Source organism: Chroicocephalus ridibundus, chromosome 16 (genome assembly GCF_963924245.1).
Source record: "Chroicocephalus ridibundus chromosome 16, bChrRid1.1, whole genome shotgun sequence".
NCBI lineage: Eukaryota > Metazoa > Chordata > Aves > Charadriiformes > Laridae > Chroicocephalus > Chroicocephalus ridibundus.
In genome coordinates this window covers 5,194,998-6,115,510 of record NC_086299.1, presented here as the reverse complement: position 1 = coordinate 6,115,510, position 920,513 = coordinate 5,194,998, and the positions used below count along the sequence as shown (strand labels likewise).

General features: G+C 43.6%; 37 protein-coding genes and 3 long non-coding RNA genes across 76 annotated transcripts; 24 read left to right on the top strand and 16 right to left on the bottom strand.

The window, feature by feature from the left end:
- The first annotated feature begins 92,620 nt into the window (after window positions 1-92,620).
- On the top strand, window positions 92,621-98,973 carry TARDBP (TAR DNA binding protein). Of its 2 annotated transcripts, XR_010073502.1 has the most exons (7): window positions 92,621-92,923; window positions 93,380-93,632; window positions 94,417-94,580; window positions 95,676-95,816; window positions 96,501-96,671; window positions 97,050-97,637; window positions 98,125-98,973. XR_010073502.1 is itself a non-coding variant. In XM_063353885.1 (6 exons), exons 2-6 carry the CDS (start codon window positions 93,395-93,397, stop codon window positions 97,578-97,580), a joined length of 1,245 nt encoding a protein of 414 aa, XP_063209955.1. In that variant the 5' UTR covers window positions 92,621-92,923; window positions 93,380-93,394; the 3' UTR covers window positions 97,581-98,973. The 2 variants fall into 2 exon arrangements, 1 of the variants encoding a protein (XP_063209955.1); XM_063353885.1 differs by having other exon boundaries at window positions 97,050-98,973.
- A 2,848-nt stretch (window positions 98,974-101,821) lies between these two features.
- Window positions 101,822-109,489, bottom strand: LOC134524101 (mannan-binding lectin serine protease 2-like). Of its 3 annotated transcripts, none has more exons than XM_063353782.1 (4): window positions 107,937-108,758; window positions 104,934-105,130; window positions 102,873-102,966; window positions 101,822-101,865 (listed from the first exon to the last, which is right to left on the bottom strand). In XM_063353782.1, the coding sequence occupies exons 1-3, from the start codon at window positions 108,187-108,189 to the stop codon at window positions 102,946-102,948; spliced, it is 471 nt and encodes a 156-aa protein (XP_063209852.1). In that variant the 5' UTR covers window positions 108,190-108,758; the 3' UTR covers window positions 101,822-101,865; window positions 102,873-102,945. The 3 variants fall into 3 exon arrangements, with proteins under 3 accessions (XP_063209852.1, XP_063209853.1, XP_063209851.1); XM_063353783.1 differs by lacking the exons at window positions 101,822-101,865; window positions 102,873-102,966 and adding exons at window positions 103,462-103,651; window positions 109,352-109,489 and having other exon boundaries at window positions 107,937-108,157; XM_063353781.1 differs by lacking the exons at window positions 101,822-101,865; window positions 102,873-102,966 and adding an exon at window positions 103,462-103,651.
- A 558-nt stretch (window positions 109,490-110,047) lies between these two features.
- On the bottom strand, window positions 110,048-121,204 carry MASP2 (MBL associated serine protease 2). 2 transcript variants are annotated; one of them, XM_063353780.1, is made up of 5 exons: window positions 121,138-121,204; window positions 113,793-114,012; window positions 112,267-112,444; window positions 111,887-112,018; window positions 110,048-110,349 (listed from the first exon to the last, which is right to left on the bottom strand). In XM_063353780.1, exons 2-5 carry the CDS (start codon window positions 113,997-113,999, stop codon window positions 110,345-110,347), a joined length of 522 nt encoding a protein of 173 aa, XP_063209850.1. In that variant the 5' UTR covers window positions 114,000-114,012; window positions 121,138-121,204; the 3' UTR covers window positions 110,048-110,344. The 2 variants fall into 2 exon arrangements, with proteins under 2 accessions (XP_063209850.1, XP_063209848.1); XM_063353778.1 differs by lacking the exon at window positions 121,138-121,204 and adding an exon at window positions 114,302-114,333.
- Window positions 121,205-131,099: 9,895 nt separating this feature from the next.
- CORT (cortistatin) lies at window positions 131,100-141,096 on the bottom strand. Of its 4 annotated transcripts, none has more exons than XM_063353823.1 (4): window positions 141,034-141,096; window positions 135,979-136,128; window positions 134,594-134,689; window positions 131,100-131,442 (listed from the first exon to the last, which is right to left on the bottom strand). In XM_063353823.1, exons 2-4 carry the CDS (start codon window positions 135,982-135,984, stop codon window positions 131,227-131,229), a joined length of 318 nt encoding a protein of 105 aa, XP_063209893.1. In that variant the 5' UTR covers window positions 135,985-136,128; window positions 141,034-141,096; the 3' UTR covers window positions 131,100-131,226. The 4 variants fall into 4 exon arrangements, with proteins under 4 accessions (XP_063209893.1, XP_063209894.1, XP_063209892.1 ...); XM_063353824.1 differs by lacking the exon at window positions 141,034-141,096 and adding an exon at window positions 137,640-137,734; XM_063353822.1 differs by lacking the exon at window positions 141,034-141,096 and adding an exon at window positions 136,538-137,451.
- Window positions 141,097-142,177: 1,081 nt separating this feature from the next.
- Window positions 142,178-148,648, bottom strand: SRM (spermidine synthase). Its single transcript, XM_063353726.1, has 8 exons — window positions 148,393-148,648; window positions 148,099-148,219; window positions 147,733-147,825; window positions 146,373-146,526; window positions 145,454-145,537; window positions 144,972-145,117; window positions 143,938-144,060; window positions 142,178-143,348 (listed from the first exon to the last, which is right to left on the bottom strand). The coding sequence occupies exons 1-8, from the start codon at window positions 148,536-148,538 to the stop codon at window positions 143,331-143,333; spliced, it is 885 nt and encodes a 294-aa protein (XP_063209796.1). The 5' UTR covers window positions 148,539-148,648; the 3' UTR covers window positions 142,178-143,330.
- Window positions 148,649-148,990: 342 nt separating this feature from the next.
- Window positions 148,991-165,615, bottom strand: EXOSC10 (exosome component 10). 2 transcript variants are annotated; one of them, XM_063353893.1, is made up of 25 exons: window positions 165,433-165,615; window positions 164,525-164,661; window positions 163,982-164,105; window positions 163,382-163,486; window positions 162,794-162,959; window positions 161,903-162,014; window positions 161,535-161,610; window positions 161,307-161,417; window positions 160,731-160,874; window positions 160,209-160,399; window positions 159,308-159,464; window positions 158,531-158,679; window positions 158,164-158,214; window positions 157,280-157,391; window positions 156,753-156,803; window positions 156,126-156,201; window positions 155,840-155,961; window positions 155,430-155,525; window positions 154,724-154,798; window positions 154,204-154,291; window positions 153,974-154,047; window positions 153,261-153,429; window positions 152,720-152,781; window positions 151,428-151,501; window positions 148,991-150,843 (listed from the first exon to the last, which is right to left on the bottom strand). In XM_063353893.1, exons 1-25 carry the CDS (start codon window positions 165,589-165,591, stop codon window positions 150,813-150,815), a joined length of 2,712 nt encoding a protein of 903 aa, XP_063209963.1. In that variant the 5' UTR covers window positions 165,592-165,615; the 3' UTR covers window positions 148,991-150,812. The 2 variants fall into 2 exon arrangements, with proteins under 2 accessions (XP_063209963.1, XP_063209962.1); XM_063353892.1 differs by lacking the exons at window positions 148,991-150,843; window positions 151,428-151,501 and having other exon boundaries at window positions 151,509-152,781.
- A 650-nt stretch (window positions 165,616-166,265) lies between these two features.
- Window positions 166,266-233,027, bottom strand: MTOR (mechanistic target of rapamycin kinase). 2 transcript variants are annotated; one of them, XM_063353708.1, is made up of 59 exons: window positions 232,980-233,027; window positions 231,524-231,687; window positions 231,035-231,143; window positions 229,486-229,718; window positions 228,915-229,115; window positions 228,032-228,166; window positions 227,289-227,564; window positions 226,853-226,961; window positions 225,792-225,978; window positions 225,473-225,601; window positions 224,395-224,639; window positions 224,001-224,216; window positions 223,405-223,610; window positions 222,730-222,852; window positions 222,283-222,372; window positions 222,096-222,188; window positions 221,451-221,585; window positions 220,958-221,087; window positions 220,473-220,723; window positions 219,574-219,615; window positions 218,434-218,520; window positions 217,673-217,840; window positions 217,335-217,447; window positions 216,771-216,933; window positions 216,435-216,527; window positions 215,571-215,717; window positions 214,621-214,763; window positions 213,306-213,468; window positions 213,021-213,166; window positions 196,318-196,393; window positions 194,193-194,332; window positions 191,522-191,622; window positions 190,579-190,694; window positions 189,161-189,238; window positions 188,647-188,754; window positions 186,523-186,648; window positions 185,738-185,869; window positions 182,153-182,268; window positions 180,704-180,821; window positions 179,729-179,935; window positions 179,033-179,133; window positions 178,672-178,768; window positions 177,931-178,029; window positions 177,239-177,361; window positions 176,429-176,611; window positions 175,628-175,762; window positions 175,167-175,341; window positions 174,799-174,934; window positions 173,964-174,111; window positions 173,131-173,253; window positions 172,594-172,676; window positions 171,388-171,460; window positions 170,882-170,956; window positions 170,243-170,378; window positions 169,780-169,845; window positions 168,989-169,069; window positions 168,585-168,665; window positions 167,820-167,925; window positions 166,266-167,266 (listed from the first exon to the last, which is right to left on the bottom strand). In XM_063353708.1, the coding sequence occupies exons 2-59, from the start codon at window positions 231,641-231,643 to the stop codon at window positions 167,251-167,253; spliced, it is 7,608 nt and encodes a 2,535-aa protein (XP_063209778.1). In that variant the 5' UTR covers window positions 231,644-231,687; window positions 232,980-233,027; the 3' UTR covers window positions 166,266-167,250. The 2 variants fall into 2 exon arrangements, with proteins under 2 accessions (XP_063209778.1, XP_063209779.1); XM_063353709.1 differs by lacking the exons at window positions 219,574-219,615; window positions 232,980-233,027 and having other exon boundaries at window positions 231,524-231,764.
- On the top strand, window positions 205,645-212,133 carry ANGPTL7 (angiopoietin like 7). Of its 2 annotated transcripts, none has more exons than XM_063353762.1 (5): window positions 205,645-206,189; window positions 207,918-208,018; window positions 208,345-208,539; window positions 209,400-209,598; window positions 210,630-212,133. In XM_063353762.1, the coding sequence occupies exons 1-5, from the start codon at window positions 205,811-205,813 to the stop codon at window positions 210,797-210,799; spliced, it is 1,044 nt and encodes a 347-aa protein (XP_063209832.1). In that variant the 5' UTR covers window positions 205,645-205,810; the 3' UTR covers window positions 210,800-212,133. The 2 variants fall into 2 exon arrangements, with proteins under 2 accessions (XP_063209832.1, XP_063209831.1); XM_063353761.1 differs by having other exon boundaries at window positions 207,915-208,018.
- A 323-nt stretch (window positions 233,028-233,350) lies between the features above and the next one.
- UBIAD1 (UbiA prenyltransferase domain containing 1) lies at window positions 233,351-239,699 on the top strand. 2 transcript variants are annotated; one of them, XM_063353947.1, is made up of 3 exons: window positions 233,351-233,559; window positions 233,853-234,410; window positions 235,286-239,699. In XM_063353947.1, exons 2-3 carry the CDS (start codon window positions 233,888-233,890, stop codon window positions 235,771-235,773), a joined length of 1,011 nt encoding a protein of 336 aa, XP_063210017.1. In that variant the 5' UTR covers window positions 233,351-233,559; window positions 233,853-233,887; the 3' UTR covers window positions 235,774-239,699. The 2 variants fall into 2 exon arrangements, with proteins under 2 accessions (XP_063210017.1, XP_063210018.1); XM_063353948.1 differs by lacking the exon at window positions 233,351-233,559 and adding an exon at window positions 233,636-233,729.
- A 98,848-nt stretch (window positions 239,700-338,547) lies between these two features.
- DISP3 (dispatched RND transporter family member 3) lies at window positions 338,548-381,678 on the top strand. Of its 6 annotated transcripts, XR_010073488.1 has the most exons (23): window positions 344,206-344,296; window positions 354,522-354,587; window positions 359,052-359,988; window positions 361,269-361,488; window positions 363,075-363,211; window positions 363,696-363,830; window positions 364,051-364,211; window positions 364,569-364,708; window positions 365,485-365,630; window positions 367,024-367,185; window positions 367,604-367,765; window positions 368,198-368,320; window positions 368,927-369,063; window positions 369,731-369,912; window positions 370,339-370,469; window positions 370,577-370,752; window positions 371,780-371,906; window positions 373,087-373,232; window positions 373,579-373,738; window positions 374,106-374,219; window positions 375,226-375,392; window positions 376,107-379,391; window positions 380,280-381,678. XR_010073488.1 is itself a non-coding variant. In XM_063353702.1 (22 exons), exons 1-22 carry the CDS (start codon window positions 344,246-344,248, stop codon window positions 376,467-376,469), a joined length of 4,143 nt encoding a protein of 1,380 aa, XP_063209772.1. In that variant the 5' UTR covers window positions 344,206-344,245; the 3' UTR covers window positions 376,470-381,678. The 6 variants fall into 6 exon arrangements, 5 of the variants coding, with proteins under 5 accessions (XP_063209775.1, XP_063209774.1, XP_063209772.1 ...); XM_063353702.1 differs by having other exon boundaries at window positions 376,107-381,678; XM_063353703.1 differs by having other exon boundaries at window positions 344,276-344,296; window positions 370,580-370,752; window positions 376,107-381,678.
- Window positions 381,679-426,691: 45,013 nt separating this feature from the next.
- On the bottom strand, window positions 426,692-439,819 carry FBXO2 (F-box protein 2). Of its 3 annotated transcripts, none has more exons than XM_063353629.1 (6): window positions 439,708-439,766; window positions 437,886-438,230; window positions 436,681-436,807; window positions 436,488-436,583; window positions 436,006-436,141; window positions 426,692-426,859 (listed from the first exon to the last, which is right to left on the bottom strand). In XM_063353629.1, exons 2-6 carry the CDS (start codon window positions 438,133-438,135, stop codon window positions 426,836-426,838), a joined length of 633 nt encoding a protein of 210 aa, XP_063209699.1. In that variant the 5' UTR covers window positions 438,136-438,230; window positions 439,708-439,766; the 3' UTR covers window positions 426,692-426,835. The 3 variants fall into 3 exon arrangements, with proteins under 3 accessions (XP_063209699.1, XP_063209698.1, XP_063209697.1); XM_063353628.1 differs by lacking the exon at window positions 426,692-426,859 and adding an exon at window positions 433,985-435,635 and having other exon boundaries at window positions 437,886-438,161; window positions 439,708-439,819; XM_063353627.1 differs by lacking the exon at window positions 426,692-426,859 and adding an exon at window positions 433,985-435,635.
- Window positions 437,948-444,436, top strand: FBXO6 (F-box protein 6). Of its 2 annotated transcripts, none has more exons than XM_063353626.1 (6): window positions 437,948-438,086; window positions 439,972-440,282; window positions 440,915-441,041; window positions 441,744-441,839; window positions 442,181-442,316; window positions 443,046-444,436. In XM_063353626.1, exons 2-6 carry the CDS (start codon window positions 440,024-440,026, stop codon window positions 443,190-443,192), a joined length of 765 nt encoding a protein of 254 aa, XP_063209696.1. In that variant the 5' UTR covers window positions 437,948-438,086; window positions 439,972-440,023; the 3' UTR covers window positions 443,193-444,436. The 2 variants fall into 2 exon arrangements, with proteins under 2 accessions (XP_063209696.1, XP_063209695.1); XM_063353625.1 differs by lacking the exon at window positions 437,948-438,086 and adding an exon at window positions 439,831-439,877.
- Window positions 444,437-444,473: 37 nt separating this feature from the next.
- On the bottom strand, window positions 444,474-451,759 carry MAD2L2 (mitotic arrest deficient 2 like 2). 2 transcript variants are annotated; one of them, XM_063353623.1, is made up of 9 exons: window positions 451,723-451,759; window positions 448,782-448,833; window positions 448,427-448,545; window positions 447,806-447,877; window positions 446,807-446,907; window positions 446,592-446,686; window positions 446,398-446,471; window positions 445,252-445,344; window positions 444,474-444,983 (listed from the first exon to the last, which is right to left on the bottom strand). In XM_063353623.1, exons 1-9 carry the CDS (start codon window positions 451,723-451,725, stop codon window positions 444,942-444,944), a joined length of 651 nt encoding a protein of 216 aa, XP_063209693.1. In that variant the 5' UTR covers window positions 451,726-451,759; the 3' UTR covers window positions 444,474-444,941. The 2 variants fall into 2 exon arrangements, with proteins under 2 accessions (XP_063209693.1, XP_063209694.1); XM_063353624.1 differs by lacking the exon at window positions 451,723-451,759 and adding an exon at window positions 451,117-451,210.
- Window positions 451,760-451,815: 56 nt separating this feature from the next.
- Window positions 451,816-464,935, top strand: DRAXIN (dorsal inhibitory axon guidance protein). The gene is made up of 7 exons (XM_063353621.1): window positions 451,816-451,952; window positions 458,490-458,971; window positions 460,316-460,503; window positions 461,070-461,181; window positions 461,537-461,626; window positions 461,873-461,962; window positions 463,908-464,935. The coding sequence occupies exons 2-7, from the start codon at window positions 458,512-458,514 to the stop codon at window positions 464,018-464,020; spliced, it is 1,053 nt and encodes a 350-aa protein (XP_063209691.1). The 5' UTR covers window positions 451,816-451,952; window positions 458,490-458,511; the 3' UTR covers window positions 464,021-464,935.
- A 6,224-nt stretch (window positions 464,936-471,159) lies between these two features.
- AGTRAP (angiotensin II receptor associated protein) lies at window positions 471,160-480,778 on the top strand. Of its 2 annotated transcripts, XM_063353995.1 has the most exons (6): window positions 471,160-471,285; window positions 476,522-476,556; window positions 476,777-476,888; window positions 477,541-477,739; window positions 477,941-477,979; window positions 479,931-480,778. In XM_063353995.1, the coding sequence occupies exons 1-6, from the start codon at window positions 471,259-471,261 to the stop codon at window positions 480,035-480,037; spliced, it is 519 nt and encodes a 172-aa protein (XP_063210065.1). In that variant the 5' UTR covers window positions 471,160-471,258; the 3' UTR covers window positions 480,038-480,778. The 2 variants fall into 2 exon arrangements, with proteins under 2 accessions (XP_063210065.1, XP_063210066.1); XM_063353996.1 differs by lacking the exon at window positions 477,941-477,979 and having other exon boundaries at window positions 471,164-471,285; window positions 479,931-480,773.
- A 7,000-nt stretch (window positions 480,779-487,778) lies between these two features.
- On the top strand, window positions 487,779-489,116 carry LOC134524182 (uncharacterized). Its single transcript, XR_010073510.1, has 3 exons — window positions 487,779-487,893; window positions 488,449-488,492; window positions 489,066-489,116. It is a non-coding gene; the product is annotated as an uncharacterized LOC134524182 (long non-coding RNA).
- A 1,003-nt stretch (window positions 489,117-490,119) lies between these two features.
- C16H1orf167 (chromosome 16 C1orf167 homolog) lies at window positions 490,120-501,108 on the top strand. Its single transcript, XM_063353863.1, has 16 exons — window positions 490,120-490,194; window positions 490,564-490,747; window positions 491,178-491,359; window positions 491,687-491,873; window positions 492,032-492,254; window positions 492,827-493,002; window positions 493,152-493,248; window positions 493,659-493,801; window positions 494,314-494,522; window positions 495,203-495,347; window positions 497,559-497,826; window positions 498,401-498,509; window positions 498,731-498,959; window positions 499,068-499,203; window positions 499,962-500,072; window positions 500,794-501,108. The coding sequence occupies exons 1-16, from the start codon at window positions 490,179-490,181 to the stop codon at window positions 500,851-500,853; spliced, it is 2,475 nt and encodes an 824-aa protein (XP_063209933.1). The 5' UTR covers window positions 490,120-490,178; the 3' UTR covers window positions 500,854-501,108.
- Window positions 501,109-501,387: 279 nt separating this feature from the next.
- MTHFR (methylenetetrahydrofolate reductase) lies at window positions 501,388-513,170 on the bottom strand. 2 transcript variants are annotated; one of them, XM_063353679.1, is made up of 12 exons: window positions 513,036-513,170; window positions 510,145-510,396; window positions 508,841-509,079; window positions 508,414-508,524; window positions 508,044-508,237; window positions 507,306-507,556; window positions 506,414-506,548; window positions 505,922-506,102; window positions 505,347-505,529; window positions 503,877-503,978; window positions 503,525-503,644; window positions 501,388-502,994 (listed from the first exon to the last, which is right to left on the bottom strand). In XM_063353679.1, exons 2-12 carry the CDS (start codon window positions 510,384-510,386, stop codon window positions 502,797-502,799), a joined length of 1,956 nt encoding a protein of 651 aa, XP_063209749.1. In that variant the 5' UTR covers window positions 510,387-510,396; window positions 513,036-513,170; the 3' UTR covers window positions 501,388-502,796. The 2 variants fall into 2 exon arrangements, with proteins under 2 accessions (XP_063209749.1, XP_063209750.1); XM_063353680.1 differs by lacking the exon at window positions 513,036-513,170 and adding an exon at window positions 509,982-510,038 and having other exon boundaries at window positions 510,145-510,275.
- Window positions 513,171-513,209: 39 nt separating this feature from the next.
- On the top strand, window positions 513,210-532,674 carry CLCN6 (chloride voltage-gated channel 6). Its single transcript, XM_063353678.1, has 23 exons — window positions 513,210-513,335; window positions 514,141-514,200; window positions 515,269-515,334; window positions 515,894-515,959; window positions 516,628-516,694; window positions 517,110-517,216; window positions 517,456-517,582; window positions 518,166-518,233; window positions 518,343-518,401; window positions 519,066-519,198; window positions 519,927-520,040; window positions 520,293-520,459; window positions 521,389-521,515; window positions 521,892-522,018; window positions 522,360-522,513; window positions 522,614-522,773; window positions 522,919-523,025; window positions 523,629-523,815; window positions 524,444-524,601; window positions 525,435-525,591; window positions 526,315-526,422; window positions 527,079-527,204; window positions 528,536-532,674. The coding sequence occupies exons 1-23, from the start codon at window positions 513,252-513,254 to the stop codon at window positions 528,614-528,616; spliced, it is 2,610 nt and encodes an 869-aa protein (XP_063209748.1). The 5' UTR covers window positions 513,210-513,251; the 3' UTR covers window positions 528,617-532,674.
- A 6,972-nt stretch (window positions 532,675-539,646) lies between these two features.
- Window positions 539,647-542,760, bottom strand: LOC134524251 (natriuretic peptides A). The gene is made up of 3 exons (XM_063354103.1): window positions 542,519-542,760; window positions 540,606-540,891; window positions 539,647-540,357 (listed from the first exon to the last, which is right to left on the bottom strand). Exons 1-3 carry the CDS (start codon window positions 542,636-542,638, stop codon window positions 540,341-540,343), a joined length of 423 nt encoding a protein of 140 aa, XP_063210173.1. The 5' UTR covers window positions 542,639-542,760; the 3' UTR covers window positions 539,647-540,340.
- A 4,272-nt stretch (window positions 542,761-547,032) lies between these two features.
- Window positions 547,033-548,021, bottom strand: LOC134524224 (natriuretic peptides A-like). Its single transcript, XM_063354057.1, has 3 exons — window positions 547,741-548,021; window positions 547,332-547,626; window positions 547,033-547,179 (listed from the first exon to the last, which is right to left on the bottom strand). Exons 1-3 carry the CDS (start codon window positions 547,849-547,851, stop codon window positions 547,154-547,156), a joined length of 432 nt encoding a protein of 143 aa, XP_063210127.1. The 5' UTR covers window positions 547,852-548,021; the 3' UTR covers window positions 547,033-547,153.
- A 5,205-nt stretch (window positions 548,022-553,226) lies between these two features.
- Window positions 553,227-555,330, bottom strand: LOC134524129 (C-type natriuretic peptide 1-like). The gene is made up of 3 exons (XM_063353842.1): window positions 555,232-555,330; window positions 553,782-554,099; window positions 553,227-553,337 (listed from the first exon to the last, which is right to left on the bottom strand). The coding sequence occupies exons 1-2, from the start codon at window positions 555,328-555,330 to the stop codon at window positions 553,794-553,796; spliced, it is 405 nt and encodes a 134-aa protein (XP_063209912.1). The 3' UTR covers window positions 553,227-553,337; window positions 553,782-553,793.
- Window positions 553,431-586,416, top strand: LOC134524130 (uncharacterized). The gene is made up of 7 exons (XR_010073498.1): window positions 553,431-553,568; window positions 577,993-578,437; window positions 579,683-579,984; window positions 581,585-581,712; window positions 582,630-582,736; window positions 584,545-584,677; window positions 585,997-586,416. It is a non-coding gene; the product is annotated as an uncharacterized LOC134524130 (long non-coding RNA).
- LOC134524128 (chymotrypsin-like elastase family member 2A) lies at window positions 578,720-583,994 on the bottom strand. 2 transcript variants are annotated; one of them, XM_063353841.1, is made up of 8 exons: window positions 583,952-583,994; window positions 583,311-583,399; window positions 582,621-582,718; window positions 581,503-581,631; window positions 580,577-580,713; window positions 579,734-579,879; window positions 579,439-579,591; window positions 578,720-578,882 (listed from the first exon to the last, which is right to left on the bottom strand). In XM_063353841.1, the coding sequence occupies exons 1-8, from the start codon at window positions 583,992-583,994 to the stop codon at window positions 578,865-578,867; spliced, it is 813 nt and encodes a 270-aa protein (XP_063209911.1). In that variant the 3' UTR covers window positions 578,720-578,864. The 2 variants fall into 2 exon arrangements, with proteins under 2 accessions (XP_063209911.1, XP_063209909.1); XM_063353839.1 differs by lacking the exon at window positions 578,720-578,882 and having other exon boundaries at window positions 579,314-579,591.
- On the bottom strand, window positions 585,041-592,115 carry KIAA2013 (KIAA2013 ortholog). Of its 2 annotated transcripts, none has more exons than XM_063353838.1 (3): window positions 590,995-592,115; window positions 589,395-590,248; window positions 585,041-585,067 (listed from the first exon to the last, which is right to left on the bottom strand). In XM_063353838.1, exons 1-3 carry the CDS (start codon window positions 591,980-591,982, stop codon window positions 585,056-585,058), a joined length of 1,854 nt encoding a protein of 617 aa, XP_063209908.1. In that variant the 5' UTR covers window positions 591,983-592,115; the 3' UTR covers window positions 585,041-585,055. The 2 variants fall into 2 exon arrangements, with proteins under 2 accessions (XP_063209908.1, XP_063209907.1); XM_063353837.1 differs by lacking the exon at window positions 585,041-585,067 and adding an exon at window positions 586,876-587,866.
- A 3,125-nt stretch (window positions 592,116-595,240) lies between these two features.
- Window positions 595,241-613,738, top strand: PLOD1 (procollagen-lysine,2-oxoglutarate 5-dioxygenase 1). Its single transcript, XM_063353927.1, has 19 exons — window positions 595,241-595,448; window positions 599,990-600,081; window positions 600,573-600,709; window positions 601,921-602,084; window positions 602,588-602,700; window positions 604,421-604,484; window positions 605,589-605,686; window positions 606,020-606,121; window positions 606,230-606,361; window positions 606,641-606,762; window positions 607,450-607,554; window positions 608,011-608,136; window positions 608,955-609,096; window positions 609,630-609,743; window positions 610,023-610,088; window positions 610,443-610,547; window positions 610,956-611,102; window positions 611,414-611,539; window positions 611,811-613,738. Exons 1-19 carry the CDS (start codon window positions 595,367-595,369, stop codon window positions 611,964-611,966), a joined length of 2,193 nt encoding a protein of 730 aa, XP_063209997.1. The 5' UTR covers window positions 595,241-595,366; the 3' UTR covers window positions 611,967-613,738.
- A 108-nt stretch (window positions 613,739-613,846) lies between these two features.
- MFN2 (mitofusin 2) lies at window positions 613,847-627,157 on the top strand. The gene is made up of 19 exons (XM_063353583.1): window positions 613,847-613,947; window positions 614,286-614,439; window positions 614,671-614,849; window positions 615,541-615,676; window positions 616,035-616,197; window positions 616,717-616,841; window positions 617,159-617,267; window positions 617,360-617,467; window positions 617,875-618,028; window positions 618,271-618,338; window positions 618,511-618,632; window positions 619,164-619,290; window positions 619,856-619,960; window positions 620,476-620,578; window positions 621,246-621,466; window positions 621,616-621,765; window positions 622,706-622,902; window positions 623,296-623,430; window positions 624,101-627,157. The coding sequence occupies exons 3-19, from the start codon at window positions 614,675-614,677 to the stop codon at window positions 624,168-624,170; spliced, it is 2,268 nt and encodes a 755-aa protein (XP_063209653.1). The 5' UTR covers window positions 613,847-613,947; window positions 614,286-614,439; window positions 614,671-614,674; the 3' UTR covers window positions 624,171-627,157.
- An 80-nt stretch (window positions 627,158-627,237) lies between these two features.
- On the top strand, window positions 627,238-637,760 carry MIIP (migration and invasion inhibitory protein). 5 transcript variants are annotated; one of them, XM_063353587.1, is made up of 11 exons: window positions 627,738-627,875; window positions 629,254-629,374; window positions 629,479-629,666; window positions 630,191-630,676; window positions 631,324-631,426; window positions 631,888-631,999; window positions 632,723-632,787; window positions 633,219-633,348; window positions 633,730-633,826; window positions 634,672-634,779; window positions 635,088-637,760. In XM_063353587.1, the coding sequence occupies exons 3-11, from the start codon at window positions 629,496-629,498 to the stop codon at window positions 635,250-635,252; spliced, it is 1,437 nt and encodes a 478-aa protein (XP_063209657.1). In that variant the 5' UTR covers window positions 627,738-627,875; window positions 629,254-629,374; window positions 629,479-629,495; the 3' UTR covers window positions 635,253-637,760. The 5 variants fall into 5 exon arrangements, with proteins under 5 accessions (XP_063209655.1, XP_063209654.1, XP_063209656.1 ...); XM_063353585.1 differs by lacking the exon at window positions 629,254-629,374 and having other exon boundaries at window positions 627,238-627,875; window positions 631,327-631,426; XM_063353584.1 differs by lacking the exon at window positions 629,254-629,374 and having other exon boundaries at window positions 627,238-627,875.
- A 2,507-nt stretch (window positions 637,761-640,267) lies between these two features.
- On the top strand, window positions 640,268-672,093 carry LOC134524219 (tumor necrosis factor receptor superfamily member 8-like). The gene is made up of 13 exons (XM_063354049.1): window positions 640,268-642,208; window positions 643,542-643,767; window positions 647,627-647,836; window positions 657,183-657,273; window positions 660,311-660,436; window positions 660,881-661,036; window positions 661,140-661,233; window positions 661,678-661,958; window positions 662,159-662,269; window positions 662,824-662,871; window positions 664,012-664,037; window positions 665,949-666,156; window positions 667,678-672,093. Exons 3-13 carry the CDS (start codon window positions 647,765-647,767, stop codon window positions 667,920-667,922), a joined length of 1,458 nt encoding a protein of 485 aa, XP_063210119.1. The 5' UTR covers window positions 640,268-642,208; window positions 643,542-643,767; window positions 647,627-647,764; the 3' UTR covers window positions 667,923-672,093.
- A 200-nt stretch (window positions 672,094-672,293) lies between these two features.
- On the top strand, window positions 672,294-690,194 carry TNFRSF1B (TNF receptor superfamily member 1B). Its single transcript, XM_063354064.1, has 10 exons — window positions 672,294-672,356; window positions 679,977-680,079; window positions 682,217-682,345; window positions 683,500-683,649; window positions 684,582-684,675; window positions 684,758-684,951; window positions 685,723-685,797; window positions 686,762-686,799; window positions 687,266-687,536; window positions 688,076-690,194. The coding sequence occupies exons 1-10, from the start codon at window positions 672,303-672,305 to the stop codon at window positions 688,372-688,374; spliced, it is 1,407 nt and encodes a 468-aa protein (XP_063210134.1). The 5' UTR covers window positions 672,294-672,302; the 3' UTR covers window positions 688,375-690,194.
- Window positions 690,195-690,731: 537 nt separating this feature from the next.
- VPS13D (vacuolar protein sorting 13 homolog D) lies at window positions 690,732-794,068 on the top strand. Of its 4 annotated transcripts, none has more exons than XM_063354061.1 (70): window positions 690,732-690,863; window positions 693,406-693,576; window positions 694,458-694,535; window positions 694,773-694,963; window positions 695,275-695,355; window positions 696,661-696,777; window positions 696,999-697,103; window positions 697,424-697,594; window positions 698,568-698,668; window positions 699,281-699,449; window positions 700,835-700,927; window positions 701,639-701,849; window positions 702,426-702,605; window positions 703,043-703,173; window positions 703,938-704,010; window positions 704,514-704,684; window positions 705,639-705,769; window positions 706,594-706,726; window positions 707,126-709,345; window positions 709,722-709,873; window positions 710,121-711,155; window positions 712,033-712,123; window positions 712,676-712,802; window positions 713,675-713,855; window positions 714,802-714,984; window positions 717,605-717,824; window positions 718,313-718,523; window positions 718,627-718,798; window positions 720,028-720,140; window positions 720,697-720,906; window positions 722,863-723,128; window positions 723,308-723,441; window positions 723,892-724,047; window positions 724,635-724,860; window positions 725,724-725,798; window positions 726,555-726,761; window positions 727,239-727,328; window positions 728,141-728,281; window positions 729,495-729,617; window positions 730,259-730,333; window positions 732,716-732,821; window positions 733,165-733,317; window positions 733,972-734,107; window positions 735,139-735,186; window positions 735,943-736,093; window positions 736,738-736,948; window positions 738,055-738,302; window positions 738,798-738,989; window positions 739,576-739,702; window positions 740,633-740,775; window positions 741,607-741,737; window positions 741,983-742,158; window positions 742,287-742,410; window positions 743,235-743,470; window positions 744,236-744,344; window positions 744,992-745,152; window positions 745,510-745,618; window positions 746,887-747,066; window positions 747,327-747,443; window positions 747,784-747,933; window positions 748,902-749,051; window positions 749,907-750,003; window positions 751,699-751,847; window positions 754,335-754,469; window positions 754,820-754,987; window positions 766,924-767,056; window positions 768,890-769,085; window positions 786,056-786,187; window positions 789,780-790,020; window positions 790,848-794,068. In XM_063354061.1, exons 2-70 carry the CDS (start codon window positions 693,480-693,482, stop codon window positions 790,977-790,979), a joined length of 13,182 nt encoding a protein of 4,393 aa, XP_063210131.1. In that variant the 5' UTR covers window positions 690,732-690,863; window positions 693,406-693,479; the 3' UTR covers window positions 790,980-794,068. The 4 variants fall into 4 exon arrangements, with proteins under 4 accessions (XP_063210131.1, XP_063210130.1, XP_063210133.1 ...); XM_063354060.1 differs by having other exon boundaries at window positions 717,602-717,824; XM_063354063.1 differs by lacking the exon at window positions 730,259-730,333.
- Window positions 793,505-807,540, bottom strand: LOC134524228 (uncharacterized). The gene is made up of 4 exons (XR_010073518.1): window positions 807,426-807,540; window positions 795,836-795,959; window positions 795,082-795,192; window positions 793,505-793,636 (listed from the first exon to the last, which is right to left on the bottom strand). It is a non-coding gene; the product is annotated as an uncharacterized LOC134524228 (long non-coding RNA).
- Window positions 807,541-811,729: 4,189 nt separating this feature from the next.
- DHRS3 (dehydrogenase/reductase 3) lies at window positions 811,730-895,097 on the bottom strand. Of its 5 annotated transcripts, none has more exons than XM_063353551.1 (10): window positions 895,041-895,097; window positions 857,301-857,374; window positions 855,108-855,178; window positions 848,793-848,932; window positions 844,833-845,321; window positions 822,278-822,421; window positions 821,861-821,980; window positions 820,871-821,109; window positions 819,743-819,868; window positions 811,730-818,518 (listed from the first exon to the last, which is right to left on the bottom strand). In XM_063353551.1, exons 5-10 carry the CDS (start codon window positions 845,025-845,027, stop codon window positions 818,434-818,436), a joined length of 909 nt encoding a protein of 302 aa, XP_063209621.1. In that variant the 5' UTR covers window positions 845,028-845,321; window positions 848,793-848,932; window positions 855,108-855,178; window positions 857,301-857,374; window positions 895,041-895,097; the 3' UTR covers window positions 811,730-818,433. The 5 variants fall into 5 exon arrangements, with proteins under 5 accessions (XP_063209621.1, XP_063209620.1, XP_063209619.1 ...); XM_063353550.1 differs by having other exon boundaries at window positions 857,288-857,374; window positions 895,041-895,086; XM_063353549.1 differs by lacking the exons at window positions 848,793-848,932; window positions 855,108-855,178; window positions 857,301-857,374; window positions 895,041-895,097 and having other exon boundaries at window positions 844,833-845,822.
- On the top strand, window positions 853,704-861,403 carry LOC134523985 (arylacetamide deacetylase-like 4). The gene is made up of 4 exons (XM_063353548.1): window positions 853,704-853,874; window positions 857,150-857,366; window positions 858,873-858,936; window positions 860,632-861,403. The coding sequence occupies exons 1-4, from the start codon at window positions 853,704-853,706 to the stop codon at window positions 861,401-861,403; spliced, it is 1,224 nt and encodes a 407-aa protein (XP_063209618.1).
- On the top strand, window positions 866,778-874,090 carry LOC134524192 (arylacetamide deacetylase-like 4). Its single transcript, XM_063353980.1, has 4 exons — window positions 866,778-866,933; window positions 871,219-871,435; window positions 872,235-872,298; window positions 873,310-874,090. Exons 1-4 carry the CDS (start codon window positions 866,778-866,780, stop codon window positions 874,088-874,090), a joined length of 1,218 nt encoding a protein of 405 aa, XP_063210050.1.
- On the top strand, window positions 879,681-886,298 carry LOC134524202 (arylacetamide deacetylase-like 4). The gene is made up of 4 exons (XM_063353994.1): window positions 879,681-879,863; window positions 881,644-881,860; window positions 885,138-885,201; window positions 885,524-886,298. Exons 1-4 carry the CDS (start codon window positions 879,681-879,683, stop codon window positions 886,296-886,298), a joined length of 1,239 nt encoding a protein of 412 aa, XP_063210064.1.
- LOC134524117 (arylacetamide deacetylase-like 4) lies at window positions 888,586-893,421 on the top strand. Its single transcript, XM_063353805.1, has 4 exons — window positions 888,586-888,767; window positions 891,098-891,314; window positions 891,698-891,761; window positions 892,401-893,421. The coding sequence occupies exons 1-4, from the start codon at window positions 888,591-888,593 to the stop codon at window positions 893,173-893,175; spliced, it is 1,233 nt and encodes a 410-aa protein (XP_063209875.1). The 5' UTR covers window positions 888,586-888,590; the 3' UTR covers window positions 893,176-893,421.
- LOC134524258 (arylacetamide deacetylase-like 4) lies at window positions 894,411-898,728 on the top strand. Its single transcript, XM_063354111.1, has 4 exons — window positions 894,411-894,518; window positions 895,090-895,603; window positions 895,933-895,996; window positions 896,845-898,728. Exons 1-4 carry the CDS (start codon window positions 894,411-894,413, stop codon window positions 897,617-897,619), a joined length of 1,461 nt encoding a protein of 486 aa, XP_063210181.1. The 3' UTR covers window positions 897,620-898,728.
- A 92-nt stretch (window positions 898,729-898,820) lies between these two features.
- LOC134524232 (arylacetamide deacetylase-like 4) lies at window positions 898,821-903,434 on the top strand. 2 transcript variants are annotated; one of them, XM_063354067.1, is made up of 4 exons: window positions 898,821-899,261; window positions 901,222-901,393; window positions 901,621-901,684; window positions 902,380-903,434. In XM_063354067.1, the coding sequence occupies exons 1-4, from the start codon at window positions 899,094-899,096 to the stop codon at window positions 903,152-903,154; spliced, it is 1,179 nt and encodes a 392-aa protein (XP_063210137.1). In that variant the 5' UTR covers window positions 898,821-899,093; the 3' UTR covers window positions 903,155-903,434. The 2 variants fall into 2 exon arrangements, with proteins under 2 accessions (XP_063210137.1, XP_063210136.1); XM_063354066.1 differs by having other exon boundaries at window positions 898,825-899,261; window positions 901,222-901,438; window positions 902,380-903,432.
- A 225-nt stretch (window positions 903,435-903,659) lies between these two features.
- Window positions 903,660-907,037, top strand: CFAP107 (cilia and flagella associated protein 107). The gene is given in 6 exon segments (XM_063354110.1): window positions 903,660-903,715; window positions 903,811-903,955; window positions 904,971-905,084; window positions 905,947-906,124; window positions 906,752-906,994; window positions 906,997-907,037. Coding segments are annotated over 6 exon segments (777 nt in total).
- Window positions 907,038-920,513: the final 13,476 nt, after the last annotated feature.

Here is a 920,513-nt window from a genome sequence, read left to right as displayed (position 1 = left end):
ATAGCCTGAATGCAGAAAACCTCCCCTTCCTCCCCCCTCGCCAACAGACAAACCCATGTCCAGTAATGACAAAGTCATTACCTTTTTATTATTTTTCAATAGGGTTCAGATGTAGCGTGTCTATTCCTTACAGGCTGTCCTGATGGCTCCGAGCTCCCGTCTCTCTGAGAACATTCAGCAAAACGCATCGAGTGGGTGTGGAGTCACCAGCCCTGCTTTAGAAAATTTGGGCCTTACCCTCCCAGCAGCCTGTTATCTCACTTATTAAGGGAGAATTATAATGTTTCCCTTCCTCCCAAGAGGCATTTGGGACTACAATAAAGGCCTTGTGAGAACTGCTGCAAGATCAAAGCAGGGATCCCATTGGAGAAGTTCAGCATAGTGCTGTTCCTGATAAGATATGGTTTTGGGGCCTCTTAATAGAAACTGTGGGCTTTTCAATATTTTTTTCTAGCATGAATGCTATCCTTGAAAAAAATAATTTTTTCATGTGGAAATCCTAAAATTATGTGATCCTCAGATACTGAAAATTTTGAAATTCTTTTGGATTTGGTGGCTTTTCAAGCTTTCCATCCCTATGTCCCATGACAAGTCCCTATTTTGACATGCTTTTGCTCACTGATTATTCCACCACTGATCATTCTCCAAAAAGCTTCTTCCTCCTTCACCTGCTGCTCCTGTGTAACTCCAATCCTTCTTTTTCCTTGCATTTAATGCCCTATGTATGCATTGTCTTTGTCTTTGTCCCCTGCTTTTCAAATGTCCTTCCCCCACTTCGTATCTCCAACAAGACCCCTGTGTGCTGGTGTGATAACCCACGTAGCACCCATGTCTCTGGGATTTATTTTGAGATCTCCTGCTTGTTTATTTATTTCCCTTTTAGCACACCCAGCGAGGCCTGTGTGGCAGGAGATGTGAAGGGAGGTGATTATGGGAGACTATTTTCCCTCGCCGCTCATTCATGACAAACAAAGAGCAATGATTGATGATTAAAAATGCATTCTCTGGGCTTGTTTTCTTTTGTTTTACCATTATGGAGATATTATAAATACTGAATACTAATCAATCCAGACCTGGCGGGACCTCACAGACCTTCTGCAATCCCAGGGCTTTGCTCTTCCTTACAACCTCTGCAGCATTCCCTTCCCTCTTTTGTTTCTAAATTAAACACCTAGAGTCCTCCATCCCAACCAAAAAAGATTAGGTTAACTTTGGATGAATTCACAATGTCTTTTTGGACTGGCTGGGCTCCTGCCGCTCCCAAATAGCCACGTTCTCCCCTGCAGGGAGAGTCTCTGTGTTCAGGCACCCTGACATTCCCCTGCCCTTTTTTGCCCTGCAGTGGGGTGAAAACAGAAATTCACTCCTCGGATCAAAGGAAAATTCCTCTTATTTAGGAAGCCCAGAGTGCCACAAATTTGCTTTCAAAGTGGATGCCTTGTGGAGAGGAGAAGAGATGAGGAACTGTCTCCTCTAAAAAACTCTCGTTATTGCTAGCAGTAGGGCTGGATCTCTCCCTGGGCATTTCTGTGCAAAAGCCAGAGTGCCACATCTGATTCCGCAACATTACACAATGTCCAGATAAACAGCAAACTCGGTGGCGCTTGCATTCTTTTATCTTTATTCAGTCAAATTAACTGCTTTCTCTTTCTCTTCCCGCACCCCCGCCCTCGCCTCATTCTCCCTCACTCATGTAAAATAGAGACACATTGCACTGGCCACTGCAAAAATTGATCAAAATCATCTATCCTAACCGAATGAGAAGATTCCTCTTCACTTTGGCCTAAACTAGTACTTTTCTTTAATCAGCTATTTCCTGGGAGATTTTTCCAGTGTTCTGCTCCCTGCTGAAGTCAACATTAAATCTCCCACACAGCAAAGCTCTCACTGACTCCAGTGGGAGCACAGTTAGGTTGAGGCTAAGCTTTTGCAAAAGTCCCCGCCCCAGAGAGCCGACCGAGGTCCCTCTTCTGCTCTTTACTGCACGTGGGCAGAGCCGAGGCCCTGACAGAGACCCCATGAAGGCAGCAGAGTGTGACAGCAGCGCAAGTGGTTGCCTGTGTAGCTCAGATTACTGAAAATAAACTACAGTGGGCACTGACATACATTTTTCTTAATATGCTTAGAACCAGCCCAGGAATAGCTGAGCTCAGCTGGAGCGTATCAGGAAGGAGAAGGAAGAGAATCTGAGCTGGGCTAGCAGGAAATTTTAGTCTGAACCATATGGCAAGAAACTGCAGTATGTTCTTATCTTGAAGCCTGAGGATTTATTTTATGCACATAATTCCCTGATCATCTTGATGTAGCATCTCTTAGGAGGATGGTGTTACACTATCTAACCACCACTTCTGGAAGTTGACAATCTCTCTATCATCTTAACTTTCTTAAATAATTTTAAATATATATCTGTGTTTATAAAATATCAAGGGCCTGGTCCCATTGAAGTCTGGGGAAGGAGTCTAATCAGTTTCAGTAGGCATCTGGATCAAGCCCATAGATGTTCACTACTTTCGTCTTTTTAAATATTGTATCTCTACATTCCATCTCTGCATGCTACTCTTCCCTAGCACGCACAGGATCTTCCTCTGCCTTTGAAATCTGTGAAATTTTTCTATGAGAACAGCATTTTTCTGTAATCTGTGTTCAAAATTGGAAGCCACTGCTCCCAAGTAATGAGGGAGCCTAAAATGCTGATTCTTAGTCAATACACTTTATCCCTCTGTGTCTCCAAATTTACCTCTTCCCCCCTTCCCAGAGCAGTGTGAAACCAACTCATAGTGAAGGGGGCTTTGCAGCACGTAATGATAATTAATATGCTTCGGACTTTTTAGTTTAGGCTTGAGTCTGCAAGTAACCTTCAGTTGCAATGTAATTACCACTAGTTCACCAACAAATTCTGGTTTGTAGTTTTGTTTCACCAGATTTAGCACACAGATTGATTCAAGCCACCCTTTGGTGAGCCTCTGCAGTGGGATCATATCTTCACACAGTGGTCTGTTCAAAGGAAATATTGTTATTGCTATATTTTCAAACATACACACTTTCACCCAAAGATCCTAACTCTTCTGGCAGTTTATTTCAATGATACCACTTAGCATAAGCTTGGCAGAGTAAGAAATGCGTGTATATGCATGTCTATATGTATATGTATGCACATGTACTACAACCCACCCACACAAGTTACTAATCCATTGGCTGATGTATTTATGGCTATTTTGCTTATAAACCACTGCCCTCTAAGAAGCTTAACAGCCGCCTTCTGCAACCACGGGAGATACTTGCTTGCCTCAACAGTGAAAGTCTGCACTTCAGAAAGAGAAAGACTCGGTTTGTAACCTGGTTGAGGACGGTGACCTTCGTGCACACAAAGATCAGTCTTAACAGTTCAGTCCAGACCAGAACCGCCTTTTGGAAACGTTACCTTTAAGATTTGCTTTCCGTGCTGCCTGGTTAATGCACTACCCAACCCATTTCTCTGCAGTTACAGTGACCCCCAGAGGCCAGTCCCAAGGAACAAGAGGAACCACCCCTCCCTCTGGTGTCAGCTGATGGCCCACTCATTTCTCTTCAGAACGTTTTTCTCATGTTCTTAACTCTCATGAAAAACAGACTGTGTTTGGGTTTAGGTGGCATGGTAAAGCCAAAAAGCCTCAGTGAGATGATAGATTAGAGAATCATACCAGAATGTTTTATCCAGAAAAATGAACCTAGAACCTAAAAGTGAAGAGATGGGAAGTACTCCTAAGTCCCACCTGGATTCATTTGCTAAAACCCGGGCAGGGCTGCTTTCTGCTATGTGCTTACCAGTGGAAAGAACAGAGACTAGGGCAATTCTTCAGACCATGATATGAAAGAGGTCAGACAGAAAATCGCACTGGTCCTAGGAATATATGAATCAGATTACAAGGTATGACGACACTGCACAGCGCAATGCTGGTTAAAGATACCCAAGCTACTGCTGAATAAGTACAGCAAGCAGTGGAAAATTATACCAGACAGATCACTGTACTAATAGAGCTGTACTCTTCTGATATCAAGCTAGCTCAGGTATCTCTAAAAGGCACTGCGCTGTGCACTCTACATATATACTAAATACAGCAACTGGTTCTTTGACTGTCTTGTCACTCTGTACCTTAGCATCCTCACCTGTAAAATGGGGGAAAAGATCACTACCACATTCAGAAGGAGCTATGAGACTTATTTGATGTTTTTTAAGAGCCCTGAAACCTCAGAGAAGGGCAATTTATTGTTCTTATTTTCTTGTGATCACACTATTCCCACAGGGATTGTTTATTTCTCAGCTCTGGGTTTCAATTTATTTATTTCTCATTGTGTTCTGGGTTTCCATACAGAGCAATTTCCACTAGCAAAGACTGAAGGGACTATTTTCCCTTTCCAGCTTCAACTTAACAAACGTACAGGCTGATAAATCCTCTTGTGAAAATCCTACAGGGTGAAACAGGCTACAGATCAAAGGGAAAGAACATTTGTCCTCTAGTATGATACCAATACCAGCAGAGCCTCCTCACCTTCAGAAAATTATCCTTCATAAAAGCTCATGTCCCACCCTCCTACTCTCAGTTCCCAGGCCCAGACTTCTGACTTTGCCACACGTTTCTGCCACCCAGATCTGGCAGTGGAATCGATCTCTATTAGCATTAAAGGTTCAATTTCCTTGTGAAAGACACCTCTGAAAACAGCAGGAAAAGAGCTAACAGAGAGAACAGTACTGGATCCCAGGCTTTGTTTGGTATTTGGAGCTACAGGTCATTTGTGAGCTTGGGGAGAAAACCCAGTCAGCTCTGTGTAACCAGGCCTAGCTCTACCTGGGAATGCCATACAGAGAGCAGCCACCTCAGTCGGTGGGGTACTCGAATCTGTGCAGGCTTTCCTTGTCTCTGCTTTGGTCTGGTTCCAGGTAGCTCTCCTTCCTGTTCAACAGCACAAACACGCTGTACCTGAGACACCTGTGGAAATACAAAGGTCACTGCACTGCTGCGTGTGAGTGTTTGCCAGGGATTGTTCACAAGCAGAAGAAGGGACACTCAGCAAACCCAAGGACCTGCTTCAGTATGATCTCCATGTGATGCATTCAGTCCTCGGAGAAGGTGAGAGCAGAGTCCCAGGTAACCCCAAATCAACTTTTGCTCTTTCCACGTGCTGGAGCAGTTATTATAAACACCTCATGAATGGTCTCAGGCCCAGTCCCAAAGTCCGTGCTCTAATTCCAGTATCAAGGAAGGTGCTGAAGTTGAATTTGTATAAAACCTGACCAAAGGAGTCGGGATATAGGCCTTTGATGTAAAATGACTGGGCCATTTATACAGCCAAAGTCAGGCAGGATATTTAAGGTGGAAAGTGTCTGACATCTTTATATTTATTTCACTTGACTCTAATAGACATGGCAGCCACAGACTGGAAGAGTAGCTGAACACTTGCTTAACCAGAAGTACTGGAAAGGTCGCAAGCAGTATCAAACAGTTTAAGCAACTATGGAAACAGCTGCTTTCAGGGGTGTATCTTACATTCGTAAGTCCTGGGTCATGATTCACAAATACAGCTATTCCCTTCACTGGATTTAGGGGAAAACTATGAGTTTTGGTTTTGCTTACCTATCCTCTGTCATTAAACTGTTTCTCTCTGGAACTGTTACGAAGTAATCTGAATGTCCACAATTGGTTCATGTACTTGAAAAAGTGGATACTATAGTTTTGTCATGAAAATTTGTAGGAAAGGTTTGGGGATTGCCTGTACACTAAGGTTATGTACAAATTATCTTAAGCGGCTGAATTAATACAGTTTAATGTTCCTCTCTCCCCAGCTGAGATGCAGTACCTGACCATACTCCTGACCAGCTGCAATGGTAAGGTAAAATATATTTGTCTGAACCAACATAAATGCCAACATGGTTCAACCAGGCAAATTTTACTCTGGAACTGCACTGATAATTACTGTAGCAACTTTACTGGTAACCTATTAAGCTGAGGTTTGACTTGAATCATACCCTAATACCAATAACTTTGGCTTGGTGCTATTGGAGACACACTGCCTTTCCGTGGATTGAAACAGTTTATCAGTTTCAATGGCTTATAATGATAAACCGGGTACATATCAAACTGTCCCCAGCAGAGGTGCAGCAGTTCATACAGCCAGGTTTTAAAATCCTGCCTTTAGTTGAAGCGCTCTAAATTCTAAACTTCAGTCTCCCTAAGACTTAAAGCATATTTCATCAATGAATGCGCAAACCAGAGCAAACTGGGGTAACTTCCTGCAGGTGAATGGAAATCTAGTGCAAACTAAAGTAGCCTTTGCCTCTTGTTATTAAAATTAAACTCTGTGATAATCAACACTTAGGGCAAGCATCTCAAAACTGACTGTGTAATTTCAGGGGCTCAGTGGGAACAACGATCAGAAATCCCTGTAGGCACTTTTATAAAAACACCCCCTATGAGTGTAGCTAAAATGGAGAAAACAATTCAGGTGAAAAATTAAAAGGAAAACTCTAGAAAGCTTAGGTGAGACGCAGCTGCTAATCAGTTCAAAAGGGTGGGGAAGATAATTTATTGCTATAAAGTGGACTTGTGTTCCCTTACCTGTGAATGTTATCATCTTTGATAAGCCATATACATGCATATTTTACATTTCTATGTTAAAAAAGCAAAGTACAATCTTATAATAAAAAAAAAAAAAGCCCAATAACTGCAAGGCACGGTTGCCCATGGAGGCAGGTGTGTGTGTTAATGAAACGCTCCTTCCTCCCTGCCCCAAAGCGCCTGCCTTTATAGCCTGGTCACGAGCTGAAGTTACTGTAAACATGGCCTTCTAAAGTCACCAAAAAAGTTCAGCACCCCTTGCAGGAAGGATCAGTTTACACCATCTAATTTTTCTGTCTGACTAATACATTAAGTCAGATATCGTTTCCTGCTCACAGACCATTTATCCATTCAACCAAGCTTTCTCCCTGTCCTCTTCTGGATTACTTCTTCAGCCTTTCTGCCCCTTTTCTGTTCCCTGTTTTTCCACTGTGCTCATTATTTTTCCCACAAGACATTTCCCCTGAGCTTTTTCCAATATGAAGCTGAACACCTTTATAGGTATCTGCAATTCCCTCTGGCCCAAATCCTGAGAGACTCATTCAGTTTATATTCCAGAAAATTTCTATCGTAGCCACTGGAAACACTGAGCTTCCAGCACGTATCAGGATCTGACCGGCAGAAAAAGCTCAGTTATCCCACCTGCAGGGAGGGCAGACTCCAGAAAAGGGGATAAGCTCACTGTCCATCGGTGACAAGTGCACAAAATCCCCGCTACAACAGCGAGGAATGGGAGTGCTCTATGGTGTGCACAAGTTGTCTGTCCCTGGGCAAAGCAGCACAAAATACTATTTCCTGCACTTAGTACAGAACAAATTCTGGGCACAGAATGGCTGTTGCTGCTACCAGAGAGACGTTAGCCAAAACACTTAGGATTAAGGGAAGTCAAGGAAAAAGGGCCTGGTTTTAAAGAAGCAGAGGTTGCCACTATGGTGAGAGAACGGTCTCAAGTGCCTGTGGTGGTGTACTAGTCTGCTGGGAAGACTGCTGGGAAGCAGAGGAGTTGTACTTCTCTGGGAGGTGGAGAACACTCTGTATGTGCTGCCCACACATCCATACTGCCCACAGGGGGCAACAGTGCCCAAAATATTTGAAGATGGGCAAAATTTAATCAATCCCAGCCCCCAACAAGGGGTGGCTCTGATCCAGACACCTGTCCACTCACCGAGTCTGAATTTGGCTTATTCTCAACGGGTCAACTCGGGAAGCTTACTCCAGGAAATCTACCAGTGATTTCAGCTGGCTTTTACAGCCTCCATGGTCTAGACTTGAACAGCTTTCAGTGGACTGTGGTGGGTGTCTGCTTCTCTCTCACTGTGTCACGGGGCTTGAAGGAGAGGGTGTCCTATTAGCTCATATGCTGTGAGTCTGCAGCCCCTTGGATGATCCTGGCTGGAATTTCACTAGTCCCAGTAAAGCTCCCTGCAGACAGAAAGGGGAAATAGCTCTGCGCTCTGTTCCCCTCCTGCACCCAAACATGGTATCTGCGTCCAGGGAACAATGACTTAAAAAGGACTTCAAAAACAGGCATTATTTGTCATCTGGAAGAGCTATAAAAAGAAACACTTCTCAAGTAGTGAGTGTGAATACCATTACTTTACAGATTCAAGGGAAAAAAAGCAGATAACCTTGGGGAGACCCGACCTTCAAACAGGTTCAAATAACTTTACCACGCTTTCCCTTCCTCTCTCCTACACAAGCACAAAATTACATACATGCACATGTTCCCACACGTATATACTCCCACATAAACACAAATTTTTAGACATGCATATGCCCTCTCTCTCTCTCACACACACACACACGCACAGAAAGCCTCTTGCCCATGTTCTCATGCACAGGCACTTGCCCACATTCACATGTTTCCACACGTTTTTCTGCACTTGCAATTGCACTCTCATGTGCATGAACACACACACACACAAAGCATAATACGCAAACGCAGTATGATAACTGCAGGAGAAAGATCAGACCTCTCAATGCTGACTCTGTTGGAATTTATTTTGGAAAGGAATTCCAGTGTTTGTTCCATACCCGGAGTGTTTGGATCATCAGAATATAATCCCATGAATTTACATAGTTAAAAATCAGACTACCTAAAAAATAAAAGCCCTTACTTTTGCAGTTTCCTATCCCTTCAAATCCAGCTTTCTAGGCAGTCTCGATCAGGAACAGATCCTAACAACACTTTAAGAGAGAGGTGCACGCCTGTCTGAGGAGATTCGCTATCTGTGCAGAGATCCACATCCCGAGCAGAACTTTGCAGGATGTTGCTATTGCAATCAAGCCCTTGATCTGCCACTGGGGCAGACCTGCGTGGCGGGTCCCTCATGCACCCCTGACTGTCTGACTGGCCACCTTTATGCACTTTGCATGTGCTGGGGGTACAGCTACCATCCTCCACCAGCTATGCCACACATCTAGCTTGTGATCATGCGAAGTACCAAAACCAAGGAGGCAATTCAGAGAACAACTCAGTTAAATTCCCAAAGTTGGAGGGTATGGTTACCCACTGTGGCCTCTTTCTGTCAGAATCAACTGAGACAAATGTTCTTCTCCACAATTTTCAACATCATCTGAATATTCTGCTCATGTGGGACCTGCTTAAGTCAACAACGCCCTCTGCTCCTCTACTTCCTTCTACGTGAGTACCTCAAAGTTCAATGCAGGTACTCAGTGGCCGTATTTGGCACCTTGACTACACAGTCATTTCAACTTGAGGTACAGGTGTTCAGTACTTCAGAAAACCAGATCCTACCAGCTCACCTCACAGCACAGAGACAGACAGTGGTAACTTTCCTGTCCTGGCCTGTTTTCTCAGATAAAGTAACGGTACCGTGGCACATGGACATGGCTTATGTTTTCAAAATAAAATCTTATATAAAGCACAGTATTATTTCACAAGTATGTTAACTAAGGAAAAGAACATGGAAATGTTTTCCCATGCAGTAAAGTGGCACAGCAGGGTGAGGAACTCAGAAATCCTGTTTCCTAGATCCTGCTATAATCATTAGATAATATACAGTGTCCCTCCTTGCTAGGGAAAACAATGATTTCATCATTTCCATAGAGGGTGAGTTTGGTGGAAGGCAGGGCTATAGCCAGCTTTGCCTTTGCTCTACTGCAAAACCAGGTACACTGCACATCTCATTTGGAACTCACTTAGCTTAATTTCAAAAGGCTGGATAACATCCATGGTGGACTTTTCCTTTCTGCATCATCCTCTGGGAAAATGCAATAAATCAATACAATTACTCTATATTTTACCTATTGCCATGAGGCCCAAATTTCAGTGCTTTGTGAATTTTAGTGGTATTTAGTAAAAATTTCATGTCAGGTAGTAAAAATAGCCTCATTCGGGCAAAAGAAATCTAGGAAAGAAATTTAGTGTATGGCCACAGTTCTCAGAACCGCAACAAGGAGGAGAAACATTGGGGTTGATGTCCTGCTAAGATCCTCTCTCAGGTGGGAGTAAGCCTAGGCAGTACTATGCTTTCACCACCTTGTGTATCTTTTCAAGATTTGTCTGAAGATTGGCGAAAGTAAAAGACAAAGGCCAAAAGGCAGAGAGAATAGAGGGCGGGATCAGGTGCTCAACTGCTTGTTTCTGCTGTCTTCTGTGAGAAGAGAGGAAAGGCCTTTGCAGGGTCAGACAGCAACTGCAAAACTCAGGATCAAAACCCACAGCCCAGTTCCACCTGCCTCCATACACACCCAGAAACCTCAGCTGCTGGCTCCCCGCAGCTGCTGCTGAGGCTCTGAGGAGTCACAGAGTAAAAATCTACTTCTGGAGTGCTCATAGCGCAGGCTGGCTTGGGGCGGCAGCCACTGGAGTGAGAGACACTGAAGTGGTCCTGCTCTGTCACAGGGGCTCTGTCTGTCACGCAGGCCCAGGTTTTAAACTCTACTTGCTGTCCTGGAGAGCTGAGATGACAGTGCTCCAGCACCAGTGCTCCTTCTGGCAGTGTATTCTCCAGTTCACAACCAAAACCAGCCAAGCAACCCAAAACCTGGTAAAGACTTTTCTCACTCCTGCTTTCTGTGGGAGCAGTACAACTGTCCTTACAGAACAGACTTACCTGCTCTTCAGTGGGTTTGGCAAAGGGAGGCATCATACTTTTTGTATTTTTATTGCCCACTGCAAGGAAAGCAGACAGGAAAATCAGGACGTTGGAAGGAAAGAGAAGACAGACTGCAAGGCCAGGCTGTTGGTGCCAGAGCTTCTGCTACTGGTCTAAAAGGTCTTAACTTACCATTAACTTCGACCAGAGAGAACTGAGCTGCTGTGAAAACAAGAAGCAATGTCCACTGTCAAATGAAATACATCAATGAGAAGAATTGCCATGACTTTCAGAAGCTCTTTGGATCAGAAAGCAATGCCTGGCCAGTGAAAATGTTCCTACTAGCCCAGACATCAATAGAAATGTCTTTACTGACTTTCAGAGAGAGCAAGAACACCCCATGGCCTGGATGACTGCTAGAAATACCCCTTGGTTAACTATTACAAAGGTTGTTTCAACTTGTAAAACAACGGGAAGATCTCTCTCAGTAGGTCTGGCTGACGAGCAGAGATCCCCTTTTGGCTGGAGAGTCAGTTGGAAAAGCCCATGTCTTGCTCAGTCTCAGAGTATTTCCAGCTTTAGAACAGAAATGACGTTGAGACCTTCACAGTTTGCTCCAGAGGATGTGACAAAAGGTCTCCAGAAATCTTGTGAATGGCCAGTTGTGTCATTGAGCACTGCCTGCCTCTGCTGGCATCATGGATGTGATAAAAATCTTGAAGCGGAATGGCAGTGAAGCAGAAGTTTTAAAAAAAAAAAAAACCACTCTAGTGCCTGACATTCTTTTTAGGATGCCAATAAAAGATAATGTTACCTGTAAAATGTGCAAGCTGCTTCTAGCACTGCGCCTCCCTCCTCTCCTATGCCCTTCTTCTGAATTTGTGCTACCCCCGCAGTGGACAGAAACTCATGAGAAAAGAGCACCGGGGCAGGAATGTCACAGACAGACCCTCAAGACTAAATCAACAGTTAAAGGGAACAGTCAGTGAGAGAGGTGCTGAGAATCTGACAGCTTTGCCTCCTGCACCATTTACAGCCTTGGTGGTTCCAAGGAAGCTTTTGCACTCCCTGACTGAGTTTTGGATCAAGCTTTATCACAATAGATTTTCTAACATCCGTGTCAAATATGGAACAGGTATGAGGAAAGATGGGAGAGATTAGGCTGGGAGAAAGAAAACACAGTCAACATAGTAGAGCAGATTCACTGTGTCAAATTCAGCTCTAAGAGTGCTCCAGTGGGTTGTGTTTGTCCCAGTGTGAGCCGTTTCAGCTGCCTTACACTCGTGCATAGTGAGAAGTTCAAGGGCAAATGCTTTGATTTGGAAAAATCTTTCTGTTTGCCAGAGACATAAACTATTCAGTGAGGTGCTCAGAAAGTTTGCCTGCACCTCATTTTGGTTCTGTTTTCCTGTGCATTTGGGATGCTCCTGCTATTGGGATCTCCGTATGTAATATAGATTAAATACGACTTTGTGCTGATGCAGTGAATTTCATCAGAGGATCTCACAGCGTCTGCAAATTAATTAATTAAACTCTCATGGCACCCTACTGCTAGTATCACCATCTTATTTAGATGGCAACGGAGGCACTGAGAAAGAGTTGCCTTATTCTGGACCACCCAGAAGGTCTGCAGAAAAGCTGGAAAAAGAGCTCTGCAGGCCTGATGCTATGTCCCTTCTTCCACTGGCTCGACCAATTCCCTCCCTGCCCATTATCACACAGGCTAAGGATCTCTGTTGCAGCCTAATATAACATGAAATAGTTCAGCAGAGGAGATTTTTGTGGGAGGATACCGAATTGCTTTTGGGCAGTGAAGTATGATAATTAGGAGGGGTCCAGGGGGGGAAAAAGCAGAGGTTTATTCCTTGGTCTGAATTGAATTGTACAGATAATGCCTACAAGTCTTTTCTAACTCTGGCAGAGGACACCTTGGACTTCAGCTTTGCTGCTTTCATCTGCCTTGCAGCGCCTCCAGCGAACAGGATTTATCTGAAAGAAGCATTTTCCCTATGGGCAGCTGCTGTGGTGCCTTTAAGATTTGGAGTGATGCCCTCTGAAAGGGAAGCAAGAATATTTCAGAGGGACTCTCTCCTTCAGGAAAAAAGCCCAAACCATGTCTTTCCAAGACGGGGTCAACTCCTCAGCCCTTTATCTGGAAGCACTTACTACACAATTAATGGAAAGAACTCTCATCAAATGAGGGACAAATCATAAAATTAGGGAGATGGAAATTAGGCATGGACAAATGATCCAGGTGCAGGGGAGATTTATGGGGGAGGTTGTATTATAGCTAATGATTTCTGCTAATGATTCTCCAAAGTATAAAGTGGCACAGAGCCCACTCTCAATGGGACGAGAGAAAATCCTGCGTGCAGAGTGAAGGGCATTCCTCTCAGGAGCGGACGCTGGACCCACAGCACAGCAGTAGCGTCAGACCATTCTCTCCATCTCCTAACCCAGAGATGTGGTTGTGGAACTCACCAGGCCAGAGGGCTGCAGGAACAGTGGGGGCCTCCCTGCCATAACAAAAGTCACACAAAAAGCAGCACCTTTTCCCATGCCTCTCCTTCATCTGCTTCCAAGAACATCCTATCCCAACTCTATACCACCTTCTTTTTCCTGAAAGTAAGTCCTGACACAGCACTCAGCCAGAATGAGGTTCCCCTGCCATCACCACCAAATCGAGCTGCAATCTCACAGCTGAAAATGTGCAGGAAGAACCTGGTCCTTCCCAGCTCACCTCTTCCCTGCAACCAACCTATTCCAGTCACACAAATGATGGGAACAAAACAAGGTGGGTCAAGTTAAGCTCTCTTGTTCACCAGAAAAGTCTGCCTCAAGGGGTAAGACATTTCATTAACTCTTTCATTTTCTGTTTGGGAATCTCTCCTACTGACAGTTATTTCACCTTCCCTCTGCACAGCACCCAGAGCTCCATCATAACCCTGAAAGCCACTGCTTTGACTCTAGCAGAGATGATTATGAGCTGTGTGCTCTTTGCCTAGACTTAGAGCTGACACAGAGTAGATCTTTGCTTCTCAGCATTACATCCCTCCTTATTGCATTTCTCATCTGGAAGAGGTTGAGCCTCTGCCCACAGCAGCTCTGCTGGGGGGGTGTCTCACCAGAGGGGAGTAGAGGGACAGAATCCCCTCCTTCACCCTGCTGGCCATGCTGCTGGGGATGCAGCCCAGGGTGCGGTTGGCTTTCTGGGCTGCAAGTGCGCATTGCTGGCTCATGTTGAGCTTCTCGTCCACCAGCACCCCCAAGTCCTTCTCCTCGGGGCTGCTCTCCATCCATTCTCCACCCAGCCTGTATTTGTGCTTGGGATTGCCCCGACCCACGTGCAGGACCTTGCATTTGGCCTGGTTAAACTTCATGAGGTTCGCATGGTCCCAGTTCTCAAGCCTGCCCAGGTCCCTCTGGATGGCATCCCTTCCCTCCAGCGTGTCGACCGCTCCACACAGCTTGGTGACACTGGCAAACTTGCCGGAGCTGCACTCAATCCCCACTGTCCATGTCATTAACAAAGATGTTAAACAGCACCAGTCCTGGTACCAAACACTGATGAACGCCACTCATGGTAAAATCTGGGTCTTACAAGGGTTGGGAACACCCTTTGCCATCTTTTGTGATGAGGGGTGTAGTCCCAAGAAATGAGGCTCTAGAAACCTGGGCTCTAGGCTTGGCTCTGCCCCTAGGCACAAAATCCCACCTCTTAGTACCTCTGTGAAAATAATAATCATTGTGAAATGAAAATAATTATCCTGACCTGCTTCACACAAAGCTTTGAGATCTAGGGATGACAACAACGAGGTGTTTTTACTAGCTAATCCAAGTGGAGGATGTTATTAATGAATTGTAACAATCAGACTCTTAGCAAGCCATTCAACAACTATTTTCAGCCACAAAGGCAGAATTATTCCAAAATTTAAGGATGATTTTCACAGGAAATGGAAATTATAGGATCTAAGTTTTTGGAAGAAAATACAGGATGGGAGAGTTGTAAGGGGGTTGGGGTTCCTTTCCTACTGTCAGGGCAAAAAAGGACAATTAAAGCTGTGCTGCCCTGCACTCCTGTGGGAGCCCCGTCCTGCCAGCTCCAGTGATTGGTAGTTTGGACTGTTACTTCACTGTTCTTGGAGTAATAAAAATTCCTGGTGAGTTTCATTTGGAGCTCTGATCATGAATGGCACAATGATTCACAGAAATACAGGTAGGATTGGATGCCAAAACAGTACCAAGTAAAATCTGCTGAGCTGGTGGGTTCATGTATTGTGGGTTGTGTTCACCCCGCCCCCACCTCCTTGAAGGAATTGGATCTATCTGCCTCAGGGAGGAGATGAAAAAATGAGGGAACAGGGGGAAAATGTAAGAGAGATACATGTAGAAAAGACATAAAGGAGATATTCTGGGCCTTAAAACATATAGCAACCCAGGAGAGCGAGGGACAGGAGGAGAGAGTTAATCCTGTTTGTCCAATCTCTCAATGAGCCACTCCAATCTCTACTAGCACAAGGAGACTCCTCTTCAGGGCTTGTTTCTGTTTATGTCCTACTGGATGTGTCCTAAACTGGGACCATATAACAAGAAGTATCTCCTTCCCTCAGCATAGTCATTAACTACAGTCAGGGTCCTAGTCTAGTCTGTAATTTGGTACACAGAGTTTGCTTCAAAAGCCCTTTTGTACCCACAGCCTTTGAAGGAATAGAGTTTTTATAGAGACCAAAGAGAGCTTCAAGTCTTCTTTCCTCCTGCTGGGAAGTTTCGATTAACACTGACTGCAGTCATGAGCCATACACCTCAGAGAAGTGTCTCAAAGAAAGGAAAAGATTGCAGAATTAATGAACAAGGAGAGAAGGGTGTTTAAAAATGAAGAATATGGAAAAGAAAATGTTCCCTGGTATTATCTTTATGTCTTGTTTTCTCTCTCCTGTGTATCTTTGCCCTCTCCTTAAGCCTGCCAGGATGAAGACTTTCTTAATTGTGGTTTGGGGTTTCTTTTTCCAATAGGAATTCTTGTTTCCTACCTCTTTTTTTTTCTTTCTCCCTGTTAAGAAGGTGAGGTTGAGCAGTTCTCCTGTAACTAAGATAACATTTACTGTACTCATCTTCCCAGATCTGCTCTCACCCGATGCAATACAACCCCACATCAAGTGAATTTCTCTATACCTGTGGCAGGGAAACAAGCCTTCATGAGATCGTGCACAGTATTTGTGATTGCCAGTCTATTTAACAATCAACACTGATGGGCAGCACTACAAAACATTTCAGATGGACAGACAAACATATAATGCTTGTGCTTAAATAGAAAACCTAATGAATAGACAAAGATGTTGTAAACTTCCCTGTCTTTTTATTAACCTGGTCTGGGGCTGGTTTTGTGCCCTGATTAAGCAGAATGAGCTGTACCATCTGAAGAAGACTGACCTGATAGGGAAAAGGGTCAGGGTGAAAAGGGTCACCTAAAGTCTATAAATTAAAACCCACAGTCTAAGTACATTCTCTCCAATTCTCCCTCTCTCTCTCTCTCAAAAAAAAAAGAAAGGAAAAAAAACCCCAAATTCAAAGCTAAATAACCTGTATTTATTGTTACCACACAGAACGCCCAGGAAAGGATTTTACATACTAGGTGCCTACACCTTTGCCAACCTGTGCAGTGCTCAGCTCTACCACATTGTCCCATCATGGGAATGGATGCTCTGCTGAAGTTGCACTGCAGGGCTGACACACAGTAGGTGCTGGCTCTGGTGACACAGGAAGGCATGCTTTTCCCCACTCACCTCAAATCCCTTCCAGAGCAACATTTCAGCATGTTATGAAGTTCACAAAGATGTATTGCTTGGACAAGCTCTCACTAGCAGACGTCCTTAGCGTCATTAGGTTCTCATCAGAATAGGAATTTTATCTGTTGCATCCCAGTCAGAGTTAGGACTGACTGCCTTTCTCGGCCTGCTCTGCTTTTTTATTAAATCCCAGCCACCATATCTACTGGGTATACTGTTTCTAGTAGAAGTGTAAATTCTGAAGCCAAAAGGGATCAATGAGATCATCCAACTAACTGAGATTAGCTATGCAGAGATCACCATGCTGTGTGCAGAGTACTAGTTCAGAGTTCAGTGGGGTCTAGTCCTAAATTTCTGTTGTTGCTGACCCTTCCTCTCTTGGGCCAGCTCCTTTAACATGTTCAAGGAAAGTTCATATTTCAGTCATCACTCAATTTTGCCTTAGGGTAGAGGATGGACTACGTACTTTCCTCCCTCCCAGGAGACATCTCTGTCCATTTCTATGATTATCACGCTGGAAAGGATCCCTTTAGGTCAAGCTCACAACCACCTTGAGTTTCTTTCAGAGAAGAATAGTGTACACATTAGCCCACTCATTATGCGTTTTTCCTGCTACATCTCCATGTTTTATTCCCTCAAGGGTATTACAAGTTTTGACCATAGGAGCCTGCTCCGGCAGCCCTTACCCACGCAGACAGACCCTCTGAAATAAATAGCAGCACAGCAGCCTGAGTCTGCTGGACGCTGAGACCTCCCAGCCATGGGTTACAGGACTATATATATTGTGCAATTTGTATGTCCGTAGTGGTATTGATCACGGCATTTGTAATGTTTCTCCATACACAAAGAGCAAACGGATGCTGTCAGTCAGAATAACATTCATTTTAGATTACATGAACAAACTAACTATAAGCAAAATCTCCATGAGACAGCTCTGTGTGCAAGCATGTATCTCTCTTTTTCTTCCTCTTTCCTCTGGCATGCTGCAATGAAATTAACACAAAATAGTCCTTAAGAGCTAACAAAGTGCAAATAATGCTTAGCTCTCACGTAATGCTTTTCATTTGCGAATCTCATGGCAAACTTCATTACCCATATTGCACAGGCAGGGTAGCTGGGGCACAGAGGGACACGGCGGTATGCCCAAGGCTGAGGAAGAAGCGGCAGAGCTGGGGAGAGGCCCCCGTGAGCCTCCATTCCCAGTTGAGTGCCTCAGAGCCCACCAGTCACACAGCTATGCACACAGCAGGCAGACAGACATGCAGGTAAGACCTGCTGCCGGAACAGACGAAAGGTCCTTCTCTTTGCAGGCCTGCTCTTTAACTTCTTTGTCCTCTTGTCAGATTTTATTCCCGAGCCCAGATGGACCTGATTATTGTGATTACTCACACATCACTGTAAGGTGAAATATACAGCTTCACCCCACTGACTAAGAAAAATAAATAGGACTCTCTCCCCACCACCCACACCCACTCCCACACTTCCCTCCGAACTTGAAATAAAAAACCTGCAAAAAGATTCCCGATGGCTTTGTCAGGGAGGGGGGATGGTGAGGATTGGTACAGTATATAACATCTCAGCTCTCCCGGATCAGTCACGCTTCCTAATTCAATAAGGTGAGAAGGAGCATAATTTGATCATATTTGTTTTGCATCACTGCAAAAACAGAAAATGAGGGGCTGCAGAGCCGCACCAATTTACTTCATCCGACCTTGATTAAAAGAAAATTAATTGCCGCATCTCTCAGGATATCTCAGGCAGCAGCCAATGGCTCTCCAGAATGGCACAAAAAAAAAAAAAGAAAGAAAGAAAGAAAAAAAGAAGGAAAAAACCAGGGAGCGAGGCACAGAGAATCTTTGCCCTTTCATCTCATATCACAACTGTCTTATTGGAAGTGTTGGCAGGCTGAGGGAAAAAAAACAAGTGCTCAGGAAATCACGAGGAAGTCAATACAGGTTTTCCAGGGTTTTCAGCCGGTATTTCCCTTCTGTGTTTACCACCGCATTCCCAACTGCTCGGGGTTGTACCAGTCTCACAAGGTCTGTCTTGTGAGGCCACAGGAGTAAAGCTGGGAGGATCTCAAGGCAAGACTTGGCTTAGGGCAGCTGGTAACAGGACACAGAGGCTTTTCTTGCTATACTTCCCCATTCACTCAGAGCCAGTCTATGCTAGAAATTATTTATGGTAATGTCAATTAGGGCCATGATTTTTTAACTGTATTTCTACACTGCGAAAAGCTGTAGAGTAGCTGCAGTGATACAGGAACCAAAGTGCTTTTACCAAGATAGCTGATTTCCCTCAAGAAACTAATTTAAGCCATGCCAAGCCAACAAAAGCACTCTTTGGCTGATCCAAGCTCCGTCTCACTAGTAGGATGCACTGACAGCAATACCAGCCAACATGTTCTAGTGTCAATTAGGAAAGACAGTAAGATGGTGTAATGACTCTGGGATAGTCTTAAAGAAAGACAGAGGAATACATTCCAAATATTATTCCAATACCCTTTCAAGGGATATTCAAAAGGGCTAGCTTTTGCCCAGTGAACTTTAGCCTTAACCTTTCAAAGCCAAGGAAGAAAACAGGCTGCGCCAGAGGGTGAATCACAGTGGCTAGGTTGGCTTCTGCTCTGAATTGCCATCTAGGCAAGCGTGCCCCTCTCTGTGTTTGTACAGGGAATGGAGAGATTAACCTCAATAGGCTAAAGACAGCCTCTGTGAACAGTCCCCATAAAGACTCCACCTAGAGGGAAGACCCTTTCAAAGACTCACTTGAACTGTAAAGTCAGTGACTGCCCAAACGGCAGCTACTACAATACTTAGACTTTTAAAAGTGATGTACAAAGGAAAAAAAGTGTCTGTGCTCAAAACAATATACATGTCTTTTTCTTGTTTGGTCCTTTGGGTTCATCCATCTGAGTCACTGTTTAGCAGAGGAGGGTGGTCAGACATTAGTTCCTCTTAGCTGGCTCTGCTCCATGCTGTAGGTGCTACTGAATGCTCTTTTTGGCAATTTCAGTAGAGGCCATTGACTAAATAAACCACAAGGATTTCTCTTGACCTGGCTTCTCTTGACTGGTTGCAAAGCGATGAGAATCGGCAGCTGGTGGCTGCCCATGACCTTGCTCGTCCTGTCCACACTGCTGCCCAGGCTCTGCTTTCTCCAGCCACCTGGAGACCTCACAAGCCCCCAGCCTGGGAACTTGCACCAGCACTAAACTCTCACACAAAATTTCTGATGGGAAAAAAGATGACGACTCTGGCTGATCCAGTGCAATTATCAGATCAGAAGTGCCTGCTGCAATCCCACTCAAATCTGTATTAAAAATTCATTTCAAGTGTTCTTTTTTTTTCCCTTTAGCTGCAAGTAGAAGAATTTACCCAGCTGTTTTATTAGGAAATTAAAGGGCACATTTTTCTAAGCAATGCACTGGAATTTAGATGGACTATAACCATGACTAGTGTTAATGTGAGAAAGGATATATCTGTCCTCAACTTCCAACCATCCATCCATCCCACTGCACACATTGCTGTATTAGCCATAACCCAAGCAATGCTAAATCTTAGACTCTTAATATCACAGGAATATAGGATTAGAAGGGAGCTCTAGAGGTCACTTAGTCTGGCCGCTTACTTCTATGCAGGACCAACTATAGCTACATCATTCTTGTTTGCCTAGCCTGTTTTAAAATCTCCCTTTGATGGAGATGGTACAACCTACCTAGACAATCTATTCCAATGTTTAACTATCTTTATCGTAAGAAAGTTTTTCCTAATGGCTAAGCTAAATCTTTCTTGCTGCAATTTAAGCCCATTATTTCTCGCAATTTAATTCTTACTTCCTGGGCCTCATCCTTTACATAAGAACATTTCTGCAAAAGTCTCAAAGTCTTCATAATTTAACATTTCCAAATTCCATCCTGATAAAGGTCAATCTATTGCACACAGAAACAACAGAAGAGACGTCCAGTCCCTTCAGAGGTAAAAAGGAAACCAAACAGATCATTCCACAGATGGAAAATTTCTATGCCACAAAAGATTCCCATTTTAAAAAGAAACGGCAATGTTTTAAATTTGTGTTTTTACAAATAAGTTAAAGACAGGGTATTCTTTACATGTTAACCCTACTGGAAAGCTGTAGCTTAATGTTATCACACAATCTGTTGTTTTGGAATGGGCGGTAAATGTTAAAAAAAAAAAAAGCACACAAATATTCGCTAAAGAGTCCTGATTTAAACACAAATAACTTTGGGCAGTCCAAGGGCCTGTCCTGGTCCCTGAAATCAAAGGAATGATCCCCACTGCAGTTTACTCCACGTACAAAGCAGTCACAGATTTTACCCAGGTTCACAGATGCAGAGTAGAATATGGGACATAATTAATTAGGACAGATGGGTCCAAAGAGCAAAAGTGGAATCAGATCTGATTTTCCCAGTGCTCCAGGATGCACAAATATAAACCTTTGATTTTGGCTGTTACCGAGCTTTACAATAGCAGCCACAAGGCCCAAAGACAAGACAAGGGGCTGCATGGTGCCTAGTCCCGTACCGGCTCCCCCAAGCAGCAGTATGCCAACGAAAGCCCCAGTGCCAAAAAAAAGTGCTTCCCGTTTGGACTCCTGCAGTCCCACTTATGTTTCCCAGGTTACAGGAAAATTTTATTTCACTTATGAAATGGTGAGAATCTGCTTGTTTAAATTAACTGCTCCTTTGGGTGCTTTTGCTGGGCAGTCTTGTAGACAAAAGAACAGTTTTAAGCTCTGATTCTGCAAAATTTGAGGTGGCACTTAGGAATAAGCAATGCTGTGCAAACCCATCAAGTCATACTGAGGCCAAAAAGGGTCTTCCTGCGCCAGAATTTAAGCCTGTCTACATGAAGAATCAGAGACCAACAGAGCAGTTTGGGGAAACAAACACTCTTTATACATGAAATCAAATTAACACTCCTATGGTCACGCAGACAGTAGAGTCAACCAACCATGAGAGTTACAGTGGAATCAACTTAATTAGCCCTCCTGTTTTAACTGAGCAGTCCATCTCCTCCAGAAAAACCCTGTAGACTTTAATGGAAAAGAAGTTCCACAGAAATTTTCCTAAAACCCTCCAGTCAGATGGAGAATGAGGTCCAATTCAGGTTTTGAATCATTTTATGGATTGTGATAGGAAATGCAGAATTCTGTACTGAGCAGACACAGTCCATCAATAGAGTATATGCAAACAGGCACAGTGCATGCAAGTATATGTACATACACAGGCAAAGTTTGTAAGCTAAGAATTCTCAGTTTGCTGTAGATCTGAACATGGAGTGATACAGAAACTTGCACAGGACTTTTCCTCAGTACATGTAATTTGCACAAAAACTTATGTAAACATAGTATGAATTTTTGATAATAATTTGGGGATGCACATGAAACCTAAGATTACTTTAATAAAATACTTGTGTATCTATAAATGCGTCTGCAGAAGTATTTTGAGTAGTGTAAGCACGGTGGGAACAGGCTATATTTATCACATGTTATTCTATGTGCAACATTTAAGTGTACTATTCCAACTATTTGTGTGATACATACCAGGTCTGACTGCTTTTATTCTGAGTGTGTACAGAGCTTTGTATATAAAAGATAACAAGCATGCATACGCATATGCATATATGTACTGTGCACATGCAGCAAGAATATTTACAGCCTCTGCTCTGTATGTATGCATGAACGCACATATGTGCACATAAGCATGTGTTTGCAGCATATGAGATGCAGTGGGGGACCTAATATCATTGCAACCACATGTGCTATTATATAGAACATGTGTCCCAGAAAAAATCATCCTGATGTTCTTTCTCTGCTCTCCAAGGTTAACTCAAATAAAACAAAGAAAGCAGTTTCCCTTGTCAATAATTCATGGCTTGCTTTAATAGCCCATCTTAAAAACATACATAATTTCCCCCAATTTTCTGATACACTAATTACCTAGCTCTAAAGCCAATGGTGTTCTGTATTTGACCTAAGTGATACATTATCTGGAAACCCCTTCTAGCCCAGACACAGAACCATTTACTTTCAACATCCATCACTTTTGATTTTCTTCATGTTTGTCACCATCTATCACTTCAGCTTCCAGGTCCTGATCCTGCTTAAACTGGAGTCAACAGTACAATTCCAGTGGGAGCAGGGCTGGAGGAGCACCCAGCGTTCCCTTTCTTCAACTCTATTCCTTTCTTTTTCTTTGCTGTCTAAAGCAGCTGGTAACAGCAATATATCGCACCGATACACCAGGAGTCCCTCAAAGATCTCAAAGCACTCTAACAGGCTACCCAGACAAGTATTTGCTAGCTCAGTAAATCTCAAATCACTTTCTAAAAGAAGTTCATATTACGAGCCTCATTTTACAGATGATGAAACTGAGGCAACTGGCATAAAATGATCTGACTTCTTCCGATGGGCGAGGGACAGAAGCGAGGAAGACATGTTATCTCCACCAGCTTGGCCACGCTGCCTACCACTGCCCAGTCTGCCACGCAGCTGTCTCTGTGGTGGAGCACAACTGCTGCTGAACAGCCCACAGGAACAGTTAGGCCAGCGCAGGCTGGAATAGGAAACGAAGGAGTATCCTGTTTGTAGCTGAAAGTGCCAGGAAAAGTTTAAAGAGGTTGAATGCAGCTTCTCACACTTAAATTTGCCCACAACTCTCAGATTATGACTATTATTACTGTGAAAAGTACTACTAGATCTTCCCTGTTAAACCACAGGGAAGTCTTTGGAAGAGGAAATAACATCCCCACAGCAGAGATGCAGATACCAACTGAATGAGCAGCAGCATTTCCCTAGCTTATTGTGTGCTGTCTAAATGGGAGCTCTGGAAAATGCCTTCATTTGTGGCTGCAAAGTATCAAAAATCTAGCCTTATAAGAACAGAAGTTTTAAAGATTATGGTTAGGGCCTTTGTACGCTTGTATCAGAACAAAGTGCGTAAACAGAAACCATTAATACCGGAAATAAGTCACACACAGGTAAGCATGTAATGTACTCTCTGCAGGTGAAGGACTATATGGCAACTACTATATAGTGCTGTGCAGCGTGACTCTCTGTAATGCTACCCAAACTGACAAGAGGCAGGGACTGAATGCAGGCCATTCCACACAAGAAGGAAAAAAAAAGTTCATATTTGCTGGAGGGTGGCTGTAGCCGATTCTTATTCTTTTGAAGATTGGCCACAAGGAGGGGACAAACAAGCCATTTCTGTAACAGGGTGCATGGCTCTAGAAAAGGAACATGTGCTATAACTTCAGTGCACACATGTATACATGTCCAATGGCCAAACACACTGGTGCAATGCAATGTGAATCCTCTAATTCTAAAACACAATCTGTGTGCAATGTGGATTCGGTAAGTGTGTGTCGCAGTGTAGTAGGTGTGACTGTGTGTGCATGAGTATTATATGTGCTTGTGAGTACAGTAGGTGTGGTGTATATGTACAGTACAGCATGTGTTTGGATTCTGGGAGTAGGGGATGTTTAGTAATTAAATCCCTTTTCATCCTTCTGCACCTGTCTCCTTCTGAAAACTGAGAGAACAGACGTCAACCGGGACAAGGGCTGGATTGAATACAGCCAATTCTGAAATATTTATTAGCTTGTGACACCACTCAATGGAGGAGAAGGAATGCTGGCTAATCCGCCCAGCAAGTGCTCGCTTGGTGGAGGGGCATTTTTCTACTGTGCCTCATTATATTTCAACTACTGTCTACTTTGTCAAAAATGGTATCATTTTAATTTGTGTCTATATTTATTTTCAAATACTTTTGCTAGTAACCAGAGATTTCAGAGCACTGGGTTCAGAATCTAGGCTTACCTCCTTGACTTATGGCTTCCTGGCCGTATTACAGAGCTGTTCTAGAGCTTCTGTTTTGTGGGTGTATTTTCTTCATATTGCACTCTTCTAACTGCCATTCACACCAGTGAGGACCATGCAAAGTACACTCAATAGAGAAGAGACATCTTAAATTTCCTGGGTTTGTATTCACACACCTGCACATCTCTCAATTTGTAATGCAACAAGGAGCTCCCCACAGCACTACAGACAGGACTTGAAACCCAGATGTGAGCAATCCCGCACTCTCACTGGACCTTAGATTTCACGTAAATGGAAGTTCCATGCGCTTTCTTCAGGCTTTTGCAGGACACTGGTCAATGCCTTACGGTACAGTAGTCAGCAAATTTGTCTGGATCAGTGACTATGAATAGACTTGAACCTCAGGTATAACTGTGTAAGGTTTAAGTCATGACATGGGGACCCAGGTTTTAAGCTTCCTTACATTTGGGAGTTCTTGCATTTGGACTGTGGTTTTGAGTCGCCATCTGTGCTGGTGAATTGGTATGAGCTTTCACTAGTTCCTCTGAAAAGGTTCCTGACCCATATGGGGCCATTGCTGGTGAAATCCTGAAGAGTTGTGGACTGCCTGTGGGGCCGCGCTGGGCCTCCCTCTGCTTAGAGAACTTCATCAGTTTATTAAAGCGTATCAACCAGCGAGACTCCTCCCACCACAGTATGCATTATGTTTGAAACTGTATGAACTACCACAGGCTGAGTTTGTATATATCCATTTACCTTCCTATACAGATAATATTACCTTCCCATACGGATAATGTATAGCTATGCATTCCTGCATATATATATGTATACATGTGTACAGGCAGGTATCCATCCTAGAGCCATAGACCTGTATGCAAGCCTGACATTATCTTTGCTGTGAGTGGCCACACCCTTATCCCTTAGAAATAATAATTTTTGAAGGTAAAACTACATTGGAGGGCTTATAGCATCAGAGGGAGCGTTCAGACAGAGCAAAGATTACAGTCGTCTCTCGTGGCAGCAAACAGAAATGTTAGTTTTCTTGTAAATGGGAGCTTATATACATGGTAAGATGCCTTCTCAAAGACTCTATCGCTGGAGAGAGCTTGTCCCTTCCTGTTAAAGGGTATTCAGTGCTCTTATAGATAACACCTGTCCAGAGGCTGACTTTAGTTGAAGGGGAGGACTGGACTTTGATTTTTAGTGGAGAGCAAAATCTGCCCGCACCAAAAGCCTCTGTGTGCAGCGACTTCCTGGGAAGGAACTTTCTCTTCACCAAAGTAGAAAATATCCAGTGATCCTCATGGAACTCAGAAGTAACCTTCTCTTTAGGATCTCTTGGGGATTTGACAGATTCCAGCTAGATGCAGATGCTGCAGTTCCCTGAATAGGGATGGGGGTTAAAAAGTTTTCTTACCAGCACTGCGCAAAAAAAGAAAAATAAAAAAAAAGGCAAGACTGACAGCAAATCCCACTGTGTGAGGCTTATTCTGGATGGTTTTGGCATGATGCATTGTTGCAACTATTGTGTTTGAGCAGTAATTAGACGTGGCCCTGGGGGACTGCAAGTGCATTAGAAGGGACTCTCCATGAGCCAAATGGCTGCTCTTATTGTTCTCCACAGGGTACTTAGGATGTTCTTAGAACCAAATCCTTCCATAATGCTGCAGAAAAGGGACTGCAGCATGAGGCCTGCAGCACCATCACTGATTTCCTACATCTGATAAAATTCACTCATTTTAGCACTTGCGCAAGCTCTGCTCGCCCACTTTCCTGACGACACTGACAAGTGCAGTTCATCATGGTGGAGCAGCCTGACACCGTTTCTACATCACGGCAATGTGCTCACGCTTTGCAAACTGTGTGCTATGTACGTAATGACAAATATTCTTTAAAGCAATTTTCAGTGTCAAGAATGGACAGCATGAGGCTTGAAAGCCAGAAGACCTGATGTCTCATTGATGGTATCATTGTCTCCACACCCACCGATAACATTCAATCCCTTTTCCAATTGATCACATTGGGTTCTTCATATCTGTTGACCATATTAAACCTCTTGGTTGTGGAATTATTCTGTTTGTCCCATAGAACACTATCACACTAGCTTCAAAACACCAGGTATTCCCTGTCACACCAGTCGTACTCATTCCTTTCACTGCAGTGAGCGTATTGTGTCTTCCTGTCTCATTTGCTATAGTGGCTTCCTGAGCTGTACTAATTATATGGGTATTTTCCTGTATCAATGGTTATAGCCAATCTCTTCCACAATGTTATGGAGATCCAGTTATCACTGATTATACTGGAACCAAAGTGCCCCCTATGTCCTGCTGTCTCAGTGACTTCACAGCGCCTTTTCGCTGAACACCATACTGCTATTTTATATGGTGTAATAGCCTATACCAAGAAGCCCACTTAGACACTTCAAGTCATTTGGTTTCCTTTCCAACTTAAGCATGTAATAAACAGACAACACCATACGGTTTCATAGAACAGAGAGAAATACTATATCTCATAGGTGAATTCCTCTCTTGACCCTATTTCACAGTTTCTGCTCAGATTATGTTCCAGCTAAATAGAGGGAAAGAGTGCCGGTAGGACCCTCTCACACAGATGGAAGCCTCATCTTTGTCTCGATCTCAGCTTTTGAGGTGCTCACCCACAGAAAGAAATTGCAATCTCAGACTTCAGTTTTCCCTCTTCAAGACCCTGGGTTCCCTCTAAAATTTCGAAGAAAGCAAAAAAGGAGGAGTAGACATAATGCATGCAGTATAACAGAAATTAGGAGAACAGTCTCATTTTAAGCAAATCCAGACAAGTATGAGACTGTCTACTTTGCAGCTCACAACAGGACCCGTCCCTTCCTTCTCTACTCAGTGTTGCCAATGTGACATCGACATACTTGCAGGAACCCCACTGAAAGTGAAGAGATTCTGGTTGTGCATCTTCCGCTTACGAGAAAAGCCTCCTAGAAATCTCCTGTCTCAGCCAGGCAGACACAGCACTCAGAACCTACCAGAATCAGTTCCGGGGTCAGTGCGTGGGACAGCCTGGGAATGCCATGCTGATGTAGGTCACGGTGAGCACTGTTCCACTCTGTGTCTCTCACGCCTGCTTAAAGGGCCACCTAAAAGGGACAGGAGTCCCCAAACCATAGCCACATGATCCCTTCTTGCAGATGGGCCAGGCCATCTGTTGAGAGTATCAGGGCCTATATACTGCTTTGCAGAGTGCTTCCCCTTTAAGACAGGACTGTGCAGCCTTTATTTGCTTGTTGAAACTGTTCAGTTTTAGGACAGGGGGGGAGGTCACACCTGTTGTGGAACTTGATAGAAGGCTTATTTATAAACTTTCAGAGCTTGGGATTCTTGCAGAGCTGAATGCGCTGATGTCCGGAGGGGAAGGTCACCGAAATGCTTGTTTATAAAAGCAGCAGCAACTGGAAAAACCATAAAAGTCTGAAATGATGAAATTAACAAGCTATTTGATCAGGCGCATGGGCTATGTGCTCTGTGGTCAGCCAGAAAAACCTCGCACGTAAGAGTCTACCCTGCTGGCTGCCACCCTGAAATTCTCCTTCAGAGGCGAATGCGTTGCTCCCGAAGAGAGCAAAAAATAATCAGCTGCTTAGTATGGTCTACTTTTGGGTCGCTGGCTGGTCCAGTCTTAATTTGACCTTGCATGGAAAGGGGAAAGCCTACTCTGCACTTGGTATCACAGCTAATCCACTCTTTAGTTTCGCAACTTCAAAGAGCTACACCACTTGTTAACATGCAGAGTGTTCTTTTAGCAAGGAGTCAGTCACACCCCAAAAATCTGCCACTATCCAGGGGGGAGGAGGGGGGGGAGGTGGCAACTTCTGTCTTCAGAAACACTTCCGGATTTCTGCAAAAATGTTGTCTGAAAGGTGTTGGATTTTTTGATTGTTTGTTTGTTTGTGTTGCTGTTTGAAAAAGCACTTACAATATTACAGTTTGGAGAGAAGGGGAAATAAAAACCTTCCCTTGGGTTTTAGCTTTAGTTTCTATTCTCATTTCAGAGTATAGCAAATTCAAAAGAATTTACTTTTCTCCTCTCTTTTTTCTCTTTTTAGATTTCTATATATGTCAGAATCTTGGTTTAAGGAAAGCTTCATTTTCACTTGGTGACTGATGGCTGAACAGGTGGCTTCTGAGTTTGCAAGTGTCAGATGAACAAGCAGTTTAGAAATGGACAATTTGCAGCTCACTTTCTCTTGCTGACGGACCTTTTTCTGCTGACAGATTCTTGCCCCTACCAGCCAAATCATGCACGCAGTATCTGCCCTCCACCCCTGGTAAAAAAAAATCTTCAAGAGAAAAAAAAACCCTAAGCAGAAAGAAGATGGTCTCTTGGGAACTCCTAGCCATAAAATGGAAAGAACTTCACACTTGAAGGCATTCTTGCCAGCTCAGCCTACTTGGACATAATTTATAAGAGGCGCAGGATTTTCTGCTTCATTTTCTTTCCTGGAAAGCTTGTTTGTTTTATGGGATTTTTCTGCAGAATCCTGTATAAAGTGTTGGATGCCTGAACCAGCACCAGTGACTGTCAGCTGAACATGAGTTTGCTCAAATACCAGAGCCACCAACCCCTCTTCACAAAACTTTTCCTCGACCACAGCTAGCCAGGATCCTACCTAGAAATCTGCCAACAAGGAGATTCTGACAGGTGAATGCCCTTCTGCCTGTTAGTGAAGTCTTTTGATAATTATAATAAACAGGGTTTTATATAACTTTCTGTTGAGGCTCGTATACAGCACAGGCATCCCATCCCCACCACAATCCTAATCCCATCACCCAGGGACCCAGTACCCAGCCATTAGCGAGCAGAGCTCTCCCCACTGCTGCTGGCTGCCTTGGCCCAGAGGCACAGGGGAAGGTCCTGCTGAGAACCAGGGAGAGCCAATGTTGCTCGCAGAGCCCAGGAAACATGAGGAGGACCCACATAGGTCCGTTACTGCTGCCCGAGCTGACAAGAGATTCGCATGCCACAGCTTTACGTGACCATGGGAGCACCAAATGCTGTATTTCATAATTAATTTTTTTGTAAACTGCATCATTAAAGTATGGATTTACCTAAGGTAGCAGTCACTCTTCTGCTGTTTGGCTATGGGCAAGTAACTTAAGAGCTGTTTTTTAAAGGATCTTAGAGGCTCTTGGTACCAATTTTTCAAAAGGATTTAGATGCCTTTGAAAGATAAGTGCCCAGAGGGGTCTTAAAATTTTCAAGGCAGGCTACATTAAAATCATTTGGATTTATGTGCCTATCTTAAACAGTTTTGATAATCTACAAGGTGCCTATCTGAATCTTTAGATAAAGAGAGCACTTTGAAAATATGACACTTATGGACTCGAGGAATCGTAATCTGGAGAACACATCTCGCTGACTTTCAGGGGCATTTAAACTCCTAAGCCTCTCTCAGAAATGAAACTTAGGATCCTAAGTCACTTAAGTGCTTAAAAAATGTTGCTATGTGTCTGCATGAGCTGGATGAGGACAGATGAGCAGGGAAGGATTAGATGCATGCATCTGTCTTTCCGTGTAGCTCTCATAACACTTGAGTGTCTCTGCATATGGATAAAGGTGGATTGATGAGTGCATGACCATATGCACGAGCATATAATATGGCCGATTGGATGGGACAGGGAGGAACAAAAATTGGGTGGAAGTGACAGGTGATTACATGGATAAATAACAACATCTTGCTGAACATTTATTTAGTGCTTTTCATCCAAAGGTACCCTTAAGTGCTTTACAAACTGTTATGGATATAAGAATGACTCCACCAGCCACAGCAGCTCTTTAAGAGTACACAGCCAAATTATATGATCAAGTTATGACCAGAAATGAAGAGTATCAAGTCCCACTGAAATTACCTAGAATTTTTGGCCATCAGCCATTTAGGATTCAGTCAATACACCCAGGTAAGAGCTGTTACACAGGGAGAAAGTGCTATGGAGATATAACAATGACAAACGGGAAGGACCCAATTTTCAACACCATCCAAAACGGAGCACTGCCAACAGCACATGAGCTGGGGAAACTGGTTCAGCATTAATGCAGAGAGGAGGGGGAACTACTGGCTCTCCATGGGTGGCAAAAAGGAAGCTGGAGAGGGAGATGAATAAATGGTTATATGATATTTTAATGGCAAAGAAAGTTAGAGGAATTAGTTTGAAACAAACCCATATAAAGAAAAAAGGAGCAGAACGGCAAATGGATGAGAAATCCAAGGGGGAGAGGGGTAGTTCAGACATGAGAGGTTTTCAACACTGACTATCTGAAGCTGCAAGCCCACGTTCCACTGGGAGGAGATCCCATCTCTTCCCTCATTAGCTAACCTGGGCTGTCTTTCTCCAGGCAGCACATACACTCCAAAGAAGGCAAGTGGTGCCAGCTGCTGTCTTGCCAAACGGTGGAGTTAAAAGCCGTACAAAGTCATAGACAGTAAACAATGAAACAGAAACGACGACAGCAGTTTCTCCTGCTGCCTCCACCTCTGTGCCTTGCTGCTTCCCTCTTTCACACTCTTTCTCCACCTTTATCTGCCAAAAGGATGCAAACGTGATTGAATCCATGCTCTGTGACACAGCCTGGGGAAAAGCAGCTGCCCAGTATATATATATTTATTTCAGTACAGTAGATGAATCAAGACTACTATTAGAATACAACCTAAAAACTGCTGGGCACTGAACAAACAGAGAAAAATATGTTCATCTTCTCTTCTACTCTTCTAGCCACATTTCCTCTATCCACAGCATGAAAATAGCCAATATCTCTGACAAGTTTAATGCTAGTGAGGTAGTGTCAGGAAAGAATGTACCATTTTGTATGCCTAAACTGTTCAGAAGTATTTTCCCACCATGAAGAGGATTTTTGGAAATGCTGCCATTGCAATGTATAGTTTCCTCATCACCTTGAGAAGATAGTGATCCACTGAACAGAGCATGCAAGGGGCCAGCTCTGTCCTGCAGCTGTAATAAAGAATGTCCTACTGTCATGATAAGCGAGTGCTGGTTCTTCACTGTAGGGAGATCTGTGCTTGAGTAAGGGCCGGGCTGTACAGCTCGCACACACAACACTCTCCTTGACTTCAGGGGATTCAGGCAACGGACGATTGACTTACAGAACACTCCACTTTACCACTTCTGCAGCAAATACTACTGCATCTTTCCCCGCTCTGTCATTTCCAAGATGCTACCCACAGAGCCCTCTTCCCTGGCACACTCTCCCCCTCCCCACTGCCAAACGCCATCACACCCATCGGCTTTGCCAATGGTGCCTCGCACAGCCATGCTCATTGCGATCTCTGCCCACACCAGGACACTGTTACGATGGAGTCTATATTTGGAAGTACTGCCTACATAGCTACGACTAGTGTTGGGACCATGATTTTTCCAGTGTAACCATACTGCCGGTGCCCAAGCATACACGTGGTTATGCTGACAAAATAATACTCCCGGTGCTAGTGTTTATTTCCCTTGAGGAAGTGGTATATGCTGCAATGGCTAATGCATTTATAGGCCAGGTAAGCAAGGTCAGAGCTGAGAGGTTCTCACGGCACAGCTATACTGACATATTCCAGTTAGCCCTTCCTATACACAAGTCTAGCTTAAAAACTGTTCATCCTTAGTAGTGTTTTCATTGGGTCTCATAACTGGATCACACCAGTACTAAATGACTAGTAGCCCATGCTAAGGTATATTTAAATCAGGAAAGGAGGATGATCTCATTTCTGAAGCAATGGCCTGTGAATCAGGAGATGCAGCTCCAATTCCTGGCTCTGCCAAGACTCCGTGGCTAGCCTGGACAAGTCACTTCCTCAGGGCTTCACTGGTAAATGAGAGATACTCCTGCTTCCTTTTTCTGCTCCTCTAGCTGCAATGGAAACTCTTCAGGACAAGGACAGTTTCTAGCAATGCAATTATATGGTACAAAGAATGGTGGGCCTCAGAGTTCGTGGTGGTTTTTATACTAAAATATGAATCTTAATTATAACGGGGAAAAGAAACAAATCAACAAAAATTAAATATGGTTATATTTTTGGTGAATGCTCAGGTTGTAGTTTTTTACATCAAAAGGAAACACTTTTTTTTAAAAATAAGATTAACAACACTTGCTTTAGTCAAAAAAGCTATATTTGGTGGAAAACTGATTATAAAAATAAATATCAATGGTTTTGTTCTGCACCACGCATTTTTGCCCACTTAGAAGTGCTCCATGCTTTCTTGCACATATTCAGTGACACTGAGACTACAGAAGCAGAGACTAGGAGCAGACCAGCTACACTGGCTATAAGCTGTCAGACTACTCGAGATATAGCCTTGGAAATAGCTAAGAAACCATCTTTTACCCCACTCACCTAATTTGAATATTTTCTCTGTCTGCCTGGAAAGTACTTCTTTTACTTAAGTTTCTCAGGGTGCTGGTGAGCATCCCATGATGCCCAATTGAGTTTCTGTGTAGTTGTGTTTTTGTCTACGCAGTTACACATGTTTTCCTCTGTCTCTGGGATGAGTACATGAACAAGAATGGCTCTTTGAGTTTCCTTTCATTTCTCAGTAGATACTTCCTTAGTGGACAAATGGCACTTACTATGTTCATGCAGAAGTGTTTTTGCTATAGCCCAGGCTGCTAATGCTCATGAGTAGACTTCACTCTCCTTGTGAGTAAACAGATCTCCCCGTGCCTTTGAACGTCTGTCAGTAAGTGAATTTGCTTTGCTGTTCTTATGAGCATTCTGCCCTGAATTTCTGAACAACTGGGCTGACTTAGTGGACGACTTTCGCAAGCATGTTTTACTCATACCTGAATATATTTCTTTCTCTATTATTTCACTAACTTTGTGTCACGCTTACTGAGAATGAGGGAGTTCCACGATGCCTAATACAAGAAGTATCTGCATTTGTGTATGTGTCATGACATGTTTACAACTGTTTATCACTATGTTTGTCAGCATATATCAGTATGTGCACCTGTTTAACTGTGTTTGTGCTTGCTCCTTTTTTTGGCTTTGTGTGAGAATCTGTGAACATATTCTTTTCCTTTCTTTTTCACCATGAAAGTGCACCTTTTTTCCTGGGTAGGTGTACATATATGTAAGAAATGTCCATTTTATATTTGTTTTGCCCTCTGTATGTTCCCTTGTACTTGTGTTGGAGTGTTCACGGAGGCATGTTTCAGTATAGTTGTGCATTGGTATTTGTTCCAAGTCGTGTGTCTTTTCCCGTGTGTGTAATTCACTGGCTCTGTCTGTGTGCTTCTCTGTATTTTCTTGCCGTTTCCTCCATCTATGCTGTATGCAGTTACCTGGGTTTGTGCATGTATGTATCTCCCTGTTTTTATTGTCTGAGGGTTGGTTTTTTTTGATGGGGTGGGTGATGGTAAAATTGTTTGTCATTTTGCTTTGTATTTATCTTTCCATGTTTTCCCTATGTTTGCATAAAGTAGATGCAGACTACAATTTGGTGATGAATTCTATGAATACTAATCTTAGGCTACCCTTGACCCTGAGGTCAGCTAAAGATCAAAACCAAACCATTTAATATTTTCCTTTTGCAGATCAATAGAAGCATAAATTCACTCTCAATGACAACTATAATTTCAAACAGATCTATAGGAGGCATGCATGCATTTCCAGGACGAGCCGCTCATGCGCCTGTTGGGGAGCACAAGAAAAAGAGTTTCTCTGTTGTTGTGGGTTTCGGTTTTTTTTTTTTTTTTTACCATTGAATCTCTTTTGCCTTTTTTTTTATTGCTCTGAAATGCTATTTTCAGCAGCTGCTGTCATATAAATATCTCTTGTTTTTCTTCTCCTCTTTCCCTCCTGGTGAAAAGGGCAGGGGACCTATTGAAAATTCTGCTTTATCTCTTTCAGGAGAGTTCAAGTGCGGGTCGAACAATCGATTCCTCCTCCTTTTCTTTTTTAAGTTTCCTGTCGTTCTTTTGCCCAGATCAGCATTGAAGGAAAATAGGAAGGGCAGCCTGGAGTATGTACATCTATACACCCAGAGAAAGAAAGAGCACGCGAGTGTGCGTGTGGGAGCATATATAAAGATGTTTTTTTATATATATATATATGCACACACAGACACATGTGCACACACATACATACATGTTTTTTACTGTGGCTATCTGTATGTCACAAACCCATGAGATGTTCTTACCGTAAAACTATTTCAGAGACAGGAAAAAAAGCTGGGAAGTGGGAAAAGTTTGGAAGTACTGTTCAGTTCTAAACTGGAATATTAACCCTTCCAAAAATTCTCCTCTAAGAACTGCAAAAGCTTTTAAGGAAATGCTATAAGACCCCAGACAGTTCCTACAATTTTCCATGTGGGGGGGAAAGGAGGGTTATTCTGCAAGCAGCATTGTTTCAACAAAATAAATTCATCTGATAATCCACACATCTTTAAAGCTACATTTAGTCTGAAAAAGGTACTTTTCAAACATTTTCACCAAACCAAAGTGGCAGGAGCGGGGCAGGGGGGGGAAGACAGAAATATAAAAAAAGCAAAACAAATGACACCATTAATCTGCCTGGATTTTCCACCTCATAGAACAATCTGTTTAGGAATGACCGAAATAAAGTGGAATGTGGTTTAGATTTTTTTTTTTCCCTCTGCAATCTCTCTCTGCAAATTCCTTGTTTATGGAGAAACATTGAAAACAGGAGTTAGTCCCACCACCCCTTAGCAAAAAAAAAAAAAAAAGGCACCATAAGCACAGGGGAAAAAAAGGAGGGGGGGTTTGCTTTGTGTAGGAAATAAAGACCGTAAAGTGAGGACTTTTATTGCTGGCAATCAGAGTATTGCTGCTGGCAGTGGCTAAAGGTGGAAAGCAAAGATGATTTAATTTATAGAAAGGACAAAGATGTCATGTAGCAGATTTAATCACTGAAAAGAAAAAAAGAAAAAACCTACCTAACGTCATAATTTACATTTTGGGATAATAAAGAAGAGTGAAAGAAAGAAACAACTGAAAAAACCCTGAATGGGTGAAAAAAATAAATGAAGGAAGATAAATAGATTTGCCTGTAAAACTAATAAATTTAAAAACAAAACCAGAAAGCAAAACACAGCCCCTTGAAAGTGCTGGTAAAATGGACCATCGATTTTGGAATTCATCTGCATTTTGTATTTTAATAATGCTTACTCTCTCTCTCTCCCTCTCTCTCTTTTGCAAAATATAAAAGCTGATCTGATAAATATTAATTTGAACCATCATAATGTATTTGAAAATTCCAGCTAAAATGTCACCACATGGAACATTAATGTAATATTTCAAGGCCCTGAGAGCAATACTCATATTGATTGCATTTATTTCACTCTAGGGAGGAGAAATAATTCTTCAATGTGGGACACATCTGGTAGCCAAAGATGCAAAAGGCTGAGGGTAGAAATGCAAAATTATGTGGAAAAAACCCCATAAGCTAACCCCCCAAAACAAAACAGAAGTGCAAGTGAAGCTGACAAATGCAACCCATTCAATCTCATGTTTCAGTTGCAGCAATTTAAAAAAAAAAATCAGAATACTTCACTTTGCATTTTTAGTTTTAGGAAAAAAAAAAACACAACAAAAAAAATCAGAAAGCAACAAAAATTCCCATCATGTTTTTATGAATCTTTTGGCAGGAAAACCAACAGTATCATCACAACTCTAAAGAAAGAATGTGTGTAATTGGATTGCTTATTGGAAACACAGAAGCCAGGCTAAGAAGACAGCACAGCACTTAATTCTGCAAAACTTTGACAGACGTTTCCAAGAAAGATGCTCTTATCTGGGGAGCTTCCTCTGAGGTTGGGGTTTGAACTTTGTAACGGTGGTAACCCAAATGCGTGTGAGATTGGGGCTATTTTCCTGTGATTCTGCAGAAGGAGCACGGAGACGCTGCCTGTCTGGAGTCCCATAAAACAGATCTTTTCCTTGTCATTAAGAATATTGATGTTCATTAGGCCCGGGCGTCAATGAGTCTTTGTGCAAATGAAACGAAATCTGAGTCAAATTGTGACCCTGAGCCCAACACATAACCGCAGATTGGCTACAACTGGGGGCTGGGGATGAGAGGTTTCCCCAGCACCAAAAATTCACTACCCCTACTCTGAGACAAAAAAAAAATCTCTGCAAACACAGTTAAAGAGCCTAAGGAAATGCTTGTCCCCCCACCCCCAAACACTCTTCACCTAACATGGTTTCTGATAAAGGTGGAACAGATCAGGGCTACTTTTAGTAGTCTCTCAAGGCAAGATCTCCCCACATAAGACAAAGGTTGCTTTCTGCCCCAGCTCTTGGCAGGGCATTATCACTTTTGCAGGTAATGCTCTTTCCTTTTAATTTGCTACTAGGGTTTTTCCTCCCTCTACTGTGGGTCTGAGGTTGATGTTTCTGCTGCACAAACTCCAGGCTAATAAAGCTCGAGTCCTGTAATTCACGGCAAGCCGCTTTGACGGAGCACTTTTAGTGTTAACAGTGTGACGGGTGCTTTTCAGAGCTAATGTCTCACTGATATTAACGGCCATGCCCATAGAGCAAAATCTGCAATGTAAAAACAAGTGGCTTGCTAAATATTTACAGGCTTGCACATCTCCCTGTCCCATTCATTTCCTTGACCTTTCATGAGGGGGGATGGGGAAGGAGAAGGAGATGCCAGGGAATGGTCCCTTCCGAGGTACAAATGCACTACAGCCAAATTGGCTCCCCAGCCTCTGATAGCGAGACCTTGAGCTGAGGTCCTTCTCCTTCTTCACCAGCCGTTCGTAAAATTAAGTGAAGAAAAGCCACCACAGGCAGTGGGCAGGTGTGGGCCCAAACTTTCTGAGCCAGGATGGGGGAATAGCTACCAAAAAGAACAGCCCTGCTGTGAACTGTGTGTAGGTCACTGAGGCATTTCACTAGAGATCAGTACAGAGACCAGTCAGATCCCCAAACCCAGTTGATTCCAGGCACAGCTGTTCCCGGAGGAAGGCAGCATTCCCGGGGAATTAAAGACAGGAACATATCAAGGAATCTTCTCAGTTCTGCATTCAGCTCTGCCAGTGACCTGCTGGATGATCTTGGGCAAGCCTTTTCCCATCTCTGCACCTCAGTTTCTCCTGACAGCATTTAAAATAAATAAAGAAAGGGTGTAGCAAACCCTCCCACATGAAGACGGGAGAGGGCATTGTGAGGCTTGTTTAATGCTTAGAAAGCACTTTGAGATCTGCAGATAGAAAGCGTTACACGAGAGCCAAGTATTATAATTAAACTTTATATAACCGGGCTTTGTAGAAACCTCGGGGGCAGGAGCAGCAGCTCCGGTACCCGCAGCATCGCGCAGCCTGCCCGCCGCACAGCGGGGCGAGCCGGGGGCCGGGGCCGGCTGATGGCGGGGGGCGGCCGAGCCGGCATGTGCCGGGGGAGCCAGGAGCGACAAACCTCCCTTTGTGCGCGCCTCACCGCTCAGCCCTTGCGCGGTTCAACGCCTTCCGCGTTCGCTTAAACTACCATCTCCGCCGAGCTGCCAGAATACGGTGCCGGCGCTGCCCGGCAGCCTGCGGGCACCGGCGGCCGCCCCGAGCGCAGCCGAAGCGAGCCGAGCCCCGAGCCCCGCCGAGCCGGCGGCTCCGGCGTGCCCCGGGCGCCCCCTGCTGCCCGCCGGCCCCGGGCCGCCGGCGGCAGAGCCCGGCACGGCCGGAGCTCCGCAGCCTGGGGAGGGCCAGGGGGGCTGGCAGGAGGAGAGGGGCTGTGCGGAGCGCGGCGGGCAGGACAGGGGTCATGCGCGGGTTTCGGTTCGGATCTGCCCCGGCCGCGCTGCCCAAGCGGGCTCCGCGGGAGCTCTGGCCTCGGTTCGACACCCTAGGCTAAGCGAGAGGTGGAGGGAAGGCTGTTTTAAAAGAGCAGTTATTAAGAGATTATTTAATTAAGCCCACCAGAATCTCAAGTCTTTGTATAGAGGGAGAGGATACTGTGAGATTTCCGTGGAAGGTACCTCAGCCTGGGTAAGTCAGCCCCATGCATGTATGGGAAAAGTTACAATGGCCAAAACAGTCTAGTACAGAATTCACCACCCATGTAAGGACCGAATATGCACAATACAGCTTTTCCTGCAGATAAACCTACAGGTCTAAGGACTCTCCAGCCACATCAGACCCAGTGCCTTCTCCAAAGATGCAGCATCCCCAGACTGACTTTTATTACCAGATTCAGAGTTTGGATAATGTCCTGAATGGGAGAAATGAATTCCCTGCAGCTGGTCTGCCCCTGCTATCTTGCAAATCCCCATACTCAGGGGCAGGGAACTGCGGTGCTTCCTCCAGGCAGAAAAAGACAGGAATTGGCACTTTCCCTGCTTTTTCTCCATATTCCCCAATGCAATACATAAGCCCAGTGGGAAACTACATGGGGACTACACCTTCAGGAGGACAGAGGTTTTCAGACCATCATGCCATCAGCCCCCATCAGCTGCACAGCAGCAGCAGTGTGAGCACAGGAGTCCATGTGGGCCCGCAGTACACTCAGGGTGGGACTTTGCGCAGGTGCTATCAGGTCACTCACAGGACAAACTCTGAATTGGCCCTTTGAGCACCATGGCCTCAAGAGTCTTGTTCAGGGACAGGGAGATGGTTCCCCCAGTCCTTCAAGTATTGCACAAGGAAATGCCCTCCTCATCGTCTTTCCTCTGCCTGCAATTTCCTCCCTTGTCATTTACATGGGCGTCAGTTCCAAGTACCAGGGGCAGGACAGAGCTCCAGCTAATGAACCAGCCCAGACGCTCCTTCAGGCTTCCACCAAGTGTCTCACTAGAAGCAGGGGATTAAACAGGATAATGGTGGAAAGGTTATGATCCTAGTCATGAGAAGCCTTGGGTCTGGGTCAGAAAGGAAGATGGCTTTGGAGTAGCCCATACTCTTCAGAAAACCAGCACCCTGTCTGGCAACCTGAGCTAAAGAAAGAGCCAGGACAGGAAGAGCAGGTCAGGAAGGAGATGCAGTGGCAGAGCAGCGTGTCTGTGGGAGCGTACACGGTGCATGCCAGCTTCTGGGATGCGTCAGGCCCACACAGAGGGTGATAAGCAGCAATGCCTGGGGCAGAGTGCAGGGCTCAGGATTTCTTTCTCAGGATTCTTGCCAGGGACAGAAATGGGTTCTGAACGCAAAGACCCGGTCCACGTATTTCAAATTTTTTACTGAATTTTCCTAGTGCTTTAGGCAAGACCGACCATTGCAGATAGAGAACATTTTACAAAGGCCTTGGGTCTCCATAGCTCAAGACCCAAGGGCTATGAACCTGTGATCTGCAGGCAAAAAATGGCCTATCATAACAACAAAAAAAAAGTTGGTCTGGAAGCTTTTCTGCAACACCATCCTTCCCCCTACAGACCATGTAAGTTGACCCTGCAGATCCTTAGTAAGGCAGCCTTGCTGTCCAAAGCCAAAGTCCCTGGAAGACCCAGTAAGTGCCCACCACCCAGGGTGAGTCAGGAGGTGGTTCCCAAGCAGCTGCCCTCGCTTGCTGGAGGCACGGCCCCAAAGCCTGTGTATATGCTCGCTGCCATCAAAGGCAGCCCCACCTTGGGGCTAAGCTTCAGAATGCCTCATCATGGCCCACATCTCCGAGATTAATGACTGCCTACACTTGGGACTTCTCCTTTATCCCAAGATGATCCCAATGCATATTTCACATCCACATGCTGCCGAGCTCCATTCCTCCCTACATCTATGAGCTCATGCCTTCCTCACCCGTCTCTACTCCCTGCACCCCACCCAAGCCAACTTTTCTCCTTTTTCTTCTTCTGCCACACCTACCATATGCTTGTCACTATACCAAGAGTGGCATTTCAAGCCAGAGTCCCCAGGTATCTCTGCCATTTCCTAATTGTTCCTGGAGCTCCACCTCTCCCAGGAGGCCTGTGTACATGCCATTCCAATAGTGGAGTGTCGGCACTTTCCCACAATTAGTGGAGGTGTCGGCATCAGGAGCATAACACAAACCACATAGTGGGCACAAGCCATCCCTGGAGAAGGGAGTAGTGCAGCTGAGCCACTGTGGGATCAGGCAAGGCAGTCACATCCCTCTCATTATGCTCCTTTGTTCAATTTTAGAAAGAAACTGGTTGCACCCTGCCTTCCTCCTGTCTTTAACATCAAAGTAAAGTGCTACCCCTTCTCCTGGAGTAAGGGCCTACACTGGGAGAGTTTTCCACACACTGAAGGGAGGAATGACGGTACAGGATGAACCATGAATGTCCCACACGTGCTACTATCCCCAATACATAGATAACACTTTTCAGTGCTTGTTCAGTAAGCATTAATGTCAGAGCTGAAAAGCACCCTATACTCCTAGGGCAGGCACAGGCAGCATCAGGCTGGCTGGTTTTGAGTCTAGTGCTGATCCATGAGAGCTGAGCATGCAGAAAGCGTTACAAAAAAAAATCAACATTATGCCAGAAAATTCACAGGTTTGCCTTCTCTTCCAGCATCACTGCCCTTCTCTGGGGTCCCTCCTAGGTGCTGAGACATCTTCCCTTGGCGGGCACAGGGAAGGCCACAAGTCTGTGGTATCCCAGTGCTTCATTGCTGAAGCTGCAGCAGAGCAAGGCAGAGTGATGCATGGGGACAGTGCTCAGTACATTAATAAATAATCACCTCTCCCATGCTCTGCAGGAGAGCGTGACTTCACAGTGATGTGTGTGAATGTCACACAGGCCCTAGGAGAGCTACTGCTTTGACTGCTAGCTTGGTTCCCAAGGGGTCTGCTTCTCCTTTGCTCTCACTCCTGAGCCAGGGATCAAGGTAAGAGGCTGCACTGATTGCTGCACACAGACAGAGGGGTACTTTACCATCTAAGATATCTCTACGTGGCTGATGATTGTCTGCCATCACGCTGCAAAGTCTTCTCCACACATCTCTATAGGTTACAGAGACACACATTCTCTGCTTTCTGCCACAGACTTCATGACAGATGAAGTCACCTGACACTGCAGCCTCCTGCTCAACTGGATCCCTGGAGTCCTAATGCCCCAGTCTCTGAACCATTGCCTGCCCTAACGTGCCAGCAGTACGGGAAAGGACTGTACCACATTCTCTTGCATTCACTGCCCTGCTGAGTCCAGGAAAGAGAGGAGCTTTTTACCAGGACAGATGAGGCACAGAAACGTTGCCCCCAAGTCAGATATCCCTAAATTGCAGCATGTGCTGGAGAGCCTTGCAGACTGGTGGATCAACGAGTCATAGAGGATTGGCCCCCAATTCAGGTTAGCACCCAAGATTCAAAGCAGTGACAGATGCACATTAAGACCAGGACACCTAGCTAGTACTGACCCCTGTGAACCTCACAGCAGTTTATCTCATGCTGTGTCAGACCTTTGCTTAATGTGGTCATTCTTCTCAGTTGAGCCCACGTTGACATTATTGTACTGCTTCCCTTCTTGAATCTGCGCTGAGACATCACCTCCTGCATGGACCTGCTCTATATGCCATGGACTGAGGGTCCCTCCGAGGCAAAACCCTCCAAGTGCCCTGAAGAGATCAAGCTGGATACAGTCATAGCTAAGTGAGTCTGTGTTCCATGTTCAGCAGAGGATCAGATCAGAAAATGTTAGAAGTCTCCTTTATTGCTTTCTATGGATCTGACCAAACATTTCTAAGCATTTACCCTGATGCTGTCCTTTCTGTTACCTTACACCTGCAAGCACTGGTTTTCCTTCACTCCCCATCCCTGACTCATTCATCTTCTTGGCAGGGCAAAGGGGAAGGTGGGCAGAAAAACTGTACTTAATTTCCTGTGTAAGTATTGTGGAAGGGCAGGGAAAGGGCTAGTGTGTGAACGGGAGAGGTACTATAAGACAGAAAAAGCTTTGTCCGGATTTACTATTGCCCCTCATCCTTTGTTTAAGGGGTATTTAGCGAGTGAGATTTCCCCTGTATCCTCTACGGGCATCACATCCCTGGCTCACCTCATTTACTCAGCTAGAGCATGTTTTATTAATCTGGAGTCTCGACAAGGTTCTTTACTTCTATTAATTTATTAATATTGCTAATTAAATATCATATTCGCAAATGTAAATTTCCTAATAGTGTCCCTTCCATTTTCAAATTTAAAAAAAAAGAAAAAGCAGCAGCAGCTTGTTATGTTAGTCAATTGAAAGCAATTCAGTCTAATCAGAAGAGCAGGGCTGTCTTGTGTCTGCAATAGAGGGAGTGCCTCGGTTAGTTTTCTTTTGGGCAAATCTCCACCTTTTACCATGAGTTTTATCAACTGGATTTCAAGAGCAGGAACAAAATGGGATGCGTGGAATAAAATGAAGGGGGAGGGAGAAGTGGAAAGTAGAAAGTTTGGTGTACACGGGAATAGGTACCAGGAAAATACTTAAGCAATTGGCACAGCTGGACTGATGAGGGCAGAGGGGTGTGCACATAGCCAGACCCCAGGGACAGCACTGGGTGTAAGGGAAGGAATAACTTAATAGGCAGCCGGCAAGCTGAGAAGTGACTGGTCTGGTGTGGAAAGGGCAGTGGGAGGGGACTGGCGCCTCTGCAGAAACCCAGCTGATGGGGGAGATCCAGCATCTGAATTGGTTTTTGCACATTCCCCTGCTGACACTTTCATCTATGTATTTATATGTGTATTTGGGAAGATGTGATAATTTGAGTGTTGCGATGACTGGGCTGGTATTGCATTAAGGAAAGTTTTAAAAATACATTATATTGTTTTTATTATTAATGGTAATGATAGAGGCCTGCTCGTTATCTTTCCTTTTGTTATGAGCACTGTAATCTGAGGATGCTGCGGCAATGCAAAATGGATAATGCAGTGGTACTGCTAGATTTGGTTCTGTTTTAAAATTCCATCCTTCTTGATAGGTATGATCAGAACCCAGAAAAATGACATTTTGTTGCTTTTTTCAAACGATTTATCAAAAGCAGAGAAACCTTTTTCTTGTCTCCATTGTGCAGAACAGACTTCAATAAAGAGAACCCTATACTCATTGTATGGATGGAGAAACAGAGGCACAGAAGGCAAAATACAAGTCCTAAGACTATTGCTCAATGTCTCTTCAGATCCCATCCCTTTCCTTCGGTTAAATTCGAAATCATTTTCGGGAAGGCACAAAACAGTACATTATCAGAAATTTGGGTACAGAACACGGGCCACCCAGTATTCAGTCTCTAGCTTTAAATGCCAAAGACCGCCACAGCCCAAAGCATGACAGTAGTTAGAAGGGTACACACTGATCCAAGAGAAAACACAGATCGGTGTCTCCCTGCAGGGAATTTTTTTCTTTACACAGGAAAGAATTCCCAAACATAAACCCACAGATGGCTACAAGATCCCTAATGAAGAACAGTAGTGACCAGGACAAAAGCGGATCCCTTTCAAACCAAGAGCTCACATTCACAGAGACACATTCACTCAGATGCAGTCAGACCTGTACCTTCTGGGACAAACAGGTGGAAATACCGTCCCAGACCAAACATCTGTACTGAAGCCCAGCAACTGCCCAGATTTTTCTGGTGCGTTGCATGTCCACATGCATAAAGGTTGGTGAAGGACAAACGCTTTGCAGTTCGGTCAGAGGGGGCTGTTTTAACAGACTGAGGTAGTTGTCAGGTGGAGGGGTACGACTAAAGGGGCAGAGAAGGAGAAGGGAAGCAAACAGCCACAACAAAACCCCTTTTCAGTCTCCCACAGAGAACAGAGACAACACAGACAGCCCTGGCTGAACTGGAAGGAACTGGTTCTTGTTGCCTCACACACACTGGTCTCCAGCTGTTAATGATCTCTGTTGACGTGAACATCATTTCCTCTGCGTCCTGGTGTGTATAATTGAGTGGGTCTGCGATGGGGAGACAGCACTGCCAGCTTCCCAGTCAGCAGTTACTGACAGCCTAATCTCAGCTCAAGAAACGTTGCCGAGGTATTGGCTTCTGATGCCATGTTATCTCCCCAGTTTGAGAAAGTATAGAGCTCACCTCCCCGTGCAGATATAATAGGAGAGGACATCACCTTAATTCCACCTCCATTAGACCTCAGAGAGTCGACTGCGACCCCAGTGACCTCATCAATATTCAAAAGCTTAACAAAAAAAGGCTATAACTGGGGAAGTCAGAAATAATGTAATGCAGTATTGATTATTTTATGGTACGATTAGGTGTAATTACATCTCTCAAATTTTATTTTAATGTTACTTTCTACTACTTTTAGCCTTTTAAAATTATCCAAAACATCTCCATTTAATGGAACGAACATGCCTTCAATTTAAATGTGAAACACTCTTTTTCTGCTAAAGTGTGACCTCAATATATTTGAAAACATAAATTACTGCTATGTATAAACCATAAAAAATGAATGATGAATTTAATTCTGGTGAAGCGTGAGGGACTGGGAATGCAATGGGGAAATACTGTTTATCCAGAGGAGAGGGGACAGCCCAGGTGGGGAGAAGGAGGCGAAATATGACCTTCTCTAACACTGAATGGGACACGACTTGCGAAGGACTTGACTTTGGACTGACAGACTAAGGGCAAAAATCATTTATTCCCTGGATCAAGTCCACAGCTGGCCTTGATCAGCCTAGCTTCAGTGCAATCAAAGGACTGATACCGATTTACACCAGTGGAGATTTTAGTCCGCTGTATTTGCTTGGTATTTGATTCCCTCTAGCCCTGTCAGATGAGCAGAGATGGATGTTACAGCCAGAGACCCATAGGGTAGCCTCCTAACTTTTCACTTCATCTTTCAGACCTCTTTGCGCTGCCAGACTGGTGTAAAAGGACCTTTGCATAAACAACAACAGGGCCCTAAGAACCCAACTGAACCCTCCCATCTCTCATTTGACAGTATCACCTCACCCATTATTAGAACTAATTACATTCATTACTGTGGGATCTAGGAGCCTTAGTCTTGAACCAGGGCTCCATTACTGAAGACATGAAACAGCTGAGTGTCCCTATTCAACCTCTGCTATGGAGCCTTCTCTAATACACCAGTGTTTGGGTCCCTGGGCATTATCACAAGAGATATATTATTAAATAATGATAGCCCAGAACTGCCTCCTCAGTGACCACAAACAGGGATGATTTTTTCCTCTCAGACCCCTGTTTTAAATGTAAACTAAACGCAGACTGCAGCAATGCTATCGAGTCCTCTGAGCACTTACTGTGCAAGGGTAAATTGAGACTTCATATTCATAGTGTCCTCAACCTCCATCAACAAACATTTCCCTATTTTACCTCTTAACATGCAAGTAGGGAAGAAAGTATACTCTCACCCATAAGCGTGTATAATAGTTCAAGTTTATGCTTGAGGAAGGGAGAAGCAGGGTAGCTAGTAGGGTCACTGATAATGGTCTTAGAGTTCCTTTGGGCCAGTGTGAGTGACAGACTGTTAAATTAAAGTAATTTTCATATTAGTTCCTTCCCCACCTCCTGCCTCTCACCCACTGAAATCATTTAAGTCTAAGCTTTCTATATCACTGGGGGGTATAAAGAAGGTGCGTAGGAGGAGAAATTAGAAAGACAGACAGACAATTGAAATGTAACTGCTGGAGAATCTCAGCTTCTGCGCTAATGTATTCCATACTTTATTTGCAAATGGAAAAGACTCTACAAAATCAAGGTATCAGATACCTGGGGAGAGTTATCCTCCACTGTCTCTCTCAGCTCTACACTCTGAAGGACATCGCACAGACCGCATTGTCCCTATCTATGTCAGAACTGATGATGGGGGGACACAGTTAGCAAGCCATCCTGGCTGGGCATTCGTTGATCCCTGAGGCCAGTGACCAGGGGCTCCTAACAGGCTCCAGATTGCAGCTCCCCTGTTAGATAGGTCTTGCCTGAGCTTGGGCTTTCAGGGCTGATTCAGAATTCTGTAAAACCGTAAACCAAATCAGAATGAGTTCCTCTGGAGGAAAATTAGAAAGGGAACAGGTCTTACTACTGGATAAAATCCAGCTCTATTCTTTTAACCTGCAAAGATAACTTTAGGCAAAAGCCTGTAAATTACCTCAATTGTTAAGAAAATCTGGGGAACAAAAATTTATTCACCTGAAACAATATCAACTGGGGAAGCTCTGTATTGCTGGATGGTTTAATTCAGTAAACTTGAGAGAAAGACATTAATAAGACCTTAAGTAAATTATCTATCTGTGTAAGTGCTTCATATTATGCTTCATATTTCTTTCTGTTGAAAAAAAAAAAGAAAATCACTGAGCTAGTTCTAGGCTGAGGAGAGCACCAGCCTATGATTTTACATACACCATTTTACATGGCAGCTCAGCAATATCTTCCGTCTTGAAAAGCGCTCGTACACTGCTTTCCACTGTCACTGTATTTAAGAGTGCTGATTCCTCCATGTTGGCAAGCATTGCCCTTTCATAGACATTTTTACAGGGGAAATCCTTTTGTAATGGGAATACTATCCACTGATATCACTCATTACATTCTGCTTACCAATTTTCTCTTGAGTCCCGACAAAGAATCAGGAGAAAAAGCTAGGATCCTCCCTGCAGCCTTGGAAATCCCATGGGTTTCTAAAGGAAAGATACCACTCCTGTTTACAGACCTATGCCTAGAGACATCTGGCATGACTGTTGAGTGCTCCCATGCTGAAAGAATGGATTTAGCCCTTCTGGATCAACAGAGACATCCTGTCATTTTGACCTTCTAGAACGTACCCTGACCTGCTTAGCCTATGCTATTGTACTTCACCTCAAAGAAGCAGCTTCACCAACACGTACAAAAGACTAAGTTCAGCCTCAGCAGCAGCACAAGGTTGGTTGAAATATCAAAAAATTCATTTGGAGGAAAAATCAGAGCGTCCTGAAGTCTTACAGCAGAAAGCTTACACCAGTAGAGATCCATCTGGTAGACTGTTCTGAAGGAGCTGCATTTTTGAATGTTAAGCTAAACTGAAATCCACAAACTGTTAGGTAAATTTATTAGGCAGGTTCTTCCTGGCACAGTTGGATCAGCTCTGGTCAGATTATGCAAGTTCACTGAGAATACAAAAGTGGTAATTTTAATTATGTGAAGCAAAGGAACTATCTAGTTCGACTGTGAATCTGGCCAATTTCTGGATTTACACTTCTTGAAACTCACATACCCCACATTATCACCTGTTCAAACTGAAAATACAATGAGCTATGTAAAGCGGTAATTGCAGGGATCGCTCCCGATAGCTTTGTAAGGCTGGTCTTTGTTCCAGAACTACGGATATGGTCTTCCCATGAAGGGCCTGCCTGTTTAATCCACAACTTTTCAAAATACCTGCCAGCAGTTCAGTGAATTCAGCAGCCAAACATCCCAGGATGCTCATCAGCTGGACTTGCTGATTTGTTGCTATCCATTCTTTCAAGTGTTCCCTTATCTGCTTTACATCAACAGCTAGGGTGCCAAGATGCTCATTACTTCCTAATGGTCCATATTCCATTTCTATATTTTTCTTCTTAAAGACCAATTAAAAAAAAAGTTAAGTAGCTCAGCCATTTTAGAATCACCATTGATTCCAGCTCTCTCCTAATTTATTAATGGGCTTACCTTCTCTCTCGTATTTCTTTCCCCCGATATACTTGGAAGAGCTCTCATTATTTATTGTGGCCCTTTGGGCCAACATTAACTCATTCTGCTTCCTACCTACACTGAAGGCTGGAAAGGTTTCTCCATTTGCCTGCTGGCTTCCTCCCCATTGCTGGATGAGATCAGACATCTAAAGGTTTTCAAATTTGAAAACCAAGGAAGTTCTGTATCATTCCTATTCAAGTCACACCAACTCCAGTAAGCCTTGGAGATTAAAAATTGCCAAAGTGAACATGTTCTAGTATCTCAAGAACACAGAAATGATACAGTATTTCAGGAGCAGTCAATCTAATCCAGATTCCGTTACCACTACTTGAGAAACAAGTGCTTTGGAGAAAATCACAAGAAGCCTGACAAAATTGAAGTTAAAATAATTTGATTCCGTGGAAGACTCCATCAGCACCAACCAAAACAAATAAAATACACAGGTTCAGCATTACAAAGTGTCCCAAGGGAGTCAGGCACATAATGTCTCTGTCTTTTTTTCCTCTGTATTTTGGGAGAATCTCAGCCTGTGAGGACAGTTGCATTGGCTGCCAGGATTTACTGGATTTTTCTCTCTTTTCAGATGAGCAAATTATTCATGAGACTGAAGTAGGGAAATCCACTCCTCCCTGGCCACAATCAAGTTTCCCATCAATTCAGCAAATTGACATGAGGTTTAACATTTTCCCACTTACATTTCCAAAAGTACTATGAAAACCACCCCTCAAATTGACATCCAAACTAACCTTGCCCTGTAAAGCAACTCGAGGAAAAGCTTTAGAAGGTAAAATTGTTAACCAGAAAGAAAGAAGTATATCAGCAGTAGCAAATCAGCCAAATACAAAAAAGTTTGTAAGAATAAGGAGGGACTGTCTTCAAACAAGTATTTCACAGACAGGCACTGAGAGAACTCACAGGTCAAACATAAGATTAGCATTTACAAGCCCGTTCTAGAGAAAAATTGTTTCTACAAAGATTTCAGGTGCCTATATTGTAGAGTAAGTGAAAAAAGAATGTTTATGGAGGCACAAATAAAAGGTACAGGTGTGCACAAGTGTGCATGTATGTACATCTGTGTACAGCAGAATGTTTCTCCGTAGGTGAACGTGCTTACACACAAACAGATCTGCTCTTTCTCATTACTCTTCCCCTACTCCCTGGGTTTGCAGTAGTGACAGAGAAAAGGCTCGCAAATGCACTTCACAACTAGTCATTCTGGGCTATATACAGACTCTGCTCTCATCCTGACTTACATTTAGAGCAAGAAGACTAAAGAATAGCTTGCAATTGTGTTTATTCCCAGTTTTATCCATCATTTTTTAAGTCTCATCTGCAGAAGCAGGCATGTAATCCAGTGAGCAGCAATGTTAATCCCAAGGGAATACCAATCCCTGGGGATAGCCAAGGCCCTGCTTCCTGTTTGAAGAATATGCAGTGACTGGTTAGGCAAATTGCATGTCTGCATTTCCCATGAATATCCCTCACCATCTATTCCCAGCTCTGTTTTCTATTTAAAGTTGGCATGATGGATACTCAGAGAGATCCTGGATGCTCATCATCCCTAACAGAGAGTACCAGTATCAATTCTCCTGAGATAATTCAATTTATCCATTATCATCATCTGTAGCAGAGTAGCACCTAGATGCCATATAATGCTGAATGGACACATACTAAGAGGCAGCTCCTATCCAGAAAAAGAGAAGTCTGAACAAACAAATATGCAGAGAAGGAAAACAGAAGCACAGGGATAGAAAGCTTCCCTCCCCTTGACCAGTCACACACAGCAAGCTAATGGCAGAGATACAGAGGCAGGATTTGTGATCCCCAGTCCAAATCAACAAGTATAATGTGAACAGCTAAAGGTGTGAGTAGGACTCTTTGGGTATACACTCAAAACTCATCACCAAACAGGACAGATCACCAACTTCCCTCCCCTGATGCTTTTATTCTTTATTGTATCAGCACTGGATGGCATAGAAACTCCAAATATAGCAGCTCAGAAATCTCTTGCCTATTCCCTACTTGCCAGCAAAAAAGCTTGTTTTGATATTTGCAGGAGTGAATTAATTTGGTATTCCCGATAAGATCTCAGACACACCCCAATGACACTTACACCCACAGCCACGGAGGCTGATAACATCATCAGCTGACTTCTCAGCTCAGCAGCAGTCTTTTTCACCCGTTTCTAGGATTATGAAATACATATTTTGTGTGGCTGGCTAATGCCAAAGTTACAAAATCCATGTAATTAAGATTAATTTAAGAGCTGGATTGGATCAACTTGTGGCATCCACCCATTAATTAAAAGAAACACTTTGAATTTCAAGCAGCTGCCTTAATATTTCACTCTGTGCTGGCACTGTTAACCTCAAATTGGCAAGCAAGATCTGAGTGCCCAGGTGTGAGAGGCTGGGGGCCATTGGTTAAGAAAGGCTGCCTGCATCGGGAGACAGATGCCCTCTTCTGGAAGGTGCGTACATATTATCTGGACTAGCCTACTGGATTCAGTGCTTGTTTGAATACATGTACATATACTCCTGGCTAAATATACACAAGCATAAAGCCTATATATGCTTACACAGACCTATGTACATATGACACACATCCTTCCAATACTACAAATATGCTGTACGTAGATGGTTACCTGCAATGATGACACCTTTGACATATTACATGAACGTTCATCAGTTATTTCTAAAAGTTTGGGCTTTTTACTACATATGCATATGTAGTAAATGCTCTAGAGAAGAGTATGTAATGCCCATGTGTGTTAGATTTTTATGAGCCACTCAGAGACAACACTGAAATGGGTACGTGTTCAAAGTTGTAGGGAAAGTATTCCAACCCAGTGGAAAAAACAGTGACAAACCTTCTGCACAAGTTTACATGGATGGCTTTGCAGGTCCTTTGAGGGTCCTTCTTGCCTAACTCATCCCATCTTTCCATAAAATCTGACCGCTGTTATTAATTATTTGCACTGTACTAGCACCTAACATCTCAAACAATCTGTCATTGCCTTTGTTGCATAAACAAAGAAGAGAATCTACTAACTTCCCTGAAGAGCTTATGGTCTGTACTACAGAGTGTTAAAAACACACTATATGCTGAAACATAAAACTTCAGGTCCCAAGATTACCTTTCATTTGGAATGGGTCCATTTACCCCTTGGGAACAAAATGAAAAATAACACAGATTTGGAATAACTTAGTTTTTCAATTTGACTATGTTGATCACCTCATGCATATATGGGAATATGAACAAAGATACACACATGCACCTTGGGACATACTGATGTATATGCATATAAGCACATTAATTCAAAAAGGAAGTTCATGTTGATGAGATGATGCTCATGCACATAAAGTATGTCAAATGTACAAGAATGTGGAGATATGTGCGTATATATAAGGAGATTGCATTTATATGACCATATGAACACATCTATGGAGGTCCTTAAGCAAACTTGTCAGAGAGTACATAGACTATGTATAAACAGCTGGAAAGATGCATAAGACCAAATGTTTTTTCTTACTGTCACAGTACAAAAAAAGTTAAGAATCTCTTCCAAATCTAGATTTTCTCTTGGATTCTACATCTGCTGAGTCTATTTGTTTTATGTATTTTTTATAATCTGAATTGCTCTCATGCAGAGACATCATTTTAATTTGTTTAGAACAAAATCTCTCCCCCTTCTCTGTATGACAGAGTCTCATCTTCTTTGGGGGGAATAAAGTCTGCCCCAGCACCACACGCTCTTCTCTTCAGCACCTCCTGTTGTGTGCAGTTAGACTGGTCTCTTCAAATATATCCCATCATTTAATCCACAGCCTGTGGCTGAATCACAGATCAATAAGTCCCTCATAACAGCTTCTGCTGGATGAGATGTAAACCAGCCACTGTCTTTCTGCCCTATTCTCTCTATATCATTCCATCAGCACTCAGTACTGTCTGAGTATAAGGCTTTGATCAAACTAGTAGTTTCCCTTCCAGACATCATCATGATCCATATCCAACTATCCTTCAGCAGGGCAGGCTCCAACACCCCTTATTAGTGGCTTTGTATTTTCAGAATTGTGGCAAGTACAGGCTGGATGAGAACTTGCATATGTTTAATATAATCTAAATAACTGAGCAAGTACTAGATTTAGTTTGGTTTACAGATTGGTTATTCCCAATTCTATAACCCTTCTTCATTGCCTCTCCTGACACCCTGATCAATAGAGGTAATCCAGTCACATTTCTGATACTAAAGCAAGTTACAAACAAATAAAATAATTGGATATAAAGGCAGGTATAACCTTACCTGTCTTGTGAAACAGCCACATCTGGAGCGCAGTACAGCAGATGTTCAGAGCATGGCAAAACTGTGGTCCAGTGTGTCTGCAAGGGAAAGGAAGGATTTGATTAACATGTTGTCCTGTACCAACTCTAAATCAGTTAACAGATTTTTTTTTTAAATAGGTATATCTGTGTTTTTGCAGCTTATGTATGAAAGCTGGGTAGGGGTGAGAGGACTTGTTCGAGGTTATCAGCAAGTGATCCAACAATAGTTAAAAGCAGAATCTAGAATTAAGGAGCAACACAGCATTGTCTATTTTTCCAGCACCTCTGCTCAGTTATGCTCAAGAGTACCATGGGATCTTTAACAACCAGAGATGACCAGAAGATCACCCAAATGAGCCTGCAGAAGCTGCTGTAACTAATAACCAACACAAGTTTCTATGGTGAGGATTATAAGATAGCCGCCTCTTCTGATACTGGCAGATCTCTGCCCTGCTGATAGACACAAAGCCTACCTGCACCTGAGGCCAGGGCACGGCAGCAGATTTTGAGGTGTCAGTGTACTCTACATGTGTTCTCATTCTTGGGGAAAATGTTCATGATTATTTCATTTTGTGGCGGTAATGGAAAATACATTTTAGTGCTTGTGTTCTGCATTTGCAATTCATGTTCCCATACATGATTACATTAAGTCTGTGTTCTGTCATTTTTGATGAATGTAGCTTGTTTTCTGTAAAAAACAGACTCTGGGATGGAAAGTGACAGAAGTGAAGCTGTAACAAAGGATGATCAATTTTTTATGGCCAGCACCAAATGCAGGGGAAGTCCCTGAATGTCTCTCTGAAGCTGGGGACCCTTCAGTCACGGGCTGAAGTATGACCCATTCCTGTCACCACACTGCTTCTGGCAGTCACAGGGCAACAGTGGCTAATACCGCTTTCTTCTTTTGCCGCAGTTGATAAACTAGCTTTTCATTAATAGGTCCGTGGCTGAGAGCAATTTTGCCTCTGCAAACAAGTGTCCATAGGTAAAAAACAAGCAGCACAGCAGGCAGCAGTGGGTGGGTTTGATTCCCCTATTAGCACAGTAACATCTATGATCCTCAGATACATTGTGCTGAATAACAAACGGAGACCCTGAAATCAAAAAGCAAAGAAACAGGAGGAGAAAAAAAGGCATGAGGATGAGAAGTGATTTACTCAGGAAATAACTATTGGAGATTATCAGAATAGCTGCACTAAAGGTGACAACCTAAAGGACTTGCTCAACTTACCAGTGACTTCAGACTGGAAAACCAGAGCAACGCAAGTCAGGCATTCTGCTGAAGGTTTTAGCTGATCTCGTTCAGACTGAGACCCTGAGTAAGAAAAATTGATCCCATGTATTTGTAGGGTCAAAGGGTTTTGTCAATGGCAGGTCCAAAACCCATCTCATGTGCTGCTTTTGTTCACGTGGTCATGAGCCAGATCTTGATCTCTGAGAATCAACAGTAACCACCCAGAAGCTGGGGAACTGACCCTAGAGTTTTCCTGCTTCATAAAAGCTGAGAATAAGGTCTCCTGACGCACAACTTGAGCTTATTCTGCTGTTCAAAATTCTTACTCAGGCTACAGTGGAAGAAGTTGCAGGGCTGCTGGATTTGCTTCTTGCCCCCCCACCCCCGGGACATGTGCTCACCATAAGCAGATGGTTTCAGAGATTAAGTTCTAAGGAGGCATTAGCAGGAATATCTGCACACAGCGCCCTGGCAGCTGCCTGTGCTCACACCTGTTCTAAGTTTCACAGCTTTCAAAGAATCAGTGTTCAAGGCTTTTTTGCCCTCTCCTTTTTTGGAAAATAGAAGCTCTCAGGGCAAACGCAGAGTTGGCTTCTACAGACACTCAGGGGTTTCTCCCCTTTGCAAACAGATTCCCTGGAGCTGCACCTCAGTCCAGATCTTTGGCTATCATAGTCAGGCTCTGAAGAAGAATCAAGCTATTTCCCTAATCCAGAAGCTACAATAACAAGGAGAGCTGCATCTTAGGTAGAAGTCAAAAGCCCTTATCACAGGAAAGGGAACTCACAACTGTTCATTACCATTAAATAGTACAAAATTATTGGATCACAACTGAATTGGACCCAACGTTCACACTTTGTATTTCTCTTCACACTTGTATTTCTCTGGACATGTTTCTTCAGATCATCAAGTTTAATTGAGACAGATCAACAAGAAAAATGGCAGCAGGTAGTATTGGGGGCTGTAACAGTAGACTTCAGCTGCTGAGCACATGGTTAGAGAATGTAACTCCAGGTTCACTACTGCTGAGGATGGTGTCTTGTGACATGGGACATCACTAAATGAAGCTGGAGGTGCTGAGCTTGGGTCATTTTTTACAAGAAAGGGATCTTCCTTCAAAAGAGGAATTTAGGCACAATGTAATCTGGCACCTGGAAATGCAGCCAGTCCATGTAAGTAACAAAAAAATCATTAGCAAAGCAACCATGCCAGAATGTCTCCTTGGTTTAGCCATACTCTCCAGCTGCTTGTCATCAAAAAAATGGGTATTTCAGAGCCTACTGTGGCATCCAAGTTGCCACACAACAGACAGTAAAAAAAAAATATATCTATATATACACACACATACAATAACGAACATTTGATTCATTCATGTGTACCTGATTGTGGGAAGCTAGGAGATGAGTAGCCATTCTGGAGTGTTCCTGATGCATAAATAGAATTCCTAGTGCAAATAAGCACTTACTAATGCACCTAGTACTCCTTAGAGCTAAAGTGTTTATGTGCTTGGGTGCACGTGCTCACTACCATTGCAGTTCATACAGTCCTCGCTATGGTAGTGCTGCATGTTGTCTCCTGTTCTGACAGCTGAAGCAACAGTCTGATAACATTCAAAAAACCCAATCTGCTGAGTAGTGATGAGTCTCTATCACCACGTTTGGAATCCAAGATGTTTATCCAAGGTGATCCATAGCTCTTTTCTCAGGCCTACCCTCTTCTATCAAAATCCCCACCCTCTTCTATCAAAGCCAGCAGGAATGGCCTTAGTCTTCACTCACTCTCCTACCCAATGTGATCCAGAGAGATATAAACATGAAGGGGATGCTACTGGTAGCCAAAAACATCCCAGGCAAAGGCACGAGCACCAAATAAGAAAAAAAAAAAGGGGGGGGAGAAGCAGCAGATAGAAATGAGATGGAAGAGACTGGAGCTAGCACAGGAAATCAGAAGGAAAGCAAAGGTTCAGGGAGGAGGTGAAGAAATTTAGACTCCTTGCAGCCAGGAAAAAAAAAGGAATGAATGCAGAGAGGACAAAGATAGTCAAAGATGCCCCTCACCTGCCCATGGCATCGTGCCACTCTGCTATCCCACTGGTCCAAACACTCCTCACTACTCTGCCAGCAGCACTCATTGCTTATTAGCAACGTGCCATCTGCCTCCACCACCGCCAAGGCACCAACCTCGGCAATCAATACAGATCTGTTGGTGACATCTGTTGGGACGCTCCACAGATACCAGTGGCTTTTCACCGCGCGCACTTGTTTGAAACAATGCTCAGCTGGTACCCGCGGGTACCGGGCTGACCCTCCGCGCTGCGGGGATGCCCGCCGCCTCCTCCGCACCCCCGGCCCCCCCGGGCCGGCCCCCCCCGCCCGCCGCAGGGCCAGGGCGCCACCTGCAGGCGGCGGGGGCTCCGCTCCCGGGCTCCGTCCCCGACAAGCCAAGCTGTCCAGCGGCCTGGCCTCCGCCAGGGTAAGTGTGCCATACCGGTATGGCAGCCCAGCTGGATGGACAAAAACCTGAGCTCTAAACTCACCCCCTCCACCTACTGTAACGGGAGGATGTCCCGAAAATAGAACCATGGGTTTACAATGGAAACAGCATCGGGGGTGTCTCCTGGACACCAAAAAAATAAATGGAAAGTCACAACCACGCTGGGCAGGACAGGAAATTCCTACTGCTGTGTCGCATGCGGCTGAGTAGGGTCTGCAAGCGGGCAAATCAGCAATAGCTTCAGTACTCTTTGCTGCTAGTTTTTTCCCTGGCTACTTGATGGCCTCTTCTCATGGCTCTCAGAGAGCTGCTGGGGCTCTCTGGAATTTCCACCCCCATCTGCAAGCCCTCATCTGCCACTCACTGAGGTGTACATTCACCAACAGCTTCCGCTAAGCTGAAGCGCCATTTGCTGGTGGCCCCCCAACAGTACCAATACTCTATTCCCACACGCTTAGATCCAGCTGCTTCCGAACACTGTTTCTATACATTTGATGAAAGAATCCACAGAAAATCTGGTGAAATCCATCTAATAAACTGAATTTGCCATACACACACTGTTCCCTTCAGATAAAATTTTGCTTCTACTCTTTGACCCTTTGGAGAAGCTCACAAGCAGTCATTTAGAGAAAAAAAACCAAACAATAATCCTTAAAACTCCAGAAATACCCACATAACTGTCAGAATAGTCTTCCCTTCCCCCTCTCTATTTTAAAGAAAAATCTGCTATCCCTTCCTTTCATCACCATTAAATAGAAGATGGACAGTATTTGGTATCAGGATTACAAACATATTCTGCAAACCAACGTAAGAGCTGGACAAGGGAGCTTTAGAGCTGCTAGAGGAGAGGTGACACTGGTTCCTGCCTAGTATGGGAAGGAACGTCTGTCTTCCCCTTCCACAGAAATGAACAAACAGACCTTCAAATCACAATGGTCTGGCACGCAGAATGGCTACATGACATCTTGGTTAGACTTTTCTACCATTGATTACTACTTTATCTGCTCATAGGGCTTTACAGCTTTGCTTGTGACCCTGATGCAGCTGGAGCCGATGCTTTGCCAGATGAATAAGATTAAAAAGCTAGTTCCAATGCAACATGGTAAACTTCTTTAGAAAACAGTTCTATCGAATTTAGGTGAAATATAGAATATAAGCAAAAACCCATTCAGATATAGTGTGGCCCAAAGGAGTTCTGGACACTTGATTAGGAACATAAAGGTTAGCAGCCCCTGCTCATCTTGGCAAACTTCTGCCCTCCCTTCACCACCAGGGTGTAAGCCATTAGCCATGCCACGCTTTGATCCCTTGCCAACTGCAACTCCCATCCCCACATGGCAGTTTATATAGCATTGCAAGGGCGCTCTGTGTGACACTACCAGCGTCACCTAGTGACACGTCTATGTCCACTCCATTAGACACCAGACTACCACTCCTCTCCTCGTCTATTGACTGTTTCTTCACATCTGATAGCAACGCGTTCGACAAAAGTGGCGAGACAGTACCAGCAGAGTCAATACCATACCAACACCATCAAGATCTACTGCTCTCGTAAGATGTTAGCACTGTTCTTTTCAATTCCAATGCTAGATCCTTTTTATCTCCCTCTCCATCACAGGCTCTGAGGATGCTGGTGGGAGAGAAAAAATGGCCATATAACTCGGGCAGAGGCTCTAGCATTAGAAACCCGAGGACCATCTCCCAGCTCTGCCACTGTGGCTCTGCCGTATTTACTTCACCCACCAGTGCCTCAGTTTCCCCATCTGTAAAATGAGGATAATGATAATGACCTACCTCAGAGGGTGTGGTTTGCAGATGGGTTAGCGACCAGCACTACAGAAACACCCCCTACCAATAAATAACCCAGCCTGGCACTGAAGGAACTGAGGGCACCGCGTCCTCCCCTCACTGATCCTGCTAAGGAGAAAACTGCTTGCCAGAGCCCTCCTGCCTGCGACTGCGCAAATGTCCAGCCAGCTCCATCCTCATCGAACCATCCTGCGTCTATTTGATAAAGACGAATATTGCTTTTTAAATAAATATAAAAACTCTGCTTCCTCCTTGGCGAGTTCATTTTGAGTCATTTTATCTCTTTCCTCCCCCTAGATTTTTCCCCAAATAATGTGATTAAGTGAGTCAGCGTTCTGCTTTCCCTGACAGCCTCTGGATTTAATTCAGTTTGAGGACTGTGACCTTTGACTCCTTTTTACTATACTAACCCAGCTAAGAGAACACTTAGCGATTTCTCCGCTTCCTACTGGGAGAGTATCTGGTGGGGGGTGAGAAGGGGGAGCAGGGGTGGAGGGGGGAGGAAGAGAAACAAACTTTCACATAAAATTATGGTATATGGATAATTGAGAAGTTTAAAAACATGAATCTAATTGTGCTGTCCCTTGAGAAGCAGATATTGAGCCATCCTATAAAAGGCTTGGAGTATCCCAATGGTGATTTATTGCTAAATCCTAGTATTTTTCAATACATTATAGTTTTTAAATTGTGTTTAAATTGAGTGTAGAAGAGCAGAGGCCATTAGGAGATGCAGAAATGATGATTATATTTAAATATTCATGCACGCAGTACCTTATTATTGAATCTGAACACTAACAAAATCAATATTAAGTGCGGTTTGACATGAATTTATTTATGAATTTCGACTTTCTAAGTACTGTATTTTTTCACTCAAAAATTGTGAGTATAATGTAGTAATGATATCAAAACAGAGTGTCAGAGAGCATTAGCTGAGGAGGTTATAAACCTCCGTATTACAGGGCCCCATATCGCCCTCAAAAGTGCTTAGTGCACAAAACCAAAATGTTTTTTTCTTTTTTTTTTTTAAACACGTAAATACACACACACACACACTCACTCAGAAATAGGAAGGAAATTCTCTGTCGGAAATTGCACTGCAGTGGCTTTGATTGCTCTCCCAGCCCGCTTCAGGGACCAGGAGAACTGGGATTTGAAGACAGACAAACCTGAATGGAGTGCTCTGGGCATGCGGTTTGTGAGGGCACTTTGGTGCTCAGAGGGGAAGTTGGCAAAGAGACAACAGCCCACAAGCACAGGGTGCAGCCAGGGTCCCAGCCGGAAAGGAACCAAATATATCAGTCTGTACCAAGAACCCACAACTCCTGTCCTACTCAGCAGTGCTGGGTCAGTCACACTGGGATCCCAGCAGGCAATGCCAGTCAGAAGTATTCTCATTGAAAGAGGCTGGTGGTAAGTTGTGCTCAGATCAGCTAGTAGGTCTGGTAGAAAAGGATGCCCCACTTCCCTTCATAAATATAACACCAGCAAAGAGAATGGAAACAGGTGGAGGATCTCTATTCACAAGCAATGCGTAATAATGCAGGTATCCCAAGTAGTTTTCACTCAAAATGATGCAAAGATAGGGAAAATGGCTAGAAATCACCCCCCTTTGTCCTCTTAAAAAAAGAGAAAAATGTCCTATATTTTGCATACTTCCTTTTTAAGATGTTAGTATCTCAAGCAGGACACTCAGTAATCAAGTTGGAACTTCCCCAGGAAAGAGAAAGAGAACTTACTAAAGCTTGGCACTTGGTGCCACTCATTTACCCACAATCATTTATTTAATGGTAGCACTGCAGCAATCCCCCTGCTTCACTGACTCCTTGTCCTTTCAATTCAGACATTGCTACTCTACCAACATTGCCACCTGTGGAGACCCGGTGGGTTTTCAGTGGAGCTTATCACTCCCTCCTGCTTAAGTGATCAGAGATTTCAGCTGTGGAAGATAGAAACCTTTTTGGTAATGGGGAGGCGAAGAGGAATAATTCAGACTAAAGCCTTGACATAAGGGGACACAGAGGAGGGGTTTGTGCAGATCTACCTAGAGATAAGTGATGTATATTAAAAGCTACTGCCTGTCCTCCCACACCAATTCATTTCAAATGTGAGAAGAGTTTTGAAGATTTATTTGCTATTGACAGGAATCTGGACTGAGCCCTACACATGCCATATTGTGCATCCTCCTTTGAGTCCAGCCTTGGTTCATAATACAATGCAGCCCACAGGAGACGACACTCACCCACTTCCCTTCTTTAGTATAAAACACTCCTTATCCTGGCATCATTCCCAATGGACAGGGCTACCCTTTCTGCTTGGGAGACATATACCTATGAATGTCAGACCACTTAAAATAAGACAAAACAATTTTGGTAGCTCTAAGTCCAGTCCATTGTCAGAAGCCCACAAGAGGCAGCAATAGATACCATGGCAGCAGGCATTTCCTAGTCTTTGCTCTCTGTAGAGACTGATACAGAAAGAAAAATAGTCTGATCAAAGAGAAGCATCATTCATTTTTGTCTTTAACTTCCAACCATGAATGGGAACCAATACTTACTGAATCAAATGCAAAGCCATACTGCCTTCAGTAATAGTAAGGGTCAGACATTCAAAGGGTTAGTACTTAAGAGGGTTCAAGCACTTCTTTTGAAGTAGATTGTCAAAGAGCACAGCCCACATACTCATAGTTTTCTCAGGTCTCTAAAATACCAGGTGTTGGCAAGCAAGAGTCAGGGATGCCAAGCAAAGCACACAGTACAGGAATGGTGCTGCAATCCTAAGGGAAATCACTTCTGCTAGGAAGTCTTCTTGGTAAGCCCTTCAGCAAGGTGAACAATGCTCTGCAAAGTACAAGCTAGAGACAATACATCCCTGGAAGTCCTTTTCAGATGCAGAATTTCTGCTCAGATTAATCTTTCCTTCCTCCTTATTCTGAGGCTTGCCCCTCTCTTGTCTGCTCATGCTAGCATTTCCCAGTACAGCCTGCCAGGCTCTTAATGGATTGGCAACGTTCTTCAGGGACTGGAATTGACACAGAAACCCATGTAAAGTACCCCCTCTTGGAAGGGGTTTGATCATGAAGCACTGACATGATGGCAGATCACACTGCATACACAGAGGCCGCACACGACAGGGCAAGCAGCAGCAAAAACATCACTCATTAAAATTAATTCCTTCCTCATTTTCATCTTAAAAGGAATGCTCAGATTTAGTGGTCTCAGCTGAGTCTCTGATGGATAGAGGTCTGCATTAACAGAGCCCAGCACACCCAGTTTTACTTGGTTTATGTTCTGCAGAATGGATTAAATCAATGACTTTTCCAGGAGTAGGAACTAGTGGAAGAGCCCAAGACTAGGGGACAGCATTGGAAAAGACTTTGTGGGTCACTTTGTGAAGTCCCTTTTACCACATGTCCACACTTTATCATCTCTTTGTTAAACCCAAAGTGAAGCTGTAAGATTCAAGGGACCACATAGGCCCAAGGAAAGCTTACCATCTGAAAGGTTCGAGACCTCTCAGTTTGACAAGGAACACAAGCAGCAATAGCACCTGGGTATCAGAAGCTGAAGCCTTGATCAAAGTCAGGGAATTTACAGTACTGAAAACAGTAAAAATGTATGAGAACGACATCTCCCTTTCCATCATGTTTGCAACCCTGCAGAACTAAAGGAGAACATGGATAAAAAGGGGGAAAATGCATTTATAAGTGTAATGCACAGAACAAGTGATGTGCCCAAGGTATGTAAAGCTTGCATCAAAGTTTGGAATCAAGACTGGATAGTGTATGTGCCAGCACAGTGCCTTAACCCCAGGATCTTGGTCCTGAACTTGAGATGTACCATTGGTAAGAGGTGCAGTATGAAGAGCACTCAGGAACATTCAGCACCCAACCATAGTCTAAGTTTCTGGTAAAAATAGTCAGTTCTTAACCACGTTATGGCTTCCATCAGTGCTTCCTTCTGCAGTTAAGGACAGGACTGTTTAGATGCCTTAGAAAACGACACCAGAGAAGTGCCACTGGTCTGACCCAGGTACAGCAATTGCACATTTCTCATGAGATCTCTTTCCCAGAAATCCTGAACACCATCTTGGAAACTCTGCACACAAGAGATGTTTAATGCTGGCATTATTTCTAAGACTAACAACTCGTTAAGTTTTTCCACTATGCATCTGTATCAATATTTTAACACAACTGTTACAAGGAAAATTGCTTTTTTTTGTGTGTCTGTGTCTCCTCCCTCCCCTACTCTCTCATTAAATCAGCATGACAGATTTTAGCCTATTCCATAACTAAGTGAATATCTCGGAAATTTAAAATCCCCAAAGCACAGTGACGGGTTCTGAAAGCTCTCCAGTGGTGCAGAGTATGAACAAACTCAATGGGCTTTGATCGTTCCCTCCCCTTATTGAAACTACATGCAGGCTGCTGTGAGAGCACTCAAAAAAAAAATAATGGGATCAACCCAAATCTCAGTAAGAAATAAAGAACCCAATGCACAACTTACAACCATGAGATTGAGCAGTATGACCACAACAGGACTAATTTATCAGGTAAGATTATCTACATCAGTGTAATACCACCACCAAGTTTGATCTGATAATTTATAGCTGGCTCAACTTGGTTTAAGAGGCAACAGAAGGAGCAGGGCAAAGGGGGATGCATTACACTAAAGTGGAAGCCAGATATCAGGATATGGATTGTACAATCTATAGATGGAAAAGGAGTAAAAAGGTCCCATCCAGATCAGTTCCCAATATGTGCAGACCAGCCATTTACTGGTATTTGGAGATATGACTAAAATGCATTAATGAAAGATAATTACCTCAGAAGATCAGCATAGACAAAATGGTCTGTAGTGGGGGCAACAAGCAGAGCCAAGAAAAAAAAAAAAAAAAGAATTGTTCATTGGGGGACTGATAAGGAAACCCAAAGAAGAAACTGGAGGTCTTTGATGTGGAATATTCACCAGCTTTTTTTTTTTTTTTTTTTTTGGGGGGGGGGGTGGGTGGGTGAAGAAAGTGCTATCACCAAGGAAAAAAAAAAAAACAAACCCTCTTTTCCAGTAAATCGATGTATTTTGCTCTAATTTTATTAGGAATATAAAAGGAGCCTTTAGAAAAGTGCTTAGAGAGCAGAAAGAAAAAAAGAAGAGATAGGGAAGGCTAGCAGTGGAAACATTAGTCTGTCTGTATTAGGAATCCCATACTCACATTTTATTGTTACTGTCAGGATGCAAAAGGCAGTGCTTAAAACAAAATAATACATAATGTATTACAGGGGCATAAACATCAGCAGTCATTTTTATTTTAAAAAGAAAATGCAAAAAAAATATGGAGATAGCTTGCAAGTGAGGAATCCAAGGCGCAGCATTTATATCTGTGTCCACTGAGATAATCAAAAAGGTATTAGAGCAGCTGATGGAAGAGGGTTCCACAAAGGACTTCTCAGCAGTTTACCACTGTTCTCATTACAAGGTGACTGTGGAAGCTTGTCCAGAGAAATCATGGGGTCAATTTTTAGGTTGGGTGGGAATTTATTCCAACTCTAAATATGAGATATTTGAGAAAATAAACTCCATGCTTTTGAATGACTGGTAAAGAAAATGGGGTTTGTACATTTGTGCACATTTTAGAAAAAGTGAAAGGGTAGGGAGAGAGAGAGAAGAAAGATGCAGAAATAAGGAGTCACTTATGTTTTCCAGCCAGCTCTTTTCAACCATTACTTTTCTGTTGTGCTTGCATTATCTCTGTTGACTTCTGCTTTTTTAGTGAGCTCTCTTAGTCTCTGCACAGCACACCTGAACCTCAGAATCTAAATCCAGCATCTTTTGTCACTGCCATAATATAAATAAGTAAGCTTTATAACTGTTCGCACAGAAGTAAGCAATGCACATGCCATCTGTCTTGCCTGATGGGACCACTGGGGGGAAGGAGGGGTCCTGCTGCAGCAAGGACCCTCCCTTCCACAGACTCCACTTGTCAAATTCCTTTCCCTGCATACTGGGGACTCCTTTTCTCTTAGGAAGTTTCTAGAGCCACACTGGTTTCTGAGAGCAGTCACTAAATGCAAAGAACACCATGTAACAGGGGAAAGTGCAGGTCAGATGCAAAGAAGCAGCATTGCAAGGTAAATGCTTGGAAAAATGAAGGGGATTTTAAATACAAAAAATAACCCCTTTAAATATTTCAACTGACAGCTGCATCTAACACCCCCCAGCATAGCTGTATCCTCCTCTAAAATAAAAAACCCACAACAAAAAACCCCATCTCTTTTCCCCCCTCATTCCCTGTGATTGTCTGAAGGCTTCAGGTGGTACTTGATCCCCGTATTTCCTGTCTGATTTACTGCTTTTGTCACAACATATGCACCATAACATGGCATAGCCACAGTTTGTTGATGGGATGATGTCAAGAGGATGTGACTCCTGGTGGCCTGAATGAATAGTCATTTGAAGTACAGGGAAAGAGGACTGGGGAGCCAGATTGGCCAGAGGGCTGGGAGGAGGCAGGTAAGAAGTGAGGCAGGCAGAAAATAAAAGACAAGCAAGTTCAGGAATAGAACAAGATTAGAGAAAATAAGAAATAGGAATGCAATGATCTGTTTTTTAAAGTGCCTGTCACAGTAAACCACGTTCTGTAGATCTGCCAGAGCTTTTCCCATTTACTCTGCAGAAGTAGGTGGGGCAAATCATATCTACCACAGAGCAAACACAGGGGTGTGGGAAAAAAAAAAAGAAAGAGAAATCAAACTTGCTCTATTTCCTCATTTCAAGTGATCTAGAAAACGAAGGTCTGCTCCAGGAGCCAGGAATTATTGAGAACCAGAGTTTAGAAGTCCCTTATGGAAGTGATATGCATCAGAAATTGATGAATTAAGGAGTTATATACTTTTGGAGAACTTGCTCTTGAGAACTGGAGAAGAGTTAACTTCTAAAGGTGGGTTTCCTCCCCAGCTATGTTACTTGCTTCACTTCTCAGCACCTGAGATTAGCTACAATGCTTAACAGCTTCACCAAAATAAATCAGGATCTCTCTCTTAAAAGGATGACTCTGGAGATTATCAGCATTAGTGGGACTCAGCAGCGTATTTATCTCTTATACAAGCACAGGTATACAGAATTTGCTGATTTCATGTAGTCTTAGAGGATACTAGTTCCTAAAATTAAAATAGTTACATGCATGCTAGAATCCTCTGCTTGGGAGAGAGCTGTGGGTGGTAAATCAGAGCAAAGATACACTGATGGAACTAGGTAAGCAGCCACGTTGCTGGACAGGACTGCTTTATGAGAAGCTGCTTCAGGTCAGGCCTGAAGGGCATAGAGATCTGTACAGAGAGAGCTCACTGTGCACCTGTTTGGGTAGCCCTTGCAGTCTCCTTCCTCTCAGTGAAAATTATACTGTTTAAAGCAAACCAGAAAGAAAAAAAGGAAATCCCATAGAAAAAATTATGAATTGCACAGCTTGTGAAAATTCTGCCCACAACCTACGGCCCAGAAGACAATCTTCCCCTCCCTCCCCTCATGCCAGCTCTGTGACATGTTTCCACTTCATAAATCTCTTCCTTGATTGAGAGGCAGATCTGGGAAACAGCCCCTGGGGGAAACAGTTCCTGAAAAGCCTGCATACCAAGCCAGAGGCATCTTCTCATTGAGGTACAAAGCAAGTAAAGGCCTCATACTCATTGCAACTGCACGAGGGTTCTTGGCACCATCTAGTGCCAAGAAAAGACACTACGGAAATATGCTGGAGGAGAGGCGCTTGAAGAAAACTTGGAGAATCTGCTTGGGTAGTCAGGGCAGCTCTGCTAGCACAAGGAGGCTGAAGTAAATGCTTGCCATCTCAAGATTATCTTTGTACAGCAAACAAGCTAGAGGAGATGCTGCATTACATAGGGAAGCATAATGGAATCTACCTGGAGGGCATTACCTGCTGTTCTTAGTGGCAGCTTTGGTACTACAGGTGGGGCTGTACCTGCCAATGGTGCATACCCTCCCTCCTGTCCTTCAGAGAGCAGTGGGATGGCCAGTGATGGCTTCCAGAGCACATGCCAAAGTCTGGAACCCTCCAAGGAATCCTGAAACCCTGACATGCAAGTGAAGTTGCATTAAAGGAATATGGAAGATGACATATGGTAATATTAAGGCCACAGACTGTATGAAAATGGATCTGACAGAGGGTGTAACTATCACTTTATGAGCAAAGGAAAGCCATTCATCAGGGTGCATTACTCATACACTTCCCTCCTCTCCTGTACAGCAAGAATAATAAACAGTTGCCCAAGTTACACAAAACAATCAGCATTTAAAACAAAACAAAGCTTCTCGTTTTTCAAGTTTTCCTGGAGCCACCTCCCTTCCTGTCCAGGCACATCATCTTTCATCGTTCCTGAACATAGCCATCACCACCAGGCACATGGAACTGCAATGACACCGAGCCCTAGTACTGAACCTCCAAGAAAATTATCACCTGGAAAAGGCTACCTGCTTGTGATGTTGACAAATTGGGACATGTGTGCTTTGTAAGACTCCAAGCATCACTCCTGCCTGCATCCTCAGAAAGCAAGAAAAGGAATCAATGAACTCTCCAGGATTAATGTTCTCAAATCAACTCAGCTCTTCATCTTTCTAAGGGAAGCAAGCCAAGGACCATGCTGAAACCTTAACAACAGGGCCTAGCCACTCTGTGGACACTAAAGATGCCAGGGCAGTTTCCCAAAAAGCAGGTGTTACTTTGGCATCCTTGGCCAATATTTACATTCCTCCTTGCTGTTAAAAAGCAACCTTTCCATGCAGTTAGGAGACAGATCTCCAGAGGAATGTAGGCGCCTAATTCCAATTTCATTGGAAATAAGATGTCTCTGTATCTCTGAACCTGGACTACAGTGCTTCAGGATCCCTGACAGGCAAATGGCTGTGGGAGAGTTTAAAGCTCATTTCTACCCTGTCTTGAAATTCGTGTTATTGTTCATTCCATATAAAGCAGTTCTGAAAAGCTCCCAAGCCAAAAACTCCTTGCTTGCACAACAGGGTAGTGATTTACATTCACATTGCTAGGGTGCAAATGATACCTTGTGGTGCAAGGAAGCAACAGGGATCCAGACTTGTGACAGTTAAATAGGAAATCACTGCCATGGAAGTGGATCAGACAACATGGGTACAATCCTGTTACCTGCAATGCTCAACGCTGGAAACATGCAGCACAGCGCAACAGCATCCATTCTGCAGCCCTGTCTCCTTTAAAGACATGGACACATGCAGTTTTAAAATGCTTTAAGCAGCTAATTAGGGTGTCTTCCCCTCCTTTATCCCACAAGATGATAATTGCATTATAAAAATGAATATGTAACTAAGCAGAAACCACAGGAACGGTGATGGCAGAAAAGGAGATGGAACCAGCAGCAGCCTCACTCCACAGTCACAGGTGGAAGCCCTCACATTAGAGAGACTAGCGCTCCAGTGCGGTTTCTATAGCTGTGGGGAGGAAAACCTCGAAAAAGCCCCACATTATTTAGAGTCACAAGAGTCAGCGAATGGTTTAGTGCTTAAACAATCGATGTCAGGAAGAGAGAAGATCCGTGAGAGTGTGTCCGCCTCTTGCTCTCCCCGCATACATCTCCCCAGAATGTCTACAGTCATCAGGGTAATTTAGAGAGGAAAAAAAAAAAAAAAGACAGACTTGGCTTGGCTTAACTGGGGCTATCACTGTAATTGTGGAAGGAAGTGAGAACATACCAGCAGGGCCCCAGAGAGTAAAGAGCAAAGTGAGGGGAATGGAGACTGTATTTGTGGGACCCTGTGAAGCTGAAGAAGTGTCAGAGAACAGCACAGTGATGCCTGAGGGTGGAGCAGAGCTAAGGCAGGCAGATCCTCCTGAAACAGCAAATAGCTAAGGATCTGGGTTTGGAGCACAGCCTCACAGCTAGCACACTCATGGTTTCCCTCGATAGCTGACACCATAGATGACCAGGTAACTGGGAACATTCTCTACACATTTAAAGAGAGAGCTATTGTTGTAAATAGCTGCAGGGATGATAAATACCTTTATGTGTTCAGAGAGGAAAGGGGGACTCTTCCTGCCGCCAGTTCTTCACTGCCCCCTGCGGTGCACAGGCAGCCTCTATTCTGCCAGTCCATTCTTCCACATCCAGTGCATTATTATGAACCCTCCAGCACACACAGCTAATTAGGGAAAATATCCTTTCTAGCAATTTAAATGATTTTGGCATTTTCAGGAGGGCACATGTAATATTCAAATTACTTCCACTCTGCGCTGCCTTGTCTTGCCTGGCTCATCTTCCCAGGTGAATTTGTAGTCTCTGAAATGCTCTAATTTCCCACACAAGCCATGTCAAATATAATTTTGGTGCAAAGTTGGTAATTATACGTAACATCAGTCTGATGTTAAAAACACTGAAAAATTTAGCAAGAAGAGACGAATGGAGAGACACAAGTCTGAGACCAACGAACGAAAGGCGTGCGGCCCCCTTAGTATTTGCGCTCGTTAATTAATAATAGCATGTTTTCAGGAACTGAAAGGATGTGTTTCCCGAACTGACTGGAATTCACTTAATGTCCCAATTACATTGTCTCAGTGAAGAACTTTGGTCAGATTTCACTGAAGAGCCACAGCTAAACCAAAAGCAAAATCCAGGCTCCCCACTGAAGTCCATCACAGTTGCAAGGATATGTAAAGGAGCAGAAATCTCACCCTTGGGCTCAAACCCAGAGATTAGATTGTCTCCTCCTCTGCCACCCTCTGCTGCAAACCCCTCTGGAAGTAGTCAAACAGATTTGCATCAGTGAGTCACCAAGTGTATGGATATATATTAGAATAAGTGTAATTATAACTGCTGGCCCCGAAATATTGGGCAAAGATTTTAACAGACTTGTTCCTTGGCTCCAAAGAGAAGAATGAACATGAAGAGTGAATTATCTGACCCCATCATCAATTCTTCCCCAAGGATGCCTGGTCTGCCTACTTCAAGGAGCATCCCAACTCAGCTTGCTTTTTGACACCATTATCCCAGCACACTGGCTGCCTGTCAAAAACAGTTGGGAATCCCTGAGTTAACTCATTACACTCTAAAATCCATGCCTGCAATTACTGCTGGGAGCCACAGAGCCATTTGCTCTCAAGTTATTGCTCCTAGCAATCTATTCATGATGTTAATACATTATATAAGGGAAAACGCGGTATCTCATCGTCACTGTTTGAACAGCAGTTTCTAGCTTGTGTGAGAACTTGGACCACAAATGTTAAGGAAGGCTTGCTTCATTTTGATCCTGAAGGCTTTATGCCAATAGTCAAGAACCATAATAAAAGGTGTGATCATAAATAAATTTGTTACAGCCAAGCAAGGCTTTGACCCCAAAGGATGACGTGAGAGCCATTGAATAAAAACTATTATTTCAGAAGACTGAGGTTTTTAAAAACAGATAATGCCTCAAATAAACCCAAAGCTCCTGGACATATGCAAACCCTGCTTTTATCACATATTAGCCACTGTGTGCTTGGATACAGAGATTCAAGAGCTGGTCTTGACTTTCAGTCTTAGTGTTTAATACACCCTCTCTTTCTTCAATCCCACATTACAGAAAAGGAAAAGACCTCTTGTTTTGGAGAATGAACACTCCCTGGCTTTGCAGCTCACTCCATCTAGTCCCTTAAAATCAGTTCCGACTCCTCATACCTTTTTTCACTCTCTTGAGTTTGTGCTGCTCATTTAACAGTGGCTGGCTGTGTATAAACAGAAAATCCATCATGCTCAGACCACACGGACCAGAGAAACCCAGAAACTTTCACCACAGCTTTATGTGAAGAGATTAAAAAAGATCTATGCAGTCCAAGCAAACAATGAGCAGGATAGGATTATGGATCCAGAAAACATGACCCACAGTCCTGTTAAGGGCACTATTAAGGGTACTTGTTGCAGGGAGAGGGGACAAGAGAGAAAGGGAAAGGTTGGAAGGAGTCTACAGAAGATCAAGATATATATCCTAAACAAATATACGTTGATGTTACCTAGCCAGGAATATGTTAGTCCTGAGTTAAATGCTACCAACATCGCTATTGAAACTTAATATATTTATAAATGTAGCAGCAAAACAAGACAACACAGACTTGGAAGGGGAAGCTTTTTTTTTTACCAGACCTGCTGAGATCTCATCTCAAAGCAGTTGTACACTGACCTTTTACTAAACATCCACATATTGCTTTATACTAAATGCATAGCTTACATTTGACAAAAAGGGGGCTTGCACTTTCAGCAAAAGCTCTTAGGAGGCATCTGTCCAGCCTCTAAGAAACAGTAGGACCTTACTGTATATATCTGTTGAGATAACTATTTCATAATCCACCATGGCAACACAACACTAGACACAGAGTCTCTAACCCTTACCTACTGGCTGGAACACATCAAGAACATGGATTTATACACTAATTAGATAATCACACAGATAAATACAACTGATATGCAGGATACATTAATTTACTTGCCTGTTCTTGAAAACCTGGTCTTGGTCCATTTGGTTCTTTTACAGGACTCCCATCCCACTGTCCAGTTGCTCATTCTGCTCACTGACTTATTCGAGTTATTATGGGCTACTTTAGATACACTCCTCACCATCTACAGCTTAATGACATCAAGAAGGCAGTTTCACTGAATATACTGTGGCCACAACACAATGTTCACATAGCTCATCAAGTGGCTTCTACTGCTGCCTCAATTTTGCCAAAACACTGCTTACGAGACAACACATTAAACCACATCAATAGAATCATCAGAAATAACCCTTTTCCCCAAAATGGGTTTACTTTAGCTTAGATAACCAAATTGGCCTACCCAATAGTACCACAAATGTTCTGGCACACAACTATGACGGTGGAATAGGGGCATGAAAAAGCAGTGCTTGCTTAATCTTCCCTTACTACTATAAGAGAGACATGGAGCATCAGGAAAGCTGTTAGGAACATCTCAAAAACAGGTTGAACATGGAGGGTCCAATTAACCATTGCCATGGTCCTTGTCCAAACAGGCATGGTAGGCTACCATGCCAATTTAGTAAGAAACTCATACTCTAGCATGTGGACTTTTAATTAGCTGTGATGACTGACACCTCGTATTGATAGATGTTAAAATTTGTTTTTTTAGACTGCAAATTCTTCATAGCAAGTCCATGACTTTATACTTTTGCACACTACCATGGATAAACAATGGTGTGAGACTGTGCTTTATGAAGCCCTTAAGACCCTCAGATAAACACAGCTTTCTAAATATAAAGAGTGATTCTGCACTGCTTTTCCTTCTCAATCTGAAATGATAATGTGCAAGAGACAGAAGAATAGGAAAAAATGACATTTGATCTCCAATTACCTGAGTGCTAAGTAGCTTTCCTTGCCATTTTGAATCAGGCCTGCCTTCGTCTCCAATGGAAGGCCAGGATATGGCGAATAGCTGGACGAATAAATAGTTCCTTTGCTGCCATGGCAATGGTGCAAACAGACCAGAGCACATGCCAAAGGAAGTTGTCATAAATCACAAGTTGGTCAATTCTGTTTAGTTTCCAAGCAAGGGTTATGCAAACTGGTTGGAAAGTTCCTCACTGAGGAGCCAGTTTTCATTTTCTTCAGGAAAGTAAAATGCTTTCTCTCTTTACTGCACTTCTTTGTGGATTATTTAGTCTTCTCTCAACTTTAGACCCTGTTCCTCCTCAGGCCTGAAAGACTCCAATTTCAGAAACATCCCTTAATTCCAGTGTAGCTCAAACTCTGCTGGGGAATGCCCAGGGAGGTTGTGGAGTCCCCTTCTCTGGAGATTTTCAAGACTCGCCTGGATGCAGTCCTGAGTAATGTGCTCTAGGCAATCCTGCTTTAGCAGGGGAGTTGGACTAGATGATCTCTAGAGGTCCCTTCCAACTCTGAAGTTTCTGTGATTCTGTGAATTAGGAACATAAAGAGTAAGACCACATCCCCATGTTGAGATTTTTTTCACCTGTGACTTAACAAAGAGTCAAATAGATACAGAGAAACTTGCCTACCTTCAGGGGTAGTCCTTATCAAGGATTCTGCAAAGGTGAGCTAAGAATGTGGAAAACATGTTTTCAGAGACCACCCTCTCCTGTCCCACTGCACCTTCCAGCAAACAAACAGTCCTTAGAAGTCTGCAGCGCTTCCTACAGTCTGACTGATGCACTGAGACAGTATTCTCTGTTATAAATAGAAATCTCTGTGACTTAATGCCTATAAACTCATTCCTTTTGTGACTGAGACAACAAACTGGGGACTTTCTGCCGTTCATGCTGGGGAATGAAACACCATGCAGACACCACCACCAGCAAAATGAAATCCAGCTTGTTTTTGACAGCTATTTTGGCTTTGTGGGCTACAGTCATTGAAGTGTCTGGGAAAGGGGGAGGAGGAGTAGGTTCTGCTCCATCATTAGAGAAGCTGCACCCTCAGCCTGCTTTATAAGGTACCCAGTTGGCAACACTCTCCCATCATGGCTCTGTTACTGCTTGGGGTGGCCGGCTAACAAAACTCCACTGCAAACCTTGCTGAGTCCTGTCAACACTGCATCTCATCTGGGCTAATGTAAACCAGAACTCACCCTCCATCCCCGGGAGGGGTCAGATATAGTTGTAAAGCATGGGAGTGCTGACAGGGTCTCCAGCAACATGCTCCTGTTGTATCATTAGGTCCATATTCACCACATCTCAGACTCCTCCTGGATGATGCCTGGGCTTATTTTGATGCCAGAGACATTCTGCAGGCGAACACAGGCTTCTTCACAGTTCACTGAGTTCCAGTCTGCCCAATTCCCTCCCTGCCAAGTTTCACATTTACACCCATGCTAAGAGAGTGGCAAAACTACCCAGTTAAAACAGTGGAGCATTTGTCCCTCAGATGCCCGACGTTTAGGTGGCACAAAGCAGGAAAGGATTTGGCTTCTTCCTGCTCTTACTGATAAGCCCTTCTTGATTTATCAGCCCCTCCAGCTTGTGGGGCAGATATAACATGACAGATTTATTTGCCAGGCTAAGCAGAAACCTCCTGTCCCAAAGTCTACAAAAGTCAACAGAAAAAGTGATCGATTTCAGAGGACACTGACTAGGTGCAGGCTCCCTAAGAATAGCAGAAGAGCGACAGCTTCACCTGCAGAAATATTCATAATTAACAGATGAAATCTGACAATATTATTTGCATAAGGGTAGGCGGTCCCCTAGGGAGCAATAGTCTGTGCTGGTACAGGACCAACAGGAGGCCTCCATGACTTAGTGGTTTCTTGTGAAACACACTGATCTCCTGCAGGCTCTTCCTCATCCAGGGTAATTCACCAACCAACTGTTCCATCTAAGGCAGCAGCAGGGAAGCAAACAGCTGGAAAAAGGATTTTGCCTTTCTGTTACAAATGTCCTGTGGCCTGGCACAAAATAAAGGACACACTGATCACTGTATTAAAAGCCTCTGAAAGAATTTAATGCTAACTGAAGTTAATTCTGTACTCCTTGTTTAGACAGAGAGGATGAAGGAAGAGACAGAGTGAGAGCGCCAGGGGAGAAACTGATTTCCCGTCATTTCATTTCATTATTACCAGAATCAAATAAGCAAAAAACTCACGCATCAGGCTTTTATAATCATGAGATCTGAAAATGAATGAATACATTGGATTACTTTGTACTGACTTGACTTCAGAGCCTTTACAGTGATAGAGTTTCAAGACTTCTTTTGGAGACTATTGATGTCAGAACTTGCCTTTGACTCATGCAAGTAAGAAAAAAAAATCTCACCTAATCATAGGACTCCACAGCTGGGTCTTTAAACAAAATGTCCACCCAGTTCAATTCTGCTCTCATCACTGTCTCCTGATGTTTAGAAATGAATTACCATTAAGCAGAGGGTCAGAATTAGACACAGAAGACCTAAGCTAAAATCCAGCCACACGGAGTGGTGGTGTTGGTACTTAAAATGGACTTCACAGCACGCGTCACCACAGTTTTATGCTTAAACATCCCTGTTTCCCCATACAAACACACTCAAATTATTTTAAGTAGGCTGAATGGAATTAGAGGGTACCTTTGGTAAGCAATGCTTGATCACAAGAGTCTGTAGCCTACGGATGTGGTTAACTCAAAGAGTGTGGCCGTGAAGGTCCCAGATGAAAGTCTTGCTGCTGAAGCAGGTGATGAGCCAGCTAAAATTTGGGATACACTCATGGTTTTGACTATGTAGCACTAGAATGGTCTCCTATACTTTTTTTTGTTGAAACCCAGCCAGCCTATTACCAGCATGATATAATCCAGCAGCATCTAACCGGTTGCTGCCACCCTCTGCCTTCCCCCACCCTCAACACTGGCGGATATGTCAAAGCAAAAACATCTCTGCATTTCTGATCTCCCTGGGGTCACATCTGTTTTGAGTCAGGCTTCTCATTTGGTTCCAATCCACCGATTTCCTGCTACTGTCCATGAAAAAGAGAGTGCGACTCTGTGGCTTCCCCGGGTGTAATGGTCTAATCTGTACCTTGTTGTGCACTGTAGAGGGGAGGGGGAATCAGTGCTACTTGGGAGCAGATTTCTCTTCCCTTATGATTGCATTCTGTTCTTATGCAAAGCACCTTTATTCCTGCTAGCAGTGGCAGCCCCAGATGTCCTGGTGCCCTCCCTGTATCATCCATATTCCTCTGGCCTCCTAATTGAATCCTTCCCTGGCTGGGACAGGCTTTCTTCATTATGGTGAACTGGATCCAATTCTACTCCCTCCCCTCCATCTCCCAGTCTTTTCTTGTGAACACAGGGCAGGTCCCACAGAGCTTCTGTGGGTGGATGACCGCACCGGTGAACTGTTCTTGCTGCTACTGTAATGCTGCTCATGAGGTTAACAGAACAGGAAAGTCCCAGACAGGTACAAGGTGGTAAAGGCATCTTCTCTGCCAAAATTCTGGCAGCATCAAGATGCAGTTTAGTTATGAGAAATAATACCTAGATCTTTTAATCTATGGCTTTCAATGTCATTTATCTGAAACATCAGGGTTTTGCAGCTGGTGAAGTAACATAAGAATTCTCACAATGGCAGTGTCAGAGCCCAGGAGTTCAATGGGTCTCTTAAATCCTCACCCCAGAGGATTCTCTCTGTAGGAGGTCAGTATCCATGAGCAATGTTTTACTCATGCTCTGAACAAGGCAGAGCAATGTAAACAGAACAAATTGTCTTTTTTCACTCTCACTCATCTACTGAAAGTCTCAGTATTGGTGAATAGTTCAGTCCCCTTAATTATCCTTTGGCCTCTACATCTGAGGCAGATTACCCTATGTTGCACCACACAATACACATACAGAGACTCAAGTTTTCTTTCAATGCTCTTATTCTGGAAGTAGGAGCAATGTAGCAGTATTATCACACTTAAGATGACTCTGCCATGAAGGAAGTTGTATTAGCCCAGGCAGAGCACCTCAGCTATATGTTGGTTTTGGTACTTTAACTGCCTTGTTCAGAGATAGTTAGCTCATTATTACATGGACTGCATTAGGGCATGCAGGAACAGCCAGGCTAATGTCAAGGCAAGTAAACTCAGATAAACTGAGGCACATTTGTGTACAGTAGCTGCATTGATGCTAAGGCAAGTTCTCAAGAGTGTTGGGAGAAGAACCAGTACTGCAAATTCCCCAAGTGCCATCACTTTAACTACTAACCCACACTCTTCTACTGCACTAAGTACATCTGGATTTCATCAGAGCCTGGATATTATTTTTAAAAATAACCAGATCTTTGGAAAACAAACTCCCCAAAAACACCAGAACAAAACCTCTGATCTAGAGGCTTTTCAGCATCTTAGGGAATGAGAGATGCTATTATTGTTACTAGAAAGGCTCTAAAGGCAATAGTACAAGGAATCATCTATAGGGCGCAAGTATGTTTGTTATGAAACAATTTGGATCCACAGAGGAATTCCATATGTGGCTTCCCCTCTGGTGACTAGAGGTTCCCACCTTGGCAGTGATCCTAGAGTCCCATGCCTACAGGCTCAGCAGCATGGAAGGGGAGTGTGGACGCTGGAGGAGTAATGGGATCATCAGCCGCTGAGGCTGCTGCTTGGCACGCCGACAATGTTTGTTTGCACCTCTTTGAAGATGAGAGATGAAAGTGGCGCCCACATGGGCTGCCTTTGATTAGCTTCTTATTTTTAACATTGCAGCTGCGATTATTTTTCTTTTTCTTGAAGCATTTCTTCCCTAGCACCAGAAACTCTGAGGTTCCCTTCTCTAGGGAGGTTCAACTTCAAGGAAACATAACAAAGAGAAGTGTGAATGTAAAGGAGACTGGACAACTCAGGGCCAGTGGGGACTTATGTCATTTTATTTTTAATTTTACTTCCATTTTTTTCCCCAATCCCCCATCCTCAGCGGGTCTCAGAAAGAAAATACTTGTTTACTTCTTTTTTAATAGGGAAAATAAATGAGTCCTGGGATTGTACAGAGCTGTCATGAAGAGGAAAATGTCTAATGGTTCAATTCCCAGCTCTGTCACTGAACCACTCTGGGACTTGGGGAAAAGTCAGTTCGCCCATCTGTAAAATGGGATTTATAATGCGTTGCTTCTCAGGGGTATTGAAGGAGTATGAGTAGCATTGATGGAATGCTTCATGCACCTTGGATAGAAGGGGCAATAGCCCTGTGAAGTGCTGTCCTTAATAGATACTTAGAGGAGTTTCCTTCACTGTGGTACTTATCTAACCACAGCAGCCGAGTGCCTCACAGCTACTGATGGATTTTTCTTTTTTCTATTACCTCTCTGCAATGTAGGATTGTTGCACAGGAAAGTGAGGCAAGTGGCAAATTGCATGAAATGGACCCAGTCACATAGAGAATACGTGGCAAAGTCAGGACTAATCCTTTATTTCCTAAATTCCTGCCACACCCATTAGATTTCCCCTGCCTGCCTTCAGATCACAAAACTCATATGATTAGGAGGAAAACCACCTTCCCTTATTCCTACATTGGTCAGTCACACTGTGGCTGTCTTCCTACTGTGTAACAAGCAAGTGGGCTGAAAGGGGAGTCAATGTTTGTTGTGTTAGACTATTTTTATCACAACATTTTTGGTTTTGTTTCTTTCACCTGATAGAGTAGTTTTCAGCCAATAATTTGGTCAGATGTTAATCCAGTTATCCACAGCAAATGCTCTAGCTTTAACAGGATGATGTCAGGGAAAAAGTTTAGCCTGATGTTCCTTATTTTCAGAACCAATTTACAGAGATGGTAAAGAGCTATACATACAAGCAATATCAGAGGAAACTGCTGGTAATTGGCACTTCCAAAAGAGAGCATCACAAAGCCCTGGTGCTTGTATCAGCTCAAGTTTAACTTCTGCAGAGGGCCTTGAAAAATGTTAGGCATAACCTGACAGCAACAGTGTCAATTAACAAGGTGGAAAAACCTGAAGCGTGGATAAGAGGAACAGCCAAGGATAAATAACAATCAGGTTCTTGATATTCACGCACTTCAAAAGAAAAAACACAGCCACATATGTTTATATTTATTTCTTTATGTTAGCTACCAAGACATTTACCAGCCAAAGAGAAATGGGGGCACATGGGTTGGGTAAAAAAATAGCAGCATGCTTACACAAATCCAACCAACTCTGAGAGCAAAATATGTTTCCACCAAATAAAGTGCCTGCTAAAGCCTCTAAAAGACACTTCACCCTTGTCGTGGTCAGTCCAAAAAGCTTATACTAATCCAGTCAAGGCATATAGTTTACCTGTGTTTCCTTGTCTTTATGGCATTTCACCTGCTCCCAGAAAGAGACAAACAGTTGTTCCAGCCCAGTGCACCATCCAGGTAATCCCAATGCCCAAACACCATCCTGCTCAACTCAGCTCCTCGTAAAGGGATAAGCCAGTCTTATAGACTCTTCTCAAGCATATTATAAAGAGATATATTGTACATGATAGCTTATAATATATACCTACTTCAGATTCACTCCAGAGAAAAAAAAACATACTCCAGCCCAACCCCATCCAGTCACACAGACTCCAGGACATCAAATTAACCCCCTACCAAATTTACTGCAAGCCATCTGACCATACCATTTAGCCACGGTAAAGACAAAATCTATACCTAGCTACAGTCAGGAAGGCAGGCAACTCTGTTGAAAACCTATTTATATCACTCAAGGAGATCAATGGAGAGCCCAGGCCTAGAGGCCAGTGACCTTGGATTGACACAAAACTTAAAGGAAAAAATTAATGGTGTCAAGTCAAGAGACCAGAGCTGTTATTTCAGAGGATTCAAAAGCCAGCCCTGCAGCTTACTGATCAAGAAAAGGCGCTTAAGTGGAGACGCTCTATTTTTTGGAAATAGAGCAAGTACTCACCCGTTGCTGGTGCGGGAGCTGCACAGATCTTCTTCCCCAGGACACCACAATGGCTGCCTATGCCACACAGTCAGGTCCTTCACAGCAGCCAAACCTCCTCAAGTTTGTCCCAGATGTCACCAGGTGTGGTGTAACACCAGCAGCAGTGTTTCTGGAAGAAGTCTTTCCTCATGTTGTCCCAAAGTAAAGCTGTGGTGAGCTTTCCACAGGCTGCCTTCAGAACATGCTCCTTAAGGAACCTTCCTCCAAAGGAAAGCTGAAGAGGAGACCCATGAAGAGGCAGCACAAGAAGGGCAAGACACCTGTTGTTTGAGGAGTCTGGAGGCCACACACGCTGTTAAGATGAATTTTCAGGCCTAGGAATTCTCAGTTCTGCCTCAGCTCTTCCTTAACTGCCCCAACCCAGGGCAGCAACAATCCCTGAGGAGCCGCTCAGAGGGCTCTGATGGTCACAAAATGGCGTCCAGGGAGGAAGAGGGTGCCCCATTCCCAACTTACTGAGGTAAGTCACATACTAGCATGTCACCACATAGATCATAAGAGCAGGTACTACTACATGGACAATGAGCCAAGGCACCCATGGCAGGAGACTGACACTTATTTGTGCCGTGGCACTGGCAGCTACCCGCTGGACTAACAAAAATGGAGGGAAACAGTGTCTGCCTCAAACAGGCACCTGCACCTCAGCCTCACAGAAGCAGGCCCTGAGGTAACCCCAACCCAGCAGGCACAACACTAACTGCTAGAAACCACCTCTTTGCTACAAACTCCAGCCATACTGAGGTAATGCTACCAGGAAGTGCTTTTGAAAGTAGAAGAAAAGCCCCCACCCTGTCACAGCTGACCCCAATTTGGAGAGGACAGCTGAAGACGACCTGCCCCACCTGGCACGGCTGTCTGGGGGGCCTTGGAGAAAGGTAACAGACTTCTGAGCGCATCACATTGTTTGTCTATTTATTTTTCAATTAAAATGACAAAAATGAGGTCCTTGAAACAGCAAATTACAGGGCCAGTGATGTTCAATGGAAGTTATACAGAGATGGGTTTTATTTTTGGAGTAGCCACTGACTGCTGGTGCAGTGTTTGGACATGTTGGTGTGCATCTGCTGCCTTTAACATCTCTTAATTCACTTTAAATTAACCTTTTTTAGGCAAGAACATATTTTTGAGTGTACAGGTCTACTTGGATGCAAGTCATAGCAATGCTCGCTGTGCTCTGTTATTTAATTTGCTCAGGGACTTTATTTATTTATTTATTGTTAGTTTTATAATTTTTTGCACTGGTGACAGAGCCAGGAGGCTGATCCCCAACCTGGGACCAGTAGCTCCCATTTGATGTCCAACACCAACCCAGCCAGCTCTTGCAGCGGAGCTGGCTGCCACATTGTGGCCTGCTCCCCCAAACGTCACATCTGGCTGATGTAAAACACACATGTTTTGACTGAAGCTTTTTCTTTAAAATGCCAACATTAAAGGAAGGTTTGCTTTGTAAAACTGAAACTGTAAAACTCTTCTGAAACCCAATCTGGGGGATTAAAAGAACCACATGAAAAGGGATAAATATGACCTGGACATTTACTTCCTGTGCAGAAGTTCGCTGAACATGTGCCTCCCAGCCTGTCAGTGTGAAACAAGACCTTCTGCTCTTATTTTCAGAAGGAAAAAAAAAAAAAAAAGGAGAAGAAGAGAGGAAGACAGGAAATTTTGTAAACTGACAACTCTTTTCTGTCTCATGGCTAATGGCAGAGACATTGCTTTCTTTACAGTGGCATCTCGTACACCTTAAAACCAGAAAGATACACGACTAAGAAATTTAGTATTAATAGGCAAACTATTCTTATTCATACTATACGGTAAAATTGGGCTTGATCCATTTTTAACTGGGAGTCAGTGGCAGAACTCCTTTGGATTTCAGTGGGAATAAGATCAGACCTAAAGATATGATGGACTGAATCCAAGGATTCTCTGATGATGTACAGAAGAAACACATGGAGAGACAAACAGATCCTCAGTTAGTCAGAAAATGGCTCACTTTCAAACAAACTAATGCAAGATGTTTATATCAGTATTGCCCATTTAGAGTATTAAAACTTGAGTTCCAAAAAACAACTTTACTTAAATATTATGAGACTTGAAAAGAAAAAAAAAATCAGTTATTCATTCTCTGTATTTGTTTCCTAGGTTTTGAATCTTTAAGAAGATATAACATTTTTTCTGGTTTTCTTTACTAATAGTGAACTGCTAGAAGCTTGATTTTTTTTTTAAAACCGAAGCTGACATTGTGATTTATTACAGTACGATTTCAGAAGATGAGACTTAAGGAAAAAACCATATAAGAGCAGGCAATACATTAAAGTCACTATTGTTCTCAAAATAACTTTCTGATCTCAGGTCCCAACACACGAATTGCAGAGGACAAAATACAATATAATGTAAAATTTGGCATTGCCATTCTGTTTTGACCGAAAAAAAAAGTCCCTTTATTGCAGTCACATTCCCTAGAAGACAGTTACACACTAATTTGGGATTATATGTTAAAATTACGCTGAAAGCGACATTAGTTGCTCAACAGTCAGAACTTGGAGAAACGCAACTGAAATTTAGACTAGATGTAAGCGTGTAATTTTTTACAATGACTGTGGTGAAACACTGGAACAGGTTGTAGATGCCCCATCCCTGGAAGCATTCAAGGCCAGGCTGGATGAGGCTCTGAGCAACCTGATCTAGTTGAAGATGTCCCTGCTCCCTGCAGGGGGGTTGGACTAGATGACTTTAAAGGTCCCGTCCTACCCAAACTGTTCTATGATTCTGTGAAATATATAGGGAGCACAGCACTGAATCTAAAGGCAGTCTTCCAACAGAAAACTTTGGACTCTGCACATGAAATGTTGTGGGGCACCTTCTTGCACAATGGCTTGTAACTGCTGCAATAGCTGACCCTGTGGATGCACATGCAGGACCCAGCTTGAATCTGAGTTTGAAATTCTCTGTAGTTTGGGGTGCTTGAATCTGGAGGTTGTCAGTTCAGTCCCACTGTCGTTTGAAGGTTTTGTTGGGGTTTTTGTTTGTTTGTTTTTTAATCTTAGAGTGATAAGTCTGGATTGCTATTGGTGTTCTTGCATAATGCTCCATGTCCCCTGTGTGAGCTATAGATAGCCAATAACCCCACACCATAGTATGTTTTTTCCAAGTACTCTCTCATCCTAACAGGGTTTGATCTTTGAGATGGAAAGTTCATCTATTCTACTTGCAGCCTTGGTTTTCTAATTCCCATTGAAGCCTTTCACAACCTCTGCTATTGTATAGAGCTGGTAAAAAAATCTTTCTTCTTTCTGTCTAGTCCTGGCCAAATTTAAAAAAACCCACTTCTGTAGTTTCAAGCCAGAATGAAGAAAAAAAAGAGATTTGTTTCAAAGTCACTGTTCAATGGAGAAAGACCAGTTCCCAAGTCCTTTCCAAATCAAAAGTGGACAGTTCCTCAGCCATTTCCAAGCCGGAAAGAGGCCATTTTATGAGCCAGAAAGCATCCATTTTCTGCATCAGTCCTGAGCCAGAGCGGCTAGCGTCTGAGTCAGTTCCAGGGGGGGAATGTCTGGCACTTTTCCAAGCTTGGGAGTGTTGCTATCACAGCAATTGTTTGGTGATGCCATCCCAATAAAGCTTCATTATGGTGTTCCTCTTTCTATAAACTTCAGTGCCCTCCAGTGTCCCCAGCAATCACTTATCTAATATTAGGATATTAAAAAATATGGAAAGATTTTAAAGAGACTTATTAAAATGCAATTAGCAGCATGTACGACTTAAGCAGTGAGATTATTTAAAAAAACGACTTGATTGTGTGGAATGCCACGCACCTTACAGAGATAATAAAGCTGCCAATCAAGTCCATTTTCAAATTAGGAAATTTTCATTCTTTTTTTACAGCCCCCTAAGTGAATATTAAAACTGATTATTAACCTCGGAGTGTAGCAGCGGCCCCTAAGCCTGCAAGCTCTAAAAGGGAGGTTTCATAACTGTTGGTAACCTGGGCTTCATTCCCCATTTGGACTGAGATCTCTGCGCTTATTTAAAGGGACAGTGCTCACCCTTTGAATAAGGAAATCTGAAAAGCCTGGATGGGTCCCTTGTTTAGAAAGGGCCAAAACTCCAGATCTTGACATTGCAACTTCAGAGGCCAAACCAAACTGCCTGTACTGACCCTGCCTCAGTATTACACAACGAGTTTTGCCATCAATAAACTGCAGGTAAGGCTGCCCCCTCATGTTCAATCTGTGAATCTCACCAAATCTTTGAACGCCCTGGCACGTAACCTTCGTTTTGTCCAAGTAAAAATGTGTAGATTAAATGAATATTCATGTGGGAACACATGCCTTTGTCATACTCAGGTTGCTGTGCATAGATTCTCAGTGTATGTTATTATTCTCAGTTTATGTTATTACTTCCCTTGCTAAATGTAAAACCACGTTGTCTTTTTATTTATTTTTGTCCTACTGAGAGACGATCAAGTGTGGCACTTCCTGCTATTTGACTTTGCTGGCATTTTTATTTCATCTATAAAAAGGATCTTTCTCCGAGAAATTAAGTCACATTACCCTGACAGGTTACTCCTTTTGCAGCTCTTCACTCTGCTGTCAAAGTGGATTTATTGATGCTTCCTGGATTTCTCTCCTCAAGCTTGCAAACTGGAAATGATGAGTTCTCTGGAAGGCAGTAAGCTAATTCTTGATTGCTTTATTTTGGGATAAATGCAAAGATTCAAAGGGAGTTGCTTAGGAGGCTGTAGTCACTGATTCTGACTTCAAAGCAAGAGTATATTTTAGCATGTGCTTAACTTTAAGTATATGCTTAAATTTACCTTTGCTGATCTCTTTGGGACCACGCACAGGCCTGAAGTTATATACTTAGGCACTTCAGCATATTGGTGCCAGGCTGCTTTGCAGGAATCAGAGTCCAGACAATATCTAAACAGGGAGAATGTCACTGAGTTTCGAAGCATCTAGGATAGAAGTTATTTTACCACCACATGTATCTCATGACTATAGCTCCCTCTAGAATCTAGCTATGGCACCTGGATCTACTTATGATTCGCATGGAAGCTATCTACACATCTTTTCAAAGTAAATAATCTGCCTGGGTTGGATAATGGGGGTTAGGAGGATGACAAATTGGGTTAATAAAATGTCAGCAAGAGCCAGGTTTTAAGTCTGGAATGAGTCACAAGTGAAACAAGTTTAGTGGCCAGGGTTCACCCTTGATCTTCAATTGGTATTTGTCTACATCACTGAATAACCACAAGTGATCCAGTATAATTCAGCATAACTGACAATCCAGCGTCAGCAATATTGTTGGGGTGGAGGAGGGGGAAAGATGTTACTGCCTCTTTAGAGTCGTGACACAGTTAATGAGAAGCACTGAAGAAACAGCAGCCACAGAGATGGCATTAGACTTCCCAGGTCTCTGGGAAGACACCAAATGTCTTGTGCTGCTACTGGAGTTGTCAACGTGGCTCTCTTCTACTCCCCAGACTGGAGCAAGTATTTTCATGGCTCACCCATTAAGCTGCTCTGGGTGGGAAATGTATGGAGTAGTTCAGTATGCTCATTAGGATGAACTGAATATTGGTGATACTTTAAGAGTCTGAAGGCTAGAAGGGAAAGATACATAGTCAATCAGTATTGAGGTACACCAGTGAAAACACATGGAGACTCAGGGAGCTGTACTACAATTGCATATAAGAGTTATGAAAATAACTGTTGGTTGGTGGTTTTTTGTTGTTTGTTGTGGTTTTTTTGTTTTGTTTTTTTCCATTTCCAGAAACAACTATTCACTGGTAAGCAAAATTTTCGATGATTGGAACCACGCTGGCAATGACAAAGAGTATTAAGGAGATGTAACGGACATATAATCTTTGGGTTCGTGAGATAATAAGTGATGCCAGCACAGTAAATAACTCAATTATTAACATATTCTAAAATTAGATCAAGCGAAAACAGCATTCACAAATACTGAGACAATTCCTGGCAGAGAGAGATTACTGAAAAGGTTTGAGTAAGTGCTATGAATGGGTGATTGCCAGGCTGGAAAGCAAACTTCCAAAAGCATGAAGACTTTGTCCCAGAAGCTGCCTTGCATTCCTTGATTAGGATCAGCTTCAAGAAAAGCCTCACCGTGGGTGCTGGCAGAGCCAGACATGAAAAGAACAAGCTCTACCTAATGCCAAATCTTCCAGCTGCAGCTTTGACAGTAGGAATTGCCCTGCAAGTCTGTACTCCAGAAACTCACAGCCAGAGTTACACAAAGAGTAAAGCAGCAGGAAGTCTGATATGCAGCAATTAAAATACATTAGACTAACCAACTGAAAAAAATAACCATGCATTATTTGTAGCACCTTATTGAGCAAGCTAAGTTTTGATCCAAATATTCCTGAACATGGAAGCAGCAAATAACTAGATGACACACAGAGCTCGCTTCTATGGTCGCTTTCCATGGCCTAAAAATAGGCATGGAAAATCTGAAATAGAAATCTGGATTTTTCTTTAATTTGGGAAAAGGGGAGAGGGGAGAATATGTAAAGCACTCCTTCACTAGAAAAGAGCAGTTCCAAAACCTGGGATCTTGCCACCCGCTCTGAGCTTCCCTAGCCCAAGCTGTGTGTTGCAGAATCCCTGTCTAACTCCTCCAGACTCCCCTAGCTGCATCTCAGCAGTCCCTCCAGGTGTCAGCCTTGCACTTCGCCTGAGATTTTCTTCCCTCAGCCACATCTGGAATGAAGTGCTGGGTTCAGTGGAGATTCTTGACAAAAGATCATCAGAGATCTTAAACTATTAAATGCATTCCCTAATTTCATTTCAGGAAAAATGCTGAAATAATCACAGCCCCACCACGCCTCCCTCAAAATTCTAAAATTGATGCCATTGTGTAAGGGAGGGGATCTAAACAGGCCCATTAGTTTTCTACAGTATCTGCCAAGAGAACTGTGAATATCTGCCAGCCCAGAAACAGTTCAGGAGCCAGGACTTTCACTTAAGGTTTGTTTTGTTTTGGGTTTTTTTTTAGGATGCAGTTGACATGACTGTCCTTTCTTTGGCCTCAATTCCTAACTACTTCCTAAGATACTAAAAGCTTCTGCTCCCCTCTGCACTTTTGCACATAAATCAGAGCTATACTGAGATTTTTCTCAATTGGATCTCCGTGGTGGAGCCACTGGGAGCTAGAATGAAGGCAAGCACATGCAGGTCCACCGCTCTGACTCTACTCTGATTTCAGGATTAAGATTGTTGGCAGTGCTGTTGTTTGGTTTAGGACTAGCACCGTGGGAAACACAGCAAATAAAGATAAATGGGTATTGTCAGACACACTTGTAGCTATAGGATTGGGCAGATAGCCTGGAGGTCACAAGTAAGATTCCTCTTAGCATGTTGCTGTAGTTTATGATATAGCTCAGAATTGCTACAAATCTTTAGGCAGATCAAATTTGGGATGTATTTTTAAAACTACATGCATGAGCAATAATGCATGGAATTGTGAAAACAGTGAAATCTTTTGACAGCCCAGGAAGGGAACTGTGTCAAGACTTAAGATGTGGTGCAGGTGGGGGAAGCTTGCAAAATAGAATGTTTGGTTCAGACTTAACTGTCTTTCAATTTCATGAGTAGAAATTAGACTCTCAACAGAGTCTGCTGACCTAATAGGTTTTGAGATGACATCCATGGATGAGAAACTGGGCTGTGTTCAGGTGTTTTATTCTTGTAGTGTAGGCCACTGAAGAGCTATTGCATAGCAACAATTTTCAGTAACTACTGAGCTGGGAAGGCTTCAAGTACAGGCTATTGATGGGTCCGAAGGTCTGTATCCCATTAACTGTAATCAGACAACTGGCAAACATGATAATGAATGCAGTTTTCCAGAAGGTCTTTCAAAAAGTGTGAGTGTTTCAAGTTTTTTATAGCTGTTAGGAGAAAGTCTGTCATGAAAGCACAGATCTGAGTGTCAGGTGTCACCAGGTTTTCACTATGGACTTTCAGAATGACCTTGGGGAGACGGGCTTATGCCAATACCTCAGTTTTCCAAATGGTTGCCTACAACATTAACCGGCCAGAGTTGGATTAATTGCATTATAAATGTAAGGGCACTAAAAAGACATGAAAAAATTTAGAAAGAGAAAGATAGAAGTCTATCACCGCTGGCAGTTTCAACTGCACAAAAAGTCAATTTGGTCACATCTGGTTGATCAGTAGCTCTCACCACTCTCATCAAGAATGACTTTCTGTTCGACGAGCGCTAGTTCTCCCCTTTCTGCAGCTGTCAACTATTTCTCATGTAAAGGTCTTGCTCCTCTTTCAAAATTACCTGTATTAAGGCAAATTATATGTTCTCTTCCTTTCCGTGTTGAAAGTCATTTACATGAAGAATCACAGAACTGAGATTATAGATACTGGGGGAGGGAATGCAGAAACATAGCTAAGACTGGAAATTTGGGTGGGCCTCAATTTATGGTGGACAGCCAAAGAACAAATGTCTGATGTCATAGTAAATCACTTATATTGCAAATGATTTAAAATAATGAAACCCCATATGCATTAAATTTTGCCCTGTACATCCATTTCACATATTTTAAGTAGACAAAAGATAGATTTTGCATAAATCTTCGTAAATGTACTTTGAAAAAATATCACCAGGCAGTAAAACCTAACCGTTTTAAAAACAGTCTTTGTCTTATACTTGAGCTCCTGCTTCAGTATGCATTGTTCAAAACCAGCAAAATCTACCCCAAACTGTGTGCCCACTCTTTGAAAGAAAAGAAAAAAACAAAGACGAAAAACTAGACAAAATAGCTTTTGAATAGATCCTGCCAAAGTTGTCCTTCACACCGTTCCAGGTCTTACAGGAATAGTTGCTACACCTTACCCAAGCCACCTGTGGCTTTGCCTTTGAAGGAGTCTATTTCCAACCTCCAGTGTAAATACTAATGTTTGTATTCAGTATTTAGGATCTGTCACACGCCCACACTGCCAATTTTATAGACTTGAAGCTAGTTCTCTAGCACAGTTCCCAGACTGTGGATTTTGTCCTTTGGTTTAAGAGTCTGTGCTGATGGAAGTTCAGGCTCTTCTATGCTGGGAGTTACTACACAAACTAGCAAAAAAAGTCTCTGAATCCCAGCTCCTGTACGCTGTAAGAGGCAATAAATTCCTTTGGAAGATGCCTGGCTCATCTTCACCAAGAACTTAGCTCTGAGAACTGACTAGATACCTCTGAGAATCACAGGCAGAAATTCTTCCCAGGCTTTGCTGTGGATGGTCCAGAAAGGCAAGGGAGGTGACTTAGCAGATGGTTTGATGTGACTCTGCCAAACAAAACAGAATGAAGTTAATTTTGCATTCTCTGTACAAGATGCAAACATTTGACAGTTCCCACAGGTACCAATCAAACAAGAGATGTCAGATACCATACACTGTTGTGCTTTGAGCCCTGGTTCACAGCAGTCAGCACCCAATTGCCAGCAGTAGCTGTGGAGCTCACAGGGGCCCTTAGTCACTATTGTCGGGTTTCCAATTACTGCATCACATTTTTAGTTCCTAACGGAGCTCCCCCCCAAGCCGGTCCTTTTGTATGATAGGGCTGGGTTTGAGAGCAGCAGCCAGGACACCACCACACCTGGATGGCTGACCCCAGCTGTTTCAAAAACAGCTTTTAATAAATGTAATCTGTCTCACTCTCAGATAAATTAGATTATTTCTTGTCCCACCAACACTTAACATCTGTCTGGTGGTAAAACAAGCAGCAGTAACTCTTCGTACTGTGTCAGTTAGGGAAACAGGACCAAAGTTATTTTTGCAAAACAGCTACTAGGGCTGAAAGGACCCAGACTGAGGGGCCCTGAGTCCTTCTGGGTCTCTACAAGAGCCAAGCATGTAAAAAAATCTGACTTTGATTGTGTTTGCTGAGAGATTAAAAAACACATCACCTGTTATAATCAGTTTTGGAAGAGTTAAGTAAATAAGGACGTGAACTAAAAAGAACATGGAAATTCAGCCCCTTTAAGAAACAGGACTAAACCATCTCAGATGGATTAAAAATGAGGTAATTGAAATCATGGCTTTATAGGATCACGGGAAAACTGCCTGAAATATTTCAGGCACTATAATGAAGTCTTAGATGCTGTTTCAACTAAAGGGAATTAGGAGGAGTGTTACTGTGAGAACCATGGACCAAGTGATCTTTCCAGGTACTTTACATGGGCGGAAACTGCTTATTTTGTTTAAGGGAAGCTTTTTGTAGTAGTTGCTTCTAGGCTGCCAGGTATTAGTAAATTTTTATGTTGATAACTTGTTCATGTATGGAAAGCTCTATTTATGGCAGGTATTTCTGGGGAGGGAAAGAAGTAGTTATTGCAAATGTCCCTGTGGTTGTGGTGAAAGCCCCCTCAAAGAAAAAGGGGAAGAAAGTAAGCAGTGTAAAAACACTTCTTTTGATGGGTGTGAATGGATTTTCAGTTGTAGCTAGGAAAAAAGAAATACTACTGATTTTGTTCCTTCAAGGGAATAGCACCTCCTTTTCTGTGATAATAGCATCTATTTAATTGGAGGCTCAAATTACAAAGAGAAATAGATAAACTGAAGGGTGTCCTGCTCCTTCAGGCAACTGCATTCGAGGTGGGCTTTATTTGTGCAGGTGGTAGAGAAGACTGTGCCTAGGTATGAAAGAACAGGGTAAGGCTGATTGAAAGGATGCAGAGCACTTAATGGCACAGTCCTAGGGATACAGTGGTAACATGCTTTTTTGTTGTTGTTGTTTTCTTGCTAAATGTATTTAGAATGAGAACCAGCACAGAGGATCTAATGTTTCTATGTTGCTCAGACCTCTCTGCAGAGAACACGTATTTCATGTCCAGAGAGGAGAAACTGTGATCATCCTCCTTACGCTCACAATAAAGCAGGAGAAACCTGACAGTGAAAAAAAAATAAGATACTTCCATGGAGTAAAGCTGAGAAATAGAATTTATTAACTATTGATGAAATCAGGCCAGATCCTGACTCCACTGACATGCCATCATTCATTAAATCCTCCTGCTTTTTACTGCGCTATGATTAGAAATAGGCCCAAGTGCTCCATGGTTTCAGCACCCACAGTTGTGTGGGTTTTTTTATCATGAGGTTATATTTAGATGCCCATTGATGTTGTTTTTCATCCCGAGTGCTTTTGGGAGGGTGAACAGCTGATCGTTACACTGAGTTTGCTTGTACCCATGAGCACACTTAACCTAGAGCAGCAAATAGTTATTGTATTGCATTTTGTTTTGTGCCTGTGGGCACACTTAAGTCAATATACATGATGGCTAGTACCACAATATTGCATTTGTCTACACCCATGGGCACTCCGAATTGCCAGTGTGAGGGAACTGGTGAATTAACTAGCTGTATGCCCACTGGTGTAGTTACTTCAAGAGCAATACTACTGTTAATTGCTTTAACTTAAATCCAATCATAATGCAAAGTAACAGAAGGAAAGAGCTGCAAGAATCCCAGTTCTTACAGAAAATGGGTAGTAACATTTGTTTAATTCCAAGCTTGTTCGTTGCCAAAACTGAGGACCAAGCTCTTGGGGCAGAGTCTCTGTTGTGAATAATGGCCCTTCTTTCCCTGTCTATTTTACAGCCAGCAAGCTGCATCGAGCTCGTTGCTCTCTCCAAGCTTTTACCTGCATGAAATCTAGTTCAGGATTGATGCTTACTCTGCTCATTAGTGAAATTACCACCAGATGCTTTGTTAGATAGAGGTCACTCTGGCTGAATGCCATGACAACCTCTTCAAATAGCGTGATTGCTAAACTATAGCTTTGACTCAAAATGGTGCAGTAGGTAATGTTGACATGCTGCAATTACCACTTGGTCCTCAAAGCATGTTCAAACAGCACTGACTACCTCAGTGCTGACTTGGCAACACCAGAACTGGGTTTGGGATGCATATTGTGCATGACTAGAAAACGAAGGAATTTCAGGAGAACGCCTACATGGAGCATTAGCTTATCTTGTTAGCCTACGTCTAGTCAGGTCTCTCAGAACTCTGTTGAAAAATGGTAATTAAATGATAAGGCTGAGTTTAAAGTTACATGGGCATAGATGGGCTAGGTTTCAGTGGTGCTGGAAGCCAATTTTTGCAACTGAAGAAGTCTTAAGTGGGAGTCTTAAATACTCAGTAGAATACATTAATGCAAGGGACTGGATTAGCCTTTCCTAGCTGGAGGGTCATCTTTCCTGACTAATAAGACTTATTTTTACTTCTTTGTAGGAGACTGGTGCAAGGAAAGTCAAGCTAGATGGGCAGTGGGAACATGGTGCATGTGTGGACTGGATGAGTGTCACAGAGGAACAGACGAGGAGAAAGGAGGGTGAAGAAGGTAGAATTCTTTTCCTTATAATAGCGTAGTACAGTCTACTGGTTAAGTCTCAGAGCTGAGCTGGGTAGAGGAAGCTCTGCAGTGCACCCCTTTTCTCTGTGACAATGGCAGGCAGGACTTCACAGCTCTGCTAATGACAACCCTGTGTGGCTTCCTGTTCATATGCATCTTGTAATGAAAACTGATTGTGTTACAGATGTCTCTGGTGCAGCTTGCAACTAATGTGACTGTGACTAATGGACCAGATAAGCTTATTATTAAAGTATCAAAGAACTTGGGAGATGTGGAATGGCAACTATCCATATAGAAAATGATGGATTAAAACTGTAGAACAGCTACTAACTTATAGCTTTATAGTATTATCACTGCAAAATAAAAATGTGGAGTGTTTATCTAGAAGGTCATGAAAATGACTGAAAGCAAATGATTAACCTTATAAAAGGAACCAGACCAGGTGGAAAATACCACGTCCCTGCCATCATTGTTTTTCTCTTACATAGACTTGTGTATGATACACGAGCAGAGGAGGCTCAGCACAGCAGCTGAGCTAGCTGTCCTTCCTGTGACTGCATCTTAGGAAAACGTATGTAGATGGCTCTTCTGCGTCTTTTTTTTTAAAAAAAAAAAAAAAAGTCAGAAAAGTGGCAGAAAGAACATGAGTGTCCCTTAGCCATAATGGCTTTGGAGTTCAGAAGTTTATAATACTGTATAATGAGATTTAACCATCTGGTATTTCCATTAAGTAAGGGGAGATTGGGTCTAGAGAGGATTAAGCCATGTTATAGCGAACACTTACTAGGTATTAGAGGACAGGGATAGAACTGCTAGCTTTTTAACTTCTGGGAATCCTACAAAATGGTTTTATACAAGGTCAGAGCAGGGCAGTGAATGGAGGAGAAAAGCAAAAAAAAAAAAACCAACAAAAAAACCCAAAACACAACCAAACCCAAACATCTGGAAGAATTAATGAAGACATCAGTTCCAAGGGGTGAACCAGTTGTTGGAAAAGGGGGGGAGGGTGTCAGACTAAGACACTAAATATCATATACGGAACTGAGCTGCCATGAAACTGTCTGCATTAGTCAGCCTGGCTAATCTAGTTCTTCCCAGGATCCTCAGGAAATGCCTGCAGGAGATCTGCAGACAGCGGCATGTCAGATCAACCCTTCCTACCAAGCACAGAATGATGCTATTCAAGTGGCAACATGCCCCAGACGGTATCGCTCAGAGGGTTTGCCTCCTGTGCTAAAGTTACAGATAACCTTAAACACTGGCAGTTCCAGGCTGATGCTCAGATATTACGGTGATTGCCATGCTTGGCATCACTAACGTTATCGTATTCTGTGAGAAAGGAATCTGAAAGTGCAAACGGCGTCTTCTCCTGCCCAACCGAGGGAGCCCTCGGTACACGTAGGGCCATTCTTCTCCCTAGTGATGGAGACCCCCCCCATCTTCCCTAAATAAACTGCTTTATGGGCTGGGACTTGTTAGAAAGAGGGGGTGTGTGGTGGTGGTGGGGTTTTGTTTGTTTTTAACCTTAAGTCCTTTTTAGGCTACAAATTAAGTGCGCTCATTCTTGTTTCTCTGGTAGTGAAGATGGGAGAGGGATGGCTGCCCTCCGGTAAGCCTCTCCCGCACACCGGGCGGGCTCCGGTCCCCGCACTCTCCTCCCTCTCCGCAGGTCCCTTATCAGCTCTCCTGGGGACGCCCGCCCCGGGGAGCTGCCGGCTCCGCAAAGCCCTGACCGGCCTCCGAGACTCACCCGGGACCCGCCGGTGCGGCTGCGGGGTCCCTTACCAGCTACCGCCGTTACCTTGAGCGACGGCCGCTACCGGGAAAGCGGGTCCTCGCCCCGCCTGCGGCCCTTCGCGCCGCCGCTCCCATCACCAGCCTGGCGCTGGCGAGACCCGCCTGGGCCGGGGCCGGCCTGGGCCACACTACGGCTCTGCGTTACCGCCGTCATTGACCGGGAACAGTTACGGGGAGCTCGGCCTAAGCGGGACCTCCCGTCCCGACGTGCGTGTGCATGTGTGCGGGGAATCCCGCCCCGCTCCCCGGGAAGCCGCACCGCCACCGCCCCTTCCCGGCAGCTCCCGCGCTCGCAGCGCGCTTCGCGCAGGCGCGGTCAGGGCCGTACCACCGGTTCCGTCGGTGGGGGGGGAGCGGGGGGGGGGATGCTCCCTCCACCGGTCGCCGCCGCCCCCATTCCGCGAACACAGCCCGCGGCTCCGGCGGCACGCGTCGCTGAAGCGCAGTCGGGGCCTAGTGCGGTCCCCGCGGCCGGTCGCGCTCCGCCACAACCTCTCCCCGCCGGTGGAAATGGTTCGTCCCGCGGCCCGGCCCGGCCTCTGAGGGGGGCCGCAGCCGCCATTTTGTGCGGCTCCAGCGGAGGGCAGCGGGCCGGTGCGCGGCGGAGGCGGTGAGGGTCGCCCGGAGACGCCGCTCCCTTCCCTGGCCGGTGAGCGGGGCGCGGCACGGCACCGCGGGCGCGCTCGGGGACCTCTCGGGCCGGGGCCGCCGGCGGTGGGATGGGCGCTGGGGGCCGCGCCTGGAGGGCGCGGGTGGGCCCTGTCAGTCAGGCGCTGGGGCCGAGGAGGGCTGTTCCCGCAGCCCGTCACCGGTCTTGGCCCCGCTGGGGGAGGCCGCGGCGGCCCTGGGAAACCCTTCTGTGCCTCGGGGAGTTGTCGCTGTCGGTCCCTCCGCAGGCCGCGGGACGGGCTGAGGTGTTGGTCCATGCGTGTGTGTCGGTACGGCGGGGCCCGAGGCTGGACCGTCAGTGCATAACGCTTTCGGTGTGTCCCGCTGTGTAATTAATACGGATGGGCTTACGCCTTAAGGGCAGGGCGGTGAAAACCAAATCAAGGGATGCACCGTGATGGCTTACCCCCACTTTCCCCCCTCTGCTCTACTTCAGTAACTTCCAGCGAAGATGTCGGAGTATATCCGAGTGACGGAGGACGAGAACGATGAGCCCATCGAGATCCCCTCGGAGGATGACGGCACTGTGCTGCTCTCCACCGTCACCGCCCAGTTCCCCGGGGCCTGCGGGCTGCGGTACCGGAACCCAGTGTCACAGTGCATGAGGGGCGTCCGGCTGGTGGAGGGCATCCTGCACGCGCCAGAAGCCGGCTGGGGAAACCTGGTCTACGTTGTTAATTACCCTAAAGGTTTGTCTTTGTTCCTTCGGCTTTTTTGCACAAGCATGCTTTGTCAGCCAGGAGGTCCATGCGAGCCACTGCTAATCTGACATGGCTACAGCGTTAGTGTTGAACCCTCCGATTTACTGAAGTTCAGTGATTTTATTCATGTATCTGTCCTGCAGAGTAGATCTGATCCCACTGAGTTTTCAGACATGCAGTAAGATTTTTTTAACTCTCTACCTGTCCAATCACTTTAATGACAAAATTTTGCATTGTCCTTGGAGGGTTCACAGCCTTGTATAGACCTTCTATGACTGTGGTGTAACGGGATCTTTGCGTACTCGCAGATGCTTCTCCTTAAGCCATGGTGTGGCCAGAGGTACCATTTAAAAATGCTCAGGAAAAGAGAAGCCTGACCACTCTACCCTCTCTTTCTCCCCCCACGCTACACAAAAAAAAAGGGGGGGGGAGGGAATGAAATTGCTAATGAATTATTCTTGTTAAAAATTCAGGTTTTCTCAACATCCCTGTGGATGTTCCCAGGTAATACTTCAGTAAACTAACACAAAACTAACTCAGTCAAATTATATGTTGGAGGAGGACTTAAGTGTAGACAGTTCTTTCTTCTCTCCTTATAGTTGCAGGCAGTTGGATCTGAATTATAGTAATAAGCTCCCAGCAGCTGGCACCTATCTTTTGTAGTCTGTACTTTTTCTCATCAGTGTCTAAGATTTTATACCATGTGGTTCATAATGAGTGGAAGCAATTTCCAGAGTTCAGGATGATGTCTAATGTACTTCTTTATATTCAGATAACAAAAGAAAAATGGATGAAACAGATGCATCATCAGCTGTGAAAGTGAAACGAGCAGTACAGAAGACTTCGGATTTAATAGTCTTGGGTCTTCCCTGGAAAACCACTGAACAAGACTTAAAGGAATATTTCAGTACATTTGGAGAAGTTCTGATGGTGCAGGTAAAATCCTTTTCCAGCTTAAGTAAGGAGGGATATTAGATAGAAATCTGTCTTCTGACGAAGCCAGTAGAAGCAAACAGCCGTATAAACTCAGAGAAGGCCTGAAGCCCTGTGTCTCTGTTCCTAGGTTACATTTTCTTCCATGAGCTTTGTAGCTGCAGGCTTGCGTAGGTACAGATGGTCAGGGATACTTGGGAGTGGTAATTTATGCAGATCAGCTTAATGAGTACAGTGTTTCTAAGAGCTTTTTAATTTATATTACTGTTACTAATTGCTGCAGCTAATATGCATGTGTGTATATGTATGTATGAAGGAATGGGACGTTGCTGTGATGGGAGTGCTTAAAAGACTGATAAACCCTCAAACAGAACTTTACTAAATCCATTCAGTGACAGCACGCTTCATGTTAGTGGTTATGTCTGTATTATCACTGCCGACACCGGACTGTTGGTCCGTACTGCACGTGTCCTGCATCAGTGGAGTGCACCTGGTACCGCAGACCCAGTGCTGCAGGGTTGCCGTGGTGCCTGGGACCTTGGTGGCCTTAGCCACCGAGACGGCCTGGCCAGGCTTGAGGGCTTTTTGATGGGTGACAGGAGTCGGAAGACAAACGTGCCTCAGTTTTCATCTGTCTTCACACATTTTTATCCTCCCAGGAAGGGGATCTCACCTGGCCCCGATACACTTGGCTTGTTCTGCATGTGCTGTTACCCGCCTGCCTCCTGTGTGCAGCTACACAGGTTTGCCCCCTTGGTGGTCACGTTGTGTGTACAGCTGGCCTGGCTATGCCATCACAATATTCCAAAATATTTATATCCCATTTTTTGGTTATGCCTTGGCTTAAAGCAAGCTAATAACTTTAATTTGTAGGTGACACAGGGCCACTGCTTTGGCTATATAATGCAGTAATTTTTGTAAGAAAAGGTAGGCATATACAGTGAGATAATAAAAACTTCCTGTATACTTTTTCTAGTTGATCTTAGTATCAAGGTTGATGCAGGAGATGACTGGTAAATAGCATGTCGTTAAGTAACAACTACAGATGTGCACCGTTTCTGTGATCTCTTTAAAAGTATGCTTTTTTTTTTGCCTTAGGTTAAGAAGGATATTAAAACTGGCCACTCAAAAGGCTTTGGTTTTGTTCGGTTTACGGATTATGAAACCCAGGTGAAAGTAATGTCTCAGCGGCACATGATAGATGGAAGATGGTGTGACTGTAAACTTCCCAATTCTAAGGTACTTTTGTATTTATTACTAGTTTTATTTTTACCAAACACTCAAAGCGCACCTCTTTAGCAGCTGTGTTAGGTGAGCAGGTGAACAGATTAATAATGCACTCTTGGATGTGGCTTTCCAGTCTGTGACCAGACAGGACAAGCGAGAGCAAGGAAGGAAAATGGGGAGGAGGTGGGTGAGCAGGAAGTGAACAAGAAGTGTTGGGAAAATAGCTAGTTATGTGGGGGAATTAAGCACAGATGGAAATCTGAGAATGTGTTTTAATGTCCAGCAGTACCCGCTTAACTTGTCTGCTGCATGAATAAATGGAGAATAAAGCAGGCGGAATAACTAATCTAGGGAAGATCAGAATGAGTCAGTCTGAATTCAAAACTGAACCTGAAGCTTCTATTTCCTGTGTGTACATATGCAGTTACTACCAAAACAAAAAAAGCATCCTCCTGCAGTAGCCTCGTCGCTGTTCTTGTGTACTGCTCCTGTGACTCTTCTCATCTGTACCAAGGTGCAGGCACGTTCTGAACAGAATTTTAAGTCTTTGACTTAGAATCTCAAACTTTCTTGATCTTCAGTCCTCAGAACAGGCTACGTTGGAAGAGGCTTTTACCATAATGTAACTCAGTTCTCAAGGATAGTGGTGATTTTTTTTAATTTTTTTTTGGTTTTTTTCCCTTCAATTCTCTCCAGCAAAGTCCCGACGAACCTTTGCGTAGCCGAAAAGTGTTTGTCGGGCGCTGCACTGAGGACATGACAGCAGATGAACTCCGACAGTTCTTTGCCCAGTACGGAGAAGTGGTAGATGTCTTCATTCCTAAACCCTTCCGAGCTTTTGCTTTTGTTACATTTGCAGATGATCAGGTACGTCTTAACATATCTTACCCTCCTATTTAGACAGCCTACGTTTCAGTAGCTTGATAAAGCATTATTTCTGGAACTACACATGGAACACTTGTCTGCTGTCTTGAGAATCCCAGTGGTATTAGCTTGGTTTGATTTATTGAATTGTCTTAAGGTTACACTTTTCAGATGCTGTTGTACAGGCGGCTTTTTATACTGTAGTTAGTGTAGCAATGAATGCAAAGATAAAACACTTCAAATTGGATGAAGTACATGCATATGCTTCCTTTGCAGGTTAAATATCTGCTCAGAATCATGTGGGGTCTTTTTTATCTTGTACTACTGACATTTAAAAAGAGGAAGTCTAACACATATTTATCAATCCCTTATTTCTTATAGGTTGCCCAGTCTCTTTGTGGAGAGGACTTGATCATTAAAGGAATCAGCGTGCATATATCCAATGCTGAACCTAAGCACAATAGTAATAGACAGTTAGAGAGAGGTGGAAGATTTGGTGGTAATCCGGGAGGCTTTGGGAATCAAGGGGGGTTTGGCAACAGCAGAGGAGGCGGGGGTGGACTGGGCAACAACCAGGGCAGTAACATGGGTGGAGGGATGAACTTTGGAGCCTTTAGCATCAACCCTGCCATGATGGCGGCAGCGCAGGCGGCCCTGCAGAGCAGCTGGGGCATGATGGGCATGCTGGCTAGTCAGCAGAACCAGTCGGGGCCGTCGGGGAACAACCAGCCTCAAGGCAACATGCAGCGGGAGCAGAACCAGGGCTTTAGTTCAGGGAATAACTCGTACGGCGGTTCCAACTCGGGGGCAGCGATAGGCTGGGGCTCGGCCTCCAACACGGGCTCCAGCAGTGGGTTTAACGGAGGCTTTGGTTCAAGCATGGATTCCAAATCGTCAGGCTGGGGAATGTAGACGCAGTGGGCTCTGATACTGACTCTATGGTGGGAAATCAAATTTTTCTAACTCATGGTAAGTATACTGTAAATTACATATATACTAAAATTTTCCAAATCAGTTTGTTCCGTGTGCAGTATATTCAGCAGTATTTTTGACATTTTTCTTTTTTACAAAAAAAAAAAAAAAAGAAAAAGAAAAGAAAGGTAAAAGGAATTTTATAAGTTTTGTTACATATCTTGTTGGAATACTGAATGTTTGGAAGTGGACTGCTGTTTGCCCGATAGGTAAACTAACACTACAATCGATAGGAAAGGTTTCTCCTGTATTACTTTGTCCCTTGTTTCCTGGCTACCTGAATTCTTTGCATGTTCAAAATGGAAACCATTGGTCAGAAACAGCATTCTCTCCCTCTTGTTTTTAATTTGATCCCACCATAAGACTCTCCAAGCGCCCCAGTTGGAGAACACAGTGTCGTTTTTGTTTCGTTTGTGTTTATTTTTTAACACTGTCTCCCCTCCATACTAAAGTACGATATGAAGGCTTCATTTAATCTCCGCAGTTCATCTCATTTCAAATGTGTATGGAAGAAGCACTTCATTGAAAGCAGTGCTGTAAATATTCTGCCTTAGGAATACTTCTGTCTACATGCTTTCTCATCCAAGAATACTTCATCACACCGCACATGCTGCGTCTTAGACGGTGGGTGTTCCATTTTTATCCGCTACTCTTTATTTCATGGAGTCGTATCAACGCTATGAACGCAAGGCTGTGAGATGGAACCAGAAGGCTGTTTGAACTTTTGAAACCTTGTGTGGGATTGATGGTGGTGCCGAGGCATGAGAGGGCTGGTATGTGCGAGATAAAGGAGAGAGCGCATGCAGAGACCTGGTGGTGCATTATGGGATTTTATTTTACTTGGCGAGATGTCTCTCAATCCTGTGGCTTTGGTGAGAGAGTGTGCGGAGAGCCATGATAGCAAATAAAGTACGAGTGTTTATTGCATTCAAAGGACATCCATATGTGGAAGACTTTAAGTGGGTTTTATACCTAGTTAATCAATTAGTTGAATGTGTTATGTGAAATGAATATTTGTATTTTTTTTCCCTTATGTCAACTGCTGTGAATGCTGTATGGTGTGTGTTTTTTTTTTTCTGTTAATGATCTGTAAGTGTGGTAATGTGAATTGAAGCTGATGGGGTTTGCGATGAGACCATTGAGCTGGTGGTGTGCTTTGCAGTAGCTCTTGCGGCAGAGATCACTAGCGAGCTCAGTGTGCCTCTTCAGGGTGGAAGTTCCACTGTCTGTAAGATATCCATAAGAATGCTGTTTGCTGCAGTTTCGTGTTTGGATGCTTTTTATAAGATTTGTCACTGTAGGAAATTCTTAAATAAAACTGATTTAAGTAATATGTGTCTTTGTTTTGCAGCCCTGAATGCAAAGAATTCATAGCAGTTAATTAATTTTACCCTTTTGAGATGAACTTCTGTAAAGCTTTTTTGCAGTAATTCGGTTTGTTTCAGATAAGCATGCTCTAAAAGCCAAACGGAGCCACCGCTCACCACGTATCGATACCTGACACCCAACTTTAATCCACTGTATTTTTGCACTGTTCAGTGATACGTATATATCTAAAATCCAGTGCCCACACGTTTGGGTGCCTGCACCTAGAATGGTAAGCAGTTCCCTCCAGGTTGCATCTGTATCAAGGAACGTTACTTCTTTTAGGAGTTGGAGTTCCTCATCAGAAGTGGGGTGGGGGAGACAAACACTGTCAAAATGTGTTTCTGTCCACAGCATCTCCTTTGGGGGATGTATGTTTTCTAACTTGTTCTTAGACCAGCCCGCTCCTGGCAAGTAGGGGTCTGCAACACTCTCCGCTCAGAAGCAAGCTATAAACTCATGTTTAAAACTAGTCACAGGAAAAGACTTTCCAGCTGAATAAAGCATTAGTAAACGTACATAGACTTTGACAGAAGCCTTAATCTGGAAAACTAAGTTTATTACAGGTGCAGAAGTGTCAACTAAGATGCAGCTTCTTAACAAAGAGCAGGATGTTTCAGCAGAAACCGGTGGAAGATCATTTCCACTGGTGGTAGGAGCGTGAGGAATTGTTTAATCTACTTGCACTTGAAACCCACTGAAGCTTGATCCATTTTATTTTTTTTTAATACACCATACTACTGCGCTGTAGCTAAGAATGCTCTGAATATGGATATTTACACAGTTTTTAACCTATTTAACTTTTATATCTCCATTACTGTATTATATTGAGGCTTCTGAACAGGAGACCATCTAAATAGTGGATGAAACTGCACTACTGTTAGTCTTCCACTTGCAGTATTAAAAAAGCTGGGTCTCGATGTACATCTTAAAGGGTTTAAAGAGGGGTTCTAAACACCGGAGTGAGCAGTAATCCCACACTTCTGTTGTTCATATCCCGCTCCAAAAAGTTGCTTAGATTTTTTTTTTTCTGCACCTGTCAGAATAATCTCCAAACTCTGTACCGTCTGTGAATTTTGCATTTTAGCACTTGCACTATTACCAGCTACTTCTGCTGAGTAACACTTAAAAATGGTATTCTGGGACCTCCAAAGACTAACTGTGACCCCCCTGCAAGGAACTTCCTGGTAAGTTTTTGTAATTAGCATGGCTTTGATTTTGTTTAAATTGTCCAGGTTTAGGTTTTAACAGGCTGGCTGACAGCACTGAGTAATCTTTGCTAATAATTTTAGCCTTCCTTCACCTTCAAACAAAAATCCCTGAACATTTTAGAATAACTTTCAAGTTTTAGTAGTATTTTCAAACTGCTTTGCATTCTCTAGTGTTTATAAGTGAGTAAATAAACTACTATTGAAAACATATTGAAGTGTTTGGAGTCATGTTTTGGGGTTTTTTTTAGAGATTTCCTTTTCAGTTACGTCATTCTAGAAAGTGAAATGCGAATGATTGACAGAATGTGAGATACAAGAAAGAGGAAGTTTATGTAAATTGTGAGGGGATATGGATTGTCAGAGTTTTATAACATTGCTTCTAATTAGTTCTGAGAATCTGTTCTCAGCTGAACTTGTACTGAAATTATAAATCTGAATATGAAAGCTTATTCTTTATAACAGTATGTTCAGCAAAACAGTTATTCTGCAACTTCTTTAAAGCAAGTGCTGTACAGCTGTCCCTACGCTGTGCAGCAGGTACCTACAGCGGTACTTCAAAGCGTATGGAAACGTCCCCAAACGCAGCTGGTGCTGCTGGGATCCAGCTGCCCCGACACAGGAGGAAGAGGTGTCAGGTACCTTGATGCCCTGCGTGTTTTCTCTGGATGTGTGTTCGTTCAAAAGCTGTGGTCTTAGGAGAATCCACAGCACTATTTAAAAGAAAACAAAATATACTATTAAGTCCAGAGTGATGCCTTCTTTAGGCAGATGGCAGCCTGTAAAGCTAAAGGTCTTCTAACAGCCATTGGGACAGAAAAGGGAAATGAATACTGTGTTGGATACTCAAGTTTTTTTGTCCTTTTTAACAGAATGGGTAAGCTTAATAAACACGAAGGATTTAGTACTATTTTCTAAGTATTTAAATACTTCAGCTCTTATTGTGATCTAAGTCATAGCCGGTAGGAATTACAAATAAAAGTCTTTTAAGAATTATTTATAATAAAGCTTTCAGGGCAAGGGCTGTAACTGCTGACTCCTGTATAGAGCCTGTCCTGCCCACAACTGCCCAGTCTGAAGGCCAGGACCCAACAAGGACCCCCACTGCCCCCCCGCCGCTCCACAGCAGCTTCTCTGCCAGCAGAAGGGACTCTGTGAGCTGGTGTCTTTGCCTACGCGGCTGTAGCTCAAGCACAGCTCAGTACAGCAGGAGCACAGAAGAGCCTCTCGTCTTGGTTCTCCCCCACCCCGATACAGCGACCCCAGCGCTCGCTCTCACTTGAAATCTGTCGTCTTTTCCTGGTAAATGGGTGTGATATTGGTGCTAATTGAGAGTTTATGCTCCAGTCTAACCGATGCAGTATCATTGTCAAAGTTGACAAGATCATTTTTTACAACCTTTATGAATAAAAAATTTTTCTGACCAGGCTTCTTCATAGCAAAACGCGCATTTGTTCAAAATCCCCAATTTAATCCTCAAAGCTGAGGGGCTTCTTTGATCACCTACACTACAAGCAGCTGCTCGAACCCGGCTGTCACACAAAAGCGACCCACCCCCTAATCCTCCTGGCTCCGTAATTAACATCACTTGCCAGGAAAATCGCCTTCCGCCATCCGTCCGCTCCACACTTCCACTTCTCCGCTTCCACAAACTGCAAAACAATGCAGGCAGCAATAACTGTTCAACATTTGCAGATTTGGACACTGAATTATTATGCTTGTATGGATTAAATTAAGTTAATGATTCTAAATGTAACTCACAGATTGTTTTGGAATGGTAAAATTGCTTGCAAATGAATATTTGATTTAGAGTACAATTTTCATTAGTCAGTATTACATACATCCTTTGGAAACGTTCTATAATCAGGAGAGACGGTTTTGCTTAGGAATTTGGGCACAGAGAAGTATTTGTTCTGAATGTAAATGAAGATAATTGGAATATATGGATATTCTAATCTAAAAGATAAGAGGAACAATTATGCTTTTATATTGTAAAATGTTTCTTCCAAAACTCAGTCTTGAATCTTGAGTCATTTTACAGAGTAACTAATGTAGCAGTTCAAGCATTAAAAATAAAGAAAAAATAATAAATCCCCAAGCCAGTACTCTACAATAAGGGCATTCAGTGGCTTTTCCCCCTCACAAATACTTCTGGAGCACAGTTCAATTTTCCTGTCAGAAACAATGCCAAGCAATTTAGAAGCAACAACAATTTAGTTATTTATAAAACTGCATTCTCCAAAAGAGCTGGAATAAACTGAAGGTTCGGCTTTTTACTCTTTTCAAGGAGAACTGAACTGAGTTTGTGGCATTAATCTGCAATACCAGCAGCACCAGGGAGCCTCGGAGAGACCAAGGCATGTTCAAATAGTAAACAATTTAACAGATAAACATAAGGTCAGTATTAATAACTGCAGGGAGCGCCGGTCACGCTGTGGTTATCGCAACATTTTTCGTTTGGTTATTGTTCCTCCCCATTAAACAGCAATTGTAGCGGTTGCCATGCTGAAACTCAGAGTAACGTAAAGGTGGTGATCTGATTTCTAAAGTGACCATTCTACAATGAGGTGGTTCTGCCTCGTCAGCTTATAGGTACTATAAGACTATAGAAATATTTGCAGAGAAATTTTCAAATTCACAAATATTAGCAGTGACTTACTGATGCCCTTTGCCATTCGTTTGTTCCAAGAAGCTGCCCTTTGCGATTCCACTACAAAAGACTTCACAACAGTTTAATCTTCCAAGAAGCAGGACTAGAAATAAAAGGTCAAATTAATTTCACGTCAAACAGGGTTAATTACAGAAAAACAACAGTTGTCCTAAAACGCAATCACCTAACTGATTTTAGAATTTTGCTGTAATCATACACAGACTGGAGTATCTTCCGAAACTGCCTGCTGGGGAGCAGGATGTTATTAAGAGCTAAGTCTGAAATGTGGCATTCAGCAGGAATGCCCAAGTATTCCAGTTTTAACTTCCCTGGAGAGATGCAGGAAGAAATGAAAGAACATTAAAAATTCGCACTACACTGACCTTGTGAAATCTTTCGTAAAAATCATTCTTTTCTTCCAACATAATAACAAGCAAATCTCTAAGCAGCGGTGTTCAAAGAGCATCAGCGTGGGCACACATACACACAGGCGTACGCAAAAACGTAATTCTTCGGGGAGGGTATCAAAGAAAGGACAACTGCTCACAAATTCAGTGTGCTGAATACAGCTCTTACCGTCAGCAACAGAAATTATTAACGAGAAGAGGCACCTACATGTTTAATCCCTGAGAAATTAAGTCCAATAGGGCTGACAGTGCCGTGGTTCACCTGTGTCAAGCGGCACACGTCCATGTCAGCAGAGAGCAGAGCGGTCACCCAGCGCGTACCGCGCTTGCACTGGTGCGATGTGACCATGGGGTGGTGCTTCAGGACTGGACATGGTAAATCTGCAGAGGCTCAGAAAAGCGATTATATTCCCCCTAAGAGGGAATTCGTTACTTACTGCTAAAGGCTCTTCGGGGAAAACCCGCCCCTTCTCTGCCCTTTCTCTGCACTGCGTCACTCACATGGACACACATCTACCATTTCTGAGAATAAAAGGAAGAGCTGTGCCTGACTTACTGTGATCTCCCACACCAAAGGTGTGCACTGACCTGCGCGGAGCCCGGCTACACTCACAGGACTAACCCAGTACGTCTGCTGCCTTAACATGCACCTCATAACTCTTGACAAGTTGGGAAAATTGTTCTCTAAAATCAGATCATGTGCCTGGACCCAAGTTGAACTGTAAGATCAGCTGCAATTCAGGAGTTCTCTTAAAACTTCACTGGAGAAGGAAACTACTTAGCAGCTACATTGTTTAACAGACACGCTACTGAGAACTAAGCGTGAAACCAGTGTTTCAAAGCACCACTACTTGGGCGCTATTCAGGCCTTTCCCTTTCCAGAATGAAGTTCTGGGAATAGTCTGGGCTTGAGAACTAAACAGAGGCCTCCTACCCACCTGTGGCCATGTATTTCATCTTCCACCCACTGCGTGCTCCTGAGATGTCAGTTATGAAAGTCATATTCACAACACTAACCTGTGTCTCAATTTTTGCAGGCAAAGTCTTTCCACAGAACGGGCCAAATCATTTTTTGGGTGTTTTAATCGGAAAACAATGAGAAAAGGCAAATCTTTAAGCCTTTATTCCTTCCCCCATGAGGCTTACAGAAGAACAAACCAATTAAAATACTGTGACTCCCTGAGCTTGAATGGTCTTTTCTTGCAAAGTTTAAAAAAAAACAGTCAGGTGTTTAGTGATGGCTCGTCACTCTGGTAACTCACAGGGTGCCTTTTCTCCGAGCATCCCGCCTGCTATGGAATTCCTGGGGAGCCACCGGGTCCTTTTTAGAGAGAAGCAAACTGAATGCAAAAGATTGAACTGACGCCCCTGGCATCACTGATCTGCCGTAAGGGCAGAGGTTGTGATGAAATCTATCAAGTCATCACACATAGGTGTGCTTCGTTTTGTTTTTGGTGAATTTCCCAAAAGAGGAAGGTGTTGAAAGGAGAAAACAAAACAAAACAATAAAACTGAAGGGATGAGAGGAAGAAATGAGCAAGGGGAGATACAGGGAGACAAAACTGTAAATTAACACGGCGAAACACAGGCTGAAGAAGATGCAGTGGAAGAACTGGGCCTGTCTCACAAAAGCTGTGATGAAATGCAATAAACTTCACCTTACCTTAAGGACATCAGAGGGGCACAACACGCCTGGGAGTGTCTCCACATTAAAGGCCTCCGTGAACTCCAGCGTGATCAGGGAGCCATCTTCTACCTGGATACTGCAGCTGCAGGAGCTGAGCGCGGGATAAGGGGTTGGATAGTCAGGGCTGGTGATTTCTCCAAGTCTTTCAGTAAAAAACTGACCCTGACAGTGGGCTAGAAAAAAAAAAATCCAACAGAATATGACGGTCACAGTTGCGTTGACACAGTTCAGCCATACAGGGTAAAGGTAGCCGATCTTTCTCTACACTAGTCTATCCCTTCAAGAAAGTTTCAGAGCCACGTACCTACCTAGCTATGAAATGATGCCGGTCTCACACATTTCACCAGCGGGCATTTGTCACTGTTGAGAAAATCGCCCTCTTTCTCTCTCTGTTGTGGTAGGACCTGGGCACAGGGATCACCCAGCACTCCCACCTCAGAAGCGGTGCAGGGAAGGACACTGGGAAAGCACCACTTAGTCGTGGGGCTGGAGGTCAGAAACAAGTGTGATGGCTGGAAGCTCGTCAGAAACATTCTGAGGTGTTAAATTTGCAGCTTGTCTGCTGCACCGGAGTGTGGAGAGCGGTAGGATAGCTATCAGCTCCTCAATTCCAGAAGCCTCTGCATGCAGCTCTTTCTTTTTAATGCCTTTGTTGCCAGACATTTAAAATGTAATTGTATTCTCTGAGCAAAACCAGCTGTGCCTCTTGCCGACACAATTGGAGCCACAAATGCTCCCTGCTGAAGAGAAGCAAGAAGGAACAGCCACAAGTGCCCCGAGGATCTCAGCTTGTTGACAGCATCTGATCACTGTGAAGTGGTGCTTTGATCAGCTGGGAACAAAGGCTTTATGATGTGCTGCAAAAGCCGTATGAGCAATCCTTTAATTGATGAGGAACGCTGGACTGGCTGATAGCACCAGCATATTTTTGCACCACTGTGACACTAAAATCATTTTAAAAGGGAAATTGTTTGACTTTGAGTTGCATCCTTAAACGCACCATGCCGACCTCCACCAACAAAAATGCCATTATCCAGTCATTAATTACAGATTATCATCTAGAAGAGTCCATACAGTTTAAGGTTATCATTTTAATGGAAGGGGACCAAGTTGTGAACAAGAGAACGAACATTATTGTCTATTAACTAACTATGGATTTCATTAGCCAAGATTCTAAGCTCCTTTTACTTCAGAGAATGAAACCTGCTTCCGCCCTATACCTACGCAACAGGCCTACGTGCTGCTACAGGAATTATTCGGATACAAGCATCTACTTGGAAAGGAAAGCAGGAATGGGTAAAATTATAATATTTTTATTTTATGTTTGTGTGGCTCTTAGCACAACTACAATACCACAACACAAGTAATGATGCGCTTGGGTGTTAAGTGTTTCTTTTAGCACAAGCTGTAATTTCAGAACAATCTTTCTCTGTCCATCTTCCCAGAAAGTTATGAGCAGCTGCTTTTATTTGACATAACCCTATCCATCACCACAGTGACTGAGCATCTGTGCGCTCTACTCAGAATTCATTGTCCTGGGTTTTCAAACACAGCTGACAAGTACACAGAGTAAAACAGTTAATAAATACCTAGAAATGCCTATTTTGTTAAAACTGAGCGCTCTCCTATTTTTTGAATCCTGTTTGAAATGCCTCTCTTGGTCCAAAGAAGCAGAGAAAGCTCAACTAAGTCACCCGGAGGTTCTGGCTGCCTCAGTCCAGCCTAAGAGCACACGGCTTTGCACCCGCAGAAATCGAGCTACAATGGAAATTAAATCTCTTCCTTTCATACTATGCTTGTAGAGGATTATCAGCAAGTGGGTTTTTTCCTTAATTGTTATTACCTCATTCTTCCCAGTTAAATGCATGCTTCTGTAATTCCACTGATTGTGCCTCGAACTACAGAAGCATTTTGATGGCTGTGTAAGAATAAAGCACATTTTCCAGCACACTCTCCTGAGCTGCTGCAGGTGCTGCTGACAATATCGCCAGTGACACACAGTTCGCTGCCTCTCTCCAGGCTTTCAGGTCCCACTATAATGTTTCCTTCCACCTGCTGCAAGCCCAGGCTAAGAAATGCCCCAAAACCTACTTGATATGCAGCTTTAGTAGTACACTGCTCACAGCCATGTATGTGCAAAAAGATCTGCTTCTCTTAAAAACTGAAATTTCCTCATGCTGCGAATATCTGTCCCAGCTCTTACAGCCCCTACAGGAGCACTCTGGAGGCAATTATAGGAAGAGATAGGAATGAAAACATGGGTGTGAAAAAAGACTGAGCAGGATGTCTTACCCTAAGCATACAAGCCACCGTATAATGAGTACTACCTTTACACCCCTAACTCCCTACTGAAATCATTAGGAAGTCAGAATATCAAACCCTCTGCTAGTTCTCCAATAGAATCCTTTCCTATTACCTACAAAACCGTTTTTTTGCCCCAGGCAGGGGATGTACTAAGCAAAGAAGGGACACTCAGGTTTCGTGAGGTTAAATTCCCTCTTACAAGAGCTCAAAGATAGAAGGCAGCAACACTTTCGCTTCTATTTACCATCATGATTGTATCATCTTCTTTCCTTAAAGTATGATTAAAGGTTACTAGACTAAAGCTCAACATAAAAACATGTAAAAGAGAAATGGTGGAGAAAAGACTACTGTGAGGTAACACACACATATATATGCATGTAGAGACAGAAAAACACTGTAGAGAAACAAACACTAGTTTCTGAAGGCTGTTTACTTTCTCTAGTAATAAAAGGACACAGGGACACATGATGAAATTAAAGTCCAAAACCCACAACTCCGATACAAAAACAGGATTAAGAAATAGCATATAATTAATCTGTGCTGTTATATGAAATCTAAGGCAAATTTTTATACACTAGCGCCGTAAATTCATCTTAAACTTAGCATACAGACAACAGAGGATCTATCGCACGGGATTACGCTTCTCTATGGGAGTGTACTTTAAAAATCACTTACTGAACTGTATCTTCCACTGAAGCGTAAGACGCTGGCCAGTATCAAATGCAGGAGACTGGACATGAGGGATCCTTAGCCCAATCCACTCTAGCATGCGTGTTGCAGAATTGCTCTGAGCTGCCCAGGTGCCGGTTGAGAGACTCTTCAGGGCAGTGATGGCTCTGTGTTCATGTGGCAAAAAACACCACCACGCCTCTGCACAGAGCTGGGATCCCCATACGCTGTTACAGTGTAAGTAAGAACAGTGCCCCATTAATACCCCACTAATTCAGAAAACTGGCCTTCACCTTGTTTTGAAGGACTAAAGGAGGAGAAAGATAGAGACTAACAGTTCTACATGCTTCATCACATCTGTCTCCTTTAAACCCCGTTTCCTAATTTTGATGTGAGATTTTTGTAATAACAGTTTGGAAAAACGTGAGTCATCACCAATAAACTCTCTTGACTTGTGCTCACACGAGTAGCCCAAACTAGCTGACCCAACAGAAGATACTCTGCTAGTCCAAGGGAATTTGCAGCTTGAGGATGAAAAGGCTTAGACTGGACCTTACTTTTCTCCTAATATCTCCTGGATGTGGCCGCTGGGAGTTCCCTTTGTCAGGGCAGTATTTTTTCCCATAAGTTTGCAAGCAAGAAAATCATAAACTAGCCAGCACAAAAAAGGATCAAACAATTTTTTAACACCTGCCAGCAGAAATACTGTCCCTTGACTTCTCAGTACAAGCTTTAGAGCTGTCCAGAGAGTGCTCAATTATGCTTAGGCCATATTTTTATTAGAATCACAGTGAGCTGTTTGCCAGAGGCTTGAACTCTGAAAAATGACCCCCTCAAAACTTTCAAGTCCATTGTCATTGGCTCATTAGGTCTCCAATGAAAGGTGGGTCATAAATTGTATCACCGAGCCATGGCAAAATTTCAAGCTGCTTTGATCACAATTCACTGTGACCATGAAACAGCTTCTGAACAAGATTAAATACGGCAGAAGTAAGCCTTGGTTACTGCTTGCACAGCCACTCTACCCTCAGATCAGTTCTCTGCCGCATTTACCTTCTGCGACACTTACTAAGCATCTTCCCAGTAAGTCAAGGCAGTGACGTTACTTCTCATTTTGCAGACGGATGTTCTAAGCTGATATCAAGTGACTGGCCCAAGGTAACACAGAAGTCTGCAAATGCAGTGACCCAAAGTGAGTCAAGTGTCTCATCTAAAAGACTCTCCACCCCCTCCCATGCTCACTTGGAAAAGGGCTCCTTCCCCATTTACTCCAGGCACTAGAGGAGAGATGGCACTGGAGAAACTGAGCCTTATAAATTACAATTAAAAGCAACTCCTGCTAAATTGCAGAAATAAGGAAATGCTGCCCGACTAATGCTCCTTAATCCCTCGAGCTTTTTAATCTTTAGCAGTTCACTTACAGCTGTTCAGCTCTGATTTGTTAACCTCTTGCAATAATCATGTTTCCTCCACAGAGTTGGGGAGCTCTAGTCACTGACGAGTACAGAGCATGGCATTTCTCCAACAGGTTTTAAGAAGATGGTCCCTGCCCAAAGAGGATACAGTCTAAAAGGACAACAAATGGAAATTAATGCCGAGCAGTGAGAGGCACTGTGAGGGACTGACTGTATCACTCAACGCCACAAGCAACTGCGCTGAAGAACAGCATTCCTTGTGTTGCATCTATGTGGGGAGGGCACTGTTACCTTTCCTTGTATGAAAGCACGACATGCAAGCTGCCCTGGTGACATTCACATTACTTTACCAAACTCCTGGAACTCCGAGGCTTTGCTCACAAGAGCACATTTCAGCCATAAGGCTACGTTCCCAATGGGAGATATGGCCAGAGTCACAAAATTTGGAACAAGAAAAAGAATATTCAAACCTTTCCAAAGAGTGAATAGGCTCTGAAAAGAAATAGTTTCAACCTACAAGTCTGAGTGCAGACAACAGCAGATCTAAAAGGAATGTTAGGGAATAAATATGTGGTTCTGGTCTTGTTGCAGAGCTGCAGAACTCTTGCAGAGTGGCAAGAACTACGGAAGTTCAAGCAACAAGAGCCGGACAAGAGGCTGAAGAATCTTCAGGTAGCTGCGATGCTCACGCTCACGGGCCTTTCACAATGGCTTCTTTCTTATCAGCTCCTGCCTTAGCTAACTTCTTTTTTTCCCTAGTGACACATGGAAATGCATGAAAATAAATGCCCCAGAGGCTGCCATCAGCTTTCAACAAGGAACAGCCTCTTTATTGTCTGCAGGAGGCAGGTCTGAAAGGCAAGGAATACAAGTCACAGAGCAAGAGACGCCTGCAGCCCTTGGGCAGACTGCAACAGGCAGGTCAGGAGGGAGGGCAAACCAGCTCTTCCCAGCACATCTGTCTCCATCTCTGCCTAAGCGAGGAGAAGCTTAATTATCTCACGCTGGAAAATAAAGGAGAAAAAAAAAGAGCCTGTCAATATCAGCTTGCTCAGAGAGGAGCCCAAAAATCAAAGGGGCAGCTTTTGCTCTCATCTCATGAAGGTGATCCGCAGAGACCTTTGCTTTGCAGCCCAGCCCAGTGGCTGCAGCAGCTTCAGCATTTGCATCTTAAGGCCTCTGAAACATGACCAGGTTCCAACACATCGGCTGCACCATAATAATTCCCAACACATGTCATCTCCAGCCATCCGGGTAGCCCAGCCCTTCGATACTGCTGCTAAGCTCCGTTAGCAGTATGTTCAAGGAGGGGGCCATAAGTGTGCACACATGAATGGTCAATCCAAAGCTGCTAGTCTGCTAGTTCACAGCTATTCATTTTGCACCTTTGCATTAAGACGAGGCACAGGCTTTATAGCGTAAGTAGATCCATATACTTGTGCTAAAAGCCATCACTTTAGGAAGGGGAGGTTGCATGACTAGGTCTGTTTTACTACACTGGAGATATGAGGAGTTTGGATCTTGAATCAGACCCAGGCAGCCATGGATGGAGAGCGTTTGTAACAGGCTGGAGTTGGGAACCTAAATGCCAAGGTGGCCTTAAGCCCTGGAGGTTAGATCCAGTTCCGCATTTCAGCACTAGGGAGCTCAGAGAAACTATATCTTCCCACCTATGACAACACTTAATGAGTGGTACGTGTGCTGGTTCTTTCCAGCAGGATTCAGCTCCAGGTGGGCAAAGCTGCACCCACAAAGGATGAATCTGACACCACGTGTAGGCACACGTTTCACTGCAAAGTGAATCCTGAGGTGCCAATCACTGTGCTGATAGAGACGGCACTTCACTGCCTGATGAAACATAAGCTTTCCCTAGTTGTGAACTGAGAAGCAGAGCCAGGCAGAAGTCATCTAGCTAAACCTCACGCTGTATGTCCTTCTGAACAAGAGATCTGAGTCTGGCCGTCTCCCATTTAACGAGTGGATTGTTGTATCTGGGGTCAGTGATATGTGGACCATGCTGCCTGTGTACTTCCGGGGGGGTAAGGAAACTATTTCTCCATTAGACTTCACAACTCAATTGTTAGTTTTTCCAACACACCTACTAACTCGGGTCCACAATATGCAGTATCTCAGTACGAGGGAGCAAGTTATACTCAGTTTCGCAAGGCTGGCTGCACTGGCAGCCATGAAAACTGGAAGTGTCTGCAGTGGGCAGTGGAAGACAAGTTTCCTGATTCTCCATTCAATCTGTCTAAAGCTGAATGCAGGTGGATGCTGCCGCCTAAGGGGTAACGAAAAACAACTGCCAGTTCACCATTTTACTGCAACACAATATTGCTGTCCTTAATGGCAGCAATTAGTCCACAGCCACTCTGCAAACCAGGGCCTCTGCCCACAGCCCTGACTAACCCCCTGCACAGGCACGCAGGCAATACTGAAAACAACAACACAACACATCTTTATTCTTGATGATAGCATCGGGACTGGATTTAACTGGACGTTGTAGGTAGGGAATCATCTCCCAATCTAGCAAGAGCTCACCTGTGCATGTCCTCTTGTTTTCATGCAGTGTGTAGCCAACCCGACAGCTGCAATAGTAGCCCCCCACGTAGTTGTGACAGTGGTGATTGCAGAGGGGTTCACCATCAAACAGCTGTTTGCACTCATCAATATCTAATGGGTGAAGCACACAATTAGGCAACCAAAACCCTTCAACAACACTTCATCTTGGTCTGCGCCACTCTGTTTTGTGAGGATGGCTTGTTTGCCTTTAGTTGCTGTGCTGTTTTGCATCTGTTTCTGTCCAATGAGACTGCCTTCTCCCACCTCCCACCAGCAGCCACAGTCTATGAGAGCACAGGGATGCACCAGCCCCACCATAGCTGTGTCTCTCTCATCTATGAGAGGGGCTGGTCTCTTACCTTCGGCAGCGTAAAAGGCCTCAAAGCCCGTGAATGGTTTCTCATTGGAGTAGTCAGACCGAAACATTACCACGAGGTTGTTGTCAGCGGAGACGTATGTCTTGTTGTCCGGAGCCTCCTCGGTGTCTGTACTATCCTTTCCACACAGTGTAGCCAAGGTCCTCCCACCAGAGCTCAGCTGCAAAATGGGCAGACAAATGCACCAGATGAGCACAGAGCTTTACTCTTCCCAACCTGCTGCCATGGCTTGGAAAGCATGTATTTGATGGTGTGAGAAAGGAGGCTTGGATGCTCTCAAAAGGCGCTTCTGGAGGTCAGTCCAGATAAGAGAAGACTTCCCCTATTCTCTGTGACTTAAGCCTATAATCTTGTCTCCCTTTTCCCTTTCAGAGGCCCACATAAAGCTGTAATGCCAGCTTGGGCTATGAGCACCATGCTTTGTTTATAATGCTCTTGTCAATTTGGCACTCTTAGTGACAATAAGATCTTCGTAAAGCCAGAGACAATTGGAGTAAAAAGGTTTCATACACTGACAACTTCAAATATATAGTAAAAGGTCCCTTTAAACTAGTGACTCACTTGCTCCATGATTCACTTATTACAGTTCCAGCTCTTCATTTATCTTGTGTTTTTAATACAAGAGAAATATTCTGATACATGGGGTTCATGTTGCACATGGTCGCGTACTACAGACCTACCAGAAATAAGTATTCTGTCCTGCCCAAAGGAAATTACATGAAGAACACCATGGATCTGGGGAATGGGAGCAACTTGCCATACAAAGCCATGGAATGAGATCTTCCTAAAAGGGAACAAGGCTGCCTGATTTATTTCCATCTGATTCAAAAGTACTGCTGATGCATTGGTTTTGCATACTCCCTGTGAACACAGCTCCCTCTTTAATGTGTGTGTATCAGGCCTGTGCAAACAACAAAACAAGTGCAGAGGTAGCATGGCCTCAAACCAGCCTAGACTAGAGCACATGCTAGCACATGGAGTACAAACCTCTCAGGGACACCTCTGATCACCCAAACACTTCCCGAAGACAGTATCCCTGCTTCTTTTCCTGAGGTCGTTTCTCACATTAGTTAGCAGACACACGATAGCAAGTGTTGCAAGTGCACATTTAGACAAGCTGACAGTACCTTGTTTAGACTATCACTTACACTTTTACAGTCTCCCATTATACTCTGTGTAAAACATTACTTGTTAATTTAAAACACACACTGTGACTTTACCAAAATGAAGCTCCAAAATTGTTTTGGGCAAAATTTCAAACCTTTTGCTTCACAAGAGAGGAACATCAGAATTTTCTGAGCACAAACAACTCAAGTTTCAGATGTTCCAATACGACAATCAGTTCTACTTCCTGGTCCTGTGGGCCTCGATAAACACGTCGTTTAGAAATCATCTGAGCCTGAATTTTACTAGCAGACTAGTACCAAGTACTTACAACAGTTATGTTGGTCTTGCATGTGTCCAGGATCACATATACACTGCTACACGTCGCCCTGCCCTACACATACCTTCACATAATCGTATTCACACAGGTAAGACAGCTCCAGATTGAAATGGGTGAAGTAGATGCGGACAGAATATCCCTTGGGGACAGTAATATTCCAGACTCTCTCCTTGTGATTTGGGTAGACATTTGGGAAGTTAGGGGACGTGATCCTCCCATACATTTTCTGCAGCACAATGCTGCTGCTTACTCCACTGTAAAGCATAGCCATCAAGACAAACAGCCTGTGTCAAAGGAACAAAAATTAACAGAGAATGAGCATCAACTCAAATCATACCCCAACAGCCACACGTCCGAGGTGCCAGTCTCAATACCAAATGAGGTATCTCAGCACTACCTGAAACAGTCATGCCCCACACCCTTCTCACTTGACAATGGAAGAAATCAGGAGGTATCAGTGGAGTCATACTGTAGTAACAGCTGAACAAGATGAGAATCACACTTGTGCCTTCTAAGGCCCGCACAATGCCAAGTGGCCAGAGGAGCTGGGGAGGTCCCTGCGACTGCACTCACCTCATTGTGCTGCTCTCCTGTCTGAGCCTGCTCTGCTCTGAGCCCTGGGGAAGGAATCTCTTCTGATGTATTTGCATTTGGGGGCGGATGTATTTATTGTGTGTGCTCTGCTGTGTTTGTCTGGATGTTGAACTCTGATGTTTATCTCCCTTCCACCCCCTTCGGCCTGCTGAGTTCTGGGAACAGCAATCGCTAAAAAACAGTGCATGAGGCCTCAGTAAATGACAGGGAGAGGCAGAGATGGAGCAGATGGATTAGGAATGCTGCAGGCTCTTGGAGGGAGCTGTAGTATTGCAGCTCTGTGGGAAGGCAGGCAGTGGGAGGACGTACAGAGTGACTCCAGACAGTGCCTGCATGGGGGAGCAAGGGGAGCTGGGCAACGCTCCTCTAACCAGCTGATGTACAATTACTACTACTGCGAACAGCATGTTACTGAAAGTACAGTTTCTTCTGTTGTCAGAGCAGGAAGGTGCTGGAAACAAAATAATGGGGCACATCACAGGATTTCAGAATAGTGGGTGAGTCTGGTTAGGTGGTTCTGTAATGGGACAGGAATACTCAGGGGACACCACACAGGCACAAGTTTAAGAGGTGCCAAAGTCTTCCAGTTCTCAGCTGCACATTTTAATCCAGTGCAAGCTTGTGTTGACTGAAACCTGCTCCATGCCTTGTTTATACGCATCAATTGCTTTTTATGCCATCCACCCTGGAACCAATAAGGTAAAAGGCATACTTAATAAATTACATCTTTTGAAGTTGGCTTGCTACAGAAGCAAGACAAAATTCCTCTGTGCTCACGTCTACCTGTGCAAGCTAACTTACTAACTTTAAAAGCCCAATGACCAGCTTCTACTGAATTTGGCAGAAGAGAAGTTCCAAGGATATCGGTGTGATGGAAATAGGTGGATGGATAAAAAAAATTAATTCCTATTACTGGGGATTCTCTGAGGAAAAAAACTCAAAGATGAGCTCAAATTTCTTTTAAACATTTATGAATCCACACAGGGATTTCATACTACTATAAGACCCCAGGGAATTCAACTGGGAGAGCCAACACTATAGGACATAAAGCTTTATTAATTCCACTGCTTGCAGACTGCTCCTTTCCAAGTCCCCATTGAGGTTTCTCACAAAACTCCTATTCCAGCACATACGGAGATAGGCCTAAGTTTATAGAGGGTGAAAAGCCAGATATGTTAATGCAGAATCTAGGTGCCACAAAAGCAGATAGAGAGGAAGAAAACTGATCTGCAGCAGGGAACTGACTGCCACACTGCACATGCGGGAAATTTATACTGAGATATCCTCTAATTAAATGGACACCTTTTCACACTCATTTTTGAGCAGCCAAAAAATCATTACCCCAGGCAGTGATGCTGGTGCTGGCGGGAAAGCAGGAGCTATTGCATGAACAAAACTGAAGCCAACAAACCATTTGGCAGACTGCAAACAGAAGACACCATTTAATAAAACTGAAGGAGAAACCAGCAGCAGTAAGAATTAATTGTGTAGCAGCAGTACCTACAAGCATGGTTAACGGACAAGAACCCAGAGGGGACTAGCTTTTCCTAAGCCCCACTAGCTGCTAAAATGATCCTATCAACACATGCAAGGTGTGGACTTTATACTCACTGGAAATGAGAAAACAGAAAGAAAATTTTGCAAAAAAATCGCTCTGTGCCTAACTGAGCTGGTGCCCGAATCCCACAGACATAAATAATTCCAGAAATGTCCCACATTAGGCTTCCAGCTCAGTTCAGTGGCAGAGGCATGGATAGTCAATTCTGATCTTAGGTCTGAGAAGTTTCTCACAGCCTCAGAATTTGATGAGGCCCCTAAAGCTGATGGTTGCCATGCAACATTGAAGTGAGAAAGCTGACTTAATAAATTGTAATCCTGGAGACTGAGAAACTGAATGCTTGGTGCACATATTGGCTTTGCACTGGCATGGTCTGTGGAGAGGTAGGACTGCTGTGATTTTAGTCCTTAGCACCTGATGTAAACAGTACCAAAACCATCTCTGTTTCTTTGCCCAGAAACCTTCCATCTCCAAAAGGCCAATGGGCATCAGCTAGCCAGGTGCAGCAGTATTATAGCTAACCTCAGGCCCCACAGATGCTCCTCTTGCCCACAATTTCCCTTTTTGCCTGTGCAGGACTAAGCCAGCCTGAAGGCTGAGTGGACTTCATCCATGCCACTGCACTTTCCATCTGTCTGTAACTTGCTGAGTTACTGCTTCACTTTAGGAAGCCCAGGTGTTATCTGAAATGACAGATGCCTCTTGAGAAGACTACCTAGCTGTCGTCTTGTGCCCCTGTCTCCTTCCATGCTTGAGAGCTGAGGTAGCGCAAAGGCAAGCTGTCATTTTCAACAGAACCACCAACACGTATGAAAGCCAAGGTTCAGAGAAAGGACTTCCCCTTGAATAAAAAAAAGACAACCTTCTGTAAAATGGAATACGGAATGACACAGAGATATTAGAGAGACCTCCTATGAGCCCATAATCTCCCTCAGACCCTGTAGACTCTCTCAAAATATACTTTTACTACTTGACACTGAGGTCTGTCAAGGAAAGGTTTCAAATCCCTCTTGTGGCAACATTTAAGTGCAGACAGCTAAGCCAGACACATAAATAAATCAGCAAGCGTAGAGCTGCTCAGCCAACACAGTGCCCCTCAGGCTGGTACCACTAAGATCCAGAGATCTGATCTCCACTTTCCCTGCAAAACCAGACAGCAGCAGCAACCAACTGAAAAGATGAGAAGGCTGGAAAGCAGCTTTGCAGATAGGGCCTTCATCAAAGCTGTGTGAGATCCAGGCTAAGTCCCAGGTTAGCTCTTCAGTTCACATTTCCCTCTGACCCCATTTTGAAAAAGGAAGAATGTTACCTGAGGTAAATTCTGCCAAATCTATGTTCCTACAGAAAGAACTTCAGCTACGACAAACTCCGAGATCATGTAAAAATAAAGTCAATACAGCCCCACATCCACTTAATCAAAAAAGTCCCAGGCAGCTCTATTCTCAAACAGACCATGCAAAACCACACACTGCCTCAGAAAATCAGCTTGTGTTGGGGGAGAAAACCACCTCTGGGCCTTTGAAAGGCAGCTCCAGCGTTCTGACTGCAATTCCACGAAAAACACTGCAATGACAGTCGGGACCAGATGTTTCAGGTGTAACAAACAGGACGGTGAGCATCTGAATGTGCCTCCACATCCGAAACACAGGTTCAGTGCCAAAGCAAGAGCCTGGTTAACGAATGGAGGAAAAGCATGCACCAGCCTTCCCAGCTTCTAAGATGAGACAGTACAGTCACGTGCCATAGCAGTGGCTCTCCTTGCGTCACAAACCAGGAGAGCAAATGAGCGTAATAGCTGCTTGCCATGATCCCCAAAGACATTGCTCCCCACTGCCCCCTATTTCTCAAATGCCAGCTGCCTCTGCAGAGCCCCAAGAGATTGCCTTGATGCTTGCTGTTCCGTGGCTAAAGCCAATCCTCCTGCATTGAGGGGTTCAGAGGACTGGGGGGAGGACGCAGCAGAGGAAAAGGCATTCTGTTTCCTCATTACAAATCAAATAGCGTGACTGACATCAAAAGACAAGCACACAGACGGAGCAAGCAGAGCATAGAGTGGGGCAGAGGGAAGAGCCTGGATGCCGTGAAACATGAAAAAAATAATCTTGCTAGGGCAAAAATAACAGAGAAAGCTCATGCAATGGGGCAAGATACTTTCTCCCTCCAGTTAGGGCATGTTTTCCTCCTTCCCACACTCTCTACTGCTACCTGATGGTTTTATATGCTGTTTGCAAAGATGCACTCCAGCTGCCACAGAGTGCTAAGGTGCACTTCTCCATCAGTGAAAAAATCACTGGACTTGTCCTCTCTATTCTGCAACAACTGACTTCCAAAGGACAGTCAATGCAATTCTACAGTATTGCACTCGTCTGAAAGCACTCGGCTACAAGCTCAAATTGGCTAGGAAGACCAACAAAAACCCTGAGGTAAAGATACTGGCCGACAGCTTTGCTCCTCTGGCATGAACAGAGCTCTCAAAAACAAGGGAAACCATGATCTGTGTGGTGCTGGTCTCAGGCTGTGAAACCACAAAGCTCAGGTTGCAAAACACATCTCTGAACATATGTGTTTGTGTGTGTGCACATGCACACATGCACATAGTAGAGACCTCGTACGCACAATTTATACATTATGTAAATGTACGCAATCAAAATGACAATGTACAAATACCTGTATAATTTCTGTTCAACTACATAGCTGCAGAATCCAACAACATGTAATTTTCACGTGCACCAGTTCATTTCAACCACTGCATGGATACATGTGTATGTATTTACGCACATGACTATATAAATTCCAGGGCAAACCCCCGCACTGCACACGTTCATCCCCTTGGGCAGAGAATATGACAGCACATAAGTAAGAGATGCTGGTCATATTACTCTGCCTTCTCCTGGAAAAAACTCCCACTCCGCCACAGGGAAGACAGCGTAAGAATTGCGTAGGTCAGAATCTCTTTTCCCTTTGCCTGTCTCCCCAGACCCATTAGCCCAGCTCTCAAAAATTGAACTAGCTGACAAAGCTACCGCCTCGCTCCCGCCCACATCCTTGGTAGCTGCAGCATGTCTGCTGGGCTGGCTCCAAGTCCGTGACTTCACTGGAGCAGCTGTTTGTGCTGGGAAGAGAGTTTGGTTACAATTCAGATACAGCTAGAGCCAAAGTGATGAAATACAGTGCTGTCATCTCTCCAAGCAGAGACGCTATACACGTTACAGGCACAGCCAACACACTTTCCTTGGGTAAGCCAGCTTCCAAGCAGCTAAGAGGAACAAAGGGGACGAGTGAATAACACACGTCTAACATGTATCCCTTGTCCAACATGAAGTCCCAAAACAGGGAAGGCAGACTGGGGACAACAACAAAGAAAAGCAACAAAACCATGACAGATCTCTGTACTAGAGGACACAAAGACCAACCAAGGATGAGCCCATCAGGAACTCCCTATTGTGAACAGAGTGAGGCTAATCAAAAGCCTCCCCAAAATCTATCATAGCCTCATTCAGCAAGCAGCTTGGCCTTGTGAAGTAATTAGGGGACTTCTCAGCTACCAGAACAGCACCCAGGAATGCCAATCTCATTTAGAGAGAGTAGTTTGGGGTTACACACCTGACATGATGCCTGGAAGGCCTGGAAAATCACTTGCCAGCTTAGAAAAGACTATTAGCATGTGCCATTCTCTCCAGCACAAAGTCTGCAACAAGAGAACCCACTTGAGCAGTATCCTCTCTCAAAAATCATTCTTCCTCAAGGGAGAACTGAAAAGCAAGCTTGGCAGAAGAAGCATATCCATCTCCTGCTGGAGTTTCCATATAATCCTCCAATGTCATATCCTTTCTTAAATAAAGCTTAAACCCTTTCCTATCTGCAGAACCAGACTCTGCAGAGTACAGCGACCACCACTACCTTCGGATGAAGCCCTTGTTTTTCAAAGAAGGGGAACCCAGACTTCACCTTCCACACCAAAACCACAGCAGACAAGTTGCTCTCAGTGGAAAGCACAAGGTCTGCCTTTGGAAGTCAAAGCTTGGCTTCTTGTATCTATTTTCATCTCCCTTTCATTTCTTCCTTCTTCTTTCATGACTGTTCTTCCTCTACATGCAATAATTAACACTGTGAAAAACTGCGTTCACCTCCCAAATGTACAAGCTGCTGAGACTGGAGGAGACAGTAAATTCCTGAAGCTCCCTCCCACCTCAGGAAGAGGGAGAAGCTGAGAAACGTGCTGAAGAATAGGTTTCAACAGCATTAGGACTGGCAAATTCATTAAACCCACTTGCAACAGGCTCCTTGTCCATATATACATCCAAATGCATTTTCTACTCTCCCGTTCAACTCAAAAACATTTTTCACCATTTCTCTTCCTCTGCAATTGTCCATAACCTCAATTTTTTCTATCAAAGAGGCTATTACCCCACTAATCTAGATAAATAGTAAAGCCAGCCCAAAGCACTCCCACAGAGCTACTGCTCAGACATGAAAGAGTTAGTATGATACATTAAAATGGACAAATCTTCCCTCTGGCTAAATCCCGCACTGAATACACACAACCTCATTCCTGCCTTGGAGAAAATAGATTGAAGGCCATGTCAGAGCCAAGAGTCACATCAATCAGAACCCGTATATTAAAACGCCTGTAGCACTCCAGGAAAAAAACACAAACCTACCAAGCAACCAGCTGTGCTAAACTTTTTCTTACCACCTCAATGGAATAATATGCCTTTCCCAACTATTTCAAATCCATCTCCCTTCAAAGAAGTCTCAGATCCTTGATTGTTCTCCTCTATTTGGAGGAAAAATTAGGGATAAGCAAGGTACCTTCTACATACATTGCCTTCTACAAAGACTGGCCTTATCTATCTTATTTTTAAGGCAGAATGTCAAATCTGCTTCTGCCCAAAAGAACTGTAAGTGTTCAAACTGCACGGTGTCTTTCAGTCTAGATCTAAGCTCACTTTTGCCAGAATTCCACCCTAAAGCTCTTGTTTCTTGCCCCAAGGAAAAAAAAAAAAAAAACCAACAAAAAACAAGCCCACCAAAATGCAGGGCAGGAGTTCTGTGCTGCATGGACACTTTACTCCTCAGCTTCTTTGCTCGTTTTTGCTTCTCTTGCAGAAATCTTCACAAAATGATAACCAGCAAAACATCCTTTACTGCTGTGTGCTTTTGTTTTGGGTGATGTCAAACAGTAGGATTTGAGGTGAGATTGCTATTGTTTCATAGAGAAATTCACCTTTGTCTTTTAAATGAGTGGGACGCTTACCCGGGCTTCCTGCTCCTCACTTTTCAACACGGTTAGTGAAAACCACAACACTGAAGTTTTTGCAGGAATCATGACTAAAGCTTGAACAATAGAGGGAATCTGCAAAAAGAAAACAACAGCATTTAAATACAGTTTTCAACAAAACACAATTAAACAGAAACACTACAAAGGAGTGAGCTTGTGCCAACACAGCACTGTATTCTGTCTCAGAAAAATCTGCATTTCAGAAATAGGCAGAGCTATAACCTGGCTGTACAAAAACAAATGCTCAGGTGTTGGTACTCAAATACTCCTTGGATTAAGAGGTTACCAGACTGCTGAGCATATGTGATTACGTATGTGACTTTTTCACGTCTGCTGGACACATTGCCACCTGTTTTTACCTATTAACAGCAGGCCCATCACTTGTTGAGTCTCAAAGCTGTATGCAAAAAAAAGCCCACCAGAAATTCTTGACATACCCTGGAGGCAATGGGCCTGCTGGCAAGCAAAGGGAGACTTGGCAGATGCTATAGCTCTCTAATTTAAAATTAGGCACAGAGTCTGTGAAAGCATATCCTAAATTGTCACAGCCATATTATCTGCCAGTGACTTCTGCTAGCCACCACACAGTTCCAAGAGCTTACTGTGCTCCAGCAATGCTCAGCTTTACTGCAAAGGCAAACAAAATCATTTGGTTATTTACAGAGTTAACTTGGTACAAGGATATAGGATCATACCTGGATTACAACCTGAATGCCAAGGCACTCACAGCACAGAGTCAAGCTCTGAGCCTCCTTAGCTAACAATTAAAACTAAAGGAAGAAACTCTGGGAGGTCAAAATTAAAATACTTCAGAAACACCTCTGCAGGGTGGGCAAAATGGAAACAGTTTGCTTTATTTAGATCTTGCTACAGCATGTGTTTATCTGAAATGGCAAGAGCAATAAAGAGCCACCAAGCAGCCAGCAAATTAAAAGATCATTGCATGTAATTTAAATGTTTGGCTGGGATCCCCTGAGGGCCGGCAGGAAGAATCTCTGAGGAAAGGAAGATATTTTGTTTGATGTATGTTAGTGAGGAGGAAACTGAGCCAGAGTGCTAGCACGGCTGAAGAATTATTCTTGCTAAAGTCAGATTACTCTAACTTGTCTGTTAGCCTCCGCTTAGCAGCACTGTAATGACCCAAAATTGCAGCTGACAGATTGGTGCTGAGAGTTTGTCTCATTGAGGCTACCGCATGTGGATGGGCCATTACTCTTTCAATTTCGGTCTCTGATGCCTGTTAACGTACATTAGGCTTTTCCATATGGTGCTTTTTAGCCTGGTGTCCAGGGCAGCTGCCTGGGCCTCTGTCCCCACCCACATGCTTAGGCCCTGTCTAATGAAAATGGATGACGGCCCCAGCCTAGTAATGGGACACAGATGGACCAAATGGTTTTTCGCTTCGAAACATATTTTCATTTAAGAAAGTCTCCAAAGACTGTGAGGTTTTTATTCTTGTATCACTGGAATATTCCCCCCTTATGCACTGCAATCTTCAGACAGGTGAGGAATTCAAAGTTGCAAAGTTTCAGTTTAACTGGATTTGGAAGCCTACAGACCAATGGCCCTCTTCCAGTACAGCTGTTCTGCTGAGTGGCCTTGACAGTCACTTGCGTGTTCTCTCACTCTCCTACCTCACCTCTCTACTCATACTGAAAGATCTTCAGCATGAGAAGCAGCATTTTTGGGGGCAGACCTGTTAAGAAGGCGGCCTGACAGGCTGCTGAACCAGCCTCAGCTGAGCGACTGTACTGCCTCCTGCAATACAGGTGGTAACGATAAATTAAACAACTGTTTCAATACTATGAAAGCCTTGTGCAGACACAGCAAAAGGAGCCTCCACAGCCACACCTGAGAACACATGACTGAAGGGACTGTGCAATGGGCATGGCAATCAAGGCTCACCTCCCAGCAGGACTCCTCATTCTTCGAGTTATTCTTCTTGTTAATAATATTTGTATTCCAAGAACAAATGGGTGCAAGCAGAGCCCAAATGCCAGAAAAAAGTCAAACACTTCCACATGACTTGTGGAAACACAAAGCTCATCTTTTTGCATGTAGTACCACATGCTCACCAACAAATGTGGAGAGTTAAGGTATGCAGTAGGCAAACATCTGCTGCAAGATGGGAGCCATCTGTACCTTGGGCCAAGTGTCCTGTGCTGTAAATTGCCACTGCAAGCCTATAGCCCAGTAGTGTTTTGCAAACAGCATTTCACACACCTCTTAACGCTAACTTGCTCTTGGTGGCCAGCCTGGGGCATCTCATACTCAATTCCATGCAGACTAGACAGGACTTGGTTGCAGCCTGCCCTTGCCCTGGGAAGCCACACAGAACAAACTCCCCTTTGCTGACGGCTTTGGTGACCCACTTGTTCTGCAGTACACCCTCTAGGAGACGGAGTTCCCTTGCATTCTGCATCTCTACTCTGCACTGGGAAGTTCCCGAGGGCACATGAGGCTGTGTCCAACTTTCCAAAGTGCTCCCTGTTATTTGTGGTTTCTGCCCTCGTGCTAAGTCTTTTCAAATAATTTGGAAATAACCCCCTTAATGCTAGGGCAGTATTTGCCCATGACACCTCATTTACCAGGCAGTGTGTCTTCCCAGAGAAGTGAAGCCTCGTTAAATGTTTCTGAGGGACAGCGCGAGTGTCTGTATGTGCTCGTGTGAAAATGGGATGGGACTCAGGAAAACAATTCTCCTTGAATCTCTCAGCCTTCATTACAATTCTTCTTTTAAGTGCCAGCTCTGATTTATGGCCTGCCATTCAGAGGCTACGAAGGCCTGCAGCCAGAACTGACCAGCTGTCAGAGCATGGCTTACAGAAACAGGAAACATATTAACCTGTCTCTCCACCTGCCTAGATCCTGCAACCGATGATACAGGAGCTGACAAAGATGGGCTCTTCTTGGCACATTACCTCCACGCAGAGCACTGCTTGGGGCTGTACCTGTTCAAAGGTGGAGACACCCAGAACTGGGTGAAGGTTCCCCAGGTACAGTAATTTGGACATAGCCATATCTTGTGCTCCAAGAGAGAAGTTTCCTGGATTTTCATCCCCACCCTCCTCCTCGCTTCCTCCAGGATCTTTGATGCACTGGTTGGCACTTTGGTTTGTCTCCCATTAAATAGGAATGATGATTCTTGTTTGATGGGCAAGAATGTTGGCAAAGGTGGATCACCTCACAAAGATTCCTTCATGAAAACTGATAGTTAAATAAAAGTGGAAGCAACTGCTTATCCGAAAAGAAGAATGCACAAATACAGACATGCACAGCAACCTTCTCCTTGCAGAAATAACACTCAGTAATTTCATATTTTATACCAAGCCACAGTGATAACATATGAAGACTGACAAAATGCAAGCCTGCCTGTGAGTAAGTGGTTAAAGGGAGGGAGGACACTCCTTTACCTCACTCTACTGGCTTTACATACACACTATTTAGACAGTTTTGCAGTATGGAGGCATTCCCATTTTTATTCTGGAATGGAGCAAAAGGCCACCAGTGTCATTTCTTCTCAGTTATTCTGCTTCTAGCCCGCTCTGTCCCATGACAAGCTGCCTTCCAGCACTGAACAGGGTTCAGTTATCCTTTTCGGAAGAGCAATCATAAGGCACTTTCCAGCCCGCTGGCTCCCAGCAGTGGGTAAAATCATCAGTTCACTGACGAAGATGAGCACTGTTTGCAAGCCAACATTTTAGAGCACAAAGACTGCTGTTTGCTCCCCATGGTTCTGGACTCTGGGTAAATCCATGGCTTTTCACGCAGCTGCAGCTCCCTGTCTGTACACCTGCACCTAAGCTTCTGGCAGGGCCCTCTCACCATGGGACTGATTTACCCCTGACTAGATGAGCAGCACAAGGCCAAGGACAGAGGCAGAGCTCTCAGAGCAAAAAAGGCTTCTGTGGAGACATGTTCTGACCTCTGGGTTTCACTCTGAGCAGGGGACTCCCTGCACAGAGTCTTGTCCCAACTGGAAGTGTTAAAAGCTACGTATAAAATATTATCACAGAAATACTCTCCCTTTCTCTATTAATTAAGCTGCTGCCTGTGCTAGGTTCAGCAGACCAATACACTCAGCACTACCTAGACAATCTGCTCTTGTTCAAATAAATACATGAAGTCACAGTTAAATCAACCAGGTTTGAAGACTCCTTTTATGCAACAGTGACCGAAGCTACAATGCGTCTAAAATGATGGACTCCAAAATCATCATCTAAGAGACCAAAACTCTCTGGCACAATTTCTGGAATGTATAAGCCAGGAGTGGGCAGCTTTCCACAGCCATAAATCCTTGGCTTCTTCCTCTCTGTCAAAAAGAGTCTAAAATGCACCAGCCAAGCACGGCACAGTGAAATTGAAGACATTTTAAACAGCAGACTTACCTAACCAGCAAACAATCTTAAAATGGGAAGTTGGCCTGATTTCAAGCCAAATTCAACAAGGCCCCAGCTATAAAGATTGCTTATAATATTTATTTTTTTTACACTAAACGTTAATTGGTTTAAAACAAGAGTCCTCCCGGTCCCCAAGGTACTGCTAGAACAGAAATTCCTCATTCCCAGCTGAATGCTGGAGCCCAGGGAAACAGTACGCGCTCTCCTCTGGCACAGCTACTTATTCCCTTGTGGACTGTGGCCCTGCTAGACAACAACCTTTATCCAGCCCAGCCTACCACTTAAGACTAAGACATTCTCTGGGGAGGTGAAGACATGGATTTGAGTTGTTCAGATTTCCTTCACTCCCCAACTGCTTCCTTTGAGACTTTCTACGAGCCCTACATAATTTTAACAAGTGGGAAGCAGACATGCTGGAAGGTTTTTATCTAGATTCAAACAGCTCCCTCCAAAGCTCCTGTCTTAAGGGACTGAAATGCTGACTTTTCTCTCCAAAGCTCCTGCCTTAAGAAACTGAAATGCTGTCTTTTTTTTTCATCTGGTACCTCCCTCCCAAGGCTGCAAAATGAGATACAAGCCTAAGAGTGAGAGCTCAGTCAGCTCCAAAGGTGCCGGAGTCAGCAAAGGGGAATACACAGATCAGACACGTCTGTTACAAGAAGGCTCACAGGCTCAGCGCAGGTAGTTAAACTGATGTCCCTTTGCACGGGGTACAGCTGCTCCTCAACAGTCTGGGTTACAGGCTGACAGCTTCTAGAGTCTCTGCTTGCATTCCCAGGCTTCTGTAAAGGGCTTATTCACAAAAGCTGATTAACAGCAGCGTGCTGTTCTCCACTGGCTCCTGTCTCGCTTACGTGACACGGGCCCTTTGACTCCTGAATATTTCCTGCTTTAAAATCTCAGTGATTTTTATGAAATAGAAAGCAACTTTAACCACAACCGATAATCTGCAGTAACACTCCGTCAGAATCTTCATTCTGAAAGTTCCCCTATGCTGACAAGTCCCAGTTTGCTGTATGTCTCCAGGTAACTGATTTTTACCTACCTGCACATCATCATCTACTGCCCTAGTGGTAACTCTGACTGTAACTCCTTATGAATCTCTGAAGAAATGCAACATCTCTTAAATCCCTGTTGAAACAGTAGAGAGCACCTTCTGATTTCCCATCTCTCAGGCATTTACAGACCTTCACGCTAGAGTTTCACCAAAAAGCACAACACATTAACGCTGCCTGTCCTTCTGACCTAGTCTACAAAAACTACAGTGTACTGGCAACTCCCTCTTGCTCCTTGGCATCCTCCTCTCAAATCCCTGCCAGTTCTATCAGGGTTCAGCAAAGACAGGAAAAGTCCACTGTGTAAGACATCCTCCCAATTCACCAAGAGGTCATTTGTCTGCACACGTCTTACATGAAGCTACTGTACATTCTGAATGGTCAAAGCAATAGCCTCTTTCACTGAGCAGTCTCCATGAAATATAAAATGCATTTACAGCCTGCTATCGCTAAGGGTTTTGTGAATACAGGAGCTCAGAGAAGTAACTGAAGTTAAATCTTCAAAGCCCACTTCACAAGTAAGAGAGGCTTTCAGAGCTCAGAGAACAAGGTCACTGAACAAACTATTTACAGCAAGTAACAAATAGACAGTGAACAAATGCCTTATTTGACCTGTGTTATTCTTCCACTCACCAAAACCTAGTGTGGCAGGAAAGTCAGCAGAGCCACAGGCAGAGAGAGGTACATGTGGCATCGTGGTTAGAGCAAGACACAGAGCAACGTCTCTTGGATCACTATCTCCCACCACCAAGCCCAAGGCATAAGGCAAAACTCTCAGCCCATACTGCGAAGAAAGATAAATAAATGCAGCACTTCTGTGTCACAGGGATGTCGCCAAGTTTGCTGCTATCTAAACTGCCAACTTATCAGATGAAGGTTGTCAAAAACAAGCAGCACATCAGAACACATTCTATGAACCACAACATTAATCCATGACCAAACCCAACAGCAGAATTCACTTCACTCAGTGGAAAAAAGATTCCCCTTTAGCACAAACCCAGTTACTCTTTTCCCAGTTTGTATCTGACTGCTTATATGCCATCAACCTCAAAACAGATTTTATTTTTTTAAATAAATGGACTCACTGCTTTTCAAACACACCTTTAGTGTTTCTGAGCAGAGCCAAACATAATGGCATAAGACAAACGACACCCTGTGCATCCTTATGCTTCATTCTCCCTGCAATACCAGGTTTAACCTTAATTTTCTGTAGCTGTAATCAATGCTCAAGGTGCCTCACAGGCCACGCGTTGAGAATGACAGACATAGGATCACCAGACTAGGCAGCATTGTTGTGTTCCCTCTAAATTTAACTCCATTTGCTGGCTACCTGCAGACAGACAGTATCTTTGTGGAGTCTGGTCAGATTGCAACTCTCTCCTTTGTCTGAGGCTGAAAATGCACACAGTGAAGTATTGATTCCCTGCTAGCTTACCTGACAGCACATACTAAAACAAGATTTTCACTACTAAAAGCACGTACAAACAAGTCACCATGGAGGGTACTAAATTTCCAATTAGTACCTCCCTAGTTCCTCTGTCATATCTGTCCACATATGCGCATGCTTTGATCTCAGAGTAAATGAGATTTACTCTGTTTTCACCAAGCAATGAGCTGCCTTGGACTACTTCGCATTTATCATGGGATAGGATATGCACAAACGGAGTTACCCCTGGGTACCGAACACGCTGTAGGTTCACAGCTGAGCTTGTCCCCATGATAATTTCTTCACTTGCCTGCAGCTTGATGCATAAGCATGAGCTAGCTTCAGATTAAAAAATAAATTAAAAAAAAAAAAAAACAAACAGTGAATACCACTGGACTGTCCACTGAATTAGGCGAGGTCCGTACTGTGTACTAGCTGACTTTAAAAGTTTGCCTTCTGGCATATTTTTCACTTTTTAATGTCTCTTCTTCACTTTTTTAAAAATCTGGAGATAGCTCATAGTTATTATCCATTTGCTCATACACACACAATTATTCTGAGCTGTGACAAGATTTTCAAATGCCCTGGCTATTGCATCTAAAAGAGAAATAACATACTCTTGCTCCCTTCTACTTGACATACACCATTTATGAAAATTTAAACAGAAAGTGCCCACATATGACACGTTATTTATAACCTTTTGTTAAGCCCCTCCCACTGAACTGATTTATCACGCTACACTCCCTAATATTAAATGCTTTCATTAGCCCGGATCTCACATTGCTTCAGCCTCAGCGCACTGACTTACCAAGGAAACTGCAAAAATTCAATCCAATTCAAACACTCATTTCAGCACTGATGAAAGAAGCTGCCTCAACTGTGCTGGCCCCTATCCACAGCACGTGCACTGGCGGTGCAGGCTTCCTGCTTGGTGCTCAGCCAGCGTGCCTCAGCCTCCACCAGCAGGAACCATCTGTAGGGACGAAAGAAGAGTTCAACTTCCAAATTTACTTCCAACCTTGAGAGAAGCAGGACTACTCTCTCCTTCAGGAACCACTAAATAACACAGCATACAGTTTGCTGAACAGGCAGTCTCTGTTAGGGGCAATTTCCATGTCTATGTGCTGTGGGGCTTCTCATTTTCAATACACGCTGTCTTCAACATTATTATGACAGACAAGATTTAATGGTGGATAATAAGGCAACTGAGAACAATTCCAAGATACTAGCATCCTGGTTGGTCTCATACTGCTACACAGGTCTTAGTAACAATAATGGGTATAATTAGCTCTTATCCAGCACTTGTCACCTATGTATCTGAAGCAAAATTGTAAGAGGAGACAAGAGCTACCGCCCCATTTTAAAGGCAGGGAAACCGAGATATTAAAAAGGAGGTAATGATAAAATGCAAATGCCAGCAGCAAAGTGAGGCATAAAATCAGGTCTCCTGTGTCCTAGGCCGGGTGCTCCAGGGAACGCAGTTGGAAAGCTCCATATCCCATTACCCATATACTGAGTTGCTGAGTTGCCCCAGCAAGGATCTTATTTTTCATTATGGAGTGAAAAATAAAACAAGCCACAGGGCTCTAACTCTTCCTGCAAGCCGGAGACACACAGCCAGAAATTTCTATGGCAAATGATGCAGTGAAAATGCAGCCTGACACAGAGCAACGCGGCAGCAGCAAGCCAGCCCATCTAGGTGCTGGAGTGGTTGTATCACTCATTATTGAGGGAGAGCGGGGGAGTTGGAAGCGCTACTTCAGCTGTAAGAAAACAGGCTGGCTGCTGATTAATCCAAAATGCTGCTGTTGAGATGAGAGACCTCATGGTCACTGGCCTCCAAAAACAAAATGTAAAGGTTCAAAAGCAAGCCACTACAAATAACTACCTTCTAGTTCTCACCAGTGGCCAGTCAGGACTTGGAGACAGGCTCAGTAACATACAGCTGGTCTGCTATTTTGTGTGGTCATTCCCAGCATGACCATAGCTCCGAAACTCAACTTGTTAATGCTAAGAATTAAAGTAAATACAGCAAGTGAATTTCATACCCTTTGCCAGCATGCGAGACCAAGGCCTCAGCAGTCTCCTTTAGAGAGAAATATCTGTACTGAACTCATCTATCTTTCGTATCTCTACACTACCTGTCAGTTCTAAAACAAAGGTTCAAAGAGCTCCTCCTCAAGCCAGAAGAAATAAAACAACAGGCCCTACTACTCTCCAGACACCAAGGAGCACCTGAGAAAATAAGTAAGAGAAATCAGGTGTTGTGTTTTTTGGTTTTTTTAAGCAAGATGACAAGACACCAAGAAACCATTAGAGCAGAGTCTGAGCTGCTGGCCCCAGGATCACAGATGGTCTGTTTCAATCGGTTTCGGACGCAGAGCCCAGCATTTTGGATGCATACGGACCCCCAGGGCACCCAAGGAACCACTCTGGAGATACCTGCTCTCAAACCAAAGGCAGGCCAGGCTCTGGGCCCCTCTCCTCCTCCCACGGCCCCTGCACCCCCCCACATACAGAGCACTGCCTGGGTGCTTCCCTCAGCCCACCCCTGTCACAGCCAGCATGGAAAGAAGCACAAGGGGCTGCTCGCCCACATGCCCAGGACCAACCCATCCTCTCCAGATCATGGCTTAGCACCTTATCCTGACTGGGGGTTAGCACAGATGGCCCTCCCCACGGGGAACAACCCCTGTTGCCCAGTGCCTGGGCCTCACCCCACTCGCCCACCCTGGCACAGAGGGGACATGCAAACCCACCTGGTTCCTCAGAGGCCTCTGGGGCAGATGCAGCAGCTTTAAGGATGGCTGCACGCCTGCTCCCACCTAGGGGTTCCTCCCGGCAAGGGAGAGAGTCTGAAGCCCCTGCCACAGCCCCACCACACCCCCTCAGCCCCTCGCCACTGCGAAGCCCCTTTCCAAAATGGCCACCACCCACATGGCCACCCCACAAGATGGCCGCCGCCTCCCACCGGCCAGGCCCGCCCATCTTTCCCGGTGCGGCCGGGCCCGCCCCGCACCACCCCGGCCCGGCGGGGCGCAGAGAGGCAGAGACGAGTCCCCGGGGCGCCATGCTTTATTCTCAGGGGTGGAGAAGAGAAGGAAGGGAGCTCGGGGGACAGGGCAACGGAGGGAGGGGAGGGTGATTGTGGGCGGGCATCCCGGCGGGGCCAGGCCGGGCAGCACTAACAGGAGGTGAAGGTTTTCCAGAAGAAGTTTTTGCAGGGGGCCTTGCGATCCCGCTGCGATAGCTGGGCGAGCCGCCCCAGCACCGCCCGCTCCTCCTCCAGCTTGCCCTCCTCTTCCAGGTCCGGGGAGGCCGCCTCGTGCCCCACGTCCACGCTGTCCAGCAGGCCCGCCAGCATCTTCAGGATGGCGTCTTTCCGAACTGTGCTCTGTTCCTGCGGGCAGAGAGCCAGGAAAAGTGACGAATGAAGGCCCTGTAACCCACAGCCATGGAGGCGAAACATCCCTTGTGGGGTCCATTCTCTGTTCCCTGCCTCCCCTAGTGCCCTGTCCTTGGAGGTGATGCTTTTCCCATCGGCAGAGCTGAGGAATCGGTGCCTGCAGAGGTCACTCCTCCTGTCCCCCATCCAGCTCAGCTGGCCAGACAGGGAGAGGAGCACGTGCTGTGTTATAACTGGAAAAGGGCTGCTAACAAATAGGCACGAATTGGCTGTAAAGTCCCTTGCAGCCCGCACTAATTAAATTCCATTGAATGCCAAACTGCTTTGTCTCCTAGTAAGCCCACACTGCCTTCGCTGCTCTGACTGCCCAGCATCCGACGTGGGAAGGTCAGGGAAGAGGCACAGAGTCCTGAGCAATATTAAATTAAGTGCACTGGGGGCTGCAGCCCACCGTAAAATGCTGTGAATGAAACGTAACAAGGAAGAGGGCTGGGCTCATGGGGAGTGAGATGCCCCAAGAATCTGGAGCAAAATATTTAATCGGTGGGGACAGGCAGCTTGTATTTCAAGAGCAAGAACCTGTATTTCAATAGCCTGAGCTTGGGGGAAGGCAGGATGAAGGAGGAGCTGCAGAGCTCCATCCCTTTGCCATAGCAAAAGAGCACAGCCTGTGGTTCGGGGCTTGAGGGATTTCTGTCAGTAACAAGCTGTGAGTTATCTTGTTTCTCTTAACTTTACATCTGGCAAATCTGAGGAATTGCCTCTTGCCCGTGTATTCTTGGTCTCTGTGACTCATTAGTGGAGACAGCTGGTACTGGACAAGCTGGGATAGATGGTTTGACAGGAATAGATCCTGTTTCCCATGCAGATGGGAATACTGGAAGCACATTTCCACGTCACTTCTCACGAATGCCATGTTTACTGCTAGGACTGCTGTCAGTACCAGCATTTGCTAAGGACCACTTGGTGAGCAACTCAAAAGATGGATAAAGACAGGCATCAGCAATTATTTTAAGTTATAGAATGTTTATGGATATTTTTTAATCACTTCCTTAGCTCTGTTAACTAACCTGCTTCCACACAGGAGAAACTGAGGCCCAAAAAATGACATGCTATGTTTGTAGCAGAAAAAAAAGATAAAAGCCAGCTTGTCCCCATCCTGATTCCTACTCCAGGCTGCAAGAAATGTCTTGAGCCTTTGGGAGATGGACTGGGACTGGGGAACCCAGCTAAATGTGTCTCCTGGGTCATGTCTTCCTTGTAAGCTTCTTTCCCAGCTCTAAGTACTGTTTTTAAATAACCGGCTCCAAGCAGAGGCATCAGCTTCAGACTTGGGTGGGGAAGGCAAAGCTCAGCGTGCTGTTAGGGGATATTCCTTACGCATGATCGGCTGTGGCTGTTAGTGAAACTAGGCAGCTCTTCCCCTGCACTAATCCACTGCCAACATCCTTTCTGCTTATAGCTGTTCCCGAGCCGCGAGAGATCAAGACAATTTGGCAGCAGCCAGAGATCTTAGCACGGATGGGTCATGGCACACCTTTGGGTAGCTGCTCAATTCCCTGTACTACATCCACCAGTGCGTCAGAAGGCGCAGATCTTTCTTTTGCATTGTTATGCATTTTATGGTGTTTTATATGTAAAATCCCAATATTCCTCATACTTAAAACATTTGCCTGAGTTACAGCAACTGGTGACTGTAGGGATTGGTTCATCAGTATCTAACAATTTTTCAGTTTGTAGAATGCTCTGTAGAGAATCAATATATCTATTATATCATTATTTTGTAAGCAACAGTGTGTGGAAGACTAAAAGTCATTACACTTTAATTCATTTTTACCAAAGTCTTATTTACTGAATTATTCCCTACAACTTGTTTCTTTTTTTCCCCAGCAGCTAGGATTTGCACCAGAAAGAGATTACTTCTTAAGTACTGGATTTGTTATTGTAAGAACGTACAGCTGAAAGTTTACAGTTATCCCCAGAAGGGTTAATCCCAGCCAGCTGCAGAAGCCCTGGTCTCTAACAGAACGCTAGCCCTAGCACCTCACACTGTATATGTTTCTTTTTCACAGCCAGTTCTGTTGTTAATGGGATGTGAGCCCACTCCTGAAGCAGCAAGACACTGATGGATGAGCTGGAGCCAACGCTAGGACAGAAAAAATGATGTGGATACACACAAAGGAGAAGTTAGTGCCTTTGAAACCACCATCGGGATCCTTCACTTCTCGGGTTAGCTCCTCTGCAGGACCGAAATAACCTCAGTCTTATAGATGCAGCTGTGAACTGGACTGGCAGAGAGCGGGGTGACTAACCACAGCCCAGAGGAATCTCCGGGATGGCAAGGAACATGCAGGTGAGACAACTGCGGGGCAAGGACAAGCAGAACAGAACGCTTGATTGTGATTATGTTATGCTATTACTTCCTACCCTTTTGGCCTCTTAGGGAAATAGTCCAGCAAAACAAAGTTATTATAGTGCTATAGCCATTATAATATTAGAGTTTTGCCAGTTGGTAGGATAATTATATTGCTATAATAAGTTCTGCCACTGCATAGAGCTCTGCTGGTTCAGAGTGTAATTATTCTAGCAGAACTATGTCAGTATAACTCCCCTTGTGAATACTACTCTGTAAAAAGCAATTTTATTCTGATATAATTACTTCATTTATTATTCCTCTGTTACTTTCCTACTGAACCCATCTTTTAAACATTTGTCCTTCCCATGAGTCCTATTTAAAATATCATCTCCCTTGATCATTTTACCAATTACGTATCTTTTCTCTCCCCCCCTAGTACTCTGCTTTATTCTCTCACGCTGCACTCTTTCATCAATATTATTTTCTACTTTTGCCGCTCCTCTCCGCTCTGTTCTTTTTGCCAGTTTTTGCTTTGCTCAGACTTTGCTTTGCTTCCCAGATCTCTGGGATCTGCCCTGGTACCTTTCCTAAATAAACTGGCTAGTAAGCTGTAGCAATAGCCTGTGCTTCAGCAGTGCATGATGCTGTAGTGCCTTGGAATATAGAGGGGCAGAAGAGTTGTTTGCATCAGGTACAGCCTAATTGCCCTTATTATCCCTCCCCTGGCTCCAGCCTGCTTCTTCGTGCTCCCACCTCACCCAGCTCCTGCACAGGGTGCATTATACTCACCCTAGTGTTCTGTATTGCGAGTCTCTCTTCTCCAGGCAGTGCAGTGGCTCTCACGCTCCACACCAGCAGCAGAACGGACACCAGGCTGGCCACCAGCTGCATGATGTACAGGCTGTGACTACTGTGCTGAATGAGGAAGACTGGGAGAGGGAGCTGTTTCTGGGCTCTCTTCTGCCTCAGACAATGGCTGCAGCCCCTTTTATAGCCCTCCCCCTAGCCCAGTGGGTGACGCAAACAATTAAGTCTATATCAAAGGCAAATTAGACTTTGGAGAGGTTGTTAACACTTGGCTGCTTGAGTGGGATACTTCAGTGCCTCTGTGCTTTCCGTGTGCCAGACCTGCAAAGACTGAGGAAGCAAAGGTTTGGGACTCTCCAGTAACGTGCTGTTTCTTCACTCTGAGAAATTGTAGGCACTGTCTGTGCCTCTCCTAGTTAGCTGAATTCTGCTTGGGAACATAATGTTGGATAGAACAGGCCACCAGCTTGCACAAACCTCTGGCCAATGATGGATGATTCAGAGAGAAGAGGTAAAACGCCTGGCCACCACTTCTTAGATATGGGCTTGGACCCTCAGCCTGTGTGTCCAAACAGCTCCAGACTCTAGGGGTATTTGGATCTGGATCTCTGCATCCAGTCACGCATCTCACTGTGGAATACCGGTATGTCCAGCTTTCCTTGTATGGTAACATGGGGACACAGGCTGCATCTATGCAGTAATATAATCTGTCTTGCAAATGTACATAAGGCTACCTGGAAGCCAGTTGGGGGGGCAGTCTTGTTTTACTGGTTTTTGTTCCTAATATTTTTTCAGTATGTCAACACAGTGAATCCGGACTCGGAGATGTTGGGTTTAAATGTATTAAAGGGAAAACAAAGTAGTGAAAGGGTGGTCAGAGCTGGAGCTGCTCTGCACAGAGGCTTCAGAAAAAGGCTCATGGCATGCTGGCACTGACTGCTGCCTGCTTGGAGTAAGTTCCTACCCTTTCTGATCTCTGGTTAGCAGTTGTTAATAATGCTTCTGCCTTTGCCCAAAAGGCCATCCCACCAGTGAGACTGGACTGTGGGCCTGCACAAGGTGCTATTAAGCACTGCTATCTGCTTTGGATTGTCCCCATCATGCTGGGATGGCATCCACTGCCACATGCCCGAGAGATGCAGAGACAGAGCTAAAATCCCATCTGACCACTAGCTCTTTCTCCAGAAGCACTCACCTCAGGGCAATCCTCTTTCTGACCCTACCAACAAATGACAGTCAAAAGGTAAATTGTTATCCTAATTTAGCACATTAAAAAACCCCACAGGGAGGTGACTTGGCCAAGGGTATGCTGTGGCAGAACTAAGAACAGAAGGTAGAAAAACCTGTTGCCCACTTCCACTGCTTACCAGCATCACAGTTCCTGAAAACAGCGTGATGAAGCTTTGCCTGCAAATAACACAGCTCCTAATGCCAGTTTTACACCACCCCGGATGCTCTTGAGGGAAAAGATGCCATTGCTTCCATGCGTATTTGAAAAGAAATGCTGGATTCCCTCACTGAAAGATACAAAGAAAAAACCTTTTTTGAGTCATATGGACTTGTGGAGAAAATCTAGCAATTTTCCTCAGAAAACTTCGTAACCTCATTGTTTCTCACCCCTGCCTTGTGAGACCTGGCTTCCACGCACCAGTTTCAGATGAAACATTATCTATTTCCTTTTAAACTGATCTTGCTAGTTTATCAGAATTGCTGTGTTAGCCCTTCGTAATGGATTCTGTCAAACACTTCCCAGCCAGCCTGGGGCTGGAGACAGAGGGCAGTGAAGTACCAGGCTCCAGCAAGCAGACAAATCACAGGGACTTGCCAAATGACCCGCAGCCGATTTGCTCCAGGAGAGGTAGAAGTGGGAGAATAGCAAATGGAGAAAGCACACTTGGCTGCTCAAGAGGAACGAAGGGCAGGTACCTGTGAGCAGGAGATGTGCCTGGGCTGACAGGCAGGCAGAAGGTGAATCCCATACTGGTGGTTATGAGGCAGGACTAAACCTCGTGGGCCCACTAGCCCAAAAGCAAGACAGACAGCAGAAGCAGCGCAGCCAGGTCTCCATGCTGGGGGCCATCTGGTCTAACCAAACTGCTTGTTCTAATAAATATGGTTTTGTTTGCAGCTTTGCCTTCTGAATGGGCTGTTTTCTATAATGCTTCATTGAGCGAATGGGGTCACAAGTGCGACAATGCTCTTCTACGAAAACAGGGATGATGCACTGAGCCAGAGATCAGCTTCTGGGGAGGCCCACAGGGATGTAAACAGTGACCAGGCTGCCGTGAATCTGTCCTGGAATTAAAGGGCAATAACAAAACAGTTGTTAGCTCTTGAGGGGGTTGGCTTTGGGGACTTTCTGCCCAGATATGCCAGCACCAAACCTGTGGCCCTGCTGACGAGGACAGCACAGCCAAAACCTGTACTCCTAGCCTGGGCAAGGCTGGGTAGGAAGGGAATAGGGACACATCAGAGCACTTAGACTCCAGTGCCCAGAGTAGGACTGGATCTCTAAATCCAAACAAGTTCCCTCCAGGGTCTGCTACAGCATCCCTCAATATCAGATGCCTCTTTTCCAGATTCTTCCCTTTTCCCTAGTGCTCTTTCCTCACATTCCCTCTCCTACTTCCCCTACATTATTCGTCTGTTCTTCTCAAGCTCTGGCCCCCTTGCAGGGACCATGCTGATTCTGCTGCCACCACTGCTGATCGTCTCCCCATCATAGGCTATAGCAGCATCCCCCTTTCCAAAGGAAGTAAAATAACCCTCTGGTGATAAAATTTGCTCTTTTTAGTAACTGGAAAGAGTTCAGCATACAGCACCAGGATTGTTCTTCATTCTTACTGTTCCCTGTTCCCTGGCGCATCGTCTGTCTGACCTTTAGGAAGGCTGCAATTATTTTTTTTGCCAACCCTTAAATGCTTATCGCTCTGTACAGGAAAGGTTAAAGGTCTTCCCTTGGAGGAATAAACATTTCTGACAATTCTTTCCTTGATTTTCTCTTACCACTTTCTGTTATCTGACTCACCCCTTTAGAAGTCTTCTTCCTTGAAGCTCTCTTCTGTCCAGAGTTCAACGTGATCTGAGTGGGTTTCTACCACTTTACAGGGAGGGTAATCTATCTGACATCAGCATACCCATGAACACATCCATGGGAATCTGGTAAGGGTGGAAATGCTCCAGAAGGAAGGTCAGCACACAGTAACTTGAAAAGGCCTGGCTATCCAAGGATTTTGGCTCACACTTGGTGTGGCTTCAGCAGAGACGCAGAGTGGGTTCAGAAGTACAGCAGAAGATGCTCCCACAGTCACATAAGACAACCTCCATCCTTTTGTGATTAAGGGTGCACAAGCAACATGTAATGGGAGAGGTTCTATATTTCAAGAAAGCTGTCCCTGACCTCTCAGTGCGTCTGTACAGCAGCAAAGACTGGGCATTGCTGGAATACAAAAGCTAAGGCTGTGTCTGGCACCAAATGCCACATTAAGGAATGAGCTAATTTCTCAATTGCTTTCCTCAATGGCCTGGATATTTGCCGTCTTCTGCCCATTTGTTGCCTGGGCTGGATTCAGATCACAATGTCTTAAAGCACATAGCAGAATTGCATCAGGCTTCCAGAACAAAGTCCGGTTCCCAAAGGTGAGGCACTCCACTGCAGATGAAGGGTTCAAATGCTTCTGCTTCCCTGTCATTGGAACCCTTTCTCTCTGCCCTCAAGAGTCCCTAGTTGCAAAGGCCAATGCAATAAATAAAGCAATAGTCAGCTGACAGTTGTGAGCCTTCCTGGAAGGGGAAACCAATTTGTTCATGGGCCTGAAATCACAGCTCATTTATCAGGCCAAGCTTGCAATATTCCTTTGCGCTGCACTCCCCAGGGGCCTGCGAGAAGCATGCAGGTGGCCGTTCCAGCCACGGCTTTTCATCAGCACTAATCTAACAAACCCAAGGAAGAGACTGCGTGAGCGTGGGCTGGAGCCTCTGCTGCCGCTCCTCTCCGATAAGAGCTGCGGAGCAGGTGCAGGGAGGAGGAGGGGAGCACCGCAGGGATGCTGCTGTCAGAGCACGCACAACTACAAGCCTGTTACAGCTCTCTGGGGAGTTGTGCTGCCTTCTCTGTCTGTCGACCCCAGAGGGACCACAGGAGGATGAAGGGATGGTGAGCATAAGGCTTCAGGGGTATGCTCAAAACCTTTTGTTATTTCAAAACACATGCAAAGTTAAACATTGCAGTTATTCCACCAAAAATCTTACTCAAAAATAACTCCTTGCTATGAAACACTTCTATTTCAAAATACCTCTATTTTCTACTGGAAAGGTTTTGCTCTGCTCCAGGGAGGAGGCATTTCAGGCTGTGATGCAGGCTGAGGACACCTGGGGTTACTGCCTACTGCCTTACGAACTGACCTCTGTTACTCCAGACTCTTCCCGTGGTGGCAAGATTAGCCAGACAAGACTTGGATAGAAATGTTTCTTTACCATTTGGATTTCCTGAGGGATCGCGTACGCACTGCGCCTTGTGGGAATTCAGTCAGAAGGAGCTCACCAGGGACGTTAACACACGGGACTGTGAGGCTGCCAGCACCGCAGAAGGGACTGCTCAGCTGGGAGAGCTTTAATTCATGTGCTCCAGATAGCGTAGGGTTCTGGTTACTCCTCTCCTACAGCTGAAGGGGGACGAAACACATGCAGGGTCATCGCATACATCATCTTGCCCTTCTCCCTGGCTCACAGAATTAGCTTTGTTAAGCAAACTCCTTCCCCAAGCTGCATGGCCGTGGGCTGCTGCAGCAGACAATCAGTACCCAGGAGAAGGCAGCCACCTCCTGCGGGGTCCCAGCCCTCGTCCTCACCACTGCATGTCAAACCCCATTAGCCACCGAGCTGGCCTCCTTGAAAGGCCTGCCACTGGGATCCCTAACACTCGTAATAATCCTCCCCGCCTTTATCTGCTTCACACATCACTGTGCTATAATTGAGATTCCCTGGCTCTAATTCCCCACCTTTTGCGTATTTTAAAAGCACTTAACTCCATCCTACACATGACCAGGAAAGAGTGTCACCTAGACTTCTCAGTATTTAACATGGTTAAACTTCTCATCTTACTTTTTAACAACATTTTGTCTGACTCTTCTGCTAGACCTGAGCTACTGTTTCACGCTTTTGTCCACACTTTTTCCTTCTCTTCCTCCACCATTTAAACAAAGGAACTTTCCTTTCCCTGAGCTTGGTGGCACTTATTACTTTTTTGACTGTTTGCTTACTGCTGTTCTCTGATGAAAGATGAATTGTCATTCTTACTTCAGCAGTCTCTTGCTCCAGCCAAGCTGCATCAATAATTCAGCCAGGCCTCGATAACATTAGCTCTGGATGAATACAACACTCATGCCAATTAACTGGCTGAAGGGGCTCAAGAGATACAGGCAAGAGATTTCTCTTAATTTTTTTAAGCTCTTTTCCAAACTCCTAAAAATTGAGTTAGTTCAGTGAGTAAAGCACAGAGCAGAGAGTCTAACACAGTTCAAAAGGCGCCAAGAGGCTTAAGCAATTGATGTGCTAAAGCCCATCAGGCTCTGTTCCCTCGCTTGTCTCCACCTGCTCTGATATTGCATTGTACGTTTCTTGGGACAAAGCCTATCCCTGTTCATATGCTCCTAGCTTAATAAGATGCTGGAACATGACTAGCGTGTCTAGACAAACAACATCTTTGTGGATCTTTGCTCGTGAACAGCCTTGCTTGACTAGCCTTGGGCAAAAGCCAGCTAAAACTCCAAAAAAATTACTCAAGTCTTTTAGTTGCCCACGTGGAGACACTGCAAAGATTGCTTTCGGTGTTCAGAGCACAGTTCTATACGGGGCCTTGTTAGTTTTCTCCTGTTGGGCATTACCCAAATTGCCAGTCTCTTTTCATTCCCCAGCGTCCTTGGCCACAGCATGCTGCAGCTTGGACATGCATTTGTGGAAGGGATAATCAATCTGTAGACACGATCGCCTGACCGCCATGTCAAATACCATGCACACCTTGTGGCAGCGCTCAGCACAGGCGTGACTTCTAACAGTCATGAAGCGCTCAGAGTGCTCAGATGGAACCAGCTAGAGATGCACAAACCCTTGCTGCACTGTTAATGAGTGCTTGATTTGGGAATCGATCTCTGTCTTCACCTATTGCAAGGCTCTGAGGTATTTGAAACTGCCTGTAAAGAACAGTGATTTGAAATGACTCGGAAACTATATATAGGACCCTATGGACGGAGCATATGCGACTTGGTTGGCAAACAGCCTTGTCTTCCTGCACTCATCACTGGCCACTCACTGAACTTACAAATTTGGAGAGATCTCAGAGAAACAAAAGGAATAATTAGCTGCGTGGAGGGTAATAACAGGTTTGAGGAAGCTCTTTCCCTCCTGGGCATTGTTGTACTCACCAAGGGTGGGTGGAAGGCTTGAACTTGTTACTAGTTGGCAGCTACTCTAAGGCCTTCCTGGACTGCAGTCCCGGCCTTCATTCCTATTCCAGGGGAGAGAAAGTGCCAGAGGTAGTTTTCTGTGAAGGATGAAGGGCTGAATAGGATTCAGGTCCCACAGCATTTTAAACAGGAGTAGCTAGAACCAGCCTCTGTTACTGGTCTGATCTTTATAATAAAAATACAAGAACTGAACAATGAAAATGCCTCAATAGCCCTAACGAATCAGTAGCTGTGGGAGAAAGGAGACAGTTACCCATACAATTAACAGACAAAATGGGTGTAGTAATCTCAACACAAGAATACGGAAGAGATCCAGACTCAGCTCTGCAACTTAGCAATGCTTTGCAAACCCTTACAACCACAAAGAAGGTGTACTGATACTGGTAGTAGAAGAGGGCACTGAGAAAGTGGTAAGTCTCATCAAAAAGGGAAGGAAGTAGGAGGGTTGGTACTGACGCCGCAGAAGTCCCTTGCTGTAGGCAGGCAGTGGCTGCACCACCTGTGCTGTTTGTAGGGTCCACAGTTATCGTAAAGCTCAACCCCTTTGCAAAAGTCTGCTCCTTCTAGTTTTCTCTTATCAAGCCAAAAAGCCTCCCTCAGAAGGAGCTTCTTTTTTTGTCTTCTCGTGATGCCACCTAGTGACAGTTCCCAGCCTGTTCAGCTTCAGCTCAGTACCTGGTTCAGGCCCTCAGAGCCACTAAGCCACCCCAATTTTTGCAGAGGAAAGGATGGTGCAACTGATTGGGGCCAGCGATTGACAGGAATTATGTGATGCCAGCAGGGAGATGGGCAGCTAGAAAACAGTTTGGAAAGCTGTACCAGAGGCAGCATTTGGACTAGCGAATAGCTTAGATAGAAGGTACTGACTTTGCAGCGTAGAGGATGACAGCTATTAGGCAGTCAGGTTACAATACAAAACATTCAAGGGGATCGCTCTTCAGAGCTTTTTGATAACTTGTCATCCCTAGAGACAAGGGAGAGAGGAAGCGAGACCAACTACAGAGCGCTGCTGGATGTCTTCTGAGAAGCACAGCAAACTTTCAGGATCTCTGTTTCCACCCCCAACACTCTCCCCAAAGAAGCACACCGACCCACACTGATGTCACCTTAACCAGAGCCGAGTGTTTAATTGATTGCAAGGGAGTGACAACTGCACAGTGGTTGTGCTGGAAAGATACCCACTGCGCAGTGGTGGTACGGAGTCTTTAAAACAAAAGTAAAGAAGTGGAGGCAGATCCATCTCACAGAGTACAACAAAAAACAACTTACGCATCTGGGGATTCCGGGGGCAGCATTAGAAATAACGATACCTCCTAAGGACTAGGCCTGAGGCATCTCAGCATGACCAAGATGAAGATTTGTCAGCACAACTGACTCCCCAACATCAGTACTTAACAGCAGGCAATGGATCCAAGGTTTGTTTTTTATATATATATATTTATATTTATATATATAAAGCGCCTATCACCATATTGATAAACATTCTTTGGAACCACTCTGATGGCAGAGGTAAGAACAGGAGTCAGCCTGTTAGTACCTCAGCACTTCTGTTTCCAACCAATTTAAAAAAAAAAAAAAAAAAAGCCACAAGACTTTGCTGCCAGCCTGCCTGGCTGGTATTTAATACTGCTACTCCATCAGGGTTGGAGGGAGACCTATTGTGAATGGCAACAGTTTGCACTGTGACTTCTCCAACTGTGCTGCAGACCAGCGCAGGTGTCGCAGAAGGGCAGTGGGACATGAAGGCTCAGACCCGTTACCAGTCAAAACGTCTCAGCAGCAGGGAGCTCCCATCAGGAGAGAGCAAGCAAACTTTGCACACAAAGCTCTCGCTCTCTGTGCTTAAGGCTGCGTCAGTGACTTCTGGACTCTTCCCAGGTTTCAGAAGATCACCAGACGGAAATACATGTCAGTTATAAATATATCATGTCAGTTGCATGGGATGGAGTGGGGTGCAGGGAGGGGAGAATTTAGAATGGGGTGCATGGAGGAGAGAAAGGAAAAAAGACATCTTACGTTTCCAGCACTGGAAAGAACAGTTTTGACCTCGCACAATAAGTCACTGGACCTTTTCAATAGTCTTATCTGGCTTATGCCCCATCATCTTTAACACATCATCAAAGGGAATGTTGGCTGGCAAAGGGTTAAACAATCCCACACAGTGGAGAGCAAATCTGCAGTCTGCTGGGAAGGACCCCACCACATCACTGACGATCTCAGGATCCAACTTGAAGGAAGAAAGCAGCTTCTCAGTCTCACACATCGCTCAGGGCCTGGAGACAGACAAAGACAAAAAAAGTGTCAGGATGGACCTGCTGCAAGTCTACCAGTCCTCAAGAGAAACATGGCTCTGAAACACAACCGTAGCATTTGCCTTCGTTCCTAGGACATGCTGAGGATGTTTTTTCTGGAACCTGCAGTTGCAACTCAGTTAGGAGATGATGGAACGATGCAGAACACAGACCATCCTTCAAGAAGGCAGACTGAACTATGCTAGAGCATCCTTTCTTTACCCGCTGGTTTGTGCTAGAAACCACAAACATGTTTTATCTATGACTTTTGGAGCTTTCTAGTGGGAAACACCAGTTCTGCAGGTTCTTGGGCTTAGTTTTGGTAGGTGAAGTAGGAGTGATCTGCCATCAAGGCACAGGACATCAACCCACAGAACAGCTCCAAACTGAAATCTTATCTTCCCAGGGTGACTCATACTCTGCTGTGTCATACAAACTGCCGTCCTGCCCCAACTTGCCCACAGAAGCCTTCAGGGCTGCAGGAAACCCTCAGTCCTAAATAAACCCACTCCCGCCAAAGAAAAGTCACGCCTCATCCTTCATGGAGGAATAGCAGCGCAGCTTCACTTACCTTCCGTGCAAACTCTGGCAGAATGAAAGCCGCCCGATGAATGTCAGAGTTGTAGTATTTCAGACTCCTCTCCTCTACTTGTTGCTGTGAGAGCTGCTGCACAGGCTCCCGGAAATTTGTGTTCTGCAATAAAGAAGCCAGGTAGCTTTTGGGTAACGATCAAAAGGCTGTGTGACAGGCATCCTGACTGATGGCAGAGAACCAAGAGGACTTGCAGGAAAACAGATGACTTTCTGTTCTAGTATGAGGTCAAAGGTTCTGCACAGCTCCAGCCTCAAGGGCTGGAGTTTACACTCCGAACCCCGTGTGACTAGCCCTTATTCACAGATGTCAGCGTATGAGGTCAGACTGCATGTGAGCCATGTGCCAGATGAAGCTGTCAGATTGTGCCCGACCATCTAAGAAGCAAAGCTTTTGCTCTTTCAGAGCAGAATCCATATCTGTGTTAAGTCAGGCACAGTGCATGCTGCCAGCACCCCAGAAAAATACAGCAGCAGCAGCGCCGCTGGCTCCCTAAAACAACGCGGTAGTTGCATTACAGGCTTGCTGTAATGCAGCAGATTGGGAAGAGAACAGACCTCAGTGGTCTGACACAGAGGTACCAGCCCATGTCCTAACACTGACTCTCACTTGGAGGCCTCTGTACGAGCCAATTACCAGTTGCAAGCTTATTCTTATCGAGCAGATGCCCGCTTTATAACAGCCAGCATCAATAAGCCAAAGCCTTAAGAGAGACTGGAAACTGGTAGTGGCTTCCTCCCTTCCAACTTTGTGGTCCTGGAGAGAAAACCATGTCCTTTTCTAAGGCAACTGGTTACATTACTGGCCAATTCGCACTTCATACAGCACTGAGCAAGCTGCATTGCAGCTCTGGGGTCCTGAGCTGGTGGAGCTGGGCCCCAGCAAGAGCGTAGAGGCCCCACAGCTGGGAGAGCTCAGTGCCACAGCTCAGGCTCTGTAAGGGACAGCCTGGGGCAGGCTCTGCGGGTGCTTTCAGGGAGTGGAAAAGGGCACTTCAGGTGCCTGAAACTCACTGGGTTCTTGCTGCAGAGCATGAAGCCAATCTGCCCGCTGGGATATGTGGGGATGGTGCAATAGGCGTATTCCACAACAGGGAACAGAGACTTGCAGAACTGACGCATCTCCTTAATGAGATCCAGGTGCAGCCACTGGCACTCACCTACAGGGAGAAAGAAAGACAGGATGCAAGGTGAGAGCTGCCCCTCTTCTCTGCACAGGCCTGTACCAGGTTAACAGTGGCTCCAAGTCCAAACCTGCTCTACTCCGCACAGCTCAGGTGGTTTCAAAGGCAAGATAAGACCCTTACACCAGTTTTACTAAGCGCAGTCCAGCAGTTAATGAACTGACGTATATGGATCAAAACCGCTCCTGTATCTGGGAGCTGAAATGGATTTTACTCCCTGCATCATGTCTCCCAATAAGAGAGTCCCTTTGTGCCTCACACTTTGCATGCAATGATCTGGCATCAGCCTCCGCCCAGAGACAGCATCCTCACCTTGGCAGCAAAGAATCCCATCTTCTCGCAGGGCCGTCTTCATCAGCTGGTAGTAAGATTCTTTGAATAAGCTTTCTGCAGGACCTGGGAGAAAAGGGAGTAAAGAAATATGTCTAGAGGCAGACTAAGATGGTAGGCTTCTAAGTTTTTCAAATGCCCAGCCTGCACAGGGACTGCACTGGAAAAGAGACATTTCAAACGGCTTTTTAGTGATCACAGCAAAAAGTTTTGACCCTGGGTGAACCCCAGCCTGCACCTAGCACAGCAGAACCGTCAGTATTTTAGCATTGCTCGATAACAAGCCCAAGAGCCCAGGATCTTTATCAAAGAAAGTCCTACCAGCTGCCTCTTGCTTCAGTAAGCACTTTTTAAAACTGAACTCCTGCTCTAAAATGCCTTTTAGAGATGCCTCTTTCTGTGTTGACTATGGCAAGAGTGAAGGTGACTCAGGCAGTCATAGTTAGGTCCCTAAAATGAGGTGCCACAACTACATTTGGTCCATCTCTACCTCAGTTTTCCCCCTTCAGAAATACAGCAACCTCACTACAGCCATCTTTAGGCTAGGTAGCTACACCAACAGCACGTGAGCCACTGCTTCATTAGCGGACACGTGCAAAGCTGTCTTTGCCAGCACGGTGCTGTATCCTCCATGGGATTGCTGGACTCAAGGATCAATTCTGCCAGAAGCAATAGCTGCTGAGGTTGAATTTTGAGGAGAGAAATGCGACAGCTAGCTTGAATACTTGCTAATACAATTTCCTGGTCTTCATCCTTCCCTTTCCCTACCAAAAGAACCAGGTCAGTGACAGCCTTTTCATGTGAAAGGAGCCCGAGCAGGCTGGCATTACTTCCAAGAGGTAGGCAGAAGAGAAAAGGAGGAATGTGGAAAGGAGTATCCTTTTATGTCTAGAATTCTTACCCATGGGGTCAGACGAGTCTGTGATAATCACATCAAAGGCTTCTTGATTTTGTTTCATGAACTCAAAACCATCTCCCACGTGCAAGGTCAGCTTAGCGCTGGAATACCCCACTGCCATCCCTGGGAGGTATTTCTTGGATACCTGGATCACATCCTGTAACACAGAGAACACAAGTGGGTCGGGGCGGGGGGGGGGCTACAAGGAGCTACTTCTCAGGCTACTGTGCAGCTGCAGCTGAAAGAACAGCACAATGAGTCATTTCCTTCCATGCCTTCAGCACAAGTCCGACTTGCTAGCTAGATCCTCAAGAGCTGTCAGCATCTTCAGCCAACAAGCTACACTCAGCCCTTTCCTACGGCCTCAGGGTTCAGTGACACTGTTGGTCTGTCCTTGCCAAACTCAACAAGAAGAACTCGGAGCTTCAAAAGCTCCCCAAAGAACTAAGAGAATACGATTACAGATCTGACTGCTCTGTGCTCCTTTTCCCTGCAGACGTCACTTGCAGAGGTGATCTTGGCCAAAGACTTTTTTTTTTTCCTTCCTAAATAAAACCACGACAGCAGGTTTCTGGATGCAAGATGAGAAACATTCCCACCTCTGCTCTATAGTCATTATATCAATCATCCCATAAGATACAGTTTTCTCTCTAAAAGAGGCCCGGCAATTGTACTGAGCACTACCAGCTTCTCACAGCTGGCAGAGACAAAAAAAATACGCTGGTGTCAGGCAGTGCTTGTTCAAAACCAGGCACATATGCCTACTTAGCTTGGAAGACAAGGTACACAGTCTCATGTATCAGCATTTCCCATTCCTAACAAAGCCCTGCTTTGAGGAGACAGCAAAACTTTCTAAGAAAGTAAAATATCCTCACAAACTGACTAAGAGAAGGAGGACCAGCCCATCTATCACGGAAACAAGTATCTCCCACTTATTTCCTGCTTTCAGATGCAGGAGAGGGCTTAACAAAGCCACCATCCTCCTCTGGCAGAAGCAGAGTTCTGTTCTGCATCAGGGGGAGAGGGAAAAGCACCACCTTCAGAAAACCAGAGCTTTCCTCCTCTAGATCCCATGCTTGGCCCACGCTGGCCTGGAAGGGCCTCTACCCTATGTGTGTGGAAGAAATCACATGCAAGAAGCATCCAGCTGCCACGTAGATGACTTGTAAGGCAAAGAGGTGGCGCTGTCAGTGTCACGCCAGCAGAACCGGCAGCAAACGCGCCTGCTGCTGACAAGGGGCAGCAGGTGAAACAGCAGCTCCCGTTGATGCTGTGAAGCAGGGGCTGCCTTTGCTTGGGCAGCCTGCCCCCTCTGAGCGAAGCCCCCGGGACACCTCCACCCAGCTCGGGGAGCCCAACGCACCTCATCAATTTCGCACTGCACCACGGACTCCACGGTGGGGTGTTTCACCACCTCTCGCAGCACTCCCCCGTCGCCGCCGCCGATGATCAGCACCTGGCAGACAAGAGGGCAGAAAACCGGCCGTCAGCGGTGGGGACTCACAGGGGAACTTTCACGGTGAGGCCCAACGTGAAACCCCGCAGCTGCCCGGGCCCATCCTGCCCCGGCGCTTAGCAATGTGCTCCGGTGGCCCACGAGGGCTCTGTCAAGCGCCGACGTGCGCCAGGAGCGACGGCCGGAGGAGCCGGTGGGGAGGCCGGGGGCCGGTCTGCGGGACCCAGGGCCGGCCGGGGACGACCCTGCGGAGGGGGCCCGGGGACGACTCACCTTGCGGGGGTCGGGGTGGCTGCAGAGGGGCAGGTTGGCGATCATTTCCTGGTAGGAGAACTCGTCCCGCTCCGTGCACTGGATCACCCCATCCAGGACCAGGACGTTGCCGTAGGTAGTGCTGGGGCAGAGCGGGGAAGCGGGGTTGGAGCCGGCCCGGGACCGGGGCCGCGCTCCCCCGCCCCCTCCCAGCGCCGCCAGGCCCCGCCGCATGGCGCTGGGCGCCGCGCTCTACCACCCCCCGCCTCACCGCCACCGCCGCCTCCCCGGGCCGCCCCCCCGGCCGGGCCGCACCTGCGGAAGACGAGTATCTCCTGGTAGCGGGAGCGCTGGTGGTGCAGAAGCTCCTCCACCTGCAGCGACATGGCCTGCCCCGGCCACAACCGGCATGTCTCTCGGAACCAGCCCTCCCGGATCAGCGCCGCCGCGCCGCCCTCCATCCCGGCCCGGCCGCCCCCGGCCACCTGCGCCGCCGCCGCCGCCTGACCCCGCCGGCGCGGGAGCCCGGAGCTGAGGGGGCACGCGCAACCGCCCCGCCCCTTGGCCGCCAGCGCGCGCGCCGCCGCGCCCCTATTGGCCCAACCGCTTTTTCGCCGCGCCCCCATTGGCCCGAGGCGGCGGTGACGCAGTGCCAGCAGGGTAGGCAGGCCCACCCTCCCCCCCCCCCCCCCCCCCCCCCCCCCGCCCCGGGGCCACGTGGGGCGGCGCGCCCGCTGCGGGGAAAGGGCGCGTCACCGCCCCCCCCCCCGCGCACCTCCCCGCTTTTGGGGGAAAAAAAGTCTCGTTTGGCTGTTTTAAAGGTTAAGACGTCAAAAGCAGATTCCTCCCGAGCCTGGCGCCCTCAAAAAAGGTGCGGCGAGCAACGGAGTGAAGGGGGGGGACTCACCAGGGTTACGGCAGGAGCGCCCCAGCGGGCGGTGCGGACCCAGAACAGCCGCTGCCCGACGGCAAAACGGTCTCAAACCGCGGGATTCCGGTGCCGCGGCTCCGTCCCGGCCGCAGGTGTACCCAGGTGAATGAAGCAGGGATGCGCTGGTCGCTTCCATTAAAGGCGTTGTTAAAGCCCGTGGCAGGAAGCTGCAACTTGTAAGGGAAAGCGGAAACAGACTAAAATTGCGATCATCCTTTAAATGTCACTTGGTGTGGAATTTTAAGTAGAGGTCTTAATGAAACTACAGAAATTTTAATGTCTCCACAGCCAACGGGGCTTTTGGTAAGAGTTAGTTATCCCTCAAGTTGCAGAAGTATCCTTAGTGTGACGCTAAGGGGACAGGCACAGGCAGCCCCTGCGAACGCACTCACAGACAATTGCTGTTTAACTGCCTCCTTCCAAAAACATTCTCCAATATTCAGCCACGCCGGTGGATTTTATGAGCAGAAAGGGACTCTGTTCTACCACTACAATGCTGCTCGGCCGGCACGCTCATAGCAACATACCTAAGGAGGAAAAACGCTCCTCTGTTCCCTTCCCCTCCCTACTTCCCAGAAATAGGTGAAGAGACTGAAAACAAACAAGCAAGCAAAATCCCAAACCTGGTCACAGTCTTTACAAAAGAAAGCTTCGGGTTAGGGAAGTTTTCACCAGTACCCACTCAGTCCTCGCACCCAGCCTAACAGTCAGAGAGGTAAATTCTGTCATTGCCAGCATGAAATGGAAAATCATCAGAAAAGGAAATCACAGAGTAGAGACAAGGCCATTGGGAAGAGGAGCAAGATCCATTGGTCAGCTCAGCGACCAGTAATCCAGGAAGGAGCTCTGCCACTGGTTTTAACGTGGCTTCAAGCAAAGTCCCATCAGCCCTACCCTTCGGTACTCCCCACGGTGAAAGGGGAATGCTGCTCATCTCTCTCACGGCAGCGTTACAGCCTTCAGGTGCCAGCATTTAGAATAAGCTCTGCCATCCATCCATCCAGTTATGGCCTGATACTCTTTTTACAAAGACTTTAAGATAACTCACTGCGGGTATTTAAAACCAGGAGATGTTAGCACAGCTGTACCGATGTTCAGTTGCAGCACAGAACCTCACTGGCTTTCCCCAACCCAATATTGCACTCTGTGCTTTTACCTTCTACCTAATGCTACTGCTTTCACTCTATGACTTTGTGGAGACACTGGTCTCTGATCCAAAAAGTACCCCAACTCTTTTTTTTCCCCTCCTTAAAATCTTTGCTTAAAAATACACAAACACTGCTAGTGCAACACACTACTTTTTCCTATTACCTTGTCTTGTAAGAGATGAGCTGTGCAGTTCGATTTGTAAGCAAGGTCTAACATAAAATACAGTCTGGCCTTATTTCCTCCTCCGGACTGCTGGGGTCTGAGTCACATCTACTGAATCTCTCTTATTTTTGCACTGGCTTTAGAGATGCCAAGAGGTTCCTCTCAAACTCCACTGACATGCTGGTCCCAGACTTCAAACAGCTCCAAGAAGTGACAAGTTTAGCCTAACTGTGTTTGAGGACACAAGATAAACTTTCAAAATTAGAAACAAAGCAACACTGTGAGTATAATTAGAAAAAACCCCAATGTGAATATAATAAAAGTGAAATCAATTAAGATGGTTTTCCTTTTGGGAAAAAAAAAGGATTTTAATGGGTTTAAAAACATTTCTGTACAAAAACTGCTCAATGACCGGTATTTGCCTTCCCATGGTGACAATACTTCTGACTATTGTTTTCTTCAGCAGCAACTCCCACAGGTCCTGTAACAAGGACTATCTCTTCGGCCAGTGGTGCCTGGAACCCCTGCAAAAGACAGTTACAGAAAGACTTTAACTCTTGCTCTACATTCGCTCAAGACTGAAAACCTACGATAGGTTCCAACGATTCTATTGAGAAAAGGTCGTGATGCAGCAGAACCCTTCTCCCTCCAAGGCTGCCCTTACGTAGTGTTGCTCTTTATGGCTAAATAATACACAAGGATCACGCCTTGTAAACTACGCGTTAAGTACCTATTCAGAACAAGAATGTTCATATTTGGCAGTACTGTTATTTATCTTCCTCCCAAGCTAGGCAAAGGTTCTCCCCACCTCTACCTATCTTTGTGGTCAAGAAAGCGACTCCCACATTTATTAACACAAACTTTTACCTCAACATTTCAAACCTCCCAGCCAGACTTGTCTTTGATTGCATTAATCCTGACTAAGCTTTCTTCCCCCCCCTCTTTTTTTCTTTTAAACTGACGTCAAACTGTGATGCAACCTCTTCCCATTAAACATGCGCTTAAGCTCCCACAGCAATTGAGGACAATAGTTATGCTTTGCCCATAGCTCCGGGGCACAGGCGTGAAAACACTCCACCAGAGCGATGAGAGCAGGCTGACAACACACCTCTCCGCTTTCCCCGCCAGGTAGGACATGCTTCTGTTTCCAGACTGTTGAAGTTTGTTAGCTCCAGCAAATTTCTGCACAGAAGGAAAAAAAAAACCAAAAACACCACCACCACCACAGTGAGGTACTTGCCAAATACAGTATATTCCATGAGATTCATGTGCTGTCAGGTCCCTCCAACTTCAAGGAATGCTGCTCATTTACACTGTGAGCTTTACGTCTTAGGACTTTACATGCCTGTACACAGAGTGCAGCTGAACAGGTGCTGTCCTACTGGTCTAACTGTGACATTAGGCATGATACTCCACTGATGACAAATCTTACCCCTCTAGACAGAAAGATCTGTACATGTTGTCCCAAATTCACCCGTCGGTTTCTTTTTTTCTCCCAAAAAAAGTTTTAACTGACACAGCAAAAGGACTGCACAGGAAATGGTTTCCTACACTATCAGGCATAAACTTGTTCAGCTTCTAAAATACAAATTTTAATGAATATCCAAATGCTCGCTGGTACCCTTTGCCCTCCAGTTAAATCTGCAGGAAGGCAGCATGCACAGCAAAGAGGCTGAAATGCAAGAAATGAGCTTCAGAACTTAAAATTCATGCTTGAGCACCCAATGAGTTGACGCACGGGCACCCTATTACTTCATGCTGACATCACACATCAGCACTCAAACACTCCACACATGGGCACTATGCAGGGTGTACAGCGGGGGGTTTAGGTAACCCAGGTCTGCAGGGGGGACACAATGACACAGGAACCGCCCTGTGCTGGTCACAGGTTTCCCTAAGTATATGTTTGATTGTTTATGCTTGCTTGCTTCTCTTCAATCTCTCAATTAGCAATAAATAAAATACAAATTCTCTGAGCTGAGACTGTTTTCCTAATGACTGCCTGGTGGAGAACGTGGGCAACACACAGAGCTGCCATGGCCTGAAATCACTGGACTGACCAAGGTTTTTGAGAGCACCTTGAATATGGTATTGGGAATTCGTGGTGTTGTGCTGTGGCCTAAGTGTCATGCCTGTGATATATGGGGGCGTAGGTGTGAACAGTGTATGAAGAGGTGGGAAACAACAAGAGAGTCTGAGGGGCCCCCAGAAAGCTCCTCCTGAATGGGAAGAGGCTAAAATACAAAGTGTGAGCTCATGATTGCAAGCGTCACTCTCAGTACCAAGTGCTGTTAGGGAACATTCTGCAGATCCAGAAAAAGTCATCTTCCTTCCCCAGCGAGTCCCCAGCTGAGTACGTGCTATCACCAACATTTCTGTTCCTTCATGACATGCCCGTACCTTGCCTGCATAAGCTTGCTTGGCAGGATCGAATTGTGGCGACTGCTTCGATTTGCTGCTTCCTAAGGGAGAGAGTAGAGAAGCTGTCACTAAAATTTTCCATAATGAACAGCACATTCCATGGTTTTTCTCTGATGATAAGGAGGCTTCACTGCAGTCTCCCACATGCTAAAAACCAGAACAGTCTCTTAAGAGCAGGAGATGCTTTTTAATAGATTTTTTTTGTCACAAAGGAGTCAAATCTCCTTTGCCTTCTAGTTGCTGGGATCCAATTAAACAGATGACTTTCTCTACAGAGAAAAGAAGCAAAATTTGAATCCACAATCCCCTTGGCTGACGATTTTTGTTTCCAAATCAGAGAAGGGATGCCAGACTGTACGTTCCCCAAGTTAATTTCTTTTAGTATTTCCCCACTGCTAGGTAAGTGCATTGTAACAGTTTGCACTGCCTTGGCACCTACATTCACACACAGCCTTTTTGGGGCTCAGCTGGCAACATTTTCCACACCCTGCAGCACTCTCGCAAGAGATCCAGATCTTACCCGCAAACACTTTGAAGTTGGACTTGCTGTAATCAAAGGGGGTAAACTGCTTCGGTGCTTCCAGCTCCTCTGGTTGCTGGGAGGCTTTTGGCCGTTTCTTCTCTTGTTTTGGCAACTCTGTTCCTGTTTCACTCATGACCCTCTCCCTTTTCTTATTAGCTTGTTCCTGCTGTGAAAGCAACCCACAGAACAGAAACAAGGACAAGTTCAGGAAAGGAGAATGAAACATCTCTGTGTAGGCATGAACGTCAGCATGCAGATGAACTGCCCAATGAACCTGGGCCACAGTGACAGCTATTGCCTGTTGCAATAATAGTGTGGGGAGAAAACACTGTGTTCTTCTTTGGGCCTAAATAGCTTTTTTATTTTGTCTCACAGCAGGGACTTTTCAGAGGAAAAGCCAAGTTGTCATTGCACAGGATACGAGAGGCTGAGATCTGCTGTGGCCCCACAGGCGGGTTTGGGGGAACCTGGGCAAGTGAGGAGCAGAGAGGTGCAGAAAACATTCCCTGCTGAAGATATGGAGGGATGTGAAGATTTGCACAGCACGGCTGCTAGCAGCCTGCTGCTGCACACAGGGCAGAATCGCAGAACTGCTACCAGAAGACCGTCATTCAGGTACTCCAGACTTATAGGGCTCAGGGTTTCACTCTGAACTGTGTTATGAAGCTCAAAAGGGGCAAAGGCTGGAAGTAGAGAATTCAATGACATACCATAGCTTGCTGACGAACAGACACAATATTTTCTGTTGCCTCTTTGTACACCTTCTGTGCTTGGTCACGAGCAGCTATGGAAACAAACAAGCATTACCTTAAAAAGGAGGAGTAAGTTACCCAGGAGCTTGTAGCAAGTCTCAAATAGAGTACAATCTTTGTCAAACAGTCTATGTGCATTGGGAAAAGCACGTTAGCCAAGACATTGAGGAAGGAAAGAATGGCTGTACCTGACTGCTGGGCTGCTTTCTTTTTTGTTTCATCCTTGGACTCCTTCTGTGGTTGTGTCTGACTCATCAACTTCCATCGATTGCTGATCTGCAATGAAAAAAAAATTACCTGGGATCACTTTCTTTGAAGTTTTACGGCAAAAGTGAGTTTATAAACTTGCTACCACACGCTGTTCTTCATTAAGAGTACAAAAGATCAAATTGGATTGTAAAAGAGATTAAGATCTGCTGCACCAGGTAAAGTAAAACCGTGTGCTTTAAAAGTTCTGAGCTACAAACAAGCCACGAGAACAAAGGCAGATACAGACATCAGTAGTAGTTTGCAGCTTTGACAGACATGGAATATAGAGCGTAATGTCTCCAATCCCTTGGTTCTTCAAAGGATATGAATGCTACAGAAACAATGAACTACAGATTCAGAAACATGTCAAGTTTCTCAAAACTTCTATTCTTTTTCTAAATAATCTACTTATTTGTTTCTTTTGTACCACTTGGCAGGAAATTTTAGCACAAGACTTACTTCATAAATTTTTGATGACGGGTCAAACTTCGCAGATTGAGAGACATAGGCAGGGTTCTGTTCTGAAGGCAGGTACTGTGGAGAGGAAAAAAATGTTTTGCTTTAAACACAACACATGGCATTTAGCTCACTACTAAAATGCTACTTAAAATGTTCCAAATCAAAAAGTTTATATTTAAGAAACATTGCACAGATAGATCATCTTTTGGAAAATTAAAAGTTACCATAGCTACGACCAAGAGAAATGTTAAAGAAAAACCTAAATAAAAAACCCCCAAAACCCCAACCCACAACCACACACCAGAAAAAGTTATTTCCTAGTAATTTGTCACTCCAAATCTACTACAAAGTATGCTATTGTTCTTCTGATTAGAAGAGTAAAATCAGCTCCCTTACTCTAGCCATAAAGTAGAGATGAAAATGTGATGCAAATTAAAAAAACCTCAAACTTGATTAAAAAAAAAGAACAGTGAGAAGTCTGTTTACTATGCAGAAAGACATATATCTAAGAGGCATTTCAATCTGTTTTGAAAACAAGTCCACACGTGCGTGCTTTGCAAGAAGGACAATCTCTCGATTCCAGTAAAAGAGCAGCAGCTGATGCTGTATCAAGCTCTTTCGGAATCGCCTGGAAAACGAGCTCAGAGCATCCTCTGCACTAGGTAGTTTCTGAGTCCCACTACAAATATGTATCGGGAACTTTTACCATTCTAAATGGATTTTCAAAGGACTCCATTATACGCTGAGCTTTCTGCTGTGCAGTGGTTAAAGTCTTCTCATTTCCTTCATCTTCATCACATTCCTTAAAAAAAAAAAAAAAGGAAGAAATATTAACATTAATAACTTTTGGGTTGGCTACTGCCTTTTCATGCGTGTTATTTCTCTCTCTACATGAAACTCCACTGATGGCAGTAACCCTCCAGAGAGATGTAATTAACTTGCCGGCCTCCTAATCCAGTTCTCTTGGTTATGCCATATGCTTGACAGGAAGCCAGTATCATTTCCATGCATGTCACACCTTACTATTTCTTGCGACACTCTCACACAGTTTTATCAGATCATTGAGTATGTTTTCTAATACTTAAATATTGACACTATCGCAAACATGTTGCTTACACTGAATATGCTGACAGTGGCAGTAGCAACAAGACATGATGACTCTGGCTGAACATCCTGAATATTCATTGTCCGCTCACTGTCTGAAAAGAGACAGCCATGTTCCAAAACTGGTGCAGGCTCTGCATGAAAAGAAAAAATTTTTATTAGATACTTGTATATTTTACTCCCTTTCGTGTAATGAGATTTAAACAAAAAAAATCTTCAGGGCTGCTTACTTCCACATCTCAAAGCCACTAATAATCATGTCATGATTAGCACAGTTTTTAGGTTAAGTCCAAATTACCCAAGACAGAGTTGTTCTGAAAATCCATAGGAATCCGGGAACTGTCATGTGGTCCAAAGAAGGTATTCTCCAGCTTCTGCAGAGAGATTCAAATTACAAACCCCATTAATACACTACTCTATGAATCTGTATATGTTTTAACATGTTGCAGAGACACATTAATGAAAATTCAAGTAGTGTGAAATTCAGAGACTGAATGTTCTTAATATAGCTCACCTGCCAGAGCACATTGCAACTGGCATCAAAAGGATATCTGTGCAAACACCCACTGGCTAACGGAGCTGCTTTACTTCATACATATGAAGAGAGTAAACGAGTCAGCCTTAGAAACTCACCTGAAACTTCTCTTACAGATCAGTCAATATAGACTAACACACGTGAAACTGGACCAGCAGCCAGAGTGTTTGCTGATGAAGCCTTAAGTGCTGCTATTATGCTGCTTTGTAAAATACCAATTTACAACTGGTAATATTACGAGTCTAGCACAGAAAGTTAACATTAAGCTAAAGCGGAGAGACCTATAAAATGTGAGAGGATAAACAATTTGCTAGAGCACAGACTTTTGCTAGATTTATTTCTAAGTTTAAGGCTTAAGATGTTAAGTAACAAATATTATGTAAACCATACCTCAGGGTTGGATAGAGGTGCTCTTTTCTTGACTGTCACAGCAATCTCTGACTAGAATGGGAGAGAAAGATAAGTCAGTTAAATGCACCTGCCCTGTTCTTCTAGGTCTGCCTCCTTATCAACCTTTTCAACACATTTATTACATTTAACTAATGAACCTCTTACATCTAGGCTTTTTTTGCTTCACCATTAGCTGAAAATATTTATGAATCCATTTACATGGCCAACAAATTCCACAAGGTCCAGCTGCTCCTCACACAGGCAAACCTGATGTGCAATGTATGACAGACAACTGCGCCCTGTTCATTTTACTGCTCTACTTCTCCAGGAAACCACACTGCCCGTAAGCCAGTGCACAGCAGACAACAGTTGCAATGTATCTTTGAGCTCTACTACAGAACACCACATTCACAGTGTTCAAAAAGCAAACTTCAGCATACATATCATCACAGGTCACCATTTAGCCGCAATCCCTGGCTTAAGGAAAGCAAGTGATGAGTCTCTTGTGTGGTACGAGCTACTCCTACCTTGAGAAGAGGCATCTCCCGGGCCTGCTGAATGAGAAGATGCAATTCATTAATCTGCTGGCGAACTAGTGGTGGGATTGGATTACAGCAAGCAATGATGCCCTGGGGTTCTCTAAAGAGAGATGAGAAAAATTCAGTGTGCTATATTTACGGCCGATATCTTAGGCATTTGCATTCAAAGGACGCACAACCAGATATAGCCACAGTCCTGACTGTGAAAGAATAAGACAAGTCAGATTAATCTGTCAGAGTTTATTCTCTGTGATGAAAAATTCTGTACCAGGTTTGTGCAGATAAGGAGGAACCATTAACTCAGCTCTCCTCTCACTTATCTTTTCTGTGGTCTGTCTGTCAGTCCCCACCTTAATTTCGTTCCTTGTTCGTAATTCATCTACGGAATTTGAGCCCAGCAGTGAATTTGTGTTTAAAGATGCACTTTTACTATTCTCAAGTATGGATGTTAGACAATGAGTGTCAAGTGTTTGAGGAAAATGTTGCATCAATAGGGTGTTTTAAGGGATCTGCCCCTTGCTCCCTGCCCAATTCTTTTAGGAACTGAAAAAAAACCCCTCAAATAAACGTTATGGAGGAACTTATCCCTCTCTTGCCCTATAATACTGTGGGAATCTCAGGGGGAACGTGTGACATAGAGCAATACAAAGGAATGTGCTTTATTAGTGGAATAAAATCAGAGAGAGATACATTCTCAGAAGTTTGTAGCCTTCCGAAGGAGTGTTGCTACTTATTTCTTTTCCAAACTGAACAACTATAGCAGTATTGAGTGCTGGAAGAAAGGGACTGACTGCAGAAGTAATTACACACTAGGAAATGACTTGCTAGATATTAAAATCAAATGAGACTCCTCAAGGGTGAAAAAAACTTACTTGGGAAGCTCCTCTGCTATCTTCAATAGCATATGATTTGGTAGCACGTATCTACAACACAAAGAGGTGGTGTGAATGTAACACAATATTAAAAACTCTTAAAAATACCTTCAGAGTGCACGTCTGCCCCAATTACAGGTCTGAAAAGATTAAATCGGTTAAAAAGAAATTAATTAGGGCTGATATAGATACCTGTAAGAATTTAGTGCTAACATACCAGGACTTCCGTGTAAGAAGCCACCTGAGGTAGTACACTAATTTCTATAGGTAAGAAAGTGGTTCCACCTTGCGGGGGGGTGAGGGGAGGGACACAATCCAAGAGACTCATCGAAGTATTAGGTCAGCGTCTATAACAAAGACTTCCTACCCTGTACTCTCATCCTCTTGACGCGCCATCTTGTCTCTCCATGCAAACAGCAACCTAAATGCTGCCAGCTGCTGCGTGTTGAGATGTTTTTTCTGCCTCCTGTAGAGCTCAAGGTAGGATTCATCTGAAAAGAGGGGTTTGATGTATTTCTGGACAGGAAAAAATGAAACACTCATGGTCAGTATCAGATTTGTGCTTTCTAGTTTGCCTTGCTTCACCGAGACAGACAGAATCTCCCAGACACACAAAGGAGACCAGTAAATTATGTTTTGGAGCTTTTACCCTAAAGTGTTGGTAGGATCCTATCCCTGAAAAACATATACATCTCATCCATTTTTAGGGGAAATCCACCCTCACCAACTCCAGGAGCAGCTTTAGACATCAAATGTCTTCAAGATTTACTAGATTAGACAAGGCCTACTTTCATAGACGGCATTTTCCACAGGCACAATATAATCATCTCATAGGCTTTGAACTTCTAGGAATGTCCAGTAGAACTGGAAATGTAACACCTCTCTTAGGAAAGACACACCTGAAAGCATCAGGAGGCCAATGGGTGCCAGCATTCAAAAAACAGCAAGAGGGCATCTGAATCCAAGGATTTTAGGCAGTGAAACAAGTGACTGCACGCAACTGGGTCACAGTTTATACAGCTGTTTTCAGATACACACAGAGGAAAAACCCTATGTCTGCGCAACAGATATAGAATAGGCAAAGGATTTTCTGTCCTACTAAGCCCATACTCTGATCCAGGTAATCCAACAGGTGAAGCTTTACCTTGAGGCAGATGTCCTTGCTGCGTTGCCACACAACCTGCAGCTGAGTGGGCTGCTCATTCCCTTTCTCCCACAGCGCCTCCCTCACTTTATCATAGATGTAGAGCAAGTAATGAGTGTCATCACGGGCATACCGAATCATTTCTTCTGGCAAAGGGCTAGAAAAAGAGACAAAATGACGCTAGTACATTTCAGTTGCCCCGCTAAGCCATCACTTTGCTCTTGCAAGGCATATTAGGGCAAACTGCACGTAAAACACACTAAGAACTAATACAGAAATTCTTCTGTTTTCTTACTGAAGGATTTGTTGGGTCAACAGCAGTAACAAGCTGTCCACTCTCCAACTGAGATGGCATCTTGTTCATATGCTGGAGAGCAGGATTGCTGTGTAGCTACAGCACTATAGTCAGATGGCAGAACTGCTTGCTATGGTAATTGTCATAACTCTTCCCTCTCTGCAGAGCCTACATAAAGTAGACCGGGGATCTCTGTGGCATGCAGGGTCCATCTGCATAGCCAAGCTTATTGCTCCAACAGCATCCTGCTCTTCCTAGTGCGGATGACTGAATGCTTTTGTAGGGGCTCTAGAGGAGCAAATACTAACTTTCTTCATAATACTGCAGTGGTTCAGCACCGTTCCTATGAAGTGAGCTTTTCCAGGAGCTTTTCATTATTAATTTTCCCTGGTCTTTCCAAAAGAACTCATTTTCTAAAGAAACACGGGAAAATGTAACACTCATAAAAGAACTTAAAGCACAGCCAGCTAAATGTTGTGCTTGTTCACTTTAAGACTAACTTACAACTATGGGGCTTGCAACTAGAAACATGCTCCTGCTCTAACAATACAAACAAGGATAAGTGCTACCTTGCAGCTCCAGCCCATTTAAGGGGTCAATTTTTACCGTATCCTCCAGTCAGCCAGCTGGTACTGCTTGTCAGCATCTACATTGCAATACAGCTTTAGCAAGTGGTCCAAAGAATGCCTGCCAAGATTGAGGAGACGAGCAGCTTGGTGAGTATCAAACATGTTCACCAAGTACAGACCAAAGTCTTTTTGCAGCCATTCCACATCTGAATCGGCACCATGAAGGACCTTGAAAATCAAAAAAAATTTGTGAATTGTATGAAGAACATTTCTACTCCAGGCTGGCAGTGCTGTAGTTTCACATTCATGTGTCTAGGACTGTATTTCTTTTCTCTCTGTCCTTCACTGTTAAGTGCAGAACTACTAAGTGAGTGGACTTGGCAAGTAACTTCCCACTTACATCAAGGAAACAGGCACATGAACAAATTACAATGAAAGCAGAGCCAAGTGACCAAGACAGAGCACACAGCATGCTTTTAAATATAATGAAGCTTAAACTAAGGGGAAAAAAAAGAAAAAAAAGTATTCTCGTGGTCAACTGGTGAATATGGGAGCTGACCTTCACAATTGCAGGGTCTGTGAAGGTCTCGTTGAGAATGTTCATGTCGCTGCGCAATTCCAGTGTATCAATAATGAAGTCTTCTGTTCGGGTGGAAATCTGCATCAGACACGTCAAGCCCAGGAAGCTCCTGTAGGAATGATGCTGAAAAACATGGAAGAGAGATGTAAGCTAGGATCCATTACAGAAGTAATACTACAAAACAAACAGCACTCCAAATGAAGGAAGAAAAAGTAACGGAGGACTTCTTAAAGAAAAAGACAATTGGATGAGCAAAGTTTTCTCTTTGCAGTCACTAATGTAACATAAAAATACATCATATGAATCGAAAGAAAATAAATTTAGTATGAAGTGTGCAGTCAGTGCCACCATTGGAAAACTTACAATATTGACACAGTTTAATTCAACCTTCTAGATAATATCTGACAGGTCAGGGTCGTGAACTGTCCTTTCATGTCAGAAAGTACAAAAAGCAGGAGAAAGAGAACACCACAAAACAGACTAGAAGAACACAACGGTATCCTGGGTACTAACAGTTCACATGTAACTTTTAAACAGAAAAGGCTATTTCATTACCTCTAAGTCCAGTGCAAATTCTTTACAGTTCATAAGCTTTTCGTTTAGATCTACCAGCTCATCCAGTGTGGTGATAAAATGACAGGGTGTTTCCTTGATGGGCCTGTACATCTGGCAGAGCAAATTATTAGGTATGGTATGTTCTCAGTCAATTCCCACCCCTGACCTCCACCCTCAATTCTGAAATTCGTCAAGTATAGCTGGCTGTAAATTAACGTGGACACCAACCTGGGGTTCTGGTTTCTTGAGAACTCCATCTGGTGGAGAAAAATGCTCCAGTTCATACTGGTAAGGGTGAGCAAACCTGTGGAAATTAGGAAGACAGGCACAGACTAAATTTCAGTCATCTTTATGCAGCCAGAACACAGAGATTTTGAGAACTATGGCAGTTTCCCTATCGAGTAGAAATTTTGTCTCTTATTAAGCTTAGGTTTAAAATAACTGCAGATGTCTAAAGCAAAGCACACACAACATAGTGTGTGGACACAAACACATGCAGAGCTGTTACACATGAATAGCATCAGCACGATGGGACCATACAAGTGCATGTTCACCAACGGTACTCCAAGAATCTTGCTGTCAGTTTAATTTCTTACATGTCTTGCTCAGTTTGCTGTGTCCTCTGCTGGTGTATGAAGTCTGCCAAAGCAGCTGGTACATCCAAGTCTTCAGGCCGCTCCTTTCGTTCCCGTCCACTTTTTGTGAGGGCTGAACAACCAATATGGAACAACTGGACTGGGTCCCACACATAACACGTTCCCAGCCTACTACTCTATTCCCTCCACCCACCACAAGATCCTATTAAAATTGTAAAGTATCAAAAATCTTAACAATTTAGACCTGCAGCTTTTGCTGTCGGCAAGATTTCTGGCTGCAATGACAACTCAGTTACTAGGTTTTACCAGGCTGCTGTTAAACAAGATGAAAGGTGGTTCTGCTCAAAAGCTTGGAAGGAGATTGAAAAAATCTTCAGAAAAAAAAAAATATGTCAATCATTCCCAGTTACTAAAAGTACAACTGCATCAGTGCAGACTAAGGATGAATCATCATCATCAGAACAACATGTTGCCGAGATAGGATGTTACGCTGGCGGCTTTGACAAAGCACCCAAAGCAAAGGTAGGTCTAACCATACGCCTGGCACTCCTAAATAATTAGAAAGAAGTATCTATAAAGCGAACTAGACTAGTCAAGACCACTTCTGGAGCCAGAGTGACTCTACCACCACTGAACATGCATGACTAAAGAGAAGCAGCAGAGTATCTGTTTGGAACAGATTATTTACTGTATACCGACAAGAAGATGCTGTATGCTGACCTACGCTCACATTGCACGTATGTAAACAGCAGCATCACAGAGCTCACTGCACCCAAATGGTCAACATCTCCTGCTGTTACTTGCAGTCAATGACTTCTCCTCTAGACTGTGAGAGCACATCTGTGTCAAATACTCTCAAGAGGTTACCCCAACAAAAAATAAACCCCTTACCTTCAGGCAAAGGTTTCAAAGCATTGGGCTTGATAAAAAGTTTAGGTACAAAGGGAGTGTTGGAATTGTCAATCTTTTCCCGAAACTTAAGCTGTGGTCGAGAGATATTCTTAGCATGAAGCAGTCGGAAGGTTTCAGATTGAGTTCTTTTGTGAGATTCTCCCACCTGTTTAAAAAAGGTAAACCACAAGTAAAACTCACAGGACTTAACAGATGTTCAGAGCTTCTTTTACTCAGCCTGACCCAATATTCAGAGGAATAAAGTTACACCCCAAACTCAAAAGTGAGTCACTCTTTTGCAGTGAGTCCAGAACCCAAGAATGAAAGTTCGCTGAATCAGGATCCTGAATTCATATGAATAAGCGAAGGACAGACTGTTATATACATGAAACTGAAATGGCCATAGAAAGCACACAGAATCCAAAACCAAGTTTGACTAAACAGGAAAAGGAAAAAAGAGGGAGGGAGTTAGGACATGTAAAAAAGTGTGATGGAACATTTAACCACTCGACTCCACTGGCAAATCAGTAGTGCCGATGCTGGCAAAAAAGCTAAGATAACACATCAAACAGAGTGCAGAGGCCTCACCTTGCGGTTCCAGCTGGAAATGATCGTCTGTGGGGGCTGTAACCCAGCAGGGAGGACCGGTTGCTGGTTTTTTTTCACTCCCGCTGCTTCATCCAGTAAAATACCCTAAATTCCAGAAAAGCAAGGTGAAAATCAAACATCTGTTAAATTACCATGCTCAGCCACTCTAGTCAGACTGAATAAACAAAGTCACACAGGTGGATATCTCCATAGCCATTTCCCCCAAATTCTGAGCAACACGAGACAGACAAATGTGGGGGGAGTAGGAGTATGTTGACCATCAGGGGTAGGAAGAGGTTCCTACTCTATGAATTTACAGATCTGTTCTCAGGTTGTGAGGTTCTTGTGCCAAACTGTATTTAGTTTCCTCACAAGTCACATATTACCTTCCTTCCCTTTGGGGCATAACTCATCTGCCTTTGTTGCTGTGACCAATAGTCTAGCACATGAAAATATTTTTAAAATAAAAAGGAACACCATCAGACTGAGGAACCACTAAATGTAACTGTAAAAGCACTACCATTCAAATATCTGCAAGGAAAAGAAAACTTGTGAAAACTGAACAATCTACAAGAAAACATCCAGAAATAATCTGCTTACCACTCTTTCAAGAATGATGTCATTGGAGTCAACCAGCATATCAAATTTATCTTCCAACTCTGTCACTTTGCTGCGATCTTTCACATAGCTACGGCAGCCATGGTATTGCATCACTTTGCTCATGCTTGTAAAAGAACAGTACAGCTATTAGCAACTTAAAAGCAGACATGCTGAATGCTAAACTGTCCAATTCTCTTCAACTTTCTCCATCTTCAAAGTTTGAAAATAAATCAAATACAGTACCTGTTGATAATATCATATGAGTAGTGAATAGACATCTACAAAGTATTGTTAGAATTAATTTCTTATGAACAATGTGACTTCTTAAATAGATCGCCTAACACGTTTTATATCAGCCTCTGCTCTCTGTACAGCCCTTTATCCAAATCATTATGAAAGGCCCTCTTTAAATTTGTTACTTAAACTGTCAAGTGCTAGAAAAGTATCTAAAATTAGGTATGTGAAATAAAACATCTTTTTATCTACAGGAAGTTTGGATTGGAAGCTATTAGCAATGGCCCAGAGAAGCAAATGCATCCTTACCAGTGAAGGAGATGGTCACCCTGTGTTTCACAGTACGCGCGGAAGCCAGGGAAGCTTCGGTAGAAGTCATACTCATCGCCAGGCTGAGGAAGCCCATTAGATGCCTTTGTTGCAGCTACCACTGTGCCAAGAGCATACTGTGCAAGAATACCATGTTATTAGCACTTTTTTCAGTATGGGATACTACGTGCTAGAAGTGCATTTTGCCTAGCTGGTTTGAACCACGTGTTTCTAACACACAATATCACGGAGCGTTTTAACACGAGTAAGTTTACAGTCATTTAGTTCACACTGCCTATTCGGAGGCCTTTAAAACGATGAAAGTTTAATAACGAGACTTAAAACTCAGTCTAGTATTTAAGGTCTGAAAGAAAGCTTGTTAAATCAGCAGGAACACAGATTATTATTTTATTTTTTTTTAATATAAAAAGCCCCCTGCAACGCTTCCTGCTTGAGAACTGGCAGGCATCCCCTCTCTTGGAAGCAGCAGCGGCGTGCACAGGCCAAACACAGTGCAGCTGGTGCTGAGATCTGGAACCCAACGGGCGATGCCCATCGCCACAGCAACGGCCCTCACGGGGGTCCCGACTCCTCCGCATTTCACATGGGGGAGGCCGCAACATCCCCCCCTCACGGGGAGGCGGCCCTCACACGACTCTGCTCTGGGCAGCAGGCCCGAGCCCGGGGCGGCGGCAGGCCCCGAGGCGCCGCTCTGCTCCCCAGCACCCCCGCGAGCGCTCACAGGGCGGGGAGCTCCTCACGGGTGGCGGCCACATCAGCGGGGGTCCCCCGGCAGCCCCCACAGACAAGAACTACAGCTCCCGCCATGCCCCGAGCAGCGCAGGGCACGCCGGGAGCGGTAGTGCGCGGCGCCCGCCCCGCTTCCCCCCGGCCCCGCCGTCCCGCACCTTGACGAAGGCGTCGGCGTCGGCGAAGCCAGGCAGCACCGCCGCCGCGCTGCCCCTCTCCGCCTCCGCCGGGGGTGCTGCCGCCTCGCCTCGCCCCTCCTGCCCGGCGGGGCTCTCCGCTGCCGCGCTGCCGCTCCCCCCGCCGGCGGCGGCCGCCATCTTGCCCCCGCAGACACGCGACGCTGGGACGCTCTCGCGAGAAGGCGACGGTGGAGGGGCGGGGAAGGGCGGCGGGCACGCACGCGCACGGGGAGGGGGCGCCAGGGCTGCTCTCTAGCGCCCCCAGGCGGCGTGGGGGAAGAGCCGCCGGGTGGGAAGAAAGGGGGGGGTCCCCGAGGTGGGGGGGCGGAGGGACACCCCTCTGGGCTGCAGGGGGGGAGACCCCGGCCCTCTGCCCCCGCCAGCACCCCCTCTTCCCACGGAGCAGGCCCTGGGAAGGGGACAGGGACATTGCCACCCAAAGCCCCTGGCTGCCGTCTCCCCGTTCCCCATTTTTGGGGCACAGCACCCGCAGAAGGGCTGGGGAAGCCACGCACCCCACGCTGTCCCTCCAGCTGCCGCCGTCACCCCGAGGACCAAGAAAGCTGATGTTCTTACCACACGGGTGACATCGCATCTGCTGGAAACTAGAATTTAGGGGTTGAATGGTCAAGTTTCTGTTCTACAAGTGACAGACATCGTTCAGTCCTGGTAGTTTCACCTCCAGGTGCTATCAAAAGGGAACTATAGCAGAAAAAGACAAGTCAAATCCATGGCAACAGGACACTTAAAAAAATAACATCTTAATCTGCTTCCCTGTCTCTTCCTAAGAGGTATACTTAGGAATAAACAAGAACAGTCAAAATGTTTACATTTTGGTGTAATTTATTGGCACAAAAATATTCAAATACAACATGGCATCTAAACGTGGCTACTCTGTTGTATTTTGTGCATCGTTTTTAATACGTTTAATTCATAAATCATAATTTTATCTTCGCCTCATGTTTAATAACCATTATTTTCTGTTTCAAGTTATGACCAGTTCTTCCCCCCGTCTGCCTCCTATGCCAAGTACTAACTTCCCCTAGTTATTCCCCAACACTGCTTTTTAATCCAGACACCGCGGGAAGCTCCCAAGTGGTATTTCATTGGTACCCTGCATCCAGTTTGCCACCGATCAATCCGCATAGAGGCCCCCGACTCTGCTCAGCTCGAGAACTTCAATTCTCAGATCTGCACCAATATCCCGATCTAGCCTGAAGCACGACTCCTGCACTAGTGTAACAAGAGCATGTACAGTTTCCAATTCTGGGGCAAGAATCGAGTTTGAAAACAAGGTAACAGGATGAAACAAAAGGTAAAGTTCTGCTTTTCTTTCTTTCCAGTTGTACAGCTCACGCCCAAACCCAAATGAAGCCTCCTGCACAAGCGCACTGAGCTCACTGCAGCCACACCACAGGACTGACCAGGGCAATAATTAATCTGCAAATGACTTAGTTACATTGCAAAGTAAGTCAAAACCCGTATATAGTTATTTTCAATGGATCACCAGTTCCCCAAAGACCAAGTGGAACCATAGACATCTGTGGTACAATCAGTCTTCGCTGTCCTGGAAACCCAAATCAAGTGTTGTGTTTCAGACAGCTTGTATTTTTCCAACAGCAGCTATACATTGGCTTAAACCAACTTTTAATATACAATAACTCTTTTCATTTACATTTCAAAATATTTGACAAAGGCTGTATTTCAGTCCAACGTTCAGTTTGTGTTTGTAGAAGAGCAAGTTTGGAGCGCAAAAGCCTCCAGAATAAAAGGCTGTGGATACTTTGGAATCTTCTGTTACCAGAAAGGACACCTAAAGAAAACAGAGACATTGTAGTAACACTGACTTGCATATAGTTTCACAAAGGCAACACTGAGAAAGACTGAGATTCCATACTAACTAGGCACCATTTTCATATAGGAAAAGCTGTCAGTGATCCCCATGCTTCTTTCCAGATAACTAATATTTAAAAATGCTAAAAAGATTCATTTCCTTAACTACAGTCCAACGTTAGCTAACTCTCGAAAGTGACAGTAATCATCTTTGTTTACTTTAGAACATGTGGCTCTTCACTGTACCTGAAATCAGTGACCACCACATGCCATATTTCAAATGCTTAAAGCGTTCAAGCTGATTGCAATTTAAGTGTTCTAAAATCCCTGTCCCTACTTACAACAACAGCTCTCTTACAGAGGGCTGTCCGTGGGATCGCTGCCACAGGCTTGCAAAATTTACCGGAGCAGATGCCACACATGGTAAGGCTCTTACATATCCCTACCTACCCCAGTGACATTTCCTTAGCTGGTCTCTGCTCAGATTATTCAGAGAAGAATTTTGCAAAGGCTTAGCTGAATGACAAACTCACCATCCAATGTAGCACTGGCACAGATTCTCATGAGACGTAGCTTGCTTAATGAGCAATTCTACTTGTGTGGGTACGTCAAGAGTTTCATCGTGAGAGAAGTCTCGACCTTTGAAATTAAAGGGTGAAAAAACCCCATAAATGCAAGTCACAAATCATATAACATAACTTGCTTCTGGGTGGCAAGTTAAGGACCGACAGGACTTTGAACTACCCTTCCCTTACAGTATATAAAACGCAAAATTTTCCAAACATGGAGAACCTGTAAAGGCATACAGAGCCCAGAACTCTATTTTCCCAATTATTATGGTTTCTTTCTGTTATCTTCTCTAAATAATGGATAAACAATTGGATAACTTTCCAGTAGCTGGAGTCCTGGTCCTAGTCCCTTCAAGTACATTATTTGGCAGGTGGGGGTGTGCGCGTGTGTAGTTTCTTACAAACTTCAGGAGCATAACATCTCGCAACTTTATGCTCTAGCTATAAATCCAGGAGGGTAGAAATTCAACTTCCACTAACAAGCTAAGACATACAAAATATGAAGTCTGTTTAGTTACAAACACTAGTGTACTTTTCAAATCAGGGTCCTTTGTGTCTAAATGCAGGCACCAGTACTTAGGTGTTAGACAAAAACAGGAAAATGCTTCATCCACTTAAGCAGAGTGTATTAACTTCAAGGATTAACACAAAATACAAACACTAAAGATAGTGCTGATCCATCTCATCAGATTTGATATTTATCTTATATAAACATAAAAACATGCTCACCAGTGAGCTTATCTCGAACCCTGTTGATGATCTGAATTGCCTTTTTATTTAGAGCTTCTGGCTTCACTAGACCATCTCCTACTAAAAAGCAGAAGTAGAAAAGAGAATTAGGACTTCATCTGCACAATAAAAGCATTTGTACTGCTCTTACATCCAGCCTTCCCAAATACCACAAATACCATCTCAAGAGCAAACAAACCCAGATAGCGGTACATTTTCCATCACCTTTTTTTGGGTTTTTTTTTTTTTTTTTTATGAGTTGAGAACCCAGGTAATTATATTCTTCATTGATGCTGACGAGAACTGTATCTGTCCCGTCTCATGTAACTGTATCTGGATCATGATGCAATTTTCTGATCTGAGAACAATTCCCACATCAGTATAGAAACAACAATGACACTTACTGAAGGAATGGATGGATTCAGGCACTGTGGTCCCAGTTTTCTTATGGGCTGTCTCACCCAATTCCACACTGTCCAACATTTCTATTGGAAAAAAACCCATGAAAACATAAAAGCATAAATGTGAAGCTGAAAAACAGGTGAAATAATATTCTTCTGGAAACATTAACAAAACTGTTAATCAGCTCATTTGAAAAACAAATTTGACTGTGACCAAGTGTTCCACACACCTCTGTCACTGACAGAAGCATGTCACAGGAGCGTTATTTTTCCCCTGCTAACATACTGAAAGGCCTGGTCCAGCTTTTAGGAACATTTTGTATAAAAGTGTAATTGAAAGATATTTTGAAACGACATACAATTAAACTAAAATTACAATCCAATAGATATATTTATTTGTAGAGGTCTCCATACAAATCACTGTCCCTATTCTGCAGTCCAAAAGCAAACAACTGCTAGGATTCAATGCAAAGCTCTCGGTTCAGTCCGATGACTACTTACAAGGTTTTGCCCACTAATATTTGGTAGCTAAGTAAATAATTATCACATATCAATTATATCTTGGATTACATCAGCTCCTATGTGCTCCAGAAGCGTGTTAATGTAACTGTAAAGGAGCATCTGCTTTTTGAGCCAAAGTACTGAACTCACCACTTGCAGTCCTAAAGCTACTGATAATAAGCTGTTTATCTGTCTACCTTTGGGAAGAGACTGAAAATATTTACTCAATCTTGTGCACCACTAAAAAAAACCTGCTCCAAACATTCACGACATACACCAGCTTTTCTACTCACCTACGGACTGACTAGCTGAGTAGGAGTCCGTTCTTGTTCGCGAGCGCTTATTGCCCTTCGTATTTGCTGCAAGAAAACAAGGAGGTGAAAAGTATGAATTGGAGTTTCAGCATTTCATAGCAAATTTGTCCTCAAACAATACAGATTTGACAGCCTTTCTCCATATTTTATGTCACCTGAAAACAGCTTTTAGTTGCCTGATGACAACTAATACAAAAATAACCCAAACAATTTTGCTTGTAGCTTTCTTTGGTGTCTGTGTTTAAGGGCAAAAGAGTTTTAACCACTGTGGTAATTTCAAATTACAGTCCTTAAAACTGCGTGCACACAGAAAGAGCACATGCAAACCAACAATTTCATCAGATTGTCTTCAAACAGGCACTGGATTTCAGGCTTCCAGATTTCTTGTATGAAATCAGACTGATTATTCTCTTGCTGTCACTGTTTTATCAGAATCACTTACTGTCCATCAGCCGCCAATTCAATAATGGATCATACACAAAGGCTTCAAGCACAGCCATGACACTGTCCTTATGTTCGCGCAGGACTTCCATCACTGTGTGACAGGTGATTCTGTAATTGCCATCGAGGCCCGTCACCTTCAGAAGAGAAAGAAATGAATCAACCGTGCTGCTTCATTCACCGTGCGACTCCAAACCCAACATTCAGGGCGTAGGAAGTGGCTTCCGCTCTGAACTGGAATTCACTACGCTTTGGGCATTAAGAGAATGAGACAGACGTTCATTACAAACTAAGAACCTCTCTTCTGCCACTAAGATATCTTTGTGAAGTACCGTGCCATTGGACATACCTGGTTGATGCAAACAGCTTTTATGAAATGAGGAAACTAAGGAAAGCCTAAGAAATTGGAGGGATTTCAGGATTTTTTCTGCATTACTTAAAAAGTTGCTTTCTACTGTAATCTATTGTAAAAATCACAGGAAATATTTTAATTTAAAGAAAACGTAGCTGAAATATTAACACCTCTGGTTCTTACAGGAGTAGAGAGACTTAGCCACAATAGAAAATACAGGAAAAACTGAGAAATGGGTACCATTTTGCCTAGGAACAATCCCCTTCATATTAAAGAGGGGTTGCTTACCTCCATAGCGTTTGTCAGCATCCTCGTTAACCTGAATGGAATCTTCTCCGGGAACTTTTCTCTTGTCATTGCAACCTAAACACATGATGATGAAGAATTAGTAAATTAATAGCTAACTTATTCCTCACCTAACTCATTATTTAAGAGTTAATAAGTATTGAGGGGTTTTTGTTACAATCTTGAAGGCTGTGCTCCAAATAGGAAATAAAGTCCCAGCTTTAGGTTCCTCAGTTTCCACAAAGTTTTGGGAGAAGCTAGATAATTAACTTGATAACAGAAGGAAAGCTCAAGCATGTGCCCAGCTGCTAGTGTCAAGTAACACAGACTGCCTATCAGCAGCTTAAATTGCTCCAAGAAATTTTATGGAAAAGCGATGGTAGCACTTCTTTGCTTGTTTCAGTGGTCACCTAATCCCCAAGACATGCCTCTGAGATAGCGTGTCTATTATTTTCACCTTGCCTGGAGGTAAAGTGAAGCCCAAAAGAGAGCGAAATTCAAAGACTTACCTCAAAACAGTCCCCAAAGTCGATATGCAGGATCTTTCCACTCAGTCTGTCTAACATCAGATTGGAGGGGTGTCTTGGATGAAGCAGTAGGAGAAAAAAAACAGGGTGACAGACCATTATAAACAGCCAAAGTAAATCACAGCAGCTCGAGTCTGAAATGATATTTATCTTCATGAAGAAGAACAGCCAGTGACAGCTGGCTTGCCTGAGATCTTCAATCTCAGGATGAAACAAATAGTTTCCTGACAGTGCATCTATCACATTATTTTTGTAATTACCTCTCAAGAGTTCGAGATCTCACCTTGGAAGATAAAAAGCCTATTGGACCAGAACCATCACTACATTTCTTGGATAGGAACACTTCTTTTTCAGTTAGGATACATTTTTCTACTTGTTTTATGCTTTTTCATTTTTTCAATATAGAAAAGTGTAATGAATTATGCTAGAGGTGAAGTAATGCAAATTGGATTACCACCAAAAGAAGAGAATCAATCCAGACTAGGAAAACCACAGGGCTGCTATTCATGCTGACCTGCTCCAATTTTGTTTAAATTAAAGTTCCAGAGGTTTGTAATTTCAACATAAAGACCTTTAAGTTTGGGAATAAAAGCTTTTGTTACAAAAACATTTGAGTGTTTAGCTGGTTTTGCATTACACGCCTTAAATCTAAAATATATTGTCTTCAAAAGTATTTTGGAAGTTATGATGTCCCCTTTTGACAGTAAGCCGTATACTAAATCAAACATCTTTTCATTTTATCTTTTTTTTTTTTTATTATTTGCCCAAGCCATTTGGATTGTACATCTTCCTCCAGAATACAGCTGCATTGCACACACAAGCACACAGACTGGTGGCAAAAGTCAACAATATTTCTGTTTCATAGAATGAATGAAGAAAGATTTCCCATTCTGTGAGTAAAATGAAAGGACAAAATTAGAACTTGTGGTGTGTGATGTGTGTATTCCTCTCAAAATGGAAGAAACTCTTACTTGTACTCCAGATACAGAAGCCCTACTTCTCATGCCTGCAGCGCTGAAAATAATGGCAGCACAATTACATCCTGAAAGATGGTATCGTTACAACTCAGCAATAACCACAATGAAAGATGTTATCATAACATCTTTATGTAACGGATCCAAGGAATTAACTGATAGGCCTACACAGCCTGTGCTTTTATTTAAAAGAAACCTTTACAGTTTGACTTACCTGTCCCCAAGGCCCAAAATGTACCCAACCATTGACATGACAGCTAGTGAACGAGTGTAGTTTGTTCTTCTGTCAAACCACACCTACAAGTGGAGACAAAATAGAAAACGCCAGGCAGGCATGTTGCATGTTTCATCTTCTATTTTAAATTTATACATTAACTACTTGCATTTTGCACAAAGCGAAACTGTGATACGCTTAGGTTCAATACACTCCCTAAACCCGAGGGTGTTCAAACATCCTTGAATTAGATGTCTAAGCCACTAAGAAAATATATTGTGAAGTTCCTCCTTTTCTCTCCTCATGCACAGTATATGGAGTCTCTAGCCTTGTGCTTTGGGCTGCACTCTGGCAGCCACGGAGATCTGAGCCTTATAAGGCCCCTTGTGAGGGGATACACATGTGTGTATACATGTTCTGCAGTGATTCATCTAGAGTTTATGATGAATAAACACCATCTCTCACTCATTCTGCAGAGGAGGTAACTCCACGTTATGCTGACGGCCAAACACAAGCCATTACATGTGCTGAACTCACCTCCGAGCTTGGGCTTTTCAACCACAGTAGTTTGGCAAGGTCATCACCAGCTGTGTTATTGACAGCATGTTCAAATACTTCTACTTTCTGCATCAGAGTCAGATGGTCATAATCTGGAGCCATCTATAATTGAGAAATGACACTCAGGCACTTAAAAAAACCCCCACCTCCAGTAATCCCTAGTTCTACTATGAGAAACACAGTAATCACAAATAATTTCAATATAAACTTGATATTAAATTATTTGTAGACTGACCAGTATGGTCCCAAACACAGCGAGACGACTACCCAACAGTGAAGAATTCATTTTAAATAGGATAGCAAATGATTTAGCATCCACGAAGTCCATATTTAATTAAAATATTGCAAAAGTAAATATGTTTCAAGAAACATTATCCAAATAAGTCGTCTGGGTTAGCACATGCTTTCCTTTTTGGCAGGCAATTCCAACTTTTCCAGTAATGTTTGGTTTGTCCAATCTGTCTAATTTTGGCCCTGTTGCTTAGACACAATGTTTGTAAATGCCGCCAGCAGCATGGCACCTTGTATAAGGCACATCATAGCCATGCAAAATTCCAAACACATTTTAGTCACCAGATAGTAACAACTTGTGGTCACTGCTAAAACAGGAAAGGAGAAACAAATAAGCCTATGTCCAATTTTACCTCTGGTAGCATTTTATAACTCTTATCTGACATTTTTGCATTTATTACTTGTACCAGTAACAACCAGAAAACAAGCAAAGGAAGAACAGGCTGCACACCATTATTTTTCATTAAGACACTGAAGTCCTAAAAGAAGCACCAAAACCTCTGCCAGCTTTGCCCTTTTACCCTCAGCATGATGCGATGTTCAATGTTGAGCAGGATCTTTTTCTTCTCTCTGTAGTCTCGGATAAGTGCATGCAGTGTGTCACAGTGGGGGACCCAACCGATCAAGCCTGAGTTTGTAGACAGTGGAATAACAGCATATCTCTGGATGCTACAGGAGAAAATTGAGAATCAGAGTTGTATGTTGTGAATTATTACATTTCAAGATGCTTAAAACAACTACTACTAATCTGATTCTGATCCAACTTGTCTCTTGAGTAGTTGCCCTGCTTCTCCTCTTTTCAAACAGGCCTGAAACATCCATTTGTGTAGATTCTGCCAGATAATCTACAGACATCCTCAAAGCTTACGTGGGTTTCACGGAAAGACTGCTTTTAGAAGGTACATGTTATGTCACCCACCATGATCTATTATTTGCACATGACATTTGATATGTTCATGCTTGAAAGACACTGTACAGAACTGCAGTCAGTGACTATTCACCAAGCTATTTACCGACTATAATAAAAAAATCCCTGACAAAACCCCCTGTTCTCAGGTTCCTAAGGCAGAGCTCAAGCTATCTTGAAGTAGGGGTTGCCTCAAAGACCATAACTATTTATGAGATGGGACTTTCATCAAATAAAACAAACAGGCCCCTCAGGATACGTTTCCTCCAAGTTTAAATTCTATGATTATTTATTTTCTTTCTCTCTTTTTTTTTTTTAAATTATCTTAGTACCAAGATTTGCCATTTCCTCACAAACCAGCTGGCTGTGCCAAGGGTTGCTTGGAAACTGCACCTACGTAGGGTGTCACTTGTGCATAAGCACATTCAGTGATCATCCACAGCACGTACCTGAGGTTTTTACGAAGAGAAGTTGGGTCATTTGCTAGCAGAGTGTTGACCAACCCAAAAAGTTGCATCACTCTCTCATCTTGGCGAAGGTCTTCATGACCTTTCAGAAGGAACACAAACTCATGCCCATTGCTTCCTGCAAAAGAATTAATGCACAAAGGTTCACTCTTGCTGAACAGACAGACAAGAGTAAGTACACATGCACCCATGAACTGAAAAGTCTGGCAGTCAGGCTGATTTGACCACTAAGAAATACCTCACTTGAAAGGAAACGTTGGAGAGGTTTTACCTGGTAAATATGCAGTTTGACCTAAAAGCAACAACTGTTTAGATACTAGAATAGCTAAGTGAAAACTGCTCTCTCTTACCCATTAACGTTAACTTCCTGGGCCGCTGCTTGGAGGTGATGACCTGCAGTGAGGGTGCAATAGACTGAATGCGGATGATGGGCTGGTTGGGATCATACGTTCCTGGCACTGCTAATTCCAGGTCCCGGCACATTAAGAGTTTTGGTGACACGTACTGTAGTTCCAAAGAAGTGAGCTACCAAAACCAAAAGAAATACAACCCCTTCAGTATTTCAGTTAAATCTGACTGAAACATCTGAAGAGTTCATGCCGTCGAAGGATCTAGAACAGTTCAGTCAGTTGTCAATACTGCAGATGCTTGCAGCAAGTGCTACATGAGCAGCAAACTTGCATCAAATCATACGCAAGTATTTCCAGAATATTGAATTTGAATGTTTTGAATAATCAGAAAACATGAAACAAAGATGGGTATTAACAACTTGCACTTTAAGACCCACAACAGAACTGCACCTCTCCCCTACCTGAGGCAGCTGCTTTGAGATACGCCGGAATACGTGGTAATATAGGTCCCAAGCCTGAGTTAGGTCTTTGACGTTTCCTGATTTCATGTACTTCCTGCACCATTCCTGAGCTTCCATTAGGTCCCTGCCATAGGCCTAAGGAGGAAGTGAAAAACAACAGAAGAAAAAAAAAAACATTTCTACAGACTATAGCGGAACAGGTGGAGACCACTTAATACCTACACAGAGCACTACAGCCTATTTTCAGATGGCATTACAAATACTTGATCTCACGTTTTTATAGCATATCAGAATTAAAGATCCAGAAATTCCTGAATCCAAGACATGCACTAAGTTTATTAGACAACATTGCTCACAAACAGACTATTAGACAATGTTGCTCACAGACGGACTTCATGATAGGAAGTAACAGAATGAACAGAATCACCCTTTAACAGTAGGCTCACAAGCCTAATTAATTCCTTTTGCTGGCTTGAGAGGGGTCATCTCTACTGCCTGTGCTAGTGGTTACCATGAAGCAAAGCAGACTGGAGTTAGAAGAATTAGCTGCAGAGCAGCTGTATGTTTTCCAGACCCCATCAGACACCCAGCCAATATATGACTCCAGGGCAATCTGTACTACCACGGCCCCTAAAGTCACCAAAAGCAATGCAGATCTGAAGATAAATGTGAATAATGAAGTCTGCAACTAACATAATGACTCCCAACAGAAAGGTCCTCGTAACACATCCGGGGCAGGTGGCTGTCCTGCCTGTTTTTGGGGTCATGCAGAAGGTGACGCGCTTGGCCATTAGCTGATACCTGATTGAAGGATGTCTCTTTTAAAGTCTGAGGCCCACGCTCCATCATTGCATGAAGTGGCTCCAGCACCTCAAACATTCCCTTCACATTCCTTTCTCCAAAGTATAGACGAGATGCTTCTTCCAGCCCTTCATGCCACATCTCATGCCATAGGATGGCTACACGGATTAGCTCTTCGCTCACCTGTTTTAAGTCAGGAAAAAAGATTAAACACCTAAAGAAAAAACTATGACTGTACACTGACTTACAAATGAGAAACTACTTTCTTCTCTAATCATTACAAAATATTTGTTGCTGGCAGCTAGAGGGAGCCACAAGAACTCCCACAATTCTGTTTCACTTTCTTCTGCAAGAAGCCAATCAGGCTTGTCTCACCTTATTTGTTCCCTTTGAAATTTTCTATATATTTGTGTAGCTTGGCCTGAAAGCATTACTTTTCATATATTCATAAAAATATTTAGCAAATGAATTAAATTACTCTTTCCATGCTATGCTCGGTAAGTTTTGTTTCGACTTTTCATTAAGCAAAAAATATCTCTTTATAAAACAATGATTCTTCATTTATTTGTTCTCTAAATTTATTTATTAGGAGACATAAGAACTCCTATGTTTGAATGTTAAGGTCCTTTTTAAATTAAAGCATTCTCTTGAAATTATACTAATACTGTAACTTCCTCCAAATGCAAAAAAAAAACCAAATTAATTTTGTACTTGAACAAAATTAACAAAGAACAGGCATTTTGTGTTATTATACCTGTGGTACATCCATTCCTGAAACACAAAGCACTTTATGGTACAGTAAGTACTCACCATCATTGCCTGCTGCACCAGAGTGTTACTGTGCTCACACATGTTTTTCAAGATCTTATTTGCAGCGTTGTGGCGAGCTGTGGTTGTAGATTTAGAGGCCACGGTCAAAGGATAGATCAAAGCCTACGAGGGATATCAGCCAATAATATTTTAGAACCACATGTAAATTGAAAGATTAGCAAAGCATTAATAAATAGCAGCCCTAGGGCTAGACAAGAGAAAGCGAGCTTGCTTCTGGAAAGAGGCGATAGGAATTTGCTATTCAAAGTCTTCCAATCTGAAAAGCTTACTAATTCATTGAGTAGCAGAATGACTTTGAGAGCCTGTATCAACAAAAAACTGTTTTCAGTATTCTGTGGTTTTCCACGCCGTAGGAAGAAATTCAGATAAAACATCTGTGATGTAGCCTCTTAATAGTCACTTAATGAGACTGAAGAAGGTGATTTGCACTACCCAGTATTCTATTAGACAGAGAGAACTTTCCCTGCTGTGCGGCTTATCCACCTCTTCTTTCCATTTTTATGTGAACAGCGCTGAGGTGAAAGAAGCAGCAGCCAAAATAGTCCCCATCTGCACTATTCTCACTTGCTGTGACTTCCAGTGCAGGTATCTAGGGTAGGTGAAATGGAACATAGGAAATGCCTTAACTGGCTATCAGGCTACGGAAATGCCTCCTCTAAGCCAAAGCTTACCTGGGGATGGTACCGTCCAATATCTGTGAGGAGCTGATGAATGAGACGTCCTACTAATGGTCGAGGGGTGTCAATTCTTGCAATGAGCTGAGGGATAACCTAGAGGTAAGCATAAGTAGAATAAACATCCCTGTCACCTCATGCGTTTAGGTCACAAGCTGTTCTGCCCTCTGCTAGAGACCTCAGTCTCTACAGGAGACAGAGAGACCCACCACCCGTTTTTGAGACGGTCAGAGGATAACACCACGTTCCAGCGTCAGAAATGCAGAATAGCCCAGTGAGATGACAAGTGTTCTGTGCACAACCATTACAAGATCCTCTTATGGAAAGAGTTAAGATGTGTCTTGAAGTGTAACACTCAAATAAGAAATAAAGCCTATTTTTTATTTATTTACAAGAGTCATTCTACAAAACAAACTTGAAATAGACTGTCTGAATTCCATCAGAGCAGCACAGTGATGTTTTATATTTGATCACCACTGAATGCACGTAATTTTTAATTTTAAATTTTAATTTTCTCATTCATATGCACTAACCTGCATATAAATACAGAAATGCACGCAAGAATGTTTCTCATGTTTATGTTCAAGATGCTCGTTAAAGCAGTTACAAATTGTACTGCATGCTGCTCTCAGTCATCTACAGAGGATTGTTTAGCAAAGGATCATTTTGGATGCTATGTAATAAATCCACAAGCTCCCCCCAGAACTGAGATTTGTCTTAGCTCTTTGTGTTCCTTACCTGCAGCCAAGTGTCTATTTGGATTGCCTTGACTCCTTCTACCAAAGCCTCATTCACATCAGGCCAGTGACCGTAGTCAAACCACAGAGTAAGGACTCTGAAAAAGTGAAATACATTCATTAGGAATGAAACAAAAAAACCCATTCCAGTCAAATACATTCAGACCCATTTACAAGTGACTCTTCTTCCCAGAACCTAGAGATAGTAGGATAAGGGCTAATCCATCTAACATAAGTTAGCTTGGACTGAAGTATTCATTTATTTTAACCATAACAAAAAAGAGCAGAAACAGGTTCTACCTAATCATAAACCACGTGCCCTTATCAGCTGGATTTCATTTACTATGTGTTTTATTATGTACCTTAGAGTGTCTTGTAGGTTGTTTCCTCGAGATAGAGATATGGATCGGAAGAAACCCTGGACAGCAGGGACTGTGTACATCAAGAGGGTCTTGGATAAATCCTTTTGGAATGAAAAATGCTGCATTAGTTCTACACAAGCACATCAGTCCACACGAATCCTAAACTCAGCAAGTGGAAAGATCCACATTATAGCTGACTTCTGCTCATACTCCTCACAGGAGACGTTGCTCCTGAAATTTACGTTTTGCTTGACTACACATAGGTCTTTCAGCCTGACAGGGAACATACTGTGAAGTGTTTTTATACTTCAGTTTACTGGCAAAACTATGGACAGCAAAGCAGCCTAAGAACTACAACCCTCCTATAATTGGTAAGAGAGATTCCTCACAGTCTTTCATGAAGGGATTAAGCAGCAGAAGTTGTTAATGCACATCGTATCACCTATGATCGCCATCCATGCCTTTGCTTTAGTTCACAGCTAACTTATGATCATTTGCATTAATTTAGTCCTCTTCCCTTAAGACTGAGTTAAACCTGAACTTCCTCACTTTTGCTGTAAACTAAGAGCATATATATACAGACAGCTTCCACAAACCAGGTATACACAGTAGGTTGTATAACATACTGCCATAACATCTTCCTGCATCTAAAGCAGCAAGTACCAATCTCTCAACGCAAGCAGGGAAGAAGGGTACCTCAGTGACTTTTTTCTGCACTGGAGATGGGATGGGACTGTTCTCTGTGCTCTCTGCATCACTCTCACTATTGCTGCCCTCGGTGTTAGCACTGGTGATGCTGGCTCCACTGGCGTGACGTAGTTTCTTCTTCTCATCTCTGGCCTGGTTTTGATGTTTGTAGTGAAGTACTGCTTCAAAGTTCATCACCGCCCAGGCATGCCAGGCCTGCCAACAAAAGAGAACAGAAGTCAGAAGGAAGATGAATTATTTCTGCAACCCGTACTTTCTAAATATTAGGGACAATAATCCAACCTTTCTGAGTCCACAGACAACAATATTAAATAATACCCTGCATACGACACAATGCTTTGCTTTCTGTCATCGCATGTAGTTTAACTGTCTTATCTTAAATAACGTCATGGTGAGTTCTTGGCCAGAAACTCCCTGTTGGATATTAAGGCAAAGGAGCTCTGTAGCAAAAATTAAATCACATTCCATTCACATACATCTTAATTTTTCAAAGCTTTAAAGTAAGATTAATGTGTTAGGACTAGGGAATGTTTAACGGGAAGACGTACAGGAGATAGCTGCCTAAAAGATCTGTCACCAAATATTAAATGAAATTTCACAACCCTGAAATCAAAGGCTCTTTGGAGAATTAGCAACAAGGCTGCTTTCCTAGTTCAAGTATACTGACTAAGAACTAGTTAAGTTTTTTCCATTTAGATTATCCTTTCTCCTTCAGTGTTAACCGACAGGAGAGCAAGTCCCAAAGGCAAGAATAGAAACTCAATCGTTTGGCAGATAAAATTCTAAACAAGAATCTCACGGTTGCCTTGGGCTACCTTCTATGGTTTTTTAATCCTACTTGCAGTAACAAGGTAGATAGTTATAGGAGATCTTCCTGTGAACACCTTCCTTTCCTGTAGTATGGGATGTGATCAGATTTACTGATCTCTCTGCAATGGTGCCCAGAATCTTTTCCTTACTGACCTTGTACCAGTTGCGATCATGCTCTGTTGCAGCGCTGTAGTATTGCAGGACTTTGGGGATGGTACTCTCGTTGATGCCTTGCAGGTTCAGCTGCCACTCACCCAGTTTCAGGAAACACCTGGTTAAACAAAGGGATTATTGCCTCAGAACATAGAATGAAAGCAAAGCCTGATTGATTAAGAGGCAGACTTCTTATCTGAAGTTGGGAAGACATATCACGTGTTAACCCCACTCAGTAAGCCTCCCCTGCAGACCGGGAGCATACGTGTTAACACATAAGGTTCAAAACACCTACATCCTCCTTGTAAGTGTGGAGCAAACCAGGTAATGGTTTAACTTTTAGGGGGGAAGGTGAGGGTCAAGCTTTTTTCCTCATTTATACCCATTGTGAGATAAATGTAAAAGCAGCTAACAGTAGCATCAAAAGACTTCATCAGCATTGATAAAATGCCGACAGCATACATGCTGGCTAGCTATACTCATCACCGTACAAACTGCCTTCTGGAGAGAACACTGTGACAAACAGTGGAAACACAGAGCAACCGCTCTTCCCCCAAGCCAGAACCCCATTAAGTCATCCCCTCCCAGAGGAAAGGAAAAACAACATATTTTTACTGCAGCAGGGTGGGGCTGTGAAGGTTTGTGCACAGCTTAATACTTTGCTCCCTCAGTAGGCTTTAAATGGCACAGTTACACAGCTGTCCTTTCTACATTTTGAGGTTTCCAGAAAGCATTGTGCAAGAAAAATATTATGCCCAACTCATTATTAATTTGTCTTCCATGATAGTCACTCTGAAAAAAAAAATTAAATCAGATGATGCTGTTATCAAGTTCCCATTCTCATAAAAGCAAATTAAGTGCATGCCTCCCTTAAAAAAAAAAAAAAAAAAAAAAGGCAAATGTTCAGTAGTAAGCCCTATGCAATTTCTTCTGCAAATTGGAAAAATCAGATCTGGCACCTCCAGACCCACAGAGGAAAATGAAGATTATAGGATGTGTTTGTAATGCAACAATATTTTATGAGACCATCACATGCCAGGCACCTATTGCCCAAAGTACTGCTGTTGTGTTAAGGGCACACGCTGCCAAGCACAGTTGTGCCAGGCATGTGGGAAGTGTTTCTTTCCTACTGACTGGATCTCCTGAAAACTAAAGAAATAGCCATGCTGGGAGCTCTGCCTTCTGCCAGTGAGACACAGTCCTGGAAAAATACTGCGACAAAAACAAGCTTGTTTACGCTGATGTGTCACAATACATTTACTGACAGTTTTATGACAGATAAGAAAATAATACCAAATGGGTCTCTACCAGCTAAATGAGAAATCCCCTGTTCCTTTTAATCAAAGCATGATCCTTGTCTGAAACGTGTCATCTGCATAGCCCCTGCAACCTCAGGAAAGACATCAGTTTCATTGTATAGCTAAAGGGGTCCGAGGAGCAGGGGCTGACCGTGCCATGAGCTTGTGGAGCTCCTGCTTGTGCTGCTGGTCCTCCGTCGCAATCGCATGCTGCGCCTGCTGCTGCATTGTCTGCACGAAGTGCTGCATGTGCTGGAACGCGTCAATCTGTAATTGGATGACAGTTGCAGTAAGGACCACAGGGGTTAAATACAACTTCACAAGAGAGAAAGACGTTGTGGAAATAAATTTTCACCGAAAACAAAAAATACAGTTTTGTTTTCTTTCAAAACCATTTACCTCCCTCTAAAATTAGTTTATATATGTAGCACCAAATAAATGAAGAGGCTGGAGACTCTTGATGTCTCAGAAATCTGGCCACTGAATTGCTACACTGAGGAACAAATAACTGCATCCTTCTGATGCTGGGCACACCTTCATGTCATACGTACAGTCAACAGCATGACTGACCATAACATAAGCTAACATTGTGCTCTGATGTGCAAGAACTCAACTCTGGCAAAGTGACACGGTCACCAGTACAAGAAGAAAACTTCAGCAGCAGAGGACGTCCTGTTACTGCTCATGCAGAGTGAGATTCTAGTAATGATACAGAGATGTCTCGTTTGCAATTGAGCACACACATTGAAGACAGTCCAGCAATTCCAACAATCAAACAAACATTTGTAGCTTACAAACTGTATCTGACCAGTATCTGTATCATAATAGACAGGATCACAGGTCCAGAGAAGCCTGTCTAGAATATGCTGTGGCCTGAAAAAAACAGTTTGAGAAAACAATGCCTGAAACTTCCTGATCTTCCCTCTCAACCCCTCAGCTTTGGCTAGGTTTACAGTACACATCATGGGACATAAACTTTGAGTCTAGACTTCTTCTAAGGTTGTTTAAGAAGTACAGATGTATATTGCTCCTTTGCCAGCAGATTACATAAGGCAGTAGTGCTAAAGCAACTTGCACTACCAAATTTTGAGGGAAGACTCTTTTTGAAATTCCTTGGAAAGAATTATGCGTTAAGAAAAACTGAAATTACAAGACTTAAGAAAAAAGTATGCACGCTTCACTGGAACAATTAGAGTAAAGCTTTTGCAATCTGCAAGGTCATTTCAGGTCAGAAACTGCAGAATGTGCTATTAAGAGCCCAGTTTACTTCTGTTCCATCTACAGGAATGAGCTACTTTAGAGTGAGACATGAATCACCTCATCTTTCCCATTCAAATGTCAGCGTGCGCAAGTCAGCTGTCAGGAAAAAGGGTATTAGCCCAGGGTGAAATAAAAGAAAGTATCACACTATTAACTTTAAGGGGGGGCATTCCACACCTTGTAACCTAGATACTGGGTTAGAAGCAGGGGGGGGATGTGTAGGAATAACAATCTTATAAATAGTTATGCTGTTATGCCAGACTTTTGTCAAAAATAGACAAAAAGATATTGCCAAACAGTTATATATTCCTCTCATATCGAGACACACTCAACAATCTGCCCTTCAGTTTCCATTAATATTGAAAACTGATCACCATAAACTGCCAGGCAAAGCACTTATTAAAGAAAAATTACTGCTTTCAGTTTTAACAACTGAATTCCTAAGTTTGTATGCAGCCTTGTTATGGCATATGTCTGTAGAATGCAGCTGCTGGCAAAGGTCCTTGTTGGAAGAAATACAATAGGGCTTGCTTCTCCATCATTTTATCTGTTGTTTAAGAAAAGACAGTTGTGCAGCTCTGCAAGCACTAGGTGGCTGGTTTCCATCTAGATGCCAGTTTTTTCCTGGAGGATCTGGCAAGTGCCTAAATGATGGTAAGGAAAACATTTTAGCTGAACCAAGCAACCTTGAGCTCCTCAGCTCGAGGAAGTGGTCATTTCCTACCATACCAGCCCACCTCACTAGCTTATTATGTAGGATACCAAATCAAGTGAATACACACAGTTACATAAAAGTCTGGTCTACATACATCACTAGGTCTAACTAGGTATTATTTAGTTAATGATAGTCACTCAAAACAGGACATAAGGATACACCCAACCACATAACGCTCCTGCTACCAGGAGAATTCCCTGAACACTTTCAGTGCTTGGTATACACAAACACTTAAGTCATACTCCAGACCACAAACTCTATTGTACCCTAACACAGCTTCTTCTGACACCAAGCTGCACCTTTAACCATGAATTTAAAAAGAAAGCACCTACTTTCCTAGTGCCACAAAAAATGCTTGAGTCAGACCTTCCAGCAGAAGGGTGCTGAGAGAAAGGGTTGAGACTTGCACGCAGGTCTAGGATTAGTGCTACCTCGCGTGAAGTATTTCTCGCTCAACACTGTAAACAACACCCAGTTTTAATGTGTTAGAAAGAAGAAGAAAAAAAAAAGCCCCATAGCACAGAGCTTAGGTACTGTTTTAAAATAAGAAATCATTCAACAAGCAAGAGGAGGTGATTTTAACCACATCTGTTCTTCTTTTTCATCTTCGCTGCTTTAGGAAAACTTTTTTTTTTCCTGTTTTCATGGGCTCCACTTAACTCTTGCATCAGTTTATTTTAGATATATTCTCTTCCCCCACCCCCTTCATCTTTGTGTCTTCTTTCGTTCTGCTTTCTACAACTGCACCAGTTTCCTGCACCTTGTCTGTCTATTTCTTTACCACAGATCAAACATGGAAAAGTCCAGTTTCACTCAAAGAGGCAGGCAGAGAAGACCCATATACTTCTTGGGTCATTTACTGAAGAAAGTAAGAGACCATTACACCATTTCACAAATCCAATAGAACAGGACCTCATCAGCAGCCTCTTCTGGTTTTTAAATTCAAATAAAGAATAGTTAGGTCATGGCAATGTTCCCACAGCAATGGCACTGCTCCAGTGCTGGCAATCTCAAAGACAGGAAAAATAAAAAAGATGTGGCAGAATATGAGGATAAATGGAGGCTTTAATGTATATTAAAAAAAAGATAAGTTATCCAGTCTGGAGCTTATTGGATTTGATTATGTAAATTCTCCCCGTGTTGCAATGTCAAAAACATTCACCCTAGGCTCTTTGGAGCCAAACTGTTCCCATGACAAAACCCTATGTACTTTTCAGCTGCCTTTCAGTTAGAAATTTTCAATAACGTCCTTAATAGAAGTCAGTTCTGCTCAGCAACTAAGTACAAACTGTTCAGGATACTTTTCTAAAACTGCTAATAAACCCCCCTTATTTCTCTCTTTCAGCATGTAACCCTGACCATAGCTACAGTGCGGAGACTTGGCAATCAGAAGAGTGCATGAGAAGTCAAGTACCAAGCCTGCACAGTACAATCCTGGTGCAGACAGAAGAGCTACTATTGACCATTAATCTTGGCTGCATCCCTTGGGTACCTGATACTGGTTTAGCAAAAATAATCTTTCCATGTAGGAAATAAAATTATGGCCAGGCCTTCTCTGTCACTACAGAGTTTTAGCGGAAAATTTCGAAAGCTTATCTTCTGAATAACAATAAGGAAAGGGATTTGTTACTCTTTCATAGGTGAGCAAAAATAAAACCTGCAGCCTTGACTTTGTTCTGTAGGGATTATGAAGAGCTAATGTGCATGGCACCACACCAAACCTGAGCGATGGAACTTAGAGAGAAGCATGTTCTTTTGTACCTTACGGGCACTCTTCCACATGTGTTTCATGTATGCATAAGTCACTTGGGGATGTACAGTTGGCAGTGGGTGATCCAGCTGTCGAGATGGATCTACTCCCAAGAGCAGGACAAGCGTCTTATGGGCCAAAGCCTGGAGAAAGTTGCAAAGAGAGAAAGCAGGTTAAAACAAGCTCGCTCTTACCTCTGTTTCATATTGACTGCAGAATCGCTCACCACTAAAAAATACCTTTGACCCTCCAGATAAAACACAGACATATCAACCTTATTACCACTCCCTGGACTCATAAGAATACCACATGATAAACCCATGTCTTTATTGGGATCAGAGCATTAAGAGTCTCATTTCAGAAGCCAGTCGAGAGCGTGAAGTCTCCATTTCAAGTATTTTTGGTAATAAATCTTGTGGTGAATGTTGAAATAGGATTGTAACGTTCAATGATAACATCGTATTCTAGATTTGACAAAGAGTGCTTTAACAGAGAGCGCTATTAATTTTATTATCAGTGCTGTGTAACAACTTCCAGGTATAGCATGCAACAAGTTATTGGCTCTGAGGCTCTCAGGTACAATACTAGTCCCACAAAAATAACCTTGGCTCCAAGTATGAACTCTACGCTAGTTACAATTTTAGTATTTCAACAATTTTTGACCAGTCTTCTCCTCAGAGGAGAGCCCATCCCACTTGGGCAATGAAAGTATTTGGAAATGCTCACTGTGGAAGCAGCATGACAAAGCCAATCCTCTAAAAATCTGATGTAGAGGGCAGAGCTCGCTAATGCTCACCAGTCTCCCACTCTTGCCGCACAAGCTGGCATACTTGAGCCAAGTTCTCATGTCCTCATGAGGATTCACAACAAGAGATCGGACCATCAATATTCTTTGCCAGTCTTCCACAATTCGCTGACAGCCCTGAGAGAAAAAGGAAGAACGAACTTGTTAGCGCTTTATCTCCAATCTACTCCACAGAGCCTTAATTCAGAATCTGAAGGGACTTCTCCCAAGACGGAGAGACTTCAGTGTCCGTAATTCACAGCAGGCCGACGTTACGAACTAGCTGGCTATTTCTTTAACACTACAATGTGTGAAGCAGGTTAAGTCCTTGACTCATTCTCTGCAGCCAGCTCAGTGTTTGCAGTCTAATGATACCCGCTAACAGAAAAAGGAGAAAAGCTAAAGCAGAAATGCAAACAAAAATCAGGAAAGGAATTCGTGCAATTCCAAAATGAGTCAAGAGTTTTACAACCCTTCTCAACCTAGTTTTAAAGCCTATTTTTGATTTAAACAGTGACAAATCTCAATATGGAGATGGTACAAAACCAAGTGGTTGCAAAGATATTTTTGTTATTGCCCTTTTTCTTCTCCTTGCATGTGTTGCTTTTAGAGGCTGGCATGACTGAACTGATATTCTGCCAGAAAGCGCAGTTCCAATTGCTACCCTGCTTGTGCAAGCATTGTCTGGTCCTCGTCTCTCTGAAGGGAGAGGCACAGCAACATGGTGAGACAGAGCAGGATGAGTCTGCATTTCAAACATTCAAGGATGCTACAAGAGAGGTAGAATTGTGGAAGGGACAGTAACAACCAAATACACGGTGCTTGCTGTAACGGCCAAGTACTTCAGGGTAACAGTGGTGGTGTGAAGTTCGTATTAATCCAGAGATGACTTAGACTTAGTTTTGAGGTAAACAAAAGAATTTCCAATGGCAGCAACCACCTTGGCACCAAAGCGTATACTGCTTTCCCGTTTCCTTTTTCCCCAGAATTGAGGACTGGTAAGTTAGGCAAAGCTTGTTCCCTAACACACTAATAAACCTCATCCAATTATTAAAAAGCAGCCATAAAATTTGCAAGAACTGTATGTACTGCTCTCAGGGCTATAAACAACTGTATTCAGACATTACATTTCCTGTCACTCTCAGTTTCTCCACCCCAGTGGAATGCTCCTGAGCTTTTCCAGACAGGAATGCACATGGGAGACTAAAAGCTTTGTCACATTTTCCCGAACAGCTACAAAATATGCAGCAGCAACAGCCTTTCAAAAGGAGGCAGATACAGCAGTCACAGTGAAGAACTCTGCAGAGAGAGAAATTCTTCCTCCAGGCAGTGTATCAAAATTTGGTATAATGAGAGCATTTTACCCTCATTATGTTTTTTTTTTTTTTTTATTTCCTCTTCTCCTTCCCTTGAAGGAATCACCTCTTTAAACAGTATTCCTGTATGTACCACTTCATCTGATGATGTTCACTTTCACTGTAGGGATGTCTCCTGTAAGGAAATGGTCTCAAAATATTTGGCTGATTTAAATCTTCAGAGTTGCTTTACATTTTTTGCTCTTTAGAGTAAGAAAGGCAAAAACTTCAAAATTTCTCTTCAAATACAGGAGGAGCAACATTGCTAAAGAGGGCAAGGCTAATCAACTGCAAATGTTCTTGTAAGAGGTCAAAAAAGAACAGGACAATCTTTTACAAGCATGTGGATTCTCTGTCCAGTTTTCCAGCACTGTGAGAGAATGCAGCCAGCCAGGTAAAAAGTTCAAACTAGCCTTATCCAAACCAGTATTTCCAGGTGCAATTCAACACTGAGATAAGCAGCCTTGGAGATGTTACTAGCATCTCCATTCTGTACACATCTATTTCAATGCTTAAATCACACTACTGCGGTGTCACACCAGCAGATGCCCAAGCAACATTAGCCAAACCAAAAAAAAAAAAAAAAAAAAAAAAAATCAAAAAACCCCAAACAACCAGAACAAATGCAAAAGAGACAGAAAGCATGCAGCCCTGTAAGCATATATGCTCTTGGGATAGAAAGAGAAATGGAAAGATTTGCTGAGCCATCGCACTGACTTGAAAGGAAGCTGTTCATGCCAGCACATCAGCATCTCCATCCTTGATCTTTGCATAGATGTACCTGCAGTCTTTCCCACCAGATCTGGCGGATGATCTCACGGCGTTCTGGTACAAGTTTATACTGGATAACCTCTTCCAGCTCTGACAGCATCTGGCAGGATACCATAGCCTGAAGGAAACAATCACATTCCATCCCAATCACTACAGCACAAATCTATAATTAAGGCACAGAATTTTGGCATCAAAACCTTAAGTACATATCCTGCCCAACAGGTAAAGTACAGACTGCTATATACTGCTATCTAGACAATCTGCTGACTCAAGCTTTCTAAATGACAATTCTGATTTCTTTTAGGTGGCGGGGGGGGGGAGGAAATCTCACCTTCACTGTTTAATTTGTCCCAAAGCTGCTCCTACAAAGTTATATTTCTTATCTGACAAAAGTCATTTAGCTTGTGCGCCTGCACTGTTCTTATGTTTGGTTCAAGTGCCGCTCAGAAGTTTTATGCCACTTCTAGAGACAGTGTGAAGCAGCATTCTCTGAGGAGAACGAAGGCTGTGAATCCGACACTTACCCCATAGGCTCGACTGTAGCTCTCTCCTGCCATGGCAGTCAGCTCAGCATCTAGCAGATCTCTGGCTTTGTCAATGCACTGAAATAGAACAAGATATTGGGGTAAAGGTGGTATGTTTTACCTGGAGTCAACTGTTGGAACTGCTATTCATCTGTTCCATCTCATGAACAAAGCTGGCATTGTTCCCGTTCTCCAACAAGAGCCAGGAAAGGATGTTACCAATTGACAGGAAAAAGAATTGACAGGAAAAGAGTGTTCGGGGGCAGGTATAGGGGAAGTCAAGGGGGCTTCATTTATCACCTGCATAGTCTGAAGTTTGTCTTTCTACCAAATCAAAGTTTGCAGCATTTCTAATCCTACCGTCATTGTAGAGATCATCATTAATAACATTTATAGAGGAAAAGAGAAGTTCACATTTTAGTGCAAGAGAGTTGCTTACAAAAAAGCCTCAAGAAATGTCTCTTGATAATATACAATGACAGAAGATAGCTTTCACTGTTTTACATAACCCATCAGGTTTTTATGAATTTTACAGGACAGCAAATTCCATTTCTCTTCCTCCAACTAAGACACGCTCTTCAAGCATGAAATAAATCCTGCTGTGGCTCCAGTCATTATATAATCTCTCATCTATATGTCTTCCTGTTCAAAGTGTTAAAGGTTAATCACAAACTCTACCCCTTTGAACGTCTTGCAAATTTTACTGTGCACATCACCCAGAAATCTACGTACGGGTTTTGACAGAGCAGACTGAATTACTCCTTTATCTAAGTTGGCAAGCAAGCACAGAATTCTGAGAAATGGTACTGCAGCTTCCTTGGAAAGTAAACAACATGCTTCACATCTACAGAGGGGAAAAAGCTGCTCTGCAAATCCCCTGTGACAAACACGCATACGAGTATGGCTCTGTTTAATAGACTCATCCCTTGCCTTGATTTCTCATCTCTAAGATTTAGGATTTATCACTGCTACCAGAAAAATTCAAAGAAAAGTTCTGGTACATGATATATATGAGCACTCCACTGAAAAACTGCAACAGACAGAAGGGCACAGAACACCCACGAAGAATCTTATGTGTGTCATATGCCATGAATGCCTTTTATCAAACAGTGCCTTGTAGAACGGAACCTCTGCTGAGATAATCCTTATGCACTCTCTAGAAAACAGACATAAAAGTAAAGAAACCTAAGAATGACTAAGCACTGAACCGCTACTATCTGTACATCTATTCACTGCTGTGTTTCTGGAAATACAAGATAACCTTACTCATTAAGGTGTAATACATCAATGGAAAAAGGGTTATTGGGCAATTCATAGATTATAGCCAACTGCTTCAAAACAGCGTATCTTTCCATGCAGCAATATAGCCTAGTGCATCTTAATCTAGGCTTTGGGAAGCCAACAAGGAAGACAGTTACCTGCTGCGCCAGTGAGAAAAGGTCCTGATGAAGAGCCAGTACAGCCCTGTAGAAAGCACCATCGTGGGTGTCCCTTGGGATCATGCAGGTATATTCTTCCATGCTATCCCACTGACCTGCAGAGACAGAGATACCTTCGCTAATGCAACAGACTTCTCTGCAAGATAAGAACAGAACTATGCTACAGTGCTCAGACATCAGTGACTAGGCCTGAACGCTGTGTGGTATTTCTACAGCTAAGTTAGCTTTCCAAGAGCTTGTCTTTGGCAGTCTGTGTTATATACAGAAACTGTATATATACATACACAGCGTTATAAACATAGGCATTTTTCTTCTAGGCAAATTGTTATCCTCATGGAAAAGGTTCTTGCATTACTTGTGATGAAAAAGTTGAAGTGCTGACATTTCCAGAACATTTGAATGAATCAGTGTTCTACAAAGCAAAAGATTAATTTTCCTCAGCAGACAGCTTCTCTAGTAAATATCTGACTATCAGGATAACTGATATTTGGACCATTTATAGATTTATTCCACTTCAGGTTGTCTACTCAGAGACACAACCTATCAAAATGCTCAACAGATGTTGTTCTATTTCGTAAATAAGTGCCTGCCACAAATGTGAGAAATTCCATTAATCTCATCTTAAGTCTGAGCTATGTTCAAGGTAAAACTAAGTAAGAGGGAGCCGTTAAGCAATTGATTATTTGCACAGACCAATAAGGCAGTCTCTTTCACGCCTGAAACCATACTGGGAGAACTTAGGTAAATGCAAGTTTTCCAAAGGGCTTCATTGTTGAATGAGACTTACTTCATAACCCAACGTTAAATAATTTTTTTCTTTGATTTTGCTGTTTCTTATATTTTGTAGTTCTGAAGTAAGTTAAGAACTAACTGTGCTCCCATATCATGGGTTGCCATATACTACCACACAAGGATACATTACCTAGACCCCAGGCGGCAGCAGCAGCCATTCTAGCCATCTTAGCTTGAGTTTCATCATTGACCTGTGTCCACTTTTCACAGCATTGCTGGTGGAGCTGCCCCCTAAGAAGAATCCACAATTTCTGATCAGCAAAAAGCCTCTTCTAAGAATTCTGCCTTGTTAAAAAACCACTTTCTACAGATAAGACGACAACCAGCCCCATCGTTCTTTTTATAGAGAGTGAAGAATAGGATTCTTCTCCTCTGGCCAACTTAGACATGCTAATCTGATGACAAATACCCTATCATCAGAAAATAATTTAAAGGCACGCTATGCTTTGAAAACACAGATCTGGACAAAAGTTTGCATTTGTTCCTCAGCAGTTAGTAAAGCCTACTTTACGAAGTGAACTGTCAACTCCATTCTACAAATACAGAAAAAAAACCCATTCCCAATAAAAAACCCCAAACCTCCACCAAACAAGGGATGCTTAAAATTTTTTTGCAAGTGTCAGTACAAGGAACATATGATCTGAATAGCTTGCATATGGTTCCTGCTATTAAACATTTTGGATTAAAACATCAAATTTGAAGACAGAGGCTGGAGAATCAATGCTGCTGTAACCTAGTATGAAGACTTGTCATAGCAAGATCTCAGAGGGGATCCGAATCTTTCATCTCCAGTGGAGAGGAAGCATCAGGATTTTTTATATTATTTCTTTTAAATCAACTGTGAATGCTCCATTAATCAAACCAATTACTGTGGGTGTTGCAGTTCCAGAATTTCTCAGGCTGGATACTCTGTAGCAGTGGAATAGCTGCCAACTGCGAGGGCGGCCAGCTTGCCTTCTCCACTGTCACCCTCTCCCCTCCCAAATAGGAAGATGAGTTAGTCGAACATAACCAATGGGCTGCCACAGGCAAAATGATCATTCTGAGAGCTTAACAGACCGGGAGAGGGAAAAAACCCCCAAAAACCAACAAAAAAACCAAATGAAAAACCAAGCTAAACCTAATAACAGCAGTAAATCAGGACCTCATAGATGCTAATAGTATAGCTCTTGCAGAAATAACTACATCAGGAGACAAATGGCTAAGAATATTTTGGCTGTGCTTTCAAAACGTCACTGCACAGAGCACTGAAATAATGCTGCTGCACAGCATCAGTTCTAGATTAACTGTCATATTCTGCCAAACAGACTCCAGCAGCACAAACAGTCAAGCTGAACGCTACTGAAGAATATCAGCAGCCAGACCATGGAGCTGTCAGTCTCAGGATGATGCTTCTGTAGTAAGCTGCAAGGTAGCAGACAGCACTTTGCAAAGGCACTTCTGAATTATAAAAACCATCTGCATAGAGGCGGAGTGCAATCCCACAACAGCACGCACACAGGTCTTTGGGAGATGGTGATTGCTGTCATCACCACAGACTATCAATGCACAATGTTTAGCTCCAGCAGAAGAAAAGCATCCTTTTCTCATATATTTGTCACCGACATGTGACGAAGCAGGGAGTTCAGAGAGGACACTTTACACAAATACATGTCCTGTAAGAGTGAGAAATTCTGTAAATCCCTGGTGGGAACTGCCTACTCCTAGAAAAGATGATTGAGAAACACTCAGTAAGGGGATCTATTTTTCCTGCTGAAAAAGCTAGGCCCAACTCACCCTCATCTAGAAACAAAAAGGGCAGAAAAATGCTGTCAGAATTAGGTTTCTCAAAACAGCCCTGTTTCTCTAACAGTAAAATGACTTTAGTGAAGAAGAATCTCCTTAGTGTGTGCCATCCCATGGGTTCACGTCAGGACCCATCAGGAGAGAGCTCTAGTGACATGTTAAGTTCAGTAGAAAGGCGGAACCTGGACCAAATCACATACGCCCCAGGGTGTAACTGCATGCTACAGTGCACAGGATGCCTTCTCCAATTATCTTCTTTGAATTGAACAGGGAGAAGAACAGAAGCCCCCAGTTAACTACCAGCTCACCCTCTCACAAAACCTGACTCTAATCAGTTACACGTTGACAACACATATTTAACACAGGGTTTGAAATACCAAGTGTCCACAAAGACGATGCTTAATGAATGCTAAAAAAGCACAATAATGAAAGACTCAGCCATCTACAAGATGGCCAAAAGGGTTTTAAAGTGGGACTAATTTATTTGGCATAATCTTACACCTAGGTGACTATTAGGAAGCAGACAATTTCACTAACAGTCGGGCAAAAGACCATGCATTCTGGATAGTCATAGGTCTGACGCTGAATAAATACGGAAATCTCTCATCAGAGTTTAAAAAGGAGGGCCACAACGAGGTCCTTTTATGATTGTTTTTGACAAGTGCTTCCCAGTTAATGTTTCCTGAGAGGTCCCCTCTATTTACAGTTTCTTTCTCTCTTACAAATGGGGTTGATCTGACCACAAGAATGCAGATTCACTTTCAGAGAGACCTTATCAGATGGCACGTCCCAAAAGGCTTAGAGAAGTTACTACCAATTCTGACTTCAATGAACAAAGTGAGAAGTCACTGGAAATACTCAAACTATTAAATAAGCAGGAATAAATAGGAATTCAAGCAAAAAAATTTCACCTGGATGACAGCATCCAGAGAAGAGTTAGGCACCATTTTTAGAGAAGAGTTAGGCACCATTTTAAAGGCACTGTCTTCCTCAGTCTTCAGGCATTCCCCTCTTACCATTCACCAAGTGCCTCCAAGCAACGCATTCGTCCTAGCATCAGCTCAGGATCATCTTTGTTTGTGTCCATCTTCTTGTCATAGGCCACCAGAGCATCTTCCCATTCATGAAGCTTTTCATACCAGGTAGCTTGAATTTCCTAAGGGAGGAAAAAAAAGAAAATCAGCATAAATAGTGGGATTAATATTCACCATTCTATATTAACTACAAAGCTTTTCTGAACAGTTCTGTGTCTGTGGTGGTCACTTAGCCCTTTTTTCATTCTAAACACCCTCATAGACTTCTACAATACAGAAAAAAGCCTTGACCTAGTGCAAAAACAGGAATTCTGAGTATTGCTTAACCTGCACAGAAAGGAGCTCAGGTTTATTGGAGGAATCAATCCAACCTCATCCACCTGTTCAGTGCCGCTAGCTCAGTATAATAATAATAATATAATACTAGCTCAGTAGCTGGTGCTTTTCTTCTTGGAAAGGAGCAGTGAGTGGAATAGGAAAAAGGATAAATCTATAAAATATTCCACTTCCTATTGTTGCACATTCTTGCATTTAAACAAGAACAACAGTCCTGTGTTCAGGAATGGAGTGACTAACTGGAAAAAAAAAACCACCAACCCCAAAAAGCACACTGTGCGTCTGGCTACTGCTAGACCATTTTTTAATACAGCAGGTAGTATGATGTTGGGGTCTAACCATGGCCCTCACAAGGAAAGGCTGGGGTTTGTAAAAAAGACTTTAAAGTAAGCCAAACAGTGATCCTTATCAGCTGCACAAACTTTTCTTCAGTCTGTTTCTAGATTTTGTTTCTAATTTTCAAGAAATAAAATGCCTTAATATTTTTCCATAGTTATCTCTGCCAATGTTTTTCTGCTCGGTCCTTGGCAGCTCATGTCTTGACACAGGCTGCAGAATAGATTCTTTTCCCAGCCCTGTGGGCAGGGTCAGTATAAACCACACTCTGCATGCCAGGTCTTCCACTTAGGACATTTATATATCACCCCTTTAGCTTCTTAGCTCAGTCATAATATTTCAAGTAAGTTCCTGAAAGTAGAGCTCACAGCTCCTCTTAATTTCTTTTCACTGCCTGTTCTGGCAAACTCTGTGTTTTGAACTACATTTACTGCTAGAACTACATTACTGCTAAAGAGTGAGGTCAGAATTAGGTAACACAGAGCTTTGCTCAGTCCACCCAAGGAATCATAAGAAGCTGCAAAAAAGTTCTGAAGTCCCCACTTCTCCCAGAAAGGACTTCTTTTCCAGTCTAGGTCAAAACCACATATAATCCTACACCAGAGGAATTCCACCATTTTCTGCTTATACCTGTTCTCACTTTCTAGTGGTTCCTAATAAGAGGGGTGAGTCTACTGTGCTTCCAGGGCTGCCTTTCTTTTCCCAATCACCCTAAGGCACTGCAAGAATTACCACTGCAAAAGCAGCTTTTTAATAGGATTGGCAGGAGAGCAGAGATGCTTTAATCTCTGAACAGAAGTTAAATGCTTATGAAAAAAAGAAGAACGAACCAAAAAGAGGTAAGTTGTGCAGAGAAAGACACAGAACAAATGCAGAACGGGGTTATTTTATTTCTGTGAGCAGTCAAAATTGTAAGGGACTGGCTAATCTGCTATTCTGAATAGCATTTGCAAAGACTCACGTGCCTCTTGGATGAGAGAGGCTAGAGGCACAACTTCTGTTAAATCCTTACCTTGAAGATGTTGATGCAGTTTCTCAAAAACCCTCATGCATCTGAAGCTCAGAACAGGAACTTCCTCCCTCCCTTCTCAGCTTCTTCTAAATAAAATGACTTATTTTGTCAAGTTGCTAGTTCCCCACAGCTGCACTTAGTGTCAACGATAGCTGCTAAATTGTCCTCCAAATCAGGTTCTTGCACAAGTTCTTGCAGCCTTCCCCAGCTATCTTACCTGTATGCAGTGTTTGCTGATATACAGCCAAGTACACAGCATACACCCCCATAGGCAGCAAGACATCGACAGTATGAACGGGGCAATATTATAAGCCGGGATAGAACCTCAACGTGATTGACTGACAAAACACACCGCCAAAAAAACCCCTACGAAAACCATGAAAACATAAGACATGAAGAAGTGAGTTATCCAGCAGGACTCACCAGCTCCCCAAAGTGCTTCATGGCATATTCCAGTACCCCCGCGGCTGCTTCTGGCTGTTGCAGTTTATTGTTAATGCTGAAAAGGTAGGAAGAGAAAGACCATTTAACACAGCTGGCAGTTATTAGGGGCTGGTATGAGCTTCTGCTTGATAATACCAAGCTCTATTATTTAGAAATACCAATGAAACACCCTCCTTTTTCTTTAAAACTTTCAAATAAATGATTAGACTACATAAGACGCACAATGACTACATATTTGCAAAAAAAAATAGATGCAAATATACACTCAAGACTTTTTACACAAAACAGTGATTGCATATAATTATCAATTCTAAATAACAGCCTCCATAGGGAGAAGAATAGTTGCCAATAGTTTGAAAGGCATAATTTCTCAAACAGCTGCACTTATTAAGAGCTTTACAGTACTGATTTTTTTTCTCCCTTTCTCTTAAACAGACCACCAATGACTTTAAAAAAAAAAAAATCAAAGTAGAGATTTTAATGCTCCAGGAAACAATCTACATCATTAAAACAGTTGACAAATGTCACCAGGAGCACACCTGCTGATTTGCTAAAAAGCTTGCAACCCTACTTTGTTTCATGTTTCCTATATTGTCTCTGCACTGGTACTAACCAGTACTGGTGCTCTTCTTTTGCTGGTTTCCAAGAACACGTCAGAAACTCCTGCCGTCACAACCAGCCCTCATTCTGTACCAGTGAGGCACCTTGCTTTGCAAGGCGAGTTGAATTTTATGAATCACAAGCAAATAGGCTACTCATGAGCATGGTTCTCCAGATCGGCAGCTATTCTCTTAAATAATTTCTTTTTCACATTGGTTTTCTGATCTTACGATCAGAAATGGGCATCTGCACATTGGTGTTTGGTGATCAGCACTTTGCTAAACCCCAATTTAATGAAGAAATAAACTTTTTATGAAGCTCCTGCTATTTTATAAAGCTTATTTATGAACAGTCCCCGGCTCATTGCTCTCTTTTAGCAGCGCTGGAGAACAAGAAGCACAAGTTGTTCAAAGCAATGTCCCAACAACTGAGCATGCTGCAACACACCCTACACTCCAGTATTAACACTGGTTAACATTTGGAATGGAAACAGCATAACCTAACAAAACCCCCCGCCACGCCAACCGAGAGCAATGCAAAGAGATTTTCAATGGTCTTTGAACATGCTGCTGTAGATACAGGCAGATTTCAGAAATGCCTCTTCTTGCCTGCTATCATCAGAAGGACTGCAGATTTTTTTTTCCTCCCATGAGAGGCCTGTTAAACAGTAAGAGAAAAAGAAATCTAAAGGAAGTACTCTGAACAGATAAAATAGGGAAAATTTTCAAATGAGTGCTATATTTCTTCTGTCTGTGGAAGTTTCCTTTCCTGTCAACTAAAGAAACAAGCTCCTAGACATACACTGTATATCTGGGAAGGTCAAGAAAAGTACTCTTGAAAAGAGGACCTCAGAATGGTTGAGCTCAAATCAGAGTCCGGTAGGCTAAGAATACACCATAATCACAGTTCAGGACGACAGGTACCCAAAAATGGGAAGCACTTGAAATACATTCATGCCTTTTTTTAGCAAGACAATCAAAGAACATACTACCTCCACGCTTCCCAAGGGAAAGCCAGGCAGCAGTGCCTCATAAAAGTGATAAATGGCTGTCGCATTTCATATCCTGATGATTTAAAGAGCCATTGGCAGACACATCACTTCCAGCATGTCAGACAGTTAATTACTTCCAACTTATCTTTCTTGTCAACGCTTCCTGACAAAATTGGCCATTATCTTTTATTCTTCAACAATTAGCACTGCTCTTTTGCTGATGCTCCCTGGTGCACTCAATTACTCCATTTTTGTTTCTTACTTTCTTGGCTGTCCAAAGTAGAATTAAATGTTTCAAAGCTGTCTATGGCTAGGTTTAAGCAAAGGGAGGAGAAAGAAGGGAAGAGAAAGGAGAAAGACTTTGACTTAAAAGAACATACAGCATCAGATATAATACTGTGTTGGCATTATTAATCATAATTTACTCTCTTGTAACAAATGATCTAGCCCACAGAGTGAGTAAAGATAGGTAGTTTTGCGGACTAGGATAAGCCACTGACTGTGAAATCTCCTGTCAATTATTTAGTGTTTTGATGTACCATATTAAAATAGTGTATACACAAAATGGGGCAGCGGGGGCAACAACATTCACTTCTTTAGCAGAGATGGACCTAAACACAGAGCAGTACAAAAAAAATCCCTCCAAAGCAAGACTCAGGCATCAAGGTAGGCTTTATTGATAGGGCTGAACCTTCGCTGACTTATTGCTTCAGAGTAATAAAATTTTAGTGATCACTGCATCATTTTGCTATTCAGTTTTACAGGTTAAGGGAAACACAGTTGTGTGTGGATTAAGTTCTGATGTTGTGTTTTAGAGGGGTTTTTTTTGCTTTGTTTTGAAAGACCTTGCATTTCTGCTTTTTCTCATCCGCTGGATTCAGTGTGCTCTGATTCTTGGAGGTGCAGTAATATAAAAATCACTACTACCACAGCTGACTGGAATGGGTTTTCAACAGACCCACAACTTTCTGCATACAAATTCTCCAGGAGGGGACCTGCAGACTGTACTTCTCTTGGAAAAGCATTTCCACATGGAGCCCTATTAACACATTCAAAATACACATTTAGAAACCATCCTACCATTAAGGCATCACCTCTCTCCCTGCAGATTTGATGAGATCTGCGCTCAGGCAGAATCTTCTCGAATTCTGTAACACTCAAAGTGCTACAGAGCTGTTTTCTAGTTATTGTGCTGGAGACCAGACAGAATGACCAACTCCACAGAAAAGCATCCAGGCACACAGAAGAGGCCCCGAAGGGCTGATATCCCAGCCAGGCAGAGTTGCCAGGGGGTTTTAGTCAGTGTTGCTGCTGGAAATCAGGGCAGTTTACCGGATTAGAATCGGGAGGATAGATTTCTCCTTGTATCGGGAAAAAGATAACTACAAAAATCTGTCTGGATTAAGAGAGAAAGTGGGAAAACATCTCTCAAGATAGAAACAATGTTAACTCAGCAGACAGTAACTTTAGTATTTGTTTACTGGGTGGTGTCCTTGCAGTTGTTCACAACTCAGGATAATACAAAGGTTAATATTAAGGTGAAGATCAGTTATTCTCCATATCCACTGAGGGCAGAACATATTCATCTGTTCATTTTTGTTTAGAAGCCAGAAAAAAGCCACCCCTACCATCTACTTTACCTGAAGGCCCAGCAGCGGGGCATAAGAGACAACTAATATATCTCCTTCCTTGGAAGTTTTTAGAAATAAGTTTTGTAGGTCATAGGTTACAGATGGCACCTTTCAGGAAAAGCCTAAGTATTCAGCTCTGCTGCCTGATACGGACTGGCGGAGTCTTCCAGTATTAATGCTCAAGTAAAATATTTCATAATTATATATTTTAAATGCCACATGTACATACATAAAATATTCTGAAATTATTTCAAGACAGAGCTGTCCTCATGTTTGCAGTCAGACTTAAAATGGGAGTCCACAGAAATAACAGGATTGCCAAAGTCATATCAACAAGACTTTGGTATACTTTGAACTAATGTACTAATTTCACTGTTTAATACCCACCATTTAATTTCACATTTTATGCAATAAAAAAAAGTGATTAGAAGGTACAACAAAACAACATAAGATCCTTATACTTTCCTTCAAAATGAGGATTAATCAGTTACAAAACTGACTTCCATCACTAAAGTTTTGTATGAATTTGGCTCACCTGGACTCACTGCCTAATTCCAGAATGCAGCACAGTGGAAGTAAAATTGATGTCAATCACAATAACAAAAGCATTAATTCCTATATTCCAAGTGCACAATCTTCAGCAGCTGTAAGGGGCGGCTCGATAAGGAAATAAGGCTGGCACATTTAAATCCAAGATTATAGATAATTCCCACCCCCTCCTGTTTATTAATCAATACTGTAGCCAGGATAATATCCAATCCTCCTCTCCAGCCCTAACTTATTTGTAGCACTTGATCATGATGAGTGGGATTTTAAATGTGATGAGCCTTCTGATGAAAAAAAATTTGTAGGGATGGAATGACACAGTAATTGGAAAAAGTGACTACCCTTGGCAAGCTCCCTGATAAAAAAATCTTGGACAAAAAAAAAATCTTAAATCTTTGAATTTTATTAGTAGTGAAATGTTACATAAACCTACTATTCGATTATTAAGATATCAAATAAAAATGCAGTGCAAAGGACTAAAATGTAGCACACTGAGCTAGAATCACAAAAAAACACTATTTAAGGGAAATATACTCCTATTGCTTGTATATTTTAAAGGCTATTTAAACAGAAACCAGACATGAACTGGGAATGAAAAACAACTTTACTGTCTTCAGCAGGAAGAGCACTTAAATGATGGACTTTTCTCCTCCACAAACCCCAGGCATAAGTGCCTAAAGTTTACTAGAAATAATCTCTTTTATACAGTCCTGGGAGCTTTCCATTATCTTTGAGGGTCTCTAACAATATTCTCTGTCACTCAAAGTAAATTAAATTTTCAAGAACTCAGAAGTAAGAGACTGGACCCTTCCCCATCTTCCCATAAAAATGAAAAACTTTCTTTTAACAGAGCCTTTTCAGGAGGTCCCAAGCCTATCTGTGAGGGAACACACACATTTCCTATTGCCAGAAAACATCTCAAAAAAAAGCATAGACAAACCTTATTTTTGCAATAAAGCAGCTTGTGTGCAAAGTCTAGACAAGAAGCCAAACTCTTCTTTTTTTCAGTCTCCCCAAGTTTGTTTAAAAAGCTCCTCTATGTGACAGATTTTACCAACCTAAGTCAATCTTGTTTTTCCTTCTGAAGAAGTGCTGAGAGCTTGCTTCTGGGATTAGAAGTGGAAGGCACTGCTACTTTGTGGATACTTTGGGGAACAGATAATCCTCTGGCAAAAGGAATTGGCTTTGTTGGCCAGTTTCCCCAATTCTACAGTTTTATTTGTGTTCAGGCATCCCTGAGTCCTTGATTCAACAAGCCTCAGAAAGCAACCAATTGCCCCCCAAACAACTCTAAAAACCAATGCATTTCCATCGTGCCACTAAACATTATTCCCATGCTGGGAACAAAGAAGTTTGAGAAACCAATACCAGCAGAGAGCTGTTTTCAATAACCAGTTGTGATGATTGACTGCTTGCAGGCCAGAGCAGCAGCCCCTCCAGCTTCTCAGCAAGGGCACACCACATTGCTCACAGGCATTATAATCGGCCAAATTCCCAATCTTGATATAAACGCTTGCAAATCCAGTAAAAACATTCATGAGCTTTGAAAGGAAAAGCAGTGAAAACCGTTACAATAAAATTCTTAGCCAGCACCGCTGCTCAGGCTGCAAAAGGTTTTGTATCACCTATTCTTTATTAACCAGATTCAGTGAAGGCAGAGAAGAAAAGAAAATGCCACGGAAGATATTTAGCAGAAAAACGTGAAACACAGAGCCAGAGTCTTTGTGTATTGGTTATGCAAGAAAGGATACATTAAATAAAAAAGAAGTCGCAAATGATTGTGGGAAGTATCCGTGTTTTGTTTTCCATCAGGCCCTCTCACTTGTTCCACCTGTTCCTATATAACTTCAGAGATTTACAATAATTATTTGTAGTAGGCAACAACTTTATTTGCCTTTACTGGGGATTTAGTCATTACTGTAAAGCTACAGCAGAGTGAATATCAGAACATTTATAAGCCTCTCCAAAGCCAGAGGTGAACAGTTTCACACCTCCTGGAAGGGGAGAGCAGCATTTCACAGAGCTTCGACAAAGCGTGGACTCCTGCAATCCACCAGCAGAGCTGATGAGAGCCTTTGCCATCTCAGCAAGCACCAGGAATGCCAGATTCTAAGCATTTGCCGGATGCATATTAAGGGTTTTGCAATAACTGGCTACCAAATAAATAGCCACAGGGCACTGAGCTCCTCTTCTTGTCTCAGCTTCACATACACCTGCCAGAACAGCTTCCCAGAGAAGACAGTCATTTAAACTCATCCCTGATTTAATCTGGCCCTCCAGGGACAAGAGATCTCTGGCTCTAATCAAGTAATACTAATATACTTGAATTTGGTAACATCAACCAACTTTATAAGCATAGGATACATACTAACTGCAACCATGTTCAGACTGAGTTCTCCCAACCACTTCAAACCTACATTGTTAACGACATCAAAAAGGATTTGCCTCGTGTTCTTGACTTCAGGATTCCATCTTTTTAGCTACCATGTAGCAGAGTATTTCCATGTACAAAATATAATGGTGGAAAACTAGGGCAATGGACTTCAAACCAAATGATACTGGATTTCTCTGTCGGTACCTAGGACCCGCTCAGTAATCACAGAACTAGTTTCTCCCTAGATATGCCCCAAACTATGCCTCTTTCCAAAATATAACAGGATCCTGAAGTCAAGTTGTAAGTACACCAGTATGTAACAGCGGAACCGTTTCCTACAGACTGTCAGCTTCTTCCACTGATCTAATCTGGTGATGGCTGGCATCACTACTATTGCTGCCTAAGCGACTACACTCAGTTCTCTGTGCAACAGGGGAAGATTCAGCTTTCAAATACTCATAAAGAAGTCAAATTCTATTAAGGCTAAGGTCTCTGCCAAGGGAGATCTGTCTGCCCAAATCTCTGTTAATGCTTCCTCAAAAGTAATGACAGATGGGAAGATTTGTGCTCTTTTCCGTTCCTGCATAATACGTCTGTTGTCACTCTCTTACACAGAACAAAGTGAGAGAACAAAGAAGAATTTACCCATTTTAAAATGGGTAAATCAAAGAATGAAAAAAAAAAAAAAAGATGGCTTACATTATGATACACAAATCAGAGACTGAACCCAAAATAAAACCCTGTCTCACTTCCAATTAAACACTCCAGTTTAGAGAAGGGATTGGGAGGCCTTTCTGTACTGTTTCATAACATCTGTGTGCAACAGAGAGTCTGGCCAACGCCTGGATCCTTACAAAATTTGTATCAAGAGGGTATGCATGAGCCTACAAGTGGCTCCCCCCTTCCATACCTGCCCTTCGTGATGCGAGTGTGTGTGAAATCCAGACTGTACAAGACAGATAAAAGAGTTACAGTGAGTGAGAGCAGCAGCAGAACGGATCAAAGTCCTATGTAACATGGTGAGGGTGTTAGCAGAGTGGCTTTTTGGGGTGCAGAAGCCAAAGTCTGGCCTGTCCTATTCTTTGTTCCAACTTCGACAAAAACACATTTCTCATCACAGGAAGCCTGAGAAGAATTTGCCCCTGGGAATGACAGAAGCTCCAGCTGGAAGAGGGCTCAGACAGGATTAGAGGCAGAACAAAAAGGTCAGGCTTTCATCCGTGTGCAGTGGCACTTTCTGGTCTGAAGTATAAAAAGCAATTTTGCTATGGAAGGTTTCTGGAATGTCCATAACAAAAATGTGACTGAAGCCTACGGTCTGCTGTGGAGGTATCCTCAGTACTTTAATCAAATCGTAATCGCATATCTGGCAATACGCGAGGTCACCAATACCACACATTAGCCCCACCAGCTGATATTACAGACTACAGTGGTTTCTGCCTGAAGTACAGCACACAGGCAGGCACCCGCAACGAAACTCGAGACACACTGCCTGCTTGGAGACCTCCAATTCTGACCTCCTCCAAAAGATCCCCTCTTCTTCCTCTAAGAAAATTCAGATTTATGAAACAACTGAATTCATATTCCACCTCTTCAGTGCTTCAATGTTTTTTATCTTCCTAAGTCTTTGCACCCTGTGGGGTCTCTCATTATGGTTCTGCAGAAAAACTACTAGCCAGCTGTGGTGCAAATCAGAGGCAGAAACAAAGCGTCCAGCAACAAGTGTAACAAAGTTGAGGAAGAGAAAATGCACCAACAAGAAACTGTGCTTCCTTTTTCTCTAAAAGTGGGTGTCAGATCAGCAAGGCTTTTCTGACCTTTTCTAATTACGCAGAAATCCTGCAGCCACGTTGGATCAGCAAAAGAAGTCTAGATGGGATAGCATGTCTCAGTTGGGTTTCTCCTGATTTTCTTTGTAAAACAAGCAAGATTAGCTTTCTTTTGTTTTCTTGGACACCAAGAAGTTTTCATGGCATTTACCCCAGAAGCAGACACATGAACCATTTACTCCTTCATTGCATCTTATCTTTGCCAGTTATCAGAATCTTTGCAGGAAGATGCAAGAACCCACTTGTTGGGCAATTACAGTGCAGCTGGCCTGTGGAGAAACACCTCATCCGTAAGGATCTAGAACAAAGTTGCAGACCTTTTGCAGGCAGCTGCACCGTTGCTGAAACGGTTCTACTTTGGAATCAAGCAGGTATAATCAACTTTTGAACTGTTAAAAGGTATAAGAGAGTAGATTGAAAGTTGCTACCTCAGTGAGTTGATACTTGACCTATAATCTGAATGTCTAAAGATTTACTCTTAAACCTACACTTTATGTAACTGTGGACATTTTATTTACCCATAGATTTTCCTCTCTTAAAATCCCATTAATAAATTGGCCTCCATAATACTGAAGCTAGGCAGATCACGTTGCCTGTAAAAAACCATATCTCATCGATTTTGAATACACTGTCTTTCAGCATTACTTAATGTCCTTTCGCTTGTCCCTATAAGTAAACAGCGGCATGGGTTTTGACTTACATATTTTGCAGACTTCTTTACATCCCATCCTCAGATATCCATCTCTAAAAAGAACAGCACTGAATTCTACAAAACAAATAGTGCAGAGACACCAGTGTCCAGCGAGAGAAGGATTAGATGCTGAACTGATAAATTTGCTAAAGCATTTTCTAAATTAAGAAATACTGCAAGCATAGAGTTACCCCCTACAGCTTCTGGGGAATACGTTAATAGGACTTGTTGCAGCTAGGGCTACCTGCTAGGGAGTTACCTTCCTTGAACTTTTATAAACTCATCCTATTTGGACAGTCTTTTCACATTCTGGAGCTCTAATACTCTTAAGCTATTGAGTGCCAGAACCAGTCACCAAGAGGGCTACAATCCAACAGGCAATAATTGCTGGAAACTCTCCTCATTTCCTAGCCCTCTCTTACACCCCTTCAAGACAGAACTGAGTAAACTCTCTCCTGCTATTCCCAATCTTTCTTGGCTGAAAACTATTGCAATTTCACCCTGTAAACACCTGATATGAACAGACGAACTGGGAGGGGCCAGAAAGCTCTTCATGGCTTCAGGGGGGTGGAGGTAAACAGAAAAATAGTATATAAGATGCTTTGAGACAGGCTTCCGAAGTGCATAGACTCTGACAGGAGGGGTCTGAAAAAAAAGCTATTTCTTCAGGCTCCACCTTCAGAGACTCACTTCATTGGAAGAAAGCAAGGTACCAGTCTGCTGTAGCACTTGCAGAAAGTTTCATACCTACCCCAGCTGCATTCAGACTACCCACAGTCAGCTGGAAGTTTTCTGTTGCTGTAAGCAAAAATGCCAGCAAGATCCACTGCTCAGCTGGCATGGCTCTGCATCGTCACTGTGTCTGTGGCAATCTACCCAGCACTGCTGCAGAAGCCTCCTAAAAGGAGAATGATCAATGGGAATGCACAGTCCAAGATGACAGGCTGCTGCGATGAGATTAAGGAGCTCAAGTTGCAAGTAGCCAACCTGAGCAGAATGCTGCAGGAGCTGAGCAAGAAGCAGGAGGGCGACTGGGTGAACGTGGTCATGCAGGTGATGGAGCTGGAAGGGAGCACCAAGCAGATGGAGTCCCGCCTCATTGATGCTGAGAGCAAATACTCCGAAATGAACAACCAGATAGATATCATGCAACTCCAGGCAGCTCAGACGGTCACACAAACTTCAGCTGGTAAGGAGGGAGTCGCCAGGCTCCCAGATACACTTCTTAATGCACAAAACGAACTAATGACTAGTTCTTAACGCTAGCATGTCCCACTAATGTGATTAGCAAGTATGCATACTGACTACTTCTGCTTAAACTGCTTCTGTAGGCAGGCGATCCTGAGAAAACTAGTTTGAATTCATCTGTCAAAAGTCCAAAGATTGAGCTGCATTTTAATATCTGTATGTCTGTTATCAGGGAGTGGAAAAACTGAACAGGTACTGTATTTGTGCAGTGAGGAACTCAGTCTAATATTTTATTTTCTAAGCACTACAGTAGCAATGCAAAAAGAAAGGGAGCTAGCTTCGTCAGGGAATGGCTCCGGCAGTAATATCCTCCGAGTTCACAGCACTGACAGGGGACTAGAAGTTGGTAAAACAATTAGAAACGCACTCCAAGCATTACTGGAAATTTGTAATTGTATCTTTATGACAATCTCTGAACCAGAATAAAAGAGTGATCCATTATTTGAATGATAATTCTCAAAGATTCAAGGCTGTAGATGATGCGAGATGCAAACTGTGATATAAGCCTAGCCAGAACACAGTTAAATTGTTCAAAATTCTCTCTTCCCTGAGGGAAAATTTCACTGCACACAGTGATTGCACAGGCCTGTACTAAACGTGGAATGCAGGCACGTTTTGTAGGTCAGCTACCTGTAAAGCCACTTCTAGAAGAAAGTGACATTTTTGTTCACTTTTCTCTTTACATGAAATTCACTGCAACAAGCTTAAAACTTCCTTAAAAGAGAGTATTGTTGTCTGGGATGACTGGGTTTGACAAAAGACTTCGTTTTGATTTTATTTTTCTTTTTAATGGAAAGGAAAAAACTTCTAAATCTATTTACTAAAGTCTTCTTCCAAAAAGTTCCACTTGGCTAGTTTTGACACACCGCTGTTTACAGTAGATCTTAAACAAAAATTTTACCATAAGGAATCTCTTTGGAGCTTTAGTAAACGTTTGGGAAAAATACAGTAACACAGTGAAGAAACTGGCCCAGAAGGTATTTAAAACAGACGCGTCTCACCTCACTAGGTATGACATTTAGTCTGTACTAAATTAAAAACTGTCAGAATGAATAAAGCCTTGCTTCAGCTAGTTTTTCTTCCTCGGAAGAATAGCTGTGCGTTTTACCATCTTCAAGCCAGCGCCTGCACAAGGTGGAAAGGAGACTTGCAGAGACTGACCGCAGCTAAAAGCCACCATCTCTGTCACAGGCTCTAGTACAAAAAGTGCTGAGCAAATACACCTCATCCACAAACTTGGCTAAGCTGTTCACGCACACTATCAAAACAGACATTTGGCAGCAGGCCTAGCCATTCCAACAGATAAGAATTTATTATTTGGGGGAGTGTCAGGGGTGGACAGCAAGTATCTACACCTTTTTACCTTCCAGCACAGACACGCACATTCACAATGTGAAGAGAACGCAGAAACATCTCTTTGAATAGGAGAGGTTAAAAGAACCAACCAACCAAACTAAGAATGAAAGAAAACATCACAGACCCAGTGCTACAGCCTCTTTTTCCAATGCATACGTAGATCAGAACTAAAGCATTTCAGTAAAACATTAGACTTTGGGATGTCTTCATTTAATTACTCCTTGTTCTACAAACTAAGCTTTACAGAAACCACACTTAGAGAGGAGTTGTTCTTGCTGTTCAGATTCTTACTTTCTGGTTCTGATTCAAGTAGATGCCGTCTATGACTGCTCATCACTTTATCAGAGGAACTACCGAATCTCTGGTGTTTACAAGCTACCTCCTGATGAATTTTTGGGGAGTCCAGATCTGGAGGTAAGGATATCAAGTGCACAATGTATATGACATGTCTTTTCAAATATAAGCAAAAAATACTTATCTACCACAGAGATGAAAAGAGCACATACTGACTTGTGATACCCTCCACTTTGAATCAGTAAGCAGATTTCAAGGAAGGAAAGAGCCTACATTTAAGAGGGAAAACAGAAAAAGAGTTCATTTAATAAAGTTTTTCCATGACTTAAACAAAATAGGAATTTCTTCAAGCTGTGAAGTCTGGAACAACATCTTGTCTAGTGTTAAGAGAACTGAACCTCCCTAAGTCTACTGACAAGTAAACTTTGTCTTTTTTCCTATTCTAGGTGTTCTGTGACATGGAGACAGATGGAGGGGGCTGGACTCTCATCCAAAGACGTAAAGTTGGTTTGACATCTTTCAATAGGGACTGGAAACAATACAGGGAAGGATTTGGCAATATTCGGGGAGATTTTTGGCTGGGAAATGAAAATATCTACCGACTTTCAAGACGCCCCACTGTTCTGCGAGTGGAGTTGGAGGTAATTAATAAGCTCTCAATTTTAGCAGCAAAAGGTTTTTTTGTACAAAGTAATTCTCTAGTAGCAGATACCATCTCCTATCTCTATAGGAGACCCAAAGAATTTGCATGCTTTAATTACAAGAGAAGGAGGTAGGATGGACCTAGTGAAACATTCAAGGACAAGATAGAATTATGTTATTCAGCATACAGTAGGATATGTCAGTAGGACAACCTTCTGTCTGCATACAGATTGTGTCTTAGGGAACGTCTGGGGCTCTAGAGAATCCTGCGGAACCCACTGCAGACAGAGATCGAACTGCTGACCACCTCAGATTTAAAGATTCACAGAGATGCCCTATACAGTTTTAAAGGCTCTGAGTCTTCTTCTTTTGCAGCACTTTCTTCCAGCCTGTGTGCAAAAGAGTTTGCAATGTATTACCCCAAAACAGTTTCTACAGTCTACTAGAGGCTTGCGTTTGACTTAGACTAGCTGATAGCTCATAAAATAGCTTTGAGGGATGGGATATGTATAATGGAAAAAGTGAGCTGAACGGCTTTCTATCTAAAAGTCACTCTTTCAGAAAAGAAAAAAAAATTACTTGAGGCAGCATGCTATGAGACAAGGAAGTTGAAAGCAAGAGCTGCACACCAGGTTTCCAAACGTATTGTTTAATACCAGTGGCAGGTAAGACTTGGAAATATGAAACTGGAAAGTATCTTTGCCTTAGCAGAAAAGTTTCTGCAATCTGAGACAGAAAAAACTCTTGAAAAATCTAGGACTGAGAAAAGATACACAACTTGCAGTGTATATAACCATAGATGGTGAAGCCTTTTCATAAGCTGTCTAACAGGACCTATTTCTTCATTGTTCTGTGGCAGGACTGGGAAGGTAACATACGCTACGCGCAATATAAGCAATTCACCCTGAGCAATGAAATAAATAGCTATCGTCTTTTTGTGGGAAACTACACTGGCAACACAGGGCGTGATTCCCTAAGGTACCACAACAACACAGCCTTCAGCACGAAGGACAAGGACAATGACAAGTGCGTGGATGACTGTGCCCAGTTCCGTAAAGGTAAAACACACATAAACACCCTCCTGTCCTGAGAGAGCTGCCTGGGTAATTTGTTGAGAGCCCAAGGCGCTCTCTTTCCAAGTAACTAGTAAGTAGCATCTGGATGGCAAATCAAGGGAGAGGTGACCAATTCTGGAATACACACTTATCGGTTATGGGGGAAATCTAGCAGTTAAAGCTGATTTACACAGAGCCAGACTGTATATTATAGACATCAGTACTCTTCAAATGATTTAGTGTATGCTCTCACCTACACATACCGTCATCCAGGCCATTACGCCTATCTGCCAGGCTATCTCAGACGTTGATGCAATTCAGTGATGCAAGAAGTTATTCCTGTATATCTAGAAGGTTTTTCTTTTTTTCTTATATTTTTTATGAGGTTTCAAGTTCTAGTATTAGGGACTTGTAATTATTCTCCTATATTACTATCCTACACACACCTCAAGGTCCAACCTGAATTCTAATCTTTATTCCTACTCTATTAAAAGCCTCTAATGAGGTTACTCTCTTCATTGAATTTATTATCTTTACATGAGGTCTGTCACAAAGATAATTGTCTTCACTGTGTCCTGCCCTTTGTTTTTCATTTCCCCAATGTGCTCCCACACGACATGCAAATAAAATTGTTGATATCAGTCTCAATAAAGCAGCAAAGCTTACTTGCAGAGTAAAACTTTTAAACGGCTTAAGATGCCCAGGCTAAAAACCCAGATCCATTTCCTATGCTAACTCTCAGAGTCAGAGACAGAAACATGTCAAGGAAATACTCTAAGAGGAATGAGCAACAGAATGGAAAGCTACTGGACTAATTTGACTATGTAACTCTAAAGCCTTTATGTATTTAGTATCTATGTTAAGTTTTGAATTTACCTGCAATCCCAGCTATTAGAGCCATAGGCTCCAGGGATTAAATGCAGCGTTCTGGTCACTATCCTCCAGAAAGAGCAATAATTCTTATTATTAATACAAAACATACCTGTTTTAAGTACATGGCTCACCGGGAATCTATTAATTTGTTTTCTGAAAAGGTGGATATTGGTACAACTGCTGCACGGACTCCAATCTGAATGGGGTTTACTACCGCAAAGGAGAACACACCAAGAACATGGATGGCATCACCTGGTACGGATGGCATGGATCAACCTATTCATTGAAGAGAGTTGAGATGAAGATCCGGCCAGAGGATTTCAAACCATAGAGGGAAGCAATATTTGATTGTACAGCTACATGATGCCACTGCACAGAAGGTGGGCAATGGACAGCTCAAAAACAGCCAAATAATTATTTGTTTCATCAAATATTTGCAACAGCTACATACTGGCTACATACACACACAAACACTAAGGCACACTAAGCACCAGCCATAGCCACTACTGTCATCAGGGCTCAAACTTACTTCTTCCTCTTACGGCTCTTTCCAAAGGGAAAAATACAGTGTTAGAATAGATTAGCTAGAACGCGCTTACAGCACCTTTAGAAAACCTACTATTGTTTTTTCACTAGCACTGTGACTAGTGGGTTGCCTTAGTATTAACCAACTAGGCAGGGACTGAAAAAAGAAAGCCTCCTTGTTGCCTTTCCTTCAGGGTTTAGAGTAAGCGTTGCCGAGTAACTCCTTCCAAGAGGGACTCAAATCACAAAAGTCACATATTTGTTTCAAGCCAGAGCAATCAGTCAGAAGCATCCCTGATGCACTTTTCTTTAGTGTATAGTAAGTGGCTTACATTCCCACAGCGGAAAAAAATTAAGCTCAAAAATTTTGAATTAACTAGTATCGCCCAGGTTCTCTCCTGAAGCTTTACTGCCATCTCCTGCTGCTGCCCCAAGTAAGTCCCCACAAGGGGCTGCACCCAGCAGATAGTAACCCTGGAGGTAGGATTTGTCCCATATTCTCTGTGATGTTTATTCCTATCCACGGATCACCTAAAAGTTGATAAACTAGAAAAGCAACTTTCCAGGCTGCCACCAAATTATGTTCAGGTTAGAATATAAGTGTGCTTTATGTCAGTGAGACTGAGAGAGAAGAGCAGGTGAGCAAAAAGGTGCAGTCCCAGCCACCCAGCCAAAAAAATCTCAACTCCAAAACTTAAAACCACTGTATCCATGAGCAAAACACTAGTACACACCAGACAATCCATAAGTGCCAGAAGTTATTCAAACGTAAGGGAATGTTTGCTAGTGCACTGCACTGAGAAATATTAAAACCTATTCTGAAAACTACCCTAATTACAAGTTACCTAGAGATGTTATGTCAAAAACCAGTATGTTTCTCCCTTACATAACACAGTGTTAAAAGTTACAGTTAAAGAAAGAGACGACTCCTGTAGCCATACCGTTGTTTGAATATGTTGGAAAAGATAGTTATAGTTAATATATCTATTTTTATTCTCCTTAAAGAGAGTTTGAATCTAATTTAAATTGTTCAGTCTTGTGTGAAACGGGAGATAAAGGTGTCTCGGGAGTTGCCTTACATATGTTTGACTGTTCATACTGTAAATTTCAACTCTGTGGAACTATAGTTGGAACTATTTAACTGTGGTCTATAAATGGATTTTTAAAGTTTTCTAAACTTTTTCATTTCTAATAAATCATCTTTCATTTTTAATCCTGCTTCACTTCAAGTCTTTGGTCCTTAACTTGCTTCTTGATACACAAAGAAACAGCTGCACAAGTGACTGAGGCGAGGAAAGGGAATACACCAAATTCTTCCTTTTCCTCAGAAAAATGAGATAGGACAAAGGATGAAAGAATAAGAGGGGGGGGGGGGGAAATCAAACAGTAAAGCACAACTCCAAGGAACTAGGAGGGCTGAAAAATTCACCGCATACAGACAAAGCTAAGTTTTTCCTCACCCAAAATCAATTTGCCCATCTTAAATGGTAGTTAACACTTCCGCGATATGAAACTGAGATTCACGTGTTAAAACCTCTAGTTTAGTACCAAATCCTGTGCAGGTATTTCAGGCTAACATCTTTCTTGTTGACAAAGCTCAGCAAGCAATACACTCTTGTTGTAATATTTTCTATTTGACATAAGAAGAATGAGCTAGAATTTGATGAGAAATTTTAATTAAGAGCGTCAGCTTTTCTGGCTTATTTATATGTAGGTGTAGAAATCTTTCTCATCTAACTCACAGCCTCACCACAACATCCCATACTGAACTTGAAGGGTGAGAGGTGAAAATCAGAAGACTACGCTTTTTCCTGCACAACTTCCCACAGCTTCTATCATAATTTTAACCACATAATAGAAGGACGGAACTCAGCAGCTAGGAATGTGCATCTGCAAGCTAGTTAGTAAACCTACAACAACATCTTATGGCAGAGAGCGAAGTCCTAAGAACTGTCTAGATTCATCCTGACGGTATCCTAAATTGGGTACTGATGCAAGAGCAGAAGTCTCATCATTTGTGGTCCTACCTGATGAGAGATTCTAGAATGGCCGGAGTGGGACCTTTTTGAAATTCCAGCTCCTTGTAGTGAAGGGCCTTGGCATACGCTCGACATTTTGCAGCTCTTTCCCCCAGGAGGACAATGCCATTATCGTCTCTCAAAGGCAGTGGACCCTGGGTAGAAGCACATACATCAAAACAGTATGAGCATAAAAAAGAAGAAAGTATGCATAAGCTCTTCACACCCTTTCCATAGACGAGACATCAGCCAGCTCGCCTGCATTAGAAAAAAGTTGCCTAACAGCATCCCTACCTTGTCACTGTGTTCCATGAATTCTGCCAAGTTCAGCAGTGTCTGAGTGACTTCTGCAATGTCCTGAGAAGTCAGGGCCAATTCAATGCTTCGGATCAGCTCATCCTGCTGGTCTTCATTCAGTTCAGACCAGCATGAAACAAAAGCAGCATTGAAGAGATCTCTGAGGGGGAAAACAAAAGAGTGAGAGATGGGGATTCATTATTCATGAGAAAAAGCCTATTTGATGGTGAACTTGCCTTCTTACTCCGAGAAAGAGCTACAAAATGCATTTATGTCTACGTGCAGTAAATAGCAATTAGCTTTTATAAAGCTAACTTCTGTACCAAATACCTAATGAAACCTGCGTTTTCAAAATATATAATAAGATGAGATACTGCAATAGTAGAAATATTGTCCTATCATATGCTATCCAGTATTTTAGGCTAGAAAAAAAACTTCATAGCAGCAAGGATGCTCTGCGCTTCTGCTGCGAAGAACCAGGCCTAGTCTGTCTCACATCACAAGTGAACACAGTGAAAAAGATGATTGTAGATTTCTCTAGACACACATGCTGCAACACTTGTGTGTTTATTAGAGGATTGCAACAGCTGGAGTTTACGTTAGTGGCAAAGCTTAAGAAGGAGGAAAGGTGATGAAAAACAGATACGGTGACAGCCCTCATCACTGCTAGTACTGTGGAGAAATACCGTGGGATGGGTTTGAGATGCAGAGAGGATAACACGGGGGACACTAGCATTACCTCTGCCTACCTAGGAATTGCTGACTTTTCAGCATGCTGTTTGCCCTTCGCTTCAAAAAAGATAAAACTCACATTAAGACAAAATTAAACTAGGAATGAACGCTTCTCTAACAGCAGTAGTCAGACTCATATGCACAGAGATGACAAGTGTACATCATCAATAAGAGATAAACAGGCAACTGCTTACAGAAACTCACAACTTTCTCCAGACATATGGGTTGCATAAGAAATAAAGCACTGTAACTTATTCCACTCAGAGGCATTTTTATGCACCCACAGAAGATTCTTGAAACTATTTCATACACTGCTGTTTTTCCAGCTTCACTTTTATGTGCCTTAAATTATTCCTAGACTAATATACAGAATTCCACTGAAAGATTTTGTGCGCATCATGGAGCAGCCAACTGGGAAGGGTGGAAATGAAATCAAGTTGCCAGCTATTTGATTTGTCCCAAAGCAGGAGCTATCTCTATTTATGGAACCTAAGTGCTTTTAAGTAACTTTCTTTTTCCTTATAATATCTGGCTTGCATCCGCAATTTCAAGTGATCTGAAAACAACAGAATTATTCTACCGAGCCATGGGATTATATGCCTGAGCCAGGGCCCAGCATGAGCGCAACGATGGTGAGGAGGAATCTTTCAGTAGCTCCAAACTCAGTCTTCTTAACCATTCCAACCAGTCATCTTTGGAAACTCTTCTTGCTGCTCCCCAGGCCTGCAGTAAAAAGCAAGACAATTCAACTACCAAATGAGGTGCTATCCAAAAGGAGAAGAAATCCATCAGCAGGCAGCATTCCTTCTTTACAGCTCCAGATCACATTGCTGAGATTCCCTTTTTAATTCCCTGAAATCCGCTGCCTTTACCAGATAATTTGCAGTACTTCAGTCTCATTTCTAAGAAATCTTCCCTAAACGTATTCTTGTCATGAAATGCCAAGTATTTAAGATGAATAATTCTTTCCTTATAAAAATGCATCAAGAGCTCAAGCCACTGTTGAAACATCAGCTTAAAAATACTTAATGAGTTTAGAACTACATTTTAAGTCCAGCATTTTCAAACCAATCCGTCCCTCTACTGAACTGACTGATACATGCATTAACTGTTCAAATCAACCAGTCCTTAGCTGTTCTATACTGGCTTCAAGAGAATACAGCACTAACACATAAGAGAAGTGGCTGATGAACAAAGGCAGAGACTCTAGATGTCTCTAGAAGCTACACGTGATTCCTTGTGATCTAGGAAGTTTTGTTCATACTTCGCATAACAAAGAAAGTGTCAAGATTAATTCACAGCCATTATTAGTCTGGTAATTCAGCTGCTCCTATCTTTAAAGTTGCTTAGCACCTTCTAATTTTAAAGAGAGTCTCAGACGCTACTTTGACCTTAGTTCTGTACAGAACTGGCAACAGAAGAGAGATGTAAATATATGTAGTTTAGATGCACTGGACAAACTCTTTAGATGTGACACAACAGCTCCTCCCTTCAGCAGCGAACTCATGCTGTGCAGTGCTCCAGTCTTACCTTCTGCAGGTTGATGGTGCTAACATGTAATTTCTTCATAGGACCTGTTTCCACAGGACCACTGGCCAAAGTTTCTCCCTGGTTGCTTCTCAACATTCGGTGCTGATAAATCAGGGGATCCTCCTCTTCATCAGCAAGAGTATAGCCCTACAATAAATGGCTTACAATGAAGATCACACCCACACATACAGAAGCAATTTCCTACAAGCCAAAGGATGATAAAGTCAGAGCACTATCCAATCTCACAGCAAAATCTGTGAAGCAAACAACTGTGTTTCATTATAATGATTACACCTTATAAACCAGAGAACTCGAATGATAAACCTTTTCTATTCAAAGTAACTGTTTAGAAGTTTTACCTCCCAGTATTAAAAGCCAAAATAATACACCTTAAAACAAGCACTCTTTCCTATTTGACTCACTAGGAAGCTGAGAACAGCAGTGTGCTGCTTGTTACACACTAATCAAATTGCAAAGCAGTTACTGAGTTTTTTTGAAATGGGGAACATACTATAGAAAATACTGAGATAATAAGGTCTCTTTAAATCCTGAAACTGTGGAAAAAATAGGGTAAATCCACATTTAAGAACTACTGAGAAAAAAGTAATGACACTAGCTACAAGTTTAAGCTCTTACCTAGAACTTGCAGTGATTTTTCTCTACGAAATAATCGATACCAGTTGACTAACTTTCCCAATGCAATCTCAGAGTTTCCTTAAAAAGCTGTACTTAACACACAAATACAGTAACAACCATTCTTCATTTTAGGAGTAACTCAAAGCAAAGTTTCCAGCTACATCTGTTTCAACATGAAAAGATCCCCAAAGTGCCCTCATGCAAACAACTATACACTTGTCAACTCACCTTTACAATTCTGCAGATAAGAACATCGTAGCGTTGATGGTTAATTCTGTGTCGCACCAGCACTTTGTTAACCATCGGGATAAAAATCTGGTACTGTACAGGGGAATGCATCAAAAGCTAGTTATTCAGTCTCACTGAAAGCAGTAAAATTCCACCCTGTTTCATTGATCTTATAAGAAACCCATTCTGAAAGTTTCATTTCAGTAACTCCCGATTCCAGAAAAAAAACTGAGATGAAAAATATGTTTTCTTTAATTACAAATACTCAACTTTAAAGCCTTGATCTTTGGGACAGTCCCTCCTTCTATCAGTTTTTGGGCCTAAGAAGAATATTACCTTCTTTCCCAGCTGGAACACCAGAGAGGAGAGGGTGTCCATTGCAGTTGTTCGTAGCTCAGGGCTCTGATCTAGTGTTCGCACAATGGGATGAATAATCCGTGAAGCATAATCCGTGAAATCCAGGGACTCTGTTAAGCGGTCCACTGTTTCTAGAGCAGCTCTAAAGTCAGAGCAGAAAGAAGGGAGGACTTATTTCTCATGGTATAAGGCAGGAGAAATGAGATGTAAAAATACGTAAGTGATTCAAGCTCAGTCCTCCTATGCGTCAACAGTAATGGGAAAAACATGTCACCAGAACACTTTTAATGCAGCTAGCACTTGCAGGACAGCATGCAAGTTGCAGTGACTAAAATACTGGCAGGTGAATACCAGAAAGTAATAGTCTATATCCAAGAAAAGCTAGTAACAGTGCTGTGACACCCAACCAAAAATAACCTTCCATAATGATTAAACACAGAGAAAACCCATAGAAGGGACTAAGCAGTATTTCATTCTACATGTGGCTAGGGCAGCCATTGCCGAACTTGGATATCACAAGCAAAAAAAGCCACCAATGCTTACTTGCGAGCCACCACTGGGACATCTGGGGCATCAAATAGCTTTACAATGGGAGGTAGCAACAAATGAAGGTAGTCATCCAAGTTAGCTCCAAAGAGCTGGATCGCATTCAATAGCTGGAGGGGAAAAATGACCCAATGTGACTCAAAGTCATGAAAGAGTTGCATTTAAAATAAGTCAGTATCCAGTGAAAAGTTGCTTCAATCCTGCACTTTAAACAGAAGTACCATCTGCATCATTTCACACCAGGCCACTGCTGAATTGCACCCATCCCCTTTTCCCGCATTGTACCTGCCTCGGCAATACCCAAATCAACCCAGCTGCTGCAGCTTCCCACTCACCTTGACAGAGACAATGCGACCCTGACTATTGTCATGCATGAAGACCCGTAACATGTGAGGAATAAGCTGAGGCAGATAAAGTTTGAATTCGCCTCCTAGAGCTACCACAATTTGCTCGATAAGTAGGATAATTGTGCTCTGTATGGAATTGTTCATGACCCAGAAGTCCTACAGAAGAAAGAAAAAAACAGCAAAAAATTAAACAGTTGTCCAACTGAGCTGTACCAATTACAAGAACAGCAAACTGTAGGACAGAGTCTCTAGATAAATTCAAGACCGCAGGGAAGGACTATACTTCCCTCATGGCCTAATATAAATTGGCAGGTTTGGTCTGTTTTTAAAACACTCTGTGCCTTCAGGATATTTATAGCTGTTAAAAACAATCTCTAGGCAACTGATTTCTTGTAATCCTTCTAAGTGTTTGCAAACAGTAAGTGAAAATGAAGTGAAATGCCACCTATTTATGAACTCCAAACACCTCTTGCTAAAACTATGTTTCTGAAAGTAGTAAGTACACAAGATCCACGCACTCAAACGAACTCAGGCACTAGCAGAATCTAGGAGCTGCTCCTATTACAGTTACTAGTAAGTGTATATTATTGTTTCAAAGATATGTTATTTCAAAATACAAGTATTACTTCAAATACATGGAATTCCGTAATATGAGTTTATGAAGTAATTGATACACTTGATAATGACAGAAACACTATCCACCTTTTCTGACAGTAAAGTCAAAATGCGGGCTTAAAGATTGTACTCACTCTCATCAGGGTGACAATTTCATCCATATAAGGTCGAATATGACTTCTCACAAAGGACACCAACATCCCTAGCTGCTGGAACAGGAACTGGAAGGAAGAAATGGGTAGTGATCAATGTAGCTTATTCAAACATCAAAGCAATGGTGGGTAAACGGCATTTCACAGGCCAATTGCAAGCTCATTTACCAAACAAATAGCATGCATAGCTCCTATATATGCTCAGAATCTGGGGCTAAATTCTTGGCAGCTTCAGCTCACTGCTTTGGGTTTTGGGGAGTGTCTGGGGGGGGGGGGGGGGCATTTTGGGTTTTTTTTTTTGATTGTTTTCCACACTCCTCCCCCACAAGCTTGCATCAAAAATTTTATGAGCTCAAAGCCTCAGACAGTCAAACATACAAATAGGGGTTTATAACGTGTCAGCCACTTGAGTGTCAGAACAGACTTGCAAGCACAAGCACTTCAACTACAGAGTTTTGTAATTTATGTTTGAAGGTTGCTGCCAAAGATGTAGCCCCTATCTTTTCCCTCTGCCTGTAAACCAAACCGGCACACATTTTAAGATACTCTTTCCCATCCCCACCAAGATATATTGGTGAAAAGTTACTGGGGAAGAGAGTTTGGTCCTTGACAGAAATAGCAAGTTTTTGAAAGATGGTTGACTGTACCATAGAAGAATTTTGACTGAGACGATTTTATTTGTCATATAGACAGTGACAGTTTTGCAATTCCTTTTGCCTCAATACAATCTTAGCACTCACACATGACAATGAATTTACTTTTAAGATTGGTATAAAATACAGTGGGTTAAATCACTTTGTCCACAAAATAAATGCATACAGTCTTTTTTCCTCCAGGAAAACAGGAAAGTGTAAGTTATCATATATTAAATTTGATTTCTTCATGCAGTATTTGAAGACTATAGTGACAAAATACAAAGTGGAGCTCAGAGAAAGAGATGAGATTTTTGTGAAAACTAAGTAAGAAATAACATCAGCTATTTTAGTGAAAGCAGTACACGTATGTTTACCAAAAATGAACCCTGAGCTCCTGCACTGTGCTTTTTTTTTGGTGTTGTGAGAGGATGCTTACATAGAAGACAAGGACCTGCCTCCTTTAGGCTTTAGAGTCACGCGTACCCACCTCAGCTCTTCTCCCCAGTACACTTTCACCATCTTCTTTTACCTGAAAATTTTTAAACAGAGTGTGCACAATTGCATAGCTTTCAAGCAAGTTAGATCAGTCAGGTCTAGGAGTTCGGCCAACCCAGGCGTGTGAGGTGTTTTCCTTCCAATCTGAGTAGTAGTTCAGTCTGGGAGAAAACAGCGGTTCTATAGCAGGGTTGGGATTCTGCTAAGGGAGCACCCATCCCACCTATAAAACACAGTACCAGTAACTAGTACAAACTGCCTTTCCCACCCCAGAGATTTCAGCTGCCTAAGGAAAAGGCTTGGCAAAAAGGAGCCATCTCTGGTTAGGCGAACCTTAAGCCCATTATTATCTTCACACAATTCTCATTTCCTTCTAAAACTGTAACTTAAGTGGGAAGAGAAAGCACTGCTGTGGAATCACCACCCACACTGCTCTGAATGTTAGCAGACTGCAGCAAATTGAATTTTCCTTCTCACAGATGAGCCAAAGTACATGGTTGCATCAGAAACTTAAAGAGTCTACCTCTGTTATTTAATAATACTGTTTGCAACAGTACGCTAATGCAGAGATCACTGAAAGCTCTGAAAGCTGCACAGGCTGTTTTCTTGAACAAGACCAGCTTGATAAAAACCCAGAATCAAATACTGGCCTTTAAGGATTATGCTCAGAAGCAGCTGTTTCAATAAGAAGCAGAAAAAATGTTTACACTGGATATTCTACCAAATGCTAACAGGAGAGAAGAAGCAGAGCTGAACCTCACTTCTGCAGCATGCTTGGCAGCAACACATAGCACAGCAATGCCCAAAGCCAGTCGCATTCTCTTTTAAAAAATGGATTCTTATTTTAAGGCAGTGGAATGGGAAAGAAGGAGTGGTCCCTAGTACACTCACCTCTCGGATGGCACCATCACAAACCCGTATTACATTAAGGAACGTTGGCATGACCTGGGGCAGGAACTGCACACACTTGAGCCCGAGAGATTTGAAAATAAAGGTGATGGCCTGAACTACCATAGTGTGGTGTTGGGACAAGGATTGGTCTCGGAAAATTCTCATGAGTGCCACCATAGATACAGCTGGGTAGAACTCATCCAAAGGCAGGTTTCCCATGTTCACCAGCATCTCACTGGTACTGTAGTCCGCTAGGAGAAAGAAGGCAGTGTCACAAGCTACATGTTAAATGGTCTTGAAGCACCCTAGTATTAAGTGCATTCAGGAGCACCCAACTGTTAGATGAAAATGTGTACACTAATAATTTGTTAAGAAGAGGAGACAAACTGGTAACAACAAAACAAAAACAAATATATAAAAAAAAAAAATCAAGATCTGTTTGTAGATTATAAAGCTATTCACTTGAAAGAACTTCAGATGCTTACAAGAATCCTGACTGGATTTGGACTCCGAGAGGCTGACGGCTGAAGCATCTCGTGACTGATCAATCATGCCAATGTTCACTTTGTGTTTGTAAGGGTCCAAAGCACCCAGCAACCCTAACACACGAATAGCCTGATAAGACAGAAAGAAAAAGAAAATTCATCATAATTCCATCACCAAAGCAAAAGTCAACATATGAATCTACATGCTTGGGAAGGTCCTGAGAATTAATGAGAGAAGATCTGGAACTAAACTGACTGCCTGGAAAAAACATCAACGCTTTCCATTCAGCAGCTGGAGGCCATTTCACTGACTGAACAAGTTCATCCTCTTAATTCTGCTTATTGTATTTCTATCAGCCACAAAAATGATCTTTCACCTCCCCCCCCACACCCCATTCCCCCTCTCAAGAATCTATGCAGACACATTTATTTGACATCTCTCTCTCCCCAGAAAACTTTTAGAAATGGTTGTGTGATAGCTTTATGTTCATACCTCTCTACGGGTGCCCTGGTTCTGCTCAGTCTTCAGGAAGTTCAGAAGCACCTCCAGCAAAGTTGGGTACTTCCTGTATGGTTCCACCACATAACCAGTGCTGGCCACAAGTTGCCCCAATGTCCAAAGAGCCACCTGGAAAAATCAAGCCCAGAGAAAATTGGTTTTGACCAGGGAATTTATTATGTCTCCTGATTCATCAGTCATTCAACTTAGGCAACGTTTCTTTGAGCATTTTAGGAACACACTGCAAATCAGAGCCCATGGTTTGAAAGCGTGTTTATAGAGTGCTTTTTAATAAGCAATAGTAAAGAAAGTGATAATCAATTTGTTAGACTCTGACTGCAATAATTGCCCTTAGAGATACAATTCAAACAGGCATTCAATTGAGTAACACCAAGCCTTCCAATAAAAACTGCCTTTTTTTTTTTTTTGATCCTTTTCCTTTCACAATTTTGTACTCTGTCACAACAGACAGGCACTGCAATCCCTGACCTGTGTGCCACAAACATGACCGTACCCTCCACAAGAGAGACTTGCGTGATTTAAAGGTTCATTTTAGCAGCTATGATGGGACACATGGATACTTCATTAAAGCTTTGGTCACAGCAGATGGCAAGTTTAGTGCAGCTGTCAAACACTTACTTGTCTTTTGGCCAGCAGGGAGGAGTCCTGTAGCATGTCCATAATTATAATGAAGAGCTCATCCACCCACTTCCTCATCTCCAGCCCACTGACCTATTGAAAGACAAAAATCAAAGCCCTTCATCTAGCATTGCCAAAAGCTAAACAACTGACAATCATGGCAAAGAGGTACCTGCAGTATCCTTACCTGTGCAAGCTCCCCTATGGTAGCTAGGACATTGTTAATCACCCCTGGATTTGGATCTGGATCAGGATCTTTCAGTTTCACAATTAGTGCCTGGTGGGTGACAGAGGAACAAATTGGAATGTGTTTAGAAGACTCCTTGCTGTACATACAATATTCAACGTTATCTTTCCTTTTGTTTACACCCAAAAATTGATTCCACAGGAGCCCAACTCGCATCATGGTGAGCATTTCAACAGTAAACAAAACTTTCATTTCACAGGCTTTATGCAAATCCAGAATTAAGTTAGGCTACACTGTCGCATACATGCATTACCGTGGGTAACATCCACACCAATCTGATTTTTTCCTGCTATGATGAAGCAAATGCACTGCAGCTCCTGACAGTTACGTATCCACATGCGGTATCATGTCACTCCAAAGTCCCCAGGAAATGTACAGAAGCTCTACCTTAAGAATAGGCTCCATATAGGGACGAATGAGGCGTGGAGCGTTGGAAACCAGGTGACCCAACATCCTGGCACTCTGCTCTTTAATCCTGCCAACGCCACTGTGTTCCAGCTCTGTCAGAATCTACAGAAAAGACAATGGAAGCATGAGAACATGGAAAATAAAGGTAGGCAAAAATTCTTTGGATTTCCTCCTCTCCTGTCCAATGACAACAGAAAGAAAAAGCAGTCTCAGCACTTGTAGAGGGTGTTCTACATTTGCACTCCATCCAGTCATTTATGTCTGAATGAAGTTAATGTTAATTAGCATAAAACTGAATAGATGGCTCCAAAACCATCTACATTTACGAAGCAGTGCCATCCTTTCACCTAGAACAAGCAAAGAACATTCTTTCCTCAATACAGATGGAAACACTCCAGCATGATGAATGTGGGGTGAAATAATGGCTGCTGTCCTTTCCTTTCTAATACATCCTTAGAGCTTCAGTCCAAACATTTATCACTAAAAAAAACTTCCTGAAGCCTACTAAGCTGGGTAATAAATACTTTCCAAAAGGGAAATTTCCCCCCCGACTCTCCCACACATTCACTACAGCTAGACAGCCCAGTTCTTTAACACCATCTTAATCACAATACCAAGTACTCTATTTTCACTCCAGGCATCCCTCTTCATTACCTGGATTAACATCTTGCGCAGGAAAGGCATGACAAAAGCAGGGTTCATGCTGCTCAGGCGACCCACAGTACAGATGGCCAGCTCTCGGATTTCAAATACTTGATCATTCAGGGCCACAAAAAGAGCTTGCAAATTTTCCGCCTGGGCAAGGTGAGCATCAAATCGCTCATCCAGAGAAGCCAACACGCAGAAGCGTATGTCAGGGTCTGCAAGAACACTGCGAGTTACCATAATGCAACTGAAAGATTAAAAAAATCAAGTAGGAACACTGAATAGAAGGGACCAATCCCTTCCCAAACTACAAATTTGAAGGCGACAACACAAAACAGCAGCAAAAAAAAGTCTCAGGGCTCTACCTAGTTCAAGGTATTACACCAAGGGCACAGTTTGTGCATTTTGCACTAGTGTTCTATTAACACCTCAAAAATCAAGATCCAGGAAGAGAAACTGGGAGACTTTTTTAATTTATAAAGAATGACGGCTTAAGTTAGAAGCAAACAGGTTCAAAGTCTGCCACAACCTTATTTATTGTCACCTGCTTACAAGTTAAAATTAACATGGATAGGAGAACCCTTTTCTCTGAACCCCACACTAACCTGGGTCAGTTATTCCAACCACAAGCAGTTTGCTGAGAACATCAGCCACAACCTGCACTGCTGTCTGACTGACCACGTGGGCATGACCACTGATCAAGTGGATGGAAGGTGTGAGCAAGCGGGAGCAAGTGCGGGCTGCTTCCATCCGGATCTCCTTGTGTTCGCTGTTCAGAAAGTGGTCTGCACAGTGCCGAACAAACTGAGTCAGAGAATGGCCTAGAAAGAAGAAGATGGAGAGTTGAATGCAGATTTACAACTCAATTATTGATCTTACTAGGGAAGATGAGTTTAAAGAATATGCTCTCAGAGTTTTCCTGTTACTTGTACTCTACTCCAATGCAGTAGTGTTTATATCCCATACCCCTTGTCCCTCTGCTTCCTTATTTCATCTTACCTTCAAACTCAAAGCTACCCAGTGTACGAAGGGCGAGGGTGATGCTACCCACGTCGCTGGCCTCTGGGATGTTGGTGAGGCTAGGGGAGGCAAGCTGGTGAGCAAGGCCCTTTGGCATGCCTGGATGTCGCAGAGGCTTGTGCATTAGAACAAGGGAGAGCATTTTCAGCAGCCCATCCTGGATATCCTTCTTTAGCTGGGGGATCTGGCGACTCAAGTCGTACAGCACAGCTGTTAGAGCAGGGCTGAGGGCAAGAAGCAGGCAGACAGTCATTAGAACAGAAACAATGTGGTGCATATTTCACCTTTTTGTTTATGCATTTGCCCATTAGAAGATAATTGTGGGCATTCTCACATCACAGCAACACCTGCCAGCAGAGCACAGGGGTCCTTATGTGAACTCAGGCACATGAGATGACCTTCTTGTATGAACTTGGTGAGCAAACTGCCCATTGCTACATTAGGCAACGTTGCCTAATAGGCAACTGCCTAACGGAATACTGTTACAAATCTGAGTGATTCCTTATACTTGTGCTTTTTAGACACAAAGGCACTAAATTCACTTCCAGATGGCAACGTTAATCTAAACAGTTTGAGCTATCTGGATACTTTCTCCATACCTTCCCATACTAACAGCTTCATCAACTAGGAAATTTCCAACAGGAACTGCCAGGTCCAAAGGTGAAAGAAGCTAGGAGCAAATATGCAGCGCTTCAATTCTCCTTCCCTACCAATTTGATACAGCAGAAACGTGCTGCCCTTCAGAGGCTTCCTAAATTTTTGCATGCTGTAACCAAATGCGTTTGAATAGCAGAAAGTAAAGGAGATTGCTTTTGAATTCACTAGTTGTTCTACAAAAAGATCTTACACAGAGACCAATGCTCTTAAACAACTCAACAGACACATTAACACTTAAAACATATTATTCTTCTAAAAGAGCTATACTGATCTTCTGAAAGATCATTTAAAAGCAGTAATTTTCCTTCTCAATCTGAAGACGTTCAAGGTCTCATTCTGTATGGACAACAATGCCATCCAGTGGCTAACAGAAAAAACATGCTCCCAGCATTGTACATACCTCAGGCCCACAGCCAGCATAGGTTCCAAAAGCTCTTTGATGTCCTGCTGGATACTGGGTCCCATAGCTCGTGCCAGCATACTAATGCAGGTGAAGACTGTGGCATCAACCTGCACAGACTTCTGCCTCCTGGAAATGGACCACATAAAAGTTAATTAAGATGAGCTGCTATTTTTCAAATATCTTTCCTCATCCCACCTCTGCGTTATCAGTCTTATAGAAATACCTCTGATTTTAATACAATAATTTGATCCCACATCACAAAAATTATACAAAGAACAGCTGTTTCGATTTCTTCCTCTAACCTTCACACACTTACTTGTGGGCAAAGTCCTTTGGTGGCAGAGCTGCTTTTATGATTTCAAGGACTTTTGGCAGGTAGGCTTGAAACTCAGACCTCACAGCCACAGACAGCAAACCCAAGGCCTGGAAGGCTGCTGTTCGTTCCTTCTCCTTCTTCACACAGCTGAGAACATGATTCATGGTGTCTGGAAGATACTGATCAGCTGCCCAAAAAAGAGAGCAATACAGATATTGGAACTCATTTAGGTTTATACAGATGCTCACCTTTGCAACTAAACCTTTACAAGTTTAAAACTAGGGAACAGACATAGCCACATAAAATTTGTTGACATAAGCAGTGGCAAACACACTTCACCATATAAAAGAATTTTCAAAGCCCAGAAGGCTTTCTTTTTAAAAAAATTAAAAAGAAAAGCCACCAAAATCAGAGACCTATGAGGAAAAAAAAATACATTGCAACAGGTTCTACACACAAATAACATCCAAGCACCTTGTTTTTATAGTGATTGATTGGAAATTTGGAATAAGAACACAAAGTTGTTCCAACCCGCTTAGAGCAGCTTAGTGACTTGCCTCCAACTCCGACACTCTCCTAAGCTTGCTTGATAAACTAACTGAATTGCTTTAAAGCCAGCATGTGTTTCCCATTTTTACTTGATATTTCCCAGTACATGCAAGAGGGGGAAAAAAAAAAAAAAGGGAGACCAGTCTGCTGATAATATTTGGGATGCATTGAGTAGGAGCAAGAGGGCAGCGTTCAACCCCAAGTCTGACATACTGAGAAAAAGAAAAAAAAAAACAACAACAAAAAGGAGGTTCTATCCCTTATGATCACAGAATTCAGACATTAGTTTCAATCCATTTTCTTCATCAGAGCAACAGTTTGGCATCAGTTATCAAGTCACACTTCTTCAGAAAAAAAAAAAAAAAAAAAAAGGCTGTCCTCCCACAGAGGAATTCGCTCATCTTACAAGCACATTTGTATTGCTGCATAAACTCATCTGGACCAGAGAGAGCTGGATAACTTCCAGCCCAATTTCAGCAACACTTCTAACATCCAACCATCTGTCTTGTCACCTGTGAATGCTGAAGGACGGAAAGCTGCCAACCGTGGTAGCAGATTGAGAACGGTCATCTGGATCAAAGAATTTTTGCTGGTTCTGCACTTGAGAACCCACTGGCACACCTGAAAGGAGACAGATTTGGCTTTGAAGGACGGTCATTGGCAGTGATGCACAAATGATTATTACCTGGATGCTTTAAGGCATTCTACTGACATTTGGCTTCAGAGTCCCCCAGAAAGGCAGATAATTAAGACTGCTTCCAAAGAAAGAAAATCACTTGCTCCAAGAGAGACAGTGAGAAACCCAGGATACATATATAATTAACGAGTTTTAATGCTTCAATTCAATACTAGGCAGAATTGCCTGCTAATTAAGGACACGGATGACAATTGCTCTACAAGAACTGGTGCTGTGAATGTTGGTGGACAAGTTGAAGACCAAACACTTACTTGATCAAACTTCTCTTCCATTAGATCCCTGCAGCATCGACTTTCTACCAACGTAGACTTCGCTGGGACAGGTGAGGTTGCGAAACCCATGATTCCTTGGTGAGCACTGTACCCCAGAAGACCAGCCAAAGCATTTGACTGAGAGGGCTGAAGAGACTGGAAGCTAGTGAAGGGAGTGATGTGGCGAGGTTTGGTACTGAAGCCCATCAGGTCTTTGCAGTACTTGTCATGCACAAGCTGCTGCTGAGTGATCTCTTCCATCTCCTCTCTAAGGCGCTGGACAAAGTAGAAAAACATGAGGGTTTTTTTGTTTGGTTGTTTTGTTTTTTGGTTTTTTTACAAAAAAAAGCTGAATATCAGATTCCCAACATAAATCTCCTGAGCAGCATCCTGTATAATTGATATCCAAGTGGCTGTAAAACCATTAACTAAGCAAAATCCAGCAAAACATGCAACAAAGAGTCCTTGTTCTATATAACAATGTTTTTAATTGTAATTAATCCAGTTAATAGCACTTCCCATTAGAGCTTAATACCTACTCAGCCCAAACTTGTTGCTGCTATTTCTCTGACACACTTCAATTTGTAATAATCAATGCTCTGATTCCATGTTCAGATGGCTTTTCAGCCCAACAACCCCCTTTCAAACACAATGGGGTATTTCCACAGACTGCTGAGTATCTACACATTGCCAATCAATCCGGCAACCAAAAGCCATAATTCCCATCTTGTTCATTTGCTCACCTCTCCCTCCATACTGCTTATTCTCACTAGCTCATTGAGGATCAGTAAGGCACCATGGATTCGGTCATCACGGTTCATTCCTTTCTCTTTGGCCAAAGTCTCATCAAAGCCCTTCTCAGCCTCTTCATATGTATGCTTTGGGGAAAAGAAAAAAAATAAAAACCTCAGTGATCATACAGAAACAAAGCCTGTGCAAATAAAGTAGTATTGCCAGACAAGAGTTACTGATGTCCTATAATTTTCTAAGAGTAGCCACAAACCTCAACTGAGTAATAACAGAGTATAACACCACAAAATTCAGATTCACTCAGAATTTGTGGACTGTGCTGCAGAGCATTTTTCAACTAATCAGCCAGTCAACCATGCCATGGTATAAACTTCATCAATATCCGCATCACAAATTTGACTATGAGGAACCCAAGTTTACAACAGTTGACTACACTGTTCAAACCTTATTTGACATTATGAAGCTTGAATTCATGCAACAATGTCAGCAAAGCTAAGGTTCAGACAAAAAAATCCTTACCTTTTTCACTTATGCTTTATCAACACTAATAAAACCATCTGCTAATAGGGGATGACAATTGCATCTGATTGCATGGCTGTAAAACTAGGTCAGGCTCAACAGCTGAAAATGAGCTGCAGACAGAGCAATGGATTCTTGATGAAGTTAAGTCTCTTGCTTACTTTTACAATGCACTAAAGGAACTACATATTTGGTAAGCCATTATATTTTCAACCCTTTCAAGGGGCGGCAGTGTTCTACTGACAATCAGACAGAAGTAACACAGGTTCTTAGCTTAAGGAGCTCTTCTAAAAACTGGCCCTTGATAATTTGCATTGCATTATGAAGAGGTGCTTCAAGACAAAGTTATTTTCTTACTCTGTACCACTGGGGCTTCTGCATCTCTTTTGGCTCCCGCTGAGTGGTGAGGATAAGGCAGGCTCTTAAGGCAGAAACAGCTCCTTCTCGGATGGCCTGTTTGGGATCCCACACAGCCACAAATATATTGTCAAAGAATGGCTGCACTTGTTGGAAGAAGAAGGTAGGCACGCTGATTGCCAGCTCACGCAGGACAAGAACCTGGAGGGGGGGGAGAAAAACAGTAACAATCTGTGAGGATGAGCACTCGTAAACATACCTCATAATTTCTAGACCGTAGTACCATTTATTTAGACTGTCAGTGTCTGTGAGCCTGAGCTGTTTCCAGCACCATACTTTTACAGTTCCTAGCACAATGGTGTCTCAATCTTTAGTCACTGGGATAAGACAGAAGCAGTGAAGCAGCACTATATTTGCCACAAGACCAACGCAGATTCCCAGACATGGACTGGCAGCCATTCTGATCCTGACCAGAGCTTTTCCGCAGCTTTCTGTGCACATCTCCTACCACTGTTAACAAATCCTAACCGTCCTGTTCCAAGACGGATGAAGACAAAAAAAGATCACTTACAGCAGCGTGTCTTCGACCTTCATTCCTGTCAGCTCCCAGCCATTCCAGAGCTCGTTTCACCTCAAACTCCACATATTCAGCTGTGAAGGTGTCACCAGCCATAGCAAGCCGCCCAATAGCCTTGGAAGCCATCTCCATTACAACAGGGTCATTGGATGGCAAGAGGTTCCTCAGGTAGTTGGCAAACCTGCCGATACGGGTGGCATTACCTCCTTCAACACCAATAAGGCTTGCTGTAGAGAAAAAGAGTAATGCTGTAGGTTCTCCTTAGGAGTCAGTGATGCAGACAGTAGGTAATCCCTAGATGAGAGTTAGTATTCCCTATCCATTCCTCAAAGATTCCCATTAAGTCCTCCTAAACTGCAAATCCACAGAAAATAATAATAATAATCAAGCAATAGGAAAGGGCCACCATTCTTTTGAGCCTGAACTTGTTAAGTGGGCAGGAAAATGCATTCAGTAGCTTCACAGATTTTCGCCATTTATAGTTTAAAAAGAGAGAAATAAAAAAATCCACCCTGGGATCACAGACCCATTCCCAATAGGAAAGCATCCATCCACATGCAACGACTACGGCTGGTCTACCTCAGTAGAGAAGTCAAAGACTGAATGGACCAAGGAAATAGCTCTCCCCCTCAGCTCTAGAGATGGTCTCTCCTGGCCAGGGCGGAAGCACCTGGGCAGGCAGCAGCATAGCTGCTTTCACCGCTGGTGCCTGGGTTGTACCTGCTCTGTAGATAGAGAGGCCATCAGTGTCCAGAGTTGTCAAGCCGGCACCTTTCAACAGCACTAAATTCACAGAAACAATTTTAAAGTGATACTGTCAGCTTAAAGTCAGATGTTGTCAACAAAGATTTCTCTAGCTAAGGGACTTCCGCTGTCTTCAAACATGTTGGGATTGGATGATTACGTCTGTGAGCCTAAACCATAAGCACCTCCTGTTTTGTTATTAAAGTAGTAACTGCTACAATACGGGCTACTCACTTGGAAGGCTAAGTATTTATGCAAGCTGATTTCCCTATGAGTCAAGATGCAGGCAGCTTTCCCATGTCACAGCGAAAGCACAACCAGAGCAACTGATGGAGCAGCTGATCAGAATCAAAGCAGAAGCTATGTGAGTGCCTCCCAGGGATGGGAGCTGCTGTTATTGAGCCAGGTAAATTTAAATAACAAGAATCAATCTCCTCAGACAGAAGAGAGTTGAGAAAGTCCGTGGACACTAATACATATAAATGGACAGTACAAACTGTTCTCAGCTGAGCTCAAGAACAGAATTTTCACGTGCTCAGCACTCACGTTTGATGCTCAACTCCGGGAAGAGCTCAAGGCCCATTAAGCACCAGGTTTTCAGCCACTCTCAGCACTCAGCAGCTCCCATGCTGACACTTACAGCCAGATTTTCAGAGCCCAGCAACTAGCATGCACTCAGCATACTGAGCAGTCAGACATAAGGCTCCGACTATAAAAGCTCATTCCTTTTGAAAATCTGTTCCTAAAGGTAGATGCGTGAAGAGAGAACTCACCAGAGGCATTAAGCACTTTCACTCACCTATAGCCAGAATGCCACCCTTCCTTTCATTTGCATCAGAGCTAGAGACCAGCTCAAATATGTGATGGTTCAGCTGATCATAAAACCTGGTAGATTCTTCCTGACTCATCTGTAAAAAGAAAAAGTTCAAATCAGCTTTTAACATTCTTTCCTTCCTTCCTGCCCCCTAAACCTCCATAAAGACAATGCTTTCTAGGTCATTTAAACAGAAAGAAATTAAATCAACTATACATTACAAAAACAAAACAGCATCTCTTCTTTTTACCTTAGATGTGTCAAGTTTATTTATTCTGCTACTTGACCACCCATCTGTGTCACCAACTCACGCACCTCTCCTATATGCTGGGGCAAAGGTAAGCTCCCTGCTATGCCCCATCTCCTCTCCAATATGGCTTCCATATTCCCAAAATTTCCATCCCCAAAGTACCCAGCCAGTGCCCTAGACTCATAAGATAAACAAGGATAAATTATCTCATTTGCAGCACTCACTTCACGGAGCTCCATGGTGACATAATGCTGCAAGTCCTTGGCAGCTTTCGCTCTCGTCTCTTCACTCCGACTCTTCAAACCATTGGCAAATTGTTGGAGAATGGACACAGTGCCCGACATGATGGCAGTATGTTGGGGCTCGGGGGCATCAAGTCCTGTAAGTTCTTCAGGGAGACAACTTTTTTTACTGCTTTCAGCTATTGAAATTGCTGAGCTTCCTTCTTAACGCTGCCCCTGCTGCCTGTTTCCAAAACACACAACCCATTGCATGCAACGATACTATGCCAGTAGAGCATAAAATTACAATTAACAGCTATATTCCTTAGGCCTTACAACCCTGTGATAAAACTGTATCACCACCTAATATCTTGACCCCCAGCCTATTTGCTCTCTCATTCATCAAATACCAAAACATGCTCCAGTAGGTCAGGCGCCTGAATGCATAGTGATCTAATTCTAAATCAAGGGTCGTGCAATAGCTGAAAAACATCTGGGTCAGATTAGGGTTTACAATTACCGTATAATAATTAGGCATAATCATCCCTATGATAATATCATTATCATATCTGACTCCTCCTTGAATGGTTTCATCCAAGTTTCTCCACAGAAATTCTAGTGTTATGCCAACCCAAGGCAGACTCGGCACTCAGGGCCTGGCAAGCGTTACATTCTCCAGCAGATATTTAGAGATGGGAAGTCTACTTATAGCAACACCAATCATTGCAACAGGATGTTTATTTTCATAACATGTAGCCAAACTTTCTCACGAGTCTTTCTGTACATGGAAAATATTTTAGAGGTTTGACACCCCCTCCCCCCCAATTTACAGATTGCATAAGCCCAAACCGAGCATTTGACAAATGGGCCCACAGCGACCCAAGGCACCAAAACTTCAGCTCCTTCTTCCCCAAATATCCCCCGCGCCGTCACAAAGATCCACCGAGACTATAGCCTGAGGGGGCTCCAGGGCTTCCCCGCGGACGGGAGCCAGGAGAAACTCCCCCGGGACGAAGCCTGCGGCCGCGGCCCCATCACCGCTGGCCGGGGTATTCCCTGTGAGGGAACCCCCTTCCCTCACAGCCGCCCTCACAGAGGGACGCGACAGCCGGCAGGCGGGAGCCGGCAGGCCCGAGCCCGCGGGGCATCCCGCCGCTCCCCAGGCCAGGAGTGAGGGAGGGCTGAGGCCGGGCAGGGCGGGCACCGCCGCCGGGACGGGCGCGGGGCCTCGAGCGGTAAGGCCGCGGGGGCGGGAGCGTCGGGCAGGCCGGTGCGGGCGGGGAGCCGCGGCGGCGCGGGGCCGAGGCGCCCGCGGGGAGCGCCGGTGCCGCTGACAGGGCGCCAGCCCGGCGGACGCTGAGGCGGGAGCGGGCGGGGAGGGCCGTGACGGTGGGGCCCTGACAGGAGGTGAGGGGAAAGGGAAGGCGATGCTGAGGGGAGGCTCCAGAGCCGCACTCACCGCCTCCGCCCCGGCCGCCGCCGGCTCCCCCGCTCCGGGCCCCGCGCCCTCCCCTCCCCCGCGCCTGCCGGGCCGGCGAGCCGCTGCTGGCCAATCGCCTCCCAGAACGGCTTTGATAGGCACCGCCTCTGACCAATAGAAAAGGGGCAAAAGGGAAGGAGCTCTCGCAGCTCCACCCCTTCCCCCACGGAACGGCAAGGAGAGCCCGTTGCCTTCCGGCCAATGATCAAGCCAGATGGGAGCGAGTGGCAGTAAAGCTAACAAATAAGAAGGCTAGGCGCGCTCGATTGGTGAAAAGTGGGCGCTAGGCCCACCTTCCGGAGGCCGGCGGGCTTCCGCCCTCCCGTAAAGCCTGTGTGCTGCGTGCGCATGCGTCGGAGGAGCAAGCGTGGTGCAGTGCCGCGCCCGGTGTGCGTCGCTGAAATGTGTCCGGCTGCCCGCGGCGGGACCAAGGGCAGGCGGGGCGGCGCCTGCGGCAGTAGTGGTGTGCGCTTCGGAGCGATCCCTGGCAGCCGCGCCTGACGACGCGAGCCATTCGATGCTTACACCGGGGGCCAGGAGGCGCTGGCGCGTCGCTAGGGTACGCGACCCTCCGCGGAACGCCGTGCGCGGGGCCGCGGCCGCGGGGGCGGGAGAAGGAGGGGCGGAGCGGCCGTTGGGCGCAGGCGCGCGACGGGCGGGCGATTGGGGCGCGCGGGACGCTGGCGGTTGGGGCGCGCGCGCGCGGCGGGGCGGGCGCCCGGCGGGCGGGTAAGGGCGGCGCGCGCCTCCCCCTCAGGCACGGCCATGGCGGCGACGCCCCCTCCTCATCCCCCCGTCCCCGCTGGGCCCCGCGGCGGCGGTCAGGCTAACGCGCGGCCCTTCCCCTTCTAGGTGCTGCTGCTGCGAGACGGGGCGGCGGGGAGAGCATGGGGCCGGCAGACCTGGTGCAGAAGATCAGTATTAGCGCCGAGAGCCCCCGGGGGAGCGAGAGGAACGACGCCGGCGCCGCGCTGGCGGGCGCGGAGAGGGTCCCCCCTGGTACTTGGAGGCAGAAGTGTGCGGCCTATGTGCTGGCCCTCAGGCCTTGGAGTTTCAGTGCCTCCCTCACCCCTGTGGCCCTCGGCAGCGCTCTGGCGTACCGGGCTGAGGGAGCTCTAGACCCAGGGCTGTTGGTGGGAAGCGCCGTGACCGTCCTGGCTGTGCACGGAGCCGGCAACTTGGTGAACACCTACTACGACTTCTCCAAAGGCATCGATCACAAGAAGAGTGATGACAGGACTTTGGTGGACCAGATTTTGGAGCCGCAGGATGTAGTCCGGTTTGGAGTCTTCCTTTATACCGTGGGCTGTATCTGTGCGGCTGGGCTCTACGCTGTCTCAACGCTCAAGCTGGAGCACCTGGCCCTGATATACTTTGGAGGACTTTCCAGCTCCTTCCTTTATACTGGAGGTAAGCTCTGTATCCCATTTAGTGTGAATCTGAACGTGAACGTGACAGAATTAGCTGACTTGTCAAGGCTTTCTAGAAAATGCAAATGATCTATCTCGTTAACTGCCATAAAATATTTGGTGGTATTTCCTGAAGTACTGGTACATAAACTTGCATTCCTTGCCATTGGTTGTTGTGGGAAGGTGTGGGAAGAGGCACACGCTAAGTTCTTCGGTTGGAAAGTGGTGTTGAGACATTGCTATTTACATATATGGCTTTAGATGCTCATCAGAACTGTTGCTGAAACTTTTCATGATGTGTATCTTGTATCCCTCAGCAGTATAGCTCACTGCATACGTTCTTTTCCATTGGTGGAATCTGTTGCTTTGTTTTGGAATGTTTTATTGTTATTCTCTAGATGGAGCTTCATTGTGAATGTTAAACAGTTTGCGTTTGTTCTTAGTAAGAGTAGAATATTTTTATTGTCTCCTAAACTGTCAAAACTCTAAAGCAGTTATGTTAGTTTCCTTAGACGAACCTTGTCAGTTTTGTGTTTTGTTCTGAGTATTTTATGTATTTCTTCAGGATCAGGTTCTAGTATGCATGGTCTCACTAAAGAGTACCTTATTTCTATAGATTTCTGCAGAAATAGGTACTTCTAGATATGAAGATGGGTATTAGAACCTGGCCCTTAGTTTCTGTTACATTGTTTGACTGGAGAAATTCAGAAGCTGTGTTTCCTTTATTATCTTTGGAAAAAAGAGAAAATATGCTTCTCGGTCATAGCTATATGCACGTTGGTCATTTTCTGTGGGAAGGGCTGATCTGTTATCCATTCTCTTCTGTCATTTGAGTTGTTTGATGATGCTTCATTCTATTCTTGTGTTTTGTCACAGGAATTGGATTTAAATATGTTGCACTTGGAGACGTGGTGATCCTGATCACCTTTGGGCCCCTGGCTGTCATGTTTGCTCATGCTGTGCAGGTTGGTTATCTGTCTGTCTCACCACTGCTCTACGCTATCCCACTAGCCCTCAGTACTGAGGCCATCCTGCACAGCAACAACACACGAGACATGGAGTCTGACCGGCAGGCGGGTATTGTCACCTTGGCTATCCTCATCGGCCCTGCGTTCTCCTATATTCTCTACACCGTGCTGCTCTTCTTGCCCTACCTGATTTTCTGTGTGCTGGCCACACGCTATACCATCAGCATGGCATTGCCGCTACTCACCATCCCGATGGCATTTTCACTGGAGAGGCAGTTTCGCAGTCAGAGCTTCAACAAAATTCCTCAGCGGACAGCCAAACTCAATCTCCTCTTGGGGCTTTTCTATGTTTTTGGTATTACGCTAGCACCAGCTGGTGCTCTGCCCAAACTGTAACAACAGCTGTATAGTCAGGCCTCACAATTCAGTATTAATGCCGATTAACAGTGGATGATGTGAGTAGATGACCTGTTATGGACAGTGGGAAGAATGGAGAGACCATCTTGAACTGTTGATTGGCTGTGAATTTTATAATTTCTGGTCTTGGTTAGTTTGTACAACAAACTTCAAGAAAGTCATTTGTTGGTTCTTTGGAAGGGGTGAACTGTGCAGTTTTGCTTCAGGGGAGCAAGGCAATCTGAGGAGAAGGAAACATCAACTCAATGAAAGTAAGATTGAGCCTCAAATACAAACTCTCTGTTCCCTTCACAAGCACAGTGGTTGCTTTTATGACTCCTTTCCTTACCATGGTTGAGGAGTCCTGTGGCTCCTGTGTGGTAAACAGAAAACACTGCCAAATGTTTAGCTTCACAACGATGTAGGTGCTATTACTTCACTCCCTTGTGAACATAGTTCATCTTCATCTGTTGTATGTTTTAAGCTTTGTTGGGTTTTTTTTTCCTAGCCAAATTTTGAGCTTTTATTTCCAAGCCCCCTGAAATGTGCTAGATACTAATCATTAACTGTTACTTCTCCTTGGCCCTTAGAGTCTAGAAATTTCAAAGTTATGTATCTCTGTGGGATGTTGGTGCTTAGTTGGAACACAAATTGCCCACTGCACAGACTTTAAGACAAAACCAGTAAATTTGTATTCCGCTACGAAAGCTGAAGCCGTAAACGCAAATCATGCAACTGAAAAGCCCTCAATGCATAGAAAAACAAGTGGTTTCCATCTTTGCATTTGCTCTCTGAAATGATAGTCTTGGAGTTAAGGGGGAGCTGACAGACAGAGTGCCAGATTTCTTTGGCTGGGTATGGATTAATGGATACATGAGTGGAAGAACAAATTCTTAGTTTAAAAATAATATATTTTTTTCAATTGTTGTTCTCTGTTTATTTAGAGGCCCGGAGTATTACAGTCAAATAGCTTATTATAAGAAGCCCAAAAAGAAGCTCAGTTGAGCAAAGGAGAAAGATACAGGGTTAGAAAAAAGAAATCAGGATTATTGCATTGGGTCTGCATAAAACTTAGGACTGGAAACAGGAAGAAACCATTTTTGTTAAAAAGATTTTTCCTAATAGAGTTGAGAGTTTGTGTGACTGAATCACATTTAAATATTGTTAGCTCTGAAGTGAAGTTCACCCTCTTTTTCCCCTCCTACACCTTACAGTGTTGTTTTGTTTTCTCCTGCTGATCTTGCCACTTGATATTCATGTGGTCATTTGGAGAAATGATTGTTTCAGCAATTATGTAGCAGTGTGAAAAACATGCCAAACACAACTGGGGAAAAGTGACTTCCAGTGCAAAGATGAATTTGATTCACACCATGCTGCTCAGTGGCAACTGAATTCTGTGTTGAAGGAAAAGTATTCATTTCCTGTATGCAGGGTTTTGGTGTAAGTTTGCTTACAGGAATTGTGGAAAGCTTCAGAGAAATTGATATAGGTGTTGAACTAGAGCTGCTGGTGCCTAGAGCACAACCTTGCTTTTGAACCAAGTGGGAGTGTGCTAACCACTATATGAAGGGCTTTTAAACACAAGCAATAAACGCAATACACTAGCATGGTGTTATCCTGCATCTGTCATAGGTAAGTTACATTCTTGTGTTGTTCATCTGAAAGTGCTGAGTGTTAAATTAGTGGAGTGTACTGACAGTAGTAAAGCTGAGTTGAAAATACAAGATTACATGGTATAAATACTTAAGTGACTGTTTTTACGGCTTCATGGTATCCAGTGTTACCCAGCTGTTGGTCTCCTGCTTTACAGCTGAACTGTAGTCAACAGGAAGGATTCTTTGCAGGCATATTTTATGAACCACAGTTTCATCTTTTATTAAAATTGGGCAAGTGATCTCTCTAATCTGACTAGGCACAAGACAAGAGGAGATGGACTTCAGCAACCGTGTGCTACTTTCTACAGCAAAATATTTGATTAGATTAGAAACATGATGAGAAAATGCAAAAGTTCATCTCAGCTGGATGGAGGGAGACTATCTAGGTTTTGGAAACTGTTTTCAATACAAACATACACAACACAGTATCTACTGTTACTTCTCTGTGGACCTACAGAAGAAAGAAGAGCCTGGCTCCGAGACCCACTTCACCCTTCTGCAAACCAAAAGCTTTTCTTGGGATATGGACTGAGCTGATGACTCTGTTAACCTTGCAATTGGGGATACGTGGCTTTATTAGGTTAACCCAGCATGGCTTTGTTGCTACCCTTTGTAGCAGCTACGTGCTTTATTTTATGATAGCCTGGTTTTGTGTAGCTATCAGTTTAAAAGAATGGATAATTATCTTTTTCTACTCCTTTTACATAAACTACAGTACTCAAGCTAAATTCCATAAAGTAACAAATACTCAAATACTTGGCTCATATCTTTGATAGCTGTAATTTTAACAGTGGAAAGATCTAGGATATGGTCATTGGTGGAGTAGTGTATGTAACTCTAGTTGTATCTAGGCTACCCTTTACTGGCAGGGAAAAGCCCCATTCTAGGAAGTCTGCTTGCTGCTGTAAAAGACCAGTGCTTTTTGTTACAGAGATGAAGGAAGAGCTCACTAGTATATGTATATGTTTGTGGAACGCTTTTCAAGGTGTGAGGGATTCAAAGCATTTTGATAGTAAGAATGAGATGAAAATTCAGTAATTCCTTACAAGCAGACGCTGGTTGCCTTCAGTTCCCTGTCTATGAAAAACAGTATCATTCCAGGTTCTTAAGGATATCATTGATAAACAACTCATTCTTTACCATGGCTTTAAGGAAGTCATTTAACTTCTCTTTGCCTCAGAAAAAACAGCTAATTTTTGCCTACCTCACAGGGATGCTGAGCCGACATCATTGTCATAGAGAGCTTTGAAAGTCAAAAGTGCTTTATCTCTGTGTGCTTTCTAAAAAGCATGTTAGTACTAGAAAGCATTTTACATATGAACTAACAGGTGACTTAACCAACATAAGTAGACCAAAATAATCTTCACATAGACATTGAGTGGTAAGGGAGGTTTCTTTATTGGTTTGTTTTGTGATGAAGATGCTAGGTCTCTTTCCCTACCCCTCTCCTTCCTGTCCCATGCTACTTCCCTTAAATATAAACTTTTAAAACTACTTTCAGGTCTCTCTTGATGAGTTCTGTTGCAATATGATGAGTCTACACTGTTAGATGAACGGATCTGTAGCCCATCTGTTAATGTGTCATAAAGCACCTCCTGGCCTTTCTTATACAATAAAGTGTCTGAATGTTATTCTGTTAATTATGCTGTTTGGTTATTTTATATCACTCCAGTTGTATTTTTGCACATATATTAGAGCATCTTCCTGGAAGGAGGAGGGTCTTTGTCTGCCATGTTTATAGTATAAGTGCATGAAAGAGCACTCTTTTTTGGTTATAGTCCTTTTATGAATCCCATAGTCCTGTACTTCCATTGCGTAAAAAGTTCAGTAGCAGTGATCATCTCATATTAATGGCAGACTTCAGAGTAGTTTCAGTATTTTCATCAATGAACAGAATTTTCTTTCATGCAGTTTTCTGTGCCATGTACTGTTCAGCATTTGTAAGGAGGTTTCAGCTGAACTTTTAATATTTTTAATAAAGATGGAGTTTTTCATCCTCACCTGTGTGGTCTGCCATTCTTCCAGTGCCATGGTCTCTGCTCCTGACTTGTGATTTTACTTGCTTCATAGGCCTGTGACAGCATAACACCTCCACGGTGTGTGTTGTAGATGAGCCTAAAGCATGGTTTGAAATTTTCCTGTTTTGGCCACTGGTACAATCTACTGTATAAATGCATGTACAATTAGCTTAAGGAGACCTAAGAAGTCCTGTTTGTCTTACACGCTTTCTGGCTTTTTTTTTCATATGTGATTAAAGTGGTTTGAACAGTCTTGAGAAACCTCTTGGGTGTGCTGCCTCTATTGTCTGTGATGCACATAGCTGAAAACAGATACAAAGAAGGCGTGATGTGTGAGGGATTTGTGAAACATCATGATTTCAGTTTTTGCTTGAAAGAAGTTCCTGCAGTAAAGTTTAGTGGCTATAAACCATTGTGGAGCTAATGCTTTTACCTGCAACACTATCGTACTACTACTGTTTGCTTTGTAGTGATTTCCTGTTTGGGTTTTCAGGACATTTTATGATTCTAAGACAGCTAGGCCTAGAAAATATTTTTTCAGCCGTTCTGAGGTGCAGAGTGGGCTCCAAGGTCATAGCATTTGGAGATAATTTTAGAGGATAAAATGCAGAATAGCATGGCATCCAGATACATGTGGGCTGTACTTAAGAATCCTCCCAAAGAAATATGACACAGCTCTTTTTCTGAAGCTGCAGAAATCAGTCTGCTGAGTATCCTTTAGCAAGACAGCACGTTGGGTGTTAATACCATAATTGGTCTGCACTTGCTCTTAAAACACACTCTAATGCTTTGTCCTGGCAGCAGGCAGTGTCTATTAGTAGTCAGCTTAAACTCACTTTAAAGAAACTGGGCCTTTAATAGAAAGTGTTTAGAGTTTTGAAATTCGTGCAACATTGAACACCTTTCTGTCCAGTGCCTGTCTAGGTGGAGGCTGTAATTCGGATTGTCCGCAGATGGCAGCATTGCTCTCCCATCACTGCTGCAGCACCCTGTGGTACCTGGGCTTGAGAGATCCTCTGCCAGGCAGACAACAAGAGCCACTGCAGAGCACTAGGAATTGTCCTGATTCCTTTGACCTTGTACCACAGTCTAAAAAAAAATGATTCCCCATGAGAGAAGTGGTGGACCAAATTCTGGTAGTGCTGCTCCTCTGCTGTTCTACGAGGTGGATCTAGAATCCTAGGTCCACTTTTTATTGAGTGGCAAAATGTTTTATGTAGCAGACTGTACTGTTATTGGAGAAGGAAGGAGAGGTGTCCCTCCTGCATTTATGGTTTTAGGGGTTGCTCAGGTTACTGTATTGGTCAGCACTTCCTTCTTATTTGGGAGGGTTTCTTTACAGCCATGGCAGCTGGAGTTTTGGGGGGTTTTTTACCCTCTATAACCAGTGGATCAAAAATCTTCAGGACAATGGAGAAAGGACACTTTCCAAATATGTATTTATAACTATCTATCTCATTTTTTGTCTCTGCAGGAATTCACGTTAGCTGTGCTTGCAAGATTTTTTAGTGTTTGTCTGGTTGTACCTCATGGGGTCTCCTTTGGTGTAAGGAAACCTGGAAGGTAAATGGCTGCAGATGAATTTCTAATGTGTAGATTATGTCTTGACAGATGCTTTTGGCCTAGCAGGTAATGGCAGAAACAGGCATTTAAAGAAAGCTGGTCAGCTCTATCTTGCATTTTTAAAACCTTTGCTGATGGCTTAATAAGTGTATTTTGGTCAGATGCCAAGGGCTGAGCTTTCAAAAGAGCATGGGCAAGCTGTGCATCATGGGTAGTACGCTCCTGTAGGGAAAAAAGTCTGCCCACTCTGAGATGTATTTCTATTCAGTCCATTGCTTTTAACACTGACATCTTGAATCACTGTTGGAAAACCTTAATACTTCTGCAGTGTTTTTAGGAGCTTGGACTATATTATTCCCATTTCTTGGGTGAGTAGACTGAGTCACTGCTGCTTAATCAACGTCCCGCTTCTTGGAGGAGAGTACGTTAGAGTTCTCCTTTCCAGTCTGGTATCTTAATAACTAGGCCTCAGATATTGGTTTGTCTTTTAGGTCACTGGTAGATTATTTTTATTTAAATCACCTTTGGTTCCTTTATACTTGGAGTTTCGTGCCTGTTGAATTACATATTTAAGGAATGAAATGCTGCACTGGCTTTTTAAAGCTATTTTTCATTTTAAGGTGGAGCTAAATATCTAGGCAAGTTAAAATCTATAGCTCCCAGAACTGCTAAAAAATTTGTAAGTTTTACTGAAGCTCAGCACAGCTGGTTTATTGCAGCTGTATGTCTAAAGAAAACAGACCCAGCACTGGATAGAATAATGCCCATGCTTTACTGTCTGAAATAAGGTTTTTGCTCTTCTGTGTAACTCACAGTAAGACCAAAAATGAACATGTTTATCAAGTTTTCTTTTACACCATCTTCTGATGATGGCTCTTAATACTGTCAGTGCTTATCCTTTCTATATAGTTGCATTTCTACAGTTAGATCACCAGAAAGCTTGTTACAATCCTGATGTTTTAGTGGCCACATGGATTTGTCTGAGTGAGAAATACTTGAAGGGCATAGTTCAGCATTCCTTTGGGGTCATCTGAGAGAGCGTGATTTGCTTCTACATTCAAGTCTCACTGGTCTGCAGGCACAGGGGGTTACCGACAAAGTGCATGTATTCCCTTGGAAGGAAACCTGTGCTTGGGCATCTGTCTCAGGCTTCACATGTGCACTGTCTTGGCAGAGAAGTTCACGCACCAGAGTTCACAACCTCTGCACATGAAGACCAAAATGTTTTTTAAAAACAGAACAAATCCAAACAAAACTATAACCCCTGACTGTCCTCTGCTGACTTCTCATCAGGCTGCCAAGGCGAGAGTGGTTTGAAGAATTAAAAATCTATGGCACCATCATGCTGCTTTCTCATGAAAACAACAAAGAAAAGAATCTGCTCGTTAATCAGATGGCTCTGTCGATAATGAATCAAGATGAACGTGCTGGCTGAGAGATGTGTCACAAAGGCAGTTTGTCAGAGAGCAAGGAAAGTAGTGAGAACCTTGGTAAAACATAGGATCTGGTATGCTGCTGTAAGAGCTTGAAAGTGATGGGAGCTCAGCAGCGGCAGAGGTTAGGGTCTGTCTTCTACAGTCTAACTCCTGGTTGGCACATTTCAGATGTCTTGTCCTAGGCTAAACTAGTCCTAGTCAGTGATTTTAGGTGCTAGTTAAGGTAAGAAAGCCTGGCATCTGCTCTTTGTTCTAGTTTGTTACCTGGGTAATGCTCAATAGCCCAGCAGTTTAATAAAGGCTAGAGTCATCTTTCCTCCTCTTCTTTTAGGGTAGAAGGGAAAGTCCTTTTAGGCAGTGGTTCAATTTGTGTAGGAAAAAGTGTCTTGTCACTGATTTAGCACAAAGAATAAGGACAATCCATGTTTTCAGGTGTCCCAGTAAGCCAAAAAAGGCCTGCCCCCTCAATTGGTTGACTTACTAGTGGTAAAGGAGTAAACCGAATGCCTGTTCCATATAAGGGGCAAATTCAGGCAATTTGCGTCTCATGCGGTGTTTGCAAATAAGGCTGTGAAACATCATCACGCTGTGGGAAATAAGCAGTTTCTCAGACTTTGACCTAATGGAAAGAGGGTCTAATAAACCAGCTTCCCAGTCAGTCATTTTCCCAGGCGTTGATGAAATTACTTCAGATAGATTATAAATTACTTTCTGTATGCCACAATTGAGATATATTTTATTCTGTGGGGGATAGCTCTACTACTGTATAAGCCTTAGCTCTGGTCAATATAAATACAGGAGACGTTGTGAATAACATGGTAGAGATTCATGTACTTTTTTGTGTGTTCTAGAGCTCAATAAAGCCTTAAGAATACACTTGGTGCTGTGCCATACCATTATCCATCTACTCTTTCTTCTTCCTTAAATTAGTTCTTAAGTAGAAGTTAATTATCCATGCAAAAGCACAAAGCTTCCTCTCCAGTGATGTGCTGTAGGCTTTCTATAAAGTTCCTTTCTGCATTACTCCCTTGCAGCATCTCTGCTTCCTCAAACCTTTGCAGTTGAGGTTTTCAGGAAAAGGTGGAACAACATTTGCACAGGGATGGGGAGAGGAGGATTAAGGGGAAACATAAAGAAGGGAGTTGGAGAGGACAGTTACCTATTAATGAACTTCAGAAGCTGAAATCCTGTCTTACTTTGTGCCAAAAGATTTTTCTTTTTTTTCCCCCACTACCTCACAAGGCAGGGATCACGTGCTGTTCTGTGAGCAATAGTGGGTCAGGGTGGCACACCCTGCCTCTGTCCTCCTTTCAGCAGTTGGTAGCCTGAATTCTAAAATGTATATCCCAAATAACCTAGTTTTCAAGGTCATTGAAATGCTTTCAAATGCAAGAGAAAGGATGAGCTAGGGAAGCTGAACCTAAACTATTCCAGGTTTTTAGTGGTTCTGTCAGAAACCCTGCATAAGAAGTGGAAACAGAGAAATTCATAAATTCTAGAGAGAAAAAAAATATCTCTTAAATGGAGGGAATTTTAGCATTTTTATATAGTGGTGCTTCGTCCAGAGATATTCATCATTTGCACAAAGATGATGGTATGACTCTTGTGACTAAAGAGCCTGGGATTTGGAGAAGGGAGGTGACTTGCTCCGGTGTGTGAACTTCGCATGTGCCTTCTGAGATTCCAAGTCCTGTGTATTTGTCTACTGGCCTACTCCTGGTCTTCTGCAGAACTGTCTCCTGGGAAACCATTAAGCAGTAAATTGGTATGTTCCCAGTGTATGTGTGTGCACAGGAATCTCCAGTTTTGAACAATGTTCATGGCCAGAAATGGCCAAGTCCTAAATTCCTCTGTCCCTTTCTGCAGCCTCTGATCAGTGACACACACCTCGATAGTGACACACTATCGACAGAAGAGTACTGGGCTGAAGGCAGCAGCACCAAGGTGTTTCTGCTTTTTATGAGTCAGAAGGGTTGAATGCATGTACACATATGAAAGTGATGCGCATTCCCATTGAGAGTTAACTCATCTCCAGATGGTGAAGAAACGCATCTAAGTAATTTAGGAGCCCTGAATGTCTCACGAGGATTGAGACATAAAAAGAAGAATATCAATCTCCCTAGCAAGCTAACCCACAAGAGAAAAAAAAAATTATTGTTTTCTAGAAATTTCTATGCTTTTTTTTGTGTGTAAGACAAAGTATGTTGCATTCTGACTCGTGTAAAAAACATCTTATGGAAGAGAAGTTGAAGAAATGTTTTCAGCATTTACTTCAGTAAGGCTTTGTACTTTCTAGGGAAAACTGAATTTACTGTAGAGTCTTTCTTACACTCAAAACCTGTCCATCCTAGTCACTGCTCTCCTGCTAACAGTTTAGGGGAAAAACTGAAATTCTGTGAGGCCCTGTCAATGCATGGGGAAGGGACAGGGAATAATTTGAGTCCCAGGAGATACTGCAGTAGAAATGTCTATGCTGCAGTGGGAATAGTGGAAATATACTATGTAATTTTCCTCTGCCGAACAAGAGCTTTAGCAGTAAAATTGACCCAAATTTTCACACTATGGTGGTGCATATAGAAATGTTGCATTTGGAACTTGCGTAGCTTTGAACAGGTTGGCTGAAATAGTATCATGAAGCACCTTGGGGATGGGGCTGACATTGATGGAAAGATCTACCATCAAATGGTGCCAATCCAGGTGTGAATGTCAGAAACTGGCTCCTGTGACAGGAGGGCTGTTCACAATACTAGCGCAGGCATTTGCAAAATAACAGTGGCCAAACACAGTCTGTGCCCCATTTTTTGTCCTTGATGTGAAACAGCATCAAGGACAGGAGATTCTGGTGTTCCACCAGGAACTGCTTCCCCTTTACTGGAGTGACAGCCCACTTGGACAGGGAAGGACATCTGAATGCTGGGAGCTTTGAACTCTGCACGTGATACCTGTCTGTAAAAGATGCAGACAGCTGTGTCCTTGTGGTAATAAATCTGTCGGGGGTCCTTGATCAGTTCAGGGACCAGCTAGAGGAGGAGTCATTTACAATAACAAAAGCTGATGTAGGCAGGCACAGAAGTAAAGGCATAACGATGAAGGCAGTGCCTGGTGGAGCCCTAATGATCTTATAATGCATTTCCAGAGCCCGTTCCTGGCTGCGTTTTTACAGGTGGCAGCTGAATCAGAGATGGAAATGAAATAGATTCATTATCAAGTCCTTACACTTCAATTTGCTATAAATTGTTAAAGTCACTGCCAAGTGAGTGACAGTAAAGAGAGTCCTTTGGCTTGTTGCCTAGCCCATGAATATAATTTCAATCAGTGCACACTGTAGACATCCTGGATGGACAGAAAAGGATGTATATGCAGTTGCAAGGCAGGACTGAAGTGAGCTGGAAGAGTGGTATATGGGGAACCAAGAATGGAAACGGAATTCTGAGGGGATCTGGCAAAGCTTTGTATAGTCCTAGACCTGGAAGAGCTGTCTAGGACTTGCTGGGATGTGTCAGGAGTCCTTCTGATCATGGAGGAGCTGGCAGGCAGCAACGCACTGTGTTCAGCCCATCCCTGATGCCCTGTTAGCTCACTGCATCACCTAATGTTAGTCCCTGTGCTTTGTCCTGGAGCAGGGCTCTGCGGCTGATGCTGCGCAGCTTATCTTATTGCCTTACCGATTGGGATTCTGTGCTTGCTAGAGTTCAAGGTTGGGCTATAAAAATCTGTTCCAGTCTGAAATTTGCCATAAAACTAGCTACACGTGAATGGATATATTTACCAGGCTGCAGGGGGAAATGAGATCAGCCACTGCTAAAGGAGAAAATCTTGGTTTCTGACAGATTTTTTTGTTTTATTTGCAGTATAACCTTAAAAAGTCTCCATATTTTTTCTCATGCAGGCTGCTAGCACACTTATTAGAAATTCTTTTTACCTACTGTAGCGCACACCTTTGTGGTCTACAGTGAATTAGAAAAAACCCAGCAAAATATCATCCATGAGACAGCACTGGTGTGTGAGAGGATTCAGACAAGATCCCTGGCTGCTCAAAAAGTGTAGTTAACAACTTGCAAAATCATCTCTGTACAGTAAGCCTTACCCATATTAACAAACCAGTGGGTTTGATTTATTTCCAGGAACCACGAAGGTTGAATTTTGTTTTTGTGATGCTCCTTGTACTGCCATAAGCACTTTAGGTACCTGGAAAGTAACATCATTTTATCTGATTGTCCATGATCTTTATTCCTCTTTTGACACCAGACTTTGTCTAGTATCTCATTCAGAAATGAGCAGTTCTTTGAAGATGCTCTCTTTTCCAGAGACACATTCCTTCTCCTTATTCATTGGTAGAGTCCTTGCATGAAACTTTCAGTGGTTGTTGATAGCAGTAATTCTCCCAAGAAGACAAGAGGTATAATCTGGACTATGAACTTCATTAGCTACTGTGAAGTGATCCTTACAAACCATTGCTGATTTTGGCTTCTGGGTTTTTTTTTGGTTTAGGACTAGATTTAAGCCCATCAATGTTTTCTGTTCATTTCCTGCTGAAATGGGGATAGCGTGCTCGACTTGCTCTCTGTGTTTTGTTCTGCATTTGTGACAATGTTTTACAAGAGCTAGCTTGGTTCCACTGTATTTACAAGCCTCTCTGTGCTGCAGCCAAACACTTCACAGTCCTTAAGAGATTATTTTGTGATTTAATATGGGTTCCCTGTAAAGAATAGAACACCTCCCCATCCCCCATGCTTTTCTGCTAATGCTATTACCTTTCAGTGCCATAACCTTGAAAAAAGCTGACAACACAGCAGCAATGCTACTTAGACAACTTATCTTCTGAGCATTTCATGGTGCGCTGCCAGGTCTGAGCTGGGGAGGTATTTATCCGGCTGTTTAGACAAAAGCAGGCTCTTGGATCCAAGCTGGCCAGCCAGCACCCTTTAGAGAATGGACTTTATCATCCTTTGTGTTTGTGGATGTTGTGAGCTGTTGTTTTAGCTGTGAGAAAGGCATATCCCACTCTCTGTTGCAGTGAGAAACACAAGACAGAAGCTGATCTATCAGAACCTGACTTCCCTGTATCTGCAACATCCATGTATTTTCCCTGCTGTGATGATTTGCAAATTGTTACCTGTCTCTTGCAGGCAATGCTGGAGCCTGCACTGGATCATGTGTTAAAAGACTAATTGGGCATCTTCTGTCCCAGCAGAGTAAACTGAGATCATAACCTTCCAGGGATTAGGAATCCAATTATCTGGAGAAACAGCCACCAGATTGAAATATCCCTTCTAACCTCTTATTGCTTAGTATTCCAAACCTGTACCATCTCCCTGCACTATAAGTTTCAAAAGTCGCCTAATAAAAAAGATTAGAATTACCCTTAAATAACTTCCATAAAGATTATTATTATCTAGTGATAATTCTATCTCTGGGCCTGTTTTGAATACTTTCTGGATCCAGATGAGCCAAAGAAAGCTGATGGCTTTAAAAGACTACACTTACGTACAGGCCCTCTCGGGTGAGGCAGAGAGCTTGTGGGACTAACTGTGCACTTCAAATACCTAGGAGGAGACTTTCCTCTTTCCTCTCCACTATTTAATGTTTGATTGATTTACAGAACTCAACACTGCATGACAGGACTGAGAACTATCTACAAGAACAAGGGGTTGCAGATGCAGATAAAAGGCTTCATTATATCAATATTAGCAAGCATCTGAATAAGCATTTGCCTTGCAAGGTTTAAAATGATTATTGGGTCAGGAAGAGGTTTGCCTCCACAGTTTAGCACAACAAAAGTATTCAGCACTCGTCATTACCAACCTGTAATAGCCCAAGTGAACATCTCTTTCTGCAATGGATGAGAGAGATGATTTTGTCTATGAATCCCCTCCTGACTGCGTATGCCAGAAGAACGGATGCCCACAGTAAGGGGGATTCAGAACTAATTTATTGTCTACAACAATCTGCTTGTTTCTATTTACAGACAAAGTGTGTGGCTGTCTGGGTTTCCTGTTTCTTGGGTGAGATACAGAGAGATGAATGGGTAGATTTACACAGCATACAATCTAGTGGAGTGGCACGATATGGAACAAGCAAGAGAATACTTGAGATATTGAGGATGCAGGTAAGGGAATGGGAGTATAAGATGTGATCCAAAAGAGTCTCCATTTTACAGAGAAGCCATTTTACAGTGAGGATTGTGTGGACTGAAAGCATATCTGTTTCACGTTGGCATTTGCCAACTGCTCTTTAAGTATCTACCTTACCTGTGGATTTATGCAGAAAATTCTGTATGAGCCAGACTTCCATTCCTGGTCCAAGGAGATGGTAATGAAGGAGATCAGGAAAGCCCAAGAGTGCAAAATTCCAGTGTGCCATGGGAATGTTTCCTTCTAATTGCTTGGTCTGACAGCAGGACAGCCGTGGTGGGGACCACAGGAACAGAAGAACTGTGAGGCACTGAGATTATTCCCTTCAGCACCACTGCTTGTGATTCCTCTTCATTTGCAGCCTTACAGAATCTGTTCTAGATCTCAAAAGAGTTTTATGCTGTATGTACTACTTTTTCATTTTGACCTTACACATTTTTTCGTTCTTCCCTTAAGCTGTTGGGTCAGATAACGCGTGTCTTTTCCCTTGCTGAGGGGCTGAAGGGCAGCACTCCCACTGCAGTCAGTGGAGGCAAGGCAAAGTCAGAAGTGTTTCAGGGGGAGTAATGGGAAGAATTTGGGTTGAATTGTGGAGGTGCCTTGCGAACACTATACAGCTTCTATTAATTTCAAATGGAGCACCTCCAGAAACAAACACCCTATGAACTGTTGTTTTCATTAAGGTTTGAGAGAGCGACACAGAGGTGTGCATTTATTTTGTTTGCAAGATGGAAAATATTAGTGCAACAGGTAGTGGACAACGGGCTGTTCCTTAACCTGCCCACTGCTTCTTCTCTGTAGGATAGTGGTACATAGTGGGAAGTTTCTGTCCTGTCCACTCCTCCTGGCAGGTGGGACCCCTCTGCGCTTTTTCGTTTCTGACCCTCCAACGGGACAAATAACGAAATTAGCTGACCTTGGTTGTTATAGTAATAAGTATAAGCAAGAGCCTCTCTGCATACCATTCCTTGCCACTAATTGTAAACATTGTCTTATCATTCTGAGAACGAACTGTTTTCAGCATAGTATGCTGTTAATTTCAGAGAATTCAAAGAGGCCTAGCTAAGAAGTAAAACTACTGAACAGAAAGTTGGTTCTGTTTTACCTCAAACCAGGACACCACCAAAGGAGTTAGGAACATACATAGTTAGTTCTTGTCTGGGTTTTGAGCACAGAGGTTGCTATGGCCATTGTTTTTTATTAGTTTAATATATGTTGAAGTCTACAAATAAATGCTGGGACCCAGGTGGAACAGATGAGATGTGACTAAGTTCTTGGATGATTGATAATGAGCAGGGACTGGAAAATCAATTGTGTTAATTCCTGGCTCGTCACTGGGACGGAGAATTAATGAGAAAATCTGTCTAACTTAATGGTATTTATACATTATACAGACTGTGATAAAATTGTCTTCAGGCACTGCTTGGCATCACAATTATGGGATTATTCTAGATCCAGAGGCAGGAACAGAAATCCACAAGAACAAAAGCTCCCTTCACAAACAGCAAACAAGGGATGACATCGACCAGCTAGGAGAACTGAAGAGAAAACAGACAGGCATCATTTTTTGCTCATTGTACTGTACGCTTAGGAACTTATTACAGCAGCTGTGACATTGGTGTGTAATGATTCATATTGCGTGTAGTGCTGTGCTTGTGATAAACACCATGCCTCGTGGGGATCCTTCCCTCCAGGGGTCTTGAAGCACTTTGTAGGCAGCAGGGAGGCTGCTCATCTTGCAGTGCAGTGGATTCTAGGTAACTGTTTAAAACATTAGAAAGACTTGAGCCCCCATCTTATTGCGAGTTAGGGAGTGGTCTGCAATTATGGTCACTGAGCATGAAGAGTTTGTGCCAGACCAACAGTAGTAGTATGGCACCAAGAGTGAACCTCCACTGACCTGCCAAAAGAGTCAGGTAGGAAAGCAGCAGATGGCTGTTCGAATCCTGTAGAAATTTGTGAAGCTGTCAGTAACTCCTGTCCAGGACAGAGCACACATGTACCTGCTTGAATGAGTGGGGAACTCTGGTGTTGATCATGACTGACAGAAAAGCGAATCCATCTCCCCAGCTGCCTCCTGTCCACCAGGAGTTAATCCAGCTGAGACAGCATCAGTATAATTGATGGTGTGTTACTGAATAAGTCATCCATAAACCTTGTGTACTCAGAACACCTGCATCCCTCTTGCTTTTCTTGTCAACCTCCCTCTCCTTGCTGTTGTGCTTCATATGCCGTCCCATTCTCCAGTCCACATTTAGGTATGCTGAGTGCTTAAAATCCCAGCAGCTCCCAGGGCTGTTGGAAGGGGAATAAAAGGAGATGCTATATAGAGGGTGATACTAAATTTGTTTGGTGATTTCTCTCTAAAGATATGGTGCTGGTTATTTTATTTCCATCTCAATGTTTCAAGGTCTTAGTTGTGTTGGAAAGATTTGGAGGAGAATGATAAAAAGTTCCTCCTTCTGACAGGCAGACAACTATAGGGATGAGACTCAGAGTAATAGGCCAGACCTCAAATGCCCCCAGAACTGAACGCTGCTGGTTCTTGAGCTGCCTAGATAGCTTCTATATAGCTGCCTCTATAGCCTAGAGGTCCCAATTTGCAAATCTAAATTTTTTTAGGAGAATTCCTAAAGTGCAAGTGCTGGTTATCTCCTCTAGCTTGTGTTATCCTTAGGTTTTCTACAAGGGTCATTAAACTTGTTTCTTTGGATTAGCCAGATCCTATTGCTTGCTGTAGATGTTAAGGAGCATCTTTCTGCTACAGTCTGCTTAACAAGGAAGGGACCCAGATTTTTCACAGTTTCCAGGCTCCTCTAGCAAAGATTCCCAGGTGGTCTTCTTGATTTGCAGGCTTTGAAATTACAGATGGGTTGGATGCACTAAGAGACTTGTCTGATAATAGTTGTTTCAGAGATCACGTTAGAGGTATCCAATATACTGGTGGGCAACAAGCAGAGACAGGCTTTCCAAAGCTTTACTATACATAATCTGCTATGAAAGAAGAAAATAACATCCAGAATGAAACAGTGTGGGACATACCTTTTTGAGATACAAAAGGGTGATCTTTGTCAAGATTCAGATTTAACTAAATTTTTTCACAGCTGCTCAATAAAATCCTAGACTCAGGCAAAGACAATCTATGCTATGACTATGTTTAAATGCTGGAAAGGTAGTACTGCAGTGCCATGAAGAAAAGCAGCTGAAAGCTCTCAAATTTGATATCTGTCTCATGTGTATTTCTCTCTCTGCATGTTGCGTAACTGGAAGAAATCGATAACACTGTAAAAACAGGATTTCTAGGGTGTGACTGTGTTACGTCTGGCAAGAGATGTAAAATTCAGTTCTGCTAGCTCTTAAAACATCCAGGAGAATCTCTCTTAAATGCCAGCATAAATGCACTTGTAATACATGGATTGACTAGTTCTGATCCTCTCCAGTGGAGGATAACAGCTTGCCTGCAGCCTCTCAGCTTTACTACACATCTGCACTTAGCCAGCAGGGAAATTTAGGAGCAGTGTGCTGCAGCAGCCTGCTCAAGGCCACACAGTGAATTGGTGGTGTTGCAGGTATAAGAACCAGGAAATGAAACCATTTGCTAGTCCTTTATTTTTTTTGTTTCTTGTTCATTTCATGGAGGAGGGAAGATGGGCTTAGAGGTAAGGAGGGCAATAAAGGATCATTCTTTGCCAAAATGCACTGAGAAACCTCTGAGCCTGAAGGAGTTTGCCACTATACTATTCCTATTCCTTGGAACTCCTCACAAAGGAAGCAGCTGTCCAGAGATGCTCCGGGTATGTGTCCAAGGTGATTTGGACTTAAGGAAGGCATGTTGTTTCCCCTTCTGAATGTAATTGAATTCAACCCTGACAAAGCCAAATGAGGTGGCCACTGTGGCTGCCAACTGTAATTAAGAACACAATGCTCTCTGAGTAAAAAGAAAGCAAAATCCCAAGCTTTCTTAATTCTCATGATTTCTGACAAGTTTGTGGAAAGCTGGCTCCTTAATCCCCAGGCTATGTTCTGCTTGGAGTCCCCCTGCTTTCATGAACTCCTGCTATGCCTGTGCCACACAAATCAGACAGGAAGATCAATGTGCTCAGATTGTGCTGTGCCTACACGCTCTGACATACATGTGCACTGTCTCATGGTGCATAAATACACATTTAAATGGCCCCAAACTGGATCACCTGGGTGCAGAGAAAACAGGAATTATGAGGCTGTGGGGTCAATCTGTAATGATGCATGGTCTGCTTGGCTGGTGCTCTGAATGTTGCTACCACCAGTAAAAACTACACTGATACATCGTGGGAGAGGATTCTCAGTACTGAGAGCCTCAAACAGTAAAACTCAGTGCAAGTCTATGCCCACTGCAGTGATCTGTCCTGGGAAGAGGGGCAAAGTGTTACTGAGGGAGAAAAAGAAGTACTTCATACTGAGTTTTATGTTTAGGAGGTAAATTGTAGAAGCAGCTAGTGGTTAAGATGTTACTCTGCAACTTGCAGGCTCATGTTAAATTCTTTGCTCAGTAACAGGTTTTGTGTCTGATAGTGGATCAGATGCTTTCCTTTCCTGGTCTCAGTTCCTCATCTGTAAACTAGGGATAATAGTTCTCATCTTTCAAGAGCATTGTCATGACATATCTGTTAAGATTCTGAGGTAGATAGATACTGTTGTGATGAACCACAGTTCATCCTGCTTAACCAACACGATCTTCTTGCTTAACCAACCTGATATCTTTCTATGACTATGTGACTTGCCTTCTGGATGCGGGGAAGGCTGTGGACGTTGTGTATCTGGACTTCGGTAAGGTCTTTGACACCATCCCCCACAGCATTCTCCTGGAGAAGCTGGTGAATCATGGCATAGACAAGTGTACTCTTCACTGGGTAAAAAACAGGCTGGATGGCTGTGCCCAGAGAGTTGTGATTAATGGGGTGAAATCTTCTTGGTGGCCGGCCACCAGTGGTGTCCCTCAGGGCTCAGTTTTGGGGTCAGTTTTGTTTAATATCTTTATCAATGATCTGGATGAAGGGATTAAGTGCACCCTCAGTAAGTTTGGAGATGACACCAAACTAGGTGGGAACGTTGATCTGCTTGAGGGTAGGAAGGCTCTACAGAGGGAGCTGGACAGGCTGGATTGATGGGCCAAGGCCAACTGTATGAGGTTTAATAAGGCCAAGTGCCGGGTCCTGCATTTCGGTCACAACAACCCCAAACAACACTACAGGCTTGGGGAAGAGTGGCTAGAAAGCTGCCCGGCAGAAAAGGACCTGGGGGTGATGGCAGACAGCCAGCTTAACATGAGCCAGCAGTGTGCCCAAGTGGCCAAGAAGGCCAACAGCATTCTGGCTTGTATCAGGAATAGCGTGGCCAGCAGTAGGGAAGTGATGGTACCTCTGTACTCGGCACTGGTGAGGCCTCACCTCGAGTACTGTGTTCAGTTCTGGGCCCCTCTGTACAAGAGGGACATTGAGGTGCTGGAGCGTTTCCAGAGGAGAGCGACCAGGCTGGGGAGGGGTCTGGAGACCAGGGTATATGAGGAGAGGCTGAGGGAGCTGGGCATGTTTAGCTTGGAGAAGAGGAGGCTGAGGGGAGACCTCACTGCCCTCTACAACTACCTGAAAGGAGGGTGTAGAGAGGTGGGTGTTGGCCTCTTCTCCCAGGTAAATAATGACAGGACCAGAGGAAATGGTCTGAAGTTGCGGCAGGGGAGGTTTAGATTAGATATTAGGAAGAATTACTTCACTGAAAGAGTGGTCAGGCACTGGAACAGCCTGCCCAGGGAGGTGGTTGAGTCACCATCCCTAGAGGTATTTAGGAAACGTGTAGATGTGGCACTTCAGGGCATGCTCTAGTGGCAGAGATTGTAGGGGGTTTTTGTATGTGTATGGTTGGACTCGATGATCTCAAAGGTCCTTTCCAACCATGAAGATTCTATGATTCTATGAAAGCTTCATCAGTAAATAAGATGGAAGTTCAGATGTTTTTCTAGGTGATCTCCCCAGGCCTGGTTCTGGGGAAGGGCTTGCTGACAAGAGGCTGAATCAGAACTTCCTTTCTTTTGTTCTGCTCTTGTCTACAGGGGAATTTTACCTCCTTCTGCTGTGGGCTTAATCACTGGAAACTCTGCAGTGCATGATAAGACTGTGAAGAAAAAAAGATTAAAAAGCAAAAGGATTAAAATCTAAAGGGCTCATCCACTGTGTGCTCTGGAGAATCTGCTCAAACTGAAGCCTTTAGAGAAGCTCCATATATCTCTATATTAGTTCTGACAAGGAGAATGTCTCTGTGTCTCTATTATTAAGGCTGAGTGGCTGTGTTCCTGGACTTTGGGCAACACTTAGGTATCAGTTTCTTCAGATCATAGCCTGGAGGGGACCTTGAAGCTATGGTATGGAGAGATGGAAGCTTAAACTGGAAAATCTAGATCTTAGGTAATACAGTGTATTTGATGGGGTTAACTTTGTTTTCTTTCCTGGAGAAACCATGACAAGAGTTTCTGTGATTTGTTGTTTGGTTTCTTTTGAAAATATCTTAAACATTGTGGACTGATCACAAGCATGACTCGTGGCTGAATGCAGGCAGCTACATCCTTCTTATGCCAGCTCACCGTTGGGAAGTGAGTAGGACTTAGTCCACGCACTACATCTCAGCTCTGAGAGTCTGCAGAAGAAAGGAACCTGTGGTCAGCCAAGGATGGAGTTTGTGGCTTATCCACAGTCATTCAGAAGTTTCCTTGAAATTAATAGTATGCATTGCTTGGGAATTGAGAATGAGTGGTGGCAGGGGGAAAGGAGGACATGGAAATATATCCGGCAAGAGAACTGTCTCTTGGGGAAGAGTCAACAAAATTAAAATCTCAGCATTCTTTTTGCTGCAAAAGACATACTTGGATAGGTCCTCAAAGGTCTTTGAAGACTTTTATGTGGCAGAGCTAAATGTTGGCAGTGTATCAGTATGTCTTTTGTGGTAATAATAGTCCTCAATTTACTTTCAGGAAAAGCTGCCTTTGCTTAATTCTTTAAGGGCTGGAGCACATGTAGAGATTCATTATCTGGTTTCAGAGGTTCCTCTCATCTAACTCCACTCCTGTCTTAACAAGGAATTAATGTGTTGTCTGCCTGGCTTCTAAATTATGATGGGAGAGTGGAAAATGATGGATTTGACGGAGTAGCAAAATTTGATGTTCATCTTACAGAAGCAGATATTAAAATACTTCAAGAAAAAAGAATCTCTGTATGCTTCAAAAGCCTGAAATGGCTGAGGGGCTGATGAGATGTAACAATAGGAATAAGGGCAAGGTTTATTAGCAATATCCCAGGAACTCAGAGTAGCTGAATAACTCATAAATCTTTCATGAATTTTACAAAAATGAGGGATGAAATCCTAAACACTTTAGATAGAGAGAAATATAGATATAGATATATTTCTTTTGCCTAAGAGTGTCTTAGTAAATTATTATCTTTTGAAATTAAGGAACTATCTGGTTTGGATTTATATTATTTTTCTGCAGTCTGAGAATCTATTGAACACTTTGTCTCAGAGTATTGTGATCCCCTTGATAGAGGGAATGGGGAGGGAGGACATTTTAAATATTAAACAACAGATTTGACTGTGAAATTGTTACTCCAAAGCAGGAATGGGATAAAGCAGGTAAACGAGATTGCACTCCAATTTATTGTGGAACCTCTGCGATTTCAGCTTGCAATAAATAATCTGATTTGTGTCCCTTGTTCCCTGCTGATGCCCAGTAAAATGTCTCCAGGAAACCAAATTTGCCAGTCTCACAAAGAGGGAGAGACCTGAGGAGAGCAGCTGGAGGATGCGTAATGTTCATTTCTCTTTGTATCTCCATTATTATATTACAGTCATCATTTTAAAGGGGTCTGAGCCAGAACTCACTGAAGTCGATGCTCAAAACTGAGTCCTTCTGATGGACTGGGACCTGGCCAACGGCCCCAGGCAGCCACATTGTGCCCAGGAACACTTAGACATCGCACAGCCTATTTTATGTTGCATGACCTGTACTGTGCGATGCTAACAGGGGATTAGACAGTAGGTAAAGCACACTCTCCCCCAAAAGTCCACCCAAAAGGTTCAAAAAGAGAGGAGAGGCAACCGAGCAGTACAAGATAACTCCATGGAAACTGCAGGCTGAGGAGTTAGTGGAGAAGGGCCATTGAGGAAAGGAGGCAATTTGGAGATTTGCAGGTTTACAAGAAAGTTCTGTCTTATTCCAAGTAGCTATATTTCATCCCCTGCTGGGAATCTAATCCTCCTTGATCTTCAGAGCTTTGCCTGTGATTCCAAAAGTGTGTCAGCTTCAATGCCAGCTTGTTAGTAGTGGGGGGGGGGGCAAGAGGTCAAAAATCAGAATGAAATAGGATATGGCAGCAAATGCTTTCTGAGCAGGCAATGAGAAAGAAATATGTTAGGGACTTCCTTGGCTTTGTGTACAGGATGCTGTGCCTGGAATTGGAAAAATCTGAGCATCCATATAAAGGATCCTTGTCCCCTTCCCTAGCCTTTGTACCTTTTTTGTGTCTGTTCCCTCCATAAATAGCACCTCACTGTCTCTAAAATACAGTGAGGTGTATGGGTATGGTATGGGTATTTGAAAGCCCGAGTAGTAAGATCTTATGCCCATTTCTTCTGTAGGGAATTTTTTCCTCTGCTTGGAGCCTCAGGTTCTCCAGTTGCTCTAGAGAGTTCTCTATGAGCAGACTGCACTGTGAGAGCTCTGGAGGCTAAGAAAGCACTTAGCATCCTACTGTGAAACTTTTTCAGCACATGTGGTTAGAAGAATGAAGATACTTTGCAGTATACCTGATAGAGCCTCTGGGAAGAAAGAAATCACAGCTGAAGAAACTTGTCTTTGAGTGAGAAAACTGTGGCTTTCTCTGCTTCTGTGCAGACACCCAGCTAGATGCTGCATTGAGCCTGCAGAGAAATGGGATGGCACCCACAACAGTTTGAGAGCTTCCATCAAATCCTAGTCTCACTGGAATTGTCCTCTCACCCACAATGCTGTGCTTTGCAAATCTGTGTTACGAAGGCAGCCAGATATGCTTGGGAAAAAACCTGCTTTGTTCTTCAACAACATCTCTAACACGTACCGGTGGAAAGCTTTGTGCTGGCGGCATGGGAAGCCCAAGTGCTCTGCTGCTGCAGAAGATAGTTAGAAGTAACACTTTTTCCCTCAGACTGCACAGTCAGTGTGGTTCAACCAAATACACAAGCACGATTCCGCAACACCAGGTGTCCAGCCCATTCAGTGTGTGACTACTGAAAAGGCACTGCTAAAAAGGATTAGCTACGGACAACTGTAGTAGGAAATTGGGGTGGGTGATCTGTCTCATTGCAGAGAATTGCCAGGACTATTGCTATGATAAATATAAAGGGAGTCCTCTTTGAAGGTTCTGGGCTACATTTCACCCTGTTTTCCTCTAGCTTTCTACCTAGCTCCCCAGCTGCTGCACTGCCTGTTGCACAGCAGCTCTGAGATGTTCATACGCTGTAGTTACTGATGTCTTCAGAGAAATTCCAACAGGCAGAAAGGCTTTTTATCCCAGTGTTCAATCCCAGATCCCTTGTGTCCAGCACAAAATACCTTGCATGTGGTGTCAAGACTGGCTGGAGGTAAGGTTTCAGTTACATCACTAGATGGAGCTCACAACATAAGAAATACTTGACTTAGATGAACCAAATGCTGTGTTTTAAGCTGGTTGTTTTGGAAGAAGCTGGTGTGGGAGGGGTGGCAAACAACTGTGTGTGGGAAAGATGTAATGTGAAGAGAATGGAGTGGAGCACATGTTAAAGGAAGGGGGGGTACTAGAGAATGGGCAATGAGGAAGCAGGAAGTTGAGAGCTGTTGCCTTGGGGTGAAGATTTAAGGTGCAATTCAGGGAGGCACATTGTTCTTTGAGGATCTGCTGTATCCCAAATTTGTGGATAGTTTGGACACCTGTCCTAAGACTATGACTGGTAAGGACAACTGCTACAGGAGGATGGCATTTTATCAAGTGTATGTGGGCACATTGTGTCTACAGGCACATGCACATCACAGAATAAAATGACAAATAGTCATGTGTTTGCATCAGTTTGTTTCAGCCTTTCTCACATCCCAGGCAAGTTTTCTCACTGATATCACTGGGAGGAACATACTTTCTGTATGAGGGAGGTGTCCAGATTGATTCCTTTGTTTTCACTTTCTATAACATTCATACCATCAAATTATACCAGGCAGGAGGAAAGGAAATTTAAAATTCCATTTCTGTCAGCATCAACATCAGAATCAATCAAGGAACCCATCGTTTGTCGAGTCATGGAGCGAAAATAATTCCAAATGACAATTGTAACTAAGCAACCTAGCCTGACTAGTGAGTGGTATAGAAAATGAAATTAGTGAAACATTTTGGTAACTGATTTCAAGTAACAGATCTGTTAGGTAAAAAAAAATCTCCTTCTCTCCAGAGACATTTTGCAAAAGAAGGACGAAAAACTTCTTGGTGAAGTTATTTGTTGTGATTTACCTGACTAGTAAGCTCTTTGGGGCAGGGATCATCAAGGGTCTTTTTGGCTGTGGTTATATTGCACCTAGAACATGGGCTACCCTCTGCCGCTCGTGGCTATGTATATAGCTAAATTCAAAGAAATAAAAGAGTACCACAGCCAAATTAAGGTACTTCATAAATAGATTGTAAAGGCTCAACACCTGTCTAGTGTCTGAGTATTACATGTTAGGGGTTGGTATAAGGCACTTGCGTCATGATAAATGTTTATCAAAATTTGCCAGTCATTTATTAATGGATAGATCTTCAATGTTTGGTAACCACATTATTAATGCAGTTCCAATAAACATGGTGATGAAATGCTGATGAGAGCAGCACCAGGACAGTTGTGCCAAGGCTCAGTATCCTGATGGACTCTGCATGCAACCCATCCCATCCCTGGGGATTCATGACTGGAGATGTCTTCACACTTAAATTATATTGGCTTTTCTAGGTATTAATCAAGAGGAAAACCTCGTTGGCCAAAATAATTTCTGCCATGCCTGAGTTGGCTGAAGCAGAATCATACTAAGAATGAATTTGTTCTCTTCTGCTATGTCTCAGCATCCCCAGGGCTTTCAAGCCAGCATGAGAGTGATGGTATCTCTTGCTGCCCTCGTATCTCTTTGAAGTTGGAGTCCTTCTTAAGCCTTGGGCATTAACATGCTCCTCCGCAGCCAGCCAGTGACAGCAGCAGCATGTAGTGGCTGTAGTATCATTCTTTAGTTTCTTAATAGCACAGTATAATGACTAGCTCTGTTACCATATCACTGACACAGAGCATTACTAATTATGATGATTAATGGGTTTAATTTACTCAGAAAGAATAATGTGCAATAATTCCATTGTCAAAGCTGAAAATCTGGAGTTCCAGCTTCAGATCCTGTCAGCACTGTTGTTACAAACCCTTTTGTGTTGGAGAAAAGTCATTGAGAGATGTTAGTTTCCACATGTTTTAGAATACAAGCTGCCTTGGGAATTTTCCTATCCACTGATAAGGCTGCTTTGCCACCAAAAAGGCTATTAGAAGAAATTCCGCTTACTTTTTCTTTCCTGTGCTTAAAATGTTCTTTAATGATGCTTTTATAAACAATAAAAATATTTATTACCTGTTGTGCGGAGGTAAAGGAGTCTGCTGTTTTCTTGTAGAGAGAATAGCTTGATGAGAGATAGCTCTTGGTGGTAAACAATATGAATGGTATTATTCCATTTGAGGCAGCTGGCTGGACAGGCCCTGTAGTGCTGTGTTTTGTAGCTCCCAGGCTAACCAGTACTGCCTAGTGCGGGTCTGCCTGTCTCCTAAGCTCAAAGGAGCAGTATTGGAAGGGACTGCTTACATCAGGGTAGTTTCATGCTATTCCTGTTGATGTGCAGGTTGGAGAAATTACTATTTTTTGTAGTGTCAAAGCCTCCAAAGATGATTGGGACCCAGCTGAGCTGATTCGAAGGTGGTATAGTCCCTGCACACCCCATATCTCTTCAGGGCAGCCTGGCTGTTTTTCTGATTTCTTCCTGCTACCCAGGTTTGTCTGACTCTGACTTCCACGCACCAGAGAGTTAAGTTCCTTAGATCAGCAAGATCACTTCTCTGCTCTGTAAGCAAGGCAGAAGAGGTCAGAAACAATGCACCGTTGTCTGTGATTCAGGAATCTTTATGGCTTTAATTGTTGATTTAATTATCTCTTCCTGTGAGCAGAAACATTCCCCAGAGGTAAAATAATAAAAAAATCCACATTTCCTCTCCCAGCTGTCATTCTGAGATCTTGCGACTCTGTGCTCACAGCAGCTATAAATAAACTGTGCTTAAGCCCTAGTGACTATTATGATTCCAGTGAGTCACCCAATTGACACAGCTTTAATCTGTGTATCTCTCCCTCTTCCCATTACTTATCCAGTATCACATTTTGTTGTGATCTATGCTCATGTCAGTACTTTACATCAGGGTATGTGTCTGGCAAAGAAATCGTTCACATGCCTATAGCACTGTCTGTTAAGACTTGATGCTGCAGAAGCATTAACAAATTAATTGCTTGGTGATCGAGGGGAAACCGAGGCAGGGAAAGGTCACCCAAGGCGTCCCAACTGATTATTGACTGACAGGAATAGCAGGATATGGCTATGCCCCCTTAGTCATTGAATGCCGCTTTCTAACTTAAATCTTGTCTAACCTGTGCTGCACATGGCATAGGTGTTCGACCTTTCTTCCTAAATCTCCTCTTAAGCTGCTGGCCAGAGCAGTTGCCCTTTAATATTGATGCACATGAAGGTCACAGTTACTTGCTTATGATCCTTGATAGGAAGATGATATTTTTCAGGTACACTAGTGGAAGGAAATCTGAGTCATTTACAATATTTAGCAAGGAGTTGTCAGAAATGTGTGATTTTTCCAGCCAAACCAAAGTCTCATTGAAGCCCGTACTTAGATTTTTCTGGCTTCAATGAGAGTTATATGACGCTATTATGCCGCCAGCCAGTGCTGTGGTGGGGTGCTTAATGCATTTAAATAGGGTAAGTTGCTCCCTGCTACCCGTCAGTGGACCAGTATCAGAGGCTTATTGAGGTGGAGGCTGTGTATCAGTAACGAGCAAAAAGGTGTCTGATATACTCTGCAAGGCGCCTGGATAGTCAGTGACTTTGGAGAAAAGCCCTTGTAGAAAGAAAGGATATTGCTCCAGTTATGAATATCCTAAGAACCATGACCTGGGCAGCTTGCCTTGTCCTTGCTGAGGCATTCAGAGCCAGCGCGTTGTGCTGCTGGGGCACCCCAGGAAGAGTACTCCTCTGCAGAGCCCTTGCTATGTGCCCTCTTCTGTGCCAGCCTGCATTGCATACTGCTGGGCTTACATACCTAATGAACTGTCAGCTTGCCAGAAAGCTTGTTTAATTCTCCAGCTGCCTCTTCGGCTGCTGGCTCTAACCATAAAAAAGGAATCTGAAACCACCCACAGGCCATTGCGACCGGGAACTCTCTAGCAGTCTGTCTCTCACCTTATGCACTTTCCTTCTTTTCCTCTATTTTCTATCCTTGCTCTTGAGTGGGCTCTTTGCTAGTGGTGTGCGCAGAGGAAGAGACGGTGCAAGATCCTCACTGAACCTTGCGTTTAGCCCACAGTTTTAGACTGTTTGTTCCATCATTGCCCCTTCTCTCCCTCATAACTCCAAGTCAGATACATCTAAGACAGCCAGCAAAGCCTGCCACTAATGTTGTCTCCATTCTCTCCAAGAGTTTATCATAGTGCTGAGATGTAGCCTCCACTCCCTCTTGAGCTGGCAGAGCACTGGGTTAGACATGAGGAGTGCAGGTTTCTGTGTGTTTCAGGAAGCGACTGGTGAGACAGAGGGCAACTCCTGTGTCTCCACTTCTCATTTCATGTCACATGTCAAAATAGGACAAGCCTCCTTTCCTCCCCATTATTTCTCTGTTTTTAAATAACGTCTCTGGCGTGTTGATATAGAACAAACACACAGTGCAGAGGGGCCCTAATTTCATTTGAGATCTTTAAGAATGCTGCAATATCCAAGGAGATATTTTCTGGCAGAAAAGAGGATGATGTTGAACTGTATGTGATTCCTTACTGGCTCAGCTCTTATTCAAGTATCCATTAAACCTGTCTCCCCTCAAATGAAGCAGAATCTTCAGTATCCATTCCCTCTTGCTCCACTCAAACAGTTAATAGATAATGTTCTTGTTTGTAGTCCTGCCAGCAGTTTTTTAATTACCTGTATGGTTTTATTACATAATGGCAATGTTTGCTCCGTTAGGCTATTGGCATCTTTGCAGGAAGCAAACAAACCTACTGGCATCCATCAAGTTGAGTAATTACAGAGAATTTGTTTACTTTTTTCGGTTTTCCTGATCAATACTGGCACTAGCTCTGCAGCTTGGGTGCCGAGCCTGACTGCTCACGCAGCCAGTGCTTATCCTGGTGCCTTAGCAGTCGGCCAGTTGGGAGATGATGAGGGCTCGATAGTCCTGAAAGGACAGGAAAGGGACAGACAAATGCTGTAGTATCGTCCCCAAGAGCATAGGCACAGGCAATGCCCAGATTGTGCCCTTGATCTCTTCCTGTAGTATTTTACAGCTAGTGGAATCTAGACTTTTGCACCATAGGTGTTTTTTACAGGGAGTTGGGAAGTGCCTTTGGCTGGTTGTATTTATGTAGGTTGGGTATGTATTCTGTGGAGCCTTCTGGGTTAAACACGTCTTCCATGTGCATCCCATGTTGTTGGAGGTTCAGTCCACTGGCCAGCTCCTGCCTTTCAGGTCTATGTTTAGAAGAAAAAACTAAAAAATGAGAGCCCAAGTTTATTCTCTTTCATATCCTCACCCCTATGTGCTCAATTATACCTGTCAAATAAGGTGTGAAATGCTACCTAGCAGAAGAGAATCGTTTTGCATTGTAGCTGGCAATAAGGTAGGGTGCAAAGCGGGAACAGCCTAACCCAAGGCATGGATATGTCACTGTCTTTCAATCATTGCAGTGTATTGTTGGGGAATTGTCATCCCAGTGATCATCATGGTAGAAGTCACATCTCATGCATAAGCCTTCCTTTCAGGAGTTGTTTATACAAATGCTCTGGAGTGGGTTTTGGAGACAGAACCTCTTCTGTCTGTGTTAGAATTTACCTGTCAGGGCTTGGTAATGTGTAAAGATTGTGTGGCCTGACCCTCGTCAAGTGAAATGTATTAGGCACTGGGGGAAGAGTGCAATGTCATCACTATTTGAGCAGGGGGATGTGCCTAGTGCAATGATTTCCTGAAAAGAAAGGAAGGGGCAGTGAGCTCGGAGAGGAGGTAGAGAGACTGAGCAAGGACGGCAAAGGAGCAGGATAATTCATATAAATGGCAGTGCTTTAACCCTCATCTCCAAGGCGCAATGATTCCGAATGCCCTGATACAGGGACATGTCTGTGGAGATAACTACGAATAGGGCAGCCATAGGAGAGTAGAGGAAAAGCCACATATTCCCCCACTCAGTGCCTGTCACCTTTCCTCCCTGCAAGGAGAGCCTTTGGGAAGGGGAACAGGGCCTTATGTGCTGACATGCTGTTGATCTGAAAACTGCTGTGTCTTGGAAAGTTGGAGCAAAGGTTCATAATTGAATCCAGCAGGCACAGGAACCCAGCTTGGGGGCTGATTGGTATTCAGCTGTGGTGCAAAGTGCTTAAGAAAAAACTTATTAATTTCCCCTTCCACAAAGAGCAGGAGTGCGACAGTAATCACAGTATCAAGTCATAATAATAAAAAAAACTCCATTGAAAATAGCTGTTAAGACTCTGGAGGGTTCAGTAGGGGAAGATTGTATTAAGATAAAGTAGATTATAACACCGGCGGACATTAAAGGTTGTCATTGTATGGTAAATCACATCAGGAAGTCACAAAAGCTGCTCTTTACACAGTCAGGGATAGAATACTCTGATATAGCACCTGACTTATTCTCTGCCTTTGTTACACCATCCCTGACAAACATGTAGGTAGAAAGAGGAGAGGAAGAAGGGAAAGACTTGCCAGCTAGACTGGATTTCTGAGCTGGTTTGGGGGAAGATGGGTGGGACTGGGGTGGGGCCAGACACATTTGTCCCTTCCCTTTCTGCGGGGTGCTGGGGCTCTGCATACTTACTGCAATGCAGAGGCATGGATTGAAGGTTTCCCTCAGACCCTTCTCTCCTGTGGAATAGCAGTGGTGATCTGAGTAGGATACACATGGTTCTAGTGCTGTATGTCCCACAGGGAGCATCCTTGCTCCCCTTGATGATGGAGGCTGACAGCTGGACTCCTCCACTGTTCAGACTATCTCATTGCCACCACAGAGGCAGCAGCCCACCAGCAGTCCCCAGTGCACAATACGTGCATATCCATCCTGGAACATGCCCCCAGCCCAATCCTTAGCATCCCAAAATTGTCCCAAGCACGCCTACCTACCTTTCAGCTCTCCAAACCCTTTTGAAACCTGCCCTCTCCCCTCTCTGCCCAAACTAAATTGCCAAAATCTCTTTACTCCTTGTTAACAGTTGCAATTCAGCAACAATGCAAGAACACATTTAAACTTGTCAGGCATTTCCTGGTGGGACTTTACACATTACATAGCTTGAGCAAAAGCCTTTCACTGTTGTAAGTGGGTCTGTTGGTAAGTGAGCAAGACAAGGGCTACCAGCTCCCTCCTCCCTGGCCAATGCTGCGTGTGCATCTTCCTAGGAGTCTGACCCAGTTCTGTCTCAGGTATGGAATAAACTAATGCCTAAAATCACCCTCCCTTCCCATTTTGCAGCCGAGTGCTTTCAAACTCCTGCCTATCGTAGTCCTGTGTCCTTAACAGATATGCAGTTGAAAGTCACTTTGTATTCTGCCCCAGATCTAATGGTAATGTTTTACCAGATAGATAGTCATACCAGTAAGGGGTGTGAATAAACCTGAAAGGACGGGGCTCTGCAAAGGTCTTTGTCCCCCCATCTCATTATTTTCTTGTGTACAGATACTACTGACACCTGCAAAAGAGTGTTTGCTAGTGCAGCTTGTGTTGCTTTTGCAGGTGGTTTAATTGTAGCAGCACTGAATTCCTTCCAGTGGTCAGAGCAAGCATTGTACCCTCCAGGAGCCTTGGCAAAGATTGGAGAACTGTTGTCTTCCTTGCACACCGGAGGTGACCTGCTCTGTCACCATCAGAAGTCTCCTGGAGACCCAAGGTGTTGCACTTTTAGAATCTCCAGACCGGTCCTCGGGTGAGGCCCAGCATGACAGACTTGGCTTTTTTTGGGTGCAGTTATATTCCAAACTTTCCCCAAAACACCATTTTTTTCAACTTGCTTTATTGTTTTCACCGTTCTCCCTCCAAACACTGTTTGACGTGGAAAGCTGTATGGAAGTAGTATGTCTCCACCTTTTCCTAGGGAAATGTTACAGTGCCGTTTGAGCCATTGAGAAGAGCGTGGACATAAAGTTCTTGTTAAACTTGCACAAATGTCTCTTGCACAAATGTGCTTCTACAACTAAAAGCTGTGCTTTTTTGCTGTCTTTGACACCCTGATCTCTCTGGTTCCAGGTACAGAGTCAGTATGCTGGTTTCATTAGTGCTTCTGAGTTTTATGACCCTGAAAAGTGAGGAGAAGGCATATTAAGTATAATAGGCTTTTGCTGAAATGAATGTTAGCTTGCATAGATTAATTTAGTAAGTTGTTTCACTGCCTAATATGCACATTTAGGAACAATTTTAGAGTGTGAAAACATTTAAAAGGAATGCTAATTTCAAGCTGAGGGAAGTATGTTTGTGTAGAGGATAAGAAAGCCAGGACTAGCCAGGCAAAAACCAAACTGAGTTAATTCTGATTTTTCTGGTTCAGCTGCATTGCTATGTTTGCCAATGTATTTCAGATCTTTTGCCTTTCATGCTTCTTTATGAGTTCTCATGAGGTGGGGGGAGAAGAGACTAAGTTGCCACATTCCTAAAGGAAGTCAAGGGGAAAACGTGAATAATAAAATGAAAGCTGTGACAACAGCCAAAGAGCTGCAATGAAAATGGAGTAGCAGGCTGCATATTGCAAACAAGCACTGTGATTAAACTGCATGATTTCAGCTAACTCGCTAATGCATGGTTTTCCAAAGAGCAGCCGGGATTCACCCAGGTGCTAAGCTCCTTTGTCTGTTTGCAAGTTCTGCCAAAATCATATTGTCCCTCCTGTTAGAAGCAGAAGAATGTTAGGGCAAACCTGACACTCAGTCAGGATACTTCTTTTCCCAAGTATTTAAGCATATGTATTTTGCTGGCACAGAGTTTTTTTGAAGTAATTTGAAGTTGCATGCACAAAGCACTCAGAGGAGTCAACATAAACTTTTACACACTTCTGTGTTCTTGAATTGAAACTCTTCGATCTGATTTACCTGGCCAACAGCAAAGGAATAGCTGCTCAAGCCATTGAAATTCTGTTTTCCATCATTGTAGAATCACAACTTGTGTATATTTATCCTTATGCAACTCTATGAAATGTGATAGTGCCAAGAAGTTGCATCTGGTTTATACAAAGGAAGCTAAAGAGATGACTTGATCACAGTCTTTAAAAACATGGAAAAAATTTCTGATAATAGAAGGCTCATTAATCTAGCAGACAGTGGCCATAGTGAGATCCAGTGCTTGGAAGCTGAATAGCTGGAATTGTGTCTAGTCTGACTCACTTAGGCTGGAAATAAAATTTAAACAATGCAATAATTAGATTGCCTAGGATTGTGGTGGATTATCTGTTAGTAGAAGTCTTTGGATTATCTGTTAGTAGAAGTCTTTGAATTGGGCTGGGTGTCTTTCCAAAAAGCATATGATACCTTAGGTGGCTGGGCTTGTTGCAGAAATGAGGTGGTCTGTTTTCTAGCTTGTGCTAGGTAGGAGACTGTGTTATGCAGGTTAGTGATCGAAATGTTTCCTTTTGGTTATAACAGCCAGGAGCCTTGCTTTTGCTTCCACATAACATCTACCTTCTTATAGCAATATAAAAGGTGTATAGAAAGGCTGTGTATAAAGTCCCACAGCTCATTAAAATCAGGTGTGTGTTGGTCATCAACTTCAAAAGGATCAGGATTTTACTCCTTGTCGTTTTATTGGTGCCTTTGGTTCCTCCAGCCATCATCTATGGCATGATGGTCCCACCAGGAGAGCTGTGCCTTGTAGCTCATGATACCTGTTGTTCTGTTCTTCTGGCTGGTGCAGGGACTGGTCTCTCCCCATGTGAAAACCACTTCTAAGCTTGCAGCTAGTGAGACTCTTTCAGTGCAACTGCAGGGTGTCCCTAACTGGGCTCTGGCTGCTCATTACTGCTCTGTTTGTCACTGAATGTTAGTATTTGAAACAACAGAGAAGCCCAGGGTCAAGATCCTGGTGCAAGGAGAGAGAAATTGTAATCTAGAATAGACCAGCCAGAAGTGCTGGTTGTGGAGTTTTCCTGACAAAACTGATCTGTCTGCTCTCTTGACATTGGGAAACCAAAGAAAAGGTATCCTCTAGGTCATCTCTACCTGCTTCATGTAAAGTGCATTCCAATCACTTTTCTGAGCATTCTGTCTTGCTCCCTCAGGACAATTCCTACATGATTTTCCCTGGGAATTTCCCTCTGAATCTTGTGCCAGATACACATTCCTCACATGCTGGGAAGTATAACATGCCAAGCCTGAAACTGCACATACAAATAGACTCATGAGGCTCTGTGTTTGAGGCCTTAGTTCCATCATTTGCTGTTGTCAGAAGCCTAATGAGCTGTGTTATTAAATGGCTCTACATTGTTACCTTGTGCTGGTGACGAACATGGCCAGTGGGCAAAGAGGAGCTAAGCTTCCCAATTGTATTGATTTCTCCAATGCTCACAAATTGTGGATTGCGTTGCTGACAGAGCGTTGGTTTAGCACTTTAGTGACTGCCTGGAGCCACATCCCACACAGCGAAGGCAAATGTGACCCACAGAAGTTGCTACAAATTAGGCAAAGGAGTGAGTTTAGCATAATATCTGTCTCAGGAGAGAATGTACCCTATGTATTTTGAATCCAGCTTAAGAACTCCCTAAAGTGGGGATTTTCTTTAAAGATGCTTCCCTTGCTCTTGTATTGCCAGGATTTGAGGCTGGGTTATCACTATGATTTCTACTGTGACAGTACATGGAATCCCAAAGGGCAGGTTCCAGCTCTATTAGATACTGCGAGTCATGGTTGCTTCCCCAGAGAGCTTGCATTGGAGGTAAGATGAACAGTGGACAAGAGGAGAAACAGGCATACGCTGACTTGCTTGTCCATTTTATCTCACCTTGGCTGGCCGGAAGGTGGTTATTCCAGCTCAGTTGTTGCATGTTATGTTGTTAAGCCCCAGTTCATTACTTGCTTACACGTCTGAACGCCAGGGCTTGCTGTGAGGGAGTGACTGGGAACCTGGGGCTGGTGGTGTGGTCACAGTGACACTCAACTACGTACCCGTTTGTTGCAGCCCTCATGAGAAATAGGCATTGTCCCATGAAAGGGGGGTGTCAGATCCTGTTCAGAGGGCAGAAGGTATGAGTAAGCACTTGGAAATAGAAAAACAAATGAGGAGAAAGTTTGCCTCATTGCTGAGTAGCAAGTTGTTGATAACTCCCATTCCTGCTGGCTTAGAGGGAACAAGGTAGTGTCCAAGTATTTCTCTCTCCTAAGGGCAGTTTTGATTTAGGAGAAAAGAACAGGAAATAACAGTGGTATGAGACACAGGTAATGCAATTATAATGATAGAAGACTAACAACAGGCACATCCTGACTGACAGAACGAGGCTAAGCTGTGTCTGGAGTGTGGCAGAGTGGTGCCTAACTTTCTATCTGCCTCCCTTGCCTCATAGCGGGGTGTGCTGTAGGGAGCTGGAGCACCAGCAAGGGGGTGACAGGGCTGTGAAGGAAATAAATGTACCTGTACAGAGTGCTGCCCCCGGGAATGGCTTGCTATTAATAACAGTAATAACATATGCCAGGATGTGGAAGAAGCATCTTTTGTAAAGTGCTGATCACTGCCACTATCTGGGGTAGAAACAAATTGAAAAAAATGGTTTCATTATTTTATAATGCACAGTAATGCCACTTTTGTATTTTTTATTATTTCCTTGTGTTTAAATTTTGTCTGTGGGAGAGCTGGTTGTTTTTAGTAGGCCATGCTGCAGATTGGCAGGTAAATCGGGGGGCTATATGAGGGAGGGTGCTCGTCAGCCCTAGACAGCCATAACTAGAGCAGCCAGAACAGAAAGGTCCCAGAAGCTAGCTGCTCTGGAGTCTTATCCACCGAGACGTATCACGGTCAGCTTGTCCTCCCTCTGCCCCAGATCCACTGCAAATGGAATAATTTGGAATGCCGCCCAAATCCCCCTGGAGCAATTGGGATGCAGATGGTGAGGAAAGCTGGAGGTGATTTCCTCCTCCCCTTCTGCCATACTAAATAGTGAAGATGCAAAGAGAAAAACCTTCCCTATACAAAGGAAGAAGGGGCAGGGGAAGAGAGATTCACAGAATTCAGACAGTTCTTGGACCAAAGTCTGTGCTGAAAGCGAGCTGCCTGCAAGATCAAGGGATGTCCATTCATGGGATTAAAGCAAGAATGGATGCAGTGCACAGAATGTAAGCCTGTGCAGTATTCGGGGAATGAGTAGAGATCAAAGGTTGTTCTGAAGGATTTAACCTGGACAATATCTAAGTACTGGAGCTTCAACAGCTTTTCTTTTATTAAGGAAAACATTTTTGTCATTCTCATAAACTATTCTCAGCAAAGCCTCCTTATACTGAATCATTGATTTTTCCACAGGGAAGGAAAGATGGCTGTGAGTGTAGACTTGTTATGGAGAGAGTTGCAATGTGCTTGTTTGCATTGATTGAACGAGAGAGTTTCCTACTCTTCCTTGATGCAGTGAGTTTCTCTAAAGGTGAGTAATCTCCAGTCCTTGAGGATGTTCCCTGTGAGCAGACAGTGCAGGATTCAGGCTGGCTTCCAAAGCCCCAACACAGTGCACACTGGGCCAGAACTCGGGGAGGCTGGTCAGAGCTGCAAGGATGCTCGTACAACTCTGCTAGTGCCATAGCTTACAAGAAATGTCAGTGCCTGGGTTTGGAGTGGTCACAGTACGATGAGTTCAATGCCAAAGTCATTTGTACTTGAGTTTCTGTGAATGGGGGGCTTCTGATCAGCCTGGGTGTATAAAACAGACCCCAGACAGAGAGCAAGCCGGGAGAGCAGCTGCCACATCAGCACAGCTAGCTGGTGAATTGCCTAATAATCCTAAGCATATTGCAGTGCCCTTTGTGTGGCACTTTGGCTCTGCCACAGGTGAATAGTGCCCCTAATAGCATATTACGTGTATGAGATGTCAAAGAAAATGGCTAGCAACTTCTTAAGGTTTCAGCTCTGCACTTCTCCCAGGCAGCAACTGAAATGGCTCTGCTTTTTCTTGCTGTGCTGGGCATCCACGCAGAACTGAGAGAGTCCCCTTACCTGTGTTATCCGTGTGGTCATATGGAAGTAGCAGCAAGAAATAATCAAGAGGGAGTTTTTCCTTTTTCCTGAGGCTGAGACACAAGGTTCTGTGTGTGCATTTTGCTTTTCTCTTTTTTTTTACTCTTTTTTTTTTTAATGAGATGCACAATGAAAGGAGGAAAAGCAAATTTAATTATAAAGCCGTGTCTTCCTCCTTCTCTGTCTTTCCGGACTGGGAAGTGCAATCATCTCCCCTTTGATGCAAGAATGAATTCAGCAGCATACATTGTTAAATTATTATTTATTTAAAATGAAAGGAAATTACTTTCAGTTCAGTGCCAGTTTCTAGCTCAGCGAGAACAGTAAGGGGAGAAAATAAAGCAGCAGCACTTTAGGAGGCAACACCACATCCATGTATATGGATGCTGGTAAAGGAGCTGGGGCAACTGCACTGGAGCATTCATGCTTCCTCGGACATGTATTCCCTCTTGTTAGCACACAGCTGTTAAAAAAGCAGAGAAAGCATTGTCTTGTTTAACCCTCTAGACCCCCCTTCTCATACTGAGTTATACCATTACAACACCTAGACCCTTTAAAATAACCCACTGTACTGAACTGTAAGACTACACTTTGTGGGTGAGGAAAGAGAAGCAAAGACAAGTGAAGAAATATACTCAAGGCCAGGCTGTGGATCAGTGAAAGAGCCAGGAGAAGCATTCAGTAGCCACAGCCCACAGTAGTAATAGTCTGCATATGCCTCACATATTTAAAACAAGCTGAGAAATTGGTTGTGCTCTCTGGGACAGGGACAATCTTCTTGGTATATCTTTGCACCTTGTGTAGCACTGAGGAGTCTTGGCTCACTGGCTAATGCTCCTGCCGCTACCGCAGTGTGAATAGGAGTATTTCACCAAACCAGAACCATTCTTGTTTGTGAGGACGTCATATTTCAGAGCAAGCTTGGGTCTGAGGGAAGGGTAAGAGTCAATGCAGCATTCCTCTTAACCCATCATTTCATTTTTCTGGATAGGAGCCAGACATCCCCTAGTCCTTGCAGTGCACTGTTAAGAGGGAGGACAAGGCCGTCCAGCCTTCAGTGCCTCTGGCTCTTTCTATTTCTCTGAGCTGTGAGCAGCCTGGGACTCTGTGTAAGGCCTTAATAAGGCCCAAGCAAAGGTTGACTTAAAAAATAAAAAATTCCTTTATGATCTGTGCTGCAGATGGAGCAACAAATGGATAATAAAAGGGCTGGATACTGGAGGCAAATCCTCCCCTTAGATTAAGGGAAATTAAGTCCTTTGGGGGATGTGTAATGTATGAGGCTTCATTATTCTTCTTGGGAGAATCAGTGTATGATCCCTTGGTAAGAGAGATAAAAGGATCATAAACTCAAATGGCTCCACATAGTCCATGTGACTCAGACGGCACCAGAGAATCTGCTGGAGGTATGCGAGATACAACTCAACCTGCCTTGTGCTGTAAAAGCAGTTCCCGTGACACTGGAAATCATATTGTCCCCATACTTTCATGTCTTCTCATGGCAGGTGGATACATACTGTCTGCATGGATGTCTTAGCCGGGGAAAGGGTCTTCTGGAGTCAGGTAAAGGACCCCAAAAGAGACTCATATCAGAAATAAACCTGGGTCAGGAAGTCTATAACCCTTCCTTCACAGTCCCAGGTACTTACTCTTCTCCTGCGCAGTCTTTCTGGCTGCTCCAGCTCATGCCCACCTCTGCTCTCTTCCCATGGAGGCTCTCCCTGACCCCCACCCCCATGTCTCTTGCACCTACTGGGTCTTACCCATCTTGTGATGCCCAAATACACTTGTTGCCCCTACTGCCAGCCTCTGAATCCTTTTGTTCATTTGATTATTTGCGGTTTTTTGCCAAAGTTTCAGCTGATTTCTACTGTTCCAAGAGGTCCCAACACATCCTCCAACTTTCCTGAGCTTTGGGAGCACATGCTTAACCTGTAATCAGCATAACTCAAAACAACATCAGTGTCTGTCCCTGGAGCAAAAAGAAATAATGTGCTTTGTTCTGCTTTTCCCTATTCAAAGGTAAATTGCTTTTCTTTCCTCCAAGAGCAGATGCTCACTTTTTTTCTTTACCTCTCTCCCTGGTGTCTAACACAGATTTAGGAGAAATCATGTTCTCTGTTTTTTTTGTGGAGTTTGGGGATGGAGAGAAGTTGTGTTACTGAGGAACTTGACATATTTCTTATTATTGAGTTGGAGATCAAAGACATACAACGTACGTTCTTTTACTCATCGCAGCACTGCACAGGGGAGCGTGTGTCTCTCTGCATCTTTTGAGTTTACGGTCTATATTCCTGCCATACCTGTAGATTCCAGACACACTTGTATCTGTGTGTGCCCCTTTCCTTTGTGTGTGCTAAGTTGTTGCATGTCTATTTTTCTGGACTTGGGCGTATATTTGGGCCTTATTTAAGTATCTTGTGCGTTCTTGTGACTTGGTGCATGCCTATGTCCTTTTTGATCTGGGGTACATGTATCTGTGTGCCTACACTTTTTGGAGGATCAGGCTGGCTCCTGCTGAGGAGTCAGCATTAGGTTAGAGTACAAACTCTGGTGCCATATTGTGAAATGCTGCAGCTTGTTTTTACTTCTTCAAGTATAGGGCATCACCTTTCTCCTCTGTAGTGGAGCTGGGGTTGATTCCTTCTGCCAGTGGCAGTTCCCTAACAATAAAATGTGATTGCCATCAAAGCCATCCAGTCATCATACCTGGAAGTGATTAATATCTATCACAAAGCTCTGTAGCTGGGAAATGGGAAAGCAATTTCTGTTTGCTGCTGGGACGGCTGACACCAGAAAGCCCTGCTCAGCTGTATGAGGCATTGTAATTTGTGTCTTTAAAGCAGGACCACCTGAATCACTACAAACACAAAAAATATTTTTCATGTCTGTCATCTTGTTTTACTTCTGTGGCTCTGAAATTCTGAGAAATCCTGGGTGGATTTTCCACTCTTGGCTCGTGCTCTCTGTCTCCATCTTTTTCCTTTGTTTCTCTTCTGCCTCTGCAAAGATGTCACCATGATGAAGCTCTTGATGGATTCCTGTGTGACTCCCACCCGGTGGTGATGGATTGCTGCTCTCTTTGCTGCACGCTCCAGCTGTCTCTGCAGTTCAGTCTGCTGGATTGACAGGGCCCATAAATCACTCTTGGAAGGCAAGGTGCTCTGAGAGCTATGGCCCCATTTGTGATGTGCTGATGTGACATAGCCTCACATATACCACTTGCATGTGGACAGTGGCCGATTGGGGGGGATGTGGATCGCAGATCTGACTGCCAGGCTCTCATATGCACCTCTCTGGGTTTGAGGAGGCTGGGTTAGAAGGGCTGGGAACATGCTGTCTCTCCTGCTGCTCTTTCCTTTCTGTGCATACAGTGCTTCACAGAATTGAAAAAAGAAGGAGCTGTGATCTGAGGAAATTGTAGAGGAGAACTGGGACACTGGATGATAAGGAGAAAGGAGTGATGCACCATGTAGGCAGCTGCAGACCCTCCTCCCAGAAGATGTGGATAGAAAGTAAGGGAAGGGAAGAGTTTGGATAGTGCTGCTGCTTTTGCTTAGTCCTCCCTTTCCTTTTTTTTGTGTGGAATAGAAGGAGCTGAAGGACGCAGTGAAGAAAAAGCCTGCACATTAGACTATCCCAGGATGCAAGAGACACTTGATCATTGCGTGTGTCCAAGAATTTGCCAAAGTTGTCCTTGGGAACCTCTGCAGCAGTAGTACTTCATCCTCTTGATGCACATGCCCTCTGTGCACCATGGGTATAGCACAGACACCATCAATCGTTCTTGCAAAGCGTCCGAACATCATCTTTGCAAGTCCTGCAATTATTTAATGGAAATTCTCCTGTTTCTTTACTCTTGGGTCTCGTCGGGTTAATCACAGCCTCGCAAATCTCTTTGACCACCATACCAGCTGTAGCTTTGTGAACCTCTAGAGTGGTCCCCAATAATTGGGGGCCACCATTTTCCACAGGGTGGCAGCAACATGCTTCCATTTTCCATGCTGAGTGATCCCGTTGGGTCCTTCTCTGTCAAGGTTCTGGCTAGGATTAAACCTGAAAAGAGAAATGTTTCTAGGAGGGATAGAGGGGGAATTTGCATGTACTCAGTGCAGACAGCATACATTTCCAGATGAAGCATCCTGACAATGTTAAGAGACAGCAGGCAGAGCTATATGCAGGATGTTCCTCCTTCTTTCTAATGCAGCATAAACCTGCCTTCCAGATTAACCCTACTGTTTTGTTCCCCCCTCGCACAGAAAGCCCTCAGGGTGGGAGAGAGAGATATTTTGTTTCGCAGAGGTTGAAACTGTGAAATGACAGATGAAATTTTTATTATGATGATTTTTATTTTTGTGTCTGGGTTTGAAATGATGGTGAAAATTCTCAACAAAAATACCTTATGAATATTCAATTACAGTGCCAGCAACACTTTGCAGTCATGGATTATTTATATACGAAATAACCAAAGCTTCATAAATAATAAAATAGCAGCAATCTCCGCTGTGTTTTATGTTCCCCATAGCCGGCACGGGGGCGGGGAGGATGTGTCTTTGTAGCACATTTACATGCTGAATCAGCCCCTTGTGGGCTGGGAGCAGTGGGGAGGACAGAGATAGCAGAACAAAGTGTGCAGGTGAAGGCACTGGAGGTGTGGATATGCACAGCACAATATGTGCACGAGGAAATGTTTCATTTGCTCCAGTGCTTGTGGGTGCATCTGGCTGCAGAGGACTTCTGGGGTACCATGAGGCATTTGTAGTTTTGAAAGCAGAGGTCGGAGTTCCTGGAGAGGGACTGCAGCAAGGGGAGAAAATTTATAGCCAGAATGTGTTGCTTGTGGGCAAGAAGATCAAGCACTTGGCTGCATTTGGCTTGGTGTAGCTTGACAGCAGCTGTCTCTATGTCCATAATCATATGGGATATCCTCAGAATGGACTGCAGTAATAGCAGGGCATTGAATTGTTTGAGGAAAGGAAGCCCTCACTTCTCAGACTTGGCCCTAATTGATCCATGCTTGGTGGTTTCAGATCATCCAAAAAGCCCCATGTTGGCAGGGCTAATGATCCCCTCTTGGGAAAGGCTGAGCTTTGCCTAACTGGGCATAGGTAAATGACGTGGCAACGGGCTTTCCCTCTAGCCAGAGCAGCACCCACTTGCAGTCCCCTCTCCTTTAAGTAAATCTGTGCTTTAATTCCCAGGACAAATCTCTCTCACTCCCATCTCCCAGCTGAACAACTGGCATATGCTACGCAGCTTGTTGTACAAGAAAGAAGCATGATTCTGGGGAATGTCTAACAGAGTTCCTCTCCTCCAGCCTAACCCCACTATTCAGTCAATAATAAAGCAGAATAAGACTTAATAGCTGCTTTCTTTAGCACCAGACAGCAGTGTGAGCACTTGATCTTTGCAGACTCCACTGCTTGCAGGAGGAATGCTCTTCTGCCCAGTTGCCTTTGCTGGATATTCAACAATGAGTAATCCCGTGGGGATGAACAGAGAAAACTGAGCCCTCCATTGCCCATGGTCTTCCCTCCTTTCCTGAAGGCTTATGCTGATGTCCCTCTCCCTTCTGCTCCCACTGGGAAGGACTACATGCCAAATCAGTAAAAGTGTCATTGGTTGCTCTGAGGGATGATTCATCACTCCAGTTTGGTGGCAGCATATTTACCCCCCCACCAGCCCACCCGGCAAGAGAAAAGAGATAAATTGCTGTCATCTCTTTTTATGGAACATATAATCAGGTGGTAACATGGAGAGTCGCCTCGGCTCAAAGTCATTCAGGATGAATTATTCATTCGCTTAAAATGTCTTAAAAAGAAAGGGAGACAGTCTCCCTGATACAGTATCTCTTCCTGGCATTGCTGCAGTTGAGCATTGCTTGATGAGTCCTGGTCTGATGCATAGCATGAAGTACGGATAGTTCCCCACCACGGTCCCAGGACCTTCTGCAGCTCTCCGATGGCTGACATAGCATTTCTGCAGTGCTCCCAGGGAATAAGACCAATCTCCCTGCTCAAGGTTCATGAACAGGATCAAATGTTTCTCAGCATCCTCCTGAGGGCTTGTCAAGGAGGCTTTGAGTGCACCTTGGCCTTTCTGGTCTGAATCTTTGCACATGGGAGAAATTTAACTCCTCTCTAGGGTCTTCACTGCAGGCTTCTTGGTTTTATCCCCGTAGGAAGATCTGGCCCATGAAAGTTGTCCCCTCCACGAAGAAAACCTCCTCAGAGTGAGATCAAGAAGGCCATGGTTCTCGGAGGAAAAAGGCTCAGATCACCTCTTCTGAAAGAGCTTCAGAGCAATCATCTAACCACGACTGTACCCCTATCCTGCAGGAGCAGGTATTCCAGCTTTTAGAGATTGGCTTCTTGCTGCTTCCTAGTCTGTATATGAGGAAAAGTTATAGTTTCTAATACCTTAAATTCTAATGACCTTGCTTTGGATTCCTCAGTTGGAACGGACTGAAGCTCTGACTAGGTTTTTTTTTACCTAAACCATCTGATATAGTAAAAGGTTTCTTGAAGAAGGAAAAGTTTATATTATAGTCCTGGAAGAACATAGCAGCTTGGAAGCATTTCTGAGGCTGCTGAGTCACTGGAACGGAATTAGACATCTTCCATGGAACAGGCTTTCTACCATGGTTTACTTGTCTTGCCAAGAATTTCACCAGAGACTCTCTCAGTATTTTTAGCTTTTTGCTGAAAAGTGTGGGGGTTTTAACACTGGAAAATGTCCTTTAATTAAAACTTTCCTGAAAAATATTGGTAATTGACAAATAAGGACTCTTCATGATTCTGTAGTATTCTCCATCTGGTTATTTGGAATAATAATCAGCTTTTTATATTTACCAAAACAGACCTTTTCATGTTAAAACATGTTTTTGTTTGTCTGTGTATTGAAAAATATTGATTATGATTCTGCAGAAAGTTTTGAAAGAACTGAAAATCAGCTCTTCCATTTCCCATCTCAGCTAACAAGGAAGAAGGAAAACGCTCTGATACAGAGAAAACTCCTCTGTATCTGCTTTCTCCACACAACCAATTTCATTCTTACCTTTTTGCAGAGGAATAATATTGGGAAGCAGAAGTTGCTGAGAAGGAGAAAGATTTTGTACCCATATCACTGGAGAAGGATGTGGAAAAGAACCTCCAGATATTCCAGTGGTTTTCAGGTAGGAGATATGACACATGTGTTTCTGGGATTGCATGGTGGTTTGCTTTGTGCTGTGCCATGGGGAAAATGTCAGCTGATTCCTTACTGCATACTAATCTGACTGTGCAAAAACATTAGAAAGCCCTTATAACCCCCAGAGCTACCCTTGCCTGCCTGCCCTTCAAATCTGTCTCCTCGAGGCTCCTCTTCGCATGTTCGTTAACGCACACACACAAAAACCACGACAAAGAGACTGTCAGAATTCAGAACTCTGAGTGTGTGTCCATGCAATAACAATACTGGCAGGATGTCTGAAAGGTCCTTGGCATAGTCAGCTGAAATGTTTAGATCTGAGCAGTAAACTATTTAAACTATTTAAACTTGAATCCATCAGGTAAACTTGGACAGGTCTCGCATCTTTCTTGCTGGACTCTTTGGCCATTGTCAGAAAGCCCTAATTGCTTGGTGTATTTTATGTCACCTGTCAGAACAGTTGCAAGTGGTGTTTCTTAGCACAGAGAGAGTATGTCTTTTAATAATGAGTACTTCCTGTTGCATGATCATCGCAATGTGGATGAGGTAAATAAACCCTCTACTGCGAGGGAATGATATGTTTTATCCTGGGTGCATGAGTGGGGAAATTAAGGCAAGAAAAGCTACACAATAGCTACACAGATAGAGATCCATGTACAGTCCCCTGGCATCATAAATGCTAAAGTCATCCTTCCCTCTACATATTCTGGAGATTAAGGAACCAGTTATTGATGAAAACTCTTTGTTTTAACGGCCATTTCCTCTCTATTGCCCTTTTGGGGAGGGGGTCTTTTTTATTTGCTTTCCACTCATTTATCCTGACTTTAAATCCAATAACAGAGAAAAATTAAATTACTTTCTGCTAAGAACAAGGCCATGTGTCTGAGCTCCACTCTGTCCGGAGAACTAGGGCAGTTCCCCTTTGCCATACAGGTAATTCAATTTACAAGGAGTTTGTAAGATAATGGTGAATGAAGCATGAGCTTGTTACATCCGTGGAGAAATTAGTTCTTAAAAGAACACTGCTGAAAGAAGTAGGGAAGGAAAATGAGCAAAACGAAATGAGAAAAGTTATAAACACATTAAGCTGGGCTTCCCTACTTCAGTGTTTGGAGCTGTCTCTGCTATAAATTGTATTGATTAAGAAACTTATTGGAGCTACCTGCTGCTATCAATTACTTTCCACTTATTGCTTTCTTTACCTGCTGGGCAGTCGATAGTCTGCCAGAACTGAAGCCCCAAGCCTTCTTAACATAGAGCTCATGAGAGCTGGAAGACAGAAGAAACTAATTTCCACTACTGCTGTTTCCTACTGGAAAGGGAAACAACCCACATGGCTTATAGGGGTGGGCTTTTTGTGGTGTCTGGAATTAGGATGGCAGAAGTCCATAAGCCTATGGAAAATGGGAAATCCTACAAAATGTTATGAACTTAGGTGACAGGCAGTTCTTAGCATGTATTCCCAGGGAGTCCTGTCCTGTGCAGTGTGTCTGAAGCTGGATACTGCCTCCAGAGCCTCACACTGCAGAGCAGAAACAGGTGTTGTCAGGCAATGAAATAATGATGTGAAAGCGATGGGATGGAGGATTGTTAGGACAACATAATCCTCTGTTTTTTCCACCCAATGCTAGAGTGACTCTGGTAAATTAGGGGAACCCTGTTCATTTTATGGGTAAAAAGGAGGGAAAAGCAATAGAGCCACAAGAACATGAATGTCAGCAGCCCTTCTGCTGTTTGGCAGTCTCTTTGTAACTCCCTTTTATTCTCTGCGATGATTCCTCTGTAGCCTGCAATTCTTGACCCTTCAGGATCTCTAATGGTGAAGGAAAGGATTGGCTGGTTTTGCTGATTCTTTATATAGATCTATCTATATATATAAAAGATAAAAACCAAAGCGAAGTCTACCTCCTCTTTTCCAAATTCAGACCTCCAGAATCAGAGCAGCCCACAGGATTTTCTTGGCAACAATCCAATCAAATAAATGGAAATGAACACCCAAGTTCTTGAAAAGGCTTTGAAAGTCTCAGCCTAAGTCCTTAAAAGTCCATTTACTTTCTCACTGCTGTGACTTCAGGTCAGATTGGGCTCTTGACTTCACTAACTGCTTTAAAACTACCTTGAATTTCTCATCTCTTTTATCCTAAGGGATTTTTCCTTCTTTGCCTTTTTTCTCTGACCCTTCATAAATCCTTTTTTTTCCCCTTCTTGCACAAAACCAGCCAGCCAGAGATGCAGGGCAGGGGCAATGGGAGGGCGTGCCTGGTTCAGAAATATGCCCCTGGTATGCCCTGCAGCCAGATCACCTCGGGATGTTGTCAGTTCTTGCATGTTAAGCAAAATTGGGCTGGATGACAGATGCTGAAAGAAACCTGGAGTTTGTAGAAGACAGTCTTGGGAACCCGTTGGCTTTGTCGCACAAGACCTGTAAGTGTGACACCAATTGGTTTGGTCCTAATGTTGCCATGTGGTGTGGGGAATCAGTTGAGGAACCAGTGATTTTGCTCAAATGTTGCCCATTTCCATGGTATTTACTGTGAACTTAGCATTATTTTGTCTTCCTTTTTTCAACCCTGGAGATCCTAGAGGAACAAGATGCCACAAGATATTTTCTTGTGTTCAGAGGTCAGTTCCTGTCTTTCATAGCTGTAGTGAAAAGCTTGAACATTTGACCCAGGTGCGACCTAAAGACTCAGAAGCCGGAAAGCAAAAGAAAGCTCTTATTTATAGAAGTATCCTGCTTGATAAGCCAGCAGGATGAGTTATAAAGTATCTGACTTAGATTTGAATTCAAGGGACTTAAAAAAGTTGTAAAAAAAGCTGGCTGCCAGCAGCCCTCTTGCCCATATGCGATCTTGGGTGCCCAGACACTGATACCATAAAGAGGAGGGAGATCTGAGTACTTTCTAGAAACTAATCCCTTGAAGCCATTTGTCAGTAAGATCCTGAATTGCTAGTCATGTTTGAAAAATCAGGCTGTATGCTGACTGTACGAGTGCTAGTGCCAGTGGGATTTTGGAGGATGCCATGTAGTACAAACTGAGCTGGAAAATAACATTATCCTTTGTGCCTAGACTGAAGCAGTGCCCTAGCAGGCTCTTGGAGGCAGCTGGTGCATCTGGAGCACCCTGTTAGCAGGTGCATTCTTGACCTGGAAGACCAGAGATCTCAGGGCATTTGTACTTTTAGGATACTATTTTTAATTTCTTGTGTTGTGACCATGGTTCAGTATGGTGCGGAGGCACTGGCAGCCCATCTGAAGACTTCCATTATACTTTTAGCCAGATACGTGGGTCTCTACTTTTTCCCCGATCTTTCATACCAAGGGCTCTTGTGCCGTTTTTTACTCAAGAGATGGCTGCATTATATTTACGTGGACAAAAAGAGACCTTTTAATGTAAATGTAACTATATATTGCAAAGAGATTTTATTTAGCATGCAAAAAAAAAAGGCAGCCGTATTCTGGGGTGGCAGGAATTTGTTTTCACTTGTTACAGTGCAGTATGAACTTGTTAATTTGATAGTGTATATATAAGTGCTATCTTTCTATTTAAAATTGTGAAAAATTCACACCCAGACATCTCGCAGTTACTGCTCAGCTTAACATCTTTACATCTTGAAAAGTCATTCTGATAAAGGCGATTGAACCCAGATCTGCCTGGTCCAAAATTAATCCCTCTTCATACATGGGCTAAAGGAATTTGCTGAGGTCCATTATGAGCAAGACACAGGTAAGGACTGTGACACGGATTAGCATCTCTGAATCTGCACGTCAGAGGGCAATGAAATGCTTATGTGGAAGAATACACTGGCACATGCACATGTCTTTTGCCAGTTCATTTGCCTAGGGTGTATATCTCTCAACTGACACATTAAAATTGCAATGCCTGTAGCAGGTCCTGAAATTACAGTCACGAGCCGTATTCCTTTGACCTTCTCTGTATTCTGTTTGGATTCACTCCTCCTGCCAATTTAGCCAGGCAGCCAGAAAGTAAATAAATGCTCCCCACCTGGCAGGTGCAGAAAGGTTAGATTTGCATAAAGTGGCCAGTGTAAATTTCTCCTGTTTGTTGTCACCTCTTCTGTCCAACTGGGAATTCCAAGGCAGAGATAAATGTCAGCTGGAAATAGCACTTCAGCGTCAGCAGTTAATCTCTTCCTGCTATTTCCCTGTACCCACTTTGTGCCGCTCTTTCCCATATGGATCAGCCAATCACCTCTTGTGGGAGCCTCTCATTACTGAGCTCTTCTGTTATTGCTTTACTTAGTCTTGACTTTCCTTTTATGTTTTCTGTTTGCAAATTAAATTCTTCCCAACTGGTAAGTCACTGTGCTGAAACGGTTGAGCCAAACAGCCTGCTACCAGTTTCATTCCCCAAATGGTTCAGTGTGTCTCTACCCTCTCTTCCTCAGCCTGGATGGATTAAGAATAGATTCTCTTCTATGTGTTCATCGTATAGCAAGCAGATCATACGAGGCACTGTAAGTTCCCAGGCTGAGAATTCAGTTCTGCAAGGCTCTAACCTGTTCCTGAGGTCGCTGACTGCTGCTTGCTTGCCGATATCACTAAGAGTCCAAGAGAGTCAATTGGAGTTCTGCATCTTGAGCACTGAAATCTCAGCAGTGCTCCTCTCTAAGTGCTTGTCTCTTGTTCAGGAAGTGTTGGCTAATGGGGATGCCACTGCTGAAAAGAAGGAGAATGAGAGCCTCATGAGTGGGTCCAGTTTTACGGGTTTTTGATTTGGACATTCATTCAAGGGCCACCCTGTTACACGTTATGCTATAATGGTTGAAAAGACTTCACTCTGTGAGAGCAGGGACTCCCCACTCCTGCTTCCCCACTTACTCTGCTTTTAACTCTCTCTGGCTATTATTGCCACTTGGGCGGCAGAGGACTCTTTAATCACCTTTCCTCTGGTACCAGCTCTCTCTGATTTTTTTCAGGTTTCCCTTGCTTATTCTGACTGTTCTTAGTGATCTGCTCCAGCTCTGGTTATTTTTTCTTCTTCATCTTCTTCTCCTTTCTCTTTTTCTTTCACACACACACACACACACACAAATACCCTTTGCACCGTTCAGCTACAGTAAAGCTCACAGCTCTGTGTCATAGCTCATGCTCAGACACAGCTCATGCTCAACCCTTGTCCTTTTGTTTTGAATGGTAAACTCCATTGCTCCATTTGTACCAAACAGAGAGACATGTAAGTGTCCTTGGATTTAGCCTGAATCAGAGACAGCTGCTCTTCTCACGGGTTCCAATGAGATTTAACCTAGCTCATAACAAGGAGGTCCATATTGCCATCTCCCTTCTGCTTTACCCATGTGCCAGAGTGATCCTGTCTTCCAAGCAGCCACCTGCCCCCTGTTTTTTCCAGCTACCTCCGTCTGTTCTCAGCAGAGTCCCCAGTTCCTTGAGAGCTGTTTCCTGGCTAGTTTAAATCAGACTCATCCGTACTCTTGGAATAAATTGTACGATTGTTTTGGCATTTCTCCAAGAACAGTTTGGCCCCTTCATGTTGTACTGTGGTGGAGGATGGCTTTCTGCTCTGTCTCCCCTTCAGTAATGTGTTCAAAATGTGCTGTTTCAGATGGCCTCTTCAGTGCTGCCTCCAGTACGAGGGAGGAGGTGAAAGAAATAGATCAGTAATTTGGTTCTAAATCACTTCCCCAACAAAGCCAGTGCTGAAGGTCACTTGTAATGAAGCTGTCATATGGGTAAGGCCTCACAATCAGGGAGAGAAAAGGAAAAAGGAAAATGAGGCTGGAGATGAATTCATGGTAATCTTGAAGCAATTTCATGGAGATGCAGGTGTTTGGATTGGAGTCCAGGATGCTAACAAGAAGGTCATGAGAGAGAAACTGCTTGTGTCGAGTTTCTCTGTTATGGTAGGAAAGATTGTGTAGTCCCTTAGGGGTGCTTAGCCCTAACTGTATGAAAACCTATGAGCAGAGTCCCATGCTCCAAGCTCTTTGGGGGAAGGAAATTATGAGATTAAACCATTGTGACCCTGCCTGCATGCCTACAAAGTGACTAGGCATAGATTCACATCCGCTGAGAATTGCAGGAGGGTTTGCATGGAGGTTTGAAGCCCTAGCTTTGGAGACCCCAAATCCCTTCCCATAGCAGAGTGATATTGTGGAGAAAAGAAGCTCTGATTTGCAGAAAAAGGAGCAAATAGGATGTCTTAATAAAAAACATTTTTAAATCGATGAAAATCCTTTTTTTTACATTTAAAATTTATGCTTTCAAATAAGAAATGAAGTTACCAAAAAAAGTAAATACATCTTTTAAAGGTTGACATAAAATGAGTTGGTTTAAAATTATTGCAAAGAAACCTATTGATTGACCGAACTTGAATTTTTTTAGGAAGGGAGTTTAGGTTCAGGAGGATTTTTGTGGTATTTGATTTTCCATCTGGTTTCAGGGTGGAAATTATTGTTTGTCAAGATTGATATTCTTTGGCTTCCGTCTCAGGCTAGCGCTGTGTCTGGGTGTGGGCTGCTTAGGGCTTTGGCGTTCGGTAGGAATCCACTTCCTCTGCTGCAGTTCAGCTCAGACCAGAAGTCTTTCTTGGCACAAAAGCTGTACCCATGTAGCCAAAGTTTGGGAGCTCAATTCACCCACCCAACAGCAGGCCCAGGACACTTAGAAAAATGCTGTGTACACGGGGCTGAGACTTGCATGTGAATCCTGAGCACTCCCCTTCGTGCTGCTTGTCCCTTAGCTCCGTGCCTCCATTCTCATCTGCCCAAGTTTCATTCTGGCTCCCAGTGAACCAAATTGTTTATTGATGCAGCTTTTGATTAAGTTTTTTGCCTCTTTTCCAGAATTATTTCCCCTGGGATTTCTCAGAAAAGCACTGCAGCAGAGACGGGGGGGAGTGAGGGAAGGAAGAACAAGCAAGGTTCCCATCTGATATACAGACTTGAGAGCTACAGAGATGTTGAAGAGTGTGTGATGGGCAGATCTGTATTTATGGTGACTCTGTAGGGTGCATCATAATAACTGTTCAGGGAAATCCATGGGAGGGGTTGTAAAATGTAGTGTGAAAATATTTCCTGCTGGTGTCCCTGCATCTAACTCCCTCCCTCTCTCTTTCTCACCCACCACCACAAATTTCTTGTGATCTCTGGAGAACCCAGATCCCCAGGCCAAAGACTTGGCACGTAGCCCCCAGGACTCAGGGTGGTATTTATACTGGGAATGGTGGAAAAAGGAAAAGAAATAGTGCATTTGCTGGCTTTTACAGTGCCTGTCATGTTTATCGTCATTGAATTTCACTGGAAAAAGACTTCAGGAAAGACTGTCAGGAAGTAAATCTCTTTCTTCTCTGGGGAGGCTCTTTGGATTGTGAGAGATTTCCATAGCTAAGTTCAGAAGGAACTTTTTGAACTGCTAGGCAGGGGAATTTTATAGCATAAACCGTGGATTTCAGGAGTCTTCTCAACAAATAGTGGTGTATCTTGGGTGCAGTGCCCTTTGGGGAGGGCTTTGGGCCACTGATAATGAAAAGGCATCAGTCGTCTTTTACAGCAGTGTTTGACAGTTGCTTAATTGTGGTGTCAGAAATTGCATGAGAAACCAGGCATGTTGAACTAGGCTTTCAGGTGTCTTTTAGGGATTCTGGAATGAAGCCTGAAAGGAAAAGTCTTGAGGGTGTTTTGTCATGGGCTTTTGTTGGGGGAGAATCTCAAATGTCTGTGCTTTGGACATCACAAAACCAGCATCCTTGGAGAGCTTATTATCACAACTCCTTGAACAACTGGCCACTCCCAGAGGGCCGCATGTACAATAATGTAATGAAGAACTGTTGCCTCCAGTCTCAGGCTAGAGCTCTTCTACATCACACCCCCTGCCTCTTTGTACAGCTCTGGAAGTGTGGCCTTTGTTTGGCTAATGAAGCTGTCTGGAGCTTTGAAAGCCCAAGCACGCTCCTAGTGCTCATTACCTGGCTCCTACAGCAGGAGCCTCCACCAGCAGCAGACTCACTTAAATACCTGTATTTCGTAAGAACCAAAAGGATCAATGCAATTGGGGAAGGTAAGCTTGGAGATGCAAAGTCATTTCATGAGGAAAACAGCACAGGTAATTAGGCTTGACAAAACTTTTGGAGAAGTGACTACACCTTTAAAGGGAATGTAATCTCTTTTCACAAGCATCATGTCTCTGTCCTGATGAGTACCACGGGTGCATATATAGACACAATGGCAGGCATACATGCATATTTGTCTTTGAGCACATGCCAATGCAGATGCAGCATACACAGCTGATATGGGATATCATGAACTTGGGCACGTAAAGAAATATTCTTGGTCATAATACTGCATAGCACTGCCTATATGTGTGTAAGTGGTGATGCACACACATGACAGAAGCTTGGAAATGACAGAGAAATAGTTAATAATTCCCATGCTCTGCTTTCATTTTCTGCAGTTACAAACTATGCTGCAGCCAAATGTGTTGGTTTGTTTGCTGGAATTTTCCATCAGCACCCCTCTGTCCTAGTATTTGTTTTTATTTTACTTATTTATTTGCGTGTCACGCCTGCATGACACAATGAGTGTCACATTGCGTGACAATGCCTTTGTCAACATCCAAAAAAAGCCTATCAATGTAGTGGACATATGAATAAGCCTGCAAGATCCAACTTATGCACGTTCAGATAAGCAGATCTCCCAAAAGCCGACTTTTGAGTGGCATCACCTGGTGTTACCCTGTGGCATAGTAGTGAAAATGGATCTCTTCCAATATTTAAAAAAAAATCTGAAATTTTCCTGCAGTTTTTGTACTAGAAAATCGTGCCCTTGGTTGCAGGCTCATCTGTTAGACAATGCACCTTGACGTCATACATCCTGAGCCAAGCTGTGGTCCATCGTTTCCTGCTAGAACACATAATTGGGCTGGGGAGCAAAGAGCAATTGTGGGATACAAAACCAACTCTCCACGGGACTCTTTACAAAGATTTTTCACAGTGGGAGCTGGCCACGTTCCCCTGAGCTGCACAGATGCTTGAAAAGGGGGCTTGAATTTCCATGGCAACAGGCTGCATTCTGCTGACTCTGGTAGTCTGTCACTCTCCGGATATGTCTGTCACCCCTGGTGCTCGGAGTTTCAAGGCCAACAATGTGCGATGGACAAAGATTGAAGTGGCGTTGTTCTGGGGTCAGACATCCTGGTCAAGGGAATGTACTGCAAACACACTGGGGGGGAGGCACTGTGAAGTTAAGATGATACAGGCGAATCCTCCGGTCTGACTCAGACAGTAGTTACAATAGGATCTTGCTAGTTGAGCCGTTGTCTGGTTACTAGGAAGCTCAAAGGCATCATGTCACAATATGACAGTGTCCTTGTCTAGCTCCTCTTATCTGAAGAGCTCAGGTTTTTGTATATGTCAGATGACTATGTCTCACAGTGTCTCTGTCAGGCAGTCACAGCGGGGAAACTGAGGCAGCCCTAGGAAGTAGCTAGATATACAGAAAATGCTAGTGCCAGAGCTAGGAGCAGGATCAAGAAGTTCTCATTCCTCTGTTCTCCCACCTCACTGTGAGGAACTATCACCTCTCATGGAACTTGTAAAGTAGGAGGATATTCCTGGTTATTTCTTGAATCACTTTTAAGAAGAAAAACATTTAACATGCACATACTCAAAATAGTACATAAAAATGTTATAGGGGAATAGACGACAGTAGCTATGGACAAATCTAAGGAAAGGGAATTGTTTGCTAAGAGATAAAGGTGGGGTGGGCTGAGGAGTTTTCTGTTTCTGCGTGGGATTGAAGCAGAGGAGGAGGGTAAGGTGCATTGATAGCAGGGTGAAGCCGAGTGCAAACTCAGAGGGATAGGAAAGGCTCTGTCTGTCTTGAGTTTATCCTGAGTTCAGCACAAGCTCAAGGGCTGTCAAAATTTTTTTTTCCCATGACCCATGTATTTCCCATGAGCTACAGGAAAAATATGGTTACAGCTTACAAGAGTGTTTACTGAAAGGGCTGTGCATTACCAGAGCCAAAACGCTGGACCTGGGGGAGAGGGCAGAGAGACTCATAAAGGAGGTTTCTGTGATGATCTTTGAGATCTATGCCAAGCTGCCTGGAAATGTCTTCTTTTGACATGTATATTTATGAGGATCCTGGTTTTCTGTTGTCACACGAAGCCACCTCAGCACAGAGGCACTACATGTGGCAAGCTGGGCTGAGAGGAGGAGCTGAGGGAGAAGAGTGGTGTGATGTCCTGTTCCATCATGTGGGAACACACTGGTGTGGCTGTGCTGCAAAATGGAGGGGGCTGGCAGGCAGAGCACTTGCCTCAACTAGCTACACGAAGGGAAAAAAAATGTATCTTGGCCCCCTCGGGACACCACTCATACTGTGAAAGAGATATCCAATGAAGACATCACTTCTGTGTGCAAATGGGAGAGGAGTGGGATGCAGAGAGCTGCATCCCCTTTGAGAATTGGGTTATCCTTAGGGAACTGGCATGCAGGGGAGGCTGAGCATCTGTAGGCTGGCAGGCAGCATTTGTCTCTGCTGAGCAAGTGTGTTTATCTCTAGAGCCCTCAGCAATGTCTATGGCTGAGGAAGGGTGTAAATCTCATTGGATTCAAGTCCTTGGTGTATAATTATTCCCTCCTCCTTACACCTCCACACCCCATGCCTTCCTGCCCTGGATATGACACACTGTTCACAGACTATAAATGAATGCAATGCTATGCTTAATGTGGAGAGACACCTTACAATCAGGTGAGGCACAGGGTGGGAGGCTAGGCACAGAATGGGAGGCAGCTTGCCAATTCCTGCTCCTTCTCACACGTAGTCAGTCCCTGAGCCTTCTATCACACTCATCTGTGGGAAGCTCATTTCTTCCATTTCCCCTTAAAATGACTTGTAGCCTATAAAGCCCGGAGCAGGGCAGCTGCGTGCTCAGAATCCTAAGGTGCTGTTAACAGGAGAAGGTGGCAGGGTGCAGGGAGAGAGGCCGTGCCACTCTAACGCCACATCAGGACTCTGGTTTGGCTCTTGCGGCTTATGAGGCTATCAAAGCCTCTCACTTAATTACAGCCATAGCAATCAATCCTTCTCCCTGTTCATTATGCTTCCAGCCAGGGTTAGCAGTATTTTTGTTCTTGAGGCCTCAGGAGCATTTTCAGCTCGTAAGGAATGACAGACAACCATAGTGACTGATACGGGTTGTGTCTGTAGGACTGCATTCCTGCCCCATTGCTGGAGGAAAAGTGTGGGGCAGTAAAGCTTGGAACATCTGGAACTGCAAGATTTGGTTCTGTTTTGCATGATGAAGGTCCATTGAATAGGCCCTGTGCCTAGAGAGGCATACAGGGCTTTGCATTAACAGGACATGACCAGCTGAGTTGCTAGAGCCCTTGCACAGTGGCAGTTAGTTGTTCCAAGGCATTATGACTGGGCTGAGTGTAACATATCAAGTCATTATGGCATTATTTCTTCATTACACGTGAAGTGCTGTTGGAGCTCAGGGAGGAGCACAGGGACAAAGATGGAGAGGAGGGAAGCGGCTCATTAGCTGCCCAGAGGAATCAAGCTGAACATCTCTTTTTCTCAGGCAGAGGCTCTGTCATCACCCCCAAAGGGCAAGTCTATTAGAAATTAGGACTTGGCTGAGGGACAGTTGTGTGTATCTGTATGTACATGTGCTAATACACAAGTAGACCGTGTCACATACATACACCCCTACCCCTGGACCAACTAACACACATGCAATACACATTTTGGATACTCCCATGACGCAAGAACAAGCATCACTGTCCACTTAAATTTAGAAACAGATGTACCAAAACATGCTCTTGCATCTACAAACATGTTCATCTGCTTTATAGGAACTGCTTACAACCATGTCCAACACAGTTACATCTAACAATCTCACACGTGCTTACCCTCCTCCCAGAGAGCACGTACACCAACTGCACTGAGATTGCTCCCCGTGGACAGGGAGTTGTGTGTCTCTTGTATTCATTCCTCTGTGCTCACACTGTGCACTCTAGTGCATTCTGTCCCTTCAGCTGTGAAATCTGCTCCTATGCAGATGCATTCACCGGCACAAGTATGTTCTTGCTTTTCCCTGCCTTCCAATTTTCCTTTATCCTGGTTTCCATGAGTTCTGCTGGCATGCACTGGGGCTCCCGCAGGTTTCCCCACAATCATGCCCTGTCAGAACCAGCCGGAGCTCTTGCAGCAAACACGAGGACTGGCAGAGTGAGCTGGCACCGCGGCTAGGTAAGCTTTCTGGTGTAAGGTCCCCTTTCACAAGGGCCAGGAAGGATTGCAACTTGCATGTTATTCTGGATGAAGCCTGGGAAACAAACTCCCAGTGGTCTCTTAGCTCACCCACCAGCTGCTGGACTTTGTCTGCAGTGACTTTGCAGCACTCCTCATCCCTGCTGCTCTCCCTCTTCGGACATGGATCAGGAGGCCATTAACTTGTTTACTCCATGCTGGCCCCAGCCTCACAGACTTCTTGGTGGACAATATATCAACAAAAAGCATTTGGCAAGATTTATGGGGCTGTTGCTGCCAACTGTGGACTGTGGAAAGTAAAAAATGTTCTTTCTGAGGCAATAAAATATAAAATGGGACCCAATTTCTCTCCAGGGTAGGAATCATTATGTTTGACAATGCTGTAAAACACATGGTGCTACAGCACAGGGGTGAGAGCCAGAGTAAACGCTGCCTTCAGAAACCTCATTCATTGCAAAGCTGAGATGGGTGATTCATTGCAAAACAAGACAGGAAGGGTCTTGGGTGGAGACAGTCTCCCTTCAGTCTTTCTCTTCTCTGAAAGGACTGGAAATCCCTCTACAAGCTTTGCACAGATTTTCTGAAACTGATTTTAAATTCACTCAGTTAAATTGGAGCAAGTACTCTGGATATATACAGCAGGACTGGTTTGCTCCTTTATTAAATCAGTTTAGCTTAATTGGCTTACAGAATGATTAAACTGATGCAGTTATATGAAGGAGATTTCACTAGCTGAACTGTACCAATTAGAAATCAGGTCTGATAGACCTGAATCCTTGTCTTTGTGCCAGAGACTCTGGGCTTTGTACAAAGACCTCATACAAAGACTTTTTCTAGGTGAGAAAATAAGTAACAGCTCTCAGCTGATTAATTTCCACTTGGGTGTCTGCCTGTTTATCCTTCATTTTGTCTATATCTATTATTGTGCTGGTCTGTATATACTGTGCGTCTCTGGCAATGTTACTGTAGTGAAATGTTAGCTACAACAGCTTGATTTAAGCTATGCTATGATAGGGAAGACCTATATTTCTAAAATCTATCTGAGGTGAGGGAAAGAGGAGGTGTTATGTCAGGTAGGAATAGAAAATGAAGAAGAGATGAGAGAAATGTAGCTGTAGGGCTCAGTTGTTCCCCTGGGTGTGGATGGGAAAGAGATGTTCACGCTAGAAGTATAGTGCGAACTGCATTGTCTCATCCCCTATGCACGGTGCTCTGCAGAGCCTGTGTGCTCAGCAAAGTTATTTCAGCCTGGTGGGAGACGCATCTTCTGTGGGTCCTTTTAACTTCATATCAACATTTCCAATTGTTAATAAAATCAGATTGCCTCAGGACTGAAAACTCTTCAGGTTCAGTTCTAGGAGGGCAATAATGAAAAGAGAGCCCTTTGAGAGGAAGAAAAACTATACTGGGCAAGTCCGAGATTTCTGTCCTTTTCTATAGGCTGACTCCTCCTGGAAATACAGCCCATTCTTGCTTTGTAAGCACTAACCACTGGCTCTGCAGTAGTAGGGGTGTCCCAACAGTCTTATATTTGGCTGAGCTTGATGCTGGATGACCCTTGGTAGATCAGACAATTTATATTATAAAGGGGGCTGGAGAAAACCTAAGGTGGACCTGTCCTTCATTCTATGTGGAAATTCAGAGTAAATGCAGAAGGCAGGGAGATCACCTTAAGCAAAGACAGCAGGGGGTTTTGGCTTACCAACAGCATACCTTGTACGAGCAAAAGACAGAGTACCCCAACAAGGGGTTACTTTGACTGTGTTTGTAGATGCAGATGTTTACCTGAGTTGGGGCATTGTAATCACTGATAGCTCCCAAGAGCACAGTAATAAAGTTTTGAACAAATACTATTCTGGATTAATGGCTTTAGTTACCACTATCAGCAGGCCAAGATTCCTTTGATCCTCAGCAGTGCACATTATTGTTAGCTTTTTCTTTCTCCAGTGGGTTTCTTCATTGATGAATAAGTTTCTTTTCTGAAATATTCTTAGATTCTGCTTATCTGTTTCAAATGCTTTGTATCCAACTAGGGCATAATTTACACCAGTATTGAACATACTGTATAGCCTGTAGTATGTGTTCCATTATACCCTAATAAATGTCTAGAATATAGACTATATGGGCTAAATTTTCACATGGTCACAAGCAAAGGCTGAACTATTTGAAAGAGGTAAGCACTCCCTTGATCTCTCAAAGGCTGAACTATTTGGGAATTCCGATCCATGTGGTGATGAACTGCATCTCCTTCTGCCCAGCTCCTTCCACAGTCTGTGTTTTGTACATCAGAGCCACTTTGGTAAACATGCAAAAAGATCAGTCCCCACTGGCTCTAAATCACTAGAACATTTTCACACAGCACCTGCTGCAGAATAGGTAAGTGTATTATATAAAGCATTCTTAATGTCAGGCAAAGGCGATGGTGTGGTTACGATGTGTGAAAGAAAAGGAAAGTACCCTTAAAAACAAAGGAAAAAGAGGTGGAAAAAACACATTGAGGGCAGCAATTTCTTGTTTGGACAAAACCTGTTTCTAGTGAAGGACCCCTCTTTTATTTCCCCTGGTTCTCCTTGTCATCTCCCAACACTGTATCTCCCTCTTCTATCAGGAACCTGCTCTGGGGTTTATTCTTTACTATGCAAGCTTGTCATGTCTGTGTTTAATGAAGTTTAATTATCTTCTGAGATTCAATGAATAATTATAAATCTCTTCAAGATGCAATCACAAGCACTTCATGGTCCATTAATGGTGGAAAATCAATTGTAATTCATGTAATCCCTCTCTCCTGACCAGCCATATGCTTGTCCCCCCGTGCACCTTGTTGTTCCTCCCTCATTTCAACACTGGAGAATACATTAATCTATTTTCCTATGAAACAAGTTGGACTGTAGCTAGGGTGGGGGCAAAGAATTGAAGAACGTGGGAAGTGGGAGCCTAGACAGTGAGGTTAGATATGCCTACATGTGAACTTGGTCTCATGGTGTGGGTGCTTTGGAGGTGTCATGAGCTCCAGATTGCCACTTCCCTTGGTTTGGAGACACACATCTCCAAGTGTGCAGTGGCCTCCCTTTGGGAATTATCTTTGGCTGTATACATCTTTTCTTCCTCTTGATCTGGTCTTCAATTTGAACTCAAGTTACAATTTTCCTCTTTGAAAATCTCCTGAGATCTGTGAGCCTTTGCACTATTTGAAAAGTAAGGACTGAAAGTTTATTTAGTGGGACTGAAAAAGCTGGAGGTGTCAGCCCTGGCACGGGAAACTGTTCAGAGCTATCTTTAACTTTCAAAACAGCAGACAGCATGTGAATCCAGCTGCACAGTGATCCTGGAGTGACCTTTCTAATTGAAACTCTTTAACCTTTCTGCACAATTATAGCTACAAAATTTTACTCAATGCAGAAAAGATGGTTGTTTTTAAATTTTTTTATAAAGGTTAAAAGATTGAAAAATAAAAGAGAAAGTGAGATAGAGAAAGAGGGATGGAAATTAATGCAGTTGAGTTGCAGTTTCCAGCGGCCCCAGGAGAGCTCTGCAATGAAGATGACATTTCCATACAATTGACATTTCCCGGCTGGAGCAGTCGTCTGATTTGCAGCTGCTTATGCGCAAAGACCATCATGAAGAGGATCATTTAGTTTCTCATATTCATCAAATGGGTTTTAATTTTTCCCCATCCCCACATACCCCACATCTCCTTTCCAGAACTGGCACAAGCTGCGAACTCTGCCTTTCCTTCACCTTTTGTAGGGGTGACCTTTGCCAGACCTCCCGCTTTTTCAGCTCTCTGTGGAGTCTTGCAGAACTGAGAACTTGCTTTTTACTGGAAAAATGGATGGGATGGGAACAATGGCTCTTGTGATTTCAGCTTCCAGTTTGGGAAGAGAGTTTCTGTGTATTTTTTCCATTTACTTGTATGTGTGCATGTTCGTGTTTGTGTGTACATCTCTTGGCAAAAGTTGCTGTACGGCACTACCAGGACTCCTCGCGGAGTATAGCTTTGTGGCTTTCAGGGTCTACAGGCTGCTGCATAGGCTTCTAGCATCCTACACACAAGTCCTTCATGGGTGATACTTCCTCCTGGGCCCAGGTTGCTGTGGAACAGAGCAGCTTTTCTTCCAGATTGTAGAATTTTTTCCAAAGTGCATGTATCAAACTGGATACGTATGCTCCATGACACTACATCACTTTGAATCAGCTTAATTCAATTTAGATGAGTAGGATATGCATCTTCAGCTGAATTATTCCTCTTCAATAAATATGTTGCTGCAGTAATCAATTGGCACGTAATTAACAAACAATAACTATCTTATTAAATCTAAATGAAATGCAAATGCAATTCGGATTCATTTAGATCCCCAGTGATGAGTTCCTTTGCTTCCCCTTCAGCCATTGCTCCTCTTGAACAAGAGCTGGTGCCGCGGCTGTCACAGGTACAGTAATTGGCACGCTGCCTTCCAGGGCAGCGTTGAACCAATGTTTCATGCATGCCTTGTGCTTGCACAGCAAGTCACTATGGGCAAAGCTGGATCAATTCAGTCAGCAGCTGTAGGCCACAAGGCACAGTGCTTTTATTAACCCTCTAATCCTGATGTTTTCCTATAGGGGCACTTCAGCGCAGAGATCAAGGCCAGCCCTTTCTTTTCACTCCTTGCCACCAGCGATGTAGCTTCTGGTTTTGCCCCAAACCATGGCTATTCTCAGCCTCTGCCACAGTCCCTCGAATCAGTGCTCTGCGACCTCTCGTTGCCGAGCTGGTGTACAGCTGCAGCTCTTCCCTAGGCTGAAGCCGCAGCTGCTGTGTGTGTGCTAGCTGCTTGCCCGGTCGGTCCACTCTCCCTTATCGCAGCTGCTCCCCTGCCCGCTATCCAAACCGGGCTTTCTCAACATTGCTGCTCACTGAGCACAATTCATGCAGTTCCTGGCTGGGAGCTGTGGTGTTGCTGAGAGCCCTGATGGATGGATGAAAGTAAACTAGAAACCCCAGTAACTTGGTGAAACAGGCTTTGCTAGCAATCAAATAATGTTATTATCCTGAACAAATCTGAATTCAGGTGTTTACCAGCTGCGTACCGTGGGATAGGATTTTGAATTGGATGACATGAATTAGAGACAACAGCTAAGTCACAGTTGTCCTAAATTGCCATGTAACATTGGTATGTAGTGCTCGTAACACACAGTTTCAGATAAGAAATGGTTGTGCTATGTGGTGAATGAGCTGATCTTTACCTGGTGTCTTCCAGGGCATTGGAGCAACACTCAAGGCACTTGAGTTTGTTTCTGGCTTGGCCAGTAATCTGCTCTAATACCTTAAGCAAGTCATTTAATCTCTGTGCTTTCATTTTCCTGTTTATAAAATGGCTATAATGATACACACTTTCTGCATAAAAAGCTTCAATATCTTTTGCTGAAAAGACCTGTGCAAGACTAGGTGTTTTCTTTAATATCCTCTAGTTTGATGTTTTGCTAAAATAAAAGACACTACAGATGAGATGATTAGATAGAATTTTGATAAGTGTTGACAGATTGTTATTAGCAAGAAAGCCACTGGAAAGCATTCCTTGCAGATTTTGACCATCACGGGCAAATTCTTTCCTATAAATGTACCCCCCAAATCTTACTTGAGCACAAGTTACCTTTTGACCCTGCTTACTCTAAGAGAATTGATGACTGACAAAGAACTTAATTATTTAGGAGAGAAGCTGAAGATAGGAATGGTATGCTGGCAGATAATTGTGCTTCAGTTACAGAGAGCAACAGAGAGACTTTGATGAGTGATATTCCTGTTGTCTTAAATGTGTCTACAAAGAAGGCTACTCCTGTAAAACTAAATTCTCTGAACTTCTTCAAGAACAGAGATATACATTCATATAATATATTCACAGAATACATTCACAGAAATACTTCAGCATCTTTTAGAGAAGTAAACTGGTATACAAGAACAAGGTGAAGAACAGACAAGGCCAGTACCTGGTAGGAGTTTGCCCTACGTCCTGGAAGTTCCCTGTACTGCAGGCTCTTGCCCTGCTTTTCTTTGGGAAGGGAGAGTGGGGGATGACTTGTGTTAAGTGAGGGAGCTGCTGTTTGGGAATCATCTCTATTACAGAGCCATTAGATAGATGTTCCTGAAATCGCACCAGATCAATTGATTCATAAGTAATTAATGCATTCCCCTCCCCTTGGGCAATTCAGAATCTATAACTCAGGAATTAGATAACACAGCTTAGCTCCGTGTGGCTGAGAAAACATTGGTGCTTGTGCTCCTCACAGCCCTGCGCATACTACTGTGAGCACCATCTCTTCTACTGCAGAGACCTTCTCTTCTTGTGTGGGGAGCCCTGGCAATTATCTGCTGTGTGAAAACAAGCATCTCCTGTAGTTGCTGGAGAATTCTGGTTTTAGCTGTTTAAACGGATGAATCACCTGCATGTCCCCCCAAGTGCTGCAGCTGTCTCACCTTTTCCCCATTTTTCTGGTAATGTCATCCTCAGTATTGTTGCCTGCAGCAGCGTGCAGAGTGAAAGAGCAAGAGATACTTCTGATCAACACCAGTGTCACTGAGATCAGAATCAGATCCTTTGCAATGTTACATTGCAGAACTTTAAAAAGGGAAGAAAGCCTGTCATATCCATCTATGGAGACTCCGGTGCACAGTATCAGAGGTGGGCTTGAGTTCTGCATAGGTTTCGGTATCTCTCTTAGTGGAGCCAGGACTCTGCAGCTGTGTACCCAGGAACAACTTTTCCTAGGCTATGTAACTTCTGACTTCAGAGTAAGGAAAAAATAAGGCTTCCTTTTGATTCCTGATCATAAACAACCTGTTCATGGCAGTGGTCCTTTTATGAGAATAGATGAGCAGCAAAACCCAGCAAACCTGCAATGTGGCCAGCTGGGTGGCAAGGTTCTTGGGAATTCCAGTGGTGTTCTCTCTGCTGTCAGGGACAGTTTGATTAAATGGAAACAAAGACCTTCAAGAACTTGGCTGAGTTACTACAGCTTTCTAATCTTCTAATATCCTGCAGATGCTCTGATTCAAACTATCTGGGCATACAGTAGGGATTGAGCAGTGGGCATGCATTGGACAGAAAGGAACCAAGCTCCTAATATTTCTAAGGCTTAGAGGAATATTATTATTATTTTTTATTTATTATTTGCAGTCACTACAAACAGTAATTAGCAGCCTCCCAGGGGAATCTGCTAGCTGTGCATCCTGCTGGGCTTGAAAGCTACTGCATTCATTTTGTGTTTAAGTTGATGTTTTAATTAAACTGCCCCCTAATTATCTTAACTAGCTTTTAAATAATAACTTTCCACTGAACCATTCACATCAGTTGCTAATTGGCTCCCTTCTGTTTACATAGATCTTGGCTGGCTCCGACAAATGTGGCAATGGAATGGCAGGTAGGTTTGGGAAGGGGCTACGCTCCCGTTCGTACACTGTGCTTCTGCTGTGTTTGCCTTCACGATAATGAATCAGATTCCAGGGTGAAATGGAGATGGCTATGCTGGCAAGTGCTTCCCCATTTATTCATGTGCTGTGTGTGATGAGGGTATTATATGCGCATGTTTCCACAAGTTACTCCATCTTCAGGGCATCTGATCGCTGTTCCAATGGCAAATTATTCTGTTTCTGTGTTCACCCAGTTTGGACTAATTCACAGTGCATAAGTAATGGACCTTGACCCTGGCTGGGAGCAGGGTCAGTTCTTGGTACAGACAGTGGCATTAATAATGTATGCAGTGGCTGCTGCAAATTGCAGAGGTCACCACACAAGCTCAATAGTTCATGGGCTTGCTGTGTCTTGTACCCAGTAGGACTGGAAGGAAGACCAGTCTATCCAGAATTCCAGGCATCCCTCAGCATGCTGATGTTCTGCCTTCCACGGGCAGTATCTGCCATGCTGGGAGAAGGTTAGTGTTTTTTCCATTGTGGCCTTTCCCCTGCAACCTGCAACAACCTTTTGAGTGGTGTTCTGTCGTGCCAGTCACACTCCTCCCCACCACTGATCCATACAGCTGGGCTGAGAAGGGGCTGAAGCCTGGACATAACATCTGATGCAGTGTTACAGCAAATGTGTCTTTGGTTGATGGTGTGTGCTAGGGTTTGGGGGTGTCTGTGTGTTGCTGGATTACTGCATGCAGGACTAGGTGCGTATCTATGTGCCTTTGTGTGCACTGGAGGCTGGACCTGTGTGCACATCTGCACATGGCTGCGTGTTTCTGCAAACTGGACATGCAGCCATACTGGTGAGCAAGTACATGACTGCACACACGCTGCTCATGGGGATCAGATTTGATTCAGAGCTCTGTAGTTGTGTTATTTAAATGTACTCTGCTGGATTTCATTCCCAAGGTTCTGATCTATATATTATATCTCATGCAGTTTGTCAGCCTGCTTTTTCCTTCTTGTTTTCCTGCGTTTGTTTAAAACCTTTACCAAAAAACCAACAAAACATGGCGTGAAGAAAAGTGTCCCAGAGGTAGGAGGTGAATGTAGGTAATTCTTCATTACTTATATTACCAATGCAAAACCATCGTGCCATCAGCTCCCATTTGGAGATGTGTGCTAATTAGACTTTTACTACAATGTGTATTTGAAAACAATTAGAATTACAGTGCCAGCATGTGGCTAATTCAGCCTCACAATGTTGATTCGGTTAAGTCAGCAACTGGTGACTTAGTTTGATTGCCAGAGTGCATGTGTGTGTGAATAGCCATTGGTCGGGTGCCACTGCAGCCACTTGCCATCAGACAGGGACACACATAATCTTCCTTAGCATCCTACGGGCTCCTTTCTAGATTTTGGGAATGTAAATGGCCCTTGAACATTTATGTTGGGCCAGGAGAAAAAAGTATGTGTGGTGGATAATATGCCAGAATTGGGTGGGCTGGATACAGTCTGTCCTTTGCCTTACCATCAATCCACATTTTTTTCTGAGAGCTGCAGTGTCAGTATTCGCACCCATGTGCTCCAGCACCAGGCCGCTGTAATGCAGAGGTTATTCAGCTGGGGGTGGAGCAGCACAGATCTGTCAGGTTTCTTTTGAGTCAAAACTCCAAAGGTGCTTTTAGAAGGGACAGGCTTGCAATTATTGACATGTGCTTGTTTCTGTGGTTTTCTGTAACTTTGTGGAATGGGACATGACTGAGACCACCAATTTGTCTGACCTGACACCGTCAGCAAACCTTGGGGCAGTGATCACTGCTGGCTAACTGGAACCATTACCTTAAAGAGAAAGGCTTTCCCTTCATTGCTATTCCCCCGATTCATCTGGAATTGCTCCAAAGATCTCTGTTGCCAGAGTTTGCTGAGCAGAATGTATTCTTGGAGATAAGTGATTCTTCCCCCTTGAGGAATTTGCATTCAGCAATCCTCATCTACTCTTATTAATTTCCACGTCACAAGACAAAATAAAGGCCTTCATCTTCTACACTTCCAAACAGCAGAGTTCTGCCTACCTTATGGGAGAGGCCTCCTTTTGCCATCATCACCATCTGTTTTCAAATAGACTGTAAGGAAATCAGGTTTGGTTTTAGTTTAACAGAGCAGACTTGCTGTTTGTCTGTAAATCCTTTTCTCTTTGTAAAGGCAGCACTGTTTCACGTCATAATCGTGACTGGTTTAACCTCTGCAGTTGTACTTTCATGCTTTACGTCCTGTATGCAGTTGTTCTAACCGGTGGCTGTTAAATCTGGAGCTCTGGAAAGGGGGGAACAGGAAGAAAAAGGCCACGTGTTTTGCAGGGAATGGCTAGTACTTATGTGAGTGGTCTCCCCAGCCTCTTCCTTTGAATGCATTGACAGCCTTTGTCTAGCTTCCAGTCTCCGCCTGGATTAATGCAGTGGAAACGCAGGTTTTAAGCACCTTGCATGCACGTCAATGGCTGTAATTGTCAGCTAAAATTTGCTACTGGAATAAAATAAAGACCCTTGAAAGTATAAAAAAAAAAATAAAGCTGGAGATAAGGAGCTGTTTTATATTGACTTTCATTCCAGAGACTGGAAGAAGAACATAGGTTTTTGTCATCTCAGCAAAGCCTTTATGCACCAAAAAGGACAGAAAAGCAGAGAGAGATACAGAGATTGATGGATGAACAGGAGGAGAGTGGGGAGGATGCATAGAAAATTGAGTGGTGAAAGGGATGGTTCCCTGTGATTTCAATTCTATATTAACAGACATTAAGTTGCTTCTTCTAAGGGCACCTTCACAATTCCAGAGCAGTGCAGATGTGAGCACAATGGCCCTTCAGCATTTTGCTGGCACCTAACGGGAGCTTGTGGGGCTTGTTTAACAACACACACAGATGTCTGACGAGAGAACTACCAATTTTTGCATGCAGGCAGGAAAATGAATGGGATGAGCTTTGTTCCCCCTTTGTGCATCTTCAACAGAGCACAGTGAGGCATGCGTTTTTTGACGGGGTCTTTTTGTGAAGGATACGAGGAAACCTGAAGCTTTGATCTGCCCAGTGCTCACCCTGGTGAGCTGTCCTTACTGATCGCAATATGCAGAATATAGCCCAGAGTTAGCAGAGTTCAGAACTAGGCAAAATTCTTTTACTTTGAGTCAGTAAATCAAGACCCAAGTGGAAGTTTTCCACTGAAATTACTGATCATTTTGTCACCAGATTCAGTAGAATCAGGGTTTCATCTTAGCAGTCTTTCTGAAAGGCACACTTTAAGCGAACCACAGGCTCTTGGACTCTGCAGCAATGTCTGGCTGAAATGCTCCACACTGTCCTATGCAGACTAGATTACTGCAGGACTTTTAGACCTGATAGCATCTCAAGATAGTCCAGAAGACCATAAGTTCTTCCTTTTTATCAAAATGCACCCTCATTATTTTCAAGTATTTGTGCCAGTGGATTTGAAAGCGCAATGGGAGTTACATGGCACCATCAGTTGGGCCCCATGCTTTATTTCCTTTCCTAACTCCCTGTACCTGTCTGTTTTAACTTTTGCTGTGGCTGGAAGCCAGAACATGCCGAGAGCCTCATTCTCCTTGACCAAAACCTCACATTTTCCTTCCTTTTTCAGGGAGGCCAAGAGAATTGTATTATATTGTTCAACTTCCTTACCTTTATTTAAGACAAGCTGTGCTCATTTTCTCTGTTAATCAGTTTGAGTTATTAACACCACAATACAGAAACAAAGGGACTTTGTGCCTGGACAGCAGTCAGATTAATGAGTGCATTGGAGCTTTAACACAAATGAACTTTGCTGTGAACACAAATTTTCTGAGAGCTCACGTGAGTGTCAGGTATTATCTAGTGCTCTGCTGTCCTGGAATGAGGCAGCTACAGAAGGCTCGATGGATTTTGCTGTAATGGAGAAGCGGGTCTTTGGAGATAGTTTGGTCCCTTTACAGCTTTAATGTTAGCAGAACTTACTCATTTTGGCCTGTCTGTTACATTCATTATAAAATGCAGCTTCATTGTTAAAATGCTGTAACCGAAAAAAACTGCAGAAAAGAAAAGATTGGATTTTCTCGGTTACATAATTCTCTTTTAAAACAAACAAACCATTTTCCAGCTGACAGGATTTATGTGAGTACTCAATCTGGAGCCAATCATAATCTCTAAAAATGCAGCTTCCTAGTAGCTGGCTTGCTGTAATACCTAAAGTTTATAGAATTGGTGCAGCCAATCTGGGAACCTCAGAGAATCATATCAACCCACTTCCTCCTGCTGAGAGAAGCAGCTTGCTTCTTTTTATGATGTTCTCCTACCCTTTCAGCTTCCCTTGATTACTGTTTTCTTGAAATTAGCTCCTTAAAATTCTTATAGCCAATCTCCTAGACCTCCCAGCTGACACATCTATCTTATGCTGTGCTTATCCTCCTTCATAAGAATTCACACAGAGCATGTGAAGTACTTCACATTTTGTTTGCTAATAAAGACCATGGAGGGATGTTAAACCAATAGAAACCACCTTACAAGAAGATGGGTGGAAAAAGATTATACCACTGTATCCTTTCTTTGATTCATAAGCTCAACTCCCAGTCTGGCAATGGTTTTAAGCTTGATGTTCCTAAAGAAAACAAGAAATAGAGGTGGAAATAGAAGGCACTGTGGTTTAATGGTGAATGCACCAGCTGCCAACATTGACACCAGCTTGGTTCTGTGGCTTCAAACCATGCAATCTCTTTATGTGGTTTTATTTCCCTGTGTGTGAAAAAACAATGTCATATTGCCATTTCCTTCCCTCTCTTATGGTAATTCCCCCTCCAAGGTATTTCTGGTATTTTATTCAGTGCACTTCAGTAAATCTGTACCGTGCAGACCTGCTTTAAAACTTGAACTACTGTGGAGATGATTGGGTAATGTTTTGCAGTTTGTTTATCTTTTATTTAGGACTCCAGGGTGAAGCATCTGGAAGCCATTCCTCTGCCGTGCTCTTGTGTCTTCATACAGTTTGTTAATTAAATATTTATTTCTTTACTTCATTATTTCAGATTTTTAGTTCCCTCCCACATCTAGAGGAACTAAGAGAAATATTTAATCCACTGTCTCCTGCATATACTGTTTCTTGGGGAATTCCTCCTGAAAGTGCTGGGCTTCTTTGGTGCTTTGTCGAGTTGCCATTTCTGAGGAGTTTTATATTTACTCAATTAGCGAAAGGTGATTATTCATTCAACCGGAAGAAAAAAAAATCATAAGCAGCTGTGAAGCTTTATCTGTACTTGTGTTTTTCTTCTCAAATCTGCAGTTTGTTAAAACCCGCTGTATGAGTATTTAACAATCATTTTTTCCCCTCATGCATGCCTATTTAGGAGAGGAAAAATAGACACTGATTGCATGGTGTAGCTGATTAGTTAAACAAATGCTCTGCAAGCCTCAGCTATACTGGAGCTTTCTGTATTGACCCCATATACTATTTCTCTGCACATAACAAATACCAGAGTGGTCTATATTCACACTTGGCATAAATTGGCATAGCAAGTGCTGCTGATTTACGCCACCTAAAGACGTATTTACCCTGCTAGTAATGATGGATTTCATCAAAACTCCTGATGCCACGAGCAGAGATTGTAATGAGACCAGGATGGGCTGGGATCAATAGCATTTTGATTTCCTTAGGTCTGCAGTCCTGTAGCAAGCACATTTTTTTCATTATTATTCTTTCAGAACCGTGGCCGTCAGCCAGAGTGGTTCCGTGCACTGCACTGAGCTCTCTGAGGTATTAAGTTGTGTCTCTTGGTTGCTGACAATGGCATGCCGGTCCCTGGTGGGACTGTATAAATTCACTGCAGGCCTGAAAAATGGAGAAATGACTCCCCAAATACATTTCCCTAATCCAGAAATGCAGCAGAGTCAGAAGCAACAAAAGAAAACAGATTCTGCCTTGTTCTAACAAAGTTTCGCTTTCCCTGTATCTCTGGGGATATAGTATTCTCGTTATCACTAAAGCGATGGTAGCAGTCACAGGCACAAAGTGACGGAATGCATAGGAGATGATACTCATTTATTCTTACAGATGAGGCAAATATGGAGAGAGCAGGCAGGGGGGAGTTGGCAGGGAAGATGCAATACTGCCATCCCCAACTGCTGCAGCTTGAAGACACATCTTTAGAAGATGTTCCCCAGACACAATTAGGGAGGCAATTAGATAATCCTGTGAAAAACATCCTGGTAGCCAAGTATATTGAAGGCAAGAAGCTGAAGAAGTAGTACCCTTCTGTCCCTGGCAGGGGGTAGGCATTAAAACTATCTGTTCTCCTTTCTATCATTGCAACAATTTGTAAAGTCTAGTCTCCAATTCCATGAAAGTCCAAGCAGGACTAAACTAATGAGAAGCATGTTGATGCTGTTCATCCAAAGGACTTTGGGCAGGATAAAGAGTTTTTCTAACTTGAAGTCTTGGATTGACATTATATCACAGAGAACCTAGCATTCGCATCTTTCATTTAGCTTTTCTAGATGACAATAGCAGATGGGATGCAATGGGAACGCAGTCACCGAAAGCAGCAATGGGATGGGTGTAAGCATAGGTGAGCCCTACACACCCAGGGCACCTGGAGAGCGGGTGCAGCCTATACTGAAATTTATGCTTCTGTTGCTGGTATGTGCTTGTTTGGAGCTGGCTCAGGGACTCACACTGCAGGCAGACCCCAGGTGCATTGCAGGTGAAGGTAACAGGATAAATCAGTTGCTAGTACTCATTTTTACGGGAGAAGGGAATGCAGAATTCCGCAACAATCACATCCAATTGGAATAATGTCAAGGCATAAGCAGGACCGTTTAAATTTTCTGGGTTGCCTTTTCGTCAGGGGACCTGAACACTCTGAATTGTGTAGCAATTATGGATGTAATAACTTGACAATGTTAAATATCATTAATGACTGATCTAAGGGAACTTGCAAATGACCATGTAGTTACACAGTGTTTGCAGCATAAATACCAATTAACGTTGTAGCTGTATCTGTTTGTACTCAGTAGATTATATCAGGGAATCCCACAGAGTGGGAAGGAGCGTCAAATGATCTAACACAGGAGAAAAGGGGGATAATATGAAACTGATAATTAAGGAAAATCTTGGTCTTCCCTCCGATACATCTGCTAAAGCAATAGGGATGCTCAGGAGTCATATGCAGAAACGCGAAAAACAATATGTATGTGTCTGTATCTACGTCCATCCATCTGTCCCTAGCAAATTAGGCAAGGTTTTGCTTTAGCTTGGAGTAAAAGGCTTAGGACTCTGGATTTTGCTCTCAGTGATTTATACAGTAATTGTCTGCAGTACGCAGCACGCATTTGTTTCAACAGGAAGCTGAAACGTGCACCAGTGCGAAGATACTTCTGGACTCCCTCCAGAGCCCGCGCTGAAGACCAGTCAGTGTCTGTCACAGTCACAAGTCACAGTGCTCCGGGAGCACCAAAATGCTACACCAGCTCATCAATTTCAGCAAAGAGTTTATATCTCTGTCTGATGTGCTAGTCAGGAAGATGTTTGTCACTCTCATGAAAAGGGGAGAAAGCAGATAGTTGCCCAGGATTTGCTTCACAAGGAAGCTTGGGAAGAAGAGTTTGTTATTTCATTGTAGTCAGAAATTGCTGATGCTGTTTCTTTGCCCTTCCCTTGGCTATAAATGAGACCTATAGAGAGGGACAGAGAGAACAAGGAAAAAGAATTGATAAAATGCCGTACTGATCTTTGGTCAATAAACCTACTTCTAATTAGGAAGTACAGCAGCAGCAGGTGCGCAGTGTATGTTCTGCTGCAGGGTGCTCATCCTAACAGTATGAAACCAAATTTTAATAATATTTGCATCAGCATGAATGTGAAGTAATCCCAGTGAAATCATGGTGTTTATCCTGGATTTGTACCAGTATCAAAGAAAGCAAAAGCTGTCTGATTTATGTCAAGGGCCTTCTTTACTCTGATGACTAAAACAGCCTTGCATTTCAGTTTCTCTTTCTGCAGGCTTAAGGATGCCCTTCTTTTCTTTAGTACAGGGTTTGGGGATTTCATTTCTTGGCTCAATGGTAAACACTCTGTCCCTCCTTCCTGATTGGAATTCTTGATTTTATGTTCAGCTCTGGTTTATGTAGGAGTAACTCCATCACAGGTGTTGGAGGCAACATCTTTTATGCCTGGCCTGGTATCCCCAGGGGACAGTAGTAATCAGGCATTTGTATTCAAAAGAAAGAAGTTGTAAAAGGAATAAATAAGTAGAAGTATGGAGAGAGGGTTGCAACTTGTATGGAAGAGGCGGGAAGAAGAACAGAGGAGAGATACAGTGGAAAACTGAAGTGACAGGGCTGGGGCATTAGCTGATGCAGATGGGCATCTGGAGTTCTTCCAAATCACATCAGAACAGGACCTGTCCCGTAACTCCCACTCCAATGATGGTCACATTAAAAATCTGTCTAGCAAATCAATCTCAAGTGAATACTGGCAGCAAAAGGCATGTTGTAGGGTGGAATCAAAAGACCTAGATGGATAGATGTGAATATCAAATGCACATAAGAGCTGGCAAAAGGCTTTAAAGGTGTTGACTAGGACATGAGCATGGGAGAGCAGTACAAGGGAGAGCAGCACAGGAAACACTGTACTCTCTAAATGTCTCAGTCTCAGAGAGGTGACAGCTGTCAAGGCAGATGACATCCTGATGGATTGTCACCTGCACTAACAGACAAAAGAACTCTGCTTATTATGGAAGATTTTGTTTTAATAATGTGCTGCTTTTTTCCTGTTTTTCAGAATCAGAGACAGTTGGTCTAAATTTTGATCTCTGTTAGATGCTGTGAGTGGTTTCCACTGAAATCAAAAAGCCTTTTACATCTCATCAGAAATACGATTTGGGTCTAGTTCCATTGGTTTCACTGGAGCTGGTTTTCTCTGAGTGGAGTTGGAAGGATTCCATAGGCAGGAATGCATGCAAGATCAGGGGGCGGCACTCTTAGGTGGCCCCAGGTTAGTGTAACATAGCACTTTGGAGAATCCATTCATTTTTCTTCTGTTTTCTTCTTTCTCCCCAGTGGAGTTGAGGAGAGGTTGAACTGCAATGCTAACCACTAATTCAGAAGGCATTATCTACACCTCTGCTTTATTAAATCATTCAGTTCTGCACAAGGATTAAAAAAATCTCCCTGCCAAAATATGCCTGTTCCACTCTGTGTTGGCAGACAGGTAAGAGCAAGCAGCCTTGGAAATGCATTGTTCATCATCAGACAAGCCAGGCAGTGAGACACCTCCTTTCCCCAGCAATTTCTGGAGCAGGTTATCGGGACATCAGTGTTTCGTTGATGTTCTTGTGTTTTCCCTGCAGAGAAGTGATAGCAAGGGGGCCCTGGTGATTATTTAGTTCTGTCATAGCTAGGAAGGGAGCAGGGCCATACCTCGTTCTTGTTTTATTGTTATAAGCTCACTCAGTTAATTCTTCCTGTATGTTTCTATGTTTTGTGTGTGAATTTAGCCCTCTAGAAGTAACAGCAAACTTTTCTGCACACCTTCACAAGAAGCTTCTTAACTAGGTCTTGGCTCTGTCCTGGAAAGGTGTTCTGTATCAGGAAGGATTCAAGGTTTATACCTGACCTGCCATTCCGTATTCAGCCTCTGCCTTCTCTGCAAGCATCTCCAGATGCTATCTGCAGCTGTGATTCCACAGTCATTGTACAAGATCAATACAATCCTAGTTCTTCTGGCAGGACAGATTTGATTCTTGCACTCTGTTACACATGGCTGCATTCCTGTTGGATTAGGCCACACGCATAGCTCAGAGTTTACACTTTTACGTCAGTTTACACACTGCCTGCGGGAGGACAAGCAATACCTGATCCAGCATAAAGTTAGAGCAGGGCAGACAGATAATATACATGGTACTTGGCAATGGATGCTTTGTTCAGGACTGTCCTCCCAGCTGGGGAGAGTACACGGTTTGAACAGAAGGGACATTGTGGAAGATACCTGCAAAGGAAGAGGGAGACTGGCTAAACTGAAAAAAGAACGGCAGAAAGAACTAGAGACAAAAAAGCAAACAAGGCCTAATCCTGTATTGTGCTGAGCTCCCTTTAAGAAGCATAAACTGCCCTCAGCTGCCAGTGACTGCGGCAAAGGTGGCTTTTACTGAGTATTTTTATCACTTTTTTATTTTTCTCACTCCACAATTACAGATGGGATCAGGGTGGAGGCAGGAAATGCTTAGTGCCGTGCTGGATCTGACTCCTGGTGAAAGAAAACAGAGGTTGCGAAAGAGACAGGGACTGGGGACAGGCAGGAGATGTCTGTCATTTATTGCTCCTGCTCCATGGCCCCATACCAAACATCAGCAAAGATGCCTTGCACGCTCCAAAGAGCAGGAAGCCATTTTACAGGGGGGGAGAGAGGAAGGCTCCCTTTTCCAAATGAGGCTATCCATTTTGGATGACTCCATTTCCTCCTAAAACATGCACCAGGTTCATGTGAGATCCTGCAGGTCACCAGAAGAGAGCCAGAAACAGAACCCAGGAGACCAGATTGCCTGAACTGGGGATGCAGTGTCTGAAAGGGCAAAGCAGCTGAAAGGGCAATCCCTCCATCAAGGCAGGGAGGAATCTGCAGCTAGGGTGCCAGCTGAAATAGTTAATGGAAGAAAATATTCACCTAACCCTTAATTATTTAGAAGCAGAGTTAATTTTGCAGCTCCTCTGGCAGGTTTCTCTGGTCATTAGGGCACTGGCAGTGAGTCTTTCCCAGCAATCCAGCTATCGATCAATCTCTCTGAAGGCTAATGTGTCACTGAGAGGTTGGAGATAGCTGTGTCTCAGGGCAGAAGGTGAGCAAGACAGAATTTATCCGTGCTCTTAAACTTTACTTTTCCTTCTTTCCGCCCCCTCCTCTCAGAGAGATGATAAAAATAAAGACACATAAACTCAAAAAGAAAGAATAATGGCTTCACCCTGCTCAGGGACTGTATTTTGAGATTTTGGCTAGCTTTCATCGTAAATCCTGCTGACTTGAAGAAATTCTTTTGATCATCTAAACCTTGTCTGGATTAAATTGCCAAATCCCATTAGATTCCTTGGGATTTACAACAGCTGCTGAATGAAAGGTTTATCTGTGGCCCACCAGGCCTGCGTGGCCATTCAGACCTCTGCCGTCCTCAGAGGCATAGGGCAGCATTGGAGGAATCATCTTTAACTCCTCATCTATTGTGTCTGAGAAGGTGTAGGGATCACCTGATCCTACCCAGGGCACACGGATAATTTCTAATGGAAGGAAGCTTTCCTTGGAGAGGGGAGATCTTTTTGTGTGAACCCCAGCCCTGGAGGGACAGGGTAGCAGTGTGTAGGAGAAAGGAATTAATTCTGGGCAACACTCTGCAAGATTTTTTTGCATTAGCTCTCTACTTTTTTGCTTTCTCCTTCTGTCCCACTTTTAACATCACACAAAGGTTTGGGAGTAGTGGGAATGGCTTGTATGTTATTAATGCTTGTAACCAGTGGCCAGGCTAACCGAGCCATTACAAAATCGGCTCCATTTCATGCCCTCTTTCCACTTTCTCTGGCTTGACTTTTCTGCTCTATTTGTCTGAAACGAACAGAGATGAAGTGAAATGACTTACAGCCTCTCCCTGTTTCATGCTCAAGACCTAGAGGGAGAGTAGAGTGTTACTGTGTCTGGCTCACAATTTGTGGCTTTCTTTCCCTAGCAAGTGCTAGCATGCACCGAATCCTTCTCTCCCATTCAAAACCTAGCTTGCATGCACCCCCCCCTTCCTTTCTGCTCTTACTGTCCCTATGCTTTGTACACTTTTCTTCCACAGCTCAAATCTGCCAGATGTTGAATGTTCCCTAAAAATTCCAGCAGTGCACAAGACTGCACAGGTAGTCCAGGTGTCATAAGGGAACTTATAGTTCTGTGCTTCCTCAAGCACATACCCAGAGGGATCTTGAGTACTTGTTATGGTTTGAGGAACCCACAACAATTTATTGTCGTTTAGACAATTATCCTATCACCCGATGACCACTCCCCACCTGGGAAGGGAATTGGGAAAAAACAAGGAAACCCGAGGGCTGAAATATAAACAGATTTAATAGATTAAAATTAAATAATTAACATTAATAATACAAAAGAACCAATATTGATCCTGATACCAATATAAAATATACAAGGATTATACTCAGCCAATTATATCAGTAGGAAGCTGTGCACTCCCAGCAGTGGACAGCAAATGTCAGACACTGCAAGCGCTACAGCTTCAGGAGCAAAGGAAGGGCTCGAGGGTCCAGCACCAGGGCAAGAAGTTCTCAGGATCGCAGTCATCAAGGAGGAGAGAGAACTTCTTAGCAAACTTCCAAATTTATATGGAATGTGATGTTCATGGTATGAAAAAATGCTGTTGGCCAGCTTGGGTCAAGTGCCTGGGTCTCGGTCCTCCTCATCCCTGCACCTGACTAGGCTCAAAAACACTGAGACCTTGAAACCTGCATCCCATAGCTGGCTATAAAGTAAATATTTTCCCCAATTCAGACACTAGAATTTTCTAAAAGTGCATTTTTCCCAAGCATTAGAAGAGAAATTAGTCCAGAAACAAACCAGGACAGTACTCAATGAGATCCTTGCCCAGACGCCAGGGAATAAGCAAAGAGGCTACAAGGAAAAAAAGAGATTTCTTCCTCTGGGACCCAGCTGTAGCTTGCATTGATTGCAGTTATAAGGTAGACATACAATATCCGTGACCCCCACTGCGATGAGATATTATAGCATTGCTGCCGTTGAGGCTTCTGCCTCTCTATGCTGTGAGAAGAAGTTGGGCGTTCTGCCTGGAGTCAGCCAGCAGTGGGAAGCCACCACACACTGGGGCTGCATGAAGAACACCCACCAAGCATGTCTCCTTGTGCTCTTTGCTGGTTGAGAAATTGTCCCAGCTCTAAGTTTTAATCCTTTCCGTACAGAAGCTTCCAACTCGTACAGTTCATTCTTCCTGCTTAGCTAAATGTGTTTTCAAACACTAGCCTGAAACTTAGCGGATGGTAATTACACTTTGACATTAATATTTAAACCACAAACACAGTTAGCGCTCTAATACCGTCCCCAAAGGCTACTGCTCATTTAAGTTTCATCCTTATGAGACTTAATTATTGTCAGGGATGAATCCTAAAAGGCAAGAAATATTACAGCTGGAAGACCAAACGTTCCCTTGATTATTAGAGCTACAGGATTTGGGCACAGAGTATGGAGAGGACCTTGGCTATGATGGTAACACTTATACGGCTACTGAAATCCGGTGAGTTTTTAAATCCTAAAGCCTGATTTTAAATGGCTGCTGAGATTTCTTTGTACTTAAAATTATACAGAGATCTCAGCGTTCAGTTAGTTTAGGCAAAGAATAACTTTGCAAAACTTAGATGTTGTAGAGATGAAGAAACAGCAGTGTTTTGAGGGCCTGACCCAAGGCAGCATCAGGACGCTCTAGTCTCACCCTTCCTCTCTCTGGAATAAGTAGCTGAGGTGGTGAGAGTAGCGTCTGATGTTTCAAGCCTGCCGCTTAGCTATTCTTCAAGCTCTTTCTCCACCGTAACCTCCTTATAGACCTTGTCTAAGAAAGAACCCTGGGATCACACATTTTCAAATCAGTTTGTGCAGCCGCAGTTAAGTTCCCAGGACATGAAGAGCTAGACGGCCATTTTAGATGCTTTTTAGCATTCTGAAACACACTTCATTGTTTGCAATACAATAGGGCAATATGTTACAGAAACACCAGTAAAAAAGTTAGGTTTTCTGCTGGTGTAACTCCAGAAGCATCAAGAGACTGGGCTGTGAAAGGAGTTTGGCTAAACACCACTTTCTTGATCCCCAGTCAAAACCAAGCCTGTTCAATTACTCCCTGGATGCCTCATGTCTCTGAGATAACAGCTGCACGCTGGGTGAGAGGAGGGAGGAAGAATTCCTCGTGTGTCCCTATGTCAGCAGGCATCCCCAGTAGATACCTCCCAGCAATAGGATGCCAGCTGTTGTTGAGGAGAGAAACTACTGTTGATAAAACCTCGTGCTCCCAGGGTTGTCACAGGGAATGTATGAACTCAACCAAGTTCTTCCCTGAAAACCAGATAGTGTCAGAGGATTTTCTCGATCAAGAGTCAAGATCTGTTGTTCTTAGCAGCCTTCAGATGACGGCTTGAATCAGAGCCAAATCAGGTGCAGGTTAGAGGCTGTTTAATGTGCTGCATAAAGGAGGAGTCAGCGTGGCTAGACTAGTTCATGGCTGGCGTGTATCGGGATCAGGGCATGTGTACAGAGGTGAGTCCCCTTCAGTTCTCCAGCTGCACTTTGATGAGGATCTCCTGATTTTTGTTTTGAGTGCAAACAGAAATAGCCACACAGATAATTACCTGAAATTGCCAATTCCACCTGGCTTAGCAATAGCAGTTGTAAAATGGCTTGTTTCCAGTCTTCTGAAGGAAAATCATGAATTCCCAGAGGTCTGATCAGAACTGAAGCTAGGTTTAAATTCGCCACCTTCTGTTTGGAATCGGGCCTTGAACGATGTTGCGCTGGACCCAAGTTTACTCCAAAATTTTGCAAGTCTTGCCAAGCCTCTGGCTCAGCCTGGGATGAATTTCAAACCTGAGGCTGTACCCCAAAGTATGTGAGCTTTCCTATTTCAGGATGTCATTATTTACATTTTGCATGGTTCTAATAAAAATCATAGCCAGGAGGCTGAATTTTGTTTTTCTCCTTCCTCCCTTCCTCTTTCACTCACCTTCTGTGCTCTGCTGGCTACTTAGTAGTGATGTGTGTGGTGGGAAACCCAGACCCCATAGAAGGAGAGAAATCCTTTGACATGGATCTTTAGAATAATTACTAGTTTCTTTAACAATCTCAAAGGCTTTAATGACGGGCAGTCCAGACTACCTCCTGTGTCCGAGGAAAGGCAAGTCTACTGCCACCCGCTCCCTCAGCCTAAAACTAATGAGTGCATTAACTTCCAGACAGAGATTCATAAACTTCCACTGCCTGAGGATGCTGATGTTTAAAGAGTAGCCTCGAATGATTGCTTAGCCAACTGTGCTCCATTTTATTTAGGGAAACCCATCAGAAGGCTGCCATTATTCACAAAAAGGTGTGTGATTGTTCTAGGGGTGATAGCGGTATTATAGTAGATTAAATCCATCATTTACATTGCTGGGGAAGCAGGGTTAGTCAGCTCACTCCTACCGCTCTGGCAGACGGTTTAAAATGCAACAAATACAGGCAGGGCGGGTGTGAAGTCTGTGTCCCCCTGCACAAACACACCACGCGTGCAGGATGCTGAGCACCGCAGTGACTATTTGCATGTTGGTGTAAATGATGACCCAAGGAGCAGTGAAACCAGGAGGATGTAAAGGACTCCTACAAAGAAACGAGGAGCAGGAGCAGAAGTCACAGGTCCTATTCTGCTTCCGCTTTAACCAGTGTGAAAGGCTTTTTTCCATACTGCTACAGCACTGCATTAATTTTTTCCATACCCTTCTAGTCAAATTAGATTTGTCCTCCCTTTGAGTGTCTAATTAGTCTCTATTTAACATGCAAGTGCAATGTTTTAAATGAGAAGCCTTGATTTGTGGAAAGAGGCATTGACGTTCAATCTATATTTAAATTCATGGGCAAACAGCCTGTGGACTGAGATACAAGCTGACAGTCGTTGAAGTCCCCGCGGAGGCTGACACTGAGAGCCTGAATCAGTGGTGTGTTTACCCCCATAAATTGATGGTATAAATGCATATTAATACAGGGGTGACTCAGATACTTTAACCCATGTTGTTTGGCTGGTGTAGAGATGGGGTGCACACTAATGTGCCTGCTTTGAATGTCCTAGGTTGTTTTGCCTTGTATCTCAGTTGAATGCTGATCTGAACCATTTCGTGTACATTTTTTCTCATTTTTAAACACCAAGCCTCAAAATTTTCCAAGTAGCTCTTTGGGGTTTTAGCCATGTGACTCCCATTAAAGACAACAGCAGTCACGTACTACATTCTCACGTGCAGATTTATCCCAAAGCATCCTGGGATGCAGCTATTGGGACCCATTCTGCTTTTTGGCAGTTGTCAATTGGGGAAAGGTGGTGATTTTCCCTGTTGTGCTGTCTGGTGAAATGTTATGCTGTGTGAAGTTGTTGAGCACCTGCTTCTTCACAAAGAGAGAAGGTTGAAACTGCTCCCTGATGCCCCGTAGATGCTGCTAAAAAGATAAGGAGGGAGTTGGGGTCAGATGGGTAATTGCTAAAATGAGCAATGTGCTAAGTGCTCACACTTTTAGCATTGGAGCTTTGTGCACAGTGAGTTTAATGAAATTAAAAAATGAGAAAAAGCAAGTTTTTGTTGTTGCCGTTGTTGGAGCTTGGGTGTGATGTTAAGCACTAATGCAAAGAACTGCACAGCAGAGGCTGTTTGCTCTACACAATCTTTATTATATGTAATACACAACTTTCAGAGCGTGGTCTACTGGCCCCTTATTTGTTAGCCAGCTGCATGTAAACAGATGCCTGGGTAGCAGTTTGGTAATATTTGAGATGCTAGTGACCCAGTGGTGGCTGCCACAGGAGCTTGGGCAATGACACAGCCTATAAAAATGAAAATGATACAGTGCAGTTTTAGATCTCATTTTGTAAGAGACAAGGGACCATTTCTGAGGTGCAGAGGTTAGTTTTTTCCCTTGGATGAATGTCCCTAACGCTTTACAGAAAACAGTGAGCATTTTCCAAGACCCACTTCTTCTATGCGCGGGTGAGAGGGGCCCTGGGAATACTGATGATCAGACCAGCTCAATGAAGGGCCCAATTCTGTCATGGCACCTGAGTCTATTTAAGCAGTTGGATTTGTTGTGACATAAAATCCTATTGATGACTCTGAGAGAGACTTGCCAAGAGATAACAAAGAATAAAAGTGGAAGAGTGTTCATCTGCAATTACCTTAGCTGCTTTTAGTAACAAAAGAATGAATAATTTTGCATGCAAGTGAAGCTACGCAGAGATTAATTTGGCCTACAGCTTTATTTTTTGTGAGTTCTCTGTACATTTTTCTTTTCAAAGTCTATTTTTCTGCTCACTATTTGCAAAGAGAGATTGACCATGACACAGAATGAGCACATGGTAGTTTTAGGAGTAGCATGACATGACACATTTATCCTTTGACTGCAAAAGCACACCAGATAGAACTATCTCTCTAGTTCTCCTTCTGTAATTCCCTCCTTTTCTTGCTTTTTTTCCTCTTGAAGATTCTAATAGTAAAATTGCAGGGGAGCTGAGAGCTTCTTGGCCAAATTGTAGCACAGGAATAAGCTTTCTGCACCAAAACATGAAAAAGAAAACCTCAGAGGAAAGAATATAGGGAGTTAAGATGGAAGTGCAGATACGACCTTAACTCTAGTGTCATCCACAGCAATGCTTTAATTTATTCAATCAATTTCAGGGCCCTTAGGCTGGGAAAGGATAACGCTAGGATATTAAATTTGTCCCTCTCTCCAATCTGTCACCAGTGTGTCAGAACACATTGATTCTTCTAGTCCTGCTTTTATTAACTGTCTCCTCAATGTGGCCTCTCAGTTTATCACACACTAACCTGCAATTGCTTGCTGAGTGCAAGACCCTTGGAAAACCTCTGGATTCTCTGCTGACCCCATTTTTTAGCACTGTCAGTGCAGATGTGATGACCTGCTATTACTGTATGTCATTCATCCCCACATAGATGGGAATTGTCATGGAAGACTAGACTGGAAGTCTATTTTGTCTTCTGCTTTCTCACAGACTAGTGATAGCTGCGTCAAAAAAGATGGACTGTACCTACAAGCTGTGTTGTAAATCCCATGGCACGAGGAAGGGTGGTCTGAGGGATGTTCCTCCCAGATCCCAGGTGATGATGGTGTGTGGCCTGCAGGGTGGGAGCTAATCACCCTTGTATTTTGTCTACAGCTTAGTTAGTTTAATTGCACATGCCATTTGTGCAGATGGCATTTCCAGCTTGCAGCTCTATCGGGCCCTGGGGCCATCTCTGTCAGGCAAGTGGCTGCCTAGGGCAGTAAAAGGATTAATAGTTGCTCACTGTGCAAATAGCTCAGAGCTGAAGGGCAGGCATTTCCCAGTTTGACTTAAGTGTCAAAGCACCTAAGGCTGGCCTGACTGTCCCTAAATTAATTCTGTGCTTAAGAGTATTTTAAAAAGGGCTGAACTCATCCCTCCTATAGCTTGCATAGTACAGTTTCAAGTCCTTTTTAAAGGCTAAGTCTATTTGTAAGCATCCTGTAGGTGAGTTTCCAAATGTGCTAGTGATTGGTGTCACTAGTTTTTTGGGTGTCCACCTTAGTGGCCAAAGCTGGAGTACATTTATGCCTCTGCACAGCTTGTCCTCAGTGATTACTGACCCCCAACAGTACAATGAAGCACGCAGTTATGAACATTAAAGCTGGAAGCACATTTTGATCACCCGCTCTGGCCTTCTGCATAACACAAGCTAACCCAGGCTGCTTGTCTTTGGATTGACTCTTATTAATTTTTGTTTTAGAAACTGCCAGAGCTGGAAAATCTATGAGGTGTCTTTCATACAAGTTGAAATGAATCAGATTAATCAGAGAAGTAAGTTACCCAGGGAACTCAGCAGAGTAAAGGAGCTACATGTGCAGCACGTCCCATGTCACATCACAACTGAGAGACTGAGAAAGTCCTACCTAACAACCGTTGTCACGATGGCTTCATCTAACCCTGTTACTCCTGCAAAATTTGGAGGGAGGTTGTTTAATGTTCCATGATGCTGCAGCATCCAAATCCACTTGCAGCTTTGAAAATGTCAGTCTTTTGGCTATTTCCTGATTACATTATCCACTGTCCCAGAGTGCTTCAGAGATGGTCCCAGTATTTTAAACACTGCAAAGCTGGGCACTGTCAGTGGGCTTCTTTGAAAAGCTATGAATTTTTACCATTACTGAAAAGTCTCTATTGTAAAGAGAGGTACTTTTCCCTCTGTAGTCTGAGTAATTGAGACACCTCTCTTTCTTGATTTATTTGCCCATAAAATTTCAGGTGTTTTTGGCACTGTTTCTTTCCCCTGTAGTGTGAGCAAATATTTAGCAGCAAATCCTCACCTTAATTTCATTAATTATCTGCTAGGGCTGGAAGCCTCTGAAATAATGTCTGATTTTAATAGAGATCTCACAAGCAAAATAAGCTTCCAGTGCCTCCACTTCTTTCAAAGGTCTTTTTCTCATTTTACTTTGAATCTGGTTTTAATTCCCTCTCCTTCGCCTTCCAGAGACTTTCAGATTTCTTTGTTCTCATCTGAGATGGAGAAGAATAGGTAATTGTGTTTCATTACTATGTACAATGCAGTCTGATCCAGGGGAAGTTTCTCACTCCCACAAATAAACAATGAAAGAAAGTCCCTAATTCATCCAAGTGATTTTTCTTTTTAGTGCCTGCATGCATAATTATTCGCTGTGTCTGTTTGTGAAGATCAAGTTGGAAAGAAAGAAGCCATCTTGCTTTACTGTACACATCCTAGCATGAATAACATACAGAGTGAGGAAAGGGAGGAAAAACAGCTGACTAAAGTCTTCCTGAAATGATCTGAATGGGATGCAGACTCTTATTAGCTGACATTCTGGCCGGGGACCCCAAAGCAGCTGAGAAATCAAGATTCTTTTTTCTAGAGAAGTCGCTGCTGCCTGGGATTCTTAGGAAGTTGAATCTCACTCATAATCTGTGGTAGTTCTGATGCGTTCTGCTGCCCCTTACCTCCCTCCTGCTGCTGCAGCAGCACTGGGACTGAGAAGAAATTAGCAAAATAAAAAGACTCCCGATTGTTTAATTAAATATTAAATATTTATGGTGATGGAGGATGGTGCTGAGTGTTCAGATCCCCACTAGCTTACTGGTAGGAACACCCACGTAATCACTTTGAAAGCAGAGTTGCCAAGGAAAAAATACCAGACCAGCCAAATAGGTGAAGGCCAGCTCAGGGCAGTCTCCACTGGTTGACAGTGCCTTGAGGGAAACCATCACAGGCTATGGATTTGTCTCACCATTTTGTAATTGGTAGGGGAGAACTCCAGGTGGCTGAAAAGGCCATTTCTCTTCTTACAGAATTTGACCATCACCTTTCCCTTCTTCTCAGCCCTCCCCTCTGCAATCATTCAGCCAGGGCGTACATGATGGGCTTTGGGAATAGTCTTGGTCTGTGAAAACGATAATGTCCATGTCCTGGGGTCTGCCCAGGCCTAAAGTTGTCCAACTTGCTTTCCAAGGATTGTACTGTGTGCTTTGGAGGACCCAAAGACCTATGGATTTCTCACAGAATAAGGAGTACCATCTGATCCATAGTTTTACATTGGCATCACTGGCCTCTTAATTTAGAGATTGCATTCTCTGGGTACACTGGTTGAAGCTTCTTCCAGCCAAGAAGCAAAACTTTAGTCTGATTGTCCTTTTGGCTGCAGGCAGGCTATCCTGAACAGTCATCACATCAGCCTCAAAAAGCTAAGCAGCGTAACTTGTCAGATGGAAGCTCTCCATGGCGTCTCAGGAAAATGATGTATTTATGTCGATAGATCAAAGGCTGATCCATAGCTGCAGGCATGGAAGCGACTCAGTAGCACTCCTCCATCCAAGCCCGCTTGAAATTAAAGCCCAGCATGACATTTGGTCATGGAGAACGTACACGTGCAGGATAGACACGCTCTCTATCATGACCAGCTGTTGAAAAGTTGTAGTACTGTTTTTCATCAGTTGCAGAGATTTGTCCAACTGCAGTGTATGTAATTACATCCCGCCTGTCTGTGCTTCACCGGCCCTTCCATTGCATTCCTGGTTCTTACAGTGGGGGGCCTGCAACAGCTCCGCTCTTCTCAGTGGCAAAACCTTGTCTCACTTCAGCGGAGCAGGGACAGACTCACACAGTCCAGACATCGTTGCATGTCACCTCATTGTGCGCAGTTTAAGTAGCAGTTGCGTTCCTCCCCAGACGTGACTGTACTGCGGGGAGCGGAGCATTTCTGTTAGCAGGTACAGAGCAACGCTCGCTGAAGTCAGGGGAAACCTCCACTCACTGCAGTGGTGCCTTTCGGGCAGGCCGGCACTGCCTTGCTCCACCAGCATCGCTGACCCCATCACTCTGGGTAGATTCAAGACTCGGAGCATCTTAAAGTAGCATAAATGTTTATATTTGAAAACTTGACTTGCAGTTTTTTAGAAGGCAGGAATGGGTTACTGTTATTCAGTTTGTGCACCTCTGCTTTTCCATCCTTACCCCTTTTGAGAAACATCCAGTCCCTCAGCCTTTAGCCCAGAGGAAAACCCTGTGCTGCTGTACCCAACTGGCAGGCACAGGGCTGAGCTGGGTTTTCTGCTGTTCTATTCCCCAGGGTGAGGAATAGTGCTCTGTATTTACAGACATCCTTTTGGTAGGAGTAGGAGGCTGTTCAGGGCACTGCTGGGTTTCCAGATAGGGAAGTTAGTGGCTATCACAGCAAATCAATCTCTTGCACATAAAATATCACTATAAACAGGGAACACATTTCTCATCTAGTCACTGTTTCTTCTGGGACAAACAGGCAGATCAGAAGTTCCAGGAAAATGAAATACATCTTGCAGAGGATGGATCGATGTGCTTGTTTATGGGGAAGAGCAGCGTGCAGACTGTGTGCAGGTGTAAAGGGGTGACAGCTGCTATCGAATGCTTTCCAAATCCTATTAAAAATGTTGCACGGAAGAGTTTGTGGGGAAGGCTCTGTGAGAAGGGGGAAGAGAGAGCCAGAGAAAGGGATGGATGTAGGTTTCATTGAGCAAGTTTTCTTATTATCGCTCCTGAGAGCAGTGTGTGATATGTGTGAAGATGTGGTACATTGACATGTTAGTGAATTTTAAGTGGGAAAAATCACTTTTGTAGGAAATGCTTTAAGACAGGGTTTCAATCACTGTGAGCGTGGAGAGCACAGTCATTTGCAGAGGACTTGTAGCTAGTTAAATACACAGAGAAAGGAAAATTGATCAGTCAGGACAGTAATCCAAGGACTGGGAGAACTCACTTTAAGAGTCCCATGGGCAAAGCATTTAGAAGATCTCCTAGAATAATTAGGCGCATATCTCATCTTCACTCCTAAATATATTTGTTGGTTTGCCTTTTTTTTTTAATCTGAATCTCATTTTCCCGTACATATAATAGGGGATATTAGCAGAGAGCCTTTGGAGACTAAATGTATCAGCCATTAACACAGTACACAAACATCCTGGTTGGAAGGACTGACAGCACTGGGTGGACAGATAGGTAGGTAGGTAGTGGTAGATAGATAGAGACAAGCAGACAGGCAAACAGATGACTGTGTGCTGTAAGGTTTGCTTCTATAGCTTATCTAAGACTCACTGTTGCAAGTCACTTTCTGAATTTCTGCTCTCATCAGGAAATGAGCGTGTGGTTTGAGACACAGTCATGGGCACACTGACATTTAAAGGCACGAGTGAAACCAGGTATTTACCTGTTTGTGCTTGGTTGGAAATTCCTTCCAAACCTGGTGACTCTATCAAGTTAAATGGAGAATTGCAGCAATTGTTGCAATCAATTGAGAGCAACATAGATTTCTGAAGAAGTACATTGCATGGGGGAATAGCACACCTCAGATGGAAAAATAAGGGCTAACGTCTGTTTCCAGGCCTTGAAGCGAGATCAAAGTATATGGGATGGAAGAGAAGGGTATAGTTCCCATAAATAACTTTGCAGGCACTGACTAGCATGCTTCCACAGTCTAGAACATGTTCCTAATTGTCCCTCTTCTGAATGGTTGCAGCACCAAATTGAATTGCCTAGTTAGGTCATCTCTGTGTCTCCTAATCATGTGTGACGTTAAACACTTATTCAATGAAATTCTTTTCTCCAACACTAATTATTAGGCATGAAAAGTTGATATTGAGCGAGGCCATTGAGCCAAGACGATTCAATAACTAGCAGGGAGGAGAGATTATTTCAATAAAATAAGTTCACCTGAGCCAGATGGAGTTCCCAAGATGCACTGGGACAATATGACACATGAAATTGTCCTCTGGCTTGTGTTGACAACTCTAACTGTGCTATTAAATAGCCATCAACAAACTGGATTGAGGAGTTGCAAGAAAGGACGCAATAAGGGGGAAATTGAGGGCATTTTAGACAAAATGTAGGTAAGTGGTGAATGTAAAATGCAGCAAAGCATGGCTGGGAGACTCTGAATTCCTCAGTGATCCACAGTAACAGAGATCAAAGAAAACTGCTGTCTTTCTACAGGATTAACAGGCAGCCATTATGTGACCTGCCCCTGCACAGGGGGACGGGCCTGTCCACCCAGGGAATTTCTAGCTGAAAGACCTCTGTACCTCACTCCCCAATTTGAGAAAGAAATGCTTTGTGTTTGTGCTGGGAAAAACCTCCAAGTTAGTCAGTCCTCCCTTTGGGTGTGGAGGCTGCTCCCCAAACCTGTAGCTGGAAGAGCAGTGCCAAGACCTACCATGTGAGACCTACACGCCAGTCCTGCTAGGTCTCTAGAGAGACACCTGCAGATGCTAGTGCACTAAAAGACATGTTCATAAAAAGAGAAAGCCCTTTTTGAAAGCAAGCTCCTTCTGCTACCTTCTCCTCCTCCTTTTCTATCCTCTTTTAAATTTGCTCCTTTTCCTTTCATTTTCTTCATCTCTTTCTTTTTCCATATTCTTGGTCTTGTCCTGTTTTTCCCCCTCTCCATTACTAACCCAACCCTGAGAGGTCCAGCTTGTAACCGGGTCTGCTCAGAGCCAACTCCTCTGTGTCCTTACTTTTTTTCTCCATACTTCATGGGACGTATGCCGTGTGTTCTCTGTCCTGGGATGCTGCTAACAGCCTCTTTAGGGAAGGAAATGCCATCCTATAACAAGTCGGGTGGTATATGACATCCAATTATCCAAACAGAATATAATGTAATTTCACCCATGGGCAGCGCTGAAAGGAATGAATTTCCTCTGAGTGTGATGTATGAAGCCGCCTCTGCTATCTCTGTTTGCTGAGCCTCTTGCTTCATTCCTAGCTCCCCGGCAAATCTCTAAAGCTCAGAAGACACTGGAGCACAGCACGTTTCACAGCTGAGGAACCAAGATAAACCAGAGACATAGCAGCTTGTTGTTTAAATCCCAGAGCAAACAGAGGCAAATTAGAGGTCTATCTATATCCCTCCCTTTCACTCTTCTGTTTGTCTTTTCCTTTCTTGTTTTCTCTCCTCTTTCCCTTTTCCTTTGTTCTCTTCCTTCTTTGTTTCTTGTTATGATAAACATGATTCATGCCACAGTGGCATTCAGCCTTAGAGGCTTTGCTTTACATCAGGGGGGATGGCTAGGACAAGATGGGACAGTTCGGTGGATTTGGCAACTTGTATTTAACCTGCTTTGACGAGGGATGCGGTGCTGGTCGGGAAGGTGCTGGTTGGGAGCTGTGCTGAGGTGGGTTACTTAAATCCTAAAGGGAAGGGCCGGCAAAGGCGCTGGGCTTTTTGCAATCTTACATCTCACAAATTTTACTATTAAATAACTTAATACTTACCCTCCAGTGGGGTAAGTCTGCGCCATTCCTGACTGACTCTGGTTTGGGACAAAAGTTCAAAGGTATGGAGGCATCTATAGAAAAAAACCCACATCTAGCAAAATGGTGAGAGCACCTAAGCTGCTTGGGTGTCTGACTGTGAATATCTAGGGGTCACTCAGCTCTTTGGGTGCTTAGTGGGGTCTTGCTGCATGAGTGTCTGCATCATGAGGTGCCAAAAGCAACCCCCGCCTTGTGTGTTAGCTCGGCATGTGGATGCAAGAGCTGTTGTGCTGCTGCTTAGTACTTGCACCATGTGTCTGCCTGCACTAAGGACCACATTGCTGCTCCTGAGTTAGAAACAGAGCAAACCACATTCCTGAATGTACAGTGCCTCAGGCAGCCTTGGGAGGGGTAAACAGAGACCTGGATGTTGTTAACTAACGTGCTACCCTGAGCACTGAAAACTTCCCTCTTAGCAGAGAATTGTCCAGATGTGAGCAGCAGATTATGCCATGACTAATGAATCACAGGTGTGAGAAAAGAGAAGGAGGAGAGGAGAGAGGAGTTGCTGTTAAGGAACATGTTGAGTGTTTGTCTGATCCCTGGGCCCAGCTCTGCCCCCAACCAGCTGGGTGCTGCCCCAGGGGATGCTCTGTGATTCCTGGGGCCAAAACTGGGGCCATCTATGACACATCTTCTGCGCTTCCTGATGAAGTGCCTTGTTGCAGAATGGAATTAATGAGACTAAGGGTTGATTTTAGTCTTTTTGATGCTCTGGGATAAGCTTTAGGACTTCTTTGTGGGCTGTCACTACTTTTGTGAGCTGAAAGCGGTGTCATTCATGCCACTACGAAGTTAGAGCCACTCAGATCCAAGCAGAGGAGTTGCTTCGAATGTGTACTAGTCTAGCTGAGATTAGCTGTGAGATTACCAGAATGTAACAGTGATGGTCTGTCTAATCCAGGACTGTGCTACTGGAAAAGGACAATTACACATACTTCAGAGGGAAACATAAAATATGTACACTGCACGGCATTCATCATATAAAGGCAGGCAAGTGGAACACTGAGGGCTGTTTGCAGGACACTCTCAGTGTGAAATTGCTTTGGCTAATGCATCATGCCTGTGTCTCCTCTCAGGCATTCCCTTGACTGGCACTGGCTCTGTGCATGTCACTAACCGGCTGATAAATGGGCCAGGATACCTCTCTGCCCTGCAGCTGGTTCTCGGTAAATTCTTCCCTTCTGAAGGTGCGGAAAGGAGTGAGAGGAGAGTCTCTTCTTTGCAGCACTGCTGGGAGACGTAGGAAAGGCTGTGCAGGAGTGAAAGGAGCACCCAGCACTGCCCTGCACAGTCAGGAAACATGAAAGCAAAAGTTGTGTTAATCCCTCTGAGCTGGACTCTGATGCAGCCTTTAATTGTAGGATCACACACATCATGCAACACATCAAACGGCATGCTCTGCAAACTCCAGCTGTATTCTCCTAAGCCACTGCCTTCATGTTTATTTAAAAGAGCTGACTGTGAAGCTTGTTTAAAAGTACATCCAATGGAAAATGACAGCAAATGGTGCTGAGAGCAATTGTGCAGATCCCAAAGGGCTAGACGTAAGGGAAAGCCCTTTCCTAAGGGAACAGCACAGGGAGGATTCAGGAGAGTTCTGCCAGCCCTTTTAATGTTTCTCTTCTAGCCTTCTCTGCCTTTCTCCTTGCTGTTTAAGGTAAATACCAACTGGTTGCTCGAGGCATCTTTGGCGCTCTGAAGTGGTGGTGCCTATTTGATCTGCCATTTGAAAGGACGTTGGAGCGGTTTGGCATGTGTACGTCTTTTCTGCTTCCTTGCTGTGTCTTTGTCAGGGGTATAATTTAGTACTAATTAGTTCTCAGCTCTCAGGCCTCACAAAGGAGCATCAGCACCTGATGGACTCTATTTGCTAAAGCCTTTATGAAATGGAAACACGTCGCTCTTTCATCTTATGTACAAATAATTAGAATAACTTAGCCAAAGTCCCCTGGGATGCAGTTCGTGCTTAAAACACTTTCCTTCAGTGACTGGCTACTTTGGCAGCCAGAGTACAGAAGAGCTGGAGGGGCCAAGACCTCTTGCCTGTAGACGCTGCCAGCCTTTCGTCTGTATCCCCATGGGCTCCAGTCCTTTCTAAGAAGCTGTTATTTCAGAATTGTCCCTTTCCTAGAGAGCAGCTGAAAGGAGGGGTGATATATAGGCTTGGAAGAGGTGAGATGGATGACAGATTGTGTGTGTGAATGCAGTAGATCCTCTAATGACTCTTCTAGCTTTGTGGTCTGGTACACAGTGCATGCCCTGTTCTGGGGGGCATGGGGGCCTGTTGCCTTTCTGTCGAACCCTTCGATTCTATGTGGTTCTGGGTCACCCCGTCAGCTGTGTACAACGGAGAAGCGCACACATGTATGCTCAGCAGCACTGTCTTTGGCTCTGGAGTGCCTTAGCATCTTTGAGGCCAGTGGAGTTCAACAATAAAGATAACGCCACCGCAGTCTGCATGTTCTGCATGTTGCAAGTTTGAATCCCATTTATGTCTATAAAGATCAAGATCTCGGAGATCTCTTTTTTTTGGTGTGACATCTTGTCACAGACAGACCTGAAGTGTTTCACATCTCTGGGATTTCAACTTTTCGTGGTCCTTCCACTCTCAGTAACGTAATCCCCTCACGCATATTCAATCGCTGCCCTGGGTGATATTTTCCCTGCTTTTAATGTATGTGCACATTGAGGTTGAGTTACAGTTGCTGTGGGAACCATAACTTTGAGTTTTATGATTCAAAAAGAAGAAAAAGAGTATTTATATACTTTCTTTATTTTGCTTATGAATCAACATGTTAATATTGATGCAATGGTAGAAGAAAGAGAAACAAACTTCCAAACAGAAAGCATAACATCAAATACTGATCTGTTTATTTTCCCTTCTGCAAAGTTCCCCTAACAGGCAGAATCCCCGCAATAAAAAGGGGAAAATTATGAGCTAGGAAACAGACAAAGGACAAGAAAGAAAGCAGCAGATAGCTGGGAGGTTAAATTGAGTTGTTGAGAGATAAAATGTTTGCATTTACCAGTTATAAATCACAACACGTTAGGAACCTTTGTATAAAACCACCCAATAACTTGAGACACAGATCGGCAGAGTCCAGGAATTATTGTGGGCAATTCCAGTCATGCTGCTGTTGTCGGTCAGGGGATTATGCAGGGAAACAAAACAGAGACTGAAAAGTACATGGGGGAGACCCAAAATCTGTTTATGGTGTCTCTCCCACTGCCCTGGGGGAGCTCACAGGTTTGTGAATTTAAAGCAGAAAGGTTTGTTCCTCAGTTCGGAGGAACTGGAAAATGTTTGTAGGAGGCTTGAGCAGAAGACTGCATTACACTCTCTTCTTCCATTTCTCAGGATGAGGAATCTGGTTTTGATCTCGTACTGGTGTTATGTCAGAAGGAACTTTCTTTGAGTTAATAGTGTTAGATGGCGTAAATCAGGAATAATGAGGGAGAACCAGGCTGTGTAGTGTACTACACAGGTGTTTCACTTCCCAGCAGTGGCCAATACTGTGTCCTAGTCACAAGTTAATATGATGTAGGATGCTAAAGTACATTCTGTGTATACCAGTACCTTTCTAACATGGCTACTTCTGATGAAGCCGCAAAGTTATCTTTTTTCAATTTCTCTCTAATTGAAAAAAATACAAACCCTTTCCCTCTCGCAGCCCACAGCCACTATTTCACTGGTCACACTGCCTACCGTGATTTAATTTGTTATTGATTTTTACTGAGGTGGTGTCCGTAACGGAAGTGAAGCAGCCCAAATCACACGTCTCTCTTGAAAATTGTGACCAGCCTCTTACCAGCCTGTGAAAAGGATGATTAAAAATGACTGGGAAGGCAAAATTAATTGGGCCCCTTCAGAAAGTTTTTGGGTGCACAAAATAAAAAGCAGACATTAGCAATATTAAAATCAGATTCTTTCAAAAGCTTCAGCTAATCTCCTATGTGACAGAAACAACTTTGTTTCCTAAACACAGAGCAGGGATTTATTTCCACAGCAGACAGTGATGGCTGAGGAGGAGTCACTCTAGTGTGTCAGATAAATAACGTGTGTTTCTAACATTATTTTGCACTCCAAAGCTCACAAAAGCCCTAATGGCCATTGGGACAATAAATCTAGAGAGCAGGTTATGGATTTAACATTTTAGCTCCTGGATAGCTGCTGTGAGAGAGAGATTAAATTGGGCGCTCTGGTGGATCAATGGATTCCCAAGACAGATGTTTCCCTGCTCAGTTAGGCTCTGACCCTGCTGTGGTGAAGGCACTCAGAAGACTCCTGTGGAGCTCACTTGCAGCCCCATGTGCTCATCCCAGGACCAGCTCCAACTCTTCTTGGGGTCAAGCATAGTTTCAGTGATGTACTCACAGGGTCGCTATTTTCCTAGGAGCACAGCACATGGATATTTATAGATGTAACCTCAGAGAAGCCTTGGGAAGCAGCGAAGCGTTAGCATACCCATGGGAATCAGACACATGCCGGCATTAAGTGACTTATCTGGTGCAGCCCAATGTCTCACTCAGCACTTACTGTCAAGGTCCTCAGTGGGTATAAACTGGTGTAAATCCATCAGATTCACTGGCAATACACTGACCACACTGATCTACACCACGAGAGCTGGCAATTGTGGTCTCAGATGGAGTTGAAGTGGTTGCTATGAGAAATATGTCTCATCAAGCTCGTCTGGACGATGGGCTGTGGGTATGTTGATAGAGCAGGTGACTGCAGGGAGGGGGACCCAGCGAGATCTCTCCATCTCCTCTTGTAAGGCAGGAGTGCGTTTTGGCCAGGCCATTTCTGTTCTTGCCTGTTAAATGTGCTAGTTCTGCATTTCCATTACATCAGCTATGGGCACAGCAAATATTTGATTTCAGTGAAATGTGAAAGGAAAGGAAAGGAAAGGAAACTATTCCTCCTTCCTGGCTCAGGGTGGGCTGGATGCGAGTTGGAGTAAAGGAGATGGGGAGAGAGCTGGGGAAACAGCTCTCCCAGTTTGCGGATGAAGTGGCATGAATATGTATGAGACTGTAATTGGCTCCCACACGTAACCAAGGTGCCTGAAGGCCCAGGCGTCCTGGCTAATTGTTGTAGACAATTAATAACTTAGATTCTACTAATTCCATATCGTGCTGTGCAACTCATTACAGGAGCAGAGAGTGAGATTCTCTGCAAAAGCTGCTTGGAGATAGGGAGTGTTTGGGGATCCGGGCTCAGGGGCAGAGAAGGTCACAACTGTGCTGCCACCATTCTTGGCTCAAACAGCAATGAAGGGTCATCATAAACCACAGCCACAGCAGGAGACAGTGGCACTCAGTTTGTCCATCAGCCTTTGGCTGAGTTCTGGAGTTAGAGGGAGGCAGAGCTCTCACCCTCTTGCTCCTCCTGGGAAACAGGAGCTGGATAATGAGTCTGTGGGTTTATTAAAAAAAAAAAAAAAAAAAGACAAAACACATCCTTGTCCTCTGACCCAACTTACACATAGGCCTTTCTTGTGATGATCGGAATCCCGTAAGTCAAAAACATAATTAGAGTCCATTTTGTCCCACCTACAGGGATCTCTGCAAACTGGATGACTAGTGGTGGTATGCGACTTCCTGAAGCCCACTTGAGGCTTTCGTGATAACCCGCCACTCAAACCAAGTCTCCCTGAGAGGAAAGAGTCGTAATTGTAAGAAGGGGATGTGGCAGCTACCCAGTCCAGTCTCTGTTGCAGGGCCTGGAATAGATGTGGACAGTGTATGTGGGCGGACTCATGCTGGCATAAGCAATGCCTCCTGCATGCCCTGGGGAAAGCTGGTATCACTCTCAGGCCAGGCTGTTTTATAAGTAGTCTGAGCAGTGATGGACCCTGGTTTTCAGAGTCCAATAAAGCTCACTTTTGCAGGGTTTAATGCATTTGTCACAGCAGCATTCATCAAAAGCAAACAGCACATGAGAGAGCTCAGCTCCCTGGTGCTTGAGCGCCCAGGAAATGGATGGTGCTCCAAGTCGAGATTTTGCAGGCACCATGGAGCACACTACATCTGGAAACAACTGATTTTTTATGGTGTTCCAACAATTTCCTCCATTAGCTACCTCTCCCTTCCCCTTTCTCCAGTGTTCATGTACTTGGGCTTGCTGGCGTTTTAACTGCACAACTTCAGTGACTTTCTGTCTCCTATTCCTATTTTAACTTTCTCCTTTTTCTTTCTATTAATTTTTTTCCTGGAGTTTCATGCTAGACATAAGAAAGTTCATCCTCTGCAACTTTTCTACCCATCTGTCCTGGAAAAGAGTTAATTTTCTTTCTAGTAGTTGCTGTGAAAGGAATGTCAATAATGCATATTGGTTTTGTTGTTGCTAAGCAATATTTATGCTTTTCAAGGACTGTTTTCAGCTTCCCATAGAAGCTGAGAAGGAGTATAGACAGAAGAAGGGAATGGCCAATGGAATATTCTGTACCATAGACATCATGCTCAGTATAGAAATGGGGGTTGGCCGGGGGGAGAATCCACAATCACTTCTCAGGACAGTGCCAATTCACTGGCTGGTGAGAGTGGCTTGTGTCATTATTATTGTTATTATTATTGTTATTTTCCTTTTCTGTTACTGTTTCTATTAAACTGTCTTTATCTCAACCCACGAGTTTTTCCCTTTCCTCCCTCTTCTTCCTGCCCTTGCAGGGAAGGGGGAGAGCTGCGCGAGTGGCTGTGTGCTCCTAGCTGCCATTGGGGTTAAACCATGACACCGTCTTGCAGAAATTCTGTAGCAGCGATTGTAGGTACCGGTCCCATGCTGTAGTTTTCCTCTTCTGCTGTACCATTTTTAACTCCCTCACCTGTCTCCTTCATTCTTTTTCTCTTTTGTCTGTTTTCCATCCTGTACCCACCTATTCCCCTGCTTTTTCACTTTCCTTCCTGCTCTGACCAGAGCAGCAGAGGTTCTGCAAGACCACAGTCCTGTCTTTGTGGGCTGGAAGGGGCTTGGTGTCCCACAGGTTGATGGATTACAAGGGGGATCCTGGGAGGCATCCTGCATGCCCTGTTTTGGGGCAGGGTCATGTGAGCTACATTGGATGGTTATAGGGATACAAATAACTACAATTCTAAAATGTAACTGCAGGGAAAAATGGGAAGTAATTATAAATGAATGAATGTAACAGACTGCTGATGGGCACTGGTGGAACTTTTAATCTCTGGGCCTTATTAAAGTAAACACATCCATGCCACCCACCAGCCCTGGCCATTCTCACTGCTTTGCCATCTGTTGCAGGATGGCTGGATGGACAAAATTTCCATAATTTGCAGAATGTCCTCATGTGAAGCACAGTAGGAAGGCTGCGGATAGTTTCTGGTCTTCTGGCTCTGAGGGTACAAAGCTGGGCTTTCACTTTAGGGAGGAGATCTGGACTACTTCACATGTAACACTTTCTCCTTTGAGTTTCAGAACTTGCAGAACTTTTCCAGAATTTTATGAAACTCTCCTTATTTTTCCACAGGGAAAATGAATTTCCAAAACATCCCATGGACTGCAGCTTCAACAAAACAATTCTCTGCCAGCACCCGAGGCAGTCTGGGAAGCAAAATAAACAAGTAAAACCCAAGCCACACACACTGCTTGAGCTTAATGCAAATAAATCACCAAAGTATTAAGTTCAGTTCTAAATCACTCTCTCCATCTTCCTGTCTTTCATGCTGTCTGTTTCTTGCCTAAGAATATTTTATCAGTCCTCCAACCTGGGTTTAGGTACAGCTTAGCTTTTTCCTATGGCTATGTTTTGTCTGTCTGCTTCCCTGTTTATACTTTTCACATCACCTTTATACTAATAAGAGGGTGTTGGTAAATAGGGGCATGCCACCAAAAGCAACTGCCACAGATAGTTCTCCAGCCCCACCTCAGTGAGGCTGAGGTGCTTCACTGAGAATAGGTGGAGGGTTTCAATTGCGCTCCCCGTTTGCTCAGGGTGTGAAAACAGCACGAGCTTTTATTCTGTGTCATCATCTAAGGCAGGGTGCTTTTCTTGGCTAGGTGGAGAGACCCAGAGATGAAAGGAACACTTAGCTGCTTAGCTTCCCAGTGTATAAATAGCTGTTGCTGAGATAACTCTGTGTGTGCTATTTTAGAGGGGGGACAAAAGATGTATTTGCCAAGCGGGTACCATATAGAACTCTGTACTACTGGGTGTTTGAATAGACAGGTAATGAGTCATATGCTCCATTGCTGGGAACTGGCCTACCTTTCTGAGATCAAAATGGAATGGGATTGATTTATAGCAGCTATGAATTTGGTCCATGTTTTCCCCCACAGTTAATTTTTTTCCACGTTGGTAACATTAACATTAACAGGAAAAATACCTGATATAAATGTGGAATTTGAATGACATCTTCTCTTGCATTAATCATTAGATTAGAACGTGCCCTGCGTTTGTTATGTGCACACTGGAATATTTCCCATATATTGTTCACGGCAATTTACACCAGGAGAGGAAGGTTTGATTTTGAGAAATCCTTCTGCTTTCTAGGAATTTCTGACCTTCCTAGGAATTTTGTGTTTTATAGGATTTTTTTGCTTTCTGGTAATTTTCTGACGCATAATCACTTCTGCAGGCTCTCCTGGTTCTCCAGTAGTTGAAGAGATGGGTAACATTTCCTGGTGTTTCCAAAATGGTAGTGGGTATGCATCCTTGTTTCAGCCTGTGAATGGGTTAGTTTGATTTCTTGTCCTCCTCCTTTTTTTTCTGATTCTTATTCTGTTCTGGCTTCCTGGAGCAGGCATTTCTCCCACCTGATTCTCAGAAGCACTTTTCTACTGCCACTGCCAATATGCAAAACCTTCTGATTGTCCCCACTGCATACCTGGTGGGGAATGAGTAAGAAAGGATACTTTGCTTAAGAGCATATTTTATTTTTATTACTTCAAAAAGGAATATCTAAAACACCAAATATTTCAGCTTAAACTAATATATTTTCATTCCAGACAGTGCCTCTTAAAGATTTGTGTTTCCAGTGATGGGCTGAAATTTTCTGCTGGTACGGTAGAGCATTTTTTGAGAAGCTCTTTATTACTATTGACGTATTTGGAAACAAATGGCCAGGTCTGAAAAGCTTTGAGGTGTCACGAATTCTGTTACAGGTAATGGGAGCTTCAGGTCTCATGCTTAGGGGTTTGAATAGATTTGAAAACCTACCTCTTGGTATCTGGATTTGAACATCTTGGCTTTTTATTATTGGAATGCCTGGACTTTTCCCTAGTGTGACTGCTTGTCCTTGTGGTGTATTCCTCCTTTGGGATCTTGCCTTCTTCAGAGAGGTAATTTCTGAAAGGCATCAGGACACAGAAGGCTCTGAGTGATTTCTGTCTGTGACACAGAGCAGCTGAGAGGACCTGAGACTTCTGCTACATGAAGGTCAGGCAGCTGCTAGGGCATTTCTGTCAGTGAAAATGCAGTTGAAGAGCTCAGTTAACAGCTCTCCCTCCGTGGTGTCGGGGGGGCTCCGGGGACTGGTAATGGAATATGGCACTTTTTGCCTCTGCTTTACCAGTTAATATTCTCTCTGGTGAGTAATAAGTGAAAGCTAGTGCCAGCTGACTATCATTTTTGGCCTCTTTGATGTGACCTTGTGGAGTGAACTTAGTTTCTAATGCCGGATTCAGCAACCTTCCTTCAGTGCTGTACATGGGAGAGAGCGTTGCTGGATGCAGTGGGAGGAGGTGTGTGCAGGCTGTGAGTGGCAGAGTGCAGCTTTGAAGGGGCACATTTACCAATCACCAATTTACCCTTCCGAGTTCACCAACACTGGGGTCTGTGTGTCGTGAAGGCAGCTGGTAAGAAGAGGCAACAGCGGACAAATAAATGGCACCCAAACCCCCTCCCACCACCGGCTGTACAGACGGGAGCAGAAGGCTAGAGGAAAGCCAAGGCAGAGATAACGAGAATGACTTATTCAAGATCACAGAGTGGATCCTGGGGGTCCAGGAATAGAGGGGTCCTCTGGACTGTGATGTGCCTCAGACCATCTTCCCTCTTTACGGATTGTTATTATTTATGTTTATAACATTAATAATTTGAAGAAAATCTACCTATAGTGAAAGTTCACTTACGATGTCTCCCGTTCTATGTGTGACTCCTACTATGATCTGTGTGGTAGAGTCTGTTTAGGGACCACATTTTAACTAGAGAGCAGGTAAAATGGTATTAGATGCTCTACGGGTGGACATGAAAAACAACAGTTGAACAATTGCAGAGGGGTTTCTACAGACTCTGAGGCTCAAGGAGGGGACCAGCTCTAGAGAAACAGACAAGGGAGATACAAGGCCAAAGATGAACTATGGAATAGGAATAGAAATAGGAAAAGGAAGAGGAATAGCAATAGGAATAGCAATAGAAATAGCAATAGCAATAGGAAAAGGAGTAGGAAAGGTTGAGCAGCATCTGCCAGAGGAAGACCATTAAGAACAGGGCAACACTATCCCAGTTCGTCGGTCCCTGCAGGGAGACAGCTGATATGCTTGTTCTGCTGACTTCCACCTCAGAGTGGCCTATAATGTACAACCTCACGAGGAGGCACAGAAATGGCCTCATCTCACTCTGCTCCACTGTGTCCTCTGATGAGAACACTGAAATAGAGGAAAGGATGTCTTGTTCAAGGTCGCATAGTGAGTCAGTGGCAGAACTAGCTGGGGACAAGACTCAGGGCTTCTGGAGTCCCTGGCCTGCATCCACTGTGCATTCACTGGCGCGAAGCAGCTCTGCAAATCCCGCATTCATTACAATACAATAAAGCTTTGCTGCATGGGTCTTTTTTTTTTTCCTCCAATGTCTCTCAAAAACCCAAGACTGATTTGCATTTTAAAACCACCAGTTACCACTCAGGAAAATGCTATTCAGTAGTTCCTGGCGCTCAGGAGTAAAGATTCTTGCTCAGTTGTCTCCCAGTTCTTTTGCCTAAAATATATTTCTTCACAAATTGCACAATACTTATTGCTAATATTTATGTCATGAATATTCATGATATCCTGGGGCTTCGAGACTCCATTGGAAAGGCGAGCACAGGAGGCATGGCAGCCCTGATACTCCCACACTCCATACGTACAGGGTAGAGACGACAGGGTGAGAAGGCTTGCTTGGTTATGATGTGAGCTGTGGGGTACTAATGCAGCCTGGAAGCCTTTGGGGAATGCTGGTGAAACTCCATTAAACAGTGCAGTGAAGGCCTTTTGAACAAACAACTTCCATAAAACCATTAGCCTCACTTAATTGCAAGGAAAAGGCCCCACACGCAGCAGGGGTTTAGAATACACTCTGTCTCTCTCTACATCTGTTTCTTTTTCTCAAGCAATCTGCAGATGGCCCTCCCTTTCCCAAAGAGCTCCAGGACTGGGGAAACTCTTCCTGTCCTCAGAAGAGCAGGATTTTACCTGTCAGCGGTGGTGATTTAGTTTTCCACGTGCAAATTTACACTGTTGCTTGAATGCCAAAAATCTTCCCCCTACCGTGTTGTCCTGTGCCCAAGCAGAGGCAGCTGCCCGCCGGCAGCCTGAGCCGCGCTGCTGCGCCCTGGGCTGGGTCACGCTTCCCTTTCGCTGGTGTGGCCGAAGGCTTCCAGGCTCACTGCTGTTCAGATGGTGCCATCTGGCTCTCATGAAATATATGAGAAATGTTATCCAATAAAAGAGGGGACTGGCTGGCTGTGTGCCTTCACCTCTGTGCTCTTTGGGGAAGGGATTGTTTCTGCGTCTGGGAAATGTTTAACATAATTTTTGAGTACTAGTGTTGCCGGAGTAAGAAATAATCAGCTGGCAGTTTGAATTCAGGCCTGAGTCAGTGGTAACTAGAAGCTGTTTTGCTTGATCAGGTCAGGGCTGAGGTTTATAAATACATGGTGCATAGAAATAGCTTGTGATGTGGCTTTGTTAGTTTTGCGGATAGATAGGAACTATCCCTTTCCTTGATGTTCCGTCAAGCAGGATGTTTGGGGTAGGAAAGACGAGGAGAAAAGGTCTGAGCTCTCTCACAGGAAGACACTAGGAAACAAAGAGCACAACTTCAAAAAGGCTGAGGGATGTTTCTAAACAGAGCAAGTTGTCCCCATTCCCTGTTCTTTTCCTCTGAAAATATGCTTCATCTGCAGCTCAGCATCCTTTAGGGATTGCCCTCAGGATCTGAGGGGTGTTGGATGTACCTACAGATTCTCCTGGGACACTTAGCCGGCAGCTGATGACACAGAACTTCTCTGGCTTTGGGGGCTATTGCCCGTTCTTCCTGGGTTTCTCTGTTATTTTCTCTCCACTTCATTAAGCTTACTGGTATATTCAAAGAGCCTTGCTCTGAGCCCTGGCTAACAGCAAGCACTTGGAGAAAGCTGCTCAAATAGGAAAGGTCCAGACTCCCAGGGCCTGATTCTGTCCTCAGCTGTGTCACCATAAACCCCACTGACTCCTAAGCTCAGACTCTACAGTGACATTCGTGTAGCTGAGATCAGGCCCACAGACATAAGCCTGCTCCTTTTTCATGCACCCGCAGTCTTCCACTCACTGGTGCACAGTGTCACCCTTCGATCCGGACACATCTCTCTAACAGCCAAACACACGCATTCATTTACGCAAACACCAGTAGCCTCGTGTTTGCCAGGGACTCCAGGGACATGCTGGCAGACTCTGCAGGCAGTCATGCGTACGCACTCACACGCATGCATTTCACCTTCCCCAGCTGGCTCCCAAGCCAGCAACGGTGTTTAATAGAAGTTCGGTGCTCTGTTGTTACCCAGCCCTCTCTGCTCTATGGCTTGCTGTCTGGTACAAACTTGAAAGCCTTTCAGGCAATCAGGCAGTAATAGACCTTGTGGAACCTGAAAGTCCCCCAAATAAAATTTACAAGGCCTAAGAGAGCCTGTCTAGCATTATTTAACGCTTTAGTAATGAGCACCTGAACAGGAAAGATTGCTTGGGTAGTTTTATTCTGCATAGATGAGCAGTCAGAATTTCAAAGAGGGGCCATAAATATGAGCAAGCAGAATGGCCGATGGTGCCTGATTTTGGTGTGGAAGGCAGTCGTGCTGAGGCTGTCAGAAGGTTAGAGAGCATGAATAAAGGGGAAGATGTTCTCCTTCGGCTTCCCAACTCCAAAAGGCACCCTTTAGCCAGGAATGGCTTTAGGTGCAGTGGCAATCCTTTTCCTGCTTGTGTCTGTGCCTCTGTGCGTGTGGCCAGGCATTTGTGAATATGCCGCTTGCTAATGAAGACTGCAGTACAGTGCTAATGTCTCTTGGTGTCACGCGTGTCTCTGTGTACCTGTGTGGTTAATGAGGACAGCAGCAGTGTGCAGCACCTCAGTCTGTGTGCTGTTTCCCTGCGCACATGTGCGGTTAATAAAAGCCACAAATAATGCTAATTCTTTGTAGATGCATTTGCATTGTTAGTGGAGTCTGCAATAAAGCACTGAAACCTTCGTGTACGGTTATGTGCCAGTAATGTAGGTACAGTTTGATACAGTTTGTGTTTATGTGTACAGATAGTGCTGCTTATGTAGACAGTTCTAGCTTGTGTCTGAGTAAAACACGTTCAGTGTTGCTGATTTAAACTAGTAATGAGCTATTTATCATTTTGGCAACACATGCTGGTTTGTTGAACACTTTTGTGGGGCCTGAGGGAGGGAAATGTTGGCAGTCAGAGACTGATGCTCTCTGAGCAGCGGGGCATGGAAGGACATGTTAAGCCAGGTATGAAGATCTCCACTATGCACCATCCTGCCCGCCCCATCGCCAAATATTTGAAATGTTTTATTTCCTTCCAATGCAGAATGAAAAAAGACTGAAATCACAGAAGTTGCCATAGAGCAGGACTGTCAGCGCTCAGGCACCTCTTCCCATCCAGGTGAGTGTTCCACTACAGGGCTTTTAGAGTGCTGTGCAGACCCCTGTGTGTTCATGGAATGACATTTAACAGATGAATGTGGCAGTGTGAGTGTCTCTGTATTGACAGGGAAAGGCATATTCTTCATGTCTATATTTTAGGTGCTAACATAGCAAGAAAAAATTCTAGTTCAGCTAAGGGCTAGCATAGCTCTCTGGCATGTATGTGGCAAAGGAAGGTGTTTTGTCTGTTTACGCTGTTGGAAAACCAAGTTTTAAAAGCTAAAGCTGTCAAACTGATGTACTTCTGCCTGCAGAGTAGAGATGGGTATGGTTTGTCCGTGAGCAGGTGTTTCAGCATCGCTTTGTGTCTGTTTGCCTGCGTGTGCATCGCAGGACTTGCTGCACTGCGTTCTTGTGCGAAGAGGGGCACGGGGGGTGAGGATGGGCTCACACGTGTGTGCCTGTCTGTGCCTGGAGGGCTGTCGGAAATGCCGCCGAGGAGAATCGTGTTATTGTCTGAGTGCTGGTACGCAGCACTGACTGATAACTCCCTGCAGTTTGCTGGGCTCTGCTGTGTGATTGATTGAGCACCGTCCCTCACAGCAGCATGGGCTCTGCTCACACCACCGGCAAAGTTAGAAAAAGAGATTTTTCCCTTAACCATACACTGGCAGTTTTCAACAGAATTGCTAACCCCACACCATCACTTTCTCTGCAGAAACCTCCATCACTGGCAGAGATGTGCAAAGCTGGTGGAATGTAATTTTACTTCAGCAGCCTCATTAAATTTGCATTCCTTGGAGCCCCACAAGGAAGATGATGGTCTGGCTTTGTCTGCCTGGCTTCCTGTTCACTTTGGGTGATGCATCAGAAAGAGCTTTGCCTCTGACACAGCCGCCAGCCTGGAGACAGGCTCAGGTGACGGGCCTGTTTTACTGTGCTGATCTCTATTTGTTATTGACTTGACAAATCTATCTAAAAACTGGGGTAAGGGATATTTTTCCTAGGCACCATCAACACTCAAATAAGCAAGAATATGCTTAGGTCACCTCCGTAATGTAGCCTGATTAAAAGCCATTCTCATCAGGTCGCTGTTCAGCAATTTACTGACATAATCCTGCTCTTGCAGGATTGTAGTAACAGGTCAACCCAGTAAAAGGCCAAGGATGGGGGGAATGTTATTCTCTCCCTGCCTCCAAAACCAGAGTGAGTCACAGAAGAGAGCACAATAAGTAAATGCAAGACCACTGTATCCAGCACAGTCATTAGACACCTTCTGTCAACACTGAGCAAAGCCCCTGTACTCAGGGATGTCTTTATCATAAATAGGACTATTTCGGCTCCTGAAAGCCAAGGTAAGGGTCCCTGGACAAGTCAGATGGCAAGCTGTGCAGAATGCCTAGCTGCAGAAGGGGCAAGCATGAATATAAAAAAAAGAGATTTCCTCTACCACCCTAGTTAATAGCCTTGCTACCTCCCAGTTAATGATTTAATTTGGGGATTGTTGCTGCACACCTCTGCCACTGAATGTGTATACATGTCTCCTACATGGAGCATTTATTTAGCGGCGAGAGTACCAGCAAGGAAACCAGAGGAGTCCTTTCCAGAGTCCTGGCTCTTAACACGGGGTGTCCCTGCCGCACCGGCCCGTCCCTGCAAAAGTTTCTGGCATTTCTGTTCCAAGATGTGGCCGGTACCGGGGTGGTGGGTAGCACCTGCCCTTGGCAGAGCCGGATTCCCGCAGCCCCATTTCCTTCCCTCTTCACACGGCAAACCAAGGGCTCCCCCTGAGGGCGGGCAGGGCAGTCCCGGGGTGCGCCCGCATCCCCGGGAGGCTCCAAGCGCTCCCCGGGGGGCTCCCCCGTTTCCTGCCCCCTCCGAGGAGGAACGCACGGGCGAGCGGGCACCGGGGACCGTCCCCAGGCGCCCTGTGCCGCTCCCCCCGCGACCGGCGGAAGCGGCCGCCCGTCCTGCCGCTCGGGGCCGGGCCCCGCCGCGGGGCTGCCTCCCCGCCGCCGCTGCCGCACCGGGGGCCGGCGCAGGCGGGGGCCGCGCACGGGGCAGGGTTTATAGCGCGGCCGCAGCGCCGCCCGCAGCCCGGCAGGGCGGCGGCGGCGGCAGCGGGCAGCGGCCGCGCCCGGGCACGGAGCTCCGCACCGGCGCAGCGGCGGGGGCTGGCGGCCGCCCTCCCCTCCGCCCCCGGGGGCCGGCGGGCTGGGCTAGTAGTCGGCCGCGGCGAACGGCGGAGCGGCATTAAAAAGCGGCGGCTGCTGCTCGCTGCGCTGGCACCCGCCGGCGAGGCCGGGTGAGGACTGCGGGGACCGGGACCCGCCGCTGCTGGGCGGGGGGACGCGGCGCTGCTGGGCGGGCATCCGATACCGCGGTACCCGGCTCTGCCCCGGCATCGCTGCGAGCCCACGGCTGCTGCCGCCCGGGCGGGCGGAGGTGAGTGATGCGCTCCGCGAAGCGGCCCCGGGAGAAGGGGGGCGTGTACTGGGGGGGCTGTGGGGCACAGCCATCACCCGCTGTACCGTCTCCGCGCTGCCTGCTGCCAGCCCCCGGGCGCTCGGCTCTGCCGGTGAAGGTCGCCGGGGGGGGCAGGTCGGGGTCCCGCTGTGGCAGGTGGTGGTTAGAGGAGAGCACAGCTTGCAGTCGCATCCCTTCTTCACGCTCCCCAGTTTACTTTTTTTTTTAAACCCTCTACCTCCCCCCCCCCCTTTTTTTTTTTTGCTGCGAATACAACAGATAAATCCCTCAGTTGTGTGTTTAGCCAACTCTCCCTGGAAGCTCTGGAGAGTTCATGAATATGCAGAAAGGAGAGCGTTTCCCGGGGAGGCTGCCTCTATAATAAGCTGATTGAGCTGTGCCTGCAGCAGGGCTGTTCTCCTGAGGGAAAAGTTGGGCGCCAGAACTGAGCAGCTTTGTGTCCCCGACTTCACGGAGGGCTGGCCAGCATCCCTGAGGAGGAGGAGAGCCAGCAGAGGCATTCTCCATGCTCAGGGATGTTAGCAGGTCCAGCCAGGCAAGATCGTCGTCTCTGCCAACAGTTGGTGTCAAATGTTTGTCTAGAAGATGTAGAAAATCATGTACCTGGCACATGTAAGGTAGCCTTCCTGTTTTATACTGGCCTGCGTAGAAATTGTTCCTTCCTAAAAACCCCAGGTCAGTTACTTAGTAAAGACATTACATTGCTTAGCAACAGTCCCAACTGCAGCCCAGTCCCAGGCCCTTGCTATTCTGTGGTCTCCAGAGACACGCCAGAAAAGCAGCCTGTGTCCTGGAGAAGTCCTGGAGAAAATTAACTGTTCCATGTTCTTTCCTATTTGGTGATGTGATGATCCAACCAAAAGAGTGGGGCTGGTTGCCACTGCCCAGGTATTTGAAGACACTTGAGGGGGGTGGGAGCTGCTGGGAGCTGAGAATATCTGAAAACCTGTGGGACAGAGGGAGCAAGATGAAAGTGGTGGGTCCCTTGGGCATGTGCAGGACCTTGCATCTGCCTTGTCGCTGCATCCTGTGTCACTTGCACTTTTGTTTTGTGCACAGGCACAGCAGCGTGCTGGTTAGCAACCTTAGCTTATGCAATTATTAGGATAGTATTTTGACAGCTGTGCTGAGTCTGTTAGGGTTTAATGTAATATGCAAGCAAGTAAGTTCCTTTAAAACAAGGCTGATGCGTGCCTTCTGCTGCAGCTGCAAGACATGACTCAAGTTAAGTGGGATGAGGGCTTGTGTATTGGAAGAGAAATACTTTTATAATTCAAATGACAGAATAAACACACAGACTTTTTGCTCACAAAACCACATGTGCATATACACAAAATCTGCTACCTTAAAAGCTGATATCTTTAAAACAATTTTCCTGTGAAAATTTGTGTGAGCCTTTGAAACTAGCTTTCTATTCTCACCAGTAAAACTTTGCTTGGGGACAATTATTTTTTCCTCTTCCTCCCCAACAACCTTGTGAAGTGTTGATAAAGATATTACCCACAGCATCAGCTTCTTTTGATTGCTCTTTTAGGCTGCGTGTCTAGATGGAAACCTAGCAACACAACAACTGTGTTGAAGGGTGATGTTTCAATAGCTACACTTCTTCTGTCACACTGGATGCATCTTCAGAGGTTAGGCTCATCAAGGCAGTCTCTTTACCCCTTTGGACCCTTATAGTTTGATTCCCTAAGCCTGAAATAAAACAGACCTGGGCTAGCGAAAAAGACAATGAAGATGGAATGGAAATGCTTAATATGATAAAAGATCCATTCCTCCTTTCTTCCTGCTGCCCTGTGAATATCTGCTGTATTCCCATGGGGAGAATACTCCACTAGGGAGGGAGAATGCCCATCTAATAGAAAAATGATTCAAGGGGAAACTAGCCATCAGCATTTGTGACTGTTTCACCTAGACTCACATGGGGAAAAGCTAAGGGACAAATGCCCTGTAGCAATATGTAACAGTATAATATGAAGAACCAGACTGGCATTTGGGAAGTGGCATCAGCATCATTTCAATCGCATGATGTGGTGAAGATTGTGATTCCGTTTCTGGAGTGTACAGGGCCAAATTCATCCTCAGAGGTAAAAAAACCTCAAAAAACCCAAACCAACAAACTGAAGTCAATGACACTTTTTTAGATTTACCTCACTGGCTATACTCTCCTGTTCTTAGCTGTGTTGCCAAATGCCCTTGTTATGCATCCTGTCTCTTTACAACAGCAGAGTAAGGTGCTGTTGCAGGGAGTCAAGGTGACAATATCTGACTGGCTTTGTGTAATTTGGGGGCACAGAAATGATGGATTTCACACTGGTGAAAATGTCTGTTAGTTTTCAGGTGTTTGGGGAGAATGCCTTTGCTAGGTGCTAAAAATTCCCTCAATACCTAGTATGTCCTTGGCCACACCTCCCAAGATCTTGTACTTTTTCAGTGTTAATGAATTAAACATCACAAATGCCTTTGTCAGGCCAATAGAAAAAGTGGTTAAGTTATAGGAGAACTTTGACCACTTCTGTACCTGTCATTTCCAAACTGTCAATGAGAAGCATTTTTAACGAGCTGTATTGTGCAGGAGTTTACGGGGGCAGCTGTGACATGTATGTATGTATATGTGACTGTATAGCATGAGAGGGATGGGATGTGTGCATTTTGGTATGGCGCTGGGGGTGCGTGTGAATATGGTGTTAACATTTTGCATCCAAAAAACCACAGCACATCTGAAATCCTCTTGTGATGCCGGTGCTCTGAGATAAGTGCTGCTTATACAAAGACTTGCCTGTTGGGTACAAGTACTTAATAAGTAAGCTTGACTGAAACTGGAGAGGGATAGGAGTTCATACCCTGACGGCATATGGAAAATCTGGATAAGCTGTGATTTTTATTTCTGAAGTTTGAAGAGGTCCTACTGTGAGTCCCAGGGTCTCCGGGTGATGCTGCCATAGTCTCTGTGCATGTCAACGTGCCGTAAATCCTGGCAAGGCTCTCTTTAGCACGAAGCATTTAGCATACAGTTGGTTTAATCCTCTAATCTTATCAAGCACTGACATAAGCGAGAACTGAACAGATTAATTCATTCTAAAAAATCAAACCCTGTTATATTTCTCAATGTAGTGCCCAAAATTTCTCCTTTCACTTACCTGATTGACTTATTTTTTTTACCCATTGTTTGTTTAAAAGTATCTGACTATGGATTTGGGCTCAGCGGTGAAAGGTAATTGGCTCTCCCGTGATGTGAGTTTATCTGCTGTTAAAGAAGCCTCAGGGGATTTCAGGATCAGAGCCAGTAAAGTGGTCTGGGAGCCTTGGTTACTGGAAGTTGCAAGGTTGGCAGAGGAAGGAGCTGCTGGAAAGTGTGGGTACTTGTTACCCCCTTGGTGACAAGCAGTCCCATTTACTTTTTGTTCCTTTTGTGCCAGTCAAGAGGAGTGGAACATGTCCTTTGCATTCCTCCTTTCCACACACCTGCCTGTTTCTCTCTCTATGGAGAGATAAAACAGTCCTCACGAGGTGTGTGTGCAAGCTGCCATTCGGCTCTGTGAATGTGTGGCCAGGGGCAGGGGAATGTGTTTCCAGGCCTCGTGATGAAGTTGAACAATGAAATATTAGTTTCTAGCACTCCGTTATGTCTCCCCTGCGATACCACAGAAGAGGCTATCTCTTTAAATGATTGATTTCACACAGATTTACTTGAGTTCATTCATCTTGATGCAGCTTTACCAAGGTGAATTTTCTCTGAGATCTTGCCTTACTGATGTCTCTTCTAAGGGCTGGATCCTGCCTCCTTTCCTCTTCCCGAGCAGTACCTTATTTCATGAATAGCTCTGCTGCATTCAGTGAGACTGCTTAAAGAGTAAGGTGCTGTAGTGCCTGTGACTCAGACTAATGCAAGTCAATTTAAAGGACAGATTAAACGCAGTGTGAGTATGGATTGCAGTGCCTGGCCTTTAATGAATAATTCAGGAACATGGAGGAGACAGTGTAAGAGTTAAGTGCTTAATCCAGCTCTAGGTGAAGTCAGCAAGAGACTTTCCATAGACCCCAGTCCAGAATATGTTTCAGCATGGGGTTTACCTGTGAGTTTGTAAGTTGTCCCATTGATGGCAGTGTGCTTCAGGCATGAGCTACAGCAACTGTCTGAATTAGCACCCAGTAGAGTATTATTTACGACCCTCTTGCCTGTCATACTGTCATTAACTGTCCTCTGCCGCACCATGAGAGAAGTTTTCTGAGGTCTCAGCACTGCTATTGAGTCATGCTTTTCTATTATTCTAAACCAGAAGAGATTAGTAACTGGAGTGCCACACCATTAACAGGAGAAAATACAGACACAAGAAGTTTGGCAAAACAAGCTACAAGGTTTAATTTTAGTTGGTTCACGCTGGGGATGATGCCCTCCTTTTGCAAGAACAAGGCACTTGCGTGTCATATGGATTTCATCAGAACTGGACACTCAGCACTTCACAGCTCAGGAGTCCACTTGTGTCTATTCCTGCCGGTGGCTGAGAGCGATTTGACTTTGTGGGGGTGAGTTGAACCCCCAGGCACTGGAACCGCTCCTGGGAGACCCGTTGTGGTGGGGATGGCAGAAGAGCTCCCTTCTGCTGATGGGAAGCAGAGGATGGTCTGCACTTGCAGCTCTTGTTTTGTGCTGTGGGTCTGTAGTAACTGGGAATCCTGTCCTTCCGGCTGCCCAGAGGGATTTGCTTTCCCATATAGGTACAGTTCAGCTAGTCATAAGCAGTGCTGATTTTTTGATGACAGGACCAAAGCATCTCCTCTTTCTGATTGTAACTCTGGAAGTATAAATCTTCCAGTGAAACCTCTGCCCTTGCTCTCAGCCTGCAGATCCTGGCAGTGCAGCAGGCTTTGCTGGTCTGCTGGGGGGTACGCATGCCCATTGCAGAGCAGGGCACCCCAGACATAGGCTGTCTCCTGCACTGAAATTAGGGCTTCACAGGTACCTGACCTTTTTTCCTGTTTTGAGTTATCTCTGCTTGCTGGGAGAAAAGGTTTGGGGACCAAGGCTGGGATACTTTCCCTGCCATCTGCCTTAAGGCAGCAGACTTGAAAGCTGGCACAATTAATTCCTGATCTTTGCCAAGCTCTGTTAATAGGGAATGGCTCCTCCTGAATAGAAGGCAGTTCATGTTACATAAATAGCGGAGAAGGGGGAGAGGCCGATGTGTTTGCAGGGGATGAAAGACATACTGGCGGTCATCTGGTTCTTAAACTGCTGCTGGTCTTGACTCTCTGCTTCTTTACAGGGGGGGAATCAGAGGTGAGAATCATTTATTTTCTGCCTGGACTTCAGGGTGCGGATGCTATTGCTTCTGGGGCCTGGTTCTGCAGCTGCGATCTCCCTCGCTCTGGTAAATGCAGTCATGTCAGTGAAGTCACTTTGGGTTTGTTACTGGGAATGTGAGCTCAGGACCTACCTGCTAAGATGACTACATGGGCAAGCTTGTATGGGCTTCAGGGCATCCTCTCTGATGCTGCCACAGATTTTCTTGCCACCTTACTTTCGCATAGCAGACATTGCTTTGACCTGAACACGGAGTAGGGTTCTAGGAGATCTCTAGTTTTACTCTGAGCTCACTCAGCTGTCTGATGTTGGGCTAGGAAGTCTCAGGGTCTCTGTTTCTTCATCTATACGTGGTGATATATATATTTAATAAATAATAATAAAGCCCTGTGTTAAATTGACACTTTCATTTCCAGGATCATTTGGCTCAATACATTGTTTCTTTCATGGTCTATTTGCAAAAATGCATCATAGGAACCTTGTTTCCCCCTGTCTTCCCATGTTCTTAAAGGATCTGTGTATTTGCAGACCAACAGGAAACTCATGTGTTAGCATCACAAGCCTCTGCTGGGTATCAGTTTTTTCCCACTTTATGATATTGAGCATGGGAGGAGCTGGAGCACCTGGTAATCAAAGCAGAGGATTGGGAAGAGTTGGGTCCTACTGTTGCTCTGCCATGAATCTTGTGATTTCTGAGATGCTCTGGAAGGTCGCTGTAGCAAAGACAACTCTGGGTTTTGGATACCTCAGTTTCTGGGTGCCCAGTTTGTGTCACTGTTAACTGGAGTTGTAGGTACCACTGCTGCTCCCCAAATGGCAACTCAAACCAGGGTCCACTTAACCATATTAGTTGTAACTTGCCTGGTCTGTATTTAGTTTCTGTTAAAGTCAGCAAAAGTTGTGGCTGAATTCCAGCAGAGCTGGAGCTAGACTGTGGAGCCTCGCTTAATTCATTTGTAAACTTGCATATAATCCGACCTATTTCCCTAGAGGAATAAGGGAATTGGATCTGATAGGTGTTTGCAAAGGGTTTATGCAGTCTCTGATAGAAGCTGATATGATGCACAAATGCAAAGCGCTCTTTGTTCCTAGGGGGATGTGCTATATGATGACTTGTTTCTTGGCTCTGTTTTACACCCAGGAGCTGAGAATGAATTGCTTTTGAGTGCTGTATTAAGGTCTGTGGAGACAATTTGGGGGAAAAAAAGCAAACCAACACCTAATCCTTTCTACTGCGTGGGGTAGAGCTGAGCATGCAACACACTTGATTCCCTGAATCAAGTAATTTGTCTTTTCGTTCCTCCTTTTAACAAGGCAAATGAATCCCTGAAGATGGGGCGGCAAACTCAGATTTGAACTAGAGCCCAATGGAGCATTTTAAATGTGGCTGAGAAAAGCCCAAAGCAACCCTGGCTCCTGCTTGTAAATCAAACCTGGCCAATTCCTCTGTCTTCATATTTCCTCTGCCACCTCTTTCCCTCCACCTCCCCCCTCGCACGCCCTCCCACTTGCTCTCCAGCTAACAACTCATGCGCCAAGTTTAATCTCCAAGCCAATTTTTATGGCTGAGTTGAAATGGAAAGGTGGACAGGCCCACAAGAGCATGAAAGTGACTCAATAAAACAGTGGGCTCCATTTAAACTGAGGTCCCTGAGTCTAGACAATATAGACAGCATCTTGTTTTGAAAGCTAAATCTATTTTGCTGGAAAGCTTGAGCTAGTTCCTGAACCATGCAGGAAGCTGCTCCTTCTGGTGCTTCCTGCCAGCCATTACAATTTCCAAACTCCAGGATCAGGCATCACACGCTGTGGTTCTTCAGCACCCACTGAGCACTTCTCAGTGCCTTGGACTCACCTGAGTGTCAAATCTATGCACCTGCTTTTAAATGGAGTGTCTCAGAGTTTGATGTATATGCTTTGAGACATTTTTTTTTTCCCCACATACAACCCAAATTTTACTTCCAAGGCCACCTCTTCTTTCTCCCAATCCTAACCCTTACACCTCAGCTCTGTCACTTCACCTGGGGCTCTTTGAGACAGGCAGCAAGGGGGCAACGGAGCTGTGACCTTTGGTGTTCTTTGGTCCGTTTCACTTTTGTCACTGATGTCAATATACCGGTGCACAGAGCATGGTAGAAACGCTGCAGAGTCATAAGGAGCTATAAAACATGAGCCTATGACAACTGGAAACAAGATATATCAGCAGGTGAATGTTTCATCCCCTGTGGCACTGCTTAAGCTGAAGAAAAGAAGCTTCATTCCTGTAAATCCGCTACATGGAACCAATTCCTTGGTGAAAGTTACCTCGCACTAAGTGCTGAGCCCATAGCATAGGTTTCTGTGTAAGTGGTACAGTAAAGCATTTGACCTTATTTAGATTCTGATAACAGAGAGCTATACTGCAAGTAGCAGAGACAGACGAAGTTAAGACTATGATGACATTTCTTTTACAGACTTCTTGCTGTTTCTTGTATTTCTGATGTGTTGTGGGGGAGATCGTTCCTTCTGGATCTGAATCTTGGCAAACATGTGGCTAAATTCATTCCTGCGTGCACAACACCTGCGTGTATTCCCATCTGTTTGGCTACGTTGCAGATCCTGGTACTGTTTGCATTTTCATTCCTCTGGCTGATTTGGGGAGTTTGTTCCCTTACTCGGACAACTGGGTGAGTGTGGTTCCACTTCAGCATAGAGCAGTGGAGTGAGTCCCTTTGAAAAATCAATTTACAAATGTCTGTGCAGGAATAGCCTGTGTTTGCTTGTGGAGGGGGATCCCAGAAGGCCCTGGGACAAGGCATGTTGTGAAGGGATGGACGATGGGATCTCAGGCTCCAGAATATGAGAACAATTCAGAATCAGATGATGTGGTTTGCCCCAGGAAAGCTAGAAAAACTAACAGCAGAGCCATGAATGTTTCCTTCATTTTTTTGCATTTTAACTGCAGGACTCGGTCCTGCAGTGAGCACAAGTAGCATCCCAGCCTGTGAATGCCTGGCTGAGGAGTGTGGCATGCGGTAAGGAAGGGGGAACAATTGCCTGAAATGCTTTGATCCTTTGCCAGATGGCAGTTCCTTGGTATCCTTTGGGTTGGACGGTTGCCTGTCGCGAGCTCCTGAGCTCGTGCAGCTCGCATGGCTGTGAGTCTCTGCATCTTTGGTGGTAGAAGGGGAATAGGGACAAGGGTGGTGTCTGTCTCTTCCTGAACTGCTCCTGTGCCAGGCTTAGATCACGCTCCAGGTCTGTGCTGGGAGGGAGGAGAAGAGGCAGCTCAGTCCTGATGGCCTAAATCTGTATCCTACGGATATGGCTTCACTGGCAGCTTCTGGGAGCTGCTGCCAGCAACATTTCCCTCCCTTGTACAGGGACTAACAGGAACCAGCTCTTAGTGTCTCTTGTCTGTATTGGGAAGCATCATGGACTCTCCCTGAGATTAATGTGTCATTAAAGCCTGTTTGCTTATTCTGAGACCCTGCCCCCTCGTCTGCTAACGGACTGCAGGACTGTGCTCATTGAGCTGTGGTAACATTTAATGTGAGTTTCTGCATGGTTGGTGCAGCTGGCAGTGAGCTTTAAGTCCTTGTACTGGCAGGGGATCTGCCGACGTGCTGCTCAGGCACTGAGGCATCTTGTCTTGTCTCCATATCCTCCCCTTCCCCTCAGGAAGTTTTCCTTCTGTTCTGAAAAACCTTGTGTTCACCCAGGTCCTGCTCTGGAGCAGTCAGCTATGGCACTAGAGGCTCTCCAGCCGCTGGGTTTTACACCTCTGCTTCCAGATCTCTCACTGATCCTGGGAAGATGAAAAAGCAGTGCTTTTTCATCTAATTCCAGAAGCACCAGGTTTTCATGGGAGGAGAGCAGCTAGCTGCATATGTTTCAGGGAGGGAGAAGTGTGGGAGGTAAGAAAGTCGTACCTGCTCAGATCCCACTTCATGGCTGCTGAGAGCCAGCTGGCTGCAAGCTACTTTGTGAGTCCCTCCTGATCCAGCAGTAAGTTGTCTATGGTTGACAATGGAATATGCTTGCTTCAGTTATTCCCACTCAGCTGTAGTGACTGTCAGGATGAATTCTGCCCAAAATTCAGGCCCTCACATTCTCAGAAATATGAGGCCTGCCTATATCATAGATGAGCTCAGCTCAGTGGATGGAGCTGGAATGGGGCATGAACAACCTTGGCTATGCCTTCTGCCCCCTCGTTTCTGAGAGGATTACAGCATCCCCCATTCCTCTTTCATGCTGGTATGTGGAAAGTCCTGCTGAAGAACTGAGTATGACTGAAATGCCATGGGAGCTGTGTCCCCACCACAGATTGGAGTCCTTACAGCCTTCGTGTTGTGAATCTGGCATTTTCATATGCCAGTAAATTATAGCAGCAAAAAGGCAAGACCTTTAGATCCATCAGAGTGAGACTTTGCAGCATCTGGAGTGAGACACTCTGGCCCATACAACTCAGACATGTGCAGATGGGACTTTTTGCCTGCACCTCCTTTTCCTGGAAGGACAGACCATGATGAGCAGAGCTGGGTGGATACAGACACTTCAGGTGAAGGGGAGTACTTGCAACATTTTCTTTTAACCTTAATTGTACTCCTTATGTTGGAGTGCAAGAAGTAGAGATGAAATAGCTGCCTGTCCCCTGCGTGGCAAGAAGGTCTGGCAGCACAGGTTGGCATTGCCGTGTTACCCCTCGTATTGCGGCTCACAGAGCCACAACCAGCACAAAGCGCCACTTAGGCTGCTGGCGAGAAAGCAGCTCACATGCGCGGGGAGGAAGAAATTGCCCTCCGCTTTCTCAGTAATGATGTAGCAGCTTATGGGGAGCCTCTGGAGAGGAGCCTTTAGGAGAGGGTGTTTTGATTAGTCCCAGAAGCACAGTGCACACACAAGCCAGCTATTGCTGGGGAGCGGCAGATGGAGGGGAGCACAGAGCCAGCCCTTGTCCTCGTACTTCCTCCTGCTGCAAGGAGCAGGTGTGGGGAGCAGGGGCAGAGCTGGGAATCCTGCAGCTGAGCATGGAGTGGTACTGGTGCCCACGGTGGCATAAACTGGGGAGCCTGAGCACGGAGTGGAATAATAAATGACTGGCAGGGGCTGACAGCAGGACTTAGCTTTCCTTTTCAGGGTGACAGTGATAGAATCATAGAATCACAGAATGGTTTGGGTTGGATGGGACATTAAAGAACATCTCCCACCAGCCCAGGTTGCTCCAAGCCCCATCCAAGCTGGCCTTGAACACCTCCAGGGATGGGGCAGCCACAGCTTCTCTGGGCAACCTGGGCCAGGGGCTCATCACCCTCACAGCAAAGAATTTCTTCCCCAGATCTCATCTAAATTTCCCCTCTTTCAGTGGTATGGGAAGCCTGAATTTATCTACACTAGCTTTGGGGATAGCTGTTTGTTCCAGGGACTTGCGAACTGGTGAATCCTCTCTGTGGTCTGAGATTCCTTCCTGGACTGAGTGACACTTCTTGGGATAATAATACAAGTCCCTGGTTTGTGGCAGCCATCTGTATTTAATGATCTGTAAAGGCTTTGCTATGAACACAAGCACTCAGGGACAGACACTGGAGCGTGGAAATCCACACACTTTTAACAAGCTTGTTATCTTGGGCCCCTGGTAGGAGGGATCCAGGGTGCTTTTGAAGTCTGTGTCAAGGCACCCAAAGGCACACAGCTGATCCAGAAGCCAGCCCTTTACTTAGCAACAGCAAGTGGCTCAGACAAAATCTAAGTAATTTTTGTAGTGGTTAGGTAAGTCATTTCTGAAGCATATCAGAGTCTCAGCTTGCTTGGCGCCCATGTGCAGAAACCTGTAAGTGCCACATGCCTGAGTGACAGCGGGGCCTTATCATTAACACGAGCAAGTAACTCAAGTGGTAAACGTGGCACAAGGCTGCAAGGCGTGTTTCCTGAGATTATAACCAAGAAGCTGTCTTCTAACACCTACGATCACTAGTTACAATTAACCAGGAGCAAATTATTTTATCAGGAAATGAATTTTCTTTGGCAATGACATGCATGTTAGCAGAGTTCTTGTGTAGGTTTACCTCTGCAGCGATCCTGGGATGGCAGGGCACCGAACATGCATGGTTCGATGCCAACAAATGCTGGTGACCTTTTGCTTTGAGAAGTGCCAGTATCAGCACATTGAAGCAAGTATTTTGGTCCTTTTGGATTTTTATTTTTTTTTAAATCTGTCAGGATACAGATGCTTCCTGGAGTCACTTAGGAAGTAGCACCCTAGGACAGACCTCAAAGCTGGTACCTGCTGGACCCATGGTGGGACTGCCTCAATTTCCAAAACTAGTGCCATATGAAGGTCTCCCCCTGATCAAAGGCTGTGGGATCAGCCTTTTTCCTAATTAAGGAAACATTCAGGAAGAGTGTGGTGTTAGATAGGAAACTCAGGTGGCTGAGCTAGTTCTTATTTGCAGGCATCTTACTCCTTGCAAAGTACAGTGGAGCTGCTGATTTCTGAAAGCAACAACCAAAAGCAAAAGCTTTTGCTGTACATCTTTTGTGGATCACAGCTGCAAGGTTACCTAGTTCTTCTGTCCACTTTCTTCTTGGTCTGTTCTATGTGCAGGTAGTAACTTCTCACACAGCAAAGCAAACACCTTTAAAACCAGTCTCTCTCCCTTTTCCCCGTATGCTGGTTCTTGCAGTCCTGCTTTTCCAGCCTGTTTCTTGCCCACTTGGCTGGGTTAGAGGTAAAGAGCGATGAGGGAACTGATGGTCCTTGTGCTCTCTGGCACTGTTAAGCCTTCTGAGGTGTCCCAGTGCTGGCTTGCACGTCGCTGGCTTGCACGTCACTGGTTTGCATAGATGGTGTGAAATTGGTTCTCGTTGTAGAGGTTGGATGTCCCTTGCCAGCGTAGAGGTTTTGTTGCACAGCAATGGTTACGCTTGATGTTACAGCTCAAATTATGCTTGCAGAACAAAGCCGAGTTTGCAGTTTGTTGCACACAGCTCCTGCCTGTGCCGTTCTGTGTACTCTAAGAAATTAGGTGTCTTGGGTGTCTTAAACTAGGTGCCCAAAATAAGTGTCTATTTTTTTTAGCTTCCGATCTCCTGAGCTCCCGCATCTGTCAGATGTGGACGACACCACCCCCTCCTTCTCAGAGATTCAAGGAGAGGATTCAGTTCAGTCCTGTTTGTTCAGCTCTCAGACTCTGTCGTGACAGGCAGTGTTGAAAAGCTCATGAGGAAATTAATAATTCTGCCTCTGAGCCAGGCTTGAGCGGCATGCAGGAAATGAGGCGTGAGACCACACGCTGAACAATGAGGAGAGAACAAGGTAGCGAATAGCTGCTGGGTTCGGGGAGCATCATCCATCGCATGCACTGGTAGGGGTCAGAGTCCTTGCCTTTGGACACCGGGCTTGGAGGAAAAACTGCACTGCAAAGCATTTACAGAAGGGGGACAAATTAAGGATGCTGTGTCAGCCCTGAATTTGGCATTTCCTGACTGGTGAGTGCTTGACTTTGCAGCTAATCTTTCCACACTGTTTTTGGCATGCAATTATGAGTAGATCTAATCAGTGCTTGTCAGACACCTGGAATAGCAGGCGGGTGCAGGCAGGAGACCCTCGATGTTGTAGGCTGACAGTGCTCCAGCCAGCCTTTGTCCATTCTGAAAGCAGGTCGATAGATCGTAGAATCACTAAGGTTGGAAAAGACCTTTAAGATCATTGGGTCTGACTGGTTCCTTCCATTTCCAGCTGCTCTTAATCCTAGCCAGGGTGTAAAAGTGCCGGTAAGGGGAGAGAAGGGTAAGAGAGTCAGCAGTGAAAGGACACCTCAATTAGGAGTGAGTGTGCATGCATGTACTTAATTTCATAAACTTTGGGAGGTAAGACAATCCTCCATCCTATATGCAGCCCTATCTATTGTCTTGCCTCCTGTGGGCAAGTGGAATTGCAGACGATAGAGCTTTAAATACATATTAAAAAAAAAAAAAACTGTTGAACTTTTTTCCCAGCAAACACATTCAGATCATTGCGCTGCAATTCCAATAGCACTGTGCTGCTGGAGCATTTTGACGTCATTCTGATCTGCAAAGTGCCTGGGGTCTGGCAATGTTTTGGTGCATTTTACCAAAGGATTTAAAGCAAGTGGGAAGGGAAATGCAAAGGGCCCAGAAAGACAACAGATTAAAGCCTTGTTGCTGCGTTGTGCTGTAGAGCTGGAAAAGTAGACCTGCTTGATTAATAATGGTGGAGCCAGCCCAGCCAACAGTTTAAACCAGTGCCTTTAAGCAGTATGTGCATCTCTGGGCTTGTGTCCCACTGAAACAGGTTCTGGGTAGTGTCCTCAGACACAGGTTCTGGTCAATGGCTGAATTAAGCCAGTGTTTTCAGAAGTATTTCAGGAGATTCAGGGTCAGCTGTGCAGGGCCTGCTTTATTTTTCCAGGCGTGCAACACCTCTGAAAGTCAGACCCCCAATTAGGGGCCCAGAAATTGTATCTGATTCCTCCTTACTGTTTCTTTTTCCCCCACTGGTGAAAGGTAGCCTGCACTGGCAAAGGGCAACACAAAGGGCTTCCTCCATGCACTCAGTCATGGCTGCATTGAGAAAAAGCCCTTCTTGGTTGGTTTTCAAAATGATGCTTCTAGACTAGTCTCAGTGATTCAAGTGCAGAGCAAAGCTCTGGTCCTGAGTCTCTGTCACTGTGGAGCCCTGCTTTAGAGTGGGTATACATTAGTGATACCCTCCAGTTATTTTTTCATGGCCAGAGCTGTGTACAACGTTCTCCAGCATAACAGGGCCTGGGAGGCACTGTGTCCATCCCTGCTATCGACTGTGCATCGTTACAGAGAGGTAGCTTTTTGCAGGAGCTGGGTGCTCTTAGGATGATTTTGCAAGCACAAAGCCCATTTCTCTCCCTCTTAGAGGAACTTTATATAGCTAACAAAGGGGCCTACAGCTGCCTTTGGTAGAAACTCCAAGAGTTTTCAGGAATGCAAATAGGATCACAAAACTGCTAGCTCTGCTCTGAAAGCTTTGCCCATGGGAGAAATGAATGTGAAGTTTAATTATTTTGTCGATAGGAATCTCCCATATTACAGAAATTGTCTTTCCCTCCTTCTTGCCTTGTGCTTTCTTTCCTTTTTTCTTTCTAGCTTGCTGATGCACAAGGCTTCCTTTTTCCTGTAAGAAGGAACAACTGAGTAATTGAAATGGAACACTAGTGAGGACTTCTTAATCTGAAAGTCAGCATTAATTAGTCAGGTCGGGTGTAATTAGGTTCCTCATCTGTCACTGCCTCTCCCCAACTTGTCAATGACTTTCTTCTATACTAGATTTCACTGAAAAAGAACTCCGTCACGTGGGAGCTGCATGGGGTTTTTTCTTGGTTGGGGTGCAAGTGAGCGACAATCCCTGCAGGGCTGTTGGGGTCTGAGCTGGATCCCACCTGCTGCAGTTAAGGGCAAAACTCTTGCTGATCTTAAGGTCTCCCAGGTTTGGCTTTGTCCCTTCTTTTCTGCTGTGTGTAAAGTTCACAGGAGCCATAATTATTCCTACCCTGTGCTCCACGGCCCTGCAGTGCTTTAAATGCTTAATTCAATCAGACTGGTACGTTGCAGCAAGAGGTGGAGGATGCCCAGGTTAAACTGCTGAACAGGGGTGCAAATATCAAGGGGCTCGTAGGCCCAGTCTGCCAGTCACTGGTTCATCTGTGACGGTCATCCAGGGAGGAGAGGGGTGAGCCTCTTCCATTGGCCTCTGGCAGAATTCATGGCTGTGGTGCTGAGGTTCAGTTGCAGGTTGTCTGGTGTGCAGCGCCGGGGGGTGGCTCAGATCTGATGTGAGAGAGCCTCTATGCTCCTCTGGACAAAAGTGTGCCCATTGTCACTGAAAAAAATAGCCTTGGCAAGGAGACCTTCCTTGTCTTCCTCCTCTCCACACTGCTGCTGTGGCCTTGAAGAGGCAAACCAGATCATCAGCTGGATCCTGGCGTAGCATAGTACCTTCCGTAAAGCTGTGTGTCTTTATACCAACGCAGGGTTGGAAGATGTGAGTCTCTCCATGGCCATGTCTCTTTGCTGTGATGGATTTTCTGAACTCACATCTTCAGATCAGGAAGTTTCTTCATCCTGGGAGGGTGCTGAAATGGTCCAGCAGTCTGAAGGCTGAATGCTAAGGGAGGACTGTACTACAGACTGCTCCTTCCCTTCCCCTCTTGAATCCCCCTCCTACCCTCCCTTTCCAGCTCAGTTATTTTTCTACAGGGTCCCTCCAAGCTCAACTGTGCTTGCTTACTTCTCCCCACTTCCCTGTTCCCTATCCCCAGGTGGTTCTTGGCTGTCTGAACGAGCGAGGCAGCACAGATGAACGTGTGCCGATGCCAGGCCAGGAGGTGGGTAAGCTGAATGCAAACTGTGCAGGCTCAGCTTTGCCAGAGGAGAGCAGGGTCTGTGACTTCTCTACAGCTGTTAGGCAAAAGCCCCTTCGCAGCTTACTCTCCGTAGGCGGCTCTGCAGAGCAGAACTATGCAGCTCTCCAGCCCTGCTGTTGAACTTCATCCATATCGTGGTAGTATGGGGAAGGGAAGGGGCCTCACATTTTCCCCGTGTCAGATACACTGGGGAGACCTGCCCCTTGCTTTGCCCCTGTCTTGCTCTGAGCTGGCTGTGCAGCGTGCAGCCTGCCCACGCGGTCTGCCTTTGCAGGGCCGTGCAGAAAGCAGGAGCCGCTGCAGGCTGTGTGGGTAGGCTTTTGGAGCTCTTTGTGCTCGAGCAGCTGGTTCAGGGGCTGTCCTTCACTGGGTGTGTGGTGGCAGCCTAGCCCCCTTCTCAGCACGCATCTATTGAATGCTTATATGTTCCTGATGGAAAACCCTGAAAGCATCAGGAGAGTGGGAATGGGGTCCCTGACATGGGCACCCCATGGTGACATGGGCACCCCATGGTGACTTCAGCTGTGGCTCTTAGTATTTATTTGCTAAGTGCTCTGCACAGTTTCCTTTACTTTTCTCTGACTTGATTGAAGCTCTGCCTGTAGCAACACCTTAAATCTGAGCCAGGAAGCTTCTTTACAGGAGGTTCTGCCACCCTACTGGTGGCAAAACCAGTCCTGACTGGTTTTGAATGAGCAGAAAGCCTGTTTGCTTTGGAAGGGGCAGAGGGAAGCCCAAGAAAGCTGAATGCTTATCTCAACAGGCTGAATCGGTGCCTCTTCTCCAAAGAAACAGATCCAGGGCTCCTAGGAGTGCTCTTATCCTCTGCTCCTTCCAACCTGGAGCAGGCTAAGCTTGCACAGAGGCGAGACAGAGCTTTGATTAGGGCTGCAGGATTAGGTCCACTGTGCATACTCTGGAACTGAAAAACTAACTGGGCCATGCTTCAATGCTGGGAGTCCCTGGGTAGCACAGGAAGCGGTGGAAGGAAAACAGGCCAGCCCCCAAGTAGAATTCAAGCAGAAAAAATGCATTAACTCCCCTTCTGGCTGATTTCAGGGTTTATCTCCCCCGCCGATTCAGTTTGCCATGTTTCGGGTTGGATAAGCTTTCATCCTGACCCAGGCAGGATCTGACGAAGGCGGTAAAGCCAGATGAGTCCCAAGGGCAATGCTAAGAGAGCTGTGTCTGGCTTTGCAGCCGAATCATGTGGTAAACTCTCTTTTGAAGGGAGTTCAGAGCTGTGGTGGAACTAGGGCAGGATGCTCACGCGTGCTTACACCGCATGCAGAGGGAGGCTGTCACCGTCAGGGGCAGCACAGCCCAGGTGCCTCCCTCCCCTTGCCCTTCCACCTGGACCAAATCTTGATCCTTCCCTGACTCAGTTCCCACGTGACGGCATATAATCTTGGGTCTTTTCCACCATTTGCTGTGCTGGAGTTTACACCAGCATCAGAATTTGTACCAGTCTTTAGCTAGAGGTTAGCACGTCTTGGTCTTCATACATTGTGGATGCCCGTCTGTCATAAGGTGGGATTTGTACTGACCATGAGAGTGGATGGAAGAGCCAGAGGGAGATGCCTGAGGTCTGATCCCTTCCTTGAGTTGAGGATTTAGCTCTTGGTTAAAAAAGATGGTATGATTCTTTTTCTGCTGGCTTATTACTATCTCATTCTCTCTCGTTTCCCTTTCTTGTCACGTCCAGGCTCTTCTGTTTCAGGATTAGAATCTTTTCCCTCCTTCTCCTCAGTAGCTCAATAAATGGGAAATTATTATGGCTCTTTACCTCTCTTTCTAAAGAGAGAATACATATGCTTGATCAGGTCTTGCAGTAACTCCATGCTGGAGTGGAGGTAACTGCATGTACACACCAGCTTGCCCAGATGGGATGAGTGAGGTTTGCAGCACCAATCTGCACTGCTAACGTGAGCTGAACTTGTGGCTTGGCTCTCTCTTAGAGGCAGAAGGGTGACGGTACTTCTCAGCCCAGCAGTGGATGGGACTTACACACTGGCTTGCACGTGCTGAGGATGTCTGTCTGCAAAGGTGGGCAGCCGGAGGGGACCTGAGCTGGGGCTGGTACTGGGCTGTGTTCAGGGGGGCTGGCGGGCCAGCAGGCTTTGGACACACAGGAGGGTGTCACTGCCTTCCACTGCTTTGTCAGCATTGATGGGATTCTGGCTTCTCTGTGGTGGGAGTTTGGGAGTATAGAATGTGGGAAAGAAGACAAAACTGCAGCAAGGAGCAGCTGGGAGAGGATTTATATGCAGGTTCAGGGACTTGAGGAAGCTTCTCCCTGCCATGGTGCAAGTAAGGCTGTCCATAAGCACCAACAGAAGAGCACATGGGTATGCATGGCCAGGAAGTTGAGCCGAAGGATCGCTGGTGCACCAGTCGCTGGTTTAGGCAGCCTTGTTCATCTGCTCTTGGCCTTGCCCCAGGGCCCAAGGCTCACACAGTGATGCATGGCTGTTCAGGGAAACTTTCAGATGCTCCCTGACTGTTCAGGATTATGCATCCTGAATATTAAAGAAATCTTAATGGAGACTAAAATCAGCTAGATTTCTCCTAACCTTTCCAGAGACTTGAACAAAGCCCTCTTTGCTTTGTTCTTGCTAACAGCCCTGTATGCGAAGGGGGAAACAAGACAGCAGAGCTTTGTGAGCTGCTCTCTCCTCACCCTATTTGTTAGCCTCCTGAGGATGTGGAGGTCTGGCAGAAGAGGGACTGTGGCCGTCTGCCATCAGTGGTGCCCATCTAGTTTTGCACTATGAAGTTGCAGAGCAGGAGGAGGATTCAGCACTGGCTTACACGTGCCCTCTCTGCAGCCTGGCTGAGGTGGTGACCCAGCTGCGTGATCCTAACCACAGTGAGGGGTTGGGAGAGTCCCTGCTCTCACACTGACAGGAAGGGTGGGATGTTTTCTGACAGTATCAGTTGCAGATTAAAGCCACTGATCAACATTTGCGCTTTCATAGGTGTGGGCAGGAGCAGGGAGGCTGGAGCTCAGAGGTTCCCAGTTCTCCACAGGCTCTGCAGTGCTGGGAGCACCCTGCCCAGCCTGACAGCATGGATGCTATCCAGACCAGAGTGAATCCCATGGGAGACATCCGCAGACATCACTCAGGCTGACCAGAGCCAGGGAGATTGCTGTGGCTCTTGCCCCTTTGCACATCCCTATTTTGCCAGGGAGCATTTCTGCCCCGTTGCTTTTCCTCTCGGCCCAAGTTCAGGCAGCTCCTAGAGTTAAGGGGTGCTGGCAATTCATCTTCTGCTGATAGAAGTCCTGTTAAAATAGAAACACTGGTTGGGAGCAAAGCTCGTAAATTGCTTCTGGCCTGTGTGTAAATTGCTGGCAACTATCAGGGTCAAGCAAGGGACTGAATCTGTTCATTCGTTCAGTGAGGGGGGGCTGCAGGCTTTGCTGGGAGCAGGGGAAGGGAGTGACACTTACAGGGTCTGGGCTTTGCTCTCGGGGATGACCACCTGTGGCTTCCTGGCTTGGGAGGCCACCATGCAACACCTAGGAGGGGCACATGGGAAAGTCTGAGACCCTGTGTGTGCTGGCAGCCCCCTGCAGAGGAGAGCGCCTCCCAGGGACTCTCCCTTACTTCCTGCCCAAGCATGGGCTGATCAGGGAGAGTTTCCTCCTTATTCCATGGGGGCAGGAACTGCTTTTGCTTCCTGGTTTTCTGGGAAAACCCACTCCATAAAAAATATCCCACAGGGGTGGAAGGAAAGCGGGGTTGTTTGGCCCTTTCCTTTCCCACGCTGACAGTGGATAGCCCTTCAGGGACTAGAGCAGGGTCACCGTGAGCTCTCTGGGGGACATTGGTATGTGCGAGTGTATGCGTACGTGTGTGTCTGCAAGTACGGGTGCATGTGCTTCTAGTTCTGTGTGTGCGCACACATGCACACTTTGGGGGAAAGATGAATACGGCTATAAATAGATGGGGGGAAATCTATTGTCAGTTTGAAGGAGAGGAAGACAGGTTCCCTTGCATTTTTCATCTGGTAGCATGAACTGTTCCCAGGTATGAGAACCAGGTTAGCTAATTAAATGTTCCTGGTGCTGCAGTCTGAGCAGCATACTGTGAATCCTCTGCCATCTCTGTGCCTGCTGTTCCTGGAGCCATGCAGAGCCCTCTTCTGCCAGAGCGCTGAGCTCTGGGAACTGTAGTTTGAACTTCCCCCCTCTATGGTTCCTCTGCCGGGTAGGGTGTAAGATACCCCATGGCAAACCTGTTCTTTCAGTGGCTGTAGCAAGTCTGTGGGGTTTGAAAGGGTCATGCTTTGCTGCTGAGGGTGCAGGGCTGAGAGCTGGAGTGTGCCTCTCTTCCTGGCTCTGCTGCTGAGATCCTTTGGCAACTGCTAGGGATTCATGGCTGGGCCTTGCTAACTGCTTTTCCCTACCTCTTTGTGCAGGTGCTGGACATGGACACAGAGGATGACCCCTTGTTACAGGATGCCTGGCTAGATGAGGAAGATGAAGAGGTAGCCTTCAGCTCCCGAAAGAGGCGGGAGGGTGCTCTGTTGTGTGGAAAAAGTCCATGCAGAGTGAGGCCCCTGCGTGTCATGCTGCCAGTGTCTGGCTTCTGGAATATTGTTGGCTGGGTATTTACCAACCCATGCTGTGCTGGCTTCATCCTTTTCCTGGGCTGTGCCATCCCTGCTGTGCTTGCTGTTGTCATGTTCCTCCACTACCCAGCCCTGGATATTGACATCTCCTATAATGCTTTCGAGATCCGCAACCATGAGTCCTCTCAGCGCTTCGATGCACTTGCCTTGGCCCTCAAGTCCCAGTTTGGGTCGTGGGGGAGGAACCGCCGGGACCTGGCTGACTTCACCTCTGAAACCCTGCAGAGGCTCATCTTTGAGCAGCTCCAGCAACTTCACCTCAATGCTTCCCACCTGGGGGTCAGTGCGCGGGTCAAGCGCAGCACCCCAGAGGGCAGGACGAGCTCCCCCAAGCCCCATGCCCACCTGAACCCAGGAAACCGGACTTCCCGAACTGGGAGAGGTACCCCACGCTGGGACTACTCCAGCACTTACATCAGTGCCAACACACAGACACATGCCCACTGGCGCATTGAGCTAATTTTTCTGGCTCGGGGGGACTCTGAGAACAACATCTTCACCACCGAGCGCCTGGTTACCATCCATGAGGTTGAGCGCAAGATCATGGACCACCCTCGCTTTCGGGAGTTCTGCTGGAAGCCCCACGAGGTCTTGAAGGACCTGCCCCTGGGCTCCTATTCCTACTGCTCCCCTCCCAGCTCCCTCATGACTTACTTCTTCCCCACTGAGAGAGGAGGGAAGATTTACTATGATGGCATGGGACAAGACCTTGCTGACATCCAAGGTGAGCTGAGGGCTGTGGGCAAAGGCTGACCCATTTAAGGCACGCATCTCCTGCAGGTTCAAGCAGTCACTTACTGGTGTACAGCTACGAGGGGTGGCTGCCTTGTGCAAAGAGGAAGATGCTGCCATGTTGTGCCTTGAGGAATCCTTTTTTCTGCTCTAGGGCCACCTTTCTACCCTTTCAGCAAAGCCCCTGCAATCCCAGTCATAGGTCACACAGGCTCCAACAGGCGAGTGAGAGGGACAAATGAGGGGGAGTCCTTCATTGTACAGATGCCTCCTACTGACCTTTTTCCCCTGTGAAGGACTGTGGTTAACTAAAAGAATGTCAGGTCTTGGACAGACAGTAGGAATGAGCTTCCCTTCTCTGTGGAGCAGATGAAAGAAGTCTGGGGGCTGCTCTTGAGCTTGAAAGGCAGCTTGTGAGTCACCAGCTGGAAAGGCTTCTATAAGGAGAGGAGGAGGAAGACCCTGCCTCCTCTTCCCAGCTTCGTACCCTGTACTGTGCCCCTCTCTGGTAGAGCAAAGGCTTTGGATGGTGAAAAAGAGGTGAATCATGAGGAGTCTGTAGGTGTGATGTGGCTGTGGGATGAAGCCTCCATCTGTCTCCCAAGCGAAGGCTGGAGATGATAGCTGTCCAGGAGCCATACTGGGAGCAGGCAAAGAATTAACTCCATCTGCTCCGCTATGAGTAACAGCTTTGCTACCAAAACAGGAAAGAGCCTATTTTGGGGGGGTTTTTTGATATGAACTCAAGAGAGCTTGGATTTTGGGGGTAGACAGGCAGTGTTTCTTACTCTTACTAGCTGAGTGCCACCATTTCTGCATCCTTGACACCATCAGATGGCAGAGGTACCAGGTCACAGCAGAGACAGGACCCCTCATCTTCCATAGGTGTTGTTTAGCTCTTGTGCTTCCCAGTGTGATAGAGTAGATATTGGCCCAGTGTAGGAGAACTAAGTGCATCCAACAGTGGGAGTATTGATGGGGAGGCTGTGTGCTTTCCTGCTTGGGGGAGCTGTGGTTGAGATGACAGTTGGGTGGAAAATGTGTTCCTAACAGTGAACTCCATGTAGGCAACATTACAAGCAGAGTCACAACGCAGAAGCGGAAGGTGAGTCTTTGTAATCCAGCGTTCCCCAGCCCTCCTTGCTCTCTATAAGGCAGCAGCAGTCAGCATCACTCTGAAAGGCAGGATCACTCCAAGTTTCCCTTTGTCAGACTAGACCCTGTGCCTTGCCAAGTCTGACCTAACAAAAGTGGCGCTGCTTTCTCCCACAGGGTCCCTGGAGCTGGCCATGACCCACCCTGAATTCTACTGGTATGTGGATGAGGGCTTGTCTGCTGAGAACATGAAGAGCTCCCTGCTGCGAAGCGAAATCCTCTTTGGGGCACCACTGCCGAACTACTACTCAGTGGAGGACCGCTGGGAGGAGCAGCGCCGCAAGTTCCAGAACTTTGTCATCACCTATGTGGCCATGCTGGCCAAGCAGTCCACAAGGTGAGGGTGTGTGCAGACAGGGCAGGTGCCTTGCTGGGAGCAGGTGAGAGACGGGAAAGGCAGAGGTTGCAGAGCATGGTGCTTGCTGTCGCACTAAAGGAGTGGGTGGAATAGGCCCTTCAGGGTGTAAAAGCTCTGTCTTAAGGTTTACTCAGGGCAGACGTACCTCCAATAACCCAGCAGCATTCAGCCTCACCTGGGAGGCACTGGGCACAGAAGGCTTGGCATGCCAGCTCAGACTGCTGGTCAGTCTCCAACAGTGCCTGCAGTATAGTGCTCCAGGGGAAGGAGAAAAAGCATCTCCTTTGAAGCTGGGCTGGGGCACAGTGTTGTGAATGAGGGTGGGAAGCATATGGCAGAAAACCACTCATATGCTTCCCTTTAATGCCACTTCCTACAGCAGCAACATGCTAGAGACATCAATAGAGACAATGGAAGGGAGCCAAAGCTTGAATCCAGTGCTGCCGTTCCACTCAGACTATGCCTGGCATTGGAGCTGCTTGCTTCCATCTCGCAAGTCCAATTTCACTGGCTCCAACAGAGCTGCTTCTCTGCCTTCCTGGTCTGAATTTGGCTCCGGTAGGTCTGATGCAAGGAGTGACGTGGTCCTTATTCTAGGCATCAACCTGTGGATCCAATTCTACTTTTGTTCATGACAGTGTAATTCCTTCCAGAACCATTTGCTCCTTGTACAGAGAGATGAATAAGTTTCAGGAAATTCAGGCTTGTTTCACCCTCAGGTCTGTATGACTCGGTGCTTGTAAGAGGGAGATGGTAAAACAGCAAAAAGGACTAGAAAAGTAGTCCAGTATCCAGACAGCTGAGGGAAGGCAGTGAGTCCCAATGGCAGTGTAACTTCTCAGTCTTCAGCTCTCTACTGCTCTGAATCTCAGTAGCTCCCAGAATGAAGGGATACCGCTCTTCAAAGGTAGTGTGAAATGCAGCCAGCCCTTGTCAGCGCTGAAAGCAGGCAGCCACAGAGCATTCTCAGCAATGGGCTGGCAGTGTGGGTTGCGGTTATGGGAAGCTGAAAGGGAACTGGGGCCAAGGCTTGGTTCTGTAGTTTGGATTCCTGATAGTCTCCTATGGTGCAGTGTTATTGTACTCCTGGTTAAATTATCTTGGATTATTTCCACTCAGAGCCTGCTTCCAGAAGCTGGTAAATCATATGGTTCATGATAAGCTCTCACTCTGCCTGCATCCGCTGGTTATTACCTTTGTGCTTAATATAATAAGCAATGATTAGGATTCCAGATGGAATTGGCTTTGGAGGCTTCAGGAGCTGTTTGCTGACAGCAGGAAGTCTATTAGTGCCAAAGACCTACCATCTACTGGAGGAATTTTTAAAATATTAGACCTGCTTTTTTATTTTTCCCTCCTTCTTGTGTGAACTTTGCCTCCAGCAGCAACCTTGTTCAACCTGTTCTCACCTCTCTGAGCTGTTTCCTCAGAGAACTGCCAAGTTTATTAGAGCAGTGACCTCCTTTGGCTCTAGGGGAGACACTGTGCTTTTTTACATGCCCTGGCTCTGCTCCCTTTACACTCAGCTCTGTCTACTCCTCTTCCTCCATATCTTCCCACCCTAGCAAAGTCCAGGTGCTGTACGGAGGGACGGATTTGTTTGACTATGAAGTGAGGAGGACCTTCAACAATGACATGTGGCTGGCCTTCATCAGCAGTAGCTGCATAGCTGTCTTGGTCTACATCCTTACCTCCTGCTCAGGTAGGCTGCAGTCACAGTCACGGCTGCCCTGCTCTCACACAAAGCCAAATATGCAGTGACTCCTGGGTCTGTGCAAGCCCCAGGAGAGGCTCTGATGCCCTGACACCAGCCTGACTCTGTGGCATAGCAGCATGCAGAAGGTCATGCAAGTCTGATTCTCCAGAGCAGAGATTTGTGGGCAGGATGCGGGGAAGGCTCACGGGAGAACAGGAATAAGATGCAAATTCCCATTTTAATAAGGCTGGTGTAAAGCTGATGTAATTTCATGGACGGGCCACATGGGAAGGAGCCTGCAAGTGGTGCTCTTGCAGCCCTGAACTATTCTGGGAAGGAGCCTGCAAGTGGTGCTCTTGCAGCCCTGAGCTATTCTTTGTCACCAACACACTCCTGGGAACCAGTATCCTCACAGGGCAGGTCTGAGGTGTATGTTCTCACAAGGGATGACCAGAAGTACTATTTTTCCCATGTTCCTTTCCTCCTATAGTGTTCCTGTCATTCTTTGGCATTGCCAGTATCGGGCTAAGCTGCCTGGTGGCTCTGTTCCTGTACCACGTCGTATTTGGAATCCAGTACCTGGGTATACTCAACGGTGTGGCTGCCTTTGTCATTGTGGGGATTGGTAAGCACGTCCTTACTCAAAACCTACCTGTGCTGCCTTGCCATATCTCCTGCCTGCAGGAGAGAGAAAGGTCATGGTGGCAAATGCAGATCAAATTTTCAAGCCCTTTCCCTCCGTTACCTGTAAGTGAAATATTTGCAGATGTTGAGCGGGAAATTAGATTTTTAGCATGTGTCCCTACTGTGAGCAAAGTATCAAAATCTCTCCTCTTTTTTCCCAGGGGTTGATGATGTCTTTGTTTTCGTCAACACCTACCGCCAAGCCACCCACCTCAAGGACCTGCGCCTGCGCATGATCCACACTATCCAGACAGCAGGGAAGGCCACCTTCTTCACTTCCCTGACCACGGCTGCAGCATATGCTGCCAACATCTTCTCTCAGGTACACAGTAGCTTTGGGATTTGGGGCTTTCTGTTTCTGCCGGAGGCCTTAGAGTGGGAAGCTGCTAGCACCATCTTTCTGCCCTCTCCTCCAGCACAGCAGCATGCTGGACTTGCTTGCCCTAGAGGGCTGTCCCTTGCCTGCTCTAAAGCAGTGGACACTCTCCCTGTATCAGCATCTAAGGCAATATTTCCAGTGCCACTGATCAGCTCAGCTCTGTACCTATCAGGTTTGCTACCATGACTGAGGTCAGCATGTGCTGTTCTCAGGTTCCTCCACGTATCTTCTCTGGCCTGCTGTCTCTCCAGGTCTCCTGCCCCAGTTGATCCCAACTCCGTGTTCTCTCTCTTCATGTAGATCCCAGCCGTGCATGACTTTGGACTCTTTATGTCGCTGATTGTGTCCTGCTGCTGGGTAGCTGTGCTTTTCACTATGCCAGCTGCTCTTGGAATATGGACCCTTTATGTGTCCCCACTAGAGAGCTCCTGCCAAACCAGGTGAGCCCTGGAGTCTCCTTGTGCGGGTGGGGAGTTGTTGTGGAACTTGTGGCTAAGGCAGCATGCATATCCCTACCCTATCCTCTCAGTTATCCTCATCCCCCTTAGGCAGCTTGGCTTCACTATTCCCTGTTAATGTCTAACAGAAGGGAAATTTAACTTCTGCCATTTCAGGCTGGAGCAAAATGAAAGGGCCGGGTCGCAGTCTTATTCCCCCTGGTGTTCATGCAGTAGCCAGACTCTGCAATGCTAATCATACCTCTTCATTGAATCACATGGAATATTGAAGCCGCTTGTGTCCTCAGAGCACTCACTGCACAGCTAAATCCTCAAGCTGTGGAGACACAGGCCCTGCAAGGCAGACAAATCAACATTGCTCCTGCCTGTGGGCACAAACGGTGCATGCAGATTTGTATTTGAAAGTCAGCACATTTCCTCTTCCCCTGCTCTTTAGCAGTGCAGATGACCTGGCCTGATTTAATTCATTAGCAGGGAGATGAACTGCTGAAACTCCCGTCACTCAGCGCCCAGTGTTCATGGCTCAGCCCTGCTCTGTGTATCCAGCCCAGCCTGCTACTGCTTTGCCGTAGCAGCTCAGCCCCTGACCTCTCAGCACTTAGCAATGGAAATTGCTCATGGCACTGCCTGTTGTCTTTCCAAGTAATTGGAGCAGGCTGTTGCTGCTCTCCTTGTCACTGAAGGAGCCCACTGGTAACACTTTGCAGAGTATGTGGCTTAAAACTCATGCCTTTGTCTCCTTCGCTGCTCCAATCCAGCTGTAGTCAGAAGTGTACCAAAAAGAGTGCCTTGCACCTGGCTGAAGATCTCTTCATTGCCTCGGAGGCCACCTCCAGAGCAGGCAGAGAGACGCTTCCCTATCTGGATGATGACATCCCACTGCTCAGTGTGGAGGAGGAGCCTGGTATGTGCCTGCTGTGTAGTGCCTTCAGGGGGACCTGTTCATCCTGCAGTTCTTCCTGTCCATGGCTCAGCTTCCCTACTTTTAAGCTGGAGAATAGTGCTGTCACAGGAGGCTGTAGGAGTCTTAACTCACTAATGGTTGTAAATTGCTTGGAGATCTTCAGTGGGTGTCGATAAAAGCTTTATTTGCTAATCCTCTTGGGTCTAATATGGGTTGTACTTTCTGTCTGGATTCAGTAATTGTGACATGGATGTAGCCACAAAACTTTTAGCCCATAGCACCAGTGAGTAAAGAAAGAGTTTTGCTCTCTTCCCTGCCATTCAGAACCCTACATTTGGGAAGCAGGTGAGAGGACACTTTGTTATTCTTCAGCATCACGCCTCAGAGCATCTCCTCTGTCATGGCAAGAAGAGGGCAATGACTTGCCTGAGACCACACAAGCAATCTAGAAAGAGAGCCCAGAAATTCCCTATCTCTTGTTAGCAGGAGATAATCCTAGCCCTGATTGAAGATAAGGGTGCTTACGTGGTCATGCTCTGTTGTACTTGGCTTTTAAAACTTGCTGGGATCTCTTCCTTTGAAAACCCACAATGGCAGTGGTCTGGGCAGTGAGCAGCCTTCAGGCCCAGCAGCAAACTGGAACTGGAGGCAAATGGATCAATGGCTGAAAGCCATCAACTCCACAGCAGTGGGCAGATCCCCCCCCGGCAGAGTAGGCTCTGAGCTGCCTTTGATGGGCAGACAACTAGGCTTTGGCACTGTGCTGCGAGAGCTGTCTCCTTAATATGCCAGAGCCACATGCAATGGTAATGTATGGAAATAACTCCTTCCCTTGGGCAAAGTAAACAGCAGGATGCTTTTCTCCAGGGGCACCTGGGCATCCGGTAACTTGTGAAGAAGCAAAGCAGCTTGTTCCAGTTGGTGACCAAGCATGGTTTGTGGGTCATTTGTACAGCATGCCAGGCACACGTTGACCCCACTACAGCAAGTGCCCACGGGAGGCAGGCTGCAGTCAGGAAGAGGTCAGCTGTGTGTAATTAGCTGCAAGACATAGTGGAGGAGAGGGACAAATTTTGCTTGGCCCAAGAAGCATGCAGTGTCCCTGTGACCATGTGGACACTGTTAGTGGGATCTGGCAGAGGAAGAATAGCCTGAAGCGTAGGCTTTGGAGTGAGATATGGATTTAGAAGTGTAGCTGTCACATGGCAGTGGCTTGACAAAGATGCTTCCTATGACATCCTGGGAAGTCACTGCCTCTGCCTGGGTCTTACTCCATCTCTTTAGCTTGAGTTATACAGGTTTGCAGAAGACTTTGTAAGGGAGAGCAGAAAGCTACGAGAGACACTCATGACACTGAGCACTGAGACTGCCTTTGATCTCTCTCTCTTTCTAGTCTCCCTGGAAATGGGGGATGTCCCCTTGGTATCTGTGATGCCAGAAAATCTACAGCTCCCTGCAGAGAAGTGCAACCGGGGTCACTTGATAACTCATCTGCAGGAGCTGCTGGAACACTGGGTGCTGTGGTCTGCAGTGAAGAGCAGATGGGTGATTGTGGGTAAGGAAGGAGGGGGGTATTCCATCTGCATGGGTATTAGAGAGCTTGACAGCATCTCAGTCAGTCTCCAAGCCTTGATTATTAGTGACAAGAGATTGAGAAAAGGGGCACAAAAGATGACTTCTTAGTCGGTGAAAGAGTGTCCCCAGAGCAGTCAATCCCTAAGGGAACTGCATGAGGAACTCTGAGACTTTTCCATCCCTCTCCTTTCACTTGGATTTGAAATGGCAGGTCCTGATGTGGGTATCCAGGCATGGGGCTCATTACAAAAAAGCCCAGCTGCCAGTGTGCTTTAGAGGCTGTTCCCTTTTTCCTTTTGAAAATACCATCTTTCTGCCACACCCCTGCTGTCTGAGTATGTCCTAAGTGCAAGATACACATAGCCTCCCACAAACTTACCTTGGGCTTTTTCTTGCAGGGCTCTTTCTCCTTGTTTTGCTTCTGTCCATATTCTTTGCTAGCCGCCTCCATCCAGCTAGCCGTGCTCCAGTCTTGTTCCGGCCAGACACTAACATCCAGGTGCTGCTAGACCTGAAATACAACCTGAGTGCTGAAGGCATCTCCTGCATTACCTGCTCAGGTGAGAGTGCTGGTCCCCAGACCACAGTGGGTGCAGCCTGGCCTAAGCCCTGGGCTGGAGGAGCTGAAATGTGAGGTAGAGGCCTACATCATTCAGGTATCTCATTGGACATTGGATGGAACCCATTGAAGGGAGGTGCACATTGGGAGTGGGATGGTTGACTTGCCTCTAGGAGTGGAGTATTTTGAAAAGCATTTCCTGCTTTAGCCAGGAACTGCCTGAGTGTTTCTGCTGGAGCAATTTCTTTATAGTTCATTAAAACTGACTACTCATAAGTGCTGGTCACTTGCCGGTGACCAGCTGGCGGTCTGTGGCTCTGTGTTCCCTGCTTAAGGTTTGGTGTTCAATAGCAGAGTCCGTGGTGTGTGCAGGGCTGGTAGGTCTCTTGTCATGCCACTCACTCCTTCCTCCCTGACTAACCTTATGGGACAGGTTTGTTTCAGGAAAAGCCCCACAGTTTGCAGAACAACATGCGAACCTCCTTGGAAAAAAAGAAGAGGGGCTCAGGGTCAACTTGGGGAAGCAAAGGGAGCATAAGTGATACAGGGCAGCAAGGTAAGTGAGGCACGATGACTCTGACCACATTTGGGTCCAGGGCCTAAGGGTCCACTAGAGTAAAAAATCATATGGTCTGAGTAGCTGATGGGAATAATTCTCTTCAGACTCTGCCCTGCTGAGCCTAGCTTGGTGCTGGATGTAATGGGCATCGTTACAATCCCACTTCCCCTGAATGCCTACTGTTCGCTAGGACATGGTACTATAATCCAGGTGGCAGTACAGTCTCGTGACAAATCCCTCTGGTCTGAGTACAGGGCTAGGAGCTCAGAACTTTTGTATTCCACTGCTGTGTCACAACCTTGTTGGCAGGCCATGAAGAGAGTAAATTCAGTCTGCTTTGCAGGGGATTTTGAGGATAAAAGAGTTATTGGGCCAGGTCCTGAGATGACATGAATCAATAAGCCATCAGGAATTACTGCAGCTCAGGATATATTTGTGAAAATCTTTGAAGGGTGTGCTGTGCTGCTAGAAGGCAGAGGCTGTGCCTGCTGCCCCAGAGGAGACAGCAGACCAGAAGAACCCTCCTTCGCTGCTGTCCATGTCTGTAGGATTTCCTGATTGAGAAGTACCACTAGCCTTCATGCCCTCTGTTGTTTTCTTCAGATCTCCAGGGGACTGTGTATATCTCCAAGTCCAGAAGCAAGGGAAGGCCAGCCATCTACAGATTCTCGCTCAATGCCAGTGTCCCTGCCCCCTGGCAGATGGTGTCACCGGGAGACGGGGAGGTGCCTTCATTCCAGGTGAGTCAGTCCAGGGTTGTTGGATCCCTCTATCAAGAGTGCAGCACTCAACAGGTGAGCACAAGAGCCTCCTCCTGTTTCTCCACGGGGTCCTAGGTATCTCAGGGTGAAATCTGCAGGGCATTGCAGTAAGGTAGCTAATGCAGAGGGCATTGTGCCTGGCATTGTTAGAGATCATGCCTCGCAGTGCCACAATACTTATCTGTTGCTCTTGCAATGTGACTGTCAGCAGTGGGAGCAGAAGAGTGGGTGTCTGTGGAGATCAGATGAGGCCTGGCATCATCAGCTGAGCTCATTCTGATAGAATCTGGTACTGAGGCAGCTGGATTCCTACTGCCTCTTTCTGTCTAGCCACAGACACAGGCAACACTGCTTGTGCACAGGCTATATTGGACATAAACACCCTCAGGAGGACTCATTTTCCAGATGGCCCTCACCCTGGACAGAGCAGCCTGTGCCACAGAGAAAGGGGGTGGTGAAGGCCCCCGTCCCACACTGGCCAACCCTGGGAAGGGGGCAGGCTGGGGGCTGGCTGGGTTTGTGCCTGCAGTGCTCATTCTGTGTGGCTGTGCCAGTGCTCAGGGAGGAGGGGAGTGTGTGATGCTAATGTGCAACAGGCTGCAACCCTGTGGAGTTAAGTGTCTGTTTTCATTAATCCATTGCTTAGGTGTATAGAGTGCCTTTCGGTAACTTCACCAGGAAGCTGACAGCTTGTGTGTCCACAGTAGGGCTGCTTAAGCAGACGAGCCCCAGGAAGTGGATGATGACCACCTTGTCCTGTGACACCAAGAGAGGCTGGAAGTTCGACTTCAGTTTCTACGTGGCCGCCAAGGAGCAGCAGCGAACACGGTAACCTTCCAAAACCCACTCGGGACCAGACAGCAAAACCAGCACAGCCGAGGGGCTGATAGGGGATGGCTAATGTCCAGTGCCAGTCCTGCCCTTAGTTGGTGACATCCATGGCCCATCTTTGCAAAGTTATTTTGCAGGCCCGTAACATCATTAATGTGCTAAAGGCTTGACAGGTACAGGACTGTGACTGGGGACTTCTTTGGGTGGCAAAAAGACATTGCTGATCATGGTCTTGCCCTTACCCACCTGAACTCTTGGGCTGAACAGGCAGCACAGAATATGCAATGTCTAGGGATCCAGGTCTGGAGTTGCTTGCCTTTTCCTTTCCTTCTGTCCCTGAGAGAGTCTGTTTCCACTTAATGCTTTGGACAAATCATCTTTACTACCTCTGGTCCCCTGTAACAAACTTTCTCTGCTGCACAGGAAACTGTATTTTGCCCAGTCGCACAAGCCCCCTTACCATGGCCGAGTGTGTGTGGCACCTCCTGGCTGTCTTCTCAGCTCTAGCCCAGATGGACCCACCAAAGGCATCCTTTATGTTCCCAGTGAGAAAGGTAAGCTGATGAGGACCTGTTCAGCCATGTCTGGCTGTCTGGGACAGAGAATTAGACCTTTTTTTGCTGCCTTCTGATGTAATCAAACTTTCTTCTGTATTTGACAGCAGCACCCAAAGCAAAGCTTTCAGCCACTTCTGGATTTAATCCTTGCATGAACACGGGCTGCGGGAAACCAGCAGTGCGGCCACTGGTAGACACGGGAGCCATGGTCTTTGTAGTGTTTGGTATCAGAGGTGTTAATCGCACAAGACGCCCAGACAACCACGTCATCGGAGACATGGTACACACATTCTGGTACACTGGATAGGTGTGCTCGGCGCTGCTGAGGGAAGGATGGTCTCCCTGAGTGGTGTTTAGTTAATCCCCACAGCCCAGGCAGCATGGTCCAGTGGTCTGGACAGGTGGAACAGCAGAGATGGTAGCATTGGGATGAGCCAAAAGTACATTTCTGTTTTAGCAAACTCACAAATAATGGAGATCAAGAAGCCCTTACTGAAATCACTTCAGACTTTTCAGAAAATCCCTTTCTGAGTGCAATATCTAACCTTCTAATTTTGAGTGTAAATCTGGCTTTCCTGAGGATTTTAGAAGCAAACCCATCTTGAGCTAAGTATGAAAATCTCAATACAAATTCAAGATCCAGGGAACTCATATTTTTCTGTAATTGTTTATCTTGTTATGAGATATAAACATGAAAAAACACAAATCAATTACTCCAGGGAAAGGTTACTAAATGTGAATTTTCCAGGAACAGCTTATCTCCCAGATCTGATCCTGTGACGCATTCACAGCTTTTCCCCAGCAAAATTATGCTTAGCTCTGGTCACTTGGCAGATGCACTTCAGCTTTCTGCTGTTCTTCTTGCCTTCTGATGTGGGGGCACTGTGCAAAATCAGCTTTTACCTCTTTCCTTCGGAGGGGGCAGTGTGAAATGCAGGCAGCGGAGTGGGTAGAAAGCTGGGTTTGCATGCTGGGCACTGCTGGGGATTCAGAGCTGCTCCTCAGGCAGACCCGAATGGTTTTGGGCATGGTATGGGGACTATTCATTTATCAGTGCTTCTGTTGTACTGCCTGACTCTCTTTTGGGTGGGTTGTATTTTTTTTTGGGACGGGGGTGGTGTAGCTTCTTCCTGAGTTGTCTGGTGAAACAAAGATGTCCAGTGGGTTTTTCCACTGTATAACCTGCAGTCTGTATAAGCTAGTCCCAGGCTGAGTAGCCAGGAGAGGACTCAGCTTCTGCCTTCTCGTGCCAGTTGCTGTGTGTGCCTCACGTGTGGTGTTCTTATTGTTGTGTCTCCTTGTGAAAGGGCAGCGTTATCTATGATGACAGCTTCGACCTCTTCAAAGAGATCGGCAACCTGTGCCGCCTCTGCAAAGCCATCGCCAGCAACACGGAACTGGTGAAGCCAGGAGGGGCTCAGTGCCTGCCCTCTGGTAGGTAGGATTAACGCCAGCCACAGAGTCCTTGGGGGGATGCCGGGTCCCTGGGTGGGGACTGGTTCTCACCCTTCAGTCTGAGGAGCGTGGCTGCTCAGGGCGTTTAAACTTTCAGATCCCAGCTTGATGAAGCAGGGAAAGGAAAGCAAGGCACCAGCCAATGCTAAATGCAGGCAGTGCAGGGAGGAGCGGTGTTTCCCAGCAGTCAGCTCTCCTGACCTGGCTACAGCACAGCTCTGCCTGTTTCCACCTGGCTTAAGTCACAGCTCCTACCTCCATGGGCCATTCACCCCATGCTTCCGTGTGTCGTGGCAACTGTTTTTGGGATGAGAAATACAGACTGAGTGGGACAAGAACATCAGACTCCTGTTCTGCAGCTTTGCTTGCAGCAGTGTTTGCTTGAGCTGGGGTTCTCAACAGCAAACCAGAAAGGGTGGCTCCTTCTTGCTGCCTCCTTCTCTTCCCAAGGCAGCTTTGCCCTTCTAGAACATGCCCCTGGTCACGCTTTCTGGGAGATGAGAAAGAAATGGTCTCTCTAACTCCAAAGACACTGGGCATATTCTTCAGGATTTAATCCAGTTAAGAACACAATTGCATCTGTTCTTTCCAGTCATGGGTATTGCTTGTAATACACTTACAATCTTTTGGATAAGTAAATATCGTCTTAGTAGCTCCTGAATAACCATCAAATCACACCTGGTCTTGTTGTGATGAGGCTACTCACTGGCTCTGTGGCTTCACATACCAAACCAGTGACTGTCTCTTCCAACTTCGGAGGTCAGAAGGTTGTGGAGCTGAGTCTATGAAGTGTATATTGACTTGAGGCCAAAAGCCAATCTCATGCCTGGAGAAAATCCCTGCCAGGCCAGGCAGAATTCCTCAGCGCTTGCGGTTTGTACTGCTTTGTGACAGCTGGGGACAAACAGCAGTGGTAGTGTCGTGTTCAGTGCTGGTGACACGGTGTCCTCTCAAGCTAGGAGCAGCTGAGGGCTCTGGTGCTGAGACATCAAGGGCTTTGGCAAGTCAGAGTTGCATGTGGAAGCAGCTGCTGGCTGACAAATGGGGCCTGCAACTTTCTCTTGTGGTTGTTTTTTTTTTTTTTTTTTTTTTTCCCTTGCTCCAGTGTGCTTCCTTTCCCTGTCCTGTCTTCCATCCCATGCTCTTTCTTTCTCACCAGGTTACAGCATCTCCGCCTTTCTGCAGATGTTGCACCCTGAGTGCAAGAACATCCCAGAGCCAAACCTGCTGCCCGGACAGCTCTCTCATGGGGCAGTGGGGGTGAAGGATGGGAAGGTGCAGTGGATCTCCATGGCGTTTGAATCGGTAAGCACGTGGTATCACCATCTATCCTTATGACAGTTTCTTCTTGTGAATTCTGGGGGTTTAGCTCTGCTCTCTGTGCACTGGCCACTTTCTAGTGCTTGGTAGTGTTTGTGCCTTGTTGCAGAGAGATGCCTGCACTCACAATTTGCTAGAAGTGGCTGCCCATGCCACAATTAGCTCTTACTGTGAGAGCTCAGGTGAAGAGCTGGTAGCAGATTTGCCCGTCTGCCACTGCCAGTCCTGCCTGGTGCTGCAACTCCAGCTGCCTTGTTCTCCCTCTTCCCTTGCCATGCATACCCTGCCCTGAAGAGCAGGACATAAGAATAACATCTTCATCTTCTTACAGACAACCTACAAAGGGACATCTTCCTTCCAGACGTATGCTGACTACCTGAAATGGGAGACGTTCCTGCAGCAGCAACTCCAGCTCTTCCCAGAGGGCTCTGCTCTCCGGAACGGTTTCCAGACCTGTGAGCACTGGAAGCAGATCTTCATGGAGATTATAGGCACGTGACTGTCATGTTTGTCTCCCTGAGGAGCCCATGCTCTCCAATATGTCTTCACAGCACACTCAGTCCCATCTGATGGCAACATGTTGTGTCTTCATTCCCTTACCATTGCTATGCAAACCCCTAAAGCCTGTTTCTGCCCCCAAATCCTAGGCAGAGGCCAGGGAAATAGAGAAGGGAGGGGCCTCTGCCCTGCTGATGTGAGAGGCAAGAAGGTGATCACCCACTTTCCACTCTGATCCTCCCCCTCCCATCTTCCCCAGTGTGAGTCCCTCCCTGCCTCCTTGCCAGCGGGGACACAGTGCCTTTCTCATGCCAGCTGTCACCTTCCAGGAGTCAAAATTAGCTGTCTTTTTTCTTCCAGGAGTGCAGAGTGCCCTGTACGGCCTCGTCCTCTCACTGGTTATTTGTGTGGCTGCAGTGGCGGTGTTTACCACTCACATCCTCCTCCTGCTGCCAGTGCTGCTCAGCATTTTAGGTAAAAACACCAGTTCCAATGTGTCAGGCTTTCCTTTTGTCTGAAATTGGTGGGTTGTGGCTCTGCTGAGTCTCTGGTGATTTGAACTGAATTGCCCTTACTCTGTGTAAACCCTTTTGGCTTTCCAGGAGCCAGTCCTGATATACCTAGGTGAACGGGAGAAACTCTCATCAAATGCACAGGAACCTCACTGGAAAAATAGATTTGTGTGTCTAATTCCCAGTGTGTTTTATCTACACAATCCCTTCTATTTGTTTAAATAAGGGTTTTAGCTACACAAATGCCATCCCTGCCTGTTATGTATAATAATGTGATTAAGTCCCACATGCTCTGAATAACAATTGCACTACTTCCCAAGGATCTGCACCATGGCTGCTGTTTCCAAGCAGTGGGAGATTTTAAAAGCTGAATATTTTAGCGGTTTTGTTAGTATTTGAAGCAAATTTGTAAATAGTTCCCTCTCCCTGGCTGGTGATTTGACGATATTGTGGACTAAGTGTGTTGCTAAACTTCTCAGTTTAAAAATCAAATCTATCATTTTAAAACCATTTAGTCTCCCACTCATGACTCACAAACACATCATTCTTGCCTTTAAGAAAAACCTGTGTATGTGCTCAGCCTCTGTGTAACGCCAACAAGCAGAACAAAGGGTCCTCTTTCCTGTAGCACCTGTGTGCACGCAGGCATACTTGCCTGGGCTTGGATTCATTTAGCAAGCATTAGCCTAGATGGGCATCAGTCTGTCAGTTTGACTAATATTTAATTGGGTGCTTCACTGTCCCCAGCAGGTCTGGTTGCCTTATTGAGTGGTCCATGTGGCCAGAGGAAGGTGAGGGAAGCGTTTGCCTCTGTGGGGAGGAGGCAGTGTGTACAAGACTCAGACTGGCTAGCATGCAGACCTGCAGGGCTATGATCCCAGACTCCCCAGTGACTGATTTGTATCAGTAGGCCTGGGCAGTAGTCCCAGAGCTCTTTAAATTTGTCTAACATTACCTTCTTCACACAGGGGTGGTCTGCTTGGTGGTGACAATCATGTACTGGTCTGGCTGGGAGATGGGAGCTGTGGAAGCCATTTCCCTCTCCATCCTCGTTGGTTCCTCTGTCGATTACTGTGTGCACTTGGTGGAGGGCTACCTGCTGGCAGGGGAAAACCTGCCGCTGCACCAGGCAGAGGTGAGCTCTTGTCTTCCTATGGCCTTGCATCCATTCCCCTCATGCCCTCCCGTGCCACTTGGCTGGGATGCAGGACCTAAGGTGTGATGGGAAGGGGGGATGCGTCATGCCTGGGGTGCTTGCTGCTTGTCCAGCTGACTGCTCAGAGACTCATGTGAGCTTGTGTACGCGAGTCCAGTAAACCCAGCTGAGGGTTCAACCCACATGGTTATCCCTTTCTTACTGGCCACAGCTGTGTCCAAAGCAATCCCTTTTCATGTCCCAGTGAAGACAGTCTTGTGCTGGAATGGCCCCACACTCATTCTGTAACCTCTGCAAATTGCTTAGCTGTGCTGTGCTGGACCTCAAGGTCTTTTCTAGCCTTGTTAACATCTTTTGTCACTTTGGGAAGACGGACACCACAAAAGCTTGAGGATCTCTCCCAGGTATAGTGTCTGCATGCGGAGCCTCTGTTGTGCAGGCCCAGCAGTCAGTCTGATGTGGCTGAAAGGGTGCACAAAATCCAGCAGACTTTGCCTCTACTGGCTTATAACCTCATGGCTGTTTGCCCGGTGTGCGGAGAGCCTGCGCGAACTGTCCGATCTGCACTCACGCAGCATCTTTGTCCTGGACCGGGACCCTATGAGCTAAGCCACTCTCCCAAAGGCTAAAATGTTAGTGCAGCCCCGTGTGCTTGTCCCCACTCCCCCTTAACACTGCTGTCCCTTCTGCCAGGACCCCACAGCGTGCCGCCAGTGGAGGACGATTGAAGCAGTCCGTCATGTAGGTGTAGCAATTGTCTCGAGCGCCGTCACCACAGTGATTGCCACCGTCCCGCTGTTCTTCTGCATCATTGCCCCTTTTGCAAAGTTTGGGAAGATTGTGGCCCTCAACACAGGAGTCTCCATCCTGTACACACTAACTGTGAGCACAGCCCTGCTGAGCATCATGGGGCCTGGCACCTTCATCCGCAGCAGGACTTCGTGCCTCAAGGCTGTGGTGGGGGTGCTTCTTGCTGGCCTGCTGGGGCTGTGCATCTGTGTCGCCCTGCTGAAGAGCGGATTTAAGATCCCGCTCCCTAATGGGACAGCCCTGTAGACCCTATGCCAAGAGCCAAATGCTCTGTCCTCTTGCTCCCTTTCTTTTTTCTTTTTTTTTAAAGGATATTTTTTGTAAGAAAAAAAAAGAGGAAAAAAATCCCCTTTTTCCAGAGGTTTTTCAACTCCAGATGCACTTTATTTTCTAATGGGTTTTGCTCTAAACTTGTATTTATTTTGGATAGTGATGGATGGATGATGGACAGTGAGGGCTGCCCAGGGAATAGCTCAGCCCATGAGTAGGAGGGGAGGAGGTCTCCTTCTCTCAATTTTCTTTCTGCTTTTCTTTTATTCTTCTCTTTGGTTTTGGTGGGTTTTTCTTGTGATTTTGTTTTTTTGGTTTTTTTAATGAACAGAGTTTTCTGGAACCGCAAAGCTTAAAGGGGAGAAGTTGGGAAGGCCATCTGATCCCTTCTGAAACCCTTCCCTCTGTCCTTCCCCTCCCCTTGGCCAGGGTTAGCATTGCAACGAAGGCTCAAGGTGATGTCCTACCCCCGCACCAAGCCTGTGTCTCATTACCTGAGCCTTCAAAAACAGGAGTGATCTGTTGGACAGGCCCGGGAAATAGTGTTGTCTGGACCCCTTCGCTGTGCCCTGTACCCAAGCTAGACCAGCAGCGAACTCGCTGCATGGGAGCTCGTGTGAGTGTCATTGTGGGATCCAAACTAGAGATGTTGAGTGGCACCACCTGCAGTGTCCCGCTTTTGTCATTAGTGGAGGGCATCAGGACGCATGGCTTTCCCCTTCTTTCTGAAGGGACAGAGCACCTTTTGCTGGGATCTCTTGGGTCTGTGAACAGCCATCAGGAATGCAATCGTTGCCCTCAGCAGTCTCAGTAGTGAGGCCAAGGCAGTATGGATGCCCAGTCCCGCCTCCTGCTCAGTGTGTGACCTCACCAGTCGTTGCTTCTGCTCTTCATGGCAGAGAGAAATCAGACAGTCTTGAGGTCCCTGCAGAGCCTTTTGCTCATGGCAATCAGTTCTTAGCTAACCGCTGGGGCCAGGTACAGCCCATATGTGGCGGCATGCACGAAGAAACAGTGGTGCATCCTCTGTGGCAGCTTGGAGACACCCTCCATTGTGGAGACATGAGAACAGCGGAGCTTCAGCCCCCGGCTGCTGTCTGCTCAGAGCAGATGGTTTATATTAAAGTAAAATGAAATCACAAACTGGTGCCATTAACAAGTACATTTTAAGCATCACTGATTCTATCATATTTTTAAAATTGAAATAGCTAAGTGTGTGCATTGATATGTGACACATCTGGTCCTTGGCAGAAGGGGAGGGGTCTGGCCCAGTGGGAGATGCATTAAATGTTATTTACAGGGATGCCAATAGAGAGGGGCGGCCAGAAAGAAGGTTGACTCCATTTGTTTGCAGATACCATGTCCCTGGTGGCTTTGTGTTTTCTGTCTGGATTGACCCCCTTTTTAAGATGGAAATTGCAGGAAGCCCATCCCTGTTGCGAGCCAGTTTCAGGGGACTGTGCTGCTGAGACAGACCAGCAGCTGCTTCTGCTTAGCTCAGTGTATCCCCGCTCTGGTCCCTGCCAGTCTTAGACCTTCACATCGTGTTATCCCTGTGAAACTGGATCAAATGTTTGTTCCTAAAGTAGGTTCCCCAAGGTGTCAGCTGGAGAGAGGAGTGACAGGACAGGACTCTTGTTGATGCCAGGGGAAAGCCAGAGCAATCCCGCTGCAGGCAGCGGGAGTGGTGAGAGTATGAGCAGAATAGACCTGGTTTCTTCCTCGCCATCCCACAGTGCAGCTGAGTTACCCGCTTCTGCAAAATGTTAAACGTTCCTTGGCACCTACCTCTGATCTGCACCAGTTCCTTTGTAATGAACCACATGCCCATGAATAAATGGTTCTGGAAAGGGTTTTTGACTGTCCTTAAGCTGTGCTGTTTTGATGGCTGCTGTGCACAGTTCAGCCCCAACATTGGACTGTAAGCCATATCTGTTCTCCAAATTTAATGACTAGTGGTGCCCTGAGCACTCCTAAGTGGCAGTGAGCGGAGAGGACAGTGTGCTGATGATATACAGCCCCTTGAGACCCATGGGGCTGTGTGGGTGCTGCAGGGGAGAGCAAGGTAGCCCTAGTGCTCTGGCTGGTGGCTTGACCTGAATTTAGCTAATGCTTCAAAGTCCTTGGAGTGATTAAAGCTGATGGATATTTTCAGGTCACCAGACAAGAGAATAAGGTACTGAGTGCACCCTTAGAGGAAGTTTCTCCTTCTATGAGCATAAAGAAACCTTGAAAGGTCGTTAAGACAAGGCATAGATGTGCTTTGATTCCTGCAAAATTTAAAGCTCATTTAAGCCCCTGGAGTCCTATGTTTGCACTCACTATAAAGAAGCTATATAAGCCCCACCACCTCCAGAGTGACTCTGGACACACCATGCTGGCACCATTCATTCAGCCACTCTTGGAAGGCAAAGATTAATTTCAAAGTAGTGGAAAACCTTTTATGTCTCTTGGGTCTGAGCTGGCGGTGTCTGATCTGCAGACAAAAATAACAAGAGTTCTTGGCACCTGGCAGGATCTGTCCTGTTTTCTGGAGCAGGCAGGGGAAAGCACAAGCTGTCATTTTCCCTCCTCCTCTCTGGCCAGCCCAGGAGCACTCCGTGCAGAAGGGCTGGCTGGTACTAGCAGGAGCAGGGCATCACCTTGCCCTTGTTTGCCCAAGGTGATACTGAGAGAGGAATGGCTGAAGTGAATCAGAAAGGAAAATGAGAGACTGAGATACATGCAGAGCTGTAGCAGGTGATTCACAAAGGCATATTGAGGAGATTGTGCCCCTCCAGCAAGGAAACTGAGGCATGCGGAGGAGGAGGAACTTATTCCAGACCGTAGTAGGATGGCAGAAGAGCCAGGAGACGATCCCAGATGGTGCTTTTCACTGCAAGGACCCACTGGATGTTGGTAAGCTGACAACTTGATTAAACATAGTCATGATACTTGTCTTAAGATCTAACTAGACATTTGCCCCATCACCATTTCACTCTGCACAGCTCTGTGGTCAGGGTGGCTGGTGCTTCCTCCATGTGCTGCAGATTGAAAGAGGCTTAGAGGTGGGGCACAGCCTTCCACAAAATGCTTACAACACTCATCTCCCCAGGCAGCTGTGGAGACAATAAATCAGTAGCAGATGTGTACATCCATCTCTATGTAGGGAGCATCCTCCTCGGCATTAGAAAATATTCGTAAAATTATAGAGGTAAGAAAACGGATGGGTTTATCTGAGCAAATGCGAAGGTGGGGCTGACAGCCCTGATGGGAGTCAGTGTTCCGAGGCAGATGCTCGTAGCAATAAAATGCAAGACCTCACCTGTCTGGCACTGTTCTGGGAGCAGATGCTCACCCTAAATTAATTCCTCCCACATCTCTGCCTATCTTCTTTCTCTGATGACTCCTCTGTTTCCCAGACCATCTCTTGGGCCCTATCGTCTTGCTGAGCAAGGTTCAGCCTTCTCCTTGATAGCTGCTCATGCCTAAGGTGCTCACAGAGTCTGGACTAAAAGTGGCTGGAGATTGTCTCAGGGAGAATTTCTCAAACAGAGGAATCCAGGGAGTTAAAATGCTTCACACGAAGCTGTTAGTTTTGATGTTTTTAAACAGTAGAACACAGCACACCAGCCTTACTTGGAATAGAATGCTCCCATTTCCCATTTCAAAACAGTCTTGCTGTAGTTAAAAAGAAATGTACAAGAGTTTTCAATTACAGCAGTTTCTGTTAACTGCCCACTCCTTTATTTCTAGTAAATCCTGGTTTGAGGGTTACATTCTGAAAAGTTGATGTTAATGTTTCAGGATGGGGGTCATTCTGAAACTCTTCAGTCTCCCGCAAAACGGAGCGGGTCCTGTCCTGCCCAGAAGTCTCTCCCTGGCAGCCCAGGGCAGTCGCAGAAGGGCACCGCTTTCCAGTGTTGAAGCACTGTCATATATGCACCATGCAGTGGTGGTGCTGCTCCTCGCCTTCAGTGGAGCTGCTGAGTGGGTTTAAGGCTCCCCATGGCTGTGGACACTCGGGAGAGAGTCTCTGCTCACAACAGCCCTATTGAAATCAGCTTTGGAGCGAGGAGGAACAGAGCTGATGTGATTTGCAAAGATCAGTGTCAGAGGAAGGGATAGACCCAGGTCTTCTCACTCTGTTTTCTTATGTTGTGGTGCCTTTTGAGGTGTTGGGCTCACAAGGGATCTCTACAGGCGACTGGGGAGCATCAGGTTTGGCCACTGACCTCAGCAATTCCAGAGGCTGCAGATACTGAAAGGGGATCAGTGACTGAGCTGGACTGTGCTTCTCGATCCCTGATGGATCTGAAACTATGCCAGAGCAAAGCCAGCCTGAGAAGTGTCCCCCAGGAGAAGGACATGTGTCATGCTTAGAGGGTTACTGGACCACTGATAATGGTAGTCTGCATGCAGTGGTCACCAGAGACCCCGGCTTTGTCTCCACTGGAGCAAACTGGGATGTTGCTATATGTCACAGCATCTAATTTTTTTAGCTTGTCCTGCACTGAGTTTTCTAACCAGAGCAGCCTGCCCTCCTGGAAGGTTATAAAAGGCTTTTATTTAACCCTGTGACATGTATAAATCCTCCCACACTGTCCACCAAGGAAGCTGTGCTGACTGATTTGCAGCCAGGCAGGACAAACTCACAGTCTCTTAGTTATTTCTTCCGCAATCACTCCTCACCCCAGATAGCATGCAAGCCATAGTTCACAGGTTACGCTTTTTCCAAGGCCTCCACTAACTGCTCTGCCCTGGCTCAGTGCCCAGGGTCCTGCAGCTAAAAGTCGTTCAAGGCCCGTCTCCATCCCGAGGATGTAGTTGTCGGGCTGTTCGGCTTTCTCCCCACCGCTCCTCCTTTGGGCAGTTGCTGCAGGGGTTGGGAGGGCGACGGCCAGGACCAGAGGCAGAGCAACAAGCAGCTGAGCAGAAAGGTTTGCAGGGGGAAGCAGAAGAGAATAAATGGGAGGGAGGATGGTTCAAAACCCAAGGGGAGAAGAGGTGTGAGCACCCCAAGGAGGGAGGGCACTGCTGTTTCTCCACGTCGTGTGCAGACCTTAGAGTGTCGGTTCTCAGAGTGATGTAGCACAATTCCTGATGTAATATACGCGTGTTACTTTTGTAAGTCACCTCCTACCCTCACTATTTTCAGTGTTCCTTGATTTTTGGAGACTGTTGTAAATAAAAAATTTTGACATTCGCACGTTTGGATCCTTCACTCATCCCTGTGTCACTGTTGCATGTAAGCATGGTGCTGGCCAGCGTGGCACTGGCGTTATGTGTTGTGTGTGTTAGTAAAGCACAGCACTGGTTCCCAATGGGCACAGGATTGCTCCTGCTGCTGAAATCAGGCCCCTTGAAGCCAACCTGCCACATCCAGGAAAGATGACAGTCCAGAAAAGCCAGCTCAGGATCCCACGCAGGTGCGCAAGAGGGCCAGCTGGAGCGGGAGCTTTAGCCAAGTTTTGTGCAGGCCTTTTACTCCTCCACGCCATACTGTGCTACTTGCCGTGTGTGAAGATTGCACCTCTGTGCTGACCCCACAAGAAGGGGATTCATCTGCCTGCTCCTGTGGCGCCGCAGTTTCTCACAACACACAACGCCTGGCACAAACTTCTGGTCAAGGTTTTGTCTCTCTGTCCTGTGCTGCAGCAGAACAGTGCTATTCTGCACCTCCCAGGACCACGCTCAACCGATGCACGGAGGCCAGCAGCAGGACAGGAGGAGAACCCAGGCATTTACCTGTCTCTGCAATGGTGCTGAGCGAGGTTTTCTTCCCACACCCTCATTTGCGGGTGCTCACACTGCACCTAGAAATGATGCTGCTGGGAAGGACAGCACCAGCTGCACATTGTGGCAAAAAAACCTCCCGTGTTTTCAAGCCCTCACTTCTACAGATGAGGCTGAAGTCACTGGTGAAAACCCTGTTGTAATAAATACCAGGAAAGCTCAGGGTCACAGTTTGACAAATAAGAAAAAGAAATGCAGTATCCACAGGAAGGAGGAAGGTGGTCCCTTTAGTGAGAAGTTTGGGATTGCAGATAGGGGAGGGTTCATGCCCAAACCTGCTGCTGGGAAATTGCCAAGCAAGGCTGGAAGGGGGTTGGTTGTGGCTACAAATTCAGCCCCCTGCCCCAAGAGCAGGCACAACAGGCGCTGTCTCGCATGCTGGCGGGCAGCTGTGGGCCATGGAGGAGGCACGTGTTTCTCTGAGTTCGCAGGACTGTGGGACCCCTGGCAGCGGTGAGCGCCCAGGGCTGCCAAATGTGGAAAGGGGGTGTCCTGGGGTACGGCAGCTGCAGACGCGGGCAGAGATGGGCAGGGTTTCCACAGCTCTTCGGAAAACAGCTGCTGGGCCAGGGAAGGGTTTGGGGCAAGGGCTCAGACGATGGATTATGCGGGGCGACAGCTGCTCAATATTCATTTCGAGCTGGCAGAGGCGGGAAGGAATTGCCTTTCCGTCTGCGGGAACCTGTCCATGCCGGGCTGCTGGCTCAGCACTGATGGTGCACGCTCGGAAACCTGCTGCCTGCCATTTGGCAGACCCTCATCTCTTCTGCCAGGTGAGTGAGCCTGGTGTGAAGTCTTCATTACGTGCAGTGAATTCCACCCCGGATCTTCTGCCAAGCTGTGGCATGGCAAGGTCTCGGTGGCCTCCCCGGCACCCCACCAGTGCTCAGGGGCTTTGCCTATGCGCCCTGGGGTGCTGCGGCAGGTGCACCCTCTGCCCCTTCTCCCACAGGCTCCCTCCCACCCTGAAATCAAACCTGGAGCCCTGATTGTGTGGCTCTGAAAGGGAAAAGCCACCTTCTTGCCAAAAAACTGTGTGTCAGAGCCTGCCCTTTCCACTTAGCTGTCCCTTCGTCCACGGGGTCACCTGTCCATCCCCGGGAGAGGTTTTGGGGAGACGGAGAGATGGGGCTGGGGTCGTTAGTGCCCCTTATTTTGGGGGGAAAAGCTGCTAAAACGGCTGATGCTCCCGGGGGGGTGGGGCGTGACCCTCTCCCACCCCCCTCCTTTTGCACGAGGCCTTTGCACGAGGCCTTTGCACGCGCCGGCGGCGCGGGCGGGCCCAGGTGCAGCCGTTCCCTCATCGGGCGCCGTTAAGGCGCAGCTGCGGGGGGCGCTGAGGGGAGCGGGCTGCCGCCGCGACACGACACGGCACGACACCGCGACACGGCGTCGCCAGGGGTGAGTGGTCCCCGCGGGGCGGTGGGGGGGCCGCTGCAGCGGGGAGGGAGGCAGGCGGGGGTCTGTCCCCGCCGTGCCCGGTGCCGCCCCGAGGCGCTTCATGAGGGGCGTTCGGCCGCTCCCCGTCCCCTCCCCTCCGCTCCGTCGTTAACGCCGTCCCCCGTCCCTCCTCCCCGCTGCAGCAGGCGGTGTAGCGCAGAAATAGGGAGCTTTACAGCCCTACGCTCGTCTGACTCAGCCGCACTGATGTAAACTGGATTTTTAATTTATTTTTTTTTTTCCACACAATCTTGAGCGTGGTTTTTGCTCCTTCGTGTTTTTCTCCCCCATGCTGTGCTCGCCCTCTCTAAGCGCCTTACCCCGGGCTGAACGGGGCCGTGGCTGGTCCCTGTGCAGCCCCGCGGGGCTCGTTATCCATTTCTAAGTAGCTCGGGAAGAGTCTTCTCCCTCTGATGATTGACACAAAGGTCAGTCAAAGAGGATGACTCACTCTCTTCCCTTCCCTGGTAATTTGTCACCCCGCAGATGACACATCTTAGTGGCTCCACATGTGGCAAACAGAGCTCTGGCAGACCTGTGGGGAGCCGTGCCTCCGGGATGCTCTTTTATGCTGTTTATTCAGCTATTATGTGCTCCTCAGGGCCTGAGGGTGGTGATGAGCAAAAGCTGGAGGGGATGGGTGCCAGGCTTTCCTTTGCTGTAAGCTAGCGCAGGAGCTCAAGTGAGCCCAAAACAGTAGGAGCTTGGAAGGTTTGTGGATCATGTTTCTGTGAGCATTGGCCCATGATGCCTGTTTCTTGTTGCCTTTTTTTTTTTTTCCCCTTCTCAAGTTAGAGCAAGTTTGTTGCCCCAGGAGCTCAGCATGAAAACATGTTTCAGACCGCTGCGTACAGCAAGCGGTAGGAAGGGCCAGGGAGCTTGGTAGCACCTTGATGGGTATTTTGGCAGGGAGAAAAGCAGTGAAGGAGCCAGGACAGGAATAAGGCCTGAAGTTCATTGGGCTGTGGTGAGAAAGATTGCCAAAGATTTGGTTTCAAACCCACATTTGAAGCAGAGAAGCCGTTTTGCCAGGCTTCATGGGGTTGTGCGTGTGTCAATCTTGGGGGATGGATTAACCTGCCAGTGAAGTGCAGCCGTGGCTGGGCTGAAAGGCAGCAGCTGGTGAACAGCACTGGAAACAGCCACTTGTGATGGGAAGTGGAGGAGGTTGAATTAAATTACAAATAGGTTGTAATTTAGGCAGGCAGTAGAAATGTCCTCCATCTTAAACATAAAAGGTTCTGCTTGTGGAAAAGGAGGTTGTGAAGCAACTGCTAAGGGGTGAATAAGGGCAGGCAGGAGGTATGGGTAACTCCTGCACGGGGACTAGCCAAGAGGGGGTATGTCCAAGAGGAAGGGTTGTGGTGCTGCTTTGGGTAACTGATCTGATGGCGTGTGGGCAGGGAGGCCAGGTCATGTCCTCTTCCAGTGGAAGATGAGGCAGTCTCAGAGCCCCCAGGATGAGGGTGGGTGTGAGGACATCCACTCACTGAAGGGGTGAGCTGAAACGTGGCACTGACAGCATTGTGGCTTGGCTGGTTTTGGCAGGAAGGCAAGCAGCTCTTGCTGCCTCGTGACTGCTTTACTTTTAATATTTGTTAGCTTATGTTCTGTGTTAGGCTCATCTTAGCTACAGGTGTGGGCACTGGTGTCTCATTCCCCATCACCAAAGAGCTCAGCAGCCTTGTCAGAGCACTGCAGGTGATGGGTGTTGGATAATTAAGAAGTTCCCACATGATATGAGATGATCTGAGATTATTTCCCTACCCAGACTGAACCCAGAAAGTGCAGATGCAGAAGGGATGGGACTCTTTACAGCCTGAGGCAGGGCAAACTCAGGGTGAGCTTTTAAAAGAGCTGTGTGGAGGTGCTTTTTTTTTTTCTTTCTTAAACTTTAATGACCTTTTCAACTGAATCTCTTGGTGCTGAGAGAGAAGTGCAAGGTTGACTGGAAGGGAAGGTTGCTCATCTGCACTAGGACTTTTAATCCTTTCTAGTTGGTGGCCTCTGTCCCGCTGAGCTTCCCAGTGCTGTGTTGTGTTGAACAGAGGCATATGGAGAGGCAATAGGGACTTGGGTGTTCTCTCTTGAACCTGTTCCCAAACCCATCGGTTGGCTTGTGCAGGGTCCTGGGAGCCTTTCCCAAGATGTAATGACCTGGGCTTCCCCTGAGCTTTTTGCAGACTAACAAAGGAGTTGGGAAAACAAGCAGGTGAGTTGATCAAGCAGTCAGGGCATAAGATAATTGCCCACAAATGGCTGCCTGAGTCTGGACCAAAGTTTGTTGTCTCAGCATTGAGCACTGCCTGTCAGAACGGGCCCATGCTATGGGGAGTGACGAGAGCCACAAGCTGTCCCTTGGCAGCATTCAGGAGCATGATGAGTTTGCTACCGCCTGCCACAGCTGCTCTGCTTTGCTTCAAGGAGTTTGTGTTTGTATAGTTTTGTCACTAGAGGGTAAGCAGTGGCGGTTCATGTCCTTGAGTGTCACCTGGGCTTGTGGTCATGTCCTGAATGAGATGCAGCCCAAGAGTGATGGAGGGTCTGCTGCCTGTGGGATTTTCTTTCCAGCTCTTTGTTTGGAGAGGGGGAAGTTTCTGGCAAGAGAAGCTCCTTCTTAAGCTCCCAGGCTGCTCAAGGGAAGGTAGTGGTGAGGTGCTGCTTTGGTCATGTTTGCTGCCTTTACCTGTTCTATCTTTAGACTCAGTCTGTTCCCTCTGGCATGGTGACACAGCATTGCCTGCAGACAGCTGAGACAGTTTGGGGGTCTGGCTGAATTCTGTGAAAACTAGACAAGCATTTTATTTTTCCGCAGGTGCTGCTGAGCTAGCTCTGGATGGTGCACAGTGCTCCCACTGTATGCTCTTTGTGGGGTAAACTGCTCCTTATGACAGTTTCTCAGGCTGGCTGCAGAGAGTGGTGTGCTAACTTTTTATTTTATTTTTTTTTTTAACCTTTGCAGTCATCCTGAGGGTTCTAGTTTGTCAGAGATATAGGTGTGAGTGAGCACCAGACCTGTTCCCTGCCCCTGGTATTCATGTACCTCTCAAAGGAGCTGCTATAAGGGAGCCAAAGGGTAAACCCAGGCTGTTGTGAATGCCTGGGATGACAGTGATGATAAATCATGAAATCTTGCCAGTGCTTTGTCTGTATGTCATTAAGCTTTATTTTTCCTCATGTAAAAACGAAGGTGACATCTGTGTCTCATGTGTGAGGCTGTAATCTCAGTGAAATCCACTGATGGATGTGCATCATCTAAGGCTGCTCTGCAGAGGCACTGCTCTTGCTGAGCCGGCCTTTGTGCAGGCACCCTTGCAGTGTCCCGGCGCTCTTGCTGTAGCTGGGAATATAAAAAGGCTGCTGTTTCCTTGGGGCCTGGCTTACAGTGGCCACAGTGCAGCTTATGTGGGGAGAGAAAGCATGCTCCGAACTGTCCCAGTGTGTGTTTAGGCACCCGGTGTGGTGACAAATCATCTCTGACACCCCTGTATGCAGTCATCTTGTACCTGCTGCCAGAGTCTGAGCTTTGCTGGAGCTTTGGAGCTGAGCAGTCTGTGCGGCCAATAATAAACCTGAAATACGAGCATTCCCCTAACCCTGGACAGCACAGAGGGCACCAGCACCAGGTCAGAGACACCCAGCTAAGCATTAACTCTGTCTTCCGCAGGTTACCATTGTGTGCCACTGGAAAAGTCCACTGGTGCTCTTCAGAAAGCCTGCTCTCTGTTGTCTGATCTGCTGAGGCCATTTCTAATAAAGCTAACTACAGAAAAGTGGATTCAGCTCCCTCCTGATGCGTGGAGGCAAGTAAGTTTTTTTTTCCTCCAGCCCTGCTGCTCTGACCCCATTCCTGCTGAGCAAAGAAAACTGCCTTACCCCACTGGCTCTGGTAACAAACCCTCCCTGCCCACCTAGCAGGTGGCTTTTGGGGGCACTCTGCAATGGTAGCTGTGCTGTGGCAGTTCCAAGCAGAGTTAACCGGGTGCCGAGGGGGACGTGTGGGACAGAGCTGGGACTAATCAGCAGGCAGGGCCATGCTCCCTGCACTGTGTTTGAAGAGGGTCGGTATTTGGCAGCACCGGGCTGGAGCTTCTCAAGGAGCCTGGCTGGGGAAGGCTGGTAGTGACCAGCCACTAACCTCGTGTGCGCTCAGCAGCCTGCACTCCCATTTATTAGCACCTAAAATTTGCTGTCTCTGCTCCAAATGGAGTGTTTACAGCATTGACACAAACAGCTGTCCCAGTCAGCCAGATCATAACAAATGGGAGCTCTGGCTGGAGTGTTATTTTGCTGCGAGGGTGCAATACATCTTATTACTAAACAATGAAGCTCATGATGGATGGTGACGAGTCTCTTTGCTGTCTTTCTTGACGATCACGCTGAAAAATAAACATAAAGCTGAAGATGTTCCTAGGGATCTAGGCAAGACCTCACATTGTATGTGGGAAGAGACAGCATTGAGGTTCTCCTGTGCCTTAACTGAAAGAGCCTTTGCATCAGGGTTAACTGTTACGCTGCCTTTTCTCCAGGAGGGGTGAGCTGGGAGGGATGCAGCGGTTGGGGCAGAAAATTTGGTGAGAGAGAGAGGAGGAGGTGCTGGTCAAAAACATGGGGTCTAGCAAGAGCTGAAGACAACTGGTGTCTTCCCTGGGAACACTGCAGAGCGCTTGCCCTTGGTAGTGTTGCCTGTCGTCTGATTATAAGCCAGTACAGGTTGAATAGCGTTGTTTTGATCCAGCCTGACGCAGGGCTGTGTTATTGCGGGAGCTTTTATGGCCTGAAGTGGGGAGGGGTGGGGGGAGTGGGGAAAAAGTCTTACAGAGGCCATGGAGGAAAATGATGCTTAAGGGGGTGGGGGGAGGCGGGACAGGGCCCTCCTGAGGGCCAAGCATGTCATCCTGCTGCTTCAAGTGGCTTGCGTGGAGGACTGTAAGCCATAGCCTCTCTGAGCAGAGAGCTGGAACAAACGATATGCTCATTTAATGCCAGCACAAAATTGAAGGAATCATGTTCAATGGAATGGAGGTGAGCTTGTCTGATCAGCCACCTCTGCTTCTGAGCAGCCGCAGCAACAAAGCTCAGTCCTGTGCAGGTACGTTACCTACAATTCAGTCACTGCAGAGATATCGATGGGCTCTTGGACCGAGCTCTGCAAGAGCTGCAGAGGAGTGCTAGCTGGCTAAAGATGGTGTGTGACTCACTGATCTCCTACACATACCTTCACTCACACACCCTCCCCATCGTGCTGTTTCTAAGATCGGCCAGCACAAGGACTGCTGGATTTTCTTATCTGCTCTCCCCCTAAGGGTGTTTTAAATGGGAACTGTGAAATGATCAGAACGGGTGGTGCTGTGATTTTTACACCATAATAAATATATTCAGAGTACAAGTGGGGCAAGCAGAACAGATCCGAGGGAACCAGTGTCTCCTCTGTTTGGGTTGTATGGGTGGCGGTGCAGATGCAGCACAACGGGGCTGACAGCAATGAGGATTGGCACTGGGTGTGCGAGTGACACCGGTAGTGTTGGGAAACCAATTAAAGCTCTTTTAAAATATTAGCACATCAGCAGGCAGGAATTCTTCCGAATGGATTGGTTTCACTAGGGGATCAGGGAACAGGGCCAGTGTTCGTCTGGCAGTTTTTCATTCAGCACCTGACCTGCTGGGGCGTTGCTGGGACCTGCTGGAGGAGAGCAGCAGAGGGCCTTGGCGTATCCCCGGGGAAGGGTATTCCCAGCATCGCAGTCCTCCAGCAGGAGCTGTGGCAATGAATGGCGGTGGAGGGACGGCAGCCATGAAAGCAAACAACAAAGCAGCTCTGTTCTGATGTGTGTGTGTTTGTGGAGTAGATGAAGGAGGAAGAAGATTTTAAAAATCCCAGACCTCTTTTTCCCAACAAGTTTTCCCTGGTATATATTTATTTTTAGTATCTATTTAGCAGAGAAGAGGGGAGGGCTGTCTGGGAAGGGGGTTTGCTGAGAGGGGGTGGGTTTGTGATCCAGACAGATTCAAAGGCAGGTTTAAATAGAGCATTAATGGAAGAGGGAAGCTTTGAGACTGCAGCTTTCTATTTTGGCAAAAAATAAGCTTTATGTATGTGCTGGCTGCTGCTTGAGCATAGGGGTGGTTGGTCCCTGCATGGCAGAGCTTTCATTTATGTGCTCCAAGAGTCTTCATGCTGGTTTGGGGGGATTTTTGGATCATGTCCTAAAAAGATCAGGAAGACAAAAGAGGGAGTGGAGCTGACTTACCCCATGCCTTGTGTGTGTGCACACAGCAATGGAACGAGCAATATTGCTGCCAGCTTTGGGGGTCGCTTGCCTTTCTCCAGACATAGCTGAAAGCAGCATGGCCTGGTGATCTGCAAGTTGCTGCAGGACACTCGGTCTGGGAAAGACCTTGTGGCTTTGCCTTTCTCCCTGGGTAGAAATTTGGGCTTTGAAGCAAAGCTCTGCTGAGCTGCTGATACCTTGCTCCTGTGCTGTCTCTTTCCTCAAAATCGTACTGAAATTGGAGAATCCAGTGCTGAAAGATTTGCTGGACATCAGACTGAAGCTAAAAATTGTTGTGCTCCCTTTTTTTTTTTTATTCCTGTCAAGGTCATAGTGCACTTGAAGATTTTATTTCTGACTGTTCAATAAAGGTGAGTGCTGGGACCAAGAAACTCATCTGCAATAAATCTGTGTCCAGTGACTGTCCAGGAGCAGGCTGCCATTTCCTCAGGTGCACTAGCTCTTTGGGTCAATCAAACCTTGATTTCTTCCCACTTGTATTTTTGTTGGTAGATACCAGTATTTGAAAATTACGGTCACGTTGCCTAGTTACCATGGGGTAGAGAAATTGCATGGACTTGTTTTCTGTGGGTGGCTGGGAATGGGTGTGCAAGCATTTCCCAAGCAGCCGCATGGGGTAGGAGGGAAATTCAGGACCTGGAGTATTGCATGAAAGATAAGGATACAGATCTAACTGGAATGATAGACTGAAATAGGAGTTAGTTGACCAAATATTTAATTTTTGTGGATCTGGGTACCTGATATTACAAGAAAATAATCTGAAAAAGGACTCTGCATTCCCACACTAGAAGTAGATGTACTGAAGCTGTCAGGAAAAGTTAGTCTCTAATACCTCCGTATCAGTAAAGAAATCACAACCTGGTCCCTGGACACAGACTTTGACAATCATTTCCTGCTAATGCTTTGGCCAGTGAGTCTGTAGCTCAAATATTTGCTGAGAGGTGAGGTTCTCAGCTCAGTCTGCGCCTGGCTGAGTCCTTGCCAAGGAGGCACAAGGATGATGGGAGAGGTGACCTGGGCTGGTGTTGGTTTCTGCACTCGGAGGAATTTTGCCTCTGAAAAATGCAAATGTGGTCGGAACCAATTTTGTTCAAGAACGTGAACAGACACTCAAAGGACCTTTTTTCGCTCTCCCCATGACTTCTCCTTCTCTAATTGCTAGGATGAATGCATAAACCCTTATACTGAAGTGTTCACAAGAGCGGGTTTACTCATTTTACTCTTTTTCTTGGCATAAAAGGCATCTTATTAAGCGGGTTTTAATGTTTGCTCACCAAGAGACATGGATTATAAAGCTTTAGAAATAACTTGCATCTGGAAAAGCCAATTAATAAAACAAAAATTCTGATGTCATTTTCTCATAAATTAACAATTTATAGGTAATTTACAGTGCTCATGTCATTAGGCAAATGGACTTTAAATTGATTTCAAATTAGTGGGTTAATGATTTCCCACAGGTACCATTTCAATGGGCAGCATATGCGTGGTGGTTTTTTCCAATAAAGGGGTAGGTGTGCAAACTCATGCCTCTGTAACCGAGGCAATAATTGGAGTGGTGGTCACATTGAAGTGCAGTATTGATCTGCAAAAAAGTGCTGACTGTCTCCATCGCTGTGGCAAAGAGGGGGTAGGAAAGGACTCTGGGAAAGACTGCAGTCTTTGCATATTTCTTGTATAATAACTTTCTTTTGGTACATGCTAACTCCAGGTAGTGCATTAAGGCAGCCGATTGATTTGGTATTGTCAAATAACCTTGCAGTTCGTAGTACTGGGAAAAAATATTCAGCCGAGTTCTAATTATAGTTGTAAGGGAACAATATGTCCCCAAATTGATTAAAAGTGGAGTCTGAGATCAACCTGAGGGGGAGGTAAAGTGCTCTCATTGTTGCTGCGATGGCCAGGCTTGCAGCCCAGGAGCCAGTCCCCAGCCTTGTAACCGCTCTGGTGTCAGCTTCCATTTCTATGTGACTTTCTTTCACCTCTTTTTTTCCTTTTCTGTCATTTTGTCCCACCTGCAAAGGTTGTGAATACTTTAGGGGACGGCCTCACTGGCTTGTATATATTAGCACAGGGAGCGAAGGTTAGAGCCCTGAGGTGCTAGCAGAAGGTCAGCAATTCATATCTCAGCTTGGTCGACTGTTAGTTGCCAGGAGGTCCAAATTGGTGTCACATTGGAGCAAATCTGGAGCAACTCCACTGGCTTGGTTAGCATTTCTGTAGGCTTGCGCTGGTGTTAATAAATTGATGACCTGGTCTTTTTGTGTCTTATCACCTTAATGCAAGAAGCATAAGAAATGCTAACGTGTTGCTCCTCTGGGAGATGAGAAGTTATCGTCCCTGCCCCGCTGTGGTGTAACTGGGACAGAGAGAGATGCCTGCCCAAGGTTGCGGGAGGGAAGAAGGGGCTTCCCTCCCATTGATGTAGTGCTGCTTTCTGCAAGCCCCGCTTCACGCGGGGGTGTTTCACAGTGTGTGGCCCCCAAGGCAGGACAGTGCTGAGCAGAGATTACGGTCTGAATGGGCAGCCCCCTGAGCAGTGCCTTGGAGGATTGTGTTTTGAGCACAGCGGACAGTAACTCATGAATTAAACGGCTGTGGAAATGGATTTTGTTGGCAGTACATATTTGTGGAGTGCGGTCTCCCTGTGGCTGGCTGTTTACACAAACTCTATTGCTTCCAAGCTTTGTATTGCAAAATTAAATTCCTCCTGCATTAAAAATTTATGTTGGATGAAAAGATCAGTATATTGAAACTTGGTGAGAATAACCCCCTCCATGCACATACACACCTCATTTAGATGTACCTTCGCTATGAATGCCAGCTGATGATCCAAATCATGCAAGATATGGTTTATAATTACCTTCTATCAGCGCTCTTTAGGAAGTGGAAAGGTGCCCTTAAATAGGGGATGATCCCTATAAAGATGGAATTTATACCAACTGAGAAGTTGTTGTTACATCCCTTAGCATCGCCTGTGCTTCCAGAGGTGTTGAAAAGAACATACAGAGATAGATTTATGGGAAAGCGTCTTTTCACAAGATGCTATTTTGGATTCAAGGACACTGAGATTGCGTCGTTTATTGCACAGAGCTACTTGTGTCAGTACACAATTCAGCTCATAATTATAGCCTTTCATCTTATTAGCATATGTAAGAGTTTATATAAGTTTTATCCAAACATTTTTTAATTCATTAGGTGTTCTCCTTGTATCTGCTGTGCCCTAGGGCTAAGAAATGCTCTGCACTGTTTTTTATGTAAATTAGACCTTAAAGATACACATAAATCTGTAGATGTACTTCTACCATTTAAAAATGATGCCTTAAGATGCGTACAATAAAGGGAATAAGGATTTAAAGCCCCATCTCAGTAGAATACACTTTATTTTGTATATATTTTGCAGGAAAGCAGATACAGCAGCACATCTTGAGAGGAGTTTGGGGAGAGAAGGTGGAATGAGGGGTGGAAAATCAAAGGGGAAGCAGGCTGATGGCGATAGTGAAGGCGAGCAGCAGCTCGAGGTAAATACCCAAAACAGGGCAGGGATGGGAAGATGGCAAGAGAGGACAATGCTGGAAAGACCTCAGGGTGCGGTCTTCGGCATCACTACAAACGTGTTCTTGATGTAGCCACCATGAGTGCTGTACGTCTTGCGTGGGGCGGGAGCAGTGCAGGACTTAGTGCTGCTGCTGGAGAAGTCTGTTATAAGCAGGGAGCAATGATGCTGCCCTCGTGGCGTGGAGAGAGCCCTGACCCTCCTCGCAGAAAGGCACATTGGTGCCAGCTGTCTGTAATGGTGCTGCTTCTGGCCAGGCAGAGCTTGGCCTCTTCTGTATGAAATTTCTTTTTCCTATTAAATCACACGTTATTTATTTCTGCCTTCCTGCTTTTGGCTGCACACTGTGAGTCTGGAGGAGCTGTGACCTGAAGAGACCATCTGTTTCTGTGGGTGCAGGCTGCTGGCAGGCAGGAGGGGTGGCGAGGGCCAGGGAGGAGGACTTCAGCTCCCATATGCTGCTGCTGTTCCCCATGCCTCCTTGCTGTCTTGGTACTTTGAAGAGAGGGGGAAAAAAAATCCAAAAAACCAACAAAACAGAAAAACCCTCCTTTACCCTGGGCAGCTGTAGTGGAGTCAGGCTTATTGTTTCTCCCTACAGATGGGGAAGCTGGGAAGAGCAGCTTGTTTCCTCCTTGCACCAGAAGCCCTCCTTCGGTCACCATGGCAGTGATCTCGCAGGCAGCACTGTTTTCTTCCAGCAGCTGCAGGGCCTTTTGCTGGCACAGCAGGCTACGCTTCTGGGGACCTGGGGCATGGACCTGGGAGCACACAGCTTCACAAGGGCTTTCATAACAGACCTTTCTGAGTTGTCATGGTCAGAGCCTCAGTCATTGTCTTCAGAAACCCAGGGAAAGTACTTGGGTGGAGGCCCACAAAGGCTTCCAATTTAGGAACTCAAATGGGAGTTTGATGCTTTTGCTGCTGGCAGCCTGTGAATGAAAGCCCCTGCCCCGCGGTGCTGTGTGTGAGTTATCTGTCACTTTCCACGCCTAGTGACAGTGGGAGATACAACCTCTGATTAATGCCTCCAGGGAATTTCTGCAATATTGTTTTGCAAGCAATTGTCATTTAACATTAAGGTAAATACCTTGCAGCTATGAACTTAAAAGCCTTTTTTCCTTTCTTTTTAGAAACAGCCTCTTGCCTTCACAAGCTCTCCAGCTAACATTAAAACTGCCTCTTCCATCTGCCAGCGCTCCACCCAACCTGCAGGTTCCCCGGAGCTGGCCCTGAGCAGCATGCGGTCACCTGCAGCGGGTCGGGTCATGGGCAGAGCGGCTCGCTGCTGCTGTGGCTGGGAAAGCTGGCGGGGGGAGGAAGGAAGCTTGGTGCTTCTGCCCTTTTTTATCTCTTGCAGGAAGAGACTGCTGGTTAGTTGGCACAGGGTAGTGCTGAGTGGTTAGATATGGAAATGAGTTCACTTTCATTAGCAGTCTTGGCTATGTGAAAACACCATTAAGTCCAGCAAGGCTCATCTCTTCTAATACCTATGTTTCCCCTGGAGACATGTAAGTTTCTAAGCTAATAATTTCTTATCAGGCTCTGGTGACTTTTACTTAAGAAAGTAGCGTGATGGGGGAGACACCATTCCTAATGTTTTTCCTTAATTTCTAAATTATGTGAACTCTTCTAATTACTGTTTCTTCTCTGAAACGTTTTGCTTCCCCCTTTGCTTGGTCCTTGTTGCCTCATGTGGTTCTTGCAAACAAAACCCAAGCTGACTAATGTGGTAGCCAAAACCCACAACAAAATCCCTCTCACCCCTGTCTTTGTTGGAGATCAAATTGAATGTTCTTTGGGTGGTCACTGCATCGTTGCAGGCAATCATGTGCCCTGTGCCCCTGTGAAGGTGGCGTAAGTTTTATCCTGTGAAGGACAACAGTCTCTCATTTTTCCAGCAACCCCCCAAAAAGCCATCAGTGTGCCTTGGTCTGCCTCCTCCACAGCAATGCAAACAACTACCGTTGCATGAATGCCATGGCTGCCCATGTTTTAACAGCATTGCAAATTACACTCATAAATTCAGAGTGCAGCTAATTGTTGTTTTATGGAGTAGATGTTCTTTAGGAAAAAAAATTAATCTGTAAACACTCTGATGCCCTGCTGAGTAGAGGGCTATTTATCTTGGGTGAGGAATAGCCTTCCAGAGTGATTTAAGTGCAAGGTGGATCACAGGCTTTTCAAGGGCACTTGTGTTCCCCTGGTGTGGTTCTGGGCAAGTGGGATCCGCAAGAGGTTTTTTAATATGGGGTTTCACCTGCTGCTAGAGCAATATGCCTTGTGATTACAGTGTTATTACTTGTTCTGGAAACCCCTCTGGCCTGGCTGAGATCAGGGCTCCCCTGTGCCGCCCACTGCCCTTGTGAAGGGTAAGGATGCAGCTGGTTTGAAGGATTACACTCAAAGTGGATGTGACTGGCTGGGGACAGAGGAATAAACCTCATTGTGCAGGGGAAGCAAGATGCTGAGCAGACTGTGCTTTGTTAATTTGCCAAGATACGGTTATGTGGTATCTGTCACCATAAGGAGGTGCTGTGAGAAGGTTTCTGCCCTTCATCTGTCTTGAGCTTGTCCTGAGGATAGATGGGAGAGCCAGGAATGAGCTGCTCTGGAGTCTTGGCCCAGAGCCCCGGCCTGGAGTGGCCCCATCCTGCACCCAGGGAAGTCAGTGGTGAAGCAACTCCTGCTTTTGCTTGGGGGTCTCCAGGCTCTCGCTGCTGGAATGGCCCTAGCTAGGCTTAAGCTCCCCTCTCTTGCCCCCCTGGCACTTGTAGGTCAGCCAAAACCTGCTGCTGCTTGTGATGAGAGCCTCACCTGCAGAGGCTGCTCCCTCCTGTAAAAGGCCACTTTGCTACCCTGAGTGCTATCGTTCTTCTGAGCCTGTCTCTCTTTATTCCTAATTGGATCCTCTGTAGTCAATTGTCTTCACCTGTGAAAATGTTATGAGGATGAGGTTTCAGCACTTTTTTCCTTGTGATAATTTATTGTATTTTAATTCTCCTTTCAGTGTGCAGTGACTTGGCAGGATATGTGATTTGCAGGGAGGCAAAGAGTGGGAGGCTTTATAAATAAAATACCTGCGTCTGTTCCGTCTCCCTTCACAACCAGGGATCTTTGTTATGCCAGGGCAAACCTGGGAAGATTTCTACTAAGATTTAGGGTGGCAGCAGCACAGTGCTAGTGCAGCAGAGATGAGAATCTGTCTGCATGTGAACTGTCAAGGCTATAGCTTTCAGGGGCTCTAAATAGACAATGTACCTGTATTTTTATAACCGTAACCTTCAGTTTCTGCTGAATGTGCAGAATGTAAACGTGTGTTATAATAGCTGGAAAGGTTGTTTGTGGTAGATCTTGATATACTGTTTGGAGTGGGCTTTGCTTTGCTCCAGGAGGCTCCAGTGAGGCTTTAGAAGGGAATGTTGTGCTAATTAAGAATTCAGCAAATAACAGCTTTTAAAAGGTCCTTGTCTAGTAAGGTAAGAGACACCTCTACAAACACTCTTTCACTGGTTAGAAGCATGTAAGAGAATGTCCTTGCGGGCTGGATGGGACACACTAGTTATAGGTTATTACAATGCTTTGAGCTTTGCAGGTGCTCCATATAATCAAAAATGCTTTTGGCCCTTCCTTGTAGCACTGAGGTGAAGCAGGAAGGACAGGGAAGTTTGTGCTGTGGTTTTCCGCTGCAGCGCGTGGAGAGGGCTGCTGGGAGCTGTACTGAAAACATCATCTCTTGCCCAAGTCCATCTCCTCAAAAGGACTTAAGCACTGTAAGAAGCTTTAGTGTAAATGCCGAGTTTGTCATATGCCCAGTGGTACAGTGAGTATTGCTGGAGAGCCATCTGAGACCTGGTACCATGCAAAGTGGGGCCTGGTGGGGATCAGACCTTTAAGCACATATAGCCTGCTTTATTTGGCTCTGTGTCAGCTGGGGTGACTCCTATTGTAACAGCTACTCTTTTAAAGTCAGTTAAAAGTGAGCAAAAGCATTTGTAATGTAAGGTTGATCCAGGCTTTCATGTAAACAATGTGCCTTTTCCCTTCAGTGGTGTGGAGCCTTGTGTGGGGTGCGCTCTTGGCTGGCAGCTCTGGGAAAGTTGTCGGTGACCTCCTCTAGGAGGGGGAGAGAAAAGGTCTCCCCATGAGGTGTTGTGCTGTCACACTGCTGCTGGAGTCTGATCCTGCTTCAAGAGGAACAGATGCCAAAAAGGGCAAGAACAATATCCGAGCACAGAAGTTGGCTCTCTCTGGTGCAGACTTGGCCGGCAGCTCTGCTGCTGGAGGACCTGGGGCCTGACCTCCTGTCTGATGAGCTGAGCTGGAGCACCTCGTCTCCGCTGCTGAATCAAGGGTTGCTCTGTCGTGGGATGAGGGAGGCAAAGGCTTCAATCAGCACTCTGCTGTACTTGCCAGGCTGGAGCATGTGTGCCTGTTACTGTGAAAATTCAATGTATGGAGAGGCCAGGAGGGATCCAGATTCCCTCAGTAATGATGGCTCTAGACAATTGGTCAGAATTACTTGAAGGGAAAGAAAACCTTCCTCCATCCCCTCCAAGCCCTGATGTGATTTAAAGGAACCAGTTATTGCTGATCTGAACGCGAGCTTACTCTAAATGTTGAGTGTTACTGTGAGTAGGCTCAGCTATATTTGTGTGTCATCCCTTGTGCTGCTGTACTGAGGCCTCTTGGACTTCCACTGCTGTACCTCTGCAGCTGAAATATCTCAGCTGTAACCTATTTAGCTTTCCTGGCAAAAGTTTTCAAACTGAGCACAAGGCTTTGCAGGCAGCGCGTGGGTGAATGTGAGCAAAGCCAGCAAGGTGTTCAAATTCAAGTAGGTCTAAAGTGGGAAAGAATTTCACAGGAAACACTAAGACATGTATTTTAAGTGACTTCATTCCAAATGGAAGTCAAATCATCTTTTTTTCTTTTTGAAACTTGAGTTTTCTAAAACTGAATTTAAAACATAAATCCCTTCCACCCTGAAAATAATCATCCAAACCTTCAGTTTAATCAAAACATTTATCTCCAGTAGATTGGGTGGGAACTCTTTCAAACGGGTGCAGTTTTAGCTCATTTCTAAGTTGAAATACATGTGATCATTCAGCAGAGGATTTGGAAAGTTACTCACTTCTGACATGCATTTCAGTCCTGTAGCCCTCAACAACTAGCATGAATGCAAGTCAATCGTTTTAAAAACAAAGCTGTGCTGTCACCTTGGTTATAGTGCAGTCAACCTTTCCACCGGCGTTCATCGCCATGCATTGTTGCTTTCAAATCCATGCCCTTGGGTGCACAATTTGGGTTCTTTCTGAGTCAGGGCTCAGCGTACAAACCCTTCGTGAAGTTTATCTGTGGGAACAAAAGGCCCGTATTCCACTGTTGCTGCGTGGGAGTGTTACAGTGGTGCGGGGGAGGAAGGGGGAATGAGCTTCTGTGTGATCACAAAACTGAATTCATTCTGTGTATTAATGTAGCAAGTGCCATTTTCTTTACAAAAAAAAGAGAAAGTTCAAGATATAAGAGGTTTAACTTAAGTCATCAATACAAAAGAAATATGCCTGTGGTTGTACCGCTGTAAACAAATGAAGCTGGATGTCTGTCTAAACAACCGATAGCTTGCAGGCAAGTAAAGAAAAAACACTCAGGATGTGACATTTCTTTAAGAGGACCTTAATGTTTTGATTTCCCTTCACTAAGGAGCAGAACAGGCTTGTGTTAGTGGAGCTGCCCCAGCTCTGAACTTTGCAGTCTCTGGTGTGTTTGTGTGAGCACAGAACATGGGTCCCTGGGGAAGGGGACTTGGCTGAAGCTGGCTGGAGAGGTGGCTGCTGTGTGACTCACTGCAGAGCTGGCCCAGCTCCCTCCACAAGTGTGCGTCCTTCCTGGGGTCTGACAAGTTTTTGTAGGTTTGGAAAAGTTCCTGTGGATATTGTGGCACCGCATGCAATTTGAAGTGTGTGGCTGTGTTGCCTCTACTGAGAGTCCGTCAGTAGAGAAGAGCTGTGGGTGAAGCTGTACATTTAGAGCAAAGGCGAGATGTGCCCGGTGGCATGGTGGGAGTGGGGCATAGAAGGACCCAGGAACTGGAGTGCTGCAATGCGTGTGCTGGAGGACCCCAGCTTGGTTTCGTCCTTGGCAGCACTCTGGTCACCCTGTGGGAAAAGCTGTTGGCTGAGTATCTGGGAATGCAGACTTGAACAGGATTGTCAGGGCAGTGCCTGTCCACTCCACAGAGCAGGGAACAGCAAGTGCAGGGAGCTGAAACACCGAGCACATCCTTGACATTTCCTTGTTGCCCCTCCACAGCCACTGAAACTGCTGGTTTACGGCTGTGAACAGCAGGAAACACAGGAACGATTTCTCCTTTGACATTTAAATTGCAGACAATACTTCCAATTAAATTTCTCTTTCTTTTTTTACTAGATGTTGGTTCAGGTGTATTAGCCTCTTTATTTTATTAGGGTTATTATCTGTTGTTGAGGCTGCTAGCAATGCAGAATTTGCTGACATTTTGGCAGAAAGGCTTCTGAAAGCATTGCCTGCTCTTAACCTCTGGGAATGCGTGGGACTCTGCTGTTGGGCATTTGCCAAGGCCGTGGCTGTCTCGCAAGCACTGCCTCCCTGCTGGGATCTGCAACCCCAGTGAATCCAGCACATGCTGGAAATCGCAGGGCATCTTTAATTACCTACTCCTTGGCTGCAGCTTGTGGGCTCTCTGCCTGGGTGGAAGATGATGGGGGCTCTGAGAAGGATGCACAGGGAAACCCCAGACTCACCCTTGGAATTGCCTCCCAGAAAGGTATAGAGCTGAGCCCAAATGTTGTCTAATGGCTTTGCTTTTCATCTGTTTCATTCTGCTGGCTGGATAAAGGTTTTCTTTTTCTCATCATGATGAGAGATGTTCTTTGTCAGGGCTCTTAATCTCTGAGGCTGTGCAGATAAACCTACAGACCTAGAAAGACATGAGAGAAGGAAGATGTGGCTAGTCAGGCAGAGAGAAGGAGGCTGAAGAAAGAGCAGGGGGAGGGAAGTGGAGGTGGAGAGGGAGGTTAGGAGAGAGTGAGTTATGTCACGTCGTTCATTTGTGTTGCTTGTCCTATTCTCCTGAGCTGTTGTGAATTATAACAAACTGGGTCAGCAGAAACTTGCTGGTCTCCTGGCAGAAGCATCAGGAGATGATGTACAGGGATTTAGCCATATGATTTATTTTATTTTCCAGTGCACTGTGGCTCGGGTTTTGCTTGGGATAGCTTTACTGAGGGACCTGCAAGGCAACAGTTGTAGCATTACCCAGAGCGAGCAGGAGATGTGTGGGGATCAGCTGTGTGTCTGTTTCAGGCTTTACAACAAGTATGTTGCAGGGATTTTGCTTTGTACAGAGCTGTGTAGTTAAATCCTCTTCGGCTTCTTTATGACTGGTGCTGCTCATATAACTTAGTTTCTCTTCTGCTAGAAATAGCTCTGGTCCTAGTGTGATAGGAGAGAGGAATGCCCTTTGCTTCACAGGATGTTGACGGAGGATCAGAAATGCTGAACTACCTGTGTCTTTACTAGCTTCTTTCCTTACAAATATGCGCAGCTCACTCCTTACTGATAAAAGGTGAAGAGTAATTGAGAGGAGCCGTGCTCCCAGGTGACTCCCTTAGCAGGGCATGGGATTGTATGCCTCTTGGCGAGAGAGGTTGGGGCTTGAGATGTGTAGCGGGAGTGAAATGCAATTTATGAGGGCATAGATTTAAATGAATCGGTTCATTTATAAAATCAACTTCTCCAGGCTACTTAGCTTTTTGATGTCTCACCAGTATTTAATTGTCTTAACTTGGTCTTAATAGAATTATTAGGTTTTATATCTATGTAGATCTTGATTTATTTCTCAGCTCTCAATCTATTGGCCTGTGTCAAGACTTCTGCTTAGCTTTGATTTGCAGGGGGGACAAAAGTTATTAGACCAGCAAGTTTGTTCTGCATTAGCAAAGGGAACAGTTATTAACCAAATAATCTGTTTTTTCCTGCAGATTTTAAGTGAAATATTGCTTTGGCAGTACTTAACCATATGGGATGTTATCTTGATTATTCTCCTTTCCTATCTTGGAATGGCCTCTGTCCCTCAGTATTGCAGATCTGATTCTTGTTAACCCTCCTTTCTCAAGTACAGCCTTAGCTATAAGACTGCCTTGGGACTCAAGGAGGCGCAGATCCAGGTAGGCTGTATGAAGTCAAGGAGAACTTCATTTCATAGCAGATGTCAGCACAAATAACTACTAAGACTGTAGATTTGCAGCCTGGTCTTGGTTGTACCATGTCTCCCTTCCCCAGTGCGATGGCAGCATCTCTCTTGGCTTGCCTGAGCTTCGCAAGGCAGGAGATATCTGTCTGTAGGCCAGCAGTAGCTGCCACAACAAAAATGGCTCTGGGTTTGGGGTTCCCTGCTGCCTTTCATGTCTTTGCCTCTCTGGTGTTGTGAACAGTGGGGAGATGTACCCAGGAAGGGGACAGTGGCTTTGCTGTGGCTGAGTGCTGCTTACTGTCCTTGCGTAGTGTGAGGGGTTGCTGCTGCTAAGTCAGAGGAACTGGGGAAAACCTTTTCCAAGCAGAGCTGCAAAATGAAGTTTTGAGTCAAAGTTGGTGACTGGAGGGTGAAGTGAGGCAGGAAGATAAATATTTTAAATTTCAGTATTTGTGTTTTTCTGAAATGAGTAAGTATGTTTTGAAACAAAGCCTGTGTTTATTTTTGTTCGGTTTGATACAAAATGGGATTTTCTGGACTTGAGCCAAGATGAAATTTCACTTTTCACATCTTCCTTGGTCAGTGACTATGTTAAAGCAAACACAGAAACAAACTCCCTGAATCAACTGCTTCCCCAGGCTGCCAAGGTTTTGGCTGGGAAAGGAGAGATTGGCCTCACATCCTTGGGGATCCTGCTTTTTAGAGAAGAGGCTGGCCAACAGCAGACTGGGGAAGGCATCTTGGGACACCAGTGGATTTAGCTCATTATAACAGCAGGGGGTCAGCGACAGCTCTGTCTGTAGCTGATAAGTAAAAGAACAAGCTCAGAACCGCAGGTCAAGAAACAGCAGCTGTCATTACCCTAGAAGGCCTGATAACATAATCCTTTAATAATCCCAACATAATACCAGCAGCTGGGGGCAGGGGAGGGAATGGAAAACGAGAAAACCTGGTCCTGCATTTGGTGTGGGATGAGATGGGAGAGGAGGACGTGTGCCCAGGTGGCTGGGGCACAGGAGGGCTGGAGCACAGTACAGGTGCAGGTGGCTTTGCTAGGAAGGATGCTCTGCTGCATGCCCCAGTGATTTGGTGGTGGTGGCTTTAAGGTTTTTCCCCACTCGAAAGGGAGCAGTAGGTCCTGTGCTTCTGCTTGTACCCTGAACGAATGCTGCAGCTGCCTGCCAGGAGGAGGAATCCCCTTTGGTCACCCCTTGGCCACTCTGTGCCTGGGCCAGAAATACCAGCTGTTTGGGGCTGGGGATCCTCTTGCTGCTGAAGACCTTGTCTAAGGCTCTTGGGTGCAGCAGATCTTTGGTTAGCCTCTGCAGAGAAAGGCTGTGTCCTCAGGGCGGTGCAGCTTTTCAGAAGTGGGGAGTTTGTGCAGAGTGTTGAAAATAATGCAAAAAGTGTAGCTTGGCTCTTACTGGATATGTTGTCCCTCTGCCCCCCACTTAAGAAAATATTGGCCTCCAAATTCAATCCCGTGGCCCATTATTCATGAGGTCATTACTGTTTAATTTAATCACCAAATGTCAGCTGAATCCCATTTATTCTTCCAGCTCACTGGAGATTTACCTATTTATTTTACATTTCAAATGAATTGCTCATTATTCTGTCATTCTGGGATTTTATTCTGTAATTTATTTTGTGGGCCCTGACAAGTTGAAAATGAGCCCTGGTTCTCTCCTCTGTCTTGCATGTTAATTGTCAGGCCTACGGTTCAACTGTTCGCTTGCAGGACCGAGGGACCTGACCCAGTATGCGGGGAGGGAAGGGAACCAGGCTGTGTAATCCCACAGCTGCTGTTGCCGATTCAACTGTGACAAGAAGGAAATACTTTTTCCTCTTCTCTCACTCCCCAGCCTCTTGGGTCAATGTCAAAGGACAAATTACCCTGTGCAACTTGCTACTGAAATACATCATGGCAGTTCAGAGGTGTGTAGTGTCTCTTGTGGTGCGTGGGCATGGGTGTGGATGCGTGGTTGGAGTCCTGAGAGCAAAGGCTGTAAAATAGAAATATTAGAAAGAATACACTGTTTGGGGTATAAATCAGCCTTCTGTTTTAATGAGGTTAGGATGAAATGGTCCTCAGTGAGGGACTGTCCTTAGGTTGCCTATTTCTAGCTGGTTTGGGGTTTTTTTTCTTGCTCTTGTTTTTGTCCTGTGTTAGTGCTGGAGAAGACAGGCCAGTGCTCTCCTCCAGCTAGCAAGGTGCCCTGTGGCACCCCTTGGCTGGGTTGGTCTTGCTGCCTGCTGTAGGTCCGGGTGGCTGAGCCCGCAGGGCAGCATCCTGTTGTCGTGCTGTTTGCCTGGCTACCGAGATCACTGTGTGCGATCTGAGCCCTATCCAGCCTCTTTCTCCTTCCTATTGCAGAATGCACAATATTATGGAAAACCAATTTTCTGTCTGGATTAGTTCTTTATCTACCAATTGAGCGCTCTGCGCTATTTCTCAGCTGCCCTGTGAGCTGCTGGGACCCATGGGCCCTGCACATTGCCCCTTTATTATCCAGTTGAAGAGCAGCTCTTCTCTGATGGAGAAAAGACTTGTTAAGGAAATTCACAAAAGGCCAAAGATGCTGGCAGGCATTAGAAAAGAGCAAGAGAAGGAATTCAGAGGATATGAAGGGGGATTTCAATCTTCAGGCTCATTTCTTGGTGGAATATAAGCTGAGCATGCTCTCAGCTCAATGAGAGCAAACAGCAAAAATTCCACTGGGTTTGTCTTTGACACTTTCCCTAACTGACACCAATCCAAAGCACCTCATTGATTTTCTGCTTTGCCCAGCCTGAGATCAGCAGTATGAGACTGCTCCTATTTGCTGGGCTGAGTTATTGCCTGCTGCTTCCAGTGAACTTCCCTGGCAGGTGTGAGAGTTGGATGGGGTGGACTTATTTGGCTTTTTTTCTGAGATGCTGTTTCTGGACACAGTATTTTCCCACCCTTCTGAACCTGGGCTATCAAGGGCATGTTTTGAAAGTCACTGTTTCACAGGAGTGGACAAAGCTTTCTTGGATCTGTCTTGCCATCTCTGTGAAGTAAGCTTGATCTGGCCAAGCCAATACTCACGTAGTCCTGCTATAAGAAATCCTAAATGTTGTTAGCTCGGGGAGTGACCGTAGTCAGACTGTGCTCCCTTGCGCGCACGTCTCCACTGCTCAGTCTGCCTCGTCTGATTTACCAACGTCCAGGGCAGTGGAGGCAGTGCTGTCAGTGGAGTCAGTCTGTGCTGGCTGAGGCTGTGAGGTGGGTGAGCTACCTGAACAAGCTGTCTGCCTCCTGATGTGTGCTTACGCTGTAAACTGCTTAAAGTGAGGAGCTTTCGGTCCTGCTTTGCATAGCACTTTGTGTTGAGAGTAATGTGGGCTGAAACAGGGTCTTTTGGACATGGCTGCAATATGAACAATTGCAAAAGCATCTAAAACATCAGCATCTCGCTCTGGTGCTGTTCCCTGGGAGTCCTCCCTTTTCCTGGGGTCTGGATTGAGCTCCAGTGCCCTCACTGTGCGGGAAACCTGCCTTGCTGATGGGGAGGGATTTGCCTGGTTTGCCCTTGCTCAGTGCAGGGAGGAATGGGGTGGCCGAGTGCTCAGTACTCATTCTTGTGAACAATGGCTCGGAAAGCGTAATTTTCCAACCGGATGTCAGGCAGGTTTATTTCTGGATACTTAAGTACTCTTGACTTGGCCCTAACTGAATTTGTGTCCTAGCATTTTTCTTAATTATGCTCGCTGATTCTTCTATGTCAGTGTTTAATTGGGAAAACAGCGGTATGCATCCTGCTAGAGGAAATGGATCATCTGCATAGCTTTTCCATGCTCCTGGCAGGCTCTTTAGAGGAGCCCAGTTAAATTTTGGCCTTGTCCTCTCCTTTCAAGGTCAACGTCTGCTCTGCTTCCCGCTCTGCTTCCCGCTCTGCTTCCCGCTCTGCTTCCCGCTCTGCTTCCCGCTCTGCTTCCCGCTCTGCTTCCCTGCTGGTGCCAGGGAGGATTGCCCGGTCTCCTGATCAGCACCTATCCCATGCTGAGAAACTCAACAGGCTGAGCAGGATCTCCCATGCATCTCCCCACATCCTGGCTCTTTGGGATGCAACAAGAAGAGGTGTTAGACCATCACTAGGTGTTTGGTGGAGGAGTTAAGTCCTGCCTGGTTAGATTCTGCCAGAGGAAAGGCTTTGGAGCAGGGCTGAGCACTCCTAGTCCTGCCTTCAGCTCAGCTAGGATGAGCTAGCTTCAGGGATGACGAATAGAGGTTATTCCCGCAAATGCTCCTTCCACCCATTAACAAGCAGTTAATGGTACAGAGATCCAATAACAATCCCTCAGACTGGCTCAGGAGGTTGTATGGCAGTGTCCCTGCCAAGCAGCATCTCTCGCATCCTCCTGTGACTGGGAGAGCAGTGAAAGGGATGAGGGGAATGCTGCCAGGGGCGCTGGATAAATTTAGAAGCTTAAGCTCCTTACTCTGCCCCCATAAGGTGAGTGTAACCATGGCTGACACAGATGTAGCAGCTGGTGTCCCTCCGATAGCCAGGGAATGCCGGTCTCAAAATCACTGACCATGCTGCAGCTGAGCACTTGCTTTAGGCTCATTTTCTCCAAAACTCAGTGTTCCCAGACAGGTTGGGAAAGCAAGGAGCAACCTTTGCTCAATTCGGTAGGCTATGTGCTGGTTGGGGTGGCTGTTTGATGTTGCAAAGCTCCTTGTACCTCTTAACTGTAAGGACTCCTGCTCCTTTTGAAGCTGCATAAGCAGTCATATTACGGAGAGCTCTAAGCAGAAAACAGAGCCCCTCAACACCTTCCCTGCTGGTAACACATTGTGAAAAGCTTCCTTTCGTTTTAAAAGGAGCAAAGAGCTTTGCTTTACTGCCAATAGAAGATGCATTTCTCTGGCAATCGGAGTAAAATAAATCTATTTAAATAGAGGTAATTTGGGGCAGAGAAATTGATTTTGCTATCACAGTATGTTGGATAACACTAGTTTGTTTCTTAAAAAAATAAAAAGATGGGGGCAGGACTATGGTTTGGTAGTTTGCACAGCTGTGTAGCTGTTTCCCTCCATATTTTTACAGTCTGTCTCAGAGTGATGTTGCTGTTCCTTCCCCCGACCCATGGTAGGTTTAGTTTTGATGTCTCATTTAGCATGAGAAATGCCTGGCTAGTTAGTTCAGCCTGACGCTCCAAAAATGCTCATTTAATTTTGGATGAGCCCACTTCTAGAGGAGATGGGGGATGGCACAGAGATGGCAAACCCAAGGCTTTGGACACCCACGAGCTCTGGTAGAAGATGCAGGGGCTTTAGAGCATTGGATAATTGCACCGTTGGTTACCTGCAGCTGAGTAGTAAAAAAAAATGAGGTGCCTAAGGACAATGGATATTTGGTCAGCTTGGGCTATCGAGTTGTAGAGCTGGCTCGTTTTGTCTTGGTTCTTTCCCTCTTTATCAATGTGGTGCTTTCCAGCACACCCAAATTACCCTGAGGCCAAGTAAGCCTGGCTTTTGGTCCATGTGTTTCATGGTGCGGTGGTGACCTCTTCCCCTCCTGGCCCCTTCTTTGAGCTGAGGCTGGACTCCCCAGGCAGAGGCTGGAAGCTCCCCAGGGTGCTGTTGCTTGGGAGGGAAGCTTTTGCCTTTCTTGCCCCAGCGGGCACTCGTTGGAGTGAGGATGCAGAGAGCAGAGCCCTGGCAGGTGCTGAGCAGCAATGTGACAGGGACAGCAGGCAAGGATGGACCTGATCCAAACACATCTCCTCTCAGTGCCTGTCAGTCAATAACGCCCATCAGACCTTTGAGGGTGGGGATAAGATGTGAAGGGGAGGGTTGAATTATGGCTGGAAAAACACCACATTTCTTGTTTTTTATCACGAAACCTTTCAGATTTACCTCCATGTCCTGGCTAGTCTAATAATGAATTGATTTCTCTGCACCTTGGTACGTTTTAGAGAAGCCCTGTCAATATAAGGCACTTGATTTAGTCAATAAGAAATGGGCTGGGGACTTCAGACTGGGATTTAATCATTGCAATATCACTGGTGACATTTCAAGTGACAGATTTCCCATTAACCTGGGGAACCCAGTTTGGCTTGTTCCTGCAGTGCCCTCTGATCAGCCAATGTTTGGGGGGAAATCCCTGCACAGATGCTGGTGCTTGTGGCTGTAGGACCAGGGAGCTGAGCAGTGATGGAGAAGGGAAGAGCGAAACTCCAGCTCAGGGTAGTGCTGTTGCTTCAGCAGATGTGCTGCTGGCTCTGTACTCACGTCCCACTGTCATGCTGCAAACTTAATAATGTTTGTCAGCAGCTAATTAACACAGTAACAACTGCTTTCTGCCGGGAAGCTGCACGGACCCTGCAGATTAAAGTGCTCTGCCTTGCTGGGGAGAGGCCGGGGCAAAGATGGGTCTGTTTGACCCTAGTCTCCAGTGAGTAATAGCAATGCTGCTGTGCACCAAAGGTGGGGTGAAGAGCTCTTGCTGCTTCTGAGGAAAGGGCACTGCTTCCAGATGGCAGAGGGTGAGCACTTGTCAAACATGAAAAGATAAGTGAACTGGCCCCTGCTGTAAGCTAGGGAGCCGTGCTCTTCAGAAGCATAGCCACACCACTGGTCCCACCTAGTAGCTGGCAGGTTTTTAGTGTTCCCTCTATGTGCAGCCAGAGTGTATGTGGTGATTCTGACCTGTCTGACTAAATCGTAGTGCTGGTGAAAATGCTATTCAGGCAGGGGTTGTTTTGCACTCAGATGCAGGACGTAGTTCCTGGACTTCTCCAGTGGTGGGTCTCCTGCCAAGCCACTGAAGTCCATGGAAACCTGAGACTTCTGCAGGCTCTGGAGTAGAGGGATGTCCACGAAACCACACTTCTCCATCTCCCATCAGAGCGAAGTGGACACGAGGCATTGAGCTGCTCGCTGCAAAGATGTGCTCCCCTTGTTATGTCATCTGGGTAGCGAGCTGTCGCTTGCTGCACTTCCATCAGAGTGGCCTTTCCCCCTGACCTGGGGCTGCCTGTGTGAGGATCTGTCCAGACACCATTCTCCACATGATCCTGGTGCACCATTCCCTTGGCAGCTGTGGGAACAGAGGTCTCCCTTGCTCCAGTGTAGATGAAATGCTGCCTGCTCCTCCTGGGCCTGGAGCAGAAGTTGCTGACCATGGGTTGCTGCCAGCTCTCTGCCTTTCCTGAGAGCCTTTTATTCTCAGCAGGGCAAATAGAAAACCCATGACCCCCTCTGCTGGCAGTCATCTCCTGTTGAAATATTATTTCAAGCCAATATAAAATTCATTCACATCATCATCAGTGTGAAATGAGGAGGCAAGGGTTTTCCTTGCTTTTCCCATTAAGAATAAATCTGCCCTCCGAGACAGCCTGTTTACATCCTTTAATGAGCCTCCACTGTCTGAAGCGGGATCGCTGCCTGCTCTGCAGGATGAGCCACACTTGCTGAGTGCCCTCTGGTCTTTCTGCTCCTCCTACAAGGAGTGGGAAATGATCCTGAGTCTCCTGTGCAGGGCTCCTGGGTCTCCCTCCCCCGGGACTGGCTGTATTTCAGCTCTGCTGCTGACACTGGGAGTTTTGTTGAGCTGGGGCAGACAGATGATGCTGGGACAAGACGTGGAAACTAGCTGAGAATCCAGAAAGAATTTTCTTTTTGCTGTTGTAGTGAAGGAGGTTATTTTGGTAATTAAGCTAACTCAGGGCCCTTGAGGCTGGGGGTTGGACTCATCTGGGCATTAGCCAAGGGGGGAGTTAGCCAGTGGCATGAGGTCTGAGCTGGGAGCGCTCTCATGGGCCAGGCTGCACTTCCCATCTGTGACAACCTGGGGTTTGGGGTGTAGGGTTTTTTTTTTTTTAAGAGAAACTTTGGAATCTCAGAGTTTATTCAATATACCTTATTTCTGCATGTTATTTTTAGCTTGCTGTGATGGTGAGATGAAAGCCAAGCCTCTCTAAATGAGGAGCTGCTTGCTTCTCTTCACTGGATCTGTTTTATAGGTGAAGGAAGAGAGTAATAGAGCCAGAAATGTAATTATATCTCTCGCAGTGTGGGGTTGTTCCATGGCAAGACCTGTGCTCTGTGCCTAGTGGTGAGGAGCGGCACTCAGCTGCAGGATTTCCACAAAAGAAATGATGCAGTTGGTGGCTCCCTCCCCCAGCTCAGGAGGGTCTGAGTGAAGAGGGGGATGCCATGGAGCCCACCCTCGGGACAAGGTGTTGTGATTTGGGCTGGGCTGGCACAGGCAGCTCGTTCAGTTTGACTGTTTAGTCTTGCACCATGAAATACAGAGCCCGCTTGCGTTGACTGATGGGCTCTTGTGTACAGGCAGAGCTGGCAGCCTGCTCTGATGATAAGGGCTTAGACTTGAGAAAGACAGAGATGTCTAATTTGTCTTTCCAGTTCCTCACGGGTGCTGTATGGAGGCTCTGCAGAACTAAGTGTGCTGCAAAGTGACAGTCAGCAACCACATCTGCAACTTGTGCCTCCCCTGAGGGAGCAGCCATAGCCCGGGCTTTCTAGGTGGCCTCCTATGGCCAACATGCACAAGCCGCTCTGTGCTTATGCTCATGTAACAGTGTTGGAGGAAACTACTCTACCTGTGGAGAAGGTGATTTCCAAGCACGCTCTGTGGTCAGTGGGGATGGCCAGTCCTTATTCCTTCCTTTTAGCAGCCAGCTGAAGTTTCCCAGGTTTGAAAACTGTGTTTCTGATCCATTTGTGCTCCTTTGCCCTGACAGGAGAGCAAAGACCGTGTGGTTAACTGATTTAGCTCAGAAAAGTTGTCTCATCTTTGCTCTGTGCTACATTCTCCCTTTAAACCAGTTCCCTGAGACTGGGAATTACCTGCTCACTGGTTATATGGGCTATACAGGCTTGTCCTTCTTTGCTAGGACCCAAAGGTGCTGTTTATCACAGTTGTGCCCAGCAAGAGGCAGGGGTTACCTGTAGGTAACTGGTGGAGCTGGAAGAAATGGTGGTCCGGGCATGTAACTAGCATGTGACAAGGCGATCGTTTCCCTGTCCTCTGCCCATAGCTGGAGGGGACAGAGGTCTGGGTGTGTGAAGGAGCAAGGGGCTCTGTGCTCAGCTCATTCCTGTGTAAGATCGCTGTATGTTTTGCTGTCTATGGAAACTGGATAATATCCTGAGCTGGTACTGCTTGACTGCAAAACGCTCTTCTCTGACTTGGCATGGATTGTGGAGGAGGGGGATGCATGTTTACAGCAGCTGCAGTGCTGACCCAGTAACTACAAAGTAGGGGTTTTTGTTAGATGGTCTCTACAAAGCTGCTCTTTTAAGCTGGTCCTGCTGTGTGAGTTGAAAAACAATGTTGAAATAAGAAAAAAACCTCCATAAAGAGGAGATCTTGAAGACTTTATTCTAATCATATGAATGCTTTCTGCATTAAAGCACTACTATAATGAGAATGTGTCAAAGGCTTTGCTGGAAAAAAATAAATGTTAAAGCAGATTAGAGCATCTATCTGTATCATAAAAAGGTCCTTTTAGTAGAACTGCCCGTAATTCCATCTGTCACAAAATGAGACTCCTGAAATGCCCTGTGAGTAGCCATTAAAACTGGGGAAGACTCAGCCACATGGTCTTGCTTTGATTGTTTTCAGTGCAAAAAGTACTTTGACCCTTGGGGGCATCATTGCCTGGGGAACCTCTGCCTACAGGAATTAATGACCTCTCATTAAACCAAGATAATCGTCACCTCAATTCCCAGCCGACTGTGGGGAGGAGGACGAAGGCAGTGCTGTGTGATATGCCGTATCATGTGGCTTTCCCTTGGTCCCCACACTTGTCCCTACCTCCCTGAACACAAGCGTGAGCTGGTCAGACAAAGGCTGGTGTGACCCAGGGCCCGAGAGGGGGAAGCTTCAGCAAAGCTGGGGAAAAGGAGTTTGCAGAGACCTGAGTATAGGCAGAGACACTAACCTAAGGTGGGACATGAAACTTCAGTTTCTTTGGATCTATAACAATCAGAATGTGTTCTTTTCACTGGAACAACTTCAGTTTTTATCCACGTCCCCTTCTTTCTCTAGCAAATATATGGGTTCTTCTTAAAAATAAAATCCTTCTCTATCTCTGGGGCTTTAGCTTAGCTGAAATGACATTTTCACTTGCGGAAAAATAACAGATGTGGAGAAATATCTAGCCACCTTGGTCGTGATCCACCCCCCCCGCCCCCTCGCCATCCTGAATGTAGTGGAGATATAAGGATGGATGCCCAGGGCTGAAGGAGCTGGGGAGTATCTGAGGGAAAACAGAGGCAGGAACAGATTAGCATTGATGCTTTTGGGTTTCTGTGCTAGTAACAATTCAGACACCAGTCCCCAGATCCTTGGTTTGATCCTTTTGAGCTGGGAATATAAAAGGAGGGCTCCTCCATATTCAACAGATGCATCTGAAGAAGGTACAAAGGGGAGAGAAAGTGCCAGATCCTTTAACTTCTTTGAAGAGCTGAGCACATAAAAGAATGATTTTTATTTTAAAAGGGGGGGAATTAGCAGGGTTAGAAAATTCAAGAAAGGAAGGGGGAGAAACATAGCTTTCACCTGTAATTCTCTTCTCTGCATTCATTTTACCACTACAGGGGCCGTTACTTGTGCTGTGACTCCTCACAGGTTTTCTTGCTGTTGTCCCCACTCCTAAATGCGGTCTTTGGGCATAATGCTGCTTTGTCTTCTCTCCTTGCCCCCTGTTTTATTCCCTGCCAAAGAGTGAGGTGCAGCTCTGGGAGGAGACTTGGCCTTGGCATCAGGGCTCCTAGTGTATGGTTCATGCCAGTGCGAAGCTGTAGCTACTTCTGTGGGCTTTGGTTTTGGGGTGTTTGGTTTTTTTTTACCCATCCCTCCTTGGTCCTTGTGTCTGCAGCCACCTCTTTGTGCTGTAATGGTTCTGCTTCAGCCTTGAGTGAATAAACACTGCAAGCACTGTGTGGTGTTTGAGGTGTCCCCTCTGGCCCCACAACAGGACTTCTTCAGACAAAGACCTTAGCACAGGCGGATGGTTTCTCCACTGTCTTCACTTCTGGCATTTTACCTTGAACGTGGTGCTTTTAATGTGTCTTCCTTTTGTTTGGAATAATTTGTCATGGGTCTCCACCTCGTACTCCTTTCTTCAACTGATAGCCCCAGGTTGTGTGTCAGCTACAAGCATTTGGGATGGTGTCTGTCTCTCCTTCCTTTGAGATGCTTATGCCATCTGAAAAATATGCATCACATTATCAAGCAAATAGCCATGGCTTTCGATGGGTGAAGAGGGGCAACCGTGCTTAGATTTGGGGGCACCTATGAACACCCCCAATTTTGATAATAGTTGCTGGTTTAGCAGTGAGACTGCACTTTCTTTTTTTTCCCCCCAGTGTTTTGGTTGTATAAACAAATTATTTTATAGTCCTGTTTTTTCCATTGGGATCTGTTGGGGAATTCTACTTTTGTTTGTCAGTTCTTTTAATGGCTGTGTAGGAGGGTGACTAGCTTTTACAGTGAGTGCAGCGCCAAAGCGGTCACTTGGCAGCAGCGTGGTTTGCAAGGTTGCTTTAACAGATATGCAAATTACCGTTGTTCTTGTGTTGAATCCTAAAGCAGGTCGAATCCTTCCTCAAGAGAAAAAAGCCACATCATAGCTTTGCTATTACTGCAGAGCACTGAGCAGTGACCGTAAAGTGCTGTTGCATTTTATTTGCTTCCATTTACAGTCAATTGACTGACCTGCGTTCTGCATAGACAGCCATGTGATTTGAGCTTAATGAGTCAATGGCATGTGGGACAGAGACAGGTGGCTCCTCTAAGCATGGGTGAAAGGCCCATTTATGTGTCGTATGAGTTGTGTTAAAATTGATGGGAGTAGATGATATCCAAAGTAGGTTGACATTTAAAAATGCTCTGCAGCTGCCCCTGTGGCTGTTAACGCTTGCCCATACAGCACCTTGTAGCTCCAGGGCCCTCTGGAGCTGGTGTGGGTGGAAGATGCAGCAGGGGCTGCATCTCCCAAGGGCTCACTCCCAGTGGATGGCTGGTGTCCTGGGGCAGGTGGCAGGCAGCTGCTTAGTTTTGTCCTGTTTCTGGACCGAAACAGCTTGTGCATCTGCATTATTCTGCTACAGAGTGATTCCAGAGGGACTCTCAGCGGGGGCAGAAGGCACTGCCATAGACATGTCAAGTGTGGTTGATGTCCCTGCCAGCTTCAGTAGTGAAGAGCTGTGGATTTGTTCCAGGTTGCCCCAGTTTGGGAAAAGGCACCGGGACCAAGCCCTTTAGAGGCAATTCACTGTCACAGGGTGTCCTGCTTAGACATGGTGCCAGGCTGAGGGCTCAGAGCATCCCCTGTCTCATTGTTGCTAGAACCAGCCTTGGAAGGACCAGCCCAAGCCAGAGCCGAGATTAGTGAACGATCCCCTTGTTACTACTGCTGTGTAACATGAAAATAAACCATTTTCTATATATGAAAGCCTGCACGGTAATTAATATCCTAGCCATTAAATTCCACTGTAGTATACTCAGTGTTAATCAGCTAGCTAAGAGCTCTGCTTGAAATTAATAAGTTGCAAATGACCCAAGGGCTGCTGCTTCATGCTTGCTTTTTTCCCCATTTACCCACCCAAAATTACAGAATTTAAATAGAAAGACAATTTTCATTTATGAGCTAGTATCATTATTCATAACTGGAAAGTTGTAAGGAGTAAAAAGCCTTTACGGTTAATTAGAAACTTCAGCATCTTGGGGAAATTTGGAAGGGAAGAAAATCTGAGTTTGACTGAGGTCCACAAATATAAAGCACAAATCAAAAGCAAGGGTAATGTAGTTTCTGCGGAAATTCCAAAATGCTTGATCCTAAGGGTCTGGCTCCCCTGTGCAGGCCAACGATCTTGCTGCAGGGAGCGCGGAGCATGCCAGGAGGTAGAGTTGCTGGATATCCAGGGTGTTGCCCTACCTCCTGGCTGCTTTCTCTCAGGAGAGAGATAGATCGATGTGGTTCAAGAAGGAAAAAGGGAGAGGAATGGCCAGATCAGCTTCTGATCTGGAAGAGCAAGAAGTCCCTCTTGCTGGTCCTGCCATACAAATTCTAGAGCTTTCTCCTGGTGCTGACCTGCTTCGTTTGCCTTTGGTGAGCTGCTTGTGAAGCGTGGGAGAGGTGCTTGGAAGGAAGCAGCAGCAGAACTGGGCTCCTCTTGGAGTCACACAGCTGAGGCTATTGGGCCAAAATCCCCTCTCCCCTCTGAAAAGGGTCAGGATGGGAGAAACTTGGAATGCTTTTGTATGTAACTGTGCCTTTTTTTTCTTGCTCTTGGGGCTGTAAGTCTGCTATTCCCTGCCAGCAGCAGAGTCTCTAATTAAAACAAATTAGGAGGAGAAGACCTAGAAGTATAGAGATGCTCTGCTAATTATGTGGCTTACTTAACAAGAGAGCTGGGCTGCGGTTTTTTTTAGTGTCTTTTCTAAGAGAAGGTGGCATTGCCCAGAGATGCTGGGGGGAGGGAGGGAGGGAACAGACTTGGAAACTTTGTTTTTTTGTATCGATGTGTAGACTACCTTTGTGCCCAAAGAATCAGCCTGATTCCTGTATTAATGCTGCTCTTCCCACGCTCTCTGAAAACCTGGTGTTTCTACTGAGCTGCTGTGTTCAGAGGCATCTCTAATGTTGTGTACAATCCTCCTGTAGCTCCAGATGCTCATCTTTTCTTCCATCCCTTCCTCATCCCTTAGGGACAATTAGGGAAGAGATTGTAAATTCATAATTATGGACCTTTTCAAACCTAGATTAGTTCCTCCAGTTTATCAGGTGAATACATATTTATAAGTGTTCTTAAAAATGCACCATCCTTCACTCAATGAGGTGTAATGAATCCATCATGTAAATACATGCTCAGGTGCAGAATGGAAAAATCCTTAGGGTATTTTTTAGGATTATTAGAGGGATGTTCCTTGAGTAGCTTGGCTTCTCTCAAAAGTGATAATAAAAGTGATTTAACTATATACAATGCACAGATCACTTAACGGATGTTTCTTCTTTATCAAAAGCATACTGGTGCTCTCCAAGCAAGCAGGGTCTTTCTCTTACCACTGTAACTTGGTTCATGTTAAGAGAAGTAGGTTAAAAGAACTTACAGAATAACACACCTATGCTGCTGAGACCAAACTCTGAAGAGCACATCTTCCAAGAGTGCATCTTCCAAATAATAAAACCAAAAAACTTGGTTAATGATACAGGAGATGGTGTTTGAGATGCCTGAATCCATAATTTCTTGCTATCTAGTCTCTTTTCTGGTCTGGTAAGACTTAACCAGCTTTGCATTTCTAGTTTTGCTGTGGAACACGGAGTAAAGACTTTCTGAAAATGCTGGTCTCGTTAAAGCTGTGCCAGTGCTCTAATTGGAGGGGGGTGGGAGGACACACACAACCCTGAAGCTAATCTGAGCTCTACAAGTCAGGTACTGCCTGACTGTAGGGAAACTGCTGCTTTTCTGTGCTTTGGTTTCTCTGGTGGAAATCCAGGTCCTTGAGCTACACAGGGAGTATTGGCTGTGAAATTATTGCGTTTGATAAGTGCACCCTTGTCAGCACTGTAGACCTCCCTGTAGTCCCCAAACGCCTGGTATCTGGTGTGTGTCCCAGTGGTTCTGCTGCCTTTCTGCATTTGGGGCAGCTGGTACTTGAGAGGGCTCAGACTCAGGAGAGTCTGTGAGCAACTGCTGGAGTGGGGGGGCTTGCAATGAGGGTTGGGGTTTGTTGCTGTTCCCCCGGTCAGTCAGACCTTTCCTTCCTCCTCAGTGTGAGCAATTCTGAACTCTGCCATGAGAAATGATGACCATGAATGCGTTGGTTCCCTTCTAGGGGAGGTGTTGGGTCTGGTCGGCTCTCAGGAGGAGGCTGATTTGTGTCCCCATCGTTGGCTATGGTGCTGACTCATCGGTAGCCTTGAACAACCAGTTCTGGTTTCCTTCCTTGTACTGCAGTTTCTCTGGCTGCAGAACCTAGCATTTACTACTGTTTTGAGTATTTAGTTTAGCATTTTTCTACTCACAAATGTTAGTAGTGAATCTTAACGCTAGGGTACGTCTCTGGGACATACCTATGATTACAGTTAATCAGGGCTGTAAGTGCTTCGTTGGGCTGATGCCAGAGCACTCAGTCACACTCAAAGTCAAACTTGCCTCTCAAATCCTCCTGCTGCTAGCCAGAAGAATATGCCAGGGTGCCAGGGGAGGGGAATACTTAGCATTACAGCTGGAAGTGAGCCTTTCTCATCTCTCAGCCAAGTTAGGGAAACTTGCAGACTCCTATCCTGACCCTAATTAATAGAATCTATTCTACTTTCATTGCATGCCACTACCTAACTTTTTAGAAAGGAGGAGACAATTATTCTGGAGTGTTAACAACTATCCTAATTTAATGTTGCATGAAATAGCTGATGCAGAAAGAAATCTGGGATTTTATGGCTACAATTCTCCAGAGTCTGCCTACCCAAAGGGAAGGGATTATTTTTCTGTGGTGTGGTTTGTTTTTTTTTTACTCAGAACAAAGGGAGCATATTTTGTAAAGCAATGAGTCAAGAAATGCATAGAAAAGGGGCAAAACATTTTTTCTCCTATGCCCATTTTCCTGCGGATTCATTAATGGCTGTGTGCCACAGAAGACAGCAGTTGCTCCTTGTCAGACTAGCAGGAGGAAAGTTGCATCCTCAGCATTTGCTGGTGAATCCTGTGAATGTGAATGCCTTTGTGCTGCTGAGTTACTTCTCTGCTTTGATGTGATGTGCAACAAACCTGGAGATGCTAGAGCCAAATGGTTGTGTGTACTTTGGAAAAACTTTGCGTGCTTCTAGTCCAGACTGAGCTTGTGTGAACCCCGCTCTCATTAAATCTACAAGTAACTGAGCGCATGCTGCATGTTACCAGTTGCCACCAGCCACAGTCCTCAAGTTTAAAAATAAAAAAAAAAAAGGTCAAGTATCTGAGCATAGGACTGCGGGGCAGACTAGAGATCAGCATGCAGGGGAGGTACTACCTTTCTTCCTGACAGCCTTTTTTCTCCTAAACAGTATACCTGTCTGTAGGTGCTCTGTTTTAAGCCAGATTGACAGTGCTAAAGTTCTCTTACAAGGCTCTCGAGGATTCCCCCACTGAGCTCCAAAACAGAGAAGTTACTTTTGATCGCCTTTCTAAACCCTGATTGCCTGTGTTGTGAGCAGTTGTGGGACTGTGTGTTTGGGATGCTAAAGTTGGAGCTCTGCCAGCGCTGGAGGTATCCGGGCTGGTCAGGTATGGCCTTTTCAAGGGCTCTGTGTCTGTTTTGGTGAGACTGGTGTGCCAAGCTCCTGGAGGAGCCTACTGTCTGCCCACCTCGTGCTCCTGGGGAAACTGCCGAGAGGTTTGACTGTCACTGCTGACTGGCAGGTCGTTGATGGATGAGATCAGCTCCTGGCACTGCCTGCCAGCGGATCCTTCCCCAGTGATCTTTTTCTCCTTTTATAGTGTCCTGTTAAGTTTATCTTTAAAAATTACCATTTCTAATGTTCCAGCCCAAAGATGTTGTTGAAAAGTTTCATTAATTGTTACAGCTCATTATGGTTTTAATTACTGCACTTTTTAATGTGGGCTGAGCTTTCTGTAATATGAATCTGTGCTCACTTGTTTCTTTACGTATAGCAGAGTGCTTTACCGTCTAATTACAGTGGACTTCATAGAGTTAGCTGAGGGGCAATATTAATTACCCTTTGTCCTAGCTCATCTCTTGATGCATTTTCTAATTTCCCAATTATTTCTTTTTATGTTCTTTGCATTGTGAAGCTAAGGAATAAAATTAAAAACAGCTAGGAAGGTCAAGGTTTGGGGTGGTGGGAGTTGTATGTAAAATCTCATCAACTGCTTTTCTGCACTGTTGATCTGTGGTGCCGCAGCTGGACGTGGCAGGGCACATCAGGAAATCTAGAGCTCTTTTGGCACTGGTTTACCTGCTCCCTGTTCCCTTTCTGCTCCTGATGTTAGTGATGGATTCCATCTCTCACCACCCCCTGCCCCAGACTAAATGTAATGGTAAAGCGAGCGAGTAGGGGAGATGGAAGGAGGCAGCTGGCGATAGTGCTGGGGCCAGGTACTCATTAAAGTCTCCTCCAACTCTCATAATGACCATTAATGACTAATTAGGTGTGCTCCCAGTGCCCCCACTGCAGTACTGATTAATTTAACAAGCCTCTCCAGTGCACGCAGTATCCATGCAGAAAAAGGGGTCTACATGGCATGCAGATGCCCTGCTGGCACTGGGGCACCCCCAGCTTGACCAGTGGCCAAGGAGGAGGGTGTGCTGCTGTTCCCAAGGTTGGTGATGGGTTTGTCTGGGCGCCTGTGAAGCCAGCTCTCCTGCTACAAGTCACCTCCCTGGCAACATCAGTGGTGGGTGCTGGCTGCTCTCCTGCGCTCCCTGGGAGCATGTGCAGCATGTGCTTCTGGTGGCCTGCATGCTCCTCTGGCTCCTGCTGTAATTTACTGAGGCCTCGTGGTTTATTAACTGTGATCTTAGAATGACGGATAGTGCTTGTTTCATGCAAACCGGCCTTTGGTGCTGCTACTTCAGCAGTTGCTGATTTGGGTTTTTTCCCTCCTCTGAATCAAAGGTGGTAGTAACCTAGCTGGGGTCGGGATGAGGCACTCTTTTCTCTGACTTCGATATGGACATGAGCCTGTCCGTTTTCCCTCTGCCTGGCTCTGGTGTGCAGCCTCTGAGAGAAAAGGGGATGTGCTGCCCTCCCGGCAGCTGGGCAGAGACAAGAGCCAGCCTTGCCACGGGGGACAAGGAGAAGAAGGAGCAATGGCTGTGGGGTAGGACTGAGCTGGCCCGGCCCCCACTGGTATATGTCAGGGAGGCTTATTAATTGCTTGATGGTGCTGTGTTACATGGCCCATTTGCAGCTTTTTCTTGTCTGTTTTGAAACTGTGAAATGAGGCGCAGTAATCAAGGAGGGTTTTAATAACCATCCCAGCTCTGACATTTAAATTACAGATGGCATTTTCAATTAAACAGGCACTCTCAGCAGGTTTAATTTAGCTATCAGTTCTGCTCTGTTCTTTAAGTGCATTCTTAAAAACAGTGATGAATTTAAAACTTGCTCCAAAGGGAGAAGAGCTGAGGAGGGATTGGAGCTGGCTGGAGAAGGGGAAGCCCCTTCAGGGGATGCTGAGTGTGCAGAGGGAAGGCAGAGACTGAGGAGATGAGACATTCAACTCCCCCAGCACAGGTTTATGCACAGGATGCTCAGCATGCTGCTCTTCTCGAGTGTCGTTTTGTGTGCCTGCATGTGTGCATACAGTCGTAACACCATGCTTCTAAATGTAGGGATGCCTAGACTTGAGCACCCCATCTCTTTTGTGGCTGGTCAGGTGCCCGTGTGCATGCCTGCCTGCTTTCACTCTGCTCTATACCATCTTTCTGATGGCAATACCTTATGCATAATCTTAAAAAACCTGCCTGGCTGACATAATCAATTGCATATATCTCGTGTACACAGCATGATGTTGCCAGCCTTGTGCCTGGTTGCACTCCAGCTCCGGAGTGGATAGCTGTGCCCATGCACAGACACTTTCTCCGGCAGGAGCCCTGTTCTCCCCATCTGCACCCGTGACGCACTTCTGCACTGTTATTCCACCTGTTTTGCATTGCTGTCCTGCTTCTGCCCACGCATGACGTGCTGTCCCACAGCACAGCAGCCTATGGACCTTTCCTTGCACAGCTGCGTTCCCCTGCAGGCCCACAGCTGTCCTTTCTACCTTTTTACACGTGTATGCTCCCATTTTGCCAAGGCACCCCAAGTCCACTTACACACATGAGCTCTCCTTTGCATTGTTTGCTTGCTTCTTCCAAGCAAGGCTGAGGCTGTTTGCAGCTCTGCTTAAACCTGAACCTAACAAGGGAAGACCATAAGGGGCACGCATGGTGGGAATTACTGGTTTGGTTCTAACTTAATTGTCTCCCTGATGGCTCTGGCTTGCTTTCCTCATTAGTTACTGGATGTGCTGGTTGCTCACATGCTGAGTTTGGTTTGCAAGTCCTTATGGGCCTTGGGAGCTGCGGTTGCTCGGGGCTGGCTGTGCTGAGGGGTGCCCTGCCTCCAGGTCTCTCCAGAGAGGAGGCAGGGAGGGAAGCAGCGTGCTGGTTGTGTTGTTCAGCCGGGGTGAGTGCTGCTCTCGAAAGCCTGTGTTGCCTGACACTCTGAATCTCAGTGGTCTGCAGGCAGACCTGGGTGGAGCTTGCTCTATAGTTGAGGCAGGGGTGAAGCTGGGGCAACCCCAACTTCTGTGTGCCTGAGGCTAGTCTGCTGCCTCGCTTGTGAGGTGGACACAGCTGCTCTTTACTTAGTACAGATAATGCCTGGTAAGCAGCCCTGGAAGGTAGGCTATGTTCTCCCTCGCCTGTCCCTCTGCATGCAGTGCACGAGTCTCCGGGTCCTTGTGGCCCTGCACGCTCGGGTCCTGCTTGCTCCTCTCTTGGTATGGCAGCTGTGCTGGACAGACAGTCCAGGTACCTGGTGCTTTTGGAGGACAAAGTTATAGAGCTGCCTGCTTCCAGATCAATTCCTGATCTCCATGAATGAAATCCTGGCTGATTTCTCGAGGCATGTGTGTTTCTAGTCTTCCATGGCAGTGCCCATGATTGCCTAGGTCAGAAACATCTCCTGTTACCTCCATACCCACATAAAACAGCTGGGGTTCTGCCCAGCACAGTTACAGGGCAAGGATCACTTGCGGTACTGATGAAGGAAACTTATTTCAAGTAGTACAATTTGGGAAAGTCCTGCTTGGGTCACAGTCAAAAAGGAGGTGGGATTGGGAGCTGTGATGTTGATAGCCGGCTCTGCACATCGTGTTGCTGCAAGGACCTGGAAGTTGCAGCTTTCGTGAGGGTGTAGTTCAGGATAACTCCGCCATCATGTATTGTCATGGTCCTCAGCTGGTGACCTCTGCGACAGAGGCGTGTTGCATGAATTCAGGCCATGGTCCTGGGCCTTCCTTTGGGGGGGCAGCTTGTGGCACTTGGAGAAGAGCCTTCCCCTTCTGCCAAGGAGAGCGCCTGCTTCCTCGCAGCTGTCATGAGGAGCCTCCTGCCTTTCTCTCTGGTGTAAAACAGGGCTGGATAATTTCATCACCGCTAATAACATTTCTAGCGAGGCAAGCTACAATAATGATAAGGGTAATTGAATCTCATGCTTCAGGGATAAGCTGAGCTCAGGAGGGGGATCAGGGAGGAATTCATTTCCCCCTTCCCTGTGGAAGCTGCTTTGCACAGTCAATCACTTGTGTTGAAAGGCTGATGCTTTCCCTGGCACAGAGGCTGTGCTGACCCTAACAGCTGGGCTCCAGAAGATCCCTCTTGCCTGCTGTCTGTCCTGGGTCTCCGTGCTCTGGTCTGTGGTGAAGGGTGAGCCGGCTTTGCCTGCAGTCGTTCCAGGAGGGAGTGGAGAGTGGTGATAAGGGGAGGCGAGCCCGAGGCTATCGGTTGCTTACAGCCTGCTGGTATGTGCGGGTGGGTGCTGAGAGGCGTTGTGGGCAGGCATCGGTGCCAGGAGGAACAGAAGAAACTTTGGAGAGAGGAGTTAACTTATAGGGACGTGCGATGAAATGAAGAATACAAAGCCAGGCTGTCCTAAGAGTTGCCAAGACAAAATACCAGCTCCATTGTCAGCTAACATCTCTGCTTTGGTGATCTAATCCCTATGATTTGGAAAGTCTACTCTCACCTGTCATCAGAATAGCTAGGAGTTCTAATTCCTGCAATCAGATTACCAAAATGTTAAAAAAAAAACCCCAACCATATCACATTACAAAAATAGTATTTATGGTTGAAACTTAATTTCAAATAGTATAATCTGAGAAAATGCTGACTGGATCAAATCTTAAAGGGGGCCTAGGAAGCAAAATGTGTGCGCATAACTGTTTTGTGTTATCCTCCCAGTTCCTAATACCATCTAGAGGTGGATGCATTTCAGTGGGGTCTGAGGGGATCTCTTAATACCCTTCCCTTACTGCAAAGGAGCATTGTTGTTTAATTACCTCATTTATGCTTGTTGGGAAGCTTAAGGGATTCTGAGCTGTGGCAATGAAAGGGGCTATAGAGGATAGCGCGTTGTTATTTGTTAAGAATAAACCACAGGGTGATGCAGCTCAGCTAAATGGAGCTTTCAGACCGATCTGACAGGGTGGGAGCTCTCACTAAAAAGACCTGGCTGGCTGAGCTGGAGAGAGGAGACGCCTGGCACGTGGTGGGGAAAAGGATGTCAGCAGCCAGCCATCTGCCCTGGTCCCCTCACTGTACTCCATGACCATCCCTTTGGGTGGGTTTATTTCCCCCAGTGCTTGGTCTGGATAGGATAGCGGGAGAGCTGCCTCAAGGTCTGTAAGTGGGCATCTGATTCCTTGAAAATGAAGCGATGAGTTCAGCAGCCCTACAGGGAGACTGTGCAGAGCAACATACTGAACCCAGCAGCGCAGAGGTGTTCAGGAATGCTCTGGAGTCTTTCCTCACTTCTAGGAGAGAAACCTCCAAGTTCAGCTGTGCTAGTCCTGGAAGGGAGAGTCCAGGAGGCAGGAAAGCATTTCTATTCACTTTTTCCCCTTAACAGCTGTGAATTATTCATGGAACTCCACTGACTTAGTGCTCGGGAAAGGATTTCCTGTTAATTATTTACTGATCTCTTCAGAAGCATTACACGTTTTTCTTTTTTCTTTTTTTCCCCCCCACCGGGATCTCTTTAGGAGCAGAAGTTTGCCCCCCTGGACTTTCAAGGAGTCCTTTGCCATGTGCCTTTGTTATTTATTCTTTATAATGAAGCTGCTAGAATTAATTCCTAAGAAAGACAGTGTAAAGAAACATCCCTGTCATTAAACAGGCTTCAGAGCTGTGGTTAAAAGATTTCCAGGTGGCAAATGAATGCCTCGGTGGACTCTATGTCAATTGACTCATGATGTGATTGACTGATACTGTCTAGTCTCATATCAAAGCTGTCCTTGATGTCTATCACCTGGTTCCTTCCCAGGCTGTGGGAGTGGGATGCACAGAAGCCCTGGTGACCATGCTGGGAAGGAGTCCAGCAGTTTGGCCTGGAACTAGGTCTCTCTTGAGGTTACGATCCCCAAAGTGCCAAGGACATTGGGGTAACACCCTTGGATTTACTTTTTTGGTCAAGGATGTAGTATGTGGGATCCATGCCCTGTAGCAATGTCACTCCTTGCTCATCAGATAGTCCGGATCATGTTCCTCTGCCTGTTGTTTTTTGTGGGGCATTTGCTGCTTTCTAAAGGTGCTACTCATCCTTATCTAGTGATTTGCAGATACACATAGGGTAAGTTCTCCAGATCTGTTCCCAGGTGGGACTGTGATAGTGTCAAGTAGTTAATTGGGCTATATGGTCTCTGAGGTCAGCTTCAGACTCCTGATTGCCTGTGCGGATGAGCCAGGAAATTGCTGCTGTGCATATTGATGAAGACAAGCTTTCTGTGGGAGCCTGCCAGGCTTGGGGGGGTGACGAGCAGAGATGAAGGTAAGACCCAGAGAGGGGACCGATGGCTGGTGTCAGGAGCAGAATGGCTCAGAGGGTGTGAATTGCGCAGCAGGCATCGGTGCAGATGTGGCCGTGAAACAAGCCCTGTAGCATTGCTCCTGCAAGCAGGGCAGTCGGCCGGAGCAAAGCCTTCTCTCTGGGACACTATGGACAGAGAGAAGACACCGTGGCTCTTCGTATGGGTCTCTATCAGCATGCTCAGACTGTTGTGTGTTATATCCCCTGTGGTGTGCGTTACGTCCCCTGTGGTGTGCTCTGTCTGCTTTTGTTTGTGCTGGCTGTGCAAGGTCTGCCTGCCTCTGTAAGGCGCACAACTCAGCAGGACTCGTTCCTGGAAAGCCTCCTGAAGGCTTTTGAAAGACCAGAGGAGCAAGGTGCATTGGGGCATGAAATTTATAGTTAGTCCCAGACCAAAGGAAGGTAGCAGTTCATCTGGACAGGAATTGCTCTCACCTTGGCTGTTTCCACCTCCTCCTATCCAGTATCATTAGACTTATGAAAGAGCAAGTATGAAGGAAAGGTTTGAAAGAAGGCTGGGAAGGCTTGGCTGGGTTTTCTGGGTTGTAGTATACAAATCATTAGGAAAACAGCAGCACCTCTGCCTCTCAGTCAGCTCTAATGCTCTCTGGAGATGCGGGTTCACTGTCTGGCCAGGCTGTAGTGTGGGGAAATAGGGAAATAGGCATGATTAAATTATCCAGGCAGTTCAAAGGTCTCTGCAGGCAGCTGCTCCTTGTATGTGTGTAGGGGAAGGCTGTAGCATTGCTAATGAGTGTGACCCCTAAGGGAGGAGACCCAGAGTGTGCTGCTGAAGCCTGGCAGTTCTTGGCTCAGGGGTTCACTGTTGGGTACTGACATCCCGGGGCTCAGCGGGACAGGTTTCCAGTGTCTCACAAGACAGATGTCACTACCCAGCTCTACACCACTCTCTGACGAGGCAGTGTGGTCCCTTTTTTTGTCTCATGTGGTAGACACTCTCCACACACCCTGGGGTGTTTCCCGGCTGTTTCTCTACTTGCTGGACATGTAACAACCCTTTCAGCTACTTTCTGCCACCCAGATGTGCAGCAGTGATGTGTTTGGGGAGGGAGTGCTTGTGTGGATTCCAATCTGACACCAGCTGGGTATCGTTACTGAGGGAGGTAGACCTTGGCACTGGTGGGGCTTGGAAATGAGATGAAATGTCATTCATTTTGCATGCAGGCAAAAAGCACAGTAAATGAAAGGATTAGATAGAGTATGCATGAAGGGAAAGCTCTTGTCCTGATCAATAATTTAAAAATTCCCAGGCAAGTGAGAGTTAGTGCTGCATGTACAAAACAGTTATTTGAGGACTTAAAAAAAAAAAAGCATCAGCAAAAAAAACCTTCCAAGGAGCTATGAAAAAGACCTAGTTTGTTTGGATTTACTGGCTGCACTTGAGCTGAAAGTTGCAGGTAAATGTAACTGGAACTTATGCATTTATAGGAATTCATCATTACTCCTATTTAAATTGCCTTAAACTCTGTCCATATCATGATGGCATAAGGGAGAATGAAAAACTAAGGTAGCCATGTCCACTTAGAGGAATACTTTGTCTTACTGAAATCATAGCAATTCAAATGTTTTTTCTTAATGCTGATTATATCTAAACTTTTATTCCATGTGGCCACGTGCTGTGTTGGAGGCTGTATAAAGCAGTGGACGAGGCTTGGCTGGGGAGGCAATGTTCAAAAAACGGCTGTGGGCTTGGGATCCTTGGCTGTATGCACAGGCTTCCTGTGTGACTCCCAGCTAAGGCAGGCTTATGCCTCTGCCATCCCTGTGCTAAAACAGGGATAATGGCTCATGGAAGGTAATAAAATCTCCTGATGGTTCAGAATCACATAGGTGTATCGTGGCCCTCATTCCCAGAGCAAGCACTGTCTATATACAGATCAGGAATTAATGCATCCCATGGGGGGGCTTTTTTTGGGTAAAGATGACCTTGCTTTTTAGGCTTGCCTGCCCGTATCAAAGCCCCTTTTTCCACCTGTTTTCCATCCATACTGAATCCCAAACCCTCTGCTAAGAACAGAAGCACTGACATTCATAACTGTCCATCAGCAGCATCTCCTTTTCTGTAAGGAGTGCGTCAAACAATAAGTACAGCAGCTTCTCATTTCTTTGAGCTGAAACACCCAAGGGCAACAAATCAGTATAATTTCCTTTGTTTTATCTGGTTTTCCTCATAATCACTGCTGCCATTAAAATTTCTAGGGGAAAAAAAAAAGCCCTCTGCTTCTTCACATGTACCATGATCCATTTCCAGCACCCTGCCTGCCCCAAGCGTAGCCCATGCTGTCAGAAACAGTGGCCTAGTGGCATCAGCAAGTGTTAGTGTTCCTTGATCTCTGTGAAGGGCTGATTTGAGGCGTCTCAGCTCAGACATGCCAGCAAACAGTCCCCAGTGGTGTCATCTAGGAGCTGTTGTGTTGCCTCTGGGGATCCCCAGAACCAGGTGTCCAGTTAATCACCCCAAGCGAAGTGTCAGAGCCTTGAAAGTGAAAAAGAGAGGTCAGCTTGTGTGTGCTGGTCCAAACCCCTCCCAGGCAGGGTGGCAAAACTGCAGGTTCACCCCAAGCCTGGATACGAGAACAAGTGTTTTCACATTTGTTGCAGTGGTTTTGGATCAGTGAGTGTTGCCCCTGCCTCTGCCCACTTCTACGTAGCCTCCTCATGCTTGAGCGCTGTGTTTCTTGGCTTTGGTGCCCATGGTTTTCTCTGCTTACCAACAAGAGCTGCCTTCTACTGGTGGTTATACATCCTGTTGCTGCCAGGTGTGCTCAGACTTGACGTGGTCCCCGAGGGCGCAGTGGGAAGCGGCGGTTGGAGCTGTGCTCTCTGCTTTCCCAAGCCCTGGTTCCCACTGATGGTGGGTGACTGTGAGTTAGCGCTGCACAGGACGGGGCACACAAGCATCTGAAAAGGGCGATTGGGGCTGCTGCCTGATTATTTTTTTTATGTGTTGCTTAGAAACGAAACTCAATATTACCTAACTCCACCAGATCTGCAGTGCAGAACTCATTGCACAAGGGGAAAGGAAATTTTTTATTTTTATTATTATTTTCTACTTTTTTTTTTCCTTTTACAAGAAATAACTCACTTTTCAGCTGTTGGAGAAGGTAGTAATTGATCTAGAGCTTTGCAGCTTGCCTTCCGGAATGGTTTTATTCTTAATGTAGGAATAAAACTCTGGTAGGTCAAATACACAGCAATAAATACAAGAAGCACATTAGCTTTAATATATTGGATTATTCCACTTGGTGGTGACGGGGAAAAAAACAAGATTTAATTCCCCTGGCAATGCAGGCAAAGAAAATCACTTTCCAAGCCCTTTTTTTTTTTTTTTCTGTTAAGTCATTTTTGTCTGTCAATGCCAGTGCTGCAGGCTTTGACAGGGTTTAATTTTACTTTTTATTTTTTTTAACCTGGTATGAATGTAAGAAGTACTTTCTCCAAGTAAATTGTCCTCAAATTCACTCAATGCCATTGATTTCTAGCTGTTACTAGAGATTCCTTCCCTGGTGGGATGTGGGGAGCTCTCAGTACAGTCAGAAAAGGGGATTGTGGTAAACTGGCAGGGCAGGGTAGCTTTTAGCTTCCCTCTGCTGTTGGAGTGGGGCAGTGAGTTCAACACAGCCGTTCCCCTTCTTCCAGGCATGCTGGTGTTGGTTTCAGTTCCTACCCTGAAGCTTCCGAACTAGAACTAGGATTTGCGTCTCCATGCCAACTGTTTTCATGATGTACCACCACCCTGCAGTGCCATGTGCATCTTTCCTTGTGTCCCACAGGCTACTGGTGGCTTAGGGCTCCCTTATGGTGGTGAAGGTACCCACCAGGGCATGAATTTCTCCCAAGTGATATGCCTTGCACTGCTGAAGTCTTCCATCAAATCCCATAGCCCTTGTGACAAAGCCTTCTCTCATTTCTATGGGAGAGCAATGACATTGGATCCTTTTGGTGCAATTCCTGCTTTTTCCCAAATTTCTATTTTCTGTCTGGAATAGGACAGATGAGGCAGGAATGATCCCCTTGCTTGTCATCATGGCTGACAGATAGGTAGAAGGCAAATAGGCTTTGCTGTGGACCAGGCAAGTAGCAGACAGCAGAGGTTTAGCTTGGGTAATGGAGAGGAAACATCTCAGCATGGTGATTTGTAGGGGGTAAAGCCTTCATAGCCAGAAAACTTTTTTGGGGAAAAAAAAAGTAGATGAATCTGTCAGGAGTGATGTACAGGTGGGAAGGGGTCTGCCATACACAGGAGAAGAGGACTTAGAGCGGGCAAGCGTGGGTTAGGGCATGGGGAGAGGTGTGTGCGTTGGTTTTAAAGCATCTCTCTCCTGTGCGCAAATTGGTAAGAGAGACCGGGGGAAACAGCAAGGCAGGAGTCTCCATGTCATGGAGACTCCATGAGTCTTTGCATTGTATTCATCTGTCCAGGCAGAATTATCGCTCCAATAAGCAGGGCTCCTCCACCAGCACCTAGATTCTATCTGATTGTATTTGTCTAAGACGAGAAAGGCTTCACAATAATCCTGCTGGCAATTAATTGGCTTTTGTTCAGCAAGAGTGAACAAGATCTCATCTTAATCTGTTTCATTATTTCTCCTTGTATAGCACAGTGAACACAAGATTAGGTTTAATTTACAAAAAAATGCAAAGTCATTATTCATATCTGGATCAGGATTTTATCTGCTTCGTTTTGCAATGCTTCATGTGTCAATATTAACGAGAGGAGCTGCGTGGTGTGTGGTGAGGCGGAAATGGCACTGCTTGACTTCAGGACCTTTTGGAAGGATTGCAAGTAGCAGAGCTCTGATATCATCCTTCCTCTACCCTCATCTCCTGCCCTTCCTCAGAGAAGCAGCTTTGTGCTCAGGAAAACTAGCCTCTTCCTGCAGGGCAGTGGGCCATGATGCTCTTAGCTCTCATCTCCTACCTCCTTATGCAATAGCAGCCCTGGGCATACGTATGGAAGAGAGCTATAGGAAGCCAAAAGGAAACCTTGTGGGGTCCGTGGCAGTGCCAGCCAGAGGCGGGTCCCATTTGACACCAGGTGAGAGGCTGTGCGAGTTCCCTATGGTGGTCAGTGTTTGAAGATATCCCAGTCCTGACAGTGCAGGAAGGCCAAATTGGTGCTTTCCAAAATGCTCTGCATGGCTGTGGACATGTGCAATGCCTGTGGGTTCATCGACCCCTGTGCATTTCACTGCACTTACCTGTTAGTTCTCGTACAACCCATCCCACTAACCAGGCTCCCCTTACATCCAGTCCCCACCAGGCAGCTGGCTCAGGGAGCAGCTCGCAGCATGTTCCCTTTTCCCTGGTTCTTCTGAACATGGTACCCACATCTGCAACGTGCTCAGTGGGGGGCTGCTGAAGCTTGCTTCCCTCCCTGGTTAGCCCTGAGGCAGTTAGATGTGTTCCCCCACGATCCATCAGTCCAGTGAGCACTCCTAGGACTTTATTGTGGCTTCTCTGCCTTTCTGGGAACACTGATTGTGCTGTGGTTAATGGGTCTGCACAGATAGCAGCTCCAGATGAGTTGCTCTAAGTGCCTGCCAGGGAGGTTAGCCAAGGGCATGTGTAATAGAGCTGGGACTCTCGCCTTGTTGGGGAGGGCTGTTGAACTTCACGTGCAAGGAAGGCAGCAAAGCGGCTGCCTGTGCCTGGGCACAGTGTTGTAGCTGGGGATGCAGACAGCCCTGCTGCTCTGGTTCTCATGTGCTGGATTAAGGTAAGATACTCTGCAAGGAAAGGAATGTTACTGGTGATATCCTAGGATAGTGTTGGGTGAGTTGTGTTGCTTGCAGTTGAATTTGAAAGGCAGGCCTTGATCTGTGTTCAGGAAAGCTTTCACTGCTCTCTGATTAGTGCATTACAGTTTAAAAGACTGCCTGCATCCAAGACAACTGTGCTGTGAGTGTCTCTTGCCCAAGAGGCAACTGTACTTCCATGGGATGTCCCAGATGGCAGGGAGAAGCGTGAGGGTCTGTCAAGCAAAAGCTGCTCTGCAAACCATGACAGCCGGCTTTTAACAGGGCAAGAAGAAGAGAGAAGCCAGAAGAAACAAGGTGCAGTGATCAGAAATTAAATACTTAGTGGGACACTTGCACCTATTCAGCATCGCTCAGGCATGGGAAGCAGGAGCCCTGAAGCCAGCGTAGTCCCTGGGCTCGCTGCCTGCAGCCCGAGTGCCCTCTGCCGTCACTGTGGCTGCGCAGCCGCCGCGCCGGGGGTGAGTGTGCCCTTCCTTGGCGAGAGACCGGGGCCGGTGGCCATGGGGGGCTTTGGACGTTGCCTCTGCGTGGGCCACAAACAGGGCTGCGCTCAGAGCAGTGTCCTTTGGGTGCTGCTGGCTAGCTGGAGCCCAGGGCTGCTGGGAGGAGAAAGTAGAGACAGTCGGGCTGTCTTTACTGCAGTCTTTGCTGCAATCTTTCTTCGCATGAGACACAACTCTCTTCCTTGAAAAATGAGGGAGGCTAACACTCAGCCCAGAAGCGTGCTTGTGTGCTTGCTAGGCTATATCTGGCTTTTCCGTGACATCTCTCCCTCACACGCTGACCTTCACCATGTACCTTGTCTGTCCTGTTCTGGTTCTCTGGTTACCTTTGCTTGACCTGCCGGCTGCTGTGTGAGGAGCTCAGCTCTCGTGGAGCTGTCTCAGGCAGTAACTTGCCAGCTTCCACGAGACTTCCCAGTTGAACTCACTGTAGCTGTTCCCTCTGTAACTCCAAAGTGCCTCCCCAGTAGCAAATCACCTTTAGGCCCCTGTCTTCCTAATAGCTAAGGAGCCTGACAAGGATGGGGCAGTCACTGCCCCATGGATATCAAGAAGAGCTAGCTGGATGCAAGGAGAAGCAGGAATCAGGACAGTGCAGTACCAATGCTCCTCACCTGTGGACTTTGCTTTTCCCTGATGTATTTGTATGTTGTGGGACAGTGATGAAGGAGACATGGGAATGGCCATGTCCAAACTGCCAGGGAGGTATGTGCCTGGGGAATGTTTCTTCACTAGCCCAGTGTTTTCCAGTTTTTTGGAGGTTTTCTACCCCTGACGGGCTTATGGGCTCAAATGCAAGGATAAATCACTGGCTTTCCATCCCGTTTGTGACCGTACTGATCTTGGCTGCAGCTTTAGGCTGGAAGCTTCTGCTGCAGGTGTGGCTGATATCCTGCTATCCTGGCTATCAGGAGGGGCCATTCCCAGCCTCTGCAAGCTCTTTGACTTAGGGGGAATCAGTCTTCTAAACTATCCTCCCTTTTGCAGCTGGCTAGAACAGCTGGGCTGCAAGCAACAGGGAATTGTCAGATAGTTGTCTTTTTTTCTCCCCCATCCCTCCCATCCCTGGTCTTGAATGCCTGGTGGGGGAGCAAACTCCTCCATCTGTCCGCAGTTCCCCCAGGTGGGTAATAATAGATGCTTCATATAGAAAAATTCAATTAGACTTGACAGGAGATGTATGCCAGTGTTTCTTTGCCAGGGCCCCATCTTGCTTTGTTCTGTTCCTCTGCAAGAGACTTGCTGTAGGAGCTATTATGAAAGGAAAAGCCCTTTTAAGTATAACAGCATTTATAACCAGGACTGGTGGGCTTTGTAGAAAAGAAAATTACAGTGGGATCTTGTACAAGTACAGCCACCAAGATGCATTTGGCTACCCAGGACATCAGGGGCCAGCTGCTGAAAGCAGGAAAGGGCTGTGTGAAGTGCTGTATCTGCGGCTTCTCCTGGTGCCTCTGGGTATTAAAGCAGCCAGGGTAAGGGTGTGTTTGTGCTTGTGTCTTGGCTAAGAGCGAGTCTTAAACACTCTCTCTCTGTAGTTCTCATCATCCAGCAGTTTTGTTCCAATGTGGGGTGTTTTGGAGGACACTTCCATTCCTGGTTCAGCGTAGCTCACTACTAAGCTCAGCAGTGGCCCCAGAGATGGCTGTGATCCACTTCAGGTTTGTCCTAGGGAAATAGGAGCCCTTTCTACAGCTTTTGTTGCCATGTTCAGGACTGGGAGGAGACCCTCTTGTGTGGTTTTGGTTTTGTTTCTTGTCCAGCACGAATACTCCAGCAACACTTGGTTTTTGTGTTTTAATGCCTGGATTTCTAAGTACTCTGAGCCTGGGTGATGACAATATCGGTTATACATTGCCTGGGGACAGACCTCTTTCTGTCTGTACAGCACACGTGTCTGCATTGGTCATCAACATTCCCAAAAGCTACTGTGTAGTGTCACACAGCTGCTTGCTGGTCTTGGCACAATAGAAAGCAGAAGGAATCCCTGTCAAAGCTGTATGTGATAGAGCCCTTCAATGGCTGGGAGCTTTAATACATCTAAACCCTTCTGTCGCAGTTGCTCTGAATTTCTGTAATCCTATGAAATTGTACTGCCTCAATTTCCATGAAGTCTGGAACACGTGAGACCCCATTAACCTCCTGCGCTCTGTTCGTCTTGGACAGATGAGCTGACATCACCTTGGAATCGGATGTATGTGTATGGTGCAGATTTCAGTGTGTTTGTGCTTCTGGTATTTGATCAAAATTCAAAAGTCATTCGGAACAAAATATTTACAATGAAAGCAAGATTACTTTTTTTTCCAAGTACCCCTGGCAGTCACTTGCAGTGACATGGCTGAATGCAAGGAGTAACCACTCCCCGAGGTCAGCAGCAGCTTTTGGAAGCAGCTCTGTGGAGAAGAGGTAGTTATTCCCTGCAGTGAGGCTTCAAGACATTGACTGTCTTGGAAAGTACCTCTTGGAGGTGCATGGGAAGGTCAGGACAGCTCTGCAGGGTGCCCTGATGGCCCATGTGAATGCCAGACCTGCTGGCATGGGCCAGGGGTGGGGGGGGGGGGGGGGGGGGGAGTGTGGAGGGGGAAAACAGAGCTGCTGGGGAGTCTGTGTGTATTTAGAAGTTCAACCTAGATAAGGCTAAAGTGGGGACCATGGCCCTTCCCTTTATTTACAAGGGACACGATATCTGAAGGCTTAATCCTGGGGTTTATCCTGACTGTGAAATCCTGGCTTAAGAAAGGTTCAGTTTAACAATTGCATCATGATGTGGAATATTGATCCCCTTGTTGTACTGATTGCTTAGGGACAGACGGAGGCCTAATTTCTTCTGTGGGCCAGAGAATTGGCAGCGAGTTGAATATTAACTATAACTTTGTCAGCTTCATTAAAGGCTGTGCTGAACAGAGCTGTGCAGCTGTGTCTGCAGAGGTAACAGAGGGGAAAGAGTTAAATTCTGAACTAGTTCTGGTCTCTCCTGGGGCAAAACCAAGGCTGAGCTCACAGTAGAGCTATAGTTCCAGATGACCTGGAGGGCATCTGTCAGGGCTGGACTGTCTCTGAGCCTTCACGGACCTCTGTGCCTTGCATGAATTCCCACTTCTTTTTAAGTGCACCTCTGCCTGCTGCTGCTCTGCAAACCTGTCACCCATCAAGTGCTTCTGACGGGTTCAGGCTGCTGGGTCGGGGAACAGAGCGTGTACCGCTTTCTGGGAGACTCATGGTGTTATCCAAGACACAGTGACTCCTGGTTTGGGATAGGACTGGTTGACGTCACTCCACATAACTGAACAGAAAAAGCATGCTTAAGCACAGGACACAAACACCCAGCACACAAGGGAGGATCCAAACACAGTTGGGTCATTTTATTATGATCGCCTGGGCTCTGGCTTGGCATGGCTGTGGCTCAGAAGGCCAGTGTGCCCGAGGCATCCAGGTGCAGCACTGCAGAAAGCCCGATGAAGAAGAGCATGCACAAAATGAGACCAGCTCGGAAGCTCTCTCCTTTGGCTACAGGTAATAGTAGTACACTGCACTTGCGACGGTGCACTTTGATGCAAAGTAGCATTCAAGTATGTATGTGCTGGCAGCCCAGGAAGGGAAGACAGACAGATGGACGCAAAAATATAAGCGCCTGTCTCTCCAGGCAACACCAGCTCTGTTAAAGGGATGCTATTCTGCTATTCCGAGAGGACTGGCTAGCAGGGACAGGCTTGGCTCAGGAAAGCTTAGGTGTCTTTGTTCAGGATGGCAGCTCGCAGCCCTGAGTGATATCAAGAGGCACTAGTGGGAGCGTGTACGAAGTGCTGTCTTGTCAGTGAGCATATGGAGAGGAGGCAGACGTGTACTTTCTGCAGACATTGTTAGTAGGCAGGAGGAACCAAGATCAAGTGGGGCTAACAACAGCTTTCTGTGTGAAGAATATCTCCTGCCTGCAAAGAGTCATACTGGAGGACCAGGGTGCTTGTTGCATGAAGCACACAGAGGCCAGGAAGGGGTAGACGAGTTTGTTTTCATTTGTTCCTGGCCTCCCTCCCCAGTTTGCTTCTAACCCACTTCCCTAAGTTCTTGTCTCTCTCGCAGCAATTACTCTCAGTTGCCATCTGTTTGAAGGAGCCAAGTGAAGCCCCAGGGTTGGACACCAGAGAGGTTTCAGTTCCCAATGCTTTCCTTGATAAATGGATGCTGGGAACAGTGTAAGAGAAAAGGAGCCAGTCCCTATTGCTTTGCATTGCCATCACTAAAGATTAAACTAATAGCACTTGGCAGCCAAGGTAGAGCTCCTGTGAGGCAAGTAAGACATCTACTGTTTATAAATGGCAGAAGCTAAGGTTCTCACTGCAGGTCATGGAAGCAGTTGATGACAGAGATGAGAGGACTCTAGGTTTCCCTGGTGTGTTCTCAAACATAATGTCTATGCTTTTCTTTCTTCCTTTTTTCCCCACTCTTTAACTTTCAAAAAATATGCCCAAACTACCACTCGAAGTTAAGGGGTGCCCAAGTCTGGGAAGCAGGTAGGAAGGGTGTCTAGCTCGGGCTGGGTGCTAGGTGTTAGTGGCTTAGGCAAGAAGTAAGGTCTGCAGGATTTTTAGATGATCTCACGTCTGATGGAGAAACATCAGTGCAAGCAGTGAGCCTGAGTCTCGTGTGGCACATTCACAAATCTATTTGCATTCTTTGCATAGTCCACTTGAGGAAAGATGGATGGTGGCCCCTGGCATCTTGCAGGCGCATTCCTATGCAGAAAGGTTGTATGCTCTACAGCCCGGAAGCGGCACCATGGAGAAACCATCCAAAGGCCATGGGATGCCCTGAGGGAAATCAGCTCCAGCATGCAGGCCCCAGTCCAGCACAGCTACGGCTCCACTGTCACGCTGCTGTTGGTAACGCGTACGCCATACCATCCCTTCCAGAATAGTGTGTCCTGGCCACCGTGTTCAAAGCGGACAAAGCGGACCCCAGGCCCGTAGTCGGAAAAGGTGTGGGAGATCTTTGGGGCAAGAGACAAAATAGCTGTTGGTAAGCATCAAACCACCATGAACCTACCCTTCCTTAGTGCACAGAGCCTTCAACCCCACCTGCCCAAGGCATACCTACCAGGCTGGGTAACAGTGAGGACATTTAAAGTAGGAGTTACTGGAAGGAGCTTTGATCCCATTGTTGTTCGGAGGCCATTGAGCCTCTGCCAGTTGGGCATCTCCTTCATCTTACACCCTTTGCTCAATCACAGGCTCATGGCTGCACAGAAAACACAACAGAGCCTTCTCCTCCTCTAGAACTCTCCTGCTTCTCTCTGCTTGAAAATATTCTCAATTCACGCAGGCTGGGTGTCACCTGCTGAGCCCACAGCTGTAACTCACCTCAGTCCAGTTAGCGTCGTTGTCCTGTGGGATGGTAATGGTCTCACTTTTGTACTCAGCCAGAACATCCTCGTTCTCTGAGAGCAGCTTCACGCAGAGCTCGTAGAGGCAGCCAGCATCACTGCGTCCTGCATACCTGCAAGGAATGCAAGCTGCTAGCCCTACCTGGGTGAGCTCGGCAAAGAGCCAGAGCATGCAACTGCATCTTGCTGAATGCAGGCTCTACCAACCTCATCAAGGTTTGAGGCGGAAATCTGTAATGGTTCTTGCCCCAGTCCACCACCTCCCCTCATTCACAGCAGGAACCTGGTCTTTAGAGGCCATATGCGCCAACAGTTTCAGAGGCTTTCTCTGTAAGCCAAGACCCGCAGCTGGAGGATGTGACAGCTGAGGTTTTAAGGCTCAGTGCAGGTATATGCCCTCCCTGCCCTCCCTTCTCTTTCTTGACTCTGCCTGCCTTCTGAGGCATCCCTGCTACTTACCAGTCTCTTACCACGACTTTAGGCTGGGTTGTATCCATCAGCTCTTCCCAGTAGCCCTCAGCCCTAAGGTCAATGACCTGAGCCTTTCGACACCACCTGAAACACGAGATGTTGATTGGTATCACAGTTTTTCCTGAGACTGGGGGAACCAAAAATGTCCCCTTCCTTGAGTAAGAGAAGAAAGCAGCCTTACTCATAAGATGTTACAAAGTATTTATGGACTTCTTCACTAGGGAATTCTTTTCCGAAGTCCCCAGGGAGCTCTTCAATTTTCCAGCCATCACCTCCATTCTCTACTTCTCCCCAGTACTGCAAGTCTTCTGCAAATGGCAGAAAAGAGATTTGGATGAGCCTTAGTTTCTGTGGGCCTGGGGAACCTGACCTTCTCCCACTGGAACCTTGTGAAAGGTATGCCGCTGGATGCAGCACCAATTTTGTACGTAGATCTAAGGAGATGTATGTTAAGTAGAGGTCAGGAAAAAACATTTGGTCTGGCTGAACTTAACATTAACAAGCTTTAACATTCCTCACCAAAATGGCTATGGATGTGTGGGTTTATTTAAGAAAGTACTCCAGTGAAATTATTTAGGTATTCTGAACTGGGTGTCAGCGTGTCCAGTATCATAACATAGGAGTAGCCTGGGGAGAAATGCCGATTGCTTTATTTCTAATGCTTCTAAATTGCTAAGTGGTATTTCTAGAAGCAGTATGGCCTTAAACATTGGGCTCTTCTGGCCTTAGCCAGAGGGAAAGTGGCTGTTGGAAAAGCTTGCAGAAAAATAATCTGTAAACAAAATGGAGAAGCCGTCTCGATATTGCTTTGGTCTATGATGTGTGAAATGCATTTGTTGCCGCGTGGGTTATGAGGCTTGGTTATTGCTGCTTATTGCTAAGCATCTTGTAGATCTGCAAGCAAAGTTCATAGATTATCAGAATTAGGGCAAATGGGGGGGTGCGCAGCTCTGTAACGTGGGCTGTGGTAAGGAGGATACGAACAAGATTTGTCTGAGCCGCTTCAAGGAAGACAGCCTGAAGTGCCTGGTGAGCCACGGGCAGCCTGACTCCCGAGTGGGGAAAGGCTTGATCTTTCCTGTCGTGGCTTGGCAATCTGGAAAGCCAGGTGCCACTACCATCACTGCACTGGACAGGGGTTCTGCAAAGGACGTTTATAAAATAAACTCGATGTCAAGTAGAGCCCTTTGCAAAGGTTGATTATCAAAGGCCTTCGTGCCCATTAAATGATTTGACTGCGTGCATTAAGTGATTTGACTCTTGGGCAAGAAGAAAATGCTGCAACCTGATGGCAACTAAGATGTCTTTTCAAAGACTGGAGGTGCCCAGTTCCCAGTGACTGGTCATCTCTGTGTAGTCTTGGGTCTTGTTATGCTTGTCTCTCACCTTCACCACATGGGTTCTTGATGAGATTCTTCCTTTTCTTACTCAGGAAGTAGAAGTTTTGCCAGTTCTCTGCGTTCTCCTGTGACTCTGCTCCAGTGAGACCTTCCTGCTGACACTTCAGGATCCAAAGCGCAGCTCCATCGACCAGGTTCTTCCACTGGCAGCAGACCAGGCGGCACGCCAGCACCAAATCCACTGCAGGTATGGAAGCCAGGATTCTGATCAGGACTGCTTCAGGGAGGGACTCCATCCTTGGGCCAGGGTGGATGGAGCTTTCTGAGAGAGAAGGGGGAAAGGGATGGTGACACAGTGGACCTTGTCCCCCACCCTCGGTGATGTCAAACACTGATGCATTAGAAAAAAGGGAAAATATGCATGTTATCTGAAAGCATGATTCTGGGGGCATAGATTGCTTCCTAAGCTCAAGGCCTCCTGACCCCTATGAAGTTAATACCTTGTAGCACGTGAGAAGATTAATATTTTATGCTCTAATCGAAGCTCTTAGTTAAATCCATCTACAAAATGGAAGGAGTTGGCATCTGCAGTTGTGGACAGTTAGTTGGTTTCCCAGATGGGAATCAGGCCTTCCAGAAATCTCTTCTGCTGCAAAAATCAGCCTCCAAGTAATGACTTTCTCTGCAGAGGGCGATATCTGGGTGTTTGTTGTGCCTTTAAGAACATCACTGACAACAATGCTGCAGAGCAGTACCTAAGTATCACTTGGCAGCCACATTTGCAGTGGTTTGTTCTGTATCTGAAAGGCTTTCCCTCAAGGGGCTGGCACTTAATCCCCTTAGTCATGAGCCTCTATAAAGCTGAGCATAACAGGAAATAACTCAGCTGATATTCTCTAATATTCCTTTTGCTATGGCCTTATAACCTGAGCAATTAAGTCAGGAGTGCGTGCGTTAACTTCATGTGCTAATTCTGCACCCTGACTCCCAGCAGCTCTCTGCTGCCCTGAGTTCCGGGGGCAGGTGCTGCAGGAATAAGGACAAGATGAATGTGCGGATTCAGAGCCCCATGTCATCAGCGTGGGACACGCTGTGACTCTGCTTTTGTCGCAGCTGAGTCCCGATGCTGGGAGCCTGCTGAGACTGCAGCGACCTGCCTAGATGCAGCCACACTCCTCAGGAGTGAGTCACCAAGCCCAGGAGAGCACTAGGAACGAAGCAGGTGAAATCTCCTGCTTGATGAAATATGGCAGTGCCAAGGCTGGCAAGGGAGGGAAGAAATAGGGAGTCACTACTATAACAGCATCCTAAATCTAGACGTTCCAGATGCAGAGCTACCACGTGTCCTTCATCTGCACTGCAGACAGCAGGAGGGAAACTGTCATTTAAAATTCCCTGGCTTTTATAGGGGTAGCATTGGGGATTTCCTCCCACACGCACCCACCTTCCAACCCTCAGCCACAGCCCTCAAGGGTAAAAATGTGATTTATTTTATGTTTTTTTTTTTTTAAGAGGGAAAAAAAAGGGAGATCATGCTGGCTTCATCCCCTGCAGGACTCGCGTGCCCCGCCCGCTCCCTGCCCGGTGATGGAGCGTTTACCGCTCTCCCGCGGGATTCCCCCCGCCCTCGGGGAGGCGACGGTCCCTGCCCGGCGTCCCTTTCCCACCCCGACCCTCAGTATCCCTAGAACCGGCCCGACGCCGGCAGGCACCCCCCGGTAGCGCCCACCCCTTTCCGCGCTCCGGTTCCCCCTATCCCCCCCCACCCCGTGCCGGGACAGCCCGGCCGAGCCCTGCGGCTCCCGGCGCGGTGCCCCCCGCCCCGTCCCGCCCCGCTCCGCCCGGGGGGAGCCGCCGGGCGCTCCTACCTCTGGCGCTGCTGGGCGGGCGGCCGCGGCTCTGCGGCGGGCGGGGACCGGGCCGCGCTCCCCGGCGAAGGGCGGCGATCGGCGGGGCCCGGCGCCGCCCCCCGCCCGCCCCCGCCCCGCCCGCTGCGGAAGCGCCGCCGCCGCCGCACATCCGCGTCCGGAGGGCGCAGGTGGGGCCGGGCCGCGATGGGGGCGCCGGGGCGGGGGGCGGTTTGTCGTGGAGTCGTGGGACTAACTAGCGCAAACTCTGCTTGTTTCCCGAAGCTCTGCGCTGTAGGGGCCCCGGGATTTTCCATCGGGAAGCTGTGGGTCTGCCATGACCACCGTCCTGGACCTCCCCGAGGATGTCCTGGTGGAGCTGCTCTCCCTGCTCCCCGCCCGCGACCTGCTCCGCGCCTGCAGGCTGGTCTGCCGGCAGTGGCGGTACGTGGTGGACCTGACCACCCTCTGGAAACGCAAGTGCCAGCGCGAGGGGTTTTACACGCAGCATTTGGACAGGAGCATCTCTGACTGGAAGGTCTTCTATATGCTCTGCAACTTGAGGAGAAACTTAATCAAAAACCCCTGTGCCGAAGGTTTGTTTAATTATCTATAGCAGAGAGCTAAGAGTTTCCTAGTAGTCAGAATGAGTCATTGTCCGGTGTTACTCAAGTGCTGCTGGCGCTCTGGGGCTGTCCGGCTACTGATGGATCTCTGCGGGGTCAGATCCACAAGTAAACGTCTGCAATAAAACTGCCACGGGTAGATGAAGTTCTGGTAAATACATATCTGTGGTTGCGACCAGAAAAATCCCTGGAGTGACTGAGGCCCAGCACTGCAGGCAGTGACGGTTAACGCGCACAGCAACTAAAATATGGTAATGAAACTGTTGGGTATTGGGATTAAACATTCAGGCAGCTGGAGGGTTTTTGTTGTCAAGGACTTGATTAATATGATTACATCTACTTTATTACTGATATGAGTTTCTGATGTGGTGAGAAAGTTGCTACCTATTGTCCCAGCCGCTGACAGCCATGTTAAAAGTAATGGCAACATAAAGACAGGAGTCGCTTCCAGCTTTCACTTTCCAGTAGGAAAAATACAGTGTATCTGATAACTCATCAAAGTAGGTTCCTAGTAATCTGTAGCTGATCCTTTAACAAAAGCAGAGACGCTGCTAGAAACTGAAGTGAGGTCCTAACACGCATCTTGATATCTGTGTTTTTAGAGAAATTTCAGCACTGGAAAATTGATAAAAATGAAGGAGATAAATGGAATATTGAGGATCTGCCTGGACCTCATGGAAATATGATGCCAGACCCCAAAGTACACAAATACTTCGTCACTTCATACGGGTAAGAGCTGGATTCCAGTAGCCTGGAGCTGGAAGACCTGCTTCCTCCTGTCTGTCTGCAGAGACACTACAGTTAGAAGGCTTGAGGCAGGTCACTGAACCTTAGCCCATGGGTGGGAAAAGGAAGGAGCTTAATTAACCTTTTATACTAGTCTAGGTGTACTGCTGAGAGAATCACAGCATGTGCTAAACTTCTGTGTCCTTACCAGGACAGAGAATTGCCCTACAGGGAATTGCCTGTAACATTTTTAATAGTCATGAAAACCCACGTGGGACCTCTGCTTCTCTTCTACAAAGGCGGCGGGCAAAGGTTAAGCGAGCTGATCACATGCACTTACCTGGAGAAGTCAGCTCTGTAACCTCTAAGAACAGCAGGTGTGTCTGTCATGCTAACAGCTTGCAATAAAAGCTGTCAACAGAGGAGGATTAGCTTTTACATCCATTAAGCAGTAGTTCCCTGTTACCAATATATGCTATGGAAGTGCAGGGACCCCGCTTAACCCAGTTTGTAGGCAACGATTCCTTTTATCTGGGAGTGAAGCTAATGGCTTCACTTCCCTGGTCTAGTTCAGGCTACAGAAAAAGACGCGCCTTAGCCACGTCAGCCTTGTGGGCTTTTGCTAAAACTGTCAGGCAAAGTGTGGACATTGAGAGGGAAGGGATGTGTTTTGCGAAGGTGTGACTATTTCTATTGCTGTTGCAGGCCATGCTTCAAGTCTCAACTCATTACCCTGCAGAAAGAAGGATACTGGAATCAGTTGATGGATGAGAAACGGCCTGAAATTGTAGTCAAGGACTGGTAAGTGTATGCACTGAAAACTAGAATTTCTGGCATTGGCGTAGAGCTGAGATAGGCCTCTGAAGCTTTTCATGCTGGAAAATTAGGTCCTTATCCTTTGGGAGTTGCAGCTCTTCAGTAAAGCATAAGCTAAATCTGAGTTTATTCAATGGGCTGTAGAGAGGTGGCAATCCTGCGAAGAGCAGGACAGCTGGAAGCTTCGGAACTTCTTCGTAGCTATGGGGATGACATTCCTTTTCCTCTGCAGATCACAAGGGGATCCCCTCAGATACCGGTTTTGAGCACTAAAGAAAACTGAACGCTGTATTATACAACCCTGCTCCTTGATTACTCCCCTCTAGGTATTCGGCCAGATTTGACTGTGGGTGTCGCTATGAACTTATAGTGAGGCTGCTTTCTGAAGACTACATTGTCCTTGAGGAGTTCCGCCCCGAGCCAGTGGTTATAGAGCAGTGGAGCGATGCAACGTGGAGAGAGGTGAGCAGCAGCAGCAGCCCTGTGGGCAGTAGCTTTATGTCACTGTTGTGACACTTCAATCTTGCAAGTCTTACCTGGCCAAAAGTCCCAAGTGGACCTTCTTTCTCTGCTCTTGAGCCTCCTCTACTCAATACAAAAGGTAAAGAAGTCCTTGCTGTTGACAACACTGAAGGCACAGTAGTGCCATCAAAGAGCTGTGTTCACTTCGTAGGTGCCCAGGCTGTTCCTTAAAGAGCATCCCCTGGGTTTCTGTGTTATTTTAGCTCAGTCTCTTGAATTGTTCCTGTTTTTTTCACAGAAATTTTTGTCTAAATAACTAAGTTACAAGAGCACAGTTCTTGTTTTTATTGACTCAAAAAGCTTTGTTTTAAAACCACTGCATGGATGTCATTTAAAGTATTGCAGACATTACTTTTCTTAAACTGCTAAACGTGTTTAACTGGTTTGATTGGCTGTGGATTCCCCATTATGTTGTTGCTTATGTGATAAATGTACCTAAGAATCAAGCTTAATGTTACGTTTTGCTTGGAGAGGGTTTCAGGGCAGAAGGCTGAATGAGAGAGGCTTTTTACCTGTCCCTCAAGAAGGGTTATGATGCACTTTCAATTAAAGATTATCTTAGAATGAGCTTTTCCTAGAGACTAAGACTCACATACTGTAGTTGTCCAACCTTCTAGGTCAGTACTGGTTTATTTAGGCAAAATAAGAGGAATTTTATTCTCTCTCCAGATTTCTCACACCTTCCAGAATTACCCAGCTGGAGTTCGTTACATCTTGTTTCAGCACGGAGGCCAAGACACCCAGTTCTGGGCAGGATGGTATGGGATCCGAGTGACAAACAGCAGCATCACCATTGGGCCCCTGACGCTGTTATGAAGGCACAATATAAGTGTCTGCTTTTACCTCAGGACTGTAACCAGGTGGTCTCGGGTGCACTTACCTCTCTGTACTCACTGGGTGGGTGTCTGGCTTTGTCTTGCACAGGTGATCTCAAATACCAGCAGCTAGTTCTCCTTGCTCACAGCAGAACTTCTGCAGCCCAGGCCTTTGGAAGGACTTCTGTTGTCTTCTTTCATTCTCTTGTACCATGGGTGTTACTGTGATTATTAGTGTCCTTCCTCAGGAGGAAGATTAGGACAACTAAATATGACATCTGTCTTTTCTACTTAATATGTCTTTGTGCTACAGCCAAATGCTTTTAAGTCTTAAATAGAAAACATTTCTCTTTTGTTTATGGAACTTACGAAAGACAAGGCTAAAATGTTTAATTTCAGATTATTGATGCTGTCCTCAAGGGCTCTGCTACAGAGAGACTTATTTTGTATGGTATTTTCTCGTTTCATTTTAATTATGTATAAAAATTATGTATCTTTCAGAACATCAGAACTTCCGTAGCATGAGGAAACCGTCAATGATTTTTCATAAATGCTGTGTCACTGGTACTTGATTTCTTACCGTTTCTGTAAGTGTATATGATCAAAATGGTACATACCCTCCCTGTCCAAATACAGCCCATCGTTGTTTGAATAAACATCTATTGAAAGAAGAGAGAAGGAATCCTGTAAGGTGGCTGCCTTAAAACATAAGTGCCTTTTGATTGTGCCCGGCTTTTTCCATAGTGCCTTTGTACTACCAGAGTATTTGGTTTGTACTGAACAGTCTAACCCTATATAAAACGTTAAAGCAGCGCACAACCTGGATCTATGGTATTCTTGCACCTTTTACTTGGAGGAAGCAGGGAGGTACTACACTTGCCTGTCTCATCAAATTGTCTGCGCAACAAACTCAACTCAAAAACTACAAACCATGTTTTCTACCCCTGTATGCACAGAGCCAATACTAAGGCCTTCCATAAGTGTAGGATTAACGGTGTTTCCCTTGTCTGTTCTGCTAGGAGTTGGACAGCTGGCACGTGTCCTGGCTGGACAGACAAACCACCTTGGTAGTACCACCTGTGGGTGAAAGCTCTCCCATGGAAAGGGGAGAGACCAAGGTTGTTAATGGCCTCTCACAGGAACTGATAGATCCCACATGTTCCAGAAAAGGTGTGGAAAGGTGGTGGAAGCTCCACAGAAAACTCAAAGCTCCATACAAAATAAAAATACTTCCTCATGTAAGGGCAGAGGCTGCTTTGGACAGAACTCAGCCTCATTCAACTGGGGTAAAACTTAATATTTATTGAAGACTAGTTGGGACAGTCACAGTGGACAGAGACTACATAAGGCCTTGCTCACCCTTAGTATGAGTCCATTGCTCTAGAGGAGCACGTAACAGATCGCTGTATATCGCTACTGATGTGCAATGGAGATGCCCTGTTGAGGCGAGAACTGGATTTGTACAAAGCGCTGACTGCACACTGCAGTGGGCAATATCCTGCCCCCAGGGATTCGCTGTAACAAAACCTACACTCACTCTCACACATGAGCGTACACGGGAACAGGCTCTGGCTCCACATTCCAAGTCAGTTCTATGTACAGTGGTAAGAGCACTTGAAATAAAGAGGCAGCAGCTGCTCTACATTCACCCGGAAGGCCAGCTGAAGAGACGGTTATCACGGTATGGTTTGTGAGATATCTTATTCCACTGGAAGATCAGATGAGGCTTGAAGGCAAGGAAGATTTGAAGTCAGGTGCCTTTGTGGGCTCGCTCTTCTACATACAGCTGCATCTGAAGGAGAAACAAGCATCAGCTCCCTTTGATATGCAGGTAGGTGAATGGGAAAAGAAGTCTGCAACAGGCTAAATAGGAAGAGTTTGTCCCTTCCCCCATAACCAGGTTTCCTATTTTACTCTGAGGAGTCTTGCCCTTGTTTTGATTAGTTGCACAGGCATCTGCAAGACTAAGCTACTGCTCAGCAATATTAAAACTTGCCCTACAGAAACCGCAGAACGACATGCAGTATCAGCCACCCCTGGGGCCAGAACGCTCTGCTCACCTTTAAGATATCAGATGTCATCGTTTTCAAGGGAATAAGCCGGGGGTCATGCATGTGCACATCTTGTTCGTCAGCGAGGATCCACGGGAAATCCTGTGGGCAGGAACACAAGGTGCTTTGTTTGCAGCGAGGCAGGCGGCCTCTGTAAGGTGAGCTCTGAGCTCTCTTTCTCAGCACTAGGTCAGCATTAAGTGAACGAGAGCTCTAGTAGCTGAGGGAAGAAACAGGTAACTCAAACCTTTCATAACAGCAAAACTTAACGCTTGCACACTTGGCCTAGACTCAGCATAATTATCTTCAGTTACAGCATCAAACAATGATATTAACGTGCTTTTACTTATTTCAAAGCTGGCATTTCACTTCTTTAGAAGATATACTCTTAGCTGTCCTGAGCCAGCACATTCTATTTGTTACACCAGTATTTAACTGCAACTCCAAAATGCTTAGGGCATGGGTTTCTGTCCTGCCTTGCATGTTTAAAGCTTGACCTACTGTACTACCAGTTTCCATTACTAAGCAGTACAGAGCAAACTTCCCCTTTGAAACAATTTTGTACTTCACTAGCTTGCTGTATTGTGCCTTAAGACACCCAAAATAAGTTGGTTTAGGGAAAAAAGTTTCCCTGTACCTAAGCAAGGATTCTTTAAAAAAAAAAGTCTCGCTTTAAAAAGTGATCTGCATACACTTCCTGCATGATAAAATCTATTTGTGCACCCAAAGCCCACTAGTTACTGACTCTTAGTCTTCCTCGCTATTTATAAAGAATCAGCCATCCACACATGGTGGATGTGAAACAAGGGCTTTTTTTGTTACTGTTACTTGGAGTACCTATTCTATATGCCAGAGCACTTTCAAGTGACTGAGCAGGCATTCCGCGGTAAGAATTGTTACGAACTTCAATTCAGGCATTGAAGCAGCTATTGTCTGCGATTGTGGCTGGTGTGTGGTGAATGTGCTTAGTCACCTCACTAGCGTAAGCCACTTTAACACATGCAAAGCAAAGCTGTGAAGCGCATCATGTGAAGCTAATGTAGGTGTTCAAAATATCTAGTGGCCTTAACCTTAGAGGTGCCAAAACTCTGTAATTTCCAGTCTTTGCTCTGCAGGATCCTCACACACAGTCATGTAACCAAAGGTATCACTCACCTTTATCACCTGGATCTTTTCCATATTCCGCGTGGCAGCCTCCCGTGTGTGAACCAGAACTGTGAAGGTGCAACCTGCAAGAGAAATGGTAGGCTCCAGATCAGGGGACAACTAACAGAAGACGGGACACTACCTGTTATTGTTGCAAGTCAAGCAAGGCCGTGCTATTAGGCTGTGTGGACATGTTTGTTTACCCGGGGGATTGTTGTCAAGCACAGCATCGCACACGCTGATCTTCAGGATGAAGGCACGCAGTAACTGCTCCACGTGGGACAGCAGGGACTCCGAACTGTTGAGGAGACAGTTGTTACTGGCATGCAGCAAAGTACAGGGGCCTGGAGCTGCTTCCAGAGCAGCTCTGCAGAGGCAGGTGTTGGATGCCGAGGGTAGGCAGGAATGGAAACTTTACCTAATGGAAAGAAGAGGTGGCTGGGTGATCTCGAACACAAATCTCTCCACAGGGTGGTGCTCTTTATCCAGGATTACAACTACAACTTTCTCCACATCATTCTGCAAGAACAAAGATTGAAAAATGCCTTCCTTAAAAGAAGCTGTCTTCTGCCCCCAGTCTGCTTCATGTACTGCTGATGAAGTGGGAATATGCCGATTTGTTGTGGCTCAGCACTAGCAGTTACCCAAAGCTTGAGCACTGTCAGATTATTATTACCAGTTAGAAAAAAATGCTTTTGCAAAGCCATTTCTTGCTGGATGGTGAACTGATAACTTATTGCTAAGGCCTGGGGAGATGAAGTGCACTAAATAGTACATTTCTTTAGATACTGTTTTGGAACAAAGGAGGAAATGTACAGCTATCTCATTGCATCACTCAGGAACGGACAATGATGAGGAAGTTAAGATATGCTTAGACTGTTGGCAGTACATAGCAGCTTTGTACTACTGCAATGTAAAACCGACCCATTTCCATTCTTTAAACGTGCATTAAGGTTGTCTGTAAAGAGTAGTGAATGCAAAAGTCTGCCAGCATCCTACATCCTGAAAAGTATCATATGGCCATACCTTTCTCTCACAAAACCTAGAGTTCAAACCTACTTTTGCTTGCTGGCTTACAGCAAAGCATTCACCATTCTGCCAGATAAGTGCTTAAACTTAAATGTATTCAAAAGCAGCACGTGAAGTTGACATGTAGGATGACGTAACTGAAAATATATAGCTGTACACACAAGTGCATGTATTAGATGCACCTAAATGCCAATGATCAGCAGTAAGGCTGGGCCTTAAGTGCAAGGAAAGGTTATGGATGTTATTTTTGTTAGTAACTTTATCATCTCGCATATTGTGTATGGTAAACTTGTAAATAAATTTTGCAATGAACACAATATTTATGTCCTCTTACTTTCCATCAAAACCAACGGCAGTACTTTTGGCCAGGTCCCTGATATGATCTTACCTTCTCAAGCAGCGGCTTTACACAGTGCAGTGTGTCCTGGATGTACTGATTCAGCTCCGGGTGGCAGGACATCTGCAGCAAACACAGTGAATAGTCAGAGCTGTGTCCTGATGCAAACCAGGACAATGCTACACAGGGAGATTAAACAGAAGCACCAACATGTTACAAGGCACTTTGAATCATGCTTCAAATAGAATTTTTCGCCGCTAAAATGCCGCTTCAAACCAGTAATTCTTTCATGGAAGGGTTAATTAGCTGAGGCAGATCACTGTACCCACACAGTTCTAGTATATTGGCAATATATACCCACAATAGCATATGGGGAATAGTATATTCCAACCATCTCAACTTCCTAGGAAGCATGCTTTCATGTTACCTTACTGCACATGGCTGGGGAAGCCTTCTACTACTGTTGTCCATGATCTGCTTGTTCCATGAGTACTGCTGTATCCTCAGCTATGAGGCTGTTTTCCCTTTTGACAGGAACTAAGTTCTCTTCAAAAATGAGTTTGCACATTAAAACAAACTCTGGAAGTGATTTAGTTTGTTCTGGTGAATGTTGACTGATCCCCGCTATTTTGCTTCTCCACGTGGCTGCCAGCTTCCAGGAAAATCTCCTACCTGGACAGGTACATTGTATTTTTTCCTCTTCTGAAAGATCCCAATAGGGTAAACTTCTCTGACATACAAGATAAGGTGAACAGCCACTTCCAGAAATTCTGAAAGAACATCTGCAACAACTGAAAAACAAAAGTAAAGGATGCTGAAGTGTAGAGGGGGGGAAGCACGCAGAACAATACCATATACTCATAGCAATTTTTTTTGAGGTATTTTTCCCTGAATAAATTTCACCTGCTTCCCCTTAGCTGCAGGAAGTTTAGGGGCAGAGCAACCCTCCCACAGCAATTCCACAAAATCATGTGCCAACAGGCAGCCTTGCGAGCATACCAGTTCACAGCGTAGCACAACACATTACCTTGCCCAAAGTTAAGGTCCTGCCGCGTGAGAGTGGTCATCTTTCCCAGAACCTGGAAGTAATCACAAAAAGAATGTCTACCCTCTGGCTCCTGTATTATTAATACAGTCAGCTCATGGAGCCATCCACTGCCCTAGTGCCACTGAGCTCAGACCTCAAAAAACTTTCCTCTGCGCTTAGGCACAAGCATAGGAACACTGCCACGACACATCCGCAGGGCCCACTGCGAAAGGTTTAAACACTCTCCATAACCACCAGGACGGCATAAATCACCAGTAGTACAAAACCCAAAGACAGTATCATTGCTGTTTTCTGTCCCACACCTCAGATAGATAGAGAGATCACTCATAATTCCTGGGTTTTTTTTAATTGTGTATTATTTAATAAAAAAAAAAGTAGTGAAAAATCTGTCCAGTTCACAGTTCTTCACTGTCTCCCTCCCTTTTTGATGCATTTTGCTGGGACTGGAAAACTCAATTCCCAAGACATAAGGAAGTTTAGACAATCACTTTTTAGTAGTACAAGAAACACTATTATTTTTAAAGCCACACAAATGTTCCCATAACATATTAGCACATACCCCTTTTCTAATCCCTATATCCTATTATAAACACAAGCACTTGTCAGTTTTATGGGTTTATTTTCACAACACCACCGTGAAACATTACTTGTTCCACTAGGATCTGCATCTTCCATTGACACCACACAACACAGGTACTCATCTGCTGTCCCACTACCAACAGCTTCAGAGCATCTCTCTCTCTAGTCCCAAGGAAACCAAACCCTGCACAGCTGCATAATTAACACGGAATCTGTCACACAGAATGGTGGAATATGTTGAGTTGGAAGGGACCCATAAGGATCCTGGAGTCCAACTCCCTGCAGGACCACCTAACACTAAACCATATAACTAAGAGCATCATCCAGACGCTCCTTGAACTCCGACAGGCTTGGTGCTGTGACCACTTCCCTGGGGAGCCTGAAATTTGTGACAAAGGGCAGCACATTAGATGGGCAAACTGAATACCATATGCCGACAATCAAACAGCAGGCACTGGGGATCAACTTTCCAACAGCTTTCCTTATATAGGTGCCTTACGTGCTTTAAGCTACACTGTGCATAATTTTCTACTACAAATTTTAATTTGTTTCATTATTTTGTCCATACTCTTTGCACGCATGCAAACGCTAACCACTAATAGCAGCACCATTGTTCATAAACTGTGTATGTCTTTAAATGCCTCCAGGCGCACCCTGGCTCCATCAGCACACAGGTGTCTTACACAGACCCCTGATAAGCCACAGGCGTCCAATCAGTTGTTTAGCCACTGATTTTCAAGCTGCTTCAGCTGCAACAAACCATGTTTTTCAGACCTACAAAGAATTCAACCTTCATAAAATAGGGAGCTACTCTCCTCTCCCTTTTTAAATCAGAATCTTACCACTGTATACAAAGGCTCCCTGGAATATTAGTGATCTGCTACATTAGAATTAAGATACTTAGGCATCTCTCTCCCACCTCAGCTGAAGAGACTCACAAGTTTGTACAAAAGATCTATCACAGTAGCATAAAGAAGCTGTGTTTTTAGGGGCTTATGCCCACATCCTCACCTAAACATCCCCCTTCCTTAAACTGAGGCCCCAGTGAGGTAACAGCACACCAAGAGACCCATCCTTAAATGCAGTCACAAGGTCAGGCCTAAGAGCCACACATCTCAGGCTGCCTCAGCTCCAGGCTTCGGATTAACTGACTGGAGCGACGCTGCAGCTAACAGCCTTTCATCCGTTCAGTTGAATTTGCCGTCCTAGGTGCCAGTTGCCAGAGAAAGCCGTCCCACGTCCCCACAGCAGACCGCACCGCGGGAAAGCGAGGAGGCATCAGGGAAGAGAAAGCCTGCCCTTCCTTCGGGGTGCTTTCCGGAAGCCAGCAACCCCTTACAGCAGAAATTCCCGCAGGGAAGCAGAGGAGGCAGGGGCCCTACGTCGTTAGTAACCGCCCCCCCGCCAAGACCGGCCGTGCCTGTTGCCGGGCGCCCGCGCCAGCCCCGAACGGCCAGCCCAGGCCCCGGGCAGCGGCCTGCGCCGCGCCCTGCCCGCCGCGGGGCTCCGGCGGGAGCACCAGGCTGGTTTCTCCAACGACTGTGCAGACGGGAGGACAGACCTCGGCTGTGGGCACAGGGACGCGCTCCTCACCCCACCGCCATCACTTCGGCATTCCCACCGACGCCTCCGAGGCGCTCAGCACCGCGCCCTCCCCGAACGGGGCTCCCCCCGCCCCGGAGCCCCCCCCCCCCCGCACAGCCCCCCATTCCGCCGGTGCCCCCCCGTTCCGTACCGCTCCGCTCCGCACCGACCCCGCCGCCGTCCCTCACGGCCGCACGCGCGGGGGCCGGCCGGCGGCGCGCCCGTGTGACGTCAGGGCGGCGGGCGGCCGCAGCGCCCCCCGGCGGCGGGAGGAGCGGACCGGGGGAGCCCGTCCCTGCCGCCCCCGCGCCCCCCCGGCCGGCGCCCCCCGCCCAGCGGCCGCGCTGCGGCGGGGCTGGGCGTTCGGTGCAGGGAGCGGGGGACGCTAGTGCCCCTGGCCCGCTTTCCCACCCCGTTACCGTAAGGCGGGGGGCGCCGTGCCCGCCCCGCCCCGCCGTGCAGGTGAGCGGGGCGCCGGCCGCCACCCCACCCCACCCCACCGGGGCCGGGCCGCCCCGCCTTTGTCTCCGTCCTTTGTCTGCCCCGGGCAGGGACCGGGCCAGGGACCGCTCCTGCCACCAGCCCCGCGCACCCTGCGCTCCCGCACCCCTCCTCCTCCTTCGCACCGGGCACCCCCTGCACCCCCCTACAGCATCCCTGCATCCCGCTCCCCCTGCACCCCCCTACAGCACGCCCGCATCCCCCCACAGCACCCCCCGGACCCCTCCGCCCCTCCCATCCCCACCTCCCCCCGCACCATGCACCCCAGTCCCCCGGGATTCCCGGCGTCCCCGGTTCCTCTCCGCATTCCCCCACTGCCTTCCCCCTGTCTCCTCCTCCTCCTCTTCCTCCTCCTCCTCCTCCTCTCGGGTTTGAACACCCCCTGCCCCCCCCGGCAGACCTGCCTCCCCTCCCGCTGCATGCACAGCCGCTGCCCTGCCCTGCCCTGCCTGCCGGGCTCAGCCCAGACCCCGGAGCTGCGGACAGGTAGGCAGCGCTGCCCGCACCGCGCTCACCTTGCGGGGTGAGGGGGGGGCGGGGGTGCGTGTTCCACCGGGCTGATTTCCCTTTGCTTTCGCAGGGACTGGGGAGGAGGGGGGGGGGGCACTTTCCCACTTTCTGTGCGCCCCGGAGGAGACAAAGGCCGGTGGGGGACGGGGATCCCCGGTGCTGCCGCCGCCGGGACGCCCCCGGTGCGCGGTGCCTCGGGTCTCGGCGGCATCGCTCGGTGGCAGGAGCCGAGCACCGAGCCTGGACAGCGCCGGTGCCGGTGCCTTCAGCCAGCTATTGTCACCCGTCCCCGGGAGCGGGCTCCAGACTCTCCCGCTCCCGCCGCCGTTCTGCCAGCCGGCTCGCCCTCGGCGCGGCGTGCAGCGCCGTGCACCTTGCAGGGGTGTGCGGTGTGGGACTGGGGGCTTGCGCCCCATCACCCTACTCCAGATCCCTCCTACTTCAGGGGCTACTGCGAGCTCCCTCCCGAGGTGGCTCCCCCCTTCCCTGGAAGCAGAGTCACCTCGGCCGGAGGCATCGTCCCTCTGTCAGGGAGCTGCTGAGCCCCCCACACCCACCGGGGTACGTCCCGGTGCTGAGCCAGTGCCGCCGCGGAAAGTGGCCGAGGGGTGAAGGAAGCTTTTCCCACCGAGTCATTGTGTTTGCAGAGCCGTGTGCTGCCACGCACGGAGACCCTGTGTACCCGCGGGTTGTTCTTTTCCTCTGTTGATAAAAGTGAGATCTCATTTCTGAATTAAATCAATTTGGCATCCGTTAATGGCTTATTACAGCTAGTAATTCATCATGCAGGATTTAAGTGACATTTATCCAATTCACACCTGAAGTCTTCCGTCAACCAGAGGGTTTAATGGAAATGGGTTTGTATTCCCATATCCTCTCCCTTGCAGGAAGAGGCATTAATCCTACACATTTTGGTTCAAAGTGAGAATGACATGCAAGGAAAAATGTTGAAAGCCACAGCCTAGCCGTTCTGCCAGTCGGGACACATCCACTTCTCCGCCCCAGTGAAGATAGGACCAAATCTGCCCCCATTCTTCCCTGTCACACTGGCGGGTGCTTTCCAGCCGGGTGAGCAATGACCTTTGCTATTGATTGTGTCTCATTTGTCACTAGGCATTGTGCATTAAACTGGAGAGTCTTCTCTGCTGTGCTGACAGCAAGCGACTCTATCTTGGATGCTAATCTCAGGCTCATTGCTATTTTAATCTCATTATTGGGTAGAGTAGACTCTGTTTGATAGCAGGTTGCCTATGATGGCTGTGTCAGCCACTCCGTGAAGTCCCAGGGGGAAGCAGAGCAGAGGGTACTGCATATTCATTCATATGCCCCTCTTCCCCTTGAAGACAGTGACTTGCAGGGCTGCTCCGTCCCTGGGGGATGTTGGTGCTGTATCCCCCGGGCTCGTGCACTGGCATTGAGAGCAGTGAAGCTCTCTGTGCGGGTCAGGATAGACACAGGAGCAAGGGTGCCATGGCTGTGGCTGAAGGCAAGGGGCATGAAGTGACTTGAAGGATTTGCAAGCTGTCCAGTGTTCATCAGAGCCAGGGTGTTGGAGCTTAGCAGTGACCTAGTGACAGGTACAAAACTGCCACCTTACAAGTCCGGGCTGCAGGAGAGGGTATTTCCTGAGTTGTGCTGTGTGAACAAGCCACTTGTGTCCTCGGTGATTAGGAAGGCAGAGCGCAGTTTGTCTGCCCGAACAGAACGCTGAGGGGAAGGGACTGCCTGGGCCAATGGGTCAGCAAAACCAGAGTCCCAGTTCCAGCCCTTCAACTAATGTTAAGTGAGTCACATTTCAGATGGTCACTGGATATCGGTTGCCCCAGGGAGATGCTTTGTGGAGGCACAGGGGCAGCTACAGCTACTGCCCAACCCCCCCTGCAACCCCTAGTCTCTATGTCCTGTCTTTTGTGCCAGTAGTGCAATTAGTGTGTTAGTGAATTTGGCCCTTTCTACAGTGGAGTGCTGTTTAGTGATAGCAGAAAGTGAGAGAAAACAACACAAGCAAAAGGAAAGCAGATGTTTCAAAAGGTGGTGGTGGGATTCAAGTAGCCTAGCCTAAATAGCTGCAGAGCCGAAATGTCTCACACCAAACACAGTCACAAGGGACAAGGAAACTGTGGAGTTAGATAAATATGAAAGGCAAGGTAGGGAGAAAAGGTGACGATGGACACAGGAAACCTAAGAAAGGAGACCGGCAGCTCCAAAGAGGGACCCAAAAGGACTGGAGATCTGTGAGCAGGGGACTCTGCTGCTCTGTCATCCCAAGGATGTCTGGGCCAGCAGCAAAAAAAATATTCTTTACGAAGAAAATGTGGGGGGAAAAAAAAAAAGAAAAAAGAAGGGTGCATATAAGATTACCTGTCTGCTTTTGGGGACCCTAGAAAGCTGGGAGAGATCCCTTTGGGATGGGAAAGTCTTTTGGCAGATTGTATATGAAGCTTCCCAGCATTTGCCTCCAGAAACAGAAAAACAGATGGAAAGAGACCCAGCAGGGAAGTGCAATCTCATTTATCTGCACAATGCCATCCTCCTGGCTCCAGCCAGCTCTCTGCATGTCAGCTACCATAGAGCCTACCCGGTCCATTCCGCTCCAGGCCTTCCCAAGCCCATCCATCACCCTATGGCTTCTTATTTACAGGGAGCCTGGCACACAAAGCTGGGTTTATTGTCTATCGCCCCTGCCACACATGCATATACACACAACATCCATGTAGATGCACGTACACTTTGTTTATTGCTGCAGCTTGAGATTGTCTGGAGTCCAGGAAACCTTTACACACTCCTGCCAAAGTCTGAGCTTATCAGAGCCAAAGAGAAATCTGGCCCAGAGTACGTGCTTGGGTCTAGCTTGGTTCAGCCCTTGAGCATACAAACTGCAACATTTGTGGTCTGGGGTGATAAAGAATCTTGATATTGTCTACTTCTCGGTTCAAGAGAAGAATATAAACGAAAAGTTAAAGCTAGGACTGTCAGCTATCATGTTTTAAGTCAGATATGTGAATGACATAAACAATCTGATGTTCCTGCTTTGTCAAATACAACCCAAATGCAGCAGGGGCAGTCTCAGAGCCTATTTCAGAGTGAAAGTGACATTAACTGTATTTATAGGGGGCAAACAAACACGCCTGAGTTTCTCTGTACCTGCTCAGTCCATGGCTGCCTTGCAGGATTACAAGCAGAGAGCAGAGTAATAGCAATTATATCAGTGAGCCTAGAGACAGAGACTGCTCACAGGGAAAGTTAGTCAAGATGTAAAAAAAACCCCCTAATTTCCCTTACATGGTTGTGACTATCTACTACTAACCCAAAATGGATCAGAAATACTGTCTGAGAGACAGCACTGCAACTCACTCATCAGCCCTGAGCCTGCACCCTGGGTAGCTCTAAGGCCTTATCTTTCCTTTACACATTTTCTTGTTAGTAGGCAGATTTTCTACCTCAAGACGCAGGTGGCTCATAATCCTGAGGGTATATAAAGGAAGTGCAAGGCATGGGGTGGAGTAAGGAGGATGTAGGTCTGGTGCTGTGAAGAACTACAGGGGCAGCTTAACTTGGCAAGTACTTCATCTATTTCCTTTATTAATATATGAACCCTAAGAAGGGGATGAATTCTGGACTTGTAACATGTGTGTTTGTTTTAGAGCAATGTATGAAAGGCATCTCCTTACAAGACCAAACTTCTTTTTGCCTGGCATATGTCTCAGGGTAGAATTTCACCCTTTAGAGAAAAGGTGCATCAGCAGTGCGAGAACATTGCTATCACCTACATTAACAAGCCCAGGGCTGGCACAAACTTCTTTTGTGAACTGTGGTCCTGACAGGGAAGAGGGTGGAGTTTACTTTGGGGCTCAGACACTGGTGCTCAGAACTAGGGATGCTGTTGTGTCTTCTAGCTGCCTTTTGGAAGCGTGAATTTTACACCTTCTGTAGGGTAAGAAAAATAAAGGAGGTAGGAAGAGGCCCTGAAGTTAAAGATAGATCCTGACATGGAAACAAGTGGTTAAGAGAAGGCTGGGACTTCTCTGCCTCTGGCACAGCAGTGTTGCATTAACCCAAGGCAGCAAAACTTGTCCATGTGCTGTTTCGGTTTGGCAAACAGCTCAGACCTCCCCCGCAACAGTGCAGTACAGGTATTTATCTACATTATTAATGCATGATTCCCAGTGACAGAGTAAGACAGCATGTTAGCCTGCCCTCTCAGCTAGTGCACAGATGAGGTAACCCATGTGCTGTAGCTGCACTTTTATCCTGTGTCATGCCAACAAGACAGCTGGGCAACTTAAATAAATACCCCCTACACTTTGAAGCAGACCTTCTGTTTAACTGCCCTGCAGCATTTAGCTGCTTTCTAGCTCCTGCTGAACACCAGAATCTGCAGCTAATATGTCTGTCAGGTTCACCATCAAAGGGCCCGTGTCTGTGTGAGTGAGATTGGAGACACCTGCCTTGCATTCTCTTTGCACTTGTTCTCTCCTCTTGGCATTTTGCCTACAGATGAAAAGGTAAGATGCTGTTTCCAGCTCTTTGAGTTGTTCCGAGTGATGCCTTGATCCAGCTGGTTTGCTCTGGTTCTTAAAGACAAAATCCTTGGAAAAAACAAGGACCGTGGATGCAGAGCTTGGGTTTTGCTTGGTTGCTGTTTGTTCCATTGGTTTTGAAGCAGGACTTCAAGTGCTTTGTTAATAGATTCAGCTGTTGGTCTAGTTTTCCTTTGTCCCAGACAGCTGCCAATAAAATACTATTTCATAGTGTTATGCCTTCAAATGAGCTACCCAGCACATCCTAAATCCGTCCTCAAGTAGCAGTTTGTTGTCCTTTGTGGCCAGTTTTTCAGACACTGCATTAAAGAGAAGGCTGCTGTGCTGCCTACCTCTTTCCAGGGGAGGTGTGAAGTGAAAATTTACTCCCAGGCTCTGAGCAATAATGGAGATGAATCTTGGAAAGGCAGAATCGGCTGGTGAATGAGTGAGCAGGCTTTTCAGTTAAGAGGATGAAGACATCTCCCTCTAAACACCCCAGATGCTCCATGAGGCTGGGGCCTCAAAACGCTCCACATCTGTCTCATAGGTGGAAAGGAAGAGCCAAGGCCTTTCTTAGGGTGTCTCCAGTCATCTCCACAAAAATGCACTGAAATTGGTCTCAAAGGTGTTATCTGCTGCCTTTCACATGTGACAATGGCTGGTCAGGCAGCAAAGCACCTGGAGGAGGGAGTACAAGCCATTGTAATTATGCAGCAAAGTGCTTCACCTGATGAACAAATGGAAACCAAGTGCAACTGGGGGCTGGGGTGTGGGAAGGATGGGGAGGAGGTTGAAGGAAGAGCTGTGGCGTTGTGACAGCATATCTCAAATGCAAACATAGGCCTTGTTTTCTGACCATCAGTGTCACAGGGAACTCTGGCTTTAAGCGTGCCTTCATGCTGCCCAACTTGAGATGGACAGTCTGAGAAAGCTACACGAAAGTGAAAAGCTGCACTGGAAATGCTGAAAATCCCTTTCCTTTTTTCATGGAAAAATACAGGGGAGAATGACCTAATTAGAGAAGTCTCTGGCTTGTGCAGTGTCTCAAAAAGCCATATCTCATAACACAAACACAGGGATGAAGGAAGACCCTCAAAAATATTACAGTGAAGCAGAATGAATGAGAATAGTGTGCAGCCATTGTGCTGAGGGACTCAGTTTCAGTGTTCTTTGGACTTAAATTACTCCCCCCAGTGACAGCCTCACCTGGTGGGGTGAGGTGAGGTGACCCGCGCAGGGTCAAGGAGGGAAAGTGGGACAAGCTAGAGAAAACTCAGTCTGCCTCCCTGCCCCTTGATCTTTAGACCAGCATTCCTTGCTCTCCTGACAGCAGATTTGTTTCTCTGCTATGCTGTGAGGTATCGGCACAAAATTTCCTGAATTTTTTTTTTCTGCCCTTGACCAGTTTCAGCCACCCTGAAGCAGTATGTGTGTGCATGCGCATGTCTCTGTCTTGAGCTGCTCAGGGCTGTTGCTGGTCCTGCGAGGCCACCATCTGCCTCCAGTTCTGTTCATCTTGACATCTTCATTGCAAGGAAACCAGCTGTGAGGAGGGGCCAGTGCCAGCCAGGCCCAGGATGCCAACCTGGCAGCAAACAGCCCTAGCCAGACAGCTGGTGCTGTGCTGGCGGCTCAGGAGCTGTGGCCGGCAGGAGCCAGCCTCCCCAGCCCCTCAGATGGTAGGCTGTGAATGGGAGGGTAGGGGGGCTAGTCGGGAATCAAAGGGAAATGTCCTACTGATTGATGGCCCTCATTTGCACATGAAACTGGGACCTCTCAGCCCTGCAGGCCCTGCACGTGTGCCTCAGCTGCTGTAACCAGGGCTGGGAGAGGAGGAGGTAACCAAGAAGGGAAAAAAATCACTTCCAGCTCTGGACACCATAACTGTTTTCATCGAAGTGTCCTAAGTCTGAATCTTGCTTGCCTTTACAGTTCCTAGAAGCTGGTTGCTTATTTTTTCTTCTTCTCTTTTTTTTTTTTTTAATTGCAGGTGAGGCAGAGCACCCAGGATTATGGCAACTTCTTCCACCTTCTTCTCTTCTCTCCTTTTCCTGTGCATGCTTGTTCTTTCTGACATCAGTCCTGCAGTCTCCCTGGACCCTGGCACAAAGGTCAAAAATGTCCCAGAGAACAACAACCATCTTCAAAACCAAGAGATGTGGCTGCAGCAGCCCAGAAGTGGGCACCACCACAAGCATGGCTTGGCCAAGAAGGAGAGGGTCCATGCCATGACTCCTAGAGGGCGGCCAGCTGGGGAAGAGACCCTCAGAATGGGTAGTGGAGCTCCAGTTGCGGAAGAGTTGGCAGCAGAGGGACAGCCAGCAGCCCTGAAACAGAATAAGGATGTGTTCCTGGGGTTTGAATTCCCATATCCTGAGAGGGAGAACCAGTCCCCTGGGTCTGAGAGAGGAAAGAAGCAGAACCGAGAGCATCGGCGACACAGCCGCAGGGACAGGCTGAAACACCACAGAGGTATTTGAGCTCCAAGGGAAGCTGAGGCTGTTGGGTCAGTGGAAATGAGTGTCACTTGTCTGAGGGCAAGAAGATGCAGCTGTGGTTGAGCCACATGGGTATGTGGAGGGTGTGGGATGTGTGCTTGCTCTGGGGAGAAATCTGCCAAACAAAAGAGGCACAAGAAAAAAGGGGAACTCCAGACCAGAGGTCTCTACTGCTGGCTGCAATTTTGGGAAAATGACCTGGTTTGCCTTACAGGGGCAGCTCTGAAAGTTCCTAGGCCTTGAGGGGTTGTTTTAGGGTGGCCTTCTTTGTTTTTCTGCTTTTTTAGCAAATGGTTCAATTTATGAACAAACATGCCCAAGCCATGCTCAATCTCTCCACTGACTTCGAAACACGACCAGAACTAGAAATAATACAAAACCCCTACTCTGCTTGAAGATCAGCTTGTTTTGATCAGAGCATGTGTTCTTATACGTTTATGCTGAACTACAAAAAATACAAATTTTGCCTATGTGAAATTGCAGTAATTACTTTAAAATGTTACTTGTTTTTGACTGGGACCTCTTTCCTTTGGGGGTCAAGTTGTGGGTGTGCGTCTCTGTGGTATGGTATGCTCGGTGTGGTGAGTCTTTGGCACAAATTGCCTGGCTTTAATAGAACTAATCTACACTGTTTGACAAGCCGGGTGTCAGTATCCCTGAGTTCCAGCTATCACGCCTCCCTGCGTCAGTAAGAAGAGCTCTATTGTTTTCCCAGGGGACCAACTAATCAACTCACGTTAACCAATATAGAAGAGTATGCAACAAAGCTGGTTTGAAGCAATATTTGTAGACTACAAAATAAACCTTGTTTCTTTGGTTTAACTTAAGGTTTATATTTAAATTAATACTTAGGAAAAGCAGGGATATCTGTGCAGATGTTCTTATTTCAAATTAGGTAGGTCCTGACTTGAGCTAAATTAAAATAACCCACTACTAAAATCAGATAAGAATGTGTTTACAAGTATTTGCAGCAGGTTAATCCATTGGGTTAAAAATGGTAAAACAGGTATATTTTGTACTCTTGAGACCAGAAGAAGGAGGTCTTTGCTTCTTAAGCAAGAGATAGACATATCTTCAAGAAGGTATGATTATGTATGACTTAAGTGTAAAAATCAAGATGCATATACTCTGGACCTGCTCTACCACTCTAATTTAATAGCACATGACTCTGTTTTACACTGATCTAAACATCAGCTCAGGATGGTAGAACACTGGCCGGTGGCTGGATGAAATCTGAATTCCATTGACTCAAATCTATGGCATACAGAGAGAAAAGGGATGAGAAAGCTAATGCTACTGTACCTGTTGCCCTCTGCAGGGAAGACTCCTGATGCTGGGCCAAGCTCCCTGTACAAGAAACCTGAAAGCTTTGAAGAACAGTTTCAAAACCTCCAGGCAGAGGAAGCTACAAGTCTGACTCCCACCATGCTTCTCATCACTGCACTGGAACTAGCCGTTTCCACAGAGGAGCCTCCTGTTCTTCCGGCCACATCACCACGGTCACAGGTAAAGAGACAGCCGGTAACTGCACTGTACCTCTGATGCAGAGAGAAATCAGCAGCTAAGGTCCAGTTTCCCTTTTATCTTTTTTTTCTTGCCCCCCCCCCCCAGCTAGATGTAAGTGCTAGCTTAACATCAAAGCCCTCCCTCAAAAGCAAGAACTCTGTCTTAGACACATCTAAACACACCTTCTTCATAAACATTTACTTTAGTTGTTTCTCTTCCCTGCCTTACCTCTCCCTTCGCTAGCCATCTTCATTCAGCTTCAAGGATCAGAGAGGCAGTAGGAGCACTTGGGTGAAGAGGCAGCATGTCCTAATGCTCCTTGCTCGCCTTTTGTCCTCACATAGAAGCAGTGGAAATTTCCCTCTTGGCTTCAGCTGCAACAAGGGAAAACTCTTCCCTTTTGAAAATGAGATGCTAAGAATCCCCAGTGGTTGAGACGGGGGTGGAGGGGAGTGGGGAATCATAAAGCCTTTTTAAGGTCTAAAAGCACCAGGAAAATTTACAAAGACTTCAGTGTCACTACAGAAGTGTAATCCGTTGTCTCTTTGGTTTCTTGTGGTTTGCAGGCCCGCCTCAGGCAAGATGGGGATGTGATGCCCACCCTAGATATGGCACTCTTTGACTGGACAGATTATGAGGATCTCAAACCAGAAATGTGGCCATCTGCTAAAAAGAAAGGTGCAAAACCTCCCTGTCCTCTTTCCCAAAAGTTATTCTGTAAGGCTTGTCCCATGGTTAGTGTTCACAGATGTGCTGAAGGATGTGAGATCATAGTGGTGGGGAAAGAGACAAATAAGGATAATGCTGATTGTGTTTTGTGCTCAGTTTCAGAATGTTTCTCATTTTGGATGCATAGTTTGAGGGCAGAGGAAAAATGATAGATGGAGGGTTGAGAAATTGTGAGGAAATTAGACTATGAAGGTTTGGAGTTCAAACTTTTGAAGTTTGAGGCTGTTTTTACCCTGGAACAATATAGTCTCCAAAATAAAAACACTAGCATGAAATTTTCTATCCGCATCTGTTTTTTCTATAGAAAAACGCCGCAGTAAGAGCCCCAACAGTGGAAATGAAACTGTGACAGCTGAAGGAGAGCCATGTGATCATCACCTTGACTGTCTCCCAGGTCAGGATCAGCTTGGTAGAGTCATTTCTCCAAACATGAGATTGTTTGAAATCCAGACCAGGTTCTAATATAAGTAGCCTTATATCTAACACTGATAGAAAGTGGTACGCGGAGGGAAGGGCAGAGGCTTTCTCAGCATGTTGTGGGAACAGATGATGCCTGTACCACGGAGCTGTCATGGGTGTCAGTAGCCCTACAAGGGAAGGGGATAAATGAGCTGTGCTGACCCTTGTTCCTGTGTTGCAGGCTCTTGCTGTGACTTGCGTGAACACCTCTGCAAACCACACAATCGAGGCCTTAACAACAAATGTTATGATGACTGTATGTGCACTGAAGGTGAGTTCAGCTCTTTGCTGTCCCTGTTCCAGCTGGCTTTGTAGGTGGCTGCGTTAACTCGGAATGGTGGCTTGTACATGAAAATAGGAGCCAAACTCTGCTGCTCTTAGCCTTTCCCTGACACTGACTCACAATGTGACTATTGAGTCAGCTAGGATATCTTGTTTCCCCTCTTGAAAACAAAAATCCTGATATCCACAAACCTTATGCCTAACATGGCTTTCCTGAGTTAATTTCAACTGAACTTGTAGCAATTTAGTAGGTGTGGGCAGGACACAGACTTTTGTTTCTTAAAACTGTTTCTGAAGAATCCACAGCAGCCCTTAATAGACAGTTGTATTATGAAGATGTTGAAAGGCACTCTTCTAGTCTGAACATGTTCAGGATCAGCTCCAGGCACTGGGACTTGTCTGCCAGAATGAAATTCTGGTTGCCAAGTTTTGTGACCTGCGTTAGGTATCTAGTGACTTTGACCAGGTTATTCACCTACTTTTTACCCAGTTAAACAGACTGCTTTTCTGGGGTTGCAATGTTAAATGATAGTCTTCACCTTGGGTGTGGCGTGTAACACTTGAAGATCCCCATCAGATATGATGTTCTGATAGATTAGCCTAGAAAAGTGTTTCTGCAAGCCTAATGAGGGCTGCCCCTGGCCCTGCTGTATACTTAACCTAGTTATAAGTGTATGCCAAATATGCATCCTCTGTAGCCTTAAAAAGATCCCCAGAGATGTAGGGTCCAGACATGAGAGACAAGATGCCTAGATAAGAGCAGAGCTCTGATCCTGTGTGCTCTCCTTCTGGGAGGCCAGCCTGCCCTGGGGGGATTGGTAATGAGGGGCAGAAACCCAACTTCAAGGTAGCCGGTCTCAACGTAGCCCAGGGACATGCACTCCAAAAGGCTGCTCAGTGACCTGTGACATCGGCTGGGTCTCCCGTGTACAAGTACTCACGGACAGTTTATGGGCTGTCTCATTATAAAAGCTATAAATCTTCAGCCTCCCCCACTCTGGGGGTGCTGGCACTGTTGCTATCTGCTGCCTGCTCTGGAAATAAAAAGAGTTGCGGTTTCTAGGATGATCAGATCAGCTCCTGCCAACCCAGATGACCAGGTCCTGGGCTACTGGAAATCAGGCTTTCATGAGAATTATTTACACATAGGCTGTACGCTGTTTGGCCCAACTAGCTACGCACTCTGGTGTAACGAAGTCAGACAACAGACACCAAAAGATAAACCTATCAGTGCCAGAAACCAATGAGTTACCCTGACCAGAGGCTCCCGTTGCCTTCCACTGCCGTGGGAGAATATGTACTGATATTTTTTACAAATAAAATGTCTTTTTTTTCCCCCTTAGTACTCATCAAAACTGTATCACATAGGTTCCTTCAGACCCTGCACTTTGAGCATCCAAAGCAGAGAAACTGAAGGAGATCAGCAGTGAGCTTTGGGTCAGACCTCCCACTAATAACACTTCAAAGTCTCTTCCCTCCTCTCCTGAAGCTTCAGGGAAATAAATAGCAAGGGGAGCTCCCTAGCCATTGCTGCTGCACGTTGAGTCTATAGTAATTTCCCAATGGAGAGATCACTTAGATGGTAATGGGAAGTAATAGGGGGAAACCAAGCAGGGCTTCCATAAAATCACTGGAAACACTCAGGATAATTCATTGGTATTTCAAGAAGCCAGTGAAACCTTCTGCCTGAGCCAGTGAATCCCAAACCAGAACAGTGAGCCAAACAGAACAGCAGTGCCCAGGAAGCAATATGACCTGCCCATGCGAGGCATTTCTCTGCCGCCTAATTTGACACAGTCCAGGCTTCCCAGCACTGGGACTGTCCCCACTGGAGTGGGCTCTGTTAGGAACTGAGGCTGAGAACTAATTGTTTGATGTTACTGCTGTAGTGAGCCCTGGTCCCTCCTGCTCACTTACGCATGTCTTTTCCATAGGGCTGCGCTGTTATGCTAAATTCCACCGGAACCGAAGAGTGACCCGGAGGAAAGGGCGCTGCGTGGAGCCTGAATCGGCCAATGGAGAGCAGGGATCATTCATTAATGTTTAGGGGGGTGGGACTCCTGCCTGGATGGTCAGCTGCTGGGGTCAAGCTGTTTATACCTAGCAATGGGAATTAGAGGAAAAAGTCAAGCAAATGACTGAAGCTGCAGGCTCTGAACATGCCAGGTTTCAAGAAGACTGAGGCTCATGTTAATTATAAATAGAGTGGCCTCAGCCTTTTCAGGACAGCATTCTCCTTCCCTTCCCTCAGCTCATTCCTGCCATTGAGCCAGGTTCCCTCTGCCAGTTAGTAAGAGATGATCCTGACTAACCGTTCTGATGGTCCTGGCAGGAAAAGGCTCTGCAGTTTCATCTCCGCTCAACAGAGGCAACATATTAAAGATCCTTCAAGTCAAAGGGGATAAAGCTTAAACTTCACCCCTTAACTATTGCTTGAGAAGAAAGGCAGATCCTTAAGGATCAGAGGTTCCTACAGGATAGGAAGCTTGTAGCCTCCAGGCAGAATCAAAGATAGGGGAACAGATCAGCAGGAAGCTGGCTGCCTAGATGAGAGGGCAGAGCTGACAGAGCTCTTGTTCTCTCCCTTGTTCACTGCTACAGACAGGTATTCCCTAGCTGTTACATACTACCACTTCCTACTTGTCTTCTTTGGGACCATTCAGTCCCACTCCTTCCTTCCTTCCTTCCTTTCTTGCTTCCAGAGAACCACCTGGTTTCTGCAAGGATGTAGCAAGATATCCCAGCCTGCGGCTCTCACTCATTTAGTTATGCTGCCAAGTCTGTTATTTTTAATTGTTACTTTTAGAAGCTTTCTGGGGAAGTGATAGTTTTCCTAGTGAGCCAAAAATAAAGTTTTTGGTAACAGGAGATAGGGACAGGCTGTTCCGTTGTAGTAAATCCTGTGACATGTTGCATGTGTGTTTCCATGATATGTAAATAAAGATATGATAGATATCCTTTGTGCAACTCTTCTGCTTCTTTGACTGGACCTAAGGATGTGGCAGGAACCAGAAAGGCCTATGAGGGAGCTGGCCAGCAGGTAGCACTGATGACTTCAGGTAAGCACACAGCATAATTGTCCCACTTTTGGTAGAAAAAAAATTTTACCCAAATGGGGGATCCAAGCTTCCCTGTATACTCACTCAAATTGCAGCTAACAGTCAGTTTCTGCCTGGTGTAACCACCCAGATGTTTAAAACTTCTTTATATTACTACTTAGTTACTGACTTCAGTGATATATTAGAGCAACACAGGCTACCTGTGTTAAACAGGAGTAGTGTTCGTTGGTAAAGATGTTCTTTTCTACTGCTAACACACCTGCTGGGAGACAGCTCTGAAGCATTTTATAGTCAAGAACCTGGAGATGTACAGCACTTCTTGTAGGAACAGAAATATTAATCCTGGTGCTGTGGTTAGATTCCTCCTTATGCTGCTTCCCTAAACCCCTCTGTGTTCCATTTAGGGAGGAAAATCTCCATTTTGTACTCCTGTTTCTGTTGTAGTGTCACTCTGCATTGTGTATTCATTCAAATGCTATTAGCATAATAGTTTACACCTCTAATATGAGTTCCCAGTCATGACTACAGAGATATGCTATGAATGCAATATTAGTTCTGACCCACATACACCTGCACTGCTAGGAGGTACACTAAAGGAGAAATTTGTAGAGGAGCATTTAGGCAAAACCTGCCACTCGGTTGCATGTAGCTATTTAGATTTCTGCTTGCAGCATTACAGTCTTAGCTCAAAAGGCAGGAGTAAAGAAAGGTGGTTTGGCTCCAGCTGTATGCCATGGCAGCAAGGATGCAATTTGTTAACCCAGAGAGAGAAATGCAGCCCCTCCCTCAGCCCAGATGCGCAATAGTGGGTGGTGCTGCCAGTGGTATTGTCAGTGGAAGCATAAAGGGAAAAAGGCCTTAATTGATCACAGCTAATTGCAGAGCTCTCAAACCCTGGTCTGTGTGATGCTGATGAGAACCACGGGCACAGCCAGGTTTTGATACCACACTGCTTTCCAACATAGGAGCTGAGATCTAGGTGGAACACGCAGTGGAAAGAAAGCAGAAAATTTTGCAGGGGTCTTTATCCTTTGTGATGCAGGTATTCATTGCCCCATAGGCTACATACAGAATCCTCGTAGGATCTGGGCAGTGTTTTGGGCAAGACTGTGTTGCGAATCATGTGAAATACAAGCATGGTTAAACAGCAAATCTGAATTTAAAGCCACAGCTTTTATACTCCAAAATCTTTAGCGCTTGCTTTTTCAGCTTTTAGTCTGCTATTAATTCTGAATATGATGACTGAAACAGATTACTCTTAATTGGTGGGATTAGTTAAATGTCTAAGGTCAGTGAAAATTGAGTTAATTATTATAAATCAAGTCACAAGATTATTGGACTGACTGCTCGCATTGCAGCTTCAGAAAGAGAGACCATGACCAAGACTCATTCTTTCTGAATCAAACTGTGATGTTACAGAGGTGAAGCAGAAAGGGTGAGCAGCAGCACAGGCACACGGTACATAGCCACAGTAGCAGGAAAAGAATAAGACAACCTGATCTACACATCAGCCAGATCAACTGCTGCCTTCACAACTGCAGTACAAAGGAAAGCTGCTGAGTAAATAACATGCCAAGGTGTGGAACAGAAGACGAGCCTGTGATATAAAACCCCAGGGCAACATTTATACAAGAAGTCCAACCCACTTCTGCATGTAGCAAAGCTTTTTAGTGCCGCTCGGTGATGCCTCCAGAGCATGACAGCAGCTGCAAAGCGATAGTATCACTGGGTTGCATTCAGCAACTTTAACCTCCCTTCCCAGTATCTCCCAGTTGCAGCGCAGTCAGTGACAGTTCTGCCTTTGGGGACATGAGGTCTGAACAAGAGAGAGGGAGACAAATGTCTTGATTTATATGTTCTTCTCAACTGATTGTTTGAGAAACTCAAATTAAGAATTCACACAAGCTCAGCTTCTTCTCTACTGCCCCCAGAGAGCTTAAACCAGAGCTTTTGCAAGATATTCTATTGTCTTGAAAGGACTTTGGACCAGACCCAAACCAGCCATAGCAGGGCTCGGGGGAATAATTTTTAAAATTAATTGTAGGGTGTGCAGGCAAGAAAGGTGAGTGACAGTGTCCCCACCTGAACTCCTGCTCTACAACTGCTGCTGTTAGCAGCCTCCCAGTGAGTCCAAAGGGTATGCATCATTTTAAACCGCTTTTCCAAAGGTGCGAATCATTAGACATGGAAAAGAGAGGACAGCGTGCTGATTTGACATAATCATCTCAGCAACTGCCTGCTCTGCAAATGCTGTTGCATCTCAGGGATGTTGCTAGCATTTGCTAAAATGATGACTGCAAGGGAGACAAGAAGTGGAAGCACAAATTAAAACACTTAGGAATCATTCTGTCTCAGGTCCGTAATAGTCTGCATTCATTTTAGCTTGGGGGTGTTTTATTGAAACCCTCCCACCGCCACCCCTCCAGTAATTACTCTGTTGTCAATCCACAGCGTGTGAAAGTGCTTCAATTTCAAACTCATGCTATACTAAATCGTTCTAATCCATGCTGGTCACTCTCTGCTACATAAAGCCTGGAAAAAGCATTGCTTTCACATTTTTTTTATCAGCAAAAATGAGGGATGTTGTTTTTGTGGAATATCCTGAGTGATCATATGTACCCCATAAACCCATTTTTGGTATGTCACTTCATTTCCTAGAGTGCCAGTGAATCTTTAAGAGTAGTCCCTCAATGATATCTCAAAGCTCTAGTTAGATTAATTCAAAAAACAGGAGCAGCTCTTCCTTGCTGAACTTGGAAAAGACTTTCAAGCGTGCTTGTCAAGATACCACATTAGTGTAACCCTCTCCACTCCCCAAATTGTCTTGCCTTAGAATGTTTTGCAGTGAAGTTGCAGGAGGACTCTCCACACCAGCATGACAAAATGCCTTCAGTTTCCCCTCCAATCCAATGTTTCTGCTTGCTGATTTCCGATTGGGATTTAAAAAGGGGTTTGTATAGCCAGGACAACTTCTATATGCTCTCCCTCACTGCCTATTCAGAAATGCTCTATCGATAATATATGCATTTGTGCTGAGCTGATGCCTTCATTGCTCTCAGCTCCACAGCCAGGGGCACAGCTCAAAGACGTCAGCGTCAGCTGCGGTCTTTAGCTACCTTCAGACTAGACCCCAAGTGAGGGATGCAAAGGGTCGAACTATGGGGGATGGGCTTGTCTCCATCCCCATGGGCCAGATAAAGACAGCAGGAGCAATTGTATTAGCTCCTCTGCTTCCCCACGGAATTGCTATCACCTTACCCACCAAGGGTACAGTGTCCTGAAAATGCAAAGGAAAGCATTTCTGCCTTATTAGCCTCACTTTTATGCTGTCAGGAAGGGAGCCAGCTGTGTATTAGGTTTTTACTCAGTCTGCACAAGACATACCACCTATATATTTGACATAGAGCAGCTAATTGTTGGATATTAGTTGCAGTGAGCTGAACTCACCTGGACCAGTCTTCTAGTCAGGAAAATCTCCGTGTCCTGTTTCTAGTTTCCTGGGTTGTCTGCTTCTCCCTGCAGGTCTTCTTTAACTTGCTGCTTATCTTTCTCACCATGTTTATGTTGCTTTGAGTTATCAAGCCTAGGGAAGGGAACAGAGACAGCAGGTTACACAGAGTCAATTTACAAGGTACAAGCAAAGCAAAGCAGAGATAAAAAACAGCCAACCCCCCAGATCAGATAGGTGTGAGACGTGCAAATGCATAATGTCTATCATAGCTCTCATTGTTTTCATATCCATGAGATCATTAAGACATTTCTAAGTCCCTTGAGTCCATGACATGCAAGCCTAGGATATAATAAGCAGGGCTGAATTAATTGCACGATACATTGATGAACAAAATGAAATAAAGCGCTTTTATTGTACAAGGGGAAACGAACACTTTGCATTAAACAGCAGTCCCATCAATCCAAATTATGGCTCATGCTGCATAAATGATAATGAGACTGTCTCACTCAGACTGGGTGAGAATGCTGAAAGGAGCAAAGACGCCCACATACTGCTGCATCTAAACAGTGCTTATACTTAAACTGGGGCAGTGGAATTTGTCTTTATAACAAACAGTTCTCCTTTTATAGATACCTATCCTGGCAGAAGGGTCTCCCTATTGCACTCTGCACACAAAAACTGGGCCAGCAGTATGGCTATTTGAAATCTCTCTTTATCTTTTCCCCTACCCCAGGTGTTACATCTTCTTTTTGTAATTTAGGGTAAAATCCAGTCCTTGACATTACTGGAGCCCCTAGCATTGATGCCACTACTTCTGTGAATAGAGGCTGAGCTTCCCTGCAAGACACAGAAAAGGAAATGAAGTCACAGCTGATGTGGCATGTGGCAATAGATGAATTATATTTTAATCTTTCATCTGGTAAAGTGGCACATTCAGAGATTCCCGGGGGGGGGGGGGGGAGGGGGGGGGACACGACACTTTCACAGTTTGTTTTTTTTTTACTGCTTTTCTGTGCTATGGAGACAGTCAGTTTTGTTCTCCTGCTTCCTCTGGTTAGCATTTTCTGTGTTGTTTCATTTTGGCATTTAATAATTTGCCTTGGGAGATCTTCAAGCGTGCTTCATATTAGCAGTCAATAGCACTAAGGGAAGTGAAGGACAGGCTAGATGGGGCTACATTTGTGGCTTGTTTGAGAATGTCTGAGTGTAGGTTCAGCACTGCACGATTCTCATGCATAACCTTGCACTGCATGGCTTGAACTGGAAGTGAGATTGAAGGATGACTCATACATTTCCACATGCAGCTTCTGCAATGAACTTTTGACTCCTTGCTCATTCCTTATAGGCACCATCTCTTCTGTAAGAATAAACGATGAAAAGAAAGCAACTGACCCAAGTAAAACATTGTAGTCTTCCACTGCAGACTGGTAAAGCATACATTGGGCAAGGAAGGGAGGGTTTGAGAGGGGTCATCCTGACTTCTTGGTTCTGTTAGTTCATTTGCCACACTTGGGGAGAAGACTGCTATTGTGAGCTGGACAGGAAATAGTTATAGCTGTACTGTGTGCAGTTGGGTTGATCACTTATCAGCTTCCCTAGCTCTAAAATGAGACAAGCTTTCTTTCAGAACAAGAGATGAAGAACTCGTGATTTGTACTAGGCTTTTAGGCAGAGTTCAGTCATCTAGTTCTAGAGAAAAATCTAGGGCCAAAGGAAGCAACTAAATATTTGCCAGACATTCTAGCTACGTGGCTAGAGACCCCAGTGCCAGCCCCAAAGGCTGACCTGAACTCAGTGATTGTGATACAGGTGAGCACAGGTAGCACATTGCAATTGCTTTTTTATTGGTGTTTATCATGAGTCTCTTTGTCACTCCTCACCTTTTTGTCACAGTACTGATGTGTGCACAGCAGCTTTCACTTCCTCCAAAAAGCTGCTACGTCCTATACACGTATTAGCCCTCTGGGACTCTTGATGGCAACCCAAGCATACTGTCAAGCCTTCCTTCGGCTGCGTTACGTGGGTAAGCAGCAGGAAGAACCGTTTGGCTGGGTGTTTGGAGTCAACAAACTCATCCAGGTGCACTTTTAACCTAGTGTTGGTTTTCTGTTTTGGAAACAGGTGCTGTGCAATACACATCAGGTAACTGGAGACTATTTCCTCATCAGAAATATGGCCATCTGGCAAGAAATCACCACTTGCCACCCACTCACAGAGGCCCACTGCAGAACCGCTATGTTGTAGAGAGGTTGGGGTCAGTCTCTTCTTCCAGGTAACAAGCAATAGGACAAGAGAAAATGGCCTCAAGTTGCACCAGGGGAGGTTTAGATTGGCTATCAGGAAAAATTTCTTCACCAAAAGGGTTATCAGACATCGGGACAGGCTGCCCAGGGCAGTGGTGGAATCGCCATCCCTGGAAGCATTTAAAGGCGGGCAGACATGGTGCTGAGGGGCACGGTTTAGCGGTGGGTTTGGCACTGTCGGGTTGATGGTTGGACTCGATGATCTGAAAGGTCCCTTCCAACCTGGACGGCCTATGACTCCATGACGAGCTCCTGTGGCAGAAGGCACGGCTGGGGCAGGGGCCTAGTCTCCACTTCCCTCCTGACCCGACGACGGTCCCGCCGGGCGCGGCGGGGCGGTGTCCCGGCTCCTCCCGCCCCGCCGCCCTCCCCTGGGCGGCCCGGGGCCAGCCCGCGGCGGCGGCGGGGCCCGGCCCAGCCCTACGTGAGGCGGCCCCGCCGCCGGGAGTCACGGGGAGGGCGGGCCGGTGCTATGGAGCTGCCTGCCGTCAACCTCAAGGTAGGGGCCGCGGGGCCGAGCCGCTCCCGGGGCTTCCCCGGCGGGGAGGGGCCTCTCCAGCTGCCCGCTCTGTCTCCGCGAGGGCGGAGGGGCGGCGGGGCCGGGGGCTGCGCGTCTCCCGCCGTGAGGAGCGGCGAGGGGGTTCCTGCCGGGGCGGCAGCGGCGCTCCCTCGGCCGCGGCTCGGGGGAGGCGGCGGGATGGCGGCCCGGAGAGCCGGCGCTGGGCCCGGGCCGCCCGCGCCTCTCGGAGGCCGGGCAGCTTTGCCCCTGGTGCAGGACCTGGCTGAGGGCCTGGTCAGGAGATGTGGAGGTCTCCCGGGCGGAAAGACCGGTCTTTCTAAACCTTTTTTAATGGGCAAACGTTGCAAAAGGTCTTGGTCATTAAGACGGGCAGGCGGTGACTCCACGGTTCTCTCTTACTTCAGGGCAGTTGCTAAAGTGGCCAAGGACTGAGCTGGGACATCAGCTGGTGATTAACTTGTGTCCATGGAGGTTTCCAGCTCAGCTGACCAGAACTAATCCGGGATAAACACTGAGGAGGCAAAGTTTTTGCTTGTCAGGCAAAATATCTGAGAAAGATGATCCCACTTACTTTGGGGTTATTATCTAGTAGATAACAAATTGCTTCTCCGCTGGAAGGGGCTTCAGTTGGGGGCAATTTGAAAATTTTGGTGAATAGTAACCAGAGAAATGGGAAATAAGGGACTTGGAAAGTTATATTACACTTCTCACTTTGGGAAGAAGTACATCCTTGCGGAGAAGATGTAGGATGCTAAAATAACTTTTTGATGTTGGTGGTCAATATTGAAGCCTTCCCTGATACCAGAAAGATGAGTTTTTCCTCTATTTTTTTTTTGTCTTTTGTATTTTCAGAGCCCTGAGATTTCTAGGTGTGTGTGCCTTTTCCCAGCTTTGCTATTTTTCTATCTTGTTTGGTAGGGCAAGTTTCAGGTGCTTTCTTTGGTGAAAACTTTGCCCAGAGAATGAAAGCATCACTGATCGCATCAGTCTCTTTCTGCTATTGATTCACAAAGCTGTGAGCAGCGGCCTTGGAGCAGACTGCCTTCAGGTTGGGTGGGAGGATAATATTATCTCAGCTATCATTAAGAATTCAGCTTTGTACAGGAAAGCTTTCACGTGGCTGCACTAAATAAAAGCTTGGCATTCATATAATGATGTTTCTCCCTCTTACAAGTTCACTGGGAAAAGCAGCTTCCCTAGTTAGAGGCAAGTAACCAAATGGGTTTTTCAAGGCCTGGCATGTGGATTCTATTACGTTCTGGAAACTAGCTGATACTTTGCTCTGACAAGTTTGGACTACTGTGTGATTCCCAAGGCACTAGGAAGATTAAAAGATCTTATCTTCTGCTTTGTTTTTTAACTTGGTTTGATTTTTGTTTTTTCTGTGCTAAAACAACAGTGAAAAATAAGGACATTTAATTAACAAATTTTCCAACATGAAATACATGTTCTACCATGGGAGGTGGAGATAGGGGAGCTGAAAAACAGACTTCTTGAATGAAAGGGTCACCATGACAATGCAACTAAAATGTTGCCTTTTTCTGGTTTCAGACAACCATTCCGAAATCTCTTCCTTGATAAGAGTAAGCTTGTCCTGGCCCAACTGTTTTCAGCATTAAGAAATTCCTTGTCAAGTCTGCGGGTACTGCTCTGGGGCTGAAGAGCTGGGGAACAGGGAGTTAATAATTGTACCTGCATCTTTGTACTGTTCCTGACTTAGGGTCTGCTTCCCTGCAACGCTTGTTAAAGGTGGGAAGGATTCTTGTTCAGAAAGGGACTGGAAATAACACACACTGTGGCTATTCGCTGGCATAATCTGCTTACAGTTTCTGTGATATTAAAAAAGATGAGCCTCATGATAGAAGCAGCTCCATGAAAACTGCGTGACTGAGCTGTGTTTGTGCCAGAACATAGCAATGTCTTGGACTTGAGGTCTCTCTTTAAGCTACTTGCAGAGCTATAAAATTAATGTAGCAGGCTTTGGATGAGGAACGTGTTCATGAAACAGCATCTACTGCTCTAGTAGTAGTGCTTAACAAAACATGTGGGAAGCAGCATAGCCATATTTTTGCAGCGAGCGCTTGTCATCTAGGATTGCTGCAATAACTATGCAGAGCCTTGAAATACAAAGTTTGAGCCTGGACAGTGCCCTACGATCCATGTGCCTGGAAACATACATTTTGTTCTTGGGCATTTTTAAATGCTAGGTCACAGAATCATAGAGTAATTTAGGCTAAAAGAAGCCTCTGTATGTCATCTAGTCCAACTTCCTGCTCAAAGCAAAGCCAACTTCAAAGCTAGATCAAATAGCTTAACTCAAAATTCAGCTGACTTTTAAAAATCTGTAAGGATAGAGCCATGACAACCACGTTGGATAGCCTGTTCCGCTGCATAACCACTCTCATTATTATCACTCCGTTATAATAATGAGGAACATCTTCACGGGTGGCTCACTCAGAGGTGGCCACTGAGACCTATATTTTGGTTAGTATATCCTCAAGTGAATATGTCACTCACAGAGTAGATGAGCACACTCTCAAGAAAAAAAAAATCAAATAAAAAGAGTTAGATAATATAAGAAGACATTTGTAATTTGGAATAATGTAATTTTTAACTTGCTCAAAATTCAACTTTATGCTAGGCTTTGTGCTGAAACGTGTTTAAATGAGTGAGTTCCTGTTCCAAAGAGTTTCCCATCTAACGGGACCCAGGTGTACCCAGGCTCTCTTTATGCTTGGCAATTAGTTCCATCACATGCTGGGATTTGCAGAAGAGCTAGGAATCCCCCTTATCTCTCCCCAGTTTCCAATGGGACGCTTTTCATACATGGTCATCCTTCTGCCCAGAAGGGGTGGAGACAAAGGTCCCACCTTTCTTATTTTCTGCTCTTAGCACGAGTTCAAGTCTTAGGAGTTATTTTCTTAAAAGAAGAAATGTATGCCTTTCTTAGGTACAGACTCAAGTCCTTGAACAGATGGAAAAAATTTAAATTCTTCTGCTGTCTCTTCAGGAGACTGTCTGCAAATTATCTAATCTCACATTTTGACTGTAGCTTTAAAAAATGTTTTTCATTAACACTACGTTTTCTATGTTAAAGCGTACCAAAACCACGAGCTTATTCCATAGTGCCCTGAAGAACTGTCAGGTAAATTGGACTAATAACCGGGAAGGGAATGCCTTGTTTTTATTTCAGCGGCCCCTCATACTATTAGCCCTAGTTTACCTGACTTTATGCTGATGACTAAGCTTGCTTCACAATTTAATAACTGCAATATTGATCTAGACAGCTTTAAAAAAAAAAAAAAAGCCACGCTGCCTAATTATGTTAACTGGTGAGCCCTGAAGGGTCTTGTGGGTATGTAACATGCAATTAAATACTACCTAATTAAGAATTTCCCTGATGTTTTGATAGTCTCTTGAGTAAATGCTATTTGCATGTCTCCATTCTTATCCAAGAACATCTTGTATTTTACTGATTAGCAGTTTTTGCCTGGTCTCTGTGGTACAATTTGGGAGAAGGGAAAGTGGGGGGTAGTGGTGAAGCATTTTGTAGGCTTTCATGAACAATTAAAAAAAATCATTAATAAAAATCTGTTTAAGTGGTGTTTGAAGTCATGACAAAGTCTAGGCTACTGAGGGTGAATGCTCTGCAGATGTGCTAGGGTACTGCAGTGAAGCAAGAGCTCTGTCTTATCCTAAGCCATCTCCGTTGTGGTACCTTGCCAGAGCAGTATGACCCACAGCAGATGCGAAACTCCAGTTGATTTCCTGGCTGCGCCTCACTCATGTCACCGCTTCATTGGTTATTAACTCTCTTCTCGAGCAACTAGTTTTGTATTAAGTTAGAGCATGAATAGATGTTTTAAGTCAGTGAACATAGCAGGATGTCAGTAAATCTTAATTTTTTTTGAGAGTCTTAGTGTTCCTGTCAGCATACAGCTTTCCTGTGTCAACTGAGTAATTTTGCCTTTTGCTACTTACTCATTTCCCTTTTTCTTCTTATCTTTTTTTTTTTTTCTTGTGGGAGTATGTAGGGGGAGTGTGCTTCAGCGGGCTTTTGGTGGTGTTTTGTTTGTTTGTTTTTGGTTTTTTTTTTATATCGAGGTCAGAATAAATGCCAATTGGAGCTTTTCTCAGACCTAGGAAAAAAAAAAAAGCAAGAGTGCCTGTTTCCCACGGATCCTCTGATATGTCGGCTTCAGCCTTTCTTTTATGAGGCTGCTAATGGAGCCTGTCTTCCATATTCTTGTTTTCACAACTGTTTGGAGAGTGAAAGTGAGCGATCTCCCTTTGTTGAGATTGGCCAGCAGGCTCAAAAGAAAGTGAGTGCATGGATATAGAAATATCATGGATATAGCGCATGGTATAGAAGAAGGCTGAAGTGGTAAATTCTTGTTCCCATTTGCTGTCCTAACATGTAGAGTGTGTCTCCTTGGTTACAGAAATGTCAAGTGCTGGTGAAGAGAATCCTTGTGTCACTTGTTACAGTAAGATGCTTTCTTCTTGAATTTGTCCCCTTGAGCACAAGGATCAGGATTGTTAAGGACACTTGCAATGTACAGAATCTGTGACAGCATTATCTTATTGCTGCTTAGGGCACTGCCAGCATTTGGGCCCTGGTGGCTTCACTGGGAATGAAAAGAGCAGTGTACTATGGCAAGATCGGGTTCTCAGGCTCCTCGAAGATGCCTTCAGGTCTGTTAGTATTGAGGTGAAGTTGAACCACTGCTCTGAACAGACTGGAAGGAGGTAAAAGAAGGATTTACTGATGACTGGACTGAAATTGCTGGGAGCTGCAAGCATGACTTTCAATGGACTTTTTGGTGATGGGATGCCAGATTGGTCATGTATAAACTGTGCTAGCATAGTGTGAATTGGATTGCCTGGCTTTCTGTACAAACTCTTCTGGAGTTCCAAAATCAATAACCCATTTAGAGAAGACTAAGCGGGCCCTGAATCATCTGTTGACAGAGATGACAACAATAATGAATGACTACAGTGTAGCACCACAGGAAATACTCAGCAACAGAAGCAGAGAATAATGGTTTTGTGTCTTCACTGTCCTAGTTGCTACACCAGCTTTCTGCGCTGGTTCCTGGGTCCAGAGCACTCTTCCATCCGTCCTTTGGAAACAAGATAGTGCATTTCATGTTGATTCTCCCACAGTTCTCCTAACTTGCTGACCCATCTTTCTCTCTATTTTTTTTTCTCATAGGCCATCATTCTGGTACACTGGCTGCTCACGGTGTGGTGAGTGATTGGTAACTGGCCTGGGTGAGAAGAGGGTATTCCTTCAAACGAGGAATGGGACATTCTCAGGGAGTCAGCACTCCCTGTTTGTGCCTGTCTATGTGCAAGAAGATCCTAAATCTAAGAGCGAGATGTTTGTATGGGAACAGGGATGAATGCAAACAAACTGTTGAAGGATTACTGTGAACATGGGCTGGGTTTTTGTTGTCTTGTTTGACAGGGGATGCATGAATTACATGTTTCCAGCCTCCTATGCCTGGGGAAATTTCAGTGTCCTTGCAGTGGGGATCTGGGCCATTGTGCAGCGAGATTCCCTGGATGCCATCATGATGGTGAGTGTGAGGGCATTTGCCTCCACCAGGCTGCTTGGGGAGAGGGTGGAGGGCAGAGACAGCTGCTTTGAGTCAGTGATGATTTTCAGCTGTTCCCAATACAGCAGTGAACAAGTCAAATTCCCTGTTTGGGTTGTTTTGGGGGTTTTTTTTGTGTGTTGTTTTTTTTTTTTTTTTTAAGACAGTGTATAAATCTATAAGCACTGTAAACCATGGTGAGAAGCATTCACTGTCACTTATATTGCTTCTCAGAGTTGAGGCATGCTTAATTCTTTCTTTTTTTTTTTACCTGCTGTTGTCACTTGTAATGCCAGGGGAGGATTCAAAGCATTTAATATGCTTGAGTTGGAGGGGCTTTATAAAACCCTTCTCTGAACATTAAAGAGATTGGCAAGCAAAAATAAACAATCCTGGAGCATATCATGAGAAGGTGTCTGACAGCTGTGAAGAAAATGCACAAAATACAATATCATTCATTTTGGAATCTCTGTCTACCTGGGGCAGTGTCAAGGGTTAGCAATGTGTGATACTGGGGTGAAGGCATGATTGAGTGAACACAGATCTCTCTCAGGAAACAGAAGCTGTAACCGACTGTTACTTCTAGTGATTAATCCCCTATTCAGTTCGTGTCCCATTCTCTCTCTGTTTCCAGTTCCTGACTGGCCTGCTGCTCACAGTCCTCACAGACATCATTCACATCTCTGTCTTCTACCCTCCAAACAACTATCTCACTGATGAGAAGCGTTTCAGTGCAGGCATGGCCATCTTCAGCCTCCTCCTCAAACCTGTGTCCTGCTATTTGGTGTATCGAATGTATCGGGAGCGTGGAGGAGAGTACACCTTTAACATAGGTAGGATGCTTCCCCTGCCTCCTCTGGTGTTAGGGCTTGCGCTTTGGACCCTTCAACCTGAACTCTGTGCAGCTGGATTCTGCCCCCTTTCCAGGGAGGGGGGGCTGCGCGCTCTCTCTCTTCCTCATGTCAGTTCTTCCATTTTGTCGTTCTGGTGTGTCTTAGGCCTTACATTTACATTCTTCCTCTCTTCCCTTGCAGACCTGGAGTCCTCGTTTGACAGCCATTATGCTCACAATGGTACTGAGACCACTGCTGTCTCTCTATTCAATACAACTGAGAGGCGTTTCCTCTCTTCCTCCTCCTCCTGCATTTGTGTGTGCTTGTTGGAAGCCTTTGGGTGTCCTTCTCTCTTTGCCAACCCTTTCTTTTCCTTCTGGGGGAAAGTAGAGGCAGCATCCCCCTCTAGCTGGATTATGCATGAGAAGGAAGGAAGCTGGATTTCTAACTCCATGCTTTCTCTGGGCCTCATGTGTCCTAGCTACCGTGACTGCTTTGGACCTTCATTTTCTCACATGGAAAATGGGTCTGATGTTTACCTCATGGGACTTTGCCTGGAGGCACTAATTTTTCTCCTGGATGTACTTGCTAATGACAGTGTGGTAGCCTTGCCAGAGGGGAGGGGTTGTGGCTGCATGTTCTGGGTCTCAGCTTCTTTGCCAAGCATGCCTGGTGCTAGTTCACCCAGGGCAGCTGCCAGGGATTGTTTGCTGTGTGGGAGTTCATCCTGGCAAAACCATAAGCCTGGCACAGTTACCTTCTTGCCATCCTAAAAAGGCTGTGCAGGACAAAGGGTGGTCTAACTGCATTACTGCATTTGAAAACTGTCACTTGTGCTGCTTTGGTGCTAGCAAAGAAGATAACGCTGAAAAAAGGTGGATACCTGCAGAGGAGAGGCTGTGGAAGGAAACCAAGCCTTGGGGCGATATGTGCTGTTTGCCTCTCTCTGCTGGTGGAATGTGGATGTCTTCTCCATCAGCTACTTGTGCAAATGCCAGACAGATCTGTCTTAACTGTGTCAGAAGGCCTGTGAATCAACTGCAGTGCCTTGCTGTGGGCCATGTTTGTGCCAGTTTTTATTAGCTGCTCACTGTGCTCGTAACTGGGATTTGACATTTGTATTCCATGGGAAGTGTAGGTATCATTGAGGAGTTCATCCATTTGCTTGGAATTTGTGAGCACTCCTTCTTTTCAACCACACTATCCCAACACAGGCATGGTAACTGTCTGAGTCTTCTCTCAGGCACAGGCTGAAATTCAGACTTTCTGTACTTTCATATCCTCTCCTGAACTGTCTTTCTCACAAGATTTTTCAGTACAAACTGTGTGCTGTTGTTTTGTAGAATGTGGTTGACAGATTTCCTCTCTCACTTTCCTGCTATCTGGCATTTTCCTTTTGAACCTAACAGTGTTGCATTTTTCCTGGTCTTCTCTGTCTCATTTTCTTTCCACACAAAATACCTTTTTGTTGTTTGGCGGCATCCTTGCTGCTTAGAACAAGCCTCTGATATGGTTTGGTACCCACCTTTGATGCAGATTGCTTTCTAGCCATGGCAGATGCCTGCCCTATAGATAAAGAGCCGTCCATGCACATTTTCTGTCTGTCTGTCTTCTTTCCCCACTCATGCCCTGGACAGTGATATGATTTTTGGTACCATTCTTGTGGCACAGGCAAATTGTTCATAGTGCAATTGGGAGCACTGCTGGATTCATATTTAGTGTCATGGTGTGGCACACTTGAGGCATAGTTGTGTTATTGGGAAGAGTGGTTCATGGATGAGACATGCTCTTAAATCTATGCTGTGAGCTAGCCATGGTTCCTGCTGCTTCTGGTTTTGTCTGTTCATTTTTCCACTAGATCTCATAAACCTGATCTTGCTGAAATATGCTATTACAGGAGCCTGTTACGCTGCTATGTAGTATTGCGGGTCTTGCTTTCCACACAGCTATGTGGCTACTAAGAGAGCCATTCTCAGGGAATGAAGAGGCATGTTCAAATGCATCTCTGTTATTTTGCCTTTGATGGAAGGATGAGTTTTCTTACCTCCTGTGAGGATGACAGAACACAGGTGCTGGGGAGCTGGTAGAGCAGCTAATGTGATGTGCTCCTGAGCTGTTAGTTTCTTCTAGGGGATTCAGTTCTTGTGCTTTTGGTTTTTTCTCAAGCTTGTTCTCTTCCCTCTCCACTCAGGTATTGCCCGTGCAGGCCATGATCGCAGCACCTATGAGCCAATTGATCAGCAGGATCCCCCTCCACAGTGGCCTAACTCAAGCAAGACAGCACAGCAGCCATACTGATGGCCTGTCCGCAACAGAGAACAGATGCTTCCCTCACCATCTCCCAGCCTAGCATTCCGCACTTCCCGTGTCTGCTCTGGTGGAGCAAGACCTGTTACTGACCAAACAGGAGACAATCTGATTTTATATTTCTTTGCCTCCCTGAAGATTAGGCAGATGGGTTCCTGCGGCAAGCCCAGAAGATCTCGGAGATGTCATGTTAAACACTGTGACTCTTTGTAATCCCGGTACTCTCCGTTTCTCCCTCTGTGTGATGCACCTTCTACGGTCTTCCAAATCTTGTCTTGTGCATCCTCTCTATTGTAAGGATACTCAAAATATTCCCGGACGAGCTGTCTTTAAAAGGCTTATGGGCTGCCTTTAAACAATACAGTTTAGCCTGGTTTTATGCAGATACATTTCCAGGAAACATCTGGGAGTTCCTGAGGGCTGTTTTTGGTGGTGTTAGTTAACTAAGATTTATGACCATAACTCCCTATGTTAGCTGTGGTGGTTTGCACGAAGCTGGGGTTGGTATAAAATACTCTTACTGGGACAGGGAGCCGCTTATGCTCCCAGTATCTATTCTTGGGTTTTATTCACTGATGCTTTTATGCAAGTTGAATGTCCTTCAGGATACTTAAAATGGCTGTTGAATGTTGGTTGTACTCTGTGCCTTGAAATGTCCTTTTTCTTTCAGCTGCCTATCTTAACAGAACTTGAAATGTTACATTTTTCTATGAAAACTATAAAATAAACACAGTTTTTCTGTGTTAGAAAAAGTTACAGTGGTCACCTATGTCTCATTTGAAAATGTAGGTATTCCTGAGGGTTTGGGACTGTAGCCAGGCAGTCTGGGAGTATCGTTATGGGGGAAGGTAGACAGGGCTTCAGTGGCTTTTAGTCTAAGCTTTACTCAGACCAGTAGAGCATATTGCTTGTAAATGTGTGGGTGGTGAAGGTGGGCTGGTTAAATGAGGATTGGGGAAAGGAAAAGATGGGTTTATTTACGCTGCACTGCTGACCTGTGTGGGGTGTGACAAACTGTAAACTCTAATATTACACACAATAATCTGCCCTGCTGTGGCTTTTGGGGTAAAATCCTGAAAAAAAAGAAAGGTGTTCAACAGGATTCTTTTTCAGAAGAAAAAGAGTATGTCAGCTTTGGCAAAATGAAAATATCAGTGCTAGGAAGACTTGTGTTTTTCTAAAGCAGGGTCATTTTCAAAGTATAAATATGTTATTCTATAGTTGCATTTCTCTTGACAAGACCTGTCGCTGCATTGACTCTTCAGTGACCAAGAGCCGTGTTAACTTTGCTCTAACCTCTAGAACCATTCCATTTGTATTTTTAAAATCCAGGAATTTTCTCCCAAATTTGATTGCTCTAAACATAAGCAGATGCTTCCTCCACTATGCTGCACAAGCACTACAGTGACCTGCTGCTGTGCCTGGACCATCATCATTTATGCCTGGACCAAGCACATGGTAAATGCCACAGAAGTTCAATAGTCTGGTTTACTCTCCGAGATGAGTGTTGTGCATTCATTTGGCAGGCTGAGCATAGGAATAGGAATCAGTCTAATATTGTGATTGGATGGGGAAGGAATAACAGGTAGGCAGAAATTTCTGGGGCTTGTGGAGTTGCAGAGCAGGCCTTTATAGTCAGTTAATGCTTTTTTCAGCTCTTCAGAACCATACAGTGACATGCATGACATCCATGACAGCATGGATCCCAGAATAACACGTGTAAAGACTCAGACTTTATTATTCCCTAGACCTGTGAAGCACAGACCAAAAGCAACTGGTTTAAATGCAATGGTTTTTGGGTATTAGCACAAGCAAAGAATTACATCTAATGAGGCCCTCCCAGACAATCTCCATTGCAGAAAAAACACCACAAAAATCTATTGATACCCATGTAGCTGACCTGCTGTGTGCTTTTTTGTGGAGAATTCAGCACATCTGGGAGCTCAGGGGAGCGGAGCAAGGCAGGAGTTATGCTAGGCTTACTGTGCCTCAGGGATACCGATTTTGGGCAGTAAATCAGAGACGTGATGATAAAACCAAGGCCCTTCTCCTGGCTTTCCAAGGAGGAGGGTGTTTGTTTTGGCAATGCTTACAGTAAGCACCAAGGTGCTCTTGGATCCATACCTGATTTAGCAGGGCCTGTGGGGATTCATGGAGCCTGTTGTGTTGGAGCAGAGCCTTGTTGATCCGGGCAGCCTGGCTTCACCATGGGCCTCTTCCAGGCTTGTCAGCAGGGTCTCCTCAGCCAGACAAGCAGCAGGTGTGATCGCAGAATGGTGGGGGTTGGAAGGGACCTCTGGAGATCATCTAGTCCAAGCCCCTGCCAGCGCAGGGTCACCCAGAGCAGGTGGCACAGGAACGCGTCCAGGTGGGGTTGGAATGTCTCCAGAGACGGAGACTCCCCCACCTCTCTGGGCAGCCTGTGCCAGGGCTCTGCCACCCTCAGGGTAAAGAAGTTTTTCCTTATGTTCAGATGGAATTTCCTGTGTTCCAGTTTGTGCCCGTTGCGCCTTGTCCTGTCACTGGGCACTACTGAAAAGCAATACTCTGCTCAGGTTGCGGTTTTTTTGCCCCCCGCCCCCCTTTTTTTTTTTTTTTTTTTTTTTAATCCTCAGATGCTGATAGGCCAGGGTTTGGTTGGGGTTTTTTTGGTGATGAGCTGGCAGCTCTCTAGCGTTAACCACAACCAGCTGGGTTCAGGTGCCTCCCTCAGGCCGGCCGGCCTCAATGGACAGGGCCCTGCCCGCCCCACCTCACACCCTGGCACCAGGCCGGCCGGGCTCTCTTAGGGGTGACTGTGGGGCCCAGCGCTGCTGAGAGGATCCAAGACATGGCAGCTTCGGGGCTGCTGCTAGGGGAGGAGAAGGAGGATGTTCCCCCTCTCCTGAGGGGAGTGGTGCCACTCACAGGTACCCCTCACCTCCCCTGGGTGAGCTGCCCTGGCCTGCTGGGCCCCGCCTCGTCAGGGCCGCCCTCAGGCAGCTGCTTTAATTAGCCAGGGGCGAGAGCGGCTTTCCTGTGGACATCTGCAGCCCCAGTGACAGGCGGCGTTGCTAATCGCGCGGGGGGATAAGCTGCTTACAGCGACCCAGCTGGAGCGCGCTCGCAGACGGGTTTGGGGCATTAAGGGGGGACAAAGCTGCAGGTTTGTCCCTGCAAGGAGGTGCAGACATAAAGAGGCGAGTGTCCCATCCCTGAGGTTTTGGCGAGGCCCAGTGGCATGTCCGGCGGTGGCGGCTATCAGAGTGAGTAAGTGCCTATGAGGAGAGGTGTATCCACACCCATTGAGAGCACTGGGGGCCATCGGGGATGCTAGAGCAGGGCCTGGGGTGTGCACCCCGGCCATGGCGGCTGAGAACGGGCCTGAAATGGCTCCCCTGGGCTGGGGCTGTGGGTGGTGGCCCTCCTGCTCCTACCACCACATCCCAGGACACCAGCTGGTTCTTGGATGGATGGCAGCATGTGAAGGGAGCTGCTGGGTGGCTGTTCCTCAGCTGTGGGAGCAGTGACTGCCCTCTCCCTGGTTAAGGGAAGCGCGCTTGTGTGTTGATCGCAAAGTGACAACGAGAGGCTCATGTGATGGCAGTGATGGCTTGGTCTGTAAGACTGAGCAGCGGGGGGAAAAGCCTTGTTTCTAAGGTCATGAAGCTTGATCTTGGACCAGTCACTGGTCCCAACTTGCAACATGAAATGGATCAGCCTTGGTCTGCAGGGGTGGGAAAATTAGCGTTGTCTGTGTGGTGCTTATGTGTTTATTATGGGTCTGTCATTGTCATCATAATGCTAAAATGACATTCACTTGAAAGAGCTTGATTTACTTTTCATGAACTGTGCTATTTACTTCCTTTTGCTTATAACAACAGAAGTATGTTGATCAGCTTAATTTTTGTTTGCTTAATTGTATTTGTTTCAGGTCTTAATGCGTTACTGTGTATATAGTAAGCATGCGTTAAATGTTTTAGTTGAAAACATCAAAGCAAATATGAAATCCATTAGTCATGGATTTTGCAGTTCACAAAATCTGTGGCTTGCCTCAAGTATCTCTTTTGGCCTTAGCAGAAGTTTTTTAAAAAGCACTTCATAAAATCATGTTGCCTTTTGAGTAAGATTAACTACTGCTTAAAAGTGGTTATGTTAAAGTCCTGAATGGCAATTTTTGGAAGGCAGACAAACATGATTTTTAAAAAACACGATTTATCTCTTCCTAATCTCAATGAGACTGAAATTAGGCATGAGTGAGGTGAAGACCTCCACCTAAAATAATACAGCAATGTGTTGAGAACTTGGTACCTGGCAGAAAGAACTGAAATAGAGATCTAAAAAGATCAAATGAGTTATAAAGAAAATAGATTATGACTAGGTTCTTGAGCGTAGAAGTAGTCCAGTGCCCAGTTCCAGGTGTTCATGGAGCAAAACAGCACTGATAAACATGATCGTTTCATGTCCTTTCACAATTCAAATCCTTTATAATATCCTTTTGAGATACGTTATTAGTTGGCTGGATATTCCTGGGATGCAAGGAGTGCTTCTGCAGAACACCAATCCACTGCATTTTGTGGCTATACTTCATGCAGTCATAGGTACCCTAAAGAAGGCAGCCATGCTTTGTCTGTTTGCTCTGTAGTTGCCAACTTCTACTTGTCTGGAAAAAATAATGGGATCTTTCCATTCATGGTACACTCGGTGATGTGTGAAAAGCAGTAATGGCAGTTCCCAAGGATAATTGTAACACAGCATGACTATCTCCTGTTGCTTTAGTAATTGTGTTTACTCCCCAGTTTGTGGTGATTACTGAAAGAGTCTGCATGTCAGAAGGACAAGCAGGCTGTCTACAAACAGGGATGACTGAGGCTCACATGCTTTCTTAGAAGAGATAAACATAGTTTGGAAACAGAGTGCAATTTGACAGGAGGCTTTCTGGTATTCAAGTATGTTTGAAAAAGACAATGGGTGTTGATTTCATAGGCCGTGCTATCTCTTTCTTTTCAGATTGACTAGGGTTATTTTAAGATGATATAGGTGTGTGTGTCTCTTCACAACACCATTTTCATTTTTTAAAAGGGAGGTGGAAAAGAACGGTGGTTAGAATGACAGTGTAATTGACAACTTGATTTAAAAACTTGAGGGAATGAAAGCAGAGTCCCCTCAAATTGCACTTACCTGTTAGCAGCAATTTACGAATCTGTGCTCAGGACAAGTGTTAGATGTATAAATCATCTGACTTAGTGGCTAGACTGCAAATTAGGTCTCCCATCTATGCTGTAACCTATTCTAGGTTAGGGGAAAATGTAGATTCTCTGGATGCGTAAACATGGTTTCGTCCTTTAGAGTGGACAAGAAGAAATTGGCTGCATAGCTTTTAATCTTTGCAGGGCCGTAGCATGATATATGAACAAATTTTCATTTGTTAAGCAGTTAAGCAGTACCTTAAGTCGAGGCACTACCTTTCCTATCAGCCCTGGAGAAAATACAAGTGTGGAAGTGTGGAGGAGGTCTGAACTGGATTTCCAATCAGTGAAGAGGGGTAAGCATTGTACTCCAGCTGGAAGCATGTTGCTCTGACTTCTGTAAAAACATTTTCTTTTAGGCCTGTTATTGTTTGATGTCACGTAGATCTGGTTAGATGTAAAGCATTTTGGAAAAGCAGCTACAGGCTACCTTGTCTTGGCAGCAGGATAATTCAGCCTTGCTAACAAGAAGTTCTTTTTGAGGCTGCAGATGCGTGCATAATGCTGGAAGTCTTTGTTTTCCAGGTTTTCTGTTGAGAGCTGAGTCTGTCCCCTTCAATCATTCCTACTCTGCCAGACAGGATTGTCTGCTGAGAATCAGGAAGACAGTAGTGTCCGTAATACTTTCAGGACTGAGGCTGGTGGATTGGAGACAAGAAATTCATAAGGAAAGTACCCAAACCTTTGGCAAACTAGACAAGATGTGATGAGAAATATGCATGCGCCTTTGTTTATATTTGTTCTTATTTTTCTTCAGAGCAAAGAAACATTCAGAAGAACGCAAATGTTGATCTGTATTTGGGCACTAGAAGTCGAGTGGACATTTCTCATCACTGGCTTGAGGCTGCGGCATTCAGTGTAACTCCCAGCCAGACAGCAAAACAAGGCTGGCTGTGTACCGCACCTCTGTCAGCTGGGAAGAGAGATCCCAGTCTGAGAAAGACTAATCTCTCCTGCCCTTCTCAGCCATTCTGGGACACCACCAGTCAGTTCTCCAGTTCCCGCTCCCTGCAGCAGAATAATCTCTGCCCTAGGCTGCAGCAGCACAGCTCTAAGTGTGTGGGTCATAGGATTCCCCGTCTTGCTTTGTCAGTGCTCCCTGCTGTGAATCTTCCTCAGAGACACTCACACCTTGAGACTTATAGTTTAGAAGGGAGAAGGAGTGAGAGTATTGACTTTCCTCAACAACACCATCAGAAAGCAAAGGCAGCTGGTAGCTGCTCCATACACACTGCTCACCATCGCTGTTTAGAAAATAGGAACAAGCATAGTGACTATCCAGTTGAAAAACAACAGCATCAGCCTCCTGCTGCTTCTTGTATGGATCCTGTGAGCCCTTCACTGGTCAATGCACGTTTGTTATCTCGTACTGTAGATTCCCCTCTTAGGGATGAATTAATAGCATGTCCTTCTTCAAGGACCTCAAGTGAAAGTGTGAACGCTTGTTGTAGTTCAGCCCTGACCTTGGGGGATCTCGACCCATCTAGTTTGGAGTCCCTTCAGTCTCTTTTGCAGTCCTCACAGATTTCTGCTAGCTTGTACTGTTCACTCCAGAGGCTTAAGCAAGAAACTGCTTTGATGGGGATATGGGGCTCCCTCCCTCTGGAGCCCAAGTCTTCTCCAGTCAGTGGCCGTTTGTGCTTTGCTCCTGATGATCCAGCTCCTAGTATCCTGTGCGCAGGAGAACAGCTAGCTGGAGTAAAGACCAGTGCTGCTCAAGCAAGATTGAAATGGGGTGTCCCATTTGCTAAAGACTGGAGCCTTGGTGCAGTGACAAGGGACTTCAGTCGTGCAGAACCTTTCTCTGTCTCTCACAGATATGGATGCATTGACTCGAACACATGGAGAACCAAAGTTTCAGGTGACATCCAGCCAAAAACCCTCTCTTCTGGGGTGGGCTCTGGCAGGCTAGTGGACACAGAAGCAGATTCCTCCTACAGTTGCTCCCCTTATTTCAGATGCCAGTCCCAGGCAAAGCCAACTCTGGAAACTGGTAGCCTTTATGTTCACACAAAAAGTCATTCCCCTGGAAAGGTTCTTAAAGGAGAAGAGACATCTGGTGGGGCATCCCCATATGCTGTATCTCGGAAGAAAGACCTTCCAACCAGTCTGTATCCAGAGGGTTTCCAGGTGTCACTAGAGACAGATTTGGGGGGGGCTCAGATGAATGTTGGCATAGCCATGTGTGGGACTCCAAGGGAAGTGTGCGTGAGAGTCACTTCTCCTCCTGGAGAGAAGAAGTTTAGACCAGTCCAGCAATTTAGTACTAAATTTGTAGAAGTCAACAACACTGAGCCTCATGTTAAGTCCAGCAAAGAGTCAGAAGAGGTATGTGACTCTAGATCACGAGCAGCCAGAAGAGTGGCTGTGGTGGGCAGCAGCCAGTCCAGCACTTCCGGTATTCAGGCTGAAGGCAGCTTTGGTGAATATTCTGACACAGATTGTATGAATGTGAGCAGAGAAGTAAGGAGAAACAAACACTCCCACCAAAGCAGCTGGAGGAATTGTGAAGCTGACGCCAGTCTCGAGCAGTCTGAAGAACCTTCTGTGGAGAGGAGTGCCAAAGAACCACGGTGCGGTGAAGAAGGAAGCCAGACACAGAAAACTGTTTCCAGAGAGGTGAGGGTGTGCTCACTGCATAACATCCCTGTTCACAGATATTACTTGTGCTTCTTTCTACTTCTTGCTAGAGGTGCAGAGTTGTGGTACAAGGGTGATGGGGATGCTTGTCCTATAGCTTTTTCTGGCACCGAATGGCCAGATTCTCCTCTCTTATGGTCCTGCTCCATCCCAACATACACATCTTTCTGTCTACATGCTTCTTCCTAAAAAACAGCTCGTTAACTTGGTTGTTCTTGGGAATGTAAACACCTTTTTATGTTCTCTGGATCTACATGCAGAGGGAAAGCACTAAACTGTTTTTTTACTATGTGCATAGTTGGAGGGCCCTGAGATTTCAGTTTTGTTGTATTTTTCCATGTCTGAAGTACATAAGAGTATTCACAGAGCAATGGTGGGGGCAGTGTCAAAGGCATCTGGCACAATACACTATCCTGAGGCAGCGCTGTTCTGGTCTCTGTCCAAAATGAGTTGCCATGCTGGGAACAGAGAAATCCTTCAAGAGAAGAGTAGTGTGAATAATCATGTGAGTTACTCTCTTTTATCTTTTTGCAGATCTCGGAGAACAGCTTCTGGTCATTGAAGGTGAATGAGAAAAGGTGAAAAGACTCTGTGTTACTGTGTTTCTGTGCTGGTAGTTAACAGGGGAGGAAAGCTGCTGGGAAGTGGCTAAGGAGCCACATTCCTAGGAACGTTTGTTTTAGGACTTAACCTACATTATTCTGCCATGGTTGGCTCAGGAGCTGTGTCCATTTCTTTTCAAAGGGTTGCCATCTAGAATGGAGCATGCTCTAAAAAATAATTTATGTATTGTGGCTTCTAAATTGAACCTTGGTTCTTGCTAGCAATGAAGAAGTGTTGGTACCATATATGCTACTTCTCAATGCAGCAAATTCCAGCATGCTCACTGCATAGTTAGCGATGATCAAGAACTGGGCTTATCCATGAGATGGGATTCAAATTTGTGACCTGTGGATAAGATGTGTGTGCGATTGCTACCAATTTAGTAACAGTGATACCTTAATTTGGTGTGAGACTGCAGGTTTTTCCCCCTTCAGAATGATTTGAATTCCTCTTTTCAGCTTGATGGCTGAACTTCAATTGCCACCTCCTGGCTGTGTTTAACTTTCTTTTCTGTTAACTGGAGCTCACTTTTGTTTTTTCTCTCTAAGTTTCCAGCGCTTACGTGACAGAGAAGTACTAACGAAGTGTTTACAAGCATGGAGGGGACACATCCTCTGGAAAAGGGCTGTAGCCGGGCAGCTTTACAGACAGCAACTGCTTCGGAAAGGCCTTGGTGCTTTGCAGTGGGCTGTGCACCAGAGGAGGATGCAGCTGGAGGTAGCTCAGCAGAGACATGCCTTGGCTCTGCTAGCTGTCAGCTTCCACAGGGTAAGGACGGGTTAGGGACAGTAGAAGTGAGTGAGTTTTCTGTTGTGCAGTCAGAAAAGGCAGAAATCTTATTTGGATAGGAAGGGGTACCCTGTGTGAAATTCAGCAATGTGGACCCTGCGGTTTGTTCTAATCCTGTGGTTTCTCCTTCAGTGGAAAGAAGCTGTGGCAAAACGGAGCAAGAAGCAAGCTCTGCCGCCTGAGCCATATTCTTGTACCCAGAGTTCATCAGTGGGATTTTTTGGAGTAGGAAGATTAGCAACTATGACAACCTCAGCTCAGCACCAGCTTACAGTAGGATACTCAAAGGAAGCTGAGCAGGCTTGTAGGTAAGCTGAGAGTATTCTCTTTCTGTTGTCTTGGACAAGTGGAGGTTTAGAAACACAGGGAGAAATTTTTCTCAAATGGTGAGAAACTTGTTTCCAGGTCCTTGGATGTATTGCTGCAGATAAGCACTGCAACTTAGTTTTAAGAACGAAACAATCCCATTCCAGAGCTTCTTTGCACTGGTGTTTTCAGTCTGATTTGAGTGTCTGACAGAAATACTCCTGTACTATTTCTTGAGTTCAGCTATCACCTGCATACGTGATACAAGCCAAAATGAGATTGGAGTGAGGCAATGCTACAGTCTCTAGCAGGACAGAAGTGTCAGAAGAAATACCTTTTGTTGTGCCTTCTGATTCTGAAGGCGGAAGAACAGGTCCCGACAAAAACAGAGAGCTACCTAGGGAAAAAGGGAGGCTATGGATTCTGTTCTGTGAGTGCCTCTTTGGATGGATGGATGTTAAAGCATGCTTGTGACTCTTTTCAGGGTGGAGGGAGGACTGTGGGCACAACTTCATCGTAAGCAGAGTGGAAATGAGTTCTATTGGAGAGCTCAAGCAATTAGAGACATGAGACGGCTAGCTGGTAAGCACATGTTCCATAGCCTTGTAACAGCTTGGAGGTAATTACCGTTTCACCATATTTCTTGGTTTGTGTCTAGTTGTTACTTTGACCTGACTCTTCCAGAACCTAATCCCGCAAATAGCTGGGCCAGCATCTGTGATGGTGGAGGGTGGCCTGCTCACCGTGTCATAGCCTTTTTGCCTTGTTCCTTCTATTAATTCAGTTGCAGCAAATGCTGTTGCTCCAGCAATGTGAGCTGTCTCCCTTAAGTGCCCTTTCTCAGACAGATGGAGTTCAGCCAGGAGATGTTTGCTGTGTGACACTTAAGTTCGAAGTTCTTCTAAGTTCTTTTTCTTCCTGTCAATCTCTTTCTGCCTTGCAACACAGCAGCTTTCAGACTGTGGCGCCTGCAGAAGGAGCTACTGAGCAAAGAGGAAGACAGGCTTTTGGAAGCCCAGGCTCTGCTGGAAAAGAAGAAGCTAAGAAACATTTTCTGGCTGTGGCGTTCCCGATGTTTGGAAATGGAACAGATTTTAGCACTAAGAACTCGGATCCAAAGAAACTTGGTCTCCCAGTAAGTTGATAAGGTCTATTTTTCATATGGAAAGTCTGTTCACTGTGAAAGTCCAAGGAATGACAGAGCCAACCCAGACAGTGACGTGTTATTCCATCTTAGAGACATCTATTCTTTTGTTTTAGGAATTAATAAAGATTAAAGTAGGGGTAGAAACATGAAAATGAACTGCTGTGGCCAGAGGTGTTATGACTTGCCTCCTGTGCGCTGCCAAAGATTTTTGGTCCTGACATTTGATGTTCGGAAAGACCAAACCCGAGAGCACCCACGGTGCTGCAGTGCTCTAAGTGTCACGGTGGCTTTTTAATGAAATAAACAAATAGAAGCTCAGAAGATGACAACTTCTGTCTGTTTTTCCTGAAATAAACCCAGTCTCAGGAGGAGACTTGTACACTCTTCACGTGGTTTTATTTTCCTTTGGTATTCTCAGGTGCTTCAGTGCATGGAAGGAGACTGTTGAGCAGAAGGCACTTCACAGGTGTAACCTAGGCCATCTCAGAGCAGTATCACTGAGGAAATACTTCCAGCAGTGGGTTCAGATGCTGCAGGTCAGAGAAGGTGATAAGCAGGCAATGGCGAATTTCTTTCTCCTACAATGGAGGCGGCATTATGGTGAGCAGCTTGGGGTCTGTGCAGAATCTAAGATTTGGAGGGGCTTAAGCTCCTTCCTCCTTTTATGGTGAGAAACAGCTGAAAACAACCCAATAACAGAGAGGCTCAGATGATACATGGTACTAACAAGCCAGAGTGGGTGGAGGACTAGTTGTTCTGGACGTGTCAGTGAATCTGACAGGGAGATTTGTTGCTCTGTTTCATAAACCTAGCAGGAAGTCTTAAGCCTTGTTGAAAAGAAGCATTTTGAGGACTGGGCTGGGCTGAGTTTCTTAGGAATGCCTTCTGACAAACGTTGTCTCTTGTCACTCTCTGTAACTGGTTAAGGACCTGTTATAAGCTCAGTAACTGACAAGACTGCAACAAAGAGGCATGAAGATCAGCCATTGTGGACTGTACAGAGACGGTTTCTGGAGAAAATGGGCTACTCTCTTGATGACATCTGCCAAAAGGTGAAGCTCCAGAGAGTATATCTGCTGTGGAAAGCAAGACTGTGCGAGCATCACAGAGCTGAGTGAGTGAAGAAGAGCCAGTTCCTGGAGTCCTGCCCTCATTAGTAGTGTCCTTCTGGAAGAACCCCTTTTACTATCTATCATCCATCATGTCTGTACTAGTATCCCCCTCTGGTATCCCTTTTCAATCACTTTGCTGTCTCAATATCTTCTGTCTCAGTTCTTTCTCTCAGACTTTGGAGCAGTGTAGACTCAGAGAAGCTCTGAAATTATGGCACCAAAAGTTTCTCATGCTGAAGACAATTGAACAAAGTCCTAAGCACTCGCACGGGACTGTCTGTGAAGAGCCTCTTGCCATGCTCTTTTCTGAAGACCTCTCAACATCTTCTGGCTTTGACAGCAGTGCTCCAGCTACTCTAGCCTCTCAGAGCTCATTGGAAAAGGTGAGGAGGTCTTGATACATCCAGACTGCTCTGAGATATTGAATTGCTGTGATTTTGGGGGGGGAAATTTCTGCTTCAACATGATATTGTCATCAGCAAACTGCGCTTAGTATTTAGGCTGGAAGGGCACTGAGCCCATAGGGTCCTGGTGTTTAAATGTAATCAGAAATCGTAAAGTCACTTCTCTGCGCCCTTCCTGGTTCATCATTTAGTGATATGGGGAAGTGCTGAGCTAGTGAGGTTCTCTTGTGCACTTGCTTGTGTTTGTGGTGAAAGGGATGAGGTACAAAAAGCGTCATCACTGAGAAAGTGTATATACCTGTTTCCCCTTTTCTCAGTATAGAAATAGCTGTATAACTATTCAGTATAGAAATAACTAGTATAGAAATTACTTTCCCATCATTTATATGTTTGCAGTCCATAGCTGTACTTGCTAGCCTGCAGCTTCTTTTGGATGCATACTGGATTTCCCTGAATCCTTGCCAAAAAGAGGAGTAAGTGGCATGGTTGGAACTGTTAGCTAAGTGATTTCATTGTCAGGACACCTTACAGCATGTTCTTCATACCTGCAGCAATACAGTTTTAGTGACAGCAGCCAGCAGAGCTTCTCCTCTGTTCTTACTGCTGAGGATGTCGCACACATGCCGTATTACAGTTCTTTCCTGCAACTACACCAATGTGCAGAGCTGCCAGCTGAGCTGGGTGGGGAGCTGTACTTGCAGGCCTCCTTTCCTCCACGGAGTACTGGGTGAGTTGGAGACTGGTTCCTTGGGATGCTGGTTTGGTCTGGCTGAATTCCTTCCTTCTGGGTAGTCTCTCATGTCATCTCACGGCACCCTTCCAGATGCTTTACCCTCTTCTTTCTTTCCCTTTTCCCCTGACATTTTTGTCTTGCAGAAGAAATTGGTTTGTGGGAGGTCAATTCCAGTCTTTGGCACTGCAGAGTCCAGAGGATAATGTCCAGCCTCTCACCAGTTACTCTACATGGGAAGAGGTAAGGCTGGAAAGTGCTGTGATGCATCTAAATGTACAAGTGTCTTCTGCATAGCACAATTTAGCGAAGAGCCTTTGGGTTTCAGTGTCAGCGTATGGAAGGTCTCACTGCTGTTCTCTCTTTGTTATTCTCTCTTCTTTCTCAGACAGAAGGTTTGTGAGATTAAGGCATTTCTCAGGGTAACTCTTGCCTACCATTTGCCAGCTGAGTTGGAAATTGGCCATGCGTCAAGGATTTAAAAGGGCTATGTTAGACCATCATGTCTGGGTGTTCATGTGGTGTGTGCGGGTTAGCAATAGGGAGTTAGGCAATCATAGAAGTCACAGCGGCAAGGAGAAAGGGCTGAGCTGCATGGAGTGACTGTGTTACAGCAGCAGTTCAAGGCCCTTTTTTGCTTTTCTGGATTACAGGACTGCAGTTTTGACAAGGAGGTGAAGAGTTGCTGGCACCAAGCAGAGAAATGCTGCCTGCAGAGGTACTTCATTGTCTGGTCAACTCGGACTCAGCAACTTGTAAAGGCCCAGCAGTACTGCAAGCTCATTCAGCTGTCTCGGTAGGTATTGTGCTTTCCAGAAGTTACCTAAAGGTACTGTCGAGAGCTCTACGTTTGCTTTTTAAAAAAAAAAAAATTCTTCCTATAGCTATCTTTTTCTGTCTTCAGTGTGAGTTTTGCAGCCCATTATTTTGTGTTTTTTTTCCTGCTTCGAAATTACTAGATCTGAAAACAATCATTTCTGGTTTGATTGGGTGCCTCACAAATTAGAGCAAGCCTAGGACTGCTGATAACAAGCCCTGGTAACTTTGTCTCCACTAGACTGGCCTTGCTGTCTACTCATTCCGAAGTTGAAGAACAAGCTTGGCACACTCAGGACAGAACACCTTACTCACAACAACTTACCCTGTCCATGATTTTCCCTGACATTTAATGGGGAAAGTATGTTAACAGATCAGATGTATTTCCTAAACTCCCTCATGTGTATGTTTATTGTTAAAGTTTCAGTTACAAGGGTGTGCGTCTGTGCGAGTTGTTCCTACAGTTAGTGCAACGACCTTTGTCTTTCTCAGCGCCTTTCTCAGCTGGCACCACTGGGTCATAGAAAATAAGAACCGAAAAGCAGCAGCAGCTCTAAAACATCGAGTTCATTGCTGCCAGGTGGCTTTCAGCCTGTGGAAGAAGAGACTGGCCCAAAAAGTGGAAGCTGACCGGAGATTCAGGTGTCACATTCACCAGATGACTGCTGATGCTCTGTGGCGTTGGCATTCCTGCTGGCAACGTGAGTTACCCCATCCTACAGCAGCACTTGTGTCTGTAGGAGAGGATGCTGTGGGAATGGTTGGGATGGAGAAAGTCCCACTTCTTGTGGTTACAAGCAGGACACGTGCCCTGCTGTTTTGTAGTGCTTTATGCTAGGGGAGACGCTCCTTTGGCAGCTGATTGGAAAAAGGGTAGATCTCACTTTACCTGCACTGCCGAAGAAGTGTTCAAGCAGTGCATTTTAGCAGCTGAGGACTTAAATGGAGTTCAAATGCAGCATTTCAAGCTTGAACAGCCCCAGCAGTTGGCCTTTGCTTCAGTGGGAGCAGGGTGTATCTTTTGCGGCTGTTTAGCAGTCCCTCAAGGGATTCCACGTGCTTTAAGTGCTAACACTGTGCCAGGGAAGGAACGCTCCCAATTTTTGATGGAAAACCACCTTGCAGATGAGAGTGGAAGTGATCTGTGATCCCTGGCTTGGGGAAGGGCAGGGGAAAATAAAAGAAGGTTGCACTGCCTTGTAGACAAAAAACTACAAGGTGATATGAAAAGTCTCTTCAGCTGTTAAAGAGATGATGGGATATCTTAGAAAGTCTGGTCCCATTTGGTATTTGCAGCAGATGTGTTATTGCTCTTGTCTGGACTCTGCGATTGGAAATAAAATTATTGGGCTCTGTTTGGCAAGCTTTTGTGTTCTCTCAGGGAAGCGTGCGGTGAGAGACCTGCAGCAGCGATGGGCTCAGCACAGCTGCCGGGAGAAGAAGAGGTTGGTCCTGCAGACATGGTATTGCCAAACAAGGAAGCAGAAATATGCTGCTTTATTCTGGGAACGTCTTCTCCTGCACAGGTTTGTTTCCTGCCCTCAAAGCATTGCTGAGGGAATCTTTGAGTGAAGAGCAATTTATGTAGTAGAGAATCCAGTGTATTCAGACCAGAGACTGGGTTTGAAAGTACAGCTAACTTGTGTGTAAATGGAGGTTCTGTAGCAATGCTTCCCTGGGGGTGCTCCTACATTAAGGGGTCTGTTATCCATAGTCTCACACTCCTCATCTCGTTTTTCTCATTCAAAAATTCTCTTCTTTCCAGAACTTCTGTTTAGTCTTAGTTATGCGGTATGGTATTTGTAAACTAAGCAACGGAGATGCAAACAAATTTGTGGAGTTTAAAAAAGTGAAAGCTTTGTTTCCACTGGCATTATTGAGTATTTGCTGAAAGGAATACTGGGCAGAGGTCTTACAGAGATCTGATGTTTAAAAACCTAAATCTTTTATATTCTGGGCACAGCGTGTTGATTTTAATTTAAACTAATGTGAAAAATTGAGTTCAATATATTCTTGCAGAAAAGCAATATTCAGTAAAGCCTGTGAAGGGAGAACCACAATATTCAATTCGTCTCGGTGTTAGTTACGATATAGGTGAAGCTATAGTATGTTTTGGAGTCTTACATTAGAGTGCAGATCCTAAAAACACAAGAATTTAATCTGAAGAGCAAGGTGTCTGCTGCCAATCATTAACAACTTTTTTTTCCTCTTAGCTGTTGTTGAGTAGCTTTCTCATTGAAATCCGTTTTGTTTGTGGTTTTTGTTGTATGAGGCTACTGTCAGCTTGAAACGCAGCAAAGTGTCCATCTGCGGTGAACCAGGAATTGTTCACATGGTTCTCTGAGCTAATTCAGGAGGATAAGAATGATTAAGATTATTTATGCCAAGGATTCATTTAAGGCAGGTTTGGCCCTAGCAGATTTCCTTTCCAATTGCAGGTTCAGGCTGAGAGGAGACAAAGATCTGCAGAGGAAAGAGCAACTAAAAACCCAGTCAAACCTTAGTGGCGTGATGCTTAGGCTCTGCACTCCCCCCACCCAATTGCATCTTCTTCTGCAAATCAATCTGTGTGGTGGCACCCTAGTGGGGAGAGTGTTTGCAAGAAGTCCTTAATGTTGCTCCTTCCTGGAGAGTCTGTCTCCACCATTAATCTTCCTTCTGAGTTTTCCTTTGATGAGGGAGCGCTTCTAATTTCTCACCTGGATATGGTACGGGCTGAGCCCTGTCTCTTCTGAGGGGGGCGTTTTTCATGCTAGGATAACCTGCAATAGATTCTCTTGATCTTCAGAAAAGCCTGCCAGGCAGAAGATATTTACACCTCTGCCCTATGGTGCAGTGGGGTGATTTGCATAATGGAAGTCCAAGTGGAACAAGAAACCAAAAGGATAAGCCAGGAGTTAAAAGCAGATTGGCTTCTGGGGTTGCAGAGGAAGACTGGCCTCCTCTGCGTCAGCCTGCAAGATATAGAGAGATTATTCTGGGTGCAGATTTACTGTGCTGTTAATAGTAACTCCTGTAGACATTGATTTTTTTGAAATAAAATTGTCTCCATAAAGAGACATTCACATCCCATATATGCAGGCCCTTAGTTTGACAGTCAAGAAAAAAAAAGCTGAATCTTGACAACAGGCGCTGTCTAAAATGCAGCCTGGTTCTGCAGCAAACAGACTTAAGGAGTCTGCTGGATTCCACACTGAAGGAGATTTTAGCAGTTTTATTCTCATCCCATAAGGAAAAAGCTTTTCCTCACTCGTCATCCCAAAGGTCAGCCCCTGGCACAGAGGAAGACTGAAGAGTGACTTATTTAATTCCTTTCTTTTTTTGAGGCATCCACTATGTGTAGCGGCAGGGCAGCCTAGGCAAAGCATGTGTTTTGTATGCAAAGGAAGAACATAGTATAATATTGCATTCAGTTTGCAGAGGCCTCAGTAAACTGAGGGCAAGTTTTTAGCGGAAAGAAAGTGTAGTGAGGAGTCTGAACTGAAGTGAGGAGGTATCTCCCAAGGACAGGGCACTGGAAAAATAAGTAATACGGAGAAACATATATAAATGCTGATTGCAGAAGGAATAATAAGAACAGCATTTTTTCTTGCTGAATGCTCTTTCACTTGCATTGACCGCTTAGGTGTGACACTGCAGGGTGGGATGAGAAGGTGGAATTTGGTCTGTAGACTGTTCGGTGCTGACATGGAAATGTGACTTTAGGCATCCGCTGCTTTTCTGTGCTTGTTTTTCAGGTGCCTAATCACCTGGGCCCAGGTCACTGCTTGTAGACTGAGGGAGTATGAAGCCCTCTCTCATTTTAAAAGGGTCAGAGAGCACCGTCTCCTAGTTGTGAGCTTTACTGAGTGGAGGGTGAAATTCCTGAGAGCTGAACAGCAGGTGCCGGGAGAGAAAAACCACAAGTGGCAGGAACCCTCTCAGGGTAAAGCCTGTCACCGCTGGCGATTGGCCTCAAGAGGACGGCAAGCCCTGCGCCTGGGATCTGTGGCTACTGTAAAACAGGTAAGAAAAGATGAAGGTCCCTGTGAGACAGTTATTCTTAATTGCCTGTTCTCTCGTGAAGACCTCAGTGAGTCACTAGGCACTGAGACACAGTGACAAGGCTTGTATAAAAACCTGGTTTGACTCATGCTGACTGCTTAGTCCCTGCCTTGAAATTCTTTACAGATTGTGCACGCAACTTCATCACCATAATCTGGCACTGATTGCAGCAACCATCTGGAGCATAGCAACAAGGAATAGGGACATTTTGACCAGAGAGACAGGAGCACTCCTTCCTCTCTGCTCAAAGATGAGATGGGATAATCACTGTCCCTGCAGAGCAGAGCGAGCTGTCAGAGTTGCAGCTTTTTTCAAAAGACTTTCAGCTAGCAAACCACAAAGAGGTCGATTGATTTGGAAGGGCTGAGTCAGTCCTGCTGGGATCTCATCTGTGCAGTTTTCAGCCTGGGGTCTAGCACATTAAACTACCTGCAGGGATATGAACATAAATGTATCTCTAGGGCTAGTTTGTGTGTGTGCTCTCTGTGTGCATTGTGTTTAGCCTTGGCTGCAGCTGTGTTATTTCTATTTGCAGGCCTGCAACTACTGGACAAAAGCAGCTGCCTTTTCCCAGTGCTCACGGCAGTGCAGTACCCTGATAGGTGCTAGGAAGAGCAGGAAGATGTCTCTGTCATGGTCCATGAGTAAGAAGATGCCCCCTCCTCTCTTCCTTTCATGGGGCCATGTGGGGAGTGTGAGTGAAGAGGGAAGGGGGGTAGTGTTTGCCAGCCAGATGACGGCCGAACTCTGACTGTGGGTTGCTTCTGTGTTCAGGAGCCAAAGGACTAAGGGCTCATAGCAGCTCTGATCTCTCCCTCTCTAGCTCCAAGATTAGCTCCTATGTGATTCCTCTTTTCTTTCTTAGAAAGCCGAAGAGGCAGAGAAAAGGGTTCAGCGACAGCTGTCCCTCTTGGGCTTTTTCCCAGTGCCATTCACTGCTGGCTGATGATCTACAGAAACCAAAACAGGGCCGAAAGGCTGCTGCTCCCTCACCTGGTAGAGCGACCTGGTGTGGTAGGACCCTTTCCTGCACATGCAAGGATCCAGGAGAACAAACTAGAGACGGACTTGGAGGAGAGGGAGAAGTGGCTTGGGTAAGTGGAGTGGAGGGCTCTGGGTTTCCTCTTGTTGCTGCCATCAGGGAAGGACTCTCTTGTAGGGCTGTTGGGCAGATAAAGCTTATTTTCCCCTCTTGCCTATAGGAGGAAGTATCTGAGGTTGTGGCATCACACGGTGATACTTCACCAGCACCAGCATGACAGGAGACTACGCTGTCTGGCGAGGGGATGGCATCAGTGGAAAGAAGCCAGCAGGGTGGTGATACTGGCTCAGGTGTTGGTGAGTATCTGGTACTGCCACCCTGATGGCTGTTACTGGGCAAGCCTGCTCTGCTTCCGGCCTCACATACATCCTGGCAGATGAGACCTGGGGATTTAACAAGTACCAGTGTGCACCGGAAATCCCGGTTTGCTGCTGTGGCTACTTTTTCCATCTTTCTCTTTGAAATGCCATCATGGAAGACTGGCACATCAACATATTTAGTTGTGCTTTGCCCCATCTTACAGATGGGAATCTGAGACAGGATGATTTGTAAAGATTGCCTGTAACCTGTGCAAAAAGTTCAGAGCAAGTATTACAATCTGCGTCCTCATCTGTGTTCCTGATACATCCCCCTGGTGTCTGCAGCCTACCAAGGGCTGTCATTTGGCCTCCCATCCTGCTCAGACCTTAGCCATCTATGGAACTGACCCATGTTCTGTCTGGCTTCCTGGGCATTAGCTGTGTGAGATGTGCTCTGACCTGCCCATGGGACAAGATGAGGCACGCATAGCAAGCGCATCCATAGTCCCTGAGGAGCTGTGCCGGAGCACCGATGGGGCACTCTCCTTGCCCCAGGGTCCTGTGACTTAATTAGCTACAATATTTGCAGGAAAACAGCAAGAGCCTTGCTAGTAGTCAGCTTTGTTTGTTACCAAAGCAAAGTTGTTCAAGAAGGACCGGGGAAGGCAGCTGGAAGCAAGGTGGAACTAGAGGGAAGTGGGGTAGCTTGCCTGCCAGAGCCCAACAAATCTGCGTGCTGCCTCTTTCCCTGGCAGGACCAGCAGCGGCTGATAGAAAAGGCCTGGAGGGTGTGGAGGCGACGACATTTACAAAGCTGTGTGGTGCAGAATTTTGTGGAGGAGGAAGCCAGGAGCCTACTGTCTCAGGTAAACATTTATGACTGCTTTAATTCTGTGGACCTCAGTAGACCAAAAAAGCACCCCAAAGGGACAACTGGTGTTCCCTGTATCTCTCTCCCTGCACGAGGCACTTGCTTAGGGAGAAGTTGAATACATCAAGGTATGGAACTTGCCCATAACAAGGGGAAACAGCTTCCAGCTTTATATGGGTTCACCTTTGGGTGTTTTTCAAAGCTTTGTTTCAGCAGTCAATTTCCCTGCCATGTGCCCCTGCCCCAGTGTTATCAGAGATGTTAATCCACTAATCCCCTGCATCTCAAGAGCCCACTCAGGGAAGAAACAGGCTCCACATTGGTGCAGGGGGACTGTGCTGACTTGCACCCAGGGACAGGCAAATTGCCATAAATCTGAGTGAGCAGGCAAAGGCTTAGAGCTCAAATAGCCAGTTTGCTCCTCGGCCTGCCTCCCAAAGATCCATGCAGGATTAGGTCCTCCTTTAATGGGATGAGAGCAAGTACTGAAACTAGCGGGCAGAGGGGGCATTGGTCTTTCTTTTCACACTTTGATTTGTACTCCACACTTCACTCAGAGCCCTTCCCTGTCTCCCCTATGTTCCTGTAGCCAATAAGTGAATGGTGAGGCAGCTGGCATAGAGGAAAAGCTTTGTTTTGTTTAGGGATACTGTGAGGGTGGCTGCAACCCCTCAAGGGTAACCTGAGTATTTGATTTTTCCACTTTACTATTTAAGGCCTTTGGAAGGTGGCGCCAGCTAACAGCATTCCAGCTCAAGGACAAAGGACACTGCTGAATGGTAGGGGCCTGCCTGCAGCTGCTGCTCATTTCAGGACACGTGGAGGATACAGCTGGCTGTCACAACAAAGAGCTGGTCCTGCACAATCAAGAAAACGAACGCTCTGCTCACGTGATAAAAGCAGTGCTGCTGGCCAGAAGCCTGATAGCCAAGGGACAACCAGGAAGAGATGGTACCTAGTGAAAGGTCCTCTTTAAAGGACTGATAGCCTACTCCCCTAGAGGCAAAAATTGAGAAATGATTCCCTTTTGTTGTGAGGTTGCGTTCTGTTCTCCTCTGGATGCTGATTTTGCTGGAGTTCTGATTAAAGGTCAAAAAACCATGTTATAGGCTCTCCCTTTACTGAACGTTTTTTCCTGGACAGGAGTTGAGTGTCACACAGGGGAGTAAGCAAATACATCAGTCTTAAAGAGATGAGCAGGAGCCTGCCTGTGGAAGCTTCATCCTGTTGATTCCAAAGTCTGGACTGTCCATCGTAGGTGCAAACACAGGTCTTTATTTTTAGATTTGGCTCTTCCCCTGGGGGGGATTCCCACATGGATCACACCTCCTCCCCCTGTCTAGGTCCATCAGCTCTTCATTAAGCCTTTCAGTGGGTGGCCAACCTCTTGACTGCTTCCTGCTGGTTCCTTTCTGTGCTGAATGGGCTAGGGATGAAGAAACCTGCTGGGAACAGCTGAGCACCAAAAGCTTTGCTGAGGCAAGACAGGCGTGTCTGACCCCCAACCTTCCCATTACTTGCTTCTGTGATTGATGCCCTGTAATTACCCTGGATATATGAGCCCAGTCTCAGACAGCTGTAATGAGAGGGTCTGAAGAATCTGGAAGAGGCTTTTCTTCCTTGCTTGTTTGAAAGAGATGCTCACAGCATGGCAGGGATCTCAAAATCCCACTGGGAACTGCCCCAAGGTCTTGTTTTCCTAGCCTGTGGTAGCTTTTCGGGATTGTTAAGTACACAAAGCAGCCTGCATAGCTCCCCCAAGCCCTTATTTCAGTGCTGTGGGGCCTAAGGCTGGTAAGTCATCAGGTCAGGAAAGACAGGCTATCTTTCCACTGGAAAAGGACCACCACAACTCCTGTAACCTTGCAGAATTAAACTAAAGGTTGTAGCTGGTTGCTTTTGGTAAATTCTAGGATTTAAGCTTTCTTTGTTCTATTGTGGAGCTTTGTCTATACTTAGGGCATGTGTTGAAAGTGAAGGCAGAATTGCCCCATGAATAATTGCTTTTCTTAAAACTTTCCCTTGTCCCAGGCTGAGTAGTTTGCAAATAACATGAGTCTTTGCTACTTACAAGAGTAGGGCTTAGTACAAGAGACATTTGTATTTGGGTATTTTATTGTACTTAGTCTAAGAAATAGTGTGATTCCTACTAAAAAGAAAAGAGGAAATATAATAAAGGGAGAAAACTTGAACCTTCTTCTGGAGAGAGTGCAAAAGAGCCTGATATGGTCAGTTATGACAAAATACATCTTAGGAGTGCAATATAAAAGCAACTTGATCTTCTTTTGAGGGTTGGTAACTGCTGAAATAGTCTCCTAGCATAGGCACTGTTGACAGGAGTGTTTCTGCCCCCAAGGCAGCATTTCTGGCATAAGAAAGTTACCAATACCACTGAGTTTTATCACATTGATGCGTAAGAGTTCGCCTGTTAGTGTAATCAACATAGTCATGATTAGCACCTCTTCATCCTGCAGAGCTGGCCTTTAAGCTCAGTCTGGAGCCTCAGCTCAGAGGTTCAGGTAGTTCTGGCTATTGTTCAGTGAGAAGAGGTCAGGGAGCCTTTCTGTTGGGCAGAAGAGCATGTAGTGTGGGTAGATCAGAGCGCTAGCCTGGGCACTGGGTGCAGGAGTGTGTGGTCCTCCATTGGCACAGGAGCTGCTTTTTCTCTCTCCGCAGTCAATGGACGGAACGGGGAAGTAAGGGATTAGAAGAGGAATTTTCACTGCAGAGTTGGGGAGTTCAACAGCTCAAAAGTATCATCTACAACCTGCCAGAGACAGTTTTCGAGTGGGAAGTCATTGTCCACCAGGTTGACCAAGTAGTAATTGTCATGGATGTACTGGATGATCATGCGAGAGGGTGACTCCTCTTCATAGAGTTTAGCCCATTGCTCAATCCACAGTGCAAAGGCCTCATCCTGCCAAGAAAAAAAAAAAAAAAAATGTTGGCAGTGGTGTAATGCAAATGTTACAGAGCTCCATTTTCATATTACCTTATTTAGGATGGCCAGGCATGTGGCTGGTTAGCCTGTGGCTTGTTTCCTCTCAGTAAACATTGCAAGAGCTGAGCGAGTAGCCTGGTGCTTTCCAGTCAGCGGGAAGTGCCCTGAACACAATGTTCAGAGCTGAAACGAGACCCATTTGCGGTAAAATGGCTCAATACTGCCCCTGTGCGTGTAAGAGGGGAGGGAGAGCTACTGCCCAGAGCTCTGGGGGCCAGTACAGTGACAGTGGTAGCTCCCAAGCCTCCAGTTACTGGGCACTTGGTGTCTGTGAAGAGCTCTGGCCAGAGCAAAGCTCTCCTTACGCTGAGGGAACAGGAGGAGCAACATCTGGACCTCTGCAAGCTAATATCAGAACTGTACTCAGCTGCGAGACTATAACCAAGCCTGACACTCTGAACTTCCAGGACATCCCAGCAATGTATCCAGCAGGAGGGAGGACTCACCTTCCAGGAGAGGAAGCTTACAGGATCCACTACAGTGGGCTGGATGATCTCTCTGCCTGGGAAGATGCCCCAGGTGACAGCATTGGGTTGCAGATCTGGAGCATTGGTGATATTCTGGCCCTGCCAAAGGAAGGAAAACCTTTCTAAAGCAATTGCTGAAGGAAGGACTGAGTTGGAACAAGTGCACTGACCCTCTCCTTTCCTTGTTAAGAGATCAGACAGCTGCTGGATATCACAGCTTTCCCTTCCCTTTATCAGCCCCACTTTGTCCCACTTTGTTCATAGTGATATCTGAACATTTTCCTCTCTCCCAAGGTGGTGAAAGGAAAGTGTCTGGTAAACAGCAGCCTACCTTGACATTCACAATGTGGTAGTTCACTCGCAGCTCGTACTTCTTCAGCACTTTGAGCAGTGCTGTGACGATCTCGCTGGAGGTGAAGAACTCTAGGTATGCCTGCGGGGATGGAGAAGGGGAAAGAGAGTAAGAGCCTTTACCCATGGTAGGGCTGGGACACATACAGGCAACAGGAGAACAGCTGTACAGTCTGTGCTGCTTAGAAACCAGGCAGCCTAAGACTTGTACGTCTACTCCTGGAAAGATGTACTATAGAGGAGGCTTGAGCAAATGGCAGAGCAAATCAGCAAGAGATCTGGGGGGAAAAAAATAAATAAATTGGGGAGAGCAGAGGTAACAGGCCAGGAGCAGCCAGGTCAGGAAATCTACAGCCTCCCTGGTTTTTTCCCCACGTAAACAGACAGGCTGGAATAAGCTCCAGACAGCGTAGCCACAACTGCTGTGCCTGGGAAGCAGCCTGTGCTGGAGTAGAGTGCTGGGAAGAGGCCTGAGCTGGACCTGTGTTCTATGTGGTACCCCATAAACAGCCATGTCCTGCCAAGGCAGCCCAGTCTGGTGGGAACAGAAGTCAGGGGTCTCAGCTGGACTCTCCCAGCACCCTACCATTCCCCGTCCTCATCTTTTGTTCACAATTCTCCCCCTGTGCTTATACAACCTAATTCTGTACTTGCTCCATCTACCACTGCTCTGTGCTTGGCTGCTCCCAACAACTGCTTCCCCTCCCCCCATTTCCTGGCTATTGTGTGAGATGATGGATTTCCCTTCACCTCGGGGGAATTTTTTCCTTTGAAAACATAACTGCATTTGCCATCTGCTAGTCTCATGGCTTTAGCGGTTTGGATCCCTTTTGAACAAGGCTGCTTTGTTTCCTAATATGAGCCACTTGCTTGGCACTTACCTTGATGGGAGATTCCTATCACAGCCATTAGTGGCAAGGCTCTAGGGCCTGAAAATGCTTGACGGTAGGAGGCAGGCATGGGAAATAAGACTGCTTGCAGGGCAGAGAAGAAACTTCGCAGCTGGAATTTTCAACTGCCCAGTTATTACCATGGGAAGCTGGGTGGTAGAGATACTACTTCATTGATTCCTATTTTATGAAAAAAATGGCTGTTTCCTGCACTACTGAATGGGATCAGATGCAGTGGGCAGGTGTGTGTTTGTATCTAAAACTTCATAGCCCTGCTTTAGGAAGAAGTTACTAATAATTACTAGCCGAGAGTAAAAACAAGAAACTCTATAGATGTTCAATAGATGTTTAGAGGTGGGAGAAAACAGCTATGAAGTAAGCCATAGAGATGACATAATCTGTCTCTTAAGACACCAAAGGAGCTTTGGCTCATCTCAGCAAGAAGACATTAAGATAAGGAGCAGGCAGGATTATCTGGGTGAAAGCCTAGGACCCCGCTACCTAACAGAGACCAAACTGGGTCATAACTCTTTGCTGCCTAGCCCAGAGTTGCACAGTACCTTTTGGAAGACGTAACCCCCACTGGGCCCCCAGCCTACAATGGGGTCTGTGGATGGTTTGCCATTGATGTTTGGCTGGGAGTTGATGGTGAGGATTCCTCGTCTGTTAACCTTCTCCAGCTGTTCCTTCAGAAGGTTGGTTTCGGTAGCAAGAGGGTCGTCATTCCAAGGCATACACGTAACCTACCGTGAGGAGAAAAGATGGCTCACAATGGATGTAACCACCCTTTTGTTACCACCTGGATGTTGAAGGATCTCAGAAGTCCCTAATGGTCTCAAACACACCTGCTTCAGGACAAAATTCCTATGTTTGGTTCAAGGGCCAGGATATCCTGAACCCTAAAAATGACTGCTGAAGCCTATCAGTGCTGGTCCTGTCACACTGTAGCAGCTTTTCTTTTATGTTGAACCCTAACTCTGGCTGTTGGATTCTCTTCAGCCATTATCTCAGCAAGTCATTTTGGATAGGGAAGTGCCAATTCTTGTTTAGAACAACAATGTGGTACCAGGAGCAAGCGCAAATACACACTGTTGTCTGTGCCACGCTGACCATCCCTTCCTGGGCCATCACTCACCTTGTGCCCGTTCTTGTTGGGTTCTCCGGTGATGTAACATGTGAACACCTCAAAGACGCTTTCCTCACCAGTCAGCTCTTCTCCCCACATCTTCAGGAGCTCCTCCCGGGGAGACTTGCTCTTCAGATAGAAGAGATAATAGTCCTTCAGTTCCCCAAAGGCTGGAGAGGAGGAGTTACCCCTGTAAGGGGAGCAGACACAGGATTAACAGGCCACTGAGGAAGATAAGCTGATTTGGTGATGCAGGAAGACAGCCACCCAGGAAGAGAAGTATCCAGTGAAATCCACCTAGAGACCAAATTCCTCAACATCTTGGTGCCATTCACCTCACATCATTCAAATCCAGGCAACGGAGGACCACTTTGTTAAGAAGCCACCTGTCTTGTCAAGCCCAAAGCGTGCCCAGGACACCCACTAATGACAGAGACCAACTCTGAAGGAGGCTTTCATGCCACACCTCTACCTTAGTGTCACTGCAGGCTGACAGCTTACCATCGGCCATTGGGGAAATCGTCCCATTCTTGAGTTCGATAGATGTAACTCTTTGGCCTAGAGGCCCAGAAGATTGGCCGAACATCTTCAACTCTTCTCTTGGGGTGAGCGCTGACTGCCCAGGGCAGAGGCCGCCTGCACAGGAGGAGCAGATGTTAACAGTTACTCTGCTGAGTTTCCACTACAGGCTGGAACACCTTCCCCTGAGAACTTTGCCTCTGGGGAGAGCAAGTAACAGGGGCTGAGAAGACTTCTGTTTCTCAAGAAGTAGGACAGAAAACTCTTCTTCCTTTGTGGAAAATCTTTTCCCGCTCAGTTCCCTCAAAGGATGCTCGGGAGGTGTCCATTAAATAGTTAAGTACTGGACTGATGGCTGAAATTGGATGGTGGTAAGGGAAAAGCACTGTGTGAAGCTATTTTTAACAAGAAAAAATAGCTACCCATTTTCCTTTGCTTCCTCTTGTCTATGCTGAAGCATGTGGACTCAGAGAGAAGTCTATGTTCCCTTTATCAGCTGCACAGAACCCTAGAAATCCACAGCAGGTGCTTACATAGCACCTAGCCTATAAGAGAGGTTATGACAGACCTCAAAAAACATGTTTCTTCTAAGTGGCAGCTCTAAGAGTTTAGGTTTTTAAAGTTCCAGAACAGGCTACTTTAAAGACACTTGACTAAAATTAATTCCTCCTTTAGCTGTCCCCTCTATTCCTCCCAGCTTTTGTCCAAGACCTGCTGGAAGGGTAAAATTCTAAATGCAGAAAGTTGCTTAAAAAAAAAATAAATATAAAAGCAACAGAGGAGAGGTGCTAGCCCCTCCATTGCTTGAGCCTTCAGTAGATGGGATGAAGATATGTAAAAGAGGAACTAACAGAAGCCAGCATATTCTGCTCACCTTGGGTCCTCCTTCCAGATGCCCAGGCGCTTAAGGACTTCAGTAGTAGCTACTTCCCGATTGAGGGTATAAAAATGGAGCCCATGCACCATGCCACTATCCAACAGTTCCCGGCACATAGACACTGCCAGCTCCACCCCATAGTTCCGGATGGCTGCATCATTGTCCTTGATAGGTTCAATCACATCTTTGATTTCTTGAGGCACTTCCAGCTTGGAGAGCTTCACCAGCTGGCGCAGGGAGTGGTAACCCTGGATGAGGATGCAGGGGATTTTCATTTTTCAAACATCCCAGTAACACAGGTACTTGATCTCTATTTTGTGGCAGGAGATTTAGAATTGGGGCTCCTGGATTCTATGCTTAGGCACCATCTCTAGGATGGTAACGCAGTCCTGGTCATGTCACTTTAGGTGACTTCTTCCCATGTTGCCTGAGCCCAGCATGCGGACAGTGGTGACTAACACCTTAGGACTGGTAGACCATTGTCCTTTATATCCCTTTCTGCCATGTGGGCACAGAAAGCCTTTTAAACTTATTATTACCTAAGAATATGCCTAAGATTTTAAATTCTTATGCCTAAGAATTTAATTTGGCAAACTACGTACAGATTTATCACGTTTAGCACACTCACTTCCCAGAAATTTTGTGGAGGATATTTACAGACCTCTCTCAGGCCCTTACCCACAAACACATCCTGGATCCTCATTCCCTCCCCGAACCAGAATTACTGGATTTCACCTGTATGGGGAAGATGCCAGGAATAATGGGGCAGGTGATGCCAATGGCTTGACAGTCCTTCATGAACTTGAGAAAGGTTTCTGATCGGAAGAAAAGCTGCGTAATGATGAAGTCTGCCCCAGCAAAGACTTTCTCCTTCAGGTGCCTCAGGTCTGCCTCATAGCTCTCTGCCTCAGGATGACCCTTGGGGTAGCCTTTGGGGGGTAAAGGAAAAAAAAAGTGAAACCTGGTGGTCAGGGCAACACCCTGGAAATTAGGAAGTAGCCAATCCGATTGTGCTGTCACTTACGGCCCAGGTCCAGAGAAGGACTGCTGAGCTGATTTCCTCATCTCAGACCCTACCCCGCATTCTGCAATGAAGGGCATTTACCTGCCACACAGATGTCAAAGTAATCATCAAATTCATTGCGAATGTGCTTAACCAGGTCAACAGCATAGTTGAAGCCATCTACTTCTTCCTCCCACTCCTCACCAGCAGGATCTGAAAAGAGAACAAATCCACAGCTCACTCCAACTGTTTGCTGGACTCAGATCTGCTACTGCTGTAAAAACCTCTTGCTATCAAAAGGAAGACAAGATGAAACCTCCAAGTTTGCAATCGTACCCATGGACTGCTTTTGTCTACCCTTGGGCTGGAAAGACTGATAACAAATGGATCAGGTAAAAGGCAGTCTAAGCTTTTAATTCCTGCAGCAGAATGACCCTCTAAATCTCACTTCTCCCATTTTTGCCCTGGAGTTGAACCCAACAGCAAAATACAACCTCAGCCCTACACATCACAGGACAAAAGGATTCACCTCCACGCAATGCCATGATGTTCTTCAACCCCAGACGTTTGGCCTTCTGCAGATGCCCTGTGATGTCATCCTTGGTCTGATTGCAGCATGTCATGTGCAGGATGGTCTCCAGGCCACAGTAGTTGACTGCAGTATTGGCAATAATCATGGAAGAGGTTTCCTTGTCAGATCCTGGGTCCCCTGCAGGGTGCCACGTCACATCAATGAAGAGTGGACCACCCGCTCCCATGCGGTCAAACCTGTGGATTTTAGAGCTGCATTAGCCTACCAGGTCGCCAGCTCCCCTCTCCATGCCTGGGATATCTTGCTCGCTGCTGAAATGCCAGCAACAGGCAGAGAGAGCTTGGATGACAGCAGCAGGAGAGACCAAGAAAAGGGCTCAACTAGTGAGTGGCCAATGTAAATAAGGAAAGTCATCCTTTAAGGCTGTATGAGGAGGAGCTTACAATCTCTTTGAAGAAGATTGTTCTCTGCAGAATAAACTTCCTCCCAGCACGCTCTATTAGACTGATGTCTTCTGACAGAGAGCAATGCAAGTCCCGTTCCTTTTCAGATGGGAGACTATGCTGCAACCCTCTGTTCCCAGTTTTAACTGTAGAGGCCACAAATATGAAAAGATGGACCAGATCTCTGTTGTGTTCCCAAGTGTGCCTAATAGAAGAAATAAAGGCTCCCCTAACTTGTCTCTCTCCTGCTCTGGGATGGAACAGGCCATTCTGTTTAAAGTAAAGCTGGCTCTGGCATACAAGTTACAAAAAAAATTATGAAACTCCCTGTTCTCCTCCAGGTGAGTACACGGTGGCTCCTGGGGCTCCCTACTAGGCTCCAGGATAAGCTTTAGCTCTGGAGACACTTATTTCAGAGGCTAAAACTGTAGTCCTCAGTAATAGAAGCACAAACTATAGAGGCTGGATGATTCTGAAAACAAGTGGACGTGTCTGTTCCAGAGACTTGGGCATCAATTACTATTCTCTGCTTTTAATAGCTCCTTTTCTGCTCTATTGTCCCCAATTCAGCCCCAGAGCATGACAGTGGGGTTGCTCCATCTTCACAGAGCATGGGAGAGGGGAAACAGACTGGCCCCCTCAGTAACCCCACCATGACACTTAACTCTTCAGGGCCTCCAAGGAAGACAAGTTACCTGGTGTCCATTACCCTCCTCAGCAGGAAAGCACAGCCCCACTACCTGCTTCGTCACCTGGAAGGGGAGACAGAGCATGGGGCAGAGCCTGCCTCATTAGCTATTTCCCAGCCCTCCACCAAAGACACTTCATCTCTCCCCTTTCCCACCCTGCAGCCCTCACCTGGAGATGAGATTGACAGCAGCATTGGCTGTGCGTGGAGGGAAGAACTCCAAGGAGAACCACTTGTCTCCAGAGTCCTGCCGTCGGCGCATCTTCTCCCGCAGTCGCTCATGACGGTCAGCGTCGAGGACAGGGGTGGAACAGCGTGAGCTGTCCTTGGAGCTTTCGCTCCCACTACTGCTGCCACCATCAGACTTGGAGCTGGAACTGGCACTGCAGGTATGCTGGGTCTCATTGACCATGGTGAGCTCTCTGGAGGAGGGGAACAGGAGCACAGTGGGTACAAGAGAGGGGACAGATCTCAGCAAGCAGCAGTTACAGTTGGGGTGGGCAGATGATGATGAAGAAGCAGCCTGTGCCAAGACCCAGTGTTAATCATCATCAAGTGGTCCCTTTTCCCAGCCCTCACGATCAGCTGTAGTGGGGGATCTGGTGAAAACACAATAAAAACCATGTGTTTAGGTAGTGCTGAGAGAAATAATACAGCAGATGGCTTCGTGCTGCTTTGATGCAGCTCTTCTGTGCCTGCTGGGTCAAATTTTATTCTCAGAAAAGTCAGGTCAACATCACTTTTGCCCTGACTACAGCTGAGCAAGCCATGATACCCACATACATCAAGTGAAGGCCTCTTTGATCTTGTGGCCTTAGGCTTGACATGCCACCAGACTTATTTATTTATTTATTTTTCCTACAGCAGCTGCTTCTTGGACTGTATCCATCTTCAGAGTTTCCATTCATTTTGTTCCCAAAAGGCAGTGCTTCTTTATAGTGAGGGTAGGAGAGCAAGTGCCGAGAGGGCAGGTATGCAAGAATGCAAAGTGTTCCTATGTCAGAAAAAAAGTGAAGAATCCCCTCTGATCAGGCCATCCCCACAAATACCATCCTTTGTTTTGTCTTTGCTGGCATCAGACAGTTGCATTTCTAACCATTAGCCTTCATCCACAAGACACACCATCTCCATAGACAACTGTCCCCTACACCAATACCACTGCACACACTCAGCTCTCTCCTTTACCAGAGATGCTGTTCATGTTCCTTTCCTCACCAACTGTAGCTGCTTGGAAACAAGGTCAGCAGAGACCGCCCCCTTCTCCCTGCCTCGTAATATTATCAGCAGTGCTCATTCGACTTCACAGAAAGGAAGTGGTACAAGCAGGTCTAGGATGCCCAACTCCACCTAGCTCCCCAAAGCGTTTCACCCAATGCCTTTAAAATTAGATAGTGATTACAGATAATAAAAGATGAGCTGCCGTAAAATTAGCATCTGCATTATTTGCGTATGTACCTGCCAAAACTGAATGTGATCCCAGGGAAGCAGCATGTTGTCTGAGCATGACATAGTGCTGGAGCCTGTTTTGGAGGGAAGGGTTGTGAGAGCTCATGCACACTTTGTCCTTATCAAAAACTCTGTGGGTTTAGGTCATCCAAGAAGACTTTGAACTTATCTTCTACTGTTTACACTGAGTTGCCAATCAAGCAAAAGCCTTTGGGAGAAAGTCTACTTTTACCACCTGGGGACCTCTCCAGCTGGCAGGAAATATGAGAAAGGAGCGCAGGCTGCCTGCTGCCAAGAGGAGCTGGGAGCCTTAAATCTCTTGTGTACCAACATAGCGGGCCATGGTAAAAGTCAGCAGCACCGACCTATTGACAAGTGAAGCAAAAGCAACAGGGTGCACAGTAACAGCCCTGACCAAGCTCTCTCCAAGGGCTTTCCCTGGCATCCGCGTGGCACTAATCTGGGAGAATTATCCCAAAGCATATGCTGGTGATCAAGCTAGCAGCGCAAGATCACGTGTAGTCAGCTCCCGATCTCTCACTTCTTGCAAGCAGCCCACAGCATCGTAGTGAAATCAAATCAAAGGAACGCTGTTTTGCCACCTGAGATTTAACACCCATCGCAAGGGAAGGGTTACGTCTCTATAGGATGAGACTCGTTGTTGAGGACTGGTCCTTATCTTACTGGCAATCTTGAACCACAAAGACAGGAGAAAAGCCCCACTTAAATTTTGTCTACATGCAGCATTTGGAGCAGTTTCCTTACCATCAGATGCATCACAGATCTGCTAGCAGAAGCTTGTGGTTATTGCAAAGAAAAAAAAGTCTTGTAAACAACAAAACCAGTTGCAAAATGAGACAATCTTAAACACACGTCAGCTCTGTTGTGTCAGCACTCCTGCGCCTCTGTCTCTACCACACTGTAGAGCTCACATCTGTGGCCCAGCACATCGACGCTGATCGCCATGGAGCGCCTGTTGTGTTTATGTGATGCCGGTGGTGCCCGTTTGCTTCACTGCAGGGGATTTTTACCGCTTCCAGGCCTGATTTCGCACCCCACACACAGTGTGGAGGTCTGTATCCTCCGAAGCTTAGTTTTACCCCGCCACCTAAACTCGGCCGCGCAGACCCACTCTTCACATGGGGCATGCACGCCTGCGAGGGACTTGCCAGGGCTTTGCTGTCCTGGGCCATGGCATAGGGCTGGCAGACAAGGGGCCCGCGGCTGGATCTACCGCCTGGCCAGCGGAGAGGCCGTTGGGAACGGGCCCGGGGAGGGGGGGAGAGGCCGGCACCCCCGTAGGCTGCCGGGGAAGAAGGGGCGCCAGCAGCGCTGGGGGGGGGTCCCCGGAGATCCAGGTCTCGGGGACCATCGCAGCGGGCTCGGGGCCACGCAGGGACCAAGTGGCAGCCCGATCGCTCCTTCACCTCAGCTGAACCCGCCGGGAGCGGAGCGCGGCGCGGCTCGGCTCAGCTCAGCTCGGCTCGGCTCGGCTCGGCTCGGCCTGAAGCAGCTGGCGGGCAGCCCGGGCTCGGCGTGGGGGGCTCGGCCCACCGCGGGGCCCCCCGGGCGGCGGGGGCGGGGATCGGGCCCCCCCTCCCGGGACCCCGCTCACCTGCCGGCGGTGCCAGGCGCTGCGCATCGCGAGCGGCCCCAGCCCGCGCCGCTTTAAGGCCGGGCGGGGCGGGGCGGGTCACGTGGGGCCCCGCGCTTGCCCTTCTCCGACATGGCGCCGCCACCGCCGCTCCAGCGCCGGCGGGGGCGGGACCGGGCGGCGGGGTGACGCGGGAGCGCGGCGGGTGGGGCCGGGAAGGGGCGGTGGCGGCGGAAGATGGCGGGGTGCGGGTCTGGGTTGTGCTGCCGGTGCTGCCCGCGCTGCTGCGGCGAGCGGGAGAGCCGCACCCCCGAGGAGCTGGTACGGCCGCCGCACCGCGCGCGACCCCCGCCCCGTCGCTGCTGGCGGCGCGCCCCGACACCGGGCCTCGGCCCAGCCCCGCCGCCGCGCCCGCTCACGGGAGCGCCTGAGGGCGGGCGGCTGTGGGGGGCGTTGAGCGTTGCTATGGCGCTGGGCCTGGTGCCTCCACCTCAGGGCCCGGTACCTCAGCCCGTCCTCGGCCCGGCGCCTCAGGGCCCGGTGCCTCGGCTAGTACCTCAGCCCATGCTCGGCCCAGCGCCTCAGGGCCCCGTACCTCAGCCACTCTTGGCCGGGCACCTCACTCCATTTCCACTCTTTTGCCCCGCGTTGGGCCCAGTACCTCAGCCGCTGTTGCCAGTGCCTCGACCTGCACGGTCCCAGTAGTCATTTGCTTTGGCGGGGCCTGGCGTCCTAGCCTTTGTGGCCAGTGCCTCAGCCTGTACTGCTGCTCCTCACGGAGTGGCTCTGGCAGGGGCCTCTCCAGCTGCCCCGCACAGGAGAATGCTTTCTGTGCAAGTTTCTTGCCCTGTACTTCCCTGTAACCTGTTGCTGTAAAATAAGCTGGGATGTGGGTTTACTATGCTTTGGGGAGCTCCCATAGAGAACTAATGTAGCGTATTCTTGCTGAGGGGCAAGCTTTAAGGTAAGGCCCGAAGTAAGTGGTGGACTGGTAATCCATTCTCTGACTATAAGCAGTAGTAGCATAGGCCTTCCCTGATTTTGGCTTTGCTACCGATGTTCCTGAGCACCTGTATGTGCGTTCAGTCCCCTGATGGTTTTCCTTTCCCTTTTGTTTGTTTTGCAGACAATCCTAGGAGAAACTCATGAAGAGGAGGATGAGATTCTTCCACGTAAAGACTATGAGGTGGGACATTAACTGATAGCAGCTTTTGAAGTTAACATGAAAAGAACTGCAGACAAATTTTGATCTGTTTGAGTTTGTAATGGGGCAGATACTCAAAATGCATCACTAGTTAGGTTGCATTGGTATCAGCAGAAATACAAGAGCTGCTGTTACTGCAAAGAACTGTTCCTCATCATTATACATATCTGGGTTAAAGCCTTGTGAGTAAAGCATGAATATCCGCTGCTCGAGTCAGACTCTTGTTGAGAGAAAATTCGTTTTCAGAGTCTGCTGCATTGTTCCACTTTTTTTAACGTGAGATTTACAGGCTCTAGTGGTTTTGTTTCCTCATGACTGTAGAAAGCATCTGTAGCTTCCTGGTCACTGTTGCCTTACTGCTGTCTCTGATGTCATGCTGGCTCACAGCAGATATTCCCATCTATTGTATCCTCCTTTTTACAGGAGAATTTTGCTTTTTGTATGTCGGTATGGTGGCCCTCAACTATTTAGAGCAGTTGCTGTCAGTGTGAGTGTCATCAGATTAGCCTGTTACTGCTTGACTTGAAAAGGTGAAGTTGATGTAGACAGAAGCTAGTGGTACTTTGTGAGTATGACTGGGCAACTCTATATTGCTTTTAACTCTGTGCTGTGATAAGATTAAGAATTGATGCTGTTTATCTGGAGATGAATTCTTATCTAGTGTTCCTGATGTGGTGAGAGGTTAAATATAAAGATTTAATGTTATTCCCTGGACTGTCAAATTGGAGGTGTTTAAAGAAGTAAAGTCTAAATCTGTACAAACTTTAAAGTTGTATTAATCGGTCGTGTTCCTGTTTGGTTCCCTGTCTGTCTCAGCTTGGGCCATGAAATTGGTCTATTCTTTCACTTCCTGATTCTCGGGGTCTGGCTCTGCTGGAAATATTTAAATGAAGTTGTTTACAGGAATTTTTTCTCCTACTGTTGTTTGCGAAACCTACTGTGGGGGCAGTAATGACTTTTGTAATCTTTTAGCAAGGTCTTCTATCTGTAGTTTTTTGCACAATCTGTTGCAGCTGGTTCTCTTAAATTGACCTTTTGGCATTCTTTCAGAGCTTGGATTATGATCGTTGTATCAATGACCCATACTTGGAAGTTTTGGAGAGCATGGATAACAAGGTAGGACCTTGTTCTTTCTTTTTCATTAGTTTGAGAGCTAGAACTGTGGAAATTGCCCAGAGAAATTTGCCCAGGGAGGTTGTGGATGCCCCATCATTGGAAGTGTTCAAGGCCAGGTTGGATGGGGCTTTGAGCAACCTGGTCTAGTGGGAGGTGTCCCTGCCCATGGCAGAGGGTTTGGACTAGGTGATCTTTAAAGGTCCCTTCCAGCCCAGGCCATTCTGTGATTCTAAATACTCTCCACTGTGGAAAGTTTTTTGGGTTTTTTTCTTTATGAAATAAATTCTTTATGCTCTCTTGGTTTCTCTATGAAAAGAATAAAAATATGCATGGAGATTATAGCTCTCAGCATCTATTCTGATCCTCAGGTTTAAAGTGAGATGTTCAGCGCTTTCAGTTCCCTATTTGCAGTTTGCTGTTGTCCCTGTCTTCCATGGATTTATCACTCTAGCTGTAACTTAGCTGTGGAGCCCCAAACTGCCTTTCTTTGATCCCCATTTCTATGTTGCTTTGACTTGGCTTTTTTTTTGTTTTTTTTTTGTATCCTCTTCCTAAACAGAAAGCGCAGAGATATGAAGCAGTGAAGTGGGTGATGGTTTTTGCTATTGGAGTCTGCACAGGACTGGTAAGGGTCGTGCTGTTTGGGGAATGAGGAACATTCAGGATACTAAACAGGAACAATTCAGAAGTCAATGGTCAAGGAGGAAACATTCCCCTTCATGAAGTGGAGATCTGAGTAGCTGAAGTTGTCTTTTGGGAATTATAGCATGGTTGTTGCTAGATTATTTTCCAGGAAACCTTTTTTTTTTTTTTTTCCTTTAGATCTTGCTGTGCTTTCTTTGCAAAGTATTCTGGAAAATGTTTTAATTCTGCATGCAGGAATACTTGTCCAAAGTGAACACTTAATAAAAAAGGATGCTAATTTACAGTTGAACTGTATTTTACGTTTGACGTTACTAGCTTTCCTGCATGTGCTTTCTAGAGTGTTTGAAAATTAGCTTTGCTGACTGTATACCTCAGTTAAATGCCGGCTTTCTTTTGTACCCTGAAGTATGTGGTGGGTGTTAAAAATGCTATCAGATTAGTTCTCTGAAATGCATTTCTTCAGGAACAATTCTAGGATAGATCTGTGCCAGAAAGAACGATGGAGGTAGCAAATCTGAGCTTCTGAAGTTACTATTTTTGCCTCTGTCCTCCCATGTGTGCATAATTCTGGTAGGACTTACTAAGAGGGTGGTCTTTGTTACTTGTATGCAATAATTTCTGATGGCAGATCTGTCTTCTTTTTCATAGGTGGGCCTCTTTGTGGATTTCTTCGTACGACTGTTTACCCAGCTCAAGTTCCAGGTGGTACAAAGCTGTATCTTTTACCTGCTGTTCGGGTTCCTGTTAGACTCAAGTGACTTTTTTCTTTCTGTTGCCATGTTCTGCTCAGAACAGCTGACTCTCAGACTTTTACCATCAGTCATGTTGTTGATGATTAATCGAATTTTCAACTTGCTGATGTAATTCAGCCCTTGAAAGCAAGAAATGGTTCCAGTATCATGTACGTAGGCAACGTCTAATCCCTGAAAGAATGAGTGGTTCCCCTTCTTTGTAGTTCAGTCTTGAGCTCTGAAAAGGAAGCCTGGTTTCCTGATGGGTTGTGTCAGCTGCCCTAGCTGGATTAGGAAGTGCAGGCTCAGCTCCTGATGCCAGTGGGAACCCCCAGACAGTACCGAATGATTGTATGTTGGTGGGGAGAACATTGTTGTTTTCCTTGACTGTCCCTGCAGCTGTGGAAGAATGTACTGAGAAAGGCTGTCTTGCCCTGTCCTTGCTGGAGCTGCTGGGGTTCAACCTGACCTTTGTTTTTCTTGCCAGTCTTCTGGTCCTGATCCAAGTAAGACTTACGTCCACTGCTTCTCCTTACACAGCCTCTCTTTGCTCTCACACGTGTCCTGGGTAAGAACTTTCCTTCTTGCTGGAAGCCCTTTCTGCCCCAAGACATCGAAGTAGCTTCACAGTGCTAATTGCTTTAGCTAAGCAGGGTCTCTTCGTCACTTGCTGTGCTCTCTGATGAGATATTGTTGGTCAGCTATGAAATTGATGCAGCACAGCGTCAGTGTTTCTTTTCTACAGCCTGTAGCAGCTGGATCAGGAATTCCTGAAATTAAGTGCTACCTCAACGGTGTAAAGGTTCCAGGCGTTGTGCGTCTCCGGACAGTGGTGTGCAAAGCTATGGGAGTGCTCTTCAGTGTGGCAGGAGGTAAGAAGGATCTTGTTGGGGTAAGGAGTCACTGAAGGGGGAAAAATGCTGTGCCTGCTATACACGGGGCACAAAAGGCCTTTTCATTAAAATGATTTTGATGGGCTGGAGCAGAGTGATGAGCCCTGAATGCATATATAGAGTAGAAAATAGACAGAAGGATCAAGACAATTGGGGGAACAGGTACTTTTCTGTGTAGGCTAGTCAGAAGTTGCTCTTTTTGGCTCCAAGAGGGAGACCTGAGAATTCTCCAGAACATGTTGTCTAGAGCAGCCTGAAGGAGGCTATATTCTAGGCAGCAGGGCAGAGTAACTTGGGGAGTTCAGAGTACTTGTAACAGCTGTCTTTGAATGGTTCCACCCACTTGGGAGTGCCAAGTTTGTGCAAGTCTTCACAAACATTTGTGAGGTTGAGGGGGCAGGGGTCAGCACCTTCCCTCACCTTGAGGGGAGAGGGAAGAGCTGCAGGCTTGGCACAGGTGACTGTACTATGGCATGGGAATGGTGGGCTGATCTTTCCTGGCATTGTCAGCAAGGGAGAGAGCTGGGGGGAATGTGTTGTCTCATCAGCCCTGTTTTTCCAGGTCTTTTTGTCGGGAAGGAGGGTCCAATGATTCACAGTGGTGCTGTCGTGGGTGCAGGTTTGCCACAGGTTGGTGCTCGCCTAGGTTGCTGGTCTGGTCACACCACTGCTTTGTTAAAAGTACTGTGAGGAGCAAGTTGCCATCTCCTGTGTATCTAAATCTTTATTTTGTTTGTAGTTCCAGAGCATCTCTTTGAGGAAGATCCAATTTAACTTTCCCTATTTCCGCAGTGACAGGTACTGTACCCGGGATGTTGAGCAAGGGGGAGGAGGATGGGTGAGCAGACTTCCTTGGGAGAAGGGTGTTGGGGTGGGATGAATCAGTCCGTCAGTTTTTGATTTTCTCTCTAGTGTCCTGCAGTTTCATTCTGCAGCAAGACAACACCAGGAATTGGCTCTTCCATGCTGCTCTGCTCTGGTCTCTGTGTTCATTGATGTTCTCTTGGACTACTCAACAAATCTCTACCCGTTTAAAACCTTTAATGTGAATGGTTAAATGGCTTCATTGGTGGGAACAAACTCAGTTACTCACCCCTTATGACCAAGATATACTACAGAAAGGCTGGTTCACCTGAACGTGGACAAAATCTTGCCCTTCCCTCTCTGTAATTCTTTCAAGTGATGCTGGAGTCCCACAGTTTGGGGTAGTTCCTCATATACTGGGCAGTTGTGTAGTGGTTTTTTACAGAGTTTTGCTCTGTATTAGCGCTCCAGAGAAAGAGCGTGATTCTGCAACGACTTACTGAATAAATGATGTTGCCTGCCATGGCCAGCACTTCTCCCAGCTGTCACTCCTGTATCCCTGGGATATATCCATAAATGGGAATGGTCTCTTTGTGGAACCTAAGCATCTCCAGAGCTCTACTTTGCTAAACTGAGGTTGTTTTCCTCTTCATTTCAGGGATAAAAGGGATTTTGTATCTGCTGGAGCTGCTGCAGGGGTTGCAGCTGCCTTTGGAGCCCCAATTGGGGGCACTCTTTTCAGCTTGGAAGAAGGTTCCTCCTTCTGGAACCAGGGACTTACATGGAAAGTGGTGAGTAATGACTGTCTCTTTCTGCGTGTCTCTTCCTTGAGGTGGACCTGTGGGAGGGCTTGTGTGTGAGGGTGTTCAGATTATCCTGTGTCTCCTCCTGAGCTCTTCTGACAGGAGAGAGATTGTCTGCTCTTAGTGCTTCAGAATTACTACAGATCAAGAGCTGAGATGAGTCTGGTACTATCTGGAACTATAGGGCAACTCTGCAGGCAGCAGAATTAGTGTACCTGGGAGAAAGGGCTTTTGGGCCTGGGCTCTTTGCAGTCCAGTCCTTTGGGAGCAGACAGAATAGGGAGGTGCTGGATTTCTTTCTGCTTTTTCTCTGCCTTGAGGAGTTGTATTGCAGCCATGCCATGTGCCTTCAGGTTGCCTTCTCTGCTTCTGGTGCCTGTTTTCATGAAGTGGACAGTATTTTAAAAACGTATTGGATTTCATTAATTTTTTTTGCATCTTTGACACACGCATACAAAAAAAGAGCATTTGCTGCAAGAATTACTAGGTGAAATTCCTAACTTCTTGTGCGGGAAGCCAAATCAGATGATTATAGTAGTCCATTCTAGCCCTGCTCTCTTTTACAGCAGGGAATGGGTGTTAAACCTCTTTAGGACTATTTTCCTAAAGCTTGACAAAGCTCTGAGGTTCCCCTGGCATAAGTCTCAAGGAAGAACTGACTGCCAATCTTAATTTGGGGAGTGCTTATTTTTTCCTTTTTGTTTTTACTTCCTCAGCTTTTCTGTTCCATGGCTGCCACCTTCACCCTGAATTTTTTCCGCTCTGGGATTCAGTTTGGAAGTTGGGGTTCTTTCCAGCTCCCTGGGCTGCTGAACTTTGGGGAGTTTAAGGTGAGGTTTAGTGCTCTTATTTCCCCCACCACCCCAGTGTCTTTTCAGTTGAGTGTTTCTGTTTTTTTCGATACGTGCTTGTATTTCAGTGAAGGGTAGTTGATATTTAGCTGCAATACATTGATAGCCTAACACAGAATTGTTCTCCTTTGGTCGTAGCTGCTGAAAGTCTCCTGGTGTGGAGACGGAAGCACTGGTAGGCAATTGCAGCAACTACTCTGATGCCTCTTTTTAACGCTTTTCTGCACATAGTGCTCTGAGTCTGATAAGAAATGCCACCTCTGGACGGCTGTGGACTTGGGCTTCTTCATTCTGATGGGGATTGTAGGAGGCCTTCTTGGAGCCACCTTCAACTGTCTGAACAAAAGACTTGCGAAGTACCGCATGCGGAATGTGCATCCCAAGCCAAAGCTGGTCAGGTATTTATGCTCTTTTGAGTTTGTGCAGGGATCTCTAATCTGTGTTCAGTGTCCCAAAGCAAAAGCATCAATCTAGAAGACCCAGTGAGAGGTATTGGAGGAAGTCCCAGACCTGTTATTTTTGAAATCACAAAAAGAAGCCTCCATAGAACTTTAAAGTGAACACCAGAAACCAGATGTTACAGTCCCTCTGCGTTTTTGTAATTACTCTGGTGGTACCGTGAGAGCTGCAACCCCCCTTACAAGGGCTATGTAGGGAGCTCTTGATAATAAAGGCTATAGCCGAACAAACCAGAGCTTTGTCTCCATGCAGTGTTTTTTTTATGTCTTGTCAAAATGGATGTGGAAGCAATAGCTGATCCCACTCTTTTTTTTTTCTCTTTTTTTTTTTTTTTTTTTTTAAATTGTCTTGGTTAATTAAATCCACATCTGAGCTATTTAGAGGGGGAATTGCCATGTAATTCTGGAAAAGAACTGTTTGTTTGCTCTAGGCAAGTCCTAAAAAAGAAGCCCAGGTTTAAAAAAAAAAGAAAAAAGTGTATTTAAGCAGTTAGAAAAGAAATATGAGAGACTATGCATCAACCTGTCCAGTCCTGTCTAGACTTTTGCCCTGTAAGGATCTACAGAACATTGTTTCCATGTGAACAGCCTCATCACTGAACACTTCCCTGTGGCTTTTTATACGTGACTGTTAAGTGTTCTGTGGGCAGAAATAGCTCCTTTTTGGGGCAAGCAATTAAAAAGGGGAGTTAACGCAATCCCTGGCAGACAAGTCGTAATTCAGCTTGACTTGCAGGGTCCCCTGCTTCTGACGTTAAGCTGTGGTGACTGCTTGTTCTTGCACCCTTACCAAAGTCCTATGCAGAGCTGGGACTGAGTTACAGGGATGAGCGTGGCTTCAGTGTGTGGTTTCTATTGTGTACTTGCAGAGTCTTGGAGAGCCTGCTGGTGTCGTTGACTACCACGGTCGTGGTCTTTGTAGCCTCCATGGTTCTGGGGGAATGCCGGCAGATGTCTTCCACCAGTCATAGTGGCAATGACACTTTGAGCCTGCAGGTGAGGGATCTTACGTGGAGATTTTATGTCCCCATCATATTGTTCACCCTCCAGAGAAGCACAGGCACATAATGAGCTTTTGACAGTGTGCAGTACATAACAGAATGTCAGTGAAAGCTACGTACAGTTGCAGGAGCTTAGGGTAATAATAAATAAGACTGCCCTTTGTGCTCTCGTACTTTGGCAAAGCAGCTCAAGCTGTGAATCAGGGAGCCCATTGATGTTGCAGGCCACATCTCTGCGATTGGTGTTTGGCCTGAACTTCCCAAACTGTGGGCTGACAGCCCTATACAGGAGGGTTACTCCCATTCTGCACAAAGGCTAATGTAGGAGAGAGTGGATTTTAACTGTTCATGTCTTTTGTGTCCTGCATTAGGGTATGTCAGAGGATGTGAATTCAAGCATTAAAACTTTTTTCTGCCCAAATGAAACCTACAATGACATGGCCACACTCTTCTTCAATCCTCAGGAGTCAGCTATCTTGCAGCTCTTCCACCAGGATGGTGAGTAGCGAGGAGACAGTGCCTTATCCCATGCTTAGGCCTCAGAACTTCATCTTGCTCGAAACAGCCTTGTCATAAGAAGCACAAGGCTGAGATATCTTCAGGCCTTCATGGCTCTGGAGGACTGCTAGTACAACAGGTGAAAGCCTCCTCCATGGGAGGAAAGGCCTGATTTTCCTCTCTTTTTCACTTTTTTGTTGTCTTCTTTTTGTATTTGGACTGGGACGCTAAGTTGCTGTTGTGAGACGAGCCTGCTGTGAGCTGAGGGTGGATGGTGCAAGACTACAGTCTTTGTCCGACAGACCTGTGCCCCTTTAGTCATGATTCTTCTTGTGTTGCAGGTACTTTCAGCCCAGTCACACTGTCCTTGTTCTTCCTTCTCTATTTCTTACTCTCCTGCTGGACATATGGGATCTCTGTGCCCAGTGGTCTTTTTGTACCATCACTGCTTTGTGGGGCTGCCTTCGGACGCCTGGTCGCCAACCTCCTCAAAAGGTGCATTGAGTGTGCGTATGTGTGCGAGAGATGTGCTGCAGATGGATGCTGAGCTCTCAGTCAGGTTATTCTAATTGCCGGGCTCTGTGTTTTGCCCTAGCTACATTGGCCTGGATCACATCTACTCGGGAACCTTTGCACTGATTGGGGCAGCAGCATTCCTGGGAGGAGTGGTCCGCATGACAATTAGCCTGACTGTCATCCTAATTGAATCCACCAATGAGATCACCTATGGGCTCCCAATAATGATCACCCTCATGGTGAGTGCAGGGCCTTAGCTCAGGCTTCTTGCAGACTGCTTGAACATGTGCTCGCCCTGAATCTCTGTTCCTTCCAGGGCTATGATAAGCCAAGGAGTCTTGTACTTGGAGCAACAACTCAGTAGACCTTCCATTTGCTCTGCAGGTAGCCAAATGGACAGGAGACTTTTTCAACAAAGGCATCTATGACATCCATGTGAACTTGCGAGGAGTACCTCTTCTGGAGTGGGAAACAGAGGTGGAAATGGATAAGTAAGGCTGCTCATCTTGGCAGGGCTGTGGGTTAGAATTTGTGGTGGGGTTCTTGCTCAGAAAGGAATGCTGTAATGTGAGGGAATGATGCTTCATCTCCCATGAATCTGGCTGCTCTGAGGAGGAGGACTGCTGTGGGAGGAGTTGGGAGTTGCGCATCAGGCCTGCAGCGGGAAAGAGGTGCTGGAGCCCTTTCTGAGGAGGGTGGATGGGTGGAGATCTGAGGAACAGATTTATGAGGTTCAGCAAGAACTCTGAAAATGTTCCACTGGGCATTGCTGCTTGCAGAATTTAATCTTCTTCCCACCTTTCGTCTTTTCCCAGAAGTGCTTAACACTTTTTGTGTTATAAGCTGGAACCTTTTTCCTTGCCTATAGTGAATCATTGATGCAATGTTATGTTAAAAAAAAAAATAAATTGTGCCAGCACCGCTAATAATGCAGTGAAGATGAGCACACAGGTACAAGGAGCTGGCAGAATAAACTGCAGCAGAATCCTTCAGGATCTTGTCTTGGGACTGGTTTGTTTCCTCGTTTGTCCATCACCAGCCTTCTGTTGCTGACATATGATGCATGCAGCAATCTTGGATTTCTCTGTCCTCAGACTAAGAGCCAGCGACATCATGGAACCCAACTTGACGTATGTCTACCCACACACCAGGATCCAGTCCCTCGTTAGCATCCTGCGCACAACTGTCCATCATGCTTTCCCTGTAGTGACTGAGAACCGGGGCAATGAGAGGGAGTTCATGAAGGGAAATCAGCTCATAAGTAACAACATCAAATTCAAGGTAAGAAGTTGCTTGTTTGATAAGTTTAAGGGTAAAGAGCTTTGTTTTGCAGGTGGAAGGCCCTTTCTTTTGCTATCTTGGCTTTTGTCAGTGCAGAATTCAGGTCAGAGATAAGCACCTACTGCAACAGAAAATTTTCAAGGACTCAATTTCATTCCATTTTCTGGGTTTTGATAAGAAGAGTGGACTGCATTCTTAGAGGCAAAAGTTAAGAGGACAAAGTAACCTGTTTAGGATAGACATGGAAAAAATGTGGATTTGGCACTGAAGTACTGAACCCACCACTGAGATCAGTAGTAGGTGCCTAAATGCTTCTCTCCTTTGTAGGAGGGATACTGGGGCAGGTATTTCAGCCTCTTGGGAAACTTAAAATTTAAGGTCAGAATGAGTAATCAACATGCTTGTGGCATACTTGTGCTCTAGCAAAAAAGGGTGCCTGAGTTCCTAAATGCTAGGTTCTCTGTCCAAAGAGAGTAAGTCCTGTTGGGTCTTCTTACAAGTACTGCAGCAGCACTGGCTAAGGAACACTTTATTGGTGACATAAAGCTATCATCAAATAGTTCATAGTTGCTTTTAGATAACTGTTGACCTGCTTGGTGGGTATCTGAAAATTGTTTGCTGTATCCAGAAATCTAGCATCCTCACCCGAGCTGGAGAGCAGCGCAAGCGTAGCCAGTCCATGAAATCCTACCCTTCAAGTGAGTTGCGTAACATGTGTGATGAGCACATAGCAACGGAGGAGCCACCAGAAAAGGAGGATCTGCTGCAACAGATGCTAGAGAGAAGGTGAGGTCCTGGTAGGCACAAACATATGGAAATGGGGTGTTTCCATATGTTGAGATGTGTAGTGATGCTTGATACAGTCGTTCTGTATGTCAGAGGAAACAGTGCTAGTATCCACGTTTTAGAAGTGCCTTGGCAGGTCTCATCAGACAGTGCTGGGGCTCACACCTGTGACCAAATTCCTAGGCTAATGGCTTGATGGTGTCCAACCTGTTAATTTAAATTTCCTTCAAACACTTATCCAGAAATATTTCCTGGAGAGGGTGGAATACCTGGGGAAATATCTTGTCTGTAGAAGTTGATGCCCTCTTGTCTGCAAAAACCTGAGGGCTCTGCAAAGCTCAGTTCTCCCAGGAGAGAAGCTAATTACTTGGTGCCATAAAATTGATACCGCCTTCCTGGTAACCGGGCTGAGTCACCAGGCTTGTATTGCAGTTGCTTCCAAGCAGCAGGCTAGTCTGGTGAGTCAGTTTCTAACCTAGTGATTGTGACTCTTATGAGTGGAGTCCTGACCCTGATGTTTTGCCAGATGCTTCAGCTGTTATTAGAATCTGAATAATTTGTCACTGAAAATTTCCTTAGTAGCAAGTGATTTGACATTGAGGGTTAGGAGACTGTCTCCATTCTGCTGCTGTTGTCATGCTCTGCCCATGGTAATGGCTCTTGACCCCTCTCTGCTATTTTGTTTGGTGGAGAAAAGACTTGCTTGTCTAGCAAGAGTCCCTGAAATGTTCAGGAGAAGGCTGCAAAGAGCTGAAATAGCAGTTGTTTTGGAGGTGAGGGTATGTGTCTGTCCTTAAGTTCATTCAACTTATAACATGTTAAATCTGTCACAGATACACTCCCTACCCCAACCTGTACCCTGACCAGTCTCCCAGTGAAGAGTGGACCATGGAGGAGCGCTTCAGACCTTTGACCTTCCATGGCTTGATCTTGCGCTCACAGCTTGTCACCCTCCTTGTCAGGGGTGTTTGTTACTCCGAGAGCCAGTCGGTGAGTCTTCCTAATGAGGAATTCTAGCAGAGACATCCTTCCCCTCTCATCTGAGAAGGTTGGGAACAATATTTATGGGTTGCCAAAAAGAATCTATCTATTTTTACACTTTAAGGAATACATCTGTGTTTTAAAAGCTGCAGATGGATAATGTCAATTCTCCCTTGCAGCTCTAGAATAAAGAGAATTTAATTTATGTTTAAGCACCCCCTGGAAAAGAGGACACCTACTGTTTAAAAATAAACCAACAGACCCATTTGTTGCTTAAAGGTGCAATTCTATCAGAACTGGCGAACAGAAGGCAGATACTAAATACAAACAGAGCAACCAGCAGTTTATACTGTGTGGCTTTTACTGCTTTGTGCCAAGATCTTACCAGGAGTGTCAGCTGTATCATTGAGACCAGCAAGAGCATTTGTTTTTGAGGCCCATCTTTCACAAGGCTGGTTGGTTGCTGCCCTCCAGTGTTGAGTGTAGACCTGTCAGAGGTTGGAGAGCAGATCTGTTGCTCTCTCAGCTAAATGCCTGGATAGGTTTGGGCTTGCACTGCTGCATTCTGAGATGAGCTGCTAGGGGTACTTCTGCGAAGTTGTATGTATGGGCGTGGGTGGAGAAGGAGATCTGGGTGAGTGATTGGGAGGCATCGTTTGCTGTGCTGCTTGCAGCCCATGTACTGTCTGGGATGGTGACGCATGGGTTCAGTGGGATTTGTTCTAATTGCAGAGTGCGAGTCAGCCTCGCCTGTCCCATGCAGAGATGTCAGAGGATTATCCCCGCTATCCAGATATCCATGACCTGGACCTCACATTGCTGAACCCTCGCATGATAGTGGTAAGAGAGGCACTGCAGTATGGCAGTGTTTCCTGATATATGTTTAGGACAGTCCCAAGCCTTTAAGAAAAGCTGGGAGCATGTTTAAGTCCACCCTGGGGTGCAGTGCCCAACATCCTGTATTTCTCATGCATTCAGTCAGCCTTGTCTGCACGTGGAAATCAATCCTTGTACCTGCTATGAAGTTACATTGCACACAGGTGCTTTACTTTCAGAACAAGACGTTGTCTGTCTGATTTAACTTCCTTCTAGATTAGACTCCTGCCTGAGTGAAATCAAACAGGCAAACTGCTGCTATCTATTTGTAACTCTATGTGCTGGCAGCTCAGTCGGTGGCAGGCCTGTCTTTGTCTTTGTGACAGGAAGGTAGCTGTGTAAGCCCAACTGCTTTTTTAATATACACTCTTATTTTCATGGACCTGCATTCATCCTGCTTAGAGGCTTTCTGCAGCATTGGGCTTTTAAGATCATGGGTTGCAGTGTTCAAACAAACTGTGACAAATAGAGGTTCCTGAAATAGTTTCATAGTTGTGGAGAGATAGAGGATGCCCACGGTCTAATACCCTGTCCAGAGATCAGTGCATTGGAGGAGTTGTAGGAATTGCTTGTTAGTGAAAATGCCTCTTGTAATTAATATAGTTGTTTTTCTTTCTTAGGATGTCACCCCATACATGAACCCATCACCCTTTGCTGTCTCTCCAAACACTCATGTGTCGCAAGTCTTCAACCTGTTCAGGACAATGGGACTCAGACACTTACCGGTTGTGAACGCAGTTGGAGAGGTGAGTCCTTATCTCCATTTTGTCTTGGCTGAGCAATGCTTTCCAACTTTGGGAGAATTTAGATATCTTTTAACATCAAACAGAAATGCTTAAAGAGATCAGAACGTGATCTTCTTTAAGGCCCTGAAGCATTGTTGGTTACTGTGACTTTGTGTAGCTTTACTGTGATCTTTTGTGTCCGAGCCTGCTTCCCGCTTTCCCTGCAAAGGGCAGGACATGCAGCCTCTCTCCTGTCTGAGGCTGGCAGCAAGTGGAAGCTTTTACTGTCTTGTAACTGTTGAGAGGCCTCGAGCTCATCAGAGGCCGCTAATTTGGCTTCCTCTTTGACAGCTTTATTCAAGGCCAAGAGCAGAATTTCCTGTGTTGGGGCAGGAGGTTTTTCGGCTGGAAGGGAACTTGCATTCTGTTGCTACTCGTAGGAGCAGCAAAATAGAGGAGTCTTTGAATGGTTTGTGCTTGATTCGCTGTACTTTTGTGTGTACTCTTCGTCATCTACAATGCTCAGGAATAGTCAGTAGGTGTCAGTAACTTCCTACAAACATAATGAGAAACTTTTTTCCTTAGGCCTGAACTGGTCTGTCCCTGTAACACAGCAGTGCTTTCTCTGCCTCTTGGGGTTACTAATAGCTACTCTGCAGAGCCTTTTGGTTGAAAACAAGAGATGCTGACTCATTCCATGCTTAGTACAAGATGCTCTTGCAGTACTAGAGAGCAGCCTAGTTCTAAACTCTTTTAATGTGTGAAATCACTGAGGTGTTTCATCACATGTGATTTGAATGTTTCCCCAGCAGCTGGGAGAGGGTCCCTTTTGTGACCTGCTGGCTAGCAATGGCCAGTGTGCTGTCCCCATGTAGCTAGTCTTTACCCTTTCTCTGTTTTGGTCTTTAGAGCTTCCTAGAATGTATCTGATACAAGCTATCTGCAGTCATGTCATGTAGCATACCAGAAATGTCTCAGCTTTGTTATTTCCAGTTACAGTTTTCATTTTCCAAAGGATTTAGTTACAATCGTATGCTGTCTAACATGGACAGGATTTCCCTTCCTTGACAGGTGTAATTACTGCCGTGCCCAGACACAATAGCAGCAGTTAAGCTGTCCATTTGGGTGTAGTTAAAGCAGCGTCTTGCCTGTAGATAAGTGCTGGAGGAGGGAGGGGTGTTGCTTTGTCGAGATTTGAGCTCGAACCCACTCTAATGCAGCATTGGTCAAGAACTGCTTGCAGGTTCCCTCTTTTTTGGGGGTTGGAAAGAACAGCTCTACCATGCACGTCTCTTAGTGGCACATCTGTGATATTGACTTGTATCTTTTTTCCTCTTTTCTTCCTCTTTAAGATTGTTGGGATAATCACTCGGCACAACCTGACCCACGAATTTCTGCAGGCAAGACTGAGACAACACTATCAGACCATTTGATGCCCCTGCCCACCCTGCCCCACTGTCGGTGTGGCTACCTCCCTCTTCCAAGCCTGCACACGCGCTCGCAATCTGCTTGGACCCCACAAGGCCCAAGACTTGCCGTTTGGCTTCTCACATGCATATCAAGCCTGGGGAGCTGGAAAACATCTTGCTAGCCAGAGAATTAGAGGAGCTGCCTGAGCCCAGAGCTGTTGGTTGGTCTCAGGCACTTGGTTTGACCACTCTTGATCCAGGTTTTTTCTTTTCCTGTGCCCCAGTTATGTCCTTTAAACAGATGTTGTCCTAACACTTTATGTTCTCCTATTTTGTTTTGTTTTGGTTTTTTAATGGTTGGAAAAAAAACCCATCTAGCTCCACTGTGTCCTGTGCAGAGAACTGCAGCATCTTTTCCCTGTCCTCCTGTATGTCTCCTTTTTCCTCTTCCTCCCTTGTTCCTGCAACTGTTGCCTTACTTGTGTGAGAAGGGGGTCACTGTCAAGGCTGAGAGGAGATACTGAAGTCTGCAGTTATCAAATAGCTGCCCTGGAGGATGGCTTTTCTCAAAAGTGACATTAAAGAATCCAACTCTTTGGAAATAGATCTCTCTTTGCGGGTGCTCCCATTTGCCCATGTTGTCCTCAAACCAGGACACCTGTTTTTCCTCTCTGGCTTCATTTGTTCCTAATTTCTCCACTTCTTTCATGGGGAAGCGTCCCTGCTGTGATGTTTTTGACAGCAACTGGCTTTTGAGAGCAGCTGAGCAAATCAGGAGTTCAAAACAGTTCAGTTACTGTTTGGGATTATAAATATTTAATGCATTTGCAAAGCATCTCAGAGAAGGGAGATCTTTTCCCTCTTAGCTCTTGCTATTATCTCCCTGTAAGAGACTCTTCTAAGGCACTTTGTGGCACTACACTTTGTCACTACCCTGACACTCCTGCATTTCTTGGCATTTGTAGGCACTTTGTCCTTGAACAGTGAGAGCCTGGGACACGTTTCCAGAGAGACCAGGGAACCCAACATCTGCAGAGCATGGTGAAGTGTTCCTTTCTGGAGGCAAATAGAACTGATGCCCTGTCTCAGGGCTTGGTTGAATTATCTCTGTGTCATGAGAGGCGCTGGTGTAACTTCAGGCTGCCATACGGGAGGGACACTTGGTGCTAGTGACTAACAGACAGGATCTGCTGTAGGGGTGATAAGTGGGGCTGTCTGTGCTCTAAAAATGCTTGGGATACTGTTTGCAACTGCAACTACCGAATATCTGTAAGGGGAAAATCAGCACTTAGAAGCCAGTTGCAGCCAGTTCACTGCTTTAGCAGGCACCATCCTGGCCAGCACCTGTATTGTTCCAGCAGGCACCTGCCCTCCTGAGTTTTGCATACAGATAACCCTCAGTGGGAAGCCAGCATTGTGCCTCCAGGGTCTGCAGAGCTGATTGGCTTGATAAAGCACAGAGCATTCTGTCAGCGAGAGACTGGGCCAAGTAACATGGGGAATGTATCCCAGAAAAGCTTCTACACAGCCTCTTAGCACTCCGATTAACCTGTTGTCTGCCATAAGGAGCTAGCTACATGAGAGTTGTGCCAGAAGGAAATTATTGTATTTTCTGAATTCAGGAGCTCATCTATGGTGAAGATTTTCCTTACTAAGCCTGAAGCCTTTCCTTACATGTGTCAAAACACTAAATCTGTTAAAACGGCCTCTTTGACTGACTTAGTGGAAGCTGATTGGTCCAGAGCACTGCTCTGCAAACTGCTGGCTGCTTGAGCCCTACTACAGTTAGGCTTAGGAGGAGGTTTTGTGCCCAGGGCACTAGCCGTGATCTTGACGTAGGGCTCTTTAAGTCACTGGAACTCAGAGATGTTCATAAAGCCTTTGCAGTTCAGATAGGTGGTGGAAAGATGTATTCTCTGCCTGTGCGTACAATAAAGACAGCAGCGTCAGGGGAGGCTCTTGAATTTTGTCCAGCAGATGAGAGAAAACTTTGTCTTACAAGTGGTTCCTGAGGCCAAGTTTTAGGGTAGAATTGGTCCTTGTTATACAGGGCATGGCATGGCTCACCTGGAAAGTTTGGTTTTCGCAAAGCTGTTTGTAAGCACTTAGATTTTATTTTTCTTTTAAATTTTTATTTCTCTCCATTGACATCTGGAGACAGTTTTTTCTCTTAGTGTTCTTTCCCACCTGCTGCCTTATTAAGAGAGGAAGGGCAAGTCTTTGTTTTCAAGAATGGATTTATATAATTTCCACAAAGGAAAGAGTGGGCTGTGGTACATGCAATGGCAGTTGTTGCTAAGGAAGCTGTGCATGTCCCAGCACCTTTTGTTAACTATGGCCGCTCTCCAGGGCTGCTTGGGAAGCGATTTACCTAAAAAGCCGGCAATATATTCGTTCTTTTTCCTTTCTTACTGTGGAACTTGCAGCAGCAGCTCTTGTCTCCTCCACTAAAATAGTTTTGCTGGCTTATGAATATCCTAGATGCATTTCAAATAAGGCATGCAAGCTCCTAAACGTCCAAGAGTAAAACAAAGTTTTTTTCCTCCAACCAGTATCCATCTTGCGCCTTCAACCTAGCCTCCTTAGCTGGGACAGGTGCAGCATGTTCCTTAGAGCATATAAATTGGCATCAGCTACTGCTCTTGACTTACAAGTTGTTTCCCTGTAAGTAGCGTAAGGATGTTTGTTCTCTCTGAATAGTCTCTGCAGATGATTTCTAAAATGCCTGTGTTCCCTGAGCTCTGATCTTGCACTGAGCTATGCCAAAAAACTTCCAGCACCCTTTTGCACTTCCTGAAGCTGGACTGTAGGTCTGAAATATGCTTCTGTTAACCTATCTTTCATTCGAAGGATTTGTGCTTGTGGGCAGTTAGAAATCACAGGAATCCTGTTTGGATGGGATTTCAGATCACTCTAATGTGGAATTAGCAATCCCATACTGTCAGAGCATCTGTCAAGAATGCCCTGTGTCTCTCCATGACAAATCTTCCTCTTGCTCATGTTGAGTGATGGTTTGTGGAAGGTTCCTTCTCTGCCTGCACATGAATAGGGCTCCTTAGATTGTTTGGTTTGAGCTGGTCATGTCCTGTTTTATTTCATTACACAAACTGCAGCAGTATGTTTTGCTGCAGGATATCTTGTCATCGCTACTGAGGCCTGGAGTTAGGCAATCCAGACAAGACAGGCTGAAAAATCTTCTCAAGGTTTGTCTGAGCACCAACCGCGCTTCCCCATGAGAAGGCCACATGCCTTCAGCCAGCTGTTAGCACTGTCTGCTCTGCCTGTGCATCTGTCTTATTCAAATGTTTTAGCTGGAAAACACACCCCTTTCACTCTTTCAGTAAATAAGTTTTAAATGAGGATGGTGGGTGACCCCGTCAGCTGCTCTAAAGGGAGATCTCAACAGTGTGCAATCACTGTTATGTAGGTTGCAGAAAGGGAATTACAAGTTCACGTGTCGTTTGGGGATGCAGCATTTCCCTTTTGCTAAGGACTGATGCAAAGAGGCTTGTGTTGAACCAGTCTTGTTCTCACGCTTTGGCCACTAAATTCCTTTCTTACAGCACACTAACTGCTTCTGCTCTGGCTCTCGCTGTTTAGTGATTTACCAAGAAACTTCCTTCTAACATAGGTGCCTGTAACCTTTTACTCAGAGCAACACTAAAGGAATAGTAACCAAGAACTGGATTAGTATTGATGGCAAAAGTTAGGGGGTAGTATGGGGCGTTCTCCCCTGCCTCATGGTTTCCTGTGCAGTGTTAATTATGCAGTTTTGAATTGTTAACTTACTGTGAGCCATTCCAATGGTAGCGACTTATCTTTCCATTTGGTTTTTTGCACTGTTTTTTGTTATGAAATTATGTAAGCTAATTCCACAGTGTATATAAATTGTATTTTTTTTAAATTTGTATGAATATATTTTTATTTGAACTATGGCACTTGGGAAGTATTCATGTAACCATAACATGTCTGAGAGTAAAATGTTTGTGTGTCTCCTTCAGCACTTTCAAGGCCTTTTGGTGTTTCTAGTGTTGTCTTATTTTTGCCCTTTATTATAATAAAACCGGTAGAACATGGCAATATCCAAGAACATGATTTGAGGTAGATGAGTAGTTGCTATTTATGAGCTGTCTGGATTGAACAGTTTGTGCAGAAGGTGCTCTGAGGCTGGGCAAAGAATTAGCGCAATCCTTTAGGTTGCGACCACTCCCGTGTTCTCTCACAACGGCTGTTTAAAAGGAGGGAAATATCATGTGTATGATAAGGAGCTGAAATGTGCACGTTGTGCTAGAGGCGAGTGCTGCTTTTCTTACCTGGGAACTCTTGCTTTCCACCTTTCTCCCAGTAAGCTAATGAAAGACATTTAGAGTGCAGTGTTAACACCTCTTGTTTTACAGGTAGCCTTTCCGGGATGTGAAAAATCTTCCTTGCATCCTTAGCTTTTACTTAGTTTGTGGCTATCTTTTCTGCTTTATCTTGCTGTCTACCTTACAGAGAAGAACTTATGACAATTTTTGATCTTTCATCACATGCTTACAGGCCAAGAATGTGAGCAAGTAGAAATATCTGACACAAAAGCTCACTGCCTTTCCATGTTTGTGCTTTTTCTCTGGATGAGGTGGCTGTGTTGCGCAGGATGCACACAGGAGCTCTCTGATACACTCTAATATGAAGTCAGCCAGCAGCTCGTCTGGCTCCTGCCCTCGATCTATTGGTGTGTATGTAATGACGGGGAGAGCCTGAAATAGATGAAGGCATCTGTTAGGAGAGGACGGCAGAAAATCTGGGTTTGGGAGCTAAATAAGAAGTGCCATGATGGTCTGAAACACTGCTCCTAGCAAGGAAACGGAGTGGAAGAGTGAGTCATCAGTAAAAAAGAGCGGGAGGAATTCTGCTTCAGCTCTGCTGCTGCAGTGATGTAGGAGGGAATGGGAGAAGCATTTCCGTCCTAAAATTGAGGTACATCACCTGCCACTTTAGCATAACAGTAAAGAAGGAAATAGATTGTTTGTCTTTTGTCTGCTTTCTCACCTCCCACCCTGAAAAAAGGGGGTGGGAGGGTTGTGTCTGTCCATGCTCACAGACACAGCTTGGCAATTGGTGGTATGGCAACTTCCCCACAGCCAAACCTACTAAAGCAGCCAGCTGGACTCATGCAGGTACCAGACGCTTGGTAAGAGCCTCTGTTAGCTGTAGGGCTGCTTTGGGCGTCAAGATTATATGCAAGGTGACTTCTACTACAGACAATAAAAGCAATAAAGTTTCTTGCCTGAAGGAGGAGGGATCAAAACCAGTTAGAAGTGGTGGTTTGTCTTGCATTTTATCATGGGTAATAGTGGTTAGTAGAAGAGCTGCATAATACCTTTATGCTTAAAGCAACCAACTTCACGTGTCGATTAAAATCCCTTTCTACCAAAGTTTATAGATTCATTAAATCGACCTGTGTGTCATGATCCCTGTACCTGTAAAATGTGCATCTAGCAGAATAATTTAGTGCTGTTCAGTGAGATTATTTTCTAATGCTTTGCTCTGCTGGCAGGATGCAAGCTGCCCGCTTTAGCGTGCGTACAGCCACAGCCAGGTCTGTCTCCGGCTCGCCCGCGGCAGGAAGCAGAGGGCGGCTGCGCCGAGCCGCGGCCGCGCCGGGCGTGAGGAGGGGACGAGGCTGCTCTTCTTGTCCAGGGTGCTGAACCGCCGTCCAGCGGCGCTGGGGCACGCTCGGCCTCTGCAGCGTCCGCCAGCGCTTTTCAAATGCACTGTGTGAAAAAAATCTCCTCGTGGCTGGAGTGAGATGGCAGTGAGTTCCACCACCGTCTGGGAAGGGAGGGGTATCAGTTTGTGAGGGTTAGACGTTGAGATCACTATTTAAAAGTAACCAGCATGTGCTTTTCAAATCAGGGTGCTGTAACAAAACTGCAGAAATAAAAGCACAAGCTGCTGTATGGGCCATGTGTGTTTAACACACGTTGTAGTGATTCTTAAGCATCTAGGAGCAGGAGAGTGGAACCCAGAGATACCAGTTTGAATAGATGAACATAGAAAACAATACTGTGATGAAGAACTCATGACTCTAACAGAGAAGACAGGACAACCCTGAGGGCCTTGCTGACTCCCCCAGCAGCCCCTTGATACTACAGAATATCCCTGTAGGGTGGCTGACTTCACACATCAATTTTATGCTTCTTTTTCTCTTCCCAATTTCCAGCATATCAGGCCTGACCCTAGCTGCCTTCTCACTATCTTCTGTTTTCTTAGAACTTCCCCAGCTTCTTTTTTTTATACAGGATTCTGCTGGTTTTTCAGGAGAATATTCAGAGTACGGGAAGGTCTTACAAATCCTCCTTCCTTCCTTCCTTCCTTCCCACATGGAAGGCCACAAACTGTGATTACAACTGTAAGCCTTTTTTTTTTTTTTTGGTCTTTTTTTGTGGAAGTATATCACTTAGCAATAGAATCTGCTGTTAGGAAAACAAAATATAGGCATGGTATAACCTGTTTACAAAGGGCAAGTTGTACTGTTGAGAGGGGAACTGATGTGCTCAGGATTCTTTGAACTAGGAAGTCCAGTTGTAGAAATTCCTTTTGTTTTGTTCAAATAGGATGATGGGAGGCTTGCCTCAAACTATTACAAGTAATCAATGAAAAGGACCAAAGGCAGCAGCAGTTTCTTGTTGCCAGCAGTAAGGAACAAGAGGTTTCTTTCTGCCTTTTTGTGTCACTCTGGTGTTTTCCTTCTCACTGAAAGACTGATCTTGAGACTGCCTCTCTTTATATTTGCAATGACGGCAGGAATAAGACTCAAAGAACAAAGCCTACTGCATTCTATCACTTGCTCTGATAAATGATTGCGGATTGGAGCCAGCAGAAGATTCCCTTTTAAAGTTATTTGTCCGTAGCAGCTGTCACTGGAGTGGCAATGGTTCAGCTCCAGCAAGGCATGACAGCACAGGGACATCTCGCTGTGAGGAACGTTCTTGATTTGTTTCAAGATATTTCACACTTCAAAGGTGTGAGAAAAGCACCAGAAAAGTTCCCCCTTCCTTTATCTCTCAGCAATGCCTCTGGACTCTTCCTTCTTTGGTGTGAAAACTGAGACAAGTGTTGGACAACTGGGTGCCAACTGTCTAATGGGAGCTGTACCTCCGGGTAAGCGTGCGAGAGACTCAGGGAGAGGCTGTTCTCAACACCGCAGAGTTGTCAACAAGCTTTCTGCTAAATTCTGAGCTGTGTGACCATGCTGCTGGTAGCTTCTGTCTTTGGGCATGGCGCCAGCGTGCTATCTCTGTAAAGAATTGCTGCCTTGGATGACTGGGACACACTCATCAAGCAGGTGTCAATCAGCAAAGACCTTTGGGGGCCAAGCTTCAGTGAAAGTAAATCAAGCACGCTGGATATGGCCAGATTGTTATGCAAATTGGCACAGCTCTACTCCTCCCTGCAGCAGCGGAGGATGTGCGCCCTATACTCCATATATGATTTCTTAGAGAAACAAAGCAGTGGTGACAGCTTCTCGTGGCATTCTTGCTTGCAGACTGGGATTTCAGTGAAACATTTCATCTAGTGGGAAGCTGGAAAGGGATAGTGCAGTGTCTGAGGGGGAAAGAAACCCTCAAATCTAATTTGCAAAAAAAAGCCGTGCCAACCAGACCACTTTTCCAAATAAAGTTCATGCCTTACAGTGTGCATAAAGCATGCTAGTGTAATTACTGTATTTCAAAGTTCAAATGAAAGAAAGCTGCTGAATTACGCACTGTCAGTCAGGGTTACTGCCAGAAGCTATTAGGAAGTGAGTATGAAGTCTGGCATTGCAGGAGGTGGCAAATGTCATTAGAGCTGGACGGAGGGTCTTAGCCTGGTCCTTCTCTGATCTCGCTGGGATGTTTCTTCCTTTGCACGATGAGCATGACAGCACTTGGATACATGCTAGGTGCTGTGTTGTGGGGGGTTGATTGAGGTTTACAATGCACTCTGATGCCTGACAGGATGCAGGAGGGCAGGATTTCAGGACCCTGCCCCGTGCTCAGTGCTGAATAGTTGCTTGGAACCTAACCTGCATTAGCTGTTTTTGACATCAGCTCTTACTTTGCAGTGATAGCTTTGTCCCAAAGGCATCCTGCAGTTAGACTGTTTCTGAATTGTTTACAATTACAAGCTACCCTGATTCCCTGTCTTGGGGCTGACTCACAGCACAGTTCCTAAAGGAAAACTCTGCGCTATTATTGACGCGTCACCAACTTTACCTTCCCGTAGGGTAAGTTTCTCTAGAGGGCTTGAGATGTATCTTGGATAGGTGTGAGGACTTAGTTAGAATATGTTAATCTTCAGTTCATGCCCTCACAAGAGCCTGGAACTGCTTTTTTCTCCTCTAGTCCAGTCCCATATTTTCCTCAAAAAAGTTCTAGGAGGATTAGTTTCCAAAATTTACAGGCACTAAAGACAGATCCGCTACAAACCTGAAGGAATCTAGCTCCTGTTTAGCTGTGGGTCTGTGCAGAACTGGCTACAGCCGGAAGAGAGCAGGGCCTAGTTAAAAGCAATACCTGCATCCTTTCATGGATAGCATGTGCAACTGTGCAAATCCACTGCGGTGACAGCAGCAGAAGAAGAAATAAAAGGCTGTCGAGTTAGCACCTGATGTGTATATGGGACAACAGGACTGTCCTTTTAGTCTTTGAGCCATGAACACAAGTCCAAGTTGTTCCAAAGTAAAGTAGAGCATGAACGTGTAATGCATCCCACGCTGTGGTAACTGCTTGTGCCGCTCTTGTTCCCCTGCTGTAAAGGTCAGCCTGCTGACCTTTGGTGAAGAACGTTAGTGGCACTTGCCGTTGGAACTGATGGGTCACAGTGTGTGTGGCTGTTCTGTGAAACAGATGATAAATGAATTAATTTGCTAGCTCACTCTGGGATCCTTCATTTCTGTACCTACAGGCTGAAATTCCTGGCCTCGCCGAACGCAAGTTTCTAGTGGAGCCTTTCATGTTTTCTATATGCACTCTCTTGGCCACAGTTTTTCTGTAGCCTCTTTAGTAAGCAAGCAAGGCAGCTCTAGAGAGACATTTAGCTTTCAGATGTCCTTGCTTTCTCCATAAGCTGTGGCTGCTTTTATCTGTGTGTTTCTTTGGGTCTGTCTGTTCCCAAGACTGCTCCCTGCTCTCTCTCATCCAGCTCTAGCAGCAGCAGTGGTAGCTCTGCTTGTCCTTGGGGGTGACGCTCTTTATCTGTAGAGCTGATCAGTGCTAAGTTTCTCTCATTCAGCTTTTCCAAGTGCTCGTTTCTGTGTGCAGTCCTATTCTGGCCTGACTGTGAGATTTCCCTGGGGGAGCTTTACAGCTCAGTGTGTTTATGGGAGTAGCAGTAAAAATCCAGCCAGAGAGATGCCTTTTTCCTAGATTGCCTACTCTCAATTAGGTTCTCCCAGACCGCAGGGTCTATTAGCATACTGTCTGCAAGCCAATACAGACTTGTTCCACCGTGAACTGGCTTGCTGTTAATACTGGACCCACCTGGCTTTGGGTCAAGCAGCGCCAACTCTTCTTGCGGTTTTTAGCACATTCCACTGAACTCATTAGTGTTTTGTGCCTTGCGGGGCTGACAGGGAGGGACAATTTACAGGGCCTTGATGTGTCTATGCAAGTTTTGCTTGACTGGGTAAAATTCGGCTCCAGCAAGGACTGTTACTGTTAGAGTATGAGGATTGTTTTTACTTTCCTTTAATAGCAGTGCATGGGAAGTCAGGCTGTCGCCGGTTGCCAGTATGGAGGGATCCACCTGTGTGTTCCCGTCTTGCTGCAGCGGGAAACAGGTGGCTACAGGGGTGTGTTTGGAAAGCCTGTTTGAGAAGACAAAGCCCCATTGTCCCCACAAAGGGTGACTTCACACCACCTTGACTTGTGAAACCGCCTCTGAGTAAATGCTCAGCTTTTCACTGCAGAGATGTCTCATGGTAGCTGCTGGGAGTCTTGGCCTGGGAATCAGTTCTCCTGCCAGGGAAACCGATTTGGGCACTATTGCCCAGAGTATTTTATCTTTGGCTGGTGCTGCTGGAAGGAGAGGGTCTGACATGTGATTGTATCACCCTAGGTGTTGTTTCCCATCAGAGTGGAGCAAAATGATTCCCTCAGAGTAGGCTTCTGCTCTTCTTCCCTAGGGAAGAATCACAAGGCCCAGCGTGGCAGGGAGCACGCAGGTGCCTCGGAGGTCATGTCAGCAGTACAGGGAGTCACTGGGAGGGCGGCTTATCAGCAATGTGATGTGTGACATAAGCCCTATTAAAGTGGTGCAGCAGCCCTAGCTGTGAAGAGGCATGTGCAGGAGCAGTGTGCCATTCAGCACTCAAACTTACGGTTTCACTGTAGCTATGGTTCCTGAGAGCCGTTGTCAGCAACTGCCATGGCTCTGGCACATCTGCCTCCCTGTAGCCTGTCTTGACCAAGTATCGTTCCTCTCCCTATGTGCATTTGCATGAGCAAAGTCAGAATTAGACCTCTGTAGTTGAGTCCGTCCTGGTGCTGCTGTGTTCTTAAGCACTGAACAAGTTTTCCGGGGTGCTTGAGTAATGGGTGCTGGGAATGAGGCGCAAAATTAGATGCTCAAAATAATAGAGTTTCCAGCAGTATGTGCAATCACAGGACAATTGCGTGGAGCCTGGGCTCAATGCCATTGCTGTGGCTGACTGGGGAATCCAAGCTGTTTGGTCCACAGGGTGCTAACTGAATGTGGTCTCGGCAATATAACCCTATTTGGCGGGGCAGGCGGCAAGAATGTGCTTTGGGCCAGATTCAGATCATAGCTGTGAATGCTAGCTACGAAGGCTTAAATGAATCTTTTAACAGACTTGCAGTGTTCCCAGTAACCGTGTTTAGAACAACTTTATGAGTGGCCATTCCCAGAAAGTGATAAACGGTATGTACTAGCTGCTTTGTAATTGGAGTGATCCCACCTGCCCTCACATGACAAATACCGTGATAGGATTCAAGCCCCTTGAGAATCCATCAAGAAACGTTGAGGATGAGCACCTCAGCCACATGCAGAGTGAGACAAGACACAGTTAATGATGTATCTTTCTATTGATGCTTGTAACCTTTATTTGGTTAGTGCTAGAAAGCATATACAATGAATTCCCTTTCCTCCCTCTGGTTATCTTCAAACTTGTGGAGTGTTATGATTTTTCTTATTTCTTTTCATGTGAATTTTGCTTGCATGAGGGATTTGTGGCAGTGGAGTGGCAATTCCCTTGACTGAATAATCTGTACCAGCAAAAGGACTCTCTTGTTACTGAAACCCTGTCTATAGGACTCATGTTGGTTTTTCAATGTTGAGCAAGCTTTTTTTTCCTGCTAATCTGTTATAATTTCTTAGCGCACAGGGAAAAACTCTAGTGAAAAACTCATTTTTGTTTTTATCGAGTTCATACTTTTGCAGTCTTGTGTAATTAAGATCCAGCCTTGTGGGTACCAGAGTACCAATAAAACATAGGATTTTGACTTTAGGAAAATACAAGAAATTTTAATACAACAGACAGGAGAGAGGTCCAGCATAGATGTCTAATGTGTTAGTTTTATTTAAAGATGGTTTCTTGGTGCTAGAGTAAGAAATGTTCTTTAAAAAACATCGAATAAATAAATAAATAAATAAATAAAAATAGGAATAACTTTCCGTTGAAGAGTTTAGAAAGCATCCGGCTTTCATCTTGGGAGGAACAGGTACTGTAAAGCATTCTTCAGAGTAGGGTATGGGGAGGTTGTCCTAATTCTTCCTGGAACCTGCAAGCCAAACATGACATAAGTGTTACTAGAAAGTGTTTCTCTCTCAGTGCATGCACCATTGTCAGCAGTGCTTTTACCTACAAACATCAATAGAAAAACCAATACTAGCTTAAATATTAGACTAAAATGAATTCCTTTCTCAAACTGTGTCTTATTAAAGACTTAAATGAGAACCTGCTCCTCCCTTGTCGCGTGACACAGATGTAGTCTGTTCTGTTCAGTGAAATGGCTTAGACGGGACTCACCGTTGCAACCCATCCCACTCAGGGAGCCGATTCTGTCAATTCTCCTCCCAAAGCAGCCAGAATCTCTCATCATCCTGGGCATCTGCAGCCCCCTCAGTCTCTTGAGGAAGGGGTCCCTGTAGGACAGAGGGGTGCTGGGTGCTAGCCTGGGTTCAGCCTTCTGGTCGTCGCTGTCATCTATGAGCTCTGGTGGGATCTCCTCCTGGGTTTTGGGGTCTTGCAGGTCAGGATTGGACTCCAGGGCTTCAATCATTGCAAACTTATCCTCCAGTCTCTCCAGCAGAGCCTACAAGAGAAGGATTAATTTCATGAAACTCAGAGTTTTGTGGTCATTTGCTAGCTCTTCCCATCATCCAACTCTGCATTCATCAGTGGTCCCATAGGCACCCCTAGGGAGACTGTCAGGTTGGATCCCAGGGTTGCTGGTGGTACGTGAGCTCTGCAGTAAATCCCTGTTCACATTCATTCCATCTCTGGGTAGCTCTAGCTGAGAGCTGATTGAAGCCGCTTGCCACAGAAGTGTGTGTTACTGGCAAGGTTAGAAGAGCTCTTAGCGGAGGAAAAAGGCATGGTTCTGAGTTGCACAGGGAGATACTATTCGACCAACTGATGGTACACTGCCTGAAAGTACCTCTGAATCCATAGTCACTCCCATGTTCTCAGAAGTTGCCTGCAATGCTGCCTGCCAGCAGTTGGCTTTCTCTTTTTTTTAAAAAAATTTATTTATTTTTTGCTAAGATCATCTGCTTGCTTGTTACCCCAGGCTATTTCACTGAATGTCACTTGGTGAAGCTCTTGGCGTTTTCATTAGTCTGTGCTCCAGGAGTTCCAGGATTGTTGCTCCTTGAAGTAACATGCATCTCCCTGAAAATACCTGTATGCTAAATTTATGTCCTTATGTGACTTCTTCCTGGGTACCATTCTCTATAATTTTTAAAGCTTTGTGTAATAGGGATCAGATAACCTCCTCAAGGCCAGCTCAACCAATTAGAGGAATCTAATTGTTCATCTCTAGAAGCAGAGTGGAGAGAAGTGAGCCTTACAGCTTGCTTGACAGTGAATGCATTTGGAAGCCACAGTTCTCAGCTAGCTGCTGGAATGCTAGGAAAAGCCTACAGACATGGGGCAGTTTTAGCTTTGGCTGACACTGTTTTAATCGTCTTAGGGAGTTTGTTCTCAGGGTCAGATGCTGCAAGAGGCTGACCACTGGTACCAGTCCACAAAAGTGTTTGAGCTTTCAGACTTCATCGTGCGAGACTGAGTCTTAAACTTGTATTGTGCTGCAACAATGGATGTTCTCTATCATTCGTTAAAATATGCATGTGGTAATTTCATAGCTCTAGAAGCTTTTCTGGTTGAGTTGTACTAAATGATCATACTATTCCTCTAGCAACTTTTCTAAAAGTTTGACTTTGGGTGCTCTGCTTTACCTCCTCATCTCCTATCCACATGCAGCCAGTTCTCTTAAATCCACAAAGCTAGAGCCGTATGGCCATCCCGCCTCACTCTTCCTGCCATTTAGTGGGAGCTAAAACAGTAAGCTAAACAGTAGCCCACCTGAAAGTTTTCTATTTGTTCTTATAGAGCTACTGTGATGATTTGTTCCCTCTCTGGGACTTTGGTCCCGGGAATGTGGATGTTTAAGAGAAAAAGAACCAAAACCCCAAAGCAGACATACCACCACAGCATTGGAATTTTGTTTCCCACTGCTACCCAGGAGCTCAGGTGAAGCCAGCACTGGAAGATATTGCTCTATGGAGCTTCTTTGAACCCCTGTGAAGATCTGAGACTTTGTTCCCCCGGCATGCGATCGCTGATGTGGCTATCCAATTGTGCAAAAGAAAGGCAAAACAACAACCTCGCACTCCGCTAAGCACCCCAAAAGTTTAACCTTGCAAAAGAAGAGTCCTCACCTCCATGCTGGCCAGTTCTTTGGCAGGGCTGAGGCTGTAGATAGGGTTGGCTCTGCTGGACTGGAGTTGGATGAGCAGCAGCAAGAGGAAGCCACAGGAAAATGAGCCTTTAGTGTCCATGGCGCTGGGTTCGTTGGGAATAGGGAAGTTCAAGCTGTTTCTTCTGAGATGTCTCTTCAGGTCTCTCTCTTCCTTGTCGTATCCTCTGTCTTCCAAAGCTTGTCTTTTATACTCTTTGGGTGTGATCTCTGCTTCCTAGGTTATCGGTGGATTTATCTGGGGCACATTCCAGTCCCACTGCAGGCATGCAGCTCTGTCAAGGGAAGATTCCCTTTATTAGCTGTCATTAGGCAGCAGCTGCTGTTGCTGAGGAATGTATGTCACAAGTCAATGATTTCATGTCACTCCCCCTCCTCTTGATACCAGGCGCTGTGATTACATAGTCCAGTTGGAAATTCTTAGCAATTTTCTTTCAAGAGACCCCTATGGTCAGATTTACGGAGATGGGAAACAACCCTGAAACCGCTCTGAACTCTGCTCAGTTAGAAGCTTTCCATAGGGAAATTCCCTTTTACAGGGAAAACTATAGGCTTTTCAGATGGGTATTTGGTGGAGAGTAAAGGCTGAAGATAAATCTACTTTTAGGACACCTAAAGTATCGTGCACAATTTCCTTCTATATATGGAATATGCACAGCCACCGCATACCACGGAGTGTGCTGAAAATCCCAGGTTTGGGCCACTTCTCTTTTCCCATTGCTGTTGAGGTGATATCACCATTGAGACTTTGTATTTGTACGTTGCCAACAACAGAGACACCCTGATCTGCACCTCAATACAGACGATAACTTCTAGACTGACTGCAGGGAGACCGAGCACCTCCAGCCCCCCACGACAACTGACTTCGGCACTATTGAAAAACACTAGTCTTTATTAACTGCCAAACGTTTAAATCAATGGGATTTCTTTAAACATCGATGGTAAGGCTTGACCCTACATTAATAAATTTGAAGAAGAGACGGTCAGATTCAGGAATAATCTTCTCGTACCGTCATACAAGAAAGCAACTTGCTCGGCGAGGACTTTAGATAGATCACTTTCGGTGTTATTCAGCAAAGGTATCAGAATCTGGCCCCAAGGAAGAATGAATTTGTGTGTATGTGTGTTTTGGGAGGGGTTAAAATGCAACATTTAGTTTAATATATTAAAAAGTATTTATTTGTTTCTTTGAGAGCTGAAGTTTTCAAGATTAGTTAGCAGTTTTTAGCTTAAATGAGAAATCACGCAAATGCAGCTTTGCTGCAAATTCCCCTTCCCGCATTGTCTTTGTGTTTATAGTGCAACTAAAAATTAATCTTTTTACAGAACTGCAGGAGAGTTCTAAATCATGAAGCGTATTGCTTACCCTGCATTTTCTTAATGTTTGTTGTTAATCTAAATTGAAACAAGAATGAATATATGAGGAAGTTGAATATGTCGGTCTAGTAATAATGTGTTGACTTTTAATACAAATATAGATCTTGAAAGAATCTCCTGAGTACATTTGCTAAATAATAATAGAACGATAAAATATTTCTCATGTCTTAAATGTCTTAACATGGTGTTTGTGTACAAACATGTGAACACGCTGTTCACATGATCCGCTACCAAAATTATACTAGAAAGGACATTCTCAAGGTTGTGAAGTCAAGCTCAAATGCTACTTTTTCCTAATACAGCCTGAAGTCAGCCCAACTCTGCGTGTGTTCTGATGAAGTCCTTTATTATAAGAGCACTCCCTATTTTTCCCCAATGTTTTCTTTTTTCTGTACACGGAGGCAGTACTAATTTTTTATATTATTGTGTGCCACAACACATTCTTATTTTGTGCAGTTCAAATTGTGCTTAAGAAAGAACTGAGATCCTAATAGTTTGTTTGTTTTTTGTTGTTGTTTTTTTTTAAATTAAGACTCCATATTGCAATATCTGTATAATGCACTGATTAGTTACAGGTATTCTCTTCCTGCTGCTCTTGGGTGTGTATGTGTTTGTCTGCACCAGGGTGTAACTTCATTTTGTAAACTGAGAAAGTGGGAAAAGATAAACCAGAATTATTTATTAATACTGACTGTCCAATTTAAGATAACTAGGATATGTTATTGTTTTATTTTTTGTTTCTGTCCTTTCACCCTCCCTACCCGCTAAGTATTCTCTAGTGCTGTCTCTGTGCAAAACCACTCTGTCGCTCGGTCTGCGTTTTGTCTGAGAGCTCAGTGCATCTGTAAAACAACCCTTGGGGCACAAACCCAGCAGCAAGAAACCGAGGAACACAATATCAGTCACAGGTGTGAAATATTTAGCTTTGAGTGACCTGTCCCTGTGAAACAATCTAATATTCCAGGGCCGTATTCAATAACCTGGACCCAGAGATACTCCTTTCTTTTACTGCTTTGCTCATTTTCCTTCTTCTGTATTACACAGCAGATAAATGAGATGTAGGGTCCTGACTTCAGTCTTTGCAACACTTTTCTAAGAGAGGGAGATTTCTGTGCACTGTTTCATGCCATATGTATAGAATTACGTAGGTGGGATAAAATGGCTGATCGTCACTGTGTCTGTTGTATTTTCAAAGCCAAATTCTGCCCTCCATTATCCATCTCGCAGTCCTGCTGAAGCAAATGGAGCGTAAAATGTCAAACTCAGCTCATCGTTGTTGAAACTGTAAAGCTCAGTTGTTTGTTTGCTTGTGGTATCTCAGTATCATCACCCTGGCACGATTAATATGAACTTTAGGCTTTATAGCCCAGCGATGCATAGTCAAGACCCAGGCATTGCCCATGCTCAGCTGGCCATTTGCCTAGTAAAAACCCTGCTGGGAATCTTTTAACAGGGCAGCAGATTCTTATAAAAAGCATATGGTGACTGGTTTTAGGGTTGGGAAATTGGCACATTTCCCCAGCATCCCAGGGTGTGGGGTAGGAGGTGTTGGGGACATGAGGCTCCATTAGAAAGCAGCTCAGAGCAGAGAGGGAGAGCACCAAGGGTGCGCTGCAGGGAGGAGGATGGCACAAGGACAGAGCTCAGCTGAGGGTGACGCTGCCCTTTCCCCAGCAGGTTGGTGAGGTGTCCTTGGTTTTCAGCCCTGTAGGGCTGACTGTAAGCCATGGGGCTGGTGTCATGTGGATTCCTTCTGGTGATAGCTCTGTCCTAGCTGACGCCCCTAACTGCTGCACATCCTTCCAGCAATGTCCGTTCTCCTATTGCCATAGCGCAGCTGAAGAGTGCTAGAGTTACGATCAGTGTGAGCTGATCGTAAAGATCCGTTGTAGTTCTGTTCTGAGGAGGAGGCTGGATTTGGATGCCTTTCATCTCACAGTGACTAAACCCTTTGACAAGACTGTGCTGTACCCCACGCAAGCTCTCTTTCTCTGCCTCGCAATTTGGTTAGATTAAGAAGGAAATGAAGAGACAAGGCCATCAGTGCGGGAAACAAAAGGGAAATGTAATCATGTCTGGTACAGGGCTTGCAGCATCACCAAGATCATAGTACAGGCCATACAGCAATTGAGGTAGTTAAGTTGCCTCACTTTTTCCAGGGGGGAGGAAACTTATTTTAATCCCAAACGTGGATTGTTTCTCTCGCTGATCGGGATGTATTGTCTCTGTGGTGTGGCTGCCCCTTCCTCTGCTGGTCTCCCCAGGCTCAGTGCAGGCAGCTCTCAGTTCCTTTGGAGGAGGGTATTGGGCAGTGCCTGGAGCCTTTCTGCCCGTTTAGGGCTCCCTGCGCTTCACAGCCTTGTCTTGAGAGCGCTTTGCACAAGACCCGGGCAGAACAGGGAGGGGGCTTCGCTGAAGCCGAGTGCCGTAAGCTCGGGGAAGAGCCGCCCGTCCGAGCTGCCCCGGGCCGGGAAAGTCGGGCTGGGCAGGGGGGAGGCCGAGCCCCGGGCAGGCCGGGGGAGCCCCGGGCAGGCGGGAGGAGCGGCGGGAGCCCGGCGGGGCCGGCGCTCGGGCTGCGGGGCGACTGGCGTCTGTCCCGGGTCCTGAACGCCGCCCGCCGCCCGGCCGCCGCCAAGTGTATTTTTAAAGCGATGCAGCCCCTCCGTCCTTAGCGGCACCCTGTGCCGGTTCGCCGTGCCAAGCTTGGCGCTGATACCAGCGGCTTAGCCCGTGGGACAGGGACGCGTGTAGGACACTACCTGGAATTAACCCCAAGCCCGGTGCCCACCTCCTGCTCCTGGGAGGATTCGCAGCGTTTGCAAAGGCATCCCAGCTCACTGCCACCCTGACAGTGGCTCTCTAGTGCAGCGTGGAGGGTCACTGGAATGATCATTGTCCTGGAAAGATGCAACCACCATCCTTCCTGCTGCTGCGACCCTCCGGCAAAGGCTTGTGCGGGTCTGGTGGAATGTTCTGGCCAGGGTGGGGACTGACCCCTTAGTGCAGAGAGAGGGGAGAGCTCTTGCGGGGATTTGTGTATCCTCTGACCGTCTGCTACGCCGTGACCGAAAAAAACACTCACAAAAGGCAATGCAGGTTTTGTACGAAAGTTTATTGCTGCATACTCCACTCCCGCGGGGGCTCCGGGGGGAAGTCTGGCTGGCTGGCTGCTGGACACCGGCCTGGAGGCTCAGGAAGCGCCTGGGAGCCGGTCCCGGCTTCAGCTTCTCCCTCTCCTCCAGAAACCTGGCAGAGAAGGGGAGAGAGCTGCCGGGGGAGCCGCTCCGAGGCTTTCAGCCAGGGACAGCGGCCGCTCTCAGCGGCTGCCCCGGCCACCTCTCCGGCCTCCCCCGCCTCCCTGCACCGCGGGCTGCCGCGGGCTCTAACCCGGGACCTACGGGCTTTGTACTGGTTGCATCCCAGCCCCGTCTGCGCTCCGATCCTCTCCATCCTCGTCCCAAAGCAGCCGGAGAAGTGCCTCCGTCTGTAGGAGGAGAGGAGGGTCCTCCATTGGTTCTGCCCCTCCGCCGGCTGGGGAGGGCTGGGCGCCGGGTACGGGGCAGCCGGCGGGCCGCTCTCCGCCCCCGGCAGGTCCCACTCGGAGCCGCCGTCCTCAGCCCCGGCCACCGGTTCGTCTTCCAGGCCCGGTTCCCCTTCCTCCTCCCGGAGCTGCCCCAGCGCCTTCAGGAGGTCCTGGAGAGGGAAGGAGAGGGGAGGAGCGACGGCCGTGCGGGGGGACAGGGAGCCCCGCTTCGCCCCGGCGGGACGGGTAGGGGTGGGAGCCCCGGCCCGGCCCGGCCCCGGTACCTGCAGGGACCGCAGCTCCGCATCGTGCTCGCCGTCGGCCGGCTGCGCTCCTGCCCACGGCAGGACAAGCAGCAGCAGCGAGGCCCCGCAGCACAGACCTGGGAGCTGCATCCTATTCTATCCTATCCTATCCTATCCTATCCTATCCTATCCTATCCTATCCTATCCTATCCTATCCTATGCTAGCTCGGCACCCTGTTGCTGCTTTGCCCATGGATACCTCTCCTTATATCCCCACTCTCTGCCCGGAGGGAGCTCAGCTGCCTCCCGCCAGATCCCCGCAGGAGCCGGAGTGCCACACTCTGCCCTGCAGCTTCGATAAGGGAACTGGTTACAACTGGCCCCACAGGTGACCCTCCAGGTAAGGGGAGTCCCCTGAGCGCAACAAATCCTCCAGAGGAAGAGAACTGCCCCGAGTCGTCTCCTCCCCTCCTGGCAGCACTCATTTTCCCAGTGATTTTCTCCCCCTCCGCTCTCCGTCACTGTTAGGTAGGAGTTGATGCAGTGAAGGGACCTTGCACTTTCTGCCTGTTTGCTGTTCCTCACATCTGCAGGCACACAGGAGCTGTGAGCTGGCACAAGCAGGGGGTTGATTTCCCCTCAAGGGGATAAGGGATGGATCATTTCTCCTCCATGGGGGAGAGAAGTAGGGGGAACTGGAAATTTTCTTCTATCTGCAGCAGCTCCCAACAGCTTTTTCTTCTCTGTATCCATATTTTTATGCTATGCGAATAGACCATGTCCTGAGATTTGGGTTCAGGAGATTTTCCTTCCTTGCGAGTTCATGTGATGATGGTTCTTGCCTTCCTCTGGCATTGCTGGCAGACCGTTCCCCTCTATAGCTAAGAGGCACTAACTTTTTAGTGGCCTAAGCGTGCCTTGAGCGATGGTGTAGCTGACCACTGTGCTATAAACATTACTTGCTCTGCAGCCATGCCTTGGCTTCAGCAGTGAATCAATCACCACCCTCTCCTCATACCCCACCATCTTTCTCATAAATGATGGTGTGTCCTGTCCCTCACAGCTTGGGTTGGGGCAAGAAATTCCTATGGAACAAATGTTGTTTCCAGAAAGCCCAGGCACCTTGCTCAAAGAAAGAGATTTTCTAGACCTTTGGATTTATGCTCTGCAGATAAAAGTGTCAGAATTACCAATTTGGTGACTGTAACAGGCAGCCTGTTTGTATGGAACTTTCTCTTATTTCGCCTCAGAGCTTTGCAGCAGTTTCTGCAAAGTAACTTTCAGTAAAACTTTCACCTTCTTTCCTGTGTGAGTGGCAAATTTCAACTACAAATGAGTACAATTTCCTCTGGTCCCGGGGTGCAAATCAAGATGACCCTGTTAGATCCTTACAGAACAAAAGGCAGAACCTATTGATATCCTGTGGGTAGAGCAGCAGACAGGGTCCTTTCAATCACCGCCTGGGTAATGTTAAAGCAATTGCACAAAGTCTCTGCCTTCTGGCCTCCTCGTTTGCTTAGCCAGTATACTCATACATTTCTCTGATTTCACTTGATATGCAGTGATTTCTGCTTGGGCCTTTAATGCAGAGACTGTCCTAAAGCTCAGCAAAGCCAAAGAAAGCCTTTTGTCTAAGTTTAGAGGATTTTGAACCAAGCTGTTTTGGTCTTACTATTACTAGGTGCTGTATGAACAAGCAACAACATGTATTATGTTTTTACATCTCCTTCCCCCATTGTCTTGTCTTTCTGTTCCACAAGTCTACCTACAGCTGACATAATTTATCTTAGATTGGAAGCAAACAGGTAATATCAGCCGGGGTGGGACAACGATCTCTGCGTCCAGCAGTTTTAACAGTTGGCAAGTGGTTTTGTTTAAAGCATCACAGCAATGAAGAATCTGGCAGAGAAATGAAGTGTGTGTTTTGAAAGTACGGTACAGAAGGAAGGAAGCTCGCATCAGGTGGGAGTGTTATGTTGATAGAGAAGAACAGCAAGATAGCTGAGGTGAGGATGTGCATCATCCTCAGTTTTGTGTGTAGTAAAGACAGACAGGAGTGGAAAGGGATAAAGCAGTGACTGTACAGGATCTGTGTGATGACCAAGGGAAATAAGTACAACTTGGCCCTCTAATAATAAACTAGGCAGACTTGAGCCTTGGATGAGACCAAATCTTGATTGCTTCCTAACATCACTTATAAACAGGTACTCCAAAAGCAGACACATTTGAGAAAAATATCTGTATGTTCCTTTCTGTGTAGGAGTAGTTTTATTGTAGGCTTTTCTCATCAGCAACTTCTGTAATCCTAGTCTGTAAATTCATGCTGCTTAGTGGAGATGGAAATGACACAGCTAGAGATGAGCTTCCTCCATCTGACTGGCATGCTAACTTCAAAGGTTAGCTTTGATTATTTAAATGCTAATAGAACTCACCAAATTACCTAAAGTACAAACACACCTGGCTTTGGTCCTAGGGATCTAATTAGGGAGCCTTTTATGTGAAATAAATTGTTCTTGCTTTCTGAAAAGTGGCTTTTTAAAATGTTCACACAAAACGCCAGGTGATGGGATGGCACGTTACCAGCTCAGCCTCTGTGGAGTTGGAGCTCTTATCTGTTTCTTACTCATCTTCTGTAGGATTCTGTTCACAAGTGCTCACAGCTCAGTCTTCAATCTCCTCTGACCTCTGTTATTTTATCTGCAAATAATTTCAGTGACCCACAGTTTATGTTAGTGTAGCTGAGTTTGGAAAAAGGCTGAGGATGTCCAGGAAACTAACTCCAGTACCACTTACCCTTCATTGGATTTTCAGTGTATTCAGTGTTGAAATTTCAACATCAGGAAGCTTTTATGCCTATGAGAACGTGCCTGCTCCTAGGGTTACTGAGAGCTGGGAGCAAACTCTCAGACCCAGGATTATTAGGAAGGAGGCTGTAACCTTCACGTTAGCACCAACTGTCACAAGATACTAGCTCTTCATTGTTTGACTCCCTGTAGGCTGGGTGGATTAACCGTTCCACCATATAGGTTGCACCTGGGCCAGGCCTGGGGCTAGCATACCTGAGGACGGACTCTATTTAAGAGAGCTGGATGCTTTGTGTCAGGCTCCCACAAGTAAGCATGTTTGCGTCTTCTTAGCATAAGTAAAGTGTTGTGTTTTGAGGGAAAAGAAGTTAAAATCTCTTCCTAACTGTATGAAGGTATGTTAAGTTAGAACAATGAATCAGAAATCTCTTTGCTCATGTTTATGTAGGGCAGAGGTCTTTGTATGATGGAAACTGCAGCCCGGGAGAGTGTTATCTGTATGGCCCAACAAGAGTCCAGACTTCCAGGAGAACTTGTCCATGGATTACTGTGCAGTCTATGGGGCTCTATCTAGAAAAGCTGTTCATACTGATCAGGCTGCAGTGTTAGTTTTAAGACATGCATAGCCTGTCTGTTGATACGTGAATTATGCTGATTACTGCTTTACTCTTTCATCCTCCATTCTTCACTTTAATTCTTCATCTGACTGGTGAAATGCTTCATTTTATTATTGTTTTGCTTAGGAAAGGCAACACAGAATATAATAAATTCATTACATGGAGTATTCCATTATTCGAGAGCCTGTACTGAGGGGTGGCTATGTAAGTGATGAGACCATTCCTTACCAGTGTCTGTCTGTTTAGGGCATTTTCACTGTTGCTGCTGCGTTGTTCTCAAAGTTAACTTAAACAGAGTAAGTAGCAAACAGCATAAGACCTAATAAAGACTGTTAACCAGAGAAGCCTTTAGGATACGTTGTTGATTTTCCTGCTCAGGATTTGTGTTGATAGCCTCATAACTACTGGTCTGAGGAGAGAAAGATTCTGGAGGATGGAGTAGCCATAGACAGGTAGAATTAGTGGTAATTTCTAAATATGCAAGAGAGATTGAAAGAATAAAAGATTGCAAGAAAATAGAGAAGCTGTTGGTACCTTGTGCAAGGGGAGGGTATCTCCATTAACAAATCATTCTGTGCTTTCTGGTCTCAGATAGTCAGCTCTGAAGTGTAGAATCATATGTTTAGGAGCTGCTTGTTGTGATGTTATTCCCAGAGCAAGTCTGTGGCTTCAGGGTGGAAACTATATATTGCAAATAGCAGGAGAGAACAACAAAGCTGTCTCTAGTTTGGTTCTGAATAGCTCCCCAATGAGTCCTGGGTTGCCTTCGTTATATGGGAATTGTGGTTAGAAGGAGCAGAACTAAATCATAGAGTTTAAGTCATTGAGGCAGACCCAGAAACTGGATCTGTAGCTGCTCTGTGCAAACAGGCTTTCTTAATGAGAGCTGAGCTGCCAGAGATTCAGAGCGCATGCAGCTAGAAGGCTGCTGATGAACTTGCTTTGCATAGATGTTTGTGCTCCGTGTTGCAGTTTATATCCAGGGGTCCTGTTAGGAATAGGTTCATTACCAGAATATTTTCTTCCAGGATCATCTGTCTTGTGGGCAAGAAGATGGGAGGAGTACAACTGTGTAGCCCATCTGTCCACTCCAAGCAAAAGGCTGGAAGTGAACAGCTGTGCCTTCATTTGTGACCGTCAGCAAAGACATTTGTGTGAGCAGCCTTATGGACTTCCATGGAGCTGCTTGCAGAGTTCAGCTCTCATCAGTGTCGGGACAGCACAGTCATGGTCTTGGCAAACCAGCCTTCATACAGAATTCCTTTGGCTCAGGATGTTTGCCAAGTAGCTCTTCTCCCATTTGTTCATAGTTAGATTCAGTGAATACTGGTCAGATACACATATTTTTTATACAATCTTGATTTTTTTTGTTGAAAAATACTTTGCGCTATCTGGATCTGCCTGTGGAAGAGTACGTGGCCTTTAACTTTCTTTAAAGTAGGTAGCATTTTTTTTGTACAAGGTAAGATATACTAGTAAGAAACGAGTGTTTTCCTCTGTCAGTGGCAGATCCAAATGCAGAGTAACAGCTTTCTACTGATGTCAGCTAAGACAGCTACCCTTTTAGTTCAAATTGTGGTGGTCAAACACTTGGGGCTTTGTGTCCTGGTTTCTGATGGCTTTTGTGAAGATGGCTATGTCAGTCTTCTTCCTGTTATACTTAGGTTTAGATAGTAGTATCAACTTCAGAAAGGTTCCTTTGGTAAAAAGAAGGGCTTATTTGATTGGGGTGGGGTTTTTTTGTTTTTTTTGTTTTTTTTTTTAAAAGCGCCTAAGAAGTCCTTTTTACCAGAAAGCAGCCCTCTGAAGTGCTTCTGAATTCTAGTGGATTGTGTCTAACTGCAAACTGGGGCACTGTTTCAGTCAGGAATGATGCATGAAAGAATCACAGCAAAGGCTTGAAGCAAATTCACCAAATTATGGAAAACAGTTTATTATCTGTGACATAATGAGACTTGTTTATTTATACATTTAATACACAAAGAGTACAAATGGCTTTTGTAATTGAAATTCAGATAGATGTTCACAAATTATTACTCCGATACAAATAGACAGTACAGCAATGGTGTGTTCTACTGGCCGAGTAATTCAGGGGATGGGTGGGGTGCAATTCGCTCAGTACGTCGTGTAGTAGATGGATTGGTGGAGCCGATGTGAATAAGGGCTGAATATCTCTCTGAAAGGCAAGAGATCCTTTGAAACCTCAAAGTCAGTCCTGTCAAGAAAGCAGAAGAATAAGTAAAAGAAAGAGAAGTGGACAGGATTTCACACATGGAAATTAACTGATTTCTTACTGTTCTAGGGCCAGGTTCAGCTCCACTGTTCTGCTCAGAGTTTCTTTGGATTGACACAAGCATCCCTGGGGAGCTGGTGAAAATCTCTCTGATCTGGCTTCTGTGACAAGATGAAACACATACAGCTGACTTGGAGGAAGGAGTGAAAGCAGGTAAAGCAGAGATGTGGCGTCCATAGGTTTTAAGTATACGTCTGATGACAGTGAGTTTTGAGGAGGGTAAAATTAGTAAACTGTGTTTGCGATAGGAGGGTAAAAGTAACTTTTAGGCACCATTTCCTTAAAGCTGAATTCAATCTGCTCTTCTGCATACCAGTGCAAGTTATACACAAACACAAAGACCATCTGTCTCTGGCTTTCTCTTACCATAGTAAGCAGTTAGCATCCCAGTCCACTCAGTGACCCGATTCTGTCCAGCTTGACACCAAAACAGCCCCTGGAGAGGCCCTTTTTGCTTCTACCTCGGTATCTACGGGGTAATTTTAGGAGATCGCTGAAGAACCTCTGGACAGCACTATCACCCATGGACACGCTCTCAGGCTGGTCCCTGGTGTTTTGGGTCCACTGGAATTCAGGGTCTTGCTGGTCAAAGGCACCTGTTGGGATCATGTCGTCTTGCTCACGGTCCCTCTCTTCTGAGAGCAGGGGATGCTCCAGGTCCTCATCTAACAGTTTGGACAGACTCTGAAAAAAGGGAAAGGCGGTGAGGGAGGAGAGGAGAAAAAGAAGGGGTTCTGGGAACTCTCATTATTTTCTTATAAGCCATGCTCAGTGCCAAGTTTGGAGAAACTTATTTTGAACATTTATCAAAAGATGAAAGTACTTGAAGTGATTTCTGAAGCTGATGATGCTTATCTTTAGTTTCTTCTGGCTCACCAAGCTGCTTTGAGCTAACACTGTATGCTCTCTCAAAACGCTCTAAAGCTCTATGCTGTTACCATATTCTAAAGTTCTGAGCTGACAAACTGATGGTTAAGTCTTTCCTGGAGCTGGGGATCTGGGGTTTGGGCTAAATTGTGAAAGAAAATGAAAGAGGCTTGGTCAAGAGTGAATAAAGAACAAGAAAAAATGGTTGATACCTTGGAATAATAAGAGAAATTATGTGATGACAGGAGACATGCTGAAATTGATGCTAGAAGGATTGTATATTTCTTTACAGATTGGGAGGCTACTTCATATTTGGGAATACCAGATCCCTGGTTAGGTAGCTGAAATGTGTTTTCCTAATGACTTGGAATTCCTGCACACGCGAAAACACACACAAACACACACACACACACACTCTCTCTCTCTCTCTCTCTCTCTCTCTCTCTCTCTTTTTCTCATGTTCTACCTCTGGGACTCACAAGCAGTCCCTGCTTTACTGAGCTGAGGAGGAGATCATGCAGGTACAACCCATTAATTCCTTTTTCAGGTTAAACCGAGGGCTTCAGGGAGGAGCATGCAGGTGACTGCTCTAGGGCTCTAGAGAAGAGTCCTTCCAGAAAAATTTCTTTTACTCTAAAAGCTTATTGCTTTACTCAGTCCCAGGATGACCCTAAATCTGCAATCCCCAAAATGACCCCACAGGAAAAAAAAAAACATTTCCCTTTCAACTGCCTTGTGTGATCAGAAATTTAAATCCAGTAATCGATGACTCTAGTTTCCCTCCATTTAATAACTGTGTCTGCCCACCTCAGGGTTCCTGCTGTTGTGATCTATTTGAATGTCTCCTACTGCTTTAGCTGGGCTTGGAAGAAATGGAATTAATCTGAAGTGTCCAAGTCCTAAAGAAGTACCAGCTTCTTTCAGTTCTAATGAGCAGCCGGTCACTTACCTGTAAGCTGGAAGTGGGCCTGGCCCTTGCCTGGTTTTGACTGACAATAAGCAGCAGAAGGAATCCAGGACAAAAAAGAAGTTTCAGGTTCATCTTCATGTTTTGGTGTCTCTGATTCCTCTTCCCCTTCAGTCTCTCCAGTTCAGTGTTTCTCTGTGTCTCCAGCTACCAGCCTTTATATCTTCCTCCAACCCCTCCCAAGTCTACCTTTTGAGTTCCTGCCAGTGCAAGGATTGGTTTGAGGTTCTGATCTGTTTTCCCAGGAGGAGGAGGGAGGAAATAGTTCTCTTTTCTAATGGCGAATAAAAGGAGCATTTTACACTTAGGCAATGCAGCATCATTCTGTTGCTGTGGATCTGAAGGTCCCTGCAGCCTGCTGTCTTGGTGCCGCTTACGTACGTCAGTTTGCTTAGCGCAGTATTCCTTGGGTTGACTGCTAAACCTTTCCTTTCCATCCAGAGAAAAATAATTGTGAGAAAAGTATAAAGTGAGACAGGAAGCAAATTATATCCACTACGCATTCACCTGGCTCCTTTGTCACAGTGAAGTACCAAATCAGAGGGATGGGGGTCTCATAAAACATGCTGTGTCAAAGCAAGGTGTTATTACCTAACATAATAATATGGCATTGGTAACCTATGAGATGAAAGAGTGTTATTTGGAAAAGGGAAATCCCTAGTCCTAAAAACATGCCCAGTTGCGTTAATTACTGGCCTGAATGACAGGGAGGGTGGCTGAAACCAGGCTAACAGGCACAGAAAGCTTCTGCATGGCTTAAGTTGAGGAAGGAATTCCTATTCTCCCCTGGATCCAGATTAAAACATTTCCTCTATGTGTTCTTTCTCAGGTTTTCATACACAACTTGTATTAAATCTGAAAGTAGTCTGAAAGGAAGCACAGCTTTTCTTTGCAACATGTACAGGGACATTAAAGAGCTGCAGGAGCAGAATGTGTGTTTGGTGTACACTTTTTTTCTTTCTCTCTTCCTTTTTCTTTCTCTCTTCCTTTTTCTTTCTCTCTTCCTTTTTCTTTCTCTCTTCCTTTTTCTTTCTCTCTTCCTTTTTCTTTCTCTCTTCCATGAATTGAAGCACCAGCTTCAAACAAAATGAACTCTGTCAAGTGTTAGAGGGAGCAGAAGAAACTGATTCAGTTCTCAGCCAGGGTCTCGAGGGTATTTAAATTACTGCTGTTGGCCAGACCTCCCTCTACTGTACAAGCCCCTGGGAGATATGTTGGTGCCCTAATGAAGATGTGTGCAGATAAACGATTCTCCGAACACCTCGTCTATTCTAATGAGCGTTTTACTAGGTTCCATACCCAGCAATGACCCTTTTCCTGTTTTGTGGGCATTGGGGAAGAGCAGCGATAAAATCTGTTAAGTTGCATCTTTTGTAGGGGCTTGATATTTGGCCCCACTGAAAAATGGAAATGCTCTTGAGTAAGCAATAACACGTCTTGATCTTTCACTGCATTTTTACACACATGTGATGCAGAAAGCTAAAGGCCATTAAGCTGAATCTGTATGGAGTAAATGGAAATGAAGGACCATCTGGCACTTTTCATCTCATCTTTGAGGTTAAGAGTCTTGTTGGTACTGAAAGCTTGGAAAAAATGATTCTGTGATGTGCCAGCAGGTTTAATATTTTCATCCTTTTTTCATCTGCAGATCAGTTTAAGACACAATTGTGTGTTTCTAGAAATGGGTATTCTAAGGAGGCAGCTTATGAACATCCTCTGGGACAGAAAGGGAGGTCTGATGTTATTGCATTGTTGGGATTTCTTTGTTGGTGGTGTTGATTAAAACCACATTTGACCTGAATCTTACTAGAAAATGAAATCATCATTTCAGAGGTTTGAGGTGTGTACTTTGCAGTGTAACAAGACAGTAAGAGAAGATCGGGACAGTTTGGGGCTCATTTCTTCTCTGAAAAAGCCCTAGGGTTGGTTTGTTGGTTTGACTGGCTTGTCTGCATACGTGTGGATAATAAATTTTCTTCACCTCAAGATATTTGAACTGATTTTGGGGGACTTCTCAATTATGTCTCTGGTAACTGTTGGAAATATATACACTGGCACAGTCCTCATCTATGACTACGTTGGTAAAATCAGAATAATTACAGTTGGAAATGACTTCTGGAGGTCTGTGGTACAATCTTGTGCTAAAAGCAGAGCCAATTTAGATCAAATTGCTCAGTGCCTTGTCAAGTTAAGTTTTGAAAATCTTCAAGAAAAAATTACTTCCTAATATCTAGTTATAATTGTCCTTGTTGTAATGTGTGTCGTTGCCTCTCATCCTAATGTTGTGCAGCTGGATACTGTCCTTAAGCAGAACAAAAGTATGTTCCGTATCCCAAAACAATGACACTCAATGTGAGTGCTGCATAACCTCGACAACGAGGACAGCTTCAGTCCGTCTAGTCAACAGCTGGGATCAAATCAGATTTAGTGCAGTGGAAAGAAGTAGTTAGAAAAAGTAAGTCATCCAGCAAAAGTCCTTGCTTTTACATTCTGGATCTCCTCAGGGTTTAGAGTAGCATCAAAAATCAGTATCTGAATATTCACAGCAATTTCAAAAATTGCCATTAGAGACTTCCACAACAAACTTCAGTCTACAAGAAGGGAGGAACCCCTGAGGACAGCAGAAAATATCTGGGAGATAGGAAATGGCTTTGTGCCCATTTCTGAGACGATTTGAGTCTTCATTTGTATGGCGAATCCTCCATATAGTGTGGAAGGAACTATCAAGTTGCTCATCTCCAACAGTAAATTGTTTCCTAGCTTACCGAGATATTTCTCCTGTACCAGCAGAGATATTATTTCGTATTAAAAGAGTAGAGTTAGGGCATACAATTCCTCTGGGAATATATCTGCCTCATCTCTACAGGCTGCTGTGAGGAAGGTGAGCTCTGAAGTTGATAGTGTGTGGCATGCTTAGACAGGTACCGTTAGAGCACTGCCGCAGTAACTCATTATCCTCCTTCTCTTCCCTAGCTCAGTGACCCCTTTCGGCTTCCCCCTCCTTCCCCCTGGCTCAGGCCAGCATTTCCTGGCTCACTGCAGCTGGCTGAAAGGGCAGTGACGTGTTTGGAGCACTTTTGTCAAAGTCGGATCACCAAGTCCTTGATGGAAGCTGGCACCAGGGGCCCCTCATTACAAGACATTAACATTTAGCTGTGGGTATCCAAGCATTTGCCTAGTTGTCCCCCTCCCTTGCCCTCTCCTGAGTGGTCTAGCGACTGAGCTGGGGCAGGTTCAGTGCACAGCATCATCATGAGCCCAGGCTTGGCTGGTAATTACCCGGCTGCGGGTGCTCTGCTTGCTCTTCTGGCACTTTTTTGCCTCTACTTAGGTTATGTGCTGACAGCAAGGCCCTGCTGGAGGAGGGAGCACAGGGGGATCTGCAGCAGCCATTGTCTCTGCAGAAAAACGACTTGGCACAACTCACCTGCTGTAAAGCTGGAATGTGTCCACTGGATCTGCACCAGCGCAATCCAGAGAAGAATTTGGTCCCTACCTCAGGGATGGCTGGGACTGTGTACTGGGAGGAACTCTGGTCTCCTGGTGTCTGTGGTAGCCCATCTGGGGGCAGTAAGCCAAACCTTCACGACTGGGTGACTCAGAAGGGACTTCCCTTGTGGGCTGGTCATGCCACTGCACACATTTCCTCGCTCCTCTTGCTGTCCAACAGCACTTTCTGTGGAGCTGTAAAGGCCAGTAAGAGGATAGATTCAGTGCAGACCCCACTCTTCTAGAGTCCCAAGAATGCATTTTGCCTTTGCCTGATCTGTTCTGCTCTCACTAACGCTCACTGATCTCTTTTGATAGGGGTGACAAGGGGTATTTTCTTCTGTAGCCCTTTGGGACAAGAAGAGGCATAGGCCACCCGAGGACAAGGAGGGCAGCAGGCTGGCATTCAGTAGCAGGTTGTAGGTGGCTTTGGAGCATTGGGTTTTGATGGCAAAATTTTAACATTAGGTTTGTCAGGCACATTTTATCACATTCTGCTGACACTAATGAAGCCCAGCAGGGAAGCAGCAGTGAGGGAGGGGGTGAAATAGCTGGAGATTGTGCTCAGTGCCAGTCAAATGGCTGTCTCAGTATGGTCTGTGGCTCGATGCTGCTTGCTGGGAGAGTACTTGGGCCCAATTCTGATCTCTGCCGCAGCAGGGTTGGAAGCAAAGAGGCTGTGTGGGATTTCTGTATCTGGCCTCTAGCAGCCATGATCAGTCTGACTTCTCTCGTTATCCCCCTGTGCTGGCACTTGGATGGCATTAGGGAGAGAAGTGCAACGTCCACTGATTCATTGGTGGTGTTCCTGGCTCCCTTTGCAATGATTCATCTCCCAAAGGAGTTTTTCCTTCATGCATGAGGGCATTTTTAGGTCCTGCTGTGTGGTTTGATGCTAAAGATCCGTGACTTTGCTCTGTGCTAGTCTTGCTGACGTTTATAACAATTTTGCTGTAAATTCTTTTGACATCTAGAGGCAAGCTGGTTTTCCCGAGGTACTTTAAACACACAGAGTCCACTTGCCTGTGGTTCAGCACTCTGCAGCGAATGGTATCCTCAACTCTCAAAGGAAAAAGTGGAGAAGGAATGGATCAAGTTATAGATGCAAACAATAGTCATAGAGCAGTGTAAAGCAGATGAAATAAATGTGAAAACTGCTGGAGAGCTGCCATGAAAACCACAGGGGGCTTTTACAGGTTGTAGTACTGGAGAAGATTCTCAGATTAATCATGGTAGGGTGATGGGAAGAAAGGAGGAGTTTTGTATTAGACAAATGTGAGAAGTAAGTGGGGAATGAAGGCTAGGCAAATGCTGTAGGGTCAGCTGAAATAAAATTCAGGATTTTTGGAGACACTAGTAAAATGGATCCTGAAACAACCAGAAAATGAGCTGAGGTGTTTGGAGCAATGGCACAAGAATTCTGTTTGGTGCCTGGTGAGAGGCAGAGGCTTAAAGTACTACTCACGTTCCATAAATCCTCACCTGAAACTATACTTTTGGCTAAGCTTCATCTCTAGCAAGATGAACATCTGGCTGCCCAGTTGTTTTGGAAAGGTGGGAACGTCAACACAGGCAAGTTGTAGGTATTCACCCTGCAGCTGAGAACATGGATTAGCTGTGCATGGTTTTAAACCACGTAGGTCCTTTTAGTCCTGTGGTAGCCAGTCTTTCCGCCCCTGCTTTTTAAGTTCGTTCTCAGAAATTCTTAGGCTGATCTTGAGATTACATTCCCCAGTTGTCTTGAGCTGTGAGAGAGATTTTCCCAGCACAACTAGAAGGTCATTCCTGTGAGATCCCACCTAGCGTTTTTGCTTCGGATTGACCGCCTTTGTCGTTAACCAGGTGTGTGGTGACCTCTTCTGGTGAGTAGAGAATATGCCTCCAAGTTCGGTTAGAACAAGTTCTGGGGTTTGTTTTGTTTTTGTTTTTGTTTTGTTTGTTTTTTTGTTTTTTTTTTTTTGTTTTTTTTTTTTTTTTTTTTTTAAGAAAAGAGAACAGATCAGACACTGAGAGGTTTTGATAGGATGACCACTTCAATCTTTGATTCAAGAACATGGTACATACAGTACCAGAAGGGGCTGAGTGGCTCTTTTGCGGACTTTAGACTCTAGTAGCCATGTAAGAATGTGCGAGTGGTTGTGTCTTGGGAAGGCACATGTTGTGTGTGTGATATATGAATGAGTGGGCATGACATATAAAAGCTTGTGTGTACAGCAGGGTCAGATGTTCTGGTGGGTGGCTAAGTTTAGATCCACCACTAAATGTGTTGATCTGGACTCTTATAATGGATTTTGCAGAATATACGTTTCTGTAAGAAGGGATGGGCACAGGGAGGATATTTCTTGAGCACATTGTCTGGGGTAACATTTGCCAGTTTTTTCTTTGCAACCTAACGCATCCTGGAATAGCTTGGAGCGCTGTCAACAGTGCCCATTCATCTGGAAGTTTTGCTAGCCAAGAAGCCAAATAAAGGGGCAGGTGGTCACGCTATCCCATTGTGCTATTTATTGCTGCATGCCATTTGTCAGTATAGAGTGTGCAGAAGAAGCAGCCGTTTCTAGAAATGGCTAAACAGCTACAGGAATGAAATGGCACCTGTCCCAGAAGTTGCTGTGGTTGTTTACTTCCCCTCTCTCTCCCCTAATAGACTGGTGATGAACCTAAGAATAACTTGACTTTCTAATAGCCATTACATAAAGCCTGTCCTCCACTAAATGCTCTGTAGATTTTCCCCAACCTGTGAGCGAGCGGTGCTGTGCATAACCTCAACTTTGTATTCTCAGGGCAGGATCCCGATTGTCCATTAGTTTCAACATATCTCAGACCCGTGGACTTTCCTTGACTAGAGAGTTGTGTCGCTAGGTCCTTGCTTTTTGAGAACAAGGAGGTAAACTGTCCTGACTTTTGTTTAGCAGAGAATTCATGTGTTTATTATTCTCCCTCCTGCTTACGTTCACAGTCCTCTTCCTTGATGCTTCTCATCAGGTCAGACACAACTGCATACTTGCGTGTGCCCACGCTTGCTTACTAGGATTAGAAGGCAAATCCACAGTGTGACAAGTGGTTGGTGGTGCCAGGAAGACCCTCCTGGGAGTCTGCAGTGGATGCACATTAGGCTCCGTGTGAGCAGGAAGAGAGCTCCTTCCTACCTCGGGCGGGTGAGCTGCAGCGGGAGGAACGCAGCCTCATCCAGAGCTTAGCTAAGCTTCTCTTTCTTAGTAACTCAGTGTAGCTATGGTGACTCTTATCACCCACTGTTCTTGATTTGACAACTCTTCTTTGTTTTCCCAGAAAATACTCACTGTGTTTGCCAAACTTCTGGAAATAGCTACACCCTTTTGTGGTGGAGGATGGTATGGCCGTGGTCCAGAGCGGCAGGATATTTTAGCTGTTGCTTGTCAGCACAGTGAGATGGACGAGTAGCGTCTCAAAAACTAACACTTTTAAGCACTTCTACGATAAGGTGCTCAGGCTACAGGGCTGGAGCCTGTGTTCGTGCTTGAGATAAACTCCCCTGTCAGTGCCACATTCACACCTCCCCTGTCACATTAGGCACCCCATGGTCCTGCCTTTCCCACTAGTCACTTGCTACAAAGCCTCAGCACGGGGGTATCAGGCCCTGTGCCTTTGTCTAGAGTCCCCAGGGGCTGCATTGCTCCATGTGCCCTTCTGGTGACATTGAGGTGGCTAGAGGAAATACTGTGGATTGGAATAGATTTGTCACCAAGAATTGTCACCCTGAACTTTCTTTGGACTCAGCTGCTTCTCTTTAAGATGTGCTGTCTGGATAAAGGAGAAGGGTCTTTCACTCCAGAGCCTGAAGGATTTTTCAACCTATATGGAGCTGAACTCTTTACTCTCATAAATGATACAGCTGTATTGATGTAGGGAAGGCTTTGGCTATTTGCACAAATAAAAAAAAAAAATTGGCTTACAGCTCCATGTGTGCACAGACAGCTTCATGTGTGCACATCAGCAAATAGCACTTTTACGCACAGTTTGCTCACACTGAGTGGAGCAGTCAGGCTTGAGTAGCAGCTGCACATGGAGGGGCTGTGCAGTATGTCTGTGCATGCCTGGTGGGCAATAGGAAATGTCAAACTTGCTTCCCTGTCGGTGATTTAGCTCCATGGCCTGTTCAAAGGGGGTCCTAAATGCCAGCTTTAAGCCTGAACTTTAACACCTTGGTTGCTGTGCCCCATTGCAGAGAGTAGGAGGTCCAAGAGTGTGTTTGATCCATGTCTATCTGAACTTCCCGATCGGGAGCTATTAGCGATAGAACAAGAGGGAGTGGGTTCAAGCTGCAGCAGGGTAGGTTTAGGCTGGACATTAGGAAAAAATTCTTCACAGAAAGAGCGGTCAGACGCTGGAAAAGGCTGCCCAGGGAGGTGGTGGAGTCACCATCCCTGAGTGTGTTTGAGTCGTTTAGATGTGGGGTTGGGGGATATGGTGTAGGGGAGAACTTTGTAGAGTGGGGTTGATGGTTGGACTCGATGATCCCAAGGGTCTTTTCCAACCTAAATGATTCTATAATTCTTCTGTGTATCGACTCACTCTCTTCCGCAAGAGTGGTCTCCGTCTGCTCTGCTTTGAAGGCTGGATGGGAAAGCAATGCAATAGTAAGCAGTAATGGACAGGTAGGGTAAGAATACAACCACGCGATCTGAGTTGGACATGTTACTAGTCCTTTTTACAGGAACTAGTGCTTCAGTGCTTTCTGAAATGTGGGAGAACCCTCCAAAGGATCCTCATTTGAGCACTTAAAACCCATCTTTGAAAAAACCCATCTTGTGAACACGTCTGTGCTGAAAACCCTTACTTGTTCTTAGTTAAAACCAACACGCTAGTATGGCTCCTCTTTGCATAGCTGATAGATGCCACAAAACTTTGGAGACAGAGAATGCTTTTAGCTTCCCTTGCCCACTGGAGATGCTTCGCCTAACTTCTGCATTGTTTGACCAAGAGGATTTGTTTTACCATGTCACCTCCCTGAGGATAGCAGCACATTTTTTTGCTTAGTGTTGAAGTGTGAAGACCATTGTGAGCCATGACATCATATCACGGGCCAGAGCAGATCAGGAAATGACCAAGAAGGCCTAAAATATTGGCCATGGGAAGAATGAATGGAGGAGAGAAGGGATATGATACAGCAACGTTCTTTAGCCTAGATAGGTCAGATGCACCTGACAAGTGTAATAGGGAGAGGACATCTTTGACACTTTAGCACATGATGGTATTTTAGTGCAGAGAGATGGTTTGTGAGAGGTAGAGGTGAACTAGGGTGCAAATCCACTAGATGACATGCTAATAAATCAGAGCTGCCCTTAGACAGTAAGGAGTAAAGGGGATACGGGTCTGAACAGCTAGACTGCTCCAAATCTGACCTTTCTTTAGCTCTAGGAGGCTTAAAGCAAATTATGTGTCCTGATCTCTAACCACAGCCAGCACAGTCATTCCCTCCAGGCACATCAAAACTGCCACTGAGGACAGACACATATGTATATTAATGGCTACGGCTGGTTTTGGGGGGAGTGGAAGAGAAAGAAGGTGGTAATAGAAGAAAAACAGCAAACCACATTTTCTAGAAAATATAATGTTTTTTGAAAAAATAAGTTGTTATAAGTATTCGTTCATAAACTGAATAGTTTCAACTGTTTTTGAACTGATCTAAATCAAACGGGATTAGTCAGTTTAATTAAAAAAAAAAAAAAACAGAGGTCCAAACAGACCTCACTCGCAGACAGAGCTGGTGTTGTCGTGCTGCTCATTTTGTAAATAACCTGCTTTCCAAATTGCTAGAGCACACTTCTCTTCTCTGTAGTTTTCTCTCCTTGTGTCAAGCATTGAGAGCAAGATGATATAGCTAAGCTTATCTCTTTTGGGTCTTTTATTCTGTAATTCTATGGGACACGGGATTGGCCAGTGATTAAAGTATTGCTTTGCGAAGTGGAAATGTGCATCACTCTCGTGATCTTGTCTGCAGTCTGAACAACTGTTTGTGTTTTCCCCCTGCACGAAGTGTGTATGATGCTCCCCTGTCTCACGTGGGTATTATGAAACTCGGTTGTTGTCTGTGCAGCTACGGCAAGAATGAACGAGAGCCTTTGCAGATACTCAGTAATTGCCTAATGACCAGAAAGCTTCTACTGGAGGAGAGAGGCTGTATTTAAAACTTCTATACCTCTTAACTGTAACACTGTGTGGCTTTCCAGAGCTATTTTTTGCACATCCCTAATCATTATACTACTGTACTTTAAACCTCAAAACAGATCCCTACTTACACAGGTCTGAGAGCTTGATTTGGTACCCCTTAACTTAGCTTCAAAGCAAGTCCCTTCATTGAGACAACAAAATGTCCTGTCCTTCCAGGCTGAGCTTCTAGGCGCAGTGCCCGCTGATTCGTTCCTTAATGATCCTGCCAGCTTGAGGCTGCTAAGCACAAGTGTTGGGGAGCCATGTGTGGAAGGCAGAAAGTTCAGAAGGCAGGAATTCCTGGAGCAGCAAGAGGAGGGGGGCGTGACAGGAAGAGGGGACTGATACTTCGCTGAAGAGCCCATCACAAATAGTGCAAGAATAACAGTTCTCTGTCATGGCTACAGATTCCCTTATCTGGGAGCGTTAAGCGGTGGAGCCTGTCAACACTTCTGCCTCGCGCCCTGCTCTGCACTCAGCCGCCTGCAGATACAGAGTGGCTTGAACAAGTTCCAGTGCTCGCTCTCGGAGCTTCCCAGGACCCTGCTGCGCGGCACCGTTGGGCAGCCAGGTGACATCACTGCCAACAGCCATGTAGGCGCTTCCTGTGTCACATTCCCAACTGAAGAGCCTCTTGCCAAATCCTTGTCGTTCTACACAGTCTTTTTAGGAACAAATGGTCTAATTTTAGCCTGACTGCCACAAACACCTTCCTGAAATAGACTCTGACTCTCTCCTGCCTTGTGCATGTTCTTGAGAGTTTAAAAACAAAATCCCTGGTCCTTAGGGTCCACAGCTAAGGCCTCTGTCAGCCTAAATTTGGGCAGTAAGAAATCCCAAGCAGTGCAGTGGGGAAACTGCTGTTGCTGTTAGACCTGTACTGAGCTGAGCGAGGGCAGGAATGTTCCGGAGAGGCAGAAACTCCGGTGATGGCACATCACAAAGTTCTTTGGATCTGGTCCAATCTGGATAAGTTGTTCTGTATTTCAAGGACTTTGCAATAGAAAAAACTTGTTGTTTTCTGGACTGGCTGCAGCCAGATATGACATATGGAAGTACAGTGAATGGACTGACCTAGTGTCCTCTGTGATTTCCTGGGACAATTGCTCTAATAACCATCCTTTCTTTTTGGGGCCTAATGAGATGGGCACTGGCCTAGGAGTCAATAAACTGTGGTTCTGATCCCATAGCAAAGTCAGTTCATATCTGTCTGTGCTGTGCAGCAGTGACCTGCTTTGAGAACAAGTAAAAGGCACTCACAGAAGAATTAAGAGTTCCTGTGAGATGAGGACAAGGAGCACAAACTCCACAAAATCACGGGGATTTTATGCTCTTGCCTTTTGTTGTTTCCATGAGTTTGATTATGCGAGCTCTTGTACTGAAGGATCAATGCAAGCCTGAACTGCTGTTTTTAATTAGCAGAGAGTAAAAAGCCACGTCTTTAAAGAACTCTTTAAATAGGGAAGGAAAAAATGTTTTCAGGCAGCTGTTGTCTTTATGTCACTCCCTTGGGAGTGACACACATCCCCTTTATGTTCCTTTATACCTGCTAATTAAGCAGCTCCTTGTATCTGCAGGTCAGTTGATCAGCTAATGGACTCCCTGTAGTCTCTGATGCACGGTATAAATAGGAAAAGGCAAAACGCCCTTGGGGATCTGACTGGATCCCAGTCTGACGTGTCCATGGGGCTTTTTCTGAACAATACTGAAAGCAGGCGCATCAGACAAAAGACAATAGCCCCCGAGGCTGATACCCTGGGGTTTGCCAGGGTCACTGGCTGTATGGCCTAACCTCTGCAGGGTGGGAGACTATTAGCCAGGGGAGCTTCCCAGCTTGCCATCATTCAGCTGAGGACTAAAAATACTGTTGGCTCACATAAGGTGAATGCAAAGTGGCTGGTGTTACTGAATAGTCTAAAGGCCAAACCCCTGGCACTTGGCTCCAGCTGCGCTTTAATGGATGAGAACAAAAGTGGCAGTAGGGCTTCATGCGCTGAGCATCCCAGCAGGAGCTGGGAGTATGCCAGCACAGTAAAGGAAGGGCAGAAGGGACTTGGGGACAGGACTTCTCCATTCTGGGTGAGCACCTGAATTACCCCAACTACTGCACAGTCTGGGATAGCTTTTACTCTCCTTCTCTAGCAGTATCAGCCAGGATCTGTGAAATGTCACAGGCAATAACTTTGTCAAACTAATGAATTTCAATGAACTATTTTTCTTTCCAGCTTCCCACCCCCCTCTAATTTTGATACGTCTTTAATAACAAACTTCTTAACACCCTGAAAAGAGTGAGGAGCCCACAGGTTAGGTAACTTACTGGAGGTTATTGAACAAGTTGTTAGCGGAGTCAAGTGCTCAGCCTTGGTTTGTTTTTTTTTTTTGGCTTCCATTTCTGCATCTGGGCCACAGAGATCATCCCAACTGTCCTGGAATATGTGAGAGTAGGGAACAGTTGTTGCCAGAGTGGCTTTGGGAATCAGGACCATCTAGAAGCTAACAAATACTCCAGGATTTTCTCTTTTCTATTTAATTTTGTTAATCTGCCTCCCTTCTAACCTGCTCTCTGTTTTCTGTTCCCATTTAATGCCTTGCCTTAAAAGACTTGTTTCGCCCTTCTAGCTTCTCTGTCCTTCTCTGTCTCGAGGAAAATGCTATGGCAACTCAGTGACGTTCCCTCCTTCTCCTTCCACTGCTCGTGACAAAGTGCGTGTGGGGGGACTGGAGCCCAGTCTTTTCTGGGCAGCCCAGAAGGATGCTTAGAGCACTGTTGAGTGCCCCGTTTATGAGCCGGGCCTCTGATGCCACCTGGCGTTAGTCTGGGAAAATGCCGATTATTGCACCGCCCTGCGCTGGCTGTGTGAGAATTCAGGTGTGAAGAGGCTTGCTGAAGGGGGAAGCAGAGATTCTTGTTTCTAGATCTGCTGCGAGGACCGTCGCAGCTTATTTGCCAGACTCTGCATCCCATGTATGTACATCCCAGTGTGACTGGTGCAGGATGGGTAAAAAAACCCATATGATCTTTATGGAAATGAGGCGTAACCCTTGATGCTCAGGGAAGGCTATGGGGAACCTGACTTTGCGTGTCAAACTCAAAAATGGAAACTGTTTTTATCCCTGCAGGATTTGTCTAGTCAAAGGTATGTCTCTGTGCCTTTGACTAGGTTGAAATCCACTACCCCATCTTAGCGTAAACGCGAGACTTGGCATTGGTCTGATCCAGACCCAAGTTTTCAGTCCAGAAAATGTTTCATCTTACCCAAAGTCAGCCTCAGAGTTAGGCCAGCCAACCTGGTACAGCCTCAGTCTTCATCCACTTCAAGGCTTGTTGTATGTTAGGCGTACACAACCCAACAATCTTTGGAAACCAAGTCACTATATCAAAGCATCAGCCATATGCATAGAAAGCAGCTCATCACTTCCTCCTTCCCCTCTGGAGAAGGACTGTTCAGAGTTGAACCAAAGCATGTTTTCTTAATAAACACTAATTGCTGTCTATCATCAAGCACACAGGGCCATTTTCTACTATTTTCTCAATTAAAAATCCACACTGAAGCCTCTGAAGAGATGAAGATCAGAACAGGCTCAATTTTCCATGCAAATAATTTTGCCTCTGATCTTGACCCAGGATTTTCATAACAATTAGAGACAGCATGGGGCTCCTGTGGCGCTGAGCTGCCCTGCGGTACCCAGCTGTCCCTCTCCCTCTCCCCAGTGGTGTTCCTTTCATGCCTGCTTGTGAAGGGATATGTGCACCTGAGGCATTTTCCTTCGCTGACTTGAAAGTCATGGCTCTTCAACAATATTTCTCTCAGTCCCCCCTTTCCTGTTTTTTTAATTGTTGGGTTGTAGGTTTTTTTCCACATTTGATCCCACTTGCTGAGTGCTGACAGGAACCAGATGAAAGGATTCCAGCCTTTCAGTATCAGTACTGGGCATCAACCTAGATTTATATATATGTTTTTGAGTACATGTGATTGTGTGTGTGTTGTGCGAGCGCGCCTGTGCAGCCTCCACACATCTCCAGTAATACATCATCAAGCATTTTAAAAAACCAACAACACACCACCATCCCCTTGGATTCAGGAGACTGACTTTAAAAAGAGTTATTTTTTTGAAGTGTTTGATTTGTATTCCTCACGGCTTTCTGTGATGCAGCTTGCTGTGATAGGGTTTACATTTGTGTTCTTTGGTGTGAAAGTATTGGAGCAACTTACCAGCTACCTTAATGGGAAAATCTTAACCACGTTCTTGCAGATATCTTTTAACAGAAATGAAATTGTATTTGCACCAATGTTGGTATTCCGTGTAGACAAGTTCTGAGATCTGGGGAGGTGGGAAGGGAAGTTGTGCTTGAGATGGGCAAAATATCTTGTTAGGATTTTATAAGTTGTGAGACTGGAGTGAGCATTGTGATCATTGAAGCAAAATCCTGCGTGAGTTGAACCACTGAATTTGCTTACAATAATTCTGGCTTGAACTGGTGAATATATTTTTATAACACCATCTGATCTTGATTTATAAGACACTAGGGCTAGAGTCAGTTCTGTGGTTCACGTAGAAACATGCATATTACATTTATTGTAAATATTTCAGCCTCCAATTTTGGCTTGCTTAATTGTAAGACCAAATGGTTCTTCAGCTGACCTTCAGAGATCCCCAGCCCTTGAGAGCAAGTTGACCTCGTCGCCTCAGGCTAAGCTTGTCTCTCACAGAGCCTCACGGGCACTGCTGCAGCGACTGTCCCTCAGCTGACTGAAAAGAGCGGCTCCCGGCTTTCATTTCAACCTTATATGAGGTTTTTCAGTTGTTCTTATAGGCCAAGTGAACGACAGAGGTAGCCTGACCAGCTTCCTTTGAAGCCCATAAAGCTACTTTTATTTTGGCAAAAAAAAAAAAATATTAAAAACAAAGACCAATTTCCGCTTTCCAAGCATGACTTCCTCTTAAATACATGCTTTTATTTTTGTTGCTTTTTGCAACCATTAAGCACCGCCTTGCCTCCCTTAAAAAGAACTTTAATCTGCGAAGATCTTTCTGGTTTGCAGTAGTGATGCTCTACGTGGACCTGTTGACTGGGAGAGGAGATGGGCCAAACCCTCTCCCCCACACTTCCCATCAGAATGGTTCCCTCTGGAATTGCTCAAAGGCAGCAGCTAGCAGGATAGGGTTAATGATATGTGCAGACCACTTACAAATTAATTAAACTCCATGTAGAGTTACTAATTGTGAACATCAGGAAGTAATTCATTTTACTTTGATTTCTCCGAGTCATACGTAGAAGAGGAATTTATTATGCTTTGCTCATCACTGCAGAGGAGTCTTTTCCTTCAACAAGAAAAGCAAATTACAATCTGATGGGAGAAATAGCTTGTCCTTCTGACGTCTTCCATGCAGGTCGGCTGCATCTTTGTCTCACCATCAACCCCCCCGGTGATTGGATAAGGGAAAAAAATACATGTATGGAGAGGAGATTCCTCTGTAGTGGAAAACAGCTGGAAAGACAAAGTGCTGCAGAGATTTAATAGAAGTAATTAAATATTGTTCCCACTTCATTTGCATCTCTGAAACAGTGATCAAAAAGAGCAATTAACCCTTTTTCTTCTCCATCAGGGTCTTGCTACTCCCTCTCCTACTGTCTACAGTTATACATGCCTTGCAAGTGATGGTTTACTGGGGAGAGGTACAGGCTAGCCTGAAATAAGCTGGCTCCAGTTCTGAAAGTGTCCTCACTATGTCTGGACTTCTCTGGCTAGATTCTGTGTCACCTACAAATAGAAATCTAGAATAGCTTTACTGGAGTGAAAGGAGTCACATTGCTGTACATCTTTTATCTATCGCTCATGCTCCTGATGGAGCTCCACCTGCGCTTTTGTAGCCTCTCCTTGTTTAGAGACACCTTTCTAAATTTCTGTTGGTGTTTTAGGTTTCCAAGTAAACATACTAGTTAAAAATGTGAATTGTGGCGAGGACAAAAAGAGAATGTTATTTAAAAGAAATGTGTGTGCCTGGGGCAGTCCATTTCTTATCCTGTCACATCTCTTCTACAAAACCTGGGAGAAACTCATTTTTCCACATTGCTTTAATACCGTGGTCTCCAAGCTGTGCCCTGTGTTCTAAACTGGCACCTTTGTCACCTTCCCCCAAAGCAAGCGAGCCCAATGAAGTGAGGTTCTCCTGGAGGCTCTGTTGGGAGCTCTGATGAAAGCCATTCCTCTGCTTCTGGCTGGCGCCGTGGGTGGCACTCTCAGGGCTCCAGGCTGGTCTGGGACTCCCTTGAGTGTGACTGTCAGGGCTCTGCTCAGCCAGTGCTGCTCCCACAGCACCTGCGCTACGCTATGGACAGAGAGGAACACACTTTAGAGCTTGTATTTGTACCCAGCAGAGCCTTCCACTTGCAGGACAAAGACGCGAGTTCTACATGTCTTAGCCCTTAGTGAATGGCACGTTATCTAGGACGTCTCACCCTGCTAAACGGTCACCTCCTTACTTGTTGAACAGATCCCTGGCTATTTTCCATCATCTTTTTCTTGGAGATTGCTGGATTCCAGTGACACACCAGGCTGTCATTTTGGACACTGTAGTTCTTGTTACCAAGAAGCCAGTAGGTTTTCATTTTCCCTTTGCCCTGGGACAAGAAAAGCAGAGAGCAGAAAACAGCTATTTTCATGGGATGTGAAGCAGAGAATCACTATGGGCCAGGGCTACCACCTGTACTGCATTTGTTATCTCTCCTTCTCTCACAGGTAGCTGATGCTTGGGTAAAGAACTGTAATTTATATGCAGTTTGGGTGCTAATAATTCTTTCAGTTCAGAAAAAGGCCTTGCTGGTCACTGGCAGTATTTCTAAGGGTTTAAAATCAGCCTTACACCCATGTGTCTTGGTAACTGAATCCTAACACTTGACCCGTGTTCATGTGGTTCCATGCAGACGCAGACAGAGCAGCTGTATTTCAAAGCACGCGGTAATATTTTTGTGTCAATTAGGAGGAGTAATGTATAGCCACTTCCCAACTGAATTAGCAAAAGAACCTTGGGGCCACAGTTAAAAATTGACTTAAAATTCACAGAAGAGCAATGGCCAAATCTATCCTATCTCCTTCCTATCTCATTAAACTCCTTTACTGTTGCAAAGTTACAGAAAAGCTGTTACCTTGACTTCAATTTCTCCTCTCAGTTCAATTTCATATGCATCGTCTGTGAGAAGAGCGTCGTATGTAGCGGAACTGATGTGGATCTTCTGCGCTAGGATTCAGAACAGAGCACTAGAAATGAATGACTGCCCTGTACCGAGGGCCCACACGCCAGCCCGCCTGCAGTTGTCAGCCCAGTGTTTCCACCCTCTCTTTGGAAAATGTCAGGTTGAAGAAGCAGCACAGAGAAGGGGAAGATGCCTTAAATGCTGGTTGAGGACTCGATAACACTGTACACAGATGTTGGCTAAAACATAGAAGCAGTTCAGCAGGTTACCGGACCCACTGACGTGACGTGCGGAGCTGCACTGGGCATCTCTGCACAACAGCACGGTACAGCAGGGAAAATGGGTGGTATTGGTAGCAAAGGCAGCATAAAAGGCTGAACGAAGGAAACATGAGCTGCCCTCTTCTATGTAGCCATGGTGTTTCTACCTAATGCCTTTGTGTTAAAGGCCTTAAAATCAAACTCAACTTACCTTGTGCTATTTGGCTTTCGTCACCCTCTTTCTCCTCTTCCAATGGCATAAGGGATGTGACCCTACTTGCCCACATGAATACACAAGAGTTTCTTCTGCTTATTTGATAACCAGTGTATGTACAGGGATAGTGGGGACTGCAGTAGATCTACGGTAATTAGTTCTCTAGCCTGGCGTGTGCCGCAGAGAATGCTCCTTCTCCTCTACGAACCTTATTTCACACTTGGCCATGCCCAATGTGAGGAGGTGTTAGGGGGTTTCTTCTCACTGCAGTACCTGAGAGATGCAGAGTGCGGGTGTGAGCCTGACTGGCGCGTAAAGAACACGCAGATTGTGCCCGAGTCACTTACGCAAGCTGGTGGACTCCATGCGGGAGGCCGTGTTTACAGTGTCCCCAAAAAGGCAATACCGAGGCATTTTGTACCCCACAACTCCAGCCACGCAGGGTCCTGAGGAAATACAGGGCAGAGAGACCCCAGTAAGAACCAAGTGGAAAAAGTGCCGGGAGGTGCCAAATGCAGACACCTTTGCTAGTCACTCTGGATCCTCAGAGAGCAATGGTAACGGGAACACTCAGTGCATCCAGGGCCTGGCTGCACAGTATGTATATTTATATGAATCTATGATTTACTTAAGGAGAGAAGTCACTATTTGATTAGCTGTAGCTAATGGGTGCTGATATCAGGGAAGATGCACTTTGCCAATACTAAATTGTTTCACAGCCCTTTCTACACCGGTGCATGCAGAAGTCATTTCACCCCACTGTTACTGCTGGAACCAGGAGAAATACTCATCCTGGAGTCTGCGGGGAGTCAATGGCTCGTACAGAAATGCAGAATTCTTTTCTCCTCACATAATTAGACTGTCCTTTATTCTCTTTTTCTCATGTCTCAGCCCCCGTACCTGTGTGTATCCCAGCCCGCAGCTGCAGTCTGCCCATTGGCATATGAGGGATCACAACCTGACGAACTGCTGCCACCAGATCCAGGGACATTTTGGCAATCTCGTCGGCGTGTTTGGTGCCATTCCTCTCTGGCAGGCCGCTCACTACCATGTAGGCATCACCAATGGTTTCCACCTGATAGAGAGGGGCACATGTCACTTAAGTGGTGGGCACCAAGCTTTTCTTTCAAAAGGAAATAAGAATAAAAGATGTCTTGGCTGTCCAACGCTTGCCAAGCTACGGCGTATTCCCAGTGTGATCGCGGGTCTTGGATTTCATGGCTTTTGTCCAGCTGCCCTGGTGTATTTGGTATTCACTAGGGAACAAAGTAAGAAAGATTTGAACAACTGCCAGATTCCTTGCCTGCAGGTTTGTACGCACCTTGTAAACATCATAAGACTCAATCCTGCTGTCAAAGCAGACGTACAGATTGTTGAGCATCTCAACGACTTGCAAGGGAGTACAGGAGGCGGCAATGCTTGTGAACCCCACGATGTCCGAGAAAAAGATAGTCACCTGTGGCAGGGAGAAGGAAAGGGGGAAGCTGAGGTCTGCAGGCAACAGCGGCAGAGCCTTTGAAGAGTTCAGGGATTTGGGAAATTCTGAGCAGAGCAGCCTAAGGCACAGGCTGCGCAGAGAACCAGTGTTGCAGAACTGAATAGATACAATCCTAAATTAACACGCTCTGGCTTTGAATTGTTCTCTTCTCTGTTACTTTGACAGGTAAAATTATGTTTATCTCCAAAGTTTATCATCTGCATTTCTCTGAATACCTGGTGCTAGATGGGAGACTGAAAATCAAATACTTTGGATCTTGTGAGCAGGGATCAACACGCTTCTTGTAGAATTAGTGTCTGGTTTTTCTTTTAAAGCGATTTAAACTGTAGTAGAGATGAAAACTAGGTATCTGAACAAACTGCGAAATAAGAACTCAACTGCTGTCTCTGCTCTTGTTGAATTAGGAAATATTAACTGGATTTTGTTTTTCTTCGAGTGATATTTATCTCTTACTATCAAGTAATTTACGAAGAAATTAACTTTTAAAAAAATAAATCAGATTTATAAAAGAAAGAACAACAGAAACCATAATAACTGAATTGAGGAAGGGAAATGTGTGTTATAGCTGTTGGCAAAGAATTAAGCGTTTCTTCTCTGTGCTGCCTGAACTTTGACAGTGTTTAAACTGAAATTGCTCTTTTATTCATCTTTGGTAATACCAATTAATCCAGAAGAGCCACCTTTTCACTCCCTGCCTTGGTTCAGCTACTTTTGATGTCATGACTATTGTGAATTGTAATTAATTGTGCAATTACAGGTTGCTGTTTCGATAATGACACCTACAAATTATATGCAAACATTTATTGTTGTGTTTCACAGCTGAAAGTAACAGAGCATCCAGGGAAGAAGAGTGAATAGAATTGCAATTACTGTAGCGTGGGGCTTTGGCTGTGGGCTGTGCAGCGCAGCTGCCACATCCAGCGCTGACAGCAGCGTGCGTGCGGTGAGGCAGAGCTGCAAATAGATGGGTGCCTGGCTAAACTCTGCCCTTGTTTTTATGTCGACAGGCTTCGTTACATTACACACTTGAGGCTACGAGATCCTCCATCCCTCTCATCCTTCTCTAAGTCCCATTACAGGGAGGAAACTCAGTTCTTGCTCCTGTGTACTCATGATCTAGCGATGCTGACTGGCTTTCGCGAGTAGACTCTTAAACCCAAAGAAGACAACTTGCCAACATAGGATCTTTGACATCTAAAGCTACACTTCTGGAAATTTCAGCTCTTCTTCCTTCCCCATCAGCCTAAGTGCTTCCTGGCACATTGTGCAGCTCGTTCCAAAACCCATTGTGGATGTTTGGATTTCTGTCCACACTCAACTATCAGTGCAAAACCAGGTTCCTCAAAACAGTGGCAAGGTAGGTGCTTTTTTAGGTGAATACTTTTCTATCCCTGGTGACGGCATCCTTTCCATCTGCTAACCTGATCGTAGTTTTCTGCCTCAACTTTTTGGCATTTCCTTAGCTGCTTGGCCACAGATTTTGGCAACATCTGGTGTAAGAGGTCCTCAGCTAGCCGCCTCTCCCTTTTCAAGTCCTCTGTCTTTTCCTTGATGTTTCTGGCATAACTGTGTATCCAGTCTGTCATTTGCTTGAAGGATATCAGGATTATGGGGTAAATGAGGCAGGCTATCACTATCAGACTGATCTTAAGGGTCATTGTGGACAGGATTTCTTTAGATTTCTTGATAAGCTTTTCCTGTCCCTTCTGCAGTAGACAGCTCTGTACATAACGCAGTCCCTTTACCAAGGCTTCAATGGACACAAATTCTTCTGAGCCCAGGAATGGGATGAAAAAGGAGATTCCTTCATAGTGGGTGAAAGGAAGCGATAGGTTGATGTTATCCATCCAGCACTTCTGTACACTCGCTGATGAGAAGATAGCATAGTTCAGAATGGCAAAAAATGGATGCAGTGTTGTTTGAAAGCTTGTAGATGCTGGCATTAAATGAGCTTTCAGCACGGCTTCTCTCATTTGAAGGACAAGTTTAAAAGCTACTATGTCTGCCCAGTCAGGATTGTATCTCATAGCTTTGAGGTCTTCATAGGGACTATTAAAACGCTCCAGCAGTTCAGAGATCGCTCTGGAGAGCACCTGGCTGGCTTCAGTATCCCTCGTGCTATTTAATTTTTGTCTCATGTCAGCGATGTAGAATCTACAGATGGAGATTTTCTCCTTCTTGCATTGGCAATTCTCACAATACAGTTCTGCTTCGCTCGCCTTACAGAGGGAATTTAAATTCCCCAACAGCTGAGCCTGAAACGATCTATTCCTCTTGTCTGCTGCTGGGAAGAGCCAGCTGTGCCTTTCTTCCTGCAGGAGATAGATGAGGCGAACAGCCCAAAGATTTTCACAGGACGCCAGTTCCTGAAGGGCTTTCCCTGTGTTTCTCCATATTTCCAAGCTGTTGCTCAAATCAAAGGAAATGGCTCCAAGGAGGCTGCAGAGGGAGACCATGCACGCTGTCAAAATCCTTTGAACTGTTTTTCTACCACCAGCATTGGAGGGGGGAGAACACCTGAAAAAAAAAATTTAAAAAAAAAAAAAAGAAAAAAGGTGGAGGTGTCTGATCCCTGGGGTGTTTCTTGCAGCTCCTGAAAACGTAACTGGAGCTCGTAGTGATGTTTAACAATTCACGTGCATTCAGAAGCAAAGTACAGGGAACATGCATTAGCTGAACGTTATTGACAGACCTATTTTATTGTATTTGGTTCCACCTGATATTTTATTTTAAAAGAAAAGGTGTAGTAAACAGACTGTTTCCATGACACACTCAAAGCTGCAAAAACACATGAATGAAATAATACACTTTTTCTGTGAGTATTAGGACTGATGAAATCATTTGCTGTAGGTTTTATTCTCTGTGGTACTTCTATCCAAATCTTAGGGATGCCCGTGAAAAGACGGGTTACTTATTGCAGTGATCACAAACTGGAACTGTTGAATTTTTTTAGAACTTTTAGAGTTTGTTCTTAATAGGAATTTCCCTATGATGAATAATTTGTGTTGATGAGTTCAAATGAGTTCAGATGTTTCCGCAATATGGTCTAAAAATTTCAAAAGGAAAAATAATCAAATTTCAGTTTTGTTTGAGTTTTTACAGAAGCATATACATATCCAATTTTTACCTTTTGCGCTTCATGATTACCTTTTCTGTCCTTCTGTTTCATGCTACACATAATTGGCATCTGTGTTCTGCACAGCAAAATAACCTCCAACAATTTTAATTTTCAGAACTATTAATCAATCATTTACACTTTTACGTTATTGATAATCCTGAAAACAACCCAGGATGTTATGCTGATGCTGTTGACTCCCGAACAACTGGGCGACCCTTATTCCCACTGATAAAGAACAAACCAGGGGACTGGGCTGCTGAGGAGTCCATCCAGCTCAGTCCTTTTTAATTTTCCGCTGCATAGTAGACATGATTGAAAAAAGCCCTCCTCAGACCCCCTGCTCTTTCAGATAGGTTAAATTACATTTTTAATAAGATAAATAAGGACTCAATAAAGCCTGCTATTTTTCAGCAGAGGCTGATGTCAGGCAAAACAAGTTCCTGCTGGGCTCTTCGCAGCAGAATGGTGGTCAATGGTTGTAAAGTAGAAGAAAAGTAATAAAAGTACAGTCCCCAAAGATGATAAACAGACATGTTTTCTCATATTTAATACAATTTATGTTTAATAATATATATTAATTTCTTTTCAGTCTAAATGAAACAACAACAAAATGTCTCACTGAAAGGAACCGCAAGCCTAGAAAAATTTGTCTCTGAACCCAGATGCATTTCTGTTCTCACAATGAACTTCCAGTCTTTTCCTTATGCTGTCTACTGTTTACCTTTGAGTTGCTTGTCCTCTGGTTTTAATCAATCGTTTTACTTTTGAATCCAGCAGAATACGTGTCAAGAGCGAGAAGAAAAAGACAACAGAAAACCATCTTGATTTTATACCGCCTACCTACCTACCGCCTATTACAATGAAAGAAATAGAAATAGGGGCTTTAATTTAGTACCAGGCTCAAAGGTGGCGATTCAGGTTGTGCTTTGCAAAAAATCCCCATTCGTGTCTGTGTGTTAGCCGACAGCGACAGTTCAGAGGTCTTCACCTGGCATCTGAGTGACTTAAAAATGAGCAACGGAGACATGAAGGAGATGGGTCTGCAGAGACGCTGCCAGCACTCACTGCTAGATTTTACCCTTCCCCTTGCTAAGTCCCAAGACCACCGGGTGTTCGAAACCTCTCTCTAAAAGCATTCTGCAGCGCTCCCGCACTCACCTGCATGGACCTGCCTGCACCCCTGCTGACTTCCCGCTGGGCATCGCCGCTGCCTGCTCTGGTGAGTCCTACTCGGGGGTCCCGGCAGCTGCCTTCAGCCCTGCTGGTGCCTCACTGTCTCACCCCCAGCCCGGGAGCTGCTCCTCTGCCTCTCACTCTTCCCACCGCCCGGCCTCTTCCCAGCCCGCTCACGGCTTCCCCCAGGTGAGGGTAGGAAGCTCCAGCCCAAGACAGGGGAGAGGCTGTAAAAAAACGCTCCGGCATCATCACTAAATACACACTCTGGTCCTGATACACAGGAAGAAGCGACGCGGACACACGTTGTTATTTCATGTTGCAAAAAATAGTTTTAATTGTAGTACAGATAGGTACAATGCTTGTGGTGTTAAAAGCATAGCTTCCCAGCTCTTCGTGATCAAAGGCGTCGTGATTATGACTTTATTCAAACTGTTTTCCTTCTTGGCATCTATCATCCAGTTCCCTTTGGATTAGTAGTTTGCCATAACCTGCAAAAATGCAAAACAAGTGAAAAATCAGATCGTGAAACCCAGGAATTTGTGAATACTACATGTTGCATCCAAGATGCAGGACTTAAATAACTGAAATAAGATTTTTTTGCTTCTCAGTCACTTTTTAGATTGAAGTTTATATTAAATTAAAAGATAATTGATGTTCCAGACTTGAGCAGCATGCGCTGCCTTCTAGAATGCAATTGCAACAATCAGTGTTACTGATGAATACAAATTTGAGTGATCTCTTCTGAACTCATACCAGTAAAATCTTTATGACTATAAATATAGCTCTAGTATAAAGAGAGAAGGCATTCCTAAACAGAGACTTCTTTAAAAATGAAAATAATTTGCATAACTATTTAAGAAAAGGATACTTTATTTTTGCTTTTGCAGTGCTAAGGGCTTGTCTGCAGTGGTTATTTGTATGGCATGTAGCATCTGAATCAAAAGTGATGCAGCTCCCTGAGCAGGTGGCAGAAATCTCAATCAGAGAGAACCTCAGAAATCGCTAAATGTCTGTATTCTCTAGCAGCAATATCTGGAGCCTTACCGACTGGATCCAGTTATTGTAAGCAGACACCCGGGTGAAGACAGAAGGCTTGTGATAATAGTTGCAGCCCAGGGAAGAGCCAAAGCTGACGATACCGTGCACTTCCCACCTGCCATCAGCACCTTGGCAGTTCAGTGGGCCACCAGAGTCCCCCTGGAAGGAAGGGGCAACACAGTTAATGGCAGTCATAGTATGAATAGCTCCTCACAGGTTTTTTTTTTTTTTAACCTTTCCTTCATAACAGGCTTGTTTGTGTCTGAAACCAAGCCCTAAGAGCGGTGTTCTCTGGACTCACGTTACAACTGGAGGTGATTCCATCCCCGCCAGCACAAACCATGGTGCGTTTCACTGTGCTTCCCCACCAGCTGGGCTTGGAACAAGTTGCATAGTCCACCACCAGCAAAAGGCCTTGCTGCAGGTCATCTGGAAGAGGTCCATTTGCTGGGAGGGAAGAGAAACAAAGGAGTCATGGTACCAGCTGGCACTGAAGAAAGAACAAAACTGCATTGTTAAGTTTCTCCTAGGATCTGGGTACTATCCCTCCAGGTAAGAAACTGCACAGGGGCTGTATTGAAGGAGAAGCTGTATAATCCATTCCTTAGCTCCATTCTTTAATATATATGTATTAAAAAGGCCTTAATTTACTAATATTTTGTATTCCATTTAAAAACGTCTCATTGTTAGAGAAATAAAGGGCTGCTCTTTGTTCAGGAGTTTGCAATTCACTTATCACTCTAGGAATTGCCTCTTGAGCTGAGCTGACACTTCTGCTGGCGCTTCTGAGATTTTCTTCGCTCTACATTTATTCCCTTGTGTGTCTTTTCAGTTACTCAGCGGGGTACGTTAGCATTAGCAAATTCGCCAGTCTGCACACTGTTAACATTTGTGTTACAATAGCTTCGAAAAGCTTAGTATAGGGCCCTCTAGTGCATTACTAGCCCCATTACAAGCAAAATAAACTTGAAAGGCAGGGAAAAATCATACTGTGTGAGTGAAGTGGGGCCTGATAAACCATCTCGCTGCACTGAGGTTGAGGGGATCTTGAGCACCATCAGCAGCCTTTTTCCAATCAACCCCAAAGGAGAAGGTAGTACTGAAAGATGTTGTTCCATAATTTTGCAAATGTCCGAGTACTTACTCTGCAGTCTTCCCCATCCCGTCACGTAGCAGGCGGTGTTGGATGAGAGGACGCTCTGTGCAGGGGGGAGGCAGGCCAGCTTAATGTGGTTAGTTAAGGTGACGTGCTCGGTGAGTTTGATCAGAGCAATGTCGTACCTGTGGTCATACGCACACATTTGAGAGTAGGGAAGAGAAAGGGAAGGGATGAAGAGGTTTGCAAATAGATTAAGACGCAGTAGCATGAATACTTAGAAGTTATACAGCACTCGGCATATTCCAAAGAGATGCAAGGGAGCAAGGAGGCCAGTACATAAGCAGTAAAGATTCCTCCATCCTCAAAGCAATGGGGAAACCCATGGACTGGAAGACTATTCCCTGCAGAACTGTCCACTTTCCTGCTGGCAGCTTTCTGGAAATTGCCTTTTAGAGGTTTTTTTCACCAAAACCAAGCATGTGTTAGGACTAACTCCAAGGAGCTGGAAACTGAGTAGATTTCTTTGCTAATGCCCTTCGCTTGCAGCAGGACATAGGAGTCCTTCAGCAACAAAGGTATTAATACCATCGATCAGTAATACTCTGTGTTTATGCCGGTTATGGGAGAGCTTCAAAGAGCATTGTATAAATTAATTCATTCCCTTCCACTGTACAAAAGAAATCATTGCACAGAACAGCTTCCCACCCAAGCATAAACATGCAAAATCTGAAAACAGTTAGTCAATAAGCAATTAATATTGAAAGTGCTTTTTCTTCTCTTGAGGGGGAAAGGTGCAAACTGGAGACCCAATTCTTATCTGTGAGCAAACATTTAGAAGTATTACTGTAAGCTGTAAGAGGTGGCTCTAAACATCGACGCGTTTATCTGCCATGACTCAGGGTGGGTGGGATTCAGGCAATTTGATTTTGCCCTGCATCTAATAACTGAGAAAATACTTGCCACCAACTTACCCATTTGCAACATTCTGTGGATTCCAGTTCTCGTTAACAATGATTTTTTCTGGAAAAAGTTCAACTGATCCTTCTTCCACAGCTGCCAGATTGTATTTTCCAAGAAGTACTCGATAGTTCCGAGAAGAACTGCGCGAGAAAAGGAGTAACAGTTACGCAGCTGCTGGCTGGCTGCTTAGGCATCTGCATCTTTGCCACCTGAGAGATTCGGTAAGAACATCCTTAAGACCGTAATCTCACATCATGTGCATGATGTGTCTGGAGTTGAGCCAACGTCTGACTGATTTGCTAAGGACAAAGCTAGGCTTAATAATCATTTCATCTCCAAGCCGTCCTGCCAACTCCTGCTGAAGGCTTCATTAACAAACTCAAGATGCCTCCAATCTTTGCAGGATTCAGCTCGTGTTCTTCAATGAAGTAAACGATTTGGACTGCTTTTTGGGCAGCGATAAACAGCTTCATCGAGAAACAGCTGTGTGACAGATATAATATGTAGGATTTATAATAATAACATGCAGCCAATCCTTCTTATTTCATATTGTGACATTTTCTGCAACTTAGTGTTACAATAATCAAGAACTGTATGTACATATTCAAGGACATACGTTACCAAACCAAAATGGGGTTGTCTTACTGGAAACAGTTTTGACGATGAAAGGGCATAGCTGTACCTGGTCATTTCTTTGTTATGCTGCCCCGTAATAGGAAGAACTTACTGAAAATGGCTGGTATATTCACAGCATTTGTGATTATTTCCTCAGGGAGTGGATTGATGAGTTGATCTGTGGATCTCACTGCCACATATATTATAGAAACAGGCAACAAAGCTGAATTTTAATAGCAACTTGAAATCATAATGACATTTGTAGTTATTTACAGAAAATGAAGAGTATATAATTCAAGTAATTGTATGAGGGGTTTTTTTCCCCTTCTACTTTTATTTTAAGAAAACGAAAAGGTGCAATTCTTCTTCTGACCTAGTACTTGCAATCAAAAGATATGATGTGAAACTCAGAGCTCTTACTTGGGAAAGGGAGAACTAGTGTTAATATGGTTTTGCGTCATCTATCTCTGGTCATGCCCTGCTTCCTGGGAACAGACTGTAACTCCATTTTTACCTGATGCAGTGGGCAGCTGTCATCACCCAGTTGGTTGCAATGAGGGTTCCTCCGCAGGTGTGGTACCATTTGCCATTTGAACTGAATTGAAGGGAAGCCTAGGATCAACGGAACAAGTAAGGTTCAGATTTTTGCTTGCTGATTGTTTTCATTGTTGCACTTTCTTCATACACCCAGAACACAACTTGCCGCTGGAAGTTGGTGGGAGGCTTTTAAGCAACACATTTCCAACTCCTGGACATAGAAAAGGTTTCCCTCCTTCCCTATTGTCCAAAAGCTTGATTTTTTTGTTTGTTTGTTTAATGTTGTTTCTTCCAAAGCTCTCGCTAAACCTGGCCCAAAGAGAGCATTTCATTTGCTTCAGAAATGTGTCTTTTAACTCCATGTATAACTGTGCTCCAGTAAGCATCGTATACTCCACTGAACTTCACAGTCATCTTGCTTAAATATGGGATGGTGGCTAAGACTACGGAGAGAACACGAAAGCCTGCGTAACCAGCAGGAGGTGGCACATTCAGAACTTTCTTAAAAAGATTGGAAACTTTAGGATTAATCGGAATGTAATAGTCAAAACCCTAAGATATGACAGGCAAGAGGCATCGAATGAAACATAAGACCTGGTTTTGTGCAGCCGTGTTGTGTGAGGGTGGCGCAACCCCGGTTGTGCCAGGGAAGCACAAAGTGACTCACCTGCCAGGGCCAGCTGTAAGGTCTTGCGTCTTGCCCTCCGACAACTTTAGACACAGCGGGTGGGTAGGCAGGAACCCCGCAGCCAAAGGCTAGAAGATACACAAAATAGGATGTGTGTTTTAAAAGTAGGAGCCTTAAAAAAAAAAGTCTGAGAGGCTTTTTTTTTAAATATAGGCTGTCTGTACCCAACACTGAAAGGTACAAATATAGGCTGTGATTTAATGTGGTACAAACGAAGATACAGCCATCAGGCAAAACTGACCAATGTTATATAAAGCCTTTTGAATGGGTTAATTTTTCTTACAGATAATCAAATCAAGTTGGCTTAGCCAAGTTCTCATGTGTCAGCTGAGATGCAGCTCTTAACCAATGCAACAATTTGATGTGGATTAATTGTATTTCAGTGTATCGTAGCTAAGTAAAATAACTTGGAATTCCCTGACGGCTGAGAGCAGTGATGCTAATGGAGCCCCTACAAGAAGAACAGAATAGGACGGCACCTAGTTACTGTTCCGAGAGAACAGCCTATGCTGTACCTCTCCGCTTTGTTGCAGAACGTCTAATTTCCCTAACAAAGGAAAGTTGCTGTTAGCTTTTAGTTCATTTTTCCTTTCAAACTAATGCTGAAATTGGGTACGTACCTGCAGCTGCCAGAGTCAACACAGCAAAGAGGATTGCAAGCATGATGCCGGTGAGCTGTATGCTGCAGGCTCTGCTTTGCAAATCATTTTATATGTTATCCTTTATCTCTGCGACACGTGACTTAAAATGTAGTGCTATTCTAATACCAATGGAAAACTTGTGCAATTGTGGGATAAATTTTTATATGCACAAGTGTCTGTAAAAAAAATAGTTTAGATGGACCTTGGATCCAGGCTGTGTAAACAACTTAGTAAGAAAAAATTCCGACTGAGCTGCATATTATCTGTAGCAGGTGCTTGCTTTCCCATTGTCTTGAAAATTCATCGCAAAGGTGTTTTCAGAAGGAAAATGTGAAATGAATTATTCTAACACTTAATGGCACGTCAGCAGTAACGCTGTCTGATCTATTCAGACGGTGATAGATTCAGGCATGTCAGCGGGGTCGGATTAGACGATCCCTGGGGGCCCTCTTCCAACCTTAATTATTGTATGATTCTGTGATTGCTTGAAGTTTTATTTTGTTCTGGTTTGTTTTGTGCCTGATGGCAACTACCGCTTTGTACTGACTGAAACCCCATATCTTCTTTTCTAGCTCAAGTTGCGTGTGTTTTAGCATGCCATGCTTCTTCAATAAAACAGACTGTAATCACTTTGAAGTGGAAGATGTTTCAAGCAATACCAGGGACCAGCTGGCCGTGACGATGGAGAAACACTGGTGTAGCACGGTGAGCCAGACTTCATTTCTTTCCTGTTTCCCTTCAATTGTTAGATCAGTAGCACATCCCTGGAAGAGAACGGGGTTCCTGTAGCATTGCAAATGAGCATTTTTACACCCCAAATCAGCATACTGACCCGTGGCATAATGCAGTGTGAGCTTGTTAATGACAAAGAGTAAACCATTTTCACCAATAGGACCAAACAGGCAAGAGCAGGGATTTACACCACTACGGAGCTGCTGCCACAAAAGAAACTGTCCTAATTCATTACTGGACATTTGAAATCAATGACTTGATACCAATACTTACCCTTGTGTCTCTTTTTTCCTTTTTTTCTTCTACTACTGGAATTTTCCATCCTCTGTCACGTTTCCATCCACTTACCCTTCACCTGAAAAACTGTTACTGGTTATTTAAAAACAAAACATCTCTATCCCATAAGCCAGGTCACACACAGGGAGCAAACTTACTAGAATGGAAACAAATACCATAATGCCAGTTTTGTAACCAGAGTTGTGTTGAACATAAAGACCAAACTAGAGGTTTCAGAAAAGCTGAAATAAATCCGTTGTTTACTGTCAGTATTAACAAGCAGCAAACCCTGATTTTCATAGCTTCCATTCAGCAGTAGGTACTGATTTGGATGAAAGATGCCTGGAGCACACATGTGGAATGCAGAAATATATAATGCTTTGCTGTTTTGTCTGCTCCTCAAGAATGTATTATCCTGCCCAAACAATAGCACTTGGGAAAGCTGCATTTTGAATTTCAAATGGAATCAACCAAACTCTGTTCTGGCATCTTGTATTTATTATCTGACAAAAGCATAAATTGGGATTAACTGAGTGCAGAATTGAGATTCTAAAAATTTTTTTCATTAATTAGTTGGCTCTCTTCTTAATGCCTGAATTTGCAAGATAAACAACATACTATGCTTTTCAGTTTAACCATGCCACTATCGTTTTCGCTGAATACTAACTAAAAATTAAATATAAATTTTGGATGTTCAATTACTCTTCCAAATTTCCTGGTTTATGACTGTGCTTGTAAATGTGGAATTATTGTTTAGGTTTTTTAAGCATTTTTGCAATCATTTCACAATTAACCTTCTATCTTACACACTGTAAATAGAGAAACCCTATTCTTTCTTTTTCCCTTTCTTTGTAAAGGAATTCTGATACAGTTCTTTTATTATATGGAGGGAAGGCTCATAAGAATAATATTTTTAATGTAAAAACCCTCTCAAGGCTTTTTTTGATGTTGGTTTGGTTTGGGATTTTTTGTTCCACTCCTGCTGTATGTAAGGGGTGCTTATCCATCTTTTCCAGGTCTAGTCTAAATAGGCTGAAGTATCTTTCTTGGACTCAGCGGGCATCATACTGTTGGCAGTTCTGCAAGTGAACATCAAAAGCCTCAGCCTCCAGCTGGTACCACGGTGGCTTGGAAACAGCTCCCCAGAAGCTCTTATCAGCTTCACGCCAGATGTTTCACAGAAACTAAGCAGCTCATGGGCCTTCAGTAAGAAAGAGCAGGAACTTCTGGTATGTTCTGTTAAAGTGTAATAGCTAATATCTCTTTAATACACAATGTACTTAGTGTACAATTTATAATGTACTCTGTTGTTTCGCTATCTTTAGCCTGTTCCCTTGTAAGGTAGTAACTATGCTAGACCAATTAGTAAGTGGAATAGTCCGCAGGTAAGTAACAGGCACTGAAATCTGCTTTTCTGAGGGAGGTTTTTCATCTGGAACTAGACAGTAACCTATTTAAAAATTCAAAGTTAAATCCTGCCCCACATTTTCATTGGGAACGCCAAATGTTGCAAATTCATTACTTGCTGGATGGCCATTAAATCTGCTACTTTATTGTTCCCTGGGTTCGTTTCTGTGTGTTTGCAAAACTAAAGCTTGCCCTACATGCTTCAAGAGAGAACAAGGTTACACGGAGTCAGGGAAACGGAGATTAGCACCACCCTGTGTGTTTCAGTCTCTTATTGTGCCTTCCAAGTTGCCTGTTCCCAGTTTAGACCCCTTTATGTATTATTTTCCACTGTATTTCCTTTTAGTCCAAGCACTTTTGCGCTGGATGAAATACTGGCCAGAGATGTAACATAAGGCTCTGCCTGTTTTAACTGGGTGGGGAGCAAGGGGAGGAGAGAACACTCACAGGGAAAAAAAGAAAAATAAAAAACAACCACGCTTTAGTAATCAGATTAGACTGAAAGATATTTATTTAGAAACAATAGCTTTGGTATTTTAAAACCAAACAACCTTTAAATCACTAGAAAGTGGGATGTCTCCCCCCACAGCCAAAACAAATCAATGCACAAAGTCTCAGTATGTTTACAACAGGAAACCTGCAGATCAGCATTTCCAACTGTAAATCCAGAAAACAATTTCATGAAATTGGTTTTGGACTCTACAATCATAAAGGCTGAAAAACCTGTTACCAGCACTTAGATATCTACAGTTCAATTGACTGACTTTTTACTGAAGTGGAGGCAAAATTATTAACATCCCCCCCCTCCCCCCAAGCAATAAATTAAAAAATGTATACCAGAAAGGAAGTTACACTAAAGTTTTCTAGTTAAGTTAACTCTCCGAAGGGAATCATCACTCTTTATTCTCCTTTAAAATTAAAAAACAAATCAAAATATCAAAGGACGTGGTAGATCTTCAAGTATTTTCACCAAATGGATTATTCTTAGGGAACTGAACAGTTTACAAGGAAAAAAAGAAACATCTGTTACACAAGCTTCTGGGATAAACTCTTGTATAACCACACCTTCCAAGTCTCGGATTGCTCTCTCAACAAGGCACAAAAGGATTGTTGCTTTCAAAAGGTCCTTGTTCTCAGCTGCAAAATAGTCAGATGTCTTGTGCAAATGGAGGCTGAAAGCAGGACTAAGTTCACTTGGACACTGGGATGTTCCCATTCAATTAATGAAATGGGGTGTTATTTCAACACCATTCATCTTGCTGACTGCTTACTGCTACTGCCTTCTACTTCATCCCTGTTTCTAGAATCAACTTCTGCACCATCTTCATTGTAAGTAGGTCCAATTAAGATGAGGCAACAGACTTGTTTGCTGTACACTGCAAGGCTTTTTGCAGTGTCAGGAAGGAAGAGGTGTTACTCAGCCCTGGCGTGTGGCTGTGAAGCTTCTCAGCATTTCAGAGCAGTGTCAGGGACAGTTACCTGTAGTAATGGTTAACAAATTCTGTAAAAGGCAGAAGGCAAGTCTTGTATATGACAAAGGCAACCAGATAGACAGCAGTGGAAAAAAAAAGACAATTTTATAATTTCAAGACACGTTTCAGGATGCATGTCAGGGCGCAGCTGTGTACACAATAATTGAAATTACTTCCAGACCGCTTCCTCCTTTTGCACTAAGGTTCTGATCATGACCATAGGCTTATAACTGCAGTTGTCTTTGATATACAGATCTGTTCTACCTGTTCCTAGGTTAGTCTGTCTAGCCACAAGCACCTTCCACTCTCAGTCTTTCAAGGGATGACAGGTATCCAGACCTGCCTGGGATCAGGCCTGATCCCCGGTGCTGAACTTTACAAAGCCAGTGAGCTGAGAGGAAAATTGCCAACTCGCTTTAAACCCCCCTTCTGTACTGACTGTCAAGTGTAGTCCAGTACCTTCTGTCCAGCCTTAGCTATCCAAAATTGAATTTGCTTTTATAATTTGGAAAAACGGGGCAATCTAAAGCTAGAACTTTTCCTCTGACAGCTCTATTTAATTATGTCCTTTTTGATTTCCTTTTTTTTTTTTTCGTTTAAACACAAGTTACGTTTAACTCTGTTCAACCCTAAGGACGGATGCCTCTGAACAACATGGCCAGCTCACACAGCAAATCCAGTCTTGTCTTTCATTTCCACTCTGTATCAACACGCAACCAGAAAGTACCAGTACTAAGAGCAGAAATCACCACCTATTGTCTATTCTGTGCTAAGTTTTTACAAACAACTAAGTTTTCTAAGGCAATGCAAAACAAGAATTTCAAATCCTCTACACCGAAGTGAGATGCAGTAGAGCTTGAAGTCAGAACCTCCAACTCACAGTAAAAAGCACTCAGTACTTTTCTTAACACAGCTATGTATTTGGTCTGAATGGGAGAAACACTAACTCAGCACTTTCCCAAAATGATAGTGGTCAACGTGGTTTGATGGAGGACTGCAATGTCTATAAATCTATAAACATTTACCAGTAGTCCCAACAAGTCAGCGTCTTGACCTAAGAACACAAGCGTGCATTTGTGTGTTCTTGTATGACACCTCACACGTTCACACCAGGCGCACAAGCGTGCACATCTCCCACACAGTAGTAAAGACAAGTATAGCAGCTCTCACAAGCATTCCAGTACTGCGTAACAAGACTGCATCTCATTACACAGCTGCAACTGTTGGCTTAAAAACAAGCAACGTCCTACACCAATGTGTGGAAAAAGGACAGAAAAGCTGTGCCTGCCTTGATCTGCAGCCTTAAAAATGTTTAAGAAGGACAGATGATGGCTTTATCTCTTTTAATGTTTGTGAGCCCTACCACTCCAATCCCTGCCCTAATCCCACTTCTTGCAAGAAGAGGTCACAGATCACTTGCTGCAAGAGAGACTGAAAATCCTCACAGTCCAAGACAGACCCTCCCTAGGCACAGCTGACAGAAAACTGGGTTGACAACACTCAGTGGAGAGCAGCCAAAAGCAGCAGCCTTATACCTTACTCCTGAAGAGCGGCTTGGCTCCTGGCCCGCAATATTCATTGTAGATGAGTTTGAACAGAAACAAGTGAAACAATGTGATTAAGGAGGCCACGCTGAACCAGAAGAGGAAGGGTAAGCCTGGGTATTGTTTGGCCATGTGCTCCTCATGAGCCAGAATAGCTTTTAGATGGAGTGTGTGTCTCAGGTCCTGCAAGTGGATCAAATCTGTCGATATATAAAGCAGTGGTGTGATGGGCTGAGTCACCATGACGGGGAACGTATGACCTCGTGCCTCTGAGGTGAGCTCCACAGGCTCATTCATACAGCCTGCCTCACACGCATATAGTCTAACTGGCTTGTCTTGGAATTTCACAGACACGTGCAAGAAGGGCTTTCCTTCAGCATCCAGCAGAACCGCTAGATTAATCAAGTCCTTATTGTAATGGATCCCACGTAAGGAATAGCTGTTATGAAGTACATCAGGGTCAGCCTGAAACTGAAGATGGTTTTCTGTGAACTGCAGACCCCCAAAACTAAGCACCATTCCCTGCATGAGTCCATGGACTCCAGCTGCCACAAGACCCTTGCATCCCCGTTTCTGGAGAGTTAGCTTCCACAGGTCTGAGAGTTGCAAGATCTGGGCGACACTGGTCAGCTTTGCTGGCCACAGGTTCTCTGCATGCATGGTTGCGTGGCCACTGAAGCAGTGGTCAGCATAGTTCAAGCTGGCTTCCATTTTTTCTCTGTCCTCACCACTGATGAGTGGATCTAGCAGAGGAGCTGGCATGGTTGATAGCACATAGTAGAGGGTCATGTTCACAGTCTCACTGGATGGTGTATGCAAATCTGTGATCTTTCTCATCTCAACCCCTGTAATAAAAGAGAACAACCAAGAGTCAGAAGATCACACATGAATATGACATTAACTAGGAGAAAAAGAAGATCAAATGTGCATGTTATCGTTCAATACACAGACGTTCTTTATAACATCGGAGCACCCTTTGCCTAGGAAACACTTAAGTGAAATGTTTCCTTGTGTTTTCTTAGATGTGCTCTTTCTGCTACTTCAGAGTTTGAAAGCCAAGCTCCCACTAAAGGCAAAGCTAGTTTGATATACAGACGCCTTATGGTGACAGGAGCTGTCGCCATGACTCTGCAAGAATGATCTGTCAAAGGAACATCTATCTTTTTATTGGCTATAAAAAAGCAAGTTCTACATTACTTGGGCAGCTACTCTTATGCAAGGCCACGAAAATCTTATTTAAGAAAAAGCATCCTTGCAGGACAGTCCTTAACTTCCCATGAAGAAATCTGTGCTTTATATTGTCTGTCACTAGAGATTAACTCTATTTCCAACTTAGAGCTGACACACTGGGCAAATCAGTGGAGTTCCTGAAGACAGGAAAGCCAGCACATCCAGAGTTATGAATAGAAATATTCTTCTATCATTTCCTTTATGCAGTAAGAAATATTCCACTCTTATAAAGTACAGTGGGTTCCAAACCAGGAACGCTGTTTTATTATCCCACAACATGGCCTTTGGCCTCTGAGAGGAACTGGAGTCTTCTGCTGCCCTCTAAAGCAACCCTTAGGAAGCTAAGCATCCCTTTCCTTACCTGAAATGAACAGGTCTGACCACGTCTGTTGGTGCTCATGGAGAAGATCTTCCACCCCCATCTGCATCACCTCCAGCATCTCTTTCTTGGCCGACTCCCTCAGCTTGCTGAAGGTCTCCTCCAGCCTGGACACTTCGATGGGTTCTGAGGTGTACACCACGGAGAGCACAGTTTCATCGAAGTGGGATTTGGGTGCCACCTGCACCCGGCTCACGAGCTTCTTGGCAGCCACCACCATAAGCACCACCTTGGGGCTCCCAGCCAGCAGCAGGCGACCGGAGGAGAGCAGGAACTGCCGCTCCTCCACCTTCTCCAGGCTGGTGGCGAAGCGGCCACCCAGCGAGGGCGCGGAAGCTGGGGCCGAGGCCTCGAAGGCAGCCACCCGCTCAGTGGGGTTGGCGATGCGGATGCGCTGCAGGTAGAGATGCGGCCGGCTCCGGTGGGCCACCACCTCCTCCCGCACCGTCACGCAGTCCCCGGCGCCCGCCCCGGGCCCCGTCTGGACACACCGCACCCGCCGCACGGCCCCGTCCCGCAGCGCCGCCAGCGCCGCCCGCGCCTCGCCGCGCCCGCCCAGCGCCCTCAGCCGCACCAGCGCCGGGTACTCGGTGGCGAGGGCCGGGCCGCCGCCGGATCCCGCCGCCGCCACCCAGAGCCGGCCGGCGGCCACGTCCAGCAGCAGGTACCCGTTACCCGCCAACGCCAGGCCCGGCCCCGGCGCGCCGCCGGCCCCCCCGGCCGCCGCCTCCTCCGGCAGCAGCAGCGCATCGCCGCGCTCGGTCTGCCCCCGCCAGGCGCCCGTGGCCGCCTGCAGGCAGAGGGCAGCGGCGCCGCGGGGTTCGGCCCCCCGCCCCGCGCCCCGCCGGGCCCGCACCGCCCCCAGGTACCAGTAGGCGACCAGCAGCAGCGCCAGCAGCAGCAACAGTCGCCGCGCCCAGCTGCTGGAGAGCAGCCCCGGCAGCCCCTTCAGCCGCTGCTGCAGCCACATGGGCGGCGGCGGGGCGGCGCGGGAGTCCCGTCCCGGCCCTGCCCGGCCCCGATGCCGCCGCGGCGCAGCGACCCTCACGCCTCCATCGTCCCCCACCCGGAAGCGCCGCGCCGTGCGGCAGCCCCGGCGCGCTTTGCGGCGCTTTGCGACAGTGCCGCCACACCGCCCTCTGAGGAGGCGCTTGGCGGGGAGCCCCGGCCCAGCCCGCCGCCGCCGCGGACACAGGCCACCCCCGGCTCCGGGCTCCTCCCCCGGCTCCGAGCGCCCCCTGGCTCCGGCTCTAGATGCCCCCCGGCTCCGGGCCCCGCCCCCGTAGCCGCGGGTGTCAGCCAGCAGCTCCAGCCTTATTCCAGCCCACGGCTGAGGTTTTGTCTCTCCCGGCCGGGTGACTGCGCCGATAGAAAAAATCTGGAGCGGGCCTGGAGGAGTTTTCCGTAATTCCGGTGGCAGTTTGCTCCTGTTATCACAGCAGAGTTTATGTGGGAAAGCGAGTTACATTCTATCAAACTTTGTTCCCCTGTGTAGTAAGTAGAGGAAGGAGCTTTATGAAGTGATGTGGAGGTGCGCATCAAGCCACAGAAAGCATTGGACTCCAGTGCAGCTCTCAAAAGACAGTAGCAAACTATACAGGAAACACTGTGAGTTAAAATGAAGTGTGAAATTCCAGACCACATAGAGCCAGTGAACCAGCTTAGCAAACGGGAGCAGACAAGGTGCTTTGTTAACTTCTTGCTGCAAATGAGCCGTTTGACTGCGGGGGGGGGGCACTGGAATTTGTAAAAACGGTGGGTGAGACCCTGTCCCTTGCACGTTGCAATGGGGCTGGTGTTTTATCAGAAGGTCTGGTGTGCTTTGAGGCTGCTTTAAAAACTGAGTTCTGATCCTTTCAGTTTTTAGGAAGTTGCTGCTTTGGAGCACGTGTTGCACGTACTCGTTGGAACATCTGCATTGGCAGCTGCCTCTATTTAAAAAGACAGGCAGCCGACTCCAGCCAGAGCACACAAAGCAGTACAAACATAGAAACAGGAAAAAAAATATGCTTGCTGGGTTGGCATAGCTGCAGAATGCAAACAGAGCTGTTAAATAGGGACAGTCTGAGTATGGCAGTATAAACAATGATGCATTCATGATTTCTAGTGTGCAAAACCCCCTTCATTTTAGAACAGAGAGATTTAACTTCATTAAAATGAAAACCTTGCAATTTTTAAAAGTCTAGATTGAGTCACAGATCTTAGTCTAAGGTTTGAAGGTGAGGGGCTGTGTCTCCTGGCTTAAAGTGGCTTGAGGCTTAAAAGTGTCTTGAGGCTGATAAAGATTTATCAGGGACTTTGTCTGGGCCTGCAAAGTACTGAAGAAATCTCAAGTGAAAGTATGTTTCAATTTTTTGCTTCTTTTTTTCTATTTAGTGAAACTGGCAGCTTTGCAAAAGGAAGTTTCCTGAAATCACCATTTTAGGGAGAACTAGTATTTCCTTGGATTGTTGCCTGCAGCATGTCGTTTCAGCATGAGGACTATTCTGTTTGCCTGGTAATTATGAGGGAATTCCTGCTTTGGGGAGAGGGAATGGAAACAAAAGTGCTTTGAGCACACTCGAGAATATCCTCAGTGAATAAACAAATAACAGTAGTAGTTCTTTGGGAGGATGCTGTTATGAAGCATGGAGAATATTAGTTAGCTACAGTGTGGCCCTTCTAAAATGTGCTTAATTTTTTCTCCTTTAAGATAATACCTTGTTTTTCTTTTGAAAATCTGAATCCTGTAATATCTGTGATTTCTGTTAATTTAAAGAGGTAGCTTACTGACAGAAAACAGCAGACTTAGGCCTCAGAATTTTACACAGCCTTTTTTTTTGTTTTTTAATTAAAACTGAACTCTGCAATGAGGGAGGCTTCTGTATTATCCTAGTGCTTTTATGTATTTTTCCACCGTAGCCCCAATCCAGCTGAGCAATACATACTGCATTGAGGCATTGCATTTCTGTTTTATCTCAATGCACGTGCCACGCCGTGGCTTAGCACCCTTTGCTTTTCATGCCTCTGCTAAACTACCCACTGTGGGTCCTTTCTCCCTGACACCTTACCTTCCTCTTGTGCTCCATGGGCCAAGCTCAGGTGTGGCTGAGGACTCAGTCCCTCTTTCAGTGATGGCTTCAATAGTATACTGCAGTGTTGCTTTCCATCTATTTAATGTCTTACAGAACAGTACATAACATTTATACGGCCTCTGTCATTCTGCAAGTTCTTTGCGGACAGGTAAATATTATTGTTCACACCTTACGAGAGAGAAAATAAGCAATCTCTTAATGTTTCTTTCAGTAATGGAAGCAAAGATTGGTTTAATTATACACAGGGACTAAGAAAACAGCCCTGACACGTCTAGGTATTTGCTTCAATAGAAATAACGTGTTGCTCAAGGCCTCACATAAGGTATGTGCCAGTGGTAGCTCCTTATCTGGTGTTCTGCAGGCTCAAAAGGCTTTCCCTGCATCTAAGTCTTACATTCACTGCAGTATAAAAATGATCCTAAACATGGGGTTTTTTTTAAAAAGTGTAATTTTATGGGACAGGTTTATTTTGCCTGTTCTCAAAGTTAGGCGGAATAAACTGGAAAAAGATGCGTGGATAAGTCATCAGGGCTAAGTCATCAGGGCTAAGTCATCGGGGCTAAGTCATCGGGGCTAGAGCAAGAAAACCCAGCACAAAGAGATAAATGTAAGACTTAAAGACATACATATGGCCAGAGAAATACAGTTAGTAAAGGAAACAAGATCGCAGCAGATTTTGTGTCCACCAAGGACATGTGTGAGACAAGATGACAGGTGGGAAGAAGGTATTTAATAAGGGCTTCCAGTTTCCAGAGCCATGCATAATCCATTTATTTTGCTTTTTTCACACTTAATGACTATGTCAGCCAGATGCAGCCCAGCACTAACTGAAGCTGGCCAGAAAGCGAGCCCCCTCCTCCCACAGGTTTGTTTAATGCCTGTTTCTTCCTCTGCAGCGCTGTTCCCCGTGTCCCACGGATGTGGCTGTGACCCCCGGCTGTGGCTAAGACTTGCTGGACCCCGCACCCCAGGTAACGTTGCTGCAGCTCCCGGTCTAAATCCCACTAGCTTTGCATCCCTGCGAAAGGCAGAACCCCCGGCCCCAGGGCTTCCTGCTCCCTCTCCCAGACCGGCCCCAGCTGTCTCCCCGCCTCTTGCGGGGGCCGGGGCGGCCCGGGAGGAGGAGCCGCCGCCTCCCCGCTTCCTCCGCCCGTCCCCGCCGGGCGGGTCTGGTGCGTGGCACAGGCTCCGGCAGCTCCGGAGGTTTCTAGAGCCGCCGTCCGCCGGGTCGCGGTCGGTCTCGGCTCCCGGGGCGGGATCCAGGCGGGGAAGTCGCCTCCATGGTGCCTGCGGCGGTGCTGCTGCCCTGGGCGGTGCTGGCGCTGCTCGGGGCGGAGGGCGGCCGTGCCTCCGAGCGGGAAGGTAAGGGGGGGTCTGCGCCGGGGCAGAGGGTGGGGGCCGGCAGTACGGGGAGCTGGGGGCAAGGCTGATGGACGGACGCATCCACTGTGGGTGCCACCACTCTCCCTAAGCGCTCCGGTCCAGCTCTGGGGCATTGCCCGAGCTGAGGCTGGTGCCTGCTGCGGAGCCTGAGCCCCTGGGTGGCACCCGGAGCCTGCTGCCGAGTTCCCAGGCCGGCGTGGGTGTCCACTGGTGCTTCTTGAGTGCCTCGGTTACCCAGACAGGCACTCACAGCTCTGAGTTGTGTGAGACGAGCCTCGGACACCATTTCATCCCAGTAAAGTACTCACCGCCCCTTGAGTTGTATCCCACTTGGGTCAGCCCTTCCTGCTTTTGACCTTACACAGTTCAAGAATTAGGTACCAGAGAGCATTTGATCCCAGACTGGCCACACTGTGACCTGAGAATCTGGGATGCTCCTAAAATAACATCAGTCTGTCTCCACATAAACAGTTGGTAGATGCTCTGAAGAGTAATTGGTAGAACAGTAGAGGATTAGGGCAGCTACAGAATGTCAGCCAGGCTGACAAAAGAGGTTCACACACTGTCACTGTGCCAACAAGTTTGGATAATTATCTCTGTCTTCATTAGAGAAGTGGCAATTAAGAGCAGATTTCATCTTGTTATCTAGAATATTTCCCTTCACAATATGTGATTCTGGTATAATTACCTTTACTATATATATTATTAATGCGGTTAATGTGTATCCTTGGGAGTATTTGAGGTTCTTTAGCTATGGTGGCATAACTAAAGCAAAATAATTTCAGCATTTAGGGTAACTATTAGACAAATATAAGTAAGAAATTAATCTCTCTGTGCTATCCCGCCTTCCTTACACACCCCAAATCTTCCAGGTTTTTAGTAAAGTTTTAGAGCACACTAGAGATATAAAATTAGATACTGGGAAAAGAGAACAAGGTATATTGGTTAGGAAGAAGGATTTAGAATTAACTGGTTTCTGAACTCGTCACTTCTGGCATGGCTTGAAGAAAAAATGCCTTACCTGTTCAGTGCCTCTGCTTCCCCAGAGTAATACGAGAATAATGATACCTGTCTTCTCCCTTATACATTCTTTTAAATCCCTGCAAAAGCTCTAAGCATAGTTATTTGTATTTAATTGTATCTTTTAAAAAAACTTTCACAAATGTAGATTTAGTACAGAGATTATATTATCCACTATTAAATTGTGCGCTGATTTTTTTTTCTATTTGATCCCCATATTAATGGTATTTTCTTGAACACCATCTTAACAGGAAGTGGCACAGTAACATTTCCCAAAGCGCAGCCTAGGGATAAATTCATTCCTTGTCCTAAAATGCAGCTGCAGCTGTGCTTTCCCTGTAGAGTCAGGGCAGAAGTAAATAACTCTAAATTTTTTTGTTACTGAACTCATCTTGTCACTGACTTTTACTCTTTGTAAAAACTCAGAAATCTACCCAATGTTGGTATCAGAGTCCCTGTTCCAGTTCTTTGTCTCTACAGAATCCTTTTCATCAAAAAACTCACAAAATTGGTAAATGTCCTCTATTATCATTCTACAGATGGAAAAACAAAGGGATAACACGATTGCCTCCTTATTGTATAGCAGAGCTAGTAGTACAGTCCAGCTCCCCTGGTTCCTAGTCCAGTGCTTGTTTCGTTAACCGCACTGTGTTCATCTTTTGCAACCATACCATTATTAAATGTATTTATACGATTTCTAATTGTCAGCATGGCCCAAGGAGTCTCTGGGCCCAGCCAGAATAGGCTACCATTTCTAGATATGAAAAGTAACTCTGACAGGGGAAATAGGGAAGCATAAATCTGCTCTTGGAGTTTTAAAATGCCCACGTGTGGTACTGAAATTAAAAGGGTTTTATCAGATGTACCAGTGTTCAGCAAAGTCTTCGAGAAAGAGAAAAAAGGGTTAAAGGAGAAAGAGCGGAGGCAGCATAGCTCAGCACAAGTTTCTAGTACTGGACTGAAGGAATGTCTCCTGGGATGGGAAGCTTTCGCTACTGCAGAGATTTTTCAGAACAGAAACTGAGTTTAATATCTCTCAGAATCCTACCCCCATGGACCAGTAATGAGAAGGGAATCTGTAACTTGGAATTCTGCTGGGGAGGATAGTTTTCTCTGTGCTGGGTTTGCCATGCTCCAGTGAGTTCACAGGCTGCACGGGGAAACCTTTTCTGTCTTAGAAATAGGACACTGCTTCCTGTTCATCCCCTTTAGCTCTCCCATCTTGTCCAGCAAACTTCTGGCAGTCATATCAAATGACATATAAACAGTTTGTTGCTTTCTTGGGGTGGCGGTATGAAAATTAATTAGTGATTTATTTAACGTGAGATGTCTGAGAATTCAGGCTGAAATAATTGCATAGCAGTCAGGCTCTTTTCTTTCTTCCCTTCTTTTATCATTATATGCTTTCTCCTCTCCTTTCAGGTACTAGAATTTGATGTTTATCTTTACATTCCTCTCTGGCAAGCCTACATTTGCCCCCCTCTTCATTGGCAGTATGATCTTCGCTTTCTGAGAAACTGTGAGCTCAGAGCTATGTGATAAAGCTGCCATGATTTTCTGCATGCCATCATGTGGCTAGAAACTTTAATGTCTTTAACATATTCCCTGAGGAGATACATATTTTACTCATTTGTTTGTACCCTCTGACTGGACAGGGCACAAGGAACTGGAGTGTGCGGGAGGAGCTGGATTGGGAATGCACTTCATAAGTCTAAAAATCTGCCTTTAAAAGCTGCACAAATGCAGGATTCATATTCTTTTATCTGTCACTTCCTTTGCCTGTGTGTATGAATGTCTAACAAAATACAGTTAGAGCTGACCTTCTATTGTCTGTTCTCAATCTCACCTCTCTCTTTATTCTGATGCAGGTAAAGGATTTGGGGAATTTCCTTGGGAATATCCTCTTTCTTCCTAACTTGGAGTCTTACACTTATTTTTTATTTTTGCTGCCTTTGTCAGGTGTATCCAGGACTCCACCTTCTCGATCCGTACGCTCTAAGATCAGACAGAGTACAGTTTGGGTACCCTAAGAAGATGCATCTGGTACATCCATTGAAAAAAAAATATTGTTCCAAAAGAAGCTTGCTCAAGCCAAGAAAATGTGCTTTCAGCTTTTCCTGGTGTTTTCTGATGTTAAAATCGTATGGCCAGGTTTCGCATTTAAGCACTGCTGCCAGAGCCTATACAAATTCCTACTTAAGCAAAAGTGTTAAGATGAAGTACAGCATTTAATCATTACAATGAAGAAACCATAGCTTTCACATAAAAATCCTATTCCAGTGGTACTATAGTGAAACTTCTGAGAGAGGACTTCAGCATTTAGCTTTCTTACAATTTTAAGGGACTGGAAATGAAAAGAAGTTTGGGAGCAGAATGTAAATGAAAGTTGTGGTAGAATTAAATTCACATTGTGTATGTATGAAAAAATCTGGAAAACACCTCAGGGATGCAGTAGAAAATCGGAGCAGCCAGGAAGAAGGAATAATAACATTCAGACTCATTTTGGTCTTTCCTATACTCAGTCAATGCTGAGTGACAGAAAAGCAACTCCGTGGGGAACAGGAAGGCAATTGCACTAAGTGGATGACTTCCAAATGGAAATTTTGTAGTAGTTCTATTTTTTATCTTCAAGTCTAATATCCTTCATACTCTATGTGAAAGAATAGAATTGTAGCTTTCGGTAGCAGGGCAGAAAAACACTTAATACATTATATTTTCTTTTTCTAACCTATAACTCAGGCAATGAAGTTGTATCTTTACATATTCTCTCATTTTATACCCAGGACCAAGTTATAATCTCTGCTGCAAAGGAACGGTCTTGCCTGTGCTGCAATTAGGTTTGGGTTCTTCAATCAAACACTGAAATTTGAGGGCACCTTTGCCATGTTCTGTCCCCTGTGATAGTTACTTTCTCCAGTAAAACATTGGCTATGTCCACATTTTCTTTTTTTCCCTCTACAAATCTCTGATGAGTTGGTGCCATGAAAATCCGGGTAGCAAATAAGTAGGATTTGAAGCTGGTTTTCTTCCTGAGGTTGAAGCTTTATGGGCAGTGAGAACACCTTTGGTACTCAACATTGTACAGTGCAGATATAATTGGGTGGGGCGTAAGCAAGCTGCTTTCTTCTCAGCAGGCTGTGGTAGCTCCACAGCTAGACTACCTCCCCTGCCTGATTGAAAATGAACCTGGATGTCTGTCAATGTCATATGGAACAGATGTAACCTGTGTCTATGAACAGCAATGACTGCGCAAAAGTTGGGACTTGCTGATTCTATTGCTGGATTCATGATCAACTTAAAGAATGTACTGGGAAACTCACTTTGCTTCTCCATGGTTGGATTTTGACTTCCCTTTGTCAAATCTGTCAAGTACCTTTAAAACTATTGATCCCTATTTTGTCTCAGTATTTGATAGTAAAGCCTCTTCCTTAGGTGTGGAACAGCTGGTTGTGAAAACTATGCAAGTTGAATGTATCTCTTGTGCTTTCTCCTGTATGCAGGAAACCTGCTGGTTCTTACTGTTGCCACCAAACAGACTGAGGGATTCCAACGCTTTAGAAGATCAGCCCAATTCTTCAACTACAAAGTCCAGGTGACAGCTAGCAGCCTCAGTGGTGGTTGGTCAAAGGGAATTTTGAAGTGTGGAGTGGGTAAGACTTGGCCACAAAGTGATTAAAGAAAAGCTCAAGAGAGGACACTCAACTGGCTGAAAAAATAGTGTGACTGGGGCATTTCTGCAGCAGTCTCTTATTCCATCCTGAGTGTTGGCTTGAGATGAGATCCATAACTCCTGCTCAAGGGAGGCACATGGCACTTTTCCATTGCAATGCCAAAACACACAGTACAGAGTGTGCTCCCGTCCCTGTTGCTGAGTCCTTTGTTACTGTGCTATATGTTACTCTGACTTTCCATCCCAGAGACTGGTTCAAAGGCCAGTGTATATACCTAGTCCGTCTGTCCCGATGCTGTTTTTCTGTTGTGATTTGCACTGGGAGTTACCAGGACTAGTAAGGTTGGGGGTTCTGGTCCTTTCCTGTGAGTCTTGCTGGGCATGTGACCTATCCTGTGCCTGTCATTCTTTAGGTGCTGGGGCTGGATGAGGAATGGCAGGGTGGAGATGACAAGAAGCCAGCAGGAGGTGGGCAGAAGGTCCGTCTCTTGAAATCAGCTTTGAAGCAGTATGCGGATAAGGAAGACTTGATCATCCTTTTTGTGGAAAGGTAATGGGTTGGAAAGTATTTGCCATGAAGTGAATCATAAGGCTGTTTGGACAGGTTCTTACTAAGAAGAAATTAACTGTAAAGTAGATTGCTTTTCGAAGGTGTGTCCAGACCTCCTCTGTTTTTTTCCCCCTGAATTCTCTGCAGTTGCTTGAGAGTTGCTCAAAGCTGCATCCGTGGCAGCTGGGAAGGTCTGACCAGAACAGGCTGATTCCAACTCTTGCATAAAGTTGATAGTGTTATACCTGCTTCTGCCAGGGTGGAATTTGGCTGCCTCTATCTGCAGAGAATGAGCAGACAATTTCTGTGGAACTAGGCAGGCCTTTCTTACCAGAACTATTTGTTTTATAAGGTGAGGCAGGCTGCAACACAATCCTGAGAGCCAAGAATGAGTCTGCCAGAGAAATGTGGAGAGGGAAAGGGATGGTTTGGAGTCTCAGTGTCTTTTCATGTGCCCAGCAACAGGCAGGGCTGGGATGTCTGCACCTCCCATGGGAGGGAGATCATCTTTTGCAGCTCTGAGCATGTGTTCAGAGAGGTTGGGAATGATTATCTGGGGTATGAGCAACTTTTTCACTCATCAAAATGAGTCTGAAGTATGCAAATCCTCTTGCAGAAAATGCAAGTCTCATTCTGAGAGTGTCACCTGGGGATTAGTCAGTTCTACCCAGTACTGAGGAGGTGGCGGCTGGAGTGCAGCATCCGATGACTGGTGTCCAGTGTAGATTCCTCCTGAAGAGGAGCTCAGCAGAGAGTGACAGGATGCCAAAAGTTGTAAAAATCATAACCTATGGGTTTGTTTAATCTAGAAAGGAATGGCAGAGTAATTCTTCCTCCAATAAGTAAAAAGTTGTTACAAGCAGCAGGGGCATCAGGGGTTCATGGTTCCAAGTGGGAGAAAAGCAAGAAGAGATCAGCGTGTTTTGCAGCTTGGAAGATTTGTTTTTATCATCAGTGAAAACTTAGTAAAAATAAGAATGGGCGGAAGTTGCCCCAAACCACTGTGTAATGTTCTGCAGTGGAAAGTAACATCTTCCACTCTACAGATAAGATTGCACTTTAATTAGCTATAATTATAACAAAAAATGTAATACTGTGATGCAGAACTACAAGAAAGGTATTCCTAAAGCTGTTTCTAGAAACTTTTTGTGCTGACATGTTTTTGTGACTCCGTACTTTTCTGTCCCTTTCTTGTTTGTCTTTTACTCTAGCTATGACGTACTCTTTGCTTCGGGCCCCGCAGAACTGCTGAAGAAGTTCAAACAAGCCAAGAGCAAGGTGGTCTTCTCAGCAGAGAACTACATCTATCCTGATAGAAAGTTGGAAGCCAAGTACCCTCAGGTGCGAGATGGAAAACGCTTCCTGGGTTCTGGAGGTAAGACATAGAACCTTCTTTCAGCTGAGAACCTCTCTCAGATTTTTCCTCCTATTAGAAGGCCTTTGGGAGAAGTAGCAAGGGACCAGGTCTGGAAAGCACCTTTATAGAAGATGGTGCAAACTGAAGCCCTGTGCATAATGGGCTGTAATGGAAGGACTAACAGTGCTCCTGTTTTGACCTGCAGGAAGGGAAGTAGCTACGAATTGCATGTAGAGGATAGGAACTTGCTTCCTATCCCTTCTCCCTTTTCAGTGAGGCTTGTCATTCAGCGTGTGGGTATCTGAGGTTTTCTGATGCTGAGGATTACAGGTTTGCTCCTGGTGTCATTCGACGTTGGGAAGTGTGGTTTATACATGCTTTTGCAGAAAGCTGGGGTATCTCTGCAGCACCGCAGAAGGGAGTGAGACTTTGTGTGAAAGGAGTGAGAGTATGTGTATACAGGAGAACATTCCTTTTTTGGTTGTCTGGGTTGCAACATCTCTTCATACTTATTCCCACAGGCTTCATAGGTTACGCTCCAAACCTGAAGAAGCTTGTGGAGGAGTGGAAAGGGCAGGATGATGACAGTGACCAGCTCTTCTATACAAATGTCTTCTTGGATCCAGAAAAAAGAGTAGGTGTAGCTAGATTCGGGATTAGGAGTAGTTGTTTGAGAGCATTGCTGTTAATCCTTTGAGCAGTATCGCTGTTAACAGTAAAATAAGTTAATCACATGTTGAACCTTAATTACTGCTCTGGTATCCTCGCATGAAAAAGGCCAATATGTCTAGTTACCCATTTTCCTTCTGAAAATTTGCATTCTAGCCGCTACCCCGTTGTTCTCTTACTAGCAATTTTTATCTTTAAACTCAACATGTGAATGGGAAGATAGATGTCAAAACAAGTCTTACTGGAAACTCATGTCAGTACCTGTATGTGCTGATGTTTAAAGCTGTTGAGTGTGGCAGAACTAACCAGCCTCCTCCTAGGGCATATGAAACCCAGACTTTACATGTGCATCCTCCCTGCAGAGTGCAGTGCTGACTTAGAGATATCCAACCTAGCACTGAAGGACATGGTGGGTAAAGGGGCAGATGAGGCCTGAGCAGATTTGAAGTGATGAACAGGACAAAGGTTCACAGCCTTGTAGCCACTGATGTGCCACAGGACAGTGACCATAGACATCACAGTGGGGTAGCCCTGCTGGAACAAAGAGGCTGCCACTGCCTTCAGCAAACACTTCCAGATTCTGTCTGACAAAATCTGCATCAGCCTGTGGAACGTGCCACGTGAGGTCATATAGAAACCTGGAATGGACCCTGGCAGCATCATTGCCATTCTAGCACCGTATGTTGCACTGGCCAAATTGTCCAGCCCACGGGGTGACGCTGCTTCTGTTGTCGCTGCCCAGTTCTGCATTACGCAATGGAGTCTGTCCCTGAGGGACACCACAAATGCATGGGAACTAAGAAGTCAAACTGTAACAGTAGAGTCAAGAGGAAGCATTAGAAACAGGAAGCTGCTTTCACGCTAATTAGAGAAGGAGTTGCACATTTTTACCAGCAGGGCTGGTAAAAAAATTCATAACAGCTGCACTTTTTTCCTTCCCCAAATCTGAATATGGCCTATAATATATTAACATGAACAGTTCCTTTAATGTTCTCGTCTGCAGTTCTGGCCCAGTGCCACACAAAGGCTGAGTAATTCCACTGACTTGGCATTCAGACAGCGGATGTTAGCACCGTGCTGTCCTGTACGGTAATCAATCTTAATAGATGCCTGGAGGGACTCTGAACTCTATTAAGTCAGAGCTGGATTTTAGTCTGACAAAAATCCAGTTGGAGTGTGACTTGCAGCACGGGATAAAAACAAAGATTGCACGAACTGGCCTGGCACCCTTAGATGTTCTGGTTTGGCACCGGTACCTGGGGCAACAATTGGGCTAATGCTCACCCTGTGCACAGCTGGCAAGAAACTGTTTTCACAGTAGACGTTTTTGATATCTAGGCATTCCTGCCTGTGGAATTGGGTGCATTTTATATGACCGTGCTGCAAGTGTACTTCATTAATATGCTGCGTATTATTATTGGCACACTGACAGCAGTTTAAAAATGTTTATTTTTATGGTTTTGCCTAATATAGTATGTTTAAATTGTTTTAGAAAGTGGCAAATTGTCCCAGATTCGCAGCTGGGAGTGTTTTAGGCTTCAGAGCTTGGAGAGCATGGAAATGATTATAGAAATGATATATGTTACATGTGAGAGACCCTATAGCTCAGCATAAGGTCTCTCGCATGTGAAGAATGGATGCTGTCTTGTGTTCTAATTAAGGTTATTTATCTCATTCTTTTAAAGGAAAGTATCAACATCAGTCTAGACCAAAGAAGCCGGATCTTCCAAAACCTAAATGGGGCATTAGGTGAGATGGAAGAAGGAAGCTCATTTCTCCTTGGAATGCAACTGCATGCTGACACCAGAAATAAAGTTGTGTTGTGGCTGAAGGGATTAAATTTCAGACATTCCTGTCCCTGCAGAATAAGCCTCTGCCAGAGTTCTGGGATTTATTTGCAATTCCACTGGAAGCAACTAGGTTCTCATTGCAATTCCCTCTTCACTTGGGGGAATGCAGGTCAGGTTTTCCATCTGACACCTCGTTGCCACTTTGATCTCCAAGCATGTCGGATTGAAGTAGCCTTGGGGATTGAAACTGGGAGGGACTTCAGTGCAGGTGATAACACACAACCCTGCCTAGGGCTTGCCTGTCTTTCCACTTCAGAACTGTGTCTGGAATGCCATAGAAGGTGAGATACAGTCAGATACTGCCTGCGAGCACTTGCTGACCTGGCCTGCTGATTGATTTTGCTAGTCCTGGCAGAAGTGATTCACTTACTCTGCTGACGCTACTGCCTGATGTTTTCGTTTTACAGTCTTGCACCACTCCATCTTTATTCCAGTCAGGTAAAAAATGATAAACGGCAGTGTAGGTTTTGGCTCCTGTGCTCATTATAACAACGATAGACCGGAGCTTGGATCTGTTCTGGTCTTTTTTCCAAAGGATTTTGTGTGGTTGTGTTACGAAGACATCTTGAGTGATCGCTGCCAGGAGGGTGAACTTTTGTCAGGGGTGAAAAAGAGAGATAGCGGGCGCATGGAATGCTTAGGTGGGAAGGGCCTGAATCCTTCCGGGCCATCAATAGCTGTTCCTCACAATACCATTTGTCAATGCCAGTTCTGAAAGACTGTTTCAACGTGGCTTCTGCCAATTCCCAGTAGACGGTGTATTTGTTAGCTCAACAAGCTGCACTCTGCCCAGCTTCCCAGCCACCTCCTGTTATCTCACAGGATCATTCTGAACGTTTTTTCTCCTTTATGGTTATGGTCTGTAGCCCTTAAACTACTTGTGCATAGTTATCCATGTCCATGCTTTCATCTTTCAGCAGTTGTTCAGTAGAAATGAGGCATTGTGCTGCTAATTATTAATAAAAGCTTTCCTCTGATAACATGATGGCATTGTCATTTCCAGATGAGGTAGTTCTGAAGTTTGAAAACTCACGAGTGAGAGCGAGAAACTTGTTATATGACACTCTGCCTGTGGTAATTCATGGAAATGGACCCACCAAGGTAAGTGGGCATCCTGAAGGAGAGATTTGATAAGTATTTGTTGCAAAGTGACCCTTTAGGCTCGAGTGTGTCAGGTTACAGTCTTCCCACAACGACTTTCCGTGTGTACATTTAAGTTTGAGAAACAATAAGTGGTCCAGGTGCATGGCAACAAGATGGGTCTGATTTGAAGATCAGCATCTAGTTAGACCATCGGGCTATCGTGCTTTTTAGATTCTTTAGTCCAAGAAGGTGGTAAATGAAGTTCTGATGAAATGTGGTCTTACACTGGGGGTGGGTGCAAAGAAACTCTCCTGCCCTGTAATGCGTACCATGGCAAATTGTCTTTTGCAGTTGCAGCTGAACTACCTGGGAAACTACATTCCTCAAATATGGACATTTGAGACTGGCTGCACTGTGTGTGATGAAGGTCTGCGAAGCCTCACAGGGTTTAAGGTAAGACTGATGTCTTCAAAGCTCTCAAGACAAGTCGTACAATTACAGTGCGATCTGATTTGTCTGATGCGGTACATGAGCCACCACTTCTCTCCTCACTGAATGTAGGATGAGGCATTGCCAATGATTCTGATCGGCATTTTCATCGAGCAGCCCACCCCATTCCTCTCCCAGTTTTTCTTGCGGCTTCGTAACCTTCATTATCCAAAGCAACGAATCCAGCTCTTCATTCACAACCATGTAAGTAAAGTTGGCGTGTGATTGTCTTAGCAAATGTGGGGGAAATGTATACCTCCTCCTGCGCTGTAGGCACCTTTGCAACCTTTGACTAGACTTCCAGGCTCTGTAATCCCAGTACTTATCTGCAATGGCACCTCTAAGGTAGCTCCATCCAGCTGTAAAGATGTGGAAGTGGGAAGAGCTGTTGCTCGTCTCATTTGGCATTTTCAAGAACAGGAGGCTGAGCAGTCTGGGATGAGCCCACCTCATCTGTTTTTCCTTATTTTTCCTTTGGCATAGGAGCACCATCACTTGATGCAGGTGGACTCTTTTGTTAAAGAGCACGGCAAAGAATATCTCGCCATCAAAGTGATTGGACCAGATGAGGAGGTGGAGAACGCCGAGGCCCGTAACTTGGGCATGTAAGTGAAGGGGCCGTACATTATGGCTGGCAGAGTCAGCCTGTGTCCAAACTAAGGCAGTCCAGTTTTTCTGAGTATCATCACTATGATGCTTCTCATCTTTCAGTTACCCTCTTCTTTCAGTTTTCCTAGCATTAACTCCCCATGCCCATTATATATTGGAAAAAATCAGCCCCAGTACCAGCTCCCTTTCTCCAATTTCAGAAACCAAGTTCTTACTGGTCCTTTGCTCTGTTAGAAGGTAGCCCTGTACCTCTCACCCTCATCAAGCAGTCTATATATCCAGTCGTATATCACACAGAATAAGCACCAATATCTCTGAAGAGGAGTGTAGTAGTAAAACTAGGAGCTAGTGGCAGAATATCTTCCTGGCTGTGATCAGGAGGTGTGAGTTTGAGCTCAGGTCTGGCTTTGGGCCAACCATAAATGGCAACCTCTTCAGTTTGTGCTGGGGAAACAGTTTGCTAAATGTTGATTTTGGCTGTGTCTGACTGTGTCTATTGGATACTGAATCTGATGCACTTGTACTATGCGGGCTCTCTGGGTTGTTATGTTAAACTGAATTTTTCTGAGCACCCAGAACAACACCTTTAGTCTATAAGGTGAGGGAATTCCTGGTGTTCTGTCCCTTGTCTTGGTCTGTTCCAGGAGGATTTTAATGTGACTTTTCATGTTCTCTGTCTGTAGGGATTTGTGCAGAAAGGATCCTGACTGTGGCTATTACTTTAGCCTGGATGCGGAGATAGTTCTGAAGAACACAGAGACTCTAAGGATCCTGATCGAACAGAACAAGTGAGTTCTTTGGTTTGAGCAATCCTTACTGGTCACCTTTCACACAAGGAATATAGGGAGCTCTTTTGTCACTGAGATGTGTAAGGTACTAGGAGAACTGTGTCAAGATGGAATGTTAGACAAACACCTCTTATTTGGCCTTTTTTTACTGTAGTTTTAATCCCTGGATTTTAGGCAGGGGATGTAAATCATCCCTAGTTTTGTCTCTATATAGTTGCTAGACCAAATCGGATTCTAAGACACCTGCTGCAGAGTGCAATTAGACAGGAGATTGTGACCATATTTGCCCTTTCTTACATGGAATTTTATTCCAGCAGAGTTAACAGAAGCAGCAACTCTGTAAGTAAGGGAGAATCTAACTCTCACAGTCCCACAGTCCTGTGGTTTGTAAATCTTTTCCTTTTTTTTCTGTGGTAACATCCTGTCCTGCAATTCCTTTTTCTTTTTTGCTCACAGGCTGGTGATTGCGCCACTGGTAAGCCGTCATGAAAAGTTATGGTCAAATTTCTGGGGAGCGCTGAGCCCTGATGGATACTATGCCCGCTCAGAAGATTATGTGGATATTGTTCAAAGGCGGAGGGTGTGAGTATGCAAAGAGAGTTTCTTATGATATAATCCCTCAGATGTAAAGCTTGCTGCAGCAGGTTATCATCAAACCAGCTAATGTCAAAGAACCGCAGAGGATGACTATCTTTGTGTATAGAAAAGAAGTCTGTACTCCCATTTGGAAGCTGTTCTGTGTTCTCCCCTGAGTAGAGACCATATCATACTTTGGGCAGATTTTCTTATGATCAAAGTAAGGGTTTAAGAGCCCTGACTCTGCTGAAGTCACTTCATCTTGCTCATGTCACGTTTTCCCACCTGTGGATTATAGTTAGTGCGATCCTTAAAACCCGGTAAAGTGTTGTTTAACCTTTATCAGATAGTCTTCATAAAATACCAAGGCAATCCTTGAATGGAATATTCACAAAATACAATTGTTGGTTCATTCATATTCTTGAGGGGCCCTCTTTTTTTGAGGCCATTATGTGTGCGATAAATGCTGGAAATCAGCTTATGCACTTTTGGCTGCTTCAGTTTTTTTAAATCACTGGAAAAAAGTATGTTGATCTCTCTGGGAAGAGATTCAAGCCATTAATTACGTCTCTAGCAAAAACACACAGTAGCAATTAATTGCTTTCACAGTGGACTAGCATTTGTGCAGCTTAACAGCTCTGAGCCATATAAGTGATTTTTCCTGGCATAACAATTCCTGTTGATATGATTTCTCCCAACTGTTCCGAGTTGGCTTGTTTAGGCAAGCCTGGCTGATACTGCAGTGCTGCCTGCCATCCCGTCAAGTCCAGCAGTTTCTGTCTTAGTGGTATTTCAAGTCTTACTCCCCTACCCCTGTATTTCAGCGGGCTTTGGAATGTTCCCTACATCAGCAGCGTTTACATGGTTAAAGCCAAGGCTCTGCGATCGGAGCTTGACCAGGGAGATCTCTTCCACAGTGGCAAGCTGGATGCTGACATGGCTTTCTGCCACAACGTTCGGAATCAGGTCAGTTGAGGAGAGAGAGGCTGGTAGGGGAGAACTGCATGCCAGGGTGGAGGTGACAGGATTAAGTAGTTTTAAGGCATTCAGCTCTGCCAGGGCATGGGACAGGATGAACTGGCATTATTCAGTACTGTGCAGGCTTGGAACAGTGGGATTTCTATCTTGCTGTGAGACCGCACGGAGCCGAGAACCACTAAATGTGGTTAAGATTTTTGGTTTTGGGCTATGCAGGGCTGTTGTAAATGGCGTTGACAGGGTAAGAAGGAAGAACCTAATCTCACAGCAGCTGATCTGCTCTGCTTCCAACCCTGGCTGACAAGAGGCACAGAATAACCGGCTCTGGCTATAACCTTTCAGAGTTCCTGATATCAAGGGGGCAAATTAAACTGAAGACCCACAGGAGAAAGAATGAGTAAATGAACAGCTTGGGCAGAGCCATCATCACTGGGGAACGGTCCAGTGCGTATATTTCATAGTGTCTCACAGAAATGTGAGGCCTGGAAACAAGGCTTGATTGTGTCCCTACTGTCCTGCAGGGAGTCTTTATGTACCTGACAAATCGGCATCAGTTTGGACACATACTGTCCCTGGAGAATTATCAGACAACTCACCTCCACAATGACCTCTGGCAAATATTCAGCAATCCTGAGGTGAGTTAACCTGCGCGCTCAGCGGGCTTATCAGTGTGGCACGTGAAGACTTGATGACTAGCTTCACCAATAACGAAGGTCCAGGCTTTGTAATAATGATGTCTTTTGGGTGGGATGAGGAGCATAGTCACCAAATGTAAAGAGAGAGGGTGTTTATGTGATTCATAACATCTGGATTTCCAAAGCCTGTGAAGTACTGCTGCATGAGTGCCTGGCCTTGCACTGCCTCTTTAACCAGGCTCCACAGAAATGTCTGCTTTGCTTATCTTTTAACTGCAGGACTGGAGAGAAAAGTACATCCATGAAAACTACACAGCAGCTCTGAAAGGGAAATTGGTAGAAATGGTAAGAAAACATCGCTCTTACCCATCAGAATGGGAGATTAGCACCAGGACAATGCTTGTGTCATCACTATTGTTATTTCAGGAATAAGCAGTTCAGCACAACTTTGTAGTCTTTCAAATCCAGAGGAAACATGACCTTGAAAGTATTTTTAGAGCCAAATCATTCTTCTAGAAATACATCTCCAGGTTTCTTAAGTGGAAGTGGAGCACGTAAATCAGAAGACAAATTTCTGTCCTCAGTATTTTAGTTACTTTCCACTTAAACTGACTCAAGCTACAGACAGTTTAGTCTTGTTCCTTTTGCCTCAAGCACCTGTCCTTGTTTCTGCTCTTCTCACCTGTCTACTTTCTGCAGCCCTGCCCAGATGTTTACTGGTTCCCCATATTCACTGACACTGCCTGTGATGAGCTGGTGGAAGAAATGGAACATTACGGCCAGTGGTCCACAGGTGACAACACGGTAAGAAAAAGCAGGAGCTTTTTGATTTCTGGGTCACACCATTATCCATGCATATTTCAAGGCAGTGGTGCCTTCTGTAGGAAGGCATTAGATCCCACAATTAAACCAGGAAGCTGGAGGCAATACTCTAATTTTGTTCCCGATTAACTCTGTGATTTTCCCCTTATTCTTAAACATGAATTAATTTTTCTGAGTGCTCTTTAGTGTTCTCTGAAGCTACAGTGCTCAGCCCCTCTGATGGTGATACTGTTTACCTTAGAGTTTAATTACTGTTTGAAATGAGTTTTCCATCCTGTAAATTCTGATAAATAAATGTCATATTTATTTGTAGTTACCAGAAACAAGTGCTTTTTATTCCTGAAGTCCAAGGTTCTCATCCTCATGGGTATTTTCATGATTCTATTTCAGGACAGCAGAATACAAGGAGGATATGAAAATGTCCCAACTATTGACATACACATGAACCAAATTGGCTTTGAAAGAGAATGGTACAAGTTTCTTCTGGACTATATTGCACCCATCACAGAGAAACTGTACCCAGGATACTATACCAAGGTATGTATACCTTACCATCAGAACTTGTGGTCAGTTCAGCACCTCCTCTAGTTGCAACTGTGTGAAAAAACTGCTGGAATCCTCTAGCAATATGCATACTCTTTCCCAGTATGGAGGAAGTGACTCTGGGGAATGACAAGTATATGCATGAGGAAATAGGCAATTTCCCAATGATATTCTCCTGCCTTATTGTTGCCTTTCTCTCTTAGTAGTGGGATGCAATTCAAATATTATACCCTGCTCTGCGGCTCAGTAGCCGTGGACTACTGTAGCCCTGTAACAGATGTGCACTTTGTTCTTTTCTCCTGCAGACTCAGTTTGAGCTAGCCTTTGTCGTTCGCTACAAACCTGACGAGCAGCCCTCTTTAATGCCCCATCATGATGCTTCCACCTTTACCATTAACATTGCTTTGAACCGAGTTGGAATAGACTATGAGGTAAGTGTGTGCCAGTGTGTCAAGAATGCAGTACAGCCTCTTGAGCAGTCCCGGCAGCTGAAAACCCTTTCCTTATCCATATCTGACTTCTTCACACTGAGGATTGCGATTAATGACTGGGCTAGGGTAGAATATTTTTGAATGTGTCAGAACACGGGAGATTCCCCAAGCACTTTCTCACGCTTTCCAAAGGGCTGCCAGGAGAAGGCAAAGACCCTTTCCCTCAGGTGCTTTTGCCAAGCTGATGTGTGTCTTGTTTTGTTTCCATCAGGGAGGAGGCTGCCGGTTCCTGCGTTACAATTGCTCCATTCGAGCTCCACGGAAAGGGTGGACCCTTATGCATCCAGGACGCCTGACCCACTATCATGAAGGTCTTCCAACCACCAAAGGAACCCGTTATATCGCAGTGTCCTTTCTTGACCCCTAGAGCCATGCTTCACAGGAACGACCTTTCCCTGGTCCTGCTCACTGCTGACTTTGAGTGGAAGCAGGGAATGCTACTGAGAGTTGAGGCATTGATCAAAGCTATTTGGATATTGATTTTTGACAATATTTTAAGACTCCACTACTGGAAGATCTCTCTCTCTCTGATACTGCAGGTAATATCTAGGAATATTGCTGTAGAATTTGGAAGGAGATTTTGTGCCTTCATTTTTGATTCTGCTCCTCATCCGCTGTTTCTTGGAAATGCGATTTACTTGAACCATCGCTGATTGGTTGGCTTTACAAAAATGTTTTCTTGGACTAGAAATCCAGCTTTTTGGAGGCAAGTCACAAGCTCTCTCTCCAAGTAGCTGGAAGCCCATTTTCATCCACAGCATATATGGGACTGGACAATAATTCCTGGATACTATTCCAAGTATAAACCAATCAGGGAGCTGGCTCCAGGAGTCATAACAGTTAAATGTCATACCAGATGAAACTCGGGAATAAGAGCCTGAAGATCATCTGATTCCTTACCTCTTTGCAGTCCTTGGAAGCATATCACAAAGTTCAAAGCAGCAGCAGTGGCAATATAGGTGCTCGCGGTTAGCTAAAGGAAGGTCCGTTAATGATACTTTACCTCTGGGATTAGACTGAAGAGACAGAAGGTAGCCTCCCTGTCTTCTATTACTGCAGCTAAAAGGAGCTTGTGTACCCAGACAGATTCAGACCATGTCTATGTGTAGATAAAATCTAAAAAAGGGAAGGCTGAAAACAGCTAGATCAGTCAGGAGAGCTTCACTGCTAAATCATCTCAGTTCTATCCCACGTTAAAATTGTCAAAAGCTCTAATCAATCTCTGGATAACAACCCAGAGGCCCCAGAGGTCTTTGGTGGCCTCATTCCAGTTCCTAGTGATTGTTTTGATAATTTTCTTTGCATCTAACTTGAATAGGCCATTGAAGAGCTGGTCTCTGGTACTTAGAGGAAATCATTATACAGTGTTTCTATTGTTTGAGATTCCAAACCAAAACACGTTTCCAGTGGGGTCATGGGTGATAGAAACGAGTGTTTGGAAAGTGCTGAGAGATTGTGGTGAGATGGTAGGTATAAAAATACGTGTAGATTAGCCCCAGGGTTAGAGAGGGAAGGGGGAGAAACCTTTTCTGCTGTTGCCTGTGAGATACCTGCTCTGCTCATTGGACACCATTATGCTCTGGGTCAGCCAGTATGTTTCACTCTTTCGACATCATGATTGTCCTTAGAAAGAAAATATTCCTCTTAGTTCTCTGTGGCTCCAGCTTCTGCTGTCTACATGTCAGGTGTAGAGCCCCTTCATCTAGGACGGGTCACACTAATGCAGGCAGAATAGCTTTAGACATGTAAATTCTGGCAGGGAACTTGATTCAATTTGAATGGACCTGAGGAAGGCGACATTGACCTTTTTCCGCTGCTTTCCACGTGCTTTTTAGGTCTGTTTCAAGGCTACACACTCACGCATGCCCAAGGGAGAAAAACCCAGGCAGGGACAATCAGTGTGAAAAGCAAAACAATAATAAATGTTGTTAGATGAAACCCAGAACTGTCTGTTACCAAATGAAGGGACTTGATAGGCCAATTGTTGGGGAGATGTGGAAAAGGCATATGTATTTATTCAGCAGGGTTTTTTTTTTCTTCACTTATTTTTGTTGTGTCTTTCCTCTGCCCACTGCGGTGATTGTAATTAATGAGGAGTCTGTCGCGGGAGACTCGCATTAAACCCTTACCCCACCGTCACGCCGTCAGTGCGTTTGATTCCGGCGGGGGTGGGCCGGGGCCGGGGCCGGGGCCGGGGCCGGGGCCGCCGCCTTCAGCCCTCAGCCTACCGCTCCCGTGGTGCCCCGCGGCGGGCCCGCCCGTCGCGCCGCCATGACGCGCCGGCCGGCGCCTGCCGGCTGACGATGCCGCGGGGGTAACATGGCGGCCTCGCAGGAGCGGCGGTGAAGGTGAGAGATGGGGCGGTGCCTGGCGATAGGGGAGGTGGGAGCAGCTGGAGGCCCGGCCAGATTCTCGGGGGGTCGGCTCCTGGGCGGCAGGGACGGGGGCAAGGGCAGGGTTCTGTCCCCGCCGCCCCTGCGAGCTGCGCGCCCGCCTGTGGGAGCGGGAGAGGGGCGCTTCCCACCCTTTGCCCGGCCCATCGGCCCCCTGAGGAGAAGGCGACGGCGGCCGCCCGGAGCATCAGCCCAGTGCGTCCCCCGGGCACGGGGATGGCGGGGGAGCGGAGCCTGGCCCATCAGGGAGCTCGGCAGCCTGTGTCCCTCATCCCCTGGTCCCTCTGCCGCAGGGACGGTGACAGGCTGGACTCGGCGTCGCTGAAAGAGCTGCGGGACGGAGTCTGGCCGGGGTCAGGGAGAAGGCAGGACAACTGCAGTCGTTCATGTTCAAGTGGGATTCGAGCTGACCATGCCTGACGTGTGAAAACGTAACTCATCCTTAAAGTAAGTGGAGAAGCGGGAGAAGTGATCGCTGGGGGCCTGTTTATTGGAAGGGACAAGAAAAGATGAATTTTTTTGTGTCCAATACTTGAGTAATTTCCAGTTGTAGAAAGTGGAACAATTTCTCTGGAAATAAAGAATTATTTTTTTTTATCTAGTTCTTGGTAGGATGGTTGGTTGGCTAGCTGTTGGCACTTGGTGAGCCACCCTTATTTACTGGATTTTTCTCTGTAGCGCAATGTCCCTGTTGTTTACTCGTTCCAAGTCAATAGTTGCAGTGAAGAAGGATAAGAGACACATGGCTGAGGTAAATGCTTCTCCACTTAAACATTTTGTCACTGCAAAGAAGAAAATCAATGGTATCTTTGAACAGTTGGCTGCGTACATCAATGAGAGTTCGTCATTCCTGGAAGGTAAGCTGGATTCTTGAACTAGAAGTGTGTAACAGTGCTTTGCCCGTATACAGCTTCCCAAAACACACCAAAACCACCTCATTCAGTTAAATGGTATTGTTAGACCTGTGCCAAGATGTGCATGTCTGTTTATATATCAATATTTCTAAGAAGAACAGAAAACTATTTTATTGAATTTGGGTGGAGTCAGCTTTAAAATATGAACCCTGAAAAAGTTCACACATGTTAGGAAACTGAGATAGTTAGTGAGCTATGCTTGGTTTTTATGCTGTTTGGGAGTTTTTTAATAAATGATACGAGGCCCTTTAGGGTTTTTGCCTATAATTCTTTCAGTATTCTTGCCTGGACATGTCATTTCTAGTGACATGTAGCATATGCCAATAATTGACAGCTTAAGACACTGACAGAAGACATTTGTTTTTAAGGGCGTTGGAATGTTTAAAGTGTTGGCTGTGTTCTTCAAGGCAGTCCTAAGGATGAGAATGGTTATTAGATACACAAAAGAGACCAGCTGATAAATGCTGTTGCAAATTTGCCTCAGGGTGTAATTGCATGTGTCAAGATTACCCACACAGTCTTTGGGACACAGATAAACATTTAGTTATGTGTGTTACATCATGAAGAGGTGTTTCACCCATCACTGAGACAGATGGCTTCTGGAATTCAGAGACATGATGTATTTTGATTTTAGAAACACACAAGAATGTAGAGCTTGATCCTGTCACCACAGAAGAGCAGGTACTGGAAGTCAAAGGCTACCTGTCAAAAGTCAGTGGCATTAGTGAAGTGTTGGCAAGACGGCACATGAAAGTTGCTTTTTTTGGAAGGTGAGTCACGTGCTTATGTTGCCTGCGCTCCCCACTCAGTAAAAGCAACTGGCGTCTTTAGGATTGTAGGCAGTAAAAAATATTTACAGAAACACTAGTGCTCAGCTTTTGCTCGTAATGCGCATGTCCCTGTTACTAGTTCTCTTGTAAATTGGAAACAGATACTGTAGCACATAATTGTTCAATTTGGAGGAATTCTTAAGAAAATAGAAAAGTCTTTTTGTAAATTGCCTATGGCACCTAAATTATTAATACTTCTGATACTGCTTGGGTTTAGAGAGCTTGTTTTCTGTAATCTCAAAATGGATATACCTGAATCTCAGAAGCCTAGCTATATTATTCTTTAATCTGACTTCAGGACAAGCAATGGGAAAAGCACTGTGATAAATGCCATGCTGTGGGACAAAGTGCTTCCTTCAGGAATTGGACACACCACTAATTGTTTCCTGCGTGTAGAAGGGACAGATGGACACGAAGCTTTCCTGCTTACTGAAGGCTCGGAGGAAAAGAAGAGTGTTAAGGTACAATTTCCTTAAGCGTAAGGTAAAGGAGAAGAGCTCTTCAGAATTGCCAGCAAAGAGGAGGAACAAGAAAATGAAAGCACTATGGATAGATTTCACAGTTAAGGATTTTAATCATTAAAGGAATGGAGATAAAGAACAGGTTTTTGTTAGATGTAGGAAGGGAGGAATGGAGCAAGTTTCAAGATGGAGTTTGTTGGTTTTATGAAAAAGATGATACGTTGTATTTGTTAGTGGTAGCAGGGTTCTGGGCTCTGTGTGGCTGGTAGAAGGCACAGACTTCCTGGTAATTCCTCAGTAGCTTTTCTTGACAGGAGAATTTCTTGTAAACTCTATCTAGGTGGTTGCCTTTTGACTAGGAGACTCAAGCGAGTTTTATGTGGAAAACCTCCCAGAGAGAAAGTGATTTGGAGTTGGGTTTTATCTTAAATTGTCTGTGAACAGCCCTGAAGGGGAGATAATTGTGTTAATGGGTCTTAGCATACAGGAAATGTTACAAGTTATCCATCTTTTTAATAGACAGTAAACCAGTTGGCTCATGCCCTTCATCAAGATGAACTTCTGAATGCTGGCAGTCTAGTCAGCGTAATGTGGCCCAATTCCAAATGTCCTCTCTTAAAGGATGACCTAGTGCTGATGGACAGGTGAGAAATACTTTTCTTTCCTTTCCTGCTTATCACAGATTAATTACAGAAATGTCTTCAAATGCAAATTTAATAAACAGCAAGGAAGTTGTTCTAATCTGTCACAGTGACTAAAGTCCCTTGCAGTAGTTAGCAGTCAGAGTTTCTCTTGATTGGTACTTCCTTGTAGTCTGTACCTTGTGTCACCTCCGGACAGTGTAGCTCAGACATGGGAAACTGATGCCCTGAAAAGCTGAAACACATTCCTTGTTAAGTCTTTTAATTCTATTTTTGCTGTTTCCACAGCATAGTAATGTCTGTTCTCTTTTTGTTGCTAGCCCTGGCATTGATGTAACCACAGAGCTGGACAGTTGGATTGACAAATTCTGTCTAGATGCTGATGTATTTGTCCTCGTGGCAAATTCTGAATCAACATTGATGCAAACTGTATGTTCAAGTCCACTTGTTCAGTGAATTTGGCTAAAAGTTAAAAAATTTTGACGTATTAATCTTAAGACGTTTTGTTCCGTTTTGCTTAGGAGAAACAGTTCTTTCACAAGGTGAATGAACGTCTGTCTCGACCCAATATATTTATTTTAAATAATCGCTGGGATGCATCTGCCTCTGAACCAGAATACATGGAAGAGGTTTGTGGTGTGTTTAAATTCCTTCTCTTTGCATGGATTATTATAGAGGCCATTTTGACTGTGGTCCTTGCGGGTAGAATCATAAAGTGTTGGATGTGATTGTTTTACAGTTTGGATTTTTATTGCCATAGTGTGGAGTCTAGAGGGAGTATAGACTAGTGATCAGGACACGATTCTTGACATTTCTGAGCTGGAAACCAAGAGTTTCACAGGGACCTGTTGAAGCTGGATCACTTAGATAACCTCTGGAAGGTTCCATGAAACAGCAAAGTTGGGGGTTTTTTCTTATTCTTTTGCATTAGTAGCTTAGACCAGCAGAGGGCATCTGCAAGCCTGGTCTAACCTTTAACTGATGGAGTGTAAAGGGGATTTAACTGCATGTAGGCTTTATCCTGTTTATCCCTCAGGTGCGTCGCCAGCACATGGAGCGGTGTACCAGTTTCCTGGTAGATGAGCTGGGTGTGGTGGATCGAGCCCAGGCAGGGGATCGAATTTTCTTTGTGTCGGCAAAAGAAGTGCTGAATGCCAGGATTCAGAGGGCTCAAGGGATGCCAGAAGGAGGTGAGGAAAGCGAACAGAGACTTTCCATTTTCTTACAGGGAAGAAAATGGAGACTATCTTGTTCCAAAAAAATGGATAAAATTGGGCTGGATCAGACTATTAATAGAGCAGGCAAAACCAAAGAAATGACTTAGCAGCACTTTTGCATAGGCTTCAAGGTAAAGCAGGAACATTTCCTGATGTCCAACATCTGATTGCTTTCTCAAAACTTAAGTGGTTGTTTTGTACTTCCCTTCTCTCAGGTGGAGCATTGGCAGATGGATTTCAAGTAAGAATGTTTGAGTTTCAGAACTTTGAGAGAAGATTTGAGGTGAGTGTTGTGTGTACTAATCTTCTGTTTAAATTTTACTCCTGAAAGGCTGGGCACTAGAGTTGATAAAAATGGAGTGGGACCACATTTTGGAAATAGATTATATGGCAAGGAGAAGTTGTGTTAGTGTGCTTCCGCATGCTGCTAATCTTGAGCTGCCTTTTGTGTACAGGAATGTATCTCACAGTCAGCAGTAAAAACAAAATTTGAGCAGCATACGGTGAGAGCAAAGCAGATTGCGGAAGATGTTCGTCTCATCATGGATTCTGTGCATATTGCTGCCCAGGAACAGCGGTGAGGAGAGCTGATGCTTGGTGTTTGCATAACTGAAGCTTGTAGTCTGGAAGAAACTGAAGGGAATATAATCATTTAAAATGCAAAGCAGAATACAGCATGGTTGGGAGTGGGAAGGACATGTACTGTTGATCTTGCTTCTAGTGAATTGTGAAAGTATTACTAGAATCATAGAATCATAGAATCTTCATGGTTGGAAAGGACCTTTGAGATCATCAAGTCCAACCATACGCACACAAAACCCGCCAACAATCTCTGCCACTAGAGCATGCCCTGAAGTGCCAAATCTACACGTTTCTTAAATACCTCTAGGGATGGTGACTCAACCACCTCCCTGGGCAGGCTGTTCCAGTGCCTGACCACTCTTTCTTTTTTTTTTTGTCCTGTGCCATGTGTATGTAATGTATTGTAGATACTGACACATTTTGTTCTTGGTCAGCAGAATCTGTCTTGTTTCTGGAATTCAAATGATATTTGTAGATCAAAAATGCATTTAATTCGCCTTTTGATGGGCACTTTTTTTTTCACCAGAGTTTACTGTCTGGAAACACGAGAGGAACGACAGGAACGTTTAGGTTTTATTGACAAACAGCTGGAGCTCCTTACTCAAGACTACAAGCGGAAAATAAAACAGATCACAGAAGAAGTGGAGAGGCAGGTAAGGAGGAGTGGCTGCAGAAAAGTAGGTTGTCTCAAACAGCTGCCAGCATAGTGGGAAAATCACAGAAGTGCTGACAAAGGTTTGAAGTACAAGAAATGTGGGAGTTACAGATGTGAAGAGAAGAAATACTTTCAGAAAAGTCTTTTTTTTTTTTTTTTAATCTCCTTGAGGTAATAAAATGAAAAGTAGAATGCTTGGGGGGAACTTTCAGAGAGACTCACATAAGATGTTTTAAATAAACAATGAGACTTTGATTAACATTTGAATTATTATTGCTAATATACTTCAATCTTAACTGCTTCCTAAAATATTAAAATGTTTCAGCTAAGTTTCCCTATTATTTCGATCTAGAATAATGTCAGTTGTCTTACTATCAATAACAACATGCTGTTTTTACTATTATGAATATACAGAAAAGGCCTGTTCATTTTTCACAAGTCTTATATTGCCTCAGTCTTTTCCTGTTTGTGCTTACTAAGAAATGCACATCTTCGGTGGTGCTTTTGTGTCACTTGCAAGGAAAGAATATATAGAGAGACTCTGTCCTGTGCTGTTTCTCTAGGTGTCAAATGCGATGGCAGAAGAAATCAGACGACTTTCAGTGTTGGTAGATGAATACCAAGCAGACTTCCATCCATCACAAGTAGTTCTTAAAGTTTACAAGAGTGTAAGTGATGATTGCTTTTTACAGGTTGCTTAAGCAATTTAGAGAGGCCTTTTTTTGCTCTGAGTCAGTAATCATGTCAGCTCTTTGAGATGCTTAACATTCCTCCAACTAGGATATGAGCTAAGCTTTTCCTCTTGTGAAAATGTTCGAATGTCTCTTGCGTTTGGATAGCTTCTGTAAAAAGTGAACATCTTTAAAAAATAATAAAAGAAATAGATTTTTTTAAATAACCTCAGTGATAAATTGATACACATATGATATATCACCTTGTATAGATCAAACAGAACTTTTCCTAGACTACAGAGTACACGTGAGATTTTTTGATTTGCAGTTTCCTCTCCTTCACTGAAAAATGGGGAGAAAAAAGTGAAATTAGTGTTAGAACAGTGGGCAGACAGAATGTGTGCTCCTCTTCTGGGAAGTTTGTTTTTTTTTCAACTGGCAAACTCTAGCACCTGCAGCCTGCATCGTACTTGCATTTATTGTAAGCTTAATACCCTTTCTTTGTTTGTCAGGAGCTGCATAAACACATTGAGGAAGGCCTGGGCCGTAACATGTCAGATCGTTGCTCCAATGCAATCACAGCTTCCCTGCAGACAATGCAGCAAGAAATGATAGGTCAGTTCAGTAGGCAATATTTTCCTTCCACTTTTCTTGAACTGTAACGCAAAATAACTAGGTAGATGTTCTGGGTTTGTCTTTAATCTGATGGCTGATGGCATCATCTTAGTTTCCATCTTGATTAGTAATGCTGTGGTGTAGAGGACTAATTACTCCTGCTTTTTCCACTCTGTATCTGAACTTGTGCAGTGATTGGCTAATGAATATATAACAATCAGCTCAATCATTCATGACAGAGTGGAACTGTGACTTTGGAAACTTGAGAGATTCTCAGACCAAGATCCTAATGAAATGTGAATGACTTGTAACTAGGTGCCTGTCTGCATATAAGCTTTGATAGGAGAGTGGTGCCTAAACACTTCTAGAACTGGCCTCCAGATTCTGTTTTCCAAGCTATTGCTAAACTGTAAACTTCATCAGCTACCTGTAAGGATTTAGGAGGGTCTGTGGCAAGATTTCTTTCTGAGCTGATCCGAAATAATAGTAATTCATGATGTATTTCTCACTTTGCAACATGCTTGGCTTTAGGAAATTTAAGGTACTAAGAAAAATAATTGTGAAGGATGAAACAACCCATAACCTCCCTGATTACAGAATACAAGTCTAGTTAATTCCTGTGAACTCAATAGCCATTTTTCCAATGTTCTTATTTCTGTGTGTGCAGATGGTTTAAAACCCCTTCTCCCAGTCTCTTTGAGGGGCCAGATAGACATGTTAATTCCCCGACAGTGCTTCATGCTCAGCTATGATCTGAACTGTGACAAGCTTTGTGCCGACTTCCAAGAGGACATAGAATTCCATTTCTCTCTTGGATGGACGATGCTGGTGAACAGGTTTTTGGGACCAAAGAATGGTCGTCGGGCCCTGATGGGCTATAACGACCAGGTAAGATATCTCTTTGAGTGGTCATGGTAGATGTGATATTCGTCATTACAGTGGCTCCTGAAGTCTTTTTGGTGGGAAAGGGCAGTGGCTTGCCTTCTCTTATTCTGTCCTTTGGTTTTGTTTTGTTTTGTCACTACTTCTCTAATTAGGTTCAACGCCCTTTAACACCAGCAAATCCCAGTCTGCCTCCTTTGCCTCAGGGCTCTATGACCCAGGAAGAGCTCATGGTGTCGATGGTGACTGGCCTGGCCTCATTAACTTCCCGAACTTCTATGGGGATCATCGTGGTTGGTGGTGTGGTGCGTTGTCAATCTGAGCAGCATTTATATAAATAAAGTCAGACCACTGACTTGAAAAGTGCTTGCACTGCTGAGTCCTGTAGATATTTGCTATTCACGTATAGTGAAATATTTTCTCATTTGATCTTCCATTTGAGTATAAATATTGAGCTTATTTTGCATAATAGTTAGGCTTGGAGCCCGGGTTATTGTGAAGATAACCCTTCGAAGTATGTTACAAAAGCATTAAATAGTCTCTGATTCTTTTGTGAGAATAAAAGAAAATTCGGTATTTTTCTTTTTCTATTTACAGAGGAATCAGGACAGAAATACCTATTAAGAGCCTTTGATCATGTGTATCTTCCTTCCTGGAAGGGGAGGAGAGCACTTAATTTTAGATATTATGCCTAAATTATTTCAGAGAAAATCAGCACTTTCTGCTTTTCTGTCTTTTGAAAACAGTGAATGTTTTGAATCTCAAATCTCACCAAGTTGTGGAGGCATGAGGGATCTAACTCAAATTGCGTGGTAACTCTAGTTCCTGTTGGAGGAAGAATCTAAGTTTCTGTAGTTCCATACCTACATGCTATTCTAGTGTTGCAGTGTCTAGGGGTGGTTGGTTTCTTGAAAGGAAAATGTTTGCTTGAAACTGTCTTTTACTTCAGAAACAGGGTTTCTGTGAAGCAGACAAAGTTCATTTGCACTTGCAGATGTGACTGAAATGTGCTGGAAAGGTTAACCCATACAGAACCCCAAGAGTTCAGGTTAGGTATTCTTATTTTGTAGGCTGAACATCGGTAGTAAGCTGACTAATGAAAACACTTGCAAGTCAGGGTTATCTATCTGGCTCGTTTTCATGTTCCTAGAATATAAGTGCAGTGCTCTGTGTCACCGTTGTTAGGACTTCGCATCATTCCTAGATGATGATTTTGTCATTATTTTTCCGTTGTGCTTTTTTTAGGTCTGGAAGGCTGTGGGTTGGAGACTGATTGCTCTTTCTTTTGGCCTTTATGGGCTCCTTTATGTATACGAGCGCCTCACCTGGACCACAAAAGCGAAAGAGAGAGCTTTCAAACGGCAGTTTGTAGAGTATGCTGGTGAGAAATTGCAGCTCATCGTCAGTTATACCGGTTCCAATTGCAGCCACCAAGTCCAACAGTGAGTTGCATATATTCAGCTAAAAACTAATCTAAATTCTATTGTTTGGGGTATTTTTTAAATGATATCCCTTGTTAAAACAAGATAAATCTGCATGTTGAATTCCAGATTAAAAAATGTGTAATGATACATGTGTTTTGGAAGACTATTACTGTGATATTACTGTTTTTTGAATCACCAATATAGTATTGGTGTACTGTTAAGCATTAGTCTTAATGTACTTTTCTCTCTCAAATCAAGTTGCTCTGATGCTCTAACATATCCTTGTGCAGAACTGAAAAGAGGAATATCTGATTCAGTATCGTTATCACTATACATCAAAGGGATATATTCGTTGAGTTTGCTGCTTGAGCTTACTTGTCGTCATATCCAACTATTCTCTTTGTTGCATAGAGAGCTTGCTGGAACATTTGCTCATTTGTGTCAGCAAGTGGATGTCACACGGGAGAATCTTGAGCAGGAAATTTCTGCCATGAACAAAAAGATCGAAATTCTGGATTCACTGCAAAGCAAAGCAAAACTGCTCAGGTGAGATTTTATTATCCCATATACACAGACACTTGCATACAATTGTTCTTCATGTGATTGCCCCAAGATGTTTGGATTAGGGTATATCTTTGAGTGCAGTCCTGCTTCCATCATAGCGTTTGATGTGCAGTCATCAGCATCTTTCCCTACCAAGTCGTGTTCCCTTTCACTATGTACTTTCCCATGTACTGTCAACAGTCATTTAAATCTTCTGTCTCACAAAACACCTTTTCCTTCTTGTTTTTGGTTTGTTTGGAATTACAGTTACTTTCCATTTATCAAAACATACAGTCCTCTACTCCTAAAAACTCCTTCAGGCTGTTACAAAATTATGCCAAAAGTCTCAACTTTGCCTTTGTACACAGCTGTCTGATGTTTTTCTTCACCCTGCAAAGACTGTCGGGAAGAATTTTTCAAACATTCCTTATCTAAACAATATATCATTGTGAAGTTGTCCCCGAGATCTCAGTTTGAACCTCAAAGCCTAGGGACTATTAGCAGGCAAGTGTTCCTGACCTGAGGAAGGGCAGGGAATGGTAGCAGCATTTTGGAACGGACCTTTGGCACTCCTCTCCATGCCTTGCTATTCGCTTGTTTTAGTTGCGCTTCTTTCAGATTGGCTTGAGAAGAGCTATTTTGCTCACCTAATGGAGACTTTCTGTCCTTGCAGGAATAAAGCGGGTTGGCTTGACAGTGAACTCAACATGTTCACACATCAGTACCTGCAGCAAAGCAGATAGTGTGGGAAGAAGAGAAAAACCAGCACTGTTTCCCTTCAGTGCTCTCTTAATTACTGCAGAGAACATGGTGGGTGATGGAATTCCCTAAAGGGAATGAGCAAAAGCCTATTGCTACGTTTCCAGTTGCTGTGTGAACAATAGGATTCTGCTTCCCTGTTTTGTGTCCCACCTCTAAACACTAGCTGTTTATAACTCTTCCCTTTCCTTCTTGTGAGACCAGGCTACTTCAGAAAGAATGTGTGCTTCATACATTTACAGGGGGCTTTTTAAAGCAAAATCAAGTACAGTAACAAATTTAAAACAAACAAATGCTTTATCGGGTTAAAAGTTATTCTGACACATCTTTGTGGAGTTATTTTACTACATGAAGGTAGAATTTTTGACTTCCAAGCCCCAGGTTTATGTATGCGTGACAAGCTGTTTGTCTAAACACAGATCCCGAGCACACTGACACAACGATGGTTTCACAATGCACTTATAGCCCACACAGGCCTAACTCCTAGGTTAATATTCCGTTATTATAGAACATGCAGAGAATCACTATGTCCCTTCATAGAAAGGTTTATTACTGTCAGTATGTTTAAACCTGTGAACAAAACCCAGTTCTCTTCCAGAGCAAGAGGGACTAAGATTTTGCTTTGGTAAGCTTATTGTATTTGGAGTTAGTTTCTTCCTCTTAAGAGCTCTTTAATAATGCAGTCTGGGTCTGGCCCATTTCATGCCATGGACAAATAGTTTGCAAAGACATAACTAGCTCCTGTGAAGGAGGTAGTGCTGATAATTTGGCAGCTTGTTGAGGAAGAAAAATAGGAAAGAAAAGCCAGTTGACAGAATGTTAACGACTGCCTTATGAGATAAGTTGATGAATGTGGGGGTTTTTTTTTGGAATGCACAGCTGTGTTTCTGGAAGCAGGCCTTTGGAATTCCATTACCGCTATTTGGCCACAAGAACAGCATGCGGATTACAAGCTGTAAGAGATTTTGCTTTATGCAGAGTTCCCATAGGATGTTACAGTCCATGCAGTAATATGATTTAATGTTTCTCTTCTGTTAAAAGTACGAGAATGAGCTGGCAACTGCAGCTCCTCTGGGGCAGGGGGGAGACCCATCCCTTTTATTTCATGCCAGGGCAAGAATGGGTTAAGGTGACTTATTTCTTTAAAGACATTCTTTATTTGCAAATAGATGAAATTAATTGTTGAGTTTTGCCCGGAAGCAATTTTGAATTTGGAGTAGAAGATTTGGGAATTGTAAGGACTTGAGTCTTTTCCTGCTGGAGTTGGTAAAGGAGAAGTTCTCACTGGTTTCAGTAGTACCAGGATTAGGTTCCTATGTTGCAAAGTTTCTTTTCCGCTTGGTGGGTCAGTATTTTGCTATGTCTTGGGTGTAAACTTTCTGTTCCCCACAAAATGTCTGAGAAATCCAGAATCGGATCCTGTAGTTCTGAGGTTAGTGACAACCTAAATCTGTTCAGCATCAAACTTTAGAGAATTATGGGCTATCTTTGAGCAAGTCCCAGCTGAATTCAGAACTACTAAGAGTGTTTCTTTTTTTCTTATGGACAATGAGACTTGAGTATGGTATCGGCTGGACTTAGAATTTCACGTTCATGCTCAGGTGTGAATGTATGTGCCTGTGACAAGTCACTGTTCTGCGTGTCACGAAAGTTCCAGAAAGTAGAAGCTGCCTGATACTTGAGGGAGTAAAAATAGTGAAATGTCAGTAAGTACTTCAGGCTGTTCTAAGATTTGGAGTAAGACTTGAATAATCTTGATCGTGTAGGAGCTGGCAGTTGAGACTGTTATGTCCCTGGAATGCAGGAAGCAAACAAACCTTTCACCTTGAGTAGGCAGCTTTGAATCCAACCCAAGCTGGAAAGCCATTTTCATCAGTGGGCTTCATTGGCCTTGGTCGGTTTCCTCAGGCAACCACCAGGACATAAACGTGGCTCAGATCAGATCCAAGAATGAGTAAGAAAGAAATTTGAGTCCTTGCCTCTGGAAATGTCTTCTCTAGGCTTGTGGTGAAGTATACCGGAATAAGTGGAATCACCCACTGTTATTCTGCTGCAGGTATTATGTGAAAAATTTGGATCTCTAGTCTCTCAAGCTATCACATGCACATTTATAAAAGGCTGTGTACTATGCTGTTGAGTTAGAACATTAAGCACACCTCTAATACACCAGGAAATTGTCAGTTCCAGGTAGAGGGGGATGATGATGCACCGCTGCTCAGCAGCTCTAGGCTACCTGAAATGCTGACCTTGCTTGTGAAGACGTGTGCTGCTAGCATATCTTCAGCAGCCCTTTAGGGGAAATCTGATCTGAATGGTGATCTGATCTTTAAGCCAGCGTCTGATCTGTAAAGGGAAAAGAGATTGACGGGTTCGTAGAATCTGGTGTCTTGCCAACGTGTGTGTTTCTGACAGGGTTCAGATTTTGGCGATGTAGGCATTCTCACTGTCGGGTTCAAACCTAACCTATAGAACAGGGGGGAAAGAACCAATTAAATTTTTTAAGAAGCAAAACTGCTAACATGGGAGAGAAGAATTTTTGAGTATGTCTGTAACCCTTGTCCCTAGAAGCCCAAGTGATCAAGAATCAAACTTTTAACAGAAAGGCCTATGAGCTGGTTTCCTCATAAACAAAATACAGCTGTACTTTAATTCAGAGTGGTGGAGGAATGAACACTATCGGCAAGGAGGCTGTTCCCTTCTGCTTTTCATAAACAATGATAAACTAATCCTTACAACAGGCAACTCCAAAAACAATCTTCCCCAAAACTCTATTAAAGGAGGTCAGCTAAATGCACTTTATCTTATTGCTGCTACTTATTTTTCTCATTGTGTTATGTTGATGGAGCTCTTCGAAATACTCTTACCAGTGAGTTTTCTCTCTGCTGTATTTAAGGTGGTAAATTTGCATGAATTATCCCTGTATCGATGCTGTAAACAATGGAAACCAAAATAAAAATTAATTGGAAAAATATTTCTCCTTATGTGTTCTGCGTGTCATGACACGAAGTCTTCAAGCGTAAGTATAATGTATTCAGATGATGATACGCTACCATGTTGCAGTAAATTGCATGTTTGACAATAGTGACTTTTTATCTGCGTTCTTACTATGAAAATTAACAAGACGACCAATGATACTGAATTATCTGATGGAAAGTTTGAGAGATTCCTCCTTAAGTTACACTAAAAATGTCGGTGTTGGAATCAGTGCTTTCTTGTGAACGCTGTAGGAAGTAATGCTCAGCAAATACAGCGTTAATAGACTGAAATTGTGGTGAATCAGTATTGTCAGAGGATCGATTACACTGTGCGTAATGTAAAAGCCAGATCGCTGCTGATAAATTTTCGAAAGGGCTCCCTTTTACCTTCTGTGGGAGGCTGGGGTGCGCCTTCCGCTCAGAAGGCGAGCTGTGGCGATCTAACGAACCCAAAGGGAGGAAGTTCGGGGCCCGGTGCTGCCCTTGCCCAGCGCCCCGCCGGGCCGGGAGGGGCTCCGGCCGCCCCCGCCTCCCCGGCCCCGTGCATGCCGGGAGCCGCGGGGCGGGACGGGCCCAGCCCCGGCCGCGGGGCTGCGGGAACGGCAGGGCCGGGGCTGCCCTGGGGAATCCCGGCGGCGCCGGCGGCTGGAGCCGGGCGGGGATCCCCCGGCCGCGGGATCGCCGGGCGAGCCGGAGCGGCGGGGTGCGGAGCAGGTGGGCCTGAAAACGTGGAGTCGGCGGGGGGAGTTCGAACGGCCGCAGCACTGGAGCCGCTTGGCCTGGCTGCCCACACCGTGCTCCGAAGGGAGGGAGGGTTTGCCGGTTCTCTGTCGACTGCCGGCCCGGCCTCTTGAAGAGGGAAGGGGAATTTTACAATGCCCGGGGCCGTCTCCCCTTCCTCATGGTCGCGAGAGAGCAGAACCACCGCGTCTGCGCAGAAGGAGCTCTGGGAAGCTCTGCAGAGGTGTTGGACAACTTTGTTGCAGAGCTGAGAGATCTTAGCTCCCGAGCAACCATTATTTATTTTTAACTGCGAGAAGCTAAGCTCCTTTTCGTAAAGGATTCAGACTAAAGCAGTTTCATAAGCTTGAGCCGCTGAGGGTGAGCATGAAGGGCTAACAGCTTTTTGTAGATTATACTAAGAGTGGATCTCATCTGGTAAAACCCTTCCAAAAAGTCCCTTGACTAATGTTATTTTCAGAGTATTTGCTTTCCGATGAGCAATGATGAGAGGATGCTGTTCGTTTTGTCCTGTGAATACCGTGAGAACTTCTGTTTTGTTAAATAATCTCAAATTTGGTGCCTCAAGACTGGTATTTCTATTTTTTGTCCAGTAGTGCACCTCTCACTTATTTCTTGTAACAAAAAGATACGTTGTGGTTTTTTGATAGCACTGCTCTTTGTACCTCCCAGTGCTGTTGTACAGCATATGTATTTGATTCCTTATGTCCAGTTACCAAGGTAGCAGACACAAAAACAAATCAGATGAGCTTTGGAAAAGGGTTTAGGGATCCTTTGGAACAAAAGGTCTTGGAGAAGCACATAGTTATACTTGAGAACAGAGCTGATCACCCTAGCCAAAAGCAATGTGTGGTTTAGAATTTTGTTTTATTTAAAAAAAAACAAACACTTTCTGCAAATTTAGAGGAGCTTGTGATGTTGTAAACATGTTGAACAGCATAACAGCAAACTAAGCTTTATTCATTTATTTGTTTATTAACTCCTTTCCCCCCCCCCCCTTCTAATAAAAGGGCAGGAACCCTTATTGATTAACGTGTGCCATTGGAATTGTCTGAGCCCTTGTCCTGAGCCTTTTGTAATCTTCCTGCCTGGGGAATGTGGAAGACAGTTTTGACTCAATATTTCTTTTGGATAGAGGAAACACATTATATTAATTATTCCTGTTTTGAACTTAGGAACATCCTGGTATTACCACAACATAAATTTTGTTGCTTAAAAAAACATTAAAGCAGAGTTACATAAAGTTATCCTAAACATCAGCCTCTCATTCAAATGTCTCTTGTTTGGGTTTTTGTTGTGACTTTTTTCATGTTTACTGTTTCCTCTGTAAGAATGTCGGGTCTCTATTCAGACAGCTACCAGTTTCTGGGTGCAAAATACTCGACAGTACATCTGAGGGGAGAGAAGGATGCAGTGGCGCTAGTTGTTAGTTTTGAGACTGGCTGATTTCTCAGGAGCATTGATCAACAGCTGTAAGTGGTTTTTATGAAAAGTCCCCTGAAAGTGGTTTTTCCTGAGTCTGCATCTTTGCTTAGTGCTTCCTTTTATGTAGTTCACCCTTCCTTTGGCTTTACAGGAAAATGTTTTCATAAGATGGAGTTAGAGCACCTGAAGAGGCTGCGTCAGGCCAACCAGGACCTTCTACAAAGGCTCAGAATGAAGCAGGAAGAGATCAGAAAAAGACTTCCCAGCAAGGCACACTCTCCAGCATCTCTTCGTAACAGAACAGCTACTGAAAGATCTGTCCCCTTGCCCAACAGAGGGGTATGTGTTGTGTGTATGCTAGTATTGCTGGGAAGCACATGGGCCTTGTGTGGTAGGCAGCAGCTCTGCCTATAGGGTGGTGTGGTAAAGGAGGCATAAGAATGTGGAGCAGCTGGTAGAAAGTGGAATATGAAGTCTTGTTAGAAAAGTAGCTGACTTTTGTTTATTGTTTATCCTGCAGTCTCAAATAGTCCCTTGCAAAGAGTTTAGAGATCAGTTCCTGCCTAAAAAAAATGTAGGTTTCTTAATCTAAAATAGGAATCAACATTGTGGAACATAGTTATTTTATTTCTTCTAGGTACAAAGGCTGAAAATTTAGAGGTTCCTCAAATAAGGAAAAGATGCATTTAGCTGGAAGTGGATCCCTGTCTTCTCCAAACACTTAGTAATGTCTCATGAATAACATAAGGATTTTGTTTTTTTAGAATGAGAGGTTGATTTTCTCTTACTGAGTGAAATGTCCTAATGAAAGGTATTTGTAAACTGAATGATGCCACGTGGTGTGACAGTCTCTGTCCTTACAGAAGGAAAACCAGTTGGATGCTGTGAAGTCTACAGCTGACCCTGCAATGTTGGTGTCTGTGGAACCTGGAGCTTACGCAGCCAGAGCAGCCCTTTGTTCATCTCTTATACACAGCAGCGATGACAGAGGGGTTCAGCAGCAACAAGGGAAGATGCAGGAAGCAGTAGGTTTGGATTCCAGCTTTCCTGGAAAAGAGAAAAATGTTACACCAGTGTCTGCAATCATTACATGTGGCAGAGAAACCTCTGGAGTGGATAGGGATGGCCATGCTCGAGGAAGTCTGGCGAACTTCCTTCTGGGACACGGAGAGAACAGACAACAGTCTGCTCTGCCACATGGTTTCCATGAGAAAAAACAGCTTAAGGATGATCTGGACCCATCACTGAGCAGCATACAAAGTGAGGAGACCAGCACGCAGCCTGTGGTCATTAGAGAGCCCGTAATCCGTAAATCAATCTTGCTGACATCTCAGTCCAAAGGGTTGAAGGTAAATGGTGAAACCAAGGCTTTTCTCATTTTCATAAGTCAATAAAACAATGGGGAGACAGGGTCATGAGAACATTACTTGCTCTGTTCCTACTGTGTAAATTGGAAGTTGGGATCAGAACTGTTCCCAGCCATAGCAGCCAGGAGCTGTTGGCAGTTTGTTCAGCCCCCGCTTTCCTTAACCCTTGAACCAAAGACCAGAAAACTGTAGCATTGCACTGTAAGGCTCCATGTCATTTGCATATGTGATTTATATGGTCAGGGAGAGCAGCCTGGTGCAGTGCTGCTGCTACATAGCTTATTTCCTTAATTCCTTATTTCCTATTGCCGTAATCATCCTCCAACGCAGTGCAGATGGCCTGATGTTTGGGGATGTGTGATGCAGGGAAGTCAGCATTCTGTCTGAAGCCCTGAAAAATACTGCCTACTGCCTTAGCTTGGGCAAGTCCCCAGCCTCCCCTTTCTATTTTATGAATTAAGAAGACAAAGGGGCTGGTGAGCAAATTACTGGTAGAGGCATAGATAGAATCCAGCCTCAAACTAAGCCACAGCTGTTCCATTTGAACAGCTGCCAGTTTTCTCCTAAGCTGTACCTTTGAATGTCCTGCTAAATGTATAGGAAGTCTTTATGAATTGTTTTCTTCCCAGAAGGAAGCTGGTCGTGTGACTTTTCAGTCTGACCCTGAAGAATATGCCATACCTGTGAGCAGCTGGTCCGTGCGTCCTTTCCTGGGCTATGACTGGATTGCAGGTGAATCCTAAACTTGAAGCAAAACTCTCAGCATGATGTGGTAATATGAAGAGTTAAAACACAGTTTACAGCCCGTTTCAGTTGAGACAGGACAGAACTGCAGACCTAGAGCCTGTGTAGCAGGTTTCTGCTGAGGAGCTGCATTTTGTCAGAAGCGATTCCCTGTCCAGGCCAGAGGTGGCCTGTGCTTCCCTGGAATGGTGAAGTGGCAGTGGTATGGGAATCCAGGCAGCAAATGGCAAAGCTGAGTGGGGTCAGAGGGGATGTCAAGTAACCAAAATGAATGAATGCAGTAAGAGACCCCAACCCTGCAGTAAATCTCTGGCTTGACATGGTAGCATGCTCTTCTCATTCTCCATTTTGGTGCTTCAGACCTTTGGTTGGTTTGACTATTTTGCATGAGGCTTGCTTTCCCAAATTTGGTAAAGCCTTGAACTTCTCTCTTTCCTTGGCATTCTCAGGGCTCCTAGATACAAACTCTTCAGTAGCGGAAAAATCTGATCAATACTTTGCTGAGCTGCATGAGTTCCGACAGGCCAACAAAGAAGCATGTATTCATGAGCAGCACCTGGAGTAAGTGGGTATGGGGGAAGGGCTGAAGCAGCAGTGTGTCCCTTTAGAGTGATGGGCAGTATGGTCTGATTGGAGTGGGAAATTGTAAGAGTGGTTTTGTAGGCCTTTACCTCCCATTCAGAAATACATGCTTGGAAAAGGTGGGGCTGTTCAGAGGGCCTGCCCCCCTGTCACTAACTGTATGGGTTTCAGCTGGGATAGAGTCAGTTTTCTTCCTAGTTTCTGCTGTGTTTTGTATTTGGTATAAGAATGTTGGCAACACATATTGTTTTAGGTGTTGCCAAGTAATGTTTACATTAGTCAAGGACTTCTTCAGCTTCCCATAGAAGCTGAGAGGGAGCATAGACAGGACAAGCTGACTAAAGGAATATTCCATACCATAGACGTCGTAATCAGGATATAAATAATTGGTATTGTTGCGGGGGGAGTGAATCCGCGATCACTGCTTAGGACAGCCTGGGCAACCGATCATTGGGCAGTAAGAACAACTTGCGTTGCACCACTTTATTTTGTATGTTCTTTTACCATTGTTGTTATTTTTCGCTTCTGTTACTGTTCTATTGAACTGTCTTTATCTCAACCCATGAGTTTCTTCTTCTCCCTACCCTCCTGGGGGTGTAGGGGGTGGGTGGAGGAGGGGGTGTGAGTGAGCGGCTATGTGGTCCTAGTTGCTGGCTGGGGTTAAACCACGACACTAACTGATTTGTTTGGGTGTTTCTTTAGGCCTGAGGCTCTGGATTGCATAGCTCCTGAACAAGAACCAGATTTGATCACCAGTTCCCATAAGTGTAAGATCAGATTTCTTCCCAATACGATTTCTGTGAACAAACAGTGGAGCAGTCTTTGCCTGTTATTCTGAGAGCCCCACATCATGCAAGACAAAAAAGAATGTGCTATTTTAGCTGCAGCTTCTAAAGCATATTCAACTTCCTACTTCAAAGATACTTGAGTCTTCTAGGGATCCTCTCTCAATCAGTATCATCTTATTTTGTCAGGGTTTCTTGTAATTGTCTAATATTCTCTTTTTAAGTTGAGGAGGTTGAAGTTTTGGTTTTTAGGAACTTATCTGTGGACAGGAAATGTAAAAGATAATTGGGGAAAAGCAGTTCTTTTTATAGAATGCATGTGCAACACTGTGGTAGAACACAGCATTGTTGATTGGGTTGAGGAACTTTCTGTCAAACTAGAAATACCACGATGTTTCATTATTCTCTGGCAGGTGTTTATTGTTATCGATTAAACCAGCGCCTCTTCACTGTCCCTGTGGACTCAGAATCTGCCTGCCCTGTGTGTAAGATCCCACGTACTCATCAGCCCCCAGAGGTACTGGGAGAGCCAGTCTATGTCAGGTAGCTAAGAATTATTGTTTTGTAATATGCAGAACTCAAGGAAACAATGGGGAGGAAAAAGCCGATCATGTGAGGGGGAAAAGAGGGTCAAAATAGCTCGTTAGAGGGTTGCTGTTCTCAAGGCAGAGTTATCTCTTGCTTAAAAACCCATTACTGATGTTTTCCATGAGCAGAAACAGTTCTGAAGTCAGTGAGAAATGCATGTTTTATCTGAATGTGGTCCAGAATCTGAATGTACATGTAAAGTATCTAATGCCCTAATACAAACTGTTTCACTTGCTTCACTTTGGGGTTAGACCCTTGGATTCTGAGTGCGAAAGCATGCAAATTTCCTCTGCCTTGTGGAAGGTGTAGACAATTGCTTCCCTTGTATGGTTGCAGGGTCAGCATTCCCAGATCTACCCTAATGCCTACCTACAAATACAAAGCCCATCGCAGGAAGAGCTTTGAACCGGCAGACAATCTAGCATTACTTTCGGTAAGTTGCTGTCTTCTTGCTGACAGCGATGGCATAGCCCAGGCTGGGCATTGTTTTACAGCACAAGAAGGAAAGAGAATCTGAGACTCATCCCCCTAGCAGGGTTTCCGATAAAATTTCTGATCTGCGTCACTGACATAGCAAGAAAAGCCATCAGTGTGTGCTTCTGAGTTAATACCTTTTGTGTAACTGGCGTGAAGTGCATGACATATCTCCAAATGCTTTCACTGAGAAAAAGAAAGTGCCATATGGAGCTGTATACTTCTGGGGCATGATTCAACTGACTTATATCAGGCATTGACCTTTCAACACGATTATCCATACGTAAGAGTGCCTGTATTTCTTTCCACCAATGTTAGAGAGTCTAAAAGACAAACTTCTTTGAACTATTCACAGTGTACAGGGGCCAGGCAAAATCAGTAGTGGCAAGGGTGGATTTAGTCCTGTATTTCAGCCATTAAGCAATGCTGCAGGCAGTGTTAACTAATCCGACCTAGCTCTGGCCTAAAGATTTCGAGGGAAGAGGTAGGAAGAAGCCTGGTCTTGAGGTTTAGGGAACTGGATGAGTCAGTTGAGACAGGTTCAGAGAGGTCGGGTGCTTGAGTTCACGAAGCAGGAGCTTGTTTTAGAAATAATTAGCCAGTGAAATGTGGAAGAGGGGACAGCTATGCGGTTTTGCTTCATTAGAGATTTCTTTTTCCTGTTAGTCATATAGAACTCCTCAAAAATTAATTAATTACCTGCTAAAACCTCCCTGTGCAGAAGTTATTATTTAGAACTAACAGGCCACAATAGATTAAAATGAGTAAAGCACTCCAATGCAGCATTCCCATCTCTTTTCACAGCATTGCCTGGCTGGCTGGGAAAACATCATCCCTTCCAGCAACCCCACACTCAGCGGTTTGGACTTGCGAGCTTCACTGGAAAAGAAGCCACCTCACCATCCTCGCCTGGTAAGAATAACCTGTTAAGAGTCCCTGGAGATGCTGTGAATTGCACAGATGGGAACTGCAATCCCGTCTCTCTAACAGATACGATAATCATCGATGGCTCAGCAAACGAAAACGCCTGGAAGATTATCTCCTTATCTCCACAAGGAAACCTTTTCTTTTTGCTGCTGTGTAAATTAGTGTGCACAGACACACAAAAGCAAACAGAGCTGGATAACAGTCAAAAGCCTGTTCAGCTCACCAATCTTCATCAAAATGGGAAAAGACATTTAAGCATTCTTTGATTAATATCCTCTTCATTTGGATTCCAGAACTCGGTGTCCAGAGTGTCAGGAGGAACCAGAACTGACCAACTTCTGAACCTGACCCACTTGACACACTTCAGATTTAGCAGTGCTTCTCAGCAGAGGGAGCAAAACAAACCCGGACACCACAGAGCAGCTCCAAATTTAAATCTGACTGCTTCAACTCTGTGAACCACTGACTTGATTGCCCTGCAAAAGGGTTTGGGGCAAAGGTGTGGGAACAACTCTATTTGGATAAAAATAAATCTTTGAACAGATTTGTCCTAGCTTTCATAGTTGTGCACATATGTGAGCAACCAATATGCATAGCTGAATGTACAAACTCTCATATATGGTTTTTCACTTTTCTTTTTTGCCTTTTGCAGCTACTTCTAAGCAGATGCATAAGCTTTTCCACCTAGGGCTGTATAAAGTGATGTGTACAGGATGACTAACTAGTACTGTTACCACTAGGACATCTGTAGCAACGGGGTTCATCTGCCACCTCAACTGGGTAAACAAGAAGTGTAACGTTAACTCTGAATGCCAGGGTGAATGGAATTGGTCACATTATTTCCATTATTGAAAATACTAGTTTTAAAAGAAGTAAATTCAGTGAATATAGAACAGTAGCTGCCAAATGTTATCCTAAATAGGGCAAATTCAAGATTTTTACTACTTTGCCTTCAAACCCAAAACGTTAGAAGTCATAAACCTCTTCTTAATTTATCCTGAAATAAATTAGAGCAATTCTGCTCCACTTTATAAATAGGGAAAATGAAGTAGAAGATTAAGTAATTTATGTGAGATCTATCTGGTGAATGCAGGATGGAACAAATGTTGAACTCAGAATGTCTCTTGATAGCTAGGAACGCGTTCTATCTTTTTACACTTGTGAAAGTATTGAAAGTGTGATTATGACTTTCTTCCTCCACTAGAAACAGGTGAAAGAAGTCAGTGACACTGCACCTGCTTACCCAAGTTAACCTCAGTTTGTCTCTTTATATGTTGGTTCTGGCCTATTTGATCCTGCCTTCATTTGCAAGCTGAAATAGACTGAAAATGCTACCCATTTATGGAACCTCTATTTTTTTTTTCTTTTTCTTCCTTTTTTTTTTTTTTTTGCTTCATTTCCTTCCATATCTCTCCTTTGAAAGGCGAAGCCTCACAATGCCAGATCTTGTCCACAGTAGCAAATCTTTAGAAAAGGTTCTTTTCCCCATGCGCACACTTCAGGATAGCTTTAACTCTCCCTTCGTACCCTTCCTCTTGTGTTCTCATATCCCCTTTCAGGTGGAACTTCTCACAAATGCTCAGTCTCAAAATATTCTTTTTTTAATTATCTGAGCCATCCCACATGCCCTTTTTGCTAATAAAATAATTTAACTTCCACATTAGGAGGACTGATTTCAATTTCTGTGTTAAAATACTGGCACCTTAGTTCACTTTCTTGTCTGAACTGGTACAGGGAATTGTTTCCTTTGCTTTTTGTTTATTCTTTCAGAGCAGAAAATCTGATTTGCCTATTAACTTAGGTTATGACCTGATGGTTCTATGTTGATTTTATAATTGTGTCTCCAGATCAGTACAGAGTAAGTTTATATCATGATCCTTTTTGCATAGGGAATCTAACCGGTGTACTCAGGTTTTCCAGCAGAGCTTAAACACTGTACGTTTTGAAATTTTTACTCTGAGTAGTGCCCAGGTCAGTTTGTAGTTGATAGTATACAGGAACAGATTTTTCTGCTGGCTGACTTGGTCGTCTTCTTCCATTCATAATTGAAATTATCAAAGATCGTGCAATTGGATTTTGGTTAATATTGTTGATGCATGATCCAGAATTTAATCTAGAACCCTTTGTGTCAAGCTGCACTGTTTCTCTGGAAGAGAGGTGGGGGTCTGAAAGTGAGTAAACCTGTATTTTTTAAACTAGGACACCTGGCCATGGATGTGCATGGAAACCTCATCTTCTAGTAAGAAGGTGATTCACATATAGTCAAGCTTCTGATCATAATCTCACTTCAAGGTTGAGTTACCAAAAAGATGCTTGCTCTAATTTCATGTGACCTGCAGCTGAGGTAAACGTGTGTACCCCTTTCATCTGGTTTCTCACAATCGCTCTGCGGTGGTCAGTCTGGTTATGTGCTGAGCAATCTGGCTGCTGATTGTATTCAAGATGTCAAAGTTACAAATCCTAGTTAGTTTAATTTGAACAGCAGTAATGCAAGGAATGACAACAGAAAAGTCATTTCTAGAAAGTGAGGTCATGCTTTATAAGAATCAGATTTTTTTTTTACTGTTGGTACTGAATATGAGACAAAATCTCAATCCAAAAGATGGGCAAGGGAAGTTTTATCCAGTCTAGAAGAGTGGTAAGTGAGAGGCCTGCACAAGATGCCTTTGAACTGTGTGCTGTGAGGAGTAGTTTGGGTTTGGATACGTTAATGAGTTATGGTGTAGTAACAAGGTTTTGCACAGTGGCTTTGTCCTGCAATAAATGTTACGCGATCCAAGATATTACACCCTTTCAGAAAGGAGGGTGACTGAGATGTCATTTGGGGGTGCAGTGTAAAGGAATACATCTATTTACTGGTTGAAAAATTGCATTTTGTCCAGTATTAAAGCAGCTTCTGCACTTGGAGTGTGGACTCTACAGCAACCTGAGCTGTGATGGAGCCAGTGCTGGAATCTGCACTTCCAGGGGAGAACGGGGTGGGGGGTAGTGTGCGTGGGATGTTGGGGTTGTGGGTTAGGAAAACGGGAACATTTTGAGGCCAGGGGTTTCTGGAGAGGAGGCTAAGCAGAGGTGAGACTGTAGGAACAGGCAGTAGGAAGCTAGAGTGGTTAGAATGTTGGGAGGAGGCAGAGAGCTGTGGAGGGGCCTTGGGGAGGAGGGCTGGGTTGGGAAAGTAGGACGTAAGATAGCGGGTAGCGGAAGACCTTTGCAGATACGGGGTTCAAAATGGTATGGTAAGGAGGGGTTCCCAGTACTGTACCAGTATCTCCAGAGCTGCGTCCTTTGCTGCAAAATAATACAAACAGTGAACTTTGTTGTGCAGTTACAGGGCTCTGGGATAGCTTGTCACACTGTGTTGCTCGCGTTTCGATGCCACTAGAAGTTGGAATAGCCAAAGTGAAGCCCAGAATTCTTGACTTGTCCTGGATTTTATTTTTTTTCCTGTTCATAGCACTTGGAACACGCTGGCTTAGTCTGTGCAGCTGTGTCTTATGTTATTGTCTGGCTCCAGTGTGTGTGCCCATTTGTGCTAGCTCTCTTTTAGCATGAGTGATGGCTGCCTGATGCTTTGATGGTAAAGCTGGTGGTTTAGTAAAGCTGGGAAATCAGGCTTTGCTTAATTAAACAAATGTATAATAATGCATTTGTGATTGGTTTTAAGAGAGAAGTGTAGTTTAACCTTTAAAATATAACTCTGTCTGCTTCTCAGTTAAGTGTTAGACTGCTGTCATGGTTTAACCCCAGCTGGCAACTAGGACTGTGCAGCCGTTCACTCGCTTCCCCCCCCACTGCCGCCTGGTAGGATAGGGAGAAGGGGGAGAAAAAAGAGAAAAAACCAAAACTTGTGGGTTGAGATAAAGACAGTCTAATAGAATGGTAACAGCAGAGAAAAATAATAATAATAATGGTAAAATAATATACAAAATAAAGTGATACAACACAGATTGTTTCACTGCCCTATGATTGGCTGCCCAGCCTGTCCCAAGCAGTGATCGCGGATTCCTGCTTCCCACCAACCCCCATTTATATACTGAGCATGACATTCATGGTACGGAATATTCCTTTGGTCAGCTTGTTCCGTCTATGCTCCCTCTCAGCTTCTGTGGGAAGCTGAAAAAGTCCTTGACTTAAAATAAACATTACTTCAAAACAATTAATATGTATTATCAACATTCTTCTCCTACTAAATCCAAAACACAGCAGCTACTAGGAAGAAAATTGACTCTTATCTCAGCTGAAACCAGGACAACTGCCATCAGTGTTTTGTCTGTTTGCTTCCTCTAGGATTACTGTAAGGCAGTTTTGGTGATGTCCCAGGATCAGGTGTTTCTTGCTGTCAGTACATTTTAAGAATTAATATCAAGAGTCTTGAATGAATGTAGTGCTGAGTTATTCATTCTATTTAGTTATCAGCGTGTCAAGGAATGACTGTCTCCAGAACCCTCAGGTGCATGGGGCATGAGCTTGCTTTTTGAATTATTTGCAAACTTTGATTTTTTGGGGGCTTTCATCTCTTTGTAACTTGTGCTTTCAAAGCCCAGGCGAATTTGTTTTCGGAGTGTGTCAAATCTGAAAACACAAGAGAAACTCTTCCCCTTCTCTTCAGAATTAAAAACCTTAATTTCACCAGTTTCCTGGGTAATGGCAGACCAAATGTAAGGACGTTGTTTTCTCCTTCAGCTGGTGTATTTCATTGGTTTCTGCAGAGCAAAAAGATGCTGCTAGGAAGAGGAAGATAAGGCCCTGAACTGTCAAGAGTTGACATGCTCAGCTACAGTCATGGAAAAAAGTTTTACACACTCTCAAAAAACTGTGTCCCAAAAATCTTCCCATTTTTCTTTTGCAAAAATTATTTAATATTTCCTGACTTTCTTTAGTTTGCATCAGCAAAGGAAAGCTCATCTTGCTTCTGTTAGTAGAGAAGCTGTATAACTTTCGGCTTTTAGATGAGGAGAACCAGAGTACTAAAAAATGATATGAGTTACCCAAAAAGTCTGTGACAGTACTGTGAACTCATGACTCCCACTCCTGTGTTTTAACCACAAGGCCAGTCTTCACCAACATTTTTCTTTTCAATTTTGGATTAAAACATATCAAATTGGAACTCTTGGTGCTTTTTCAGTTTCCTTGTTTTACTTCCCACGCATATACATAGAGCATATTTCAAATGCAACAATAGCATTAATAATTGCCTGCCAGCAAATAAATGTAAAATATTTGCACAAAGGATAGTTAAGAAGGAAAAGTCAGGCATATCTCCTTATTATTTTAAACTTGGTAAGATTCTTCGCCTTTCCAGTAATAGAGATCCAGAGTTACTGTGTTGATTTCACTAGAGTTTGTTTGGATTTGTATTTGAGTACATGTGAGCAGAATTTCTTGTTGTTAGAAGGAAGTGAAATGCTCATAATTCCAGTAATCTTCTAAAAGGGTGTATTTATTCCCAAAGTAAAAAAAAAAAAAAGGTAATATAGGGAGTGCAGTAAGATCATAAGTAATTTCCAGTAAATGACAGAGTAGTGTTTAATCCTGAAACAGCTGGTTTATTTGGGAACTGTTTACTGACTTACAGATGAACTTCACGGGTTAAATGTTTTGCTGAAATAACTGAACCTGGCTCCAAAAGACCTGTTTGTCAGTTCACACATATCTGAAAGTAGATTTTTTTGTGAAATGACAAGGTTCTGCAAAAGCTTCTTTTACCTCTCACTTTGGTTCTGAACTATTCTTGAATCTCTCACTTCACGGTACCTTTCACTGAAGTTTTCTTTAGCATCTTTTGCCAAGAGTTTACAGACTGGAATTCGTGAGTGACTGCGTATACTTTCTGGTTTGATTCTGTTCACAGTTGAATAGTATCTTCCAAAAACTGTAGGTGAATACTGTATCGGAGGGGTTAGATTTTTGTTTTAACGAATCTCAAATAATTAACACCTAGACTGGAGTAGAAGAACACCATTGAAAATGCTCAGTCTGATACTCAAAATTTAAGAAATGCTAGCATTACCATTTCTTTGCACATGCCCACTCCCTCTAAGACGTTTTTTATTTACAGTATTCAGTCAGGCCAAGCTTCCCTCTCCAGTTGTATTCCTCCCTAGTGGCTTGGTCTCCTTCCTCTTCAGTCCTAGTTGTGGGTTTCTTCTGGTCTAAGCTTTCTGATCCCTTCAGTTGATTCTGTCTTTGTCCTCTATATGAATTATATGGCACTTTCTTTCCAAAATTTCACTTTGAAGGTCTCCTTCAGCGCAAAGGAGAGAGTCTTCCTCTTCTCAGTTCTGGGTCATATGCTGATGAGGAGAAATTGCTATAGAGAAAATCTGGTTTTGCTTTTGAAACTCCATGTGGGAATTCAATCATGTGAAAATACCGCACAACAAGTAGCTCTGGGAGTTGTGAGTGGCTTGAGAATGCTTAGAGAGAATGAATTCATTAGAGATCTTCCCACTGAAAGTCAAATGCATTCACCATCAAGCTTGTGCAAGGTTTGGGTTTTTGTGAGGCTTTAGGTTGGTCAGGTTTTGGCAGACTTTCATGGCTTCTCAAAAGGCACATTCCTGATACAAGAGTTACCTTGTACTAGGGGAATTCAAGAATTCAGACTGAGGCAAATGCCTGCTTTGACGATGTTCTGCTCTAACTCTTCAAAGTTTGACTGGCTTGTAAGTAGCTGAAAAACAAGATCTTTTAAGTGCCAGATAAAGCTCAACACCAGACTTGTGGAGAATAACTATGCAGTCAAAATCAAATAATGTAAAGCTCGAACATGTTTCTTTGACTATAACTTAAGTATTCCAAGTAGACTTTCTACAAGGGGGCAATTACTATGCAGTAAAAAAGGTGTGAATTTAAAGTGGCTGCTGCTTATTAGCTCTCTGCGTGGACATACTGCGTGTTTAGAAACTTGCTAGCTAAAGGCAAGTATGTACTTAGTTTCTTGCCTTTTACCAGTCCTTTTATGTAACTGATGGCTTTATAGAAGCCTTCTGGCACTTTCTGGTTAGGTAGGGGAAACCATGAGCTTTACAGAGCTCCAGACAAAGACTTTGACGTGAGGTAAGACCGAGCTGAAGTCAAAGCTGGTGCTCATGGATTAATTTGTATCGGTGCAAAGGCTGAGGGTGGGGAGCGAGCCCCAAAACAAATAATGCTGTTGTGGGTCATTTAGATTTACTAAATGTATGATTACTTCCGCAAATGAGCAGCAGGGAAGACTTTTGCTTTAAATTCAACCAGTGCTAGGGAGGTGTAAAAAAAGGGCATGAAGGATCTTCAAAATGCCTCAGCCTTCACATGGCATTACCTCTCCAACCTGTATTACCCACCACTTTCTTTACAGCTGTAACGATGAAGTGGCGGTCCTGTCTGGACCATGGATGATTCACCCTCGAGCATCTCCACTTCCAGCAAGGTATGGGAGGAAGGGCGTAATACAAATGACATTCAAATAATAACATTTTTATCAAGAGCTTTCTCTGTGGAGAATGACAATGTGTATATCTACCACTCTTCCAGAACCTGTAGTCAGAATTACTGAAAGTACAGACATGATGTGATCTTTCTTCTAAGGTCGTCTCTCTCTCTCAGCTTGCCTGTGGGCATAGTAATTCTGTGACATGGTTTTGGTTTCTTTCATGGAAGCCAAGTCTTTCCTGAGAGCACTGAGTTCTCTGTCAGCTCTTCTCATTTTTCAGTCTGACTCAAAATGCACTTTGGTTTTGAAGCTACTATGCACCAGAAAAAAAGACACTTTATACAAATTTTTTTTTGGTTACATTAGTTATTTTATCACTCTATATAAGGGACTAGTATTAGTTGAGATAACAAAAACACAGTTACAAGACTTTGTTACCCACATCAACTTTATATAAATTGCATCTGTAAAAGAAATCTAATTAAAAAATTAAACCAAGTTATTATTATTAACATGGTCAGTCTGACACATTTTTAGCTGCTTAAATTTTTGTTTCAATCAAAATTCTGAATGACTTAACCCAATCAAAAAGTGGATGACAGACATCATATCTTGTTTTGCATATTAACACTGAATCCAAATCTCTGATAGCAGGAATGCATGGTTATGCTTCCAGAAAATGTGACTTTTTAAGCATAGCAATACTAAGAGTGACTTTGCTGCTCTGGAAGGCCAGAGTGTAGCACTGCCATATATTGTATTATTTAAACTGAGGATATGCTTGGGTGGAAGTAATTGCAATGAAAACCAGGGAACATGAATGGAGTCAATGGGCTTTGGGGGGGGGGGGGGGTTACAGCTCTCAGCTGAAGCAAGACTCCTTGCAGTAAGACTAATATCAGCTGAGAAGACTCTTTTTTCCCAGGACATCTTGGTTCTCTGCTGTCTGGAGAACTCTTCCAGCAGCTACGTTTTGGCTCAGAATCAGCAAAACCAATAACTGTTGACAGCATTTCTGAGCTTCCCTCAGTCAGGAATTGGCTTTTTCACATAAGTACTTTTTGACATTATATTCTGTAATTAAAAAAAAAAAAAAAAGTAACCTTATCACTTGGGAACAGACCAGGATGCATCTCCTTCCCGTTGGTTTTTCATTAATTACTAAGAAATTTTCTGTGCTCAGCAAGAGCACAGCTGATTAAAACAGAAGTCCCGAGTTGCAAACAAACAAGAACTAGTCTGTTCTTTTATTTTAGATTTCTGGTTCACGTATGTATGAAACTTTATATAAAGCAAGGAAGCTGATTTCTTTTTCTGTTATTTTTACTAGAGAACAGAAACACCTTGTGAGAATGTCCATCTACTGAAACTACGGTTACTGAAATGACTTGGGATTTCCCCTGTGTGTTGGGATTTCATTATGATCCCAGATCATGATAACCAGGTTTTTTTCCTGCTGGAAACTCTTGTTTTAAGCCATTGCTGCCTTTCAATAAGTGTGCAACAAGAGCTTCATACCATCTTCCTTGTTGATCACAGTGGACAAACATACCAAGGTAAATTGCTAAATCAGTTTAGCTCTGCAGATCATGTTCATGTTATCAAGAGCACCTGCAATGTATTTAATGTATCACAGAGTGGTTTGATTGACGGGACATAATTAAATGGATTGACATATAGTTAACACTAAGAATAAGAGAAATGTATGTGCCAAAAAATAAATGTCAATACCAGAGTGGCATAGAGAGACAGAATTTTGCCGATCTGTGGCATAGTTGGCATAAATGAGATTTTTTTCTTTTACATATGTTCAGGCATGTTCAAATACTTTGTCAGCTACAGTTAGTTCAGACTCTGATTGCTTGCTCTCTAAGTGATGTTTCTCAATGAGGTCACATTGCACCAGTGTTGCCCTCCCTCCTGTCTGTCCTCTTTGGGCTACTGAAAGATTTCTGGAGATCTTTAGTATGCTCGCTTCGCTTACAGTGCCTAAAATCATGGGGATCCTGAATGCTGTCCCTGCGTGTTGTTAACACAGTGTTGCTTCCCAAGATCCCCAGGAAGAGAGCTCTCCCATAGCTAAAATGCATAAATAGATCAGGAGAGGTGTCAAGAAAGAGTCATTCTTGGTGGTTACTTGCTTTCCTTCCTTTAACCATGAGATTCTTTGTTTTTATTATAGTAAATGCTTTCATTTTTCTTTTTTAATTTGCTAATAATTTTGCTTTTTACCTGTACCCCCTATAGTATGTAGCATGTATCCCAATGAGCATTGCCTTTGGTACTACTGAGACTCCTAGTTTTAGGGTCTGGTGTTGTTTCATCTAGCTAAGTAGCATGAGTTTAGCGATTTTTCATCAGCGTACTGTAATGCTCCAAATGGCAACACTGACAGACACTGAAATACAGATTTTAGACACTGTTATTTTAATATTTATCCTTTTAAATTCAGTGGTCTTATTTATCTGTTTGACAGAAGTTAAGAGATGACATTTCTCTCAGTGTTTTTTTCTTTACTGATACATACGGATACGTATTAACTGAACATGCATGTTAAAAACCACAAGGAACCATGCTAAAAGTACAACGTGAGACTAAAATCAGCCACTTCAAAATTAGAAAATGTCATGAGGACTTTTGCTTGAGCACGTGTGTAACAATGCTACTTCTACAGTATTCTGTTACTAATTTTTTTACTAGGCTGTCACTGTTAACAGCACAGTGAATAGACAATGCTGAAGGAATGTCTTGGGCACGTGTTAAAGAGACTTTCCCTCATGGCTTAGGTGGATCTCTGCATTCTTTTGCTCCAGGTATCAAGCGACATTTGAACAACCACTGACTTACAAGACCTCCTCTGAACCCTTCCACCTCAACTCCATGCAGAACACACAGATGATCAGCACAGATCAAATACCCTGTGTAAAAATTACCTAAGAACTAGCTAAGCTTGACATTAGCTAAATTAGTTAATACAGAAGATGCCAAGCAACCTTGTCTTTGGGCATTGCTACTTTTAAAACCTAAAACAAAAGGAGCTTCAAATGTTAGATGCATGTAATCTAATAAACATTATAAATAATAATAGCGTGCTTATAGGGACTTTCCCTTTTTTTTTCAGGAGACATTGTCCTCTGATGGAAGAACAGAGAAACAGGGGTTGTTTGTTTCCTTCTATTTGTTCTGCTTTATTTTTTTTTTCTTCATACTAACATAGAGGATTATTTTCTAGGAAATATAGGCAACATGTAGAGAACAGTAGTGTGGGTTTGTTATAAAACGGGGGTGCTTCTTCCAGTTACTGATAGGGCTTCTTTTGGAAAACCCCTTCCATTGTATTTGAAATCAAAACATGCAAAGTCTGAAATTAATGCATTCCGTTAAAGATGTATGCAGGTTGGAACATTCCTATTAAGTACAATCTCTTCACACTTTTCATTGCTGTTGCTTTTATTACAGACTTGTAATAGCATTGTGTGATGTAATAGCCTTTCCAAAAAGCCAGCAGCAACACTAAGCTTTTTCCACTTCCCATGATTTTAAATATCTAGTTCAATCAAGAATGAATTTAAGAATAAGAAGTTTTAAGAAGGATGGCAGCTGGGAAGCCTGTTTTCCCTTTGGACATGAGATGGATTGTTTCTTCTGAGGAACACTGGTCTCCCACCACAGCTTTTCCCTCAGTTAGTGTTACTGGAATCTTTCGTCTTTATCCAAGTCATCTCCTTCCATGAAACTGTGTATCCTCAGCCAAATTTGCTTGAAGTCATCCAATGGGTTAAAAAAATGTTGACACCATTGATTGAAAAGCAACTGACGTGTGGAAAACAGACCAGAAAACTCTCCCTGTTGCCAGTCCTGGGAAAATCTTTCACACACAATTTTTTGTGCTCAGATATTTAGTTTTTGAATCAGATATGTTGACCTCGGCAGTATAACTTACAGCGGCTAAAACTTTCCAGCCTGTGTCTTATGTTGGTTCCTGTCCTTTAGCTAGAAAAGCTTAGATGGGAGCTGATAAGAAAAAAAAAAAAAAAAAAAAAGGAATAAAACCCAAACAAACAAAAAAGCAGAGCTCACCAATTGCCCTGACTACGATGTCATTTGGAACTGCAGTCATCAATTGGGAGAATTGCCTAATGGCATATTATTACACAAGATTAAGACATTTTCTAGCCCATTATTTAATTAGGAAAAGCAAGAATGTAATATTTGGACATTCAAATACTTAGTTGTCTCTAGGCATACCTACCACAGTCAGCTTTTATAGCTAAGAGAGCTTAGAAACTGAGACGCAGCCTGACAGAGTGAAGAGAGGAGGTTAGATTTATGTGTCAAAAACATAGTACGCGATGTTCTGAAAATGCCTGGGGTTTATAAGATGGTATTCTGCAGAAAAAATAGAGGCAGTTAGTTAAAAAGAAAAGAGTTACAGCTGTGAGTTAAAGAAGATATTTACATCATCCCAGGGTCCCTGTGGAATGCTCTCATCTTTGGCACTCCATTGTGATGGCAATGAGGTAGCTGTGGGTCTTTAATAAAATAATCAATTATCCGACTTTCAATCTTTTCTCACTTCTTTTGGTTTTCTTTTTCTTTTGGCTGGTAAGGGTGAGAAGCAAAAAGCCACGGGTGTGAGAATTCAAATTCTCAGTGTTTTCCTCAGCAGAAGTTTTCAAGGCAGTCTGCCCTTTTTTGAAGTGGCTAGCTTTTACTTTTGGCAAAACTGTTAGGGCAGATAAGAAAGCTTCACGACACCTTAAACCAACAGAAATCTTTCCAGGCACCAGAGCCAAAAAATGGTATCCAGAGTAACAAATGAAAGCGAGTGAAATGATGAGTAGCAGTCCAAGGGATGACTGTCAGCGACAGGAATTGATTTCAAGTGGTATTGGAGGAAAGAGAAAGATTCTCAAGAGGATGCTCTGTGGTGTGTTGGTGTTTAAATGGTAGTGTGTAGAGCCTAAACCTTCATGGAGTCACCCTGATTGCTTGTGAGTTTTCACACACTCATCCAAACAGGAGTAAAATGACTGTACTGAAAAAATTACTACTTCTTACTGGGAACCCTCTTGAGGCTTGGTTGCAGCTCTTGAGATTGTGGTGGATGGACAGGGCAGGGCTTGGACTCTTGCCTGGCCAACGCTGAGGGTGGTGAAATGCTCTCTGAGGGCAGCCAGATGACTCAGGAGCCTGTGTTTCTGCACAGCCAGCCGTGTACCTCGGGTGACAACCTTGATGCATGCAACCGACTCTCACAGAAACCCAAGCGCTCCGGGACTAGTGATTGACGCGGTTTTGTTTTGTTCTTTTTTTACTTTTCTTTTCTTGGGCAGCCCCCCCTCCCCCTTCCTTCTAAATGGTTTTCTGAGCTTGCTTGAGTCTCAAAGCCTGTCTCCTGCTTGTCTTGAACAGCTGGAATGGCTCTGGACTGAAGGAACAGACACGGAGAAAGACTGGACTGGACACTGGGAGGATCTCAGACTCCAAGAGGAGCAACCTGGCTGTCTAACCTGCGATGCTGAGAGCTAAGGAGATTTAACGCCACTGCAGATGGCTGCCTGCAGCCTGGCACTAGGACTGTGGCTCCTGCTTCTTCTCCAGGATATCCAGACAGCCCCGCAGGTAAGGCAGGGTGGCGCCAGGATCCTGCAGTTCCTCAGGACACAGGAGCCTGGAGAGGTCTGGGGGCACCCTGGGCTGCAGGGCTATCCTCCTGCCCATAGGCTGGGTGCTGGGTAGTGAGCGTCCACAGAAACAGGCTTTGTGCAACACAGGGTGATAAAGGTATAAAGCAGAGCAGCCAGGAGAGTTTGCCCTCTCTGGGAACTTTGCAGTCAGGAGCAGGGGATATGAGCTATGATCTGCATCTTTTTGCTGGCACTGCTAGTGGTACTGCACATCCAGGCACATCGTACGTAGGTAGGGAGTGAGGAAAGATTTGATGGGCTGGGGGACTGTTCTCGTTTGTTTGGGTGAGAGGCTTTTATTTTTGCCTGGATGGGCAGGTTTTCTGGGATAGGTTTGTTCCTTGCAGAGCGTGGTTTGGAGGGCTGCTGCTCACTCTGCTGATGTGAGTGAGGGCTGGCAAATTGAAAGCTGTAAGGACAAACTAAACAATAAAATACCTTCCTCTTTACAACCGCCTACCCCTCTGACACCGACTTCCTTATGAATGGACTGATATTTCTGCATCAAATTGACTTAAAATAGACGTAGCCCACTAGTTGCACTCGGCTGATGCTGTAGATGCAAGCTTGCTCCCTGCTCAGATTGTATCATCTCTTGTGCGTTTGCTCCCCCCCTCCCTCCCCCGCCAGCGGATCACATGGCAACAAGCCCTCAGCACCTGGCATAAGTCCAGGTAATTTCCCTGGCTGACATTCATGCGCACACACACACACACACACACACGCAAAAAAGGTCAGTCGCAGAGGCTCTTTGCACAGGTGAAGTCAAGCAGGTGATCCTGAAATTGGCTGTTTTCCCTTGCAGTGAAAATATGAGTATATACTAGCCTAAGACACCTGTCTACATTGTAAATGAATGATATAGCACATCACTTGGGCTGTTAGGAGATTTTTTACAAGAAACTGACTCCGATTAGATCTTTGAAAATAACCAAGTCCTGCATCCTCTTCAAATAGACATTTGAAAACGATCCTCCTGGCTCTTTTGGTAAGAGTAGGAGTTTTCCCTTGTGTCTTTAGTTGTAAATTCCCCTCCCACATTGCAAGTTTGCTCTATTTTGCCCTGGTTATCTGACATGCCCCTGTCTCCTTCCTGAAATATAGAAGGATCCCTGTTCTTCTATAGGATTGGGGTCTGTAATCCTTACCCACCTGGGGAATTCTGAGGAGGGCATCCAGATAAGCTTGCTTGGTCTGCTGAATGCAAACTGCTTTAGGAGAAAGGCAATAGAAAAAAGGTGGCGGTTTTGCTTTTTGACATCACTTCTGGTGTTTTGTTCACAAAATGAAAGGGGCAGAGAGAAAATTTGTTTTTCTGATGCTCATTGTCAACATTCAGACTGACTGCAAAATCATCAGTTCCCTGGAATAAAGATGTAGATCTTTCTGGGATAAGCAACTGGCTTTTCACTCTCTTTCTGTATTGCCTCTATCACAGCAAACTTTGCTACTTTTACTGCTACTGGAGCACAAGTGATACTGTTTAAAGTGAGGAAGTCACAGCTTATTGGTCATATTTTAAACCATATTCCACCTCACTTGAGTCCACAGGTTGAGTTTTGTTTGTTTTAATATTCAGTTAGCTCTCATTTGTTAATAATGTCTTTACTATCATGCAGATGAAGCCTTGACTGCTTGAAGTTTTAGATTATCAGCTTCTTTTGTACTGTCAGAATTTGAACAGCAGCTTGAAAGGGAGTCAACTGTTTTGCTACAGTATTAGTCAGTTCTAGAATAGCCAATGCTGGTAGAAGATATTTTTTTTTACCGTAATATGCTTTCTTCCTGACTTACAGCTCATTTGTAGCAAGCTGATTTCTTACTCTGCCTCACCATCACTTTTTCTCTATGAGCTCAAAAGACCATACATAAATGAGTCAAACCTTGTCCTGACTGAATTTCAGAGTAGCCCACTGAATTCAGCACCATCTTTACGATTGCCATTATTTAAATTGGAATAGCAGATGTGCTTGTAGATATGAGGAAAGTGCAAAGAGCTACAAAAAACCCTATTTTCTAAAACAAATTCTCAAAAGCAAGCACTGAAAGCCAAATATTTTGTATCAAATATGTTTGTTTTATTTAATTGGGCCTTGATCTGCAAGGTTTAAAAAAAAAAGAAAAAAATGATTGGCCTGATAGGTCAATGAAAGCACTGAGCCAAGGGATCCTTGGCCATCCTGTTACGGAGCAGGCCGAACAGGAGATGAATTGTGGTCTTTTCTTCACAAGATGTATTCCAGCTCCTGCTAAATCAAAAACCTTTATTTGAAGTGCAGGCGGGAAAAGATTAGTGAAATTCAGCCTCTGTGTCCCTCCAGTTGAACAGTACATTGAATCCAATTTAAGAACTTCTTGTATTAGAGCAAAAACAGATGCAAATTACTAGTCAGATACAGACTCATGACTTGTTCAAATTTGTTCAAAAAATGTGGGCAGGTTAACTCCGTGGTGGCAGGCTTTTTGCTACACTGGTGATTTTTTACTACATCAGCTTACCTTCTTTTTAGTTTAAATATTAACCTGCACCTCTGCAGCTGGCATAAAGCAGCATTTGCTCTGCATTGTGTCCTCATGTCCAATCCAGGTCAAATCAATTCTGATATAGTGTAGAGATGCAGAAATAATGTCTGTGAGGTTTCCCGCTGCAGCTGTGCCCATCAGCAGAGACCTGTCACACAAAGGGGAGGCCCTGCTCCTGGCTACACAATGCCACCAGCTTTCCTGCATTGACTTTAGCGCAAATGACCGTGCAGCTGCAGGGTGAGTTGTTTCAGGGCAGCAACACCCTGAAAATCAGCTACAGAAATTCAGAAAGCGGAGTTTTCAGTCAACTGAACGCCTAGAATTGATTCATCCTCTGGAAACACAACTGCTTTGTCTTAAATAATCAAGGAGTTAGAGGGGAAGGAAAATGTGGGTAGAGGCAAGAGAGGGGAAGAGGGATTGCACCCTTGGATGGCAAAGAGCCACAGCATTAACATAGCTCTAATAGACACATATTCCCACTTTGCTAATCCATTCTTAGTACTGACCCATCCATTCAGAGTTTCCTCAGAATCAGAGGGAAGAATGTAGACCTACTGTCCACCACAGCTGGATTCCTTGACCCTACCCACCAATACTTCTGTGATCCTCCTTCAATTTTAAAGTTTTTTTAGAATACCTACTAACTAACAGAATTGTAAGTACTAATGGACAATGCTATATGTCATTGGGCTAAAATTGTTATTTTGTCATTGAGACTGGATTATCGTTTTGGAGAGGGAACAGGAAATGTACATCTCTTCTCTTTTCTTCAGGAAACACTAGGAAATGATGCCTTAAAAAGTGAAATTGTGCTAGAACTTTGAATTCCCCTAGCAGAACCTGAGTTCTGTTGCTGTCTGTCTTGAGATTCAGACAAAAGTGGATAAGGAGGTGGGACAGTCAAAAGATGAAAGACAAAAATACTTTGAATGCTAATTAAACAGGATTTTGAGGTTAGTGCATTTCATTCTGTTCCTTGCAGAGACGAGGAGAGTTTGTTCTGCAAAACCTATTGGAGATTTCCTTGATGGAGCAAAGCCACATGCTAGTTGCTGCTGAGTATGGATTATACCACACTCTTCAGTGTTTCTAGGCATTGCAGGAAGAAGAGCAGGGAATGGGGCAGAAGTGAAAGTTCTTACACACAAAACCTTCCTACAAAATAAGTACTAAGGGGCAATAATGATGAAGCGAATCTTTTCTCCCTGGCTAATTGGCAATGTCTGTAAGCATACCGGAGCCAGGAGAAATGGCCAACACTGTAAGTGGAGAATTTCTTTGCATTTTCTTTTTCGTGCGCTTCTACACACAGGCACCATGGTATCAAGAAGGTGAACAGCCCACCCCAGTGTTCACAGCTGATGCTGTTTTGTAAAAAGGTGACAGTGTTGAGGTTTTGTAATGTGAGGCTGAAACTTTTTTCTGTCTCCTTTGCTTTATCCCTTCCTTTCATTTCAAGAGTTATTTATGAGCAACTAGGACCTGCTAAGTCAAACGTTAACCTTCAGCTTCTGCCTAACAAAGAGTCCTAATTTAAATAAACTGGTTTTGCTCTGGAAAATTAGTTTTATTAGTTATATTCACACAAGCTTGAGTCAAAGTAGTTAAGTTCATATTTTCTTCTGAGACAGGGTTAAATTTCCACTGTCATCCTAGAACATACTGAAAAAGGATTCTTTGACTTATATTCATATTAACAAATGGGATAACGGTCCAAGGCAGAAGACTTTCACTATTTTGTAGTTAAACCTTATGTGTCTTACTCAATATTTTATAATGCTTGGTTTTGTCCAAGCTCTCACAACCAGAAGTATATTAGAAGTGTCTTAATGCTGAGATTTTTGTTGTCAGTGACAGCGGTAAGAGCACATATGCTTTTCCTTGCTGCTGTGTTCCTCTTGAGCCGTCATATGGTAAAGTACCACTTTTTACATTAATTTTTCCCTTTTCTCCTCACTGGCCTTGTGATTCCCTCCCTTCTTTTAGGGGAGAAGTTCTCCCTGTTCTGATTAAGGCTTGAGAAGAGGGACATTTTCTTTAACAGCTTCCGCATCGTCTCAGTCACAATACTGGAAACCCAGTACAGGCTCCCACAGTTGCAGCCGTTGGTAACGCAGCTCAAAACAGGTCTGCGCAGCTCGAAACAGTGTGTGTCTGTCCTGGGGAGATCAGCGCTGCTACTGTTGGCGGGAATTTTTCGCAGAATTTCCCTCGTCTAAACAGGATCGTTCTGTGCTGTCACCAGATTCCTTTGTAGCCACAGTGTTAGAAGACAACTAGCTTTTCCCCTGTCTGTTTTGATTACAAGCAGCATGTGATGTCCTCCTGAGCAAACTGCTTGCCCAAGTTTTTGAGTGGAAAGATGCTTTTAAGTTTCGCTGGAAAATCTAGAGAGAATGTAAACTGTAAGTTCTGCTGTAGCAGACTGACTTACCGTGGTAGCAGTTGTCGTGCCCTTAGCAGTTGACCTGCAATTGTTGGCAAGATAAGAAGTGTTTACAGCACCATCGGTGACAGTTTGGACAAGACTTGGTAAAAGCAAGCAAATCTAAAGTTAAGGACGCAGTGGGACCAGGGGGACAGTATGTCCTGTGTGCCCTTATAGAGCTTATCTGGGGTTCCCTGGTGCTACCACCACAAAACCCCCCGTAATTGGAGATAGACATTGGACCCAGTACAGTAAGGACTTTAACACATGTAAAGCTGAGCAACGATCCCACCACCAACCTTGAACATGAAGAAGCTTCAGGGCCTTTTCCTGCCCTCAGCCTTTGTGGTGGCCTCACTGTCACGCTGCTGTGGGTTTATACGGAGTTGAGCCTGAAGGTCCCAGCTTGGTACCGGACTACTCAGACAACAGGAGTTCACCCAAGTCATTTTGATATTTAGCAGGTGAGGATTAGAAATCCAGTTTGTGTTCCAGCTGCAGTTTGTAGTAGGCTTACTACTATATAGAAATAGTAAGTTGCTATTGAAAATACACATCGTTTCAACAGCCTTAATTTCTGAGAAGCTGTGCAAATATGTTGCTTCCATAATTCTGTGGAAATCGAATGATTTTTTTGGCCAAGCCACTGAAATATTCTTTTTTTGCTTTTTATCAGTATTGGTTATCCAGCATTAAAATATTTCATAACTCTAGCACTCCGTCGTCATTCTATCCAGGAACAGCAAGACAAATACACACTAAGTATTTTGCAGTCCCTCCAAATTTGGATGGATTTGGTGGTTGATGTCTAGATTTCTGCTGTTGAAAAGGAGTAGCCAACAGCTGAGGAACAAAAAAACCTGAACACTTCAGTCCTGTCACTTGGAGTCTTCTTGTACACAGAGATCTGAGATGATGGTCAAATCAAGAAAATGCATAAGGTGCCTTTCCAGAAGCACCGAGTCTTGAAAGGAGTGGGACTGGACAATTTGTAATCTAGAATCCTCTGTGTTTCTTGGTGAATAGCTTCCAGCGATCTCTTCCTAAGTAGAAATACCGAGCTCATCAAAAGAAAAGGTCAGATGAGCCAATATTTTATTGCAAATTTGCACCCTAATTTCCCTAATTGTAGGTGAGACGTTGGAGGTGGTATTTTACATGTGGGAAGAGCAGTTACAGGTGATGAAACTGAGGTAATTCACATGTTCAGTCATTGAGTGGGTAAATTACCTCAGTTCAGGCCTATTGCTACCCACTAATAACACACATTTTTGTTCCCTTTTCACTTCGTATCTTCGGCTGGTTATCTTTTGCTTTAGATAACTTATTATTCCCATTTTCATTACACAGAATACATAGACAGAAAAATGAAAGTTACATTATTCTTCTATGGCTGACTTCCCTTCACCCTTTTCCCAAAAGTAGCCTAATCAAACCTCTGCAGAAAATGACCTGGCACCATCATTTTATGGAAGACTTAAAACATATTGAGACCTTGGCCCTTCTCCTCTGCCACTTCTTCAAGGTGTGTTCTTTGCTTTTGGGCACCAGTTGTTTCACTCCCCAGAAAACTCATGGAAGCTTTGATGGGTTCTTAGTGCAAGATTTTTTTATTCCAGGTGCATGAAAACTTGAAATTTAGCTTACAAAACACCATGCATAAGTTAAGAAGTAGAGACCATATAATTTTTAGTGGCACTTTCCTTTCCATACTGCGAGTTTTGCGTATGTAATTTATTTTGAGCTTTTCAGCCTGAAGTGCTATAAAGCTCTGGGGGCTTGGTTTATGCTCAGGTCCTTACCTTAACGTATGCTGTCTGTAAAGGGCCAACCTTTCTGCTTAGTTTAAGAGCAGAACTTTGCATCATTGCATTGCGGTTAGAGGTCACATTAGGAATCAAACAGCTTTAAGATTTAGAGGGAAAAAAATGACAAGAATGGGGAGATGGTGACTGATGCTGAACGTTGATATGCACATTATTTATCACTGAAAGGATCTATAAGTTTCATGCTCGTGAAACACCTCTGCTGAACAGATGGCAACTCTTAAAGACCTTTAGCAGATGGCTATGGATTAGAAGTGGTGGGGTCCTCAGAAGGTGGTTTCTCAGCCATAGAAATCGTGTCATGATTTGTTAAAATGACTTCTTTTTACAGCAGAGCACCTTGGCCTTGGCTCAGTCAACACTGAAGGTGGCTACAAAGCTGTGCTTGGAACTGAATGCTTGAAAGGAGCATTTTCTGTGAAGCTGTGGATGTCGTGTATAATGTAGCTGGATGTAGTATATAGCTGCCCTCTTGTGGAAAGGAAAAAAACCCACCCGTTGAGCACTCTCATGTATATTTTCATAATTTGTGTAGTATGCACGCATAGTTCATGCAGTAGTTTATCACAGCAACTAGAATCAGGTCAAATTCATAGTCAGAATTTGCACTACTGTAACTAGGAGCAGAATCTAATCCTAAACTCTGATTTCAATATTTTAGACAAGGTCACTTTTTAAAAAGCAGCCCTTCCCTCACACTTCTACTCACACACTATTCCTTTATTTAAACCCCGAAAGAGGTAATTAACTCAGCTGTAAGATTGTGCTGCATAAATTTATTCACACCCCAATTTAAAACTCAGCATCATTTGCAGCCAGAGTTGGTTGCCCAGAAGAACCAGGAAGAGATGATGAGGTTTTTGTGGTGACTTTCCATAGCTCTTATAGAGAAAGCTATGGCCAGGATGCTGTTGTTTCTTAAATTTTCATTATAAACCTAGTTAATCTACTTCGTATCACTGAACTGACTCCTGAATGACCCTTTGTCTAGTGACAGGTCTCATTGTGTCATTTCCAGTGTCGTCACAGAGTGGCTGGCTAACCAGGGTGCTCCTCCATGCAGATGCGAGGAGATTCCGCTTCCTTTTCCTAGGGTCTACGGCTTCCTCTTCAGAAAAGAAAAATACAGGGTGCACGTTTGTAAACTTGATTTGAGTCAGGCTGAGCAAGCAGACATCTGCTATTTCCTCTATATAGTAAGCTAGAAAAAGTGCTTTGTAGGGAAGCTGTGCGGCCCAGTGGTTAGTGCAGAAATGTGTCAGGCAGGGTTTCTCAGTTCTATTACTGGAGCTCGATGAAATTTAATGGTTTCAGTATATTTCTATTTCTTGTCCCTTTGTTAATTTCCTCCTTGACTGAAAGTTCCTGTTTTCTGATGTAACCTTGGGGCAAGTTAAATAACTTCTGTGTTTTATGGTCCTGGCGTAAAAAGAACAGCGTATTAAAACAGGAGAATACAGCTGTGAAATTAGTTGGGTAGAAAGATTCCGCACTGCATACAAAAGCAGTAGGAGACAGTAGGTGTTATTTCAAAGGCCAATGGGAAATTCATCTGCAGAAAGTGAGATGTAGCTCTTCTGAAATATTTAACTTTTCTACCAGTATCATGTGGGAAAATCTCTGGGGAATCTGCTGATTGAGTCTTTACAAAAAGTTGCCATTTGTACCTTCTAGCAAATACTGAAAATGAAATTCAGATAACAACATTTTTAGGGGATTATTAAGGGAGATGCCAAATTCAAAAATCAGATTCTCTTATCAGAAGACTTGTAGTACTGTAATTTCCCAGAGCACGTAGTGGCCCTGCCATAAAAAAATGAAGTCTTACTATATTCTTGATACAATTCATAGCTAAGTCTCATTTTCTAAGCTAACATAGAAGGCTCTGGGGAGACCTTAGAGCCCCTTCCAGTCCCTAAAGGGGCTCCAGGAAAGCTGGGGAGGGACTCTGGAGCAGGGAGGGGAGTGATAGGACAAGGGGGAATGGTTTTAAACTGAAAGAGGGGAGATTTAGATCAGATATTAGGAAGAAATTCTTTGCTGTGAGGGTGCTGAGCCCCTGGCCCAGGTTGCCCAGAGAAGCTGTGGCTGCCCCATCCCTGGAGGGGTTCAAGGCCAGGTTGGACGGGGCTTGGAGCAACCTGGGCTGGTGGGACACCTCCCGCTAGGGCAGGGGGTGGCACTGGATGAGCTTTAATGTCCCTTCCAACCCAAACCATTCTATGATTTCATTCGTATGTTTAAATGACTTTCAGAGAAAAGAGGCTGCTGAGTGAAGATACATGTTGAATTATTGTTAAATACACTGAATATTGCGTTCTTTGCTTAAGCATATGGGCAACAGCAATTTAGTTGCTTTGGGGATAGTTGAACTTTCAAAAAGCTGTAGGGTTTTCCTTACTGTCTGCAAGTACCAGCACTTGAGACAGATAGCGGGATCTGCCCAGTACAGAACTAATCATTTTCTAATTGTGTCTTTCGTCTGTTTCAATTTCTAGACATCATTAAACCCATCTCATTCCTGTGATACACTTGAGAATTGGTTCTATGATGAATCTTCACGAAGCTGCTGTTACCAGTGTCCCTCAGGTCAGTATGTTTATAATTCATTCAAATTAACATGGAACCTTTCTTGTAGAGATAGAATGAGCAATGTAGATCTGCAGAATTGCATTTTGTCCCTGAAGAAAAGTGCAATTTCATCAGTCGCTCTCTAGTGTGGATCCAGATGTGAACTTGTTCTCCACTGCCCTGCTCCTGTTTAGTCTGCATGCAAACAATCTGCAAATTGCAAACTTGATAACTTGCTAGAATTTTTAATGTGTTTTTTATTGGTTGACTTGACACTCTGAAGTAGCTAGAGGTAGGCAGGTCTAAGAATTGATTTCAGTTTGCCTCAGGGTGTGAAACAGCTCAGTGAAATTAGGCTAAGTAAGTTTCTGATTGGAGACAAAAAATATAAAATGAAGGTGTGGAAAATCTGTCATTATCCTCATAGTCAAAACAGTTTTTAAAGTGTCTCACATGAGAAAGGGAACAGCCCCTTGTCGGGGGACACAGCGAGCTTTGCTGGAAGCTGGTTGTGACTCAGAGGCACATGAGGTCAGAAGCAGGAAACACCTCGGTGAGACAAGAGTTCCAGAAATGTCTGAAACTCCCCCTGTTGGCCAAAAACCCCCGCAGTGGGTGGGGCATTTTATGGTACTTCACCATCATCAATCTCTTCTATAAGAAGTGTTTTATTTATTTTTTTTAAAAGGAAATTTTTGACATTTATTTGTGCTCTAATAATAACGAGGGGTTTAGCGCTTGGTTGCTGGCATTTGCATGCAGTTACATTGAGGTTCCCACTGGGACATGTTGTACTGCTGGCCACGCCACTAGAATCGTTCAGAATTGTGTAAGTAAACAAGACCAAGGGATGGAGAAACTGGTCTCATAAAAGAAGAAAAGGGGCGGATTCTGAGCCAGTCCCAAGAAAAGCTCTTTTCGCCTTCAAAACCAGACTTTGCAAAAGCTCCCATAATGACAGGTGTCACAGCGAGGTCTTGTGAAAAGCAGAGATCTGATTTACATCTGGCTGTAACGAGCCACCAGTCTCAATCATTTCATCTCTGCTTATTCTTGAAACTCATTTTGTTGACACATCCTCCTGGCAGTCCTGGACCATCTATTCACATTCCCAGGGCCTCCTTCACAACAGAAACACATAGGAATCCTCCTTCATTTTTATCTTCCACTACTCCTTCAAGCAGTAACATAGTCATATCTGCTTCTAACTCAACTGCTCACTGCAAAGAAAGAGAAGCTTTTCTAAAATTCAATGTAATCAAATTGGGACATCTTGAACTCTTGATGCAGCCTGGCTTTACTTTCCTTGGTGTTCCAGCCCACAGATGTACAGCTTTCAGTCTGAGCACACTGGCCCACATGCAAGCCATCCTCTGCTTCATAGTTAATTTCAAGTTCAATTTCATGATAAACTTCAAATCAAACCTCAAAAGATCATTCTAATCAATTTCTACAGTTGCCACATCTTTTCTCACGTATTTAATTCTTGGCCAGGTAAAATGAGACTTCTGGGATATCTTCTGGGATACCAGAAGAATATTTTAATTCTGTCATCACAGAACAAAATATTTCTCTCCTGTCAAGGGAGAAACTTCATGGGAAATAATGGTATATGCTAGAACAGCTCATGTTATGCAGAAGTTGTCTGTTAGTGGCTTTTTACCTTTTTTGTTTGGTTGGTTTTTTTGTTGTTTTAGACTCTAAATCAGATATCCAGCTGCACAAGATAGTGCTGCAGTCGCCACAAGATAATTTCCAGCCCACAATTAACAGCAAATCTTCAGGAGTCAATGAATGCACATACTCACAAAAGAAAAACACTTAAAACACTTATTTCATCTACTTACTTTCAGTACGTTTTTCTGTACAGGTGATTGCAGCTGCTATTCCTACTGCTCAGGCTTTTATCTGGTTGTTGAGCTATGACCACAATCAGTGGAGAACAGCACCAGAAGACACTGTTAGGCAAGCTTCAAAGCTGCTGCACCTGGGGCACACATCACCCAAGGGAGGGACCCATGTGTACAGGAAATCTCAAATAACTGAAGTTAAAGTTTTTGGGTTGTTGGGGGAGGAAGGGGAGAATGAACCACACTTGCAGGTACACGTGTGTGCAGCTTGAGTGCTGAGATTCAGCAGTCAGCCCCCACCTTGAGAAGAAATAGTCTGAGACAAGTAAGAGTTGGGAGTGACGTGGGTCAGGCCTGTCTGGTGGTATTTGGTGAGCCAAATATAGTACAGTTGCTTTTACCTGCACTCCTACATCATGCTTGCCAAAATGAGGTGAGTTATTTCCCTGCCAGGTTCCCCCTCCCTGTGGTTAACTCTTTGTGATTGGGTGATGCAGGCTGAGTGCTGAAACTGAGATTTGTTTCTCTCCTTCTGTTTTCCACCAGTGAAACATTCAACTGTGTCTGTCTTTATGTTGCTGCTTTAGCTTTTCCTTTTGCTTCTGCAGCTGCCACTGTTCCTTACCCCCTGGTAGTTATTCCACCTCTTGCAAGGCCACAAGGTCACAGCTGACCACTGTACCTTCTCGCTTCTTTGGCACTATGGCCAGTGGTAGAATTCCTCGTCTGTTGCTTCAGAGCTGAAACATCAGGAATGCTTCTGTCCCAGCCTTTCCCTTACTCCTACCTAGTTACTGTACCTGGCTTGCCAGATGGATGCTTTTGAAAGCTAGTCACTAGGAAATTATTCCGGACATAAACACAGAGTCATAGAATAGCTTAAGTTTGTCAAAGACCTCTGGAGGTCATCTAGTTCAGCCAGCTGCTCAACTTCGTGCATGCTGCGTATATACACAGAAGGTCTGCGAGATCCAGGGTAGTGTGCTTGCAGACTGTGAGCGATGAGTACAGGTGAGTTGGACGTGTTGAGCAGAGAAAGCGTATAGCATATACATCCAGCATAAGAAAGACATACATATGTAATTTGATTTCAAAGGGAAACAGTAGGAAAATTAAACCATCTCACAACTGTCAACACACTTCAGAGTGGGTTTCCCCTGTGATTCTGAATAGGTATCCTGCATATTTTGTTTTTCTTTCTCCAGGCTATGTTAAAAAGAAAGCTTGTCCTAGGGACCCAGATAAAGACTGCTTGAGATGTGGACCTGAACAATATGTGAATGAAGCATCCCAAAAGCCACAATGTGACGCTTGTGTATCATGCACGAAAGGTTTGCTTTCCCTCACACATGCCTCACAGTTATATTCTCTCTATATATTCTATTTACACTTTATTTATTTTTTTTATATATATATATATTTATATTTTATTCATTAGAATTTCCAGCAGCAAAATTATCCATCCTTGGTTACTGATTTAGAGAGCAGAATGCTACCTTGCACATAATCGGAAGTGCTTCCTGTGTGACCAGGCACTACCTAAAAATTCTCTCATCCACTGCTATCCAAGTCTGATTTCTGATTTCTGTCTTATATTACAAGCCATTGTCTACAGATTTCTCCAATTATTTGTGACTTACGTTGCCATCATAAAGAATGCCAGCAGCCTGTTCTGCTTCCTGAGCCTTTGAACTGGCGTTGCTCAGCTTTGCCCCCTGCTTTGCGTTTTCCTTGTGGGGTGATCTTTTGTTACCGCGTCTGTTTATTCCTCACAGAATCTGACCTTGTGGAGAAAGAGCCCTGCTCCTTCAATTCTAGCCGCGTGTGTGAGTGCCGCCCAGGCCTCTTCTGTCAAACCCCTGTTGAGAACACCTGCATGCGATGCCGGCAGCACGCTGTTTGCAAGCCTGGTTTTGGAGTCAAAGTCAGAGGTAGGAATTCCTACCTGTCTAAGCTTGCCTTTTCTGACTTTGGCCACAGGCCTGGGCCTGGTGCAGTTTGGTTGGTTGGTTTTCAGGCTTTATTTTTATTCAGGCACCTCAACAACTGATGTTACTTGTGAAAAGTGCCCTGCTGGGACCTTCTCTGATCAAAACTCCAGCACTGACATCTGCAAGCCCCACACAAAGTAAGTCCATAATTCTTTAAACTAACTAACTAATTAATTAAAGTTAATAAAGGACAAAAAGGGACACCTGTCACTTCTGGTGCAAAGTATACAAATCTATCTTGGAGGCAATGGGATAGCTTTTGGCTTCCGTGCAGAGTTTAGAAGGCCTCTCTATACCTCTTGCACAGCTCTGTACTGGAGCAAGGAAGAAATCCCTCTTGCCTCAGTTCTAGTTTACTGAGTACAGTGGAATTATACACACGTGTGAGTATCAGGTTTGCATCCAGGTCAAGAATTAATGCCACAGGGGTGAGAAGAAGGTTAATGACTTTTTCACTGACAGCAATAAATGCAGGTGGTAGAAAAATGAACAAAGGCATGTTTGTCACGTGGAAAATACTCTTATCTTGTACCATGGCAGTTTCCCCTGTCGCTAATACGCTGTTCTCTTTCGTTCCCTAGCTGTGCCAAGTTAAACAAAGTAGCACTAACCAAAGGAAATGCCACACACGATCAGGTTTGTGTGGACAAATTGCCCACCTACCTCACCCCAAGCACCTTGTCCATGAGATTCAGTGATGAAACAAATAACTCTGACCTAAGGAGGTTTGAGGAGAAACTGCTGACCATTTCTAGTATCCTTTTAAGCGCCGCCACAACTGAAAACCCCAGTTCAACTGCTGAGAAGAAATCTCCGGCTGGCACTTTTCCTACCTCAGCCAAGGGGGAGATGACAACGGGAGGTAACAAAGATAAAGCATTTACTCTGTCTAGTATGTTTTATTTGGATATATCTTTGCTAAATGCAATTTTTCTGTGGGAGCTTCCTGCAGATCCCCTACGACTTGGGAAATGTTGTCCGTGGTTCTACGTCCAAATACATAGATCTGCTAATAGTTGCCCCCCTGCCTTTTCTTAGCCTTTCCTGTACTCTGTGCTACAGGTCTCGTTCTTTGGGGAGTGGTTCTCTCTGTGATAGTGCTTCTTGTGGGCGTGCTGTTATTTTGGAAAAGGAAGGTTTGCAAGAAGCGGATCCTCATCCTCAAAGGAAAGCGTGAGTTTTTAAAGCTGTAATACATAGTATGCTGTTTGATTATATGCCAACTGGGAACTCAAATACCCCAAAATTTTGTGGAGGTCATTGGGGAAGAGAATGTTCACTGCTGCCTGCTGGAGGTGGGCCAGATAAGGGTTCTAGGCAAACTGTTTATGGAGCATGTTGAAGAACATGAGAGAAAGATTGAAGCAGCTGTGAATTTACGGAGGAAGATACTACAAGCTGGGTGGGGAAAGGGTAACCAGCCATTTCTTCTCTCAGCACAGACACTAATATTAAATGATACTTGAAGTGTTTTGAGAGTATTTGTTGGTTCCTGGGACAGGGTTGGACTTTGAGGATAAGAGGAAGAGTGATTTTTACTGATACTGAGTCTCCTTAGCTTTGCCTAGAGTTACATGTGGGGTGTGTCTGCAGAACCACATTCCCTCTTCGACAGAAAGCAGGATGTGCGCGTTGTAGGTTGGTTGTAGACCTGTGGGTGTGGTAAAGCTGTTAAAGCCTGGATGCTCCATGATGAGTTTTACTAAATGAATGGTTTTTTTTATCAGCACATCTGCACTCCGTCATTTCACACAAACCCGGGCTCAAATCTCAAGGTACGTTACTGATGGACCAGGAATTGTAAAACATATGTCTAAAGAATAAATGGGTAGTTTTAATATGTAACTTTATTTTATTGGAATTTTAATTTAAAACGTGGAACTCTTCCATGTCAAATGTGCGTCTGCTGATTTGCAAAAAAGGCCAGTCCTGCTGGCTGCCCTGTGCAGGCAGGTGACACTCTGGATGTCACAAGCCACTAGATGGCACTTTTTCCCCGCTGACTGGGCGGTGTGTCAGTGCAGTGAGGCTTTACAGGAACAATGCCCAATTAATTTCTGGGCACTCAAATGTGAGGGACGTGTTCCAAAAAGAGTGGGTGTTAGCCATAGCAACCTGTACTCTAGAGTACACATATTTTGCCCAATTAACTAATCCCCTCTCCACACTTCCATTTCCAGTGACTGATCTATTCTCTTCTGTTGTGTTAGACTCTCCTAATTACCACGCACCAGAGCTTTTTCTACTCATTTATTCAGAAATACGATTTAAAACCTCTTGTGTGCAGCTTAATTTTCTCAAAATGGAATTTTTGCTTCCTCGTTTCCCTACCACAATAGAAATTGTTACTGTGCAGCGTTATAGAGCTGATGCACTGAAAATAAAGATGGCTGTACATCAGGGTGAAATTCCATAGTAGGCTTGAGCCCGGCTAGCTTCATGGTACAGCAGAAGGATGCTGTGCGTTCCCTTCCTCCATCCTTGCATTAAAACCCCATCCCTTAATATTCGTCTGACCACATGATGAACTGATCCAACTTGTTAATTCAGCAGAAAGTTATTAACACTTTTTTACTTTGTTTTGGTTTTTAATAAGCCTGCCTTCTGCTTATCTGGTAAGCTTAATCAGTTCATCATTTGATTAGATGAATACCAGCCGTGGTGTGGGAAGAGTGATGGGGTGGCCAGAAAGGGCTTTGGGGAGAGTAGGACCTCACAGTCTTGGCAGCAACATGTTGCTGGTTCACCTCAGCCATGTCATGTAAGTGTGCCCTCAGTTGTAAAGACGCATAATGCAGGTGCTTGGGCAGTAGAGTAGTTTAGGACATGGCTAGGTTGATATTTCAGAGCAAATATTAACAGTCTTGTGATTGCTGTGAATTTTCTTCTGATAATTTTTCCTTTTTCCATTGCAGGTTCTGATCTAGTGAACAAATGTGCAGTAAGTGTGAACAATATTCCAAAACAGATCACTTTCCATTCCAATGTAAATAATGATATTTTTGAGTGTTCTGTTAAAGAGTGCCAGCCTTTTTGTTTGGACTTTCCTCTATAATGCATGATCCCGTAGGTCTAGCGATGGGATATACTAGGGCTTGCTGCTTTTGTGTCCTGGGCTATGTTTAATGTGTGTTAATGTGATGCTGCCAGTCTTGCTTGTGAAGGGAGTATTTGGTTTGGTCTTAAGCCGTTCATGTTGCATTCTGTTGGACAAGATCCAAAATCAGAGGATGAACATGCCTTTTCTACCTTCTGGGAGAACTTTGTCTGTCAGTTCCATTTTATCTTACTGCTTCGGTCACACAAGTGGGATTTGTACTCTTCTTCTGTCTCCCCCCATGTCACCTTCCCTCTTTGTAGGATTTGGCATGACTATAATATGGGTACACGGTGGGTATTGTTTGGAAGACTTTCCATCAGGACCAGTCTCTGGTTTAACAGTACAGTCTGCAGATGAACAAGGGAAATATCGGTCAATATGGTAAAAACAGAAAGCAGTTCCTCAGCTGCTGAAATCGTCAGAGCTCTGTTTGATTCTCTCACTTCCAGTGATATTATAGCAACTTTCATCCTCTGAGTCTTCCTAGTTTATTAGGCTTATCTTAAAGGTCCATATCTGCTAGAACACTCTTTAGACTGTTCCCTTTTTTAAAAAAATCAGTTTGTTTTTCAATGTTGTACATCTACACACATATAAGATACTACTTATTCTAATAAATCTGGCTGTGATCAGCTATCAGATTGAGTTTTGGGGAGCTTCCACTGTTGCTTTCATAGCAAGTCAGACACGATCAAGAGTTTTGAACTACAAATTTCAAAATCTTACTACGTTGTTGTGTTTTGCTTTGGGTTTTTTTTTTGTTTTTGTTTTGTTTTTTGTTTGTTTGTTTGGTTGGTTTTTTTTCTTTTTTTCCTTTTCCAACCTTGTGGAAACAGAAAGAGAGCTAGGAACCATGGGAAATTTGTGATGCAGAATCTTTAACCTCTCTCTGACTCTGGCTCCTCTTTTAAAGGACTGTCTGTAATTAATTCTTCACATAGCAGCTACTCTGAGCTTGTTTCTGCTCTCTGAGGTTCTGCTGAGGCAATTCCATTTTGAAGTTCAATCAGCTCAACCTCTGGTTGTTTTGTTCTTCCATAGGAGCATGGTAGGTCTTTGCAAAATCTTAGAGGAAGTTAAACCCTGTATTTTCTGTTGTGACTGTTTGACTCTCTCACCATATGACTACACATCTGTACAGGTTTGTCCTCTGATACTTATAACTAAATTTGAAAAATATCTTCTTAAAGTTCTTTCTGAGAAAATCCCTTAAAATTCTTACCTCCAGCATCTGTCTTTCTTACTGATGTTATACTCTGCTGAAAAGTCCTACTGAGCTTCACCCCCTCAGAACGCAGCTGTATTACAGGCCAGCAGACTCTGCAACAGAGCTTACAGTCTAATACTTGTGGCGAAAAGTCAAAATGACAAATAGGTGCATTTACAAAGGTTTGTCAGCATCTAAACTGTAGACAAGGCAGTGGAATTTACCAAAGCATCCAAGCAGGCCCAGGAAATTGGATTTCAGTGGAAGTGAGGTACATTCTTGCAAAGGTCATAGAAAATTTGTGAATTTAGCTTAGAAACGCTATTTTTAAATATGGCCTTAAGTGATGCAGGAACCTAGTTCAAAGAAACTTAAGTTCCGGTATCAGTTAGGCACTTTGGAATTTTTTACTCCCCGTGACAGTGGTGCTATGAAGTACATTATGTTATTCTGACTGCCGCAGAAGGATTCTGTAGACCTATTGCAATCTTAGTGGTGGTGTTTTTACATTCACCCCACTTCTACTCTCCTCTTTGTATTGGCAGAAAATCATCCTGACTACTGACAGTGAGCCAGAAGAGAAGGAGTTAATTGAGAGAACGCTCCCATTGGAAACCAACAATAACTTGGTCTCCAGTACAGAAAAATCATATAGTCCTGATCTGAGTCTGACTGATGTGACACAGAGCAATGGAAATGCCCCAGACTGCCCTACCGATTCTCGAATGAGAGACCACACAAATAATCGAATTGGTGAGTCTTGCTTTTCTTTATTTTTTTTTCCCCTTACATTTTCAATTTTGCAGCCCTGGGGACATATGTCATTCTGAGATTATTAGTAAACTGAAAAGTGTCTAAAGCTTCTAACAAAGATAGGGGCTGAATCTCCAGAAACCTTGACACACAAATTCTGGTATATCTATTCATTTGAATATAATACTTTCTTATTTTCACATTTGCCTTAGTCACTTATGAACTTGACAGAAAAATGCTTTGCTCTTCTTCCTCTTTTTCGTTCCAGAAGATGTAAATTTGCAGAAGAAATTTGAAATCCAAAATATATCATCAGGAAAATGATGCTCTAATACTTAATGAGAGTGGTACTTCACATGTCTCAAGCTATCATTTTCTTCTCTTGGTTTCACAGTAATAGCTTGAAGTGTGTCTCCCATATGTTCCCATAAAGTCTTTGACCGTGGCCCAGTGTAGGAGATAAAGTCAGGCAAGGAAGCTTACTCGCATGGGGAGAGTTGTTACCTGAGACACAGTCTACATGAGACATTCTGGCAGCGTTTCCAAACCAAATTTTGAGGGCATTTGAAGGTGGTTTTTTTGTATTACTAGAGCTGACCTTTCCTTGCTTAATGCCCTTTCTGGTTTTTCTGTGAGTGATGGACTTGGAACGAATGTGATGATTTGACTTACCATACCCAAATATCTCCAAGCACGTGTGAACAATAACCTACAGTGTCTGGCCTGCAGCATACTTCTGAATAAAATGTAGCGGTCCAAGGCACAGCAAAGGCCGTATCTGCCTTTTGTAAAGGAGTAAGGTCAACAAGTTGGACATAAGGTTCAAGTCTATCCCAGAAAATTTTGTGGTTGATTCTCTGCTGGACAGAAACCAATTTCTTTGCTCATCCTTAGACCTCGGATGATTACCCAGAATTTCTGCACAGTGCTGATCCTTGCTCAAAGGCTGCTTTTAATGCAGGTATTGCTGCTTCTCAAAACAGCAGGAGCATGGACCTTGGATTCTCCATATCCATCTTCCCCAGATCCCAGTTAATTGCTTCTTCTAACAGACTCTTGTGAATATCTTACTGCGTTTTCTAATTTGTCTTTCTCCTGTAGTCCCAGCTATAGCACAGTGGCTTCATCACATGGGAGCTACATCTACTTGATCTAAAATGCCCAGAGGCCCCTTGACAGTGGTCCAAAACCAGACAGTGTAGTATAAAACACGCAGGCCTTTCTTTATCGCTTAGTATGTTCAGTGCTTTGATTTTCAAAATTAAAAGTACCTTATAAATTAACAACGAAATAGACGATTTATTATATGTGAATTCCAAAAGCTTTAGTGGTTTAGTGAATTCTGTGTTTTCACAGTGATGGGTTTGATCTGCACCCCTCTGATTTTAAAAAGAATGGGACGGGGGGGACAGGAAAGAAGAAAAACTGAGTGCCAAATAAAAATTTTGCATGAAAAGGAACCATCTGTAGGGTAAGCAATGACTGTTAATTACGCTCAGCACTATTTTTTTCCTTCCTCAGAAAAAATATACATCACGAACGTGGATACTGTTATTGTGGGGTACGTTCCAGAAGTGCTTAGTGGCAAGAATTGTGCTGTTAGAGGATGTGAAAGTAGCGTTGATGCCCAGGAAAACATGGAAGAGGAACTGGCAGTGCACTATCCAGAGCAGGAAACAGAGTCTTTTCCAGGGAATGATGTGATGGTTCCTGTGGAAGAGGAGGGAAAGGAATTTCATCACCCCACCACTGCCACTGAAAAGTGATAACCCACTGAGATGATGTGTGACGCTACAGAAACACCAGTGCGACACTAAGCCTGAATCTCTGACAAGGGAGGTAAACACATAGTGCCTTATATTAGCTGAAAACTCGTGTAAAACACCGAAACACATTCAGACAAGCAGTGCTAGAACCTATCTCGTCTAACAAATGAGAGGATCATCCAAACCATTGGCCTTCATAGCTGACCTCAAATATTTCTCTTTCCTTCTGTCTCCCAGTATCGTGCTGGAAACAAATTTGAATCAAAGGTACAAAATTCAGAGGACATCTGGATGCCAACTCAAGTTTCACAGCTTGCTTTCTCTGCATGAAGGAGTGGATTGAAAACTGTATCTGATTACTTCTATTAGTTATGAAACTTCTGGCCAGAACTCTGAGTTAAGCTCGAGACTCAGCCATGTTTCATATGTTGTTTCTATTCCAGTATTACCAGTACTTCCAATTTTGTCATATATTTTGCAACATCTGGTAGTTTTCTTAAGGCCTCAACTCTTGACTGAAAGTAATGACAATTTCAGTTTTCCCTAACACTCTTCAGTTTGTGGACTTCATGTTTCTTGAGGAAATAGGATCAAAACATGGCAAATGGGCTCAGAAAACAGAAGGCAAATAAAACTAATTGAAGTCGACTGTACTTTAGGCCATTCTTTCTAAGTTTTGAAGTCCGAGTCATGTTTTTTGACTTCTTCAAATCATCAGTAAGCGTAAAAAAAAAAAAATGGCCTCTTCTGATGGAAGCCAAACTGGCTGAACATTTGGATATTGGATGAACTATGGGTTTAGCCCAGTGTGGAGCCTGTAAAAGGGGAAAAAAAGAAGATAAACTAGTTTTCTACAAAAAGGAAGGACTGAAAAACAAGCACAGCAGTTATTTCCTATAACATTGTTAATATCTGCTTGTTTTAGAATTGCTCAAAATCATCAGGGTGATGCTGATTTGCATATCTATTCTTTTAAAAAAATCTGTTTTGTGGTCAACTGGCCTGTGTTACGCTCTTTCTCAATCTTTCATGCTGCTTATTTGATAACTGTAAATGTAATAGTGCTGACTATGTTTTTACACAGGACAATGGAAAATGAGCAAGATGACAAAGTGTGCCTTAATAGTCAAAAAAAGAAACCACAAAAGCAATGACTTGCTTTGCAGCTTTACCCTGGACAGAGTACTGTAATAACAGCCGCGCAGCTTCAGCGTCTTTTGCCTTAGAACACACAAAAGGAACGTAAGGGCATAAACAACACCTTCTTGGGTCAAACTAGTAGGACAAGCCCATCGTTTTATCTCTGCCAGTTGCAGTAAGAGGTGTTACTTAGGAAGAGCACGTAAGCCTGGTTAATATCTGCTGTTTGCATTCCTCATACTTCTGCAGCATCAGCTGTAATTGGACGAAGGATATTAAAGAGTCTGTTCCAGCCCTTAGTATTCATTCTTATTGCCATTAATTTTTCTTCTGTCTTGAATTTCCTGGTACAATCTGCCCCCATAAGCACCCGTGGCAAGACATTACAGATATTTACCCTTCAATGGGCAAAGAAGTGCTTTTACCACTTTTAAACTGACCTCTTACTTATTTCAGTGAGTGTCACTAGTTCTTGTATGACAGAATTTAGTGCAATACTGAGTTGCTTTTATGATTCTTGCTTGTATCCTCCTTAGCCTCTGAGCTGAGTTCCCATCTTTTTATATTTCTCATATAAGTTAGATGCTCTGCTGCCTTGGTCATTTTAGTTGACCTCGTCCGCATCTTCTGTAACTTCACTGCCTTCTTCTGAACATCTGGAGGCCAGTACTGTGCACTGCAAGGGACGAAGAGGGGTGGGACAAGGTTTTAAATAGTGGCAAAATGATACTTTCTGTTTTATTCTCAGTACCTCTCTACATGATGCTCGCCATCTTCTTTGCCTTTTTTTCTGGCTGTCCCTGCACACTAGGCAGATGATTTCAGAGAACCATCAAGGATGACTCCACGATTGCTTTTCTGAGTGAGAGCTGCTAGATGCGAATCCAGCACCGTGCACCCCTGGCTTAGACTATTTTTCCCTAAATGTATTGCCTTGTGTTTCTCTATGTAGAAGCTCATTTGCTGTCTTTTTATGAGATCCTTCTGGCTTTATTTGCCTTCTCTATATCATGTAACTACCTGGAGAAGTTTAGTATTGTCTTCACTCTGCGGGCTCTCTTTTCTCCAGACCACTGATGAAGTTCTTGAATAGAAGTGGCCCCACCAGTCCCCACTGCTAACTGTTCTCTGTCCTGAAAAATTACCATTATGCCATGCTCTTTCCTTCCTGCCTTTTGAACAGCCATAACTTTTGTATCCTGTAACTTTTTAGGAAATCCATAAAATGACCTTTCCTCCAATCCTGTGACAACGTTGTTTTTCCACCACCTTAGGTGTGGAACCTCATCAAAGGCTTTTTGAAAATCTCCACGTGGTAGGCCCACTGTATCCGTTAAGCCTCACAATATAAGGGAAGGTATGTTATCAAGATTTTGTGATTGAAGAAATAAATCCAGAGAAATTCATACTTTTCTGTAACCACAGCCCCAGCGATGAAGTGGGAGCATCTCAGCATTATGGGAGCTAGTCACTGACTTTCATCAGAGGGAAATCTACCCATAGTACATTTGAAAAGTGGTTGTAATTTCAAGTGTTTTTAGTTCCAGTATGTACTTCCTCTCTGCAAGTCCAGAACATAAAATAATTTCTGAAAACAGCTGCTGACACTCTATGTCTTAGATCATCTACTGAGTCTTGCAAGAGAGGCAATTAGTGAATCCTTTCTGTGTACTTCTATGCTTGTACATGTTTTGTTTCATTCAGAAGATAAGCTGCTCCTAATGCTCGGATCGAAATGTCTTTTGGCTATCGGTATTGCCATGCCAGCGGCAGTTACATGAGGTGGAGAAGGAAACAGAATTAACGTTTTTTAAGTGCTTATTGTGCAACAGAAGGTCGAGTCATGAAGTACTGACGTAAAACAGCAATGCAAGGAAGAATTAAAAACTGTGGAGGACAAGTACAGGTCCCCCTTTCCTCACTTCCAGTCAGGGTAGTTCCTTGTTTTCCAGTGCATACACTTAATTCTAGAAAAATATAAGAATTTTATTTCATTTTAGAGCACACCGATTTGTGTATCCACAAACTGTGAATAACCACGTTCACCTGGCTGTGACTGTTAAAGGGTGTTCTGTAATGACAGCTAATTGTGTATTTCAGCTCTGTATATAAATGAATCTTTTTTACTGGAACAGCTTTCTAGATGAATCATGCATTGCAGCCTGATAGATCTATTACAGTTGGTTAGTTTAATAACGCTGGTAGTCTTTGAATTAAAAATGACATGGATTTTAAGCCATAGCCACGTTTTTCCTGTCTGATATGTAAGTGTTTAATTGTTGATAATTTCGGTACATGTATCAGTTGCAGAAGAAACAGTTTTGCAAGAGAGCTCTTCAAAACTTAGAAAGCTATTAGTCGGCTGGAGTTTTTCGCAAGAGCAGAGCAGGTCTGAACTTACATTAAGGTCTCTCTCTACCATCCCGGCAGCGTGTGCGAGACATGAGTGACCATGGTGCAGTGGTACAGTGGGTATTAATGAATGCTGCAAAAAGGTAAGTTCATATTTTGGCACTAATGGAGCAGAAATATGACTAGAGAGACCCTTTACACATAGAATCATAGAATGATTAGAGTTGGAAGGGACCTTGAAGACCATCTAGTTCGAATCCCCCTGCCCTGGGCAGGGACACCTCCCACTAGACCAGGTTGCTCAAAGCCCAGTCCAGCCTGGCCTTGAACACCTCCAGGGATGGAGCTTTCCTAGGTATTCCTAATCTCTCATCTCAATCTCCCCTCTTGCAGTGTAAAACCCTTCCCCCTTGTCCCATGGCTCCCCTCCCTGATCCAGAGTCCCTCCCCAGCTTTCCTGGAGCCCCTTTAGGGACTGGCAGGGGCTGGAAGGTCTCCCCGGAGCCTTCTCTTCTCCAGGCTGAACCCCCCCAGCTCTCTCAGCCTGTCCCCACAGCAGAGGGGCTCCAGCCCTCCCAGCATCTCCGGGGCCTCCTCTGGCCCCGCTCCAACAGGTCCACGTCCTGTCTTGGTGGCCCCAGAGCTGGACACAGTACTGCAGGTGGGGTCTCACCGAGACTCTCTTCTCCGACGCCTGAAGTAAGTTTAACATCAGGCCCGCAGGCACCGCCGCTGCCCGACCTGGGGAAGGGCGGCGGGGCTGACAGGTCCCGCAGCTCCGCGCCGCCCCGGCGCGGTCCCACCCGCGGGGCGGGTCCCCCCGCCGGGCCCGGCCGCCGCCAGCCCCGCCCCGCCCCGCGCCCGCCGCCGGCCGCACTCTGCAGCGGGATGGGGCCGCGCTGGGCGCTCCTCGCCGCGCTCCTGCAGGCGGCGGGCGGCCGGGTGAGTGCGGAGGGGCCGCGGGGCGGCGGGGGGCGGCTTCTACCGTGGTCGCGGAGGCAGCGCGGGAGCGCAGCCGGTGCCGTGCAAGGTGCAATGCCAGCGGGCATGGGCTCGCCGGTATGCTTGAAGGAGTAACGCAAGCGGGCATCCTTCCATTGCTGCGCTTGCAGTCCCTTGAGTTGTCTCTCTCTGCTTGTACTGATCTCTGCAGGAGCCTCAAGTCCCACTCCTAGACTTTTTTAAAGCTCTTCCTGCTCCCTTTGGCTCTGCCGTTATTTCCTGGCTTCCCAACGCAATGACTAATCGTTTGATTTTTCAGGCTTGTTTGAATATTTGCAAAAACTGTGAGCGTCCTGGCAAGCGCAGAGTGTAAATCTCTACGTATTTTACACCATTGTTTAAACAGGAAGAGCTTGTTGTGCTCTATTGGATCCCTAAAACTATTCCCTATTTACATAGAAAAGCCCTTTAATTTACTAAGACCTGATGTGATGCAGCTGTGACTGTTGGCTTTTATATCCGGCTGTACCAATATTTGGCAATGAATGCTTTTAACTGTTTAAACCGAAGAGCTTGATGGGATCTGTTTGACTTCGGTTTTTTTATGCTGTACTGGTATATTTTTTGTATATACATTTTTCTGTCTGATTTTAAGATGCCCTGGATTGTGAAGATAAATATGGAAATGCTGCTGAGATGTCCAGGTCATTGCTTTTTCATGGGATGTGGATATTATTTACATGTTTATTTAATCATATTAATTTAGCCTTGATAAGACAAAGGTTCAGTGAAACCAAATGAGGATGTCAGAATGCATATTGAAGCCGAAATTCAACAACGCTCTTTTAAGGAGTACTGGGTGCTGTAGTGGGTTGATAATATATTAAATTAATTCTTTTAACTGCTTCTCACTCATTTTGAATTCAGCCCTGTTTTGTAAGGTGATAGCACTTTGAACCTGATTCACTGAACACCTTGGAGTGGGTAGGGGAAAGCAGGTGAAGAAGGGAGAGTCTCAGAATTGTAGCAGACCTTATCACCAAAACTTAGGTGTAAAGTTTTGTCATGCTTCTTGCTGAACAAAGGGCATTGATTTGAAAGGAATTAACTCTCCTCTCACCCTAAACATGGCCTAAACATAATGACGGAAATCACAAAGGAAACTTTCAGCATCACTTTTTGCATTGTGACAAACCAAAGAAAAGCCCATATATACATCAGAAAAACAAAACCAGTAGTTTTAGAAATACCATGTCTGCTACAGAGCTGAAAAAAATCTACCTGTTACATCTATTTTAAAAAGTGATCAGGTAAAGAAAACATTTTATTTTTGAGGGAGGGAAACTGGCAAAGCAATAGTTCTTAAGTGACGCTATTTCTTGTTTTTTCTTATTCAGCTGAAATTATCTGAAAGCTTCTAGCCTCAGTCGCTGTGTTACTCACAGGAACTGAACATAAGTTTTGCCATTTTGAACAACGCAGTCACCAGATATTTTTAATGGAAACTTTCTCAACAGCCCTAAACCTGAATAACTGTCCTTTGCGAAGCAGCGCAGTGTGCTCTGCAGTGTAGTTGCTGATGTGTGCGGAGAAGGTCATCCTCTGGATGCTGCTGGTACAGGGAAGGTGTGTTGGTAATCACACACATCCTCTGGACTGCAAAAGGATGAGCATAAAGGAGATCTTGTGGAAAAAATCCTGAAATAAAACTGAGTGGACTGCTCAGATGTCCCTGCCTTTTTATGGTCAGAGCTAGGATGGCTGAGGGTGACCTGCAGCTTTGCTGTTGTCCATATCCACACTTGTGGTTGTTGCATCAAAGTTCACGAAGACCGAAAGTCTTAACAGAGCATTGTAAAAGCCACCTGTGATACAAGCAACAGCATCCCAAGAAAATAATTTGTTTCAAAATAATAGAAGAATTCCAGCCCTGACATTTGGCCTAGATAGAAGACAGTTATCCCCTCTGGCAGTGTTTGTGGCTGGTACACCTGGGGCATCTTGGGATGGTTCTTCATCTGCCATCTCTACGCTTAGGGCTCACAGAGCTTCTCCTTCCCTGCTCTGCTTTCAATATTGGTTATCACCCTGTCTCCCGTAGGTGCATCTTCTAGGATGTCTCCACGTGAGGTCAAACCAAATGTGGCCAATCCTGACTTGCTGATCCTTTCTAGGGAACTTGCTCATCACCTGCCCTTCTCTGATACGGGATGAGCATAGAACCTGTCTTCCTGCCTCTCAAGCCTGCGCTCCGTTTTTCCTCTTGCTTTCATCCCTAGTTTGCCTGAGTATCTTCGCTTTCCACAGGGAAACTGTAGATCTTAAGGCTTATCAGCCTGATGAGTACATACAGTACTGATGAGTACATCAGCCTGATGAGTACTTACCATAACAGTGCCTGTTACTGTAAGCATCAGACCTTGATTTAGTGGAGAATATCTTTTATTAGGGCAACGTTTGGGAAAACAGACCAACTTTCAGATACATAAGCCTGAAGTTTTGAAACGGAAGGGCTGGTATTCCTGAAAATGTGTATGTTTTTTCTAAATACATATGTAATAAAATATGCTATGTCTTCCTACAAACTTTGACTTGCTTCTATAACTTTTGCATGTTGTGAATAGCTTCCATATTCTATACAGCCTCCTGCCATCTCATTCTGAGAAAATGGTTTCACATTACGGTGGTGAGTGGCAATGGAGTAGAATCCCTAACAGTAAGCAAAAAGACACTGTTTTCTCACAGAGAGGGAATGTGGAGTTGTAAATCTGTTTGCCTGTGGCTACGCAAGGACTTCTGCTTTACAGCAGTAAAGTACAATATAGGATGGGAGAACAACTCACATAACAGACCCGTAATCTTCAAGAGATATTTGCAGGAAAGCAGCTTTATAAGAAGCTTTATGGTTTGAGTATAGTGGGTACAGCCTGATACAACTCCAACTGATTTTGGTGGGACTTGCTGTTATTTGATAACTAATCCTCAACAGAATTATTTTTGTAAAATGACCAGTTTAAATATTTTAAACAGAATTCTGTTTTTTCCTGTCTTCAGCAGGTTTGTAGCTCAGCAAACGGTATCTCTACCTCAAGTCCTTTCCATAGCAACAGATTTTTGCGTCAGAGTCCTTGGTGACTTCATTGTGGTTTCATATGCGTAAAGAACTTTATATGCCAGATGTAGTTCCTGTTCAGACTCCTTTGTTTGACAGCTTGAGTTTGAAGAAGGCAACTGTATGAAAAGGAGACCAATAAAAATGTAGACATGTGAGTTAGAATTAAAATATATGCTTAAATATCTTTGTTAAAATGGCCTCCTTGAGTAAAAACGAGTGTTACGTGAAGGGATTAATATACTCTTATTCATGTGATGTATTAGCATGTTTTATGTCTATTATTGCAGTTACTTAAATTTAATTACACATAAAGTCCAAGAACACAGGAACAAACTGTAAGGCAGAAATTGAAGGAAATGATGTTTATTATAATTAATATTTAGCACATAGGGAACGCATGACATTGTGACGTGCTGTGAGTAGCTGAGACCTGCACTTCCTCACCAGTAGGTAGAGCCAGGTTGGTCTGTTGGATCCAAGCCCTTGTAATTTGAAGGAAGTCTGACTCCAAATCTTGTTTTGTAGTTCATGACTACAAAACTCAGCTCTGGTACAGACGTGAGGGTCTCTGTTGGGGCTGGCCTCCGTACAACTGCGGGGGGGACAGCCTTTCCCTTCACTAGCGCTGTTCCACCCAGCACAGGTACAGCTGCCAGCCTGAAATCATGAGATGCTGGTGTGTCCTCCGCTGGTTTGATCTTCCATTGGGTAGGATATAGGGAATCCTGGAAGCAGTTGCGCTTCTGCATATGTATTTAGAAGCATCCGTACTAACCTCTCTGTTGGTACGGAGGCTGCTGTTAGCCCACGTCTCTCCAGTGACGCATTAAGTCACCTTTCTGCTGGGAGTCTGTGGTGCAGCTGGGAAAATGATTCAAACAATGCAGGGACTCTGGAGAAAGAGTCGAGTCACTGACTTTTTCTGTGTAACTTCTTAGTTATTGCTTAACACAAAGGCATTGCAAAAATCTCCCTAGTGACTTGTGTAGTCAAAGGCAAGCATAGTTTACCCATTTCTGTGCCAAAATATATTGCTCAATTTGACTGATGCGCATAGAGCTAGACTAAATTTCATGTTTAATAATGTTTGTGCCTCTGCTGCAACACAAATGAGGTATTTTACTACTACTTGTACCTGATAAATTAAATGAAGTCTTCTGAAGTCTTCATTTTGTTCACGTAAATATCTTAAAAGTCTGCTGCCGTTAGGCACTACCACCTAAAGTGAGAAGTTCTAAGGATATAACACAAAAGATGCAGCATCAGCTTAGTTTTCCTTCAGGCAATCTGCTTGCAGAACACTGAATCACAGTAAAAACAGAAGACAAAGTAAGAGATACAAACAGTAACAAAATGTAAAGTTTGTGGAATAGAATCTGGCCCCTGCTCATCAGTCTTTCAGCCTGGAGTAGCCAATGGATCTGGATGCCAGATACAAATATTGTTCTGCCTCAGACCTTAAAATTGGTGAGAGGGCTGGAAAAAGTGGGGTCATCTTGTAGCCAAGAAATCCAGGAGAGCTTTATACCTGGTAAGATGCCTACACTTCCACTGACAGAGTAGGAGATTTGACTGCTGGCCTTAACAGCTTTGATTCAACTAGTTTACACTGGAAGTAACTACTGAAATTTATGGCATCCTTCCAGTGCAAACAAAGCTGAGCTCATGTGTGTATATAAATTGTATCTAAGTGAGTTACAAGTCCCGTTTAGTTTCCCATAATGTTCTTTGAGGACAGTTGGTAAGAAATCGGTAATTGTATGTCATTGAGAGCCACAGCTCATCAGATAAAATTTCAGGGAGATTGTATCAGACAGTAGACGTATCCTTTCAAGCACAACTTAAGAGAAATAGAAGTGAACCCATCAACCAACAGGTTTTCCTGTGTCTTGAACTGGCAGGGCGCTCTGTACGACAGACAATGCAGAGGATGAGATAAGAATGTTTTTTGCCAGGAAGCCTCACCAGCAGGATAATTTGTGATGTGGTTTATTGTATTTCTTCCTTTTTTTTCCCCGTGTCTGCTCTTGCAGTGAAGTTTTATGTTTTAAAAAGACTCTCAAGTGCTTCTTTTAATGAAGCTGATCATAGCTACAAAAATGTGAGGATAGCACTTAATCTTTCTTCTTTTAATAAACAAGAAAGTAACTTAAACAAAAAAAGCTTTTGAAAGCAGAGCCCTTTACTTCTCCTGCATCGGATTTTACTGTCAGCTCACATTTGCAAATGGTATGCTTTATTGTTGCCCATCCTACCAGAGTATAATACTAAGTCCAGCATTAACAGTTATTACTGAACCTAGAAGGTACTGAAAAGCCTTGGGTTTTTTTTTTAATTATTATGGTTATTATTCTCATTAATAATGATGAAACTGATAAAGTTGAAGCCAGCCTCCTGGTCTTGCTTCAAAGTCTTCAATCCTTGTGCAAGCCCCCTTAAAATAAGGCTTCTTAACTAGAAAGCAAAAATGGGTGCCAAAGTAGATTTTGGAGATGTTTGAGGCTGCAGCATGGTTCCTCCAAAACTGCCTTTCTTCTCATCAAAAAACAAAGAGCAGAATTTGAAAAATGCAGCTTGTGTTCAGCGTCCATTTCTTACTTCACCCGCTCTAGTGTTTAAGAAGGAGAATGATTTATTTTATTTTTTTCGTCATTTTCCCCCACCCTGACACAGTTTCTAGCCTGTTAAAAGCATCTTAACAAGTTTGTTCTTCCGTTTGAAACCTGACTCTTTCTCGTTGATCTGGCTGGGAGAAAACGGGGCTGGTATTGGTGGAACCCATCCCCAGTCTCCCTGGTTTTGAGTCTTTAACTCAACTGACTGCCCAGAAGAGATCAGAGTTGTCCTGATGTCTGGTCAGTGCTACCAGCTTTCCCAGCATTTCAAATAAAAGTGGCGAAAGTTCTACTTAAATAGTTTGCTTTCCTTTTGTTCTTTTCTGGAATGAACGTTGAAACTCAAGAAGGCCTTTCGCTGCCTTCACATTCTCAGGAAAGGTTCTTTTTGACACTGACCATTGAGTAGGTGGGTGAAATCCTGTTTCTGATACACGGCTAGATAAGAGGTAAAATATTTCAACAAGCTGCATAAGAAAATGTTGGGTTCCCTTTAAGTAAGTGGTGAGAGTGGGAAGCGTTAGGCTACTTTGTCAGTAATGTGAAGACACAATAGATAATCAACATATTTTTTCAGTAAGGAGGAAGGATATTTTCATTACCGGCCTCCAAAGAGCTTGTTCCTGTTTTGATTTCTCTTTTTAATAATACTTTTAAAGTACTTCTCTAAATGCGTGTAGATTATATATGGAGCAATCTCTTCAGACTGCAGAAAATTGAGCAGTGTCACGTACTTTTTGAACAGCATCTTTCTGATCTAGCAGGAAACTCCTACGCTTGTACTACCTAACGTTAGCCTTTTTCTTCAGAGTGAGTATATTTTTCCCTTTGAAAACAGATGACAGGTCTTCAAATATTTTGACACTTGTTCATTGAAGTCACTGATCTGTGTTGGTTGGTGTGAGCTGAAAATTAGGCACTCTATTTCACGACTGTTTCTTATGCATTTAACCTGCCACGTGAGGTAGGTTTTTTATTTTTATTTAAGTCTTGCAGCCACTTGCTCCTTTTCAGAAGCAGCAGTGCACTTTCTGGAGACATCGTTTTCAAAACATCAAGACGTTTCTCATTCAGAAAGGAATCACAAACTGTCTGGAATGATAAAGGCCTTTTTTTCCTTTCCTGTGGTGAGACAGTTCTATAGTGCCTGTTCCTCGACTGAAGGGATGGGTTATCTTGCCTGGATGTTGCATGGGTGTAACTCAGGGCATAATGAACGTAAGCGCAATAGAGAATTGGACACAGTGTCCTGTGTCCTTTGCACCCGCTGGTGAAAACAGAAAGATTCCTTCAGGCGTTGCAATAGTGCTAGACCCACAGCTCCCTCTTCCACCGGCCTGAGGGAATTAATGAGTAGCAAAGTCAATCTTCTAGTTTTTAGGTAGGGCTCTAAATCTGTATAGGGAGTAGACTTACTAAGTAAGAAGGTATCATTTTAACATAGCCACTTTGCAGAAAATGCTTTTCCCTGCAAACCCACAGGTAAGAATTTAGGTTTCACTGATGTTTTGTCAAAGGTTGAATCATGGCAACTGAGAATCGGTACTTAGCCCTTTGGTGTAGGGGACGCAGTAGGGACCAGGTGTGATGCTAATCCCATAGTTCCATTGCATTCTTTTGAATATAAAACCTGGAGAAATCACTTTGTTCATTGTGACAGATCTCTGAAAAACAGAGGAACCTCTAAGTGGTCTCAAGTAGTTTATAAGCTGTGCATTCTCCTTCAGCTTTTTGGCATCTGCTGCTTTCTGTTTCATCAGGCCTACATCAGTATCTTGGAAAGGAAGGTGGTTTTAACGGCACGGATCTTTAAGTGTTTGTCTCTTTTGAATCTCTACTCTAGCCTCAGAATGGACTTATGACTCATGATTTTCCTTTAATTTCTTCTAGGAATATGCACTGCCTTATACGCCACAGGTTGCACAATGCAAAGATCCCAGCACTGAATTCTATGAAGAAGAACTTAATAAATGTTGCAGCAAGTGCCCTCCAGGTAGGTTATAATTCAAACTATTACTTTACACAGCCAAATTCAATCGATTTTCAGATGACCATAGTACGTTTATAGATCTGAAGAGCATTGGATTTTTGCTGTCGTAATGCGCTCCTAGCTGAACAACAATAAAGTGCTGTGACCATAAAAATATCTGCAAAAGAGACACACCGTCCGTCAGAATTGGGATTCTGTTACGAGGGGTTATCGGGTGGTAGGCTGCTGAGCTCGTGTAAGCGCAGCTTGGCATGGTGTTTCGATTAAAGTATTTTTAAGTCAACATTTAGCCAGGGAGCAACAGCTCACTAATGGAATTCCAAAAATTAGACAGTGTGTCAGACCCAAGCCTGCTAATAACACATATATTGTAAAACAGAGCATGAGGTAGAGCTTAGTTTCTGTACTTTGATGATATCACATATATAAGGGGCTTTCCATTGCACAGGTTAATCTATAATTGCTCATTAAAGGAGTTTTATTGTCTTTTACTGTAAGTGAGCCACTGCAGACCACTGTCAGAGACTGGGTACAAGACTACAGAAACTGTCTGCTTTGAGGTGTCATGTCTTACACAGTGATAATTATTAGTGAGCTTTTGTGAGCAAAAGTGGGTGACTGCAGAAAGGTGGGTGTGTGGGTTTGGGGGTTTTTTTGGAGTAGTAATGCCGTTTGGGTATTCTAATAATAGAGGTTTTGCAATAAGTTGTCATTATATTATTACATTAGACGCAGCAAAAAACTGCCTATTTGTCTCATTCCGTGCTGAGCAAACAAAATTTGTCTCCATAAATGCTGAGTTCCTGTCAGAGAGATCCGGAAGTTGAAGCAGGAAATCAATATATGCTGAAGCAGCCACAGTTGCTTGAATTAACCGAAAATGTCTAGATAGATCTGTCAAGCTTCCTTTGTTAAAAACACAGCGGATGAAAGGTGATAATTCATAGGTAAAACCTTTTTCTGTTGTGGTATGTACTGCTCAGTCTTTTTCTCCTTATTTTTAATTTTTCAGCATAACGAATTCTGGGCAACAAGTTGTAGGAAGACTAAAATCTTTATTTTTTGTTATTATAAATTTGAAATTTTTTACCACCATTTATCAAAAATTGAAGCCTAAATCATTAGCAGGATGTAGGAGGCAGAAGTAAGTACACGGAAAGACAAAGTATTTGGAAATAATTCCTATGCCTCACCTCCAGAGCCCCTTCTTTCAGAGAACAGAGATTCTCCAAAGAGCTTCAAAGGCTCTCTCAGTGTTACTCCTGCTTTCTGAGTGTATTTTCCAGGGTATTTCTGTACAGGATATGAGACATTGACTGTTATCTTCTTCCTCTGTTCAAGCAAGGGGGAAATGGCAAATTAGATGTTTTCCTTTCTCCAAAATGGATGTGTTGGAGCTCATATGTATTTATTCCCCTCACTGCACTGGACTCTGTTGTTAGTGAGAAGCATTGCAGAAACTACCTTTGGTAGCTTTTGATTTTGTCTGGAATGCCACTAGCTTCAGAAACTCATTGCTTTGAGCTGTTAGGGCTGGGTGACGATGTTAGGGCTGGCTGAAGAGGTGAAGGAAAAAGAGTGAGCTCGTGTCCCTTCAGTAGCGACAAGTGGTGAAGTTCTAATTCAGGTCTGTTTGTGGTAATACAGTATTATGCTTTCTTCACGTGCTGCTTGTAAAGCTAGAAAGGGCCTCACCCAGACACATCATGCCTGACTTTCAACATGAAACACCATCTCGTGTTTCACCACAAAGCAGCGTCTAGGAGGATAAAAAGTTTGTTCTGTGTACTCTGGTAGCTGCACCTAGGTATATGCTGAGTGGTTTTGCTCAGGACTGAGGCCACCTTGTTTTGAACATGTCTGGAATTCACTGAACTGAATGTAGGAGAAGAGGTCAAACATGAATAACATAAAAGAAATCGGAGTTTCCCTGTACATACATGTATTCCTCCTTTAAATCAATACTTGTTTGGTATACGTTACCAATCTGATAGTGGCACCGAAGGGAAGAGGTTTCTATAGCTAAGAATGAAACTTACCATAAACAATACCTAGCGATGTTTTTCAATAGATGCGTCCTCTGTTTTTTGGGTTTGTTAGTTTGTTTTGGTTTTGTTTGTTGGTTGTTTTTTTAAAATAGGTCAATATAAGACACAGAGCTGCAGTCACAGTGTGGACACAAAGTGCAGTCCCTGTAGCCCTAACACGTATACAGCAATCTGGAATCGGTCTCCTCAGTGCTTTGCCTGCTCACCACCCTGCAGGAAAGGTAGGCTTGAGTAGTTAAAGGGGCATACGTGACTTTAACAGCCTGCGCAATGAGTGGGCTTGGTTTAACCTTGTCTTTTCTCCTAGGGGAACCAGGAGGTTTTGTCTATCGCTTGTATAGTCCCATTCTCATGCTTTTGGTACTCGTAAGATTTGGGGAAAAGAATCAGGGAAATGTCTTGCAGGGGGCCCTGCCCCCCCCCCCCCCCCTTTTTTTTAAGTCCTAAAAATGTGACACCAATCTTATATTCTTGGAAACTAAGGCACTGCGTCACTAAAATAGGTACAAATGTCATCAGTAGAATAACCCTGCTTATACTCTCCAGGCAAGGGAGCTTGAGACCCGACTTGCACAGGGGTAAATGGATAATTATATTTCCAGCATCCAGTCATTTCTCGGTTTGTCTGTGGAACTGACAACAGCAAACACCAGTTGTGATATTCCTATTTATTTTTAATTTCTTTTGCAAAGCAGCATAGTCAGTGCGAGCATGCTGGTTCAGTTCATTAAAGCCGCTTAACAGTATACAAAGTAGTACGTTGTACCCACATCCGTACGTCAGCCTAATAGATCAGGTGCATTAACAAATTCAGTCACACTGTTGCCCATCGTTTCTAATGGAAACCTGTATAGAAAATTATCAGCTTGACTCACTGGCAAGTAAGTTTTAAGGATAGAGTCGAAGTTGTTCAAAGGACCTTTGGTCTCATCCAAATAGATAATCCTACAAAGCTTGTTAATTACAGTATGAAAATGTCTGTAGTAAGGTCTCTGATTACTTTCAGTACAGTTGCATGATCTGTGTAGGCTACAGACCTTAGTATGGCCCCCACAGACTGCAGGGATGAGCACAGGTAACACAAACGTGCATGTTTATGGTTACAATACGATACAACGCAACTGCAGGTACAGAGTTTCAAGAGTGAATTCTACAGATGCAAACTTCTTTCCTAGAGAGAAGAAGGAAATTCTTCTGAAAATGTAGATGTTAGAGCATATAACATATTTGTTTTATCATGGTATGCCAGCCAGAAGCTGCAAAATGGTCTTCAGATTGTGGTATGTGAAAATCACTTCACATTCACTTGAAACATTCCAGGCTGTGATTTTGAATGTTTATAATGACATATTGCTTTATTCTTGTTTTAAAACAGGATTTGTGCAGAATCAAACGTGTACTGAATCACAGGACAGAATCTGTAGCTGCCCACCCAATGAGTACTGCATTTCAAAATTATTCGAGAACTGCAAAATATGTAAAGTGCATAAAAAATGTGGAAAAGGTTATCGAGTTTCCAGAAGAGGTAATTTAATTCTGAACACTCTACACACAAAAGAGTTTTACTGTATGAAGAGGGTTATTTTTTGAATTTAATAGTCCATAAATATTTCTGAATCTGCCTCCAACTCAGTAAATTACAGGAATATTGTCTTTTAATTCCCTACAGTTATGCATTTAGTGCAACCATTATCTTAGCAAGTAGGCAGTAACTAGAGCAATAGTACTCGCAAGAGGCATATCCAATAGGACAACATTTTGCAATCTGTTACTACCCTACATCATAATGTTCCCCAATCCAACTTAATCTTCCTGTGTTTCGCTCTACCATGTGCTTTCTTCCATACAAGTGACTCAGATTCAAGACCACTTAATTCCTGCTTAAATCCTTGAAGCAGGACTTCAGGTTGCGTTTTGGTTATGGTAAATAATGGTAAATAAATTCTGCTGTCTTGCGGCATTAATCTGTCTTTATTAATGATGAATTTCACCACTAATGATGATGTATATGCATGTAGTCATATGTAATGATAATGTATTATAATTATGATATGTAATGATAATGTAGCTGTCTTAAGATGATAAATAATATTCAAAGAGGTGGAACACTGAATATTTTTAAGAAATTAAGAATAATTTGAAAAGATACAGAACTCCAACAGACTGGAAGGTGGTCAGCCCGTCGAGGATGGGTGAAAAAACTCAGCTCTGCAGTACCACATTTTAATCTTTTTGGTGGGTTTTTGCAGTATTTGAAAAAGACTGACTATCAAGGGCACCAAACTAAGCCAATTTATGTTTGGGTTGGGTGTTTCCAATTAATCTGTTCTGTGACAGTTAAATACTGTATTTTTTGTACCACCTCTGTATTACCTCCAGGATCTGTACCGCAGACCTTGATTATTCCTTCTTGTTTCTCGCTAGATGACTAACTGGAGTTTTTGTATTTGTTTAAAGGGACAGATAGCACAGATACAGAATGTAAACCTTGTCCTCCTGGCACTTTTTCACATGAGGAATCTTACGATACCAGCTGTGTGCCACATACAGTGTAAGCCGGTGTTCCTGTCTAATAGCAACCTTAACTGTGCACAGGGCCGCTTTCTTTCCTAACTTCTCTTTGTTTCTTGCAGTTGTAAATCAGTGGCTGTTCCTGGAAACAGCATCAATGACACTGTTTGCAGCAACTCAGGAACAGCAGTTCCCACGGTTCTACCTTACACTATTTTGAACCTGCTCCTGACCCAAAACTCGGCTTCTAACAAACCTGAAATAGTAACTCGACCTGTCATTTCAAACTCTGTACCTGACATGTCTCACATCATCGGTGAGCTATTCACTCATTTAAAGTCCTTTTTGTCTGGTAGGAAGCAAGCTTACATTTAGTTCTCAGTTTCTTTCCAAGACCAATTACCTGTACCCAAGCAGAACCTCACAACAGCTGAATTAACTCAACATGACACTGCTTGTAGCGAGTTGCATAATTTACCTGTGCATCTGCGCTACCCCAGTGCATGCTACAGTCCTTGTAATTCTGGAATTATTCCTAAAAAGCCCCAAAGTAGACGATACGAGGCATTTCCTGAGAATCGCTACTATGAAGGAGCTGGTAGAAAGGGTCGTATCTTAGATTCTGGACCGAGGTAAGCTTGACGTTTTAAACCTCCTGGTGAGAGGTCTTGGGAGACTTCTGGCAGCCTTTCCCGAGCAGGAAGCCTTTACAGTGCTCACAACTGAGGGTGTGTTCTCTCCTGTTCACAGCCTATCCAGAAGGCACATATGTTTAGGAGCATTCCGGGCTGCCTGGCCTTGTATTTAACCAACTGTTGCTAGCCTAGAGAGGTATCTTTTGTGACTGAGGCCAAAAGTCTGTCCTCACTTTTCAGGACAGGAAAATTCAGTTTTATGAAGTGGTGAAGACTGAAATGAGACCTTGGTATCCAACAACAGAGGCATTTAATGTGAATGTCAGACACAACTGATACTTGTAAATTTAGCTTTTGTAGCCATGGACAGAAACTACAAAACTACTTCTTTCTAATTAGATCCTTTGTCAGATCAACCTGCTAAATAACTTATCTTTTTTATTTATTTTCAGGATCAGTAGCAGGGCCATTGTTATTGATCCTAATAATAACTATTTTGGGGTGTTGCTTAGTCTCCAAAAAAAAAGGTAAGGTTCATGAAGTGAAAACAAGCAGATCTGTAAATATTGGAAAGTGTGTCACCTTATTTCCTACTACTTTGAGCCTAGTGGTTGACAGACCTTAGTGTCTTCAAAGAAGCCAGTTCTCTTTGAAGATTTTCTCATGGCTGGATATGATGAAGTATCACTAATCTGGAGATTCTTTGGTGTCTAATAATGTATGAGTTTATTTTTTTTCAAGGGGACAAGGCGATGATTTACAGGTTTCTCCCTCACTATCTGGCAACCAAAAGTTTCACGAAACCCTGAGGAGCTTTTGACACCGTTCCTCTGTTACATTGGGGTGAAACTGGCAAAAAGGTTCAAAGGTCAATAGAAGAGAGACTAAGAGAAAACTCATGGAAATGACCTTGATCACATAAGCTTTATTGCTACAGAAAAATAGAATTTAAAAAGTGCTCCAGGAATTCCATGTGTATTTAGAGTAAAAGTATCTTTATTAAATCACATGGGGTGAAATTAATCTCAATACATGAATACGGTGAGGCAAATGTCCCATTCAAATCTCTCGTTTTTCCTCAGATTTAGGTAATTCTCTAAACATAGAGCATCCTAGTGGAGCTGGACAACTATGCAGCAGTTGTGCTCCTACTGGAGCTTGTTAAATATATTGCACATCATCATTTAAATATTAGACATTCTCAAATGTTATCATTAAACAGTCACGACCACAGTTTATTGTCATCAATACCTTTTCTCACTGACACTATACAAGAAAAATTATTAATTCATGCAGAGGGTCCCCTTTGCTTGCTGGTTAAATTTAAGTTGCCTTTACAATATAGCTTTCAACATTTTCAAACAGTGTGTAATAAATGTACATTTGGAGTTTATTCCAGGGGCAGAGGATATCGATCAGGCTAGTTAAGAGAGCAGCTTTTGCGACTGAAACAAATTTGGGTGCTAATCAACTGTCTTTCCTCACTTGCAGCCCTTCTATATTCTCCACCAACTACAGAAGCAGATTCAGTGAGTGTCACTCCTTCCTTTCCATCTTTTCCATTTCTTTAAGTTATATAGAAATCATGCAGTCTTATCTAATGACACGTAGAAGAAAACTGCACAGCAGAAAGACAACTGGAGTGAGAAGGGGGTGTCCCCAAGGCAGAGTATAGGATGTACCTTATGTAACCCACGTAATGTACCAGCCGTGCTTTATGTTAGGCTGTATTGGCAATGAACCACAGGGCTGGTTCAGAAGACCAGATTTTAGAGCCTTTGTTCCCTAGGTAAGCAGTGAAGTACTGTAGGAGCCTTCCGCAGACAGGATCATTTTGTTGAATGCCTGTTCAACAGCTGGGTGAATTTCACTTACAGTCATCACTATGCAAATGGCAGTTATCAGTGGTTTCTTTACCTGCCCAAGTATTCACCAGTACTTTGTTAGTGTTTTTTAAAAAGATTAATGTTTTGCATTTCTCTGCAAATGTTCCAGCCTTTTTCCCCTACAGAAAAGCATTGTGACAAAAAAGTCAGAAATACAGGATCGCAAAACACCAGCAGTTCTGAACAGGAGGAACAGCATCTCTTGGGAACTTCTGGGTCCAGCAGTAGCTCCCTGAATAATCCAACTGGATCTGCAAGAGTCAGTGTAGTAAGTAACAAGAAAAACGATAAGAAAGAAACAGAAGGATTTCACCAGCAGCATTCAGCTGCAGAAGGTTGTAAGCTTCACACTGGAGACAGACACAACTCTGCGAGTTCAGGTAAGAAGGTACCAGAATGATCCAGAACCTCTTGAAATTTGATTATCAACTGTAAGTCTTTTTAGCAGAAGTTTAAATGGCAGGATAAAACATCAGACGCAACTTTTGAAAAGAAAAAGTGTTTGTTTTAAGCCTGAGACAGTAAAGAGAGTGTGCTCAAAATGTTATTTGCAGCGTACAGGATGGGTGTGATGGTAGGCACTTTCCTGTGAGCGGGAGTAAGGGCCAAAGGGAGCATAAAGAAAAGAACATTGTCAAAAGCACCTGAAATGGCAACAGAGGGGTAGGGAGTTGGCTGTGATCCAGGGCTCTGTATTCATTTTTATGGCCTTTTTATTTCTGGAATGAATGCAGATTTCATGGTACACCAAAAAAAACCCTAAAACGTTACAGAACCAATTCCACCAGTTTACCTAAATTAAGTGAAGCCAGAAGATACTTAGTGTCTATTTTAAGTCAAAGAACTGGATAAAGAATCCAACTGTCCTATTGTGGGTTTCACTCTTCCATGTCTAATGTGTTTTCTGTTTATTTGACAGAACATTCTGGTAACGGAGGAACGCAGGTGAATGTGACTTGTATTGTTAAAGTATGTGGTCCAGATTGCAGTTCCCCGTTCCCAGAACAGAGTAGTTCAACTAGCATGGAGTATGGAAACGCTCCCTATTATTCCCCAACAGGGGAAAAAATTCCCCTTTCAAAAGAAGAAAACCCCTTGAAAAAAGAAACTGAAATTCAGATCTCAGTGGAAAACGAGGACAATTTACTTCAAGACTTACTTCCAGAAGAAAAGAAGTTTCCTCTGGGTATTCAAGATGCGGGGATGAAAACTGGTTAAAGGAGCTTACACATCATGTACTGATTGACTGATACAATTCATCAAACAACTCCGTATCTTCTAAAATAAACATTATGTTAAATGTAGCATTCCTACAGAGACTTGAACTTTCGGACAAATACAGACACTGATGCTTTTGAGGTTTTTAATCTCTTTTTGTCAACTTTGAGAGTTGAAGGATAACCTTTGCAGTGTAAAAAAAATTTGAACGCTTTTTCTTTTAAACTGAACAGCCAACTCCTTCCTTTCTTCCGTGATACCCTAGAGAAACCTTTACCAGATTTTAAAAGCAATATTTTTCTAACTTTATGCCATTGATTTTTCTGCTGAGACTTCCTGTGATGGTAATTTGGGTCCAGATTTACCACCTGTCAAGACCATGGGTGTGACCAGCTCTTCTAAGACACTGGAGTTAATTATTGTTCATTTGGTGCTAATGAATTATCCATTTGATCTTAAAACTATTGCGTTCTATTTCCTATCCCATATCTTCATGGACATACTTTCAAACATCCTCATGGATATTTCTTTTATTATTACAGTATGCTTTCGCTCATTATTGGACCAAACTTCTCAAATCAACCTTTAGTATATTGAAGACTGAAATCTTTTATAGGAACTTTTTTTACTAGATTACAACTATTACCTTTAAACAATAGCATTTCATTAGCTGTACATAGTTCATTTTATTTTAGAAAAGAAAATCTCGATTAAATAGTTATCTTGGAGTAGGTAACAAGTTCCTTTTGTCATCTTTGTGTTCTGGCTGATATAATATGGTTCCCTGAATGATTCTGACCTCATTTTTGAGGTTAACCATAATATTAGTGATTATTAGAGAAGATCCATGTGAATATATGTGCCAGACAGCTCACGCCCATTGACCTCAGGGAAAGGCCTCTCTCCCGGTGATTGCAAAGCATAATCTGTAAAAAATGGAATTGACCCAAACCTCAGAACCAGAAAATCCTGTTCTCCTTCACTTCTTAATGCTGAAGATCCAACCACCTCTTACAGAAAATTAGTAGAGGTTCTCCTTGAATCAAGTGGGAGTCTTTTGGTTTTGGAAGTCAATTTTTAGGATCCCATTTTCCATAATTATATTTTACATATGTGACTTAACTGACAATTGTGGCGTCTGCATTCAACCAGAATTTGCAATACAGTGTCTGAATTATATTTGAGTGAAGTCATACAGTAGGCATAACTTTTTTTCTTTTATGCCATAAAAACATACTGTTGGACGAGATGATCGCCGTACTTCCCTTCCAAGTGAACCGTTCTATTCTATTCTACCTCAAGAGAAACTAAACGCAGTAGTTATTTCTGAGGCCTTAGACTGAAAAAGGACATTTTGGAATAGCATTTATTCTACAGCTACAGAAGAGAACCAGATTTTAAAAATACAAATTCTAAACTTCCACAAAAGCTCAGGTTTACTAAAGTTATTTCTGGAACTGAGGACTGGCAAACAGGTCTTTAATTCTACTATGAAGAAACCTTTTACAAGCTGTGTATTAAACTTGCACTTGAAGGTAGTTTTCAGAAAAAGACTTTGTAAATGGGCTTACAAAACTGAAAGATTTAGGCAAGAAAAGGACCTCATTTTATACCGCTCTTTGAATCTCTTGTACTGACGATTTTCATGTCCTGCTTGTATTGGAACCACAGTGAAGCAGCAGTGGAAGATTACTGAGTTTTAAAAACATTAAAAAGGGATGATCTCGTTAACTTACTGGATGTTCAAACTATGGAGCTCTATGACAGAAGGAAAATCCAAGTTTTATGTTGAAATAGGAAAAATGTGCTTGTGGTTGCTTATTAAAAATAAAAAAAAAACCCTGCATTTTTATAATTACCTCTTTTTTATAATTACCATTACTATAAAATGTCTCTTCGCGTTTCCTGACCTCTTCATCAAACAAAATTCTTATTTTTAGAAGGGGTTCTTTCATTCCGTAGGTTAAGCTTCTGCTTTCCAAGCAATTTTATTTCATAATGTTAAAGCCTAATTCTAAGAGGACAGATGCGCTGCGGCCTGCGCTGGGACAGGACGCGAGAGGACCCTCCGCACCGCGCCATGAACCACGCCATAACCTTGACCTCCACCTCGGACGCTTTTGAGAGCCAAAAGACTTTGTTTACTGCCATTTACTCCACGCCGCGGCGGACGTGAGGGGCCGCTCCGGAGGATCCCGCCCCGAGAGACGCTTGGGGCGGCAGCTCGCAGGGGGACCCTGTGCCGGCTCCCGCCGTGCTGGCGGGGCGGTTCGCCGCCCCTCCCTGCCCCGGGCGCCCCCACCGGCGGCGGGGCGCGGAGCGGGACAGGCCCCGGCGTGGCTCCGCCTCAAAGAGGCGGGAGAGGCGGACATCGACAGCTCGGCGCTCCCCTACCCAGGCGTCTCCCCGCCGGTTGGCTCGGGATCGATTGGCGTGCGGCCCGCCGAGCCCGCGCACCACCGAGGAGGCGGCCGCCACCGGGAGCCCAGGTGGGTACCGGCGGGCTGGGAGCACGGGGCGGCGCCGGGAGGGCGGCCCCGGGCCCCGGCGGTCGTTTCCTGCTGCCTCAGCCTGCGCTCCCAACCAGAGCCCGGCTGCACGGCGCGGGCCCGGCCCTGAGGGGCCCCTCCCTGCCTCACGCCCCTCGCAGGGCTCCGCCCCGCCGCCCCGGCACCGGGGGGGCGAGGGGCGGCCGCGCGGTCACTTGTTCCTGCGCCCCGGGGACGGGGCGGCGGAGGAGAGCGACCCTCAGCCTTGCTGGGGCTCAGCGCGGCGCCTCGCCCCGCGGCCGGGCCTCAGGGTGCCCCACAGGCGCTCTCCCCGCCTGGCGCAGGCCGTTCGCCGCCGGCCTCTCTGTGGCTTCCTCAGGGCTCCCTCCGGCCGGCTCTGGGCAAGGTGACCTTTCGCTTCCACCCCGACAGGCGCTGCCTGCCAACAGGTCCCCTCTCCTGTCTGTCGCCACCTCCCCGCGGTGCGTTGGCTTGTGTGAAGGGAGAGAGGAGAGTGCCCTGAAGGCCGCTCCCGCCCTTTTTGTGTGTCACCGGGCGCTGAGTAAAATGCCCCCCTTGCCCTGACGGGTAACACCATCCCAGCACCCTTCCCTCCTGGCCTTGGCGCTGGCCCTGCCCGGCTGACACAGGCCCCGCTCCTTCCCGTCCTCCTTGTTGGGAAAACTGTGTGTTTTTCCAGAAAAAGTGAGCCAGCTTTGCGTGAGGTCCTGTTTTGTACTTTGATTCTCATCCTGATAAGACCTTACTGTCTCATTTTTGCTATGTAAGTTCAGAAAATAAAAACACTGTCCTAGAAAATAAGTGTGTTGTTTTTCTTTCCTGTGGCACAGCAGTGGACTAGGAAGTTACACATGGAAAACCCTTAAAACATTTGAAAGATTCCCAAATAGTTCGTTCTGTTCCACAAGTTCAGGTTAATGTGGTGATTTACGTTATTCACAGTTCTTAGGATGACTTCAGGCATGGAACTGTTCATGCACTGGAGGTTTTCAGTCACTGGGGTGCTAACCTGGTCTGAATGTTTCTTCAGGATCTTTTCTCTGATTTGTCTCCTAGCACCTGTGGATTTATTTTTTTCTTTACTTATTTTTTTAAGGGTGACCTGTCAAGGTTTACTGTATTGGCTTGTGTTTGAACTTAAGCTTTCTTGTCAGTTTTATTAGAATAAAACCCTATAAGGTGGTGGCCCCATGTATATGAATGCTCGGTCTTTGTTATGTGGAATAATACTATTGGTTTTGAAAAATATTGAGAAATCTTACAAAGATAAAAATGTTAAATGGATTTAATGTGAAGATACGCTTTATTGGAATGTAACATTCTTCATGACAGTATAGTTTCACTTTTCAGCCTTTAGGAAAACCCTTTCGTTATTTGCATAACATTTATTTAACTGTATTAGTTAAATATTTTCACTGGCTTTTTTTTAAAGAAATAAAGGTTTTAATGGGGGGGCTTAAAATCAAGCAAACTGCATCATGGGAAAACTGTGACTCTTAATATCAAATTTAAAATATAACTCTTGAAGTTGTCATTCTGACAGTCTGACATATCTTGCTTTTCTGCTCTGTAGAACTCCGTCTTACGTACACTGGTTTAGGGAGGTCTGTGGGGTTGGGAGGCTTTTCCAAACACAGAACTGATACATTTAGTGCATTCTAACCACAGGATATGGCCTGCGTGCTTTTTTCCTTACTGTAATAACGTGCTTGATCATGCCCTTGCAGAAGCTAGTAGTAGTTTTGCAATTCACTTGTTAAAAACTTGAACAGGCATTTAGGGGTTTTAGCGGTCTGATTACCACATAAGTTAAAACAGAAATGGCTGGAGAACAGTATGAAGGGAAGTGTTTACCTGTATGACTAGTGTCGCTTTTCTGCTGTAGCTTCCCCCCCCCGCCCTTCCGTGTTGCAGTGATCTATGCTATCACTTGGAAAAGCTGGTATCACTTTGAAAACTGTTGATGGGCTATTTATGGGACTTGTATCTGGTTACTTCTCACACATACACCCTTCCCAAAAAAGGGGTGAGTTTTTTCACGGGTGTCGTATAAGAATTCCACAAAAACACAGTTGAAGGCTCTGGGCTGTTACTTTAGACCAGGCTTCCAAAACCAGAATGCTGGCAACTTGAAGAAAATACTGGCAGCAGAAGTTGAGGAGGCCAGTGCAAAACTGCTTCACATAAATGTGGAATTTTAGTCTTCTCTTTTCTGGAAGAGGATTGTAGATTGGCCATGTCGATTATGGCAACAAAATGTGGTGTTTTGATTAGAAAAAGGATGGAATGATTAACTTAATTTGCAATGGGAGCTGTCTGTAATCATCAAATTTCTATATGAAACTCTGATTTGAGACTTAAAGGGAATAGCATAAAGCATTTTTTTTAAGGTAGAAATCAAGCTTAGTGTTTTTATTGCTTTTTAGATGGATTACAGTAAGAATTACAGTGACAGCAATATGTCAGCTCTGCTGAAAGTGTATATTTCAGACAATCATTTTCATCATGTTTTTTCTTTCAGAGCGAGATTGTAGTAATGGAACAGAAATCCAGAAAATGACAGAAAAACGTTAGTTGCGCTCTTCTAGGACAGTCATGTTGGAAGGATTAGTAGCCTGGGTCCTCAACACCTATTTGGGCAAATATGTCAATAACCTGAACACAGACCAACTTTCAGTGGCTCTTCTAAAGGGTGAGGCTTTGTGGTATTTTCTGTAGTGTTTTCATGCTGTGATTTAAAAAAAAATAGTGTTATGTTTTTGTAATAACTGGAAGGTGAAATAGAAACAATCACTTAATATTGTGTTTAATATTTATATAAACCCTTTTAATACACACTTTATAATGAATAGTAAGTTCTCTTGTGTTCCTGTCTTTGTTACTTTTTATCAACACTGTTAAACCAATTCATATCAAAATTTCAAAAGTATGCTTAGCATATCTTATCAGCATGTTTTATTTAATATTTGAGTGTCATTTTTCTTAATATTGTTCAGTAACTTTACTGTTGAGGGACTGTGGCAGGAAGTATTCTGTAGTCTTTACCTCTTATGTTTTGATGATAGTAGTTACTCCCCTGTCATTAAGATTTCTGGTTTATGTTATTTCATGTTATGTTCACGAGTCTCCTACAAATCAGTGCTTTCTAATTTATCTTTTGCTGCTATTATCTGCTATTTTTGAGAGAATATTTTATAACACTTCAAAGCTTTTCTGTGTGGGCTTTTCATAATATTGAGAAGATACTTGAAGTATCTCTTCTGAAAACCAAGGAGAAGCTTTCTTCTTGGTTACAGTAAAGTTCAGATTTAAAACCTTGCAGAATATTGCTTCTAGATGATCTCATCAACTAGTTTGAGCACATGGCATTGGAAAATTAACAAGTATATTAAATAACCATTGCAATTGCAACACAACTTGAAGTGGTAGGTTGGGTGTTCTCATGAAATCCTATTTAATATTTTTTTTTTGTTTAAAAGATTATGCTAGTCATTTTAGGCTTATAATGTTCAAGCTGTCATTCTTTAACATAATTTTGTTTAACAGACTTGCCTTTTTTTCTGCTTTCTATAGGTGCTGTTGAATTAGAAAACTTGCCACTAAAGAAAGATGCCTTGAAGGAACTGGAATTACCATTTGAAGTAAAGGCAGGTTTGTATTTTGTTTGTGTGTGCAGGATGAATATTTATAAACAGGAAGTATTGCATATTTTAGAAGAACCTTTACCTGTGAGTCAGAAGCTTGAACAAATGAGGTAACCTGGTTTTCAGGTGATCCAGTTCTATTTTAGCTTGTTTGTTTCTTACACCACTTTTTCTTTCAGGTTTTTCGAAGGATGATAAAGTAACTTTACACGGGAATCTGATAGCATCTCTTTTGTATATCTAGGTTTCATTGGCAAAATAACACTACAGATACCTTTTTATCGCCCACATGTGGATCCATGGGTGATATCTGTCTCAAAACTGCACTTAATTGGTGCACCAGAAAAAAAAGAAGATTTTGATGAGGAAAGGGAGAAGTGGCAAGAAAGAGAACACAAGAAAGCCCTTCTTCTAGCACTTGAAGAAAAATGGAAAGTGAGTCACACTTGTCTTTCATGGTGACAAAACAGCTACGGTAGATGGATGGCATTTAAGTCTCCTAACAAATTGGAGAACAAATGCATAGGAAACTAACTTAGAATTTGATTCATACCTGCTAACATAGGGCAATTTCTGCCCCACCCCCATCATGTTGTGTGTCCCACATATCTTGGAGATACTGAAATCTTCTTGTTTTTTTTGTTTACTTTCTCCCTGTTCAAGGTAATTTCATTATAACAAGGTGTATTGTTTCCTGACCAGTTGTTACAGTGGTGGTTAATGCTTATCCTTATTTTCTCTTTTAGAAAGAACGACAACAGAAAGGGGAATCTTACTGGTACTCAGTTACTGCATCTGTAGTCACAAGAATTGTAGAAAACATTGAAGTAAGCCTTTGCATTGTAGAGCTTTTCCCACTTGTTAAGAACTACTTGTGCCCACTGTGCTTCACATTGTGTAGTCCTCAGGAAAGAAACATGTAAATCAAAGGTAGATGTTTGGCAGAGGACAGTCCCTTTTCAGACTGAACCTTCATAACTTCAGTCTTAAACTAGTACTGATGGGGACTTCTGGAAAGGAAAAAGCCTCCATCCTGCTTTTACCAAGGGGAAAACATCAACTTTTTTTTGGTTTGTAACGGTAGGTGGGTACTGACTTTGTGTGGAATCTGATGGGTGCTCACGTTTCAATTCTTTTAGTTATAAACCCACCAAAATACTGTTTATTAAGCAGTAGAGCATGATTTGTTTTGATGAAAAGATAATTTGTAAAGAAACACATCTGAGAGTTTCTGCTGATCTATGATTTTGATTATTTGTCTGTGTTGTCTCTCAAGTTAATTATTATTCTTCTACTATTAATAAAAATCTGCCATGTGTCAAAATGACTCAAAAGTATGGCTGTTACGCTCCATTGCTTTTCCTCTTCAGAAGTCCTAATGTAGTTAATAACATTTGAGCAACATTTACGTCATTAATCATTTGTGTTTAAGAACCAGAAGCTTTCTACGTATTACTTGCTAAACTTTGTCTGCCCACTTCCGTGAAAGGACTGTCCTCCTTTTTCCTTATGTGCAGATAGGCTGACTATATTATTTGGCTGCATTTCAACTGACTAGAGGCAATTTAAAAGCGAGGTACCTCAGACTACTTGCTTTTCCTGATATGTTTGAGAAGGATATATTTGGTGCATGAGCTCAAGGCGAGAGTATCTATACTTTTCTCAGTCCTAGAATCTACATTCTCTGAGTAACTGCAGTAACTCACTGCTCTCAAAGGTTTTACCAATATAAAATTAGCTTGGGCCACCTTGTATTGTTAATTAGTTTGTAATTCGGGCCCATGGTGATGGTTCTAGTACATAAAGCAAATTTGGGTCTTTGGTTATTGATTACACATTTGCCTTTAAAATGGAGAAGAATAGTAGGATAGCAAAATAAAGTATACTGTCTTGTGAAAGTGGGTGGCTGTTTTCAGGAGAAGGGCAGGGACTAGTGGTATCTGAGGAAAAGATAGAGCCAGAGAGTACAAAACCAAGCAAACACGATTTCTGTGAGGTCTAAATAACTACCAGGAATTGTTGGAGAAATGCAGAAATTAAATATTAAATTTCTTCAATGTTAATGAATAGTACTGCTGTCCACTCTAACGATGTAAATAGTTGTCTCTAGTAATGGCTTTTTTTCCATTTAGTTAAAAATTCAAGACGTCCATGTGAGGTTTGAAGATGGTGTCACAAATCCTTTGCAGCCGTTTGCATTTGGCATATGCATCAAAAATGTATCAATGCAAAATGCAGTATTTGAACCAGTAAGTATAACTTTTTGTGCAAGAACTGATGGCAGCTAAGATGTTTTGCTGTATTTTATGGATGCTAGTAAATATTTAGTAAAAAGTATGGCATTTTAATAATGTGGTTGTTGTAATAAATTGATTTTGGGCATTTCATGTTGTTTATTGAGCATGTGGAACTAAGAACTACATGGCACGTGGTGTGTGATCTTGACTTCATTCCATTTTTTCTACTTCAGGTAGAGAAGCTGATGCGGAAAAAACAGTTGGATGTTGCTGACTTCAGTGTTTACTGGGATACCAGCTGCACTTTATTGGGTGACCTGCCTCCTGGTCAGCTACAGGTATGCGAGGGAGATTATTGTTGTTGTTGTTAGTCTCCTTTCTATATTGCAGACCTAATGGACTTAGAATTTATTTGATCGGGTGCTTTTAAGAGCAACATAAGGTTATGGTTTCATGCTGTAATGATAGGATACATGTGCAACCTGCAAAGGCTGTGCTGTGAAATACCTTGTTTTACCTTTGAAGAGAGAAAATGTTTAAGAGGTGTTTTTAATGGACTGGCATGCTAATAAAGTGTATTCTAGTATATGAAACCAGTGCATCCTAATAAGTATAGTACACTCATTTCTTATAGAATAAATCTGCTTGTAACCCACAGGAAGCAATGGATAAAAGTATGGAAAGTCGTGATCATAATTACATCATGGAACCTGTATGCACTTCTGCTCTTCTTAAGAGAAATTGTTCTAAGGAGCCTTTAAGATCACGCCAGACTCCGCGGCTTGAGTGTGACATTCAGCTTGAGACTATACCCTTGAAGCTTTCACAGGTAAATACCAGCCATCTTCATTAACTCTCTCTGTCTGAAACAGACTGTTGAGAAGCAGGGCAAATGAGGCCATCACAAATGCTGGGCTGTTAAATATGTTATGCTGCATTGGGTGTCCAGACTAGTTAAGTCTTCCAAGATTGCTTGGGTATCTGCGTGCTGTATTGCACCCTGCTTTATGGCCAGAATGACCGATTAAAGAAGATACTCCTTTATGTTTTGGTTGTCACAATGCCTACAAATTCAAATTGGTAGTTTGAGGTAGAGTGTATTTTTTCCTTCCCGCGTGCTGCAACTGTTGTTTGTATGTCAGTGCTTCTGAAGATTCTGCTGGTAAAATGCCATCTTGAATTATCTACCTTGAAGAAAACAGTTGCTGATTCAAACAGTGAAATACCTGTAGGGGTCATAAAACTGTGGTAGCGTTTGTAACAGCTGAAATACCAATTATAGTAGCATAAAATTCATGCTTTCTTAAGGATTTAGTTTTAGAAGCAACTGAAAGGGATATACTAAATAAGTTGTTTGTTTTAAAACCACGCATTCCAAATTATTTAATTATTTTACTGCAACTGATTATTGCAAAAGAAGTTACATTCTTGTTTCTTTATTGTAGCAATAGGAGAGGTGTATACGGGGTGTTTCGGTCTGTAGAATGTACAATAGCAGCCGATGTTAGGTTGATAATCTGACATGGAAGGAGATTTCATTCTGTGTGTTTGTAAGTAAGGACGCCTGTAAATTGAATGTCACGCATTAACTACTAAGTACTGGGAGAAGATATGTGGCACTAGAGAAGCAAATTATAAATTATGATTAACATTAATCTTAATTCTGAAGCCATATACAGGCCGTTGATGCAGATAAGCTAAGCCTGTGGTTGTTTTTTGTATGTAGTGGTTTTTCCTCCCCTTTGCTTTGGGAAGCACTCCCAGTGTTGCCTAATTGATCTGTAATATTGTTTTACTAAAAGGTGCAGTATCAGCAGATCATGGGATTTCTGAAGGAGCTGGCTAGAAAGGAACGACAGCTTAAATTCAGGAAGTGGAGACCAAAGGTTACAGTAACAGAGAAGTAAGTATATCTACAAATGTGCTGGTGTTAATATGATATTAAAAACTATACTAGGAGACTAGAATGAAGACAAATATAAAAAGGTAGATAATAATCATATATTAGAGTTTCAGTTTTCATGTTTTGTTCCCCTACCTCATAAATCAGTTTCAAATATTCAGATGTAATTAAAACTTAAAATAAAATTATTCTTACCTGAGGCTTTAAATCCTTCTTTCACAGCTTCCAAGAACTGAAATTAAGTTGAAGGTTCTACCCCCATGCACACACTGGTGTTCTGAAATTTTCTTTGTGGAAAGAGCTCCTATTAAGTTTCTTTTAATGATAAATAAGGAAGGTGGTATCAGTTCAGACCATACAACTCAACATTTTGTTGTCTGTCTGATAGATAACAGCTATACTGAGTCCCACTAAAGTGGTGGGGACTTTGCAGAGCACTGTTCTACAAAATTCATAGAACTCGCCCTATGCACTCTCTCTAATAGTGGTGCTCTTTTCTGACCGGTTGCCCTCTGTTTTCTCACTGAACCTCTCCTGGACCTTTCACCAGTTTGATGTGCGTTTGGGTTTTTTTGGACATATTGGTAATACTGTAATTCTAAAATGTTTCAGCTGCCGAGAATGGTGGATCTTTGCTTTGAATGCTAATATTTCGGAGATCAGGGAGCAGAGACAACGTTCTACCTGGGAGTTCGCATTACATCGGGCCCAAGATGCAGTATCTTACACTGACATGTATTATAGCAAGTTAAAGGGGGAACCACTGTCTGCTGCAGAGCAGGTATTTAGATTTGGGTTTTCTGATATTTGATTTGTTTCATCTTCTCAAATTTAAAATCTGTTCTAGTTTAGAAACATTTTTATTTTTACTGCAGGCCATTTTCACTGAACAGACTGTCTTTTAACCATAACTGAGTTTTTAATGCTTGAAACCTGGGCTTGTGGGAGGTGTGTGCAGCAGGATTCTTGTGGTTTTGTTTTGCTATGCAAAAAGCTGACTGTTTTTTTAAGCTGTAACTGGTTTTCACCAAAAATAGCATTAACTCATAGAATGCTCATGTCAGTCTGTGACATGGTTTCTTAACTTGTGTTCTCTGTAGGCTCAAAAAGTGTTTAAATATCAGAAGTGTGTCAGGTTATCCATATGGTTGGATAGATAATGTGGGAAAAATTGTGGCTACCTGACAGTGTGTTTGGGAATGCGTTGTTGTTTTTTTGTTTTTTCCCCAGTTGATTTTAGGATGAAGAATTTAGAGGGAAAGTGCCCCTAATAATGCACCTGTGTCCTACTTCAGAAGGAAAAAACCTATGAACTAAAATTAGCTGCTTTTTATAATTAGCTGCTAGGTGTATTGAGACTTTTTTGTTAAATCAGTTCAGGGCACCATGTACCTCACCTTAATTACAGGTGTGAGTCTACTGATACTTTAAGTTGTACGTAATCATTACTTCTATTGTTTAGACATGAACTGTAGGAGTAGGTCAGTGTACTGGAAATTGTATAGTAGCTGGTAAAGCAGGAGACTTTTACCTTCATACCGTGTGTATTGTCTTCATCAGAGCTGTGAAGTGTAACAAGGGCAGTGCCATTGACTAGAAAAATGCCTTTTGCTTTATTCTTCCGTGATGTATTTTTTAGACTTGGGTGATGAATCATAAGCTTCCACAAACAACTTCTTAATCAGTAGAAAGAAGACGACATGTCTAAGTAACTGAATATGAATACTACGTTGTCCTAATTTATGCAGTTCATTTCCTCTGCCTTCTTTACTCAAGAGAAAAGCTTTTTTTGCTGCCAGCTAAGCTAGTAATTCTGTAAAATCAGGTTATTTTCCATGGCTTAAATTTTGTGGTGCAAACCTTGCTTCTGATGGATGATAGGAGGATATAGTTGGGCAAGGAACTTTTACCATGAAAAGTCATAAAATAATGTATTTTACAATGCAAGTAAACTTTATTTGTAGTACGGGGGAATGTCATTGTTACAGTTGCCCACATGACTTCTGTTTATTTCCATATGCTTAGGCACTTGGATACTATCATTAATGCCACGTTAGTTTTTTTCTACAAATCTCTAACTTACTCAGTGCAGAGATGTTTGACATGTTTGTGAACGAGATGCTATATTCTTTCAGTGCAGTTACTTTACCTTTTTTGTCTTTTCAGGCAGAAATGCATCGTATTGAGGATGAGCAAACTTATGAAGAGTTGAAGATACTGTATGAGATAGTTCATGATAAATTTCATGACCTAGCTGAGGTGAGCAATGTTCTGCATACAGGGTAATATTTGGAATCTTTAAGTGAATTATTCTGAGGTATTGTGTTCTGCTCCGCAGGAGAACGTTAGCATATATTTGTTTTGTTTTAGAAGTGTGGCATTAATGCTAAAGTTGCAAACAATGCTCAGTTCCTCCAGTTTTTACTGTTGTGTCACTTGCACAGTGAAATCTTTTGCCTAGTCATATGATGATCTTCCTCAGTAGTATTCTTGCCAGAATTCCTAGGGCACGTACTCTTCAGCTTAAAAACAGAGAATGGAAATAAGGGCCTATAATGAGTATTTTCCCAGAATAAATATATGGCAGAAGTGAGCCTCATGTAAATGTATTTCAGGGCAAAATTCATAAAATATTAACTAATCTCTAACAGTACAATGTCATGTGTCTTTCAAATAAAGTTGCTAAAATTTAGAGCTGTGTTTTACAGCGTCAAATGACTTCTTATTTGGTTTAGTCTTTCTAGACTAAGATTTAAATAATGCCATATGGCTTTATGTATGAATATGCAGCAGTTAAATGATGGTATGTTTGTTGTTTCTTTACCGCTGCTCTCCTAATAGGCTACGTATTGATTGAAAATATCACTGCTGTATACTGAAGAGTGCTGAGCAAATAGTAGATGGAATTGTGTTTTTATTGTGGCATTCTTTATCAGTAGTAATGTGTATGTCTTCAATGTTCAAACATAGAGTGTTAAAGAGCCATTGCCTGTTTGCCCTGGAGGTTCCCCTACAGCAGAATCTGCACATAGCAGTAGCACTGGAATGCTGCAGTATCTTCAGTCTTGGTTTCCTGGTTGGGGAGGTTGGTATGGATACGCTCAGCAAACATACGAAGGTGAACCTTTTGAAGGGCTGCTGCCAGACCCAAAGGAACAGTGGAATCCAGAAGACATACTAGGTATGGGAGTATAGGGTCGTCTGTTTTTTTTTTTAAGGCTGCTGATGTTACCATAGTTAGATGTCTGTTAAAGGTGAATAGAAACAACTCTTTGGTTCTGTACTGTTAAAAGATTATGTGTGTCAACGGATGTGCCTAATCAGAGCCTGTCTAAAGCTTAATAACCTGTTAAAAAATCTCAGTACTTGGTGTACCTGCTTACCTCTAAAGTGATATACGGAATACATTTACTTCTGGTATTATAGATATTTACGGCAAAGAGCTTTGGGACTTTTCAGGTGGGTGGGAGTCATGTACCGTGCTGTGACTGGATGTAACATTGACATTACTGGGTTATTGGGGTCTTCATAAATTTAGATTTACATTACCTTAATTGAAATAGAAGAGTTCTATGGAATGCTGAGTTTTGTTAAGGTAGGACTTATATCTGCTTTATTCTTTTGTTTCTGTTTTCCTCTCCTAGAGCTGGGGAAGTCTTTATTTTCAAATTCAGAGAAACTTTTTTGTTCTTCGGTAGCCTTCCAGAACCTTGACTTACTTAATGTGTTGTTTTGTTGTTTTTTTTTTCCTAATTAGGTGCAGATGAATTTTTTGATCCTGCTGCAGATGCTTCTAGCATGAATACCTTCACAAAGAGAGATCATGTTTTTGCTAAATTAAATTTACAGTTGCAAGGTGGCTCTTTCACTCTGTTGCATAAGAAGAAGAAGGTGGTGCATGCTGAGGAGACTGCTTTTATGCAGCTGGAGTTTTCAGGTATTAAGTCAATTTCTGTTCTTTCTCAAAAAAGACCAGAGCTTTGTCTGCCTTCCGACCTTCCTTTGATTGTCTTTTTTTAATCCTTTAAATTACTATGCTGAAACAAAGTTCAAAATGAAAATATGAAAACACCTTGTGGAAATTGATATATGAAGTGAACCTAAGTTTCTCTCTTCAGATATGTGAATGATTTCAACGTACAAATCTGATTTTAGACATTGTTATGTGTGGAAAAAAGGCAACTATAGAAATACTTGCTTCATAATCATTGTAATATATTCCAAATTTCCATGCTTAATTTGTTTAGTAGAAATAAATATATATAAGCACTTCCAAAAAACTCATTTGTTGGATATTTGTTATCTGTAAAATTTAAATATAATCTATGCTGTGTACTAAAAGAAATAAAAGCATTTTATGTATTTTTATTCCAGGTGTAAAGATCTTAGCAGAATCTCTTCCTCGCAGAAATTCTTCCCTTCTCAAAGTTCAGCTTGGTGGTCTTTTTCTGAGGGATTTGGCAACAGAAGGGACCATATTTCCTGTTCTTGTTTTCCCAAATCCTGTAGGTGAAAAAAACCCTTAAGTTGCTACGTAGGATGAATAAGTGTGTATGAAAATAGTTATATTCCAAAACTAAACATGTTTTCCTTGGTTTGTGTCTTATCCCAGAAAGAGAACACAAAAATCTTGAAGAAGAATTTCCACTTGTTGAACTTAGTTTTCCCCTCCCTTTCCAATGATCCTTCATAGAACTCTTTGTTGTTTGCTCTGTATGCTTGTAACTTTAACATTACAGTTATAGGTGTGGGAAGAAGACAATTCGGTGAACAATATTTTATTTTTGGAACAATCAGCGTTGTTGCTTAATCAGTGATTGTTCTTTTTCATAAAACTCGTTGGTCCAAGTAAGGTTTTATTTCTCCTGTATACTGTTACACTAAAAGCAGAAATACAGAATATTTTTTTTCTTCCTAATGAATTGATGAAAAGATTGCAAATATCTCTTCTGCACAAACAAAATTTGAATCTAATTCCATGAGAACTCCCCATGTATTTTGGACTTTGTAATTTGTAGAGAACTGACTGAAATTTGCACTTTAAACTTCAGTCTGTCTGCTACACGAGTAGGTAGCGTTAGCTTCTTAGTCATACTTCCTCTCTTATTTGATTACCTCAAGGAAAAAAATGCATATAATAATTGCAAATTATACATATAATTCACTTATAAAGTGACCATAAGACTAATTCAGAAAAGACTTTTATGCTTATATCAGGTGGCTTGGTTGATTTTATCTAAACAATCTTTTTCTTTTAAATTCTTATCAGCAAAAAGAGGTTGGCTGCATGTCTTCCTTTGGACTCCAGAGTTTGTCCTCAGAAATGACTAATCAGAACACTGGTAAAGATTTCATTTTATGTTTAATGATAACAAGTGTATGCGATAATTCCTGCAAAACAGAAATTTCAAAACTGAATGCCTAAGGTTAGAATTCATGCAAATGCTTTTTGCAAATAGTAAAGATAAAATCATAGAAGCTTTGTTCAGATGTATGGATGCAAGTTGACTTGAAAGGAAGTGAGTAAGAAAAATTGTACTTCAAGACAATGGGAGTTGCACTTGCTCTTTGTCTTGGTTTAAAAAAAGAAAGAAAAATTGTTAGGAGTTCAACATTAAGACACAAGTTCTGAAAATGTTTTTGTGTATACAGATGTTGAATTCTGTTGATTGTAGAAGTTGATCATATGATTTGTTTTTCTGTCACTAAAAGAATTTTCAAACAGGTACTACTTTCCTAGTAGTACCAATTAAAAATTAGTTATTAAATTCTTTGGGGTTTGTTTTTTGCTTTTGTCCATTTGGGTTTTTTTACAACTGCTTTTTGTAATTCATTTTTTATTCAGTTGCAGATCCGAATGCCCCAGTGTTTGAGATGCTTTATGAAAGAAATCCAATCCACAGCAATTTTGAGAGGCGCCTGGAAGTCAGTACCAGACCTCTAAATATTATTTACAATCCACAAGCCATTAAGAAAGTAGCTGACTTCTTCTACAAGGGAAGGGTTCATACCTCAGGTTAACGTTTAATACATTTTTTTGGTGGGGTTGGTGGTATTATATCTTCGATATATCTTATCTTTGATTTTTATTTATTTTCATTCTTGGAAATATAAAGCACTAATTGAAGAATCTCCACTTTAAATTCAAATTAAGCAACACTCTTGAGTCTTGCTCGGAGTCCATCCAACCCGACCTTGAACGTTTCCAGGGATGGGGCGTCTGCCACCTCTCTGGGCAAGCTGGGCCAGTGTTTCACCACCCTCAGTGTAAAAATTGTCTTCCTTATATCTAGTCTAAATCTGTCCTCTTTTGATTTAAAAGCATTACCCTTTGTCTATTGCAACAGGCCCTGCTAAAAGGTTTATCCCCATCTTTCCTGGAGCCCCTTTAGGGAGCAGAAGGGGCTTTAGGGAGTGGAAGGGGCTCTAAGGTCTCCCCGGAGCCTTCTCTTCTCCAGGCTGAACCGCCCGAACTCCCTCAGCCTGTCCTCGCAGCAGGGGGGCTCCAGCCCTTGGACCATCTCTGTGGCCTCCTCTGGCCCCACTCCAACATGTTGGAGTGCCTGCTGATGGCAGGGGGGTTGGACTAGATGACCTTTAAAGGTCCTTTCCAACCCAAACTATTCTATGATTCTATAGATGACTTTTTTTTTTTTTCATTCTTTGTTTATAATTAGATTTGCTTGGGCAGACTCATGAAACTTCTACTTTAAAATTGCAAGTTGCTGTAATACCACATGGGGGACTTTCATGCTGCCTTAATTAAAATGCATAAATAAGGAGGCCTGTTTCTGTTACGTCTCCTTGAAATTGATAGAGAACAACAGGTTTTTTGAGAGGACAGTTAAAAGCAGAATATTTTACTGCTAAAATTTAGAGTAGATCTTTTCTTCTCTCTTTTTTTTCTTTTTCCTGATTTAGTAACATATGAACAAAATTATACCTAATCTGTTTTGTATCTGTCGTGCAGGTTTTGGGTATCAATCTGAGTTAGAGGCAAGAGTGGCTGAGGCTGCCAGAAGACAGTACAACAAGCTGAAAATGCAGACAAAAGCTGAAATCAGGCAAACTATTGATCGTTTACTAGTAGGAGACTTCATTGTAAGTTTTTGCCCCCAAAATGCTTATGTAGGCTTTTTTGCCATATGTTTTAGGACTTGAAGCTCTAAAGAGTGAGGGTTTTTTGTTCATTTGTATGGTGTTCTTTTTAAGAAAGTGGAGAGTTTTACATGTGTTACTGTAGTATTCCTTTTGCTGTCAAACGATCTGTTTTTGTGGTGCAGACCTGCTGAGAATAATGTCAGAATAGTATTTTTCTATTCTTGACCCCATTACTGAGATGACTTCGTGCCAGTTTATTGGCTCCAGTGTGCATTGGAGCTCTGTTGTGTCAAACTTCCTAAATTTGTGTGTAACATATTTAAAGATTATATTTAAATTAAAAAATTATTCCACCTTTATTTGTTTTTTCTTATTCTTCAATTTTCAAGTAACATTAGTATATGTATCGGCATCATTAATCCCTAATGTGGAGTTAGCTATATTGATGCAAGATAGTTGTTTTATATCATTTTCAGTAAAATGAAAAAATATTTGTTCTAAAAAAGTAATAGTTTGATGTTTGATGAAACAGTCTAGTGCGTGCTGTATTTATGGATAGCCTTGACAAGGATTTATCTGATCCAGTGCCATGTAAAAGGTAGATGCCTTCTCTCGGCTTGGAGATGGGGAGGCCCTCTGGAGAGGGCTAGCGTAGCACGGGGCGTTTCACCTGCTGAAAATGTCTCTTCGTAATGGGAGTCTGTGGTTTAAAAAGCTGCCAAACTTTAGTATGCCTGAAGATGAGCGCTTCAGATGAAAAAGCAGCTAACTAGATTGATTTGTTTGACATGGCTTTTTATTATATCTTTTTTCTTATCGTATAGGAAAACAGCAAAAGCTGGACAGTGTGCCTTGATATTTCTGCCCCTCAGGTGATCTTTCCTGATGATTTCAAATTTGTGGATCCAGTGTTAGTTGTTGTAGATTTGGGAAGAATATTACTTACCAATTCTCAAGGTATGATCTAGAATTATTGCAGCTTTCCTTTTCTTTCCACCTTCTCCAGAAACCCTTTTGTCTGTGTAGAAAGTAGAGATGTGTTAAGAGTATTTCCCCTGTATATGCATAGAGTTTCACATAACAATTCTGCTATTATCAATAATTTTTTAATTAAGATTGATGTACAGTTTTAAAAATAACAGGGGAGGAGGGATGCAGTTTTTTTGATTTTGTTGGGGGTTTTGTGTTCTTTTAGGATTAACGTTTAAATTAAAGACTCCCATGGGATATCTTGTGTCAGGCGCTTTGCCATAGATATGATTTTGGATATGATCAGGTAATGATGGGAAATGTCCAAGGAGGGGGAAGAATACTGTTGTTTATTTGGTTTGTTTACTGTTAATTTTTAATCCACAGAGGAATCTAAAAGGAGTGCAGATACTTGTTCTTCAGAAGTCAATGAATTGAGTGATGAGGAATATAAAACGCCACTTGCAACTCCTCCCAATACTCCACCACCGGAATCTAACACTAATAGTGGCATCAAAATGTCTGAATTTACTGGAGTAGAAATAAGTGAAGAGCAGCTACAAGCACACTTAATGAGTAAAAAAATGTATGAGAGATACACGCTTTCATTTATGGACCTTCAGATCATGGTGGGCCGAGTGAAAGACAACTGGAAACATGTCCAAGATAGTGATGTGGGTCCAACTCACGTGGTAGAAAAATTCAACGTTCACCTGCAGTTGGAGCGCAGATTGATATACACGTCTGACCCAAAATACCCAGGAGCTGTCTTGTCTGGCACTCTGCCAGACTTGAAAATTCATATCAACGAAGACAAAATATTGGCTCTGAAGAACTGTTGTACGCAGCTAAGTACATCTGAAACTAAGTCTTCTGATGCCCTACATTTAGGGAAAGACAAGATTTTTGCAGAGGTAGACCAGCTTGGCAGTTTGCATGATTCTGTAATGAATCTAACACAGAGTGTTGTAATGCTGGAGCAACATACCAGGGAAGTTCTTGTTGAATCTCAGCTGCTTTTGGCTGAATTCAAAGTAAACTGTATGCAGTTGGGTGTTGAAAGTAATGGACGATATATCTCTGTACTCAAGGTTTTTGGCACCAATGCCCATTTTGTGAAAAGGCCGTATGATGCGGAAGTGTCCCTGACTGTTCATGGCCTGTTACTGGTTGATACTATGCAAACATACGGAACAGATTTTGATCTTTTGATGGCTTCTCATAAGAATCTGAGTTTTGATGTGCCAACAGGAAGTCTTCGAGACAGTAGGGCTCAGTCTCCAGTTTACGGACCAAATGATGCACGTGCCATTGATGTAGCTAGTTTGTCAGAGAGATGCAGTACAGCCTCAAATATTTCATCTGCTAACAATGGAAAAGATCAGGAGTCCCTGATAAAATTAGAGTATCAGTTTGTGAGTGCCGAATGCCCATCAATGAATTTGGATAGCAGTCTGCAGGTGATCTCTGTACAGGTGAACAACCTGGATATCATCCTTAATCCAGAGACTATTGTTGAATTGATTGGGTTTCTGCAGAAATCTTTCCCGAAGGAGAAAGAAGATTCTAGTCCTCAGCCTTTAATAACTGATTTGGAAAGAGACTGGAGGGAACAGGAAACCTTCCAGTCTACTTACGTACAGAATACCGAGGTAGCAGTTGATATCCACTGGTTAAATATACTCCTCCTCAGGACAGTTGGCATGACCAATGGAGAAAAATATGGCAGAAAAATTGCAACAGCCAGTATTGGTGGCACCAAAGTCAATGTCTCCATGTGTAGTAAATTTGATGTAAATGGCTCTCTTGGATGCCTTCACCTTATGGACCTAACACAAGATAGTGTTAAGAACCAGTATGTTGTCAGCATAGGGAATACAGGAAGGTATGAAGACCTCATTGGTGATGTAGATTACTTTGAGTCTTTATTCTTTAGGCTTGATGATGGAAATAGCCTTCCAGATGCTTTAAGTTTCACTTTTACAGAGAGGTCAAAAGAGGAATGTTCTCTCAACCTCAAAATGGCCTCCTTACACTACAACCACTCAGCTAAATTTTTGAAAGAACTGACTTTGTCAATGGATGAATTGGAAGAGAATTTCCGCAGCATGTTGAAAAGTGCAGCTTCAAAAGTTACTACAGTCTTGGCCACTAAAACTGCTGAATACAGTGAAATGGTTTCTTTGTTTGATACAGCACCACGAACAAGAGATGTTGCCAACTTAGAAGATAATGAAGGCTATGCATTAGGGTCACAGTCTCTCAAAACTGATACTATTAAGCTTATATTAAATGTAAACATTGAATCACCAATTGTCTCAATACCTCGAAAGCCTGGTAGCTCTGAACTGCTTGTAGGTCATCTAGGACAAATATCTATTCAGAATTTTGTACCAGGAGAAGATGAATCTACAAGCGATAGACTGCAAGTTGAAATTAAAGATATTAAAATGTATTCTTTAAATAGCAGTCAATTTACGAGCAAGAAGGAGCCTGCAAGTGAAATATCTCGTGGGCTGCATTCTTCGGGTCCTGCCAGTATTAATAGCCAGGAAGAACCCCTGTTTACTCGTCATGACTTCTTTGAATCATTACATAAAGGCCATGGTATGTTAATCGGAGGGTTCTTAATTATTTTAATATGAGTAGTAGATGGTACTAAAAATGTGTATTAACCATAGGTCTGATTGTATATACTGTCTCGCCTGTCCTTCTGAAGTACACTGCTCAGTTTTAATTGCAATGGACAAGTTATATTATTTACATTCATTTTAGTCCCCTAAGCAAAACCTCAATAGTGCCTTTCATGCAGAAATTTTAACAAAACATAGCCATATCTACTTATTTTAGCGTTGCTAAGAGATTCTGAGCAAGTTAAATAGCTACTATGTTATCTCTGCTGTACAGTCTTTATATATCTGTTATATTTTATATATCGGTTCACTTGTAATAATGTTGTTTTAATTTCATTTTCCCTTAACAGCTTTCCACATTCTGAACAACACAACCATCCAGTTCAAACTGGAAAAGATACCATTGGAGAGAGATTTGGATTTAACTTTTCCTCCGAGTAATGAAGACTTTGGAATATCAAGCATTATGAAGATTGAAGGGAAATTTGTGAACCCTCTTCAGGTATAGCAGTGTGGATTTTCCACTATCAATATAAAAGTACTTCCCTGCAGAGAAGATAAGTACAGAAGAATTGCTTTGCATCAGCTTGGCGTAGGACCTCGTTCTGGACTATTTTTTTACATGTGGACAAACTTAAAATTTGTCTGGTTTGAAATTATTTCCACTTGTGAGTTTTAAAATACACGTACTGATTTTATTAAGATAGGGAGCTCTAACGTGGTGATTGTTTCTTTTTTCTACATTGTAGGTGGTGTTAGCAAAACATGTGTATGAACAAGTCCTTCAGACTCTGGATAATTTAATTTACAGTGAAGACTTGAACAAGTTTCCAAGCACTTCTGTATCTTCAACTGGTCAGAGTTCTCCTTCAGCATCACTTCATAGTACAGGCACAGAATTCTCAAGTGAACGGAAGGAAAATGGCTTATTCAGCCATTCTAGTTTTAATTCTGTTCCAAACAAGTCGTTAGCTGTCAGGGAAACAAAATCTTTTACTCAGATTCAAGCAAACTTTCATATCTCAGAGCTCCAGGTTCAGTTAAGTGGTGATCTTACCCTTGGTGCACAAGGCCTTGTCAGCCTTAAGTTTCAGGATTTTGATGTTGAGTTTGCTAAAGATCATCCTCAGACTTTGTCTATTCAGATTGCCTTGCGGTCTCTGCTAATGGAAGATCTTCTGGAAAAAAACCCAGACTCTATGTATAAGAATCTCATGGTGTCCCGTGGAGCACCCAAGCCATCCAGTTTAGCACATAAGGAATATCTTTCACAGTCTTGTCCCTCCGTATCCAATGTAGAATATCCAGATATGCCACGTTCCCTGCCTTCCCATATGGAAGAAGCACCTAATGTCTTTCAGCTATACCAAAGACCAGTTTGTGCCTCTCGTAAGAAGCAAAAAGAAGATGCTGATTCTGAGTATCCTCTGACTCCACCTCCTTCTCCAACAGCAGACAGATCCAAGTTGCCCTGTGGAAAAAGTAACTTTGATGATTCATTAGTTCATATCAATATATTTCTAGTGGATAGGAAACATCCTGAATTTTCTTCTCACTATAACAAAATTAACCGTAGTGTAGATGTTGATTTTAATTGTCTAGATGTCTTAATAACTTTGCAAACTTGGGTAGTGATACTGGATTTCTTTGGGATTGGATCCACTGCTGATAACCATGCTATGAAGCTGCAACCTGAAGATACTCAGCAGACAATCAAATCAGAAATAAGTACCTTGTCAGCTTCTCCAGCCCAAGAGCCTGTAAACACTAAGCTGGATCTGAAGGTATACTTGAGATGCAAAATAGTAATTGGATTGTCTGTCATAAAACGTCTGGTTTATAGAAACTTAAGGTGACATTTAAATCAAATGTTCTATATTCTAGTGAGGTGTGTGCATAAATTGAGAAACTGTAGATTTAAAGAGTGTGTAGATGTAGTTCAAAAGTGCAGAGCTGCCCTGCTTTGTGACCCTCCTTAGACACGGGTGTGCCACTTGAAGGGAGGCTGAACTAGAATGCTCCATGTTCATCCAGTGGAGCTCTCACGGGTAGAATTTGACACCCAGCCCCCGCCCCATGCCCCATCCAGTCTGTTCTGTGCCCAAAAGTGTAAGTCTGGTGGGCAGTGACTGTTGCTTCCCTGGGGTGATGCAGGGGACAGACTAAATGTCTGTTACCTCTTAAAATGATAAGATTGCTTCAATATTAAAGACCTGGCATACTGAAATGGGCACTTTTCTGTTCTAGGTACTATGGAGTTTATTTTTTTTAAAAAAGTATATACTTTTATAAATATATATACACATCCATGTCTATACATATATATGTATAAACATGTATTTTTAAAAAAATAATTATGTGTATATATATAGTCTTTGTCCAGAGGTCCTGCAGCCTAAAAATGACAAGTCTTGAAAGGAAAAGGATGAAGACAGCAGTGCCAGGATTTGTTATCACATGATAATTCTAAATTGCTTGGGAGACCCATTAATGTGCAAACAAGGAAGTAAAAAGGTTGCTTTCGTCCAGTGTCTCCCAAGCAGATAAGTCTTGTTTGCCGTTTATGTGTCACAGTGCAACTGTCTTGAAAAAAACTAACAAGAAGTTCCAGCTACGAAGTCGTATTGTTTAATACCAACCTGTTCCTTTTTGTTTGACCAGGTCCATTCTCTATCGTTAGTACTGAATAAGACGACCAGTGAGCTTGCGAAAGCCAGTGTGTCAAAACTTGCAGCTCACATGGAAGTGATTGGTGAGTAGGCGGCAGGGCTAAGGATGGGTGCAGTTTAAAACAAAAGGAGGCGTGCACTGGAGTTGTGATTTGAAATGCTTTTGTTTTGGTGCTCCTTGGGTGGTTTGTGTGTTTGTTTCCTGAGGAAGGTGCACGTTCTGTTCCCACTGCTTCTTCCTCTGCTCTTTCAGGCTTGATTTTAAATCCTCGCATCCCTCCCAGTTGTCAAACCCTTTATCGTTTTTCTTGAGATTGGCTAGGATTTTAATACTTCACTTTCACGGAGCATAACAATAGTGTATATTACAGTTTTAGAGATAAAAAGTTCTATCTAAGTTTTCACAAATCAAAGTGCTGTGATCACATTATGTACGTAAAGCATACAGTTATGTTTAGGTTAATAAAATCTTCGTAGCAGAAAGAGGAGATTTTCTTTGAATGTGAGGTTTGATGTTTGATTGAATGTTACTTATTTAGTTACTTGTAACAGGTTTATCCCACTAACAGAAACTTTTGGGGTTTAGCAACTTATCTGTGTTTGAGGATCCTAATTGTCTGTCTTTTGTTTTGCAGAGGGAGATTTAGCCCTGCAAGGAAGTATTGGAAGTATGTCCTTAAGCGATCTTACAGCTCATGGAGAATTTTACAGAGAACGTTTCACTACAAGTGGTGAAGAGGCACTTATTTTCCAAGTCTATAAGTATGAATTTAAACTTCTTGTTACTTGATATTAACACCATTAGCACCCCACCCCCAAACAAACCAAACCAAACAACTGTCAGGTCGGCGTGATTCTGCTTTGGACGCTTGTGACTTAAACGAGACTTCGAACCTTTTCAATCATAAATTTAGGATTTTTGCTTTTCTTCGTGCTGCAATGTACATGGCTTATCAGGAAAAATAGTTTTTTATTTCCCTCTAAAGCTGTTATTGAAAGTATTTAGGTGATGATTTGTTCCTAGATAAAATAGTATTTGTTTTTTAAAAGTAGGAAGAGGTTTTCAACTGAGTAAATAGATCTTCCGTTGCTCCTTAATTTTGGAATTAAGGGTTTGCTTTTGTCATAGTGTACTCGAAGTTATTCAGCTTTGTGCAAAGCGGTACGTCTTATCCTGTGATGTTTCATGGTTTTCCGCCCCTTCCTCCACCCACTAGGATTAATCAGATTAGAAATCACCCAAGCAATGCTATGGAACTAATTTCAAATGTAACAGCACACTCATTCTGGGTTGAATCTACATATTATCCTGCAGTAGAGTCCTTATAAGCTACCGTTCAGATGTATAACATCACCAAAGATGTATCTGTTAGATGTAGAGCTTAGAGGTACATCCTGAATGTAGAATTTTCCTGTTTGCTTAATTAAAACTCAGTAGCACTTAAATATGTGTAATTTAGCAATAATTAATAGAAAACCATTTTTTCACATCTATAATTGAAATAATTTTAATTTCTGTACTGTGAACATCAGTTAAATCCTCTATATTGTTATTTTCAACGCAAAAAAATGAATAGCCCTATTTGTCAAACGTAGCTAAGATAGCTAAATTTTCTTTTCAACTTTTATCATAGATATGGGAGGGCAGATCCGTTGCTGCAGAGGGAGTGTGATATTCGTGTCACTCTACGAATGGCATCTGTTCAGTATGTGCATACTCAGCGTTTCCAGGCAGAGGTGGTGTCTTTCATCCAACATTTTACTCAACTTCAAGATGTCTTGGGGCGGCAGAGAGCAGCGATTGAAGGACAAACAGTATGTCTGGGTTTTTTCTGTTCTTTCCTAGCCTTCTTTTGGAAGTTGAAGTGAAGTATAAAATTTATGGTAGTGCATCAACTCAGTGAGTTGAAATGATGGGAGGTTTTAGAGTTCTGATGTTAGTGGAGATGGCTCATACTCATCTTGTAGTTAAAAGACCTTATTTAGGACCATCCTTCTGCTATTTGAGAGTGCAGAATACCAAATTTGCACATTACTTGACACTTTGGCACCCGGATCCTGCCATATGCAGGTGTTTTCCTGTCTTTGTGATGCTGGACAAACAGGGCTCAAGATTTTGTCTTGCCTCTTTCTCCACTGTTTGCCAGGTAGTTACAATACCTGAATAAGGACAAAACCAAGTGAGAAGTCCTTCTGTTCTACTCAGGTGTATGTCCTTGATTAAGTATGATGGCTGGTAGACAGAGAAAATCAGATGCTGAGCTTCAGTTATAGCCTATTTTGTACAAAACCTACTGCGAGAGGGTTTAATATAGTTAATAGTCTTGTTTAAAAAGTCGCTTCTCATAATGGGAAGAAAGACAGTTTATACTTGCATATATTAAAATACTTCATTGTGCATCAGTTAGGACGCTTGAATCTGATTTTGAAACGTGTTCTAAATTATGGGTTTTTTACCATGAGGAATTTTTCTTAAGTAATCTTTTCTTTAAGTCGTAGTGTCTGTTATGCCTCTTAGTTCAGTGGGGACTCCTGATTGCTGCGCCTGTTTCACAGGTGTGTGCTCTTTGCATCATTGTCCGTTTTAACTAGCCTTTATTCTCTGCCTAAAACAAGAGCTCTTCTCTTTTTTTTTGTATAAAATTTTATCATGTCTTAATTTTGTAGATCAAGGAATAGTGTTCCTGAATTCAGTACTAATCAGTGTGAAATAATCACCCCACCCCTGCATTTTTTTTTAATGAATTTTTGCTCTTCTCAGGTACGAGATAAAGCACAGCGAGCCTCCCGAGTTCTTCTTGATATTGAGGCTGGTGCTCCTGTTCTGCTCATACCTGAAAGCTCAAAGTCTAACAGCCTTATTGTAGCTAATCTTGGAAAACTGAAAGTCAAGAACAGATTTCTGTTTGCGGGTATGCCGGGTACTTTTTCATTAAAGAACAAGGTAAGAAAATTACTTCTTAATTTAGCAGCTTGTGGTTTTTCTAGTTCTTGTGCATTTTATTTCTGTATCAAAATGGTAAATGATTCTTAGATTTTACTTTATATTTACACTTTGTACTACTGGTAGGGAAACAGTCCCTGGCAGTGTACTGGGCACTCCTGGGTCTGGTCCAATCTGCCGCTGATTGTGCCCAGCTGTGCCCTCCTGCGCCTGCACCTGGGCTTGCGTTCTGGACCTTCAGGGCAGAGCTGGGGGAGACAGTTCTGGGGAACTCGCTAGAACTGGCCTTGTTAGGAAGCAGGATCCAGGGGGATGTACACCTGGATGTGGGAGCATAATGAGCTTTCAGCTAACCCTGTTTGGTGGCTGCTTCAACTCTTCGCCAAACAAAATTTCAACAGCGTGAGTAGCAGAAAATAGAGATCTGTATTGGCTGAGAGTTGCTGGAACACACTGAATTGGTTTTAATTCCTTTTTTTTCTGCTCTTAATGAAACTGAGCAGTAGTTTAAACTGAGCGTGTAGTTGCTTTTATTAGGTGAAACCTAATGAAAGGTTTCCAGCGAATGCTTGAGCCTGAGGCTAGGTACAGGGCAGGGAGTAGTTGGTGTTGCTGTTGAGAGATGCGGCCACAAAATTTGAGGTAAGGAAGATCTATCTTGGATGGCTTCTATATCTAACCTGTGGAACAAAATAGGTAGTTGTTCTGGGAACCTCCTAATCCCATTTTAAAGGGGGGCAGAAAGTAGGTGGACTGAATTGCTACAGCAGTTTTGTGGTGTGTCTTCTACCTCCATCTGCTTTGTATCTACCAATGTCTTTACTGTAAGGAAATATTGGTCTGTAATATTGAGTGGTCCTGTGTAATCTAGTGTGCTGATTTATTTAAAGGTTTGTAAGTGGCAGATTCCGAAATTAATGTTAGAAGTTAAAGGATGTGTGCATAGTAATTGTATTTCAACTTAAAAATACTGTGTTATGCAGCACTGAAGGAATTTGGGGGTTTGAAATGGGATTGGGTGGGGGTTTCGGGTTTTTGTTTGGTGTTTTTTTTTTATTTTTTATCTGTCCTATGTTTATTTTTGAGGATCTGATTTTACAAGGCAATGCATACAAGGATCCAGTTTTATTTGAGGTATTTCATGTCTTTATAGTAATATTCAGGTGCTCCTCATTCATTTAAAAAAAAGGAAATTTTCTTGTGGAATTTAGCACTTTAGAAGTTCCTTTATACATTAAAAATTACGTTTCTGTTCTAAAGACTTTGCTGAATTCTGTAAGAACTGGATTTAAATTTGTTGTGGTGTGCTCTTTATGCATGTCTGACGAGCTGTTAATTTGTATTTCTTGCATAAATTCATAGATTTATAGATGATGTGATGATTTTTCTTTGCATGTACTTTTCAGTCTTTACAGTATAAATTTAAATGCTAATGTCTTCAAATTTTTGATCTTAAAATCCTTGATCATGGCTGCAATTAATTTTTCCAATGAATAGTATTTAAAAACCAGATAAGGCAACTAAGATTAATAATTAAAAGCAGAAAGGAAAATTTATGAGTAAGGATTGTACGGTGACATCAGGAGCCGGATACAGAAAGGTGGGAAATGACAGTAACAAAGCTGCAGTCGTGGGTCAAGTGAGCGATCCCAGAGGAAGGGGAAGTGGGTCGCTAGAGCCAGACGAGCGTTACCTGCTAGGGCATGTGGAGCTCAGTAAAACTGAAACATGAGGTTAATAAATTTAAATCAGAATGGACTAAATGAACCCTGAAATTGGCTTCAGAGTATAAAGGTGCCTTGTAAACCTGTTCCGCTAGATACATTTTTGGGAGAATTAGTTCCTAATGTTGATGTGACTGTTTTAGTAGCGAGCTATACCTTTTGCAGGTTTTTGATGGTAGACAGCATCATGAAGGTGGAAAAGCTTGTAAGATTTCCACTGGATGCGTGGTGATAAGGAAATGTCTAAATGTTATACACCAATATAAACGAGCTTTTCTTTTTTCACCTGTGGGGATTTTAACAATGAGGGTAGGGATTGATTCTATCTTGAGCTTAGCTGCTGCAGAAAAATTTTAGGGCACGTTTTTGTATGATGTCTGAAGTATTTAAAGTGCATAAAATGATAACTTCATGTATATAGTGTTTGTTCACATATTCTGATAAAATATTAAGTTGCCGACATGATCTTGCAGAAATCATGGCGTATGTTTTCATCATCTGAAGGCGTTCTGAAAAGCAGCTTTAAATATTTAACAAGAAATGCTTGATATCTTGACAGTCTTGCCCCCTCTTTTGTATTAATTTCATTTACATGGGGTTTTTTTTCTTTGTTTTGTGCAAACCCCACTGGTTTTGAATTAATTTCTCATTGAAAAGATTTCACAGCTTTTTTGAAAACAGTGAAATAAACGTTTTATAAAAGGAAATGTTTTAATCTGCTGTTAAGGTTATAGGAAAAAAGTTTGGTCATCTTTCTACAGTAAAAGATAGTGGCATTCAGATAAAATATTTAGGTTTTTGACAGGAATTTTTTGCAACTTTAACTGTGGTGAATCAGTTACTTAGAATTTAAATTACAAATCTATTGTTAATTACACAATTACTTTCATTAGCAGGATTCAGTTCAATTTTCATCTCCTGTGGGAACCCCAAAACATAACATGAAGAAAACAACAAGTGCTGAAGAATCAAAAGTAGCGATGGAAGGGTTGTTCATGAAGAAATCATCAGGAACAAACATTTCTCGACTGAAGAGCGAGCCTGTGCTGAATGCGTTGAGTAAGCCACAAGGGCAACAGTCAAAGCTCCCTGTCGTACCAAACCCTGACAGCCCAGGTATGTGACAAATAACAGAAACCCCACAGAGCTGCTCTTTTTCCTTCTAAAATAATGGAGTGCAGTTTTTCTAGTATTTTGTGTGATACTGAAAAAGTAAGGCGCTGGGTCTAATGATTGTAGGTTTAAAAAGAAAGGACTTCTTAGTTTCAGGGTTGATTTTTGCAGCTTAAAAGATTGGGGAATTGTAGTTCAGGTTCTGGGCGAACAGTCCTGCAATTTGGGCATGTTTTGAGATACATATTCAAACATAAAAGGAATCTATTTGGACTCTTAATTAAGAGTTTATGTTTACCTGTGAATGAGCTTGGTATCTGGTAGTTACAGATATTGATGAGTGTCAATAAAAAAATTTACAAACAAACAAGCAAACAAAACCACAATAACTTCCAGGACAAAATAAATTTCTTTTTAAAGTAAGTTGCATTAGTTCTGTACAGATTCTTTTTTTTTTCTTTCTTAATATATTATTTCCTGTGCGTTTGCAGAGGATCACATCTGCCTCTTAGACTGCATTGTGGTTGATCTGCAGGACATGGACATATTTGCTGCGGAAAGGTACCAGAGAGAGTATTCAAAGGCTGTGGAAGATACAAGTGCGGATTTGAGCTTTCCGTCCTACTTTGTGAGGCAGACAGGAGGAAGCCTATTAACAGAACCTTTCAGACTGAAGTTACAAGTAGAGAGAAACTTAGACAAGTGAGTTTAAACCAGTGGCTTAGATGCCCTTTATTATATCTTAAAAATATTGCCTGCTGTGTTGCAGCACCTTGCAATACTGAGGTTTTTTCCTTTGTTGCAGAGAGCTGAGTCATGCAGTTGCAGACATATCGATACATGGCAACCTGTCATCAGTCCATTGCTCTCTGGACTTGAATAAGTACAAACTGATCCGTGGACTGCTGGAGAACAACCTTGGGGAGCCGATAGAAGAGTTCATGCGGCCTTACGATTTGCAGGATCCAAGAATCCATGTAAGAGGAGCTGTATGTCTTGAAATGTCTGGGGGTTTAGCTGGTTAGGCTAAATATCTGTTATTTTCTTGTAGTTTACTAGGTGAACTGGTAGATTTAAAAAACAAAAAAGAAAATTTAGGTAGACAAACAACAAGGGGACTGTTTTGTCTGGAGGCACACCTGTGAATTCAGGTTTGTCTCAGCAATACCATTGCCTTCCAGGTGTATCTTACTTCTATGGTTGCTTCATGTTTCTATGTTTGTTAGTTCAGTTTACTTCTGCTTAAATATATCGGTGGGAAAAAAAGTTAACAAAGCTATGAAAACTGTACCTTTTTTTCTGAGGCATTTAAGCCGATCTGCTATTGCAGTATATTATCGGTACATTAGAAAGATGAAGATTTTTCCATTTGCATGGAGCTTTTTGGAGGGACTTGAAGGTTATCTTGTAGTCATGTGCAGGGTGATGATTCCTTTCCCTTGGTGTCTAGGACATTCCTAAAGACTTATGAGATTGTGGAATGTGTTTTTAACTTTGGGTTAAAAGCCCTCTTTTTCTCCTATAAATCTGAAAGAAGAATTTCAGTATTAAAAGCTTTACAGCAGAACTGAGCCTTTTTTTTTTGAGCAGGTTCTCAAGCATCGCCTATTTGGCTGTTGTCAAATACTGTCCTTTCAGGAAAAGTGTGGGCAGCATCTGGAAATAATATTTATCCTTATTACTGGGAAGGGAAGCTGTTGAACAATCTTTGCTTAAGAAGTAAATATGTGACCACAGCAGGGGGGAAAATGGCTAGAAGCATCTAGGATTCTCTTTAAGAGAGGAGAGAATGGGTGAAGTTCTCCTAATAGAAGTATGCTCTTCATGTCAGGCTTTTCACCTAAAATAAAATAAAAAAATAAAAAAAAGCTTTAAGTTTTAGAAACTACAAATCTGAATGTATCTGAAACAGTTTGAAAGAATTGTCGGCTGTTTGGTTTTTTTTGGAGGGGGAATGATGACAGCGTCATTTTATTTAAGAACAAAGAAACTATAGAACAGTAGTGTGAAAAAGGATTAATAAACGTTTTTCAAGTTGAAGGCTACACTGTTGTGAAGTGTAACTTTTTGCCAGCAATGGTTAATGAAACTCTTTGAAGGAGAAAGCCACTGCAGTTGTTTGCATTTGTCTGAAATAACCAAATTTAATTTGGGAATGAGAGTTAAACATGCTCTTAAAAAGAATGTTGGTGTTTTCCACTTTCAGACAGTTTTGAGTGGAGAAGTGTATACTTCCATGTCATTCCTCATTGACATGGTTAATGTGAGTCTGGAACTGATGGATCCAAAAGGAAAAGATGGCTGCAGCTCTTTAGCCAGGTAGGAATTTTGTTACTGAGTACCTTATGCTGAATACTGTGCTCATATGAGAGATTATAGGACAGGAATTAACATACTACATGAGGTTATGGTTTAATAATGCGATGAAATAGAATTTCTTAGAAATAGAGTCCAAATTGAGAGTTTTAGCTGATCTGAAAGATGCAAGGGAATGACACTGTTCAGAAGATGACATCTGCGTCTTTCAAGTTGTCCTTGAAATTGCAGTTCAGTTGACAATCAGTGGACTTGCCCAAGACATGGTATTCTAATTAAGAAAATGTTGAGGGGTAATCTTAAAAAAACAGATTTCTGCTGCGCTGTTTTGTGTGGTTTTTTTAAGCCAGAAGGTTCTATATCAGTGGAAAATATTATTACATACAGTATAGATATACTTCCTATCTTGGTGACATGAGATATGTTTACAGTTGTTTTAGAAAATATGTAAAAGAAAGATATAAGCCGTATACCATGCATACTTTTAAAAAAAGTGACTTCTAGAAATAAATGAGCTACAAGACTCTTAAATGTATTGGTTTCCTTTTTATTCGCCTAGGTTTGATTTTAAGAAATCCAAGTTGCTTTTTGAAAGCTCTTCAAATGGAACGAAGTCTGTAAATTTGGTCTCTCATTCCATGATGGCATTTGACACACGTTACGCTGGACAGAAGTCTGCTGCAGGCACCCCAAATGTGTTTAACTGCATTTTTCAGTCATCAAAGAATACTAGTAGTCCAGGAGCAATCCAGATTGAGTTGCACTTCAGGTTGGTCATTTTGAGATTTATCTGTTTGCTTGTTTTTGATAAGGTCATACTCGATCAGGATTGTCTTGTGTTTAGTACAGCTGTTATTAATGTAGATAAACTTGCTGGCATTGTATTTAAAAGTGAAGACATTTTTGGGGTTGTCAGTGGTACCCGATAGATTGAAATCTGCAGTTATTAATTAACCGAAGGTTGATGGATTTTTATTTTTGTTTTCCCTTGTTGCAATTAAAAAAATAGGTTTGAATGTGTAATGTATCAGATGAAGTTCTGGTCTATTAAAATCAGTAGTGCTTAAAGCTTGATAAGTTTGGCCTTGTAGTTTGCCTAAAACCATATTGTGGAATTTTTAATATAAGTTGTGCAAAAGCTGTTTTCCAGTAGGTGTCAGACTTGCCTTTCTGAGAGAATCAGATAAATACAGAAATGGCACCTCTTTCAAAAAACAATCTCTACATTCTTTTCTGTATTCTGTCCCACCCTGTTTGTTTTTCCTTATCCAAGTTTCTTGGAGTGCTTAAAGGCATCACAGTGGATATCTGTTTTGTTCTAATTTAATATTGAAAATGGGAATATAAAGTATAATGTTGGTATTTACCCAAGGTTAAGCGTCGCTTTATGGGTTCACGCTGGGAGTGAAGTGAGATGACTAGGGATGTTGCTTTCACTTTTGATCAGGCTCTCTGACCCAACCCAGCTTTCTAACGCTTTTATAAGTATGATACCTTCTGAAGCGGTTGCAGGAGTAACGTAGAAAAAAATCTGTGGACTATTATAGTCCAATAGGAAATCTTGAAGGCATTTGTTCATAAAAAACAAGCAAAAAAACTTTAGGCAATTGAGGGAAACTTCAATAATGCGTGATGGTTTTAAGTACTTAATAAGTTTGTGACACCAAGATTTTGATTTGAATAACACTGAAAAAATATTTTCATGTAACTGCTGATCCAGTGTCTGCCTAGACTGGAGGTTGGTTTGCACAGTGTAGCCTAGTCTGGTTTATGAGTGATAGTTTCAGGAATTTTCTTCCCAACTGTTGCGCTTTTAAATGTTAGCCACATAAGCATGTGTTACGTTTTTAGTGGTGAGAGCATCCTTGGCACTAGATGTAAGCTTTTGCGGAGCTCAGTGATAGTGTTATACTGGCTCATGCCTTTTGGAAATATCCTGGAGAGCCGGGGAGGGTTAAAGGCTTTTACTATTGGAAGCAGTGCGGGCAGGCTGCTTCTCACAAAGGAATTACAGCTCTTTAGAGGTTTTATGGTTCAGAATGTGTTGGATATAAAATTGTTTCATGGTATTTAAGCACTTAGATTATTTTCCAGTTAGCATGACCAAATAAAATCGGTATTCCAGATCACGGAGCCAAACGCTTTTATCCCTCCTAGCCAGATATTCAAAATGTGATGCTAAAAGTTCAGTAAGGCTAGCATTTTTTCGGAATGACAAAGAAGCTTCCTGTGCTGCAAAATGCTGTCAGGGTGTGAGAGGAAACACATTGTATGTCTAATCTTCTAGAGGGATATGGAGCCAGGTCTAAATTTCACACGCAGTCTGTTAGATTTGATACCGAACAGATGTAAAAGAATAATAAAAAGAGCAGTTTTAAAATTTGAGACTTTGCAAAATAATATCAATAATTTAAATGTATTAAAGGAGCTTTTGTAATTTAATTTTTTGTTACGTAGTTTTTCAATTCATCTTTTGTATCATTACAGCTTAGAATTCATGCAGTTAAGATCTGTTGGGTTTCTGTGGGTACAACAACTCGATGAATTTCAATCTGTTTAAATATATATATGTATATGTATTTTAAAGGCCAGACACTCTGTAAACTAAGTGTATCCCTGTAAAGTTCTGTATGGTTCTTACTTGCTAGATACTGGTAGTTTTCTGCATCATTTTAAATGTACACAAGATGTAAAGTTTATATGTATGCTTCTCTCTTCTTAAAAGGTCTACTAAGGATTCCTCCAGTTTCACAGTTGTTCTGAACAATCTTCGTGTATTTCTAATATTTGACTGGTTGTTACTTGTTCATGACTTTTTATGTACTCCTGGAGATACCAAAAAGCGGGAAAATCACCTTTCTTGCCGGCAACGCACTTACAGCAGTGATGCAACTGTAGTTCCAAAAACAGTGAAAAGTGGAGTAGTTACAAAACGTTCATCGCTACATGTGTCTACAGAAAAACAACTGGAAGTTAAGGTTAATGTGACAGGTAAACGTATTCTTCTGTGGTGCTTTTTTAGAAGGTTTTCTGATTAAAAGCCGTGTTGTGCTAGTGGAAAAAAGGTCCTTTAAAGGACAGAAAATCAAGAAACCTGCTACAAATGCTTAAAATACCTTAATGCCGTTTCCAATTGCCGTGTTTGTTATTTGTCATTTTGTTTTGTTAAGGAACTGAATTTGTGGTTGTTGAAGACATGTCTTGTTTTGATACCAATGCCGTTATTTTGAAGGGGACTACTGTTCTCACGTACAAGCCCAAGCTGTTAGATCGTCCTTTCTCTGGTAGTTTGTTTGGCATTGAGGTAAGAAGAATACATTTGCTTTTGTAAAACATCTAAAATTAGAGGAGCTTGTGAAGATAGTTTACTATAAATATATATACAACAGGAGTATAGTAAAGAAAAGAAGAGGCTGTGCAGAGATGTGGTAAATCCTAAATGGTTGTTGCAGACCAAAGGACAAAGCATTTTCCATATCTGTGATAGGCAGAGCAGTGGAATTAAGTTTAGCAGTAAAGGGAATATTTGGTTGCATATCAGAATCTCTTTTCCTGAACTTACAGCATAGCTGCGCCCTGGAATAAATTGTCTGGAAAGATTTTGAAATGTCTGCCGTCTTAAAGTTTACATAGGAATTGTCTGTAGAGAACAGTTTGGCTATAGTTCATGTTTTGTGATATCAGTCTTTGAGGTTCTTGCCAGGCTTGTTCTCTTGGTTCCTAATTTTTTCTAAAACCATTTTTCGATTTTTAGGTTTTTTCATGCCGGTTAGGAAATGAGCAAGAGACCGCACTGTCAATTATTGATCCAGTAGAAATTCAGATGGAACTTGTTGGGAATGCTTCCTACCCAAGAGGTTCAGGGCTGTTGGATGCTTTCAATAGCGAAGATTTTCCTCCTATTCTAGAGGTAATATTAAAGGCCTGAATAAACTGTTTGCGATAGAGGATACGACATCATGATCTAGCACAGGTTTTTTATTATGTCCAAGGATTCAATAGAATGCTTTCAAATGCATAAAAAAAGAACAAGGTACATTTTTCCAGAAGTGGAAAAGGCAAAGAAACAAGCATGCAGAAAATGCTCTTAGTGGTAACGAGGGAGTGATTTCTGGGATATATTCTAGAGATTAATAATGGGGGGGGAAAAAGTGGGTTGATGAAGTGGGCATTTTAGTATGTTACTAATAACGGAAAGAAAAAGGTTAATTTTCTGTATCTCATTGTTAGTGTTTATTAAAGGGAAATTCTGTTTAGAGACTTCTTTTTAGCATTATACCAAAGGAAAACTTTTTTTTTTTTCTGATAGATGCTTTTAAAGTTTTTTTGGTTAGTAAAGTTTGGTAATTTTATTACTGGAGCTTTAAAACAATGTGGGCATCAGGGTTTAATATTAAATTTTGTCTTCCTTTGGGAAAAGCTTTGTTAGTATCCCAAGTATATAAGAAAAACATGTAGAAAAGGGTAAGTGAATCTTATTTTTTAATTTTCATTTAGATTCAATTGCAAGCACTGGATATCAGGCTGTCATACAATGATGTTCAACTGTTCTTGGCAATTGCAAAGTCAATTCCTCAACAGACGAGTGCAGCTCTGCCTGACTCAGCTGCGTCGATTGCTGAAAACACTGCAAATCCTTCTGGTTTAGCACTGGTGAATGAGACTTCCTCCTCGACACATGAAAACAGAGATACATCCAAACGTGTGTTGGATCCTGTTCTTGGTATGTTTTTAACTTTTGGAGTAAAGCCATTTGTTACATCTAAATGAAGTTTCTGCAGTGTGAAGCTAGACTTAGTGCTTAAGACAGAAGATGTTGCTATATTCATCGTGTAAAACCCTTGGTTGATTTGAGTTATTTGACAATAGCATTATACTGATGACACTATAAAAAAAAAAAGTAGATTTGTTTTTTGTTTTTTTCTGCTTGTAGTATGACAGTGGGTGGTTTCATAGCAAGTTTTATTTAGCATCACGTGTCATTGTAAAGCGTCATGATGGAGTACTTCTTAGGTGGCAAACTTTTAAAGGGGGAGAGGGTCCACCTCTTCAAACTCATTAAAGTGACAGTGAAACGGAAACCATCATAATTACTAGTTATCTCTTTATGTCTAGCAATCTTTTGTTTTGGTGACATTGCTTTTTTACGAACTAAAAATTGTGTGTGCTCAGAACCACTGCCTGACAATAATGAGGAAATACACAGTAGTGAAAAAGGTTTTTTTCTCTCTCTGCTTCTGCACTTGAGAGCCATCGGGGGAGTTCAAAGTGAATAAGTGATTGTCTTCTGAATGAAGGGTTGGTTTACAAAAAAAGTTTTAGTCCAAACTGAAATTCATGGAGTACGTTGACTCCCTGTAGGAGAATAAAAATAACCCATGTATTCTAGAATGTAAACATTATGGGTTGGGGGTTTGGTTTTGGGGTTTTTTTTGGTAAAAGCAGTGCTGAATCATATGCTTTTTCTACAGTTGCAATCTTAAACAAACAAAACGCCATTTTTCATACAGATGTATCTTAATTTTAGAAATGAAAACAAGTAGATAACTGTCAAGGACTTATGATTGCTTAACTGTTCAATTACAGAGGTACAGCTGGCTCGCCTCCAGGAGCTGGGATTCAGTATGGAAGACTGTCGTAAAGCTCTTTTGATCTGCCAAGGTAACTTCAAATATTCTTAGTTGGTCTTGCAAATTGTTCATGTTGCCTACCTTGCAATTAAGGAAAAACTTCCAGACTGTAAGGTAGCTGATGCACAGGCAGTATTTCCTTCTCTTCTTTACTTTGGCTCTGTGTTGGTGTATAATCTTAGAGAATACTCATTTTTCTGTCCTGGTAGTGTGTAGAACCCACCCTCCAAAGATTGTTTTGCCTTTTGGGATGTCATATGTGGAGTGTTTGAATGTATTTTTGTTTGGGGCTTTGGGTTGTGTTTGTTTTTTTTCTTCTATGGTATACCTATTTCTTGCTGTTATCCATCGCGTTCTCTTTAGAGCACGTTTTTATCTCGCCCTTTCTGAATCATGTATTTTACCTACTTCTACACGCAATATATGAAAAGAAGGTGAAAATTTAACACAAGTGATTCTTTTTCTTTAGCACTGTCATGTTTCCCACCTTATTATAGGCACTCACAATATTAATATAATATTAATAATTATTATTATAACATATATTATATTGCCCGTTGTTTTGCAAATTTCAAAACACATTTCTTATTCTTAGAAAAGACCAATGTATTTATAGTCTTTTCATATTTATGGTATTAAATAGGTCACATTCAAGGTGCTGTTGGTGTCTTGCTATACTTCTTAAGAGAGAGGGAATTAGTTTGCTTCCGTATCCTTTGTAAATAAGTATATTTCATTGAGAAAGTAGATGATGATTGATTGGTTTTTTTTGGTTTTATCTATCAAGGTGACTTGAAAAAAGCAGCGAGTTGGTTATTTAAGAATGCTGAACCTTTGAAATCGGTTTCCCAGACCTCTTCTGGTCGAGACAGCCAAGGGCTTGTGCCTTTTCAGTTCATCTCTGGAGTGGAAATAAAAGCAGAAAGTATATGCATTTGCTTTATTGATGACTGCATGGACTGTGATGTTCCCCTGGCTGAGTTAACCTTTTCCCGTGAGTGTCTTGTTTTGCTGAGTGAGTTGCATAAAATGACTGTCGGTTACTGCGTATGTTCAGCACCATGCTCTGCTTTCTTAGGAGTTGGGAAATTTCAGCTAATGGTGTTTTGGTGGTGGTGATTGTGTGGGGTTTGGGGCTTTTTTGGGTTCTTGTTGTTTGTTTGGTTTTATTTTTTGTTTATTTGTTTTAACTTTTAAGAAGATTATAGTCTTTGTACGGTTAAGATTCTGGTTTCCCCTTTATACGTCACATAACAAATGGAATCGGTCCTGAGCAGAACCCCGGGGAGGCTCCATGTTGTAATGCATGGCTGTGTAACTGTTATTTGAAAAGTATTATGATATGCTTTTTGTACCATTTCAACGTAAAAGACAAGACAAAACCTTCCATTGCTTATCTAACAGTTCACAAAATCAGGAAACTTGGTTGTTTTTCATTAATATAATTTTAACTTCTTTTTTTTTTTTCCAGGTTTGAATTTTCTCCAACATTTGAGAGCCAACCCTGAGGGCTACGCTCGTTTTACCCTCTCTGGAGATTATTACAATCGTGAGCTTTCAGGTGAAATAATGAGGGGTTTGTTGTTTATTTAAGTTGAGGAAAACAGCCTTGGCATACTACAGTAGCCTGAAACTAGCTGTCTCTCTATTCACTTCTCTTTTTTAGTATTTAATTGTTTTGATGCATTCAGTTTGTTACTTACTTCAGGAAGGAAGAGCATTTTGAGGGTAGGCGATTAGGCTGAAGACAATGGATTCATATAAGATGACCATCATAATTTACGTATTTTAGATATAAAAAAGCAAGTTACTCCTCAATGCAGGTCAGACACTGACGACAGAAACAGTCTAGTTGTGTGTTTTCTCTGAAATGAGAAACTAAATGTTCTGTTTTAAAATTAGCGCCAACAATCTCAGAAACTATCTGTCAATAACAAGGTAGGTTTTTTTGGTTTTAAAAATAAGTAGGGTGATTTTTTTTAAATAGGTTTTAGACCTTTGTCTTTTGTGAGACTGAATTGTAGGCCAACTTACGTATAATTGTGTGAAAATAATTTTCAAAACTATTTCAGAGAACTTAGTTCCAGCTAACTTCATTATGAAGCTGTAATTGCCTTCTAATGCTTTCCTCAGGATTAAAATATTTCTGCAAGGCCCTACATAGAGTGTACACTGGTTCAAACGGAGGAGCTGGAGCAACTTTGAATTAGCTAGCGAATTAAATCTGTAGGCTTACAAGTTCGTCTTGAACACAGATTGAAAGTAAAGGATCTCATTATTAAAATTACATTATTAAATACTTAGGTATGTAAACAGCATTCTGATGTGGCCTTCAAGTGTGTAATGCATGTGACATTTTCTGTTTGTTCTCAGGCTGGGAGCCATTTATTGAGCCATGGCCGTGTTCAGTTTCTTGGCAACAACAAGCTTCGAGCCGCCTCCACCCTTCCCGACTGAAGCTGGAAGTAAAGGCTGAAGAGCGTTTGGATATAAACATTACCTCTGTCTTCATAGGTATGTAGGAATATTCCCCGAGAGCATCACTATACAGTCTAATTTTCACTGTACTAAAAATGACAGACATTGCTAATTGAGTCCTGCTGGTGCCCCAGAGACGGAGGGAGGGATATTTGGCACAAGTCCCTACATACTTCACATGAGATTGTACACAGGTGTGCATTTCGGCAGCCTGTATTTTATCAGATACTGTGAAAGTGTAAAGACACGAGATACATATTTTAGAGGTTAGTAGGATTTCTTTCTCTGGTCATATGAATTCTATCAAATTCATATGTTATTTGAAATTTATTTTTAATCAGAATCAGGCTTTTGTCTAAAGCTTTCCATGCTTTACAGTACTTAAAAATATTTTGATAAGATCGTGATTTTTCAGTACGTTGACAGGTGTAGTGGGGAGCTACTCATTTCAGTTCTGCAGTCGCTAAAAACCTGAGCTGTCAGTTCCCACCTCAGGAAATAAAAAAATTTTGCTCATCATTAACTCAAACTTCATGTAAGCTTCTGTGGTGTGAGGTTATGATTGGGTGCATTTCCTAGAAATACTGTTGCTTACTCTATGCAAAGCTGAATAATTTGATGGTCATAATAAAAACATGTAAACAGCTGATCTTGCAAATGTAACAGAAGAGCCTTTCGTATTCGTTCCTGTCTGCTCAAGGCCTGTGGGGTTGGCAGAAAGAGGAAGCCGAGGTGGGAGGAAAAGACACAAATCAACGATTCCTAAGAGTTCCCATGATGCTTTTTAATACTAGTGATAAGAAGTAGTAAGGCTAGTTTATGGTTAATACTGTGCCTGAGGACTCCATCGCTGTCTTGATACTTATGCAGGAATGAGCACGTACCTCTTAAAAAGAAAAAAAAACAATATTAGAAACTGCTTCTAATGTGAAAATATTTGAGGTTAATTGCCTCCTCAGAGAGAACGCTTACATTGACACAGGAGTATCTTAAGAACATGGAATTCCACTGAAAGTTTAAAAGAAATAATCTTAAGAATATAAAAACCTTTGTTTTTGAAGGTACTGCTGTGATTTCATGAGCTGTTGTTTGTCTTAACTTATGTAAGTGGTTCATAGAAAAAGCAGTGAAGTGAAACTTTGGCCATCAAAGTAGAGTAATGTTAGCGTTATAAATTTAACATACTTTTCAATTACTTTGTTTGCTGCCACCTTGGAGACATTTACTATCTGTGCTTATATTCCTCTAGAACAATACACGTGCACCAAACAGGCATGGATGGAAGATTACTGTAAACAGGACAAAGAAGTGAACGTGATCAGTTCAGAAGACTGGATGGGTTCTTCGGTGGATCCACCGTGTTTTGGGCAGAGTATGATACTCGTTAATCACTCTTTATTTGAAACAGTCCTCACATACACAGCCATCTGTCTAATGTATTACAAACTTAAGTATTTGGTCTTCACAGCATACAATGAATTGTTAGGGATATTTGGCAAAAAAAGACAAAAATGCTATTTTCCGTTCAATTGTATTAAATTCTTTAAAAACAAAAACCTTCCTGGCTACCTAGCTTTGAGTGAGAACTTTGCACTGCTAGTTCTGCTTCCCTTTTTTTTCTCAGTTAGTGAGTGACTATCCTGCCTAAGATGAAATGACAGTGTTGAGTTCAGGGGTTGTATAGTTCAGAGGTGATCTGTTTCTTTCTGTATCCCCAAAGACCTAAATGACTGAGTTTCTGGAAAAAAATACTGTTATAATAATGAAATAATTCTCTAAGTAATAGCTCTTGATATGTGGCAGGTCTTTTCAGCTTCTTTTCTCCCATTGTTAACTTCTGGCAGAAATTTTAGCAATTCAAATGCCGATTTAGTGTAAGCAAGTGGGTAGAGACTCATACACTGATTGCATGATGCCAACTGCCTGTATCGTTCCCGCTGCATGCTGGGAAAGAGTCTACCTGTGTTTGTGTGGTTTTTCTTACCTGCTAACTTTGTCTTTCCTGTCTGCCAGGCCTTCCTCTTGTCTACCTTAGAACTAGGAGCACAGCCAGTTTGACTAACCTAGAGCATCAGATCTATGCTAGAGGTACTGTATAGCAGAGACAGACAAAAAGGGATGTTTTCTTCTTTGGAAAGCTTTTGTGTATTAAATACTGTGTTGTATGTGTGACTTGCTGGTGGATTGGCATCTGTATTTTAAAAAAACAACCAAACAAAAACCGCAAAACCAAACAACGTAACAGCTACTTTGCTTTTAAGCTGCTTAATTTAGTATTTCATCCTGTCTTATGTGCCCCTCTGGGCCCTTCCGGAAGGAAGGGAGAAGGATAACTAACGCTACATAGGAAGACAGTCTTTTTGAGGAAGGTTATATGAATTGTTGACTATTCAGTGTCCCTTTTCTAGAGAGAAAATATAGTGTGATTAAAAATAGTGTAATAAAATCACAAGATTTTATTTTATATTCTAAAAATATCCAACAGTATGTTCACTATCCATACTTAACGCTTGATTTGGGATGTATATTTAGCTACTTAAAACTAAGATGCCTTCAGAGGAACAATCTCTTTTCAATAAGCCTTAGGAAGTAAGGCATGCATCATAAATATCTTGTTAGTTTGTTTGGTTTATATTTCACAGTACAGTCTTTGGACACAACCTTTCAGTTTAAAGTAAGATATTTTAATTTTTGGCATTATGGAAGACAGAACAGCACACTTGATAAATATGTTGCCCCTGTAGAAAAGTTGCTGAATGGGAGGACAGGAAGCTTCTGTAAAACTACATCTGTGGCCCGTTCAGACTGCCCCTTGAAACATTTTCCCTGAGAGGCTGCAAACAAAAAAAAACACAAACCAAAATGGAAAACGATAGAAGGATTTCTTTTTCTGAGATATTCTTCAGGGTTTTTTGTTGTGAAAAAAAGTCAACCAAACAACAAAGCCTCTTCATATTTATTGCTTGGCTGTTAGTGGCTGTCGCAACTAAATTACTAAATGAATTGTGAAAAAAAACCTCCTTGTAATGGTAGTCTTTATTTTCAGGCAGTAGTCTCAAAATGCAACTTTTACATTATGTTTTCTTTTGAAAATCAGGCCACAGTCCCAAAAATTCTTTTTTAAAAGTCTCAAAAAATAGATTGGCAATAGATTAAATCCCAGACTAAAAGTTCATTTGGCTTTTGCTCTGTAATTTTGTAGAACCTGGGCTAGCCAAAGTATTGTATAAAGCCAAGCTCGACGCTAAAAAGATCATGTTATTTGCAGTTGGCAAAAATCAGAGTTTTCATTTTCAAGAATTTCATCTTCTTGCCATTTAATTGGAAAGAACTTTCTCTGGAAGCTTTAGGGAGATCAGATTTAAGTGTCCGCTGACAATGTAAGGTATGCAGGAATTAGTTGTCATTGATTTAGCAGAAAGTTGCATGCGATCGGTAACTCCTTCAGAAACTTCCCTACCCACCCCGCCTTACCCATTCTTGCCTCTCTCAGCCTGCGCTTAAGTTATTCCTAGTCAGACACGCTTTGCGGTGGGATGAATGGGTCTTGGAACATCGGTCAGCCTTTGGAGTGACTGCAGAGAAATTCTGTGGAATGGATTTCATTTCTATTACCTTTTCTTTAAGCAGCTGATTTATTGTGTGCGCCTTCTTTCTACTTCTCTCATAAAAATAGATGTATGTATTTAGGGAGCAGCCATTTATCTTCCTTACTATTTAAGTTGCTGGAATTCGACAGGGTTTTTTTTTTTCCTGTCCAAACACAGTAAGTATTTTCACAGATATGACGTACTGCAGTGTGGAAAATGAGAGTAACGCTCGTGTGCTTGGTAGTACTGCATCCTTGAAAAAAGTCAAACGTGGTAGATGAAGCTGCTGCTTCTGGGATTTTGCTGTCCCAGCATTTTCACAAAACCAGGTTACCTTTGGTTACTTTTGGTTGCATTCAAATTTTTTTTCATACTTTGTTTTGGAAGGCTTTATCCTGTATTATTTTAAGGAAAATATTTCTACTTCTTCAGTCTTTGAGGATAAAAGTCCCGTTTAAATGGGTTACTGGATAATCCTGTATTCGTTGTATTAAATAGAGCATAAAACTTAATTATAAGTGAATATGTGTTTAATACCTTATGAGCATTTGGATATATGTGAAAAGTTACTGGTTACGTTTGGGTTTTTAGTTAGGTACATTATAACTGGAGGCCTAATGTTTTTTAAGACTTGATATGACGAAACAAAAGAAGACGTAGATCCTGGAGGGGATGATGTAGGTGAAGACTTTGTACCATTTCTGTAATAGTTACAAATTTTTTTAATGTTTTAATAATCTGTTTTCCCGTTTTCTTCAGTCTGGTTTTCTTTAGTTAGTGCAGGTTGTGGTTCTCCAGCCATTGTGTCTCATCCCGTGTTAGCACCCGGTGAATGCTGCTCTCACAAGCATTTAGACAAATTTTTATTCTTTTTTTATAGCTGAAATGAAGACTCCAAAACGTAGGCAGCCGTTTGTCCCCTTTGCTCTAAGAAATCATACGGGATGCACTCTGTGGTTTGCTACCCTAACTACAACACCGACCCGGTAAGAAGCTGTTGTGGGATCCCTTTGACAATATTTGTCTGGCTTCTCTCACACGTCACCCCCTGTTGTTTTCAGGACTCTTGTGTTCTTGCAGAGAAGCATAGGCAGCTCCCAGCCTTTCTTAGTCAAGAGCTTTTTCTTTGACAGTGAGATAGTTTTACCACTGAAAAAAAAAAATTTATTTTTTTTTTTCTAGAGGCCCAAGAGAATTTGAAAACTGGTCAGATACATTCATGATGTGTATTTGTTTACCGCAGGCCTTCTGTAGACTGAGGGAGACTGAAAAGCACTCGCTACTTGCAGTAGTCACTTTGTCAGTAAAATGATGTGGTTCTCTTCACAGGGCAGCACTGTCGCACAGCGGGAGTCCAGGTGTTGTTCCTGAGGAAAATGGGACGTTGCTGGATGATACCCATAATGTCAGTGAATGGCAAGAAGTTATCACTGGGGAAGAGATTCCGTTTGAATTTGAAGCCAGAGGGAAGCTCAGACACAGGTGAAAGGACCAGGTTGTGAGATGGGTTTAGACACACTCATATATGGGGCACATAGGATCATGGTTGTGAGGGCACTAGTGGATGTTAAATAAAAAGTGGCTATTTTTTTAAATCTCCAGTTAATGTTTTGGTTTAAAACGTTTAAAATTCATGTATAGAGTGAAACTATCGGTTGTCTAATAAGCAGCATATATTGCTCTTAGTGGCAGACATTCCTAGGTGTGAGTTGGATCGTTATAAGCTTTTGGAAAGACTTGGGGGCCCCAACTACAGATCATATGTCCTTTATTCTAAAGGACTGAGTGGGGGGGGTTGTTGACTGTTGAGCATAAGTGTAACCAGTGTTAAGAACTAGAAAAAAATTGTTAACTAGAAAAAAATGTTAAATAAAAGCATGTAGCATGCTTTTATTTTCACTTATATGACATAGTTGTACTTCTGTATGTTCATTAGGGAAGGCGGAACAATCGAACAGATACAAAATCAGGTCTATCTTTATCCATGAAATGGAAGAGCTCTTGAGACTTCTCTTTTTTTTAACACTTCAGTGAGATTCTTTATTCAGAATCCAGAGGATGTTCCTGGTTTGAAGTGTTGGCGTTTGCACTGTATAAAAATGCTTAATTGTAATTTTACTTGATCTAACCTGGTAGGAACACACACAATCTACGAATTCATCAGTTGCAAGTGAGAGTAAATGGCTGGGAAGAAGTCAGTCCCGTGTCTGTAGACAAAGTTGGAACGTTTTTCCGATATGCTGCACCAGATAAGAACTCATCCTCTTCTACTGTAAGTTCTGATTTTGAGTGTTAGTTTTAATAGAATATGTAATTTGAGAGTAATGATGCCTCCAAGAGTTTGATCTTAAAGCAGCCGCTGGATAAGATTGTCCTCTTTCCAGTTAGCTTGGATTGGGAGAGTTCGGAGATGCTGGGTTCCTAACTGGCACTCTTGTGCGTACCAAAAACACAAACATAGTAATCAGCAGTTAGTCTCTGCTTAGCAGCCAGAGCTTCCAGTGACAGAACTAATGTATTAGTGACAGTGTCATGGACGCGTGGAGATTGAGCTTTAAACCAGCACAGCATTTCAGCAGCTATTTTTATTTCTTCTGTTGCAGAAATGCTTTTCATGTGTTTAATTTACGGAAAGTAAACAACACTGGCAATTTCCTGTAAGCCTAGAGACTGTTGAAATATGTGGCTGCTTAGACAAAATATACTTGTCATGAAGGAAAAATGCAGTTGTAATAATCAGCAGGCTGGCAGTTGGTGGTTGGGGCTCAATGATGGAAATGATCTTGTGGATTTCAAAACCAGTGAAGTTTTGAGGCTAGCTACTGAAAATTGTTGAGCACTGGAGAAACTGAAGTTGAGATCTTTTTGGTATAAAACAGGATTAGAATTTAATTTCATGATACTACTGACAAGAGCCAGTAGTCTCTTATTTGAATCATTTCTGATGTTTTCATATTGAAATGTAAAAAGCATCATCTCTCTCTGTAATTTGATTCTTGAAGGAAAAGGATGCAAATTAATGAGAATTGCTGTTCAGGAACATCTTCTGTAGCTTTTCTCTCTTTTTTTTTTTTTTTTTTAAAGCAAATCTTCTTACTTCAGCTTTGTTTCTTTTTAAAGCAGTATTACAAACAGGTTTTGCTAATATAGTTCTCATGTGTTTTCCAAGCTGTATTGAAGATCAGAAACACAAAGGGATGAAAGTATTTAGTTTATTTTTCCATAGTAATGTTCTGTATTGCAACTGAGAGTGATATCTTAAAAGTTGAACAACTTTAACTTTCATGTTTATTTTTCTCCCAGCTTGGAAGCCCAATAAGTAGAACAAATATAATACATCCACAAGTCTATGTGAGTATATATTTTAATTTTTTGAGAGCTATTTAAATAAGACAATTTGACAAGTGAACGGGCTTTTCCATCCCTCTTGAACCTTTTCAATAGAAAGGAAACAAAAGTCAAGCAAAAACCCCAAACTTTCAAATCGGAGCAAGTATTTAGCATGACTTATAGTTCCTCACCAATGCAAATGGTTGTTTGGAGGATGGGTCTTAAATTCCAGTATGTGAATTCCCGCATGTGAGCCAATATAAAATGTGGTTTTCAAGATCGAAGTGGCAATGACTTTGTGTAATGTAGGAGATAAAACACCACAGCAAAAGGGCAGCTAAGAGTGAAGAAACAGGAATATTTTAAGAAAGCTCCACCTTAGTTTTTAGTTTTGACAGATAGGAATTGTGAGTGACTGTTAATTATATGGGGCTTGAAATTCAAACTCCGTGAATTTTTTAAAAAATGTAATAGTGAGATAGCATAGAAGTGTTCTTTTAGGATCTGTATTGCTCCTATTTGAACTTTCATCATTTTCAGAAAGATAACGGAGTTGGTAGTATTGAGAATTGCTTTTTCATCGTTAATTTTATTGGGTTTTGAGAAGGTACAGAATTATAAATCATGATTATGAAAACATATATACCTTAGGTGTTGTATGTTGTTGGACTCAGTTGGCAGGTTTTTACTCCAGCAGTTACTGCTTCAAAATTGAGGTGTCCCTCTTCTAGATACAATCATTACCTGAGCTTTTTAATGCTTTTAAATATCTTCCAGTTTTCTTCATTGCCTCCAGTTCGTGTGGTATTTGAAGTTACCATGGAAGGTAGCGCTCGGAAAGTGATAACAGTGCGCTCAGCCTTGATTGTGAAGAACAAGCTGGAAACACCAATGGAACTGAGACTAGATAGTCCTTCTGCTCCTGACAGTAAGTGGTGTATATGTTCCTTCTGTACTACGGGGAATCTTTAGCTTCCTCCCCAAGAAGATTCACTGCTGCCTGTAATGATTGACAGCAAAGTAGACCTCCCTGGGGGGAAATGGGTTATGTGAAGAAGAAAAGAGTTCGCAAGGTAAGCTAGAGAACCCAGGAGGATTTGTGCTCATTGTTCAGGTGAATGGGGAGAGCTGAGCCTCTGTCAAGACTGGATCTTTTTTCTGTATGTAGCGTGTTGAATCTTTTAGCAGTAGTCTAGAAGGTTTCGGGTGTTAGTGTGCAAAAGTACAGTCTAGAAATGTAGTGATGTGCTGATAATGTTCCCAAAATGTAACAAAGTAGGGTTTTTTGAAATAAGCATTTTCACTAAATCATCCACGGAAAAAGAATTTGAATTCCGGCAAGTTTTCAGTCTGTTTCCAGTTTCAGGTTTACACAGCTACATGTGTCTGCTGCCAGATTGTTAACAGGGCTTAAAACAATGGGTTGGTGTTTGAGGCACATATAAAGTAGCTTGTGTTTTATGTTGAAAGAAAACGTGTTTCTTCAAAAATTTGAGACTTTCTATTTGAAAATTTTATGCTTTTCGGTAAAGAGGCCTGTTTTGATATGTGTGTTTTCATCTCTGGTTGCAGAACCTGTAGTTCTTCCAGCAGTTATGCCAGGAGATTCCTTTGCTATTCCATTACATCTGACATCTTGGCGTTTGCAAGCCAGGCCAAAAGGAATGGGGGTCTTTTTCTGTAAAGCTCCAATTCATTGGACTAATGTTCAGAAGACAGCAGAAGTCAGTAGCAGCAAGCGAGAGTGTCATTCAATGGAGTCTGAAAATAGCCAGTTTTTCAGGTAATTAAGACCTAATTATTTTTCTGTAATCTGTATTATCTTCTGATAAAGAAAGTAAGTAACAGGAAAGAAAATACTTAGAAATTAAAGCTACTGCAATTTAATGGGATGTTTTGTTTGGTATCTGGAATAATGAGAAAGCATTGAAGTATAACTGCTCTATTTCTGCGGGGCTCCTTGAAGCCCCTTTGACAGTACCTATTAGCAAATGGCTGAGAATAAGCACACTATTAATATTTATTGTAGAAAAGAAAAGGTTAGGAAATAGAATGTGGATTTATGTTACATTATCTAGTCTGTCTCACTGAGAATGATGAGTGGTTTGCCATAGCGTGTTCGCAAATACTCATTCTTTGTCCTGGATGTCCTGTACTCTCTTCTAAGCTCTGAAATGTTGCTGCATAATGAGGACTTTATGGAATTTTGTGGGTATCTGATACGGTGGATTTAGGGATACTCTCAATTTAGGAAATACTAGAATAGAGATTATGGAAGTTGTTTCCGGAAATGACCTTTTTGTACTATGGAGTTACTGCCGTGTGTCAGTTCCATAGCTCGTTTCTTAATATGCTGGTTTTGAATGTATCACAGGGAGGAAAATTAACAAATTATTTAAAATTAAGGTTTACTTACTTTTTTACCTTAACTAATGAAAAACTGAAGTGACAAAGCAAGGGTATATCGACTGGGAGAAAGGAAACATTCAGCATTTATGTTCAAAGAAAATGGCTATAGTTTACTTTAATAGTTAAAATCTCTTTTTAGTAATAGTTGATGTTTCTGTGAGTTTATGGAAGTTGGTTTTAAAGTTGGTAATCTGTAAAAGCAATTTTCTGTTAGGTCTCTGAATGGACAGGTTTTTTTGAGTGACTAAATTAATTCTTTGATTAAAATCAGGAAACTCTGTTGTCTTGGTGTTAGGCATAAATACAAAATACTTTATAATCAAACTCCAAAGTGATTATGTGGAGAAAAATTCTAAGTGCTGGTTTTGCTGTTGGTCCGGAAGTTCCAGCCTATTGTGGGATTTAGTGCAATACACAAAGCCAGGCTCAGTTATTCTGGCAAGTTCATTGACTTCTTCTCACGTGTATCTGCCTTCACAGGTTTTGTGTGGCTATAAAGAAGGAAAATTATCCGGATTACATGCCTTCCAGCATATTTTCTGACAGCGCGAAACAGATTTTCAGACAGCCTGGGCATACTATTTATCTCTTGCCAACGGTGGTAATCTGTAACTTGCTGCCTTGTGAACTCGAGTTCTACGTTAAAGGAATGCCGATTAGTGGGACGTTAAAACCTGGCAAAGAGGCAGCGTTGCACACAGCTGATACGTCTCAGAACATTGAGCTGGGTAAGGTTCTTTCTCAAATACCACTTTCTTATCCTCCTAGAGCAGTATCTCAATAGAACTGCTTCTTGTGCAAGGAACTGTGGTGCAAGAACAGAAAAATTGTGGAGAAAATGTGGAGAGAATGGTGATGAAAAAGGGAATAAATCAAATAAGTTTCCAGCGTTTTGGGTGGTTTTGCTGTTTTCTTTCTGACAGAAAAAGTTGGCGTTGAGAGTATGTATGGAATTATTCAAGACTGGCTGGCTGCCTGATGCCTAAAGCCGTAATTAGCCCTAAGCAGGCTTCTTTACAGAACTTTTTTTGCTGCTTGCAACTTAAATTGAGGCATTTCTTTATGAGGTCACAGGTTCCTACAATGGACAGATTTAAAAATTTATCTGGGTAAGCTATATGGAATATGCAGAAGAATAAAGCGATATGAAACACCAACCTGCACGCTTACCAGAAACGAATGTTTCTGTGTGGGTGACCTTTGGTTTTCTTTTGTTTTCGTAGGGATATTGCTAGAAAACTTCCCGATCTGCAAAGAGCTGTTGATTCCTCCTGGGACCCAAAACTATATGGTCCGGATGCGATTGTATGATGTCAACAAACGACTGTTAAATTTGACCATAAGGATTGTATGTCGTGCTGAAGGTTCTCTAAAAATACTAATTTTAGCGCCATACTGGTTAATCAACAAAACAGGTAAGCATTTTCTTTCCTAGCTCTAATCATGAACTGGGAAATAAAGATTTCATGCAGTGTTTTGATTTGCTTTCTAGCCAAATAGAGCTTTTAAACACTACTTAAGAGAAAGTAAAGTTGCAGGATTTTTTCAATATTGTTTTTACGGCGCCAGCAGGAATTGTTTGATGAATGTTACAGCAGACATAACTTAGACAACTCAGTTGCTATATTGCAGATTTTCAAACATGAGCTATTGTACCTCTAAAGAAATCGACGTAGACTAGATCACTGTTAAAATCGTGGTTTTCAAAGACTGAAATGCCTTGAGAAAGCAACAGGTCTAAATTGCTGTTCTGTCTAACATCCACTGACGCTTGCAGAGCTACACGAACGCCTTTTCTGCAGGGACCAGACTCCATGGCTCGCAGCTGTTAAGCGGTTTAGACGAGAACGGGAGGGAGAATGCATGCAGACTAATTGCTAATATTACAACTGAAATACTTTAGGTTGTTCCTTAATTTGAAGTAGTTTTTACCATTCTTATTTTATTTTGTGCAAAGGTGAAGTGTAGTTTGACGCGCTGTTTTTTTGTACTTACTTAAAGGATTACCACTTATCTTCAGACAAGATAATGCAAAAACAGATGCTGCGGGTCAGTTTGAAGAGCACGAGCTTGCTAGAAGCCTCAGCCCACTTCTCTTCTGTTATGCTGATAAAGAACAGCCAAACTTGTAAGTAATACCACAACAAGAGCAGACAGGAGGAACCTTACAAAGTATGAAAGTAATTCCCAGAGGACTGGGCGCTGATATATTAGTATGAATATCATGTAGGAAAAGTCTTTCCCTATTAAGATTACCTGTTAAGTTATTAAATTTCTAGATACTAAAATAAGTGCATTGGATCTTTAGACGTTTCCTACTGAAAGCTCCTTGGTTGGGTAACTCTGGTGTGTCTGCAGGCTGCTTTGGGTTTATTTTGCGTGTTTCTCATGCTTCTTTGGTAAGAAAGTCAAAAACCTTTTTGAAGAGACTTACCTGGTTGTATAAATTACTTTGTTACCACTAAAAAAAAAACCAAACCCCTAATCGTAAATTCTGAATGTTAATAGAGAATTAGTAGCAGTCACTTAGTAGGAAGTCCACATGCAGCAGAGCTATGAGGATTCTGATGTAAAAGGAAGTGGTGGGATTTTGGAAAGGAAACTTTTCAGCTACTTTAACTAGCGTCAAGTAGAGACCTTGCTTTTTCCATGAAAACTGGAAATAAGAACATGATTTAAAGCAAATTTATCTGAAATGTTCTGGGATATTTACTCAAATGAACAACAGTTAAATTTATTACAAAAATTTATTCTGACTTTTTCTTTTTTCTTTCAAAGAAAAAAGACACACAAATGTTGTCATGGTTAATCAGTCTGAAAATCACCAAGCCTTTTACAAGAAATGGTCACTGAATCTTGACCAGTATGTTAAAAGACCTTATGGCAGAAATGCAGGATGAAGTAGTCAAGAATAGATTTATCATGGCTTCTAATGCTCCTGTATTAAAACACGGGTGTTCTCTTTGTATCTTGGTGTGTGTTTGATCATCGGTGCCGTGTTGATATCTGATCCTTCACTTAAATGAGTAAATCTTTGTGTTTTCCTCTTAACCCTTAGATGTACGATGCGGGTTGGAAGAGGGATCCATCCTGAAGGCATGCCGGGCTGGTGCCAGGGTTTCTCCCTGGATGGTGGCAGTGGTGTCAGAGCCCTTAAAGTCATCCAGCACGGAAACCGGCCAGGCCTCATCTATAACATTGGTATGTGTTGGTAGGAGCATTTGAGAAATACTGTAGAACTTGGGAGGACATGATGTCAGTGGCATTTGTGACAGAACAGTTACGGCAGGGAAATATATGTTGTTAAAGGTTTTTGAAGGTCGAGAAAAAACAAACAGTATTCTGAGTATTATTAGGTCTTTACTTTGAATTTCATTAGCTTAGAAATCAATTTGCAGTTATTTTTTATTTTTACATTTCACCATTAAGTGTTAATAACTGCATTTACAAACTATTTCTGTGTCTTCATTCCCCCTGTATGTTACTTCTGAGTACATCTGAAATCCCACCGCCTTACTGTCGTTGATTATTTGTGCCGTAACCCTTCAGCCGCGTGCTCCTTCTGTGGGTTTTGCTTTGTGGTGCCTCTGTAGGCTGATGTGGAGGAGTGTGACTTCTGGCTTCCTTGTGCTGCTAGCGTACATAAAGTACAATTTCCTCAGAAGCTTTGAGTTTTTAATTAAATGACAGTTTGAAAGTTACTCCAACATGATTTTTGAAGAATTTTTCATATGTTTAAAAGTGGGATAATTACTTGCATTGATTTACTTGTGATTGGAAATAGTTGGGTTTTTTTATCTTCAGTGCTTATGATCTCTAAATTGTACTTGAGAAACAGAGGGTAACAGAGTGTGTAAAGTTGTGTTTACTGTTTAAAATAATGTTTCAATTATTATGCAGTGGTGTGGCAGAAACAGCGCGCCTCAGGAACCCAAGGAAGAGAACTTCTGTTATGTGAAATATATTGTGGCAGATGTCTTTTGTTTTCTTTTGTTAATAATAGCTTTATTTTTAACTTGTTTTTATTACTAGGTATTGATGTTAAAAAAGGCAGAGGCCGTTACATTGATACATGCATGGTAACGTTTGCGCCCCGTTACCTATTAGATAATAAATCAACCTACAAGCTTGCCTTTGTTCAGCGGGAATTTGCCAGAGGCCGGGTAAGATGCTTCCTTTTTGTTCCTTGTTATTACAATACCTGTAGTTAGTCACAGCATCTTCTAATCAAAAACCGCAAAAAAATTATACTTGAAAGTATCGTTGGCTGGTTACGAGGGTCTTTCTCGTTCTAGTACCAGCATCCACCTAACACAATAATTGCTGTGTTCGTATTTGAGAGGTATATAGGTTAATACTGTATTTTCTATTACTTATAGGATATGTATTTACCAATTTCTATTCCTAGGGAACATCCAATCCTGATGGCTACATCTCCACATTGCCGGGTTCCAGCGTCGTGTTCCACTGGCCACGGAACGATTATGATCAACTGTTGTGTGTGAGACTAATGGATGTCCCAAACTGCGTGTGGTCTGGGGGCTTTGAGGTCAACAAAAATAACTCGTTCCATATTAATATGAGGTAGTATTATCTATGAATCTTCTGTAGAATACATCCATTTCTTGATAGAAGCAGCTGTTTAACACTTACACCTGTGGGTAACGCAAATGAGAAGCTCACCTATCTTGCACTTGTTTGTTCTTGTTCAGGGACACTCTGGGGAAGTGTTACTTCTTAAGAGTAGAAATTACTCTTCAAGGAGCCACATACCGCGTTGCGTTCAGTGACACAGATCAGTTACCACCACCTTTCCGCATAGACAATTTTTCCAAGGTAAAAGAGGAAAAAACCACTTTTTTTTCTTTTAGGGAAAAAGGAAAGTAGGAGTTCTTTTATATTTGTTAGAAGAGGGAGCTGACTAGCTTGTGTAATGAAATAAAATGGAAGCGTGTGTAGCAGGAGGTATTTATTTATAATAATTGTAATTTTCTGATTAGTAAAAAGTGGTAGTCCTCAACTACTTCATCTTGTCCAAATAATAGCTCTAATATTGTGGCTGTCAGGTGTGCGTTAAAAGTCTCTTACAAGGAAGAGAGTTAGTACTGATGAGAAAATTGTGCTAGGTGATAGTTTGTCATCTGTTCTGTGTTCTTTCAGCACTTGTAGCCTGTAAAAAGGATTCGGGCTACAGCTGCCACTTCCTTTCTCTGTGTCTTTGGGCTTCCATGGCAGTGATTATAAAAATCAGAGAATTTACTTTGTGTGTTTTACAGTAACTTACTGCCTTGTGATCAGAGCAGGAGACAGAGCTCTTAATAATTACTAATTTTCATTCTGGATTTTGGTACTGAACTGTTAAAATAAAACTGAGCAAGTCTCCTAATTTTGATTAGGAGGGTTTGGGATGCTACCATGGGACTACAGACATTTTGAACCATGGATGACAGATGAAAGCAAAGATGACATTTCTCGTCCCTTCGAGACTATCTTGATTGAGACTCGAATGGAAGAAAATGCATATGAAGCCATTGGGGCGGGAGAGGAGTGATCCGAATGTGTTCCAGTGATCAGCTCCTGAAAAATGAAAAAATAATAGCAAAAAATCTGTCTCATTAACAACTTGTGTGAAACTGAATCCTCTTTCATAACTGTTACAGGTCCCAGTTGTTTTTAATCAGCATGGTGTTGTCGAGCCAAGACTGTACACTGAAGTGAAGCCCCTGACTTCTCTGGATTATGCGTGGGATGAACCTGTTCTACCGCCTTTTATAATGCTGACGGTTAAAGGGGCAGGCTCCTCCGAAATCGTCTGTAGCATGAATGACTTCCAAGACAGCAAGCAGCTTTTATATGAAAACTTCATTTATATTGCCGCTGCATACACTTTCTCAGGGTAATTCTTTATATATTGGAAGAAAATATTTTGAGTGTTCGTGGTGTTCTTCAGGCTTTACATTAATATTCTTCTAATGGTTGCCGTTTGAAAGTTGTTTCAAATGCAGCTAAACTTCTGTCCCCATTGTAGCTAGCAGAAGAAACGCCAAAATTCAGAAGCTGAGTCTGACAGCCAGTAAGCCACATATCTTTCCTTGTTTGGTCGTGGTAACTTAGCTTTATAGGTGCATCTTGCCATTGGTTTTGTCACACAGTGAGAAAGATTTAGCATATGGCATCTGCTGTGACCCCCCTGTCTGATCTTAGAAGATATGGGATGTTTAAGGTCACATTTGGGGGCTTAGTTTCATTTGGTGGATTAAGAACACCTGATGATAGGACATACCTATTTATGATGTGCCTGGGAATTTTCAACTTGCACTAGTTTATATGCGATTGAAATCAGCTGTGGGAGATTGATACATGCTTTGTTACTTTCCTCAATATGAGGTGGAAAACTTTCTTTGGAATTCATCTGCTTTGCCTGTGAAGTTCCTAGTCACAGTGAGAAATTGAAGCCCTTTTAAAGAATGTACTAAACTGGCACCTTACACCGGTAATTTCAAAAATAACAAGAGGAAAAAAAGCCCAATATGTATTTTTGTCTGGTTGTCTATATCGAAAGCATAAGCTTTCTCAGTTGGATTTTGGTACAGATCTAATTCAGTCTACAGAAAAAGCAGCTACTCTGAATAAACATGATGATGTATTCTTGGTGTTCTAGTTTACAGGAGCCAAGTGTAAGACCAGTTGCCTCGAATAAGGATGCTGCATACGCAGAGCTTGTCCTTGATGTTTCTCCAAAGACTCAACGAGTTGTACTGAAAAAGAAGGTACCAACACACATCGATTTTATTAAAATGCTGCTGCTATATGCTGAAGTAAAATCATATGCTGAGAGAAGGAAAAAATAAAAACATTTTCATGGTAACTTTTAAAGGGTGGAGACAGACCCCATTGAAAGCGAGAGGTTATTGCAATTCAGGTTGCTTGAATTACGGTGCTGCTTCCATGTAAGACTTTTATGGGGGTACGGGTGACAGAAAAGGGATTGGAATAAAAGTAGTGCAGAACATTGTAAATGCTTCTAAGACAACCAAGTGTTGCAATTGTATGTTGGATGTTCTAATGAAGTTACAGGGTAGGGCATGCTTCCTTTTTGGTTGTGTTATAAGTCTTCTAGTTCTGGAGCTCTTAAGAAATGGAAACTGTATGTAAATATTGCTGAGATTAAAAAGAGCTTGTAAATACACCTCTGCATGTAACAGTGCTAACATAGGATGCATATTCATTGAATATCAGTGTTGAATTAGAAGTTTTCATACAAACTAGTTCCCAATTCTAATTCACAGGGCTCTGAAGTTAAAAATATACAAGTCTTTCCAAGGATTATAATTCAAAGCATCTGATAGCAAAACAGAACAGAAATATTTGCTTTGTAGTGCTGTGTTCATTTAAATGTTGAATTTTTGTGCAACAGGAGCCAGGAAAGCGATCCCAGCTTTGGAGGATGACGGGCGCGGGAATGCTTTGCCATGAAGGTTCTTCAGTTCCTCATAACCCCCATAAACCTTCTCCTCGGGCTGTGGACTCCTGTATGATTTTAGATATTGCAGGCCTGGCAGCTGTCACAGATAACAGGTATGGCAAATACAATTTCTCGGGAAGCCGATGTAGATTCTAACCATGTCTTTGAAAGCTTACTTAACGTGATATTCTCTGAATAAGGAAATAAATTATTCTGAAGGCATGTGGAAGAGCTAGATTTTATCTGCCTTTGTGAACAGACCTCATGATCACTTTTGTGACTTGGAAATGTTTTTAAAAGCCTGGCTAATATATTCTTAGCAGTAGATTGTCAAAAGAGCACTTCAGAAATGAGATTAGGAAAGTGAGTTTGAACAAAATTAGAGTAAGTGTTCACCATTAACATTTCTCAAGAGTCAAACTGCGAAGTTGGAATCTCTAAGTATTGGGCACACGCTAATTTTGTTGCAGGTACGAGCCCCTGATGTTGAGGAAGCCCGACCGACGGCGCAGTACTACCCAAACATGGAGTTTCCGTGATGGAAAGTTGACCTGTGGTATTCATGGACTTGTTGTCCAGGTCAGAACTGATTCCACGTGCAACTTGTTTTCTCTGTTGCTGCCATAGCTGACAGAATCATTTGGGCTTAGGAGTGAAATGAACTAAAAGCTTTGAGGCCAAAGTTCAGAAAACAGAGGAAACCAGACTTGTGCAAACACTGTGTGTAGTTTAAATTCATGTTTGAATGTTCTTATCAATTTTGAATAATTAAAATACTATTTCAAAAGTAAATGATTATAAAATTAATAGTAGATCATTGTTGAAAATGTGCAGTATAGTGATAAACAGGGCCTTGATAGTCTCAGACATACCAAATGTGACAGTGCTGTAGATTGCGTCAGTTACGATCACTGACGAAACTCACGATTTACGTATAACCAGCACTTCCCAGAATCATGGTTCTAACATTTTAGTAATAAGAAATTTAAAAGCAGTTCAAAGTGCTTGCTTTCTTTGTGTTCCAGGAAATCTGACTTGCAGACAGCTAACGCTTGGAAATTATTTGATAATTCTGCCTGCTGCTGTTCGAATTTGTAGTCACAGAAACATGGATTGCTTTTACAAATTCTAGAATTAAATGTCAAAGAATTTTGATGCTCTTTTTTTTTTTAAGTGTTTCAACCATATTTATCCATTGCTTACAAACAAATTTGAGTAAGTTATCCAGCATATTGTTGAAATAACAAAATATGTTTGTAATAAATAATATTATTTTATTACTTAGTCCCATGACGTTGCATTGATCATTTTGTGATCAAATTACAATAGCTTTGTAAGTTACTACTTGTCCGTTTGAAGCAACCAAAAAGCCCTGCGTTGCTTTTTTACGATGTTGACTCGTAAGGATTTACATTCTCATCTGCAGATGCAGAGTTCAGCTTTTCAAAAGCTTTCTATCATTTTGAAAATGTTTTCAGGAAGGACTTCCTATGCTCAGTCCTGATACGATAGCTGCCGTTTCTCAACGTGCAGTGGGAATACCTAACTATTGATCTTGCCTGTTTCTTCTGGCTGCCAAGCAGATTAAACATGAGTTACCAGAAGATTTAGTAATATCAAGTAAAATGCTGCTGGACTGCTTTTCTTTTAGTACTGGAGAGTAAGAAACGTGGTCATTTCCCCCCCACACAGACTACTCAGCCTGAGGTGGAGTCTCAAATGACTTTTTTCTACAGCTGTGTAAGGAGAGGAAAGTAAAATACATTTTTTAAATTAATGTATGTAAATAGTTATCTGAAGCCTTTACCTATTTTTTTTTCTTTCTTTACCCTTCTTTCTTTCTGCAGGCGAAGGGAGGAATACGAGGTCTTCATGATGGAGCAGAAGTTGTTCTTGGTCCTGACACTTCACTTGAACTTTTGGGGCCAGTTCCACCTGAACAGCAGTTCATAAACCAGAAGATGAGGCCTGGCTCGGGAGTTCTGGCCGTTAGAGTCATCCCGGATGGGCCAACTAGAGTTCTACAGGTGAAGGTCCCGCATTAACTAGGACCTAGTTTCATTATTTGCTTGTACTTGAAATACTTTTTCTGTGTTGCATCTCTAAATTCCTACAAAAAGTTAACTTCATAATGACATGAAGGGGGAGGGGAATAAAACAGAAATAATTGCAACAAAAGTTATCATTGTACTTTATTTTTTAAAAAAATAATTTTATATGGTAGGACAATATAGCTGTTATTTATAAATAGGAAAGCGATCATTGTAGTAATTTATTTGTTTATCAGATAACAGATTTTAACCAACGTAGAAACGATCGTTTATCCGGTGAAGGAGATGAACTTCCAGTTACGGAACAAGATCTACGCAAGTTTAAAAATCCAGATACAGAGCAGGAATTAGAAGTAAGATACTACAACTACTATCTGTCTAATTTATGTGTTATTTTCCTTTCTAGATTTTAGAGAAAGGTTTGGGGAGGGTTGTTCCTTAGCTTTTCCTCATTATGACCTCTTGTTATGAACTTGTAGATTTTCCTACTAAAACTCATTCTTAAAAGTTGGGTTTTTATGTCTTAAGACCTCTTCATTTGAAGACTAATTGTAAATGAGCTGTTCAGCCTCTCTGGAGAGGAGTCTGAAAAATAACTTCTTTGCAGACTTATGTATTCAGTATCACAGGGATTTTCAGTGTTGCTTTTTTTGTGGGGTTTTTTTTCCCCCACTTCAAATATTCTTCTCTCAGGTGCTTGTGAAACTGGAAGGTGGAATAGGATTGTCTTTGGTCAACAAAGTTCCTGAAGAGCTGATATTTGCAAGCCTCACAAGAATTAATGTCCACTACACGCAACTGTCAACAAGTCAGGTGCTAGAGCTCAGTGTGCAAGACATACAGGTATTTCCCATTTTGAAACAAATGGCTCTTCTGCGGGTTTTGTTGTCATAATAGGGTTGAAAAACATTTAGAGCTGTTACTACTAAGATTTCAATTCCTAAATGTAGAAGTTTTGATTAGTGTCAATGTTTCCTTTTTTTGTTGTTCTCTACTTAGTAATATTTGAGACAATGATATGTTGTATTTCATGCCCCCCCCCCCCAATTTCTGTTAGGCAATTTAGAATCTTTTTTGTTTTGAAAACAAGTCAGATCGAGATTTTTCTCCCTTCCTGGTTCTTTTTCATTACGTAACGAAAAGGCAGCCATTGAGAGCAGGAGTGCTAATGCTGGTAGTACCGCAGTATAAATCATAGAATCATAGATAAATGAAACAAATACAAACTTTTATATTTTTTTTTTCCAACTAGATTTTGCTTTTGACTTTGCAGAGTTTTGCCTTAGCCTTTGTTTTCAGTTTGGTCTTTGAAATTCAGAATTCACAAGTTTAACTGAAGACTGTAGAAACTGCTTCTATTCTACTAAAAAACTCCTTTAAATTATTGGAATTCTGTTCCCAGTAAGTAAGATTTCCGTGGAAGGAGAATTGTGGGTACTGACGTAGATTACATGAGATAAATGGATACTCGCATGCAACAGTTAAACTTCAAGGCAGGAGTAGCTTATCTCTGCTGTTGTTTAATATTTTTGGCAGTGTCTTTTGAAAAAAGGAAAACCACAAGAGGACATAGCAATTTTGTTATAGGTTTTGCTTGTTAGTAGCTATAACCATTTTTTCAAATGGAGGACATTTCTGAATGTTTTTTTGGTACGGTCTCAGCGGTGATCAATAACCCAGCATATTCAGTATCTCCCTGGCTCAGGGACCATGTGTTTCTGAAAGCTTTTAAGTCCTCAGTTAAAGAGGATCGATTTTGCTATTTATTGTCACCTGTTCAGATTTTGTTGTCTCTCTTGTCCACTCTGTAGGTGGACAACCAGCTTATTGGCACCACACGGCCTTTTATGCTCTTTCTGACCCCCAAGATGAGTGAAAATGAACCCGTGGAGACTGGTCCGGCAGTGCAAGTGAACGCAATGAAATTTCCCAGTAAAAGTGCGCTGACTGATATATACAAGGTAAACCACAGCCTTTTAATCGTGCCATGCCAGTATTACCCTGTTTAAATCACCATTGCTGCTCCTAATTTTTGCTAGTAATCTGAATTAAATAATTTGTGAAACGCGCTTTGTTGAATTAATGCTGAGGTTTAAATGATGCTATACCCACTTTCTCATGCTCACAGTGTTTAAAGCTACAGTACAGTGATGAACAGGATAATACATTCAAAAATATAACAAATTAGGCCTCAAAAATATAACAAATTAGGCCAGACGCCTGTTTGTTCATGTCTGTGACCTTACTTTCAAGCCGGGTATTCTCACCTCAGAGTTGATAGGTACCATTGTGGCGCAGTGCAGCAGAATACCTGTGCTGTGCTTTTCATGAGTCGTGTACAAGGTTATTACTTTTCTCTGATAAGCTGTGATCTTGCAGCATAAACCCTGTTCTGTGTACTGCAGCTATTGATGGTGTTTCTAAACTGATGCACCAACTGTGGTACGTGTTGTGAGGGCAAAACTGCGTTGGTTATCAAAACCTATTTTCTCACTTGGAATCTTCACCCCTGTGTTTCGATGCTATTTTGAAAAGCAGCTGATTTTGGTGTTGGGAAACAGCAAAGCGTCAGATTCTGAATTGTTTGTATTAGGTAATGAAGCACAATACCTTCCAAAAAATTGAAACAGTCATCACTAGTTGTAGGTAACTTTAAGTGACGAAAACTACCAAAGTCGTTTTGAAGGTGGGAATTCTACTACAAATCCCTTCCAGAGAAAATATTCTGTTGAACACCACATTGTCCTATTTAATGGCTTACATGGATCATATTTCCAGTGTTAATACTGTAAACTGAGACTTATTTATCTTTGTAGCATCTGATGATCACTGCTCGAAAGTTCACAGTTCAAATTGAGGAGAAACTACTTCTGAAGCTGTTGAGTTTCTTTGGCTATGATCAATCTGACTCAGGTATAGTATAAAGTTACAAAGACCAGTTTTACAGTATACAGAAGTATTATGATCTTTGCATATAAAACAAGTTCCAAACGCCTGCCAAGCTCTTAGCTGCTTGGAAACGGCCGCTGTGGAACAGGAGGCTGGAAAGCTGATGTCTCAACAGCCCCTGTAAAGCTGGTCAGGTATTTTGTGCTTGTTCCGGTGTCCGGGTGATGAGCCATGTACCATGCTGTTGTCCAGCACATTGGGCTGAGCTGAGCCTCCATGGGAAGGAGTTTAGTATTCATCCTAACTTCCTGTATCAGGATTCATCTGAATTGGGATAAAAGAAATTATGTTACTACTTTAGCAAACCACTTTGTTTAGTCATGTTTGTTTATTTAAACCCAGGGCTAGAAATGGGATTTCTGTTCATTTGTTCCTTGGGCAATTCCTCTTGCTTAACTGAAGGAAAATTCTGGCTGGCTGACCTTTTACTTGTGGCATCCGTACCCCTGGCTTTAATCGTAATAGAAGTTTTCTTCCATTCAGTGAGGCAAGACAGAGCTCTTGAATCTTCTCACCTCATAGATATTGTTCTGCTACTTACATGGCAGGTTTATCTGTGCTTTGGAGACTTTCTGAAGTGTCTGTTTCGGAGTGGCAATTGAAAAAGTCACTTTGTGCAGTAGCGTGTCTAGAGTTACATAATACAGTAACTATTGCAGGAAAAAACTATTTTTGGCGTGATTCAAAATGTGGGCAAGAGCACTGTATCTTGCTAATCCACAGTATCTTCTGAATTGTCTCTGAAAAAATACGAGTATTATGTTTCCCAGTTTCACAGAGGACTTAAAGCTTAGATTTGCAGTGATGAGGAAGAAATAAAGATTTTGAGTTTTGCTCTTAAGCTGTTCACTAATCTGTCCTTTGGTTTGGTTTACGCTGACGCTTTTGCTGTGTTTTTGTTTCCTTACTTACTGTACACTCTTTGTAGTTTAGCCACTGATGCTGATGATGTCATCTAAGATTCGGACAAAAATTATTCTGCCATTTACATTCAGCATGTTTAATTGTTCAACCTGAGTTCATAAGACTTTGTTATCGTTCATCTTTCCCCCTCCCTTCTCACACCACCAAGATGCTCTTACAAATAACATGTGAACCTGTTAGTGTCAACCAAATTTGGCTCGCTCTGTACCTAAATTGATTTCTTGAATGTCTTCCATGAAGGCGTTTTGTCCATTCTGTAGTGATAAATGAGAAGGTTGTCAGCTTTGCTTGTTTTGTACATTGCGTTGATAGTTGAGCGTGTAAGGAAGTAGAGAGAAAGGAGAGAGAGGAAAACATATTTTAAGACCGTGACTACACAGTCGGAAACTCTGCATAGTTACGTTCCTATCTCCTTGTTTCTGGATGCTGACAAGATATATTAGAAGTGAGATTAAAAGCTCAAATAACTTAAGCTATGGATTTGGATGACTTTTTAGCTATCTACAACTACATTCAGGTTTTAGAGATGCAGGCAGATCTGAAAAAAAGTTCTTGAGCCTCAAAGGTCAACTTTTCATGTCACAAGGAAAGAGTAATTTTGCTGGCTACACTAGCAGTCACACGTACTTTTTATTTGTACAGAGACACTATGAGCTTTTTACAGGGTATGCATTCATAACCCCATATTTATTCATATAAAATCTATTCTGATTCCTGTGTTTTGTCTGGATGCAGAAGTTGAAAAGTATGATGAAAACCTCCATGAAAAGGCTGTTGAACAAGGTGGAGGACAAAAGCGATACTACTTTGAAAATCTGAAAATTAGTGTGCCTCAAATAAAGTTGAGTGTCTTCACTTCCAACAAGCTGCCTTTGGATCTCCAGGTACGCCATTCACTCTGTGCTTCTAAGTAAAGAGATTCTGTTGTAGGAGGCAAAAGGAACAGAAGCTTTAACTTACTACTGTTAATTTCCATTTGCCTTCCATTATTTAAGTTACAAATAATAGAAGTTCCAATAACTTCTGTTATCTAATTTGCATACTTTCCAGTCTCTTTTGTAATATTCTTTCATTTGAAGCACAGCCAACTTCACCTAATAACTCCCTACTTTACAAAGGATTTTAGTTACATTAATGGTAGCGTAAAGAGGCTTAGAGGGAACGACCATCGTATGGGAGGGCCGAGGTGAGGGTGAAGAAAAATAAGAAGTTATTCAACTTAGGGAGCAGAAATACAGGACAACTCTGAGTGTCTTCATCCAAAAAACGTTGTCTTATTGGCATCGGAGGGTTTGCATGAGCACTGTGCAATTCAGTTTAATATTAAAGTGAATTCAGATTGAGGATGGACCTCAAACAGGTGGAAAATCTGGTCTTGTTCATGTGGTAGTAAATGTTCTGGCACGGCCATTTAAGTGAACCAGGGATTCCAAACGACAGCAAGAAGACAGTCTTGTCCAGTGTTTCCAGCTTGGGTGTTGGGACCCTCCTGGACATAATAAGGTAGCGACAATCAGCAGTATTTCAGTTCCTCTGAGCTAATAAACTAATTCCCTCCAAGGTGGGGGAGTTGAAACAGAACCAACACAACAAACCATAAAACCCCCTCCCCACTGTGGAGGAGCTGAGCTGCTGCCTGTTCAGCTGGTGTGTTCAGAAGACAAAATTGAGACACTGACCAGGCTTTTTTGTGCCCTTGATATTACGGCCATCAAGATGTGCAAGCTTTTAAAGAACTTTAGTTTTGTGCAATGAGTGTATATGGTGGAGTCCTACCAAGATGACCCAGCATATCATCAGTCCTGCATTCTTGTGTTGCATTAACCAAACCTTTGTGCAAAGGAGGACAATTCAGTAGCTAGCTGCAATATTCCTCACCATTCAACAGCATCAGCAGTGTCTTGAAAGTGTTTGCATTTTAGCTTCAACATGAAAATGCTTATCATCTGATTATCTCAAATTTAGAGAGAGAGAAAGCAGTGTTAGTGGTGAGTGCCTTTAAGAAACACATAATGTGCGCTGTTGTGATCGGATTTCCTACCACCTTTGGTATATGATTGCATATGGATGTCTTGGCAGCTGCCAGCGTTGTTCCCAGGAGAAAACTTGGTGTGTACACTTTTTTCCCCCTAATGATACCAGTGACTGACTGTGTTCCGTGGCACAGAAGGAGTTCCATTCAGTTTTGTAGCACGGGAGAGTTCAGGGTAGGAGGGAGAGAATAATCACAGTAGAGCCTTTGTAGATGTTTTTCTAACTACCTCTAATGTTTCTGGCTTGGACATTGCTGTCTGGTAATTTGGTGTAGACAGATTATTTTTATTAGGTACCAGTATTAACAAAGTTGCTTTATATAATATCTGATAGTTAAACAGGAAATTACTTCCTACCCAAGCGAATGATGAGGACTACTCTAGTTAGTCATCCATTTACTGGAAAAATAAATAGGTCCTTTCTTACTTGCAAATTTACCTTAGACCTGTAATTTACCTTAATTGCCTGCAGATGGCAGAAAAACTCACATTATTTCCTACCAAGCATGCTTTAGTGATTAATGTAAAAAGATACAACACGAGTATCAGGCTTCTTGCCGCCTTCAGATTTTCTGATGTTGGTGGCTGTGCAGATGCCATTACCAAGACCTGAACTAGAAGGAATCTCTTTCTTTCCTATAAGACTAGTTTTCTTGTTAATTTTTCCAAAATTATTTTATTGGTGTGTGTGTATATATAGATGTATAGATTGTTGACCTTAAATATGGTATTTTATGTATAGATTGTACAGGTTACAGGCGCACCATGGCCTAATTACTGTCTTAGTTTTCTTCCTTGAAAATAATTGAAAAAGCTGGTTTAAGGAATTCTATTACACCATGTAATGTTGAGAAATGAGCCTCAGGCTTGCAGGAAATATTGTGTGTTATTCCAACTTATCCTGACACTTAGTCAATTCATAGAACTTCAGCAGAGTGGAAAATACAGTTTTGTCTTCACTACATATCAAGGGAATTCATTTGGGTTCGGTTTAGTTGAACATTAGAGCAGTTATAGCAAGGTGCTAAGCATGGAATCTTAAACACGTTTTGTTTTGAAATATTTCTACCAAGTGTAGGAGACATTGCATGAGGAAGAGTGTCTAATGACTGTCTCGTTATTGAAGAAATGCAGTTCTAATAATTGATCACTGCTTACAAGTAAAAGGTTTATGGAGTGATTGCCCTCTATATCAAAGCGTCTCCGTGGCAGCAGTAAACTACTCTCGCAGCTTCAGATAATTTTCGTTTGTTACCCATTGAAAGATTAATTCATTTGGATGCTGTGAATGAGAAGTAGAGAGAAAAATTAAAGTAGAAATATCTTTTATTTAATTAGGCATTGAAAAGCACGCTGGGATTTCCTCTAATCCGATTTGAAGATGCTGTGATTAATCTGGATCCTTTCACCAGGGTCCATCCCTATGAAACTCAGGAGTTTATCATTAATGACATTCTGAAACACTTCCAAGAGGTGAGTGTCAGACAGACTTTATTGTGGCAAAGGCTGAACTTCTCTTGATTGATGAGTTCTCTACTGAGGCTGCAGGAGCTCTTTTTTGAGTATTTAGTGCTGTATTGCTTCTTTGGTATACAGAGAAATAGCATCACATGCTTCTCTTAGTACACTGCATTTTAAGATGAAACTATTGTTGATCTTACCGGTATTTGTGTGTTCATTTCTTCAGTAAAACTGTTCATTTCTTCAGTAAAATTACCTGGGTTTGTATATGCTTTTGTTGCAGGTGGGACTTTTTTTAGTCAACCTTGGTGGTGTTAATGTGATCCGTAAATGATATTTCATTCCTCGTCTTGATTTTACAGGAGCTGCTCAGTCAGGCAGCAAGGATTCTAGGTTCTGTGGACTTCCTTGGCAACCCTATGGGTCTATTGAATGATGTTTCAGAAGGTGTTACTGGACTTATAAAATACGGCAATGTTGGTGGTCTCATCAGAAATGTCACACATGGAGTATCAAACTCTGCTGCCAAGGTAATAATTATGATATTAAAGTCTGCTAAAACCATAAGCAAAAAATAGTCAGGAAACAAGTCAAATAGAATTATTGACCATCTGTAAATTGCTTTATGTCCTGTTCATTTTGTCAAAATTGTGTTTGAGTGTAGATTTTTTTTTTAAATGCTTTTTAATATACACTTCAGGGGTGCCAGAAACTCTGCAGGAGTCAGTGAAACCACTCAGGACCTTACTATTGATATACAGCTCTGTTGCAGATGGAATGCAGTAGTTAACTGGGGTGAGAGCCTGAATGTTGCTCGTGTGGTGTCATCTCCTATGTGCAGATGAACAAAGTTATATTTTATTGGGTATAGAATAGAGAGGGAGAGCACATTATAGCAATTTGGAGTATTTAAGAGTTTATTTAGTGTAACAGGAGTTGTTAACTTTTCTTTTTGGAAAGTGATTACACTGATGTGAATATCAATTATTATGCTAATACTTGAGGTTGTTTTTTTCTATGCCACATAGCAACAACCTAAGGAATTCCTAGATTGCTATGCATTTTTTCTTTAGTTTAATTTCAAAGTCTGCAACCTGCTCTAGGTGAGCCTGCTCTGGCAGGGGGGTTGGACTAGATGATCTCCAGAGATGATCTCCAGGTTGGAGTAGATGATCTCCAACCCCCCCTACCATTCTGTGATTCTGTGAATGTTCTTCTGATAGTGACTGAGAGAATTCAATGATATCAGTGGGAAAAGGTAATTCAGAAGATGTGAAGGGTGAAATGTAGAGTTTGCATAATTACAGCTAGCTCAAGACTAACGTTACCAAACCCAGTTAAACTGCCATAGAGATCCCCAGTGCGTAGCTGTGAGCACACCTAGCCCAGAGAGCTGAACCGTGAGAAAGATGACATCCACCTTCTCTGGCATAATTAGCTGGTTCCCAGCATTAGCCCATTTTGCACAATTTCAAATTCAGATAAAACACCATGTTGTTGATACTTGTGTCTTCATCCCATACGAGGTGATAGTGTGACTGTCAGCACTGCAAATACCGGCTTGTCCAGGAGCCTGGTAGGAGACTTTGTGAGCGTCTGCAAGGCAGGGCCCGTCTGTGCAAAGGAGGGGGTTTGTCCATGCTTTCTACTCCTGGTTCTAGTCTCTTGTGACCCATCCTCTCCACCCAATAGAGGATGTTTCTTTAGAGTTTCCTTTCTATAAAGTGTTGTTTCCTCATTACAGTCACATCTGCAGCAACAGTCTCATAAATCTTTCTTTAAAAGGCACGAGCCTTCCTATGTTTCCCACAAGGGCAAGGTCATTCTTTGAACTGTGGAGTCATTTGTAACCGAGGGGTTTGTGAAGGAAGGTTTTCAAAGGCAGAAGGGCAGTTGGATGCTGAGGTTCTTTCAAAATTCAACAGGAGCCGAGTGCCTGCTTCCCATTTATACCTTTGAAAATCACCCCACGTACTATTTATCTGTCTTCCCAGGTATTTTTTTCTTTCTCCTTGATATATCCGAAATGTCTGTGATGCAGTCCCACAAGTTCCCTTTTAAAAAATGTTTATATGGATTCTGTATTTGTCCTTTCAGAACAAGGAGACAATTATATACTTTAGGAAGGCTTAATAGTACCTTACAGAACTCCTTCCAAAGGGATGGATCCTAATTCTGCCACATAGAAGATGACAGTAAAAAAGGCTCAAATAATCAGTATGAATTCTTCCCTATATATTGTACTGCTTTTAGGCACCTACATCTGCAAGAAGACTAAGCCAGGAATGTCCGTATGATAAAAAAATGGACATTTCTAGTGCAATTTGTGAAGTGTTAAACTGCACCTGGGACAGTGTAGAACTTTTTCTTTTACTCCTTTCTGCTTTACTACGTATATGCGTTATGATCATGTCTAGGATATGTGAAGTTTTGGTAAAGAAAAAATGTAGGGGGGAAAAAAATAATTCCAGTTATTCGAGAAAAACATGACTGAAACAATAGATCATTTTTGTCTTGCTCTTGGTGCTCTCTGTAGGGAAAGTATTTTTAAGTATATTTTCACTGCATAAATTTTCACCTGATCCAGCTGTGCCACAGGGGCCCTCATCTTTGCAGCTTATAGAGCTGGTAACTAACGCAGCCCAGACTAGAGCGTATAAACCAGTGGCTGGGAAAAATACCCGTTTTGGTCAGTTTGGGTACCTGACTTCCAAAGTGGCCTAAATAAAAAAATCTGTCTTAGATTTTCAGATGAGTTAGCTTTTAAGGTGTGAGTAGACAGATAAACAAACTTTAATACCGTAATCATCACTTATAAAGTAACACTGCTTGACTGGATTGGAAAGTATGCTCTTTGAGTTGTATCTGGTTTTGTCATTTTATTGCTTTTCTATTTTATAGTTCTGTTGATTACCCCTGTAATGGCTTTTCCATGCATTTCAGAACACGCAGTGGGTAATGCCTTCTTTCAAGTGGAGAGCTGCAGTGTATTTAAGTTGGCACAAAACCGTAGGTTAAATAAAGTTCACTACAGACAGTTTTGTAGTTTTTATCCCTCGGAGACTCCCAAGTTCTGTATTTTAAAAAGTTCTTTGATCCTAAATATAGACACCTGAGGGAATTTCATTCCCTCTGAATGGAGACTTCTATAGTTGCCATATGCGTAGAAATGTCTTGCATTCTTGGCATCCACACCTTTTTTTTTTATTTCACCCTTTAGGCATGATAGTACTAAATCCTTAATTCCTGTTTCAGAGGTGTTTCAATTAGAAATGAATATTGAACACTGATCAGAATCTGAACGAAATGTTCTGCAGCTTGTGCTCTCCAAATGGAAAATGATGCGTGGTTGTGTCTGTTACTGGCAAATAGGTGTTGTGCTGACCTAATGAAATTGCTGGTGGTAAAGGATTGAAAAGATTAATCAGCTTCTCAATACGGTATTTTACTGGTCTGATTCTTCCAACCCTTAGAAGGAATTCTGTTATCTTTTATGAACTCAGAGCACATAGTGATGGGGTTGCTATGACTCTGCAGCAGGGCTTAGTTTCTGGAGATATATATATATATATAGGATGGAAATAATTATTGTGTACCTCCCTTCCTCTCAAAAAAAGTAATTTAATGAACTTCTTAAAAGAGCTTAATTTCCATATTGAACTTTGAAGTTTCCAGTGAGAAACTTAACTAGGCTTCTTAAGGAAAGGCAGACACCAGCCCCAGTTGCGTTTCCTCGTTAGGTTTTAGTGCGAGCTTGCAGAGCTCGGAGCTGCGGCTCCTCCGGCTTGGCAGTGGCTGCCCGAGAGCCCCAGACTCACAGACGGAACCCGAGATCCCCACCCTCACAGGCAGAGGAGCTGCACCAAAGAGTAGGGTGGGTGTTTGTTTTCCTTTATGGCTGAGGAGGGAGGCACAAATGGACTTCTGCCCGGGGCTTTCATTCCATGTCTTTAATTTAATTCAGTTCAGAGTGATGACAGAGCTGTTCAAGTGACAGAGAGACAAAAAGAGGTAGAGTGTTGGAACGAGGTAAGAAAATTATAAGACTAGTAAGGATACGAATATTGCTCCAGGTGAGTGTTTGACATGGAGGCATTTGTAGGAAAGGAGCATGAAAGCAACACGAAGGGAAAGAGGAGTTTTAACCCTTGTTGTAAGATAAATCAAAGCAGAATCTCAAGTGGTTGGCAGTGACAGAAAAATACAGATAACTGAATGGAAAGTGAAGAGGAAGTAATAAAGGGGTTATTTTAAAAACAAATCATGAACAAGTGTTTGACTTGTATGAATGTTAACTTTAACAAAACTGGCAATAAATAAGGTGAGGAGTGGATATAGCAGAGCACAGAAGGTTGGTACAATTTAAGCAGGTTCTACCCAGGAACAGACAGAAATGTTTCCAAAGCAGCCAAAGCTGATGGTTCCCTTTTATTTAAAGTTTCTTAGTTTATGTGACCAACCATTCTTACTTGACACCATTCAGAAGCAACAGCAACTGGCATTATAGCATCTTTGGAGACAACTGTGGTTCAGTAGTTCTAGGAATATTAGCTCAAAACACAATTCAAGGAGTTGAAAAAAAAATAATCCTATCTTGGTGACAGGGAACTTCTGACAAAATTACTCAGTAGACAATGAGAATCCTGCAACGGTGCAATGGCTGCAAACCGTGAGACGCTTCGCTGTAGACAGAAAGCTGCAAGTGACCATCTCGACTCTTAGAAAAAAAAGGGGAGGTTAGAAAGCTTTAACTTTCACACTTGCTTTAGCGGGATTTTTTTTTTTTAAGGGATTTACCAGCTGATTTCTTGCAAAATAAAAGACAGTGTTCCTGTTTTGCTGACTCATTGGGGAATTAAGTGGAAAAAAAAAGGAGAATTTAAAACATGGTATGCAAAGTGTTGCCAAATCACAAACTGTGAAATTAGAAATAAGCATTTATCATAGAGGTGGAATGAAATTTGATCTTAACCTAGGTTTTTTGAATGGTTAGCATGTCATGAAAACAGGCACGTATATCCCATATATCACAATTAGCAACTGAAGGAGAAAAAATGGGGTGTGGGTTTGAAATTAATGGCTTCAGTCTTGACAAAAGGCTAACTACGCCTCCCTTACCTATATATAGAGTTATATAGTTGTGTAGAACAGTGTGTTAAATAGTACAGATTTAAACTTGAAGGTGCTTGGACGTGTTTCCCTGAGGAGGAAAACACTATTTTTATGTCCATGGGCGATGGCCAAGGTCCCTTGTGAAGCTGGAGCAAGAGGTGGGTGGCATCAGCCCAGCAGAGCCCAGCGCCTCCCCCCGCAAAGAGCCGCTGGCTGTTGGCACAGCACACGTGACGGTGGGCCCAGTGAACGTGTTTGCGTCAGGTTTGCTTCAAAAATCTAATGGAACACAGAAAACCTGTGGGGTTTTGAACAGGAGGTTGTTTCAGATCCCAAGGGCGGTGGCAGGTGACTATGGCAGAAAACGGAACTGGCAGGAAGGAGACTGACTGCTGGGGTGTGCTACGCAAGGGAGCGCCCTCTGGAAATAAAAAGATGGGAAAGACGGTGTTAAAAAGCAAACTGCCGCCCTCTGAATACATTGTTGTTATGTATTAATTCCAGGAACGGCCCAAACTTCTCCAGGCTTTCTCTCAGGTTTTCAGTATGTAGAGGGGTTTGTCAGGAGGGGGATGTAAAAGGGCAAATGATTCCATTCCTGAAAATAAACAAACAGGGAGACCTTAAGGCTCCCTAAGAGTTAAAGCTGGGGGAGGGGAATTATCTGTTAAGAGTATTAGTTGTTTAATAAAGCGCAGTTGTCCTCCAGCTGAACCCGCCAGTGACTCTGCAGCGGGGTCATCCCAAGTTCAGGCCGCGGATCCGCTGCCTCCTGCTCCGGGAGCGCTGGGCTCCCGCCGCCCGCCCCGCGGCTCGCCAGCACGGCCCTGTCGGGACGCGTTAGGAAGCTTGGTTAACGATGGGATGTGAGCTAATTAATGCTCCGTTACTGGTGGAGGAGGCCACGCAGGATCTCAAGAAACACGCATTTGTTCGGTGGGAAAAGCCATTGCCTCCTCCTGGTTGTCAGTAATTTAGAGAGGGTCAAAGTTTATGTGTCTCTTAAAATGAGAAGCTGATTACAGCGTTGCGCTGATTTAGGATTTTCTAAATTAAGACTCTGTCAGTTCTATTCATAGTTCCATTACACGTTTCTCTCCGCGCAATCTGACTTGGTTATAAATGCGTTTTGGGCTGGGCCTGGACCATCCTTTCTGTTCAGGACTGTATTTAACAGTATGTATTAATGCCTGAAGGAAAGTGTAAAAGCATATTGCATTTAAATTTAACTGAATTCACTCATAAATATCTGAGCAATTCTTAAGAGACTGACAGAAGCCCTGTAAAAGTATTTTGTAGAACAACTTCAGACAGCTGGGACTGTTAAATCTGACAAAGACCTGCTGTTTTTTCAAATACTTAAAGCGTTTCATGTTTTAGACCCAGCAGAATGCAGAGTTGATGTGGAAGGCGGAAGCTGTTGTCTCTCTGCTTAGTGAGGTCCAGTTTGTAAAATTAAATACATAGTGCTTCCATTCCGTAACAATGCGTGTAGTGCTTAGTAAAGAAGCTGCTCTAAAAGTTATTTTTGTGGTAAGTCACAGAAATGTATTGAATATCAATCTTGAGACATTGAAGTAAGAGCAAGGAAACTTAGGGTGAAGAATTTACTAGACTTTATCTGTCCCACTGCACCTAGTCATTGTGTATATCCAAGAATATTGTGTGTCTTTTTCTTTTTACGCTTTCCAAAGAATAATACCAAGGTTTCAGGATGGCTAACTGCTCTTAAAACTTTTTTTTAACCATAACAAATCCTAGCAGCACGTGTACGTGTCTGCTTAGCCTATGACACGTACACCGCGGAGGGTTTTGCCTCCATATAGCGACATAAATGCTTAGTTTTGAACTGTTATATTTTACTGTCAGAAGTCAGTGTAAAAGCTGTCTGGAGAAAAGAAGGCTGCGAGGAGACCTTATAGTGGCCTACCAGCATCTTAAGGGGGCCTACGAGAAAGCTGGGGAGGGACTTTTTAGGATGTTGGGTAGTGGTAGGACTAGAGGGAATGGATTAAAACTAGAGATGGGACGATTCAGATTGGACGTTAGGAAGAAGTTCTTCACCATGAGGGTGGTGGGACACTGGAACAGGTTGCCCAGAGAGGTGGTGGAAGCCCCATCCCTGGAAGTTTTTAAGGCCAGGCTGGATGGGGCTCTGAGCAACCTGATCTAGTGGGAGGTGTCCCTGCCCATGGCAGGGGGTTGGAACTAGATGATCTTTAAGGTCCCTTCCAACCCGAACCATTCTGTGATTCTATGAACTGGCTTCCTCTAAAACACCTGTAACAGGTTGGAGAGATGTAGGAAAGGAAGGTGATTTTTAATGGTATTGCTAGAAGTGAAGTAACCACAGGGGATTAAACTGAGAGATATGTATTAAATGTTTAGTCATAGTCCATTGTATTTAATATTTACTGTATATATATTTATTAGGGGTTTACCATTAGGTTCACAGTACACATCAATTTGAGATGTTTATCCCTTTCAAGCCGTCTGTGCTGTGATGCCCGTGGCTGCTGCTGTTGGCAGCACATCAGAAAGAAGGTAAATGGCAGGGGAGCAAAGGGGAGGAAAATGAAGTTCCAAAACCGATGTTCCTGCTGAGGGCTGTAAGGAAGAATGTCTTCCACAGAACTCGCATTCAGAGCTCCGGTAATCATTGTTCCTTCTTTACCTGTACAGCCTTAGTTTCCTGCGAGAAGCAGCTCTTCTCTTTCAGGTGGACAGCTAATTATATTAGGGGAGTTAGTTACTGTTGGAACTGTGGAATGACTTTTAATCATCATGACTAGGGATTTTCCTGTTTTGGAAAATATAAGTGTGTGAGAACTGAGATGACATAATTCATAGGTTAGAGTTTCTAACTTAAATAAATTTTAAATACTTTTTCCTACCTTGCTGAAATAACATAGTTAAGTTTGTGCTTTGGTCTCTGAGAATCAGCTTTTATTATAGGAGGTAAAAGTATGAACATCATCAATACGTGGTGTTCAGGGTTTTTTTGGAAGGTGGTGGTTTGGGGCAGCAGTTGAATGGAATTTGTAAGAGAGTTCTGCAAAGCAGAGAACTGTAAACCCTGTGATTTCTAATGTAAATGCAGTTCATTGTCAGGTTTGCACAGAAGTTGTAACTGACCTATATTTAATTTCATCACCTTCTCCCTTAGAATTCCATGTTGGAATGTTCTACTTTGCTCACTCAATAATATTTGTAAATGTACCATTCTCTGATGCTAGAATTACAATGGAATGTTTGGACTAAAGTCATAATTGTGTATTTATCCTTTTGGGATGTCCTTAGAGAACCAGGCAGTGCCAAGAGCTTAAAAAGACTTTAAAAGATTACTTAAAACTTCTTTCCATGCTGTGTGCTTCATCCATCTGGCTTAGAGGGAACATGAGTACAAGGTCTAGAATTAGTTTTCATTTGCTTTGAATTCTTCTTGTGCCCCATAAGCCTTATTGTCTGGCACCAGCTTTGATTCCCAAACGCTGTATATTGGTGTTTTTGTTTTTCTTCTGTTGCTTGAAACAGCAAAGGATACGGAGTTGTCAAAGCTTTTGTGGCAAAACTTCCTTAATTATTGGGCCTTTCAAAAGGAAAACAAAAACAAACACACACTCCCCAAAAAAACACAGAACATGAGGAGATTAGTTTCTTGTACAGATAATATTTCAACTGCTTTTGCAGACCATGGTAGATGGTTCATATTGATTGGTGACACTGTGTAAACAGAAAACAAGAAATGATGAATCATCTGTTTACTGCAGTCTGCAGAGGCGGCAGCTGAGGCCAGTGTGCCCCGGGCTTATGGAAGGGTAATAACATTTTCAATAATCATGAAGTGTTGAGAGTGGTTTACGTGTTGTTCAAAGATAGTGCTCACAGTAGCATCATGTCCTGGCATTGGGAGGGAAATGTGAAAGTCGTCGTATTTCACCCTCCTGAGGAGGATCAGTTTATGTCAGACCACACAGGCCCAGGTGAAGTGGAGCAGGTCACATTTTCAGCCTGCAGTACGTTACCAGTTGGGAGCGTCACATATGAACCAGCGCGGGATGAAAACCAGGGATGGAGCGTCTTTAGAGTGTAGACATTGAAGAAAAGGTCAGTGTCCCTCTGCAGAGGGGAAATGCAGGAAGTGCCATCTTCTTCGGGGACACAAAGAGTCCGAGGAGAAGGAGAGTGTCTGGGAATGAAGGCGGACTGGAGCTTTTTGGAGAGGTTCTCCTTCTTCTGTCCATGCAGAATGGGTAAGGCAAAGGATTACATAATGCATGTTAGTGATAACTGAAGTATTTTTAGTACCTGAAATGACAAAAGTTTTAATTAGTAGCCTCGTTTATTAGTAGCTTTTTTTCATTTGGAGATGCCAGGCTGACAAGTAAAATACGCGGCTTCTTCCATGTACCTCACGCGTAGACTGGCTTCATTCACCAACACCTCTGTGCCTTTGACTGGAAGCAGGTCATGTATCTTAGCCGATACGGAGGTACTGTGTTGCAGTTCTGTTTCAAGGAAAAGAGTGTCTGAAATGGGGAAAAATGCAGAGATAAAAGACCAAGTTACTAATTTCTTTTGTTGATGCACAAGTGGACAAAGAACTCATTATGAAAATGAGGATGGAGAAGGAGGGGGACTGGTTTTTAGAAGTCCCTTGATCAGTTTGATGTTTGTTCCCCAGGCTGTTGTATTTAGTTACGTTGGCATTTACATGGTCTTAAGCAGGCTTTGAAGTTATCAGGTCACACGTTATTAACAAAAGCTAAGGAAGACAAGGGTGGATCGCACTTTTGTTGTCACCTTTGTTTATCTGGAGAGTATTTTCTGGGTGACCGGGTTAACAGCTCCGTGAGCCACCAGCGCTGCTCTTCCACAAGTCTTAGCATCTGAATCTCCATATCTAATATCGCACTTCTCAAAGGAGGCATCTAAAAGCAAGATATTTGGGGGGGAAAAAGGCAACTGCTTTTGTGCTTTAATTTGTTCAAGTAACTTTTTTCTTAATACAGTGATTATAATCTGCACGGGCTGGATATAAGATGGTGTGCAGCTTTGTGGGTGGGTGGGTCTTTTTACATTAGAAATCTTTATTTTTCCTTTTTAGTTAGGTAGGTACAATCCTGTTTGCTGAAATAGGCTTCAGAAGCCATTTCAGGGAAGGTATTCCTGAGGTGCACAGAAAAAGATATTTAAAAATTTTGGATACCTGGCAGTTATTTCACTCCTGTGGTACTACCTGTATTGGGCACTACGAGTGGTGACGCAGGTCTTGTTCAGTTCAGGAGCGAGGATAACGCGGACACTACACTCTGAATCCTTATTGCAAATAAGAGCAGAAAGCTCCCAGCAGAAGATGGCGAGAGGCTCGCTCGCCTCGTAGCCCGTAGCGTGACTTGCCAATGCCTGTGAAATGTCTCAGTTGTTTTATCTCCGCTGGCGTTTTGCCTCCAATTGGCAAACTTGATCACGTTACATTCTGTCTCTCGGAGCAGGAAAAGTGCTGCCACGGTCCCCAGCTGGAAGCTGTTCAGAAGGGACCTATTCGCCGCGGTAACCCGCTGGTTTAGGTACAAATGGCGCAGATGGCTGCGGAGGTTTGGCTTCGGTCTGTGTTAAATGAGGCCAGAAAACAAACAGTAGCCGGGGAGGGGGTGGGGAGGAGCGTGTCAAAAAGTAATTCAACATGAAGTTCATGTTCAGTAGTTAATGTGTGTTGAGTTTAGATTCTGTCACCTGAATCATGGCAAAATGGAAACTTTTCATGGTACGTTTGGTACATTAGAATCCTTAAATTGTTCTATTTACAGCATTACTTTCTACATAAAGTGAACAAAAATGTCCCCATTTAACTTTCCTTTTGCAGTTAATGGAGACGATGACTTTTAAACTGTGTGTATGTGGGTTTTTTCCTCCTGACTAAAAGCAGAGTTTACTTTTATATAAAAATTCTATCTGTGCACTAAGCCAGGATTGTTATTGACTGTCAGGTGTCAGATTCTGCTTCACAGAGGAGGGAAAACCTGAGGAAAGCCTGGATTGTGTTTCCCGGGAGAGCTGCTAGAGCGGGGCTGGCCAGGGGCGGGGGAGCCGCAGCTGTAAGGAGAGTTTACCGCTTCTGATCAGTATTAATAAGTTGGTTTATTCCTGCTGGCTGGTTGTCTGATCACGCACTAATGTAACTTTCAAAATGTGTTCTTGAAAAATCATTTTCAGGCCTTGACAGATTCCTTAATGAGGTTTGAATTTTGAAGGCCTATTGAGCCTTTTAATTTTTATAGCAACTGCTCTAATCCTCTTAAAGCAAAGCATTTGTCCAGAAACAAAGCCCGGCCTTAAACACGGTTAATAGATAGCTGCAGGTTGCTTTGTATTTCTAGGTTAATCTACACGCACACAAAAAATCTACATTAAGTTCACAAAGAGGTCAGGAGTAATTCAGTCAGTGATCACTATGCTCTGGTTAGTGTCCATATGATCAAGTCACAAGAAGGGTCATGGGATTTAATTTTCATTCATGTTGTTAAAGTCTGCTTGTTTAGATAATTGGAGCCACTGGAGTAGTTTGTCTGTGAGCTGGAAAGAAGTATCTGAAAGTAGGAAATCATGTCATTAGTAAAAAAGAAATGCAGCCTTGGAAAAAATGATAGAAAAAGGAAGGGGACTTCATCGTTGCATCAAGCACATAAATTAGCTGTTTGTCTGTGTCTTTTTTAATTTTTAGTGTATTAGAATCAGAATTTCACACCAGGTTTCAGTTGTGTTCTGGTGCAATGCCTTAATCGCGTAGGGGTTTTTACCAAAATTAATATGGATGCAAAGGAGATAGTATGTGCACCAAAGCGGAGCCGAGCAGTGGGAAGGGCAGTGTCCAGACACAGTTCATAACCAGTGAGGTACTTGTCATAGAGGAGCTGTGATCATGTGTTACTAAAAAGAATTTAATTAGCTCTTGCAAATGTTCTAGTTTTGAGACAGGCGTATCTGCCTTGAGGCTCTCCACGTACCTTTGCAGTAGAAAAGCTTTGTATCTGAATAACACTTCGGGAGGGTTTTGGGGTCACTGGCACTTCTTTTGGTACATCTTTCACAGACTTCATTTATTTTGGCCTGACGGCTGCAGCTGGGTTTTGCCCGTCACCTCGGGGCCGAGGTTGCAGCAATGGCAGGCCCAGGTTAAGGTACTGCAGAGCTTTCTTCACGGCACAAAAGCTGGAGTGACGGTGTACACGGAACAAATCCAGTTGTGTAAATCTGTATTTCACAACTAGGATCTAGGAATTTTCTCCACTAAATCTCCATAAGGGAAACACCTTTTGTTCTTTTAATAACAGAGAAGGTTGTTCTCTTACAGTTCGCTGGGACCTTGTCAGATGGTTTGGGAAAGACGATGGATAACAGACATCAAACCGAACGCGAATACATCCGCTATCATGCTGCAACCAGCGGAGAACATCTTGTCGCTGGAATCCATGGACTTGCACATGGTAACCTTTAGCTGTGATTTTAACTCATTTCTCTCTTAAAAGCAATGATCAGATTGAAAAGAGCAGTTTGTGTCACTCCTGGGTCGTTACCTGCAGCCAGGGAAGTGGAGCTACCACAGGCTTTCCATTGGAATCTGAATGCTTGAGGGTCGGGGTCGGGGGGTGGTTTGGCTTTTAAGTTGACAGACAATACATTTAAGAATAAGGTCTTTTCACATGTAACTCTTAGTAAAAGCTTTTTAGCAAATTGAAATGAAATTTCAAAGAAAGTTCATCCAAAACTTCAGTTTCTTTGTAGAGTTATAAAATACCCACACAAACAGTCTTTTTGAGGGCCAGACATTAAAATAAAAACTAATATGGTTGGACTGTAGTTTTCTTGTGTTAGCTTTCAGTTCCAGAAACCTGAGTTTCCTCAGAATCGGGACATCAGTTCAAAGCAACATTTCACTAGTTGGGTTATTTTGTGGTTTTGTCTTGTTTTTTTTTAAGTCTACTAAGAACCAGAGAAATAAATTTCTGTAAAAGGCAGCGGACTAGTCTTAATTTGGCCAGAATCTCACATCAATTTAGCTCATGATTTATCTGTTCAAGAAAGTTAAATCAATACAAGCCGAGTTTAAATCAAATATTTATATTTTGCATCATCTTGACTCAGTTTGTTTAAATGTCAGTCTTTTAGTGCACTGGTTGCAGCCTGTGTACGGCTGATCTGGCTCTCACTACGACAGCAACCTTTCCCCTGCAGAGCAAGAGGCTTTATGCTGGGCGCTTGGCATGAAGAGACGCTGCGGGTACTTAAATGGATCGTGAGCGGTTTCTCTCACACCAGTGTGCTGTCTGCTATAAATTATATTGGTAGAAATAAGGGAAATCTGAACTATGTCAGTCTTTGCTGAAAAGTCAATTATAAACGCACTTCATTGTGTTGTATTATCCAGTAATTAGTGGGACTGTTTTCGTTTAATTCTGTGGAGGTTTTAAATGCCTCCCATTCATTTTTATTTGTTTTTTCAAAAAAGCAAGTAACTGTTAAATCTTATCTGTTGAAAGCAGGAATTAACCATAAACTACAGAAGTGATTTAAATACTTTGTGTCTGGAAGTTAAGGTGCTGCCTGGCCTGTACCTCAGCCACAGACCTGGAAAGAGCCCCTGGCTGCTGAGAGCTGAGGAGCCAAATGGCGGTACGCGTTCTTAACGAGTGCGTAAGCCAGGTCACTAAAGATTGTGCTACTCTAATTGCGGAGATGGGAAATCTCTAAAGCCTGTTCTCGGTAATATGAACTGTTCCAAGTCTTTTGAAGCCTCAGTAGGTTCTTGACTTCTTCAGAGCGTTCAGATTCTCAGCAATGGAAACATGCACGGAAATGTCTGTGGGCGGCATTACCGTTAAAATCACACAATGCCAGTTTAAAATAATTGACTTTTTCCAGTGCACAAATGCACTTTTCTGTCTCACATTGTATAAGCTTTTGCGGTAACAGAATCTTGTCACGTTGTAAGTAACCGCTTTACCTCGGGAATAGATGGGGACTCTGTCTAAATACAGCTGGGAAATAAAACTACAGAAATATTTAAAAATATACATATTGAATAATGAATTAAATCTTTTTCTGTGGGATATTATTGTCTGTGCCTATGCGTGTGTATACTACATATACAAAGTATGAAGTTATTAGCTAATGCAATCAGCTGTGAAACAGTTTTTGTGTTACATTAAACGCCCGGTACGTTTCTGTCACGCCTGGCAGTAAATAGTCAGCTGTGACAAGGCTCTATCGTTTTTCAAGGCGATGCTTCTGCCCTACTTTGCTGTTCTTGTCTTTCCTAGGTATCATTGGAGGATTGACGAGTGTCATAACTTCAACGGTGGAAGGTGTGAAAACTGAAGGAGGTGTCAGCGGTTTCATATCGGGCCTTGGGAAAGGGCTGGTCGGCACCGTGACCAAACCTGTGGCGGGAGCTCTGGATTTCGCATCGGAAACCGCACAGGCAGTGAGGGACACTGCAACTCTAAGTGGCCCCAGGTCAGTAAGCGGTTTGTATTTCCGATCAGTAATACTGTAAAAATGCATATTAATACCTTCTGCAATTTCTGATCTGATTATCTTTCCTTACCCAAAGAAACAATAACTTAATCATATTTACTATGAGCTATTATTAGTGAGGTAGCCCATTTCATTCAATTTGCTTTTGCTTTAATAGATGGCATTTGTTGATACTGTAGCAAGAGTGAAATTCGCACAGAAAATCTGCAACATAAAATAGGAATTATTAAGCTACAGCATTAGATTAAAGCAAAGTTTTGAAAAGGCTCTGTGTAATGAGATTAAGCTTCCACCATGGAATCCTTACGCAGAGTTGAAATGGAAGAGTTCTCCCTGCTCTACCTCCAGCTCCCATTTAGCTGTGTAGAAAAAGAGTTTTTCAAAGGTTTGAAGAGTTCTGGCATCAATGTAGTGTCATTATTTTATAATTTTCATTCTGTGCAATGGTTCTCACTTACAAAAAGTGAGAATATACGCCTTTATGTTCACATGCTTATCTGTTTACCCAGAGATATGTGGGTGCACATCACGACAGATGCTTTGGTTCGCTTCCTCCGTTCAGTTACTAATGTAACGTGGTCCCTACAAAATAATGATGTTTAAAGTAAATGAATGTTCATTAGCACTGACTATGGATGTGGAAAAGGGAGAGGGCCAAGTTTGAAAAATGCTGCTGTGAGAGAAGATTCTTTTTACTCTTTTGGTTTATACAATAGCACTATGCCAAGAAGTCCTGTTGCATGTATGCATGTGAGATCCTGTGTGCTGAAGAAGTGAAAGAAAATGCCAAGTAAATGTCTTGGCAGAAAGCTTAGAGAAAAATGTTTGCAAAATGTTGGGTTTTCTGGTTGTTCTTCCCATCTGGCTTTTCCGTTTCTTGTGTTTTATTATGCCACGCTTGGAGCCCTGAAGTGTCCACCGTCAGTGTTTCAGTAAAGAACAGTAAGGCTGGTGAAGTGTGCGTGAGGTGCAGGAAACTTTCAAGAGTGAACCTAGGTGCGCTTTGTTGTGAAAATGGAAGTGTTTACCTGGATGTCTGAAGTATTTGGTGCTTAGCTTGATTTGTAAAAACAAGAGGTCAGGGATTACAATTCGGTAAGTGCGTATGCCTACACGAGATTACATGAGAACTCTAAGTGCATCCCTAAGAAAACACATCTACTGTTTTCTTGTCCGTGTCTCACTTTTACCAGTGTACAGATTGATTGATTTATTTAAAGTTGTGGAGAAACACACCTGGCTGTACCGTTAGTTGTCTTACCAGTTGAGCGGTGGTTTTATTGTAGTTTGTTTCAAGATACACGTATATTTAAAAATCACGTTTTGCCATACTTGTACGAGATCCAGCCTGTGCACAGTAGCGATGATGTTATCAACAGCTGACAAACTCGAGAGCAACTGGTACAGGGAGGGCCTCCGACCAGCCTTATCTCTGGCTTGTGTTTGCTGGTGGGACATAGTTCCCTTTAACTTGTTAACCGTCAGTTAAGAGAGGAGGTCAAGACAGATGAGCTGAACCACATTTTCACTTCCAGTAGCTTCTGAAATGCTATTGTCACAGAGGAGCACCGTGCAATGATTTTAGTGTTGACACACACTCTGAAAAAGGTTTCTGATGCAGCAACCTTCTACAAGGAGAAAAAACTAAACCCCCAAACAAAAAGAAAAACCTTTCACACTTACTACACTCCTCCAGTCTACAAAATCTAATCAAAACTCATTTTAAATAAACAAATGTACTTGAGAATATGTAGATAATGTAGGAGGGGGGGGAAAAACCCCAAAACACACCACCACCTATACGCAACCTTGCACTCCCGTTTTGTTTGGTAAGGGCTTTTTTATGTGCTTATATAATGAAGCAACCAAATTGTTCTTTCGGGTGTATAAAAAAAAAAAACAACAAAGGATTTGTACATTTTTTAGACTGCTGTGTACCAATATCCCCCTGCCGCATTTGTTAACTGTTCAAATATGTGTGGTTTGGAATCAAAATAGAAGAGTGTTCCAAACCCAATGTGCTGGCTCCAGTTGAGTGTTCTGTGTAAGCATGCTGGGCCGTGTGGGCTCTTCCAAGCTAAGCACACAAACACAGCCAGCCCTGGCCAGTGCGAGTTTATGGCAATAACTGATCTGAAGTGTAATTCTGCACAACTGAAGAATGTGAGTTAATAAGCACGGTGAGAGCCATCTTGACCTTATCTTGAGACTGACAGCACGTGTGTGCAAGATTCCGGTGCTGGTGCAAAGTCGAGTCAACCAGTTAATTACAGTTGCATTTAAATAGCATGATACATCACCGTAAATTATAGGCCCCTTGCAATTCTCTAATTACATGGTTGAATTTTTAAAAAGCCCTGAATTTAATCTGCTTGACTTTACCCATTGGATCACTTTTGAGTGAGATGAAGAACTTTAATTGAGGTTGTAGCTTTTCCTGAAAGGCGCGTTCTAATTCCAGCAGTTACTGAAGTGAATGGAACACTGAGGACGACTCTGTGGCTGGTGTCACTGTGATCAGGCTGCATGGACAGGAATCGCTTTTGGCTTCAGATGCACTGATTCGTACTGGGACTCGTGCAGCGAGCACAAACCCTGTGTTGGGAACACGGAGCCGAATTAACAGGGCTGAGATGCAGATGATGACTTTAGAGCTTATGGTAGTAGTTTAAAAGGTGATGTGTTTAAAGCACAAGAAAATATTTTTTATGTCTGACTTTAGGCTGGACTTTTTCAAGGTTAATCTTAAAACTTATGTCATCGTATAATTTATTATGCTTGTTATTTATTAATAAAGCTGCCTTAATACTTTTAAATTTGAATACAGAGGAGAACATAAAATAGTTGTTGACAATGCAGCATGCATCTAATTTATGAACAGTTAATGCCTGTGTCTTGATACCTTTTTTTGAGCGGGTTTTATGTGTTCCAAGTACTCTAGTGTCACATACAAGAGTTCTGATTATTTCCATACTTGTCATATACTGCCAAAAGTCTTAAAGACCAGTTCAAAACAGGAAAGCTGTTATGTCTCTAGATATGCTTGGAAAGCTCTCTCCTAGAAACGTGTCTCAAGTCCTACTGCAGCACAAGTAAAGAACATTTATATTTAGATGTGTCTCTAACTTAACAAGTAGTGCAGGAAACTGCCATTACGGCTTTCTCTCAGGCTTCTGCCAGGTCAGTACAAGCTTAAGATTATTCTTGAACTGTTGTTGCAAGGGTTTGTGTTCTTTTCTGATAGTCACAACGTGAAACTTCGAAGTAAGGAGATAACTTCACGACCTACCCAATTCTCATGAATTCTATCAGGGAACTCAGCTGTATTAGTTAAGAATAGTCTGAGATTGGCAAGCCGTTAATGGTCACAGAAGAGTCTTACGTAAATATTTGATTCTTTTAAATGTACTTCACCTGGAAAGAAGCAGCCTGTGCTAGTTGTTCTTTTGTTCACCACTTCCACGCCATCACTCAGAAATGTGCAGTGAGGTTGCAACGTTTGAGACAATGTCAACAGCAGGTGATTATTATTTTTTTCCTTTGTGCATCTGTCTCTCTGTCAGCTACGATTGCAACTGTAAGGTCAAAAGCAGTAGATTTGAAAGCATGAGTATCGGTGACACTGGGAAGGTGCAGAAAACGTGTACCTGACTGTATGGAACACCAACTCAGCTAATATACTGCAAAGAGGAGATTCTCAAGGTTCTCAAATTCTAAAGATAAATATTGCTTGAACCTTAACATCTCCGTATGTGTCCCAAATTCCGTCCTGCCCTTGGACTTGATCTAGATCTGACTTCCAGAGTCTTTGCAGTAATGTCAGTCACGTATGGGCCACGACTCTGGTGAACCAGGTGTTACTCTTCTCCTGGTAAGCCCTTCCTAAGATTTTCCTAGAAGCCAGAGAGAAAATACCTTTATTGGCTAGTGTGTTGTGTAGACCTGGAAATGTTGTGTACAGGACAGTTTCGCTGATTTATCGGTCTAATCTGTAAATGACTTGGGCAGTGCAATTTCCTTCATATCCTTTTTCCTCTTTTTTTTCCCAGTGGGATAACAGGTCTTTGCAATGAACTGTTTCCTCAATTGATCTCTTCTCCAAGTTTGACCATTTTACTCCTGCGTCACCCTGTTAAATGGCTGTAGGCATCGGCTTTTCCTCAGCGTTAGCCCTACCTCCCATCTTCACTCACTGCTGAACTTGATTTTATGGGTTTACATTCTTCTGTCATTACTCTGTCCAGATTCTTCCACTGCTGCTGTCGAGTTCCTTTGAAATCCCCCCAGTCTGTAAGTTCCCATCCGTACTGTGTGACAAGGGACCGTCGTATCCCCGCTCTGTGACAAGCTGTGCTCTGCGAGTCATCCAAAGTTGTGCTGGCTGGTTTTACTGCCGTATCACATTGCAAATTGATAGCCAGTTTTCTGCTTGCTACTTTCCCCCAAGAGGTTTAGTTTTTTATGTTTTGTTTTATTTTACTGCTTCGCAAGTATCTCCTCGTCATTTAATATTTGTGTTCTGGATTATTTTTCCCCAGATGAACCAGGTTGCAATTTTGTAGGTTGAATCCCATTTCATTTCCTGCCATATTTCTGACCTCTTCAGGTTCTTTAGTACTTCACTGTCCTCACTGGAGTTTTAAACGCCTCTTAGTTTGTCCTCTCCAAATATAATTTTACATGTTGCTTTTACTAGATCCTTGAAGTTAAGCAAGCCTGGGTTTGTGCCCACACATTTTGCAGCACCTCAGTAGACACTTCTCCCCGCTTTAATCATTTTCCGTTACCAGTCTCACCTGCTCAGTATTCTCCCAGCTTTTAATTTATCACTGGTGACTTTGTGGAGGCGTGTGGGAGATCCTGTTCTCTTCTTCAGATGTCTGCTCTTGCTTGTTGCGTAGGTGAATGTAGGGTTTCTTAGGGGGGGAAGTAGTTCTTCAAACCGCAACCCTGCACCTCTTCAGCAGGGGTTAATTTCATCGCCAAACCTTACACTTTTTTTCTGAAAATGCACCTCAGCTATTTTAGTTTCTTAACTAGAAAGAGACAATAATCCACCATCTAAGACCTAAATGATTTCTAAATAAATGAAGCTACCCTTAAGAATGAACAGAAAACGGTTCTCTCTTCTTTTTGCCTATTCAGAGAGTGCTTCTTACTGCCACGAGGCACTTCTGGACTGTAGTTGTGACTATGGATTTCTTTGCTACAGCTTCCTCTAAGAATGATTTATTTTTTCTTGCCCTTACTCAGAATTATTTTCCCAAGGAATGCCTCGGATTAGAAGGAAGTGCAGTCTTCCCTAGACTGCACAGAAGTAAGTCTCGCATGCTGTACATCAAGAAACTTAATAGGGCTTTTTGTCAGAAAAGTCTCAAGTAATGATGTGGAATCCTGTCGGGATTGCGTTGCACAGTCACTGCTCCGCTCTGCCTCCCCTTACAGCTCTACGGAAGGAATTCCGGCACTTGAGGCATGTGCTTGCTCTTCTGGAGTCGCTCTCGGGGGGTGCAGCTTTTTTCCACACCCTCCTCAGGACTGACGGGCACCTCCTGCTTTTTTCCCTTTGCTTCCCCCCCAGGACAAAGAGCTGGAGGGTCATCACTTGGGAGCACAGCCTCCATTCTTCACAGTAGAGCAGTATTCGCTATGGTTGAAGAAAGTAACTCTGATGCATGTAGTTTTCATTATTTTTTTAATCCAGAGGATATAGTAAAAGGAAGATTAACCTTTAAAACATTCAGTTTGCTTAGTCGTATTTTATTGCAGGGTCTGTAATTCTAGAGCCGCATGTATGAAAATGTCACCATTTCCCATGTTCCCGCACTGCTCACTGCAGGAACGCGCTGTTAGCTGCTTAGCGCCCACCAGAAGTCTGGGCGATTTGGAGAATACAAACTCTGCGCTGACGTATCCCTCTCCCTTTCCTTTTTAGAGGGTGGAATGGACGTTAATTGGTCCCTGCTGTAAAACCAAACTCTAACACTTCTTTACGTGTTACAGAAAATACCTCGCTTTGCATCTGAATACTGTTCCCAGGAGGTTATTGCTAGGTATCTGCATTACTAGGTACCATTTATATTTGCAATATTTGTGAAATCAATTGTCTTTGACAAACGGAACAAGAGCCCGGTTGAAGAGAACTGTGTGGTCACTGGGTTTCACCGTTGGTAACGTGTCTGTTAACAGTGAGAAGGGAGACTTTATGAGAGACTGAACTGTCACTCTGAATATTCTAATTATTCTGTTTTGTAAGAAAAAGGATTTTGCACTAAAACATCAGGGTTGAAGTTGACATTTGAGAGCAGAAAGACACCCTGGATGCGTTGGCTACGGGACAGAAAGAGTCGGGGCACTGGAAGCGAACGTTGCGAGGGGAGGGCAGATGAGCGAAAAAGGAAAACACTGAAGTGAATAACGCCGAGTAGTTAGCCAGGCAGAAAACGTGAAATTATGTTTTTCTTTATGTCCATTCACTGTTAGCAACAAATAGTTTCAAAAAAATGAATTAATAAGTTCTTGCTGTGGCAGTCTCCACAAAAGCAACGTATTTACTAGCGCCTTGTAAGCTCCAACGAGAGGCAAGTGTGCGTCTGTCCCTGGGTACGGGGCGCTGCAGGGCGCGAGACCTGCACAGCTCTTGCGTTAAGAAAAGACAGCTGCTACGGCTGGGTGCAGAACGGGAACCAGACTAAGCGGGAGTTCATCGTGTACAGTAACTGGTTTGGAAAAGGGGCGGGTTCGTGAGGAAAAGGCATTATGTTGTATGAGGCCAGTCTGGCACAGAAGGAGAGGTGGCGGAAAATGGACCGCCAGAATGGACAGTCCAAGCCATGCGCGCTTCCAAACACGACGCTTGGGAAGGCCCGCGGGGAGCTGCTGCTTCTCAGCACGGGCGGACGTTTGCAGTAGGTCACTCGTGTTTTCCACGTAGGTTAAACCCAAGGCACTGTCACGGAGGCCTCGCATAGTCCTGCAGAAATGTAAGCAGTTAGGAACTCAATTCTGAAAGGAGCTGATAAATCCTTTGTTGGATTTGCCGCAGATTTATTCTGCTTCTTACACTTTAACTGACAATTAAGAGAATTGCATTTGCTCCGCAAAATGGAACTCTGTGTGCCCAGCGTTTAGCTATTAACTAAAAGAAACACAATTAGACAGGGAGAAAATTTTATTTCCTTAGAAAATACTTGTATTTCTAGAGCCTGCATATTTTGTCTAATTATCTTAGATTTCAGCAAAAGCTTTTGGACACCAAGGCCAAAAGTTAAAAGGAACACCTTTTAGCGTGTTGTACGTTTCCTCTTTTCAGGCATTCATGTGTTTTTTAGATGCTTCCTTATTCAGAAAGCACCCCGCTGTTTTGGTGTACGCTATGTAATAGTTTTCTTGGGTTGAAACAATTACAGAGAGCTGCAGGTTTAACTAGTCTGCAGTGGTATCGCCTAGAATGGAACTGGAGAGACTTTGAAAAAGAAAAAAAAATTCTATTCATGCATTAGCATCAGCAGAACAATCTAAAAAATCATCAAAGACCGGACAATAAAGTATTCGCAATTTCCATTCACAAATCTACTTGCTTAGAATTAGGTGGGATAAGCCGAAAGCGTATGTGCACCAGAAACGAACAAAAGCTTTATTCAAAACAGACGTGTCTGTTGGAATGCACCAGGACAAACCAGCAGACTGCAGTAAACCAGTCGGACTCGATCCCCAGAATTGAAAAAAAATTTAATACACATTCTGTGGGTTTTTATAATATCTTTTGGCCCTCTTAGTAGTATTTTCAGTTCATAAAAATAGTAGGAAAGATGAAACTGGTGTAAGGCAACAGCAACGTGGCGTTTGTTTATTTACTTGTTTCTAAAGCACAAATGGCGTGAAGTGCTCACCAGCGCAGTGGCGCTATGACCTCACGCCCCGAAATACCGGCGTGCTGAGCCAAAGGGGTGAAGTCTGGTACAGTCAGTCGAGGGCAGCTCTCTGGGAATAAGTTTTACTAGCCGTATAGCGAGGCAGGTAAGCACAGGCACTGCCCGCACGAAGAATAAACACGCGGGTACCTTGTATTACGTGCATCACCACTGGGAGCCCTCGTGGATTCCCCGTCTGTTTTGGTTTCCCTTGCGTGTATTTGGAATACCATCTTTCAGGTTGTCTTTCCATTTGCTTTCATTCCAGATGCTTTTGCCTTGAGATCATGTTAAAGGTTTCTTTACATCCTTAATTTTGTGACCTGTATCAAGAAGTGGCCTTTAATTCCCACAGTAGTAAAGCTTTGGGTAGAGAGTATCTGAGCATACCCAAAGGTGGACTTTTTCCATTCTGAGACCAAATACAAAGATGTAGGAAATGCCTGTTACATACAAAATGAAAATCTTCTCTTCTCTCCATGTTGTATTTCCAGTAGCATTGTGTCTTACTAGAATTACTTGCTACACCCTCCTCCCAAGCATAAATACCGTGGCATCAGGTTCTCTGCGGTTACTCCACATGGTTAAAATGGTAGAAATATTAAACCGTGCAGCTGGACAGGTAGGACTGTTTGTACTGACAGGTTTTCTTTTTGAATTAAAAGATACAGCATTGCCTTAAAACTAATACCACTTCTAAGCAGTATTTTTAGCCATATTAGTTGAGGTACATATTTATGTAGTAATTACAGGTTTACTTGAAAGCAAAGGACCTTGCGGCGAGGCATGTGCTAACACACTGCTGGGCTGTTTACCTGTTACTAGAGAGATTTTTTTTTCCTTCGTCATTAACGGTGAGGTTTTCTGTTCAGTCCTAGTCCAGAGTCTGTAGATGGGAGCCCAGGGCCTGCTGGGATGGGGTTTTACACTTGTGCTGTCCTTTTGCCCTTCCACTGAACTCTTTTCATTTCAGTCATGAGCAAACAGTCAGTGCCTGAACTAACAACCCTGCAATCCTCCAAAGCACGCCTCGCTTACAGTACCAAACAAAGGGAGGCCCGCGTGGGCCGGCCCAAGCCAAGGAATGCAGCTTCGGGGTTCTGCTCCATAAATTTAACCAGCACGACAAAAAGGAGATAATATGAGCCTTCGTGATGATCTGAAAGGGGGAGGTTTGTGTCCCATTGATTGCGGTCTGGCCTATTGCCAGGCCCCGAGCCTGACCGACAGTTGAACCATATCGTTAAGGCGTGTAATACAGCTCAAGTCTTGTACAGCAGCCAATGAGTACATATCCAGAGGGCAAAAGTTTATAAAGAGTTGAGGCTGTCCTGTTTAACCCTCTCACACTGCATGTAATATATACTGCTGCCATTCAGAAATAGTCACATTGCTATTAAAAATGTAAACCTTCAGCTTTCTTTACTTGGAAAAAATACACGTGTGTCTGATTTCTAATGTGCAGCAGATTTATAAAGTGATCTGAGAAAAATATGTAAAACTGATTTTTATAAAAACAAAAAAATCCAACCCACTTTTTTTTCCAGTACTACTTTATCCATAGTTACTTTTTTGTTCAGAGATGTCTTCTGGGTTGTTCTACAAACTCTTTGATACAGATGGAGCTATTTATTGCCTTGATGTCACCTCATTTAGCATGTGGCTGGTATTTTTATAGATAATTTTTTCACCTAATGTTGCTGTTAACATGTGGAACGCTCTTTATCAGTTTTGTAAGTACAGCCAGCTGATTTGAATTGTTTCTGTGACTCCTAACTTTAAAATCAAAACAAACTTTCCGAGTATCTTTTCGTTAGGTGAAGTTTGTGTCAGAGGATTTTGCCGTGCCTGTTGCAGCCCGCGTTGTACCAACTGAAAAGTATTTAGAGTCTGAAAACACATACCGTCACCGTGGGTCACTTCACACAGCGCTTCGGGCACACCTAGCAGTTCGTGTCCTGCTGCCGGGCAGGGGCTCCTGGTTTGCTTTCTCCCCTAGAGAGGATTTGCTTTCCTAGAAAGGTAGGAGAACAACAGGGAAACATTTCTGTTACGCTCCAAGTATGTTACACCTGAAGTAAAGCAACTGTGTCTGCATTTACAAACAGGCATTGCTTGGCAGCACTGATGGGTTTTGATGGGACCGTTATAAACACGAGCACAGAAGTAAGACTAACGCTCAGTGTACTGCGCTGCCTGCCTGGCAGCAGCCTGCCTTCCCAAGTTTTAAGACCTCGCGCTGTGCCCTGAGGCAGAGGAATGTTACGGCCCTGGGCACTTCCCTGAGGCATGTTCAGCTCGTGTTTTTCAGATAGGTATTTGCAAGAAACCCCTGCTAAATATCGCATCTTTTGCGTTGCATCAGAAGGCGGATGGGCGCGTTTTTCAACACATTTGTGAGACTGGAAACTTTAAGGTGACAACTTTAGTCATCACTCTGAGATCAGTACAGGAAGAGTCTGGGAGAAACTGGAAACGGAGATGGCAGTGTTACATTTTGTTAACTTATGTTTGATATATCAAAGTGCTTGAAAAAGCATTTGTTTACTGCCCAGCTGTTACAGTCAGAAGTGGAGCAAGTGCCGAAGGCTGACCACGGGTTGATGCGCAGAGCACTGCTCGCGTCAGTGCCGTGCAGCTGACGGGTACGCGGGCACATACAGCTTACGCAGAGCTCGGGCTTGTTAATATGGATGTCATAAGAACGTGCCCTTTGGGCGAGCACAGCTGCTGCTCTGCTGGTTTTAAAGAAGTGATTCTTGATGTCCTCATCAAGCTCTTCTGAACCTCCTTTTGAACTTGGAGCCTGAAGAGGTGATACACAATCATAAACCCAATGAATACTTTTCAGTTTTGTTTTGATCTTGTATACAAAAGACAGGGGAAGGGAGAAGAGCTACATCTCTAGGAAGTTGGCAGGAACAGCCTACATGATAAACAGTTGCTTCTTCAGCAAGCTGTAGTTCTCCTAAAAGTATATTGGGTCAGATAAAGGTCTTCAGCATCTGAGCTGGTAGATACCTCAAAAGAGGAGGGATTTGACTGTAAGTGGGAGGTTTTAACCCTAGGCACCATTTATTTGCACGTTTCTGCCTGAAACTAGCATTTTGGGAACACTTTTAACAAGCACAATATATTCCATGCATTTGCTGGAATAAACGGTGCATATAAGCTTCCTCAGATATGCAGTCAGCAGGGAGCTGTCTGGCTCATGATTTTACACATTCTTGCATCTAACTGAGACATTGTAATGCCAAATCCAACACTTGGACTGACTGCACCGCGTGTGCATTTTTAACACACCTTAAAAGCATCTCTGTGTCTGAATTGGTGACCGAATTCCATCCCAGAGCTGTGCCAGATCTCCGGGTTCAGGCGTCAGGTCTTCAAGAAATTACCTGCCTGTTGGGAATTGCACCCCCAAAGCCCAGTGCTGGGAAGGCGGCAGCCGTACTTACCCTTTGAAATGCAGCATTACTGTCTGCCAGGAGAGTCGCAACGGAACATGAAATCCAGATTGCCACAGGCCTTTCTGAAATGGGCCCAAATCACTTAATGTTCTCGGATGCGGAGAACCAGCACATAAAAACTAACGCTGGCTGTCTCCTTGTGCTCAGCAACTGCAGGGGACATTCCTGCTTGTCAGAGGGGTTCAGCATTTGAAACGTTAATTGTATCAGTGAGGGAAGAAAAGTGGAAGTAGTAGATTTTTACGATTTAGCAAAGGTGTGATATGAAATGCAGACCATATCAGAAATGGTATACATTTGTTTTCCTTCGTTATCCTTACAATGACTGTACGTCTGTAGTTTGTTGCTGTGATGGCTGAACTTTTAGGTTAATTTTTAAGGTATACATTGTTTAGCATTTAATTGATTGTGGCACTTCTGAGTATGCTTTACACCGTGTCCTCCCATTACATGTCCCACTACTGTCTCCGGTCTGCATTTTGTGGAAATTATGTGCGTGCAATGATGACACTTACAGACAGCTGCAGGTGCAATTTAGTATTGAACTCGAGCAACTGTAGCAGGTATTTCAGTTGTTGTATTTAATGACAGAAGATGTACGGCTATTCCTCTTTCACTTAGCAGATTAAGTCACTTCTTAATGTCTGAAATGCACTAAAGCCTCCTTAGACAAAGCACTCCCTGTATTTATGAAGCCGACTCTTTCCAGAGCCAAGAAAGTAACAGGTTTGATATTATTTCTTCAAAATACTAGCAGCAATTGAATTGTTCCATAGGCTTATATTACCTGCCAATTTTCCTTTGTTTGAACTAAGGTTGTTTTATAATTATTTCAAGGGGATAAAAATTGTTCCCAGACTGAAAAGTCAGTATGCCAAGTTACAGCCCAGAGCAGGCTTTTATCAATAAATTTTATGCAAACGTGAAAAAACAAGTTTATAATGGAAACACTGACACAATTTGAGCTATACCAGAACCAAAGTTACTGCTTTAAATGGGCTGGAATGATGAGGTGGTTAAACTGGAACACCTTTACAAATGCGGCACACTGATGACAGCTGCTGGAAGTTCTGGCAGCAAGAACTGGGTCTACTTGAAGAAAATTATTACTAGAGAAAGGGGGGGACCCCCTTTGAAAGGGCTTTCATGGCTGATTCGCAGAGCGGCTGCTCAGCTGGAGTGGCCGCGGGGTTTGGGGACAGGCAGGCAGTCCAGCGGGTGCAGTCTCCCTGAAGAGCCTCTTCATTAAATACCGCTCCCAGACGCCAGAATTGCATCTCCTTGTGCTTAGAGCTTCTGCAGGATTTGGGTGTCCTTGCACTCTTCCAGTTCCGGATCAAACTCTGTACACATGCTCACGTTGGGCTTTGTGAAGAGATTTGCAGTTGCCAGGGCCGCGCTCTTACCAAGAGGGCAGATTAGAAACTCCACGGATACACATTTTAAGGGAAAAGTTGCAGTGATTGCCGTGTTGGTCATAGGGTTTTTCCTTGGTGCTTTTTTGTTTTCTCTCAGAAGTTGCTAGATTTCCTAAAGTTGTTTTATTCCGAGTAATAATTCTGAGCGTGATACTGAGAAAATTGAAAGATGTAATAGCAAAAACACACAGACTTCGGTTTATAATTTCAGAAGTGCAGTGTTTTGTTTTCACAGACTATCATCTGTTGATACACAAAATCTGATACCTTCTGATTTTTAGTGTTTTTGTCAAAGCAATCTATGTACACTTCAAGGAATTTTTTAGGTCTGAAAGACGGAGATGAGTAACAGTTACTGTTCTCAAAAAACACTGTGTATTTATGTACCTCAGCAAGAATCGCATCTATGTACCTGGCAGCGTAAACCTGACAGGGTACCTGACAGGGGTAAAGGTGTAGTGAAGGAACAAGGTTAAAAGGAATTCTGTAAAACATGTGATGTCTTTTGTAAGAGTTTTTTCAATCTAAGTCGGTAAATAATTATCATCAGTAATACCTGAACAACTTCCTTACGTCAGTGGGTCAGCGATCTGTTCGATCGCAAAACTTCTGGCTTAAAACTGCTCAACTGAATACAAGAATTCTGTGAACTGTTAAGCAAAAGCCAAGCAATTAACACTGTTAACTGTTTTTAGTGGTGCATGCAGCCATCTGAAATGAGATTCTCCAGTGTTCAGCTTTGTCTGAACAGCGAAGAACTGGAGTGTGTGCCTCAACCTTCTGACACCATTTCCAATCTCTTTGTGTCTTCATTCAGCAGCACTCTTCCCTGCTGTGACTAGTAGACGTGAGGGCATTTCTGTCTTGTGTTGCCTTTGTGTGCTTATTAAAAAAGAATCAGCAAATCTGTTGAGTGCATGTTTAATGTAACACAGATGTGGGCACACCACCGTTCATTCTGCTTTACAAATCTTCGGCTTTTTGCATTTCATCAGTGTTGCTTATTATTTACAGAAAGTAACTTGAGACAGTAGAACAATTTTTTAGATTAAAAAAATCAAGTCGTGTGGAATGTTTTTAGCTGTCCAGACCAAACAGACCAGTTTGCCAAGGGCCTGATGGACTAAATCAACGCAATTTATGCTAGTTCTGGTGGCACTTAGTTGAAAAGGAGCTGGCCTTATCACTAAGATGAGAATTATCTTCTATCACCAGGATGAACGTTTCAGCATGGAGGAGCAGTGGGGACAATAAGCACTCTACTCTTAAGTACTTCTTCCATTTAAAAACAAAAAACAAAACTTAAAAATAACCCGCAACCAAACCCACAACTCGGAAACTGCCAAGCCTTCCAGAAACTCGTTGTGGTGCCTAGTACTTCTGTAGTACTCGTACTTTCTCTCTGACCTGCTTCTAAGCCAGACATTAGAAACCAGTATTCGCTGACGTTCTGGTTTGTACAGAAAAGGTCTGATTACAAGGCCCTATGCTTTCCTCGCTTCTACAGCAGTCTTGTTTGCAAAGCTGCAGGTACCTCCTCTCAGGTACTACAGAAGACAGCACAGTTGAATGTTTCTCTGAAAGATGGTTAATGTAAAAACCAGTATGCAACCCTGTTGCTCACTCCCATAAGGGTGGTTATCTAACTTTCCTGAATGCATAAAAGGAAAGTATCTAAGTAAAAAGTTATTTACTGGCCAATAGTTAATTAGAAACTGTACACGATGCTTCAGACATTTACTCTTGAAACTTGTCAATGGAAGCTACAGTTGCTGCAGAGAGGTTTAACAGCCAACAGGGGCTTCCTGGTTAAGTGAAATTCTGCCACTTCACTGCTCTTGGAAGTTAGGAAGTAGGACAAACAGCAAGATGTGAATTACACTGGTTGGAACCCTTTCATTTCTTTGGAACTTTGCCTCAACGTTCTGCATTTCATGAAGGCAAACGCGTACTTTTGTTTACTACTTTGTAAGAATCTAATACGTAAAACCAGACATACTTGTTCACCTCTGGTGTAGGTTCAGAAAGGTAACAATACTGTCATGTAAACAGATGAGTCCTGTTTATACCTAAAAAAATGTAAAGGGCAGGAGAGGTGACTTGGTCTGGAGTCGTAATACTTCATAGAGAAGTTCTAACCACTACGTACAGCTGTTACTCAGTGGAGTAACTTTAAGTCATAAACAGGTTGTGGAAGTCATCTATTTACCTAGTGGTTAGGTTATTCTGATTCAGAGAAATGATACTACTGGAAGAATATAGTTTTAAGACGTTGCACTTTTGGCAAATGAGGAAAACTTCAGTAACTTTATGTAGCAAATAGCAATTTTCGTACTGTCATTTTATAGCTTGGATGCATAATGCTGTAATTAACTAATGAACATCTAACGAAAACCGAAAGCAGTGCAGCAGGACAGGTAAAGCAGTGAGACCATCTGTCAGGGAGGTAAAACTGAAAATGCAACTGGTAACATTTTACTGGCACTATTAATGACAACATTTGTTACAGTTTCTTAAGCCCCTGCTCTGTTTCTCATTCTTCTGGTTGGAGAATTTCCACTCTTCATTTCATCCTCCCTGCTGACAAACTGACGTTCCATCTTAGGATAAGCATAGGTCAGCTGCAGTGAAGTGAACAGCTTTTTGTGTCTCCTGAAGTTTCCCTTGGAAAGGATCAGTGATAAGCACTACTTCTGAGCCACTGTAATTTGTTATGCAGGTCAGGGATGTAATAATCTCATTAACAAAATCAAAACTTACCCGATAATCATAATGTATTAAAAATTTAAATTGGCTGATGTTTTTCTCTGCTGTGCTGGAGAGCCAGTATCTTTGGCTTCTATACCCTGTTTGCAAAATACATTGTTGGTAGCAGACAGAGCAACGACAGCCAAAACACACCGAGGGGCCAGTCACCCAGTGGGGAGCAGCAAAGATGATGCTAAGTCATGAATGACACCTAAGGGATTCTGTTCCAGTAACATTCACTGCAGCCAAGAAGGGAAGGGGCAGAAAACAACGTCTGTCACCATGAAAAGGCAAGGGTGTCAAAGACTCGAAGGAAAACAAATTTTAAAAGGGTGCATGGGTTGCAAGTCTGGGACAGGACTGCTGAAAGGGAAAGGTAACGAAGAAACAAGGCTCCAGAGAAAACAGCTGCAGAAAGCAAAGCTTATAAGGCAAGTGTGCTATTGCCGAGCAGCTTAAAAACTTCTTGTTACATGGGATTTTTTCCCTGTCTTTTGATCAAAAAGGAGAGAAGCAGGTCATTGTACAGGAGCTTTACAAAGCATCAAGATGGGAAGTAGAGAGCACTAATCAGAAATGGTGCATCTGCCTTGGAAAACTGCTAACAGCAGTAGCCTGAAAGAGATACGGAAAAGCACTGCAGCAGACCCAGAGTGATGCTGCTGGGAAAGGCCAGAGAAGAAAGCAGGGCCAGGCAGCCTGTAACACAATTCTTCAGGGGTAGGGCGTTCCAAAAGCTTAAAGGAATTCAGAATATTATTTTTTAACAAAATACTGCTAAGGGAGGAACCTAGCTTGCAGTTCTTTAGCACTGTGGCCAGTACCAACCTCTGATGTCTGTTCAGCCACACGTATGTGTCTTTTATTATTGTCATTTTTTAATAAATGCTCAAGAAAGATAACGTATGCTAAACCCTACTACAGAGACTCTAATCAACCCTGGATTTTTCTTTTGTATTAACTGTGCATGTGCCTATTTCCATAATCCTTCAGTTTTCAAACTACTGACACTCTCCCTCAATGTGAGCTCTGTCTAGGTTGATGCACTCTTTTTTTCTGTAGAGAGGAGAAACAGTCAAATCAGTAAAACTCTCATGATAAATAGATCCCAAAATCTGCAGACAGTATACTCAAGTTTAGGTTGCTCTTCCTCCTATTACTTTAGTAGACTGCCCCTTAATTGTAGAGGCAAACTGGGAGACATTTCTTTGAAATGTAAAACTTCCAGATCAAGTATTACAGAATCTACACACTGTATTTGTGAAGACCTTGTATTTTTAAGGGCTTTGTCACACCTCGTATTTCAAAATAAATACAACTTTGTGTGCTGACAGGTTTAAGTGGAAGGAAAAGCGCTGCTGTTGCACTAAGGCATGTCTCTGCATCTATTTTGCATGTAGGACACAAGCAGAGAGAGTGAGAAAGCCGCGGTGCTGTAGAGGACCTCAAGGGCTGTTGCCCCACTATTCAGAAAGTCAAGCAGAAGGACAAGAACACCTCTTCAAACTGACTGACAACATCCAAGATGAGTTGTAAGTACTGACGTACACAGTTACTTTAAGTAGTTCTGTTTGCTGCCATTGTATCTTCATGTCTTTGGGGAAGAGGGACTAAAACCGCTTTACACGTACACATACATAACATTTTGTGTGTTTTCTCCTGGTACACGTTAGTGGCAGAGAATGAGCACCTGATAACTTCCACAGTGGCCTGTCCTCTGGCTGTATACAATCATTGCAGGTGTCACAGGGCTCCTTTGGTTCCCTTGTTGCTAACCGCCATTGACCGCACGTCACATACAGGCTGGGAAGGAACTGGAGCCTTGGTTTGTTGACTCCTGTTCCTATTAATGTCCCTCGTCCCTTTCTAGCATTACAAAAGATGAAATCTCATTAAGTTTCTAAGTAATCATTAGTCCATTTCACATGCATAATACATGCCCAACCCTCCCTGTGCACTGATCAAACAGGTGCATGTCTTAACCCTGTACTCTTCTTCCCCTGTAACACACATACAGGCAGAACTAGTAGCTCTCCCCTTATCTGTCCCTTATCGTCTGGTTCTCACAGCCTGGCAGAGTGGCTGGTGATTCCATGGCAGCAAGCCGTGAACTACCACAGACCTGCCCAGAGAGCACTGAGGGGGCTCTGGATGAGGCGTGAGGGAAGCTAACTTGGATGCCTGTGGTACACGTTATCCTTAAGATACGGCTGAAAGCCATGTGCCACTCTAGGTTCTGCCGCCTTCTGTGAGGAAGTTTGTAATCTGCCACTTGCTCACGGCCCTGTGATCTTACACTCTCACTGTCCTGTTTTCATATCATTTAAGGGTCTTCATGCATATACAGTCTGCCTCTTATGTTGGGAGAACTGAAAGAAAGCAATTTGTGACCAAAAAAAGTCAACTTTCTGCAAGTGTACCCCATAAGCAGATCAGTGGGCTTTTGTCATCGAGTCCCACTGTTCATTCACTGTGACTTTCACCATTAGGAACATCATTCAACAAGAGAACACTGTTTCTTGTCATGGAAAATAAGTACAAAATTATGCCTCTGACTTTTATCCTAGTATCATAATCAGAAACACATTTAAAGACCTGATTATTTGCATATTTTCCTTCAGAGTTAAATCCATAAAAGGGGGTTTAATACCTTGCTCTACTGTTCTAACTAAATGTTTCCACATTTTTTTCCAGTTAGGCTCACTGTTTCACTTCTGGAAAATATTGTGTAATTACTTCCTGATGTTGTTAAAAAACCCACAAATTCTCCAGAGATCTGGTTGCTTCTACTTTGTTCTACTGGACCATGTTTCATTTAATTCTTCATTTTATTAATTTGAGATCTTTTTAATAGCGTAGAAGTATGGGTTTTAAAAAAAAGAAGTACTATCTTGAAGTAGTATCTTAAAAGGTTCAATACCTGTTTTGTGAACTAGACACAGAGAAGAAAGTAACAGTTGGCAAGAGAAAATGGGTAATGATGCATGACTCAAACTTAGAACAAAATGTAGAGCTTGAACTACAAATTAGCTAACGTTTCTGTGCTTCGCCATTAAATCATTGACCTCTGTTTCCATTCCTCAAAATATATACATGACACCAGTAAAAATCTTGTCTGGAAAATTAGATCTATAATCTGTTATCCTTACGGAAAAAGTACAAACCCGTGGTCCGGTTACCCAGTTGCTTCCCCTGAACTTTACAGTAGCTTTTAGTGCTTCAGTTCTCTCCATGGATGTCCCCCATACAGCGGGCGGTAATACCATCCAGCAGGAGAACAGCTGTTCTGCTTTTGGGGGTATACAAAACCTTCTCAGGTTTCTCACCTTCGCTGTGACAATTGCTAAGGACAGCGATACACTATTAGGGGTCACCTTTTAATCTTCTTTCCCTGCTGGCAAAGCAGCAAAGCAAGCCAATGTGCCAGCAAGTGTCCTCTGGTTCTGCTTCCACGGGAAGTCTGACCCAAGTCAAAGCTAGAATCTCTGAAAAATACTGTACTTGCTTTTACAGGCCTGTCCTAAGGAGCAAGACTGTTGTTGTGCAGTCTATAATGCTGCTCTATTTTAAAATTAAGTTTTCTGTGACACTTCATACAAATATCACTCTCTATCCTACTTAATTTATTTCAAAGACAAAAACCTTACCCCAGAGTGTTTGAACTCTGATGGAAAATTGAGGGACAGTTGCTAGTTTCACTAACTGTGTTAACGTTGTCTTTCACCTATGTTTTTTTAAGCTGAAATACACATTTTTTTGTTTGTTTATTTTGTTTTACTTAAAGGAATCCAGTTCAGTTATCCTATCCCATAGTTTTATCCAAGGTTAGAGCTGGGTAAAGTACATTACAGGCCTTTTTTTTTATTATTGGAATGGCTGTGCTCTTCAGTAATAATTACTGGAATTATTCTTTTATACGACAAAAAGAAACCGCAATTGACCTCCTGAAATATTTTTGGGTATTAAAGTTCCATTTATAGCTATGGGTTTATTTGGATACAGCTCAGAGTAATTTGTGCAAAGCATTACTTAAATGGTAGAGCCAACAGTAGTTCTAGAGATGGTAAGCTTTTCTGATCTACCAAAAACTCTTAGTACCGATAATCTTCATTGATTTCAAAAACAGTGGAGTATTTTGCAGAAAGTATTAGGACAAGAGCAGACAGATTTGTACAAGCAACGGGTCATAAAATAGTAATTTTGAAGCTACGCGGCAGCACGAGAATCTTAGTTTTACAGATACGCTTCAGCTGCTGCGGGTTGTTGACAGAGCATTATTATGCTATTTAGCATTCTTGCTTGGTTATGATTTCATAATTAATTTTCTGAATTTTTCAGCATTTTAAAAAAACCTGCTAGTGAGGTGCATTTCAGTAGTAAATCAGAGGTGGGGGAGAAGTGTTTGTGTGTGAAATACTTATTTCACTTTTGCATTGCTTACTGTTATTTTTTCACACATCAACCTTTTCAAGCCATCATATTTCTCAATATTCTTAACTCGGTCTTTTCTACCTCTACTATTCATCACTCAGGACTAATCTCTCTGGGGAAACCTGCTTGCTGCTTAACCTTTCACCCCAGTGTTAAACAGCTAATTTCTCTTTTCTAGCTACCGATCCAGGCAGCAGGTTAAACTTGTTTTTTGTTTTTAAAGGCAAAGGAGGCGTGTGGCAAAAGGAACCACAGTAGGTTTACAATGTGTAGAAGGATAATGCCCTTGTCATAAATGGCTGCAAACTTTGCACATATTGGCAATGGAACTAAAGTTACAGTTCAACTTCAGGATCAGGACTTGCAGTGTTCCAGTGCAAGGAAATTACTCTTCTTAACCCTTGTTAAAGGATATTTTTATATGCCCTTTTAATGTCCAAAGCTAGAAGCCAGGCATTTAGTGCTAATATTTGATTTACAGCATGATCTTTTTTAACTGGGTGAGAGGGTACTTCATCAGCTTGATTTTTTTAAACAGTCTAAATTAAATACAGATGAATTGTACATGTTACGCTATTAATTTTTCTGAAAGACTTCTAAAGGTCACTCAAAACATAACAGGTGAAGACATGTGTTAGTTTACTATTTTTAGCTTCAAGTGAATATTTTTTCTTTTTTTTTTCTTCTTTGCAGCTTCATAGCAGTGGAGAACATAGACAGCTATTGTGTTCTCATTTCATCTAAAGCTGTTTACTTCCTGAAGAGTGGCGATTACACAGACCGCGATGCCATCTTCCTCGAAGTCAAGTATGATGATCTCTACCACTGCCTTGTTTCAAAAGACCACGGGAACGTGTATATACAGTTGACGAAGAAAGCTGTTAATACAAGTAGTGGCGTAGCAATGCCAGGCCCATCACAACACAAACCAATGGTAAGGACCTAGCACCTACTGCTTCCTTCATGCAGGGGTTTCTTTTCCCCTTTATGCTGAAAGTGTTTGTGGTCATTAGTGTTTGGTTTCCTGTGCTGCACAACAATGAAAACTCTGTTAGCAGTGAAAATAGCTGCTGCTGAAAAGGTTTTGGCGACAGTAGGACTTGCTCCCTGAACTCCTGAGAAAAGCTGAGGGCAAAATCTAAAATATTCCTGCAGGCAGAAGAGTTACTGTAGGAAATGCGTATTTACCTGAGAAGGACTTTTAAGTTTAATGTACGTATTGTAAAGTTAAGTACTTTGCTGTCTATTTACTCTGGTCTCTCCTCCTCCTATACATTGTATTTTTTTTTACTGCAAAGTGTCTAAAATTGGAAAGAGTGTTTGTCAGGCATGTAAAAGTTAATCAGAACTCGCACTTCTAAAACACATTACAGCGAGTTTTTTTCTTCATTACAGTAGTTGCTGAGGGGTCTGTTTTACAGGCAAGGTTACAAGCTCACCCTTGACCCAAGTCAGTTTACATTCCAAACAGACAAGCCAGATAAAAGGCAGGAGGGGAAGCAAAGGAAATAACTTCAAATATTGCAAGATGTTTCTGCTCTCATCCTAAAATACCTGTCTCTATTTACCTGTCTCTCCCTCCCTCACTTCTTGATTACTTCAGCCTCAGCACCGAGAAGGAATCTCCACTGAAACATTTCTGTTCCTTACAGGAGACCCCGAGCCTAATCCCTTCAGTTACTTAAGTAATAAAAAATAAATATATTCTTCTTTAAACGACAGCAGTACCACATTAAGAAAAAATCACGTTTCTTTTTGCAGGTGAAAGTGAAATCTGAAGATATTGCAGTAAAGCTATCTCAAGAAATAAACTATGCAAAGAGCCTTTATTACGAACAACAGCTTATGTTAAGACTCAGTGAAAATCAAGAACAATTAGAGCTGGACTCTTAAAACCTCTTCCGTACTGCCAGAGTGAATTGCAAGTATCAGTCTGGGGCCGATGATATTCTGTGACTAGAGAAAGTACTATACGGGAAGGAAAAAGTACAATTTTAGTATTTAGCTAAATGGAATCGTGCATAAGAAAAAAGTGAGGTGGGCTTTTTTTTTTTTTTAAGCATTAGTTGTATAACAAAGACATAGCTGAAACGCATTTGGTTCTGGGAGAAGCCCTGTATTTTGCTAACATGTATATATGTAAAAGTGTTTCATGTAAATAAGGAAGTACAGACCAGGGTGTTGGTATAAATAGAAGTCTGTTTACTGTGTAAAGAAATTAAAGGAGCTATACTGAGTCTTACTGCACTACCTGAAACTAGCCATTCTCTCTCTCTCTCTCTCTCTCTCTCTCTCTCTCTCTCTCTCTCTCTCTCTCTCTCTTTCTCTCTCTCTCATTTTTTCTTGAGAAAGCTGATTTTCACAGTGCAGGACTGTAGATAAACATTTAAAAAATAAAATAAAATTAAGAGTTAATCGCAGCTGTTGAAGCACAGATGGCCTGTAGTTTGGAGCTTTAACACTGTGATTAGGGTGCATTGTTTGGGATTGTTTGTTGGGTATTTTGTTTTTTTCTTAAATCACAAGTACAGGTATACCTAGTTACCTAGTGTTCCCCTGAAATTTCGTCCTTGTTTTTAACCCCCAAAAAAATGCATTTTGTTAAATACTGCACTGAGGACTCACTAATTCAATTACCTTTTCAAGATATTAGAAAGCAAAAAGCTGATTCTGTTTTGAATACAGCACTGGAACCTAGCAAAGTCTGCACCTGTGAAGGCCTCTGCTTCTGAGTTGTTTTTTAAATAGTTCAAGGGAGCAGCCTTGGAAATCGAAAGCTTTAACTTTTTTCCTTCACTGGGATTGAGTAAGTGTGTGTAGTTGGCTGGTTAGTGTGCAATTCTGCCAGCCTTGGAAATGCCGGGGGCGGGGTGGGGGGGGGAGGTGGAAGAAATCATTGCATCATTTGTCTTCATGACAAGCTCTTCAAAATTAAACTTTTTGAAATAATAAAAATAACATGCTTTTTCAAACGTTGTACATTAAATCAGTAGTTGTCTCATCAAGTTTAACCGATCTGAAGATTGAGGAGTGAGTGTACTTCTATACCTTTATTCACAGCAACTAGGAACCCTCAGCCACAGCGCTGAACGTCTGCATGCACTACGGCACTTTTCACTGTGCAAGGTTCAAGTGTGAATACACAACTTTCCTAAAACTGCTGAGTAACCTAAATTCCCAAAGTGTTATTTTGTAAACCTTTGACTCAAAGTAAGGAGCCTACTACAGCTGTACTTTCAACTTAGTTTACCTTTTAGTTATCTTTTCGTAAAGGCTTACAGGAATACTTTTAAACTGAAGGTTAGAATTAAACCAATTCTCAACTCCGAAAGGCAAAGGATTATTGTATAAGGAGAAAATGTGGTATCAGTAGATGTGTGTATGGTCTCTGACTGGAAATCAAAATCCATAAAGGTCCATTATGCAAATGAAACTGATTTAATGCATCACTTTTGTATATTTCTCTGTATAATTTTTAAGTAAAATAAGGAATTCAACAAGTGCATTGGCTCAACAGTGCTTTAACACGTCAGTCCTCTTGGACTCTGCTACCAAGACTTCGTGCTGCTCTCTCCTGTAAAATTCTTTTTTAATGCAGCAGATCACTAGCTGCTAAAGATGGTAAGTAGATGGCGAAGGAAAATTAAAAATAGTTCACAGCTCTGTGTTGAGAATTTACAGGGGAATGGCCTAAATACTTAAGTTTTGTAACAATTACAAGGAGCTGACACGTAAACACATATGAAGTAGTTTGAGTTACCTGAGCTCAGGGAGCCACAGCCAAAAATGACTCTAATTTGTGTATTTGTTTAATTTTTTTGGACTGTGCTTAACCTGTTCATTTGACTGTTGATAATGATTAAAAAGAACATTATTTAAACCCTTGAAAAGTGTACCCGCTAGCCTAGATATATATGAGTACCATGGAGCATAACTGGCTCCGTTATTGCAGTACATTACGATACCATTCCCGGTGCTGTGCTCCTCTTGCGTACGGTGGCTGAAGTTGCTCGCTCATCTAGAGACAGGGCAAAGTTTTCTCCTAAGGGGACCCACAGAGTGCTGATTACAAGGAGTGATGTACAGACAGCTGAAAGCAGCATATTGCCTCATTTAGCATTCCAGAACAAACTGAATCACAACTTTATGTTTTTAAAAGCACAAATGAGGTTATTTATTGCTGTAACCCAACTATTTTTATATCATTTCAGAACTCTTACTGTGGACTTCCTATTGCTATTGGCACTACTAACATTATTACTCAGTCAATAAATATAACTTTCAGATTCCAGGAGCCACACTCAAAAATAGTTTTCAAAGGATGTGGAGAGTAAGTGCAAGTCTCCAGCTTTCACTCAAATTCTTAAGAACTGGAACACAAGCTATTAGCAAACAAGACAACATAATAGTTTCATTTACCAAACTCTGCAAAGTTCTTCAGATTCTGAGCCTTAGGAAGACAGTATGCCTACCACCCTTAGCCTGGTTTCATTGGACGAGGTATGACTGCAGCAGCAGTGAAAGCAGATTCAGTCTTCAAACCTCAGAAGCTGGGGAGGAAAAAATTCACTGATGAGAGATAGTACCACACCTTTCTCTGTCTGCCCACTGTCTTTAGCACACAGCCAGTACAATTCAGGGAAGACAATGCATTTTCATGCCTTTTGGCTCAAGTCTTTATAGAAAGCTGTTCACCTTCACACTCTAACAAAGATTAAATAACCCATCAACAATGCAGGTAGGATTTCCAAAGCCCTATAACCCATGCAGTGATACGCTGAGGTAGAAATACGTTGCTTCAGCCCATTAGCTTTGATTTTACCTATATTTTGCAGGGAACTGTACAACTTGTTCTCTGCCTACCCTGACCAACTTTGTGTTCTTGCTGGAGTTGCTATTGAAGAAATGTAAAATAAAGATTATTGACGTAAGAGTTATTTCACCATAATTCTGGAGAAGTGTAATAAATTGATTTCACCCAACCTCTTCGTGTGCCCTTGCTTGAAAAACTGTTAATTATGTGCAGGAACAGAAAATGACTGTAGAGTACAGGAATGAATAATTCTCTAAGTTAGACACATACCTCTTGAGTGGCAGAACAGCCCTAAAGACTGTGCCTACATCACCTAATTTGGCTGTTTGAGGTAGAAACCTGGACAAGCACCTGGAATGTTGGTTGTCACTGTAGGTCAAACTCAAGACTTACACTGCAGTTCTCTGACCTGGACTCTCAGATAATCTGCATTTGAGATGGTCTAATTTTCCAAAAGTCATTTAAGAGTGGGAAATATAGATGCTAAACTATTTAAACTTAAAAAAAAAAAAAGCAGCACATCTTTTAAAATAAAATCCAGACATCTTTCTTACACTTCTGTATAACCAGAACAGCTGATAAATGCTTTTGTGCTATAGTAATGCCTCTCAGTACGTCACCTACCCAAGCTATACAATGCCAAAGTCAAGCAATATACTTCCAAAAAATAAAAATCACACCTTAGGTTATTAATATAATTTTATGTGGGAAAAATGTATCCTAATATTTCTAACACTTATCCAGACCCATGTGTTCTGCTGTCACGAAAATGAGACAGACTTGTGACTGAATTAGGTAAGCAAGTTTGTAATGTGCAAGATACGCAGAAGAACACAGATGGCAATGTCATTTTAGTCTAGAAGCAACTCTGGACAAGCAGAACTACAAAAGTCTGTTCTGTTCTGACCTAAATCCACAGCTGTGGCTGCAAACTTCTGTTTTGCTGCCCTGTATCTGACAAAGCAATCAAAACTTGGAGAATTATTTTTTTGGATCATATTGTTTTAAGCTGTATGATATAGCTAACAGGAACGTGACAAGGTCACTAAGAGACTTTTTTTTTTCTCCTTCCCCTGAGGAAACAGTATTACTGGTAAACAACCTGGTAATACAAAAGTATAAAGATACAGGGAACATGTGTGTAATATGGCTGCTAAAAGAGACAAACCTCACACCACTCACCAATACATGATTTTGTAACAACGTGTAATTCCTGGAGACAATCCTCTGGTAGCAAGATCTAGCACAGTACAGGTCGGAGCAGTAGGTAAGGTGCCTGCCTAATTGCTGCCTCTGGAAGAAGGGAAATGAATCACTTTCTGAAGTCACAGAATAAACTGGGGGAAAAAAAAGTTTGATAACTTTTTGACACTTTACTCAAACCACGGGTGAGGGTCTACATGCACTTATGCATCTTACTATCAGGCTCAAACAGACTTTTTGTTACCATCATTACAGGATCATAAACAATTCTGTTACCTACTTAAACATAGCCATTTATAAATAAAGTCTAGGCAGTGAAACAGGAAATACAAAACAGGGTATGCCTGAAATGAAGTAAAAACAGTGTGAAAGATGTGAACAACATCCTTCCCTTCCTTCTGCCCCTGACCAGATTTCCAATAAATCAGCTAGATGATTCTATCAGAATAGCTTAAGTTGTGAATGCTGTTTACCAAGAAGTGCAGTGCTTACATTTTTGTGGAGAGAATATAAGTGGCTAAATGGGCCACATCTCAAAACAGGAAAATACTCATAACATTTCCCTATGACAAGGAGACTTTGATCTATTTGCTACCCTGTTTCCTAGACTGCATGATGGTTTTCAGCATTTATCTATTTTCTCATCAATAGACTACTTTCTAGGATCCTAGGCCAACTACATATATTTTTTAACTATTTTTTTTTCCCCTCTGTAACACAGCTTAGCACTGACCTGTTTCCTCCACTGCACGAATCACTAGATGATGACTCCTCTAGGAATAACCTTGCTTGCTCTGCTTCTCTTCTTAGAAGAGCATTCCTCTATTTGCTAATCACAATGATTTCACCTCTGGTACCTGGGTTTGAAAAAGCAGGTTTCAAGGAGTATACTCGCTTCATGTTACAGGCTGCTGCAAGGATAGTAACAAACGAACAAAACCCACCCACACCAAAACACATTTTAATTAAGTCAGCAGGTGCTCAAAATACACTTATACAACTTAGTTTCTTACAAAGAATAACACTCTGTGTGTGTATGCTTATATACTTCTTTAATAAATGTACCACCCCACCCCAAATGTATGTATATACATCCATACTCATACCTTTTTTTTTTTTTTAAACTTATCTTGAAAAGCGATGGCCATACTCCAAACTATTCTTAAAAGCACAGTTGTTACAAAGAAGGAATACAGTCTTATTTTTCCAGGGAGGGGGGACGCAGAATAAAACTATGCTCAGAGCTTTGGATTCCAATTGACTTCTGTAAAATTCATGCTTGATAATAGGCTCTTAACCACTACACATTATGATGCTTAGTTTTATCAAATGTAGGGCTAGGACCAAAACACTTCCAATTCCCCACCTGTTTCATTGGTTCAACTTTATTACAGCCTATTTATTACAGCCTACTGGTAGATGGTCCAATGCTCTGACAGCCTTAAAAAGGGAATTGGGACAGCACAAAGCCATCTGCCTCAATAATACCATAAAGTTACCACACTGAGAAAGTGTTACATTAACAGAGGACACAGATCAGTTTGACTGAACCACATGCTTTTCATAGCTCTCTATAAGCAGATTTTCTGAAGTTCGAGATTGTCAAGAAAAAACAACCAGCACCAGATGTGTACGTAAAGCTGGGTGCTCACACTGTGACTGGCTTTGCACATGTCTCATAGATACAAGAGTGCAGTGTTAATCATATGAAAGGAGGCTTGCCAAAAAGAAAAAAAAATAGGTTACTCACTAACTACAAACAAATATTGGGGGGGCGGGGGGGTGTATTTTTTTTGCTATGTTCTGCAGTAGAAGTACAGCACATTCTAGTAGAGAAATAAAAATAATCCTGGAGCAAAATGCAGTTACGTAAGAGATGCATGCCTACTGCATTATACCAATTCTATTAATGGCCTGTTAAGTTGCCTCAATGCACTCAGATTCCAGTATCACAAGGGTTTTTTGGTTGGTGGGTTTGTTTTGTTTTCTGTAGCTGACACACTATTGCCCAAGCAATGTGCCCAGCACAAAGAGTTCTCTCGGTGGATAAGAATAACCTTGCACCTCAGGCCTACTCTGGTCTGACTCAAAACTACTAAAAGGCCATGAGAGAAGTAAACAGCTTTCATGTGCATTTACATTTTGGATAAATGGATGGGTCACCTAAAGGACAAGGATTGTGTATGGGATCTACAGAACAATTGTTTCTGCACACTGAAAATGCCAGCAAAAAAAGTCCCCTGGATGCTGCAGCTGTAGAGAAAGTTTAACAAATAAAAATCTGTCCTACCAACTGTCCCTCAACCCTCTAGACACAGCAACAACAAACATTTACTTTGACCTAAGAGGGTGACTCACCATACCTAATGACTGTTGCTTCAAGGCCCTTGGCAAACAATCGACAATCAGCAGTACAAACCGCTGGATATCACAATAATGATGTAGCAAAAAAATGGTGCCTGCATATAGTTGGGGGAAAGGAAGAAGCAAACAACCTTTTACAGAACCAGACTCCCCCCCCCGCCCAGCCTGATTTTGGTAAGGTCAAGCCCCTGACACAGCAACTCAGATACCAGGGAGAAGACCACCACTGTTTTCCCTCTGCCAGTGTGCAATTCTAGGCCCTCTGAATAATCCTTCCCGTGACAATACATTTTTCAGGATTTCTTTTAATCTCAAAGTATGGAGGGAACAGTATTTGATGTCAAAGTCCCGGAAATGTGAAGACTATATTTTACGTTACCTTCTGTGCCAGAATATGGCTTTATTTGTGGTATAACAGCAGTTGCACTATAAGCCTTCAGAGGATGCAGACGGCATCCTTACACCCCAAGTTCAGACAGGTATACAAGAACAATACGAGAACACAATACTGTACATAAGTGGATAAAATTATTCTTTCTGACCTAGTTCAGTATAAAGCTGATCTCCAATCACACTTTTTACTTGCTACCTGTATTAATTTCCTCTAATGCTTCTTAAGGGCTCTCTAATCTGTACCAGCCTCAGTATACAATAGCACGTCAACTGGAAATTTGACCACCGTGTTAGTTTTGTGGCAGGAGACTATTACTCACAGGGAAGCTAGTTACTACTTGTACATTTTGCTTCACTGACACTAATTCCAACTGCTGATCCTACCCATTAAAAAAAAAATACTTTAAACCAAACCAATAACCACATGGAAAAACTATCTGTTTATAAAACTTTGTGAGCAAAAATAAACTGCTGCAACGTTCATAATTACACTGAGATCATACCAAGAGGTGACATTTATAAGCAGGTTTAAGAACTAACTCCCCAGCTTTGAGCTTCCTGATTTCAAATGCTAAATCCACCTAACACAGACCTTCACCCACCTTTCTTTCTTTTCAGCAGCTACCTTTTTGCCCTCTCCTCTGAGCACGCACCAGAAGGACGCTGACGTGCAGAACATTTATTTATACAGCAGAAACCAAAAATGCATCACAGGACGTACAGAAATGCCCACAGCATCAGCAGTGTTGGATGCACTCAGAATTTGAAACACAAACATGCATCATCAAAGCAGAAGTTACATGCCCATTTGAAATACTAACCATTAAAGAAAGATAGCAGCTTAGCACTGCATGTGTGCCTGAGCCTTAACTGTATATTCACCCAAAGATTATGGTATTACTGCAGGACCTATTTGCTGTGGGTTCCTGTGGGAGTTTGAAATAACACACAGCACAAGAATCCACTTTCATACCTTGCGCACACAAGGAAGTCTTCCAGACTCACATTGGTAACTGGACTGCTATGGGGAGAAAGCAGCATTCTGCATCTTTCATGCATAAATGTTGAAATATGAGCCATTTGTGACAGAAACCATGCCACCGACCAACTGACGATCAATGCAAGCACAGCACAGTGCCTGCATATTCCACAGAATTTGCTCCCTTTCTGGCTGCATTAAGCAATGCCTCTTCCCACTACCTGCGCTGAACAGGCAGTAGTAAGCAGCAGGTTTCCAACACAAGCAAGACACCCACAAGAGCCTCAGCACTTGCTCTCACAGAGACTAGCAGAGAGGAGGTATTTCTGGCGGTCTGGCTCCTATTCAGAATAGAAATGTTTCCCTTGGCTTGTGAAAGTTGCTCAGACTGAGAGCGGTAACAGGCTGAAGAAGCCAGCTTTCCATTCCCTGTTCCATTACTCTTTTTGATTGGCACTTTAATGAGGGCGCTAGGGGTCGACCCCCTGCCAGGGGGCCGGTTCATGCCCCGTTTATCTCACAGTCCATGTAAGACTAAAATAACACGCCAGGCTGAGTTTCACTGGCTTGTGATCCAACAGCCCACCATGATGGATTGAGTGACTGCAGCAAGTTGGCAGCTAAAGTGTGTTGTAACAGTATCTTTCTGTCAGCACAACACAATGGATTTGCTGATCCCCGGGTTTTCCCAGTGTTCACCGTTACCATCAGCTCAGAAGTTTCTAAAGTTCATTTTCCAGGGGGCTGCAAAGTGATAATAAATAACATACCAAAGTTAACGCCAAGCTTTTCTTCCCTTCAACTGTCCTACTGCTGACAAAGTAGGGGTTGTGGTGCCAGCTTCACTACATATACATGAACAGCCGTAAATTCACTTGTTTTTCCAGAAAGGAAGAAAGAGGGCAGCTATATTGCTCTTTTCGTGTGAGCTCATTCTGCTAGGCCAACACATGCTACACAGGACTTTTCACCCCTCAACAGAACAGCGAATACAATCCAACATAAGAGGAGGCTGCTATGTAAAGCATCTCTCTCCAGAAGAGCTGTCGGTTTATTTGGGGGCTAAGTTCACAAGCTGCAGAAACATGGCAAATAATTCACAGTCCTTGTGATCATCTCACTGATTTGCATGGCTTAGAACCATTGAAATAACCTAAAAGTGAGCTAGAAAATCCAGGAATCCTGTGCAAGGGATGGATTATGCTTTAGATCCCTATCTCCTCTATAGGAAAACCCCAAACAAGAGGGGATTTTTACTTTAAAAAATTGGGGTATTAGGAAATTGACTGAATTTTTATTAGTCATATGAAGACATCCTCTATGTCTTCCTACTAAGACCTTGTCTCTGTGCCCTGTTTCCTCAATATACTTTTCATTCTCCTCGCCACTGTCTGTGAAATAAACAACTAATCTCAAACACTGGGGACAACATTCTTCTTTTCAGTTGTTGGCATCCCAACCCCTCCCAGCAAGAGTGAACAAATGAGCTCCATAACAGAAGTGGCTTTTCACGTCCTGTGTAAGGATTTTTGACAGCACAAATTCCAACAAACTCCCACCCATCAAAGTCAGATTAACACCGCACCACTGGGGCTAATAAATAGGGAGGGTGAATGCCATTTTCCTGTTGAAGGGAGAATAACTCTGTAGATCCATACAACTGTATGTCTACAGTTTTCCATTTCTTTTAGGTCTCGTAGAAGACAGACAAACGCAGCCAAAAATACCCCTAACATCAACTTCAGAACTCCAGCTGCCCTAACGTCAAGGTGTTCTGAAATATCTCATTGTGGGCATCCAGAATTGATCCAGCTTCACCCTTTTCCCATCTCTGGGACCCTAGATTCACCTAGCTCTGGGCAAAATCACGCGTGCTCCTGCCAACAGAAGAAATGATTGAGAGAGAGAATGAGCGATGAAGGTAAAAGAAATGAGAGTAAAGATGTAGAAGGGACTCGGACCGGCAAGATCAAGGGAAGAACGCATAGGGATATGAAAAGAGAAGAACATGATGGGAAAACGGAGCCAGACTGAGGAGCTGCTTGAAGAAAATACAGCTGCTCTCAACAGCAGCTTACTGTTTACATTGACAATAGGAATCACTGCACAATACAGATTTCAATTCACAGTGCTGGAGAAACAAGCCTCCTCAGTTGAAGACTTGTAAAAGGGAAGAAACAACTACAAACTGGAAGAGCAGCAGCACATGGGGTCGCTACTGGTGCAAGTCTTTGCTAGTGCAGAGCACGTAATTAGTGTAATTCTTTGCAGAACTCCGCTAGACAATCCAGTTTGTAGTTCTGTGCACCCCAACAGTGTAGCCTGCAGACACGTTACTCATGGAGCTTTGAACTAGCTACCTCACAGACTGCCAACACCACCACCACCACCACCACCACAGAGAGAAGAAGATGTGATGTGAATGTCGTCTGAAGTTTTACTGAAGCTGCCAGTAGTCGATCTACCTTGCTAGTTCAATTCCAGCTCCCATTTGCCTACAGAAGTTGCTGCAGCCAAGCCCTAAATGTTCCTCTGGGGAGAGCTAGATGCTCACACCTCAGCACAGTAACACAAAAGAGGGCATACCAAGCGTACGGCCAGAAAGCCTGGGAATTATTAGGAAAAATGAGTGGGTGGGAGAGCTCAAGGGACCAGTGGGAGGATGCGGGAAATCAGTAACGCTGATTTGAATAACTGGTAACAATTATTAGATCTTTTTTGGTATGAATCATCTCTCAGAGACTCATCACTTAAATGATGTCACTCAAGAGGTAGTAAAAAAATACCGTAGAAGAAACAAGCCTGCCATGACACAAGGGTTTCGAGCCACAAGGTGAATGGCCAAACAGGTCTGGGGAACTTACCAACACGTCTAAAAGGGAGCAACTTTTGTGGAGAATATACACTCTGACAGATCAGACAAGCAAACTTGTCTTTAGGAACATTATGATATTACTTAGAGCTCCGCTCACTCTGCTTAAACTGATAGAAAGGAGTGGTCTCGCTTATCTGATGACCGCTGAACTTGTCCTTGCCCCATCCCTTCCCCAGCAGTGGTATTTGCATTTAAAAATACAGGTTGTAAAGTCAGACAGCCCCAACCATCCCAAGGGAACAAAAAAAAACCCAGAACAACAAAACAAAAGCCCAAAACAAGCAAACAAAAAAACGTGAGTCTGAACAGAATTTATTCTCTGATTGGGCTCACCAAACCTACAAAAATGCTCCTGTCGTTACAGGGGAAGGGGCAGCAGAGAGCAGTGCTGCCTTATACAGATTTCAACTACTACTTTTATCTTTTTGAAGAACTGCATGAGAAGAAAAACTGTTTGATGAACAACTAATAGCATCAGCAGCAGGCAGGCTCAGGAACTCAACAGCAACCACACTACAGTTCATGTTCCCTTTTTCCACACCACCTTCTAGCACACACCCACTTTTCCCTATCTATGGAGCTATGGCCCTTTTCTGTCAATACCAAGCTTCTGCATCCAAACTGCATTTGTTTCTCACCTGATGGGCAAAATACTTAAATGTTAAGAAAGCAAAATTACATTACAGTCCTCTGGTACAAGAGGTGTGAGCAAACTGCAAATGGTAGCAGTAAGCTCTGCAATAGGCATGGCCTTTCTTCCCCATACTTTCCCCCACAGCTTTCTTGTAACCAAGGGCGGCACCACTGGGATAGCTGAAGCCAGCTGTCCTACTGCAACACAGGGCTGACCCCAATGCACATCTAGACAATGCGGCCATGTTGGTCTGAGCTCCTGGCCTTCCTCAGCACCCAGGAATTTGGGATCCCAAGGGAGATGCTGTCAGTACTGCTTTGCAGCCAAACACCTAATGTCAACCTCAGCAGTGGCTGTGGAGCTGTATGTGAACTGACATTTACATGTAGTCCAAGAACTTGACCTCCTCCTCAGACCTAAAATGGGGGGTGGAAAACATCATTCTGCAAGGAGCAAAGCAGGTGGCAAAACTGCAAATATTCACTGCTCCAGAAAGGCTCATAGCTTCCTGAAGTCAGGGATTATCTCTAGGTTTATACAGTGCTCTTTCCTTTTTAGACACAGAGCTCCCGGCATTTACCATCTGAAAGCGCACTACTGGTAAAAGTTTCTTAAGGTGGGTCTGCAGGGATCCCTGTTTTATGGAATTTAGGCACTCACACAGAAAAATACATGACTTAACTCCTGGTTTCAGACTTTCCTTACCTATGATGAGTGGAAAAGGAAAATCAGAAGAGAACTTGAGAGTCCCCATTTCAAACTAGTAACTTTAGCCTAAAAACCAGGTCAAAGTGCTTTACTAGATATCACTCTCCAACAAACCTGCCACACAAAAGAGAAAAATGGTCTAAGAAAAAAAACTTCAGCCTCACCACTACACACTGACTGTGCTGGAGCAACTACTTAAAAAACAGTAACTTTAATTTGCTTGGAGCTTTCTTGGGAGAGGAGACATGGAGAAGAAGCAGTAGGGATTTAGGAAAGAGTCAAGAGAACAAATTCAGCTCTTGGTCCATACCGCACCTCTGGAGTAAAGCCCATTACATAGAGGTGATGTGAGTAAGAGCCCAAGTACGCTATGTCTAGTTATCAATACATATTATTAACTAAGAAAAAAAATTAAGCTTAATGGTTAGCATAACGCTATGTTTTTCTAACATCTGTCAGCAATTATTTGTATTTACTTGCACTGCAAATGCAGAAGAAGAGTCAGAGAAATATAAACACCAGAATTCACTGAATTCCCACCAGTCTTGTGTTTTCCCACAAAGAATCTCTAATCATCCCTGTTTACACACTGTCATGTGTTCCTTGCCCTCTCCAGTATGGAATTTCTTCCCAATTCTCTAAGACCAGAAATTATTGGTCCTCGTTCTACACTGGAGCAAATAGTTACTAACCCCTCTGCAATTAGTGGTGTTAACTTCAGTGCTCTAAAGACAGCAATTAGAACTATAATACTTCTTGGATTCAAAATAGCAAATCAAACCCCTTCCAGTTCCTGCTCTCCCCTTGGCCATGCTTATGCTACAGCAAAAAAAGGAGGCTGGGAGAGCAAGGGTTGTGCTCTACTTGAGTTGTACTCCACCTGTGCAATACAGGGTGAGGAACAGGTTAGCTGGGTGAAAAGTTCACTGCAAGCTGAGCTGTCTGTTTCTCTTGCTTAATTTATCCGATATTTGGCTAACCTTGCTCTGAACCCAGCCCCCAAGACCCCCTTCCTCTCATCCCTCCCCAGCGGGTTCATGTCAGCCAAAGACACCGCCCCTTATTCCCTTCTCCCTGACCCTGCTGAATGGAGCGGGGGCTGGGACCGAGGGCCAAGCACAGAGCTAGAGCCCTTGCACTGGAGAGATAATAATTATTTATGCTCTAAACTTTAACAGGTCTCATCCTCAGGAGCAAACAGAAAAGTTCCACAGTCAGCAACACTGCCTGGTATTGTGTTCAAGCTTATCAGTGTTCCCAAGGCTGGATGGCACCCGCCCTGCACCCTGACCTCCCCTGCACCCTGTCGCTCTTCCAAGGACACGGTACTTCCTAAGGGTAGCTTATAATAGACCCTGGTCCACTTCAGCAGCCCTTGCAAGGGGACCGTCACGCAGTTCCTACTACTTTCATGATCTCCAAGACACCGGGGTTAGCCCAGTAGGACATTACCTCGTTTTTGCAGCTCCAGATCCTCAAAAGGAACACAACAGACACAATATTGCAAAGAACAGAGCAGTAACTGCAGTAACACAGAGCATAAACAGAAGACCCTAGATGGTTTTTCTCCCCTCAAATCCCACAAAGTCAGTGAAGTAAAGGCTGGGGTACTGAGACATGCTACTGCTGCTGTTTGGAGAATTGGATTCCCTGATTCATGACCTTTATGCACCCGTAAGTCACTCATACTGCACAATACAGAAAAGGTTCTGCTCAGAAACTGCTGAGCAGTTTCCCTTTCAGTGATAGTCTACAACTTTCCCACACATCCTCCCCCTGTACCCTAAGAAAGTGTGACAAGAACACCCTGAAGTTACCCCCACTGTGCGGGGCACTGGTTTCACCTCCTAGAAAACGCATTCAATGCCACCTCTTGATTCAGCACGTCAGAGCTCCACATCGGATGATGCAAACTACTGGAAAAACTGCCCAAGAACGTGCATTTCTGGCAGGCTTTCACTATTTTCCTGCTGTGCTCAGGACTGCTCCCAGCACTCTCTGGGGCAACACAAAGCGTATTTGATGGCCCTCTCAATAACTGGATACATCATCAGAAAACAGCGCACAAACCAAACCTGTCAAGCTTTCACTGCTCGACTGAGCAGCCAGTACCTTCTTTCATGTTTAATCTTGGACTCCAAGAATCAACACGCTTTTATACCCACCTGCTGGCACTCTGCCTCTGTGAGCTGGTGAGTAAGGATGTGACCAGACTCTGCTAATTGAGAAGAATAAATGTTTCCTGTAAACCTTAACTTCATTATACTCTTTGACCTGACAAAGGACCTTATAGCTGTTCCATGGCTTTGACACACCTAACCTGCTTTAGCTCCAGCACAAACTCTCACAAACAGCTTAGTAGTAGTTGTCTCTATCACCACAGTTGCCCCAAAACCCCATTACAGTATCACTGTACAGAGAACAAAGTTGCTGTCCCACAGATTTGGGGGGTGGACACACAGCCTAACAGCTTTACAGTAAGTGGAAATTCCTTGTGGTCTAAGAATAATATTAAACTGGCTTCTCAGGATCACCAGATGACCTCACCTTGACACATGGCTTAATTTGTCTGGAAGCAGTGCAGACCAGAGTAGTTCTGATGTGGTCACTAATTTAGTGACACCATCCATTTCAAACTTCACCACTCCCACATCAAAGTAGCAAAAGGCCAGTTTGCAACAAAGAGTCCTTGTTATTAAAGGAATCCTGGGCCTTATCAAAGAACATGATCCAGCATCCCCCACCTAACCCCTGCATCTTTTCAAGGGATGAAAATAGCTAAGAACCAAGCAAGGTTGTCAAGAAAACATCAAGCTTCAAACCGCTACATTAAGAAAACAGAAGACACACACCAAACCCTTGGCCCACATTGCACAACGCACCCAGTATCTATATTTTTCAATAGTAGGACCAACACAGATACTCACCATTGCATCAGGATAATTAAACTATTAAAATAACAGCCAACAGTAATTTCCATACAAGGAGATATTTATGCAAACTTTCAAAGCTTTTGTTAAGACATTGTAACACCTCTTCAAAACTGCTGGAACTATTCACAGACAGGTAAAAAGGCATAAGATCGATACAGCAGATGTCAAAGATGATGCATAAAATCAATCACAGAGTTCAAGTTCCCAGTTCTTTGCTCCTTCCATCCACCACATACAATAGCAAAAATACTTCAAAAGATACCATACCAGCATGGGAAAATTAAACGCAAGCTGAAATGCAGTTCAAATCATTTACCACTTGCAGTTTAAGAATCACCTCATTCTGGGGGGGGGGAAAAAAAAAAAGAAAGAAAACAAAAACCAAACAAAAACACACAGAGACAAAAAAAAAAAAGCCAAACAAAAAAAAACCCAAAACTTGACACGGTGATTTTAATCATTCTGGCCTATCCCAAAACCCCCAGTGTTTGCTAACAACAGAAAAGAGCTTGTGTAAACCCAGCCGGCCGGTGAGAGAAACAGCTTCCTCTTTAGAAATGACAACATACAGGAGGACAATTAACAGGTCGAGCTTTAAAGGAAATCAATGACCTCTTTTCAACGTATCCACCTTTAAGGCTTATACCGTTCGTTTGTGAAAGGGAAAGAAAAAACAAAAACCAAACCAACCCGACAACAAAACCAAAACAGAAAAACCCTTCGCCCCCCCCAACCCGACATAATGAAAACATAAGAGGGCAGCAATCGGAAACGCGGCATTTCGGTCTCTTTGCAAGGTCTTTTGTTCTTGCCGATTCCACAAATCGGAGGAAATCTCCTTCCCCTGCGATGGCAGACAGACCTTCACAAACATAAATCCTCCACTTCCAGATACTTAGGGTTCAATGCACTTCCACTTGTTGCTTCTGTCACGAACGCAGACCTGGATTAACTCTGACAGCAGACCCTCATGCTTAAGAGGCAGGCTAATTACCGCGAACTTTAGATACGACGTTTAAAGCGAAACGAAATTAAATTAAAGACAATGACATGAAATTCACCCCATCTGTGGACCATGGGAAAACCTGTCCCGAAGCGAGGCCTGTCTCCGGAGGGCCTGTCGCGGCTCAGCTTTGGTCGCCAGCCTCCACCCGCAGCTATGGCGGGCAATCACGGTGTGTATCGCGACACTGAATACTCCTTCACAAGCTGATAACGACCGCTTAGATTCCTCTACAGCAAGGGCAGCTCTCTGCCTTCCCAGCCGGCTTTTATCCCCCGCCATTTCACGCTCCTTTGCGCCGCGCCCTTCCCTCCCCGCCGGCATTCTCCTCACGCTTTTTCGGTTTGGGGGGGTAGATATTTTTCCCTAAAAAAACAAACAAACAAACAAAAAAAAACCAAAAACAAAAAAAAAGGAATCCCCTTTCGGCTCACCTCAAGAGCGCACCGCCGCCTCGCCTCGCCTCGCCTCACCTCAGCGATCTGGAAGGTTCTGTGGGGCGCCAGAGCGCCCCCTGCCTTCCAACGGCTCTAACGGTCCCTAACGGCCCCCAACGGCCCCACAAGGGGGCCGTTGGGGGCCGTTGGGGACCGTTAGAGCCGTTGTCCCTGTAGGGGACAGCACTGGGGCCCACAGCGTGCCCTCAGGCGACGGGAGAAGATGGCGGACGGTCAGGAGCGGGAGTTGATTCCCCCCCGGGCAAGGTAAAGTCCAAGGCCGAGCAGTCTCACAGGCGGGTTTGCTACCTACCGAGCAACCAAAATATTAAAAAAAAAAAAAAAAAAAAAAAATCGCTAACATGTGGAATCTATTAAGACGTTTCGAAGGAATTCGCGTTCATTGTTTCACTTGAAATATAAAGGTTATAAAACTTAATGGCCGCATGACAGGGAAACTATATGAAACACTCGGAGATTTACAGAGCAACTGTTACGCTCTTTAGGCATGTGGGTTGAAAATTGCTTTACAATAGGCAACGCAACCTGTGGTTTGAGCGCTGAGGTTTTCTGGCAGTTTTCTTTTTTACTTTCTTTTTTTTTTTTTTGACCTTGCAGACTGGTATTCAGTTACCACAGCAGCTCCAAAGTAAAACAGAAACACAGCTTGTATCTTCTTTCAAGTATTTATTTCTTTTGTCCCGTTAACATCAAATAATGAAAGGAATTGTAAGGATTTTCAAGGGGGAGTAAAAAGAATGAAAGCAGGAGAAAGGAAAAAAAATATCAACATAATGGGTTATTTCTCACAGCATGTGCAGCGCAAATGAACAGTAAACACATACCACAGAAAAATGCAAACAAAGGCTACGTTTGCTAAAAGTTCCAAGAAAAAACCCATCATGAGTGCCCCCAAGCAAACATTTCTGCGATTAAATCCTGAGAGCCTTCACATTTCTAGGCCAATTTAGCACAGCAGATATCTTCCCCCACAACACACCTCGGCAGGCTGGCCGGGAGGAGCCAGAGGGCCAGGTTTTCAAGCCTTGTTTTGGTTTAAGGCATGGAAATGTTGCAATTACAGCATCAAGAGGAAGCTGTAATCTCATCTAGAAGGTCAAGTACAAGTGTGAAAACCCGATTACAAATTTGCCACTAGGGTTTGTCTATACAGAGCGACATAATTAAGTAAGCAGCAGTTCATGGGCAAATACTGTATTTTGCTGTGCTTGTCACACCTGGATGTTAGCAGGGGCAGCAATTGCCTACGAACCCCTACGTCGGGCAGGGACGGGACTTATGATCTGGGCTGCTATCACACAACGGCTTTAGCGTGACCCTAAGGGTTACACCATCAGTGCAATCAAATATTGTCTCATTCTGTGAGACCAGGCAAGACTACATTTTCTGTTTCACCCTTGCTCTCTGTATATAATAGAAATGGAAATGCTCTGGTAGGGCAAAGGTGCATATCAAAACACTATGCTTGCAGTTTTGCTATTGGAGTTTCAAATCCGAAGTCAGAGGGAAGAGGGCAGATATGAACATCAGGTGAATTGAATTAGGCTCAGCAGCAAGCACAACCTCTCTGCTAATGCACCTGTGTTCTCAGTGCATTCAGACATTCTGCTCTTTTTCTACAGTTGCTCACTTTCCAAATTTAAGTGGCAGTACAGCTTTATTCCACTTGTGGTTTTATTTTCTTAAATGAACTAGGGGTGAGTATGCAGCAAAACAGTCCCCTAAAAATTATACTGCCATTCTCATATGGAAATTTGCCATGCCCTGATGTCAGGAGGTCACTTTTATATTAATTAACTATTTCCAGGATCAGTACAGTGTGATTTTTTTTCCCCTGACGATCAGAGGCTGAGAGGTAAATCCATTGAAAGAAACAAAACCGAACTGTGAATATTTGCTGCTATAAGTAAAGGCAAATGCACTTTTGACAGTATCGCTAGTTTTTTTCCCTTGAAAATGACTATAAAGCACGTTTTTGATCGCAAGATTGGAATATGTCATGAGAACACATTCAAGTATGCATTTGCATTAATATTGTTGCCAGAAGCCATCTCTCAGTCATCATCAGACATACTGGAGCCCCTAGAAAGCTTTCTGTGGGATTGGAAGGCATCCAGCCAGGGGAAAGCAAAGCCACCATGTGATTCAGATGGCCAGTTCCACAGGAAAGCTGTACATTAATGAATGGCAAGCACTCAAAGTGGTAGTTATGGTGAATAGCTTGCGAACAAATCATTGGCTGAGAACCATTAAGTATATAAAGTATTTGATAAATGAAATTTTGAAAGAAGTCTGTTTAAAAATAATACAGTGAAAGAAAACAGGCTAATTTTACAGCAAGAATTGCCCATGTTAAACAGTACTGCTAGCTGTAATGAACATCGCCAGAATATGAGTTGCCCATTCAGCCTTAAAGTATATCCAACATGATAGGTACTTTATACTGCAAAAGGACACTTTTGGGTATCATTAGAACAATCTATTTTAATATTCCTGAATGGTAATTTATCAGAAGAAATCAAACAGCAGTGCTGGATACCTTCAATTAAGGGCTTGCACCGTATTTCCATTATTCAGACAAATGGAAAGGATTCATGTGCTTTACTGAATGTTTATTTTCTACTTCAGTACTGATCTATAAACACCACTAGATCTACAGTTCCATTCTTTGTCCCAGAAAGTGGGGATGTTGCACCTAAACCCACTGTTCGCAGTCTCTGGACTTTTCATGCATACCCTGCCCATTTCAGCAAACCTTCCTCTTTCATTGCTTGACTTTTAGCTTGTGATTCCCCCTTTAACCATAAAGTGATGTTCTAGCCAGGCTCTACCTAACAGTCCTTCCCAGTTCCAATTCAAATCCTGTTGGTGTTAAAAAGAATATGCAGTTATCAACTCCTTAGAAGCAATGCTAGCTCTCTGGCTTTTGGTACCCTTGGTTCTTTAAAGAAAGCGAATCTCGAAGATTCTTAGGGCAGTTTGCAGCGTTAATGTATGAGAAGGTGTGGACACAGGCACACACAGGTGAGAGACTGCCTGAAGGGAAGGCGCAGAGATGAATAATCTGTATGCGTAGCATTCTGGCTCAGAAACTCTCAAAACACAGTCCTCCCCAACAGGAACAATTGGAAGAGACAGACAAAATGATGAAAAATGAAGGGATCAGCAAAAATCAGACCTAATATAAACCCAACTAAAATAAACTCAGCGTGGCTCCTGTGGCTCATTCAAAAGAAGGTCTTCTCTGAGAGTTCATTTGCAGGAACTCAGTTCACTGAAGAAAGATAGAATAGAACTTCCTCTATTGTGTGCCATTAGGAGCCACTGGCAAATCTGACTGACAGTATGAAGAGGTTTCTAAAGGGAAATACTGAAGATTACAATGCTACCTGCCAGATTGCATCCCAGGAAACTTGACATCTCCAGCCAGAAAAGTGTCCGTGCTCCTAAATGCTGGGTTTAAGAGTTTGAGAGAATTAAGATTATTTTCTTAATTGATGTAGGGAATGAGAGCTCGGAGGAGTACTTCTCTGAATTAAAAAAAAAAAAAAGGCAGCATAGTTTTTATATAAGCAAACCTACAATTCTGTCATTTCTTTGAACAGAGGCGGCATGTATCAGGAAAGCTATTTTTAAAACTGGAATGAAGATGCATTGACTCTGTATGTTTAAAACAATCAAAATGAGTTTGGAAGACTCAATGCTATAACCCTCTAATGGTGGAAGAGAGCATTCTATTGAATGCTTAAATGCAGCTGTTGGTACATGACTTCTTTGGTTTTTAACGTATGTAGCAACTTTTGCTGGAGGACATCAACACTTTTTTTTTTTAATTATTTTTCTGTGTGTCAGCATCAGATCCCTCCTAAAGAAATTCAGGGCTATATTTCATTTGATAGACATGCTTCTTAAATCTCAGCTATGCCAACAGGACAACAGAGAAGCTGAATGTGTTTTAGGGTTCAAAAGTATTATAATAGTTGATGTGGGTGAAGAAGGGTTTTTTTGCAATAGCAGACAGAGTTGAGAAACATGTCACTAATACTGAATATTCAAGAATATTAGAATATTGAAAGAGAGACTATTTAGGCACCAAAGCACACACAATATCGCTTTCTGCTCTCTCTCTCTCTCTACTTGCATAGCCCTTAGAATAGTAACAAAATATTGCCCAGCTCTGCAAGTATTCTCCATGAATTTGCAGCCCTGATGGGAGTCCAGAAGAGACTACAAGGTATTTTATTGCCGGGGAAAACAAAGACAAGCCATAGCTCGCAAACTGATTTGTGATTCTGTTTAATCCTGTTGCTGATTTGAGTCAATCATTTTCTTCCCAGTTCATTTATTATTAAAAAGGGGAAATAGGGCCTGAGACATCAAGGAATTAGCTAGGAGATGCTGTGGCTTTTCTTTTGGTACCTGAGAGAGTCTTCTCCATTATATCAGGCTGACACTGAACCAAAGAATTGCTTTGTTCTCTGATGGATGGATTTTTTTTTTAAAGCACTTATTTTTCTACCTTCAACAGTTGAGAGAGCAGAGACAATGAGCCTGTCACCTCTGCCATTACTTGTAGTAGGCAAAGTTGCAGGGGGTATAATGACCATGCGAGTGAACTGACTTCGCTATGCCATATCTGCATGAAATCAGCATTCCCAGCAGGCTCCAGGAAGAAGAACTATGTGTTCGCATATCACTTCTTTTCCATTATGACCATTTCTGTCTTCTGCTAACATTCTTCCGAGATGAGGCCTTATTATTATAAACCCTTATTCCATATGACAGCGTTTTTAATATAGCCAAAATATTCTAGAAACCATATCACCGCTGCATTTATTTCAGGCCTCTCTCTGCATAAAGGCACTAATAGTTGACTTTCCTGGAAAAGATAGCAATGGTTGCCTCCTTTTCTTACAGCTAATGTTAATACTGTAATGTGCCAGAACAGTGTGTGGGAACACTCATCAGATCAATAGGAATGCCCAAAGCAGGAGCAGAGGTGGTGGCTATGCTCCTAAGTGCCTAATGCTAAAAAAGGAAGACGAAAAAGCGTTTCAGTTACTGTATTCACAATGCCCAATGTTTGCACACGGTGGCTCAAGGGAAGGAACCAGTCAGGGGTCAAATCTGAGGCAGGACTTCTGGGAGTCATGTAGGTTACTCTCAGGCACCTAAAGGCAACTACAGACATCACTGCAGTACTTCATTTTTTAAAAAAATGTTTTTTTAAAAAATGTTTTATTAAAAAGTCTCATGTGGGACCAGAATTTTAAATTGATTTGCTCAATGATTATAGGTATCTCAGCTTTCCATGCAGTCTTCCTCTGTACTAGCGCACCGTAATAGTGATCTGCTCAGGTAACCAATCTCAGTGCCAGACTGCCTCAGAATACATAGAGAAAGTCAATTTTGGAAGCCAGGGTCATTTTCATACAGAAGCCAGCAGGCTTCTGAGATGTCTAGATTTAAGGCACTGATATTCCAACAGTGTTCCTCTACATTAATTCCACATGGCTTGGGGAAGAAGATGCTTCAGGAAGATGTCAAACAACAACTTTTCACTTTTCTATTCTTTTCATGATCATTTCATTAACATAGACAGGGAAATTTCATGCCTAGCATGCCTGTCTGTGAAAAGCCTGTACAATACAGAGGCAAGTCTTTCAGATCAATAGAATTCAAATGAAAAGAATGCTTTTGCATAAGAAAAAAACCAGGAAACTAAACATCTTCCCAGTAGCACTAGGTCAGCATGATTACTAACACAAGCCAGAGAACCACATGTCCTTTTCATACCTAGGCATGATGGATGACCTTTGCAGCTGGCTAGGAAAAAGTGAGTGGTGAGTCAAACTGACCCTTCCTTGGTTTTACGTATATGGGTTGCTTTCTCTTCCTCAAAAAAACCCAAGAGACAGCAAACAGTAACTGGCGTATTGGGGTGTTCTGACCCAGCAGGCTACAAAGTTAATGGCCTGCTTTTTAGGGCATGGTGACCCATAGGCATTAGCAAGGGAAAGAACACACTTATTTTATAGACTTTGTATTTGGATGGAAAGCACATGCCTCTATTATGATATAACTTCAGGAATATAAGGTGGCGTCTCACCTCTGTCTGTTTAGGGCCACCACACTCCCCCTAAGGCTGCATCTCTCCTCTATTTTGTTTTAGGGCCACCACACTCCCCCTAAGGCTGCATCTATCCTCTATTTTATTTTCTCATATTCTTACTCTTCGGTCACTCTCAAGCTCAAATTAGAGTGCCTTCTTCCCTCATTTAAGGAGGCACTGTTCTTTCTAGATTTATGCAGAAAAATCAGCATATACACTTGCCGTGATTTTTTTTTTCTGTGTTAATATGTCATAATGCCCATAGCAAAGGTGTGTGTAAGGAACTAATAAGTTTGGACTCTTTGTTTGGGAAGGTGTGAAGCTATAAATTGTCTCCTCAGAGGTCTATTCTTTTCAGTTTTGTCCAGTTCACACAGGCTGGATCGGTACGTGTTTCTACTGGAACAGACAGGCACTCTCCTGGAACAGAAAGGCACTTTCTCCTTCAGAAAGGCACTCTTACAAAGAGGATTCTGTTCACTAGCGAATGTAACTGCTGCTTGTGACTGACGGGTTTCGCTTAGTCTCCACTCCATGAGGCTGAGAAGCAATAGCAGGTTGAAGGATCTTAGCACCAGGGAGGTGAGAGCTACAAAGACAGCGCAGAATATTCTGATTCTCAGGGCTGTTGGTTGTTTGGGGAAAAATGCAAAAGATTACATTTGGCATAATCTTGATTCACCCCCAAATTTATGAACAAAGGCTATCAAAAAAGTGGCTGTCACCCAGATTAAGTTTATTAAAGCCACATGAAGAAATGAAAACAAAATAGGTGATCCAAGGTCACCCTGTATTCTTTTCTCAACAGTTGCATTTCAGCTAGAGGAAAACACTGGGCCAAATTAATGTCTGCTACAAACAGATGTGTTCTCTTCGAAATAAATGCACCCACTTATGCTCTGCCTGCATTAAGTCTGTTACTGGGTTTTTATGAGATTTGGCAAGTGCAGTGCTATCTGTTAATATCTGAAGGTGGGAGTGTTCAGGGAGTTGTCTGAAAGGCTTGCAAGACTAGATCTGATCATATCCACCCACACTAATTAACACATTACATAAAAGTACAACAAGTTTCTCTTTGCAAACATCACAAACACTTGCCCAGGCACTTTCTGTGAAGTTCTAGAAGAACTATAGGGATGGACTCTCTCACTTTTTAACCTCAGCAGCACAATGGATGAGTAGGTAGGGTATAGTTCCCACTTTCAGGGCTCACTCCTTTTCTTCATCCTGCTAAAAACATGGTATCAGCAGGGATACAGCTGGAAGGACCTTTTTGAAGTTCACCAAGGGTGCATGAGGGAACATGATTTTTTTTTTCCTCATCAAAACCAAAATCCAATATTGAACACGAGGAATCAGATTTACTCACAAAGGACTCCTCCTCTCCCTGCCCCGCCTTGCTAATTCTGAATATTACTTTGTACAAACACCATCCTCCGAAAACACCTGGAACTGAAAAATCCTCTCATCTAAATAGGGTCATTTTATGTCAGGAGAACATCTGACCCAAAACGGCTAATGTTTCTCTATAATTCTGATTTTAAAACAGTAGCAATCTCCAGTATAGAAATGATAGTAAGGGGTCTTCTACTTCTTCAAGGATTGGAGCAAGTAAAACTTAGCTAAGTACAACTTAGCTAATTTCACATGAAATTTCTGTGACCTGCTCCTACAGCTTCACCTAGATTCCTCCAGCGGGATAATAAATATATACCCTGATTTAGATTTACTCCAGACTCTTTGTATGACATCTGGCTTCAAGATGGGGACACTGAAAAGTGCAGTAATGACATAGGAAAACAGAAGGAAAAAAAAATAATTGTGCAGTGGAAAGCAGGAGGCAGTGGAGAGAGCAAGGAAAACCAAAATTAAAATAAGTCAAAGGGCGGAAATTCCTTTGAGAAGGCCTTAGGCTTCAACAAAGCTTGTCCACATTTGCAGCACTTCAAGATTACCCAATACTAACCTTATGTGAAAAGGGACAGTAGACCTCAGCAGGCATTCCAAAGGAGCCTTTCTATTAAAAAAAAAAAGTCTTCAAATGTATCCATCCAAATTTGCGGGTAGCTCACTGGACGGAGAGCATTCTATCTCGCAACACTCACAAGAGGAGAAACTCTTACTCAACTCTTCCTTACTATCTGAAAAGCAAAGTCAATGTTTTCCTCATTATTTTCTGTTTGCTGCATACCTCTCCCCCACTGTGACTGCTATTTGACCTGTTGTCCGCTCAGAGACCCTGAGGGAAAGAGGGAAGTTTGTGTGTGAGTATCAGAGGAGCGAGTTGAGAGTCTCAGAATGTTCTGACTTGTTTAGATTAATTAGAAAGAAATCAACAGCACTTAGTATGTAAGACAACCACTGAAGATAGGCAACACCTTTTATGGAATGCAGGAAAAGGGCAGATTCATCTAAAGGACAGGATTTGGGGATGGGCGGGGAGTTAATTTCAATGTGTGTTCAAGTTTTTACCCCACTTTTGCATTAAGATGTCACCAATGAATAGAATCTCAGCATAAAGGTTTAATTTAAGGGGGACACAGCGGGGTGCCCTCTTTCACCAGTTCTGTTCGCTCTTGCATCTACAAGCCTGGCATGCCTGACTCTGATTAATAAGAAACTAGCAAGTACTGGAGTGCATAAGGGGAGGTATGTATAATCATCCCTTCCCCTCCCAACATCTCTTGATAAATATGGTACCTTCAGTATTCCTGGCAGATCCTGGAAGAGTTCCCCCCTCATTGCACTTGTGTTTTCAATGCACTGGGTTTCTTCTCAAAAAATTGTCAAAAAATAAAGCTGAAAGCATCTATTAGGGTGGGTGTCAAAATTACAGAGATCAAAGTTTCTTTTCATCCTCTCCAGAGAGCCTCAGACATCTAGCAATTCAAAACAAAACTCCATTGTAAGAAACCTTTTCAAAGCTGGCACAGTGCTACAGCTTGTATGTTTTGCACTCAGAAGGAAAGCACTGACCCGGACAGGAGAGCTCCTCACAAGCCCCGTGCAGGCAGAGGGGCTGGCACCAGTGGCACTTTTGGCAATATCTTCCTCTTGAACTGCTCAAGAAGAGATGTGCCTACTGATCTGCAGTGAGGGTCAGACCTTCCAGTTGTAACATTCACATCATTTCACCCAAGTAGTTGGTCTCCATTCTACATGGCAGAACCAGAGGAATATCTCAAATACAGCTCGCAGCTTTTCTGCTGTAACTCAGATCTCCTTTAGGAAGTTATATATTTCAGCATATGCGTTTTTTTCCTCTTTTAAATTTTTCTATAGAACCTATTGGTTTATGAACAAATACTGCTTTTCCTTTGTATAGCATGTTCCATTTGAATTTGCTAAGCTTTTGACAAATATTTAGGTAGTCAGACTTAAAACTTTTGAGGTAGGAAAACACAAGAAATATCTGTTTTGCCGGTAAGGGTGCACCTTGAAATTATGCATCTTGCCCCAGGTCACACAGGACATCTATGGAAAAGCTCGAAATTCAAGTCAGGAGCCCTAAATTCACTCCTTTGTTTTAACCACATGGCCTTCCTTGAGGCACTTCATTCAGGTGTTCTCCAGTTAAGCTTGCTACTTTCCTGTATTGCAATTATATTAATTCATCTTTTAGTAGTGTTCCAGTATGTTTCAGCTACATTACTATGCCTAGTGCTGCACACTGCATCTGGCATAGGAATGCAGTGTTGCTCTTACTAGGCTGTCAAAGAGAATATATCATTACAAAAATAAATAACGTCTAGCTGCTTCTGGCATTTCAGTCCAAGCAGTATTTATCACTTTTGGCTGATCAGTGCCTGATTCAATGCCCCTAAAAAATAATGGGTATATTCCCAGTTGAATTCAACGTGCATTTAATCAGGTCTTTGCTAACTGTGCTTCCAAACTTCACATTTCATGAGCACTACAGTACTGTCTCTTCTATTTTTAGAGCATTATTCCACTTACTTCACTGTGCAGACTGATACAATGGGTTTTCCTCTGCATGGATTATGTCAGTGAATGTATGTTTGTACAAGCAGGCTCTAGTTTTAAGTTCATCCCCAGTGTGATGCTGCCTACGTGTGTGGCAATCTGGGATTAATGCTAAAAATATATATATATATTTTATCATAAATGAACAAAAATATTCAGAAAGACAATTAAGTTTCATATATGAGTTCAGTGACAGAAAGAATGTTCCACTATTCAAACTGTCTGCTCTTCTGGCTGAACATTCCTCTCCAGCCTTCACAGGTGAAGACAGACAGCTTTCTTGGGCCCAGCACAGTCCTTCCAGATGGGAGTCCTGGGTGGCCTTTAACAAAGAAAATATCGCTCCATAGTTTGCACCTTCCCCGATGGGCGTTGGGAACAGCTTCGTCAATGGATGTAAAGTGAAGGAAGGGAAGGAAGCTTCCATTAAATGTCCATAACTTATAGTTCTTCAAAGTATTTTTTAAGTTCCCCATTCAAAAAGCTGAAATGAAACCAGTAGCAGTTTGTAATTGCAGTTCCTCTGAAGAGAGGGGATAAAGTATGGGGTGTGATGTGCTGCCTCTCAGCTGAGACAGCCTACAGACATTTTCGAAACAAAAATTACATCTTAAAACTATGAGTAGATTTAACAATTGAACTCTAAAGAATTAAACATCATATAAACATTTCACACTTTTTGTTTTTCTTTCCAAGGGTCCATAGTCTAGTCATTCAATCCTGTGCAAAGGTCATGTTACTATGGATATGACCTGCAAGAAATGTGTTGCCTCACAGCAGCACAAGTCACATGAACAGGCTAAAAGCCAAGACTGCTGATTCACAGTCTTGTCAGGGTTTTCAGGCTTGTGTTGGTTTCACTGAAGAATAGTCCTTGCACCATCAAGTCTATGTTCGTCCTTTAAAAGTGTTCATGCAGGTGTAGCTCCCAGAAAACTTGTGGATTTCTTCAAGTGCTGCCTGAGGGAGAATGCTGCAGGAGAAGAAGAAAGAGAATAAGCAGACCAGACAAACCTCTCAGGCTGTTCTGATACGGGGATGTGTATATATGCGTTTATGTACACACATGCATAAGTATCCATACTCTTAAAAATCAGCTGGTGAGAGTGCACAGACAAAACACGTGGCAGTATCCTGCTGTGAGCAGGCTTAAAAGGAGAAAGTTATGTCAAGTCACTCTATACAGAAATATTTATCCAAAAAGGTCTGTAAAAACTGTAACTTGGAAGATACCATCATGTTTTATTCCTCCCAAATACTGTGCAGAATCTTGCACTCGGAAATACTTGAATTTAAACAGAGTTCTCTGGTTAACTTGCCATCTATTTGTGCCAGGCATGCGGCCTCCTTATCATAAGGTATGGGTATAGATCTAAGTTCCTGACAGCTACTGTAATGGAAAATAAATGATTAATTCTTACAGTAAAGGAGAAGGAGAACGGCCCTTTTTCAGTCTGTAGCATTTCTGAGAACTTTTGAGAAGATCCCAAATTTTACATTCAGAGCAAAGCATTTATTGTGAGCTATTTTTTCTTGTTTGAAATGCAATATTGTAATTATTTTCCACAGAAATCTCATGGCCTTGTTTCAGTTTCTGACTGAAGCAGATTTTCTAAAGGCTTTAGTGCAAACTGTCATGGAAACACAATTTTAAATGTCCTTTCTCTTTAGTTGTTTCAGGATATGAAGTTATGACTTTCTTTCCTTAGGGACTTTAAAATTCTTGTCCTAATCATACAGAAAAATATTTTTTTAATAGTTTCATTGCTTTAACACAAGCAATGCTCTCTAAATACAGCTGTGATACACATACCTTATTGTACATAAATCCTTTACAATATAAAACCTGGAGTCCAAAGAGCAGCTTACTAAATCAAAATCAACTACATGCATATGTTAATTGTTAAGAAATTTCCTAGATACAAATACCAGTTCAGATTTCAGGAGTCTAAATTTTGGGAGTGAAACTGGTTTCATAAAGGAGTTACACCCAGGGAAAACATCTACAAATGGGGATCTCAGAAAGTTTTCTCCCTTTTCCTTCCATGACTGTCTTTCATGGGAAGGGATGAGCCAGTCTGATCCTAGATATTGTGTTACAGTCAAACGGAGGTTTGCCTTGGTGGACACACACCGAGGGCTGTAAGCCAGTCGTGCCTAACTGGCAAGGCTATTGCCTGGCAAAGGAAATGTTTACCTTTTTAGGATGACAAGAACATGCATTGTCCATGGAAGGAGCAGGAAGGCTTGATTCATCTGAACGGCTTCTACTGTCCTCCTAGCCACTGTCTCTGGCTTGAGAGGAGGAAAAAGATTAGGGAACCTGAATAAATAAAAGTAAAAAATAAAATAATTATTTGTTAACCGAACTTCTTCTTTAAGATATCACTGTCCAAGTCCTGTTACTCACTAAGCTATCACTGGTTACTGGCATTCAAACATGCCCCAAAGCAGGCTGGAAGGAGCAGAAAGTTCCAGTTCTAGCCGGGAAGCTGGAAAGCAGAAAGCCCAGTCCCAAGCAGTACTACTGGGTTAGCTAAACGATTAAGAATGTACATGTTGGTGCCGTTAGGGTGAAGTGGCAGTGTATTCAGAATCTTGATTCAGAGTTTTTCTTAAACTGTGTGCAAACCAATACCAAAATGCTGTCTGTTCAGTGTTGGTGTTTTTCCTTTTCCTCTCTCTTGCTCTTTGCTTGATTCAAGTTCTTGACAGGTGAAAGACAAATATTTTCCCCCATTGCTTTTATACCAAACATGAGGCTTTTCCCCGCTCCAGCAATAGGTTGACTAAGACAGCACAAACTATATTAATAGGTTATTTTGTCCACTGTAAAAGATTAATTTGGTCAGTCAACAGTCTTTGACTTTAGCTTGTTCTCTTAGATAGAGGTAAAAAGGACATACTGATAGCCTTACTTCTGTCATTCCTTTCGCTGGGAAAGATTTAAGTATTTCAGCGAATAAAGAAGGAATCTGTACTGTTAATTCTCAAGTAATTTGTAGACTGCTCCTTTTGAATAACCTCCATTTCAGATTGCCTCCCCTCCCTCTCTGGGGGCTGCGTATGGCCCAAATACACTCAGGGAAAAAGAGCTTTCAGTTTTCTCTGAAGCAAATGTCTCTCAGTACAGGCAGGCTGTATGAATATGCCAGCAAACCGAGGGAACCAGTCTGATGAGTCCCAGCTAGCCTAGAGTGACCCTCTGTTCCCAGGCAGCCAAATGAAACATCAAATTCTCTTAACTAAATGAAGCATTAATTAGGAGTGTATTCTGATGATTCATTTAAAATGAGATGCTTTATTCTAGTTCCCCTGGACTGACCTGATTCTCATGCCCTGAAACATCTCTGTGCTCGTGTGGAAGGGCAGGACTGTTGTGGCATTCACTCCGGGACAGTCCAGCAGCCCCAAGGTCAGGCTCTCCATAAAGGCAAAGGACGAGGCTTTGGAGGTGCAGTAGTCAATGGCACCAGGGATGGCTGACAAGGCCAGGACAGAGTTCAGGCAAACAATGTGTCCATTCTGCAACTCCAGCATCCTTGGCAGGAATGCTTTGGTGGTCTGAAGAACAATAGAGTTAAAAAAAAAAAAAAAAAGAACAAGGTTTGCTCAGCAGAGATACAATAAAAACAACAGTTACTGTAAAAAATAAGGTGACACGGAGACGACAAGCCAAACCGTTTTGTTCATTATGCTAGGAAAGGAGTGGGAGAGTACCTTGTTGCTTTGTCATTTTCTGAAAGATTCTAAACAGGCAAAGTTTGCGTAGAACCAAAACCAAAATCTTTCCTAGCACATAAGTAAGCAGTACCCACAGATAAAGGCCATGAACAGAATGCTTTGTATGTTTAAGAACTTCTTGTAGAGGATAAAGTCTTCAACAATGTGATGAAATCACAAGAAGCTCTTTTTTTATTACTATTATCTAATACAAAATGGAATGAGTTTTGCACTAGTTTCTTTCCCTGAGCAATGTAGTCTCATGCTCCTCTGACGTTCCATGCAGATCACAGAACTCTACCCTCTGTGAGCTCAGGCTTTCTCAAAAGAAATGAAGTGTTTTACTGGAAATCACAGAATGGGGATACAAGAGCATCAAATACTGTGTTACTACTGGAAAAATTATTATTTTTTTAGACTTCTTTCCTCTGGCCTTTGTTCCTCACATGTTTTTTTCTGTCTCCTTTTCATGTCAAACTGATTATACCAAGCATGATTTAGAAAGACCTAGTAGCAGCCAAGCGTTTACTGGCTGTAATCTGTCACTCTCATTCCCAATTCTGAACACACGTGACACAAGAGCTCATCTTACCCAGAACTGTCCCAGAGTGTTTATATGTTGTGATTTGAGCAGTGCATCATCATCGCTGTCCATCAGGCTCTTACCATGGACCACAGCAGCATTGTTCACCAGGATAGTGATATCACCCACCTGCAAAAAAAGCAAATGACGCGTTACAACTCATATCTCTGCTCACGAATCATCAGTCACCATTATATCTGACTGTCTATTATTGGCTAAATACATTATTATTTTCATAGCTTTTGACATTCTTGCCTATGGGCCTTGTAGTCCTTCTGGATCACTTAAAACAGGTAGCTAGAATTTGTACAATATAATCTGGATGGTCACCCTTCTTTTCCCCAATTTGCCAATATATTTTTTTCCTCATCAAATATGAGCCATTCCTAAATTCTGCCCACAAACAGTGCTTCCACAGACACTAACCTTTTCCCGCACAGCTTTGGCTTGCCGATAGACCTCCTCTCGATTTCCTACATCACAAATGAAATAATGGCATTCTGTCCCCATCATCCTGATTTCCTCTGTGGTCTCCTTCAGGCATTTCTCAGTTCGACCCCACAGGATGATCTGCAGCAAGAAACTTTTGTTAGAGTCAAACCGCTTCTGCTTCAAATCTAAAATAATTAAAACATGCTTCTAACTTCAACAATTTGATGAACATCTTTGATGTGTTTTCACTGCCAGCCCTGTTGCATTGTTTCACTTAAGACTAACGATGATTTTCTGTTACACAGGGATGGGACTTGAGTATCATGGTGGCAGCTACATCCCACTGCTGATTATTTACAGGTTCTTTACAAGCAACACAATACCTAACACAAAAGGTCAGATCTTTAGCCTAACATGACAAATATACAAAACATTCGGAAAATTTTCTGGATCACAAATCACACAATTTCAAACCTATCCCTGTTTTTGCTATACACACACACAGAATGATAAATTGATTCTAAAATCACAGACTTTCCTGTATATCTGGTATGCTGTCTACTTCTTGTTCTACATTTGTAGATCGTATCTGCTCTGCAGTAAAACATGTTTTTTCAGCATATCATATATAACTATTTGCAATGCTGTTCACAGGCTGGTGTCCCAGGTGCATTTCAAACAAGAGCTTCATCCTAATGCAGACATTTAAAGTGAGAAATTTCAAGCATGAATTTATTTTGCAACTAATATATGCAAGGTTTCTCATGCCACTCGCATTTAACACGGTAAGAATGATACAATATTTCTTGTACAAAGAACAATTCTGCATATCGGTGGAAACAAAACACTCAAATCATATAGCATGGATTTTACCTATAATGAAGACATAACCAGCACAACCCTATCTGTATGTCTACACCATCACGGAGGTCAGAAATCGAAATTACTTGAAAAGTTACCAGGTTCATTAACTTTCATTGTGAGGCTTTATCCAGTATGATTTTCCCCTAGTGAAACAACAGTATTAGTCTCAAGTATGAGATGGTGCTTGCACTACTGTCTTTCAAACATTAGTCTACCGCTAAACAGATTTAACCAGAATATTTTTTTCCTAGTATGTAACCTAATTTTCTATTTCTTTTAAGGCTACTGGAAGGAATATAATTTCATCTCTCTGTTACCAAAGACAACTATATATAAATCAGTCTATCATTTTTGCTTTTCAAGCTAAATCTTCTCAGCCTTCAGCATGTTATGAACAGTGAGTCACTTGTCATTCTGCAAAAAATCAATTACTGAATGGAGTACATTACTGACATCAGCTGACTGCTCTGTCAGTCCAACAGTAAGATCCAAAAGAGAAAGAAAATTGTGAGCACTGATAACGCAAAATTACTATTTAGTACTAAAAAATAAATGAGGACGTTCACATAGTCAAATGCAGGTTTACTCTGATCAGGGGACTGGGAAAATGGGCTTTGAAAATGGAAACAGCTTTGTTGCTCTCAGAACGGTGTTATTTCCAAGCAGCGGCCTTATCATCTGTCATCCAGGATTAGTTATCTCCCATACCACTGTGTACTGAGCATGAATCTGACTGGTATATTGATTTTTTAATGGTTAAAAATAAGCACACTTAAACTTTAAAGATTTAATAATCTTTGAGTTTTCCGAAAGTTGGAAGAACAGTAAAAAAAAGTCTAAATTATACCACACAATTAACTTAGTAACAGCAAGATAAACATAAAAATTTAGGACCTCTGGTATTCCCTCCCCACAGCAAATCTCTTGCAGAGAGCTTTAACATGCTTATTTTTAAGGACCAGTTAAGCTTATCTCATAACTGGTACTAAAACTAATCTCTGTCAGGGTCAAAGAGCTCTTCCAGTGCGACTAAGCAAGGCAATGCAGAAGTACCTGGGTCCTCAACCATTTCCTAAATGAGTTAAATTTACAATTAATCCCATTTATAAATCATTGCCTCATCTGTGAACATAAACACACACAGACTGATAGACTTACATTCTCAAAATCACCAAAGGACTAACGAGTTGGTTAACCAGAAACTTCAGAGCATGTATAAATATGCCAGAGCCATTTCATGGGAAATCTTATCTCAAGGGAAGCAATTTGCAAGGAAAAAGCTGTGACCAGACTTAAAAACTGTAAGAAAGCACATGGCTAAAAATGTGCTTTGTGTATTGGCCTGTCTTCGAAAGTCTCAGCGTATCACCCTGGGCCATCAGACTTTGGCATCTACACAAAGCTTGTAAAACTGATGGCTATTTACTCATTTCTGAACTCTGAGCTAGACTGGGTGATATTTCTTATGCCTACTCTGCAGACTTGAGCGGAAATCAAGAACATGTGAGAAATTTCACAAGCTTTCAGGAAATATTTACAAAATACTGTTGAACTATAAGCATACACACTTAGTTGCTCTCTCTTTCACAACCTACATCTCTGTGGAAAGGGGAGAAGAAAACACTACAAAACGTCAACCGTAAGCATCAAGTTTGATGCCCACAGAGTTTGCATCAGTGTGAACTTCAGCCTCGTAGCAGGATTGGATCAGTCAAATGCAGACACTAAAAAAATTAACTGACAAGTTGAAGAGTGATGGAAGGTAGGAGAGGAACAGGAGAGAAAGAGAAATAAGGCGTCAGACAAGAGGAGAAGGCAAGAAACTGACCTTACAATACCTAGCACTCCAGGGTTTCACACTGCTATTGCAAAATAAAACATAGATCACTTATTCTTCACTTTAATCTGTTTCAAACATCCATAGAGCCTCCTATTCCCAAGAGTTGCCACTGATGCATTGAATGTCAGGAAATATACATGGAAGAACAGTTAAGCAAAGGACAACCTGTCAAAGGAACATCTGTCTGTGATGCAACTCTTGGACATAACATTTTTTATGCCCCAACAGTTACTTTGGGACCCTTAATATCCTACAGGCAAGTCTTGCAAGGTGACCCCATTAAAATCTGGGCCATCTGGGGAAGATAGAATTTGCTGGTTTTCCTGCTGACAGCATTAACTTCAGTACTGATTTTTTTCCATGGGAAGTTTTCATGTCCTTGATACTGTTCACACTCAGGTGAAGGCTTCAGCCTGCGTAAGAGAAAAGCAGTAAATAAAAGACCATTCTTTCGTGAGAGGTGAAAGTTCCCTAACGACACAGTGGGAAGTGAGCTTTCCTGCTGTCATTTCTGCTGCTTTTTACAGATGGATAAAACTCAAAACTCAATACAACATGCTTTTGGTCCAAATTCAAGCTTGACTGCTCCTACAAGATCACATGAGACTTTCAATTTCTGTCTTACATCTGGCCAAATTAAATTGGCCCAGGCTTCCCTCTGGCCTCCTAGGATATCAGATCTTACAAAGAGAAAAGACTTTCAGGCGCTGCATTAGCCTCATAGTTGAGGCTTCCGTTGCTCCTGAACTCTATTTTTACAGAGGGCTTTGAGTTAGTGTTTCCCTGCACGCAGTACTTCTCTCTTCTTTTTTGCAGCAGTTTCACTAATGTTCTCTAGGTCCTTATTCTACTAGTGCCTCCTGAGATTTTCTACAAACCCACTCATCAGTCCTCTGCTCTCCCAAATTCACCTCCTTCTGCAGAATCTGCAATTTGACAACTTGCCGTTTGGCACTCGGAAGGTTGTGTTACTTGTAACATTCACACCAAACCATTCAACTAGACAGCTTAGGGGTCAGGGATAATCATGCATGTTCTCCATGCTCCTGAACAACAACTCTTGCTCACGGTTGAACTGATGAATGATTGTGGGCCTGGGCCTGTGTTTTGCCGGTGGCCCGTGAGCTGCAGTTAGCCTAAAGCTGGGCAGTTGGCACCTCACTTCCCTTTACATGCAAGCAAGCATGTAAGGAACTCTCATTTTATTATTCGCTCAATCAACATCAAGAAAGGCATCATTTCGCTTTATCCTGCCCCAGTTAGGGTTTGAGGGCTCTGCATTTGTACGGAGTCTAGATCTGCAGCTTAGGAAATGGTCCATTTTATTAGGAAGCACGATTTTCAAAATGTAGACATGGGTCACAGAGTCTGGTCTGTGTCCCCTTTCCTTTTTAAGTTTAATACTAAATTGGCAATAAGTGTGTCCCAACTGGAGGCTAATTCCTGGAGAGAATGACTCTTACAAACACAGAAGTTCCTGTCTGGGACAGAGGAATATGCAGAGGACTTCAGGAGAAGAGAGACACGCATTCCTTATTACACAGCCTGTCGGGATGTTGCACAGCCACCCATTCACAGTAATTTAATGGTGGACAGAGGAATATTTAATTTGCGTTTTGGAGAAGTTCTTGGACAGACGGTTTTCCGTCCTGGAAAGAATCCAGCCCGTTTCTTCTCCCCCTTCATCTCTCGTCATCCTCTCCTGCCTGCCCCTCCCTCCTTCGCCAGACACGCTCTGCTTTCAAAAAGTTACTGACCAGAAAATTGTCGAGGGCAACAGCCCAGCGAGGCGGTTAATCCCCGCTGTGGCAGGCCCGCTCCTGGAGGTTCCTGCCCTGTGCTTACCTCTGGGTGACCCCAGTGTTGGCAGTCAGGGAGGCAGGTGGAATGTTAAAGCAATCGCTTATGCTCCGGGCTGCTGGCGAGAGGCAATGAGAGCCCAGGCAGCAGCAGCGCAGGACTCTTCCTACCATCGGACACATGAGAGAGTAGATTTAGGATGTCAGAGGAACTTAACACGCCCTCCTCTTAATTAACTTGAAAGTAGGCGAGGGCTGTGACATCACATCTTACTGCAGATTTTCCCAGGATTTATTCAGGAGCAGATTTTGCAAAACAAACCTTATCTCTAGATCTTCTCCCCTCTGGCAAGTCACAGAACTCTTATCTGGCCTTAGGAAAATGATTTCAGGCAGAGTGGCAGGCTCAGTAGACACTGCATCCTCCTCTCCCAGAGGACTCGTTTAACTCTGGACTTAATCTGCTAATGAGACATGCCCTGAGGTCGGAGGGGAGTCAAAAGGAAGGTTTTAGCTGCTGTTGTACTAAGGCAAGACTTTCTAATAGAGGCCTGCACTGGCTACTTGCTGAAAGCCCCAAGTCTGACTGCAGCTTTAAATGCTGATTCTCACTGGAACGCAAGTGTTATGCTTTTGACTGCCACAAAATCAGATAAAGCCACTAATTTATATAAACTAGTCTAGATTGAAGCTCCTATCAACCACAGTATAGACATATGATCTATGCCTCCAGAGTCTTAGGCTTATTATTGGTGCAGGAGATGAGGTTAGAGCTAATTTTACATCATTTACAAGGCTATTTAACTTGTTTGGTCTGATTTTATAGCTAGCACAACTCAAGAACAGCAGCAAAGGAATGTTGCCCTTTTACATCATCAGTTAATTTGGCACTGTATCTTCAGCAAACCCGCTGTGCTAGACATTATCCGTCCAGTAAACTAGACCAGTGTTGGAAAGGTGTCCCACAATAAAAGCATGTCTGAGACTGAACATGTGGCGTTTCGTGGCACTCCCCTTGGATTATCTGGGTTGTATTTTAGTACAGAATTGTTCACTTTTAGTCTTTTTCAACACAACAACGCTCACTGTGATTAGCAGATATAACTTCCATTCCAAAAGTTTCTGCATTTTACAATTCATGAAGCAATCCTCTGTATTAAATGAAGACACTGAAGATTAAAGTGTTGCAGAGAGACACAAAAGTGCCCTTCCCGCCTGATCTCATTATTGCTGCCTCCACAAATCAACCACAACTCCTCGCCACAGATCAGCTGAGATAGGAAGTAGTTGGTAGGTCAACACATTTCATTCCCCCTTTCAACCTCCTGCCTAGTCCAGTGAAACAAAAGTTGCTCTGTTTGAGTTGGTATCCGTAATTGCACAGACTGCTACCTTTGTTCAAACAGAGAAACCTTTCTGCACCCAATACTGAAAGTTCCTGCATACTTTTAGGAAGTACAAAGTGTAGATAATCCACTGAAGTATGTCAGTCTTATCCCCATATATTTACAAAGCCTGGTAGTACTAACTCACAGTTGGTCCTCTGAAGAAACGCATTCCAGTGTATCCCATAATCCTGGCAGAGTTTTGCATATCATGAGAACAGGAGGCTAAATCCTACAGCCTCAGAAGCGTCCATGTACTTTGCTTGTCAATGGCATAAGGGTTTTCTCCTCCACCCCTTCCCCTCTCTTGCCCCCAGGGCAGTCAGACAAGTTCTTTCAGGAGCCCTTCCTGGGAGAGGCCGCTAAAGACAGATTACGGGAGAGTGAAAGGTGTGGCCCTTCAGTGTGAAAAGCCAATCTTTGCTTTAGAAAGGAAAAAGAACCTTTTGATGCCTGAAGTAGGTCAAAATACTTAACCCAGCCCCTTAGTGACACTTGTATAAAAGTAAGCAAACAAAGCAGGCCAGTGGCAAAATTTTCAGTTCCCCCAGTGGAAAGTGAATATCAAAGCTGCGAGGGACGGCTGTAAGAAAGATTACAGGTAAGCATGGGGGAACCAAGAGAGTAAACCCATTTACTTATTTTACACACAAGCTTTTCTAGATTAGTATTTAGGAGTTGCAAAGACATTATACTGTAAGAATTGAATTTAAATTTAATCCTGCCACCATGGTAAACTCAAAACACAGACTTTATTATAAACTGCTTTGAGCTAAGGCCAGGAGTAATATCCAGTAATGAGATTAAATGTTAGGTCTAAAGAGACTTCAGAGGGAGACTAAAAGAGTGAATTCCAATTCATTTAGTCTAGAGTCAGAACTTTCATTATTTTATATGTTGATTTAGCACTCAATGGGATTACTGTTATTCACCTAAACCACCACCAATTCCAATTGTACCCCCTTTTTTTCCTCTGAAGGAAACAAAACAGCACCTACGAAGTCTTAAAGAAGTATGTAAACACCTGTCTCCTATTCGATAGAGGCCTTCCTTGGAAAGAAAATCTGTAATTTTCTGTCTGCATACAGGCATTTAAGACCAGCTCCCTCTAAAGAAGTGAACAAATGCCTACTGTTCTCACAGTCAGGACTATTTAAGGACAGGTGGCCCCATGCTGACTTTTTTCCAGTGGTTTTTCCAATTGCTTTCGTCTGCAACATGAACTGCGACTCCAGACTGCCTTGGGAGCAGCACTTCTCGGCTCTGTGGTACCGACCAGTTGAGGAAGGGGAAGGGTTAGGGTTGTTTGCAAGAAGAGGTCACGCAGGAGTCAGCCTTTACAATCCTATTAACGCTGGGACAGGGTCAAATGGAGTGCACGTTCCAACAAAAGCACCAAGTGGCCACAAGCTGTCACCCTGCAAAGGTTCATGGAAGCATTTGTGGGGGAAAAACCGACAGATTTTAATGGTGAATGTCTGCCACACCATGTGTTAGAACCGGCCTCTGCTCCAGGGAACCAAAGCACACAAAGAAATATCCAGCAATAAAATTCTCTGGCTGCAAAGCAGAAAAAAGTGGCATATCTGGGGGGTGGGGAGAGGGGTAAGCTTTTTAAAGTTATGTATTCGGGGTAAGACTTTGAAGATTTCTACCAACAAAAATATAATACTCCATCCTATAAAAATAACTAGTGTGCTGCCGCCTCCATTTGCTTGGCATGCCATCTCTATAATCCAGATTCATATAAAAATGTCCACAGAGATCTCAGGAAATTGTGGGGAGGGTAAATATGCAGGTGCAGAAAGCCCTTTAGTACTGCAAGCACAGCAGACAGGATGAAGGGATAGAAAGTCTGTAAATAACATTTCAAAGGAAAAAAAGAAATTGCTGCATCTGCCTGACAAAAATGCCATGCTCCAACGGGGCACTTCAGCATAGTGGAAGGTTTACTGTTTGTGCGTTTTCCTTCCAAAATGCTGCGTTATTATTTTTACTTACTGCACATACCTCTCAGGGTAAAGAGTTCTTCTCATGTGTCAGGTTAAATGTTCATGTAATAGAGTTAAACATTTACTAGGACAGAAAGTTATGTTGACACTGAATGGTAAGAGCATTTGTTTTCATAAAGCTAAAAACAACCAAAAGCTTAGATTACAGGGTAATGTTAGAAGTAAGAGACAAGTGAAATTAAAAACGTGGATCCAACACAGTGTTACTTCCATCACCTGACTGGGTGAAAGTAACTCCTAAAATTGCCTGATTTAACCAACTGTTAACTGAAAAGTCTGCTACTTCTTAACTAACAAACTGGAAAAATCAGACTTAACATAAATTTATGGAAAAATAGAATTAAGGAGCTAAAAACTGGGGGCCGGTAGAACTGGATTATTTTTTAGAGTTTGCCTTATTATGTTTGAGATCATTTCTGTAACAGAGTGCCTAATCTTGAAACGCTGAGCGGTTTTAACTTCTAGTGGAGAAGACTGGCCACTGCATCACCACCTTTGCGACAGCACCCAGAGGCTGCTAAGGCTAGTCCCCTTATAGCTTACAAAGGTGCCCATTATACTGAATTGCCAGTTTAGAGTAAAAAATTGTCAGTTTTAATTCTACAAGCCCTATAAAAAATAATAAATACAATTTTATCAATGAGATGCTATACTCAAAAGGTAACTTATTTAGCCTTCTGATGCTGGCTGGGTTGTGAACTTTGGCAGTAGCTTATGATTGCTGCATGTGAACTGGAGCTAAGTTTACTCCACATTGTGATGGAGATTTGTGAGAAGTCATTATATAGTCCAGTTACCAGTCAAGGGGACTTTGCATTTTGCTGTACTGTCACATTAGCAGAACCCAAAAGTAAGGTGGACAAAACAGTAAATATATTAAAAGCTCGGATGAATGAGGAAAGCCGTGAGGAATGTTTACAAGCCAGAGGAAGACACAGGCAGACAGACAACCCCAGCTCCTGTAGGAACATCACAGAAAAGGAAGAATAGGGGAAGTGTTTCAATTTGTTAAACTGGAAGAAGGCTCGCAACAAAAAACAGACATGGAAACCTAAGGATGAATAACATTTCTAATGCTGTCACTATAAACTGCCCTCCAGGAAGGCCTAAAATATGCTCCGGATCATCCACGTGCATAATATGATGTAACTCTTGACTAAAAAAATAATTTCTCCCATGAGGCTACTGGAGAAGTACTGGGAGTTAAAATAGCCTACATTAAGTTCGTATATAAACTGAATGCTAGCAACGGCTCCAGACAAGCTTCCTTACAGGCCTCCTTTCTTTGCCTTCAGAAAAAGAGAATTGCTACTGTTTTAAAACCATCTAAAACTGTCAAAAGGAGCTTTTCTTGTAAGTATTTTAGTCAAAGAAATAAAGGATACTGATTAGAAGAAGCTTCGATATTTAAATGCTTAACTGTTTTCCTATCTTTTTATCTACATTTCAAAATGTTATTTTTTTTAATGGTGGCTGTTGCTATGCAACAGGGCAGAATTTCTAAACTCTATTCATCTGTGGTACAAATGACAGTTTTCAGGACACATTTAACTCTCTCAGCCTATGAAGTCAGTGGAGGAGGCTAGGAACGGGAGGGCTGTAAGCTCCCAGGGCCTGCAGCCCCCAAAGGGGTACAGCATGGCTAAAAAGGGGCCTTCGCTGATTATACCATTTTCTTCAACACACTGTTAAGATGGATTAGCTCCCCTGCTTATGAAAAATGTGAAAAGCAGCACAGGTCTAGTTAAATAAAATGATATCTAAATGTAGAAATGAAACATACGATAATTACTTTTATCCAGAAATGATCAATTCTAATCAGATTCTGCTACAGTGATACTTATTTAAACTAGAGGGGCTGGTCAGGTAATCACAAATCAAGCTCTAGCATATTAATAAGTTACAGCTCCCTGGAAGTTACCATCCTTTGGATATGATTGCCCATCACATGCACACCTTTTAGGCTACTGCAATGCAAAATGAAGTTAATTCAATTCAATGTGAACATAAAATCAATTTAGGTATCACAGAACATGAGATAAGCTTTACTTTCCAGTGAAATAAACTATATCAAGTAACCTGGTCAGTAACTAAGATTTAGCTGAGGGGGAAGTAATATAATATTGAGGCATAATAATTCTGTAACGTGTTCAAAGCCGGTAAGAAGCACAGCTCTATGCAATAAGGGGTTTCTACCTACCAATAGGCTGCAGAGCATTGGGGATCTGTAAACTACTTCACAGAAGTGTGTGAATGTAGCCCTAAAAAAAACAGGTCTATTTTTGGTTTGACTCACATTCACTGTAGAACAATCTTTACTGCCACTAAAAATATTTATAGGTACACAAAATAATTGGTAAAGACCAACAATTACTGTTCTTGTGGTATAATTTCAATGGCTAGTAGTTTTCTATCTTTTATTTTCCCTTTTAACTCAGTCAGGAAGAGAAAGTAAAATAAATTTACAGAAGTAAGATGCTTTTCTAAATTTCTGATGTTGCAAAAATACTGGACTAAAATAAGCTGATGACAGTGGTCAAACCCATCAGCACGGCACTTCCTCTGTGCGAGCGGTAAACAAGTGTAAGGATGTCATCAGGAGCTGGCTGACCCACTGCTGAACTCGGGGCTGGAAAGGAGCTGCAAGGTGCCAGATCCCTGCACACATACGTACCCGCACACACACACGTGTGTACACATCCACACAGGGCCCTGCAGCATAAACGGTGTCCTAGAGCAATCCAGAAGAGCTGCACATCATCATCTAGGGAAATGAAACCCTGAAAAAGCCCTTTGATGGCTAAACGTTTTGCTTTTAAAGAGGCAAAGCTCTTGCTTCCATAAAGCTCACATTCAAATATAAACACAACACAGACAATAGTCTCTAAGGGGCCTGGATTAAAATCAAATAACAAGCAACACAAAGAACACTCTACAACATTGCACAATCAGCATATCTTAAAACCCAAAATCAAATAACTCAGTTCAGCGAGACAGGACTCCCGTGTTTCCCAAGAGGCTTGGAAATGTTCTTACATCATTTCTGACAGCTCACTGTGGTCAGAGCCAGCCCTGTTCTATTACCACTTTGGGAAAAAAGTATTTGTACCAGCTGGATGTCTTTAATATTCTACTTGGAAGCATGACCTCTTCTCTTTAAGGCAGTAAGCTGAGTTTTGTCCTCGCTGGTAAGGGTTTTTTTAGGAGGTAGGGCACAGGGAATTTGAGTTTGTAGTCATCACAAAGCCAAGCTGCTGAAAGTGGATGTCAGGATTTCCCATTCCCTCTCCAAACTACCACAGCCAAGTCTCGCCCAGTGAATGTACCGATGGGAGAGACAAGGTGTCTCTGTTTACTACAAGCAAGGAGATTAACATGACAGATCTAAGACAAACACTAATTTAATCTTCACGTTGAAAATACCTGATTGTCAACTGTTATTGTTGACCCATTCTTTTTAAGGGCACGGAAAGGTGAACTGAGCAGTGCCTTTATAACAACATCTTCCACTCCCATTAATTTAAGTCTAGTATATTTGAGGGTTTTCTTAAGGTCCAGCACCCGGAGTGAAGAGATTATCTAACAATTTCTGCTTTCAGTTGAAGTGGTGCGAGCTTGTCCACTCCTCTGATATGAAGAAAATCTTGAAAATGTAACTTGGGCGTACCGGTGATTCAAAGGGCAAACAGAACAAAACCCCAACTATAACTACTTAAAAGATCATGTGTTTTTGAGTGTTAACTCCTGATTTCTGAACGTAGGCCTAGCTATATGGGCGACGTTTGCTGCCCAGTGAAGCTTCTAAGAAACACTGAAATAAGATTTTGTTCAGCGTCTGAAGTTTTCACTCACTGATACAGGTCGTCACTCATAGAAACTTAGCGAGCAGCTTCGGTCCAGGACTTACTGGGAAAGAAGATGTATCTAAAAGACAACTACTGCCTGTCGATACAACCGGTGCAAGCCAGTATCCGTGCTGACCACGAGAAGGAGCACTGACTGAATGAGAAGTCGGGCCTGAACTCCATTTGCACCTATTTTAAACGGCTGCTTCATGTAGATAAGGGATGAAATATATTAGCCAGGTCATACCAAAGGCGCCACCCCACCTTTATATCGACTCTTTCTAACCTGTGGCTGAACAGATGTCATACTACAGGATAACCACAGCCCAGTATCTTTCCAGGCATCATTTTTATCCCACGTTGAAATATGTATAATTTTAAGTTGTTTATGTGTACTCAGAGGCACAAGTGCCACTGATTACGTACTGCGAGCCAGATTTATCTCTAGTCCCATACGTAAAGCGGAACTGATTTCAGCAGAGCTGCATTTGTGCTTTCAAACAGCGTTTCACCGCGGTAAGTGGAGCACTGACACATTTGCTCAGGCAGTGTTAGACAACAGAAATCCCTATGTTAGTCAAAACAAGTGAGCTCTGGAGCGCTGTATTCAATAAATTGTAATTAAGAAGGTGGCAACATAAGGGTGGCTGTCCACAAAATCCTTTTGTAATTATGCATAGTTTATGGCTAAGCTAATAGGATGAACAATTTAAATTAGTTACAAACTCTGCCAAGGTACCCATTTATTCCCAAGTCTATTAATTAGAATCAATTTAATCCCCGCTGGGATAAAGGTCAAACAACATGTATTTGACCCTTTTCTACTGGCGTCAGTGTTATCAGCCAACGGATCTGGCAGTGCCTGGGTCTGACTTGTTCGACTCTTCAGCATGTTGACACGATGCTTTGAAGAACAGAGTCTGGGCCCAGCTAAAAAGATCTCTCTAGTAATTTCTGCTTTATATTCCTGATAAGCACACAGGTTTGAAAATTCCAGAGCTTGTTCTCTCTCGGTGGTCAGCTCCTGGGCTGTTGTTCTCTGTCTTTAAGATTTTTCCTTTTCAGTCTCCCTTTCCTACACAGTACCTTAAGGCAGCAACGGTATTAGACTTGTGTCTTCAATTCAGTTCAGAAATCAATGTGAAAAATGAACGTTAACAACTAACAGACATCTGTTAATGGATTTTAAAACAAACACTCAAAATCAATAATCATTGGCTGACATTTCCAAACTGTCCAGAAGGAAAGACAGAATTTCAACACACTCATCCAATTTTATGGGAAGGAAATAAACAGAACTGTTGTCTTTTTTTCTTCTCCCCATAGTTCCTATAGAATTAACTGCCTACTTCTGTGGAGTTCATCATCATCGCCTATTTGTCCTAGTTATTTTCTTGGAAATAGTGTCGTAATACTTTCATACCTCTCAGGTTACTCTAAGACTAAATTCCTGGTCTTGGCTGTGGTAGTATGATGTAAAATCAGCTAGTTCTTGATGGACTAACGTTGTGTATGTTCTCTTTGAATGTTGCTGATCTGTTTGAGGAATGAATAGACTCAGAGTCTATTCAGAGTTTTCCAAGTTCCTCCTTCATATTTTTACTATCCACTGCATAGTATCATCCTATCATGACAGGTTTCCACAGCAGGGTAAAAAAACCCCAAACTTCTAAACTTTTTAGTCAGAAGGCTTAGAAGTGTATGCAGTGCTTATGGTCACTCTTAAAGCAAATTGCTGTGCCAGACTAATCAGACATTAGCTCAACAGCATGTTTAATTCATTTTATAGCACAGTAAAAACTACCTTTATATGTCAGTGCTTCAGATGGAAACACTTCTACAAATCTGAGACAACGGTTTCCTAGCCTGTACCAGACCCACGATGTAAATGCAACAGAAATGCACAGCAGCACGTTTACAAGTCACTGTAGGTGATGAAACCACCTAATAAAATAGGGATGAATCACTCACTTCAGATAAGTAAGATGAAACATCATAGACCAAAACCGTCTTGTCAGCCGTGAAATTCAGAAAAGCAGCCTTACTCCTTTCTTTGGTACAAATAAGACTAAGATCACCCAGCCACAGAATGGTTGAGGCTGGACGGGACTTCTGGAGGTCATCTGGTCCAACCCCCCTGCTCAAGATCGTATACCCGGTGTACTGCTTTGACTAGGTCAGCTCTCATGGTGAACCTCCCTGCCTCCTCTGCAAGCTTTCCAGATCCAAGCTTCTGTATTCACTGCTATCCCCATGTTACCACTCACCTTTCATTTAGCAGAAGAGCTCCTATTGCAGCCCTTCCTCCCAGCATTCACTTTTCAACCTTTGTGTTTTCCACCACACTGTCTGCATCTCTAAACATTCCCCAAAACTCTTTATTGTTGCTTTTCAAATCCCACCTTAAAACCTCCATTGCTGTGGTGCCTTTCCAAACACTTAAACACGGCTAAATGAGCGGTGCTGAAACCACTTGCTGTACAACCCCCATCGGTACAGACTTCTGTGTTTCTATTCAGCTGTTGCCTTTTGGTGTGTATCTACATTGTAAAACCCGAGGTAGGCATTTTTCTGTTGTCCTAATACAGCACATTTAGCATCTTTATGCTGAATAATTTCTGGTGCATGGGTGGGTTTCTGAGGCTCTACAACAACATTAATATATAACCTCATCTTTAAAATTTACCTCAAGATTTCCTACACCATAGACACATCCTTATATTTTGTGGGAAGCCTCATTTAATTGTCTCGATGCCAGTCTTAAGCATTTTTAAAAGTGCTGGATTTTGATGTGCCAACACAGCCCGGTCTCACTGGGACAATATTTTCACATGACATCACTGTACCCTGATGCGAGATGACAAGCCTGTTACTCTGCAAGTTCCACTTCTTGTTAACATTATTTATTCTCCTTACAACATACTCAGTAACAAAAGACAGGTATGTTCTAAATTATAAGTTAAAACAGCTCCAGCCAGAATGCTGCTTCAGAGGCACCAATGGATCTGATGTCTGATAAATCCTGGCGGCGCTTGCCAAGCAGTGACACTTACTCAGCGTGTTATTCAAACCGCCGGCCTTGGCACTGGCACACACAACAGGCTTCATGCCGTCGAAGCCTGGGACGTGAAACAAGAGTTCTTCTGCCCATCCTTAAATTCAATCAACAAGGAAGTGGGCTGCCAGCAGGAAGCCATTAAATAAAGTTGCTGTCAGTATATAATCTTTATCGAAAGAAAGCCTTTCTAGAGACCATAAAGCAACTCAATCAGATCTGTGCTCTCACAGTTCACCAAAAGTTCCAAATTAATGTATTATTTTGCATGACACGGAAAACCATTCACTCCCCAATTCTTCTTGTGTACTTCTGGATACTGCTAAGTTATGACATGCTCTAATAGTTTGCTGTAAGATTAAGTGCTTAAATTTAAATAAGATTAAAGTAGTCTTATTTAAAAATATGCCTGAAACTGTTCAGTTCCTATGTTTTTTTCTTCAATCACACACACATCAGGAGAGATTACCTAGAACCTGATATTTGCACTATGGGTAAATATACTCATTATACTACAATACATACAACATAGAAAATGCAAAATTTCCTTTTAGGAAAGTAAAAAAAAACCTTTTTCATTTTGAGACATGCCAGATTGCCTTTTCAAAATGGCTAGTTACTTATTTGCATTGCTAAACTACTACGGAGAAATCCAGTAGATACATGGCCTGTATGTCATTCTGGTATCTCCACAGGACATAAAAAGCATTCAGGATGTGGACAGATGCTCTCTTGACAAGATTGTCTTAGTACTGGAATCTAAAATTATATATGTAAAATTTATACTGAGCCTTTTCGAAATTACTATACACCAGGCCAACTCCACATCTGTTTGTGCAGTACATTCACATACTGCATTTGTATTGGGTAAAGTACAGCAGAACTGTGTCCATTTCTTTTATAAACATCATTTTAAAGGCTTTATGATTTCATTATGTTAGATCACGGTGCCTGTTAAAAACAAGCCCATGGTGATTAATCATATTCTGTGAAAAACCAGTTCCTCTCAGCTCTGGAATTATGTAATTTAAAATCAGCACTTTTCCATATATCAGAACTAATCTCCTCTGGGGTGGCCAGATCAGGTCTATTCATGTTCTGAACTCAAGAGTGAATTGCAAGATACTCAGAAATCAGTTATTACTTGCAGAATACAAGTGTTTTCTTGATGCCTGGCCCAGCCGCAGGGGATTAAAAACCTGACAGACAGCAAGCAGGAGGGTAGGTACGCTATCGCATCCCCTCCCCGCTCTTCCAGCACATTATCAGAAACTGTACACCTTCACACATGACAAAAGAAATGTTTTCAGGTTTGGAACACTACAGCCCATCTGGGTGGAACTCTGTGGCAGATTAACATTCCTGTGCGTTAAAAATTCAATGTCAGGTGGTTCTTCAAGCAAGATACAGTTTAGTCAGAGTATTCTACAGGTCCTGAAAGTGAAGTCAGAGATGAATATTTGAGAGTGACCAATATTTTAAAAGACATTTTAGATGAAGAACTCTTACTGAAGTGCATGTGAGATACCAATTGCTTTTGTCCTACACCTTAAAAAAGGTCACAGCTCTGAATGACTTTTAGCAGCAGTCTCAGTATTTTGCCCTCACTTCAGGAGATTAGTATTAATTCCATTTCCACCTCTAGTCACAATGAAATTTATCTTTTATCAGAGAGCATTGGTATGCGCTGTAAAGAAGTTTTTAAAGGTATATATAAATTCATACAAACCGGGACAATCATATGTCAACATGATTCATAAAGATCAAAGTGAAATATTCATAGCACTACAGACGCAGTTTGTGTAGGTAATGTGGGAGGAGCATGCCATTGTAGAAATTCATTTCAAAACTTGCCAAATTTTCCATTACTGGGAATACAAGGCTAAATTCTAAGACCTGATACCATTTTTTACATAACCTCTCCGAAATACTCTCAACCTAAACAGAATTTATAGCCTAAAATCTCACTCAGCTGAAACTCTCCAACTATACATGGCTCTCAAGCACCTGCAATTCCTCTGAGGTTTTTAGTTCTGTTGGATTCAATGGAACACAAACAGGCTCTGGGTTTCAGCAGCAGTGGGGGCTTGCGCACCCCTTGTCCCTTCCTCGCTGCTCCTTCCTCCACGGATTTCCTATTACCATCCCAATTGTAGCTGAACTGAAAGAGGATAGCACACTCAAACGACAGGCTATCTTCCTAAATGAAGACATTAAGGTCTGACTTTGAAAATCTTGTGAAAGTAATGATGGAAAGAACAGTTGAGATTTCAGGTTTGGGTTTTTTTCTAGCCTGAATAAAATCAGGAGTGATGTAAGCAAAATACAAATCAAACCGACAACAACAACAACAAAGTCTCTGGTCAATTTTCAAAGCAAAAGTTTTCAAGTAACGCCTTCAGGATCTTTCTTCACTATCCCAAAATAATCACTGCATTATTGCATTTGTGGCACTCTACAGCTGCCCATCACATTGCCATCCTGTTAAAAGCACCTCGCAGACTTGCAGACGTAATTGTCTAGACTCCAGTGCTGACAGAGCGAGGTCATGGCTATCAAGCGGTACATTCCATGCAAGAGCGAAGTTTCCGTTTCTTGTTTTTGTTGGTGATACAAGCTCCTTGCCATCTAGCAAGGTCTCTTGTCTGTCCTGATATTCCAGAGTGCTTACCTCACCCGCTGCACAAGCATGCAAGCCCTTTGAGTCGCAGAGTCTCCTGCGCTACAGAGAGTGAACGTCCAGAGGACAAAACAGTGAAAGGAGAGATCTTTTGGGTATTTACAAGGTCATTTCTTGCATGGTGATGAATGTGAAGAACTCTAAACAAGGTTAATAGGAATTGTTCAACTCTTCTCTGCAGTACTGTCACACCAACACAAGGCCAGGGCTGCCCCTGACCCCTTTGGCGTTTCGGAGACATCTCTCATGCCAGAACACCCCATAGTCCCTAACAGCCCTCTTGTTTATTCATCAATAGCTACAGTTACCAAAAAGGCAAACATAGCACAGCTGGAAGGGGGAAAAAAACCCAAACACAACAAACCCAAAAGCAAAACTGGAAGACAAAATATACATATTTTGGAAGAAACAGATCACAGCGACGATCACAAAGGAACACGAGAACAGCACTGCTGTGTAAGATCTCTTGTGGATCTGCTACTGAAGATCCACACTGCTGATTTCTGAGCCCAGAGCCCCCAGCGTTAATAACAAACCTAATGAAAACCAGTGGCTTTTGACCAGTCTCCCAACAGGAAAGGCCTAAACAATTATGCCAAAGTCACTGTCAGATAACCTTGAATATTAAAATAGATACTAGAGTTGGAGAATCAGTTTCTATCATGTAATTATATCCCTTTCAGTTACTTTTATTAGGTTTTGCCGACATATAATAATCCAGAATGCCTAAGAACGAAGTATCTCTTTCCTGTTCAATCAGACCCCAGATTAAGTAATCTGTGAACAAAGTAAATGAAAATTACAAGGAAAATTTTTAGACATCAAGGACATGTCCTAAAAGGAAAGAAATAGCAAGATATACAAATGACATATAAAAAACATACAAATCAAAACTTCATCACTGGAGATCATCAAAACCAGGGCTGACAGCTCTCTGGCAAGGGCACTGTAATAGAAAATGCTGTAGGAAAAGCAAATGGCTTAGAGGAAACCAGAAGCATTTTCCAAGCCTAACCACCAGTGAATGAACCCATTCAGCCCCTGCACCCCCCTGACCACTCACATCTGTAGAGGGTTGTTCCTCTACACAAGAAATATTGTTCAAAGGGGCCAGTCTTCCCAATATTAACTCCATTATACAGTATATTCTTTGCAAAACACATTAGGGTTTAGAAGTGGACTTTCATTTCATAGGCATTAAATCATAAACTCATAAAAATATCTCCTTCTCCCTTTTCATTAACCCACATATACTCTGCGGTTTTGGCTAACCACAGAATATCAAAAGCTAAAAGCCTTAACAAAGCTACTGAGGCAGAGGTGATGCTGTGTTGGTCAAATACTTTTAAGGTGTAGCCAAAATTCTCAAGAGTTAAAGCCAACAATAGTGAAAATTTTGAATTTTGCAAGCAACCAAGAAGGAACTGAAACCAAAAAAGTACATTTCTCCAGCAACTCAGTCGCAGCAAAGTAACTCCTCAGCTGGCACTTCTGAATCTGGACACATCTCTGGGGAACAGCATAAAAGTTGAATTACAATACTTGAGTACTTCCGGAGAAAATTCAATGCTATTCATCCCTCATAATAACACTAACATGTCCAGTATCATCTGTAAACCACTCTTTCTCTGCATACAGCAAATTTACATGCTTTTGTTTTTTCCAGAAGTGCTACAGGAAGCATTTAAATACACAATGCCTCCCACGACCAAGCAGTTTTTGAAAACTTCTACTGGAAAGTAAAAATACACTATGGATCCTTTGACCTCTTAGTGTACACCTGAACAGCAACGATCTAATGATTAAAGTCTTTCTTTGCCTAAAAATCACTGGTAGTCTTAATTGAAAAAACTAGAAGACAGGCACTTCTGTAACCGAAAATACAACTGACACCACTTTGTCCCCTTATTGGCCATTTCATCAGAGAGGCCAATGAACAACCATGAGAACGTCACCTTAGAAGGAAACGTCTCCTAGAGATTTATTTGTCCAAGTCATCTTTGAGGCGCAATGGCAGAGTGATGGACTTAAAAGAACAGGGGTAGAGAATGGGAATCGGGATGGATTTACATGATCACGCCCAAGAGACTTCCATTCTGTTGGACTGCAAATTTCAGTCTTCATGCTCATCTATCAAGCAGAAGACACTGTATTTCCATTTGTGTAAACCTTTTTTTGACTTATTTCTTGCCATCTTCATAGCTTTAAATGCAAGAACGAATTTTACAGTAAAAAAGTTGCAGATGTGTCAATTTGTAATCTTATTGAGATACAACACTTGTCATCTTATGTGAAAACTGCTCAGATACATCTCATTTGTGATCAACAAAACCAGCCCCTGAAAATGAAGATAGAGTGTAAGATGAAATCCAATCCAGTCTGATTATCAGAGGAAATGTCATATGCTAACAGTCTCAACTAACCTATCTTTCAGAAGATTCTAATCTCAAAAATATGGTTATATATCGCCGCCTACCTCCAAAACTCCGCCACTATGTCTGTGTGCACACGCGCTGTGATGACTTTTTCAAGATGTACTGCACACCCACTATTAGAATCTGAATCTCTATGTTGCTGTTTGTGTTCACCTCTATGTAACACTGTGCTTGGCCTCAGAATTTCACACCTTCGGTGGAAGTGTTTTTCTAAACTTGGAATACTGTCACTACGCCATCTGATAATCGGAACCTGTTATAAATTATTAATTATGATCAATAATTCAAGCTTTGCATATCATTGTAAAACAGTTAACTGCATATGAAGACCACAGAAAAATAGAATAGTTAATTTTCACAAGCCTTATTGAAAGACAACTTGCTTGCCACTTCAAGTCTTTTTTGTTTGTTTTTGATCGTCTGAGGCAAAGCATAAAATCGAGGACTGGTGCCAGAGAGGTCTTGCATTCTACATGGAAACTGCGTTACAGTCACAAAGTTAGGGTTGAGCACAGAAGGCAGGAAAGAAATGAAACCTCACAGCAAAGGGAATGGAAACTACCACATCTGGGTAAAATTGTCGTTAAGAATGTTAAGGAAGAAAAGGATAAGCCTGCTTGAGTGTTGCAGGGAAAATGTGCCACTACCAAAGGCAGAAAGGCAGTGCCACTACCAGAGAGGATCAAAACTTGCCAAGTGCCATATTTGATTTACTGGATAGCCATGATATAACTGAAAGGAGAATCTAATTCAAATTCAGTAAAAGCAAATACTGAAACGCCTCATGACAGACATGAAAAAAACCCATAAGGTAAAAACCCCCAAAGTTCTAAACAGTAACTAGCAACGACACAGCATTTCACAACACCATATGAGACAAGTACAAAGGTTCCCAACAATTATTCTCATTGATTCTTTCCTTCTAAGATATGTAGAGATTTTATAGCTCAGACATACCAATGAACTACAGTCTACATCTGTTTATAGTGATTTCATCCTCAGTGCTGTATCTTAAATAGCTCCCTCTCCTTTTGCCCCATGTCACCTGGTTCATGAGGACTGACTGCCATTGTTCAGCTTCCAGCTGAACTGCAGCTAAGCGGCGCTCGGATTAGCTGTAGAAATGGTGGTACGTTAATACCAGAGCTTAGCATAGCAACCAGCCGGCCTAAATAAATAAATAATGAAGCATGGTGTTCTAACAGATAATATAAATACACTTTCAGCAAATTGCTTGGGTCCAAAGGTCAGTCAACTTGTTTGCTCTGCCTCCAAGAATTTGTAAATCTCAACATGATGTTTAAACATAAGCATATATAAACATCAAAGTTCAATTCTGACATATTTTACACCTCAAAGTTGTATGCCAGAAGAGCTCTATACCACACACAGAAAACTGTGGTGCATGTGTAAGGAAGTGACAAAACGCTATCCCAAACTAAATGCAAATTTTTCTTTAAATATCCTTTCATTCTGTATTTCTCTTCCTCTTTATTCTCCATTCATCCTCTCTCACAGAGAGAAGTATTTATGCAGCTGTCTAATTTCACAATTCCTCCCTTTCATTACCCATTAAGGGAGAGATGGAACTTTAAATCTCAAGCCTCGTTTCAGGGTGTGTGTGGTTTTTGTATTCTTGATTGATTCACACATATGGAGACACCTATACTTATAAAAACACAAAGTTTCAAGGTAAACCACCGGTTCGTGAGCTAGAGAATGGTCACACCAGCCACACTGGCATTTCTAGGCAGCTGTGCGGACAGACCAGTCTCTCAGCCTCTCTCCCTTCCCCTCTTTCCTAAAGGAAACGTGCAAACAGTCTCACAGCTCCCACTCACGTTGTGCTTTTCTTCCTTGCTGGGGTCTCATTCACCTTACCTTTGAACAGCTCTGGGCTGGCAAAAAGCAAAATACAGGGGACTTCAGAAAGCACAAGAAATTAATTTCACAGATGGAAAACCATCAGGGTGAAAGTGAACCCTTCTGCCCACGTTCCTGAGAGAATGCATTACTAGGACGGAGAGCCAGAACCCTCCTGCACACAGTGTTTTCCTCTTTCCGAGCCAAGCCCCTCTCCCGTGGGGCGACACGTGCGGCAGCGGCAGCCTGGCTGTGCCCCAGGAGAGCTAAAGGTGTGCTCAGCCTGGAAGGCTGGAGCCGGCAGTCGGCTGCCCCCCTCTCTGCTTGTACACGATCCCAGGAACCAGGGCTGCCAGAAAGCAGCCTAGTAAACAGAAATGCAAGTGAGCACTAGCTTCACGTATGGCAATCACATAGCTCTCCTCTCCCTGCCACAGGAATCCCAGGCTGGAGCAAAAACCACTCCTTTGTCAGCAGAGGAGAACTCACGAGGGGGCCCCTTTCTCACCTTGACATTTTCTTAGATGAGATGAGGAGGCAGGATGCAGGGAAGGAGCGGGCAACTTCTGAAATGTCAGACAACATAATGGCTCAGCACGCCAGGGTTTTGCAAAACAAGTGCCCCTTCTCCCCTTGCACCTTCCCAAAGTGACCCCATCAGTCCCACCTAGAGGTGAGGGAAAAGGCTTTCAAGTCTTGGAGTCGGAGGACTCCCCAGCAGAGCAGCAGGTGGGAGCTTCCTCCCCCCGTCCCCTCCATGCCGGTGCTCACCTTTCTGGCTCCTCGTTTAGCAAACTCCCTGGCCAGATGGCGGCCGATGCCTCTGCCGCCTCCGGTGATGAGCACGTTCTCCCCAGACAGGTCTCGGAGCTTGGGCGGCAGCACCATGCACACGGCAGCCTTCACCACCAAATAAACCATCTGCACGGGGAAAAGCAGCAAAGCGCCCAGCCATTTCCAAATCATCCTCTTGTTCCAGGCAAGTCAGGAAGGCAAAATTCTCTTCCAACCCTTCACAAAACCAAGTTAACAGAGAAAGAAAACCAATACCCTTCATGCACCCCCAGACGGGTGACAAGTCTTCAACCCCCTTCCAAAACTTGGGGGCAAGAGATTCTTGGACTGGAAAAATCCTTCTCTCCCCCTAAAAAAAATGGGGTAGGAGTAAAGTAGTGCAGAAGACCAAGTCAATCCCCTGTTTCTTGATCGGTGTCCTCTGGGATTGTCACATGCAGGTAAAACGGTTTCCTTGCTTTTTAACTGGAAGACAGTTTTTTTTTTAAATTAAAAGAGAGAGAGAAAAAGTAAAATTAAAAGTAACCATACATCCCTCCGCTTCCAAGACCGACATAAAAATCCAGTATCCAAATGGAAGGTTTTTATACTTAGAAAAATAAAATAAAGCAGCCTATGTCTCCAAATTTCAGCCTGCAGTGCCTTCCTCCAGGCAGCTCATTTCTATTCTTAGACTCAGGAAATTGCTTAAATAAGACAGAATTGCCAGGACCTTCTTTTAAAGAAAGGCTCTATTCAGGGCAAGGTTGTTGTTTTTGTTTTAATATCTATAAATATCTATAGGCGTTCAGTCCTGAGCCGGTTGCAAAGGTTGAGCTGATAACCGCCTCTCTCTGTCCCCTCTCCTGGTTTTTGCACTTGGAGTATCTGTGATCACAGAGCAGGAATTACGCCGTACACTATTTCAGCTCTGGCTCTTACTCATTTCTCCCTATTGCTCTCTCTGCCTATCACAGCCGCGGCGCTGGGGAGTTTTTATACCCCATTAAGCCTGATTGACAGTTAAAGTGTCGGGGAGATTTCACTACTGTTTCTGTGAGTGGCTGGCTCTGCTCTCCCCTCCCCCGGAGCGAGCCGGGAGCCGCCGCACATCAACTCACACACGCAGGGCTGGGGCGACCGCCGGCTGCCGGGCGGCGAGTTGGGGCTCGCTGCGAGCCGCCCTGGGCTCGCTGCACGCCGCCCTGGGCTCGCTGGAAGCAGCCCTGGGCTCTCTGTAAGCAGCCCTGGGCTCGCAGCCGGCACCGAGGCAGGCTGTCACCGAGCCAGGCAGCCCCTGCCTCCTCCCTAACGTGCCCACGGCTACAAGAAGGTGCTGTGGTCTGACCTGAGCCCGGGGAAAAGCAGTTCCAGGAAGAGCCCGGGTTAAGGCTGGGTGGAAGGGAGCCATCTCTGCCTGACGGGGCTCTGCCGGGGAACTGCGAGCCCAAGATAAGACGAAAAAACGACTTTCAGCCCTACGTTGCCCAGCTAAATCCAGCCTAGGCTGATCATCATCAAAATCTATTACCGTTGGACCAAGGTTTTTGTGGACAGCGTGACAGCTCATGGATTTTCCAAGCTCGCATTGCTGAAAACTAGGGGTTTAGTAGCGAGGCAATAAAAAAGGCTGGTTCTGAGTGAGGGAGGGAGACTCACTTTCTCACAACAAAAGGTAGTTTTTTTCCTCTCCTTGTCCAAGACTTTTTTTGTCTGGTTACGAGGGCAGAGTTGCAACACAGGAAGGTCTCCATAGCACTTTAAACTATGTTGTAAGTGGAGAAAGGGCAAAGTGTATTGCAACTAGGTCCCCCGACTTGGTTGTCCGCACTGTGAAGCATTAGGCAGGTAAGTGGTAAGTGATGTTTTCAGTTCTACCGATTAAGCATTTCTGCGGAGGATGTGACTGCACGTTTGAGCTGAGCTGTTCCTACACAGTTTGTAGTTGTGGCACCGATCAGAAATAACCTAAAACGCAGAACTTTGGGGATGTCAAAAGATGCTCAAGGCTGTCCGACCTCACCCTGCTGTCTTCTCACCTGTGCTGGAAAGAACTTCGGGTTTATGACTCTATATATCATTAAGAATGTACCAAAATTAATCCAGTCCCACATATTAATTCAGGAGGTCTGGATCTATATCCACTATCCTGGGAAGCCATCTAGTGGCAAAAACTAGAATTACTGAAAAATGACATTGGAAAGGCACCCTCAAACTTCTTCACGTCTAGAGTAGCTTTAGTAGCACCACTTCAGTGGAAGTGTACGGATTTAAGCACCTATACATAGGTAGCCAAGAAATGAGAATCTCTTTGAAAATAAATTCAATTTTATACTTCAGAATCAAACAGAAATTTTTGAAAACTGGCGTTGTTCCAAGTGGCCGCATGGTAACAGAGCGTTCAGGGGTTGTTTGTAAGAAAAGCAACCGAGTTTCTAGTGCCACCCACATTTAAAACCTATATCATACATAGATATTTTGACAGAAAATATGAACAATATCTAAATCCTTGAATTTCAGCTCTGTTAAAAGTTCCACAAAAGTTTTCAGAAAAAAAAAAAAGAAAATAAAATTTAGAGAGAAACTTGCAGAACTTTTACCTTTAAATACCTGGTTACCTCATAAGAAGTAAGTGATATGACTATCACTGCACCATCATAAAGTGTCAGGAGAGAGGTTTTTGGAGAGAAGAAGATGAAGCATTCTAACTGGAAACCGTAAGGCTGTACATACTGTCAGAATCAAGTGATACTCCCTAACTTAACTGCATCTGAAATAACCACAGCTCAAAGAATTTCCATTGCTGCTTGGCAGCAGTTAGCACCTCTGTGTGTTTTTACAGTAATACCTTTAGAAATGGAGGTGGGGAGGCACCTGGGTTACAATTTTCCTCTCAGTCCAAAAACTCTGAAGGGGAGAGAGAAATGACACAGAGAACCCAGTGTCTGGTTTAAACAAGAATGACTCAGTGTCTGGACTGGTAACAAATATAACAACTTTCTGGTATGGAAATAAGGAGCAGTGTTAAAAATGAAAGGATATGAAGTTTGTCAAAGTAAAATTGATTTTTTGATTCCTGACTTCAGTTTCTTTATGCATAAATCACCACGGACACATTTAAAATAGAAAGGTCAGCAATATTACATAGTTAGCCTGTTCAGATTAAAAGCAAAATCTATTATTAATTTAAAACATTTGCCAGTCCTTTGAAGCCAGTGGGAATGGAATAATCTTGTGAATATTCATTTCATGTATCTGTCTGAATAACTAAATCAGCTTGAATAATATTCTAAAATGTATTGGAAGTAGGGTTTTTTCGTTCATTATGATTTTGGTTTATTGATCTATGAGCAAAGTTGCTACCAAATTTGGAGTGGGTGTAAAAAGACAGTTCTAGATATTTAAAATTTTCCTAACCTGCTCTTCAAATTTCTTGAAAGTATGAGCTATTTTACTTCTTTACTACTTTAGGTTTACCTTGAAGCAGTGAAAATCAGTAGTTGCTACGTTGCACAAATGTACAAAAACAAGATGCAAAAGCAGACTCATAGGAAAAATGAAGTAACTGCATCTTGCCTGCAATAAATATGGTGAAAAATATATGCAAGTTATTTTAAAATTCACCTAATTCCACCAAAAAGTCAAATAGCTTTAAATCCTACACATGCTATATAGAATGCTGAGAACAGCTAAGGTTTGTCCCTTTTACTTGCAGTTCCACTCTGAAAAGTGGCAAAAAAGTAGTATTCTGGGATTTCATGTGATTGCTTTATAGAAACCATTGTGCTCTTTTTTGGCAGGAGGTCTTTTTCCAAACTGTCACCTTTACAAAACCAACATGTGCTTTTGTTCAAGAAGTTCATCTCTGTTAGTGAAACCCCCTGAACTACGTAGGTTTGATTATCCAAACTGCTTTCAGTAAATGTCTATAGGTGCAAACAGACACTTGGTACATACCTTTGCTGATGCTCACAAGGATCTGTCACATCACAGCAGTTGTTTCAAATTATAAGTTAAAAGTTGTTCCAAAGTGAATCCCTTCCATGTTTCTACTCAGCAGTCCTTAACCAGTGCACTGCAGCGTTCGAGAGGGAGGCCTGTAGATTTTGTAAAATTGCATCAGTTGCTAATGCTATCACTTAGTTGCAGAATTAATTCTGCATTTTGGATACTTGCACTGTTTGTTTCCTATACAGACACTCACAATAAAGTACAAATTGAAAAAACCCCAACAACTTGGTTTAAGCCATTTTCTTGGCACTTTAAACTATGCTTTATTTCAGTTTGCGACAAGAGCAAGAAGGCAATCACGTAATACATCTCAGCGGTAACTCATTCAGTTTTGGCTTCTGCTTGTCTCTTTACGTTTCTAGATTTGTACTTCTTAACGGAAGTGTAAAGGAAGACGGCTTTAATACAGTTTTATGAATCTATTCTGAATTAATAGGCTTAAATTTAGATCATCACTGAATGACCCATTCCTGGGACTATAACTCAAAAGATGCATTAATGCGTTCTGAATATTTAATCACAATAGTGCCTAACTGTAATAGTCCGGCATAAAACTAAACCTGCTGTTTATATTTAGGATAGCTAATGTAAAGGCAGGTTACGAAGGCCTACAGTAACTGCAACCCAGCTTTTGGATTGTAGTTGCTGTAGATTTACTCATACTCTGAGAGTCCTAGAAACCAACTTTTTCTTACTTGCTTTGTCTTGAAGGAAAAAACAGCAGTGAAAAAGCAACATTTGCCTCCATAACAAGCTGATACACTCTCTACACACATCACTTGCATAACGAAAGTCCATTTTTGCAGAACAATGTTACATGGACCTGACATGTACATGACGATGTTACATGAAGAGGCTCAGGTAAAGTGTCTGAATGCTTAGATCTTGATGTTGCACCTACATGTATTGGCAGAACCCTAAATTTGTTCACAGCGCCTTTGCAGCCAAGTTCCTAGCAAACTCGGAAGTCTGTTCGTGCAAATGAAGTTGCTACACGGCGAGAACTTTTGAGAGGAAAATGAGCTGGAAATTAAAAGCATGCTCAAGGCATGTCTGAAAGCCATTTGGGCTAACAATTCTGTGTTTTCAACTTTAAGAAAACCCACCCAAATATGTACAGTACATTGGTAAGCAGATGTGAAAAAAACGGGAACACAGAACAGCGCTGTTACACAATGGAAAGTCTGTGTTACGAGGGTGTCGAGTAATACCAGTATTTTACATCAGCGCAGGGTTCTTGACCATGGACAATCTATCACGATCACAGATTAAAACTAAACCTCCTTTAAAAAAGGAAAACCTTTTGCCAAGCCAATCTGGTTTTTGTTACATGAAGTACTGCTGTCAGATTTGGATAAATCAAGAGCTAAATTTTTGTGCTTCTTGATTTCATTCTTCCCTTGAGTTCACATTTTCCATTTGAAATGTGTCCCAGTGGTTCTATGATTTCACACTGTCCTTCAATATACTATTAAGTATTCAGAGTCTGATACTGTTGCCTTGTAAGTGGAGTTTTGCCATGGACTAAGCTCAAAGGGACCAGGTTTCTGTTTCACTTCCAGCCTTGACAGAAAACAGTCTGTGTCCAGCCTGGTGCGAAAAGCTACGTTTGGATGTCTCACTGCTTTCCCAGGGTCTCACAACAAGTCAGTATCATGAATAAAGATATCACACACATCTTACTGAGCAATTCTAAATTCTCGATTACACCCCTTTCTAGATTCAACATGTGTGAAAAGAATTGTCTTTATAAGCAGAAGTAGAATGTTTTCAAAGTGCATGTACGTGCTAGCTGGAATTCAGACAAAGGGATGCTACCTCAAGAATGTGGTATTTCTTTCGATCACTTAGTCATTTCAGTACACGTTAGATTTTACCATTTGTACTAACTGCCCTTTGTTCTCACCTATTTTTAATTAGGAGCCAAATCTGTGTCAATCTGTTAGCCTGCGTCTTCATATTGGAAGAGAGAACAGTGAAAAAATACCACATGTAAACAGGACTGGAGTGACTACGTTGCGTTAAACTGATTGACTCATCTTACGTTCTCTTTAGTACATTTACCTCACTTTTACGCCACTCAACATTTACCATTCCTTCTGACTAATTCCTCAATCCTGACAAAACTTCTAAGATACACAAGGAACTAGGGAGGCGGAAGAATTAAGTTCATAAGGGTCTCAAAATTAGGAAGCTTATTGTTGCAAGAGGCTGAACTGAAATCGTACTAAACCAACGTGATACGGATTTTGACAAAAACAGAACAGTAGGCTAATGCCTGTAATAAGTTGGAAGCTTGTAAACTAGCTTAGGAAAAAATCTCTAGATAAAATGTTCCCTGAATCTTTTCTAACAAGGTCTTTTTAAAAAAACTCATTACATGCAGTTATAATTTCTTTTCAGAGCTAGTGGTTCACTAGTACATACAGAGGTGAAATAATTCAGGTCCTCTAACTGTCATAAGCTTCTTCAAACTTGAAAATTCTAGAAAGGAAGCCAAAAAGAGGAGGAATGTTAGGAAGAGAATGCTGTTGCCAAAGGCAAACTTCTTCAGTTGGAAGGCTAGGATGGATCAGCTTTAGGTGTGTGAATTGACGTGGGGGAATAAGATCGCATTAAAAATTGATGATGGGAATTCAGTTGAGCTAAAAGAAGGCACAGAGGGATGCTGAGTTCTTCATTCAGACAGAACCCACAGATTTTGATGGTGGTCTGAGCAAGGATAAGGTTTGGATTTTTAATAATTTATCTCGATATTTCTAGAACTTTATCCACTGTTAGCAGAAAGTCAATTTTCTCATTCTGGCTGAATCACTGCTATTACCCCTAAAAATTGTTATCACTGATCTTTTTAAGGGAAGAGCAGTTCTGGAGGAGGACATTGGAGCAAATGATACATGGGCTAAACAGCATAGGGCTTCCAAAGGCCAACTGATCCTTTAACTCATGTATAGGGACCTGCTGCCTTTTTAAAAGTCCTTTTCTTTCCCTATACGCACAACGGCACAGGGCACTGAGGATCACCTGACTCTTTGGAGGAAGAAAGATCAGTTATAACAGTAGTGTGCACAAATCCAGACGTTTCCTAGCAGCTGACTTGTAAAATAAATTGACAGAGATGCTTTTTCAGAATGCTCATCCCTGCCCTCAATTGAACACTATTTGATAAAAAAAAAAAAAAAAATCCCCCAAACCAACCACCACTTACAGTGATGGAAAAGATCAATTACTCCCCGGTTTAGGCAAATAATTTTGAGTCAGTACTGCAACGATGCCTACTATGATCACAAGGTCCCGGCCTGCTGAGTTATGTTATAACATACATGGATTTAATGGTTTTCTTACCTTTAACACCTATTTATTTATTTATTTTCATTTTAAACCACATATTTCAATCAGTTCTACCTGCCCAATTCCACTGAAGTTAACGATTAGACCTGTTCTCTTAAGAATCCAATGTGGTTACTCTTATCATCCGGTCCTTTATCTCTTATGACTCATGCTCTTTACTTTCATTCCAAACAGCTAAATATTTGTTTACGCTATTGACTAGCTCACGTTACAGTTTCTCGCTCTTTCCTGTAATGCAATATTTTGCATAAATGGGATTTTTCTAAGCAGATGTATTTCATGTGCTTATTTTATGGGTATAAGAAAAGCTAGAAAGGACTCACCTTTTTTTAGTCAAGGTCCCACTTTCTGAGGGAATACCACTACAGGTTTGTTAGCCAAATGCAGAATCTTACGGCTCATAACATGGAGTATTTCTCTTCTATGACCACGATTACAAGCTTTTATAAGGGTTTTAAAATGGAGCATCTGGGAGATTAGAGGGGATAAAGAAATATTTCAGAGTGTTCAGGGGATAGCATTGCTTGTACTGATTACGTCAAGCTGAGCTGATGCTTGTTTGCTTTTTCCTTTTACCCAAACAAGTCTTGTCCAGTCATATGGTGGACAGAAATACATGGAGTTCCACCTGGTCACTCATTCCTTCACTGTCATCACCTCTGTTGGCACAAGCATTTGGCTAGCGTATGGTCTAATCACAGCCTAAATTACAACAAAGGATAACGTAGAGTTGTCTTAGCAAAAAATAGCAAATAATGGAGTTGTAAAGACATCAAAATCCGTTCTTTAGAATGAATCAGAATAGAGGGCTAAGGGCCAAAGTTCTCCAAGTCAAGGGGAAGTTTCCCTCTGATACCACTGGACCATTGGTGAGCCCTGAGACCCTCCAAATAACTGACAGCTCTGTATGAACCTCTAAAAGCAAAATTCCTTTAGCTGCACTTCAGAATGTCTGTTCTCTCTGTTGTGGCCAGCTGTCTGCCTCAGAAATACAGGGAAAAAAAGATCAGCACTAAGCAAAAAGCCTTAGAATCATATTCAGACCTGTTCCAAGAGCAGAATCATTACAGCTCCTGAACACGGAGACTGGAGTTCAGCATTGCTGGTCTTGCATGGGTTCCTAAGTAGAGGTAGTATCTTTCACTAAACTAACTAGTACGCACTTTTACTGGTACAAAAAATCCCACACAGCTTTTCAGGCCCAAAAAGCAGAACACAATTAAACCAGATAAAAAATAAAGTTCATTTGCAATTTTGGAATATACGAAATAATGACATTTCCCGGATGTGAGTCTTCTACGTATTAACTTTGACCAGGCTAAATAAAGTTGTAATAGCCGGATGTTTGCATGCTTCTAGCATCTGGCAGCCTTATCTGTAGGAGGAGGGTGGAGCAATTTTGGTATGCAAATTACTTCTCTGGGCAGTCAGTCAGTCTGGAGGATATAAATATCGACAGTAGCATATCAAAGAGTTCTCTTAATAAATTATTCCCACCAGAGAAAAATGGAATCCTTTTATGCTCTGGCTTTAATAGCAGGAATTCTAGTTGCTTTGGTCTTACTGCTTTTAATTGCAACTAATCGTAATTCCTTCAAGGTGGAGATTCCTCCTGATGTTGACCAGCCATCAAAGCTCCGCTTATATCATTGTGTATACACTCTGGTGGAAGTTCTGGTGAGTTTATCATACTCTGTGATATTGTGATTTTAAGGAAAGGAAAAACCTGAGTAGCGCTATGAAGATATGCATTTAAATATTGCAACTATTTGTAATGGGAACTTTTAAAGGCCAAAGTTCGATTTGGTATTCTATTACTGTATATACAAGCAGCCAGTAGGAGGCGAGTTCTTTTAAATCCTGAAATATGCATTCTTATGCCGCAATTATAATTTGATTGCCTTCTACAATGAAATGATTGCTGCTGTGGATGACAGGAGGGCTGTGGATATCATTTACATGAATAAAAATAACCAAACCTTCTGTATCTCAGCGTCCCTTGACATATTTAAGGTAATTTCCTAAATTTTGAACTATCTGTACAAATTTTCTTACCCGCGATTCTGTTCTTATTTCTGCAGTGGCTGAATTACTATGTCTTAGTTAAGTATCATAGAATCACATAGGTTGGAAGGCACATCCAGAGGTCATCTAATCTAGCCTCCTGGCCAAAGCAGGTTCAGCTAGACCTGTTATCACTTATTATTTAAGTACCTGTACGCCAGACTCACTGTGCTGTGTGTTTTGCCATCAGAGAAAGAAACAGCTTTTGCCCAAAAAGCTTTCAAAGAAGGCAACAGGAATATATAAGAGCAGCCTAAGACCTGGCACGTCTGGCACGTAACATGTCAAAAGAAAGCCTGTAGGAGAATCACAGAGTGGTTTCATTAATGTTTGTACGCAGCTCATCTCACGTAAAGGTATTTAGACTAACTGTGCATATTGCACTGTGATATAAAGCTTTGATGATAATCAGTTCAGCTGGCAAAGCATAACACTTCAAAGTGACTGACAGGAAGACTGTCTGCTGTAGTCTTAAAGTCCATGAAGCTCAAATTGCATGTTTTTTGCTAGTTGGCATGTGATTTCATAATTATTTTTGAAGTAAAAATCTGGTCCCCATATGATCTTCCACATAAAAAGCCTGTTTGTGCCAGAATGTAGGTGTTCCAGCAAATAGTTTTCCAAAGACCCTATTTCACCAGAAAAGGTATGCTGACATGCTGATCTGGGTACTCTCTCTCTTACACATATACACATTTTAGAATCTGGTTTATACAATATGTTTCATCAAATAACACTGATCACATCTGACTAATAGTCATACCTTTTCTTTTTTTGAGTGTATTGTTATTGGTTCTGAAGTATTTTGTAATTATTGATCAATAAGTTATGCAATAGAATACATACCAAATTCCCCATTCTTCTTCATGATAGTGTTTTCTCTGAATTTGAAGATGTCTCTGTGACATCAGGAACTCCTAAGATAAGGAAAGGAAAGAGGATATTTAGATAAAAAGCGCTGATACCAAGTTTATCACATATATTATTATCTGTCATCTGAAAGCTCTGTAAAAACTCAGGGATGTTAGAAAGTACCAATGAGATTAAATAAACACGGTATGGCAATTCTGTCACCTTCAACCATTCCAAAATCATAACTCTGACAAAAAGACTGACTTAAAGAGTCATGAGAGTGTTTGAAGATTGCTGTTTGGGGAAGGTTATATTGCCTTGGCTCTTATATTCATTTTCCCCTTTGCCAAGATACCTGAAAATGTGCATTTTCAAATGTAAGGGAAGAATTATATCTATCCATTTGTCTGTAGGAAATGGCAGTTAAGCACCCCAAGCACTGCTGGCAGCTGTGGCACAAACCGCTACGAAAAAACCCCAGGTCATCTCTGGGTTCCCACCTTTGATTCTAAATGATTTTCTCTCTCTTTTCCATGGTTCATGGTGGTTTCTTTTATTACTCCTGACCCAACTTGTTTACTGCAGCCTGGACTGGATTATTAGGAAGGAAGAAGCTGTGTTGTTTGAGAAAGGCCCTGGTGAGGAACTGGGTGTTGCAACACACTTGAACTACGTGCGATCTGGCTTCATACATACATGATAGCTGGGATCATGCACCTAAGAAACTTCTACCTCTTTGTCTTACTCTGGCATTCTTTCACAGCAAAATTACTATTTAAGGCCAATATTTGAATTGTCTCTGAGACAGACAGAGCAGATCTAAATTAAAGGCCAGATACACAAGGTTGGAAAGAACAATTTCCAAAACATAGCTGGCAATTGGTTTATAAGGCATTGATACACCAGTGTACACGGAGGCTTCTGTTACTCAGAAGAGAACAATACAATTTGCATATTTCTTGTGATGATTATCATCGTTCCATAAGAATTAATTATAATAGTCTGTAAGGACAATTAAGTTCTTACTTATGGGGAAGGGAAATGTTGCCCCTAGCAGGATATACATCCGTTACAACACGTGTTCAATATAATGGAGGATTCCAGTGTGACCTCCAGGCTATCTAAATTATCAGCAGGTGACTGCCCTTGGATAGGAAATGTTTTGACACATTTAACGACCCTCTCCTATCTTCAGAATATTTATTTTCCCTGATTAGATGTAAGAAACTGATTGCAGAGCCATTTCATGAATACTTGTGAGATCCTGATGAAGGCAACAGTTTCACTGATGGGGGAGGAGACAAGATTCGGAACAATTTTCATCAGTTCTTCATTTAGGCCACCAGCCCTTCATTATCGATTATAGGCATTAATGATTTTTCTTAAAGCTTGTCACTGACCCTGTGGCATGGAGATGACCCAAGACCAGTAAGTTACTGAATCTTGCACACAAACTGGCCTGAGTCTTTTTCACCCAGTATACTAAATGCTGTCATGCTAGGGGTATTTTCATCTCACCTAACCTTAAATACTTTAACTGAGAGATCTGAAGTACACAGCCTCTCTTTACAATCAACGGACATGAACAGACATCTCCAGAGCGTGATTTAACACACCTGAAATTGGAACCATCCTCAAGAAATGCCTCTTTCTCTTCACTGATTAGAAAAGGAGCCTCAGGCCTAATGACTCTTCCACACCTAAGCAAATGCCTGATGTTACTTGTGGAAAATCCAGATCAGAGAAATTAGAAGGTATTTATATAATACAGTTCATGGAACAAGTATTACAACATTCTTCCAGAAACAATGGCACCTCATGTATGTTTTCACTTTCATAACCGAAATCACAAAGCCACTAGAGTTATTTGTGGTAATCCTGTAAAGCAGCAAATAACCAATATAATTACCCTAAATATAGTATAGAAAAAGTAGCTTGTGGCCTTTAGAGAGTTAGAAGCCTTGAATTCCCTATACTAATTTATCATTATTTATTCCCTATACTAATTTATCATTTTTCCTGTTATATCTACCTAGGCAAAGAACTTAGAAAGTCTGGGCATCTTGAAAGAGCACATACTTATAAGATTGATTTTTGACGGACTGCCGGCATGCAGGGATTCAAAGCTCTTCATAAAGGATCTGCATTTTGATGAGGTGCCAGTGAGGATTTACCTCCCGAGAGTACCTTCTGCAAGCAAACGGAGAGGAGTCATCTTCATCCATGGAGGATGCGGGATGTTCGGAAGCATCAGTAAGGAACTGAAAGAGAAAACAAGATTATTTAGGATTGTTAACTATATATTTTAAAAAAACTCTCCTGAACCTAAAAAGTGACTGAAGCTTATTTTGAGAGATTGAGAGACAGAAAGCACTTAATGTTTATTTTTACTTTTTAAACTCTCTAATCTACCCTTATTTAGTATCTAAATTATTTTTATAGGATGTAGCATTCTTTATGGCATATATATTCCTTACAGTAAATGGTGCTGCTAAAGAAATAAATTCCTTTTTTGCCTGAAAACCTGACAGAACCTATTCACACCTGTATTCCTCCCTGGAAAACTGCAACATGTTTATGAGGATTTCTATAACTGTTCATGGCAATCCAAGTGGCCTACAGCAGCCACTTTAGAACATGTGTCCATGATGTACGTACTTTAATTATGCTTTTTTTCTCCAGTTTAATTTATTAGAGAAAGCAGATAATTGCAAACACATAATTTAAAAAGTTCGAAAAGATACTGTTTCTACAGGCAGCAGACATGCACACATATTAAACGGTGTTTGAATTCTTTAATTGAAAGAACACATCATTGAGCAAATATCTGTAAAACAAATCTAAATACAGCAAATTCAGAACTAAGGCTCACGGAAAACCCAATGTCTCCTTAAATAGATTAAAAGAGGCATATTTCTGCCCACAACCTTACCATGGAATAATTATATAATTAGACAATTTACTGTAACACAATTTGGATGCCTCAGATTTCTGCCTGAATTAGCCACACAAAGATATCCTGATTTCACAGGGGGCGTACCAGCTGCACCCTCCATTCTTCAGAAAATAGTCAAATCTCTGCTTCAAATGCAGAATTCATTTAGCCTTAGCTGTAGTACAACAATGAGCATTTCCGCAGCACAATATAACATAGCTAAGTCAGTCTCAGACTGAGTTACTTAAAACAACGTAATAAGCTTTTACAAAGATCTCAAGCTATTTTATCCCTTACAACCACTCTAAGGCATTGTGCGTAAGAACCACGGAATGGTCTGGGTTGGAAGGGACCCTAAAGATCATCCAGTCCCACCCCCCCGCCCTGGGCAGGGACACTTCCGCTAGACCAGGCTGCTCAAAGCCCCGTCCAATATGACTTTGAACACCTCCAAGGATGGGGCATCCTGCTCTGGGCACCGTGTTCTATTGTCTCACCACCCTCATCATAAAAGCCGTCTTCCTTATATCCAATCTAATTCTACCCTCTCTCAGTTTAAAACCATTGCCCCTTGTCTAATTGTAATAATTATAATAATAATTCCTTATTTTCCTTACACATCAACAGTCTCCCAAAATGTAGGAACTTTACAGTGTGTCCTGATGATCGAAAGTCTAGATTATTTTTACCCTAGAGAAAATTTGAGTAGCTCACTAAATAGGCAAGGGACCCACAGTCATGGTAATATGTCATAAAAAAATAAGGGATGATATTGCTTTAAGTATTCTAAGATATTAATTACATTAACAACATTTGTTCTTCAGGATGTTATGAAAGAATATGCCGGTACATAGCCCGAAAATCTGATTCAGTGGTTGTGTCTGTTGGGTAAGTGAGCTCCACCCCGCGATCCTCCCAGAAGGAGAGAGTGCCGCTGCTTCCCCCTGCCACCCCCACCTCCCCGAACAATGTCCATCCTCTACTTACATTTCTTTGAATATAAGAAAAGAAACTGAGCTCTAGTGTTGCCTACCCCTATGTTGTTGATATGGGTGAGCAAGCATGTGCTGTGAAATGACCATGAGAAATACCTGATACAGGTTTATAAAGTCTCACACGTAATACGTATGTCAGCTATTTTCAGAAGAACAAAGAGATTTGTTTGCTTTTACATGGTTATCACCACAAAAATCACTGCCTTTGCTTGATAACAAGAAATTATAAGCTGTTGTCCCAATTTCAGGTTTTACTATTTAGGGGGCTTTGGGGATGATTTTAAATGAGTCGTATAAAATCTAATAATTTTTTTAAAAACTGCATGGACCACTGCAGTTCCTTCTAAAAATTTCTTGCTTATAGAAAATAGCTGATGGTATGAAGAAACTCCAGTTTCCAACAAATTATTTCATGAAAAAATTCATTACTAAAGAATTTTATTAAATCGGGAGGGATTAGTTTTGAGAATGAACTGCACATTCCATATCTTGTCTCGGTAAGTCACAACGTGCTTAAAGTGACGGTGAAATAACATGTTGATATCCTTTTATTCCCTAGTTATTAGGATGTTTACTTTATGAATCCATTGAATTCATTTCACAGAACAGTGAAAAAACAGAAAAGCAGAAGCCGTGTGCCTCAGCAAACACTGCAGGGTTAAGAGAGAATGCCTGCACTCTTACCTTTGTAGTATTTATCTTTTCCTTATTAAACTTAATCTTCTCCAGAAAGCCCTACGACCATGAATACAGAGAATAAAGAACGATGGCCCTTAAAAACATAGTCTCAAATGTAGTCTTACATGTCACTGGAATCAAATTAAGACACTTTAACTTGACAGGGTACCTGTGTGCCTGCCTTGCTTTCCATCACATGAAAGTAAGTTGTTAGTTAAGAAATAATCAGAGATTGTTACTTTAACATCACTCCTCTGTAATTCAAGTTCCAATTAATAAAATATATGAAATAATTGTCTCCAGGAGGCTAATTTGCCACCACAGTACATTTACTGTATGGTGTTTTATAATATAATATATTATTAAATCATTCTTTTATTATTAAAATGTAATCATGATATAAAATACTGTACTAATATATAATAATACAATAATCAGTGTCCCCGGTGTCAAAGGCTCAGGAGCCAGACCTTGGTTGGATCCCGTGGGCATCCAACCCTGGATATATCTGCGAATATCCAGGATTGCCTCATAGCATACGCACATGCAAGGTCAGGCCCCGTGCGAGAGCTGCAGCCTTCCCTGCTGGCACGAACTGGGATCCCAGGCAGGTCCACTCAGATCAGGAACTGGGCGCATGCGTGGCTTTGTGTAATGTGGGTGACCAGCCCGCGCTACTCAAGCCCTCATGCTCTTCAGTTATGCTAGAATAAACTTCAGTGATCAATGGTCTCCGTATTTTGACAGAAATAGGAGCGGAAGTTTCTGGTGGCTCCAGCATGCAAAACTTTAAATAAGTAATACTGGTTTTGGTGAATTTTTGCAAATATAAGATGCATTTAAGATGACACACTCAAGCAATTTACAAATATATGTATTTGTAGTAATTGCTCTCTTTTGTACGTTTCAGGTATCGTTTATGTCCTGAGTATAAGTATCCAGCCCAAACTCTGGACTGTCTCACTGCTACTGTCCACTTTTTGAAGACTGCAGAAAACTACGGGGTGGATCCGGGTCGGATTATTGTTTGTGGGGATAGTGCAGGGGGCACTTTTACTGCTACTGTTTGCCAAGAACTGGTAAACAGAAGAGATATCCCGAAGATACGTGCCCAGGTACTGATCTATCCATTTCTCCAAGGACTGAACTTCAATCTGCCATCTCACCAGAAAAATGCTTTCGCTCCCTTCTTGTCCCGGGAACGTGCAGTCCATTTTATTCTGAAGTACTTGAGTAAGGACTGCTCTATGAAGGAAGCTGTTCTGGCAGGTTCTCATGTTCCCGAGAGTATGAATTTGAAATATAGCAAATGGATAAATCCAGAACTTATCCCAGAGATATTTAAAGTGGGCTATAAACCACCGTTACCCACTTCATTTTTACCTCAAGTCCACAAAGAAACAAAAGAACTGCTTAAGACGAGACTTTCCCCCCTGTTAGCAGAAGATGCTGTTGTTTGCCGCCTACCTGATACTTGTATAATTACCTGTCAGCATGACGTGCTCAGAGACGAGGGACTCTTGTACAAGCAACGGTTAGAGGACAACAATGTCAAAGTGACCTGGTACCATGTGGCGGAAGGCTTCCACTGTGCACTGGGATTTTTTGGTTATGGTATTTTCTCTTTTCCATCATCAAGTAAAATAGCGAACCACACTGTAAACTTTATAAAAGGCTATTAAAATGTTTTCTTGAATACAGTGAACTGGTATGCAGCCAGAGTGTACTTCAGTTAACTATTTACTAGCTATTTGTACATTAGAATCTAGGCAAGAAATAAGTTAATACAGCACAGTCTGCTGAATTCTGATTTTCAATTGCTATTACTTGGGAACACGATGTATTTTTCATCTTTTTTTTTTCAAACCCATTAATTGGTATCCTTGTTTTGCTGTTCTTATGTTGTAAGAATTTTTGTTCTCTTCTTACATCAAAGAATAAAAACGCACCATAGAAAAAACATTTTAAAGCATGCAATATAGGAGTAATCAAGCAATGTACATATGCATATCCACAGAACACACACAAAATCAGCGTGAGAGCACAGATAAAATTTCCCCTAATGCCTCTGGAGACGGAAGATACTTTCACTATTTCTGAGAATCAATCATCATCAGACTATGTGTGTAGGCAACGAGTAGCTTTGGACTTGGCTGTAAAATCTGAAGGAGGGAATTGGGTGTACTTACGTATTGGATTTTGAAGGGAACTGGCTGAGTCAGAAAGGAGGTGCAGAAATGAGAGATGTAGGAGACAGCTACCTGTAAGAATCCCAGGCTGGCAACAGAGATGCAGTAAGGGAGAACTGCACAAACCTAACTGCCTATCCTGTAAACTATGTTCTGTAAAGTTCCTTTCTGAGAAGCATTTGGCTGTATTCAGGGAAGACAGAGCCACAGTGGTTTTTGCCTTTTTGTAATCAGATAAACAATCAACTTGTTTACTCAGAATTTGGGGAGACAGTATGTAAAAAGCATGGAAGCTGCCAAAATAATTTCTGCGAACATCCAAAATGTGAAGGGAAAAAAAATTTAAAAATCTCAGCTCGATTTTTACATTGCTTATAGGACAGATCCACCTCGGCTAAACACAAATGCCCAGGTAATTTCCATTGCATGTCAAAACTGCAGGCCACGCAATTCCTACGAACTGTAAAATATTTCATCATCGTTACGCAACCACCTCGCGCTTGCCATATCTATGCCCGCAGTGTGGAAAGAGGTTAGTACCCAACCTCATCCTCTGCCAGCCACACTGAGTAGGAAGAAAATGGTGGGTTAAATTGTCACCATATAAATTACACACGGTGACAAGTTAGCAGTTACAAAGCTCTGGAGCAACAAGTTGTTACTTGTGATTTCTTGCTCTCAGGTCCCTCTCAGCAAAATGAAATTATGTTTCTTCATGCTCTGTTGACACACAGATACTTTGTTTAATTTTTCCTATTGCAGGTATTAGAATTTTTTTTTTCTAGCCAAGAAACCCTTCCAGGAGTAAATAACATGATAAAGTTCCAAATGTTCCACTGTTTGTGGATTACAGGATCTGCCTTGGTTATACAGCCTGTTGTGAAATTGAGGATTCATTTTGGTTTCTGACCTCAAGACGAAGGCTGGCTTACCAACTTGCATGTTGGTAGCTGAAGAGTTGGCATCTGCTGTAAAGGCGATGCAAAAACCTGGACAATATTTAGGCAATTAATGCATGTCTGCTCTGCCACGGCTGTGCTGTTATCTGTACGGGAACAAGCTGGCTTAAGGTTAGTGTGGGGATGACTTCATGAACTTCAGTCAAACCCGTGAGAGTCATTAGGCCTATCTGTGTTTAAGATAATTTTTATTGATCCATCACTCTTTGCACCTCCTCTACCAGGCTTGTTCTTTGATGAGCCTTTGCAGGTGCAGAGATGGTCGGAAGTCCCAGAACTAAGGACGTCTGTACAATTCCACTTCATATGTTTTAAGTCAGGAGATGATCACATATAATCACATACTAATTCACACACATCTCATTCAGTGCAGCACCTGTTATACGCCTTGTCGGTTCAGCGATCCAATACTTGTTTTCTTTTCGTTATTCAGTCTCTGGACTTGTGGCTCATTTATGGGCCAATGATGTCCAAACTCTACACTGATCTACTTCTTCTTCTTATTATTATTATTTATAATATGTCAACAGAATTATTAGCTCTCTTGAACAGAGGCATTTTAATCAGTATTGCGGGTTATAACCACGGTAGCGCAGATGGGTAAGTAGAGAACAGCAAGTGCTGAAACAATGTATTCCTTTTTTAGTTGTGACTCCCATATTTTCTAAAATTTAGAAAGTTGCAAGATGTAATTGTCTCCATGGAACTTCCTGCTCTCTAATTTATTTTAATTAATTACAGATCTGATATGTGTCTTGCATTGCTAAGATAGAATGTTTTTTCATTTGAAGACATTTTACAGTTTCCAAAGTGTGGCATTAGTTTTCAAAATTATCACCCATTTAAAGATTTTTCTTATTTCTAGGGAAAGATAGAAGATAATTTTTCCTAGCCTCTACACAGACACCTCCTGACAGCATGTTCGTCTCTGCCTGCGGGTTTAACGAGTACAGTTGAGTACTTAAAACACAATCAAGCACAAACTTGCCGTGCACCTTCAGAATTCTGCACATCAATGTCTTTCCACAAGGAATTATGCACACAGAGAAATAATCATAGATACAAGTGTGCACACACAAGTTATCGCACAAAATAAGCCATTAACAGATCTCGTCAGTGCTTTGCATGCAAGCTTACAGCTAAGGGCAGGCAGAGCAGGTTGGTGAGGACCCGAGCAGGCTACTTCAGTTTTCAAGTTCAGACTCCAAGCACCAGATGGCTCTCACGCTCCGCAGCGCTCGGAAGGAGCTTCTTGGGTCAAACAGCACCTTCCCTCGGGAATACTTCCCGGTGCAGGCATCCATTCGCTCTTGGTGTGTGTGAGTCTAAGCAGGTGAGTTCCTGGTTGCCACCTAATCAGCACCATAACTCAAGAGACAGGCAGAGAGTTCTTGGGACCCCTGAAGGCTACATGAGGGAATAGTTCCCACTGTTGCAACTGCCTCAGCCGCGGTCTCCCCTGGTGTGTGCAGCGACACGAGAGAAAAACCTTAAGGATGCCAGCCTAGTATTGACAAGACTTCAGGCACTGACATTTAGCTCTTCATTGGAAATTAACATGAAAAGGAATTCCTGGAGTAGAAGAAAATGGGACTTTGGCTTCAAGGGCCAGTTCCTCTGGTCTATCTCACAGGAGCAAGAGATAAGGTTAAAAATCAGAAGCTGGAGAGAGCATGCATTTGAAAGATTATTTAGAGAATGGCTCTCCACCCTGGGCCTCAAGGAAGCTTGCAAATTGCTGAGTCTACACTTATAAAATATTAAGTGTTACTCTGTTATTACTCTGTGTACCTGCAATGCCCAACAAAAAAAACAGTTTATTACTTCAGGAACCAACTAATTTATTTATTCTACAGCTGATACCGGCTCCCAGCACATCCAGTCTTTGTGTGGAGCCTCTGGGGTTCGTGGGAGTGCTGTGATGTCTGGACCTAGATAACGTGCCCAACAGAGTCCAAGACCTACCAGCTTTCCGTAAACTGGCTACCATAAAGACTGGCTCCAAAAAGATTTTGAACACAGATGAACAATAGGTGGCAAAAGCCTTAGGACAAAGGGCCTGTCACAAGTGTCAGCAGACTTCTTACATCCCCAGAGGGTCCAAATCTGATAAGTATACTTAGACCGCACCTAACTCATTGGGACAGCACAGTATAGCACAAAGACAATTAACTACTTTCACTATTAAACTCTAAAGAAAGGAGCTGCAACCATGTTTTGTGTAACACTATTTCCTAATGATCTTGCCAAGCTATAAGAAAGTTGAATCCTATACGTACCTCAGTCCTGACGGGTTGGAATTTACCACTTCCATTTCCCAAGAGAGTGTCCCAATCACCAGGCAACATGTTTTTCACCAACATCCCTTATCGAGCTGGGTGACTGTATCAAGTGCCACAAGGAAGAATAAACAAAAAGGAACCTGATTTTGTACTTTGCATGTAAACAGCCTTGTGGCAAGGGAGGGAGAGGGAACGGAGACATTGGGAAATTAAAGTCCGCAAAGAGTTGTTGGATAAAATGAAGAAACAGTTTGGGCAGAGGGATAAGAACACAGAATCAGCTTCTCAGAGAGCGTATCACCAGACTCAAAAATTATGTTCCTTCCTGTTTATTCTAAACAATTAATAAACAGCTTCTAAAGTCAGGAATCAAGTCTGAGGTCTTCTTTCCTATGCAGGTCATGGATCCTGCATTCTAAAGTTCTGGGGTTCTCTGCATTTAGTTTCATTTTAATATACATCTCAAGGTGAGCTCATCCCACGTACTTTTTTTTTTTCTTTAAAGGAAAAACTTTACACATTCATTTTACCCATACTGCTATTTTTCAGAGTGAGAATCTGTTGCCTTCACTGTTGGAGCAGAATGGTAAAAACACACTGTTCCCAAAGGTGACATCACATGAGCTGAAAAAGTTTTGCTTTACAGATTTTTTGTGTCAGATTAAATCTTATTGCTAATGATTTGCGGATTGAAAAATATGTTTGCACCAGAGGAAAGCAAAGATCCTAAAGCTCACCACAGAGTACACAGAAAAGAGCAGGCTGCTGATGTCTAGTCATTGCTAGTAGCACTGAGACCGTGAAGTCCAAGTCTAATTTTCATCAGTTGGAATCATATTTCTACCTGGAATGACACCTGTAAGTAATATATTAATGAGAAGACAGAGACTGCAGTACTGTAAGGCTCAACCAAGAGGCTGTTAAAAAACCAAACCCAAACCAAATGTAACAGTTGGTACTACAGGCTTTCACCTGCTGGAGAAAAGCTCTGAAGTAAGACGAAGCAAGACGCAAAGCACTGACACCGGGCTGCAGTTGCTGCTGGTTCCAACAGATTCAAAGATGCAACGGCACAGCACTGTGCAAAATCAGTCATCAAACATGATGAAATGTGTTTGCGACACTGAAACCTCGATTTCACTAAAAGTCTGAAGAAGTAAGGTGTGGAGGCACAATAAAACCAGAAACTGAGCAGCTCTAAAGACGATTACTAAGAAATCCTGTTCCACGGGAACTCACAGGAGTTCAGAAATAAGACACACTTGACTGTATTCAAGAAATAGGGAGAGATATAACAAGTTTTTGTCTTCTCATAACACTGACGCTACCAACGATACATCAAGCACTGGTTCTATGGTGATGGGCACTGACTCAAAACATGTTAGCTGCAAATACAAAAAACTGCTTACGCAAGCCTCTCCCACAACTAATTGTTACTGTCTGTTTAATTGTATGGTTTGATTGCCACATGTTTTCGTCTTCTCATTAGCATTTTGAAAAGCTGGATGACGGGATATGAAGAGAAATTGCTAATCCTGTGCCTTTACCTTCAGAAATACTTCAAAAGTCAGAGGGGGAAGGAAGCCACAGCTGGTTCTTTCATTTGGCTCCTAACAGTGCAGTGAGATGGAACTCCTTCTCGAGATTTTTCTTGTTGTTTTGACTGTCTTTGTGGCAATGGCATTCTATTATGAACACCCCAAGGCAGAAATCCCTCATGGATTTAGTCAGCGCCGAAAGCTTTACTTTTTTCACTACGTCCTGAACTTTGGGTTTGGTCTGGTAAGTAAAACATCATTAAAGCTGAAGTTCTTAATGTAATTTCTGATAGAGGGGTAATGGATTGGTGAGGTTTTTTAGAATTAATGTTTAAATACATTGCAAATATGCAACTGGATTAATTTGGTGATGTGAGCACCACTGCAGAGACTTGCAGCTCAGCTGGCTATAATAGACTCTACTGCTTGTTATACAGCACCAAAGGTAACAATATGGAAAAAATAAAATTCTGTAGACTGTGTAATACCCAGTTTTTTTTCTGATGGCCTATGTCTTACCTTTTAAATTCTGTGGCCTCAATGCAGTGCTGGAAGGCTTAAGAAGCTTACTGCAGTGTAAATGTGGAACTTCTGCTCTGCGTAACACAGTGAGCAACCAAATGATGTCCGTGATCTCAGTTCTCTTCTACGACTGTATCACTCTCTTCCTGAGCCATCTGAAACACAGCTGCCACATTCATCATCTTTTGCCTTTCAACGTGTTCATGTGACGAACTGGGAGACAGTACACATAACATTAAAGCTGTCTTTCTGTGTCATTGGTTTTGGCACATTTTTGATCCTCCCTTGTTTTTCATCCTTGTTTCTCTTCAAAACTAAAATGTGACTTCCCCTTGTCTTTCCATTTCATCGGTTATCCTTTTGTGAATTGATTGTTGCCCCTCTCATTTTAAAAACATTTCTTCTGTGATACCTGAATCAAGCTTCTTTTCTTTTAGTTGTTTAAATTGAAGTGAAAAAGTGAAGTGAAAAAGTGAAAAAAGCTGAAAAAACACTTCAGTTTCTTTGGCTTGTGCATTAGATTTCACTTCAATTCCATGTTCTAATGTTATTATTTTTTCCTCCCTTTCCCTGCTACACTGCTTATTAAGTTTTGTTTGAAGTCAGCCAGTAAGCTCCTAAGAACGTGACTCATCACGTCTCTTGAGAAGTTCCCCACCCAGGCCTGAATACTGCTATGACAGTAAAGCCACACAATAAAATAGGATAGTAACAGAAGTCAAATTAAATTTTCTTACATCTACTATACAACATGTGGACTTCCACACTGTCAAAACACTCTTTATATACTCTTTATCCATCAGACAAGGGTTCATCTTTGTGTAATTCACAAAAGGCTAAACTGTAGATTTTAGAAGCTTACTGGTGATTAATGTAGTTTTTAACTTCCGATCTTTTGTATCCTTTCTGCTGGCCAGTGAGAGGCCAAGCAAAAGCACCGTACCACATCACCTCAAAGGAGCAGAAAGTATGGTTATACAAAAGTTTAAACGCAAGTGAAGTCTGAGTCACGTAGCAACTCCTGGTATTGCTGTTGGGCCAATTACTTATGCCCAAGCAGCCAAATCCTTTCAAAGGATGACAACCTATGATCTCAAAACTGCAGGGGAAATTAAAGTTTACTAGCATACCCAGTCTTCGGCTGGGACAAAAGATGCATGTGTCGTCACTGGAAACAAACCAGTTTGAAGTAGTTGTGCCCAATCTAATAGGTTTTCTGAAGAAATGTCTGCACTCACCTCTGAGGATATACCTAAACAAAAACTAGCTACATCTTAAAGTTAATAAAACTTCTTCATGGAAAAAATCTATTAACTCATCCCTTATTTTTTCATCCAATATTCAGTCTGTAACAAGAAAAACTGACATATCAGTGAAGCTATGCGATAGCCAGGGAGTTAGGACTGATCCTGTCTGGGAAATAGAGGGGCTGATTAAATTATGCTATCTACTGTGTTAATAGTTTCTAAGTATCTTGTACCGAATTTATTCTAGTAATGATTTCGGTAGAAGGGCTAGCACAAAGCGCCATGCACATGAGTTGTGGGGTGTACACAGTAGGCCTCTGTAGCCGTGTAAAGAGGACAAAGGACCCTGACACCACACACACGGCTCTGACACATCCCTCCCACAGACATTACTCTACGCGTGTTGCTGCAGGCCCCAGTCCTTTGCTTGAACACGTACCTGGGCTCCCACTCCTGAGCTAACACAGCTCTTACACAGCTTTTCCCCTGCTGCATGGAAATCTCCATGCCAGTTGTGGCCAGCGGGATCAGTTTTTCAGTATTTCACTGTGAATGCCAGACACTGCTGCAGAGGCTGAGTTAGACGACGCTTCAAATGAGGTCGCAGTTCCCTAGTGCAGTCCTTCGACTGTCTTATGCTACAGTCTTTATTAATTTTAAAACTGTCATGTCAGCTATAGTGTTATCCTTAATGAATCTATAACTAAACCATCCAATTACTGGTTTACAAATCATACTACTAAGCAGCTGCACTTATTTACAAATGTCAGAATGTAGTTTATGTTTGACTGACTTGGTTAATTGCCTGCAAAAGGGCAAGCTTTATGAACATGAAGATCCTGAAAGTGGGATTTCTGTCAATAAAGAGATCAGTGATACATAGTCCAGCTACACACATATGTTCACAGAGCCCAATCTTTTGTCTGTCATGCAAGTGATCACTTTTTTCCAGAAACCAATTTTTTTCCAGAAACCAACTGGCCAAGACCCAATACCTCCCTTCGAGGGGGCATATATACTAGAAGAAATGGAAAAACAAATAAAAAATGCTAATTCTGCTGCTTCTTGTAGAACTTCTATTCACAGGAACTGTACGGTTTAAAACAATACAATTTAAAACAACAACATAAGATTAAAATATCATTTGCATGTTAACAGAAATAACTACGAAGATTACGCGTGATGGCCCTAATTAAGGGTGTCTGCCATAACTGCGCGTTGTTGCAGGCAACCCATAGAAGATATTCACACCAGTGAAGTGACTGAGGGCAATATAAATAAATGCCAATCTCCGTGAAAGCTGACCTGCGAAACTATTGCAAGTTTGACAAAAACGAGATGTCAGACTGCCAACACTAAACACAGCAGTTGATGATGACTCCTGTCTTTTTTCAGTATTTCCAAGTCAAAGAACGTTTCTATATTATATACAAACAATATAGCTAATTACAGGTTTAACCTTTACTGTTACAAAAATATTAGTGTGAAGAAAATATCGGAGGGAATTGGAAGATGAAAGAAACAAAATTATTTTCCCATGGACACCATACAGGCGTTCTGTAGAAGGAATCATTATGAGACAAAAACTCAGCCACAAGATGATCCTTCTTTCATATGGGATCAGCTCCTCAAATGGCCCAAACCAGGATACCTACATCCAATTCAACAGGACCCCACTATTGAGCTCCATGAGGTATGGCACATGTGGGGTGAAAGCCACAAGACTTATTGTGGGTTTGTAAGATACATGCAGCATACACCTTTGCATATGCAATTCTTTTTGAAATACATATGCATGAATAATGGCAACACAACAAATTAAATTACTCATTAGAGAAGCCTACTGCTGAAAAGTACAAAATTTAATCCAATATAGTGGAAATACAGTGCCTTGTATTTTTCCTCTTGAGCAGGAATAGACTAGAGCAGACTCCAACCGAACAGCTTAAAGCCACCCAGATACACTGAAGCAGACTAGCTGCGAGCGACACAAGAATCTCCAGCCCAAGTGTTGAAGTAAGAATCACCGGGCTGTGAGCACGCCAAGCTAAGGTTCAAAGCTGTTTCTGTCCAGGAGGCCAGCTGTGGGAGATGCTACGGATTTTTTTTTCTGCATGTTAAAAAATAGCTGAGTTTAGGAAACTGAAGTATTAGTCACATTTCTTCATCCAAAGCGAGAGCCTAAAATGCTATAACTACCCTTGCCTTGTTTGGTTCAGGCACATGGCTACAAGTTGAAGTATTTGACCCCTTCTTTCATCTACTATTAATAGTTTGATTTTTTTCCTACTGATAAAAAAATTAAGCCAGGATTTCACCACTGAAGAATGAGGTAGTTTGAAAAACACTATGCTCTCACCTAACATTTCTAATATAATCTAGAAATCACCCCCAAACCCTATGTTCTGCTCTATAGCCCTGCTAACATTTTGTCCAGGGATGTAAGATGGTATTGATGAGCCAAGTTACTTGGCTTTTTGGGCAGGCTTTCCCACAGCTCAAAGGCCCTGCCTTTGGAGAGGCATGGACACAAGGCAGCTACAGAAGATAAGTTCATCCATTCTTTGAATTTCAAAATTTGGTAGGTGCTACATTAAAACGAAGATGTATCCAAATTGTCATCATAATTGGCCACTTCACTGTAAGAACCATCAGGAGACAAAGTTTGAATTGACCGTGGAATTTTAATTTTTTAATGAGCAATCTCCAGGTAAGATGGAAATTTGCACTAATTTGTGGTTTCTATCCCTTTATTAACAGGCAAAATTTTTGGAAAAACTAGGTATCACCTCAGAGGTCTATTTCCTCAGGGCTGCAATGGATGGAATACCACCATTAAAAGATAAACATCTTTTTATGAAGAACTTAAGGTTTGAAAAGGTTAAAGTAAGAATTTACCAGCCAAAGATGTCAATTAATGGTCAAAGAAGAGGAATCCTTTATTTCCATGGAGGAGTTGGACGGTTTGGAAGCATTCGTAAGTAATATAAATAATATGAGCTATAGGTACAAATACGATCTAGTTTCTGATCCGACATGGTATTCCTTAAATAACAAGAAGAGTTAGTAGGTTAAGCATTATAAGTAACAAAATTAATTTCAGGACAGCAGAATGGTTTTATTTACATGCAGTCTGCACCATGTTAAATTGTCTTTATACAGGTCAGGCATCTAGAACTTTTATTCTTTGACCCTTTATAATACCTGTTTTCTTCCTTCTCCCTCATGCTTAGGAGAAAAGTTGAAAATCTCATTAGAATTTTATTTCTTATTTTAAAGAACCCAATTTGTGTTTTCATGTGTGTGCAAGCTTGTGTGTATGTATGTATACTGCTGTGTGGCTTTATGGTGGTGAAACAAGGAAAAAATACATTTTGGCATTTGAAATGGAAAGGCATAAAAGATTAGATGGTGGCACAAGAAAAATTTGTGCTCTAGATTTAGCAGAGGTTTTATATGTTTGTTTGGGGATTTTTATTTTTTTTTTTTAATAACTTTTCATCTTCAATACCACTTTGGAAGTGGCAGCAGTGGTGCTTTCTATTAACTAACTTTTCAAAGAGGAGACTGAAACAATGCATTGGTGTAAATTCCAGTTTTCTTACTGGCAAGAAGACTCCCACAGGTGTAACGAAATTGTCCAGATTAGACCATGCCACAATAAGAGAATTACAGTGTAGCATTAATCACAGAATAGAGATAAAAATTTCAGAATATTTTCATTCAACTTATTTTTAAAGCAAGTTACAATTCCATTGAAATACTCTGTTTTACAGGTGCCTATGAAAGAACATGCCGCTATTTCGCTAGAAAAACCAATTCAGTGGTTGTGTCTGTTGGGTAAGTGGAGTCAACCCCGACACACAGTATGAGAGCCATTTGTGCCTCCTTCTAGGTTTCTAAGTCTTTAATGCATAATCACCACAAGCCAAGTTCCTTGTAAAGTCAATACAGTACTTATATTTAATGATCATACGCGTTTCACCAGCACTAATTACCCTTAGGAAGAATTAGTCAACTAATCCCCACCTGCTTATTTCCAAATAATATCCATTATAATAATTCTACAATTTGTAGCCACCACTAAAAGGCAAGGATGTTTTTGTTTCCTAAAGCCATATCCAAACCACCTTAAGTTGAAAGCCAACACTGTGTTTCAAGTGTAACTGTTTCTGTTAAAAGCACAGGTGCCCAGACTACTAAATACTCAGTTTAGTAGTAGTTCTGAAAAACTGGGAGGGGATATCCACATACAACCTGCAACCAACTTGAGATGAATATTCAAAATATTTTTCTGATGAGCTGTAATGCATTTCTAAAAGAAAGAATTTCTAAAAGCTCAGGAAAAGAGTTGATGTCTTGGAAATTATTAAAATTGCACTAATTACTATTTACATCCTAAAATACTTGAAGAACCATTAACTCATTGATCCTGTTTATAAATAATTCAACTTATAAAAAACCACTGAAAACCTTTCATATTTTCATTATAAATTGTCTATGCTTGTATTCTCTAGCAATTTATTGGGAAATGTTCACTTCAACTGGAAGTGCTGGTAACTGATTCATACACACCCGCCTTGCCACCTAATTCTACAATAACTCAGCATGTGCTTTCAGTCACCTGAAAGATAGGTAAAGAAGTATTTTGCAAAGACAGAATAGTGTACTGACTCCCCCAAACTATTAATAATAATAATAATCAAAAGCAGTAATTATGATCAATTCTATTGCTGTAATTATAATCTCAGGATATTTTCCTATCTTCAGAAAGGAATATGTGAATGAAAAGATGACAACAGGATCATTCCCTAGATATGACTAAGTTAAACCACTTTCACTCCTATTTAGGTATCGCTTAGCTCCTGAGTACCCATATCCAACCCAGTTTGAGGATTGTCTCACTGCCACCGTACACTTTATGAGGACTGCACAAGATTACGGAGTAGACCCTTCCCGCATTATCGTCTGTGGAGACAGCAGTGGAGGTACACTCACTGCTGCTGTTGCCCAAGCACTGGGGACCAGAAGAGATCTCCCAAAGCTGAGAGCACAAATCCTAATATATCCGTATCTCCAGTGTGTGGACTTTAATTTGCCTTCTTATCAGCAGAACGAGGGAGTCCCCATTTTGTTAAGGGAACGAACCCTTGTTCTTGGTTTGAAGTATCTTAATAAAGACTTGTCTGTCGTGGAAGCAATATTGAACGGTTCTCATATTCCAGAAGATTTGCAACTGAAGTATCAGAAATGGGTGAGTCCTGACTACATCCCTCATGAGTTTAAAACAAGAGGCTACAAACCAAGTACAACACAACCATTATTCTCAAAAGAAGCCTATACAGTGATCAAGCCCATGTTTGACACTGTTTTTTCACCAATGCTAGCTGAAGACAGTGTTATTGCTCGACTTCCTGAGACTTTCATTTTGACCTGTGAATTTGATGTGCTTAGAGATGATGGACTGCTGTACAAGAAACGGTTAGAGGATCATGGTATAAAAGTAACCTGGTGCCATTTGCAAGAGGGGTTCCATGGAACAGTATTCTTAGCTCTTTATGGTGAGCTGATAGGATTCCGATCTGGAAAGAAGGGCCTGGAAAGGATAGTAAATTTTCTAAGATTGATGTAAAATTCTGTTTCTTGCTTTCCATTCCTGATTCCTATCTCTCATTGCTTGCAAAGATTTTTAAAAAACACCCTCCGTTTTCATTTTCTTAAATCATCTTCTTTGATTTCTGCATTGCATCTGTCTTCTTTTTACCCAATAACTTGATTTGGTGATGACTTTTGCTTCATTTTCTCTTATGACAGACAAAATCAGGTGAACGTACCTTTCTTTCCTCTACCACCTCTTCAGAGTTTTCTCCTGTACCCAATAAAAGATCTGGTCCCCATGGCAAGTCTTTCGCAACACAGTTTGGCTTGATGAAGTTCTGGCAATATTAATACAACTGCAATTTGAGGGCAACTTGGGGCCTGAATCTGCAGGTTAAATGTATAATGAGCACAGTCACTGATTTATCGAAGCCTACATCTGGTGAAAGCTGAATTTGAAGCAAGCTTAAAGAGAATATAGCAGAAAAGATCTGAGCATAGAGATAAAAGAAAGGAAAGTGGAAGGAAAGGAGAGGAAGTCAGGAAGAGGGTTAGACTGGAACTACGGGTGTTATAAAAAGTATTGGTTAAGGAATACAACATCTGTTAAAAAAAATCATGCATATACGTTTTATATATAAATAAAGAACATACAGTACTATCAGTTCCTTTACAAAGAGCTTGTACTAACTGTCAGCCTGCACTGTCTGAAGCAGGAAGCACTTTCTCATAGAGGAACAATGTAAAGCGGCAGTATATGACAAATAAAAGGATTTGGGAACAGATAGAACACTGTCAGGACCTGAAAACTAGTGAAATGCTGGAAAGTGCAGTGCAGCTGGGAGGTCGTGACCCTAGTTGAACAGCTATGCGTTACAGAAGATGTTAAAAGAAATTAAGAAAGGGAAAGCAAATTGTTGTACATCATTCTGATCACCAGATGTCAGTACACAATTGATTTTCTAACGCTAGCAGAATAACCTGGCAAACTTCTTTGTGCTCTGGGTGCAGAATATGAGTACCTAAAACACATCACAAAAGGGCAATCTGTGTTTTAGACTTAAATATTTTTACTGAACCAGTTGTTACGCCTTCACATACTAAAGCTATATGTTTAATAACAAAAGTACATTTTAAGTCACAATAATTTCAAAGTTAGATTACCTGTTCTAAACCAATCAAGTTACAGTGGTTTATTACAGAAGTCTACAACTTCAATTATCTTCAGCTTTGCTATCTTTACATTACCTCTTCGTACCACTCTAGTTAAAAGTCAATATACAACAGCAAGTATTTTGAAAAATAAGCAGGCAATTAGAAAACATTCCAAATTTATTAAATCCATTATTTATAAATAATATCATTTTTTAAAAGCATTTAACATTATTCTCTCCTTATGATGCACATTATCTGTACTGCTCCTGAAATAAACACGCATAATCCTGCAAGCTATGGCTGCTTTTATTCCTGCCAGTCTTCCTCCTCTAATTGCCCATTACCTCAATGATTCATTGTGTTTGCAGACTCTCTCATGATAGTGAAGAAACTGCTAACCTAAATATTTAGAGTAATGAGTCTCAGACAAATCTGGCCACAGCGAATTAAGGCCAGTTACAGTTTTTATATTTACATTCAAGTTACTTATGGCTTAATCAGAATGGATTTTGGTGTGGTGACCTGTCACAAAATGCCAGGTGGATGTTCCAGGGAGTGTATTTGGACTCCATTTGTGTGGAGCAGAATTCACCCATTCTGAGGAACAGAGCTGCACAGCTATGAAGACACATATACCAAGAACTTATCCACGTTTCAAAATGCTACATAAAAAAACCCTATCAAGTGACCATTTCAAATATGTACCTGCTCTGAATTGTACAGCACAAGATGTGAATTGCCATCGCTGAATGCTAATATGTAATATGTCATTTTTGTTCGATTTTTTTTTTTAATACACTATAGCTTTTCACTGCAGAATTTGTTAGCAGATGTTTAACCCAGGAGTAATTTGGAAGGCACAGAGTTCAAAGAATAACTTAGAGGAAGAAAGGGTAAAATAAAGATTTACGGCAGACGAAATGAAAGATGGCTTTCAGTCATGAGTAAGAGCAAACCGCATGGGGAGTAGCTACTAATTTGGGTGGGGAGACGGAGATAACAAAAAGGGAGGACACTGAAAGGTAGGTAGGAGGCAGTGTAAATGAAGAAGGAGATGGATCAAGCAAATACACAGCACCTTTGAAAAACAGTATCATAAAGCACATACTAAGCTGTAATTTCTTAAAGCTTCTTATTGTCAGTGTAAAGGGCAGATGGGAAGACTAAGGCTTACAGGTATAAAGAGGTCTGAGATGCTTTCAGTCATTTGTTGACATAAATACAAGAACAGAAATGTGAACTGGAGGACACTAAATTTCTTACATGCTTTACTTGGTAAAACCGAAGTTAGTTAAATTGTACTACAGAGCCTAATTGCCCTACTAAATTACCTGGAGTAAATAAAAAACAAAACAAATCAAAACAAACAAACAAAACACCAAAAGCCAGGCAAATTATATTTACCAGAGTGTTTAATTTTGAAATGTACATTAAAAAAAAAAAAAAGGAACATATCAGAAGCTATTATTTCTGCTTTTAATTCTTTTTTTTCCCTGTTTTCTTAGCTTTATGCCTTCCAGTTAGTTATGAAGCCTCGCTATACTAGACGGAATCGATACCTCAGTCATTACAGCTGGCTACTTTACCATGCTCCATTAATCCTCGCAGTATTTCCTGTATTACACATATTAGCTCCACAATAGTCAACTAACTATAGGCTAACCGTGGGCTGTGCTAGGAAACATCGCCCACAATCAGAAGTGAAATGTTCTGCAATACTTCAGAGAAAGATATTACGAGAAAAACAGTAACACATGACATTCGTTTAACTCATTAGCACCAACTACCCTGACAATTTTGCCTTTATTAGTGTTTGGTTTGAAAGCTGCCTGCCTCTTACGCTGACAAATAATTGATGTGAAATTGATGAGTTTTGTGCATTCTCAATCTATGAAGAGGTCTGTGATTCCACAGCTACATAAGCCTTGCCTAACTGACAGATTAAGCGTGGGAAAAAACAGCAAAGATCGTCTTTCTTTGAACAGGTATTGTTATAATTTTTTGCCTTCCCGTATTTACTACAACCATTTAGAGATATGCTGAAAAATTAAGAAAAGAATAAATTTTAGAAGTAACTAACTTCTTGCAGAAACAGAGGTTAACTGATGGGAAAATGGGAAGAATTAACTGAATTATGATCAATTCTGTACTCACCAACTGATGTATTAAACATGTCAGTCTCCAGCAACACTAATTTTAATGAACAAAGTATCAGTTTTGTGAGCTCTGAGTAGCTGACTGTCTTATAAGAATAAAGAACTGTACACATATCCACAACACACATTACAATGCAGAACTCCAGGCTGTGTTAATTTTCTCCAGTTTAGTGGAATCTCTTCAATCTTCATTAGTGAATGCAAGGCTGTTCTCGTCTACGGGAAGCTAAGCAAGGAAGGGGTTTTGCAATGAGCTTGCTGAAAGAATTAAAGAATGGATGTAGCAAAACACACCAGCAAACACCTACAGTCTGAAGAGCTCCTACCAGCAGCTTCTTATCCAAGATGGATATCTATCTACAGACAGAAAAAGCCTTTTTGTTTGCAGAGGTGTATGGTACTCAGAGTATACTCTGAGGAAAATATCAAATAAGAGTAAAATATTAAGATACTACGAGTAAAATATTAAGATATTATTCTGCAACATTACTTAACCAACATTTAACAACAGAGGGGCTACAATGTATGTCTGAAAGATTTTTCTTCAGACTGTCACGACTGTACAACAGATTCTTACTCATGACAGCTGCCAGGGCATAACGTTAAAAAGCAAACAAACAAAACCCCCAATCTGTCCCTTTTTTATTTATTTTTATATTAAAAAGACAGTAAGGAAATAGTCTTTCCACTCTCTCAGATCCATCAAAGTTTCAAAATGGAGATGTCATCTGTGACGTGTTCTGGTTGTGATTAAAGGTGTTTAATTATTGACTCACTGAAAACTGTGAAGATTCCTGCCAATACGGTGTCAGCCACACCTTATACAGCTACAGCAGACACATGTGTCCTCCTTGGTACGAAGCCTTCATAATCCGAAATTATCTATTCCAAATATCAGGTATTTAATTAAATTGTTATTGGTTGCTCTTAAAAGTTTCATTTACTGCCACTGCAGTAATAAGTGCCTTTATGAGTTTACTATTCTTGATTACAGGTTCTTTTGAAAGCACAGAATTTCCCTCCTCTGAGGATTCAAACATGAGAAATCATCAAGAATGCTGAAATACAATATTCAGAGCTCATCTCCATGTGGTACTTTATTTCAGGATATTTTGAGTGATGGCCCAGACATCAGAAATAAGCACTTAGTGAGAACGGTGTTGTTCTGCTGTTTTGCCAGGAATATTTGTCAAAACAAATACTCAATAAAACCCCCACAGGCTGTGCTATAATATCACACTACATAGAAACTATTTACAGAACTAGTAACCCAAACCATCAATAAGATGACCTTGCTGTGTTGCAGAAAAAAACCCATGGATGAACACTGAACAGCTGAGGATTTGCCTATTTCACAAACATTGGTGCAAATGTATGTATCTTTATCTCACACATTCTTATCTCCACAAGCTAAAATTGTGCAAATCAGCTGTCACGATTGCTTTGCTTTAAATACTATGCTAATGAAGCTAAGGACTAATTCAGTTTTCAGACAGGAAATTCATTGTAAAAGCCAGACCAGGAAAAGTTTGGGAGCCATAACTTTAAAATTGTGTGGAAAATTAAATTCCTATAAGAAGAATACAAAACAGAAACGCTGTTTCACCAAACAACTGCACTAACTTTAATCTTCCCTTACAAATAACAAATGTGTATCCACCATGCCTCTACATTAAACTACAAACAAGAATGGCAATGAATATAAAATTCTGAGAGTTTAATTAGCGAAAAGCTTTTACCAGAAACAATAGTGGCTTGAATCTACAAACACACCACCGTGTATCTGGACAGACCTTGATGTACATTAAGACTTGCGCTGTGCATTCCACTATGAAGCAAAGTTTATAAAAAAATATGGATTTGAATATTTTTCTTCTCAAAGAAGTATATACCTTGATGACAACTGCAAGTAGCCCCACATCACTAAAATTTAGCACTACAACAGGAATGTCCATCTGTAACGGATCCACAACAAACCAAACACAGACAATCTTCAGATAAGGGCTTCTCTGAATAATCGCTTCTCATTGTTAGTGAAGAACTCACGATATAAATCAAATCCATACACTTCGAATTCCATCTTTTGTAAAGGGTAAAAATTTCCCCCTCCCCTTTTTTAGTATAAGGAAGTGTTGCCAATAGTATCATTAGCAAAAGAAGGGTGGAGAAAATTAGGGTATTGCAACATTAATAAACTTATTTCTGCTTATGAGCCGAGTGCTTAGTCTTCCGTGAAGACACCTCAGAACCACTTAAGAAAGAAGGCTTGAGACACCACAGGTTTTGTTAGCGTTCACTTCTATTGGAAGTGAAATGGCATCTCTTTATACAACTTTAGCAATAATAGGAATGGTTTTCTTTTCTCCTGTTATAATACCAGCGCTGGTTTTGGGAGGGGTACTTTATGATTTCTTCAATTCAGAACTGCCACCCGGAATTGACCAGCCTCTAAAGCTTCGTTTTTTTCATTCCTTAATGATTACAGCCATGATCGCGGTAAGTTAACTTTCTTAAAACTGGGGACTTCACTTTTATTTTGGTAGGGTATTTGGGACCTGAAAGATAATGGCTTAAGAAAAAAAAAAGAAAAGAAGCAGCAGCAATTCACCCCCCTGAAGCCTGTATGCATTGTTCTATGAACCAAATCATGGCTCATAAATAGCTCATAAAACTACTATGATTAATCTTAAAAGTTTATTTAGATTTTTCAGTGCGCGTGTCAAACTGCAGCCACTTTACGTGGGAAAACTGTTTCACATGAAAATTTAAAAAAATAAATAACTATAGGTATACGATACCTATTGAACTGCAGGTGTGTACATGTAATAATGCCATCTATTCGGCAGCAAGCCTACATTAATCCTCTTCATTGCTTCATTCTATACTTATTATCCATAATCATACCTATATATTCATAGATTTATACACATAGTGTACTATAAACAATAAAATATATAAAAAATAAAAATGAGTAGGAATGGTGAGGTTTCTCTTTTCGTGTGGCTAGTTCAGAAAGTAAGATATAAGTATATTTAAAGACAATCTGTTTAGGTTTCACTTATTCTTTAAAATGCCTGTGTGTATTTACTCACATGATAGTGAATTTAAAATAATTCCAATATATCCATTTCCATTAACTCCATAACAGACACAAAATTACAAATCTTTCGAATGGGAAGTGGAAATGAATTATTATAGAAAAAAACATTAAAAGGGGATATTTTTCCGTTTCAAAAATTTAGTCTATTTTTTCCCATTCAAGATAATAATAAATCTACTCCTTTTCACAAACGGTTATGGGGCTGACAGGTCTTCTTGAATCCAAGTGTTACAGAATTAAAAACTATCAAGTCGGAATTTGTTCCTTCCTTCTCCAAAGTTGTATGATACTGTCGAAGTCACAGAAACTTAGCACAGATTTTTAGAGCCAAAAAAAAAATAAAATCAAGATAAACAAACAGGTTCTTAGTGAGTGTGTTAAATCCCCTTCTAGATCTATGTACGTTAGTCTTAAAACATTAATTTCCTTGGGCTAAAAGTGGCCACTGAATCTGCTCCTTTACAAATAGTAAACTATTCTGATATTGAACTTCAAAACAGTTGATTTTAAAGTTAAGGCATTATGGCACAGCTTGAATGCAGTATGTCTCTTCTTTCCCACCAAACCTCAAGAATTTCTTCTAAGGGTAACACAATTTTCTTTGTACTTTTTCATGCAAAATATATGGTATCTTTAATACAAGAAATACTAAAATATCTTCTAAAATGTTGCCCCCTTTTCATTATAGCTGTAAGAAATAGAAACAAACGCTATTTATCTTCCTGTCCATGCTGTATGCCAGAGCCTATGATAATCCCACAGGTTTTAGCAGAGCCTCCTTCCCCAAACTACAGTTCTAATCTGCTTTCATCACCCTCACACCCACAGGCACTTCTAACGCTTATTCCAAAATCAAAGATTAGTCTTTTTCTTTCCCCCATATTTTCAGCTTAAATACATTTCCGATTATTTTAAAATTCACAAAAATAAACAACGAGCAAGAGGACAATGGGCTATGCAGAATGGGGCTGACATGTTAGTTTTTGGCGATTTTTAGCAACACTTAATCAAAACTGTTCAATGACTTCTCACTAGTCGCAGTAACTCCACTGAAGCACTGTCTCTAGTTTCTTCTGAAATACAACACACTACAATAAACACAGGATTTTTTTAAAAAATTAAAGAGATGTGGAACCTTTCATACTAATCATGTGCTGAATTCTTTCTTTTCAACAGGGAAAGATTTTTGAGAAGCTAGGGATCTGCGGTGATTTAAGCTTATTGCGAATTCTGCTAGATGGAATACCACCATGGAGAGATTCAAAACTTCTTATCAAAGATCTCAAAGTAGATGAGGTACCGTTGAGGATTTATCAGCCTAAATGGCCACCTGCTGGCAAAAGAAGAGGAATACTGTATTTTCATGGAGGCGCTGGCACATTTGGGAGCATTAGTAAGAAACCAGCAAGTTTTATTTTTAAAATCAAATCCAAACCTTTACATTTTCACCTTCAGACATGTGTCAGTCAGTATCTCACCTGTCCTTCCTAACAACAATAGTCTTTGCAATCTCAATACTAACTGCAAAGCACCTTGCGGAATTAATAGCCTAGTGCACAGTTAAGGGTAATCACACTTCTACTTCCTTTGGGCTACAGGCAAAGATGATGAAAGTAGATCTGAGGCTTCTAAATCCAGTGTTGTGACCCAGAAAACCTTCCATGAGCTGCCAGCTGACAGCAGAGGGACTCTGCTCCTCCTCCTGTTGATTCTGTTCTGAGAAAGACGTAGTTTGCTGGGGCAGAGAAAGAGAGACTATTAAAACAAAACACATACGCTCAGGTCACTGTGAGGGAAGTTCAGCTCATGCGATGCTCTTGTACCTTATCTAATGGCCAGCTGAAAATAAGATATAGCAACAGTTCTGGAGTAAGGGCTGGAATCCATGTCTCTTCCCTCATTCTCCTCTGTACTCCATCTTTTCTGGAAATGCAACTTCAAACCTTTTCAGGCTGATACAGAACTCAGTGTAGATCTACTTTCTGCAATAATTACAGTGTCATGAAAATGGCAATGCTATTGCTAAAAATAATACATTCTGGCTTAATTCTTTGGAAAAATGCTTTGGTTACTTCTCAAGGAGAAATTTTTAATTTTGGATCTCAACTGGACATAAGTGTTTCCTGTAAGCTTGGATAGGGCCTCGAAGTGCAGAATTTAAGACAGATTTCTGTGCTCAGCAGTCAGCTGTTGTGTAGAAACACTGAAAAGTCAGTGTTTCTCAACTTGCAGTCCGTGCATCAAAGGAAGTTTAAAAGATAGAACATAGTCCAAGAACGAGTTTAAAGAATACATAAAAAAAAGTATCTGTAAATATATTCCCATTCATGCAGGAATCAAAATTGAGGAAAATATAAATAATAAATGAGCATTAAAAATAGAATCAATTTGGGGGAGTTTGATTCTTGTGGTAACACTGCACAGAATACTTCAGAAAGGGAGACAACCCTTCGATTGTCTCAGCAGCTGCTAGCTCAGCCTCCTAACTGTTCTGGATCTCTTTCCGCGCAACCGAGTCTGTGTGTTCTTTGTCCGGAAGCCAAGGCACTGAACAGGGAAATCCAGATTTCATTCCATGGGCCAGACAGGGAAGTTTGTGGGTTTTGAATCCCTTACTGTTTCAAAGTGTAAGTCTCCACTAGCACCATGTTAGGCAGACTTCAGTTATCTGCGAATGAGTTTGAGAATCCACCTTGCTTCGTTTAGCATCATGCAGAAACAATAATGTAACTTCTGGTAACTTAGGTTGCACTGCAGCAGAAATAATCTACCCTTATTTTACTGCAGAGCGCGTTAGTCTGGGTGCAGCGTCAGGCTGACACCAGCTGCAATGCTTCTGGTTCTAGAGCTAGTTTGGGTGTCAGGGAGGACTCAAGAGATAAGCCTCTGTGATCTAAGTGAAAGGTGAATTCCTTTCGCTGGCAAAAAAAACAACACACCAAGTTGCATAGTTGCAGTTGTTGTTCACAACACAATTGCTGTTGCACAATTAGCAGACTGAGGGAACTATATCACATGCCATGGCTTAATATAATACCTGTACCTATACACTGACTGTAGTACGTGACCTTTCATTTGAATTCCCGTTGGTACTTGGTAACAGGAAAGCAACTAACATAATGACAAGTTTTTAAAAGGACTTGGGAAATGTACGTATTAGTAAGCCCGAAGCCTGCAACTAGCAAATGAGCAGAAGCTTCAATGAAGAACAGAATCAGTGGACAGATAAATATGACTCACTCCTTAAAATCCACACAGATGGAAGTCATGCTTCACAAATCAATGTAAGCTTTTTAAGTGAGCCAGCAAAAACATGAATAAAGGAGACTGAGTTGATAAAACCTACTTTGATTTCCAAAAAGAGTCTCTTAAAGAGGCTACACACCCATGACGCAAGAGGGAAGGTCTTTCATTTGGATAAAAAATCATTAAAAGACAGAAAAAAAGATGGCTTTTGGGAGGTTCCTGTGAGAATCCCATAAGGAGATCCATGCTGGGACCAGCGCTAATGAATACATTCTAAAACAGAAAAGACGGTGAAAGCTGATACAATACTAAGTCTTTCAAGGTAGTAAACCGATGGCTGAAAAACTACAGAATGTCTTTACAATAGCAAAGGATTAGACAATAAAACGACAGGTGAAATGGCATGTAGAAAAGTCAAACAGATGAACAGAGCATCCTGACTTTATAAATAAAACTATGGACTCTAAGCAGACTACTCCCGTGTAGGAAGATGATCATGGGATTATGGTAAAAAATTGCCTGAAAATGCTGACTTAGTGCACAGTAGCAGTCAAAAAGCAGATAAAATGCTAGGAATTATTATTAGGAAAGGACAAAACAGGAAACTTCTTTATGCCATTGTAATAAATCCATGGTGCACCTAAATACAGCATACTGCTATAGTTCTGGTTTCCATACCTCAGAAAGGACAGCGCAGTACCAGAAAAACGCAGAGAGGGGCTGCACAGGTGAGAAAAGAGAGTAAGTGAGAGAGTAAGTTCACTTACTCTACAGAGAGTAAGTGAACACACTATGTCTCTTCAGGCTGGAAAATATGGATAAAGACAGATACACTAAATGTCTACAAAATCATGAGAAGCAAGGGAAGTTAAACCATTTCTTACAGTACAAGAGTTAACGTCACCAAATGGAAGCAGTGAATGCCAGGTGCAAAATGAGCAAATAGAAATGGTTCTTTACACCTTTGTACACAAGCTATGGAATTCTTCACTGCACAAAGTTGATAATGTTAAAATCATAGGTTCAAGAAGTGGTTTGAATAATTAATGGAAGAAACATTAAGCAGGGGCATTAAATATAAAGACATAGTTTCTGTCTCAAAGGAGTCTCCTGAGCCTCAACTTCTTGTATGCTTGTCCTCAGCTAATTCTTCTCCTTAGACATCTTTTTTTGACCATCACCTGAGATGTGACACCAGCCTAGAGAGACTTCAATTTTTTCCTAATATAACCAATCTTACATGCTTACATTATGCCCTAACAGCCACTGACCGATAACCAGGAAATACGTTTACGTGTAAAGATTGCATTGCATAGCAGAAATTACTCATCGGTTCCACAGAGCACGTGTTCAAGGATCTGTATTTTCATTGCAAGAGGATATTTGATTTTTGCAATATAATTTCTGATAAACTTTCTCTTTAGGAGCCTTTGAAAGAATATGCCGCTATATGGCCAAAAAATGCAACTCTGTGGTTGTGTCTGTTGGGTAAGTGCTACTTTTACATGGAAGTATTTATGGTAACACAGTTCACAGTTGAAGTGTTTCAGAAAAATATGCTGAAAATATTTACTATTTCAGATCGTGCTTTAGCTTTTCGTTTAATTTACAAATGTTACAGGAAAAGTATTCTAAAATAGCTTTAACACCATTAGTTTGTCTTTCCAATCTGCTCTAGTTTAAAAGAAATATAATCTCTAAAACTTAGAAAAAAAGGCCTACATAACTACCGTATCAGTCAATCATGAACAATGCAAAATGAATTTTTGTAATTACTTCAACAATAACCGCAATATCTTTGACATTTCAGTTATCGTTTGGCTCCTGAACACCCATACCCAGGGCAATATATTGATTGTCTCAATGCCACCTTATACTTCATGAGGAATTTAGAAGAGTATCATGTGGATCCTGCTCTCATCATCATTAGCGGTGACAGTTGTGGAGCTAATTTTGCTACGGTTATTTGCCAAATACTGCTGAATAAAAGAGATCTCCCAAAAGTACGTGCTCAGGTTTTATTTTATCCAGGACTACAGGGGCTAGATTTTCATTTGCCTTCCTATCAGCAGAATGCTTCAGTTCCCATGTTGTTCCGGAAGCTAGTTATCTACTTCTGTTTTCGTTATCTTAACAAAGAACCATCAGTTTTGGAAGATGTCCTACAAAACCGCCACGTTCCTGAGAGTATGAAACGGAAGTATAAAAAATGGATAAGTGCTGACATTATTCCTGATGAATTTAAGATTAGAGGCTACGTACCACCAAAATCCACTTCATATAAGCCTGAAGTCCATGAAGCAATCAAAGAAATTTTAGGAATCACATTTTCCCCACTTATAACTGAAGACTCCATTATTTGCCAGCTCCCCGAATCCTACATTGTCACCTGTGAGTTTGATGTGCTTAGGGATGATGGACTGTTATACAAGAAGCGATTAGAGGACAATGGCATTCAAGTGACCTGGTATCATTCTGAGAGTGGCTTCCATGGAATCTTAGCCTTTTTTGGCTATGGGATTTTTTCCTTTTTATCTGGAAAAAAGATAATGGACAGTACTGTGAATTATATAAACAGTTTATAAAAGTATTCTTCAGAACAGAGATGCAAGTCTTACATTATTCTTGGCGAATTTATACTTGGCAAAGTAAGCACTTTTGGTTTATGTTCTGGATTTTGACTGCATTTTATACTTTCTAATTTCTCCTTCTGCAGTGACTCTCAAACAGATGTTAAGATTATTTAAAGCAGCACCATTCTAGAAAACATTCTTGTAAAAACACACCCATAAGATGGAGATGCAAAAGTGAGGCACCTGGCACATGCTGTTTCACTTCAACTCTAACAATTCTAGTATCTTTGCATGGCTGGCACACATTCAAGGCAAGCAGCAAGAACATCTCTTCCCGAAGATTCTTCGACTGCCCAGAAACGCTGAAGACAACAACAGGGGTCTGCTTTGGCCCTTGTGAGAGACAGGAGATGTTCAGGGTATCAGATGGAGAGCGAAATGACTCAGGTTCAGTGAAGTCTTATGTCACATAGTGAAATTGCAGCTATGCATTTTAATTTTAATTTCCGTTTTTTTTTATTATTTTAATTTTAATTTCCAGGGTTAGTTTGCACAAAGACTACACTTTTCCTGAAAAAGTGTCGTCAAATGAAAGGCTTCTGTCTGAAGCAGAAGTTCTAAGCTGGACCTAGTATGGGTTTGATTTTGTTTGGAATCTGAGAAATGACGTTTTGATTCTTAAACTGGAACGCCTAAACTTTAATGAGTGTGTACATGTTAGGGAAGTGCAGAGGTGAGACTGTTTTTCCTTTTTGTACTCCTCTTCTGCTTTCAAGATTATCTTATGCTCAAGACTACCTGTTATGCTATCTGTTATGTTATGTTTGTTGAAAAAGTTCTGAAGTTCACAGATGTAAGAAAGGGGGGGAAGTACAACCTTATGTTATCATATGACTGTAATGCTGGGACAATTTTGTGATGCTTCCAACAACAAAAAAATAAAAACCAGAACTTCAAATATTTCTGTTGCAAGAGCAAGTTACGTTTGCAAAACACATACTGATAAACCTAACTGAACACCTCATGGTGAAAGGAACAATGCAACACTGGCAGACAGAGACCACAATCTTGCTAATTGTCAAATCTGTGCTGTGCACAGTGATTAATTTACCAGACAACTGGACTATCTAAGGCTATCGCATACGATCGCATAACTGTGGAAACACAATATAAACTGAAAGGCCAGGAACATGACTGGGAGGGCTATTTTTGAATTATTTTTTTTTAAATCTGGACTTTTGTTGTTTTTAAACAAAATATATCCTTCTACTTCAGAATATTTTACAATGACCATCTGCCCTACTAAAAACACTCAACTTCTCACTGGAAAAAAATAAGAAATTTCATTTTTTACAAAGTTTTCTAACTAAAATTACAGGGTACTTTCCCTCCATCACTTACAACTTAACAAAAACACCGAACAAAATTTTAACATGGCTGCTTAATGAAGTTAGATTTTTACACCTTTCATTTCCCTGGTAATTTGCAATTTCAACAATGTTCTGACATCCTAATTGTTTGAAGAGTTGCAGACTCAGATTCACAATATCTCGAGCATCATTTAAACTACAGCATCTCTACATTAGCACAATCCCGTTCCACAGCAAGAACAAGATAAAGCAGTTTGATTCAAAACTCTTTAACTGCTGATTACCTTAAGACACTTAATGCTGTACCTGCTGCACACCGAGAGTTACTGAGTTTACCTGATACAAGGTAACCTGATCATGAATCTAAACTCAGCCTCCTGTGTTGGTTTTTAACCCTGTTCTTAGAAGAAAACACAAATACTAAAAAAACCCCGAGACTGAGATAATGACATAATTTTACAGGTGCACCTTTCCAAAAAACTATTGGTGACAATTCCTTTGGCCCTTTAGAGTGACAATCCTCTTATGCAGGCTCCTTTCTTCTCAGTAGTGTTTTATAGTGTCACAAACTCAAAGCACGCAAATGTCCTGCGTCCATTTTCCACCTCTAATTGATTTAATATTAATGCAGTTTATTCATAACACTCTTCTCCCAGCTAAGGTCCGGTTTCCTGCAAAAATTCTGAAATGATGCTGGTGTAGACCTTTCAATGAATTCAGGACTTCGACCAACTTATCCTTTGTGAAATAAAGGAAGCAGGAGGAGGGGGGGAGGGGAGAGGGAAAGATACCTACTAATGTATTTGTAAAAGGAAGGAGAAGGGTTTTTTACTAGAGCAACCTTATGAGGAACAAAGAATCAGGAAGTAACAAGACAAACATATCTGGGAAAGTCAAATCAAAGACATTTCAGACCACTTTGCTGCTCAACAAAATGGCAGTTGCTTACACACTGCTGGTGTTATTCTTAGCAGTTTTTGTTGCCGGATTTATACTGTTGGTCATGGGGGCAATTAATTTTGATTTCTCCCACTCAGAAATTCCTCCCGGAGTGAATCAGCCTGTAAAGCTGCGAATCATTCATATCATTTTAATAAGCACAGCTGTGGTGGTAAGTAAACCTGGGGCGATTAGTGGGGGAAGAACGGTGAACCTGTAGATTTTAAACTTAATGCGAGAACCCTGCATGGAACTAATCTCGTAGAGGAGAGCAGGGCATAGCTACCATGCTGCATGTTGTTTTTAGAAGCTCAGTTTTGCTAAAGAAACCTTTACCAGATTTTTTACACTACACTGCGTTATTAGAGTCCTGCCTAGCTCTTATGTTAGGCAGCATGGAATACTGCCTAACACAAGCATTTGAAAGTCTGACTGTGCTTCGACAATGAATTGTGCTAACCTAGCAATAATTTGATTAAGAATGCTAATACATGTTGGATCATTTATATTTCCACTCTAGGTTCAGATCATATCAGATGTCTTTGGGCCATACTTTCAAGCTTTTCTTGGACTTAGGGACGAGGAGTTATGCATTTATTTTGAAGATAAAATTAGAAAGTGAACATTTCAGAATTGGGTTTGGGAAGGGGGATTTTTTGTCACACAAGTGACAAAATTAGGTAATGTTGCCCAAGATGAGCTGAAGGAATTCCATCTCCCCTGAACACATATTTATAACTCCTGCAGCAACTAAGGAGGCTTGTCTGATAGGAATGAGGGGTTCTGGCCAGCCCAGCTTCTCCAGGTGAATTGGCCTGTAAAAGAGTGGGAAGGTAACCAGTCCACAGGAGTTGAAGCTCTTACCAGCACTCAACTCTGATGATGGTGATCTCTGCTGACAAAGGATCTCACTGAAGCAGGAGCATTTCCATGTGATGACAGATGTACAGATGCTGTGATGATGGAAGGTGTTAGAAATACATGCGACAGCATAAGTTGTGCATATATTTAATAAATTACTTGAACACCTTCAAGAGGGACAAACTATTTAAATGAAAAAAAGAATTTCTCTGTCGGAAATACTCTAGATTATAGTGGACCATAGTAAAGAATTCTAGACATATATTCTCATGCTTTGGCTGCACACAAGTTGTAATTAGAAAGAGATTACTTCACTTACACAGCTGGAAAAGCCAGTTGGCTTTTTATCATCTATACACTGCTCATTAGTACCATAAACCAGAATTTGTATGCTGCAATCTAAACAATACAGGTCAAAAGAAACCAAATAATTGACTGTAAAGGTGAGAACATTCTTTGTAGTTGTTCCATTTCTGCTTAGAAAATAGCAAATACAAAAGAATAAATAATTTTATCATGTTTGTATACACTCAGAGACACTAAGACTAGTTCTATAACAAATTAAAATCAGTATGTTGCACAATGTGTTAGTTTCTTCACCCTCAAAATCAGGCATGGAGAATATTACTTTCCTGTGAGGGTGGTGAGCCCCTGGCCCAGGTTGCCCAGAGCAGCTGTGGCTGCCCCATCCCTGGAGGGGTTCAAGGCCAGGTTGGACGGGGCTTGGAGCAACCTGGGCTGGTGGGAGGTGCCCCTGCCCAGGGCAGGGGGTGGCACTGGATGGTCTTCAAGGTCCCTTCAAACTCTAACCATTCTATGATTCTAAATAGCTGGAGTCACTGATGAAAAGGTCATTCACAGGTACATATACTGAGTCATAACACTGTACTGACAATCCATACAACTGTGGGAGTCTAATGAGAAATATTCATAACGAAATAGTCAATATTAAAAGCTTGATCCAAATCTTTGTAAGGAATGAAGTACTGGTTAGCCCCTTTTTTTATTATTATTTTTGCAAAGTTACGCTGGACCAGTAGCTCTTATTTGTATTCTTTTCATCTTCTGGTGCCTGGCACAAATATCACTCCAGCATACAAAAGAGCAGAAGTTTAGGCCTACTAAATATCTCAGGGTCTTCTTGCTAGTGCATTCATTGCAAACATTAGTGAAGATTTCCGAGATAAATCAAAAAGCCATTATCAAATATATTCTCAACTTAGTCAACTCTACTTTGGGCAAGTGTCCATACAACGAAAATCAGCACCAGAACTATCATCTTTCGCTATGTTTTCTCATCTTCTCAGGGGCAAGAACAGAAAAAGCAGTAAACACCAAACTCGTTTTCAATGTTAGGTAAAGGACTTGCTGAGAAAGCAAAGGGATATATTTCACCAGTCTTTGTTAATGCTGCATTGGTTTGGGATTATGTTCTTTGTGAACACTGCTGTTCATGTGACCTCTCATGGTGCTACAATTATTTGTTCAGTTGTACTATACCTGTACAACTACTCAAACATTTTATGATTGCCCTAAAGTACACGAGTTAGATATCGTGAGTATACTGTCCATGCAGTTTCTTTACTCTGGAAAATACAAAATCTCTTGAGTGAACTCCCTACTCTCTTTGCCTTTGAACAGGGAAAAATTTTGGAAAATATTGGCATCTGCAGTGGGGTTAGCTTCGTCCGGTACATGCAAGGTAGAAAGACTCTAGGAGTGGACCCGAAGCTCTTCATCAAGGACCTGTGGTTTGAGAAAGTGCCTGTAAGGATTTATCAGCCTAAGGTTCCATCTGCCACCCAAAGGAGAGGAGTTATGTTTTTCCATGGAGGAGGATGGGTATTTGGAAGTCCTGGTAAGATATCTAACAGAAAAAAAATACTGTAATTTAGTTAAATAAACGGGAAAATTGATTGGTGCTTGACCTGTAGCAGTTACGAAGTTCGAGTATAACCACAGATGCACTCTCCTAAGTCTTGCTGTCAAAATGAAGCATCTGCTGTGCATTATGTGCATTTTTCTTAAAGACAAGAACAATGAGATATGAGGGGAAAAATACAGTAAGCAAATACTGAAATAGGAAAATGAGAGGGTACAAAAGATCTGAGGAGCTATGTACGAAGGGGCAGGGCAAAGTAGAGTATTTTCTTCTTGGAATTCTTTGACTTATGCAACAGGCAACACTAGTACTCCGGAAAACAAAACAAACCCAAACCCCACCAAATCTGTTTCTTTCAGAGACCCATGAAAAGCTATGCCGCTTTATTGCCAGCGAAAGTGAATCTGTGGTTGTATCTGTTGGGTGAGTCTTTCCTCATGCTGTTTTTCAGAGATTATTCCTTAGAGTGTAAACATCACCTTATAGCTTCCCTGATCATAGCAACAACGATTCTCAGAGAACTGGATCTGTGGGACTTGTCAATCAATGTTTTCCAATTCTAAACTGAAAATTGATAGTAAACAGATGGTTAAGCCATATATCCTACTTAATCCTTATGCAAGGAAACCCTGCTTGATGTTTACAGAAGCACTACATGCATGACAAACTAGTATCATCATCAATATACTTACATTATAATTTGGATTATGAGTATATATTTGCACTCTAACAAAGACACAAACCAAAAGTATTATCATTTGTATCTGACACATGGAAAACCAAAGCATAAACTGACTAAATGGCTGTCAATAAAACCTGGACATAGTTGGCAGCTGATCACTCCTGTTGTTCAAGTCCTGAGAAATGCCCTAAACAGATGATATCTTGACAAGTTAATCTAAACAACTTAACCTAACTGCAGTATATTTATGATCACCTGTGGAGAAATGGAAAATTCTGAGGTAATCAAGGTATTGCTGGCTGCAGGAACCAGTATTTTCAGCAATATGTTTAAAACTAATGTTTCCTTCTCGTACAGTTGTTGTCTTTTCTGTATACTAGGTATCGTTTAGCTCCTGAACACAAATACCCTGCTGCGTATGAAGACTGCCTTCACGCTACCATACACTTCATGAACAACACAGAGCACTATGGCGTGGATCCTGCCAATGTAATTGTCTGTGGGGACAGTGCTGGGGGCAATCTAGCAGCTGCTGTTAGCCAGACCCTTGCAGGTAGATCAGACCTCCCCAAACTACGTGCTCAGATCTTGATCTACCCAGGCCTTCAGGCTCTGGACTTCAATTTACCATCCTATCAGCAGAATCGGGGAGTCCCTCTCTTATTCCGAGAACATGCCGCTTTCTATTTGTTACAGTACCTAAATGGGGATGCATCATATCTGGAAGAGGTCTTGGAGGGTTCCCATATTCCTATAGATATTAAATTAAATTATAGGAAGTGGGTGAGTCCAGATAACATCCCCGAAAAATTTAAGGTCAGAGGCTACAAACCACATGTGTTACTTGACTGTACAACCGAAGTTTATGAGACAGTGAAAAGACTCTGTGAGCCCAACCTGTGCCCGCTGTTAGCTGAGGATGCTATTGTTCAGCAACTGCCTGAGTCTTTCATCTTAACGTGCGAGTATGATGTGCTAAGGGATGATGGCTTGCTTTACAAGAAGAGATTGGAGGACAACGGTGTTCGAGTGACTTGGTACCACCTCGAGGATGGATTCCATGGAGTCATAAATTCATTTAATAGTGATTGGTTGTCATTTTCATCTGGAAAAAGGGGCCTTGACAATATTGTGAACTTTCTAAAAAGCTTATAGAATCAATTATCTTTCCTTCTGTATGTACTGCCAATTTTCTGTAGTCTTTTATGCTTCTAAATTCCATAGAAGAGGTTTAGATAGGACAACTTGCTAATGAGCAATTATGCCAGTGTGCCCACTGAAAAAGATATTTCAAGAATGCTATGAAAGTTTCTTTTAGCGCTGTTTGAAGTATTCCATGAGCAGTCTGCCTATTTTAATGATCTATTTGGACTAGACACTTGCTACTCACAATAAATATTAAAGATGCAGTAAAATTTTAAATCATCATCTGGTCTGACCCCTTTTATTCAATTATGATCTTGGTTTCATTCTTCCTAGAATGCTAAGTGTGTTTTGGCAAAAGACAGGGAGGCTGGTATTACAATACTGTAACACAGTGCCTGTGCTATATGCTACTTGTAGCATATGAAGCTAAGATTCCCAGTCACCGACTTGCAGAAAATTTCTATAGGTTAGGTAACTAGTATTTTAGACTTAAAAAAATAAAGTGAAAACAGCAACTGTCCCCAGCGGAGATACTCTATTAAAGAGCTTTGTTTAAATTACAAGGGAGGAAATGCTTTAAGTGTTTTACTATGTTTATCAAACATACAAGTACACTGAAAAACTTGTTCCTGTGCTTAAATACTCTAATAATAAGATTGATGCATTTACTTTTGTAGAGCACACATTAGTTAGCTTTTTTTTTCCTCTCACTTTATGTTTTCTTTTCTAAATGTCCTTGTTAAAACTATATATTCCAAACTACTTAAAGAATGTCCGCAATACGGGAAGCAATATGTTGTGGCTGCAGATCAGAAGCAAGAGACAATTTAGCCTCCACATTAGTTGGATCTTTTTGTTAATAGCAACCCGTCATAAACTAGAACTTCGTTCAGTACTTAACTGCTATCTCTGAAGAGTCATTCATATCATCTGCAATCCAAGAATACCAGGCCCTTTATCAATCCCATAATTAAGATGAAGCTAAACAGGAAATTAAACACATTCTGATCTGACTCTTCTCCAGGGTGATGCTTGCTGGCACCTTGCACAATGTTTACAAGACTTTAAAGTGTAGGGCACCTGAGAGATCTGTTGTATCTTGAACGGCTCTGTGGTTGCCTGAGAAAGCTCAATCAAAGATAGGCGTAAAGACATCTCACCTTTGGTTAAGTGAAATGGCATTTTTTTATATATTGACAGTGATACTGCTGGTGATTTTTACTGCTTCATTCATACTAGCAATTATGGGAACAATTCAATCTGAGTACTCCAATGTCAGTATCCCTCCCGGAGTGAATCAACCTGGAAAGCTTCGACTTGTCCTTGCTTTCGTGATTAGCACATCTGCTATGGTGAGTTACTCTGCCATGATTTCTGCCAAAATTGTGCCTCAGGTGTCATTTCTGTAAGGCTGTACATCTAAATACCAGAATCCTGCTGGCTGCATTAAGACTTAAATGAAGGCTTTCCTTTTTGGGGGGCTGTCTTTACAGGTCAATTTTTGTAAAAGTGTTTCTGTTAGACGTCAGATAGTTTCAGTCAGGTTTTCCCTATTACATAGGGATGAAACCAACCATAAGAGTCCAAGCTTTATCAGCTAAGCTTCCCTAATTAAGTTTAAATTAATTATTTATGAAAAGTGAGATTGCTTTGATTTCCATTTTAGCTAAGCACAGATGATGTTTTTAGGCCATTTTTGGGGCTTTCCAGTAACACAGATGGAAGGCCGGGCACTTCTTAATCAGATAAAACCCAAGCCTCATGGGAAGCCTTAGTGGAACGACGGGGAAGCCGGTATGAAACCAAAGGACACCTTTTTTTTCTCCCCTAAGACATTTTGCCTGACAGATCGTGAGTTGAACGCATGGGCCTACCTGCTCAGGCGCACGGTGCCAAAGCAACCCCCCTCGCCCAGGCGCGTAGCCTCACAGGGGACTGCCACGGCTCCATCTTCTCCCGGGCCAGCTTTCTGGTGAGGACCAAACTGGAGCGGCCGCTAAAAGCGAGGGTAGAGGCCAGCGGCTCCGGAGCAGGCTGAACCCCGCCAACACGAAGCCCGAGTGCCCCGTCAGGCCTCGCAGCGGCCGGCGGGCAGCAGGCAGAGGGTCTCCCTCACGGCAACCTGCCCGGCGTGGCGTGAGGCGGAGGCCCGCGGTTGCTGCCTGCCCCCGGGGCGGCCGCCCTGCGCTCAGCCGGGCTCTCCTCCCTCTCTCCCAACAGGGGAAGATTTTGGAAAAGATGGGGGTGTGCAGCAAGATCGCCTTCACCCGCTACGTGCGCTCCGGGAGGAGGCTGGGGCCGGACCCGCGGCTCTGGCAGGAGGACGCGCGGTTCGGCCGGGTGCCGGTGAGGCTGTACCGGCCCCGCGCGCCATCTGCCGGCCTGCGGGCGGGCGCCATCTTCTTCCACGGCGGCGGCTGGCTGTACTGCAGCATCGGTAGGGCGGGACGGGTCCTTCCTCCCACCGCAGCGCGGCTTAGCGCTGCCGCTGTTATCTCTTGGAGGCGGGGGAATAATTCTGCCCCGAAACCTGGCATAAAGTCTGAAATCTGTCTGAGTTTCCCCGTCATCTTCGGCCAGCCGGCGGGGAAGCCCTGCCTGGAGGGGAGGCGGCGAGGCTGAGGGGAAGAGGGACAAGGGGAGGGGAGGCGGCGTGTGAGGGCCGGGAAGGGCACGGCCGGGGCGGGAAACGGGGGCTGCCGCCTTCCTTGGCTGTTTTATCTGGAAACCGAACAGACAGCTGACACCCCCCCAATTTTTTTTCAGATTCCCATGAAAAGATCTGCCGTTACATTGCCAGTGAAAGCGACGCGGTGGTTGTGTCTGTTGGGTGAGTTATGTCAGTATTTACCCTATGGAAGTCTTTTTCCTTCTTTTCACTTCTCAGCACCACAGTGTTGCACGCCTTAAGGGAACACTCCTCTCAGTAAACCATTTCCCCCGGGTCCCAGACGGTCAGGCAGAATTTCAAGGGGACTATTTTCATTTCTCCCCCTGCTAATGCAGGGAGAGTACAAAGAGACCCCAAAGTAACGCTCGTGTATCTCACAACACACAGCTACGCTGGCACCACACAAAAAGAAGGGATGTTTTACAGAAGAGTTTTCTTCCGTGTTGAGAACAGAGTAATAAACAAACAAACTTGGAAGGTGGTGATTCAGTGATCTGTTTGATTAGACGTGATCACCCTGTAAACTTCAAGGAGTTTTTTAACAGTAAGAATCAAATGCTAATATATTTTAATACTACTAATAAAAAAAAATAACACTGTCCCAGTTATTTACAAAGAATAATAAAAGAATTCTCAAGAGAAAATATCCTAAGTAAAGGTGAGACTGATCCAACTCAGGTGAGACAGATTAAATTGCTTCATCCACAAGCCAGGTGCAGTCTAGACCAGAAGAGTAAAATGAACTTGTACCACTCAAGTTCTGATCAGTGCTGTTCTCAGAAGAACATCCCAACTATGCTACATCCTTGCAACTTCATCCTACTGGCTATCATTTCTCTGTGATAACTTGCTGGACAAATACCTCTCTAGAAGATAACAACACCGGGTTTTTTGCTGAAGGAAAATACTCCAAACAACACAGGGAAAGCCAAGGTGCTATAGGAAATTTGTATTTACAGTTACGACATTTCCTTCTCCTACTTTTGTTGTCTCTTTGTGTGTACTAGGTATCGTTTAGCTCCTGAACACAAATACCCTGCTGCGTATGAAGACTGCCTTCACGCTACCATACACTTCATGAACAACATAGAGCACTATGGCGTGGATCCTGCCAATGTAATTGTCTGTGGGGACAGTGCTGGGGGCAATCTAGCAGCTGCTGTTAGCCAGACCCTTGCAGGCAGATCAGACCTCCCCAAACTACGTGCTCAGATCTTGATCTACCCAGGCCTTCAGGCTCTGGACTTCAATTTGCCATCCTATCAGCAGAATCGGGGAGTCCCTCTCTTATTCCGAGAGCGTGCCGCTTTCTTTGCTTTGCAGTACCTAAATGGGGATGCATTGCATATGCAAGAGGTCTTGGAGGGCTCTCATGTTCCTCCAGATATGAGGCTGAAGTACAGGAAGTGGGTGAGTCCAGATAACATCCCCGAAAAATTTAAGGTCAGAGGCTACAAACCACACAAGCTCTATGAATTCAAGGCTGAAGTTTTTGAGAAACTTAAAAAATTCTTTGAGCCCAACCTGTGTCCGCTGTTGGCTGAAGACGCTATTGTTCACCAGCTGCCTGAGTCTTTCATCTTAACGTGCGAGTATGATGTGCTAAGGGATGATGGCTTGCTTTACAAGAAGAGATTGGAGGACAATGGTGTTCGAGTGACCTGGTACCACCTCGAGGATGGATTCCATGGAGTCATAACCTTATTTGATTATTGCGGTTTCTCATTTCCAGCTGGGAAAAGGGGATTGGACAGCGTTGTTAAATTCATAAAAGGCCTGTAGAAACAACTTTCTCTCTTTATGCTTCTGCCACTAATGTCTCTGTTTAGGTTCCCAAACCTCAGTTAGTACTTGTCAGCAAAAGTGTGATATCCTTTGATATGTAAAATACCAATTTTGATATTTGTGAACTTCAAATACTGTCTGAACACTGGTCTTTGTCCTCGTGAGACTATTGACAGTTCAGCCTTTACAGTTTTAATATTTTCCACATGCTGTGTTTCAGTCACTTTTCTTTCAAATCAGTATCTGATTGATGCCTTGTATTTAATTACCAGCTGATTTATTTCTATGTAAATAATGTCTGTGGAATGATTTGGATCAAATAATTCCTGTGAATTACAGTAATGATTTTTGTGGTGTCCATTTGATAAGCTCAGAAGCATGACTTTATTTAGCTAAAAACCTACAAGTTAGGTACAAAGTGAGCTGAAGGGAAGGGTCAGAGGAACCACATCTGCAAGAGTGGCAGTTCGAGGCCAGAGTTAACTGGGGACACCTTGCTGGAGGCAAGTAAGGGCTGCCCTGATTTTGAAATACCCATAGCTCTACGAACTCCTACTTAATTTTGGGGTGTCTCCATTTTGCCCGCTGAAGCTCAGGGCAAGGGATACTGGTTGAGAGGGAACACTTAGGTCAGGTTTTAGGCTCAGTGAACTGGGTTCTTGATCTGTGTATACTGGAAGGTTTAGCTTAAAGAGAGAGAAAATATGAACCAAAATGTCTTCATGTTCTTTAAGACAGTAGTTTCCTAGTATTTTTTTTCAGAATTTGTGGTGTGATGCTTCTCCATGTTTTGAGTTTTCTTTACAGGACAAAGCAGTATTATTTCTGTGATGTGATGCTTCATTTTAAACTGCTGATGAAAGCAAGGAAAACCAGTAGTACGCATACTCAAAATAGTAAGACTGAGGAAATTAAAATCCTAAGAAAAAATAAAATCAAATCTCAAGGCTGAGGAAATCAGAAATTTTTATAAAAACAAATGCTGCCTTCCGTTTAGATGTCACAGAGCAAGGGCAGCCCTTCCTTTAGCCTCCTGCAGGCTGCCCTTAGACAAAAAATCCCTGAATTTCAGGGCAAACGACACGCTCCCGGTGACGCGAAGCCGAACCCGCCGGGCAGGCAGGTGCCCCGCACCCACCCCTCCCCGGTCCCCCCGGGCGCTGCCCGTTTTCTGGCTCCGGGAAGCGGCAGCGCCAGCCCCGCAGCCCGAGCTCCTCCCGGCGGGACGCGGCTCCGCGCTGCCGCACGCCGGGGTCACGCTTCGCCTCCTTGAACCGAGATTACACCGGCCTCCCCCCCGGTGCCCGCTGGCCGCCCGCACCATGACCCCGCCGCCGGCTTTGCCGAGCTGTCACAAACGGCCCGTGACGCCGCCGGCCCGGGCCGCCGCGGCGGTGGCGCGGAGGGGGGCGGGCGGCCGCTACCGGGCCCCGCCGCGGGCCGGGGAGCCCCGGGGGGCGGCCGGCGGGCCATGGCGCTGCTGCCCGCCCTGCTGCTGCTGCTCCTGCCCCTGGCGGCGCTGGCGGTGGCGCTGGCCACGGTCCTCCTCGGCCTCCCCAGCTACGACATCCCGCCCGGGGTGAATCAGCCCGCCAAGCTGCGCCTGGTCCTGGCTGTCCTCCTCGGCACGGCGGCCCTGGTGAGTCGCCCATCGCTTCGGCGGGGAAGGGGGGGGGGGGGGGGGGGGTCCACCCGGGCTAGGGGGTTTCGCGGGTCCGGACCCAACGGGGAGGGTGGGCAACCGCCCCCCCGCCGGTGGCACGAAACCCGGGGCGGCCCCGCCCCAGGGACTGCGCTGTGAAGGGGAAAAAGAAAAAAGCAGGATCCAGGATAAGGAGCCCCATGGCCCTGCCGCCCGCATGGGATGCTGGCGGCTGCACATCCCGGGGAGAGCGGCGGGGCTGCATCCGCAATCGGGACACTGCGCGTGTCTTGGGCAAAACCCGTTCCCCGGTCAGAAGCGGCATGCTAGGGCTCGTCAGCAGAGATTGCCAAACGGCGGTGCTGATTTAAGTCTCGAATTCAGAGCTGAGCTGGTGCCTTGCCTGATAACTGCCCTCAGCTTCAGGCGAAGTCACCTTGCACAAGGAAAACTACAGCCGTTCAACTGCTCCTGCCGCGGCTGACATTTATGGTACAAAATCCGGTTAGGGCTGCTTTACTTAATCCTTGGGCTCCCTTTTACAGCATTGCATAAACGGCATTAGAGGTCTCCTAAACTCTGCCTCCGTCACTTGCTGTATCTTGTAATTTTTTTAAATCTTCAGTCTTCTCCTTCACTCCTTTAGCCACGCCATCGCCTTTGCTATCCCACAGATCTTGTTTTCCTCCACAGTTTCTTACACCATTTACATCCTCTTCAAATCTACTGACCCAGCTACCCAGCTCTCCTGCGTCCCACCAGCAGGTGACAACAAGGGAATGGATAAAGACAGACTCTCATTGGCCGTTTAAAAGGGCGATCTTGTTTAGTAACTGACCTATAACAGCTTATTTGTTTGATTCTATTAATTAATTTGGTTCCCAACTTCTTGTTTGTTCACTTATTACATCAGGTTTATATTCTACCTTGCAAGATCGTTGCAAGAGCATTGGGAAAGGAAGCTCCTTGATTTTGTGCAGTCAATCTGTTATGCAAATAAAAAGCAGTAACTAACTTGCACAACACAACCCAGCACTCAAGATCTACAGATTCACTGAGTTTTATGGTCCAATTTATGAATATTAGTTTATGCAGTGAAGAACTGTTGAACTTTTTATTGCTGTTTCTAGATACGACATTTCGTTGTTGTTATCAAGTATAAATGTAACAAGAATGAGCATAAAGGTGTGCAGGACAATACCGACAATTAAAATGTATACTCCAAGACTGCCAGTTTGGATGGCCTATATAAAAGTTATGGTGTGATATTAGAATGACAGTGGATTTGAGTAATGGAAGTAAATAATTTACAGTCTGTGGGGTGTGAGAGCTTGGGAAAATTGTTTTTCCCCAAAATCAGAGAGCTTTATTTTTATCAGACAACAGGGGTCAAACTGCTGTATGTGAAGCCCAGATTTTTCAGTCTGATTCTTTAGAGTCCAGTGATTACTCGTATGATAAAAGCAGAATTTCTCCTTTTTGGTGAATCTAATCAAGGCAAACTTAAAACAAATACTGTTTTCTAACTCTATCCAGGGACCTCTCACTTTCTTAGGACTGGGCATTCCTATCAAGAAAACCAGCCGAGGAGTTACTTTTCCTCACTCTTTTCCACGGGTTTATTAAGGCAAAACCCAAGGACTAAACAACCCATTAGAATGAACTCTCCTGCCAGTACTTAGTACACAGGAAGGCATTTAGAGAGTGTTTGGGAGATGCCTGCATAGCCATTATCCTCCTCTATGAACAGTCCTCACAGTAGTTACTCTAAATTCTTGTGCTGTTATTATTATATCTTCTTATAGTGTATCCATATTTTCTAACATTGCCACTTTTTTTGTTTTGTTTCTTTAAAATTTCCTTCAAATACAGTTCAATGCAAGTATGGTGCAGAGCTTTTATACCTTGGCTAACTCAAGACTTTTAAAGAAGCCTTAATTTCTTTTACCTTTAACAGGGAAGGATTTTGGAGAAGACTGGACTTTGCAGTCAAATCACTTTTGGCCGATACGTGCGACAGGGACGGAAACTAGGGGTGGATCCAAAGCTCTTCATCCAGGATCGGCACTTTAACAAAGTACCTGTGAGGGTTTATCAGCCTAAAGCTACCTCTGGTGGACGAAGGAGAGGTATCCTCTTCTTTCATGGAGGAGGCTGGGTATTTGGAAGTCTTGGTAAGATATTTGCTGGAGGAACATTCTCATCTTTTAAATAAAATTGAAATAAGAGGAGGTTTCAGCATGTGATTTGGGAGGAAGTCTGAAGACAAATACATGCCTTTCTGGAATGAACATTCCCTAGCTGTCTCAAAGACTGGGGCATGAGCAAAGCACTAATGACAATATTTCTTTTCCAGATACCTATGAAAAAGTGTGCCGCTACCTATCCAGAGAAAGCGAATCAGTAGTTGTCTCAGTTCAGTAAGTGAACCCTACCCAGTTCTACTGTTTGGAGATTACTGTTGCTGTGGTGCCACAGCAGAGCTTCACTGGTGTTGGAGATGTTCTTTTCTGCAGAGAAATTTCTATAGAATTTAGTGAAGTCCATAAAGAAACAAATAGTGATAACGGAGGTTTCACAGCTCTTAACTGTTCATGCCCTGATATACTCAGAAAAGACGCAAAGGGAAATATTTGGTGCACTAAGAAAATCTATAAAAGCCAATCAAAAACTTAGGTAAAAAAAGTTTTCCTTGTGCTGAACATATGAACATGTAATAAGATGCTCCAAACAACTATGATTTATAGAAAAAGAGGGAATAATCGCACTGTATTACCCCCATTTTACACATAGGAAGCAGAGGCACAAAATTATTAAATTGCCTTGTCAAGACTACACAGGGAGTTTTGAACATGACTAAGAAACGTACAAAGCCTCGGTCAGACTCTTAATCAGAAGAGAGTCCTACTTTACTGAGTCCCTATGATTGAATACACAATTTACAGCTTACCCACAATCACTACCTGAGAAATGCCAGCATAAGAGGTAATGAATATCCTGACCTAGAGGAAAAAGACCCCAAAATGATAGGGCTGGAAGACAGCATTGGATGCCACTTCCTGATTAATACTAGCGACACTTCCTTCTCTTACACTTGTCTCTTTGTGTGTACTAGGTATCGTTTAGCTCCTGAACACAAATACCCTGCTGCGTATGAAGACTGCCTTCATGCTACCATACACTTCATGAACAACACAGAGCACTATGGCGTGGATCCTGCCAATGTAATTGTTTGTGGGGACAGTGCTGGGGGCAATCTAGCAGCTGCTGTTAGCCAGACCCTTGCAGGTAGATCAGACCTCCCCAAACTACGTGCTCAGATCTTGATCTACCCAGGCCTTCAGGCTCTGGACTTCAATTTGCCATCTTATCATCAAAATCGAGGAGTCCCTCTCTTATTCCGAGAGCGTGCCGCTTTCTTTGCTTTGCAGTACCTAAATGGGGATGCATTGCATATGCAAGAGGTCTTGGAGGGCTCTCATATTCCTCCAGATATGAGGCTGAAGTACAGGAAGTGGGTGAGTCCAGATAACATCCCCGAAAAATTTAAGGTCAGAGGTGTGAAGCCACTTAGGCCCACTGATTTTATAGCTGAAGTTTATGAGACAGTGAAAAGATTCTGTGAGCCCAACCTGTGTCCGCTGTTGGCTGAAGACGCTATTGTTCACCAGCTGCCTGAGTCTTTCATCTTAACGTGCGAGTATGATGTGCTAAGGGATGACGGCTTGCTTTACAAGAAGAGACTGGAGGACAACGGTGTTCGAGTGACCTGGTACCACCTCGAGGATGGATTCCATGGAGTCATAAGCCTATATGATTATTGCGGTTTCTCATTTCCAGCTGGGAAAAGGGGATTGGACAGTGTTGTTAACTTCCTAAAAAGCTTATAGTAAACATCTTAGATTCCACGAGTCTTATCATGCCTCAACCTAGAAAAATATCTTTTTAGGATATTTAATATCAGGTGGTGGGTAGTTAATCAAGGGCAGACATTAACAATGATAAACAAGGCTCATGAGAACCTCATTCCAGCTGTTAGTTGGAACATGGAATATGCAAACCTTATACAAGCTTGTACCATGCTGCAAGCCCTTATCTTTAGCTGAGTCAATAAAGAACAGCATTATTTTGAATGGACATTCTGGTTTGTCCTACTTTTTAAAAATAAAATGTGTCTGTCTGTGAAGAGAGACTGTGTGTCCTGCAGGGATGTGTGGTGTGTCGGTATGGAGGAATGTGTCACATATCACAACGCTTTGAGACACACTTTGTGCTCTGATTCTGAAGTCTATTAGAGTAAAAAACCCAGCTGACTTCAGTGGCTTAGGAGCCACTGCTCTGCTCAGCAGTAGATACGATGCAGCCTCGAATGTGGTTACCGGAACAACAGTCACCATGGGGACAGCAAAACCAAATGGTTCTATGGCCAAGCAGTTCCACACATCACCCACGTTTCTCAGCACACAGGCAGGCAGCAGTGGAGCCCCTTTCTGCCCTAGTTTTAGCAATGGGCTACTGAGTAATCTTTCACCCACCCAACCTGAAGGACAGTTCCAACAACCAGGGAGGGTAGTGCTGGCAGACAAAGAAATATGATTGCATCGCAAAGAGATGGACAGAACTGGTGGAAAATGGAACCCAAATACTCTACTAAAGTTCTCATTGGAAACTGGGTGGAAGAGAGGGAAAGGGTAAGATCAGGAGAGAAGTGTTGGAGCGGGAATAGAATGGGTCAGAACCAATGCTCCGGAGGTTGTACACTACTGCAGTCGTGAGCTGGAGTCCAGGCTCATCTCAGAAGAGTAATAAAAGGGAGAAGGATAAGCGTCTTACTTGTCCTACATTAATTCATTTTCTTCATGATCTGCCATTCTTCTCTCCCAGCCAGGCCAGAAGCAATGCCTGAGCACGGGTTATTGTGTGGTTCACCCCAGACGTAACATTAGCCAATTAAAGATGCTATAGCACTTTTTATGGAAATCACTTCAGACTGCTATACAACTTAATGCAACTATAGAACAATATCTACAACTTAATAATACATATCAACATTATACAAGAGAGGTTTCATTAACCCTTCCATAAGTTAATCCTTATTATTACTTGTATCAGACGATCTTTAATAATTTGGATATTGGTTTCATTTGCTTGTACGAACAAGAGCATCTTTGCTAGCAGAGCTGCTCGAGAGATTGCATGCCCTGCTTCAGCTGAGCAAAATTTTATCATTAAACATTTAACTTTGTCCAAACATGCCAGTTAGGTTCAATATTGGAGCTGTTTGGGCAAATCCTCCTGACTCTGCTAAAATTACTTTCTTTAGATTTATTTTTTTTTTCTGGAGCAAAATGCTCGACTATGTTGCAGAGACTGTCCTGCTGCGGCAGAAGTAGGAACAACAAAAAAAAAAGATTAATTCATCCTTTTTAGATGCTAGTTCACATGGCAGGCAAAAGTATTTAACACCAAACCATGAATAATTTTTCAAGGGCTGTAAAGTATCATTTTTACACCAAGGAATCAATCCAGAATTTTAAAATGGCTGATTATACCAGCTGACACCACCCTCTGAGAAAAATTACATAGCACTGATTTCTTTCCAAATAAGTGCTTTTTAAATGCGTAGATGAAGAAAGCAGCAGTGGCACAGAGATTCTGTAACGAACAGATTGCCTTAACTGTACTGCGCGTTGTGTATCTCTCTAGTTTAGAAAAGGCACTGGGAAGCCCGGCAGCAGCATTTACAAAACGGACTTCATCTGCTTCCCAGATCACAAACCAGACAAAACACTGAGGAGAATCGTGATGGAAAAACACGAGGTAAGTAAAAGAAAGGGCTGTGCGTGCCAACATCCCAAACAGCAATGACCTTCGACTAATACTTAAATCATATTTTATAGCCTTAAACAGCTATATGTGTAAAAGAACTCTATAGCTCCGTGGCCAGTTTACAGGATCCAGAGCTCCCTCGTACCTTCGACGGCTGCAGGATGCCTTTCAGAGGAAGACAAACAGCACCTATTTCTTGATACCCTCTGGCTGTTTCCCAGTCTCTGCCTCAGAGGGTGACCAGGGCACATGAAAAAAATCGGCACATAACTACCAGCTAGGCGCGGGTATCGTGTCTTCAGGACATTCCCTGGGCTATAACATGGGTTTGCTGGTAAAAGAGGATTATTTTCATCAGCACGCCTCCGATCCATAGGAATGAACTGCACTTAAATGAGTCCCGGATCTTTCCCAACAATACTTTTCCCACAAGTACCATCTGCTAGAATGTCCCTTCCTCCAAGGTGCCGTTCCACCCCCAAATATTCTTATCATTCTCTCCTTTGTTTGGAAGGTGATGTATGTAAATCAAACACTTAAGGAGCACAAGACAATCAGCTTTTCATTTGCAGCCTTCTTAAATGTATCTGCAAATCCATGATGCAGATGTTGAAATCAGACTAATCAGATCTCAGGACATACAGATGTAGTTGCTTAATTTAACTGGAAATTTACTTTACTTGGAATGCAAATGCCCTTATTTTCAGGGATTAAATTATAAGTAAAAGTAATGTAAGTACTGACAAAATCTTGTGCTATCTCTGGTAGTACAGCCTGACTCAAAAACACGCTAAGGCGTCTGAATGCCATGTACAAAGACAAATAGCATGGTTTCATGGGCATCTCGTTTCAGGGCCTGCCAATGCAGCACTTCTTCACCCATCATGAGGAACCGAGAAGCCAAAATTTAGTATCAGAGTATGACGATAAATACAATAGACATGGTTACAACCCTGTGCTGCCTCCCCTCCGCAGCTGGAATGGACGCAAGCTCGCCTGGATTCCTCAGAAATCAGATTTCCCCATTCTTGGTAGTTTTCGGCATTATTAATTCAAACAGACGAAGAGGGTGCAGTGGTCAATATACAGACTTAGAGCCAGGAACCTCCTTCTGTTTTAATTCTGAAAACGGATTTTGCTGTGACTTTTGGCTAGTTTTTTTACCCAGTCAGTACCTTATTTTTCTGATTGTTAAAGTGGAAATGTTATCCATACAACAATACTTAATCACCACAGGGAGCAGTGAAGGATAGTGTCAATGAACAGATTTCTTTCCCCTATGCAATAATGCAAGACACCAGCTAAAAACAAGGAGAGCTGTGAGATACAACTAGCAGAATTCCCGGAGCGCTAAATGTTTCTGAATTTAAGTGACATGTACAGCTCTGCTAACTTTTTTTAATAGCTACCAGAGCGACTATGAGAAATCAGGACTCCTTACATTTATACTGTTACTGCTGTCCTACTGGTATCGAACAGCGATTTTCCCTTCCAGCCAGAGGGTAGATATACATGCCCTGGGAACAAAAAAGATCTGTTTTGTCCTTAATCTGCTGTCAAAATAGTACAAATATTCCCTATGATAATAATGGAGTAAAAATGCCAGGACCAAAATTTTAATTCTATCATTTCTAACATTTAACCATTTCCTGTCACAGAACCACCCACCAACTATGGCCTTCTTGAGCACCTGATGAAAAAATGGCACGAGGAAGAAGCTGGAGTGATGAACAGTGTCTACACCATTTCCTACGAAATCCCCCTGATTTCTTCTTTTGTGACTTGTCAACTGAGACAACCAGCTAAAATTCATGAGCTCCCTTCTAACCAGGGACACCTTCTCCAAACCGTTAGTAGAATCCTGGGCTATGAAGGGGATCACAAATATCTGCAAGCCATTGGCAACTGGTGAGAGGCAGAAAAGCAGGGGACGCCTCTGTGTAAACTGCTTAGGGTGATCTTAAGTACTACTTAATATAGCTTGTTGCTCGTGTACGTAAGAGTGATCTGTTCCATGAAGAAGGAACGAGAATTAGGTTATATAGGCAGAGGGCAGTCTACTAGTTAGAACAAGTTGCTGGGTTACATTCTGACCTGCAGATGGCTGGGAATATTTCAGAAGATATATTAAAACACTGAAGCCAAAATTTTCATCTGTTGGTTTCCATTCAATGAACAGTTGGAGTAAGAAAAATAAAACAACAGAGCGGGACTGAACCCCAAAGGATATAAATCTCTTAATTTCTTTGTCTTTAGTTGTTTTTTTCATTTTTATACAGCTTGATATACACGTCTTTGAAGAAAGAGGAGAAAAACCCCTTGTGTTATTCCAAAATATGTCTGAAACACCCAAGAATAAAGTAAACATATGAAACGGCTGCCTATCTAAGGACAAGGTGAAGCAAGGTTTCTCCCAATGCAGTAAGCAAGCAGACCTTGATTGCCCTTGGCTTTACATACTGAATGGCACTTCAGGGTAGATAAGCTGCAAAGCGAATGAGATTAGCTGACCTTACATTGCCAAACACTAAACCTGGAAGAAATAGCTGTAGGTGGCCTTTATACTGCAGAGCAGGCCACCCTGATACTTCACTCAGTTGAGAAAGCATATGAATGACCGACGTAAAAAAGCTGACATAAGTCCAAATTCTTATTGCACTGATGTACAACTTCAGAATTTAATCACATTTGGTCTGAGGAGAGGTTTGCCAGGTTCAGCTGCTATTGGTCTGAGGCTCAACAATAAGCTTGCAGCAAGTTAAAGGCTTAGATTAAATATATCTGGAATTAATTCAATGCATATTTATCTCTTAATCAATTTTGCTCAACATTAGCAATAATATAATTATTTTTAGGAACAAGATAAAATAAGATATACCTTATTCTTGGCATGGACAAGCCTCTGGCCATGGTCTGTACAGAGGTTTACCTCTGCACCATTTCAGTCACGGTGATTTAGGTTGGCTTTTTCAAGGTTGGATTTTCAACTGAAGGACACTGACGATTCAGGCGTGTGTGCAGAGCAACAGTGGCACCTATTGGCAAAGTGATTCCTCACCGATCTGTGTGTGAGGTCCGAAAACGTCTGCGGGAGCGGTACGCAGACCCACGGCTGGCTGCATGAACCAGAAAACAGCATTGTTAATGGAATCTTTGAGAGATGCGAGTGCTCGGATAATTAGATAAGCGTTATATGGGTGGGTTTTTTTGGCTTCAAAGCCCCAGGGAGATCAAAGGCAATTAGAAAAAACTGAAAGCAAAACTGAAACACAGCCAGCTATTAGTGCACTGTTATAAAAAACACATTCTTTTGAAAAAAAGTCTTTAAAAGAATCCATAAAGAAGGCATGCCTTACAGTGCAATGAATATTGGCGGATACAAAAATTCTTGTATCCACAAGGACGTCCATCCAAATTAATTTTATTGCCAATATGACAATAAAAAGTGTATTTTATTTTTTGTTACCCATGTGCTAATATTTTTAATGAAAATACCAATCAGGCATGCATCTTAATAGCACAACAAAGCCCACGTAATATTTAGAATAGAGCTTAGAAGTTTATACAAAGGTAGTCTTCATTTCACACAACTCTATCAGTTTCCTTAAAAATCTGGTTATCAATCATTCATAATTATTAAATATTTATAGTAAATGAAACATTTATGGTTATTATCTACTGGGAATTACTGAGATGCACAAGTACTACCTATGAAATTTGTATGAAAGTATTAATTCCCAATCTGTAAACTGCCAGGGCAGGGCTCCCCAAGCACAGGTCTAATCTGCCCAAGTATTGAGCCGTTTACAAGTAAAATATACAACTCCGACACCCAAAGGATGCAAAGAAAGCATGCTAGCTAACCGGATGGAATGCATTTTGATAGAGAACTTAAACGGAAAAATTCTACAACTCTACAAGACGTGTCAGTTGTGATTAATAATACCCGGTAGCAAAATATCTGCTCTGAACTGTTTAGCGGATTAGCTGCTTTCACTTCAACAATACTAAAGACACATCACAGGTATCTACGGAGCTCTTGGTGGCTCAAGTCTCAAGTTGGACTCATGACACAAAGAGTCCAGGCTTCTCCAGCTCCTGATCTGAGTTCAGGGAAGGTGGAATCAAACACTGACCAGCCAGTAACAAAAATTGAATGAACGTATCTTTATCTCAAACACATTGCTCAAATATTCTACAAGACAAAATTTCAGACAGAATAGCACTGATAATCAAGCTTTTTTCCTCCTTTTCTTCCTACAAAATGTAGTTGACCTACATTATTCCAGACAGGATCCCTCAGAACCGTAAGGTCCAGCCATTGCTGAAAGCAATGCTGCAAACACATGGCTACACCAAGAATACCTCATTTATATTTTCTTGCTGACCACTTCAATTAGGTCAAAGTCCTAGGTTCTGATCCTGGGCATCTCTTTTTATTGCTAATATACACAATTTTTTTCCAAGTACCACACTCATTTGGCAGAAGTGCACTGGAGTAGGAACGGCAGATAAAAATGAAGGCTGCCTTACGCCTCTAGTTTATAGACACTAATTCTTGCCGAGACAAACAATGCTGTTTAATCAGTTACAATATTCCTGTGCTAGAGATTCCTTTAATAATAAATACCCTTGTTATGTCTAACACAAGTACATTTCCCAACTCCCTCAAATATTCAGAAATTACAAGGACTTTTATTCAAGATAAAACCACTAAAACAGAGGTATTTTGCCTGTGCTTCAAGAACAGGTGAAAATGGCAACAATTAAGATGTTCACAGCTGCCACAGAGAAGAGATCAGAAAATCTGAAATTTCATCATAAAAAAATTTGCAGTAACTCAGAAATCCATTTACTAGCAAATAGAACACGCAGCCAACTAATGAAAACGTACAACAGAAGTGCTGGGTTACGCTAGGAAGATGTACGTTTTTCAGGAAGAGGGGATACTAATAAAGAAAATAGCAAAACCTTATAAAGAAAAGAGATCAACTTGAAATATAGACCTGGTGATAAAAACTCTTGAGCTTGGACACCGCTGAAATATGGATCCAGTTTGGAACTTAAGCACATTTCTAACAGACAAGGAAATAGGTAATGTTATTCTGGTACACTCTGATACACAGAATCAGAGAACGGTGGGGCTTGGAAGGGCCCTCTGGAGATCATCCCGTCCAACCCCCCGCCAGAGCAGGGTCACCCACAGCAGGTGGCACAGGAACGTGTCCAGGCGGGGTTGGGATGTCTCCAGAGACGGAGACTCCCCCACCTCTCTGGGCAGCCTGTGCCAGGGCTCTGCCACCCTCACAGCAAAGAAGTTCCTCCTCGTGTTGAGATGGAACTTCCCATGGTCAAGTTTGTGCCCGTTGCCCCTTGTCCTGTCGCTGGGCACCACTGACAAGAGCCTGGCCCCATCCTCCTGATACTGTAAGGCAAAATTCATTAATGTACAACAAGCACTTTAGGACTCCTGGGAGTCATTACAATAGGCAAAGGACTACATTTTGCTGATGGGTCAGATTCATCCAAGCTTTTTGTGAGAAATTTTTTTTAGTCACAGGGCCTTGTGCTCACTTGTGACTGGAAAGCAAGAGTGCACCAGTCTCTTCAATTTTTCATGGAGCAAATAGATGGTTTGATACAACTCTTGGTTATGAAAATGTCCTAGACAGTCTTGATTGCATGAAATCAGCCTCATATTTGAACTTCTGTGACATTAAAGAGACAAAGTGGTGGTTAGAATTGATGCACATCTCTCAAAGCAAGCATATTTCTTGCCTTGAAGGAGACGGATGTCAGCCTCGATGAGCTGCATAAACAAGAAGATGGATTCTTTGGACTGAGACTCTCAGTCGGGGCTGGGACTCAGACAAGAACACTGATGCTGGCTGGCAAGTTCTGCAGTAGCTGGGGACTGTGGATGCCAGCTGGGAAGGGAGGGTGGTCACAGAGACTAAACGGCAGGGTTTAGGGGAGAAGAGAAACAGGCTGTTGACAAGAGGTTGTTCACATGGTTGGGAGGCCTCTTTTGGAAAGTTATAAATATTCCTTGGAAGGTGCTTCAAAAGAGCTATCCAAGACAGTTAAGTGGTGAAACAGCTTTCTGGCCTGAATCTGAGCGCTACCTAACGGGGGCGAAATGGCTGCCCAGTCCTGTCCTCCACATCTGCACGCTCCAGTGCACTGATTTCTTTGAGCAGTACCTCTCAGCACGTAGAGCGGCTGGGGCCGGGATTCAGGCTCACCCTGCTCCCGTAAGAACATAAAAAAGCTTTCTTTGATGGCAGTTACACAAGGCACACATATCTGGCAAAGCTTGTTGTATATTTAAACACCTATTTTTCATATTGGTGATGAAAACATCGAATTGCCATTAGTAACTAGCCTTTTCCTTTTCTAAATTTTTGTACTGTTTGTTGAACTGAGCTGAACTGATCAGCTCTTACAAGGCAGCATCTTAAAACCATGCCATTGATACTCTTTTTTTCCCTGTAAGTCTAAGCAGTCCAAACCGGTTTCATTTGCAGTACACCTATGATGATAATCATACTGCCATATGGGGTTGTAACACTTCAGGAAAAAATTAATTTACTAGCTTTTAAAAAGAATTTATGTTTGCTCCTTCTTTTCTAGGAAGTGCGGCTTTCCTCATAGAAATAGAAATACGATTACGCATCAGCAGGAACAACAGCTCCCGTCAAGATTTTCATCAAATAAAGCAAATACCTGAAACAAAGTGCTGTATCACACAGCTCTTAACAGCAGCAGAGACGACCACGGCGGGGCATAGTCCCATGGATTTCATTAAGACCAAGTTAACCATTAAGCAGGTTAACATCAGGCCCTGCTTACCCACCCGAACCAAGAGTACATAAAGTTCCCAAAACGTGACACATTCTTTGCAGAAACATCTTCCTCAATCTATACTCCACAGTCACATTTCAAAGGAGCCACTTGTCTTTAAGAGTAGCTACAAGCAACAAAAACACAGCAGCACGTCATGAACCTGATTCGTGCCATGACCTGTCTCTAATGAAGACATTCCCTTGGTTCTTGTTTTTGGTCTTATTTTCTTATGATTTAAAATCTACACGAGTTCAAACACCTATTTGTGGGAATGACTTCAACAAAGGAGTAAGTTTGGGATATTGAGGAACTGTTGTGGAATGGAATTATATTTTTCTATATGTAACTGCGAGGTAGCTCCTCAGCTGTTGGTGTAGAGGAAAACTCGATCCTGACAGCATATAGAGGAAATAATTTTGTAGTTGCAGCGACGGGGGCATTCGCTCTGGGTATGGAAGGACCTGAGCTCTATTCAACAATGACCCACAAGGAAATTGTTATATAAATAATATACTCATTGTTTTGCGGCAATAACCGTTTGCTGAGAAGGAAAAAATCTCTAGGCACAGTCATTTTATAGGGAGTTGCTCTTTATTGTCACATACTTTTATTCTTCCAATTGCAAGAACCCCTAAGGACGCCAGCCTCATTGTGCAGAACTCCGCTGTAAACAGACAATACAAAGACAGCCCCTGGCCCAGCGAGCTCCCAAAGCTCCGACTGTTTAAATACTCTGTCAGGATTTTAAAAAATACATTGAACAAGCCAGACCGTTTTTTAAAAAGAAGAACTCAGGGTTGGCTGCATAAATATGTACTTACCTGCTTCAGTGCTGTAAATATGTAATTTAGGCTACAGCCTCAAGACATATTTTGTGTCTAATTTAAGGAACTGTATATTTGGACAAGAGGATCTGGACGCCTGTCAGGTAAATATTACAAGCTGTAAATTTTCACAGCAGATTTAACACTAAATTTAGTCAGCACTATATATAAAGAGAACATTGACCTGATGGTAGCCCTTGTCCTTGACAGTGGCTGGCCTGAGAGGTCGCTAAGGATCCCTGAGGAATGTGGCCGAAGTCTTCCTTACGCTCTGAACAACTATGTTCTGCGGTGGCAACCCTGACATCCTTTATATCAGCACTTTTGCAGCTTCAGCTGGCGTGAAGCTCACAGCCTTGTCCTCCCTGCGTCACCTCAAGGTGGGGAACGCTCACGCCGGACAGACAAGTGCTTACGGAGAAGAGGCTTAGAGGCCTGGCATTGCCTAAGCTTCTCGTGTGCTCAGCCTAGCAGCCAATAAAGGGAAAATGTTCGATTTTTAAAATTAAAAATAAAGCAATTTTGAATTCCTACAGTGATACAGAAGCTACAGCTTTGCACATGCTGGTTGCTGATAACTGCCCACAGAGTCAGCTTTCTAATTTAAACTCTTCACTTTGAGATATCTAGAGGAATGCTATAAAAATCCACTGGTTTGTACAGGCAAGCCTGCATTTTTTCTTCTGTTACCTCAAATGCTTGAACTTTGAAAGGACCTTTAATTACGTCAGTGTTCTCACTGGACAGCCCACTCTCTCTCAATATGCCTGACATTTTGTGTTATCAGTAATTTTACTTTTAAATACATACTTAGCACAATCCAAGTATTTGTTTTTGTAAAACAGGTATGGAGTTCGTCACCATGTATATCACCAAATACTACACGGACGCTTTTCATTCCTGCTGTTACTTATAAATACTGAAAGCGAATCACTTAATCTAGCCTCTCGAGTGTGTTGGGCTTACACACAGCAATCCCACTGGCAAACACAACCTCAGTGAAATCTCACCCAGGTGAGAGCAGCCCAAGGCTCAGTCTAACAGAAAATGAGGGCGCTGTAGGCGTGTGGGGAGGCAGCAGGTGGCAGGATTTGCCCTGGTTTAGTACTCCCTGGGGACTGCACCACGGTGCCTTGGGTTCTCCGGCATCCCACAGTTGCTCAAGAGGATCTCTCCTGGCCTCTGATCTGTGACACCCCGACCATCTGTGGACACCGAGGCTCACGACACGGTCTGCAAAACTCGGAGTGCTTTGCCAAATGTTCCTTAAAGCAGTGCCATATCTCTGTTCAGAGGATGCAGCTATTCCAAATGCTCTGAAACCCCTGGAGATGAAAGGTGCCATCGTTACTATTCTTTATTTCTACTACAGTAGAAACGAGGACAAAGCAGGGTCAAAGGTAAACTGTGCTTGGTTTTATGTAGTCAACGCAAAAAGCAGACCTTGGCACCGGTAGTTGTTAAATGGTACATGGCTGATAGACAAGGTAGCAAGAGGTCTCGCTCTCCTTCATGAATAATTTCTTTTTTCTGGAAATAGTCAGTGCACTCACTACAGGGTACATGGGAGAGAGAAAACGTTGATGCAAGCCAGCCCAAAATGACCTGCAGTGCTTTAACACGAGCAATTTGCATCGTTACACAAATTCATGTGATTTAAACGCCGGCCCCCTCCACCTTTCGCACTCCACCATGTAATTTTTGAAGACATTGCTACATCTGAGAAATGTTGCTCCCACAGTTTTCACGGGGGAACCGGCCCTTTGTCGGTGATTAAATTACAAGGAGAGAAGGTGATTTGCCCTCAGCTAGTCAGCAGGAGAGCTGGAGAAACAACACAGGCATTTTGATCCTTATTTCCATATCTTAAACACTTGACTAAACTTTCTCCCTACAAAATGTTAGCAAAGACCAAACTGTTCTGCTTGATCGCTCAGACAGCGCTGTCAGCCCGTGTTTACACGATCAGCGTCAGGCGGTTGTTGGTCTGTACCTGTTTCCCTGATTAACCGATCTTTTCTCTAGCTGGTCATTTCACAGGAACAGCTTCTTATTTTCTACTTACAGGGACTATTTGCAAAGCCACCTCAGTCAGCGGCATTGAAGTCTCATCATCAGCCAACCGCTACAGGGAAAAATATGTTCCAATTATTATTAAATGAGAAATGTGCTAATTGTTTTTTTCCTTTTTCAGAACTGCTAATGAGGGAAATCAAAATAGCATCTTCCAGTGAACTGGTGACAGATCTAAGGTGTTAAAAGTTTAAATCTGAACACAAAGCAAGCACTCTCAAGCCCCCAAATACCAACCCCGTTAATGGAAAAATGTCAAACATGCCTGTGAGGTTTCCGATGGCCTTTTAAAAAACTGAACACTGGCACCAAACCCCTGAAATAATGGACCAGCTTGTTACCAAGCTGGAATAAATTTCATGTTTTTTTAAGGTGAACGTAGCTTTGGCTTATGGTGCTAGTTTGACAGTCTTCGAGATCACAGTCATCTGCTTCTGCCTCAAGCTAAGACAGCAGGCGCAGAGGCAGGGTGAATTTATTCAGAGTGCTCTAATTTTATTCAGATTTGTTAGAATAAAAAAGTGTACTTAGCTTCAGACAGTGAGAAATAGCGGCTTTTAAATCATGCCTTTTGCAGAGATTACTGCTGTGGAATCAAAATGGTAGAATTTGCCAGCTTCATAGTTACAATAACATTTTTCTTTTCTTAAAACATACTGAGTCATAGCAAACTTCCATACGTTTTTTAAGGCCTATTTTAAGGAGACTCACTATTGATAATTATTGTCTTCCCTTTAGAATTCTGCAACAGTAACTATTTCCTTATTTTCACATATCTGATGGAATTCCTATGTCAGGAGTACACAGATATTATTATCAAAATAAATATTGACATACAGATTTACTGTAATATCAGCCACTGTACGACTAAGTTGAAATACCTAAGCAAAAATTTGCTGTGAAACTAACATTTATCATCTTAGGTCCTTAAACTCTGCTGGAAATGGCATCGTAATATGTGTAACACAGCAGGGACCCAGATTATATATTTCCAGGGGGAAATTAGGAATTTTACAGCATGAGACTCATTGCATACAATATGGTCCAAAGTAAACTGAAAACAGTGGAAAACAGTGGAAATATTTCCAGCTTTATGAAAAAGACTTATGGTCAGGCTTACTAAGTTCTTAGAACTACAATTCTTGGGATTCCAAATAATTCTATTGCTAGACCACGATGATTCACAAGAAATCCCCCTTTTCTTGTATCCACTTGCACTTCAAAGTTTTGGGGGACATTCTCCCCCCCTCCCCTTTTTGCTTTACAGATTAAATCCCACACTGTCTGATTAGCCAGTCTCAACTTTGAAACCAGGAATTGCCTTTAGTAGGTGACGGTGGCAGACAGCTGTGTAACACCACCAGATGCTTCTTTGGTTTCAGAGGAAGGGTCCCATTGTGAAAGCTGCATATCCCCTGCACCCTCTTCTTTCCCAAAATGTTGTGACTTGCCGTAAATGATCACAAGACGCTTTAGCAATAGATACTGACTGCAATTAATCTGTGTTTAATTATCCAAGAAAGCACGCGCTGGCATTGATGTAGACATGGGTGGGTCTACAAACGCGTCACTGATGTGAGTTCAGCATTGGGAACGCAGCAACTTTGAAGTAGCAAAGCCGTGTACATGTGCTCGTCCAGCTATAGTGCACGGAGATCAACTTTTTGGTGGGTTTCGCAGCTTGTGCCACGTGCCATGCAGCCGTGGTTAGACAATTTCTTTGCACTGAAGCCAGCTAACGCTGCAATCACAGTAGCAGTATGACTTTGATCACTGCAAATAGTACCAGCACTCAGCCTCCCAGCTTGTACACGGCAATATGGCATTATCGACTTCAGCACCGGCACTTCTCATTTCCAAAAACGTTTGGGTGACATTCTGAGCTGTCTTTTCCCGGCCCCCCCATTCACCAACTACAAAAACCTACCTGGTTGCAAAACCTAGAATTTTTGTGACTGTTAATCCTTTTCTTTTGCCAAAAGTCCCACTGAAGTCAGAGGTAAAAGTCTCATTTATCCAAATATCTGTTAGACATGCAAAAAGATCCCCAATTTGTCATTTCTTCTCCTTTCACAGCTAGAGAAAGGCAATAACTATCCAGTCACTTGCACAGGGCTTTTGCCATCATGAGTCTGATTTCAGAGACAATTGCCTTCAGGCCTTACAGCAAAGCGCAAAGATGTGTTTGAAGAGGTTACTTAAACATTTGGCCTCTCCACGGTACAACACGCCACCCAGCAAACAAATTCCAAGAACACGTGCCCTTGAAAAATAACCTTTAAAAAAGACAGCTGTTGATGCTACACATCCAACCTCAGCCATTTGGTCAGTCAGCTTAAACCTATGAGAGGCTGTGGAAGCCATAGTCCATCATCAGCTAAATATATTCATATCGCAATAGTGGCAGAACACAAAAAAACCTGCAAGTCTCCACTTCCTAAATTAAGGGATCAATTCCCTAATTCAGCTGGGAAAAGTCATCAAAACAGACCAGAATAGTCACATTCCAGCCAGCAGACAAACAAGATTGTATTGTTTGTGTATCCCAAAATAAACATCATGTGAATGCTCTACTTGGCCAAGAAAATGGAGATAATTAGGATAATCATCGTCTTTTGTATACCGATCTATTAATTGACATGTTTTGTCCTAGCTTAAAAATGTGCTAAGAAGTGGAAATTGCAGGTGTTTGGAAGCTTTTGGAGACAAATTTTACTCCTTTGCTGTTCAAAAAACCTCATACAAACCTAGGGGTTTCTACCTAAACTTCAGGGGCTTTTATATTTTGTATCCATTCAGCGATCAGGTGTATTTCAGCAAACATTTAAGTAGTTCCTCAATTAGGGGGGAGGGAGGGAATAAGAGAGAGATCTAAATTTGCCACACATCTAATTTTACCCGCTGGGGCAAATATGTTTGCTTGAGCAAAGGCAGACAGACACGGCTAATGAAGTAGCTGCTTTACTGAATCAAGTGCAGAGAAATTCTTAAAATTCGTAAATCTAGAGCACGTATTTATTACAAACTTGCTTAAACCAAAACTCATTTGCCTCAACATGTCAGAGCTATAACAAGTTCAAGTCAGGGACACGTTAAAAAAAAAAAGGAGGGGTTGTTTTGCTTTTGTGGGTTTGTTGGGCATTGGGTTTTGTTAGTTTGTTTTCCCCAATTCATCACGCTAATCGGATGTGTATGTGTGCTGGGCTCTTTACCGTATCATCCTGGGTATAAGACAGCATAAAGAAGTACTCCAAAACACTGCTAAAAGGTAGCAAAGACCAGTATTTCTGTATTTGGGGGGGCATAAATGTGCTTGAACTGAACTTTAACAGGAATGCTAAGGCTTCCCAGTACTCTTACTTCTAGGTGAGAGAACACACAGGCTCTGGCTAAGATAAGCAGTCAGAACATTGCTTATCAATACACTAACCGCAACTCGCTAGTATTGTAATTAATAAAAGCAAGAAAACCAATTATTTACCTGGGTTATCATAACTAAAAACTTTCTCAACAAAGTCTAGACAGAACAAAGTAATAACAGTATTTATTTATTAAATAATTGAATAAACACTTATTTCACCATGAAAATACCTTGCTGCCCACAGGTGTGATAAAGATCCTGTTGTAAACCTGAGCCATTTAATGCCTGCTCTTTTTTATTTTGCGGGTTGTGTTACTCCACAAATAAGTTGAAAAGAAGGTGTTTGTGGCAGGGACAATTTATCTCGATGTAACACACCCTTGGATGCTGACACTAATTCAGCAGGTGGGTTACTGCTATTTTGTATTTTGCAGATATGCTACTTTTACTGGCAACTTTCACGCTTTCTTAGCCTGTAAATTGCCTATTTCTCTTCCCACTTCTGCTTCTGTCTTAATTTTTTATTTGAATCTTAGTTTTCCTTTTAGCTTGGGCTCTCTACAGACACAGGAGACCCTGACCTTTGACTGGAATGGGGGCAGTTCTGGAGAGGGAGAACACCCGTAACCTCCTGAAGTGAGCAATGTGGGAGGGGAAGGACAGCCTCCAGGTGATGATCCCTTTTCAGTGCATCTCTAGCAAAAACATTTCACTGAGTCACCAAAGGAGAAAGAAAAAAAAAAAAAGCCTAAGAATTTTTGCTGATAATTTTTTCCCTTTCATTTTAGAGAAACATAACGCTTGGCTGGATATACTCAGCCAAATGTTCTATGAATTGGGAATCTCCCAAGCCCTTTTATTTAAAGAGCTCTTGATATTCTTTTCCAGTAAGTCAGCATTACTGCAGTAAACACCGAGCCTTTCATAACCTTGCTATGCGTGATCCCTTCTGAAAGTCACTCTGCAATCAAATGTACTGGGATTTCATAATAGTAATTTGCCACACTGTCAGAAATAGGCTTATCATGCTGCTGTCATTGGTATCATGTGAACATCACTCAGGGTGCTGTGCCCTTCAAATGAAAGCCAGTGCTCTCAGCCAGCAGTAGAGAGAGAAAGAGAGGAAAAAAAAAAGGAAGAGAACATTAACTCTTTAAAGTCAAGTACAGCCTAAGCCTGAAGGAGGAAGCTGCAGAGCTACTGTACATGGTGTGGGCACCTGTTTAAACATCACTAATATTGACTGGGTAATAAAGCTGCATTTTTTTCCAGCCTGCCTGAAATCTCCTATAAATCTGTTCCTGTTGTCTCTCATTCTGTGGAGTGTGGCATCTGCTAGTTTCCAACGCCACTAGACAGACATCATTCCCAATGTCCACACACCGTTAGCAAATCTTGACTAGCTGGTCAGGTTTTAAAAATATGGTTCTCACCCGTACTCACACAGCTGAAACAGTGCTTTTCTCAAAACGCTTTCTCCTCTAGAGTCACGCACTCAGTGAAGTCTTTAGTCATTTCCACGGTTGTGTCAATGAATCAGGGAAAAAAGAACCATCATGTAGCTTGGATTGACCAAACCCCCCTGAATGATAGAAACTGGAGTGGATTTTTACAGTGACAAGCGTTACTGACTGATGTGATTGCTCTTAAAGATTATCCAGAAGCCTATTTTTATTAAGTAAATAGGGGAAAAAATATTAGTCTGGTCAATTCTATAAATTCTAGCCAGAAGCATAAACTACAGGCTTAATACTGCAGGATTGTCTGGGCTATGGATTAGCTGCATTGTGCCTGAAGAGGATCTGTCTTGGTGGATAAAGCTGTAACATTCATAGGTGTTCAGCACATTTCTGAACAGTATGGGAAGGAAAAGGAAGAGGAAAAAGAACTCACTAAACCGACAAAATCCAAAGCCATAAGACTGGTAATGGCTATAGTGTCTCAGGTTACAATTCTAACCTTTTTTCTCCACAGGAACTCATATTATACAAGAGATCTGGTCTTCAGGCAAAGAGGGAATGCTAAACTTAAGATTTAGGATTTTCAAACTTACTGAAGTTATTTGGATACCTCCAATTTTTAGCGCTTTCCAGACAGCAGGTGCTCAGCAGTTTAAGGTCACGTTCCTCAGGATATCTCAAGTTGCACACTCAGAGGCAGCAGAACACTTTAGAAAGTGTTTGCTTAAGTCATTTGGTTGTTTTAAGAATTAATTTTATAAATTGTCTGAGACACCCACAGTGATATTTAGATGCTCCGGGGGGAACTTCCCTGTGAATGGATCAGCAACGTAAATTAATCAAACTAATGTATTTC

Bases quoted from the DNA above. Each gene is read 5' to 3' on its own strand.
- UBIAD1 (XM_063353947.1), top strand. From the start codon at position 233,888: ATGGGGCCGGCAGACCTGGTGCAGAAGATCAGTATTAGCGCCGAGAGC. The intron at 234,411-235,285 runs GTAAGCTCTGTA...GTTTTGTCACAG, and splicing joins CTCCTTCCTTTATACTGGAG to GAATTGGATTTAAATATGTT.
- LOC134524232 (XM_063354066.1), top strand. From the start codon at position 899,094: ATGGCGCTGCTGCCCGCCCTGCTGCTGCTGCTCCTGCCCCTGGCGGCG. The intron at 899,262-901,221 runs GTGAGTCGCCCA...TACCTTTAACAG, and splicing joins TCCTCGGCACGGCGGCCCTG to GGAAGGATTTTGGAGAAGAC. The intron at 901,439-901,620 runs GTAAGATATTTG...TTTCTTTTCCAG, and splicing joins CTGGGTATTTGGAAGTCTTG to ATACCTATGAAAAAGTGTGC.
- LOC134524251 (XM_063354103.1), bottom strand. From the start codon at position 542,638: ATGGACACTAAAGGCTCATTTTCCTGTGGCTTCCTCTTGCTGCTGCTC. The intron at 540,892-542,518 runs GTGAGGACTCTT...CTTCTCTTGTAG, and splicing joins AAGAACTGGCCAGCATGGAG to GCTCTGCTGGAGAGACTGGA.
- DRAXIN (XM_063353621.1), top strand. From the start codon at position 458,512: ATGGCAACTTCTTCCACCTTCTTCTCTTCTCTCCTTTTCCTGTGCATG. The intron at 461,182-461,536 runs GTGCAAAACCTC...TTTTTTCTATAG, and splicing joins GCCATCTGCTAAAAAGAAAG to AAAAACGCCGCAGTAAGAGC. The intron at 461,963-463,907 runs GTGAGTTCAGCT...TCTTTTCCATAG, and splicing joins TGACTGTATGTGCACTGAAG to GGCTGCGCTGTTATGCTAAA.
- LOC134524224 (XM_063354057.1), bottom strand. From the start codon at position 547,851: ATGCAGCTCCCAGGTCTGTGCTGCGGGGCCTCGCTGCTGCTGCTTGTC. The intron at 547,627-547,740 runs GTACCGGGGCCG...TTCCCTCTCCAG, and splicing joins CGGAGCTGCGGTCCCTGCAG to GACCTCCTGAAGGCGCTGGG. The intron at 547,180-547,331 runs GTAGGTCCCGGG...CTTCTCTGCCAG, and splicing joins ATGCAACCAGTACAAAGCCC to GTTTCTGGAGGAGAGGGAGA.
- TARDBP (XM_063353885.1), top strand. From the start codon at position 93,395: ATGTCGGAGTATATCCGAGTGACGGAGGACGAGAACGATGAGCCCATC. The intron at 93,633-94,416 runs GTTTGTCTTTGT...CTTTATATTCAG, and splicing joins CGTTGTTAATTACCCTAAAG to ATAACAAAAGAAAAATGGAT. The intron at 94,581-95,675 runs GTAAAATCCTTT...TTTTTGCCTTAG, and splicing joins GAGAAGTTCTGATGGTGCAG to GTTAAGAAGGATATTAAAAC.
- DISP3 (XM_063353702.1), top strand. From the start codon at position 344,246: ATGCTATTGCTTCTGGGGCCTGGTTCTGCAGCTGCGATCTCCCTCGCT. The intron at 374,220-375,225 runs GTAAAAACACCA...TTCTTCACACAG, and splicing joins AGTGCTGCTCAGCATTTTAG to GGGTGGTCTGCTTGGTGGTG. The intron at 375,393-376,106 runs GTGAGCTCTTGT...CCCTTCTGCCAG, and splicing joins TGCCGCTGCACCAGGCAGAG to GACCCCACAGCGTGCCGCCA.
- LOC134523985 (XM_063353548.1), top strand. From the start codon at position 853,704: ATGGAATCCTTTTATGCTCTGGCTTTAATAGCAGGAATTCTAGTTGCT. The intron at 857,367-858,872 runs GTAAGGAACTGA...TTTGTTCTTCAG, and splicing joins CGGGATGTTCGGAAGCATCA to GATGTTATGAAAGAATATGC. The intron at 858,937-860,631 runs GTAAGTGAGCTC...TGTACGTTTCAG, and splicing joins TCAGTGGTTGTGTCTGTTGG to GTATCGTTTATGTCCTGAGT.
- MTOR (XM_063353708.1), bottom strand. From the start codon at position 231,643: ATGTCGGGCACTGTGTCCATTCTCCAACAATTTGCCAATGGTTTGAAG. The intron at 194,333-196,317 runs GTGAGTCCTGCT...TTCCTCCCTTAG, and splicing joins TGAAGCACTTTGGGGAGCTG to GAAATTCAAGCTACCTGGTA. The intron at 173,254-173,963 runs GTAAAAGGGCAA...TCTCAATTATAG, and splicing joins AACATCGCATCATGCTGAGG to ATGGCTCCAGATTATGACCA.
- ANGPTL7 (XM_063353761.1), top strand. From the start codon at position 205,811: ATGCCAGCAAGATCCACTGCTCAGCTGGCATGGCTCTGCATCGTCACT. The intron at 206,190-207,914 runs GTAAGGAGGGAG...TTCTGATTCAAG, and splicing joins GGTCACACAAACTTCAGCTG to TAGATGCCGTCTATGACTGC. The intron at 208,019-208,344 runs GTAAGGATATCA...TTCCTATTCTAG, and splicing joins TGGGGAGTCCAGATCTGGAG to GTGTTCTGTGACATGGAGAC.
- LOC134524202 (XM_063353994.1), top strand. From the start codon at position 879,681: ATGGCATCTCTTTATACAACTTTAGCAATAATAGGAATGGTTTTCTTT. The intron at 879,864-881,643 runs GTAAGTTAACTT...TCTTTTCAACAG, and splicing joins TGATTACAGCCATGATCGCG to GGAAAGATTTTTGAGAAGCT. The intron at 881,861-885,137 runs GTAAGAAACCAG...CTTTCTCTTTAG, and splicing joins TGGCACATTTGGGAGCATTA to GAGCCTTTGAAAGAATATGC.
- CORT (XM_063353823.1), bottom strand. The intron at 131,443-134,593 runs GTGAGTATAATG...CTCTGCCCGCAG, and splicing joins TCGCAATACAGAACACTAGG to GAACAGAGCACAGTTCGGAA.
- MIIP (XM_063353584.1), top strand. From the start codon at position 627,707: ATGCCGGGAGCCGCGGGGCGGGACGGGCCCAGCCCCGGCCGCGGGGCT. The intron at 629,667-630,190 runs GTATGTGTTGTG...CTGTCCTTACAG, and splicing joins TCCCCTTGCCCAACAGAGGG to AAGGAAAACCAGTTGGATGC. The intron at 632,788-633,218 runs GTAAGATCAGAT...ATTCTCTGGCAG, and splicing joins GATCACCAGTTCCCATAAGT to GTGTTTATTGTTATCGATTA.
- KIAA2013 (XM_063353837.1), bottom strand. From the start codon at position 591,982: ATGTGGCTGCAGCAGCGGCTGAAGGGGCTGCCGGGGCTGCTCTCCAGC. The intron at 590,249-590,994 runs GTAAGGAAAGGG...CTTTTATTACAG, and splicing joins GTCAGACCTGTTCATTTCAG to GGGTTGAGATGAGAAAGATC. The intron at 587,867-589,394 runs GTATAAGGCTGC...CCATTACTACAG, and splicing joins AGCCGCTCTTCAGGAGTAAG to GTAACTGTCCCTGACACTGC.
- CLCN6 (XM_063353678.1), top strand. From the start codon at position 513,252: ATGGCGGGGTGCGGGTCTGGGTTGTGCTGCCGGTGCTGCCCGCGCTGC. The intron at 521,516-521,891 runs GTGAGGGATCTT...GTCCTGCATTAG, and splicing joins ATGACACTTTGAGCCTGCAG to GGTATGTCAGAGGATGTGAA. The intron at 524,602-525,434 runs GTGAGGTCCTGG...AATCTGTCACAG, and splicing joins CAACAGATGCTAGAGAGAAG to ATACACTCCCTACCCCAACC.
- PLOD1 (XM_063353927.1), top strand. From the start codon at position 595,367: ATGGTGCCTGCGGCGGTGCTGCTGCCCTGGGCGGTGCTGGCGCTGCTC. The intron at 609,097-609,629 runs GTCAGTTGAGGA...ACTGTCCTGCAG, and splicing joins GCCACAACGTTCGGAATCAG to GGAGTCTTTATGTACCTGAC. The intron at 610,089-610,442 runs GTAAGAAAACAT...TACTTTCTGCAG, and splicing joins AAGGGAAATTGGTAGAAATG to CCCTGCCCAGATGTTTACTG.
- MASP2 (XM_063353778.1), bottom strand. The intron at 112,445-113,792 runs GTATGTGTAGGG...CCCATTTTGCAG, and splicing joins GTGAATACGATTATGTGAAG to CTGAGCTCTGGTGGGAGGAC. The intron at 112,019-112,266 runs GTAAGAGACCAG...TTCACCCATTAG, and splicing joins GGCCTTTTACGCTGCCGAAG to ATATTGATGAGTGCAAACAG.
- SRM (XM_063353726.1), bottom strand. From the start codon at position 148,538: ATGGAGGGCGGCGCGGCGGCGCTGATCCGGGAGGGCTGGTTCCGAGAG. The intron at 147,826-148,098 runs GTGAGTCGTCCC...CTTGTCTGCCAG, and splicing joins GCCACCCCGACCCCCGCAAG to GTGCTGATCATCGGCGGCGG. The intron at 144,061-144,971 runs GTGAGTTTCAGG...TCTTTATTGCAG, and splicing joins TGCTCTGCAGCAAGAACCCA to AACACAAATTTCCGGGAGCC.
- LOC134524258 (XM_063354111.1), top strand. From the start codon at position 894,411: ATGGGAACAATTCAATCTGAGTACTCCAATGTCAGTATCCCTCCCGGA. The intron at 894,519-895,089 runs GTGAGTTACTCT...CCAGGCGCGTAG, and splicing joins TGATTAGCACATCTGCTATG to CCTCACAGGGGACTGCCACG. The intron at 895,997-896,844 runs GTGAGTTATGTC...TGTGTGTACTAG, and splicing joins GCGGTGGTTGTGTCTGTTGG to GTATCGTTTAGCTCCTGAAC.
- LOC134524128 (XM_063353839.1), bottom strand. From the start codon at position 583,994: ATGCTTGCAATCCTCTTTGCTGTGTTGACTCTGGCAGCTGCAG. The intron at 582,719-583,310 runs GTGAGTCACTTT...CGTTGATCCTAG, and splicing joins CTTACAGCTGGCCCTGGCAG to GCTTCCCTTCAATTCAGTTC. The intron at 580,714-581,502 runs GTAAGTTGGTGG...GTATGACCACAG, and splicing joins CCACAGAATGTTGCAAATGG to GTACGACATTGCTCTGATCA.
- MAD2L2 (XM_063353623.1), bottom strand. The intron at 447,878-448,426 runs GTAGGAGATTTT...TGTTTGCTGCAG, and splicing joins AATACAATGTACCTGTCCAG to ATGTCCTGCCACCCGGAGCT. The intron at 446,908-447,805 runs GTAAGATCATAT...TTGTTCTTGCAG, and splicing joins TAAAGCCGCTGCTTGAGAAG to AATGATGTGGAGAAAGTTGT.
- TNFRSF1B (XM_063354064.1), top strand. From the start codon at position 672,303: ATGGGGCCGCGCTGGGCGCTCCTCGCCGCGCTCCTGCAGGCGGCGGGC. The intron at 672,357-679,976 runs GTGAGTGCGGAG...AATTTCTTCTAG, and splicing joins TGCAGGCGGCGGGCGGCCGG to GAATATGCACTGCCTTATAC. The intron at 687,537-688,075 runs GTAAGAAGGTAC...TTTATTTGACAG, and splicing joins ACACAACTCTGCGAGTTCAG to AACATTCTGGTAACGGAGGA.
- LOC134524192 (XM_063353980.1), top strand. From the start codon at position 866,778: ATGGAACTCCTTCTCGAGATTTTTCTTGTTGTTTTGACTGTCTTTGTG. The intron at 871,436-872,234 runs GTAAGTAATATA...TCTGTTTTACAG, and splicing joins TGGACGGTTTGGAAGCATTC to GTGCCTATGAAAGAACATGC. The intron at 872,299-873,309 runs GTAAGTGGAGTC...ACTCCTATTTAG, and splicing joins TCAGTGGTTGTGTCTGTTGG to GTATCGCTTAGCTCCTGAGT.
- LOC134524101 (XM_063353782.1), bottom strand. From the start codon at position 108,189: ATGGGGCACTGTTCTTACTTACACTGTAACAGCGTATGGGGATCCCAG. The intron at 105,131-107,936 runs GTAAGTGATTTT...TTTTTTTTCTAG, and splicing joins TCAGTGGAAGATACAGTTCA to CCCACTGTCAGGGTCAGTTT. The intron at 102,967-104,933 runs GTAAGGTGAAGT...TTTTATTTCTAG, and splicing joins GCCCCTCTGATGTCCTTAAG to TCCTGCTTCTTGGAAGATTA.
- FBXO2 (XM_063353628.1), bottom strand. From the start codon at position 438,135: ATGGAGTCCCTCCCTGAAGCAGTCCTGATCAGAATCCTGGCTTCCATA. The intron at 436,584-436,680 runs GTAAGGCTGCTT...CTCGTGTTTCAG, and splicing joins TACTTTGTAACATCTTATGA to GTGGTGTCGAAAGGCTCAGG. The intron at 435,636-436,005 runs GTGAGTTACAGC...CTTGCCCCAAAG, and splicing joins ACGACGCTAACTGGACTGAG to ATCTCCCACACCTTTTCCGA.
- MFN2 (XM_063353583.1), top strand. From the start codon at position 614,675: ATGTCCCTGTTGTTTACTCGTTCCAAGTCAATAGTTGCAGTGAAGAAG. The intron at 614,850-615,540 runs GTAAGCTGGATT...TTTTGATTTTAG, and splicing joins GAGTTCGTCATTCCTGGAAG to AAACACACAAGAATGTAGAG. The intron at 615,677-616,034 runs GTGAGTCACGTG...ATCTGACTTCAG, and splicing joins AAAGTTGCTTTTTTTGGAAG to GACAAGCAATGGGAAAAGCA.
- MTHFR (XM_063353679.1), bottom strand. From the start codon at position 510,386: ATGGTCAATGAGACCCAGCATACCTGCAGTGCCAGTTCCAGCTCCAAG. The intron at 503,979-505,346 runs GTACTGTGCAAC...CCATCCCCGCAG, and splicing joins GGGGTTACGTCTTCCAAAAG to GCATACCTAGAGTTCTTCAC. The intron at 502,995-503,524 runs GTGAGTCCTCCC...TTTTCTTGGCAG, and splicing joins TAAGCTTCCTCTCCTGGAAG to GATGAGGCCTTTGCACTGTG.
- DHRS3 (XM_063353551.1), bottom strand. From the start codon at position 845,027: ATGATTTGGAAATGGCTGGGCGCTTTGCTGCTTTTCCCCGTGCAGATG. The intron at 819,869-820,870 runs GTCAGTCCAGGG...TTATTTATTCAG, and splicing joins TTTCAGGGCATGAGAATCAG to GTTCCCTAATCTTTTTCCTC. The intron at 818,519-819,742 runs GTAAACATTTCC...CTTCTCCTGCAG, and splicing joins GTTCTTGTCATCCTAAAAAG to CATTCTCCCTCAGGCAGCAC.
- LOC134524117 (XM_063353805.1), top strand. From the start codon at position 888,591: ATGGCAGTTGCTTACACACTGCTGGTGTTATTCTTAGCAGTTTTTGTT. The intron at 888,768-891,097 runs GTAAGTAAACCT...GCCTTTGAACAG, and splicing joins TAATAAGCACAGCTGTGGTG to GGAAAAATTTTGGAAAATAT. The intron at 891,762-892,400 runs GTGAGTCTTTCC...TCTGTATACTAG, and splicing joins TCTGTGGTTGTATCTGTTGG to GTATCGTTTAGCTCCTGAAC.
- VPS13D (XM_063354060.1), top strand. From the start codon at position 693,480: ATGTTGGAAGGATTAGTAGCCTGGGTCCTCAACACCTATTTGGGCAAA. The intron at 767,057-768,889 runs GTAACCTTTAGC...TGTCTTTCCTAG, and splicing joins AATCCATGGACTTGCACATG to GTATCATTGGAGGATTGACG. The intron at 769,086-786,055 runs GTCAGTAAGCGG...TTTTGCATGTAG, and splicing joins GCAACTCTAAGTGGCCCCAG to GACACAAGCAGAGAGAGTGA.
- AGTRAP (XM_063353995.1), top strand. From the start codon at position 471,259: ATGGAGCTGCCTGCCGTCAACCTCAAG. The intron at 471,286-476,521 runs GTAGGGGCCGCG...TTTTTCTCATAG, and splicing joins TGCCTGCCGTCAACCTCAAG to GCCATCATTCTGGTACACTG. The intron at 476,889-477,540 runs GTGAGTGTGAGG...CTCTGTTTCCAG, and splicing joins CCCTGGATGCCATCATGATG to TTCCTGACTGGCCTGCTGCT.
- EXOSC10 (XM_063353892.1), bottom strand. From the start codon at position 165,591: ATGGCGGCCGCCGCCGGCGGGGGGAGCGGCAGCGCGGCAGCGGAGAGC. The intron at 154,799-155,429 runs GTAAAAGTTCCC...TCCTCTCCACAG, and splicing joins TTGAAAATCCATTTAGAATG to TACCTGCCTTCAGAACAGAA. The intron at 154,048-154,203 runs GTACAGCCATTC...TTGTTTCCATAG, and splicing joins GAAAGCAGCCCAGCAGTCAG to CTGCTCGTGACCAAGCACAG.
- FBXO6 (XM_063353626.1), top strand. From the start codon at position 440,024: ATGACCACCGTCCTGGACCTCCCCGAGGATGTCCTGGTGGAGCTGCTC. The intron at 441,840-442,180 runs GTAAGTGTATGC...ACTCCCCTCTAG, and splicing joins GAAATTGTAGTCAAGGACTG to GTATTCGGCCAGATTTGACT. The intron at 442,317-443,045 runs GTGAGCAGCAGC...TTCTCTCTCCAG, and splicing joins GCGATGCAACGTGGAGAGAG to ATTTCTCACACCTTCCAGAA.
- C16H1orf167 (XM_063353863.1), top strand. The intron at 493,249-493,658 runs GTAAGGCTGGAA...TCTGGATTACAG, and splicing joins GTTACTCTACATGGGAAGAG to GACTGCAGTTTTGACAAGGA. The intron at 498,510-498,730 runs GTAAGAAGATGC...TTTCTTTCTTAG, and splicing joins GTCTCTGTCATGGTCCATGA to AAAGCCGAAGAGGCAGAGAA.
- LOC134524219 (XM_063354049.1), top strand. From the start codon at position 647,765: ATGGCTGCCTGCAGCCTGGCACTAGGACTGTGGCTCCTGCTTCTTCTC. The intron at 657,274-660,310 runs GTCAGTATGTTT...TTCTTTCTCCAG, and splicing joins CTGTTACCAGTGTCCCTCAG to GCTATGTTAAAAAGAAAGCT. The intron at 661,959-662,158 runs GTAACAAAGATA...TCTGTGCTACAG, and splicing joins GGGGGAGATGACAACGGGAG to GTCTCGTTCTTTGGGGAGTG.
- LOC134524129 (XM_063353842.1), bottom strand. From the start codon at position 555,330: ATGAAGATGAACCTGAAACTTCTTTTTTGTCCTGGATTCCTTCTGCTG. The intron at 554,100-555,231 runs GTAAGTGACCGG...CCCTTTTTTCAG, and splicing joins GGCCCACTTCCAGCTTACAG to AGTCTGTCCAAACTGTTAGA.